This window comes from Pleurodeles waltl, chromosome 5 (genome assembly GCF_031143425.1).
Source record: "Pleurodeles waltl isolate 20211129_DDA chromosome 5, aPleWal1.hap1.20221129, whole genome shotgun sequence".
Classification (NCBI taxonomy): domain Eukaryota; kingdom Metazoa; phylum Chordata; class Amphibia; order Caudata; family Salamandridae; genus Pleurodeles; species Pleurodeles waltl.
Window position 1 is genome coordinate 248,210,517 of NC_090444.1, and position 1,153,433 is coordinate 249,363,949.

At 43.8% G+C, this 1,153,433-nt stretch overlaps 1 protein-coding gene across 2 annotated transcripts; it reads left to right on the forward strand.

Moving 5' to 3' along the window:
• The first annotated feature begins 5,074 nt into the window (after window positions 1-5,074).
• Window positions 5,075-969,234, forward strand: MTA3 (metastasis associated 1 family member 3). Of its 2 annotated transcripts, XM_069233984.1 has the most exons (19): window positions 5,336-5,559; window positions 73,353-73,420; window positions 103,523-103,616; window positions 130,758-130,884; window positions 165,463-165,526; window positions 187,594-187,711; window positions 241,218-241,317; window positions 261,574-261,673; window positions 383,637-383,825; window positions 412,932-413,006; window positions 456,377-456,435; window positions 504,930-505,054; window positions 505,735-505,886; window positions 543,397-543,619; window positions 720,869-720,955; window positions 757,697-757,843; window positions 804,325-804,356; window positions 867,837-867,991; window positions 967,113-969,234. In XM_069233984.1, the coding sequence occupies exons 1-19, from the start codon at window positions 5,532-5,534 to the stop codon at window positions 967,228-967,230; spliced, it is 2,061 nt and encodes a 686-aa protein (XP_069090085.1). In that variant the 5' UTR covers window positions 5,336-5,531; the 3' UTR covers window positions 967,231-969,234. The 2 variants fall into 2 exon arrangements, with proteins under 2 accessions (XP_069090086.1, XP_069090085.1); XM_069233985.1 differs by lacking the exon at window positions 867,837-867,991 and having other exon boundaries at window positions 5,075-5,559.
• The last annotated feature ends 184,199 nt before the right edge of the window (window positions 969,235-1,153,433 follow it).

Here is a 1,153,433-nt window from a genome sequence, read left to right on the forward strand (position 1 = left end):
GTGGTTTTATTGGCAGCCATAGAGTGCCCGCAGACTGTAAAGAACCTTCATTAGTTTAAAGCACACTTTCAGTTTGGTATCAAGCACCTGCGTGCAGGCCTCGTCTTGGAGATACCAAACGTTGAGCCCCCACAGGGGGCGCAGGGTGTCAGTGTCCACTCCAAGGCCAAGGAGAAGTGGGGCATGATCTGATATCCTATGCAGAAGGATTTGGATTTGGGACACTGTGGAACAGTCTATGGCTGGGATAGGAACTAAGTCAATGCATGAGTGAGTGTGATGGGCTACTGATGTGTGTGTATTGTGGCTGCTCTGGATGCCACACCCTTCAGATGCCGCAGAGATCCAGGGCTGACAGTCAGCTGGAAGAGCGATGAGCACCAGAGTGACACTGTGCCGAGGGGTTGTCAGTGGAATCCAGGTCCGTGACAGGGACAGAATTGAAGTCCCCTCCAATCGCAGTGAGGCCACTGGGAAGAGCCACTAGCACAGCTGCCAGCTCAATAAGAAGGGCATCTATAGCTGCAGGAGGGACATACACACACACCAGGTTCAGAGTGCAATTGTCCAGGGTTCTGGTCAGGGCGACCTTGGAGGCAGCTCTTTGTCTGAGTGACGACCATAGGGAAGGAGTGACGGAGCAGTACTGTCACCCCGCAGGAGCCTCTAGTGTATCCAGAGCGATATGCTCTGTCTAACCCTTGTGCGGTAGAAACGAGCAGCGAGTACCCATAAGGTGGGTCTCCTGGAGCATCGGGACAAAGGAAAGGAACCGATGTGCATACCACAAGAACCGCTGATCATTTGATACGGCCCAGCATTCCATTACCGTTCTAGGACATGACCTGGAAGGCCATCATAGTTCCATCGGGTGAACCTGTTTTTCTTCAGTAAGCCATTCCCAGGCAGTCTCTGGAGTTTCAAAAAAGTACATTTGAGCGTGGATAACTTTGAGTCGTGCCAGGTAAAACAACATGCAGGAAAGATGAAGTGCCTTGAGTTTTTGTATGACCACCGCCTAACAGCAGCAATGTGCCTGTACCTCCATGGTGTAGTCTCCCTGGTGTAGTCTGGGAAAATAGGTATCGTTGTGTTCTGGTACCTCAGGTCTTGGAGGGAGTGAGCCTTTCTTAGGATGGAATCTCCGTCGCTAAAGTTGAGAATGCATGCAATCAATGGCTGGTGCGGGGCTTCCAGGTGATGGCCTGAGTATCATGGCCCTGTGAGCTCTCTCAACGACAAACCAGAGGGACAGCTTGTCAGGTGGCATCCAGAATGTTATCCCATTTTCTAAAAATCCTGAGGCTTGCTTCGGTTCCAGGCCCTCTGGAAGCCAACGAACCGAAGGTTGTTGCATTGTGAATGATTATCAACATCTTCGGCATGACAACGAAGTTTTGCTGTGTGTGAGAGTAAACTGGATACCTTAGATTTCAGATCAGATACTTTGTCCTCTCCTGTAGAAAGACGACCATCTGCCTCCACAGTCCTGCCAGTGGCATTGCGCAGGTCCTGGTGCAGTAGGTCACATCGACATGGACCTTGACGATCTTGGTTTCATCAGCAGCCTAGGATGTCTGTATGACCCTTAGGATCGTGGATAAGTCCCCTTCCCTGGGTGCTATTTTCCCTACTGAGGTCCCACCTGCAGCCTCTGAGCCAGTAGTGTATTGGTTGATTCGGGCTTGTGGCAAGGAAGGCAAATGGACATATCTTTCCCCACTGAGAGCAATTGGAAAAGGAAGAATCACAGGGGTGAGAAAGTGAGGGGCCCAGCCCACTTGCTGTCAGAGGACAACAGCACGAGCATCCAGGTACAAGGGAGTGCCACTCGCCACTGGGTCTACACCAGGGCACACGGGTTCAGATGAGCCCAACAGGGAGGTTTGCTGTCACTCCAGATCAACAGGGAGGATGACAGCAGCCAGTCACAGGACCTGAGGGGGCCCTACCACAGCTCAATTCGCCTGCGCTGGTCACACTGCAAAGCGCTGACCACTTCAAGTCAGGGCGATGAAAATGTCCCTGGATGCTATATAGTCTCGGGTAGGACTGGGCATGCATATAAGGGGGATGAGGAGGTCTCACTGGGATAGCCCCTGATCTGTTGTCACTGGGCAAGGAATCACGTCATGTGCCACTGCATCACTGACCCTTATGCAGGGTGTATTTGACTGGCACTGACCGATTTCGGGAGGCATCCTGTTGGGCGATGGATGACAGCGGATGACGGAGGGTTCTGGAGCACTCATAGAGTGTGACCGGTATCTTGACATGCTTAGTCACGCCCAGCCACATCTACATCTTTATTACAACACAGATTTCAGCAAGTTCTTTCTTTACACAGGTGTTCTTGTGATTTCACTAGCTAGAAAACGGAGTATTGATGTATGTGTTAGTTTACTGGTAGTAAGACGTGAGAAAAGAAATGTTGGCAAGGAGCATAGAGACCTAACGAGCAAATGAAGCCTTCATTGTGTACCAGGAAAGAGAGATGCTCAAGGTTGCAGTAACTGTCAAGTTTGGTGGGATGGGAATCCTTGGTTATGTTGCAAATGCACATCACGAGAAGTGAATTGATTGGTTCTTCGTTGTATGGGAAGAAATACAAATATTGGTGAAACTTCTGTCATTTTTAACTAATGTTCACACTGTAAGTGGTTATATTACATTCCCTTAGACTTTGAGGTTTCAGACCTCTCTGCTTCCCTTCATTTTTACAAGTATGAAGCTTTATGTTAAATACTTATACCTTTTTCTGGAAGACTTCTACCGAAGCCTTCACTCTGCTGACACCTTCTCCCATTTCCTGAGATCCTTTTCCAAACCATCCTAATTACCTAATTAGAGCTAGGATTAGATGACCTTCGAATTTGCCTATGTTTAGGAGAGCAAACAGGAGTTTATTTATGGCACACCGATTTCTAATTCTGAGGTTCTGTATTGCAGTGGCTGTTACTGACTGTACCTTATTTTGCAAAGACTGCACCTATTGAGATATTTCGGCTTGCCAGATGTATTGCTGTATCTTCTGAATATAATTCTGCCATGTCTATACACTGGACCGATCAATAATTTGAAATAATTCTTTTAACTACATTCACTGATTCCTGGTCTTTTTTGTGGGGTCACATTGGCTTCATACGATTGAAATGTATTATTGATGCTGACTCCCTTTTAAAGCTTCACATCAATTTATGAAGTTCCATATGACCAATAGTGAAAATTCTTTGATGACTTTATTAAGAGACTGCAGTTTACATCCATGTGCGCTATAAGTGTCATAGCGTTCACTTTGCATCTCTCCAACCTTTATGTCGTCTCTTTCTTCCTCTTGTTGCTGGCAGCTTCTTATACTCATTACCAAACCCCATCCACACATAGGGTACTGATGATAATTGACTATGTGCTTCTTAGTTCACTAATTGCATTGTCAGTGCTGCAGTGCCAAGAAATCCTAGCTATCATTTCAGACTAAATAGTGGATTTTGCACTAGAGGCCAAGGATCGACACAACATAGATTTGAGGGGATGTCAATAATGAATGATATAATCATTAACAATAGTCATCACATTCAAAGATCTGAACGTTAAACAATAACCACACCAGTTTATTAAGAAGATTTGTGAATTTATTTCTCTATATTAACAATGCTAATGTCACGAAAATAACTCTCAAACACAAATGATAAGCATATAGAATCAATAATGGCTGATTAGAACGTCTTATATATCTGAGTTTAATCAAAGCAATCAAGCAAATAATCTCCAGTACCATAACACTGATTAATAACACTAGAATTGGCAACAAAGATAAAGAATACATTAGTATAAACAATCAAAGAATGTAAATTTGAATCATGAGCACGTCAAGGTAGATTCCCTCACTAACCACAAATTAGCATTAACATGTTGGTCTTCATGTGAAAAGAATTTAGAAACACAAATTTAGAAAAATCACACTAACTCATGTTATTACAAAAAAACATGATTATTATGCAGAAATTAAACAATAAGTTGCAGCTGATACCTGCAAAGCAAAAGAGACACATATATCAATGCAATTTCATACATTACACATGTAGTCTACTTCAGCAATAGGACACCATCAGGTAAGTCTTCAGAGAATCGGGCCTATCGACAGCTAAACCCACATCGCTAATTTGACTCAAACCATCAAGAAGGATGGAACTATAGAAGGAAGAAGAATGACCTCAACTGGGTCCTACCCAGATTGTTATACTAAAATTCAAAACGTTTATGATTGGTCAGTACATGGGGTGGTTTACGAGTCAACCAATAGTTTTTTCATTTGATAACCTAAAATTTAGTGATGACGTTAGCCAGGGCACGATCATGAAAGTAACTTTTCCTCTTCCGTCTCGTCTGTAACTCCATTGTTCCATCTTGTCTAAACTTCTCTTCTCAGGAAGAAACTTTTCAGCTCGCAACATTTACTTCCATCCTCGAGGAAGAAACCACGTATTAGTGACAATTTCAAACAATAGAACATTCAAACTCTTAGGACTTGCTAAATCTGACCTTGTAAGACATAACTCAGCAACCTGCTAGGGGTAGCTGTTTACATATTTATAAGCTAATAATCACACTCCTTTATGTAAGCATTGAGCAACGGAAAATAACTACAATTATAACTGAAGTTCTGCTTAAAAAAAGAAGAAAAATGAATTATGGTGACCATTTCCGAAAGTCACCTGTTTTCACATGTTAATTCACTGATTAATACTTTAGAAACCATTAGAAAATATTAGAAAATGTTGCACTCTTGCATCAGTAGTAAGGGCAGTATTGTTTCTGTTGTAAAACGTATCACTTTAAATAAATGATCCTTGGTGTAAACATACAATCTGACGTACTAAGGAGAAAAACTTTCCAGTTTTAAATGTGCTATTCTGAATTTTGTAGACATCGTACCATATTCTAACTTCATATTTGTTCCATGATTGACATGCCAAATATCGTCATGGGATTGGCTCCTGTACTGGCTCATATGACTGCTGACTCCTGGGTCAGCTCTTCCTCAATTTATTGGCTCGCCCACCTCTGCCGTTTCAGTGAACGTAACTTGATCAGTGTGAAGCAACAGGGTTGGAGCTCTAAGAAAACCTACTCTGGTCGCCTTCCCACCACAACCTGCCTGCTTTCCGTACAGCGCAAAAGCCCCGCGCGCCTTTGTTTTGGTTGCCACGGTCGTCTCTAGCTCGCTCCTAGAGCCGGCCGAACGCTGATGCTCATTGGCTGTCAGCTAGCAGTGGGTCTTCGTACCGTTCTTCTCTCAATACACTATTCGCAGGACTCTTTTCCGGAGGTTGCCGAAGTCCCGATGACGTCATGTTCGGCGACAGCACTCAAGGGTTCGGGGGGGAAAAAAAAGTACAAAGATAAAGAAAAAGAGAACGAGGCGGTGGCCCCGTCTGTACCCGAGGCAACCGGGACGCGGCTCCCTTCATTCCCCTCCCCATACACAGTCCCCCTGCCGCGACCCCTCCTACTCCTGGAGCCCGGCAGACATGGCGGCCAACATGTACCGCGTTGGAGGTATGTGGGGGTGATGAATGGGAGCAGGAAGCGGCCGCCGCGCCGCACTGACAGCAACAGTGATAGGAGCAGAAGTGCAGCGGGGCGGGGGCGACGGCGGAGGGGATGGCATGGCCAGTGAGTGCAACCCTGGCACCAATAATAGCATCATAACGCACCACACTTTGTGCAGCGCTGCAGTATTGCCAGCAATGCTGCAGGCCTACCACACCATGCAGCATTAGAACGGAACACACAGACCCTCATAACCGGGGGCAGCACTTGCAATTTACATCCGAGGGCCTATCTCTTTCCACCGTTTACACACGTGTGTGGGCAATTGAGATGTTCCTGTCCTGTTGGTTGACCCCGTGAAAGGGGCATATATGTACCCTCCTCACTCAAGAGCTGGGGTCTGTGAAGTTCGACCTCCTTAAATAAACACGTATCAATTAAGTCGCCTTTAAACAGGATTTGAGCGAGTAGTAATGAAATTAAGCTGTACAGCAGTTAAACTTATTTTGGGTAACTGATATGTACACGTGGCCTGAGTAAGTAATGCATGCTGAAACTTGTAGTTATTTGTGAAAAAGAAAGAGTCCTCGGACGCCGGCATAGTGAAGATGAGGACCGCAATAAAAAAATAAAATAAATAGGGCAGCAAAGACGGTGAGGTGGGAGTCAATACAGCCAGAATAATTAGGCGAAAATTAGCCGATAAGTAACCAGAGTGGAGCCGAACTTGGTTGATAACACTGCAGTCAAACCAAAACCATAGTGGCGTACCAGAACTACAACAGTGTCAGTACATGGCAGAATGCAATCAGTGCAAGTTTGGAGCAGTGGAAGGTGCCGGGGTACAGCTGTAGTAAACAAAACCGCATCAAACGTTTGAAGTTGCAGCAGAGCGCAGTGAGAGCATCAAAAGTAGACGAAATAGGACGGTAGCAAGGGCACAATAGCTAGCCGAGAACCTGAACATTAACTTGACCGCAGTATGCCTAGACAAGTTACAGACCCCAAACTGCACAGACTGAACAGAACCAGAGATGGGCAGTGTCAATGAAACAAAAGCAGGGTAGCATTAGATCCCCAACAGCTGTAGAAAAGAAATTAGCAAGAATGTAACCAAGATAGCGGACTTTGAGGGGGGGGAAACACATTTAGAATAGTGACAGAACAAATACACGACTCCTAGCGAACATAAAAACATTTGAACCTGGAGTGTCAGACAAAAACCTGACCAATAACGCGAATTACGTGTGGGTGGCAATTTAATAATTACCTCATGACTATTCTAACAGTGCAGTCATTTATTTTGTTTGTTTCAGCACTTGCACTCTTGCATTTTCCGCGTGAGATTAATTTTTAAGAGATTTACAATATTTAAGTCTGGTGTGTGATTTATTTTATTTTTTAAAATTTTAATTTTCTTGCCTCACTTTCCCCTTTGCCTGTCTCGTTTGCTTCATTGTCCTTCTGCTCAAGATCCACTTTTCCAAGAGTCGTGAGTTGCTTTAGTTAACATTCATTTGGGATGTCTTGGTTTGGTGGAGAGTGAATTTGGTAAAGTAGAGGTCAATTATCAATCATGCTATTAATGTACTAAAGACGCTTACACCGGTGCCTGTGCATCGTAGTGGATTATCAGGCTAAGGGGGCTGCTTTTTAAAGTTTCATTATTTTTTTTGATGACTTTCTCAACATATAACCATCAACATCGATCCCTTTTATACCTCCAAAAGTGCCTATTGAGTGTTTTTTTTTTTTGCTCTTCACTTTGGGTCATTGTCATGTCTCATTTTTTTTGTGCAGTTTTCTTGCCTCAATAAGGACTATTTGCGGGGCCTTTAAGGACCTAGGACTTATTACGGCTCTGTAGTCTTACATAGTAATTCAGTACTTTGTCTAATACCTTTCTAAATCGTTTTTCTTCTCTTTGTGAAGCAGAACTGGGCCTGAGACCCTTCTAAATATTTTTTCTTCTCTTAGTAAAGCATACGTAATTTTATACATACCTGGCATGTGCCATACTTTTTGTACTTTTAGTTCATGCTGGGCAGAAGTGTCTACGCCCTTTTAGCCAGGGTTGTTTGACTGTCAGCAGCAGTATGTTCCGCAGTTTCTCTTGAATTGTCCTATTTGATAGCCAGCATCCATCCCCAAAACGCATTGGCAGGTGCATGTCCACACTCTCACCTATTGAATATAACACTTTGTTCCAGAATGTTCATAATCTGGGGTAGCCTTACATTGTATGCCTCATCCTTCCTATTTGGCTCCATCCTCTCTCGCACCAGTCAGAGTGACTCGCCTTCTGAGCATAAAGTCTGTGATGTGTCCGATGCCAGGGGTAGAGGGTGTTGCTGGCTATTTCCCTTAGACATGAACTGTACCCGTCCCACTGATCCTCGGTGACAGGCTCCTTGGCCAGGATGCCGGTCTTAGGCTGTGCATCTACCTCTAATATTTATTTACACATTCTGGATACTAGTTGTTTGTCATCTCTTACATTCCTCAATATTTTTCCAATCTCAGTGAGTATGTTGCTGTTTCTCTTGCCTTTGTTTGCATGACCAGTGTCTGCTCAGTGAATATCTGTCCCTTTCTTTTTTCCTCCAAACCATAGTTTATTTTAAGTTTGGTAACTAAACAGTTAAGGTCACAAGGGACCGTAGTACCTAAAGATTCTCCTCTACACTGCCTAACGAGTTGCCCACTTATAAGGGTTGGCTGTTCCACAACCCAGTCTATTCTAAATCTACACAAACAAAGGGGCAATCGTTATGGTAGTTATAAATCATAATTTTCTAAATAAGTTAGTCCAGTGAGAGAATAGTCTTCAGACTTCATAACGACAAAAGGTTATTTTTTAACTTGATCCCAAGAAACTCAGCTGCCTACTTTAAGTTGTTCAGCTGTTTTTAATCTCCTCTTAATGAAAGAAATTGCCAATTGAGAGGCATAATTTTCCTACCTTTAAAAAAAAAAAAAAAAAAAAAAGGCCCACCCCCGAGCCTGTCCAGGGCCAAAGTTGTGGATTCCAAGTAATGGCTTGTACAATGATGGGTGTGTGAGCCCACGATTTCACCAAGTGCAGGGTATCAACCGCTCGACGTCTGTGGATCCCCATTGAATCACTACCAACAGCTGGGGATCCCTGTATTTTCTGTTATTTTATCCTCAACAATACACAAAACTACAGAACCAAGTATACATCAAACAATACACACATTCTTAAATATTGTATTTAATTCAAAAGCCAAAAATAGCAACAGTTGATATTTTATTGGTAAGTTTGTAGCTTTTTAAGGGGTAGCTTTATTTTTAAAAGATGAAGAAATATACTATTATAAGAAATTGGGTTACTGGTTGAGGGGTGTGAAACCCTTCTCAAGCAGCAACCACAATTCTTCTCAGGTTGAAGTTGCAAGCAAACCCTAAATTATCCTGTGTTCAACCCTCGAGTAGCTTGTCAGACTTAACTCAGAGGCAATGTTAATGTATTTGTGCAGCACTTCAAACAGTAGCACAGTGAGAACACACCGCAAAAGGATCTCACACAGGATTAGAAAAATAGTTTTTATTTTTTTAACATCTGTCTTGAATTTAGACAAAACTTGTGAAAGTACAAACAAATCGTCCAAAGGCGAGTTGGGCTGTTTGTCAACGTTTCTGTCTCGCACAGTGTAAATCCATGAGACCATCTTCGGGACCACAATATATAGTAGAGATACATGAAAGACCCCACTCTTGGAGAGACAACTTCATGAAAAGTACTTATTTATTTTGTAGTGGCAGTCACACAGCCAACGGAGACTGCAAAGAAATTTAAACAGCATGCTCCACTAGCATGAAAAATGCCAGTTATGTAGACCATGGTCAATCGGTGAGTGAATCGGATGATTCGGAGTAGGAGTGACAATGGTGCACTGCATCCGACTGCTCGGGAGGTGAGCTGGTTTGTAACTGATCCGACTCTTTGTGGGTCTTTTGTGTATCTCCATTAAATATTGTGGTCCCGAAGATGGTCTCGTAGATTTACCGAAACGTTTACAAATGGCGCATCTCTCCTTTGGACAAATCTTTCTTACCTTTTCTTTTGTCCGTCTCAATAAAACGGACATTCATGTGTTTTCACTGGAGATTAGACCTCTGGTACATTGACAGATGTAAAGGAGCAGCAATGTAAAGCATGTTTGGACAACACGTTCTCAATGAATTATACAATATTACCACTGAACCCCATTATTTATTTTTGTGCTGGTTTAATATAATGGCCTGCATTTATAAGCATATACACCTGTCTGTGTGATTTACTCATTTTATTGTTTCAGATTAATATCAGTAATTCATATTCAATGTCATTTAAGGACACCCTTAGCTGACTTCAATGTAAAATACATTTATTATTTGAAGGATTCTCTTGTTGGCAGTCTAACTTTCTAAAAGTGGCATTTTCAAAATTATAACTTAAAATCCAACTTTACCAAAAGAGCGGATTTTTCATTACACTTCAAAAGACACCAAACATGACCTGGTTACCTGCTCCCATTTGGAAATTACAGTTTATTAAATGTAATTAGGTCACTCCAATTTTATCCTATGGGAGAAGTAGGCCTTGCAATAGTGTAAAATGGATTTAAGAGTTTTTCGCTACCAGGACACAAAAAACACAAGTATATGTCCTACTTTTTAAATACACTATACCATGCCTGTGGGCTGTTGAGGTCCTACCCTAGGTGTGAGCTATACGTATTAAAAAAGAAAGTTTGGGTCTTGCAAAAGATTTATTTTGCCAGGTTGCAGTGGCAGTTTGCGAACTGCACACATAGGCAGTAGTGGCAGACCGGAGACATGTTTAACATGCTTCTTAAGTGGGTGGCACAACCAGTGCTGCAGGCCCAGCAGCAGCATTCCATTTACAGGCCCTGGATACGTGTAGTATCACTTTACTAGGGACTTATAAGTAAATTAAATAGGCCAGTTGAGGAGAAGCCAATGTTACCATGTTTTGAGGAGTGAGCACATACACTTTAGCAGTGGTAAAGGGAGCAGAGTACTAAGGCCAGAAAAAACAATATCGGTAAAAATGGAGGGAGTAAAAAAATATGGGGAAGACCACCTTGAGGCTGACAGGTCTAACGGGTAGACAATAGGATATCACTTTGTCATTTTTACTCCAATGCATGCACTCTTTTTCAGCAAAGAACTGTGCTGCTTAGATTGAGAACATCAGTTCTCCGTACTAGTTTTCCTTTGGTTTTTCTTGTGGTGCTCCCACAAATCAAGATAAGGATGGCAACTGGGTTTCCATCTTCTGTAAGAAATTGGATTATTATTTGGGGTGGGTGACTACCCACATCAAAAAATAATCACAACCCTTCGCAGGGTGAACCCTCAAAGTCTCTAAATTAACCTGAGCTCAACACCCTGGTAGCTATGGCACAGGGCAGACTGGCTTAACTGAGGGGCCAGGTGTAACATATTTATGCACTCCCAGAACTGGGATAAAGTCGAAATGCAAAACAATACAATCCCAAATCAAATTAGGAAAACGGAGTAGAATGTAATAAACCACATGACAAAAATCCAAAATGGAGAACTGGAGATATGATTTTTTAAAATTGTAAGTAGAAATAGTGTCCAAAGCACCAGTGATGGTCATTGATTGTGGTAGACTGGGACCTAGGCGCAGTTTGAGACTGACTGCAATGGAGCGCAAGTTGGATAAACTGAGTTTGTCCTTATCAAAGATTTTACCTACTCACTTAGTCTTGGATGCCCATTTGTCAACTGGAGTACACTTCTAAAGCTCCACCTGAATTTCAGGTGAGGGACTTGCAGTCTCTGTGGGTGTCAGTCAGTGGCCAACAGCAGGCTGTTTTCCAGGTCTAGTTGCCACTGGTCAGCTGGGTACTTTCAAGAAAAGGCATCTTGCAGCTTATTGTCTCCCTGAAGCCACTACCTAAATAGGAAGTCACCCAACTGACCCTTGAAGTCCATTTGTGTGTCTTGGGGAACAGGAGGGAGCAGCTCAGGTCCTTCAGAGTTCCTCTCAGGTCAGAGAAAGTGTCCTGCACTGGACTTCTGGAGGTGCCACATTTATACCCGTGACCAGCTAGAGGATTGAGGTGCTTTCTGGGCATGCTCTAACCAGTAGGGTTAAAATTCCTGGGGCCACCGCTATCCACTTTCTCAATAGTTCCTGTTTGCCTTATTGCAAACAGCCCCAGAAGGTCATGTTTCAGGGCATTTTTAATAAGGGCAAAGTCATTGGCTACACTAAGCCTGCACTGTGAGGGGTGGGTTAAATTATGGTAAACCTACACATCTAACATTAACACTTATTTGAAGCAGGCACTGTACCCACAACAAACCCAGGGACAGAAGTCTGGTAAAACAAAAGCACTGTCTTTTACCAACCAGACAACAGATCTGCAAGAATTGTCTTGGCATCTTGTTCTCTCCCTTTAAAGTGTGCCTCAAGTTTTACATTTGGCTCAACAGACTTGCCAAGCAGGGTTTAACACTGCACTGTCAAAACAAGGCCCACAGCCCCCTCTGAAGGAGTTCTGAGGAGTCTCTTTTCCCATTCCGGTCAGTGAATGGTTTGCTCTTGGGAGACATTTCAGACCTTTTAAATCCGGAACACATGCTGTGAGCTGGCAGATGCTTATGCTAATTAGCCTTCTGACTGTTCAAGCAGAATAGGGTAACTTTGTGAAAGTTACTTTTCCTTTATGTTTACTAAAAACTGCACTTCAATATTGTATTGTATTTTTAATACATATTAAAAAATAGCAGTTTTAATTATTGTCCTAGCTAATTCTGTTCCTGAGATTCAGTTTTTGTATTTGAATTTGTACTGTGGTTTTCTACATAAGCCTGCCACTGTGAAAATATAGTTTTTGGGCCTTGTCAATGAAGGGACATGGACGCATTCATTTTCTACCTATCTCACTTTGAAACACCATGCTCCTGAACCTGTGGGCTACAAGGTCTGCTTAGGGGTTCACTACTAATATATAAAAGGGAGGATGTTACCAGTGAAAAGGGTTATTTTAACAAGTCGCAGTGCAGATTTACATTGCAACAGTCACAATAGGCCTCTAGGCAACTTTGCACTGCCGCTGTGGAGGATGGCACAATAGGTGCTGCAGTCCACAAGTGTCATTTAAGTTTCAGGCCATGGGTGCACAGTTAACCATTAAATCGAGACTTAAAGACATGTTTAATGTGCCAGTTGTGAATAGGCCAATTTAACCACAGTTTAAGGGGCAGCACAGGCACTTTTCTGCTCGTTAACAGGGGTAAAGTAAATTAAGCTCTAAAGTCAGCAAAAATATAGTGCCCCCCAAAAGACAACAAATACAGGTGATGGGCCATAACGTTTGGAATTCTCAGGCCCCCTTATTTCAGTGGTCAGTATGCATATTTTGTGGCTACTCTAGCTTTCTCCCCCCTCCAGGCATGCAATCTTGCTGTGTACATTTAGGTTATTAATCTCTGTATCACCACAGCCTGAATCAGGAACAACATTCTTAGCAGTATTGTCATTTTAATGAAGGTAGTGCGACCATGTCAACATAAGGTATAGTTGTGCTAGCTTTACAATTCATGCTGTGCTTCTTTCAATATTGGCAGAAAATTACAATCGTGTTTAGACTTCATTTTGGGCCCTAGTTGTATTCCTAGGTATCTGATGGTATTGTACTAAAAATAAATGTCTTTCTTTTTTTTTCTTTTTTTCCCTAAGCAAGCCTTTGTGTCCTGATATATTAATCTCAGTGGCTTCTGACTTGAATTTAAAGCCTGGCACCTCACAGAAATGTCCTAATTACTCAGGTTATAGGCTCAGTGAGTGTTTTGGATTGGCCCCACCCCACCCCACCAGGACACCTTTGGCGAGCAGGGAGAATGTGAACTCATCCCTGCCTAGTTTCACTTCCTGTATCGCTGCAGTGTTTCAAATGTATTGGGCTAGCGGTTCTCGATATAGCCGCAGGGGAAACAGGAGGTACCCAGGCATATTCCTTCTTTGTATAGTTATTGCTGCTGAGTCTTGTTGGTTTATTAATATTTTAGCTGTATGCGTTGTGGTCCTAGCCATTTTGTAAGGGGTTAATTGTTGCCATGGAAAGTCTGATGACTTTTCTTTGCAGGTGTGACAGTGGCCAGATCCTTGAACAGAGAGAACTCATGCTCTTTGAAGCTGCACTTGTGGTCTCTCACTACTTCAATAAATCCTTCTTTCATTTGAAAGTGGGGAACCATGATAAGGATATTGAGGGGATGAATAGAGAAGCTCTGCTCTATATGTACTGTTGTTTGCATCAAGTACTGATCTTAGCAGGTGCTTTCCAGATCCACCCCCTCTACATCGCTTGGTATTGCTCTCCTGCACATGTTGTTCCTCTGGATGCCCAGGACATATCGTTTATGGTCAAGGACAACACGTTTTCATGTCTGTTTTGTCCTTGGGACAAGTAGGCCCAACTCCCTGCAGCACAAATCCTTTGGCTGCCAGTTTACAGGTAAAGGAAATTGTCTGCAGTTGAGTTAATATTTGTGTCCATATGTTAAAGCTGTTCGAACTTGTATTTATAGTTCTTTAATGCAAAACCTTTATTAGAATGAGTGCTCTAAATAACATTGTAAGATTACACTGTGCTACTGATTGTGGATCCAGTAAAAACATGTGTACACATGTTTGAAAAGTGTAACAAAACGAGGCTACGTATAATGGTCCCAGAATGCTCTCTGATTAGATGTAAATGTTTGCAGAAGCTTGTAAGCAAGGTTGATGATTATTTTCTTTCAAAGTAAAATCTTATAAAAAAATGCAAGTGGAAAAACAGTTTGCTAAATTACTGTAAAATTGTAAGTACTATTTCTTTTAAGCATCATTTAGTAAACTATGTTGGTACATCCTAGTATTTCCAAAAAATATTCATAATGGAAAATCAGTGTAACCATTTTCAACAAGATCATGGGAATCATAAACAAACACTGGCAAAGCCAGCCCATCCAACATTGGTGGTCAGTCTTTTTTGCTTTTGTCAATGCATGTCTTGTTTTGACATGGCTTTTGTAACACACTATTGTTGTGGGGGGTGTCTGGCCCTCACCATTGTAACAAACATTGGCAAAAAATAAATTGGTCTGAAAAAGCACACATTGACACTGAACAAAACTACTTTGCGTGTCAATATGCTCCTTGTGGAAGAGCAGAATGCTGTCACTCACAGTAAAGCCAGCCAATAGATAGAGAGAGGAACAGAATTTTAATAAAAACAACATTTCTTGGTTAACACCAGACCTAATTGGTGGCTCAAGTCTTAAAGAAAGTCACAAAAGTGCACCCATGGTACATGTCTTTGCATTAGTGGCTTTCATGAATTCACAACAATTTACAGAAGTAGACCAGTAAATTGTACTCCTAGAACATATTTGTGAACTATATTATAGCACAAGAAAATATGAATGTGTAGATTTTCTAATGCGAAAATCTATTGAGCATTTACAAGTTCACTTTTCCTCCAACCACTTTTTTCCCCAACCCTGGAAAAACGTATACAACTGCCCTTGTCGGGAGTACATTTCCAACCTTTCTCTTTATGGTAAGAGATTAGAGAAGAGCTGGTGAAAATCCTTCAAACGTGCATTTTAGTAGGTTTGCACAGACTCATGGGCATTCCAGCCCTGAAACTATTGCTTATTGCTTCCTCCAGCCCCAGTATGTAGATCTGCAGAAAGGTGGCAAAATAAGGAAAGAGCTATAGTAGGGCTTGCAATTGCTAGTATTCAAGCCCTCTATGGGATTAGCCCGGGCATAACCAGAGAGGCTATTATCAGAGCTCTTACATAATTAAATTGCTGCCATAATTTGTCACAGCACTGCACGGCACCGACGGGACAAGTAGATTGATTTACAGGACAAGTAGATTTATGAAGCAACCTTTCCCATGGACAAGTGGATATTTTATTAAATTTCACACCACTGTCTTGTGAGCAGAACATCATGCAAGAAAAGTTTGAAGACCTTGATCATAGAGGCTAATGAATTCTCTGAGGAACTCTATTTCACTTTCTGTTATTTCATGTTTCCTCCATGTTATTAATGTCTCACTGAGCTTGTTTAGCTATGGTTTGACATCCTGTAGTTCTGTACACACAAGGACACAAAGGTGACTCTAAGTCCTTGGAAGAGATCTTCCATAAATCGTTTGCTGATCAACTGTTCCTGTCTTATGATTTGTGCTGCCGACTGTGTTTTGAGTAATGGGCTGTCCTGCTTGTTATTTTGGTGGGGATCTGTTTTGCCGGTGTTGACCTGCTCGACGTGTCTTTGACAAATTGGTTGTGCTTGTTCTTTGTGGCATCCAATGTTGTTTTTAGCAAGCTTGTTGAATTGGGATCATCGAGTTCACAAGGACCAGTTCTTGTCAATGTTGTTTCAGCAAGCTTGTCGTGCATTGGGTTAATTGAGTTCACAGGGACCATTTCTTGCCAGTTGGGTCTCTCTTGTTTAGACACTGTGTTTCCTGCTCTGTTTATGTGCCCTCACCAGTGAGGCATCACTATGGTTGCAAACTAACAGGGCCTGGCTGAAGTGATGTTCATGTACTTTGGTTCAATCACAGGTTTGCTGGGATATTTATGTGTTGTACTATTTTCCTGATTTGCTCTTGCCACCCTTTGAGATTGTACTCCGATCAAAGTTCAGTATATCGAATATGTTTTGTAGGACCTTGGTCCATTAACCCCTAGGGTGCCCAGGACAAGCTGGTCTCGCCCTTGGCAACGATTTCCCGGTGCCGAGGACGAGACCAGCTCATCCTGCTATGGGCCCCTGGGGGATGGCCAAGCACCCCCCCTCCCCTGGGCAGGGATGGAAGGGGAATCGCTTCCCCTTCCACTCCCCCCCCTGCCCCCCAACCTCCTCCTGTGGCATCTGATGACATCAGCGTGCTAATGCGTGCTGACCTCATCATAGGCCTTCCCTTCTCGGAGGAGAAATGCAAAAGCACTTCTCCAATCACGTGGAGGGGGCAGAGAGGCATGAAAGGAGAGGAAAGCTCTTTCCTCTCCTTTCATGTCTCTCTGAGCATTTCTGCTGCCTGATCGGGCAGCAGAAATGCCACTAGACACCAGGGAATTTTGTTTTTTTGTGTTTATGAAATAAGGGGAGCGCCCCAGGGGGGCAATTGTTTTAGGCTATTTCTCACTCCACCGTGGGCAGATCGGCCTATTATAATTAGGCCGATCTGCCCCGGGGGGGGGGGCAGAAACCCCTAAACATCAGGGATTTTTTTTTTTGTTTTGTTTTTGTTTTGTGTTTATGTGGGGAGCGACCCCTTAGGCAAGGGTCGCTCCCCTGTGGGCAAAATTAATTCTAGGCCGTTTCCTAGTAAAAATAGGCAGGTCTGCCCCCAAGGGAGGCAGCAACCACTAGACACAAGGGATTTTTTTACTTAAGTCAATTTCACATGAGGGGAGCGACCCCTTAGGCAAGGAACGCTCCCCTGGGGGGTGCAACTTTGTTTTAAGCATTTCTGCCCCCTATTTTTTACTAGGCCCATCTGCCTGGGGGGAGGGGCAGAAACCTCTAGGCACCAGGGATTATTATTATTATTATTATTATTATTTAAAAAAAATATATATATGTGGGGAGCGCGACCCCTTAGGCAAGTGTTGCTCCCCTGGGGGCAACATTATCTTTAGGCCGTTTCTGCCCCCCTAATCCACACCCGGGGGGGGGGGGGGCAGAAAGTGTACTAAATGCCAGGGAATTAAACAAAAAAAAAAAGTGTGGTGGTGGATACCAACCAGTATGGGCATGGTTATGCACCTACCCCAACTGAAGGGGGTAACAGTCCTTCAGCCCCTCCCCCCCTGTATACTAAAACATCTTGTCCCACGGGAAGTAAGTGGACATTTTGATTATTTGGGGTTTTGGTTTTACATTTGGGCCGTGAGAGCTTGGCTAACTCTCAAAATCATCCCACTTGGAATGGTGAGGGCTGCACGTTTTTGGACTTTGGGACGCTGCCATGTAGGAAAATCCACAAGACCTAGACACATCTGAAAACTAAACATCTGGGTGAGTCCAAGGTGGTGTGCCTCACATGCAGCCCGCACCATTTTCTTACCAAGAATGCCCTGCAAACCTCCAACTTTGCTGGAAATCACAAATTTTTTTCCCCCATTTTTGTTATGGAACCTTCCTGAATTTGCAGGAATCCACCCAGCATTGCCTCATCTATACAGATAAAAATTCTGCTGAACTTGTCAGCCTAAAAATGTTTTTTTTTTCAAACTGCCCTTTTGGGCCCACTTTGGTTCCCCCTCAATTTCAACATGTTTTTGGCTCTTCCCTGTTACGAGCACTTGTCCCATCTACACAAGTGAGGTATCATTTACATCGTTTACCGGGGAACGTTGAGTGGTAGGAAATTTGTCCTGGTACGGTGATCCCACACAGAAATGGGGTAAAATTTGATTTGTATTTTTTTGTAGCTAAATTGGAGGTTTGCTGAGGATTCTGGGTAAGAAAGCAGTGGGGGATCCATGCAAGTCACACCTCCCTGGACTCCCTTGGGTGTCTGGTTTTTAGAAATGTCTGGGTTTGGTAGGTTTCCCTAGATGGCTGCTGAGCCCAGGACCAAAAACACAGATGGCCCCCGCAAAAACAGGTAGTTTTGTATTTGATTATTTTGATGTGTCCAGATAGTGTTTTGGGGAATTTTCTGTTGCAAGCACAAGGCCTACCCACACAAGTGAGGTACCATTTTTATCGGGAGACTTGGGGGAACGCTAGGTGGAAGGACCTTTGTGGCTCCTCTCAGATTCCAGAACTTTCTGTCACCGAAATGTGAGGAAAAAGTGTTTTTTAACCAAATGTTGATGTTTGCAAAGGATTCTGGGTAACAGAACTTGGTGAGAGCCCCACAAGTCAAACCATCCTGGATTCCTCTAGGCATCTAGTTTTCAAAAATGCACAGGTTTGCTAGGATTCCCTAGGTCCTGGCTGGGCTAAAGGCCAAAATCCACAGGTAGGCACTTTGCAAAAAAACAGCTCTGTTTTCTTTGGGACAATGTGATGTGTCCACGTTGTGTTTTGGGGCATTTCCTGTCGCAGGCGCTAGGCCTACCCACACAAGTGAGGTACCATTTGTATCGGGAGACTTGGGGGAACATAGAATAGCAAAACAAATGTTATTGCCCCTTGTCTTTCTCTACATTTTTTCCTTCCAAATATAAGACAGTGTGTAAAAAAGCCGCCTATGTGAGAAATGCAGTGTAATTCACATGCTAGTATGGGCACCCAGAAATTTGGAGATATGCAAATAACCACTGCTCCTCAACACCTTATCTTGTGCCCATTTTGGAAATACAAAGGTTTTCTTGATGCCTATTTTTCACTCTTTATATTTCAGCAAATGAATTGCTGTATACCTGGTATGAAAACCCACTGCAAGGTGCAGCTCATTTATTGGCTCTGGGTACCTAGGGTTCTTGATGAACCTACAAGCCCTTTATATGCCCGCAGCCAGAAGAGTCCAGCTGACCTAATGGCATATTGCTTTAAAAAATCTAACATCACAGGAAAAACGTAGAGAAAAATGGCTGTTTTTTTCACTCAATTTCAATATTTATTTATTTCAGTTATTTTTTGCAGGAAACCCTTGTAGGATCTACACAAATTACCATTGCTGAATGCAGAATTTTGTCTACTTTTCAGAAATGTTTAGGTTTCTGGGATCCAGCATTGGTTTCACACCCATTTCTGCCACTGACTGGAAGGAGGCTGAAAGCATAAAAAATCGTAAAAATGGGTTCTGTCCCAGTACAATGCCAAAACTGTGTTGAAAAAATCGGTTTTCTGATTCAGGTCTGCCTGTTTCTGAAAGCTGGGAAGCTGGTGATTTTAGCACCACAAACCTTTAGGCCTGGCACCTGAGGGGGAAAAGGCCTGGCAGTGATTGGGTTAAACACAATACAAATATTATCAGAACATCGATTTATATACTATTACACCCCACTACCCTAAATCGATTAATCAATTTTGAAATTCTTAACATCTAATAAAATATTTCCAACAGCACAAATAACACTCAAAAACTGCATTGCAAATAAACACGTCCTTGCCTCTAATTGAGAATTTATACCATTTCTGTTTAAACACGGTTTAAAAAGCCTCAGTTTTGCCTTTCATAAAAAAAAAAAAACATAAAAATAAAATAAAACGTCTATTGGAACACTTCATGTTTATTCCACATTTATATACCACCTCCCCCCCTCAAATTTCATTTAAACCGTTAGCCATCTGAGGTCGAGCATGGCAGTTCTCAATTAAAAATAAATAAATAAATAAAACAATTCTAAATTTTTAAATACCATGTCTTATTTCTGGATCAGTGCTTAACGAATTCAGCAGGGATATTTTAGTCGTCTTCAGCAATAAATAACTAAAATCCTGTTCTTTGGCAACCATTTGTGTCCTTAATCATAGTTCTAATTTAGATAACATTATTGAGGATGTTAAAATGTGAGAGTTTGGAGAGCGTTATTCTGTAATCTTCTTCAGGTGCTCTGTCACTCTTGCAGCCCATTTTAAATCACTACTTAATACGTTTTACAGTAGGAGGCAATTTTATCTCTCCCACACTAATTAATAATCTGAAATAAAACCGTAGGGTTTGCTTCATGGATGTTAACTACCAGGATGTCTGGCTTGTCTCCATCCTTATTGCCTGTAAGATTTAGGCAATTTCAACATGCGTTGGCCCTCAATTCCATCCCTACCCCGTGACCAACCCTTATACAAAACAGCTGTTCTGTCCAGCAATTTGGTTTGCACCATTGCTTTAAATGCTTCCAACTTAAATTTGGGAAAAAGTGCACACCTACATGTGTGTTTAAAAATAGGCCTGCCCCTTATTATTTTGCTTGTATATTATCCAAATAATTTTGTCCGGGGTGCACATACTAGAATTTTAGTTTGAATAAATGGCTTTTTTGTTTTACAGTATCTGTGTAAAGCTTCCAGTTTGCTTTGTAATACTATTTCTATCATATTTATAATCGCCAATTCATCAGTGTGAAGGTGAAAAGGCACATGACACCTCCCATCTTTGGTGAAAAAAAGCTGTATTCCACAAAAATGAAGGCCGATTCATTAAATAAAGTACATCTAACGTGAGCGCCAACACAGCCTTGCCAAATCTAATTTCTGATTGGATTGTTTTCCAAGTGCTTTTATGGTAGTTCGTCTCTTGTTCAATTCTACCCTTGGAATTCATTTATAATTCCTAATAAGCCACTTGGAATTTGCAGCTCTTTTACGTTATTTCAGGTTATCATCTGTTTGACCAGGTCCAGTGCCGCCTGAAGTCGACAGAACAACCAGAGTTTGATGCTCTTAGTCTTTATCGACTTCCAGGCTATGGACAATGAAATAAAGAAAGGACCCATTGTTTTGTGGCCTCCATTAAAGCTGCATTCTTAATTTGGAATTAAAGCCATTTCCTGCATCCATTCCTTTACATTGTGGAGTATAAACTTTGCTTAAGCCTTTGCTCCTACTTCCATCAGATTTGGTTGTTTTATGGCTCACTGTCATCAGCCTTATCTTGCCTCGGAGCCCTCAGCGCTGAAGCTCCAAGCCCTAGACCACAGAGTGCTGCAAGGCTTTGAGGGGGCTTGGCATTGGGGTAAGGGGCTGCATGAAAGTCAAGGCAAATTTTCCGGCTGGATGAGGGACCACCGAGAGGCTTCTGGTGGCCAGAGCTAACCGTTCCAGGTGACTGAGGGCAAGATACTGCAGTGACATCTTTTTTGGGGGGGAGATATCAAGTTGACAGGTGGAGGTGGCTGTTGTGTTTTGGGTGCAGTGGACACTGGTCAGGGCATGCTATACATGGAACTGCGACCAGGGCAGTTTGTGGTGCACCTAGGATTTGAGTGAGAGTGAGCAGAGGGGGAGCTGTTGCAGCATTTCACAATATTGGAAACATCTTAAACAGTAGACACTTAGTCACTCGTACAAACTTTCGGGGTAACACCTTGGTCCCTCATGAGCCTGGGGAGTCCTACATGATCAATGATTTTAACAGTTACATGTAATAAATACAAACAAATTCAGATATTTTGTTATTCAGCAGTGTATATGTACTCAAATAAAACTCTAAATTATTTAATAACCATACACATTCTATGCTCCCTTATTATAGTGCTCAGGAGGTCACTGTGTGTATTTAACAGGTTGGTGGCATCCCACCCGAAAGCTGCAGCAGTAGTAGCCCAGAGGGCTGAACTAGCAACACACTGTTATTTGCGCTGGACAGGCAGGGCCCTGGAGACTGTCGGGCACTAGTTGCTGTTGGTCCACTAATAGCATAATCTGCATTGTCTTTGAGCCTGAGTTCGGGTAGCCTTATACCTTGGTATATCGCAGACTTTTTTCCTAAGGGCAAGATTGAGAGCACGCACAGCGCTCAGAATGTGCAGAGACCTTGGCCTTCTTTGAGTATGACATAGTGGTGCTTCTTTAGATGGAACTACTACAAAACCTTTTGGGGAGGGAAACTGCTGACTACAGTTCCACTATTAGCTAAAAGTAACTCCGGGGGAGTTGATTCATGCAGTGGAAGAAATAGCCTCAAGTTGTCACACAGATGAAAAGCAGGCTACGCAGGGTGAGGTCTTCCTGTATGAGCCAAATGCCAATAGTATTGTTGGTCAAGATAACTCGACTCCAGTAGCAAGCTCCCCCTTACACATGAGCTTACGCTACCAGACATCCCTGTTGTGTTTAACGAACTAGCTCCATCATTATTCACCATTAGTGAAACATCAGCAAATAATTGCATAGATAACGAAGATAGGAGTGCACTTTCTGGATCCAGTGATTCCATTTTTGTAAATGTGTTGATGAGAAATGGAACGACCCAAGAGGAAGAGGAAATTATATCAGGCACCTTGAATACTCTGCTAAGGGTCCTGAATTCCATTGACAACAGACCTTAGTGCAACACTATCAATGCAGATATTATGCTCTCTGGCAACTCCAGTGACCACAAGTAAGAATCCAACTCTTATTGGTAGCCCCAGTGCAATGTCTAGGAAGCCATCTTATTTTTATCCCAAAAAAAAACAGAGATCCAAGTTCAGCACAAGCTAGGTCTGCTCTTCTGGTTTGTCCTGCATATGACAAAGAAAGTTTACCTCTTTCCAAGGAATTACGAATGAACATAGTAGGCCACAAGCATGATTAGGCCTTAATCACTATTAATACGGGCATTGATTACTATCCTGTGGAGGCTTGAAGTGAACTAAGTAAGTTGGATACTCTTCTGCCAAAAGAAGAAAACCTGTCTAGAAAAAAAATACAAGAATGAAGGTTGGACATTATTATGAAGGTTTGAAAATCCATCACTGAGGACAAGTGGTTTGGTGAGTTTAGCTTGTGTGGTAGCAGAAGAACAGCAGAAAACACAGGGGAATTAATCCCTAGTGAAGCTTGAGTAAAGGTTACAATAAAAGAAACAAGCATTTGCAATGCATCGGTTCTCGCATTTGCTTGAGTTAGAGCTATTAGCGTTGTAAATTCCTAACTGGACTTGTCTTGCCACTTAAATTGAAAATGAAAAGTCAAACAGTTGACATAAGCAAGCCAATTCAAAGCGCCATGGCCGCCATGAGCACGGAGGAGAGTCACAAAAAAGAAAAAGAAGTTCGCTCGCAATCAAACGTATTGGCAATCGTGCAGTTATCCATGTAATAGGGGCAGTTTGTATAGCTGTAAGAAAACCGCGCCAAGGAGGGACAAATGTAAAGCATTTACCAATGATGACAAAGGATTTTTGAAAGGCAAGCCCACGAACGAGTAAAAGTGATGGGTATGGTTAAAAGCCCACACTACTTACAACAGGTTAAAGTGCTTGCGCGCTTGACCTTAAAAAGGTCCAACATTGAAGAAATCTGACACTGTACGCACTGTTGCTCAGAGTGCAGAATTGACAATAGCAAGGATGAGAAAGTTTTTCTAATACCTGAAGATGTTATAGAGCAACAGGAAAAACAATATTACTCAATTTTGTTTCCAAAGAGTAACGCTCCTCAGCAGAGACGAGTTGCAATCAGTAAATTTAAACATTGCACTGATGTAACAGAATAAGAGTAAAAGGAGAAGAGGGGCCAGAACACCAACTAAAAGAAGGGTCCTCAGAGGGCAGAAAGATTTTTAAGAGGCCACCCAAACGGAGGCAGGGCCCAAGGACTTTGTATGCAACAATAACACAAAGGCCATATCCACAACTGTCCAGTTGAGTCTGGTGCCTGCCACTGCTCACATTATGGGCCTAGATGTACTACCCCAACTAGTTCATCCTGTTAGGTGGCAACATTGCAAACCCTAAGAAATTGCAATGTAGAGAGCACAATCCTGTTGAGTAGCTTTCTAGAAAGGATCTTGCAAGCAAGTTAATTATTACAAATAGAGAAGATATAAGACTGGTTGAAATAACTCACCCCATAACTGATAATGAGGCCGTAAGTTCTACCATGGAAAACATGGGTACCAGCCATTCTGAGTAGTAAAAAAAAACATTGGAATAATGTGTTGCCATCCATAACTGCATTTAACAAAGCAGATCCTGCGTCTCCAGAGCAGCCCTAAAATAGAGCCACAGTGAGTAACATTGAGACTATGAATCCTGTCTTAGAATATTGCTGGCCTAGCAGACAAAATTGTGGACCAGAATCGGCTAGCATTTGTCAGTAGAGCAGATACATGCTGCTGTTAGTAAACTTGGGCTTTGTCAGAGGTTGCTCTCGATGGTTATGCGTATTTCCATATCCTGCAAAAGAAGGATAATAAAGGCCACCTGATGGGCAGGGGTGAGGGGATTATTGAATTATATTTTGAGCTAATTACAAGTAATGATACAACAGCCCTATGCCAGTACCCCCTGCCGGAACATCCATCATTTGCAATTAAGCGAATAGTCAACAAAGAAGGCATGCATGGATATCATGAATGTGTATATATGCCATCAGGGCAAGCAGAATGGGTCCCTGTCTGCACTGGAGGTTCTCATTGCCAAGGGTAAACACGATAAGGTGTACCAGATGAGTGACGTGATGATAGTGTGTTTCAACTTTAATGCACTTTCACCCAATTAGTTCTTACCAGAAGATGAATCTTGGGGGATCCCCTGACCAAGTTATCCCAGAAAAAAGGAAAAAGAAATGGAGAAGAAGCTTCACAACATTAATGTTGGATATGGGTTTGCGAAACACTAATCAATGAGTTCTTCGACTCAATGATGAGACAAATCTCATTGTTTTGGACAACATAGAAACCTATGAAAAGCTGACAAGAAATGGGAGTCATCTGTTTGACTGGTATGAGTAAGTGCTATTCGTGCAAGAAATTCCTTTCATTGGCACAGGAGAAATGGAGAAGCTCACTCAACTCAGATTTTTTCTGGACTTGAGAAGGGAATATAAGGAACTAATCTTGAAGGAAAAAAGCAGCAGGCCAAGCTAGGGTTTGACAAATACCACTGGATGCTGCAATAAAACTAATCTGTTTTGGACTATGGTTTCACTCCGATGTAACGTATAGAAGCAAAATACTGAACACCAATGTGTTACAAATGTGTTGCTGTCTCATTTTAAGCAGTTGTACAACCAAGATCTTGGTACAAGCAGGCATATGCCTGCAAGCATGGATGCAGGTGGCTTTGAAAGGATGCGTATTCTTTGTCCTGAATTGGTTAGAGCCATAAAGCAGCAGAAAGCTAATAAAGCCCTAAGTCCTGACTTGGTCCCTGTAGATTTAATTTTAGTCAATGTATCATACTAGACTGGTATTATGGCTTATATTTACATCGCAGCACTGATGTTTCAATCTCTTCAGCAGTTGTGCCAGTCTGCCATCCTCGTCTCCCTATATAAACAAAACAAGAGAGGCTGTAATGACCTTTCTATTGACCAAGGTTCATTTTGGATAGAGTGGGTAAAATACTAGGTCAGGTACATTTAAATTGCTTACAGGGATGGGCAGGTGCCCAACAAATATGAACAAGTTGCCAAGTAGGTTTCAGAGAAAAAGGATACAAACTACTGAGCAGGTGTTCCGCTTATACCTAATAAGTGCCAAATATGATTCATTTTAAGAAATATCCATTATATCTTCCCATCTTTGATCTAAGGTCTTCTTTGACCTAGTATGCAGATCGAAGCCTAAGGGCACTCTTAAGCATAGATCAGCCATTGCTCTCAGCCATCAGAATTATTCACTCCTGTAACACGGCGAGGGCTCATGCCCTCATAGCAAAGTTTTGTTTCGGTCCCCTCTCTTATTTACTTTGTTCATAAATGACATTACCACGTGTTTGGTGGGGCCAAACCTGAATGTTTCCCAAGTTCAATGGTGCAAGGATCCCTATTCTCTGTGCACTGCGGGTCAAAAGGTCTGTTTATTAATGTGTTAAAAAAACAAGACCATAGTGTTGAAGTTGGGTATACCTGTAAAAAGATCATTTAAAGTTCACTGGGAACTGTTGGAAAAGGTAGTTCATTTTGATAACACTGGCTTGCATTTCCACTGTTACCTTAATTGGTGTGCTAAATAAAGGTAAGTTTTTAAAGCTTGCTGCAACGTTGTATTAAGGTTGACAAGAAAATATGTAGCAAACTAATAACTGCCATCGTAAACGTCTACAGGCAGAAGGAGATCGCAACAGCGTTTAATGGTGCTGAGATCTGGGCCTACCATAAAGCTAAGGAAGTCCAAATAGTAGAAAATACAATTTTGCGCCCCTTGTTCAAATTGGGTCTGTCTACTCCATTAATACCACAGTCTGTCTCTGACAGTGCTGCTCTCTGCCCAGTCCTATATTGGATTCAGCTGAACAGAAATTGCTTTGTAGCAGTATACCTTCTTTCAGCCATTGGTGTATCAACGCTAAAGTGCACAAAAGGCTACAACTGGATAGAGCACGTAAGCAAGATACTAAATGACCTAGGCCTACACGACCTATGGTAGGATCCCAGTCAAATCAGTGCCAGGAGTTCACATACTGTCAGGGATGCCTACTGGCGAGTGAAGTCCGCCATTACTATAAGTCGTGCTAATTCTTTGATTGTCAGCTAGTTCGTACATTACTCAGAATGTTAAGTGACGTACCTCTTTATGATGTACTGAGAAATTAAGCTCTCACTATACATAAAGTTCATATTGGGGGACTTACCTGACGAGAGTCTCCTGTGCCTAATGGGATGCTCATTTGTCTCCTTTTTACATGTGCACATTGATTTAAAAAAAAAAATCTGCAGAATCCTCCTCTGTTTAATGATCTCAATCTTTTACTTTTTTTACTGGCTGTAAACACACCCATATACAGCAGCGTATTCTTGTCCACTCTTAATTCCTACCCCTCGCACACTGGCTTTTTACCTTCTCAGACCTATGAAGTGTTTTATTTTTTATTTCATTTTTCTTTTTTTGTATTACACTCTTGTTTGTGTGGTTTTAAAAATTTTTTTTTTTTTTTTTACCAACTCCTCCCCAGCTTCCACGTTTCCCATCCCTTCTCCTGACTTTGATGCTCACTGTTTTGTTTTTAATGTCTTCCTTTTATTTAATTGATTTTTCTACTCTGCTTGTATCTTCTATCCTTGCTACTGTTGGTTGTTCTTTAGTCCATCCCCTCTCCTTTGATCGTAAGGATTTATTATTGGTCCCTTTCATCTTCCTAGTAATGATCACCGATTTTCTTTTCTTGCCAACTATTATACAATTGCCATAGGTACGAGTTTGGCCTTTCTTAGAAGGGGAAAACCAAAACAAAAAAACTAAACGTCACTTTTTTTTAATTTAATCTGATATTGGAATCCTATACTTTTGAAATGAACCTGGTTAGGGTTTCAATGCATCATTATGTAACACTAAAGTTTCAGGTATACAGTGTTACGTTTTCCTGATGGTCTGTCACCCTGGCATCTCAAAGTCCTACAGTCCCAGCAGCTCAGTAGCGTTCAGCTGATGCAGTGAGTACGGGAGTGAGCCTCACCAGTCACAGCCTTTCTTCGGCTGCTCCTGTGACTTCACTGTTCCAGGCACTCCTAAACATCCAGCAACTTTAGTGACCCTTAAGGCTTCTGTGACACCTGCATCTTCATTGGCTTCTCTCACTTACTGCCATTGCACAACGCAGTGCAGCACAGAAAGCAAGGGGACTGGAAGCCGGAAGGAGGCACAAGCACAGCCGAATTGTGGAAATGCTTAATATTTAGTAGCTTAGGGACCCTATAGCTGTTTTTATTGCTATTTGCACAGCATTAGTGAGGCATGTTCTTTTCTTGATCTGTTACCTCCAGGGTCACCCCTCTACACCCACTGTCTATATCATGGTCACACTCTGTGTAACTTATCTGTAGTGATGTGATCTTTAGCCACTGTGCAGTAGGCATGTAGCTTCTTCCCCCACCCTGGGACATGCATATAAATTATGCCACACAAGAGCTGCGATCAAACATTATTTTATTCCTCAGCATACACTAAGGTACTGTGCATTCCCTCATACTTTCTGTTAACCGCACCTTAACACCTCCCCATTGATTACGTACTTCCTGCTCAGAATCCACCCAGAACCACAAGGATTCTAGTGTGCATAAAATCAATATGCTACATCCCCCCCTTTCTAAATAAAAAGGTGGCAGATATCACCAAAATCACATTTCTTTGATTAATCAGTGAGGCGCTTTCACATGTCTGCCAGCTCTAGTGATTCAAGATGTTTGAGGTTCACCCTGATAGGGCAACAGCACAATGGGGCTGTGCTCTTGAGCCAGACCAGCTGTTTGGGTCGCATCTCAGTTTCAGGGCTCAAAAAGTGTTGTGGTAGGTGTTTGTAATGTGAGGTATCCCAAGTGATGGTTTGTCCAGGACAGTGTGCTGTCACCATACGTCTTTGCATGCCACAACCTGTAAAGGATCAGCAGCAAAAGAAGTGTCCGTTGTTCGCCTCCGTTTCTGCTTAATCAATACCCAGTCTACTTTGTTGAAAACTGACTCCTTGGCTTTGCAACACTGACGTGCATATGTTTTCATTTTTCTTTTCCAAGCTGTGTTTGTGTCTCGAGTCTTGTCGTTCTTCACTGATTATCTTGTCATTATTCACTGATTGATCCGGAGTCCCTAGCAGTAGTTTTGTTCTGATGGCTCTTCCTAAATAGGAAGGTTACTGAACTCTCACCAGTTGTGGAGTGAGGAGTTGATCAATAGTCCCGGAGGGCCTGACACAACTTGGTTCAAGTCGATTTCCTCCATGGATGCTTGACTGGCTTTCTTGAGGGATCCCATGAATTGTTCGACTAATTCATTGGCTTGGGCCAGAGAGGCGTACTCTTTTGGTGTTTTATGCTGAGTTGCACAAGGAACTCTTTGCTGTTAAAGGTCTGGCCGTTATCAAATTTGAGAATTTCGGTAATGCCCCAAGTTGCAAAGATCTCATCAAGCCAATCTATGACTTTGTCATGGGTTGTTGAGGACAAGTCTCCCATCAAAGGAAAACGTTAATATTTGTCTCTGACTACCATGAGTTGGTGTCCATTTCTGAAAGGCCTAAAAAAGTCAACTGCAACTCTCTCCGAGGCAAGGCAGAAAGATTGTAATTGTATTTATATAGTGCTTACTACCCCTGAAGATGCGTCAAAGCTCTTTTTGGCAAGTAGCACACTGCTCCGGAACCCAAAACGATTAGTGGTGGACTGGTATAGGGAAATATGAGCTAATTTGAGTTGTGGATATGTGAGTCTCTTGGTTGGATTGAATAGAGTAATGGAGGAATGGAAGAGAGAAAAGTCTAGAAAGTGTTAATTGTGAGAACATAGTGGTAAGAAGAGGTTTGGGATGAGTAAAAGGAGATATGGAGGAGAGAAGAGTCGGTAGGAAGGGATTAGGAAGATCATAGCAGTCAAATGATGTTTGGGATGAGTCAAAGAAGAGATGCATGAAGGAAGAATTTAGAAGGGTTGTTTGGGAGATCATAGTAGTCAAATGAGGCTTGGGGTGAGCAGGCGGCATAGAGGAGGGATGAGTCTAAAAAGGGTTATTTTAATGATCCTAGTAGTAGAATGAGGTTTGGGAGGAGTCGGAGAGTTGAGATAGAGAATAGATTGAGAGAGATATAAAGAGCGACAGAGTAGTGCATTGGAGTGGGTGATTTTTTTTTTTTTTTTTTTTTTCTCTTCTTTAGTAGGAGTAAAGTAATAAATATATAGATACATGACTACAGAGAAAGGGTATGTATTTATAAGGAAGATAACATATTGAGATTGAAAGCAATTTGTGTATTTTTTTTTATAACTCAATGTTTCATTTGTTCTTGTTAATTGTTTTTTTAAACAATTTTCTTTTCCTCTATTTCATAAATAGTTATGATAGTATGTACCTGTTGTGATGCATAAATAAAACAGACTCCTAGGCAGCTACTGAAACAACTTGTATAAAAAAACTATGCAATGATTGTAAACATGTTAAGCATAGAATAATATATATTTAACGGTAAGTAATATATGCATTTTCAGCAGATCTAAAGGGTAATTATATATATATATATATATATATATATATATATATATATTAAAAAACATAGCTTTTATACATATTTGTACAAAGAAATACACATATCTAGATAAATACATATAATCAAATTTTAAATGTTTACATACACAGGGATATGCTGCCTCCTGGGCATGGTGACGCTGAGCTGCATATGTTTTTAATTTTCTTTTCCGACCTGCGTCTCTGTCAAACATTAGTGTTTGAGTATAGTGGTTATGCAGGAATGTGGACTTTTTTTTTGTATGTGAGGTTTTGATGTGACATGCCAATTTGGAGTGGAGGTTCCTTTATTGAATGTATTTGGTGATTTTTATTCCTTATGAAAAGCGGTCCTGTTCCATGTATTGTTTTGTGGGTGATAAAAAGCAGCTTGAAGGTGGATCTTCTGGCAAACAGTAACTAATGTAGGGCCTTCACGGCAGGAAGATGTGAGCTTGTGGCTTTACATGTAGTAATAGTCTGGTAGCAGAGATCAGAACCTGTTGCAGTCTTTTCATATTTGATAGAGGTGATCTGTGGCAGAGGATCCAGTTTAGACAGTACAAGAGAGAAAGTAGCCTGGACCTTGGGTGGAAATCCCAGGTGCGGGAAGATGCGTCACAGAGTTTTCATAATGATGAAGCTTGATATTGCTAGTTTGTCCACTTAAGCATTCATTGTTAACTTGGAGTTCATGGTAATTCCAAGGTTTCTTACTTCCTTAGATACTTTAAGAGGTGGGCCCAGATTGTCAGGCCATGCGCAGAGTGGGTCATGTTTTTTTTCCAATCACCACATTTTAGTATTTCTGTTTTGGAAGCATTCCATTTGAGATGGCTTGAAATCATCCACTGATCAACAGCTCTGAGGCAACTGAAGATATGATAAGAGGGTGCTTTTTTTACATCAGTGCTGGTCTTTTAAATCCAATGTTTAGATCCTGATGTAACAGCAGGTTGCTTTCTGCCAGCTCTTGCCTCTTCACATTGTTAGGTCTGGCATTAGCCAAGACCTTTTAACTTTACCAAAATTACATATAACATACCTACTTAGAAAGGCTTAAGGCCCGTCCCCTCATCCACTGGTCTGCTTTGTACCTCCCACTTCTCCTACCAGTACACCACACAGCATGGGGAAAAGGTACAATCCAGTTCAGTCACTGGTGAGCCCCACTGTGTGTGACAAAATTCTGCCAATTTATAAAAGAGCACACCCACACAGTAATCAGTTCTTTAATTATATTCATGTCTTTGTCTGCATTTGTGGCAGCAATGATCTGTTCCACTGACAGAGCGGCTGGTGTGCAGAGTTCACTATAAAGTTGAGATGTGGTTCAGCTGTCTTGGATGTCGAGCTGTGACGATGCAGCGGCACTCGTGAAAAGTAATCTGCTGGATTTTGATCCTTCTCCGGTTTGTGCACAATCTCATAGTCTATTCTTATAATCATAACCCCCACCTTTCTGCCAGGGGGCATCTTAGCCTTTGGGTTTCCAAAAATAGTAAGCAACGCCTGGTGATCCGTGATGATGGTGAATCATTTTCTGTAGAGAAATATATGAAAATGTGTGCAGGCCCACACCACAGTTGGACTCTGCTCTGGCTAAGAGAAAGCACGTTATGTATCAGACAGGCTTCGACTGGCATAGTCCAGGAGGTGTCTTGGAGCATCCTAATGGCAATTGTGTTCAGCAAGGATTGCCCCTAGGCCCACCGGGCTTGCATCAACTGTTATTTATGTATGTTACTTGAGGGTCAGGTGGTGATGGGTCCGCGAGCGGTCTCGGGACCTTCCTCTCGACCGGGAGGAATGTGGAGCTGGACACCGGGCCACGAGTAGCTTTAGCAACCGCTGCCTCAAAGCCTTCGGGTTCATGGCCCAGCAGTCAGAGCATGACTTCGGGGTGTGGTCTTGCTTCAAACACCACAGACACATGAGGTCCGGATCTGTCACTGACATCATGCTGTGACAGGAGTCACAAGGCTTGAATCCCGTCTTGCATGACGACATCCTCGATGCACCAAGAAGTCCAAAAACTACACCAAAAAGTTGAAAGGCCAGTCACAAAGACTGTAGGGGTAGCTCTCTTCGGATCTGCTCGTAGGCTGGTGTGGAAGAAAATAACTGATGTCATTGTGCCGGGGTGACGCCTATATATGTCCTGCAATGTCCTTTCCGGAGACCACGACATTAACGACAGACGCAGAGTTGACCGATGCCACCTACGGCACGCAGCAGTACTTCTCACAGAAAAATCTCCAGATCCAGACTGACGCCTGGGGGAAATACAAAGGTAAGGAATCTGCAACTAGAATATGTCTGTACCAGATAAATTGTTACAGAAGGTAAGCAACTTGTTCTTCTGTTGCATTCTGAATCGCATGTTGAATGTCTTTGAAACTCTGGTTGCATTCTGAAGACCACTGAAATGGTACGTTTCACTTTGTCAAGTCTCTCAGTGGGGTACTTACTGTGGCAAAATTGCAGATGTATCTTGAGCAATAACTGACAATACTTAAAAAGGATTGCAGCATAGTGACATTTTAGGTTGAAGTGGATGATAGTGCTTGCACCTTGTCTGGATCTGGAGTCTCCCCCCTCGCTTCCCCCTCCCCCATCAGAAAATACGTGCCCAAAAAATTAGAGTTTGGTCTTGTGAAACTCAAACTTTGCAGCATTCGGAGTGAGACCCGCATTAGTGAGTGACTGGCACACTTTGTGTGTGGTGGCTGGCACCAATGTCTTTTTGTGTTACATTGTTGCTAAGAATGACCCTTGGCTCTGCAATGGCTCAGAAGCAGCTCAAGTACACACCTTCATGCCTGATGGAGTGAGGAGAGGCACAGGTGGTAGGAGTTAAACTTTTCTACTGGCATGATGTTATTCGATGCACCACTGTCTATGATGAAGCTTATTGGATGATCGTTAACGTTCAACTTGATTTTGGGACAGTGTCCGACTAATGTTTGTCTGTTTGGTGAACATTCTTTGAATTATGATGCTCTTTGCAATTATCTAACCCTACATGTGCACGCCGTCTTTTGGTGGATATCATCAGTGCTTATTCATTTTCTTTGCTTGTACTTGATAGTGATGTTGAAGAACATTTGTACGATGAGCTGATGACTGATTTTGACTGATTTTGCCTGGTTTCTACTTGTCGTAACTGATGTTGCTTTTCGGTTTTATGGTCATGGTGCGCAAACTCCTGGAACATTCTCTCAGCCAATTTCTGTTGCCATTGTGATGCACTTGAGTTTTCTGTGGCTCAGCACACATTCATCCACATCCTTTGCAAACCTGTCCTATGGCTGGACATTTACCTTCATGGAGAATTGAAAATCCACATCAGAAGCATAATTTTGTTTTCTTTGAAGACGTCGATTTACGTGTCACTTTTTTATGCTTGTGCTTGCTCGTCACAGCCAGTGCCAATTCATGCTGTGCCGTTCCTGCTTCCAAGTCAGTAGCTTGTCGATCTACTTGTTCTTCCGCTCTTGCAGCTATCAGCATTTTGTCTAGAAGGTGTTTCTCTTAGCATGCGCCTTCGAAATTAATCTGTAAGGCTGCCATCAATGATTTTGAGGCCTGTTGCTTCTTAGTCAGTGAAGTTGCAGAGCTTGCAATGTTTAATGAGTGCATCGAGTCTTTCCACAAACTCATCCATTGTTTCATCAACCTGTTGTCGAGCTTAGTTGAAGATAAACCTTTTGCAGTCAACATTCAGCATTGGATTGAACTTGGCCTCTAATGCTTCGTTTACCTTTTGGTGCGATTTTTGCATCATTCTGTGAAATTTCCTTTAGCACTTCTTTCATTCTCTCACCCCAGAAGGTTTTTCAAATATCAAATCTAATGTTTCAGCCCACACTGCTCACTTGGCACCAAAAGTTTTAAGTCCTTGAAGTCTTCAAAAGAAAGTGGTGGTTTAAGAAACCCAGCTGCATTGTGTTTCGGTCTTCCTTCTTTCGCCTATGAGAGCACGTGCTGTTTAGGCAGCTTTCGCCATGCAGGGTTGCCCCAATAAATCCTTCAAACAGAGGTCGCTGCTGCAGTATGTGCCGCTGTGTGCTTCAATAGCCTTCGAACGTGAGTATGTTTTCTGTTTTCCATATCGTTTTGATGTGATCTGTATTTCTTGCTTCATCTGAATAATCGTTCTGTATTTGATACACAACTCAGTGTCTGTTACCGACCACCTCCTCTGTAGTTTTGGTGGACATTTTGAATGTGCTTCTTTGCAGGGCATTCTGTCTCTTCTGCATCTGTGTATGTGCTGGAGCAGGGCTTTGACTCTACATGTACCAGTCACAGACAACTCTATACATGTGGCACGTACAAGCAGTTTGCATTATCGTTGCAAACTCTCTGGAGAGCAGTCTTGTCTTCTCGGGCACGTGTCACCTTTGTCGACAGCTGTAGTATCTTCCCCTGCCCTGGAACATGACCCTGGAGCGACCCTTGACCCAAGGGTAGGTCGCTCCCCCTGCCGCTGCAGCTCCTCCAAGTTCCCGAGTTCCTGTGTTCCTGAGACCCACCTAACTGTAAGTACCCCCCTCCTCCCAGCCCCTCGCCCTGCCCCGCGCCACTCACCTTCTCTCCTGCTCCTGCTTCTTTTCCTCCTCTCTGTCTCTTCCTCCTCGCTCCCCCTCTGCAATCTTCTTCTGTGTTCTTCTGTTCTTCTCTTCTGTTCTTCTGTTCTTCCCTTCTGTTCTTCTGTGTTCTTCCGGTCTTCTGTGTTCTTCTTCTCTGTTCTTCTCGGTGCTTCTGTGTTCTTCTTCTCGGTTCTTCTGTGTTCTTCTGTGTTCTTCTGTGTTCTTCTGTGTTCTTCTCTGTTCTTCTCTGTTCTTCTCTGTTCTTCTCTGTTCTTCTCTGTTCTTCTCTGTTCTTCTCTGTTCTTCCGGTCTTCCGGTCTTCCGGTCTTCCGGTCTTCCGGTCTTCCGGTCTTCTGTTCTTCTGTCTTCTGTTCTTCTGTCTTCTGTTCTTCTGTCTTCTGTTCTCCTGTCTTCGGCTCTTCTACCTCCTCCGTCTTCTTCCCCCGAGCCTGCCCTCCTGCTCCTTCCTCATCCCCCTCCCTCACTCGCCTCCCCCTCTCTCACCCCTAGCTAACCCGTTCGCTATCTACCTCCCTCACTCCTCCTATCTTCCTATCTCTCTAGCTCCCTATCTCACTATCTAACTCCCCCACTCTCCACCTCCTCCTACCTACCTATCTGTCTATCTATCTATTTCCCTATCTATCGACTTCTCTATCTATTTTCTCTATCTATTTCTCTATCTCTCCCCCCTCCCGCCACCCCCTCTACTACCTATCTCCCTATCCTCTCACTCTACCTCTCTCCCTCACCCACCTCTACAACCCCCCCTCCCCTATCTTCACAACCCTACTCCTATCTCTCTCCCTAATCTCCAAACCTCCTAACACTCACCCTCCTCCACCCTAAACCCCCTCCCCCAGCTCCTCTCACTCTACCTGTCCCCCCCCCTCCCTCGCGCTTTCCCGCCGCGACCTCCTGCACGCCCCCGCCCCCCAGCTCCCATTCGCCCCCAGCTGACCCCTCCTACCTCTTATGGCGGCCGCTGCGCGACAGTGGTAGCGACCCTTGACCCAAGGGTAGGTCGCTCCCCCTGCCGCTGCAGCTCCTCCAAGTTCCCGAGTTCCTGTGTTCCTGAGACCCACCTAACTGTAAGTACCCCCCTCCTCCCAGCCCCTCGCCCTGCCCCGCGCCACTCACCTTCTCTCCTGCTCCTGCTTCTTTTCCTCCTCTCTGTCTCTTCCTCCTCGCTCCCCCTCTGCAATCTTCTTCTGTGTTCTTCTGTTCTTCTCTTCTGTTCTTCTGTTCTTCCCTTCTGTTCTTCTGTGTTCTTCCGGTCTTCTGTGTTCTTCTTCTCTGTTCTTCTCGGTGCTTCTGTGTTCTTCTTCTCGGTTCTTCTGTGTTCTTCTGTGTTCTTCTGTGTTCTTCTGTGTTCTTCTGTGTTCTTCTGTGTTCTTCTCTGTTCTTCTGTTCTTCTGGTCTTCTGTTCTTCTGTCTTCTGTTCTCCTGTCTTCGGCTCTTCTACCTCCTCCGTCTTCTTCCCCCGAGCCTGCCCTCCTGCTCCTTCCTCATCCCCCTCCCTCACTCGCCTCCCCCTCTCTCACCCCTAGCTAACCCGTTCGCTATCTACCTCCCTCACTCCTCCTATCTTCCTATCTCTCTAGCTCCCTATCTCACTATCTAACTCCCCCACTCTCCACCTCCTCCTACCTACCTATCTGTCTATCTATCTATTTCCCTATCTATCGACTTCTCTATCTATTTTCTCTATCTATTTCTCTATCTCTCCCCCCCCTCCCGCCACCCCCTCTACTACCTATCTCCCTATCCTCTCACTCTACCTCTCTCCCTCACCCACCTCTACAACCCCCCCTCCCCTATCTTCACAACCCTACTCCTATCTCTCTCCCTAATCTCCAAACCTCCTAACACTCACCCTCCTCCACCCTAAACCCCCTCCCCCAGCTCCTCTCACTCTACCTGTCCCCCCCCTCCCTCGCGCTTTCCCGCCGCGACCTCCTGCACGCCCCCGCCCCCCAGCTCCCATTCGCCCCCAGCTGACCCCTCCCCCCCCCCTCCTACCTCTTATGGCGGCCGCTGCGCGACAGTGGTAGCGACCCTTGACCCAAGGGTAGGTCGCTCCCCCTGCCGCTGCAGCTCCTCCAAGTTCCTGTGTTCCTGAGACCCACCTAACTGTAAGTACCCCCCCTCCTCCCAGCCCCTCGCCCTGCCCCGCGCCACTCACCTTCTCTCCTGCTCCTGCTTCTTTTCCTCCTCTCTGTCTCTTCCTCCTCGCTCCCCCTCTGCAATCTTCTTCTGTGTTCTTCTGTTCTTCTCTTCTGTTCTTCTGTTCTTCCCTTCTGTTCTTCTGTGTTCTTCCGGTCTTCTGTGTTCTTCTTCTCTGTTCTTCTCGGTGCTTCTGTGTTCTTCTTCTCGGTTCTTCTGTGTTCTTCTGTGTTCTTCTGTGTTCTTCTGTGTTCTTCTGTGTTCTTCTCTGTTCTTCTGTGTTCTTCTCTGTTCTTCTGTGTTCTTCTGTGTTCTTCTGTGTTCTTCTGTGTTCTTCTGTGTTCTTCTCTGTTCTTCTCTGTTCTTCTGCTCTTCCGGTCTTCTGCTCTTCCGGTCTTCTGCTCTTCCGGTCTTCTGTTCTTCTGCTCTTCTGTCTTCTGCTCTTCCGGTCTTCTGTTCTTCTGTCTTCTGTTCTCCTGTCTTCGGCTCTTCTACCTCCTCCGTCTTCTTCCCCCGAGCCTGCCCTCCTGCTCCTTCCTCATCCCCCTCCCTCACTCGCCTCCCCCTCTCTCACCCCTAGCTAACCCGTTCGCTATCTACCTCCCTCACTCCTCCTATCTTCCTATCTCTCTAGCTCCCTATCTCACTATCTAACTCCCCCACTCTCCACCTCCTCCTACCTACCTATCTGTCTATCTATCTATTTCCCTATCTATCAACTTCTCTATCTATTTTCTCTATCTATTTCTCTATCTCTCCCCCCCTCCCGCCACCCCCTCTACTACCTATCTCCCTATCCTCTCACTCTACCTCTCTCCCTCACCCACCTCTACAACCCCCCCTCCCCTATCTTCACAACCCTACTCCTATCTCTCTCCCTAATCTCCAAACCTCCTAACACTCACCCTCCTCCACCCTAAACCCCCTCCCCCAGCTCCTCTCACTCTACCTGTCCCCCCCCTCCCTCGCGCTTTCCCGCCGCGACCTCCTGCACGCCCCCGCCCCCCAGCTCCCATTCGCCCCCAGCTGACCCCTCCCCCCCCTCCTACCTCTTATGGCGGCCGCTGCGCGACTGCCCCGCGCCCAGCGCCACGACCCCTGGTCCCCAGCTCCCCCAAGCCCCGCTGATCCGCTACGACCCCACCACCCTCCACGCCCTCAACCCAGGGCACTCCAAAACCTGCTTCCTAGCTCACCCCAAACGCACCCATGGACCCTTCGCCTGCAACTCCTGCAAACGCATCTTCCACCACGCAACTACCACGACCACAAGCCCACGCGCCATCAACCACCTCAAGTGCATCCTAATCAACGCTTGTTCCGTCCACAAGCACGCCGTTGAACTTTGGGACCTCCTGGACTCCACAGCCCCGGACGTCGCCTTCATCACGGAGACATGGATGAACGCCTCCTCTGCTCCAGACATCGCTACCCGCCATCCCCGAAGGCTACAAGATCTCCAGAAAAGACCGCACCAACCAAGTAGGAGGAGGTGTCGCCATCATCTTCAAAGACTCCATCAGCGTCACCACCTCCACCGAAGACCCCCCCCTCGCCGCTGAACACCTGCATTTTCAGATTCGCACCGACCCAAGGACCACCCTCAGAGGATCCCTCGTCTACCGTCCTCCCGGACCTCGCGCCTCTTTCAGCGACGCCATCGCCGACTTCATCTCCCCGCACGCCCTCGCCTCACCGGACTACATCCTCCTAGGCGACCTCAACTTCCATCTGGAACAAAACAACGACCCCAACACCACCACCCTGCTCGACAACCTCGCCAACCTCGGCCCCAAACAACTGGTGAACACCGCCACCCACATCGCCGGACACACGCTCGACCCTATCTTCTCCGCCAGCAAACACGTCTTCTTCAGCCACACCTCTGCCCTACACTGGACCGACCACAGCTGCGTCCACTTCACATTCCGACGCGAGACCTCCCACCTCCGCACTCAACCCATCCCTCATCGACAGTGGAACAAGATCCCTGAAGAGCAACTCTTCTCCGCTCTCGCCGCCAACCAACCCACCCTCACCACCGACCCCAACGACGCAGCTCTCAACCTCACAAACTGGATCTCCAACTGCGCTGACAACCTTGCTCCCCTCAAACGCACGCATCGACAGACCAACACCAAAAAACCTCTCTGGTTCTCTGACACCCTCAAAGAATCAAAGAAAACTTGTCGTGCCCTTGAGAAGGCCTGGCGCAAGGACCACACCGCTGACAACATGACCGCCCTCAAGAACGCTACACGCGAACACCACCACCTGATCCGCACTGCCAAAAGGAACTTTTTCACCGACAGACTAGACAAAAACAGCCACAACAGCAGAGAACTCTTCAGCATCGTCAAAGAGTTCTCCAACCCCAGCGCCAGCGCCAACGCCGTCACGCCCTCACAGGATTTGTGCGAATCACTCGCCACTTTCTTCCATCGCAAGATCAGCGACCTCCACGACAGCTTCGGACACCAGACCCAACCATACACCACTGAACCCGCTTCCCCGGACACCACCCTCAACAACTGGACCCACATCAACACGGAAGAAACCAAATCCATCATGAACTCTATCCACTCCGGCGCCCCTTCGGACCCCTGCCCGCACTTCATCTTTAACAAAGCCGACGACATCATCGCCCCGCACCTCCAGACCGTCATCAACTCTTCTTTTTCTTCTGCTACCTTCCCCGAATGCTGGAAGCACGCTGAAGGCCACGCCCTACTAAAGAAACCTACGGCTGACCCAAGCGACCTGAAAAACTTCCGCCCCATCTCTCTTCTACCTTTCCCAGCCAAGGTAATAGAAAAGACCGTCAACAAACAGCTGACCACCTTCCTGGAAGACAACAACCTGCTCGACCCTTCACAAACCGGATTCCGAACCAACCACAGCACGGAAACCGCCCTCATCTCAGTCACAGACGACATCAGAACCCTGATGGACAGCGGTGAAACAGTCGCCCTCATTCTCCTCGACCTCTCGGCTGCCTTTGACACCGTCTGTCACCGCACCCTAATCACCCGCCTACGCTCCACCGGGATCCAAGGCCAGGCCCTGGACTGGATCGCCTCCTTCCTCGCTAACCGCTCCCAAAGAGTTTACCTCCCTCCGTTTCGCTCAGAACCCACCAAGATCATCTGCGGCGTACCTCAAGGCTCATCGCTCAGCCCGACACTCTTCAATGTCTACATGAGCCCCCTCGCCGACATCGTACGCAAGCACGACATCATCATCACCTCCTACGCCGACGACACCCAACTTGTACTCTCCCTCACCAAGGACCCCGCCAGCGCCAAGACCAACCTACAAGAGGGTATGAAGGACGTCGCAGATTGGATGAGGCTCAGCCGCCTAAAGCTGAACTCTGAAAAAACGGAAGTCCTCATCCTCGGCAACACCCCGTCCGCCTGGGACGACTCCTGGTGGCCCACGGCCCTCGGCACCGCACCGACCCCCGCAGACCACGCCCGCAACCTCGGCTTCATCTTGGACCCTCTTCTCACCATGACCAAGCAAGTCAACGCCGTGTCCTCCGCCTGCTTCCTCACTCTCCGCATGCTCCGCAACATCTTCCGCTGGATCCCCGCCGACACCAGAAAAACCGTGACCCACGCCCTTGTCACGAGTCGCCTGGACTACGGCAACACCCTCTACGCCGGGACCACCGCCAAACTCCAAAACCGCCTGCAACGCATCCAAAACGCCTCGGCCCGCCTCATCCTCGACGTACCCCGCAACAGCCACATCTCCGCACACCTGAGACACCTGCATTGGCTCCCAGTCAGCAAAAGGATCACCTTCCGTCTTCTCACCCACGCACACAAAGCCCTCCACAACAAGGGACCGGAATACCTCAACAGACGCCTCAGCTTCTACGTCCCCACCCGCCCCCTCCGCTCCGCTGGCATCGCACTTGCTGCCGTCCCTCGCACCCGCCGCTCCACGGCGGGTGGGAGATCTTTCTCCTTCCTGGCGGCCAAGACCTGGAACTCCCTCCCCACCAGCCTCAGGACCACCCAGGACCACTCCGCTTTCCGGAGACTCCTAAAGACTTGGCTGTTCGAGCAGCGATAACCCCCCCTTTCCCCCCTAGCGCCTTGAGACCCGCACGGGTGAGTAGCGCGCTTTATAAATGTTAATGATTTGATTTGATTTGAACATGCATATGAATTACGCCACATGGGAGCTGCAATGAAACATTACTTTATTCTTCAACTTACACTAAAGTACTGCACATTATATCATACTGTTAACCACGCCTTAACACCTCCCTATCCATTACATACTTCCTGTTCAGAGTCCACCCTCAACCACCAGGGTTGTTGTGAGCTTACATCAAGATTCTATAGGTGTCATGCCTCTACTTGGCTTTAACGGCATCTCACTGCTTCATCATTCTGGTGTTCCCAGTCCCCCGGTGTTATGCAACTGCGTTTTGTCCCCGCAGCAGTGCACCTGCTAGTCATTCTCTCAGAGATGCTCACTCTAGGCCTCCCTTTTGACTCGTCTTTGCCCCACCTAACTGCCAGTGGTACATTCTCTGTTCTCAGAGTGGCACTTAGTACATAGATAGTGACTCAAATGCACATGCTTTCCTTGGGCCCGGGTGCTTTTCGGCAGGGTGCAAGTTGATCTTTGCCCTACTGTCTTGCTGCTGACATCTTCCCTCATCTGCGCTGCGATTGATGACGAGTTCTTGGTATGTCTGGCATAGGAACCCATCAGTTGGCATACTGAAGTTGACAAACATACTCATATTCTCTGTGTTTTTGAAGTAGACACACTTGGTATTGCTCTGGATTAAGTGTTGGACCCAGCAGAAAGCACAGTTTCCCGCCTATCTCCCCGCTATCTTGGCCATACCCCAAGGGCTGCTTTTTAGTTGGTTGCGGCTGGGACACCATAAACTATAGAACAGGGGTTAAACATAAGTAATGATTCATGATTATATATCTTTTGTTAGTAGGTACACATTAAAAAAGGGCTGCCAAATAGTAATTACCTCTAGTCTCAGTGCAAATAGCAGGGCAGACCTTTCTTTAGAATAACACTGTGCCATGAAACCATCGCAAGCCATATGCAGTTTATTCTCCCAAGCATTTATTTAAAAACAAATCGAGCCATGCGCTGCCTGGGATGTTTTGGATCCAAGTTTAGACCAGTGGTTGGACTCGAGAGTAGTGTAGCCCTTATTTGAAAAGAACTGAAAGAGTTTTCCAGAAGTGCAAACCTAATTCAGTTGCATTTTGATAACCTGAGCATAAAGATTAGTGTTGAGGAAGTAAACAGTGTAAATGTAAAAATTAGGAGCAGTATTTTCTTTTCTAGTGATCATCATAGTGTTGTCCGCATTTAGAATCGTCCAGAGCGAAATTTACATTATTTTGGTGTAATTTCACGAATATTGCTGTAATAATGTTCTTTCCCTTTAACACTCCTGTTCTATTTTGTTGTGTTTTGTTCTATGACTGCGTCAGTGCTTTGTAAGGTTCTAGAGCCAGCTCTTGACAGTTGGTCACTGGCTTGGGACTTGACAGGGTGCTGCCTGCCGTCATGGATCTTTATTTTGAATAAAGTGACTACACCGTTTTTCTTGGATTATATTCGGATTCTTTTATTACTTATTAACCTGGAGCCTTCAGTCTTTCCTACATTTTTGGTACCAGGAGTGGGGTGTCATCCATTGCGTGATCCACTGACCGTCTGCACTGCGTATTGCAGTTGGAAGAATTCACCGCCGTACCTTGTTTGAAGAATGACCTACCCCCGCGCTCTGTCTACATATTTTGTGGGCGAAGAGTGTATTTTTTGAGAAGTAAGGAGAGATCGGGAAGCGCTCGAGCGTTTGGGTGATTATTTTTGAAGGCTCGAGCGCGAGTTCATTCCAGCGCGTGTACGTGCGTGTGTGTTGATGTTGCCTAGCAACTAGCTACACTGTTTACCGGCTTGAGGACGCGTTCATTCTGGCGTGTGTACGCGCGTGTGTGTCGGATGTTGCCTAGCAACGAACAACGCTGTTCCCCGGCCTGAGAACACGTTGTCAGACGTTGTTTGCTATTCCAAAGCAACGTCGTTTCCGGCACTGTGGATGCGCAGACGTTGCCTTCTTTGATCCAAGCAACTTTGTTTCCTGGCAAGAAGAAGAAAAAAAAAAAAAAACTCTAACTTTGGCCTGGTAACATTTTTGACAACTTTCTGGCTTGTTTTGTAGCACGGGCATATTTCATTGCAGCACGGTGTATGTTCTCCAGGTTCTTCAGGAGCAAGTGAACTGTTTGTGTGGAAGAGGTTATTATCGCAGGATGAGGTGGTAAAGGTGTATGTGTGTGTGTGTGTGTGTGTATATGTGTGTATATATATATATATATATATATATATATATCTATCTATCTATATATACACACACACTCTCCGATATGGCTTCGAATCAGCTAGTCATCCAACCACCTCCTTTCTTGCAAAAGGCTGGTAAACCGGAAATTAGATGGAACGAATGGGTGAGAATTTTTGAAAACTATTTGTCAGCGATAGACGCCATTGGATTCTCACCATCTAGGATGTTAGCGCTTCTATTTAATCATCTGGGAATTGCTGGTCAGCGCATATTTGACAATTTGCCTACTATTCAACCTCCTTCTGGTGACAATGTGATGTGGGATGTTTACATCGAAGGAAAGGAGAGGATCAAAAACATTTGTTTTGATGACTCAAATGTTCTACTAGAGAGATTCAACTTTGCTATGTGCAGGCAATCTGCAGATGAATCTGTAGACAAATGTTTAGCTAATTTGCGTGTACTTGCAGTAAAATTAGATTTTGGCAATATTGTTGATATGTATATTAGGGATCAATTTGTGTTCTATTGCTATTCGAAGAAAATTCAAGAACGCCTACTTGCTTGTCGCAACCCATCCTTGGATGAAGTTGTGGATTTAGCTAAGGTGATTGAGAGATCAATTGTTTCATCCAAAGTTGTGTGTGGGCAGAATGTGGGGTGTGGACGTAATGATCATTTGAATGTGAATCAAGTGGGAGATGAAACAACTGTAAGTTTTGTTAGAGAGAGACCAACTAAACAGAAGAAAATACCACCCCAGTACGGTAGAGTTTGCTTCCGTTGTTGTTCTCATAATCACTTGGGGAACAATCCGGTTTGTCTTGCCTTGGGGAAAAAAATGTTTGAAGTGTCACAATATCGGCCATTTCCAAGCTGTTTGCAAACAAACAAATTCCTACTCGAATTCTGGGTCCAAAATGAGAATCAGTAATGTGTACACTGAGAATGCGGAGGAGGAAGCTTATTGTGCTAACAGACTATCTAATCTTGTTCTTACTGTGGATCTTCCTATTCAGTGCATAAGGGGTGTGGGTGAACATATCAAAGGTCCTATATGTGATGCAAAAGTAGATTCTAGGGTGTTACCTTTAATGGCTGACTCCGGTGCTCCCCTCACTATTCTAGCACACAAAACATTTTTTCAGTTATGGCCTGACACTAAGAAATTAGAAAAAGCTGATATTGCTCCCAAAGCATTCGGAGATCAAGACATTGATTTGTTGGTTTTTTTCTACGCTGAATTAGAAGTGATGGGAAGGTCTACGTTTACAAAAATCTCCGTGGCTGTGAAGGGGAGGAGCATATTAGGCTGGAAGGACTTAGCACGTCTAGGCATTATTCTGTGCCCAGGGCAGGAGAATCCTATTAAGTTAGGAGAGAGGCCATACATAGATGAAAGTGAGTCTGTGTTGCAAATTGTTTCTAATAACGTTGTTCCAGAACATTTTATTTGTAAGTTTCCCAACATTTTTGTTGACGGAGTTGGGAATGTCAAAGGCTTTGAGCACACTATCAAACTTAAGGATGGTGCTGTTCCTGTCTCTCATAAAGTAAGACCAGTTCCGCTGTCTATCAGAGACCAACTTGGTAAGTTACTTAAAAAGTTAGTGACAGACAATATTATTTCTTCCACAAATGCTTCTGAGTGGGTTTCTCCGATTGTAGTTACTAAGAAAAGAAATGGAGATCTTAGGTAATGTGTAGACCTGAGATCTCTCAATAAAAATATTTTAGTGGATTGTCACCCCTTACCTCATATACAAGAACCAATTACCACAGTGGGAAATTCAAAGTTCTTCTCGACCATTGACTTACATTCGGCGTACCATCAGATTCCTCTTAGTAATGATTCCCAAGATCTAACCACTTTTGTGACTCCATTTGGTGCTTTTAAATTCCTCAGATTACCTTTTGGTCTTGTCTCAGCGGCGAGTGTCTTTCAAAAAATGATGGACACATTGTTTGGACACATTAAAGGGGTTTGTGCATTCCAAAATTACATTCTAATTCACACAGCAACTATAGAAGAACATGAACGTACTCTAAATGAAGTCTTTGGCATACTTCAAAATTATGGTTTGACTATTAAAACTGAAAAATGCTACTTTTTAGTTGAAAGTGTTGACTACCTTGGGCATTCTATATCTGCTGAGGGCATCAAACCTAAGATGTGCAATCTGGAAGCTATTATGAAAGCCCCTTATCCGTCTAACAAAGACGAATTACGTTCCTTTCTTGGACTGTGTGAATATTACTCCAGATTTGTTAATGGTTTTGCTATAATTGTCCAACCTCTTCGGTCACTACTGAAGAAGGGGTGCAAGTTTGTCTGGGGCAAGGAAGTCAATGATGCATTCGAGAATATCAAGAAAATTGTCGCATCTGGCCCAAATTTGAAATCTTATATTCCCAATTGTAAATCCTTTATAACGGTTGATGCTAGCCTTAAGGGACTCGGAGCGGTGTTTGGACAGTTGCAGAATGGTCAAGAATGTACAATCGCTTTTGCCTCCAGGTCACTTTCTAGTGCTGAGAGTAACTACAGCACTATTGAAAGGGAAGCCTTAGCTTGTGTTTGGGTGGTTCAAAAATTCAAGACATATATTTGGGGAACTCATTTCGAGATTTTTACTGATCACAAGCCGTTAGTATTCCTATTGAGAGGCAATGGTCTTGGTAAGGCATCCGCTAGATTAGTGCGACTCCTGTCAAAATTGCAAGAGTATAATCTAGAGGTCAAGTACATTACTGGAGGGAAAAATGTGAGAGCGGATTGCTTATCAAGACTTCCTTTACCACACACTACTAGTGTTGCGGATGATCGAGATGTGGAGTGTGTGGTGGGAGTTCTAGACCTTATTTCTGATTCGGATGGGTTGTTCACACGAGAGGACTGGGAGTTGGCCATGGCGAATGACGTGGTTCTTTCGCAGGTTCTTTATTATGTCAAGCATGGTTGGCCGAATAAAAAGAAATATAGTGGCGAAATTAATACATACAAGCAACTTGCTATGGAATTATCATGTGAAAATGGCTTTTGTATGAGGGGGTCTGTGTGCGTACCTCCAAATGATTTGAGAATACAATTAATTAAGATAGCACACGAGGGTCACCTTGGAGTTTCTGCCACTTGCAGAATGCTTAAAATGAAGTATTGGTGGCCCAATATGGATAAAGAAGTGGCTGAGTTTGTCAACTCTTGTTCTTCATGTGTGGTGTCTGACAAACACTGGAAAAGCAATATTAAACCTTTGCATACTGTTACTCCACCATCCAAGCGATGGGAGAAAATTGCGTTGGATTTTTCTGGTCCGTATTTGTTGTTGTCTAGAGATATGAGGTATCTTGTGGTTGCTATTGACTACTTTTCAAAGTGGATATATTATTCATTTGTAGAGAGCACAAATACTGAATCTGCAATTACATTTTTATCCAATTTGTTTGATTTGGAAGGTGCCCCATCAGTGATAGTGACTGATAATGGTGTACATTTCACTTCTAAGAAAATGGCAGATTTTTTAGGAAAGTTCAATATCAAACATCTGCAGGTTGCTTTGTACAGTCCTGCCTCGAATGGTTTGGTGGAGAGAGCCAATAGAATTTTGAAGGAAGGTATTCAGACAGCTGTAGGTAGTAATTGCGATGTTAGGGATTTCCTCAAAGAAAAAATTTGGGCCTATCTAAATACACCTCACTCTACCACTGGGGTTTCACCTTTTTGTCTCCTCAGAGGTAGAGAGTCAAAATCCAAGCTTTTACCTACTTGGTTAGCTAATTCGCTCATGGAAGATTTTAATAAGTCTAATGTAGCCATAAGTGATGTAAGGAATCGGGTATTGGAGAAACAATTGATGCAAAAGATAAATTATGATAAAAGACATAAAGCCAAGGACAGGGAGATAAACGTCCTTGATTGGGTTCTGATAAGAAAACCTCAGAGAGTTGCAAAAGGGGAATCGAAATATTCTCTACCAGTGCAGGTATTGAAAGTGACAAAAGCCTCTGTTTTGTTGGAGGGCAAGGGGTGGTGGAACCGTAACAGTGTTATTCCCATCACTAACAGACAGGCACAGATATTCAAAGAAGTATATTTGGATAGGAGTGATGATATTGATGATATTGTTTCCAACGGTTTGATGTATCATGATGTTCCTGCATCTTCTCCTACAAGTGGAGGTACTCCTAAGTGTTTCAGAGATTTTGATGATGGACTACAAAATGAAGTAGTGGACGTTACAAGAACAGAAACTTGTATGTTGCCTAATGAAATGACCTCACGGGGTACCAACACAAAAAATTCAAATTTTTGTAATTCATCTGTGCTGAAGTATAGTCGTAGCAATAGAGCAATCAAAATGCCGTCCTGGTTTGATGATTATATCATTGACTAATGTTAAAGTTGTTTTGTTTTGTTTTATTTTATTTGTTTTGTTAACGGGGAAGATGATGTAATAATATGTTCTTTCCCTTTAACACTCCTGTTCTATTTTGTTGTGTTTTGTTCTATGACTGTATCAGCGCTTTGTAAGGTTCTAGAGCCTGCTCTTGACAGTTGGTCACTGGCTTGGGACTTGACAGGGTGCTGCCTGCCGTCGTGGATCTTTATTTTGAATAAAGTGACTACACCGTTTTTCTTGGATTATATTCGGATTCTTTTATCACTTATTAACCTGGAGCCTTCAGTCTTTCCTACAATTGCGTTGCCATTGCTACCCAAAATTGCAGTAATTACACTACTTGGTGTAATTGCACATCATTCACGGTAAAAATATACAGCAAATGGTGCCACTCGCGGTAAACATTTACTGTGAATGTTTGAGAACACCAGAACCCGAGCACTGCTTGTGTTTAAATCCGTCCTCGTGTCTGAAATTGAGATGAGGATCCATCTTGCGATAAGGATGTAGTGCAAAATGATGGATTTGCATACTGATGGAGTTTTTCAAAAGCAAATTCTGTTGATTTTTCACTCACGTAATTTAGGAGATGCATCATTCTCCTGGTGAGTTTCAGTATTTGAAGGATTCACATAAGTAGCTGACGTGGTGCATTAATGGACACTCTAAGCAAAAAAGCATTGGCAAATCTGGTCAATCTGGCTTTGGCTGCCAGCCTTTTGGTTTTGTCAGTGTCTGCTTTGTTTTGCCATGGGTTTCATAAAATATTATGGGATCTCCCACACCCCCTTCAATATTAGAAAAAAATGAAAGCCTAAAAAAAAATGTTTTGGTCTCAAAAAGTAGATATTACCAAAGTGGCCCTTGGTACTGAAGGGGAAAAACTTTGTGTGGGAAGGTGCACCTTGTGAAAGGGCAGTTACAGTGAACTTAGCCAGTGGCTGAAGTGGGTTGACACTTTGCATCATGTTGTATGCTCTAAGGGATGGAAAAAATAGGAATAATACATCACACCAATTCATGAAGAGGACTTGTTGAAAGCCCTTAGAACTTAAACGTAAGTACATTGTATGTATACATGTATCATAATACCAGACATAGAAAAGAGTGTAACACTTCAGTTTGATACCTGACAGGACTGGGAAGCGGTCTGTTAGTAAGTGCAGTTAAGGGTGATACAACAGCACTTACTACTTCCACTAGACGATGCAGATAAATCAAAACATTGGAAACCAGGGAAGGCAAGGATAAATGGGGAGGGGGCCAGTGGGCCTCCAGTGAGAATATGGAGGGTTGAGTATATGAAACAGCTTGGGCGTGTGTTGTTTTGTCAGCGAACTCCAGTGTCCTGTTGCGGTATCATGGTGAGATGTCGAACCCGTAGATATGCAGGGCAAGTGAGGTCCCTGAATTCTTGGGACAGATGATGAAAGTAGGGTTCCCACGTTTTAGAGAATTGTGTAAGTCTTTGATCAATCGTTGTTGTCCGCTTTTCCATACCTATAGATCCCAAAGTTTGTGTAGCCAATCAACATGTGTAGGGATTTTTGCTGTGACCCATCTGGCTAGAAGAACCTGCTTCGCAGTACAAAGAGCTAGTGTAATAGCGCATCCCTTAGCAGATTTCAGTGAGTATTTAAGGACATTTGGGAGGCCCAATCTTGCAAATCTGGGGAGTTCAGTGTCACAAATGTGGTCTATAGCGGTAAGTATATCCTTTGCAGATTTTAGAGGGTATTTAAGGACATTTGGGAGGCCCAATACTATATTTCTTAGAAATCTGGAGTGTTCAGTATCATAAATGTGTCTATAACTGTAAGTATATCCGCCCAGTATTGGTGAAGCTTAGGGCATCTCCAGCAAAGGTGAATTAGTGTTCTTGTTTGCCCACAGCCCCTCCAACAAGAGGCATCCCCCATCACGTTTCCATAATGCAGTGCACACAGGCGTATAATATCAGTAATTAGCCAATTAGAGAAGCGTTTCCTTGCCGGCCGCGCTACCCGCCGAAGTGTTCATTCTCTTCTGGATGTCTGACCATTCTTTATTGTTAATGGGGCGCTCACATTCACGTTCCCAGTGAAGCTGCGCCTTGGATTTAGAGGGTTTGTGTACTTTGTGTAGAAAGGCATAGAAGTCAGATAGTATATGCTTATCCGTGTGCCTGATAAGTAACCATTTTCCAAAAAGTAAAAGAGGGTGGCTGGCATGTGGGCCTATGTGCAGTTGCAGTACCCAGTGGTGGATCGCAATGTATAGCCATATACCTGCTGCAATTGCGAAAATGTCATGGGCCCTGTATTGTTGAACAGGTTTCCCGTTTGCTTACAGTTAGCCTGCTGCCATTGTATGTAGGCCTCGAAAAATCTACTTGGGAGTCATAGTTTATCAGGTCAAGCTATTTTTAGTACCTACTCCTCCTTCTGGCAAGCTGACAAAGAACAGGTGTTCTATTCAGTCATAAAGTTTAGGCGCAATAAGGATGCCTTTAAATTTTGTCTTGTCACATTTCCTCTGTGTTCATAGGCAGAGGTCAAAAGTCAGTTTGTCTTACAATTAATTTTCCCTCTGACTGCGGAGTTCCAGGAGTTTGTCAGGTTTTACCTAACCCAACACTTAAATAGCTAAGTGCACTGTACAAACATTTCAAAATATATACATGCCCATTATTTGTACTTGTGTGATGAAAAAAATATTTTAATAGGATGAAAACAAATCAGGACACTTTACTGGGTGATGTGAAAAGAATAAATTTATTGTCTGAAACCGTATAGTTTTGTCAGTAAAGCTGCAAGTTAGTGGGAAGGTATTTGAACAATTCTTGGACATTTTCTATCTGTAAATGAGTGTGTGACCACATCATGCTTTAGTAATATATTTATTAAAAGTTAATATTTAAACATATTACCTAGAAACACTCCTGCCCTGGTAGCAATGCTATTTGTAAACTAAGAGGCAGGTCATGGATCACGTGTCCCCTTTATGTGGGCAAGAGTATTTTTATACGTGGAGCAAACGTCTAGTCTATTATTAAAGCAATAAAGAAAATTTTTTTTGTGCTGCAAAAAAATGCTGAGCTCACATATTTGAAGGTACACTAATGCGTGAATGAAACAAAAGGCATCTGTAAACTAAAATATTTGCCTAGAATCACATAGTTTGAGACCCATTTACGGGTCAAGTACATTACATTTCTGATCGAGTAGATTATTCAAGTTATTCCGACCTGCAGGTTTAACTAGCAGTTTTATTATTTTTTCGAGGTATAGTGTGTATGTGTTACAAAGCAGGGGGGGAAGTCTGGATTCCCAATTACAGGGCTTTGTGGGGAAATGGGGATTGACAATTTCTCTGTGGATTGAATCTTATCCCAGGGTCCCATAAGGGCTCTTAATATTGGTGAGATATAAATATAACCCCCGGTGGGGCTTTGGCAGCCAGGAAACATTCCAAGTTTGGATACCTGCTACAGCTTGATCCGTGAAACGCCAATGTTTCTCTGAGTAAGGTCATGCGCACACCATATATCGGAGCTGCGCCGCTTGGTAGTAATATTTAGGTGTGGGATTCCCAGGCCGCCCTCCGCCAAGGATAGATAAGCTTGTCTTTTAGCTATTCTGGCCTTCTTTGACACCCAAATATAGTCGTCCAAGAGGTGCTGTAGGCGATAGAGGGTTTTCTGTGGGGGTGGTATCGGCAAGGGGGCAACATCATTTTCACTGCCACCAGATGCCCCAACCATAAAAGGACATAACCTTTCCTGGTGTGTTTCGTAGAGTGGGTATTATTGTTAGTCTCCTTAGTGCGAGTAATGGTGAGGTTAAGAATTTGTGATTTTTATAAACTGACCTTGAATCCAGAGGCTCTGCCAAATGCAGTAAGTTCATCAACCAACAGTGGCAGTGATTGGAGAGGATGTGACAAAGCCACCATATCATCTTCAGCGTAGAGTGCTAGCTTATGGTCTCTCCCACCCATTATGATACCATTATTACTGGGTTGCTGCGGACACGCTCTGCAAAGGGCTCCATACAAAGAGCGAAGAGGAGTGGTGAGAGCGGGCAGCCTTGTCATGTGCCTCAATCAGTGGTAAACTTAGAAGGTTAAACCATTAACACGGACCGCTGCTTGTGGACCTGCATAACTGCACTAAATCCAATCTCTAAAACACTGGCTGAGACCCACTCTTCCCAGCACTAGTTGTAAGTATGGCCAGTACACCCATTCAAAATCCTTTTCGGCATCAACTGCTAGTAAATGGACCGGATCACGGGAGTGCTGTGTTGCCTTAGGTGCCTATGGAAAAACAACAAGTGATGGACGGAATGCTGAACATTGTCAAACATTCACCCCCAGTACAGTGATCTGGGCCTAAATCCATCGTTTTTTTGCTGCCCATGCCATTCCAGTTTGGACCCAGCCATATGCAAATCAGTCTTGACCCAGTTCCCCATGGGAACAGTCCAGCCCGAACTGCTAGGCCAGGTCTTCCCTGGACTGGAAACAAGCATCCTGGAACCGGTTTCGGGGTTTCACTTGTTGTTTTTGCTTTGTCGCCCTAAGTGGGAAGGGTATGCCCAGACGTGGGTCCCGTGCTTCCCATGCCACTGGATTCAAGTTAGCCTGGCTGATGAGGGGTGAAACCCCGAAACCGGTCCCAGATGCTTGTTTCCGGTCCAGTGAGGACCTGGCTTGGCAGTTCGGTCTGGACTGTTCCCATAAGGAACAGGGTCAAGACTGATTTGCATATGGCTGGGTCCACACTGGGGTGGCATGGTGAGCAAAAGAACGATGGATTAAACCCAGATCTATGACTGGGGGTGAGTGTTTGACAATGTTCAGCATTCCGTCCATCACTTGTTGTTTTTGCTTTGTCGCCCTAAGTGGGAAGGGTATGCCCAGACGTGGGCCCCGTGCTTCCCATGCCACTGGATTCAAGCTAGCCTGGCTGATGAGGGGTGAAACCCCGAAACCGGTCCCAGGATGCTTGTTTCCGGTCCAGTGAGGACCTGGCTTGGCAGTTCGGTCTGGACTGTTCCCATAAGGAACAGGGTCAAGACTGATTTGCATATGGCTGGGTCCAAACTGGGGTGGCATGGTGAGCAAAAGAACAATGGATTAAACCCAGATCTATGACTGGTGGTGAGTGTTTGACAATGTTCAGCATTCCGTCCATCACTTGTTGTTTTTCCATAGGCACCAAAGGCAACGACGACTGGCTGCTGGGATCCTCTGCAGGTCGGCTCCTGGAATGCTCCCCTTGGTCCTCTCTACCTGATTTCCAACTTGGGAGACGGTGAGTCCTTACCTTCCCTTGCTGGACAGTACCCCTGTGTTCTGTGACTCCTGGAGCAACCAAGGCTTATTTACTCTTGTTCCAATGGATCTTCTGGCTCCAAGTATCCCAGGCCTCCAGCAATTCATCAATACCTGGAGAGTCTCTCCTCTGCTGCTCCAGCAACGTGGGAAGCCTCGCCGGGTGTGCTGATTGGTCATCGCTGCAACTTACTGTGCCTGCTGCCAGTGGGTTGCCTATGGGGGGGCTGCGACTGCTTCTGCTGGTGCCATGGGGCGAGTCCCCTGCACCTTGCTGGTCCTCTTCAGCTCTGCGACTCTTCTTTTGCTCCAGCTTGCATTTCCCAAGGCTTGTCCATTGTCCTCCTGACCGCTGACCAACTGCGACCCAGTGATTGTGGGACATCATTTGCACGACTCCAAGGACTTCTCTGCAGCTCCTGGGCTCCACAGTGGATCTTCATCTTCCCTCGTTGACCTGGTTCTTCATCCACAGAAGGGTGGGTAGTGGCTCCTGCCCGTCTGGGCTCTGTCCCCTTCTTTTTCATGTCCTCTTCTTTGGGAATTCACTGTTGGGTTCCACCATACTAGTCCTGGTCTTACAATCTTCCTCTTTCTAAGTCCTATTGTTAGTCCTTGGGAAGACCAGGTACTTACCTCTGCTCTCCTGGTCACTGGGGGTCACTTAGATACTCACGCCTAGGGGTCCTGAGTTCTTCCAGCTCCCCTCTAACTACTCTATATCCTTGGATGATGGACTTCACATTATACTATTTTAGTATATTGTTTGCCCCCCTCCATAGGGCCCTAACTATTTTCACTACCTTTTACCAATGCTTGTTGTTTCTATATGATGATTCCTAATAATTATTGTGTGTGTGTATGTATGTGTGTGTATGTATGTATGTATGTATGTATATATATATATGTATATATATATATATATATATACACACACATAATTAGTGTACTTACCTCCAGTTTGGGGACTGCCTATAAATAATCTAGTACAGTGCTACTATAATAAAGTCCCTTTATTTTTGTAACACTGTGTGGTTCCTTTCAGGTGTGATCAGTTGCAGTGTGACTGCTGTGATATTGCATGTACTTTACACTCCTCCTAGATAAGTCTTGGCTGCTCACCTCAGCTACCACTAGAGAGCCCTGGCTTCCTTGACACTAGCTTAATTCACTAATAGTGGTTGCCTGGACCTGGTGCAAACACCATAGGTGTCCACTACACACCAGGCCAGGTTCCTGCACTCATGACCACACACTCAGTCCTTAAGGGCGCTTTGGGGAAATCCCCACCAACGAGAGCTGCATCCAGGAAACAACAGGGGCTAATTCGAACATAGCTGGGTCCCTGAATTCAGACTAGACACAGCTCTTGCGAACAGTACCCTGTGCATCACGGAACCCATGACAAATGTTGGCTAACCATGCAACTTCCAAGGAATAGTTAGGATCTTTCACATTGTATTCCTGGAACATTAATGGCCTAGCTAGTTAAACATCAGATCCAGAATTTGTAACTTATCTGCAATCTTCTGACATCATCCTTCTCCATGACACATGGCTTGAGCATCCTTTCCACATAGAGGGCTTTTCAAATTTGTCTGTGCCTGTCTGCAAAGGAGCGAAATATGGCCACTTAAAGGGTGGCCTGGCAATTTACACGTCTGCGACAAGCGTAGACTCAGTAAGAATACTGCATTTTAAGTCGCTGGCAATAAATGCAATCAGGACGATATTTCTCTGCCAAAATGTTAAAACTGCGCTTGTAGTGATCAGTGCCTATATACACTTTAAAAATAGGTCAAAAGCCTCAAGATTGTTGGTAGAGGAAATCCTAAGGTACCTGGAAGAAGAAACCTCTGATTTTGTGGTGTGGGGCGATTTTAATCTACATCTCTTAGGATCTTCATCCGAAGAAGAGTTTATATCAGCACAATCCCTACATTGGGACCTATCGGCTCTGGGCAGAAATGGAACTGGCAAACTAAACAAAATGTGAAGGCAAATTTTTGTTGATTTAGAGCACTTACGCTTCCGTTCACTTAACTGTCACTTTTCCGGGGACAACATGCCTGCACCCTCTTTCCTTTCCATTCAACCAGTTCCATATTAGAATACACCTTTTGGTACCCTTTCACTATTGCTCAATATTCACTCATATGACCTTGCTGAGAAGGTGGGTGGAAGTCATCTTCCACAAGAGGTGACCTTCTAGGTAGCACCCGCTGCATTTCGCCATTTGGCATGCAGCTCAGTATTCACTATTTTAACTATAAAATAATTAAATATTCCCCTTCTTCTATGAGTTATCTATCAGAATCAACAAAGGTTTTGCTACATCAACTACTGTCAATGTCCAATTGCGCTTTAATTACCTGGGAGCGATTTGCTAAAGGGCTTGCTGACAAATTTGCCACCCCAATGAGATCAGGGACCCAAACACATTTCACTGGAGAACAGGGATTCATCCCCCAGGCACAAATCAAACACTAAAGATGTCCAAAAGGGCTGTAAATAACAAACCGAGAGCTCTGTCTCGCTGGCTGGGAGATGCTTACCTGCAACTAAAACGGAGACAACATAAAACCTTGTTATTGAAACTGAAATGGCCCATAAAAAGGCTGCAGGATGAATCTTTCTGGGACAAATTGCTTTCTGACATAAGAAATAATGACTGCGCGATTCTTGTAAAGGAATAACAAGCTTTTGCGACCTGCCGAAGGAGGAATCAGTTCACACTTGTCAGAGAAAGTCGGCGGCCTGCTGGAGGAGCCACCAGCTATGCCCTTGAGGGTCCACTGTCAACAACCTCTAACACCCATGACCTGAAGGCAGTTTGTCAACCATTTGTTCCCATTTGCAGCTTGCAGCAGCCCATCTTCATAAAACAACACTGATAAACACTGTGGCAATCAGACGGCAAAGAAAGGGCAGAGGTGAGGGGCGCCCCGGGTCCAAGTGGTACACCACCAGCCCTGTTTAAGCCCAGTGCTGGATACTGGGTGGAGAAACCTGAGCCTGTTTTCCTTCAAATTGCGATTGACGGAGTAATACCGGCCTCATGGAGGGCATCTATTATTTTCCCTATCTTCAAGAGCGGAGATAAATCTTCTCCAAAAAACTCGCTTTGAAGTGCTTATGGACAATGAGGCCAACTATTATGCTGGGAGACTTCTCGAGGAATTAACTACTTGGGCCTTTGATAATGCCATAATCCTGCCAAATCTGACGGAGTTTTTCAAACTGACTGGCGCTACAACCAATATTTGGCCCCATCCCTCCTGATTGATGTGGCAATAGGCACTCGGCTGCCTTTGCATTTATGCTGTATTGACCATAGGTCAGCTTTTGATCATGATCGTGCCAAACTTTGGTGTAAACTAGCAAACTGCAACATGCCATGAATGTGTTTTATACTGTTGAACACATACACTTGGGTGCAGGTTAAGATGGGCACTGGAACACACCTCTTTAGACAAATCCAAACAAATAAAGGTTTGAAGCAGGGGGGTGTGCTCGCACCCACCCTGCTCAGCCTTTTCCTGGCAGTCCGAACACCAAAACGAAATACCTGTAACTACCACTCTCCGAAATTAGGAGCATGATTCTCTCTAGTTAGTATCCTATGCGCTGACGACTTTCTCTTAGTAAGCCGCACTCGTGGGGCTGCAGCACCTGTTTAACATCACGCAGGAATATTCAACAGAAAACGGCCTGGCTATCAACTTAGAAAAACACAAAACCGTGTTGATCAAAAACATAAGAGAAAAATCATCGACCTACTATTGAGCCAGGAAGCGATTGACCCAGTACAAAAATACAAATATTTGGGTGTCATCATTGACAAAAACGGGTTATTTGCACCTCAAAAAGAGGCAATGAGAAGAAAAGGTAACACACTGGGACTTAACATTAAAATAAATCTAAAGAGAAAAGTATCCGGTCCAGCGTTGACTCCATTTCTTCGAATTGTTCAAGCAAAGCTGCTACCTACAATATTGCATGGGAGTGAACTTATGTGAGGGAGGGATCCTACCATTTCAGATAGTATCATGATCAGAGTGTTAATAATGTTCTTCAGTCTCCCAAAATATATACACCTGGCGCAGATCAGGCTGGAATTCGGTCTTCAGAGGCAGACTTCGGCCAGACAGGCAGCCCAAATTGCTGTAATAAAATCAAGAAGGCAGCACCCAACACCTTGAATTCCCATTTGTGGCAGGAGTTGCAGAACAGGGACCCTTTGATTGACGGAGAATACCTCAATCAGTTGCTGTGTTTAACTGGGTTAATACATCTTTGAGGAAACTCCTACCACTCATCTATGTTTAAGACAGTTGGTCAGCAAAACCATAAAATCCCTCTCTGATTAAGGACAAGGCTGCTTTAGCACTCGGAGCCCATGCTTGGTTTGTTCTAAACAACTACAGAGCAGTGATACTTCACTGGGTCAGGAGAGGCTTTTGAAGTACTGCTTAAGCTTTCTACCATTGCTGTTACATCTACCTCCCTGGCAGCAAAATCCAGGTTTTAACAGCTGCCGCCTATGCAGCTGTTGCAAAGACCTGCCACATCTATTGTGCTCCTGCAAGGAGCTAAGGGCTGAATGCAGACTAATGAAAGCATATTTTAATCAAAGAGGAATGTGCTCACAATGGCAGGCTGTGCTGACTTGCTTCGCCCCAGGAGATACGCAGTTGCACTGCCACCTAGTGAAGTTCCTTAAAAAGGTGGAACGGAAAATGGCAGCACAGGACAGCTGACTGGGGCCTGCTAAGCCCTCTTGACCTCCCAGTACACTTTATGCCCTATTGAAAGTCCATTGGGCCATTCTGCAATATGTCTGAGCTTCTGTATTCTAAGCTGTGTGGCAATTTATACATCAAGCAAATAAGCATCAAAAGAGTGGGATGGGGCTCCTCAATTTCACTTATCAGCAGCACCAGATCCTCCCTACCATCTCCCTTGCTCACCTGGGAAGCTGTATTTTATTGAGCCATAGCACACTCCTTTCCCCGTTTTCCCCTTGTGACTTTGCATACCCTAGTAGAGGGCAAACGAGCTACTGCTGCCTGGTGCTATATTAATGAGAAAATTTCACCGTTCAGGCAGCTATATCTCGCCATGTGATTTTGCATGCTCTCCGTCTTTGAACAAAGTCAGTGGGGTGGAGTCTTGCACAGATTTTAGCTTCTGCTGGGAAGCTGCAGCTTATTGTGAGCTTGTGGTTACATGTCGCCAATAGCTTCTGCTAATTTTAATGAAGGTGCATGCTGGTAAACCTAAAACTAAAGGGGAAAGGCTCGTAGGAGAGTAATGTCTCTTGGAGTCTAAAAGAAAAAGTGGATGACCAACATGTTTCTGCCCTCACTCAGTGCTGGTAGGTCAGGGGCATTCGTCAGGGTCGGAGCACACACAGTACGTGGGGTGCTCAAAAAGTGAAAAATTTATAAAATTTTTTATATGGCCTACCTGAACGGGTAGTTCACAGTGGGGTAGGCCCCAGGGTAAGGGGCAATCTACCTCTGGTCTGGCTAGTGCCGGGGGGGTTTTCCCTTGTAGTCACACTCACTCCAAAGGGAATACCAAGGGGGGTTACCTACATGCATCCACTTTTTCTTTTAGACTCCAAGAGACATTACTCTCCTACGAGCCTTTCCCCTTTAGTTTTAGGTTTACCAGCATGCACCTTCATTAAAATTAGCAGAAGCTATTGGCGACATGCTTGGTAATTTTAGTATTCACCCCTTCTGGATCAATGTAACTATCCAGCCAGTTTAATTTCAGCGGTTCTTTTAACCACGAGGTTGAGTCCGCCCAAGTAGTATCATCTTACTTGGGTGGGGCTAGGTGGTCATATGATGAAGCAAGACACTATTATGTGTGTGAGACCACCTAGTCCGTAAGGGAAATCCCCCATCCCCCTGTAGGCAACACAGCACCCCTTAGCTTGGACATTTTTCCAGCAATGACTTCCCGACCTGAGGATCTACAGTGACCTTACCAACACCACTGAAAAAAGACTGACCTAGTCTGACCTTCAGTTCCTACTACCCCACACCATTAGTGATGATATAATTTCTATAGGGAGGCGGTGTGGGCTAGCAAACACTCCCATTGCTCTCTTTTTGTGTACATATCTACTAGTTATGTTACATGCACCCAAAATGCAGTATTAGGATTGGTAGACGTTATTAACATAAACTGGAGTTATCAAAGAGTTACCTGTCATCTAATGAGGGATATAGACAAATAGCATTAATAAATGTAAATGTATTAGATGCAAGATTGATTTTAAAGATGTCTAGTTAGAAATAGGTATGTTTCTCAGCATGAGCATGGTGCTAGAGCACGAGTTAAATTAATTTAGGCAAAATTTCTGTTAGTTTCATGACAGTACTTGTAGATGGAGGTTTTGTGTATAGACTCTTATTTAAGTCGGACCAAGTGTGCTTAAATAGTATGCTATGTTACATGGTAGCATTTTTATATACATTTAGGATCAAGATGACCAATACATGAAATATACATAAACATCTATTTCGGTTTGAGAGATGTTGTTAAGATGAGACTCAAGCTGAGCAGGTTCATCGAAATAAGAGGTTTTCCCATGCAGCGATTTCTTCGAAGGACCAGCGAAGGAGAAGGTTATGTTCAGTGCTTTCAGTTTGTTTCTTAAGGTCAAGAATCCCTATCTGCAAGCAACAGTCCTTTTAATGTAGTCCTGTGAGAGTCTGATTCTGTTACCATTCCACTCAGTGGGTTTATTTTCCTCATTTGAGCTAAGATTAAGATTATCCCTGTATGGAGGTCTAAAGATCATTGACCTAATGGTGTGCTGGGAACTCTGTGAGCACTTTTATTTTCAAATTCTTTGGTGAAAGAGAGTCCAACATTTTGTGGAATCCAAGATTCCTGGGATGAGGCGCAGCAGTATCTTGTCGCTATTTTTAGCATTTTCAGAAAAAATAAAAATCTTAAGGTTTTCCATCTTCTGTCAATATACTTTTAGCTCTGTGATTACCTTTTCTATCTTGGCAATTTTCTTTGCTGTGAGATCTGACTTTTTCCCCGTCCAGTGTTCTGACTGATTCTTAATTCTGCTTCTTCAGTCCTGAATGATAGGCTGTTAGTCTTTCCTGAGTTCTTGCTGCTCAGACTGTAGAAGGTCTGCATTTGCTCTAGCAGTTTGTGAAATCATGTAATGAGTTTAGCCCTTGAAGGATTAGGTCTAATTTCACATTGTTTGCGTTTGCCATTAATTGGAGAGTCGAGAACAGGAGGCTCTGATTTTGTTTTTTTCTGACCTGTTTTTTGCTCCTTACTTACTTTAGGGTCTGTCTTTATCTTTTAGATCTGCCATATTCCTGCATAGGAATCGTAAGTGGTGGCATGTGCTTGATTTATAGATTAGCACAGAGAATAGCAGAACACTCTTATCCCATTAAGACTTGTTTTGTTTGTTTTTGCTTTGAAGGTTATTCAGCTAGCCTGTGACTGAAAGATAATTTGCAGATGATATATAGAGTACTGCTGTTGGTGGAGTAACAGCTTTACTATAGAGTTCTATCTTGTCTTAATTAGTTGATTCCTTTTAACGATGATAATGCTGGACTTCTTGAAGTGTTTATTCAGTAATGAAACACTGCTAGACTGTGTGGTACCCATGATGGTGTTTGGTAATAATGGTTGGTGTATAGTAATTCTGTCGGTGAATAGTTATCCGATATCTCTGCCACCCCACGTATATGTTGTCTCTGTGGTGCTATATATCACTGTTTGTGTGCACATCTGAATAATCCAGTTCACAATTGCACAAGTAGAAATCAAGGTTTATTTAGGTCAGGCTATGTACTGGATCACTGCACCGTGTCAGAGTCTGACTCTTTAAGTTGCAGTGAGATGGTGTCTAATTACAGTATCTGTCACTTTGCAGATGCAGTGGTACTCTGATCGTAAATGGCAAGCTCACATTAGAACATCGAGAATGTGCATGCTGCTAGTCTCTATTCTGCAGAGAGCACTGGGTTATTAGAGTATAAAATCAGGCAATACAACACTATGCATGTTTAACCTTGTTATCAGCCTTTGTTATAAGTTTTATGTTCCAGTTTATTTTACATCCTACTAGAGACCCAAATGTGGTCCTCACAGCTAGCTAGAGTAAAAACAAAAGTCTGTGTAAAGCAGCGGTTTAATGTATTCAAATCCCATTGGTTTCCCCAATTGTTCCCAATTATAGGGTAATGGCAGACAGTAAGGGTGACTGGCCCAAACCCTGCTTGATGCCCTTTTCCAAGTCAGTCATTTGATACCAACGATCTCCTGGACTGTTGGGCTTTGAGCTGCTCATACAATGTCTTTACCCATACAAGAAATACTCTTGCAAAATCCAGATTCTTCTAAATATCTAGTTATGATACATAGGATTTTACATGGCTTAGAACTTGCTTAATATGTGCTTGTCTCATTGTGCCAGGGATATTGCCAGTGGTTAGCACAGGTTTTTAATCTGTGGCACTAAAATGGTGGCAAAGCATTTAGTAGTACTGTGGAAATGTCATCCGGGCCTGATGTGGTGTTCTTCAAATTATTAAGTGGTGGTCATCACCCCTTCTGTGGCAGCCAGCTTTATCATCATTTCTGCTTTTTGCCTGAAGCGTTTGTGAGGTGTGAATGTATTTATCAATGTTGTGTTGATTTGAGAAGACTTCTGAGGCAGCAGGGCTGTACTTGATTTTGTAGTGTGTGCCATTGATCACCAAATATTTTTTTTTGACTGAATAACCCTACCGCCCTAGCCTTTGGGTTTGATTTATCATTTGATTTTGCTTAATAACATGTGTGAAGGAAGTTCCAGATTTATTGTCCTGTTTGTAAAACTTGAAGCCTCTTTTCATGTGTAGGATCACTCTTTCTAAATATATTGTGATCTAAGCATACTTTACTTATTTAAATGTAGGCAGGCAGTCTAATTTAGGCCTCCTAATCCACAATTTTGATTTTGGCTTGCAGATGCCCAAGATGACACTGTTTGTTTTTGCTGGACTCCCATCTGAATGGCTCCCACACTAATGATTTCAAAGCTTCTCACATCCCTTGTGAGTTTTCTTCGTCTTCATTGATATCCATGTATTCCTTAATCCCTCTACTTGTGACATGAAGAATTAAAGAGTACCTGTAGCTATGCTTTGCGAGAGAGTCCCTGGATAAGGGTCCCCAATTGGTGCTACCCACCAGATCCTCATTCGTAGGGGGCTGTGGTCTGAGAGTTCTGCCCTTGCAGATTCCTTCATACATATATTGGTCCCATTTGGGACATTATATCTCTTAGCATTTTGGTTACTCCCTTTTTAGAGTATGAAGCTGCACCTACACTGTGGTCTAATGCACAGTTCATGTACCTGGACCGTATGAGAGGTATACCACCCAATTTTGAAGGGTTGAAAGCAGTAACAAACTCAGTGAGTACATCAACATTCAGTAATCCAATCGCCGATCTGTCTAACCTTTCATATCAAACATTTAGCTGCCTTTATGGTCTTTCACCATCTTGTGTCCCTGAAAAGGCATGTTTGTGCATAACTGCCGCCTTCATTTCTCCTCAAACCCCCATCTACCAGGTATCATCTAGATGTTTTCTTGTAGCAATGCTATTAACATCCATATATTTCAAGTGTCAAGTTTATCCTATCTTTCTTAAACTGACTTTTTAATCTCCTTACATTCAAACTTACTATTAAAATACATTTTGCTCAGTGCATATTCTCATTGAGCCCAACTGTTCATAAGAGGAAGTTTTATCCAGAATCTGCTATACAATGTAGCTTCAGTATCCTTTCACGTGTCAGCTTCACTTACCCCTGTCTTAACCATAATATTCTTACCAAGTCCCTAACACAAAGTAAATTGAACTGTTTATGTGAACCTACCACAACAGAGGGCTCCATGCTTTTCCCTAGAATGGGGATGGTAATCAACCAAGGGCAGGCCTCCTGACTGTGAACTACCATAGTGTCTAGGGGCGGGTAGCGGGAGATTGATGGGGGTGTTTGCAACTCTGCTTCCCAGTAGGTGCCTCACTCGGGCGCATCAAGCCACCTTCCTCTTGGAAGTAAATCTATACAAGGTCCTCTTACCCATGCATTTTGTTGTCCATACACTAATTTTCTTGTGCCAGTGTCTCCTCTCCTGTGCCCCAAAGCCTTGTCACCACATTCTAACTCTTATGTGGCCAGCTAGTCCAGCTAATCTGTTTCTGTCATTCCTGTCAAGGCCTTCTCTTGTGCTTTATCTGCATGTCTGTGTAGGAGGATGGCTCGGTTTATGGTGTACACCTATGCTGAGTTCAGGCAACCCTTAGGGATAGTGTTTTGGTGCCTAGATAACCACAGCTCTCTAGGGGTAGCTTTGGAGAGCTTCTTAGGCTTATCAGGGAGGAGTGTAATACTAACCTAACGTTGGTATATCTCCTCTCAGAGATCCACACACATCAAATAAACTTAGTAACAAGTAGGAAAAGCATAGAAATACATGGGACCCTATTGGAGAGGAGAGGGAAGCCATATACTAAGAAGGTGATATAAGAATGGAGGTGTCCAACCAAGGTAAGTGTGTTAGGATCCCAGGGGCTGAGGAGTACGAAATTACACAAGGTAAGTAATGGAAATCCCCCAGGCGCCCGTGTGGAGAGGTGTTATCTAGCCAGGGGTCCCATACGTCGCAGTTGGAATTTTCATGACTCGGGACCCTTTCCAGAGGACCCTGAGGAAACCAGTTAGCACAAGGAAGGTTCACTAGTGCCTAAGGCGTGGATACTCAGGAAAGTGTAGTACTGATACCAGAGAGCCTGGGTGCATACGGGTTAAGTGATGTCAAAAATCTTGTCGAAGTCAATGGGAGCCTTGTTTGCCCAGCTGCTGTCCCGACCCGTGAACCAGGTGGGTGGAACCCAAGGGTGGATTCCTGACAAGAAGAACCTGAAAAAGAAAGGAACAGAGTCCAGACCTCTTGGAGATGTCCAGGTGGTGCAGGTAGGCAATGCCCACCCTTCTTGTGGAGCCGTTCCTGCAGGTGGGTGATGGAAGGAGTACAGTTGAGAACTCCAGGTGATGCAGGAAGATCCTTGGAGTTGCCCACCAGCTGTCCCACGTCGGTTGCTGGATTGTAGAGGGGTCAGTGGTCAGCAGATCCACCAACAAGCATTGGCAAAAGCAGGAAGAAGCTGTAGGGATGTTTACAGGATTTTGGGGACCAGCAGGGTCCAAATGACTCTTCCCTTGAAGGGAAGCCAAGGCTGACCCTCAGCAAGCAGAAGAGCCAGCAGGAATCATTGGAGCCCCCACGAGGACCCACTGGCAGCAGGCACTAGGAGTCTCAGGGAGGCCTCTGCAGCACAACAAAGAAGGGGAGGGGGGGGCACATGCTGCACAAGTTACAGGGTGGATGCTGTTCTTGGAGATGCAGAGCACTGAAGGCTGGGGCTTCTTGGAGCTCGAAGATCTTTGGGAGGAAGAGACAAAATGCCTTGATAATAACAAAAGATGTGGTGCACAGGGCTTCTGTCCCAGTGGATACAGCAAAGGCCCACCGTCTCCCAAGTTGGACAGAAGACAAGTTGGACCTGGAGAGGTCCACAGAACCACCACCTGTGTTGCAGAGCCTTTCGATCTCTGTGGGATAGCAGGATCCACCAGCCAGTCGTTGTCGTTTAGGTGCCTTTGGATGCAGGGGAGTGAATTCTTCACTCCTAGGGAGATTCCTTCTTGCTTCCTGATGCAAACTGAGTCCTTGTGACTCTGGAGGATGCACAGCCACGAATGCTGCTTAATTCTTGCAGGAAATGGAGAAACAATGTTGCTGTGGGAGCCCTTCCAACTGAATACAGTCTTGTTTTAGTTCCTAAGACACACCAGCAGTTCCCGAGGCCAGGTTTACATAAGTGTCTTAGAGACAAATCTATGGTCCCACCCTCGGGGCAGCCCTTAAGTAACCCAGAAAGGGGGCTGGACAATGTCTGCCGTGACCCACCTAACAGAGGTGGGTCAGGGACGTCACCTAGCTGGCCTAACCAGTCATATGTTCCCAGGATCCTCTGCTCATCTTGTTTCCAAGATAGCAGAATCAAGCGGCCACTTGGGAGAGATCTGTGCACCTCCCTAGAGGAGGAGCTGGACGGTGTGGGGGCGGGGGATATTTGCCTATTCTAGTTGTAGTTTTGCGCCAGAGCAGAGACCAAGGGTCCCTGTACTAGTGCAAACCGGTTTATGCAAGGAGGGCACCAAATGTGCCCTTCAAGGCAGTCTGGTGGCGCTCAGAGGCCATGCCAGCCCAGAGACACCCATTTAAAAGGAAGAGGTGGTCACACCTCTTCCCTACAGGAAATCCTTTGTTCTACCTTCCCCTGCTCCAGTTACGTGCATCAGCAGGAGGGCAGAACAGTGTCTAGGGTCGGCAGCAGGGCAGGCTGGTATACAGACCCTGCAAGTCTGTACAGGCAGATCTGGGAGATACACTAAGGAACTCCCAGAGTACATGGTATCATGCTCCTAATACTAGATTCAGTGTACTTGCATGATTCCAACATGTTTGATACCAAACATGCCTAGGTTTGGAGAAGCCCAGGAAATGGAGTCTGGGGTTTGTAGGGGTACCACTGCTCCTGCAGGGGTATCCCCACACTCAGAACCATGCATCCTGCCCTTGGGCTGAAGGGCTTACCATAAGGGTGAATTACAGTGTCCAAGTGAAGTGACCGCAATATTAGGCAAGCCTTATCTCTAAAGTGAAAGTTGAATGCACCTTTTCTCGTCGGCTGCAATGGCAGGCCTACAGACACATCTTGCATGGGTTCCCATGGGTGGCATAATACATGCTGCAGTCCTTGGGGGACCATATTCTAAAGACTTACATGAGTGCACCAGTATGCCAATTGTGGGGTGTAAAAGTTACTGTACAACCAAATTTAGAGGAGAGAGCACCGACACGGAGGTCCTGGTAATCAGGATCTCAGCGTACTACAATCCAAACACACTGACATCAGGCAAAAAGTGGGGGTATCTATGCTAGAAAGATGATACTTTCGGGGGTCGGGTGGGTTGTCCGCGTGTGTGTGTCCGCATCACCTCCCAGTCTTCAGTTAAGCCATTCCCACACCATTTCCAGAGAGTTAGAGAAATGTAGTTTTTCATCTCTGATGACTTTGGAAATTGCTGGGAAAAGCAGTATATACATTTTTCTTTCCAGTCTGAGCTTGCGTTTCACCACATCAAATGATTTCCTCTGTTTATGAACAGCTTGCTTCTAGTTGGAGAAAATCATGACTCTAGAGCCCTCAAAATGAGTTGTCTTTTGATGGCTTTCTATAGGGTAGCATCTCTAATTTCAGAGCTTCCCTGTAATAGCCTTGTGGGTTTGCAACTGGTCTGGGCACCAGGCTTAATGCTGTATGAGATGTTTCCACTTAAACTATTGTGAACAGTCCTTGAGGCTTCAGCACAGACACACTCCAGTTCTCAAGAAAGAGCTCCGCCATGATGCATTTCACATTCTTGGAGAATCCTAGAAACCTAATGTTGTTCCTTTGGGCCATCCCCTATGCTGCTTCTTCTTCCCTGACTTCCCGGGCTCTGCTTCGACTCATAAGAGTTTTACAGTAGTGCACATTTCTGCTACATTAACTGTTGATGTTTCCGATGCCATTTCTGTTACCTTAATACATTGTGCCTCTCCTCCGGTTTGCCCTTATGTTCATCTGAGCTGAGACCGTGTCAGTGTTGCTTTGCAGGATAGTGCTGACTTCCATAAAGCATTAGGTTGATCCATTAGTGACGGGTCCACAGTATCTCTGACTCGCTTCTTCTGTCATTTTCTTGTGTATATTGCTGTATTTTGTTGCTTTGTGTAGGCTTATGGGCCATTTTATACCCCATAGTCAGTGCATCAGTCTACAGGGCTGTCCAGTCCGATCCATTGATGTGAGCACTATATATTGACAATCAAAGCACTTGTCCTATGTGGTCCTAGGAACATCCTGTGATACCTCTATTTCCTTACTAGCCCAGTGGTTCACTTTCATTCCCAGTCATCCCCTCTGTGTACAGGTCGCAATGAATTAAAAATGATTTCAGATACCGGACTGTTGTCTCCCCAATGTTCAGTACAGGAAATGAGGGGGCTCAGTCCGCCCTGAATCATCAGTCCTATTGTATTCCTACAGAAACAGAGGTCCATACAAGGGCAGCATGCATCAGATCTCACAGCACTATGCTTACATTTGTGTAGCTGTTTATTTGTACAGACATGAATAAACAGGCTGTACCTGGCTGCTCCATCAGCAGTGCCAATAGCCTCTTCTCTGCTGTGCCTGGGACTTCTGCCTCCATAGCACTCCTTTATGTAGTGGGCCTGGCCTCCTGACCATAAATTTGGCGTATGCCTGCAACACGCATCTAAGCAAAGGCCAAATGCTGACTTGCCCATGGTCGTGGGGAAGTGAACCCACCTGACTCTGTCCTCACCTCCATATTATCCAGACCTTATGTCAGGGTCGCCTGCATATGGAAATCACACTTTGCCAGCTACAACTGTCTCCACTTGTGAGCTACCATCTAACCATTTCCATAAAGGACATCGGGCTCATTAAATCATCTGTGTTTTTCAGAATCTTCGATAGTGTTAGAAATGGGTTCTCTAGTTGGCAGAGGTATACACCCTTGTCCAGGTAAGAACCACATTCCTAGTCAGGGTAAGTCACCCACAGTCCAAATTATCCTATACCCAACCTCTGTTAGCTTGGCACTGAGCAGTCAGGCTTAACTTAGAAGGCAATGTGTAAAGTATTTATGCAATAAACCGTACAGTAACAAAGTGAAAACACCACAAAAAATACACCACACAGGTTTAGAATAATAGATAATATTTATCTGCTTAAATTAAGGTAAAAAACAATAAAGATTCAATAAGCACAAGCTGAGCTATCACTTTTGCAAGATTAAAAAGAGTCTTAAATCTTGGAAATCAACAACTGTCTCTTGGTTTCACAAAGTACCTGATTTGCGTCAAAAATTACACGCACGGAGACCGCAGAGAAGGAGATGCGTGGAAAAATAGGGTGTTCGTTGGAATTTCCGGCGCAGCACAGATGCGTTTTCTTTCCATGTTGCAAGGGGCTTTATGTTGATTCCCCTCATGCAATCTTGGTTCCTCACTGCAATGCGGGTTTCTCTTTGATGCCAAGGGACAATGCGTAGAAATCCTGGGCGTGCGGGACGAAGTCACAGGCGTTGCGTCAATCTGGTAGGCGATGTGTTGAATTTTATGTTGCACGACAGGCGCTGCATCGAATCCAGTAGCGCTGTGGGTTGAATTTCCTGTCTCAATACAGATGCTGCATCAATCTTCGCCCGGGAAGTCGGGCTGCGTTGTTCCGGTTTGGCAGTGCAGCGATTTTCTCGTCACAGGGCAGGCTGTGTGTCGCTTCGGGCAAGCTGTGGGTCTATTTTCGACACACAAGGAGTACCTTTTTTTTTTTTTTTTTTTCCTGAGACTTCAGAAAACAGGAGGCAAGCTCAATCCAAGCCCTTGGAGAGCATTTCTCAGCAAAGTCAGAGGCCAGCAAGGCAGCAGGGCAATAGCAGGGGCATCAGTCCTCCACAGCAAGGCAGCCCAGATGAGTCCTTTGGGCAGCCAGACAGTTCCTCTTGACAGGTTGCAGGTTCAGTTGTATCTGATTTGGTGGGGTCAGGGACCCAGTTTATATACCCCAAAATGCCACTGAAGTGGGGGTAGGCTTTAAAGAGTGGTCTTGAAGCGCACAAGGTCCCCTTTCAGTACAGGTCTGTCTGAAAGGTCCCAGTAGGGGGTTAGGCTGTCCATTGTGTGCCACTAGCCTTTGAAATGTTAGTATCAGGCCCTCGACTCTTCCACCCAGGAAGACCCATTCAGTATGCAGATGAGTGCAGGTGTGACCGGTAATCTGTGTTTGTGGTTGTCTGGGTGACATGCACAAGGGAGCTGTCACCCAGGCCAGCCCAGACGTGGATTGGAGACAGGCTGTAAGGCACAGATAGATTTTAAGTGCAGAGAAATGCTCACTTTCTAAAAGTGGCATTTCTAAAATAGTAATATAAAATCCAACACCTCACCAGTCAGAATGATTTTGTATCCCCATTCTGGCCATACTAAATATGGCCTGGTTACCCCTTTCTGATCAGAGTCTACCAGTCAAACAGGATATGAAGGTAGTAGCCCTAATGCTATCCTATGAAAGGAGCAGGCTTCACAGTAGTGGAAAACGAATTTAGGAGTTCTCCACTACCGGGGCATATAAAGCCGCACAGGACATATAAAACACACATGCATATGTCCTGCCTTTGTCTACATAGCTCCCTGCCCTATGAGTTACCTAGGTCCTACCTTAGGGATGACTTATATGTATAAAAGGGGGAGTTTAAGGCTTGGAAAGTACTTTTAAATGGCAAGTCGAAGTGGCAGTGGAACTGCACACACAGGCCTTGCAATGGCAGGCCTGAGAACTGGTTAAGGGGGTATTTATGTGGGTGGCACAACCAGTGCTGCAGGCCCACTAGTAGCATTTAATTTACAGGCCCTGAGCACATGTAGTGCACTTTACTAGGGACTTATAAGTAAATTAAATAGCCCAATTGGGTGTGATCCAATGTTACCATGTTTGAAGGGAGAGAGCATATGCACTTTAGCACTGGTAAGCAGTGTTAAAGTGTGCAGAGTCTAAACAAAACAGCAAAAACAGTATCTCAAAAGTGGAGGGAGGCAGGCAAAAAAGTTAAGGGTGACCACCCTAAGGCTGTCGGGTCTAACAGCCACGAAAAGAACCACTGCATCTCTGATATCCTGACAAGACAGTTAGCTGCAATTGGGTATGAACCAATGTTACCATGTTTGTTGGGAGAAAGCATATGCACTTTAATATTGGTTAGCAGTGGTAAAGTGTGCAGAGTCCTAAAACCAGCAAAAACAATGTCAGAAAAGTGGAGGGAGGCGGGCAAACAGTTGGGAGATGACCACCCTAAGGCTGTCAGGTCTAATAAGTAGGAATTATCTCACCAGAAAAGGATATTTCAGACTGCTGATGGGTGTTCATTTGTGGGCTGCCTTTCTAATTTGGAAAAGAGGGCTAACTCAGAGAGTATTTGTAGGATTTCAACAGTGTACACCAAATCTATGTGTACTAGGCCATTTTTTTTATTATTTGTTTTTAGATGTGTTTATACTTCAGTAAAGGCCCTTCATAGTGTGTGTTCACCTGAGCACTCCTCTGCAGTAATCAGAGCTTTCCATCCTCTGACCATCCCACATACTTCACCGTCAGTTGGTTACTCAGGCTGGCCAAGTCTCCTGCATCAAATATTAATTACAATGAGATGATTGCGGCATACACTGAAAGATTTATCATTTAGATGTGTGAAAGCTAAGGAGGCTTCTGAGGGGAGGAACTCCCTACTGTAAATATGCCATTCATCATATTCACTTATAATTGTCACGGGGATGTTGCAGAACTGTTTGGCACCCTTAATGTCCTTTAGTACCATGATTTCTGTATTTGTTTCTTGGGTGGAGCTTCCTTAAAACAACCATCTCAGCTTGGTGAGGAATGTATCTCCTTCCTGACTGTCAGGACTTCATGTGTTCTCAGGCCCTCCTCCACTGTGAAGCCTACTTGGCAATGTCCAGTTAAATCTCAGCTTTTACGTGGGAAGGATCTCAATCACAGGCTGGAGAGCTCCCCTCTTCAGAAGTTTACTTTCAGCCAAGTGTAGTATCCTGGTTACTAGCGAGTTGCTGTGTCACACTCTGTTGATTCTAGTGTTCTTGAATAGAGGGAGGTGACTGAATGTGGCTGGTGGATGAGGTGGTATTAACAAAATGATTTCCTGCATAATTTTGGCATCTTTGCACACATACTAACACAATTATGCATTTGGACAAACAGGTCTGCAAATATACAGATCAACAAACATACGCACCCACTCACACCAATGCTTATAAGGGTTACCCATTCAGATGCAGTACCCTGCATGCCTTTAGCCTATTAAATGAATTTAAGACACACAAACATCAAAGCACACTCTTTCAGCACCCGTAGAGCCACCAGTGCGCACATAGATACCAAACTTCATTCACTAACGATGTTTTTATAACAACACAGAAGGATGACGAGACAAACAAATTGATAAATATATGGACAATAACAGACGGATACCAAATGGGAAGATAGATGCATCATTGTTGGAGGGGAAATGTAGGCTTAATTTATATCAGTTCTGTTGAGGACGTCACATGAGGGAGAGTGAAAAATGGAGAACACGCTTCCTCATGGATCAGCAGTAATGCAAGAACAAATTGTCATTAACAATTATACAGGGATAAACGCGCAAATGCTGTGTCTGAAAGACAGGGTGACTAATAGACCGTTGGATACGAAATAAATCTACTTGTGTTTGGAGATGAGGAGTTCCATGCTTCTCGTCCTTTATCTATGTATCCCATTTGTGCAGCGAGTCAGACATCAGGTGTGAAAAGTTTTGAAGTGTCAATGTCTATCCTTGGACTTTCATTGGAAAGTATAATTGCCTCCTCTGTGCAAGTCCAATCTTTGCCATCTTTCAAATGTCTGTAGGAACAGTACATCACATTCAGTGTGCCCACTATACTTGTTTGGCCTCTATGGTACAAAGTAGCACGGAATATCATATATTCGTTTTCCAGTGGAACGAGCACAACATAACTCATAACCACGTGGAGTTTGACGATTTATTTAATTCATATAATGCAGTGATTCGCTGGCACTATTGGTGCAGATGCCTCCAACCAGAATTGTCTCTGTGAAGAAAACCCTTGTATTGTTAAATAACATCAACTATGGAAACAGCAAATGGTCCACTAGCATCACATAGCATCTGAAATCCCTGTCATGCATGAAACTTGCATTTTCGATCGCAATAGCTACAAGTTAGATGTATGAAAGATGTGGCATTGAGCCCTAGGTAAAAAAACAAGCATTTACAATGCAATGGGTCTCGCATTTGCTCAAATTCTAGATATTAGTGTTGTAAACTCCTAACCGGGCTTTTCTTGCCACATAAATTGAAAATTAAAAGTAATACAGTTTCACAAAAGCGAGCTGATTCAAAGCGCCAAGCCATGAGCCTGAAGGGGAGACACAAAAGGAAAAAGAGGTTTGCTTGCAGTCAAACGTAATGGCAAAAGTGCAATTAGCCATGTGAGGGGGGTCGATGTACAAGGCGGTGACCAAACCACCCCAAGGAGGGAGAAACGTAAAGCATTTACCAATGATAACAAAGGAACAAGGAAGCCCTTGAACAAGCGATAGTGATGGGCGTGGCTAAAAGCCCAAATAGATAACAACACGTCGGAAAAGCAGCGCTTTCGCGCTGCTCTGCTGAACCTAAAAAAACTGATTATGGATCTGAGGTGCCAGTTGCTGCCAGTTTATTCTCAGCAGCACTGCAAAAAGTAGATAAAACACGTAAGCTACTTGTACTGCAACCCAGTGTAACTTGATTCATTTAATGGTGAAATGAAGACACTGAGGAAATTGTTGCTAAATGTGCTTTAAAAGTGTTCATAAACAGCTCTGTAGGCGTCCATTTCCACTAAACTCGATGTTGATCTGACTAGTCCTAATCCATGTTTATTTTATGTAAGGGGTTTGTCATTTAATATTATACATTGTTTTACTATATTTCCATTCCAGTTACTAATGCCTACAATACAGAAGGCTTTTCAAGTTATGGTAGCTACAAATGGCATATTTCGCCAGTAGAGAATGCTTAACTTTCAAATTTAAGAGACCTTATCAAAATTAGAAAGTGATCTATACCAGTGGTTCCTAACCTTTTGATCTATGTGGTCCCCCACATTATTACTGAAACCCAGGGTCCCCCACTGAGTCAATATTGGACCCCTCCCCCGCCCCTCCCCCCCCCCCCCCCCCCAAAAGAGTCTTTACTGAAAGTTGGGGACCTGATCTGTTAATGTTATTTAATTTTCTGAGCAATCACAGACCCCCTTAGGAGGCTTTGCGGACCCCAGGGCCCCCCAGACCACAGTTTGTGAATCACTGATCTAGACAGATTAACAGTCTTATCGCTACCTTTTTTGTATTAAAGTGGGTATTTGTTTCGTTATGTATGTCATAGTGATACATTTTTAAAACAAATACACGACCCATGAAAAATTAACTGGATATGCATTGCAAGTGGTATGTTTACAGACCTAATTATCTTTACATTTAATTTACTATTTTAATATCATTGTAAAAATTAAACTTTGGATAACCTGTGCTTTAAACCCTGTTTCTTTCTTTGTCACAGATTATGTCTTCTTTGAAAACTCATCCAGCAACCCATACCTTATTAGACGCATAGAAGAACTGAATAAGGTATGTAGTGACCAGGACGTTCTTAAGCGAAACCCTATATTACTGCATGAATTATCAATTAAAGTGTCTGGGGGGCGGTTCTTACTGTTGGTTTGCCTGACATTACATCTTAAGGATTTTGGGGGCCCTGGCCAAACCTATTTTGAGGGGTCCTGTTGAGAACAGGTTAGAATTTATGATTTAATTTCAGCTCTTTCATGCTTTCTTTGGTCAGTTCACTGACAGTGCAGAGGCACAATCGTCCAAATTCCAAATGCGTTTACATCAAATATTTAGGAATACTGACGTGTATTATCAGTATTGTAACACAGCTGTAGTTCATTGATATTACAGCAAATAATCTGACACCATCCCATTTCTCATATGTAAGGTTCTATTGTGAGCTGAAAGAAACTGTTTTTTTATGGAAGTTGGATGAAAAATAAACATATTTCACTGCAAAATGTCTGTATTAGACTTAATAAATTAAAGGAAAACGGTATTTAAAACAATCTGTTTAAGAATGATTCAGGTTCATCAGAGCAAGACTCACTGCAGAACAGAGCTGGCTCTATCAGGGGCCCCCTTAACGTCTCAGCAAACATTGCCGGTAGCAAGCTCAAATCCATGCAGTCTTTTATAACTTGAAAAACACTTACAGCGTCTCCTTATAACAGGTGTGTGGAATTTGTTTAGCCCAACACCTAGGACCTATTGTTTGGGGTCAAGGACAACAAGTTTTCATTTTTATTTTGTCTTTGGGACAAGAAACCCAACGCCCTGCGACACAAACCCTTTGGCTGCCAGTTTACATTACCACATTATGGAGCAGGGAAGGGAATTGCCTGCAGTTGCTGTAATATTTGTATCCATATGTTAAAACTGTTTGAACTTGTATTTATGATGCATTAATGCAAACCCTTCATTATTCGGGTGAGTGCTCTAAATAAATGTAAGCTCGAACTGCACTACTAACAGTAGCTTGCTAAGTTTTACATTATGAGGCTACCTACGTATGATGCTCACAGAATGCTTTCTGATTAGATGAAAATATTTGCAGAAGCTTGAAAGCAAGATTGCTTTCAAAATAAAATATTCACAAAGAAATGCAACTAGGAGAAAGATCTTTTGCTAAATTACTGTGAAATTTCAGTAACCGTTTCTTTGAAGTATCATTTAGTAAAATGTGTTGATGCTTGCTAGTATTCCAAACTAGGTTTATAATGGAAAATCAGTGTAAGCAGTTTGAAGAAGATGATGAGAAACATGACAATCCTCCAGCATTGGCAAAGCAAATACGTCGGACAATGGTGGTCAGTCTTTTGGTTTTGTCAATACATATCCTATTTGGAATTGGCTTTTATAAGACTTTATTGTTGTGGGAGCTGATTGGCCCTCACCATTGTAACAAACATTGGCAGAAAACAAAAACGTTTTTGGTCTCAAAACCACATATTGCCACTGTAGTTCCTGGCCCTGAACAAAACTACTTTTGGTGCAGATACGCTCCTGGTGAAAGAGAAGATTGCTATCACTCACAAAGAAGGCAGCGAACAGATGGATAGCGAGAGATATAGCATTTTAATAAAAACAAAAAAGTCCTGGTTAACACCAGTCCTAACTAGAGGCCCAGTTCTTAAAGAAAGTCACAAAAGTGTATCCAGGGTAGATGCCTTTGCATTAGTGCAGATTAATATATTTCATGAATTCACAAGAACTTACACAAGTAGAGTAGGAAATTGTAGTCATAGAAAATATTTGTGAACTGTATTTTAGCATGAGCAAATAGGCTCGTGTAGATTTGCTCATGCGCAAATCTGTTGAATGTTTATAAGTTCACTTTCCGGCCAACCACTTTTTTCCCAACTCTGTAAGAGGCTTTAATTCTACCCTTGTCAGGAGTAAATTCCCAACCCTTCTCAGTATGGGAAAAGATTAAAATCCCCTAAAGCAAGCAAGGTTTTCACAGACTCAGAAGGGCATTCCAACCCTAGAACTATTGCTTACCGCTACCACCAGCCCCAGTACGTAGATCTGCGGAAAGTCTGCCAAATAAGGAGATTGCTAATATTCAATTTCTACTATAGTATTAGCTCTGGCATAATCAGAGAAGCTATTATTAGAGCTCGTATATGAGATAGCTGCCATAATTTGTTGCCACACTACAGGGTACCAAAGGGACAATACATTTCTTTACAGGACAAGGAGAGTTATGAAGCAACTTGTCATATGGACAAGTAGATATTTTACTAAATTCCACACCCCTGTTAGAAGTTCAGAACTGCTCCAATTTGGAAACATGGATCACTTTTTTTTTTTTTTTTTTTAGCTATCTAAGTCACTAATGGGGGGCAGATTTATTTTGGTGCCCAGGCAGAATTTCTTTCCCAGTCTGACCCCGGGCTACTCGCCAGGTACTTTACCATACTTACCCATCAACTATTGGCTTCTGTAGGAAGTTGAAGTTTTGTCGGTAGTACTGACGTTTGAGTTTTAGGTCAGTACTGTGTGATGATGTGTCAACACTTTGGTGATTACAAGTATTTTTGTTACCTAAAATGTATGTACTTCATGAAAATAGTGGAAGGGTCTCTGCTTAAACTGAGCACAATATTGAGTACTGCGTTAAGTGTTTATGCTTTCTTTTCATAGAAACTGGAGTCAAGCCAAGTGCAAGCAAGTCATTAATAACACGTTGTGAACATTTCAATTGACAGTTGCAAAATGTGATTATAGAGCACATTTGCCTATCAATGCATGAGTAACTACATTTTTGGGAGGCATTGGATGAATGTTGACATGCTAGCTTCTGATCAAGCAATAACACTTAACGTTTCTCTTTTTGCACTTAAGTATATGATAAAGTAGCACATTTTTAAAGCTGTGATAAAATGTTTATATTTCATCTTCAGTCCACGTTTTGTTAGCCCTTAACTGTCTTTTTAGATGCACTATGTGTCTTTCATCTTTCAGCTAGAGGTGTTTGCTCATCATGCTGTTGTCCTCTCTTACTTTCATAGTTGGCGTTCATAGTGTGAACAGTTTGATTAAAAATGCAGCATTTTCATTAGTGTTTTTACTTGAAAATGGGTAGTGGATAAATAGATCTATATCAGTTGCTGTAGGCTTGCTGTTTTACTGTCACATTCCTAAAGCAGTAGAGAAGATGAAAAAATACAGTATGGAGCTGCTACCTGGAATGGCGATATGCTTTATAATTGACCATGATGTTGGTGCAACTAATTACGTATGACCAGGAGGGTGGGTTGCTAATTCCAAACTTTCACATTGTACAGATGAAGTATAGACTTGGATGGAAGGCCAAGCTCCATCGTTGCTAGACTTATCGCAAAGAAAGAGGAACATTTTAGACTGAATTGGTGTAGGATTTAAATGGAAACTGGATACAGCTCCAGTCATGAATTGAAATCTAGAGCATGCCTTTAAGCATCATAGATCTAGACCAAACCTGGAGAGGCCTCTTAACCCACTGGGTAAATCTCCAGAGGGCTGGAGCCCTTGGCGACCTGTTTTGAAAGCCCAGGGGTCGCTGGTAGATTCTCTGTGACGTTTCCAAGCTCCCTGATGTTACTTATAGTAGCGACCGGGGCTGCAAGAGCGAGAGGGAGGAAGTGGGGAAGGTGGAGAGGAAGAAAAGAGAAAAGTGGACAGTGCAAATTAGTAAATGGAAAGACCGAGATTGTGTGGATAAACAAAGGGAGGGGCTGGTTTAAACGCTCTTGCCAGGGCTGCTCATGGATCCCCAGTTTGGCCCTGATGTAGACCCACAGTAATAATTAACAAACAATGGAATTGCTCAATCCAAAATCTGCGTTGCAGTGATGGAGCAGCTGAAGTAAGTGGGTGAGAAGCTCTGAAAAACAAAAACACTCTCTGCACTGTAGAGCTCATTGCCCAGTCATCATCAGGGTATGTTTTAAGAACCAAAAGGAAGTAAGCACTGTATTTACCTAGTACTTTTTTAAAGACACCGATATTAACTAGGTAGATCCTCTGAAACCTAGGGAGGTTAACCTTAAGAAGGCAGGAGACTGTGCCTTCTTTAGACTATCATATATCTTAGAAACATTGCAGTAAAAATCCTTTAAAAATTCTGTTGAATTTGGTGAATTTACCTGGTATATGTGTTTTTTTTTTTTTTTACTTGTATTGCTTTTTCAGTGACTAAGGTTTTTTTGTTTTTAAAGCAAGATAAAATCATACTATATTCCTCACGTATGACTCCACTTTAACTTACTATTTATTTATATATATATATATACATACACACACACACGTACATATATATTCACTGAAAAACATAGGATACAGGGACGTTATAATTAGGAAATAGAATAAAAAACATAGAAATTCACTTAAAAACAAAGGTTACAGAGACGTTATAGTTAGGCTCACATTTAAAAAAATACAAAACCAACCTGTTTTAGTTAGTTATGTCAAGTAACTATAACTCGTGCCATAAGGTAACTATACCTCGCATCCCGGCCAGGCACAGTTTTTTTCTCCCAAAACTTTACAACAAATATTACACTGATATTGTCAATGATGTTATTAATGATGTCATAAGTGCTGTAATCTGTGGGGTAATTAGCAGTGCACGGCAAGGGTGTGGTCCCTGGGGCTGTGTGTGGGGGAGGGGAGGTGCAGCCCCCCACATTCTTCTTCTTCATCATCATCCCCAGGTAGGTGGGATTCCCGAGACTGTGGGAGGGGGCATGCCCCCGCATTCATTTTTATCCAAGCCCTGGGGAGGTGACGGTCTCTGGACAGAGTGGAATGGCCACGCAGCACCCCTGCATTCGTTATGATCAAAGCCCTGGGGAGATGGTGGTCCCTGGGACATAAAATGCTCTTGGGAGGGGGGGTGCCCAGTTTGCCCCCTTTATTTAAGAAAGTTATTTTTTGCCCTGCCAGGGTCACTCTGCCACCCCAGCACCAGAGCAAAGAGTTCAGAGTGTCCCCTTCTCTCTCTCATATATATATATATATATTTTTTTTTTCTGGGACTCAGCTGAAAATAGCTGCCACCGCTTCCTGGTTTGAAGAGTTGATAATCCCTGTCTTCCTCCTCTTAAACCCCCCCTGCCCCCCACACCCCCCCCCCCCCCCCCCCTCCGGGGGGCAAAAAGCCTACTAGAAGCCAGGGAATTTTTTTTAAAGATATGGGTGTGGGCTGCCCAGTATGGACATTGCTGTGCCCTCACCTCAAGTAAATTGGCCAATAATTTTTCTGCCCTCGAGGGCCAGGTGTGACTAATTACCTTGATCTACCCCTCCACAGGGACAGAAATCTTAAGACTCCAGGTAAATATTTTTTTTAATATAGGCGTGGGGATTGCCCACCATGGGCATAGTTATGCTCTCACCCTAATTAAAGGGGGCAACAGTCTTTTTACGATTTCCCAAACCACCTTCTTCAGTGGGTGCTTTCACACCACTTAGCAATATTTCAGGAACTTGTAGTGTGTGATTTTACTGATCTTCACCCCTCTGTGGTTCTTCTGGGTGTGCTGTCAAGGGTGATTTGGCTCAAAGAATACTTTCTTCTTATTGACACCTTACACTCTGAGTGTGCGATGCATGGTCCCAGGTGGGTATCCCAGTATATTTAACAGCAGTGTTAGTTATCCGGGTGACTTGATAGGGGCCTTTCCACCTTGGCTCCAAGCAAGATTTTCACACGTTTCTTCACCAAAACCGAATCGCTGGGGCTAAGGTCATGGCACTGCTCCTGATTTGGATTGGCAACGGCAGCTCCAACCTGATGAGAAACCAAGCACACCATGTCAGCTAATCCTTTGCATTAATCGAGTATTATGTTATCTGTGATGTTCACAAGTGCTTTTGCAGGTACAGCAAGTAGTCTCATTGCAGAACCCATGAGAATTCTGTGTGGCGATAATCCTGTTTTGTTTTGTCAGGGGTACTTCGGAAGACTCATCAGAACTAATGGGAAAGCATCTTGCCATTTCAGTGAAACCTTGGCTAGCCGAAACATGATGATCCAGTTAACTGCTTCACTATTCCTGAAGCCTCGGGACAGAAGCTACAGTGTAATATCTGGTCTACTTGTAGAGTAGATATAACATGGTTTTAAGCATTTTATGGACCCTCATTATTGAAGTGAGTCCCTTGGTCTGACTCCAGAGAATCCAGGAACCCAAACCTCAGTATAAGTTCACGCAACAGCAGTTTAGCTACAGTGAGACTGTGATTTCTCCATGTTTAGTAGGCTTCCACCCATCAAGAGAAAATGCATACTTAACCAGGACATACCTCAGCCTGCTGCAAATAGGCATCTCAATTAAAGTTCATCTGCATCCTATTAAAAGGTCCGTCTGCTCTTCCTACTTGACTCATGGTTACTGGTGTTTTCCTTCTTACATTCATCTGTTGAAATGTTATACACCTATGACAACTCTTCTGGTAAAACCCGGAGTCAGTGATTGAACCAGTTCTGCCTTAAAAGCCTAACCATTGCATCCTTTCCAATGTGTGCAGGAGCATGGAAATGTTGTGTCGTGGGTAACAACAAACTATCTGGCAACACTGGTCTTCCATCAGCTGAATCCCAAATGTTATTTACATTCTTCACACATCCTGCTCTGATCCACCCTTGTTGTTCTGCTTCTGAAACCTTTTCCTGCATTCTTTTATTTTCTTTGCAACTATCAGCCACTAACAACTACATAGAACAAGCATTGGCAAAGCCAATAGTTCTCTCCTTTGAGAGAGGTTTTATTTTTGTTTTCTGTGCTCTATAGTAGTTCTGTGGGCATTAGGTGTAGATTGTTTGTGGTTGTGTTAATTCAATAGTTTTTCGCGTTTTGCTGATGATTTGATGTATGTTTGTGAGCGTGAAGTGGTGTGTTTTTTTATTTTTTTTATTTAAGTGTGGAGTTACGTAAAGTGGCGTAGATTGCATGTGACTGTATTAGTTTAGAGTGAGTCCTATTTTTTATTTTTTGATGAAGCAAGCACTTATAAAGCAGTTACATTCAAGAAAATGTTCCTGTGAATATCCAGTAAGGCTTGGGACATGAGACATGCAGCATTTCGCAAGGTTCGGTAAAGTGAGTTAAAGTAATTTAATTGTAAGCGGAGTACTGGGTCTGATGGGCCAATAATGCGGGGCAGACTGGGCAAGAAAAGTCAGTTATATATAAGAAACTGTTGCTGCTAAACTTCCAGCAGGGCTGGGGATGTGAGATATGCAGCGTCTTGCAAAGGCTGGGATGAAGCCAATTGTGTAATACTGCAGTATATAAAACTGCTATGAAAAAATAATAAATGCCCATTTGGATCCAAACTAGGCACTTTTAAAGCAGTCACATATAATAGTGCCTCTGCCCAGTCGGTAGGCCTGGGGATGAAGCATGAACTTATAAAAACATTCACATATAAGAAACTGCTGCTTCTAAATGGCCAGTAGGGCTGGGGATTGAGACATACAGTGTTTCACAAGGGACGGTAAAGTGAGTCAAAGTCAGTCAATTCTAAGCGTAATAGTGCTTCTGATGGGCCGATAATGTGAGGCAGACTGTGCAAGAAAATGCAGTAACATACAAGAAATCGCAGCGTCTCCCAGGAGCCAATAAAGCATGTGACACTCGGTCAATTGTAAGTGGAATAGTGCTTCTGATGGCCCTGTAAGGTGGGCCAGAGTGGGCAACAAACAAAAAAACAAGGACATAAATAAAGGAAGCACATGTAAACACAATGTTTAGAAATTTATGTAAACACAGGCAAGCCTTACAAAATGCTTCAAAAATATCCCTGATAACTCAAAACAAACTCATTTAAAGCTTTAGCAAAAAGGCGACATAAGAAGAAATTGGAACATGCTGGTGCAGAATAATTACCATGTAATGGATGCAACGTTTCAAATGGTCAGTAAATCCTTTCAAACTCTAACAATTATAAACAGAAAAGACAAGACCGAAACCAGACGGGAGGAGGAAGAAAGGGCCATCACACGCTGTAGAAGGACGAAGAGTGAACTGCATGTGAACGTAGTGGGATGGCCAATAAAAATGTTGTCTTAGTGAAATCGCCTGGGAGGGAACTCAGCACACAAAGGAGGGACATTTAGAAAAATACACCAATAAAAAGGAAGCATTTAACACAAGCACAACAAAGAACGAATGGCAATAGTGGGTGTGGTTAAAACCCATAGACTGAATACAGCATGTCCAGGAGACAGCGCTAGCACATTGCATAGGTGCAACCTAAAAAGCCCTGTCCCCATCTGATTTGTTTGTGTAATCACCAGTGAGTATGTATGTCACAAGCGCACAATAACGTGCAACTTCATAAGTATATCGATTTCCATCTATAATAGTCATTGCTGCGTCTGTGAGCTGCACACTTAACCACGGCAATCTCTTGGGGCGACTGCAAATCATCTAGCTGTTTTCTCACATATTCCCCATTTCTAATAGGGGAACCTGATGATGTCATGATTCCCTCTGTGACCATAACTGTCTAAAGTCAAGGACCACACCTAAGCCATATTGACTATCTATAAATATAATCAATCTCAATTGAGCTTAACGATAGCAAGTTCTTATATGTGCAGTTAATTTTGTCACTTCTTCAAAGGTAGCACCTTGAAGCCAGGAAGCTTCTGCTACTTCTTGAATTGTACAGACTGCATAAGATGCTTTCAAAATTCCCTCATTGTCTCTTATACAAGAGCCATCCACTAAGATTACATAATCTGGCCCATTGAGAGGTTTATCCTTAATGTCTGGTGGTGGCTTGGTGCGCAAGTCTGTAACATCTAGGCAGTCATGTTCAATTTCATCAACACAAAAGGATGATGGATCCAGTGCTGAAACTTTTCAGCCACTCAACCCCAGTCACAGATCTGGGTTTAATCCATTGTTCCTTTGCTCACCGTGCCACCCCAGTTTGTTGAATTTCATCCTCCTTAATTTCATTTTCAGGCACTGGCATCAAGGTAGCTGGATTTAGCATGCAACACTGTATTAAAACCGCATTCTCTGCAGCAAGTATTTATTGTTCATACTTTGTAAATCTGCTGTTTCTCAAGTATTGTTTTTGTACGAGTGAGCAAATTTTCCACAGAATGAGGAACCATCACTGTAAGAGGATGTTCTATCACTATGCTCTCACATCTCTCAATACTGAGACCAGCTGCCACAACCGCTTTAAGGCAGCGGGGCAGTCCTCCATCTACAGGGTCCAGTGTGGTTGAAAAATATCACGCAGGTCTTTGTGAGTCTCCGTGCAACTGCGTAAGTGCTGAGAGAGTGCAGCTCTCCCTCTTACTGCAAAACAATGAGAACATTTTATTATAATCGGGCATTGCTGGTGCTGGGGCTCGACAGGCTTTTAGCTCTTGGAAAGCTTTCAAGCAATCCTTGTACCTTGGAAGTGAATCAGGCACATCTTTGTGTGTCTGCCTCAGTAAAGGCTTGGCCACTAGGGAAAGGTTTAGTGTCCACTATCTACAGTAGCCAATTATTCCCAGGAACATACTGACTTCTCTCTGATTTCTTGTTGGGTTCATCTTAAGAACTGTCTCAACTCTCTCCTGTGACACCTTTCTTGTTCCCTTCTCAATATCTCCCAAATATTGGACCTCTTTTTGATAATATTGCAGTTTATTCGTAGACACCTTGTGTCCATTTCCAGCTAATTCTGTAGCTGTTGTATCTTGTTTACAGGATTCTCGTGTATGTGATGCCATAAGCAGATCACTGAGCGAGAACTGAATTGCAAGGCATCTGCAGAGTCTCAGGGTTCTTTTTCAACATCTGAGTAAAGATTGACAGACTCTCCATATACCTTGTAAAACTCTGCACCAAGCTGAAACTATCTCTAAACACAAATGAGAACAAGAATTGACCTTCCTCCATGCAACACAATAGAGAAGAAGGCCTGAGAGACGCTCACAACAGCAAACCACACTACAGTGCAAGAAATTTGCAAAAATATTGTTGCTGGATTCAGTATTACAGGACACCACTGGACAACATGGGGCAACTATGTTAATCTTCTGAATATCCTGCATAGTTGTTTATTTCTCACTTTGCTTCGGCAAAACCATAATATGAGAATTGCTAGGACATCTGACAATTAGTTTTTAAACCCCCTGCTTTTGCATGTTCTCAATCACTGGTAATATTCCAGCCTCTGTGTCAGGAGTAAAATTATAGGGTGACAGGATACAGTCATACAGCTGCTTCTTGTGGGGCTATTTTAAATTCAACATGTTCATCATGTGTTTGAAATTCAACACCATCTGGTATGCAGCAAATAGTGAAATTTACAAAAAGTTCCTTACTAACAGATTTGCAGGACTTGAGTCACATACCACAAATTGAAGATCTTCCTCAAATGAACGTATTTTTGCTGGCACTCTTTCTGAAACAGGATTTGTTACTTGTTTATTTGTCACATCTACAACTTGGATCGTCTTTCGTGAGAAGGGTGGGACTGGGACTTTCACTGTTCTAACACCGGAATGGGTAACTCCTGATCAATATGGGATAAGTGGCCATTAACCTCTTGTTCTGCAAATGGTCCACTTTATTCTGTCTTCAAGACTGCACCAAGTGTGCAGTCCTCCTGCCCCTCAGGCACCATCTTTGGGAATTGTCAGAGTGAAAACTCTCGCTCACCAACATGGGGAACTGTTGCAATGGGTTCTGATTTTAAAATGGATTAGAATTTGCTCTTGGTACCTGATTCATATTGAACTTAGGATTCTCCATCCTCTGTGGTGCCGTTCGAGTTTGTGGGACCTGCATCACAGGAACTTGTGACTCTATTGACTTTTGCATTACAGGGAGTGCAGAATTATTAGGCAAGTTGTATTTTTGAGGATTAATTTTATTATTGAACAACAACCATGTTCTCAATGAACCCAAAAAACTCATTAATATCAAAGCTGAATATTTTTGGAAGTAGTTTTTAGTTTGTTTTTAGTTTTAGCTATGTTAGGGGGATATCTGTGTGTGCAGGTGACTATTACTGTGCATAATTATTAGGCAACTTAACAAAAAAAAAATATATACCCATTTCAATTATTTATTATTACCAGTGAAACCAATATAACATCTCAACATTCACAAATATACATTTCTGACATTCAAAAACAAAAACAAATCCGTGACCAATATAGCCACCTTTCTTTGCAAGGACACTCAAAAGCCTGCCATCCATGGATTCTGTCAGTGTTTTGATCTGTTCACCATCAACATTGCGTGCAGCAGCAACCACAGCCTCCCAGACACTGTTCAGAGAGGTGTACTGTTTTCCCTCCTTGTAAATCTCACATTTGATGATGGACCACAGGTTCTCAATGGGGTTCAGATCAGGTGAACAAGGAGGCCATGTCATTAGATTTCCTTCTTTTATACCCTTTCTTGCCAGACACGCTGTGGAGTACTTGGACGCGTGTGATGGAGCATTGTCCTGCATGAAAATCATGTTTTTCTAGAAGGATGCAGACTTCTTCCTGTACCACTGCTTGAAGAAGGTGTCTTCCAGGAACTGGCAGTAGGACTGGGAGTTGAGCTTGACTCCATCCTCAACCCGAAAAGGCCCCACAAGCTCATCTTTGATGATACCAGCCCAAACCAGTACTCCACCTCCACCTTGCTGGCGTCTGAGTCGGACTGGAGCTTTCTGCCCTTTACCAATCCAGCCACGGGCCCATCCATCTGGCCCATCAAGACTCACTCTCATTTCATCAGTCCATAAAACCTTAGAAAAATCAGTCTTGAGATATTTCTTGGCCCAGTCTTGACGTTTCAGCTTGTGTGTCTTGTTCAGTGGTGGTCGTCTTTCAGCCTTTCTTACCTTGGCCATGTCTCTGAGTATTGCACACCTTGTGCTTTTGGGCACTCCAGTGATGTTGCAGCTCTGAAATATGGCCAAACTGGTGGCAAGTGGCATCGTGGCAGCTGCACGCTTGACTTTTCTCAGTTCATGGGCAGTTATTTTGCGCCTTGGTTTTTCCACACGCTTCTTGCGACCCTGTTGACTATTTTGAATGAAACGCTTGATTGTTCGATGATCACGCTTCAGAAGCTTTGCAATTTTAAGAGTGCTGCATCCCTCTGCAAGATATCTCACTATTTTTGACTTTTCGGAGCCTGTCAAGTCCTTCTTTTGACCCATTTTGCCAAAGGAAAGGAAGTTGCCTAATAATTATGCACACCTGATATAGGGTGTTGATGTCATTAGACCACACCCCTTCTCATTACAGAGATGCACATCACCTAATATGCTTAATTGGTAGTAGGCTTTCGAGCCTATACAGCTTTGAGTAAGACAACATGCATAAAGAGGATGATGTGGTCAAAATACTCATTTGCCTAATAATTCTGCACTCCCTGTATTTGGACAGATAGCGGAATGGGAACATTTTGCAATTGAGTTTTTTTTTTTTTTTTTTTAAACCCTGCATTTCCCCGTCACTACTAATTCGAATTGGATTCTGTCTACACTCTCTTCCAGTGCCTAGGTCTGTTGCAAAAATGACAGACTTCGGATCAACCTGAGCACCTCGACCCTGTTCAAACACCAACCCTTCCTTGAGCAACCTGACCTCCAGCTTGAAAACCAACATCTTGCATTCCACTAGTGATGCCTCCAAACAACTCATTCTGAAACCCTTTCTGAGCCAGTTGCTCTGCGCAAGCATGTGCTTCTCCTTAAGTCTCTACTGCTTCATTTCTTGTTCATCGCTACAGGTTTTTGTATACCGAAGGATTTAGTCTAAAGGTTCAACCTGCCAGCAAATCGCATTGTTTTAGGCGCATACTGATCTCTTGTCGAAACCCAAGAATGAACTATGGCAAATCACTTTTCTCAGATTTTTTTGGTCCACTGTGTTGTTTAATAATTGTTCATGGTAAGCATGCACTGATCCTTTAGCTTCTTGAGTAGTTCTATTAATCTTTAACCAATCAGTATCTCTGACTGGAATTTTTCAGTTAAAAAATGTGATCACTTCATTGTACGTAGTCATTACCACAGGTGAGAGTGCACAAGTATGCGCATCACTGAGGTTTAGAATGTGCTCATTGCGCAGCTATCTTACACTCCGCATTATAATTTGAAAGAAGGTGTTCAAGTCTGTCCACAAACCTTTGAAATCTTTACAAATCTATTAATTGAGTATACCACTGTGCAGGATTCTTTCCTCGCTTCGGAAAATTGTTTGTCAATGTTGCAAGATCACCTCCATTCCACGGCTCATGAACATATCCTCCACCAGGTATCTCCCTCGTAGGAAAAGTTACGGCTTCAACTTCATCTGGGGTGTTGATGGTGGCAAACCGTTTGTTCCTTTTCTTTCCCTATTTCTTTGCCCCGTTGCTCTCTAATACATAAAAATCACTCCATTTGCTATGTTTACCAGCTCTGCAATATGTAACCTCATCCCTGAAGATCGCATTGTCAGAATAGATTAATTACCTAAATAGGCCCACTTCTTATTTTCCTGCCAGTTCAGTTAATTTATCATGTGTGGCAGCTGCACACCGTAGGATTTCTTTACTCAAATATTTGTTTGTTTTCATGATATTTCACATTTGAATCAATATCTAGGTATCTCCTAATCATTTCTTCTAATTCAACCTTTAACTTTGGGACTTGGCTAGTAGATGGTCTCTCCCTGTCTTCTGTCCTTATATTTTCTGGGGTTTCTTCAAACCTTCATAATTTCCCTGTTTTCGATTACTTATAGTCCTTTCTGTGACAGTAGATGGGTACATTCTAGCTCCCTCGACTATACATTTTCTCCACCTTTGTTGTCCTTCATCCCATTGAGCATCAGTGTAATTTTGCATTTCTCTCTTTACCCTATGCTGATACCTTTCTTTCTCCTTCGCATGTGCTGCCCTCGCCCACACATTTAATGCTTTATACTGTGTTGGTCTAGGAGGTTGTTTCATAATGTATAGGTTTTCCCTTGAATGTTCAATAACCTTTTAATCAAAGGTACCAATTTGTGGTATTTAAATGGACTTTCATTTTCAGTGATCTTGCAACTTTGATGAAGCCACAAACCTGTATGGAGAACTACGTTTTTTGCTATGTAATGAACTGGTGTACTTCTGGTACTGAGACTCGTACATCACTCTCATCAAATCTCTAAGAGCCTGAAATCATGATTTTTAAAGATTTAACAATAAATGTACAACAAACAAATTTAAAAAATCCAATGTTTTGATTCAGTTCGCAATTCCATATACATCAATTCTTCCTCCATTCCCCTATTCCTTTATTCCTCCATTCACAAACCTATCACAGTTTGCTTCTGGATGGCTTATCAGCCCGTTGCAGTGCAGGACACTGACACAACCTTTCACTCCTTGTAGCGCTTCACCCTCCTTTACAATTTTCCTCCCACACAAAGTTTTACAACAAGAATTCAAAGTAGTTCATTAACACAAGAAACCAATCGGAAATCAAGTTTTAATGCTGTCTGACTTCTTTGCACATAAATACTCTCTCTTTCTCGCTGTTTCTCTTTCGCTTTCTACCCCCCCCCCCCACCACTTCCCCTGCAGGAGATCATCATTCCACTAGCACCAGTCCTATCAATACACTAGCAACAATTGTTACAGTCCCTATCTCAATTTGTGCAGTTGGTTGTATCTCACAAACCCGCACCACAAACCTTAGCAGACAAATAACACACAATTTCAAATGTTTATCTGTACATATCCATATCCTAGGATCTTGGATGACTTTGTCAGATAACTTCAACTGCTCAAAACTAGCATTTAGACACCACTTGTCTCAAAACACAAAACATAACCTCAACACAATTTCAAAATCTCAACAAAAAACAATTGTAACAGATAACCCTATTGATACACCTTCACCAGTGCAACCGCGTTCGAAACCCCAACTCCATCAGACTTCAAGTTCAGTCTGTGGGCGTAAGGGACATGGGCCTTTCTAAACTGGGGCTATTACAGCTCCTCTCTTGTGACATAAACCGTCCTCTCGCTACCACTTTCTGGAAGAGAATTTGCTGTACCTGAATCTCCTGGTATAATCATTAAACAAACCTCACTTACTGGTCGTATGGATCTTTAATGTTGACAGAGAGAAATATGGAGCTGTTATCAACTGAAGAGCATAATCAATTATTAAATATAATAGTTTAGTCAATAAAGAGTAAGTGTGAGCTAAAGGGCTTTATTTTCAAAGCTTTGTTATCCATTTTTTACTAAAGTATAATTCCCCAAGTCTCATTGCTGAAAGTTAATATAATCCATCATTTGATATTTGATTGTAAATTGAAACAGTATATTAGTTAATATTGCAGTCAATATAGTAATAATACAAGTGTGTTCCATAAAGAAATCCCTATTCTAAATCTGATCTGGATTAAATTAGAGAAGGACAAAGGTGTCAGTTCAATATCCATAAGGAGTTCTGACGATAGAAAACAAAGCGTAAGCATGAAGCTTTTGTATTATGAGCTGGAGAGTATTCTCAACTCTAAATCATCAGACTTAAGAAAAAAGCTAAAATCTCTCTAAAGAGAAGTCTAAGAAACTCATAGTAGAGTCTCTAGTCGGGAGTGTCTGGGTCAGGGGGTTCTGCGTATTGGGGAATCTGTTGGTTCAAGAGATTGGATGGGTCAGAGTCTAATTCACTACTCTGAGAACATGCACTAATAAATACACAAATACTGTGTTGCAACAATATTTTCTTTCTCTTAAATGATGACCAATAGGATTTTAGTAGACTCCTGGGCACAGGTTCACTCCCCATTTTCTCACCAGAGCACAATCTTCTTTCAGACATGAGTTCTTGAAAGTTACAGCGTGCCTCTTTTATGGTACAAAAACGTCTTCCCATGAAGCATTCCTCCTGTCATCTCCATCTGTTTGTGGTGAGAACCTTAGTATCAGCTGTATAATACTAAATAAATATCTACTCACTAGCTAACTGTAGTTTTTTCGAAATGGCAACACCTGCAGTAAAGAGAAGAAAAACATCTTGCACAAACTACTATTCAATACGAAAAATGGGCCTTTCAGTGTTAATGTAGTATTCTCATTTAACATGACCCCATCAGTTAGGCTAAGTTTTAAATCAATATTTATTTTCAGTTTTACAAGCCTATAACCTTAAAGTATAGTCACAAACTCAGATTTTACATTTAGCACATGTTTATTTTAATAGTAATAAAGTATTTAGTCAGCGAATAATTTTGCTACCGCAACACTACAAGCTGAGCAAAAGATGGAGTTACTGTTTAAAAGGTCCTGTTGTTTTGAAGCTCATGGAGATGCAAAACAATTGGAAGCTGAGACCTCGAAGTCCGTTGGATTAGAGAAGAGAAAGGAATTTCCTTGCATTCAGTTTAGATCCTTCAGCAGGGGCAACTCTTGGATATTCCTTTCTGGAAAAGGCAACAATTAGGACAACATCATCAGAGACAAATATCTTCTTCTGGAAGTGATAGTGGCCAACACACCGCTGCTGTCTAAGAAACGGCTTCAACAAAGCAATGATTCCATCACTCTTCCACCATGGATGGGCACCCAGGTTGATGGCAGTATTTCCAACTATTTCCTAGTATGTCAGGAAATTGTTTAAGACATGTGAATGCAAAATATTGTGCATAAGGGGAAAAGCATTACATTTTTCATTTCTCCTTTTGGTCTAAATCCTGCACTGCTAGGCTGAGTGGTTCAGGATATAGGGCCACTCTAGGAGATGGGTACACTAGATCCAGTGATGAGTGATCAGAGTAACAAAAGAGTCTTGAAGAGAGAAAAGTTGCCCCATCAAATCTTCCAAATATTCAGCAAGACAGCTGAACAAGTACTCTCGGTTTGCAGGATGTTAATTTCCATGTACCCTTACGTACGAGTCACAGATTTCTTTTTAACCCCTTCTGTGCCAGGGACCTAACGGTTACGTCTACCGGCACAGTGCTCCTGTGCTGAGGACGTAACCATTACGTCCTCGGCCTGGAGCTTTGAGGGAGCACTAGTGGGCTTCCCTCTGACCCCCTAAGGCAGGGATAGAAGGGGAAGCCCTTCCCCTTTCACCCCGACCCCCTTAGTGACGTCTGATGACGTCAGCGCGCAATCACGCGCTGACCTAATCGGAGGCCACCTCCCCATCGTGCTGGAAGAGAAATGTGAAACATTTTCTCTTCCGATCATGTGATGGGGGCCTGAGAGGCTTCAAAGGAATTTCCTTCCCTTTTAACTCTCTCAGACCATTTCAAAAGCTGGATTGTGAAGCGATTCGGCTTCTGAAATGCCCACTAGACACCAGGGATTTTTTTTACCAAGGGAAATTGGTATAAGGGGAGCGACCCAGGGGGCAATTTTTTATCAAGGCCTTTTCTGTAACACCCCCCCTAAATTGTATTTAGACCATTACTGCCCCCCATGGGGGAAGATCGGCGTATTTCTATTAGGCTGATCTGCCCCCACGGGGGCAGAAACCGCTTAGGCACCAGGGATTGGTGTGTATGTGTGTGTTTTGTTTAGGGGGGGGACAACCCCTTGGGTAAGGATCGCTCCCCTTGGGGGCACATTACTGTTGGCCATATCTGCCCCCCAAATAAATGGGGCCAAAGTTGTTCTGCCCACCAGTGGGCAGATGGGGCAATTACCCCTTACCCACACCCTGGGAGGGGACAGACAGTCTACTAGATGCCAGGGAATGAAATAGAAACAAAAAATAGTGTGGTGGGGGCTACCAACCAGTAGTATGGGCCTGGTTATGCCCCCACCCCAACTGAAGGGGGTAACAGTCTTTGAGCTCTCCCCCGCTCACTAAAACATCTTATCTCGAGGCAAGTAAGAGGACATTTGATTATTTTGGGTTTTGGTTTTACATTTGGGCCATGAGAGCTTGGCTAACTCCCAAAATCGTCCCACTTGGAATAGTGAGGGCTGTACTTTATGGACTTTGGGATACTGCCATGTAGAAAAATCCACAAGACCTAGACGCATCTGAAAACTAAACATCTGGGTGATTCCAGGGTGGTGTGTTTCACATGCACCCCGCACCATTTTCTTACCCACAATGCCCTGCAAACCTCCAACTTTGCTGGAAATCACACATTTTCCCCACATTTTTCTGATGGAACCGTCTGGAATCTGCAGGAATCCACCAAATTCTTACCACCCAGCATTGTCTCATCTGTACCAATAAAAATTCTGCTGCACGTGTCAGCCTAAAAATGTTTTTTTTATTTTTTTCTCAAACTTCCCTTTTGGACCCGCTTTGTTTCTACATGTTTTTGGCTTTTCCCTGTCACAAGCACTTGTCCCACCTACACAAATGAGGTATAATTTTTACAGGGAGACTGATGGGAATGTTGGATGGTATGAAATTTGTGGCTCCTCTCAGATTCCAGAACTTTGTCACCGAAATGAGAGGAAAAAGTGTTTTTTTTTTTTGGCCAAATTTTGAGGTTTGCAAAGGATTCTGGGTAACCGAACCTGGTCAGAGCCCCACAAGTCACCCCATCTTGGATTCCCCTAGGTGTCTAGTTTTCAAAACTGTGCAGGTTTGCTAGGTTTCCTTAGGTGCCGGCTGAGCTAGAAGCCAAAATCCATGCTAGGCACTTTGCAAAGAACATATCAGATTTCAATGTAAAAATGTGATGTGCCCATTTTGTGTTTCCTGTCGCGAGCATTAGGCCTACCCACGCACGTGAACCTCATTCTTATCGGGAGACTTGGGGGAACACAGAATAGCAAAACAAGTGTTAATGCCTCTTGTCTTTCTCTAAATTTTTTCATTCCAGTTGTAAGACAGTGTAAAAAAGACATCTATTTGAGAAATGCCCTGTAATATACATGCTAGTATGGGCACCCCGGAATTCAGAGATGTGTAAATAACCACTGCTTCTCAACACCTTACCTTGTGCCCATTTTGGAAATACAAAGGTTTTCTTGATACCTATTTTTCACTTTTTATTTTTCAGCAAATGAATTGCTGTATACCCTGTATGGAATGAAAACCCATTGCAAGGTGCAGCTCATTTATTGGCTGTGGGTACCCAGGCTTCTTGATGATGAACCTACAAGCCCTATATATACCAGCAACCAGAAGAGTCCAGCAGACGTAACAGTATATTGCTTTAAAAAATCTGACATCGCAGTAAAAAGTAACAGAGTAAAGCGTGGGAAAAAATTGCTGGTTTTTTTCACCTCCATTTCAATATTCTTTTATTTCAGCTGTTATTTTCTGTAGGAAATACTTATAGCATCTACACAAATGACCCCTGGCTGAATTCAGAATTTTGTCTACTTTTCAGAAATGTTTAGTTGCTGGGGTCCAGCATTCGTTTCTCACCCATTTCAGTCACTAACTGGAAGGAGGCTGAAAGCACAAAAAATAGTAAAAATGGGGTATGTCCCATTAAAATGTCAAAATTGTGTAGAAAAATTGGGTATTCTAATTAAAGTCCTGCCTGTTCCTTAAAGCTGGGAAGATGGTGATTTTACCACCGCAAATCCTTTGTTGATGCCGTTTTCAGGGAAAAAAACACAAGCCGTCTTCTGCAGCCCTTTTTTCCCCTTTCTTGTTTTCAAAAAACGAAGTTTTTCGCTTTATTTTGGCTAATTCCTTGGTCTCCTTCAGGGGAACCCACAAAGTCTGGGTACCTCTAGAATCCCTAGGATGTTGGGAAAAAAGGATGCAAATTTGGCATGGGTAGCTTATGTGGAGGAAAAGTTATGAGGGCCTAAGCGCGCACTGCCCCAAATAGCCAAAAAAAAGGCTCGGCACAGGAGGGGAAAAGGCCTGGCAGCAAAGGGGTTTAGAGTGGAAAAAATCCTTATCAATACAAAGTTCTTCCTTTTGGACTGAAGTCAGCTCTCACAGCTTTGTCAAACGCTGTTGCAGCAGTACTCTCATGGCTTCTCAGAAAGAAAGTGTTTATCTGTATTTGGCTGTCTGGTTAATTAACAACTCTTCTCGGCCCAAGCTCTTTCAGGACTTAAAGCTGATAAATCTGTTTTTCAGATTAGGTCCTCATCTGGGTGTTGAAAAGTAGAATATAGTTAGTAGACAATCCCTTCACTACTTATGAGTGGTCCTAGACACAGGAAGAGAAAAGTGTGTTTGTCAAAAACCTTTTTCATCTGTAAACAGTACATTAGCCATCTGTTAAGTTTAATCTCTTTTGGGAACCAGTGCCTTGTGCATCTCCCTAGCCTTGGATGCGATGTTACACAGGAGACCTCTGCAGGGATGTTGGGAGGATTGATTGTGCCAGATGTTGAGAAGACTAGACCACAAGTACAGCATCGTCATACCCTGCAGTTCTTGAATTGGTGGCACGAGAGAATAAATCTTTTGTCTCATGTACCTCTCTGCCCTGTGGTGAAGGATGCCTCTTTATAACAATGGATGCTCATACAGACAATCTTGCCACTCATCGGACAAGGATTACCACATCAGTATGTTGGAGCAGAGGCCAGGTCACCTCACTCTAATATCTTTCTGGCCACAGAAGAAACCAGACCCTGTTCTGCATCAGGCAACATATCAAACTATGTACTATCTGATCAAAGAAGGAGGTACAAAGTCCAGGTTGCTCTTCCAGGTTCCCATGCAATTTGGCACTGGGTAATGCAGAGTGGAATTTTACTGACTGTGATGCATCTTCCAGGACTTCAGAACACAAAAGCAGACAAACTGGTTTGTTATTTGTTAGAACAACAAGTGTGTTGTAAACAACACAGTGTTGGCGGACATCTCCTTTTGCTGTTTGCATCCAGAAATAGACTTATTTGTTACAGAAGAAAACCCAAAATGTTCTGTTTACGTTTAAAAGTTTTCATAACCTCAGCCCCTGGAAAATTTATTTTTTGGCAAGTTGGTTGAGAGAATTTCGCTACAGCTTTCTCCAATTACTTTCCTTCCCAGGGAGATCACGTTTAGATTCAGCAGAGTGACGATGATGCTTATTGCCCTGGAGTGGTCTCGCATCCGGTGGTACTTGGACAGTCTTCAGATGTACTTTCTGCCACACAAGAAATACATGAATAGGTGTGATGTACTGTCCTGGATGTCGAACAGAGCTTTCTATCCTAGTGTATTATCACTTAGCTTGACTGTCTAGCTTCTGAAGTCCTACAGTATGGACATATGAAGTTGCCTGAAGACTACATGGCCTTCGGAGTGTGACAAAGCACCTTTCCCTGAGGCTTCAATATGCACTTAAATGGAGGAGATTCTGCTTATGATATATCAACAGGCAAGCAGACCCAATGACGTGCCAGGAAATATGCTTTATGTGTCAGAACAACTATTGGCAGCATTGTTAAGTTCTTCCCTCAGCAAAAACGATTACCCTTTTCCTTGTACCCACGTTGGAGCAGTGGTGTCCTTACTCCTGGTGACTCTTGTGGAGGCTGTTCTTAGAACTAGCTTCTTCAGGTTTAACTGCTGCTCAGGATGTTGGTTCCAAATCCTTTTGAGGTCAGCGCCCTAGTGTTTCTACCATAGTCTTGTGCTGAAGCTTCCTTCCAGCTGTTTCTCTTGGGGAGCCCTGCACTTCAACTGTCATCCTGAGGAGAATGAGCATTGTTACTGAGGTGCTTCGTTTCATAGAGAGTACTTCCAGTTTTAAGTAATTAATTCTTTTTCTTGTTATGGTGTGCACACGAGCTACTTTTTCCCTTTTAAACAAGCTGATTTTTTTTTTTCCTTCTTCCAGCAACTGGCTATCGGCTTTCTGAGGAAAATTAGTTTTTGCTTAACAGAACTTCAAGCAACTGCAGTAAGGAATCAGTTTGTATGATTTCCAGACTTGCCAATATATATATTTACATATATACTCAAGAACTCCTTGCTTTGGAGACTTGTCAGTCTTAGAGACAGACAGACCTAATGCCTAGAGACTGTGATTGAGAAAACTGAACCTTGAGAAGGAGTTTTAATTTCCTGTAAAAGACATTAGTAGTTTGTATATTTGTGAAATTTTTAACTGTTCTCCAGAGATCTTTGGGAACCTCCGACTCCTGGGAAAAGAAGATATTAAGTTAACATTGTTCTCTTAGAGAGAGGCTAGTCTCTCAAAAGATCCAGGTTAGGAGAACAATAGAATTGGGTGAATGTGAATGGCTGAACAGTTGAATGCGCAGTAGGAATGCACTTATCTATGCCCTTATCACCCGACTGCAGGTCCTTTCTTTAAAGAAATCCCAATAAGAAGAAAGGTGCAGGTTTTCAGTGACACACATTGAATAACCAATCTTCAAGTGGGAAACACATGCTGGAACTGGATCTGGAGGTGGTCTCTCTTTTTCTATTCCTATTCCCCTTTACCCCTAATGGATGCAGGGTTCAGCTAATCAGTTAAAGTCTCAGCTGGGTAAAAGGCATCTGCTCCTATGGAAGTTTGATTTAACGGGTAATCTTCTGACATTAGGCTGCAGTTACAGTTAATCCTAAATCTCCTTCTTGGGCATCCTTTTCACTATTTCATTGATTAAGGGTTTCTTTGGAGGCCTCAACAAAGTTTTCCCCACTTAGTAGACCACTTCTTACCTATATAGCTCTCTCTAAATTGATGGGCTATCTCTGTGAGCCAATACAAAATCAGTCAGTTGATTTGTATTGCACAGCTAATCACCCTTGAGGGTATCCAGGTGCCTGCCGGGTCTGAGGAACAGAGTTGAATAGCCACGTCTTGAGGGCCCTTCAGAAATCAGGTTGCGATGGGGAGGTCCAGACCTGCAGGGTGAGGCCATTCCATGTCTACGCTGTGAGGTAAGAGAAGGAGTGCCCTCTGCTCATACTTCTGTTGATGAGGAAAGACATTTGTAGATTTTTTGCACAAAGTGAAGGAACAGGCAGAAGGTGGTTCTTCCCCTGGTGTTTGGTGAGTTGTTTGTTGATAGTTTTCTCTATGACCTTGACTCGGAAAGGGAGCAAGTAAATGGGCTGGTAATTATTGAGCTCATTGGAGTCAGCTGATGGCTTCTTTAGTAGGGGTTTGACCTTTGTGTGTTTCCAGTCTTCTGCAAACATGGCCATGGTTATTGAGGTGTTGAGTAGGGGGGTGAGTTTGTGGCTGATTTTGTGTCTTTCAAGGTTGAAGATGTGGTATGGGCAGGGGTCAGTGGGTGCTCTTTAGTGGCTAGAGATCATGATGGCAGCGGTTTCCTGGAGGGGTGAGCAGATTCCATGTGGCCAGTCGGTGATCTGTACTAGTTGCAGTGGGGGGTTTGTAGGTCAACAAACTCTGTAGGCTCGGGTTCATAGTTCTTTTAGATGGTGGTGATCTTGTCGCGGTAGAAATTAGCGAGGTTGTCTCAGGGCTCCTGGGGGTGATACTGTTCTCTGTGGCTGCGGGGTTGGAGAACTCCCTGATGCTGTTGAAGAATTCCTTGCTGTGATTGGAGCTGGATTTGATGTGAGCAACAAGAGTGTCCCTATTTTTCTCCCTGGTGGTAGAAGTTTAGGCAGGTGCTGAAGGTGGTCCTCCTCAGTTAGTCCAATGTTTTTCATGCAGTCGAGGAAGTTTGCGGTGTTAGTATTGCTGTGGTCATCGAGGTGGCAATTGAGGTCACCAAGGAATATGAAGTCATCTGAATCGATGGTGAGGGAGGGCAATGAAGTCCGTGATGACATTGCTGGGGCATGGTCCAGGGTGTACGGTAGGTGAGGGTCCTTTTAACTGTCGACTTGCCATCAGTTTGGAGCCTGAAGTTGCTGTGTTCCATCGCCGTAGTGGTGGTGCACTGGATGATCTTTTTGTAAATGATGGTGATTTCTCCTGTGGGTTTGTTGATGCAGTCCCGGTGGGTGGGCTTGCATCCGTCTGGTACTGCTGTGGCTATATCTGGGGCGGATAAAGGGTTGAGCCAGGTCTCTGTGAGGAAAATTAACATTTGGTTGCAAGTGTTGCAATGAGGTCCCACAGCTCGGGCAAAGTGAGCGCGTGTTATACACGCAAGTTGGTGGTGAGGTGCTGGTGCGGCGTGGTGGGAGGTCTGCATGGTGCTGGGAGATGCGCTGATGGGCATGCTGTGGCAGGTGAAGTTGTAGTGGCCTACTGTTATGTGATGGGAGGAGCGGCAGCAGAGCTCTCTAGAGCGTGTATGGTTCAGGGCGTCAAGGTTAGCGCTGGTGTAGCTGTGGGGGTGGGGGCAATGAACCAGGGTTCCTGGCGCTGGGCACGGTCCAAGCACGGACAGGTGGGCTTGCCTTTGGTGCGCCAGCAGTGCGGCCATCATTAAGTAGGGCCTGGGGGGTGAGAGGGCCACGGGGGTGTTGGGTGTGCCTACCAAAGGCGGGAAGACGCATTAAAATGCACAGGCGAGCAGGTAAATAGTGGGGGGAGGCGGGTAACGGTGGTGGGAGCAGCAAGAGGAGAAAAATGGAGGGGACAGAAGCAGACACAGAGGCACAACCTACATACACATTGCATGCACCATCAGAATGAATGTGATTCAACAAGGATGCTGTCTCTAAGAATGGTGTCAGCGCTATCTCAAAGAATCAGTGGGTAAGTATCAGGTTGTATTTCCGTGTGCTGCACGTTACCACTCTAAGAACACTCCAATTCTTTCTTGTTCCTTCCTGGTTTCTTGATACCGCTGTCCGAATTCAGAAAAAAAGGACGGGCACAAAAGACCAAGGCAAGTGCGTTAGCTGCCTTGAATCCGGAGATGCTTTGTTGCTCACAGTTGGTTCCTGTCAGGAGAAGGGCTGCTGTTCCCAGGAGAATCTCTGACGGCAAGCAGAGATGTCAAGAAAGGCCGTGGTTTAAGTAACCACTGCTCCCTGCCATGCCCATTGCCTGAGGCCACACCCACTTAGCCTCTTGAGTCAGCCAGCCTCTGGGGGAACGAGCACAAGCAAAGCCAAGGCACAATAAATAACACTATTTAAACATCATCATTGAGGTCCGCAAGCAGCAAATTAGCAATAAGTATTGAACAAAGCTCATGTCAGAAGAAACCGGTTAATAAATGTACATTGGTTCTTTGTTAGAAGGGGGCACTACTGTTCTGAAAGGCCTCAGCAGGCCTGCAAGCTCGACAGTACACCCCTCCGAAGGTGCCCCCAGCGGGTCAAGGTTTGTCCGGGTGTCGCAAATGGAACTGTCTAACCAATCAAGGGGTGTGAACATGATGGGCTGGTTCCTATGATTCCTCTTCCGGACCGTAGGCTTTCCAGTCCAACATATATTAGTTTTTTACACACTTGTTGCAATCCAATACTGCTTTCACCCTGTACTTGGGCTGATTGTCTTCTACTATTTGGGCCTCTCCCTCAATTTTCTATACCATAATCTGTTTTAGAGAGATCAGTCTACATTTTTAGATCATCTGGATCGCTCTGAAGTTTTTTCTTATACGAGATGCGGATCTGAAGAGTATTGCCTGCTGTCTTTTTCAGGTGCAAGAGATTGACTCATCGATCCTGCTCAAGGCATTGTCTGTTCTTGATCTTCAGCCACTGAAAATCCACTGCATGCATAATATCACCAGTTTCATCTTTCTGGTTCTGCCTCGTATGTAATTGTCTCTTTTGTATCTTTAGCTTTAGGGTAGCACTTTTCAAACATAGTTTTTCAATCAGTATGTCCCTGGCCCTTATTTTCTTCTCGATTTATTGTATCCCCCTAATAATAGTTGTAGGAGGTAGTGGGTACATTGGATACTTACACCTTATACCAGGTCCAGTTATCCCTTATTAGTGAAATGTAGTAGTGTTCTAGCAGCTTAGGTTGATAGAGGTAGCTATAGCAGAGCAGCTTAGGCTGAACTAGGAGACATGTAAAGCTCATGCAATACCACTTATAGTTACACAGTACTTATACACATGTAAAGACAATACTCAGTGTTACCAAAAATAAAGGTATTTATTTTGGTGACACAATACCACAAATATCTTAGAGACAATACTCCTTCTGGAGGTAAGTATTATACACAATATATACATTAGACACCAAAATTAGACAAGTAAATAGTCATAGAACAATGCAAACAGTAGGAAATCCTATAGAATGCAATGGGAGAAAATAGGTTTAGGGGAACACAAACCATATACTAAGAAAGTGGAATGTGAATCACAAATTCCCCCCTAGACAAGTGTAGTGTGTGCAGAATCGCTGGGAGAGTAAGAATACAGTAAAGGTAAGTAAATTACCCCACCCCAGAGCCCAGAAAAGCAGGAGTAAAGTACTGCAAGGTTCCTTAGGACACACTACACCTCGTTTGGGGGATTTTGCAGCAGCCAATTAAGTCTGCAAAGAACAACTGCTGGATTATTGGACCTGAAGACCTGCAAAGGAAGGGGACCAAGTCCAGAAGTCGAAAGAAGTTCCAGGAAGGACAGTAGCCCCTGGCAACCCAGAAGAGGGGGCAAAAGAAGAGTCTCCGGTTAGTCGAAGACTGCAGAAATGCACCCTAGGAAGATGCCAGCGGGTTCCTGCATGATGCAAACAATGCCCCACGGCATGAAGATTGTAGCAGATGAGATTTCGTGTTGGAAGGCGCCAACAAGCCTTGGCTACGTCAAAAGTGTGTTTTTTCGTCAAAATGGCGCTGGATGGAGCCAGGAGGGACCTGGGGGCCTCAACTGTGTGAGGAGGAAGAGGGGGCTGTCAGCACTTTAGAGAGCCCTCAGGATGCCAGCCAGCACCCTAGAAGAAGGCACCTTCAAAGGAGGTGCAAAACGCGGTTGATGCAGCACAACAAAAGAAGGTCCCACGCTGCCGGAGATCAACTCAGCGGGTTGAGCGTCGCAGGGTGGGGTGCTGGGAACCTGGGCCAGGCTATGCACGAAGGAATTTCGCAAAGAGTGCACAGAGTCCTCAGGAGATGAAGAAGACACAGTACACAGGAGTACCGTCGTTCTTGGGGAAGGCAAGGTCTTACCTCCTCCAAATTGCGTCAGCAGGACCTCAGGACAGTCTGTCGATGTCCACCCTCTGTGTCCTTAGGAGCACGCTCGTCGTTGAGAGGATTTCCAGGATACTGGTCGTCGTCTTGGAAGGTGCCTGCTTGGAGCAGGGGAGTGACTCCGTCACTCCACAGGAGATTTCTTCGGTTCTTCAGGTGCATGATGAAGACAGGGAGTCCTCAGAGCATGCACACCATGGAAACTGTTGCAGTTGCTGACTTGGAGCTGAGGTTGCTGAAGAAAAGTATCTCTTGTAGTCACTTTGTTGCAGTTACAGCGTTTCTTGGCGCAGGCTGCGGTTGATCCGAGGTCAGAAGAGTCTGAAGTTGTTGCAGAGGATTCCTGAAGGCAACTTGCAAGCAGAATCTGAAAATAACCCACAGGAGAGACCCTAAATAGCCCTGAGAGGGGGATTGGCTACCTTATCAGGTAATGATCTATCAGGAGGGGTCTCTGACGTCACCTGTTGGCTCTGAACACCGCCCCTGTGGTGGTGATGGACAGGGGAGTGGTCACTCCCCTTTCGTTTGTACAGTTTCCTGCCAGAGCTGGGGAGAAGGGGTCCCTGAACTGGTGTAGACTGGTTTATGCAAGGAGGGCACCATCTGTGCCCTTCGAAGCATCTCCAGAGGCTGGGGGAGGCTACCCCTCCACAGCCTGCACCACCTATTTCCAAAGGGAGAGGGTGTAATACCCTGCACTCAGAGAAAATGCTTTGTTCTGCCTTCCTGGGACTGGGCTGCCCAGACCCCAGGAGGGCAGAACCCTGTCTGTGAGGTGGCAGCAGCTGTAGCTTCAGTGCAAGCCTCAGAGAGCTGGTTTGGCAGTACTGGGGGTCCATGGTGAAGCCCCTAGGATGCATGGAATTGGCTCCCCAATACCAAATTTGGGATGGGGGGACAATTCCATGATCTTAGACATGTTACATGGCCATATTCGGATTTACCATTGTGAAGCTACATATAGGTATTGACCTATAGGTAGTGCACATGTGTAATAGCATCCCCGCACTCACAAAGTCCGGGGAAATGGCCCTAAACTATGTGGGGGCTCCTTTGCTAGTGCAAGGGTGCCCTCACACTTAGTAACTGTGCACCTAACCTTCAGCAAGTGAAGGTTAAACATATAGGTGACTTATAAGTTACTTAAGTGCAGTGAAAAGTGGTTGTGAAATAGCGTGTGCACTATTTCACGCAGGCTGCAGTGGCAGTCCTGTGTAAAGGTTTGTCTTAGCTCTGTATGGGTGGCAGAAGAAATGCTTCAGCCCATATGGATCTCCTGGAACCCCAATGCCCTGGGTACCTAGGTACCATATACTAGGGCCTTATAAGGGGGGGTCCAGTATGCCAATTGAAATTGGTAAATGAAGTCACTGGCCTACAGTGACAAATTTAAAAGCAGAGAGAGCATAAGCACTGAGGTTCTGGTTAGCAGAGCCTCGGTGACACAGTTAGGCACTACACAGGCATACACATTAGGCCATAAATTATGCGCACTGGGGTCCTGACCAGCAGGATCCCAGTGAGACAGGCAAAAACATACTGACATACATGTGAAAAATGGTATAACATGCCAAGGAAGATGGTACCTTCCTACTGTAGTGATGACTGAATCTTTTTTAATGGGGCAGGTTGCACGTGTTGCACTCTGACTTGATGACTTTTCTCTATCTCAGTGAATGGACTTCAGCTTCATTCAGTGTGACCTTGTGGTTCGGCCAGAATACATTAAAATGCTGTTTAAGTTTATTTACTTATTACTTCATCTCCACTAGGTTCCGCTGTACAGTTTTATTACTATTGTTTCATTGTCAATAAGTAGAGATGATCAATAGCAGAAAGTCAAACATGTGGGCTCATACTTGGATAGTTAGTTATCAGATCAAGGCTATTCAATTGTTGATCTTTGCAGTAAACATGCAAATTCCATCCACACCGCATGTGTAGATTTCAGCTTTTATGTGCTGTACCATAAAGTCCGTGAAGTAATACATATATTCCTTTTCACCCAAATTTTCATCAGCTTCTTAAATAAAAAAAAAAATACCAGTAGTAATCCATGGTACTGATTTAGTTGATAACCTTTAAAACATGTTTGCCTCTGTCCTGGATGTGGGTTGTCTTTGATGTGAAGAGCCCATCAGGTATTCCTAGTTTTATTTTTTTTTTGCCCTGAGCTGTCCCCTCAAGGCAGCAATTTCTACTTTGTAACCCTTCCTAAAAATACTTGAGGAATGTAATACTTTCCCGAAAATACTCCAGGACTGGAGTTAGAATACTAAGTAGACCTCCTGGAGTATTTGGGGTAAAGTTGCTCTTTCACCAAATATTCTAGGACTGTAGTTAGACTAGTAATTTTGTCTTTCCTTTGTCCGTCAAGGCCTAAGCTTCCCTGAGGGTGAGGCTCAGGGCAAGAAACATTAACGGCCTGACCACCACAAAGTAAGCTGACATTTGCCCACCTGCTCTTGATATTTTTCTTTGTGTAGATGTTCTTTCAAGGCTGTACCCTTCACCTCTCAGTACCCCTCTGTCTGTTTTCTAAAAATCCTTGTTACAATAAAACTACCTGTGCCCACCTTACATTTTCTTTTAAGGTTCAGCTGCCCAGTTCTTGCTATGAATGTGCACTACACTTTGGATCTTCCTCGTTGAGTGCTGTTGTTGTCCCGTGGTGATACATGTTGTAATGTAATGTTCCTTTTGTTACATGTTAATTGTCTATATGTATAAACCCTCCTCCTTTCCCAGTTGGCACTGTCCTTCCCTAATCCATTTATCATAATAGTACTTTCTTACAGCTGACAAGATTGTTCCACTTAGAATGTTAGAAAGTTTCTATCTGGTCAGAGAGAGAATTTATGGTGGAAAGAGGAGACGGTTAATAAAGATATCTTATTTTTAGGTTATCCTTCTTCATTATAACAATATGTTTTACTGAACAGATGTTGCACTGCTAATCAGGTTTGAAATTAGAAACATGCATTAAAAGAGGCTTTTGGAAAAGTAGTTCAAAAATGAAAAATCAGATGCACCTATCAGTGTTGTAATTTTGAGCATAGATTTATCTAGCTTCTCTGATAAGTCTCATGGTTTTGAATTCAGCCTTAGAGCATAAACTTTACATTTTATTGTATAATACAGTCACCAAAGCAAAAGCGAGTGCTGATGTTATAACTTTTGCCTTTTATTTGTTTCTTAGACTGCTAATGGCAACGTGGAAGCAAAAGTTGTGTGCTATTACCGAAGACGGGATATTTCCAACACTCTTATAATGCTGGCTGACAAACATGCTAGTAAGTTTGATTCTCTCTCAAACTGTTTATGATGAGGTATAAATTTGTGATGTTTGCTATGCTGGTTTTGGTCTGGAGTTTGAAAGACCTATTCCGAATTTGCTTTGTATTTCTAAGTTGTTCATCCCCTCCACATCTTTTTCACCCCGTTTAGTATGAGGGTATGGTTTGCTCTCTCATCCTAGTTTTTTTTTTTTTCACTATCTATATGATCTTACTGTTTCATATACTTGAATTTTATTTGCTGCACACATAAATGCGGTGACAAGTCCCACATCAAATCCAACTTGGCCATAAAACCTTGTCCCAGGTGAACATCAGCAGATGTCTATACCTCACTTGAGGCAAAGAATAAGAGGGCCCGCCCCCAAAATCCTAAATCCTGTTATAAACCTCACTCAGTTGAGTAGGAAATCCTACTAGGTTTTTAAAAATAACTCTCACCCATTAACACTAGTCATTGGCATGCTTCATCATAGGGTTCCCACCTGGGAGGTCTATGCATCTGGCTGTGCTTCAGCACTTGAGTTACAGCAGAAGTTTTTTTTCGACCTTATGGTATCTCACCACTGAAGGCAGTATTTAATTATGGGACCTCTAGGTAAGGTTAAAAACACCGATGGAGGTGAAGGACACAGTTATGGTCTGCCACATCCCATATCATGTCTGCATGCTTCAGCCATCATCCTAAATGCCCATCAGGGTCAATTGACTTTCTTCAGGGCCAAAAGATCCCTCCTATCATGTGCTTTTCTTATTTTGGTGTACACATGCGCACTCTTACACTAGATTACGTGCAAGATTTTCCGTAACTTACAGTCTCCATTACGATACTGTGCATATATATCTGAAATAAGTAGAGCAAGGGACACATAGTGCAGGATTATGGTAACCGTTATCATGCGGTGCATTTCAAGCACTAGTTACAAACCGCACTTAAACCATGCAGTCTATCTCACATGTGCTGGAAACATATGAACCAGTGTAGGTTCTCTCATGAGCTTTTTACCTTGGTAACCAACCACATTAACTTCATGCAGTAAACTAGAAAGGTGTACTGTCCTACTGGTGGTTCTTCTTTTGCATTGGCTGTCACTGCGATGTTCGAATATTCGTGGTTTTACTGTACTGTTGTGAACCCTTTTTAACAATTGGTCATATGGCTAATGATCTTAAAAGGGTTGTTATGAACAACTTGAAAACGGTATCAAAAATTCAGACAAGATTCTATTTGACAAAGAACAGAAATGGATGTACCGTCTATCCACTCACAAAATAGGAGTGAACGATAACATAGCCTGGAATGCTGCACAGATATAAATTACACACCTATGCCCAAGTACACTCCTCTCTGCTTTAGGCAGTCTTGATATGGGTCATACTTTCGCGCCAATAACCCTTGATATTTACCAGGAGCTCTTGTTATGTATATTGCCATGTATATTAGGTTTTAACAGACACTGTTTGACTTTTTTATTTTTTTTATTTTTTTGCACAACAAGGATAAAAAAAAAAACATGAGAAATAGTCACTAACATAAATTTTACATGGGTTTCCAATTTTAATTTTAATTCAAGTTTGCTATGTTTCCTTTCCATTGTGTGACAACACATAGATTAATTTTGTGCAGATGAGAAAATATCCACACTCTTCAAAAACTAGCAGAATTAACAAATAACCCCAATCGCACGCAAAGTATCCTGTTTAGGAATGTCTGAGTTCAGTTAGCCCACTTTCTAATTAGGGGCAGTTAACCCATGTTGAAACCTTTAAATATTACCAAGTCCAACGTGATTTAAACTTATATCATATGAGAAATGAGACAATTGGCTGTTGACTAGTTGCCGGACATGCACTCCCAGCGCAGACCATGACATCACATCGTGCACTGCGTGATGACGCCATAACGCACGTTGCTGATGAACGTGCTGCAGTCATGCCAGAACACTGTATTCACTCTCGGGAAAACAGGGACACAGTAATATACAGATCATGGAGGAAGCAGACTAGGTGGCATGCGGACGATACACCTTAATGAAGTACGTCTGGGTGAAGGGGTCTCTTCATCTAATAATGCAAGTGGAATAATTCTGATTTATATCTCCTCCCTCAGTGTGTGACTACAGGGTCCTCCCAACTCTGAGTATCTATGCTGCAAAGGACTATCTCATTAAACAATGATTTTTAAATTCCAGATTGGGTACTGCGACGCACAAAATGCATGTATTGCACTGCCAAACATTAACTTTAAACACACAAAGGAAATCGACATTGGTTCCCTGCTTAGTACAACTTTCTAGTTTGCTGCATGATGTTATTGCAATTGGTTGCCAATGTAAAAAGTTCACAAGATAACCTGTGCCGGTTCCTATGCTTTCAACTTGTGTGAGATAGACCGCATGGTATGAGTGCAGCTTGTAACCAGTGCTTGAAGTGCAGGGCATGATTATGGCTACCATAATAATCCAACACAATGTCTCTCTTACTTTGCTTATTTCAGATCGACACACCAAATCCTAATAGAGATTGTAAGTTACTGAAAATCTTGCACGTAATCAAGTGTTAAGAGTGCGCATGTGTGCACCAAAATAGGAAAAGCACATGATAGGAGAGTCCTTTTGTTCCTAAAGAAACCCTAATGGGCATTTAGGGTGATGGCTGAAATATGTAGGATGTGGGAGACCATAATAGTCCTATTTCACATCCATCTGTGTTTGTAACCTTAAGTAAGGTTCCCATAATGAAAACTCGCCTTCATGGGTGGGATACCGTAAGGTAATTTTACTTTCCTGATCCCTGAACAACCAAAAAAAACCTGCTTTTCTGTAACTCTGGTGTCCAAGCACACCCAGATGCTTCAGTTGTCTCAGGTGGAAACCCTATGAGGATTCATTCCACAAACTAGTGTTAGTGGCTAAGGGTTCTTTTAAAACCCTAGTAGGATTTCCTACTCAGCTGAGCAAGGGATATAACAGGATTTAGGATTTTGGTGACAGGCTCTCTCTTATTGTTTGGCTAATTTGATGGGGAAGTGGAGCAAACCTTCACCTCATTCTCTCTCTGATGTTAATTTATCCTGATAATCTTCCTTTTGACAGCCCTCAAGTCATGGCTCACCTGCAGCTATTTCAGAGGAAGCAAAAAACCTAGGTATATTACTTGACATTAGACCCCTTCAAATCTTGTTATGTTGTCACATTTGCTCTGTGTTGAGAGACAGAGGTGAAAAGTCACTTTGTCTTGCAATTAATTTCCCTTCTCACTGCAGATTTCCAGGATTTTGTAAGGTGAACTTTTCTGACCTGCTGTAAAAAGAGTTATTTAATTGTTGTTTGTTAGGAAAAACCTGACACCATATGGTGTTTAATTTCACAGAAAGTCAACTGTACCCATATTTCAAAATATATTTTAGTAGTTGTGCAAGCCTATTTTTTGTACTATGAAAAAATAATTTAAAAGGACGAAAACAAATCAGAACTCTTTACTTAGTGACATGCAAATGTTTTCTGAAACCCAATTTTCACAGATTATTGTTAATACTCTATAATTATAAAGCTGCAAGTTAGTTGGAAGTTTTTTGGACATTTCCTGGAAATGTACTGTCTTTAAATTACAGTATGCTACCACATCATGCTTTAGTTATATATTTGTTAAAGTGAATGTTTAAACATAAACTGAGAAACACTCCTGCCTTGATGGCAATGCTATTAGTAAACGAAGAGTCCAGTCATGGATCATTTGTCTCCTATATGTGGGCTAGATTTTTATTATACATTGAGCAAACATTGTGTCTATTCAATCAAACAAAAGAGTTTTGTTTGTGTAGCAAAAATGCTGAGCTTACTTATTTGAAGGTGCACTGGTATGTGAGAATAAAGAAAAAGGCGACTCTGTAAACTAATTTCCTAGGATCACACAATTTGAGATCTGTTTACGGGTCAACTACATTACAGTTAGGTCGAGTAAATTATTTGAGTTACTCGACCTGCAGGTCGAGTAACATTTTTATAATTTTTCGAGGCCTGAGTTTAGGTATAGGCCTTGCTATTGGAGGTCCTAGACCTGTCATGTGACCTTAAAGGGCACACAATTCATGCCATCCTTATTGACAATGGACTAGTGTTCTTGCCATAGATTTAGAACATAGAATAGTCCTGGCAGCATACCATGGTTAAAGACATTTATAATGTGACCAGAACTCTTCCTTTGGCTCACTCAGGTTGAGGCCTAATGCCGAACCTGTGTAAAGTTCTGATTCTGTGTGCTTGCCCGGACCTCTGTGCTGACATTTTGAGTGCATGTTAGGCATTGCTGTGTGTAGCATGTGTGCGAATAAGCAAGACCATAGAGGCCAGTGGAAGCCATTTGGATACCCCTAGCCTGGCCTAGCGCAAAACGGAGATGTATTATTTTTATACCCAGCCAGACTGGAAGTGTTGCTTAAATTCCGGCAGCTGGACTGAGAATACTCAGACACTGAAGTGAGGAGAGAGGAGACTGGGTTCTTTAAGATATTCAGTAAGGCCTTTTAGTTAACAAGGAGATGCTGATTTATCTCTCTGAGCACTGCCATTTCGTAGATAGTAGGGGTGAGAACTGCAGACTCTGTTGTGAAGGTTAGGAAGCCTCAATATGAGGCCCTCCCTTTTTTCATTCCCTGATTACAACCTCAGCTGAACTGAGGACAGCCAGGTGCAGAAACCTCACTCCTCTTTGTGCCTTTGTTGGTGCTACTGGATGGAGACAGCCTCAATGCTACCTGCTTTGTAAAACCTCACTCTACTCAAAGGCTGAGTCTGCAGAACATCCTGGGAAGGACGCTTGAAAGAACCACCGAACTGTAATGATTTTGCAGTTTGAGACAGGATGCAATCACCTGTGTGGAATTTGTGTATAAAATTGGGACGCAAACCACCCCACTTTGTTTCAGTTCCAAGTTCCATATTACCAAGGAATGGGGTGCTTCCCCGAATACTCTGAGGACTGCTATGCAGTCAGGGCTTGTCAGTCAGACAGCCACTCTTCCAGAGGTGACGGACATAACCTTCTGTCTGGATGTGGGCTTCAACTGTCCGTTGTGACTGCTTCAGCCATAACCCTGTTGGGATCAGATTGCCTCAGGGGTGCCCTTCACCAAGCTACGGACTAAATGTATTGTAGCCAAGAACGTCACCACCTAAGCCACCACTCCCATGATCAACTTCATAGGACCTAGTGCAGCAGTAGTGTAAAAATACCTTGACAGATGTGCTGCAAAACAGGACCTGCACCTGGGCTGTGTCCAGTTCTCTGCGGGTTTTTACAACCATGCAGGAGAACACCTAGGAGTTCTAGATGCCAGCCAGAAGGACTCATTAGAATCTTTTAGCCCTGAAGGGGTATGGAAAAACAGACGGAGCACGTTTTGTTAACTTTTGGAGTTTAAGAATGTACCTGAGCTAAATTCACGCTACTACTGATTGTCCATGAGCAAGGGGGATGGAGAGGGAGCATGGTCGGTGTAGCTCCCAGACACGCTAATTACGTACACGTCTATTGGAGTGTGTAGAACTGTGTAATTAAAGTACTTACAAAAACCAGCACTGGGCTGGACGTTCACTTTATTTGGCCTGCTTGTTGATTGTTGAGCTCTGAGCTCAAGCAACCCCATGCTACCGGTACCTTAAGATTCAAGTGAAGAAGGAGTTGTACTTGACCCATTGTGCAGAGACTTAGTAGGACGGCCACCAGAACATCAGGGGCAAACAACCTCAACTCCTATGGTTGAGTCCTTGTGGCTCCCTGAATGGGGTCTGACATTTGTGGTAGTCCGGTGCATTAGGCTACATTTAGCAGAATCATTCATCTCCATTACAGCTGATCTAATGTGCTCAGGTGATCGCCCTATTTGAGTGTTGCAACATCTCTCAAAGAGTAAGCTTCCCTGGGTTTCAAAGACCATACAGCCTTTCAAGAATTGAGCCTGATTACACGGGTAGTAGTGGATGAAATTGCTGCACATCCTAATTACATACAATAGGCTTAGATTGATTAATTGGACAATTGGTGTTAAAAGTATCTTAGCCAAGAACAATCGGGTTTCAAGAATATCTTATACTCTATCAGTGGATGTAGCTGTGACAGCCATCACGGTTTCTCTACCAAACGTGTATAAAGAAAAACATCGGAGCGCACGTATGCAGTTAGGAAAAGAGATTCGTTTTGCAGCCTGGGCTGCTGCTTCCTTTTCTTCCCCAAGTGGGAGATTCATTTTGGCATCTGGGCTTCTTCCCTAGGTGCGAGATTCATTTTGGCACCTGGGCTGCTGCTTCTTTCTCAGTTGTGGGATTTATTTTGGCACCTAGGCTGCTGCTTCTTTCCCAAGAGCGAGATGCATTGTGGCACCTCGGCTGCTGGTTCTTCCCCATGTGAGATTCATTTTGGCACTTATACTTCTTTGACTTCCCTAGATGCAAGATTCATTTTTACACGTGGGCTGCTGTATATTCCTCAGGAGAGAGATTCATTTTGGCACCTGGAATGCTGCTTATTCCTCAGGTTTGAGATTCATTTTTGCACCTGGGTTTCTTCTTTCGTCCCCAAGTGCGAGATTCATTTTGCCACCTGGGCTTCTGCTGCCTCCCCAAGTGTGAGATTCATCTTGGCGCCTGTGCTGCTTCTTTCCTACGATCAATAATTAATTTGGATACATGTGTGCTGCTGCTTCTTCCCTAGCTGTGAGATTCATTTGGGGTCCTGGGATGATGCTTCTTCCTCAGGTGTGAGATTCATTTTAGGAACTGGGCTCTTACCGTCTTCCCCACATAAAATAGATCTGGCTTATGAATAAAACTGCCTTGTGTCACTTTTGGGTTTAGGCACTGAATAGGTCATCATACATGTACTCTCGCTCATCTTTGCACTTCTACATCCATTCATCCATCTGCTGACTCATTCCTGCACTCATCGTTTAACCCAATCACTATAAAAGATGTTGAAAAAAAGAAAATCTGATATCTGTATAGAGCATCGTACAGCTCTAGTGACACTCTGAATCTGCTGACCTGTCTGTATTTGTAGATACGGATGTATGAAATATCTAATGATTTTCTTTGTTGCAAGATCCTGGAAGACAGCTAAGAAGAAATTCTAGCAACAATTACTGTGCAAATCCTCGCCCTCTGTGGTTTGTCAGAGGTGGTTCCCAACACCAAAACACTACAATCCTTCCAGTTATTTGAAAAAGAAACACCTACCTGTAGGCATGTGTGTCACAATCAATAAGCTAGGGCTGCTGTGTTTATCATACTTTTTCATAATAAACTGATCAAATCTATAGCTGTGGAAATATTTTTCTAGGTGAACAAATCAGGCCTTTAGCTGTTGGCATTGGCTTGTCACCATAACCAGCGCAAGTCTACTGTACTGCATGATCACTTTCTACAATGCAACCAACCAATATAGTCATAAAAGTACTAATGTATAATGTAATATTACGGATAGCAAAGCAAAATATTATCTTCCCAGGAGCCTAAAAATACTTATTTTAGTGAATATCTTCTATCCCCATGGTTTGTTTGGGTAAAGCACTAACACTAAAACCCTGAAGTATGGTAATCAGTGAAATTCCATGTAACAATTAACTTCTTACAGGCTTCAGTACTATAACACACCATCCTTCACACCATCCTTAAAGGTGTGCTGTCTTTAACACTTGCCTTTCACAATAAATAGATCATGCTAAATGGCTTTGGTATAATGTTTCATAATAAACAGAGCAAACCTTTGAAACCTAGCATGACTTTTCTCAGTGGAGCCTTTATCCTGTACAATTGGCTTTACACCTTACCTAACACTGACCTATTGAAATGCACATAAACTAACAGCCAGCATGCATGAAGCTATATAACATTAGAGATATGTAAAAAAGAAATGTAGCTTGCAAAACAATGTACAACCCCTCTCAAGAGGCCTAACTAGAATCTTGACAGTGAAACCCCAAGGGTTTGACAGAGTGAGAAGCTAACCCACAAACCCTTGCCTACTAAGGTAATTTCTGAGATTACATGTAACAAAATATGTCTCCATAGCCTTTCACAATAAAATAGACCAACTGCCTGTGTCATAATGGTTCATAATAAGCAGACTAGCCCTGTGGCATCCGGACATAATGTTTCAGAGTGTACCAATTAGGCGTAAAGCTTGTCACCATAAACCACTCGGGCCTACAGTTTTGAGAAAAAGCTTTTCCACAATACACCCATTGGGACACATTCATAACATTAGAAAGTAATACAGAATTACAGTTGGCTAAGTAAAATACTGCGTCTCCTAATACAGCCTAACAAGGATTCCCAAAAAGCAAACATTCTATACCCAGGATTTGTTACACAGGATAACCAACACCAAAACCATTGCCAGCTTTAGTAATCTGTAAGATTCCATGTAAGAAAATACCTATAGGTAGGCTTTAATGTAGGGTAATAGCAATTAACACGTAAATGCTGTTGAACCAAGCTCTTTCTGCAGGGTCACCCCTTTCTTTGCTTAACCCATATTTTTCGATTTCAGGCCTCTGTGTACTTTATACCTGCTAATAAGTGGTAAAGTGCTTCTTTATAATAGCCACACTGTATACCTCACAAATGTGGGTATAACTAAGAAAAGAAGTATCCCTTTGTCAGGAGGGTACTGCTAATGTTCTCTGTATGCCGTCAGATGAGTAATAGCTGGGATGATGAACTAGATAGCTGCTATGAAGCTTACAAAATGAAAAATGATCTCTTCACAATACAGTCTTTGACTAAGGGTGTCTTGGCCATGAGATATAGAACAGCATCCACTCGGAATGCTGGGTAGCGCTCATTAGAACAATAAGCTTTACATGTTGCAGGTACAATCATGATTCTTCACCACGTAAACTTCATAGCGGCTGTCTAGTTCATCCTCCCATCTAATACTCATTTGATGGCATATACAGAACATTAGAGGTACCCCCCTGGTGAAGGAATACTTTTTAGTTATACCCACATTTGTGTGGCATACAGTGTGGCTATTTCCTCCAAGGCTGCTTTCCCTTTCTCCCCAGTAGCCATTGTGTTTTATTGTTGCACCCTGAGGAAGGTAGTTGCCCGCATTTGGGTTTGTACTTAAAAATGTGTCAGTGTTAACAAAATGGGGACCTGAAGATTACTCCATTAAAGAAGTGTAGATAAGAGGATCAAGTAGATCATATATTATAGCAGGGGTTTGAATTAAAATCTTCAATACAGAAGGTTTCGATGTGTTAAGAAATACAATTATAATTTATAAAGAATATTGTATAACATAAATAATAGTGGAAGTCTTTATAATTCTTTAGCATCTAACAATAGATACGTGAGTACATGTTTTTTTTTGTGTCCCCCTATTGATTTTTTTTTTTTTTTTTTTTAAATGTCATATATCTGTTGTAACTTATGCATGGTTAATGAATGTGTGTGAATGAGTATGAATTGATGAGTTTTTAATATTATGGTGTGTGGAGAAGGGTCTGTCTAGTCTTGCAGCAACAGTTTTGATTATACTGTTGTATATTGTCATGCAATTGTTATTGTACATGAAAGTGTGTTGATAAATGTTGAAAGAAAATAATGAATGACAACTAATGCTAAAAATGTGAATATGTGTATGTATATTACATGTTGGGCTCAGCACATATGCTTTGAATAACTAATAAATATTTGATGTATGTAGTTGTAATGATATGGGATAGACTATTACTGTTTCTGTTTTGGTTTAGATTCTCCACAATCAGCACCACCCCCACTCCCATGTGTATATATGCTGTTCAGGGGCCCTCCTCTCTGACGTTTAGAAAATTGCAATTTTTCTGCCTTAACCAAATGTGCTCTCTTGCCAGTGTCCAGGGTCACATGACTGTGAATCTCTCTCCCATGGTGTGTTGTGTATTCCTTCCATACATGGGGGTGAAGGGGACCTAGATGTAGAGGGTGGTCTTGACAGGATATCTTGGGAGGAGATGTGCCCTGCCCTGATTACAGTTGCGAGGACCCTGCCTGCAGCACACACAAAGAAATCTGACACCATGCTTTCTCTGCCTTTATTCCTGTACACAGATTGGAGACAGACCCTGAGGAAGGCGAGAACTGGCCAGAGCTAGTTTGGTAGGCCAGGTATTGCCCCCTACTCCCCACATAACCTGGCACTGGGTATAAGAATGACTCCCTTATAACCTCTCATCAGAACACTTCAGGACCTGTGGAAGTTTCTGAAGGACTGTCCTGTCTGAAGAAGAAAGATTGGACCTGTGTGCCTTGAACTCGGAATTCCCAGTGCCTCCTGGTTGGCTGACCTCCTGTTTGAGCTACAAGGACACAACAAGCTTCCATAGTGTTCGACTGCAACTGCCCAGCTGAACAGTACCAAGTCAACCTGCCTGAGCCCTGCTGCTGGCCGAGCTGGAGAAAGTCCTGGTGTCCAAGAAGTGCCCTCAAGGACCCTTCACTGTAATCAAAGTATACTCCTCTTGCCTTGAATCAGAACTCCAGGAGAAAATCCACATGCTTGGGCAACCGTGAGCGGACCCTTTGTGGCAAGAAATGACCATCTGTGATACCTACTAAATCAAAGCTCCAGTGATGACCTGCTCTTTGCACCAAACAGTGACCGCCTGTGTCAACCTCTAGCACAAAGCTCCAGCAGTGGTCTACTTCTTGCCCTGACAACATACTCCTTGCAGCCCCCGCCCATGTGAAGCATCAGCTGAGGCTTCCCGTGTGGACTTGCACTGTGAGAAGACAAACTCTTCAGTGGAACAAACCTGGTCCCCGTATCCAACACATGCCCTATTGCAGTCAGCCTGAATTTATCACTTTAATCCTATCCAGCAATACCAGTTACCTTTGAGTGGCGCTTTGTGCTTTTTGGCGCATTTTAACTTGAAACTTTAAAAATCGGGTTCTACTTATTGGATTTTTGTCAATTTGGCATCATTTTGTTTATTACATTTTACTCTATTCTTCCAAATTGATTTAGGATTTTTGTTGTCTTTGTTTTCGCTTTATTATTGTTTAATTTCTGCAGGAATACTTTACACATTCCCTCTAAGTTAAGCCTAAGTGCTTTTGTGTCAATTTACCAAAGTGTTAAACACAGGATTACTCACTGACTTTTGTGGTTTACCCTGGCAAGGACTGTGTTGGACTCCTACCCTCAGCTCATTACCCATTATTGACTTTAAGATATTGTTAGGCATTCTAAGGGTGGTCTTCCCCGAAAACGTTTATGCCTTTGCTCCTCCTGTTTTGCTGAATTTGATTTTGTTGGCCTTGGGACTCTGCACAGTTTGCCATAGTGCAAAAGTGCTTGTGCCCTCTCCTCTAAACATTTTTAAATTGCCTTACACCCAGTTGGCACATTTAATTTATTTGATTTATTTATAATTCCTCAGTCAAATTGTACTACAGGTACCCAGGACCTGTAAAATACTTCTAGTGGGCATGCTCACTGATTGTGGCACTCACTTAAGTAGCCTTTTAAAATATGTCATAGGTCTGTCACTGCAGCCTGTGTGCAGTTTTAAACTGCCATTTTGACCTGGCAAAATTACCTTTTGTCAGACCTAATCTTTCCTTCTTAATACTTGTCACCCCTCGGGTAGGCCATACATGGCACTCATGGCAGGATGTGTTGTATTTTAAAAAGTTGGGCATGTACTTTTAAGTTTTACATTTCCTGGTAGTAAAAAGCTCCTTAATTCTTTTATTCACTTCCACAAGGCCTACCTCTACCATAGGCTGATATTGAGTTACCTTATACATTGATGGGTGTGGGAGTGGAGCTATCACCTACCACATTTCAAAGGCACTGACTCAGCTCCCACATAAAGGACTTAACACAAGCCTTTTGTGTTCTCTGACAGACCGGGACCAGGGCAGGAAGGCAGGAAATTCCAGACTCCTCTGTATGGGGAAAACGCCGACGTTTCTTCCAGTTCAGAGTGGGCACCAGGAATAAAAAGGGGGCCATCAGACAAACTCTTCAGTACACTCCTGGACCTGTGGATACTACAAAAGGACTGCGCAGCTGACCTGCTGCATTGGACCTGCATAGACCTGCAACTGCTGTACCCTTCCCTGCTGTCTGAGATGGAAGACCGGACCCACAGTGTTCTTTCTAGGCCGAACTGACTCCAAGGGTCAGCTGACTGACTGACCTGTTCTGAGCAACAGGGACACAACACGTTCCAGAGGCATCCCTACAACTGCACAGCTGAATTTGTTGTACTGGACCTGCAACTAGACCTGCCTGAGCCCTGCTGGCCTCTGCTGGAGTGAGTTCCTGATCTCCAAGAGGTGCCTTCCAGGTCCTGGACCCTTCGTGTGGCATCAGTTGGTGCTCCGGAAGAAAAGGAGGAATCCTTACATTTTGGGCTCCATCTAACCATGAACAGGCCTGTTCGTGCGAAGATCTTACTTCCCACGCTGAATGCTAATGCTAAGCCGTGGTGAACCCAACTTTTTTTTTTTGTAAATCATATTTTATTGAGTTTTACAAAACATTAACATATTTCCAGCGCAGCATATTGAATAGGAGTTAGTTCCAATATGTATGAAATAAACGAAATGATTTCTAGGTAAAAGTTGTAATAATGGTTCATGTCAGTAATCATAAGCCCATAGAGTATACAGCAGTGCACTGTTTCTGCGTGGGGAATCAGACATGCAGTAGGAAGAGGAGCACCTTTCTTAATTAACCAAACTGGGAGGAACTGGGGGTAGGATGGGGTGACAGGACAAGATAGTTGATGAAAGGGGGAGAGGAAAGGAAAGGAATTAGCGCAGTGTGGGTCTCTTACAGGGAAAGCCCCCTTCCCCGATAGAAAAATGGTTTGTGAGCAAGGTGAAGGTCAGACGTTTTTACCATGGCCAAGTTAGTATGGTGTAGTCACATGCTTATTGGGGTAGGTCATCATTCTTTGTACGTTGCGAAAATTCCATCAGCTCTGTGAACCCAACTGTTTGAGCTAACGCTATCACCTTTGATGACCGACAGTGAGAGATCTGCACATAAAGCTACAACAGTGACTGGCAATGTGAATCTACAGCAATGATCATCCGTGATGCCCAACAGGATTTTTACCCTACTGCGATGACCGCATGTAACGCCCGCCCTGCTCTTTGTGAGATGCCGACAACCATCTGCAACGCTTTCCCTGCTCCTCGCAACCTTCTCCACTACGACTGGAACTCTTCGCACTGAACTCTAGATGGTAACTTTTTTGGTGGGACTAGCCTAGTCCCTCTATCTGGCTTGCGCTCAGTCTTATTTGGCATCGACTTGTGAGTTTCACCTGGTCCTGCACAACCAAATAGCTGCGAGGGGCGCTTGTGCTTTTAGGTGCTATACTTACCGGTCAACTTTAAAACTGCAAATCTGCGGTTATACTAATAAGATTTTTGTTGCTTTGGTGTCAAATAATTCATTACATTTTGCTCTGTTCTTCTAAATTAGCATGAACCTTTGTCTATGTTGTGTTTTCACTTTCTTAATTTGAATGCTGCACAAATACTTTACACATTATCTCTAAGTTAAGCCTGACTGCTTTTGTGCAGGCTACCAGAGGGTAAAGCACAAGTTAATTTAGTGACTTGTTAGTTCCCCTGACGAGGATTGTGGATGCTGCTTGAGAAGGGTAGTCCTCCCACAACGAATACGCCAGTTTCTCACATTGATGTTCAGTGGTGGGATTCAGTCCTTGTGTTTTCTCAGTGCCATACAGTAATTTTGTGTAACACTGAAATTCCTTATAAATAAATTGATACCACTTTGTATTTTTTAATTCTTCTTCATTGGGCTCTTTGCTTTTTCCGAATTCACTTCTATTCCACCTGACTTTGTTCATCTGTGAACCTATCTGCAAACATGGAGCTTTAGCTCAATATTCTGGAAAGCTTCCCTGTGGCTGAGCTCCAGGGATTCTGCAGAGTGAGGAGGCTGCTAGCAACCAAGGGCTCCTAGAAGCTGGAGCTCCAGAAGTTTCTTGGGGCCTTGTGGGAGGCCCACCAGTTAGAGGCTACAGAGGAAGAGGAGGAGGTGGACATTGAGGAGGAGCAGAAGAAGGAGATGGAGGGGGAGGATGGCAGCCCCTTGGTCATGGCTCCAGAGGAGTGAGGAACGAAGGACCCAAAGGAGTGAGGCCTCTTCTCAGATTTAGGGCAAGGATCAGCAGATTTCACCATTCTGTCCTTAGAGGAGCTGAAGGACAGGAGGGCTGAAAGGGAGTTTAAACGGCAGCTGGTCAAATTCAAGCTGTAGAGGGAGGCAGCCAAAGTGGAGGCTAATGCACAGAGGGCAGCAGAGAAGGCTGCTGCCCAGGGGGCCATGTAGGAAAGAAGATTGGTCCAATAGCTAAGTCTAAAAGAGCTGGACATCCGAGTCAAACAAGTGGAGTCCAGCAACAATGGTGGTACCATACTCTGTGTCCCCTGGAGAAGAGAGAGTTATACACTGCAAGACCTAGTGTTCAGTTAGACGTTGGGGAATGACATTGATAAATGTTTTTCATCTTATGAGGTAGCACTCAGAATCCACTGGGTCCCAGATGGGATCTGGGGAGCAAGCTTGTGGAAATACATTCCCACAGTGGGGAAGGGCACCCTTCTAATAGTAGAGGTAGGGGAATAGATGCAGTATTCTCCCAAGAAGGCCATCTTACCACCTTACTTTCATGTTTGGCCTGATCTCTGAAAGGTACTGCTTTGGGTTCAGGTAAGGTCACAAACTTCCAAGCCAGGATTGGGTAGACTTCTTAGATTACAGCAGCAAACGAGTGGGTGGATGAGGGGCAGCAAAGTCAATGATTATAGTGGGCTGTACGATCCGAGAGCAAACTCCTGATCCCTGTTTCACAGAGTTGTGCCAGCACCTGGTGGATAGTAAGCTCACTGATCCCAGGGAGCTTGCTAAGGAGCTGAATCTCGGGGTCCGCACCAGAGTGTCCAAAAAGTCACCTGGAGGGGTTTCCAAAAGGGTGATCAGGGTCCCCACCAGAAGAGAGGGTGAGTGAAACTTGAAAATAAAAAGTTCATCAAAGGCCCCTAAAATAATTCCTAAGGGACCATTAACCAGTCCCTGACCAGAAGAAGGAGCTTCCTGACAATCAGACAAGGATGTTTGTCCCCCCCAGTGTACCTAGTGCTACAAGTATGGCCACTGAAAGGAAGACACCAAATGCCTCAGGATATAGCCATCACTGGTGAGCAAACACTGAGATTGGCCAGTGTAGCACAGGGGAGGAGGCGGTCCCAGTTAGCACGGGAAAGAGAATATAGCTTACCTTAGTGTCCCCGGGGGTAAAGAGATGTTGCCTAGAGCTCACATGCCTTTAAATACTCCTAAGTACCACCAATGGGTCAACGTCAATGGGCAGAGGTGGAGTCTCTGCGGGATACAGAAGCCGGTATGACTGCGGTAAGGTGTTATCTGGTGTCCTCAGAGCAAATTATACCCAATACATTCGACCAGGTCATAGTCTGACAACTGTGATTATCACTACCCAGAGTCTCTAGTTCTCTTTGAGTGGGGATGTGTCTCAGGTTATCTAAAAGTAGCTATGAGCCCTGCCATGGCTATAGTGTGTCTGTTAGGCAGCGACCTAGACCACACTGTCTTAAAGGAATTGAGCTCAGGCCACACCTGGAGATGTTAGGGTTACCTGAGTGGGTCTGCACGACCACACAGTCCTTGGCTGCCCAAGAGGAGAGTCAAGGATGCCCGGAGCCTAAAACAAAGGCCCAGGCTGCTGCTAAGGTGAGGAAGAACAAGGGGCATGGAAAACCAGCTCCTTAAACTGCTGCCTACTTGGTTGATAGGTTGCCTGAGGAGGTTGCCTGGACCCTACTGGAGAGGACATTGCCATCTGAGGGACCTGCCTGAGTTTGCTGGATGACAAGTTGAGAGAGGACCCTACAGGTAGGAGTTCTGCAGGGCTCAGAAAGAGTGCCCAGCTCAAGAGGGCTTAAGGTGGCAAGCTGAAGCTCAGTCTGCAGGTGGCACCTCTGGAGATAACCTTATCTACTGGAGAATTACCCATATAGCAAGCCTAAGGCTCCTGCACTTGGGGTAACCTGTGTGTTGATGGGCCTTATTGCCCCAGGGCCTTCCTCGTGCGCCTTGTTCATGATATGCCCCTGATAGGACATCTGGGGCAGGACAATACCTTTGCCAAGCTTGTCACCCACTTTTGATCAGTCTGGGTGAAGGCGGCCTGAGATATATTCTGATGGTCATATCCCACCTGCCATGCTAGTGGGACAGCAGGGAAAAAGCTAAAGGCTCCCTTGGTTTCCTTTCCTATCGTTGACACCCCATTGGAAAGGTGGACATCAACATTGTTGTCTTTTGGGACCAGCGCTGCCTTGGGCAACAGTTTTATCTTGTTTTTGGTGGACCATGCCACTAGAAACCCTGAGGCCATCCCATTGAAGTCTGTAACTGAACTTGCAGGTGCTAGGGCCCTGATCAGGATTTTTACCTGAGGCGGGTTCCCCAAAGAAGTGGTATCTGACAGGGCAACAACTTCATGTCAGGACATGAAGTCCACGTGGGAGGTGTTGGGTAAACTACAAGTTCTTCACACCCTATCACCCTCAAACAAATGGGCTGGTAGATAGATTGAACAGGACCATCAAAGGCTTATTATTTGCTTGCCTGAGCCCGTGCGGCGGAAGTGGGACGACCTCTTGCCATGCCTGCTTTTTGCCTACAGGGACGTACCACAGAAGGGAGTTTGTGTTTCGCCCATTCAAGTTCCTCTGTGATCTCCTTGTTAGGGGACCTAGCAGACTGGTGAAGGAGGGGTGGGAGCAAGCTCCCAGGAAGTCCACCTCCTGCACCCAGGATGTCAGATTCTTGCTGGCTTTCCTAAACCAGATGCAGCTCTTCCAGAAGAAGGCTAAAGAGAATTTTGAGGCCCGGCAAGAGTTTATGAAACTCTGATATGAATCGAAGGCCACTCTGATCGAGTTTCAGCCTGGCCAGAAAGTGTAGGTTATATAGCCTGTGTGTCCCAGGACCCTGCAGGACCACTGGTCTGGGCCCTGTGATGTAAAGAAATGAACAGAGGTGGTCACCTACCTGGTAGACCTTAAGAATTATAGGCACCCCTTATGGGTACTGTCAACCGCCTTAAACCCCAATAAGAGAGGTCCGAGGCCATCAAGCTCCTGGTGACAGATGATGAGTTGTAAGAGGAGAATTAATCTCTCCCTGACCTTCTGTCCTCCATGGAGCAAGAAGGGTCAGTAGAGTGTGTCACCCTTTCTCCCACTCTGACTTGAGAACAGTAGCGAGTCTGTTGCTAGTTGTTAAGACACTTTACTTCTATGTACTCCCTCACCCCTTGACTTGCACACCTGTGTACCCCTGTCATTGAAATTGTAGACTGTATGCCTCTGAAAAAATGTACAAGTTGTCAGACAAAATGAAGGTTAGCATTAAGGAGGAACTCTCCAATATGCTTGCATTGGGGATGATTTAGAACTCCAGTAGTCCCTGGTCTATCCCTGTGGTGCTGGTATGTAAGGCTGCCCCACCAGGCACCACCCCAGAGCCCGGGTTCTGTGAGGATTATAGGGGGCCCAACCCCTCCCCCACCCTCCTCAGACAAGCTCATATTAAGGTGGGAGCTGCCACATTCCAGAGTACCTTTTAACTTGACATCAGGATACTGGCAGATTGCCCTGATTAAGGGGACTAAAGAGAGGTCTGCATTTTCTACCTTAGAAGGGCCGCTTTCAATTTTGTGCGATGCTAGTTGGATTGAAAAATGCCCCTGGCACCTTTCACAAGTTAGTTACCAGGGTTCTGGCTGGGAAGGAGGCATTCAGTGCTGCCTATGTGGGTGACATCACAGTCTATGGTGCCAGCTGCGAGGATCATCTGTACCACCTCCAAGAGATGCTTCAGGCTCTGCAACAGGCAAGCCTGACTACTAAGACGAGCATGTGCCTGCTAGGGTGGTGTATCTGTGACACGTGGTGAGGGCAAGATGCAGCCCCTTTGAGCCAAGATTGAGAGAATCATTGCCTGGGAACCCCCTTAAACCCAGACTGAGGTGAGGTCCTTCTTGGGCCTCACCGGTTGCTATAGGATTTTTTAAGGGCTATGCACCACTGTACCTCCTTAACTGAGTTGACTTCTAAGAAGCAACCCAATAAGGTGATCTGGATGGAGGCTTGCCAGAAAGATTTAGACGCTGTCAAGGAGGCCATGTGCACCGCACTGGTACTCAAGGCTCCTGACATCTCCCAGGAATTTATTGTACAGACAGATGCTTCAGAACAAAGCATAGAGGCATTACAAGCCAGTTAAATGAGGAGGGCCTGTACTAATCGGTGGCCTTCATCAGCAGGTTACTTGCCAGGGAACAGAGGTGGAGTTCCGTTGAAAGAGATGCCTTTGCTGTGGTCTGGGCACTGGAGAAGCGGAGACAAAGTAGGTTTTCGGCTCACACCTGGGATCGAACATTCCACAGGCCCCTTAGATGGCTAATGCAGATGACGGGTGAGAATCCTATATTGTTAAGGTGGTTCATCTCCCTACAGGGAGTGTACTTTACGGTGGAACACTGCCATGGGTCAGACCATGCCAATGCTGATGAGCTATCCAGGTTCTTCTGTCCTAGTGATAAGAACTCCCAGGAGGTTACTTTTCATTACTGCAATGCCTACCTCTCCTGTTGGATAACATTGGGCTACCTTGTTACATTAATTAAGTGATAACTTTGTGTGAGAACAGGAAGGAATGTCATGTTTGGTGTCTCAGGGATTGTAATTTAAAACATCTGTAATTTTAAAGCTGGATTTAAAATCACAATTCTGAAAATGCAACTTTTAGAAAGTCAGCATTTTCTTATTCTAACCATATGGTGCCTGCAGCCTATTCCTGGGGGACATGACTATGTATAGTTGGCCTTTGTGTATTCCTCCCAGACAGTATCACAATGGAGGGTCTAGGTGTTGATAGGATGGGCTATCCTGGGTTGATGGTAGGTGGAGCCGTCACATGCCACACTGGCACTTCAAAGGCACTGGCACAGCTCAAACACAGAGGAGTTCACACTAGCCCACAGATAGCCTGGGACCAGGGCGGGAGGTAGGAAAATATAGACACCCTCTGTATGACAACCCCAGAGGTTTCTTCCAGTTAAAAGTGGGCACTAGATATAAAAAGGGGACCCTCAGACCCTCTCTTCAGTACACCCCTGTACCTGTGGATACTTCATAAGAAGGACTGCTCAGCTTAACCTGCTGCGCTGGACTTGCAGCTTGACCTGCCAGAGGCCTGCCCTGCTGTCTTGAGAAAGAAGACTGGACCTGCACCCTTTATCCCAGGCTAAAGTGACTCCAAGGGCAGCTAACTGACTGACCTCCCAATCTGAGCTACAGGAGCACGAGCTTCAGAATCCTCCCTGCAACTGGCTAGCTGAACCTGCTGCACTGGACCTGCCTGGACCTGCAGCTAGTCCTGCCTGAACCCTGCTGGCCTCTGCTGGAGTGAGTTCCTGATCTTTAAGAGGTGCCTCCCAGGTCCTGAACCCTTAAAGTGGCATCTATTGAGTTCTTCCTTGAAGAAATGGGAAAATCCTGAAGCTATGGGCTCTTCGTGACTGAACAGGTCTGTTTGTGCCTATATCTTGCTGCCAGCACTGACAGTCAACGCGAAGCTCAAGTGAGCTCGACTCTTCATGCTACAAGGACCGCCAGGGACGAGTGGCACTGCATGATCTGTATTTCGTGCTGCAGTATGGACAGCCTGCTGTGACCGCCAAGGCAAATCTCCAGTAACTACCGTCTTGTACTCGATCGTGGTTGGCATGAACATGTAACATTCACCCAGTCCCACACAACCAGAATGCCACGAATGGCGTTGTACTTTTCGGTGCTATACTTACCTGAATCCTTTAAAATTGCATACCTCCTGTGCTACTGATTAAATTTTTGTCCGTTTGGTGTCCAATAATTTATCAAATTTTACTCTGTTGCTCTAAATTATAGTGGAATTTTTCTTGTCTTCTGTTTTCACTTTTAGTTTGTGTACTGCATAAATACTTTACACATTGCCTCTAAATTAAGTCTGACTGCTTTTGTGCCAAGCTACCAGCAGATTAAGCACAGGTTAATTTAGTGACTTGTGCCTCACCCTTACAAGGATTGTGGCTGTTCCTTGAGAGAGGCTCACATCCTCCCAACAACTCAATTTCTCACATATGCTTTTCACAACAATCGTCAGGACTAGTGCCTTTTTTGTCGTAACATTCCAAGAACAAATTGTTGTCTATAACTATGATCATTGGTGTGCCACCATAATCAGGCCAAAAATTGAAATAAATACAGTCTTTTTAGTGAAAGCACACAAATTTGACCCATCAAATCCTATACTTGGAGAACCAGCATGTGGTTGAAGCATACGCCCCCCACTCTGTAAACCTCTGAAAGTTTGCTTTTTGATCACATAAATTAAGGTGACAGATACACTGTCAAGCCAGACCAAAACATCCATGTAGGTTAGTGTAGCACTAGGTATTCATACTCCTCTCAAACACAAATCTGCCCTCTGAAGTCTAGAATTAATAATGGAAGGAACTGCAATACATTTCTTATGGCTGCCCTTCTTCTATCTGTGCTGGTGCCGTAGAGAGGCAAACATCATTTATTATCTTAGACAGCTTTACAGCATTGCAATGGCATGTATGTAATCCTGAAAATTCAAGCTTGGGTAACTGGATAAATAAACAAAATGTTAACGCCTGTGTAGAGTACAAGTGCTTTTTTCGTGGAAGCACACAACTTCTGCCCAAAAATAATGTTTACTCCTGGCTCCCAACAAATGGGTGCAACCAAAACCCTCTCTTTAGTGATGCTCACATAATTTCCTGGCGACAGTTGCGTTGCCAAGCCAAACCATAATGAGTTTCCTAGAGAGAGGCAGATGTTCATTCGCTTATATTTGCTGCACCATCTTCTAAGCTTGCTTTGGTTGCACATCACCCAGTTCCTTGCATAGAGGGCATACTAAAATGAACAACCTTTTAACCATACTCTCTGAAAGGCTTTCCAAGAATGTAATACAAATTTAATGCAAATTGGGATGTTTCATGGCATCATCAGGGTTGTGAAGCGCTATATAAACTGCTGTACAGTACAATGAAACACAAAACTTTGTAGTTATGGTGGAGTCTCTACATTAAAAAAGGCATTTTTGGTTTGCTAGGAACATTAACACTGTTTGACGACTCTACACAATTTATCCGACAGGACTGTCGCGTAGGCTTTCGTTATCTTAATGAGAGTACTGAATTTGGGAGGCAGAATCACTTGCAATGTGGGAGACTAAGTCTGAACCCACTACAGGTAACACCTGTCGGCCTAATCTGGGTTTTGCTTCGGCTAACTAGCAGTGCCTTAATTCACCCACGAGCAGGAATGATTGGGCATCTGGGCACATGACACAATTGACTCCTCAGTGAAATCGTGGTCACTCAGATCGCATCCGTTTCTCTCAGTTACATTAGTCTCACATATACAAGGACAATAAGAGGCAGAATAGAGTTCAGTAAGCTTTTATTGAAGTAACTGCATCTTGGATAATAAAGTGTGTACTGCAGTATTTAGGACAATGAAGCATGACAGGATTAAAATTGTGACAAGGAGGGTGAAGCATAAAAATAATGCTACAGTATTGTCACTAGAATCATTAAAAATAGCTCCTACCTAGGGTAAGTTAGAGCACAATATGTTAAGCTCTAATTCTGCCCTTCAGGTTCCCCTAGAAAGACATCATCCCTCATACCTGAGCAAGAGGCCTGTGGTGTACATAAACAGCTGCAGTGAAGCACTCATCAGCATACAGTTGTGGTAATCTGGCTGGAATCTCGGATCAAAGTAGTGTTTTTATAATAAAACAACTGATGTTCCAAGAAAGGATCCCCACGTAAGAGTGTGTATTTTCTGTGAACATTAGAGACAAAGCGTACCACTTTTGCTGGCAACCTATCTTACTGCAGCCTTGAGAAAAGCACAGAGTGAAAGAAATGTCTTGTTTAAGAACGCAGTGCTGGCCTAGGCAAAGAACAGCTAGATGTGGAAAATAAAACAAGACCGCAAATGTGGCTATTGTTAAGATAATAAAACAAAGCTGAATAAAATATGTCTAGGTTAAAGTGCACAGTGGCAGGCCTAGTTTGTTAAAATAATGTGTGCGAAGCTATAACTAAAATGGCTACACAGCAGGACCATTGTCTAAATTCTAGCGTATCAAGTTGTTTGCAGTTTATTCGTTTTAGCATCCACATGAATGTTTGCTCTCTCTACAGCGAAACCTGCTGAATGGGATTAGCCCAAATGTCATGAAAATACAGCTCAACTTCACGTGATTTGCTCTAAATTCGTTCAGCACTTTTTTTCAGAGGTTTTATTAAAAGCTGCCCGCTAGGCTTTGAAGAGCTAAATGAACTGTATATATTGACTGTTTGCGTTCAGTCGAGGTTCGAGGATACCTCAAGGACCCAAATTCGAAAAATAAACAAATGGATGAGTCAATGTTTATTTCCTACACGCAGTGCAGTATCCTCAGAACCTCATAGTGTCTGTGAAAAGAATTGTTGCCATGGCTACTACAGGATGTCAGGCATCAAAGCTTTCATACTTGCTAGCGCACCTGGTCCTTCGAGAGTAAACTTACAAGGGGACGCGTATAGGCCGATGAACCTTTTGGATCGCATGGAATATCCTAGCCGTGTAGTGACCAGTGTTAACAATATTCAATGTAACCCATCAATAACCACTGAGAAAATCATTAATTATTCGACAATTATATCAACATTTCATGAATAACCACAACTCAATATACGTTTTAACAATTTTTATTTCCCTATTAGTTACAATTCTAGTGCATAAGGTTAACCCAAACTTTATTCAATCAGCTCAGAATTAGTTTATTAGCAACCACCAATAACACAATCTAATCAGAACTTGAGGAAACGTGCTCTAATGCTTCAGCATAAGCCAACAAAGATGAATATATCGACATTAATAACAAAGTTCAGCAATCAGTTCGTCAATCATTTATCACCGTCCACGTCACCCAAGATTCCTACCTAACCCATATTAACATCAGCATTTTGGGACTTCATGCGAAAACAATTTAGAAAACATGAATTTAGAAAACATCTAGCTAGAAGATAACTATAAAAAAAGCGCAGTTGGTACCTAGAAAGGAAAGGCACAAAAGTTAATCAATCACATTGTCATAGCTACCTATCCACGGAATGGATCAGCAACAAAGTCAGTCTTCATCTTCAGGTCATCAATTTTAGGTGCATAAGCCCAGTAACAGAATCTCGAACCGCGTCTCAGGACGTCAGCGTTTAACCCCTCGCATCTCCAGTTGTAGCCCCTTGTCATTACTTTTTATTAGTTTTTCAGTCCATCCCCCTATTTCCTAATTGGTCAGTTAATCACCATGTGTGACTCTACCCAATACATTCAATTCTACAAATCTATAAATTCTAGTATTTCGCTGTTCTCAGTTCTTTGATTGGTTCACTGTTTGATGTCCTCATCCGACTCCTCAGGTATCGAAAATGTTGCATCTTCCTCTTCAATCAGTGTCTCTGTTGTTTGGGTCCTGCGAAAGTACATCTCGTCTACTCTACACATAATTATAGCAATTTAATTCTATCATCTCCTGTCAGTCGGTACATTGCAGAAAATTCTAGCTAAGCAGACTTTAACATTGAGTGGTTCAAGGCTAATTTATCATGGTCGCTTTCCTCCAGCATGCTCTAATATTTCAGCTTCTGCATGAGGCCTGGCAAAAACTAGGCCACAACTTTGGCTAAGCTAACTCTACAATATAATGCAAAACATAGGTTATACATCTCATTATGGCACATTACTACATTATTATTACACATTTTCATTATTTTACACATTTTTTATCATTTTAGTACAAATTCGTATAAGTGGCTACCATGCTACGTGGGCACATTTTCAAACGTGCACATGATTTCCTCTACGATCAATTTCTCTATGAACTTTTGTTAATCAAAACACATGAACATTCATTAATAATTCATTAATAATTTCCAATTAGCATAACTGCTTCAACATACTGATACTGTCTGAGGGGGTATGAGGTATAAGGGAGACCGCCTTCTGACCACATAAAGGTGGTTGGGTGTGGTTTCTGAGGGCTTTTTTTGTGAGTGATGAAAATCTCAGTGTGATTATGCATGACCAAACCTTAAACAGTGAGCTCTAAAGTCAGCGGGGCTTGTGGTGGCCCTGACCACAAGCAAGAACTTGCCAGGGCCCAGTGAACACCACACATGAACAAAGTTCATATGCAGCAAACTTGGGGCTGTGGTGTCAGGACATAGGCCATACTGGCCTACAGTTTCTTTTGCTTCAGTTGAAATGGGCTGGTGCAGGATCTGGCTGTAGACTAGCCCTTGCACCCAGAGCCCTCTGCCCCAAAGACACAGGATCTGCAATAGATGTGGTGGCACAGGGCTGGTCAGGCTGAGCTCCGATAGCCATGGCTGAAGGTTCTGCTTAGCATGTAAGGAGGCACGGGTGCTAGCACAACAGATGCTGCACTGACAGCCCGCTGTGCACTGAGGAAGTTCATGTTTAATGTGCAGAGAGAAGAACTTGTTAGAAATAGAGCCAATATCAACATTGTAGCTAGATGCAATATTCATAAAAAAATGATAAATTCACTGAAATTACTTTTAAGGTAAGTTTTGGTTAACATTACTGATAAGACGTTACATTAAACACACAAATCACCGGGAAAATAAGCAGTTCAAATGAAAGTATGATTATGATTTCATTGAAAGATGAGTGAAATTCAGTAGGTATAGGTAACTATCACCCGTCCTCCTTGACACTACTCGTGACCTCACACATGATGTCACAGACAGCAACACAAATCACCGTCTTTTGACATTACTCGTGGCATCACTTATTACATCACCACTGACATTGTTGATTTCCGTACAGTGGATATGCAGTCCTTTGTTTGCTTATGTCTTATTCGCTGCTGTTGTCATGTGCTGCTACTTATTGTTATGGAATATCAATATTCATTGAGTTAATAACTTTATAGGAAAGTCATAAAGTCAAGCACATTACTCACATAAACTTCAGACAAGTAGTCTAGGTCTCTGTTGCTTCAAAATATTTCGCTGATCATTCCTCTGTAGGTTTATCTGTAAATTTTTCCTCAACGAGGGCCACGGTTGTTAACCTTTAGTTACTTGTGCTTCCAGTTTCTTGAAATCCAAGTACATTTGCAGTTCCCGTTATCCAGCAGTATTGAGACCTCCAGGGAGCATTTCAACAAGGTTATCTGTTACTACTTTAATCTTTTAGTATTCTAATATATATAAAAACTTACTAAATTGTGTCGTGTATTCTTTTAGATTTGTTAGTTTCAGCAAAGGTTTTTCTTTCATAAATCTTTTTTATCCACCTCAGTTTTGCCTTAGTATATTGAGGGTGGACATTAATTTACAGTTGAGAATACCAAACGATTATCTATATGGATTCATTTAGTTTCATTTGCAATTTACCCTTTCCCTACACTCCAATCTTATCTAACAAAATGTTACTCTCATTTGCGAGTTTTTCTTTAGTACTCCATCTTTAGATTCTGATAGGACCACCTGTATGTAGTTGGGAAATCTCTCTTAATCAAGGCATTATCTGCATATGTTAATTAAGTCAGGGTTCACGAACTATTGTTAAAGTTTATAGATTGATTTTTGGAGGTTATGCTATAAAATCCAACTTGTTGGGGAGTTTCGCAGTTGATAGTGCAGCTTTGTGACCCATTGGGGCCAAATTGCATTTTTCAATTCCATGTCTCTATGGTCACTATCGTAGCTCACAAGAGTATCTAGTTTTGGCAAAAAATCATATTGTCAGTGCTTATAAAGTGTATGTACGTTTCGGGTGAAATGTAGTTTCACAACAAGACTAATATTGCTTACTACAGTTTCAGCTCTTCTCCAAGGCTTTCTTACGAACCTCTATCATCTTGAAGCAATTTTGGTCTTGTAGTACTGGCTATGAAAGCCAATTTCATATCATTGTACTTTTGGCACATTAAGCACCGAGCTCGATCTTACCTGAATCTATCCTCAAACCTTTTTAACTACTGTTTGTAGTGCTAAAGATGACAAATAACCTTCGCGTGATCCAGCTCAGAATTGCATCTCCAAGAGCAAAAACTAATGGTTGTCTTTTAGTGATAGTTGTTACTATCCTTTCAATCCCTCGGCCTCACCCTCCAGTGTGATACATTTGAAAAATGTTATATACGTATACATACACACACACACACACACACACACATTGTGTTAAGTATGCGTTTTTGGCTTTTTTTTTTTTTTTAAGGTCTGCCCTTTGAGACAGCCTTAGCTATATTAACAGCCTAGTGTTTTTCCAGAACATTCGTGCTTAACATATATACAGTGTTTTGGAATAGGCATTTAGTTTTTGTTTCCTCCCACCACAGTTTACAGTTTGTAGTAGCTTGCAGTTTTGAATGCCTGTTTAGATGGTGATTTATTCTGGACAACTTCACAAATGATGATAATAATATTAATACAAAAAATCGTGGCCAAACTCAAGTGTTATTGAAAAAATACCTTTAGTACACTGGCCCCATCAGCTTTTTTTCTTCTTAGGTATATTTTTTTTTTGCTTCCATATCGAATGTTTACTTTTTCAGTTTATTTTCATGACTTATGCTTGTAATAAAAAAAAAATGACCATTGTCCCAGCCCTCCAAGGCTGGACCTTTTGGCTTTGACAATGCTTGTTTTAAAATGTGCTTGTGTTAACTGATTTTCATCACATTTGGTTTGCAACACGTGCTGTTATGCTTATATGTAAAATGATTAAAGGTCAGTTTTGTAATGTATTAACTCACCTGCACACGTGACACAAATATTGAGTGTTTAAATGTGATCCTGTGTATTTGAAAATAAAATGGACCAATAATGCAAATTTAACGGTTGAGAACTATTTCATATTGCAGTGACATACTAAGCAAGTTCAATTATGTTTTCTTTTTCAACAATCACAGAGGAAATTGAAGAAGAATGCGAGAATCCAGTAGAAGAAGATTTAACAGAAAAACAGAAGCATCAGTTGAAACACAGGGAACTGTTTCTCTCTCGACAGTATGAATCTCTTCCTGCCACACACATAAGGTGAGCTATTACAGTTATCAAGTGACGATGCAAGTTTAAGCATGGCCCGTGACAATTTTGCATTTAGAGTATTTTGGTTGTGGCTTTCTAAGAAGTTGATAAAACAGTTGTCTCCACTTATTTGTAAAATAGTAATGTATATGTGTACAAAGAAGAACAAGTACATCTGAGGCAATCTTCCAGTCTGGCTGTTACAGAAGACAAGCGCTTCCTTAAGCTACTGTATTGCTCATGGCTCCAATCACAACTAGCAGGCATAGGTCTTTATGTTGATTGCTAGGAAGGGGCAAAAGTCGCTGTGACCACTACAACCCAGGATGTATAGGCATTCAAGTGTCAGCTGTGTAATGGCTTTTCAACCTTGTTGTGAATTCTCTATTATGCTCCTTGACGTGTGATTCTTTCGTACACTTTTGAGGCACAAATTAGTTGTGATCCAGATTCTCTCCTAGGAGTAGCTGTAGCACTCCCTAGCACTGTAGAACTGATTTCAGCACTTGATTTACATATTATGGGAGTGAACCCGGTTCATTCCTGGTGTGCCACATTCTCAACAATGACACTATGAACTGGTCAACAAGTGGCTCTCCAGAATACTTTCCTTGTTTGGTTTTTCGTCTGAATTACTAGAGAAGCTCTGCAGCACCATTGCTAGGTCTAACCACTACCTAACTGTGGAAGTTGCTATCATTTGCCCTCTTCCCATACTTTCCTCTCCGCTGACTTCTGTACCCTGGTGAGCATTAAGACTAGGCTATTAAGGAGGCCTACAGAATAGAGAACCTATGTGATCGTGAAGGATAAGGCAGAGGTGCAGCTGTCTGGATCTGGATGGAAGATAACTCAAGAAACGTATTCCGCTCTGGAGACATGAGTTTCTAATCAGCTGGGCACAATATCTACTCTATCTGTAGGTCATGAATGTGCTTGCACTCGGTGGTGAGCTTGTATTTCTCCTGTCATTATGGAACTTCCCCACCTTCCCACTCCTTCAGATCGACCACTGGCAATCACAACACCCAATAGCGAGCTTAAGCAAGGTGTGTTCCATCGGATGGGACCTGTCCCTGATTTTGGAACAGTTTAAACAACTTGTCTGATACATAGTGCCAGAGATGTAGCATAAATGTTTAGCAAGACTCTGTTCCTAAGCCAGTTGTCATACTTTCCTTTACTTTTAGGGGTAGTCCAAGATTCCATTGGTGTACTCGCAACCTGAAATGTTTAATTGGAGCGGCCATTTCGTAGAGAGTGGCCCCTAACATTTGGCATCCACTTGGGAGGTCGACTCCATTTACAGCTCTAGCAGTCGTCTTGTTAACAGCGCTGTGCTTAGAGAACTTTTGCAGCTGTTAATGCCATCTCCCTGAACGATGTCTGTTCTTCTCTGCCACTGACCATCAGGCCTTGGTAGTCTCAGCAACAGGAGCTTTGACTTTGGGACCACTGGATTTTTTCAAACCAGAGTCTCTGTCACCTGGGCCCAGACTCGCTGATCTTCCTTTTCAAGCACCCAGACTTGCTGATTAACTAGAACAAAGTGTAGACGTATATCATACTTGATACATAAAATTCGGCATGGTATCTTACGTCATTGGCTTGTATAGTATATATACTCAAGTGTTGTGTGATAGTCTTTATGAAGCTCATCACATTCCTTATGTGAGAGTTGCACAACAGTGCGATTGAGAATCCCCTATACTTGGATGATTGGTTAATACATCCCTTATCACTGAACTATACATAGTGATACATTTTAGAATTCTGAGTGATACTGAGAGACACAGAAGTCACATCTTGCCCTTTGCCTAGGTTTCTGATTTATTGTTGCAGGATTACAAACTGATCTGAGACAGAAGTTCTTTTTAAGGCTAGTGCTGTAAAGTTCCAGCTGTAACTCGAGCAGCTACTGATTGGAAAAAGGCTCTAGACAGAGTTTGTCTCGCTGTATGGGAAGACACAGTAGATGTGGTGGTATAGTGAGCAAAGGTGTGTTAATGTCTTCTTATATCGCCTGAAAGACTGCACTCACTATATGGTATTATTTTTCTTCTAAGTAACTTCAATCTAGGAGGGCACTTGATCATGGCTTTTTCTGAGTCCCTTTACACAATGTTTTTGGGCATTTGAACCCAGATTGCAGACTCTTTCATACCATGACTACACTCCTGTGGCAGATTGAAGAAAACGTGAATTATTGGTTGATCCCATACATCCTTCTACCTTTGCTGATTCACACTATACACTCCTTTGAAAAGTCAGGGTGGGCTATTCTGTGTTCTTGCTGGCCCAGTGTTTCCTCTTCCCAGTGGAGTCAGGCCACTCCTTGACGCAGAAAAATATGTCTTGACCCCTGCTGTTTTCCAAAATATTGGCATCATTAGTCCAAGCTGAGCTGTTGGTATAAGGGCGGACAACACAAGCTACAAAGCAGGGTTTAAGCTGGTTTGGCGCATTGTCTGTGGTGCCTCAGATTATCTGGGCAAACAGAAACTTGCTCTCCCAAAAAGTCATCCAGCTCCGGGGCAGTTGATAACCTACTTACTGTCAAGGTGAGCATATGTTTTCCCTCAAGATTTTGGTGTCAGCTAGGACAGCTTTAGTTGGAAATTTCAAAAAGTCAGTATGTGTGAGGTCTTTGAAGGATGGGACTTGCTCTTTCCAATTTTTACCAGATTTCAGGAAGAGGGAACTTAGATGTCCATCACTGCCCTTGGCTGAGTGAGCTGCTTATTGCCTGTCCACTACTGCCTTTTTACTGGTCAGGAACACCAAGTTCTCCAGTATTGGATCTTTCATAGATTCACATGCTTGAATCATCCCTGTCGTCGAGGTGGGAGCCTCACGGTAAGTTTAAATACATAAAGCAGTAAGTCAGTAAAAGTAAAACCAGTAGGCCTAGTAGGCCTCATAAGGTATTTTACAGTCTATCCACTTTGTTTTGTGAAAAGACCCAAACTTCAGTCTCAACCAATCAGGATTCAGCCCCTCCCAAACAGTCCCAACAGAGGCTGAATTCCCTCAGATTTTTCTACCGCACGTCGTGTGAAGGGAGTCTCCCTGAGCTCTGCTCAGTTTTTTCCTATTTTCTGACTGAAGATTAGTTCTTTCTCTCAGGAAAACTTGCTACAGCTCTACTATGTCTGAAAAGGCAAAAAAGGGTCTGTTCAGAGATTGTGACACCTGTGGGAAGAAGAGACTGCATGTTGATGACCCCCACAAGAAGTGTATTTATTGCCTTCATCCAGACCACAAGGTGAGAGACTGCAAAATCTGTCGCACCTTTAGTCAAAAAACCCTCAAAGACCGGGAGGGTAGACTTCTCTTATGGCTACAAAAACAGAAAGCCTTGGAGCATCCTTCCTCAGATGACAGCGAGGCATCATCACAGACTTCTCGCCCTCAGAAAAGAACAGGTGAGAGAAGCAGAGGGTCGGATGAACCACCAAAGAAGGTGCTCAAGAAGACAAGACAAGTCTCTACTGGGACGAAAAAGGATGTTTTTCATTCAGAGGCATTTAAACATGGGCCAAAAAAGGTTCATTCAGAACCTACTACGCCTTTACACCAGAAAAGTACCTAAAAAAAGCCATCTCTGTCACCACAAAAGGAGCCACAAAAACTCTTTTCGGTGAAAAAACATCCGTCGACGACCACCCCGTCGACGACTGTGTCGACGGTAACAGCGACTACGGTATCGTCGACGTTTACAACGCCAGCCTCACCCATGATTATGACGTCATCGCCGTTGTCATCGACGACTATAATTACGGCAAAACTTGCCATACCCACCACAACATCTTTTAGAGGATGAGGACGACGACACATACTCACAGAACGACGGAATGTTTGGGGCAGCTAGTAGCCCGTCACAACTCAATGTAAAATGCCAAGAGTTTGACGAAGAAGAGGATCAACAGTATCAGCCTAGTTATGCCTCAACATTTTATCCACAGACACAACAACCATCGCCCCTCGCTATGCCTAGCACATTAGTGACAGATCTTCAATTTATGTTGAAAGATTACTATAAAAGGTTTCCACCGTCAACTCAGTCCACGCCACCTAGACCTGAGAGCTACCAGACACCTCGGCAAGCTCATACTACTAGCCTTTCCGTAACGCCACAGCCTACTATACCGGTAATTAGCCAAACACAGGAAACTTGCCCCTCATCGGACGACGAAAGGGAAGAGGGCGAGCTAAGAGATTCGGCGACTAGTGAATGGGATGATTACCTCGTCCCCACACCATCTCCACCGCCAGCAGGTCCAGTAGATTCTCCTCCAGAGGACATAGGAGGTTTCCATAATCTGATAGAGCGAGCGGCGAAACGTTTTGGCCTTGCAATTGTTTCTCATGAAACCGAATGTTTTTTGTATGACTTTAAAGAGCCATCAAAAAGATCTGTAAGAGCCATACCCATTGTCGATTTCCTATGGCAGGAGGGTTTGAAGGCAATGAAAAACCCAGCAACAGTGCCTTCACAAATGCCAAGACTAGAGAAAAAATATAAGGCCCCAGAGGATTCTCCGGCCTGTCTAGTCTCACAGCCGAAACCTGACTCTGTGATATCACAGGCGGCTCAGCGACGTTCCAAAAACCCCTCCACACCTATTGCGTCTCCCCCAGATAAAGAAGGAAGGAGATTAGACAATATTGGCAAGAAATTCTCCTCTGTGGCCGCAGTCACCGTTAAGGCGGCTAATTCCCTCGCCATCTTGGGAAGGTACGATCGCCAGATGTGGGCAGACATGTCTGCTTTTTTAGATTTACTGCCAGAAGACGTCAAGGTGGAAGCAAAAAAGGTCTTGCAGGAGGGAGAAAGGGTCTCTGCAGAAATAATAGACAGCGCAATAGACATTTCTCTCACTGGCTTTAGACAATTAGCTGGTGCAGCAGTCCTGCGCAGACAAGGATGGCTAAAGGCCACTTCTTTCAGGCCAGAAGTCCAGACTCGTGTTCTTGACATGCCTTTCGATGGAGAGAGTCTGTTTGGCAAACACGTGGACGACATGTTGCAGGCTATCAAAGCGGATACCGATACGGCAAAATCCCTAGGTCCCCTTCAATATAAGAAACAACCTTTTCGTGGAGCAAGGGGTAGAGGTAATTACTCCTTTCGAGGTGGATACCAGCAATACAGGTCACAATATCCATCTTCCTCCACAGGATCACGACAGCAGTACCATCAGCAACAGCAGCATTATCGATTGCCTCCGGCCGCAGCTTACAAACACCCAGCTAGAGGAAGAGGAGCTGCCCGAGGAAGAGATACAGGCAGGAAACAATGACCCGCTGATCATCTCAACGCTTCCCCACCAACCAACATCGAGGGTCGGAGGTCGCATCACTTCCTATTTCCCCAACTGGAAGTCTATAACTTCGGACGGATGGGTACTCGATGTAGTGGCCAGAGGTCACACTCTGGAATTCACTCAAACACCACCAACTCTTCCTCCATCGGGCCCACCGCCTCCGAGGTTGAACCAACTCCTCAGGGAAGTAAGAATAATGCTGAGAAAAGGAGCAGTGGAACCAGTCCCTTTATTTCAAAAGAACAGAGGATTCTACTCCCGTTTTTTCCTTGTAAAGAAACCGTCAGGAGACTGGCGCCCCATTCTGGACTTGAGAGCCCTGAACAAGTTTCTGAAGAAGCAATCGTTCAGGATGGTAACTCTACAGGATGTCCTGCGTCTGTTAAATCCCAGAGATTGGATGGCATCCCTAGACCTCCAGGATGCCTATTTTCATATCCCCATATATCGCAACCATCGCAAATTCCTACGGTTCAGAGTGGGAAGTATGCACCTTCAATTCCGAGTTCTGCCATTCGGCCTCAAATCAGCCCCCAGAATCTTCACAAAAATGTTAGCCCCGGTAGCAGCACATCTCCGCCAGTCACAGATCCAGGTCTTTCCTTACCTGGACGACTGGCTTATAAAGGCACCCTCAAGATCGCAAGTGACAAATCATATTTCCCATTGCCTTCAATTGCTACACAACCTAGGGTTCGTAGTCAATTATCAGAAATCTCAACTCTATCCCAAACAGGAATTGAATTTCTTGGGGGCAATCCTGGACACAGTCCGCAACAAAGCCTACCCATCTCACGAGCGGAAACAGAAGTTAACCTCCTTGGCAGAAAGGCTCTCCACAAGAAGGTTCGTTTCAGTCCGCATCTACAAATCATTGCTCGGAATGATATCTTCATGCATTCCACTAGTCCCAGATTGCAGGCTCCATATGCGACCCCTGCAAGAACAATTAGACATACAATGGACCCAGGTCAACGGTTCCTTCGAAGACAAGATTCGCATAACTCCTCCAATGAAGAACATCATGAGGTGGTGGGCGAATCTAACCAATTTGTCAAACGGACTGTCTTTTCTTCTCCAAACACCAAGTTACATAGTAACAACGGATGCCTCTCTCGCAGGATGGGGGGCACATTGCCAGGACCTGCAGATCAGCGGAATCTGGAATCAGAAAGAACGTCAGCTCCACATCAATTATCTGGAACTCAAGGCAATACACTTAGCTCTGAAAGCTTTCTTACCAAGGATACAGAGTTCAAGCGTCTTAATCAGGACAGACAATACAACCAGCATGTTTTATCTAAACAAGCAAGGAGGCACAAGATCCCTACAACTTTCGCAGCTAGCCCAACAAATTTGGACATGGGCCATAAAGCACAATATTTTACTCAAGGCGGAGCATGTGCCAGGACAAACCAATATTCTAGCAGATACCCTGAGCAGGACAGTGATTCCTTATCACGAGTGGGAACTAGACCACAAAACTCTCGACAGCCTTTTTCTATTATGGGGCAAACCGAACTTAGATCTATTTGCCACTCTCGAGAACAAGAAATGCCAGTTCTACGCAAGTTGGCTTCCCCAAAAAGATTCCTGGGGGAATGCGTTTTCGATGAGATGGTCCGGAGTTTATGCCTACGCTTTTCCTCCGATCCCGCTCATTCCGAGAGTCATCAACAAACTGAAGGCAGAGGGGTGTCGCCTTCTGCTCATAGCTCCCAAATGGCCAAGACAAGTCTGGTATACGGAGCTCCTCATGCTCTCCGAACGACCACATCTACGACTCAGACAGAGCCCGACTCTTTTAACGATGCACCAGGGACAAGTCAGACACCCAGATCCGTCATCTCTTCATTTGTCAGCTTGGCTCCTGAACACAATGAGTACTTGAATCTCAACATTTCCCCGGAGTGTAGAGACATCCTGGCGAAAGCTAGAGCGGACACTACTAACAAAACCTATAAACTTAAATGGAAACGTTTTTGTATATGGTGTGCAACACAAGATATACATCCTTTGTCCTCTACTCCGGAACAGATACTTCCATATCTCCTGCTCCTCGCAAAATCAGGGCTTGCATATTCTTCTGTTCGGGTACATCTGGCAGCAATCTCCAGATATCGCAGATCTCCAGACACAGTTTCTTTTGTGTTCCACAAGAATCATCAAGCAATTTATGAAGGGCCTTTTTCGGGTTTTCCCGCCAGTTAGAAGACCTCCACCATTATGGTCATTGAATGTGGTATTGATGCAGCTTATGAAAGCTCCTTTTGAACCGATCCACAAGGCTGATCAAAAATTTATTTCATGGAAAACAGCGTTACTGCTAGCTCTTACTTCAGCAAAGAGAGTCAGCGACATTCAGGCTTTCACTATCAAACAGCCTTTTCTCCAATTCACAAACTCAGGTGTCATCTTGCGGACAAATCCAAAATACATCCCTAAAGTTCCTTCAGCGTTTCACCTAAATGAACCAGTTATCTTAAAAACCTTTTTTCCAAATCCGCAAACAGTAGCGGAAAAAACATTACATTCCCTTGATATTAAAAGATGTTTAAAGTTTTATCTACAGAAAACTCAAACTATCCGCCAGTTGGATCAATTGTTTGTAGCTTTCGGAGGAACAAGAAAGGGACACGCGGTGTCCAAACAGACTATAGCAAGATGGATTGGCCTGGCAATTCAATTCTGCCATTCAAAAGCAGGAAAACCGCTCCACACCAAGGTGAGAGCCCACTCTACAAGGTTGGTAGCCACTTCTGCTGCATTATTTGCAGGAGTACCACTACATAGCATCTGTAGAGCAGCAACATGGTCCAGCCAACACACATTTACGAGGCATTACTGTCTCGAGGAAACAAACAACATCGATACAGCAGTGGGGCAGGCAGTGCTGAGGCATTTATTTCGATAAGGTGAGCCTCTAACACATCCCACCACCACACTCAAGGTATGTTCATTATTGGTTCTTAGTCTACTTAATAGCTACAGTGTGTTTTACTTTACATTTCTGCTTCAGGTTGTTCACCTCATTATAATATTTTTGCTTGTCGTACTACTTTTTTAAAGCTGAACTAATGTGATTCACATCATTTATAAAATTACGATAGAATTACAGTCAATGTAATTCACTAATTAAGCAAACATTACTGCTCGTTATTCTGATTCAAGCATGTGAATCTATGAAAGATCCAATACTGGAGAAGAAAATTAGTTACTTACCTGTAACTGCAGTTCTCCAGTATTGGTATCTTTCATAGATTCACATGCGACCCACCCTCCTCCCCTCAGAGGCTCCCCTATTATACAGATATTAATCTTCACACTCCTTCTAGAAAATCTGAGGGAATTCAGCCTCTGTTGGGACTGTTTGGGAGGGGCTGAATCCTGATTGGTTGAGACTGAAGTTTGGGTCTGTTCACAAAACAAAGTGGATAGACTGTAAAATACCTTATGAGGCCTACTAGGCCTACTGGTTTAACTTTTATTGACTTACTGCTTTATGTATTTAAACTTACCGTGAGGCTCCCACCTCGACGACGGGGATGATTCAAGCATGTGAATCTATGAAAGATACCAATACTGGAGAACTGCAGTTACAGGTAAGTAACTAATTTTCATCCTTCTGCTCCTGCGCAGGATCAATAGAGAACGCGTCGTCACATTCCTCAGCGCGAGGTAGAACCCCCCGATCGAGACTCAGCCTGCACATTAAGCCGAAAGGCACCCCGGAAACTGGGTTTGGGGGGTGGGTTGGGATGACCTCCTCCCCAACCCACCACAACTGAAGGGGGGTGGGGTGTCGGGCAGTGATCCCAGGGAATGTCAGCCTCCGCTTTGTCAGCTGTGTTTCTGCGTCCCAAAGTATGCCACAAATGTCCTTAGGGTGGGAGTGGACAGGCATCTGTTCCAAGTATGCGTCCAACTGCTCTGGACAATAAGTGGCATCCTGAAGCCACTGGGGCCTCTGGGGCACCCACCCCAGTGGGATAGCCACCCTGCACTTGGACAGCAACAGCAAGATCGTAGTGAGCTTGCACACCCTGGAGGGAACCTCTTTGACATAGCTATACAGCACGAAGCGTGGGATTGCTCGGGTGCAGAACCTGTGATCTGTGCCTCATCATCAAAGATGTCAGACCAGAAACGCAGAATACCAGGGCAGTCCTGTGCCAAATGTAGAAAATCCGCAGCGGGAGCAACGCAACATGTGCAGCACAACTCGCGCAGCTCGCATCATTCACCATCCCCATCTAATGCAACCGCACAGGTGTGCGATGTACTCCATGCGGATATTTAAAGTGGATTAAATGCAGTCTATTCTTCAAGGACGAGGCCCCTGGATTGAGAGCAGTATTACTTCCATTGCTCTTAACTGATGGGGATACCCAGGTCAGGGGACCTCACGTGTTAAGCTGAAGCCGTACGGAGCAGAGCGGTCATCTGAATTCCAGCATAAAGGTATGTGAGGTATGTGACAAGCCTGCGTTGGGGATGTGATCCTATAGTGGTAATGCTGAGCCGCGAGGGGTTCCCTTGTGATCACGAATAGGATGGGTGATAGGGGTATCCCTGGCATGTGACCCGGGAGACCATGAAGGGAGGGGTTATTACTCCACTGACCCATAATCGGGCGATAGGCCAGGCATAAAGTAGTGGAATCAGCACAGAAACTTGCCCCCAATGCCAAGGCGCACCAGTAAATAGAAAGGATAGGGCCATTTGAGCAAATCAAATGCCTCAGTGGCATCTAAGAACACCACAGCAGCACCAAGTATAGGGTCTATTGAATCGAGAAGGGCAAAGACAGTGCACATGTTATGTGCTGTAGAGTGGCCGGATACAAAGACGTATTGGTCAGGCCGGACGATGTTCGGTAAAAGGGGGAGAAGATGTGCTGCAATCAATTTGGCCAATATTTTGTTATCTGCATTAATCACAGAAATTAGTTTATCGGAGTCTCAGTGCTGAGGAACTTTGTCAGGCTTCAAAATGGTGATATTACGGATCTCCCAAGGGAAGGGTGGAGCCACTGCTCAGTAAGGACTCCTCATACATATTTAAGAGGTGAGGAGCAATGAGGGCATATTCCTTTAGAAGGTGGTAGTGAGACCGTTGACACCAGGGGCTTTATCTCCAGGCAGGCTCTTGATGACCTGGATGATTTCTTCCACTGTGAAAAGTTCATTGAACCAGCAATGACCTTCTTTTAGCCAGAGCAGCTGCACTGAATCCAGGTAAGAGGCAGGGTCAGGGAAAGGCCGAGGCTGTTGCGTAACGTAACTGGAGGGAGCCCCCCCTGCACAGCACGTGAAGGGGCCTCCCTCTGGACTCATGCTGGAGCTCAGAGGCCAAAGTACTGTGCTGAAGGGACCCCCTGGAGCCTGCAGAGGCTGGGGGCCTTTGCTACACCACTGGGCAGAAGCAGTGAGTAGGTGTACAGCGTAGAGTAGAAGGAGGTCATATAGGTATAGGGTTGGCGCATACGTGCACAATCTGCTGATCATTGAGGAGCTCTGCAATATAGCTGCTTGCCCAAAGCTTGCACAGCAGGCCAACAAAGGTCTTGCCTGCTCTATTTCCCTTCCCATATCGCCTAGCACAAGCCTTCCTCCCTTCCAGAAGATCTGCTTCATCATACTCTGAAAGTTTACTTCAAACGGATACCAGGGTGATCTCACTACCAAGTATCAAAGTATTGGAGTTTCAGATCTCTGCTTCAGGCTGTGAAAGGTTCCCGCGCAGCTCCCTTATCAACCCAGCCTGCTTAGCATTGTAATCCCCCAGGAGCACCACCCTAAAATCTTCCCACAGGGTGGACGGAGAGGAAATGGACTGCACATTGTGCTCAGAGTAGTCAGTGATGGCCGCCCCCACTCAAATCTGAAACACCTGGTCAGAGAGGGCTTTAGAGGGAAGCCTCCAGGAGAATGTGCGTGAAATGTATTCGGGCATAGGAGGGTAAATCAGGACAGGGAACATGATCAGACATTGTCTGTGGGAGGTGCATAGCATTGGTGGTCCAAGTGACCACATCCCAAGTGGCCAGCCAATAGTCTATTCTTGACCAGGTGTTGTGCATGGATGCTATGCATGTACCTTCTGCGCTGTGTGTGTGATACGATTGCTAATATCTGTGAGCTTATTGTCATTATAGTAAGCAGCAGTGCAGCATCACCCGGGTGAGGTAGAAGAGAACCCCTTGACCTGTCCGCACGCTCGTCTAACACTACATTGAAATCCCCCACTCCTAGAACCGCCCCAGGCCCCACCGTCCCAGCCAATCACCAGACCTCAGCAATGAAACTGGGGGCATCTATATTAGGGCCATAAATTGAAATCAGTATTGGGAGGTGTCCCTGCAGTGTGCCTGCCCGCATAACATACCGGCCCTGATTGTCACACAGCATGTGGTGCATATGCCATGGGAGGCCCTTACAGACCAGAAATGCAATGCCGCACGCATAGTTAGAATAATGAGCCACATGTCGCTCGGAGATCGACCCCACATGTGACGGGTCTATGTTGACTCTGTTGTGTGCAGTTCCAGTAGTAAGCAAATGTCAATACTATGACCTTGTAGATACACCAGTCTATTATGCATGCGCCTGTCGTGATGCCACCTCACGTTCCAGGTTACACATTTAACAGACCGCATCCAAAGTTAACAGGGGAATGAGTCCTACTAATAGTTGGGTGGTCCCAACGGGCATAGCATGAAATAGACATTGAGCTGAGTGACATCAAAGCAGGGCAATAACTTAAAACAATACATCAAAAACAGTGCCCCTTGACACAGCACCCCATCACCCCACACTTTGACCCCCTCCAGTCAGCCCAAATATCACCTCTCCACACTCTACAAAAAGAACTCCAAACATTCAGCAAAATCATAAAGGGAATCATCCATGGATGCATCCTGAGGTCCCAATACACTCCCAGCTCAAAGGTAGCAGGGTGACCAGGAAGTGAATAATGTGGGGACAAAAAGTCCATGAGCAATGCCTCAACAGCACCCTGGAGGGTCAGTTCAGTGATAATAGACAGGCCACCTGCATAGCCCCCATCCTCCCGCCGGAGCGCTGAGCAAGCCGCACAGTCACAGCTCAGTACAGAGCTGCCAGTTAGACATTGTCACTGAGGCAGTCATGGCCCGAGTCTCTGGGAAAGGGAGGAGGCCCAAAATCAGTGGAAGCAATTCTTCTAGCAAATTTGGTAGCAGTTTTGGGATTGGTGAAATGGTAGGTTTTCCCCAGGTGTAAGGTGCAAAGCCTGGCTAGGTAGATCAAAGAGTACTTGGTGGCAGTTTTCTGCAGCGTGCATTTCACCAGGAGGAATTCAAGTCTGGCAGCGTGCACGGCTAGTGCAAGGTCTAGAAAGAAGGAAAACCCATTCCCCTGATACTGGAAGGGACTGTGATTCCTGGCCAGGCAAAGCGTGGTATCCCTGTCTTGATGATTTAGCATCCTGGCAATTATCAGGTGCGTGAGGCACCGGGAGTCTGGTGTGGGCCCAGTGACCTGTGGACTCTCTTCACTATGAACATGTGGGAGAGAGCTTCTCCAAAGAGGGACTGAAGCATTGTTTCCATTTAGGCTACCATGCTGTCCATCGCCATCGATTAAGGGACTACTAGAATTCTCAAATTGTTCTCTCTATCGCACTTAAAGATCTTTATTCTTAGTGTGGATGACCTGGAGTACCTCCTCCATCTGACGTAGGTGCTCCCCAGTAGAAGGGCATCTTCTCCATCTGATTTGCCACATTCAAGTTGGTCAATACGCTCCTTATGTCTGCCAACAAAGAGGTCAGTTTTTGAGTCAATGGGATTTAGGCTGTTTGCGCTATCCAGGAGCATAGAGAGGATATCCAACTGAGATGAGGACCCTCTGCAAGCCTAGCTGGCTGGTTCCAGTTCTTATGGGTCTGGCTCACGAGTCTGTGGGACTTAAATGAGAGCTTATTCTGTGTATTGCCGTTTCCCCCCATTGTGTATGGTAACTTCTCAGATATTAGTGACTGGTACTTGCTGCCCTCTGAGAGCTACTAAGATTAAGGATGAAGTATACAACGGCACAGGGTCCCGCCACTCCTTAGTTGTCCTCAAATGGGGGGCACGAGCAGACCTCACCAACCAGTGTCACCTAAACGGCCATTGGCGGGCCGTGGCCCCAGCCAAGCACACTTCAATAAGGACGGCTGTTAGTGTTGTGCCTGCTGCATGGGCCCAGGATACATCAGTTGGCATGCCGCCTGCTGGAGTTTCTGCCCCCAGGCCCTGCCACACCCCTGGGTGACAGAACGGGGGGGCATGATCAGGCCCGGGGCAACCAACAAGGGATCGACAACCCTCCACCAGTCATCTGGCATGGCAGGATCGGAGCGCCGGGAGAGAAGGTCTTCACCACCATCCCCACCCCCCACATCATAAATGAACAACCTCCCTCAAATCCCCGTAGGACCCAGGTGATGCGTGTGGCTCCATCATGATACCAGGCGCACCTCAGGCCGTGCTGGGCAACGCAAATCAGTCTGCTGCTCCGCCTCTTGTCTTACTGCCCTGCGTGAACGAGAACTCAGTCTCCAACTGGTGTGCTGATCCCCTCAGGCCCAAGCCTAGATGCGAGGCAGGCAAGAGGGGCCAAAAGCAGCGCCGGGTGAGAGGCCACAGTGTGAGTAGAGTATGCCCCACAAAGAATGAGGCCACAACATGTGGTTTCCACACTGCTCCCTCCCGAAGCTCAGAATTTGCAGCCCACTTTTAGAGATGCAGACCCTGCCAGTTCAGCATCGATGTCCTGCAGAAAACTGGTTAATTGCTGGATTACAATTCCTGGCCGGCATAGCTATAGTACTTGGTGGCCATCTTGCAGCAGGGTTCTCTAGCGCCCAGACAAATTATCATAATTGAGCAAGACAAGAGTCTCCATCATCTGCTGTTTTTCTTATTATGAAATTAATGATAACATTTGTTATTATTATATCCGCCTCTTAATTTGATATCCAATAAATGTTTGTTTTCATAGTTGAGCCAAACCAGCATATGTTCTGCGGTGGTCTGCCGCTTCCTCAGGGTTCTTGCACAGAGTATGGACTCTTCAACATAAGAAAGAATGTAAAGGGATAAGACAGAAGAGAACCCTGAAGTAGCTATACTGGTTGAAGTAGAACATGGGTCAGAATATTGTTTATGGGTACTTCTTGGTAAAGTGGAGAATGGAATTGTATTGCTCAAGAGCATTTTAACTTCAAATGTGCTAGGAACATTGTGTAAGGTGGTTACAGATTAGCTTGAATTAGTGTATGTAATGGTTTGCTGTAATTTAATGTGGTGAAACTAGTTATGTCTGTGATGCTTAACTTGATGGTTTGAATACGAAAGAAGTTTTAAGGATTAGTACAGATTTAAAATATGTAGTAAAGAGGGTTGCTTTGTTAGAGATTAAAATTGTGTAGGACGGTTAACTAGGGGATTTGAAAACTGAAATATTTAAGAATCAGTTCAGACCTGAAGTATAGTGCCAGAATGGTATGTTCATTTGAAAGCGTAACTTATCTGATCAGTTTTCTATTCATATAAAAGTATGTCAGAGTTATATTTTTTGTCTTGATATATGTTACCTCCTTCTTTGATAAAACTAGTTGTTTCTTCCTCTAGAAGCAGTTGAACATATGAGTTTTTGTGATTGTTGATAAAAATTGCCCCTCTTCATTTGATTTTTTTTGTTACATTGTAGGTCAGAAAGGATACTGACCTAAATAAATTTTGAGCCAGCCCTTTATGATCTTTAGCAATCTTCTTCCCTTTGAGGAGCTGATCCAAGTCATTTTATCCCCCGGCATGTGATTAGTATACTATGCTAGCCCCAAACTAATTTAGTGGAGATCCACCAGAGTCAGGCCAAACAAAATCACAGACAAACATGGTGCATCAGTGCAAGATATCTGTAGGACTGCAACTTGATTATGACTTTTGAAGCTTGTCATGCACCCGATGTGATGTCGGGGCTCCCATATACGCACCACCTCCGCATGCCATCATGAGTACACCTTATGCATTTCATCTGGTGCCACAACATACCTGGAAACTTTTTTATTTTTTTAGTAGTTCCCTCATGCCCTGTGAGATGGCATTATGCAGCTCTGTCTCCATCCTGTCCTGAGATGTCTTCGGGACCCCAACATATGCACCCTCTTTATTTTTCTTTTTTATTTCTTTTATTCAAATATCTTTAATACATTTTATATATTGTTGATACAATCAGCAAGGAAGAAAACACATATGTCTTATAGTAACCTCACACTGTTGTAGAGGAAGGAAGTCCTAGACTGCACAATCACATGTGATCAGTAGGCCACCAGATTCATGAACATCGAGAATCTCCCCCACCCCCATTTGGCAAAACCCTGGATGAGCCAAAATGCTCCATCCAGCAAAGACCAAACATTTGCCAATAGATTGTTTAAAGCACAATTTTTGTTCCCCTGTGCTGTCTGTGTTCTGTGCAACATATGGTGTAATTGTGTTCACATTCAAACTTGAGCTTTATCAAGTTACCATGACAATGAAATAACACCTCTCACCTGACCCGTGTGTGTGTGTGTGTGTGTGTGTGTGTGTGTGTGTGTGTGTGTGTGATCAATGCTGCATCTCAAAAGTATACCGGTTTCAGTGATTATATATGAACATTCAGTACCATGCCTCACAACAGATTCCGAAGTCTCCCTCATCATACCCCCAAGGGCATCCTGGAAGCAGGTCCAACACCTCACAATCTAGTGTGTCAACCGAGGTAAGGGGCCAGCGGAGGCTGCTAAGAGGGGAAAACCCTGCCTATACAGTATCTCCCAGAGTAAAGGCTAAGCACTCAAGGGGGAGATCGTCTGTACCAGCCTTGAGTTGTTCCAGGCAAGTGTCCCAATATTCCAGTGGATCCAGCCCCTTTTACCCCTGTGCGCAATCACTAGCTCAGCAGGCTCCCCATGGAGAATGTCTGCTTGCCACCGTTTCAGGTGGGGCGCCACAGTTGACTTCCAAGCCAGATTGATACATCGTTTAGCTAAGATGATTGCTAAGTTCTGGAATCTCAACAGACCCTCGTTCTTCTTGGTGATAAGCCACGTGTCAAGCAAATATCTAAGCAGGTCCCTGTTAAAGCCTCTTCGAGAGGTGCCCTCGTGGAGGGTTGCTCCTGATCGGATCCCCAGGTCTTATGCATCACATCCCGCAGAGCCGAATATAGTAAGAACTGTTCCGGACATAGTCTATGATCTAACACCAAAACATTGAGCGCATAGAAGCCCTCCTCGGACACCTCGTCCACCCAGGTTGTGATTCCTGCTGCTTCCCAAAACCATACCCTGTGCATTCTGGTATGGCCCAAATCGGTAGACCGCGCGCATAGGACGTACAGCGCTGCACATCTCCGACATATTGTTTCCAGATGTATAGCGCCGTATGTAGCAGCACACTAGCCATGTCCTGAGGAGGGTATGCAACAATGTTCTCCCCGCTAACTCAACCAAAATGCCAGTGCATTCTAGAGATAGTTTTCATGCAGTCTGCCTCATCAGCCACTGCATTTGTGCTGAAGCATAGTACAATTCATAATCCAGGGCTCCGAGGCCACCTTCCATCCAAGGGAGCAAATAGTTTATGTAGAGCAACCTGTCTCCTGCCATCGCCCCAAGTCAATTTTGTCAACTCTCTTCTTCGGTCTAAGAAGAAGGCCTTATGGATAGTCAACGGTAGGGCTGGAAAGAAATGGAGATGTCATGGCAGGACCAACGTTTTGGCAATGTCTACTTGACCCATTGGGGACAAGGGTAGTTTGGCCCAAAAAGGGAGGGAGCGGCGATTCGCACTCACTGCCTTCCCCAAGTTCCTATCTAGCAAATCATGCGGGCCATAATACACCTGATCTTCCAGATATTTAATGGAATCAAACCACCAGTTCAGTTTTGTACACAGCATTGTATCCCGATAATTCTCAGGAGTAGGCTGCAGTGGGAATAAACATGATTTATCCCAATTAACACTAAAGCCAGATGTGGCTCCAAATGTAGTCAGCAGAGCCATGACCTCTGGCAGTACCATCGGGTCAGCTCTCAAATAAATCAACATGTCTGCATAGAGGGACACTATTTGGGGGTGTCCAAGCACCATGAGACCCCACTGTGGTACCCGATCCCAAAGCATACAAACTAAGGGCTCCATCGCCAAGGTGAACAGTAGCGGTGAGAGAGGACAGCCCTATCATGTACCTCTAGCCAATGGAAATGAGGCAGATATTACCTCCCCTGTGCGCACCCTGGCAAGTCGGATAGTGTACATTAATGCTACCCAGCACAAGAATGGAGGGCCAAACCCCATGTTTGTCAGAACTGCCATCCGGTAAGGCCAATCCAAGGTGTCGGATGCCTTCTCTGTCAAACAAGGCGGCCCGACCCTAGGCATCAGTGCGTCTTGTCCAGTCCATAACATGGAACAACTGCCACAAGTAAGTCGAGGTGTTGTGCCCAGTTATAAAACCGTTTTGGTCAGGATGCACTAAAGAGAGGACTGTTGTAGTGAAACGGTTAGCCAGGACCTTCCCAAGAACTTTGTAATCCAGATCCAGGAGAGATGTGTCAATATGATGTCACATTTAAGGGATCTCCTGTGATTAGGTAAGGACTGCAATCATTGCTTACTTCATAGAAATTGGAGAGGTCCCACTGGCCAATGTACACTCATACACCTGAAGGACGAGGGGGGCCAATCGAGTACTGTAATAGTAATAAAGTTCAATCGGGAACCTGACAGTACTGGAGCCTTCCCTCTGGCAATCTGGGTTATCACCTCCTGTACCTCTTTCAATATGAGTGGGCTATCTAATTCTTGGTGCAGGAGGGAGTCAAATGAAGAAATATGGACACATGTCAAATCTGTAGTAATCACATCTGGATGTATCTCAGAGTGTTGTCTATACAGACCCCAGTAATAATTCTCAAATTCCCCATTGAAATCCTCCTGTTTGTTGAGTAATTGCCCTGACTGCTGTTGGATCATGGTGATCGGAATTCTGGGGGATTCCTATCGTAACAACGACGCCAGTAGCAACAGTTCGTGTTGTTGCTGAGTGTTTACCTTAAAATCAAATTAGGACAACTGATTGACCAACTGCCAGTATACCTTTCGCAAAGCTGAGAGAGCTGGAAATTTGTCACGGTCCGTCAGATATGTGTGCTGCAACTCTTCCAAATTACCCTCAATTGCAGCTACCTCTTCATTCAGCCCCCTACGCACTCCATGTGCTGTTTTTGTACGTAAGCCACGTAACACAACTTTGCCTTGAGTGCTGCCCCCTGGCTGTCCTGGCAGCAAGCATCAATGGCCCCACTAATCTGAGAGCAAAATCTTCTGTCGGCCATGGCATCAATATGTAAGCGCCAAATGGGAATCCTGAGTCTGGATCTCCTCCACTTCAATGAAAGCAATAGGGGATTGTGGTCTTATATAGTCTTGCCCAAGTACTCTGCTCTTGTGCACAGTGTAATCATCACGAAAGGAGCAAAGACCAAATCTAGCCTGGAATGTAACTTGTGTACTATCGAATAATGAGAATATTCTTTTTTGCTGGGGTGCAATGAATGCCAAATGTCCTCTACTTGTAAATCGTGAGCTCACGTATTCGGATGTTGTGAAACAGAGCAAGGGTGTGCCTCTGGAGCGGGGGAGTGGTTCTGTCTATTACCAGATCAAGCACCCCATTGTAATCCCAGCACAAAAGTGTATGTGCCCCGGGAATTGAGGAGCAAGATGGGAATTGGGGTTGGATAAGATGTGCATTGGCCCGCAGTTGGGTCATAAATCGCTACCAGTGTTAAGGGTCTTCCATCAAGCACACCTCCCACCACAACATAACGGCCCTCAGGGTTGATCTTAGGGTGTGACGTTGTGAAGGGCATGCCTGGGACCACCCATATCAGTAACACCTCTTGGGCAACTAGAATATGTGGTACCATAGACCACAGCCATCCTCTGCCCAGTCTAGCCAATTCCAGAGATGTAAGGTGTGTTTCCTGGAGACATGAAAAGTGGCACCCCCCAATCTCTTCAGGTAAGCATATACCCTGTGGCGCTTAGCATAAGAACCCATACCTCTCACATTCCATCTAAGGAACCTGTATTCTGGTACTGTCTTGACAAAGTGCAATTATAAACGTGCATGCATCCCAAAACAGAAGTCGGTCAGATGAGTCTAGCACCCATCACCACACACACGCATTCCCAATCTCCAACCTTGTTTTGTTTGGATGTGTGGGCCTCCAATATCCCGTCTGGTGCAGCCTGTAAATTGCAGGCTTTGTCCTGCAGGTCAAGGTCTCTGGTGGGCACCGTCTCCCCCAAGTGCTCCAGACAATCCGGCAACCCAGTCAGCAGCAGTGTGGCGGGGTGTAGGATGCCGGCTGTTTCCCAGGAGAAAGGTAGTGCAGACGGAACTCACGATTTTGGGACCGCTTCTAGTACCATCTTAGCCACGCCCCCTGTATGCACCACCTCTGCCATCAGTTCCTTCCTTTCTTTCTGTGTCTTCAAATGCTGATCTGGTGCTAGCCATCTGTCTGTTTGGCAGACTTTCTCCCTCAAATTTAGATATTTCTCATCTGACAGTGCAAATATGGGCCCCATAATGATGGGAATGAAACGGTGTTGTGACGGTCTCTGTTAGTTGTTGTTGACGGATAACCACATAATCTGCTTCTGGTGCTTCAGCATCTTACACAAGTCATGTCCTCGCCCTGCAAGGATGAAACACCAGGCTATCCAATACTGCAATTCCACATTGACCGTCCCCAAACTCTGCAGAAACAATCAGTCCTTATTGAAATCGAGGGCATGGGCACTCTTTTTGCTCCGCTTTTCACCCGCAAGCATTCCAAATCGAAGTTGCATAGTTTACGTAAATCCATAAGGTCCCACAATAAGCACAAGAAGTGCAAATATGGATCCCTGACTTCTCGCACTGTTCAGAGTCTCATAAAGTCCCAGGTACCTGCAGGCTGCCGAGTGGTTGCATAGAACTAACTCCTGAAATGCTGCTGCTCAACCTCCTTCCCCAGTGGACAAAATGCATCAGCTGTGAGAGACCATAACCAAAATCTTTGGTACCCTACCAAGTTGTACTGGATCACTTTTAGGCCCAAAGGGTCATAGGTGGCTGCCAGTTGACCCATGTTAGCTGCTCTGTCCATGCCAACCAACCTCTGTCCAAGCCTGCTGCTGCCATCTCCATTTCCAGCTCAACACCTGGTGCTGTGACCAAAGCCACAGGCCCAAGCCTTAACACCAATACTGATGCCACTGATGCCAAATGCGGATCCAATAGTGTTTTGCAAATTCTGAAGCTCAGCTCCTACCCTCTGGACTGAAATAAGCCCACTCCAATCCAGAAACCTTTCAGTGACATAATTATGATGGTTACTATGAAGAGGGGGATATCTTTGAAGACCTGCAGGAGGCCAGTAGGCTGGACACATCACCAGACATTGGTTATCCTCCCCAAAGCCAGATTGTGGTTACTGAAGACTCTGCCTCGTTCGCTATGATAAGGAGGGGGTGAAATTCCTTGCCTTTAATTTCCCTATGCAGGAGTTACAACTAATGTATTAACTGTAATCCTTAATCTAGAACAGACCAGGCAAGTACCTTTACTATCTTTTAACAAGGCTCCCAGTGATGTTCTGTGGGTACCTGGGGAAAACCAGGATCATACTCCCAATGAACTGGTTAGTGGTGAGACTGCTTAGACCTGCCCCTGACGTGGCCAGGACCCCACACCAGAAGCCATCCTGTAACCACCTCAAACTTTATTCCCCACCACTCCACTGGTCAGGGAATCCAAACTAATGGAAACCATTGCAATGCAAGTATTTTCAAGCACTAGCCTTGCCCTCAACACAGTCAACCCCTCATGCAGGCCGGACAGGTTCTCACACATCATGGGACAGGGTGGTGGATGTTTTGCCAGCTGTCACAGACCGGCTTAGGCTGACCCTACAGCGCCTTATCTTAAATGGTCAAGATGCTGCAAAGTATACCATTTGCTTAGGTCTGGACACGACCGACTGCCTGGGTAGGGCGCTTGGAGCCGGCGTGGTGCTTCATCGCTATGTCTGGATTCACTCCGTGCGCTTTTCATCAGTTGTTTAGCAGTACGTCATAGGCATGCCATTTGATGGCTCAAAATTGGTTGGTGCAAAGGTTGACTTAGTTTAGAGAAATTTAAAGAGGACAAGGCCACCTTCCGCACTGTGGGTCTAGCTCTGCTTGCTCAGCAATCCCCCAACATCAAAGTTGCTTTCGAAGCTTTGGTAGGGAATATCTGCTAATTCAGTGTATATGTGTTTCAGTATCAACATACATCACAGTCCTTTCAGGGTAGAGGCCACGGAGCCAGTCTAATGGCATCCAGGTCCCCCGGGGTAAAATACTAGCCAAACCCCAGTGCCCCCTCCTTCAGCTTCTTGAAAAACGTTTTCATTTGTCCTTGGTAGCATACCATCGCCCAGTAGGAGGTAGAATCACCTTTCACATTCACGAATGGAGAAGTACCACTTCAGATCAATGGGTCCTCCAGATCATAAATTATGGATAATCTCTACCCTTCCTGTCCTATCCTATGCCTTTCACAACACAACCTCTTCAAGAGGACAACTTGTCCATACTCCAAGGAGGACTACATGCATTTTTGGCCATAGAAGTTACAGAGAGGCTGCCTGCAAAAGAGATCAGGACTGGCAGTTACTCTGTTACTTCCTGGTGCCGAAAAAGGAAGGGTGGCCTCTGTCCTATCCTAGATCTGCACCCTTTGAACTCTGGAAGGACAAGTTCAAGATGCTCACTCTGGCCCCAGTTCTGTCTTTTCGGGAACCAGGCAACTGGATGGTAGGACTTGGACTTGCAGGATGCATATTTTCGCATTCTTGTTCTACCATCCCAGAGACCTTACCTGCAGTTTCAGGTGTGCCAAGAGCATTTTCAGTGCTCCCCTTTGGCCTCACCAGCACACCTCAGGTGTTGACAAAGGTGATTGAGGCTGAGTCAGGCCACCTGCGGAGTTTTTGAATATAAGTCTTCCCATACTGGCTACTGGAGGCAGGCTTGAGCCAAGCAGTTGTAAACCACCGCCAGACGATGGCCACACTGACATAATTGGGCTTTTCCATCAGCGTACCAAAGTCACACCTAACTCGTTCACAAAGGCTCCATTTCATTGGAGCCATCCTGGATAACTGTGCTTTTCATCCCTCCGCCTCCCGACATTTGGGCTATGATCCAGGTGTTTCAACTCTTGACCTGGGTCTCGATGAGAGCAGCTCTGAGGCTTCCTGGTCTGTTGGCCTTCTGCATCCTGCCTGTGTGCCAAGCCAGGAGGCACATGTGGGTTCGGCACCAAGGGGACTTGTCAGAGTCCATACAGATGTCACAGGAGACTGTGAAAGACTTGCAGAAGTAGCTGCCTAATCTCTTTTGGACCAGAGGCAGACCCTTCTCCTTACCCCACCAAACCTAACGGTTGCGTTGGATTCATTATTGCTGGGTTGGGAAAGCCGTTTTGCGGAGTTAGAGATCCGAGTGCTCTGATCTCCGATGTAAGTTCATCGCCAGATCAACTTTCTGGAGTTAAGAGCAACTTCTTTGGCTCAGAGGTTGTTCCTCCCAACCACCGGTGGGAGTGTGTACAGGTTCTCACAGACAGCATGACCATAATGTGGTTTTGCGACTAACAGAGCGAAGTGGGGCTGTAGGGCCAGTGCTAAGAGGCACCTTTGGAAGTGGGTGAACACTCAGGGCATCTTGCTAATTGCCCAGCATCTTGCACGATCTCGAGCAGACAAACGTAGCCAACATTGCCTAGTGGTTCATGAATGGCAATTACACTTGGAAGTGGCACAGTGCATCTTCCACCAATCGGGGGAATCCAGTTTCAATCCATTCCCCACCAGAGAGAATGTGCGGTGTCCAAACATTTGTGCATTGGAGTTTCCAAGACCATTCACCCTCAGCATTGGGGTGGGGACTCCTGTTTGCCTTTCCCGCCCCTACCTTTCCTGCCCAGGTACTAAAAAAGATCAAGGTAGACCAGTCCCAGGTCATCCTAGTGGCACAGGAGTGGGCAAGGATTGCATGGTACCCAGAACTGCTAGCCTGAGCGAGCATTTGTCCACCGATCTGGCTGCCACTTCGGAAGGACCTCCTGTTGCAGCATGACTGAGCCTTGCACCCAAGCCTGCACAACTTATACATCCATGCCTGGAGATTCAGCAGTGAATGGTGATAACTTTCAATCTTTCTCTCAAATTAGTTGATGTCATCTTGGCAGCCAAGTGTCTATCTCTAAAATATGTCTAGGCAGGGCGCTGGGAGAAGTGTGTTGCTTGGTGTTCCTGAGGTAACATCCAACCACTAAATGCACAATTATTGGATGTTCTTCTGTTTTGTTTGCTCCTAGCCAAGCAATTCCTTGATGTGGCACAGTTAAAGGACCTTAATATGTTTACCTGATAAGCCGTCTCTTCTCAATTCACCTGTTGTGATGTGTTTTTTGAAAGGGCTGATCCATTTGTCCCGCCAACAGTGTTTGCTATGCTGCATGTTTTGGGAGATTTGCTCGTCGGAAGCCACGTCTGCTCGAACACTGATGTAGTGAAGGGAGCAGGGGGAGAAGATCACAACTGCACTCTGTATGGTGAGGGCCCCGAAGCAGAACATGCAGCAGTAAACGACTGTACCACGGAGGATAACTGTAGTCTGGTTTATCACGGTGGAAGGTTTTCAGTTGTCTGGAGGCTTACTGACTAGCCCTTCGAGGTCCTTGAGAAGTTGGTATGCGGATTCAATGGCTGTGAAGTGAATCAGAGAGATAGGAGTGAGCTCCTGTTTTTCTTCAGATACAGGAGGCACTCTTGGGAATTTTTGTGCTGTTCTGTCTACAATCTCTGCGTCTCTTATTGTAGGAGAAAATCCCAGGGGCTACGCAGCCTCAAATCTCAAATAGACCAACACAGTAGACCAACTCACTCAGAGGTAAAGGTTCTATAAGCAAAAGTAAAACGGCCGCAGGTGGCATCAGTGAGAGGAATCGATCCCAGGGGGCAGAGTGGTGGCAAGAGGGAATGGCAGGGATAATAGAAATCCCCCCATACACGGATTGAGATATCACAGCCATCTTTGCAACAGCCCCAGATAGAGTTCTCTCAGCCCAGAATATCAGAGGTTGGCGAAATCAGAGATACGCAGGTGGCACTATCAGGAAATATCAAAAGTATCTCAGGATCCAGCTCGCTCATAACTGAGTCCGACGTAATGAGTTGACAGGAGATCACAGCAGCTGCTATGATAAAACTGAATACAGCTGCCCTCGCAATGATCACCTCAATTATACTCTCAGAAGGCAGTTTTACTGGCTGCCTGACGTGTGTACCACAGTATCTCATTTTCATCAGAAAGTCCTCTTCTCTCCTAACTATTAAATTTCTTTTCCCATTGCCATGACATTGGCTAGGCGAGTGAGTGAGTGAACTCCAGTCTTTGTCAGTAATTCCACCATATACATCTTTTATTCCCAGACAAATTAGTGCTAAGGACAAATGGGGCATTCCTGCCCAAGGTAGTCTCGCCCTTCCGCATAGAGCAATCCATCACCTTGCTGGCTTTCTCTGCCCCAGCTTATCCCTCAAACATGAACGAACGGCTCCACTGCCTGGACCCTAAGAGGGCACTTAGATTCTATATAGACCGAACCAGAGGCTACTGACAGGCTGACTAACTGTCAGTTTCTCTGTGGCTAAGAAAGGCAAAGCGGTGCAAAAGAGGACCGATTCTAAATGGATTGTGTTATGCATCAAGGTCTTATATAGGCTGGACATGAAGCAACCCACAAAATGCATGCACTCTCAGTCCACCTGAGCGAAGGTTGCTACCACTGCATTGGTATGTGGTGTGCCAGTCTTGGATATTTGCCAGGCTGGGACATAGGTGTCTCCCCACACGTTCACTAAGCATTACTGCCTTGGCACCCATGTTTTGGGGGTTGTGCACTTCGGCAAACTTGCCCTCCAGGATTTCCTCTTATGAGCCATTTGACAGACTCACCACCGGAGAAGGTTTACTGCTTTGGGATCTATGCACAAGATGAAGAATCTGTGGTTAGAAGTCTCTATCAGAAGAACAAGTTACTTACCTTTGGTAACACCTTTTCTGGTAGAGACTATCTAACCACAGATTCCTCATGGACCCTTCCTCCCCCGTTCAGTGGAATGGTCTCAAACAGTCCGTGAATTATGCCAAATCTAACAATCTGCACACTGCACATTCTAATTCCCACATCTCCCTGACAGCGTCGACAGAGATCCAAAAGAAACTGAGATCTGCGTGTGGAGGTTTTTATATTTATATATATATATATATATATGTGTGTGTGTATATATATATATATTTATATCTGTATATATATGTTCGATGGCATGTGTAGCTGCAGATACACATGCTGTGCATTATCCTGCCATCTAGTGTTAGGCTCGGAGTGTTACAAGTTGTTTTTCTTCGAAGAAGTCTTTTCGAGTCACGAGACCGAGGGACTCCTCCCTTTCGGCTCCATTGCGCATGGGCCTCGACTCATCTTAGATTGTTTTCTTTCTGCCATCGGGTTCGGACGTGTTCCTCTTCGCTCCGTATTTCGAATCAGGAAAGTTAGCTAAATATCGAAAATTCGACGGTATTGTTCCCGCTCAGTACCGGTCTAGTGTTAGTACATTGACACCGATAGTAGAAGCGCTCCGGCGGCCCTTCGGGGCTTCCACTCTTTAGCGGGGCCTGGTCTTCCCGACCGCGTCCATCGTCGAAACTAATGGATCTGACCCCCTTCCGCTTCTGTCCGAAGTGCCACGCGAAGTATCCTTTTACAGACCAACGCTTGGTCTGTAATCTGTGTCTATCACCGGAACACAGGGAGGATACTTGCGAGGCCTGACGGGCATTTTGATCGAAAAAGACCCTACGCGATCGAAGAGCCAGAAGACTGCAAATGGCGTTGACACCAAGAGAACAGATCGACGTCGAAGAGGAGGAAAGAATCTCCATCCAGGGAACAGACTCAGACGACTCTGAAACTGTGAGTAAAACTGCCCCGTCCAAGACTCACTCCAAGATCATAAAGGCCAAGGGGGATGACACCGCCAGCAGGCCATGGCTTAACCCATCGAAAACACGGTGACCAACCATCGGCACCGAAAAAAGCCACACAACTGCCGAAGACATCCGACTCCGGTCGAGATTCAGGCTCCGAACGATCTCGCACCGAGAGTTAGACACACCCTAGGTGAAAAAAGTTACCTCTGAAATGAAAAAAAGCCTGTTTGGAAACCTTCGGTACCGAAAAAAGCAGCCTCGGAGCCGAAATTAGGCTCTTACACAGAAGAGCAAGGACTTTCCGGCCAAATGCATGAACATAGATTTGAGCAGGAAATAAGTATGGGGGAACCAGACCATACCCAAAGGAGGCTGCATATCCAGAAAGAGACTGGTAAAATACAAACTCTTCCTCCAATTAAAATCAAAAGAAAGCTGGCTTTTCAGGAGTCGGAAATGCAGCCAAAGGCAAAGGTGGCAAGAGATAAAACACCACCACCAAGATTTTCGCCACAGCCTCCTCCACTACATTCACCACAGCTGTCCCCGGTAACAACACCCCCAGTGCAGTCACCGACACATACAGGGATGACACAGGATGACCCAGATGCATGGGACTTATATGATGCACCGGTCTCCGACAACAGTCCAGATTATTACCCGACAAGGCCGTCAGCTCCAGAGGACAGCACTGCATACACGCAAGTATTATCAAGGGCAGCTGCATTCCACAATGTAGCAATGCATGCGGAGCCAATAGAGGATGACTTCCTATTTAACACCTTGGCATCCACCTACAGTTCCTACCAAAGTCTGCCAATGCTCCCAGGCATGCTCAAGCATGCAAAACAAGTCTTCCAGGACCCAGTGAAGGGAAGGGCTATCACGCCTAGGGTGGAGGAAAAAATACAAACCTCCCCCAACGGACCCTGTATTTATAACACAGCAACTGACACCAGATTCGGTGATCGTGGGAGCAGCAAGAAAGAGGGCAAACTCTCAATCGTCAGGAGACGCACCACCGCCTGACAAAGAGAGTAGGAAGTTCGATGCAGCGGGCAAACGGGTGGCAGCACAGGCAGCCAATCAATGGCGGATCGCAAACTCGCAGGCCCTACTGGCTCGCTACGACAGGGCACACTTGGACGAGATGCAACACATTATACAGCACTTGCCCAAAGAACACCAGAAACGTGCCCAACAGGTTGTTGAAGAAGGACAAGCAATTTCCAACAACCAGATAAGATCCGCATTGGACTTGGCAGACACAGCACCACGGACAGTCAACACTGCGGTAACCATTCGCAGGCATGCATGGTTACGGAGCTCAGGGTTCAAACCCGAAATCCAGCAAGCTGTGTTAAACATGCCTTTTAACCAGGAACAATTGTTTGGGCCGGAGGTGGACACGGCAATTGAGAAATTAAAGAAGGACACAGACACGGCCACAGCCATGGGCGCGCTCTAATCCCCACAAAGCAGAGGCACTTTTAGAAAGCCACAATTTAGAGGGGGGTTTCGTACCCAAACACCAGAGCCTTCCACCTCACAAACCAGACCCACCTATCAGGGGCAATACCAGAGAGGAGGGTTTCGAGGCTCATGCAGGGGTGGACAATTCCCAAGAGCTAGGGGAAAATTCCAAAGCCCTAAAACAGGTCAAACCAAACAGTGACTTCAACGTCACAAACCCCCAACACTTAACACCAGTGGGGGGGAAGACTTACTGCATACTACAAAAACTGGACAAACATAACTACGGACGCATGGGTAACACTCCGAGCCCAACACTAGATGGCAGGATAATGCACAGCATGTGAATCTGCAGCGTCTCATATTCATATATATATATATATATATATATATATATATATATATATATATATATATATATATTCGATGGCATGTGTAGCTGCAGATACACATGCTATGCATAGGTGCCATAGCAGTTGGGCTCTGAGTGATACAAGTTGTTTTTCTTCGGAGAAGTCTTTTCGAGTCACGGGATAGAGTGACTCCTCCTCTTCGGCTCCATTGCGCATGGGCATCGACTCCATCTAGGTTGTTTTCTTTCTGCCATCGGGTTCGGACGGGTTTCTTTTTGCTCCGGTAGTTCAAATCGGAAAAGTACTAAAAACTCTCTAAATTCGTTGGTATTGTTTCGATCGCGTACCATCTATCATCAACACTTCGGTAACGGCGCATACAGCTCTCTACTTGCCCTTCGGGGCACCCGCGCCCAACTCGGGCCTGGTCGGCCCGACCAAAGCCTCGTCGAAGCCTCATGGACCGGACCCCGTTTCGATTCTGCCCTCGGTGCCACGCCAAGTTCTCGTATACGGACCAACATCTTGTCTGTAACCTGTGTCTGTCTCCAGATCACCGAGAGGATACTTGCGAGGCCTGCAGATCCTTCCGTTCGAAGAAGACTCTACGAGACTGAAGAGCGCGAAGGTTGGAAATGGCGTTGAGAAGCACTGAACATCTCGACGTAGAAGAGGAGATTACGCACACCGCAGTCTCCGTTCGGGGGTCCGAGTCAGAGTCCGACAACGACAGACCAATTACGGCAGGACAGCAGGTGAGTACGCCTGCCCCTGCCCCGTTCAAGCCCAAATACAAGGCCTCGGGGACACCACTGCCAGAAGGCCATGGCTCCACCCGTAAAAAGACTGCCAGTGACCAACCAACAACTTCGGCACCGTGAAATGCAACGCCACCGAAGCCTTCGGACTCGAGTCGTAGCACAGGCTCCGAAATAGTCAAGCACTGACCCATCAAGTCGAAGCCTCGAAAATCCCTCTTAGAGCCGAGGCCAACTTATAAATAAGGCCTGTCGATCCCGAGGAAACCGGCTTCGGAGCCGAAAAGACCCATATATACAGAGGAGCATGGACTTTCCAAACAATTGAAAGAAAGCCATAGATTTGCGGAGGAACTTATGCAAATGGAGGAATTTGATGAAAAACAGGCCAGAATTAAAATTCATAAAGACACTGGCAAGATCCTCACTGCACCTCCTCTAAAAACAAAGAGGAAGCTGGCCTTTCAAGGACATTTGGACACTGACCAGCCACCGGCTAAAGTGCCAAAACCGAGACAAAATCTCCACCTCCTCAGTTCTCACCTCACCAGTCTCCTCCTCATTCTCCTCAGCTAACTGTCTCTCCACCTATTACCCCCACTGCACAGTCTCCAGTACACTCTGCAGAGTCACACCAAGATGATGTCGACCCATGGGACCTTTACAATCCCATTTTTTTACAATAGTCCAGAATGCTATCCGTCAAAGCCATCACCCCAGAGGATAGCACCTCATACACTCAGGTTCTAGCTAGGGCAGCATCATACCATAACGTAGCCATGCACACAGAACTTCTTGAGGATGATTTTCTGTTTAATACGTTGTCCTCAACTCACACCACGTACCAGTCTCTACCCATTCTTCCTGGCATGCTAAAACATGCACATCAGATCTTTCAGGAACCAGTAAAGGCAAGAGCAATCACTCCTAGGATAGAAAAGAAATATAATCCGCCTCCCTCTGACCCAGCTTTTATTACCCAACAGCTACCTCCAGATTCCGTAGTGGTCAGCATAGCAAGAAAAAGGGCTAACTCCCAGTCGTCTGGAGACTCACCACCACCAGATAAAGAAAGCAGGAAATTCGATGCTGCTGGTAAGAGTAGCATCACAAGCGGCTTATCAATGGAAAATAGCCAATTCACAAGTGCTAATGGCTAGACACGATAGGGCCCACTGGGACGAGATGAAAGATATCATCCAGCATCTCCCCAAGGATCAACAGAAAAGAGCCCAGCAAATAGTAGAGGAAGGGCAGGCCTTTACAAATAATCAAATCAGGTCAGCATTAGCCTCCGCAGACACAGCTGCAAGAACAATCAGAACAGCGGTCACCATTAGAAGACACGCATGGTTTCGGTCGTCAGGCATTAAACTCTAAATACAGCAAGCTGTCCTTAACATGCCATTTAATGAAAAACAGCTGTTTGGCGCACAGGTTGATACAGCCATTGAAAAAATGAAAAAGGACGCTGGCACTGCTAAAGCTATGGGAGCGCTTTACTCAACATAGTACAGAGGCTCATTTTGAAAGCCTCATTATAGGGGAGGTTTTAGAGCCCAAACATCTGAGGCACCTACCTCACAATCCAAACTGACTTACCAGCCACAGTACCAAAGAGGGGGGTTTCGAGGAACCTCCAGGGACCAATTTCCCAGAACTAGGGGAAAACATCAGCCCTCAAAGCAAACCACACACACAAAGCAGTGACTTGCTCCACCTCTTCCCTCACCACACTTACCCTGTGGGAGGAAAACTGCAAAAGTTCCACGCCCACTGGTTACCCATCACAACAAACAATTGGGTCTTATCCATTATCCAACATGGTTACTGCATAGAATTCGCACAAATTCCTCCAGATACACCGCCACAACCACACAAACTCTCCTCCCAACATATTTCAATGTTGCAAACAGAGGTACAATCACTATTACTCAAACAAGCCATAGACCTTGTACAACATCATCAAATAGGAACGGGGGTTTACTCCTTGTATTTCCTCATTCCCCATAAAGACGGAACATTGAGACCAATACTAGATCTCAGAACTCTCTTTACATTCTGTCAGAACACTTTCACATGGTAACACTACAGGATCGAGTCCCACTGTTAGAACAACAAGATTTTATGGCAACTCTGGACCTCAAAGATGCGTATTTTCACATACCCATCCATCCAGCGCACAGAAAATATCTCAGGTTCATAATACAAGGAAAACATTACCAGTTCAAGGTGTTACCTTTCGGGATAACAACAGCTCCCAGAGTATTTACAAAATGCCTTGCCGTAGTCGCAGCCTACATAAGAAGGCAACCTATCCATGTCTTTCCATATCTCGACGACTGGCTAATAAAATCCAACAGTTAGATAAAGTGTCAACATAATACACGTTATGTAATACAAACCCTACACACACTAGGGTTCTCAACAAACTACCACAAATCTCACTTACAACCAGCGTAGGTTCAACAGTATTTAGGAGCCACATTAAATACCCAAACAGCACTTGCAAGCCCAAGTCTACAAAGGGTACAATCATTCCACAATATATTACCACAAATCCAGCCAAACCAACAGTACACAGTCAAGTTTGTCATGAAACTGTTGGGCATGATGGCATCATGCATCGCCATTGTCCCCAATGCAAAACTAAACATGCTGCCCTTACAACAGTGCCTTGCTAAACAATGGTCACAGGCACATGGTCAACTTCAAGATCTAGTGTTGATAGACCGCCAAACACACATCTCGCTTCAGTGGTGAAATTCCACAAATTTAAACAAAGGGCGGCTATTTCAAGACCCTGTGCCTCAAACCACACTTACAACAGATGCATCAATGATTGGATGGGGAGCACACCAACAATCACAACATTCAGGGACAATGGGACAACAAACACAAACAACTTCACATAAACCACTTAAAATTGCTAGCTGTATTCCTTGCACTCAGTCTTTCAACCCCTTCTCGTTCACAAGCACATTCTCATCAAAACCGACAATATAACTACAATGTACTACCTAACCAAACAGGGAGGGACCCACTCATCACAACTTTGTCTTCTAGCACAAAAAATTTGGCATTGGGCAATTCACAACAACATTCACCCTGTAGCACAGTACATTCCACGGATTCACAATCAATTAGCAGATGTTCACAGCCGGGATCATCAGCAAACACACAAATGGGAAATTCACCCCCAGGTACTTCACAAGTACTTTAGCCAATGGGGAACACCATACATGGATCTGTTTGCCACCAGCCAGAGCGCAAAATGCCAAAACTTCGCATCAAGGTTCCCACACCCTCTATCCAAGGGCAATGCTCTATGGATCAACTGGTGAGGGATATTTGCTTACGCTTTTCCCCCTCTCCTGCTCATTTCATTTCTGGTCAACAAACTACGTCAAAACAAACTCAAACTCATACTTATAGCGCCAACCTGGGCACGTCAACCATGGTACACAACATTATTAGACCTATCACTAGTACCACACATCAAGCTGCCAAAGAGGCCGGATTTGTTGACACAAAACAAACAACTGATCAGGCACCCAAATCCAGCAATACTCAATCTAGCGATCTGGCTCCTGAAGTCTTAGAGTTTGGATATCTACATCTTTCACCAGAATGTATGGAAGTAATTAAACAAGCAAGAAAACCCACTACCAGGCAGTGCTATGCAAACAAATGGAAAAGGTTTGTCTTTTACTGTCAATCCAAACACATAACACCTCTTTCCGCATCCATACAAGACATTGTAAATTACTTACTTCATCTACAAAAACCAAATGTAGCTTTTTCATCCATTAAAATACATCTCACAGCTATTTTAGCGTATTTACAAAATATACAAAACAAGTCTCTATTTAGAGTCCCTTTCATCAAAGCCTTCATGGAAAGGCTAAAACGTATCATACCACCAAGAACACCACCAGTGCCTTTATGGAATCTCAATATTGTACTCACATGGCTCATGGGTCCACTGTTTGAAACCATGCACTCCTGTCAGATTCAATATCTAACGTGGAAAGTAGCATTCCTCGTTGCAATCACTTCATTACGAAGAGTTAGTGAAAAACAAGCATTCACTATTGAACAACTCTTTATACAAGTACACAAACATAAAGTAGTACTTCGCACAAACCCAAAATTCCTACCTAAAGTCATCTCACTGTTTCATATAAATCAAACAGTGGAACTTCCAGTCTTCTTCCCACAGCCAGACCCAGTAGCAGAAAGAGCGCTGCATACATTAGACATTAAAAGAGCTTTAATGTTTTACATTTTCAGAGCAAAATCATTTAGGAAAACTAAACAGTTATTTGTCGCATTCCAAAAACCGCATACTGGTAATCCTATCTCAAAACAAGGACTAGCCAGATGGATAGTAAAATGCATCCAAACCTGTTACCTAAAAGCTAAAAGGCAGCTATTTATAACACCAAAAGCATATTCCACCAGGAAGAAAGGAGCAACAATGGCATTTCTAGGAAATATACCAATGACAGAAATCTGTAAAGCAGCCACTTGGTCAACTCCCCATACATTTACCAAGCATTACTGTGTAGATGTGTTAGCAACACAACAAGCCACAGTAGAACAGGCTGTACTAAGAACACTATTTCAAACAACTTCAACTCCTACAGGCTGACTACCGCTTATGGGAGGAAAACTGCTTTGTAGTCTATGCATAGCATGTGTATCTGCAGCTACACATGCCATTGAACGGAAAATGTCACTTACTCAGTGTACATCTGTTTGTGGCATGTTCCGCTGCAGATTCACATGCACCCTCCCTCCTCCCTGGGAGCCTGTAGATGTTTAAGTTACACATTCATTTGTACATATGTATATATATCTCTATTCCATTTACATGGGCATCTCTTTTCTTTACACTCTATCACTCCTACCTTACCCTCTGCGGGAAAACAATCTAAGATGGAGTCAATGCCCATGCGCAATGGAGCCGAAGAGGAGGAGTCACTCGATCCCGTGACTTAAAAACACTTCTTCGAAGAAAAACAACTTGTAACACTCCGAGCCCAACACTAGGTGGCAGGACCTATGCACAGCATGTGAATCTGTAGCAGAACATGCCACAAACAGATGTACACTGGGTAAGTGACATTTTCCATATATATGGACTCTGACGGCACATATGGGGTGGGACAGATCTGACGTTGTGCCGAACACCACCACCTAACGACATGCGAGGGAATTGCTACTTATACGTTTCTGGATCCAGTGTTGTGCCTGGGGAAAGTCACAAGTTGAGGAATCTGTGGCTAAATAGTCTCTATCAGAAAAGGCATAATCGCCATAATAAGTGTCAATAATTCATTGGCATGTCTCCACTCATATTATTTACAGAAGGAGTGGTGCTGGTGCCTTTTGCAGAGATCAATTAGGTTTTTCAGTTTTATATAGTTACTATTTTATCTTCAAAATCAATGTCTTGCAAACGCTTTCGGTAATTTAACTTATTTTCGTGTTTATAGGGGGAAATGCAGTGTTGCTCTTCTGAATGAAACGGAATCAGTCTTATCATATCTTGATAGAGAGGTAAGATAGCACCATTGTTCTGTTTAATAAACTGCATTTTCAAAGATTTCAAGTTGTGAATTTCTAAATAACAATGCTTGGGCTATCTTTTGAATTGGGCACCACATGTCGTGATCATTACATCTATATTAGTGTGCACTTACCGAAGTGTTCTATCATCCTACGTAATGACCAAGCCCAAATAGTGATCATGTGGCACGTTCACCATACCTGCTTTAGTTAAACAAAATACAACCTATTACCTTTACACTATGTAGAAACTACATATATAGGTTGGTATTATAGGATTTGAATAGGCTTTACTGCTGCATGCCTCCATAAAGCTAGGACTTTGTTTATACTGCTCATTTCTATGTTAAAATATTCTAAAAAACACATGATCCAATATAGATACACGCCTATATGATGTACATATGAAATGCCTGCATGCACTTTGTGTTCCTCTCTCTTACATATGCTGCTTTTCCTTCCTTTATTACTTCACCCAGCTTTATTTTTATGTATTTAATACTCCCCCTTCTCCCCCCCCCCCCCCAATCTCCCAGTTGCCTCCCCCATCTGCTTATCTGTTGAGTGCCCACGTGGGAAGGTCCAGCAGCTCCTTTCTGCTGGCAGACCACTTTACTATCTCAAATGCCCTTTCGCGAGATTAAAAGCACATGATGACCACGCAAGCGCAATCCTTCTAAATTATGTGGGCACAAATAGTATCATGATCCATACACACTGTATGTCACTTCATGTTTCATTCAGATTTTTTTTTCTTTGGTAATGCAGCACAACATTGGGAGAGAGGGAAGCAGCCCATACCACTTGTTTAATGTGAGAAAGGCCGCTTTAGTAAAACAGGTGCACATTACATACTCATTCCTGGGCAGTCCACCTTGCAAAACTAAAACCTCAACATACATAAGATCAACTATTCAATATCTTACCCCACCCTACCATCCTGCTGACATACCCCACCCCACAACTATCGAATTCCTACTGTAGTGCATCTCTACATTTTCACCCTTAACTTTTACCTACAGCTTATGATTGCAAGTATTAACCTCTAAGCTACTAAACGTCCTATACTTAACCTTAAAATTCCTGCCTACCCTCCCTTTCCAAGTGGTTCACCAATAGCAACGCCAATCGAACATCTGTAAAATCATTTTAAACTTTCCAAGCCACCGCCAATCACCTGTCTCCGGCGACAACTGTACAACAATGACACCTCTCCCCCCTCTCCTCCTTTCCTCTTTGTGCAGCGGTCCTAACAACAAAGCCAAGACAAAGAAACAACAGGGACAACGAAATACCCCCTAGAAGCTGCCAAAATAAGGGGATGGGTGGGGACAAATTATCTCCCACTGACTCCCCTATATACCTTTTGGGCTATAATGGGCTGTATCCTAGCCCAAACAAAATGGCAGTCACTGGACTGCACCACCCTCCCAAAATCCCCAGCAGGCAGACCTCCCGTTCTCGGCAATCTGAAACCCTGTGGGCAAAAAACTGTTTTCTTTTTACTGATGTCGTACAGATCACCGAAAAAACATTGGTAAAAGCAGGAGCTACCAAAGGGGAGACCTTTTGGCTTTGTATTATGTGTCCTACGTCGATAGTGAAACCTATTGCAGTTATTGATTTTGCACAGTTGGATTAATAGTCTTTACTATATTGAGTTAATTTATTCTTTACAACTGATTCAACAGCTACCACTAGTTCCCGAAGTTGAACTGTGCAGTGGTTGGGAGGAAGCTGTGAACCAGAGCTAACATGTTTTACATTTTAGACTGAGGTAAAGTGCATTGATTGCTTCAGCATGCTAAAAGTGATCACTTCAAGACTGCCATTGCAGCTCTACAAAAATATAATGACAAGATTGTATTTTCCCTATTAAATGCTTTAACAGGAAAAGTTCAGGCACAAGCATTTCCTCAGCCATTCACGGTACTCACTGCCATGGAAAAACAAAAATGTGATGGTTGGAATGTGCAAATTCATCTCAGTTACAGCCATTTACTTTTGATCACATATTAATCTATTGTTTTTATTCAGTTTGCCACTACAGACAGGGACCAACCATATGCAGCTCATCCTTGGTTCTCCTCCAATAGGCACTGCCTTGCCCGAACTGCCGGGCATGTCTCTCCTGAATGGAAGCACAAGCCACCCCGAAGTAGATTTTGGCATGTTGGTACATACCAAGTGCAGTTTAAGTCATAGAGCACACTGAGCCCGCATTTGGGTGTATCCTTACAGCTTTACATCTGTCTTATCCCCTTTTTTGTTTTTAATTGAATAGACTTTTATGACATCAAAAATGTCCTTACTCTTGTCCTCTTTTCTTTCTCAACATCTGCCTGTGAGTATCGGTGCCACGTAGTGGCAGCTTCAGAAACTTCATCTTTGGCAGTTTGCTCTGAAGGCCACTAGGCATAAAAAGAAGCAGAAGCATAGAGAAGCCTCCGAGAGTTTGATCTAGCTCCCCTGGACATCCAGCTTCACCAGTCCTGTTGGAAATTTGCTCTGTCCCAAGATGCATCCAGTGCCAAGGAGCACGTTCCTGGCCACATTGTATGTCAACCTACTTTCTAGAGGAGCTAGTAATGACAGTGGCGTCTTAGCACAGTCTTTGGTGTCTCAGGGGGTTTGTCATTGTAGTCCGCGCTCTGTCACCTGACATATGGCCCATAGAGGATTCTGTCCTGCCAAAACGGTCCATCCTTCAACAGTTTTGGACTCATGGCAGACAGAATAGATTTATCTGACCATTTCGACCAGGACCAGCATATTGAAGGCATGTAGGCAAAATGTGCAGCCAGATCAACAAGGGTAGCAGCCTTCCCAGCTATCTATGGATCCAGCTTCAGGGTTTGCCTCCGTGCTGCCCTAGATAACCTCTTCAGACACATACCTAGATGCTCTGAGCACCGAGCTGTAGATCAGAGACTCCCCTGGCCCCTCTGGCTCAAGTACTTGTGCACCTCCAAAAGACCTCCTCAGCAAAACTCTCCCATACCCTTCTGCACCACCTACCACAGGCAAGTAACCTAACCTGATGTTGTTCCTGACTGAAACTGCTAGTTCTCTAGGGATGGACGATTCCTCCTTCTGGACCCCCCACAAAAGGGAGGGCAATGCCAAGAAGGGAGTTAGCAGTTAAAATGTATGTTGTAATGTTCTCCACTGATTATTGATTCATGGCTGCACAATCGTAAATACGGTTGTAGTATAAACATAGGAATGGATTATTACTACCCTGGTAAAGTGTGGAACTTAACCTACTCCCCAAAGCATTTTACTTTTTATATCAATGTAGTCTAATACATTTTGAGGCTTTGAGTTTCACTGTAAGCCCTGAGGCCCCATTTTGTTATTTGCTCTGCAACTGGAACCTCTAACATCATTGTTGCTGTTGAAAAGATTTCAGGGAGAGACCAACTTTCCCAAAGGTGTTATTTGCCTTTAACAAAGGTGCAGAATTCTCCAGATAAGGAAAACTTCTGCAAGAGGTATTTGGGATTTTGGAGTGTCCAAGCTTTGCACAGTAAACTCCTTAGAAGCAACATAGCTCAATTGAGAGCCCTTTACGGTAAGCAAGAGCTAGTGCTAACTTCTTATTATTTTACCAATTTACCTCATCTCAACACTTAAGATATCTTGAAGACTGCCACACTACATCCTGGCCAAGTTGCCTTGTTTTTCAACTGATTTAGATCACCGTAGAGTTGGATACCCCATCTGCAAGGCAGTGGCTTCCTCCTCCACATTTCTGAAGTTTTTATTAGTATGTATCAAATCTTAACAGGAAAAGGACAAACATTACTTAGAAAGGCAGTGAGAAGGGAAGTATGTAACTAGGATGCTTGTTCATAGTAATCATATGTCATTCCTTACCAAACTGTGGCCAAAAACTCCTAAGGCACAGAACACAATTGCATATTCTACTTCAACATTAGTTGAGCTCCCTTTTCATGTATTTGTGCTTCTTTAAGTTTGGACTTAATGGTGCTTTGGCACCATTTTTGTCCAACATTATTAAGTTTTGTGGATTTGGCTATTGCCAGGTTAAATCAAACAGCAGATCAAGCTGTGATCAATCACCAGTGTGATGTTAGTGCCTTCATCAATATGGGGAGTTCACTGATCCTCTCCTGTGACTGCTCCATACATTATTTTATGTTATACAGGTTTGTAGAGCGCACTGGGATTGTATCACAGCAATGAGGAGGTGAGAGTCTAGACACACCTATTGCCTAATGGGACTACTCAAAAGCCAGGTTGCCAGCCTCTTGCAGTATTCAATACGTGAGGAGGCGACTCTTATTTGTAGCTGCAGGTTGTTCCATGCCTTAGGAGTTATGTAGAAGAAGGCTGGACAGCTAGATCTGATTTTCTGAATGTGTGAGATTTGTGAAAGTAGGAGTCTGGATGAGCGGCGGTGATTGGGAGGTTTGTGAAAGCGAATGCGATTGTTAAGGTATGCTACACCAGTGTTATTTAGTATGGGTGAGGAGTTTGAGTTGTGCTCGTTTGTGAATTGAGAGCCAATTGAAATCCTTCAAGTGTTTTGTGGTGTCTGCGAAATGGGAGATTGAGCGTGATTCAAGCCAGCGAGTTATGAATAGTCTGCAGCCGTCTGGTGAGTTGTTCATCCTGATATGGAGTGTTCGTAGTCCCATTTGCTTATGACCAGGGCATGCATGACTGTTTTCTGGGTGTCATTTGAAATTTTTACTCAGCATGTGGTGTTGATGGCATTAACTTGGGTGGTCATGTCAAGTTTGCTGTTGATAATGATCTTGAGGTTCTTTGAATGGGTGGGTGTTGGTCGTAGCTCTGTAGGACACCAGGTTGAGTCCCACTATGATGTGCTCTTTCTAAAGTTCATGATTTTGGTCTTGTCAATGTTGAGCTTTAGAGAGTTGGTTGTCATTCAGATGGTTATTTCAATCATGCAGGCATCTTGTCCGTGAAGGGGGGGAGGGGGGTTAATGAATTGGGTGTTGTTGGCCGGGGGAAGGACATTGATATCGTCAGAGTGGATGATGCTGGATAGAGGGATCATGTGTGCATTGGAGAAGGTTGCGCTGAGGGAGGATCCCTGTGGAACTCTGCAGATGAGGTTGTGGTAATGCAAGGTGTGTGGTGCCAGGCTGTGTCCTTTCACTCAGGAAGGAGCAGATCCATTGGAATGTGCATCCTTGGATTCCGATGTTTTGTAGACGTTGAATAAGGATGGGGTTCAAGATTGTGTTAAATGCTGCAGAGAGGTCGAGGAGGATGAGGGCTGATATGTCTCTTCTGACCAGAGTCCTGCGGAAGCCATCTGTGGCGACAGTGAGGTCTGTTTCCATTCTGTGGTTGGGTCCAAAACCAGACTGAGTGGTGCGGAGGAGTTGGTGGTCGTTAAGGTACTCGATGAGATGTCTATTGATGATTTTCCTTAAGATATTTGCCGGGAATGGTAGCAGGGAGATCGGTCTGTAGTTGCAGACTGTTGAAGAGTCTGCAGAGGGCTTCTTTAGCAATGGGAGGACAGTTGCATGTTTCCAAGCATCTGGCAAGGTGGCAGAAGCGGTGGAGGCATTCAGAATGGGTGTGAGCATGTATTTGATGGGTTGCAGTCCTCAAGAGTAAGTGTGTTTCAGAGTCAGATGGGACCCCTGAGTGGATGGATTTCATGGTGATGGTTGTTTCTTCTGGGGTGATAGGCGATGTGGCTAGAATTGGTTCTTTGAGTAAGATTGGAAGGCATTAAGCAAGGTCTGTTGCGTTCTGCTGCTAGTTGGTGTTGCTGTACATGGTGGTGATTTTGTTGCTGAAGAATTGAAAGTGATTGTTGCAGCGGTCTTCTGAGGGAGGGAGTGATTGAGTTTGAGGTGTCCGATGGAGAGGTGAAATCTTTCATAATGGAGAAGATTTCTTTGCTTCTGTTTGTGCTGGCTTTGATGCGGTCCACCAGAGTGGCTTGTTAGGTTGTTTGGATCATTTGGTGGTAGCGTCATAGGGAGAATTTGAACGTAATCCTGTCTGCATTGTCCTGGCTCTTTCTCCATTTGTGCGCCAGCTGTTTGCAGTGGTGTTTCATCAGTCTAAGTTCCTCTGTGTATCAACTGGCCTGGGACCTGGACCTCATTGCATTGCTGTGTTTGAGGGGACGAGGAAGTCGGCGCAGGAGGTGGTCAGATTGTTAAAACCCTTCATGGCTTTGGGGAGGCTGTTGCTTTGTTCGGATTAGTGGGTGTAGAGAGCAGTGTTCTAGTCCTTGTCAGTGATGCTGTTCCAGTTTCATCAGGCTGGTCTGGTGGTTGTGCATATGCGGTGAACCGTGATGGGGATGCTGAATTTGACAAGGGCATGGTAAGTCCATGTAAATGGTGCAGGCTCCGTTGGCTCAGATGTTGCAGAAGTAGGTGAAAATAGGGTCTAGGAGGTCTTCCAGGTGGAGGTTCAGGTCTGTGATGGCATTAGTGAAGTGGATGCGTAGTCCCGGTAGTCTGTAGAGGATGGTGCTGCTTAGGGTGAAGTTGGCTGAGATGTGTAGTTTGAACAACAGGTGTTTCACGTTGGAGGATGACGTCTCCGTAGATGTGGTTCAGCTGTCAGCTGATGGTGTTCTTCTTAATGATGGCCATTCTGCCTCAGGGCTTGTGAAGTTTGTCTTGCCTAGAAGTCTTGCATCCGGGTGGGGGGGGAGGGCTGTGGTGATGTCTGGTGCCAATGCAGGGTTCAACCAGGTTTCTGTGAGGAAAACTAGATCACAGGCTTTGTGCAGCAGTTTTCAGATCTCTGTGGCATGTTTGATGAGTGAACGGGTATTGAAGAGCATGCATGCAAGTGTGGACTGTTCTGTGGGTGGTTGTAGGGCTGTGAATGTGAGATAGTGGGGTGTTTGGTGCTGCCCGTGCACTGAGTGTTGGGTGTAAGTAAATGAAAACATGAAGGAAGCACAGGAGAATGTTATGTAGTGTGGGGGGTCAGCAGCCGGGGTTGAGGGTGCAGAGGGTAGCACCATGATAACGACAGGAGGGGGCGGATCAGGGTTCCCGATGATGGCCACAGACCAGGCGCAGATGGTCGCATACACTTTCTTTTGCACAGAGTGCTCCCTGTGCATCCACGCTGCGGAAGCCATTAAATAGGTCCTGTGAGAGGATTTAGATGACTTCCTGTGCAGATAGATGATGGGAAATCCAGTGATGTCACTTCCTGCGCAGATAGATGATAGAAGGGACATATGCAGTGATTAGGTTCTATGTTAGAGATGTTTCAGAGTGCAATGTGAAAGAGGTTTTGTAGGGATGAAAATTATATACTGATAGTGACTGTGCCATCCTCGACATTTTACCTTTCACTAGTTCTAATCCTGTATTTTCATTTTTGTCAGAGGATGTGGGAACCCACAAACTGCATTTGTTCCCACTGCTCCTTGCAGTTATTCTAAAGGGTATAGTCCCCTAGAGTCCCTCTGTGCACAAACTGGAGGCAACTGAGTGTTGTTTTGGGTTGCTTGGTTGCGCCCTAGAGTTGTGCACTGACGTCCCCGTATCAAATTAAGTTAAGCAGCTTTGGGAGTACGGGGGCCCATTTAATAATCTTTATTTTCTTGATTGAATATAATGCTTCCAAAAAGTAGTCAGTCAGTGCGACCTTTCATGAACATTGGCGCTCAGGCGTTAAATTAACAGTTTGTTTCTGTTACTGTTGCAACCGTTTTCGGGTTACCCAAAGTGATCTGGAATACTTATCATCCAGTATGAACGGTATTGTAAGATGAAGGGATGAGTGCTTCTCTCAGAGCACCACCCCATCCCATATTACCTCTTCAGACTTTCTGCTGTATTTAAGGTAGTTTGAAATAAATCCTCATTGCTTAGCCCATGCACGTAAGCAGAGGCCCCTGCTATTCGGATTCCTCTAGGCGGGGAGAAAGTTGACACTAGCCTGATTGACTGGTACTTTGAAATGGTAGGAATGCACATACTGGGGTTGCCAATTTAGTTTCTGTCAACTGTCCAACTTTGTGAAGGCTATGTTGTGTATTTGTGTAGCGCATAATACACCCAGGAGGTTATCCTGGCACTGAGCAGGCCTAACAGCTCTTTTAATTGCTCTGAATCTAATGCTGAACTTTAAAGTGCGGCGCTGACGTGCCCCCCCCACTGGTGGCTCATGCTAACCCATTACCCTGCTTAAGCTGTGCGGGTCTGCCTTTCTGCTGCTGAAACCCTGGCCCATCGGGGAAGTCCCTTTTGAGCCCATGGATTCATGCATAGAGGTCCCGAGAATCGCCTGAGCCTGTTAAACCCCTCACCCTAAGACAGACGGGCTGCTGAGGATGCAACCTTGTCGATTCCAGTGCCTCTCAAGAGTCATTGATCACCTTGAAACTCGCACGAGTAATGGAGATTGATTGCTCGAAACATCAACTTTTGTAGTTGAGATGATGGTGCAGCACTTTGGGCAGAGTACCTCTTTCCACCAACATTTATGCGTTTGGTCAATTTCTTCTTACTTCCTTGACTTTGCTGAGCATATCTGTCAACCACCTAATTAGCTGGAACGTGGAACACAATTGTAATTGTAATCTTGGACTGTTTTCCCTGTGTTTTACTTGGCAGTCAAGGGTCGTGTGCTTCATCATAATCTCCCACTCCCGTTGGGCATGTACAAACTTTGAGAGAGTATGCAGTGGATTCACAGCTACTTTTGCCACTTGATACCTGTTTTTTTTATTTTTTATTATTATCTAAGATCTAGGTTTGTAAATGCAGCTTAGTGTGCTCAGAGAGAGTTTATGTTGTGTAGGAAAGTTGTGGTCATTGTGTCCGTATTTGAAAACCGTAGTTTTCTGACCTCTCATACCATATTCCCACTGCTGGTATTGTTTCTGTGCTCGGGTGCAGTGCATGTTTTGCAAGCAATAGAGCTTCTCAGTCGGTAGAACTGTTAGTGAACTTTGGCCAGTTCCCTGGTTTTATTACTATGTTGTGTGTACCCAGAGTGTGATGGGCTCCCCTAGAGGAGACCAAGAAATCCAAAATACTTCAATTTCTTTAATTGATTTTTTGGGGAAAAAAGGGCTGCAGAAGAAAGCATGTGTTTTTTTTCCCTGACAAAGACATCAACAAAGGGTTTGCGGTGCTAAAATCACCATCTTCCTAGCTTTCAGAAACAGGCAGACTTGAATCAGAAAACCACATTTTTCACCACAATTTTCTCATTTTACTGGGACATACCCATTTTTATTATTTTTTGTGCTTTCAGCCTCCTTCCTGTTAGTGACAGAAATGGATATGAAACCAATGCTGGATCCCAGACAGCTAAACATTTCTGAAAAGTAGACAGAACTCTGAATTCAGCAAGGGGTCATTTGTGTAGATCTTTTAAGGTTTTCCTACAGAAAGTAACTAGCAAAATACAAAAATATTGGAATTGAGGCGGAAAAAAAAGCCATTTCTGTCTACTTTTTCCTTCTCTAATTTTTTCCAACTATGGCAGATTTTTAAAAGCAATATAGTGTTAGGTCTGCTGGACGTTTCCGGTTGCGTGGATATATAGGGCTTGCAGGTTCATCAAGAACACTAGGTACCCAGAGCCAATAAAGGAGCTGCACCTTGCAATGGGTTTTTATTGTATACCGGGTATACAGCAGTTCATTTGGTGAAATATAAAGAGTGAAAAATAGGTATCGAGGAAACCTTTGAATTTCCAAAATAGGCACAAGATAAGGTGTTGAGAAGCAGCGGTTATTTGGAATCTGAATTCTGGAGTCCCCATACTAGCATGTGAATTACAGGGCATTTCTCAAATGGAAGTCTTTTTTTACACCCTGTCTTACTTTTGGAAGGAAACAATGTAGAGAAAGACAAGGGGCAATAACACTTGTTCTTCTATTCTGTGTTCCCCCAAGTATCCAGATAAAAATGGAAGCTCACTTGTGTGGGTAGGCCTAATGCCCGCGACAGGAAACGCAACATGGACATATCACATTTTTACATTAAAATCTGATGGTTTTTATTTTTTAAAAGTGCCTAGCTGTGGATTTTGACCTCTAGCTCAGCCGGCAGCTAGGGAAACCTACCAAAACCTGCGCATTTTTTAAAACTAGACACCTAGGGGAATCCAGGATGGGTGACTTGTAGGGCTCCCACCAGGTTCTGTTACCAAGAATCCTTTGCAAACCTCGGAATTTGTAGAAAAAAAGAAACACTTTTTCCTCACATTTCTGTGATAAAAATTTCTGGAATCTGAGAGGAGCCACTAATTTCCTTCCACCCAGCATTCCCCAAGTCACCCGATAAAAGTGGTACCGCACTTGTGTGGATAGGGGTAGTGCCTGCAACAGGAAATGCACCTGTTTTTTTTACAAATGGCCTGGCTGTGGATTTTGGCCTCTAGCTCAGCCGGCACCTAGGGAAGCCTAGCAATCCTATACATTTTTGAAAACTAACACTTAGAGGAATTCAGACTGGGGTGACTTGTGGGGCTTTCACCTGGTTCGGTTACCCAGAATCCTTTGCAAACCTCGAAATTTGGCCAAAAAAAAGCACTTTTTCCTCACAATTTAATGATAGAAAGTTCTGGAATCTGAGAGGAGCCACTAATTTCCTTCCACCCAGCATTCCCCAAGTCACCCGATAAAAATGGTACTGCACTTGTGTGAATAGGGGTAGTGCCCGCAACAGGAAATGCCCCAAAACACATGGTGGACACATCACATTTTCCCAAAGAAAGCTGACCTGTTTTTTTACAAATGGCCTAGCTGTGGATTTTGGCCTCTAGCTCAGCCGGCACCTAGGGAAGCCTAGCAATCATATACATTTTTGAAAACTAACACTTAGAGGAATTCAGACTGGGGTGACATGTGGGGCTGTCACCTGGTTCGGTTACCCAGAATCCTTTGCAAACCTCGAAATTTGGCCCCAAAAAAAGCACTTTTTCCTCACAATTTAATGATAGAAAGTTCTGGAATCTGAGAGGAGCCACTAATTTCCTTCCACCCAGCATTCCCCCAAGTCTTGAAGACCAGCCCTCCTAATCCCCACTACACTAGGACAAAGTCCTGCAAATTCAATATCCACTTGGGACTTAACACTCATATGTTCTATAACAGGATAAAGAGCTCAACAAAGTCGAATTCCAAAATTATGAATGCCACAGATTTCTCAAAACGTTCTTCTTTGGTGAAGCAAATCTTTTTATTCTTTAATATTCATAAAACCATCTTCCTCTGTATTTCATAGTAGTCATTGTAGCCGCAATTCATAGTGTTCATAGTGACCATGGTAGCTAACGTGTTTTGTCCACACAGACTTCTTCAGGGCTTTCCTTATTCCCTCTCTCCTTCTTTCTCTGTTGTCTCTGCGGGGCACATGGGCCCAGGATGGCTGGGTACCCTCTGCATGGTCTGTGTTATCTTGAAATGTTCATAGATCCAGCTCTGAATTGGCCTATTTAGCAATTGATCAGCATGGAGAGACTGACGCCAGGTTTACTGAAATAGCCACCGTAGAAGATGTAGGATAAGCACCATTTCCTCACCCATGGCATAAAACAGTAAGTGCAGCCAGAGCTGTTACATCAAATCTTCATGCAACTCCATCAAGGGGATTGGCTATGATCCACATATCTTCAAGATGCATGCTTTCAGTAGGCAAGAAGCATTGCAAGTTCCTGAGATTCTTGGTTGGCAGTAATTACTTATCCGTACAAGTTCCTTCCATTGGACCTCAGGTCTGCTTCAAGGACATTTACGAAGTGTGTGACTATTGTTGCTTTGCATCTCAGGAGACCGAAAATCTTAATCTACCCATATATGGATGGCTGATGAAGGCATCAACATTTCAGAAAGCTTGTCTGCATTTTCAGTTGACATTCTCTACTCTGTCTCTTTGGACTGCACATTAAGCACAAGAAATCACCATCCTCTCCTGTGTAGTTCCTATATGATCTGTGAGTCTTTCTGGATACTTTAAAGGCAAACGCTCATTCATTGGAGGAGAGACTAATATCTGTATACCTGAAATGTTGCAGTTGTCTGAAAGCAACCCATCCAGGCAGGTATTGTAGTCATAGGGATCTATGGTGCCCTGCATCTTTCTCATCCCAAACGCCCAGCTCCACTTGAGACCATTACAGGGTTGCCTGGAAGATCTGTGATGTCAGTTCTCAGGCAAAAGTGTGGACAAAACTATTCTTTCTCCCAATGCAGCCCAGTCCCTCCAGTGGTGTTGTCTTCTAAGAACGTCTTAAGTGGAAAAGCTTTTCATGAAGACGTTTCATCCCAGATGATAGTGGCTGATGCATTCTTCTCTAATTGGAATGCATACACACATCATCTTCAAATTTAAGTAACATGGTCCTCTAAGGACATTATGTATTGTGTCTGATGCAGCTGAGTGCTGTACAGGTGGCCCTAAAAGCCTTTCCTTCCCTCTTAAAGGGTAGACTTCCTTCTTGTTCAGAGACAATACAACATGAGTGTACTATGTAAACAAGAAGGCAGGGACGAGATCCAGAGACTTATTGCCTGAATCTCAAGCAATATGGAATTGGCTAATAGTCGGGAACTTGAAGATCACAGCAGCCCACCTTCCAGGAGTTTAACACTTAAGCAGTCTCTAAGCAGATCATTTCACAAAAATACTAGTGGGCCCATTACACAATGTCTTTTGCGACTGGGGTTTCCCCTCAATTAAATCTCTTTGCCACCTTAGAGTAAGGGCAGACTTTCCATTGAGAGTCAACCACCCAGGGGCAAAGGGGATTGCCCTGTGAACCAAATACTCAGGCAGATTTCTTTATGCATTTCTCCCTGACCTGCTTGATTCAAGCACTATTCCTCAAACCTATTTGCTCAAGAGATCGAATGATTGTTATAGCTCAACAATGGCCCTGTCAGTGGTGGGTCACAGACCTTTAACTGTCAATGTTCACATAGGGCTGTGCAGACTGGATCTTACGCACAAGTACCGGGGCCTGATGTTGCATCCCAATCTACCATCCTTGAGTTTGGCAGCATGGCTCCTGAACTCATTTTTTATGGACCCTTGAGCCTGCCACAGGATTGTATGAATACTCTAAGGGAAGCTAAATGTCCTTCTACGATAGCATCCCACTCTTTAAAGTGGATCAGATTCTGTATCTGGTGATTTGTTATCTATTTTGATCTTACTCCTGCCAAGAAGAAGCTTTGCTCCTACATTTGCTTCATTTGAGCAGATCAGACTTGCAATTCTCTTTCTTTAAAGTTCACCTAGCAGGGTGTTATAGTGTATAAAACTTCCTTCACAAATTCCTTTTTTAAAAAGATCCCAGAGGTTCAGGTCTTCCTAGAGGGGATTAAAGAAGGAAGGAAAAGGAAATTGTTTTTATTTTTACTCCTATCTCTCCTTCAGGGGTGTGTCCATTGAAGGCATAAACAAACACTCCTTCATGGCAGAAAGCATAAAGATGTTTAATGTTCTTTATATTTTTTTTTAGCCTTGGAAACAAATAATTGAGGTAACTGATACCTACAGGACATGAAGGAATATTGAAAAGCTGGTTGTCCTTAAGCTCAGTGTCTGTTTTCATTCTAATATAGCTATGGCCTATATGGCTGCATTGTCTGGTTCCTCCCATTTCCTTCATGTTTTTGGATTATTTTTTTTAAGTCACTTATTTTTCTAGTGACTTTTTGTATTTTAATAGTATTTTAGCTTTTTTATATAAATAAATGGTATTTGCCAATGTAGCCTGTTTTATAGGCTGCAACATTATTTAATGTCACAGGGAAAGACTTGGCCTTCGTGAAGCAAGGTGAAAATGTAACACAGAGGTGGATATATTCAAAGAAGTGCTCTGGGATCCTGCATGTAGGCGGGATTAATTGTAGTTTATGATTTCAATAGTAATTTCCCCTAAGGGGAACTTGGAGGTATGAAACCTTTCCCTCTTGATACTTCCTTGATGTGTTTGAGTTATATCTGTCGCAAGCAATAGGCCCAACCACGTAAGTGCTGTACTGTTTTTATCAGACACGTGTGGAAGAACAGAAACGTAGAGCATTTGTTATTAATAAACTTGTTTCTCTCCATATGTGGCTTTCATTTTGCTCAGTGCCCTCTGAATTACAATATTATGCAGAACTCCAAATTCAGAGTTGTATCAGTAAACACTATTCCTAAACTCACAATCTTGGGCACATTTTAAACATTCATGAGTTTCTCTTCATGACCATTTTTCTTTTAATTAATGCACGGTTGGTACACAACGAAAGATCATAAGGTGCAGCTCAGTTGCTGGCTCCAAATATTGTGTGCTTTGCACAAATGCTTTGTCCTTCCTACATGAATAGTCTGATGGATAAAAAGGTACATTACTATTGTAAAGCGGCCATGGGGGGAGAAAGAGGAGGGGACAAAAAAAATCAGATGAACATTGTCACCTGTTTCACTACTGTTGCCTGTTTTTTCACTAATTAGTTTCATTCATTTGTGATTTCAATATTTGGTTTCTACACCAATGACCCCTTGCTGAAATGTTGTCTAATTTACAGAAATGTATGGCTATACAATTACAGCCATGGGTTTCACACCTGTTTCCACCACAAACTTCAAGTAGGTAGAAATCTAAAAAAATAAAAAAACAGGAAAATTCGACTGCCTCTTAGATAATTGCGAACGCTTTTGTAAAAATATCTCACCTATTCCTGAAAGCTAGAAAGGGGGTGATCGTGACACCTCAAGCCGTTTGTGGCCATTTTAGAAAAAAAGTGTGGTTCATTTTCTTGCACAGTACTTTTTTTTCCAGTTTTTCAAAAAATCAGCTTTGTTAAATTTTAACTATTTTATTTCTTCCCTCAAAGAAAATCCACAAGCATGGGTACTTTACTTATCTCCGATATGCTGATGGGAAAAAAATACATATTTCTCTTGGTTAATTTTTGTGGAAGAAGCATTATGAAGGCAAAGCGCGAACTGCCTCAAGTGTCAGAGATATATATCAAACAAACATGCATATTTAAAGGTCCAAATTTGAACAGGAGAGTATTGAGCATAGCTAGAGTCTTCATATCTAGATACTTCCACAGTAATCAGGAGGGGGATTAACCAAATTAGGTCATCCAGCCAATCATGGGAGACGTAACATGTAAATATCGATGCATCATATGTATCAACAATATAATCTAAAGTTGAACTCAAAAACAAAAGAGAATATATGAGCCAGATGATAACAAAAAGGTGCATAATAATGAGGTGACATAAGTGAGTATTGATGCAAACAGACAATGAGTCAACAGATTGATCAGAGAAAAGAAAAAGATAAGTAAATCTCAGAGTGACAGAGAGGAAGGGAGAAGCTCAGGGAAAGGAAAAGAGGGAAAGAAAACGCCAATGGGACCAATATTAAACCAAAAATGGGTATTCCCGTTGTGGGTATTGAAAACATGTTAAAAAACATACCATCATATCTTAGACATAAAGCTGTCAAGGGTATGCCATAGTGACTGTGAAGGAATAGACAAACCGGGGGAGAGGGACAAGCATTTATGTTTACTTCTAAGGTAAGTAACCCATGCCCACCAAGTGTGTAAGGAGGCATTATTGAACTTATTCCAGTCTTGCAAAATAACTTTAATTGTCACTGTCAAAAGTAAGTCTAAGAAAGAGACATATCCTTGTCAGATAGGTTTAGCAAGGGGCTCAAAGCATACAAACCTAGCCTGAGAAGAGGAACAGATAGAGGAAAGGGGATCTTAAAAACGTTGGTAAGTTGATCATGAACCTCCATCCAATAATTAGTCAAGAACATATGGTCAGGAGTACCAATTGCTCTGTTACAAGACCAACAAAGGTCTGACTCGAGTGGCTTTAGTTTAAACATTTTAGTTGGTGTCTAGTATAAGAAATGTGCAGTATAAAAACGTGCTTGGGACAGAGGGAATCCGTTTGTAACTAGGAAGACTTTTAGAAATAAGTGGCCAACTAGAGTATGAAAGGAGGGAGACTTAATATATAAAGATACTTAACCCAGCAGCTTTGGACAGGTGAGGACAGAAGGATTAATGCACTATGTAGGATTTTATATTTTTTGGATGCCACATGACCACCTCTCCTCATCTGTTGAATAAAATGTGGGGCTAGTGTATCTAGTTTAGACAGTTTTGCTTTGATCTTTAGAAAGCTACATTTGAAAAAGAGTATTTCTCCTAGTATTCTGTTACCATTTTCTTAAAATGATAACTGAATACCATCTTCCAGCAAGTCTGTATCCAGGTTGATGCCCTTTGTGGCCCAAACAGGGACCGCTTTGGCTAAGCCCAAAGTTAATGTTTGTGGGTTTTTTCATAAGGAAACGGCCGAAGATTTAGATGAGAATGTGTCCACCGTCTTATGATCGAGAATAGTATAAAAATACAGGTGAAATGGGAAAGTGTCACAGTCTTCATTGATAATGTTTCAATCAAAGGGTATGGTGAGACGAGGTGGCATTCTATAAAAATCCAGTAAACTGTTATTCATTGATGAGTAACAAACCAACATGTCTCTGAGCTACAAGAAAAGCTGTTTGGAAGTTAGGAAGCCCGCCTCCCCTCATCGGTCGTGGCAATCTGAACTTCTTAAGATTCATTCAAGGTTCTTTCTTAGACCACAAAAAACTTGATACTAGCTTATCATTTGTAGAGAAAAAAATTGAGGATTGACATACGGGGAACACCATGGCCAGAAAAAGTGGCATAATCATCACCTTCAATGCATCCAGTCTTCCTCTCCATGATATATATTTTGCAGACCAAGAGAATACAAGTACCTTGATTTTATCCGAGGTTATCTGCTCATTGATAGTTAATGACTCTAAGAAATTATTGGCGAATCAGATACCAAGATACTTTATCATTTTTGGTTGCCATTGAAGGACAGACTGGCCAATACAAGAGGAATGATAATAAACATTGAGGGGCATAACCTCCTTCTTGTCTCTGTTTAAAGAATATCCTGAGTATTCAGCGTAAGCTTGAATCAAAGAGATTACCTTTGGGATCACAATGTATGGGTCCTCTGAGGGAACTTACAATGTCATCCACGTAGACGGCTATTTTACAGATGTGTATGGACTGAAAGTGACACCCTTGATATCAGAGGACTTAAGTAGGACCAACAAAAGATCTATAGCCAGAAAGAACAATAGAGGGGATAAAGTCCAGCCCTGGTAGGTGCCTGGATGTAAAGAGAAGGGGGAAGAAAGTGCCCCATTAGCTCTAATTCTAGCAACAGGAACGACTTATTGAGACATGACCATTGAGGAGAACCAGGTGCCCAAGTTATAGCTTTCCAGGGCTGCTACCAGAAAAGGCCAGTAAACATTATTAAAAGCCTTCCCGGTGTCCAGTGCTATGGCTATAGTGTTCGGGGATGCAGGGAGGGCTTCTTTCTCAGTTATATTGTAGAACAAACGTATATTGTCACACACAAGTCTAGCCTTAACAAACAGACTGTGATTGGTGGATTAACCTAGTGATCGGGGCTTCTAGGCGTTTCACTAAGATCTTTGCATCTATTTTTGCCTCCATATTCAGGGAAATGGGTCTATTGTTCTTAGTTTAGAGAGGATCTTTCCCTTCCTTAGGGAGAATGACTATGGTAGCCTGAGCGACCCAACCAGATCCACTGTCGGAGAGAGCAAAATGCTGGTACACTGATTCAAGAGGGGATGAGATCGATTTGTGAGACCATTCGGGCCAGGAGCTTTACCTCCGGCAATAAGTGTAATTGCTTGCAAGATTTCTCCGGATTCATTTGGTTTATTGGGAGGTGCATTATCTATGTCTGAGAGAGTTTTCACAGATATATGTTCCAGAAAGGACGTACAGGCGTCTCATGTAGCTGCAATTTTCAGGGTACTGAGTGAGGCATGGAAATTTTAAGAACGTTAAGATATCTGAGGTATTAGTTTTAGTATCACCTTGTAGATCATTAATTGTAGTAATGGTGGAGCTCTTGTGTTTGAGCTTCAGGTAGGATACTTGGTATTTGCTGCCTTTATTTAGGTAGATTATTATTATTTTTTTTTTTTCCGGGCCTGAACTGCCAAATATGCTGTCTTACTAACAATGGAGTGATATTCATATTTGAGGTTCCTATTTTCCGCCATTAGCAAATGATCTTTGGGAAGTCTATATAAAGATGTATCTTTAATAGCCTTATCAAGGTTACATAAAAACACTTTGTTGCCTTTATTCTTTTTAGCCATGCAATACAAAAACCCCTTGTAGCACATTTCAAAGTGTCCCATAAGATCACCGGAAAAGATAGTGATCCAGTATTTTCATTAAAAAAAATTCTGAGATCTCCTTATCCAGCCGAATTCTATGCTTCTGAGATTCTAGGAGCTCTTTGTTCATGCGCCTCTTGGGATTCGTAGATGGGAATTTAAAGGAGACTTAATGGCTGCATCATCGGACACTAAAACATCCTGAGTTAGACCGGAACTAAGCAGAATACAATCAATTCTAAAGAAGGGATTGTAAAGAGGGGAGAAAAACATAAAATCGCAACCTGTAGGATTCTGCAACGCCAAACATCCAATAAAGAGTGAGTCCTGCATAGATTGATCATAGCTTTGTTTGCCTTGGGTGATCGATATAGAAATGCAGATTATCTAACAAGACTTTTGTCCTTAAGTAAATTGAAATCTTCCCCCCTAGAACGATATTTTCTAGATTTTGTTAAAGAGGTAATCTTGGAGTTGTGTGCCAAAATTGTGGATCATCACCACTGGGGGCATAAACATTAATAGCATAGCTCTCTCCTTTCCTGTGAGAGAGTCTGGCTATGGACCACCTGCCCTTGTTGTCTTGTTCCACTGAAATTAAAGAGACACCAGAACGTTTTCTAATGAGTGTAATCACACCATTCTTTTTAGCGAGTGCAGAGGAGCGGGCCAGAGCAGTTGGGAGAGTATGTTTTTGTGACCAATTTTAGTCTCTTATAGAAAGATTATACCTGACCTTAAGACCAGGGTTTTACTGGGTGATATAAGCCTTTAAGATTGAGAGAAATTACTTTTAAATGCGGTATCTTAAAAATGGTAGAATATAGCGTAAACTGGAATGCGAATGCCCAAAGCAAAGGGGCCATAGAGTATACTTATTTGTTCCCATTGGAACATTCCCCATGGTGTGAAAGAAGGGACGAAAAGATGAGGAGAAAAGTCATAAAGAGAAAACAGTAGAATTAGAAATAATACAAATCCACTACAAGAAGAGAGGAGAAGTCTTAGGGGACGAAGTATAAACCTAAGTGGCTAGGGAAACATCTTGAATATGGACAGAGTGTAGGGATATCTGCTACGCCGGCAACATAATAACAAAACAATCCCTAAAGGTAGAGTGAGGCAGCCAACCATAGCTCTCAACAGGTGATAAATGTAAACAAAATAGCATACATTATTCAGTAATTCGGACACAAGGTTTATAAATTGTATTAGGAGACCATTCAAAGGCACAGGACAAAACAGCAAGATATACATGAGACCAAATAATTATGGAACCATTCAGAGCTTAGCAAAACGCAATTAGTTGTCAGTCATCTGGACCCCAGCAGAGGGGGCTAAACTCCAGGGAGTGGATATGTGAATATGCAAATTCAACCTTACGAGAAGTAATGGCATAAAAATGTAACAACAGTACATAAATGCGAAGATAAAAAGAAAATAAAACAATACATCTCAACTAAGCAAGCCTGAAAACGGAGAGAAACCATTACTTCTAACCCAAAACACAGCTCGATGAGCATTAAGAAACAAATAAAATGAATGGCCCTCTTTACTTAGTTGAAATATATAAAAAAACAAGGTAGGGAAAGGGTTGATTATGTAACATGGCAAAAATAGCAGGTGAAAACGACCACGATCAGAACATAACATCAGTATAATGCAAAGGATACATAATTTAGTTTGAATGGAAAGGCATACAGTGTACAACACTCCAGGTGTTAATCAGAGATATGAACCCTGTCAGCGGGAGTAGAATCACAGTGTCAAAATAGATTCAGATAATTCCACCCAAATGTGGACAGAACCCAGCATATTAATCCCCAAGAATCAAGTAGCGGGAAAAGTAGAAGATCCTGTAACACATCTTCATCCATAAGAGTCTCTGGTGTATTATCCAAGAAGATGGCATGCCCCGCAAGTTCATCAAAAATTTCTATTCTCCCTCTATAGAAAATATTAAATCCTGAGGGACCGACAAATGAGTAGTGTTGGTGAAGAGGCTTAAAGAGTACAGGTTGTGGTGTTGTAGAGTTTTTATGTTGCAAGGGGGTTGGGGTGTCCAATATGCATGTGCAATTTCAAAGTCTGTTTGGAAGGGGATCTTTAGGGTGGCTGGAATCCAGGACCCTAAAAACATAGCCAAGGAGGGGGGCTTCTCTTCCACCCCTTCAAGAAGCCCATAAATCATAAGATCACCACGCCTACTGCAGTCCTCCATAGAGGTTATATCATGCTTGAGAGAGGAAATAGCCTAATCAGCTTTCTGCAGTTTTCCCATGTTCTGCAGGATGGTCTTCTACATTACTTTATTCTTGCTTCGGCCTGAATGAGTAATGTTTAAGTCTTTTAGATCCCTTTTGATCACTGCCACTTCCATCTGAAGATCATCTGTATTTATCTTGGGGCTTTGTGCAATATCACGCACAGCATTCAGTTTTTTCACAATGACTTCCGTTGTGGTGGAATCCTCTGGTTTATCCTTGATGGAGGAATCTGGGAGTGAGGGTACCTGTTTGGTGCTTTTAATTTCCCTTTAGTGTCTTTATCGTTGGAATATTTAGAGTTGGACATGATGCATTGATCACATTTACTTAAACTACTCGGCACAGGTGGGGCCTAGAGGCATGGTCCAAATGCAAGGGCCCAGGCATAGAGTATTGATGGAGGGGCCAGTGTTATCTAGATCCCTTTGGAGGTCAGTACTCCTAATCTAGACCCTTCTACAAAAACAGTCCAGTGGGTGATGGCCTTCCCAGACAAACTGTTGAGAGAAGAACCTAAGAAAACATGTGATAGTAGTTGTAAACACCTCCATCCACCACTAATAAGACTAACAGGACACCATGTTAACAGCGATGATCAGCCAGAGACAGGTGTAGCATAGTGAAGCAGAGAGGTGTAGATTGTAGCCCAAACACAGTGAGAAATCAAATATTTGTTGCACATTAAGACCTTAGATAACATGTCTTAAAATGTGACCTCCAGGGGACCCGCAATCCAACAATGCCATTGTAGGTCAAGCGGGGATCGGGCCAGCAAGTACATGAAAGCGTTAAGTGACGTGTTAATCCAGGGTGATGGGAGCATGCTGATATGTCGGTTGCAGGGGGAGACACCAGAATAATACCCCTGCATCTCCAACTTACCTGACGAAAGCTGGACAAATCTCGCCTGTTCTCGGGTCCTCCAGTCGGTCACAGGCCTCACAAACAATCGACACAGAAGAGCAGCGCCATCTTGGGAGCTGCCCATCTTTCTAGGACGAGTTTGTGGTCGAGGCTAGATGGTGCACATGGACTGTCGTCTAGTCATCGAATGCACCCCAAGACTCCCAACAGTCCCCCGCAACTTCCAGAGAGGGTAAGACAGCTGCATCACTTGCTGAAGGTGCACCCATCCCTGTGTTGGCACCACGGCACTTGCAAAGGAGCCGCCATTCAGCCCAGCGCTCAAGTCACGCCCGCAACTAAAACCATCCTTTTAAACAACTTTTTAGATGTCTGTGATTCTGATTTTCAGGGTAACATGTTTACTGTTGACAGTCAATTTTTAACGTTTTGCACCATGAATCTTCTTTGTACATATTTTAAGAAAAAAATTATTCACTCAGAGGTGTAAGTTGGAGGACATATAGCTGGTCTATAGCTGTGTTGTTAATAATTTGCTGTAGAGCTTAATTTCTTTTAGAAATAATTCTCACAGTGATGGTAGAACATTTTAAAATGAATGCTAAAATAAATAACAATATGTATATTAGCCATTAATAAATACAGACTGTTTTTATTTATGCCTCCATTTTTTCTTTGATTCAGGATGCCTTTTTTTATTCGCTGGTGTACGATCCTTCACTGAAAACACTTTTAGCAGATAAGGGGGAAATTAGAGTGGGACCTCGATACCAAGCAGATGTACCAGACACCTTACTAGAAGGTAAAAATGTTGACTATTCTTGAGTTGATTGGTATTTGAAAGTATTTATTTACTATGTGTTTACTATTAAGACCTATAGATACTAGGAGGAGAACAGTCTTCTAGTTAAGATTAGATGTTCTTACAGTCTGTTCTTATGGTGTTGATTTTTAATTTTAATCGAAAATGTTTGAGGAGCAAGTTTTCAACTACTTATTGCAACCAACAATACAGAATTTTTCAAGTCTTGACACCTCAAACATATGAAATTATGAAACGGCCTTTATAATATACATATAACTCGTGTCTACGCCATGCACAGTTTATTCTTCAACAATTTGCCTTCTAATGTTTCATTGGTATTTTTATTGATGTTATAAAAGTTGTCATGAGTGCTGTATTATCTGGGGTAATTAGTAGTGCATGGCGAAGGCGCAAGCTGTAGTTACCTTAGGCTGCAAGTTATAGTTTTTGAAAAAACTCTAACTGCAGAATTTCTATGGTTGTGTGCGAGTAAATTCAGAATCTAACTATAATGCCCCTGTAACCTTAGTTTTTTTTTTTTAACATAAAGTGATTTTTATATACCATACATTAATCCAACCACTGCTGCGCAGTGCGCGGTGGGGGAATCACCCTATAACCAGCCAACCCCGCGCCGTGCACGCCCAAAGGTCGGGGTTGGCCGCAGGATCTGTTTCTCTGGGTGTAAGAATAGGTGTGTCTGGGTGTGAGACTGGCTGTGAGAGTGTCTGTCTGGGTGTGAGAATGTCAGATTGTGCTCCAGTCAATGAAAGATCCATTCACCTCCACGCAGAGTAAACCCATTTGCTTTGCCTTTGCCAAGCCCAGGAATTAGGATCATTTGTCCTTTCCAGAAGTGTAGCTTTAACTGGGGCACCTGCTATGTTTATATTTGTAAGGGCTTCCTGCTGAGGTTCAGTTTTCTTTTTTTGTTTTTTGTTAAATGAGCATCATGGCCAGAATGGCCTGGTTTTCTTCTTCTTTTTTTTATTTTTGGAGGTAGGGGGTCCTCCCCTCTCCTGGCCGCTTTAGGCCCTAGGGACCCCATCCCCCGGGACCCAGCAATCATTTCTGGTTGCCCTGCAGGGCACCCATTGTGCATTGGGGACCGCGGGAGGAGCCTGAATGCGACCTCTGGGAGCCGGCATTTTTTTTGCACACAGGGAGCTACTAAAGATGCAGCTCCCTGTCTGCAAAAGCAATTGTTTCCTCTGTTTCCCTACCCTGTTGGAAGTGAAACAGAGGAAACCTCTGCTTGCAGCAAGTGAGAGCTGTTTGACAGCTTCCACTTGCTGCAAGCGTAGTGTTTGCTGTGACTTGGCCGGAACTGTCAAAGTTCCCACCATGTCAAAGCAAGCAGCTTTGTCCTGGGGAGGGTACCCTGGGACATAGCAGGAGCCGGCTGGCCCTGGGGTGTAGAGATCCCCAGGGCCATTGATGTCTTGTTGAGGAGGGCCATGCGGCCCCCCTCCATTATGTAAATAGCCCCATGAGGCCGGTGGTCCCCAGGGCCGAGGGTCCATGAAGGACCCCCTTTATCCTTTAAATTCATCCCCGGGAGGTGACAATTCCTGGGGCTGCGGAGGTGATACCCTCCCGCTACCCCGCGCATTCATAAAAACTTAAGCCCCAGTGAGGTGACGGTCCCTGGGGCTTCATGTCCCCCGCATTTTATTCACTATTTGCCCCAGGGAGGTGGCGGTCCCCGGGGGGATAGGGGAGGCCCATGGGACTGGGATGGCGAATTGTATGTTGATGGTTCCTGTTCAAAATTATCTGATGGGACCACAGTTGCAGTCTATGCTGTTACTATGTTACAGACTATAATTGAGAGCAATAAGATACCTTACAACTCTGGGAAAGCCACGGAATTGATAGCCTTGACACGAGCATGTGAATTGAGTGATGGTTTAAAGGTTAAAAGTACACTGACATTCAGTATGCTTTTGGCGCAGTACATTCTTTTGGCAGATTGTTGAAGGAGAGGGGGTTTATGCCATCTCATGGATCACAAATACGTAATGATGAACTCATTGTAAGGTTGTTAAATGCTTTAACGTTATCTGAGAAATTGGCTGTGGTAAAATGTTCAGCTCACAAGAAAATTGAGAATGATGTAGGAAAAGGAAATGCATTTGCAGACAGGACAGTGAAAGATTCTGCACAGGATGAGTACAGTACTATATATGTGACCGGGACAGCCAGATGGTTACCAGAAGTTGGCTTGATGAACAAGACAATAGACTGTGTAAAGGATATTCAGGACAGAGCTGTTCCTGAGGAACTTGCTCAGTGGTACCGGTGTGCCACCTTAAATAGTGAAGGATGTTGGGTAGACAAGACCGAGAAAAGGAGATGGGTGTTACCTAATGCTTATGTGAATGCCATAGTTTCGTCCGCACATGTACCTGCACACATTAGCGCTCAAGGAATAGTGGATACATTGGATCACGTATCCCATAACAAGAACATAGCAAAATATGCACTTTCTCATGTACAAAGGTAAATCATATGCCAGACATACAATGTAGGAAAAAGGACTCTTATCCCTAAAGGAAATTTTGCACCACCGGACTTGCCATTCGAAGTCCTGCAAATGGATTTTGTACAAATGGAACCAGTGAACAAGAAAAGGTCAAAGAGGCACTGCCGAGGAGACTTGAGGGCTCTGGACACTCCATCAAGCCAGAAGATTGGATCTATGTTAACAATTTCCAAAAGAAAAAGAGCCTTGGACACAGATGGAAGGAACCCTTTCAGGTTCTCCTGGCCACTTAGACTACTGTGAAATGTGATGGAAAGAAGAACTGAATTCATGCATCGCATGTGAAAGGGTCCTTTACCTTTACCTTATGACCAGTGGGTATTAGACAGTTGCCCGGATACCGAGACTGAGCACGTTCCGTACCAAGTTCCTGTTGGGATTGGAGAAGTGATTTTAAGCAGTGAAATAAGGACACCTGAGCAACACACTGACAAATCTACTTCTCCCCATGAACTCTTTGATTCTGAGATATTTGGGCCTAGATACGATTTGAGGAACAGGGTACGGTTGAACTATAAAGAGATTTAAAGGGAGAAACAGTCCCTGGAGGGACTACATCCCATGCTGGTGTTCAAGACCGCCAATGTCCGGACAAGTACTTAAGTTTGCCAGTGAGGCTTGGAAGTAAAGGACACTGGGGATTATTATATCTTCTGTCTGTTAGGTAGGGAAAATGGTTAGGTATGACAATATCTCGGAGGAGAAAAAGGTAATGAACAAGAAAAGACGGGGTCTCGTAATATTTGCTGCACTGCTTTTTATTTGTTTACTCACATTAGTGACATATCTATTGCTTGAATGGCACAAAATGTTTGCCTCACGGCAAAAAGGGCAGTTTGTGGAAAATGAATTTCTTAACTTGGCGTGAGGGCTCTATTTTGTCTAACATTTAACTCCATTTCTGTATGTGCTACGAGCAAAATTGTATGCCTTCAGCAGCTGTGCTTGTTTCGTTTCTTAAAAATGTACTGGTTTCTCTTTAATGTTTTTGAAACTTTCCAGATGGCCTAACTGCCCCTCTTGTTCTCAGAAATGTTATTTCTGTGCGTGAACATCCTGTTCTTGTGGTTCACTGTGTTACAGGAAATGCTAGCTTGAACGTGTTTGGAATTTATGACGCATGTATAGTGTGGACATGGAAGGGGGGGAAGAGGTCAGTTGCACTTGGCCAGAGAGAGTCATGGACACTCTTTGGGAGTGATTCTCTGCAGCGAAATAAAATGCTATCTTGAAGCCTACTCTGAATCCTTGTATTCTATCTTGTAGACATTCAGCCTCCTACAAGAAGAGGCTCGTACATTTATTTCACCCCTGTAACCTGCTGATGAAGCACACCAGTTGGCACATGCAGGCTCTGCATTGTGACCTGAAGTCTCAGTGGGCACAGCATCAATGGGTTATGTTCAGATTTTAGAGGAAGCTGCAAAAGACCTGCAGTAGTGGTTACTGGACCGCAATGCTGGTCAGCGACAAATCAATCTCCCTACTTCTTCCTTCCCCTCCTGGAGGTGACAGTGGTAACCAGTGCCTTCCTTGTGGGATGGGGACTGTGGTCTGTGGTGGAGACTTCTGAAGCTGCCAACCATCAGTTTGTGTTTGAAAGTCTTCCTTCCATTCTTCATAGGGAGGTTTGTGCAGAGGCTTACTGACAGCACTACTGCCATGTAGTACTGCAGCAGACAGGGTTGGGTCATGGACCCTGTGCCAGGTGTTGCACCAATGGAAATGGCTAGACCGCCAGGAAATTTTCCTGGTGGTGATCCACCTGTCAGGATCATTGAATGTCAGGCCAGACAAGTTCAGCCGTCAGTGCCTGGCAGGCCAGAAGTGACATTTACACCCAAAGGTGTTGCGAGGTCTCTTCCACAAATGGGGAGAACCATGGCCTGATCTATTTGCCACAGCTGAGAACTTGCATTGCCTGTTCTTTTACGCCTTGGAGTTTTTAAAAGCCGCTCTTGTACGGAGATTCATCCTACTTGGGGTGGAAGTCCCATTATGAATGTGACTCCTGTACACCTTTCTGCCAATACCACACTTTTCCGGAGTCCTCAAAAAAGATCAGGACTGACTGGGCCCAAATCATTCTGGCGGCTCCAGATTGGGCATGAAGAGTTTGGTATCCCAAACGCCTGGGCATCAGCATTTATCCTCCAATTAGGATCTCCTGTTGCAGCAGCAGAGCAGGGTCCTGCACCTGAACCAGAGCATGCACCATCTTCGTGCTTGAGAATTCAGTGGCAAACATTGAGCATTTTTTACCTTCCTCCCAAGATTGTAGACTTTATTCTAGAAGACAGATGTGCCTTGACGAAATCTGTATACGCCTGCTACTCTAAAAAGTTTGTGATTTTGTGATAAATTGACCCACTTCATGCCAAACTGTCTGAGGTGTTGCTGTTTGTGTTATCAGTAGCCCAGAAAGGCCTTGCTCTGGGCACTGTTAAAGGATATTTGTCAGACATATCAGCCCTCTCTATTTGTCACCTGTTGTGACTCAATAAAAAGGCTTACAACACGTGATTCTATTAAAAGGTTGACAACACTTGTTGACACCTTTCCCCTTCATTATGCCCCTGTGGGACTTACACTTAGTTTTAGCATTTCTGATGTGTTTCCCCTTTGAACCCATGCAAAATTTGTCCTCTCAGACTTCAGACTCTGAAAGTGGTCTTCTTGGTGGCCATTAATTCAGCACAGAGGTTGAATGAACTGAATGTCCTCTCATTTATGTGCAGTACACTATCTTCTACCAGGACAGACTGGTTCTTAGAATGCTTGCCTCCTTTCTACGAAATGTTGATGACTTCATTTCACGTCGGCCAGACAAACGCCCTTCTGACGTTCTTTGCTTCCTCTCACTTCTCTAAGGAGCAGGAGAGACTTCATTTGGCTCCAAAAAGAGCTCTTAGCTTTTATATTGATCATTCAAAAATCCCCGGCTGGACGATCAACTCTTCATTGGATTCTCCAAAGGAAAGAAGGGCAAGGTAGAGCAGAAGAGGGCCATCTCTCAAAGGAGCACACTCTGTCCTACGTGTTGGCAAAGAACCAGCTTCCAGAAGGTTTGAGGGGTCTCTGCGCCAGACCCAAGCCTGCAAACATCATGTTGGTACACAGGGTACCAGTCCTTGACACATGCTGGGCGGCTATGTGGGCGTTGCTCCTTCTGTTCATGAAGCACTACTGTTTGGACAGTGAGGTCCATCGAGATAGTTGTTTCTCCTGCTTGGTCCTGCAGGACACTCTGGTTTAACTCTTTTCGTAGCCCCTCCTCCTGGAGGTTATTGCAGTGGTGTCTATTCTAAGGTCAAGAATCTGCAGTTAGAAGTCTCTTCCAGAAGATTAAATAGCTTACCTTCAGTAATGTCTTTTCTGCTAGAGACTCTAATCTCAGGTTCCATTCCAACCCTCCCGCCTCACTGCTCAGTGAAATGTTCTGCTTCCTATGGAAGGTCTTCCTTTATTTCAGTGCACTGGTCACAACCATTCAGACGTGGCTCTGCGATTGTCTCCAGAATGTGTCATAAAAGAAACTTCCGCGTGCTGGGGTGGCGTTTATATAAGCACTTTACATGTCACATCCTGTGCGGATGATGTCAATGTGGAGCCATTGGCACCACTTACAGTGCAGAGGTACTGCTCAGGATTTTCCACATCCAGTCTGGCTTCTGTGGAGTATTCTAAGGTAAGGACTCTGAGGTTAGATAGTCTCAACCAGCAAAGGCGTTACAGAATGGAAATAACTTTTCATCTAGACCTCTGACTCTCAGGTGATCCCTGAACTAATTTTAGAAAGATATGCACAGTGGGGATGACCAAATGTCAGGCTGTGCAACCAACCCCTGCTGTGCACGTCTGAAGGTTATACACTGCGGGGGTAGGTCAGTGACCAGACTGCGCATGCCCAAAAGCCGTTTGCTGCGGGATAGGGTATATCTTCATAGAAGATGGATGTACAATATGCTCAAAAAGCCCAGAAATGCACGTATGGTTTAAAACCTCAGAAATCCATTTAACAAAGGCACACTTGAAGTACATTTGGGTTACAAAACAGAAAAACACTGAAACGTGTAAGTTAAAGTTAGCTCTGCAATTTATAAATCACGCATCTGGCACGTAAACCTTAACTTGTACAATAAATATAATGCTTATGACCTCAACATATTTATACAAATAAATAAAAACACCTTAATTAAATAACAACACATACTTAAACCACTAAATAATACTACATTCAGGGTAATCTTTTTCAAAGTGTTAAGGGTTATGTGATATGTAATCTCATCTGTAGGATCATTTGCAATATTTGCAATCGGTCTCATCTAGGTTGAGAACTTGAACATTGTATTTGGAGTGAGAGTTAATGTTTGCATAACACATTTGACAGATTCCCCAGGGCAAAAACCTTTTGAACTGAAAATACGTTGTTTAATATACCCAAAGTTGAGTATGGTGATTCTTGCTAGCAGTTTGAATGGGACAAACTCCTCGCTCAATAGATTGACATTTGAGAAAGGATTATAATAGGGATGTGTTTTGGCACCTTTTGACAAAGATTTTTTAGGAAAAACCACAAGTGGCCTTCAATATTTCAATCACTGGCTACGTAAACATAATAACTCTAAATAATATTGGTATATTGAAACATTAAAGTTGAAGATGGTCAGTTGTTTAAATATCATGGTTACCTTGTCATCCCATCAACGAGGTGGGACATGAATGGGAGTTCATGTGGTTCTGCTACAAAACTGACTGCATTTCGTTGCTTCTCACTGACTTCATTTTTGAGGGCCTATGACAACAAGATGATGGCTCAGATCTGAGATGTGGAAGTTCTTCTCCATACCAAGCAGAATGTAACAGAGGATAAAATATGGTGGCATGCCTTTAAATCCAGGACTATGAATTATTGTAGTTATTTTAATCAATGTGTACGAGACTTACTAATTGATTTATGTGCATTTGTTGGGCATAGTATTTAGTTGAATCAGTATTATTTGATTATAGTTTATCTATTTAGGGAATATTGGAAGCTACACAATAAACGTTAATGCAAATATATATTTAAAATTACATACTTAACAAACAAGACATTACAGAAGAGTTGCGAGGGATCCCCATATAGTCCAAACAGAAGATTCGCTGTATAAGCCAGCAAAAGTTCCACACACTCCAAAGCTGCCAGTAGTGATTAATTTAATCCTTTACCAAACTCATTTCAGCCAGCACTGGGCCTTGATTACGGGTTGGTTTGCCAAGCAAAATTCCTGACATTTAAGTTGTGTACTTATTTAAAACAAACAATGTCCTAGAGCATAGTAATAAGAGCAAAAAACTCCGGTTCTGCCATTCTGAAATGGTTTACGCTGCTTGTCAATCTTAATAAAAGTGGATCAGTCTTCTGGATAGCTCTATTGATAAAAATAAAACATGGCATAAAGTTGTCCAAAACTCAGTTACCCACCCAGCATAAGAGACATTTTATATTCATAATAAAGTAGCATTAAATAATACAGGCACTGACTGTCAAAGTACCTCCATCTTGGACCGGTTGCAAAATCATAATGCCCCACTAAGTAAGTACATATGATGTCATTCAGAGCGGTTGTCGTCAATTCTTATAACATGGACATATAAAACCAGTGGTAAACAATGCAGTGTGGTAACCCAGGGAGGTTGGTCCATTTAGGGCGCATCATACATTGTTGCACAACAATAAATACAAGGTCACCTCATTCGCAGTTCATACATGTAAAACTGTAAACTTCGCACTTGTATAGCGCACTACTCACCAGTTAGGGTCTCAAGGCGCTGTACGCATACTGCTATGGAACCCATCCTGGCTTTTCCCTGTGAGGTGCCCACTCATGGGCACACCCAGGGTGAAGCCAGGCATCCAAGCGCTGTCGGGGCTGTTGTGGAGATCAAGCAAGCTATTGCCCAGAGTTACAGAGTGGGACCCATTAATTAGATTAGGCACCGAGGCGAGAATTATCTGGTCCAAGGGAATTGAGCCCAAGACCTGCTGAGGCAGGACTTGAACCGTGGTCCTGGGCCAGATCTCTGCATCAGAGTCTGCCGCTCTAACCATTGTGCCACACTTCTCAACATATGCTGCCCAAGTGTGCATAAATATAGGCTTAATTCTTACTCAACCTTTTGAAATTTAAGTAGATACTTGGATTCATGCTTCTGTTTCAGCAAGTGCAGATGGTTGCAGTACTTAGTTCCTTAGGTGAGAAGTAAACTAAATAAGAATCAACTGAAATAATACATAGCAATGTGTTGCTGAATGACCCAATAATTACCAAAAGGCTGTATCCTCATCATCAGTCCTCCTGTAGAACCCAAATGCAAGATGAACTACTCAACGTAGAAATGATCAGAGGTTTTAGCTGGTGCTGATTCCTGATGCCCATATCATGACCTCAACCACCATCTCAGTAAAACACTTCAATGTAGTGCCAGCTAAAAACATATTAAAATACAGAAAAATACAAAAAAGGCGAATTAAATACTTGAGCCAATTATATTCATCAAACTGACAACAAAGAGTCAACTCAAGTGTACATTGAGCTCTTGATCCGTAATGAACCCAGATGGAGCATTTGTTTCTAAATCTATTATCGTTTTAGATTTCACCCTAAGGAGAGCCAATTCTCAATAGCTCCCAGTGTGAAGAGGCACCTTATCAATAGCAAGAAAATAACTCAATAGATTCTTGTCACTGTTATCGTGCGAGAGGAAATATCTTGCTACTGGATAGTGACAATCCATATTTTGTATGGTTCTCTTATGCTCCAAAATCTGTTTCTTAACAACATGGACAGTACTACCAGTATTCCATTTACCACACGGGCAGGTCAAAACATAAACTGCATAATCAGAGGTGCAAGTCAGATATTTGTTGATGTACCTCTTACCTCCTGTAGGTCTTATATCACCCTTCCTGTCACAGATAGTGCCTGAGGTCTTATATTTCCTACACCTAATGAATCGTTTAGGTACTCCTTGCTCATTACATAGTTGTTACTCAGACTATACCTGAGGGACCATTTACCAAACGTTACTCGTGGATAATTTGTAATTATAAAACAGTACTGCATCTGTTCGTAGAATCACCAGTGTTTCAGCAATATCTTTCTGACTTAATTCGCCCCTCCATTGTAGGTAGTAATAAACATGACCACTATCTTCCTCTTTTTCTTTCTTCGGTCTGGGTATGGAGAGTGTCCCTTTGGACCTTGTTTGCACTTTCCACTCCGCTTGTCAGTGTAGATTTCAAGTACCCCTTGTCTTAAATCTATAGAGCATGGGTTCTTGCTCTTTAAGGAAGCCCACCTCATTGTTGTAGTTCCTTTTAGCCTTGAGTTGCCCACCATATGGTATGCGCCAAATAAAGTTGCAGGAAGAATAACGTTTTGCATGCTCCAGGCTAGTCCCTGCAGTGGGTTTCCTATAAAGGCTGGTTGTTAGTCTTTTACCACAGACTACCACCTGTGTACTCAGAAATTCAATGCTTACATTACTGATTTTGCCCATGAATTATAAATTCCAGTCATCACTATTTAGAGATTCATCAACCCATTTCTGCCTCTCGCATAGACCCCTTCCAGAGGGCAAAGGCGTTTTCAATACACCGCACCCATGGGGTGACATGTTCCATAAATACAACATCTTCTTCGAGGACCTGCTTCTGTCACCAAACCATAGGTAAATTTGCGTAGTAATCGTTGTTAAGCAGGCAGAAACGTAACATATCTAACAATGTTTCATTATGGAGCAGATATGAGAGTGAACTTGCCTGCAAGAAAGATATACCAGTTTTGATGCCTTATTCATGGTTAATACTAGTATGCATGCTGTTTACATCTAGTGGGATCAAAAGAAAATCTTCCTTCTATACCATGCCCTCTGTCCTGGTCAGGAAATCATGAATATCTTTCTTGTAGGATAAGGATTTTGACTCAAAAGGCAGTAGGAAAAAAAAAACCTATGTAAGAAGAAGTATTTTCCAAAAGACTGCCTGTAGCAGGTACAGTAGGTCTGCCTGGGGAAGCTTGCAGGTATTTATGAATTTTTAGCATTAGATTTAAAATCGGAATTCTGGGATGTTCACATTTAAGGACCTGAAATTCCTCCCATTCCAAGAGTCCCTTGTCCCTTCAATCCACAAGTATTTAATTGTACAGTTTGAATGACTGACTTCCACTTTGGCCACCATGGCATAACTAACATAATATCATTCATTTGTCTTTTCCCTTCATTAATGTACATGGTTTTCGGTAAGATCACCACATTGGCATCCTTCTCTGATGGTTTAATTATCAGATCTTTCTCACTTCATAAGGTTCTGAGTGCTTTAATCTCATTCATCGTCGAGTTAGGCCTCCCCTGCTTAATATTCTTCCTTAATGTCTTAACTTTGTGTGTCACCACGTCATGGAAAGCATCTATGGTGTCATACGGCATATTAGGAACTAAGGTGGATGCTGGCGTGAAGCCGGTAGGGCAACTCAACCCAGCCTCTACTTCCAAATCATATAAGTTAAGGTACGTATCCTCCTCATCAGCCACATCATTGTGTAATTCAATCAATTTCATGTGTGTCTGTCCTCAGTCTCCAAATTACAGGGTCTCGGCATACGAACCTCTTTGCCCTTCTGCCTGCCCTATGTACTGTACAGTTTTCTTCAATTTAATTTATCACAAATTTGTATAGATAGGTCAGGCCGACAGGCCACCCGACACGGTCCTCTCTGGGAACAAGTTAGTCTGTCCTTACATAATTTGGAGAACTTGTAGTGGAGAACTGCGGCGTGAGAGTCCAGGCAAAAGCATTTTAATCAAGGTAGGATTGCTGACAAGCTTGAACTTGCATTTATCCTGCCCTACATCCAAAACGGAGGACATGATATATTGAATAGAGGGAACTTACTCTGTCTTCTTGAATGTATTCCAGCACTGAAGAACCAAATCCAAATTGCTCAGAATCAAAGAAAAGGTAATTTGTGTATCAAAGAGCAGCAAACTTGGTACTCAAAACAAGCAGACTGCGGTTCAAAGGTGGACTCATAAGATGCATTCCTAGCTAGCATATTGTAGATCCAGAACCATCTCAAGGAACCTTAGGAAAATCCAAGATTAGAATAACCTCATGGAACGTGACAGGACTTAAAACTGTGCTGAACAGGAAATTGGCAGTTTCATGCTTCCAAGAAAGCAATATCATCTGCCTTCAGGAAATGTGGGCATCTGGCCCAACAACACTTTATGGTTATTTCAAGGTCTTTAAACCAGCAAGCAAATGAAGCTTATTTGGCAGGCCTATGGGAGGTCATTCCGTTTACATCAGATAAAACAGGTGGATTAAAGTTGTGCCCTTAGCACCAAGCTCCCCGGCCCTGCAAGTGGCACTAATCACTGGGTTGACTATTGGCCACAGGAAAAGGCCTCTGCTTTTGATCAACTGCTATCATAACTTAGCTAAAATACCAAAACAGCATGTAACAGATGCTCTTTGTCACAGCTTGGACTCCCTCTTTCTGGAACACCCCTTAAATGAGGTCCTTTTAACTGGTGACTTCAACCTGAAAGGCCTGGGTTCAAAGGTACTGGGCAAGAGAGACAGCAAAGCACAGGAAGAATTTAACTTTCTGCTGAACACATTTCAACTAGTGTTGGCAGCTCGAGTGCTAAATCATGAACCAGCGAAACACATCTTCTTCAAATGTTCAGAGTCATCTCCACAATAGACTATTTGTTCGTCTTGGAACATTTGGCTAACAATTCCACAAATTCTGAGATACATAATAGGCCAGAAAGCAACCATAATCCTTTATCACTAACCATAGAAATGGGATCTCATGTACCTAAAAAAAACATCTAGCAGTCGGCTCCTCCACAGGTACTGAAGTATCTAAACTAATTAGAAGGCTGAAGTGGAGGACTGTGGACACCTCACCAGTGATAGAATGCCTTAGTAAGGTCTTAATGGGCCCAAGATGCCCGCCATATAAACTACTCATTGGAAGGAGCACCCTTTTAACAGACGTTATAGGGACTCTTCATTGCCATCGGGGTCCAGCATGCTACCCTCAAAGAAAGTCAGGAACTTGCAGGATACAACGCTGCACAACCCAATCCTTGTAAAAGTACGAACTCTATTACGAAGGGCATGGTGCACCCATAAATCTCATGACACAGTAATAACTGCAAAGTATTTAAGTGCAGCCTGTAAAACATATCAAAAAGTGGTATGCGCCTGAAGAACTCTATTGCTGAAAAGGAACGGGCAAAGGTCCATACCATGCTCCAGGAAGAGGTCTAACTTGCTTCTGGAACTACGTAAGTAGTTTAAAATCTCTGTATCGTACTAGAGAACACAGAATTTCAGAAGAAAACTGGGTATCTTATGGAACAGCACTGTACTTGAGCAATAGTGTGGCCCTAATAGCTCAGAGTACCTTGGAAATCAACACCCACCCGACAGGGAACCTGTCATCATTTATGACCTCGACTCGGGTATGCCCCCTTATTAAAGAAATGAAAACAACGGTGCCCCCGGACCAAATGGGCTTCTGGCTGGAATTTTCAAATGTACAGCAGAGGACTGGGCTAAGCTGTTAACACCCCTGTATAATCATACTTTTTAGCCCACACAGATTCCAGAAGGAATGGAGGGGTTCGATTCTGTGCCCAATCTTCAAGAAGGGAAATTCTACAGTAGCATCCAATTATAGACTAATAGCCTTGCTAGATTTAGAGCGGAAGGCCTATGCATGGTTACTACTTACGGAGCTAAATGACATGGGTGCAACACAACAAGATACTTCTATTGACTCAGACTGGCTTCCCAGCAGGGGCATCAACCATGGATAACATCAGAGCTTTTGCAGAACTAAGTCAACTAGCTGCCCAAAGGGGACAACTTCAGCTTTTCGCCTGCCTTATAGACTATAGTGCCACTTTCGATAATGTGCACCGACCAATGCTATGGAGAAAACTCAGTACGTGGGACATTCCCACAATCTTGCTGCGGGCTATAGTCTCCCTTTACACCCAGACATGGGTCTGCATCAAAACAGGTCTGTATACAGTCATTTCCAGAATTGTGCCCCTGGATGGCCTGAAACAAGGCTGCGCCTTAGCCCCGCTCCTCTTTAACTTACACAAAGTAGATATGGGAAGATCCCCAGTGAAGAGCAGTCTGGCTTCACCAAAGCTCGGCCGTATGACCCTTCACGTACAGCACATACAGCAATACGCTGATGACACTGTTATAATGGATCATATCAAATCAGGATTGCAGTGTGTATTAAATACTCTCCACAGCTATAACAAGAGAAACTTTCTTAAGGTTAACCAGGACAAGTCCAAGGTTACAGTATTTGGTCACTATAAGAGAAAGCGAACCTTAAACTGGAGAACAGGAGACAGCGTGATTAAAATGAGAAAAAGCTATAATTACCTGGGTGTCTGGTTCTCGGATACATCAAAATCAGCAGTACATAAAACCTCATTAAGAAAGAAGGCAGCAACAATAATACACGGGCTCGCAAATTTGAATAAGAACTTAATAAGTGCATCTGTGTTCCCAATGTTGAAAGTCATTAAAGCTTGTTTTTTACTGGCACTCCTCTATGGGCATCTGCCATTCCCGGTGGGCTGCACGTTCTGGAACCGCAGACTCTAGGCTACAAAAAAGTTTTTCAACTTCCCAGATACATGAAAAGGGTCTAGAGTTTGACTAGAGTTTGGATTGGTAAGCCAACACTTAGCTTGTGCCTCGGACATCTTGAAATTCTATATTCGGATATTGAGGGCTCCAGCCAATTCCCTGAAAGCATGTCTGAAAGACACTTTTGAAAGATCAGGGTGCCCATGGCAAGTCCAATTGCAGTAGACAATCCAACTATTGTAAATAGACCCAGCAGCTTTGACACTTGATTCAGTAGACCTCTAAGCATGGAACAGGGTTATTAATAAACAGGTGTGCCTTGTATCATTTCACCTAGATACAGCATCCTTGCTGGAATCCAATATTGTATGCCCTTTGAACGAACCATAATTGATGGGGAGGCCCCGGCCCTATCTCTCTGAGCCCATCACACCCTGTACTCGCAAAAACATCATGTTCGTACGATTAGCTCTACCAGTGAACGACTTTCATCCTACCTAGCCCCCAGCATGGTAAGAAGAGTGCTTGCAGGCTTTGTAATTTGAACAAAGAATCCTGGCTCCATCTAATATGTTGCTGCTCTGCTTTGGAGTCCGCTAGGAAGTCACTTCTGAGGCCAGTACTGCTACCGAAGGGTGTCTGCACCTGCATGGAGGCCTGTGCAATATGCTTGTTACAAACCGACATAAGAACCATAAGACTCGCCAATTATGCAGGCAAACTCAGAGGGGTACTTTGCCCACGTTCCACTCCATCTAAGCATCTGAGCCTCACTCAAAAAATACTTAAGTCCTGAATGGGCTTGCATGCAAGAACAGCAAATCTTACGGATTTGTTTTGCACTTTAACTTTCATGTAGCTATGATTGAGATTTAGCTAGCACTAATAGTATTTGCTAATCAGAAACCAAGTTTAAAATTGTTTTCCTGTCCTTTGTTGCAATTGTTTTAAGCATTCATATAAACACAGAAATTATATTTTAATCTTGAATGGGCCTGTAAGCAAAAAATAATATTTTATACATTTGAATTGCACTTTATCTTTTAGGCGGCTTTATGCTAAAGATTCAGATAGCACCAATAGTGTTTATTATTCAGAAATTAATTTTTTACATTTTTTATTTTTTGCTGCAGTGGTTTTAAGTAATCATGCAAATACACTTATAAACTGAAACTGAGTGTGTGTGTGTGTGTGTGTGTGCGTATGTGTGTGTGTATATATATGTATATATATATATATGTATAATATATGTTCGATGGCATGTGTAGCTGCAGATACACATGTTGTGCTTTATCCTGCCATCTAGTGTTGGGCTCGGAGTGTTACAAGTTGTTTTTCTTCGAAGAAGTCTTTTCGAGTCACGAGACCGAGGGCCTCCTCCCTTTCGGCTCCATTGCGCATAGGCGTCGTCTCATCTTAGATTGTTTTCTTTCCGCCATCGGGTTCGGACGTGTTCCTCTTCGCTCCGTATTTCGATTCGGGAAAGTTAGCTAGTTATCGGAAAATTTGACTGTATTGTTCGCGCTCTGTACCGGTTTAGTGTTTAGCACATAGACACCGAAAAGAAGAAGCGCTCCGGTGGCCCTCCGGGGCTTCCACTCTTCAGCGGGGCCTGGTCGGCCCGACCGCGTCCATCTCCAAACCTCATGGACCGGACCCCCTTCCGATTCTGCCCGAATTGCCACGCAAAGTATCCTTATACAGACCAACACTTGGTCTGTAATCTGTGTCTATCACCGGAACACAGGGAGGATACTTGCGAGGCCTGCCGGGCATTTCGATCGAAGAAGACCCTACGCGATCGAAGAGCCAGAAGTCTTCAGATGGCATCGACTCCGGCCGAACAGATCGACGTTGAAGAAGAGGAGAGATTCTCCATTCACGAATCGGACTCGGACGACTCCGAAACTGAGCAGCCGAGGGCGCAGCCGAAAACTGAGTAAATCTGCCCCGGCCAAGACCCACTCGAAAATTATAAAGGCCAAGGGGATGCCACCGCCAACAGGCCATGGCTTACCCCGAAAACCTGGTGACCAACCATCGGCACCGAAAAAGGCCTCCCAAGAGCTGAAGACATCCGACTCCGGTCGAGATACCGGCACCGAAACAACTTGACTGCGGGAATTCGACACCCCCAAAATTAAAAAGGTTTCCTCAGAGCCAAAAAAGAGTTTACCGAAACCTTCGGTGTTGGAACATGCAGCCTCGGAGCCGAAAACAGGCACCTACACAGAAGAGCACGGGCTTTCCAGCCAGATGCAGGGGCACAGATTTGAGCAGGAATTAGGTATGGGAGAGCCCGCCCATACTCAAAGGAGGCTGCACATCCAGAAAGAGACTGGTAAAATTCAAACTCTTCCACCAATCAAAATAAAAAGAAAGCTGGCATTCCAAGAGGCGGAAATGCAGCCAAAAACAAAAGTGGCAAAAGACAAAACACCACCAAGGTTTTCGCCACAGACTTCACCATCTGTCCCCGGTAGCAACACCCCCAATGCAGTCGCCAACACACCCGGGGATGACACAAGATGACCCGGATGCATGGGACTTATATGATGCACCGGTCTCTGACAATAGTCCTGATTGCTTCCCAGCAAGGCCATCACCACCAGAGGACAGCACGGAATATATGCAGGTGGTATCAAGGGCAGCTACTTTCCATAATGTAGCAATGCATGCGGAGCCAATAGAAGATGACTTCTTGTTTAATACCTTGGCATCCACGCACAGCTCTTACCAGAGTTTACCAATGCTCCCAGGCATGCTAAAGCACACCAAACAGGTGTTCCAGGACCCCGTGAAAGGCAGAGCCATCACGCCTAGGGTGGAGAAGAAATATAAACCTCCCCCAACTGACCCTGTGTTTATAACGCAGCAACTGACACCAGACTCAGTGGTCGTGGGAGCAGCCAGGAAAAGGGCAAACTCCCAATCGTCAGGAGACGCACCACCGCCCGACAAGGAAAGTCGGAAGTTCGATGCTGCAGGCAAGCGGGTGGCAGCACAGGCAGCCAATCAATGGCGAATTGCTAATTCGCAGGCTCTACTGGCTCGCTACGACAGGGCACACTGGGACGAGATGCAGCATATAATACAGCACTTGCCCAAGGAACACCAAAAGCGTGCCCAACAGGTTGTTGAGGAAGGACAAGCGATTTCCAACAACCAAATAAGGTCTGCAATGGACTCGGCTGACACAGCAGCTCGGACAGTGAACACTGCGGTAACCATTTGCAGGCACGCATGGTTACGGAGCTCGGGTTTTAAGCCGGAAATCCAGCAAGCTGTGCTACATATGCCGTTCAACCAAGAACAATTGTTTGGGCCGCAGGTGGATACGGCAATCGAAAAGCTCAAAAAAGGACACGGACACGGCCAAAGCCACGGGCGCGCTCTACTCCCCACAAAACAGAAGCACTTTTAGAAGGCCACAATTTTTAGAGGGGGGTTTCGTGCCCTCACCACTCAACACCAGTGTGGGGGAGACTTACCGCATACTATCACAACTGGGCAAACATAACTACGACGCATGGGTCCTAGCCATTATCCAACCTGGTTATTGCATAGAATTAATAGATTTCCCACCAGATGTGCCCCCAAGAGCACACAATATGTCCAAGCAACACTTAGACCTCTTACAACTAGAAGTTCAAGCATTGGTACAAAAACAAGCAATAGAACTAGTGCCCAAACATCAAAAAGGAACAGGTGTATACTCCCTGTACTTCCTAATTCCAAAGAAAGACAAAACGTTGAGACCTATATTAGACCTCAGAACTCTGAATCTCTACATCAAATCAGATCATTTCCACATGGTAACACTTCAAGAAGTGATTCCCTTACTCAAAAAATAGGACTACATGTCAACGTTAGATCTAAAGGATGCATATTTCCATATACCAATACATCCTTCTCACAGGAAATACTTAAGGTTTGTAATACAGGGAGTGCATTACCAGTTCAAAGTGTTGCCATTCGGGATAACAACAGCTCCAAGGGTGTTCACAAAATGCCTTGCAGTAGTAGCCGCTCATATAAGGAGACAGCACATGCACGTATTCCCCTACTTAGACGACTGGTTAATAAAAACCAGCACTCAACAACAGTGTCTGCTTCACACACAATCCGTTATAGAAACCCTACACAAACTAGGGTTCTCTATAGACTACCAAAAATCACATCTACAACCGTGCCAAATACAACAATACTTGGGAGCAACACTTGACACACAAAAAGCGATTGCCACTCCAAGTCCACAAAGAGTACAAGCCTTCCAAAATATAATATTAAACATGTACCCAAACCAGCACTACCAAGTGAGGTTTGTAATGAAACTTCTAGGCATGATGTCTTCATGCATAGCCATTGTCCCAAACGCAAGACTACACATGCGGCCCTTACAACAGTGCCTAGCAACACAATGGACACAAGCACAGGGTCAACTTCAAGATCTAGTGTTGATAGACCGCCAGACACACTTCTCGCTTCAATGGTGGAATCCTATAAATTTAAACCAAGGACGGCCATTCCAAGACCCAGTGCCTCAATACGTGATCACAACAGATGCTTCCATGATGGGGTGGGGAGCACACCTCAACCAGCACAGTATACAGGGACAATAGGACGTTCACCAAAAACAACTGCATATAAATCATTTAGAACTGTTGGCAGTGTTTCTAGCATTGAAAGCATTTCAACCACTAATAGCCCACAAACACATTCTTGTCAAAACAGACAACATGACAACAAAGTATTACCTAAACAAACAAGGAGGGACACACTCATCACAACTGTGTCTCTTGGCACAAAAGATTTGGCATTGGCCAATTCACAATCACATTCGCCTAATAGCACATTACATCCCAGGGATTCAAAACCAGTTAGCCGACAATCTCAGTCGAGATCATCAACAGACACACGAATGGGAGATTCATCCCCAGATCCTAAAAGATTACTTTCTACGTTGGGGAACACCAAAAATCGACCTATTCGCAACAAAAGAAAACGCAAAATGCCAAAACTTTGCGTCCAGGTACCCCCACTCTCTATCCAAGGGCAATGCGTTATGGATGAGTTGGTCAGGGATATTTGCTTACGCTTTTCCCCCTCTCCCACTCATTCCTTATCTGGTAAACAAACTGAGTCAAAACAGACTCAAACTAATACTCATAGCACCAACTTGGTCTCGCCAACCGTGGTGCACAACACTTCTGGACCTGTCAGTAGTACCTCATATCAAACTACCAAACAGGCCAGATCTGTTAACTCAACACAAAAAACAGATCAGACACCCGAAACCAGCATCGGTCAATCTAGCAATCTGGCTCCTGAAGTCTTAGAATTTGGACACTTAGACCTTACACAAGAATGTATGGAGGTCATTAAACAAGCTAGGAAACCTACTACAAGACATTGTTATGCAAACAAATGGAAAAGATTTGTTTACTTCTGCCACAATAATAAAATTCAACCACTACATGCTTCCGCAAAAAATATTGTAAGTTACTTATTACACTTACAAAAATCAAACCTAGCATTCTCTTTTATTAAAATACATCTCACAGCAATATCTGCCTATCTGCAGATTAAACATTCAACATTGCTTTTTCGAATCCCAGTAATCAAAGCATTTATGGAAGGATTAAAAAGAATCATACCCCCGAGAACACCACTAGTCCCTTCGTGGAACCTCAATATTGTATTAACACGACTCATGGGACCACCATTTGAACCCATGCACTCTTGTGAAATGAAATACTTAACTTGGAAAGTAGCCTTCCTTATAGCTATCACTTCTCTTAGAAGAGTAAGCGAAATACAAGCATTTACCATACAAGAACCCTTTATACAAATACATAAACATAAAGTGGTTCTCCGTACAAACCCAAAATTCTTACCAAAAGTTATATCACCATTCCACCTAAACCAAACCGTGGAACTCCCAGTCTTTTTTCCACAACCAGACTCAGTAGCAGAAAGAGCCTTACATACGTTAGACATCAAAAGAGCACTAATGTATTACATTGACCGAACAAAACAGCTTTGCAAAACAAAACAATTATTTGTAGCCTTCCAAAAACCTCATGCAGGGAATCAGATATCCAAGCAAGGCATTGCTAGATGGATAGTGAAATGTATTCAAACTTGCTATGTCAAAGCAAAAAGGGATCTACCTATTACATCAAAGGCACATTCCACTAGGAAAAAAGGCTCCACAATGGCTTTTTTAGGGAATATACCTATGACAGAAATTTGTAAGGCAGCCACATGGTCTACGCCTCATACATTCACAAAACATTACTGTGTAGATGTGCTAACAGCACAACAAGCCACAGTAGGACAGGCTGTATTACGAACATTATTTCAGACAACTTCAACTCCTACAGGCTAAACCACCGCTTTTGGGGAGATTACTGTTTACTAGTCTATGCACAGCATGTGTATCTGCAGCTACACATGCCATCGAACGGAAAATGTCACTTACCAAGTGTACATCTGTTCGTGGCATGAGACGCTGCAGATTCACATGCGCCCTCCCGCCTCCCCGGGAGCCTGTAGCCGTTATAAGTTGAATGAAACTTGTAAATTTGTAAATAAATACTATTCTTATACACATTATGTACATACATACTTACTCCATTGCATGGGCACCTTTACTATATACACAACTCCTACCTCACCCTTTGCGGGGAAAACAATCTAAGATGGTGTCAACGCCCATGCGCAATGGAGCCGAAAGGGAGGAGTCCCTCGGTCTCGTGACTCGAAAAGACACCTTCGAAGAAAAACAACTTGTAACACTCCGAGCCCAACACTAGATGGCAGGATAATGCACAGCATGTGAATCTGCAGTGTCTCATGCCACGAACAGATGTACACTGGGTAAGGACATACATATATATATAAAACAGTCTAACTTAAGTTATGGTTAGTTTTGGTTCACGTACCATAAATCATGCTCCAAAAAACCCTCCAAAATGGTTATGTGTAAACTGCCTTTATCATGACTAGATGCTTTTCCTCTAAATTGCCATATACAAAGATTTGCTCCTGGATTGAATGATTTTTTTCTTTTTCCATATTGGAATCTCTTCAAAATTGACAGCTATGCTATCTTGTCAAAATCATATTCTAAAATACTTTGTTTATAATGAACAAAAGAGAAATTAAGTGATGTTTCCTGGGCATACAAACTCCCTTTTTTGATACATTTGAATCATAGAGACCCCTGAACCAATGTTCAAGTTCCTTCCCCAGGTAAATATGAAATGTAAAAAAACAAGAAGGTTCAGCCACCAGCTAAATTTGTTTCCAGCATCTGGTATCAGGACACAGTGATCCTAATAAGGAAGCCATTTTGGGTCTAATATGAGAACTAGTTTGTGTTTACAGTCACCTTCTACTGTGACCAGTCTGTAGAAACCAAGTGTACCCCTCATTTTTATAAGATGCACCCTTTTTTGCTCATTGATTTTGAGAGAAGAGTTTCTTTTTAAAAGTGTATATATCTTTTATACTTTAATTATTACTTTTGAAATCCCTCTTAATTAAATTGTGAGTTACTTTAGCACATTACATGTTAGCCTTTACATTTGTTTTAAATTAAAGAACCCTTTGGGGTCTTGCCGGTGGATTTTGTTTTAAGCTCTTGATTATTTCTGGTGGTTGATTATACCCCCAATAACAGTGACCATATTAAAGATATTAAGCTGTCTAGTGAGGACATCAGTGGTGATCTTCTGCTGGGTTGGAAAAAAACATGTGATTTCTAGACTGCAGACATGTAGGCAAAGGTTAAGAAATTGTTGCAGGGGAATGGGGTCCTCTGTCTTTGGGATTACTGACAAAGCAAAATGGGTTAAAACTCCTTCCATGGTTGGGAAAAAGTGGTTGGAGGGAACGTGAACTTGTAAACGCTCAACAGATTTTCACATGAGTCAATCTACACATGCATATTTGCTCGTGCTAAAATGCAGTTCACAAATACTTTGTAGGAGTATGATTTTCTGGTTTACTTCTGTAAACTCTTGTAAGTTCATGAAATATGATAATTTGCACTAATGCAAAGACATGCACTTCTGTGACTTTCTGTAAGAATTGGACTTCTAATTGCATCTGAAGTTAATCAAAATCTGTTGTTTTTACTAAAATTCTCTCTCTTTCTCTCTCTTTCTCTCTCTCTTTCTCTCTCTTTTTCTCTCTCTTTTTCTCTCTCTTTTTCTCTCTTTGCTCATTCACAAGGAGCATATCAGCACACAAAGTCATTTAGTTCAGTGCCAGGAACTAATTTGTTAATATGTGCTTTTCAAGACCAAAAAATATTTTTGCTTTTTGCCAGTGTTTGTTACAATGGCAAGTGCTCACAGCAATAATGTTTTACAGAAGCCATGTCAAAACAAGACACGCATTGACAAAATCAAAACACTGACAACCAATATATGACCTATTGGCTATACCAATGCTTGTTTAGTTTCATATTTTCTACAATCTTGTTGAAACTGGTTACACTGATTTTCCACTGTGAATATTTTTGGGGGAAATTCTAGTACGCATCAACACATTTTATTTTACTAAATAACGCTTGAAAAAAGGCACCTAAAATTTCACAGTAGTTTAACAAAACATGTTTTCCTAGTATGTTTTTGTGAAAATTTTATTTTGAAAGCAAAGAATCAATCTTGCTTTCAAGCTTCTGCAAATATTTGCATTTAATCAGAGTATTCTGGGAGTATTATACGTAGCTTTATATTGTTATACTTTGTTTTTTTTCTTTTAAACTAGAACCATAGTCAGTAGTGCAGTCAGAACTTACAACATTTATTTAGAGCGCTCATCCTAATAATAAAGGATTTGCATTAATGAACCTTAAATACAAGTCCAAACTTGTATAATATAGACACAAATATTACCTCAACTGCAGGCAATTCCCTTTCCTGCTCCATAATGTGGTACCACAAAACTGGCAGTCAAAGGGCTTGCGATGCAGGGGCTTGGGTCTACTTGTCCCAAGGACAAAGTGAACATGAAATCTTGTTGTCCTTGATCTCAAACAATATGTCTTGGGCGTCAGGCTATAGGAATTCCACACCCCTGAAAAGGGAAGAAAGCTTCTGCCAAGTTGGTTTTAGGTAGAAGGGGGGCACTTTGGATTAGTTTATATTATAGTTCACAAGAATTGCTACAAAAGTGAGTTGAGGCACCCCTGGGAACTCTTACTTTTACCTCATTGGTTGGGGAGAGATCAAGAGTTTCCTCCACCCACTGGCTAACACTGGGCATAATTGTGGCACCCTCACTACCCTCTTCATAGCACATATGGGCCTGTGGAAGGTAGAGGAAGGAGTGCACCTGCTGGTAAACATGTGGAGTGAGACCCCATGTATTGGACCTGCCCCTACTGGTACCCAGGACTAAGAAGTGGATTCCAAGGGTCACTTGCCAGACCTCCTGTTAAGCAACAGCAACTCAGAAGCTGCAGAAAGCCCACTTTCATGAAGAGCCCATCTGACCAGTCCATCTGAACCTGCCCTGTACCCTGCTGGTGGCTTCCTCTAAAGTGAATCATGACCCTCAAGTTCTCCTTAAGTCCAGGTGCCCTTGGATAAACGTCAAAGTGTAAACCTCCTGCCTAACCCTAAAAACTGGGAAATATTGAAGGACATTTGCCTGGAGAACTGACAGAAGACCGGGATCAACCTGCCAAGTCAATCCCCCAAAAAGCATTGCCACTGGGCCAAAGATTCAGGTTGCTCCTGCTCAGATATCAGGCCACTGTAGTGTCCTGTTCAGCTACAGCTGGCAGCCTTACTTTGGCTGGAGGAATCCACGCTCCAAAAATGTTACTTAGTCTGATGGTAGAAATCTTCATCGGTGAAGGCACCAAATGTTTCCTGTTGGTGAGGGATGTTCCTTAGGTTAACATTTTTAATTTCTAATGCTCTGAGCTTTCCTGCCAAAAGTCAACAGCTTCTTCGTGGTTGTCCTTAGCTTTTGAATTTTAAACAGTGTAGGAACTATGTTCTTTTTGGTGATAAAACCTAACTCAAACTTTAAAAGTTCATATCTCCGGTTCTTGTTATTGGATTTTTGTAGTTTTGGTGTCTGTTAAGTACATTTTCTCTATTTTTATAAAATAGAGTAGGATGTTTATAGTGTTGTTTGTTCTACCTTTTAGCTGTTTTGGCACTGATAAATGCTTTACACATTTCGCCAGTAGTAAGCCTGTTTGCTCTGTGTCATACCTGCTGAGGCTTGAGCTCATCCTAGCTGGATTGTGTGCAGAATTGGGACATTATTACTTGGTAAGGACTTGCATCCCCTCCAACTAATGATCCACATTCTCACATAATTATTATGTGATAGCTGGCGCCTCTGATGTATATATACTGTTAAAGAAACTTAACCAGTGTGTTATGTACTGCTAAATGGAAAGCTGAGGCATCACTATATTGGAAGCAAGGAACTGCCAAAAAGATAAAAAAAACGAAGACAAGCTTTCTCCATCTATGCTCCAGGGATCTGGGACAACTTATGAATTAACATTGACACTTCCCCAACCTTTCTTCAGTTTAGAAAGCAGCTGAAGACCCACTTCTTTATAGAATACATATATCTCCACATGAAGGGGTTCACCATCCACGAACATCCTGCCTCATTCTAAATTGAAGCGTAACCTGCTGCTCTGTTTCTAATAAGGTTCTCGCTCTACAGAAAGCTATTGATATACACAGTATTTACTATTGTAAATCTCACTACAGTTTTTTATGATATTTTCAACCAGAATGTCAGTACCAGAAGGGTACCACAGAATACAACATATGAGTTGGCACATCTGTTCAGTTTAAACATTTCTCTTCCTCCTTTTAACATCTTATTGCGCAAGTGGTTCTTTTCATTGTTTCTACGTAAAGGAATGTTTGTAGCATGTGTGGTTGTAGATTCACATGCTGTGCATACTCCTGCCATTTAGTGTTGGGCTCTATACGTTTCAAGTTGCCTTTCTTCTAAGGAGTCTTTCGACTCAGTCTTGGGGACTTATGTTAGGTATGCAGGATCACGGACTCCATTGTTAGATTGTTTTTCTCCACCATCAAGCTCAGGTGTGATCCAGCATGCTTCCGGTTTCAACTAGTTTCTCTCTTCGACTCGTCATGGCCTTGAATTCCCTGTCTTTCATTCTGTCACACAAAGAGACACTTCGCATTTTTAGGCATGTGGTGCTAGTTCCATTTTTCGATCCCATTGAAGATATGCTACCAGCATCTCTGCCTTGTGGGCCTTCAGGACCCCAAGGTGCTCCAGACTAGCTTTGGAGAATGAACGTGCTTCTGAGGTAATGAAGTAGACACCCTTCAAGAGAAGCCTGTAGTCATTCTAAAATCCCTGAGCCGACCTCCAAGCCGTTTCCAACTAGTACCTGTCGCTGGAGCATGACGAGAGCCGCAGCGTCTGTTGCTCAGTGTTGCACAGCAAGAGCGCTTTACCCAGTGCCGAGACCGATGGTGGGCACACAGCACGATGGTCTAGTCATCTTCAGAGATGCCCATTATTTTAATCGAGGCCAAACTCTGGGTGCTGAAGAAGAGAAGGCAGCATTGGGTGAATCGCCATAGCTCTTGGCCCACAAACCAAGCTCCGATTACATTGGCATCTCAGTCAGACAAGGAGGAGTTCCTGGAAGAGGAAGAAGCTCACAAATATGATCCATCCACCTTGGTCGGCTCCAGTCCACGAGTGAAGGCAACGCCAAATGAGTGCTGTTGATGCCCCAGTGTTTACCATCCCTTGTGACGGGCTACTTGTCTGAGGCGAGCACCATTCCCCAGCAAGGGAGCCTTCAGTTTCCAATACAGAGTTGCCCCACATACTCCTGATCACACAACACCTGTTATTTTGGAGGGGTATGGTGGCAGTGGGCGGTTAGACTTCAGGGATTTCTTCCCTGTTGGGAGGAGATCACCTCAGACTACCAGGTCTTGTCAATCATCAAGCACGGCTACTGCCTAGAATTTGTTGTCACTCCACCAAACATTTCCCCTAAGACCCATACTCTCAGCCTGGACAAATGTATGCTGCTGAATGATGAGATTAAGGTGCTCCTGTCCAAAGGAACCATAGAGCCAGTGCCCCAGCCAACACCATGGCAAAGTCTGCTATTCCCAATAGTTCCTCATTCCCAAGAAGGACAGATCCCTCAGGCCAGTCCTTGACCTCTTTCCTCTCAACACACACATCCTGTCAGAACACTTCCACATGGTCATCCTGCAGGATACCATACCCCTGCTGCAGGAAGGCAACTTCATGGCCACCCTGGGCCGGAAGGATGCCTACTTTCACATCCCAATTCATCCTCTAATCAGTGCCTACTTCCACTTCATGGTAAGTGGTCAACAATACCCGTTCAAAGTTCTGGCCTTTAGAGTCTCCATGGCCCAAAGGGTCTTCACTAAGCGATTAGCAGTTATAGCCGCTCAGGTCAGGAGGAGGGAGTTCACATCTTCCCCTATCTACATGACTGGCTGATCAAGAGTGCCAGCAGACAGAAATACCTGCCACACCCCAAGGTTAAGGCCTCACCTTCTATATGGCTTAGGGTCCACAGTGAATCCTGCAAAATCCCTCGTAAGAGGCACTTCCCAGGGGTAGTCTTCAACTCCATCTTGGGCAAAGTTTTTCCCAGCCCTCAAAGAATGCAGTCTTTCCAATAGCCTCTACCTCTTTTTCAGCCTCTCTAGCTCACTGCAGTGGTAGAACAGCCACTACCTGTAGCAAGGCAGGCCCTTTGCAGACCCAATTCATCAGATGACTTACCAAGGACGGATCGCTGGCAGAATATATATATATATATATATATATATATATATATATATAATTTTTTCTTTTTATTTATTTTAGCATTTATAAAGAACAACATCAAACAGACATCTAAGAGGTCATAGGCATGTATCATGGCCAAATAAAAAATAAGACACAGTAGAGTCTTACATCCTACGGCCCCATATTCACTGGAGCGGCAATCAACGTTGTATGTCACCATAATTGTCCAAAACGCATCAATGCTCGTTGGCAGAATATTGAAGACCAAAATATTGTGTGGACTGCATAGCATGTCAGAAATATTGAGGATCAAAATATCGAAAAGATAAGTGCAATTAGGTAAGTATGGGATTACTATTCTAAACTCCACATCTATGTACCTTGAAGATAAATATATCGTCAAGGTATGTAGTAAAACTTTGCATACCCATAGAAAATGACCTTCATGATATTCTTGTCACAATGTTTTGTTGCACAATATTCTGGGCTTGATATTTTGTCCAAAAACCGCAAGGACTCATCTGAAGCCATCTGGGGGCACGCCTCAAAATGACTGACTAAAGGTTTTGGCCACCTCACCTAGGGGGTCTCTTTATCAGTCACTTGGAGCTGTTAGCCAGCTAGCTCTCAACATTTTTCTCTTTCAGGTTCAAGATAAGGTAGTCCTGGTGCATACAGACAATATGATGCCATGTTCTGTCTTTGAAGGCGGCATACACTCTCCTCACCTATTGGCCCTAGTGCAGCCTATTTGGCGTTTAGCTATCTATCACTGTGTTCACCACCTGGCAGAGTACCTTCCGGCAGTTGTTGACAAATTTACAGTCCTGCACAGCAGGACGAATCAACAAGTCCACTTTTGGAAACACCACCCACAAATCCTGTTTCCTTACTTTCACATGTCGGGCACCCCGAAACACTTTACCACAGCAGAAAATGCAGAGTGCTAAAACTTCACCACCAAAGTTCCACATCCCTATGGTCAGGAATCTTTGCTACACTTTTCCTCCTCTCCAACTCAATCTGTACATTGTCACGAGGCTGAGGCAAATGTCCCTTACCCTCATCTGGGTGGCTCCAGCATGGGGCAGACAACCATGGTTTTCCACCCTGCTTGAGATGTCCATTGTCCCTTACGGGAAGCTCCCCAACAGGCCTGGCCTTTTCACTCAAGACCACAGTGAAGTAAGGCACCAGGTCCAGGCACCTCAACCTAGCAATTTAGCTCCTGAGGTCCTAGAGTTTGATTACCTTGATTTGCAGCAGGAGTGCATGGACATACAAAACCCACAGGCCCAACACACGCACTTGGTACGCTGCTTAGTGGAAGCATTTTGTTCACAACTGTCCCTCAAACAACATAAATCTGCTCACCCCTACAGTGCAGGATATCATTTGGTATTTCCTACACCTTCAAAGGTAGGGGTTGGCTTACACATCAATCAAACTAAACAAAGCCACTATTGCTGCATATATGCAGAACGCTATCAAAGCGTTCATGGAGGGCCTTACGTGTGTAATTCCACCAAGGGTGCTCCCTGCTCCAATCATTGTTCTCACTAGACTGATGATGCCCCCTTTTGTGTCCCATCGCACAAATCCTCTGCAATTCTGTTCTTGGAAGGTTGCATTCCATATTGCAATCATGTCACTCAGACGTGTCAGAGAATTGAAGGCCCTCACATTTCATGAACCTTTTTCCGAAGTCCACAAAGACAGGGTAGTTTTCAGAACCAATCCTAGATTTTTGCCCAAGGTCATCTCCCCTTTCCAATTTAATCAATCTATCAAGCTCACATTCATTTTTCCATAACCTGCCTCCTTAACTGAGAGAGCACTACACAGGCTCAACGTTAAGTGCACTCTTATGTACTACATAGACAAGACCAAAATCCTTTCACAAAACACAACAGCTGTTTGCAGTTTTCTCTCAGCCTCATAAAGGCTACTTCATTTTAAAGGTGGGGATTGCCAGGTGGATCATCAAATGCATCCAGACCTGCTATGCCAAATCTAAAAGAGCCCTACATTCAAGCCCTAGGCCACACACTACCTCAAACAGGGCACTACTGTGGCTTTCCTGTGGAATACACCCATAACAGAATTTGTAGAGCAGCCTCATGGTTCACTCCATGTACATTTACAAAACACTACTGTGTGGTAGTCCTGGCAATTGATTAGGCCAGACCTGTTCAAGCTGTCCTCAGGGCATGTGTTCTGCACCATCCACTCACTAGCCACCACTTGGGGGAGTACTGCTTTACAGTCTATGCATAGCATGCCAATCTTCAGCCACACATGTTAAGAACGGAATGTTACTTACCCTGTAAAAACCTGTTTGCATATAGTGCTGTAGATTCACATGTGCCGACACTCCTTCCCGGAAGCCATTGGATTTTGCAGATATATTTCACTAGCATGGTCACAGTTTCTTCTGTACACACTACTCCATACTTTCAGTCGTTGGGCGAAAAACAGTGCAACAATGGACTCTGTGACCATCTGCATCTACACCCAGAGGAGGAATCACTGTGGCTTCATGACTTGGAAGACTTCTTCGAAGAAAGGTAACTTGAAATGTCCAAGCCGAACACTATATAGCAGGAGTATGCAGAGAATGCGAATCTACAGAACTACAAGCAGCAAACAGATTCTTACAGAGTAAGTAACATAGTTCTTCCTTAAGTAACATTGTTGGGACTAATACTTCTTTACACCAAGGATTTTGTGCTTTGGGCCTTGGCGCAATAACTTAGGCCCTAAATAAATGTGGCTACAGACATTTGTTCAAGGGGGACAGGGTCCCCTGTTCTAGTTTAATCTCAGTTATGAATGTTTACTACTTAGTTTTTTTTCTCCACTGTGCCGCTGTAGTTCAGGACCATCCATATGCAAAGCAGAATTCATCTTGCTCCAGTAGGAACAGTCGAGACAGATTGATCAGCCATTTTCCCTCTTAATAGGAGGATAATCGGCCCTAGCCAGCTCCGTTCCCTATTGGACCTCATAAGTGAGGCACAGCTTGAGCCTTATGGAACCTGAAAGCAATGAGTTAATTGTTTGAATTGACTTCAGCCACTGGTTATTATTACTCTGAGCTGTGTTTCAGTCATCATCCTTGGAGCTACTACTAAAGAAACAGTCCATCTCAGACTGCCTAGAAGAATGTATTAATTTTCAGAGTTAACAATAATACATAACATAAAGAAGCAGGCATTACCCTATGCTCAAGAGTGAGAAATGGTCGTGAAGTATAGGGAGGAATGCCTGTTCTTCCACTTCTCATTAGAACCCACTCATGTATGCTACTGCTTTGATTGGGAGAAAAAGGGAATGAAATGTGGAATCACATTTCATATTAAACTTTTGTTTTGTTTGTACATGCTACGTAATGACACTTAGAGTGTTATGGGAAAAAGCAAGGTCAATTTCTCTTTTTTTTTATTTTTATAAACTTGTGGTTTTCAGGTACCTGTTGTTGCGGACTGGCCCAGATTCTCGGTTTCTCTCAGTCACCACTACAAAATAGTCACTTAAAAAATGTGTAGAAAAAAATGGTGACCCAAATATTCAACTTGATGACATAGCATTCTGCCTCGTCCCCGGACTATGCCTGCCCACAGATGTGTGGTAATTCTGGTGGGGAGGGAAATATAATTTTAATGGTTTTGATAATAAAAATGAAAACATGTTTGTGCACGTTTTGTCAACTGATCAGTGGGTGAAATATCTTTATCTATCAGGAATCCAAGGCCCCTCTAACGATGGGGCTACACTTTTCACTCTAGCGGGCGTATGATGATTACGCATGATCTCTGTTTCTGGTGTATTTAATTTTGAGGTTCTTTTTAGTCACACTTTAGTACATTATCTTAAGACAGTTGGTAAACTGTTAGTGTCTCGTGATTACCTGGGCACAATTAAGGGTGGGCGAACTTTGCGAAATTCGACAAAAAACTCAGCAATATTCTGCAGAGTTTTGCCAGTGGGCAGAGATAGGCACGTGTCGCTGCTCGCACCTATTTGAACATGAGGAGCACATTCTGTGCTGAAGAATCAGCGCTAACAGAGGACGCAGCTACTTTTTATTTTTTATGAATATTTTTATTACGTTTTTAATACACACTAAACAAAGTAATAAGAACAACAAAATAAGAAAGCAGGTTATACAGTTAAGACATTATCATTGAAAGCATAGTGGGACAGCGATAGGTGAAGTCAGCGTCAACAAGAAGGAAGAAAACCCGTTATGTTTCAGTCGTTTTAACCACAGGGAGTCATCGCCAGATCTGACCACCCATACTCATGGTCCCCTCCATGCACAGCACAAGCCAAATAGTCACCACAAAACTCACCCATCTTAGAGGCCCCCCTCCCCTGCCACTCGTAGCACTTATCCAGGACTCACATCATGGGCGGCATAGAGGCCTCCGGAGAGGGAACCCCCGAAATAGGATCTCTCAAAACAGGATCCCCCATGATAATCTGGGACCATAACCCGAAACAGGATTTCCCGAAACAGGATTCCTCATGAGAATCTGACACTCATGGTTCAACCGGGGACAGGCCAGCAGAATAGAATGCCGGGCTGGTAAGATAGGCACGTTCTGCACACCTTTGGACTCTTCTTTACATAGTGCCTTTCTCTCACAGTACACTTATCTCAGCAACTCCAAACCCCATCTATCTGGCCCACAAGCTGATTTCAAACTCATTGTGATCTGTCTGCGAGGGGGTAAGGTAAGCCTAATGAAGGTAATAGGATAGGGTGACCACCTGGCACTGAGGCAAATTCTGGACAGGACTGTAAAACATTCAGGAAAAGGGTCAAAATTCAGGACAAAAATTCAGGACAAAAGGTCAAAATTCAGGACAAAAATTCAAGAACAAACGTCAGTTTTACAGACACACACAAGAGAGGCCATGCCTCACTATGTTGTCAGTGCATTTATTTACTGTTTTTTAACATAGCACTATTTATTCACTGTGGACCTTTTGTGATTGCCTCCTGGTGTGCTACATTCAGGTGTCACATTACGTCCTTGTTCAGTAGTAAATAATGCCCTTCACGGCAAGGCCATCACCCCTACCCAAAGCTACCCGATCTTTCCTGAAGAGAAAGTAACAGCAACATTTTGATTATGTTTCTGAACATTTCAAAACCCCTGGCAAACAGTTTGGGAAACATTAAGGTAATTAACCTTATGCTAGTTTAAACAAATTGAACAAAAACATCCGGCTTACCCCAACCGCCCATGGACTTTCAACCTAATTTTTTTTTAAAGAGGCAGGGCAGATGGTGTGGGTGACAGTCTCACACCTAATGACAGGATGTGATGTAGCCATAACTTGTCTGTAGTCTCACTGCACTAGAGTGTATGTTTGGGACTCTACATTTATCTCAGAAATGGGAGCCGGACTACCAATCAAAGATAATAAAAGAGTAGGATGAAATCGAGATCAAATGGGAGATCCACAGCAAGTAATTCAAAGGGTTGTTGCTAACAACTGGACAAATAAAGAAGAGCAGAACAAGGTGGGACAATTCCTAAAATCAGACAAGATGGGTCCACCAAGACTATTTGAAGGTATTGGGTACCTGGGGAGTTGTCTGCACACAGGAGCGAAACAGAAGGGGCACTGTCAAGTGGTTGAACAATCGACACCCATCCACCTTGGCAAACTCTTCTGGTGCAATGGTTCGCTGTTAGTGCTTGTGAAGGGTGAGCAGGGGCCAGACCCCTTGCAAGGTTGTGCAAGGCAATTGCCTGCTTAGTCCATGTCTTTATATGGTTTTGAAATTGAGCAAAAGCCAAACTAGAGATCTGGGTTATCCCTAAGTGTCAAGTACACATAGAACCTTCAAAATATTTGGGATGTAAATTGCACAAACAAAATTTACAAATTTTAAAATTTAATTAGTGTTTCTTTAACATATGGCACTGTTTTCGCCTTCATACACAATTAGATCTCAGATTGAACTGGGAACCAGTTACCTTTCAATACCTAATGATTAATATCTACCATTCTTACACTGATTTCCAGGATGGAAATCTCGGCAGAGCGAACGTTCCCTCCAAGCCCAGTTTGCTTTTTGGTCTTCTCTTCTGCTTTCTGTTGAGGCCATGTGGCACTAGCGAAGATGGTGTGCTACCCCAATGATAGTATTATTTTGCAAACCTTCCCCTGCTCGTCCTTCATTCCTTCTTCAGACAGGGCACACATCTGATTTGGTCGCTGCGGCGCCATCGGGAGCTCTTTCCACTCTAAAGCTAACTGTGACTGCGGGTGGATTAGATCTTCTGGACTTAGAATGCTTTTATTCAGCTGCAGATGTCCAATGGGTGGCTCACTGGCTTTCTGCCCACCTCCCTGCATGAGATGGGGTTTACCAGTTAAGACTTTTAAGGAAGGCTTAATGCACTGCTCATCGTTTCCTACTGACCATTCTATGGTTCACAATCCGGGGTTATCATGCATGGCTTTCTCTTGCCTTGTCAGAACCTGTAAACTCACTGACACAAAGAAACCCTATGCTCCTGCACTACCTTTGCTAAGCCTTCCCACTCGCACAGGATGGCTGTGCTCAGAGCAACTCCATCAGTGGCATGTTGCAGGTGTCTTAAAATTGGGGACTTTGTTTCTGAACAGTGAGCTACTAAATTTCCAAACCCTTGTGGCAGTCTACCATCTTCACCCCGGTCAACTCCTTACTTACAACCACCTTAAATAATCATTAAATGCCCTATTTCATGTCTGCTACCTAGCACTAACCCTACAAGAGGTGTGCCAGAAGCTCTGCACCATAGGAAATGGTGGCAAACTGATTGAATGGGTGTACAGACCTATCCTGCAACATGGAAACCACTCCAGGTCTTCTTGTCATACTACCTGGGTGATTGATGTACCAAACCTCTGCAAGATATGGACTAAAATACTGGACTTTCCCCACAAAGTATCCCACAGCTGTCACTTTAAGTAAATTCATAGTGCTTCCTTGTGAATGCATTCTGCCCGTTGCTTGCCATTGGCCTTGTGGTTTGTAACTCACAATTTGTTGCTTTCAATTTGCTGGCTTTATTTGTTTTAGGCTATGCAGCTTGAATTCCTCCCTTCCCTTGCCAAAACCTTATTTAAAGTATCCTGCTGAGTGCTCCCTTTCTGTAAACAGGCCTGTAAATCTTGTTCTTATCTTATCATATTTGCTGTGCATTCAAAGAACAAAGTCAAATGTCAGACTCTGTCTTCGGTGGGAACTTAGTGTTTACTTTCCTTTCTCTGACTTCAAAGTGAGAGGATTTATGCTACAATCTTGCTGGATACTGGGGTTAGGAAAGAGTTTTTTCTATCACATGACAACATTTAAATAGACTTCAGAATATATCAGAATTAGAAGTACAAACTGTGCTGGAAACAAATACCTTTACATGCTTAAAACAAATCATTGAATTAGGTGATGCAATTTCCACGCATCATTGTCTCTGCACAATATAGTTTGATTTGAAAAACTGTATATCTGTGCAAATGTAATGGTCATTTCAATCAAAAATGTTTGGTCTGTAATGGCAGTGTGTTACCACACCATGCATGCTCCACTCCACTCTGCTCTGCACCACTCCACACCACTGCAGCCTACTCTGTATCACTCCACTTTACGCCACTCCATGCCACTGCACTCTTCTCCATTCGGAACCACTCCACATTATGCCACTGCTCTCTCTGCTACTTCACACAATGCCTCTCTACTCTACTCTGTACTACTCTACTCTAAGCCACTGCACTTTACGCCTCTCTACACCAATGCGCTCTGCTCGTCTGCACGCCATACCACTCCAGTATAGGCAACACAAATCTAATCCACACAACTCCACTCTCTGCCACTCTGCAACGCTGCACTGTACGCCACTGCACTCTAAGCTAATACACTCTATGCTAATGCACTTTACTCTTTAACACTCAACTCTATGCCCCTGCACTCTACATCAATACACTGTACATCATTCTAATCTACTCTGCACCTCTGCACTCTATGCCACAGCACTCTACACTACTTTACTCTATGCCATCACACTCTATGCAACTCCACTCTAACCTGCACTTCTCCACTCTAAGCCACCTCACTCTACTGTGAAATAATCTACTTTATGCCACTGCACTCTGTGCCACTGCATTCTATGCCACTGCTCCCTACCCTGCACCTCTCCACTCTATGCAACTGCACTCTACTCTGAAACAATCTATTCTACGCCACTGTACTCTATACCACTCTGACCACTGCACTCTAGTTCAATGCACTCTACACCTCTGCAAGCTGACACTCTGCAACACTGATCTGGCCGCCACTATACTCTACACCACTCTGCTCTGTACTACTGCATTTTGCACCAATATACTCTATTCCACTGCATTCTATGCCACTCTACTCTGCCCAATGCCACTCTATGCAACTGCACTCTACACCAGTGTACTCTAAACAACTGCACTGCCCTTTACTCTGCACCACTGTACTCTATGCCACTGTTCTCTGTACCAATCTACACCACTGCACTGACACTCTACTCTGCAACTCTGCACTCTACACCACTCTACTCTATGCCACTGCACTCTAGGCACTATACTCTACACCACTCTACAATACTTCACTCTGCACCACTCTACACCACTACACTCTATGCCACATGAGTCTACTCTGCACTCTGACACTGAACCACTCTGCATTACTGCACTCTCTGCTACTCTATTTTATGCCACTCTACTCTACTCCACTGCACTCTGCACCAATGCACTCTAAACAACTGCACGCCACTGCCCTCTACTCTGTACCACTGTACTCTACGCCACTGCTTTGTGCCACTCTACTCCACAAAACATCACTGCACTGACACTCTACTCTGCAGTGTTGCACTCTCCACCACCGTACTATACACCAATGTACTATGTACTACTGCATTCTATGCCACTGCACTCTATGCCACTCTACTCTGCATCACTACACTCTACAGCACTTTGCCCTACTCTGCACCACTCTACACTACACCACTGCACTCCCTGCAACGTGAGTCTACTCTGCAATCTATGCCACTGCACCACTCTACACTACTGCTCTCTCTGCCACTCTATTGTACGCCACTCTACTTCACTGCACTCTATGCCACTCTACTCTGTCCCACGCCACTCCACTCTAAACCACTGCACTCTACGCTAACGCACTCTAAACAACTGCACTGTACCCCACTGCACTGTACTTTGCACCACTGGGCTCTACGCCACTGCTCCTATGCTACTCTACTCCACTCCACACCACTATGCCACTAGCTTTAAGCCATGCTGAACAGCAGCTACTCTGGTGCATAATATGGCTAATGGCTAAAACACACTAGCAAAGCCAATAACTCTTTCGTAGATGAGACCTATTGCTTTGCCAATGTTTGTTAGTACTATGAGGTACCGAAGTACCTGAAAGAACTGTAAAAAATACAATGACATCATAATAAAGGCTGCTACAAAATGCGCAAATACATTTCGGTTAAATAAAAAAAAAACGTTTCTCAAATACAGATTTGAATAATATACAGTTTATACCTAGTGCTAAAAAAATGTTATAACACTCCATTAAAACCACACACTCCACAGCTCACCTTGGAACACCATTACAATACCTCTCTGAAAGCAATATCTTTGCCACCAGAAAACTTCAAGTGGCTCCTTTTAGTAAAGTCAATGCAGGTTTTCAAGCCCCTTTGTATTTGCAGATTTACCAGTTACACACATTTGCATGTCTTTAGGGAAGGAGACCCCCTGGCAAGAAGGCCTTTTCTTATCTGTCTGCCCCTCCCTCCCTCAGAGCACAGGAGACCCCCTGCCTTCCAGCCCAGACTGGGGAAACCCTTCTGCCCGTAATTTCGCCCTGCCTCCGTTGCCCTTTAGGTGAAAGCCTAAAATTAGGGACAAATGCCGTCCGTTAAAGCTTTCATCACGGACAACGGACAGCAGGGTGAAATTACGGACAGTCCGTGAAATTTACGGACGGGTGGTCACCCTATAATAGGATCGAATCAGCTTGAAGCAATAATTTCTTAACACCTTTAGTGTAAAACCTAAGATCCTCCCCTCCCCCAAGCCTTATCAGTCAGCGGTGTACTCGTGTATGTTCCCCAACACGCACATAAATCCACAAGATTTAACTGGCTATCCTGTAGAAGTGCTGTATATAACAGGGTGACTGCCTTCACATGACTGATAATAAAAAGAAGCCGGAGGCAAGTGTGGTCTGGGGGCTCCTTCGCACCAGAATGCCACCACTCACGCACTACACGCACCAGAGCACCGCATAATAGGAAATGCCCACCAGGCAGGTCATGAGCCTCCTGAAGATTCAAGAAGGGACACAGTTCACCACCCACAAAAATGTCATCCAACACTGTAACCCCAGATGTGGCCCAAAAATGAAGCCTGCGCCACCCTACGCCCCAGGCGTTGAGCTGCAGAAATTGAAGTGCATGTCAGTACGGAGTGGGAGTAGGTGTCCGGGGAGGGATTGGGGCCATACATACTGCACAGTCCTAATGAGTAGGTTCAGATGACACACCGTAGACGGCAGAGAAGTGCGTAATAGAATGTTAATCAGCAACTCCTTAATTGGCAAAACCTTCTCTGGATGCCCGCCTGCGTCCCAGAGAAAAGTTATCTAGAAAACCACCCACTGTATCTAACCTGCCAGATATACAGTTCAAGGTTAGGGTTCGCAAGACCGCCCTCCGTTACCTGAAGTCACAGTTTCTATAACAAAAGCCTGCGACAATAAGAGACCATCCAGGTCACAAAATAATTGAGGGGGTAGTTCAAGTGGGAGGACTACGAACAAATAAAGGAGATAGAAAAGGACAACCATTGTGGAAATCGCCGCCCGGCCACTCATGAAGAGCGTCACTGTGTTCCAGAACGCGGCCGACCGGCGACGGCCTAAAAGTACGCTACCATAATTACCACTGAACAACAAGGCAGGAGACACATATATGGAGATCTCCAAATAACTGATAGTGTGATGCTCCCATCGCAACACCGGGGTCGAAGATGGAGACGGGCGCTCCGGTGCATCTTCCCAAAGCAAATATATACAGTATTTACTCCAGTTTACTTTCAATCCCAAATGATGACCACATTCTGCCAGGACTATCATCGATCCTTGTATGTCTCTATCCTCTCCCCATAAGTATAGTAGCATATCATCTCCTTATAGGGTAAGGAGCGTACAGTCACTGCTGATGTATAAGCCAGTGTAATGACTACCCAGACGAAGCGCCCTAGCAAACGGTTCCATGGCTAGGAAAAAAATTAGCAGGTACAAGGGAAAACCTTGCGGGGTGCCCCGTTCCACCACAAACAAATCAGTTAAGGAGCCCAGTACGTGTTCTAGCCATTGGTGGAGTGCACAGGAGTATCGTCCGATTGACAAAGGTAAGGCCCAAGCCCATGCCAAAAATGTTGGCATATAAGAACTTTAACCTGAGTGAGTCAGAAGCTTTCCTGTTATCCACGGAAGTGACCAATCCCTGTCCTGGTAAATTCTCACGTAGTTATAAAGCTAGGAGAGCTGTCGAACATTCAGAATAGTACTGCGAGAAGGGATAAAGCCTGACTGGTCAGTGTGCACCACAGTGTACATATGAGGGGAGTAGGTGGGCGGCCTTACTCAGGATTTTATAGTCTGTGTTCAACCTTGCAAGTGGACGGTAGGAATCAAGGAGAAGAGGATCTTTGTCTTTCTTGAGGAGCAACACGACAGTCGCCTCGCGCAGGGAGGCAGGAAGAAGGCCGTGCTGGCAAGTCATTGAAGAGGGAAATTAGCAAAGGCGCGAGAACTAGAGTGTGCATGGCATGCAATTCTACGGGAAGCCCATCCAAGCCAGGTATTTCACCCCTAGGCATATCCTTGGTTGCCCCCCGAACTTCCTGTTCAGTGATATCCGCCCCCAACTGTTCAGCAGTACCAGTGCTAAGCAAAGCAGGATGAGAGTCCCGACATAGCCCAGTATATCTGCATCATCCTACCTAGATTCTCCCTAATATAGCTCGCTATAATTGGGGGGGGAAATCCCTCATTGATTTCAGTCAGCTTGAACATGTCCCGACCCAGAGAGTCGCTCTCCTGCAGGAAAGTATGTTTCCTGTCTTCAGCCCGAAGGAACCAGGGGCTACATGTATGAAAGAATGGATTTGCGACAAGAGCCGCAAAACCTTATGTTCAACAGTGTCAATAACACTGTTTACGATAGGCAAGGGGGTTGCAAATGCCCTACCTCATGAATATTCATGAGGTAGGTCGCAATTTGCGACCCCCTTGTGAATGGCCGCCCTCACAGGGATGGTGGCCCGCTGGAGACAGCAGACGACTATGTCTGTGACTGCTTTGAAATAAAGCAGTTTTCTCTTTTTTTTTTTTTTTTAAATGCAGCCCGTTTTCCTTAAAGGAAAACAAGATGAATTTCAAAAACAAAAAATTCCTTAAAGGAAAACGAGATGCATTTAAAAAAAAAAAAAATGAAAAGTTTTCTTTTCATTTTTTCAGAGCAGGCAGTGGTCCATAGGACCACTGCCAGCTCTGAAAAAATGTTTTTACTGCCATTCACAAAGGGGAAGGGGTCGCATGGGACCCCCTTCCCGTTTGCGAATGGGTTAGCACCAGTGTGACATTGGTGCTAACTGCGATTTGTTTTGCAACCACATTCGCGGTCACAAAACAATCATACATGGGACTGCGACTCTCAATTAGGAAGGGAACACCCCTTCCTAATTGAGACTCGCAAACCCCTTTCGCAATTTCGTAAATAGTTTACTGAATCGCAAAAATGGGTCTGGACATCCCAAAGTGCATTTTGCACGTCACAAACTGCCCGATTCGCTGTTTGCGACATTCCAAATGCTACGTACATGTAGCCCCAAGTCAGCATCTTCCCAGACTTATCTCTGTCTGTGTGAGCTCTAGCCTCGTAAGCCTTATAGTCAAAACACTTTGAGCATTTGACCACGGTAAGTAATTTCTCCGGTTCTTGCAAAATCTTGTCTCTCCCATTTGGAGTTCCCTCTAGCTCCTACGAAAGGCCGTCAAGCACTGTCTCCTGCTGGCGTATATTTGAGCACAATTGGGACCACTCCCCCGCTTTAACAGAAATGCATTATCTCCTAATCACCACTTTCATGGCCTCCCATTCAACATCCACTAAGGAGGCTTAACCTGCATTATCAAGCCAAACGTTTGAGATCTGGTCACCTAGTAAAACCCAGAAAGCCTTATCTTCCAGCATAGCCAGATCTAAGCACCAAGCAGTAACGGCGGGCAGGGCAGCAGACCACTGGAAAGTACATAGGCTGAGTGAGTGTTCAGAGTATGTCTTTGCCAGGTATTCAGTACCTACCACCCTGCCAAAAAGTACCCAACAGGTGTAAATCCGATCATGCCGTGCCTCAAGAACATGAAGACCCAAGCGGTAAGAGTACACATGTGAAGCAGGATTGTGGGCCCACCAATAATCTCCTAAATCGCACTAGTCTGCCCCCTGTACCATGGGAGGGAGGAGGGGGGGCGATCTATCTAAAGTGACGTCCACCACAACGTTAAAGTTCCTTCCAATGATCCTTCAGTAAGGCACCATAAGCACAAGAAGTGGGGCCAGTCAGATAAGAACAGTCACCTGGTCAATGTTCGGTGCTTAAAGATTGAGGAGTGCAACTTTCCTCCCATTCAAGTGGCCGAGCACCAAAACATACCAACCTTCTGGATCTGTGACTGCCCTAAGTAACTGAAAAGGGAAGCTAGACCGGATCCAAATAAGGGCACCACATAAATATAACAAATAGGAGGTTGCGAATAACTGGCCCCGCACTCACTCAACTAGATGGGTCTCCTGTAAAAATGCAATGTTTGCCCCATGTTGCTTCAGATATGCAAGTACATTATAATGTTTAATAGGGGGAGCAAAACCCCCAGACATTCCACATAATAGCCTCTAATTGTGATGTCTTATTTGGGAGACCTCCAAACATAGAGCAAACAGACTCCACGTTGTCCTTGCAGCACTCTCATTGCCCATCCCACATTGTACCAAGTAGATAAAACCCACCGTCTCACACTACCTGCCTGAAAAAACATGAATAGAATAAAAGAAAAAGAAAAATCACAAATATAGGGAATAGCCAACAACCCCCTACTCCCTCTCAGGATTGAGAAATCAAACCATCCTGTCCAAACACCCTGCTGCAAGAGGCTCAACAGAGCCAACACCTAGCCAGCAGGGCAGCAAAGTCCATTACGGAAGATGACAACCCAAGGGAGAGTCAGCCAGCCAAGGGAAAGTAACAGTACCCTGGAAATTGGCCAGAAACATGGGTAGCACAGCAGGCAGGTCCCCGAGCCCCCTGCTCCTTCCAGCCATGCTCATAGCAGAATAAACAACTGGAGAAAGAAGCCACACAACCCCATCACTCAGCTGCAAGATAAGAAACAGACAGTAAAGAATGTCAAAACTACCAGGTGAAACATTGCTGAAAGAAAAAGCGTAAAATAACGTTGTCCACTGAACGCGTGGTAACCCCCAACAGAGTGCTTTCGAGCCCAGGGAGTGCAGACTTATTGGACTCTGAGGCAGAACTAGGGTGGTCTGGTGAAGCAGGATCCAGGGGAGCTCTCACAGGGCCCCCAGTGATGCAGCAGTTTCCACTACCCTTGGCTGTTCCAGTGCCACTTGGAAAGCTGAGAGGTTCCCCAGTACCTTGATTGCTGGTGCTGTGGACATGAAGGGCGCTGCGACTCTGGGAACTCGGTATGTACTGTGTTTGGATCATACACCTCCTGCCAAACCCAGGCTGCAAACTGGTCAGTAAAGAAAAGCACCTTGTCCTCCGCTTGGACCCACAAGTTGGTTGGAAAAGAAGCAAATAAATTAAACCCAGGTATTGCAGATTCTTTTTTACAGCCAAAAAAGATTGCCTCTGTGTGCAAACATGAAGTGTAAAATCTGGAAAGAGCAAAACCTTTGCAATATCTACAACAAAAGAGCTGTGGGTCTGGGCCTGCTGCAGGAGGTAGTCTCTTATCGCAAAAATGCAACAGCCTCACCACCACAGGATGTGGAGGGGCACCAGGGCGAGGAGGCTGGGCCGGCATCCTATGCGCTGGCTCCAGTGCAAAGAATTTGGAGTGACCCTCCGAGGTCAAAACCTTTTGCAACCAGTTCTCCAAATAAGTGATCAGGGAATCCCCTTCAGCCCTTTTGGGAAGACCCACAATACGGATGATATTCCTGCATGCCTTACCTTCCTGATCCTCTAGCTGGACCCCAGATCCTTAGTCTGTGCATCAAGAGCCATGAGACGATGTGCCGTAGTCTGGACCGAATAGACCAAGGACAGGACAGTGCTCTCCATGGTATGAACCCTCTCTGACAGTTTCCTTGAGTCTTCCAAGATGAGACCTAATAAAAAAATACAAAAATATATATATATATATATATATATATATATATATATATATATATATATATATATATATATATATATATATATATATATATATAGATATGTATATGTTCAATGGCATGTGTAGCTGCAGATTCACATGCTGTGCACTGTTCCTGCCATCTGGGCTCGGAGTGTTACAAGTTGTTTTTCTTTGAAGAAGTCTTTTTGAGTCACGGGACCGAGTGACTCATCCCTTTCGGCTCCATTGCACATGGGCATCGACTCCATCTTAGATTGTTTTCTTTCCGCCATCGGGTTCGGATGTGTTCCTCTTCGCTCCGTAATTTGAAGCGGGAAAACCTAGAAAAACATTGAAGTCCATCGCTATTGTTGTGTTCTGGACCGGTTTAGTATAGATACATCGGCACCGACGACACAACCGCTTCGGCGACCCTTCGGGGCTTCCGCACTCAACCAAGGCCTGGTTGGCCCGACCACACCTGTTGTCGAAGACTCATGGACCGGACCCCCTTCCGTTTCTGTCCGACGTGTCACGCCAAGTATCCTTTATACAGACCAGCATCGGGTCTGTAATCTGTGTTTGTCGCCAGAACACAGAGAGGATACTTGTGAGGCCTGCAAAGCTTTTCGATCCAAGAAGACCTTAAGAGATCGACGAGCAAGACGTTTGCATATGGCATCGAAGTCAACACAACACCTCAACGTCGAGGAGGAAGAAATGACCATTTCGATCCAGGGTTCGAAATCGGATGACTCCGATGGGCACCGGCCACCGACGGCGGCACAAAAAGTGAGTACACCTGTCCCGACCCAGCCCCAAAGTCAAGTGAAGAAACAGAAGGCATCAGGGACGCCACTGCAGGAAGGCCATGGCTTGACCCACAAGAAAAGCGGTGACCAAATAACATCTTCAGCACCGAAAAAGGCCAAGATCCGGCCGAAGTCTTCCGACTCTGGTCGAGAAACCGGCATCGAAAAGAGTCGATTGGTCGAATCAAACAAGCCTCGAAAGAGCCTCTCGGAGCCGAGACCGACCGTATCCATCGGTGTTTCGGTACCGAAAAAAACGGCTTCGGAGCCGAAAAAGACTTCCTATACAGAAGAACATGGGCTCTCTCAACAACTTAAGGAGAGGCACAGGTTTGAGCAGGAACTGGATTTGGAAGAGGTTGACCAGACTCAACCAAGGCTACAAATCCAAAAAGACTCAGGGAAAATTCAAACCATCCCTCCGCTCAAGTTTAAAAGAAAACTGGCTTTTCATGAGACTGAAACTGAGCAACCAAAAGCCAAGGTGGTTAGAGAAAGGTCACCACTCCCACAATTCTCACCAGAAACGTCGCCATCTCACTCGCCACAACAAACAAGGTCACCAGTTGGCACACCAATGGCACAGTCTCCCACACATACTGGGATGACGCAGGACGATGCAGACCCCTGGGATCTATATGACCCACCAGTTTCAGACAACAGTCCTGAGTGTTATCCTTCAAAGCCTTCTCCTCCAGAGGATAGAACATCTTACACACAAGTGCTGGCTAGAGCAGCGACATTTCATAAGGTCACTATGCACTCGGAACCAGTGGAGGATGACTTTCTTTTTAACACACTGGGATCCACGCATGCTTCATATCAAAGCCTGCCAATGCTACCAGGCATGCTTAAGCATGCACAACAGGTCTTTCAGGAACCGGTGAAAGGAAGGGCCATTACACCAAGGGTTGAGAAAAAATACAAACCTCCCCCATCAGACCCTGTGTTTATTACACAACAGCTCCCGCCGGACTCTATTGTAGTGGGAGCCGCAAGAAAGCAGGCAAATTCTCAATAGTCAGGGGATGCGATACCCCCTGATAAAGAAAGCCATAAGTTCGACGCAGCAGGGAAAAGAGTGGAATCGCAAGCGGCCAACCAGTGGCGTATCACCAATTCACAAGCCCTCCTCGCCCGTTACGACAGAGCACATTGGGACGAAATGCAGGATATTATCCAATTTTTACCAAAGGAACATCAGAAACGTGCTCAACAGGTGGTGGAGGAGGGACAGACCATCTCCAATAACCAAATACGTTCTGCACTGGACTCTGCTGATGCAGCAGCACGGACTGTCAATACAGCAGTTACCATCAGGAGGCATGCATGACTACGAAGTTCTGGTTTTAAGCCAGAAATACAGCAGGCGGTACTAAATATGCCGTTCACCCAACAACAACTATTTGGGCCGGAGGTGGACACCGCGATAGAGAAAATGAAGAAGGACACAAACACGGCCAAAGCCATGGGCGTGCTCTATTCTTCCCATTACAGGGGAACACTTAGGAAGCCACAGTTTAGGGGAGGGTTTAGACAGCAAGCCTCAAAGCCATCCACTTCCCAAACAAAACCACTTACCAGTCTCAGTACCAGAGAGGGGGGTTTCGGGGTTCATACAGGGGACAGTACCCAAGAACAAGGGGAAAATTTCAGACTGCCAAGCAGACCCCTAGTAACAAACAATTACTTCAATGTCACACTCCCCCAACACCAGTGGGGGGGAAGATTAACAAAATACCACAAAAATTGGTCACACATTACCACCGACACATGGGTTCTATCAATTATCCAACATGGTTACTGCATAGAGTTCACACAATTCCCTCCAGATGTTCCCTCAGGGATGCACAACCTGTCAGCACAACATCTAGACCTACTACAAATAGAGGTGCAAGCACTACTAACAAAACAGGCCATAGAACTAGTACCCCACCATCAAAAAGGAATGGGGGTTTACTCCCTATATTTCCTTATTCCCAAAAAAGATAAAACACTAAGGCCAATCCTAGATCTCAGAACTTTAAATCTCTTCATCAAATCAGATCATTTCCACATGGTCACACTACAAGATGTAGTTCCCTTACTAAAACAGGGAGAATACATGGCAACACTGGATCTAAAGGATGCGTATTTTCACATACCCATTCATCCATCTCACAGGAAGTACCTCAGATTTGTATTACAGGGCATCCATTACCAATTCAAAGTATTGCCCTTCGGGATAACAGCAGCACCCAGGGTATTCACAAAATGCCTAGCTGTAGTAGCAGCTCATATAAGGAGACATCACATGCAGGTATTCCCGTATCTAGACGATTGGCTAATAAAAGCCAACACTCAACACCGGTGTCAAAGTCACACGCAATATGTCATAGATACTCTACACAAACTAGGGTTTTCTATAAACTACCAAAAATCTCACTTGCAACCATCCCAAATACAACAATACTTGGAAGCCACACTCCACACGCAAAAAGCAATTGCCACTCCAAGTCCACAAAGAGTTCAATCGTTTCAAAATATAAGGTCAAACATACAACCAAACCAACAATACAAGGTCAGGTTTGTAATGAAACTACTAGGCATGATGTCCTCATGCATCGCTATTGTCCCAAACGCACGGCTACACATGCGGACCTTACAACAGAGCCTAGCAAAACAATGGAAGCAGGCACAGGGTCCACTTCAGGATCTAGTGTTGATAGACCGCCAAATACACACTTCGCTTCAATGGTGGAGCCCTGTAAATTTAAACAAAGGGCGGCCATTTCAAGACCCAGTGCCTCACGCCATTATCACAACAGACGCTTCCATGATTGGGTGGGGAGCACACCTCAACAATCACAGTATGCAAGGTCAATGGGACAGTCAACAGAAACAACTTCACATAAATCTCTTAGAACTACTAGCAGTCTTTCTAGCACTAAAAGCTTTTCAACCCCTTCTAGTCCACAAACACATTCTTGTCAGAACAGACAATATGACAACAATGTACTATTTAAACAAACAGTGGGGACACACTCGTCACAACTGTGTTTCCTAGCACAAAAAATTTGGCATTGGGCAATTCACAACAACATTCGCCTGATAGCACAATATATACCAGGCATTCACAATCAGTTAGCCGACAATCTCAGTTGAAATCACCAGCAAACTCACGAGTGGGAAATACATCCCCAGATTCTACAAGATTACTTCTACTGCTGGGGGACACCAGACATAGATCTGTTTGCAACAAAACAAAATGCCAAAACTTTGCATCCAGGTACCCACACCCTCAGTCCAAGGGCAATGCTCTATGGATCAGTTGGTCAGGGATATTTGCTTACGCTTTCCCCCCAGGAACAGTGCACCATGTGAATCTGCAGCGCAACATGCCACGAACAGATGTACACTGGGTATGTGACATTTTCAATATATATATATATATATGTTTGATGGCATGTGTAGCTGCAGATACACATGCTGTGCACATCCCGCCATCTAGTGTTGGGCTAGGAGTGTTACAAGTTGTTTTTCTTCGAAGAAGTCTTTTTTCGAGTCACGAGATCGAGGGACTCCTCCCCTTTCGGCTCCATTGCGCATGGGCGTCGACTCCATCTTAGATTGTTTTCTTTCCGCCATCGGGTTCGGACGTGCTACTTTTTGCTCTGCGTTTCGGTTCGGAAGTTAGTTAAAATCTCGGAAAAATTGACGGTATTGTTTGCGTTCGGTATCAGGTTAGTTACAACAGATCAACACCGAATTTTGAAGAGCTCCGGTGGCCCTTCGGGGTTTTCGATTCCCCGGCGGGGCCTGGTCGGCCCGACCACGTGCGTCTTCAAGGCTAATGGAACGGACCCCATTCCGCTTCTGCCCCGAATGTCACAACAAGTATCCTTATACAGATCAGCATCTGGTCTGTAATTTGTGTTTGTCTCCAGAACACAAAGAGGATACCTGTGAGGCCTGTCGAGCGTTTCGGTCGAGGAAGACGTTAAGAGACCGAAGAGCAAGAAGACTACAAATGGCGTCGGCGCCGACAGGACAAAAACACTTGGAGGAGGAGGAAGAAGAAACCTTCTCCATCGAGGATTCGGACTCGGACGAGGTCGATCCCGAACAGACGCCGAAAACCGTGAGTAAGACGTCGATACACAAAACTCACTGAAAAACCACTAAAGCCCAGGGGATGCCACCGCCAGCAGGCCATGGCTTAACCCGAAAAATAGGTGGCCGACCATCAGCACTGAAAAAGGGCACGCATGTGTCGAAGTCATCCGACTACGGTCGAGATACCGGCACAGAGCAGACTCGACCCCGAGACACCAGGTCAGAGCAATCTCTGCACCGAGAGGGCGGCACCAAGACAATAGAGCCAGATTACACTCAAAGAAGGCTCCACATTCAAAAAGACACAGGGAAGATCAGTACTCTTCCCCCAATTCGAATGAAAAGAAAACTTGCCTTCCAAGAGAAAGACAAGCAGCCACAGGCAAAGGTGGCAAGACAAGTAACCCTGCCACCATCTCCACAACGCTCACCACAACCATCACCGGTAGCCACTCCACCAATGATGCAGTCCCCAACTCATACCGGAATGAGTCAGGATGATCCCGACGCATGGGATCTTTATGATGCACCGGTATCAGATAACAGTCCCGACTGTTATCCAGCGAGACGTCACCAGCTGAGGACAGTACAGCCTACACACAGGTGTTGTCAAGAGTAGCGGCGTTTCATAATGTCACTCTGCATGCGGAACCTATCGAGGATTACTTTTTATTTAACACACTATCGTCCACACATAGCCAGTACCAGAGTCTCCCTATGCTACCGGGAATGCTGAAACACTCCAAACAAGTGTTTCAGGAGCCTGTGAAGGGCAGGGCCATTACTCCAAGAGTGGAGAAGAAGTACAAGCCGCCACCAACAGACCCTGTGTACATCACGCAGCAATTAACACCAGACTCCGTGGTAGTAGGGGCAGCTCGCAAGAGAGCGAACTCACACACCTCAGGAGACGCACCACCTCCAGACAAGGAGAGTCGCAAGTTCGAAGCTGCGGGGAAAAGGGTTGCGGCACAAGCAGCCAACTAATGGCGCATTGCCAACTCACAGGCCTTGCTGGCTAGATATGATAGGGCTCATTGGGACGAAATGCAACATTTCACAGAACACCTGCCCAAAGAGTTCCAAAAGAGAGCACAACAAGTGGTGGAGGAAGGACAGAGTATCTCAAACAATCAGATACGGTCAGCAGTGGATGCAGCGGACACAGCTGCTACGACTGTAAATACAGCAGTGACCATACGGAGACACGCATGGCTGCGTACATCAGGATTCAAGCCGGAAATACAACAAGCCGTGCTGAATATGCCATTTAACGGACAGCAGTTGTTTGGACCGGAGGTGGACACTGCTATCGAAAAACTCAAAAAAGACACAGATATGGCCAAAGCCATGGGCGCACTCTACTCCCCACAGAGCAGAGGCACTTTTCGGAAATCACAGTTTCGAGGGGGGTTTCAGGGACAGAGCACAGAACCCTCAACCTCACAAACCAGGCCCACTTATCAAAGTCAATATCAGCGGGGAAGTTTTCGGGGACAGTATAGAGGGGGACAGTTCCCAAAGAGTAGAGGGAAGTTCCAGAGTCCCAAAACTAACCAAGTTCTACAAACACTGGGAAGAAATAACAACAGACAAGTGGGTCCTAGCCATTATCCAGCATGGTTATTGCATAGAATTTCTACAATTCCCTCCAAATGTCCCACCGAAAACACACAACATGTCCAAACAACACATGAAACTCTTACAAATGGAGGTCCAAGCGTTGTTGCAAAAAGATGCTATAGAGATAGTACCAATTCATCAAAGAGGAACATGAGTTTACTCCCTGTACTTTCTCATACCAAAAAAATACAAAACTCTAAGACCTATATTAGATCTCAGAACACTAAACATCTACATCAAATCAGATCACTTTCACATGGTGACACTGCAAGACGTGATCCCACTGCTCAAACAACAAGACTACATGACAACACTAGACCTAAAGGATGAATATTTCCATGTACCTATACATCCTTCCCACAGAAAGTACTTAAGGTTTGTATTCCAAGGAGTACATTACCAGTTCAAAGTGTTGCCATTCGGGATAACAACAGCGCCAAGAGTTTTTACAAAATGCCTGGCAGTAGTGGCTGCTCATATCCGAAGGCAGCAAATACATGTGTTCCCGTACCTAGACGATTGGTTAATCAAAACCAATACGCAACAACGGTGTTCACAACACACAAAGTATGTCATAGAAACCCTTCACAAACTAGGTTTCTCACTCAACTACAACAAGCCACACCTACTACCGTGTCAAATACAACAATACTTAGGAGCAACACAACAAAAGGGATTGCCACTCCAAGTCCACAAAGGGTACAGGCATTTCAAAACGTAATACAAGCCATGCACCCAAAACAAAATATACAGGTATAATTAGTGATGAAACTACTAGGCATGATGTCCTCATGCATAGCCATTGTCCCAAATGCAAGATTGCACATGCGGCCCTTACAACAGTGCCTAGCATCACAATGGTCACAGGCACAGGGTCAACTTCAAGATCTAGTGTTGATAGACCGCCAAACATACACCTAGCTTCAATGGTGGAACACTATAAATTTAAACAAATGGCGGCCTTTTCAAGACCCAGTGCCTCAATACATAATAACAACTTATACCTCCATGATAGGGTGGGGAGCACACCTCAACCAACACAGCATCCAAGGACAATGGGACACTCAGCAGAGACAGTTTCACATAAATCACTTAGAACTACTAGCAGTATTTCTAGCGCTGAAAGCATTTCAACCTATAATAACCCACAAACACATTCTTGTCAAAACGGACAACATGACAACGATGTATTATCTGAACAAACAGGGAGGAACACACTCGACACAGTTGTGTCTCCTGGCACCGAAAATATGGCATTGGGCGATTCACAACCACATTCACCTAATAGCGCAGTTCATACCTGAAATTCAAAACCAGTTAGCAGACAATCTCTCTCGGGATCACCAACAGATCCACGAATGGGAAATTCATCCCCAAATACTAAAAACTTACTTCCAAAGGTGGGGAACACCGCAAATAGACCTATTTGCAACAAAAGAAAACGCAAAATGCCAAAACTTTGCATCCAGGTACCCACAGGCTCACTCTCAGGGCAATGCGTTATGGATGAGTTGGTCAGGGATATTTGCATACGCTTTTCCCCCTCTCCCACTCCTTCCATATTTAGTAAACAAATTGAGTCAAACTCAAACTCATACTAATAGCACCAACTTGGGCAAGACAACCTTGGTACACAACACTACTAGACCTCTCAGTAGTGCCCCATATCAAGCTACCAAACAGACCAGATCTGTTAACGCAACACAAACAACAGATCAGACACCCAAATCCAGCATCGCTGAATCTAGCAATTTGGCTCCTGAAGTCTTAGAATTCGGGCACCTAGACCTTACACAGGAATGTATGGAGGTCATAAAACAAGCTAGGAAACCAACCACAAGACATTGCTATGCAAATAAGTGGAAAAGATTTGTTTATTACTGCCATAATAATCAAATTCAACCATTACATGCATCTGCCAAAGACATCGTCAGCTACCTACTGCACTCACAAAAGTCAAAGTTAGCTTTTTCATCCATTAAAATACATCTCACTGCAATTTCAGCTTATCTGCAAATTACGCGCTCAACTTCATTATTCAGGGTCCCAGTCATAAAAGCATTTATGGAGGGTCTGAAAAGAATTATCCCACCAAGAACACCACCAGTTCCTTCGTGGAATCTCAACATTGTCTTAACACGACTTATGGGTCCACCTTTTGAACACATGCACTCATGTGACATACAGTACTTAACATGGAAAGTAGCTTTTCTGATAGCTATCACATCTCTCAGAAGAGTACGTGAAATACAAGCATTTACTATACAAGAACCCTTTATTCAGATACATAAGCATAAAGTAGTTCTATGAACAAATCCTAAATTCTTACCTAAAGTCATATCACCGTTCCACTTAAATCAAACAGTGGAACTCCCAGTATTCTTTCCAGAACCAGATTCGGTAGCTGAGAGAGCATTACATACATTAGACATTAAAAGGGCACTAATGTACTACATAGATAGAACGAAACAAATTAGCAAAACAAAACAATTGTTCGTTGCATTCCAAAAACCTCATACAGGGAATCCAATATCCAAACAAGGCATTGCCAGATGGATAGTTAAATGTATTCAAACCTGTTATATAAAAGTAAAAAGAGAACTGCCTATTACACCAAAGGCACACTCAACTAGAAAGAAAGGTGCTACCATGGCCTTTCTCGGAAACATACCAATGACTGAAATATGTAAGGCAGCCACATGGTCTACGCCTCATACATTTACCAAACATTACTGCGTGGATGTGTTAACAACACAGCAAGCCACAGTAGGACAAGCAGTATTACGGACTTTATTTCAAACAACTTCAACTCCTACAGGCTGAACCACCGCTTTTGGGGCGATAACTGCTTACTAGTCTATGCACAGCATGTGTATCTGCAGCTACACATGCCATCAAACGGAAAATGTCACTTACCCAGTGTACATCTGTTCGTGGCATGAGACGCTGCAGATTCACATGCGCCCTCCCACCTCCCCGGGAGCCTGTAGCTGTTTTAAGTTGAGAAAAAAATGAAACTTGTACATTTGTGAATTTGTAAATATATTACTTTTAAACACATTATGTACATACATATTTACTCCATTGCATGGGCACTATTACTATATACACAACTCCTACCTCACCCTCTGCGGGGAAAACAATCTAAGATGGAGTCGACGCCCATGCGCAATGGAGCCGAAAGGGGAGGAGTCCCTCGATCTCGTGACTCGAAAAAAGACTTCTTCGAAGAAAAACAACTTGTAACACTCCGAGCCCAACACTAGATGGCGGGATGTGCACAGCATGTGAATCTGCAGCGTCTCATGCCACGAACAGATGTACACTGGGTAAGTGACATTTTCCATATATATAATATTCTTTGGCGTGGTCACTCCGCGCCTAACCGCCAGTGGTGCTGCTATATGAAAGCGCACCACCGCGTTCTGTAATCCACACTTTCCTCCAATTGTACTATGAAGAAATAGCACTCCAGAACGTGTATTCAAAAATTTGAATATACGATCCCAACAGGACCACGTTTTGGCACAACTGCCTTCATCGGCCTGTTGGCCGCCATTTTGATTCTCTATTTATACTTGTTTGATCGTCTTTCTTCAATATTCATCGTCATGATTAAATCTTAATTATGGTGATAATGATGACTTCTAGGCGATTCTTCACTTTATACTTTGGGTTCTAAGTAACAGCAATAGAGGTTGTTTGCACCCTTCAATGCAAGGACTTGGGTCCAGGAGAGCTATTTTTCAGACAATATAACCTTGAGATGAAGATGATATGATCCATGGTGTTGAAGGCCATTATTATGTGTGGAAGCATCCAAGTCCAGCACTGCTGCGGAGTGCCTCCTGGCCCAAATTACTCAGGATAGGACTAATTACGTCATTAGTACTATGAGCTGGTGTACAGCCTGCCTTGGAGAAGTATAAAATATCATTCTTGATTAAAAATGATATCTCTTTTCATAACCAGTGTTTTGATGTATCTGGCAGAACATTTTACATGCCTGTTCTCCCACACTGGCCCACTAAGAACAATTGCCAAACCTTGAAAATATCCTGAGCACCAGTCACCTAAGGATGAAACATGTTAGCTAAAAACTCACCAAATCATTGGACGTACTGCAAGTAAAATGAGAATAATAAACATTGTATGAAGAAAACAGTATCTTGTACTTTATAAAGGAATATGTTTGAATCATTGTACTTAGGACATTATTGATGTACGGTAACTATGCTGTATTAAAGAATTACCTATCATAACCACAATGGTTAAAGGCTGACAATCCTGGGGAATTGACTCTCTAACTCACCTTGAGTTACATACGGCTATAAAAGGGGGATATCGAGAACATATGCAGTTACAATTATACTTCTCAAAGCCTTGTACTTAAATGTTTACATTTATAGAGGGCATTTTTATTTTAAGCTGATTCTTCTTTGCTTGATTCACAGGACCAGATGATCGTGATCAATCGAAGCTTGAGGAAATTGTATGGGATCCCTTTAGCCCCCTTAGCGATCGGCAAATTGACCAGTTTTTAGTTGTTGCACGGTAAGTGAAAACATATTGTGTAGCATTTTTTTGGCATGATGAACACATTACGATTAGGCTGCTGTGCTACTTTATATCTGTTACTATCTTACTTCGAATTATAAGGGCTAAAGACATTGTGAACTTCAGGTAATTCAACCTCACAAGGAAATTTCCTTTTACACATTTCATATATGCTAGACAACATTCTTGTAGGATCCTAATGCTTGCAGTACGAATGGCGAAGGAACAACCTGCATAAGATAAATTACTGTAATAATGTGGAAATCTTATCCAGGCACGTAATAGAATAACATTACCATATTTTCTGTTGCGTGTGAAGACCTGAACATGGCCACTGCAGAGGGTAGCAGCAGGCCATTGGTTTCCTCTTACTGTTTAGCAAATGTTATCCTTATCAGAACCACTCTCAATCTTATTTCTGTAATTGCAGTTTTAGATTTTGCATAAGCACACTAGCTCCTGACATACCAATTGCCCGCAGACTTGTCCAACTAGGCTAGGGCAAGTGTAATTAGCAAACCCTTGTTTAGTCTCTGTGTTAGCAGAAACTTTTCTATACTATTTGATACATCTTTAGTTACAATTCGAGCAGGTTCTTTCCAGCTTTATTGAATATTTAATCAGATGCCTTTTCAAATTCTAATATTTTGTAAGTGCCTCTTTGTTTATATAGTGCTTAACCCAAGCACAAAGTTATTTTCTTGGTGCTCCTGTTTTTGGCAGCATAGGAACTGAGAACCAGAGAGATTAAGGACCTGATTTAGATATTGGTGGACGAGTTACTCCGTCAAAATGGTTGATGGATATCCAGTCCGCCGAGATCTAAATCCCATAGGATATAATGGGATTTAGATTTTGACGGACGGGTTATCCGTCACCGTTGAGATAGACTAACTCGTCCGCCAGTATCTAAATCAGGCCCTACATTCTATTCACAGGGCCATTCATCTTGGTCAACTGGAAAAGCAATGATTAGAACCCTGCTAGATCTACAGTCTGTAATTGTAACTGGACAATATCACCTGTATTTGCCAGAATTAAGATTGTCTAACCGGCATTTGAAAGAATTTGCTTACTACCCAGCAATGAAGGACATTTCCAACCATGGGTTTGTTTTATTGAACACTCGGTTGACTGGGCAAATCACATTATAGTTATGTGAAGGGTGTGAAACATAATAATTGCTGAAAAGAGAACTAGGGTCTGATATGCTGTAGAGCTATACAAACCACCTCTACACTTGTGATTATTTGCTTTTAGTTGATAGATCTCATAGAGCTCTTTAATAATGATATTTGCCGTTAGTATATTATATGCTTCAAATGCAATTGCATTTTGCTGTTTATTTCATTGTACAAATCATGAAATTGTGTTGAACCTTTTCTTTTATGTAAAAATTAGTCATCTAATTAAGTCTTTGGTAATCCTTTAATTTAAGGGGCTTCCTGTCGATGATTTGAACCACAAAACAATACACAAAAACTACAGAAGCAAACATTCCATCAAACACATACATAAATGATAACACATTGTTCGATGGCTAACACATTTTTTAAATTTGCAAACAAATTTTTTAAAAAAATACATTTAATAGGAACGTTGGAGCTTTTCTAAATTCAATTGAAGCCGCACATTGTCATACTATATTTTGTTTGCACCTGCACTGCTCCCACAAATTAATCTGAGGATACTAATTTAATGTTTAGCCTCCAATTTAAAATTCCTTGACATTCACAGTATGTTTTAAAAAATGTAATAGTCCATTTATCCACTTTCTTTATATATACTTTATTAACGTGTTAATATTAGTTACGTTTCAAAGCAGTCACAGACCTCTGGAGGAGGCTTCGCAGACCCTCCGGTGCCCCCAGCCCACAGGTTGGGAACAACTGTTCTAAAGCAACACTTCTCATGAATTGGTTCTAAAAATATGTAAATAAAAAGGAACTATTCCCAAATGATTTCTTCCCAAAATATATTGACGACAAGCAGTAAAAAAATATAAGTTGTTAAGTGTATATGGGTAAAGGGTTAGGGTTTAAAGGTTGATAGTAGAGGGTTTAGGGTGCACGATTATGGTTTTGGGGTAAAGGGTTTGAAGTATACTTTTATAGGGGTTAATGATTAGGAGTTATGGGTATTATGTTTAAGTATACGGGTTAGCAAGTCAGGGCTAAGCATATAGGGTAGAGGGTTGGGGTGTAATGTTAAAGATTTAGGTATCATGTTAAGGGTTTTTGAAAAAAGTGTTTACATGTATGGAGTTAAGGGTGTAGGGTACATTGAGTAAGTGCTTGGAGTAATGATTAAGGTAGGGCAAAGGGTTAAAGGTAAGACTTAAGGATATAGGGTATGGGATTGGTGGTATAGAAAACAAGAGCCTGCTATTTAGGGTTTAGGGCTACTGTTGTGTGGGTAGGGATGAAAGCTTAAGGATTAAGGGGCTAAGGCTTAGATGTTAAGAACATATGGCTTTAGGATGATGGGTTACAGGTTATATATGTAGGGTTAAAGATATAGTGTTGAGGCGGTGGGCATGAATTTAAGAGTTTGGAATATAGAACTATGAGTTAAAGGTTTACGTTACAGAGTGGCAGGTTTGGGATATATTTAATACTTGATGAGTTAGGGTTTAAGTAGTTAATATTCAGGAGTATAACATTAACCATGTTTGCTTTGTTTAGTGCTACAGTTAGAAATCTCATTGTTATGAGTGCTATTTTTATTCTAATTATCCAAGAAAAAAATGTGTTGCTTTTCATAGTGACACTCCACACCATTCATTTCAGTGGGCCAACTTAACTTTTGAAGTGATGCTTTTAGAACTCAATTAGGAACTGGTATTTCGCCAAAGATTTGAGATAACAAGGTACAATTTAAGAAGCTGGTGGAATAAGAAGTAGGGTATGGGGTCAAGAATGTCAGTTCATCAAAATGTCAGGGGTAGCAGATGTGACATCACATGACCTTTAACCTGTGGATGACATCACTGGAAGTGACATCACATGATCGTTGATCGTATGCTGTGATGGGAAATGTAATCACAGGACCTGTGACTTGTTGTTGGAATGTGGAACTTCTGTGTCCTCAGGTGGTGCATTTTAATAAAAAGAAATCTAGCAAGTTGTTAAAGGAGGTGAAGTGTAATGCTGGCACATCCTATACTAACTCTCTAGTTACACGTATTTGAGAGGTACGATTTAATTTTGCTGACAATTCACCATAAATGTTTGTAATTAAGAAAATATTTCTTGCTGCAAGCCTCAAATAGTGAGCACTCAGTCCAGTGCTTTTCAATATTAATTTTTAACAGGACCAGCAATTCAATATCAGAGGAACCTACTTCATACACTGATAGCCTTGCTTTGTGCCCACTTATGGAAATGTTCAAAGCAGTACCCCAAGTTCTTGGTATATTGCCCATATTTAAAAACTGCAGTGCACTAAGTAAAATCACGATGGTCAATAACACAGTATGTTTTGTGCTTGATACATTTCGGCGATCAGTAATTTTAAACCAGGTAGCAAAGTTTGTTTTATCAGAGCTCAAAATGTTGCAGTTAATTTCCTCTGGACATGTTGTCTAAATTCAAATGTGTAATGCAACTCCTGATGCATCACATACTAGTTATCAATTGACAATTATTTTGTTTCTGTGACCCTCCAAAAAATGGATACACTGCAGTTCACTAATAAGTTATAGATGAATCAACATTTCACTGAGCACCATATTTGAAACATACAAGGTGAAGCTTTGCCTAATTCCCAATAAATAAAAAAAAGTGGTCAAAGGTGTGATCAGGTCCATGAGGAAGTGCGGGTGCCTAGTACTAGGTACACTTGTAAGCGAGACAGCATGCTACCCAGCACTCTGTACTAATGAAAAGTTGCATCACGCTTTCCCGGTGAAAAGCAAAGAATGCAACCCCTAAAGCACGTAACATAATTCCCTTTGCAAATCATTAGCGTTCCCTTAAAAATGATTGCTCGAGACATAAGTGACACCAGGGAGCGACTAACAAGGGGAGTGAAGGTGGATAGAGGCTGGTAAAGAAGAGTAAGAAATACACCGGCTGAGATTGCATGTTGCAAACCCACAAAAAGTAGGGAAAGAAGAAAGGGTTTCATGAGGAGCAGTATGTCACTTGGAGGAAAAGAAGACATCATAAAAACTCAGCATGGACTATACCTCTGCATTTTTCTTTTAAATGTACCTTTTGATTTGAGCAGTAGTGCTCTGTGAAATTTCATATAAATGTACAGTGCTTTGCTGGTGATTTAAAACATGCATATTAAATACTGGACGTGATTTGCAAGGGAACCACAGAGCTGCACCAGCTGCCCTTTTTGTTAAGTCCTTTATATCTAAGGTGAAGCCATCACGCTACTGCATCTGCAACACTGACTCCCTTGCCAGCCGCACTCCCAGGACCTGAAGCAGATTTCCTTCAATCTCAGACCTCAAAAACGTGTGCTATTCACAATAGCAGACAAAGTGAAACTGTTAGAAATTGTGTTACTGGTTGACTGGGAGGTGAGCCCCTGTAAAGCAGCAACCACAACTTTAGGGCAGAAGACAAATGAACCACTGATTAACCTGTCCTCAACTCCCTTGTAGGTTGGCACAAAGCAGTCAGGCTTAACTTGGAGGCAATGTGTAAAGTACTTGTGCAACACTTCAAACAGCAAAACAGTGGAAACCACGCAAAAAGATTACATACTGGGTTAGAAATATAAAGCAAAAATTAATAAATAAAACAAGACCAAAACAACAAATGTCCAGTCGCTAGAACTGAAGGTATACATTTTTAAAGACTAAATTGTAAAATAGCACCTTAAGGCATAAACGCCAGAGGTATCTGGTCAGGCTAGAAGAGGTCACAGTCAAAAGTTCAGGCTGACCGCTATGGAGTGCAAGTCAGATACTGTCCCATATTTGTCCTGCTGAAGTTTAACCTTCTCAAGTTTTGTGTCAAGCGTCCCGTTCGTGTTTGGGAGGGGCGCAGGAAGCAAAGACAGCATTGTTGGTGATGATCGGTGGGCTGAGGTTTCACATTGGCTGTCCTCTGTGGCGATCAGTGTTTGCTGTGCAAAGAGACGAGCTGGCAGCTGCTCGCACTGAGTTTCGGTGCGAGCCACACGGTTACGGTGCAATCAGACTCCTTCGTGGTAAGTGAAGAGCCCAAAAGCTTGATTTAAAGAGCTTGTGTGCCACACCAAGGGTCCAGGACCTGAGAGGCACCACTTGGGGCTCGGGAACTCGCTGAAGACTGCTGTCTGGAGCATTTAAGGTCCCTGAGGCTCCGATCAGATCAGATGGCCAGAAGACTAACCCCTTCATTCATTCTAGAGTTCAAGATGAAGTTGCAGCTACATGTCTTCCCTGTGCAACAGGGCAGCAGTTCCTTTAGAGCAGCAGTCCAGCAGAGTGGCAGTCCTGGTAGCAGCACAGCAGTCCTTCTTCCTGGCAGAGTATCCACAGTCCAAAAGTGTACTCAAGTGGTGGTGACTGAGGTCTTTCATTTATACACAGTTGTGACTTTGAAGTGTGGAGAAGCTTCTATGGGCATGTCTTTTAAGATCACATATGCCGTGCCTTCCTGGACCTTGCTCTTGACTACAGGAAGTATGCCCCACTTTATGTGGAGACAGGATACAGCCTATTCCGATGTGAGGCTGACCAGTTTCTGGGCCCAACTCCTCCCTCTCATCCTGCCAGTCATGGCTCATTCACAGCTAAGATTCCATTGTGTGTGGCTGTCTAGGATGAATACACGAAGCCCAACTGCCAACTATACCCAGTAATGTGACCAGAGATAGGTTGCAGGCACTAAGGAAGACAAGAAAATGCCAACTTTCTTAAAGCGGCATTTTCAGAATACGACTTCACCATATGTTAGGCTTTTAAATTAGGATTCCAGAGACACAAAACTTTCCCATTTGGGGATTACACTTCTAAAATGTAATAAGGAACTTCCAGTGTTATCCTGGGGAGAGATGGGTCTTGCAGTAGTAATAAACGAAAGTAAGGGATTTTCACTACCAGAACATGTAAAACTTCAAAGTACATGTCCAACTTTTTAACTACATTGCACCCTGCCTTCTGGGCTGTCCAGGGCCTACCCCACAGGGCGATATATATATATATGTATTAAAACAAAAGGTTTGGGCCTAGCAAAAGGTTTACTTTGCCAGGTTGAAATGTCAGTTTAAACTACACAAAAAGGCTCTGTAACAGCAGGCCTAAGACATGTTTAAAGGGATACTTAAATGGGTTGCACAACCAGGGCTGCCGACCCTAATTTACAGGCCTGGGCACATGTAGTGCCACTTTACTCGGAGCATATATGTAAATTAAATATGCCAATTGGGTACAAGCCAATTCCACCATGTTTAGAGTAGAGAGCACAAGCACATTGGCACAAAGTCCTGCACAAAACCTTTGGAAGCATGAACCCTCTTGTCTCCAGAGGACACTGTAAAAGTGCTGCCACCATCACTGGTGGAAGCTACCTATCTGGCCTTGATGTCCAGCTCCATAAAGCTCCTCTCATGAGCCAGATGCTCTGAGGTAATGTTCTCCTCCATGGCTAGTTTCTGATCCTCCATGGCCAGTTTCCTCTGTTCCATTTTCAACCTGGCCCTCTGTTGTTTATACTCTCGCCACCATCCTTTCCGCCAGCTCATTTGAGGAAAGGCTGCAAGAGGTAACATTGCTCCCTACACAGAGGGAACTTTCATTCCTGGGAGTCGGTTGCCCCCCTCCTCAACAGGCTGCATTCTAAGACCCTCCTGTTGGTCTTGCTCTGAGCTTTCCTCATCTTGCTCTTCCTCCTGGTCATCTGTTGTGACTGGCAACTTGTGGGCCTCTGGTTTTAAGGCCTTTTGGAGCTCCACCTTCTTGATTCTCCTCTTAGCAGTCAACCCACTCTACTAGCAAAAATCCTTGAGCTGAGCCACAGTGTAAGATTCCATGTAAGCCAGCTCAAACTCAATTGTTGCAGGTGAGGCCACAGACACAATCAGTAAGGTAGAGTAAGAGATGAATTGAAAACAAAAAGGCTAATCGTAGAATTTTAAACTTGAATTGGTCTAGGATATGGAATGGTTTTGCACACCAAAACACTGTATGGCACTGCACAAACACAAGTCCTACCCACCGCTGCCACCAGTGTTCGAAATCAGGATACTGGTTGACTGGGTGTGAGCCCTGGTCAAGTAGGAAACCCAATCCTAATCGGAGTAAGTCAAAAGCAAGCTCCAAATTAACCTGTGCTCAATTCCTTGGTAGCTTTGCACAGAGCAGTCAGGTCAAACAAAAACTAACTCTCCTTCTGTGGTTTGCATGTTCCTGTAGGTGGTGCTCTGCCTGCAACTGCACACTGCAGGTGGGTTACTATTTCTTACTGCATCTGTTACTTAATCAGCCCAACACTTATAGCTCAGAGTCCAGATCCGGTGCTGACCAAGACCTGTTTCTTCCAACCTGATAGCTACTGCTGAAGGTCTGCTTTTTTCCCTTTTTTGTTTAAACTGCTGTGAATACTGGAGGCTTGATGGGTGTATAGAATGCTCCTGTTCATTCCGTCTTGATTGATAAAGAGTTCCTTTCCGCTCCTCGTTAGAATCCTCAGGATGAAAAGAGGCTTCTTGGGAGGCCTGGTATAAAGAGAAACATCAACAGCGTAAACTAATCTCTGCTCTGCTGTGTTTGTTCTTGCTCTGCAGTTGATCTCTAATGGAGGGATCACAAGGGCAATTGCAGAGGTAGCAAAGGGAAAGCCAGGGGCACAGCTTGCGACCCCTGGCAGCCCCTAGACGATGGTAATGGATGGGGTTGTCCTGTTGTTCCTCTTTGAGCAGAAGCAATCCTTCATATTGCATTCACCATTTCATACTAAAAGATCATTGTGATCATCTGAGGTAAGCTTAACCCCAAGTGTGGCACAGTTTATGGTAATTAATAGTCCACTCACAATTGACCAATGTTTGTGATAATTATTGCAGAACAAATGCACATAAGGTTACAATCGACCAAAATGTTCCAGGTAACAGGATTTAATTTAAGTGGGACGGCAAAAAGGCATCACCCCTTATTGCAGCGTCTATACCCAGGGGTGTGGAATTTGATTAAAGTTCTACTTGTCAATGGGACAGGTTGCTTCATAAATCTACTTGTCCCTTTGATGCAATTGTAGTACGTTGGCAAATCATGGCAGCAATCTCATTATATAAGAGCTCTGGTAAAATCCTCTCTGATTGTGCCAGGGTTAATACTATAGAAGGGCTTGAATACTAGCAATTTCCCATTTGTCACTTTTCTGCAGATCTACATATTGGACTGGAGGTAGCGGTAAGAAATAGTACCAGGGTTGGAATGCCTTTGGAGTCTGCGCAAACCCACTAACTTGCATGTTTTACAGGTTTTCACTAGCTCTCCTCTCGTATTTTCCTGTTCAGATAAAGGTTGGAAATTTACTCCAGACAAGAGTCAAAAGTAAAACTTTTTTCAGGGTTGGGGGAAAAAAGTGTATCCGTTATGTGTGATGAGTGGATAATTTTCCTTTATGTAATTAAAACATTCATTTTACATTAATTTTCGTTAATTATTTTCCTTATGTATTGAAGAAAAAACACCTCAGTGGTGCTCCAGTGGTGTAGAACGTATTCTTTATTATTTATATTCATAATCCATCCAAACATTGAGCATTTGAGAATGTGGTACATCATATGCGGTATTGGTAGATATGGTTTGACTAAGTTTCCATAGATGATCCAGATTAAATACTTGTTGTTTTTTTAAACGTCTTTATACATCTAATAGGACACGCCAACACGTGTTTTGCCTCTTTAAATGCCTGCAAGGCTGGGCCTTTTCAGTTTTCTTTTTCTATTTTCACTGTTTCCTTCCAGATTCTGTTGGTTGTTAAGTTTTATTTTAGGTTTATTTTAGGTTCTACTCTGTGGTCTATACCCTCTGCTCTGGGCACCCTCGAGGGTCATTTGTCTGCCATCTCGACTTTACTCTGATTGCCTGATCAACCCTCTTCGTTTAAATCTCCCATTGTTGGAAGATTTCTTAATGGTCTTACTCATCTCCCCATTCAAAATGCCCCATTGGGATTTGAACTTAGTTCTTATGATGTGTGCTCCTTTTGAACCACTTCACAACTGCCCACTTCGACTGCTTACTCGGAGAACATTCTTCCTTGTAGCTGTCACCTCTGCCCGCAGAGTGAGTGAGCTGCAGGCTCTTTCTCCAAAGCTACCTTTCATCTCTACCCATCCTGACAGGGTGGTGCTTCGTAATAGGGTTTCCTTCATACCTAAGGTGATCACACCCTTTCATGTAGGCCAATCCATCACTTTGCCTTCTTTTTGCCTTCTTTTTACACACCCTCTCTTCCTTTGGAGGAAGAGGAGCGACTCCACCGTCTGGACCCATAAAGAAAGGTTGGGCTGTGCAGAAAAGAACCATCTCTAGATGGGTTGTTCTCTGTATTAAAATGTGCTATGCATTGGCTATGCATTGGCTAAAAAGCAAACCCCAGAGGGCTTGCATGCTCACTCTACTAGAGCAACAGCTGCAACTACTTTGTTAGCATACGGAGATCCAGTCCCGGACATCTGCCAGGCAGCAGCAGAGTTGGTGTCCTTGCACACATTTACCAAACGCTACTGCCTGGACAGTCGGGTCCGAAAGGACAGGTACTTTGCCTGTTTGGTCCTGCAGAACTTCCTAGTATGATCTTGGTTCACAGACCCTCTGGGGATGGTATTGCTTGGCATCTATTCTAAGGTAAGGAACCTGCAACTAGAAGTCTTGATCAGATGAACAAGTTACTTACCTCCGATAACGAATTATGTGGTAAAGACATATTCTAGTTGCAGATTCCTTACCGACCCCCCCCCCCCCCCATCCTACCCACTCTGCAAACTGATTTCTAGGGTCAGGGATTTCCCTTTCAGGGCCTTAGTTTTGGTGCACCAGGGTGAATGTTCTTCATGGTTCCGCACTTTCTGGCGTGGAAAGTCGTGAAAAGAAAGTGATGTCAGCGCGCTGGGTGGCACCTATATACGGCGACCACAATGCCAACGACAGACGCAGAGTCGATCAATGACACCAAATTGCACACACGGGTCCTGCTTGATTAAAAAGTCTCATGATCCAAAGTGATGCCTGGGGGGGGGGGGAATTCTAAGATAAGGAATCTGCAACTAGAGTATGTCTCTACCAGATAATTTGTTACCGAAGATAAGTATCTTGTTCCTCAATTGTTCAATGTTTGGATGGATTATTATGAATATAAATAATAAAAAAATAAGTTCTACACCACTGGAGCACAAAGTAAGAGTGTTTTCTTCGATATATAAGGAAAAGGAGTAACCAAATTTAATCTAAAATTAATGTAACATTGGTGTTTTAATTACATAATGGAAAATTATCCACTCGTCACATAACGGATATCCTTAACAGTATGAGTTGGCCCTACAACTAAGGAGTGGTATAGAGTTTCCCGCACAAAAAGAACAGGATCTCAAATTGGACATTACTGGTAGGAAGAGGAGTAGGTTCGGCCAAAATACCTAATTTACATTGGGGAAAAATTTAGTTGGTGGGAAAGTGAACTTGCAAAAGCTCAACAGGTTTTCGCATGATTAAATCTACACTTGCATATTTGCTTGGTCTAAAATACAGTTCACAAATATTTTCTAGGGTCTAATATTGGTACTGTTCAAGGGCATTTGCTGACCCCTACAACATTTCTGATTGAGACATTTATCCGGAGATTCCTCACCTTTTGAATGTTCCTCAGGCAACAGATTGGATCTGGAAACTTTTCAGCAGTGCTTCTGAGTGTTAGAAGGTGCCACCTTGCCACCTTGATCAGAGCAATGTGCTTGCTCAGCCTTTCACTGATGACAGTTGGTACAAGGACTTGCAAGAAGCTAGTAGCCTTAATGCCTCTCCAGAAATGGCTCACCTTTTTATTCCCGGACCTGCCACAGATGAATCCACTTCCTGTGCCGTGGTTTTGTGTACAGTGGCTGAAGTTTACCACCTTCAGCTCCCCACCATGGGGATAAAAAGGAATGTGCCTGCCGAGTTCCTGCAACCTGGACACAGTTCTGCTGAGCCTGTTGTCCCATTTAATGAAGCTCTGCAAACACTTTTTATGAGGGACCTGGGCCAAACCTTGCCCCGGATCCCCTATCAACAGACAAATTGCCAGGCCCAATTGTCCTGCTCGAGCAAGAGGTCCCCCCCCCACCATCATGCCCCACCACGCTGTCAATTCCCGCTGTTTGTTTAGGGTGCTACTCCTATACCCCTTGGGATTCAGCAGCTAAATCCTCCTTAGTGTACTTGTCAACCTTTGCTCTGTTCTGGCCCAAGCAATTCAGAACGGTTGTGATGTGACTAAGTTCACAATTCATTGTGGCTTGCATACCACTGATTTTATTGGACAAGCTGTTGGTGGTACCAGTGTTGCCATTAACAGCCATGCGTGTGGCTGTGATCTACTGGGTTCCCTAGCAACATCCAGTCATTCCTGATGGACATTGCCTTTGAGAAGGCAGGCCTGTTCATGGACAAGGATGATTCTGCTCTCAAGCAATTTAAAGAGGATAGCTACCACCAGCTTTCTGGTCCCCTCTAGCACTCCTGGCAGCACCAGTTCAAACACTCCTTTCGCTGTTTTGAGGAGGTACCCCTTTATGCCAGCCAGTCCAACCCCTTCAGGGGACCCAGCACTTTCTCATTAATGGCCAAGGTGACCACCACCCATGGGGCCAAAGCCAGCGTGCAGCCCAGTCCACCCCCACCCCTGCCAAGCCTCTTTAGTGTGCCATTGCTGGAGTACAGCCACGTGGTGAGAGGCAAAATCTGGCAATACTTTCCAGTATGGAAGGCGATCACCTTGGCCTGGTGGGTCCTGAAGATAGTTCACAGTGGTTATGCGCTATCATTTATTTTTTCTCTGATCCACTTTCAGCCATCCTTCCAACAGTTGATGGAGGACCATCTCTTCATTTTGCAGCAGAATGTGCAAGTCTTTTTACCAAAAGGGTTGTTGAGAGGATGCCAGTGCCAGAAGTAGGTGTAGTTATTATTGTTGCTACTTCCCGGTGCCCAAGGCAGAGGGAGACCTTTGGCCTGTATTAGATCTGTGCTTTCTCAACACCTTCCTCCAAAAGAAGAAATTCAAAACGCTCACCTTGGCCCAGGTCTGTCTGCCCTCAACCCTAGAGACTGGTTGGTGGCATTTGACCGACAGGATATCAGTGGCCCTTGGGTGTTCTAAAATGTGGTGATGGCAGCTCATCTTCGGAGGTTCGTAATACCAGTCTTCCCCTACCTCGGCGATTGACTGTTGGAGAGAGGCTCACCCACAACAGTTGTAAGCTCAGCCACCTCCAGACTATGACAAACCTCCTATTGTTTGGTCGAGCTCTCAAGGTTGCATATGTGTGCTCTGCAGTGGGATCGGAAGTCCCAGTTGCCCCAACATTAAGCAGACCTCTGACAATGTTCAGATTTCAGGGGAGACTGCAAAAGATCTGTAGTGCGGTTGTTGGACAGGTATTGGGCCAGCTGCAGACCCTGTGCCAATAGGCTTTGCACCTATGGAAATGGCAGGACTGCCAAGGAATTTTCCTGGTGGTGAACTACTTGGCAGGATCTTTAAATTCCAGGGTGGATGAGCTTAGCTGTTGCCGCCTAGTGGATTACAAATTACAACTACACCTGGAGGTGGTGCAGGGTCTCTTCCAGGAGTGGGGTGAACCCTGGCTCAATCTGTTTGCCACCCCAGGAACACGCAGTGTCAGCATTTTTGCACATGGAGTTTCCAAGGCCTCTCTTACTTGGAGATGCTCTCCACTGTGAGTGGAACTCAGGACTCCTGTATTCCTTTCTGCTGATACCACTCCTTCCCTGAGTTTCCAAGAAGATCAGGATGGACCAGCCCAAGTCATCCTAGTGGTGCTGGATTGGGCCTGAAGAGTATAGTATCCAGAACTCCTGGGCTTGAGCATTTTGTCCTCCTATCTGGCTGCTCCTCTTGGAGGACCTGCTGTCACAACAACAGGGTAGGGTTCTGTACCTGGGCCTCTGCGACCCACACTTTCATGCGTAGACATAGAGCTGCAACAGCTGAACACCTTCGACTTTCTTCCGGAAGTGGTTGTTGCCCTTTTGACAGCCAGGCATCCCTCAATTAAAACTGTATACGCCTGGATGCGGGACACATTTGTGAGTTGGTGCAGCACTGCCCCCTTGCCGCTGCCCCCTAAAGCACCCCCTCTACCCCCACACACACCTCTTTTCAGGTCACAGTTGCCAGATCAGCTCTTTGTTTAAATCACTGGATGTGCCATTTTTTCTCTTAAAGGGTTGCAACATATATTTCCCCCTTTTCCTTTTGTCCTTCCCCAATGGGACCCTAATCTGGTTCTGACTTATCTTATGTGCACTCCGTTAGAGCCACTTTACAGTGTCCCTTACGGCTCCTTCCAATCAAAACTGTGTTTCTTATTGCCATCACATCAGCACAAGGGGTGAGTGAGCGTCAGGCTCTCTGTGTCACTCTGCCTTACACCACCTTCTTCCCAAAGTGGTTCTGTGGAAGCGGACATCCTTACGGCTGAATGTTGTGCCAACGTTCCACTTGACCAAACCATCCCCCTGCCTACATTCTATGCTCTGGTTCACCCCACTAAGTAGGAAGAGACGCTCCATCAGTAAGACCCCAAAGGAGCGCTGAGTTTCCACACTGATCGTACCAAAGAACACCAGGTGGACAATCATCTCTTTGTGGGGTTTTCAATAGCGAAAAAAGGCAAAGCAGTGCAGGAGAGAACCATCTGCCGCTGGAATGTACTCTGCATTAAGATCTGCTACACACTGGTCAAAAAGCAGCCTCCAGAAGGACTGCATGCTTATTCTATCAGGGCCAAAGCTGCTACCACAGCACTGGCATGCGGAGTCCCTGTTTTAGACATTTGCCAGTTGGCTACATGGACTTCCCTACACACGTTTTTGAAGCATTGTTACCCAGACAGTGAGGTTCTCCGGAAGAAGTATTTTGCCCACTAGGTCCTAAAGGACTTTCATGTTTGAGTCTGTTCACAGACCCCCCTCTGAATTAATATTGCTTTGGTTTCTCTTCAAAAGGTGAGGAATATACAGCTAGAGTACTCTATCAGAAGAACAAGTTACTTACCTTTTGTAACGCTCTTTCTGGTAGAGACTGTCTAGCCGCAGATTCCTTACACATTGTGAGGCAGTGTAAAGTGGACACTGCTAAGGAGTTTGGAAGTGAAAAAAGACCTTCTAGCCTCCCCTTAGTGGAATTACAATCCCCTTCAATTTGCACCAACGTTATACCATATTTCAAAGCTAGTAAACCTGGTCCTGAAAGTAAGTGCACCAGGCCGATTAGTTACTGCATTCGCTTCTAGAGCACAAAGGCTGAATTTAATGTCATCTAATGAGCCTTCCACTTGGGTGGAATCAACAGATGTGAATCTCTCGGTAGATGCGAGCCATGTTGACTTTCAGTCAGGCCTGACTCACCCATCGTCCCCTGGCAATCAGAATATACTGCACAAAGCGAGTGTCATGAAGGTTAAAAACCAGCAGATAAGCCATGCGCGTGGTAATGAATGTAAGGCCAAACTTTTGTTTCAGCCGGAATATTCTTCGCATGGTCGCCAGGATGTGCTTAATAGAGTTAATATACTAAGACTAGTCAAGGAGATTCTTGACCTTAAAAAGTTAACATCAACAGATCTAATAGCGGATGAATTATTGCCCCCAATTAGTAATAATCTATCAGAATGCACGCTCACCACGTGGAAATCCGTTGAAATAGTGGATTTGATTTTGTTCTTTTCTTCAACGTTTGGAAGCTGGGGGATAGTATTAGTTAGACCCAAGCCATTAAGATATCCCCTCCCACTTTCAATACAAATAAATATGCCGTCTACTCCATCCAAGTCACCTAAATAAGTTTTAAGGGGTGCCAGAAGTTTATCTCACAAACAACTGGATGTTTATACCATCACACCAATGATTCCAATATCTAAAACTTCTCAATAGCACTGGCTCCCACAGTTCTTAAATGCCTCTCAAAATGCATGATTAGAGATCTTACAGGACTCTAGACAAAATCAAAAGTCTGTACGTTTACTGTCTTGGAACATAGCTGGTGCAAGATTGCTGTTGCAAAGTGGTATTCCTCTGGAAAGCTGGAATTGTATGAATGTCATTGCTCTGCTCCCAACATGACCTGTCACAAACTGGGTTTGTGCCCTACTATTCTAAAGCAGTTAGGCACAAGCGACAAGATAGGCCTAGTGGGGACTTGGCCGTATATTTTTCCTTAAATGTAAGAATTGACATTGAAGAGCTTCCACAAGTAGACCCAGATAATAAAACTTACTAATTGGGCCTTCCAATACAGACCTCCTCTGTTGCTGGTTAATCTTTATATCCACCCTGCTGAGTCTTGAAAGAGGGCCACAATAGGAAAACTATTGACCATCATTACAGAGTACCCCAGCTCTCCCTGGACTGGGACATAATACTCACTGGTGACATTAATATGAACCTTCTTCAGCTTGCAGAGGATGATAAATCACTTACAGTTGATAATGTGTTGAAATGTCTAGATTCAGACAACACTAAATGGCACATGTCATAATCAACTAAGTATGCATCTGGTAACATCATTAGAATACTAAAAAATGTGTGTATTAAATGGAAGATACCCAGGTGAGTCCCCTCCAAACTACACATATTATGGTCCTAAATCATTATCAATAATCGATTTCACAGTAGCAACCCTACCTTTAATTCCGTTGGTACAGCAATTTGCAATAAAGTACGGTTCATCTAGTGATCACGCTCGTCAAATGTTACAAATAGGATCTTCCCCTCCATCTCATATTCACACTTTACCTCAACTGAGAACTGTTTATCAATTAATTCAAAGTGACTTCAATGGACATCAGAAACAACCAGGGAAGTAGCTGCAACCGCTAAATTGACACTGACAAAGTCTTAATCCCCACCAGGATGTAATTAAGGCATGGCAGTGTTTTGGGAAGAATCTGTTCTCGTGCTACCCCAAGCAAATTACCCCCGTTACACCAGTATTCTTGATCCCAGTGGCCCCGTACTCCTTTCGAAACAATGCTGACTTGTCACGAAAGAGCAAAAGAGGCTGGCAAGGTGTCTGAAAGCTTCCCCAGGCAATGACTCTTTGGGAACTTTTAAAAAAGGCCAAGAAGGATTACAAAACTAGAGTTTAAAAGGAGAAAAACGAACATAAAGATCTCTTCTGGTCAAAACAAATATATGCAGCTAAACAGGCGAACGCCAGACATTTCTGTGAAATCGTTAACCGCTTGAACGCCAGAGGAAATCCAGTCAACAGCTCGAATGTAACGGAGACTGCCTGGGTGAAACATCTTGCAGAAGTATTTTTGGCAAAACTCCTAATTAGTAACTCTCCTGAACCGGCAAGTAACATCTCAGACACATTGTTCTCAAGGTCCATTTGTGTTGGAAGAGAATTTTACTGCAATTGATCATATGCTGAAGAAGGCTCATCCAGATGGGGGCCCAGGCCCAAATGGCTTACCGCGAGCCATTTTTAAGGAGGATCCTGTATTTTGGTCAGGAGTTTTAAGATCCTTATACCAAGAAATTAGATTAGTTGGTGTTATTCCAAAATCCTGACGTGGCTCTAGAATTAATCCGATCTGTAAGGGAGGGGTTAGGGCCAACCAAGCTAACTACAGGCTCACATCTCTTCTCGATGTGGAGGCAAAATATTTTGCCTCACTGGTCCTTGCAGATCTGGTGGATTGGTCCGAAAGTAATAAAATTGTCCTGGTCAACCAGACAGGATTTAGGAAAGGAATGAGGATGACAATTAATATACTTGTGACTTCTTTTCTTGGAGAGCAATGTCGACGGCTGAATAGGAACCTTTATTTAGCATTTATTGACTTCAAAGCTGCATTTGACTGGGTTAATAGGCAATTGCTTTAAAGTAAGTTAAAGCTATGGGGCTTCCCAGTTCCCTTGCTAAAGGCGCTAATACTATTATATTCGGATACATGGGTCCAGGTATAAATTGGTGACTGTATAAAAAACTCTCAAGGAAAATTCCCATGTATTCTCTCACCTGAAACAAGGGTGTTTGCTGGCACCACATCTGTTTAATCTCCTGTATGCGGATCTTTCTCCAATTTTGAGTAATGTGAACTCACACCCGCCACACTTGGGATCCCTCACTCTGTTTAGCCACATGAATGTAGGTTTGCAATAATCTCTTAATTTATTATCTGCCTACATAACCTCAAACAAATAGATCAGTGTGGCTAAATCTAAAGTTATGGTATTCGTCCCTCACCGGTCGCAGACCACTAGTTTGGCCCAGACCAATTTATAACTAGACAAAGTGTCACACTATAAATACCTGGATGCCCAGGGCTCATTTCCACAGAAGAAACATTACTTCAAGAATAAGGCAGCATCACTCGCTCATGCTTTTTCAACCCTCGCCAGGCAGCTAAATGGTTCATCTTTTCACCCGCTGTTAACAGCAATTTCTTCAAAACGACTGCCAACGCTCGCCTATGCCGTTATTGCAACGAATGGCTCAAATGCTGCTCTAATAGATATAATCCAGCTGAGGGTTTATAGGTGTGGTTTTAATCTTCCATGTTCAACCTCACCACCACAGCTTCGAATAGAATTTGGGCTAATACGGCAAGACTAACCATAAAAGCTGCTGCGGTTAAAACATGGTATAAAATCAGTAGAACAGGCGCACAATTAAATATGACCCTTTGGAAATCGTTTCAGAATGACCGAAAGTCTGCCTTTGGCAAATACTTGAAGTTGGCCATTAATCAACTGGGTCTGCAAGAATTGTGGGAAGTTGGCCCTGAGTACTGTGCCTTCAAAAAAGGTGTGTACAAGGCGGTAAAATGTTGATTGTTCCGTGAAGGTAGTCAAATTCAGTGCTCGTTCACACGCATGGATGCTAATAAATCAAGATACTAATCTGTTTCCAACATCTTACCTCTCTATTCCGTTTCTTGCACGAATGAAAAACACTTTAATGAAGATGTGCGTAGGCAGTATTCCAACAAGGGCTAACACCCCGTTGTGGAGAAGTTCCATCTCAACGTCTTGCAGACACTGTGGCAGGCACAAGGAAGATCGGATTCATATTGTCTGTACCTGCCCTAACTTGCAAGAACTTCGCTGTATTTTTTTTAAGCAAGTTGTAAAGGTCAAGCGGCTATTATAGCATGTCTGAATCCGCAGGACTCGCATCTAAACTGCATATTTGTGAGATTCATGGCCTTAGTTCTATCGTAACACAGCTGTAGGTAGCTTAAAAAGAAGGAAAACTCGTTAATCCTATCCTCAATCACAGATCCACAACACTAGGCAGTGTGTGTATTCAGCATATTGAACTCACTTGAGAAATCGAACGTTTAATATTTTAAATCAAATGGTTTTAAGAACTGAAACAGTAAATCTGACCTTGACTTCACCGACCCTCCCACCACCCTCATTCTGTGTTGGGACTCTCTCCATTAATAAGATCCGAAATGTACAAATCTACACGTTTACCAATTTGCTCTTGGGGCTCTGTGTCTAGGGGTGTGCAAAGTCTTGAAAGCAACATGCAGCTAGATAAAATGTCTACCTCAAAGAACATTACATTTGCAGTTTGTTTTTTCAACTTGTGACTGGATATCAAAAGCTCAAAGGCATGCATATTAGCAGTCTCCTTCCACCCTTTATTCCATCTATATGAGGACTTCATCTGGGTCCTTAGCTTCTGATAAGCGCTCCTTTTAATATCTAGCCTTTTTACCCATTGTGATTGTGGATTTTAAAAACACAGGTTTTGGTGGCTAGTACTTTGGGAAGAACAAAAGTTGAACTGCAGGTGCTGTCAGTTTACTGATGACACTGAGTCTTATCTTTATTGTCCACATTGAATTCGGAAGAGACATATTTCACATCATTGTTGCCTGCCGTTTTCCCCCTCCTCGAGTTTTCAACGTCAGTAACATCTGCACACACTAACTGAAGGAAACCCTTATTTTATTTTCAAGTGTCAGATAACTTTAGAGTGGACGGTGATTGTTCTTTGGATTCTGTTGCCCCATGAAAAGAGCAGTCATAAAGCAATCTGCGTGGGGAGCTTTATTCATTATGCTGCGATACAGACTTGAGTGAGGTTCCTTCTCTGTCTAGGGTGAATCTTTGTCTTTAGTCCATACTTTCACTAAGCAGTGTTGCCTGGACTTTGATGAACTTGTTTGATAAAGGCGGGTCTTAGGAGGAGGGCCACAGGTCCTGGTGGGCCTGATGTGTCCTACGTTTTCAGGATTTCCACATCAAATAAATATACAATGGGACTTATTTATATAGTGGTTATTTTGAAAATCTGGTAATGATAAAGCCTCTAAAGCTATGTTGTTCACATCTCTAATGGAAGAGTAATTTACTTTACCTTCACTAGGCACTATTTTCCACACAGATGACTCATCATCCTCCACCTTCTCTCTTTTAAGGATGACCATAGTTATTGCTAGTAATTTTCTGATTTGTACCTGTTGACTCCGTCCGTTTATTCTGGTTTAAGTAGAGAAGGACAATTTGTATTCAGTAGAACTGATGTGCTTTGCGACATCTTCACTTCACTTTTATGGTGATGCCTGTGGTGCTGCTGCTGGTGTCACTCTGGCTCTAGCCAGGTGGGGTGGTAGAATGACTTCAAAACGTTGTTCGGGATTACCTCTAAGATTTCCAGTCTGCGGGTAAATGGGGTGTTCACCATAAAACTTGTATATAAGGGCCAGATTTAGAACTCGGCGGATGAGTTACTCCAGCACAAGGGTGACAGATTTCCTGTCGCTGAAGACTAAATCACATTCTATCCTATGGTATTTAGATTTTGGGGGATGGGGTATCCGTCACCGTTGTGACTGAGTAACCCGACCGCTGAGTTCTTAATCAGGCCCTAAATTATAAAGGTTATTAACTGACTAATAAAGATATAATCTCTGCAAAACTGCGACTTGATTTTTTTTCCAATTTTGCCTTTATTTACTGGAAGTGCACGTTTATTATACTGCCTGTTGATTTTATTAAACTTCGCCTTCATTTAGTGGACTGGAGTGTTTATTTTATTGTTTGCTTTCCTTTAGTGCGGTTGGAACATTTGCTCGAGCGTTGGACTGCAGTAGCTCTGTCAGACAACCGAGTTTACATATGAGTGCAGCTGCTGCTTCACGAGATATCACTTTGGTAAGATACCATTTTAAAATAATTACTCAGCTCTAGATTTCTCTTCGAGATGTGTTCTTCTGCAATTGGTCAGACTGTTGGCAACTACACTTTTAAATAAGTTATCTGGCTTTGTAAGGAAATCAATCCACGTTTTAGCCTTCAGCGCTTCTGAATAGTGGGCAGATGATATGGCCTTAGGTCCAGCGCTCTCTACTTTGGAAGTGGAACTGGGGAACCAGGTATGTGTCCTGGTGTCGTTTCACCATCCTGTGATTCTAGGTGAATCACTTAAGCTCCACAGTGCCTCAAAAAATGAATGTGACCTAATGTAATGTAACTGGTGCTTATGTAAAGCATTCAAATGACCATTGACCGAGTTTGTGCTATCTAAAACTGAAATAAAAGTAGTGCAGTAATTATACTGGGCTGGAATCCTACTCAGTATCCCAGTAAAAGTGACTATTGATGTGGACAAGAAGTTCTTCCTTGGACTGTTTTCCTTGAGCATGGTGTAATGTCCGACTAGGTTGACACTTGCCATCAGTGTGGTCCTTGTGCAGAACAATAGTTTTTACCTGTTTTGTAGGTAATTCTTAGTAAAACAATGTGTATGCTCCAACTGAAGTAGACTAGTACACAAGTGAGTCTTTTTCCCTTATAAATTAACCCCTTAGCTGCTGGGCCTTCCCCCCCCCCAGTGCTGAGCCCTTTTTTGGCTATTTGGGGTAGTTCGCGCTTAGGGCTTCATAACTTTTTGTCCACATAAGCTAACCACGCCAAATTTGCGTCCTTTTTTTCCCAACATCCTAGGGATTCTAATGGTACCCAGAGTTGGTGGTTTCCCCTGGAGGAGACCAAGAAAATAGCCAAAATACAGTGAAAATTTAGTTTTTTCCCAAAAAATGGGAAAAAAGGGCTGCCGAAGAAGGCTTGTGGTTTTTTCCCTGAATATGCCATCAACAAAGGGTTTCTGGTGCTGAAATCACTATCTTCCCACCTTTCAGGAACGGGCAGACTTGAATCAGAAAACCAAATTTTTCAACACAAATTTGGCATTTTACTGGGACATACCCCATTTCTACTATATTTGGTGCTTTCAGCCTCCTTCCAGTTAGTGACAGGAATGGGTGTGAAACCAATGCTGGATCCCGGAATGCTAAACATTTCTGAAAACTAGACAAAATTCTGAATTCAGCAAGGGGTCATTTGTGTAGATCCTACAAGGTTTTCCTACAGAAAATAACAGCTGAAATAAAAAAATATTGAAATTGAGCTGAAAACAACAGCCATTTTTCTTTGTTTTACTCTGTAACTTTTTCCTGCGATGTCAGATTTCTGAAAGCAATATACCGTTTTGTCTGCTGGACTCTTCTGGTTGCGGGGATATAAAGGGCTTGTAGGTTCATCAAGAACTCTAGGTACCCAGAGCCAATAAATGAGCTGCACCCTGCAGTTGGTTTTCATTCTATACTGGGTATACAGCAATTCATTTGCGGAAATATGAAGAGTGAAAGAGGTATCAAGAAAACCTTTGCATTTCCAAAATGGGATCAAGATAAGGTTTTGAGGATCAGTGGTTATTTGCACATCGCTGAATTCCGAGGTGCCCATACTAGCATGTGAATTGCAGGGCATTTCTCAAATAGACGTCTTTTTTACACACTCTCTTATATTTGGAAGGAAAAAATGTAGAGAAAGATAAGGGGCAATAACACTTGTTTTGCTATTCTGTGTTCCCCCAAGTCTCCCGATAAAAATGATACCTCACTTGTGTGGGTAGGCCTAGTGCCCGCGACAGGAAATGCCCCAAAACACAACATGGACACATCCTATTTTTTTTATAGAAAACACAGCTGTTTTTTCCAAAGTGCCTACCTGTAGATTTTGGCCTCTAGCTCAGCCGGCACATAGGGAAACCTACCAAACCTGTGCATTTCTGAAAACTAGAGACCTAGGGGAATCCAAGGAGGGGTGACTTGCGGGGCTCGGACCAGGTTCTGTTACCCAGAATCCTTTGCAAACCTCAAAAAGTGGCTAGAAAAACAAGTTTTCCTCACATTTCGGTGACAGAAAGTTCTGGAATCTGAGAGGAGCCACAAATTTCCTTCCACCTGGCGTTCCCCCAAGTCTCCCGATAAAAATGATACCTCACTTGTGTGGGTAGGCCTAGCGCCCGCGACAGGAAACGCCCCAAAGCGCAACGTGGACACATCCAAATTTTTGGAAGAAAACAGAGGTGTTTTTTGAGAAGTGCCTACCTGTAGATTTTGGCCTCTAGCTCAGCCGGCACCTAGGGAAACCTACCAAACCTGTGCATTTCTGAAAACTAGAGACCTAGGGGAATCCAAGGAGGCGTGACTTGCGGGGCTCGGACCAGGTTCTGTTACCCAGAATCCTTTGCAAACCTCAAAAAGTGGCCAAAAAAACAAGTTTTCCTCACATTTCGGTGACAGAAAGTTCTGGAATCTGAGCGGAGCCACAAATTTCCTTCCACCCGGCGTTCCCCTAAGTCTCCCGATAAAAATGATACCTCACTTGTGTGGGTAGGCCTAGCGCCCGCGACAGGAAATGCCCCAAAACAGAACGTGGACACATCACATTTTTTCATAGAAAACAGTGTCTACCTGTGGATTTTGACCTCTAGCTTAGCCGGCACCTGGGGAAACCTAGCAAACCAGCACATTTTTGAAAACTAGAAACCCAGGGGAATCCAAGATGAGGTGACTTGTGGGGCTCGGACCAGGTTCTGTTACCCAGAATCCTTTGCAAACCTCAAAATGTGGCTAAAATACCACGTTTTCCACACATTTCGGTGACAGAAAGTTCTGGATTCTGAGGGGAGCCACGAATTTCCTTCCACCCAGCGTTCCCCCAAGTCTCCCGATAAATATGATACCTCACTTGTGTGGTTAGGCCTGGTGCCTGCAACAGGAATAGATCACACAACGGTCAATGTTGGTCCTTACGTGAGGCAGCTGTTGACCCTGGGGTGATCCATTCCTGACACAGGCACTAGGTGTAGGCACTCAAGTGGGGTAGTGTTTTTATCAGGACAGGTGAGGAGTCACTGGGTGGTAGGAATGTTGTGGATCCCAGCATATTCCTGTAGTTTGTGTGACAGAAATGCAAGAAAAATAGAGTTTTTTTTCAACATTTCAGCTTTGCAGGATATTCTGGGTAAGAAAACTTTGGGGAATCCACACAAGTCACACCTCTGTGGACTTCCCCCGAATGTCTAGTTTCCAGAAATGTTTGGGTTTAGTGTGTTTCTCTATATGGCCGCCGAATCCAGGACCAAAAACACAGGTGCCTGCCTTACAAAACCAGTTTGTTTTGCCATAGACAATTTTGATGTCTCCACAATATGATTTGGGTGGTGGAATTTGGGGCTGAACTAAATTGGTGAGCTCCCAAGAGAGCACTCTCTCTCTGCTTGCCGCCGCATTCACCTGCTCTCTGGGTTGGCCTAACCCACTATTACCCAGTTGCACGAACAGCTTGCGAAGGGACAGCAGGACTGTCCTCATCACCTCCCTCATAATGTACTGGAAGAGGAGTTTTCGAATGGGACTCCTCTGACTGAAAAATCACTCCCAGAGTCTGCGCCATTGTCCTATCCCTCAGATGCTGTCTCAGTATCTGATGTCTCAGTCTCTGATCCTATGTCAGAGCGGTCCTCTATAACCCGAGTGCAGGCAGCAGTCATCCATCAAGATGCCATCTCTGCTATTGGCTAAACTGTTGCTCTAAAACACTAGCCTACGTAGACAGTCACAAAATCGATGGTGTGTGTGAGATACGTGCAACAGTAGAGGCCACCTTACCTGCGCTTCTTCCCTCAATCAGCACGTACTTTCAAGACACTCAAAAAACACCTTGTCACATACCATTCGTCACAGTCTTTAGCACCTCCTGCGCCCAGTCCAACAATCATTATTGGTGCTCCCACTCCCTCCTCCTCGGATTCCCTCATTACCACCCAGCAAAAGTGCCCTTCATCTCTCCATAGACTTTACTAATGTACTCAGCTATTTACATAAAATACAGATGTGCTCTTTGCAGTAGGCATATAAACCTTCTGCGCTTCTTTATGGCACTAAAACTGCCACTAGACAAGTCGGACCCTTTTCCCCCCAGGGAAACCACACACATATTGACAAAAGTGATGTATATATGACAGCCAACCACCTGAAACTCAACTCAAGCAAAACCGAAATAATCCTCTTTGGCCCTCACCAAAAAAACCTGGGACCCCCCATGGTGGCCCACCACGCTAGGCCCTGCACCCACCCCCGCCAACTACGCACGCAACCTCAGCATCATCCTAGACTCCTCCCTCTCTATGACCCAACAAATCAACGCTCTTACCTCCTCATGCTTCAACAAACTCCGTATACTGAAAAACATTCAAATGGATCCCCACAGAGACCAGAAAAACTGTCACTCACGCACTCATCAGCAGCAGGCTTGATTACAGAAACGCCCTCTATGCCGGCACCACTCTAAAACTCAAGTGCAAACTACACGCATCCAGAACTCAGCAGCACGACTCATCCTCGACCTCCACCGACACGAACACATCTCTCCACACCTCAAATCCCTCCACTGGCTCCCCATTGACAAAAGGATCACCTTCAAGATCCTCATCCTCACACACAAATCACTCCACAACACAGGCCCTGCCTACCTCAACGAGAGTCACCTTCCACACCCCCACACGAAACGTCCGTTCAGCTGACCTCTCTCTCGCCTCTGACCCCCGCATCAAACACACCACCACCGGGGGCAGATCCTTCTCCTACATTGCACCCAAAACATGGAACGCACTCACAACCCACATTCGCAAGACCCAAAACCTACTTCTTTTCAGGAAGGGCCTCAAAACCTGGCTTTTTGAACAGTGAACCTCCTAGCCCCTTTCCCTCCCCCCCGTCCCCCCCCCCCAGCGCCTTGAGACCCTCACAGGTGAGTAGCGCGCTTTATAAATCTCTTTGATACAGATCTACCTATATATATATATATATATATATATATATATATATATATATATATATATATATATATATATATATATATATAAAAATATATATCTACATAGATATATCTATAGATATATCCATGTACCTAGATATATCTATCTACATAGATATATATATATAGATATATACATATATTTTTTTTTAGTTGTTGTATGGTTTCCTTGGGGGCCAAAATGGCCCCCAGGGAAACCCTACAACATCTTAAAAAAAAAAAAAATGCCCCCACAGGGGGTCACCCTGCCCACGGGCGACCCCCTGTCATTTCATTTTTTTTTTTTATTATTATTTTTTTTGAGAAAAAAAAAAATCCCCTGGGGGGGGGGGGGCGCGATCGCGCCCCCCCCCTCCCCCCCCCTGAAAACACTTTCAGGTTTCCTGGCTCCCCCGATGGCAGCACAGCTGCGATCGGGGTCCAGAAACAGTTTCAGAAGGCCTCGTAAGAAAGGGGAGAGTCTCCCCTTTCTTACGAGGCCTTTTCAAAATGTTTCCTGACCCCCCCCGATCGCAGCTGTGCTGCGATCGGGGGAGCCAGGAAAACCTGAAAGTGTTTCCTGGCCCCCGATCGCAGCACAGCTGCGACCGGGGGCCAGGAAACACTTTCAGGAAGGCCTCGTAAGAAAGGGGAGACTCTCCCCTTTCTTACGAGGCCTTCCCGAACGTGTAAAAGGCCGTTTTCCCCATGAAAGCAGGAAGGGGCTGCAAGGCTGCTTCCTGCTTTCATGGGGAAAACACCTTTGCAACGTCAGCGCGCCTCGCGGCGCGCTGACGTCACAAAGGGGCGGGTGGTGGGCGGGGGGAGACACGGTAGCTTCCGTGTCTCCCGGGGGGGGGGAAAAAATAAATTAAAAAATCCTCGGGTGCGACGCACCCGAGGATTTATTAATGCCCTTCCTGGTGTCGGCCACTGGTCGTGACCCGCACCAGGGAGGGTGTGTGGGCGTCGGCCAGTGGCCGACGCCCGCACTTAAGAGGTAAACATCTCCATTCTGGTATTTGTAATAAATATTAGTGCAAGTATATTGCATGAAACCACTGAGTTTTTATTAAATTAATGATACGAAAATTAATTATGTTAAGTTGGTAAAATCCATTCATTTCAATTGTCTCCATCAAATGTTATTTCTAAACTTTGGCTTTCTAGTGTGCACATACAATGCTGTTTTGGAAAAAGAAGTGGACCCCATCAAGAAATGGGACTCCTTAAAACTGAAATAAGAGAGACAGTGCAAGAAGAGAACAAGGAAGCATTGGGATGGTGGGGAAAAGCTGAAATTGAGATAACCAGAGAATAGTAAACAGAGAGCTAATAGAAAATTTCGAGAGGGAGGACATATACAGATGCTAGAGATTTAAGGGACACATTTAATCAACATTTCTGTTTTCGTTTATTTTCATAGTGAAGTGTGAGCAAAGTCAATACGGATAAATACATTTCATTTTATTTCCTGGTTTTGCAGGACAAATATATTTTGATAAAATAATAGTAGGAAGGTTGAGAAAAATGTGCAAACATTTTTGCATACTGATCATGCCAACTATTGAGAGGAGTGGTAACTACCTGTGTTGTTGTTGTCAGAGTACCACTCCTTAATCAAGTAGCTATTGCAGCATGGATTAGCAAATTTTGCGGCATCATATATTTAAATGTTGCTTCTGGCAATCTTTTTGATTTTGTGGAGGAGACGAAAGGAGGCCATTGTATGCAAAGGCTTTATTAATATTGGCCATTTATTTTGAGGTTGCAATAGGGTGGTGTTAGACAAATTCTTGGAATGGATTTGGCCCATTCCCCGGCTTATGGGTTGATTCTATGTTTTGTTTGACTGTGAAACACTGTTTGATTCACAACCATACTGTATGCAAGAAAACATACTCTAGAACAGATAACAAAACTTGTATAGATCTTTGCTGAACATAATTATTTTTCTTTCAAATTCTTGCTGTAACATATTTGACATAGCTCACCATAAGTGTTCCACAGAGGTTAATCCAGAACGTGTTTTGCCCTATCTTCGTGACTTTTCAAGGCCGACGTTTGTTAAGAGATAACAAAATAAATTACTAGAACCAACAGGCAGTTTATTAATTATAATGGAGGCATACATCTTTACTATGCACAACATACAGAAACAGTTAAAGGTTTTGAAGATGATCCTATGATGTTCATGTGAGGCACACACCTATGTTGAAGTAACATTCTCATGTAACATGCATTATCGTTCATGGGGGTTACATTAAAACAAGGACTGTGAAAAGTGACTTCATGGTACAGCAAGAGAAAAAGAAATAAGACTTTGTTTGAAATGGGAAATTGTTAGAGGGGACATATTGGTTAAGTGTATATAACACTTAACCAATATGTTGACAGAGCCTGGTTGTGTGCAAGATAACCATCTTCTTAATTCTGTTAGTATATCTTCTGAAATAAATCTTACTGTATTGAGTCCAAAGTGTTTACGCTGTGGGGAGGTAAAGCAAGGACAAGTTTCCCGATCTGGTGTCATGCTTCTACATGAGGTCTGAGTACCATAGTTTGCTTGTATTTGTAACAGTATGATGTCTGGATGTGTTACCTTTCCAAGACAACATTTTGATCATGAGGAGCAGATCATTTTTGTGCCATGCATGTGGCTTACAGTGCATCTCCAATACAGCTCCCAGCTTAACAATTGGTACTCATTCAGATTGAAAATGCTCTCCTACTTCATTCAATTTACAGAATGAGAAGTAGTTTGCTTTAGCCTGTCTCATTTGAATTGCTTCAGTAAATGTTGTAGAAATTAGGTGTTTACATGCTCTGCAGAATTAAAATTTGAGCAGAGTTCTTAATATCTTGTGTAAACCATATTCCCAGATTGAGTCATTAGTATAAAACAAACTGCTTATATTGATTTAGTATAAAGCAAAGTTAATTTTAGAAGATTATAATATTGCTCTGGGGATTCTATATGTACAAAAGAAAAAGGCAAAGGTTTTTTTTTTATTAATGATGATATACTTCTGAGAGCAAGGATTATTTTCCTTAGGCACTAATAGTAGGGTTTCAGTATTTTAGTCATGAAATATATTAGCCAGATAAGAGCTGCTTATTGTGTGGACGTGGAACATAGATTTGTACATTTAAGCTGAATATAGTACAATGGCTCCATTGAGTTAATTTACGTGGTGACACAAACCCAGTTGCTTAATAAAATATCTAGTGAATGTCTTAATATTGTAAGGAAATAAATTACAGACAGTCTTCTTTAGAATCATAAATTATATATTGATATAAATCCCCATGCATGGATGCAAAGGTGATAAGGTACTACTCAGTTATTCCTACTGTAGGCATATCGTCTTTTCATTTTACGTTGAAGATGCATCACGTCATACTTAAATCTGATGTGCACAGATTTCCACTGAAGGACCAATTTGTGTTGCTGTTTGATGCGTACATCATGTAAGTTAACTTGCTGTTGTTGGAAATGTACTATCAGTGTGGTTGTAAAAGAATTGCATGCTTCCTAGGTATGAATTTAGTATCTATGGAAATGTTAGTAGAGCAATACATTTCTGATTCTTTGTTCTGTCCATGTTTTGCAGTGTCAAGGCAAAGAATCCACTCTCTTTTTTTTCTTAGTTTGGCGATAAGAGAAATGGCATAAATAGTGACGATCTGTTTGCACTCATGGTGCTTGACATAGTGTTCTGAGAGAGGTTTGCCAACTCTTAGAGCCTAGTTATTCTGAAAATGTTTTTGCATTGGGGTTTTGATTGGGTGAATTGTACTTCCAACATATGCTAGATCACACAGGAAGATAATTATTGGGTAAGTGATCTAAAAATTACGATTGACAAAGTTCTTATGTGACTTGCATTTTCGGTGAGGAGGTGGAATCTGCGCTGAAAGACGAGAGCTATATCATGCTCCTTGGGACTCTTGGCCCATGCCAAACAGTTTCTGCATCAATTACAGAAGTTTAGAAACTACTCCTGTGGGTTGACATAAAGATAGATGAAGCTTTCCCAACCAGTGGTGCAGCAGGCACCCCAGTCTTTTCACAGCCATGGGTGTGGGTCTACCAGGCAGCATGCAGGAGAGCAGGGGCATCAGTCATCAAATTCTTATTCCCCTAGCTACAACGGAGACCAAACCACATTAGTTTACCCTTAGTGATGCATGTCAACGAGTAGGGGATAGGATTCAACATTTCCTTCCAGGTTGGCAAATCCATCATGTCTGATAGATTAGTATTACAGATTGTTCAAAATGGTCATGCCTTGCCTTTCCTCTCTGCCCCACCCACTATTCCTTCCACACATTACAAAAGTCAGACAAGCACCTGCCCATTTCACTCACTCCGGTCTATCCTGGACCTTAAGCCTCTGAATGCCTTACTGTGGAAGGACAGATTCAGAATGCTCACGCTGGCTCAGATCCTGCTTGCTTTGGACCCAGGTGACTTGATGGTATCTTTGGACTGGCAGGATAAATATAGCAGTTCCACCGACATAATCTGTGGATGAAAGTAGGCCAGGAGCATTTTCAGTTTACTGTACTCCCCGTCAGCCTCATCAGCACTCCTCAGGCATTCACAGATTTGATAGCTGTACTCACTGCTGTCTTCAGTGGTCAGAGGTATAGGTATTTATGTACCTGGACTGCTGACTGTTAAAGCCAAGCTTGCAGTCAGTCATGGACTACCACATGATGATAAACCTCTGGACATTGTTGGGCTCATAACAATGAGCCACAGTCCCATCTGCATGTTCAGAAACTTGAACTCACTAGGGCAATCATAGACACTTTGGAGTAGCAGACATTTTCTCCAAGTTCATGACATTTAACATATCATTCCAATGTTTCAGGCTGTGTGCTGGATTACATGAGAATAGCTCCGAGGCTTCTTGACTGCTTCACCGCATATATTCTCCTCATCAACCATGCCAGGTGGCTTATGTGTGTTTTGCGATGGAACTTAAAGTTCCAGTGGGCCCTGCATCAAGACAATCTGACCAATGCCATTCAGTTCTCAGAGGAGACAGCTCAAGAAGTGCAGTTGTGGCTGTCCAAATATAATGGGTCCAGCAGCCTGCCTCTCTTCATTCTCCACCCAGAGCTGATGGTGGTGACTGATGCATCGCTGGGCTGGGGCAGTCATTTGGGGTACGTGGAGATCAAGTGACTGTTCTCTGGCAGAGGGCACACTCAACATCGCTCCGCTGGAGTTGTGAGTCATTTGTCTAGCTCTGAAGGCCTGTCTGCCATCCAAGGTAAGGTGCCACAAAAAGGCCCTGTTAGTCATTGTTTGACTCAAGAGCACCTCATCTGTCTGGCAAGAAGATTTCATTCAAGTTTAAGAATTCTAGTCTTCTGCTTGGTGATGAATTGGGTTTTTCCCCATTTTTCTTCATCAAAAGTCTTATGCTTTTTTGTGCAAGGTAGCTTTCCCCACTACCCAGATTGTACCCATGGATTCCCCTAATCGCACATTGAGGTAAAAAAACATTATTAGTTACTGCAGAAGTTAGGAGCACTCTGCATCTTTCAGACACTACAAGTTTAAACGCCACATATAGTGTTCCAAGTTGTCAGTACCACTGAACAGTGGTCAGATACTCACTCAGGAGAAACTGCACTGCTATAGCATGCAGCATGTTTCCTGCTGGGAGAAGCAGGAAGTCTATTCTCAATACGGTTTTATGGACTGGCGAGATGTGTATGTATATTCCTGGACATGAGGGTGTCTTTCTTGCCCCATGTTGCGCAAACCCAAGGATGCTTCTTATTTGGCCAAGGCAGTGCTGTCCTGGGGTCTTGCCACTCTGGCACCTGCTGTGTCTAACAGGTCCATAACCGCATTGAAATTCCCTCTTACTATGGTTTAACCTTGGGGTAACCCTGTTGCTACTTACTTGGGCTCATTAAGGGTGGATTTAGAGAGCTGCAGGAGAATGTACAAGCTCATATTATGTTATATTAGAAAGTATTTATAAAGTGCAAAGTTCACTCAGCGGTCTGTTAGTGCAAAAGAAATAAAAGTATAATCACAGAGGGGAAAATAGTGCTTCAATTCTCAAAAACCTGCTTAAAAAGATGTGTCTTTGATGCTTTCCTAAATGAAGTCAATTCATGGATAGAGTGAATCTCATCTGGAAGACCCTTCTTTACATGAAGTATAGGAACCGCAAAACTGCGTCCACCCATTCTGTTTTACCTAAACCGGGGGATCACCAGAAGGTTGGCCATAACTGAACAGAGTCCTCCTTGGGGAATATCGCACTATTGGATTTCTTAAGAGCCCTGAAGTTATCCCTTTTAGTATTTTTGAAAATTAGACAGCAGGTCCTAAATATCATCCACCACTTATCTGGGAGCCAATGTAGGCTCTCTATATAAGGTGTGATCCACGTCTTCAAAGGATTCTAAAAATCAACCTAGCAGAGGCATTCTGAACAATCTGTAAACGGTTCGATTTGCATTCAGGCAGACGGAGATATATTCTATTAGCATAATCCAATGTGCCAATAATAAACACCATGATAGTCTTCATAGCTTCCAGGGATAGGCCCGGTTGAATCTTCCTAATAGTTCTCAACATAAACGTGTATTTAGAGACAACTGCACTGATTTGTGGTTTAAGAGATAAGGATTGATCAGCAATAACTCCTAAACTTTTAGCTGATGGTTTTGGAGAGGGCAACAAACCCATTTCGGGAGGCCAAAAATTGTAGTCTGTGAAGAAAGTGTGTAGCCAAAAAAGTACAATTTTTGCCTTTTCTACATTTAGCTTTAAGTGATTTTGTCTCATCCATCCACTGATTTGACACATCATGCTCCTAAAATGGTAATTGAAAGATTATGGTTTATCGAGCTGGATTAAATCTAATAATTGTCAGCATAATTTAAAATCCAACAGCCATTCCTAGCAAGTTCTGTAATAAATGGCTGAATGTAGATATTAAAAAGATGGGCGAGAGAGCAGATCCTTGTGAGACCCCACTCTCTATCTCTAAATCAGGTGCTCTAAAAGTAGAGATTTGCACTGCCTGTGTTTTATTCTCTAGAAAGGAAGTCAACCATTTATATTTACCATATGTTGATCCAGTAATATCTTATGATGGATTGTGTGGAAGGCTGCAGACAAATCAAGGAGGATAAATGCTGAAACATCTGTTCTCCAAGTCTCTTCTTAGATTGTCTGACTGATAATATCACAGTTTCAGTACTTTGTTGTGTGGGTCCAGAAAATTTGAATGCGAGAGGAATAAACTCACCTATTGCACTATGTGAGCCTCTTTAGAGCAGTAGGGTAACAATAAACTGGAATGATTATTCTTCAGGGTTTTTGGGTCATCACCTGGTTTCTTCAAAAGTGGGATGTTAACAAAGATGAATTCCTTCCTTCCTTCCAACCAAACCATAAATCTTACTTGTGCATCTGACTTAACCTGTGAGACTGACAGTAGGACGGTCTTGTGACCCTGCTTCTGCAGGCAGGTCGCTCCCCGCTCCGCCTTCCACGCCACCTCCTTTCCCGTTTCCCTTTTAGCCTTATTCCCCGCCGCTGCGTCCCCTGCGTCCCCTCCCACCTCCCCCCTCCCCCCTCCTTCTCACCTCTTCGTTAGCCAAATTCCCAGCCGCTGGGTCCCCTGTGGCCCCTCCCGCCTCCCCCCTCCTTCTCACCTCTTCGTTTAGCCTTTTCCCCGCAGCTGCGTCCCCTGCGGCCCCTCCCATCTCCCCCTCCTTCTCACCTCTTCGTTAGCATTTTCCCCGCTGCTGCGGCCCCTCCCGCCTCCCCCTCCTTGTCACCTCTTCGTTTAGCCTTTTCCCCGCTGCTGCGGCCCCTCCCGCCTCCCCCCTCCTTCTCACCTCTTTGTTAGCCAAATTCCCTGCCCCTGCGTCCCATGCGGCCCCGCCCCCCAGCCCTCTCATTGGACAGGCCCTACCGCCTCCCAGCTGCCACTCCCACCCTCCCCTCCTCTTATGGCAGCCGCGGCGCGGTAACAGGGAGCAACCTCTGACCCTGCTTCTGCAGGCAGGTCGCTCCTCGCTCCGCCTTCCGCGCCACCTCCTTTCCCGTTTCCCATTTAGCCTTATTCGCCGCCGCTGCGACCCCTGCGGCCCCTCCCGGCTCCCCCTCCTTCTCACCTCTTCATTTAGCCTTTTTCCCCGCCGCTGCGTCCCCTGCGGCCCCTCCCGCCTCCCCCCTCTTTCTCACCTTTTCGTTTAGCCTTTTCCCAGCCGCTGCGGCCCCTCCCGCCTCCCCCCCTCCTTCTCACCTTTTCGTTTAGCCTTTTCCCCGCCGCTGCATCCCCTGCGGCCCCTCCCGCCTCCCCCCTCCTTCTCACCTCTTCGTTAGCCAAATTCCCTGCCGCTGCGTCCCCTGCAGCCTCTTCCACCTCCGTCTCACCTCTTCGTTTAGCCTTTTTCCCCGCCGCTGCGGCCCCTCTCGCCTCCCCCCTCCTTCTCAACTCTTCGTTTAGCCATTTCCCCTCCCCTGCGGCTCCTCCCGCCTCCCCCTCCTTCTCCCCAATTAGTTAGCCAAATTCCCCGCCGCTGCGTCCCCGCCCCCTAGCCCTCTCATTGGACAGGCCCTCCCACCTCCCAGCTGCCAATCCCACCCTCCCCTCCTCTTATGGCAGCCACGGCGCGGTAACTGGGAGCAACCTCTGACCCTGCTTCTGCAGGCAGGTCGCTCCCTGCTCCGCCTTCTGCGCCACCTCCTTTCCCGTTTCCCATTTAGCCTTATTCCCCGCCGCGGCGTCCCCTGCGGCCCCTCCCACCTCCCCCCTTCCTTCTCACCTCTTCGTTAGCCAAATTCCCTGCCACTGCGTCCCCTGCGGCCCCTCCCGCCTCCCCCCTCCTTCTCACCTCTTCGTTTAGCCTTTATCCCTACCGCTGCGTCCCCTCCCACCTCCCCCCTCCTTCTCACCTCTTCGTTTAGCCTTTTCCCCGCCGCTGCATCCCCTGCGGCCCCTCCCACCTCCCCCCTCCTTCTCACCTCTTCGTTTAGCCTTTTCCCCGCCGCTGCGTCCCCTGCGGCCCCTCCCCCCTCCTTCTCACCTGTTTGTTAGCCAAATTCCCCGCCCCCCAGCCCTCTCATTGGACAGGCCCTCCCACCTCTCAGCTGCCGCTCCCACCCTCCCCTACTCTTATGGCAGCCATGGCGCGGTAACAGGGAGCAACCTCTGACCCTGCTTCTGCAGGCAGGTCGCTCCGCCTTCCGCGCCACCTCCTTTCCCGTTTCCCATTTAGCCTTATTCCCCGCCGCTGCGGCCCCTCCCACCTCCCCCCTCCTTCTCACCTCTTCGTTAGCCAAATTCCCCGCCGCTGCGTCCCCTGCATCCCCTCCCCCCTCCTTCTCACCTCTTTGTTAGCCTTTTCCCACTGCTGTGTCCCCTGCGGCCCCTCCCGCCTCCCCCCTCCTTCTCACCTTTTCGTTTAGCCTTTTTCCCCGCTGCTGCGGCCCCTTTCACCTCCCCTCTCCTTCTCACCTCTGCGTTAGCCTTTTCCCCGCCGTTGCGTCCCCTGCAGCCCCTCCCGCCTCCCCCCTCCTTCTCACCTCTTCGTTAGCCAAATTCCCCGCCGCTGCGTCCCCTGCATCCCCTCCCACCTCCCCCCTCCTTCTCACCTCTTTGTTAGCCTTTTCCGACTGCTGTGTCCCCTGCGGCCCCTCCCGCCTCCCCCCTCCCCCCTCCTTCTCACCTTTTCGTTTAGCCTTTTTCCCCACTGCTGCGTCCCCTGCGGCCCCTTTCACCTCCCCTCTCCTTCTCACCTCTTCGTTAGCCTTTTCCCCGCCGCTGCATCCCCTCCCGCCTCCCCCCTCCTTCCCACTTCTTCGTTAGCCAAATTCCCTGCCGCTGCATCCCCTGCGGCCCCTCCAGCCTCCCCCCTCCTTCCCACCTCTTCGTTAGCCAAATTCCCCACCGCTGCGTCCCCTGCGGCCGCTCCCGCCTCCCCCTCCTTCTCACCTCTTCGTTAGCCAAATTCCCCGCCGCTGCGTCCCCTGCGGCCCCTCCCGCCTCCCCCCTCCTTCTCACCTCTTTGTTAGCCTTTTCCGACTGCTGTGTCCCCTGCGGCCCCTCCCGCCTCCCCCTCCTTCTCACCAATTAGTTAGCCAAATTCCCCGCCGCTGCGTCCCCGCCCCCTAGCCCTCTCATTGGACAGGCCCTCCCACCTCCCAGCTGCCAATCCCACCCTCCCCTCCTCTTATGGCAGCCACGGCGCGGTAACTGGGAGCAACCTCTGACCCTGCTTCTGCAGGCAGGTCGCTCCCTGCTCTGCCTTCTGCGCCACCTCCTTTCCCGTTTCCCATTTAGCCTTATTCCCCGCCGCGGCGTCCCCTGCGGCCCCTCCCGCCTCCCCCCTTCCTTCTCACCTCTTCGTTAGCCAAATTCCCTGCCGCTGCGTCCGCTGCGGCCCCTCCTGCCTCCCCCCTCCTTCTCACCTCTTCGTTTAGCCTTTATCCCTACCGCTGCGTCCCCTCCCACCTCCCCCTCCTTCTCACCTCTTCGTTTAGCCTTTTCCCCGCCGCTGCATCCCCTGCGGCCCCTCCCACCTCCCCCCTCCTTCTCACCTCTTCGTTTAGCCTTTTCCCCGCCCCTGCGGCCCCTCCAGTCTCCCCCCTCCTTCCCACCTCTTCGTTAGCCAAATTCCCCACCGCTGCGTCCCCTGCGGCCGCTCTCGCCTCCCCCTCCTTCTCACCTCTTCGTTAGCCAAATTCCCCGCCGCTGCGTCCCCTGCGGCCCCTCCCGCCTCCCCCCTCCTTCTCACCTCTTCGTTAGCCAAATTCCCCGCCGCTGCGTCCCCTGCGGCCCCGCCCCCCAGCCCTCTCATTGGACAGGCCCTCCCGCCTCCCAGCTGCCACTCCCACCCTCCCCTCCTCTGTGCGGCCACGCGCAGTGGGTGTGCCGCTGGTGCACCGAAGGCGCAAGCCCGTCTGCGCCCAGACCGCGCCCAGCGCCAGAACCCCTGGCCCTCTGACACACCTACTCCCCCTCACCCTACACTCTCTAAACCCAGGCTCCCGCCCCACATGCACCACATCTAGCCCCACACACACTCCTGGCCCCTTCACCTGCCACACCTGCCACTTCTACTGCTCGTCATCCCTCACACCACACACCAACCATAGCGACTCCACCTTCAACAAACACAACACCCCCAACACAAGACTCACCCACCCTGCCCCCACCAACCAACCCCACAGCACACCAGCCCACAACCAGAACACACCCTGCAACAACACCCTCACGCACCACACCAACGCCACCCACCACAACCACCTGAACTGCCTGCTCCTCAACATCCGTTCCCTTCACAAACATGCCATAGAACTTTGGGACCTCATCACATCACACTCACCTGACATCGCCTTCCTCACGGAAACCTGGACCAACCCCTCCTCAGAACCCGACATAGCCATAGCCACCCCCAAAGGATACAAACTCCAACACAAAGACCGCCTCAACACCATCAAAGTCACCACAAGCTCCCAAGACACTATCGGCAACACTGAACACATGCACTTCCTCATCCACATCAACAACAACTCCACCCTCAGAGGTACACTAATCTACAGACCACCCGGACCACGCCTTGCCTTCTGCGACACCATCGCCGACAGCATCAGCCCGTATGCCCTCACCTCCTCAGACTACATCATCCTCAGTGACTTCAACTTTCACTTAGAAAACCCACAAGACCACAACACTACCTCCCTCATAGACGACCTCAACAACCTCAGACTCAAACAACTGGTCACCGCACCCACCCACTCAGCAGGACACACGCTGGACGCAATCTTCACCTCAAACCAACACATCCTACACCCACACCACCGAACTCCTCTGGACTGACCACCGCTGCGTCCACTTCTCCTTCACCAAACCCCCCACACACTAGCATCAACACACCACACCCTACCGCATGTGGGACAAGATCCCCACAGAACGACTAAACTCCCAACTGGCCCATAACCCCCCCCCCCCACACCAACGACCCCAACGCAGGAGCTCACAACCTCTCCAAATGGATCACTACCTGCGCAGACACACTAGCCCCCCTCAGAAAACACATCACCACCCGCAACATCAAGAACTCATACGCACCGTCAAAAGAGATCACTACAAGACACGCCTTGACAACAACTCTCAAAACAGCAAAGAACTCTTCACTATCATCAATGAACTTGCCATACCCAAAGCCAGCAACATAGACCCCACACACACACACACACACAGCCCCTATGTGACGCCCTTTCCAACCACTTCCTCCACAAAATCCTGGACATCCACAACAGCTTCATACCACACACACCCACCACACATACCCCTCACTCGACCCCCGCTCAAACCCCCCACCACACTATCCACATGGACCCCACCACACACGAAGAAACTGAAAAAAACATGAACTTCATCCACTCCGGTTCCCCCTCCGACCCCTGTCCACACCGCATCTACAACAAAGCTAGCCCTACCATCGCCCCCATATTCTAAAACATAATCAACTCCTCTATCAACTCCGCCACCTACCCAGACCCCTGGAAGCACGCGGAAATTACCGCTCTCCTAAAAATAAACCCAAGCCGACCCGGAGATCCTCTCCAACTACCGCCCCATCTCCCTCCTCCCTATCCCCGCCAAGGTTGCAGAGAAATTAGTCAACACCCGCCTATCCCACTTCCTCGAAGCAACCAACGCCCTTGACCCCTCACAATCTGGGTTCCGCAAGAACCAAAGCACAGAAACTGCCCTCATTGCATGCACTGACGAAATCAGGACTAAAGTCGACAAAGGCGAGACCGTCGCACTCATCCTCCTAGACCTCTCCGCAGCTTTTGACACCGTCTGCCACCACACACTCCGCACACGCCTCCACAACATAGGAATCCGCCACAAAGCCTTAGACTGGCTCACCTCCTTCCTCACCGACCGGACCCAGAGAGTCCGCCTTACGCCCTTCCACTCCAACACTACCAAGATCACCTGCGGAGTCCCCAAGGGTCCTCCCTCAGCCCCACACTCTTCAACATCTACATAATCCCCCTAGCCAACATCCTCCGAGCACACGGAATCACTATCCTCTCCTATGCAGATGACACCCAACTCATCCTCTCCCTCACCCGCAACCCCACCACCGCCAAAACCAACCTACATGCCGCTCTCCTCGACACCGCGCACTGGATGACCACTAACCACCTCAAGCTCAACTCAAACAAAACCGAGATCATCATCTTCGGCCCCAACAAAACCACATGGGACGACTCCTGGTGGCCCACCGCCCTAGGCCCCGCACCCACCCCCGCAACCCATGCACTCAACCTCTGCATCATCCTCGACCCCTCCCTGTCCATGACACAGCAAATCAATGCTCTAACCTCCTCCTGCTTCCACACACTCCGCACTTTAAAAAAATGAAAAATCCTTCAAATGGATCCCCCCAGAAACCCGAAAGACAGTCACCCACGCACTCATCAGCAGTAGACTGGATAACGGTAACGCCCTCTACGTCGGCACCACACTCAAACGCAAATTCCAAAGAGTCCAGAACAAAGCAGCGCGCCTCGTCCTTGGCCTCCCCCGCCACAAACGAATCTCACCACACCTCAAATCCCTTCACTAGCTCCCCATAGACAAGAGAATCACATTCAAGATCCTCATCCACGCACACAAATCCCTCCACAACACCGGCCCAACCTACCTCAATGAAAGAGTTAACTTCCACACTCCCACATGCAACCTCCGATCAGCCGACCTCGCCCTAGCCCCAGTCCCCCGCATCCAGCACACCACCACAGGAGGCAGGTCTTTCTCCTACCTCGCCCCCAAAACCTGGAACTCCCTCCCCACTGACCTTCGCAAAACCAAAGACCTACTGGTCTTCAGAAAGAACCTCAAGACATGGCTGTTCGATCAGTGACCCTCCCTGCCCCTCCCCCAGCACCTTGAGACCCTCACGGGTGAATAGCGCGCTCTACAAATGTTTTTGATTGATTGATTGATTGTGCAATAGTATTGCAGTAGCCATTGATCCTTTCGTATAGCATGCATTAAAACACTCTGTTGTACTCTATCTGCCCAGGAAGGGTCATTGTAAACCAAGAAGGTGGCTTTGGCGAACAGCCCCTCTCTTAATATAGTTATTAACACTCTTAATGTTCCATAACACTATTCTGAACAAAGCCATGGGGGCCACAGTGGTTGGTTTCACCTGCTATGGGGTACCAAGATGGGATGCATGTAATGCATACTGAGAGAGCCTATGCTGGATTCCGTTTGTGAATCTACCATGGACTGTGAAAGCACTGTGAGGTGAAAATGAATAGGGTGAAAATGTAAACAACAAAACAGTTACCCCTAAACAATCCCAACCAAGTCCATTTATTTACCCCAGAAACGTATGTACTATTGTAGCTAAGGATAGCTTGTTGCTGACAAAGCAAAGCTTTCCACCTCCTCTGGGTAGCCAATGAAGCATGTTATTTTACCTCGCTCCATTGTTGATGTCTTTAGCTTGCGCCTCTTAAGATTTTGGATGTGGCAGTAAGGTAGAATACAATGAGTTTGAGTTCAGATACTGTGTTTTACAACTCTGCAACATGGCTGATAGAAATTGGGTTTCTGGTTGACTAGGGTGTGAGCCCTGGTCAAGCAGGAACCATAATCCTAGTCAGGGTAAGGCACAAGCAAACACTAAATAAACCTGTGTTCAAACTCTGGTAGCGTGGCACAGAGCAGGCAGGCTTAACTTTGAGGTAATGTGTAAAGTATTTGTGCAGTACTTCAAACGGTAAAACACATAAAAAGGTTCTACACCTCGTTAGAACAATAGAGCTTAATTTATTAAATAAAACAAGACCAACATGGCAAAAACGACAAAAGTCCAATCAATAGAACCAAAGTTGTTGAATTTTACAGTTTTAAGTAAAAATAGTGTAAAAAAAAAAGCAAAAAGCACTATTAGGGACATCTGATCGCGCCGGACCAGGGTAAAGTCATAAGTGAGGCAGATCATCAATCAATCGGGGAATTTGTAAAGCGCACTACTCACCCGTGAGGGTCTCAAGGCGCTGGAGGGTGGAGGTTCGGGGGGGGGGGTTGGCACTGCTACTGCTCAAACAGCCATATCTTGAGATAGTCTCCTGAAGGTAAGAAAGTCCTTGGTCGGATGTAGGTGGGTGGGAAGAGTGTTCCATGTCTTGGGGAGGTGTGAAAATGATCTGCCGCTGGTGGTTGTTCTGCAGATGCGTGGGACGGTAGGTTTTGTTAGGTTTCACTATTGTCCATTGTACCAGTTGCATGAGATAAGTCTGTGAGCCATCTAGCATCCAGTGTCGCACAGTCGCCTCCGAATACCGGGGCTTAAGTCGGCAAGGATAGCTGTATCCTGCTGAAGCCATCTGTGGAATCCCATGTGTCCCAAACCTGGAACGAAGTGCAGGTTGTTCAAGATGGGGACATTGGTGACAGCACAAAGTTATCTGGTGGCCTTTGACATTAGCTGTCCAATATGTTAGAGTGATATGGATGGACTTGAGCAGAACAATGAGTACTCTGCTTTGGAGGGAAGCCAGGGGAGAATATAAATAATGATTTTTATTTATTTACTTTTTTTTTTTTTGTAGGGTATACACCCTCAAAGTGGACCTAAAGTTTCTATTAGGATTCATATGGTCCATCAAGGGATGTAGCTGATTCGTACAGATATGGCACTATATTTGTGAAAAACCCACACCCTCCTCTCAAATTTGTTTCGAAGTAAGATTTTCTTAGACCCTTTAGGAGCCTTCCCAAGTAAGCACAATACGTTTGTTTTGTATTGTGGTAATAACAGTCTTGGGTATCAACAGTGGCACGGTTTGAACTACATGGAGGTATCACAGAAGAAAATTTATCTTTTTGTAGGCGTCCAGCCAAACCAGGAAACTTCAAACCTTCCCCAAATGTAGCGGTCTTTGAATAGGGTTTCGAACAAAGGCGCAAGTTTTTCTTTGTGCTGTGATGGTTATTACCAAAAAGTCAATGGATTCATTAGCCTTAGTTATTCATGCTAGAGTCTGCGAAGAGTCTTTCTCCCATGTCATATCTTTTTGTGAGTTCTAGGTCAACTGTTTTAGAGACCTTTGTGAAGTCTTGCAGCTCTTCAGTGTTTTGTTTTCTTACCAACCTTCCGGGTTAGGAGAAAAACATAAAATATATTTACAAAATATAATCCGCAACAGCACCTTTTTATATGTCTGCTACCTTTGGACCAAGCATTCCAGGCCCGTCACAAAAATGGTGGTGGGGGGGCATAGTGAACATCCCTGGTGGGTGCCTCTTTGACAATTGATCTTCTCGTGATGGCCATTAATCTTCATTCTCTTTAAGGGTGACGCAAAGTTGACCCATATGACTTTTTTAATTGTGAGACCCTGGTCAGTTTTGGGTAAGTCCTTAAACATAAAATGCTAGTCTAGTTTGTCTCACTCTTTCTCTACGTCTAATGAGAGAAGTGTCATTTGAGGTCCTGCACCACCTGGCATATGTTAAACGCCATTCTGATAATATCTCAGGTTAGTCACCCTTGGATGAAACCAGATTGTGTAGGTTGAATAATGATGGTCTACAGTTTTCCAATAGTTTACAAAAAAGTATTTGTAGATCTTTGCATTGGTGTTTAGTAAAGCTGTTGGCCAATGGGATTCACAGTGTTTGGATTTTTTTTTATGTTGCTTGGGGACCAGAACCATTTCCAATTCCAACATGGTATTGGTTATCCCCCCCCATCTCTGAAAATGAATTAAACATATGGGTGAATGGTTCCGGCAGACTGTACCTGAATGTTTAATAGAATGAGGCTCCAAATCCATCATGTCCTTGTCGTTTCTAACTGTAATGTAAGGTGGATTTGTAGAGCGCTCCTAGTCACCATAGGCCATAAGCAGCATAAAGTGACTCATAATAATATTTAAATGCTTATGGGATATCATGCAAGTGTGTTAACTTAGCGCCTCCCATGGAACGGATACGTTGGATCCTATTTCTGTTCTTCATGAGGTCAATCTTGTAAGCCAACAGTCTTCTCGCCCTGTTCCCTTTATCATAAAGAGTTTGTCTAGTGAACAGCATTCAACATGCGGTTTCATCCAACAAAATTTGTCGTAGTTTTTTAAAAAGTTGATAACTTTTACGTGGTCCTTTGTTTTCATGTTTACTCTTCACATCCCGTTTTGTTAATTCAGGGTCTGCCTTTGTAGCCTTATTATGGCAGAAGATCCTTGCAGATTAAGAAACAAGTTCTCCTCTCGTTGCTGACTTAGCAGCATCCTAGCAAATTGCTAGGGTCATTGAGAGTTCGTCATTTTCCTTGCACTAGTGGGTGTGAGCTTCCCTAATTGCGGCCGTTAGATCCCTGAATGAGATTTCATTCATATGCAAAATTTTGCATATCTCACTTCACAAGAACAGGTGCATGGCCACAGATAAGTTATGTCAGTCTGGCGCTGTTGGAAGAACTGTACATTTTCCTGTTATGTGTAAAGCATGCCTGTTCTAGATGATATTCTATGCACATTTGAATAGAAGATGTAATCCTTGGTAGTTGGATGATGTGACCTCTGTATTTCAAACAGGTGCAGGTCTTGAAGGCCCATGTGGAAGATCCTTGGGCAGTGTTGTTCCCCCTAGCCATATGTGAGTTATCCAAATGTAAGTTTATAGTTAGATTAAATGTCCTCCTATTATTAATATCCCATCAGTCAGCTCAGCTAGGTGTTCAAACAGGTTTCCAAATAATACAGATTTACAATTGTACGGGCGGTAGACTTTGACTAGCGTGACCCTTATTGATGCTAAACTACCCTTCAAGATGAGATACCCCCCTTCTTTTTTGTATAGGTGGATTCTTCTTGGAATTGTATACCTTTCTTAAATAAAATGACCACACTTTTTTTTTTCCTTCACCATACTGCAAGTGATACAATGGGGAATAAGGGAAACCCGGATCAGGTGCCATCCGATCGGTCTCCTGAATCATTGCCACTGGTATATCCTTATTGTAGAGTCACTTTTACGTTTTATAGGAGAGTTAGGCCCTGCACATTTGAAGTGACAGTGTTAAGTGTGGTCGTGTGGGACATGCTATATCGCCGCTATTTGGCTTTAAGCTAATAGGGAGCTGGCTGAACATAAGTAAGCAAGAGTATTGTATGGTATGGGGGGGGCACTCATTTCCCTCAATAGCTGCACAAGCATTCAGACAGACAATAGGATAGGCAATTGAGAATATAAAGCAAATAAATACAATTATCCAACAAACATAATTGTGAAGTGGGGGCACACTCTGTTATAGCTACCAGGCCTCAGCAATCTGATATCAGCACACATAATATGTGGCATAACAAGAGATAGTGACTGAGTCTACAATATGGTCAGGTGCCACTACACCGGGGGAATAAAACCTCACCGGGGAAGCCACCACTTTAAAGGATATGGATTCAGACCTCATCTGCCAGCCTCTCCCATAGGGTGGGATGCCTCTGACTTCTCATCCTGCATGCCGTTTGTTGTTTCTTTGAGGTGCGTTGGATCCTCCACTGTCTGGATCGGCCTCAGACCAGGGAGGATAACCCTGGATCAGTCACCCGCTCATCTCCTTTAAGTTGCCAGATGTCCTCTGGGACTATGCAGTGTGATTTTTGTTCTTATAGGAGAAGAGAATGCAGAAAAGGAATCCCGTACGGTAAAGGATGTTGTTTCCCCACATATGCTTAGTCAGTCTTACATTCCTCATGCTTGGCCAGGATGTATGCAGACATATCTTCAAAAATCAACAATTTATGCCCTTTGTGTTGTGCTTTTTCCTGAGAGTGTGAAGCTTGAAAGATCTCTTTTTTTCATAATAATCAATTATTGTTAAGACATCTGGGATGAGGTTTCTTTTCCTTTGAAACTTGGGAGTACACCCTGTGGGCCTTATCCAGTAATTTGTCTGCAATGTCTGGAGATGAGGTGTTTGCTAAATAGCTGCTGCACATAGGCAGGCAAAGCAGCGAACTAGACCATTTGCTTAATGCCTTGTATATACAGATTGTTTTGGCAACTTCTGTTCTCGCTATCATCAATTTTACAAATTGTTGAGTGCGCTCCAAACCAGCAACCCTTTCGAAGAGAGTATTTTGCTCATGATCACGTTCAGTTGTTGTGCCCTCAAGGTGTTACATAAGTCCATGCAGCTTTTCTAAGTGGTGAGTTCAGGTCACTGACTGATTCAATAATGTCATTGGGGGCTCATTGTATAGTGGAGCTGTTGCTGCAACAAACCTAGTGGACACCCCATTCAATTCCTTTGACCTGGTTTCAACATCATGCCTTGTTTTTTCTGTAATGTTATCACTGGTCCAAAGGCATTCCTCCAGCATGCTTCTTGGAAAATGTAGCTGTAACTGCAGAGAGGGAGACACCTCATTGCAAGAGAATCCCTGCTGTGCCTCTTCCACAGAGAACGTGTACTTGGTAACATTCTGAAGGCAAAAGTAGGTAGGTTTGTTTTCAGTTAAAACCCCCCCTGCTAATTAGCATAATTATTTCATTTAAAATAACATCACCTGACTTTTTGCCCTGTGATAATATCACAGAGAAACCATCAGTGGCATGGAGAAAACACAGGCCTGGAGTGAAAAGAAGACAGTTTAAATAGTTTTGTTCAGATTTAAAAGGCAACCTGCATTAAGAAAATAGAAGTATGCAGCCACATTAGATAGTATGTCCCAAAACTGAATTGTAGCCTTGTCAAAAGTTGTCCAAAACTGAAGATTTAATAATAGTTAGTGTATACTTATGTATCTGTTCTGTGGTGAACAGTAGTCTACTAACAGTTTCATAACCACTGCAATGGCTTTTGATTGGGTATTAGACATTACATTAGAACTGGAGCTCAGGCCTGCAAAGAGTCTTCAGATTGCCTCAAGGTTACTTGCCTGGCATTAAAAAAGCTGCTCAATTAAGCAGCACCACATATATATATGTGGCCTTTTGGAAATGCATGTCACAAGGTAAAGAACAGTCTTGAAAGGCATCATTCAAATAGTTTATCATGCATTCCGAATGGGAAGCTGCTACCATTTTAGATCGATTGCGCAGCCGCTTTTCGACATGTTCTAAGTATTCTGTGGGCTGTTAACCACGCCCGTCACTTTCACTCAAACATGGGCTTGCCTTTCAAAAATCCCTTGATGTCATTATTAGTAAATGCTTTACGTTTGTCCCCCCTTGGGGCAGTTTTGTTACCGCCTTGCAGACTGACCCTGTTACATGGATTATTACACGATTGCCAATATACTTCAGCGTGGGCAAACTACTTTTTTCTTTTGTCTCTCCCATTTGTGCTTAAGCTGTTCTGCGCTGTTCGCACTGTGAACTCAATCAGCAGTATTGAAGCACTTGTCACATTGTTCACACCGTTACCTAATCAGTCATTTTTTTCGGCTCTCCCCTTCACATTCCATAGCTTTCACAAAAACACTTGTATTTGATAAATGCTTTATGTGGAAAAAAAAAAAAAACACTGAAATCCTCAGTGACTCTCCTGACACAGCAGGAGGGCCGATACTACAGTATTCACTGGACTCGGGGAAACTTGCCCCATAATGCTTTGCAGGATATTACTTTTAGAAAACATTTTTGCTCATAACTCAGCATGTGGTGGTACTAGGAGAATGGGACCACCACCAAAATGTTCACAACAACATGCTCTTTCTGTCTACATCATCTCCAGATCCCCATACTAGGTTAGTGGTGACCCCAAAATAATAACCCCTCTCTCAATTCACTGTCTGTTTAAGCTCTCTCATGGCTGGAACTTTGTTTTACAGCTGGGACTAGTTGTGGTTTAAGGGCCTTGTTTGTAATGTCATTGCAGTAGGCCTATTAGCTCAGAAAATGTGTAAGGCACTATGGCCCTCATTATGACCTTGGCGGATGGCTTCAGTGGGGATCTCGGCTGTGCGACGGGTGCAGTTGTACCCGTCGCGCTTTTCACTGTCTGCTATGCAGTCGGGAACTCATAATCCCCTGGGCAGCGCAGCAAACAGCGCTGCCCAGGTGGATTGTTACCGCTGGGGCAAATGTGGCGGGAAACCGCCGCAGTCATAATTCCCTGGATTGCACCGCCAGCCTGTTGGCGGTGCAATCCCCACAACAGCACTGGCGGTCTTTGACCGCCAGGGTTGTAATGACCCCCTTTGTCTTCTAGGGGCTACATTTATGGTTACACTGCGTTCTGCCATTTTCTTTGCATGTGGTTATACCCTCAATGGACTAAGTATATGGTTACATGACAATGTTTCTTACAAATGCTATTTTCATTGTTGTATCCTCTAGGGGCAGTTCTATGCATTACAGACAACATATCAACATAGTACGATATTCACGGCAGAGAAACGTGCCCCATTAATGCTGTGCAGGGCATTCCTTTTACAAAACATATTTGCTCATAATCCACCCTTAGGTGGTTCTAGGACAATGGGACCACCTTAAAAACATTCACCATGATGGGCTCTTTCTATCTACATTATCTCTGGGTCCACACAGTAGGTTAGTGGGGATCCTAAAATAATAACCCCTCCCACCATTCAATGTCTTTTTATGCGCTCTCAAGGTTGTAGTATTTTTTCTTTTTTTACAGCTTTGGAGAAGTTTGTGTTTTAAAGGCCTTGTTTGTAATTTCATTGCAGTTGGCCTGCTAGCCCTAAACATGTCTAATGTGCTATGCCATGTGGGGCTAAATATATGGTTTCAGTGCATTACTTTCTGACATTTTTTTTCATGTGGTTATGCCCTCCAGGAGTGAACTACATGGTTACGTGACCATGTTTATTACAAATGCTATTTTCATTGTGGTGTTCTTTAGGTATTAGCATTGCAGATTTAAATTAAGATGCTAAATTGTAACATTTTCATTTTTGGCTGCAGATAGAGGAAGAAGGTAAATGGAAGTGCTTTAGTTATATGCAGGGCCACTGGAATTATGTGACAGGAAAAGACAAAATTATGAGGAAGGGTTGACCAATTTATGTGGCAAGAAAAGTCCAGTTCTGAATTTTCAACGCTAGTAGCTCTAACTCAGGCAAATGCGAGACCTATTGCATTGCAAATGCTTGTTTTATTTTGAGCAGTGTGGCAGCTGGAAAGAACTGCTGCAGGCTTTTTTTCCATTCTGATGCAGAGCAGCTTATTTGGTTTCCTGAACCTAATGCTTGTGATCTGACCTGTGGTTGAAACACTTACTCATTTTCCTAACTTTTGCAGGCAATACCACTGGTGTCAAGTACTGCCAGATGCTTCCCTTTCAGATTCAGTTAGATTGTTTGCTTAGTCTGGGCCTGCAGTCACATGACATGATAGGAGCAGTAGACACTGGAAGACGCAGCTTGAGGCGTTGTACTGGGTGCCTGAATTGGCTGTTTTTAACTGGGTGTTGCCAGTTGCAAAAGTCAGTAGAGCTTTCGGACAGAGAACAAAGTTCTAAGTATTAAGGACTGAGGAGTCACCAGTGGTAGCACGGAAGCCGTTGGCCTGCACGCTGATGCGGCTTTCACTCCCGCCTTCTATTTCAGTAAAACTTCCTCACTCCCCATCTACCTGCTTGTCCTATAACACAGGACGTTATCCAGACTTGTACAAGCTTTATATCAGACGCCATCAGCCCAAACATCTGCCTACTGGTTATTTTATCAGCTCTATTGGCCCTGTTGGTTTATTCAACTGGTTTTGCTCTGTGTTTTGTGCATTCCTATGTGTAGGAAAGCCATCACATGGGTAGACATGTCTCCATATGCCTAGTTTTTGACCTGATTATTGAAGGTCATTGCAGCTGTGTCAGGACCTGCTCCACCAGAATCCTGAGCATTGCAAATCACTTAGAGCTGTCAGGAGGGGCCTTGAGGATGGAGGACTGGAGGATTGTCCTGAGTGAGATTTTAGTGACCTCAGAGGCACCAGCTCAGTCAGCATTAATACATTTTCTTTGCATTGTCTCCCTCTTCTGCTGTGGCTTGCCCCCATTTAAGTCTTGTTGGGGGGGAGGGAGTGGTTGGAGAGTCGGCTGGTGAACTGAAGCACTCTGAAAGGGAACAGTGGACAGCAGGTTCAGGAGTTGCTGCTGGTCTTCATTGGTCATTGATCTTTTTTAATTACAGTAGAATTAATAAGAGCTGAGGTACCAAAGGAGTGGAAGGAGCTGAGGTGATCTGAAGGGGGCAAGCCCCTGATCTTTGGAGTCTGATTGTAGGACTACCCCCTATAGCACGATGGAGCTCTGCAGTGTTTATTTGGCCCCACTCTTTCTTCTTTGTATATTGCTAATGGCCTTTGCCTATAAGCTCAGCAATAAGGACTGTGTGATCCATTGCGATAGATTAAGCAAAAGAAAACACAACAATGGTAAAAAGCAAAGAAACATGGGCAATGGGACGTAAACTGAAAAGCAATTTCCCAGCAACATTTATTTGAGCCATTACAAGTAGTGAAATCCATAATTAACACCATAAGGAAGGTCACCATGAATCCCAAGATGAAATAACCACTTAGATGCCTTTAGCACAGACTGAAAATCTTCCAATTTTCATAGTAAATCAAACAATGGACAGGGCCCCTTTTTGGTGTAACTATGCCACTGATGCAAAAAGTGATGGTTGAAAGTCAACTGTAAGAGATTCTATGACGGGGGCGTGGCTTAGCAAGCCAAGATAGCAGATGCTTATCGCTAGAGCTCCGGCCGCTAGCCTAAACATCTGACGCCATCCATGTCTGAAGCCCAATTCTAGGGATGATTAGATGAGATTGGTGTGTCTACTCCCTGCAGCCCTGCCCTGCGGTGCGTTGACAGCGTGTGGGCCGCATCAAATGGCAGTGGAGTTTGCCAGAGGCACTGGGTGGGCTGGCGACTTTGGGCCAGAGGAAGCAGGCTGCTCCCAGCTCCCTGGATTCAGAGGCAGGGGCACACCACCCCCCTGTGAACACCAGAGTGCTCACCTGCCTCCTGCCGCTCAGAGCAGGCAGAGGCATTGACCGTGCTACAGGGGGTCTGCTGAGCTCACAGGTGCAGGGCCGTGCTAAAGCCAACAAGCCCTGTGGAGAGGAGGCCTGTTGGAGGATACCAAGCGGAGGTTTTGCCTGCAGCGCCTGGCGATTGCAGAGGACTGGCCAGGTGCTGTGGTCTGCAGTGCATGCCCCCTTTCTCTGAGACTCACATGAGGCGCAGCGAGGATGGTGGTGCTTTCTTTTCCCCACTGCTGATAGCTCCCCCACTGTTGGGCACCATAGCTGACCCTTTTCCCTCCCCCGAATGGCCGGAGGGAAAGGGGTCTTGGGAAGGGCTGGCCTCCGCCTCTACCCCATGCTTCGACTAAATGCCTAGTCATTCTGCTGCTCTTATGCCCAAGGGCGTCCGATAACGTGCATTAAAGCAGCATGCTGACTTCAAGTTATCATGACACATGTAGCCCTCACTGGGCTCAACACACCTAAGCAATGATTAATCAGGGCACGTTTCACACTCACTATGGCTCCTCCCCCAACACCAGTTTCCTTACCCTAAATGTGGGCAGCATGCACACAGCGAGGAAGAGGTATTCTCTTTATTCTTATACCAGGTGAAAAATTGGAGTGGCTGTGAAAGCGATGGAGGGGTATCATACATGCTACAACCGACTTGCCATATGCGCGAGGAACCTTGCTCAGGATTAGGCTTGGGGTCCCCTTTCAAGTCCTAAATGCTGTGATAAACATGGAGGGGAGGAACGTACTTCTTGAGTGCCGCTTAGACGGTCACCCTATTCTCATAGGGAGTATTTACACCCGTAATACAGATCTGGGGTCCTTCTGGAACACTCCCCCAGTGCGTGAGCACATAAGACACAAATGCCATGGATACACAGAGGGGACTATAACTGTGTTCGTGACAGTAACTTTGAGAGATTCCACCCTCCACTGCCAACCCCCCCCCCCCCCAAACATGCAATCCAAATGCATTCAGAATTGGGTCCGTCACTGAGTGCTGTCAGCTGCGTGGAGAGCCACGCAACCTAGTACCAAGCACTACTGTTTCTATTGAGCACCTTACGACCTCTGGGTACACCTGGATCGCTTCCTTTGCTCCCATCCCTAGATTCCCCTTGTGCGCCACTCCGACTATCTCGGGCATATAATCTCAGACCATGATTAACACATCGTTGATCTGCAATGGGCATTCCCCCATCACCCAACACCGACAAGGTGGCTCCCATGCGAATGCCTTGAGAATCCTGTCTTCCACGAAACAAAGGGGACCCACATCTGGCTATATTTAGCCAAAAACCACAGCACTGCCTCCATTAGAACACTAGAATGGGATGCCTTTAAGGTGGTCATGAGGGACTTTTGTCTACAGAAGATAGTAGGAGTCCGTAGGATGCTAGACAGACAAATTGGGGAAATGGAGAAGCTCCTCTCCTGACTGGGAGGAGAGGCAGCCCCCAAACCAGAGAGAGGCACTAAGCTCTCTAAAGCAAAGACCCAATATGTGACCGTCTTGGAGCTTTTGCAGCGCTTCAACTTCGCACTGCCAAAGTACATAGAGAGGGTGACCCATTAGAGTGTCTTCTTGCCTGGTTGATATGACAAGACATCCCCATGAATCCTATTGTGGAAATTGTTGTGCCATCAGGTGTCACAATCCATACAGAGGGCAAAATACTTTAGGCATTCCTCAGATTTTACTCGGCCATATATCGGGCAACCCACAACGCATTCACAGACAAGGCCAGCACCCTTTTGCCTTGCATCTCCGGCCTTACCCTCCCCTGTATCTCCGATACCACCAAAAGCTACCCAGATGCCAAGATCACAATGGCAGATGTGAAACAGGCGATTCGGGAGCTGCTAGAAATAAAACTCCAGGCATAGGTGGGTTGCCGATAGAATATCATAACACCTTTTCTACCAGCCTGTCGCCCTGCCTGGCAGAGATGGTCAGTGAAGCACTACATGTGGGTCTACTCACACAGTCCCTTTGGAAATCCCTCTTAGTCTCTGTTCCCAAACCGGATAGGGAGTCCACTTAACTAGCATCATACCGACCCATTACCATCATTGGGGTAGATTATAAGATCTTAAGGAAAATTCTTTCTAGCATTTATGCCCATGCTTTTCCGGAACTCATACATCAGATCAGAATGGCTTTGTACCACACAAAATATCAGATGCCTATTTCAAATGCAGAACCAGGCACAGTTGCGTCTCCTGCATGCAGCCTGCCTCACAATGGATCCTGAGAAGGTGTTCGACTCCCTGACGTGGAACTACCTTTTCTAGGTTCTAGCCAGAATAGGAATCAGAGTAACGCTTGCTTGCCTACACAAAACTGCTCTGCACCAATCCTATCTCCCGGATTCAATGGGTTGCGGAGCCAGACAGTGATGCCCTCTGCCTCCATTGATTTTTGTGATGGCCATGGAGCCTGTCGCCATCAAACTGCAAGGGGATTGCACCAGGCATGGGGCATCCCCCTACAGGACAGGGCGCACACATTATCCCTACACCTTGACGATTTACTCTTATACCCACGGGACCGATCTCTCTCCTCTACATGATACACAGGCTGAATTTGCCAGAGCTGTGGCTAAACGGGGAAAAAATCATCTATCCGACCTGACACAGCGAGAGCTATGCCTTGGCGATGTTCCGATCTGTTGGTGCAGGAAGGTGGTTCGCAGCCTTGGGATCTGTCTCCATCATATCCTACTAGATTTGTATGAGGGCAACCTTCAGGCCATCCTGGCCGGCATCACATATCAAATACACTTCTGGAATAATTTGCCCTTGGCTCCTATCAGTAAGATAGGTCTGGCTAAGATGGTAACTCTATCCAGTCTCCTTTTCTTTTCTTCTTTTTTTTTTTTATGGTTAAACACATATTTTTATCATTTTATGCGTCATTGCATCACAATCGGCATATCATATGATTGCAGCATTTAATGTAGAAACTCGGACATTAGCCGACAGTATGGCTGCAAACAATTGAGAAATGTGCAATCCCCAACATCCCCCACCGCCCCTACTACTCTCAGTACATCTCAGTCAGTTGGGCATTATTATACAATCAGTACCTATTGCAAGTTCTATTATTTATTCATAGACCCATGGAGCAATTCGCTGCTGTCCGCCTCCCCACCTGCAATGTTCCTTGATCTTTATCACTCTCCCGGCCCTCCGAACTACTCTCAATCATAACAGGGGTCAATCATTTTCAAGTAATTTATATATCCCCGAAAGTAGCTTACGGAGTATCTGGTGATCTAAGGTCTTGCGGCATCCGTGTCCAAGCCGCTGTGTCATCCTTTAGCCTTGCATCTATTTGTACATGTTTCATCCTAACCTCCTGCGCCACTGCCCAATTGGAGAAATCCCTTAGTTAGGCGCCATGCTCTGGGGGGACGGGACTAAGGCACTTGATTGCAATATGTTTTGCCACCCAAAGGTATAAATTTGCAGCTCCTTTAGTGTAGGAAGCAATCTCAAAAGAATCACCTCAGGGGCACATACAATTTTCCACGTGTTGGCTCTCTCCAGGGCAATCACTATGGTCTTTCAGTATGATTCCAGTGCACTACAGTGCCACACTAGATGAAAGAAATCCGCCGACTCCACAGCACAGCTCGGACATTGAGGGGAACGCGAAGGGTATATACAGTGAAGGATGTTTGGGGCTAGATATGTCTGATGATTATAGTTATGTTGTATAATTTTAAATCTTGCATTGGAACTACAAGTCCTAGTACCTTCATACACGTGTTTCCACTCTGAGGCTGAAACATCCTCATCAAGTACCGCTCCAACCTATGCTGCGCAGTCGGCATAATGCTCGGAATGTCATCTCTAAAGGCTCTATAAATAGGGGAAATCAGTCTCTGTCCACCTCCCAGGCACAACAGTGCAGTCGAAGTGGCTGAAGCTGGAGGTTTGTCAGAGAAACAGGGCCACAAAATGTGAGCCCTCGCCGCCATTTTATCATATTGTAAGAACTGGCCCTTCCCCAACTGGAAAGAGTCAAATGCATCTTGCTGGGTGATAAATTGCTCTCTGAGATAAAGATCTCCCAGGACATCACCTCCTCCATTTCTTCATGGACCTATCCAAGGCAATTCTTTGAAAAGCCTGCATATCCCATAATGGTGCATCCCTCTTGTATGGCGTGCAACGTAACACGCATGACACCATACGGGTCCATACATTTCATGCATGTTGCCCTATAAAAGGGACCCTTCCCTGCTCCGCCCAGTTTCCCAGTACTAGAGCTGACAGGGTATACTCCCCATACAATCCCTGTAAAAGCTTCTTCTCCCAGTTACTATCGGGGTCAAACCAGTGTACTGTGTGCTGCAGTTGTGAGGCAAAAAAATAAAGTTCCATATGAGGGAGCTCAATTCCTCTGTGTTCCCATGTCTGCCGCAGCATAGCCAGGCTCACTCTCCTCCTCTTATCAGCCCATAACAAGTTTAGTATTAAACTATCTAAGCGTGCAAAGTGTGATCTGGGTCCTTCATAGAGGGTATTCTGCAGATCATATAAGCACCGCAGCAGTATAACTATCTTCGTAATGGCTGCTCTACCCATCAATGAAAGCGGCAACTCTTTCCAAAATCTAACAGAAGTCCATAATCCCTCCGGTACCCTGCTGTGATTAAGGTTATCACAGTTGTCAGCAGTATGTGCCAGTCTTATCCCTAGGTATCGAAGACCCCCAGATCCCCACAGTATTCCAACCATTGGGAGAGTGTCCGTCTGATCCTCAGCTATAGTGCCCATCGGGAATAAGTAGAACTTTCAAAGATTTGCGCGGAATACTCACCAAATGTCTGTAGGACATTTAAGAGAATGGGGATTGAAGACTCCGGTGCTGTACGTAAACCAGGACACCGTCCACATGGAAGGACACCACATGTGTAGTCTCCACAATGCGTAATCCCCAGGGGCTCAGTACCGCACAAAGGAAAGCTGCCAACGGCTCCATTGCCATAGAAACAGAAGGGGGGACAGCGGACATCCCTCTCGGTTCCCCAGTCTCAATTGAACTGCTTCCGGAATTACATCCACAGATCTCACACGGGCCATTGGGCGATCATATAGGAGCTGAACCCAGGCTATATATTTCGGGTCGAGGCCCATCTTATTCATTACTTGCCATGGATACCCTGAGTCAACAGAATCAAAAGCCTGCTCTATGTCCAGGAGTGCAAACACCACTGGGATCTTCCACTGCAGGAAGGTATGATAAATATTAGCGAGGCAATGAAGGTTAAACATCGTACTGTGGTGAGGAATTAGACCACACTGGTCCTCATGAATGAGTGAAGCCAAAAGTGGAAGAAGGCACACTTCCAGGATGCTACTTAGTGTTTTAACATCCACATTTAGAAGCGGTAATGGCCTATATCCATTGGATCTCTGTCCGGCTTGGGGATCAAAGACACCCATACCTCTCGCATCAAGTCTGGTAAGCTACCGCAGTTGGTCACCTCTTGATGAACCTCTAATAATTTTTCAAAGAGGCTGTCAACATATTTTCGATAAAACTGTGCTAGGCGTCCATCAGGACCAGGTGTTTTTTATGTTTTTAAATGTTTTATGGTTACCTGTATTGCTTCTCAGTTGATGGGTCCTGCTGTCCTGTCAATCGAGGAAGCATGATTTCGTCTAGGAAGGCGGTCTTAGTATGGAAAGGCACATTATTAGGCAAAGCATAAAGTTTGTCAAGGTGTTCCTTGAAAACCTTATTAATTGCTATCTGCGTACATGCCCGCCTGCCTGTAGAGTCCACTAGAGCAGTGACCGGCTTGTGATCGGATTGTTGCTTTAGCTGACGTGCCAACAACGCACCCGCTTTGTCATCCTCTGCATGCAAACAATGGTGATAGGGCTGTGTAAACCTGCCTTTCCAGTCGTTGCCAGTCATCTAGTAATGCTTGTTGAATTTGCTGCAGTTCCTCAGCATACTGTGGTTATGTAGGAAGGCACTTCTCCAAGTCTCGGAGCTTGGCTTCACACCCAGCAATATCTTTTTCGAGCTGGCGCTTGACATTATAGGTGGTCTGTAGACAAGAGTCCCCTAATCACCATCTTCATAGCTTCCCAATCACAGCCCCAAGTTGTGGATGTTCCCCAATTTACGCCAAAGTGTTGTGTCAGTCTGTCTCTGACTATCCTCGAAGGGTAGATCGGTCAACGCTTCCGAGCGTAAACGCCATGTCGGGACCACGGGCCTCTTATACCCTTCACTCAATTTAACTAAGAGTGGAGAATGAACTGATATGTAGCGGGCTAGGTAAGCAATAGCTTTCATTTGCGGGGGCAGTGTTTCGGACACAAAACGGTAGTCCAGCCTACTGTAGGTGCATGTTGCGGGTGGTGTAACAGGAGTACATCTTTAGAGTGGGGTTCCTATGTCACCAGAGGTCTTGTAGCTGAAGTTCCTGTATAATGTCTACCAGTTGCTCCATCAAATGATGATTTGTGTGTTGTCACAGTGCTTCCCGGTCTAGCGTGCCATCCAAAACACAATTAGTCTCCTGCCAGCATAATCTGTGCCATCAACTATGGGGAGGCAGCCAGGACTACATCCCTAAATAAGGTCTAACTTTCCACATTACGGGCATATACGTTTATCAAACATACTTCACGGCTGTCCAGTGATTCAAACACCACCACATGACTTTTGTGTTGGAATGGGACCCCACGGGCTACACAAATCAGGAACCCCTCCAGCAGAATAAGAAGTCAGATAGAGCTGGCCTCTCCTGCGTTTTTCGAGACTTGGAATACAGCTCCCCCAAGTATGAGTCTCCTGTAGCAGTGCTATCGATATATGATAGCGTTTAAGATAGGCATGAACCCGGCGACGCTTAACTAATTGGGTCAAACCTCATACATTCCAAGATAGTAATGTATAAGTGCCTGTCATAAGTGCAATCTAGTAAATGTCTCCAAGAAGGCCATCATATATATCATGACTGAGAAATGCACATTTTCAGAATCCAGTAAAAGCAGTAGATCTCCCTTTTCAACCTGTAAACAAAGAACCAAGGAAAGAACATTCCCCATCTTCTCCCCTCCCCCAGGCAGTGATTTAACCCCATCCCGTTTTAACTAGAGTGGGGTAGAGGCCAGTGGGCCCGCCCCATGGCCCAACTAGATAATGGGAACAAGAAATTGTATATATCCCTGTTAACCAATTGTGTAAACCAGTCTGTGTAACATTACGCTTCGTCAGAGGTCATCACCGAACCCAACCACCGGACAATGCCTCTAGTGGTTATACATTGGCATGAACCCCTTTAGCGCTATGGGGCCAGCCAGCCCCGCACACCAATGTAGAACGCCTAGCTTTTCTTCAGGATGTTTAGACTTTCACATAGGGCCAGAATGAGTCCAGACAATAGGAATATATCACAACAGCTGTATTGTCATTTAACATCTATACAACTAGTGCAGTTCCTCACATTTCAGCAGTAACAATGAGGGTACAGACAACTCAACTTTCGACAATGTCAAGGTGGGCCATCCCCTGTAGTGTCCGTGTCTTAGTCAGGATGACTTCGCCATTCTCCAAAGGTGCCCTGCCCATACATGTTGTCTCCCTCAGTGGCAAGAGTACCATCAGGTTGCACGTTTCGCCCCTCCACCCCCTCTGGGAATCCCACAAAGTGTAAGTTGTTTCTATAGGATCTGCCTTCTGCATCCTCCGCCTCAAGCTGCACAGTGAGGTTCTGGAGGGAGGAGACAGTGTCTTTCAAGGCGGCTACATCACTGTGGATCTCAACAATAATATCCTCCCCCACTACCACACAGTTCACCACCTTGCGTAGGTCTGCATGCAGTAGTGTAACATCCACTGCTAGAGTGTCTATCTTGGTGACAAGTTCAGTATGTGTGCCCCTGACTTCCTTCAGGATATCAGACATGGATTGAGGTTCACCACCCTCCCTAGGACTCCAAGGAGCATCCAGGGTTTTGGTACCCATCTTATCTCTATAATGGGTGGCCACCGTATAGTTGACAATCTTATTGACCTGAGACTTGTACCTCCTTTGTCCTTTCCCATATCTACCAGGTTGTTTCAGTGCTGTGGCCACGGAGTAGGGCACCAAAAAAATCGCAGACCCCTCTGGTAGCCTATAATGTGTCCGCCAGTATTTAGCAAGCCAGTGGCCCAGCCAGTCACCAAACTATAGCACCAGCTCCCCATCCCCCAGTGCAAGTACCTTCAAATCAGGGGAAGAAACCTGCCATGCTTCACCACTCGTGCCCCAGTCTGGCCCCCACTGCATTGTAAACGGGCCTCCACTACTTGATGTCCGCTTTTGCAGCAGAGGGAGACTGTTGCAGCCAGGCCCAGGAACTGTTATTCCCCCTTACTTCGTAGTGCCTTCGGACGCCCATGTTGCGGCACCCCAGGGTCTCACTGTAACTCAGTTGAGCTAGTGGCCGTCCGAGCCATATTACACCGACTGGGAGAAAAACTTCCTAATCAAATCAAGACACAATACAGGACACGGAAGGGCACAGTTGGTCACCAGCCTGCCATCTTCAGTCCACCTGCCTGCTGTCAACGTTCCTCTCGCAGCCTTAAGTATATCGCCCCCTCCTGCCGCCACCTCACTTCAGGGACATACCACTGCGGCTGCGCCAGCCCAACAGGCCAAATGTCCCAGTCCAACTGTGTTTTGTGGCCTAGGCCCAGCCACCGCCTCCGCTTGCCTTCTCACTCCAGCGGGGGCCACACCTCCAGAGCAGCAGGCTGCGTCCCGCAGTCCAGCATTCCAGGCCTTCCTCACATCCGATCCTCTGACGGGGAGATCAGGCATTCGGGCCCCACAGTTATCGGTGTTTTCCCTTCAGCGTTTGCTGCATCATCTCCTCCTGTGGCTGCCTCACCACGGGGACTGGGCCAGGCAGCCGCTCCCGTTCCTCAGGCTGCAAGACTCTGCGCCCAACCTCCACACTCAGCCCAGAAAGCACAGCGCCTGGGCCAGGCCGTCGCCCACACCCGGCCCCTTGCATTGGGGGGGAGGGACTGCACACTCTGTGCAGTCCACCCACAGCCTGCATTCCAGCACTGCTGGCTCCCCTCCTCCCCAATCTTTTGGCAGGGAGAAGAGGTGCCAAAGCCTCTCTGTCAGTCCAGGAAGGCATGCTGAGCTTCTCTCCAGAGACCAATGCACGGAGTGTCCCGCCAACCAGCTCTCCATCCACAATGTGCAGGATATTTTCATGCTTTACAGGAATATTCACAGGACTGGCTGGAGCTCGGCAAAACACGTCTACTTCGCCATCTTGTTGACATACCCCATCACCTTTATTATTTTACAAGCCTCCCCATAGACCCACTAAAACCCTTTTTTGATGAGTTGGACACTTTGCTTTGGGTCCTCCTTTGGGGCAACAAACGTTGCTGAATTGTCCTGAAAAAGTTAGAGCTACCAGTAGGTCAGGGTGGACTGAGTGCCCTTTCCTTCCATGCGTATTTCTTGGTGGTGCAGTTACAGTGGTTGGCACATTGGACAGCTGGGCACTACTTGGGAGAAACATGTCGGGGCAGGCCCTTTACTCCCATCCACAATACATGGCTTTCTTCTCCCCAAGTTCTTACCCCTGTCCCCTTGGCCTCTACAGGTGACTGTAGCCCACATTTGTATGGTTCGACTACATTGTATCACGCATGGTACTCCTGCATACGCTCTGGCACTCCGTCTGGCGGGTCTTCCCCCACTTCCCAGGTTTCTACTCATCTTGGTAGCTACGTAGCTGCCGAGAAACCTTACTGGTTACCATTAAAGACCTCTTCTCCGATGGGAGTGTCATTACCTTCGAACAACACACAGAAGAACACTGCCGCTCGCTAGGGCAATTTCTCACCCTTAGGCAACTACAGATCACCTGCCAGACTCTCTGGGGCACACTTGACATGGAACCCATCCAACACAGAGGGGTACAGACTATACTAACCATGGGGGAGGGTTGCCAATCGTGAACTTACTTGGACTCCCTTGACAACACTTTGGAGCAAGTGGGAACATGATCTTGGGAGGGCACTAAATGACAAGAGATGGGAACAGGCCCTGGAATTCCCCCAGCTTATCTCTAGAAATGCTTGCTTTAAAAATATACATCATGCTCCAACAGGCATACCTGACCACTGTACAATTAAGTCAATATTTCCCAGAAGCACAACTCTACTGTCCACTGTGCTGCTCCACGGATGCAGATCTAGGTGATATGCTTTGGTTCTTCCTGACCCTGCAAGGCTACTGGCAATCAATATACACCACAGGTCACAGAACTACTCAACATCAATATATGGAAAGCATATGCTGTAGGTATCCTTAAGTACATATACCTATGTAAAGTGTGGGTGCGCTTTGCAGCCCTTTCGCTTCTCCTAGCCAAACGTCAAACGTATGGTCATGCTCGAGTGGAGAGCACAGCGGCACCCCCAGCAGCAGCATGGCATGGAGGGATGTGAAAATGGTGGAATGCAGAGGAAGAGGCTCTGATATGATGAGGTCCACCACCTGCATAAGCGACCCATTCCCCCCTCATGGGATACTCTTCTCACTCACTTCTTACAGCTTGTGGGAAACAACAACTTACCCCCATGACATACAGTGCCCTTCACCTCACAGCATACTCAAAATGGTCCCCTCCTGAGACACTGCATGCCACTCTCCTATGTCATCTCCCCTGTCACATGCACCTCTATCCTTTGATCTGGACCCTTCCCTGCTGTTCACCTAACTGAGACCACACATGACATGGGACATCACCCCCACATATTGCCATTACCCCTGCTTTGGACACTTAGCTATGTATTCTCAGGAGCTCCTTTACTACTTGTCCCCGACTACCATCAGCCCCCTACCAGTTCAGGCATAGGTCTGACACCCCAGTTCGGTGCCTCGCATCTCTATGGAAGTATCTACTCATTTTTTACTGTTCAGACTCAAGTGATGCCTTATTACTATGATCCATACATATTTATTCCGTTCCTATCAACCCAGTGGTGTATCAACAAATATACATATGCAATATGTTATTTCTCACGGAGCATGTTGTTGCTTGTATTTACTTTGTTGTAAAACCCATTAAAAACATTTACAAAAAAGGCTGTATGAAGCATTACTTAAGTAACAGAGATGGCTGTACCAGCTAAAGAATGTTATGTAAAAGTCTCTGATTCACATTTGCAGGAATCTTCAAAGTGGGTCATCTTAGAGTAAGCTCCCTCTAAGGAGGATATTGATCATACCCATGTCCCATATGACGCACTAGCGAGGCATTTTAATTTTAAAGATCATGCACATGAAATAGGAACTGCCAGAAATGTAAAGGATAAATTAGAAAGGAAGATGATTCAGGACTCCGATATCATAAATAACTCTAACTTAAACTCTGTTCTAGTTCAGCTGGGATTTAATTTAATACTAACAACTATGCCTTCTTTAACAGACAATTGCCTTTTCACCAATAAATCCCAGGAGCAAGGTAAGGAAGGTCCCACTGGGCAGAATGCCACATAAATAGGCATACAAAAAGAAACAACTTAGAAAAATATGTTGGTGTCGAAATTCACTGCTGGGGTCCCCAGACACCACACCAATTTCAGTGTAATAGGTGATACCCTTATTTTAGAAACTCTTTTGAGTGAGGAAGAAGCAAAGGAGTATACTGAGATGCCTCTTTGTTCAATATTTTCAGGTGAATAGGAACTTGATGCTGATCACAAGAATTTTAGTGCAAAATAAAAAAACTGTTACAATATAAAAACAAAGGTCAGACAAAATGGTATGCCCCAGGCCAGTGAATTTGTAAGCTCTTTGGATGAAAGCAGACACTTAGGCTTTAATCGGTATGAATTAAGTGGAAGAAATTCACCTATCCCCCAGAAATGGAGTAACGGAAAAAGAGAGTTCTAAGTAGGACATGAGGGATTGTGTAAGATAAAACTGGAGGCTCAGAATATGTCTGACATACAAACACATTGTGACAACTAAAATTAACTCTGAAAGGAGGATATCTAGACAGTCAAAACATACAGAAGTTATGGCGAAGGAACATGAATGCAACTGGGTAGCGACTGCCATTAATACAGGAACTTGCGTTTCTGAGCCATACCAGACATGCTGATAGCACAATTCGAATTCAGTCTTGGAACATTGAAGGTCTCATAAGAAATTTAAACCCTTCGCTTGCAAACCTGAAAGGCAATGAATTAAACCTTGCCACGCTGCAGGAACCATTGGAATATAACAATGTTGTGCTGCAAGATTGCATTATCTATAATAAAAACATTGTCAAGATCTAATTTGGGAGGTCAGTCCTACTCATGGGAGTGAAAATGAATTTCAAGAGCGAAAGATTATTGATGGAAGATAGGGATTTCCTAAAATTTCTAATTCAGAGGATTCGATCAGTACTACACATCAAAACAATAGGAACAATATAATCATAAATAGTTATTTTCCTACACATAAAAATCTGTCTAAATTACTAGGGAATCTTCTTCTAATCGAGGATATTGCTGCCAAGTATCCAGTTGTGTCCATCCTCTTTCTAGGGAATTTTAATGGCAAAAATCATTTCCCACGTGGCCAATGATAGGTTTCAGCAAGACCAAGAGAAAAGTTTAGGCATTCCAAGACAGTCACTTATATATTGTAAGGAAAATATAATAGCAAAACATGTTAGTCATGGCTCTCAGAACCCTTTATTTCACAATAAGCGGTAGAATGAAAAATGATCAGCCTGCTAAGCATACATTTGACAACTTTAGGACATCCTCCATCATGGATTATGCAGTAATCATATCAGTTGATTATATGGTCATCACAGTTAAGACAACATATCGAAAAATTTATCCAGGTATTCTTGATAAAATATATTATGTAGGGTCCTGAGAGAAGAATTGAGGTTTATGAAATATTTATGCAAATAATTTCCCAAGTAAGGGTGTCTTGTCAAAGAAGATGTGCTGCTCTAGAGGAACAGCCAGAACAAAGAAGGGAATAAGAGAGGCGTTTTAAAGAGATCCTGCTCAAAGAGAGTCTGCTGTTAAACAACATAGAAAATAATTTTGGAAAGAGATTAGAAAATTGACTTAAGACAAAGAATGGAAATGGACCGAGGTGATGCTGGCTCTAAACGAAGAGAGATCCAGTAGGTTCTGGGACTAACAAGGAAAATAATGGACAAAGTAAAAAAATTAAAGTTGAACCCAACTCTGTGGATGAGGCAATTTGCATCTGGTATGAATCATACCTACTTATGAAAAAAGTAGTTGATTTTAAGAAAGAGATTGACACAGGCTTTAATGTTGAAGATGCATCACCACGCCCATCGCATACCCATCACTATGACTTGTTCAAGGGCTTGCCCTTCAAAAATACTTTGTTAGTTGGTAAATGCTTTGTTTGTCCCTCCTTGGGGCGGTTTAGTTACCGCCTTGGACATCGCCCCTGTTTCATGGCTAATTGCACTTTTGCTGATATGTTTGGCTGCAAGCGAACTTCTCTTTCCTTTTGTATGCTGCTTCACGCTGATGCTGTGGCGCTTTGAATTGGCTCGCATATGTGAAATTGTATTACTTTTGATTTTCAATTTAAGTGGCATGAAAAGTCTGCTTAAGAGTTTACAACTCTAATAGCTCCAACTCAAGCAAATGCGAGACCCATTGATTGCAAATGCTTGTTTTTCAGAGTGATCGAGCATTTATGAGTAGGCAGTTTATAACTTGTAAACCTGAATTTTATGCGTCACCTGGAGGACAATCAGGAGTATCCGACAAAGTTCCCTCTTCAGTTTCCTGAGGAATCTTGGAATTAACGGGAACAGGGGAATAACATATGCATAGATCCCTGATAATCTTATTGAAAACGCATCTCCCACAATCCCTCCTGAGGGTGCCAACTTGCACAGAATTGCCATTTCCAGTTCTCACTTGTCAGGAAGAGATTTCAATTTGGTTTGCCCAAATGATGGAAGATGCTGTCTAGAGTTTGTTAGTTGATTTCCCATTTGACACAGCTGGCCTCTGTCCTGCTCAATGTGTCTGCAAGGACAGATGTTGCTCCTGGCACATGCTCTGCTTTGAATGTTATTTGGTGTTGCAGAGCCCATTTCCAGATTTCCTGTGCTTGTGGTGAGAGGTCTGGTGAACATGTCCCCCCTCCCCCCCCCCCCTGCTTGTTGATGTAATGCATGCTGGTGGTATTGTCAGTGCAGATTAGCACCGATTAGTTCACTATTCAGGGGAGAAAAGAGATCAGGGCCAGAGCTATGGCTTTTAGTTTCAGCAGGTTTATGTGCTTCATTTGAAAGTGACCCCATTTGCCACTTATTGTTAAGTCCTGAAGGTGGGCACCCCTGCGTTCAAGGAAAGCATCCGTTGTTTGTACATAATCTGAAAATTGGTGCAGGAAATGTGGGAACACTGGAGAGGTTTGCTTTCTGTTAACAACAGTGCATGGTTGTTATCATGGTTGGAATAATCTGAATGATGTAGCATGACCCTTGGGGTTGAAGCCATTGCTTGTCTAACTCCTCTTGTAGTGGGTGCATTTGAAGGAGGCAATATAGGATGAGTGGAACCTAAGATGGGCATGCCGAGGAATGACAGTCTAACAGAACGGACTTTTTCCCCCCTTTAGCTTTAGTGGTAGTTGTTGAATTTTTCCCTGCCTCTTGCTAAGTGAATGCTTTGGCCTTGATGGTATTTAGCAGCGCCCTTAAGAAGGTTGGGGAGGTTGTCGGAATGAGATTAGACTTCTACTTGTTGATAGGGAGACTTAGACTGTTGGAGAGCAAGAGACATATTCTTGAATCCTTCGTTGCTTGTTGAGAAGTGGGCGCTTTTATCAGCCAGTTGTCCAGATATGGAAATACCTGAACAACTTCATGTCTGAGACAGGATGCCACTGGAGTCAGATATTTGGTAAAAATGCATAGTGTTGATTTCAATCTGAATGCCAATGCCTTAAACTGTTAGTAGGTGTCAGCTACTGTGAACCACACAAATTTGCAATGCTTTGGGGACATTGGAACATTAAAATATGCATCCTGGCGATTGAGAGCGGCCATGTGTTCTTAATTCAGAAGATGCAGTACATCTTGGAGGGTAACCATGTGACAGGAATGTTTTTATACACATTTGTTGAGTCTTCAAAGATCTAAGATGGGGTGCAAGTTTCCTGGTTTGTTTCTGTATGAGAAGGAAGCGAGAATAGAAACCTATTCCCCTCTGAGTCTTCGGGACTTCCTCTGTTTGTTCTACTTTATTATTTTTTTTTTTTGCATGGGTAACACTTGGAGAAGAAGTTATTTTAGATCTGATGCTGGACCTTCTTTTGGGGGAACATTTAGTGGTCTCTGGAGGAAGTTTAACCTGGGACTATGACCGATGACATCTGGTACACATACGATAATTTGAAATTCCACCCCCAAGTTGTTTCTGCTATCAGTGGGGATAGCCAGCATCCTTAAAAGTTCACTTCTTTCTTGCAGTGTCCCTACCTCTGGAGGGTTGTTTGCCTCTAGGTATTTGCTTATACGCTGCTGGAAGTGGTGGTATGTATCGTTGAGAATGTTGGGAACGATACTGACTTTGGTATGACTGGCATTTTTTTTCTGAAAGGGTGGTAGCCTCCTCTACAGGATAAAAATCCTCTGCCCCTAGCTCCCTGAAAGGGCTGTCTCCTCATTTGGAACATGCCAAGTGACTTGGTAGTGTCACATATTCTTTCACAAATTTAAATTGTTCACATTTAGTCAGTTTCAGATTTTTATTTCTCATCACTTTTTTTTCTAGTAAAAATCAGGACTTTTGTTTTGGAAGCATTTATTTTTAGTTAGCTTGCAGCACAATATTTTCCAAATCGTTCAGTTGCCTTTTTCAAGGCAACTGGGGTTTTATCAATATTGTCGACATAAAATATGCAAGAGATAGAATCCTGCCTTAATTTAGGATGAAATGAACAAACAAAACTCAGGACCAGCTGAGCATCCACAATATATATGGAGAGTTGCAGGAGCCCCAGAATGCATCCCTGATGAAGCCCTTTGGGAGTCCTTATTTTCTTGGACAGTACCTCATTACTGCCCCACTAGTTTAGTCCATGGGTCTTCGTGCAGTTGGATAATGAGTTTAAATAAGCCCATGGGTATACTTAGTTTGCCATTCTCCACAGGGGAATTGATGGTATTGAATGTGGCTGAAAGATATGTATAGGACACGTAAAGGGGCTATTTTGTCTTAATAGTATACAACTAAGCCAGAACTTTTAGGATCAGGCAGGCACCTACAGTAGAGTAGCCCTTCCTAAAAATAAATTGTTTTTTTGGGAAGTAGTCACTTTTTCTACACAGTCTTTGAAAGCTTTTAAGAGGTGTTTTCCATATATCTTGCTTGGGGTAGCTAATAAAGCAGTCATTCAATAATTTATTGGCAGCTCCTGTGAGACTATTTAAAATTGGGATCATTATGCTGCCCTTCAAGTTGATGGAATTTTATGTCCATTAATTACTGCCTTATAGATGGGTGTTAAGACCTGAACCCACATTTTGGGATTAAATTTCAGTATGTTGGCCGATAGGCCATCAAGTACATGAACCTGTGACTTTTTCAGATGTTTTATAAATACTCTATTTCATTTGTAGTTGGAGTTAATATAGCCTCTTCAGCTTGAGCGCTGTTATGCTCAACCTAAACAAGCACCACATCTACGACCTGCTCATTGACACACAACCTGACTTACTATTCATAACAGAATCGTGGTTGGGAGATGATATGGCCGCAGTGTTTCATGAAGCCGTCCCTCCAGGCTATCAAACCACAAAACTATATAGGCAAAAGAGGAGGTGGACTAGCTATTATATTCAAACAAGCAGTAAATCTCTGAAAAATGTATAACATCTCCATTCAAGGTTGTGTGGCCCTCATCACCAGTTACAACCCTATACCAACTTCCTCCTCTTTTACAGACCACCGCCTAACAATTCAACATTCCCAGACACAGTTTCAAACCTTGTAATGTTATACCCCAACCTATGCCTTCTTAGGGAACTAAACTTTTGGTTTGACAAACCCAATATGCCCCATCCAAAAACTATCACCACCTGCCTACTCGCATTGAACCTGCATCAAATTGTACACAATACCACACACATCGCTGGACACATCCTAGATGTAATTTTTGCAAACTCAGAACTAGTTACAGTTCAAAGCATCACACCAGTCAGACCACCATTTGGCAACTTTCCAACATAAAAAACCACAAAGACCATCCTACATACATCCATCTAACATGGAACAAACTCAATTTTGAAGACTTAGAAACACAACTAACAGTTTGAGTGGCTACAGGAAGCTTTTGATATCCTAATACCACTCGGAAAAACTAAACAGGACAACAAAAAAAACAACACCTTGGATAAATACAGAACTGAAAAAGATAAAACAACAAATCAGAAGGCAGCAACAAGCCTGACTCTCAACAAACAACATTCAAGACAAACTTCACCTACGCAAACTTAACAGAATGTTCAATGGCATGTGTAGCCGCAGATACCCATGCTATGCATTAATTCCGCCATCTAGTGTTGGGCCCCGGAGTGTTACAAGTTGTTTTTCTCTGCAGAAGTCTTTACTGTAGTCACAGGATCGAGTGACCCCCTCCTCTCGGTCATAGTGCGCAAGGGCATCGACTCCTTTGTTAATTGTTTTCTTTCCGCTGTCTGGTTTGGACGTGTTTCCTCTCGCTCCAAGACTTTCGATTCTGAAACTTTATTCTAACTTTATCCTACCATCGGTATTGCTTTGCGTTTCCAGCTGTAATCGACCCGTTAGTACAGTGGGAAACCAGAAAACGTCCTTTTGGGCGCTCACACCCTACTGGGGCTTGTTCAGGCCTACCACACCATAGCCTGATGGATCAGACTCCATTCCCATTATGTCCTCGCAATTCCCCTACATTGATCAACACATGGTATGTAATCTTTGTCTCTCTCCCGAACATCGAGAGGAAGATTGTGAAGCTTGTTGGTCGTTGCGGTCGAAAAAGACACTGCGTGACCGGAGAGCAAGGAGACGCAAGATGGCGTCGAAGCATACAGAGTCCACCAACACATTAGTAGAAGAGCAGGCACAGACGGCTGTTTCGATTCAGGACTCCGACTCCGAAGCAGACCCGGATGAACACAGCCAACGGATCACTGCAGCTCAGCATGTGAGTACACATGCCCCAGTGCTCACTTCCATGAGACCTCTTAAGGCCTTGGGTGCACCACTGCCAGAGAGCCATGGTTCCACCCGAAATAAAATTGTCGGCAACCGACCTTCGGGATCAGCGCTGACAAGGCCACACCTGTTTTGATACCGGAGTCAAGCAAATATATTAAAAGCTCCACATCCGAGCCGACGTCCACACGCTTCGGAGTTTAGAATTTGACGTCCGGCTTCAGAGCCGAAACCACAGGCTGTATCTTCGGGACTGAAATAATTAGCTACCACTTCGGAGCTGAAAAAAATACTTTTATACAAAGGAACAAGGACTTTCGAGCCGATTAAAACACAGCTCAAAGACAATTGATGATCAATCCTCTAAAAGAGTTTAAAATATCAGAATATCATTCTGAGGACTCTGATATTCAGCCAATCCTTGAAATCATGGACACCAAACAAAGGATACATATACATAAGGAGACAGGGAAAATCATTGCTTCACCTCCTCCACAAACCAAGAGAAAGCTGGAGTTTCAAGAAACTCGACAGTGCTCCACCACCAGCAAAGATATTTAAAAAGAAGGAGAAACCATCACCTTTATAGATTTCTCCACCACATTCGCCACAACTTTTTCTCTCCACCACCGTTGCCCTCACCAACACATTCTCATACATATTCACATGGAGATACCGTTGACCCCAGGGACTTGTATGACACAGATCCTATACCACTAAATTAACCAGACCTCTATCCGTCCAAACCTTCACTACCAGAGGATAGTACGGCATACTCTCAGGTCATTTCGAGAGCAGCTGCATACCATGGAGCTCAGATGCATGCTGAGCCTTTGGAGGAGGATTTTCTTTTTAACACATTGTCCTCCACTCACTCACGCTACCAGTGCTTACCAATGCTGCCTGCTATGCTTAGACATGCAGATGACATATTTAAGGAACCTGTTAATGCTAGGGTTTTAACCCTGAGAATAGACAAAAAATACAAGCCTGCACCAATAGACCCAGTTTATATCACACAACAGGTACCACCAGACCCTATTGTAGTCAGTGCTGCAAGGAAAAGGGCCAATAGCCAATCTTCAGGGGATATCCCTCCCCCTGACAAGGAAAGCAGAAAGCTGGTAAAAGGGTAGCTACACAAGCAGCTAACCAATGGTGTATTGTCAAGTCCCAAGCCCTGATAGCAAGGTATGACAGGGCACACTGGGATGAAATGCAAGAATTCTTGCAATATTTACCAAAAGAGCATCAAAAGGAGGGACAGGCAATTACCAATAATCAAATAAGATCTGCTCTTGACGCAGCCGATACCGCAGCTAGAATCATAAACACTAGCAGAGCAATCCATAGGTATGGAGGTTAAGATCTTCAGGATTTAAACCAGAAATCCAACAGGCAGTGCTCAATATGCCCTTTGATAAGGACTATCTATTTGGACCTGTGGTTGACACAACTATTGAGAAACTCAGGAAGGACTCAGACACTGCAAAAAACATGGGAACCCTATACACTACACCCTACCGGGGTTCATTTCGTAAACAGCAGTTTAGGGGAGGTTTAAAGCCCCAGACTACAGAGGCTTCCACCTCACAGTCTAAACAAATCCAGCAGTACTATCAAAGAGGATCATTTAGAGTCTCTTACAGAGGTCAACACTTTAGAGCCAGAGGCTAATTGCAAACCTCAAAGAATGTCACCACTCCCCCAAAACAATGACTTCCTCAACATCCCACAATCCCACACATCTCCTGTGGGGGGCAGACTGCAGCAGTTCCGCTCTCAATGGCAAAACATCACCACAGACCAGTGAGTGCTTTTAAGTATCCGCAATGGTTACTGCCTAGAAGTCATTTCTATTCCTCCAAACATTCCCCCTTGCTCTCACAGACTGTCCCCAAAACGCAACGTTCTGTTACAGCAAGAAGTGCAATCTCTATTACTAAAAGAAGCAATAGAAACATTCCCAAAATCGCAACAGGGAACAGGGAACAGGAGTATGTTCACTATATTTCCTCATACCCAAAAAGGGTGGTACTCTCACCCATTCTCAGACCTCTAAATCTGTATATCCTGTCAGAATATTTTCACATGGTAACTCTGCAGGACGTATTTCCCCTACTACAACAAGATTACATGACTGCCTTAGATCTCAAAGATGCTTACTTTCAAATCCCCATACATCCAGCTCTTCGAAAATACCTAAGGTTTGTAATAGCAGGAAAGCAGTACCAATTCAAGGTTCTTCTCTTCGGCATAACAGCTCCAAGGGTTTTCACTAAATATTTAGCTGTAGTAGCAGCTCACCTAAGAAGACAACACATATATATCTTTCCTTATCTAGACGATTGGCTTATAAAATCAAGCAACATTATACAATGCCAGCAACACACTCAATACACAATAGAAACCCTACACACATTACAGTTCAGTCGACTACCAAAAATCTAATCTTCAACTAGCACAGGTTCAGCCTTACCTAGGTGCTATCCCCAATACCCAAAAAGCCTTAGCCTATCCAAATGAACAAAGGATACAGGCTTTTTAAACCCTTATATCACAGATACAACCCACTCAATGTTACACTGTAAGGTTTATCATGAAACTATTGGGAATGATGGCATCATACATAGCAATAGTACTGCATGCAAGATTAAACATGAGAACACTACAACAGTGTGTCTCACAACAATGGTCTCAAGCACAGGGTCAATTGCAGGATCTATTATTAGACTGCCAAACTCACAAATCTCTTCAATGGTGGAATCACAACAATTTAATAAAGGGGCAGTCACTTCGGGACCCTGTGCCTCAGACCATAATAACAGATGCATCAATGACGCGTTTGGGAGCTCACCTCAACAACCTTACTATACAAGGGGAATGGAATTCAAAGCAGTTAACTTATCACATAAACCATTTAGAATTGTTAGCTGTGTTTCTCGCCCTAGGCACAAAACAGTCTTAATAAGACAATATGACAACAATGTAATAGCTGAAGAAACAGGGAAGAACACATTCATCTCAACTGTCCCTTCTAGCACAAACAATATGGAAATGGGCTATTTACAATCACATTTACTTGCTAGCGGAATACATCCCGGGGATTCACAATCAGCTAGCAGACCTACTAAGCAGGATGCAGCAACAAATACACAAATGGGAAATTCACTCTCAGGTACTTCAACAGTACTTTCAAATGTGGGAACACCATACATAGACCTTTTTTCAACAAGCAAAAGCGCAAAATGCCAAAACTTTGCATCCAGACACCCACACCCTCTGTCCAATGGCAAAGCTCTATAGATCAACTGGTCAGGGATATTTGCCTACGCTTTTCCCCCTCTGCCGTTAATTCTATTTCTGGTCAACAAACTGCGTCACACCTCTCTCACCATTACTCATAGCTCCCACGTGGGCATGACAACATTGACATACAACACTCCTAGATCTGTCAGTAGTACCCCATCACAAACTTCCAAACAGACTAGATCTGTTAACACAGAACAAGGGTCAAATCAGGCATCCCAATCCCAGTGTTCTCAACTTATCGATTTGGCTCCTGAAGTCATAGAATTTGGATATTTACACCTTCCATTAGAATGTATGTAAGTTCTAAAACAAGCACGCAAACCTACAACTAGACAATGTTATGCTAACAAGTGGAAACGTTTTGTTTACTACTGTCAGCCCAAAAATATAGACCCACTTAAATCATCAGTACAAGATATTGTATGCTACCTGTTTCATTTACAAAAAGCAAATTTAGCTTTTTCCTCTATTAAAAATCATCTTCCTGCTATATCCACATACTTACAAACCATACAATATACTTCTCTCTTCAAAGTCCCTGTCATAAATGCCTTTTATGGAAGAACTTAAGTGTATTATTCCACCAAGAACCCCACCAGTTCCTGCATGGAATCTCAATTATGTACTCACAAGATTAATGGGATCACCATTCGAGCCCATGCATTCATGTGATATTCAATTTCTCACTTGGAAAGTTGCTTTCTTAGTAGCAATTACTTAATTAAGAAGAGTTAGTGAAATACAAACATTCACTCTGGAGGAACCATTTATCCAAGTATGCAAACATAAAGTAGTACTTAGGACAAATCCAAAATATTTGCAAAAAGTAGTTTCTCCTTTTCACATTAACCAAACAGTGGAATTGCCAGTCTTCTTCCCACAGCCAGACTCAACTGCTGAAAGAGCTCTTCATACTCTTGACCTTAAGAGAGCTCTAATGTACTATGTTGATAGAACAAAAGAGTTTAGGAAAACTAGCATTTTGTAGCTCTTCAACAGCCACTTAAAGAAAATTCTATCTCTAAAAAAGGATTAGCTAGATGTATCGTAAGATGCACACAAACATGTTACATTAAAGCAAAAACACAACTTTTAATCTCACCGAAAGCACGTTCCACTAGGAAATAAAGGTGCTTCCATGGCTTTTCTAGGTAACATACCAATGGCAGACATGTGCAAGGCTGCCACATGGTCCACTCCACATACATTTACAAAGCATTACTGTGTGGATGTATTTTCAAAGCAACAGGCCAATGTACTTAAAACGTTATTTCAAACTACTTCAACTCCTACAGGCTAGCCATTGCTATTTTGGGAGAAGGACTGCTTTATGGTCTATGCATAGCATGTGTATAGCAGCTACACATGCCAGCGAACGGAAAATGTCACTTACCCATTGTACATCTGTTTGTGGCATGTAGTGCTGCAGATTCACATGCACCCCACCTCCTCCCTGGAAGCCTGTAGTTGTTGCAGTTCTTAATTGTACATATGTATATGTATATATTTACATTTGCATGGACATCCTATTTAGTTACTACATTTAGTTGTACATTTACATTCTTTCACTCTCACTCCTTCCTACACCCTTCTGCGGGAAAACAATCTAACAAAGGAGTCGATGCCCATGCACACTATGACCGAGAGGAGGAGTCACTTGATCCTGTGACTCCAGAAAAGACTTCTTCGAAGAAAAACAACTTGTAACACTGCAGGCCCAACACTAGATGGCGGACCTAATGCATGGCATGTGAATCTGCAGCACTACATGCCACTAACAGATGTACACTGGGTAAGTGACATTTCCCTACTAATCATCAATCAAAAAAGCTACAGAAGGAGCTTCCCAGACAGAATTTTCAATGCCAAATCGGCAAATAAAGGTTTTTTTTAATTCTCAACAAATTAAAAAAGCTTAAATGCATGGAACGCATCACATTACTCAGGAATTCAGACAAACTGGCAAATCATTACACAACCAAGGCAGACATATTGGACTCCTATTTAAAACAAAGGAACACCATCAGCACCAACCTGTTTCCTAAAATCCCCTCCAAGAATGAGCCAACCCTGCCTCTGCACTCCTTCAAGCAAATATCACAAAGTGAATTTATGGATTTAGTCAGAGCAAGCAGCCCTTCCAGCCCTTGTCCAGCACACATATTCCAGAACATTCTTTAACCTACCTCTGCTGCCACACCAGTAAGAAGACTCATCAATAATTCTTTAACTACAGGAACCTTTCATGAAGACCTTAAAAAGGCATACATACACACTTTATTAAGGAAAACAAACCTGGGCCCACATGACCCCAACAACTAGAGACCAATTACAAATTGACTTTTCCTGGGCAAACTGATAGAAAGAGCAGCATTTGCCCAGATGTCACAACTCATTGAAGATTACTCCATACTTTCAGACTACCAAACTGGATTCCGCCCACGAAGAGACACTGAATTTGCAATGATCTTAAAAACACAGTTGACCACAATGGAGTTGCTGCACTACTTCTCTTAGACCTCTCCGCTGCCTTGGACACTGTTGACCATAGCTTCCTAATTCAAAGAATTTACGAAGCTGGCATAGAAGGAACAGCTCTCGACTGGATCACATCCTACCTTCAAAACAGAACTTATGCCATCGTTCTCCCTCTTTGTCATCCAAACCCTCCTTCACAAAAGCAGGGGTCCCTCAAGGCTCAATAATCTCACCTATGCTTTTCAACATCTACATGGTGTCATTACTGGAATTGATCAATAAATTTAAACTCCCATGCTACAACTATGCAGATGAGACACACATACTCCTTAAATCGGAATGCCCAAAAGACATTGGAAACTCACAAATCTTCAGTTACCTCAGAGCCGTTGATCAGTGGATGACTTGGAGCCATCTCAAACTGAATGCTTTCAAAACAGAAATCCTCACATGTGGCGACTGGAAAAATGATGACCCACTCTGTGCCTAGCCTGATGATCTGGGGCCATCACCTCAAGAATCTAAGGAAGTTAGCAACATATACATACCATGGACTCCGAGTTAACAATGAATGCCCAAGTGGACAAATTAGCAAGATCAAGCTTTATCACCTTAAACTCTGTGACGCATCTTCCCCACCTCCGATTTCAAAACAAGGTCCAGCATACTGTCTCTCTTGTAATATCTAAACTGGATTACGCCAATGGCCTCTAACATGCACCATCAATGTCTACTTTGAATTACAGCAGTGCATTCAGAACTCTGCTACTAGACTACTACTACATGTAAAGCCACAAACCCACATCTCCCCTGCCTTGAGGGCACTACAATGGTTACCAGTTGCCAGAAGATCCACCTTCAAGCTGCTTTGTATCACCCACAGATCAATACATGGAACAGGGCTGCTTTTCATCAGGAAAAAAACATCACCAAATACACTCAGCGAAGAAACCTCTGCTCCAGATTGGCACCCCGCCTTAAAACACCACCATACGAGAAAGACAATAGGTGGTACATCCTTCTATGTTCAAGTGGCCAAACTGTCATTACCCCCCAAATATAAGATCCACAGATAACTATCTTATCTTCAGAAAACTACGCAAGAGTTGACTCTTTCCTTCATAGCCACCATATCCAAACAGCAACCAACTGCATACACCTGTGTTGGTAAGCATTTATAATCTGATTATGTGTATATATCAAGATTTGTGTATTTCTTAAAGAAATATGTATAATTACTGTTTTATAATAATATATATATGTACTCTCTTGGCCTCAAATTCTAGTCGCCTGCTTGCTATGACAAGTCGTACCTTACCAGGTCCAGCTATTTTTAGGGCTTAATCGCCCCTTCTGGCGACTTGACATAAAACAGGTGTTCTTTTCAGTCAGAAAGTGAAGGGGGCCTTTAAATCTTTTTATTGCCACATTTGCTCTGAGTTCTGAGACAGAGGTTTAAAGTCAGTTTGTCTTATAATTAATGTTCCTTTTGACTGCAGAGTTCCAGGTTTTTATAATTTTTTCCCCAACACACAACAGTTAAACTGCGAAGTAATCTGTACAAACATTTCAAAATATAGTTGAGTAATTGTGAAAGCCCATTGTTTGTGCTTCTGTGTGATGAAAAAATATTTTAATATAGTGAAAACAGATCAGAAGACATTACTTGGTGATGTGCAAAGAATGAATATATTTTCGGAAACCAGATTTTCACAGATTTGGTAATACAATATATAGTTTTTTCAGTAAAGCTGCTGGTCAGTTGAAAGATTTTGGACATTTCTTGGAAATTTTCTGTCTGTAAATGACAGTGTGTGACCACATCATGTTTTAGTAATATATGTTTTAAAAGGGCGTGTTTAAATGTAAACCCTCCTGCCCTGTTAGCAATTATATTAGTAAACTAAGAGGCAAGTATTGGATCATATGTCCCCTATATGTGGCCTTGCTTATTTTTATACATGGTGCAAACGTTTAATCTATTTAATGAAACATAAAAGCTTTTTTTGTACAGCAGAAATGCTGCGCTCACATACTTGAAGATACACTCAGATGTGAGAACAAAGAAAAAAGGCAACTCTGTAAACTAAAATATTTGCCTAGGATCAAACAATTTAAGACCTGTTTACTGATCAAGTACATTAGTTATGGCCGAGTAAATTATTCAAGTTACTCAACCTGCAGGTCTAGTAACATTTGTATGATTTTGCGAGGCCTGCTCTCTAAGCCTATTTAACAAATGGAATTTTACTCACAGTTAAATGCATATATGTGTGTGTGTATGTATATGTGTATGTGTGCATATATGTATATAGAAGTATGCATATGTTGTATATACATACGTGTGTGTATTCTATGCTTAACATGTTCGTAGGTCATTGCATAGTTCCTAGATAAGTTTTTTAGTTTACATACTGATGAATCTCAGTTTTCATTTTATCTGTCACAATGAGCAAATGTTATCTTAACTATTTATCTGCAAGCATGTCGCTATTGAAATATTGAGGAAAGATAAAATAAAGTTAGAAAAGTGCACAATTAAATTAACTTCATGTATTGCAAATCTTGAAAGTCTGTGTTTATACAATACAACTTATTTCTCAAAATATTGCATCCATTAGTATATTCCTTACACATATATTCACTTACTATGTATTTATTTAACTATTTAATACTTTAGTCTTAGTGTACAAGAGAAGAAAATAATAAATTATTCTCTCGTCAGCTTTACTCTGTCTCCCCATCACTCTATGCCTCTATCAATCTTTCCTCCATTCCCACTCTCTTGACTCATTCCAAACCCATTCTACTACTATAATTTCCAAAATAACCCCACCAAACCTCTTTCATCCTCTACCGCTCCTGGCTCACCAAGTATCAGTTTACTATTATGATCTCCCAAACAGCTCTTCTAAATTCTCCCACATTTATCTGACCTTTGTGTTGAAGTTCGCAAACAAAAAAGAGGCACAAGCACGTAGTTGATGGAGTGGTTTAATCAGGTAATGCAGAGAAAGCGGCACCCTCGCCAACCGTCCACCCGTTCCCTGCGCGCTACACCGCATTACAATATTCTCCGTTCTAATTCTGCTCTACATTCTAATTCTGCTCTACATTCTAATTCCTAGTATACATGCACATTACCACACTTTGACTCCTGCAAAACCCTTTCTACTACTATGATATCCCTAACCACTTTCTACAGACACTTCCCTCCTCCATGTCTCCTTTACTCATCACAGGTCTCATCCTATTACTATAAACTCCCAATTTTTACTTCTGGATTCTTCCCTCATCTACACCTCTGTAAATCCAACGAACAAACTTGCATATCCTCCACTCAAATTAACTCATACCAATACTGTGTTCATTTCCCTATTCTAATCTATCACTAATTATTTTGGGTTCTGGAGTAACTCGCTACTCGCCAGAAAGTACTTTGATGCCTCATCAGGCGTAGTAAGCGCTATATAAATAAAATTACAATTATAATTATAATCTATAATAATACCTTTTACAAGTAACTTTAACTTTAGCAGCCACATTGACCTACTGGAACACAGAAGCAAGATGACACCTGAGGTGCTGAGAATGTTGGATTTCTCATTGGAACTTAAGTCAGTGGAAGTCTTAAAGGTGACATACGCCCTAAAAAAGTAAATCTATTATTATATGATAGTGATATCCCAGAGGAGAAAGTCTTAAACTGCAATCAAAAAGCGTAAACAGATGTCTGGGAGAAGTGGTTTGGTCTACTGAGGGGTACAGTTAACAGTGCATTAAGGCTTTAATTAGGCTTAATTGGTGTGAGGTTCAGATATTACCGGTGATCGAGAAATTGTTGGCACAGTATTGTTAGTTCAGAAGAGGTTATCCTTGATGTAGAATAAAATGACTCCTGGGACCTAGACGTATTCTATTTTGGCTTGATAACATTGATAAAATAATGGGGCCATCAGACAAAAGCTCTTTTGGCGGGGGGGAATTTGTAAACAGCCATTGCATGCATGAAAAAGAGGACAGAAAGCAATGTTAATGAATCTGACATTAGGAAAGAATTGGAGAATTGTGTGGGAAGAACATAGTTGGAATGTCTGCGGCATACTGATTTCAGAGGTGAAATGCAAGCATACTTAAAAACCATCAAAACAAATAGGTGGATGCTAAAGTTTAGGTTGGTCCAAATTCCTACATTTTTATGTTGGAAAAGAAATTCAGGGGTTACTAGTAATGGGCCCTCTGAAATGACTGATTGTCGTTTCTACAAAACTCGAGAGGGTTCCTTATTACGCTTGTTATTATTTCGTATATCCTTTGAACTGAATAGAAAGATGTACTTACTCCTGGTGATTAGAATATTGCATATTCGCAGTGTCACAGAAATAATGTGTTATAAAATGAAATGTGAAGCTGTTTCATGCCAGGGACATTTTTAGACATGGTTCAGGAAATAAATGCTCAGAAAATACAAGATTTACCTCACAAATGTTAATGATGTAGGGAAGCTATGGGAGATTGTGATAATTGATGCAGCAATTATCCCTCAGTGTTAGTTCATTGCTTTAATTCTACTCATCCTTCATAAGATATTCTGGAACTGCTCAAATGATTTTGTGGTGTTTTGTTCATTTTAAGTGGCACTATTGCACTTTAATCGAACTTCGGCGTATCCCGTTTTTGGTCTTTGCTTTGCACTTTAACTCATTTACAGCACTTTACTGCATATTTTAATGAGGTGTCATGGCACTTTAATTCATTTTTAATGATATAGTGCTTTTTATTATAAAGGATTGAGAACTGAGTAGTAGTATATTTTATCACCTTGAAGATACGTTTTGTGCTTTTGAATGTATTGTTAAGCCCTTCTTAGCCAAGAACTACGTTTGCAATACCTCTGTGTGTATAGAGGCGTTTCCTCGACTTCAGTGCGAGAAAATAGTAATTACACGTAAACGATGTCCCTTTCATATAATGTGTATCAAAGTTGCAAAAGGTTTTAACAGTTTTACATGTATTGAAGACTGAGTATGCTATATGTTCGATGGCATGTGTAGCTGCAGATACACATGCTGTGCACAGTCCGCCGTCTGGTGTTGGGCTCGGAGTGTTACAAGTTGTTTTTCTTTGAAGAAGTCTTTTCGAGTCACCAGACCGAGGGACTCCTCCCCTTTCGATTCCATTGCGCATGGGCGTCGACTCCATCTTAGATTGGTTTTTTTTCCGCTATCGGGTTCGGACGTGTTCCTTTTCGCTCCGTGTTTCGGGTTGGAAAGTTAGTTAGAATCTTGGAAAAAAACGTCGGTATTGTTGCGTTCGGTATCGGGTTAGTTAGAACAAATCGACACCGAATTTTGAAGAGCTCCGGTGGCCCTTTGGGGTAATTTCGATCCCCCGTCGGGGCCTGGTCGGCCTGACCGCATGCAACTTCAAGACTGATGGAACGGACCCCGTTCCGCTTCTGTCCAAAATGCCATAACAAATATCCGTATACGGATCAGCATCTGGTCTGTAACTTGTGCTTGTCCCCCGAGCACAAGGAGGATACGTGTGAAGCCTGTCGAGCGTTTCGGTCGAGGAAGATGCTGAGAGACCGAAGAGCCAGGAGATTACAAATGGCATCCACGCCGACGGGTCAACAACGGTTCGAGGAGGAAGAAGAAGCTTTCTCCATCCACGAGTCAGATTCGGAAGAACTCGACGCCGAAGAAACAACAACCGTGAGTAAGACGTCGAAAATAAGGACTCACGAAAAGTCCACAAAAGCCCAGGGGACGCCACCGCCAACAGGCCATGGCTCAACCCAAAGACTAGGTGACCGACCCAAGGCACCAAAAAAGGGCATGCTGGTGTCGAAGTCATCTGACTCCGGTCGTGATACCGCCACTCAGCAACCTCGGAGCCGAGAGAGCGGCTCCGAGAAAATTCGGCACAAAAACAGCGGCACCGAAGAGATTCGGCACCGAGACACCGCGCCGAAACCTAAGAAAATTTATTTGGAGCCCAAAAAGACTTCCGAAAAGATTTCGGTGCCGAAACATCCAGCCTCGGAGCCGAAAACCAGTTCCTATACAGAGGAACAAGGGTTAACCGCCCAATTACACAGATTTGGAGAAGAGCTTCAAGCTGGAGAGCCTGACTACACGCAGAGAAGGCTTCATATTCATGAGGATACAGGGAAGATAACCACTCTTCCCCCAATCAAGATTAAAAGGAAGCTTGCTTTTCAACAAGGGGACAAGCAACCACAGGCAAAGGTGGCAAAGAAAACAACCCCGCCACCTTCTCCACCACCATCAACACATGCATCACCAGAGGCAACTCCACCACTAATGCACTCACCAGCTCATACTACAATGAGTCAGGATGATCCCGATGCATGGGACCTCTACGATGCTCCAGTGTCTGACAATAGCCCAGACTCATATCCTACAAAACCGTCACCACCTGAGGACAGTACATCCTATACACAGGTGGTCGCAAGGGCAGCCGAGTTTCACAATGTCTCCTTACATTCGGAATCAATTGAGGATGACTTTCTCTTTAACACCCTATCCTCCACCCATAGCCAGTATCAAAGCCTTCCTATGCTCCCAGGAATGCTAAGACATTCAAAGCAAATATTTCAGGATCCAGTTAAAGGCAGAGCCATAACTCCAAGGGTGGAAAAAAAAATATAAGCCACCGCCCACGGATCCAATATATATTACAACACAACTAACACCAGACTCAGTAGTTGTGGGGGCAGCTCGTAAGAGAGCCAACTCTCATACCTCAGGCGATGCACCACCTCAAGACAAGGAGAGCCACAAATTTGATGCTGCGGGAAAAAGGGTTGCAGCACAAGCAGCAAATCAGTGGCGTATTGCCAATTCACAAGCACTTTTGGCAAGATACGACAGGGCTCATTGGGATGAAATGCAACATTTCATCGAACACTTACCCAAGGAGTTCCAAAAAAGAGCGCAACAGGTGGTGGAAGAGGGACAAAGTATCTCAAATAATCAGATACGGTCTTCCATGGATGCAGCAGATACAGCTGCAAGGACAATAAACACTGCAGTCACAATACGAAGACACGCATGGCTGCGCACTTCGGGGTTCAAACCGGAAATCCAGCAGGCTGTGCTCAATATGCCGTTTAATGAACAGCAATTGTTTGTGCCGGAGGTAGACACTGCCATCGAAAAACTCAAGAAGGACACCGATACAGCCAAAGCCATGAGCGCACTCTACTCCCCGCAGAGCAGAGGCACATTTCGGAAAACACCTTTTAGGGGAGGGTTTCGAGGTCAACCCACAGAAACCACAACCTCACAAACAAGGCCTACCTACCAGGGTCAATATCAGAGGGGAGGTGTTCGGGGGCAATTTAGAGGGGGCCAATTCCCAAAAAATCGAGGGAAATTCCAAGGCCCCAAAACCCCTCAAAATAAGCAGTGACTCACAAGTCACACACCCCCTTCACATAACACCTGTGGGGGGAAGACTAAGCCAATTTTACAAACTTTGGGAGGAAATAACAACAGACACTTGGGTCTTAGCAATTATCCAGCATGGTTATTGCATAGAATTTCGCCAATTCCCTCCAAACATCCCACCGAAAACACACAATATGTCAAAACAACATATAGATCTTCTAGGACTAGAAGTTCAAGCATTGTTACAAAAGGACGCAATAGAATTAGTACCAATTCAACAAAAAAACACAGGAGTTTACTCACTGTACTTTCTAATACCCAAAAAGGACAAAACTCTGAGACCAATACTGGATCTCAGAACACTAAATACCTACATAAAATCAGACCACTTTCACATGGTCACGTTACAAGACGTAATCCCACTGCTCAAACAGCAAGACTACATGACAACATTAGATCTAAAAGATGCGTACTTCCATATATCAATACATCCTTCACACAGGAAATACCTAAGGTTCGTATTCCAAGGAATACATTACCAATTCAAAGTGTTGCCATTCGGAATAACAACTGCGCCAAGAGTTTTTACAAAATGCCTGGCAGTAGTAGCTGCACATATCAGAAGGCAGCAAATACATGTGTTCCCGTACTTAGACGACTGGTTAATCAAAACCAACACGCTAAAGCAGTGCTCACAGCACACAAAATATGTCATACAAACCCTTCACAGGTTAGGTTTCTCCATCAACTACGCAAAGTCACACCTTTTGCCGTGTCAAACGCAGCAATACTTAGGAGCGACAATTAACACAGAAAAAGGGATTGCCACTCCAAGTCCACAACGGGTTCAAACATTTCACAAAGTAATACAGACCATGTATCCAACACAAAAGATACAAGTCAGAATAGTAATGAAACTACTAGGCATGATGTCTTCATGCATAGCCATTGTCCCAAACGCAAGATTGCACATGCGGCCCTTACAACAGTGCCTAGCATCACAATGGTCACAAGCACAGGGTCAACTTCTAGATCTGGTGTTGATAGACCGCCAAACATACATCTCGCTTCTATGGTGGAACAGCACAAACTTAAACCGAGGGCGGCCTTTCCAAGACCCAGTGCCACAATACGTCATAACAACAGATGCTTCCATGACAGGGTGGGGAGCACACCTCAATCAACACAGCATCCAAGGACAATGGGACATACATCAGAGACAGTTTCACATAAATCACTTGGAAATGTTAGCAGTATTTCTAGCGCTAAAAGCATTTCAACCCATAATAACCAAAAAATACATTCTTGTCAAAACAGACAACATGACAACAATGTATTATCTAAACAAACAAGGAGGGACACACTCGACACAGTTGTGCCTCCTCACACAAAAAATATGGCATTGGGCAATTCACAACCACATTCGCCTAATAGCACAATTTATTCCAGGGATTCAGAACCAGTTGGCAGACAATCTCTCTCGAGATCACCAACAAACCCATGAATGGGAAATTCACCCCCAAATACTAAACAATAACTTTCAAATTTGGGGGACACCTCAAATAGATCTATTTGCAACAAAGGAAAACTCAAAATGCCAAAACTTCGCATCCAGGTACCCACAAGATCAATCCCAAGGCAATGCCCTATGGATGAACTGGTCAGGGATCTTTGCATACGCTTTTCCCCCTCTCCTCTCCTTCCATATGTAGTAAACAGGTTGAGTCAAAACAAACTCAAACTCATACTAATAGCACCAACATGGGCAAGGCAACCTTGGTACACAACACTACTAGACCTGTCAGTAGTACCGCATGTCAAACTACCCAACAAACCAAATCTGTTAACACAACACAAACAACAGATCACACATCCAAATCCAGCATCTTTGAATCTAGCAATTTGGCTCCTGAAATCCTAGAATTCGGACACTTGCACCTCACGCAAGAATGTATGGAGGTCATAAAACAAGCTAGGAAACCTACCACTAGACACTGCTACGCAAACAAATGGAAAAGATTCGTGTATTACTGCCAGAATAATCAAATTCAGCCGTTACATGCATCTCCGAAGGATATAGTAGGATATTTGCTACATTTGCAAAAATCAAATCTAGCTTTCTCTTCCATAAAGATACATCTCACCGCAATATCAGCTTACCTACAAATTACTCATTCAACTTCACTATTTAGAATACCAGTCATTAAAGCGTTTATGGAAGGCTTAAAGAGAATCATACCACCAAGAACACCACCTGTTCCTTCATGGAACCTCACCATTGTCTTAACAAGACTCATGGGTCGACCTTTCGAGCCCATGCATTCTTGTCAAATGCAATACTTAACGTGGAAAGTTGCATTTTTGATTGCCATCACATCTCTAAGAAGAGTGAGCGAGATTCAAGCATTTACCATACAAGAACCATTTATTCAAATACATAAAAATAAAGTAGTTCTAAGAACAAATCCCAAATTCTTACCAAAAGTTATCTCACCGTTCCACTTAAATCAAACAGTAGAATTACCAGTGTTCTTCCCACAACCAAACTCTGTAGTTGAAAGAGCACTACATACATTAGACATCAAAAGAGCACTAATGTACTACATTGACAGAACAAAACTAATTAGAAAAACAAAACAACTATTTATTGCCTTTCAAAAACCTCATACAGGAAATCCAATTTCAAAACAAGGCATTGCTAGGTGGATAGTTAAGTGTATTCAAACCTGCTATCTTAAAGCAAAGAGAGAGCTGCCTATTACACCAAAGGCGCACTCAACCAGAAAGAAAGGGGCTACCATGGCTTTTCTAGGAAATATTCCAATGAATGAAATATGTAAGGCAGCAACATGGTCTACGCCTCATACATTTACCAAGCACTACTGTGTAGATGTGTTAACTGCACAACAAGCCACAGTAGGTCAGGCTGTACTAAGAACATTATTTCAAACTACTTCAACTCCTACAGGCTGAACCACCGCTTTTGGGGAGATAACTGCTTACTAGTCTATGCACAGCATGTGTATCTGCAGCTACACATGCCATCGAACGGAAAATGTCACTTACCCAGTGTACATCTGTTCGTGGCATGAGTCGCTGCAGATTCACATGCGCCCACCCGCCTCCCCGGGAGCCTGTAGCCGTTTAGAAGTAGATCCTGAACATTTGTACATTTGTAAATATATTACTTTAACCTTTATTATGTACATAGGTATTCATTCCATTGCATGGGCACTATTACTAACATACACAACTCCTACCTCACCCTCTGCGGGGAAAACAATCTAAGATGGAGTCGACGCCCATGCGCAATGGAATCGAAAGGGGAGGAGTCCCTCGGTCTCGTGACTCGAAAAGACTTCTTCGAAGAAAAACAACTTGTAACACTCCGAGCCCAACACCAGACGGTGCACTGTGCACAGCATGTGAATCTGCAGCGACTCATGCCTCGAGCAGATGTACACTGGGTAAGTGACATTCTCCATATATATATATATATATATATATATATATATATATATATATATATATATATATATATATATATAATTTTAATGTTTGTTCGGCCTTTTTGGCTTAAAATAGACATAAACAAATCAACAAAATAATGCCAAACAGCCAAACTCTGGTAACACAGCGAATGTTTGCACATCTGCTGTTCCCAAATATCCCTGTAGATGTGCTGAGATAAACCAGCCGACCAAGAAAAACATCAGCACCAAAAGTAGTGAGGAGTATGAGATCAACCTGGGTCCAGGACCTTCATTGAAGGGACTGAAGCAAGTGCAGCATGGGTGGCGGGCGTCTCTATAGTGTGACTCAGAGGCTGCTGTGGTAGCAAGCTCCATCCCTCCTGCTGCTTTACATGGACATTTATCAAGTATTTAATTTAAAATGTGTTTTTCATCATTATGGTGGAGTAGCAGCAGACAATGTGTAACTGAGCCTCAAAATTAGATCACATGTGCAAGGTGCCCGAACAAGCAAGCTTTATCCCACAGCAGGCGAGCAAAACTTGAACGGGGAAAAAAAAAACTCAGATGCTGGGCAAACACATAAATATTGCACATGCAGGGGTAAGCACATGCATGTGCTTTAGGAGTCAGGCTCCCTGTTCGGGGGCATAATTTGATATCGCTCTGACATTTTTTGCCCTCGTTGACCCTGGTGGGACTCGATGCCCCAGGGTACCTCTGGCCACTTCTACCTCTGTGCTGCAGGGGTGGTGCCAACAATGGGCTTATAGAGATGTCTCCTTTATCAGAGTGTTGGACATGCATGGGCGAAGCCTGGGCCAAGGATGTGCCCGACCTGGACCTGTCAGCGACAGGAAGAGGCAGGGCCGCCCCTCATGGTTTGGCTGCAGGGGGTCCTTCTTCCTTTTGGAATATCGTTCAGCCTTGCCTAGTGAGGAACTTTGATTTTCATTCTTGACTCTTGCTCTAATGTCATTTTACTCTTAACTTAATCAGCTTCTTGGACTCTGCTTTGGCTTGCCTGTGTCAAAAGGATAATTTTTATAAGAAAACTGTTACATGTTAAGTGCAAGTACTTAATATTATTGAATCTGCATTTAAATGTATTTGTATTCACTGCCTAAGGTCATTTAAGTTGTGAGAATGGGGAAAAGAAAGCACCCAGGTACCGCTGTAAAATTGCCAAATAAAACCCAAGCATCTATTATGAGCTATATTACGGATGCCTTGGGGACAACAGAAAAACAAATTATGGGTGTGGAAGTCTTCATCTACCTGTACTGTGGGCGTGTCTGGACCTGTAATGCAGGGCAATGCCGTAAATTCGGATTCAGCCCTAAATAAATCTCCGAGGGGGATAATCAAAGCTGCAACAAACCGGGGTGAAAATGGGTTGGTTCTCATTTCACTCTGTCCCCCGATTTTCAACTTCCCTCGAACCGCCTTAGGACACCAGGTTCCCACCCAACAGCTTTTAAATTAACCAGTGGGGGATGTAGGCAAATATAATTAAACCTAAAACTATGCTTAACTGAGCGGTAACTAAAAAGACAGCCAGAGCGTCCATTAATAAGGTATGCCAGGAAGATCTTCAGCCACTTTTTTTAAATTGTACAGTTTCTAGAAGCTCTGGTAAAGACCACTTTGAACACACTCACTGATACTGAAGCATGTGGAAAATCTTACCTCCATGTGCATAGATTTATTGAAGAAAGCACATCAGCAGCCTGTCAGACATACTCCATCTGGTGCTGATAGTGGCATATCCCAGATATCCTATGTAGATAATAGATTAGATGCTGAGGATCATGATATACTCCAGGTTTTACCACCTGCTCATAGATTAACCAGAGCATCATCTAATGAAAATTCTCCACATTGTATTGGGGGTGCGCCTACCCTCTCCCATCTGCAAACTCATTCTTGTGTTGATGCTAAGGTCCATATTACTTGCGAAAGCCACCCTGTTTCATCATTGCGCTCTTTTTCCACCAGGGATCCTGCTACTAGTAATTCAGCCAAACCACCCGATTACCTGAATTTACCTACAGCAGTGACACCCTTTGTAGTAATCTTGGCTAATGTGCCAACCTTACTAACGGAAGAAGATGAAATATGGGTTTCCTTAAGAAACAGATCTCTAAATTGGTTAAACAACATGGCAGGGCTAGGAGAGGCCCTTCTTGATGATATAAAGATGGCGAGAAGAGTAAAGTGGGTTGGCAGGTGCTGAAAATTGTTCCAGGGAGATTGTGTGGTTCTGTCTTTTAAAACACCTGATCTGGTCAAAACCATGTTACATAGAGCCTGCTCTCTACCTGAGACTCCACACAAAATTGCAGTAGTACCACTTGGTTATTTCTACCAACCTACTAACATAAGACAAGTCCTCAGTCAACTGGTACTCAAATGTTCTTCAATATGCCATTTCGACCTACAACCGAGTTGATGGGTTGTCTTCGCTTGAGTAGATTGACATGTGGGATCCCTATCAACCACTGACTTTAGGGGTAATGATCTTCCTGACATGATTAACAGAAATATGGATCCCCTAGAACAGTGCTCCCCAACCTTTTTATCGCCGCGGACCGGTAAATGTTTGATAATTTTTCCGTGGCCCGCTTGTTTTGATTTAATAATTTTAATTTAATTGTATTTAAACATGCCTTCAAAATAAAATACAGCTACACCAAAAAATGAATATAAAGTGATTTATTTTATTTAACTCACTAGAATGCCAAATCAATGAGAACCCTGAGCTTGTTTCTTTGCAACGAGACGGTTCCATCTGGGGGTAATAGGAGACAATGACACCCGAAGTGTGTTGCTTATGTCCAGTTTATTCCGTTTTGTTTTGGTTGCTGTCACTGCAGAAAACCCCGCTTCACACAGATAGGTTGTCGGAAATGGCAATAGGGATTTAAGTGCTGTGGTGGCAATCTCAGGGTATTCCGCCATGACTTTAATCCAGAACACCGGCAGAGTTGTTGTCTCGAACGTAGTTTTAAGGCCACCGTTATTTGCAATCTCCAGCAGTTGTTCTTCTTCTTGCATAGACATGCTAGATTCGCCTGATTTGTTGGCAAATGGGTCGCAGATCCATTCCTTACCAGTTCGTGGGTCTTTTGTGGTTGGGAAGTAGCGCTCAAACTCTTTTAAAAGCAAAGACAGGTGATCGTGCACCAACTGGCAGAATGAATGTTCAAGCTCAGTCTCGCCTACAATCCCTGCTAATGTCTGAAACATGTCCAAAATGCCTCTGTTCACGCGCCGTCCATACAACTCCAGTTTGGCTTTAAATGCAGCTACTTTGTCTGACAACTTGAAAACAGTTGTCATTTTCCCCTGAAGGCCCAGATTGAGTTCATTGAGCAGGCTGAATATGTCACACAGGTAAGCCAGTTTTGCGACCCATACCTTGTCACTGAAATGTGCTGCCAGCGGTGACTTCTTTTCTGAGAGAAATCTTTGCAACGGCTCTCGTAATTCAAATACTCTGGTTAGCGATTTTCCTCTGGATAACCATCTTATTTCTGTGTATAAGAGAAGGCATCTGTACTCTGCGTCCATCTCCTCACAAAGCTGCTCAAACAGGCGCAAGTTAAGTGCGTGTGCTTTGATGTGGTTAATAACTTTAACGACATCCATCAATACGCTGTTAAATTCCGGTGACATTTTTCGGCTTGCCAGCATTTCCCTGTGAATGAGACAATGTGTAGATTCACTCTCAGGTGCAACCTCCTTAATCCGAGCAGTTAAACCAGACAGTCGTCCGGTCATGGCAGCAGCTCCGTCTGTGCATATGCTGACACAAAAGGACCATTTCAGTTTTTCTGATATATAACCATCCAGTGACTTGAACAGTTCTGCTCCTGTGGTGTTGGTTGGCAAAGATAGTGCACATAACAAATCCTCATGCACATCCTCCTGATATAGATATCGCACATAAACAAGTAGTAGTGCCTTGTTGTCGATATCTGTAGATTCGTCAACCTGGAGTGCATACCACGGTGATGTATTAATCCTCTCCAACAATTGTGCCTCGATGTCTTCGGCTATTTCCTCAATGCGCCTAGTCACAGTGCTAGCTGACAAAGGCACATGTGCTATCTTTTCCACAGCAGCCTCTCCTAGAAGTTCACGGCAAATGTCTTTAGTGGAGGGCAAGATCAATTCTTCACCAATAGTAAATGGCTTTTTAGCCTTAGCAATGCGGTTAGCCACCAAATATGATGCTCTCAGTGCATTCTCCTTTATTGATGTGGTGGCCCTCATAAATATCTTCTGTGCTTCGTGCTCCTGTTTTTTTCTTTCAAAATACTCCAGGGGCTTGTCTTTTATGCCAGGGTGCTTGGCGGTCAAGTGGCGAAGCAGTTTTGAAGGTTTCATTGCCTCATTAGAGAGCTTCTCACCGCAAACTATGCAGAGCGGTTTTGGTGCGTGGGAATCACCTGTCCCGATAAATCCATATTTCAAATAGGACTCATGGTATTGTCTGTTAAAAGTTGCATGTTTCTTTGGTGTTGAAGGCTCTTCTTCTGTCTGTTCACTGGGCCTTTTTTTCTTCCCAAGGAAACTTTCTAACAATGTCTGTTTTATACTCATTTTTGCTAATTTGTTGGTTAAAGCAGACACAATAACACGTCAGTACACACGAGTACCGGTGAACAGATAGAAGAGCTAGAAGAGTGATATCTTCTCTTTCTCTTCACTCCACTGCTGCTTGCAACCGCTCAGCTCCAGATGTCACCTAAATCCGAATGTAAATCAAAAAACTATCAACGCAAAAATGTGATCAGTGTTTTAAATATATGACCAGTGTATCAAAATAACTGTGAAATATATATATAAATCACAAAAGATGACTGTGCCCCCTTTCAATACAGAGATGCCAGCGTTCCCCTTTCAATACAGAGATGCCAGCGTGCCCCTTTCAATACAGAGATGCCAGCGTTCCTCCTCAGTCCTCCCGTGGCGCCTCCTCCTCGGCCAATGGCGTGAGGTTTGCCTTTCGGCCAATCAGGAAGCGGGAGGACCCGCTCCCTGATTGGCCAGGAGGAGCATCAGTGTAACAATAGCGAATTTTCATTCGCTATTGTCACACAATGGGCGGGCTTGGGAGGGCGCAATGCTCTGCGCCTCGGCCGCCCGCCACAGTGAAATGATTTGAAGTTCCTCGGGCGGCCCGGTGCCGATTGATCCGCGGACCGGCACCGGTCCGCGGCCCGGGGTTTGGGGAACACTGAAGGAATAGAGGCATCTTGTAATTTGGCATCTCTTTTAGGTACTTTTAGTATTTTGAACTTTGAATCCTTAAGTGTGTTTTGTAAAGACCTAATCTCACCACTATATGAGCCTTCTACTGGAATAATGTGGGATTGCATAACAAGCATAACACTGTACAATGGTTGAGCTTTATGTCCAAATTCAAAACCATTTGTCTGCAGGAGACCTGGGCTGTTGATTGAATTCACGTAAGTGGGTTTAAAACTTATGTTACGGCTATTCCTTTGAATTTCAGTAGGCCAAAAGGGGATTATGCATTTATATCTCAAATTATGTGACCTCTACTAATATTACTATGGCGGCAAATAACGTATACTGTCAGATTATTGCTGTTGAAATTTCTCCACTAACCGTGTTGGTGTTAGTTCATTTTTATAATAATGCATCTATGATGGAAATAACCTCTGTTCTCCGTCTGTTTGATAGAGATCTCACCTTATTAGGTATTGGTGAATCCAAGGAACTAATACTGTGGGAAAGGAGATTTTAATATCTGCCTATGTCCTCTGCCCGACCCCCCCCCAAAAAAAATAAGTAGATTGGAAAATAATGACAAAAGTGATATAGCTCACTTATCACTTAAATGCTACAGTGATACATTAAATGAGATACTGTTTAAACACGATGTGTCTTTCAGTAACAATTTATGTAACCTGCCTGTCCCATTTAGTAGCACATTTAATGATAGAGGAGAGAATAGAGTGATCAATTGTGTTTTTTTTTTCTTTTCTAACTGGTTCACTACATTGGTCTCAAAATGTATTATTCATGACATTTCGATAAGTGATAATTTCCACCCAAAGTGTTGAATTGAATAATAATCTTTTAACCATCCGGTCAAAAGACATAGGACCCCAGTTGTTGATAACATTGAAATTGGTCATTGTTAGAACTGTCAGTCCTTGTCATGGTTTCCCCTGTTTTTTTGGCTTCTGATCTCCTGTTATGATCCCGTTCTGAACTTAATTTTTGCAGGCTCTAGGACTCTGAGCACTTCACCACTGCTGACCAGTACTAACGTGCAAGTGCTTTCTGTCTAAATTAGATTGGTAATTGGTTTATCCATGATTGGCATATTTGATTTACTATTAAGTCCCTAGTAAAGTGCACTAGAGTGCCCAGGTCCTGCAAATCAAATGCTTCTAGAGGTCCTGCAGCACTGATAGTGCCACCCACATAAGTAGCCCTATGAACATGTCTCACACCAGCAATTGCAGTGTGTGTGTGCAGTTTTAAACTGCCATGTCGACCTAGCAAGTGCACCATTTTGACAGGCCCACACCTTCCCTTTTAGTACATGTAAGGCACGCCTATAGTAGGCTCTAGGTAGCCCCATGGGCAGGGTGCAGTGAATTTAAAAGGTAGGACATGTACTGGTGTGTTTTACATATCCTGATAGTTAAACACTGCAAATTCAAGTTTTCACAATTGCAAGACCTGTTTCTCCCACAGGTTAACATGGGGATTTCCTTTAAATACATTTTAACTGTAATTTCCCTTTGAGAGCAGATAGATATGTGGAGTTTGGGGTCTCTGAACTCACAATTTAAAAATACATCATTTGGTAAAGTTTTTAGATTGTAAGTTTGAAAATGGCACTTTTAAAAAGTGTGCATTGTCTCGCTTAAAAATGACGTGCCTGTGCCTGGCTGCTGAAAGTGAGTTCTGGTGAAAAACAAGCAGAACCAGGCACATTGACTCCGGACAACTCCAGAGCTGGTGCCGCTGCCTGCACCAAAGCTTTGGTCACTGCTGGAGTGTGACAACTGCAGCTGACCCTGCAGGCCCAACACCGCTGCATCATCTTTGAACTCCTGCGACATCATGAGCCCTGAGTGCTGTGTCACAAACATCCTTGACACCTGACTCCACAGCAGCGTCTGTGGTCCCGTGCTGTGACCACGACCCTGAAGGGCTGCCCCATCGCATCTTGACCCGACTGATTCACCGACCTCGCCGGATTGTCAGGAACTGATGGCGCATCACCTTCCCTGTAAAAGTAAGAAAGCAACACCTCACCTTCCCTGCCTCACAGTAAGGAACAGACGCCTCACCTCCCCGGTAGCAGTAAGGAACTGATGCCGCACTGACTCCAGCGATGCCTTACCTCCCCGACTCCATGCAACGTCTTTGTTTCATCATTTTCAAAGGTACTGCACCTGGGGATCTGTGCGACTCAGTGACCGGCGCCGCACTCCCTCGTGAGTGGTGTCGGGCTGTTAGGAATGACTTTGTCAACAACGTTGTGATAGCCCCAGTTGGAGCTATTGTGTTTCTAAGCGTTTTATTGGGATTTAATCTTTTAAAATTCATATCTTTTCTTGTTGGATTTTTGTCGTTTTGGTCTTGTTTCTCTCTGCTAAATGTTGGCTATTTGTCTAAACTGGTGTAGAGTACTTTTGTGGTGTTTTCACTGTTATTGTGTGCGTGTTTGTGTACCCAAATACTTAACACCTTGCCACTTAGATAAGCCTGATTGCTTGTGGTAAGCTACCCAGGTGGTTGAGCAGGGGTTATTTTATGTGTGAACGTCCCTACTTGAACAGGGTGGAAACTGACTGCCATCTAGAGACCCCATTTCTAACCCTCATCCAAATGGGTATACTCTGCAATGGTCACTGGTATACCCTAATAAATTCCTAGATCAGTGAATGCACAGAGGGAAGCATTTGGAGTTTGCTTACATTATACAGCTGGGGCAAAATAAGTCATTTAAGCTTTTATGATAATAATGAAAGGGATTAAGGAAGGGCTAACGATCCATCATAAACGCTTGGCACCTGAGAAAACGGTGTGGTTTGATTCTACATGCACTAATGCCCATAAGAGATTAAAAGCTACCTTATGAAAATTGCCAAGAAGCCCACAAGACGTCCAGGCTTGTAGACTGACTTACAAACTAGCCCTGAAGCAGTGGGAGGAAGGCCTGAAAGGTGAAGCTTGGGAGACCTTGCAAGAAGCTAGTGTCAGTAAGGATATCATGACCTTTTGGCGTGTGATTACCCCCCCCCCCCCCAAATTTCCGAAAGAGGCAGATGGCCCTGCTTGAAAATCACCATTAACGAAGCTGATTGGGTAGCCCATTTTACTCACATCTATTCTAGGCGATTTGAGAATTAATTTATTTCAGGTTCTTCTGTGTCTGACTCCCCAGTAAAAGCTTTGCCCCTTGAACATGTTAACCTAACATTTAACCTAGAAGAAGTTATTATGACTTAAAGCACCAGGCCAGATGGCATTCCTTTCGACCTCTATAAGGCCAGGCCCACTACAGATTTTGGTCTTAGAGCCTGTTGTAGTGCAGGCTTGTTGAACACGTGGACTGCCTCACTCATTGTTCCCATTCACAAGAAGCGTGATCGTAATAATCCTTCTTGTTACAGACCGATTTTTCTACTAGATTCCCTGGTTAAAGTGGCTGGTTGCATCATCCCAAATAGATTGCAGGTCTGGGCTGAATCCAGTAATATTACCTAATATTTATAATATGGAATCCGCACAGAATTGGGAACTATGGATCAGGATTAAGTTTGAGCCTCCTAATTGAAAAATATACGCTTATTAAACAAGAGGATATGTTCTCAGCGTTTGTAGATTTAGATGGGCTTAAGGGGGAGTATACACAGTTGTTTGTGCATAGAGAGGGGGTAAGGCAGAGTTGCGTACTTGCTCCCTTCCTGTTTAATTTGTATATATACAGATTAGTAAGTGTTTTGTGACCTTCCTCAAGTTGGCCACCGACCAATCCCGACCCTCCTCCATGCTGACGATGCAGTGCTTACGGCTCATACCACTTTGGACTTGCAGCACCTAATTAATGAGATTGTCGCATTTATGAAGGATTTGGGATTACAAGTCAATATGAGTAAAACTTTTATCATGAATTGCAGGAAAAGAAAAAAGAAGTGTTGTGATATTTCCATTGAGAGCACCAATATGTGTTTTACCCCAACCTTTTCATATTTGGGTATTTTATTTGATGTGGAGAGGACCTGGATACATGCAATCAACTTTAGGAGGCTTCAGTTTATTAAAACTCTCACGTCCTTGTTCAATTTTTCTAGACAGTTGGGCAAGAAGCCCCCAAAGAGATGATGACTATCTATAGGGCAAAGTGTCACACTACCTTTGTTTGTGGGGCGGACGTGTGGAGGTATGTTAATTGCCAATTGTTACAAATGGCTGAAAATGCCTTTTTAGGTAATCTCCTTTCTGTCCCCAATTGCTGTCCCACCTTCACTTGCCACTCAGTTTGGGGGTGGAGGGGGTACCTTTTCTAGCAGATTTGATTAAGCCCCAGCCGGTTTTGCTCTGGCATAAGATCTGGTCCTCTGAGTTTAGTGGATTAAATCGGGAAGTCATTTGGGACTGTCTTAAATCCCATTATGCTCTTAAAATCCCGTAGTTTATGTAAGTTTAAAAAGTTTTAACAGATCTGGAGCATACAGAATATTTCAGTCAACCAGAATCTTTGACTTTTATTTTTAGATTTTAAAGTTGGAGTGTTTGTCCTTGCTTGAGAATTTAAGGCTATTGTTTGAATTACTGAAGCCCAGTGTCCTCAGGAATCAATTGATTTTGGTGACATGCAACCCAATCTTAAAACTGTGCAAAACATCCGCCGCAAATTTTTTCTAAACACGTTTAAGGATGGACGTATTCACTGTTTGACAAGTTTTCCAACTATAAACGATTGGGCACATACTTCGTTGAAATGTCCCTGCGATAATGTATCGATCGATTGAAAGTACCATGAACACTGACTTATTTTGCAAATATGTTGATTTGAGAAAAGAAAAACTACTCCGGGGTCCTATATGTTTAGGGGGGTTCAGTTCAGTCCTCATGACTACAATACAGCTTCCCCTGGAGAGGAACAAGCATTACGCATAGGTATTCCTTTCCTTGCAATGTATGAATGGTATGGTGTACAATAATGCATGTTTGGTATAATGATTCTCTGTTGTGCAAATCTGTGCTACAGCCATATTGAAAATGTACCCTTTTGTTCTTCAGCAGGATCTAAATAAATTCTCCAGTTTCAGTGACTTTTATTTGTCTGTAGTTTAAATGCCACCAAGCTTATCTTTTAGTTTTTTTTAGCATTTTGCATTAGTATTAATAAATGTCACGGTTCATAATGCATATAATGATTTGCTTATTAAACTTCTCCTATTTGTGAAGTGCCAGTTTGTGTTTAACAAGACTTATGCCTAACACCAGCCTCTCTTAGTAGGATCTCGACTCCTCCTCCTCTAGTGAGACATGCTACCCATGTTCAGGGACGGCTGCTACCAATCAGAAAATGTTGTGAAAAAACTGAAGGAGGGAAATTAGGCTGGCATTCTTTGTGTTTCAAGGTTTAATCCTTTACAGTAATTTGATAATTGCTATGCAGACTGTTCCTTCTCTAGTCCCCCTTAATCCTTGTTACATTACACGTTTGTTAAGTAGGATTTTAAATTAATGTAAATGAGTACACATTTTTTCTAACATTTCTATAAAAAGAAATTTGTTTAGTTTGAGATACAGCTGTGTTTTGGGACAGCTGTACTTAATTTTGATCTATTTTCTACTAATTTGTTTCACCAAGAATACAATTAAACACAGGTTGCATTTTCTTTTTACAGATCAAGTATTACCTACATGCCAGAACATGCAAGTGGCAATGTTCCCTGGCAGTTGCGGGAATTATTACTCATGATTATATCAAGTGGTAACATGGATTGCTGCAGTTTTGATCTATAGGAGTTCCTTTTGTTAAGTGTAGAAAATGACACCGTCTGCTTTTGAACAAACTATAAATATTTGCTAGATTCAGGGTATTTGTGTCCTTTTTCCTCGTCTCTCCTAAAAAGAATCAAAACCTGATAATGATTAATCACAAAATGAGATCCAATTATCTGCTTCTAAGTTCCTTCTCAGTTGTCTGAACGCTAGCATTCACGGCCCTTCACAGTATATTCTTTTTAGTAGCTTGGAGCGAGAAATCTCTTATAATTTCGTTCTGTGTTAATTAGCAAAAGTATGGGAACCAACATCTAAAGGTACGGGTTTAATTAAAATTGGTTCGTTATCATTTTTTAACTAAATGTGAAGACATTTCCTCTGTACCTACAGTGGGGTTTCCACACTGGAGATTGGCATGTCATGTTGTGTAATTGCTAGGAGGCCGTATAGCAGGGTTTGAACAGGACAAATCCTTGCCATTTTATTAATTGGGTCTCTCCTCAAGAGGTGATTAAAATAAACTTCCAATAAACCGCGGCTAATGGCTGTGACTTTTGCATCTTTTAATAAGGACTGTCTTCCGATTGAGTTCCAAAGAACTCGCGCTCGTTCTTGTGTGAAAGTAAATGAAACTTTTCATGTGCTCGTTACTTGCAACAGGAAAATCTACTGGAGTCTTTATTTTTTAATTTTAACTATCGGACATTCCTCCTAAGTTAATGAAGAAAGTTTTGACTATAATACATTTCCTGTGGACTTGGCTCTACGCATGTAATAGGTTCAGGAGAAAAATATTACTCCGGCTTTTGTATCACAACAGTTGTGATTTTCGGCAGCATCATGATTATCTTTAGTGGATGCACGACCATATTCAGCATCTACACTTGAAAAGCTTCAATTTATACAGCTGGTTGTAAATAGTGAAATGCAATTAGCCGGCATAAAATGAACAAGCATTTGCAATGCAATGGGTATTGCGTTAACTCGAGTTAGAGCTATTAGCATCTTAAACTCCTAACCGGACTTTTCTTGCCACTTAAAAATGAAAAGTAAAACAGTTTCACATAAGCGAGCCCACGGCCCCAACGACGGAGACACACAAAAGGAAAACGACGTTCGCTCGAAGTGAAATGTATCGGTAAAAGTGCAGTTATCCATGTAACCGGCAAAAGTGAAATTATCCGTGTATCCTGCAAAAGTGCAGTTAGCCAGGTAACAGGGTTGATGTTATGCAAAGCGCACGCTACTGCCCAGCAAGATCGTGCTGTGTAGGGAATAAAAAGACAAAGTAGTCCAGAAATCATACAGAAAACATGAAGACTCGTATGTTTTCAATAGTTGGCCGGTGTGCTTAACACCGGAAAAGTACATGCCTTTGACTAATGAAATGAAGTGAATTTTAAAAGGAAAGCCCACGAACCAACCAAACTGTTGGGTGTGGGTAAAATCTGACAGATAGATTACACCAGGGACAGAGCGCTTGTGCGCTCGACCCCAAAAATTACCTATTTGTTCCCAGGACAATCAGTTATAAATCATCTTGAAAAAGCAATATTTTATGTTTTACATGGAAAGAATGTAGACAATTGGCTAATCCACTCACTAATACGTGTTCAATATACACCTACAAACTTACCCAATTTTCCCCATCTCTTGTATTTATATTTTCCAAAAATTTAGACACAAACTCAATCCCCATCATAAATTGCAGTCAGTCAAAAGAATGTTTATTTAGACCATTAGGTTTTAGACAGCATAAAACAGACATTGATTATCATTAAATAATAAAACTCATAAAAACCTAAACGTCCTAAAATATATAAGGCATTGGATCATCACCTAGGCATTGTGAAGTAAACACTGGTGTAGCCATAAAATGGAGACAAATGGCAAACCGTCTCCTATTCCCATAAAATTTGTTTTCCAGTGATCATGAATCTCTCAATGGCACATGAAACATCCAAGTAACACGTCAGTTAAAAGTGCACTCTGTTTGCACGTGATTACTGGTGCCATATTTTAGACAAATTGGGTGCAAAAAGATTTTCCAAGGGGGAAAGACTTTTGCATAGTCCATAAGGATATGCAAGCTATTGCACTTAACACTCAAGCTGCATGCACATTTACCCACTTCTTCTATCATTACCATTTTTATCTTGTCGCTAGTGTAATATGGGTTAATAATTCTCAGCCTTAACAGTTTGTATCTAAGCCAGCGGGTTGGTAGTAAATTCGCATAAAGGAACCATTCTTCGTTGTGCCAGGAGTTAATCATAAACTGGACTGTTTCCCCTTTTAATACTGCCCATCGTATTCTCTGGACAATTCCTTTGTTAGAACTCTGAGTTCACTCCTTGAGGTTCCCATAAGTAGACTTTGGGAACACTTCTTAACATTAATTTCCCTAAATATGACCTCCAGGTTTTTCCTGAGGCCCTTGGCTCATTTCAGTTAACTATGCATAATCTCATATTTGCACCATAAAGAGACCTTTTGCGTATCACCTGCGTTCAGACTTCGCCAAAATCTAAGTACTGCTGCCTGTGCCAGGATGCTCCTTAACATTATCCCTGTCTCCATTCTTGCTGACTGAATCATTGCGGATCTTGGCAGGGACAGTAAACTTTTAAGACATTTTCCCTCCTCAGATTCCCAATAACTTTTGCAACTAAGACTTAGCAGCTTGGTTCCATACTGAAATGGAGGGTGAATCGTGGCAGCATAAGCTTTTAGGACAGGCCTGTGGGACATCTCCCCATAATCTCTTGAATTTAGGCCACTTACAGAGGCAAGGGCTCCTACTTTAAGTGTTTCAATATGAACATTCCACTTCTCAAACTATACTCCTAAGTACTAGTATTCATTAACCGATTCTAGTTTGGTAGAGCCTAAATGCCAACTAAACTTTGTAGATTTTTTGCCAAAAACCTTACTCTTTTCCATGTTTGCAACTAGCTTTTTACAGTCACAATATTCCATGAACAAATCCAACTTCCTTTGCAAGCCTGTCTCTGTTAGATCCAAAATCGCAAGATCATCTGCATAAAAGAAGCATGCTATTTGTTTCTCCTTCATTTTGGGGATAACACCCTTTGCTGCTGCCAGAGCTGATGGTAAGTCATCTGTAAACAGGGAGAAGAGTAAGGGGGCTAGGACACATCTCTGTCTCAGCCTGTTGTTAATTGGGATTTTCTGAGTCTCCCAATCAGTACTTCCATTAGCCCAATTGTGTGAGTGTAGCTCCTGTATTAAAGCCAGAAGGCTCTTAGGAATATCTGGTTTCACCAGTGTTCCCCATAAACAGTTCCGGTACACCAGATCAAAGGCAGCACGGGAGTCTACGAAGCAGCAGAATAAACTACCCCTCTGCTCCACAGCCTTCTGGGCAAGGAGCAAAAACAGAGACAGTGGCCTATCGTTGAGTGGCCTTCATTGAAACCCCCCTGTTGCAGGCCTATAATGTGGTTTACTTCAGCCCATTGTTTAAGGCTACCTAATATGATTTTTGCAATCAGTTTTTGGCCCACATCCAGCAGGTTAATCAGCCTGTAATTCTTTGGGGCCTTTGTGTCCCTTCTCTTTTGTATAGGTCTGATAATATCATCTTTCTAAGTATCTGGGAACTGGCCTGTGGCTAAAATATCTTGGAATGTCGGGTGAAAGAATTCTATCCACCATTCGAGCCTGGTCCTTATTCTGACAACCGAGAGGTTATCAGGTCCTGCTGCTCTAGTTAACCCCTTCGCTGCCAGGCCTTTTCCGCCTCCTGTGCCAGGCCTTTTTTTGGCTATTTGGGGCAGTTGGCGCTTAGGCCCTCATAACTTTTTGTCCACATAAGCTAGCCAAGCCAAATGTGCGTCCTTTTTTTCCAACATCCTAGGGATTCTAGAGGTACCCAGACTTTGTGGGTTCCCCTGAAGGAGGCCAAGAAATTAGCCAAAATACAGTGAAAATTTCGTTTTTTTCAAAAAAATTGGAAAAAGTGGCTGCAGAAGAAGGCTTGTGTTTTTTCCCCTGAAAATGGCATCAACAAAGGGTTTGCGGTGCTAAAATCACCAGCTTCCCAGCTTTCAGGGACAGGCAGACTTGAATCAGAAAACCCAATTTTTCAACACAAATTTGGCATTTTACTGGGACATATCCCATTTTAAAGATTTTTTGTGCTTTCAGCCTCCTTCCAGTCAGTGACAGAAATGGGCGTGAAACAAATGCTGGATCCCAGAAACCGAAACATTTCTAAAACGTAGACAAAATTCTGAATTCAGCAAGGGGTAATTTGTGTAGATCCTACAAGGGTTTCCTACAGAAAATAACTGAAAAAGAATAATATTGAAATTGAGGTGAAAAAAACAGCAATTTTTGTCAGATTCAGCAATATACCGTTACGTCTGCTGGACTCTTCTGGTTGGGGGGATATATAGGGCTTGTAGGTTCATCAAGAACCCTAGGTACCCAGAACCAATAAATGAGCTGCACCCTGCAGTGCGTTTTCATTCTATACCGGGTATTCAGCAATTCATTTGCTGAAATATAAAGAGTGAAAAATAGCTATCAAGAAAACCTTTGTATTTCCAAAATGGGCACAAGATAAGGTGTTGAGGAGCAATGGTTATTTGCACATCTCTGAATTCCGGGGTGACCATACTAGCATGTGAATTACAGGGCATTTCTCAAATAGACGTCTTTTTTACACACTGTCTTACATTTTGAAGGAAAAATGTAGAGAAAGACAGGGGGCAATAACACTTGTTTTGCTATTCTATGTTCCCCCAAGTCTCCCGATAAAAATGATACCTCACTTGTGTGGGTCGGCCTAGCGCCCGCAACAGGTAATGCCCCAAAACACAACGTGGACACATCACATTTTTTAACAGAAAACAGAGGTGTTTTTTGCAAAGTGCCTACCTGTAGGTTTTGGCCTCTAGCTCAGCCGGCACCTAGGGAAACCTACCAAACCTGTGCATTTTTGAAAACTAGAGACCTAGGGGAATCCAAGATGGGGTGACTTGTGGGGCTCTGACCAGGTTCTGTTACCCAGAATCCTTTGCAAACCTCAAAATTTGGCTAAAAAAACATGTTTTCCTCACATTTCGGTGACAGAAAGTTCTGGAATGTGAGAGGAGCCACAAATTTCCTTCCACCCAGCGTTTCCCCAAGTCTCCCGATAAAAATGATACCTCACTTGTGTGGGTAGGCCTAGCGCCCACGATAGGAAATGCCCCAAAACACAACATGGACACATCAAATTTTTTGAAAGAAAACAGTGCCTACCTGTGGATTTTGGCCTCTAGCTCAGCCGGCATCTGGGGAAACCTAGCAAACCAGCACATTTTTGAAAACCTAGAAACCTAGGGGAATCCAAGATGGGGTGACTTGTGGGGCTCTGACCAGGTTCTGTTACCCAGAATCCTTTGCAAACCTCAAAATTTGGCCCAAAAAACACTTTTTCCTCTCATTTCGGTGACAGAAAGTTCTAGAATCTGAGAGGAGCAACAAATTTCCTTCCACCCAGCGTTCCCCCAAGTCTCCCGATAAAAATGGTACCTCAATTGTGTGGGTAGGCCTAGCGCCCACGAAAGGAAATGGCCTAAAACACAACGTGGACACATCACATTTTTTCACAGAAAACAGAGGTGTTTTTTGCAGTGCCTACCTGTGGATTTTGGCCTCTAGCTCAGCCGGCCCCAGGGGGGCAGAAATGGCCTAAAATAAATTTACCCCCTCCCCGGGAGCGACCCTTGCCTACGAGGTCGCTCCCCTTGCGTGACATTGGCGCAAAAAAAAAAAAATCCCAGGTGCCTAGTGGTTTCTGCCCCCTTGGGGGCAGATTGACCTAAAATCGGCCGATCTGCCTCCAAGGGGGGAAGAAATGGTCTAAATACAATTTGTTCCTCAGGGGAGCGACCCTTGCCTAATGGGTCGCTCCCCGCCTCTAAAAAAACAAACAAACACAAAAAAAAAAAAAAAAGGGACCATGGCGCCTAGAGGTTTCTACCCCCCCGGGGGGCAGATCGGCCTAATAACAATAGGCTTCCCCTTCCATCCCTGCCTTGGGGGGGTGGGTGGGAGCACAGGGGGGAAGGGCTAGGACTCCTCCCCCCCCCCCCCCATCCCCAGTTCCCGGGTGCAGGACGAGGTGATCTCGTCCAAGGTACCCGGGAACCGGTGCCTTGGATGAGATCACCTCGTCCAAGGCACCCTAGGGGTTAATACAAACTTCAAAATTGTTTTTAATATTGGCTAACGTGATCTGGGATCGTTATCCACCCCCATCCATTGGGTTACTCTCGTGCTCTGACATCTCTCCGTAAATTTCTTTTAAATACTTGATCCTTTCGTCGTCTTCCACCACACAGTTCATTGCTCCCAACCCCTTGCCTGTGCGCTTTTGCATGAGCTTCCAAAAAATGTGTACTTCTTTTGTTTTTCTTGCTTCTAAGAAGATTTCCTAACACCTCTCCTTATAAGCTCAAACTGCAGTCTCTAGCCACTTCACATACTTATCTCAGTTTACACGTAGCCAGAAAATATCAATTGATATACAGTAAGTATCCGTCAAAGATAAAAGCGCATACAAAGAAACATTCTCGGCACCAGAAACTAAAATGAAATTGGTTACTAGTTGGATCAGAAAATCAAAACATAGAATGTCACAGTTATTAGCAGCTACTTAAACCTATTTCGACCAGGCATATATATGTAGCAAATCTGGCGAATAGCAGGCACTCATAATTAAAACAGGTCTGAATATCTTAATTAACTGTACAGATGCCTAATCTTTGAAAAGCCGCTAATAAATAGCTCTGGCCTGCCACCACATGTGCTGAATAGCAGCATGTAACCTGTGCAAAACTTTCTTCTACATAATCACACAACCTGCCATTATTATCTGGGCTCGTTGCTGTGAAAACCAACCTGAATTCCCCTAGATCAAATAACCTAAACATAGTATGTATATTTTCAGCCTCAGTGGTATTTAACTTTGCATAGAGGGTTATGTTGACTGCCTTGGAATGTGTCTGGCCACCATGGCTTTTGTTCCTTAATGACTCCAAAGATTTAACTCTGGCCTGTTGCTTTTTAGAATATTTGGGTAGAAAATTGGGATATCACTGGAGTGGTTATTCAGGGCCCATAGTTCCAGATCACGTGATGTGTCTAATAAACCGACCCCAAAGGTGCTCCCTCCTTTGGGTCGGTATTGACGCCTTCTGGATACCCCGTGTGATGTTCCGTTGTAACAACCAGTCACTCTGGCGCACTCCTTGAGATTTAAATTGTAATAACTTGTAACAATAAAACTTGTCCCCTACTTATACTTCAACGCACTGAACTATTCTATGAAGCGCTTAGCAGTTACCCTGTTCTTACAGGTTTTTTTTGCATGGATATATACAGTAAATGTTAGTACATTTGACAGATGATCGAAGGTGTCCTTTATCTTAAAGTTAACTACCATAATGCAAAGCAATTTCCATTATATTTGAACAGCCTTCAGTCCAAGTTTTTCAGCTGTTAGTATGACAGGCTGCCTGAAGGTCTGCTCTTGCTTGTTTACATAACTGCTGGTGTACAAAATGTTTCATAGCCAGCTCCACTCTGAGGTTTTAGGCTCAAGCTATCTGCATATATGATACTGTGAGAAAAGTAATGGATATGTTACCTTTGTGACTTATAGGAGCGGCCCAGCCATCAGCATAACCATGCGCGTATTTTTAATCTGCGGAAGGTTTTTTACAAGGAGCCTACTACGTTACATTCAGCATTTGTGAATAGGCTTGGGAAACCTTGACAATATTTTCGTATCCTTCAGTACATCTCACAATCCCATTATCACGTACATGCATTTCATATTTTGCTAACTCTTTACCACCCAGTGCTTGATGACTTCTTGTTACCATCTTCATTCCTGCTGTTCCCCATCTGTATGTCACACAGACGCACAGCTGCCCTCTCCCGTGCAGCAACTTGTCATGGTATAGTCCAATCATAGTAAGAGAACGTGTTAAAATAAGCCAGCAATTTTGTTCACATTTACTGTAATACAGCAGTGCACTACCCTTGACCAACTCTGGCCTATTCATTCCGTTTGCCTATTAATCCTCTCAGACAAGCTATTTCTTCCATTGACCTGACCACTGTAGAAGGTAAGCATCTTTATGCCTTATGCCTTAAATTATCTCCCAAACAATTGACCCTATGCTATCAATAATTTACTCCCCTTTGAAACATTTTATGAAAACCCATCCTTAAATGGAATTATCCCACTTTTGCTGGCTTACGCACACTACTTCCTGCACAAGCACCAATAGCCGCTCCCACACAGATACAAACGCCCCTTACAGACACAGTCACATCATGTAAACAGAAACACACTTTGTGAAAACACACATCTCCACCCCTTGCAGAAAGACTCATCCCCAACCTCTGCAGACAAACTCATACCCTATAGACATACAGATAATATACCCTATAGACAGACACACACTCTATGGACATATTCACAAACGTACCATGAATACACTCACACTCTCTCTCTCTCCCTCTCTCTCTCTCTCTCCCTCTCCCTCCTTCCAAATAACACATATGACCCACACTGAGCGAATGAGATCGGATACCTGTGCCAAAATAATGTTATTGTGTCAGTAATGAAGATCTGATAAAGGTTAGCCTTGGTAGTTGAATTTTATTAAAATAAGCTGAGCCTTCACCTACATAGGTGTCATTAGGACAGCTGTTCACCCTGGTAAGAAAATGTAGTTTACGAGGGCGGGCTAACTATTGCAAGTTCTTGGAAGTAGATTTAAAGAAATTGAAAAGTATCTCTTGTGATACACTGATATATTGCCAATATTATTTTACCTTCCTGACTTATAAAGCTGAGAGATTGTGAGATATTAGTTTTAATATTACCTCATAGATAGGATATTAATTTTATTGAAGCCAATCAGATGGTGACCTTAAAACAGATTAAAGGGTGAGAGATCATCCTTGAGTGGCCAGTTAAGTATACTTTAGGTGCCATGGCGTAAGAAGAAGATATAAGACTTTTGTCAGGTCGGGTCGGTCTTAATACACAAACCGCTAGCTACCTAGAATTTAAATTCATTATATTGTGTGTAGTAAAATGCAGCCTGGGAAAAAATGTTAGGGTATTTAAATGTACTGAACTAGTCAGAGATGTCGTGTCTAATAGAGAGTGTACATAATCATCAGGATGATACCTATGTGAAAACGTAAAATTATAGAACAAAACATAGCCAGTGTTGTCATTCAATGAGACTTAACCCTCATAGTGAGTATAGCATATTGATTAAAAGAAAGTATGTGTAACATCTAGGTAAATGCTATTTACAGGAATCGGGTCATAACATTTCCCTTTTTATCATAATGTCATAAAAGTAAATATTAGGAGGCCAACTCAGAGCTTCAGGTGTTGTCCCTCATCTGTAGCTTCACACCATACTAACACCAGTATCCATATTCCATGCTACAAATTGTGTAATTCATGCTCAAAAAGCCTGTTTATAGTTGATATAGGATATAGTGCTCAAAGGGTTCCTAAATGGCTCCAGTGAGCAACAGGCACTTTGTAGTACAGCTTAGTTTCTAGATAAGAAGTGGCAGTGTAGTAAGGGGGGAGGGAGGAGTAAGGGTGATTATTAGTGCTGTGACCAAAATTGCTGATATGTTTGCACAGCGATTCACCAGCTTTGTTCACTCACTTTTTGCTAAGCTTTTCCTAGTCTGTGGACCTAGTGTTGGTCACCTGGCCCCAGGAATGAAGTGTTGGAAAGAACAGCATTGCTATTCATAAATTATTTTAACTCTTAGAAAACATATGACGTTACAGCATAATTGTGTTGTCACTTTCCAGGCAACTAGAATGCGCCAACAGAAACCATTTGTTGTACAGCAGACCAATAACTACACCACCACACAACACCATTTAGGATTTTCCTCTTATTTAGTGCCGTTACTCGTGTGGAGTTGCAGTTTGCTGATTTCACACTGAAAATTAGCAGACCTACAACCTGCAAATATGACAACGTAGTTTGCTTAATCATATTCAACTGTGATCATTCATGTAGTGGTATGAAATTACGAAATCTGAAGATCTGCATTAAAGACATGGAAAAAACATAAAATGCACCCACATTAATGCTAAACTACTAGCCCAGTAATACCACACTGAGTATTATCTCAGATGGATTTTTCTACAGCCAAGCTAACCCACACAGTGCCGCTGTGTGTCCCATGATATCCTCTCCCTTTACACGGTCACTCAGTTTCACGGTGGAACACAAGGTGTGCTAGATACCACTGAGCAAAATGGGTTTCTTGCTTGTGGCTGAAGGATTTGCACAGGCAATGTCAATTATGGGCTTTTAAATTGCACCAGAATATTGTTGGATGTTAGACCGGACAGCCTTCGGGTGGTCACCTGCAACTTTTTGCCTGCCTCCCATTTCTCTGACACTGTTTTTGCTGGTCTTAGGACTCAGCACACTTTACCACTGCTGACCAATGCTAAAGTGCTTGTGCTCTCTCCTCTAAACATGGTAACATTGGTTCCTACCCAATTAGTATATTTAATTTACCTGTAGGTCCGTAGTAAAGTGTACTACATGTGCCCAGGGCCTGTAAATTAAATGCTACTAGTGGGTCTGAAGCACCGATTGTGCCACCCACCTAAGTAGCCCCTTAACCATAACACAGGCCTGCCATTGCAAGATCTGTGTGTGCAGTTTCACTGCCACTTCGGCTTGGCATTTAAAACTTCTTGCCAAGCCTTATACTCCCCTTTTTCTACATATGTCACCCCTAAGGTAGGTCCTAGGTAACCCATAGGGCAGGGTGCTATGTAAGTAAAAAGCTGAACATGTACTAATGTGTTTTACATGTCCTGGTAGTGAAAAACTCACAAATTTGTTTTCTACTACTGTGAGGCCTGATCCTCTCACAAACTAGCATTTGAACTGCCCTCATATACTTTTAAGTGGTATATTCTGATTTGGAAGGAGTAGCCTCTTCTTATTTTATATGGTCAGAATGGTAATAGAACATCCTGCTTACTGGGGAAACTGGTTTTAATATTAGTATTTTAGAAAATGGCCATTTCTCTGCACTTACTGCCATCTGTGCCTTAAAGCCTGTCTCTAATCCACATCTGGTCTGTGCTGGTTGATAGCTCCCCTTGTGCATTCCACCCTGACTGCCATAAACACAGAACACTCAGTCACATCTGCATACTAAATGGACAGGAAGGTTGGAGGGGCTCCCTCACTTCAAAGGCCAGTGGCTTGCCCTTGCACCAAGGGCTGATAACCCCCACAGTGATCCTGGCAGACAGGACTGGGCTGAAAGGGGAACTTGTGCACTTCAAAGCTACTCTTTGAAGTTTCCCCCACTTCAAAGACTCTTTTGGGTATATATACTGGGTCTCGGACCCCACCAAATCAGACACTTCTGGATCTACACCTGGACTCTGTCAGAGGGAATGCCTGGCTGCCCAAAGGACTAATCTGGACTGCTTAGCTGAGAAGGACTGCTGCCCTGCTTGTTGCCCTGTTACCTGCTGGCCTCTGACTCTGCTGGGAAGACTCTGCCTTCCGCACAAGTGCTCTCCAAGGGATTGGATTGAGCTTGCCTCCAGTTCTGAAGTCTCAGGGCCACAAAGACTTCACCCCAGGGAAGAAAGTCCCCGTGTGTTGGAAAATTGGTGCAATGCCTGCAAAAATTACGCAGCACCTGTCTCACCACTGAAAATTTGCTGCATGGCCTACCGGATCGATGCAGCGCCTGCTCCTTCAAACCAGCGCTTCAAGGATTTTCAGTACATCGTCCCTGGGCGTCAAAATATCCCCACATCGCAGTGAGGAACCAAGGCTGTGCTCCTGGAAATCGACGCATCACCTTGCAGCGAGGAAAGAAATGACAAATAGTTTGTGCCGCACTGGAAAATCCAGCACATCTCTCTATTTTTCAACACATCTTCTCTGCGGCCCTTGTGAGTCGTTATTTTTGCATCCGAGGTACTGATTCATAAGGATTGGATTTTTTTCATTTTTTAAAAATCTTATTTTATTCAAATAAATTATCTATTTTTCTAAACCTGTGTGGTGTATTTTTGTGGTGTCTTCACTGTTACTGTGTGAGTTATTGTGCAAATACTTTACACATTGCCTTCTAAATTAGACCTGTCTGCTCTGTAACAACCTACCAGAGAGTGAACACAGGATAATTTGGATTGAGTTTTGACTTACCCTGACTAGGATTGCGGTTCCCTACTTGGACAGGGGTGTATACCTCTGCCAACTATTTCTAACAGTGGCAAACTGAGAAGTTTTTGTTTATTCCTTTTTGGAGGAGGAGTAGGGTGACAGTACATGTGTCTCACTGGCAGATTTGGGCATAAAGGTGTGCCCCACTGAGCAACACCCGTACTTACACAGAGAAAATAAATATTGAAAGTTGTCAGGCCTGGTTCTGTAACAATTAATCAGTAGGAAGCCACAAACTACTCCTAAGCAAGCAACACCAAAGGGTATTTTGGTCTGTAAGCTCCCGTCCACAAGTTTCAGCTATCCTGGTTTACTGTGAGCAGTAGTTTACCACAGCTCTGTCCTTGTTTACATTTATTTAATGTCTAGTAGTTCAGCAGGCGAAATAGACATTAAATGTCCTTACTCCTAACAGAAGTCATCATGTCTAATGTGTCAAGCAATATGAATTTCTCACCGTCACCCTCTTATGACAACAAATACATTGAATAGATGATGGCCCACAGAAGCACTATTTGATATATTAATATATGTATCACAGAGAGCTAATGAATGTGATGATAGACTATATGAAAGTATTTGTCCGCTTCCTTACATGTGCATACACGGAAAGAATTGATCTGTACTTGGAGTATGTTTTTACCTCCATAATAGATCCCTTGCCAGACAAGACCATGTATACTTGGTATTTTTATGATGTTCATTTAGAGTACACAATGATGTTGTAAGTATATGCACACTGTTCACAATTTTCTTGTAAATATTTTGTTATTGAAAAGTGTCAGATGTAGAACCTGCCATGAGCCACTTCCTCTTTGTGGGAACACCCAGTAAATGTCCCAAGCCCCGAGAGAAGTGTGGATAGCCTTGGCCTCTGTGGAGAAAAAGGAAAATGGACATTTATTGTTCACCTATTTCTTTGGGCTTATGGGGACATGGGAAACTCGGAAGCACCGCTTGTGGAGTACGAATGAGCAGCCATACTCCGAAATCTTCAAAGTATCTCGCACACAAATCTTAGTAGTTTAAAATAATTCATTTTTACTTTGTGCTGATCTGATAAAAATCGTATGAGTTAAGAATATAATAAACAATAACTAGGTGATAGTGAACATTATTAGAATGAAAATAATATAGACCTCAAACATTGTTATGACGCATCACTACAATCTTCCTATTTGCCCTTGTTATTCTGCTGTCTTATTGCAGGCCTGTAGTATCCCCTGCATACCTGCTAAAAAAAAAACACTTTGCAGTCTTCAGTATGGTGCCCCAATATGTGGATGTCCCCAGCCCCTTTATTTCCCTTTTTCCATAGCATTTCTAAACAACTGTTGGAGGCACCTTTACTTAAAACTCTGTGTTGAACAAGTAGCAATGTTTCGCGGAACACACTACTTTCATTTGAAGTGTCAGAAATATTTATGCATGTTTGATGCAGAACAGACACCTCTTTTCTCTGGAATTGGGAGTTTTCTGAAGGAAAGGTTGTACCAGCTAGCTGCTGTCTCTAAACGAAACGGTGCTGAAATGGAAAGTTTCCTTCAAGCTGAGCAACCTGGACCCCCCCCCCTCCTGCAGGCTCAATAGTAGTATTTGATTTACAGGCCCTGGGCACACACAGTGCAGTTTACTAATATAATGCACCCTGCCTTAGGGCTGTAAGGCCTGCTGTAGGGGTGACTTACATATATTACATGCAGTGGTTGCGGGCATTACGCACAGGTTGTGTTCAATGTTGTGTTTTCAAAATGTTTTGGCCCATTTCATGCATTCTGTAATGGTAGTCTGTGTGGGTCCCCTAAGGTGGTATAATACATGATGCAACCTTTAGGGACCCTCTTTAGTACCCATGCCCTGGGTACCAGTGGTACCATTTACCAGGACTTACAAGGGCACTGAAGTCATTGCCAATTCGGTTAAAATTAAACATTTACCTTGTTTTAAGGGAAGGAGCACTGACACTGGGGGCCTGGTTAGCAGGGTCCCAGTGCACTCTGTCAAAAAACATCAGTACTAGGGCAAAAAGGAGGGGTGACCATGTCAAAAAAAGCACTTTCATACAGTCTGTATCTGGAATCTGCGTCTGATACCTTAGAGAAGTTTATCTCCTCACAAGTGGTAGTTCTTATATATTGTATCTTATAAGATGGAATTTATAATGTCACCTTTGGAATGTTTTGAAATAATCATATACATCAGTGGATATACTAATATGGTAAATAATTTCCACAATAAACTGCATTATTTGTGTTATGGTTGTTATATGACTTTGAGAAAGGTACCTGTCCCATACTGATGTTGCAGTGGGGATTTCGTTCATGTCTATATCTGAATGACTTGACACCTTCACAGTTCTGGGAAGATAGGCACAAATGACATCTGCGTTAATTATTCTGCATAATTTGAGGAAAAATGGCAACCTCCATTGTCAAAGACGGCAGCCTTCATGGTCCAAGATGGCGACCTCCATTACTTAGATGCATTTGGGGCCAAAGGTAAACAAGTTGGATAGGCTAACTAAAATATCGATAATAGCTAAAATGGAACCTGCCCTGCAAGTGTGTACTATCCTAAAACTAAAAGAAAGAAGCCTAAAAGCAAGTTTTTAAAATAGATAAATGGTAGAATGATGGAGGGAAACAGTCATAAGATTTCACATTCCTGGAATAATTTCTAAGCTATTGATCTTGCTTATCAGACATCTATGCATTATACATTTACTGAATAAAAGCACATGCCAGAAGCTTGCATGTGATGAAACATGAATTCATCACTTTTTAAATGTTTAGTAACACGTCTTCAAACTGAAATAAACTGGGTTCTCTGCACTTGAGGACATGATCCTTGCAACGCATCTTTCATGCCACTTGTTTTGTTAACATGGCCATTATTCACTAGGTATCTCAGCATCTAACATAGTCAACCCAGTATTAACTATTCTGTATTTTATACCTTGAGATCTAGCCAGTTATCTTTTAAAATTGGCATATTTTAGGCTCACAGTTACAATTTATAATTATAGCATAGAACTTGTGAGTATACCATTTGCTGTGGCCTATATCATTTAGTTGTATTGTTCCTTTTCTCATGTCCTATGTAATAAGAATATTAATCACCTTTGCCTTCATTGGCCATAATCTACATTTCTGCACTAATCATCCACAATATGATTAATGTACATCATATGAATATGGGAAAATTATCTTGACTCAAGCATTTTTTAAGTGTAGTATTTCATTATCTTTTATTATGCAAGAGTTGTGCCATTTTGCCTGCTTTCTTATTGTGATAACCTGTCTTCTTATGTTTCATATAATAACCAGTACTTATTCCCCAATGTTACTTCATTAAATCAGTTTTAGCCAGCATACATTTTAAGTGCATTCATTAGGTTTACATTAGCGATCATAACTTTCTAAGCATACACCTTGAACGTTACATTATCTTACCCATCATACAGCTCTGGTAAGGAAACTAAATGCTGAATGCTTGTCCCAAGTTTATACTTAAATAAGATATTGATCACTAGACATAATTATCAGGCTACTTCTCTTAATCTGATCAATATTGCATAGCTTTCCATCCAACAGTGCTCCTTAGCATAGTGCTGTTTACTCACCATCATCCTTTATACCACCCTCTTTACCCATTTCCTAGACACGAAAAACCATCTTGTGGCATTATTGACAAGTGCAAATTTGACATATTTATACTTTCATCTTCTCTCCTTTTATGTCCCATTATAATACTTGCATTGTTTAATCCGTTTTGATAAGGCTCTTAAAATTTAATGAAAATTCACCAATATTTCTGTCTACTAATGCCTGTATTTGCATCGAAGTATTTTTATAACTCTGCAGAATAAAAAAAAAAGTATGTACAGTAATAACAAGATGCTAACACTTTCTTTTCTCGAGAATCAAACTCAAGGACTTCATTTATTTGCTGTGACCTATTTGTGTTTCGACTGTCATGGGCCTATGCAAGTCTGTTTCATTCCTACACGGAGAAATATTCACAAAGGCTCAAAATGTATGTTTTTCTTCATTTACATTTGGTCTTTGCTTTTTTTATAACACAAACGTAAAGTGTTCCTTGAGTTCAATCCTAGTCAAGATGCCTTTCCTGCAAGTAATAAATAATTTATTTTTCAAGAAATTATCAAGATGTGAGTTCAGTCATTGCCTACAGCTTACATTCAGTTACATCACTCTATAGAGTTCCCTGTCAACATTCAGCCCACCTCTTACTGTATCCAAATTATGAATCCATGTAGTTTTTTTGTTCCGTCCTGTCTTTGTTGTCTTTCTCCTCCTCTTCTGTGGACAGGGACATGTTAACTGTCCAATCATTTAATCTTTTCTATATAACCAATGTTGTCTTCTGTGTCCTAATGCTTAACCATTGGACATTTCTCATCACCATTCCTAAGTGCTCTCGCATGTTTGCTTCATACGTGTTTTGACTTTTTTCATGGGACCTACATATTGTTTTACACACACACACACACACACACACACACACTCTCTCTCTCTCTCTCTCTCTCTCTCTCTCTCTCTCTCTCTCTCTCTCTCTCTCTCTCTCTCTCTCTCTCTCTCTCTCTCTCTCTCTCTCTCTCTCTCTCTCTCTCTCTCTCTCCTATGTACAGTGTGTTGGATTGCAGTTTATGAAAGCTTTCTTTTCACATTTCCCTAACTTCCTACTGTTGTTCGATACATGTTTATAGCAGCATCATTCTCTTCCTTTGAAAGTGAACAATGGTAAGTCTGATGTCCTTGTTACCTTGTGAGCTTGATTGTAATGGCTTATTGAGTCACTAGTGCTCGTGATTTTCTTTTGTCTTGCTTACAAGTAATGGGTGGTTTGGTTGGATGAACAAGTTATCTTATAATAAAGTTCCAATTTCAACTCAAAATAGTAAGCAGTTTCTAATTTTCTACACTACATTGAGTAATTAAACTGTTTGTGGCATCTCCTTTGTTGTTGTTCTTGGTTTTATTGTAAGCAAATCTATCAGTCTTTTGTTTCTTTTGCCCTGTTGAATGAAGTCTCTAATACCTGGTTGTTGTGCCTTCTAGTTTCAGACCTGCTTCAGGCTTTCCAAGCTCATATTTCAAATTCTTCTTCCTCATTGTGGTTGTGCTGGGTTCTTATAGGTTTTCCAAATTAAATATTGTTGATTAGCTTTTTTTTATTGTTCATTCGGGTTTACAACCCGTCAAGCACAATTCTGCATAAAACATGCACAAATATAAATACTATCAGTAGATATTTAAATCAATAGAAGACATTCTTTTCACTCTTGAAAAATATGAATTCACTCTAAGACCATATCTGCCATACCTTGATATTGACACTCATAAATTCTCATAAATTGTATTAGACTGTGCTAATGAGCTTGTTTCTAATGTGCAATGCTAAAATCTAAATGTAGCAAATGCTAGTATCTAGTATTCCTAAAGCTATTCTATAATTTTCTATTATCAAATTACAGCATGCCAAAATATATTTTTTTGCCTTAGATTCAGCATCAGCAGAGCAGAATGGGCATAAATTAGTATGTTGGTTTAAATTAGGAAGTTACAGCAAAAAAAAAACTAAGGATAGACTATCTAGTCTGAACTTCAAATAAAATACTTTAGCTAAAGGTGGAGTAATTTAATCTTGAAGCTCTCAAATTGTGGCACCAATTTACAGTTCAGAAAAGATTCTATCTGATAGGGACTTCTAGCTGCAGATTCCTTATCTTAGAATTATCTCTAGGTGTCAGACTGAATCTGGAATCTTTTTGTGAGGGGTACCCCTGCGCCCCAGTAGGTGGCGTCGTTCAGCTCTGTGTATCATTATCGGTAGTGTCCACACAGGGAGCGGCGTGCAGTGCCTATATGGGCGCCACCACAGCACACTGACTTCAGTTCTTTTCTTTTTGCGCCAGTCAGTGCAGATCTGGAGAAGAGCTACCCCCAGTCACTTTTTGATTGACCTATTTTTTTTTTTACCCTTTTGTTGAAGATTTTTTAGACTTTGTCTTCTGATGTGGCAGGCATGTATACAAGGAGGCTGGTTTCAAGCCCTGTGATGCCTCTCGCCAGCAAATGTCGGTGACAGATCCATACCGTTTCTGCATGCACCTCAGAGCCTTGTGGGAGTGGTCCCCCAAGCTCATTCCTGCTCAACATGCCATGCTGCAATGGTCTTGATCCCGGTCGAGAAGGAGGTCCCGGAGCCATTCCAGATGCTCACTCTCGATTTCCTCCTGGCATTCAGATAAGTCCTACAGATGAAACAAGAAGTAAAAGAGGTCTTTGACTATTGCCCATCCATCAACGTTATCCAATGAGATGAGGGAACACAGTCATTTGAGCCTGGCTCTGTGGGTGAGCCTGCTTCAGGGCCATCTCTGTGCCTCCCTGAGTTTCCTGGAGCTGCAGCCACCCCTCATCCAGCTCGGTGAGTTTTATGAGGCCATGCACCTCGTATTTGGGTGGCCTGTTCCTGTTGGTACACGCTCGGGCCCCTCAGGTTTGGGAGGGGCCCTAATAGACTTCTGCTTGCAGGTTTGTCCCCGGCGCCAGTCGGCCCCTTGGATCCATGGAAAAGATCTAGAAAGTTGCTAGTCAAGCCACCTCAACCTTCGCCAGTTCCATTGCTGACGTCACCTGCACCACTGGTGCAGTCCCCATACTCATCCCTGGCTCTGATTCAGCACCAGCTGAGTGTCCTCCGACGCAGACTCTGGCACCTACTGGAGGCATTCCACCCAGGCCAGAGCCCATACCCTATGCCTATGGACCAGGACTTGCGAATGATTCACAGGGGTGTCTGGACTCTGATGAATACTAGCCCCTAGATGTCACTAAGGACACCTGGTGTGAGGACCTGGCAGATGCCAGTGGGCTGGTCACCTCCCCAGATACTGTCTTTGTCTTGCCTCCTACCATAGCTATGGCCTCATTTGTCATTGTAGTGAGGAGGGTGGCTGAGGTCCTAGGGGGTGCTTCAACCTGGATTCACCCCATCTGAACGGCTTCTCCCATTTAACAAAGCCTTCACATACTTCCTACTCTGGACCTTGTCCAAGCCCTACACAGGGGCTCCTGTGAATAGGTCAGTGGCCTGCCACCATTGCCCAGACCAGGAGAACCCAGTTTCCTCACCCAGCACCACACACCAGGGAGCTTGGTGGGCCAAGCCTTCACTTCAAGAGTAAATCCTTGTAAATTCCCTACCACTCCCCTGGACAGGGAATTCAAGTAGCTGGATACCTTGGGAAAGAAGATGTTTTCTTCCACCAGCCTGGCACTGTGGTCGGTGAACACTGCGTGCCTTTTGGGCTGATACTCCCACTCGCTTTGGGACTCTGTTGTGCAGGTGCTGCTGTGGTCTCAGAGGAGGCCTGAGTCATTCTCGCCCAATCTATTGCTGACTGGAGATACGCAGCTAAGTTTACCATACATTGTGGAATGGATACGACAGACACACTGGGCAAAGTGGATTCATCGTTGGTGGCCCTTAGGCACCACGCCTGGCTGAGAACCACTGTCTTTTTGGGGGATGTCCAAGCCTTGCTTATGGAATTGCCCTTCAATGGCTCCTATCTGTTTGGAGACCAGGCAGACTCAGCATTTGAGAGCTTCAAGGACCGCAGTGCTACGGACAGGTACTTAGGGCTTTCCATGGGACCTCACCAACCTCCCAGTCTGCCTTTTGTTTCTTTTGTGACCTTTGAAGGTGTTCCAGCCACGTCTCTACCCACCCTGTCACCACAAGCCCTGCTGGCTTCTGAGTACTTGCATGGCCGAGGATGCGGGACCCACAGATCTTGTAGGTCAGGTTGCCAGAGGTCAGGACAGTATTCCTTCCCCCCACAGCCTCCAAGCCTCTTTAGTTTGCCCTCTGACCTTCATGGGCATCCAGTGGGGGAGGATATGCCAACACCTGCACCATTGGAGGTCAATAACATCTGACCGCTAGGTTCTCCAAGTTGTCCAAAAGGGCTACTCCCTCCCACTTGTGACTACCCCTTCACCCATGTCACCCACATTTAAAAGACTGACGGAGGACCACATCATCTTACTGCACCAAGAAGTGCCAGTTTTCTTGACCAAGGGAGCCATAGAGAGGGTGTCTGCATCAGAAGTAGGTTGTGGTTGAAATTCCCACTACTTACTGGTAACCAAGGACGGAGGCCTTCGTCCTATCCTAGACCTGCACCCTCTTGATTTCTTCCTGAAAAAGGAGAAGTTCAAAATGCTCACACTCGCTCGAGTCCTGTCTGCTTTGGACCAGGGAGAGTGGATGGTAGCGTTGGACTTGCAGAGTACTTGATGTGTGCCCTCCTTTCCCTTAAAGGTCCCTGGAAATGGGATCCCAAGGGACCCTTGTAGCTCAGGCAGGAAAGCCATGCACCTCCCAACCCCCTTTTACAAATGTCTTTTGACACCAGGTAATAGGGTCCCCGTGGCCACTATTATCTTGGCTAGGGGTCCATGCACCCCTCCTAAATTACAAGAAAGGCCCCTGGTATGGGGTACCGGGGCTCATAATGGCTCCTCAGGGATGGAGGCTGCGCACTACAGGGGGTTGGTTTTTACGTATGGTAATAAAACATTACTTTGCTAAAAAAAAATTTTTAAAGGTTACATGACGGTAAAGTTAGGTGATGTCTGTCAAAACTTGCGGTTTTAGATGTACGAAACCACTGACATTCAACAGTTATAGTTTTCTCAAGTCACTACGTGCCCTAAGGTAACCATGACTTGCACCATCCTTATGCACTGCTAATTATCCTACATATTACATCATAACATCTTCTATGACAACATTTATTAATACCACTGCAACATTTATAATTATTTTATTGATGAGAAAACTGAGCATGGTGGGAGGCACATGCTATAGTTACCTTAGGGCACAGGAACATTCCAGTCCAAACTGCCAAGCCATGTCCTCCCTGAAGCAGAATACAAGCAACATAGGACCGGTTTTGCCTTAAGGGTTCATCAGCGACACTAGGCAGATGGACCCCTCAAGGCAAGGTTATATGACTTTTTTTGTTATTTTGTCAGTAGCCCAGTTAGACTTAAAGGATACCGTTTGGCTCTTTTGGATTTTTTGGGGGGTTTCTGGATCAGCGTTTGTTGTTTGTCTCATGCTGTAATGCGCTCTTTGAAGGGTATACAACATGTGCTTCCTCCCTCTCCTTTTGTCATGTCACAGTGGCCACCATAACTTGTCTTGAGTTTCTAACATGCGCTCCTTTTGAGCTACTTCACAGCTACTCCTTGTGGCTTCTCAACCTCAAGACAGTGTTCTTTATTGCCATATTATCGGTGTGGCATGTGGGATCTTCAAGCTCTGTGCTAACCCACCATACACCACCTTTTTTCCCTCCTGAAAAGCTGAGTTGCAAACACAAGCATCTTTATTGCCCAAGGTCTGATGCTCTTCCACATCAGTCAAAACATCACCTTGTTGGCTCCCCCTCACCCTTTTAAGGAGGAGAAAGGACTCCATCACTTGAACCCTTACATGAATGCTGAGCATTTAAATAGATCGTACTGAAATACACCGGGTGTACGATCAGCTCTTTGTGAGGATCTTTGGAGCCAAGAAAGGCAAGGCTGTGCAGAAGAGAACCATCTCCCACTGGATCTTGCCATGCATTTTCTAAAAGACCACCCCTGGAAGGACTTCATGCTCATTCTACCAGGGCCAAAGCTGCTAACACTGTGATGACATGTAAAGTCCCTATCCTGGACATTTGCCAGCCAATACTTCGGTGTCTCTCCATATGTTCACAGTGACGTCTGTTTGGACAGTCAGGCCCTCTGAGAGAGGTGTTTTGCTCGCTTGCCACTGCAGGACTTTCTGGTTTGAGTCCAGCCACAGATCCTCCTCCAAGATGGTACTGCTTTGGTATTTATTCAAAAGGTGAGGAACCGGCAGCTAGAAGTCTAGAGACTTTAGCTACAGATTCTTCACTAACCCTCCCATCCGCCCTGTTCTATGATTGGACTCTACTCATTCATAAGATACCAAAGTCCAAGAATCTGAACACTGGTCACACTAGTTTGCTTTTGGGGCTCTGTGGGGGTGTGGACAGTCTCAAAAGCAGCTGACATCAGCAGGCAGGGTTTGGGTCTATATAGGCTTCTCATGTCATTTCCAGGGCAGAATGGCATCAGTGCATTTTAAGACTTCCTGTTAGTCTTACATCTGTCTAAATCTATCCAAATATATGGATAGGGCTAATTTGACGTTTAAGCGATGTAGACTCCTTTCTTCTTCAGAAGCTGGAAGAAAACAATTTTTGTTAAATTTTTCCGGTTCTCTTTCAAGCCTCGAAAGGACTTTTAAAATAAAAGCAGGATTAGGTCTCAAAGCTCTACCATCATCCCTGATAAAGAGAAACATGTTTTGTACAGAATAGCTCTCAACTCTCCAAACCTCCTGGTAAAAAAGTATAGCAGCTAGAAAGGAAACTTCCTTACTTAGAAACGCAAGGTCAACAGAGCTTAAGGGTTCAAATGGCACTCTTTCCAAAACTCTTGACGCTAAGGGAAGATATTAGTCTGGCACCGTAGGTCTCTATACTGGTCTGCAAATGGTAAAAGTTTTCATAAGTATGACTACCAGTAGGTCGTTGTTACCAAGTCCTCTCAAGGGTTCTCTAAAGTATCTAATGGTGGCCCATTGAGATCTTGGTGTGGGTACTGCCAAATGTTTATTGAACCCAACCAGAAGGAACTGGAGAACAAACACGATGGTACAGAACGGGGGGAGAGAGTTTTAGATTCAAACCTTTTATGTCCTGCCTCACCACAGTTTAAACATTTAAATGTTTTAGGGGTTGGAGAGGGGAGTGAAGCAGCATGGGGGTGCAGAGGATGAAGTAGCACAGAGAGAGGGGGAGAAGCACCATCAAGTAAAGAACAAGGACTTAAGAAAGCAACATGGGGGAGGGGGGGAGAAGCTCCTAAGCGAAAAAGAGCAATGAAGGGATAGAAGAGCACTCAAGTAAGACAGCATGAAAACACATGCACTATCATGGAGTGCTTAAAGAAAAAAGTAGTTTCCTAAAAACGAGCAGAGCAAAAAAACAGGTCCATTAAATTGGCTGTTATAATCTGTGCTGAGAAACAGCAACAACTGTGGTAAATAGTGATATATTACCAAAAGTCTTTATGCTTAAAGCACTGACAGTTCTTTATTTCATGCAGTAAATATTGTCACTTTGTTAAAAATAAATGTTGTCAAGCTACTGACAGTCGGGAACAATGTGTCTCTGTGACATTTAAGCAGTTTATGTTGCCACTCTCTAGATACAATAAGCCTGGTCCTCCGACAGTCCACTGAAATGTATTGACCTTACTTTGCAAAACATCTATCTACTACTGCTGCAGAAGTAAATTACTCAAACAGTTAATATAATCTATGCATAAACAAGTTGCAACCTGGGACAAATGTATCAATGACATCACTGCCTCTCCAACTCTATCCCATGCTCTGAAGCATCTGACTAAACAGACTCCTTGCTGACATCAGGTGCATTGTGAACGGGAGCACTATAGAGCACTTCTCTCTCCAGATTACTTTATTTGGCTGCGTTCTTGAAGTCAGCTGTATCAGTGGGATCACAATGGTGCTATACCATTGACACCCCTCCTATAGGACCCAGTCAGATACAGAAAGGGTCTCACCTCAGATCAAGTCTTTGGTGGCTCCAAGGCCATGATGGTTTGGATCTTGGGCTGGAGTGGCTGTATATGTCCCCCACCAACTTGGTGACCCAAGTACACAAGAGATCCCCTCCCTATATTGCACTTGCTGACTTTGATAGTCCTGCCTCCCGTAGAACCACTTCTTTGAGGTGGGTTAGGTAATCCTGCCAGTTGGAGCTTAAGACAGCAACATCATCAAGAGATTCTGCACTGAAGATCTCCACCCCATATAGTACCCTGCTGACCAGCCCCTGCAAGGTGGCAGGGACGATCTTCAGTCCCAAGAGAATCAAATTAAACTTGGCAGTCCCTGATCTGTTAATGAACTTATCTTCTGGGGTATTGGGTGAACATAGTTTTTAGTGGCAATGTTGAACTTCCTGTAGTCCACACACAACCTCATTTCTGGGAACCCCCTTGTTAGTTGGTCTTTGGTATCAGTACAGTTGGACTGAACCAAATACTGCTTGAAAGGACAACATCTTGGCCACTTTCTACTTAGCGCTGGCTCATACTTTGTACACCAGTCCGTGTATTTTGTTCTCGATAGGTAAGCTGTTACCAATGTCAATGCCCTGATCACACCAGTTGTCACTGAAAATAGGACAGCAAAACCGGCCCAACAACTAGCGACAGTCCGGCTGCTGCTACTCTGTTCCTGTAGGGGTGAGAACATGTCATCTCATGAACCATCTTTGGTATTGTGGAACAGGACGACTGTAAGGGGCTCACTCTCCTCCATCTGTCACCATCAACATGTTCATTCCCATGCTGTCAAAGTGGGGTCTCAGGCAGTTGACATGGATCACTCTTTAGGAGTGTCTAGGTCCATCTGATATGTAACCTCAACCACCTTTTACAGCACAGTATTACACACAGTCAACTTGTAGGGGAGGGCCTACTAGCCTTACCGCACTCACCTTCTCTATCCATGTTTCCTTCTAATCGTGCCACTGTTTGATCTGTTCATTGTTAGCCATTTTCATGTACTCATCCATCCTAGATTTCCTACCCTTCTCTGACAAGAATCAAAGGTCCTCTGACAGGTGCCCACAAAGGAGTTTGAAGGGGCTGAAGCAGACTTCCTTCAGCGGTACCTCCCTGTGGCAAACAGAAGGCATGACAGTAAGACATCCCACTTCCATCTGCGTATATCAAACTCATGATCTTGCCTTTCAAAGTCTTGTTAAATCATTCAACAAGCCCAAAGGTTTGGAGATAAGGTGTGGTGAATTTGTAAGTCAGTGCACACTCATTCCATATATCCTTCAAGTACACAGACATGATGTTTGTCTGCCCGCTGGAAAAAACTCATTGAATAACCATACTCTGGATCAGATACCATTCAGGGCTCTGATCACCAGTTCCTTTTGTCTATTCTTGGGTCTAAGGGCTTGGCAGTGTCAATTTCACCCTCTCAAAATGCGACCCTACCTTTGGTTGTGGGATCAATGGAGCATTAAGATGTCCTCCTCTCTTGCCACAGGCTTACTAAGATGGTGCAGGAAAGGCATAACTCCTTCACCTTCACAGATATCTTGGGCCTATAAAAGTGGTTAACTAACCCTCCCCATTATTTCATTTTCTCCACATTTGAGGAACTGTCAGCATCCTGGCTGCTGCTAGTTTAGTGTCCCTAGTCCCTCTCTAGAAGACATATTTGTCTCAGTAGATGCCATGGGTCCCACTTGACTCCCCTGTCTCCTGTGCATCAGTGTGGTGTTAAGGGCCTTCAAGAGTTGGGTACTGTCCCTGTGTCTTGCAGAACACATCTTGAAACGGTTCCCCTGAGATGTCAGGTATGTCTCCCAGGACAGCCTCCTCTTCCCATTTAACCCACAGGTCCTCCATCCAGGGCAGATCTCCATCTGGGCTATGGGAAAAGGTGGGGCATATTTGGCAGAACTCCTGCCCTTTTTCTTAACCACAGGAAGCAATGCCATTGTTCTAGAATCAATGGCTCCCCTGACTCTCCTAACAGACTGTCTGGGCCCTTCTCAAACCAATTCATGCAGACTAAGTGTTTCAGTATTGTTCCTTCTTTCTATCTCTGTCCAAGCAGAGGTTTCCAAATTATTGCCAGACACTACACTGGAGTATGGGGGTTTATTGGGTCAATAACCTAAAAATACTCCAAGGTGACCTTCGCCATAGAATGGTACCTCACCTCATTATCAGTGTTGACTATCCTATGGAGGACATCAGGGATGATCTGCTCTGGGGACACCAGGTTATCTAACACTGTGGTAGTGCTGGCTCATGTATCCCTCCGAGCCTCAACACTGATCCTGCTGATAAATGGCCATTATCTATACTTCACTATACTGGGAGGCAAGGTTGCTATGGTTTCAACATCCACCCCACCAAGAGGCTATAGTGTGGCTTAATTTTCTCCCTGGGCAGGCATAGAACACCCTTAAAGTTGTTCCCCTTGTACTCACACCCCATTTCTTCTTACTGGTATCTTGAGACCCCCCCCCCCCCCCTTCTCAGACATTTGAGGACATGTGGAGAGTCTTTGTTGTTGACCCCCCCTCATTTTACCTTTTGAGGGCTTAATGCCCCCATCCCCTTTTTTAGAGTCACCCCTCTGGGACTTCTTTGATACCCTAGTGCATAATTGGACATCAGCTACTTTAACAGACTTTCTGGGGTCATTTGGGTTGGAGTCTACTAGCTTCTGTTGTAACTCTAAAGACCTATTGCTTAAGATAACACTCTCTTAAAATCAAATTGTGTAGTCCTTCATAAGTGTTCACTTTACTGCCCTATACCCTCTAGTGCTTTCACTGAGATTACTATGAAGTCATTCCAAGGCAATTCCGAATCTTTGTGTGTGTCTCTAAACATTTTAAAGTGCTCTTGAGGATTGAGACTAAACATATTGATTAGTGCATCCTTCATTTGAGTGTAGGATGCTGTTACCTCCTTAATTAGAGTTGGGACTTTTGCCCTCCCCTGCGTAGGCCCAACCTGACAATAGTCTCCAGTGCTGCTCTGAAGACCGTGTGCATTCTCAATGCGCTTTTGTAAGAACCAAACAATTTGTCAGTATCACATCCCACCAGAAAGCTAGGCATAAGTTCTTTAGGCAATCTATGGAATACTGATCCCAATCCCCCGTGAACACCTCACCTTTGCTGTTGCCATGTTCTTTAGACCTTGTCCCAGTCTAGTCTTAATTTCCTCCAGGGTTGGTTTCTTCCACAGTGCTATTTTTTTCTCTTCTGCAATGATTGTAGTCCCTCTCCGACTGATTGTCACTGTACTTAGTCTGGAGGAGTGGCAGCTTAGAGGGCCTCAGGCTCTGATAGCCCTCACCACCAGCACTAAACAGTGCAGTAGAGAAGCCTCACTGAAATGGGTTTTCCTGTGCCTCCCCTTGCTCTTGGGCTTCCTTATTTTCCTCTAAGGTAGTCTGTAGCTGATGGATCTCTTCCCAGGTCCTGAGGGATGTGTACAAATCCTCCATCCTAGATTCCCTGCTTGTCTAAGCCCTTTTTGCTGAATAAAGGTGCAAAAATTGGAATAAAAAATTAATTTGAAAAACAAAATAAAAGATTACTCAAAAACTTTGTATCAGTTAAAAATCGGATCCATTTCTGCTGTCAATTGCACAGAGGGATTTTAAATTTTGTCTTAAAGTTGTGTGGCAACTGCTAACACAAGTTCTGGATCCTACCGCTGACCACCAAGTTAAGAATCTGGGTTACAAGTTGGGGAAGTTGCTAGTCCTTATTAAGTAATAAGTACAAAATCCTGGCCGGTTCAACTCACAAGTACTATTATTATCACTGTATACTGAAACTAGTTTATATGATGCTGCTATGGGAGTGTTTTAACAGTACAGCTGTTGCAATGGAAACTTTTCTTTGCCAGAAGCTTCCTTTCACTCCGGTCCAGAAGGATGAATCTAATGCTGTTGCACAAGCATTTTAACTTCTGGACTGACATAGCAAGTATCCCCACCCTGTGAAAAGATAGGTTACAGGGGTCTTTACTTTGGAGAGTGCACAGTGGCATGCTTTGATGGAAATACTTCGTCAAAACACAAAATAAACATACAAAAATACAATAAAAAAGCAACTACTTTTACCCATCACTGTTCCAACCTACAAGGGCTCAATAATGTAGCGATCAGTGAAGTGCCATGCAAAAGCAATGGCTGCAGAGGAATGCTCAAAATCCCCTTTCACTATGTTAAATGTTGTACAGTATGTTCTATGATGCTGTGTGGTTTTTGTGTTGTGGGTATATAAGGATCCTGCAGGAGAGCCAACTGTCTATAGCCAGACCTGAAAAATATTCTATTTCACTCCTTATGAGAATGGATGTTTCGTGTTGCCCGAATTGTCTTAATTTGACAAGAGTTATTTTCTAAGCTGTTTTACATAGACACAAAGCAAATGTCAGAAACCTAACCACTTTGGTGTAGAACTGTTGGATCTTGATATAAGACAGTGCCTTTAAATGTAGCATGGAAAGTATCCCAAAAAAGAAAATAAGCTTGGCTCTAAAGTTAAAGTGGTCATGACATAAGTGTGCACAACCTTCCCCATTGTACCACATAGTTGACAAGTCTGTGATCACTGTTAATCTACAGCAATGCACTGATAATTTCCAATTAAGGTATTATTGGATTTTAAACATATAAATATGTCTGGTTTTTTAAAGCAGACCAGTGTTTAAATATGCCTGAATTGTTGTCAATTTAAGGCAACAAGTGTACATGCTATAGATGTCTTAATTCTGCAAAAAAAAACGATTGGGATATCTCCTCTTTCTTCTTATTCAAGAACATACCAGAGATTTTACTTAACAGCTTGAAAGAGATGGCAGATGGATCAAGGACACAGATCTAGAAAATGTGTCTTCGCTGGTTCTATCTTAAGATGTTGCAGGGTATCAGGTGCCAGATAGATGATGCAGTATTGCCAGATGAAGAACCCAGCGGAAGTACTGCTCCATGCAGATCTAACGCCAGTTCGAGTCTGATTACCTTGATAGGATCTGAATTACGCAGACATAACATCTGTTTTCAGACCACTCCTTCAGTTGCAGCTCAGTTGAGCTTACAGCCATGAGGCAATATTCACATACCATGTATCAGGCTTGGTGAGCCATTGGCCAAAAAGGCATTTCCTATTATTGTGACCTTAAATTCCCATGTTCATTTAAACATTTTCTGAAGCAACCATCCATGGTTCCAACTGATCACTTACCTCAATATGAAACATGCATCCCCAGCTAAACTTATAATCAAATTGAAGTCCCATGTAGCTGTGGGAATTAATAGTCTCGACTATTACAGAACCTAAATAAGAGTTTGTCCTAATTGCACTGTGACTTAAGCAAAGAACCTTTTCTTTACCTAAATTAACCTTAAAGCTGTTAGGATAGAATAGTCTGCCAAGAAATGTAAATCTTGCTGTAGACCTTCATGGGTCATGTCCATGAATAAACTTTCATCAGTATAAAACGTCAAAGGTATGGGCTAAACTCCCTGCTCCAGTAGAAATCTTAGGCATCCTTATTCGCTTGCCAGATTGCTTATATAGCTATTGATGAGAAACGGCCAAGCCCTCAATCTTGTTTCTCCATGCCCCCATTAGCTGCCCTTAAATGTTACAAGGGGTTTGACCTATAAACAATCATCCTGTCTCGATGCACAGAGCAGGTAATGTTAATGTTAACTAGCTCAGGGAATTCCCAAATAATCATTTTCTTCAAACATTACTCTTATTTATGATATCATAAGCTGAGGAAAAATCCATAAATGACAATACAAAACCAGTTTGTCCCATGAAATTCACAAAAGGGCCTGGGAGTCTGGATTGTGCATCTTGGATGGCCTAACATGAAATCCATCCGCACCTTAGAAACAATTTCACTGGTCCTGTCACATTCCAATAGGTGACTTATTGGGACCTTAGCAAAGGTTTTCATGCATAGGCGTAACGTTATTAACAGGTGGCAACTGGAGCTCAGATTCACATTGCTCGTCTTACACACTGTAACAAAGACTGCTCTCTTACACAATTACAGATAGGTTACCATTTTCAGTTAGTCCCTTAAGAGCCACCAACAAGAAAACCACTACCTTAAGGTCAATATATGATGACCCATCAGGCCTATGTGCTCCAGGGTTTTTGAGTCGCATAAGTGTATTCCTGACTCATTCAGAGTCGGCATCAGGAAAGGGGGTCTCGTTTGTGATGCAGCTATGATGTGGTTCTCACCTTTGCCGCCTGCAAGGCATTTAATATGCTCCATTCGGACTTTATCTGCAGTGTCTGAATTGGGGCCTTTTCCAGTTCTTTAATCCCGTGTAGAACTGTAACCAGAACATTTTATCTTCTGACTTTTTTTTATGATGTTCAACACCTGGAACCATTTCCTCTTAGGTACTTAAATGCTTCATAAAACGTAGCCGGCTTTTTAAAGCTTTATCTGAGTTTTTAATTTTTGTTTGTGATTTTTCAGTTCTAGTTGTTGTAAGCTATGGGTGGGCAGTGAGCTCCGCTGGCGGACTTAACAGAGTTTTTGGTACACTGCGCTCTACTTTGAGCGTGGAGTTCGGCCAAAAACTCTGCTAGCCTGGCAGCGGAGCTCACTCTCATGCGCACTGCGCTTGTGTGTGGCCCATAACTGGGCTGCACTTTACGCTCGCCTAAAAATGAAGACAATTGCCCTGCGACAGGCAGGAAGACCCCTAGCTTAGGCTTTGCTGTTTGCCGGTCGGCGTGGAGCTGCTGCTCAGGGGCTGCACCAGCTCCGGATCCAGGCCTTCCTCCTTTCAATGTTCTCAGCAGCCTGGGAGCAGGGGGCAGAGGGAGGCAGAAAGCCAGGCTGCTGGCAACGGGGAACCTGGACCCAGTCAGTATTCCGGTCAAACCCTCATTTCACTTTCTTTTTTATGTGCACATGTGAGCCGGCACTCGGCATGGACAGTATTTGCCTTTGAGGGGGAGGGGGGATCTGTGCTTGGAAAAAAGGAAACTTGCAGTTGGAACTCCACTTGAAAACAACCTCTCTCCCCAGCAGTGGCGTAACAAAGGCCCCCAAGTCACTGTGGTGCGGGGGAGCCCCCAAGCTCCAGGGGACCCCCTCAGCACAGTACACTGTGCACGGGTGGCATGCATCAGACTGAGGGAGCCCCTCAAGGTTTCTTACGCCACTGCTCCCCAGAGTCCCTGGAAAAGGAAGTGGAGTTATGGTGTATGGCGCTGAGGCTAGCAGGGAGTGCTAGAGACCAGGTGAGCAGCAGCTGCTGAGTGGTAGTCCAGCAGCCCCTGCCAGATAGAGATGTGTGTGGCCTGGGAGAGTGTCTTAAGCACGGCTAGGCACTTTGTGGAAATAACATACCAGGCTGCTAGTGGTGAACTTGTTTGCTGCTACTTTTGCTGGGCTCTAAAGAAAGGGCAGTCTGAGGCTGTGTGTAAGTGCAGAAGAAGCGATTGCAATGCTGGTGCAAGACAGGGGGTGTGTTTGGCCCCTCCGTAGCAAGTTTGTGAAGGAGGGCAGTTGGTGAAGAGAAGTGTGCAGGTGTGGTCTAGAGCAGCAAGCTCCAGGCCAGTGGGCTAGGTCCGCACAAGCGGCCTGAAACGGTCATATATATCATTCTGAATGCACCCAATATGGAAGAACTAAGCAGGGTCAGGCCTTAGTGCTAGGGCTGGTGGAATTCCGCCGCACGTGGAACTCTGCTGAATTTCACTGAGGTTTTAGCTAACTCAGCATAATTCCACAGAGTAGAACTCCGTGACCTCCGCCCACCCTCACTGTAGGCATTTTTAGTGGTGTAAGCTAACTGTCCAAGCATTTTTCCTATGTTTTCTAAAGAAGCACCTTATGAGCTATTTCTTTGTGAAACCCAGGAGGATCCTAATTGTTAAAGAGTGCTTACCTTTTCCTTACCTGCATCTGCCCCTATTTACTAGAGCATTGGAGTTTGGTTAAGGAGAGGATAAAAGTTTATGGTTCTCAGATCAGGGCTACATTGTAATGTAACTTTGAAGTTAACTGAGACTAACACATTTTTATGTAATACCGGAAGGGGAACAAGACCACCCAGAACAATTGACAAAACCTGTTGTAAGGCCACCTCTTGGCTGCCCAAATTTGTGGGTTTACTTACAGAATGATGGAATGTTTAATTCTCATGGCGATTTCTTCATTGGAGCATGTTTCTTGTGAGAGGGTAGTATTGAATTGTGAGAAATATATTAAAATATCAGAACATTCTGGATGTCCCTAGAAGCCATCAGAGTTCCTACAAATAAAAGCTGTTGACTATCTATTAAGAGTCATCTCTCAGCTATCCATCGCCTGAACAACATGGGTTGATCCTGTCACAAATGGTTATCCTAATGAGACTACGGGATTTGGGCGGCAGAGTCACTTAAATTGTGGGGTACTGAGTGCAGTCCCACACCATGTGACGCCTCTCGGCCGAATCTGGGCTTTTCCGGCCAACTAGCAGTGTGTCATATCCACCAGAGAATGGGGATGATTGTGGCAACCAGGTGCATGACAGAGAGGACTCCTCAGTGGAATCGTGGTCGATCCGATCTCATTCCATTTCTCTAGGTTACATTAGTCTCAGATAGACAAAGACAAACAGAAGCAGAGTATGGTTCAGTAAGGATTATTTAAGTAACTGCATCTTAGATAAAATGGCATGTAATGCAATAACTAAGATGATAAAATGCACTAGAAGCTAAATTGTGACAAGGAGAGCGAAACACAAAAACATTCTCACCATACTGTCACTAGAAATTATATGTTCAATGGCATGTGTAGCTGCAGATACACATGCTGTGCATTAGTCCGCCATCTAGTGCTGGGCTCGGAGTGTTACAAGTTGTTTTTCTTCAAAGAAGTTTTTTTTTGAGTCACGGGATCGAGTGACTCCTCCTCTTCGGTTCCATTGCGCATGGGCATCGACTCCATTGTTAGGTTGTTTACTTTCCGCCGTCTGGTTCGGACGTGTTTCCTTCTCGCTCCGAGATTTCGATTCGGACATTTTTTTAAAACTTTCATTTCGACGGTATCGTATTGATCGGGTTCATAATCTTCCATCGACACAGCAGTACCGTCGGGAAACAACTTTGTTCGCCCTTCGGGTCGCGCGTGCCCAACTCGGGCCGACCGTGTGGAGAGCCTCATGGATCAGACTCCATTACGATTTTGTTCTCGGTGCCACGCGAAGTACCCATATACAGACCAGCATCTGGTTTGCAACCTCTGCCTTTCTCCAGACCATCGGGAGGAAAATTGTGAGGCCTGTCGATCCTTGCAATCAAAAAAGACTTTAAGAGACAGAAGAGCAAGAAGGCTCGAAATGGCGTTGAAGAGCGGAGAACATTTCGACGTAGAAGAGGAAGAATTAACGCAGACAGCAGTTTCAGTCCGAGATTCGGAGTCGGAGCAAGAATCGGAGGAAGACCGACCAGTCACAGCCGGGCAACATGTGAGTACGTCTGCCCCTGCACCCTCACAAAAGAAAAAAAAGAAAAAGTCCTTGGGAACGCCACTGCCGGAAGGCCATGGGTCGGCACCAAAAAAGGCCACTCCTCCGAAAACTTCTGAAACAACAAAAGGCTCCATTTCAGACTATGGTAAACACCAATTTTCGGAGCCGAAACCTTCCTCGTCCTCATCTTTTTCCATTCCGAAAAAACACGCTTCGGAGCCGAAAAAGCCAATATATACAGAGGCACACTAACTTTCGAAAAGACTTAGAGAAAGCCACAAAACCTCTTGAAGAGGAGTTAGAGATACAACCAATACTGGAAATTATGGATGAACCGCAATCCAGGATCCACATCCATAAAGAACCGGGGAGAATTCTCACAGCACCTCCTTTAAAAACAAAGAGGAAGCTAGCATTTCAGGAGGAATTGGACACTATGCAGCCTCCAGCTAAAGTGCCAAAACAGAAGGAGAAACCACCACCTCCTCAGTCTTCTCCTCATTCTCCACACCTACCTACTGCTCTCCCACCAGTCCTACACCAATGCATTCGCCCACTCATTCGTATGATTCACAACAAGAAATATGGATCCATGGGATCTTCATGCCCCTGATCCCATCCCAAGCAATGATCCAGACAGCTACCCCTCTAAACCATCACCCGAGGATAGTACTGTATATAATCAAGTCATAGCTAGGGCTGCATCATGGAGTTACCATGCATACAGAGCCACTAGAAGAGGTTTTATTTATTCAACACTTCATCCTCAACTCATTCTAGGTACCAATGCCTCCCAATGCTCCCAGGCATCGTAAAACATGCAGATCAGATTTTTAAGGAACCAGTAAAGGCACGCATTATAACACCTAGAATAGAAAAGAAATACACACCTGCACCATATGACCCTGATTATATTACTCATCAGCTACCACCTGATTCTGTAGCAGTTAGTGCTACCAGGAAGAGGGCAAATAGTCAGTCCTCAGGAGATACACCCCCTCCTGTTAAGGAGAGCAGGAAATTTGATGCTGCAGGGAAAAGAGTTGCGTCCCAAGCAGCAAACCAGTGGAGGATTGCCAACTCACAAGCACTACTAGCTCGTTATGACAGATCCCATTGGGACGAGATGCAAGATATAATTCAGCATCTCCCCCAAACAGCACCAAAAAAGGGCTAAAAAAGTAGTGGGGGAAGGGCAAGCCATCACAAACAACCAAATAAGATCTGCCCTAGATGCAGCAGACACCACTGCTAGAAGTGTCAACACAGCAGTCACTGTACGTAGACATGCATGGCTCCGGTCTTATGGATTGAAACCAGAAATACAGCAGGCTGTGTTAAACACGCATTCCGACAAAAAAAAAATATATATCTTTTTGGACCAGAAGAAGATACAGTGATTGAGAAACTACAAAAAGACTCCAACACAGCGAAAGCAATGGGTGCACTATATTCCACACTATATAGGGGGGTCATTTCGTAAGCCTCAGTTTCGAGGCGGTTTCAGACCACAGACCTTAGAAGCATCAACCTCTCAAACAAATCCAGCCTACCAAACACAGTACCAACGAGGGGGTTTTAGGGGCACATATAGAGGACAATATTCCAGAAATAGAGGAAAATTCCAGACCTCTAAGCAGCCGGCAACACACCCAAAACAGTGACTTCCCTTACTCCCTTCCACTCCACATCTCTCCTGTGGGGGGAAGACTACAGCAGTTCCACACAGATTGGCAAAATATTACCACAGACAACTGGGTGCTATCAATTATCCGCAATGGTTATTGCCTAGAATTGATAAACACCCCTCCAACTATTCCACCAGTTTCACAAACTAACCACAGAACACACAATTCTGTTACAAGAAGAGGTCAAATCTCTACTACTCAAACAAGCAATAGTTAGTTCCATAGTCTCAGATAGGAACAGGAGTTTATTCACTATACTTTCTAATTCCCCAAAAAGATGGCACCCTCAGGCCAATATTAGACCTCAGGCCCCTCAATCTTTACATCCTGTCAGAACATTTTCACATGGTAACTCTACAGGATGTCATCCCACTACTACAAAAACAAGATTTCATGACAGTCTTAGATCTCAAGGATGCATATTTTCACATACCCATCCATCCTGCCCACAGAAAATACCTCAGGTTTGTCGTTCAGGGAAAACACTACCAATTCAAAGTGTTACCCTTTGGAATAACAACAGCACCAAGGGTATTCACAAAGTGCTTAGCGGTAGTGGCAGCCTACCTAAGAAGACAACATATACGTGTCTTTCCATATCTAGACGACTGGCTAATAAAATAAAGCAGTCGTACACAATGCCATAATCATACACTTTATGTAATACAAACCTTACACACACTAGGTTTTTCAATAAACTACCAAAAATCACACCTTCAACCAGCACAAATACAACCGTATCTAGGTGCAATACTGAATACTCAAAAAGCTCTAGCATATCCAGATACACAAAGGACATAAGCTTTCCAAATTCTAACTCCACAAATACAACCAAATCAATAATACACTGTAAGATTTGTCATGAAAATTCTAGGGATGATGGCATCATGTATTGCAATTGTTCCACATGCAAGACTAAACATGCGGCGCTTACAACAGTGCCTTGCACAACAATGGTCACAGGCACACGGTCAACTCCAAGATCTAGTGTTGATGGACCACCAAACATATGTCCCTTTAATGGTGGAATTCTACCAATCTAAGCAAGGGGCGGTCCTTTCAAGACTCTGTGCCTCAGACCATAATTACAACAGATGCATCAATGATTGGTTGGGGAGCTCACCTAAACAATCACAACATTCAAGGACAATGGGATGTCAAACAGAAACAGCTACACATAAATCACTTGGAGTTATTAGCTGTCTTTCTAGCACTCAAATCTTTTCAACCTCTTCTCACACAGAAGATTGTTCTTATCAAAACAGACCACACTGCATGTATTATCTCAACAAACAGGGAGAGACACATTCATCCCAACTGTCCCTTCTAGGGAAAATTTGGAAATGGGCAATCAACTACCAAATTTATCTATTAGCACAGTACATCCCAGGGATAGTTGGTGGATATTCTCAGCAGAAATCACCAACAAGCTCACAAATGGGAATACTTATCCTCAAGTTCTTCAAAACTACTTTCAAAAGTGGAGAGCACCAAACATAGACCTGTTTGCAACAAGCGAAAACGCAAAATACCAAAACTTCGCATCCAGACACCCACATCCCCTATCCAAGGGCAATGCTCTATGGATCAATTGGTCAGGGATATTTGCGTACGCTTTTCCCCCTCTCCCACTCCTTCCATTTCTGGTCAACAAGTTGCGTCAAACTTCACTCATCATGATACTCCAAGCACCAACATGGGCTCGTCAGCCGTGGTACACAACATTACTAGATCTATCGGTAGTACCACATTCCAAACTCCCATGCAGACCAGATCTGTTGAGACAAAACAAAGGTCAAATCAGACATCCAAATCCCAGAGCACTCAATCTAGCAATTTGGCTCCTGAGGTCATAGAGTTTGGATATTTACATCTCCTGTCAGAATGTATGGAAGTTATTAAACAAGCAAGAAAACCCACTACTAGACAGTGCTATGCAAACAAATGGGAAAGATTTGTATATTACTGGCAATCTAAAAATATAGACCCTCTTACAGCATCAATACAAGATATTGTATGTTATTTACTTCATTTACAAAAATCAAATTTAGCATTTTCTTAAAAAAATACATCTTACTGCAATTTCTGCAAATTTACAAAATATACCACATAGCTCTTTAGAGTTCCTGTCATTAAAGCTTTGATGGAAGGCTTGAAATGCATCATTTTACCCAGAACACCACCAGTTCCATCTTGAAATCTAAATATAGTGCTTACAAGGCTTATGGGACCGCCATTTGAGCCACTGCACTTGTGTCAAATTCAATTTCTAACATGGAAAGTTGCCTTCCTTGTAGCAATTACTTCTCTAAGAAAAATAAGTGAAATCCAAGCCTTTACTCTTGAAGAACCTTTCTTCCAGATACACAAACATAAAGTTGTACTAAGGCCAAATCCAAAATTTCTACTAAAAGTTGTATCACCTTTTCATATTAATCAAGCAGTGGAACTGCCAGTCTTCTTTCCACAGCCGGATTCTGTGGCTGTAGGACGTTGGCTCTGTATACACTATTTCAAAGTAAGAAATAGTGTACACACAGTCCAAGGGTTCCCCTTACAGTTAAGATAGTGGCAAAAGTAGATAATTCTAATGCTCTATTTTGTGGTAGTGTGGTCGAGCAGTAGGCTTATCAGAGGGTAGTGTTAAGCATTTGTACACACAGGCAATAAATGAGGAGCACACACTCAAAGACTTACTCCAGGTTTTTAGTAACTTATAGGTCACCTATATGTCTAACCCTCACTTGGTGAAGGTTAAGTGCAAAGTTACTTAGTGTGTGGCCACCCTGGCACTGGACAAGGTACCCCCACATTGTTCAGGGCAAATTCCTCGGGCTTTGTGAGTGCGGGGACACCATTGCACGCGTGCACTACATATAGGTCAATACCTATATGTAGCCTCACCATGGTAACTCCGAACATGGCCATGTAACATGTCTAGGATCATGGAATTGTCACCCCAATAACGTTTTGGTATTGGGGAGACAATTACATGCATCCCCGGGTCTCCGGCACAGAGCAAGAATGCAAGAGCTCACCAGAGTTCCTCTGCACTTCCCTCTTCGACTTCCGCCGAGGATCGACCGCTGACTGCTCCAGGACGCCTGCATAACCACAACAAAGTAGCAAGAAGCCTACCAGCAACATTGTAGCGCCTCATCCTGCCAGCTTTCTCGACTGTTTCCTGGTGGTGCATGCTCTGAGGGCTGTCTGCCTTAACCCTGCACTGGAAGCCAAGAAGAAATCAGAATCTTCCCCCTGCCAACGCAGGCACCAAACTTCTGCATCACCGCTCTTCTGGGTCCTCTCTCATCCGGACGAGCGTGGTCCCCGGAACCCAGGAGCTGGGTTCAAGTGTCTTCGACAGTCCAGTGGCTCTTCTGTCCCGATTTGGTGGAGGTAAGTCCTTGCCTCCCCACGCCAGACAGTAATCCTGTGTACTGCATGAACTGCAGCTGTTCGGGCTTCTGTGCTTTTTTGCAAGACTTCCTTTGTGTGCAGCCTAGCCCAGGTCCCCAGCCCTCCGTCCTGCATTGCCCCACTCGCTGAGTTGGACTCCGACATCGTGGGACCCTCCTTTGCGACTCTGAGTCGACCGCTGTCCTCAGATCTTCTAAATGCCTGTTCAGGTGCGTCTGCGGGTGCTGCCTGCTTCTGCTTGGGCTCTCTGAGTTGCTGAGCGCCCCTCTATCTCCTCCTCCTCCAAGGGGCGACCTCCTGGTCCTTCCTGGGCCCTAGCAGCACCCAAAATCCTCAACCGCGACTCTTGCAGCTAGCAAGGCTTGTTTGTGGTATTACTGTGTGGTTTGCATTCCACTTTTGGAGTATATGGTTTGTGTTGCCCCTAGGCCTATTTCTCCCTATTGCATTCTATTGTGATTCTGCATTGTTTGCACTACTTTTTTAACTGTTACTTACCTGTTTTTGGTTTGTGTGCATTTAATTTGTGTATATTACTTACCTCCTAAGGGAATATATCCTCTGAGATACTTTTGGCATATTGTCACTAAACTAAAGTACCTCTATTTTTAGTAACTCTGAGTATTGTGTTTTCCTATGACAAAGTGCTATATGATATAAATGGTATAGTAGGAGCTTTGCATGTCTCCTAGTTCAACCTAAGCTGCTCTGCTATAGCTACCTCTATCAGCCTAAGCTGCTAGAACACCTCTATTCTACTTATAAGGGATAACTGACCCTGGCACAAGGTGTAAGTACCGCAAGGTACCCACTATAAGCCAGACCAGCCTTCTACATATAGGTTTCAATGGAGGGACCCGGGGATCACTCTAGCGGTGCAGACAGGCACAGGGGGGCTTCTTGGGACAGGTACCACCAGGACAAGGCAGAGGGTCATCTCGGGGTCACTCCTGCGTCAAAGTTCGGTTCCTTCAGGTCCTGGGGGCTGCGGGTGCAGTGTTGGTTCCACTTGTTACAGGCAGTCGCGGTCAGGAGGGCGTCTGGATTCTCTCTGCAGGCGTCGCTGTGCGGGCTCAGGGGGGGTCGTCTCTGGTTACACACGGGCTCGCAGTCGCCGGGGAGTCCTCCCTGATGTGTTGGTTTTCTGCAGGTCAAGCCGGGGGCGTCGGGTGCAGAGTGTAGAGTCTCATGCTTCCGGCAGGAAACGTGAAGTCCTTGGAAGTTGCTTCTTTGTTGCAAAGAAGTAGCTGGTTTTGAACTGGGCCGTTGTTCATGGGAGTTTCTTGGTCCTGTTGTCCAGGGCAGTCCTCTGAGGCTTCAGAGGTCGCTGGTCCCTTTTGGATGCGTCGCTGGAGCAGGTTTTCGAAGTTGGAGACAGGCCGGTAGGGCTGGGGCCAAATCAGTTGTCGTCTTTCTCCTTTTCTGCAGTCTTGTAGGTCAAAAGGTCCTTCTTTCTTCAGGTTGCAGGAATCTGATTTCCTGGGATCTGTAGAGCCCCTAAATACTGAATTTAGGGGTGTGTTTAGGTCTGGGAGGGCAGTAGCCAATGGCTACTGTCCTTGAGGGTGGCTACACCCTCTTTGTGCCTCCTCCTCCCTGTGGGGATGGGGGCACATCCCTAATCCTATTGGGGGAATCCTTCAAACTGAAGATGGAGGATTTCTCAAGGCAGGGGTCACCTCAGCTTAGGACACCTTAGGGGCTGTCCTGACTGGTGGGTGACTCCTGCTTGTTTTTCTCATTATCTCCTCCAGCCTTGCTGCCAAAAGTGGGGGCAGTGGCCGGAGGGGCGGGCATCTCCACTAGCTGGGATGCCCTGGGGCGCTGTAACAAAAGGGGTGAGCCTTGAGGCTCACCGCCAGGTGTTAGTTCCTGCAGGGGGAGGTGAGAAGCACCTCCACCCAGTACAGGCTTTGTTCCTGGCCACAGAGTGACAAAGGCACTCTCCCCATGTGGCCAGCAACATGTCTGGTGTGTGGCAGGCTGGCAGGAACTGGTCAGCCTACACTAGAAGTCGGGTAGGTATTCAGGGGGCCCTCTGGGTGTATGTTACAATAAATTGCACACTGGCATCAGTGTGCATTTATTGTGCTGAGAAGTTTGATACCAAACTTCCCAGTTTTCGGTGTAGTCATTATGGAACTGTGATGTTGTGTTTGACAAACTCCCAGACCATATACTCTTATGGCTACCGTGCACTTACAATGTCTAAGGATTTGCTTAGAACTGTAGGGGCATAGTGCTCATGCACATATGCCCTCACCTGTGCTATAGTGCACCCTGCCTTAGGGCTGTAAGGCCTGCTAGAGGGGTGACGTACCTATGCCACAGGCAGTGTGAGGTTGGCAGGGCACTCTGAGGGGAGTGCCATGTCGACTTAGTCATTTTCTCCCCACCAGCACACGCAAGCTGTGAAGCAGTGTGCATGTGCTGAGTGAGGGGTCCCCAGGGTGGCATAAGACATGCTGCAGCCCTTAGAGACCTTCCTTGGCATCAGGGCCCTTGGTACCAGGGGTACCAGTTGCAAGGGACTTACCTGAGTGCCAGGTTTGTGCCAGTTGTGGAGACAAAGGTACAGTTTAGGGAAAGGACACTGGTGCTGGGGCCTGGTTAACAGGGTCCCAGCACACTTTCAAATCACAACTTAGCATCAGCAAAGGCAAAAAGTTAGGGGGTAACCATGCCAAGGAGGCATTTCCTTACAGTGGCAGAAAGAGCTCTACATACATTACACATCAGAAGAGCTTTAATATACTATATAGACAGAACTAAGCCATTTAGAAAGACTAAACAACTGTTTGTAGCTTTCCAACAACCACATACAGGCAATCCTAGATCAAAACCAGGTTTAGCATGATGGACTGTAAGGTGCATACAAACATGCTATATCAAAGCAAAAAGACAGCTTTTAGTTACTCCCAAAGCACATTCTACACGAAAGAAAGGTGCAACAATGGCATTTTTAGGGAATATACCAATGGCTGAAATATGTAAAGCAGTTACATGGTCAACACCACATACATTCACTAAACACTAATGTGTAGACGTATTGTCACAACAAGCCACAGTAGGTCAAGCTGTTCAAAGAACATTATTTCAAACAACTACAAACAAACAGGCTAGCCACCGCTATTTTTGGGAGGACAAACTGCTTTGTAGTCTATGCACAGCATGTGTATCTGCAGCTACACATGCCATCAAACTTAAAATGTCACTTACCCAGTGTACATCTGTTCGTGGCATGTTCTGCTGCAGATTCACATGCAACCTCCCTCCTCTCCGGAAGCCTGTAGTTGTTAGTTATCTCATTTGTATATACATTTACATTTGCATGGACATCTCTTTCTTTGTACCTATATACTCTATCACTCCTTCCTTACCCTCTGTGGGAAAACAGTCTAACAATGGAGTTGATGCACAGCCAATCACGAATGGCATCTCCATCCAGAGGTGGCGCAAGGTCTCTTTCAGCAGTGGGGAGAGCCTTGGTTAGATTTGTTCACCTCCGCAGAGAAAGTGCAATGTCAGCTGTTTTGTGCATTGGAGTTTCCAAGGCGGCACTCGCTCGGAGATGCTTTTAGTCTCCAGTGGAACTCTGGCCTCCTTTACGCCTTTCTGCCTAGACCACTTCTGCCCAGAGTTCTCGAAGATCAGAAACGACCGGGCCCGAGTCATCTTGGTAGCTCCGGACTGGGCACAGAGAGTATGGTACCCAGAGCTATTAAGTAGGGCCATCGATCCTCCACTCAGACTGCCTCTTCGGGCGAATCTTCTTTCACAGCAGCAGGGGACGGGTCTCCACCTGAACCTGTCCAATCTGTGCCTTCATACATGGTGATGGAGCGGTGACAGTTGACGACTTTTGACCTTCCACACGAAGTCTGTGATGTTATCTTGGCAGCCAGGTGTCCCTCCACCAAAACGGTAAGCCTGTCGTTGGCATAAATTTGTGGCGTGGTGCACCATCAAATCTGTTGATTGTCTGCCCCTCTGAGGTTCTTTTGTTCGTTCTTTCTTTGACCCAGCAGAGCTCTGATTTGGGCACCCTTAAAGGGTATTTATCTGCCATTTCGGCCTTTCTTAGGCTATCTGATCAGTCCTCACTCTTTAAATCTCCTATTGTGAGTAGATTCCTAAAAGGTCAAACCCATTTATTGCCTCCCACTCTGTTTATCATACCTCAGTGGGACCTCAATCTTGTCCACTTATTTAATGTGTACTCCCTTTGAGCTGATGCACAATTGTCCTTTACGGCTCCTCGCCTTCAAAACTGTCTTTCTTGTTGCCATCCCCTCTGCCCGCAGGGTGAGTGAGCTTCAGGCCCTTTTGTCCAAACCCCCATACTTGTCTGTGCACCCTGACAAAGAGGTGTTGCGCACTAAAGCTTCCTTCCTTCCGAAGGTGGTTACGACTTTTCGGTAGGCCAGTCCATCACCCTGCCTAATTTCTATGCACCCCCACATCCTTCCCATAAGGAGGAGAGACTCCACAGCCTGGACCAAAAAAAGAGCATTGACGTATCTTAATCGTACTAAAGATTTTGGGGTGGACGATCAACTCTTTGTTGGGTATGTGTGTGCGAAAAAAAGGAAGGCTGTGCAAAAACATACCATCTCTCGATGGGTACTTCTTTGCATCAAGATGTGCTATGCTTTGGCCAAGAAGCAACCCCCTGTGGGCTTGCGTGCTCATTCCACCAGAGCAACTGCTGCTTCCTCTGCATTAGCACGCGTAGTTCCTGTCCAGGATATCTGCCAGGTGGCTACACGGGCATCCCTGCACATGTTTGCTAAACACTACTGCCTGGACAGTCGGGTCCGCCGGGACGGCTACTTTGGTCATTCCATCCTGCAGGACTTCCTAGTATGATCTTTGTTCTTCAGCCTCCCACCGAGGATGGCATTGCTTGGGTATCTATTCTAAGGTAAGGAATCGGCAACTAGAAGTCTTTGTCAGATGTACAAGTTACTTACCTTCGGTAACAAAATATCTGGTAGAGACATTTTCTAGTTGCAGATTCCTTAATGACCCACCCATCCTCCCCGCTTTCGAACTGATTTCTAGGGACAGGATTCCCCCTTCAGGTCCTTAGCTGACCAATCTCAGTGTTCTTAGCAGCGCTGCGCTTTGGTGTGGAAAGTCGTTAAAAGAAACTGACATCACTGTGCTGGTGCAGCATCTATGTACTACTCCCGTCGTCATCCTGGCGACTGTTACACTAGCGGAGTCGACCGACACCACCTACTGATGCGCAAGGGTATTGCTTGGAAAAAAAATCTCAGATTCCAATCTGATGCCTGGGGAAAATCCTAAGGTAAGGAATCTGCAACTAGAATGTCTCTACCAGATATTTTGTTACCAAAGGTAAGTAAATTGTACATTGAGCACCAAATGGTGGCATAAACATATACAACAGGCGCTAACTGCCTTTACTTGGGGGACTTGACCGGGCTGCCCGCTCTCCCCTGCTTTGTATGCCTTATATATGGAACTATACATCCGACTTTTAACGAGGAGCATTCCTCTTAATCCGATCTTACTTCTGGACTCCTCTTTGATCATATACGCAGATGTTTTACTCGTTTTTTCTCATTGCTCTGAACTAACTATAAACATTATCAAACAGCCAGCCTTGGAATTTAGTAATATTTACAGTTCTAAATTGAATGCTCTTAAAGCAGAACTTGTTGCGGTCAGCGGGACAGCTAGCCGGGTTCCCCAGATGATAACTAGAGCTAGGCATTGCCATTGCTTTTTCTGTTAAATTGTGCTACGAGTATAACTATGCTATGCAGTTACAACAGGTCAGGGCTCCGCTGGCCAAGTGGATGCATCTACCTTTTTTTTTTCTAAACGCTTGAATTAACTTAGGTAAAATTAATATCCTCCCAAAAATTATTTTTCTCTTTCGGCCTCTACCTCTTTATATTCCCTACAAGTATTTTAAACACCTCGACTCTGTGGTTTTTAAAGTTTTTTTGGAAAGGGAAGAAAGAACGGAGAGTAATAAAGTATCTGAAACTTCCTGTAACTAAGGGTGAATGGGCACTTCTGCATTCGCGCTTGTACTACTGGCCTAGTATGGCTAATCATATTAAAATGTTATGTCTTGGACCCAGATAACTGGTTTCAAGCAATCTTGAACTACCTGATTGCTCCCCTTTTTCGTACTTTGGTACCTGACAATTAGAACTTATTTACGTATCCGGGCGTGTACCATGACCACTCCTCTTTTCTTCTCGAAATGTGCTCATTTGTCAGTCATCACCACTCTACCATTTCCTACAGGTATGAATGCTTCTCTCCATACTTATAAAATGAGCTAAGATCATGACAGGTGGTCCATAAGCTTAGTTTATCGTCATAGAGCAACAGTTGGCTAGCAGCCTTGCTTGCTTCAGTAGGATTATTAAACCTTTTCAGACTGCTAGGATAGGCTTACCATACTTTATTTGATTTTATATTAGCTCCTCTAAGCTTGGCAACTCAAATACTGTTCGCGGTGCTCAGCTAAAGCTGCTGATAATATTCACATATTCACATGTTCACTACTTGTCCTAGACTTCGTGAATTACGGTCTGCGGTTTACGCATAACTAACCTCTGTACAGTATACAGGGGGATGCATATCAAATCATTTTGCTAGGAATAGCAGTAGCAGATTGACTTTTTTACGCATTAACTATCTCAAGACTTGTGATTGCTAGAAGACGGAAATTGGACTCTGGGCACAAGTATGAGGAATGGTGGAGGATGGAGATCATGGACGTTTATGAACTGGAGCATCAAATAGCTAAAGTGTGTAAATTGCTAGATTTCATCGTACGTGGGGTGCTGTGAGTGATTATCTGCTGCCATGACTGTTTTGGTGAATTTGTGTGGCCTGATGTATTCGTTATTTATAGGAGTTTCCTCTTTAGAATCATATTATGAATTTGTTGCCATGATTTGCCCGACATTTGTATGATTTGTTTCAACTTAGTATTTACTCTTAAAAAATAAAAAAAAGCTTTTGACTATCGCCCTACATGCTAAAATAGCCAACTTACTTAGCTTACAGTAACCCCTTTTGTAAATTAGTCAAGTTAGCCATTACTAATCGGTGCTTGTTGCCTTTTCACAGTGGCTATGCATTCCTGTGCACTGTCTGTCCTCCCCTAAAGAGTCACCATTGTTTTCTTTCTGGCTCCCCATACTCACATCACTAGGAACTGAGGAGGCCCCCTTCAGTATGGGTAAGCCTCCCCTGCCAACCCCCTGCATCACAGGATCTGCGGGGGCCTCTGTTACGTCCCTGACTTTGATTGCACTGGTGAACAGGGTGGCAGGACAGCAGTCAGTTGGTCCGCATTTCTCAACCCTAACAAAAATGAAGGTGAAGGAAGGTAGGGCAGAGGGCAAGCTTCATTAAATTTCTTCACTGTCATTTTTGGTGAAAAAAAAAAGTGAAAGGAAACCAGAGATCGTTGAAGGCTCTACTGTCCTGCCTGCAAAGAGGCAAACAATGTAATGGGGAAGTTATCAAGTTCTCAACATTCTTTTTAAATTTGGCAGCAGCACATATTCCCTTCCATCATGCCAAAGGGGCTGAGAAATGACATACCCAGCTCTTAGCCAAGATAGAGAGAGAAAATCACCACCACCCACTGCACCTTGGACATGACGGGGGAGACCTCTCTTATACCCCCTTTGCCTTTGGCAGGGTGGGGTACTACAAAATAACTGGGAAATGCAGAGACCTGTCAAATACAACCGCAGCCCTTGTCCAATGTGTGGGTTGGTACACTCTTCCCATGTCAAGATAGGGAGAATGTGTTGAAAAACACACTCCGGTACACTTTGGCTAGAGGTGGGAGGGGACAATTAACATTCACCCTAAGGCGAGGAGTGGACAGTCTCTGTATCCCCCTGTAGATTGGCAAGATGGCGAGGGACGCAAATAAATAACCTTAAAGAAGCCATTGGGCAAAGCACGGGATCTGTACACAATTTCACTTGAAGAACCCCGTTACACCACACTAGTCTAAAACCTAAGATCCACAGTAGCATCAAAACCTATGAAATTCCTTGGAGAAAGTTGGGGAGAAATTAAGGTTAACAGGGTGTCATTAGTGGGTACAACACAAAGCCGAAAAGATGTTTCATTAGTTATTACTATTTATTTTCAGATTTTTAAAGGCTGTGCCACTGTGTGCCTATATTCTGTTTACTGTATAAGACGCATGCTTGAGTAATTGCTGCCACCTTTTAAAAAAAATTCTAAAACAATTGCAATTTACACATGTAAAAAAGGTTGTAAAATTTCACATAAACTTACTGCCTCTCATTTTATTTCCCTTTTGCCCTCAAATTTTGTAGTTTCATGCCATGGACACTTTACATAGACTAGAGTACGATTTGAGCAGTGCCATAAGCATTCTAGTGCCCCAAGGAGGCCCTGTGCTATGCAGAGATGAAATGGAAGAATGGTCTGCATCAGAAGCCAGTTTGTTTGAGGATGCACTTGAAAAGTATGGCAAAGATTTCAATGACATTCGTCAAGATTTTGTAAGTATCATATATTGGTATGTTATGCTTAGCAAATAAAATGTAACAGCTATTATTTTCAAAGTATCTTTAGAGCCTAGTATTTAAACTCATGTGTTAGAGGTTGAAGCTCTATAGTTGTGGTTATGTCAGAGTGTTTGCGTGTGTGTGTGTGTATATATATATATATATGTGTGTGTGTGTGTGTGTGTATGTATATATATATATATATATATATATATATATATATATATATATATATATATATATATATATATATATACATGTTCGAAGGCATGTGTAGCTGCAGATACACATGCTATACATAGTCTGCCATCTAGTGTTGGGCTCGGAGTGCTAAAAGTTGTTTTTCTTCGAAGAAGTGTTTTCGAGTCACGGGATCGAGTGACTCCTCCTTTTCGGCTCCATTGCGCATGGGTATCGACTCCATGTTAGATTCTTTTCTTTCCGCCATTGGGTTCGGCTGAGTTTCCTTTCGCTCTGATAGTTCGAGTCTGAAAAGCTTCAAAACTCTCTAATTTTCGTATTTTTTTGATGATGTACCATCCTCTATCAACACTTCAGTATCGTCGGGTTAAACATCTCTACTTGCCCTTCAGGGCGCGTGCGCCCAACTTGGGCCAGGTCGGGCCGACCGTGTCGAAGCCTCATGGATCGGACCCCATTCCGCTTTTGTCCTCGGTGCCACGCAAAATTTCCCTACACAGACCAACATTTTGTCTGTAATCTCTGCCTTTCCCCAGATCATCGGGAAGAAAATTGCGAGGCTTGCAGATCCTTCAGTTCTAAGAAAACGCTCCAAGACAGAAGAGCCCTGAGACTTGAGATCGCATCCAAGAGCACCAAACGTCTTGACGTCGAACAGGAGGAGATCATGCAGACAGCTGTCTCCGTTCGAGGGTCTGACTCCGAGCAGGAGTCTGAGGACAGACCAGTCACGGCAGGACAGCACATGAGTACGCCTGCCCCTGTCCCAGCCAAGCCCAAACATAAGGCCTTGGTAACGCCACTGCCGGAAGGCCATAGCTCGACCCGTAAAAAGACCTTCGGTGATCAACCCACAACTTAGGGACCGAAAAAGGCCACGCCACCCAACCCATCGGACTCGAGTCCACCAAGCATCGATCCTTCGAGTCGAAACCTCAAAAATCGTTTTCGGAGCCGAGGCCATCATCCACCCCAAGTCTTTCGATGCCGAAGAAACCAGCTTCGGAGCCGAAAAGGGCTGTTTATACGGAGGAACATGGACTTTCGCAAGCACTGAAAGAAAGCCATAATCTGACTGAGGAACACTCACAAAATCGAGGCAATAGATGAAAGGCAAGCCAGGATTCACATCCACAAAGACACTGGCAGAATTATAACAGCACCTCCTCTAAAGCCTAAGAGGAAATAAGCCTTTCAAGAAGAATTGGACACTGCTTAGCCACCAGGTAAAGTGCCAAAAACCAAAGAGAAACCTCCACCTCCTCAATTTTCTCCTCCTCAGTCTCCTCCTCACTCTCCTCATTTGCTTATCTCTCCCCACACTAGTCCCACACCTGTGCAATCACCAGCACATTCATTTGATTCAAAGCAGGACAATGTGGATCCATGGGATCTTTACGATCCAGATCCCATTCCAGATAACAACCCAGACTGCTATCCCTCTAAGACATCACCACCAGAGCATAGTACAGGCTATACTCAGGTCATAGCTAGGGCGGCATCCTATCACAATGTCGCCATGCACACTGAGCCGTTAGAGGATGATTCCTTCTTAATACACTCTCCTCCACACATGCAACTTACCAGTCGCTTCCCATGCTCCCCGGCATGTTAAAGCATGCTGACCAAATATTAAAGGAGCCAGTTAAGACTATAATAATTACTAATAGGTTGGAGAAAAAATATATGCCACCTCCCTCTGATCCTGCCTTCATCACCCAATTGCCTCTGGACTCTGTAGTGGTAAGCGCAGCCAGAAAAAAGCAAACTTGCAGTCATCAGGGGATGCACCCCCACCAGACAAGGAGAGTAGAAAGTTTGATGCTGCGGGCAAAAGGGTGGCATCTCAGGCAGCCAACCAGTGGAGGATAGCCAACTCTCAGGCATTGTTGGCTACATACGATAGGGCCCACTGGGATGAGTTGAAAGACATAATACAACATCTCCCCAAGGAACAACAGAAAAGGGCACAACAAATAGTTATCAAGCTATCACAAACAATCAGATCAGGTCAGCCCTAGGCTCTTCAGATACAGCAGCTAGAACCATCAACACTGCTGTCACCATAAGAAGACATGCATGGCTTAGGTCTTCAGGATTTAAGCCTAAAATACAACAGGCTGTCCTCAATATGCCGTTTAATGAAAAAACGCTTTTTGGCCTAGAGGTGGACACGGCTATTGAAAAAATGAAAAAGGATTCGGACACAGCTAAAGCCATGGGTGCTTTGTATACTACACGATAAAGGGGATCCTTTTGTAAGCCCCATTACAGAGGTAGATTTAGAACCCAAACACCTGAGGTATCCACCTCACAAACAAAGTCGGCCTACCAACCTCAATATCAAAGAGGTGGTTTCAAAAGCACTTAGAGACCAGTACCCCAGAGGCAGGGGAAAATATCAGTCAGCAAAACAAGCCTCACAAGCAGGCAAAGCAGTGACTTGATCCATCCCTTCCTAATTCTCACCTCACCTGTGGGGGGAAGACTGCAAAGGTTCCACAACAATTGGCTACCCATTACCACAGACAGCTGGGTATTATCAATTATCCACAATGGCTATTGCATAGAATTGCAACAAACTACACCAAATATTCCACCAAAACCACACAACCTCTCCACACAACATAGCGCCCTGTTGCAAGAGGAAGTAAAATCTCTATTACTCAAACAAGCAATAGAGCCAGTGCCACAAAATCAACTAGGAACAGGAGTTTACTCACTGTCTTTCCCTATTCCCAAAAAGGACGAAACCTTAAGGCCAATATTAGATCTCAGAACCCTCAATCTTTACATATTGTCAGAACACTTTCACATGGTAGCACTATAGGATGTTGTCCCACTACTTCAACAGCACGATTTGATTGCAACATTAGACCTCAAAGATGCGTATTTTCACATACCCATCTATCCAGCGCACCGGATATATCTCAGGATTGTGATTTAAGGAAAGCATTATCATTTCAAAGTGTTACCCTTCGGAATAACAGCTCCCAGAGTGTTCACAAAATGCCTGTCAGTAGTTGCAGCCTACTTAAGAAGGCAACACATTCATGACTTCCCATATCTGGACGATTGGCTAACGAAATCCAGCAGTCATACACCGTGTCAAAACCATACGCATTATGTAATACAAACCCTACACAACCTAAGGTTCTCCATAAACTACCAAAAATCACACCTACAACCTGCGCAAGTTTAACAGTATTTAGGGGCAACACTAAATACACAAACTGCGCTTGCAAGCCCAAGTCCACAAAGAATACAAGCATTTCGCAATATATTGCCACAAATACAGCCAGCCCAACAGCACACTGTCAAATTCGACATAAAACTATTAGGCATGATGGCATCCTGTATCGCCATTGTCGCACATATAAGACTAAACATGCAGCCTTTACAACAGGGCCTTGCACAGCAATGGTCACAAGCACAGGGTCAACTTCACGAACTAGTGTTGATAGACCGCCAAACATACATGTCCCTTCAGTGGTGGAATTCCACAAACCTAAACGAAGGGTGGCCATTTCAAGACCCCGTGCCTCAGACCATACTTACAACAGATGCATCAATGATTGGCTGGGGGGCACACCTCAACAATCACAACATTCAAGAACAATGGGATGCCAAACACAGACAGTTACACATAAATCACTTAGTTGCTAGCTGTATTCCTAGCGCTCAAAGCTTTTCAGCCTCTTCTCACTCACAAGAATATCCTTATCAAAACAGACAACATGACAGCAATGTATTACCTAAACAAACCAGGACAGACCCATTCATCCCAACTCTCCCTTCTAGTCCAAAAAATTTGGCAATGGGCAATCCACAACAAAATTCACCTGGTAGCACAATACATTCCAGGGATACACAACCAATTGGCAGATGTTCTCAGCAGAGATCATCTACAAACACACACGTGGGAGATTCACCCTCAAGTGCTTCAACTATACTTTCAACATTGGGGAACATCAGATATAGATCTATTCGCCGCCACCAGCAAAAAGCCAAAACTTTGCATGAGGTACCCACATCCCCTATCCAAGGGCAATGCTCTATGGATGAATTGGTCAGGGATATTTGCTTACACTTTTCCCCCTCTCCCGCTCATTCCATTTCTAGTCAACAAACTGCGTCAAAACAAGGTAAAACTGATACTCATAGCGCCAACGTGGGCACGTCAACCCTGGTACACAACACTATTAGATATGTGGTACTACTGACAGGTCTAACTCCCAAACAGACCAGATCTGTTAAAACGAAACAAACAACAGATCAGGCATCCAAATCCCAACATACTCAATCTAGCGTTTTGGCTCCTGAAGTCCTAGAATTTGGGTATCTCAACTACCAACTGAATGTATGAAAGTAATTAAACAAGCAAGAAAACCCACTACCAGGCAGTGCTATGCCAACAGATGGAAAAGATTTGTTTTATTACTGTCAATCTAAACAAATTACCCCTCTTTCAGCATCAATACAAGACATTGTTATTTGCTTCATTTGCAAGAAGCAAACTTAGCTTTTTCATCCATAAAAATACATCTCAATGCAATCTCTGCGTACTTGCAAAATATACAGCACAGCTCTTTATTTAGAGTTCCTGTTATCAAAGCCTTCATGGAAGGGTTAAAACACATCATCCCACCTAGAACGCCTCCAGTGCCTTCGTGGAATTTAAACATAGTGCTCACACGGCTTATGGGCCCACCATTTGAACCTATGCATCCATGTCAGATTCAATACCTAACATGGAAAGTTGCCTTCCTAGTCGCAATTACTTCATTGCGAAGAGTTAGTGAAATCCAAGCATTCACAATTCAAGAACCATTCATACAAGTACACAAACATAAAGTCGTACTTCAAACTAACCCTAAATTTCTCCCAAAGGTTGTATCACCGTTTCATATCAATCAAACAGTGGAACTACCAGTCTTCTTCCCACAGCCAGATTCTGTGGCAGAAAGAGCCCAGCACACATTAGATATTAAAATTATGTATTAATGTATTACATAGATACAGCAAAATCATTTAGAAAAATTAAACAGTTATTTGTGGCGTTCCAAAAAAAACGCATACTGGTAACCCCACTTCAAAATAATGTTTAGCAAGATGGATAGTAAAATGCATCCAAACATGTTACTTTAAAGCTAAAAGGCAGCTCTTAGTTACACCTAAAGCACATTCCACAAGATAAAAATGGGCTACAATGGCCTCCTTAGGAAATATACCAATGGCTGAAATTTGTAAAGCAGCTACTTGGTCAACACCATATACATTTACCAGGCATTACTGTGTAGATGTGTTAGCAACGCAGCAAGCCACAGTAGGCCAAGCTGTACTAAGTACATCATTTCAAACAACTTCAACTCCTACAGGCTAACCACCGCTTTTATGGGAGGAAAAACTGCTTTGTAGTCTATGCATAGCATGTGTATCTGCAGCTACACATGCCATCAAAGGGAAAATGTCACTTACCTAGTGTACATCTGTTCGTGGCATGTTCCGCTGCAGATTCACATGCACCCACCCACCTCACCGGGAGCCTGTAGTCATTTAAGTTCAACATTCACTTGTACATATGTATGTATGTATATGTACATGTGTGTGTGTGTATATGTGTATATATATATATATATATATATATATATATATGTTCAGCTGCAGATACACATGCTCTGCATATCCCGCCATCTAGTGTTGGGCTCGGAGTGTTACAAGTTGTTTTTCTTCGAAGAAGTCTTTTCGAGTCACGAGATCGAGGGACTCCTCCCATTTCGGCTCCATTGCGCATGGGCGTCGACTCCATCTTAGATTGTTTTCTTTCCTCCATCGGGTTCCTACGTGTTCCTCTGCGCTCCGTGTTTTGGTTCGGAAAGTTAGTTAGATAGTGGAAAAATTTGACGGTATTGTTTGCGTTCGGTATCGGGTTAGTTATCACAGATCGACACCGAATTTTGAAGAGCTCCGGTGGCCCTTCGGGGTTTCGATTCCCCGGCGGGGCCTGGTCGGCCCGACCACGTGCGTCTACAAGACTAATGGAACAGACCCCATTCCGTTTCTGCCCCGAATGCCACAACAAGTATCCTTGCACAGATCAACATTTGGTCTGTAATTTGTGTTTGTCTCCCGAATACAAAGAGGATACCTGTGAGTCCTGTCGAGTGTTTCGATCGAGGAAAACGCTGAGGGACCGTAGAGAGCGAGAAGACTTCAAATGGCGTCGGCGCCTTCGAGACACCAAGACTTGGAGGAAGAAGAAACCTTCTCCATTGCTGACTTGGACGAGGCCAAAACAGAACAGACGCTGAAAACCGTGAGTAAAACAGCCCCGGCCAAAACTCACGTTAAAATCATCAGAGCCCAGGGCACGCCACCGCCAGCAGGCCATGGCTTAACCCAAAAAATCGGTGACCGTCCATCGGCACCGAAAAAGGGCACACATGTGTCTAAGTCATCCGACTCCGGTCGAGATACCGGCACAGAAAAGACTCTGCCCCGAGACACCGGGTCAGAACAATCTCGGCATAGATATACCGGCACCGAGATGACTCGGCACCGAGAGATCGGAACACCGAAACACAAAAAAGTGGCTTCGGAGCCGAAAAAGACGGTGGAAAAGGTTTTGATCCCGAAACATCTGGCTTCGGAGCCGAAAGCAAGTTCCTACACCGAGGAGCAAGGGCTTTCCACACAAATGCAAAGCCATAAATTCGTACAGGAGCCAGAGGCAGGGGAGCCAGATTATACACAGAGAAGGCTCCATATCCAAAAGGAGACAGGGAAAATAAGAACTCTCCCTCCTATAAGGATGAAAAGGAAACTGGCTTTCCAAGAGAAGAATAAACCACCACAAGCAAAGGTGGCAAAACAAGTAACTCCGCCACCATCACATCAGCGCTCACCGCAATCATCACCAATCGCTAGCCCACCTATGGTTCAGTCTCCAACACACACAAGCATGAGCCAAGATGACCCAGATGCATGGGATCTTTATGATGCGCCTGTGTCAGATAACAGTCCTGACTGTTGCCCAGCAAGACCATCACCACCTGAAGACAGTACGGCTTACACGCAGGTGGTGTCCAGAGCAGCTGCTTTTCACAACGTGACACTGCAAGCTGAACCTATCGAAGATTACTTTTTATTTAACACTCTGTCTTCCACACATAGTCAGTACCAGAGTCTTCCAATGCTACCGGGAATGTTGAAACACGCAAAGCAAATATTTCAAGAACCCGTTAAAGGCAGGGCCATTAATCCTAGGGTGGAGAAAAAGTACAAGCCCCCACCAACAGACCCTATGTACATTACGCAGCAACTGACACCGGACTCAGTAGTAGTTGGCGCAGCACGTAAAAGGGCAAATTCACACACCTCCGGAGATGCACCACCACCCGACAAAGAAAGTCGCAAGTTCGACGCAGCGGGAAAAAGAGTGGCAGCACAAGCAGCCAATCAATGGCGCATTGCGAATTCACAGGCTTTGCTGTCAAGATATGACAGAGCCCACTGGGATGAAATGCAACACTTTATTGAACATCTGCCCAAAGAATTCCAAAAACGTGCACAACAGGTGGTAGAAAAGGGCCAAATTATCTCAAATAACCAGATACGTTCAGCAATGGACGCAGCAGACACAGCTGCAAGAACTGTAAATACAGCGGTGACAATTCGGAGACATGCATGGCTACGCACCTCAGGATTCAAGCCCGAAATCCAACAGGCTGTGCTTAATATGCCTTTTAATGGACAGCAGTTGTTTGGGCCGGAAGTGGACACTGCTATCGAGAAGTTGAAAAAAGATACAGATACGGCCAAGGCCATGGGCGCGCTCTACTCCCCACAGAACAGAGGCACTTTCTTCACAAACCAGGCCCACATACCAAAGCCAGTATCAGAGAGGAGGCTTTCCGGGACAATACAGAGGGGGACAGTTCCCTAAGACTAGAGGGAAGTTCCAAAGTCCCAAGACCCCTCAAAACAAACAGTGACTTCAGTGTCACAAATCCCCAACATGTAACACCAGTGGGGGGGGGGGGAGACTAACCGATTTTTACCAAAATTGGGAGGAAATAACGGACTTGGGGGTCCTAGCCATCATCCAACATGGCTATTGCATAGAATTCCTACAACTACCACCAAATGTGCCGCCAAAAACACACATGTCCAAACAACACATGGATCTATTACAGGTAGAAGTCCAAGCGTTGTTACAAAAAGGTGCAATAGAACTAGTACCCAATCATCAAAAAGGGACAGGGGTTTACTCCCTATACTTTTTCATACCCAAAAAGGACAAAACTCTAAGACCTATATTAGATCTCAGAACACTAAATCTTTACATCAAATCAGATCACTTTCACATGGTGACACTTCAAGACGTAATCCCCTTGCTCAAACAACAAGACTACATGACTACATTAGATCTCCAAGATGCGTACTTCCATATACCCATACATCCTTCACACAGGAAATACTTAAGGTTTGTAATCCAAGGAGTACATTACCAGTTCAAAGTGTTACCATTCGGAATAACAGCAGCACCAAGGGTATTTACAAAATGCCTTGCAGTATTAGCGGCACATATCAGAAGACAGCACATACACGTATTCCCGTATCTAGACGATTGGCTAATCAAAACCAACACCCAGAAACAGTGTCTTCAACACACAAAAAACTTCATAGAAACCCTTCACAAACTAGGGTTCTCACTAAACTACCAAAAATCACACTTACAGCTGTGTCAAATACAACAATACTAAGGAGCAACAATCAACACAAAAAAAGGGATTGCCACTCCAAGTCCACAAAGGGTACAAGCATTCCAAAACGTAATACAAAGTATGCACCCAAACCAAAAGTATCAGGTAAAACTAGTTATGAAACTACTAGGCATGATGTCCTCATGCATAGCCATTGTCCCAAACGCAAGATTACACATGCGGCCCTTACAACAGTGCCTAGCAACACAATGGACACAAGCACAGGGTCAACTTCAAGATGTAGTGTTGATAGACCGCCAAATACACACCTCGCTTCAGTGGTGGAATCCTGTAAATTTAAACCAAGGGCAGACTTTCCAAGACCCAGTGCCTCAATACGTAATCACAACAGATGCTTCCATGGTAGGGTGGGGAGCACATCTCAACCAACACAGCATCCAGGGACAATGGGACATTCAGCAGAAACAACTTCACATAAATCAGCTAGAACTACTAGCAGTGTTTCTAGCGTTAAAAGCTTTTCAACCGCTTATAACCCACAAACACATTCTTGTCAAAACGGACAACATGACAACAATGTATTACTTAAACAAACAGGGAGGCACACACTCATCACAACTGTCTCTTAGTACAGAAGATTTGGCATTGGGCGATTCACAATCACATTCGCCTAATAGCGCAATACATCCCAGGAATTCAAAACCAATTGGCCGACAATCTCAGTCGAGATCACCAACAGATCCACGAATGGGAGATTCATCTACAGATACTGCAAACCTACTTCCAAAAGTGGGGAACACCGCAAATAGACCTATTCGCAACAAAAGAAAACGCAAAATGCCAAAACTTCGCATCCAGGTACCCACAGCCTCACTCCAAAGGCAATGCGTTATGGATGAGTTGGTCAGGGATATTTGCTTACGCTTCCCCCCCCCCTCCCACTCCTTCCGTATCTTGTAAACAAATTGAGTCAAAACAAACTCAAACTAATACTAATAGCACCAACTTGGGCATGACAACCTTGGTACACAGCATTACTAGACCTTTCAGTAGTGCCTCATATCAAACTACCAAACAGACCAGATCTGTTAACTCAACACAAACAGCAGATCAGACACCCGAATCCAACATCGCTCAATCTAGCGATCTGGCTCCTGAAGTCTTAGAATTCGGACACCTAGACCTTACACAAGAATGTATGGAGGTCATCAAACAGGCTAGAAAACCTACTACAAGACATTGTTACGCAAATAAATGGAAACGATTTGTTTATTACTGTCAATATAATCAAATTCAACCATTACACGCGTCCGCAAAAGACATTGTAAGCTACTTACTACACTTACAAAAATCTAACTTAGCTTTTTTGTCCATTAAAATACATCTCACAGCAATTTCAGCATTTCTGCAAATTACACATTCAACTTCACTATTTAGAATCCCAGTCATAAAAGCATTTATGGAGGGTCTAAAAAGGATCATTGCACCAAGAACACCACCAGTTCCTTTGTGGAACCTCAATATTGTATTAACGCCACTCATGGGTCCACCATTCGAACCCATGCACTCTTGCGAAATGCAATACTTAACTTGGAAAGTAGCCTTTCTAATAGCTATCACATCCCTCAGAAGAGTGAGTGAAATACAAGCCTTTACCATACAAGAACCCTTTATACAAATACACAAACATAAAGTGATTCTGCGCACAAATCCCAAATTTTTGCCAAAAGTTATATCACCGTTCCACTTAAACCAAACTGTGGAACTCCCAGTGTTTTTTCCACAACCAGACTCTGTAGCTGAAAGAGCATTACATACATTAGACATTAAAAGAGCTCTAATGTACCACATTGATAGAACCAAACAGTTTCGCAAGACAAAACAATTGTTTGTAGCTTACCAAAAACCTCATACAGGAAATCCAATATCCAAACAAGGCATTGCCAGATGGATAGCTAAATGTATTCAAACCTGTTATGTTAAAGCTAAGAGAGAACTGCCTATTACACCGAAGGCATACTCCACTAGAAAGAAAGGCGCCACAATGGCCTTTCTAGGAAATATACCAATGACAGAAATCTGTAAGGCAGCCACATGGTCTACGCCGCATACATTCACTAAACATTACTGCGTGGATGTGTTAACAACACAACAAGCCACAGTAGGACAAGCAGTACTAAGAACATTATTTCAAACAACTTCAACTCCTACAGGCTAAACCACCGCTTTTGGGGAGATAACTGCTTACTAGTCTATGCACAGAATGTGTATCTGCAGCTACACATGCCATATAACGGAAAATCTCACTTACCCAGTGTACATCTGTTCGTGGCATGAGACGCGGCAGATTCAAATGCGCCCTCCCTCCTCCCCGGGAGCCTGTAGCCGTTATAAGTTGATTAAAATTAAACTTGTAAATTTGTAAATATAATACTTTTAGTCACATTATGTACATACATACTTACTCCATTGCATGGGAACTATTACTATATACACAACTCCTACCTCACCCTCTGCGGGGAAAACAATCTAAGATGGAGTCGACGCCCATGCGCAATGGAGCCGAAATGGGAGGAGTCCCTCGATCTCGTGACCCGAAAAGACTTCTTCTAAGAAAAACAACTTGTAACACTCCGAGCCCAACACTAGATGGCGGGATATGCACAGCATGTGAATCTGCAGCGTCTCATGCCACGAACAGATGTACACTGGGTAAGTGACATTTTCCATATATATATATATATTCCATTTGCATGGACATTCTCTTTTCTTTATACTCTATCACTCTTACCTTACCCTCTGCAGGAAAACAATCTAACATGGAGTCGATGCCCATGCGCAATGGAGCCGAAAAGGAGGCGTCACTCGATCCCGTGACTCAAAAACACTTCTTCGAAGAAAAACAAATTGTAACACTCCGAGCCCAACACTAGATGGTAGACTATGCATAGCATGTGAGTCTGCAGCAGAACATGCCACGAACAGATGTACAACTGGCTAAGTGACATTTTTCTTATATAATATAATTCACTAAAACACCCAAGATTACAGGGACATTATAGTTAGGTTCAGATTTTACATGCACAAAACCATAGAAATTCGCTAAGAACAGTTTTCTCATCAATATTTTTATTGTAAATTTTACAGTGATACTATGAATGATGTCAAAGTAGATGTCATGAGTGAAGTAATATCTTGGGTAATTAGCGGTGCATTGGGACGGCATGAGTTAGTTACCCTAGGGCACGAGTTATAGTTACTTGAAATAAATCTTACAGCTGAATTTTTGTGGTTTTGTGCCTGTAAAATCTGAATCTAACTATAACGCACATGCAACCTTTTCTAAGGTTTTTCTATTCTATTTCCTAACGATAACATCCCTGTAACCTCTGCTTTTCAGCGGATTTCTTCCAGTATTTTTTAAACGCTAAGTAAGATGCTCATCACAATGCACCGAGAGGGTGGGTGGAGAGGTTGGACACAGGGCCAGGCCTGGCATTGTGCTGCACCCAACCAAGCTTGCTGCTCGAACGTTGTACTGCACTGTCATCCCACTTGCTCTGTGTGGTGTATTGTGCTGCTGCAATCCCTAACACCTGCACTATGCGGTTGGTTTGTTCCTCCTCCTGCCCTTTGTTATCAGAGACCATGTCTCTGGCCCATTCCTCCTGCCCTCTGTGATCCAATGTACCATACTTGCCAACATTTTGAAATTGGTAAGAGGGAGATTTTGAAAAACAAACAACCCCCCGCATGTGCTTGTCCATGGTCGGCTGTACTGCCACTGCCCATCCCGGCTTCCCAGCGTGGTTAACTTGTTGCCTCTGCACCCTTCTCTCTTTCCTCAGTTATCAGAGTCTGTGCCCCTGACCTCTGCCCCCCCAGTATTCTAATGAGCAACTGGATTTCTAACATTCAATATTTATTACAAAAGTGTGGTACGCCGACATCATCTTGAAGCAGTCAAAACTGAAATACCTAAAGCATTTCCTTTAGAAATTATGGTTAGTGATCTAAAAAAACTAAAGTGAGGGTTTTTTTCTGAGTTCTGAAATAGCGATAAAGCACTTTTAAATTATTTTCTATCTTTTTCTACCAAAACAAATGTGTCTCTGCGTAATGTAACTGATGCTCATGTAAAGCACTCCATTACCTTTGGGTCAAATCTGCGCTATATAAACTGCAAAAAAAATAATAATAATTACGTGTTTTACACACTTCTGTCGCTGGGCTATACTTGGGCTACATTTGGGTGATATGCGTGCTACATTTGTTAAATTTTTATCTCTGGTAGCCATCTTGGGAGCCTTTTTTTTTTTTTTTTTTAAGCTCCCTAATTTCTTTATTTACTGTAGTATCCTCAGTAGAAAATGCTTTCAGTTTTCTACTTTGATTTCATCAAGATGGCATTCAGATGTGCCACATTTTCAGCATAAATTCAGAATGTTAACACTCTAGTTGCTCATTAGAACACTGTAAGCTGCTGATTTCAAGGGAAGTAACTCGCCGTCTGCTGCTGGTGTTGAAAGTGCATGTTTAAGCATTTTGTTTTTTAAGTTAAGGGGAGGGAATGTGTGGCCCGCCTCCCCTAGCCTTCTTGGCCCTGGGATCTCTTTTAAATAGTCCTCATCCTTTTTATTTTGGTCGGGTGGCAGCACTGGACCTATAAACTCCCTCCCCCCCCCCCCCCCCCCGATGGATTGGTGTAGCTGGGTATCCCTACCTTTCCAAATGTATATTTTTTTAACTCAGGAAAGGGATCTAATCCTCAGCCTGAAATGACTGCCTGCTACGTTTTATTTTTGCATTGCAGACAGCCAATCAAACCATTCGCTCTTACAGGAGACTGGCTCATTGGGTTAGCAAATTATCCCAAGAGGAAAAAAAATGTTCAAGGGGCTAATCAGAGCACTATTGGGGGAAATTTAGTTTTGTAATCAACCTTCTTTTGTCAGCTCCTGCTTGATGGATCATGCTGAAACTTTATCCAGGAAGGAACTGAGGTGGAAAAACATTTTTTGTGTGTTTTCTGAAGCTTCACCAAATGGCACCAAAGTTATATGCAAAACAAAAAATGCTCTTACAATGGAAACACAGGCCTAACTATACCTACCCACTGGTGACTGACAGTGGGTAGGTGAGTGGTTGTGTGCGTGTCTGCGTGTGTGATATTCCAGAGCGCTCCAGGGAAAATACCCCTGACCTGGTGACAGGTGGAATGGCAACAGACTTTGTATTTAAAAGAACAGTTCCCGAAGACACCCTTAAACCTGTTCAACACTCAAGAGTTATCTGATGCAAATAATAAAAATTAATTCAACAAAAGGGAAAATCCATCACGCATTTTGGCCTGATTGGCTTAATCACATGGTGGCGGGTTATTGTTGTGTGGTTAGCGAGCTGAAAACAGTTTATATTGGGGAGTGCTAGCTTTAATAATGTGAAAGGACATAGGTTATAAATGTAAGGTATAAATGTAACTTTAAAAGTTTTGTGTACTTTGCGTTTAATTTGTGTAGAAAAAAGAAATAAAGTTATAGTAATTGAAATGTGGTGCATAAATTGGAAATTTAAGGTATAACTTTAGAATTTGTAATGTTTCTGTTAGTTTTGTTTGTATGGCAAATGTGTGTGTGTGTGTGTATATATATATATATATATATATATGTGTGTGTGTGTGTGTAAACAAATTCCTTCTCTTCACAAGGAAAGAACCGCACTCCAAAGGTGTAGAATTTCCAAAAGCTTTAATGCTGGGCTTTTCAGATCGTATGCACAGAACATCAAAGAAAAGCACCCGAGGATCAAGGTCATGCTGACCAAAACGCATTGGGTGCTTTTGTGTGCGTATGATCTGAAAAGCCCAGCATTAAAGCTTTTGGAAATTCTACACCTTTGGAGTGCGGTTCTTTCCTTGTGAAGCGAAGGAATTTGTTTACATAATAAACGGGTGTCTTGCCGTTAAAACCGCACCACCATGTAAAATAAAGTGTGCCGTAACACGCCCTTATGGGACAAGTGTGTGTGTGTGTGTGTGTGTGTGTGTGTGTACGTACCAAAATGACGCTGCACTCCCGAAGGCTTAATTTCTTTCTTTGTAATTTTCAAAGGAACATTTCATTAGCAGGTTACATTTTAGCATCCCTCCAGGGACCGCTATGCGTTTTGACATTCGTATTCCTGAGGTGGTTTACATCTGTGTGAATGCCATTTCAAATTGGCCTGCACTTATGTAACCCCACAGGCATCCTGGAACTTGTAGTCCTTCATATTGAATAACGATAGAATTTTGGTAAAACAGCATTGTTGCACATGTCCATATGATGTCAAAATAGCTTTACATTGAAAGTTCGTACATTGCGATCACTCTTCTTTTTATACCGATGTTTAGCCAACCACAGTTTCAATCCTGCTGTTAGTTTTCAAAGAAATATCACCAGCAGCCTCCTAACTCCAACCAGAGGCGCACGGTATTTTTGTGCCAAAATTAAAACTTTATGTGGTGTTAAGCGTGATGGAAGTCAGTCGTCCAAAAGATTGTCTTACACAGTCTAGTGCACACACAGGTGGTAAGCATCCCCTCTCCACATTAAACTTTTTCTGCACTTCAACCGGGTGTGCCCACTGACAAAAATATTTCAAATCAAAATGGTCCTAATTGGGGCACTTTTTTTGCTGGTGCAAACATAGAGCCAAGACCAAAACTCAGAAACTATGTTTACCAAAATGACGCTGCATTTCTTTCTATCATGACATCTTGGCGAAGTCTTTCCGAACAGTCAAACACTCGCAAGGGAGTGCGGGCCAATAACGGAGTGGCACGGACCTCATGTCGGGCCTGCAAACATGAAAATGCTCCAGAATCTACATCTGGCGTTTAGTAAAGTGTGCCCCTAAGCAAATCACCTGCCCTTGCATTCGCCTATGATAGTTGATGCCTTTAGAAATGTTTATTTTAGCTTGTTTTAGAACTTGTGTAGGAATCTGGGGCACACGCCAATTTGTTGTCTCAGCTTGTTGCATCCTTAAGACTCAGATTGGGTGTGGCCAAGTGCAGCAGGTATTTAAAGCCACAGCAGGTATTTAAAGCCACACCACTCATGAGGTGAATGCTTGATGTCAGAGGTCTTCAGATGCAGAATGGGATTTGCTGCTCCTCTGCGCTTGTTCCTGGATCGTTTGTTCCACAACCCAGTGTCACGGATGCCGGTCCTAGAAAAGAAGAGATCAAGAAGATTAGTGTCATAAAAGGCGGTAATGCTGCACACGCTTGAAAGGCTTCTTACCAGTTACCTTTGATAGTTGATTGCCTGATATTCAGACGGGTAGTGCACGCTAGAAGGGCCTGTTATCAGTGTCCTTGTTTACTTGAATGCTTGCTGTCTGCCGAATAATAACACTCGTTGTTAGCTTGCAATGACAATACAGTTTTGTGCGCGTGTTGCACAATTATTTTAACGATGTACTATGAACATGTTTGTTATAGTTGAGTTTTATATAGCATTTTTGTGAAATCAATCATTGCCTATGATTAGAAACACTCAGTGCTTGGCACACACTAGTTTCAAAATGTGAATCAAGTGTCTATTATTTCCATGTTCAATTGTCACTGGGATGTAACAGTGATGACACCAATTACAAACGAAAGGGAGCTTTAGTATGTTAACCCTATGCTCTCAGTGAGGTTAAAACACTGAACTGTGTTCTTTCCAATACGAACATGCTGCGCTGACTAATCCCTGAATATATGACAAATCTAAATACTTAAGAATTGATTTTCATTCTTTATCCTCTGTTATATGTGTCTGATTAAGACTTTAAAAAAAAAAAGCCTCATAAAGACCCAACGAGCAAGATGACACCGAATTTCTGGAACACTTTAGGTAGTCCTTCCAGTTGTGCCACATTGACTTGGGAGCAAGGTGGGAATACATGTAGATAGTATAGAAGGCTAAACATTGTATCTGGTTGCAGGTTGCAGACTGTTTCTTGAAGGTCCCTAGAGAGAGGGTAGAGCCATCAAAAGCTGGAAAGGGGACCCTGACAGCTACACCTAGTTTGCGGGAACTGGCAAAGAGTAGTTTTAGTATATCGGTTACATCAAAAGTGTTATTTGACTAAAGGCCTGATTACAACTTTAGAGGACGGTGTTAATCCGTCCCAAATGTGACGGATATACCACCTACCGTATTACGAGTCCATAATATCCTATGGAACTCGTAATACGGTGTGCAGGATATCCGTCACATTGGGGAAGGATTAACACCGTCCTCCCAAGTTGTAATCAGGACCTAAATGTTTAATTTATCATAGGAGATATCTGCTCTTCGTACACCACCACTAGCTATTCTGATCCTGCCAGGCGACAATCGTGTTTCTCTCTCTCTCTCCCATCCATCCCCTTTCACCCAGAATGTTCCTGTGCTGATCACGTGCAAGTAAGTGGGAGGCACTCAACGTCCAGGTGGAGTTGGGAACAAGCAACTTGGATCAGTATTGTCTCCATGGGTCGAACAGGTTAGTGCTTGACACCCCAGGTACAGTACCTTGGAAAACGAGAAAACAAAGACGCTCCACAGAGTTTGGGAGGTGAGGCTTCTCTGGAGTCTGTGCAGCTTCAGTTCCTTACTGCTAATGGGGAGGTGAGGTGTTGGTTCTTTACTGCTCAGTAGGGGACGTAAGGTGTTGGTTCCTTATGGTTGCAGGGGAGGTAATGCGCAGTCTGTGGCGAGGCGTTGGTTCCTTGCGACAAGACAGGGTCGATAAATCCAGCAGGTCAAGACGCGAAGCGTTGATTTGGGGTGTGCTGTGGCAGTCGGGTGTCACAGATGTCAGTGACACAGCACTTGGGACTCCTGCTGTGGTGGGACTTTGGAGGCACTGTGGCAGCACTGGGCCTGTGGCGTCCGTTGCAGTCGTTGCACTCTGCGGGGACCACGGCTCCAGTACACACCGCAGCACGGAGTCGAACAGCGGTGCCGGTTCCGAAGTCATTCTGGAGTCGATGTGCTTGTTTCTTCTTGGTTACACCAGAACTCATTCTCAGGGGCCCAGGAACCGGATCTGGCACCACTTGGCAAGTCAGGACTCTCTGCAAGAGGATCCAGGTGCTGTTTGATTAAGTCTTTGATGTCCCTGGAACTTCTTAACTGGGGCAAGCTCATTCCAAGCCCTTGGAGAACCTTTGGAAGCAGTTTTTAGAAAGCAAAGTCCAGTCCTTTCACTTACAGGGCAGAAGCAGCAAGCAGGAGGCCAGCACAACGAAGCACCAGGCAGAGTGTCAGTCCCTCCTATAGCATCCAGCTCGTCTTCCCGGCAGATTATTCACAGTCGAGAAGGATTGTGATTTTGTGGGGTCAGAGGTCCAGTACTTATACCCATTTCTGCCTTGGAAGTAAGCAAACTTCAAAGAAAACTCTTTGTAGTGCACAATACCCTGCCCTTCTCTGTCCCCAGACACATTCCAGGGGTTTGGAGACTGCTTTGTGTGATGATAGGCACCGCCCTATTTAAGTACAGGTGTCCGCTCCTCCCACCACTCTAGTTCAGGAGGACCCATTAGGATATACAGGACACCTGACTGTCTAAACTGAATTCACAAACAGTCCAACTGCCATCCTGACCCAGACTTGTATTGCACAGACAGGCAGATGCACAGAATGGTTAAGCAAGAAAACGCCCACTTTCTAAAAGTGGCATTTTCAAACTTTAAATCTAAAAAACAACTTTACCGAAATATGTATTTTAAGTTGTGAGTTCAGGGACCCCAAATCTGGTCCCAGGATGTTTGTTTCCGGTCCAGGGAGGACCTGGCTTGGCAGTTCGGGCTGGACTGTTCCCATGAGTAACAGGGTCAAGACTGATTTGCATATGGCTGGGTCCAAACTGGGGTGGCATGGTGAGCAAAAGAAAGATGGATTAAACCCAGATCTGTGACTGGGGGTGAGTGTTTGCATTGTCAGCACTCCATCCATCATCCTTTTGTGTTGCTACTTCTTACCTACACTGCACCCTGCCCATGGGGCTGCCTTGGGCCTACCATAGGGACGGCTTACTTGTTGTAAAAGGGAAGGTTTGAGCCTGGCAAGTAGGTGCACTTGCCATGTTGAAATGCCAGTGTAAAACTGCCCACACAGACACTGCAGTGGCAGGTCTCAGACATGTTTATAGGGCTACTCGTGGGTGGCACAATCAGTGCTGCAGACCCATTAGTAGCAGTTGATTTACAGGCCCTGGGTACACATGGTGTGCTATACTAGGGACTTTCTAGTAAATAAGATATGCCAATCATAATCAAAATTTACACATAGATCATACGCACTTTAGCACTAGTCTGCAGTGGTAAAGTGCACAGAGTCCTACAGCCAACCAAGACAAGTCAGAAAAATAGGAGGAAGAATGCAAAATGTTTGGGGATAACCCTGCAAAAAGGGCCAGGTCCAACAGTTGACCTTACAAATTCTTCAAAGGGGCTATGCCCCTCTTTGTTTCCTCCCCAGCCTGTCTTCCTCCCATACTGGAGTATTGTTTAGAGTATCATTCACCGTTCTGGTGCTGGATGTGAATTTTTCTAGTGTGCATGTTACCCACCCTGGAGAAGGATGGTGCTTATGTTGCTTCCTTATTCTGATGAAGAATTGAAACACCAGACCTATTCTGCACTTCTGCCCTCTGAATCTTTTTCTGAAAGAGGACAGGCTCAAAATGCTTACTATGGATCAGATTCTGTCCTGGACGTAGGAGATTGGATGGCATCCTTGGAATTTCTGGATACATATTTCCAAAACCTGACTCAAGGTGGGCAAGGAACACTTTGAACGTTCCATGCTGTCTTTTGGCCTTACATCGTCCCGTTGAGAGTTCACAAAAGATTTTTTTTAAACTTTCTTTCTGTGTTTTGGATTTTTTTTGAAGTAGAAATTCATCAACACAATAGGTAAAAAAAAAAAAAACTTTTAAAATTGTATTCAAAATAAGGCCTTCAGTTTCATACACAGTATTTGTTTTTATCAACATAACATTATAGAACTCAAGGCCACCAAACGATTGGGTACCACGGCCCACACGTTCTTAACAGTAAAACGTTTATATTATTTTTCAAACTGAGACTTTCATTAAGTTGCCCTTCGCAGCTTCAAGCCTCATCATTTTGGGACCGCAAACCAATTTAGCGGTCTCCTTCAGGAAAAATAGTTGTAATTGTGTGACTGATCATCAGTCTTACAAATATGCCCATATATAGACTGGTCATCTAATAAAACAAATTGAAAAATCCTCAACCCCATATAACCACTTACTATTCTCCATATTTATTCTCCATATTTCTTCATTTTTTTATTCCTCTGAGCATGTTTCTGTCCCAGAATGCATTAATAAAAACACATATTAGAGTCCTAATTTTAATCTCAAACTGACCATATAGCTTTAATCTAGCAACTGGACTGAATCTTAACATATGGCCCCACCGAGTTAATCAGTCTATAAAAACCTTTATATAAATTCATTTATTCTAGAGCACTAATATAAATCAATTTAATTAATTCCATATTTTCACTTCATTCTGTTTAATAACACATTCCCTTAACCTTTTACAAAAAATTGGGATTCCATATAGCATTCTTATCTTACATTGGATTTTACATTGTGTCATAATATAGCTATTGTCATATCTATGTCTCCATCTTTCATATTAAATAGCAGCCGTTCTTCATTTGTAATACAAATGTGGGACAAAACCATTCACTGCAACATTTCTACTGTGGTTAAAAAGTGTTCCTTTTACCTGTTAGGACAAAAGCTCTTCTGAGTCTTTTATTCCTATTCCTCAGATGTAATTGTGACAAGGGTATAAAAGTCTCATTGGTTCCTTAATTCAAACCTTTTTCTTTATACATTATCTATAGCACCGAAGCAAACATTATTCAGTGACACTTTTAACAAGTAGATCTTTTACTGGCTCAACTTGGTCAAGTTACCTGTATCAGCTGGGTCTGTCTCAACTGCCAAAAACTGCCTAGAAGGACCTCTCATTGTAGACAACAGACCGCCATCATCCTTTTTAGGTTGAGCGTAAGCAACGCCTTCTTGTATACTTCTAAGTATATACCTATACTGTGGGTTTAAATCAATTTGTTTGTTGCAGTGTCCTTTAAAAATCCTTGCTCCCTAGTGGTTAGTTTTGCCTCTTTGTCCTGCCTTTTTCTCTGTGGGGAGCAGGGACCAGCTACTGTATAATTACGCTTTGTCCTGTTTATCTCTTCTGTAGGAGACTTTTTTTTTTAGTTTTTGCCTGTTCATCTTACAATGTGGATGTGTGTTCCAGAGCAGCGACGCTTCTTCCGGGAAGTCCTCCAGCAGGTCTCACACGCCTCTCTCCCCCCCCCCCCCCCCCACACACCCCCAGCTCCCTCTGCAAACATAAAACCAACAGCAGAGAAGGGCTCTTCCAGGGCCAGCTCACCCTTGCTCTCTTTCTCTTGTTTAAATGGCTTCTACAGGGAGTCACTTGCCCAAGGAGTGGGTGGTGAGTAAAGATCGTGTTGAAACTTGTTTATTTAAAATGGTTATTCTCTATTGCTGTGTTGTATCTTTAAAAAACAGGTTTTTTTAGGTGCTTTGATAGTTACTGTTTTGTGTTCCTTCACAGGAAACAGTGTTAGTGCTTTTGGTTTTTTAAGAGGAAGGACTTTGACTGCTTCATGTCTGTTGTGTTTTATTTTTGAAAATATCTGGGCCCTCCTGCCCCTGATCTCTCAGAATCCCCTGGTAGTTCCCCTCGCTCCTTATCCTTGGGCTGCAGTGCCTCCTCCTCCCCTGTGCTTGTCGGTCTCTTTCCTCCCCTGCAGACCTCATGGCACTACGATCGCTTTTAACACATGGCATTTGCACTTGCACACCAACCCCTTAACCCTCCCTCTCTCACCACCAGCACTCAGTCAGTAAAGAATGGGCTCCCAACAAGTGTTTTCAAAACCCACCATGCAAATGCAGAGGCCACACTTCTTTGGGCAAGTCCTCCAGCAGGTCTCTTCTTTTTAGCAAATGTTCACATGCTGAGTTTGTAGCTCCATCCTTACAGTGCAAAGAGCGAAACTCTAGGTGCAGAATTCGATGCTTTAAAAAGTCACAACGAAGAAAGCGCAGTTAGAGGAAGTAGCTAAATGGAAGTGCTTTAGTTAAATGCAGGAGCAACAACAAAGAATGATGGACGGAGTGTTGAATCGTTTTAAACACTCACCTCCAGTCACAGATCCATTGTTCTTGTGCTCACCATGCCACCTCAATTTGGATCCAGCCATATGCAAATCAGTCTTGACCATGTTCCCTATGGGAACAGTCCACCCATAACTGCCAACAGCAGCTAATTCAGTCCTGGATTAACTCATATTAATCTAATTCCTCACTTAAACCTCTATTTTCACTGTCTAATTTAATCCCAGTGGACTTCTTGTATTTTTAGATACTTTGCTACATCATTTACTCTAGGATTGTTCTCAGTTTTATGATAATCCATCTCGGGTTATATGTACTCTGGTTCTTCTGTATTTAATGTCTAACCATTGGTGCTCAAATTCTCTTATTCTTAATGCGAGAACTATGCTCCTTTATTCTGGGCTATACGGTCTGCTTGTTTGGCCTCCATATAGTAGCAATGAAGTCGTAATATTATTTGCATGCTACCTTGTGAATAACATTTGTAATATTGTGATCAGTGTTCTGGTAATATAAAGAAAACATTGGTATTGAAAACAATTTCTATCAAATTTTAAGTTAAGTTACAAATGCTACAAGAACCTCATCTGAAATTTCTTCTAACATTCTTGGTACCCCATGTTTCATTAATGGTTGATGCTGCAGGTTGTTTAAGCACTACTTTGTGTGTTTACCAAGTGATACAGTAAGTACATGTTCCGTCTATTGGCTATCAAGTGACAATCCAGGTCAGGGACGTTTGTTACATTGAAGTTAGATCAACAATCTCTTATTGTATTTGCCACCCTGAGACTTGCAGGGCTGGTACAAACACATTTCTGTCTTTATAATCTTTATACAGTACCTGCAACAAATTTATGCTAACTCTTGGGTCCTGCAGATATGCTAATGTTGTTAACACAATTGGACAGAGAAAAAATATCTACATATATAGATAAGCGCTAAAGAATACTATTAATGACAGAAACTAAGGGCCTATATGAAGGTTGTATAGGTCCAAGTGGACCTTCGTTAACTCATATAACTGAGAAATAGCTGTTCTAGTGTTATTCGAGAACAGAAATTCCTTGTAGAAACCAGCCTCTTTGTTAATTTTCTTTTATGAGCCATAGCTGATCTTCAGGGTCTTGACTTAAATATGTATAATGTTTGTCATTGGTCAGTAAAGTCTTCATGAGTTGCACTTAATCATTCCTGTCATTTAGAACAATAACCTCCCCACCTTAATCAACGGGTTTGATCACCAGACTGTTGTTTCTTTTAAGTGTATTTAACACTGAACTCTAATTCGATGTTAGAATTTGTGGGTATTTTTATACTCATTAAATATTGCTTTAATATTTATAAGGTGGGGCAAAGAGCCTTTCTTGGACTTCTAATGTTTCTTTTAAACTTGTCTTTCTACTTTATCTTGGACTTAAGTGAGGCTGATAAATGGGAACAACCCCCGGCTTGGAGTGGCACCAACTTTGCTGTTTATGCTGGGCTACGTAGAGTTTAACTTCTTGCTTTCTGGTGGCCTTCGGATTTATCAGGGAGCATTTGTCATAAGTATTGGAATCATGTTTGGTTCTGAGGGACCAAAGGTCAATGTGCAGGTTTGAGAATTACATCACTTTTAACAAGAAAGGCATGACTTAAAATCTGACATTTTGAAGGATGACATCCATGCGGATTGTTCAAGTTTAAAAAAAATGAAATCTGTAAGGGAATCGAAAAACTGTAGGAATGGCGTACTGTATCTGCATTAAAGTGCAAAAAGAAACTGATGTTAACTTCCAGGTATGGTACTTCAGTGTATGATAATTCCTTTGTGGCGCATGAGGATTCTATCATTACATAGAATATCCACCAGAAAGAGCATTACTGTAGGTCAGTAACTTAATTAGGGACTTCTAAATCCACACTGCTGAGGTGGCACAGAAGCTTTTGGCCCAAAGAGGTCTTATTCACACCACTGATCAAAAATGTGGAAAACTAGATGCTGATCCTAGGGGATATAGACACCCTAATACTATTAGCTGTGGCTTAGCACTGACAAAGTGAAAATTATCGAAGTCCAATTCACTATGTAAACGTCTTCTTTCTGAAGTCCATAGCTTTGCACAAGCAGCAAAACCCTATTTGGGAAAAAAACAAAAAAGTATATAGACAGCAACAACAGAATGGTATTACAATTCAAATTCACGTGATGTAAGAAAGAAGAAAATCAGATGCAGCGATCAGGAGTTTTAAAGTTATGAAAACCTTCACCATAGAAAACAATAGGAACCTAAAATGTAATGCAAGCCACCTAAGAGTGATTGACGGGAATCAAGTCACACTTAGATGCCCAGCAGCACAGGAGCAAAGTCAAATGCAGGCTTTGGAATGCCCAGATAAAGGTTTATAGAGTAAGGAGATCTAGGCACTCTTTGCAGCCACACAATGATGCAGTGAGTTTGGGAAAGGATTTGTGGCTCATCTGGGTCAAATCTTTAAATTACCTTCTGAATTTGTCACTTTTTCGGAAGTGAAAAGTACTGAGGGAGCCAAGAGCTGTGGTCCAAGGGGGCTCCACTGGATCAGATACATTGTATTCAACATCTTGCCGACACTTCCAACTGGTACCACCATAGTCTTCATTGGCTACACTCTTCCTGTTCTCAGGATTTACCTTCAGACTTACACATTTTTTGTAGGTCAGAAACTTTCATGGTTGCAAGGCTGGAAGCTTTTGCCGAGCAAGGATCCATGAAGGTTGAATAACTCATTTTCAATGTCATGCTAAAGCAGGTGTCTCCAACCAGTCGATCGTGAGCTACCAGTAGCTCCCAGACCTTTCCAGGGTAACTGGCCTTGAGTTAATTTTTGAAGAAGCAAAGCACAGGGTCATATTTTCTTTTAAAGCTAAGGCAAGGCTGTGTTTACTTTACATTATTCTCAACAGACTGCAGATAGCAGTTCCGGATAATGAGTGATATTTATGGGCCAGGCTGAGGCACAGAGGTGAACGACTGGAGTATTTAACTGTTAATTAAAAGTCCTCTTTGTCTCAATATTGGGAGTGTGAGAACAATTATGTTTCTGAATACTTTTCAATAGGGGAAATTTAAAGTGCAAAGTTACCTTAATGATTCACCCTTCCTTTTAATTTTCCCCTATTTCAAAGTGTCACATTTACAAGCAGCAGGTCTTTTGCTCCCAGTGGCCAGCAGAGACACTGCCATATTTATAACTGAAAAAGAGTCATTTTTTAAATGGGAGAAATTTAAAGGGAGAAATTTAAGTGAAAAATACAGTGATTATATTAAATGGGAGAAATTTGAAGTGAATAAACATGTTCCATATTCTGAACATTTTTGCAGAACATTTTCTGTACTTTACATTTCTCCCATAAAAATAAAAAAAAGATTGCATATTTATGTTCTACGTTTAACGGTGCATCTTATGGCGAAAGGTATGTCCCATACAACAAGTACATACAATGCATTCTCTCAGTCATCTGTACACATATATCACACATGTTCATACATCCTCAAGCACCATGCTCTCACTGACAAACATGGCAGCCCTGTCATACTGGCCCTATTCAAAGCATTTTTTTTTCAAACCACAATATCCGGCTCTACTGACATTAGACTTAGTCAATTAAGCAGGGAGTGGTGGTGTCTGAAAACAGTGCACAAGCTGCTTAGCCTTCAGTAGCTCACAATGAATTTCACTGATCAGAAGTAGCTCTCACCACAGAAAAGGTTGAAGATCCCTATGCTAGAGCCTCAAAGTTAGCATCAGGAAGCTCCAAGTGCAATAAATTAGGAAAGTATAGCCTCCGATATTGCTTGTTTTTCAAGTAGGCCTGGCAGCTTGTCCTACTACTCCATATTTAGAAAGTTTCCAAAATCCAACTTTTCTAAAACAAAATTCTTTAACATTTTCTTGGGGTTACAGCCAACCAACACTTTAAGGAAAAGCTTATTGGACACAATGCAATGTGTTTAAGGGGGAACAAGTCTTTTTCTCGCTTTTAGTCCTATCCCCAACCAAAGGTCTAGCCACCACTGCTTTTCTTCCAAGCACATAGAACGGTCTTTTTTGTTAATATCTTCCATTTTGTCAGTCTCAGGAAAGACATTTCACAGTAGGTAGGTCCTTGCAGGTTGTAATTGTGGAGTCAGTATGAAGCTAGCGGTCATAGCCCTCAAAACAGCTTTTAGGCCCAGACATTCAGTACAAAGTTGGTGAAACTCTTCACTGTCCTTCACTAGGTATATGGGAACTTTTCCCAGGTAATCCTGACTTTTCTGAGCTCTTTTCTCCTCTGTCCATTGGTAGTGGTTGCTGCTGTTCTTACAGTAAGACCTCAGTTACTCTTGGTGAGATTCCATGAGTAAATACAGCTAAGGTTCCTGCACATTTTCTACTTATCGAATACTTCTGTGACCAACTTGCAGACCCCAAAAGCTCCTTTGCTGCGACAAGACCACAGTGCCTTCTGTCTCCGTTTTTGAAAATGGCAGAACAGAACATGGTCTAAAATTCTCACTCTGTCCGTAGAGCTTCTCAAAGCCAGCTCACTACAATTCCCACAGTAGCAAACCATCACCCCATCCCTTGTACGCCCACCTGCTTTCACCCCTATTATCGGAGACATCTCTTCATCTGCCATAGCCCACCCTCAGAAAGGAGACTTGTCATCGAATATATTGGCGCACATAAGTCGTTTCAGGACGGGCCTGAACTGACAGAAAATATTTTTCTTAAAGAATGGTTTGAAATGGAAAAGTTGGCCATGCCTGCCATGAAAGTAGTAAGTGTGAAAAGGAGTACTGCGTGTGCGCCATAGAAGGCTCAATTAGAGGAAAGGGTATTATGCTACCAGCACAAACGGGCTTACTTTAACGCAGAATTGTGATAAACTCTCAAACGTCTCATTATAGTGATATATTTAAAAAAAAAAAAAGTGTGTTCGTTTGGTTTACATTTTGCTCAATTTGCTTTAAGCTACTGGATGACGCCTCTAGCTTTCTCATCAAGTTGTTGAAAAAAAGCATTTAAAACAGAAATGCAAGTGTAAAACTGCCATTTCGTGGCTGCTAAGCCTACAATTGTCTAATGGTTGCAAATAGTGCTGACATTTTATTCACTAAGCAGCTTTGTAAAATATTTACAGTACACCTCCTTTTGACTTTCCATAGCATTAAATCTGACATTTTAAGTACAAACAGTTTTGTTTGCAGTTTGAAACCTAGGTCTGTCCTGTAGTTCTGCATGGCTGTTCACGAGCCCTGACTGCAGGATTTCCTTCAGCTTTGAGTGGATAATCTTCCTTAGCAGCCTCCCATTTGAAATTTAATTTTTAACAGTCAGTGTTTCCTTTGCGGGAACGTACAAAAAAGGTCAGATTTGAAAATGTAATTTTGACAATGGTTTCCATGCCTGGATAAAGACACCTGCATGACCCGACAGCCCAGGGGTCAAACAGCAGTTGCACAGAATCCATAAATTGAAAGATTATCTTGGGTGAAGGTAATGAAAAGCTGGGTTTTTATAGGCGTATTTCCCTTTAGGCAATACTGTATTTTAAGAAGTACTTCCCATTACAGCTACGAACTATTCTCTTTCACGTAACTCTTCAGGTGTTTAAATGCTCATTTAGACAAATGGGATCCTTGATTGAGTCTTTGTTGAAACAGCTCATAGTTAGTACATATTCCTTGTTTAGCAGCCTCATTTGGACTATTGTCAGTGTACCAATCCTCACTTGCCCTATACCTTAAGAAATCATGCATGATGTTCCGTGCAATAGTAATCGCTAAAATACAAGTGGTTAACGTCCTCCACAACCACACAATTCCTTTATGAATTGTATGCAAGAGCATTTTTAAGTATGGTATTCAGCTATTCTCATATTATTAGTATAGTACATAGTTCAATTGACTGCAATTCCATATAGTAAAATATTGTTTCAAATTTTTAGTCAAGTAGCAAACTAGAGATTTTATAGTAGTGATTGCTAGAACTGAATGACATAATACACTATAAGACTGTCTGATCATGGATATATAAAATGTACACATCCAATTTTCCATGTTCATCTATATATGGACTACTTTATCTGTTTATTGCATTAAAATACGTATGTAGGCTGCAGTTGCCCTGCTAAAGACCACGTTTTTACTTTGCTGTAATCCTTGCCTTTATAATAGGAAACAGTGCGTTTCTACGAAATAGCCTAATAATGTGTGCAGACTCGATACAGAAATAAGATTGAGGCGTTGTCAAAAGCGTAGGGTGGTTGAAAGAGAAGTGCTGTACAAATTAGTGGGAAGGTAAATCAAGAGTGTACTCTTTCGGTGCACTTGCTAGTGGCTTATTAATAGATGCACTTCACATATAGAATTATAGGTAGCTAAGCTGTGAGGTATTGGAATGTTTTTCACAAAGTGATTCCGAGTGATATCAAATAGCAGCGGGTGTGACGCTCCAGTTGTCTGTGATGTCACTTAGAACCCTAAGGTGAAAAACATCAGCGCAACTAATGGTTACCTATGTAATTTATACTCAGCATGCCTCCACCCCGAATCATTAGTCCCTATTTAAGGCAAAGAAATACATAATATGACTTCTCCCTGTCTCAAATGAGAAAAAAAGACCATACCTTCCATCCTTAGCCATACCCACTACCTTCTCTCTGTTGCGTCTCCCTTCTACGGCTGTGTTCACAAAGCAGACAAGCAGCAACAGTGGGTAACAGCTTTAGTTATCAACTGTTGCTATGTCACAGCAGTGAGTTGCTGGATTTAAATCCAGTTAGTCACACTAGAAGCTCTCTACCAGACCCATACATAACAATACAGTGAACACCGTGCTGAAAAGTGTTAATTTGTACCAGGTGTTTTGTGTATTGTGTGAGCACGTTTGCATAAATGTTTTACAGGCTGTCAGTTAAATAAATCACATCAATGTGTATTTTTTTCAGCTTCCCTGGAAGTCCCTCACAAGTATCATTGAATATTATTATATGTGGAAAACTACTGACAGATATGTTCAGCAGGTAAGCTCCGTATACAAAGTTGTGGAAGGTTGTGGTACATTATGTAGTCAATACTGTTTTCAAGTAATGAACACATGGTCCAGTGTAATTAATCTTTGCATTTACACAAGTTAATACAAAAGAATCTAAGCAGTGTAATTTCTTTGTATCTACTTTGTTGCAAAATGGGTTATTGGTAAGGGCAGGTAAGTACCTACACTTTGCAATAGGCCACTAACCTCCACTTAGGTCCAGTTAGGTCTCAAGAAATTAAATCCAGCTCAATCCCTGGTAGCTTGGCAACGAGCGACAAGGCTTAACTTAAGAGACAAAGTGTAAAGCATTTAAAAATCACAAAAGAGTAAATAAGTAAAACACAAAACACAATAAAACTCCAACACAAATTTATAAAGATGGATTCTATTTTTATCTTTAAAACGACACCAAAACGATTAAAATCGGATAAGGGGAACCGGAGATATGAATTTTTAAAGAATGAATGCTTTTTAGAAACGAATAGCGCCAATCTGGTAGCACCTCCACTGGGTCCAAGTCAAAGTTTGAGGCCGACCGCGATGGAGTTCTGGTCGGCTACAGCTCTCTGGAGGCCTTGGTCAAAAGTTTACCTTTGGACTTAGTTGTTTTCTTTATGATTTTCTTCAGCGGGACCAAGTCGCTAGTCCAGTCCGACCTCCTGGAACTCTTCCTCAGATATGCGTCGCGGGAGCCCTCGGTGGCGATTTTTACTTTCGTACTTAGATGATTTTTTAAGACAAAAATCCCTTGACTGGGGCAAACCTGAATCTTGATCTGATGTCCTTGGAGCCGTCGTCAGATACACTGTCTGGGAGGTCCTGGTCAACTTTCTACGTTCAGACTTAGTCACTTTTTCAGAGATTTTCTTCACCGGGACGAACCTGCAAGTCAGGCCAGGATGCAGTTGAGGCAAGCTGGCTATAGTTGCAGTGGCGGGTCAGTCCCTTTATGGAGCTTTTTTCCAAAATTTCTCCAAACTTCTGCATCTTCTTCCATATGTTCTTTTAGGGTTATTTTGATGTCCACAGCTCACCCCAAGGTTCCAGAAGCTCTGAGATGCTCCTTGAGGGTGCGGACTACAACTCCCAGAATGCACTTAGTGCACACTCCAAAACAGCACCTGGACAGTGGTCAGCTGGTCAGTTTCCTCAGCGGTTGGTGCAGGGGACTCTGGTTAGCAATTTTGCACCTGTAGCAAACAGGAAGTCCCTCTCTGATCCAGTTGAAGCCAGGCAAAGTCCTTGTGGTGCAGCCCAACTGTGCAGCTGGTGCACTCCTCCAGAGTGCAGTGTCAAGGTGCAGGTCAGGGGTCCAGCAGGGCTTCTGTAGTTCTTCCTTTTTGGAATCTGGTAGGGATCTGAGGTGTGTGTGCAGCTCTGCCATATTTATCCTTGCTCCTGGGTGAAAAATAGGGGGTCCTGGTTCTACAATCAGGTTCAGGGTCGTTTACCCTGTGATGACCACTTCCTGGGAAGTGTGGCAAAAATCAATATCTAGGAGCAACATTCCTCAAAAATCCATCATGGCTGAAAGAGATTCTTGTAGGTTACATCTGGCTGAGCCCACCCACTGGTGTGACTAAGAATCTTAAACACACCCCTCTCCTGCCCTCTCCTAATCTAATCAGGGGGGCACCTAATTGTCTGGGTTTGCAGGATGTGAGGGAGGTGCTGGGTTGCTTCAAATGTCCTTCCCTGCCTTTGAAGACCAGTTTGGCAGCCCTCCCACTTCATGCTTCTCCATCTGCTGAGGGAAGGTCTCCTCCCACAGGCACACTCCTTTGTGTTGGTCAGCCCAGGCTACTTCACTCTTCATCAAGGCAGCCTGGCCAGGCTGCCAGAGGCTGGCCAATCAGAGCAAAGCACTACAGGGCTGAAGTTGGCAAATTTGTAGGTAAAGTGTAAAACTCTTCACCTGAACATGTTATGTTAAATTCAACAATTGTAAGTTGTTGGATTTATTATAACAGTTAATTTGATACCAGACTTGAGGTATCTGTCACTTAAGGGGACTTTCTAAATTAAAATAAAGTCTCCCATTCTAGCCTGTGGAGGCCATTCACTACAATGAGGGAAAGGGCTTATAAAACTATTTTTAGAAGGTCCATGCTTATAGTTACATGGCACCCAACCCTAGGGGCATATAGGGCATACCTTAGGGGTGACCTATATGTAAAAAATAAGGTAGTTTAAGATTTTGGAAGTACTTTTAATTCCAAAGTCGAATTTGCATGTAACTTTAATTTAAAAGGCAGACCTGCCTTTAAAATGACACTGGGAACCTCAGCAGTGCACCACCTATGCTGGGGCCCCTAAACCTACATGCCCTACCATATACTAGGGACTTATCGGTAGGTTGACTTAGCCAATTATAATTAGCCTAATTTTCATATTTATTTTATACAGCTCACAGGCCCTGGGACTGGTTAGCAGTGCCCAGGGCACCATAAGAGTCTGGAAAACACCAGCAAAAAAATAGAGGGCCTCTGCAGTCAGCCGAGTTTTCTCACATACTTCATCAAGTTTTCATATATAGATAAATGTGTACTTCATTGTCTTACATCTGTATTGTGTTCTTTAATATATATGATTTTAATCATGTTTGCTTCATTGGGTTGCAGTATTACATGTGTTGAACGAGAACATTCATACATATTTTACAATCACAAGCCAACTCTGTTTTCTTTCAGTTATTTAGCAATGTGAAAACGAAGGAGGCAATAAAGAATCTGATAAGCAGGTTCCATGAATTAAGCATGTGTTGCTGAGATCTCTAATATTTAGATATCAGGATCCAAATCCAACAGGATCAAAACTTTTCATTCCTCTTGAAGTTTTATTCTTATGGATACTTATAACCACAAATTCCTCACCTTTAGAATATTCCCAGGTGCCAAACTAGATCCAGAGGTTTTTTTTTTTTTTTACACCAGTGTCTCCATCAGGGGTGTGGAATTTAATAAAATATCTACCTGCACGTGGAGCAAGTTGCTTTATAAATCTGCTTGTCCTGTGTTGAGTCACTTATCCCTTTGGTGCCACGTATTGCAGCAACAAATTATGGCAGCAATCTCATTATATAGGAGCTCTGATAATAGACTCTCTGATTATGCCAGGGCTCATAATTTAGTATAATTTGAATATAAACAACTTCCTTATTTTGCCACCTTTCAGCAGATATACATACTGGGAATGGAAGTAGTGGTAAGCAATAGTTCCAGGGTTTGAATGCCCTTTTAAATCAGTGGAAACCTACTGTCTTGCATGTTTTAGGGGTTTTCACCAGCACCTCTCTGTTTTCCCATACTGAGAAAGGTTGGACATTTACTACTGGAATGGGCAGAAGTAAAACTTCTTTCTGGATTGGTGAAAAAGAGTGGTTCCAGGGAAAGTGAATCTGTAAATGTCAGAGATTTTCACATGAGCAAATCTACACATGCACATTTGCTCATAGTAAAATGCAGCTCACAAATATTTTCCTGACCTACTTTTGTAAATGATTGTGCATTAATGAAAGCTCCACTTATGCAAGGATATATATCACAGGTACACTTTTGTGACTTTCTTTAACATTGGGGTCCCTAATTAGGTCTTGCATTAACATTTTACATTTTGACTGTCAGCTGGCTTCAGTGAGAATGACACCATTCTACTCTTTCACAAGGAGCATATTGGCACACAAAGTAGTTTTGTTCAGTGCCAGGGTCTACTGTGGCAATGTGGGCTTTTTGAGACCAAAAATAATTTTGCTTTTAGTCCATATTTATTTTACTGGTGAGGGCCCAACAGCTCCCACAGCAACATTTTACAAACACCATGTCAAAACAAGATACGCATTGGCAAAATCAGAAGGCTGACCACCATTGTCAAGATCTATTGGCTTTGCCAATGCTTGTTTATTTTCATGTTAGTCTTGTTGAAACTGCTTACACTGATTTTCCACTTTGAATATTTTTTAGAAATACTACCATGCATCAACACATTTGATTATAAATAGGATCTAAAATTTCATAGGAGTATGTTTATGAAAACGTTTTTTTCCTAGTTCCATTTTTTTTTCCTGAACATTTTATTTTGAAAGTAAAGAATCAACCTTGCTTTTAAGCTTAGGCAAATAATTGCATCTTATCAGACAGCTTTCTGGGAGCATTATATGTAACCTGATAGTGGTAAACTTTGCAAACGTGTGTGCACATTTTTATTCTGGAATCTGTCAGTAGTGCAGCCTGAGCTTACAACATTTTCTTACAGTGCTCACCCTACTGATAAAGGGTTTGCATTAATGAACCGTAAATACAAGTTCCAACAGCATTAACAAATGGTCACAAATATTACCTTGACTGCAGAGAATGGTCTTCCCTGATCCATAATGTGGTGCTGTAAACTAGCAGCTAAAGGGCTTCTGCTGAAGGGTGTTGGGCCTACTTGTCCCAAGGACAAAGAAAACATGTAAACTTGTTGTCCATGACCCCAAACAATATGTCCTGGGTGTTGGGCTATAGGAGTTCCACACCTCTGCCTCATGAGTGTGTGTCATATGGCTCTGCGGTGATTAACACTGCCCAGGAAGTGACAGAGCAGAGCCATTGTAAGCACCACCTATTCTCACTTACCTGATTTCCTCAATCAGTTTGCTGACATTTTTTGCTCTGCCACATCCCTCAAACAGGAGGGAAGGCTCCACCAGCTTGAACCTAAGAAAGCTTTGGATTTTTACCTAGACCATCCAAAAGACCTTCGTGTACATGATCAGAGTTACCAGGGACCAAGAAAATAAATGTATGCAAAAAAAGTACTCTGTCCTGCTGGATAGTCCTGTGCATTAAAATCTGGAATGCATTGGCTAAAAAGGAACCCCCCCAGAAGGCCTGTAGGCTAACTCTTCCATGGTGAAGGTGACTCTGGCATTTACATGATGGTGAAGAGGGGGTGGCACTGGTTCTGGATTTCTGCCAAGCTAGAACGTAGGTGTTGGTGCACACTTTCACAGAACACTACCACATTGACTGCCAGGCTTGAAGGGGAGGATCAGTTTGCCTACTCTGTTCTGAAAGTCTTCTTAATCTGAGTCCACTCTTCGGAACCTCCACCTTTTGGAGGTACTACTGTGCACCCTTTACTAAAGGGGATACATCTGCAGTTAGTATTCATCAGAAGTATAAATTACTTACCTTTGGTAGCGCTTTCTGTTAGATACTGTTTTCCACCAACCAACTGCACAGAATGTGACATCATTGGATTTCACATCATCCATCTGTACATGTACTGAGATAACTGGTTTATCACCAAAATTGTCTTTAAAAGAAGGAGCCAAGCAATACAAGTCATCTCCCATCATCCATCTGAAGGGGAAGTATTATCACTGGTTTCCTGACAAAACTGTTTCCATTTAATGGGGCAACAGCACGGACGCACCGAATCAAAGGCTAGCCCGTATGCGATTGTCTGCCTTCCTGCCTCCCCTTCCCTAAAATAAGTCCTCCGGGGCCTGAACCTCGGTCACATCTCCAAACACTGCTTTCATGCCTTGATGCCCAACTCTGAAGCTGCATTCTCCTGCTCCACCTGCCATTTCACATGCACCCTCCTACACCTACATCATTCCCCCATGCACCTCACTCACGCAACACACACATCTCACACAACCCCACAAACCCTACCCCCACTACACCAATAGTAGCCTGTCCTGCATACTCCCCAACAATCGCTCCCTCACTAAACACACCACTGAAATTTTGGTATCTGCTACATGACCGCTCACCGGACCTGCTCTTGTTGACTGAAACATGGCTGATTCCCTCGTCGGCCCCAATGATCGCACCAGCAATCCTCGGATACAAGATTGCAAGGCAGGACAGGTCAAACCGGCCAAGAGACAGACTCGCTGTCATCTTTAAAGGATCCATCAAATGCTCTACCACGTCAGAAAGCACCATCAGCAACATGGAATAGTTGACCTTCAGACTCCTCATCACTGCCAACTACACCCTGCGCGGCTCCCTAGTACACTGCCCTCCCGGAGTTTTGGCAGCACCATCATGGACCTCATTACCGGTCCTCAAGTCTGCCTTCATCCTCCACAGCAGTCTAAACTATCACCTGGAGGATCACACTGATACAAATACGACCAACCTCCTTGAGGACCTGTCCATCCTCAGGCTCACCAAGCAAGTGGAAGACCCCACACATGCTGCTGAACACCTACCGGACCCCCATCTTCAACATCACAGTAGACAAGCCCACACCATTCACCTGGTCCATCAAAACTTTTATCAACTTCAGCATACCCATCCCACACCACTGCAGGAACACCATAACCAAGTGCTGACAACTGGGATGTAACAAGATCTCAGAAGAATCCTGGTCTTCAAACTCCTACACCACCATCCTCAACACAGAAGCAACCTCCCACAATACATCTGCAACTTCAACACCTGGATCACCATCTAAGCTGATGCTCTGGCTCATCTTAAAGCCGCAGGAACCATACCAAAGGCATGCTGGTACACAGAAGGGCTCAGTCTCACCAAACGCCATTTGAACCAACTTGCACGCAGTAAGAACGACAATGACAAGCACCTACAAAACTAACCTCAGAAGCTACAATCAGAAAATCGGTGTAATTAAACGCTCTGCACTCCCCGATGGCATTAAAAGCAACACCACCAGCACCAAGCATATCTTTGCTATAGGGAAAGACTTCCTAGTTGGCAGCAAGCTCCTCCAGCATAACCCCCTCTCAGGACCTCTGCACTCATTTGTCCCTATTCTTCAGCAACAAGATTGCCAGAATCTATGAAAACTTTGAGCCCCAACCAAATCCTTTCACCCTCACAGCACTCTCCTGCCTATGTCTGCCAACACCCAGAGGACCATTTGGATCATCTGTCCCACATCACCACTCAAACTCCAATAACCATAATGCAGTCTATACACTTCATAGCCACTTCTGACCCCTGCCCTCACCACGTCTTCTCCAAAGGACTGGACCCCATCATCACTGCCACCTACACGGATGCCATGAAGCACGCCACAGTACTCCCCTCCGCAAGAAACCCTCAGCTAACACAAAGACACTAGCCAACTACTGGCCTATATCTCTGTGACCTTGCCCAGCAAAAGCAATGGAATAAATGCTAAACTCCTAGCCACCCACTTTACTGACAGACATCTCCTTGATACCACTCAGTTTGATTGCAGGCCCTACCTCAGTATCGAGAACACCCTCATTGTTGCCACAGATGACATCCAGATGATCATGAACAGAGGTGACACCACGGCCTTCATCCTACAGGATCTTTCTGCAGCCTTCGACCCAGCCTTCCACCCCATCTTTTCTAACGACTGTACAAAGCCGGCATGGAAGGCCTTGCACTTCACTGGATTTGCTCCTTACTGACAGACCGCATCCAGTCAGCCTGGCCCCTCTCACCTTGGACATCATCAACCTTATCTGCAGATTTCTACAAGGATCCTCACTTGGCCCTACTTTTTTCAGTTTCTACATGACCCCACTCGCCAACACCATATCCTATGCTGATGACACCCAGCTTATACTCTCCTTTTCCGATGAGATGCTGGACACCCAGACCAATTTCTTCTCCTGCATGAAAAGTCACCAGGTGCATGAAACTAACTGCCTCAAGCTCAGCACAGATAAGATGGAAAAAGTAATCTTTCTAAAGACACCTCACTCTAGGGCTGTACGTTATGGCCTGCCAAACGTGGACCCACACTCCTCCAGCACCCCAAGCAAAGATCCTCAGAATAGTAATCGACAACCAACTACTATGACCACCCTAGTGAATGCAGTCTTGGTTTCCTGATTCCACACGCTCAATATGCTCAACAAGATTTTCAAATAGCTGCCACCAGCATTAGCATAACCGTCACCTAGGCCCTCGTCAAGAGCAAGCTGGACTACAGCAACATACTCTATGCTGGAATCAACACTCAATTGACCAGAAGACTCCAGCCCATTCTAAACTCAGTGGCTAGGCTCACTCTCACTTTCCAACCCCACACTCAACTGCACCTCAAAAAACTCCACTGGCTCCCATTCCATAAACAACACTCTTGAAACTTCTCATGTACACACATAAAGCCTTACATGTTATTGGCCTCATGTACCATAACAGCTGCATAAACCTCTACAAACCTATCAGATACCTCCACTCTGCTGAAATCCTACTTGCACCCCCGCCTGCTCCATACTCCACCCTGCATAAGCAGAGTCGCATCCAGTGGTTGTGCCATCTGCTTTGCTCCTAAAATCTGGAACAACCTACTCTGTGTCTTCCAGGCCTCCTCCTTAGTTCTTAAATTTCAGAAGAAACTAAAGACCTAACTCTTCACCTACCCCCAAACCCTGGCTCATGCTTCAGCGACAGGATACCCTCCGGGGTGAGTGTTGTGCTATACACAAAACACAACCATATACTCCTTACTTCACTCCAGGCTCTCCGTTCTGTGTAGTTGACTCCAGTACATCAAAATAAAGTTAGATTTTGGTATGTCACCTGTTATTTTTTTGCTCTGTGTCAGAGTGCACGGAAGGAGAAAGATTAAGAAAGTGACATCTGCACGCAAGGGTTTCTCGGTTTCGCCCTGTCACGTCCAGAGTGTTGTGAAGTCATAGCTGAGCCATATGATGCTGCCTACCAGCACCCGGGGGGCATTGCCGAAAAAGAAAAAAAAGAAAATAATCCAGATCAGTTCTGGCGAATTTACTTAAGGTGAGGAATCTATGGTTAGAAACAGTATGCACCAGAAAGTTGAACAATAATTCTATGAACAGGTGTCCTGCTGGGCACCTTAAGAAATTTTTTTCTCCTTATTGTTTTAGTCCCATAGTAGTTTCAAGCACCTTCAAAGTACCTGTTACATTGTAGACATTTATAGCAAGCTTGTGTTTACTTATAATACTCGAGAAAGCAAAAAACACAGATTATCCATTGATTCATGACCGTTTTCTCAGAACTGCCATATTGTGACTGACCAAGAAAGTAGCATGATGCATAATTATATATTTACTTGCTAGAATTATTTATGTGCGTAGCCACTTCTAGTAGATGTTTATTCAGCTATGGCACAAGGAGCCGAACCGGGAGACATTAAAGACTCCTTCTAATTTAACCTTTTAACAGTTTAAATTATCAAAAGATGGTTATCGTGCACTTAAATACACTGATGTTCTGTAACTGGCAATCGTCCTGCCATGCTGTGAAGGATTATTTGTATCCATGACAAAGGGGGTAAAATGCCAGCTTAAGGATGCAGTTATTTTGGGCCTCTGCTGGAGACCGCACCAGCACTTGGCTGCTTATCTGGGTGTTCACTCCCTTGGCAGGCACAACTCATATATTTTATAGTGATAATTATGTCATTGAAAGGAGGTGTGTGTGTGTGTGTGTCTGTCTGTCTGTCTTACCTACCTACCTACCTACCTTAGAATTTTACCCCAGGGGTCAGACTGGACCTGGAGATTTTTCTTCGAGCGATACCGTTGTGTGTCAGTAGGTGGCGTTGGTCGACTCCGCGGGCTTCGTGGTTGCTGTGATGACGTCAGGAGTAGTATATAGACACCACTCTCGCGCAGTGACGTCAGTTCTTTTCTTTCCGCGCCACGCGCTGATCCGGAGAAGAGCTACCCTGGCTATTTTTTGGCCAAATTCGACGATTTTGTGTTTTTTTTTTTTTCTGTGCGACTTTGGTGCGTCGAGAATGTCCCGAAGACCAGGTTCAAGCCATGTGAGGACTGTCATCGGAGGATGTCAGTGACGGATCCTCATCGGGTTTGTCTGTGGTGTCTCGAGCGCGACCACAACCCGAAGTCGTGCTCCGAGTGCCGGGCCATGCACTCGAAGGCTTTGAGGGAGTGGTCCCTAAATCTAATGGCAGCCTGGCACCCGACTCCGTGTAGGTCCCGGTCTCGTTCGAGAGGAAGGTCTCGTGATCGGTCGCAGAGTCATCACCACTCGTCTTCTTCTAAATCGTCAGGTTAAGGTAAGAAGACAAAGAGTCTCCATCCTCGGAGCCTGCACCTGGGTCGGCTCCGCGCTTCCCCGAGTTCCGGAGCGACCACCGCCCAGCTTAGTTTTATGAGGCCATGCGCCTCATTTGGGCGGTCCTCCCCCGATACGGCGCTTTTGGGCCCAAGGGATACGGCTGAGGGGCCTTCCGGTTCCACGCCGGCGGCTTCGGCTCCAGCCACCGAAGTCACCTCTGGATCTGTGTGCGGATCTGCATCGGTGCCGATCGCACCCTTGAGACCTTCGCCGGCGCCGGGTCGATTATCGATGCTCCCGACGGTGGTGCCCACAATCCACGTCGACCCGATTCTTATGCCCATGACTCTGCTTCAATGGGGCTTATTCACCCCATGTCGAATTCGAGCCCCACGAATATGGGGAGGAATTGGAGGGGTCCCTGGATGACCCTGCACCCATATGAATACCAGGATGACCCTGCTATGGACTGGGGTCAGGAATTGGGCGAAGCCAGTGGTCTGGATACTTCTCCTGACGCTGGCATGCTGTCTCCTCCTACCGTGGCTACGGCGGAGGGAGCAACTTACGGTATGGTGGTCAGTAGGACAGCTGAGGTCCTTGGTTTCGAGCTTCCCACTGTTGAGGTCAGGTCTAATCTCCTGACGGAGGTGCTTCAGCCTGGGGCTTCTACTTCAGAACCCCTTTTGCCTTTTAATGAAGCCCTCACCAATGTCCTTTTGGGTACATGGTCCAAACCCAACACAGGGGCTCTTGTGAATAGGACTATTGCCACCATCAGCCCGCTCCGAATGACCCTAAATTCCTGTCCCAACACCTCACTCCTGAGAGTCTTGTTATCCAGGCTTCCTCTTCTTCAGGCGCATTCCCTTCCGCACCCCCACATAGGGTATCCAAAAGGCTGGAAGAGTTTGGCAAGAAGTCGTTTTCTTCCTACAGTCTCGTTCAGTGGTTTGTGAACACTGCATGCCTTTTGGTCCCCTATACCCACTCTTTGTGGGATACGGTTGCGCAAGTCCTGCCACAGATACCGGAGGAGGCCTGTGCTATTGTCTCCCAAGCTGTGAACGATGGGAGAGATGCAGCAAAGTTCACACTCTGTTGTGGGTTGGACACGACCGACTCTCTGGGCAGATTGGTTAGTACGATGGTGGACATGCGATGCCACGCCTGGTTGCGTACTTCTGGGTTTTCGGGGGATGTCCAGCAGTCACTCATGGACATGCCCTTTGATAGCTCCCATCTCTTTGGAGACAAAGCAGATTCTGCCCTGGAGAGATTCAAGGATTCCCGGGCTACGGCTCGGTCCTTCGGTCTTTCCTCTGCCCCTCGTCCACCACAGTCCACTTTTCGCCCCTTTTGTGGCCACGGAAGGGGCTCCCTGTCATGTCCTCCACACAGCCACCATGGCTCGCACGCTGGTCAGCCTATGCTTGACCGAGGACGTTGAATCCCACGTGGCTGTGAGACAGGGACCCAGAGGTCTGTCCAGTCCACATCTGCCTCCACTGCAGCCTCCAAACCCTCCTAGTCCGTCCCCTCACTCCCTTCCAGTTGGTGGCAGGATTCGCCATCACCTGCCCCACTGGGAACATATCACCACGGACAGGTGGGTTTTGCAGATTGTTCGAAAGGGCTACTCCCTCCCTTTCGAATCTGCTCCACCACCCATGCCACCCTCCTTCAATCACCTTCCAGAGAATCATTTGGCACTTCTTTGCCAGGAAGTCGCAGCTCTCTTGGCCAAGAGAGCTATAGAAATGGTCCCTGTGCCAGAAGTAGGTTGTGGTTGTTATTCCTGCTACTTTCTGATATCCTAGACCTTCAGGACCTAAACTACTTCCTCAAGAAGGAGAAATTCAAAATGCTCAACCTGGCTCAGGTTCTGTCGGCCTTGGACCCAGGAGACTGGATGGTAGTGTTGGACTTGCAGGACGCTTATTGCCACATCCCCATCCTGCCTGCCCACAGACGTTACCTACGATTCGTGGTAGGTCACCAGCACCTTCAGTTTACCGTGCTCCCCTTCGGCCTTTCCAGTGCCCCTCAGGTGTTCACGAAAGTGATGGTGGTGGTTGCAGCTCATCTGCACAGGTTAGGGGTTTCAGTCTTCCCCAGCAATACTGCTGCCATGTGGTATTGCAAAAAAAAGGGCGGAGTAGGGCCCTGGACCCTTTGTCAGGAGGCACTACACCTCTGCACATGGCTGGAACATCAGGGCATTACCCTGATGGTTCAATATCTGGCGGGTTCCCTCCATGCCAGAGCGGACAAACTCAGCCATTGATGCACAGCCGATCACGAATGTCGTCTCCATCTGGAGGTGGCGCAAGGTCTCTTTCAGCAGTGGGGAGAGCCTTGGTTAGATCTGTTTGCCTCTGCAGAGAACGCGCAATGTCAGTTGTTTTGCGCGTTGGAGTTTCCAAGGCGGCACTCTCTCAGAGACGCGTTTCGTCTCGAGTGGAACTCTGGCCTCCTTTCCGCCTATACCTTTTCTGCCCAGAGTTCTCAAGAAAATCAGGAATGACCGGGCCTAAGTCATCTTGGTGGCTCCGGACTGGGTACGGAGAGTATGGTATCCAGAGCTATTGAGCAGGTCCATCGATCCTCCACTCAGACTGCCTCTTTGGGCAGATCTTCTGTCGCAGCAACAGGGGATGGTTCTTCACCCAAATCTGTCCAACCTCCACCTTCATGCGTGGAGATTGAGCGGCAACAGTTGACGGCTTTTGCCCTTCCACCCAAAGTCTGCAATGTTGTCTTGGCAGCCAGGCGTCCATCAACTAAAACTGTATACGCCTCTCGTTGGAATAAATTTGTGGCATGGTGTACCAACAAATCTGTTGATCCCCTTTCTGCCCCTCTATCTGAGGTTCTTCTGTTCATTCTTTCTTTAGCCCAGCAAGGCTCTGCTTTGGGCACCCTCAAAGGGTATTTATCTGCCATTTCGGCCTTTCTTAGGCTACCTGATCAGTCCTCCCTCTATAAATCTCCTATTGTGAGTAGATTCCTAAAAGGGCACACCCATTTATTTCCTCCCACGTCCTTTATCTTGCCTCAGTGGGACCTTAATCTTGTTCGTACTTATTTGATGTGTACTCCCTTTGAGCCAATGCACAATTGTCCCTTGCGGCTCCTCACCTTCAAAACTGTCTTTCTGGTCACTATCACCTCTGCTCGCAGGGTGAGTGAGCTTACAGGCCCTTTCCTCAAAGCCTCCATACTTGTCTGTGCACACTGACAAAGTTGTGTTGCGCACTAGGGCTTCCTTCCTTCCTTCCTTCCTAAGGTGGTTACACCCTTTCATGTAGGCCAGTCCATCACTTTGCCTACTTTCTACGCACCCCCACATCCTTCCCATGAGGAAGAGAGACTCCACCGTCTGGACCCAAAAAGAGCGTTAGCGTTCTACCTCAATCGTACTAAAGATTTCTGGGTCGACGATCAACTCTTCGTTAGGTATGTGGGTGAGAAAAAAGGGAAGGCGGTGCTAAAACGTATCATCTCTCGGTGGGTGCTTCTTTGCATCAAAATGTGCTACGCTTTGGCCAAGAAGCAACCTCCTGAAGGCTTGCATGCTCATTCCGCCAGAGCAACTGCTGCTTCCACTGCGTTAGCATGCTGAGTCCTGGATATCTGCCAGGCGGCTACGTGGGCGCCCCTGCACCCCTGCACACGTTTGCTAAGCACTACTGCCTGGACAGTCAGGTCAGTCGATACGGCTATTTTGGTCGTTCAGTCCTACAGGACTTTCTAGTTTGATCTTCGTTAGCAGCTTAACACCGAGGATGGCATTGCTTGGGTATCTATTCTAAGGTAAGGAATCTGTAACTAGAAGTCTCTATCAGCTGTACAACTTACTTACCTTCGGTAGCCAAATATCTGGTAGAGACCTATTCTAGTTGCAGATTCCTTACCGCCCATCCATCCTCCCCGCTTGCGAACTGATTTCTAGGGACAGGGATTCCCCCTTTCAGGTCCTTAGCTCTGGCGTGCCAATCTCAGTGTTCTTAGCGGCTCTGCACTTTGGCGTTGAAAGTCGTTAAGAGAAACTGACGTCACTGCGCGAGGGCAGCGTCTATATTCTACTCCCAACGTCATCACAGCGACCACGCCATCTACGATGCCCGCAGAGTCAACCTGCACCACCTAACGATGTGCAAGAGAATTGCTCAAAGAAAAATCTCCGGATCCAGTCTGACGCCTGGGGGAGAATTCTAAGGTAAGGAATCTGCAACTAGAATGTCTCTACCAGATATTTTGTTACCGAAGGTAAGTAACTTGTACTTTCAGCCTTATGATCTCTTAATTGATTTGGGACGCATTTCAAGTGAGGTAATTACTTCCCCTCTTGGCAGTTTTTATAGTGCCTTGGGTCACTTCTCATGGATATGGTTCAAATAGTGGTTTTAACTTGCTGCCTGACAGATGGTCCTTGAGTAGTACACACTTTCCCACTCTTAAGTTTTGCTTACTCTTCATACGTCCATTCATTTTCAGATGGTCTGACCTCTCGACACTGCAAACAGTTGGAAATGGAGTGCAGTACTTGATTGTTCAGAACCATACCTGTAGCCTGAGTCTCATGCTAATTTTCACCATGCCTTTCTGGTTTTGATGTGCCACCGCCATATTAATTTGGTGACCAGTGCTTGCAATATGACCGTACAACTCCCCTTTAGGAATTACTCCATTGTCTGCTTTTAATAGCTCCTCTTTCGCATGACATAGTGCTTGGAGTTGGTTTCTTGCTTTTGGTGTGCAGTGGGATTGTTCTTTCAGCAGATTCCGCCGTCAATTGGTTGTGAGGGCTTTCAGCACCTTGCTGAGGCATTTACGTTCTCAATAAACTGTGGCTATTTCAGGTTTAGTCAGTGAAAACATTTTTAAGCTGTTGATGATTATAGCATCCTCCTCTGTTTATTTAACTTGCTCAGCTTCTTCGGTTGTGGCTGCTTGGGGGTGGCTGAAGAGATCAAAACTGCAGGATTTTGTGGGACTGGTTTGCATACGAGTTGGAATGAGTATTCTTGCAACTGCAAAAATAGTGTTAATTTTGACTGAGCTCCTTTAAAGAGTGAAATGAGTAGCTTCTGATCTGTGCAAATGCAGAAATAGTGCCTATACAAGTAGATGTGGAAATGCCCCATAGGACTGTGATGGCCTCTTTCTCAATTTGTGAGTATTGATGCTCCTTGTCTGTTAGAGCTCTGCTGGCTTACACAAAAGGCGTGCAAATTTTGTTCTCTTGCTGCATTTGCAGGACTGCTCCATAGCATGTGGGGCGGGCATCCATGGGCAGATATGTAGGCCTTGCAGTATTATAGATTTTCTCAGTGGTTTCATCAGAGAGGGCTTTCTTGGTCTCTCCAAAATGCAGTTTCTTGCTCTTTGCAGAATGTCCATTGAGTCTCTGATTTTAGTAGACAACATAGGGGTTTGGTGAGCAGTGTCAGATATAGTATGAAGCAGATGCAGTATGTCCCCATACTTAAGAAACTAAACACAACTGAGATGTCTTTTTAGAGGGTGGTAGTCTTGAAAACTTTGTCCACCTCAGCAGCGACTCCGTAAGCTGTGAAGTGGTAGCAAAATATTCTGTGTAATCGTGAGAAATTCCAATTTCTGGCTATGGAGGGTGAGACAACTTTCTTTGATGCTGTCAAGTAGTGCTGTCAGCCATTCATCGTCTACGTTGTGAGCTTGCACTCAGATGTTTTCACTGGCATTCAGTACACCTCATAATCCAGACCACACCTTGTTTGTGCAGTTTTAGATACTCCATTTGTGCTGGACATGCCGAAGTTGAGGTTTGTACCTTGAGAGGCAAACTGTAGAAAACGTTGTGATGTTGCAAGATGCCTTATGTAGTTAGATCTGTTACTAGCCTGAGTTTAGATTGGGTTTTGAAAACCTTTTGAAGCTCATTTCTTCAGCGATAATGCTAACAGATAATGGAGCATCCTCATTTTGTCACTTGGGTGGCTATTGTTATATCTACACAGATTCACACATAGTGGGCCTTTATACCTTTTTAATGATTCAAGCCTTTTACAGACTTTCCAGTTCTTCTACTTTGTTTCCAACATGTAAAAGTATCAGTCAGTGTGGCAGTGCAGCTGGGTTTATCAGTGTGTCAGTTTGGTGCTCTTGCTCTCGAGGCATCAACTCCATTGAAAATGACTGCATAAGCCTGCGCTGCAGTTGAGTGGTGACATCTTCTCTGGTTGCAAAGAACCTGATAGTGATAGATTGGGCTTGGTGTTTCACTTTTGTTACAAAATTGCCTGTGATTTCTAATGAGTGGACATCACTAGTGTGGGATGTGGTTTGATTGTTCAGTAGTCTTTCCCGAACATCACACATCATGTACTGTGGCACCGGTGTCACTAAACTTGATCAGTTTGTGGCCTTGTATCATTAGGTCGCACTGGGTTTTTTTGGCCAGTCTGTTGCAGAGGTGAGGTGCACATATTGATGGCCTGATGCTGTCTCCTTTTGACTCTTCTTGAAAAGGTGGCTCTGTCTCAGCATGCAACACCTTGACCAAACTTCTCAACCCTGTATTCTGCTCCTGCGATTGTTTTTTTCTGCTCGCCACTGACTGCTCACTATTAAAAAGTGATTTCCCTTGGTCTGATGGGTTGCCACAATACCTACGTGTCTTGCTCTATTTCTTTATGAACAGGCTGCTTTAAGCCCCACTTTACATATAACTGTCTTCACTGATTCGGTCTTGATTGGGCATCTATCAGTGACACTGTCATATGTGATCGAGCTTCTGCCAGTTTGTGTAAGCATCCTAAAGTTACCATGTCTAGCAATGTCATCTGTGCTTAGATTAGTGAGTTGAGAGGAGTAGAACCCTTGTATGATTTGGGCTGTGACTTACTCATCAGGCTTGGCAAATTTACATTTGCTGACTTGGCCGCAGAGTTGGTGTTGATTGCTTCTATGGGGCCTTGTTTCGCTTGTTGGCAGATGGACTGTTCTTACTGTTCGCTTGGGGCTGAATTGTTTATTGAAGTCTGTCAGCACCCAAAATATAGTCATTGTCAAGGTCTGTAATTGGTATTAGGAGGAACATCTCTTTGCACACCAGGTAAAGAAATGACCTCTGGATGGCTGGGTGTCTGTGTGTCTGTGTGTTTTTTGTGGCTGTCGAGTAATTTTCCAACTGAGCGACCCACATTTTCAATCTCACATCTAGACAGCATATCAGAAGGCTTGATCACATTGGCAGTGCAGTGAAACATGACGAAGCACTATGCAGAGCTCATTGATTTTGTTGTTAACCTGGTCACGTGCTGAATATTCTAGATTTGTGTGGTTTGTCTTTCCTTCGCTGTGGTGGTCCAGGAAGATTGCTTCGTGTAGTGTTCACAATTTGGGGCAGCATCAGGGCTGCTGTTTGTTCCTGTTGGCAGCTAGAAGAGATGCTTGTGTGCTGAGCTGTTTAAATACGTATGCCAGTTTCTCTTGTGTTTTTCTTTTCAGCTTCTATCGAGATCTCACACCATGTGGCTCCAGGAGTACTCATGTGGATAGACCACTGGGTGGAGTAGGGCCTCTGTGGCACCAGTGCTTGGAGTTTAAATGCTGGACCCGTTGATCATCAGGGCTGTATGCAACTTAATGTCATGGTTCTGCTCGTGGCTGTGCGCCCTGTCTTGGTAGGGGGTTGGTTGCAATGCTGTGACGGCTGTCATAGCGGAGCGGCACAGCTGCATTGCTCCTGGCCGAGGGTCACTGATGTGATCTGGATGCCACCTACATCCTCTGCTTATCTGTCATTTGCATCTCTCCTGCAGGGATTTGGTGGTTACCAGTGCTGGTGGAATGATTCTTCATCACTACCTCTAAGTGCAGTGCCTTGGCAGGCATGTCCTGTTTATTTTATATTGCTAATGTTGTCACTTGGGTTAGAACGATCAAAAGCAACATGTTGATAGACTATTCTGCCTGCAGATTCCTCACCTTAGAATATTTCCCAGGCGTCGGACTGAGTCTGGAAAATCTTGAGCAGTACCTCTGCGTGCTGGTAGCTGGCGTCGATTGGCTCCACATCATCATCATCAGAAGTAACGTGTACAGAGCAAAAATAGGCACTACCCCGTCCTGCTGGCATCAGTTCCTTTCTTTACACGCCAACAGTGCGATTCCAGAGAATTTCCGGTCACTTTTTAACTTTCTATGGTTTTTTATTTTGTTGAGTATTTTTTGAGCTTTGCTCTGTGTGCTATGGACATTTCTTCCAACAAACTTAAAAGGTATAAGCCTTGTGAGGAATGTCACAGACCAATGTCTGTCTCTGCCCCACACTTGGTTTGCCTATGGTGCCTGAAGTTGAGCCATGGCCCCAAAGAATGCAGGTCGATGCAGCCAAAGTCAAAATGCGAGTGAGCTATGAAGCTCCTGTTGGCGAATCAGAAGGCAGCTCTGTCTGGTCCCAATCCTGAGGGAGATCTTGGGGCCTTTCCCAAGAGCCATTCTGCAGATGATTGTCTTTCCATTCCAGGTCCTAGTCTTTAAAGTCTGGTAAGTTGAAGAAGCACCAGAGGGAGTCACAGCATTCTTTGGATTCACCTAGTACCGTGCTTCTAGGCCCCACTCTCATACTTCACTCAAGGAGCTGGCAGCCAGATCTGCTTTGCGCTTCCCTGAGTTTGCTGGAGCAACTCCTGCCCGACCCAAGGAGTTCTACAATGCCATGGACTCCATCTTTAGGCCCATAGCTCCCTCTGGTGCTCTTGTGGGCCCCCATGGAGTTGAGAGGTGCCCCTACTGGGTTAGCGGTTGCGGGTTCACCCTCTATGCCAGCCGGACCCTCTGAATACAGCCCCAGAAAAAGCCTGATACCGAGCCCTCCAGCTTTTCAAATCCAACCAACGCTGTCATTGGTGCAGTGCGAATGGAACCTATTATCCTCTCCTACTCGTAGATGACGCTCAACGTTGACTCGGTCACTGCCTGGATCATGCCCAACCTCAGACTTCCCACCCCTGTAAAGACTCTCCTTTCCTGTAGGAGGAGAATGACATAAAGGGTTAAGGCCTTCTGGAGGACAACTCCTACCAGGAGGAAAACTGGTACGAGGAGCTAAGTGATGTCAGTGGTCCAGACACTGGCCTAGCTTCCCCACGAGGGTCTTCCATAATGGAAGGCACATCTTTTGTGACCATGATGCACAGGGCAGCGGAGGTTCTAAACTTGCAAGTACTCTCCATCGAGGTCAAGAGAGGTGCTTCAACCAGGGGTGAGCTCTGCAGAACCCCTTGTCCCTTTTCATGAGGCCCTCCATGATTATCTCCAGGGGGCCTGGGCCAAACCCTGCACTGCTCCCCACCAACCACTCCTCCCCCACCCCTCTCCCCCCATCTACTGACCCTGGAGACCCAGCCTTCCTGTCACAGCATCTTTCTCCTGAGAGCCTGGTGGTGCAGTCCTCAACAGCCAGGATAAATACATGCACATGCCCTACCCCACTGGAACGAGAATCATCTGGTAACAGTGCAGGTCTCTTGAGCCGATACTCCCATGCCTTGTGGAATTAATTTGTGCAGCAGCTACCCAGGCTTCCCGAGGAGGGTCGGGCCATCCTTGACGAGGCATTGGTTGATGGTAGGGACAGAGCGAAGTTCATGATTCGGTGTGGACTGGATGCCAATGATTCCCTATCCATAGCCTCTACAGTGCGATTTTGCCACCATGCCTGGTTGCAGTCCACTGGGTTTTCAGGAGCTGTCCAATCATGCTTTATAGACATGCCGTTTAGTGGCTCTCGTCTTTTTGGCAATAAGGCTGTCACAGCACTTGAGCACTTTAAAGACAGCAGAGTCACCACCAGATCCCTGGGCCCCTGTCATCAACAACAATCCTTTTGCCCCTACAGTGGCCATGGTTGAGGCTCCCATGAGCGTCCGCAATATTCTCATCCTCCAGGCTAGCATGCTTTCAATCCTTTTTGTGGCCAGGGATGTGGATCGCATAGAGGATGCAGGACTCATACCCAACGTACTGTCCAGCTCCACTTCTCTGGCTGCTGCAGCCTCCAAACCTCTTAAGTGGGGTCTCCATGCAGCACACACATCCTGTTGGCAGCAGGATCAGGTACCACCTGTTCCAGTGGCAAGCAGTAACTTCAAACAGGTGGGTGCTGCAGATTGTCCAGAAGGCTTATGCCCTTGATGGAGTTTCCACCACCTTTGCCACCATCCCCAGAGCATCTGACAGAGGGCCATCTCTTTTTGCTCCGACAGGAAGTGTAGGTTCTGTTGGTCAAAGGGGCCATCAAGAGGGTGCCACTGTGAGAATCAGGACTTGGTTGCTATTCCTGCTACTTTCCAGTGCTGGGAATAGACAGAGGCCTTCTTCCTATAATAGATCTTTGCCCTCTCAATGCCTTTCTACGGAAAGAGAAATTCAAGATGCTCAAGTTGACTTAGGTTCTGTCTGTCCTGGACCCCAGAGACTGAATAGAAGCCTTGGATCTCCAGGATGCATTTTTCCCATCCCCGTGCTGCAAGCCCACAGGCATTACCTGTGGTTCACTGTAACATTTCAAATTCACTGTGCTCCCATTTGGATTCACCAGTGGCCCTTGGGTGTTCGTGAAAGTGGTAGCAATGGTTGCAGCACACCAGTGGAGATCAGAGGTCCCAGGCTTCCCTTTTCTTGACAACGGGCTGTTGAAGGCGGGCTTACCCCAGGCTGTCTTTAACCCACCTCCCGACTATGACAAATCTTCTGCACTTGCTTGGGTTTGCTGTTAAAAGTGATGAATTACTCCTTTTCAGACTCTTACTTTTATTGGAGTCTTTCTGGACACTGTCCAGTTATATGCCTACTCTCTGGAGCTGAGAGTTGTGGACTTTCATGCTGTTACCCCGGTGTTTCAACCTCCATCTGGCATCTGTGAAAGCCAGGGTAGAAAGACTTGGCTGTCAATGCCTTGTGGATCAGTAACGGTGTCTACTTCCTGAGGTGGCACATGGTCTCTTCAGAGAATGGGGAGAAACTTGGTTTTGCCGCCACTGAGAATGTGCAATGTCAGCACTTCTGCAGGTTGGAGTTCCCAAAGCATCTCTCCCTCAGAGATGTGTTCCATTAGACTGGAACCAAGGACTCCTGCATGCCTTTCTGCTGATGTTGCTCCTGCCCTGAGTTCTCATAAAGATCAGAACCAACCAGGCCCAAATCATCTTAGTGGCTCCGGACTAGCCAGGGAGACCTTGGTATCCAGAACTCTGGAGCATGAGCATCTGTTTACGATCCGGCTGCTCCTTCAGGAGGATTTCCTTGTTGCAGCAGATCCCACCTTCATATTTGGAGATTGAGTGTTGACCGTTAAATGCCTTTGATCTTGCTCCTGAGATTTATGACATGATCTTGGCAGCCAAGTGTCCCTCAACAAGACTGTAAACACCTGCCATTGGAATAAATCTGTGGCTTGGTGCTTCTCCCGTCATGTTGACCCACTTTCTGCCCCTTGTTAGAAGTGGTATTATTTGTGCTGTAATTAGCACAGCAAGTCCTTGCCTTGAGCACTGATAACGGTCATCTTTCAGCTTTCCTGGCTTTTTTTGTGGTTGTTGGATCAGCCTGGATCACGTCTGCCAAGCTGTTAAATGGGTGTCTTTCCATACGTTCACAAGGTTCTACAGGCTGGACAGTCCGGTCCGTCGGGATGGGCATATTGTCCATTCAGCCCTCCAGGACTTCTTGGTTTAAACCGTTTGCAGACCCACATCCGGGGAGATATTGCTTGGGTATATACTCTTCAGTGAGGAATCTGCAGTTAGAAGTCTCTATTAGATAACAATTTACTTACCTTCGGTAACGCTTTTTCTGGTAAAGGCTATCTAATTGCAGATTCCTCACCGACCTTCCCTTCCTCACCATTCTCCGATCTGGGCTGTTCACCCTAATATCTTGTTATCACAGGGGACAGTTTATAACTCTAACACTTGAATAAGGGGTGTGTGATGTGACAGAGTTTAACATTTTACAAGTTATTGATTGATTTGTAAAGCCTCATATTTTCTTAATGTGTGCACCATTACAAATTTTCAATTTCTTTTTAATTATGAGAATTGTGGAAGCAGGGAACTGAAGGGCAGGTGACCATGAATGCCAGTAGGTGAGAGTGTAGACATGGCAGGAGTTTGTGGATAGTGGGAGAGAGAGTGTGATAAATTACGAGTATGTGTGACTGATAGGATGTGTGAAAGGATGTGTTTCGCAGTGCATTTGTGAGTGTTTTTTTTGTGGGTGTGCCTGAGTGATTCAGAGCGAAATGGATTATGTTTGAGCATGTATTTGTGAGTGAAAGTGAGGGAGAATCTGTGTCGGTGAATTAGTGAAAGTGAGTGTGCAGAGTGAAGAAGTGTGAGTGAATTTGAGTGAGTGAGAGGCATTGTGAGAAGGAGTAGGATTGTTGTCAGGTTGTCCGTATCAGTTGTGCAGAGGGTGCAGTTGCATCTGGGCCCAGGGGCTTGAGAGGCCTAATGAGTTTTATTTATTAAAGAAGAGCACATGTACAGCAAGAGTTTAACAGCAGCCCCTTGTAAATTAGAAGTTGTGAGTTAGTCATTGAGTGTTTAAGACTTAATGCGTGTAAGTGTGTGTGAGTGAGAGCGACAAGCAGTCTCTGTGAGTATATAGATATGTTTGTGTAAGTGGGAGTGAGTATGAGTGAGAGGGTGAGATAGTGAGTGAATAATAGAGAGACTGAGTGTGAGTGAGTGTGAGTAAGAGTGTGCTGTTATCATGTTTTATGCTTGTGAGTCTGCTGCTGTCCCTGTCAAATGCAAGATAATTTTGGGGAAAGGGAACAACACCTAAGGTAACATGGTGTTACTCTTATATTTGAGACATTTTGAAGGCAGTTCTTTGCATATGAAGGTCACCTGTGGCAAAATGATGCTGCTGACATTTTGGCGGTAATTCTTGGTAACTATGTTATATTTGAGTGGATATTCAGGTGCTGGAAGAAGCAAACCATGAAAAAATGCTGGTTCTTTTATCCTGGGGGTAATTTTTGACATCTAGGTCGCTCACGCCATATAAGCAGTATCAATTGCAAAACTCTACTACTGGCACATTCTATGTAGTTATTGGCATAAGGGGTACCCATGAAAAAATGCTTCATTGGCACACTGAAGGTAATTCTCAAAATGTAGGGTGCATTGCATCCAAGACAATTTTGAAAAAATGAGTTGAGCCCATGGTAAGCATTACGCCTCACCACTTTCAGAGTTCTCTATCTGTCACTGAATATAGAAGACAGTTTTGAGAGAAAAGACCCTCAAGGAACAGGTGTGGATCGACTCAAAGGAGTGTGTGTAAGAAATGGCAAAACAGATTAAGATCCAACTAAGGGATCAGAAATTGCTTTGGGGAAAACAGGAGCATTAGCCTCTTATTAAACTGCTCAAAACAAACAAATAAAAAGACATCAGAAAGTTTAGCTTGTGAGCGGTCTGTGGATTAAGCACCACTCAGAGGCACACTTGTCCCAGCATAAATAGATTTTGTGGAAGGGCATTTGACTGAAATGATGACAGCTTCACATTTATGTGCTGCTACTCAGTCATCATGCATGGATGTGTAAGTTGTGGAGATTCAGATGCAGCACCCTACCACATTGTTGAAACTGGAGGTTCTCCCAAAGAGCAAGCTTATCGAAGGATAAATGCTTAAGTGTAGGAGCATCAGATGCCACACACTTCTGGCCAATCCCGGGGCAACAGCAAAGATTTTGATGCAGTCTTAATTGATATTCCTTAACCCAGGGCAGGAGAGATAGTAGTGAAAAGGCATGCGTTTTCCTTTTTATCAGGAATGTCCTGCCCTGGTGTTTAGGGAACCTGCTAGGTGATTGGTGGCCAGGGTGATATTCTGCCATGCCGCCCTCCCCCAGAGGCATAGCGCAGGAACCAGAACCTCATTCTTTCCTCCTTGTAATAAAGCTTGTCTGTTGTCTGTGTCTCTGATGGATGGCAAGAAGGCTTTAAGGACCAGCTGGATTACCCGAAGCTCCAGAAGTTTGATAAGGAACAGACGCTGGAGCAGATGCCTCTGATATTCACCTCTCCTAAGTGACTTTCCCAACCCAGCAACTATGCAGCGGTCATAACCTAGGCCCTGGGTAGGGAAGGGAGAGTGGCCTGTCACAGGCCAAATTGGCCTGCACCAGCCACCACCACAGATCCTGTGCAGTCTCCTTAGAGTTCTGGCTGGATAGAGAACCCAGATGCTGAGCTCATTGGGATGATTTGGGATCCTACTGCTGTGCCTACATGAACCTAATGGCATTTGTGATGAGGACGATACCTGAGGCCTGGAGACCCTCCCACTGAGACGCTGGACTAATCATATCTCAAATGTCATAGACCTGCTTGCAGCAGAGGAAATGACTTGTATGCCACTGTGTTCAGGGGTGTTCCACTAAATGGGATCCTTTGCATGGGGCTCAGATGCGGCCATGACATTTTGATAATCCCAACAACAATATGTGTGGTTGTCACTGGATGTGGTACATAGCGGACTCTGAGCTTACTTCAGGGTGAGGGCAGGTTGTCAAAGTATGGGAATACATGTACCTCTGATCTCTGAAGAGTGGCTGCAACTACCACCATCACTTTTATGAATACTCAAAGGCCAAGAAGGTGGCTAAAGGTGAGCATGGCAAACTAAAAGTGGTTGTGGCCCACCTTGATCTGCTGGTAACACCTGCGGGACTGCAGGACGGGTATATGGAAATACTCATCCTACAAGTCTTGAGACACTGTGCTATTCCCTGGTCCAAAGCACAAAACATCTGGGCCAGTTCCAGCCTCTTGGATCTGTCTTTTTGCAGAAAAATATTAAATCTAGAAAGAGTAGAAAATAGCAAGAGTAACTACTCTTCCTGCTTTCCGAAACCGATACCCACTCCATATCACGTGGAGAGAAAAATATTGGACGGGAATGTTAAGCAGGGTAAAAGTAGGGGATAATCTCTTTGGATGGTTTGTAAAAACCCATCCAGTCCAACGTGATGTATCTCCAGCATAGGAGAAAGCCTTGGAATCTGCCTCCTACCAACCCTGCCTTTGTTCAGGACAAATTAAAGTGGCTTGGATGCCACTGAAGGAGGGGAGAATGAATTGGAGGAATGCTGCCCCTATTGAGTCAAGCAAGTTCTACCATTGCCACACCCACAGCCTCGAAGGAGTGGATCGGCTTCTATATATATATTTATATATATATATATATGTTCGATAGCGTGTGTAGCTGCAGATACACATGCTGTGCACATCCCGCCATCTAGTGTTGGGCTTGGAGTGTTACAAGTTGTTTTTCTTCGAAGAAGTCTTTTCGAGTCACGAGACCGAGGGACTCCTCCCATTTCGACTCCATTGCGCATGGGCATCGACTCCATCTTAGATTGGTTTTTTTCCGCCATCGGGTTCGGACGTGTTCCTTTTCGCTCCGTGTTTCGGGTCGGAAAGATAGTTAGAATCTCGGAAAAATCATCGGTATTGTTTGCGTTCGGTATCGGGTTAGTTACAACAGATCGACACCGAATTAAGAAGAGCTCCGGTGGCCCTTTGGGGTTTTCTTCCATCCCCGTCGGGGCCTGGTCGGCCCAGCCACGTGTCTCTTCAAGGCTGATGGAACGGACCTCATTCCGCTTCTGTCCAGAATGCCATAACAAGTATCCATATACAGATCAACATCTGGTCTGTAACTTGTGTTTGTCACCAGAACACAAGGAGGATACTTGTGAGGCCTGTCGAGCGTTTCGGTCCAGGAAGACACTCAGGGACCGAAGAGCAAGAAGACTACAAATGGCGTCGGCGCCGACAGGACAAGAGCGTTTCGAGGAGGAGGAAGAAACATTCTCCACCCAGGAGTCGGACTCTGAGGAGATCGATCCTGAGGAAACGCCGAAAACCGTGAGTAAGATGTCGAAAACAAAAACTCACGAGAAAAGCGCTAAAGCCCAGGGGACGCCACCGCCAACAGGCCATGGCTTAATCCGAAAAGTAGGTGACCGTTCATCGGCACCGAAAAAGGGCGAGCTGGTGTCTAAGTCATCCGACTCCGGTCGAGATACCGGCACACAGCAATCTTGGGCCCGAGATAGTGGCTCAGAGAAGATTCGGCACCGAGACACCGGCACCGAAACGGGTCGGCACCGAGAGAGCACGATGCCGAAAGTAAAAAAGGTTTCGTCGGAGCCGAAAAAAGCAGCCGAAAAGGTTTCGGTACCGAAATATCCGGCCTCGGAACCGAAAACAAGTTCCTACACTGAGGAACAAGGACTGTCCACACAAATGAAGACACATAGATTTGGACAGGAATTACAGGCAATAGAGCCAGATCACACACAAAGATGGCTCTTTATTCAAAAAGATACAGGGAAGATCAGCACTCTTCCTCCAGTCAAAATGAAACGCAAGCTTGCCTTCCAAGACAAAGACAAACAGCCACAAGCAAAGGTGGCTAAACAAGTAATACCATCACCATCCCCACATCACTCTCCGCAACCATCACCGGTAGCCACTCCACCAATGATGCAATCCCCAACTCATACAGGAATGAGTGAAGATGACCCTGACGCATGGGACCTTTATGACGCACCAGTGTCAGACAATAGTCCAGAACGCTATCCAGCTAAACCATCGCCACCAGAGGATAGTACAGGCTACGCACAAGTGGTGTCAAGAGCAGCTGCATTTCATAATGTCAGCCTTCATTCAGAGCCCATTGAAGACGACTTTCTTTTTAATACACTGTCGTCCACACACAGCCAATATCAGAGTCTTCCTATGCTACCCGGAATGCTAAAACACTCCAAACAAGTGTTTGAGGAGCCATTACTCCAAGAGTAGATAAAAAATATAAACCGCCACCAACAGACCCAGTGTACATTACACAACATCTAACACCAGACTCTGTTGTAGTGGGAGCAGCGCGCAAAAGAGCCAACTCTCATACTTCAGGAGATGCACCACCTCCAGATAAAGAAAGTCGAAAATTCGATGCTGCAGGCAAAAGGGTGGCGACACAGGCAGCAAACCAGTGGCGTATTGCAAATTCGCAAGCTTTGCTAGCCAGATATGATAGGGCCCATTGGGATGAGATGCAACACCTTATTGAACATTTACCCAAGGAGTTCCAAAAGAGAGCGCAGCAAGTAGTAGAAGAAGGACAGGGTATCTCAAATAATCAGATACGGTCAGCAATGGATGCTGCAGACACAGCTGCTAGAACTGTCAACACAGCTGTAACAATAAGGAGACATGCATGGCTGCGTACATCAGGATTTAAACCAGAGATACAGCAAGCTGTGCTGAATATGCCATTCAACGGACAGCAGTTGTTTGGGCCGGAGGTGGACACTGCGATCGAAAAACTTAAAGACACTGACACGGCCAAAGCCATGGGCGCACTCTACTCCCCACAGGGCAGAGGCACATTTCGAAAAACACAGTTTAGAGGGGGGTTTCCAGGACAAAGCACAGAACCCACAACCTCACAAACAAGACCCACTTACCAGAGCCAGTATCAGCGGGGAAGTTTTCGGGGACAATATAGAGGGGGACAATTCCAAAAGAATAGAGGAAAGTTCCAAAGTCCCAAAACTCTTCAAAACAAGCAGTGACTTCCAAGTCACACATCCCCAACACATCACATCTGTGGGGGGGAGACTAACCAAATTTTACAAACATTGGGAGGAAATAACAACAGACACTTGGGTCCTAGCAATTATCCAGCATGGTTATTGCATAGAATTTCTCAAATTCCCTCCAAACGTCCCACCGAAAACACACAATATTTCAAAACAACATATAGATCTTCTAGGACTAGAGGTTCAGGCATTGCTACTAAAAGAAGCAATAGAATTAGTACCAACACACCAGAAAGGAACAGGAGTTTACTCTCTGTACTTTCTCATACCCAAAAAAGACAAGAGTCTGAGACCTATATTAGATCTCCGAACATTAAATACCTACATCAAATCAGATCACTTTCACATGGTGACATTACAAGACGTAATCCCACTACTCAAACAACAAGACTACATGACAACACTAGACCTAAAGGATGCATATTTCCATATACCGATACATCCTTCACACAGAAAGTACTTAAGGTTTGTATTCCAAGGGATACATTACCAATTCAAGGTGTTGCCATTCGGAATAACAACTGCGCCAAGAGTTTTTACTAAGTGCCTGGCAGTCGTAGCTGCACATATCAGAAGGCAGCAAATACAAGTGTTCCCGTACCTAGACGATTGGTTAATCAAAACCAACACGCTAGAAAAGTGTTCACAACACACAAAGTATGTCATAGAAACCCTCCACAAACTAGGTTTCTCAATCAACTACACAAAGTCACACCTTATACCGTGTCAAACACAGCAATACTTAGGGGCGACAATCAACACAGCAAAAGGGATTCCCACTCCAAGTCCACAAAGGGTTCAGGCATTTCACAATGTAATACAGGCCATGTATCCAAAACAAAAAATACAAGTCAAAATGGTGATGAAACTCCTAGGCATGATGTCCTCATGCATAGCCATTGTCCCAAACGCAAGGTTGCACATGCGGCCCTTACAACAGTGCCTAGCATCACAGTGGTCACAGGCACAGGGTGAACTTCTAGATCTGGTGTTGGTAGACCGCCAAACATACACCTCGCTTCAATGGTGGAACAGTATAAATTTAAACAAAGGGCGGCCTTTCCAAGACCCAGTGCCACAATATGTAATAACGACAGATGCCTCCATGATAGGGTGGGGAGCACACCTCAATCAATACAGCATCCAAGGACAATGGGACACTCACCAAAAACAGTTTCACATAAATCACTTAGAACTATTGGCAGTATTTCTAGCGCTGAAAGCATTTCAACCCATAATAAGCCACAAACACATTCTTGTCAAAACAGACAACATGACGACGATGTATTACCTAAACAAACAGGGAGGGACACACTCAACACAGTTGTGTCTCCTGGCACAAAGAATATGGCATTGGGCGATTCACAACCACATTCGCCTAATAGCACAATTCATTCCAGGAATTCAGAATCAGTTAGCAGACAATCTCTCTCGGGATCCCCAACAGATCCACGAATGGGAGATTCACCCCCAAATACTGAATTCTTACTTCCAGAGTTGGGGAACACCACAAATAGATCTATTTGCAACAAAGGAAAACGCAAAATGCCAAAACTTCGCATCCAGGTACCCACAAGATCAGTCTCAGGGCAATGCGTTATGGATGAGTTGGTCAGGGATATTTGCTTACGGTTTTCCCCCTCTCCCACTCCTTCCATATTTAGTAAACAAGTTGAGTCAAAACAAACTCAAACTCATACTAATAGCGCCAACATGGGCAAGACAACCTTGGTACACAACACTACTAGACCTTTCAGTAGTGCCTCATGTCAAACTACCAAACATACCAAATCTGTTAACGCAACACAAACAACAGATCAGACACCCAAATCCAGCATCTCTGAATCTAGCAATCTGGCTCCTGAAGTTCTAGAGTTCGGACACTTAGGCCTTACACATGAATGTATGGAGGTCATAAAACAAGCTAGGAAACCTACCACTAGACATTGCTATGCAAATAAGTGGAAAAGATTTGTTTATTACTGCCATAATAATCAAATTCAACCCTTACACGCATCTGCCAAAGACATCGTAGGATACTTACTACATTTGCAAAAGTCAAAGCTAGCTTTTTCTTCCATTAAGATACATCTTACAGCAATTTCAGCTTACCTGCAAATTACGCACTCAACTTCTCTATTTAGGATACCAGTCATAAAAGCATTTATTAGAAGGTCTAAAGAGAATTATACCACCAAGAACACCACCAGTTCCTTCATGGAACCTCAACATTGTCTTAACACGACTCATGGGTCCACCTTTTGAGCCCATGCACTCTTGTGAAATGCAATACTTAACATGGAAAGTTGCATTTTTAATTGCCATCACATCTTTAAGAAGAGTAAGTGAGATTCAAGCATTTACCATACAAGAATCATTTATTCAAATACACAAGCATAAAGTAGTTCTACGGACAAATCCTAAATTTGTACCAAAAGTCATATCACCGTTCCACTTAAATCAAACAGTAGAATTACCAGTGTTCTTCCCACAGCCAGACTCTGTAGCTGAAAGAGCACTACATACATTAGACATCAAAAGAGCGTTAATGTACTACATTGACAGAACAAAACTAATTCGAAAAACAAAACAATTATTTATTGCTTTCCAAAAACCTCATACAGGAAATCCAATTTCTAAACAAGGCATTGCTAGATGGATAGTTAAGTGCATTCAAACCTGTTATCTTAAAGCAAAAAGAGAACTGCCTATTACACCAAAGGCACACTCAACTAGAAAGAAAGGTGCTACCATGGCCTTTCTAGGAAATATTCCAATGACCGAAATATGTAAGGCAGCTACATGGTCTACGCCTCATACATTTACCAAACACTACTGTGTAGATGTGCTAACGGCACAACAAGCCACAATAGGCCAAGCAGTACTACGAACATTGTTTCAAACAACTTCAACTCCTACAGGCTGAACCACCGCTTTTGGGGAGATAACTGCTTACTAGTCTATGCACAGCATGTGTATCTGCAGCTACACATGCCATCGAACGGAAAATGTCACTTACCCAGTGTACATCTGTTCATGGCATTAGTTGCTGCAGATTCACATGCGCCCACCCTCCTCCCCGGGAGCCTGTAGCCGTTTAGAAGTTGATCTTGAACACCTGTATATTTGTAAATATATTACTTTAAACTACATTATGTACATTACTCCATTGCATGGGCACTATTACTAGCATACACAACTCCTACCTCACCCTCTGTGGGGGAAAACAATCTAAGATGGAGTCGACGCCCATGCGCAATGGAGCCGAAATGGGAGGAGTCCCTCGGTCTCGTGACTCGAAAAGACTTCTTCGAAGAAAAACAACTTGTAACACTCCGAGCCCAACATCAGATGGTGGGATGTGCACAGCATGTGAATCTGCAGCGACTAATGCCACGAACAGATGTACACTGGGTAAGTGACATTTTCCATATATATATATATATATATATATATATATATATATATATCAATCAAAACATATCCCTTTCAGGGTTAGAGTGACGCATAAAGTATGCAAAACAAATAGAAAACTCTGGGTAGTTCGCAAGTATAGGGAAACTTGGGAACTACCCAGAGTTCTCTATTTTTTTTGCATATACATATATATTTTCTCTCGCTCTCTCTCTCTTACCCCCTTCCCCCCCCCCCCCCCCCCCCCCCCCCAAAAAAAATAAGCTAGCTTCCTGGAGTAGACTCTGAATTTCCAAAACCTATGGGGAAATCTTTTTCAGTGGCAGTGAAAGGTCAAGGGATTGCTCAAAAGAATGCTTGCACGTCATTAGAAAACCTGGTTGTCCTCATCTTGACATGCTTTCTTAGCATGGCGCTTTGGCGTTATCCTGGCCCCTTGGGTAGTCATAAACGTGATGGTGGTAGTTGCTGCCCCTCTTCAGACATCAGGGGGGGTACATGTATTCTCATACTTCAACAACCTCCACTTGAAGTGGGCTCATCAGAGTCAGCTATGTACCACCTCTAGTGACAACCACACTCTTATTGTTGTTGGGCTTCATTATCAACATGCCATGGTCACATACAGCATCCTAGTCATCATGAATAGTCAGCGGTCAGAGATCCCTGGCCACTATCCACTGGGCACATGTGTACCACCCTAGTAAGCAAACAGCATTGATAAAGCTTAGTGCTAGACTGGTTGAAGAGAACAGCATCTTCCCAAAGGTGTCAGTTCTTTTTTATTACATGTCCTAGGAATTAGCTGTAAAGGAACATGGGTTGTCCTTACATGTTGAAGCTTGAATGGTCAGGACTTCTGGTGTTGAATGTTTCATTCGAAAGTTCAGATCACAAGAGTCAGGTCAATACCATCCGAACTATTGGTGGATTGAATGGCAGATATGAATGTGGTGGCTTAGCCCACGTATTCATGAAGGAATCAGTAAGGGCTTCATTAACAGTAGCAGTGACTCAGATAAAGAGACCCTGGTTTGATGATTTAATTCAGTAGATTTGATTTAGTGTCAATGGTGGGCAAATTAAGTTCTAGTGCCTTACCTGCCCTTCGAACAACCACTGCAAACAAGGTGCTTTCCATAGAACGCTGCCTGTATGGTGAATGTTGTCTCCTAGCATGACATTGGTCAAGATTGGGCTGACATTACCTCGTGCTTTGAGGTTGAGTTTGGTGCTGGATCTTCTTTTGGCACACGTGGAAGATGCTCCAGTACCAAAGAAACTGATGTGGATCCATGTGCTGGTGTAGAAGTCTGGTCTGGAATTGGTATGGGCCAATAGGTCCAGTGGGGGCAGATTGCGCCGAGGGTGAACCAGCCTGCAGTAGTCTTAACTCGAGACTCCCTACAACCCCTTAGGGCCTGAGGGCACAACAGAGGGAACCAGAATTACACCAAAAATCAGCAGCCTGGCCTCCTTGAAGGCCCCAATCTGCTGTGGGATTGTCAGTGTGCTGTGGGAACTGGGGCGCACTGGGGCGCACTGGGGCCAGCTGCAGAGCCAGTTCCGATTCTGGGGATGATGAAGGGATGCAGTCTTTATCTTGATGCCCTCATGCCTTCTAGCATGACTTTAAGTCGTGACACAGGGATGCGTCCTGCTTATGTTTGGACTTTGACTTACTGAAGAACTTGAATGGAAAGTAGACTTTTCACAGGAACGGCCCAGAGAATGGAGTCACAATCAGGCCTGCCACCTTGATCTTGGCCGCGACCTATGCTACAAACTAGTCATTTTTTTATGCTTGGTGGCAGACACTTTTGCCTCCCAGTCTCTAATGGCTTTAAGATGCATGATGGTACACTTCTAGCATGAGTCATGTGTGGAGCTCAAGCACCAAAGGCAGACCTTGTGCGGGTTCATGACTCATAGCTGTGTCCTGCAGTTTTGACATGGCTTGAATCCTATTGTTTTATGTGAAGACCTTGCTTTCTGTCACTTTATGAAAGAATTAGGGGTTTGTCAAAAGACCAACAAGGGAACATATCTCCAGATCCATGATGAAGGACTCAGAAAAGAACTATAGTTTGTGTGCAGGAGTGGCACTTACATGTGGCACTGCTTTGTACCTTGTAGGGTGGCACAGAATCATCAAGGAACCATACTTTGCCACCTGCGAGCGTATAGGGCAGTGCTGAAGAATTCTCCAGATTCAGTGTGGTATCTAGCGTTGTTCTAAAGATGAGGAATCTGCAGTTACACGTATTCATCAGAAATATTTAATTGTTACTTACCTCACCAAATTGTGCATTTTATCCTTTTTTTCTATGCATTTTTCCCCAAATCATTTATGACGGTATGTCCTATCGAAGTCTGTCATGGGAATTTGGCAACTATTTGCGGAGAGATCAGAATTTGCTAAATATCATGTCACTTGCAGTCAGCTGAGTATATAGCTTTTACTTGCATTAAATATCTTTATTTTCGAAAGCATTTAAACCTTCACTGCATCATTAGAATGGAAGATGCTTAATAAAACTACAAGGTACGGGCTATGAGGAAATCAATCTGCCTTTCAAATTGGAAGAAATGGAAGATCAGAGAGTGAGAACACGTTTGCAGTAGGCGGATTATGTGGCTTTACTAAGTGTTTGGCAGTGGGTTCTTGAAGACATTCTCCAGAAAAAGGATGCAAAAGTCCGCGCAGAGCTTTTCATCCAGACACATCTTTCATAGTAGAGATGAAGCTAAGGAGCTACCTGGGGCTCCGGGGGACCCTGCTGCAGCCCAATCCTCAAAATGATTGAGGTCTGTGTTAGTAGGTTATGCTTTGTTGTAGCACGGGCTCTTTGAAAGTTGTTCTACTTCAGTCAGTACCTTCATTCCACTGCTCATCTGCACTTTGTGTAATATAACACTTTGTTTTGAAATTTTCTGTAGCTTATGTAAAAGTGAACACCCAAATAAAATCTAAAGACCAGTAACCTCCAACGATGTGGTCTAGTGGCTAGGCTGCCGACTTTAAACCACGTGTACCCATTCAGTCTCTCTGTGGCTGAAATGCGAATGTGTGAGAGGCAGCCATAACACAAATTTGACAATAACTACTCTTGTAAATCCACTAAACCAGTGGTTCCCAACCTGTGGTTTGAGGACCCCGAGAGTCCACGAAGCCTCCTCAGGAGTTCAGTGGCTGCTTCGAAAATTATATAATATTAACAGATTGATAACATGTATATAAATAAAGCTGCTAAATGTACGATTGAAAATATTAAAATTTACTGTAACTGTTAAGGGATTTAAAATTCGAGGCTAAAAATTAAATAAGTAACCTCATATTGCTTTGTGGGAGCAGTGGAGGTGCAGCAAACAGGATATAGTATGGGCGATGTGTGGCTTCAATTACGTATAGACCCGTTTCAACCATCCTATTAAAGTTTCTTTTTTTTTTTTAATTTTATTTATATTTGTTTACAAATAAATAAAATGTGTTATCATTTGTATAAAAACTTATTTTTAGCATGTTGCTCACTTGCTATTTAAGTTTTTGCGGCTTTGAAGTGCTGCAAGTCGCAGGTGCTTTGCTGTACATACAATTAGCAGTAGGCACTGTCTGGCCAAATCTTTTTACACATGCAGGAGCTGAATATCTCCTTGCTTTTGTACCTAACAAGATGAGTCAACAAGGGTGCTGTTATGCCACTTTTCAGAACCTTTTTTATTAAAAAAAAAAATCAAACCTTAAATCAAACATACACCGGGCTTTTCTTTCAAATTAATTTGCTACATCAGATACCCTCCTGAGTCATTATAGTAGTAATGGATCCGTGTCATCGACGATCACCAACAAAATGTAATTGCGCCATATAGGAAGCCACTGTGATGCTCTGATGTAATATCTATTTTTTTTTCTTTTTTTCTAAGTCATTTGTCTGGGATCTGGAGTTGCTTTCTGTTCCCAAATTATCCTGTGTATTTTTCAGGTTTGCAGTGCTTATGTTGTCATAGGTGCCATTCCCAATACTTCTTTTGGTGTTCAAGCGTTGTCTTCCATGGATTTAGGGCTTTTCACGAGCCTCCTGGCCCATTCCTGACTTGTCCACCTGTATTCGGCATCCTTGGAAGGTCTGGCAAGATCTTTTACAGAGTGTTGACCGTCATACACAAGATGGTTGAGAAAGCAGAACTTGGAAGTCAGATCTCTTAAAAAAAAAAAAAAAAGAAAAAAAAAAAAAAAAGCTGGATATGCTCAGGAACAAGGATCCAACTACCTCCTAGTTCTATATCCTCCCAGAGATTAACAAGAACAAGATTCCCCCACCAAGAAGGCCAGTAGTTTTGGGAATAGGTTCCATTCTGGAACCTCATTTGCAGTTAAGCAACTTTTTCCTCCGACCAATACAACATGTGCCTAAATATCTTAAAGACACAAGGTATCCCTCATGCTCTTATTATAAGAAGTGACCTTTGATCCCTCTTGCAGGCTTCTAGTAGGTCTGGCCATCTAGAGCTTGTGTACCATTCTCCACTAAGACACCACTCTGGACACGATTACAGAAATCCTATACCAAGAAGATTGGCACTACAATACTTCTCGTTATTTCGTTTTTGATTGCATACAATTTGAGCTCACAGAGATTTCCTTTGAATTTCAAGGCACACTCTACCTCAAAACCCATGATACGTCCATGGGCAGCACCTTTTCCCCAATTGTAGCAAGTCTGTTTGTGAGTCACTTTAAGGGTGAATTTACCCTCAACAAATGGAACCTCTTCAGGTCCAAGATTTGTATGTGGAAACAGTATATCTGATAAAAACTTGTAGCTGCAGATTCCTTCTCTTAGAGTTATCCCCAGGCTTCAGACTGGATCCTACGTGTGCACCGTTAGGTGATGTCATTCAGCTATGCATGGCGCTGGATGTGACATGCGTGGTGCGTACATAGGGGCCACCCAGCGTGTTGACATCAGGGCTAATCGGTAGCGAACTACCTCGTCAGTCACTTTTTGACTGAGCTCTTCTCAACTTTTGCCGAAGCTTTTTTGAGAAAATCGTCTCCTGGAGTGGCAGAGATATCCACTAGAAAGGCTGACTTCAAGCCCTGCAGCACCCATCACTGACAGATGTTGGTGACCGACCCGCACCTTGTTTGCCTCTGGTGCCTGGAATACGACCATTCATGTGAAGATCTGCGCCATGCACTCCAGGGCCTTTAGGGAGCCACTCCTTCAAGCTTATTTACATGCAACAGTGTGATGGTCTCATTCCTGGATAAGAGGAAGGTCCCAGGATCAGAAGCAGAGCCCAAGCACTGTCATCTGGACCTCCAGGTAGGTCCCACAACAAAAACAACAACTACCTTAAGCGGTCTTTGACTCCAAACCCCCTCCCCCCCCCACATGTATTGGTCTTCCAGCGAGACAAGGGAGCATTGTCACTCGAGGCATGGCTCTGTGGTTGAGCCTGCATCTCAGCCGGCTGCGTGCCTCCCTGAGTTTTCAGGAGCCAGAGCGACCCCTTCCCAACTTTGTGAGTTCTTTGAGGCTGTGTCTCTCATATTTGGGTGGCCTGTCCCTGATGACACGCCTTTGAGTCCTGTGGGTTCGTGAGGTGTCCTCTACTGGTTTTCTGACATCAAGCCAGCCGGGCACCTTGGATTCACGGATGGATCTGGATTGACACCAATTGTACCGCCTCAACCTTCCCTGATGCTGGTCCCAAGTCCAAAACTTGGCGCCGTCATCCCCGACTCCAACACGGAGCCAGATGGGGGTCGTTCAACCCCAACTCAGGTGCTACCTGAAGCTGTGCTTCCCAGTTTGGAGCCAGAGTTCTATTCCTATATGGGCTATGACTTGAGGAGGATTGAGAGGAGTTACTGGAACCTGAAGAATACCAGCCCCTGGACTCCAACATGGACACATGAGGGCTTGGCGGAGGCCAGTGGACTGGAAACCTCCTCAGATACTGGCATGTTTTCTCCTCCTACTGTGGCTACAAAGATGGGAGCATCATTTGCTGTGGTGGTGAACAGGGAAAGCTGAGGTCCTGGACCTTTAGTTGCTCTTGGTGGCAGTCAAGACCAACACCTTGACAGAGGTGCTTCAGCTGGGAGTGACCTCCTCTGAACCTCTTCTCCCTTTCAATGAAGCCTGTACGGTTGTCCTGCATGGGACCTGACCCAAGCTCTGCAAAGGGGCTCCTGTGAACAGAACAGTTGCCTGCCGTTGTTGTCCAGATCCTGGGGGCCCAAAGTTCCTCACGCAACACCCTACCACCGAAGAGCTTGGTCGTCCAAGCCTCCACCGCCGAATAAATTCTGGTGCATTTCCTACTGGTTTACCTGATAGGGAATTCAAGAGGCTGGACACCAGCCTGGCACTGCAGTCTGTGCTTTTAAGGACGTTACTCCCATGCCCTGGGGGATTCGGGTAGGCAGGTGCTCCCAGGGAGGTGCGGGCCATACTTACCCAAGCTGTTGCTGATGGGAGGGATGCAGCAAAGTTCACGGTCACCACTGACACGCTAGGCAGATCGGTTTCATCAGTGATGGCCTTACAGTGCCACACCTGGCTGAGACCTGGATTTTTAGGGGATGTCCAAGCCTGCTTATGGACATGCCCTTTGATGGCCCCTATCTATTCGGACAAGGCAGACTCAGCGCTGAAGCTCTTTAAGGGCAGCAGGGCTACGGCCAGGTCCTTAGGGCTTTCCATGGCCCTTTGCTAACAACAGTCCGCATTTGGCTCCTTTCGTATTTGTGTGCATCTTCCAGTGTGTGACATACATCTCAATGTATTATTCCCTCCCACAGGCGCACTAACAGTTATTGTTTTGATCTGCAGGAGTGTGGATTACACCTACTCTCTTATACCGCCATACCTATATTATATAGAATAGCCTAATGGCTAACACTAATAACACGTTTTGAGTTCATTTATCTGCATGTTTGTGTTTGCTTGTATGATATCACACATTTCATCCTGTTGTAGTGATTGCAGTGCTCACTAATGGTGAGATACTCCTTATTCCATGGACAGTGTCACCTGGGATTGTGAATGAATGTTTTTCTATGTTCTATGTTTTATGTGTTTTTCTCTCTAACCACAGATATCATAATGGCCAGTGAACCCAGAGGGGTTGTAAGCTGTGACATGCATGAATGTATGTATTTGTCCCACACACTATAACTTGGCTTTGACCATCACTAGTGGATTACGAACATTGATATAGGAGACTTCTGTTAAATATAGAAGACCGGGATCTGTAATTTCTAGTTCCTGAGGTAAGCCACAAGCCCTGTCTTTGGCCATTGTGTCTTCCTTTAGATGCAGATGATCACTATCTGTCCCCATCTGCATCTTTGTTTTTAACTTTGACGAGTACCCAGAAACATAGTAAATTGCCCAGAGAGGACGCAAGACAATGTTACGTTTAGCACAGATCCCACAAAAAATACCTTTAATAAGACCTCCCCTCTTTGGAACGTTAAGCCCACCCAGACACAATAGGTGTTCTTGGTGAGGACTCGATGATGAAGCATGTTGTCTCTCCTTAGTACATGCTTCTGTTGAGACCCCAGTGGTTCCTGCTCAATAATCAGTTGATAATGTGACTGCCATGGTCTAACAGAAGCTGATGTGGATTCATTCCATTATTGCTCCAACTCTGAGGAGGCTCCCTGGTTTGGAACCCTGAGAAATGAATGGTTTTGGCACTTTAAATACAGTAACCCCTTGAGAACCTTCCGACAGTCACTTCAGAAGACTCTATATCATTTAAAGAAGTGTTGAGCAAGGGGTGTTATGGTCCTAGAATTGGGTCTACACTTAGCTGAGATCAAAACCAACATTTTAACTGAAATTCTTCAGGCTGACTGCTCTGTCAGGAACCCATGTATCTTTTATTGAAGCTGTTGGATTTGGTCATGTCACTCTGAAATCGATTTGCTTATGCACAGGCCATCAACCTTGAAGCACCTCTTTACCTTTGACTGACACCAGGTCATCCACCAGTTTTGTCCTCTTCCCCAGTTAAGCTCCTTGGGCCATCATGAAAATGTTCAAGCAAATGCGCTGGATGTGGTCTTAAAAGGTTCTCACCTCCATAATCGTAGATGACTCAGCTAGAGCATGTGCTGATTCCAATCTATGAATTTACCACGTCTTGGAAGCATACCCATTGAAGGTAGTGGAAGGCTCTGATGTTTTACAGGGCTTTGACCTTACAAGTATCCCCAACACTCCCATTCTGATTAGCAGTTGCACTTGCTTTCCTGTGCCTGTGAGGGTTATGGTGCCTTTGAAGGGTTCCTTAAACATAAGTGGCACTTTTCATCATTGCCACCCAGACTTCTTCTGTTAGCCCGCATTGAATGCCTCCTTAAAGACTTAGTCTGAAAATGTGGTTCTGTTCTTGGGAATGGTACTGTTAGAGCCGAGTTTGCACGGAGGCTTACCCTGTTGCTGGGTCCACTTATTACACTGTCTCACTTTTGACCTCTTAAGGCACAGTCCTCAGTCAAGCAAGTGAGAGTGAGTTTTGTTCTTCTCCAGTGGATCTCTTCTTTATAAATGGGCCTCCACTGGTTCTTGGTGTGGTATACACTGTTGTTGAACCTTTTAGGTTGAGCGTGCAATCGCTTTGACCTGATGTAAGTATTGTTGCCTTTTAACCATTCCCACCTCACACCCATCGCTTTCATTCGTTTGTGGGCTTGCCTTTCAAAAATCACTTGATGTCATTGGTAAATGCTTTTCGTTTGTCCCATCTTGGGACGATTTTGTTACCGCCTTGCAGACTGACCCTGTTACATGGATTATCGCAGGATTGCCGATATGTTTTACTGAGAGCAAACTACATTTTTTTTTTTTTTGTCTTTTCTTTGTGCTCATGCTGATGGTGACCGTGGTGCTTTGAATAGGCTCGCACTGCCATCTCCCAGCACCTTCCGCCTGTCCCTGGGTTTCCTGTTCGTGTCTGCCTGTCCCCACCACCTCTCCCACATCGTTGCTTGTTTATGCTTGCTAGAGTTCAATCTTTAGTTTACTTCCAAAATCCTGCATCTAGACCAGAAGGCAAAAAAAAAAAAAAAGTGGGGAACATGCTGGATTTAGTTGTGTGGTAAAGATGTCGGCTCTTTATTGACTCGTCAAGCAGGGTTGTCCAATTTATGAGGCAAAAAAAATCCAGTTATGAATTTGCAACGCCAATAGCTCTAACTCAAGCAGATGCGAGACCCATTGCATTGCAAATGCTTGTTAGTGTTATGGCCCTTCATTTTTTTCCGTGGCTGGGAGGCAGTGTTACATTGCATGGTGTTTGCTAGTGTGACTTGCGGGTCACTTGCATGTTGGTGTAAGCAGTCACCTTATCCCTTATAGCTAGTTAGTGAATGTCCGGCCCCATGGTCTGGATCTGGCGTGTGCACTTGCAGGACCACATTGCTCATTGGGCATGACAATTATTTGAACAGGATCATTCATCCTTCTTGACTTAAATATTTTGTCCCTTGTGTTGTGAGGGCATGAACGGATCCTTCGGTACATGGTTATCTGCATTGTTTTGACAGTGTTCGTGCTTGGTCACCTGCCTCCTATTGTTTGCAGGACATTTGCTTAACAACTTTAATTAGGCTATGTTTCTCGAGGAGGCACAGAGTCGACTAGATTGATAGATCGCTGTTTCCATCAGGAGTAGAGCAGATCCTGGGATTCTTCCCTTTATCTTGTTGGCATGTGGAGTACCTGTCTGTGGGAAGCTCAGTTAACTCTTATTCTCTCTTCGGTATTTTCTTTTGAATGTCATCAATCAAGTATTTCCGTTACATCCAAGGCGGTAATGAGTCACTGTGGTGTCACACAATGTCACCTATTGGCACGCTAGAGCACTGCTAAGAAAAATCTCTGTATCTAGTGTGGTGCCTGGAGATATTTTGATGTGGAGAATCTGTAGTTAAATATCCTCCCCACGGAAGTGTGTTACCAAAGGTAAGTAGCCAAGTAAGGTAGAAGGTCTTAATGTCTCGCTGTGCAATCTTGGTCCTGTTCATGCCTGGGATTAATGGTGTTTTGGAGAAGATCGTTGTTATTGTGGCACCAAGAAGCTCTTCCTGACGCATTAGTTTTGTTTACTTATTCGTTTTGGATTCCTTAACCATCAAGCATTACCTTTGTGGGAAGGATGGCCTCTGTTTACTAGTTTTGTTGCCTGGTCCTGTATAGGTTGGTGTGGTGGTGGCATAGGATGTTAGACCTCCTTAGGTGTTAAGATGCCAATGTTAAGCACCTCTATGTTCTGGTCAGTGTCACTTGTTGATCTCCCAGCTGAATTGTCTATGCAGGGACAACAGCTGGATGTGAATGTCGTAGGGATAACCCTCCATTTTGTTGCTGGTGTCGTAAATTTACATTTTTGTATTTCTCCCCTTACAGTGGGCTTTGGAGGCAGGTGCTTGTATGAGAGGTGAATGTCAGTTTGTCACCTGTGTTAAATGAAGCGAAGCTTGTCTTTTGGCACTCCGATTGACATGGTGTAGAGCCTCTAGGGGTCGGTTGTCCTTCCCAGGCCCCTTTCCTCCTTTATACAGCTATAAAAATTATACATATGAATTAAGATTAGACATTAGGGTTTAAATATCTCCTTGTGGCCTGTTTATAGTTGTTGGATTTCGTAAGAATTTGATATCGTTGGATGTGTTGTAGGACATTTTGGTGTTGTTCGGCCTCGTGCCAGACGACACAAGTTCTTCCAACCTTCCAAGTTGTTACCAGCAAGAGTGTGCGCTGGATTTATGAATGAGGTTTTTCTGTTCCTGTCATGTCATTGTTTTCAGCCTGTTGTGCTGAGGGCCTTCATGGATCTATACGACCTGTTCTAGCAGTGCTTCCTGTTATTCATCAAGGAAGCATCTGGAAGCACGTGTTATGCTTCAGATCCATAAGCGCTTCTCCTTCATTTATTTAATCATATAGTTCTTGTTGCCACAGTCTGGCAGCTTTTCAGTGCTTTAATCAGTGTGTAACTATTCCTCCTCCTAATGAGATTAGATAGATGAAAGAATATGTCAGGCACACTAGGTAGTAGAATCTGGAACTAGTCCAACTTCACTTTTTAACCCTTTCTAACAGGGTTGCTAAATATATTTTTTCTGCAGGGCCCTATGCCCCAAACTGTCAGCCTGTTTCAAAAAGGGTATTTGTTAGTGTATTTCATCAGAAAATACATTTTCTTGAAACACTAACAAATACAAACTGAAAAGCTTCTAGATGTTTACGCATTTTGGCAGATAAGACAACAGAAGCAGAGTAATAATGTGATATGCCTTTGATCACACAGTTTGGTTAAATACATTAGCCAAGATTCAAGCTCTAGTATCTTGATTCCAAAAACTGCCTTTTGTTAAGTAGCTGATATCTCCAATGACGGACTATTCTTGGTAAAACAGGGAAACGAGAGGAGGTGGTGCAGGCACTAACCTAGTAAACAGCAACTTAAGGGCTACAGTTTTCCGAGGAAACCGAGTCAAGTATTTTTCTTGGAATGCAACACTTTTTCATGAGAGTAGTGATGAATGAGTGTATGCACAGAACAAAGAGTGATTGGAATATGGAGATGGCTACTGTCCCATTTCTAACAGGAGACTACTTTCCCCTTTCTGTGCTGCTGTTGAAACAGTCACTCATGTACTCACTCAACTATTCAACCATTTCTGCATACTCTTATCTAACAATTTACCCACGAATTGGCTTACTCTCATATTCATCCACTCATCCGTGCATACCATACACGCAAATCCAATCACTGAAGAAGCTCTATCAGATTTAAAAAAATGCAGACGCTCGTTTTAAATTAAACCCCGGAACAGGACACACATGTCCTCTAAGAATGAAGAGATGCGACAGATCCATCTTAGTTATCATTTCAGGTTTTTTAGGAACTTAAAATAACAAATTCAAAGTAGAGGAGATTAAAAAGCACACCTGGGCCTTTTGAAAGAAGTTGCCCTAAAAGTAGCAATTTCTCGATTGAGCATTGATAAGCCTGTTTAATTTGTTTTGAGAAGACCATCTGTCAGTATTCAGTTACATAACCTACTTCTTCCTTGTGGGTGCCCATGGACCCCTCACGATCATACAGACTCACTTTTTACCGTTTGTTTTATGCGGAATTGTTTATTTATTCAAACTAATGATTATTATTTATTGTAGTGAAGAGTACACGCATTTATAATACTGTTTTATTATTTACTTGTAGAAAAGGCTGAAAGCAGCAGAAGCAGAGAGTAAATTGAAACAGGTGTACATCCCTACTTAGTAAGTAAATATGTGTTCAAGATGAATTTACTGTGTGCATGCCACCAGGTATATGCAGTATTTATGTCAAGAGGGGAGCACTATGAATATAAACATGTTGTGCTTAGTAAAACCAAATGGTCTTGCACATAACAAATACCTTTTCACTGTATGTATTTTATTCTGACCATCACATTTGTTGATTTCGACTAATGTTGATTCGGTTTAAAGATGCCCTGTGGTCAATGTTATCGTATTGCACATTTTAAGTCTGTGCAATATATATATTGCACAGACTTAACATGTATATATATATATATATAAAAAATAATGGTTGCAGTGCTGTTGATCAGATTTTTCTTTTCGGAATTTGTTATTGAGACAACTAACATTTAACAAACCATAATGCATAATAAACTATGAAAAAAACATATGATGGATAAAAACGTTGATAATTATAATAATAAACGAACAAGGTAATGGTAAACATGTGAATGGTCGTTTATTCTAGCTGTGTACACCAAAGGAGTGAGGTATTTTTGGGTTGGATGCTATGAACTGATCTGACAGCCTTCACAATAGTATTTTTTACATTGTATAAATATTTAAAGATTGCAAATCTTGGACCTAGTGTATTGCGGTTTGTATCTTGTTTTGTTAAGGTTTCCCTTCTGTCGTTAAAACCTTCTGGGCAGGTACAAGGTGTGGCGGCCTCTAATGTGCTGTGGTGGAGGAGGGGTGGTTCACCCACAAACACACACACTTTCATGCGCGCACACACACTTATATACACCCAGCACATTCGCACATACCCATTCACAGCATGCCAACACTCATATATACACAAGCATTCATTCATACCTACACACCCATGCACCCAATATTAAATGAAAAGTTATGCAGCTTCAGCGCTGATCTTGGGTGGCAGGAGGGAAGCCGCTCTAGTTTCCTTGAGGCTTCAGGTAATGAAAGGATGGAAGGAAGATCCCACCGCCTCCTCTCATTGGCTGACCTTGTAAAAAATAAGCCAGTGAGAAGAGGACCTTTCCTACCTCGTCGCAGAGTGGAATGGGGTCATTGATAGTTGATGACCCACCCCACTCTGTGATGGGCAGCATTGATGGACTCTCAGCCCTTGGCACAAACGCCTGAGTCTGTCAGTGATTCTTTCCCTCATCGTGAGGGTGAGGCTCAGAGAAAACATTGCTGACTGAGGAGGTCACGCCTATCGGCCTGTGAAATATTCAGCCATGCAATGTTCTGCTCAGGCAGCCAGGCACCTGCACACTTAGTTCATGTTCAGTGCCTAGCTGCCTAACCTCAACGTGAAGAGTGTCTGTCAGACTGACCTTTGCTTAGCCTGACAGACACTCAGACACTCGTCCTGCATCAGAAAAATATAGGTGGGAACATCTGCCCTCCACAGCAGGCCGCAACTGAGTACAAGACTACCAGTTGTGAACGAAGGCACATTTCAGGCTCATTGAAATGCATGTGCAGACCTTTGACATTAATGGTAATAGTGCCATATGGCTTGGCAGTTCCAGTGGACTCTGACTATTAGAGCAGGACCAAGGCTGATTTGAATATGGCTAGGTTTAATCTGAGATGCCATAGTGGGCCAAAAAATGCCAGCAGATCGGAATGCTACCCTGGGAAATAGCCAGCAGTTACTCTGTTTGCCAGCATTCCTCGCATCACTTTTTGTGTGCTTGATGTACCACCTTACGTGATCAAGGGTATGCCCAGACATAGGTCCTGTGCTCACTGTCCCACTGAAACCAAGCTACACCCGAATGAAGATGCCCAACTGTGCTGAAACCAGTCTTTGGTTGCTTGTTTTGCATGTGGCTGGGTCTAATTTGATGTGGCAAAGTGGGCAAAAAACAGTGGGTTGGAATGTTACCCAAAGCAATTGCCAGTGATTATACTATTTGCAGGCATTCCGCATCACTTTTTGCATGTTTGAAGCAACAAACATACACCACACTCAAGGTCAAGTTTAGATCAAACATCCAACGTGTACTCTACCACTAGCCACCGCAAACAGGGCACCTTTATCTTCATTCCCACACACTAAAACATATATGCTCGCCTATACTACAGTCCTCATGTAACGATGTTATTGCAGTTAATGCGATATACCACCTAACACTATGACTTAGGACACCACTTAAAGACCTTTACACATTTTAGGAAAGGAGATGTGTTATTGCTCTCTGCCTCTATTTAGCACATCTTGGCAGTGCTGATGACACTTAAAATAAAAAGATGCACATTAAAGCTGAAGCAGGTACTTGACGTCATAGAACAGCTAGACAAGATAGTGTTAATACACCCTAGTTCTAGGACATCAGCATATAGTAGTAAACAAGTAATAATCTTCGAATGTATGCTGTGATGAAAACATTATTGATCTCATTTAATGATAAACAGTAAAGCCAAACCAGGTCACGTCTTGCAATTAATCGTGTACCTAATAAACATATTCATGTGCAACCAGATTGGTGTATACCATTATATAACAGGAAATAGCGTGGAATGCGGGAAACGTCCACATGTATGAATATCGTAGTAGCACAGTATCCAGGTAATGCGTAGAAACTGAAGCACTTTGTGTTAGAACCACTTAGTGACCTCAACTGTATTTGCTACTGCACTACATACAGGACATGCATTACTTCTGGCCCGGTGCCTTCAGACTGTCGGCGCTCGGAGGTCCAGCTTATTGATCTCCTTCACGCACTAGTTAATACTTTAAGGAAGAGGTGGGATGGGGGTCAGTCTGGGGGGGGGGGGGGGGAGTGTAAATGTTTGTCATCATCTTTCCCACTATTCCGTAATTTCAACTAACCTTTCTACAAGGCATAACAATTTGTATAAAATATCACAAATGTATAAACTTTAAACCACACAACGTTTAAAGGGTGAAAATGGAAGACAAAAACACTTAACTATTTAAAAGATTTTTTTAGATGGGTATTTTTTGTTTTTTTAAACTGTCAGCAAAAAGTATTAAAAATGTCCTGTGTGCTTCATTATGAGCAGTACTTACTCTGTAGAAAATAAATAAATAGATAAGTGCCGGGCTCTAGTCAGGAGGCCACCGCAGCTTGCACTGCGCATCGCTTTCAGGAGCGCTGCAATTGACGAACCAGCGCAACTACTAAGAAACCAAGTGTGACTTTACAAGTTACTAATACCTGACGGCCAGGCTATTCATTTGGCTTTTGGTGGCAATTATAGATCAGTTTTAATGTATATTGAATTATTAAACATCTATGGTTGTGCTGATCACAAAATTAGACAAACAGCGCAACCACGGGGCAGACTGATGTTGACAATAAAGTGCCGGTGCAGAGCACCGGAAACCACCAGCTCAAATTAAGCACTGATTTTGAGTTTTCTTATCAGGACTGTGTTAAAGTTGACCAGTTCATGATTTTCTTCGTTGACCACTTAGTGATGAGGGGCCATGTATCAAATCTTAGTTTGGTACTTGAAACAAACTCTAAAACTCAACTCCCTCAAGATGGACATGTTTGTCTGTGAACTACGAAGTACAGACCATTTCAGCTGAGGCTCGCAGAGATGCAGTTTTGCAAAATGAAGAAGCTCCACACTGATGACGCTATGCAGAGAATTTCTCCTGGCTGGTCGTTTCTCATATGGCTGGGTGAAGTAGATCTCTTCAGCACAATTGTTTTGCAGGTGATGATTGAAAAATGCTTTACAACCTTTGATCAAGCTAGTGAGCGTTCACTAGTGAAATGCTTTGTTAGTGAGTAAAATGCTTCTGCTAAAGGAAGGTACAGTTAGATTTCTACAGCAGCTTGCTAGGTTCTGGGATCGACACAGCAGTTTGGTCTTAGTCGGTTCTTTTGTCTGTTCTAAGAGACTGTCGGGGTGGCACAACTTCAGAATGTATTTAGCAAAGTTGCACTTTCTCAAAAACGTCCCTCCGTCCTGCTCACTGATCTTTTACAAAATTTTAAGGTTACTCTTCACAGGTCTTTCCCCGCCAAATGACAAGGTCTAATACCATATTTGTCCTAGTACTAGTGTGCAAGTTCTAGCTTCCCATAGATTCTCAGTAGCATCCAACGGTCAATATTTTCATGAGCTTATATGCACATTTGTATTGTATTATACTGTAGCATGTATATGTAGCATCATACCCCTGACGAGGCCATAAAGCAGTCCGATTTGTATCAGTTTCTTGATGCCCTTTCAGAGTGCTTAGTTGACACGCTTTTGAGTTTAGTTTGCCTTACATGACAGGTTTTGGGTGAGGTCTGTTAAGTTCAGAGACCAGCTCCAAACAAGGCGCACTGAGCATCGCTGTGCATAAGGTGTTGACGAGCATATAAGTAATAGACTCAAACACACACACCTGCCATTTTACAATTTAATGAGTGGTCATTTAAGACAGTCATAAAATGTTTAACATATGGATCAGTGAATTTATATGGAGTACGTAGGTTTAGAAGATGGAATTTGCAGGTCATGCTTTCTGGACTTCACTACCGGTCAGGTTGCTGAAACCATACATCATTGCCTTAGCTTAGTGCCTCCACAGGCACTTAAAGCCCAGTGTTCTATGTGTGCTGTGCGTCCATCCTGTGGTGCAGGTGAGATATTTATTTCTGTGTGCCCCACTGTAACGCTGTGGATTCCTTTGTCCCGACTTTGGTGGTTTCATTGTCGACAACATCAGCTCATTATGCAGTTGTTTTTATTTTCTCTGCGCTTGCATTTGTCTTAATTTTGCTGCAGGTACAATCCCTGGAAGAATCCAGCTTCTTCTGTTGCTCTACCCTTCTCTGCCTTTCATTCCCTCTACCATTGGCTCAAGAACCATGTGGAGCCCTTCGATCATAGTCTTGTTTTTCTCCACCTCCCCGCCTCCTTATTCCCACCTGTCTCTATTCTGCTTGTCCTCCATCCTTCACTAACTGCTCTGGTCGCTTGACCAGATCATTTTTGTGGGTCAAAGTACCCTAGCTGGCCCTGAAAAACCAGTGTGTCAAGTATCGATTCCACTGTACAGATGATGGTTTTGCCTGCCAAAACTCAGCATTTTGTGGACCTATGCAGTATTTACTTCTATCTTAACAGTGCCTCGTGAGATGGGGCCCTATGGGTCCTGTAAGGATCCATACGGTATTTATTGGTGGCTTAATAGTGCTTCCATGGGTTGACCTTCTGTCGCCCCCAAGAGGACCCCATGCACCACAATAGCTCTTACAAGGATGAATGGGGCCTCTGGTTCTCCAACATAGACCCATACACCATGGACTGGTGAAACAACATAATATGGACTTGAGCCAGTGTCGCTCCTGAGTGAACTCCCAACCAAAACCCTCATTTTCTAATTGCTGTCCAGTTTTTAAAGAGCAGCACCATGCTGTTTTGAAGAATAATGATCATCAACAGGCATTCTAGAATTCAGAAAGGTCCCAAAAGTGAGGTTCAGCAGGCTCTGAGACTATACATCATGCATATGCATATACATAGATACACAGCCTGCAAAGATGTCCCTCATGCTCTCTCTAAACTACATGAAAATCTTTTCCGTCTATGCCCATCATGTGTTTTGAAGTCTCTTTGAGGGTATTGTGGTTCACATTATCAAAAGCTGCTGATTGTTTTAGCAAAAAAAGTAGGCAGGGGTGGCCTTCCTCACTAAGTAGTCGGTTTTCCTGTTATGGGCAAATTTTAAACTGATTGACGGGTTTCCAGATGTCTTTGAGTATGGATGTGGTCCTTCTGTCGAGATCGCGCATACTTTTTAGTGATTTGTGCCTGAAAAGTGATCCCTAGAAAGGTCAGTAATTATCAATAAAGTTTTGAACCAGGTGTTTTTTTTGTGTTTTTTTTTACTTTGTCCTGTTTTAAGAGCACTTTGGGTGAGGCATTTGATAGCAAGAACCTGGGGGGGGATAGTTTGGTGCAGTCCTTTGCCCAGAGGAGGAGATAGGAGCTCATCAGCAAAAGCAGACAACTTTATGTGATGGAGGACTTTAAGGGCTTTAAAGTGAAGTTGCTACTGCTTTTAGGTAGGTTGGTTGATCAAAAAATGTTTATGCGGTGGAGAATGTCATCCTTCATTTTATTTGTGATATCGAACAAGAAAGATAAAAGGCTGTTTCGTTAAGATTGGGTGCTATCGGAGCAGGGTCCTTGATTTCTTTGTTCATAACTTTAAGAAGTATTGTGGATCTGTTTTTTGCTCCATTTATTTGAGAGCTTAGGCAGAAGGATTAAACTAGTAGTACTGGGTTTTTGTATATTTTTCTTTTCCTTTTTAGATAATTAAAAGAGGAGGGTGGATTGCATGTTTTCGAGGTTCTTTCTGATCTTCCAAGTTTCAGAGTTTCCCACTGAGATCAGGATAAAGCCACTTTGAATATTTGTTTTCTTTACTGGTTTTCCCTGTTTTGAGTTGTTGTGAAAATAGGTTGTGTTGTCTGTATCTGGAGTGGAATCTAACGAGGAAGATTTTTACCGAATTGGTAAATTCTCTGTGTTTTTAAATTCCTCTCCCAGTTATATTCTCGTTATTTTGAGTGTTCTTGATTGGAGTTTGTCTAAATATGATAATATGTTTAGAGATCAAGGAATGGTCAGCACTGTTCGTGCATTATCTGTGACATGTACTGGTTTTTGGAAAGCAGTTATGTGGTTAAGTTAAAGCTCTGACCTGAACGGCCTTTGTGCAGTGTTGGGTCAGGCAGTTTATGCGAAATTGAGTCTAGTTTTGTTGCTAGAGATTTTAGGGTAATGGAATAAGTGCTTCTGAAGGTGGATCCGTTTTATTGGTCAGTGGTTCTGTAGAGGTGGGGCACTGTAGGAGCAATAGATTGGTTTTATTAGTCAGTGGTTCTGTAGAGGTGGGGCACTGTAGGAGCAGTAGATTGGTTTTATTGGTCAGTGGTTCTGTAGAGGTGGGGCACTGTAGGAGCGATAGATTGGTTTTATTGGTCAGTGGTTCTGTAGAGGTGGGGCACTGTAGGAGCGGTAGATTGGTTTTATTGGTCAGTGGTTCTGTAGAGGTGGGGCACTGTAGGAGCGGTAGATTGGTTTTATTGGTCAGTGGTTCTGTAGAGGTGGGGCACTGTAGGAGCGGTAGATTGGTTTTATTGGTCAGTGGTTCTGTAGAGGTGGGGCCCTGTAGGAGCGATAGATTGGTTTTATTGGTCAGTGGTTCTGTAGAGGTGGGGCACTGTAAGAGCGATAGATTGGTTTTATTGGTCAGTGGTTCTGTAGAGGTGGGGCACTGTAGGAGCGATAGATTGGTTTTATTGGTCAGTGGTTCTGTAGAGGTGGGGCACTGTAGGACCAAGACGAAGACTGACTTACTTATGACTGGTCTCTTTCCATAGTGGATCAGTTGGCTAATACGATGGACTGAAATGTGCCCTGAGCCGTCCATGTGTACCGGATAAAAACAAAAATGGTTGATATGAGACTACTGCACTGCGTTCTAGTTGACTGAACACATGCGAGTCCTTGTAGAGCAGCAGTAGCTGAATGATTCAACTAGTAACCAGAGAAATGATAGAAGGTCGAGCGCATTCTTTGAAATTTGTCACCAGAGAGAGAGCGAGAGAGAGAAAAAAAAATCATTTGGACAAAGAAAGGCGAGGCTCTGTGATGAGTTAAAAGACAAAGGCAACACCTTTGGAAGACACAACACTTACTGGCATTTGGCAGGATGAGTCGACTTCAGTCTTGGAAGAGGGGTGCGTAAGAAATCAAATGGCATTGTAAGGAAATTATGCAGGAAATAATGTTGTGGAGTGACCAGAATCGAAATTTGGGTCATGAGGCATAGTGCAGATATATTATGCTGAAAGGAGAGATGCATAGATTGTATTGCTACGCAAAGCACGGACCAATACAATAGGCAAGCAGGAAAATGGAGGTGGAGAGGTTTCATTTGTAATGTTCCCCATCTGTCAGGGAGATGGTGGCGCTGATCAAAGCCTGAAGGCCATTTGAAACGCAAGGATAAATAACAGAACGAAATATACAGTGCGTATAGTTGGTAGAATAATATGTCTGGTCAATTTGTACGTGTTAAGTGCTGGTAACTGTTCCATTCCCATCGCTAAAGCAGACTTAATGCAATACAATTGACCTCTTTAGAACTCAGAGCCAGGAACATATCAATAGATCAGAGAGGAGTTATTGACAAGAGTGGAAGAGGGAAAAATAAACATGTTAGCCTAGTATAGGAATGGACACCACAGACGAAAGCAAATCTGAGAGCTAAAGTGGTAAGCATCGAGTGCAGAGTTACAGCTATCGGTGTGAATCGTACTACTATATTGATCAGTTGAGAACTTAGACAATCTCTCTTGGAGAGAATACATCTGTTTGAAGTCTCAACGTAGGGGCAGGAGGGCGTAAACATAATTATGCAGTTAAAAACAACTTTGTCTAGATCTATTGGGAGATCGGAAACAGGAAGACAGTGTTGCATTGCATGTGCAGAGTGGGTATTAGGGCAACAAACCTCACAATAAAAATCGAGATCTCCACTGACCAAATGCGTTTCTTTATAATGAACGGGAATGGTGAAAGTAGTGAAGGAGCACTGAGATCTTCCTAGGCAACAAACAACTAATATACCAAGACCCTTCAGAGGTAACGCTGAGATGCACAACGAAGCACATTCTTGCAAACATGAGAGGACATCATTTAATTTGACCTTATCTTGTGTTGGACTTGTTTTCTGCAAAACATCACATCTCCTCACAAGGAACAAGCATGGGGGAAGAGAGTAGGGTAATTCACGCTCTCAAAATCGTGAGATGACATATTTCTATATCACTCACTGGGTGACTCCATCTACAGGAGGAATAGAAGCTAAGTGCAATGTGCAGTTTCTACCTGGTTATTATGATGGATAGGGTAGTTTGACTGTAAATTTCCTGTTGTGAGCAAAACGTAAATTCGCAGCCATGGGAAATATGGTATAAGCATGCTGACTGGCAGGTGCAGGTGTCAGTACCTATAGGTGTCCACATAAATACCACCCATGGTTCTGTCAGTAGGGTGTGAGTCAGGTCTTTCTTTTTTTAATATCTTCATTCATGTTAATTAATAAAAACCTAAACACAACATAATCACACATGTACAGTAAACATGAAAATATATGCCATCCGGTTAGCATCTGAAAAAAAGCCATCAGTTACATGCATATTAACCAGGTCTCACACATCCGCTTGTATTGCATCATAGAAAAATCTAGAGCTCTGATTCGTTGAGTTTTCTAGAGATAGGTCAGTCAAATAAGTTTCCATGTGAAAGCACAGTCAGCTCCATTGTCCGCGGTAACGGGTTCTAACAGGGGAGTGTCCATTGTAGTAGCACAAAGGATGTCAACCCTCCATTCAACTATTCTGATAGCAAATGCAGACTTCCATTCCTAGGCGAGTGTGCGCCTTACCAGTTACCACAGAGTGGGTTATCAATGTTTTTGAGTGATCTTCACTCCAAGTATGCAGTTCTGGAGGTGATGGTTGCAATCTCAGCTGTCCTCCATTTCTAAAAGTCATAGATCAGGAACTAGCTCGAGATGTGCATGACTGGCATGCTAGCTTAGTGCTGCCTACGACTGTCTCACTCCTCGTCCCTTCGATCCCTCCTAATGTCAGATAACCAGATCTTCCTCACCTCGTCAAGAGATATCTTCAAAATGCCAAACATTTTTCCTTCTAATTACTTTACCAGTTTTTTGTCAACTCCAGATGTGGGAGTCTGCACCACCTGAGTCACTTCTTCCCTTGTTCTGCATTCCCATGTCAGTCATATCAATCGTGTCAGCAGGCACATGTCGCAAACTGTCCAGTCCGGATATCATTTGATTCCCCTAATTTCATCAAAAGACTTTAAAGTGCCTGAGGCAAACACAACGCTTATGATGATAAATTAAGAAGCAAACCGTAGTTTTTTTATTGAGCTACTAATATACATTGGTGAAAGGGGCAAACAACAGGTCTGAAGTAAGGTATGGTAACTTGCATCCTTTTAAGACACTGTTCCCATCAGTGTTGTGCCCTCAATAGTGTTAGAGAAAGGTTGATTCTGACAGTTCCATCGCAACAGTGCTTACCTCAAGATGCGCGGTTACCCCTCAAGACTCAAGAACTCTGCCCTGCAGAAGTGTCAGACAACCACCTCACTAAATAATGTCCAGTAGAAAAGGCATGCCTTAATTAAATGGAGTTTAGTAGGTGCTACTCTCCACTGCACATCCATTGAAATAAAACCTGGAAAGTGGAACCGCTAAAGTGATGGGATGTATGTTATCTAGTCTAGAATCCTTTCAGGAAATCTGGGCCTATTTCTACGGCCATCATGTGTGCCTTGTTTCCCTTGCTTTTCACCATCTGCAGCTTGATGGTTTTGAGCCAGGATACATTGTGCTCCTCTGATATTGTTGATTTCCGTATGGATTGCCATTTCCTTGTGGCAGTCTTCCGGCTTAGGCCACTGTCCCATTTCAACGTGAAAGTTAATATTTGTCTCAGTCAGTAACTCCTTTAAGCTGACATTTGACAGTGAGATTTGGCTCCATGAGTGGTCCATACCTGATGTCATTCAGGCCTTGCCTGCAGGCTATCACATCTGTAGAAGTGATTGGAGGGACAAGGTGGGAAAAGGGATTACCATTATTCATAAAGAAGCACTAAAATGGATCTATGTGCCCCCTTAATTTACCAGACTGTAAAAGTATCTCCTCTAACTGTGCTGATCTCGGTAGCAATCTCATGTCATACAACAATAATCGCAACTAGTCTAGAGCCCTTAAATTAAACGTCTACATAAGACTTTTTCCCTTTTCTTTTCTCCTCATTCTCCCTTTCCTTGTTATCGTCTCCCTTGTCTGAATCGTCACCCTCTGTAATGGCAGGGAACATCTTAATCTCCTTCATGGTTGCCTTTCTCCATCTTTTTTGTTCCCAATCCCACCTAGCTCCGGCTAGTGATTTCTCTATCTTCTTTATCCTTCTATTGGTCTTTAGCTTGTGCTGCTGTCTGGCCACTAGCTCCCAAACTGCTAAAGCCTTGAACTGTGCTGGTCTCAGTAACGGTCTCATGTCATAAAATGATAATCGCAACTGATCTAGAATCCTTAAATTAAACGTTCCATGCTCTGGAAATGCTAAGGTTCCTTGATTCTTAGTCAATGTGCTCCATTGCTTTAACCAAAGACAAGAAGCTATGCCCTTTTCCGTCATTACGAGATGTGCTGGACTGTCCTCTGGGGAGGTTGGTTCCCCCACTGAAGACTTAATGTAAGATTCACCCTTCATCGCACTCCTAAAAGCCTTGAAAAACTTCATTTTGCCTGTTTTATGTATTACAATTCAATAAGTGAAATTACTTTTACTCCCAGGATTCCCTTCACCCGTTTGCTCAACCAGTTGCCTCTCGCGGATGGCTGCCAATCCGGTCGCGGCTCTTCTCAGTAACCGACCTATCCCAGCGCAGCACACACTGACGTCACACTAACACACAGCGGCTGACAAAGTCTTGCAGCTTCGCCCTCCTCAACTCAAATTAATTCGACTAATGCAATTATTGCGAGCGTCTTCGCCAAATAATAACTAAAACAAATCCGCTGGTTTACTACAGAAAGGGACACAATCGCTTCAGGGACCTTACAGATTTTCACTAAAAGGCACTCTCTGGGACCTTAGCTATTCCTCTTTCTCAGTCCCCCACGTTCGCAAGTAAAATTCGACCCGCAAACTTTCACTATCAACTGATCTTTGGGTCTGTCCTGGTGCACATAGGACTCGCCAAATCTCAGTCGAAGCTTCTTTTATTCAACGTTCATTCATTCAGACTTGCTGACCATGCCAGGTCAACCTACTGAACCAGACAGATTACAACATATACCCAAGTGTCTCCTACACTTGTCAATATACTCTGGAGTCTTAGACCACGCAGGGTCCGTACATCATCAACAACCACGTGGACAATTTGTGAGCACAAAGCGCCACACACATATGAAGTTCGACTTCCCTACTCTCATACCATTTAGGAGTACGCACACTCCCTACTGTTTACCTCATATACATCACAATTCACCTGCGATCGGCTTAAGCTTAGGCAAGCGCAATTCTACCACTCTCATACTATCTCAGATACGCCAGGAACATACCCAACCTTATTCACGGGATCCAGGATTTGGGAAAGTCATTTCTGGGCTTAAGGGAACATCATCTTTGCTACCATTATCATTTCAGAAAAACAAAATCCAAACTAATGAAATCAAAACAACTATATTCAATTTTTAAACTACCACCATAACCTTTACTCGTTACTTAACTAGTTCCCTAAGGAAACTAACCATCAAGCTGCTACCAAAAACTGCTAGCGCGCCTTGTCCTTTGTAAGTAAACTTACAAGGGGGCGCGTATAGGTCGATAAATATTTTGGATCGCATAGGGTATCCTGGTCAAGTATAGCGAGTAAAAGACAGTTTCAACAAAACAATCCAATCAACTTAAAATACCATGAACTAATCTAATCAGAAAAACCACCATCACTCATATGAAAGTTAGTTTGTTTTATTCCCTGTTAGTTACAATTCTAATCATAAACCTTTATGCAGTAATATCATGATTTTCACTATTTTATTAGCAACATAAGCAATGAATTATCAGTACTTTATTAAAATACAACCAACGTTAAACAAAACATAGCAATTCATGAGCAATCGAATAATTCAGCACCATAAGTCAGTCAGTCAGAGTCACCCTAAGTCACCCTTGTCAGCCTACCTATCTCCAAATTAGCATCAGCATGTGGGTTTTCATGCGAAAAACAATTTAGTCAAAATCATTAATTTGGAAATAAGCTATCTAAAAGAGAAAAACATTTAAAACAGCGCAGTTGGTACCTAGAAAGAAAAGCATTCATTAGTCAGTCAGGCTATAGCTACCTATCCAAGATAGATCCGCAGTGAGTCAGTCTTCGTCCCCATGTCATCAGTCATCAATAAGACTCGGGCTCACAGGAAGCAAGCCCAAGTTTCAGCACTTCGGACAGCATCTCCTGACGTCATCAACTTTCGCCTCTCTGATCTGATTCTCCCCCCTCATGCCATGACTTTTTATTAGGGTCTCCCAAACCGTACCCACAATTTACCCATTGGTCAACCTTATCAGGGGTTATGACTCTAACCGATAATTTTTGTTTACCACTTGTCTACGTTATTTTGAGACTCAAGTTCCATCAACATGATTGGTCCTCTTGTCGATGAGTACAGCATCCAGTTCTGCGGATAACAAAATTGTTTCTCCCAACTCTGTCTGTAGCTCTATTGTTCGAATCCTGGGAAAGTGCATTTAGCCTACTCTACACATAATTGTATCAATTTGTTCTGATCGTCTCCTGTCCGCTGGTGAGTTTGCAAATATTTCTAATGGCGTTTCATGGTGAACACTGTACAGTTCAAGGTCTTTTTTCTCCAGTTCCAGTCTGCGGCAGCTCATTGGGTCTCCACGTTTAAGCAAGCAAGGCCCAGCGCCAGTAGGCCTCTGATATAGCTAAATTAAGGATATGAAGCATCATAACATAATTTTATATATTTCATTATAACACATTAGTACAATTATTAAATATTTTCACATTATTTTAGTACTGTTAACACAGATGGTGACCACACCCCGTGGGCACATTTCGCACATTACACGTTATTTTCAATTACTGTTAATCAAATGTCAAATTTTCTCATGAGTCATTATATGCAACTAATTAGCATATTCTCATATTAGCATATCTGCTGCAACAGCTATTAACCTACTACATGATCTAGCATGTTTACAGCTGATGCAACATGTGGATAGACCAATGCACAAGAAAGGACATTGCCTCAATACCATTTTTAGTAGCTTCCCGAATATGCTTGTACTAAAACCTCTTGCAGTCATATAATCGGATCATTATTTGATACCAATTATTTTGCCAGGTCAGGCAAATAGCAGCCCTCTAGCACATATTATGAGGTCAGATTATTGATGGGCCAGATTGGATCACATAGATTAGAAACTCACTCAGTAATTTCAGGCCTAAACCTGGTGATAATATCCCCTAAAATTTACTGACTGGATTAAAACCTACGTGAACCAAACTCTTCCCTTTAGAGTGCGTAAATGCGCCCAACAGTACAAACGGTCCCCTTAGCTTAACTCCCATTTATTAGCACCAAGAAAGGATTGTAAATGGTTGGAAAGGAAATGGAGAAAGTCTTAAGACTCGAAGAGCAAAGCAATAAAAAAATACTACTCTGAGCTTAAAAGTGGTGAATATAATTACTATGCATCTAAATTAGATAAGACCAAGTTCAGGCAGAGAAATCTTTAAACTAATCAATCTCTTACAAATCCTTTAACTGTTATCTCTGTACCTTTACCTACTGTGGCAAGCTGTAGTGACTTGGACAGTTTCTTTTATAAAAAGGTAATAGATGTTTATCTATTGTTATCCGATAAGACCAGGCATCTACAGCTGTCCACCGCTCCTTGGTAACCTAGGCTTCATAGGGAACCACTTTTGTCTTTCCCTCCATCAGTGCAGAAGGTCTATCAGCCTTATTTGAGGTGGTTAAATCAGGCTCACCACGTGACCCCACTTCACTACATATTGTGAAGTAGGGAGCAGAGAGAAATCTTTCCAGTGCTACAAGAACTGCTTAATCGCTGTAAGGAGCGGAGTAGTTCCCTCCCCCCTGGAGACATTTGATGCTAAAAGCACTTCTAAAGAAATCCACATGGTATCCGCTGTTACCTGAAAGCTACAGACCAATCTCCCTATTGTAGGAGATTGGAAGTTGCTGGAAAAGCATGTGAGCCAACATTTGTCATTATTCCTTGAATCCAATGAAATCCTCCACCCTACAGAAATGGGTTTTAGACCACAATATAGTACTGAGATGGCACTACTTGCAATAGTAGAACTGAAAATACTCCTTGACCACGGGGGCTCTGCAGCAGTTATATTACTAGATCTAAGTCTGGCATTTTACATTGTAGCCCACTCAGTCCTGATACAGAGATTTAAAAATGTGTGTGTAAGTGATGTTGCTTTATACTAGCCAACATCATTTTTTCAGGGTAGAAGTTTTCATGTTTTGATAAACCATGCTACTTGGATCTATGCCCCTGGAAATGTGGAGTGCCTCGGTGCTTCTAGTTGAGACCAACCCTATTTAATCTGTCTGTGCACCCTCTGGCGTAGATTTACAGTCTTTCGGTCACTCAATAGTTACATATACTGACCGCAGTATGTAATCAAAAGATTACAGGTAGTGCAAAATGCTACTGCCCGTCTCCTATTGAAAGTTCCTAGGCATCAGTCAGCATGAAGCTCATTGGCCTTGTTACATTGACTACCTATTGAACGAAGGATAACATTTAATTTGTATTGCCCAGAGGCTGTGTTTAAAAAAAAAAAAAAAAAAGGCCTTCAACTGATACAGTCCTTATTGCAGCCCTATATATCTGCTAGGCCCTTAAAGTTAGTAAAATCACTGTTGATGGTGACTCCAAACCAGTGCTTAATCTGTAAATTCTGCAATTAAATGTGTTAACACGGAATACTGAGGCAGCGTGATCCTGAAGCCATCCCCTAGCCTCTTAAATTCATTTACAGCCACTCCCTGCCCCTTCGTTTCACTCTTACTGCTATCTGCTTTCTCCCATTGTGACGCTTCTTCGTTTTTCTCTTCCTTCGTCTTTCCCATATGTCTTTTGCTTACAGTAAATGCTTGAGACAGAAAATAAGTGCCAGCCCTAAAAAATAAGTGCGGGTGCTCAGCACCGGAAACAACATGCACAAATTATGCACTGCTCCAAACATCCTGCAGGGCAAGAAGCAGAGGCTGTTTTTTCTCCTATTTGACCCCCAGGTTCTGGACCTCCCTACAGATTAGGATACATAAAATTGAAAACAAATGAATCTTTTGGAAGATGCTAAAGTCATGGCTGTTTATTTAACTGAGGTCTGCCTGCCTGGAGTCTAGTATTGGGGTTCACTGATGCATTAGATTCTTGTTGTTTGTTTGATGCTGGAGGCCCTTTGGCTAGCCATGCAGCTGCCGCAAATCTCTAGGGGAGAGGTGAGTGGGGGGAAGGGACAGAGGTCATGGGGGGGGGGGGGAGAATAAATAATAACAAAAACACTTTAGCTCTTCTTGTCACCTGCTGCTTTTTTCCTCTTCTGGTGTCCCAGCATTCACTGGAACACCAGCACAGTCTCCCCAGCAATTGTGGCGCTGCTTTCATGCTAAACCTAGCATGAAAACAGCATCAGGATTGGTCTGAGCGGCTTGGACTGCTGCTCAGACATGACCCTGGGGTCTGTGCAGTTTCTCCAGCCCGGCCGTTCAACACAGTTGGGTTGGAGAGACCCAAGTGTCCCTGTGAATTTGGCCGGCCAGAGACGGCCGGCCAAACACACATGCACACTTAGGAGCACTCTCTTCTCCTCCCCCCCTTCCACCTCCCGTGGCCCAGCCCGTCCCCTCACTTCACATGCTGCTGCTAAAGCAATAAAGAAATGTTTTTATCTTTCAGCTCCTGGCTTAGCCAGGGGGCCGATGCTCTTTCGCCATTGCGAAGGAGCTGCCCCTGTAGCCATGCACTCTATAAATCATCTAGAATAGAATAGAACATTAGAGTTTGGGTGCTTGTGGTGTGTAGCAGTTTTTCAAAATTTGTTGAAGGACCGCAAGCGTTGTTACTGTTTTGTGGCTCTACGGTGTAATAATTCAGCTGCACGAATCATAAACATTCATTCTTATGCTGGTTAAATGCTTGTTTATATTAGACATTTGTCAACAAGGCACAGCTTGAATGAATGAATTTCTTATATCGATAAATAGTTAATATATTTAACAATGAGCATTTCGAGGTGTAGCGCTTGTTTTTAATACTTTATTTACATTTTCAAGTCACGTGCATATGTTAAGTACTTCTTTTGTAGTCTCTTCTAGAGACAGATGAGTTTGATTAGCACCGACCATTTCAGGCCGTAAGGTGATAACATCATGGAGGAGAAGTGGCAAGTCAAGCAAAGGAACAAGATATCATTACGAAAAGGGAAAAATGAAAGAATATACTTTAGGAGAGAGTTAAAGATCCTCCTGGTACTATTGATCCCCACTGAAGTTATTTGTCAAGTGAAAGGCATAACGATACGTGGGTATAAGAATAAAATTGGACTCAGAAAATAAATAAATGTACTCTTGGTTTTAATTAGTGTCTGTTACAAACCATCGAAACACAAATTAAATAAAACAGAGGTTTGTGATTACTGCTCATTTGTGCGTATTTGAGATGCACAAAGTGATACAAATAAAGCACATTTGCTAAAATTAAGCTCTGGTGTAAAGTGGCCAATTAATGCTGGTAATCCTGACAAGTTTTAATCTGTCCCCTGAAGGGAGGTGTAGACATTGTTTATACTGACATATGAACATTAGCAGAAGACTGGGAGAATTTGGATGAGGATGTGCTACAAGTGGAAGCTTTGTTAGATTGCAGATATAGGAGGGCTTTGGACGGATGAAAGGTGGAAGTTACCAACATTGCCCGCTTGCTTTAATATAGGTCAGTGTTATCGCTGTGAAGAATGTAGTATGGGTAAGGTATCGTGAGTGATACTGTATGTATCCTACCGGGGGTAACCACACCTGACTGCATTGCTTCGTATTTTAAGGGCCGCAGTTGCCGTAGTCATTGGAGATCAGTAAATATACTTAAAAATATTTTGCTTACGTACATGTTTTCCTTTTTTCCCTTCTGTCTTCATCCCTCCCTTCCTTCTCATTGCTTTATCCCTTTTTATTACTGCTGACACCTTCCACTTGTTAGCATTTGATCGGCCCCCTTCCCCCCCCCCCCGTAGAGTTGGCATCCATGGGAATATTAGTGGCTAAAGTCGGAGTTGAACTGTCCCCTACCATGTGTGTGGAGCAAACTAAATATAAATTTTACAAGAAAAATCAGACTGGTACACATGTCCTAGAAAGCATCCAATGTTCCTGTTAGAAATGGGGTTTCTGGTTGGCTAGGGTATGCACCTCAGCCAGGCAGAACTTACCCACTCTAGTCAGGGCAAGGGAGTTACACGTCCAAGATAACACCTGCTCACCCCCTTGGTAGCTTGGCACGAGCAGTCAGGCTTAACCCAGAGGCAATGTGTAAAGCGTTTGCACAACACACACAACAGACGAGACGCAATATCCCCACCACAAAGGAAACACAACACCAGATTATATGAAAATATACTGTATTGTACACAAGGCAATTATCAGACCAAACATCACATATCAGTACTATCCTGCTACCTTAGCAGTTGTCAGAACGTTACACATTAGTTACTCTGCAAACTAGCAGTAGTCACACATAACACACAGGTTACTTAGTATTCTGCAACATAAGCAGTAGTCAGGAAACACGTTATCACATTAGAACACTTGTCATAAGAATATCATAAAACGCCCATAGTAGGAACATTAGAAAACATATGGCAAGTTAGGGAAACATATTAGCAAGTCATGCCCATAAAAGGAACATTTGCATATGAAACACCATCAAAAACAGGTAGGCAATATATAAATCAGGAGAAGTCTCTAGTAAGAACTTATGTTCTATATATTGTTCCTTTAACAGTACCTGGCTTGATGAAGGCACCTCCAGTGCCTAAGAGACGAACAATGGGGCCCCCGGCGCTCCTCTGCGCAAAATGGGGGCCTCTGGCATCCCTGGAGGAGAGGAGGGCGGCACGCACCTCCCCTGTACCATGGACGGGCCCCTCTGGGGACCGTGATAACTGGGGGGGCCCCCTAGGCCTCCACCGGCCCTCTCGAGGGGGGGCCCAGGTCAGGGAAATCTTTACGGGAGGAGGGGGGTGCTACGCACCCCCTCTGAATTGAAAGTGGGCCCCTCCAGGGGCCCGCGAACTCCTGGGGTCTCCCTGGGCCTCCACCGACCCTTACTAGGGGGGAGACCCCCAAACAGTGCCACTGGCCCACCGCCCCGCCCGCTCCAAGAGAGCCCTCCGGGGCTTGAGCAGGCGAGGGAGAGGTGTCCTCCTCTCCCTCCTGCTCCGATATCACTCTGGCCCAAGACAGGGCCTTCCGGTGTCCCGGGGGAGCTCTAACGAGCGGTCCCTACCCCTGGGGCACCGCTAGGCGCATGCTTGCTCCGGATTCCTCAGCTTTGTTGGTGTGCCCCGGGGCACTAAGATGAGCGCGATCCTCGCGCTCCGAAATAATTCAAAAACCCGGCTGCAGCAGTGAACTTGGTAGCTGGGGAACGCTTTTCAGAGCGCTAGGGCAAAGTTAAAGCCTGGGCTGCGGCGGTGATCTTTCTGCAGTAGGTCAAGAAAAAGCGCGGTTCCTAAGCGCTGCAGACCCAGCTGTAGAGATCGTGGCAGGGGTCCGGGGCCACAGCACCCCGCCCCTGGGAACAATAAAGCAAGAAAAAGGTACAGGGCTGGTGGACCCAGCTACAGGCCAGCACAAGGGGTGCAGATGGTGGCAGTTCCTCCTAGTGACCAGGCAGGTCACAGGTCAGCACAGCAGCAGCAGTCCAAGGTGGTTTCCTGGTGAGTCCATTCATCAGCGTTCTGTGTCCAGTTTCAAGTTCCAAGAGAGTTCAAATTGTGGGGAAAACTCCCCTGTACTTAGTCAGTTCTTACAGTGTTTTACAATGGCAGGGAGAGGAGGTTCCAGCCAGTTACAACTGGTTCTGGGAGTGCCCCCTCTCTCCTTTCAGCACAGGCTCCAAACATCAGTGGGGGGTTAACGACCCTATTGTGTGAGGCCAGGGCACACAAATGTAGGTGTGCCCCGCCTCTCCCTTCTCTCAGCCCAGGAAGACTATTCAGTATGTAGATGCACCTCTGTGACACCTCCACCCTCCCTGTGTACAGGCTGTCTGAAAAGTATGCACAAAGCCCCAACTGTCACTCTGCCCAGACATGGATTGGAGTCAAGCTGCAAAACACCAGAGTCATAAGCACAGATAAATGCGCACTTTCTAGAAGTGGCATTTCTGTGATAGTAATAAAAAATACACCCACACCAGTAAGCAGTATTTATTATCACCATCACAACCATACCAAACACGCCTACGCTACCCCTCATAAATCAGACAATACCCCTTACACATAAGGCAGGGCATTTCTAATGCAATCCTATGAGAAGGCAGCACTCACAGCAGTGAGACACCAAGTTAGGCTGTTTGTCACTACCAGGACAGGCCATGTAATATGGCACATGTCCTGCCTTTCTACATACATGGCACCCTGCCCATAAGGCTAGCTAGGGCGTACCTTAGGGGTGACTTACATCTAGTAAAAGGGGAGTCCTGGGCCTGGCAGGTAAGTTTAGATGCCAGGTCCCTGTGGCAGAAAACTGTGCACACAGGCCCTGCGCTAGCAGGCCTGAGACAGGTTTGAAAGTCTACTTCAGTGGGTGGCGCAAGCAGCGCCCTGGGTATAAAGATACCACTGTACAAGGGACTTATAGGTAAATTAAATATGCCAATTAGGTATAAGCCAATCATACCAACTTTAGATGGGAGAGCACCTGCACTTTAGCACTGGTCAGCAGTGATAAAGTGCTCAGAGTCCTAGAGCCAACAGCGAGAGGTCAGAAAAACCAGGAGGAAGGAGGCAAAAAGACTGGGGATGACCCTGCGTAAGGCAAAAAGTCCAACAGTTCCAATAAAAGGCAGCATCTCAAAATTTAGATTCTGTGTTCCTTTTGAAAGCAACACTGCAGTTAGGCCACCAATCACATATCAATTACTCTCAAATTCACAACGAAGGTTCAAGACCTTTGTGTCAGACCTGAACCCAAGCATTTGCAGAAATCTCTAGCAGACACTTCTCGATAATTCCAAAGCCTGCCCGTTAATTTCTAAGACTTGCAAGATATGGGATACAGTTGGTTTGTGAAAAAAAAAAAAAAAAAAACAGGAAGACAAAGATAGGCTGACATCTGCTGTTTCCGGGAGACATGGCCAATGGATAACATCAATTTCGATGGCTTTATAACATATCATAAGCCAAGCCTTTAACAAGCCAAAGGAAGTCCGAGCAGTGGCCTTACAGTATAAGTAGAAATCACTTTTTCAAACCACGCCGAAATACCCTGCACTAATATAAATGATATCATACAACACTTAAGGATAAGAAAACACCTATGAGCTCTAGAACTGTTTAACATCTATCTTCCTCCTGGTTTTACAAAAGTATCTCTTCCATGCTGGATATTCTCTAAATGTCGCTCACCAGTTTAACACAGGAAAGGGATACCATCATTCGGAATGCAAGGGCATACAAAAAGTCACTCCAGACCCCCAAGTTGATTTTAGTCAGCCGCAACTTAAAAATAAACCTCCATCCACTTCTGTTTATTTACTCTCCTTGAGGAAGACCACATGCGTTGCCCACCCTTAGACATCTGATTTGCAAGAATACAAAGGGGGTGAAATTATGCACTATACTAGTGGCAACATCTTTCTGTCCACTGAACAGCCGCACTCCCATCAGTTGATCTTTCAAAATGCACATTTGGATCTGGCAAACGAGAAAGCATCGTCCATTATATTATATTGAACGTAGAGGCATGGCATCTAATCTCAGATATGCTTGTAGTGTAAAGCTTAGAAAGGGACCACGATCCATTGTAGTCTTGTCTCCTTACCAATTACAGAACATCCTGACCAGCCAATCAGTCTCAGCTTCCATTCCCACAAAGAGGCCTTGAACACAAATAAGAATAACATAACTAGAATTACTACCTATTGGAAATCAATCAATATTTCACCAATTAAAACATGGAATGTATTGGACTCTAATTTTGTTTATTAACATTCCATGTTCCACTTGCCAGAGGATACCATGGTGACAACAGAAGGTGGGAGGTTGGAGGATGAGAACTAAAGTGAAAGGGTGTCAAGGCGCTGTATGTTGGTTGACATAAAGAATTGAACTACTTTCAGCGTAATGTCTCACTTTAGCAGAATGCCCTTTCCACATCTTTTCTAAACTCAAAGCACAACCCAGTTGATAAGTGATTCAAAATCTAGAACTGTTTCTGAAAGCCATAGGCTTAGCGTTGGTCAGATAGCAAGGGGGGAGCTGAACTGCCATGCTAAGGTCTGGTCAGCTTGATTGGTGCAAGGAGAAATATCTTAGTCAAGAGATCCCTTACAATTGCCGTCAACCAATCTGGGGGCCTCAAAGCTTCCTCATCCCAGTTAGCAACTCTAAGCATGAACTCCTTTCCAACTCAGGCAAAGGTCAGGCCCTCTCTCAAGGGTTGGTATAAAACTTCCTCACGCTCGCAGTTTTTAGTGGAGGAATGGTTAGACTCAAATTCGAAAAACTTGGGGTCTAACAGTTGTACCTTAATCTTCACAACAGTATATCATTCAAGGGAAACACACAATATCTTAAACACAGGCTAAACCCTGCGGTTATTAGCTCATATTCCAGTTTAGGGGGAAAACCTCAGAAGATATTATTAGTATCCATTTTATCTCATGTCATAATCGCAGTGGAATTGAGAACACTGAGGTAATATGGAAGTCAACAACAATAGCGGAGCTAGTATACCAGGCAAAGTCGGCTTTTGAAAAATGTAGCTTTTAAGTCGGCACAAAATAAATAAAAACAGAAAAATACACAGATATCCTGATCAGAAACAGCTGTCTAGTGCAAGGTTTGTCAAGGAAACCCCATCAAACAACTCTTAAAAGGATGTCTGAGTCCCTGTACTTTACTATTCGATATTAATCTGGTGGTGCTGGTCACTCGGGTGGATGGCAGTGTTCAAGAATGTAAGCATTCCTTCCTCGCTGAGCACTTATCAAACTGGAGCAGGCTACCAGCAGTCTTGGGCTCTGGACCCAACTGGCACTCATAACTAGCCCAATGAGCAGCTTGCCACACACCTAGGATCAGCTTTTAATTTGCTTATATTTATCTTCTGGAACTTTGTAGGGCTGGGCTACAAAATCCTGACAGTGCTTCATTTTTAGCTCTCAGCCTACCAGACAGCACAGCGGTCTGTTTTGCTAAAAACATCTTTGGGACTTTCAGAATGTTGACCTAGGAATGCATTCCAGCCGTTGATTACCTTCGGCTTTGTGATTTGTCACTCCCATTTACTGGCTTTCCATATGCTGACCTTATTTGCTTTAGGCTCTCAAGGTTCATTTCATCCCTCCCATTGCATGAACTGTTTTCTGTATCCTTTCACAAACTCGCTTTCCGTTAACAGACTTTTAAGTCTTTTTCTTATCTTGTCACTTTTGCTGTGCATTCAAAGACCAAGCTCAAATATCAGGGGCTGTCTTCCAGGGGTGCTTGTTTACTTTTCTTTCTTTGACTTCAAAATGGGAAAATTTATATGACAATCTGGAGAGTTTTTTTCTAGCACATGACAATGTTTAAATGAACTGTGTAAGTATTTCAGAATATATCTGAATTATGACCACACAAATGAAGCACATGTTTTGTTAATTTTGAAGTGTGAAGGAAACAAATAGTTTAATGATTAAAGCAAATCATGAAACTACGTGATGCAATTTTCACACATTTTCATCTGTGCACTGTGTAGTTCTATTAGTAAATGGTATGTCTGTGCACATGTAATGGTCATTTCAGTTGAAAATGTGTTGTTTGTAATGGCAGTGTGCTACCTTACCATGAATAAACCACTTTATGCCACACCACTCTATGCCACTTCACTTTACTCTGCACCACTCCACACCACTGCACTCTCCTCTACACCACTCCACGCCACTGCACTCTGTCTCTCTACTCTTCGCCACTCTACACCACTGCACTCTTCCCTACTGCACTCTACACCACTCCAGTCTGGGCCACACCAATCTACTCTACACAGCTCCACTCTGTGCCACTCTTCTCCACTCTGAAACACTGCACTCTACGCCACTGCACTCTATGCCAATGCACTTTACTCTGTAACACTCAACTCTTTGCCCATGCCCTCTACGCCAATCCACTGTATGCCACTTTAATCTACTATGCACCACTGTACTCTGCCACTGCACTCTACACCATTTTACCCCATTGCACTCTATGCTACTCTACACAGCTGCACTCTATCCTGCATCACTCCACTTTATGCCACTTTACTCTGCTCTCAAACAATCTACTCTATGCAACTGTACTCTGTCTCTGCATTCTGTGCCACTCTACTCTTCACCACTGCACTCTACTCCAATCCATTCTACATAACTGCTCCGTCACTGCACTCTAGTCTGCACTACTGCTCTCTATGGCACTATACTCTGCTCTGCACCACTCTACGCAACTGCACTCGATGCCGCCAGACTCTACTCTGCATTACTGCACTCTGCGCCACTTGACTGTATTCTGTGCCACTGCCCGCTGCATCACTCGACTCTACACTACTCTACGCCACTCTACTCTTCCCCATTCTGCCCCCCATTCTGCCCTACCCCACCCTGTCCCACTCTAATCTACCCCACTCCACTATTCACCAATTAATCTATGCAAATGTATTCTACACCACTAAATAAACTGCCACTGCACTCAGTCCACTGCCGCTGTACTCCACTCTGCACCACTCCACTCTTATTCACTGCACTCTACGCCAATGCACTCTAGATATCTGCACTCTGTCACTGCACTCTACTCTGCAACACTGTACTCTACACCACTCTACTATGCTCTACTCCACTCTGTGGCACTACACTTTATGGCGCTTTGCTCTGCTCTATGCTACTCTGCTGTGCACCACTCTACACCAACTGCACTCTTTGCCCCTCGATTCTACTCGATTGCCCCTCTGCATCACTCAACTCTACGCCACTTTGCTCTATGCCACTCTGCTCTTATCCACTCTGCTCTGTGGCACTCCACTCTATCCACCACTCTAATCTACACCACTGCAATCAATGCCACTCCACTCTACGCTACTACACTCTGTCAATGCACTCTACTCCAGTCCACTCTACTCTGTGCCACTCTGGTGCAAGCCACTGCGATACTACACACTATGCCACTCCAGTATGACACACTCTGCCACTCCACTCTGAAACAATCTGCTCTACGCCACTGTACTCCACGTCACTTGCCCCACTGCATTCTATGCCACTCTACGCCAATGCATTCTACATAACTGCTCCCTGTCACGGCGCTCTGTGCCACTCTAGCCTGCACTACTGCACTCTGCACTCCATGCCACTGCACTCTAATGCACTATACTCGGCTCTGCACCTCTCTACGCTACTCTACTCTGCACCACTCTGCGCCACTGCACTCAGTGCTGCTCGACTCTACTCTGCACTCTACGCTACTTAACTGTACTCTGTGCCACTGCCCTCTGCCTCACTCAACTCTGCACCACTCCACATTGCACCAGTCTACACTGCTCTACTCTGCGCCGCTCTGTTCTTCCCACTCTAATCTACCCCAATCCACTCTATTTACCAATTAATCTATGCTACTGCTTTCTATGCCACTAAATTAAATGCCAGTGCACTCAGTGCCACTGCACTATACTCAACTCTTTGCGTCTCCACTCTACGCCACTCTACTCTTGTTCACTGCACTCTTCGCCAGTGCACTCTACATAACTGCACTCTTTCACTGCACTGTGCTCTGCAACACTGTACTCTGTCACTGCTCGCTATGCCACTCCACTCTGCACTACTCCACTCTGGCGCTGCACTTTATGGCACTATGCTCTACTGTTACTCTGCTCTGCACCACTCTATACCACTAAACTCTTTGCCACTCGACTCTACACCACTGCCCTCTGCATCCCTCAGCTCTGCGCCACTGCACTCTATCCACCACTCTGTTCATCACTCAAGTACACCACTGGATTCTATGATGTTGCATTGTACACCACTGAATTCAATGCCATTCTACTCTATGCCTCTACATTCTGCACGCTTGATGAATTAATCTTGTCATTTCCCGGTCATGAACTCATCATAATAGGAGATTTCAACTTGATCGTGTTAGGAGTTAAGCATCTTTTGCTCATCAGATCTTGCCTTAACCGATGACGCATTTACAAAAGATAAAAGAAACCCAAAAGAAAATTAACTTATTTTTCTCCAACATCCATCGTAGCCAATTTAACTCCGCGTACAATGTCACCCATTATTCTCACGGCAGTCATACTATCCTGGATTATACCTACATCTCCCTTCTTCCTTTCATAAAACGCTTGGATTACTCGATCAGGGTTAGACGAGAGCAGTCACTGCCCAGCTCTTGTTTTGTCACCAAGAATATATCCGTTGAGGGGGCTTGCTCCCCTCCGGTGACACTGATACGGCTTATCTGGAAGGTTCTGGACACGGAGAGACTAAAACAAGGGCAAAGATGTCAGAGTGCCTAAACCTCTAGGCTATATGCGCTAATGCAAAGGGCTCCCATAATACAATCCATGGTAAACAGGAGTTCGTATGATAGCAGCTCAGTGCCCTTCAAACAGAATAAAGTAACCCACCCCAAACGGTTCACCCCGAATTAAAACTTTTAAAATGTGAAATTGTTAATCAAAAACGTGTCACGCCTAACAAGAAGACCAGGGACCTTCTCCTTCAATCACAAATCAGCGTTCTACAAGCAAAGTATAATTTGGGAAAGAAAAAGAAAATACTCATAATCTCAGTGGCTAGTTTTGTACAAGATTTCAAAGTCTAAAGATCATAGCAAATTTGGAATGTTATTAATAAAATTGATCGATGTTTCAACTCGGCAGATGAAATTGGAGTTAGTGCTGTGGCCATGGAACATCACGTATTACAATTATGTAGACAAGGATGGAAAAGCTTCTGCCCCAAGAATTATAAAAGAGCAGAATTCCTATAACCAGGGTGATTTTATTCCCACTCAAAATGCGAAACTCTCCTTAAAGCAGGAAAGATCAAATGCCTTCTGAATACCAAACACTGTGCTAAAAGCAGACTTAGGGCCTGATTTATCTGATCTCGGGGGAGGGGTTACCCCATTGCAACGGTGACGGATATCCCTTCTGCCAAAATTTAAATACCATTGTTTTCTATGGAATTTAGATTTCGGTGGATGGGCTATCCGTCACAGTTGTAAGCCCAAGCCCTCCACCAAGATCTAAATCAGGCCCTTATACTTTTTGGCATGCTGGTTAACTGAGTTATCTAAAAAATCACTTCAATTGTCTGCTGTTAGGGACTCCAGGCGAACACCTGTTTTCTTCCAATTATTTAAAAAAGCATTTCCAATGCAACGGATCTCGCATTTGCTCGAGTTAAAGCTATTAGCATTGTAAACTCCTAACCGGACTTTTCTTGCCACACAAATGAAAAGAAAAAAACGAGCGCGTTTGTGTTATGTAAAACTGAGCATGATCACGCTGAAATTGAAAAAGGAAAAACTAAGCGCAGTCTCGCTATATATAACCCTACATGATTGTGCGGAGTGGAAAATAAAGACATAAATAGAGCAGAAATCAGGCTGAAAACTTGGAGCCTCGTATGTTTTCAGTAGTTGGCTGGTGCGCTTGAGGAGGGCTAAACACTGGAAAAGGCTTGACGTTTGCATGCCTTTCACTAATGAAATCAAGCAGATTTTAAAAGGCAAGCCCACAAACCAATAAAAGTGGCAGGCGTTACATGGGCGTGGTTAAAAGTCCAAAGAGAGATTACAGACTACAACAGGGATGGAGTGCTTGTGCGCTCGACCCTAAAATGGCAGTGTTGGAGATTTTACTTGCTAACGCCTCATCACTCTGCTGGACGTAGATGAGAAGGCGTGTGCAAGAATTTATTGAACAAACTGCAAGAATTATTTGAGGAAAAGCAAAGTATTCCATTCTTTCAGTCTGGATTTTGGAGACGATGTAGCACCGTAGATAATATAGTTATAGTATAATTCTTGGCCCAGTGGGCTATCTCTAGTAGGAGCCCTCTGAATTTTCCCTGCTTCATAGAACACTAAGTGGTCTTTGGTAATTTTTACATACACCTCCTCTGAAATAAATTGCAGACTTGGGGCATCCTGTCACATTTACCACAGGCCTTAATATCCCCATATTATGAATCTTTAGTGTAAGTAAAAATCGGGAGTTTTCACTGTGTCAACAGAAATATATTCCAACAGAGGTCTGAAACAGGGATGTGTTTTGGCCCCAGTACTTTTTAGTCTTTATACGGCTGATATTGGCACAGCACTAGGAACAACTAGATAATTTGCTCCCAAAATATACAATAACCATAACAAACTTTTACAGTATGCTGTTCTCATTATTTTACTGGCCCAAACCTGCATCGTACTTAAAAGAGCACTTAATGCATGAATTTAATCTGAAAAAAGCTGACCCTTCACAAATGAAAATCCAAGGTAATGGTTTTTGGAATGGATGCAAATAAAGTGTCAAAGAAATGGCACCTTGCGCTACACTGCAGCATACCTTGGTATACAGTTAACTGAGAAATGGTTCCCCAAACTTCATCTGGCAAAGTTAAGGTGCTAGACAGTCTAATCTATATCTTATGCAGATTACAGGCAAATCTTTACAGCCCGTTTACCACCCCTATTCTAATGGTGACCAGAGCAAAACGTAATGCCATACTTGATATATATCCATCACTGGTTTCCTGGTAGGATTACTTCAACTCTTTACCAGATCCCATGTAAGGCTTATAGGAAAATATTCTCGCTATCCAGTACCACCTCTAGGGTTAAGCCATGTCTAGAGTTAGGTCTGCTGAAGCAAGATCTTGCCTGCAAAGCTGAATTTCTAAAATACTGCCATGTGGCACATAGTGCATAACCAGGGAGTGTGAAGTTCATAATCCGTTCTTTCTTGGACAAGGGGAAGAAAAGCTCAACTGCAAATCCATGGTCGACCTATCAAAACAAAGCTATTTAAACTCTAGGAACACATACTCCACACATATAATGACAATCTAGTGAGACTATCTCTCAAATTCACCCTGAAAACTCAAGTAGTACTAATAAGTCGAGCAAAAGATGTGGTGAATTTGCTAAGAACAGATTTTCATTAATTTCAGAATTGTATGACATTCTACATGCTCAATATTATTTACAAGCAAATATCAAGTAACTTGGTTAGACAGTCAATAGTGTGACTGAAGTTTCTGTTTCCAATTAAAGAGCACAGAGTGCCATGGTCTTCATTACCGAATTCAACCTTAGGATGCAGGCTGTGCTCCTACAAACATAAGTCTTTTATCCACCTCTCATGTTGTGGTTAGCAGAGATGGAATATCTATATTAAACAGATCATGCTATTGAACAGTCTAACCACATTTAAGGTAGCAGCAAGGACATATCTGATCTTTGCCACTATGCAAAATTCTTACAAGCCATATTTAAAACGCTTCTTGGTTCTATTTTATATTAGCTCATTTCAGTTTTTAGCGTGTCTACAGCTTTATTACAGGATGAAATGTATACAAACTGTAAAAATCTCGTAAAACTGCTTTAGGCTAAACTGCTAACTGGTTTGATACTATTTTTGGTAATTATATTTTTAAGGCATTTAAAATTTTATTACTAGCCGATTTAAATTGTTTTTGTTGTTGTTTTTAATGTAATGTTTTAAGGGCATTTTGGAGTTTTCTTGTGGATGTTTTAATTAACCTCAATAAAGTTGCTTACTTACTACTGTCAGACTGAGGCATAAAGCGAGAAATAGTTAATACGCTTACTAGATGCCAGAAGGAACTACAAGGAACTTAAATAAAAAAAGTTAATCAACTGCACAATGTTTGGGAAGCTCTACATGCTATAATCGACCTGAAAAAAAACAATAAATTCTGGGCCATTGTGAAATAGGGCTACAAAGTCCCTGCAAAGATCATAGAATCTATTATCAGCCATGAGAAATAGATCAAGTGCTTAACTACATTATATCAGAAGACCGGATGAAGATACACCACAGACTGTGTATGAGAGAGGAATGCAGTGGTCTCTACTGGCCAACATCTCTGCCGCAGCCTTAAGTCATAAATTGAAAGAATTTAGTTTGGGAGAAGTCATCAGAGCCATCCAAAGCCAAAAACCTCTTAACCCCTCGGGTGTCTGGGACCATCTGGTCTCGCCCTCGGCCACGGTTGCCATGCAGGGATGGAACGGTAATTGCTTTTACAGGAGGGGAGCGACCCCTTAGGAAAGGGTCACTCTCCTGAGCGACCCTTTAGGCAAGGGTCGCTACCCTGGGGGGAAAATAGTTTTTAGGCCATTATTTGCCCCCTTGGGGGCAGATCGGCCTATTTTTATTAGGCCAATCTGCCCCAACCACTAGGCACCAGGGATTTTTTTTTTTTTTAAAGATTTCACGAAAGGGGATCGACCCCTTAGGCAAGGGTCACTCCCCTGGGGGCAATTTTATTTTAGGCCATTTCTGTCCCCCTTTGGGAGCAGATCAACCTATTTTAATTAGGCCGATCTGACCCCAAGGGGGGCAGAAATCACTAGGCACCAGGGAGTTTTATTTTTACAGAGGGTGAGAGACCTCTTAGGCAAGGGTCGCTCCCTCGGGGGGGGTCAAATGTATTTAAGGCCAATATTGATTAGGCCGATCTGCCCCCAATAGGGGCAGAAAGCCCTAGGCACCAGGATTTTTTTAGTTTTTACAAATGGTGAGCGACCCCTTAGGCAAGGGTTGCTCCCCTGGGGAGCACATTTATTTTAGGCCATTTTTGCCCCCAGAGGGGGCAGAAACCACATAGGCACTAGCGATTGGTGTGTGTTTTGTTTGGGGGGGCAGCCCCTTGAGCAATGGTCGCTCCCCATGGGGGCACATTACTGTTGCCCATTTCTGCCCTCCTCGGGGGCAGATCTGCCTATTTTTGTATGGCCCATCTGCCCAGAAAGCCCAGCAGAGACCAGGGAAGATTTTATTTTTTTTTAAAAATTATTCTTTTTTTATTTTTATTTTTAAAGAGAGTGGGGGTATGGCCATACCCACACCGCAAATAAATGGGGACAGAGTTGTTCTGCCCACTGGTTGGCAGATGGGGCAATTACCCCTGATCCACTCCCCGGTGGCGCAGAAAGCCTACTAGATGCCAGGGAATTAAATAGTGGGGTGGTGGCTACCAAGCAGTATGGGCATGGTTATGCCCCCACACCAACTGAAGGGGTTAACAGTCTTTCAGCTCTCCGCCCACACACTAAAACATCTTCTCCCACAGCAAGCAAGAGGACATTTGATTATTTTGGGTTTTGGTTTTACATTTGGGCCATGAGAGCTTGTTTAACTCTCAAAATCGTCCCACTTGGATTGGTGAGGGCTGTACTTTTTGGATTTTGGGAGGCTGCCATGTAGAAAAATCTATGAGACTTAGACACATCTGAAAACTAGACTTCTGGGTGAGTCCAGGGTGGTGTGCTTCACATGCACCCCGCACCATTTTCCTACCCACAATGCCCTGCAAACCTCCAACTTTGCTTGAAATCACACATTTTCCCCACATTTTTGTGATGGAACCCTCCGGAATGTGCAGGAATCCACAAAATTTGTACCACCCAGCATTGTCGCATCTATACCGATAAAAATTCTGCCCCAAATGTCAGCCTAAAAACAATTTTTTTCCAAACTGCCCTTTTGGACCCGGTGTGGTTGCCCCTCAATTTCGACATATTTTTGGCTCTTCACTGTCACAGGCACTTGGCCCACCTACACAAGTGAGGTATAATTTTTTATCAGGAAACTGAGGGGAACGTTAGGTGGTAGGAAATTAGTGCCGGTGTGGTGATTCTCTGGGAGAATGTATTTTTTTTTTTAGCTAAATTTGAGGTTTGCAGAGGATTCTGGGTAACAAAACACTTGGGGGATCCACGCAAATCACGCCTCCCTGGACTCCCTCTGGTGTCTAGTTTTAAGAAATGTCTGTGTTTGGTAGGTTTCCCTAGATTACTGCTGTGCCCAAGACCAAAAACACAGGTGTGTGGACCCTTTCCCCCCTCAAAAACAGATAGTTTTGTATTTGATAATTTTGATGTGCCCACGTTGTGTTTTGGGGCGTTTCCTGTTGCGGGCGCTAGGCCTACCCACACAAGTGAAGTACCATTTTTATCGGGAGATGTGGGGAAATGCTGTGTTGAAGGAAGTTTGTGGCTCCTCCCAGATTCCAGAATTTTTTTTTTTTTTTTAGCCAAATTTTGAGGTTTGAAAAGGATTCTGGGTAACAGAACCTGATAAGAGCCCCACATGTCACCTCATTCTGAATTCCCCTAGGTGTCCGGTTTTAAAAAATGCACAGGTTTGGTAGGTTTTCCTAGGTGCCAGCTGAGCTAGAGACCAAAATCCACAGCTCGGCACTTTCCAAAAAAACACGTCAGTTGTCAATGTAAAAATGTGATGTGTCCATCTTGCGTTTTGGGCCATTTCCTGTTGTGGGCACTAGGCCTACCCACAGAAGTGAGGTTTCATTTTTATCAGGAGACTTGTGGGAATGCTTGGTGGAAAGAAATTGGTGGCTTCTCTCAGATTCAGAACTTTCAATCACCGAAACGTGAGGAAAAAGTATTTTATTTTTCGCCACATTTGGAGGTTTGCAAATGATTCTGGGTAACAGAACCTGGTGAGAGCCCATATGTCACCCCATTCTGAATTCACCTAGGTGTCTAGTTTTCCAAAATGTATAGGTTTCCCTAGGTGCCGGCTGAGCTAGAGGCCAAAATCCACAACTAGGCACTTTGCAAAAAACAGGTCGGTTTTCTTTAGGAAAATGTGATGTGTCCATGTTATTTTTTAGGCCATTTCCTGTCGCTGGCACGAGGCCCACCCACACAAAGTGAAGTACCATTTTTATTGGGAGACTTGGGGGAATGCTGGGTGGAAGGAAATTTGTGGCAGCTCGCAGATTCGAGAACTGTCACACCAGTGTGAGGAAAAAGTGTTTTGTTTGCCAAATTGTGAGGTTTGCAAAGGATTCTGGGTAACAGAACCTGGTGAGAGCCCCACAAGTCACCCCCTCCTGGATTCTCCTAGGTGTCCAGTTATAAAAAATGCACAGGTTTGATAGGTTTCCCTAGGTGCCGGCTGAGCCAAAGCACAAAATCTACAGCGAGGCACTTTCCACAAAACACGTCAGATCTCAGTGTAAAAATGTGAAGTGTCCATGTTGCGTTTCCTGTCGCTTGTATTAGGCCTACCCACACAAGTGAAGTTCCATTTTTATCGGGAGGCTTGGGGGAACACAGAATAGAAGAACAAGTGTTATTGCCCATTGTCTTTCTCTGCATTTTTTCCTTCCGAATGTAAGACATTGTGTAAAAAATAAAATAAAAAAAAATCTATTTGAGAAATGCCCCGTAATTCACATAGTAATATGGGGACCCCGGAATTCAGAGATGTGCAAATAGCCACTGCTTCTCAACACCTTATCTTGTACCCATTTTGGAAATACAAAGTTTTCCTTGATAACTATTTTTCACTATTTATATTTCACCAAATGAATTGCTGTATTCCCGGTATACAATGAAAACCCATTGTAAGGTGAAGCTCCTTTATTGGCTCTGGGTACCTAGGGTTCTTGATGAACCCACAAGCCCTATATATTCCCGCAACCAGAAGGGTCCAGCAAACGTAACAGTATATTGCTTTTCAAAATCTGACATCACAGGAAAAAGTTAGAGTGAAACGTGGAGAGAAATGGCTGTTTTTTTTCACCTCACTGTCAATATTTTTTTTTTTGCTGTTACTTTCTGTAGGAAAATATTGAAGGATCTACACAAATGACCCCTTGCTGAATTCAGAATGGTGTCTAGTTTCCAGAAATGTTTAGCTGTTCGGGATCCAGCATTGGTTTCACACTCATTTTTGTCACTAACTGGAAGGAGTCTAAATGCGCGAAAAATAGTGAACATGGCAAAATTGTGCTGGAAAATGTGGTTTTCTGATTCAAGTTTGCCTGTGCCTGAATGCTGGGGAAATGGTGATTTTAGCACCGCAAACCCTTTGTTGATGCCATTTTCAGGGAAAAAACCACAAGCTTTCTTCTGCAGCCCTTTTTCCATTTTTGTTTTCAACAAAATTTTAGCTGTATTTTGGCTAATTTCTTGGTCTCCTCCAGGTGAACTCACAAACTCTGGATACCTCTAGAATCCCTAAGATTTTGGTGAAAAAAGGACGTAAATTTGGCGTGGGGAGGTTATGTGGACAAAAAGTTGAGGGCCTAAACACAAACTGCCCCAAATAGCCAAAAAAAAGGCCTGGTAGCGAAGGGATTAAAGCACCAGGTCCTGACAGTGTCCCCACTGATGTATTCAGGAATGATCTGGCCTAGTGGTATGTTGTATTAACATCTGCATTTAATTCAGTCTGGGCTCATGAGGCTCTATGTGCCTCTTGGAAAACAACCATAAATTTAGAGATCTACATGAAAGGATGAAGAGATGACCCCACAATTACTGCCCTAGCTCACTGCTGGATTGCTTTGAAGAAATATTTGGAAAACATTTATTATCACGGCTTGAGACATGTAAAGATGACTGCCAGAAATTTTCAAAGGGCAAAGTACCACAGATCAAGCTACGAGGGTGTACCTAATTTGTTCTAAATACACCTTTCTAAAAAAAAGTCTTCTCCGTGGTATTCATCGACCTAAAAATTGCTTTTGATTGTTTTGATAGATCAACATTATGGAGTATACTGGGGACTCAAGGTCTACCCAGCAGCCCTCTATGAATCTTGATCCTCTTTCATACTGACAACCGTGCAAGGATAAAATATGGCCCATGGGTGAATGGACCCATCACTTTGAAAGTAACATCTGAATACGGCAAGGCTGTGTACTAGCCCCAGTGTTATTCTTTTTATAAATTATGTAGAAAATTTCTACCTGGGTGAAGACCAAGGGCCACATGTACAATGCGTTTTTGTGTTCGCAAACAGGATTAGCTCGTTTACAAACTCAAAAAAAGGCTTTTGTAAATGTACAAACTCCTATTTGCAATTCTCAGCAAACTTTCATTGAATTGCAAATTGGATTTGCGATTTGGTATTAGGGACGAGCGTGTTCAGAGTGTCACTTTCTAATACCGAATTGCAATGGTATGTAAGAATGTTTTACAACCGAAATACGGTTGCAAAATATTCACAATTAACCAGCTACTTCAAGTAGGTGGTAACTCATTCACTAATGGGAAGAGGTCCCCTTGCTTTCCCCTTTGTGAATGTTTGTAAAACGTTTCTTAGGAACATTCAGTGGTCGCACGGACCACTGCCTACTCTTAAACTTTTCATTTTTGTTTTTGAAACACATCCAATTTTACTTTCAGGAAAACGGGCTACATTAAAAAAAAAAAAAATGCTTCACTGGAAAGCAATTACAGACATGGTGGTCTGCTGACCCCAGCAGGCCACAATCCCTGTGAATTTTGCGATTCCCAGTGGGTCGCAAACAGAGACCTACCTCATTAATGTTTATAAGGTAGAACTATTTGCGACCCACTGGGAATTGCAAAATGTGTTAAACACACATTTGTAACCAAATAGCGATATTCTCTGTTTGGTAATTGCAAACACTTACCTTTGTACATGTGACCCCAGATTACAATGCTGCTGGTCGCAGATAATGTGGCGCTACTTTCATGTATAGAAATCTTAATACATCACCTACGCAATGGTTTCAAGAACTTTTGCAAATGTAGGAAGCTAACCATCCATACAAAAAAAACGAATTTTTAATGTAAGAACAAGGCTAATAGCCACCTTCAAAATTTACAGTACACCGATTGACATAAACTATGATAGCGTGGGTTTAGGATTTGACTCAATATTGTGAGGTTTCAACAATTAGAAAAAAGCAAAACCATCTTAAATCATTATGCTAGTGCTATCATGCTAATTCCACAAAAGAGCAACAACAGAATAATGGAATCAGCTATTATAGCTTACAAAATGAACGGAAAAGCTGCTAGTATAGGTGGAGTAGAAATGTGGGTATACAAACTAGGGATTACCCTGCAAACAGTTGAGAGTGATGTATTATAATGTATGCTACACCTTGTTCCAAGCACCCCAAAGTCCTTGTTAAGAGCGGAACTGGGTATGAGTAAAATTGAGAACCGCATAGCTCTTTAACCCATTTTATGCCAGTCTTTGGCTTTATCCTGACCTTGTATATCGGAAATCAGTGCAGGACCTCTGCAGAAACAACTACTACAAAATGGTACACTGGTTCAGGCAGGTTGCTAACACCCTTACAAAAATTTGATTCCAGTACTACAGGCCCAAACCAGGGATCATGAGCTCAGAAAGCAATATTGGGTTATTGCACAGAGGAAAAATTAAGCCAAAAGAAGTGCTCATATTTTGGCTTCATAAATATAAACTCTGAATCTTCCTTGAGCCGTACATGGACTCGATGTCCCCTGAAGAGCAAAAGCTCTCTATCTGAAGTTCAGAATTAGGACCCTCCAAATCCTCTAGCGCATCATCGTTTGGAATAAGACTCCTAACACTTCTGGTCAATGATGCGGTTCTGTTGGAGGATTTGAAAACATCACTCATTTGATGCTCCTATGTGAAAAGATATTGTGTTCCGCTGTAGTATTTGCGTCCCTTGATTTTAACCTATAACACCTCGCTGCAAGGATGCATCGTTCCTTTACAAAACAGACTAAGGATATCCTTCTGGCAGTAGCATCATCTATTTATGTAGCCTGGAAATCAATGAGAGCGGCAACTAATACCCACTAAGGCTTGCTTTTTGATATGTGACCTCCCCCTTTTTCTAATCGCACGTTGCCAATTTAGATACTATTTCTTAAAGAAGACATGATTTATGACTGACTGTATTGACTTGCTGAAATAAAAAAATTTAATGGTCAGACCAAAAGTCATCATCCCACAATTTTATCAAAGCACTTGTACTTTGATGGCTAGAGTATATGCTACAAGAAATGCATAGATGTGAATTATATGAATAATCCCGTAAGTGTTCATTTGATTTTACCGGTTGAAAGAACATACTTGTTTTACATTTCAATATTTTAACAGTTGGTCCAAAGTCCTTGCACTTCGCCGTCAATTAGTCGATTGTGACAAGCCATGATTAGTGTAGCCACGTCTGAATCTCTTTTAGTTTATTCCACCAAAGTGTTTGCACTTCAAACACCAGTCCATATTCACCGATACATGCCCATAAGCAATGTAGTTTAATGTTTTTATTTGTTAAACCTTTGTATTTTTTATGGCCTAATGTAAACAACAACATATTCTATGTTATTATTGTTACTAATACTAGGTTATGTATTAAGCACACTAAAGGCAGGACGTTTGGCGCTTTGTATCATGGGTTAATGCAAAAAAAATACTAATTATAAAATGCAGATTTGAACAGCATGATTTTTAGCTCTTTCTTAAACTTGACAACTGACGATTGACCACGCAAATTGGCCATCAAAAGAAACTGACCGAATTGGGGGAATAGTAAGCAGGAATTTGCCATAAGAAAGATTAAGGGGCAGGCTCGAACGTCTTGACTTTATTAGCTAGCAAAGCGGGAGAGCCATTATGAACAACCCTATTGACCATGACCATGGATTTTAAAAGAATCCTCTGCGTTATTGGCAGCCAATGAATTTGTATTAGGGTTGGAGACATATTTTCCCTAGAGGAAGCTCCAGTAAGTGCATCATCATTTTACACTAGTTGTAATCCCCTAATGAACTTCTTAGGTAAGACCAGCTTCCTTTAACCTAAGGGCACACACTGTGGATGTAAATGGAAACCAAGTAGAGAATCCGATTGACATTGTCATCAATGTCATTGACATGAATGACAACCGGCCTGAGTTCTTGAATCAGGTTTGGAATGGGTCTGTCCCTGAAGGATCAAAGCCAGGTAAGATATTCTCACCCACGTATGTTTCCTTCCTGTTTGTAAAAGAGATTACTTGCCAGATTTACAAAATGTCAAATTTGGAATAAATTACATTGTCCCAAGATGATTTACTAGCAGGTAGAAGAAATGTGCCAGGGTTCTGTTTTCCCTCCCCCACCATGCACAGATTTAGTTCCCGGTGCCATATTAGAATGTAGCTGTGTAAAATAACAAAGAGCGGTATACAGATACAAATCAGAAAAGCAAAAAAGATAGTTGTGTTGCACTATGGCTGCATCAGCGTCAGAAAACAAAGAGCATGATTCAAAGCAGTAACAGAGAAAAGGACTGACTTATACTAAAAAAAACACAGTCCTAGTTTCCAATTGGCTCAAGTGCAGATGCAAAATATTTTACACATCTGCTAAATGACAAAATGAATCTACAAGTGAGCTGCATGTACAAAAAATGCCTTTCTAACCTGCATTTGCCACTAGTACAGAAAATGCGTCAGGTACCAGTGGCAGGGGTATGGGATGTCCTGCAATCTGCAACTGATACACCTTCTTGTCGCTGCAATAGTGATAAACCAGCGGTGGGAGACAGAAACGTCCCCGCTGGAGCATTTCAGGTCAAATGTTTGTCACTACTCTTATATGTCATGATCAGTGGAGTAAAACGTTGCATTTCTACCCCATAAGGGATAGAAATGCAGTTACGTGAATTAAGGTGCATGGGTGTAATAAAGTCAATGCATGTCAATGCTTCTTTCATGTGTGGTATGGGGGCATGGTTGGGAGCCTGCCGACAACAGCATGTCCTGTTCCTTTACCCTCATGCCTCATTTTATAAATTTTTGGGTTTGTGTAAGGTGCAACCAGCTAGCCTTTTGGTGGCCTCGAAGCCTCAAGGGAGCCAACGTACATTAGAGCAGCAGGGGCACACCCATTCCCAGCAGCTGCTACAGCCAGGAAGAGGCGGGGGCAGTGCAGGGTGCAGGGGGCGTGGGCAATAAAAAAATAAAATAAACACACCTGCCAACTCAGTGTTCTTCCTCCAGCTGCCTTGGTTCCTCTCGTCGTCTTCTTCCTTCCCCACCCAAACCTGACTCTTCTCTCATACTGTTACCAGAAATGCCACTCAGGGAGGGAGGGGGTCTTTGCGCTTGGTCTCCGCCCAGATGTGCAACACAGCCAGGTAGAGAGTTCTGGGTGCACATGTCAGTTTGGCTGGCCTCGGATGGCCGGCCAGACTGACATGCCCGCTTAGAAGTGCACATACCACTCCTCCTCCCTGGTGACGTGCTGTTGGCTGGCCCGGCCCTAAGAAGGCAGAAAAATAAAGTGATAATAAAACACTTTTGTTGTCACTTTATTTTTTTTATTTCAGCAGCGGGGGGATGCTCCGCCACAGCGGAAGGGCCGCCCCTGCCCACTCCTCTGATTTACACAAAGAACTGGACATAATGTGCAAACACGGCATACACCCCAACTTCACCCTACAAAATCCAGACCTGCGGCCAAAGGAATTATGCTACTTACGATTATTATTTTTCCCTTATATGCCATTCATTTCCCTTTCACTGCACAACTTTTAGCACTCTGCTGTACTTTATATGTGCTAAGTGCTTGAATGAAGGTAGATATGTGCTAAGTGGTTGAATAAAGGTAGAAAGTGCATCCTTCAAGCTTTTTAAGTTACCCACAATGTACTTCCTTGTGGCAGTGCAGAACATTTGCATTGCATATTGCTTGCCGTTGCGTAGACGCTGCCCTGGAGGCGTTCAGCTTTCCTCACTATTCGGAAATTCTATGTGCATAATGTGTGTTTATGTTTGGGAAGTTGTTCATAGGTAGAAGGCACTTACAATTCCAGTTTGTTCCTGTGAATCATGATCGGTCTGAGCATGTGCAAATTAAAGTTTGGTAGCTACACCCCTGGATTCCAAATTGCAGCCAGTCTGATGTCACAAGTTGCGTCATGGCATAAGGTCGTTTCTAGCGGATTTGCAAATAACATATTTACATCACCAAAAGTTCAAATAAGCTGTGCTTTTCTTATCTTCTCTGTGTACTGTAGACCATGAATGGTCTCTCTGTGTTCTTTCATAGCCGGCATTGCTTATCATAAATCCAGTACATACATTTACCATGCATGGTACCCTATTCAAGGCGACATTCAGATTTTTTTTTTTTTAAGCCAAAAATGGCTTTATTTTATCAGTCTCCCTCCTAAAATTGCCTCTTCCCCTATAGAAGTCTGTGAGAAAATACACCCTCTAACTGTGTTTCCAAAATCTCCCACTTTACAGGTTTGAAATGTTGGCATGTATGCTCTACGTGCATGCCGTTGCATTGGTTGTACACATGTTCAGTGGATAACTTGGAGCCATCTCAAACAAAATGCCTCCAAAACAGAAATACTCGTATGTGGTGACTGGAAAAATATGACCCACTGCGCGCCTGGCCTGATGATCGCGGACCACCTCCTCAATTATCCAAGGAAGTTAAAAACCTTGGAATCACCATGGACTCCAAGTTAACTATGAATGCCCAAGTGGACAAATTAGCACGAACAAACTTCATCACCTTGAAGACTCTACGACGCATCTTCCCCCACCTCGGATTTCCACACAAGGTGCAAGCTACTATCTCGCTTGTACTATCCAAACTAGATTATACCAATGGCCTCTACCATTGATCATCTCTATCTATTATGAAAAAACGACAACATATACAGAACTCCGCAGCCAGGCTACTATTAAATGTAAAGCCACAAGCCCACATCTCCCCTGCCTTGAGAGCACTACACTGGTTACCCGTTGCCAGAAGATGCACCTTCAAGCTGCTTTGTATCACCCACAAAGATATACATGGAACAGGACCGCTTTTTATCAGAAGCAAAATAACCAAATACATTCAACAAAGAAACCTCCGCTGAAGATTGGCACCCCGCCTTAGAACACCACCATACAAGAAAAAGACTATAGCTGGTACATCCTTCTCCGTTCAAGCAGTCAAACTATGGAATTCATTACCCCCAACTATAAGAGCCACAGATAACTATCTTGTTTTCAGAAAACTACTCAAGAGTTGGCTCTTTCCTTAATAACCACCATATTCAAACAGCTATGGACTGCATATGCCTATGTTGATAAATATTATTTATCTGTTTGTGTATATTCTCGTTATATATAGTTCTTTAGAAAATATGTATCGCTACTATGTCATAACAATAAACTACACACATACTCTTTAAACCTGTTTAATGTATATTTACTTGTGGTTTAAATATGTCTATGTATGTACATATGTGTGTGTGTATTTGTGTGTATATATATATATGTATGTTATTCTATGCTTAACTTGTTCATAGGTCATTGCATAACTCCTAGATAAGTTGTTATACTACATTTCTTATGAATTCCTGCTCTCATTTTATATCACACTTTGTCTACCCATCACCATATGTCATGTCTCTGTCAATCTGTCCTCCATTCCCGCTCTGACTCATCCCAAATCCATTCTACTACTTTCATCTCCTAAATAACCCTGCCTAAGCTCTTCCCTCCTCTTCCACATCTAACTCACCCAAAACTCCCTTTACTACCATGATCTCCCAAACAACCCTACTAAATTCTCCCTCATTTATCTCACCCTGCTACTATGATCTCCCTAACCCTTTCCACAGACTCTTCCCTCCACCATTCCCCCTTTAGTCATCCCAAGCCTAAATCCTATTACCATAAACTCCCAATTAACACTTCTGGATTCTTCCCTCCTCAACCCCTCCATTACTCCAGTCAATCCAACTAACAAACTCACACATCTGCATCTCAAATTAACTCATAATACTAAAACTCTACTCATATTTCCCTATACTAATCTACCACTAATTCCTTTTGGGTTCCGGAGTAGCGTGCTACTCGCCGAAAAGCGCTTCGACGCTTTGTCAGGGGTAGTAAGCGCTATATAAATACTATTACAATACAATAAAATACAATACAATTTGCATAGTCTAACCATGGTTAGATAAAAATAGTAATCATTTGTTTGTGCTTGTTCACTGGAAAGAAAGACAGAATTTTCCTGTGTATTTTTAATTTTGAATATTAAGAGCGGAACACCTCATTAGTATGTGGCATTAAATTACAGTTCATATTCATTAAAACCCCCATAAAAGTTTTACAACAAAAAGGGTCGGACCAATAGAGGTAGGCCACACAGAGGGTTGCCAGTTTACCAGGTAATTTTTAGAGACCAATGCCTTCCTTTCATCCCGATTCAATTCAAGAAAATTACAAGACATCCACTGTTTTACAAACGGAAGACTATTTGCAAAGAGGTCAGAATTGTCCATGTCAGGTTGGAGTTTAAAAGTCATTTTCATGTCATCAGATGTATATGAAATTTAACCCTATATCTAACAAAATCTGATAGACTTCTAACTGCAGGTTCCTTAACTTTGAATCCTCCCCAGGCATTAGATTGGAACTGTAAGATTCTCATGAGCCGCAACCCTGTGCGCCAGTAGGTGGCATCAGTCAGCTCCACGTCGGTCATAGTACGCAGCAGAAATGATGCAGCAGGCCCTATGTAGGTGCCAACCAGGTGCGCTGTCAGTTCTTTTCTTTCCGCGCCAGCCATCGCTGATCTCAAGAGAGCTACTCCTCAGTCATTTTTTGACTGTTCTTTTTTTTTTTTTTACTTTTGTTGAGCTTTTTTCGAGAACTTTTGTCCTGGTGTGTCGTGGAATGTCTTCTAGGGAGACTGGTTTTAAGGCCCGTGGATCTTGTCAATGGGGTGATGTCCTTGACGGAACCGCACCTTGTGTGTTTGTGATGTTTGGAGCACAACCACTACCCGAAGGAAGTCGAGTGCTGGGCCATACATCTAAAGGCTTTGAGGGAGCAGTCCCTAAAGCTGATGGTGGTTCGGCACGTGACTATGCACAGTTCAAGGTCACGGTCGAGAGGAATGTCCAGTGACCGATCACAGAGTCTGAAGTCGAAGTTGTCACATTTAAAGTCTTTGGGGCGATCAGATAAGCCGAGGCACAACAAAAAGTCAGAGAAATTAAAGCGCTTTTTGACTTCTCCTCATCCATTGGCCAATGGAAGCATTGACATTCTAGGCCTCGTTCTGAGGAACCTGTGCCTGGGCTGATTTCACACCTCCCTGATTTCCAGGAGCCAGTGACCCCTGCCCAACTTAAAGAACTTTATGAGGCCATGCACCTAATTTTTGGGCATTCTGACCCTGCTGGAGCGCATTTGAGTCAACCCTTTGGGTTTCGCACCTGCAGCTCTGGCTCCAATGCTGAGGGCCTCCCAGGGATCCAGTCCTGGATCCAGATCGGCACCGGTCATAACATGTTGGTCTTCCCCAAAGCCAACGTTACTGACGGCACAGCACCCACCGGAGCAGTCCCCATTGTAAACTCCCGAGACTGAGCTCGATGAGCGTCGCCCAACACCGACTTTGGCGCCAGCAGGAGCGTTGCCTCCTCGCACAGATCCTTAGTACTATTTCTCAGTGCTAGGCCTCAGGAAAGAATGGGAGGGGATACTGGGTCCTTCGTAATATCAGCCTTACAAGAGTGAAATGGGCTGGCTTGAGGACATGGGTGAAGCCAGCCTACTGGACACATCTCCAGGTACTGGCACGTTTTCTCCCCCCCTACCGTGGCTACAGAGGACGGAGCTTCTTATGCTATGGTGGTGAGGAGGGCTGCTGAGGTCCTGGACCTTCGGCTACCCTCGGTGGCAGTCAAGACTAAACTCTTGACAGATGCTGCAACCAGGAGCTTCCACCTCAGAACCTCTGCTCCTGCTCAGTGATGCCCTCACTGATGTCCTACTGGGTACCTTTTCCAAACCCAGCACAGGGGCTCCTGTGAACAGGATGATCACCTGCTCCCATTGCCCTGCACCTTGGGACCCACGTTTCCTGATGCAACACTACACCCCTAAGAGTTTGGTGGTCCAAGACTCTACCTCCCAAGATGCGTTCCCAACTGCTCCCCAGATAAAGAATTCAAAGGTTGGATTCATTTGGGAAGACAATTTTTTTTTGTTCTGCCAATTTTGCACTGTGGTCAGTAAACACAGCATGCCTTTTGGGGCGTTACACCCACATGCTGTGGGATATAGGTGCGCAAGTGCTGCCACAGGTCCTGGAGTACGCCCGGGGTGTACTCTCTCAGGTTGTTGCCGATGGGAGGGACACCGCAAAGTTCACAATTCATTGTGGATTTAACATGACCAACTGACTAGGCAGAGCTGTTTCTGAGGATGTCTGGCTTTTCAGAAGTACAGTTTTCTTTGATAGACATGTCCTTTGATGGCACCCGTCTCTTTGGAGACAAGGCACACTGCGCTTGAGCACTTCAAGGATTCTCGCGACTCGGTCAGGTCTTGGGCCTCGCGGTGGCCTCACGCCCCCCCCCCCAGTCTGCCTTTCACCCCTTTCGTGGCCACAGAAGGGGTAATCAACCATGCCACTTCCCGTCCAGCCACTACGCCGCACATGCTGCCCAGCCTCTGCTTGGCCCAGGGCGCTGGACCCACCAACCTTGTGGGTCAGGTGGTAATCGGTCTGGTCAGCCTGCTGTCCCACTCTTTTCAGCAGCCTCTAAACTCTCCTAGTCTCCTCCCCCCCACCAAGGATCCGTTGATGGCAGGATTTGTCATCACCTGTCCTATTGGCAATCCATAACTTCAGACCGGTGGGTTTTGCAGATAGGCCAAAGGGGTTCCTAACTCCCCCTCAAGGCTACTCCTCCATCCATTACACCATTTTACGATCGAATGGTGGAGGTTCATTAGTCCCTTCTCATGAGGAAGTTGTGGCTCTCTTGGCAGAGGGAGCCATAGAGAGGGTTCTAGTTCTTGAAGTATGCTATGCTTGCTATTCCTGCTACTTTCTGGTCTTCAAAAAGGAGAAGTGTTTTTTACCTAACTAAGACCTTCGATCCCTTAATCTCTTCCTCAAGAAGTCGTTCAAGATGCTCATGTTGGCTCAGGCCTTGTCTGCCCTGGACCCAGAATCTTTATGGTAGCGTTGGACTTGCTGAATGCTTACTTCCACATCCCTGTCCTGCCTGCCCACGTTCACAGTAGGCCACAAGCACTTTCAATTCACCATGACCCCCTCATCCCTTCCCCCGTCTTACCATCACCCCTTGGGTGTTCACCAAGTTGATGGCAGTGGTTGCAACTCATCTTCAGAAATCAGGGATTTCACTCTTACTCTATCTCAATGACTGGCTGTTAAAGGCGAGCATGCCCCAGGCTATTGTCCCCCCACCTTCAAACTACGGCGGACTTCCTGCATTCACTGGGATTCACTATAAACGTGCCAAATTAACCCCTGACTTCCTCTCAGAAGCTCCCTTTTATCGGAGCTGTTCTCAACACAGTGCAGTTTTGAGCTTATCTTCCTGAGTGGTGAGTCCAGGATATTCAGCCTATGATACTGATGTTTCAGCCTCTATCGGGGAGTTTGGTGAGAATGACTGAAGCTGCTGGGCCTCAAGGCCTCCTGCATCCTGCTGGTGACATGTGCCAGGTGGCATATGTTGGCTCTGCAGTGGGACCTGAAGTTCCTGTGGGCGCAGCATCAGGGGAATCTCTCTGACATGGTCCAAATATCTGAGGCAGCCAAGCAAGTTCTACAGTGGTGGTTAACAAACAGCGATTGGGCCACAAGCAGATCCCTCTCCCTTCCCCAACCAGATCTAACAATGGTGACCGGCATGCCACTTCTGGGATGGGGCATCAGAGGAATCTGTTCTCTGCTGGAAACAGGACTCCACATAAACATGCTGAAGCTCTGTGCAATTTGGATGGCATTGAAAGCCTTTCACCTCTCTATCAAGGGAAAGATGGTGCAGGTGTTCACGGGCAACAAGCAGGGCAGGATGGTGTCACGGACCCTTTGTCAAGAGACTCTATGCCTCTAGATTTGGCTGGAACAGCATTGTACATCCCTGGTGGTTCAACGTCTGGCTGGCTCTACACACCAGAGCAGACAAACTCAGCCGAAAATGCCTAGCGGATCACAAATGGCGTCTGCATCCGGAGGGAGTACAAGGTCTCTTTCAACAGTGGGTAGAGCCTTGGTTAGATCTGTTCGCCTCAGCCGAGAATGCGCAATGTCAGCAGTTTTGCGTGTTAGAGTTTCCAAGGCGGCAAACGTTTGGAGACGCTTATCTCTAGTGGAGTTCAGGCCTCCTGTACGCCTTTACTCCCATTCCACTCCTGCCCAGAGATCTAAAGAAGAGCAGAAACGACCAGGCCCAATAATTCTTGTGGCTCTGGAGTGGGCAGAGAGTCTAGTATCGGAAGCTTCTGAGCATGTCCATTGATCCTCCGACCAACCTTCCCCCTCAGGAGGAACTTCACCCAAACCTTCCAACTCTCTTCCTTCTTGCGTGGAGATTGAGCGGCGGCAGTTGACAGTTTTTGACCTTCCTCCCAAAGTCTGTAAAGTCACCTTGGCAGCCAGGCGTCTCTCCCCCAAAAAAGTATAAGCCTGTCGTTGGAATAAATGTGTGGCATGGTGCACAGACAAGTGTTTTTGACCCCCCCTTTCTGCCCCACTGTATAAGATTCTGTTGTCCATTCTTTCCCTTGCCCTGCCGGGCTCTACTTTGGTCACTATTAAAAGATATTTGTCAGCTATTTCTGCTTTTTTTGTGGTGGCCTGATCAACCTTCCTTGTTTAAGTTTACTGTTGTACAAAGGATCCTCAGAGTTCTTACTCATCTTTTTTTCTCCATCCCGATTCATTATGTCCGAATGGGATGTGAATGTGGTTCTGACTTTTTTGATGTGTACTCCTTTCGAGCCCCTCCACAATTGTCCTCTCAGGTTTCTCACATTGAAAACAGCCTTCCTTGTGGCAATTACATCTGCCCGCAGTATGAGTGAACTGCAGGCCTCATCATTTAATCCGCCCCCTACCTTCCTGTCTATCCCAGACAAAGAGGTGCTTTGCAGTCTGGCCTCTTTATGCCAAAAGTGGTCACACCCTTTCATGTAGGCCAATCCATCACCTTTCCTACTTTTTACACACATCGTTCTAAAGGAAAGACTCCACCGCCTAGACCCAAAAAGAGCATTAGCATTCTACTTTGACCATACCAAAGAGTTCTGGGTGGATGCCCAACTCCTTATGGGGTATATGAGTGTGAAGAAAGATCGGGCATTGTAGAAGCGGATCATCTCTAGATGGGTTGTAGCCTGCATTAAGATCTGCTATTCACTAGCCAAAAAGCAACCCCCAGAGGGTTTGCATACTCATTTAACCCACTGCCACATGTGGAGTTCTGGTCCTGGACATCTGTTAGCCAGCAATAAGGGCATCTCTGCACACGTTTACTAAACACTACTACCTGGATAGTCAGGTCTGTTGGGACGGGTACTTTGCCCATTTCAGTCCTGCAGGACTTTCTTGATTAAACTTTGTTCGCAGACCCGCCTCCTGGGATGGTATTGCTTGGGTATCTATTCAAAGGCAAGGAATCTGCAGCGAGAAGTCTCTATCTGATGGGCAAGTTACTTAGCTCTGGTAAAGCCTTATCTGGTAGAGACTGTATCTAGCTGCAGATTTCTTACTGACCCACCCATCCTCCACACTCTGCAAACTGCTTTCTAGGGAGAGGGACTCCCCTTTCAGGGCCTTGCTTACCGGCACGCAGGTGTACTGCTCACGAAACATTTCCGGGTCCAGTAAAACACCTGGGGAGAGTTCAAAGGTAAGGAATCTACAGCTAGATACAGCCTCTATCGGATAAGGCGTTACCAATGGTAAGTAAGTTGTCCAACAATGCCACAGGAGCCACATAGATGCTAAAAATGCAACGAGCACAAGATTGAACTGTGAGAAACTCCATGATATACAGAGAGTATAGAAGATGACGTTAAACATGTTTGTTTCCAGCTTTCAATCCATTCCCTTACTTCTGCTTCCTCCGACCTTGCATTATTTTGTATATGTCCTTGATCATGTACTTTAATTTCCTTCTTTCATTCTTTTCCTTCTTCCTCATATTCAGCCTTGACTTTCTTCCTTACTTGTGTTGATCTCCACATTTGTTATTTTCTTTATTCCTCTGACAGCAGCAACCCTTTCAGAAAGATCCACGGGTATTGTAAAGCATTTTAAAAATGTGCCATTGCAGTACACAATAGATAAATCCCCCATTAATTGATTTATGATGCCGTGTTTTACTCTGAGTATAAATTTGCATCATTGGCCTACTGGCACACAGGCTACTTCGAATAAGTGATTTCATTAAACCTTACTATAGTTTAAGTAATGCAATATCGTACTAGTATATTGTGAAGGGAGCTGTTGGAGTATTTGTCTGCTTGTCCTGTAATCTAACACACTAAACGTGCTGGAATAACTTGATGTTTGGACCACCACCATAATGTAGGGTTATTCATCATGCTGGTTTTTGGAGCAAATGAAGCCCTTGAGCATTAAAAGTCAACAACTGAGATTTTATTCCAGTTTGTGATGCCCGAGTTCCCACTACACAATCTAATTCCATAGCATAAAAGTTATTTATTTAACCATCATTTGGGTTGAACAAGCACATTTTGCCTTTATCACAGCAACAAACCGAATCCCAATCAACTTTCCAGCAATAATGGAAAACCAAGTGCGATGAACGGAGTGATTGGTCCATCCTTCCAAGCACAAAACCCATCTGTAGGTCGGGCGTGCGAAAGCTGCTACAGTGAGTACTAGTTTTGTTTTTGTTGCTGCAAAAACCAAATGGTAACCACATTGGAAAAATCATTATCTCATTGATTTCCTATGCCAACTTTTCTACCCTTTCCTATATGGGTATTTCTAATTTCAGAAAATTATGCAGGCAATTAAGGTTTCAGTGTTTTTGATAAATGAGATAAAACTGCTTGGAGGTAATGACTGTATTTTGCAGAAGAATAATATCATAGAACATCTTTGGAGGGTTTATGAGAAAGAGGCGACCTGAATGAAGGGATGCTAAAGGTTGGGGTCCATTGCAAAAAATCTTTTTAATGTTATTAAAGGTTGGAAACTACTAGGTGAGGTTGAGTGATGCTTTTTTGTGGATGCATTTACCTAGCTTGCTATGTACAGTTCTTGCATTTATTCGTAAGGGCATTCCATTCGCCTTATCAGTATAATGCTTCCAGACTTTTTAACTTTACGTCCTATCTGACTGAGCACAGCTGTTTTCTTCGTATGTCCATTTTCCCCCAGTGTGTCAAGACAATTTTGCTGTTGATTTCCCAGTGCTAGCAAGCTAGTGAGGACAGCTAGTACCTGCATATCACTGGGTGAAGCATCCTGGGAAAGAAGTAACCAGAGCATTGTATAAATTTGATTTAATGTGTGCTGTAACATTTTAGCTACTTTTCTTATCTTTAGCAAACCAGTCTCAACAGTGGTATTCCTGGGGCCCACCTAACATGCAGTGTAGACTATGTGCAGCTTGTTGGATTTATTGGAAGAAATACGGTGGCCTCAAAATGCCAACGGCGACAGAAGAAGAGAAACACTCTCCAACCCAGCCCGCGGAGGTAAGAACGTGGTCAGATTAATTTTGTATGCCATGCGAACAATGTTGCTCTGGTTTAAGAACGTGTATGACTTTGTTCATTGGAGTGTGTGGCTGTAGTGCAGGCAACACAGGTCCGTATGGGTAGCATTGTGAAATGGGATTCAGAGTTTCAATGGGCGAGAGCCTTGTCAGACAAAATGGACAGTGGTAGAAAAACTACAGACATGCAACAATCATTCATAAATGTATGTAAAAATGGGAGAGTGGTACGATGTGCAATGTTAGCTCGTTTTAAATTGTTGAGAAAAGTGACTGAAAGTTGAAAGAGAAATAAAATAGTCATGGAATAAACAAGGAGGTGAAGCAAAGGAGAGCTCAAGGTTCAACATGGTTGAAGACAAACATCAGTGATGAGAGAATGTAGAAAGAAATCAGGCTATCTAGCAGTCCAATCAATTCCTTACATACCTTGGTAGTAAGATCTCTTTAAATCTAAGCAGGTAGCAGCATCCTGTAAGTGTGACATTACTTGTTTAAAAATATATGGTTTATTGAGTTTTAGACTTATTTCGGAAACTTACACGGCAGCTCCTCGATGGTTTATTTAAGGTTGAATTGAAAAGTAGTCACCACGAGATGTGATGGCCATGTCGTCCGTTCTACCCCTGATCTACTCCTATTGAGCCGATTCAACCAACAAAACTGCCAGCGTGCTGCAGCTTAGTGGCGAGCAGAGTGGAGGTGAACTCTTCCTCAGAGCAGCCATCTTTATCCAGCCTGCTTGCTTGTTTGTTTAATTGCTGTCTCCTTTCTGTAGCCGTGCATCAGGGCATTAATACGGGAAGCTGCTTGAAACGATAATTAACCATTCTCCCTTAGTATTGCTTCAGAGAGTCGACATGATATGCTAAATATCATGTGCGTGACGTGCGCAGTACAAGCATCTCCCTAACTCCGCAGTATGCGTTCTCAATGTGCCCCGCATAATATTCATCACCAATGGCTTTACATTTTTTTTGAGCAGATGTGTCTGTTATTCGTTGAAAATCACGTCGAGATTTTTTTGTGCGTGTGTAGGACACTGAGAGTACCATTGTCGTGTGTTCTGTCTGAATGTTATGCCTAAATCATTCAACAGTCTCATACAATTAATTCATCCCAATTCAACACAAGGGTTTGGAAGAAAGGTGATAAAGTTAGTGATGGTAACTTCTGAGGTTCTCAGTGTGCCAAAAATAGCACGGCGTTTGTTGGAGAGATAAATAATTTCTCTGATTTCAGCTGAGTCACCTTCTTATAATCGCAGATTTCCAGGAGTTAATCTTCTTGAATTAGCTCAACTGCCTTGTTTTCTTTGGAGATGTACTCTTAAGGTTTCAAACTGCCTTCCAGTTTAGCTGGATGGGAACAGTGGAGGCTCCTCGGATATGGCAGAGGAGCGTCACCCTTCCTCTCTCTCTCCCTCCCACCCCCCCAAAGCAGCTGCAAATCTTTTAATACAAAACTGTAATAAACTATGTTTATTATTGTTTTGTAGTAAAAGGGGCAGGCATTGGGGATGACAGCCACGGAGGGAAGTGAACAGAGCACACCCCTCAGTGCCCATGTGTGTTTTGCCGGCGGTCTCAGGCCGGCCAAACACACATGTGCACTGTGCTCTCTCCAGCTTGGCACTGTGTTGCCGGGCTGGAGAGAGCAGGCACAGGCTCCCCGTCTGCCTGGGAGTGCCCTGGCAGGGGGCTCCCAGACAATCCTAACGCTGCTCTGAACAGCAGCTGGATTGGTCGCAGGCCAGACTGGGATCCTGTGCCTGCCTGCTGAGGAGACGGCAGCACGGAGCAGAGGTAATTTTTTATTTTATTTTATTAATATTCCCCCCCATCACCTGCCCCGCCCCCTGTAACACCAGCGAGCCGAGACTGGATGGGACAGTCAGCAATCAGTATATTTTACTATAACAATGACCACTCCTTTTCTCCTAGTAAATGAATAGTACCAAAGGTGGATGCCGAGGAATTGTCAGTTCAGGGATTCCAGGACCATCCTCAGCCCTGGACTCTTTATACAGCCATCAATTCATGTCAATGCTGCTGCAGGGAAAGTGAAATAGCTGTAGCTTCTGCAGCTTAACTAGGTCTTGAGGTCTTAGAAATGCTTAAATTGTTCTTACGAAAATACAAAGAGCCTTCAACAAAAACCTGAAGTAAATATAACAAGGCGCAAGCTGTAGAGGACGGGCGTGGTCACCTTCCCCGCCTGCCTCCATGGCTATGTGGAGGAAGGGGTCCTTCTCCCCACAATCTGGGGCAGAGGTAAACTGAAATTATACTGGTAGGGAGTCCTGTCCTGTTTCAACGCTGTTCTGGAGTGAAGAATCCCACATGACCCTAAACCTTTGCTTCCACCTACCACTGATGAACTAGATACTGACAGGTACAGAACTACCCTGCTACACCTCGGAATAATGGTAGCCAAAAGAGATGTGGCACACATATGGAAAACACTGACCGTCCAGCTGTTAAAGAATGGAAAAAGGGACTGGTCATTTCATGGACTTTATATAGCCTGGGGTGTTAAAGGAAATTATCAAAGATTTACCAGGCATGGGCAGACTACGCGTGGATTTGTCTAGAACCGACATACTTCGCATGTGTATGGTTGGAAGAAGAAATAAAGAGTTTTTGGGTCACAACCACTGACCCCAGGTGTGACACTTTGATCAGATCATGACAGAAACACGACATTAGGCAGGGTGTGGACATTAGGGAGGGTGTGGGGATCTGAGAGAAGGGAAAAATGAAGTTCAAAGTTGGATTCTTGTTCTTTGTTATTATTGTTTAGTAACAAAAACTAAAATACTTATATTGCCTTTAATCTCAATGGCAGTGATCCGAGCAATTTCAAAACCATGTGTTCTAAAACACAACAAAAACACTGAGGTTTCTATGAATGTGAATACCAAACCATGAACTTGCATCATCTTATCCCCAGTTTTTGAGCAGATTCCACAAAATGATGGATATGAGTCAACATGAGTATACTACTAATTTCCTTGTGCCTGCCCATGAAAATCTGATGTTATATATCCACATAAGTAACATTAGACAGTGTTATACCCTCATTGGTCTGTGAATCAAAGCAAATATTGAATGAAATACATTTGGTCTCGTGTTTTCTTTCCCAGCACCAGCAGTCCAGCAACGTGTAAAAGGCTTTAGGGGTCATTCACAGCTTGCGGCAGGCTGGATATGCTTGGTTTCCCTTAATTTGTTTTTTTTCTTTTCTTTAATAAGCAGTTTATTCTCCCTGACAGTTCCTTTTTGATATATTTTTCCTCCAAATATGGTGTTCAACAGCTTACTTTTATCAACGCATTAATGCAAACGTTTGCATGCCTCCAATATGGCTAGCTTTTCTTTCAACTTGTTTCCATTGCTATCAAGTTCAGTTATATACAGCTTTTCGGCTGAGACAGACTGTAAGAATACCAATTGTTTTGCGATGCCATTGGTTTCAAATGTACCACCATATTTTCTGAATTCAGTAATCCGCTTCAACTAGGCTAGCGACATTAACTGCAGTCAAACCATTTATCGGTCAACCAAAGTATTTTATTTTGGTTACATAAAAAAATATCACAAAAGCACTCAGCTATACAATTACAATTAAAAACAACTGTCAGTATTAAATAACAGACTTGCATATCACATCAACCTATAGTCTCAACCTTGTAGCTCATAGATTCATCGTGTCACTCCTTCTTTCTGATTGATGCTTCTAACTGAAGATTCCTCACCTTGTGAATATTCCCCTAGGTGTCAAACTGCATCCTGAAGCTCAAAAGTAGTATTCTGCACACTGATAGGTGACGATGTGCAGCTCTACACCAACGTTATACCTCTGAATATGGTGCAGTTTCATGCTTCCTCCCTGAGTGGAGAGTTCAGGAATTTCGTGCTATGATCCCATGTTTCAGCCTCTGTTCTGGATATTAGTGAGAATGAGGTTGAGGCTGCTGGGACTATTGGCCTCCTGCATCCTGCTAGTTGACCATGCCAAATGGTACATAGAGGGCCCTGAAGTAATAATTAAAGTTCCAGTAGGCACAGCACCCCGGAACCAAACTGATTCTGTCCAGGTTTTAGAGGAGTCTGTAAATGATCTTCAGTAATGCCTGTTGGACCATGATTGGGCCAAGGGCAGGCCCATCTTCTTGCTGCCACGTGGAACAGATGTTTTTCACAGATTTCTCCGTACAGTACAGTACTGGGCTGGGGATTATGGCTGGGAGAGGCAGAGGTTTGAGGACTCTGGTTAGTACAGGTTGTCACAGACAGTAGTACAACCATGTGTTACTGCAAAAAGTAGGTTGGAGTGGTGAAAAACTCTTTGTGGGTTTCTTGGGAGCGAGGAAGGGCAAGGCAGTGCAGTATAGGTGGTTTGTCCTCTGCATAAAAAATTGGATTGTTCTAGCTAGGAAGCAGCCACCTGAATGATTAAGAGCTCATTTACTTGCACCAAGGCTCCTACTATTACCCTTGTGGATGGAGTGCCTGTCCTGGATATCTGTCAATCAATCAATCAATCAATCAATCAGGATTTCTAGAGCGCACTTATCACCCATGAAGGTATCCAGGCACTGGGGTCAGCTGCTCAGGGCTTCAGTTGAAAAGCCCAGTTTTAAGTTCCTTTCTGAATTTCTGGAGCGGGAGCTGTCCTGAGGTAGATGGGGAAGCTGGTCCAGGATTTTGCAATGATGTAGGAGAAGCAACGACCGCCACTGTTGCTGTGGCGAATGCAGGGGGGTGTGAGTGATGCTGAGCGTAGGGTTCTTGAGGGACTGTGGAAGCTCACGCAGTTGTTGAGGTAAGCTGGCCCTTGGTTGTGAAGGCCTTTATAGGCGTGCATAAGCAGCTTAAATTGCCATAGTTTGTGTAGGGGGAGCCAAGTGAGATTCCTCAAGTGGGGGTGATGTGGGTCTGTTATGGCAGGTTCAGGGTGAGTCTAGCTCCATATGAGTTCCACATGAAGTTTCTTTGTGTGGTGTGCTGTGAGACCAGCGTACAGAGCATTGTCATAGTCCAGGCAGCTGGTGACAAGAGCTTGTGAGACCTTTTGTCTGATGGGGAGTGGGAGCCACTTGAAAATCTTACAGAGGATGAGGAGTCAGGCAGAGGACACTGCCGTGATCTGGTTAATCAAGTTGAGTTTGCTGTTCATGATAAGTTTCAGGCTTGGTCCATGGTGGGGTGGGGGACATGGGATATTCCAGGTTGGTGGGCCACCAGGAGTCATCCCATGTTGAGAGGATATCCCCAAACATCAGAGCCTCTGTTTTGTCTGTGTTGAGTCTGATGCAGTTGTCCGTCATCCAGTGGGCGATGCTGTTCATGGAAAGGTGAAAGTTGGCTTTCATGTTGGTGGGGTCTTTGGATAGAGAGAGGATGAGCTGGTTGTCATCTGCGTATGAGAAGATGTTCAGTCTGTAGTTTGATGATACTGTCCAAGTCATATAGGTGTTGGAGAGGAAGGGGGTAAGGGATGATCCTTTGGGGACGGTGCAGATGATGTTCTTGGACATTGAGGTGAAAGGAAGGCAAAGGACTGCAAGTTCTGCCAGAGATGAGGGGGCGATCCATTTAAGGATGTCATCTAGGATGCTGATCTGGTGGAGTATGTTGAGTAGGGTGTGGTGGGAGACAGTGTCAAATGCTGCTGAGAGGTTGAGAAGAATCAGGTCAGGTGAGTCTCCTTGGTCCAGGAGGTTTCTGTTGTCGTCCGTGATGACGATCAGGGCGGTTTTGGTGCTGTGGTTTGAGTGGAATCTGGTTTGGGTTGTGTCCAGAATATCGTTGTTCTCTAGGTATGCTGTGAGTTATTGGTTGATGGCTTTCCTTAATACTTTGGCTGGGAAGGGGAGCAGGGAGCTCAGTCCGTAATTTTTGAGCTCGTTTGGGTCAGCAGAAGATTTCTTGAGGAGGGGTTTGATTCTGGCGTGTTTCCATTCAGAGTAGGTGGCTGAGATGATGCATGTGTTGAGGATGTCATGGAGTTTCCTGCTGATGGGTGGGGTTGGTGGAGTTGAAAAAGTGTTGTGGACAAGAGTCCTTGGGGGATCCTGAGTAGACCGATCACATGATGTCAATGGTGTTTTGAGTGGTGAGCTGGTTCCAGCTGGTGATTCTTTAGGTGGTGGGGGTGTCGGTGGGGTCTAGAAGTCTGAGGGAGTTGGCAGTGGCAGGTAGGGGTGTGAAGTTTCTGTAGGTGGTGGATATTTTGTCATAGACATTGTCTGCTAGGGAGTCGCACAAGTCCTGGGAGGGGGAGGTGTTGTTCTGTGTTGCTGAGGGGGTTAAATAACTCTGACAATGTTGAAGAGTTCTTTGCTGTGGTTGGAGCTGGCTTGGATGCAGTTGACTAAGGTGTCCCTTCTGGTATCTTGCAGGAGTTTGTGGTACTGGCTGAGTGAGTGCTGTCAGGCAGTTACTTGGGCATCAGTGTACACGTTTATCAAGCACTACTTCCTGGACAGCCAAGTCCAACAGGAGAGACGTTTTGGCCAGTCGACCTTTCAGGAACTTTGGCCTGAGCTATTCAGTGGACCTTCCACCTATTGAGATAATGCTTTGGTATCTGTTTGCAGCCGGTGGTACCTGCAGTTAGAAGTGTCCATCAGAAGAACAAGTTACTTACCCTTTGTAAAGCTCTTTCTTGTGGATACCCTGTCACACCACAGATTACTCACAGACCCTTCCTCGTCCTTTTTTTGTTTAATGGACTCTTTTCCCACATAAAAAGGTCCCAACCTGATCAAGCCAATTTGCCAGTGGGCTCTGCGTCTGAGCTTGCGGGCAATCAATCAAAAGCAAATAATATCAGAATGCCTGGATTGGGCTTATATGCAGCCTGGTTTTTCACTTTTGGAGCGGAACAATGTTGGTGAACAGCCATGTAATGCAACCTACCGGCATGCAGGAGTACTGCTTTTGAGTTTCCAGATCCAGTCTGACTCCTGGGAGAGTATTGACAAGGTGAAGAATGTGCAGTTAGGTAGAGCGTTGCAGAAGCTAGGTAACTTGTTTGTATTCTTATTAGTTTCTAAATAAAATTACATACTGCCTTAAACATGGTAACTGCTTACACCAGGGCTCTAGATGACGCTGATTCACAGAACTCTAGGGCTGCTTTGCATGCTTTCATCTCGGCTGATCTAAACAGTGTGAACAGGCACTAATTTTGAAACTCCATGTATGATGGGCAAAAGAGTGAAAAGGGCATCTCTGGCATCACTGCATCTTACCAAAACTGCAAGCAGGTCAGGTGTGAGTATAATCTTCATTTTGCAGCACAACTTAGTAAAACGTGACCTTTCCTTTGTAGGGCCAATCCAATTTATGTACTCGTTGGTGCTCTAAAAACCAGAAATTAATTGAGCAAAACATTGCCTTTGTGGTCACACAACAGTTGGCACATACGCCACCAGTGAAACACTTCTTTTTGGTTACCTATCAACCTTTTGCCATTCATATTTGGCTGGAGCGAGCAAATTGAAAAGCCATATTGTGTAGCTGTTGATGCACTCTCAAGAACCACTGCAAAATACCTACATTAGGATCCGCCATACGTTGATTAGGCCAGCTCAATAGAGACTTTATACAAGGGAAGACCATCTCTTGAGGAGCCTCTATGCTGCAATTTATATTGCATCGGATCTTGCCCCATGTCTGTGTATGCATGTGTATACATAGACGTGGGGCAAGTAAAAAGTAAAGGGGCATTAAGAGAGAGGTTAAGTAACCATTTTGAAATCCTGTTCTCTGAGGTTGATGTTTCTCAATTTCAGATTTCTAGCCCAGGCATATGTAGGAGGACTGAAAACTGTTTCTTTTCTCTGAAAGAATGTTGTTTTCATTGAACAATTCATATTTCGTTTTAATGTTGCTTTCTCTGTAAGAACCGACTGCCTAATATGAACTGAGAAGTTGTTCAAATTGGGTGTCAAAGTTTTGGTAAGCTATTTTTCAGTCTTTTCTTGAGACTTAATGTTAGTGTTAGAACCCCATTCAGAGGGACATGGGGTAAGCAGATGTTATTGGTCCCATCAGTGCAGGTTGAGAACTTTCACTCCTGATGTACTGTGGCCCGACATACTATGGATCCTTAGCAACTCGCCCAAGTTTCCCTTCATTACTTGACTCTCAGTAGAACAGATTGAGCACTTGTAGATCACACATGCAATGTGCAGCACTAAACACCAAAACAATGTAGGTTAAGGGTGAGTTGAGCACACAGTAGCTGCATACAGTAGCTGAACTTGAAATGAGTGAACCTGGAGGCCTCGCATTTGCTTAAGTTAGAGCTTTTGACGTTGTAAATGCATAACTGGACTTTTATTGCCATGTAAATTGGTCAACCCTGCCACATCATTCCAGTGGCCCTGCATACAAATAAAGCACTCCATTTACCTTCTTCCTCTATCTGCAGCAAAAAATGAAAATATTGCCATTATTTATTATCATGTAACCCAGATACAGACAAAAACACCCAAAGAATTTACAAGCAATCACACTACGTTTTACAGTATGGTTACATGCAGTCTTAGACTTCAGTACAGTTACACTATAAGCAAGACTCAGTTTATATTTGAAAGCTGTTACATAGTCAAATGAGTTATCTGTTTGCTGAATTCAAAATGTAACCTGAGTAGATTGCAAGTTTTAATGAGCAGACACACTTCATCTTTTCATCCTTTTGAGTTCGATAAATTCAGTATCATTTAATTAGGTAATAGTCACCTAACCCTACAAAACGACAAGATTGTGGTAGCAAGCAGCTCAAAAACAAGTAATGTAATGAGAACACACATTTTTATCAAGATACACAATCAGCAAATCCCACATTTTTTTACAACACAAAGTTTTTAATCCAGTGGAATACTATACAATTTATGAGAAAGAACAGGCATCAACACATGCATAAAATATTTGCGATGCCTATGTCACTGAATAGACACCCTCGCACTGACTTCAACAGGAACTTGGTCAAAGACCTCTTGTTACTGGAACACACATTAACTATTACGCTCCCATAAACTGAGAAGACTTATGCCTGTCACTTGACTCTACTTAAAGGAATCTCCTATTTTGCTCATGATTGGGTGATGGAGTATTTCAGTTATGTGTAAAATATTACCTAGTACAATTGTAACACACTGTTTGTACACGTGAGTGCCAACAGTAGCAAAGTGAAAGTTAAGATTGGTATCTTCGAAGCCGTGCCTCACCAGAAACTCATATGCACATACAAATAATCACGTCTACTCAAATAATATTCTCACACAATTTGAAAAACTAAATTGGCTGCATAATTGGGTCAGGTAGGCGAGGTCAAGTGAGTGGGTGCAATAGTAGAAGTCCTTGCAAAACTGTTGTCTTCAAAGCACTACATCTCAAAGAAGACTGTTAAAGTGACTGTGAGCTGGTGGTTGTGGCGATGAGGAACGTATTCACCGAAGTGTGAGAATGTGTGAGGGAGCGGCAGGGTGAATCTTTCTTGGTCCTAGTAGCACTTATGATTACTCCATTAAACATAGGGGTGGGGGCAGCTGAGGGGTCTAGCCGCTTCCTAATATTCTGAATTGTGCAAACAGTTAGGCATGGGAGGAGGGCTTTCTCGCAGACCACAGGACCCCCATATAGTTATCACAGTGAAGAGCAGGATGAAGGTGAGAATTCTTCCAGGCCTCAGTACTTTCATGTTGTTAAACTAGCGACGTGTAATGGGGGCAGGAATCCCCTAAAGACCGTGCTATTCGCATTGTGATGAACCAGTAAAGTGGGAGATGGGATTGGTGGTGAATCAGCTTCAGGTCCTAAGGGTGTACACAATAAAGTGCAATGGCGGGGATCCTATCAAGGCCCAAGTACTTTCAATAGTGTGAAGATAATTACGTGTAAGGGGAATCGCTCACAGACTAGTAGCAAAGTGAGGCACTAACCACGGTCAACACATGGACCTTTTGTGAACAAGATTAAGTAAAGCATGTGAAATACAAGGAGGAACAACATGGTTACGTTAACGATTTTACACTTATAATATGCTGGCTGAAAAAACCTGCAGCATTTACTGTTCTAATGTGCATTAAAAGGGAAAGGATGTAGTTCCACAGGCTGCCACTAGGTGTCTCTTGCGACCTCTTTTGCCACATAAGGTACTACTTCCTGCAATCTTGAATTCAACACATCCCCAATGACTTTCGGACGCTGTGCTGAAAAATGAAGCACAGCACCTGTTCTGAAAAAATGTTTTACACTGTGCATTCAAAGCACAGATATATTCATGACTAAGAGTGCTTCTAAGTGGCAAAATGTAAAGAAGGAACAAAAAATGCCTATAAAAATAAGCAGCGATGAGGGCGTTTGGTGTATGACTTCGGTCTTTGAATGCTTAGCAAATGTGACCAAGATAACAGCTTCATTTACAGCCCTGTTTACAGAAACAGCATTGCAGCAAAGCTAAGCTGGGAGCAAGAATGCTCTGCAAATGAAGAGGGAAGCTTCGCCAAACATGAGCAGGAACCCAAGAAAAAAAGTTCCCCGAAGAACAGATAAACAGAACAAAGCATAGTTATACAGAAGTTAGTCCGTGCTCCCAAAGAGAAAAGGGAGGGACAAAGAGGCATGACTGACCACTAGCAATCAAGGATTTTTAAATGACACAAACAAATACATGAAATGGCTTTAAGCCCACAGAAGTATACTAAAGTACACAAGAGATCATACGCTTACACAGTAGCCTTTCAGCACTATGAGGGCAGTTCTTTGGTTACCCTTCCTGGTCCAACAAGATCACAGTCTGTGAAACAGACCTATGTTATGGTGCACACACATGATCTGTGTTTACCTTTGATAGCATTAGGGATCCAGACATCAGTACAGTTGGGGCGCTCACTGCTGTGTTTCACGTTCTTCACCATGCAAGGGACTTTTACATCCCAGCAGTCAGTTTTTCCCCCACAGTTATAATCTGTCAACTCTAAATTTGGAGCTTAATGATGAACAACTAAGCTTTACTGTGATACGTGTTCTTCTGACATAACAAACACAAAAGTTATTTATTATTAAAAGTACTGTTTATTTAATCTGAGACGTTACATGGTTTTCTGTATTTCATATTTCAAGCAAACAGTGCATGGCTGAATTGAAACTTTTTTCCTCTTCTTTTTAATAATAAAAGTCTTAGTTTTGTGTGATATATGTTTATTTGTAATGCACTACATCCACTTAATAACTTCTACCAGTACTTTTTGTTTTCATTTATTTTATTAAAGACGTATTTTCTCTTTAAAACTTATTTTAACTGCTCCCTAATTTGTGAAGCGTGCACTTTACCTTTCATACAGATAAACTATTTTCAAATTTTAATGTACTTACTTTCTAAAGAACATACACATTGGTCAATTGAAAATCCTGCAATCATAATGAAGGCTCAACTGTGCTAGTTTCTTCTACCTTCAGGCAGCCTTGAATTCTGTCGTAATGTTTAAAACTAAAGTTCAGAGCCAGTACTTGCTGATCATGGTTTTCAAGGTATTATGGAATGGCGGATAAAACTGTCGCTGTAAAACGGCTGACAAACTTGCTGTACCGTCCTGTCACTTGTATGAAATGAGGAGTCCAAGGAAGAGCTTTGACTGAACTCCTCATAATAAACATTATTCATCCAAACAAAAGGCTGTTATTGTCTAATTCCAAACTCTTGTGTGCTTTGCATAAAAGTGTAGCGCACACACTGTACATTCTAATGTTTCAGTTCAGTTTTTACACTAACCAGTATCATTTTTTTTTAACTAAGCAAACTTGCTGGATAATTAATTAGATTTTGTAAAGTTCTATGTAATCCATTAACTTATCTTCACCTATCTTGAGGATGGATTCCAAGAACTTTGTTGTGACCTACTGGACATTACTGTCTAAACTGGTTAAGAACCAATGCCAGAAACTGAAAATGTTTGTTGGTATTAGGGGTCATAATGTGAACATCATCTGGCAAGGAGCTTGAGGAATTTAGTGGCATGATCCTCTTGGAGGATATAATCATGGCTGCAGTAAATGGGGCTCATTTGACACACTCCATGAATTCTAAATTTGGCATGCTGGTGATTCCTCATACGTCCATTGTGTTCTTCAACTCACAGACAACAATGGAATTGGTTTATTTAGTTTCATCCACAAATGTAAAAGTTTGGAGGAGCGTTAACAAAGCAGTTTCTGAGTTTCTATCAAGATAATGGCAAGTCAACAACGTCAAAAATATTACATATGGTATAACACAACATAACACTAGCGTATATTTAGACTAACAGGAATACTAGAGTATTACGACAGAACGCTCTGAACAAAATGTTATTTTGTTTTGCAGTTTTGCTTTTTCACAGTACATATCTGAACGTCCTTTCAGTATCACCTATTAACTTCACATTTTTTAATGGTAACCTTTTTCCTCTCATATATGAATAGGGATGGGTCTTTTCGTACACTTCCTAAGAAGACATCCTTTTATACAGGTCTTTTTAGCGTGAATTTACGTGCCTAAATGCTTCCTGTACCTCTTTACACCCACCAAAATAATTTTTCAATACAAAATATATTTTGTTTGACAATATCGTAGAGCAAATACAAAGGAGTCTTGGTTACATTTGCTTTACCTGGAAGCTGTTGTGCAGAGCAGCACCAGGCTCGGGCCTCAGTAAACCTTCTTCTGTAGTCTGATGGGTTTACCATTTGTTAAGTAGAGCTTGGGTTGCATTATACTTAAGCAGAATTGGTTATGAAGTGTCATTTATGAAGTCTGTTTGTCCTCCCACTCCCCTCCCACACCCCAGCACATGAGCAGTGCATTTGGGGGTGGAAGTTAAGGTTGGCTTTCTGCCTTTCCGTGGATATTTTAAGGGTTTGGGATTGTATGATGTCAACACTGCATCAAGTTAACAGTCCTATGGGCTAACTTATAGGGTTTTTACAGTGATATATGTGCTCATGGGCTCAGAAACTACATCATCAGTAACATCTTTTTTTGGGGGGGGGGGGGGGGCAATCATGATGACATCAAGATGGATATCATCAAATACATCACAAATAATGCATGCACATCCTCTTACCCATAAAATCTGGATGGTAAAAGGTATGCTGCAGACTTCCATCTGCTGTTGAGGTGTATGAGGATATTTATTGCTAGTGAGTGATATTTATTTATTCATGGCATGTGTAGCTGTAGATACGCATGCTGGGCATACTCCTGCCATCTAGGTTTGGGCTTGGATGTTTGCAAGTTCAGGGATGTGGAATTCCTATCGCCCGACGCCCGGGGACATCTTGTTTGGGGTCAAGGGCAACAAGTTTTTATGTTCACTTTGTCCTTGGGACAAGTAGGCCCAACCCTCTGCAACACAAACCCTTTGGCTGCCTGTTTACAGAGAGTGGAACTCTCTGCAGTTGAGGTAATGTGTTTCCAAAAGATAATGCTGTTCGAACTTGTATTTATGGTTCATTATTTGAAAACCTTAATTATTAGGGTGAGTGCTGTAAATAAATGTTTTAAGGTCACACTTCACTACTGATGTTGGTTCCAGTACAAAAAAAAAAACGTGTATACACATGTTTGAAAAGTTTAGGCTATGAGGCTAAGTATAATGCTCCCAGAATGCTCTCTGATTAGATGCAAATGAAGTGTCAATTAGTAAAATGTTTTGATGCATGCTAGTATTTCCCAAACATATTTCGAATGGAAAATCAGTGTAACCATTTTCAACACGATTATGGGAAGCATGAAAATAAACAAACACTGACAAAGCCAACTGATCTGACATATTTTTATAAGTCTTTTAGTTTCATCAATGCGTGTCTTGTTTTGACATGGCTTTTGTAACACTTTATTGTTGTGGGAGCTACCAGGCCCTCAACATTGTAACAAACACTGGCAACAAAAAAAAAAAAAAACGTTTTTGAACTCTAAAAGCACACGTTGCCACCAGTGGCATAACAAAGGCCCCGCAGCCACCCTCCAGGGGGCCCCTTCAGCACAGCACCTGCCCTGAGTGAGTCTGGAGAGGGGGCTCCTCCATGTTCTTTGCAAAGGGGCACCCTCCAGTTTCGTTACGTCACTGATTGCCACTGTTGTTCCTGACACTGAACAAAACTACTTTGTGTGCCAATATGCTCCTTGTGGAAGAGAAAAGAGAAGAATGCGATCACTCACAGTAAAGTCAGCCGAAAGAGAGAGAAATAGAAGTTTAATAAAAACAAAATGTCTTTGTTAACACCAGACCTAATTAGGGACCAAGACCCACATGTAGGTAGCTTTTTGCATGTCGCAAACAGCGACTTTCGCTGTTTGCGATGTGCAAAAAGCACATTGCGATGCACAAACCCAGTTTTGCGATTCAGTAACCTGGTTACCGAATCGCAAAACGGGTTTGCGACTCGCAATTAGGAAGGGGTGTTCCCTTCCTAATTGCGACTCGCAGTGCAATGTAGGATTGTTTTGCGAACGCGGGCGCAAACCAATCGCAGTTTGCACCCATTTCAAATGGGTGCTAACACTTTCACAAAAGGGAAGGGGTCCCCCTGGGACCCCTTCCCCATTGTGTTTTCGTTTTTGTAATGCATCTCGTTTTCCTTTAAGGAAAACGGGCTGCATTACAAAAAAAAAAGGCTTTATTGAAAAGCAGTCACAGACATGGTGGTCTGCTGTCTCCAGCAGGCCACCATCCCTGTGAGGCCACCATTCGCAAGGGGGTCGCAAATTGCGACCCACCTCATGATTATTCATGAGGTGTGCATTTGCGAAGCCCTTGCGAATCACAGGTGGTGTCAGGGACACCATCCTACATTCGGATTTGCGACTCGCAATTTGCGGGTCGCAAATCTGAACCTACCTACATGTGGCCTCAAATTCTTAAAGAAAGTCACAAAAGTGCACCCATGGTATATGTCGTACCCTTATAAAATATTTGTGAACTGTATTTTAGCACGGGTAAATACGCATGTGTAGATTTTCTCATGTGAAAATCTATTGAGCATTTGCAAGTTCATTTTCCCTCCAGCCACTTTCTTCCCAACCCTGGAAGAAGTTCTAATTCTGCCATTGTCAGGAGTAAATGTCCAACCTTTCTTATTATGGGAAAATATTAGAGAGAAGCTGGTGAAAATCTTTAAAACATGCAGGTTAGTAGGTTTGCAGACTCAAAGGCATTCCAGCCCTGGAATTATTGCTTACTGCTTCCTCCAGCCCCAGTATGCAGATCTGCAGAAAGGTGGAAAAATAAGGAAATTGCTACAGTAGGGATTGAAACTGCAAGTATTCAAGCCCTACTATGGTAGTAGCCCTGGCATAATCAGAGAGGCTATTATCAGAGCTCTTACATAATGAGATTGCTGCCATAATTTGGCGCCACACTACATGGCACCAAAGGGACAAGTAGATCTTTTTACAGGACAAGTAGATTTGAGAAGCAGCCTGTCCCGTGGACAAGTAGATATTTTAATAAATTCCACACCCCTGAAGTTGTTTCCCTTTAAAGAAGGGTTTCAAGTCACAAGATATATGGACTCGCCTATTGCTGGTAGTGCACATGGGCATCAGCTTTGTTGTAAGATTGTTTTTTCACTGCCATCGGGTTCAGACATGTCCAACTGAGCTCTTCGGCAGTGCTGTGTGGTATTGTCGCTGGACCTGTTCGGATCCTCCAGACTCATTGATGCTTAAAGTCGTTGTGTGTACTGTTCGGTTTGAAGCGTCATGCACCCTTTATTCAACTTTGCCCCCAAAAACTTCAGACACCCCACACTGGGCTTCACCCCTCTGGTTCTCCATCAACTTCTCAGTGCCAGACAATATCCTGTCTATAATGAAAAGGACTCCATTCCATTACTGCCCGAAGTGTCAGCCAAATACCAGAGGACAGACCATCAGGTGTGTAACCTGTATCTGTCACAGGTCCATCAGGAGGCTTCCTGTTCAGTGTGTCTCGCCTTCAGGAATAGAAAGACCCTCCAATACAGTTGTGCTTTATGCATCTTCTCGGCCTCAATGGCACAACAGCTGGTGGATGTTACTCCGGACCTCTTGACGGGCCAAGATGTTGAGGGTGGCTAGGGACTTCTGGCACCGAGGCCAATATCATCGCACTGGAAAATAGTTCCTGCTCTGATGCCGAAGTGGATGAGCCATGTCTGCCCAGTGTCCTGCATCAAAATCGTCTACAGTAAGTAACCCGCCCCTCGACACCACCCAGAAGCTGAGCATTGCTCACAAGAGGGTTAAGCCTGAAGCTCACAAGCCAGTCATGAGGCTCTGGGTCCGCCTGCACACAAGGCCATGATCTCCACCGAACTTCATTGTTGGACCCCCGGTGCCCTTCTAGCTCTAAGAGCCAAAGTCCACAATACAGTCATGCCCTTTGACTTCGACCACCCCTTTGGCTTGGGTGTCGAAACCATCCTCAAAGCCATCCTCGAAGTAGAGACATTTGTAGCCAAAAACCGCCTTCTTGCCATTGAGTCAACATCCATCATCTGCGCCAAAACAAACGGCATTCAGGGCAGCTTCTTCCACTGCTTCTGAGGAACAGCACCAGTCCATGCAACACCTACAAGAGGTCAGGCAACGGTACATCCTCATACTTCATCAGATTGGACGGATCCTAGCTCTGCCTCCTCTCAAGGCAAAGGACCCTTTTCTTTTTTTGAGGAATTGACTTTTATGGAAGCCATAATCCAACCCGGGAGATGGCATCCAAGAAGCCTAGGTGCCAAGATTGAGACACCTCTCCACCTCCTCTTCGTGCCTCGTCTCCCTCCTCTTCACCTTTATCTTCCATATTTGCCTTCCTTTCCACCTCCTCCTTACCCCCCCTCACCACCACCACCAGTAGATTTATCAGATGACTCTCCTTGGCGATCCCCTTCTTCTGGCTGTGAAGAAGACATGCCTAGGTCACCATAAGGCCCATATAATATTCCTTGGAACCCACACCATCATGTCCAGGGGTCTACTATGAACTAAATCCTTCCATCACACCCCTTCCTCAGAGTACCGACCCTGACCTCTGCCCGGCTAAGCCACCCCCACTGGACGACACTACCTAATACCATGAGGTCTTACAGAAGACCACCATCTTCTGCGAGGTAGAAATGCATAAGCAGCAGGAGGATGAAGACTTCCTGATGGAGACCCTCTAATCCACTCAAAGGTCAATGCAATATTTAGCAGTGTGAAATGAGATGCCTAAGCATGCTCCCAGCATCTTTAAAGAGCCAGTAGAGGCCTGAGTGATCACTCCCAGGGTTGAGAACAAAAATACAAGCCATCCCTTTTCTGCCCCCCCCCCCCCTTGCATCAATGGTCAACTCCCACTTGACTTCCTGGTGGTACACACTGCATAAAAGCTTGCCAACTCCCAGGACATGGGTGGTGCCCTCTCTGGCACAGAGAGTACAAAGAAAGATGGGACAGGAAAATGCATCAATGCTCAGTCTGCTATGTATTGGCGCATCACCAATTCCGTCGGTTTACTTTCCCGGTATGTTAGAGCACACTGAGGTAAAATGGAGGCCTATCTTTAATACATCCTGGACCAGTAAAAAAAAAAAAAGGGGGGGGCAAAAGCTTGTGGCAGAGGGTAAAGTTATATCCCAGACCCCTCAAAAAATACATCCTGTCAGAACACTTTCACATGGTGACACTCTAGGATGTAATTTTACTGCTACAGCACAGCGACTTCAAGATGGCGCTCGACCTGAAGGATGCCTATGTTCACATCCCTATCCACCCCGCACATCGCTGGTTCCTCCAGTTTGTGGTAAGTGGTCAGCATTATCAGTTCTAAGTGCTGCTCTTTGGGATAACCATAGTCCCCAGAGCGGTCACAAATTGTCTTGGCGTGGTAGCGCTCACCTCAGACAGAATGGCATCCATATCTTCCATTACTTAGATGACTGACTGATAACAAGTGCAACGAAACAGCAGTGCCTAGCACAAACTAATCACCATACATCTCTTAATCAACCTAGGCCAGTGGTTCCTAACCTGTGGTCCATGGATCCCTGGGGGTTCGTGAAGCCTCCTCAGGGGGTCCACACCTGCTTAGAAAATTAAATAATATATACAGATTAATAACGTGTATATAAATTAAGTGGATAAACGTACAATTGAAAATGTTACTTAGTGCAGGGCTCCCCACTTTCCAATAATGATTCAGTGGGGGGGTCCCCGGGTTCCAGTAATGATTAAGTGGGAGTCTACAGAAGTGAAAAAGCTGGGAACCACTGACCTAGGCTTTACCATCAATACCACAAAATGTCATCTACAGCGTCTTGTGGTCCAGTCCTTCCTAGGGGCCATACTCAGCCCTAGTGCAGGGAAAGCATATCCCAGTCCTGCAAGCTTTCCAAATTCTGCTCCCTCTTTTTCAGCCCGCTCATAGGTAACAGAAAGGTCATGTGCTTCCTTTGCTTGATTTCTTCTTGCATTGCTACAGTCCCACATGTCAGCTTGCACATGTGTTTAGTGCAGGGTTGCCTAGCAGCGCAATGGTCACAAGTAGAGGGTCATTGGGACGATCTAGTGTTGATTGAGTCCACACCTATTGCTCTCTGCAGTGGTAGAATGCTAACTACCTGTTTTAAAGCCGGCCCTTTTTAGACTCAGTACCGCACATGAACATCACAATGAATCACACATCATATGAACATGCACTTACAGGCGTTGACCATTCAAGGATGCTAACAACCCATCAACGGGGTCTTCACATCAACAACCCGGACTTGCTAGCCACCCACCTAGCCCTCAAGGTTTTCCGCCCTAGCATCCAACACAAGGTAGTACCCATTCGCACAGGCAGCCCAACTGCCATGTTCTACCCTACAGTTTCAGAGCGACACTCATTCTCTACAGTGCTCTAGCCCATGTCATTTCATGGCAGGTGATCCATGATAGACTTCATCTACTGATAAAGAACATACTGGGAGCAGACAATGATTTTGCAGACCACCTCAGCAGGATGTAGTTCACAAATGGAAACTCGACCCACAAATCCTATTTCCTTACTTCCGGCTTTGTAGGTTTCCCCACACAGACTTCTTCACTAGTAGCAAAAAGGCAAAATACTCAGACTTTGCCTCCTGGTTCCCACAACAACAGTCCATGGACAATGCACTATAGAGGAACTAGTCATGGGTATTTGCCCATGCTTCTTACACTTTTTTCATTCATGATGTGGAGGATTCAACAAACATCCCTCACTGTATTTTAAGGAGCCCCACCTGGACCAGGCAGCCCTGGTTCACTACTCTCCTTGAACTATCTCTAGTGTCCCACAAAAAGATGACTAACCAGCTAGATCTTCTCTCACAGAATCAGGGCACACTCAGGCATTCCAACCCCAAACAGCCCAGTTGTGAGATCTGGCTCCTGAAGATGTAAAGTTTGGGTACCCCAGACTGCCTTCAATCGTGGATATGATCATCCTTAAAGAGGCATGCAGGCCCTTAACCAAAGCTTGCAATGCAGCCAAGTAAAAAAGATTTGTGCACTACTACCTCCATAGAGAAATTGACCCTCTCAAAGCAGTAGTCCAAGACATTGTCTGTTATCTACTGTACTTGCAGAAGGCAGTCTTTGCTTGTACTTCTATCCGGCTTCACTTGACACACTGATGCCGCTTACCTTCTAAACCGAGAATACACCTAACTTTTTTGGGTTCCTGTTATCAAAGCTTTCATAGAGGGGCTCAAAAGGATTATTTTGCCACAGGTGCCACCTGCCCATGTGTGGAACCTCCATATTTTTCAAACTAGGCTTAGAGGCCCTCCTTTTGAGGTGCTCCATTTTTGTCCTTTACGGTTTCTTTCCTGGAAGGTATCTTTCCAGGTGGCCATCACTTCTCTCAGGCATGTCAGTGAACTTAAGGCTCATACCCTAGAAGAACCTTTTTTCCAAGTACACAACGAGAGATACCACCTTTACTAGGCTGACATCACACATTGCCTATACCATGGAAATTACTTTACCATGCATTGCCTTTACAACCAACTGGCAAGTATATATAAGGCAAGTGTGTGTCTGTGGGTATAGATTGATAAGGATGATTTTAGGGTTCAAGGTTAACTAAAAGAATCGGGTGGTAAGAGTGTTTTAGTGTTTAGGAGTGGGTAAGGGTATAGAGTCATACAATTACAAAAAATGGGGAGTTGGGTTTTTTCCCTCAATTAACCCCTTGTGTGGGCAGGACGGCTTGAAGCCTTCTGTGCACACTGTGGGCACCAGAGGGATCTCCTTTTAATATTTTCAGCCTTGGTTGCTAGGGAAGAGCTTATTTCCCTACCCTTTAATGATGATCGGCACGCCATGCGCGCCAACATCATTACTGGGAAAGTAAAAGTAAAATGAGCTGATCGGCTCATTTAGTTTCATTTCCATTGGTGCTCAGGGGCATGTCTCAGCCCCTGAGCAGAGATTTCAACGGGAGAGGTACCACTGGAAAGGGGAGAATCTTGCTTTTCCAACAATACCTTTCCCCAGTAGACTTCTGCTTGGGGATCGCCACAGGAGGGCGATTCCCAAGCAGGAATCAACCAACAGACCCCAGGGAGGAGGGGAGGGGCCCTTTCCGCATGAACTTTAGCTCCCCCAGGTTTTTTTTTTTTTAATTCTTTCTGCCCCTGATTTCCCCCTTCCTCCACCCCCCCCCCCCCCCCCCCATTAAAAAAAAAGTCACTAGGCCCTGTGGATTTTTTTTTTTTTTTTTTAGTAAAGTTTAGGGCTGTTTTGGGGCTTTCCAGAATGTGAATGGCAGTGCGCGGCTCTGCCTCCCTCCCCCCCCCCCCCCCAAATACATAATCATCAGTCTTTTTGCACCGCCGCCTCCTTGGAGGAGAGATGGGGGTTATTCCCCCCCGAGAAGGGGGTGAGAAGCCTACTAGACACCAGGAATTATTGTTCATTTAAAAAAGAGGGATGGGGGCTACCCACCATGGGCGCATAGCCATCCCCCCACTTTGAAATAAAGGGGAAATAAATTATTTCTGCCTCCCCTGGGGGACACATGAGGCAATAGCCTGAAAGTTCTCTAGGCACTAGGGATTCTTTTTTTTAGTAAAGTGTTGGGGGTGGTGGCTACCCGCAATGGGCATGATAATGCCCCTACCCCTGCAAAAAAAAAAATGGGCAGTCTTTCGGGCCCCTTTGGGGGGGAGATGGGGGGAATTACCCTTATCTATACTCCCCTCACCCCCGCGGCGGCAGAAAGCCTACTAGACAGGTAATAAATAAATATATATATATATATATATATATATAATTTTATTTTAAAGCGGGCAGGTCTACCCACCAAAGGCATGGCCATGCCCCTGCCCCAAATAAGAGGGAACAGTCTTTCTGCCCCCCCCCCCTCCTCAGAAGCAGATGGGGGTAATTACCCCCGATCTGTCTTCCACCCCCAACCCCCCCCCCCCCCACCGCTCCCCGACTTTGCATGAAATCATGCCTTTTCCCTACATTTCTGTGATGGGAACTTCTGGAATCCTCAGGAATCCACAAACTTCATACCATCCAGTTTTGCCCCACCTGAACCAATAAAAACTCTGCCCCACTGTATGGCTGGGCCTAGCGCCAGCGATAGGGTGGATCCAAACGAGGTCAATAGGAGTCTCCATGCAAGGGCTTCCATTGTCCTTGGTTTGATCCATTCCTGCTGCTGCACTAGGCCCAGCCGCACAAGAGGGGCAACAGGTTTATCAGAACAGGTGGGGCAGTGGTGGGTAATAGGAACTTTGTGGATTCTTGCCAATTCTGGCAGTTTCCTTCACAGAAATGTTTGATTTCAGTCAAAGTTTGAGGTTTGCAGGGCGTTGTGGGTAAAAAATTAAAATAAAAAATATAATGGGATCCACGCATGTCATGCCTTTCTGGATTTTCCTAAGTGTCTGTTTTTCAAAAAAGTTCAGGTTTCTTAGGTTTCCCTATGTGCTGGCTGAACTGGGGTCCAAAATCTAGAACTACCAACATCAGAAAAAGTGGGTCAGTTTTCTTTAAAAAAAATGTGCTGCGTCCATGTTGCATTTTGGGCCTTTTCCTGTTGCAGCACTAGGTCTTCCCACACAAGTGAGATACCATTGTTATCAAGAGACTTGGGGGAATGTGGGGTGGAAGGACGTTTCTGGCTTCCCGCAGATTGTTGAACTGTTCATGACATAAATGTGAGGAAAATTAGTTTTTTAGTTAAAGTCTGAGGTTTGCAAGGGATTCTGGGTAAATTAAAAAATGTGTTGAGAGCCACACAAGTCAGCCCACCCTGGATACCCCGAGTGTCTAGTTTAAAAGAAAATGTACAGGTTGCCCAGGTTTCCTAAGGTGCCAGCTGAGCTAGGGTCCAAAACCTAGACCTAACCATATCAGAAAAAAGATTGTTTTTGTTGGAAAAATGCAAAGCATTTATGTTGCATTTTGGGCTGTTTCCTGTCATAGGTACTAGGCCTACCCACACAAGTGAGGTGCAATTTTTTCGAGAGACTTGTAAGAGCATAGAATAGTAGAACATTTGTTTTTACCCACTGGATTCCGCTGCATTTGTGCCTTTCAAATGTAAGCCAGTGTATAAGAAAGATGGCATTTTGAAAAATAGCCTCCAGATCATAAGCTAGTATGAGTACCTACAAATTCGGAGAAGTAGACATAACCACTGCTCCTAAACTCTGTTTCTTGTTCCCATTTCAGAAATACATGTTTTCTTGATACCTATTTTTCACTCTGCCTATTTGGATATAAGAATTGGTCTATACTCGGTACTCAATGAAAAGCCTTTGTGTGGTGTTGCTCAGTTGTTTGCTCTGGATAGCTTGGGCTCTTGAAGAACCTACAAACCCTATATATCCTCTCAACCAGAAGGGTCTAGCAGTCAAAATATTGCAATATTTTGCCTATTTTTTCAGTCCTCTGCAGGAAATTCACAAACCCTGGGTATCCTTAGAATGTCCAAGATGTTTGGAAAAAAGGATGTAAATTTGGTGTGGATAGCTCATGTGGGCAGAAAGTTATGGAGCCCAAACTACCCCAAATATCACAAAAATAGCTCAGCACTGGGGGGGAAGGCCTAGCAGTGAAAGGGTTAAACTAATGCACCATCAGTAAAGTACAATAAAACATTTTTGATCACACATAGTTAAAATGCCAAAACAACATATGGAAAAAGTACAGAATAGACAGTATAGCATCACTATAACTTTGTGTTTCACTTGTTTCTGCCAAGCAGTAGAAGAAAGGGAACAATGAGAGGTAGCAGTTGAGTAATATATGGCAATCGCCTATGTTGTGGATCTTAATTTAAAAAACTCAGAACATTCAAAAATGTTTTTTCCTGACATGTCCATATATAGGAGAAATATTTTAGTCACATCATTGGAGACACATTCCTAATCAGGATATAAGAGTGGTCTGTTTCCTGTTAAGAATCCTAGATCGTATGCTCATAAACGGGCACTAGGGAGTAGCAGTTCATTTGTTCTTGGTGGTAAATCAAGAAAATCCACAATAAATGGTTTTAGAAACAACTTGGGAAAAAATGGTTTCTCTCTTAAAACACTCTCTCTCTCCCATGCCTCAAATATATTTTTCAAAAGATGTGGTAAAAGGCAAATATAACAATAATCAGAAGTTGTAGCAAAAGTTCTGTGACTCCTGTGTTAATGATTCCATTTCAAAAACCTTTCATTAAACACTAGAGCACATGTTTTGGTGGGAGACAAGTTTATTTAACCAATGTTTTGAAGACCACAGCCAAACATGAAGTTTTTCTTGGTCCTGCTGTTTTTGTCCAGGTCTGTGCTCTGTACTCCATACCTTTGGACTCGCCCTTCTTCACAGCACTGGCAACAATAGTCCACAAAAAGAAAGAGTCCTATATAGGTCCTGTGACCCACTTTGTCCTTTTGAGGTGCAAATATTCACCACTTTTAATCCCTAGAATGGCTATTGGAAGCAATAGATTCAAGGGAGACCTTAGGTCATTCATTCCATAGTCCTCTTTTTTATTTTTTTATTTTATCATTTTATTGAACATTTTCATGTGACAGAAGTATAATAAAATGGTAGATACGAGGAGCAAAAAGGTACAGTGGTGCTTCCATGTTACATGAGATCCATTAAAAAAAGAACATTTGTAGATTGCATGCATGGCAGTGTGAGGGCATTAAAGATCAAATCAGCTGAATTTGTTGAATAATATAGCTCCCATGATTAGCTCCTGTGCTTTGGTGGGGAGGAGAATAGAATGGAGAGGAAAGTGTAACTTAGAAGGTTGAATAGTAACGGATGGGTGAAGCGAGGTGGTGGGGAGGTGATGATCTGTAAATAGTTGTGTAAAGGTAACCACGCCAGTCTGGATCTGTTGTGGTTGAAGTTTTGGTTGAATATGTTGTCTGAGTTTCTATGAAAGCATACAAAGGGTCACCAAGTGTAGTAGGAAAAAGATTTGAAGTCTTTCGAATCACAGAGGATCTTTTTGACCCCTTAGGTGAGTAGTAGGTCAAATAGTCAGAGTTCTGCTATGGGGGGTTAGGAATAATCCAGGCGCCTAAGCATGAGAGAACCTAGTCCAGAGTTAACTTACAGTGGAACATGTTTAAGGTTTTGTTGATTTCTTCCCAGTATGAGTAAAGCCTAGGGCAAGGGAATAGCATGTTTTTGAAGTCTCGGAGTGTTGCTAAACAGTTCCAGCTTTTGTCTGAGTTTAATATAACCAGCCTAAAGAGTTTGACCAGGTACAGAAGGATCTATGTAACAGCAGGGATTTGCATTATAAGATGATGGGCAAGATTTTGAGCTTAGTCACATGTTTCCATATGAGCCCGTTTTCTCACCTAGATGAGTGTATCCATCTTTAAGACAGGAGGCTGACCACTTGATTTGAGGTTTTTGTATGATATTGGTTGTGTTCCTGGAGGATTTTATAGATTTTGGAGGCTTGGTGTTCTTGAGATGCCAGTAAAGCTAGTTTCTTTAGAATGCTTGGATTTTGTGGGTTAAGGAATGATTGATTTCAGTTAATTGCAACTCTGAGTTTCAGGACATTGTAAAATTCTTTGTCGGGGATGGTAAAGACTTTAAGAGTGAGAAGGCAAGCGGATTGGTTCTATCGATCACATCCTTAATGTATAGAATATTATGTGAAGCCCAGTTGTGCCAGTGGAGAGTTACCATCAGTTTTTATTAGTGGGTTGTGCCATAGCGAGGCGTAGGAGAGTGCTTGACAATACATTTGTTAGCTAAGTATTTAATTGCTATTATTATGCCTCTGACTATATTTGCAGAGTGTTTGGCTTAACATGTTTCATTGTGATAGTAGCTAGAGAGGTGAACAAAGTCCTTTCTCGATCACTGCCCAAATAAGGGAGGCAGGGGGTGAGGGCGCAGCGGGTTCGGTTGTAACCAATGTTTGAGTATAAATGTTAGTTGGAATTTTTTTTTTAAGTTGGGGAGACAGACTCCACCTTTCTCTTTGTCTAGTAGAAGAACTGTGGCTGAGATTTTGGGTTTTGTACTGCTCCAAATAAATTGAGCAATAGTTTTGCTGAGGAGTTTAAATAAAGTAGCCAAGAGAGGTGTTGAGGGAACATCTTATTAGGAAGTTTACCTGTGGTACTATCAGCATTTTGGTGCAGTCCAATGTGCCCCACCAACTCATGTGTTTAAATAAGCATGTCTCGATGAGGTCTTGTATTTTTTTTTAAGGATGGAATTTTTAGTGTGAGGTGCCGGAGTCAGACTGATTTACTGAGATGTTGACCTACATATTTAGGTGGATGGTTTTGCCATTTGAGATTACTGTTGCCGCTGTGCAGAGCTGGTTTGAGGGGAAGACCTCCGTTTTCATTTTATTCAGTGATTATCCAGAGGCTTTAGCATAGTCATTGATCTGGTTTAGGATTTCAGTTATGGTTGTGTCTGCATCTTTGGAGAGGGTGAAAACATAGTTGGCATATACTGCCACCTTGTACGGTTTTGATTCAAGCAGGGATACCTTTTATGATGGCATTGTCATGTGTTGCAGTTAGGAAGGGCTCAATGGCTAGGAGAAAGAGTAACAGGGAGAGGGGCAAACTTGTCTGGTGCCTTGGGGAAAGTTTAAATCTGTCAGATAAGGAAGTATTTATCCTGACTTTGGCTGATGGTTTGTCATGTAGTACCAATTCCATTAGTTGAAAGGTCAGTTCTAGGTTACATTTGTGGCTCACCGATTTTAAGAAAAGCCAAGATACTTTGTCTAAAACCTTTTAGGCATCCAAGGCCATAGCTGTCACCGGGGAGTGGAGCGAAGGGGCTTTTTCTGAGCCGTGCATAAAGAGTGTAATAATGTCGGAGGCAAGTCTTCCCTTTAGTGGGATGCATTAATGCATGTAGTAATTTTGCCAAACTTGAAGCTAGGATTTTGGCATAGAATTTACAATCTGTGTTAAGTAAGGATATGGGTCTCTAGTTTTTGGTATCTGATGGGTCTTTGTTGTCTTTATTGATAACTGGTATTATCGCCTTTGAAAAGTTCAGACCTGTTTTGCCTATTGAGGAATAGTAGTCAGAGAGGGATTTTAAGTGCGATGTAAGATGTGGCTGGAAGATTTTATAAAAAAATATCTATGAAGCTGTCAGACTCCAGTGCTTTCTTTGTTTTAAGTGATTTCATCGCGTCATCTATTTCCTCTATCTAGAATGGTATGTTTTAGGGAGGTCTGATGCGCCTCTTCAATTAACGGGAGTTTGTAATTTTGAAGCTATTTTTCAAACTATGTAGTCTCTGGTTGTTGATCGGGATTGTATAGCTCTTTACAGTATAGTATCCTGGGAAGTAGTAGGCCTTGTGTTTGTCTCAATCTCTGTTTCCCTGATTTTGCCCATGATTGCAATTATTGATGAGTTTTGGCTTTTGACCTTTAGATAGTTACCTAGAAATCTCCCGGCTTTGAAGAACTCGCATAGCTTTTTTGCTTTGTTGGTGTTTAGCCATATGTGAGCTCTCTTGCTCATTAGTTTGTTGTTTTTGTATTTTAGGGTTTTCAGTTTGTTGATTGTTTCAGTGGAGTGTTCTGCGACTAGGAAACTTTCAAGCTTCTTAACTGTAGATTCTAGTTCTTCAAGTTTTTTGTTGGATGTTTAGTTTTGTGTTGTTCATGATACTGATCATTTTGCCTCTTATTGTTCCTTTTATGGCTTCCCAGAGTGTATCGTGAGAAATCCCCGGAGAAATGTTTTCTTTGAAATAATTTGATTGCTGAACAGATTTCTTCTCCATTGGTTGGATCATTTAATAGAGTCTTGTTTATCCATGGTCCAAGATAATAATGGGTTCAATCAAGCGGCCGAGGTAAAAATGGGTTCAATCAAGGGAACTGGAATAGGAAAGAGTACGTTTCTGTTTTGTTAGTAGGTTGTCAGTCCTTGATTGGGAGCTATGTGGATGGGTGTAAAAAGTAAAATCTTCCCAACATGGGGTTTAATAACCTCCATATATATATGTTAGGTTGTGTACCAAGCATAGGTTTTTCATTTGTTTATGAGATTAACCTGGTCTGAGTTTGGATGGGGATAATCTAGCAGTAGGTCCATAGGAAGGTTATCGTTTATACTAATATGTTGGAATCATTTGGAATCTCGTTTAGTCTTTTATTTAGATTGACCCCGAATGAGGAGTCAGAGGTGGGCGCATGTATGTTCTCAATGAATAATCCCCAATTCTGTTTAGAAATTTGAGAGATGACCCATCTACCTTCTGTGTTGTATATATTTTTTATGGTGTTAATGCCTGCTCATCTGGCAAAGATAGTGACGTCTCTGTTTTTTTTTCCAGAGTCAGGGGAGCATGCCAGTTCTGAATACCAATTGTTTAGGATGCTGTGGACAGTAACACTATCTGTTCTGATTTCTTGGATTAAGAGGATATTGGCCTTCATTTTATGGCCTTATTCTATAACTTTGCTCCTTTTAACTAGGTGATTTACCCCCTTTGTGTTTAACGAGAGAACCTTGAACTTGTTGTTAGGCATGGTGTATGCCGTGAGGGTCTCGGCAGATGTACGATGCTTTGAGATGCGAATGGCGTAGTTTGGGTTGTGGCACGCCATATATGCTGCAAGGAAGAATGTATTTAGCTGGTTACACTTCTGATACCCTAGGGAGAAAGAGAGAATGATAGGAGGCAGGGAGGAGAGGAAACAGAGCCTAGAAAAACGAGGAAAGGAGAGAATAAGTAGAAGGCTCAATTTACCATCCCAAGATGGTAAGTGGGGCAGCAGTAGCCACGGTTCCACCCTCTGAGAGCTTGAGAGGCGAGTGCACTAGTTGGGAAGAGGGCTGTTAGTTGGGTGGTAGACAGGGAGCATTAGAGAATTGGAGTTAGTCGGGAAGCTAACTTGTAGTGCCAGACAATATGAGCAATATTTGACAACTATTGGAGAGACTGGAAGCACATTTGTCTTACTAGTTCCATAGAGTATTTGTGAGCAAAGAGAGATCCTACAACATATGTTACACAAACATTTCAGGCACCTAATGGATGCACCAGAGGTGACAACATAACAGATCAAATGAATAGTACGATGTTGTACAATCACAGAGTTAAATAAAGATCTGATAAATAAGAGAGACGATGTTTACAGAGCAGAGGCTACCTAGTGTCATACTTGTATTGGCTGAAAAGTAGCATGCAAAGAAGACAGTTACATAGGCTTTCTTAAGAAGTCTTGTGTTGCTACTAATTGAGAAACCTCCTGTTGTGAACAGATACACTAACTGTGATAAGTTCAGCGAAGTTGAGGCAACGAACAAGAAGAACACATTTGAACATTATTGATTTAAACTTTTGCGGATGATGCCCAGTGAGTGATAGGATGGAGGGGATTGCATCAGTGATTGTGCTAGACTGAGGTTTGATGTAATCATTTGCTTTGGCTGCATTTGGAATGTTGCTACTTACTTTTACCTATATGTAGTGCGTATGTCTGTATAAGTGTGAGTAGGAAAGCATGTGTGTGATTGTGTATGTGTGTGTATGCATGTAGGACTGTGGCGGTCATTGTGACCGCGGCGGGCGGAGGTAGCCGCCCGCCATGCGGTCACCGCCATTTGGCCGCTCCGCGGGCAAAAGACCGCGGAGGCCATTCTGGCTTTCCTGCTGGGCCGGCGGGCACCCGCCAAAGGAGTGCCCGCCGGCCCAGCGGGAAAGGCCCTGCAACATAGAAGCCGGCTTCGAATGGAGCCGGCGGTGTTGCAGGGGTGCGACGGGTGCAGTTGCACCCGTCGCGATTTTCACTGTCTGCTAAGCAGACAGTGAAAATCATGCTGGGGCCCCTGCACTGCCCATGCCAGTGGCATGGGCAGTGCAGGGGCCCCGAGGGGCCCCACGACACCCATTCCCACCATCCTGTTCCTGGCGGTAAAAACCGCCAGAAACAGGGTGGCGGGAAGGGGGTCGGAATCTCCATGGCAGCGCTGCTTGCAGCACCGCCATGGAGATTCAGCCCAGACAGGGCAAATCCGGCGGGAAACCACCGGATCCCCTTTTCTGAACACGGCTTTACCGCCGCGGTCAGAATGGGCAGGGAAGCACCGCCAGCCTGTTGGCGGTGCTTCCGTGGACCTCCACCCTGGCGGTCGATGACCGCCAGGGTTGGAATGACCCCCTGTGTGTCTATGTATGGGTTGTGTGTGTGTGTGAGTATGGCTAAATGTGGATAGGTGGGTGTTACTGGGGGGGTTTGACAGGTGTGTGATGAGTATTTATCGAGAACATGAACTATTATCTGGCTGTAAAAAACTTTTTTTTTTAAAGGCCAGCAAAGGCGCAGGGGGTGTGTGTGTGTGTATGCAATATATAGGACATGCTAGTATATATAAACATTCACAATCATCATTCAAGAAAAAACGTGCTGAGATTGAAAGGTAATGCGTCTTATCTGTTGGGATGTTTAGTAGACATACATGACTGCCAGGGATGTGTGGAACAGACAACTCAGGTTACAATTCCTTGTTGTTGATTTTCAATGTACACTTGAAGCTCTGCGGGTTTGTTGAAGATCAGAGTTTTCCCTCAGAGTGATTTTAAATCTGTCCAGGCTAGTGAAGGAGAAGGTGGGGGTTTCTTAGAGCTAGCAAGCCTTTTCTCTTTTGCATAATCTTCGGATATTTGATCATGACGTCATTCCAGGTTAGAGCTTTAGTCTTCCTCATTTGTTCTGAAATAGTCTTGGAGTGCTGGAACCTAAGAGGTCTGAAGATGAGCTCAGGGCTCACTAGAAACAGCCTAGCATCTGCGCATCAGGTGCTGCGGTTGCTGATTGTGTACAGACTACAGGGACTGGACATGCATTGGTGTGCAGGAGCCCGACACACAGCTACCTTGGGCCCAGCGCCTGCCCAATGAGTAGAGGGCAAGGTGGAGACTGGGGCAAGCTCTTTGTGGTAAGTCAGCGCAGGTTAAGAGCTTGACCACTACTGCACTATGAGTTACAGATTCCAGGTGTGTGGTGTAGTACGATTCTGATGCACCATCTTGCCAATCTCTATCGGACTGAGTTTTGGTAGAGCGATGTGCTTTACGATAGGAATAGTGCTCTGGGGGTTCTTGAGGATCACTTCTTTGTTCACAGGGTCGAAGGCACTCTGAATGGTGGGTTTGTTTTAGGTGAGCCGATCCTCATGGTGCTCCGGTCCACAAGTGCCATTTTCTCATCGTACCAGCCCTGTTGACTGTACAGGGATCAGCCAGTAGTCGCCGCAGAGAGTATCTCAGGGGTTACGAGAAGTTACTTCCTCGAAACAGTCATATTGCTCAAATCTGTCTCTTTAGGGGTGTATGGCAGTGGACTGAGGGAGATCAACAGATGTGATCTCCCCTGGCTGCCGGAGCTCACATTTCAGGCCACTGTCTTGTCTGGGCTCAAAGCCAGCTCCTCCTCCCTCCTCCCCCCTCTCCATACCATAGATCTCTTTGAGGGGAATCAATATTCATTCTACACAGATATCCTTTTTCTTTCTCTGTTTGAGGAAGCTATCTGGTTTACAGGTGGGTGTACTGTGCTTTTGGAATTTAGCCGGAATACGGGCCGATTGGGTAGCCCATGGACACTTTGATATCAAGGACTTTGTCTCACGGTTGGTACATTGACTGAGAATGATCAGTCCTTGGAGTCGCATAGGAGTGCTTATTGTTGGTAGGTTTCTAATCATCTTTCATAATGAAAAGACACACTCAAGGGTGCTCAGTAGGGTTTTATCTTTATAATTTATATTTAAAAAGCATGATCAAAATCCTATCCTAGTGAAAAAAATATATACAGCACGAATTGAGACTAAAAAAGATGGTGGCAATAACAGTGGCTGTCAGGCTAAATAAAAAGATAGCTTGCAACATTATAGGAGTATTCCATCAAATCGCTGTATTGATTCACCAATACCTCCCATCCTGTCTGAATTATCAAATGATGTCAAACGTGCATAAACTGGATGGAACAACAAAGATGTTGTTCACTTAAAAGGAGTAACTGGCTGTCCCTTGGCTCCCTGCAATTTGTACGTTCTAGCAAAACTGATAAGGCTGTCTAACCTTCTGAAGATGACAGCCAGCGGCCTTGTCTTCGAAGAGGTTTGCATCTTCTGTGCCATTTTTTTTTCTCTCTCTCTCCCCCCCTCCCAAAGCGGGTTCATATTCTTCTTTTTTTTTTTAATTAAGAATAAAAATCAACATATTAACAGCAATCAGTATGATCTATCAGCTACTTACTTGCACTGCAACTCATTTTTCACAATTGAAACGTAGATATGAACGTGTGTATGAATCAACATTAAACAGTATGATTCACGAAGCACCGGTGAACACTTAAGCTGCACAAAACAACTAATCACTGAACGATTAAATCATAATATGGCAAACATAAAATAACATATTTGTCAAGCCAAAGTTAAATGCAACACACATTTATGATTGTAAAATATGCAGGCGAATGAAACAAATGTATACATGTAATTGTGAATTATAACGCGGAAAAAATGAAGATAACAAGAGCTGGACCCTTAAATAATGGGGTTAACTCGGGAGTGGTTGGTAATAACCCAGAAATCGCATCACTGTAAAATGTTCTCTCACCTTTGTTTTGCAGCACTTCCTGCATTTTGTGGCATACTTTCCCAGGATGCACCATTACTGAATTATCGAATTTAGAATAAGAGAAACTCACATGCTTGGGCACCCCAAGCCCACCTCTGGGTCTCTGTATCCTAATAAGGCACAGCTTTTTCCACATGAAAGAGAATCATCCTCACATTGGGCAGCAAAATGTTGTTCCCTCCTTACACTCTTGGAGTGAGCTTCCAGCATGTACCGTATTTATCGGCGTATAACATGCACTTTTTCTCCCTGAAAATAGGGGGCAAATGATGTGTGCGTGTTATACGCCAATATAATGTTAAGGTTTTTTTTTCTGAAATGTCCTCTTAAAATGAGGTGCGTGTTATACGCCGATAAATACGGTATTTGCAAAGGCAGAGTATTGTTATTGCGTCAGACCTTAATAAGTAAATTTACAACGACGCGAATAGGCCGATGGACCTTTAGACTGCGCTCAGAGATTTTCCCACCATGAACCCCTTACCAATACAAATCAATAGCAGTAACAATCTATCACATTAATAATCAATAGGAGTCAGTAATTTCTACACACCATGATCTCTCGGCCATAAAAAAACCACGCCTTTATGTAAAAGTTAATTTGTTTAGTTCCCTATATTAACAATGCTAATGTTACGTAACGTAAGCTCAAAATCAAATGGTAAACATGCAGAAACTACACTGGCTGACCAAAGCGGCAAAAGAATCGCAATCTAATCAAAGTTTGAGCCCCTACAAATTCTAAGGTTACAGTACAGATTAATAGCAAGAATAACTGCATCCATGATATAACATTCATAATTCAGCAAGGAAAAGACATCAACTGTTATTACATGTACCGAGCATAATTAGTGAGAACCCTAACTAACATCAGATTAGAATAGCATCTTTGGACTTCATGCAAAAGAATTTAGTCAACACAAATTTGGAAAACACTTAGCTATGGCTCTATCAAAATTAGCAGTTGGTACCTAGATACAAAAGTAAATAGACATAGCAGTCAATAAGGACCTCTCCTTGGTTTCGATCAGCAAGCTGTGACAGTCTTGGTGATCGGGACATCAGTTCGGTCAGCACGACATCAGGATTCAGCATCAAAGTTCAGGAAAAGTGAAGTCTCTTCAAGCAGTTCAAAGGAATATAGCTAATGGCCTAAACTCTCAAGAAGAATGGGGTGAATGGTGTGTTACCTCTTGGTGCAGTCTGGTTAAGTTAGATTTCCTAAAACTACTTCCCATGTCCCTATTGGCTAGATAATTGCATGTTCGCATTTAGTCCAGTGAAAGTAAACTTCAAATCTATGATTTTTAGACTACATGGTTCACATGTCGATGATTGGCTTCTGTTCTTCCGTTCTCGTCATTGCGCTCATCAGGTAACAGTATTGTTTCATCTTATATTCCAGTCAGTACGTCCATTGTTTTCTCCTGGGAAGGTCAGTCGTACACACATTACATTAAACATTATTTCACCAGCAAGTACATCATCTCCTAGCAAGCAGTTTTCATGAGAGGGACTTTTAGCTACGAACACTTGGTCAGCGCAGTGGAAAATCACAATTTATTTCTCCATTTTATAAGTCGATTAAGAAATGCAGTTTTACATGAGGCCATGCAACTAGGCCAAGACCTCGCTATGTTAAGGCCTACGATTAATAAAACTAGTACATAATGCATAACCCTTAATAGGACATAGTACTACATTAATCAAACATAAGCTCGTCATTTCATATTAATAACTACACTTTGTGAATACTGGTGGCCACACCTTCAGATGAGTGCATTATTTTTCTCCAAGTTAATACATTTTCTGGGAAAATTCAACACTCGGAATACATGAATAATCTTTGTTAATTTAATTAATAACTCCGGTGTTAATAGTATAAAGATCCTCCTTCCTGTGGCCTTCCTTTGTCTTGGCAGTGTGAGGTCATGCTTGCTTTTGGGTGGTGCGGCTGTCAGAACTTTCTCTTTTTACCTCATTACAACTCATCACACAGTTGGCTTCTGAGAATGTCAACATCTTCTGTAATTTGTGCCCTCAGCAGAGACCAGTGAGACAAAAGGCTCAGTGTCTCCAACATACTAATTATGGCAATATTTTACTCCTACACTCAGTGCTGCAAAGGAACTTAGTTAAAAGATACTGCAGGAGGCTTCTACCCAGGCATGTTCGTCTTAATTCCTGCCCTTGAAAAGCAACATTTAACACTATTATTGAAATCATTCACAGCGCGGTACTAAAAACCACGTTGACCACTTAAATTTCCATTGATCAGTAAATTGTCATAAGAGTGTTGTACATGATGGCCCCTAGCTCAAGCGGCAACAACTAGCTTTTTAAAAACAGTACTATCGCTCTCGTTATACAACTGTCATAGGCATATGTGGTAACAGCACTATGTTGTTTTTGGCACTATTAAACATGAAAGTTGTAATACATTTCATGTCTTGCTTCAGATTATTATGCAATCTATCCTTGTGGTTTTAGGATGCAATTGCAGTTGGTTTATTAAATGGGAAGTATGGGCCTGAACATGCCAACATAGTTTGGTTTGACATTTTACTACTGCAGATTTGGGGGCAAAGGCTGGCGGAAAAGGGACCGTATTGCCCTGGCGGTGTAGGCATCCGACCGTGGCGCCGTCGACCGTGTCACTGTCGGACCGCCAGGGTCATAATGAAGCCCATACTGCTCTCTTCCCTTTCGCCGTTTCATATCCTGTCTTTCACATTTCTTTTCTGATATTGCACAGTCCATTTCTCTCTCATCCTACCCTAGACCATGCACTTCTTTCTTTCTACCCTTCCCTTCGTTCCTTGTTAGTGTCATAGGGAAGGGGAAAAACAGGAAGCATGGAGTATATATGAAGACGACGTCAACCTAGAATTGTACGCCTTTAGCTATCCCTCTGTTATCAGTACTCATGACCTGAGTGCAAAGCCTGCTTGAAGCCACGTAACATATCATACCTTTCCAGGCTGTGGTGCATTCATGATTTGTGGCTGGAGTTCACTGGCCAGTCTCATTAATTAAATTACTCGGCTAAATAGGGAAAACGACGGGCTTTGTTGGTACATATTTGAAAGTTTGGCGCATAGGTTATGTGGCTGCCCTAACTTTTGAAAAAAATGGAACATTTTGTTAAAACGATAATTTCATTGCTTGGCAGTTCGAAAATGGTTGTTGCTGTAAGCCATAGTTTTTAATAGCACAGGCTATCAAGTGGTCTAGTATGCTTTTTTTAAAGTGATGGTAGATAACATTTTATTTTCACAGCTAATGTATATTGATTCTGTTTTTTTTAAAGTTGTGTGCCTGACTAACAAGCATTTATATGCTGTCTTGACCTGTCTGTTTGATTATTGGTCTACATTAAATTAATTAATTTCTGTATTATGCTGCCTGTATGCCTCCTTAACATACTTTGGTTTTAGTAACAAAGTTTAAGCAAGAGAAAAAGTGTTCTATTAACTTTGCCATTTTGTGTGTTCATTAATGCATACAAGTAGAATCAGGATTGGGCGTTCATCGCAGTTAAATGTATAGGCTATTTGTGATTTTATCATGGATCACGACAGCTTAACATGTATTTATTTATTATGTTTATTATATGTACAGTGTTTGCAATGGTTTTTATTAACTAAGCAAATTATTTACTCATTAAATAATGATCTAGTGAATGGGCATTAGTAAAGCCACTACGTCTGGCTTTATGTGCTAATGTGTCTAAGGCAAAGTGGGATGCTTGCTTGTGGGAAGAAGCTGGGTAGCATGGGGAATTCATTGTAAGGAAAGCTGCCTTGCCATCTGATATCTGTTTCATATAGAAGCAGAAGCAGGACTATCACAGAGGCCCCCTGCTATCAGTCAAAGTGAGTGTAAGGTTGGAAGAAAGGGGGCCCTTCATTATAGATCTGCGTCAATTTCTGTACCATAGCTATTAACCCAGGAATCTGATGAAGGCTTCCGTGCAGTCTAAGTGAAGTGAAGGTCGGGTAGCAAAGGAGACGTTCTTCTGGTCCAGCATGGGTTTCTATAGAAACGAAGGTTGGACACGAGGGGAGCCTTGATTATTAACTTGTTTTCATTTCTACACCAAAACATGAGTCGGGATTATAATGAAGGGTTCCTTGGCATGAAGGTCAGAAAAAGAGCAGGAAATACTCATCCCTCCAGACGGAACGTGGAAAAAAATTACTATGCTTGTTTTGGCCCTGGAGTCAGTGAAGAGAAGTCTCCATGAGCTTAAACACGCACAGAACCCTAATAGGTTTTGGGATGACCTTCTTGCGGTAAATCGGTCCTTTGATAAAATACGAAAAATAATTAGGAAGCAATGTTGCACTCAGGCCTGGCATCTACATTAAAATGAGCTCTTGTTTTGTGTGGCAATGTCTTGACAATCCAGTCAATTTTTACATTTTTCGCTTAACCACGAATTTCAAAACTTAGAAGGCTGCCCTGGTTCCAGGGTGTCAAGACGCCTCCTCCACCCCCACGACGCCCACTTCGCACTAATATGAACCAGTCAGTGGGAGGTGAGAACGGGTACGAACAGCTGTTCCGTCCTTCCCTGGTTGTTATTGGAGGGCAAAGCGGCCGATAGAAAGGTCAGAGATTATCGAGTCACCGCTGTCGGCGGCAGGCGCAGACTGCGCTCATCCTTGCGCTGCTGACTCCCATCTCACCTGAAGTTTCCTTCCTCACATTTAGTAACAAAAATAAACTATACTCCACAGCCACGCACTCGGGGCCACCTGGCTCACCTCGGACACTGCTTGTGCTACAATGCAAAATTAATACATGACTTGCATTTAAACTGTATTCACTAGAAATTCATAATTGCACCTACAGTGTTAGTTATTTTGTGTGCTGTTATGGTAATGAATTGATGGCATTTTCAAGGTCAATTCATGCAGTTCATTTTGATTCGGTGTCGTTCAACCCGTTCCGTGACAGGTGTCACCCTGGAACGACCAGGACCTGGGAGCTCAGAGAGGCGCCCATCGTGGCCAGCCACTTCCCAGCCCTGTCCTTTCCCTCGCCTCACCCCGATTGAAGTATCCTTTGATATTCTTGAACAAAGCGTTCAGTGTGGCAGGGACAGTGCAAGAAATATAGGCCAGGGGTGACCCCAGTATGCGTTCCTATAATATTCTTCCTTCGCATATAATAGTAAATGTATTCTGTTACTGTTAGGACAATAATAAAATACCTGTCTTTCAAGATTACTCTCAAAAACTGTTTAAATAAAAAAGTAAAAGTTGCTGCATCAGATTTAAATTGCTTTCATTGACATAACTGTGTTTTCTTACAGGAGTCCCGCGTTAGAGGCCATATGTCACGGCAGGCAACACAAGGGATGCCAATCCGGAACACTGGCAGTCCAAAGTCGGCAGTAAAGGCCCGCCAGGCTTTCTTTCTTCATACGACAAACTTAACAAAACTTGCACGACAGGTCTGCAAAAATACACTGCGGTTACGGCAGGCAGCAAGACGCCCTTCTGTCCCTATAAACTGTGCTGCCATTAGGGCAGAATGTAAGCTGGTTTTACCTTTCTAGCTTCATGTGCCGTGCCTCCAATCATTGTCTGTCTTTTTTTGTTTGCAATAAACATTCCTTGTCTACAACCTTTTTGTTTTAAATATTTTCTTCAAATTCACATTTTATCATGTTCGTTGCGGTATCTACACCTTTAAACATTTATCCTTGTGTAGAGACTTTAAGTCAATAGGAAGAATGACAGTAGTTAACATTATGAAGACTACAAAATGTGTCTCCTTCACATCATCACAGTTACCATCGTTTATTACAATACGAACATGTATCATTGGCAGCACAATATGTACAATTTCAAAACTGTAAGTATAGCATCTGTATTTCTAGTATTTATGATGAAATACAAGCATGCATGTAAATTATCAATATTAAGACATATATTTAACTCAATTCAAAATTAATTATTTATAAATGTGATAAGTTAATGTTTAATTACCAGAAGGTTGACGTGTGCACGTGTTATGACCATCATTGTGTTATTCAGTTTTTCACAACGTTTTATATTTTAAACATCACCATGCATGCTTTTTATATTTCGATTTTTTTGTCTCATCTATATGCATAAGTAAAACAAACTTAATTGCTATATTAAATGAGATGGCACGACACCTTTATATAAGCTACCTTCTTAACCAAAGCATAGCAACAGGGACTATATGCAAAGGACAACAGTTACATATGCATATACATATACATACTCGATCAAAAGGTTTTCTATTATATAACTTCCTGATGTCTATCATGCAGAACGTGGCTTTGGCTTCTTTTAAAATGAATGTGCTAGCATAATCCATTACACCTATTGCAGCATCTAGTTTTAAGTCTTAAAGCTAAGTTTGTTATTTACCTTAAGGTCCGTGGCAATTCAATGAAGGCTGCGATGCCTAAGCATTCTTCTTTGTGGTCTATTGAAAGAAGTCTTGAGGACAGCTGAATTGCTTAGGGGAGCCTAGTATAGTAAATACTATTCTAAAGAACAATCCGCATTCAAGACAAAGGGACGTAAGGCATTCCAAAGTACAACATGCATTTCAAATTATAACCCACATTCCTTTTTAAAACCTTACATTCCATGTATAAGCTTCAATCCAAATGTACTTACAATTAGATAACACGCTGCAAGTTTAAATGCACTTTTGTAATACGAATCCTCCAAATTAGCACTTGCATTTTACATCCCATCTTGCATTCCTAATGAAAAAACGTGTTCCAAATGAAAACCTTCTGTCCATATTTTTATTATCCCCCTACTGGCAATTTATATTCTAGAGCTCCCCTACTAACACTACCCACGTCTAGCCCGTCCCTACTGCTCTCACATTTGCAAAATGTCAAAAGTAATCTAGTGGCAACGCAACATACCTGCACCCAGCTGAATTCCAAGGGAGTCAGAAAGTAACCATTTAATTCTGTTTCAATACTTCCGACCAACCCCTTGACAAACGTGACCATAATTGATCAGCTTACATAACAAGGCAAAAATCTGTGTTCAGTCTGTACATGGTGAACAAACCCAAGTCCAGTGAAGCAATACACTAAACCTCGCTCCTATCCTTCACACCCAACCCCAAAATGTGGAAACACCCTTCCCCCTGAGAAGCTGAATCCTCCTGGAAAGTTAAGACTCATGCAAACGTTGGAACCAGACTACTGGTTTGATCCTCATCAATTTATGTAATGTCCCAAAAAGTTTAAACCTAGAGCCATCTTGGTCTCTGTCTTTAAACAGACAGCTTAACTTCTACTCCGTTGACTTCCATACCATCTACATATTTTTTTGTATTTTCCAATTACTATCCCAATTTACAAGGCTCACATTTATACCTATATATACGCCGCTACGCAGCTTCAAATAGGTCCACACAGCTCGCCTTCAAAATGTGCTTCAATTTCTAATCGCAAACATACATTCAGCCACAAGCATATACAAAGAACGCTATAGCAAGGTACTCGTATTGAAAACTTGAGGCAAATAAATACAGACTTTATACTCTTTCGATCAGCTTCGCCTGCCTGACCTCAAATGTGCGCTAATCAGCTTGAGATCAGCACAAGGACATGCTTATGGCATTCTTACCACAGATTGCATAGGTGTGCTTTTCATCAAGATACTTGTTTTCCACCTTCCTCACTACAAACGTTTGATAAATTGGTACTAATAAATACTCCCACCACTGCAAGGAAAGACCTAATAAAAATGGCATACCCATTGCGATCGTAGCAAACCGGTGGTAATGTAACACTAAGTACACCAATTAATTATCTACCTCTAAAATGCTGTCAGTCAAAATCAAACAGAAACTCAACAAAACATGGTTGCTTCTGTTCTATGTTGCTTCAGTTACATGTTACCTAGCGGCTGTCACCACTGGGTAGTATAGTCAGTACTACGTTTCCATAAGGAATGTTTATTGTTAGGCACGTCTGAGGAATCTTTGTGAAACTTTTCTAACAAATCCACCTCAGCTTCTTCCTGGAAAGTTTCAGGTGATCTGTCAAGAAGGGGCTGAGAAAGCTAGTCACAAGTACAGCCAAGCGTCTGAATAAAAATTAAACCATATTTATCAGTAGAACTCACAGATAACAAGATAAGATTTGATTGGCTGCCACATCAACAAATATGCTGTGGCAGCCATTTTAGGACTCGGGAACTCAGTCCTCTGTCCTGGAATAAAAAAAAATAAAAAAACTGTATTCATTTATTTATTATTATTATTTTGTTTTTGCAGTACTGTAGACCCACAGAGTATCCACAGACCCAGGGCTAAAAGAAATTAAAATGGCATTCTTACATCCTTTTCTATTTTAAGCCCTTCGAGGTGGGCCAGGGTCCAGGGGATTGGCCTATGTTATATGAACTGGGAGGGTGGCACAAAGATGGGTGCTGGCAGGGAAGCCATAGATTCCTCTCACAGCTCAAAACTTTAAGGGTGCCACTGGAGGGACCTGGGCACCCATATAAAAAAATTTTTTACAGGCTCCTGCCACACTCTAAAGTGAGTACATGCTGGGACGAATAGCGCCTTAGAGCTTCCCCTTCAGCCCCAACAATGCAGCAACCTGTGGGTGTCCCAGGTAGGACTGGGAACAATCCTTTTTTTCCATTAAAAAAGAAAGGAATAATAAATGAGCATCCACAGCTGCACGTTTATTATTCACTGCTCCTAAGCAAGGAGCGCCCCTTAGTGCTCTGTGAGGGCTTTTGATATGTTTGTCCTGTTGGTGCCCCTAGAAGTCGGAGGAGCACCAACAATCATTTTCTTAAATGTTGTGGAGTGCTATAAAGGAGCAAAGTAGCCCCACCAGCAAATAGAAAATAATGCAGTTAAGTCTCCTGGGTCACTGAATCCATGACCCCAGGAGAGTTTACCATTATTTTTAAAGCACTCCAAGCTGAAGCTGCATGCTCTGCATCTGGAGTGCAGGGACTCCTTGTGGTTGGTTCCAGGGCTGCATTTCTGACTGAAAAGTCTAAAAAAAAAAAAAATATATATATATATATATATATATATATATATATATATATATATATATATATATATATATATATATATATATATACACTCTGATGGCTTTGTTTAAAAAAAAAAAAAAAAAAAAATATTGAAATATGTTGTGAAAATCAGTAATATTAAACATTGCAATATATTTATGACAATCACTAATATTAAACATTGCAATAACTGGCTATAGTTATTGGTGACAAATTCAAAAGGTCTGCTTGCTTTATATATGTTGATGTGCCCACCTCTGGATAAAACCAATAGGCCTGTCTTTTATATTTCAGTGTTGGTCTGACCCTTTGACAAAGCCAGTAGGTATGCCTTACTTAGAATGATATCCCTTTATATTGTTACAAAAAACACACAGTCATTCAGTGAAAAACAAAGGTTAAAATGACAGTTAGGTGAAACATAACATTTTTAACTTCAAAAACCACTGAAATTGACCAGTTATAATTAACTGAAGTTTCTGATAGAGATTCCTAGCCACAGATTCCTCACCTTTTGAATACAGCCCAAGGGTCTGCCTGGATCAGGAAAGATTTTCATAGTACCTTTGCCTGCCGGAAGGTGGAACTATGTAGCTCCACACTGATGCAGAAGTGATGTGGTCATCATAAGAAGATGCAGCTCCTGGGCCGTTTTTAGTCCCACTTCAAATCCAAGGCTCAATCCCAGTCCCATTCCCGAAGTCGATAGAGCTGCTGTACAGGTTGGCCTTTGTCATACTCCAAGTCCCCGGTGAGCATAAAAAAACACTAGAAGTTGAAGCAGAACTCTGCTCCTTTACGTAATTCCCAGTCTCCCTGATGAATCGCGCTGGCGGCACTGACAGACTTGCTCCAGCTCTAAAAGTTGGCTGATTTCCACACATAGTTCCAGCACAACCCAAGTTTTGGGTCCTTCAGCCACACCACGCCAAATTAAAGACTCTAAGGATCCCCACGCCTCACTCTGGCACGCCTTTGAGAGACCTTCTACCTGGACTACAGCTGGTGGGTTCACCCTCTGTGCCTGCTGGACCTTCTGAGCCACTTTAGCCCTCAGCCCCATTTCCACCGCCTCCCTCTAGCACCCAAACCCATATTAGGCTCAGGTATGTGGATGTAAAAGCTAATTTCATCTCTTAAAGAGGTGGTTACAATTGTCCTTTCCAATGCCGACTCGGCAACAGTTCCTCTTTGACTGACGCCACGCCCGAATCCGAACGAGGGGCCAGCTCCTACACTTTAACTGCTTCATGGCAGAACACATTTCTTGCTTTCCATCTTTGGCACAGACTCTGACAACAACTGTACCCAGGGGGATGAGCTTTCTCAGTTCTTTACTGAGGACAATTGGTATGAGGACTTGCAGGAGGATAGTGGGCTAGATAATGGCTCTTTCTCTCATCCTGGCCCAACCATGGACTTATCTTCCTCCTACGCTATGGTTATGCGTAGCGCAGCTGAAGCCTTTGACCACAACGTGCTACCATGGAGGTGAAAACAAGCATGCTGACTGAGGTCCTACAAGCGGGCCTAACTTCAATGCAGCCCTGACACATATCCTGCTAGGGGCTTGGGCCAAGCCCTGTACTGGGCCTCCAGTTAACAGACAAGTTGCCAGACACCTTAGCCCTGCTCCAGGCAACCCAGCCTTTTTGCACAGCACCTTCTTCGGAGAGTCACGTGGGGCCAGCTTCCAACAGCTGGACCAGCCCCACCAATTTTCTATTACTCCCCTGACAAAGAATCAAAGCAAGTGGAGATCTTTGGAAAACGTCTCCTATCTGGCAGTTTGTCCCTGTGATCGAGCAATACCTCCTGTTTGTTCCCCTGTTACACTCATGCCCTTTGGGACTTGGTGGCACAGTTCCTCCCTAGTGTACCAGAAGCCCTTCTCCCTGTTCTTACGCAGGTGATTCAAGATGGATATGATGCGTCCAAGTTCACAATTTATTGTGGTTTGGATACTACTGACTCAGTTGGGTGAGCTATAGTCACCAGTGTTGCCATTCTTTGCCATGCATGGCTGTGATCAACTGGGTTCTCAGGCAACATCCAGCCCTCCCATTTGATAGGACTCACCTGTTTGGGGACTAGGCTCACTCGGTCCTTGAATGCTTCAAAGGGAGTTGGGCTACTCCTTGCTCTCTGGGCCTCTCTACGCAGCTTCAGCCGCAACAGTTTCATTGTTCCTTTTGCGGTGTTGTCTGAGGCATCCCTTACTGCCCTCCACACATGCCAAACCTCTTTAGTGTGCCCTTGCAGGGCCACAGCCACCTGGTTGGAAACAGAATTCACCAATCCTATCCACTTTGGCAAGCAATCAGGTTGGACAGGTGTGTCCTACAGATTGTTTGCGAAGGATATGCCTTACCCTTCCTTTTGCCTGCCCTGTACCTTCCACCATCCTCCTAGTGACTGACAGAGGATCATCTCTCAGTTTTGCAGGAGGAAGTGCATGCCCCTTTTCGCAAAAGGGCATGTAGAGAAGGGTGCCAGTGGCAGAAGTTGGATGAAGCTGCTACACCTGCTACTTTCTAGCATCCATCAAGGACTGGAGTCTTCTTATTTAAGATCTTTACCCCCTCACCACCTTCCTCTGGAAGGAGAAATTCAGAATGCTCACCCTCACCCAGGTCTTCTCTGCCCTCAACCCTGGATACTGGCTGGTGGCATTGCACCTGCAGGATACATATATCCGAATACCTGTCATGCCAGCCCGTCGGCGCTGTCTGGGGATTGTGGTGGGACTTGAGCATTTTCACTACGCTGTTCTTGGTTCTCTTTGGGCTTACCAGCCTTCCTCAGGTTTTCACAAAAGCGATGGTGGAGGTGGCAGCCCACTTCTGGAGGTCAGGGGTGCCTATCTCCTCCTACCTCGACGACTGGCTGTTGAAGGCAGCCTCATCTCAGGCAGTTGTCAACCACCTTCAGTTTACGGCAAATTGCCTGTCATCCTTTGGGTTCATGATCAACGTGCCAAAGTGACACTTGACACCTTTCCAGACACTCCTTTATCAGAACCGTTGTGGACGCAGTTCAGTTTGTGCCTTTCCCCCAGGAACTAGAGACCAGGACATCCAGGCTATGATCCTGATACTTCAGCCTCTATTCTGGATTTCAGGGAGTTTGACTGAGGCTGATGGCACCAATGGCCTCCTGCAACCTGCTGGTAAAGAACCCGGGCTCTGCAGTGGAATCTGAAGTCCCAGTGGGCCCAATAACAAGGTTAACTCTCTAACCATTTTCCCAGATTTCAATGGAGACTGCGATTGGGTCAGCAGCAGACCCCTCTCCCTTCCACAACCAGAGCGGATAGTGACCAATGTGTCACTTATTGACTGGGGTGGCCACCTCGACAAGATGGAGATCAGAGACCTTTGATATCTGGCAGAATCATGGCTCCATATCAACATTCTGGCACATAGACTTGCCTGTAAGTGGTTGGATGCAGGCAGGTCCTGCCCTATGAACAACCCCCTGCCCAACCCCTCCACTGCACACGGTCAAAGGGGCTTGACTTTACATATGGTAGTAAAATATTACTTTGTTAAAACACCCTAGAAATTCACTGAAAAAACAAAGGTAATAGAGACGTTATAGTCAGGCTCAGATTTTAACAGTACCAAACCATAGAAATTCACCAGTTCTAGTTAGTTACCTCAAGTAACTACAATTCGTGCCTTAAGGTAACTATAACTCATGCCCCCACCATGCACAGTTTTTTTTTGTCAAAAATTTGACTGCAAATATTACATTGATATTATCAGTGATGTTATGAAAGATGGCATGATTGTTGTAATTTGTGGGGTAATTCGCAGTGCATGGCGAGAGCATGAGTTACGGGGCTGCCAATTGTTTTGGAAACATTTTGGTGAAGATTCGTCAAGCAGCGCCAAAGATATAGACAAGTCAAAAAACAAAACAAAAATGCTTTTTATATAGAATCTAGGTCCTAACTAGAACTACATAGTGTGGTGACTGCATAATACAGATGTGTGTGTGTATGTGTGTATATATATATATATATATATATATATATATATATATATATATATATATTGTTCACCAGGAACATAGATGGACTCTTTACAGCAATATGAATTCATTATTCACCCAGCATCTTTTTGGCCTAAGTGCCCCCGTTTATTGCAGATCAAACCTGCTGACATTTTATGGATGAAAATTGACCAATAAATTCCTAGACATTGGGAAGCTGGTGAGAAAAGTATGAGTATCATCTGTCTTTCAAACTTAGAATTACTTAGAATTAGAGGTAATTGTTGCATATAGAATACACCTGGGTACCAGATTTCAATTGTTGCGATAATTACCTCACTTGAGCCAATCGTAAGGAGAGCCATAAGATAACTGTAATGTCCAGTAAAATATTGATGGATAAACCAATATCATGTACTTCCAAAAAAATATGCAGTTTCCACAACCTTCTCCAATATGTCCTCTGCCGTGCACATAAGTAAGGTAACATTCATTTACTAATTTCTTCTCTCAACATTATCTCGCCAGAGAATATTTTCTAATTCGCCTTTTGGTGATCTTTGCACAGTTCCTTTTCACAACTCTCAGCTCAAATTTCAGAAAATGAATCAAACAAAGCACTAGAAAATATGGGTCGATCATTAAAATGCATTTCAATGCATGAATGGACAGGAGAGCATAGTTCCATCGCCCTTAACAAATGTTCTCAACCCCACAGAAACGGTCATTAAATTCTCAAAGGTACCCCATGAGTATCTTACATAAATTAGTCCGAGTAACAAAAAAAATAGACGTACATTTATTGGTCCTCTAGCGAAATAAACAGCAAGAAGAATTATAAACAAGTTCTAAACAAAGTCTGTTTTTATAGTGTGGTCTCTACATCACTCTTGCACAATTAAGCGTATTCAGCTAATCAAACCTAAATAAGATAGGGAAATCCAAAGGGCAGTCCATACTACTTCTTCAAATGAGCCATAGCACCAGACCAGCAAGGATGACTGGTTTATATCATGAATGTCTCTTGTACTCACTCTTGTTTACCATACTCCATCTATCTAGTCCTCACAACCTTGGTCCTGCACATATCCAGAGTAAATGAAATGGAATTTACCATGAGTTGACCAGGGCTCACAATCAATGCTTTCTAAGATATTCACCAAAAACTACTCACACCACCTTGCCAAATGTGAAACCTTGGTTTACCCAAAACATGTCAATCCTAAAACATGACACGTTTTGTGTTCAAATTGAAATCCCTCTTGTCCCATCTCAAAGGCCCAGGCAACTGGCCCTTGGCACAACCCATTATACAGTCTTTCTCGATCCTGACACAAAGGCTCCGGGACTGCACTAATCCCCAGTTAAAGTAGACCCTTACACCCTCATAAAGCCCGCTAACACATCCACACTTCCCATTCCACTCCTCTCCTTGAGTCTTCAACCGGAAGATATACACATCCTTGCCTTTTCTAAATCTTACAATAAAACACATATGTTCGACCACTCATTTTCAGGAGGACAGTCATTGAAATCCTGAGCAACTGTGGGGACAACCAGACATCCTATCTAGGCAGTCAACCATAGCCACATATATGAAGCAGCTTTACCCTCTGTGCTCCCCTTCCTTGCGTGTATTTTAGTTGTCAAGTTGACCCCACTGTTACCTCTAACAAAATACTTTCCACCGACTTGAGTAGACATCAAACATAGGCACACACAACACTACTACCAGTAACTCACCCAGTGACTTGCGTGCCCCTTATGACTCCTTCCTCTCCGCACCACATCCTAACTCCGCTGACATTTGTTCCCTAACCTCACTGAATGAGTAGAAATAGCAGAAAGACTCACACTCATCAAATGACTTACAACACAGTCATTCAGAATTATTTCTTAGCTTGGTTTTGTGCCATAATTTTTGTGAATATCAGGAAGGGATTTTTTCCTTTCTTGTATTGATCAAACCACTGCCAATAACTATGGCAACAGTCACTCTGTGGAAAAAGCCCGAAAGCTGGAGCTTTTCTCCATCATCTAGTCGTACTTATGATCCCTAGGCAATTGAGCACATGGAAAAGCAATAGATACAGTTAAAACGTGGAGCCTTGTGATTTCTCAACAGTGAGGTATCCCTTCTCAAAACTTGGCAGATGCATCCTCTTTCATCTTGGTGTTGCCAGCATTTCCATCACCACAAACAGAACGATTAACGCCCGTCAAGTCTATGCAGTTACCTGCTGCAGCAGTTAACCATGTGAACATTAGAATTGGACATTCACACGCTGTGCGCTTGTAGTATGGTGGTAGCAGCAAACGAAGGAAGAAACTCCACTCACACTCCAGTGTAAGTTTTCTAGTTGTAGTTTTATTGTTGGATCCATGACAGTCATCAACACCCTCTCAGGTCCAGAGCCAACCTCCAACTGCCACCACACCAGGCTCCAGAACCCGAGGGTACTGATGTCACATGGAACTTAGAACTTATAAGTACCAAAGATCTAAAGCAGCAAAGCCATAAAAATGACAGAATGTATTTTCAATCATTAAACATGTTGCACATACAACTTAACATTATGTGTAAACAAAAGACTGTATAGAATAGTCACATATTACAGCGCTTTGCTTACAGATGAAACACCTTCGCAGAAAGAAATACATTATAGTAGCAGCCGATACCATGTTTCTGACAGCGCACTATAGAAAGCGTGGTACTTATTTCTACTTAATTTCTTTATTTTCTCACGAAATAATACTTTCATTTAACTGTCATAAAGACATAGCAGTCCAGGTATATTGTTTTCGCTGTGTACCTCAAATTGTAAAACTATGTAAATGTCTACAGAGACATAATATTGTGGTCCATTCAAATGTCGTTCGTTCTTCAAATATAATTCCACATGGTAAGCACAAAGAAAACAACCCAGTGTCAGATGTGAATTTCACGTTCTTTAACACCAATATCAAAATGCTCCCACAACCATAGCAAGAGATTTGCTCTTAGGACAAATCCAAAATATAAACATTTGTCACTATTTTCTGCCCCTGCAGTGGCTATTATCAGTACAGAAAGAATCATGTATACTTACTGTTGATATTTTGTGTGAAAAGTAAGTAGCTTGCTTATGTTCTCAGTGATGGATTTCAAGAGCTTTTGTGTCTTTACTTTCAAGGATCTGTTCTGGTATGTTAGCCTCTTGAATTTTGGTCAGCTGATTATCTGTGTATTAGTTGACGGGAGTTTCTTTTCGAGATGTACTGGGCTCGATTTTGCCTTTCTCTCAGAGCATGTTGTGTACTGTACTGAACAATTTTGAATTTATTTTCGCTTTCCTTTGGCAACGGATAGATAGATTTTAGGGCTGGTTTAATGTGTTTCTGTGTCTTGCAGCTGAGGCACAATCTTGCTCCCTAGTTTCTGTTTCACTGAAATCGTGCCAGTGAGCTTCTTCAGTAGAAGCACATGTGGACCACACTGTAGTGGACCAGTGTTTTGACCTTCTTCACTTTTTAGGGGCGTGGCAGACATTTGTGCAGAGGGGGATCAGTGGCACCTTCACGAGCAGGAAGGACTCCATGTCCAAACCTGCACAGGGCCCCAGGAAGCAGTCCCTGTAACTAAAGGGACCGGGTGCCAGCGCTATATAGCGCGGACGGCATCTCCCGCAGCACACTGAACCAGCAGGGCCAGGAAGAGCTCTGCATTCGGCTGCCAGCCCATAGGACTTCTGAGAAATTGTTGCCCGAGTGTTATAAACCATTTATGTGAGTGTCTACACGTGAGATTGCTTAGCCTGAGATTGCTTAGCCTTTTCCAACCAAGGTTTTGACTGCTATTCTCCCTCCAAATTCCTGGCTCATTCTTTCTGGTGTGCTTTAAGACTTGAGGGATCTCTCTCATTTTTAGATTAACCCAATATTTTATGTAGCATGCAATACGTTTTTAATCTACTATTATGGCGTTTGGTTCGATGTTTCAGTTGTATTTTCTCCCGTTTTTTGACTGGGGTGGTGTGTGACGTAATTTTGAACATTTACTAATTTTGGCTTTGCACTTTTCATTGGGTTCACTTTTTATTATAGCCACGGCACTTAAGTTTTTTCACGTTTCTTTCTTAATTGTTTTTTGTGGGTTAGTGGGGCCTTTGTGATTATGCTGTAACTATGGGGAAAAGGAAGTCCTCCGAAAAGCACCCAGGCAAACCCATTGTGCGACAAACCTTAGACCGCACCACGCAGGGTTGCACATTGCAAGATATAGATGCCCTCATACTCAGAGTAAAGGTGGTGCTAATTCTAAAAAAAAATTTGTTTTGTTTAGTAAGAGGTTTGGCAACCCCAAAGCTTTTCCATCCTCTAAAAATTGCCCAAAAGAAAAAGAGCAAGAGCTGTGCTGATACTAATCCACACCTATGTTTTCCATATCCTTTAGAACCCATCATTGTTTGTTCCAACCGTTTAACTCCTTTTGCTTTCAGGGTTCAAGCAACACTCCAGGTGAACCTTTACCCCCTACTTCCCAGCCAGTTGTTGTAGAGCAAGCTAGGGTGTGGATAGAGAACCTTGGGATGTGATAAACTCTGTGAAGACAGAAAGAGTAGACCTAAGGGAGAAAGTCCCATGGGCTTTTAACAGTAAATCTTAATAAGAGATGTGCATGCCCTCATAGACGGGAGAGTACCTTCTCAGTCTGACTTTCTGCCCACTCTGCCCCATATTAGGCAAGGTAGCGAGGTCCCCCAGATTATTGCATCTCGTACCAGGGCCCCTACTTGGCAAATGGCATCTCTTGCGCCATTAGCAACAAGTCACGATTCTCCCAGGGTTAGCAAGGTTCTTCAATTAGCTTACTCTAGATATCCTAGAGAGGGAAGAAAGAAGTCTAATGCTCGACCAAGTTAATTTCTGCAGTCAGTATGCTGCAGTACCTATTCAAATGCAGAAACCTGATCCTTCATTTGAGCTTTATTGGCACAATCGTCCTATGACTACCATTAACCACGACACCTTCTCACATATTAGGTCAATTTATATGTCAGGTGTCCCCAAACTCTTCCCACATTTTAGGGGGAACAAGGCTTCATTAATTAACAAAGTGATCCATTGGTAAGTCTGGTAAGGCTCTGGCGCTGGAAACAATCAAAGTCGATGTACTTATTGCCGAACCAGCTAATTGGGCCCACTACTTCAACAGTGTAGCCAATGCTTTAATGGCGGGAGCTGAAAGCCCTGCTATCTGGAAAGGTGCAGAGATTTTTCCCATTTTCAAGAAAGTTTTTAAATCCGATCCAGTAAACTACCACCCTGTTGGCCTTATTGAGTCTAGTGAGAAAATATTCTGCAAGCTGGTTTTGGACCGTCAACTAGCTTGGATTGGTGATAGAGATTCCTTCACAGTTTCAGGCTGGATCCCATTCCAAAACCAGCACAGTGGTACATGTCTTTAGGTTCAAACTTATCAGGTAGAAAGAGGTTGATATAAATCGGAGTAGCCTGGACATAGCTTTCCTCTACCTCAAAGCAGCATTTAACATGTTCCCCAGAAACAAACTTTGGTGTATCCTTAAAGATCTCGGGCTCCCCAGGCCTCTTTATGACATCACAACTACATTGTATTGTAATCATTTTCCACATATTCGCTGGGTAGCACATGGTAAAACCACTGACTGCTTTGGGTTTGACAGGGGAGTTAGACAAGGCTGTGTTCTTGCCCCCACATTGTTTCTCCTCTTTATCAACATCTGTGTCTATTACTTCATGACCTGTGACAATGACTGCCCAGTTCTCGAGGGGACAAAAATACCAGAATTATTGTTCGCAGATGAGACACTGTTGATTTCTAAAACTCGAAAAGGGATTGAGACCCTCCTTTTGAGGCTTAAATCCTTCTGTACCAGCTCTGACCTGACCATTAATATGAAGATGAAGTCACTCACCTTGCAGGGGGCGTGGCTGAGGAGTGCAAGATGGCGGATGCACCTCAATGGAGTTACAGCTATCCGCACTAACATCAGCAAACATCCTGGTCAGTGGCCTGCTGTGGGGGCCGCTGTGGTGCCACCAGACCCCCGTCCTCCGCACTCCCATCTGACTCACCCCAGCTATTTTTTAGCTCCTTGATTGTTTAGGGACCCTCCTGCAGGCTCCCTCTGAGGCCAGAGCTGGGCCCCAGGACTACAGGCTGCAGGGTCACCTCTGCGGCCCGCATGACTTCCTAGGCGGACCTACTCACTACCACATCCAGAACGCCTTACCACACCCAGCGGATTGAGGCCGGGCCCTCACCGAACTCAGAGATGTTGACAACATCGGCGTGGCTCCAGAGTCTGCAACTTCAGCCCACCTTGAGACTCTTGTGCCGAAGGGCAGAGTTGGGTTGTGCCTCCCCAGCCCAAAGTTCCAACTTTTCACGCCCGCCTGGTTGGTCTCACTGGAAATTCTCCTACCTGTGACTTGTGAGTACCAGGCTTTTACTGTCCTTCCTGCAGTGCTGCATTACTTGTTGCTGCCCGGTGGCCCGCTATCGGTGCCCAGATAAGGACAAAAAACTGCCTCAGCCGCTCAAGCAGCTGTGCCTACCATTCACCCCGGCACAGTGGCCCCCAACCCACGAGAATCCTAAGGGCTCGCTGGACCTGGAAGGGGGGGGAGCACCTTGTGACATCTGGGCTTCCCCTAACCTGTAGCAGCCTGGGACAACCATTGCCAGGCCGCCCGGCCGCCCCCAGAATCTAGGTGTACGACCCATAATGAATACTGCACCTCCTCAACCTTGGCTATTACCTCACCACACACTCATTGGAGGTGAATGACTGGGCCATCTCTCTTCCCCAAGACTCAGGAGACAAACCTCCTTCCAATTGACTCTTCCCCTTTCCTTTGCCCCCCCCCCCCTACTTGGGAACTCTGTGCTGTGTGGCCTAAGATGCCCTTGGGCGCCTCCATCTTCCTACCCCCGAGCACTTGGCATTAGCCATGCCATGCCACCTTAGTGGGGAGACTCCTTCTGCCCCCTGCCTCGGCACTCAAATCAGGGTGCACAGGAGACAGACTATCAACTACCTGAATCTGCCGATCAGCTGCACCACCTCTCAGTAAAGCACCGCATATGCCCATTTACACCGGCCTTCCTGCTGACTTTCATACTGGGGCTTGGCCACTTCTCCACATAACACACCACTACCTTGCCTGTGCCACTTTGAGCATTTGTGGCCCCCTAGCCATCACGTCTTCTGCCTAATTTGGCACAAACCGGATTCCCCTCCCACACCAGCATGCTGCCTCCCCTAGATCTACACAAGGGAATCACCACACTCACCCCATCTCTGCTGTGACAAGTCCTGGCTCGGCAAGCCACAACACACCTAGGCCAGTTGGTATCCCCCTCTGATGTCAGCAACATCCCCACATCACACAAGGAAGAAGCACGCTCCTAGGGCTTATATTTACCTTCCTCACATTGTTCATCCCTTGGCTCACCTCCTTGATCCAGGCACCGTCCTTTACCATAGGCATGCTCTGCTCGGCCACTTCAGCACCACCTTCTGCTTCTGCCGACCCTCCCTCCATGATCCCAAACACATCATCCTCTGAAGCCGCTTCACAGCTGTCCATGTCTGCCAAACTGGACAAAGTTCTGGCAGCAATAGAACACTAGAGTCTCTATGGAAACACGTCTGAGCTTCCTGGCCTCGGAACTCTGATTCCTATGCGACAACCACCGCAAGCTTGCGGATAAGGACACAGATGGTGAGAAAACACTAGCTGTCCTGCGGGCAATCCGCGATCTGCAGGAACTTGAGACTTCTTGAGGACAGGGTGGAAGGCGCGGAGGGATGCTCATGAAGAAGCAACGTGCGGATACCCTCATCTGAAAATTTTACTCTCTGCTCTTCCCCACCTGCCTCCTTGTCATGACATCTTCATGGCGGGCACTTTCTGTCCACTCATTCCATATGTGATAACTACACTGCCTACTCATCTGCCACCTAACAAGGTAACTCTACTCTGCCTAAATTTGGGACGACCCGCTGCAACAGGGCTCTCCCTCGGTCCCTCCCCCTGTGCCCTGGGCCTGACTAGATCAGGGGACCTGGTTGCCCAGCAGCTCCCCAACATAACCTAAACAATTCACCATAGGGCATGCCAACTCTATTCATCTCTCTCACTATCAACCACAACTCCATATTGCTCTAGAGTTTCCTTGACTATGCTCAGTTTGGGCATACTGCCAGTTACAGTAGGCTCCCCTCATTATTCAAGTTCACACATAAATTCATTTGACCCCCCCCCCCCCTTTTCCCTTTTGCATGGCAGGCAATGGTAGACAACTATTATACAGTCTCCACTACGTAGCTGGGGAGGTACTGTACCTCGATATGCACTTGGCAAAATATGACTGACAGATCTCTCAGCTCCTATGACATCCAGGGTGGGTGGTCCATGGGATGGAACTTTACCCAAAGACACCCCCCTGATGCATACACTGAACATATTCCCTGATATACCTAATGGCTCCTACATCTGACATCCACTTAATGACTCTCATTGTCCGCGGCATGCAGATGGCCAGGAAAAGATATGTGGTCTTCTCCTATGCTAAAAGATAGCAAGCCCACATAGTCCTTCAGGAGTCACACGCGATTTCCGATGAATTGAGATGCCTGTGCAAGCACTAGAGGGGCACATTTCATGCAACTACATAATCTGCATATGTGCGGGGTGCTTTGATTTGGGTTAGGTCGGGTACCCCATTTTAGGTGTTATACACAGCTATTGACAGAGGGCAGATATGCACTCATTAAAGGTTGCTTGGATGGTAGACTCCTACTCATAGGTAACATCTATGCCCCCAACGTAGAACAAAATGCCCTTTGGGACACACTTTCCACGATACTGGTACGCAAGACACAGGTGCCATGCATACTGGGGGTGGGGACTAAAACTGCGTATTTTCTCTAGACTTTGACAGATGAGATAGCCTCCAACTGGGTGCCCCCGTACACACAAGCAGACCAGTTGAGGGGTTGGGCCCCCCATTGGTCCCTCTCTGACACTTGTAGATGCCTCCACCCTAGGACCAAACTCTACTTCTTTAATTGAGCTCCTCACCACCTTCATGTATTCATGGATACCTAGACCGCTTTTTCTGTTCCACCTCCTTGTTCCCCCTTGTCAGGCATTCAGACTATTTAGGATGTGTAGTCTCTGATCATGGTGCTCATGCCATTGACCTACCTTTGCAACCTCCCCACCCACCTACACCAACGTGAAAACTCCGATGGGACTTCTTCGAGAACCCTGTCTTTCGTGAGACACAACAAACACATATCAATAGGTATTTCGCTGAGAATCAAGGAACCACCACCACCAGAACCCTTGAGTGGACATCTTTAGGGAGGTAACAAGAGGTTTATGCATGCAGGAAATAGTGGGCATCAGAAGAACGCTAGCTAAAGAGATATCAGTAGCTGAGCGCCGCCTAGCTGATCTAGGGAAACATGTGGACCAAACTCCTGCATCCCTCCCAGCGTATACCAAAGCAAAGGCAGAGTATGTGGTTTCGCTGGAACGTCTGTGTCGCTTCAACTTTGTGGCCCTTGACATGACCATAACGGCGTCCGAGATCACTTAGGCCATCAAAGACCTAGCACACAATAAAACCCCAGGATTTGATGGGTTACCTCTTGTGCTCTGCACAGGTCTCTACGCTCCTTTCCCCTGTCTAACCGAGATGTGCAAGGCAGCCCTCCAACTTGGTGAGCCCTCCTGGTCACAATCCTCAAACTTGACAAAAGATCCCACTCACCTGTAGTCCTACCACCCTATTGCCATTCTTTGAGTAGGATGTAAAATCCTGGGGAAAGTCCTTGCAGCCAGATAAGGTCAGATCCTCTCGGAGCTGATCTACTCAGACCAGAACGGGTTAATTTGGGGTCGGAGCACATCCCAAAATATTCAGCGCCTTTATCACATTCAAGATCATGTTCAGGGCCAGTATCCACTAGCAGCCTGTCTCATACTGGATTTGGAAAGGCATTTGATACACTATCTTGGGACTTTCTCTTCAAGGTGTTAGTCTGCATGGTTACAGGGCAAAGATTGCTGGCATATACTAAACTGCTTTATGCTAACCAATCCTCCCTTTCAGGTTAACCGCGGTACCCAGCAGGGATGCCCGCTCTCCCCGCTGCTATTTGCATTGGCAATGGAACCTTAGCTGTATGACTACGCAGGGAAGTTAGGACTGTGACATACCCTTGGAAGACAGAATGCATACTGCATCTTTATGCGCAGACTATCTCCTATTCTACCACCTTGATGTCACAGCTGACCTCTCCCTCATCCATGAAACCCCCACCGCCTTTGCAGTGGCAGCAGGACTCTGGTTAACTGGACAAAGTCTGAAATATACCCTCTCTCTCCTGGTCATCCCCCACATGTCATGTGTCTTGGGGACACAAAAGTTAACTGACACCACGAAGTGGTCCAGTATCTCGGGATCTGCCTGTATTACTCACTATCCGACCGCTACGAAGGAAACCTCCTTAGGGCCTTGTCCAGAATCCGATCAATAGTGTGCATCTGGCAATCTTTGCCATTGGTGCGGTTGGGAAAATTGCACTAGCAGAAGTGGTCCCCCTACCCGACCTTTTATACTAGTTTGCGAACTTCGATACCTCCAAGGTCATTCTTTACCAACCTTGACTCACTCCTGAGCACCTACATTTGGTGCAGTGGGCGTCCTCCGTATCGCCCTCAAAAAGCTCCAACTTCCAGTGGGTGACGGAGGGTTAGCTGCCCAGCTACAATGGTTCTTGTGCTGGATAGCTCAACGAAACATGAGGGGCTAGCGATGAACAAGGACCCATCCCCGTAGCCACCCTCAGGGTGCTTTTACCTAAGGCTATGCCCTCCTCGCCCTGGCTGTTAGAGATGCAGTAGTGCGCTTATATATGCTTCACATACATCACATTGTGAGTGGGGCTCCTGCATACATGCCATCCTGCCCCTTGTTGTTTGATCTTATCACAATTATACATGCAGTTCCTCCAACTAGTCGAAGAAGATGAAACCCGCATTGACAACAATGATCACTCCCACACTAATTCAGTGACCTAGACCACTGCACACTTGCTATTCCTACTTCTGGATTTATGTTAGAACAAATGCCTGGCGAAAACACTCCCGCCCACCTCGCCTTCCTTCTGCCGAACCACCTGGCCCACTTGGTCTCTGTCTGATTATATCTAAACCATGCTCCTAACAACAACTACCGCACCACTTCCTTGCAACTACTTATCTGATAGAGGCTTCTAGCTGCAGCTTCCTTACCTTAGAATTCCCTGGCGTCCGCTTCGAATCCAGAGTTTTTTCTGAGCAGTACCCTGCGCGCGCGCCGTCGTGCGTCAACCAGCTCCGCGTGCGTCGTTGGAGCCGTCTATGACGTCACGGTTGTCAATATAGACGCCGTCTCGGCGCGCGTACGTCAGTTCTTTTCCTTCCCGCCGGTTAAGTGCAGTTTTGGGAAGAGCTACCCTGCTTCGACGGTTTGTCGATACTTTTTTGACTGTTTGTTTGAAGTCATGTCTTCGAGAAAGACAGGATTCAAGCCGTGTGGTGCGTGTCATCGCACCATGTCGGTGACGGATCCGCACCGAGTTTGTCTTTGTTGCCTGGAGAAGGACCACGATTCCACCTCGTGCTCAGACTGTCGGGCCCTGTCGCTGAAGGCCTTGAGGGAGCGATCCCTTAAGCTTCTTGCGGCCTGACATTCGCCTTTGGTCGGTGCGACTCCACGGAGGTCACGGTCCCGCAGTAGGAGGAGATCGCGGCACCGCTCCCGGAGCCCCAAGTCCTCTTCCACGCATTCGAGGTCATCCGAAGGTAAGAGGCACAAGAAGAAGTCCAAGCGGACTTAGTCTTCGCCACGCCGGTCGGCCAACGAGGCATCTAGGGAACGGCGACGTTCTGGGTGCAGTTCTGCGGAGCCGTCGCCAGGGTCGACCCGCGAATTCCCCTCTTTCCGGGGACCGGATCGACCCCCGCTCAAATAAAATAATTTTACGAGGCCATGCGTCTCGTTTTTGAGCGGGCTGCACCCTCGGGTGGGTCTTCGGGCCCGCGAGGTCAGCAAGGGCCCCTTCGGATTTGACGCTGGCAGCTTCGGCCTTGGCGCCGTTGGGGACCCCAGGATCTGATACCGGATCCGGACTGGTGCCGGTCTCTCACAGTCGGCCTCCTTCGGCGCCAGGTCTGACATCGACGGTGGCAGCCCCATCCTTATTCCGGATGATCCGGAGGCGGAGCGACGTCAACTTCGACGGAGCCAATTCGGCCCAGATCATTGTCTGAGCATTATTTAGACCAGCCAGATGCAGGAGAGGAATGGGAGGGGTCTGAGGACCCTTTAGAATCTGGATTGCAACAGGACTGGTATGAGGTTCTAGGGGATGCCAGTGGACTGGATACTTCTCCAGATACTGGTATGCTTCTTTCGCTATGGTGGTGCATAGGGCAGCTGAGGTCTTGGACCTAGATTTGCCTACAGTGCCAGTCAGGACGAATATCCTAACAGAAGTGCTTCAGCCGGGGGTGTCAACATCGGAGCCGTTGTTGCCCTTCGATGAGGCTCTTACAGACGTCCTTCTGGGTACGTGGTCCAAACCCAGGACAGGGGCTCCTGTGAATAGGACGGTCGCCTGCCGCCATAGACCCGCTCCGAGCGACCCTAGTTTCCTGACACAACATCCCACTCCTGAGAGTTTGGTTGTCCAAGCCTCTACTTCCCGTGGTGCCTTCCCTTCCGCTCCACCAGATAGGGAATCCAGGAGGCTGGATCAGCTTGGGAAGAAGATGTTTTCTTCCACCAGCCTGGGATTGAGGTCCGTAAACACCTCTTGCCTATTGGGCCGTTATTCCCATACTTTATGTGATACGGTGGCACAGGTGCTGCCCCAGGTCCCGGAGGGCGTACGGGACACTCTCACCCAGGCTGTCAAGGATGAGAGAGATGCAGCCAAGTTTACGATACGTTGTGGTTTGGACACGACCGACTCGCTGGGCAGAGCGATTTCATAGTCAGTGGCCCTATGTCGCCACGCCTGGCTACGTTCTACTGGTTTTTCAGGGGATGTCCAGTCCAGCTTGATGGACATGCCCTTTGATGGCTATCGACTTTTTGGCGAAAAGGCAGACTCCGCGCTTGAGAGATTCAAGGATTCATGAGCCACTGCCAGATCCTTGGGCCTTTCAGCGCCAGCACGACAGCAGTCTGTCTTTCGCCCCTTTCGAGGCTTCGGAAGGGGTGTGGTACCACGCCAGCCACAGTTCAGCCACCGTCCTCAGGCTTCACAACATCCCGGAAGAGGACGTGGTCGTGGTACCATCAGACCCAGAGGGTCTGGCCAGAGGTCGGCCTCCACAAAGCCCCCCTCCACTGCGCCCAAGCCCTCCTAGTGTGGTTCTGCGGGATCATGTCCGTCCAGTTGGAGGGAGGATTTGTTTTCATCTCCCTCACTGGCTTTCCATCACCACGGACAAGTGGGTCCTGCAGATCATACGGAAGGGCTACTCCCTTCCATTCCAGTCTTTCCCTCCTTCTATCCCTCCGACAGAGGAATGGCTGATGGAGGACCATCTAGCTTTGCTCCACGAGGAAGTTACAGCTCTCTTGGCCAAGGGAGCCATAGAAAGAGTCCTGATATCAGAAGTAGGCAGTGGTTGTTACTCCCGCTACTTTCTGATTCCCAAAAAAGAACAAAGGCCTTCGCCCTATCTTGGATTTAAGGGACGTCAATCTCTTCCTCAAGAAGGAGAAATTCAAGATGCTCACTCTTGCTCAGGTTTTGTCTGCCCTAGACCAAGGAGACTGGATGGTAGCGTTGGATTTGCAGGATGCATATTTCCATATTCCTTTCATGCCAGCCCACAGGTGTTACCTGCGGTTCAAGGTGGGCCACGAGCACTTTCAGTTTACTGTGCTTCCTTTCGGTCTCACCATTGCTCCTCAGGTGTTCACAAAGGTGATGGCAGCTCATTTGCGCAGGTCAGAGATTTCAGTCTTCCCCTACCTAGACGATTAGCTGTTGAAGGCTCCTACGCCCCAGGCTCTCGTCACCCACCTCCAGACGATGGCGGACCTCTTGCATTCGCTGTGGTTCACTATCAATGTGCCGAAGTCACACCTGACTCCCTCTCAGGAACTCACTTTCATCGGAGCTGTTCTGGACACAGTGCAGTATCAGGCTTATCCTCCTGATCAGCGGGTCCAGGATATTCAGGTTATGATTCCAATTTTTCGGCCTCTATCCTGGATCTCAGTGAGACAGAATCTGAGGCTGCTGGGACTCATGGTTTCCTGCATCCTGTTGGTCAAGCATGCCAGATGGCGCATGAGGTCTCTGAAGTGGGACCTGAAGTTCCAATGGGCACAGCATCAGGGAAATCTTACCGACGTGGTTCAGATCTCGGAGGGGACTGCAAAAGATCTGCAGTGGTGGTTAATGAACTGCGAGTGGGTCAAAGGCAGACCCCTCTCCCTTCCCCAACCAGATATAACGGTAGTGACAGATGCGTCACTTCTGGGATGGGGCGGCCATCTGGGGGAGGTGGAGATCAGAGGTCACTGGTCTCCGGCGGAATCTGGGCTCCACATCAACTTGCTGGAGCTTCGGGCGATCCGGCTAGAATTAAAAGCATTTCTTCCTGTTGTGAAAGGGAAGGTGGTGCAGGTGTTCACGGACAACACTACCGCAATGTGGTACAGCAACAAGTAGGGCGGTGTGGGATCGTGAACCCTTTGTCAAGAGGCTTTACGTCTCTGGACATGGCTGGAACAGCAGGGCATGACCCTGGTGGTTCAACACCTGGCAGGTTCTCTGAACGCCAGAGCAGACGAACTCAGCCGAAAATGCTTAGAGGATCACGAATGGGGTCTCCATCCGGAGGTGGCGCAAGGACTCTTTCAGCATTGGGGAGAGCCTTGGTTAGATCTGTTCGCCTCCGCAGAGAACGCGCAATGTCAGCAGTTTTGCGCGTTGGAGTTTCCAAATGGGCTATCAATAGGGGACGCTTTTCGTCGCAAATGAAGTTCAGGCATCCTGTACGCTTTTCCACCTATACAACTTCTGCCCAGAGTTCTCAAGAAAATCTAGAACGACCGGGCCCAAGTAATCCTAGTGGCTCCGGATTGGGCACGGAGAGTTTGGTATCCAGAGCTTCTCAAAATGAGCATCGGTCCTCCAATCAGGCTGCCTCTTCGGGAGGATCTTCTGTTGCAGGGGAAGGCTCTCCACCCGAACCTGTCAACTCTGCGCCTTCATGCATGGAGATTGAGCGTCGACAGTTGATGGTTTATGACCTCCCTCCCGAGGTCTGTGATGTCATTCTGGCAGTCAGGCGTCCCTCTACTAAGTCGATCTGCGCCTGCCGTTGGAAACGTTTTGCTTCTGTTGGACCTGGCTTTTTGACAGGGTCATCCCCAAACTTTTTGCCTCCTTCCTCCTATTTTTTCTGACCGGTTGTTGGCTTTTGAACTCTGGGCACTTTACCACTGCTAACCAGTGCTAAAGTGCATATGCTCTCTGTGTAAATTGTACTGTTGATTGGTTTATCCATGATTGGCTATTTGATTTACTTGTAAGACCCTAGTAGAGTTCACTATATGTGCCTAGGGCCTGTAGATTAAATGCTACTAGTGGGCCTGCAGCACTGGTTGTGCCACCCACTTCAGTAGCCCCTTTTCCTTGTCTCAGGCCTACCATTGCAAGGCCCGTGTGTGCAGTTTCACTGCCATTTCGATTTGGCATTTAAAAGTACTTGCCAAGCCTAAAACTCCCCTTTTTCTACATATGTCACCCCTAATGTGTGCCCTAGGTAACCCCTAGAGCAGGGTGCTGTGTGGGTAAAAGGCAGGACATGTACCTGTGTGGTTTATATGTCCTGGCAGTGTAAAACTCCTAAATTTGTTTTTACACTACTGTGAGGCCTGCTCCCTTCATAGGCTAACATTGGGGCTGCCCTCATACATTGTTGAAGTGGCAGCTGCTGATCTGAAAGGAGCAGGAAGGTCATATTTAGTATGGCCAGAATGGTAATACAAAATCCTGCTGACTGGTGAAGTCGGATTTAATATTACTATTCTAGAAATGCCACTTTTAGAAAGTGAGCATTTCTTTGCACTTAAATCTTTCTGTGCCTTACAATCCACGTCTGGCTAGGTTTAGTTGACAGCTCCTTGTGCATTCACTCACTCACCCCAAACACAGGGTACTCAGCCTCACTTGTATACATCTGGATTTTGAGTGGGTCTTCCTGGGCTGGGAGGGTGGAGGGCCTGCCCTCACACAAAGGACTGCCACACCCCCTACTGGGACCCTGGCAGACAGGATTGAACTGAAAGGGGACCTGGTGCATTTCTTAGCCACTCTTTGAAGTCACCCCCACTTTAAAGGCACAATTTAGTATAAAAAGGGGCCTCTGCCCTACCTCATCAGACACTTGCTGGAGAAGAAACCGGAACCAGAAACTACATCCTGCCAAGAAGAACTGCCTGGCTGCTCAAAGGACTCACCTGTCTGCTTTCTACAAAGGACTGCTGCCTTGCTGTTGGCCTGCTGCCTTGCTGAACTCTTGTCTGGCTGTAAAAGTGCTCTCCAAGGGCTTGGATAGAGCTTGCCTCCTGTTCCCTGAAGTCTCAGGACCAAAAAGACTTCTCTTTTTTATTTGGACTCTTCGTGCGCCGAAAATTTCGACGCACAGCTTGCTCCGCGGTGAGAAAATCGCTGCACGCCGACGCTGCTCGATGCGACGCCTACGGGGCAACTGGAACTTCGACACACGGCCTTGCATGAACAACGCTGCCCGACTTCCTGAGGGGAAATCGATGCGACGCCTGCCGTGAGAAAGAAATTTCCACTCACAGCCTCCCGGAACGACGCGCAGCCGGAAAACAAGCAGAAGAATCCATGCACAGACCCTGGGACATCTGGTAATCCTGCGATCCATAGAAGGAGACGTCCACGTGCCGGAAAAACAACGCACGTCTTCCCCAAGTGAAAAATAACGACCCAAGTCCATGTGTGAAGGGGTGCAACCGACGCACACAGCATTCTTCCTCCCGTAGAACGAGGCACGTCTCCCCGCGTGAAAAGTAACGACGCAAAAAGAGCATTATCGTTATACCTTGACCGCACTAGAGAGTTCCGGGTGGATGACCAACTCTTTGTGGGGTACGTTGGTGCAAAGAAGGGTCGGGCAATGCAGAAACGATCCATTTTGCGCTGGGTTGTTCTCTGTATAAAGATATGCTACGCTTTGGCGAAGAAGCAGCCTCCCGAGGTCTTGAGAGCTCATTCTACTAAGGGGAAAGCTGCTACCACTGCGTTAGCATGTGGCGTACCGGTGGTGGACATCTGTCAGCCTGCAACATGGGCTTCTTTGCACACGTTTGCAAAACACTACTGCCTGGATAGCCAGGTGGGAAGAGAGGGGCATTTTGCCCGGTCTGTTTTGCAAGACTTTCTTGTATAAAAAATCTCCTTCAGACCCACCGCCATGGGTTATAGCTTGGATATCTATTCTAAGGTAAGGAAGCTGCAGCTAGAAGTCTCTATCAGATGAACAAATTACTTACCTTTGGTAACGAGGTATCTGGTAGAGACTCTATCTAGCTGCAGATTCCTTACACCCGCCCAAGCCTCCCCGCTCTGCGGATATTTTTCTTATGTAGATATATATATATATATATATGTATTTATGTGTACATATGTATATTTTTGATCTTGGCAGTTTTGCCTTTCTTAAAGGCATGAAAGAATTTTTGCTTCAAACAGTCAAAGAGGTAAAATACATAATGGTTGGTTCTTCCATGACCCTGCGCATCTGGCTTGGGAAGTTGTGGAAAAGAACTGACGTACGCGCGCCGAAACAGCATCTATATAGACAACCGTGACGTCATAGACAGCTCCAATGACGCTGACGACGCACACGGAGCTGGTCGACGCACGCAGATCCGCCCGACGGCGCGCGCGTAGGGTACTGCTCAGAAAAAACTACGGATTCGAAGCTGACACCAGGGAATTCTAAGGTAAGGAATCTGCAGCTAGATAGTCTCTACCAGATATCTTGTTACCGAAGGTAAGTAACTTGTTCGTTAGGCACAGTCAACCCTTGCACATACACCCTTCACAGTTCTTGTTTACTACCCTGTTGATAATTATATGACAGAATACACACAGCTCTCTCCTGTCTCCTTCACTAATTTGCACTGTGTCCCTCCCACCAACAGATTAGCTGACAACTAAGTGACTTTATTTGTATTCTAGATTATAATAGTGTTTCTTCCAAAGATATTGTTTAATTTCCATTATGTACTGCAACGCTTTATTTTGTTACATGAACTCATTGCAATAACAAAATCCCAATAAAAATATTTTACAAATAATAAATAAAATAAAAATCATGCACTCACCTATGGCCCTTTTATTTCTCATGTACGTAAACAAAAGAAACCTGCACCCGCCTTTCCATTAAGAGCCTCTCTCAGAGAAGCTCATTTGAAATCCTTAGTAATGTTTGCCAAGCCTGCAGTAAACACGTTCAGTTAACCCAACTACACGCGTCCACACAAGAACACTCTTCACATGAGCTGGTAATGCACCATAAGGCATCCCATCCAGCAGAGTCAACTCGAACAGTTTAGCACGTCCAAGCCTGAAAAGATTCTCGCCCACTGCAACCCTTTGTTGACCTAGAAAAGCACATCTCGGGTGGTCGAGCATTAAAACTGGTGCAACATGGCTGCAATTATATGCACTTAACACAGGACTCAATAGAGAACTAGAGCTATTTGGCCCAGAGTAACACACTACTGTTTTAAGCATCCGATATTCTATGGATAGGTTAACTGTAATCTCGCCCCTACCCTTTGGCAAGTACTGAAACTAGTGATAATAATAGAATATTACATTTATCTTCTAACGCTTTAGCTGTATGTCGTTTAAATCGACAACATCTATTTTGTGACATGGAAAAGTCCTTTGTGTGCTCATTTGTTTTCACTATTTCTTTAACATTCCCGGGAAAAGATATGTATATACATGTCTTTCGCACTTTTGAATTCTTGCAAATTGCAGGACTTTGATTGCACACATGTTCTTTTGTTCTGTGGCAATTGGATTCTGTTCAATCTGTCACAGTGTTGTGTATTTCATCTAAAGTAGTATATGAATATATTACACAGGGCTTTGTAAAAATACACATATCTGTCATCACTAGTTTCCAAAGCCCAGAGTTTTTATTGTTTCAACTTTAGAGGGATAAATGGATGTGTGCTGATTAAGACTTCAGATGTATGACCAATTTATGATTCTATCTATTTTACGATTTTATTTTTGAATATCCTTTTAATATATTTCCTTTTCTAATTATGAGAGTGTAAGTTGCATGGATCTTCCTTTTTACGATTTTTTCTATATACATATAGTGATAGATGTATGCCACGTGTAGGGAGTGATTAATACAAGTTGTGGTGTGAGGTGCTTGGTACGTTTGTTATTTCACATATAGGATTTGAGGCTTGCAATAGCATTAAGATAGTCTCGCACAAGCAGCCTTATCATTAGCATCAAATCATCATGAGGTTCTTTTGGTAGACGATGCTCCATTAGATGGCAGTGTTCTTGCATATCTCTGCTGTAGTGGACTTTCCTATGGGAAATCAATAGGTTTCTTCTTCGAAGTACCTAATACCCAAACCTGTAACCTTTGTACTTAGTAGTATTGTAACTTCCTACCACAATAACAATGGACATTTACATTCTACATCACGATTGGAGGCAATTATTAATGCTTTTGAAGACTTATTCACTGTAATATATTAACTCTCGTGCTCCAGCCTCTAGTAAAAGCGGAATTCTTTGACCAGCCTGTTGCTCTAAGGATATCTTAGAGTATGCCTACAAAGAGGATTGCCTTTTAAACTATAGCAGCTCTTGTGGCATGTGTTCCAAACCTGGATGTAGGTGCTACTGCTTATAGCAAGGTCCATCTACCCGGAGTAGGTAAAACATATTGCACACAGCACCTTAAAGCATTCCTCACAAGATGATCCTTGCATCCATGTTTTTATCAGTGCTAAGGATCAAGCTTTTCTTTTCTTCTGAAGGGACACTGAAGAAACACCAGAGTATTTTCCCCCATAATTCAAAGTTAATATCGTGCAGCTCAGTTATTTTTTACTTTTTTGCCCATGTCTCATAAGCATAAGTGTACATTACCTCTTAATTTGAATTTTAGGCATGGTGGACCCTCCCAGTGGACATCCTTGTAGGGCCGTTTTGGATTTAGCATAGCAGGGGCATTGTGAAAGTTTGCAAATGTTGCTGAGTCTCTGGTGTAAATTGGATTTACGCCTTACTAAGTTCCCACAGAGTTACTGGCTTATTGTGCAGTAGTAGTATTTACAACACATTTTGCACAGCTTTACTACACTGATATAAGTTAACTGCACTGTTTTAATCTAGAGTTTAGAGACTGCATGGCGAGAACCCCATCCAAATTGTAATTTTCAGTCCTACCACATTTTAATCAATATTGAAAGTTTAATTTGTTTTAAACATATCGTTTAACAATAAATGTCTGAAAGTGCCCGAAGCCTAGGGCCTGATTTATACTTTGGCATGCAGGGTACTCTACCACAATGATGATATGGGTACCCTGCCCCCCAAACTCTGGACGCCCACTCAATTTTGAGTTGGGCAGACCATCACATTTACGGCATTAAAGTAACATTTAATCTGTTGATGTAAACCTTCCTGTGACGGGCCAAGGGAGTAAAGGTCGTGGTAAGTAAGCCATCTGGTCATCCGCCTTTATAGAGTGAGTGGTTGTATGGCTTTTAGTTCCTTATTTTTTCTATTGGTTACCACAAGGAGTATCCTGACAGTGGGTGACAGTAAAGATAATGGACCCACACACTGGGGAAAAATCCTCTAAGTTTTGGCGCCATTAGCTTTTTACTTTTCTGAAAACAAACTCCTGCTTTGGTAGATTAGTTTGGGAAAAGTAAAAAGTATTAAAAATATGTTGTGAATGTTTGTCACCAATGACTGGCACACATCAAAACTTTGAATGGCTTGCTATGGACCGCCATGACAGTGGTCCATTCAAACCCCTAAAACGTTAAATTTGTCGAGCAGAGTAAAGGCAGGGTGTCGGATGCCAAGTCCTCTGCCACTTTGCCTTTATTCCATCTGTCAAACTCTTAATCGGGCCCTTACTTGATCCCACGTTTTTGGGGTAGTGTGCAGAATACGCCACTTGTCACTAATTTTGCAACAAAACAGTCAAATCCTTTCAAATATGATCTGCTTTACTAAGAGAAAGTTGTTTTAAATAGGAATTTGCCATTATTTTTCTGATATTCCCTGCAAAGAACCTCAAGACCTAGGGTTAATTAGTATTTAAATTCAATCACATTATGGTCACTGGACAACATTCTATTTTCAAGACACAATAAGCCACCAAATGTCCCTCACAGTGCTGTTCCTTGCTACTAATATTCGTGCATTATTTATGCTTAACGTGCACATCAATGCAGTTATGTTGTGGTTTGGATGTTGCATAAATTTGATTGGTACACAAATTTTGCACATTGCTCACAAAGGGTTTAGACAATACACCACTTAAAGCTTTGTATGCTCCAGAAAAGGAGAACCTATCAAGGAATCTTTAAAAGTAACCTAACTACAGCTGAAGCATTTTGAACCACCTGCAGTCTCTTTAGTAAATACTCAGGTACAGCAAGATACACAATTTTAGCGTAATCTAAACGTGATGTGAACACTGAATGAAACATGTTCCTCCGAACCTGAAAAGGGAGCAGTCGCAAAACGTTTTTAGCGATCTTAGTACGGTGAAACATGAGCCACTACTGCAGAGATCTGCATGCGTATCAATAGGTTAAAATCAGTCCTAAACCTAAGTTCCAGGCCACGGAAGGTCTTCAGCCCCTTCTGGCCAGCAATCCGAGTCCCATCTTGGCAGACCCAAACAGAATTTCAGTTTTTCCAGTGTTGCACTGGAGATTACTGGCCAACTTCCATGTAATAAACGGCAGCCAAACAATTTGTAAAGACTACATGTGCCTCAGGAGTATTCTTATCCCTAGAAAAGAAAAGCTGTGTATCATCCGTGGATCACCTCATCCTGACCCTGAAAGATTTCACCCAGGGACCAGGGAAGCCATATAGATAATAACCAAAAAAATGTTGGCCTCAACACCAAGCTCTGAGGGCACTCCAAGCTTGAGTACTTTAGAATCAGTGTAATGACTACAATGCTCAAAAAAGAACAGAGCCAGGGTAGAACGGGAACAGCTATGTCCGCTAGGCGCTGTAACAGAATAGTATGAGACACAGCATTAAAAGCAACTGACAAGTCCACCAGGACCAGGGCAGCCAGTTTGCCATGATCCAGTGCCTATTTGATTCGTTCCACCACTTCTAGCAGGGTAGTTTCCATACTGTGCCTTAGTCTGAAACCAGATTGTGACAAATGCCATAGATTGGGTTTGTCTGAATAGCCCGAAAGTTGAGTTTATTAGCTTTTCACACGTTTTTGCTGCCGCAAGAACAAAGAAATAGGTCTAAAGTTGAATTCTGTGTGCCAATGTTTTTTATCATCAGAGGAATCAGTCTGGTTTCTTTACAGCACAATGGGACCCTCTCCAATTGAATCAATAGATTAAATGAATAATTGAGTATGTAACTGATCGACTTAACTACAGAAGACTAAGGCCCTCATTCCGAGCCTGGCGGGCGGCGGAGGCCGCCCGCCAGGCTTCCCCCCCTCCGAAATACCGCTCCGCGGTCGGAAGACCGCGGAGGGTATTCCGAGTTTTCCCCTGGGCTGGCGGGCGGTCTTCACAAGACCGCCCGCCAGCCCAGGGGAAAACTCCCTTCCCACGATGACGCCGGCTCGTAATAGAGCCGGCGGAGTGGGAAGGTGCGACGGGTGCAGTTGCACCCGTCACGTATTTCAGTGTCTGCTTTGCAGACACTGAAATACTTTTAGGGGCCCTCTTACGGGGGCCCCTGCCGTGCCCATGCCATAGGCATGGGCACGGCAGGGGCCCCCAGGGGCCCCGCGACTCCCCCTCCCGCCATCCGGTTCCCGGCGGGAGAACCGCCAGGAACTGGATGGCGGGAGGGGGAGTCGGAATCCCCATGCCGGCGCAGCATGCTGCGCCGGCTTGGAGGATTCCTTTGGGGCAGCGGGAAACCGGCGGGAGACCGCCGGTTTCCCTTCTCTGACCGCGGCTGAGCCGCCGCGGTCAGAATGCCCCGCGGGGCACCGCCGGCCTGTCGGCGGTGCCACCGCGTCCCACGGCCCTGGCGGACTTGTTCCGCCAGGGTCGTAATGACCCCCTAAATCTGCAGAGGCCAAGGTGAACATGACTTACACAGAAACATTAAGGTGACAGCGGGTTAAAATTCAGGACAAAAGGTCATTTTCACAGACACATCTGAGGACATTGAGTGATTATAAAATAGACAGCTTACAAGTACAAGCCAAGATAGGTTTATGTTCTTTAGTTTGTAATATACATTGGAGTGTTGGGCAAACATTCACAAGTAGCTTGGCAGATTTAAAGATGGAAAAAATTTGTAAACATATGCACTCAAAGCAAAATTTGATAGCAGACTTAAGAGACAGATTTCACAATTCTACCCCGTCCCATGAATGATAGTACCAGAAGCATCGCTCAGTTGCTGAACATAGACTGAGTTCACAGAAAGTAGCTATACTAGAGGGTGTGAGAAAGAGAGGGAAATGATGGTAAGAAAGAAAAGAGGGCTGTGTACAGAGAGGGAGAGACAGAATATAGGAATAGTGAGAGTGAACAGTAGGTGAGGAGGAAAGCAATTATGGGCCTGCCAGCTGAGAGAAAGAATAGATGGTGAAAAGAAGACTACCGAAGAAGATGGAGGAGAGAAAAGAAGAAAAAAGCAGGTACAGGAAGATGGTAAGGGTGACAGAGAGAAGGTTGAAAAGAGAAAACAAAAAGTAGGGGGCCATATAAATGGCGAGGTAGAAGGAACCAAGAGAAAGCATGTAGTGGGAGAGTGACAGAGACAAATGGCTAGGTAGAGGGGTGGCGCCAACAGATAGAGAACAGAGGTCAGAGAGGTGAAGAGGTTCAATGGGGAGTGATCAGAGAGATATTGTGAGGCGTCACTTTGTAACTGACATGTCAGACCTTTCAGTTCCAATTGCAAGCACTGTGTCTTTGAATATTTGGTGCTACTCTGCTCTTTCGCATAATGCAGCACAGCATCTTCCCTTACTGCACTGTGTTGTGTGAAATTTTATTAATTATATCCCTCAAAGATTTGGCTCAGGTGCCCTGACTTAAATTTTGGCTTGGACCTTGTACAATGCTCCACTGCCTTTTGCATAATGTTGCGCTACTGAAACAACATATACAGACAGAAAAATCACTGTTCGTTAAGAATTGGCAATTTTTCAAAGAATGAGGGAGAAATTCATCTGAGGTTCCAGCCCGGAGCATTTGTTTAACAGGTTACATTGTGACACTAGAAGATTGTGGGATTAGAGCACATCTGTCATGTTATGTAGACATTTCTACTTGTGCTCTTCATTCTTCATTAACTGGAAATGTTGAGATAAATCATTTACAGAAACACTGATTACGATAAAATAAAATCCCTCCATCCATAGGCTATACCTTCCTACCAGTTGTCCCGCAGTCAGCAGCTGAAATGCTTTTAACTCTATGCCTGGGGGCACTGCACAGGCTGTAGGTATGATGGCTACGCCCCTAACAGATCTGGCAGTTGTGCAGGTGCCAAATGGTGTGATATTTGTGGTGTTCCCTCTAGCCCCCAAAAACAAAAATCTCCTTCACCAAGGATTCAATCAATATCATCCTCCAATGCTGCCCCTCATCTCTACAAAGACCTACTCTTGTGTGGTTAATTTCTTTCTACAGAGCTACTCATTCCAATTATGTAGGATAGAATTGTCAGAATGCGTTATATCTCACACACATTGCACAAATGAAATGGCTTTTATAAGTGTGTAAGCCAATGTATAGGAAATGTTACTTCAGATCAGGGCCACTGGAATCATGCAATTGTGCGGGTGCAGCAATTTTCACTTTATTATAGATTTGCTGTATTTGCCCCATAATCTATCATCTACTCCGTATTCAAACCATTCAAAAGTTACTAAAAATGCAGCAACAAGTGTTTCCAGGCATTGGAATACACTATGCAAAGGGTGATTGGTCACCTTTCTGTTGATTATTGCTATATTTTGGGGGGGGATGAGGGGGAGGGATTCGACTGGTACTGAGGTGCAACCTATGCCCAGACAGTGTTAAGTTTAAAATGAAAAGATAATTAAGTAATGCTATCACAAAATGTGCTACATTATGCCACATTATTAGCCTTTTCTTATAATTTACCGAACCCTGCTGCATAATTTGGCATTGCTCTGATGCATAATTCCGGTGGCCCTGTCTAAGACAATAAGGACCACGTGTAGGAGTCACATGGCGTCCATACTGATAGGCATTATATGTTAAGGGAGCTTAGTTTGAAGAAATACAAACTCAGGATTGAAAACATAATTTTGTGGTTGGGGGTGTTTTTGCTAATAAGTAATTATTATTACTATCCAAAGGAATCCTATTTAGCAATCTTAGAATAATGAAAGATTAGAGAAAAACAATAGGGCTGTAAACCCATGCCTTGCAGTTTTCATGCTGCTATTTGATTTTGGTTCATAGCTCACTGTGTTATTTTAGGATTGTATTTTATGAACTGCAATTATCACAAGGCCTCCTGTGACAAAACAGTAACCCACTGAGCTGTCTACATAAACAAAATTCTCTCATCTGCATATTACACATTGTGCTTCACATGAGGTACACTCTCCCTCTGTGCTACTATATGATGAGTCAAAACTCAGACAAGACGAAAGTCGGTTCTCTCAAGCAAATGCATTTTTCATCAGAGTTAAACTGACATTTTTATTACCCCCTACACATTGCTGGCACACAAGGGATCTGACATCTGTGCATTTAACCCAGTAAGAAGTGTCAAAATGCAACCACCCCCCTTTACCTCTCCAGAGCTTGGCCCTGTTGAGGTGGCACCAGCCCTTGAACAAAAACAGAATGCTATGCCCTAGGCTGGGTCAAGAGGATGCACAGCAAATGCTGTAATTGCACAGAGAGGCCCATTATCATCCTGTATGTGACAATGGACCTGCAAACAGAATGGTTATGGGCTGATAGCAGATTGCAGGGGCTGCTGCAGGCCTTGAATTCACATCAGAAGTGTGAGCCTGCCCCAGTAGTGAGTGTTAAAGAACTCTGGGGCTTCTTGCAGGGGGCTGCACAGCTTACTGCAATGTCCAAATTATGGACAAAAGGCATCAGTGAAAGGGCCTCATGACGGACATGAGGCCCAAATTACTGATGGTTTGTGAAATTTATGTACGGGTGGCCGTCCTAAGCAAAATAGCTTGTTCTGACTCCGCCAGTGAAATCTGTGCAAATTCACATAATTTATTTGTGACTACCCTTCTTGAGCCTGTTGGTATAATTACTGCATTGATAGACACTGGGTTTGATTCCAAACTAGACACAATTTTAAGGATCTTATCCTTGAATAAAATTTGGGAGGTTCTTGCAGTAGTTTACTGATCCTGTGCTAGGCTGTACAAGGGGGACAGGTTGGAGAAAGTACTTAACAGTATTAAAGGTAGCACCAGAATTGTTTCCTGCAAAAAATATTTGCTCCCAAAAGTAAGTGGCTGGAGACTATCTAACGGACCTATGAAACTGTGTCGGTGCTTGCCTATCTTTCTCCCTTTCCTCCAGGAAACATTGTTGTCTCCATCACCTTTCAACATTTTTACACCGTTTCCTAGCATCAGACAACTCAGTAGTGAACCAAGTGGATAATGGGAGTTTACTCGGATGACCACAACACTTTTTTGGAGCCACCTTGTTTGCCATCTCCATAAGCTACAACTTCATGGCTAAAGTGTTGACTTACACATCTCAGCTCAGTGTTGGAGTTGAACTTGCTAACAGCGATTTCGTCTCCTTCGCTTTAGCCTTTGGCAAACATCAGATATAACTGGAATTAGTGAGAACTTTCCTCTCCTGAGAGGTCAAATCCATGCTTCAGGTGAAATAAACTATATGAGAATTTGTAGGCCATGGCTGGAACAATTTTCTCACTAAGCTCACATTTCAAACACATTTATTTTAGGTAGCACAGGGCACAGATAACTCAATATTAGTCAACACTCTTGGAAATAATTACACACAAACCAAAGCCTCTCCAAGTAGTACATGGGGAGTTATGACCAGCCTGAGTGAATAAACCGTTCTCTAGCATTAACTCTTTCATATCTTCATATGCTTAAATCACTCCAAAATCATTAGGTTGGAATCCACGCAGAACTTAAATAACAATAAACAATGGTAATTGAGCCATAGGCCGAAAAATAGTGTTTGTTTTGCAACACATCGACCTCATTTAAAACTACTCAAATTCAGACAGTGAGCTGGAGGCATTGAGCTCCCCTCAACTTAAATCCAGTTACTCACATGTGAGAGTAGCTCTTCTCTAACCTGTGTTTGACACTAAAGTAGTTATTTATCAACCCTTGATTCATTCTCTCTAGACATCAACCAGCCCTCTCTTCAGCTTTTCATCAAACTGTAAGTTATTTGGGAGATCCTGTGATTTCCAGCTAGTCACTGGCCCAGTGGGACAGTCCACTTTCGCCAGCTGTCACTGTGATGAGACCGTAGATGTCTGTCTTCAAGCCCTGATGTGACCACAAGAAGATTTACACTGATGAGTTTCAGGACTATTGTCTCTGCTGTCTTTATCCTATGCACCAGGAACCTAGATGTGACATTTATAAGAAACTTCTTTAAACAAATGTTAGAAACGGAAGGAGAAGGTTAGCTCTTTATTTGAAGAAAAATAAGAAAAGACCTCCTTCCAAAGAGGGAACGTCATTGTTTCTGGGGATAGTTCCTTGCTAAACTCTCCCTTTCCCCCAGGTACTTCCACAAGTGCAGCACATAAATGTCTAGCACTTCTTCAGTGGGAGCTAACAAAAAAAAAGGTGAATGCAGCCACCTCCTGCAAAGAAAAGTGTGGGTTCCCCTCATTGCGACTTTCAAAACAGGACAAATACCATCTGCATCAAAACATTTTGCTTAAAATCAGCTGGCACGAAGCCCTGTCAGATGTATGTGTTTTACCATCAACAGCAAACTCTTCCTCATTGAAGAATATTCTGTTGTCATTGCAGGCACAGGCAACGAGCAAACCATTGTGAATAAGAACAGCACTGTTCAATGACCACACCATCATCAATGACAATAGCATTGTCTATGATGACAACACCATCGACGAGCAAACCCTTGTTGATATAGTCAGCACAGTCGATGGCTACACCATGGATGTCTACCATCCCTATGTCCACTCCGAACAGTCCACCTTCACTGTTGACGGCATTGACCACCTTGGCAACGACAATCATGTTAACTTTGGAAATACTTCCTTTTATGCATTCCCCTTTGATTCAGCCCAGCTACCGTCTCAATTTCTAGATGCAGAATTAGAAGAAGTCATTAGTGATCAAAAGCAAGTCTCAGATACATCGTGCACAATTGGATTGGCACATCACACCTACCGAAGTGGCTTATGAGGAAGGATCTCACAAAGGAGTACCAGCCTCAATCATTTGCAGCTCAGATGCTTCCAAGGGCTTACAAACACTATGACTCATGGCACTACTATATGGACCCCTAGATGAAGCAAGTAGCCAATGCATTCTTACCTACTTTACAGCAAATGTGGACACCTTTTTTCAAGCTGCTGCCTCAACTACAGCCTGTCCACCTTTTGTCTGGACTGCTTCCTCAACCATCAACACCAGCAGCTCCTCTACATGCATCGTCAAACCTTTGCATTGCCACCTCCTTCACCACAGACAATACTCGAGGTCACACCTCCACACTCATCTGCACCTGTTCCAGTTCCACATCTTGCTCCACCAACACGTAGTGAAATGGGTGAGGACAATTCGTCAGATTTTGACAAGTTCTCAGAGAAAGAAGGTAAACTACCAGAGGGAGAAGATGGTTAAGGTGGACCGCATGAAGCGTAGAAGAACTATGTTTTACCACAGGAATTCCACAAGATGCCTACCCAGCCAGACTTTATTCTAGATGACATTGCCTATTTCCATTCACTGTTAGAGGGTAGCTAAAAAGTTCAATCTCCCATTGACGTCAAGGAGGCAGCAGCGCCCTCTTTATGACTTTAAAAATCAGCCACAGACAACATCAATGTTGCCTCCAATTTTGGACTTTGTATGGTCAGAGAACCTCAAATTGATTGACACTTGCTACAGTGCAAGCAGTAGTGCCCCACTTGAAGACAAATTATATAAACCCTGACTCTGCACAGGCACTCTGAACAGGGTACTACAAAACCTTTTCAGTTATTGCTGCAGCTGCTCAATAGCGGTCCAAAAATCAGGTTTCACTCTGACTTCATTACCTCGAGAATAGGGATGGTCAAAAAACAGAAAACCTAGGTTGCACGGTCTGTTTGGTGGCAGAAACCTCCATCAAGGCCACCAATGCTTTGGCTATCCTTAGCAATTATGACTGCCAAATGTAGCAATATATCTCACCACATGTTAATTTAATGCCATAAGCCAAATGAGGGGGACCCAAAGTTATAGTGAAAGAGGGAGCCAATGTGGTATCCCCTGTCACTGACGTATCAGTGGGTGTCTCCAAAATAGGATATTGCCAGCTGTCAGGAGCTTTGGTGCTCTGGCACAGGGACGGTTTCACACTACATCATTTTGTCCTGAGGTTAATGCAAAAGTCTTAGATATGAGCAGATCATATTTGTCAAGCATGGAGATGCTGCCTTACAAAACACCAAGACGGATATGGCTCGTTCCCAGTGAGCCTAACACTATAGATGTCCTGATTCAACAACTTTTTATGGCTCCAATCTGTCCCATATGTTTAGAGGGATTTTCACCCAATACGGAGGTCAAGTAAGATCTTTATATCCCTCTAGACAAGGGAGTTTTGACCAATGATATTTATCTTTCAGAGGTCAGCAACAAAACCACAAAAACACATCTGAGAGAAAGAAGGGAACATCTTAACAACATTAGCAGGACAACTAAAAGAGAACTAGACTTTTCCAGACTGCTACCCTCTCCCCTCCATCATCCAAACTTTACTCAGTCGGAGGGCGAATTTCCCTTTTTGCTTCTCCATACCATTCATAACTACAGACCGCTGGGTCCATCATTTGGTGCCAATTGGGCACATAATAGAATTTGTGCAAAAAACACCTTCTCATCAACATAAACAAGGACATAATTCTACACCTGCATAAACTCCAACAGGAAAGTCTTCTCTTACTGAAATGAGTGATAAAAAATGCAAATGAAATCAGGGATTTTATTCCAGTTTATTTCTGATCAAAAAGAAGTCGGACAGTCTGGCTAATACTGGACCTCCGAGACCTGAACAAATTCCCGATAAACTGGTCCTTATGAACGGTAACCCTCCAGAAGTCTTTCTGATGCTCCAGGAAGAGGAATACCTTACCTCCGTGGATCTTCAAGATGCCTACTTTATGTCCCTATGTACCAAAATCATAGGCATTACCTCTGCTTCCCTTCGAACCGAAGTCTGAACCCTGTACAAAGGGTCTGCTACCAGTGACTGGCCTTCCTGAGATGTCGGGGTCAGCAAGCATACCCATACTTGGACATCAGCAGTTACGGTCTGAGCCTGCATTTGTTTGTTTTTTAAGGTTGGCAGGCCAATAGAAACTTGATTTATTTTCATCACAAAAGGAAACGAGGTCCTGATCTCTATCCAAAGAAGCACAAAGGCTGTGGGACTGGGACATCTTCAAAAAAAGTAGATGTTGCAGTAGAACATCTACCATGATGTGGGCACAACCCAGCAAATGCACTCTTTCACGCACTGCCAGAATGCCACTAATGTGAGCTCCACCAAGAACTGCTGGACTGCGTTTTCCACAAGTGGGGACCACCCTATGTTGTACCTGTTATCCACATCTAAGATTAAGGAATGTTGTCATGCCGTCAGATACTGAAAACCAGAAACCAAGGGCAATGCAAAGAGGTAGTTGTACATCTTTGCTTAAGCCTTTCCTCTGTTTCCCCTAATACAAGGGTACCGAGGAAGGCTAAAGCGGATCATTGTTCCTTAATCCTCATTGCCCCGGTTTAGCCTTAACAGTACTGGGATAGGCACTTACTGAGACTGTCCGCTTGCCCCACAATGTGGCACGAACCTTATCCTAAGTTCCTCTTTAGGCAAAACAGAGAGATACTGCACCACAATCTCAGATCCCTCAGCCTGGTTCTTGATCATCTACAGTTTGGCTATTTGAGATCTCTGCCTGATTACAGAAATATTCTTGAACACGCACCTTCAACCACAAAGGCTTGTAAAGTCAAGTCAAAGCCCTTTAGCATGTGATGTAAAGCTATGGACTCAAACCCAGTCTCCGTGGAGACTCACCAAATCCCTCCATACCTACTGAACAGTTTATTAAAGTTAAAGGACTGTTTAGATCTTTCCCCCACTAAACAGCGCCCTCCAAGTCCCTTTGGTGCAGAAAACAGTATTAAGCCAACTCATGTTACCTTCCTTTGAACTGATCTACAAAACTCATTTAAAGTTCCTTAGAAGACACCACTTCGTTTTCCCTTCTGTCAGCAAGGAGAGTTGGAGATTGCAAGCTTTAGTAATAAGAGCTTTTAGTCAGATTTGGTAAGGGCAAGGTCACCCTTCGAATTAACCCTAAGTTCATGGATAAGGTGGCTACACACTTTGATCTGAATTGCCCTGCTATTATGTGCTCATTTTTTCTAATCGTACGTCAACAGAAAAATACTTACACACGATGGATGTTCGCTTCTGCATCAAATGTTATATGAACAAAACAAAAGTCATCCAGATTGGTATTGTTCACCCATCCAGGTAAAAGCTGGCCTTTGTTTAAAATAGGCATAGAATGTTGGCTGTCAGCCTTCATTACCTTCTGCCACAACAAGGAGTAGTACCCACTCCAGAGCAAACGGAGGGTACATTCCACCACGCACATAGTAACAACTGCTGCACTCTGCCAGTGAACTGCAAAATGTCTGCCGTCCAGCCATATGGAAGAGCAAGTACACATTCACAAAGCACTACTATCTGGATGCGAATGAAGCAGCCAACTCAGCAGTAGGACTGACCATCCTCCATAATCGCTTTTAGTGAAGGTGAGGCTGCTTCTCTTTGTTATACTGAGATGTGCTTGCTATTCTGATTCAAGTATTTGAATGTGTGAAAGATCCAATGCCGAAAAAGAAATGAGTTATTTCCTGTCTCCTGAACTAGTATCTTTCATATATTCATGTGACCCTCCCTCCTCTCAAGTCGGAGGCTTTGGGTCTGATTTAGAACTTAGCAGTATTACTGCCAATCCACCACTGCAGCAAGCCTGACAAGACAATCTGATAGAGACTTCTAGTTGCAAATTCCTTAGAATTTCCCCAGGCGTCAGTCCGGATCTGGAGATTTTTCTTCGAGCAGTACCCTTGCGGGCCATTAGTTGGTGTTGGTCGACTCCCCATCCCTCGCTGGCGTCTTGGTTGGCAGATATGACATTGCAGATCATATATAGGTGCTACCTTGGGATGCTGACATCAGTTTTTTTCTTTCCACACCAGCCTACAGTCAGATCCAGACGAGCTACCCTACAAACGCTATTTGACTGGCCTTTCAACTTTTTGTCAAAGTTGTTTTTGACTTCTGTTGTGTTGAGATGTCCTCCCATGAGACCGGCTTCAAGCCCTGCGATACTTGTCACTGCATGATGTCAGTGACGGATCTGCACCTGTTGTGTTTGTGGTGCTTGGAACGTAACCACGACCCAAAGCCATGCTCCAACTGCCAGTTATCTAAAACTGCTTGCAGCCCGAGCCCTGGCTCCACATCGTTCCCGGTCTCGGTCAAGAGGAAGGTCTCAAGACCGCTCGCAGAGCTATCATCACTCCTCCTTATCCCACTCCCAATTGTTGGTTAACTCAGGTAAGCACAAGAAGAAGTTGAAGAAGCACAAGCATTCTTCGACTTCACCCCGACGGTCGGATGACGCAACGCAGGGAAGGAGCATCCTCTCGCTCTAGGCCTCTGTCTTCAGAGGCTGTTTCTGGGTCGGCTCTGCCCATGCCAGAGTTTCCGGGAACCGGAGCCACCTCTGCGCAGTTATGAGAATTTTACGAGGCCATGCGCCTCCTCTTTGGGCAGCTGTGTTGCCTTCAGACCCCGCAGGGTCAGAAAGGGCCCCTTCGGGTTCCGTGCTGAGAGCTTCAACCTCAGCTCTGAGGGGTACCCAAGGTTCCAGACTAGCGTCGGTCGTACCCTTAGGACCTGCCCTGACAACAGTTCCTGTGTCACCTGGGCCCGTGGTTGGCGTCAATCCCATACTCATTGTGACTCTGACACGGAGCGGCGGCGCCCAACGCTGATTCAGACTTTGGCGGGAACCCTGGTTCTCAGATCGGATGTTTACCCTTATTCCTATGGTTATGACTTCGGTGAGGGTATGGAGGGGTCGCTGGACCATTTGGAATTCCAGTTTGAAGACCCTATGAACTGGGCTCAGGAACTGGGTGACATCAGTGGTATGGATACCTTCCCTGATACTGGAATGCTTTCTCCCCCTACCGTGGCTACAAAGGATGGGGCTTCCTACTCCATGGTGGCGTGGAGTGCGGCCGAGGTCTTGGGCATTGAGCTGACTTCAGTGGCTGTCAGGACCAACCTCCTGACTGAGGTGTTTCCACATCAGAACTCCTTTTGCCCTTCAACAAAGCCCTCACAGATGTCCTGCTGGGGACCTTGGCCAAACCCACCACCATAGATCTGCGCCTAATGACCTGGCTTTCCTGACCAAACACCTCACCCCAAGAGCTTTGTGATCAAAGCCTTAACATCCCACGGCACGTTCCCTTAGGCTACCCCAGATAGGGAATCAAAGAGGCTGTACCATCTTGGGAAGATGTTGTTCTCTTTCTCCAGCCTGGCAACACTGCATCTCTTTTGTGCCATTGCACCCATACTTTATAGGACACGGTCTCACAAGTGCTGCCACAGGACTTGGAGGAGGCCTGGGCCATAAACTCCCAAGCTGTTGGTGATGTGAGAGATGGAGCAAAGTTCACAATCAGATGTGGGCTGGATATGACCGACTCTCTAGGCAGATCAGTTGCTTCGAAGGTGACCTTGAGGCACCATGCCTGGTTACAGACATCTGGCTTTTCAGGGGATGTTTATTCTACTCTGATTGTCATGCCGTTTGATGGCACCTGTCTCTACGGGGACAAAGAAGACCTGGAGCGTGAGCACTTTAGAGTCCCGAGCTATGGCCCAGTCCCTAGGCCTTGCTGCTTCCACTCACCCTTCTCAGTCTGCTTTTCGCCCCTTTCGTGGCTACGGAAGGGGCGCCCAACCACGTCCGTTCCCTACCAGCCACCACAATGCTGCTCAGCCTCTGGATGGCCCAGGGACGTGAGAGCCAGCATTCATGTGGATCTGGGAGCCAGTGCTCTAGCCAGTCGACTGCCCCACCCTCTGCGGCAGCCTCCTAGCCTTCCTGATCTGGTGCTTCCCCACCTGGGACATGTCGGTGGCAGGATTCGCAACCCAGCTGGAACGCCATCACATCTGAAAGGTGAGTTTTTGCAAATAGTCCAAAGGGGCTACTCCTTCCCCTTCAAGGCTACCCCTCCTTCCAGGCCACAATTCTATGACCGGATGATGGAGGATCACCTGGCACTTTTCCGTGAGGTGGTTATGGTTCTGTTTGCCAAGGAAGCCATAGAGAGGGTCGCTGTGCCAGAAGTAAATCATGGTTGTTATTCCTGATTCTTTCTGGTGCCCAAAAAGGACAATGGCCTCCTCCCTATCCTCGACTTCCAGTCCCTCAATCTCTCCCTCAGGAAGGAGGAGTTCAAAATGCTCACTCTGGCTCAGGTCTTATCTGCCTTGGAGACTGGATGGTAACATTGGGCTTACAGGACGCTTACTTCCATATTCCCTTCCTGCCTTCCCACACGTTGTTTGTGGTAGGGCACGAGCATTTTCAATTCACTATGCTCCCCTTTGGCCTTACCAGTGCCCCTCTGGTGTTCACCAAAGTGAAGGCGATGGTCGCAGCTCGATGGTCGCAACTCGATGGTCGCAGCTCATCTGCGCAGTTTAGGGGTTTCAGTCTTCCCTTACCTTGACGACTGGCTGTTCAGGCGAGCTCGCCCCGGGCTGTTGTCTCCCACCTTCAGACTACGGTGGGCCTCCTGCATTTGCTGGGGTTCACTATAAACATGCCAAAGTCACAACCAACTCCCTCTCAGACGCTCCCCTTCATTAGAGCTGTTCTGGACACAGGGCAGTTTTGGGGATATCCTCCTGAGCGGCGAGTCCCGGATATACAGGCTATGATACTGATGTTTCAGCCTCTATCCTCGATTTCAGTGGGAATGACTTGGAGGCGGGGAACCTCATGGCCTGCTGCATCCTGCTAGTGACCCATGTCAGATGACATATGCAGGCTCTGCAGTGGGATCTGAAATTCCAGAGTGTGCAGCATCAGGAGACTTTCTCTGACATGGTCCACATCTCGGAGGGGACTGCGCAAGATCTGCAGTGGTGGCTTTCGAACAGCAATTGGTTCAGAGGCAGATCCATCTCCCTTCCCTAACCAGATGCGACTGTAGTGACAGATGCATCACTCCTGAGATGGGGCAGCCACATGGGAGAGGCAGAAATCAGGGGCATTTGGTCTCCGACAAGGTCTGAGCTCCATATCAGTCTTTTGGAGCTCATGGTGATCAGACTAGCATTGAAAGCATTCCTTCTCCCTTTCAAGGGTAAAGTGTTGCAGGTGTTCATGGACACCATTGCCATGTAATACTGCAATACTGATACTGCAATATCCCTGGTAGTTCAATGGCGGGCTTTCTGAATGTCAGAGTGGACAAACTCAGCCGTCAAAGCCTGGTCGATCATGAATGGCGTCCCCATCCGGAGGTGGAGCAAGGTCCCTTTCAGCAGTGGGGGGAGCCTTGGTTAGATCTGTTAGCCTCTGCAGATAACACGCAATGTCAGCTGTTTCGTGCATTGAAGTTTCCAAGGCGGCACTCGCTCAGCAACGCTTTTGGTTTTAAGTGGAACTCAGGCCTCCTTTACGCTTTTCCACCAATACCACTTCTGTCCAGAGTTCTCAAGAAGATCAAGAACGACCGGGCCTAAGTCATTCTTGTGGTTCTGTACCGTGCACGAAGAGTATGGTATCCCGAGCTCTTGAGTATGGCCATCAATCCTCGGATCAGACTGCCCCTTCAGGAGGATCTTCTGTTGCAGCAGCAGGGAATGGTTCTTCTCCCGAACCTGTCCAGTCTCCGCCTTCTTGCATGGAGATTGAGTGGCAGCAGTTGACAGATTTTGAACTTCCGCCCGAAGTCTGCAATGTTATCTTGGCAGCCGGGTGTCCCAAAACGGTAAACCGCCTGTAGATGTAGCACATTTGTGGCATGGTGTACAGCCAAGTCTGTTGACCCCCTCTCAATTCCTCTTTCTGAGGTTCTTCCGTTTGTTCTCTCTCTGGCCCAGCAGGGCTCTATTTTGGGCACCCTCAAGAGTTATTTGTCATTTGTCTGTCTTGTCGGCATTCCTCTGATTGCCTGATCTACCCTCTTTATTTAAATCTCCCATTGTTGGAAGGTTTCTTAAGGGTTTTATTCATCTGTTTCCACCTGCTCTGTTCATAATGCCTGAGTGGGTTTTTAACTCCGTTCTTACCTATCTAATGTGTTCTCCATTTGAGCCGCTGCACAACTGTTCACTTCGCCTGCTTACTTTAAGAACAGTCTTCCTCGTAGTTATCACCTCTGCCCCCAGAGTGAGTAAGCTGCAGGCCCCAGAGTGAGTAAGCTGCAGGCTCTTTTTTCGAAGCCACCTTTCATCTCTATCCACCCTGACAAGATGGTGCCTAATACTAGGGCATCTTTTATGCCTAAAGCGGTCATGCCCTTTCAAGTAGGCCAATCAATCACCTTGCCTACTTTTTGCGCACCCCACATCCTTCTAAGGAAGAGAAGAGACTCCACCACTTGAACCCAAAAAGAGCGTTGGCGCTCTATCTTGATTGTACAAAAGAGTGCAGTGTGGACAATCAACTCTTTGTGGGTGCGAAGAAAAGGTCAGGCAGTGCAGAAAACGATCTCCAGATGCATGATTCTCTGCATTAAAATGAGCTACGCATTGGCTAAGAAGCAATCCCTGTAGGGCTTGTGTGCTCATTCTACCAGAGCAACAGCTGCAACCACTGTGTTAGCACGCAAAGTTCCAGTTCTGGACATCTGCCAGGCAGCAACGTGGGCGTCCTTGCACACATTTACTAAACACTACTGCCTAGAAAGTCAGGTCTGAAGGGAGGGCTACTGTGGCCTGTCGGTCCTGCAGGACTTCCTAGTATGATCTTGGTTCGCAGACCTCTGTGGATGATTTTGCTTGGGTATCTCTTCTAAGGTAAGGAATCTGAAACTAGAAGTCTCTATCAGATGAGCAAGTTACTTACATTCCTAGTATGATCTTGGTTCGCAGACCTCTGTGGATGATTTTGCTTGGGTATCTCTTCTAAGGTAAGGAATCTGAAACTAGAAGTCTCTATCAGATGAGCAAGTTACTTACATTCGGTAACTAACTATCTGGTAGAGACATATTCTAGTTGCAAATTCCTTACCAACCCACCTATCCCCCCGCTCTGTGAACTGATTTCTAGGGTCAGGGACTTCCCTTTTAGGGCCCTAGTTGTGCCGCACCAGAGTTAGTGTTCTTCATGGCTCCACACTTCTGGTGTGGAAAGTCGTGAAAAGAAACTGATGTAAGTGAGCCGGGTTGGCACCTATATACGACCTGCAGCGTCATATCCAGCGACCACGCAGAGTCAACCGTTGCCACCTAATGGCAAGGGTACTAAAATCTCCGATCCAGACTGACGCCTTGGGGAAATTCTAAGGTAAGGAATCTGCAACTATAATATGCAGTGGCGGTTCCTCCGCTATGGCAGAGGAGCGTGGACCCCCCCCCAACAGCAGAATCTGCAAACCTTTCAGAACAAAGGGATAATAAACCAGGTTTATTATCCCTTTGTTGTGAAAGGGGAGGGGCCATGGGCGTGATGAGCAGTGAGGGAAGTGCACTGTGCACTCCCCTCACTGCGCATCTTGTTTGGATGGCCGTCTCGGGCCAGCCAAACACACATTCACAGTAGGCTCTATCCAGGCCGGCACTATGGTGCCGGACTGGAAAGAGCATGCAGAGGCTCCCAGCCTGCCTGGCGATCACAATGTGGTTTCCATTAGCAAGTATTTTATCTTTTTCTCTGTAAAATGAGAGAACTAAGCCAGATAGCGACTGCTGGACTGCTCGTCTGGGCTCCCTGCCCCCTTGACAAATGTGTCCTTGCATCACACAACACAACACACCATTATCCATTGCCAGTCCACCACAACACGTACATGCTGCAAACACTCATTGACGTACATCCATGACACAACACACTATTGACACTGCACCCACCCACCCACCCACACACACAAGCACAACTACACACATCACGACGACCACCACACAACATGCACCTGAATGTTGCATGGAGTAACAGAACACAACAGACACAACATCCATGCCATATGTAAGTGTCACACGTTATGACACAATCACATCACCCACATCTCTCTCTGCCTCCCCCTACCAATCGGATTACACATACACTCATCCTGACTCACACATAGCTCGGAGCACAGTGTGACAGGTACAGATCCCCTTGCAATGTGCAGATTGGACACAGTTGGCAAGTGTGATTGATTGTACTGTCATTATGCTGCCAGCATTAATTTGGCAATAAATACTGGCACCATATTGACAGTTGTGTATTTGTTCGATATGTGTTATGTACCGGTGTGTCCCCATCCACGTCTGTGACATGTTTATGTCTGCAGTGGTTCCGTGCCCATGTGCAGTGATCCCGCAAAGTACACAGCCAATGCGGGTTGCCTACCTTTGTGTCCAACAACGGAGGGGTTGTGTTTTCTCTGTGTTCTCATGGCAGCAGCAACGGAGGGTCTTGCCCAGTGTTGTCCAGCCAGAAATAGAAGTTGGATCAGGATAAAAGGTGAGTTTTTCACCCCTTTTGCCCCTCAACCCGCCAAGTCAGAACTGGAGGTCGGACCACTGGTTTTTGCTTGGCAGTAAAGCACATCCAAATCTTCTCAGCGTTACATGTAGCTGGGGCCCCGCCGTCAGCCACTCTTTCCTATGGCGTTGTCACAGAAGGTGGGAATCCTTGGCGGAGTCAGTGAGACTCAGGCAGGTTAAAGTCTAGGGGGTTGCCAACATTTAAATACGGTGGATGGACCATCACAGCAGCAGATGATTTTTCAGCAGGACCGTTACCACCAAGATCTAAATCAGGTAATTAGTTTCTATTATATAATCTTCTGACATTTTTGGTTTGAAATAAGAGTTTTAGGATGGGTAGCAGAGCTCAGTGCCTCCAGCTCATTGGCTGAAGTGAGGGTTGTTTCGAATGAGATAGATGTGTTACTAAACATACACCCTTGTGAGGTCTGTGGACATTTTTACAGTTTTGGCTTACTGGCGATACCCAGCCTTAGGACGGGCAATGATTCAAGCATGTAAAAATATGAAAAGTAACAGTGCTGGAGTTACAGGCGGGTAACTAATTTCAAGCCTTACCCACTGTGATCAGAAAGGAAAATTAGTTCACCATTTGAACTACATTTGCTCCGATATTTTTGCCCTCTCTAGGGCTCCATCTTTTGTGTTAAAAAGTGCATCCTCTGACAAAAAGCAATATTGAATTGAAATATCCTTCTCCTAGGTTACATTTTAGTTTAGATAGGCCCCTAGGAATAACAACAATGGTATTTTAAGGTAGTCCTTCAGAGCTAATATACAACTTTGGTTAAAAAAATATACAGGTGCAACATTTATAATAAAGATCTTTCCCACTATTTCAAAAATAAACAACTGCATTTGTATTGCTGTTTTTTTTTTTTAAGTTTAGTGTTTCGCAGGGCTACTTAAAACAAATCTGTATTCCAAAGTGAGAAGAATATTTATGAATTTAAATTTAAGGGAACTCTCATTAGGTACAAGTATTTGACTATTTGGTACTTTGGCCCTCAAGGTGTGTTTATTGTATCTGTAAAACTTGAAATTTAAATCATTTTCTCCTTTTCTGACCTAGCTAATCAAAATGTATATTTAAAATCGAGTTATACAAAGTAAAGTGCTAATACGTTTTCTGAAGCTTTAAGATTGCTGTTGATCATTAAGACCCAGACATCATTTCCTTGGTTCTGATACAGTACTTTATTCTGATTCTCAAGTTGTTTATACTTCCTACTCTCAAGTTAAATTACTTTATCTTTCAAATGTTCCCCAAGTCTCTCTCTATTGGGTGTATTAGAGGTTCTTGAACCTCCTTAATATGACTTTGCACAATCTGTTCCTGGAGTCCTCCTTCCCAATCCGTTGGCTCAGTTGCTTCCGCCCCCCTGGAAATAGTTACAGTCTTGATAGGCACAAGGGACCTGTGAAGCAAAAAAGCAGATTATCCGGTAACCTTCGTCCCACCAAGCAGCCTCTCCCTTTACGCCAACACCCCACTCCTTCATTTCAGACCTCTCTCACCTGTGAAGCAGAAAGAATTGGTATCTGGTGTCATTCCGCCCACCGAACAGCCTTTTCATCATGTGACCAGACTAGGGGCTCTATACACCACTTGGTAAGTATACCTCCACGTCTCTTGAGGCTGTCATGAATTCTCACAGGCCTTTGGAAACAAGACCATTGCCCCTGTTCCTCTTGTGAACCTCCTAATGGTTCCCCACAGTTCCTCCTGTTTTGAAGCCCTGCTCATTTATAGTTCCTTCCTACGTGCTACTGGGATGGTGGTGGATGTCGATCATCTACCTGTTGGTTTCCAGACCCACAATCGTCTCTCTCTGGTGTCATCTTCACTTCTCTGAAGCAGTCAGCTACCCCCTTTTCATTCTTTCCACGTCTCTGTACTTCCTGAAGGAGTATACATTGCTTCATCTGCCTTTTGATGCATTTGCACACCCCTTGTAATGGGTGTATCTTTTGGTGACATGTATTCTGGTATTTTGAATCAAACTCCTAGCCTCTTTCTTCACCCTAATACACATATTCCGCCTTACACCCTGATGTTCACTCATGGATAGACCCATGCTACAAGCAAAAAGTCAGCATTGCCTACCTGCGAACCTGTCAATATTTTACAGAAAAATGAAAGGGTTGTAATGCAAGAACCAGCGCTTGCTTATTTGTATTTTTCTGCATTGCCATCACAGAGAGTGAGGCATGGTCTATGTAAAGCATGATATTATTTCTGCTGGATACTCATACCTGCAAATTCCTCATCTTTTCAGGTGCTAGGCTGGTTCTGAAACCTTTATCTCAGCAGTGATCCTGCATACTGCTAGGAGGCGCGCCACTGCTTCACCTTAGCTCATACGACCCCAGAAGTGACAGAGCAGAGCTACATATAACAACCACCTCTGTGCACTGACCTCCTTTCCTTTCTTTCCACACTTTCTGATGTAGATATGGTGCACCGTTCCCAATTTTATTGTTTTCCTTAGTTTAATTCCTATTTGCTAGGGAACAATGCCCCCACCAAAAACTACAGGTTTCAAATCGTGCTGCAACTGCAGATAACAAATGTCAGTAACAGGCCCATATGAGATGCTTCTTTGGGTTTGGGCCACGGCCCAAGGTTGTGTGATAAAAATGCCCTCATGCACCTGAAGAAAACATGTGAGGGTGTCATGATATGACCTAAGAACTCTGGTTACAGAGCTGATTCCTCTTCTGATCCTGGTGCTCCCAAGGCATTAGCAATGCTGCAGCTGATTCAATCCTGAAGGAAGGCCATGCTGTAGGATTCTAGTGTGCTGACCTATCTCCTGGCCCATAGCAACCAAAAAGGCCCTCAGTCAGGTTACAGAAAGCATATTCATCTGACCCCAGGGCCCACTTCAGCCCTGTACTAACTCACGGACAAGCTTCCACTCCAGATCCAAGACCTGCACCTGGGCCCTTTCACATCGACAGCTGTGCTGATGCCTTCTGCACCAGAAAATGATCCAGTGCTGATTCCAGTATTAGGCACCAAACCAACTTCAGCTCGATTTCGGCTGATGTAGTGCTACAAGATTACAAAAGCGCAACTGGTCATTATACATCCTGATTCTGACCCAGTACCTCTCCTGGGCGGAGGTATCAGCAGAGGCAGTATAATCTTTTCGGCTCAGACTCGAAATAGATACACCAGGATAGGGATGGTGATGGTGGGGTGGAGATGGTTCTCTCCCCGCTTATTACAAAGATGATACCTTCAAAATGGATTTACAAGCGGCTAGTGGGCTTGGCACCTCCTCTGATGCAGGGCTTGGCTCACCACTTGGCCTCCAAAGGAAGCAAGTGCATCCTTTACAGACAACTCAAGTCATAGATTTACAGCTGCCCTCGGTTAAGACCACAACTAACTTCCTTACATAAATGTTGCAGTCTGGTCTAATCACTTCTGAGCCTTTGCTCCTTTGGACGAGGCCCTCACAGATACCTTGATGGCCACTTAGTCAAAGCAATGTTCCTGCCCACCAGCGAACAGGCGAATGGCCAGGAGTCAAAGACTGACTTCTAGCAATCCTTCTTATCTTACTAGATGTCCTGATACAGACAGCTTTATGATTCAGGCTTCAACCAGTCAAGTGAATCCCAATTCATTCTCCACAGCTCTTCTGGATAGGGAGTCCAGAAAAACTGAGACTTATCGCAAATGTATGTTTTCCTCAGCCAGTCTAGCATTAAGGTTAGTTAATACTGTCTGTCTATTGGTTCACCAAATGCATGCCCTGTGGGACATGGCCAGCGAGATCTTGCCAACAGTTCCTGAAGGCCTTAGATCTGCCCTGGTTCAGACATTTCATGGTGGACAAGATGGAGCCAAATATATTATCCGTGCATGCCTAGATTCTACTGATTGTCTGGGAAGAGCAGTTGACATCAGATTGCCTTGGAAGAGCAGTAGGCCTCTCATTGATATGCTTTCTGATGGCTCACACCTTGGCGGGGAGATCATGTGTTGGAGTGCTTTAAGGAAAGTAGAGCTGCAGTGCAGTTCCCCAGTATGCTGAAACCTGCAACGCAGTTTCCACACCAATTTAAAAAGTTGAGGCTATTTCAGTGGGTTGTTGTTTAGACCAGTCTTCCCAACCAGTATAAGTCACCTCTGTCCATTCAAGGCCGTGGACGTGGGTGTGGCAGGCAGTGTACAGGCCAGCAGGGGCATGAGTCAAGCCATTTCCTTTTCCCCTACAACAACCAAACAACTTCAGTTTTCCCTGAATGGCGCACATCCATCTATTGGGGAACCCTATCCAGCTCTTTCTCCCAGAGTGACAAACCATCACACCTCACAGATGAATCTTCCAGATTGTTCAGAATGGCCTCTGTCCTCCTTCATTTCTGCGCTGGACCTGATTGATGTGTGGAGGGCCCATCACGTGACCTGTCCTCATGGCTGCCCATGGCTCCGTCTCCCAACTGGATTCCACTGCCCTACATGCATAGAGTTTGACAATACAGTTTTAACTAGGGGACTATCTGATCACTTGCCGATCGCTATGTGACTCGATGTAGGTAACTAGCGCCTGACGTTTTGCATGCACCTCTCACCCTGGCACCTGCAGAATCCCGATCACTGTCTACACATGGAGCGTCCATTGAGGAATATTTTATACAGAACTCTGCATCCGCAATGTCACCTGTGATGCTGTGAGAAGCCCAGAAACCCATGTTGTGATGGTTTGACATTAGCTATTGCACAGGGGCGCTGCGGTGCAGAACACGTGACTTGGTGGATCCTGAAACCCAAACAACAAAATTGGACGAGCGGTGTCATTGGGCCATAGGGCAGGTGGCTCCTAGGCATCTAGGTTTTTTTCAAAATAAATATCAGCAGATTATGCTAGATGAGGTCAAACTGTCCTGGTACACAGCTAAGAGCCACATTTATCAATGAGGAGACAAACCAAGTAAAATGCTCCATAGATTGTCATGGTGTTTCACATTCCTCCCCTGTGCCACTGGTCTGGAAACTCTATGGTACACTGCTCACTGATCCACAGGAGATCACCAGCAGTTTTGCAGCTCAATTTGAGAGCATTTGGAGTGAGGTCATATCCCGGGAGCGGATCGTAGATTTTGTACAGTCCCTCCCTCTTCAGATACTGTCTCAGACCGAGCATGATTTGCTTGACAACTCCCTTGCAGGGTAGGAACTCTCATCTGCTCTGACTGGATTGACCACCGAAAAGGCCCCAAGTCAGAATGGGTTCCGATGTGAGTTTTTAAGCCAAAATGCCCAAACTTCGGGACCACATGCTGGGGGTGGTTCACTCTGCGGTCTGTGCCTCTGTCCTGCCTCCCGATTGGTGCCATGCAGAGATAGTATTCTTTCCCAAGCCTGGTGTGCTAGCTGATGAACATTCTTCATATCACCCGATTTCCTTATTAAAACTTGAAGTGGAGTTTTTGATGAAGGTGCTTGCAAACAGACTGGCACGCTGATGCCAGAATTGGTGCATCTGTACCAGGCAGGATTTATGCCTTGCCATGCCACTCATCACAACATTAGGTGCCTGTACAGTTCGCTGGTGCTCACCCACAGGCTGGAGAGTCCAGCCGCGATTCTCTTGGCTGACATTAACTAAGCCTTTGATTCTTTGAGCTGGGAATATCTGTTCGTCTTCCTTCAACACCTTAATTTTTCTCCAAGATTTCTTTCTTACCTTAATTTACTGTATATTGACTTAACCGCGTTGGTCTGGGTGGCTGCCGCCCAATCGGCTCCATTCTCAATGCAGCCGGGAATGCAACAGGATTGTCTCCTGTCCCCCCACCTTTTTGCTCTTGCCATAGAAACCTTGGCAATCTAGGTGAGAATGGATGCCCAGGTGCTGGTCTTTGAGTGGGGAGAGTGGCTGCCAGATAGAATAGCTCTGTACGTCGATGATGTCCTTTTCTTCCTCAAATCTCCTAATGAATCAGGACTTCAGGTTCTACAGATTCTACGTATTTTTGTGAAGACTTAAGGTTTTGACATTAATATGTCCAAGTCTACATTGTTCTCGGCTAGTACATGTCCTCAAGATTTTGGTTGAGCATCAGGCTTACAGGTAGCCCTGTATGAATTCAAATATACGGGCGTGTTTCTGTCCCCTGATGAAACTCTGGGGTGGTTGCGCAATCTGGAGCCAGTTCTGGCTCGCCTATGGGAAGATGTCTGGATCTGGTCTGTCTTGCCTTTGTCCTTGACTGGGCAGTCTGCCATTTTTAAAATGTAATCACTGCCCGCCTCCTTTATCAGCTACAGAACTTCCCTTACAAGATCCCATTACAGTGGTTCTGCAGATTAAATTCCATCCTTACTAGGTTTCTTTGGGGGCAGGGGATCTTCTTATATCCCTGAGTAAAGGTTTTCAGTCCACATACTGTGGGGGAATTGCCGTTGCAGATATTGAATCCTTTCATCACATGGCCCATCTTCTAATAATTAACGATTGATGGTATGGTGTTTAGGGTGATCCTGCTTATATGTCAGAGAAATGGTGATACTCCTATATTTTTTTACTTACACAAAGACAGTGAAAGGGGCCCTCTTACCCCTGCAATGATGGTAGTTTGTTACTTATGGCATTCCTCCCTCAGACAGATAGGGAGGTGGGGCAGGTTGACGGAGTGGACGCCGGTGTGGAGGGGTTGCATGCTCTTCCCGGTGGCGGCAATTGAGAGTTTCCGTAGATGAGACCTGATTGAGATCTCTACATGGGGTGATGTCATTCTCATAACAGTACTGAAATAATTTAAGACTGTAGAGGAGAAATATCAGCTTCACTGTAGCCAATTTCATAGGTACCTTCAGGTTTGCCATGCACTTACCCCCTACATTACTGCTCTGAGTGACCTTCCAGATATCAAATTGTTAGAGAGGAAAATCCATATTGGTGATCTGGGCGATCATAAAGGTGCCATGATTTACCAAACACTTATCTCAAATCACACAGACACCTTTTCAGCCCTTAGGACTGCATGGGAGGCAGACGTGGGGACTCAAGAGTGAAGATTGGACTGAGGCTCTGGCTGCACCACGTGCGGGGGCTATTGCAGCTGGCTCAGGCTGATCTAATTTAAATACCCCCACAGAGTTTATTTTACACGCCATAGGCTTTGGCATATGGATGTGAGTGCCTTCCCGACCTGTCTCTGATGTGCCATCAGAGAAGGCACCTCTCTTCACACTGCGTTGAGCTGTCCCGAGTTGCATGAATTCTGGCATGGAGTGGTAACCTGCCTGTGGGAGGTTCTGTCTTGGTCGATCCCGATGGACCCCAAGCTGACCCTTCTCCATCTCACTGATGACGTGGGTGACAACAGATCAATTATCTCTACTGTACTTGGGGGTCTAAATTTAGCTAAGCTAGACATAGCACGGGAGTGACTGACTGAGGCTCCTCCATCCTTGGCAGAATGGAATAAGGGAATGGATCCTTGTATGAGGTTGGAGATAGTAGTTTATAAAGCATGGGGCTGTTCCCAGAAGCATCCTAAGAGATGGGCAGACTACCAGGGCATAGAGTTGGAGTCCTTCCCTGGGTTCAATTGGTCCAAGATGAAGTCCGGACCTTCCCAGGATGAGAGCGAGCCGGGTGGGGGTGTAATACGTATAGTCTATGATGGCATATTTCTGTGTTTCACTGCTAGCTGTGGAGGGGCAAGAGGGGTATGTATATGCAGGTCTTTAGTTTTTCCTTTCTATTATTAATCATTGTATCGCTGTACAAACTGCAATATAAATAAAATGTATTTTAAAAATAAATGGCCATGTCCTACCTTTTGTTTTCTACTCTGCCTAACATTCTCCCACAATTGAGGGGAATTTTAGAAGAGCATCTGTCATTTTTCTGCAGGAGGAGCGAGCGTTGCTATAAGGGTGCTATTAAGAGGATACTAACTCGGAAAGAGGGGGGAGGGCTGTTACTCTGACTTAATTGTGCTGAAAAAGGTCAGGGGTCTTGGACCAGTTTTGAACTTTAAGCTCCTGAATACCGTCCTGCAGAAGTACAAATTTGAAATGCTTATGCTGGCCTAGGTCCTGTCTGGCTTGGACCCCGGCGACTGGTTGGAGTCTTTGGACCTGCAGGATGAGTATTTTCATATACGTGTTCTTGAGTCCCACAGACACCAGTGGTTCAAGGTAGGGCAGGAGTATTTTCAGTTTGTTGTGCTTCCTTTCAGCCCCCTCTGGTGTTTGTGAAAGTGATGGTGGCGGTCATGGCCTATCTGCAGAGGTAAGGACACAGTCTTCCTCTACCTTTTGACTGGCTGCTAAAGGCGGGCTCGCCACAGTCAGTCATAGACCACCACCAGATGATGCTGAACCTCCTGAAATTGTTAGAGTTTACTCTTGTGGAGCTGTCTTGGACACAGTTCCGGGCCTTCCCTCTTCCACAATGAGTCCAGGACTTTTGGGTTATGATACCGATATTTCAGGCTCAATCCTAGATCACAGTGAGAGCAGGTCTGACGCTTCTTGTCTTTTTAGCTGGCTGCCACCTCCTCATTAGCTAACCCAGGTGCCAAATGCAAGTTCTGCAATGGCATCTGAAGTTGCAGCGGGCCAAGTATCAAGGAAATCGGACAAATCTCAAACAGATTTCAGAGGAGACTGCTCATGATCTGCAGTGGTTGCTGCTTGATTAAAATAGGTCCGGTGGCAGGCCTACCTCTTTTCCCCACCCAGAGCTGACCGTGATGACGGACACTTCCCTTCTGGACTGGGGAGTCTGTCTGGGGGAGGTGGATAATGGAGCACTTTGGTCTCCATGAGAAACTCCGATCCACATCAGTCTGTCGGAGTTACAGGCCATTTGTCTCTCTCTCTGAAGGCCTTCCAGCCGTCTTTCAAGGGGAGACTGGTATACGTTCTCAGACAGCATCACTGTCATGTGGTATTGCAACAAACAGGGGAGTGTGTGTTCCTTTGCCAGGAGGCTCTGCGCCTCTGGGGTTGATTGGAGTCAGAAGCGATGAGTTTTGCAGGTGGCATCTGGCAGGTCACAAGTGGCATCTACATCTCAAGGTGGCACAGGAAATCTTCCAACATTGGGGGAGCTAAGGGAGGTTTCTACAGGCACACTATTTGGAGGATGCATTCCAGCTGGAAGGGAGAACAGGACTCATGCCTTCTGGTCCCTCCCTCTGCTGCCCAAGGTCTGAAAAATATCAAAAACACCAGGGCCCAAAGCATCCTAGTAGCTCAGCATTGGGCCAGGCAAGTGTGGTACCCAGAGTCTGAGCATCTGTCCTTTGATCAGGCTACTAGTTCAAGAGGATCTTCTGTGGTAGCAACAGGACACAGGCTGCCATCCAAATTTGTGCAATCTACAGGCATAGAGATTGAGCTGCAGCAACTGACTCCATTTGACCGGCCGTCTGAGGAGGTGGATGTCATCTTTGATGTTAGGTGCCCTTCCAAAAAGTCAATTTATGCCGGACACTGGGACAGACTTTTGGCCTACAGTGACTCCCGTAAGATTGGTCCCTGAACATGCAAAGCTGCCAGACATCCTTTTGTTTGTTCTATCTGTAGCCCAGTGGTACTTCTACATTTACCAGATTTTTGTTTAAACCACCAGGCGTAAAGGTTTGAAACATGTACACTCCGAAGCCATTTGTGGTTCCACAGGGGGACCTTAATTTATTCTTGACATTTGTCATGTGTACACCCTTTGAGCCGACTCATCATGGTCATGTTGGCTTGTCACATTAATGAACCCCAGGCATTGTTATTGGAGCCGCCCAGACATGTTCGTGCTTAGGCGACATTCTCGCCAAAAGTTGACCTCTTTTCACATAGGACAGTCCATTACCCTGTCTGCATTATTTGCACCCCTCATCCAGGAGGAAAGGCTCCATTGGCTGGACCCCAAAAGGGCTTTAAGCTAATACACTGTGCCAAGGAAAACTGGGTGATGATCAGCCTTTTTTGTGGGCCCCCCATGAGGAAATAAATTGATGGCTGTACAGAAGAGGATCCTGTGGAGATGTTTAGTCCTCTGCATCAAGATCTGCTACACACTGGCCAAGTAGCAGCCCCCAGAAGGTCTGAGAGCTCATTTCACCAAAACCATTTCACCAGTACTGAGGCTACCACCACTGAATAGGCTCTTAAAGTTCTTGTTTTGACATCTGCCTGGCTGCAATGTGGGTATCTGTGCATGCATTCACAAAGCACTAGAGTCTTGAATGCCAGGTCTATTGGGAAGGTCACTTTTACCCCACTTGGTTCTGCAGGACATTTTGATTTGATTCCACGCCACGGACCATCCACTTGGACAGGTACTGATTTTGTATTTATTATAAGGATAGGAGTTTGTGGTTAGAAGTATCCATCAGAAGAACAAACTACTTATCTTTGATAATGCTCTTTCTGGTGGATACTCTAACCATATATTCCTCTCCCCTTTCCCACCGTACTGTTCTGTTGAGTGGCCTTTTTTTAACATCCAAAAATGTCCCAAGTTAAGAGATCGGAGGGCGCCAACAATTGGTAATGCTTTGGGTCTCAGGGCACAGAAATGAAAATAAGAGACTGACGTCAGTGGGCAGGGGTGGCAGTTATAGGCAGCCGTACAACAGCACCTTGCAGCACATGGGAAAACTGCTAAAGAGAAGTTTATGGATCCGGTCTGGTGTCTGGGGAGTATTCTAAGGTGAGGAATTTGCAGTTAGGTGGACCACTCCTGTTGCAGTTTTATTAAAGAATAACAAACGTTAAGAGCTGGGCAATGCAGAACTACTTCTGAAGCCAAAAGGTTTTTCAGAGACATGAAAACTTTCTTATGACTTCCATCTGTAGAAACTTGATAGGGAACATATTTCTTGAGCAGCGACATCAGGGCCATACCTAAATTAGAAAAACTGGCATTGAACCATCAGAAATGAGGTTGGCCAGATTAGTAAATGTAGGGTTTTCACTTTTTCTTTTTGTGACCAAATCACTCAATTTCCCAAGTGAGAACCCAGCTATGTAACATATTGTGCCACCAATGTCCATTTTGCATGTTTCTTTGAGTCCTGCTTTGTGCCATGAGTAGGTGTAAGAAGAGAAGATATTATATTAACTTGTTGAAAGTCCTTACAACAACGAATAATTTCATCCACCTTGGAAACTAGAGCTATAAGGTTTGACCTATTACTTTATAATATTTCTATGATCTGTAAGTTTAGCATGGTCTCACCTTCCTGTTGACCAGCATTCCTTTGGGATGCAGGAATCCAATGTGGTCTTATCTGGACTTTAGGGTGCTTAGGTGTTTCGATTTTATGTTCTATGAGGTTGCGTTTTTGTAGGTAGATGGGAGAAAACATTTTTCCACTGTTTTCATAATTATTCTTAAGTCTTGCTTTGGAGTGATAGAGGATTTATTTTTTAGTTGCTGAAAAGTACTGGGAGTTCTTGGGAACATATCTTCCTGGACTGAGTGGTATTTCGCCACGATTCCTACAAGACTTTCAGATTCCTGTTACTCCCATTTATTAAGATGTATAGGGTTGACTGATTGGTAAGTGACTTCTCCAATGGCTTCCAGCATGGTATAGCGGCCATGCCAATGAGCTAACATTTTGCTATCAGAGATGGGGTAAAGCACTACCACTTTACTGCCAGGTTGAAGAGTTTTCATCCATGCTTTTTGGCTATTGTATCATATTGTTGTATTCTTCCTGAGTAAATTGTGCTGATTTTATTAAGAGAGGCAGCTGAAGAAAATATGCAGTCTTCTTTTTAATGATATTGTGTACTAAGCTAAGGTCTGGCTGGCTTTCTCTTCATCATCCCGTTCCTTTTGAGTCAGGTCCAACAGTGTTTCTGGTTGTTGCCCAAAAAACAAATCAAAAAGTTTAAAACCTGTAGATGCCTGAGTTTTGCTTCTGAATGTGAATAATACAATGGGATAGAACTTTGTGCCATCAGGGCTGATGGTTTGATGAAACATCTGTTTGATACTCTTGTATCCACCACACCATCTGTTGTGGAAGACATACAAAGGTAATTGAAGCACTATAACATTTATATCAGTCTAAGTCTGTTAATGCCTGTCATCAGTTGTGAAAGTATTTAGAACTCTTTTCTTAATCTGTAATTTAATTTTGTCTGAATTACCTGCATTGATTGTATATTAACTAAAATATTTTATGGAAATATTTCTTTTAACAATAAAAACAAAAAAAAAGTGTTGGAGGCCTCTACTTTGTCAGGATTATTCTGAACTCCCTTCTGGTTGGAGTCATCATGACCTTCGTGAGACAATTTGCAGCACCCTAGTCTTCTCTAAATACCTCAAAACAATCCTCTGAGTTTGAGTAACCCCTGACTTTCCATAGTCGAGCACAAATTTCAGACTCTAAAGGAGGATCACGCTGTTGTTGCGTGAATCTTTAAGCTGCTTCTTGCCGTGACACACAAAAATTATGTATTCAAAGTAAGCAATCAGGTGAATCTCATGAGCTCCTGGCACTGCCACCACCTTTTACCACAGCTTGGTGAATCAATATTGCGCATATAAAAGACCTGGGGCTAGATGTACCAAGCGTTTTTGCATTCGCAAACGGTGCGAATGGCCGTTTGCGAATGCAAAAGTGCCTTTCAGTATGTATGAAAGGCATTCGCTATGCTAAAATAGCGATTCCTTAAAATTGCGAGCCTGTTTAGAGAATCGCAAATTGCAGTTCTCTAAATAAGAAATTGCAAATAAGGAACCCTTATTTGCGATTTCTAAACCACATGTATCAAGCTTTTCCTTAATGCGAATTGGGCATTAAGGAATCGCTATTACCACCAAGTTGAACTGGTGGTAAGCAAGGGCAAATTTTAAAAATGCATGAAAAATGCATTTTTAAAATTGACATGTAACGCACACATGCCCCTTTGACATGTGTGCGCCTTACATGTCCTTAAAAAAATTATTGGGGTGCAACAGAGGGGGCCTTAGGCCCCCAGCACCCCTGGTTTTGCATTTCCCAAATTTGCAAATTCCAGTTAGGAATTCGCAATTTGGGAAATGCAAAAAAATTGCAAATATGGCCTACAGGCCCATAGGTGTGAATGGGGCCGGTATCGCAATTTGCGATTCGGTAATAGCATTTGCGATTTCTAAGAAATCGCTATTACCAAATCGCAAATATGATACATGCCATTTGCGATTCAGAAATAGCGATTTCTTAAAAATCGCTATTAGAGAATCGCAAATTGGTTTGTTGATACATCTACCCCCAAGTGAGCTAGAGGCAAATGCACATAATAAATGAAGAATATGTTGGTGTGGGGGAAAATTGGGGACCGCTGAATAGAAATCTTTGATATCGTACTAGGCCATCCAATTACTATCTTCCAAGATGTCTTGCAGAATGTCAATCCCCACAATCTTGAAATTTCTGTACATGACCCACGTAAGGAATTCTATCAAGTTGGTCAGTGGTCTCCTTCCCTTTTTTTCTGAGCTAGAGAATGGCTTCTGGGGAATGTATATGCATATTCAATTTAGTCTCCAATTATACTACTGCCTCAACATTCTGGTCTTATAGATAAAAAAGTGTCCTCCTTTGTCTTCCAGGCAGGGAAGGAGTTACATAGATTGCTATCTTGAAACCCTGCCTGGTATAGTGTGGGGTTGGCCAAGAAGATGGCCAGTAGGATATGATCACATCATCCTCAGCCAGCCAACCTCCATAACCTGACATTTATCCTCACCATTGATAATGCCTGTAGGTACTAAATAGCTATGAAAAATGTCTTCTGAGCCACAGGAGAAGAACATTTCCTGACAGAGGTGCTGCTCAAATATGATGGAACAACAGGAGCATATCGACCCTGGTTCCCCTTTGGTGGATGTGGGCAGTATTACAGCTGCTATGGGGTTGACTGGTCCAGGGGCAGGGATGCAGCAGATACAAAAGGGCACCTTAAAGAGGAGACTGTGGCATGGGTATCAGATTTGAAGAAGGCTGTGCTGGTGGGACACTTGGTACAGGACTGCTGGTGGGCACCCACCCCACTTTTGGCTTGTCGTCCCCTAACCAGCCTAAAATTGAAAAGAGTGAAGAGTGAGTGTGAAGAGGCTTGCCGTACCTATGCTAGGCTTAAGCGCAACTGAGCTCACTGCAGAAGCACACACATGAGAATCAGGAGCAGTGTTAGGTGTGATAAGTCTGGGGCACCACTGATTTCAGAGGGTATGCATGCGACCTGGGGAAGGTCAACAAAAAAAGGCAGAAATCTTCCCTGTTAGACCTCACAGTCTTAGGATGGTCCCACATGCCCCCAACTCTTTGCCTGCCTTTCTCCCTTTTCTAATCTTGGTTTTGCTGGCTTTATGACTATGTGAACTTTGCACTTTACCACTGCTAACCAGTGCTAAAGTGCTTGTCCTCTCTCCCCTAAAACATGGTAACATTGGCTCATATCCAGTTGACATATTTAATTTACTTATAAGTCCCTACGTGTGCCCAGGGCCTGTAAATTAAATGCTACTAGTGGGCCTGCAGCACTGATTGAACCACCCACATAAGTAGCCCCTTAACCATGTCTCAGGCCTGCTATTGCAGAGCCTGTATGTGCGGTTTTACGCTGCCAATTCGACATGGCAAGATAAACCTCTTGCCAGGCCTAAACCTTCCATTTTTATGCATATATGTCACCCTTAGGGAATGCCCAATGTGACCCACAGGGCAGGGTGCAATGTATTTTAAATCCAGGACCTGTCCTTTTAAGTTTTACATGCCCTGGTAGTGAAAAGCTCCCAAATTAGTTTCTTTCTACTGCAAGGCCAATCTCTCCCATAGGTTAACATTGCAATTACCTTATTACATTTTTATAAGTGTAATTAATCTGGAAGAGATATGTTTGTCAATTTTGGTGTCTCTGGACTCTCAATTTAAAATCACAACTTATGGAGAAGTTGGATTTTAAATTGTAGTTCTGAAAAATGCTACTTTTAGAAAATTGGCATTTTCTTACTCTAACCATTTGGTGCCTACTGCCTGTCTCCAGTACACATCTGGGGTGGGGGCAAAGCTGGGCTTGTGCATTCCATCTAGACAGCCACACACACAGATCTTACGTGTAACTGATAAGCCATCCACATCCTGATGGGCGGCCCTGGGCAGGATGGGTGGGAGGGACTCACACTTATACCTGAAAGGGCAGTGTCCTGCCAAATGCAAAGAGCTGCATCCTCCCTGTTCTGAGTCTAGAGCCAGGGCAGGAAGGGAGGGCCTCTGGGCACTTCAAAGACCTTTCTTTGAAGCCCCCCACTTCAGAGGCACAACTGTGTATAAGTACTGGACCTCTGACACCACCAACTCAGTACACTTCTGGACCTGCAGATACTCTGCCATGAAGAAGGACTGCTGTGTTGCTACAAGGACTGCCACTCTGCTGAGCAGCTGTTCTGTTGGTCTCCTGCTTTGCTGAACTGATCTGTTGCCCTCTTGCCTGGCAGTGAAAAGGAGTGGACCTACATCTGTACATCCCAGAACCAAAAGGACTCCAAGGGCTTGCTGGCTTGCCTCCTGTTCTGACGTCGCAAGGACATCAAAGACTTTCCTTCCGTTTACAAACAGCACCTGGACTTTGGTTGATGCTAGTCTTGCTCTGACAAGTGGTGCCAATCCAGGGCCTTTGGAAGTGAGTATGAAGTGCTGCACCTGCCAGAACCTGCGCATTGCTGCCGTTGCGCCAATCGGAACCGACATATCGTCTTTTGTGAGGTCTGGATCGATGCATCACCCCTCCAGCATAGACTAACCTGGCACGTTGCATTTGGACCTGCGGCACTCGGAACAGGCAGATCGCACTCGGAACTGACACATTGTCGCTGTTGCATGGAGAATTCCAGTGCAACCCCACAACTGCATGTGGATTACTGGCGCATCTCATGCTGCGACAAGGATTAAGGTACTGTTGTTCAGCGGGCCTTCTGCCTGGGTCCTTCAGCAAACCTGCTCTGCTAGATAGTGGGTACCACAATGATAACCTAAATAGTGCGGGTAGGCCCACTGCATCAATGATTTGCTGGCCCACTGTAAATGTAACCCTCTTCTCAGGTCTGAAAAGGAGAACACTGCCTCATATCTAGAGGGAACCGATGCAGGTAAACAGACTTGATCAAAACGAAGAGGGGGCACTATATCAGCTGCTTTCTCCTACAGACTAAACAAAACACTGCTGGCCATACAAGAAATGCACACCACTCGAGAAATAAAAATCAGCAGTGACAGTTTTGCAATTACTACACATGGACCAGAGGATCAAGAAAAAAGATGGTAGAACGTAACACTGAAGTGGAACCAAAACTAGGAGCCACGGAATTGGAGATGGGAGGATGCAAGGAGCATTTGAAAGATGTCCAGGAGAAAATCTGCCTTCTAGAATACTGTGCCAAAGATGTTTGAAGGCAGGGCACAGAGAAGCAACATATGTATTATTGGGGTACCCACCCAAGCCATTGGAAGGGCTCAATATGAACTGTTCTTGGAAAAGTGGCTGAGCAACGAAGGTGGTACCAGAAGGTTTGAGAACAGTATTTTGAGAGGAAACAGCGCATATAATCCATGTTCCGTCTTCCAGTACCTGGGACTACTCCTTGACCTATCATTGCCAAGCTACTAAACCCTTGTGGTAAGGCTAGTATCGTACATCATGCCAATCTGAATGGGCCCTTCACAATGGAAGGCTCAGAAGTGCTAATTTATCCTGCTAATTCTGCAGTTGTTCGGCTAAGAAATTAAAAGAACGCTGCATGACCGGAAACTCCGGTTCGTTCACCGGCGAAGGTGTTGAAAAATGACAAATCACATTTCTTCACGCGACGGGCAGCAGTTTGAGATTATTTTGGGATTAGATTAAAAAAAAAAAAACTCTGATTTTCGGAGGCACATCAGAATAGGCCAACTGTCTTGTGGTCCCCGAACTTTCACCCCCTCACTAGGGGGTCCTGTAGTTTGGGAAAACTCGCACTGCTGCAAAGACCAGACTCCAGGCTTTAAGATGGAGTAAAGTCAGGAAGCCAGAGCAGAAGCTCGAAAGGTGAGTGACTGGCAATGGTCAGTCAGCAGCGCAGGACGACAAAGATTGCCCTAAACTCTCCTTCGATTGAATGCAGCATATTTGCCTATAACCTCAGATGATGTCATATGACCTAGATTTTCGATGATATGCAACTGAATTTGGGTATGTTGGAGGATAGTGTCTAAGCATTACACCTGCTTTGTTTGGTAAAAGCCGCATCAGGCAGCTACTGACAAATACGTCTTCCGGAAGGGGTTGCCTGGAGTGTAACCCCAAGACACATCCTGTTCCTCCCCTGTAGGGACGTCCTCACTGTCGTAGACCAGGTTCTTTGTTTCTGTCCTCGATCAAGCGTTATGCTTGATATATTGGTTTGGTGGATGAGGGGCAGAGTATGGTTACGCTCATTCAAGGAGTAGGGGGGTGTTTCTGCACGTTGCTTCAGTCCTTGCTTTTTTCTGGAGCATGGTATAGTTGCATACAATTTGATGACTTCCCTACACGTTACTGCACAGTAAACCACAATGGCTGAAGACAAAACGTGCACAATACATACATACATGCATGAATGGTTGGGGCCATGGCGGCCTTGTAAAAGGCACACTATTCATGCGTGTCTGAAATGGCCCACGTCGCCATTCTTCAAGAAACACTTGTAACAGGTATAGAAGGGCAGGCGATGGAGGCGGCGTGTCGCTAGGGTAGGCACACGAGTCTCAAACATAGGGGTCACGTTTGTTGTTTAGTAGATGTATGCTCGGCCTGCATAGCAGATAACTGTTGTTGCAGATTACACTAAATCGTGACACCAAAACAGTCAAACATAGTGTCGCACAATTCCTAAACAGGTTTTGGCGACTGCTGGTTCCAAACGCACAAGCACCTGTTAAATAATGTTTAATTTGAGGGGCTAATCAAGAGCCTCTTAGTTTATTCTCCCCCACTAGAGGCAGTGAACAGCATAAACAGGATGAGACATTTTAGGAACTGCTTTGACAATCGAGACCTGCGAGTTGCTTTAATGGATGCTCACGTAGCAATTAAGCGAGTATTCGTTATTCTCCCCATTGCACCTGCTCCACATTAGACTGGTCGTGCGTGTAACATCCTCACTCCTTACAGGGCTAATGCTAAAGATTCAATACATGGGTAAGACAGTAGTAGATCGCTCCCCTTGTTCTACACATTTAGGAGAAAATGTTTTTATTTACCTTAACTTACAGGTATATAAAATGTCAACACATGGGCTTCACAGGTCTAACTTACCACTCTGTTAGTTACATTAGAGTACAAAGTACTCTCATCGACACCGACACCCGTATACAATGCCAAGCAAAGACATAGGGTTTGGTTAGAAATGACAGAACGAAGAAAAGGAAGAAACAGAAAAAACTGCCAAAGGGAAGAAGGGTAATGCAGAGGAGGCACGATGCTCAGACTCTCCAGCTCATCACAATTTAGCGCCTACATTGTAATTCTATCTTCCCATGTCCAGTTGTCCAAGCTGGTGCGGGCATGACAAGCAAGACCCAAGTTCTTGGTAAACGTCCCTACAATTCACCACCGCCCCTCCTTCTGTAGCCAAGTTCAGTCTTTAACCACCCTTAAAGGTTTAGCCTGCTTCCACTTGTGTAAACACTTGTCACTGTAAAATGACAAAGTTTTGCACGGATCCTGCAGCTTTGTTGTGTTATATTGTGTAAGGGTACCAAAATGAGGAAACAGTAATATGGTTTTCCCATGAATTTGGAACACATGCTTCATCGTAGCTGCTTTCTGTTGGATATCTATGTAGACATCAGGATCTCCCAGCACTACCACTATTAGTGTGCCCCACCTCCATTTTGCCTATGTCTTGTAGTCCTAGCTGGAAGCTTGTATGCCCTCTTAACTAGATCAGCCTTGTGTTCCTCAGATTCAGAGCTTGTAGAATAATCTTCATCTCCATTAAACTGTCCATCAGGCACTAAAGGATTCCTCAGAACTCAGACTTGTGCTGCTCTCCTTTCATCATACAACATCTCCAGTTTCAACTCCAAAGTCTACAGTGCCACTGCACAGTAATCCTGCATTGCGTACTGATGCTTGAAATTTATGGTTGCTTGTTCAGGTTTAGTTAAAGCTTTCTGAATCACAGTTATGAGAGCTTTCATCTATCCTTCACATTTCACCACTCTTGTCTCCATTCAGGTTTCGACTACAAATGAAGATTTCTCCATGTTTTTTAGTTTCTTAACGTTTTGAAGAGATGCTATTATCTAGTTTTGTCATTTCTCAAAGGCCTCTGTAGATAAGCCCTTGTTTTCTCTACTGTATGTTGCCTTCTTGCAGTTGTGGGTAGCATAGAAGTCCTCGCTCTCTCTAGGTATGTTTGCCTGCCATTATGAAGCCCCCATTCCCATGCCGAAGTGGAGCAGGGCATCGAAGACGGTGGTGTCCAGGAACAGGTGGTCTGTGTGATCTCCCTTACTCAGCTTGAGTGACTGGCAGGCCTTAGCCCCCATTCTCCATCACAGCAGAAGTCTTGCAGGTTCTCCTCCTCACACAGCCTAACTGACTGCTTCATATTTGACCATTTTGGTGGCCTTGCACTCCCCTTCTCATAGTCCCTTTCCAGATACCAAAAGTGATTGAGGGTCTGAGTCTTTGAAGTTTGTGTTGGGGGTCTGCTTCTTATTGAAGTGCCCAGTCCTCTGCCCAGTCTTTCCCCCAGTAAGCAGTCTGTCACAGCAGAAACAATTTCAAATTTGATAGCCCCGCAACAAAGGGCCATGGGAGTGACTAGAGGTTCGCATCTGGATGTCAACCAGTGACATGTGCATCAAAAGGTTAACCATGGTCCCAGCCCTTCTCTTTATAATTTACTTATCAGTCCCATCTCTGTCCTGCGATGTGTCCAGGCCTCTCTCCAGCAATCCCCCCCACCCCCTGAGTCAAAGAGCACCCTTTGAAGTGTACTGAAGAAACTGGCTCTTCTTCCTGCAGTGTATGTCCCATCCAGCTCACAGAATACAGCAATCCACAAATCTTTGTTTTGAGGATTTATTTTGTTCCACATGTTCCTCCAGACAGCTGTGGATCGCCTAAAAGGAAACCCAGAGCCCTCTAAGTATTGCAGCATGTATTGCATGCAATTACACGTGCTGTACAACACTGCATATTAATTTGATGCAGGCCAAGGGTGAGCTAATCACACATCTTAGGAACTTTAGGTCTCACCCCAGTGACACAGATGAAAAGGCCGGTTCACTTCTACTGATCACTACAAGGTATGCTCCCACAAACGTGCTAATGCTACTTAACTCCAAGGAAAGGCAGTAACCTTTCACCACTAAAAGGGCATCATTTTGGGCACCTTTCCTGGTCCAACAAAACTGCAATCTGTGAGACAGGCCTATTTCATGGTGCACATGCATGATCCATGTTCGCCCATGCCAACAAAAATCATTACAAGTAATCTTGACATTGTTGCAGCTGGGGCACTTGGGACAGGGGTGCACGTTTGCCCCCTTCGAGGGGCTTTTCCATTGAAACCGTGACATTCTGATTTAATAGAAATATTAGGGAGAACTAATTATTGCCTTGACATTCTCTCTGTGTTTGGAATTCATAAATATCTAAAGGAAAAGTGGAACCACCACCTTGCAACAGGGAGGCGTAATCATTAGGATATTTTATTCATCGATATAGGTATTTTGTGTTAAGACGTACAGCACTGGGGCTACACAAGTCTCTGAGGTAAATAGCACAATTTAATTGGTGCAAAATGAAATCCTGAGTTTCTGTTCAAAGATTGTGATAATGCCTACCTCTGGGAAGTTTATAATAGCACTAGGTTAATAATGTCAAGCTAAGCCTCTTCCCTACAACAATGTAATTATTTCCTATTTCATTTTTCCCCACTTCCTTCAAAAGGTCTTCCAATACTTCCCTTCTTAATTTTAAACTTAAATCTGTGGGAAAGAGGAGTTTCCTTTGTGATTGCATCATGTAAGTAATTAATCTCTCTCCAGTCTGTTAACTCAATCTGAGAGTGCACTCAGTATGAGCTGTTCAAAGAAGCTCCTGTTAGACACCATTGGTAGTATAGCCATAGTCGGCATCTTTGGCGTCAGGAGCGACTACCTACACTCTTGCTTGAAAACATGTTCTCTATCACAAAGAGGAGAGTCTTATTCACAACTTTCTTTTAGCAGGTATTAATTGGAAGCTGTAGCCGCCCTCTGGGGTGAGGTTGAAGAACAGGTGTTGGAGGTGTACGGGGGAGAGAGAGAAGAATAGATATGGTAGGGTGGAGTATTGCATGCCACCCCTTGCCAAAGAAAGCCTTTGTCAGGGAACAAGGGGCAAGGGTTTGTTACTGCTGCAGTCAAAGCCAAACGCTCTTTACCGGACAGATTTACCAACCAGTAAAAGTGTGTCTGGTGTTCCCGCATCTGAGTGTGGGAACAGTAAGCACGTCATGATCAGGCGGAGTGGTATTCCATATGGTAATTCCGCTCTGTCCTTATCCTAATTAGGGCCTTAATGTTTAAAATATATTAGTCACCAGCTAGTAAAACCATTCGTGGTTTGGGCAGTAAGCTCATCCCCAGCTGCCACGTATGTCATGGAGGAGAATGGAATGCGCCTTCTGCCAGGCCACAGACTGCATGTTTCCCAGTTAACACCCCATACCACCATCCCTCTCCCATTTAACACTTGCTCAGAGCAGGTAGTAAATGGATGCATTAATTCACAAGCAATTCACAGAATTTTAACCCAGAAACCGGTCCGCGCGGTGAATCCCCATTTACTGGCAATTTTCGCAACAGCTAGAATTAGGTGCAGGGATGCCAGCTAGAAAATGTTACTTCTGGCCACAAGGGATCACTGCATTATTCACACCACTTATAGCCATGTCCCAAAGGAGTTGGTTACGCTTGACAATAAGCAACCTGAACATGAGATCTCTAGGTATCTCAAGCAAGGGTGAATATTCTATCTGTACATTTGACAGTAAATGATTGAGGCTAACGATTTTTAATCAGTCATGTGGAGCCAGTAAAATTGTTTGGCCTACTTTTTTCTCTCTCCTTAGAACGTTAACCCATCTGTGCTGTACTATGAGTGTAATGTTGCAGCTATGTTTTCTTAATCAAATGCAAAAGTCAAAATGTGGTTAAAAAAGCTGAATTGTCTCACATTTCTGTGCCAGAAATCTGAAATGAAAAAAGAAAGCCCCATCAACCAGCATTCCCACACTTCTACCGATAAATATAGTACCTCATATGTGTGGGTGAGCCTCTCATAACGGACTGGAGCAACCCAATGACTTTGTGAAATAGTGGACTATCAATGTGGTCTTGACATTGCTAACGTTGTGTCCTATTTCTGACCGGTAGGCCTACAAACACTTTGTGTACTGCATTTTTTGTCAGGAACATTTTTTTTTTACACATCCTTTGTTTGCGAGGCATTCGATTTAATCGGACAGCAGAGATTCATAAAACCCATATCACCCTGTGACCCAGGACACAAGTACTACATACATCAATACTCCCACATCAAAAACCATTCCCAATTGTCTAGTTTCCTGCACAAACCCATTGAAAACGCATCATGCGTGGTACCTCAACACTCACATCACTCCACGCTCACATCACAACAGCCGGCAATCAAATCATGCCAAGGTGTCCCTTTTTTAAAACTCTTTTGTGTGCTGCATTATATCTCGGTGAAATAATCAACAAATTTAACACAATATTCTGCCAAACCGAGTCTCGGTTTCCACTGTTTCTTGTTAACTGTGCAAGCCACGTTTTCAGTCCTCTCAACTAACTTCGTTTTCACTTTGACACCTTCACCAGAAATGGTGTGTCCTAAATGTTCGTCATTCACTGCAAACTTTATTTCTTCCAGTGGCGGCCGGCAGCTTTTGGAGCGAGGGGGACGGGAGGGAAGCACACACACACTCATTCTTTCACACACAGACATGCACGCAAGCACGCACATCCATTAACAACACTCATAACATTCAAATATGCACGCACCAAACATTCATTTTAAAAGTTCACACACACTCATTCTTTCACATGCATGCACGCACATCCATTAACAACACTCATAACATTCAAACATGCACACATGCACCAAACATTCATTTTAAAACATCACACACACACTCATTCTTTCACACACACATGCACATCCATTAACACTCATAACATTCAAACATGTACGCACGCACCAAACATTCGTTTTAAAAGATCACACACACTCATTCTTTCACACACACGCACATCCATTAACAAAACTCATAACATTCAAACATGCACGCACGCACCAAGCATTCATTTTAAAACATTTCACACACACACACTTACCTTCAGCCTCGAGGTCCCAGGAGGGTTGGTACTGCTGCCTTACCTCATTGGCCAGCCAATGAGGTAAGGCAGCAGTCCCAGCCTCGTCACAGAGTGGAATGGGGTCAGTGAGACTGCTGACCTCACCCCACTCTGTGACGAAGTGTCATTGATTGACACTCACCCTGGGCGCTTCAGGGCTTAAACCTGAAGCGTCCAGGTCAAAGTCAATGGGTGACGCTTTCCTTGTCACCCAGGGGAGGGCCTCGAGGCACCTTTACTGAGCCGAGGAGGTCACGCCCATAGGAGCTGTGACCTCCTCAGCCCAGCAAAGTTCAGCTCAGGCAGCCAGGAGTCTGCGCAAATCATGCATGCCTCACTCCTGGCTGTCTGAGCTGAAAATGAAGAGCGTCTGTCAGGCTGACCTTTGTTCAGACACTCTTCATGAGGGGCAAAAGATGGGGGGTGGGTGGCCCCTCCGCCCTTAAGGATGGGCCGCGCCTGATTTCTTCTATGCCTACTATGAATGAAACCTGCACCCTCCAGATTATTCAACACTTGCCGCAATTAGTTATTGTGCTCTCTGTTGGCAAAACACACTAACATATCAGCCTAAAAATATCCAACTCGAGTGCTCCATATACAACTTGTGCATAGTATGCTGGAATAGAGCTTTTGCAGATGCCAGTTGGAATGGAAATCTAAAAAACCTCAATGGTAACAAAAGATGTAAAATGCCTTGATTGGGAGGTAAAGCTATGTGATGATACACAGTAGATACATTTAGGGTAAAAGCACCCTGGTCCCTTTCAAAGTGCCCAACAATCTGATCATATCGGAGTGAAGGTGTTTGTCAACACATATGCAATTATTAATCAGGTCTCTCAAATCAATGTACACCAATAACTTAACATTCATATTCTGGGCCAACGCTACAATCTTAACCAATCTGATACTTCAGTAGTTTTAAATATTTCACATTCACCCAACCTCCTCAGTTTCTCCATGAAAGATGTGCTTATCACTAAGAGATTGCTCCTTACTTTGTGGACCGTAAGTATGTCACAATCTCTTAGTTTAATTGCATAAGTAAATCCTTTGAGAAATCCCCATTCCTAGGTAATCACTTCTGGAAATTCCAACTCTCATGTTACTTCATCAGTGCTATTAGACACCAATATTTGTTCATTGTGACTGGGATTCAACATGATTGACAACTCCCTTTGTTATTTTCATAATAAATCTTTTTATCTGCTCCTAACATTAAATCTACCTCTACCATCTCCTTCCTTGACTGTAGCCTCAAAATGACCTAAATGTAATTTCACCCCACAATATCCTTCTGGACAGGAATTAGAATTTTTCAATTTTATATCCTTGAATTTCATATACGTTTCCATGTTATTTAACATACTTGAAGAACATGGATCTGTTACATTTCAGCACCCACTCCTTCATTATAGATTCATTTAGGATAGCTGGGGGCACTAGGCTACGATTCTCTCTCTGCAGGGCTCTTTGATCTACATACCGAAGCTGATGCATAAAAATTAAGATTAGTTCAGGATGTGATTCAGTTCAGGTGCGTATAGTATGAAAACAAGTGTCCTATGTTTGTTAATATCTTAAGGGTCTCCTCCTCTGACCATACGAGATCAATGGAGGAGACTGCTGAGGTGTTTAGTCATCCTTTAGAATACATAGTCAGTATAAACAATTATGAGGTTTGGAAATCGGACTACTCCTTGACAAAGTTGGTATGGGAAATATTGTACATGTATGTCCAGATCACAAGGGACCTAAGCATGCTGCCTTCACTAGGAAAACCACAAAATATGTGGAATAACTTTTGCAACCCTAGATATATCTTGACTCACTATGTATTGTACAGGTAATCTACCAAAAATGACTTTCCTAAATGCAATTTATTTTTCGGCTGTATTCCTCTCTTTCTTAGTATGGTTGAATTGACTAGTAGTCAGGGAAATTGGAGCAGTTTTGTCTGAGCTTCAAGAGGAGCGAGGTTGTTATCATCAAGGAGGTTGCTGTAGAAAAGGGGCCTTGTGTTACTAGATCTCCAACTGTACTATTTGGCTACTGCGCTTAACCCTTGACTGATTGGGTGTTTGCACACTTCTGTGCCAGAGATTTTTAAAAGGAATTGTCCTTAGGTACATTTGGTCTGTTCACCTACACCAACAATCTGTTTTTATCAGCAGATTCAGGGTTATGTATTAATGTAAACCCAACATCATTATCTCATTGAATCCTGAAGATATAATGACAAATGTGGTGATATTGTATTATTTATTTTTTAACAAGTGCACTTTATCTCCTGTTGCATTTTTCAAATGGACCACATACAACCAAGAGCACTAAACAAAGAGAATGTTGCTGTGGATGACTGGAGTCTGACAATATGGAAGATTTGTGGGTTTTGCTGGGGAATGTAGTCTGCCCAATCAATTATGTAATATTAGCACAGATCGTTAAATTGTGGCAGAGTCACAGTTCGTTGCATGATTCACTTGATGACAAATATCAAATTCAGGACCATGTGCATATGAACAACATACAAATATATAGTTTTTAACTTTGTATGACCGAACAAATCTATTTCTACAATCCAGACCTCCCTTGCGTAGACTGGGTGGGTGGTAAAACATGCTGAACTTGACAATTTCCATTTTCTGAGCAATGTTTATTTCTGAAAAATGGTAACAAACATTTCACTGTCAAAGATTGAATTCCATCAGTGTTCTTTTGGGCCTCATGTTGGTAGAAGTACTAGACTGGTATGGGTGTTCTATGAGTTAAAAATGGCCACAGGGGAAAAACTAGGAGTGCATTTGAGAAATTTGGAAAACAGCTGAAAGTAAAATGCTGTTTTACAATTCCAGTATCACCCCTGGGCTGTATGGAAACATACTACACATATTTCACTATCTGCACATTATAAGGTTTCTGTTGCTGAATGCCAGACCATCCTTGTTGTATTTGGCTGGCCAGTAGAACATGATGCTTGTCTGATTTTCATAATTCTTTTCCAAAACATAGTTTCCTTCTCTCTCTCACGTGCAGGAACATATCCTTGCCAAGGTATGACCTTAGTCTGTGTTTCCCTGAGTCTCCTGAATGTGAGGGTACCAGATATGGATGGGGTCTAACTGTGTTCACAGGGCCACAGGCAATAATCTGAGTGCAGTGCAGTTGGAAAACAGAAAGGAATTGAAAGCAAAATGCACATTTTGGGGATATGACCTGGCCTGTAAAGAAACATGCTACAACTATATGGTTTTAACATCTACTTATCCTGAGGTTTGTAGCTCTGGATGCCATGCCTCTGTGATCCTGCTGGCTAGCTGCTCCAGGAGACTGCGTTGCACATAACGTTTGTCAGATTTTTAACATTTCTTTTTTTTCAAAACATAATTTCCTCCAGCTGTACCTGCGCCAAGACATAGCCCTGCCAAGGCATGACCATCACGTGTATTCCTTGTGGTATCCAGAGTGTGCCAAGTGTTGAGGTACCAGGCATGATGCTTTTTCAATGGGTTTGCACAGGAAACTAGACAAGGGTTTTTTTATGTGGGAGCTTCCATTGGTTATATCTTCAGTACTTGTACCAAGGGTCAGCAGTGTTGATTGTCAAGTGTCAACCTGATTAAGAAAGTCAGAAAGATGCTATGTGTAGGAATGTGCCCTCTTTCTTGGCATGGTTACCCCCTTTTTCTGCCTGATGTGTTTGACTGTGCTCACTGAGATCCTGCTAACCAGGACCCCAGTGATTACGCTCTCTCTCCCAAATCTCTGTATTTCACCCACAATTGGCACACTGGTGCTCCATTATAAGTCACTAGTATATGGTACGTAGGTACCCAGGGAATTGGGGTTCCATGGGATCACTATGGGCTGCAGCATATATTTTGCCACCCATAGGGAGCCCAAGCAAAGGGTTCTGTAGGACTGCCATTACAGCCTGCGTGAAAAGGTGCAAGCACCCTTTCACTGCCACTTTACACTGCACCAGGTCACTTATAATTCGGCACTATGGCAGGCCTTCTAGCCCAGAGGGCAGGGTGCAAAGAACCTGTGTGTGAGGGCACCCCTCCACTAGCAGAGGTGCCCCCATGAACTCCAGGCCCATTTCCCCAGACTTTGTGAGTGCGGGGACACCGTTTTACACGTGTACTGGACCTAGGTCAATACCTATGTCCAGCTACATAATGGTAACTCCGAATATAGGCATGGTTGGTATCAAACACATTAGAATCATACCCCAATGCTTTTGCAAGCATAGGATGTATGATCCCATGCACTCTGGGGGCTCCTTAGAGGACCCCCAGTATTACCATTACAGCCTTCTGAAGGTTTCCAGGCAGCCCAAGCTGTTGCCACCTCTGACAGGTTTCTGCCCTCCTGTTGCTTGAGTAGCTCAAGCCCTGGAAGGCAGAACAAAGGATTTCCTTTGCCTCTCCCTTTAGAAATAGGTGTTGCAGGCTTGGGACGGGTAGCCTCCCCAAGCCACTGGCAATGCTTTGAAGGGCACATTTAGTGCCATCCTTGCATAAACCAGTCTACACCGGTTCAGGAACCCGCAGTCCCTGCTCTGGCACAAAACTGGACTAATGAAAGGGGAGTGACGACTCCTCTGTCTATCACCACCCCAGGGGTGGTGCTCAGAGCTCCTCCAAAGGGTCCCTGGCCTTTGCCATCTTGGATTCAAGGTTGTCAGAGAACTCTGGGAGCATCTGAGTGGCCAGTGCCAGCAGGTGATGTCAGAGCCCCCTCCTGATAGGTGATCACCCAGCTAGGTAACAAATCCCCCTTTCAGGGCTATTTAGGGTCTCTCTCTTGGGTGGTTCCTCAGATTCGGATTGCAAGACTCCAGCAGGAATCCTCTGCACCCTCCGCTTCGACTTCTGACCAAAGAAACTGCATCTGGACTCTTCAGGACCCTACAAGCTGCAACAAAGAAGCAAGACGCATACTGCAACATTGTATCTCCGGCCCCTTCCAGCAACTGCAACATTTTCCCAGTCGCGCATCCTCTGAGGACAGCCCTTCTTCAGCCTGCATCAGAAGAAAGAAGGAATTTCCGTTGGGGTGAAGGAGTCACTCCCCTGCTTCTGCAGGAACCAACTGCAATGACGACCGGCTGCATGGATCCCCTCCCCTGCTGAGCTGTATGGATCCTTCATCACGGGTGCTGAACTGAAGTGGTCCCGACAGACCTCACTTCCAGCTGTCCAACGTGGGTGGAGGTAAGCCCTTGCCTGCCCACGCACAACAGTACCCCCCATGCACAGTGTTCTTTGCAGCTGCCAAAGCCTGTTGGCATCCTTTCCTCGAGATTTTCAGGAATCCTGAAGCTCCAGCACTCCATCCTGCTACACACAGATCCCAGAGTGGTTCTCCAGCGACGTGGGAGCCTTTTTTGTAGTGCTGCGTGGGTCTCTTCTGTGACTTTCGTGTCCCCTGTCATGTGGGGCTCATGTGGGTGCTGCCTGGTCTTCTGTGGGCTCTTTGTGTTGCTGAGAGCCCCCTCTGACTTCCCCTCCTGGGTAGAGTCTAACTTGTCCTTCCTGGTCCCTGGCAGCACCACTCTCTGCTAACCGCAAACTTTGCGTGTGCCAAGTCTTGTTGGTGGAATCGAAGATGCAAACCCGATTGCAATCCTCCTTTCAGCGTGGAACATCACCTGCATCCTCCAGGAGCTCAACTTCGTCTTCTTGGGTGCAGTGCTGACTCTCCTTTTTCACTGTCAACTCACCTCTTGCACCTTCAGTCTGGTGGGTAGGGGCTCCTGCCCTTCCTGGACTCTGCTGTGTTTCTTGGACTAGGTCCCCTTCTTCCACAGGTCCTCTTGTCCAGAAATCCACTGTTGTCTGGATTTTGCATTCTTCTTCTTTTCTTCCAAGTGGGTTTTCTGGGGAATTTATAGTGATTTACTCCTGCTTTCTTGGTCACTGGAGTGGGTTGTGGTACTTACCTTTGGGCTTTCCTACACACTCCACTTACCTAGGTGGGGAACCGACTTTCGTTTCCATTTTTTTAGTATAGGATTTGTGCTCCCCCTAGGGCTATTTCTCTCTGTTGTGATTTTCATGAATTGCACTGTTTTCTAACTGTTTTTAAGCCTATTTTTGCATACTAGTGTATATAATGTGTGTATTACTTACCTCCTAACGGAGTATAGCCTCTATGTTATTTTTGGTATTTGTGTCACCAAAATCAAGTATCTTTATTTTTGCAACGCTGAGGCTCGCATTACGAGTTTGCCACATGCCTGCAAGCGCGGGCAGAACACCACCGGCCCTATTACAGGTTCACAGCAGGGCCGGCCGGCAGAAACAACGTTTATGCCCACCAGCCCAGTGGTGAACAGGGCCTTCACATTTCAGCCGGCTTGAGCTGGCAGCAATGTGGCGGGTGCAGCAGCACCCGTCGCGCATTCCACTGCCCGTAATTCGGGAAGTGGAATGCGCAATGGGGCTGTGCATGGGGGCCCATGCACTGCCCATGCCACGTGCATGGGCAGTGCAGGGGCCCCCGACACACCCATTCTGCCAGGCTTTCAGTGGCTGGTGGTATGGGGACTCGTAATCCCCTGGGCAGCGCTGCCCTGGTGGGTTCCAACTGCCTGGACTGCCAGGCTGCCGGCTGGTGGTGGCCTAGTGGTGTCGGAATCCGACTGTGGCGGCTCCGCTACGGTCGTAATTTCGCGGTCCCCCCACCAGCCTGTTGGTGGTGGGACCGCCACTGCGAGTCTGGTGGTCAGTAGGCCGCCAGACTCTGAATCAGGGCCTGAGTGTTTTCTTTCATGTGTGTGAGTACTAAGTGTGACTACAGTGGTATTGCATGAGCTTTGCATGTCTCCTAGATAAGCCTTGGCTGCTCATTCACAGCTAGCTCTAGAGAGCATGGCTTCTAGACACTGACTACACTACACTAAAAAGGGTTACCTGGACCTTGTATAAGGTGTAAGTACCATATGTACCCACCACACACCAGGCCAGCCTCCTACACTACGGGATTACAGAACACAAACTGAACTACTGGTGAATATCTATTGATTGTTGCTTTTGAGAATGTGTTCAGGTTTATCTTGCATGGGTTGGTAGATGCAGAACAAAAGTGTTTTATGAGAAGTATTTGCTGCCAAGGTAAGAATGGGACAGAAAAAGTACATATACTGGCAAGAGGTGAAAACCGAGAGTGAGAAAAAGATTAATAGCTGGGAGATCTAGTTCTGGTAAACTTGGGTGTGAGTTACAGAAAGGGGAAGATCAATTAATTGGCACCTAAACATGTGATCAGATCATATGATAACACTGGCATTTGCGGGAGATCCCGCGAAGCAGAGAGGTAATGAGTGCGAGTGGTGGTGGAAGTTTGGAAGTGAGATTAGTCCTATGTCTAGAGGTCTGGAAACAGATCAAAATAAAAATTCAAGATTTACTTGACTTACAAGGTACAGTTGAGTCCTTTCTATGGTGATATGTTGCCTTCATGTGAGGCATGTATATAAATCTGTTTTAATTTCACCCCTGTGTTTTTTGTACTTTGTTTTGCCAGAAATAACGAATGCATCATGCACCCTACAGCATTATTAGGTAAAAACCAAAGCATTGGACATACCATAAAACCCGGATGCAACATGCACCATGCACCATGCACCATTATGATAAAACCCAGAATATCGTACATGCCATAAACAAACAGTATATCAGGGCATATCATCCCACCACTCGTTTCCCTAGGCACCAGACCCTGAATAGATAACTAGAGACTTCAAAAACAATGGGCTGGGCAGCATTCGTCCTCAGACCTCTTAGTGCTTCAAAGCAGCAAGTAAAACCAAAATTGCGACAAACTGGAATTTTCCAAGCAGATCTATACTTCCTATAAACTGGACAAAAGAAGAAAACTTGCGCCTCTGACTCTTCCCCCTGGACACATGATGGACCACAAGTTGTCCACCATCATCTGCCCCCTGTGATTCCACTTGCTTGTGAGGGAACAAATTGGAAGTTTACCATGCCTAAACTGTAAATATAACTTTCTCACTAGAACTGGCTGAATTTCGTCAAGGCAACTTTCAAAACAATAGGAGTTCTTGAAACATAAGAATCATGTGGTTAAGCTGCTGTGAGAATGGGCCCTTGAAAAGTTAAAAAAACTTGCAATCCCTGCAGCATTTAATACGTTCGGCTCACGGAATGGAGTGACAAGCCTCTGCCGGTTTGTCCCACAGCTTACGCTTCCCCATATTTTCCAGAGTATCCTTGACATATCTCAACCAAGGTACTCTGGTCGCCCCGGAAATCCCTAGAACCTCCTCAATGGCAGATCTATAGGAAATAAGCTCCGGAGTTTCCCAGATTCTCCACCAAAAGAGTACAGGTCGAAGTCCAATATCCCCTATTAAAGGACTCATGCCCCGATCCAAACGAAGGGGCAGCAGAGTGGCACTGACTGGAAGGCTCATTAGCTGTGTCATAAACCTGTTCTCAATGCTCATTAACTCTGCCAGGAGCGTGTGGGCCCATAGCTCGGCCCCATGCATGGCCTCACCTACAGCTTGCATTTTACAAATCTCAATTACAGGGCTAACTGACTCAAATAGTGACCCCCCCCCATGCACCTTCGAGAGCCCACCCACAAACTGACCCAACCTCAATCTTTGTCTTTCCATATGGAAAAGCCTGTCCATATGTTTGCTGAGTATAATCCCTAAATATTCAAAGATAGAAACTCTCTCTAATGGAACCCCATTCAAGGTGGGATTGGAGCACGCGGTCCTTGAGGGGTTCAGAATCATAAATTTCATCTTGCTCCCAATAATTTCTAGACCCCTTTCCCTACAAAATGTGTGGGCTCCCTGGTGGTCAGACTTACTGTGCCAATTACAATAACGTAGTGCAGAGTTTATTGTAAGCGCATTCAACTGTAAAGCCAATTTAGTCCACTACTTAATCAGCGGGATGGATAACCCAGGAACAGCCCAGATCTAATCTTCCATACCCAGTATATCATCTCGTTCTTCAGCCAAAGGCACAAATTGGCAATTTAAATCACCAGACACTACATTATATGCACCCACTGAGAGTGTAGGAAGGAATTTTTCTAACTGCTCCACCACACCTGTTTTAAGGCTCAGACTAATAGGTCTTGAGTAAGCATTAACCCCATACAATTCTAAACTAGGGGGAAAAGTGAGTAAAAGGCAAAGGATTTCATTGGAGCAGACCTCCACTGGATCACTCCTACAACCCAGGTGGGTAGCAAACCAAATTGAAAGAACTCCCCACCCCCATCCCCCGGACAGTCTTCCTCCCTCCTTCCATCCCTCCCCCCTACAGCTACTTTATGGAAAACAGCAAATCCTGGGCACTGGAACGCCTGTTTCATCCAAGTTTCTTGTAGAAAGCAAATATCAAAGTGTTCTATAAAATCAACAAAAATTAGTAATACACTGTTCCAACCATGTAAACCAAAAAATAGTGACCAGGGTCCTAACTTCTAGGAGCAAGTGGCCTCACACACCCATAGGGTGTCATGCTTCATCATAGGCACTGCTCCTCGTCAGACCGGCGCTGCAATGTCTGACGGGCACCACCCCTGATGGGGGGGCTCTTTGCCTTAGATCTTTTATGTGGTGGTGCCGTGACCCCAAGGGTGATTAAAGTGTCGATGGAGATCAGAAAAAGATGTGGTTTTAAAATTGACTCTCACAACCGCCACTGAGACAGTAGAATTTATTGGACCAGATGGACGGTCAGGGCCAAGGTTAAAAAACAAAGTCAAAAGAGTGAATAAGGAAACTAAGATCAATCACTCTTGTTGTGGAAAGAGTTTTATATTTTATATCTAAAAAAAGAGAGGAGTCTGGAAAATCTCCAGAATCTAACCTCTCATGGGTCAACATGTTTCGCATCCTGGTGGTCCAAACGGATCCAGTGATGCTGCATCTTTTTTAAATTTTGTACCTGAGTATTGATAGAAGGCATTCAATACAAAAGCCTAACCTGCTCGCTTGGGAGTTTTCAGCTTCAGCCTGTGATACAAATTTGGCTTTGAACTCCACTTTCTAATTCCATGTAAACATTGTTTACTGCATGTTTTGTGTGAGAGAATCATACATAGCTCATGCCTCTCTGTGCAGCAAGTCATTACCCACAGAAGGAGAGCAACAATTCAACTACCCAACAATTCAGGACCTGCCACTGGATTTAAGCAGGCTTACCATGTAGGCGGCAGAGCACCTGTATTGTAGCATCCAGTCTTCTGCTCACCACCAGGCTGTAGATGTGTGCCAGGGCTCTCCAAACCTCCACTACAACAAGAGCGGGTAAGACAGAATACTGGGCTGCCAGCACTGGGGGCAACTTGCTCTGACTGACACGCTACAGTGTGGAGGCACTTTGCCTTTCCCAAAGCCATCATGAAACTTCTAAGATTTGAACTCATTAGCTGGCCCTAGCTGGAATGTTGTCTCTCATTAATGGGGAATAACCACAATCCTGTGACAGAGAAGTGGAACTGGAGAGCAGACTCAAGGAAAGCTAATGTGCCTGCCTTAGGAAAACTATGCATATTATTTATACACAAAATACATGGATCGATGTATGGGAATGCCCATGCACCAGCCATGTAATGCCTACCTGATGCACTGTAACCTAAGGTAGTATAGCTGCCTTGAGTTAGGATTTTTTTCTTTCAAAGCCAAGCAAAAACTATCCTATGAGGCGATTTCCTCTTTGTTGTGGGCTGCCGAATGCAACATACATGCAAAGAGGAAATAACACAAATAAATAAAGATATTTCTCCTTGTTACACCAGCCTCAGGCAGGTTTGCCAGTCTGATTGAAACCTATGCTTGCAAGTGTTTGCTAATAAAGGTTTGTGTCAAAATATATGGGTGAATGCACAGGAATGCCCAAGCACCACCCATGTAACGCCTACCTATTACAAGGTAACGCAAGGCAGGGCAATGTTCTGCCTGTCTTATTTTTTTTTCTTTACAAAGCTACACAAACTGGCTTTGTGTGTAGTATTGTAATTCCCAAATTTGATTTCACGTCAGAGTTGTGCAAGAAAAGTGACACAACCCAGATGCAAATCTGGGCCTTAAACATTAATTTTTTTAAAACGTTGTCACAAACAATAGACAGCAAGGAGAAATGTGACAGTAATCCGGCACCTACTGCAGTGATCTTAATGTTCCCTTAAATCTGAGGGAATAATAATAATAATGGTAAGATAACACTAGTCAATCAATCAGGAATTTGTAAAGCGCACTACTCACCCGTGTGGGTCTCAATGTGCTGAGGAGGGGGGGTGAGAAGAGGGAGGGAGGGAGGCGCTGCTACTGCTCAAACAGCCAGGTCTTGAGAAGTTTCCTGAAGGTAAGGAGGTCTTTGGTCTGGCGCAGGTGGGTGGGAAGAGTGTTCCATGTTTTGGCTGCAAGGTGCAAGAATGATCTACCACCGGTACTAGTTCTGCGGACGCATGGGACGGTTCCGAGGGTGAGGTTGGCGGAGCGGAGATGCTGGGTCGGGATGTAGGAGAGTCGTCTGTTGAGGTATTCTGGTCTGGTGTTGTGCAGTACTTTGTGAGCGTGGGTGGGGAGTTTGAAGGTGGTTCTCTTGTTGACAGAGAGCCAGTGCAGGTTTTTCAGGTGGTCTGTAATGTGGCAGTGGCGAGGGATGTCCAGGATGAGGCGTGCGGAGGCGTTTTGGATGCGTTGCAGCCTCTTCTGGAGTTTGGATGTGGTTCCTGCGTAGAAGACATTGCCATAGTCCAGTTTGCTGCTTACGAGGGCTTGGGTGACTGTTCTTCTGGTTCCAGTGGGTATCCATTTGTAGATCTTTCGGAGCATGCAGAGGGTGTTGAAGCAGGAGGAGGAGGTGGCGATGACTTGCTGGGTCATGGATAGTGAGGGGTCCAAGATGAATCTTAGGTTGCGTGCGAGGTCGGTGGGAGTCGGAGCGGTTCCGAGAGTGGCAGGCCACCAGGAGTCATCCTATGTGGTAAGGGTGGAGCCAAAGATGAGGACTTCCGTCTTGTCGGAATTGAGTTTGAGGCAGCTGCTCTTCATCCATTCGGCGATGGCCTTCATTCCTTCATGGAGGTTGGTCTTGACGGCGTCCTTGGTGAGGGAGAGGATCAGCTGGGTGTTGTCGGCGTATGAGATGATTTTGAGGTTGTGGGATCGGGCGACGTTAGCGAGCGGGCCATGTAGATGCTGAAGAGGGTCGGGCTGAGGTACGAACCGTGGGGTATGCCGCAGATGATTTTGGTGGCCTCCGAGCAGAATGGGGGGGCGGACTCTCTGGGTTCTGCCGGTGAGAAAGGAGGTGACCCAGTCCAGGGCTCTGTCGAGGATTCCAGCACTGCTAGTGGTTAATGCATTTGCTAGTGGTTAATGCATTTGCTAGTGGTTAATGCATTTGCTAGTAGTTAATGCATTTGCTGGAAAGATCTGTGTTGTGTCTAGTTCCAGTTTTGACTCCAAGTAGCATAGAGGGTTAATGTGTCTACTGCAAAGCACGTCATATAAAATGCAAATTACAGGTTTTTATTTTATGTAGATAGGTAAGACAGAGATCATTTTGTTCCTTGCAGTTGCATTGTAGTCCTTCTGATATAGCACAGTGAGCTATGAATGATGGGATGTGACTCCTACACATATCCTGTACATTGATTTACAAACTTGTATGATTTGTTGTCAGTGTTCTGTATGTGTGATGTAAAGTGCTCTTACACTTTGCATTGGGATGAATAACACTATAAAAGAAGTAAAAACAGAGCAACATATGACATTTTTACACTGCATGCATATCCCTAAAAACAAGGACTAAACAAAGTCAAAATTGTGCCTATCTTAAGAGTGAAGTGCTAACAAGCTAAATGCTTTTGTTTTCCTTCCACTGCATTTACATCTAGGTGTTAGACTCCAAATAGCTCCTGAGCAGAATACTCAAGCAGAAGGATCCTGATGGCGCCTTAAATTCAGCCTTTTTTTTATGGGCACAGCTGGAATTTGAAATCACAAAAGACCCTCTTTGCCTGCACCTTGTTGCTTGGATAGAGCACACAATGTGCAGGCACTGCTGAATGTGTCCCAGTGTTTGAAAATTACACCAGGATAAGTTCAGAGTATTTTGAAGTGGGACCCAACTGCTTGGCATGGTGGGCAGTGTCCACAACGTGATAATAGTGGGTGGACACTGTCCACCCCTATGTACCCCAAACATGTACCCTGCTGGTCACAAAAGGTTGTTTCAAATTATGCAGCAACGTTTTGTGAGCATTCTTTAATTTTGCAATACAACATATGTACTAATGGGTCCCATCATGAATCTCGTATCTGTGAGGGTGTAGAAAACCTACCTAATGAATTTTCATTAGGCTGGTAGCTATTTTCAACCCCTCTGATAAGCCACAAATACAGACACGGTGGCTGCTAAGAAAAACAGACCACCATGTCTCTGTTTGCATTCCCAAGTGGAACTTTTAAAGCAGCCAATGTTCATTAAAAAACTGGTGTGGTGCGCTGCTTTAAAAAAAAAAAAAAAAGCTCTTGTTTGTGAAAATATTGAGGGGATCAGGCAGGTCTCCTAGGTTGCCAAAAACATTCACAAAGGGGAAAGTATGCTCACGGGTCAACTTCCCCTTTACAAATTAGTTACCACCTCCTTTGAGGTGGCAGTAACTGATCATTAGTTTGCAACCACAACTGCACACTAATTATCAGTTACTGATAGTATTGTGACTCACAAGTAGGCCCCCTCCTAATTGCAATTTGGGATGGATGCCATTTTGGGAATCGGAGATATTAGCTAAATTGATTTACTGAATAGAAAAAAAGCCATTTTCAGATTGTAAATACTCTGTTTTCTTTATTCATAGGGTTTACAATCGCAAAAGGCATTGTACATTGGAACGCATGTCTTCATAGAAAAACACCTCATCAGTGTCCTATTCAGAAACAGACGAGGACATACTTGTGTGTGTGTGGTTTTTTTGTTTGTTTGTTTTTGTTTTTTGTTTTTTACATTAGCTTGATTGGAGCCCCCTAAACTGCTTTCCACTTGTTTGGAGAGCACAAGAATCCAATTAATGTGGGTTGATGCACATTTTATTTCCACCAATAAATGCTGTAATACCCAGAAGGGCACTTTCCAAAATTTGTAGACCATTTTGGATCTTTTCACACTCTGAGGCCTGTCTGCATCCCCAACATATCTAAGCTGTTTGTGAAAAAGAGGTTCCTGTTTTCTTTCTTAGAGAGATTTTTTTTTCAGGAGTATTTAAGAATAAAATCTTCTCTTATCTCCATGAGCACAGGGAAATTAACGCACAGTTTTTTCTAAAGAGACATATTTGAAAGGGAAGTGGATGACATCTGAGGAGAAATCAAAAGGGGATGAAAGCCCCTGACCTCATCCAGTATTCTAGACAGACCGTTAGCAAGCTATCAACATGGATGCAGCACTGGTTGGTGCATATACAGTCAACTTGAAACAAACTTTTTATGTCCTGTCACCTCATCCATAAATCCCATTATCAAAGAATTCTGCCAGTACTATCTATAGAAGCACTCCTTCAGACCTGCCCTTGAAGTCTCCAGTGACAAGTTCCAATAAATGACACCCTTGTCTTTGTGGCTCCCGACAAAAAATATTTGGCAGCTCCAAAACTCTATCATTGATGACTCTGTGAGATAGGTGTCTTGCCAATGAACCTATCAATCAAAGGACTCTTGCTGACGGAAGAAACAACATGAACACCTTAGAAAATATCTCCCAAATTAATACCTACAATTTTTATCCAATATCACCTTGCAAGAGAACATTTCTGTAGAGGAAGACAAGAACTCTGCAAACCTCACTTACCGATTAGAGATGCATGAAAGGAGGAGTAAGAAGAGGCATATGGTTTGTAATACTAGGAAGAAGACCCCTAGCAAGGTGTAGTAATGGCTTTGCCTTTATTTCTCTTTCATTCTTTGTGTCATAGTTAATGTGTATATTTATGGAATGTTGAGGAAATTTTAAGGAGTCAGGACGGTTGCTCTGGAAGCTGTGAGTGGGGCAAGAATAAATCCCAGTTGTTCACTTGCCTGCTTGGTTTGTGGTCCTCCTTTAAATCTGCTTCACTGGTGACGTGGGGGCTCCTGCCCCCAACACGCCATCAGGATTGAGGGAGAAGTTCATAGGTGTTTCCTTCGTCAGCTGATCACCTGCACTAGTTGTAGGCTTCAGACATTCCCTCGTTGACGTTGGAAATGGCTGTTCAGTTCCAGGTCCTCCAATGCTGTTGGAGGCATTGTAATAAAGAATTTGTCATTGCGGCTGTATGCACGTGCAACAGGCATTTGTGGTGAAGATCAGCATATTCATGCTTCTGTGCAGTTCTTATGACGACAAAAGCAGACAACACAAATGATGGACGGAATGCAGCACCAACCAAACATTCACCCCAGTTACAGATCTGGGTTTAATCCATCAATTCTTTTGCTCATCATGCCACCCCAGATTGGACCCAGCCATATGCAAATCAGTCTTGACCCTGTTCCTCATTGGAACAGTCCAACTCGAACTGCATCTGTACAGTTCCTGGCCCGCCTCCTCTGTGGGAGGTGTCTTGGTGGGAATTTGGTGTTGCAACACTGCACGGGTGCAGAGGCCATCCTGTATTAGTGCCTTGTTACATTTTGAGGACTCATTTCTTCTTTGGTCAAGTTTTCAGTGTAACAGCTCTGCGCATTTGCAGCAGCCATATGTCTTAGTTGGCCTGTCATATTTTGAGGGCTCTCTTCCTTGTCCGTGGGAGTAAATTCTGTGGCTTGATGCCTGCTGGAGTTTCCACCCAGTAAGAAGTATTGTGCTGAAAGGTCTTTGCTCATTCTACATCATGGCTCTGTTGTGGTGGCCAATCCTTTCTGCTATGATTTATTCAGTCATTTTAAAATCAGGTTTGAACTTCTGCTCCTGTACTATGTTTCTTTGCAGCTCTTTAAGTTAATGTGTTTATAATTTTTTTTCCTCCTGGCGGAATTCAGAGTTGCAATCCTCTTTCTTATTGTTTCTGGAAGTCTGCACTTTTTTGGCTGGAATTTTTCATATTTTGTTTGCTAACTGTATTCTTAATTGCCTTCCTGTCAATCTTGTGCTATAATTGTGTATATCCATGCAGGACATCACTCCATTATAATTTTGTCTTAATAGCCTAGGAGATCCTCCAATGATATGGGCTAAGTGGAGAAAAGTATTTCTAAGTTACGCAAGAGTGTGTGGAACAAGTTTAAGTGCAGATCGTAATATAGTGCGGTGATTACACAGTCTTGGAGCTGAAGGTCAAGAAGTGTTATAAAACTTACCGGATCTTAGCTTGCAAGAGTGATCGTATTCAAGAGGAATTATGGTTGAAAGAGGAGAACACATGCTCAAATGTGTGAAAGAATTATGTAAATCAGATGAGGTTGAAGTTGTGAAGGCTGTGGGCACTAGACCTGTAGTACAAACAGAGAGAAGATCTATTTATAGTTTTAAATGGAAATGTTTTAGATGTGGATGAATAGGCCACTAAGCTAACTGTTGCAGCTGTCCTGCATTACGGTTGTTTGCCACTAGTGCGGGGGAAAAGGTAATTTCAAGAAATATTGTCATTATGATAAGTCAATTTCCTGTTGCAGTGACAAACCTGGGAGTACCAAGGAGAAAATGTTTAAAAACATTCTGGTGTTAAGGAGATTGGACAATAATTTGTATAGTCAAAGAGGGACCAATTATCATCAAAGCATCAGAGAATCCTTCGGATGTCAAAATTAGTGATGTTGAGGCCAGTGTTTTGTTTGACTCGTGTTCAAAGATGACTATAATTGACAATAGTGTATTTAAAGAACATTTTGCAGGAGTCAAATTTTGCCACATGGGTATCAGGCCAGAAGGTTATGGTGGACAAGCAATAAAAATGCAGTTTTTTTTGTTAGCACTGTTGAATATCAAGGAAGGATTATATCGGCTATAAATTCTATGTGGCATTGAAAGGTGATAATAATTTAGTTGATCACATCAAAAGGAATTGGGAGTATTTCTTGACCTGAACTCCTAACCTCAAGTGGGAATCAGGCAAATCATTGAGGGATGTGCACATTTTGCAAGAGTTCCCAGAGGTTTTCTCAGGAAAATTAGAATGTGTCAATTAATACCTATGTTACATAAAACTTAAATCAGGTGCTATACCTATTTCAGCTAAGATCAAGAAAATACCATGCAGTGTGCAACTTGATGTAAGTAAGGAAATGGAAAGACTAGAATGAGAAGGGATAATGAGAAAGACTGAGGCATCAGGGTGGCTAGTGCCTATTGTTATAGCAACGCCACCATCAGGTGCTATACGTTTGTGTATAGATTAGAGGGGACGAAATAGAGATAGTGGATACATTTCCCGTGCCCAACACTTATGAGGTGATGTCTGCTGTATGTGATGAAAGGTTTTTTTCTCTCATTGGATCTTGCATCTGCATATCATCAGATCAGATTGCATCCAGATTCACAAGATCTCACACCTTTTATTACACCTATGGGTGTCTTCAAGTTTCTGAGGATGCCATTTAGCCTTGCATCAGCGGGCTTTGTTTTTCAAAGATTAATGGTGTCAGTAGTTGTAAGGGGTGCATTGCTTCCAGGATGATGTCCTCATATGAAAGCAACTGGGATGAGCACAAAAAGAGAGTTTTCTCAGCTCTCCAAAGGTTGAGAGACTTTGGTTTGTTGCTAAACATTGGGAAATTCTTATTTGTTAAGTCTGAGATTTCATATTTATGGAACACTATCACGCCTCAAGGTATCAAGCTGAAATCAGAATTAGTTGATATGATTTGTAATGTGTGCCCTCCAGTGAACAAGGAGGCGGTTGTCATTTTTAGGCATGGCTGAGTTTCATAGTAAGTTTATGAATAACATGTCTAGTAAAAACCCCAAAATTAGGAATCTGTGTAAGAAAGGGGTGGAATTATTTTGGTATGATGCTTGTCGAAAAGAGAATGGTTCTGTAAAATTTGAACAGCAGCATGCTCCAAATCTCAGTGCTTTCACGACTCAGACATACAATGGTTGTCACCAATGCCAGCTTCAACTTGAAAATAAAGAAGAATACACTATTACTCGTGCCTTATGAGCATTGAAAGGGGCCGAACATAACTACTCAGTGATAAAAAGGAGGCCCTTGCTGTAAGCTGAGCAGTAAAGCAGTTGAAGTATTTCCTTTGGCGATGGTTTTTCACTGTAGCTTCTGATCATAAGCCATTGAGAGAAACTTTCTTAATAAAGGGGTTAGACTCTCTGTCCGCTAGGATTTGGAAATGTCTGGTAGAGCTACAATAGTACACATTCTCAGTTGAGTAAATTTCCGGTGTTCAGAATTGTACAGCGTACTATCTGTCAAGATTGGTTGAGGAAAGTTCTGAGGATGAGAAGAACAGTTCGGTTAACACTTTTTGGGGTGATGAGTGTGTGTGTGGGGTTGAGGATATGGCCATAAGTGAAGAAGGGTGGAAGACATAGGTGGGTAGAGATGAAACACTGAAATCTTTGATTCCATGTGTGGTGCTTGAGTGGCCAGTTAAAAGCAAGCTCAGTAGTCTGCTTTGTCCATTTTAAATGGTTAGAGATGAATTATCTGAACAGGATGGATTAGTTTTCAGAGGCAATCATTTAGTAGTTCCAGTAAGCATGAGGAATCTGTTCATTGATATGGCTTATGAGGGACAAAAGGGGGTAAGCAAAAACAAAAAAGCGTATTTGATCTGACGTCTGGTGGCCTTGTTTGGACTTTATGATTGAAATAAAGATCAGATAGTGTATTGGCTGCTGTGATAAGATACACAAAACTAGATGTGTTCCTGTGATCTGTAAGGAACTTCCAAGTATTCCGAGGCAAGATATTGCATTAGATTTAGTGGGTCCGTTGAGAGGGGAAAGGGCCACTCGTTTCCTGTTGGTGGTTGTGGACCTTTTCTCGAGTTGAATTGAGGTAGTATGTGTGTCAGCTATCAGCTCGGAGGCAGTTATGTGTTCTTTTGGAGGGTCTTTTTAGGAGGGACGGAGTCCCTAATGCCTTGCTGATTGTCAACGGTGTATATGTTTGCTCTGAAGAAGTAGAAGAGTTCCTAGTGTCCAATTGGGTGAAACATAAGAAAGCTTTGAAAGAAGGCTAACAATTGGCGAAAAGCAATGGTCTAGATTGGAACAAGGAGTTACAGAATTGATTGGTCTTGTACCCTTTTCTCCTCATATGATGATAGGGAACACTCCCTTTGAATTGTTTAGAGAGAGAAACCCCAATCCAAATTGGTTCCAGGTTGGATGAAGAGGAACATCCAACCTGAGCGATGATTGAAGGCCCAAGGAGTGTGATAGAATGGTTAAATAGAAGAGATGTTTTGATTCCAGGCATGTTATAACAGAGATGCATGTGATTGAAGTTGACTGGGTGAAAATAAGTGTCTGTAGGTGCTCAGCCTAGGTTGAAGTACACTTAAGCAAGAAGAGTGGTAAAACATTTTAAAAATGCGATCAAAACAAAAGATAGTAGAATATGGAATTTGAGCTCAGTAGTTCTGTTGAAAAATTATAATGATTCTCAACATCCTCGCCCCATGGTGTTTCCTCAGATTTGTAAAGGTTGTGCAGAGTCGTTTGGAAATTTTTCCTTGCTTACAAAAACACTTGCCAGTGAGAGGTCCTTATTTGAGATAGAAAGGCCAAAGAGATCCTGTAGAATACCTGCTTATTTTAAAGATTTTCTGAAAAATTTAATATTTCTTCAGTTATTGTCAATGTTTTGGCCCCTTGTATACTCGAGTAAGAAAGTGTTCTTAAGTACTTTAAGTAATTTTTTCCTATTTTTTCTTTTCAGGATGGTTTTACTGTTTTTTTCTTGTTTTCTATATATATATGGGAAAGATGTGTAGTAATGGCTTTGATTTTATTTCTCTTTCCCCCTTTATGCATCATAGTTAATGTGTATATGTAGAATGGAATTGGATGGGGGGGGCATTTGAAGGAGTTACGACAATTGCTCTGGAAGCTGTGAATATAACAAGAATAAATCCACACTATTCACTTACCTGCTTGGTTTGTGGACCTCCTTTGAATCTGCTTCACAAGGCCTGTAAAGCTTAGGCATGAGCAAGTAGGCAATATTGAAGAAGGTGGAGTGGATTAACCACAACAGACAGGGCAATCGTGCTGCATCTGTAGTAGGAGGAGAGAGAATGCATAGAGCAAGTCCCATATCTAGTTACATCTTCCATCTCCCCTGCCACTGGGCATGGGATGGGATTTGCATCCTGTCTTGCTTATGGTTGAATTTACTCCCTTCTATTTGAATGGCCCTGGAAGGTGTATAATATATGGGGAGACACAAGTTATTAAATTGTGGAACTTATACACTCTAAACTGATGCTGATACCAATTTGTTGATATGAAATCATACGTTTTTGTGGCCCTTGTCATGTAGACATTTTTATCTTTTTGAGAATTACCTATTTGAAGTATAATTTACTGTAAATCATTTCACTGAAGTGTTCACAAGTGGCGACTACCAAATCTTTATTGTAGCTGGTGTATGTTGCAGTATTTTCAGTAATATATTTCTACCAATTCCCACATGTATATTTTTTCACAGGGGCCTACAATATAGTAAATAAAAACATTTTATCTACGGTTGCTCCTTTCTTTTAGAATAATCCTACAGTCGCTAAGGTAGTGATAACGCATCCCTTTATGACAATTTATTACACATCAGGACTCGTTTTAGGCCAATGAATCTTTTGACCCAGTTGAGAGACACCTTAGGATGAGATAGCTAATCAGTATATCAATCAATACGTCAATAATGTCATCAATATTTATCACGACAATACACTTCACTTTATTTAAAGTCATTAATCAATTCAAGATTCTCCCATGACACCAGTTTAATAGAATTTTATAAGTTTTATTCCCTATTAATTACAATCTAATAGCAGATGCGTTAATCTCAACACCAAGAAACATAATAGCATAGTCACGATATGTCAATTTAGATAAGATTTCATTAAGGCAAGAATCACAAACATCAGAACATAACACGGCGTGAACATAGATCAAATTTAGCAGTGTCAATAATGCGTCAGTTTAACAAAGCATAGATTTGGTTGTTTGTCTATTTGCGTCAGTTTGCTGAACACCTGTCCTAACCACTGATTAGCATTAGCATGTTGGGCATCATGCAAAACAATTTAGAACACCAATTTGGAAAACGTCTAGCTAAGGTCTCTGTCAAAAGTAAGCAGTTGGTACCTAGAAAGGAAAAGCAAACAGACAAATTACAAATGCATTGTCATAATTACCATCCAAGGATTAGATCATCACACAGGTTCAGTCTTCGTCTTCAGGACATCAGTCAAATCGCCATCAGTCAGAACTCAGTTCCAGGGCAAAAAGGGCACTTCCCTCATAAGGAGGTATTGTGTAACATGGACTAATCTAAGGGCGAGGATGGTTTTAAGTAAAGCAACAAGTCACCAAGCAGAGTGACAAAGTTTCTGGATAAAATCAATAGCATTCCCTACCTAATTCTAAATTACTCTCCGTGTCGTGGGTTTTTATCCCTTTTTCGTTGTACATTCCCCCAAAATTCTATTGGACATTTGTTATATCCCACTGTCTTTAACCTATCAGAAAATACATTAGGTTACCTAACTCTTCACCCCATATTATTTTACAAGTCTTTGATTGGTCTCCATAATTGATGGCTTCAGAGGTGGCACGTCCGGTATGATTTCATCCTTCTGTAACATCTTTTGGTCAGTAACTCCATTGTTTTCACCGGTTTGAATGACCTTGTACATTACATTAATCTACACGGTTTCATTTTAATTTTAACATTTATTCTGCAAGCAAGGAAAAGCTATGAGAACGGATCTAACATGGTTACATTCATCTTTTAGTTTGAAGAAAAAGAACATACGGGGTCGTGTCCTTTTGTGAGTCAGCACACTGCAAAATAGAAAAATGCATTTAATATGAGAGCCAAGCAGCTAAGCTTCGGCTCATGCTAACTTAAGGCCTATAAGGATTTCAGTACAGATTCAATAATGCAATCATTAGTACAAACTTATTTAGACATAATATAAACATTTTAGTCATCATTATTAATCTATGTATACATTGGTGGCCACTCCCCGTGGTCACATTTCAGGTGCACGTTTAAGCAAAATTACTATTACAGTTTCTATGCAGCATTATCACACATTAGTTCATAAACATTTATATTAATATAGATTATATAAGCTACGCTCTCTCAGTAGATTTCTTGTGTGATCCATGGAATTGGGCATGCTTGATAACTCCCACAACGGAAATGCCATTTCACTTTTGATAGCCCAAAAATTATTTGCTGTTTCCTTATATTCTGGGTCTCCTCAAAAGCATGTACTGTCTGATTTTTGATTTTTCCCTTTTTAAAGCAAAACATGGCTTTTCTAATTGTTCTTTTGAGTTGATGTTTAAAATATTCCAACTCTTTATTGATGACATTGAACAAATGATTAATCCAATCAGAAGAAATTGTGACATAAGCTATTCTTTCATTGCCTCTGTTTTTATTCCTTCTCTTGAGTGCTACATATTTTGGGTAGCATCACCATATCGTTTTCCTTTTTAGATACTCCGCGATAGTCACTCATATTGGCACAGTTTTTTCTGAGGTGAAGGAATTGTTGAAATCATAATTGATCTTTTTGACTTCTGGACTAGTGTCTATCAGAATGTAACAGTGTTACAGTCAGATGGTGTTAAGAACATTTCCACTTCCCGATGGTCTTTTCTGTTCAGTATCTTGATGCCTAATAATAGTGCCTTTTCGGTACTAACAGGTGAGGGGAATTTCAAATGTGGAACTCGCAGATTAAGCTTGAGCAGAAATGTTTCCAGCCGAGTGGTAACATTTGCCGCTGCCTCTTATTCCCCTTTCTCCTTTGTTCTCCCTTAGTTAAAAAATAATATAATTTCTTGTTCAAACTACTTTGTGTTAATTTGATTTTCAATACTTCTTTTTCATTCTTGTTACTTGCTAGAATAGCTATTGTTGGTGATTGTTAGAAGTGCATAATTGGAGATAGAGAACTGTATTTTTTTTCTTCCTCGCTGGATGGCATTTTTAAACACAGGGAAATGGCTCCCCTAAAATAATAGCATGCTTTTATTGCCTTAACTGGACACCATTGCAGCATGAAATCGTTTTTAATTACTGGGAAGCAACCAATCTATGTGTGGTCTAGTAATTCTGTCAAGGACTCTGGCCCATTAACCTACCCCAGCTTGACTGGATGAGTACAGAGTTGTGGTGTTCATAAATGTCTAGTACACAGGGGCGGCTCAGGAGCGTCACCCCACTGGTTTTACCAAAAAGGAAAAATAAAATAATAACGCACATTACGCTATTATCATTTTATTTTCCCTTGTAGGATGGGGCGGGCTGGTCTGGAGGGAGGATCCCGAGGAGGGCTATGTGCACACAAAGTGCGTATGTCTTTTTGGCCTGCCGTGTTTGAGCGGTCAAAAAGATGTGCGCACTTTGCATGTTCTCTACCCCGCAGCGCCATGATTGACTGGGAGCCGTGCAGCCAGGAAGAGGATGAGAACTGAGGTAAGTGTTTTTTGTTTTTTTTCAAACACACCCCCTTGCCCTGTTCCTTTGCGCCCTGTCCTGCCACCCCTGTTCAGTGGCAGCCGCCACTGCAAGTGCAGAAATACAGCAATAACCTTGTTAGGGCAAATGATGACTGCTGCACAGTTCTGTGCTGCTGTACCTTTCAGTGTTGTTCAAATGTCTCTCACTAAAGTGGAATCACTGCGTTCTATTGCTGTGGCCCCTGATTCATCCAGTTGGTGATTGAACACCTTTCTGTATCAGAGAGATCAGAGAAATAACGCTGACTCACAAAAGTATTTATGCTCATGGGAAGTAATACTAAAGAAGCTCTATTTTATGTACCATTACATGCCCTTGTAATTTGCCCAAAATGTCCAACTATGAGTAAAAGTGCCAAACAGAGGACAGTCACTTATCGTTTTACTAATTATATCAGAAGATTTCCTGAAGATTCACAGTTTACTCCCATTCCAGATGTTTTTGGGACTAATTCACAAAGGCAAAAGTGTATTACAAGAGTACTACTTTACGTACTCTATAACGTGTTTGTAAGTAAGCCCCTATGTGTCCTTTCAATTCACTCCATTGTAAGGTTCCCTCCTTTCTGCCTCCTGATTGATGATAGCGCCCACATCTCAGATATACTGCTAGACTGATAGGTTGACTGAAGAAGTTCCCCAACGTTTAATCTCTTTACTGGAAATATCTCTTCGCCCGAAAAATGCAATGAGAAAGAATGTTATCTTCTCTTTGGGTGCTTCACTGATGTCAGCCTGATCATCTCTCCAATACACTACTCTATATGTGAATGTATGCCTTGCAATCTAGGAGCTATGACTGACTCGATATGTGCAGGCTGTAGTGAGCCCAACTTTAATCCTGTTTCTTTGTTGGGCACTGATTGGGTGATTTGGCTGTCATTCATTACCGCCTGTGACTGTGTGGAGCTACACCACCACCACCACTGACCTTCGTGCTTCAGATAGCAATGTTTGAATGGGAAAGCTTTTGCACTCACAGCTCTGTGACTGATTCTATTAAAAAAGGAATCCATTGACTTGTGGGTTGAAGTCTTTATTAGTTTTGCTCTTACTTCTAGTGACTACTGTGGAAATGAGCCCAGGGTTAATGTTGCGCTTTGACTGGGGCATTGTTAGAGATATGTGAATGTCTGACTCACTCACAAATGAAATGTAATTTACATTGTCCTTATCTGCCTACATTACCTGACATTGATGTCATGGACAGAATAAACTAATGGAATAATTAGGTTGCAAGAGTACAGAGTTCAACGAAAAGGCAACCTCTCAACCAGAACGATTTACTGCAGGGTCAAATTCCAATGCAGTTGTTTTTACCTAAACATAAGTACGTTAAGATATTAATCGGGCGGTGATTGCAGTTTGTCAATTTTTTCACAACTAGGGGCCCATAGCCTTAAATGTATGTATTTTGTCTTTTCCTAGAGGCTTGCATTTTAGTACAGAAGCGCCAGGGGTGCATGACTGTCATTGGCCAGGTGCAGATCTGGGCTCGGTGCCTGATTAACAGAAAGCAGCTCTGTCTCCTGAGAATTTGCTCATTCTAACGGGGCACGAGCCGAAGAGTGTGCAGAATATTAAAACACACAGGAGGTTGCCCTGACACCCACTGACCACTTGAGAGGCACATACTCAAGGACAGGAGCCAGGCGTGGCCCATCCTTTTGGGTGGAGGGGCCACACCCCCCAACCTTTTGCCCCTCATGAAGAGTGTCTGTCAGGCTGAACAAAGGTCAGCGTGACAGACACTCTTCATTTTCAGCTCAGACAGCCAGTAGTGAGACATGCGCAATTTGCGCAGACTCCTGGCTTCCTGAGCTGAACTTTGCTGGGCTGAGGAGGTCACAGCTCCTAAGGGCGTGACCTCCTCGGCTCAGCAAAGGTGCCTCGAGGCCATAGACACTCACCCTGGACGCTTCAGTTTTAAAGCCCTGAAGCGCCCAGAGCGAGTGTCAATCAGTGACACTTTGTCACAGAGTGGGGTGGGGTCAGCAGTCTCACTGACCCCATCCCACTCTCTGACGAGGCTGGGACTGCTGCCTTCCCTCATTGGCTGACCTAGAGTCAGCCAATGAGGGAAGGCAGCAGTCCCAACCCTCCTGGGACCTCGAGGCTGAAGGTAAGTGTGTGTGTGTTTGTGTGATGTTTTAAAATGAATGTTTGGTGCATGCATGTTTGATTGTTATGAGTGTTAATGGATGTGCGTGTGTGCATGAAAGAATGAGTGTGTGTGATGTTTTAAAATGAATGTTTGCTGCGTGCATGTTTGAATGGTATGAGTGTTGTTAATGGATGTGCGTGTTTGTGTTTAAAAGAATGAGTGTGTGTGCTTCCCACCCACCCCCTCCCTCCTAAAACTGCCAGCCGCCACAGACAGGAGCGCCGGTACCAGTGCAACTACGAGATCACAGATCATACCTCATTGCAGTAGATGGGGTATAAGTGGCTGCTGGCATGGGCGACAGTCCTCACATAGAACTTCTGCTGTGTGCTAAAGTTCACAACTAACACTGTGAGCCCGTCCAATGCCATTGTAGTTTTCCCTCACATTAATTGCTTCATACATCAGCAGTGTACAACCGTTGCTCAGTAGTCTGCAGGGGTAGTTTAAGTGATGACAGTGGTTATCATTCAGCTGACCTTGGGCCAAGCACAAGTCTTCAAAGTCCAAGCCTGCCTTTGGAGAACGTCCTTTTTCAGACATCAAATTATGTAATTGCATGAAAATAACACATTTACATGCAGGTGCGCAGGACACATTACCATATACATTACAGAACAGTGAAAGTGTTAGCGTCCATCTTGTAGTAACTTATACCAGCTCACCCTGACGTTACCATACTCTCAATATTCTCAAGCTTTCCAATAATAAGATTATTTCATGCAACCCCAACAAATGTTACATTTTGTAACTCTGTGGCGTGAACCTCCAGATGTTTTAAGACACCTTTTTGCTTCTGCGGATACAGTTGAATCACAACTGAAAGCCAGGGACCCCTAATGCATTTCTGTGAGTTCTACATCAACAACAATACACAAACAAGTACACACCGTATGAACTCAGCACATCTGCCTCTTCTGCAACTTAATGTTTAAATATTAAAGTGATTACACATCTGCACATCATTAAAATCTGAGCTCTCACCAGAAGTGATGAACGAGGTATAGTAACTGGGTGAAGTTGGTCGCAAACAGACACAAGGCAGCCGTTGAACTTGGTATGACGGTAGCTAGAGACCACTCAGTGTCTTTGTTTCAAAATGTGACAAAGTGAAAAAATACCAGCATGCCACCTTTGCCATACAAGATTTATAGGATCTGTAAGTGCCTGCCCATGTGAATCAATTGTGTTTAGTCAACAACTGACTTCTTGTTCACATCAGAGTGTTTGAATGCGAACAGTGACTGTGTGAAGGGAAACATGCTCCATCCTGATCTAGCGACAAACTTCTGACTAAAAATGTAAAGTCTTTACAATGATTTTTTTTAACAAATCTATTGATTGTATTAATACATATCAGATACATTGGGAAGGTAACACAGTGTACTTTAAATAAGTATAATTGTTACTTAATCAAACTGTTACCCTTGTAGTAGGAACCTTGCTTATAGAGTTATTTTGCACACAATGCTTCTGATTTTTGTTTAACGTAAATAACCATTAAGGCTAATTTAGCATTGCATATTTTTTGAATAGGTGCCACAGAGCTGTGATTAAGAAGCAATGCTTTAGGATGTTTTTGGCTTGTCACTTCTCTTTCAAGGAATACCATTCCACATTAGGATACAATACTCCATGTACATTATTCGGCTGGCCACTGTCAATACTTCACTTGAACCCCACCTCACAGATCTATCCGTTTTTACACAGACAAATTAAGATTATGTTGTACTTTTCTGGGTCCTTTTCCCTAATATCCCAAGGAGTAGTAACATAGGGCTGATCTCTACTATTTGGCCCATCACCATAATATTCTTAACATACACCATATAGCCATCCAGAAACTGAATTCTGGTAATTCTATTTTGAATACATCATGTCTCCTTGTTGCCTCACCCATTATGAACAAATAGACATTTTAATCAATTCCATCTTACAATCCCTAGAGTAAGTGTTGTAAGTCCTCTGATATTATGTAATATTTGATTTCTATGAGGTGTAACTTTCTCCTAATCAAGCTCTCTCTGGGACACAATGTTGCCTCCCTTAACTTAGTGTTGTTCAAGGGGGCTAATTTCACCTGTATGTGATACTACAGTTACCCTAACTAGGGAACATCTGGTGAAATGCATCTTTCTTTATCCCTTCATACACCACTGTCACATGAGAACTCCAAGCCCTGTAGGCAAAAGGCTCGCACTCAAACAGGCACATGTAGGTGGGCTAGTGGTGTTAAACATCATGACAGGGAGTTGGCTGCTCACCCACAAAGCAGACCCAGATTCTCTTTAAATGTTGATATTTGTACGAGCAACTGAGAAGCCCATGCACTTTGCCCAACGAACAGCACTCCACTAAATTGCCATAACTGGAGAGACTAAATCCGGGCAAACAGCGGTCACATATCTAAAATAACTCTTACCTGTTTCTAGGTGTCTCTGGACAGGTAGCTCAGCCCGAGAGAAGCGTAAATTATTTTCCTTTCTCCTCCATTCCAATACTTCCTCAAGTGCAGAAGCCCGTCTTCCAACAACTAATACTGTCACATTTCAGAAAGGAGGTGGGAATCTCAAACCACAAACACATCTGACACAAGAGTCAAGCTAGTTTGGAGCTTTGCTTAGGGAAACTCCTATTCTAAAATCAGTTTATCATTAGTCATGGCGGAACTTTTGTACTGAAGGGAAGACATTGCTGACTGGGCCTTTTTGCAGGGTGGATTGCAGCTAAACTCAGTGGGAAGCCAGGATACAGCAGTACATTAAAATTACTTCTCCCCTTTTATATAAAAATGAAAGACTGAAATCCCTAAAGAATGGACAGTTTGGTGAATCCTGGGCTTGAGAGAATATCAGATGAATAGTTTATGGAGAGAAGAATATGCCTGTTAAGTCTTTCTGTCATCATACATTCACGAAAGGAACACCACCCACTTCCAAGTTCTCTTTACAATGTTCATCCTGTGTGGTTAATGTAGGTCAGTTTAGTGTACAATCTAGATGGCATCTTAGTCAACACTGCCCCCGTCAGAGTTTGAGGGCTCAAAGTGGAGTACATTCCAGCATTCACTACCACACTATGTGCTTTCCCGTAGTTATTCCTAAAATTGAGGTCTCGTGCCAATCATACGCACTGCTACAGAGTGTTAATAGTGCAAACTACAGGTCTGCAAGCCTCCCCTTCCATTTTCCATAAAACTGCTCCTGGAATGCTGCAAGAGGAATTCTGTAATACATGGAGCAATGTTGGAAGCTAACTGTAGAGGTGTCTTGGGAAGAAACATTCTCTTGGAGGCTAATTTGATCAGGAATATTGGCAGCCAAAGTATTGCCAGTGAGTTTATGGCTAAATTCAGAAAGTTACTCAAAGAGAAAAACAGAATGTTCAAGGTTAAATTATTGTCCGGCCTGCACACATAATAAGGACTTGTAATTATTTAGGGCATTAACGGAGTGAGACCTTGGTGGCCAAATTGAATCCCGAATATCATGTTAGTTACGACAAATGGGTGTTTAGATTTTTCAAATTACTTGCCTGGCATATTTATCTCAGGTGACAGCATCTAGGGTGGCTATTAGCATCTCAGTCGAGTTCAGGACGTCCCTTTAAGTCATTCCATGTGTCGTACGGTTGAGAGCTGTCCGACACTACAGTGCTCATGTGGGTGGGACGGCTCCCAGCTGTCCCTGCACATGGCACTGGAAATCCCTCTGGTGCGGGCACCAGAGAGATTCCCTTGTGAAAGAAACAGCCTCGGGAGATGAGGAAAAGCTTTCCCATTTCCAGAGGCTTTTTCTCCTATTTCAGTGAAGTGACGATCAGAGCGCATGGAACTCTGACGTCATTTCACTGAAAACGAAAGTGAAATGAGCCAGTTGGCTTATTTCACTTTCTCTGCATCAGTGCTGGTTGGGGTATCTCAGCCCCCCCAGCAACCATCCAGACGGGAAAGGTATTGTTTGAAAGGGGAGATTCTCTCCTTTTCAATGGTACCTTTCCCAAGTGAATCCCTGCTTGGGAATCATTTAAGGAGGGCGATCGCCAAGCAGGGATCCACTCCACTAGCACTAGGGGGGAGTGACCCCTGGGGCAAGGGCTTTTGCTTCCCCAATTCAAAACAGCCCAGCACAATTCAGTCTTTTTGCACCCACCCCCCCCTTTCAAGGGCAGGAGCCCCTGATCTGCGCCCCCCCCGAGGACAGAAAACCCATTTGCACACCAGTAAATATTTTATTTACTTAATGTTGGGGTTGAGGCTGCCCAGGATGGGCCTCTCAATGCCCCAACCTCCAAAAAATGGGCACAGTATTCTGCCCCCCTTGGGGCGCAGATAGAGACAGTAGTCCTTGATCTGTCCCCTTGGAGGGCAGTAAGCCAGCTAGGCACCAGGGATTTAAAAAAAAAAAGTGTAAGGGTGGGGGCAGCCCAGAATGCACATGACAATGCTCCCACCCCCTCTAAAAAATGGCCACAGTCTTTCTGCCCCACTTAAGGGACAGATGGGGGCAATAGCTCCGGATTTGCCCTGAAAGCCTACTAGGCAACAGGACTATTTGGGGTGGGAGCTGCTCAGAATGATCATGGCACTGCCCCGACCACCCAAAATCGGTACAGTCTGTCTGCTCACCCCGCTGACTAAAGCATCTCATCCCAATGACAAGCAAAAGGAGATTTGACTTTTTCGGGTGTTGATGTCACATATGGGCCACCAGAACTCCCACTTGCAATGGTGAACGGCTGCACTTTTTGGGCTTGGGTAGGTTGCTATCTGGAAAAACCTACCAGACTCAGTCACTTCTGAAAAGTTGACATCTAAGGAAGTCCAGGGTGTTGTGCCTCAAGTGCACCCCACACCATTTTTTTTTTTAACCTACAATGCCCGCAAACCTCCAACTTTGCCTAAACACACGCATTTTCCCTACATTTCTGTGAGGGAAACTTCTGGAATCTGAAGGAATACACAAAATACCACCCTGCTTTGCCCCACCTATAAAGTCCATAATCTAGAGCTACCCACACTGGAAAAGGAGGGCTATTTTTCTGGTGGAGAAATGTGCTACACACATGTTGCATTTTGGGCCATTTCCTGTCATAGGTACTAGGCCTTCCCACACAAGTAAAGTGCCATTTTTATCGGGCGACTTGAGGGAGCATAGAATAGTAGAACATGTGTTATCACCAATTGGATTTTATTGCATTTATGCTTTTCAATTGTAAGCCAGTGTATAACAAGATGACATTTTGAAAAATACCCTCCAAGTCATATGCTAGTCCGGTTACCCACACATTCTTGTGCTAATTTCAGACATACATAAGTTTCCTTGATACCCATTTTTCACTCTGCCTATTTTTCTATAAAAAATGGTCTATACTTGGTACTTGTTATAAATGGGGTCTTTGGTTGGCAGTCATGTTACCCCCCTTCCAAACAAGGACCCTCACTCTAGTCAGGGCAATAGAGAAACACACTTAGCTAACCCCCACTTACCCCCTTGGTAGCTTGGCACGAGCAGAAAGGCTTAATTCTGAAGCAACGTGTAAAGTATTTGTACCAACACACACAGTAATACAGTGAAAACACTACAAAATGGACACCACACCAGTTTAGAAAAATAGGTAATATTTATTTAAATCAAACAAGACCAGAACTACAAAAATCCAACATACACAAATCAAAATATGAATTTTCAAAAGAATAAGAATCCTACTCCATGGAAACAATGGAAAGTTGATTTTAAACAAAGCACCTGGTTTGTGTCAAAAATAAAGCTGCACGGGTGAGCCTGTGTCGGGAAGGCCAGTGATGCGTCGATTCCTTACTTGTAAGTGAGCTTATGTGGCGTTTCTTCTCCGGCCCAGTCGGTGGTGTGTTGTTTTTCTCCCTCGCAAAAGAGCCATACACGATTTATTGACAGGGCACCTAAGATCCTCTCAGGCTCATGATGAATTTGACACCCAGGGACGATGCATGAGAAATCCGGTCGCACTGTGTTAGAAAACTGCGCCTTGAGGGGTTTGCGTCATTTCTCCAGCCACGATGCGTAGATTACAGCTGCTAAGCAGGTGGTGCATGGAAAATTCCCTGCAGGCCATTTTGTGCATGGATTTCAGCAAGGCAAGGGCACCACTTGGCAGGAGTCTCAGCACAGAGCCCAGGTGCTTGCAGAGGAAGCCTTTGATGGGCCTGAGACTTCAAAGCAGGAGGCAAGCTCAGTTCAAGCCCTTGGAGATTCTTCTTCAAGCAGGAATGCACCACAAAGTCCTGTGTTTGTCCCTTCTCACAGTCAGAAGCAGCAACTGCAGGATAGCCCAACATAGCACAGTCACAGGCAGGGGCAGCACTTCTCCTTAGCTCCTCTCCTTGGCATAGGTTCCTCCTGGTTCCAGAAGTGATCTTGAAGAAATCTAAAGTCTGGGGTTTTGGGTCCACTACTTATAACCCTTTCTGCCTTTGAAGTAGGCAAACTTCAATGGAAAGTCTTTGTTGTTCTCAAGCTCCTGCCTTGCCCAAGCCTGGCCACTGACACACACCAGTGGGTGGAAGACTGCATTGTGTCAGGGCAAACACAGCCCATTCAGGTGTAAGTGACCACTTCTCCCTCCACTCTAGCTCAGATGGCTCATCAGGATATGCAGGCTACACCCCAGCTCCCTTTGTGTCACTGACTAGAAGGAATTCACAACAGCCCAACTGTCAGTCTGAACCAGACGTGGAATACACAAGCAGGCAGAGGCACAAAATGGTTTAAGCAAGAAAATGCCCACTTTCTAAAAGTGGCATTTACAAACTAACAATCTAAAATCTACCTTCACTGCCAGATGTATTTTTAAATTGTGAGTTCAGAGACACCAAACTCGAGATTTCTATCTGCTGTCAAAGGGAATCTGCGCTTTAAGAATATTTAAAGGAAGCCCTCATGTTAACCTGTGAGAGAGATAGGCCTTGCAACAGTGAAAAACGAATTTGGCAGTATTTCACTTTTGGGACATGTAGAACACACCAGTATATGTCCCAGCTTTAACATACACTGCACCCTGCCCATGGGGATACATAGGGCCTAGCTTAAGGAGGTGCCTTACATGTATAAATAGGGAATGTTTGGGCCTGGCAAGTGGGTACACTTGCCAGGTCGAATTGTCAGTGCAAGACTGCACACACAGACACTGCAGGGACAGGTCTGAGACATGTTTACAGGGCTACTAATGTGGGTGGCACAACCAGTGCTGCAGGCCTGCTAGTAGCATTTGATTTACAGGTCCTAGGCACCTCTAGTGCACTAGGGACTTACTATTAAATCAATTATGCCAATCATGGATAAACCAATCACCAATACAATTTACACAGAGAGCATATGTACTTTAGCACAGGTTGGCAGTGGTAAAGTACCCAGAGTCCTAAAGCCAACAAGAACTGGTCAGAAAAATTAGAAGGAAGGAGGCTAAAAGTTTGAGAAATACCCTGCAAAAAGGGCCAGGTCCAACAGTACTAAATGAAAAATCATTGTATGATGCAACTCAGTTGTTGGCTGAGAGTACCACGGGTTCTTGAAGAACCTGCAAACCCTATATATCACCGCAACCACAAGGGTCTAGCAAACAATATGGTGTATTGCTTTTGTCAATCGTCTATTGTGATAAAAAATAACGGATGGGAATTTTGTTACAAATGCCTGTTTTTTTCCCTACTCATTTTCAGTATTTCTTTATTTCAACAGTTATTATACTTGGGAAAGCCTTGGGAGATCTACAAATATGACCCCTTGCTAAATTCTGAATTGTATCTACTTTTCAGAAATGTGTAGCTTTGCTGGATCACGCATGGGTTTCCCACTGTTTTCTACCACAAACTGGAAGTAGTTTGCGAGCATAAAAAATAGGGCAAATAGGCTACCTCTTAGAAAAATGTGGTACAATATATTATTTTTTTATTCAGCTCTGCATGTTCTTGAAAGCTGGGAAGAAAGTAACTGAGTACAGTGAACCGTTTCTTCTTTTTAGGGAAAAAGAAGACAATTTTATCTGGAGCACTTTTTCCCTATTTTTCTAAAAACAAAAAAAACTAAAAAAAAACTAAATTTTGCTATATTTTTTGCATATTTTCCCAGTCCATCATAGGGGAATCCACAAACCCTAGGCATCTTTAGAATCCCAGGGGTGTTGGGAAAAAAAGGACATAGATTTGGCGTGGATAGCTAATGTGCACAAAAAGTTATGGGGGCCTAAGTGCGAACTACCCCAAATAGCAAAAAAAGGCTTAGCACTGGGGGCGGGGGAGAGGGAGGGGATTAAAGAGGGTAGGCTTAGCAGTGAAGGGGTTAATTACAGTGCAGGAAGTAAAGAAAGCTTTCAGATGCAAAATAAGGGAAAGGCGCTAAGCCTGACTTTTGGTCCCATTCTTCGCTTAGGTTCTGTTTTTGGCTTAGGACGTTCCATTAGGATAAAACCCATGACCATCTTATTCACCAATATTTTACAATCAGGTTTGTCTTGACAATAAACTGTCAGTGTACCCATCTTAAAAAAAAAAAAAAAAGGTGTCCAATAACCCACACAAAATGTAGGCCTATTTCCCTTCTTGAGGAGTTGGACAAAATGTTTAGGAAGGCAACATTTGACATTTAAACTCCAATAATATAAATAACAGTTGCAAGGCTGGATTTCGCATTTCGCTGAAGCTTCTGTGCAAGGACTCTGCCATTTTTGTTATATCATGGAATACATATAACCTTCCTGGGCCTTTGGGCAGCGTTTGATAACATAGATAGTGGTTTATCAAAGCAGTCACTGTTTCAGTGGCCTCGCGCATTAGTTAATGTAATGCTCCAATAATACATAGTAGCCACTGAGATAATTTTTCTACAATAAAGGAAGAAACAAAGGGGTGCCTTTTGTCACCTTTTCTGTTTAACATTTGTGTTATATGAACATGTAATGATGTGTTTCAGACCTGACATGCGGAGATAGCGGTTCCCCAAGGGGGCCTTTGCTGATCCTGGTTTGAGTGGCCTTAGGTCCCTGGGCACTTTCTCTCTGTAAGTACAGTGTGTACATGTGCGTACTCTCTCCCTACATAGGTTAGGAAGGGGCACCTACCAGTATGTGCACACTTGCACTTTGGTGTTTTCATGTACATACGGAGTCTGGCCTGGCTTGCCTATATGTGTGCACTTGCACATTGGTGTTTTCATGTATATACAGAGCCTATCATTGCCTACCAGTACGTGCACACTTGCAAATTGGTGTTTTCATGTATATACTGAGCCTGACTGCTTGCCTATATGTGCACACGTGCATATTGATGTTTTCATGTATATACTCAAGTCATCGTGCACCAGATGTTGTGCCTCATTCCAGGGAGGCACGACATTGGTGACCTTTCATGTACAAATGGAATTGTCTGGTGTGACTCAAGTCATCGTGCACCAGACTTTGGGCCTCATCCCAGGGAAACCCTGCTTCGAATACTTTTGTGTATGCATTCCGAAGTGTCTGGTGCGAGTCAGGTCATCGTGCACCAGACCTTGTACCCATACAAGGAGGGCATGGACCTGAGTAAACTCTTTGTGTGCAACTGGGTCACCTGGGGCAGTCCAAGTCACCACACCCCAGACATGGTGCTCCTGTCCTGGGAGGTGCTGGATTGATACTTATCTGTGAAGTGGAGTGTCTGGCTTGGCTGGGCACCACTATGAGCAGCATGTCCCAAGGCAACCCTCCCCCTGTGCTTTGCAAACCCAGGCCCGCGCTGAAAGCCCGGTGTGGATACCCCTGAGTGAACTTCCCAAGTGGGGATCAAATTTCCATTTGCTGACTGTTGCCTGATCAGCCATTCTCTCTTTCTTCTCCTGTACCTTTGCATGGGGATCCTGGCTAAGTGTAATCACCTGCCACAAGTGGCCTAGTATCCAGGGAAAGGTTGCTTAGTTTCTAACACTGAGGGGGCAGGAATTGGTTGGAGGGTGGAGGCAATTTTGGTCCCAGAGTGGTCTATGAAATCATTTACACCAAACCTGCCAGCTGTCAGAGCACCGCAATAGGGTGCTAGAAGCAAGTGTGTATAAATGCGTGTATGCTAGCCTGTCCTGATATCCGTGGCACCGCGTAGCGGTGTGGAATGAGAGTGTGGGAGCAAGTGGTCTGGGCTTGATTTCACTGTGTAGTAGCATTGCTGTGTACTTTGTTTATAATAGTGGTTGGCATTGATGTTTACTGGTCACAGAGCTATTTCAAAAGTGCTATAGTTATTTGTGTCTATACATTGCTGCTATCGTCAGCAGATAGATGCATCCTACATCTATTTAATATTGAATTTGAGTGATCGCTGGGGTGGGTCTCGTTCTGCCAGTGCATTAGTACTGCATACGAATGCGGGAAGGGAATGTATTGTTTCTCACATGTACATACTGCTGATGTCATATTAACACTGTTGGGCCTCGTACTACTAGTGGTGTTTCTGAATGTGATTAAGGCTTAGATTTACATGATGTTCATTTGGTGTTAATTTATGTATGTTGAATACAAATTTTATTTACATACACCTCGTGTGAAGTCTTGTTTGTAATGCTCAATGTACTTATTGTGTGGATGTGCTGTGCTAATGATTTACACATTGACTCTGTAATAAGCCTGACTGCCCTGTGCCAAGCTACCCAAGGGTGAATGCAGGTTATACAGTGAGTGTAATCGCCACTCCTAACGGGAGTGGTAGTTCTGCCTGGCCAGGGCCTCGCCTCAGGCAACCAGAACGTGCCACCACCAACATTCTGTGATGTGGATTGCTAATGTGGATTATGGATAATGCGTTAGCCTGCATGAAAAATGCTCTTTACAAGATGCTTGAGGCATGCGATAAGGGCCGTAAAGGCATATTATTAAAGGGTAGCTCAGCCAAATGTAAGGTGGTGGGGAATAACCACAAACCATGTTATCTGAAAAATGAGTGTCAAAATAGTTGAGTAATTTGACTATTTTGAGGATGTGGATCTGCTCAAGAGGATAGTACCCAAGTGAAAAATAGTACTGCTGTTTTAAACACTTATGGTAACGTAATGACGACCTGAAACCTAGACTGTACTGGGAACCAAGTTTTTCATGTCTGTCTCAGCTGCTGTGGCATTGTAGGGAGCAGAATTATGGGATCTCCTGTAGACTATTGTCGCTATTGATACAGAATACATTTCTGTGGAAATTCTTTTGATTACCACAGTCAGATCTCGCATAAATACTTGGGCTACAGCTGGTGGTCACGAATATTAAGCTGACATAAAGCCCATACTGATGTAGCCTGGAATGTGGACAATTGGAATTGTAACATATATTTGAACATGCTTCTAGATCTTCTGAGTATGTATCAGACACTTACCCTGCCTTGATTATCACAAATTAAGATTACTTTAATATTTCTGGACATAAATGAAGCCTGATCAGCAAAATCTCCTGTACTAAATCAATGCAGTAGTTTATCAAGTAGTGCTTCTGATAGAAAGTAATGTATAGTTGGTAATGGAGTTTAAGAAATGCCTAATGCTGCAGACTAAGTCAGTAGTTTTGAAAAGGATATGCTTTATGTCTGACTTACTCATTTAATTTGATGGCATGGTTTATGTTTTTCAGTAAGATTAATAGTTCATTTTATTAAGTGATGTATTTTATTATTTGCATAGTTGGATGGAATTGTTATTATTCAAAATAAACAAATGAATGTTAATAATGGAAGCAAAGTTATTCTTAATAATAAAACTCTACCTGGAAGTGACAGTGGAATCTTTACCAGTTTAGCTAGATGCTGCTAAAAATTCTATTCATTAACCCCTTCGCTGCCAGGCCTTTTCCCCCTCCTGTGCCAGGCCTTTTTTGCCTATTTGGGGCAGTTCGCGCTTAGGCCCTCATAACATTTTGTCCACATAAACTAACCAAGCCAAATTTGCGTCCTTTTTTTTCCAACATCCTAGGGATTCTAGAGATACCCAGAGTTTGTGGGTTCCCCTGAAGGAGGCCAAGAAATTGTCCAAAATACAGTGAAAATTTAGTTTTTTTCAAACAAATTGGAAAAAGTGGCTGCAGAAGAAGGCTTGTGGTTTTTCCCCTGAAAATGGCATCAACAATGGGTTTGCGGTGATAAACTCAGCAGCTTCCCAGCTTTCAGGAACAGGCAGACTTGAATCAGAAAACCCAATTTTTCAACACAATTCTGGCATTTTACTGGGACATACCCCATTTTTGCAATTTTTTGTGCTTTCAGCCTCCTTTCAGTCAGTGACAGAAATGGGCATGAAACCAATGCTGAATCCCAGAAACCTAAACATTTCTGAAAAGTAGACAAAATTCTGAATTCAGCAAGGGGTCATTTGTGTAGATCCTACAAGGGTTTCCTATGGAAAATAACAACTGAAAAAGAAAAATATTGAAATTGAGGTGAAAAAAAAACATCAATTTTTCTCTATGTTTTACTCTGTAACTTTTCCCTGCAATGTCAGATTATCGAAAGCAATATACTGTTACGTCTGCTGGACTCCTCTGGTTGCGGGGATATATAGGGCTTGTAGATTCATCAAGAACCCGAGGAACCCAGAGCCAATAAATGAGCTCCACCCTGCAGTGCGTTTTCATTCTATACCGGGTATACAGCAATGCATTTGCTGAAATATAAAGAGTAAAAAATTGCTATCAAGAAAACCTTTGTATTTCCAAAAAGGGCACAAGATAAGGTGTTGAGGAGCAGTGGTTATTTGCACATCTCTGAATTCCGGGGTGACCATACTAGCATGTGAATTACAGGGCATTTCTCAATTAGATGTCTTTTTTACACACTCTCCTATATTTGGAAGAAAAAAATGTAGAGAAAGACAAGGGGCAATAACTCTTGTTTTGCTAATCTATGTTCCCCCAAGTCTCCCGATAAAAATGATACCTCACTTGTGTGGGTAGGCCTAGCGCCCGCGACAGGAAACGCCCCAAAGCGCAACGTGGACACATCCAAATTTTTTAAAGAAAACAGAGGTGTTTTTTGCGAAATGCCTACCTGTAGATGTTGGCCTCTAGCTCAGCCGCCACCTAGGGAAACCTACCAAACCTGTGCATTTCTGAAAACTAGAGACCTAGGGGAATCCAAGGAGGGGTGACTTGCGGGGCTCGGACCAGGTTCTGTTACCCAGAATCCTTTGCAAACCTCAAAAGTTGGCTAAAAAAACACATGTTCCTCACATTTCTGTGGCAGAAAGTTCTGGAATCTGAGAGGAGCCACAAATTTCCTTCCACCCAGCGTTCCCCCAAGTCTCCCGATAAAAATGATACCTCACTTGTGTGGGTAGGCCTAGCGCCCACGACAGGAAACGCCCCAAAGCGCAACGTGGACACATCCAAATTTTTGAAAGAAAACAGAGGTGTTTTTTGCGAAGTGCCTACCTGTAGATTTTGGCCTCTAGCTCAGCCGGCACCTAGGGAAACCTACCAAACCTGTGCATTTCTGAAAACTAGAGACCTACGGGAATCCAAGGTGGGGTGACTTGCGGGGCTCGGACCAGGTTCTGTTACCCAGAATCCTTTACAAACCTCAAAATGTGGCTAAACCTCACATTTCTGTGGCAGAAAGTTCTGGAATCTGAGAGGAGCCACAAATTTCCTTCCACCCAGCGTTCCCCGAAGTCTCCCGATAAAAATGATACCTCACTTGTGTGGGTAGGCCTAGTGCCCGCGACAGGAATCGCCCCAAAGCGCAACGTGGACACATCCAAATTTTTGAAAGAAAACAGAGGTGTTTTTTGCGAAGTGCCTACCTGTAGATTTTGGCCTCTAGCTCAGCCGGCACCTAGGGAAACCTACCAAACCTGTGCATTTCTGAAAACTAGAGACCTAGGGGAATCCAAGGAGGGGTGACTTGCGGTGCTCGGACCAGGTTCTGTTACCCAGAATCCTTTGCAAACCTCAAAATATAGCTAAAAAAACACATGTTCCTCACATTTCTGTGGCAGAAAGTTCTGGAATCTGAGAGGAGCCACAAATTTCCTTCCACCCAGCGTTCCCCCAAGTCTCCCGATAAAAATGATACCTCACTTGTGTGGGTAGGCCTAGCGCCCACGACAGGAAACGCCCCAAAGCGCAACGTGGACACATCCAAATTTTTGAAAGAAAACAGAGGTGTTTTTTGCGAAGTGCCTACCTGTAGATTTTGGCCTCTAGCTCAGCCGGCACCTAGGGAAACCTACCAAACCTGTGCATTTCTGAAAACTAGAGACCTAGGGGAATCCAAGATGGGGTGACTTGCGGGGCTCGGACCAGGTTCTGTTTCCCAGAATCCTTTGCAAACCTCAAAATTTGGCTAAAAAAACACATGTTCCTCATATTTCTGTGGCAGAAAGTTCTGGAATCTGAGAGGAGCCACAAATTTCCTTCCACCCAGCATTCCCCTAAGTCTCTCGATAAAAATGGTACCTCACTTCTGTGGGTAGGCCTAGCGCCCATGAAAGGAAATGGCCCAAAACACAACGTGGACACAACATATTTTTTCACAGAAAACAGAGGTGTTTTTTGCAAAGTGCCTACCTGTGGAGTTTGGCCTCTAGATCAGCCGGCCCCGTTGGGGGGGGCGGAGGGGGGGTGGCAGAAATGCCCTAAAATTAATTTGACCCCCCCCAACCCCCCCCTGCCCGGGAACGACCCTTGCCTACGGGGTCGCTCCCCCTGTGTGACATTGGCGCCAAAAAACAAATCCCCGGTGCCTAGTGGTTTCTGCCCCCTTGGGGGCAGATTGACGTAAAATCGGCCAATCTGCCCCCAGGGGGGTAGAAATGGTCTAAATACAATTTGCCCCCCAGGGGAGTGACCCGTGCCTGATGGGTCGCTCCCCATCTCTAAAAAAACAAACAAACAAAAAAAAAAACATAAAAAAAAATTGCCCTGGCGCCTAGAGGTTTCTGCCCCCCCGGGGGCAGAAATGGCCTAAAATAAATTTGTCCCCCAACACCCACCCCCTGGGAGCGACCCTTGCCTACGGGGTCGCTCCCCCTGCGTGACATTGGCGCCAAAAAACAAATCCCAGGTGCCTAGTGGTTTCTACCCCCTTGGGGGCAGATTGACCTAAAATCGGCCAATCTGTTCCCAAGGGGGGCAGAAATGGCCTAAATACAATTTGCCCCCCAGGGGAGCGACCCTTGCCTGATGGGTCGCTCCCATCTCTAAAAAAACAAACAAACAAAAAAAAAAACATACAAAAAAATTTGCCCTGGCGCCTAGAGGTTTCTGCCCCCCCCCCCTGCAAGCAATCCGGCTTTTGAAACCCTCGGAGAGACTTCAAAGGGAAGGAAATACATTTCCTTCCCTTTGAAGCCCCTCCGGGTCTCCCCCACGTGATTGAAAGAGAAATGCTTAGCACGGGGTGGCGCGCTAGCGCTCCCCCAAGTTCCCCTGTGCCTTGGACGATATGATCTCGTCCAAGGCACAGGGGAACTGTAGCTTTGGACTAGATCATCTCGTCCAAGGCATAGAAGCGGTTAATCCTCTGCGCTCTCCTGGTTACTTTGATTCCAAATTATAGGCTTCTCCTTCTTTTCCATACTTTGAGGACATGTGATTGACACTGGCGGTGAACTGCCATGAGTTAAATAGGTATTGATACTGACGCTTGAGTGTCTGTCAAAATCCCTAATTATGGGTCACCTGTATATAATATAACATAATATCATCAACATACAGGAAGATCATATTCTCTGCTTCTGCAAGCTAACAGAATCCCCTACAAGAGCAGGGAGAGTGGCCACTCTTGCTTTGTCCATGTTTCTACTTCCAACTCCCTAGATCACTGCCCGTAGACCCTGACTCATGCAGACAGTGCAGGGAATATCAACTTTATACAGTTTAGCCACTTTGGAACAATATTCACTTTCTCTAGACTTCTCTTTGAGGAATCACTCCAGTCAATCATACATTTTCAGCACGGTCTCAGACTAAAGGCCTGATTTTGATCTCAGCAGATGGAATACTCCGTCACAAACGTGACAGATTTCCTGTCTTCCATAACACGATCCCCATAGGAACTAATTGGATCGGAATATGGCAGACGGGTTATCTGTCACATTTGTGACAGAGTATTCCCCTCCGCCTATATCTAAATCAGGCCCATAATCTAAAATATCTATTTAGTAAGAAGGGCATTTTGGTCCATACAGATGAATTTGGCATTGAGGGTCAGAGTTTAATAGTGAAGACTTCAAGAGCTTTGGCTTCAATGTTCAACAAAGACAGAGTGATAGAATTCATAGAATTCATACTTATCTCTGAAGTAATCATTCTTGGAGATCAACGTAATTACTGCTTTAGTAAGATCAAAGGGAGAATGAAGTATTCCGCTCCCTCTCCAAACATGTTCATTGTAGGGCCATAAATTATATTTCTTTTGAAAACTCTGCTGGAAGGCCCAGTGTGTTTGCTCAGTATGAAGATCTTCGGTAAATGCTTTTCATTAAGTTTACCAGTTTTGAGTTAACTATTTTATCACTCTATTTTAAACCCTTCAATGCCATACATATCTAGAGCAGCATTTCATGGTCGTTGAATTCTACCATCTTGTCATATCTTGGTCCTACACTATGCTATAATCACCAGCCCAAACCTCTGGGCTGATCCGTCATGCAGAGGTCTACTAGCCATCTGTCACAGTGTTCTCCCTTGGATCATAATGTCTACCACCAAACTAGCTGTGACACTATCTGAGAATCTAGTTGCAAGACTGCAACTCGATGCACAATAGTCAGAAAATGCTTGAGCTATATAAGAGTTTTTGGAAACTTATTTCCTCCATTCTTACTAAGGTATTGTGCTCTTCTTATACCATGGTGGATGTTTCCCACTTTGTAACCATGTTCATATACTCACCTCTGTGAGATTTGTTACTTGATTCTATCTTTATTAGTCAACAGGATCTTCATTTTGACTTCATAATTCCACCTGCTCTCTTAGTTCTATCCTGCCACACTGTTGTTGACCATGAGGGATGTGAGATAACATAGTTCACCTCAGACCATAACACAGTTGTTCCTTTTGTGTTTTCAACCAGTGACTTGGTAAAGTATACATTTTGCTTTGTATGTTTATTTGAAACCCACATTTATTAAACAGAACAATAACAAGAAAATGCACAACGTACAGAGAAAGAAGAGAAAAAACTTAAAGACTTCCTTACCACGAATTCTTGTCAAACTATTTCATTACATTAAATGAAAATCACTTCATGTGTGTCCAACAGAATCGGTGCTTTAAATATTTTTTCATTTTTTTGAAAAACGTATCAAACCTCTTTAATTTTCTTATTTTTTGCACTGTTGGCAACACAACCCTGAACCCTGCACCTGTGAAATTCTGCTGGTTAGTGATGGCACCACACCAGATTGCTAGTCCTTCAGAATATGTTTCTTTCCCCCAGTTAAGGTTCTAACTATCCATATTTTTTATTATAATGGACATTGCTACCGCAATGTAATGCAGTAATGTAAACAGGTATGTTTGATGTACCTAAAAACCATTAATACATTCCATGTGATTGACTCTCACTTTAAGATGGATTTACTTTAGAACAGCTCCAGGGCATGTATTTGCAAGCCTAGGTGCCAATTTACATTTACAGCTACAATCAGAAATAGTCTCAGTGCTGCAGTGTAAAATAAATATGGACATATTTCTTTGTGTGTATCTAATATTAAACTTAAGTTTTACCTAAACAAACTGTTTATATCCCTCCCACATCCTCACAGCATTTTGGGGATGGGTTCCCCCTGGGGCCAGTATTGGTTCAAGGAGGGGGCTCTGCTTAAAAATGAATATGGTGCAGTGGATTGGGTCTCCGGGACTCAGGCAGGGGCGCGCACCCCTCACCCCCACTTAAATTAATCTTGGCCCTAGGGGATGGGTAAATATTGGATTGGGGAGGGTGTCCACACACCTGTGTATTTAAAAAGAAAAAAAAAAAAAAAAAAATAGAACTGTCAACTCCTGCCAGCTCCCTGGATAAGTGCTGGCAGGGGAGGTGGGGGAGTACAGGTGCTCCTGCTCCAGCCCGGGCAAAAAAATAAAGATCTGGAGTCCCGTGTGGTCACTGTGACGCCCCAAAATATATATTTAAAAAATGAATAATAAATGAGTGCCAGAAGCTTTTCCTTGCAAGGAACGTCCGATAACAAATTGTGAGGACTTTTTAAACATGTTTTTTTCAGCCTGGTGGTGTCCCTTGTTTTAATGTTATTGGGGAGTGTGGGGGTTGCAGGGAGTACAGCAGCTCCCCAGCAACATTAAAAAAAGAACAGTCTCCTGGGTCATTAAATACATGACCCCAAGAAAGTTTACAAGATTTTTTTTAAAGCAGTCCTGGCTTGAGCTCCATGCTCTTCAGCTGGAGTGCAGAGCTCACTTGTGGTCCGTTCTATGGCTGCAGTTTGTAGCTTGAAAAAATGTGAAAAAAAAGACTTAGAAGTGTTTTTTAAAAAATTTTATAAAGCGTAATTATTTTTTTAATGAAAATCACGTTTATTAAACATTGAACTGTGTGAATGAATGAAATATACATTTAGTTATAATTATTGTTCATTTTCTGAGAAAGACAATACATGGGATTTATATATGTTGATATTCTGAACACTTCATAAAGCCAATAGGCCCACTTTTCATATGTTGGTGTTCTGACACTTTGACACAGTCAGTAGCTCTACCTTAATTAAATTTAAATACCTTATATTCAGCCTTGCGTGCCCACGGGAGTTTGGGCATCAGGATCTGTGCCCAATCCCCATGCCGCCCTGGTACCCATGGCTTGTGCAAAGTGGGAAGGGGGGACACGGTCTAGCCTGTTGCCAACCCCACGCTTCACATGAGGTTGGAGTTACATATTGTAATAAAATATCACTTTATGATTAAAAACACTAGAAATTAACTGGAAAAAACAAAGGTTAAAGTGGCATTATACTTAGATATGGTAATAATATCTTTCTTTGCATTAAGAAAGATCTTAGAAAGTCACTGAAAAAACAAAGGATAAAAGGACATTATAGTTAGGTGAAAATGTAAAAAAAAACACTGAAATTTAACAATTATAGTTATTTCAAGTAACTATAACTCGTGCCATAAGGTAACTATAATTGGCGTCTTCGCCATCCACGGCTAATTAGCTCACATATTACATCACTCATGACCTGTATTATAATGTCATTGATGACATCACTTAAACATCTGAAATGACAGAATTGATCACAACACTGTGCATGGCGGGCGTTAGTTACAGTTAATTTAGGGCACGAATTACAGGTGCTTGAGATAACTGTAACTGGTGGATTTTAGTAGTTTTGTTCATTTAAAATGGTATGTTTTAACTGACATTTTCAGCCAATTATAACGTCCCTTTAACCTTTTTTTAGTCCGTATATATACCTTAGGTAATGAGGTAACAGGAAGGTTTATGTAAAGTGTTTGTAGTGCAATGTTCTATTTTATTTGTCTTGCAACATACAAAAATATCACTATCTAAACATTTTGTGTTTCTGGAACGTCAAGTACATAGGATCAGGAGGCACATTCCTACTACTGGGAGAGCATGAACTATGTCTCTGTTGTCAAATTTGTGTGGTACTGGTACAATTGAGTATATATGTGAAATGCTTAGAAATTTCTCCATAGGGAGATGAAAGAGATGAACTGTGATGCTGTATAGACAACATGTTAGTATTCTTGCAACTTATCCTTTTATATCATTTGGATTATGCAAGAGTTTATATTCTTGTCAATGTAAACTTTTTCTGTGTCCAAATTTCAATGGCTTGCTTGGAATTATTATTCCAGTATTTTTATGGGACTGATTACCAAAAGCATTTATGTGCATGGGAAGTAGTACTACATGACTGCTCTTTTTGGTAGTTTTACATATCCTTGCGAATTGGCCATAAAATGTCCAACTCGCTGTAGTTCACAAAAGCCTTTTTGATTATGGGAAATAGTATTACATAAGTACTCTTTTCTGTACTCTTACTTGCCTTTGTGAATCAGCCCTGAAACATCCAACTTCCTATTAGTAAAAGGGCACATTCCTTTCGATTCGTACTAATTATTTATAAAAATTCCCACAATCATCTCATTTTATTTCCATACCTTCTTTAAACATTTTTTATCTAGGCAAAGATTGATGTATACTTAAACCAAAACGTATTTTTTCTGCTAATCAACCAACATTCATACACCCAGATGGCATTTATCTAACAATGGAATGTATCTAACAAAGTCATTACCTTTGCACATTCCACAAATTTAGTGCCAACAATTGTTTTTTTTTGTTATGACCCCACCATATGTTCTCCTCTGGAAGTTTCATAGTTGGTGCATTTTTTTATCCTGAGAGTAATCTTCGGCCTATTGATATCCCGTTAGATGTTGGTCTTGTCTAGAGCTTAATAATACTTTTTTTCTTTCAAGTTATCTTATTGACATTTTCACCTTAAGTTTATCCCAATCTTACATTCATTATTAGTTATTTGTTATCCAGAGTTGTTGATCATACTGCAGCATCTACCATCATGTCATGATCAAAAATATTTCAATAAATTGCAGTATTTTTTAGCAGTTTTTCATTTTCTGTTGTTAATCTGCGTAGTGGTTATGTTAATTGTGCGAAGCCTGTGCCACCAGTGAGCTAGCAGATCTTTTTAACAATAGTTTTGTTGTTGTTGTTGTTAATCCCATAAATGCATGCAATTAAGTTCAAAATGGTTCATTTTTCATACAATTCATCAAACTCTTGGAATACACAGAGGTATATATAATGTTAAATTTTGCACAAAATCATATAAATAGCTGCCTCTTAGTAAAGAACCCTCATCACATTGATACAAGTCTAAATGATAAATTCTAAAATATGTTTTCACAACTTACATAGATACTGAAGACTTATACTTGATAAAGAAACCAGGAGCTAGGAATTATTTCCTATGTAACAGGACGTTTGATCTTTATCTTGCTACTCCTTACCTGCTCACATTCCTTATCCCTTGATAATCCCACCTTCTCACACCTTGTTGTATTCATATTAGAATTCTGTGGTTGTTATGGGGACCGCAGCTGGCAGTTTCCCGAATGCGGCTGTGAGAGCGGTTGCTGCCTGCTTCGTGTGCCGGCCGTGGGTCTCCTCTTACAAATAAATCTCAGCTCTTTTGAATATTTCCGCAGTTCTGTTTTATTCCGATTATTTACTACACACCTCCTCTCAGCACACACATCCTCCTCCTGACTCTCATCTAACACTTTCACCATACATTCTATATACCACCACTGCTTGCCCAAGGTCCCAGGTGAACATCCATAAACTTTCAGCACTTTTGCTTGTTCCAGGAATTTAGGCATATCCTTATAGACAAAAAACAGGATCCTTGGATCTGACCTGGCCACCATCACACACGTAATGAAGTCTTGAACTGGACCTGCGTTCGTCAACATATTTGTCATCACCTCCTGTTTTTCTTTCAAATTTCCTTGGCTGTGTTCCATCCCTTCTTCACAGATGTGTTATTTTGCCCTTTATTACCCCGTCCTTATCCACGCCAGGCAAAACTCTGGGTAAACTTTCATTCCCCAGTCTCCTTAAAAGGAGAAACCCCAGTGGCCCCATATGGGACAGCCCTATAACATTCAACCATATCTTGCACTTCACACTCGCATCCAACTACCTTCCTACCACCGCCGTAGGATTAAATCTTTCCCCTAAACCATTGGATGGAACAAATCAGTCCTCAGATACTAGAATCCCACTCCTGTAGATATCCTGCCATCTCTACTGATATAAAGTGCCCCCCTGTGTCAATCAGTATTTTTCTTACAACTTCTTTTGAAAATAATTTACTGGGAACATTCAATACAACTTGTGCCGTAGGTTCCTTCATAAACCTATTTCTTCTAATATCATCAGGTAGTCAGTTGCCACCATTACATACCTACACCTGTCCAGCAGAACATTAAAATGACCTACAAATTCAACATCTTTCATAACACAGGTTCTTTTGGGATACACTACTAGCGATCATGTTGAGATGGTGGCATAGATAGTTGCTATAGTTAAAGTTTTATTGCCATGTACACCCCTTTTCGTTTTAATAAATGTAAAAAAAAAAACATGCGTTTACAACACCCTTTACACAGTATTCTAAGTCCCGTTCCAATATTGCCCACTGAAAGTCCTCCCTGAGAGCTCTTTTCATCATCGGCATTATCAAATGTCTCCTATATGCTACATCCAACAAGTTCCTGTGCAACGCAGAAGCCGCCAGTTTATGCCCACTAGCCAACAACTCTTCTTCTTCAGACAGTTCCTCACAAACTTTCTGTTGCCATGGCAGTTTCTGATCAAGACTCCTTTCTCACAGCCAGCCTCCAAGTACCATATATTTCACCTGTTTCAAAACTGCAACTCCTTCGCCAGCCTCAACCAACTTCTGTCTCACATCACAGTAGACTCATCTACACATTATCAGACACTGTTCCAGCTCCACCTTCTCTTATTTCCATGGAAAAACTTACGATGCAGTCAACTCTCTGATTTCTTCCACCTGGCACAAATTCTAACATGTCATTTTCTTCCAGTAATTTGTTTGCCAATCTCATCAACCTAGCTGTAGATTTGTGGAGATTCTCTTATCACCCACCCAAAATATCGACAAGGTGCTTGCGATCCATCCTCGGTACAAACGGCCAGCCTCATAAATATTCTTAAAATGTAGATACTGCTCTCACACAGGGAACATTTATTTTTCAATTAAGGAGTACCTTCTCTGTTTCCTTTAATGCATGGAATACAAATCCTATGGTAAACTAATTGCTGTATTCCCTCTCTGAAAGAACAGCTCCCAATACATATGTAATGATATCAGCCGTCCCCAGGGGCCCTGGACCATATGTTTGCAAAATATGTGTTTTACTGTTTTGATTTTCAATCTTATTAAATGACCCTGGCATACACTGGACCATTTGTATGTGTACTCGCTGCCTTTCATCAAAGGCCAGCGGAAAAACTCCTATATCTGAATCAGGAGTAAAAATGACTTATTCCTAAAAATGAAGCCAACGGTTTCTTATTCTGGGGTGTTTACGCATTTGTAATCTGCATCACTCCACACTAAATGTCCCAAATAAACCACCTCTCGCACTCCGAATATATATTTTTTCTTTCTCTGTGTCATTCCTACGTCAGGCAAAACTCTAACACATGTTGTTTTTCCTATGTTCCGCCACTGTCATCTGGAAAACAAAAACATTTTGTAATCCTTTGAATCGATGAGCAATACTTGCTGAAAAACAGAGGAGCCTTAAGCAATGCAAACATGTATCGAAGTAAACGGATGTGTACCATCAAGCATTATGAAAGTGGTCACTTGTCTTGAATATTCATCTGTATTGAAGCAAATTTCCCCTGCAAGCACTTTGATCAAATCATCAATATGTGTGTAGAGTGAGATTCCACAGGGCTAGTTTTATTCAAGATGTGTAAATCAGTGTCCTAGCCACATCTTCAGTGGCTCTCCCTGATGTAAGGATGGAAGCTAAAAATAACATAGCTTTATCTGGCTCAACAATGCCCTCTCTCTGTATGCTTCTTTTCCAGTTCATTACTCAGTTCATCTCTCACACTATATTGGACATTGCCTAATTTATGTACGCACAACTTCTTCCTTCAACGTGATCTTGTGCACCACCCATTTTATTCAACACAGTTTTCAAATATTTGAATCTTGCTTATTAATCCTCATCTCCTACTTTTCAGGTCAGGGTAGTGCACTAGACCTAGAATATTCAGCTGCCTTTTTGTCTTGCACAATTTTTCAATTGGCTCTCTCTCTCCTTCAATCTCATAGTCCCTTTAAAGAAACCTCCCAAATCCATGTTGTTCCATCCATATCCAAACATGGTCATGTGAGTTGTTTGCAATTTACTTCTCCTCCACTGGCTTTCCATTAACTCTCCAGTTATGATTGTTACCCTTGCCCTGAAATCTACCATACATTCTACAGCCTTCCTGTCTGAACAAACATAAACTTGATGATCTGTACTTTCATTGTCATCATTTGATTCATTCTTTACAAGACAAAGTCAATCTTCTACCTCCCATATACACTCTGAGTCAGTTTCTCACGTTTGGCAGGGCAGTCATTTGATGTTGACTTTTGATACTAGGAACATATGTAACAGGTGGTTCTTGGTCTACCCTCCCTTTTTCATTGTTTTCTCTCATATGCATTTGTAATTTTCTCTCATTTCATCCCCTCCTGCTTTCTTCTCTGCTCCCTACAACTGCTATCACGTTGAAATTCACTCCAACTGCCAACTATTTCACCTGTCCTATGCAGTATACACATTTTTGCTATTTCAGTTGCCCACGCCAAAATCATTTTGTTTGCAGCCAACAGTTGTTTCATTAGTTTTACCCCTAGCCACAATTTGATTTCTTATTAGATGATGCTTAAAATTCTTAAGTTCAGAGTCATCAGCCAGAATCTTTAGTGCTTTTATATAGCTGTCTAAAGAAGAAATTATATCTGTAGGCTACCCTGTTTGATCCCCCTCCAAATAGAGTTCCATCTATTTGCAAGCTACCTGGAACTCTATTAACGCCCCATCTTCTTGTCTAACATATTCAGACAGTTTGTCAAGATATGTCCATTCTTCCACTCCTAAAAAATGGACTGGTAATGGCCCCTGCTTCTCATATTTATACATTAGGCCTTCAATTGCCCCTAAATATTCACTGAATTTGTTCCACCTTGTTTTCCTTTTCAATGGTGATGCACCTGGATCTTGCAGGAGCAATGGTAGTAGTGTAATTGTCAGCATGACTGTTCATCTAGATCAGAGATATTTCCTTATTTAGACTTAAAGCCACTGTCTATGCTAAAGTTGCTCTATGTGATGACACTGTGTTACCGTGTGCACCCAGCATCAACTAACTCACCTGATGTGTGCATCACTGTGACACACTTTGCACTGTCATGTTTTCCTTCTTTGACTCCTATACACAGTAGCGGTGTGCATATAACTGTGACAAGCTCAACTTATTTCATTTGTCACAGATGCAGTATAGCTACGCAACCAAAAGCACAAATAGAAGATGCAGGACCTCTTTATCCACACCTGCAGACATTAGCACAAATGATATTCAACTCAAACTATCATGATAGCAGCAAACCTCCATGTGTGTGTGGGTTCTTGAATAACAGTCACTTTTTTTTTTTTTTTCATTTTACTTCTTGCATCCTTGCACCTTTGACATGCAATGTGACTCAATGAGTTTTGTTTGGTTGATGGGGCTCACCTCAATATTGAATCCCCCGTTGACCTGCAATTCTTTCCAATGAAATGTTGTGCCCAATGGGATCATAACAAGCACATTTCACATGGCCACAGTCACGTTATACACACACATCACTTGTTCCTAACTTTCCAATGTAGTTAATCTAGTGTCTCTCACAACATTGCTGATCCAACAAAAGATGTGACATGCTTGCAACAAGCTAACAAGCTTTTAAACAAGTTCAATGATATTTATATACACATCTCTATTGACATCCTTAGAATTGAGGTTTGTGGCACTCTTCTGAAGATGCTGCAGGAGGATGAGCTAAAGGAGTTGGACTTGTTGGATTCTATCTGTTCAAAATCCTTGATGGGTAAAGTTATGTTGGCCTCTCCTGACGACCTTATTAAACCAGAACTATTATTCAAAATGCTTGAGTTCTTTATCCCCACATTTTAAAGTCCAGCAAATCTCTTTTATCTACTGCTGCGGTGCCCACTGTGTGGAAATAATGCAAAATGTATCCCTGCTCTAAAAATAAAAAAAAACTCACTGGACCCAGCCCAACCTGAAAACTACTGTCCCATTTCTCTCCTACTGTTTTTGGCAAAAATAGCGGAGAAACGTGAATCATTTTCTGACAGCCTTTTTAGAGAAGCACCAAGTGCTAGACCCCTGAGAGAATGGACTTAGATCCTCACACAGTACTGAAACTGCTTGCCTTACAGTGACTGAGGCCTTGCGTCAAGCCATGGATGACTAGGCTCCACTGTTCTTATTCTATTAGATTTAAGCACTGCTTTTGATATGGTGTCCTGTGGGGTGCTGTTATGGTGACTTCGAGAGATTGGGGTCTGGGACAAGGAATGGGCCTGGTTCACTTCTTTCTTAAGAGATAGATCTTGTCAGGTGATATCTGTCCCTTTTTCATCTTCTAAGCGAACTCTGAAACATGGTGTCCCTCAAGGTTCAGTCGAGAGTCCCACCCTCTTTAACATCTCTATCAGGCCTGTTGGCAGACGTGGTGAAATCTTTTGGAATTTCTTTGGTTTCCTACCCACATAATACACAGCTTATTGTCTATTGGTCGATGGGGTCTACATAGTGTGCTGTCAAGTTCAGAAGTGTATGATCACCATTGCTGATTGGATGCATTCTAAATGCCTGAAATTGAATGCCAATAAAATGGAGATTTTCTGGTTAGGGAAGCATTCTCAGGCATGGGGAGATCACTGATGGCCGAGGGTGTTAGGGTCCCCGTCCAAGCCCAAATCAGTTGTAAAAAAAAACTTGGTGTCTGGGTCGATGATGTACTATTGTTTAAACCACAAGTCAGGGTGCTGTCAGTGATCTGTTTTGGCACCCTTAGAAGCCTTAACATGAATATTGGCTTTTTTTATCCCCTAGTCCGGCAGATGATTATCCAGTCTTTAATCACCTCCCTCCTCAACTTTTGCAATATTTTTGTATTTGAGTGCCACTAGGAATGTAAAAAATAGACCGCAGATCATACAGAATACAGCAGCAAGATTACTTTTTCATCTTCCTAAATTCAGCCCTGCCTCTAAGCTGTTTTGTAAATTTCATTGGCTCCCGATAGAGAAACATATTCAATTTAAGGCTTTGTGCATAGCTTATAGAGTTATGAACAAGCAGGGGGCACCTAATTTCCTATCCCTGTTACAGCCATACAACCCTGTTAGGGCCCTCGGATCAGTTGACTTGAATTTTGGGGTGATACCTCGTTGTAATAGGGCCAGGTTGGGCGGTCGGTCCTTTCGAGGGATTGTTGTGGTTTTATGGAGCAACCTTCCTCTACATTTATGTGATACTCCTAACCATCTCTGTTTTAGAAAGCAGTTGAAGACCTGGCTATTCACAGCACAGGTCTTTCTGTTTCAGTTCTTTGATGAGTCATCCTGGTTGTAGCAGGCCAGTACAGGGAAGCCCTGCTGTGGGGTGACTATGAGCTCTATAGGTTAGTATAACACAACATTTTCTTATGCTTCCAGTTTGTCTCGGGGGTACTTTCCAGATGCTTCATATTTGGTACACTGCAACAGCATTGAGCTGGTCTACTGTCATGTCTGGTATGGCCAGATAGGTGGGCTTGAAAGGGCCAGTTTTTGTGGTCCTGTGTACTGTGAGCGGTCCTAACGCTGGCCACTTGAAGCCGGACCATCAAGTGCCACTGTGCCCACTAAGCCAGACAAAAACTGCGCAGCAACAGACGTAGCACAGAGTTTGTTGACACTTGTTGAAAACCAGGAAAAACATATATGTGAAAGTAAATGTTGAGAGACTAAGTGTAGCAGCAGAGCTACAATTATTAGTAGCATGTGCTATTGGTAACCAGGACCAACTGATCTGTCTAGAACACATTTGGACCTAGGATTCCGAAATATTCATGCAGCCACAGGGAATGTTATGGATGGTATACTTTTGAAATATACAAATTAACCTTTTGTACAAAATCATAAAAAACAGCTTTTATGGTCGTTTATGCCTACCAGAAATTCACAACAGGAATCCTGGCATGCAAAAATATGTTCACTACATTGAATTTCGTAACCACTCATGTGGAGAGATGCACATTTAGTACTCTCACACAGGGCGTGGTAAAATGACAGAATAGCGCGTAATTAGTTTCAGAGATTTATTCCAGTAAATGGCTGGAGTAACACCTCTTCCTGCGAGGAAAGAGGACCAGATCACCTCCAAACTTTCAGACGATGTAGGGTATGGAGTTTTTTTTAATAGGGAAAATGTTTTTGTTGTTTAAACAAAAGGAAACAAATATCATTTGCGCACTGGGCACCACGCATTGGGAAAATGGAGCCCTTAAAATGTCACATGACATTTTCAGTAGCACCTTGGAAAACTGTATCTGGTGCAGTTTTCCAGGCTTACTACTGGAAGTGGTTGTTGATTCCAACAGGAGTAAATCTGCACTCGTTGAGTACTTTTGAGGGTTGAGATTTACAGCTTTCTTCTGAATTACCCGCCTCAGTATTTAAAAGATGTAAACATTGTGTTCAAATGTGTGTTACCGGATTCAAATATTTTTGTCCCAGTTCTGCTAATTATTGGAGCCCTGGTACCCTACATAATCACGCGCGCTGGTTCTCACCTAGCAAAACAAGTTCTTGCTAATTTGAAAAAGGATTTTCTGAAAGTTGTGGCACCAGGGGCAGGTGATAAAGGCAGTCGTTTTGATGATTATGGCGATGACCTCACCCTATTTGTATTTTCTTCGGAAATTCTGAGAATTCCATTGTGTTTGACTTAGGTGACCAGACTGCCAACTTTGCTGATCTGACTTACTTGGCGAGTACAAAAGATTCGATTTTTTAATTACGAAATTATTTCTCCAATATACACAATCTAACAGATTTCGAACTTGAAGGCTTTTAATCACTTTCTGAATTGTGCTTGGGAAGATATTTAGGCTAATGTAGTGGGTACAGAATTTCGTTAAAAAGCCTCATTTGCCTGAGATGTTATACCTAAACATCCTGCTGTGACATTTAGGAAAAAAGTTTAATTTCATTTGCCTAAGAACCCCTTAAAATATGCTCCATGGTAAGCCATTTATGCTAGAATAGCGAGTTTGTAAAAGAGAGACCTTTGAACCCTTCGCAGCATTTGACATTCTATTTGTTTATTTGCAGGAAACAATTATAATTATAATTATAGAGTTATTTTCAAATGGTCACTACGTAATATTCGGTCAGGTTGCTATATTGCACTCCACAGCATTCGCTTGATTACTTTCTGGATATATGTTGCTGTTATCCGTCGTGGGAGGACCAGAGTTCTTAATATTCAATAGTTTGTGTATTGCTAAAGGGAATATCTTATTTGCCAGATCTGGTTTAACAATAAACGTTTTGATAATAAAACATGACTGAGTCTGAAAGACATGACGTGATTTAAGCATTAACACATGGGGATTTTATACATGGGAAATGGAGTACATATATATATTTTTATTTATATATATATATATATATATATATATATCTCATTGACATGCCAGCTGGAAAAATGGGGCTCTGCATGCTGTTTTCCTACCACCAAGATTTCAGGTTTGGTTGTGTTTAACCAAAGAGGAATGACCACATTTATGACCCTGACAGTCCATATTAGAGCATCATATCCGAATAAGCTACCCTGCTCATTATTCGGAGGGTATCCCAAGAGGAAATGCTGTCCTTTTGTGTTGGGGAGAAGGGTCAATGGAATACCACTCCGTGCCACTACAAATGTTCTGCTTTTCTAAGCCTGGAATTAATTAGTCTGCACACTTCAGACCTATCAATTCTCGGCCCTGAGGAACTGGAGGCCTCTGTGGAAGTGCAGGCAGCTGCTGTGTCTGACCCCGGCACTCGCCAGGACATGACAGCGGTGGAAACCTTTGCTGCCCTCAGGCTTCACCCAGGTGCTACGTGCAGTTTGCCACAGGTGAGCACACACCCCAAGGCCAGTGTGGGCCTAGCCTGTGCCTTGATAGACAATAAACATGTAACCTCCAAAACACACAATGTACTTATCCTGACATATAACATTTCACTTTGCACAAAACAGCGTGGTCCTGTTTGATGTTTATAAACATCAAAAAAGTGAGATGCACTAGTGACACACAATGTCCACCCCAAAGTTTAACATGAGTGAAGGCTAAGACTTGGAAGGTCATGATCGCAAACCCCCTGATACACTGGAACCTATGGGATTCCTCTTTGCAATAAACCACGTTTCTCCATTTTTAGTGTTCACAAACATTGGACAGACAACACAAAATACACACCTTAAGGTTGTTGTGGGTGAAGCCCGTACTTTGGCTGACCATAGACATACGTCCTCTGAGAAATAAAATACATCATTGCTGCATATAGAGTTCCACATTATGCACTGTTTTCGATGCTAGCAAACTTAAAGAAACAAGTCAGAAAGTGACACACAACAACCCCCCATGTTTGGAGAGGGTGAACCCTATGACGTTCGCTATGATAATCATAAATCCCTTGACACACAACATACTGCATTAGAACATATTAAGTTTAAGTTTGCAATAAACATTGTGCACCATTTTCAGTGTTTGTGGACTCTGGGACTGATTTAGAGTTTGGTAGATGGGGTTACTCTGTCACAAACATGACGGATATCCTGTCCACTGTATTATAATCCCATCATATCCTATGGAAATCGAAATACGGCAGACGGGTATCTGTCACAATTGTGACTGAGTAACCCGTCTGCCAAACTCTAAATCAGGCTCTTTGTCTGCAAAGACTGTGATAAGTTAATGGCTCATCTGGAAGGTCGTTGTGCTGTTAATGTAATTCGTTCCACTGATGGAAGCAGCTGCCTTCCAATCTTAACCCAACTTACACTCTATGTCTGGCCATTCCACTTAGGATCTAATATAGCCTTAGAACCCGCCGTAGCGGGCTTTACCGGCTATTAAAGGCCCGCTTCCCGCGTTAAATGCCCGAGCCAAAGGCTCGGGCATTTAACAAGGGAGAGAGACTTTAATAGCCAGTAGAGCCCGCTACGGCGGGTTCTAAAGCTATTAGAACATTCTGCCACACAGGGCAGAATGTTCTATTAAAAAAAAAAAAGGTCATGGAGCCCGAGGGGATTTAAATCCCCTCGGGCTCCGTGAGGCTTTGTTCACAGCTGTTGCTGTGAACAAAGCGAACATTGGAATGTTGGCGCTGTGGGCTTTTACCGGCCAGTAAAAGCATGCAGCACTCCATTGTTTTCAATGGAGCCCCCAGCATTCCAATGTTCTAATTAGGAGTGGTGGAGTTATACCCAAAGTGGTAACTCTGGATGGAGTTCCTCCAGTCCTCATTATGAGTGTTCTAGTCTCTCTAGGATTTTGCATTAGATAGTCTGCAAACTCCAGACCCAGTAATAATGGGTCTACAAACTATTGACCTAATATATCCAGACACAGAAACATAGAGCCGTGTTTCACTTGGTGCTTATGTGCATTAAGTAAAAAATATGAACGGCAAGGGGCTGCATGACCCCAGCAGCCCACAGGTGGAACTGTGAAGTCCCCCCATCCCCAGTTAAGCACCAGATCCGCCCTGCCCAAGCAGTAAGGCCAGATGCTAGAGCACACCGGGGCACCTGCTGATTTCTGAGCCAGAGGGAGTGGCCCAGGCAGAAAGGATCCCCACCAACCCAGGACCTTCACCGTGGAGCAGACTATGCTCAGCTAAAGCAGACCAAATCATTCTAGAGATCCCCCTACCATCTCCATATTGCTGCCTTCAAGGAAAGAAGGTTGCAGGAACTGGCATAGCTAAGGTTGAATGTAACCCCCTTCCAAGGAAGGACATCCCTGAGCTCTACATAGCCTGAAGAGGAATGCAAACTACTATCCTTTACAAAACACAACAAGAAAGGAGAGGAGAAGGGAATGCCCATCCCCCAACCTAAAACTCTACAGCTCTGGTCTACTTTCTACAGTCTTCTGTGGTGGTATTTACCCCTCTGTCTGGATGTCTGATAAATTTAGCCAATGAAGAGTTGTCTCACCAGCCCCCTACCACTGAAAGTTGTGGCCCTGCTGCTCAATGCTTCTGGGGGTACATGTGATAGCCCTCCAGGCCTTGCCCACCCTTGGATAGAGTCTTCTAATTGAGATCAGTCCTTGGTGAAGATGTAAATCATACTGTATATCTCACAAAAAAGTGTACAGCCATGTCCCTGTCTATGAACTGAATAAAACTAAGATGCTTTACAATGAATAATTTAAGATTAGACCCTACTGATACAGGTATAGCCATTTTGCTTTTTCAAATCACCTCCTTGATAAAGCACACATTCAGAGTGTAAACTTCTTTATCATGAAATAGTCTTCCTGTTGAACTGTAAAAATATATATATATATGTGTGTATATATATCTATCTATATATACATATATACACCCTCTTGAGAAACTCAGTTCTGTGAAATTGTTTTGTTCCAATGCTGTTATTCAGATATATGCAGTTAAATGTACAAAATTGGGCCTGTGCTTATTCCTAAACTGTCGGATTTTTTACTGATTGATCAAGGTTTAAAGCTGATCAAGGTTTAAAGCTGAGATGCACACTGTTTCCAGGTGGGGAAAACCTTTAGCCTACATCCTTTTAATACAATACAATCAGATTTATAAAGCGCATGACTGCACCCATAGAGCACTAGCAGCAAGAAGTACAATAGGGAATTGATCAAAACCCAAGCATGAGGGCTGTATATCAAACAAATAGGTCTTCATGAGCTTGCGAAAGACTGATTTGGTGGGTGTGAGGAGTTGAAGGCCTACCAAGATCAAGCTTCATCGCCATGCAAACTCTGCAACACATCTTCCTCCACCTGGGATTTCCACACAAGGTCCAAGCTACTGTCTCTTTTGTACTGTCTAAACTTGATTATGACAATGGCCTAAACCACAGATCCTCTCTATCAGCATTGAAAAGAATACAACAGATTCAGAAATCAGCTGCCATACTACTCCTACATTCAAAGCCACAAGCCCACATCTCCCCTGCTTTGAGAGCCCTACACTGGTTACCGGTTGCCAAAAGACCCACCATCAATCTGCTTTGCATCATCCACAAAGCAATACATGGAATTGCACCACTTTTCATCAGGTTAAAATCACCAACAACAAAGGAACCTCTGCTCAAGATTGGCACCTCTCCTCAAAACCCCATTACACAAGAAAAATACCATAGGTGGTGCACATTTCTCTGTTCAAGCAGCCAAACTATGGAATTCATTATCCTTACATATATGATCCACAGATAACTATGTTATCTTCAGAAAGCTACTCGAGTTGTTTCTTTTCTACATAATCATATTCAAACACTAATGTATAACATAGCCTTGTGTATGTAAACATTTATAATTTGATTTTGTGTATATATATATATATATATATATACAGATATGTGTCCAGATAGTGTATTTCATTGTACAAATGTGCATAATAACTATGGATTTTAAAATATATCTATATATTATTTAGGACTTCTTAACAAATATATATATTTCTCACAGTTTATAGGCCATTTTGTAGTTTTTATATAAGTTGTCTGAGATGCTTATGGGTCTCTGTGTTATCTATCACAATATGTAAATATTATCAGAGCTAATTTATCTGCAAGCGCTTCATTATTGAAGTATTGTGGAAAACAATATTTAAATAAAGTACACAAATAAATTAGCTTCAAGTACAGCAACACTTGAAGGTCTGAGTTCCTGCAGTACAACTTAAAATCTCAATATATTATTTTCCCTATCCATGTATACTCTTTCTGTGTAGTCATGTACCTATAAATGTATTACTCTACTTCTACTGTAGAAAAGAGAAAGAGAAAAAATTACTTTGGGCCAGCTGTTTGACCCTCGGTGTTTGTGACTCGCAATTTGCATTTTCTGCGACTCGCCAATTGCAAGTTGAAAACACTGATGTACAACAGTGTCTGAGACACTGTTTGCAATTCCCAAATGTGTTGCAAGGGACTTGCCTCATTAATATTCACTACACAGGTCACAATTTCCGGCCCATTGGGAATAGCCGGCACTCACAGCAACACTTGAAGGTATGAGCTTATACAATGCAACTTTAAATCTCAATATATTATTTTCCATATACATATATACCCTTTCTATGCAGTCTTGTATCTATATATTTATTACTTTACTTCTACTGTGGAAAAGAGGAGGAAAAAAAACCTCTCACTCTCTTCAGTGCACCACTCTGGCTCATGCTAAACCTCTCTCGATATATCCTCAACCGCCACTCCATGACTCATCCCAAACCTCATTCCAACACTTTGATTTTCAAAATAACCTTCTCTAGACTCTTCCCTCCTGGCTCACCCCAAACCTCAGTTCACTACTGTGATCTCCCAAACAACCCTCTCTAAATTCTTCCCTCATGTATTCCTCCTTTGACTCATCCTAAACTTCATTTTACCATCTAACATACTTGCATGTCTACAGCTCAAATTAACTCCAATTTCTCTATACCAAGCCACCACTAATCTTTTAGGGTTCTAGAACAGCGTGCTACTCACTGAAAAGCACTTCGCCTTGTCAAAGGTAGTAAGCTCTATATAATACAATTACAAAGAGTTTCAGAGTTTGGCGGTCAGAAAGAAAAATGGTCAACCCTCTCTTCTTGCTCTGATGACCCTTGGAACACATAGGAGGTTTTGTCCATTATAGCACAGTGATCATTCCTGTTGGTAGGGGAGAAATCTCCTTCTTAGATAGCGGGGACATTACGCTCATAAGCTCCATAGGTGATAATTAGGGCTTTAAATGTGATGCGACTCAAAATGGGCAGCCAATGGAGACTCTGCCAGGAGGCCGTGATCGAGGTGTGAGCCAGAAACTTCAAAATCAACCAAGCTGCAGCATTCTAACTGATCTGCAGACAGTAAAGCAGATATGAAGGTAAACCAAATTAGAGGCTATATGAGTAATCAAGTTTTGAGGTTACTAGTGCATGAATGACAGACTTAAGACTTCCCTTAGGAATCAGGTGGATCATCTTTCTGATTGATTTCAGTGTGAGAAAACAGCTGACAGACACAGCCCTCACCTGCAGTTTGAAAGACAAGTTGGAGTCAAATTTGACACCAAGATTCATAACCGAAGAAAGGGTGGGGGAACCTAACTCAGAAGGCCACAAGTTGAATACATCTGGGAGACAGTGCCAAAAAAGAGTATCTCTGTTTTGTCAGAGTTTAGTTTAAGGCAGCTCCCATTCATCCATAGACAGCCTTCAGACATTCCTTAAACACAGACAATGCTCCCATATCCTTCTCCCTGAAGGAGAACATCAACTGTGTGTTGTCCACATATGAGGTGACCCTTATACCCCTTCCCTTAACCAGATTAGCCAAGGGGGGGGTGGGGTGGCAAATAGATATTAAAAAGAGTCAGTCTAAGGGCAGACCCCTGGGGTAACCCACACATAAGTATATGGAAAAGCTTGAAAACTAGATGCAAAATATTCTTGACATAGTTTGTGAGTACCCACAAAACTGCAACTTTGTGAGTGTTTGCTACCCTCTCAATGGGCACATCCTTCCCCCTCCTCCTCTGGCAATACCCATGCACCTGCTATGCCCTAACCTCACTACAGAGGAATACCCACCATACTAGAAGATTTACAGCTTCAGTAACTTACGTGTGTGGCCAACATCTGCTTTTTGTGAACAATAGTGTGCCTGGCTAAGCTTGGCAGGCAGAAAATGTATTTTAAAAAACATCACTCACAAAAGACGTAACATTTTTGCTTTAAAAGTGGATATTGTTGAGTCTTGACAGTACCTCACCTTTGAGCCAAAAAGAGTAACAATTCCGAAAACAACACCCCTCAATTTTCTGAGCTCACAATTGTGACTGTTAGTGGCACAAGCCTTATATTGTACCTTAGTTTTACAGATTTGCTATAGCATAGGTCTTATACTCCTAAAATACTTATAAAGTGATGAATTCTCTTCAGGTATAATTTACTTATATTTGTGCTTCTAAATCGATTGAAGGAGTCAAGGTGTAAGGAACCGCTTGCAATTCAGACACCTCTAGGATTTGTAAACTCAGGTTATGATTGTACTGTTAGACAAGGGCTGTGATGTTGCATCTGCAGGTAAATATTTTGCACCCTGCTCCCAAGAGAAATCCAAAAACTCCTTCAACATATATTCCTACTGTTCACTTTTACTACTCACTCATGCTAAATGCACTATGCAGGTATGTCTAAGGCTTGTACAAAAGGTCCAGGCACTGACATGCTATATGTACAGAAACTACCACCTATGTGTCTTCAGCACTTGTTTTCTACATTTGTGCCCCACATACAGTGTCTAGCCTCAAGTGTGCCTGCGATTAACACCCTAAGCACAAAGTTGCCACACATTGTAATTAGTAGGTTAAGCCCATAAGCACACATTTTTTAAAAACTTGCACTATACAATGTTTCTTCTATCTCTGTGATTCCCAGATGCTTTCCTGGTATGTTTATCAATAAAACATATCTTCCAGGTACAATGAATACTGATTCATTTCAAATGCAGCAATGTTCCAGCATCAGTTCCCTTTGTAGCATTAAGCAACTTTGTGCATGTACCCACCCATCTCTCTCTCCTCATATGTGAAACATACTGTTAAAAAATGTGAATGAGAAGAGTAAAGAGTGCTCCATCAACGCCACAGGTTTCATGTACATCTCTAGATGTACTTGGCCACATGGGAACCTAATTATCACTATCGGAATGTGAGTATTATAGTGATAGGTTTGCATGCAGTGATGTTTGTGTTCAGAAGCAGATTACTTGCTACTTCACTAGTAAAGGCCAAAGAAGACTATTGTAACGGATTGTTCCTTATGGCCCATCAGTACATACTAAACAAACTACAAATTCTGCAGAATGCAGCAGCTCAATTATTGTTGAACATCCCTAAGTATGTCTCAGTCTCTAGCCATATTAAGAAATTCCACAGGCTTCCTATAAGGCAGAGAACAGTCTTTAAAGCACTCTGTTTTGACTACAAAGCTCTCAACGACCTTGACCCAGCATTTCTCAAAGGCAACCTCCACTGGTATACGCCAACAAGATTCCTTCAATCAACATCTGCAAGCCTTGCTGTTGCCCCCAAGTTTAAGCTCATGTTGGAAGCTTTTTCAGGGGACCTATGCTTGCCTAGAATGCTCTGCCAAATGCCATCAAATCTTCCCCCAATCAACTGGCCTTCAGGAAAACAGTAACAACACGATTGTTTATTATTGATCAGGAGTAAGTCTGCCCTAGTTCCCTGATGTCTGATAACCAGATTGGGACTACCATGCTATTAGCTAGAGCAAAGACACCTTTGGGTATTTGCTGCGCTCTACAAGTTGATTTAACATAACATACTTGAACAAGTCCCTAGAGGACATAGTTTTCAACTGTGTTGTCAAAAATGTAAGCCTGCATCAATCATCGACTAAGATTACATAAACCCTCCAGACACCTATGCTCTGCCTCCCTCACACTGGCCCATACCCCCGCATGCAATAAAGCAGAGCAGGAGGATGCTCCTTGTCCTATCTTGCAGCCAGAGCCTGAATTGGCATCCCTTGCACCTTAGGAACTCCCCTACTCTACACAAGTCCCATAGGACACTGAAAACCTGTCTCTTCGACTGAGACCCTGGACCTTTCCAACACCTGGATAACCTCATAGGTGACAAGTCAATTGATTTATAAGGAGTCATCAATCACGTCAGCCATGAGGATATTTCTGATGTTTTCTGCTTTATCAGATTTGTGTCTCAAGATGAACATTGGAACGAAGTTGAAAATTTATGTGAGACTAGATTTCCCAATCTCCAAGCTTCTTAAATTATGATAGAGTAATTTGTGGTATCCCTGCTAGTATTTCATTGTGGAAAATGAAAGAGGAATGCACGTACTGATGTGCCAGAGGAGACAGTTAGCACAGGCTTTTTTCTCTCATGAAGATGCTACATCTCTTCTCTAATGAATAAAGAAATTTACCTGACTACGGATGTGTTGGTCTGATTATTTGAGGTCAAAGCTCAACACTACCGATGAGGATTCGATGCCGGAAGGAGAGAATCCTGAAGTCTTATGTAGATTAAATTTGTCTGCTCCTGTGATCACAGTTCGCCGCAGCACAAATGGGAATCACTCACCGGTTGCAGAGCACATAGCAACCTGGAAGTATATTAGTCTGAGACTTTCCTGGAAGTGGCAAATACTTATGAAGAGTAAAAGTATTTGGCAAGATACACACACTGGAACAGCTGAGGCATTGATGTGAGAGACAAGAGTTGATGCACAAGGGATCAGCTGTGGTGTTCACGTGCGAGGGAGCTGAGGAGTTGCTGGCTCACAACGGAATCTGTGAGGTCAACGCACGTTCGGTGAAAAGAGTGCTTTGATGTTTTTGTGAGGAAGGGCTATGAGCTACTGTGCTTGCATCAGCACTAAAGCGTACACTTGTGAGGCAGGCTGGTGGCCATATTGGATTTAGTAGATTTCAATGTGGATGAAAAGAGGCATCTACACATTTTAAACAGCATGTGTTGTGGTATCATATGTATGCTACCCAATGGACATTAGTCTGGTTGGATAAATTGAATATACAGTGCAAACACAAAGCAGTGATTTGCATACCCTGTAGTGCATTAACATTGAAGCAGTGATGTGCACACCTCAATTGTTTCCATGCAGGAAAATTAGGAAATAGGTCCATGGACTTTGTTTTGTTTGTACTAAGTGAATGTTTTTTTTGGTACTGGAATCTTGTTTCTTTTGAGGCAAATCTACGTCTGATAAGTGGTACCAGTTAGTAACAATAGTCATCTTAATCAAAGGTATTACACCACCACCAGCATTTTTAGTAGCTAATGGGGAACCAACATTGGACTGCGCTCAGTGGAAGTAGGGTTTTGAGGTGTATTTAGAGGCTATTTATTGGCATGTGTATACAGGTAAACATAAATTTGCTATATTGAAGCACTGTCTGGGTCCTGAAAGAAGATGAGTGTTGAATCATCTACCCCCATTAGTTGTAGATAATGAAGATGAAGAACTGGACTTATATGGGACAGCAATAAAACATGGATATTATCTATATATGAAGTAGCAACAAGGCATAAATGCTTTGGTAGAGGTCAGTTATCGAATAAATACACAGATGCATTTATCAGTGACTTAAGAGTGTTGGCTGTGAAATGTAATTAAGATGCATTACATGGCCAGATGATTTGTGATCAAATGATGCACAAGACATCTGTCCCTAAGTTACAAGAGACATTTTTATTACTGGATGATTGGACATTAAAAAAAGCAATAAACCTTGCTTATCCATTTGAGGAAATGACGTTGGGTCTGAAACAAATTACTCATAAAGTATTTGAAGAACTGCATGTCCTAAAAAAAGATGTGGGTACACTTGTAAATGTGGTAAAGCAGATTAAGACAAGAAAAGAAAGTTATATCTGTTTTAAGTGTGGATTGCCTGAACATCTATTCAATTCATCTATCAGTGATAAGAATTGTACCACGGTTGGGCAAGTGTAAATTGGGCGAGTGTAGATTGTATACAACTAAGGAACATTACACTAGAATGTGTAGGAACTGGAATGTAAACAAAGATGATGGAGAGGGTACTGATAAAGATTTCTCTAATCAGATCAGAGAAGTCCCATAAGAAAATAATAATGAGGTGACAGAAGAGTATATTTTTGTTGTATATGAGATTAATGAAACCGGAAAAGAAGTGTCAAGCTGTACAGTACACATTGGTGGAAAGGAAGTTAAGGTTATAGTAGATTCTGGTGCAAGACACAAGCTAATAGGGGATGACCTATTACCTTTGTTTCCAGATGTGGAACTATTACCACCAGATATAAAGTTAGTGGGTTATGACAGCAAGCCAATTGATGTTTTAGGGTATTTTGTTTCAACATTGAGTTATTTTTTTAACAATTCATTATTACTTATAGACAATGATAATCTGTGCAATGTGGGCCAAAGGCCAATGTACAGAGCAGACGTTACACAATAAGAGTACAGTTATATCGGTTCATCTATGACCATTGCCTGTCTAGGATACTGGTCCATACATAATACAGTGTGGGAGTCAGCCTGCTCAAAGCACAGTTATTAAACTGGCCTACCCACCTTCACCCATCCCACTATCCCATTCCTGGCCTCACAACAGTTTCGGGATCACAGTGCTGTTTATCCCCCTGCACAGTACAGAGCTGACATCGGCACTGTCTCAGATATGCATATTACCCAGTTCTCCCCACATTCATATCTAACAAAGCTTAGGTTTCCTTTGAGTCTTGGTGTGAAAGTAAGGAACTCTTAGGGCAATCGGTAGCAGGTAGAATGCTTTCAGGCATTCCACTAAGGAAATCCAGGCCCTAGCTTTGTTAATCTTGCTGCATCTCCTCCACACTTCTTTGAACAATACTGCACTATCATATCCAGCCCACAGAGAAAGGACCTCCCTCCGTTTATGTACCTGAGGGCTTTTGGTGGCTTTCTATTTCTATCTAATCTCTCTCTTTGTGAGCAGTAGGGCGTAATCTGTGAAATTGTTAGTTACTTTATACCTGGCTGGTTGTTGGAATCCCCCAATAAGCACGCCAGTGAGATGCAACAAATCGTTCTCTTAGTGACACCTTCCCAATACTAACGCAGGTTAGGGCAGCTCCCTATTCCCTACATCTGGGGCAGCCCACAGCTCATGTTCTGAATGTTCGCATGATTTTCCCTGGTGTAAGGTATGCCCTATGTAAAAAATGAAAAGTTATGAGTTTAAATCTGGCATTGCCAGAGACTGTGTATATATATATTGGCTAGAATTGAAGTCCATTGCATATTTGGGATTGGAAGTGCCACGTCTTCCACCCATTTGAGGTGCAGTTTTTCCAAGGGTGTGTTTATGCTCACTTGTAGCGCTTGGTATAGAAGAGTGATTGCCCAAGTTTTGCCCATAGTTGTACAGAGAACCAGACTACTGTGATGCACCGGGGCCTCTGCCACTCCATTGTCCCAGTGGTCCGGCATGGAATGTTTCAACATTGAGTTATAAAAAAAGACTGAAAGTAAAGTTTATATAGCTAAGGAGGGTTCATGTTTTCAAGGACGGCCACAGCAAAGAGAGCTCATGATAACTTTAAATCTAAATCATTCGGACCAGGTTGTAGGTTACGAGAATTTCATTTTACAGGTCAGGGATCACAAAGCTCTGGAATGATCAAATATATTTCCAAAAGTATCTGCTTCTAATTTAGGTTTGTTAAATAAAATTGTTCATATAAATAATTTGAAAGAAAACGATGTACCCAAAGTTAGTAAGGTTAGGAACTTCCCAATTTCTATGTGGGCTGCATTAAAGAAAGAGTTGGATAGGCTATATAAACTGGACATAGAAAAAATAGAGGCATCCAAATGATTATCTCCAGTGGTTGTAGTATATAAACCCAATAAACAAATAAGACTTTGTGTGGACTTGAGAGATCTAAATTAATGTGTTTGAGTGGACCACCATCCCCTCACTAACATTGGAGAAATGTTTGTGATGGTTAATGGTACCAAAGTGTATCCCATATTAGATCTTTCTAGTGCATACGACTAAATTGTATTGCATGAGGAAAGTTAACATTTAACTTCCTTCATAACACCTGAGGGAGGCTATAAATACAAAAGGACGCAGTTCAGATTAATTTCCGCATCTGCGGTATTCCAAAGGATTATGTATAATTTGTTTAAGAATGATAGAAACACACTATAATTTGAAGGAGCATTTTGAAGTATTGTTTCAAGTTTTGTCAATTTTGGAAGAAAATGGTTTAACCTTGACTAAAGATAAGTGCAGATTTGAAGTGGATTTGGACGATTGTCTTGGCCACAAGATTAATGTAAAGGGAATTACACCACAGCACTGTCTTGATAAGGCTATTGAAGATGCTCTTAAAAACCAGAGCTAAAGATCAACTCAGGTCATTTTTTGGTTTAACAGAATATTCCACAAAGTATTTATTTTCAGACAAGAGTAGGTGCATGAGAGAATTGATGAAAAAAAAGGTAATTTGTAATGGACAATGAAAGAAAACTTTAACAATTTGAAGAAAGCCATTGCAATGGCTCCGGCTTTAGCATTGTTTAATATCAATTGTGATTCTATTAAAATGACTGCAAGTAAAGTGGGCATTGATGAGGTATGCTACAAGATCAAAATTGGCAACCACTGCATTTCTATCAAGACCAATAAGAGGTGCAGAATTGAAGTATTCTACTCTGGAAAAAGAAACTCTGGCTTGTTGGTGGGGCATTGACAATGTTAAAAAGTATTTGTAATGGACAAAACTTAAGGTATTAGGAGGGCAACACTGAGAGTTGATAGGTGGCAGCATAAAGTACACAAGTTTCATTTTAACATGGAATACATGCCAGAAATGTTTTGGCAGGTTGCTGATCTCGATTCCCTATTTGTGAGCCTGATGAACTTCAATTAAATGATTGTGACATGGATAGAGTACTTTTGATTTGTGAAGTTTCTAGTGGATGTATATCTGAAGCAAAAGGGAGAGATGCTTGTTTGAAGGATTTAGAAATACAAAACATGTTAGAATTTATCAGATCAGAGTGGCCCAACGAGAGAATGTTGGAAGAAAACGTATTGTCCTATTTTCATGTTGCAGGAGGACTGTCTGGATTACTGTTTTGAGGTGCACAGATGGTTGTACCTGAATGTTTGAGACATGTAGTATTAGACATGGCCCACGAGGGACACCCAGGCATAAGTAATATGAAAAGGAGTATTCAGAGTGACTTTTGGTGGCCTAGTATTGATAAGTGTGTGGAAGAAAGGGTACACACATGTGTGGAGTGTGCAACTAGTGACATATTGCAGAAATGTTTGGACTATGAAATAATTACCTTGACTAGACCAAATAGAATGAGGTAGAGCGTATCCCTTGATATTGCAGGGACCATGTGTTTATCGAAACACCAACTGTATTATATAGTACTTATTGACCAAATGTCACAATGGGCTGAGGTGAAAACTGTAGATCAAATTTCTTCTAAAAATTTTATTGAATATGTGAAAAACGTTTTTGAAAGAGAGAGATTTCTGGAAAGTGTAGTTCCTGACAACGATATTCAGTTGGCATAGAGGGAGATTAAATCATGTTTTTCAAACCAGGGTTTAGATTACATTCAAAGTTCAGTGTATTATCCACAAAGTATTGGGATTGTGGGGAGATGGGTTAGGATTTTGAGGGAAGGTGTACAGTTGACTATCATAATTGGCAAGGATTGTTGGATGGCTATCAAGGAAAGGTTGTTGAGTTATCGCACTGCAACTAGTTGGAGAAAAGTCTCCTTTTGAAAAAATTAGAGCTAGGGAGATGGTATGCAATTTAAAAGATAAAGTGAATGAGATTGGTTTGGATGAGAGATTTTCTAAGAAACTGAATTTGGAAAAGTTCATAAATAGATCTTGTAAAGAATCTATTGCTTTAAAGGAAGGAGATTAGTTGCAGGTGTAGAAAAGGAGGTTTGTCAGAGCTGGTGAGTCAAAGTTTTCTAAGCCTATGAAGATAGTTAGAGTCGGTAAATAAGTGGTTGAAATATCTGATGGTAATATAAGGTGTATGAGTAAGGTGGTAAAGGTGTGTGGGCCATACATTCAACAGCAGATTCTTCATTGACAAATAATGATTTGTGAGGTAATGTTCGCACTTGCAACATTGTAAACAATAGCTTCCATAGGTTAAAGATTACCATAACTACAATTCATTTTGCAAGTCACAAACTTCTACTTGCTTTATGTATATGAAGTAAAGATTACCATGTGTACAAGTAATTGTAGCAGATTGTAAACAGCTATCTGCTTTACATATGTATTTGTTTGTGTAAATATTCAGTGTGTGCCTCTATGTAGGTTTTGGGGTAAATTGCTGGGTCTTCTATCAGTATTTGAATTTAGTATGTTTGTGCTTTTGCATAGGTGTGTATATATATATATATATATATATATATATATCTGTTGTAGTTATTCTTTTGTCATATTTAATGGCGATGAATGTGTGGTATCTCTCCTGATATGTCAGTGCGGAATGTGAAAGTAGAATACACACACTGAGACTCCAGAGGAGACAGCTTACCTAGGCTTTTCTCCTGTGAAGATGCTACTTCTCTTCCATTATGAATAAAGAAATGTACCTGACTTTAGACGTGCCAGTCTGATATTTGAAGTCTGAGCTCAGCATAATTCTATTGTTATCAAATATTTCCATGAGATTACATGTACCAGTCAGTACTTCCACATCAAGTTAGATTGCAGTTCTGTGTCGAATTCACTTTTTACATTTACAATATTGCCCATCCCCATACATAATTATATCCATTGTTGATGGCTATGACTATTGGGTTGATTGGTCTGGAGTTTCTTATTTGATCAAATTGTAGTTTTCATCTCTTCTAACAAATAATGTGATAGACAAATCCACGCACAAATGCACAGAAAAGGGGTAGCCACTGCTATCCATATTAATACTGCAAAAATGGAAGTGAGATCTGACAAACTCAATGTGGATCTTGTTATCACATGGAACATCGATATCATTAACCAATAGACTTTTAAAAACAGCATATTGGATCTCAAATAGAGCAAATATTCTGCATATTTCCAGATATACACGCAAAACAATTTTTTACAGCTTTTAAATATGTGTGAGCCTAATAATGCACGCAGAAATTAATATAATAAAAAATGTAGACTCTTTGTTGGCTTACATTGCAAGAGGTGCCATAAACTAAATTTTCTTTGTGAGAGAAAAGTAACATTGTTACATATTCTGTCAAAAAAAAACTGTAGGTTTTAAACACCTCATAATCAGATAACAACAAAAATATTATTTTTACCTGACTATAGCAGTCCGAACCAGGTAGAAAGACATATCTACCAAGTGATTAATTATCACTTGTAGCTACAATAAAATAGGCAACTGGTCACCACAAAATTGCTTGCAAGGTTTGGAAATGTGAAAAACAAAACCTGTCTGAAGTGTTCAGACTCTGCAAAAATGAAAACATTGTCTGAAAAGCTCTCATCCCAAAATGATACTCTTAGTTAGCTTTAAAAAAAATGGGCACTCTTGAAAGCGTAATCACTTAAGGGAAATACCCTGAAGTAAATCACAAAAAACAGGAACATACCCCAGTAAATATATGCGTGACAAAACTACGTAAAAGAAAAACAAACTTCAGTAGATAAAGCAATGCTTTAAATACACCATTTAAGGTTCACCTGAAAGCTATGTTAATTACATCACCCTGAAAAGCACTGCACACTCGTGAAAAGGGAGATCTAGAACTAGTTCAAATCTAATAGATGTGTCGTGTCAACGTGACCAATCTTCAAAGAAGGGAGAAAACCTTGACTGTTAAATAATCACAAGTGATAGAGCTGTTATCACTATATATAAACAGATCTTTCTGCAGCCAGAAAATGGACTATGGAAAAAAACGCCGGTTGTTAACACTATTCTGAGGGTAAAAATGCAATTGTTTATTGATTTGCGCTATTATTAGAAATCAGGAACATTTTCACGACTTGTGTGCTAATTTTCCATCCATGCGATATGTCGGTTTGCAGCCGATCTCAGCCTTTGTGTCTCTGCAGAGCCTGATCTGGAGACAGAAGGCCTGAGCTTGTACTGAGGTAATAGGGGAGGGGTGTGATTCTCATGGACACTGCACTGACCGATTTGGCTTACATTGCCATGCTCTCGCTAAGGGGCTATAGATTAGGCTTTTAGGTAGGAATTATATATTCATGTCATTGCAATATGTTGGGGTTGTTCATATTTAAATCTCTGGTTTTCACAATCCTGATTTTGTTATTCCTCATTAACTTAATCAATGCAGCTCATGTATTTTATCATAGATTACAGTCTTTTCAATAAATGTATTGAAAGCTATCCTGCATCTCTTTCCTTGCTTATATGTGTGTAATAAACATGTATGTGGAGAGAAAAGGGTAAGACTTGTTTACTACGATTTCCCTGAGGGGTTTTCAGAGTTCCATGTGCAAGGCTGACACAAATCACCCTCACCCTTTAGACTTGAGTGAGGTGCTACTAGAGAGCCGGGAGGGTTAGGCTGACAGCCTAACCCTCCCAGCAAAGGCTGGTGTGGGTGTGACTCAGTGGCTTACAAGCAGAGGTGCTGCCACCCCAAATCCAGCAATCTCATTGTTAGATGAGCGTCCTTATGGCATGGTACCACCAACTATGGTGTAGACACTAATTTTACGAGTCTCCTGAGTATCTCTGTCTCACACCCACTGAAGGTACCCTGAGTACCATTACATGGAGACATCTGCGGTCTTAGGGGCAATCCTTCCTCAGCTAAATAGGGAGCCCCTATCTAGGTTGTAGGTTGTTCAAGCTTGAACCACAAAGGATATTTTCCCCTGTTGGTGTTCCCAACCCTAAAGCCTATTTTTAACATGGCGCATGTGATAAACATTTGAGAGAGTTGCAGGCAACCACTCATGCAGTTTTTCTTAGCCAATGGCTTAACAGAAGAGAGCGGGGATGTTACATTCGTCGTGGACGCATACAACGCATATAGAATAGAAATGTTTTATTCTTTGGTCTCCTTTCATGAAACAGATAACAATGGACATACATTTTATGCATACATAATGACAAATGTACTACAACAGCACCAAGCTTATCAATATTTGGAGATACCTCTCTCTTATCAAGAACATCAAAACCTGTTCAGTGGCACCCTACCACATGTAATAGAACTTGTGAGATGATGGGCCGACATGGCCGACACTAAGTACGTACACACCACATCCTAATGTGCAGGCTATGCACGTAGCTGACATATGCACACTTTACAATGAGCTAGTAGCAATATACAGACGTGTAATGCAATTTGTTGCAGACTTTGCAAGAGATGCTCCAGCTGTTCATCAATTGGCTGTTACGGGAATTAATCCACAAACTGCCCACTCAATAATGGGAAAAGCACCAACAGAGCCGGAGTAGATTCAGTTCTGGATTGCACAAAAAACAAATCAGCTGGAGGCAGTGTTTCCTCATACGGGATCCCAAGACAAACATAGAATTCTCACAATATGCTTTCAATTTGGCATGGTTCCCTCAATAGAGGACTGTAACACTTGGGGCTTAGTCTTCGCCGCAATCTACACTATCACACATAGTATTCCAAAACTTACCAGTTTACCGGAAGTGTTAAAACAAACTCAAAATGAACACTGGGCAGACATGGCCCTGGACTTGGGGATGAAACTGATGCGGAATTTCAACACCGTGTCCTCAATTATTTTAAGTAACATAAACGGGGAAGCTGCAGCATTGGCCATTCGCCAACTGCTCTGGGAGATTCCTCAATGGGAACATGAGTGCGAGCTGCCAAAAATTATTTCAGAAACCAATACTAGTATAGGACGGGATAGGTTGGGGGCCAGACCAACTAAACCACAAATTCAGAGCACCACCTGAAAGGGAGGTACTAAAGAAGAACAAGAGGGTATAAGAAAAATGCTGGAATAAACAAAAACAAAATAAAGACAGAAGAAGTCAGAGAGGAGAACTTGGGCTGAAAAGAACCCAGGGTTTTTCTTATACCCTTGTGGTAAACGACAAAAGCGCTGGTGCGAACCTAATGAGTGAAGGGGTAAAGATCCCAACTTTCAGGTGCTAGATTTTGGCAGAAAAAAACATAAAAAATATCCAGGGTTGTTTTGTATTTTTTGTGCACTATATTGTTAATTAGTGCTGTATGCATTTTGTATTGCATAGGTGAGTGACCATTTAAGTGTCTCTAATCTAAGACTATTCTATATGAATTATCTGGTTTTGAAACAGTGAATAATGGGTTGTTCATTGCAGAGACACAGGGCTCAATGACTCCCTGGTACTTAAATTGTGTGAGAATCTCTCTCACCAGAGCGTTAGCCTCATGTTTAATATGATTTTGGGGTTGAGACTGTGGTGTAGATCTAATTGGTATTTCCTGGTAGGGGGAATCTTAATCCTACCTTGCGTGGTTGCGGTACAGCACCAGAGCCCAGTCAGCCACATAGGCTTCCTTTACAACATCTGGAACCAGGACTGAAAAAGAAGGCAAAATGACATCTTCCCCCATATGGGAGCTTACCGACAAATTCAAGTGGCCAGTCTTTCTCTGCCAATAGAATATCACAGTTTAAATTTTCCCCAAATATTACTTCGATGGCGTGCTCTATGTCCCCCTCAATTTGTATATTTAATTCATAAACCCTGTCCGGTGGGGAGACACCTGGCTGCTGTCTTAATGACAAGAAAGTCTTTAGTTGATGTCACATCCAGATGATCAATAGGATTCTGGCAACAAATTGTGACCTCTGCCGCGGTGTCTAGCAGAGTCACCACCCACGTCCTGTTCTTCAACAACATTCTCAGCGTGGCTGGCATTTTTGATTGAAATTGCAGCCACTTTTTTCTTTTTAAAATGTGGGCTTTTGTTGAGGAATTTTGTCCTCTTTTTTAGCAAAAGGTTCTGAGTCCTTCTTCGGCATCGTGTAGTCACTTTGTGTTTAGGACCTTCCCACTTCTTCACTCTATTTGTCCGATGTCTCCTAAGAAAGGAACAAGAGAGATGTGTATCAGTATATTCATATCTATCAGGAGTTTTTTAAGTTTGTGTATTTCGGAGATTATATCTTCTTTCAGAGGTCTCCGGCTGTGGAGATTCTCTTCTCCGACTTCTTCTGTCTTAATTTTGTTTTTGTTTATCCCAACATTTTTTTTTTTTTTACTTCCAATGCTATCCAATGCACACTTCCAAATCTGATAACCCTGTAACAACCTATTAGGGCTGTACATTATATTTGTATTAAATGCAAATGTTTATCCTTGTTAATATATAATATCTAATAATTAATAATTGTTTCATTTTATTTGTAGTTGTTTTAAAAAGCAAGGGCTTGTCAGTTTCAAGTGCTGTAGATAAACTCAAGTATTAATATATAACCTTGCTTATAAAATGATCATGTTGTAAGAATTGATATAGTGTATAATTTCACTCCACATCTAGTTACCTTGAAGATATCTATCTTGCCAATGTACCAATATATGGAGTTAAACGTAGTAAATCTATACGTATCTATATATACATATTTCCCAGATGTTTTGGCACTTGATATTTTTTCTATGATATTCTGATATCTTGTTATTCCGTAGCTCCAACCTCTTAAACACAACAGCATCATCTTTCATTTATATCATGGCACTTAGGATGTCATTGTTATTAGACAGCAGTAATCCTAATATTGGACTGGTATAATTTCGAGGTACTATAATCTTAAAAAGACAAGAGGCTCAAACTGGAATTGGAGTTCCAACTAGGACCCTGTTATAAAGTAATTGCAACTGAGGAGGTTCTCAGTAGTTGTTTTGGACATATTGATGCTATTCCCGATTCTGGTATGCGTTTTATGAAAGACATTGTAATTGTAGCTCTTTTTCTGATATATATGGTTTTGAATAGATGTTTTTGACTTTTTGTTTTAGGTAGTTAGCGGTGTTGATTCGGGGGCTTAATCGGATAAGCTGGCTAGGGAGAAGGGCACAAATAAGTGATGGATGAATCTGGGATTGCCTGCCGATTCTAGATCTTCATAGGAGAGAATATATTAATTAATTTTTTTTAGGTGGAATCTCACTCACTATGCCATGGCTTGTTTGCGCTTTTTGAAGTGGGAGTTTCAAGTTACAACCCCTGGATTCTCCTGTGGTAGCTGTTTGCAAGACTGCTAGAACCAGAGAACACCTCAGTTTTCCTGTGACATTCATGTGTGGCAATTGTAAGGGAGATGCTAGTTATATAAAGCTGTAATGGCCACATATTAGTTCAGAAACCATAATAAATCAAACCCCTCCATACCACAGAGCCTGCAGCTATGGTGTCATAGTCAATAGATTTCTTCCTTGAAGAGCTGAAAACAAGAGCACAACACATGTAATTAGGCAAACTACATTGAATTTAGTTGACGATTCGTTTATGTTGTGTGTTGATCCCTCACCAGGCCACTGCGGTTGTCAACAGAACTTACAAATAGTGGATCTAGTCTACTTCAATTCTGTACATCTTAGTATGCAGATCAAACATTACCAGACAAGGTAACCTATTAAAGCAACGTTTAGCAGAAAAACTCTAAAGCATAACACAATAAGATAATAGCTCTGTCTTTTCAACACATAATGCCAACCACCTTGGATTTGCGTCAAATTACATAACTTTGCCTTCGATTTTGGACAGGTGTTAGAAAATGGGTTATTGGTAAGGGCAGGTAAGTACCTACACTTAGCAATAGGCCACTAACCTCCACTTAGGTCCAGTCAGGTCTCAGTAAATTAAACCCAGCTTAACCCTTGGTAGCTTGGCGATAAGGCTTAACTTAGGAGACAAAGCGTAAAGCATTCAAATATCACAAAACAGTAATTAAATAAAATACAGGAAACAGTTTAAAAATCCCAAATAAATTTATAAAAATAGGACATATTCTTAGCTTTAAAATGACACCAAAATGAATAAAATCGGATAAGGGGAACGGGAGATATGAATTTTTAAAGAATTAATGCTTTCTAGTGCATTGAAGCTATTAGCGCTCAAAGGGTTAATAAAAAAAAAAGGTCACACTGGAAAGGAACAAAGGCCCTCATTTTGTACACAGCAGGATTTCCCGCCGTGTTCAGGCTGGCGGTCTTTTCATCGACCGCCAGCCTCCTGTGTCTCCGCACACCGGCCTGGCAGGGAACACGGCCGTAACATTGAGGGCAGCTCCATTAGGAGCCGCTGCCAATGTTGGTGTGCGGTGGTTGCAGCAGCACCCGTCGCGCATGTCACTGCCCGTAAATTGGGCAGTAACATGCGTGACGGGGGCCTGCACGGGGGCCCCTGCACTGCCAATGCAAAGTGCAGGGGCCCTCAGGGGTACCCCGGGGAACCCCCTCTGCCAGCCTTTTCCTTGCGGGAAAAGGCTGGCGGCATATGAAACATTATCCACAGGGTAGCTCAGCTACCCTAGCGGACGGTGTTTCATTCTGCCGCCAGGCTGCCTGGCGGCAGGAGCATGGCGGTGGATGGCGGCTGCCGCTGGTGGCCGTCAACCAGTTCATTATGTGGCGGTTCGGCCCCCCATGCCAGCTGGCGGCCCGAACCGCCATGTTCATAATGACTGCCAAAGTCCAGAGTTCAGGCCACCCACGAGGTAACACCATCACACTTACCTTCAGAAGTGTTTGATTCAGGAAAGTGGTCCACAGCACCAGCCAAGTGTTTAGAGGCGTTGTTCTGCCTCTTGGGGTTTGGGACTACAATTCCCACAATGCACCTCTTCAACTTATGGAGTTGCTCCAAATGTCTGGATCTTCTTCCAGAGGTCCTTTTTGTGTCTTTGAAGTGTCCACAACTTGATCCGAAGTTTCAGAAGCTCTGAGTTGCTCCTTGGGAGTTGGGTCAGAATCCTCAAATGGCCACTGGTTGCTGGCAAGCTGGGCTCTGCTTTCAGGACTTGATGCAGGAGACTCTGGGCAGCTCCTTTGTACCTGTAGCAAACAGGGAGTCCCTTCTTGAAGCAGTAGAAGACAGGTAAAGTCCTTTTACTGGTGAAGGCCAAGTGTGCAGCTGGTGCAGTCCTCCAGAGTGCAGTGTCCAGGTGCAGGTCAGGGGTCCAGCAGGGCAGTCCTTCTTCTCCTGTAGTTCTTCCTTGTTGGAATCTGATAGGGATCTGAGGTGTGGGTACAGGTCTGCCAGTTTTATCTCTGCTCCTGGGTGAAAAACAGGTGGGATCCTGGTTCTCCAATCAGGTGCAGGGTCCTTCTCCCTGTGATGACCACTTCCTGGGAAGTGTGGCAAAAATCAATCCCAGGGAGCAACATTCCTCAAAAATCCATCATGGCTGAAAGTGATTTGTAGAGGTTACATCTGGCTGAGCCCACCCACTGGTGTGGCCAAAAATCCTAAACACACCCCTCTCCTAATCTAATCAAGGGGGCACCTAATTGTCTGGGTTTGCAGGATGTGAGGATGTTGCTGGGTTGCTCCAAATGTCCTTCTCTGCCTTGGAAGACCAGTTTGGCAGCCCTCCCCCTTCCTGCTTCACCATCTGCTGAGGGGAGATCTCCTCCCCCAGGCACATCTCTTTGTGTGGAGCCAGGCCACTTCACACTTCACACCTCATCAAGGCAGCCTGGCCAGGCTGCCAGAGGCTGGCCAATCAGAGCACAGCAGCAAAAACACTGCAGGGCTGGCAACTTTTCAGGTAAAGTTTAAAACTCTTTACCTGAGCACGTTATATTAAATCCAACAACTGGAAGTTGTGGGATTTATTATAACAATTAATTTGATACCAAACTTCTGGTATCTGTTACTTAAGGGGAATTTTAAAATTAAAATAAAGTCTCCCCATTCTAGCCTATGGAGGCCATTCACTACAACGAGGGAAAAACAAATTTGGCTGTTTTACCTCACCAGGGCTTATAAAACTATTTTTATAAGGTCCCTGCTTATAGTTACATGGCACCCAGCCGTAGGGGCACATAGGGCACACCATAGGGGTGACTTATATGTAAATATAAGGTAGTTTAAGACTTTGGAACATTTTTTAATTCCAAAGTCGAATTTCGATTTAACTTTAATTTAAAAGCAGCCATCAAGGCAGGCCTGCCTTTAAAATGACACTGGGCACCTCAGCAGTGCACCTATAGGGGCACTAGCTATGCTGGGGTCCCTAAACCTCCATGCCCTACAATAAACTAGGGACTTATAGGTAGGTTGACTTAGCCAATTATAATTAGCCTAATTTGCATACTGATTTTACACAGAGCACAGGCCCTGGGACTGGTTAGCAGTACCCAGGGCACCATCCGAGTCAGGAAAACACCAGCAAAAAGTGGAAAATTGGGGCAAAAAGTTAGGGTGCCTCTGCAATCAGCCCTGTTCTCTCACAACAGGGTTTTCACATGACTGTTATTATTCCTATTTAGATACAGTGGTAAGGTTCCATGGAGATGTAGCCCGACTCGCAAAAACAAAAGGTATACTTTTCTACCCATGCTCCTTTACATGGATACAGATTTACTGCCTTTTGCAATGAGCCTGAAACCCGCTCTAATCGCAGCTTTCCAAGCATACAACTGGCAATGTGATGTGGCAGTTTGACACGTTGGTATTTGTGGCAGGATTGTGCACAGGGTACAATGGCATATCAGGAAAAAGAGCCCTGCTTTGGAATTGTACATTGTCATTATTGTTTTGTTTGTCTTCCTCACAGAGAATATATTTTGCCCATGGAGAAACCCCTTCTCATACAACCTCACAAAGTTTGCCCGGTATTAGGTTCATCATCATACCAAGGAATCGGATTGACTCTAGTCCTTTCACTGAGCAAAGTCAGACCATTTCCAGAGTGCTAAATTATAAGAGGGGAGTTTGTGAATGTTAAACCCCTTCGTTGCCAGGCCTTTCCCCCCCTCAGGTGCCAAGCCTTTTTTTTTGGCTGTTTGGAACAGTTCGCGCTTAGGCCCTCATAAAATTTTGTCCACATAAGCTACCCACGCCAAATTTGCGTCCTGTTTTTTCCAACGTTCTAGGGATTCCAGAGGTACCCAGACTTTGTGGGTTTCCCTGAAGGAGACCAAGAAATTAGCCAAAAATACAGCAACAATTTCATTTGTTTAAAAACAAAATGGGAAAAAAGGGCTGAAACAGGTGGCTTGTGGATTTTTCCCTGAAAATGGCATCAACAAAGGGTTTGTGGTGCTAAAATCACCATCTTCCCAGCTTTCATGAACAGGCAGACAATTTTGGCATCTTACTGGGACATAACCCATTTTTACTATTTTTTGTGCTTTCAGCCTCCTTCCAGTTAGTGACAGAAATGGGTGTGAAACCAATGCCGGATCCCAGAAAGCTGAACATTTCTGAAAAGTAGATATAATTCTAAATTCAGCTAAGGGTAATTTGTGTAGATCCTACAAGAGTTCCCTACAGAAAAAAACAGCTGAAATAAAAAAAAAAAATTAAATTGAGGTGAAAAAAAACAGCCATTTTTCTTCACGTTTTATTCTGTGACTTTTTCCTGCGATGTCAGATTTTTGAAAGCAATATACTGTTACATCTGATGGACTCTTCTGGTTGCAGGGATATATAGGGCTTGTAGGTCCGTCAAGAACCCTAGGTACCCAGAGCCAATAAATGAGCTGCACCTTGCAATGGGTTTTCATTCTATACAGGGTATACAGCAATTAATTTGCTGAAATATAAAGAGTGAAAAATAGGTATCAAGAAAACCTTTGTATTTCCAAAATGGGCACAAGATAAGGTGTTGAGAAGCAGTGGTTATTTGCACATCTCTGAATTCAGGTGTGCCCATACTAACATGTGAATTACAGGACATTTCTCAAATAGACGTCTTTTTTACACACTGTCTTACATTTGTAAGGAAAAAATGTAGAGGAAGACAAGGGGCAATAACACTTGAAAACTAGACACCTAGAGAAATCCAAGATGGGGTGACTTGTTGGGCTCTCGCCAGGTTCTGTTCCCCAGAATCAGGAATCTGAGAGGAGCCACAAATTTCCTTCCACCCAGCATTCCCCCAAGTCTCCCGATATAAATGGTACCTCACTTGTGTGGGTAGGCCTAGAGCCTGCGAAAGGAAATGCCCCAAAACACTATCTGGACACATCAAAATGATCAAATACAAAACGACCTGTTTTTGCAGGGTGGTGGCACCTGCGTTTTTGGTCCTGGGCTCAGCAGCCATTCAGGGAAAGACATTTCTGAAAACTAGACACCCAAGGGATTCCAGGGAGGTGTGACTTGCATGGATCCCCCACTGTTTTCTTACCCAGAATCCTCAGCAAAACTCAAATTTAGCTAAATAATCATATTTTCCCACATTTCTTTGTGGGATCATTGCATCTGGACAAATCAGTCTCCCAGTAAAAATGATACCTCACTCGTGTAGGTGGGCCAAGTGTCTGTGACAAGGAAGAGCCAAAAACATGTCGAAACTGAAGGGGAACCAAAGCGTGTCCAAAAGGGCAGTAGGAAAAAATACATTTTTAGGCTGACAAGTGGGGCAGAATTTTTATCGGTGTAGATGAGGCAATGCTGGGTGGTAAGAACTTTGTGGATTCCTGCAAATTCTGGAAGGTTCCATCACAAAAATGGGGAAAAAATTTGTGATTTTCAGCAAAGTTGGAGGTTTGCAGGACATTGTGGTTAAGAAAATGGTGTGGGTTGCATGTGAAGCATACCACCCTGGACTCACCCAGATGTTTAGTTTTCAGATGTGTCTAGGTCTTGTAAAGTTTTCTACATGGCAGCGTCCCAAAGTCCAAAAAGTGCAATCCTCACCTTTCCAAGTGGGACGATTTTGAGAGTTAGCCAAGCTCTCATGGCCCAAATGTAAAACTAAAACCCCAAATAATCAAATGTCCTCTTGCTTGCTGTGGGATGAGATGTTTTAGTGTGCGGGGGGAGCTGAAAGACTGTTACCCCCTTCAGTTGGGGTGGGGGCATAACCAGGCCCATACTGGTTGGAAGCCACCACCCCACAATTTTTATTTAAAAAGAAAAAAGTCCCTGGCATATAGTAGGCTTTCTGCCCCCCCGGGTGTGGATCGGGATAATTGCCCTATCTGCCCACTGATGGGTAGAACAACTTTGGCCCCATTTATTTGGGGTAGGGGTATGTTAGTTTGGAAAAAAATCTTCCTTGGTTGGCTTTCTGCCACCCTTGGGGGGCAGACGGGCCTTCCAAAAATAGGGCAACCTGCCCCCAAGGGGGGTAGATATGGCCAACAGATAAGGTGCCCCCATGGTGAGCGACCCTTTCCCAAGGGGCTGCCCCCCAAACAAAATACACACATACACACACACCAATCCCTGGTGCCTAGTGGTTTCTGCCCCCCCTTGGGGGCAGATCAGCCTAATAAAAATAGGCCAATCTGCCCGAAGGGGGGCAGAAAAGGCCTAAAATAAATTTGCCCCCAGGGGAATGACCCTGGCCTAAGGGGTCGCTCCCCTTGTGTGAAATTGACGCAAAAACCATAAAAATCCCTGGTGTTTAGTGCTTTGCCCATCTGCCCCCAAGGGGGCAGAAATGGCCAAAATACAATTTGACCCCCAGGGGAGCTACCCTTGCCTAAGGGGTCGCTCCCCATATATAAAAAAATAAAGTAAACAAAAAAATATATATATTCCTGGTTTCTTGGCGTTTCTGCCCCCGGGGGGGGCAGAAAAGGCCTACAAATATTTTGCCCCCGGGGAGCGACCCTTGCCTAAAATTATCCCTGGTGTCTAGGGGGTTTCGGCACCCCTTGGGGGCAGAAATGGCCTAAAAATAATTTGGGGCCCCTCCCCTCATGTCAATAACAAAAACAAAAATCCCTGGTGTCCAGTGGTTTGATTGGCCTAATAAAAATAGGCCTATCTGCCAAGGGGGGCAGAAGTGGCCTAAAAGTAATTTTGCCCCCCCCCCCCCCCCGGTGCGACTCTTGCCTAAGGGGTCGCTTCCCACATATAAAAAATAAAAATAAATAAATTAAAAAATTATCCTTGGTGTCTAGGGGGGTTTAGATCAGGCTAATTATATTAGGCCAAATGGCCTAAAAATAATTTGCTCCCCTGGGTAGCTGCCCTTGCCCAAGAAGCCGCTCCCCTCATGTCAATAACAAAAAAAATTAAACTCCCTGGTGTCTAGTGGGCATTTCTGCTGCCCGATTGCATCGCGATCGGGCAGCAGAAATGATGAGAAAGAGATCAAAGGAAAGGAAAGGCCTTTCCTTTCCTTTGATGCCTTTCTCGGCCCCTCCACGTGATCAGAGAAGAAATACAAAAGCATTCCTCGTCTGATCCACACTGGAAGCTGAGCTTCTAGCGCGGAGGGACAGGCCTCTGATGAGGTCGGCGCGTGATCATGCACTGATGTCATCAGATGCCAAAGGAGGGTCCCCTTCCATCCCTGCAGTGGGGGCGCTGAGGTAAGGCTCATGGAGGGGTTACATCCTTGGCACCTCAGCACCGCAGCCAAGGACTTAACTGTTACGTCCTTGGCTGCCAAGGGGTTAAACCATCACAAGGCAAGACTGTACTAAATCCACTTTCTTCCCACCCCTGGTCTGGGCTTAACCATGGCAGGCTTTACACAGCCATTGGGTACAATGAAGAAGGAATAAAGATATTGCTGCCCACTAGATGTGATTTTGATACCTGAGGGCCATAAATTCAGACACATTTCGCCGTAAACGCCTGTTTACGACCCTCTTTGTATTTTTTTATATTTTCAGTGAAAAACACAATGGTTAAAGGATGTTATAGTTAGTAATGTTGATAATATCTTACTTTATGTTAAAAAAACAAAGGTTTAAGAAAGGTTTAAGTGTTGTTATAGTTAGGTAAGGTGTTTAGCTTCCCTTAAAAAACCCTATAGGTTTATTGAAAAAAAGCAAATGTTAAAGCTATATTATAAATAGGCCTTTTGAAAATATGAAAACTGTTTTGAAACAAAAGAAACCCTGAAATCACCAAATATAGTTTACTGAGCTAACTGTAGCTTGCACCCATGCCAAGCACTGCTTATGACCTCAGATATTACAGCGCTCATGACATGTCAGGTGGCATCATTGATAACTGATCAACCAACCCCCAACTGCGCATTGCCTCTAGGAGTTTGCGGTGCGCCTAGGGCACCCCCTTCAGCGACCAATCCTAAACTGCGCACAGCCTTTGGGATTAGCCATCAAGTCAGCCCTTCGCCCAACCTCATGTAGGCAACCAGCCATGTATGGCTGGTGTCAGGCCCTGCAGCAATCTCCCTTCCCCCATTGGCAAACCACTGCATAGCTGCTGAAGGACACCCGCCCCACATTTACCTTTCCTATTTCTTTTGGTACTCCTAGGTACCAGTGCAGTAGCAGCACTCTAATATACCATAGTACTCCTGCAAGGTTATACTGAAGGCCATGCTGAGTCCTGAAGTACTCTCATGGGTCCTCACCAGAGCCTTCGCTGGGTCCTCTGAGAGTACCCCAGGATCCACTGCACATTTCCTTTCATTTTGGCCACAGAGGTGCCTCTCTTGGAGACACTTCCCCACCCAAGGGCAAGTGTGTCAGAGTATCCCTGCTCTTCCTCCCTATATCTTCTGGGTTTTTTTGAACTCAGGAAATGGAGATCAAGTACCGAGTCCTAAAATGGCTACCATAACATTCCTGTTGATGCTGTGAGCAGGCATTCAGATTTCTCAATACCGCAGGACCAGTGGCAGTCTTACAGTATAAAAGAGGCCATTAGGAAATAAAATCTTTCTAAACCAATTAGATTGCTCTATTTTTTTAAATTTACAGTACTGCTGGAGTACTGTGTCAATATATCACTAATTTTTTATGCTTAATATCTCAATATGGCTGAACACCAAGTAACAAAAAGCAAGCTTTCCAAATACAGATCTAGCTTTCTGCCAAAGTTGGTGTAGCTGTTGCTATACAAAATCTGATCTAACATATATACCTATATATAAACAGCATGGCAGTGAATATGAAGATGGACCTATAACTAATGTTATTTAGAGAAGCTGTACTAACAAACACAAGTCACACATTTGTTACTACGGTGCTAAAGTAAAATTCAAGTGTATTACTAAAGTATGGGGAAATTGACATGAGACAAACACTGTTAACTGTATATTCACTTGCAATTTTCAATTACTTGTTTAGAGCTACAGGATATTAACAGTACGTTATTTAGAAAGTTCTGGCAATTAATCGTCATAATTGCAAAAGGAACCAACACCACTAATAGTCTGAAGGCTTCATTAATGCTATTTTACCCTACTACACAAATATAAATCCTAGCTTTAGTTGAATGTCCTTTATTAAAATAATGAAAAAAAAAATTCAGCATAAACCAAATTTGCTGATGCACATTATTTAATATATATATATATATATATATATATATATATATATATATATATATATATATATATATTACAGATTAAACTCAATGTTAAAGTGACAATATAGCTAGGTGAAAAAGGCATATATAGCAAAAAACAACACTGAAATTCACAAGTTATACTTAACTGAAATAATCATAACGTGTCACGCCATGCACAGTGTTGTCATAAATTATGTAATTTACAAAGTCATCAGCTATGTTATCAATGCTTTCACTGAATATGTCATCTGTGAGGGTATAAACAGTGCATGGCAGGGGTGTAAGTTATAGTTATTTCAATTAACTCTAACTGGTGAATTTGGGTGTTTTTTGTTAATTTAAAATGTTTAACTGTGAGTGATATTTTCACCTAACTATAAAGTCACTTTAGCGTGTTATTTTAGTGAACTTCTAGGATTTTTCATGTTAATTCAAAATATAAAAAGCAGGTGAGTGACTACATCAGCATACAAGAAAGGCCTTCTAGCTTTGTCTAGGGATAACCACATCAACATATAAATGCAAACCCATTAGCATTCTCAACAATATTAAACTCATTCAGCCATTAAGACCAACCTCAAGGGTCTCAGCATTCTCAAGCTGAAAAGCAAAAGCTCCAGCTCTGGGAACGGTTGAAAAAATCATATCTTCCTGGAGTCATGTTGTATAGATTCCGGGAAACATAGGGTTCATTTTTCAAAAGTAGTTCTGGGGGGCTACTGCACTTCCTGCAGCCCCCCACCCCCAAAGCATTTAAGCAACATACTGGTGGTGCCCTTCTCTGATTGGGGCCCCACCACAGATGAAAATTATTATTATTATCTAAAGAAGAGCATTTTTCGGTGCTTCTTGCCAGGAGCAGTGAATAATAAATGAATGCCTCCAGCCGTTCATTTGTTATTCATTCCCTTTTTTTGTTATATTTTTTTGTTGGTGTCTTGGTCTCATCTGACACACCAACAGCTATTTTGTTGGGTGCTGCAGGGGGAGCCCCAGGACTCCCGCGGCCACACAGGCTCCCTTATTGTATGGGGCTGCGCGGGAGCGAGCACACTTTTCCTTTTTTTTTTATATTGAATAGGTGCCCCCGTCCGACCCAGGGCAGCCACAACATTTTAAGATGTTGGGGACAACAGGGCGAGGCCTTTGGCCCCAGCAGCACCTCCAGCTTCCCTGCCAGTACCCCTACTGGGTGTGCAGGAAGAATCCTTACTTTTTTGTGGGTATCCCCATTCCATCCCCCCTTTATGTTTTTTTTCCAGGACAGGGTCCACTAGTCCTAAACTTGCTGTCACAATGAGTTTTGTTGATGTTGACAGCAGCCAATAAGATCTAATCTATTGATCTGTTCACTCCATGGATCCCAGCGCAGCCTGAAATATACATACATTTTGAACCTGAATTTCTAAAAAATTACTTAACGGATTGAGCAAATCACAAAAAGCACACTATCTGAGTAAAGATTGAGCTTTCTGCAAAATTTGGTGTAATTCCATTCAGCCATTTTCCCTGTATCGCTGTTTAATTTTCCTATAGGTAATTAGCATGTGCATGGCAAGAGCCCTAAAGTACAAGATAAGCCTGTCTCGAGATCACTGGCATGTTGCACCTGTTTTACCATGGTTGATGACGTAAAGAGAAGTGAATGGAATCATTGTGAGTTCAGCTTCTACAGAGCTTTGAGAAAGAGGATTATGCATAAGATGTGGGTTGGTTGTGAGAGCCCCACAATGCAGCTCCTTCAAATCATGACCCTGTTAGCATGAAACACTTTTGCTCTTCAGTTTTAGTTGTTGACGTTTGTGGTCAACTACTGTTCTGTGATAATGGAGTAAGCTCCAATCTGGTGACCTTACCTTAAGAGTCTTGATTTAAAAGAAGCCATAATCTTACATGAGGTTCTTTCGAAATCTGGCAAGCCAGAATTTCCGATTAACTAGGTAGTACAAAAAACACCCTCAAATCCAAAATAGAACGCCAGTGAAAGTAGTTTACGTTCTGTTTTGCCACTTGTATTTTTTTGTGTGATATGAATACGTTAAATTATTGGTAAGGCATAATAAGAGCTAATGTTTTAGCACATATTTTGCACTTGTTACTGCTAAGTTAACAGCATTAATCATTCGCTTTTAACACCAATATTCAAAGTGTGCATTAAACATGTGGAAGCAAAATTATGCCTCAAATCATAATTAAAGCTAGTACAAAAAATAATTTGCATCCATCATAGCACTTCTCACTTGTTATCACTTGCTTTTTTTAAATTTCATTTGAGACACTGTAAAGCCCTATAGTCCATCTTAATGGGGTCGAATAGTGCTTCGTCATGTGAGAACAAAAACAGGAAAGACGAAAACAAATATACATATTTATTAGAGATCTAACAGTGGAAGATGGTTATCCGGCAAGGTTGGAATTCACTGAAGTTTATACTCGTATCTCTGCAGCCACAAAAAGATAACAATGCCATGAGAAAGATCAAGAGTCTCTAGGAACCAGAGAGAGCACCCTTGGTCAGTGTTAGGCTCCTGATGAAATGTAGGATTATCATTTAACTTTCTAATCTGAATGTGATGGTAGAATTTCATTGGGAAGAGCCCTTAGACTGGAAGGATCCACCACCATTCTTTATATTGAAACAGTTAAGAATGTGAAAATTGGCACACCTGAGGTTTCTAGTTCATGTGCGACATACAGTTTCTTAAAGTATTTTGGTAAGTGACTGTGGAATGCTTTGGGGGTCTGACAAAGGGTTTAAAGTTAATTTGACTGTAAAGGGGAGCCGGTGCTGGTGTCCCTTTTCTGTAGTATGTTTTCCAAATGAGGATGATTTGTGTTAGAACTAGAGAGGGTGCAGATGATCAGATCAGTTTTACTCATGTCTTCACTCATATCTTTGGTTGGTTCCACTTTCCATCTTGAATCCACTGAGATGATCTGCAGAGTGCTCATGGGTACCTAGTGCAGAGATCTATGAGAATGCAGAAACCATAGGGAGGTGAGATGGTGCAATCCACCTGCTACAAAGTGGAGGTAGAGGTACCTGTACTCTCAATATGGGGTAGGCTTCCTGATAGCATGAAGGCTACAGGCAGAGGATTCAAGAGGACCAGAGGTTGCTTGACTCGCTGAGGTGAAACAGATGGGGCTTAAGCACTCCCTGCTGGATGAGGCAGTTATGAAATAAAAAGGCACTAGCGTAGAATGTTTGTGTGAAAACGTAATTTGCAGAACTTAAAATAGAGACGGACTCGGTTGTATATCAATCTTGCAGCTCTTATTTGCTTGTTTGTTTGCCTCTGCTCAGTAGTGGGGCTTGAGCCAGATCCTTACAGACAGGGGTAAGAGGAGGAAAGAATGCATGACTACTCACTCATCCACTCCCAGGCCAGAGGTCAACAGACAACATAATACGGACAGAGGAATGCCTCAATTTTCTGTAAACCTTTCTGTACATCCTCTTGCCTTATCAGTGCTCCCAGGATATTCTGATCTTCCTTCAAAAACCTAATTATATAACTAGTCTAGTTAAGGGACTCATTTTGCTTACCAGAAGCATTTATTTATTTGTTTGTTTGATTTATGCCTAGCAAAGCTCAGAAACCTTATATATAATAAACATTGCAGCATCTTGGGTATATTTTACATTGCAACTGTGAGAAAGTCATCCTTTTTTGCCCTGATTACCCTCGTTTCTGATTGATACTGGTGGATACTTACTCTGACTGTGCCCTGGGCTCTGTTAACCAGACCCAGGGTCAATGTATTGTTTAAAATGTAAATGTAAATTAGGCATAATCATAATGGGCACTGACAACCTACCTGTAAGTCCCTAGTATATGGTAAGGTATGTAGGTTTAGCGAACCCAGTGGAGTACAGGCACTTATGGATGCACTGTTGTGGTGTCTGCTATCATTTTAAAGGCAGCCCTACCTTTCAGGCTGCTTAAAAAAAAAATACAAATTTGACTTTGGAATTAAAAAATGTAAAGTACTTCCAAAGTCTCAAACTACCTTATTTTTAAACATTGGTGACCCCTAAGGTCTGCCCTACGTGCCCCAAGGGTAAGGTGCACATTGTAATGAAAAGTAGAGATATTATAAAAATGTTTCAAATGCCCTGGTGAGGGACAAACTGCCAATATTTTTTTTCCCCATTGTAGTGCATTAGCTCCATAGGCTAAAAAAGGAAGGCTTTATTTAACACTGATGAAGTCTATCTTTTGATAGGAGTGAACTAAAAACTTTATTCAACGTGCCAAAATAATAGTTAAGATAAGTCCAACAACTTTTCAATGTTAGATTTATCATAACTATTACAGGGAAATAGTTTTAGAACTGTTTCTAAAAGATACATAAAGTTAGCCCAGTAGCAGCCACTCCTGATTGGTCAATCTTTTACTGGCTGGCCAGGCTGCTCTAATGAGGTGTGAAATGGCTTGGGCTGAGAAAAACGAACATCTGGTGGGAGGATAATTGCAGCAGCAGATGATAAAGCAGGAAGGGGACTGGTAGCCAAACTGGTCTTCAAAAGAGGAAAGATAGTTGGGACAGAAACCAGACCGCCCCAATTTCCTGCACCCCCAGCCAGGTGGGAGCCTCTCTAATTATATTAGGAGAGGGTCTGGAAGGGGAGTGTAGGTAAAAGTTAGCCACATCTATGGATGGGCTTGGCCAGATCTGAACCTCTACGAGAGATGTTCTCCATTTGGATTTTTAAGAAACAGTACTTTCATAGTTGTGCCACACTTCTAAGCAAGTAGTAATCAGAGAGGGTGGCACTCTGCACCCAGTTGGTGTGGGGTGCTTCCTGCTTGCCAGGCAAGAAACCTGGATAAACATGGGAGAGCTGCCCAGCAACTAAGATCCTTGCTGGAAGAAAGAAGAAGAAGGACTGCCCTGCTGAACCCCTTGTCTGCCAAAGATGGACTGCACTCTGAGGGACTGCACCTACTGCACACTCCGGGCTTCTACACAAAGTGGACTTTGTCTTGCTTCCAAGATCCAGAAGTGGACTCCCTGCAAGCAACAGGTACAAAGACCCCTGCATCAGCTCCTGCAAGAAGAGCCCAATAGACCACTGTCCAGTGGACTTTTAAGGATTTGATTAATACATTGTGGGACTTGTAGTCCCAACTCTCCAAGGAGCAACTCAGAGCTTCTGAAACCTTGTCTGGTGTTGTGGACCCTTCAAGGCCTCAAATGGACCTTCTGGAAGAGGATCCAGAAGTTTAGAGACATTTGGAGCATTTTGAAAAGAAAGCTCCATAAGGTGACGGATTCTTTGTCGAGAGTCAAGCCACCGACCTCAAAGCGCAACCCGGCATGGATTTCAGGTTTATCCTGCTGAAAGCTCCTGAGCTCCAGGACCTCCAGGAGTTCACTGAGGCCTCGAGCTGAGGTAAGCCGACATCGTCAACTTGGAAGCCAGCCTGCCGGTGGAGACCCACTTGACTTTGAGGAAAAAAGAAACAAAAAAGTGACTAAGTGCGAAGGTTAAACTTTGACCGAAGCCTACAACATGGCCTCCATTTCAGTCAGCCTTAAACTTTCACTTTGACCAAGTCAGGTGTGACCAGATGTCTGTGGTTGGCTCATTTCATTTTTAGGCACTAGAAAGTAGGTTTTGATTTAATCTTTAAAAATGTATATCTCTGGTGTTCCCTACATTATATTTTTGTTATTGTGGTGTCATTATATAGATACAAATATTTCCTATTTTTATAGATTGATGTTGGATTTGTATTGTGTGTTATGTTTTACTTATTTACTGTTTTGTGGATATTAAATGCTTTACACAAAAGTCCCCTACGTTAAGCTTAACTGCTTGTGGGCCAACCTACCAAGGGTTGAGCAAGGATTAATTTATTGAGACCTTGACTGGAACTAATTTGTGATTGTGGTGTTATTAGTAAGTGCAGGTACCTACCTGCCCTTATTAGTAATCCACTTTTTAAAAGCAACATGATAAAAAACGATAAAACCATATTCATATAATTCATCAAAAAAATCCACCTTCGTCTCTATTTGATAGACCATAACTTCCTTTCCTAATATTTCTTAAGATAAACTTAACATGATAAGAAGTAAAACATCCCAGACTTAGAAACTTTGTAGCACAGTACAAGTGCAATTGTATAATAACTGGAACCAACATATTTTACCTACAAACAAATTTTATAAATGCAGCAGGATTTACTTCTCAAATACTGTTAATCACCGCTAGTAGTGGTAGTAGCCATTATCATAGTTAACCGTCAACGTCTTTACTCAGCCTATTATTTACTGTCTATGAAACATGTTTTGTATTGCTACAATCCAGTGTTAAGGATAATAGATTTTGAGAATGTCGAATGTGAAGCTCTCTAAACAAGGTAATAACTTTTTTTGCTTTTCTGTTTTAAATGAACTACAAAATATAAACACATAACATACGGTTAAAGTGCATTGTGCGCAATATGGACAGAGATTTTCTGATGTTCCCTGATGGATCTCCCACGGTTTCCATTTTACAAATAACAGCGCTTGATCTATTCTCAGCTTCAACATTCAACACCAAGAATTTGGGGCTTTTATACCTTATAGATTTAGATACTGTTTTAGCTTGCCTTTGTGGTCTGTATGTAGAAAGTGTACCACCTGTGGTCTCTTCCTACAATCGTTATATCTGATTGCAAGGAGTGATTTTTAACATACTTTTTGTCACATTTTTACTAAGACCCAGCTTCATTTTTTTGTGGTTAAAAGCGGGGGATTTTGCATACCAGCAGTCTTCAAAATGGCAGGTGGTTTTGCATGACATTTAGTGAGGTTCTGTTATGTCAAATATTATAGTGAATAATTCATGACACAAAATGTGATCCTTTAATAAAAATACAAAGAAACCAGAGGATTGCTACCCATTAAATTGGTTGATCTTCCAGACAATGGCTTCGTCGTCTTCTATTCATTAAGTGACTGTTGATAAGGCAGCCAGAGATGACAGCTCTGGTGAAAAGACAATAAAGAAGTAATTAATTCAGCGTCTCAAAAGATTGACTACTGAATTTAAGAATAAACTCACTTTGTTTTTTTATGCTCTTATTAACAGGAAACAACGATTTGGACTTGGGAATCTCGCCATTTAGAAGAGTGAATTAGGGAATCATGCTATATTGCAAGCTACATCATAATAGAATGAACATCTATGAACCTGACCCTCACAACCTTAATGATAAAATCTATGCAATCTTTTTTAGAATACACCTTACCTCAGATTTAGAGTGCACTCTGTGACAATCGAGGTCATTGGAATGGTCTTGTGGTGACTGTCATGACTGCTGTAGTTTTCACTTTTGACCATTTGGCTTCATGTAGTGACAGAGCACCAGACGTAAACTCCATTAACAGGGTTGGACCAAATTAATTAAAGAATATAATAATGGCGGATGTAGTTGTAGAGAGAGGTTTCCCCGGTTTAAACCCTGACCAGTACATCAGATCACATATGTACACCTCTTTGACAGCAGGTTTCGTCTTTGAACCCTCTCCCCAAGCCTCTTAAGAATCTCCACATCCACAAGACGCAAACATCTATACCAAAACACATGATTCAGTTTACACAGATGTTATAAATTCAGGTCTCAGGCAATGGGGCTCTATCTCAGTATGCACATATGTTGCAGACTTCATCCCGACAAAAAGACAGGTCTGTTGATAAAAGATAAAATCTTGCCCATTACAACTCTCTCCTTACAAAGATCTCTATATCCTTAATTGGGTCTTGGGGTCAGGGCAATGTTTTTATTTGCACAAGTTGGCAGCCAATAAAGAATCGGCACTATGTTGGCCTCTGTACACACCAATATCAAAGAATTTTATCTTAAGAGTGGACATTCCAGTGGTGCCCTTATTTATACAAATTAATACAGTTGGATCAACACAGGGCGAAGATCTTCTAAAAGAACCATTAGACATCAGAAACTACTGCCCTAACAAAGTTGGGCTGTGATAGAGCGTTCCGTACCAATAATTTACCTGTATTTGGACGCTCTTTAGGCCGATGAATCTTTTGGCTAAGTGGGACCTTCTCCACCCTTTAACAGTCAATTTAATCAAATCAATAATCAATAACGAACATAAGCAATGCCCTGATCAACATAACACTTAACAATTAATCCAGAATACATTTCGGCGAACCCTGGCCTTTCAGTCAGGAATAACCACACCAGTTTATTCAAAGTTAGTGAATTTATTTCCCTATATTAACAAAGCTAGCACAATATAGATGTGTCTCAACACCAAATGATATACGTAAATGAACATTAATAGCTGTCCATAACGGCGAAACAGGTGCAATCTATGCAGCATTTGAATAACAAGGCATTCGATAATAGCAATGCAAATCACTAAAACTATAATCTGTAATGGGCTAATTGCATACATTGGTCAGCATAACAAGGTCTCAAATTGCATCGTGCAACAAAAGGAATCCTCATCTAACCTCAAATTAGCATCGGCATGTGGGACTTCATGCAAAAAACAATTTAGCAACATTAATTTAGAAAAACTCCTAACTAGGGCTCTTATCAAAAAAATCAGCAGTTGGTTACCTAAAAGAAACACAATGCAATTGTACAATTTCCTTTCATATTTACCAATTACAATCAGCATTCAAGGAAGTCTTCGTCTCACAGGTACCGTTTCTCGATCAGCATGGGACGGGGCAAAGGGGCAAGGTGGACGGGGCAATTGCCTCACGGCGGCAAGATAAACTACTACTTCATGCAAAGGGACAAATCAAAGTTAAAGTCTCTAGGGTAAGAATCATTTAAGTCTCTTTCTCTCGATTAGAGAAAGCATCAAAGTCTCTTTCAAAATGGCGTTGCAGCAAGGTGGGCCATAATAGCTGCAATGTCCTGCAAAATGGCGGGTATTGGGCTGGTAATGGCTGCTTTCTTCTCATGCACCTGGTTTAAATAGACAATAGTTCAAATCCAGTAGGGTCTTCCATTGGAGGGTTCATAGGTTGGCTTCAAATTGTCCAATCAAAAACAACAGTTCTCAAGCTTTTACTTAAGCATACATTATCCTTGGAGACGGGTACGCAAGTTGCAACATTTTATACCAATTAACTCACTTTCAGAGCTTCCATTGTCCGCACCTGCAGATTGACCTTGGAGCAAAGAGAAAAATGCCAGGCTGGCACGAAACCTTAAGATAAGCATGTGAACGATCTCAGTGGAAAAGTACAGCTTCAAGCAAAAATACACGTTTAACAGCACATTGGAAAAATACGAGCATCTAAATCGTGAGACCAGGCAACTAGGCCGAAGCCTCCACTAAAGTTAGGCTAAGCTAAAACATTTCAAACAAGCAAATCATAACACACGTTTACGATTATGTCGGATTAGTGCAATTCCAATACATCACGTTATATAAAGCACGCTTATAAATGTCGGCAAACTACTCTGAGGGCACATTTTGTCCCCGTACAATCTTTATTAGTTCGGTTAAAGTCACACATGATTATTGCAGCACTACGTTTATGTGCTAATAAATGTAAAACCTTCATTTCAGCTTCATCAATCCCTCCTCTGATGACTACTTGTCATCACACCAAATCATGCCCACAAATTTTATTCCATTAAAATTCTGTCAGTTCTCTTTTCCTTTTAATTCCCCTAGTTTTCGCTTTGTATTCTTCTGCCATTCTTTTCATCATTTTCTCTTCCTTCCTTCTTTTAATTCTTTCCATAATCATTATTATTCCCTTTTTCATTCCCCAAATTCCAAATATGCAAATCAGTACTATTAGTATGCCCTGTATTATTTTTAGTAATATTCCATTCCAAATTCCCCCAATCCAATTTCCCACTGAAGCAAGTCCTTTTCCAACCTTCTCCCACACTCCTGGTTCTTTCAATTCCTTCAAGTCCGCACTCTCTTTTGTTAGGTTAGCAAGCATTGTTTTAATCTTCACACTATTATCTGGAATATACGTGCAACAGTGTCGTGCACCAAGCATTTTGCAAACGCCGCCATCCTTTGCTAAAAGAATGTCTAAGGCAAGCCTATTTTGAAGAGTCATAGCTCTTTCCGCTGCAAGTTCAGCATCTATCAGGATTATAGCACCTGAAAACTTTGTCAACATGTTATCCACTATAGTAGACAACTTTCGTATTTTGATGGAATTCAACACAACTCCCCATGAAGGAATCATGGCTCCAAATATATCTCCTACCACAGCAGCTGCGGTCTCTCTTTTCTGGATACGATGGGATCCAGATGTCTTTGAAATCATCGATAGGTCATCCAGTTGATAAACCTTTGGGAACACTATACCCAAATAACATCTTCCCCACCATCCCTTCGGAAGACGATAATAGGCATTATACCCACAAATGTAATATACACCTGGAATGACAGGGTCATCATGAATGTCCATTTGGCCTTAAAGATAAACGTATGTTTACACTCACTCGCTCCTACGAAAATGTTATCATAATAAGATTCACCTCGATATATACAAAATTTCCCTACATGCCAAGCATCTAAAGCTATTCTCCCTTGTGTCTTTATTGCGGCAAAATCATAATGATCTACTGAAGTCCTCTTACTTAGCTCTGTTTCTAATTTCGCATTCATTTGTGCCCTTCTATCATCTGTGCGATCTAAAAAGCTTATTTCTACTGCAGAGAGCGAGCAGGTAAGGTTTTCCCTATGAGCGTGAGCCGTTTCAAAAGGTTGCATTGGCTCGAAAAATTCCCTCATTATTTTAGCATCCCAATCTTTAGCAATCTGGCTTAGCTGCGCTATTATAGGAACATATGCAAAGGTAACATCATAATTCGAGTAAAAATACTGTATGTTAGTTTGACCATAAAACCTAGACATTACTATACTACATGTAATCCCGTATGTAAGAGGCATGTGGTGATAAGTCACCCCTTCCTTTACTGATGTCGGTATCTGTGTACACACATAACAATCCTTCGCATCCATAGTCTCAACATATTCTGTTAGCAAGCGATAGAAAACATTATACGAAAGTTCTTTCTTATCATGCAAGTGTCTCTCATCTAATTCTAGTGTTTTCAATGCGGTTAGTTCAGTGACAGTAACAGGAGCAAAAGTAGAAGCATCAATTTTCTCATTCTCACCCTTTCCATGCATTCCAAGCACTATTGCCATTATTATTAGTACACATGCAATTACCAAGCCTATACACGCATATTTACAATATTTCTTTCTACTGTTTTGCGTCATGATCTGTATAGAATCAGAGAGGTAGAAGCACCTATAAAGAAACTATTTAGCTATTCAGTTACAAAGCTGAACGAGCGCAATGTTCACACAGTTTTCTTCAAGAGGCCAGTCACTTATCGGTTAGCAGCATTTGTCTCAATTCGGCAATAACTCAGTCTTTTCTCAGTTCAGCAAGTGTCTCATCCGGTTTAGCAATGTCTCAGCTGGTTGTATCACGTTAGATTGTAGCAAGCAATGTCATTTATCACCCTTTCAATCAACAGAGTCCATAAAACTTTTCTTTTCTATTGGTATCTCTTCTTCTTCGTTCTCGAGGCTTAGAGATACAAATTCGTCAGTCCAATCGTCATTGACTACATATGCCCATTCTGGACCGGAATATCTCCTATTCGGTATCCTTTTCCTTTTCAATTTTGCTTCTCTTTTCGATTCTGCCTCACTGGTGCTTTCCTCTTTGTCCAAGTCTTTTCCTTCACTTGAGGATGGTACCACGACAGACACTTCCTTTCTTTTCTCCTTCACTTTTGGCCTTTCTCCGTCGTTCAAACTTTCTCTAGTCCTTTGTTTTATTGGTGATATACTTAGTCTCCTCTTTGCACCGTGTCCATTTGATGGACCTGCGATCTTTTCTGTGGAAGCTTGAGCCTTTTCGTTCTGTTCTGCCTTGTCCCCTCCTTCTGGGGAATCAATCACGTTCTCCTTTTCTCTTTCTCTATCGTCTGCTTCTGGGAAAGCCCTCCTCTGATCAGGCTCTCCTTCTTTTTCACCTCTTTCAAGCCCTTCATCACCGTTACTTTCTTCAGACTCTTTATCACTTTCAGCTGCTTCAGGCTCTTTGTCACCTTCAGCTGCTTCAGGCTCTTTGCTACCCTCAGCTGCTTCAGGTTCTTTGTCACCTTCAGCTGCTTCGTCGCTGTCTGAACTTTCTCCTTGGTCTTCCCCAAGTGAGTTGGTCCCTTCGTCCTCAGAGAATATCTCTCTCTCTTCCGTTCCTGCCTGTTCGCTTTCAGTTTGGTTTTGCTCTGTCTCAGCGCTCAGCACTGTTTTATCAGGCACTGGCAGTTTCAGCGCTTCAACTTCCTCATCTGTAGGACACAACACTTTCTTTGTGTGACTGGCGTGAATCCAGTTGGGAACCCCCGCACACTTCACAGCGGTAGTTGTCGTCAGGATCACTTGGAAAGGGCCTTTCCAACGGGGTTCCAGACACGACTTTCTCACGTGCTTCTTTACCACGACCCAGTCACCTGCTTTCAGTGCGTGTCCTGGACCTTGGATCGGTGGCAAGGTGGTTGCTTCCACCTGGTGAGAGAAAGAGCGAACCACGTCAGCCAGACCTTTGCAGTAGTCTAACACCATATCATCTGTAATATTCAAAAGCGCATTTGCGGGAACTGCAGGAAGTCTCATAGCCCTGCCCATGAGAATTTCGTGCGGAGACAATCCAGTCTTTCTATCAGGGGTGTTTCTCATTGACATTAGCACCAAGGGCAATGCGTCAGGCCATTTCAGATTTGTCGATGCACATATTTTCGCCATTCTTGATTTCAGTGTACCATTCATCTGCTCCACCAGTCCTGAGGCTTCAGGGCGATAGCTACAATGCAGTTTTTGCTCAATGTTCAGCGCTGCGCAAAGTAACTTTATCACCTCGTTATTGAAGTGACTTCCCCTATCTGATTCTAAAGAGATCGGGAATCCGAAACGTGGTATTAACTCCCTCAACAATAGTTTTGCAACTGTAAGGCTGTCATTTCTACGTGTGGGGTATGCTTCAATCCAGTGACTAAAAATGCACACAATCACCAACACATACTTCAGACCTCCATGCACAGGCATCTCAATGAAGTCCATCTGCATTCTACTAAATGGGCCACTGGCCCTGCCAATGTGGCTCGCGTTCACTACTGTTCCCTTTCCTGGGTTCATCTGCTGGCAAGTGACACATCGATGGCAAACTGCTTCTGCAGCTTGACGAAATCTGGGGTTAAACCAATCAGTTTTGAACAATCTTATCATGGCATCTCTCCCTAGGTGAGCTTGCCCATGATAGAACCGCGCAAGCTGTGATAAAAGACTATTTGGCAAAACAAATGTTCCCTCATTTGAAACCCATAACTCGTCTGGTCTCTTTATACATTGTGATTTAATCCAGGAATCTTTTTCATCCTCCCTGACGTTATTCTGTAATGCTTTTAGTTCATCTATTGTATCTACGACCTTCAAGGCAAATGCTTCAGCTGGTTCGAGTTCTGGTTCACTTATCGAATTCCATTCATCCCTGAGTAATATACAGTTCAAGGCACAAAATCTTGCAACCTGATCCGCATATGCATTTCCCAGAGAAACATAGTCCTGTCCTTTTGTATGAGCACTACACTTTACCACTGCAACTTCGGCTGGCATTTGAATAGCGTGTAACAATTCCCTTATTCTCTCCCCGTTTTTCACTGGGGATCCTGAAGAAGTCAGGAAACCTCTCTGTGACCATAGTTGTCTAAAGTCGTGCACAATTCCAAACCCGTACTGACTATCAGTGTAAATGGTGACTTTCATCAATGCAGACAGTTGACATGCTCTTGTAAGGGCTACAAGTTCTGCTACTTGTGCAGAATAGACTCCTTGAAGCCAGGACGCTTCCAAGACACCTGTTACAGTACATACAGCATATCCTGCTTTCAAAATTCCCATCCCATCTCTTAGACATGAACCATCAACGAAAACAATTTGGTCATTTTCATCAAGCTTAGTATCCTTAATGTCAGGTCGAGGTTTTGTGCAAAATTCAGTCACCTGAAGGCAGTCATGCTCGACGTCTTCAGCGTTCTCAATTTCAGCATTTTCACCGGGAAGCAAGGTTGCTGGATTCAACGTAGTGCACCTTTTCAGCTGCACGTTCGGTGAGCCCAGAATTATCGTTTCATACCTTGTGAGTCTTGCTCCAGTCATGTGTTGCGTTCGGGAGCGGGTCAAAAGTATCTCAACTGAGTGAGGGACCATGACTATTACCGGGTGTCCCATCACTATTCCTTCACTCTGAGTGAGGCTGATACCAACTGCTGCCACGGCGCGCAAACACCCTGGAAGTGCTGCTGCGACCGGATCCAAAGTAGCTGAAAAATACGCTACTGGTCTGTTTATGCCACCATGGGCTTGAGTCAAGACAGACAAAGAACATGCATCACGTTCATGACAAAACAATGTGAAAGGCTTTGTGTAATCAGGCATACCTAAAGCTGGAGCCCTGCACATGCATTCTTTCAATTCAATAAAAGCATCCATCTCATCTCCTTTCAGCTCAATTTGATCCAAGGCATCCTTCTGGGTCAGCTTCAGTAAAGGCTTTGCTAGAGTTGAGAAGTTGGGAATCCACTGACGACAGTAGCTTACCATTCCCAAAAACTTCCACACCTCCCTCCTTGTCTTTGGTGGACTCATTTGAAGTACACTTGTTATTCTTTCCTTCATTATTCTCCGTGACCCTTTCTCTATCTGGTGACCCAAGTATTTCACTTTCTTCTGACAGAACTGCAATTTGGAAGGAGACACCTTGTGTCCATTCCTTCCCAAATGGTTCAACAGAGCAATGGTATCGGCTGTGCAGCCACTTTCTGTCTTTGATGCAATCAGTAAGTCATCGATATACTGTACTAGGGTTGACTCGAATGGCAATTCTAGCGCTTCCAAGTCTTTCTTTAGGATCTGATTGAATATTGACGGTGACTCAGAAAACCCTTGAGGAATTCGACACCAACTGTACACTCTGTCTAAGAACTTGAAACAAAAGAGAAATTGGCTGTCCTCATGAAGAGGCACAGAAAAGAATGCTTGTGACAAGTCGATGACTGAGAACCATTCGGCATCGCAAGGGACTTGAAACATTATCACAGCTGGATTTGGTACGACAGGGCAACATTTAATTATGATGTCATTTATTTTCCTCAAGTCCTGTACAATTCGGACCTTTCCACTCGACTTTATTAGTCCCATGATTGGTGAATTACATGGACTGCTTAACACTTCTTTCAGTACTCCCTGCTTTACAAATTTGTCAATGAGTTGGGCAACTTTCATGAGGGTGTCTTGTGCCATGTGGTATTGTGGGGTCTGGGGAAAGGTTGCATTGGGCTTTACAGTCACTTTCACTGGTTCCACTCCTTTCATCAATCCCACCTCTTTCCCTGTCATATCCCACACTTCCTTTCCGACTGTTTCCCGTAATTCAGCTGGAATATCTTCTTCAGTTATCATCGGGAAAAGACAAATCAGAGGATACTCTTCATCGACAGTTTCCATCTCATCCCCCTCTACACTGTCCTCTTCTTCCCCATCACTGCTCGTCTGAATTTTAATTCCCTCGTTCAAACACATAATCGAACAACCCAATTTGCACAATAGGTCTCTCCCTAACAGTGCTATCGGGCTTGAGTCACATACCACAAATTTGTGTAACCCTTGATAGTTACCAATGCTGACTGGCACCGGATCTGTAATTGGGTTTGTCAGGTGCCTGTTTGCTACTCCCACCACTTGAACTGTCCTTCCTGAGAGTGGCAAATTTGGTACTTCAATGCTCTTAACAGTTGAACGTGTGGCTCCTGTGTCAACCAAGAATGAGACACGATGACCCATTATTCTTCCCTCCACATATGGACCCTTTTGATCAACTTCCAAGGATGCTGCAAGCACACAATCTCCTTCCTCTCCTGAACTTTCACTCTCCCATACATTGTTTATTCCATCCTCACTGTGTAATGGGAACTGTTGTACGGTGCCATTTGTATTCATTACCTGACCCGAAACCTGTGGAGGAACCATCACTTGCTGCTGACTCATTGGTGCCAAAGGTATTTGCATTTGCTGATTAGGTACCATGGGAAACTGCTGTTGCATTGGCTGCATTTGCGTCATCTGCATACGGGGCATCTGCATCTGCTGCGGCTGCATGGGCTGTAATCCCTGTAGCTGATTTATGGTCTGAAAATTTGGGTTTGGACCTCTCATTTTCGGTCCCCTCATTGTCTGAAATGCATTGACATCATTGTTTTGCTGACCAACACCTGCACCTTCCTGCACCACCATTGGGCACTCGCGTTTCCAATGTCCGACAATTCCGCACGCGTGACACGGCATCACCTTTTTCAATGCCTGCACACCATTCGGAGTCACAACAGTGTTCAAATCCGGACCATTATTCACAAAACCTCCTCTGCCTCTGCCTCTCGCCTGTGGCTGAAACACCATGTTTCCCTGCGGCTGCGGCTGCGGCTGCGGTACCTGCTGTTGGAACCCTTGCAACCCTTGTAAACCTTGCAGACCTGTCTGAGCTGCTTTAAGCTGCATCATCATCACTTTCTCTTTCAACTTTTTCTGTTTCACTTCAATTTCGTCGCTACAGTATTTAGCATAATTCAACACCTCATCAATAGGTTTCGACTGCCAACAAATCAAATGCGACTTTATCATCTGACTTATCTCTGGTCTCAGCCCTTCCACAAATCTAAACACAAAATGAAGCATGTCCTTCGCCTCTATTGTTTCCGTGCCACTGTAGTTCTTGAACGCCTTCAACAACCTCTCATAGTAACTATGAATCGACTCTTTAGCCTCTTGGGCAGTTCGATCGATCTTCTGCCAATCCACATTCTTCGCGGCAACCTTCGTCTTCAAATGCTCAATCACCTTATAGTACAAGCTCATCACCATAGGTGATGGTGCACCCGTATCCCTGTCTCTCTCCGGTTCACTTGTCGGCCAACCTACAGCTCTTTTGCAATCCTCCCACAAATCTGCCGGAACCACAATCTCAAAGAGGGTGTTCAGGTCTTCCCAGAGACATTTTGCAAGCTTCACAAACCTATCAGTCTGTTGATACCATTCAATCGGTTTCTCTCTCAGTTTGGGAAAATCAGCCGTAAAAGACTGAATGTCGCTTCTGTGCCATGGTACATGTATTAATTTTCCCCCTGCTGTCTCCCTCATTGGTAACATGGTTACTGCATCGCTACTCTGTGGTATTTTCTCGTTTAGCTCTGGGACACTGTCTTTCCTCTTTTCCTTTCTCTTTACCCATCTGCTTTCCCATTTGTCTAAGCACCTCCACACTTGTGCACTCTGCAACAATTCTCTAAGGTGCGCCTTCATGCCTGCTGACCTCATGTGTTCAAAATCTGTGGTCCCGAAATCCAACCTGTAGCTCCTGCTCAAGTGTTTTGTCTTGTCTATATCAACCCCGTTTTTGTCAGCTATTTCTTGCAAGCTTCTGTGTACCTTGTTCACTTCTCTCGTAATCCTGGGACATAGATACCTCAGCTCTTCTTCCGAGTAGGACTCTAACCTATTCACACCCATAGTCCCTTCCACCAATTCTTGTGCTTCCATGTTCAACCTGACCCTATTCAGATAATCTTCTCCCTTCTCACTGGCTGAGCTTTGTGTGGAATTCAGACTGTTGAACCACTGTGTCAGCTGTTGCGCATTTAACCCCATCAGTGTAGCGTTCACATCGACTGCCATTGATGGTTGCGGCAACTTTTCAGTGTTCGATGACAGAGGTATTATCAGTGGGGGACTCGACCTCACCAGTGTCGACTGAGCACATATGGGACTAAACTCCATCAAGGACCCAGATCCAGTTGGCTGAGCCGCTATCGGAGTTATCCCTGGAGTGTTTTCTATGCACCTCCTTTCTGTCCCACTCTGCCGCATTGATCCCTGACCGCTCATACCTAAGTTAGGCTGACTGTACAAAGGTACCGGTGGACCTACAGTAATGGGTAGTGATATCGCGTCTGGGTTCTGTCCATTTCCCATGTTCTGAGACATGTTCATTCCCACACTATGGGTCATCATTGCCGGCATGCCCATCTGACTCCCCGTCATCTGAGCATGTGCGTTTCCCCCCTGCATCTGCTTTTGAGGCATCAAAAACTGGGTTGATTCAGCTTGTGCCAGTGTTGGGTTGTGACCATTCTGTCCTCCCATTGCGGCTGGATCTAGAATCATTCCCGTACTATTGTCACTGCTGTAGTACCTTGGGATCTGCGGCTGATAATTTTCTGCTGGTTTCAACATGGGCACATCTGGATATATTCTCCTAACCTGCGGTATCTGCGGGGTGAACAGTAAACTCGGGTCCTTAGATCCCGATGATGCTCCTGAACTCTGAGTTTCACTATTCTGTACCGATGCCAGAGGGGCAGAACTGGTACTTGGTCCTTGTCCACTCTCTGCATAAGGTGGTGGACGGTCGTTCAGCAATTGCATGATTAACTCCTCATCCTCTAACTCCTCTTCTCTTCTCAACTTTTCCTCGTCCTCTCTATCCTTGGAACACCTCCTGTTTGTCTTACAGGTAACTTTCTTACCTGTCTCCTCTTCTTCCTTAGTAATTGCGGGAAACAATTTTATCCCCTGCAATACATCTGACCTCCACACCTTCTGTGCATTATCCCACCTAGCGTCCGCTAGTGTCTTTTCTACCTTCCTTATCCTAGTCTCAAACTTATTTTGCTGCTGCTGTCTAGCCATTAGTTCCCAAATCGCTAGAGCCTCAAACTGTGCTGGCCTTGGAGGTACCTTCATGTCGTACATCGCGAATCTCAAATTCTCTAGGATCCTTATATTGAATGTCCCATGGATCGGGAACGCTACGCTACCATGTTTCTCTGTCAGCTTGTGCCATTGCTTTAGCCAAAGGCACGGAGCTACCACCTTTTCCTCCATTACAATGTAAGCTGGTGTGCCTTCGGGCGGCGTTTCCTCTCCTACGCTCGCTTTAATGTAAGACTCCCCCTTCATCGCACTCCTTAATGCTTTAAAAAATTTCATTTTCTCGTCTTTTATTTCACAAAATTATGTAATCAATAGGTGACTTTAATTCCCGGAATACTCTTCGCTTGCCTTTCCCCTTCCAATCGAGCCCCACGGACTGCGTCCAATCCGTGCGCGACCCTTCTCTACAACCAACCTATCCCAGCGCGGCTCCTAGTGACGTCACACTCACACACACACTGCGGCTGACAAAGCCTCGCGGCTAGTCCTCCTTCACTCAGCTCCTCTCGTAACAACTTCTGGCATGTATCGCAAGTTACCAAAAATATAAAACAGATCTGTCGGTTTACTACAGGAAGGGTAACACAATCGCTTCAGGACCTTAGGGATTTTTCACTAGCCTCGGCAGTTATTCCATCTTTCTCGGTCCACACGTTCGCAAGCAAATCTGACCCGCAGACTCTGCTCTCAACTTGTCAGTGATCTATTCTAGTGCACTTAGAATTTTGTCAAAGCCCGAAGTCGAAGTTTCTTTCACTCCCTTAACACACGTACCGACTCGTTGACCACGCCCGATCAACCTACTAAACCAACCAGACCACAACATAAAACAAGTGTCTCATACACTTTTCAACATACTCCGGAGTCTCTTGACCTCGCAGGGCCCGTCTCAACAACAACAACCACATGGACCTTTTTATGCACGAAGCGCCACATGCACATGAAGTTCGACGACTTCCCTACTCTCACACTCGGAGTCGCACCTCTGCTATTTCTATGAAGTTCGACGACTTCCCTACTTCTACACTCGGAGTCGCACCTCCGCTATTCTCTAAAATCCTCGCAACCTTTTCACTCAAACTGCAGCAATAAGCTGTGCAAGCGCAAAATCCTAACTTCACTCATACCATCACTAGTACCGCCAACGCTGATCTCACACCTCCATTCTCTTAATTCGCAAGCTCCAAGATCCCGGTAAAGTCGCGGTGGACTTAGCCCATCATCATTCTGTCAATCTGTTTTACCCAAGAAAAATCTACTTCAACTTCTCGAGTGGGGTCCAAAGGGCGTAACCTTTAATTTAACACCATGTACTTTAAGAGTACGGGGTCCCAAAAGGCGAAACCGTCCTCTGCTACCATCTACTGATAGAGCGTTCCGTACCAATAATTTACCTGTATTTGGACGCTCTTTAGGCCGATGAATCTTTTGGCTAAGTGGGACCTTCTCCACCCTTTAACAGTCAATTTAATCAAATCAATAATCAATAACAAACATAAGCAATGCCCTGATCAACATAACACTTAACAATTAATCCAGAATACATTTCGGCGAACCCTGGCCTTTCAGTCAGGAATAACCACACCAGTTTATTCAAAGTTAGTGAATTTATTTCCCTATATTAACAAAGCTAGCACAATATAGATGTGTCTCAACACCAAATGATATACGTAAATGAACATTAATAGCTGTCCATAACGGCGAAACAGGTGCAATCTATGCAGCATTTGAATAACAAGGCATTCGATAATAGCAATGCAAATCACTAAAACTATAATCTGTAATGGGCTAATTGCATACATTGGTCAGCATAACAAGGTCTCAAATTGCATCGTGCAACAAAAGGAATCCTCATCTAACCTCAAATTAGCATCGGCATGTGGGACTTCATGCAAAAAACAATTTAGCAACATTAATTTAGAAAAGCTCCTAACTAGGGCTCTTATCAAAAAAATCAGCAGTTGGTTACCTAAAAGAAACACAATGCAATTGTACAATTTCCTTTCATATTTACCAATTACAATCAGCATTGAAGGAAGTCTTCGTCTCACAGGTACCGTTTCTCGATCAGCATGGGACGGGGCAAAGGGGCAAGGTGGACGGGGCAATTGCCTCACGGCGGCAAGATAAACTACTACTTCATGCAAAGGGACAAATCAAAGTTAAAGTCTCTAGGGTAAGAATCATTTAAGTCTCTTTCTCTCGATTAGAGAAAGCATCAAAGTCTCTTTCAAAATGGCGTCGCAGCAAGGTGGGCCATAATAGCTGCAATGAAATGGCGGGTATCGGGCTGGTAATGGCTGCTTTCTTCTCATGCACCTGGTTTAAATAGACAATAGTTCAAATCCAGTAGGGTCTTCCATTGGAGGGTTCATAGGTTGGCTTCAAATTGTCCAATCAAAAACAACAGTTCTCAAGCTTTTACTTAAGCATACATTATCCTTGGAGACGGGTACGCAAGTTGCAACATTTTATACCAATTAACTCACTTTCAGAGCTTCCATTGTCCGCACCTGCAGATTGACCTTGGAGCAAAGAGAAAAATGCCAGGCTGGCACGAAACCTTAAGATAAGCATGTGAACGATCTCAGTGGAAAAGTACAGCTTCAAGCAAAAATACACGTTTAACAGCACATTGGAAAAATACGAGCATTTAAATCGTGAGACCAGGCAACTAGGCCGAATCCTCCACTAAAGTTAGGCTAAGCTAAAACATTTCAAACAAGCAAATCATAACACACGTTTACGATTATGTCGGATTAGTGCAATTCCAATACATCACGTTATATAAAGCACGCTTATAAATGTCGGCAAACTACTCTGAGGGCACATTTTGTCCCCGTACAATCTTTATTAGTTCGGTTAAAGTCACACATGATTATTGCAGCACTACGTTTATGTGCTAATAAATGTAAAACCTTCATTTCAGCTTCATCAGCTGTACCCCATTCTTAATGTACTGCGGAAGCCTGGTCTGGTACTCTGTCTCTTTTGTGCCTCTGTTGCTCATGATGTGTCCCCTCTCAGTTGTACCAGTCTTTGTCCTGGTGAAGGTCAAATATAGGAAATAATCGTTATTTAAAATGAGGAGATTTTAATTCATTTACATCTGATGTATATTGTGACTAGTGTCAATTATGACTGTAATAGTAAAAACAAACAAACATTCAGTGAATGATTCTTTGGTATTTACATGCCATTACATGTAGATTTTAGTTTAGCTATGCAATGTCTGTCCCAGTAGCAGTATGTAGAGATGTTCAGGATAATTGAGCTGGAACAGAGTAGACACATTTTTGATGCACAATAGGAAGATATAATAATATGCACATTTTAATATTTGTTCTTTTATATTTTAGATGCAGAAAGGCATTCAGAAGCCATTGGAAGTGGTCTGAAAATTCAGAGTGCTAGAAAACCTTTATCCAGCATCATACAGCATCTAGGTAGGTGCAGAGTCAATCCCTGGAATGCATATTACCTAATCAGCGCACTTTGTCAGAGCGATTTCAGAGGTGCTATATATACATGACTGTGCCTAATGAGTCACATTTAAAGATTCCATTATTCAGGCGTGCATGAGAGTTTGACGATTCAGCTGTCATTCAGCACTGGTGGGGTTGCAGAAAGCTTTCATTCAAATGATAGTTATTAAAATGCATTTTGCATTCATTATAGAAAAAGGTATGATTATGTCGGGAACCGAAGACAAGTAGTGTAAACAGAGCAGGCGGGAAGTTAGCCAGCAACTAGAAATCTTACAGTATTCAACATACATTTTTTTGATATATTATAAAATCCCGAAGGTTCCAGAGCAGTGAGCCTCAAGGGCATGCATTTTAAGTAACTCCCTTACAAGATTGTTACATAGATCACTCTGCATAATTGGATCCGTTCCTTAAAACTTGAATTCTGCCGTAGCTAGAGGAACTTAACATTGTCCCAAATATTTTAAAAGTATCGCCAACGTCACTGAGGGTGTCTATTAATACACAACCCTATTTCTCCTCCCAATACTTACAAACATGAGGAAATACCAAAGCCAACACAGCACAACCTGTTCCCCAAAAACAGATAGTGTCAACTCCTGATACTGCATAAAGAAACTTTATTGTACCAGAAGACATGAAACAGGAGACTAGTATTGTCAATGGGTCATGGTATGCAAAACTGTACACCCAAAGAATAATGAGTCCAGAACACCCAATCTGTAATGGGAAACAAATGTAGCAGGATTAACCCAAGTTGCAGCCTGGCAAATGTCCAACAAAGAAACCCACTGAGTCTCCACCAAGGAACCTGCCATGCCCCGTGTCGAATGACTCTGTACACCAACTGGCAGAAAGACATTTTGAGAGACATAAGCTAAGGAAATCAAAGAATGAATCCAGCGACTCAAAGTAGGCGTAGAAACTTTCAGGCCATGGCGAAGCACACCAAAGTTCCCATAGAGGGCCTCACACTGAGGAAAGCCCCTGGTGTGAGAGAGATAGATGGAAACTGCCCACAAAACATCCAGGCTGTGCAAGGCAACCTCCTCAGGAGTAGCTGGATCTGGGAAAAAAGAAGGCAATGTTCTTTCCCAGTGATGGTGAAAAGGGAGACAACTTTAGGAAGGACGTTTAGACCTAACCTAAGAACCAGCCGGTCAGAAAACACCTGTAAATAGGGAGGCCGGATGGACAAAGAGTCTACCTCTCCTAACCTCTGGGCCGAAGTGATAGCCTCCAGAAAAAACATTTTCAAAGAGCGAAACCGCAAACCACAGAGCCCAAAGGCACAAACGGAGGTCATGGAAGAGCCCTGACAACCAAAGGCAAACCTCAAGGAGGAATGACAGGACGAACCTGAGGTTTCAGCAATGAAAAACTCTTAAGGAGAGGGGCACCCAAAGAAAGGTGCTCAGGCAAACCGAAAGGAGAGCGAATAGCCCGAATGACAGCCCATTGTGCCCTTGAGGTGAAAACGGCCAAACCCTTATGGCAACCATCCTGAAGGAACTGAAGGACCGAAGAGGCAATACAAGATGCCGGATCCAAAGAATAACCCTCACACCATTGCATAAAGGAAGACCAGTGACGAGCGTAAGCCTTCCTGGTGGAATACTTCCTAGAGTTCTGAACAGAACAGAAACAGTCACAGGAGCAAAAAGACCCTGGGAAATTAAACCCTTCCTTTCAAGAGCCAAACCGTCAGACACATCTGGAGGCAAGTAGACGGGGGAAGAATTGGCGTCTGGAGAGGACAAGGATGGACTGGAAGAACCCACTCCGCTGCAGCTGCCAACTCATCCGGGGCCAAAAAGTCACCACCAGAGTAGGAAAATTGATTCCTTGTGAAGCCTGGCCAGGAGCTAAGGAAGAAGAGAGAACGGTGGAAAATCAAACAGATTCCCCGGGGGCCAAGGGTGGGGCAAAGCATTGCTGCCCCAACAACACTGTTAAGGGAATGTGGACAAAAACTGGGGAAGGAGGGAGTTGGCTCTGGATGGAAACAGGTCAACCTGAGAGGTGCTGAACCAGTTGCAAATTTGGGTGAAAATATTGGGGGTTAGACAGAATTCTAGGGAAGAAGGAAAAGCGTGCTTCAGGCGATCTGCCTGTACATTGACCTGCTCCCAAATATAAGTGGCTGAAGGGAGAGAAGATGAGACTCCACCCAACAACCTATCTGAAAAGCAAGAGAAGCCAGGGCCTGAGACCCCGTCCCTGACTGCTTGTTGACATAGGACATGTCAACAGTGTTGTCCGTCCTCACAAGCACCACCTGATCCTTCAGGAAAGGGGAAAAATGACACAGAGCCAACAGGATTGCCCTTTATTCCCTCAAATTAGATGAGAGCCTGCTCTCCTGAGAAGACCATCGTTCCTGAATGGAAAGAGTGCCCAGAGTAGCCCCCCACCCCAGCAGGATGGCATCCGTAGTAACCACCTTGGGAGGAGGCAGTGCCAAAGGAAAACCCCTGGCCAAATGACTGGGATTGAGCCACCACTTGCAGGAAGTTTCAAATACGCGTGGAGACAGGAACTGGGCAGTCCAACTGCTGCAGCCATGACACCCAAAGTGACAGCAGAGGTCGGACCACAGGCCCCAAGTGCAGTCAGGCCCATGGGACAACAAAAAATGCAGGAGGCCTAAAATAAAGAAACAAAAAGTAAAAGAAAAACAACCGGAAAACAGCATAAAACAAACCAGGGAACAACAAAACCAACCTCCCATGTGTCCGTGAAAACTGAACCGATCTCAAGCAGGCACAAGATCCCTTGTTGCCAAAGACATGATGAGATCGTGCAACCTCTGTGCTCTGCCCGGAGGAAGACTGATGAATCCCACAGCCATCTGGGACTATGCCCGAATGAACTGTAGATCCTCTGTGGGAGACAGATGTGATTTCTACCAATTGAGAAGCAGACCATAAGCCTCCAGAGTCTTGCACACCAGCACAATCTGAGGTTGAAGGACAGACAGCACAGAATAATGGAGAAGTCAATCATCCAGGTAGGGATGAATCATCACCCCTAGTCCATGCAGATAAGCCACCAGAGAGGCAAACACCATGGTGAAGACCCTGGGAGAGGTAGCCAAACTGAGGGAGAGGACCCGGAACTGCCAATGGACACCCCCCACACAAAAGCAGAGGTACTTCTGATGGCACAGGGCAATGGGAATGTGCAGGTAAGCTGCAGAGTGTCCATCTTGAAGCGAGGCACCCTCAAAAACATGTTTAGCCGTTTCAGATTGAAAATGAGTCTGACCTTCCCTGCAGGTTTCGGGACCAGAAAGACCAGACAGTAGTACTCCTTCCCTCACTGCCCCACCGGTACAGGCACCACAGCCCTCTTCATGACAAGGTCCACAATCCCTTGAGGCATCTCAGGAAGATCGGACAACCTCCCACTGGAAGGGTGGAATAGTCAGGAACACTTCCCTTCTTTATGAGCAGAGGGAGACTTAGGCTTAGAAAGGGAGCGTGCAGGAAAGGCAGCAAACTTCTGAGGCTGGGACAGAAATCACCCAGAGAAACCCCTTGTGCGGTTTCTAGGAGGAACCTTCCTAGAGGGGGCAGCTTGGATCGTGAACAGAAAACCTGGGCATGCTTCTGATTTTTAAAGGCTTTGTGAGCATTTGTTCCAGATCCTCACCAAAGAGAAGGCTGACCGAGAAAAGCATATGCAACAGACCAGACATTTGAGGAGAGTCTACATTCCAATCCTGGAGATAGATATGGCGCCAGAAGAAGCCATGGCCGATGAAGACCCTTTTAACAAGTCACAGGAAACATCTGCCAGAAATTTAGCCTGAGTCTCCATAGAGGACAAAGGAGAGGAGCATTCAACCCCCTCCTGTATTGCCTCCGTCAAATAATTGAAATCCTTAACCAGGGACTGAGAGGCATAAACAGCAGCCCTAAGGATAAGGTTTAAACTAAAGAAGCACTTCTTTAAAGAAGCCTCCTCCTGACGATCAACAAAATCAGACAGGGGACAACGTCTGACATAATAGAAGGAGGATCTTGTAATGAAAACAGAAATAAAAAAAATAACAAAAAAAGAAAAATACTCAAAGGAACACAACAGGACAAAAACGCTAATGAATTCCCATTGTAATATAAAAAGCAGCTCACCCAAGAGAGGCCCAGCCAACCCTGCAGAGGTGAGACTAACTTAACCCCAGGGAGAGTACCCAGAACATCCCCACGCAGGGCATAGAGAAGGAAACAGCCTCCAAGGGCTTACCTTATGACTTGCTATGTAGGTAATGCAGACCAAAAAAAACAGGATGACTTCTGGGGTCAGTGACCCTTTATATCTAGAGAAGGGAATGGATGATTGGAAGCGGGGGTGGGGGGTGGTCTTGTGCAAAAATCCTTTTGATTGCTTAGGGCTAGGAGCATGGATCTGAGCGGAGGTGGAACAACTCAAGTTCGTAAGTATTGGGATGAGAAATAGGGATGAGGAGGTAATTACTTACTTTATTTTAAGACTTATTTTCTTTACCTAGATGCACTTCTTTTCTTCCCAATTAAACAACACAGAGGGGGTTATTCTAACTTTGGAGGAGGTGTTAATCCGTCCCAAAAGTGACGGAAAAGTGACGGATTTACCACCAGCCGTATTACGAGTCCATTATATCCTATGGAACTCGTAATACGGCTGGTGGTATATCCGTCACTTTACCATCACTTTTGGGACGGATTAAAACTCCTCCAAAGTTAGAATAACCCCCAGAGTGCCTTCCTTGTCCCTGAGATCATTAACATTGTGTTATGCTGGCTGTGCTGGATCTGCATTTGTTTTCTAATATAATTTCTCTGGGGGTGTAGTTGTAAAGCTTGTTGAGGCTTGGGTGATTAGAGAAGAGAGAGTGGTGATAGGGGATATTTCTGAACCTGTCATTCCAGGTAGGCTCCTACATGTAAAACAATATAGCTTATAACCCGACTCTGATTCTTTCCTGCCTTTCAGTACCCTGCTTTCCCTAGTGTGCAATGGTGTTGTCGTCTTTAATTTATTCAGGTCTCATTGCCTGTGCTTTCATCACAAGACGGAAGACACTTAATTGTGTTTCAAAGAGTTCTGTGACGTACCTTACCTATGGATAGCACTTTTTGAGTGATGACATTTTTTTTTTTTTCTTAAAAGAAGGCTATTGCTTCTGTTCTCCTTTGTTATGCCTAACCCCTAGTGAATGCTCAAGACCGAGAGAGAGAGATGCACTGCTAATTACCCCAGATATTACATCACTCATGACATCCTCTATGACATCATTGATAATATCACTGTAACATTTGCAGTAAAATTATTGTTGAGAAAACTGTGCATTACGAGGGCGCGAGTTATAGTTACCTTAGGGCACAAGCTAAAGTTACTTGAAATAACTCTAACTATGAAAGCTGAATTTCTATGGTTTTGCATGTGTAAAATCCTGTAGCCTTTCTTTTTGTTAGTGAATTTCTAAGGTTTTTTTTAATTCTATTTCCTAACTAAAACACCCCAGCAAGAAGAGGGAACTCTGAGTAGTTCCCAAGTTTAGGTGGAGAGCAACTCCAGTGAGGAGCTCCCTGCAACACCAGTGACACTCTAGATTTGCTCCCCTCAAATGTCTGCTTATCTAGCAAAATATGTAAGCGTAGTATCAGCACAGTGCTATCCACGCTGATCTAGATAGGGACAACGTCTATTGCCATTTATACAGCAAAATCTTTAAGCATAAGATTGACACAGTGTCATCCTCGCCGAGCTGTAAAATGACAAAAGCAATTTACCACTTCAGGAATAGTATTACGCCTTTGGACTGGTACAATACCATCCATGTCAACCTGGAATAAATAAAAGCAACCCTTGACATGTGTTTCACTCTCATTAGAGCTCTTCAAAGGGGTTTAGCTTTGTCCAGACACAAAGTATCACCCAGTATAAGTCAAAACAAAGCCCTTTAAGGGTTAGAGTGATGCATAAATTATGCAAAAAAGAACAGAGAACTCTTGGTAGTTCCCAGGTTTAGGTGGAGAGCAGCTCCAGTAAGGAGCCCCTTGCAACACCAGCGACACTCTAGATTTGCTCATCTCCTCAAATTGCTGACATATACATAGTGAATTTCTATGTGTTTTTAAAAGTAATTTTCATTACTTTACGTTAACACAACCGCTTCCAGGCCCTGCGGCCAACTCCCCTCTAAACATCAAAGCTCCCACCACGGATGGCCTTTGGCTGTTCACAGTGGGGATTTGCCGCAGGGCCTAGCCTGCAGCCAGGCTCTGCGGCCTACCTCCTATATACACTCAACTCTGCAGCACACATGGGCTTTGGCCGTGCGTGCCTGGATTGGTCGCAGGGCCTGGCCTACAGGAGTAGCTGAGGGGGGCCCTGGAGCTAAGTGGCCTCCCTGCAATGCAGGGGCTATTGTTACACCAGTGGCCTATGGCCAGGCCCTGTGTCTATTTCCCTACAAGCACCCAAACTCGTGCCATGCACGGCCTTTGGCCGTGTATGTCGGGTGTTGGCCTTATGGCCTGACCTGCAGCCAGACCCTTCTTTTAAAACCCCATTAATCAGTCATCCACGGCCTTGGGAAACAGAAGTAAAGGGGACAGGGTAGGAATAACCTAACTCCCTAACTTTGGTGCTGGGGTCCCCCTGGAACATCATCAGGGCAAAAAAGCATATTTTTAAAAAGTTTTTGCTGTGAAATCATGGCGGAATTTCTAATCGAGGTAAAAAGTAAATAAAAAATAACAAGCATGGTCTCCTGCGTTTATTTACAACAAAGCCCCCGGGTAGTTTCCAGACATCCCTATGACTTTGAATCTAAAGATGTTGATGGGAAAATACATAAATGTTCTATCTCTAGGCATGCTTAATATTCAAAATACTTGATACACTACCATGAGATACCAGGATTTGAACCTTCAATCTACTGAGTGACAGTCCAAGAGCTTTACCAGTAGGACACAAAGGACTCCATTCTGCTGTGCATCAAAACTCAACTATAACATCTGAACCAAACATCTTGCTAGGGTGACGCTTTGAAATCATTATATGGAAAGATCATTGCAATAACAATCTCTCTCTCTCTCTCTTTCATCCCATTATGGGAGGGAGAGAGAGAGAAAGTGAAAGATTGAGAAAGAGAGACTTTGAGAAAAAGATTATCAGAGATTCATTTAGAGAGAGAGGGAAAGTTTTTTTTTAGGAATTGATGAATGATATACTTAAAATGAGATATTTCAGATAAAATTGAAAAGAAACATGTATTTGTCAAGTAAAAAGAGTGAGATTACCTTTCAGTTTGTACCTTAAATATTTGAAGTTGAAATGAGATAAAAGCAGGGAAATGACCACTGGCATACCTAGACTGGAACCCTCAAACTTCATTGTGAGGGTCTGAGATCTTAACCACTAACCTACAGATGACTCCTTATTCTGTGGTGTCCAGACATAACTATGACATTCAAAACAAGTACTTTGATTGGAAACAGACATAAATGTTACTTCACAAGGAATGTTTAACGTTAAGAACACTAGTAAATATACAGAGCACTACCATGAGATACAAGGATTTGAACCTTGAAGCTACTGATTGACAGTCCAAGAGCTTTACCAGAAGGCCACAAGTGACTCTGTTCTGCTGTGCATCAAAACATAACTATAACATTTGAACCAAGCATCTTGTTAGTGTGACACTTTGAAGTCATGTATAGAGAAACCATTGCAATAACGATCTCTCTCTCTCTCTCTCTCTCTTTCTATCTTCCATCCCTTTATGGAGAGAGAGATTTGTTGAGGACCTTGGGGGAGCCTAAGGGCCCCCGTGGTCCCAGCTGGGTCCCTGCTTTCTGCCGGAGCTGGCTTTGCTCTCGTATACAAGGAGCTGCTAGAAATGCAGATCCCTGCGTGCGGGAGCATTCATTTTCATCTGTTTCCCTGCCCACATGACAGCGGGCTCGGTAACAGATGAAAACTCCACTTCCAAGAAACAGGAGCATTTTGACAGATCCCACTTGCTGGAAGTGGAGTCAGTGTTTGCTCTCACATGGCAGGCACCTTGGGAGATAGCAGGAACCGGCACCTTGGAGGTGACAGTCCCCAGGGCCACCAATGGCTTCAGGAGGGGACCTGCGCGGCACCCCACCCATTTTAAATTAAGCATTGCCCTGGGGAGGTGGTGGTCCCTGGGGCTCATATGAGCCTCAGAAGAGCTGCCCTGTATGCCCCTCTGTTCTTTTTAAACATTTTATCATGCTCCCAGGACCTGGCCCATCTGGGGGATTTCTTTTTTTAAAGCGCGGGAGCCTTCACTTGTTTTTTTTTTAATTTGTGCCGCAAATGTATGCAATTTCACCAGCAAATATTTTTTTTATCAATTTGTTTTCCCTTGGTGGGGTGCGGCAGGGACAGCAGCACCAAGGCTAGGGGGTTAGGGTATTTCTACCCTGCTCATTTTTCTTTATTTTGTAACTTCTTGTTTGGGATCAGCTAAGTCAGAGTTCCAAAATGGCTGTCAACATTTCCTGGTTGAAGTGTTAGCAGCCAATCAGAACTCTGCACAGGATCAGGAGAATTCGTAAATTATTCACTCGCCTAGATATACAAATTTGGATTTTCTTTAAAACCTCAAAAACTACTGAACAGATTTACACGAAATAACATCAAGTATTCTTTCTGGACTAAGATATAACTTCCTGCTAAATTTGCTGTAAATTGATTCAGCAGTTCGGGGTGCAGTTGTGTCTAAAATCTCCATGGGAATTAACATGGGAAATACACTTTTTTGACCCCCCCCCCTTTTTCTCGTCACCTGCTTGACAGCTTACCCGTGAAATTTCCGTGCACAACAAGACCCAACAAGGAGCTTCTTTTTAGAAAATGTTATGAAGATTATTCAAACTTCACCAAAGATATAGCCAAGTCAAAAAATGCTTTTTCTATGGAAACTAGGTCCTAACTATAACTACCTAAGGTCTGATATATATATATATTCCAAGATGAGAACGACACCATATTGTAGACCTTCAAGCTAATATCTTCACCATTGATGAATTCTCCATATTCTTTTCAGATGCCTAACGTGTTATCATCAACTAAATCCTTACTAACATGACCTCATGATGGGCTTCCAATGTACATCTCATTACATAAGCCCTGAGGAAAAGAGAGTTTCCCTTGAAGCACATGTTGGCCGTGCCAACTTAAATACAGAGATTTCTGAAAAAGATAAACCTATGGATTGTTGTGATTGTATGACAAACAAGGAGATACAATAAGTTAAGGAATGAACTAAAACCAGACTTTGAAGGTCTGCCTTCTTTTGATTAAATTGAACTATTAATAAACCAGTGGGGACTGGTTTAAAGAGGAAGGCACTTTGCTATAGATCACTGCAACCCAACTCTTTGCTGCTATGAACTTTGACTTGTTGGAAGGGCACATTAATAGTTTTAATGTTATCTGCTGCTTGTGTCTTAATGCACTCTTTCTTGGTAGTCACCGGGTACTGCTCACTATGAAGACTTCAGCCTTTGATTCTTTCCCATGCCTTCTCTAAGAAGGGACATAATTGTTTTCATGGTCCCCTTGTTTCTGTTTAGTTTTGATGCCTTTAGAATTGTGCTTGATATGACACTACTAAGCAGTGCCACCAAGTGTTGTTTTCCATTAAAATGTACTGTGTATTTGTTTCACCTAATTGCCTTTTTTAACTTTCCAGTAAGGCCATAGCAGATAGTGGAGAAAGTATGCAGTGGTGTAGAAGTTAAATGGCATAAGTGGCCCACACACATGACTAAAATGAATGGCCATTGTGAACTTGATGGGCCTCAGTTTAAATATGCTGCAGTTCCAGAAGGCAAGGAAAAATTGATTTACCATATATAAGCAGTCACCCTTCAAGTGTGCAATTTAAATGCTTTGCATTTAAGAAAAGAATACCCCACAGTGATCAGTTACAAATATCTGTTCATCACTCTGTAAATCAACCTACATTTCTTACAAACAGGACCAGACATAAATAAAAATGACTTTATTTTATCTTGGTGTGGGATAACACTAGAATCATTAATAAAAGTTATTTAAATTTATTTTTGTAAAAGTCGATTTCGATAACTTTTGTACTGTCTGAGATTAAATTGGCATGGGGCAGGAATAATTTGCAACAAAATGACAGCTTTCACAGCTTTTCATTTAATGTGGAGAGCCCAAATGGGGCTGTCAAGAACTGCAACCATTGAGTCCCTAAGCATCCCTAGATGTTCTGTCTGCGCTCCCAGCACGAGGGAACACCAGTTCTAGTACTGGTGGAGGAGAGGACAGCTCATCTCCATAGGGCAGTGTTAAGAGAAGGGGGCACAACTTCTGCAGCTATAAAAAAGAAATTGTGATCTTGTTTAAAGCATTCTAGGAAGGCTTACACAAGAAAAGATATTGTAAAAAAGTGAATTAGTAATTTGGGCATATGGTAGTCCACCATAAGTAATAAAGATTACTAGTTTGTTAGGTACAGCTAAAGGTTTCAGTAATTTAAACCTGAATTCAACCCTTGGTAGCTATGGCACAGAGCAGACAGGCTTAACTTAGGAAAATGTGTAAAGCATTTACAAGTATCAAAATAGTTAGAAAGGTAAAAACACAACACAATAAAAATCACACTCCAATTTATAATAATAGAGAATTATTGTGTTAACAAAATGACACCAAATAGACAAACATTTCATAAGGGGAACCAGAGATATGCCTTTTTAAAGTTTTAAAGGAACATAGCACGAAATAACACTAAGCACCAATGCAGGTGAACTGGTCATGGTAGACTGGGATCTAGGTGTGATTTCAGGCCAAACGCAGATTGGATATACCAACCTGTTTCAACCCATTTGGAAGTTATACTTAGGATTTAGGACTTAATTATGACTGCGTTCTGACAGGGAAGTTGCCGCCAGTGTGGCAGCCTCACTGCCAGTCCCAATAAGAGTTTCCCGCTGGGTCAGCGGGCGTAAACACAGTTTCTGCCCACTGGCCCATCAGGATTAGGCCTACATCATTGTCTCCGGCTCCGTAATAGAGCCGGCAGCAATGCTGTAGTGCGTAGGGTGCTCGCCAGGGGAGCCCCTGAACTGCCCATACCCCCTTGGGGCACCCTGCACCCTGTCTCCACCAGCCTTTTCATGGAGGGGTTACCAATGGTGAAGGGGGTCGTTATCCCCAAGGCAGCGCTGCCCTGGTGAATTAGGACCGCCATAGCTGCCAGACCGCTGGAACGATGAATCCTGGTGGTGCTGGCAGTCCAACTGCAGCGTGACCGCTGCAGTCATAATGTGGGGGTCAGTAGACTGCCAGACTCGTAAGGCTACCCTTAGTCTTTTTTCTAGAAGTCAAAATTCTTCAGCAGGGCAAAGCAGAAGCCTTTCTCTGAGGAAGGGTCCATGCTGTTGAATAGATGGTGGATGAGGTCCCAGGGAAGCTATTGGTTTTGGGAAGAAAATTACTGAGCAGAAAAATTCAAATTTTGCTTCTCAGGAATTTCTTTTACTGGGTGGATCCTTTGACGCATTCGGCTGATCAAGATTTTTACATTTGGGCTTAGTGTCTTTTATGGAGCTTGTAATCCTCCAGCAGGGCAAGGTTGCAGGCTGTATCTGAAGAGGGCTCAATGTCTAAATGCCTTATAGGTCCCCCTGAATCAAATCTGTTGCTGGGGAGAAGCTCTTAGTGGGGGAAATGTGTTTGTTCAGTCCAGTGGTAGCAAGGCTTGGGTGGATCAACTTGGCAGGTTTGTCCCAGTCCTCAAGAGGTCTTGAAGTCCAAAATATTTTTAAGTCCCAGGTTTTCAGGAATAAGGATTGTTAGAAGAGGTCCAGTTTGATAAACAAGTGTCCCAGTACCTCAGGAACAGCTCTTGGGGGTCAAGACTCATTGTAGAAGAGGCCACCAACAGAATCCAGATCAGGACCAGTTGGTATAGGTCTGCTAGGCTCTGCATGAAAAGGACTCTTGCAGCTTGTTTTGGCCCTGTAGCTTTCAGAACAGGACAGCCAACTGACCCTTGGAGTCCACTTCTTTGTCCCATGTACAAGAGGGAGCAGGTTCAGCCCTCCAGGCCTCCTCACAGGTCACAAACAGTAGGTACAATCTTTCACCTTTTCTTCCACATGTCCAGTAGTGTTCTGATGAAGGTGACTTGGGGTGGCCAATTTATGCTTGGCTCTAATCAGTGAGTAGGATGACTCCTGGCTCCTCCATAACTAATAGGATAACATTTCTCAGTGGTAACCCTAGCCACTATTGACTCAGTTCCTTCGTGCCCCGCTGCAAACAATCCCACTGAGTCCCTCACTCACTAAATTCAAGATGGAGAAACCCATCTCTTCATGTGCAGAGTCTGAGTTCCCTTCCAGAGGTGTGCCAGCATAATCAGCAGTCCCATGTACCTAGATTAGATCACTCCAAACCAGTTCTGGGCACTAATGCCTGCCTGACTAGCAGGACAAAAAAGGGCACGTGCAAGTGTCATCTGACATCTTCTTATGACACAGAAGACGCTTTTAAAGTACATTAAGTTCCTGGGCACTGGCCAACTGGTCTTCCTGCCAGAGAAAAAAACACATCGCTCCACACTGAGGCATGGTCTCTGCTCTGGGAGCAGTTTTCACACCTCATCTGAGTCATTCACCGGCTGGGTGACAGTGGGAGGCTAATGCAAATTAGCCCCCAGGATCTTCAAGAATGGAAAAGGTAACTTTCTAAAAGTCCCTTTTTCTCAATATTTATTAAGATCCAATTTCATCATTAAAACCAGTTCTTGAATCATTTTTCTAGCTGGTCCCTGAGAAAGCACAATTAATGTTTAACATTGCTTCCCATTGTTTACCTATGGGCCGGCCAGCCTCCCTGCAGTGAAAATGGGTTTTGGGGTTAGTCAATTTAAGGACATTTTAACTTTAAATTTCTACATGTCTTACTTTTAAATACCACGCACCCTGCCTTGTGGGCTGCAAGGCCTATGTAGGACTGACTTATTAATATTTAAAAAATAAGTTTTCTCCCGTTAAAAGAGTTCATTTTGACAGGTTGAAATGTAGCTTTAAAACTGCAACAGCCTGATTACCGTGGTAGGGCGGGAGGCATGTTTGTCTTGTCACACTAGCGGATGGTACAGTAGCTCTGTAGTCTATATATGACATTTTACTTTCCATGCTATTGGTGTTTTTTGGGGCACTATATAATATGGTCTTATAGAAAAGTGAAATATTCCAATTCGGGTTTAGACTCTTTAACATGCTGTAGGGACAGAGCACATGGGGCATCTTGGTGATGGTATTTGGCTTTGTGGTGTCTTGCCTTATTACAGCTGCTAGCCTTGCCACCATGGAGGATTTCAATAACCAAATAATAGCCAAAGGTATAACCTTCGACCGGGGCGAGGAAGCAGATCTGCCCCAGTGGCAAAGTGAACTTAGTGACCATGGAATTCTGCTTTGCTCCACTTGTTGCTTTTGGTCCCAAAACGGAAGGCTTCAGGGGGAGCTCAGCCATGTTGTGTCTGACTTCAGAGAACATTTCTCGGCTTCAAATTATTGCCTCTGCCCCACAGTACTACTTGGAGATCCAGAAAATAAACTAAGTCAGAGATAAAGACTTTGACTGATGTCATCTGCTGGGCCTACGCATCACATTTGACACAAACCCCTGCCTGGGTTTTGGTAAACCACAAACTGTGATGGGCACTTTGTGTTTTCCAAGCGCTTTTTGGCCTTAAACTATGAAAATGAATATCTGCATTGGATGTGGATACCATGCTGGGGACTGCTGGGGGTCTCCCAGCCCATAATACCAAGTGCCTGAAGGCACCAACTTTAGCCTGCAGCACTATAATGTACATTCACACTCCTGCTATGAAGGGCACAGCTACCTTGCTGGGGACTGCTGGGGACCTCCAAGCCCCATAATACCAAGCACCAGGAGGTGCCAACATCAGCCCACAGTGCTAGAAAGCACATTCAACACTTCCACTGTGCAGAACGTGGATATCTTGCTAGAAAATTCAGGGGGACTTCAAGTACCATAATACCACATGGCAGGGGATGCCACTGTCAGCCCGCAGTCCTATAAAGTCCTATAAAGTGTATTCAGAACTCCTGCTACTCTGGGTGCAGATACCTTGCTGCCCCAGCCCCATAATACCAAGTGCCAGAAGGTGCCAACATCAGCATGCAGTGCTATAAAGTGTATTCAACACTACTGCTGAGCCGCTTGGGGGTCTCAAGGTCCCATAATACCAATTTTATCTGAACAGGAACAGGAATCTTCTGCGGATCATGATGTCCCGCACAGAACTCATATACAAACTTGGATGTTTATGAGGTGCTGATTGCTCTGAACTCTGAGCTTGTGGAACTAAGGGAGCAAGTGACACAATTAACAACCTAGGTTTCATCAATCATTCCTCTTCTACATCAATTGCTCCACTAAATCCTCACAACAAATTAATTTCACACTTTGGAAATTATGTTCCTCTTGTGGATCAGTGTCACACATATCTGCTGAGGCAAGTAAGCATACAGCCTGCCAGGGTCCAATATCATTTTTTCCTTCTTCCTTAAATAGGCGATGCGCTGAAGCTGAAGTTGGGCTGCCCATGCCTGGATCTTTGTCTAATACGCCAGCTTTGTATAATGAGCCTGATTTTCCAGAAAGGAGGCATGAATGCCTCTATCCTGAATTGCTTAATTTAGCCTCTTGGCCAACTTCCTCTTATGATCATACTCCAAAGCTCCAATCTATCATCTACTTTCAAAAATCCATCTTCTATGTTTCACATGCCTGTGGAAATGGCCTTGGGCATTGTATATATGCGTAAGGTGCTCAAACTTTGTTGTGGGGTAAGAGAAGGCAGTGACTCACTGACTAATAAAGTGATCCATTTGATTCACCACGTGTGTAAAGGTTTCTCAATAATTTGCTCAGACATTGTGAGGGTGATCTGCCATAAGTCATCAGGAGGCATCCTTGATTATGTTGAAATCTCACTGATATCACAGAAGTTGGCTGATTAACTAATTGCTTGTGAGATTCTGCCATTTTGTATGGTGTCTACTAATGTTAGACTAAAGTATAGTCTTACAATGGCTAGAGCTGATTTACATCAAGTAGCCACCACAACTCCTCTGGATCTCCTGGAGTTTCTTTCCCAGTCTTTGAATAACAATGGACACTCATGATCAATGCATTCTTATATCTCCAATAATTAGAGTGGAAGATCTTTCCTGGAACATTGATGGGTTAAAATCTAAACTTGCAGACTTGGCTTGGGGCACTTTTGTTGATTCCTTTGACGTCTATATATTCCCGCAGTCTTGGTCACACCCTGGACCCCGTCTTCTCAGCAGGAAACAACAACAGAGCCTCCAAGAAGGCTGCCTTTCAAGAATGCATCAGCACCAACGCACACAACAGCAAGGATCTTTTCACCATAGTCAGGGAAATCACGAACCCGGAAAAGACACCTCAGACATCCCCACCACTGAAGATCTTTGTGACAACTTCACCACCTTTTTCCGCTGGAAAATCCAGGCCTTATATGAAGGAATTGAGAAGCCACCCCCATCCTCACCACCCACCAGCATCACTACGGACCCCACATTGCAGCTGACTCTGAGCCACTGAACCCCTATCTCCACAAAGAATGGCCAGAAACTCATGAGCTCCATCCATTCAGGTTTACCCTCAGACCCATGCCCACATCACATCTTCAGCCTGGCCAGCATTACCTTCACCCCCAGCTATCCTGGAGTATCAACTGCTCCATCGAAACCACCTCCCCATCCTACTGGAAGCTCCAGAGATCAATCCACTCCTAAAGAAACCCCCCGCTGACCCAATGGAGATGAAGAATTACAGACCCATCTCTCTGCCCCCTTCTCTGCCAAGGTGTCAGAAAAGGTCATCAACATGCAACTAAAGTAGTTCCTTGAGGCAAACTGCATCCTAGAACCCTCCCAGTCTGGATTGAGGATCAACGACAGTACCGAAATGGCCCTCCTCGCAGCCACCGATGACATCTGTGCCATTCTGGACCATGGAGACGCTTTCGCCCTCATCCTTCTCGACCTCTCCGCACCTTTGACACAGTCTCCGACACCACCCTGTGCACCAGACTCCATGACACCGGCATCTGCGGCAAGGCACAGGAATGGATCCAATCCTCTCTCACGGGAAGAACCCAGAGTATAAGACTTCCACTGTTGACCACAGCACCCAAATAAACCTGCTACGGAGTACCTCAGGGCTCCTCACTGAGTCTGACCCTCTTCAACATCTATATGGCTCCGCTCGCTGAAATCATCAGACAGAACAGCCTAAACATTGTCTCCTACACTGACAATACTCAATTGATCCTCTCCCTGACTGAAGTCCCATCAACAGCCAAGAGCAACTTTCACAACTGAATGAGAGCAGTCAACGCCTGGATGAAAGCCAGCTTAAACTCAACACGGGCAAGACAGACATCTTTGTTCTGGACTCCACCCCCACCAACTAGGATGACTCCTGGTGGCCTACCGCCCTAGGTAATGCCCCACCAAATACACACATAACCTGGGCAACATCCTGAACTCCACGTTATCTGTGACCTGTCAAATCAATGCTGTCTCGTCATCATTCTTCCACACACTCTGTCGCCTCTGGAAGATTTTCAAGTGGATCCCCACTGAAGCAAGAAGGACAGTCACCCACGCGCTGATCAGCAGCAAACTGGAGTACAACAACGCACTCTATTCCGGCATCACAAAGAAGCTACAAGCAAGACTACAGAGAATCCAGAATGCATTCAGACTCATCCTGGACATCCCCCGCCACAGCCACATTTCTGCCGACCTCAGAGACCTCCACTGGCTCCCTATCAACAAATGCATAACCTTCAAGCTACTGACTCACACCTGAAAGCACTGCACAACATTGAACCGGCCTACCTCAACCGCCCCCTGACTTTCTACACCTCTGCCAGACAACTCGGATCCTCCCAACTTGCCCTCATCGCCATCTCCAGAATCAGGAAAGAACAGCCGGAGGCAGATCCTTCTCCTACCTTGCAGCTCGGTCCTAGAACACACTCCCACTCAACCTCAGACATGCCCCATCATTGAAGCAGTTCAGGAAAGACTTCAAGACCTTGCTCTGCATATGTTCAGCATGTCTTGAGACCCCAAAAATGATAAACCGCACTACACAAGTATCTGATTAATTGGTGTGCAGCCCCAGTTTGCAGATTGTGGTTCACAAGCTTTTGCTGTGAAGCTGTTCCTCTGGGGAAAGGGCGACTTACCCAAGGCCTTGTGGTGTGGGATAAAAACACTTTTAACTGCTATATTTGTAGGCTCCCTCTAAACTTTCCTGATATACTTGGATTGTTGCTTTCCTCAGTAGTTGATAAGCTTCTCTATATTTTCAATGTATGTAATACTGGTCAGAAACAAGATCCATGCACCCTCACTAGCCTTGAGCAATTTATTGCTTGTTTAATGCCAAGGGAGCCTGTATTGAATGGACCATTCAATACCTCAGACCTGGGTATTACTGAAGAGTAAGATGCAGCTTGGTAAATACTGCAACTTGATTTTATACTAATGAAAAGACGGTCTGTTTAGCTACTCATCTTCCCGGGCTTACTTTGAATCTTGGCCTCAGAGCATGCAACAATAGATCTCCCTGCAATTTTGTTGATGCCCATAGATTCAAGTGACTCAATCAATCTAGAAGAATTGATCATATATTGTTTTCTCTTCAGTTGTATCCACATATAGATGATATGAAGATCCTTCATAGAAGTGATAGTCATTATAATGCACTTCAATTAACAACAGAAACCAAAAATAATGCACAGTGTTCTAGCTACCAGATGGAATAATGCCTTTCCAATAATAAAATTTGTCTCAGGTCAACTTGGTATTATGGCCCAAATATATAACTGTGTTACAGACTCCATTGAGAGGATGTCAAGTATAGAGCTAGACTGAAATGGTGTAGTCACTTTACTCAATCAGCATGATGATTTATTTGCCCAATTAGGTGAGTTTTTTTTAGGGAATACGGTAGCTCCTGCAATGGAAGATTGAAACACCCTTGGTGTAAGTCAGTGCAGACTTGCCAAGGCAGACTTAATTCAGTCTACGAAAATAAATAGAGTAGTCAAACCGGGAGACCTGTGATCTCAGGAGCTGGAACCCTCAAGCATCACTTTGGATGACTAGCATCATCATCGGGAAATGCTCCTCACCAGGCCGGCTCTGCAATGCCTAGTGGGCACCCCGATGTGGGGGGCTCTCAGCCGGACTCTTGTGATAGTGACTGGTAAGTTCAACTATACAAAATGTAATGCTTAAAGTCACCACCAATAAACAAAAAGAGAGGTTAAAATTGGTTATTCATCCACTGGACACCATCATTTAATCAATCTGATATAACAAGGATGAAGACCAAGGTTAAAATCAAAAAACTAGAAAGAAAAATTGAGGATTATGCTCAAAACCTTTCAAAAGTAGTGAATATTGTAGAGAGTCCTAAATATTAAAAGAACCTCTATATTCTGGTCGACATGTTTCGCGTCTATTGGTCCAGCCGGATCCATTGACGCTTCATCAGGACCTACACAACTAAATAATCAGACCTCTTCAAAGTAACTATCACAGATTAGGATACATAGATACCGGTCACTTACTTAAAGTTAACTGGTTAACACGGGTACCCTGGAAGACAAAAAACGAAAAACGAAAGAACATAGAGCACATCTCGAAATTTCAAAATGTCTAGAATCTGAGTATAAGGTATCATAACCAAAATTAGGTAAAAAAACGAAATACGGGACACCACATGTCAAATCATGCTTACCGACCCCTAGTCGAGACCAGGTTCCTTGGGTGGTACGTTTCAAGGACTCAAGGTGACACTAAGTATAGTAAATGACAACGAGATACAAGACCATTATTGAGACACCAAATGGAAATTAAAAAATAGAAAATAATGCTAACATCTAATAATGTCAAAAAGGTTAAAAATTCAAGGGCAACTATGGGAAGTAGTGCCTCATATTGCCACTATTACTAATATAATTAATTGTCAAATTGTGCTGCCTAAGTGAGCAAATACGCAAGGTAATAGTGCTAAAAGTTAACACATTTACCGTGCTCATGGTTACCAAATGAGAATGTATGGCTCATATTAAAGTAGATAATAAAGAGAGTGTAATAACTAAGGTCACGTATGGACAAAAGCCGAGATTGCCTCGCTAAAAAGACCGGTATGCGCCCGTGAAATATAAGGGAGAAATTACATTAAAAAAAAATAGCCCCATTTTCAAATTAACAGCGCCCGTCATTGTATTTAGACATGGACTGTGTACTCACATAGTGATCACCGGTCCAGCTTGTTGGACCTAGCCTCGGAAACGGACGACCCGGAAAACAACCGGATCGGACGCTTTCCGAGTTATAAATAGACGCTGCGGGGCCCGTGTCTGAGCGTGTCTTTTCATGGAAGTAGAGGGAGGACTACCAGGAGTCCAAAATGTCTTAAAAATGGAAGATGGACTACAAGTGCAAGATCGCACTTGTAGTTCCAATCGTTCGGAATAGAAACGGCTCGTAGTCCGTTTGATCTATGTTGCTGACCACCAACTAAGAGAGAAAGATGGGTATAATTATCCTCACTGGAGTATGACTTGAGAATCAGTACAAATTAAATAAATGTATGAAAATATCATTCAGGAAAAAGTATTGGTACAGATGAAATGGCGAGTTGAAGGAATATACGCTATGTGAACGAATCATGTTAAAGGAATACCATGGTGACGAAAAGCCTAATATAGGCTATATCAGGAAAGACAAGGGAAAAATAAAATGAGGGTAATTAAAGGGAGCCCCCAAAGGGGCAAAAATATAATCAAGGCTATATCCAAATAACTGGTAGTGAGTAAACTGGGGGTCATGTATTCAGGGCGATAGGGAAGACCAGGGGATATCATCATTGAGTCCCCGTAGATGCGTCCCTAGTTTAAATACCCATTTTTGTTCAATCCTGAAAAGAGCCCTTGAGTCGTCAGGGCGAATTGTAGGTGCTTCAATTACCACCCACCAAAGATCATCAGGGGAATGTTGAACCTCCAAAAAATGGACACTTAGTTTAGTAGTGATCCTTTTACATCTAATATTACTTCTGTGCTCATTAATACGTGTCTTAACGGGTCTAGACGTCATCCCGATATAACGTAAATCACAAGGACATGATATCATGTAGATACAGTTCTTGGTATTACAGTTGGTATGTTTTTTGAGATACCAAGAACCGATGGAGTCAAAATCCAGTTTTGTCAGGTGTCTTGTCAAGCCACATACATTACAGTTCCCACAGGGTTGGTGACCCACGACTGGTGGTAGACTCCAGAACGTCTTTTGGTTGGAGGGGTCACATTGGATTCGTGGACGTGTATGAACCACTAGATCTTTTATGTTGGCAGTCCGTTTGAAAGCAAAGAGAGGCCTTGGTAAGTTGCAACCGCCACTCGTTAGGATAAACCACCTTTTATTAATCAGTTTCTTGATAGAATTCGATAAATGAGTGTAAGTCGAGACACACGTCAGCCTAGACTGAGGACTTTTTTCTTTAGGAGCCAATAGAGCCTCTCTGTTATTGTTCCTGGCTGTCTTTCGTGCTTGATTAACAATTCTTGATGGATAGTTGCGATCAGAAAGTTTATTTTGAAGGGAGTCAGCTTGGCGGTCAAATTCTCTAGGTAGACTACAATTACGTCTCAGACGTAGAAATTGCCCAAAGGGTAAATTGTCCAGCAAAGATTTTGGGTGATGGCTTTCATTGAGTAAAAGAGAGTTGCGATCCGTGGGCTTATGATACACACTGGTCTGTAATTTACCATTGTTGATTGTGATCATTAAGTCTAGAAAAGGTAATTGGCAATCAGCCACAGTGGCTGTGAATTTCAAAAAGGGATCAAGGGTGTTAATCCAGGTTATGAATTCCTCAGCCTGAATCAGTGACCCTTGCCAAATAATCAAAATATCATCTATATAGCGACGCCATGACTTAACATGATTGATGTAGGGATTAGTTGGCAATAAAATGTATTTCTTCTCAAAGTCGTACATATAAAGGCAGGCTAGGCTGGGAGCAAAAGTGCTCCCCATTGAAGTACCTTGAATTTGGTGGTAGAATTGATCCTCGAAGAAGAAGACATTTTCTGTCAAAGCCAACCTAGCACACTGTAGGATGAAAGAAACAGGAGAAGACAAGGTTGATGATACTTCTTGCAAGGCAATCTCTATTACTTGTAAGGTTGCTTCTTGAGGAATATTAGTGTATAGTGCCTCTACGTCTAATGTAATGATCGTCTGTGTGGTATCAAAATCATTGATGGTTTCAATTAAGTTCAGCACATCTTTGGTATCTTTAAGATAGGTGGAGGAATTTCTCACTAGAGGTTGTAAAAAGTGGTCACAGAGCACTTGACTGGCCTATACTCTTGTTGCCATTGATTAGCCACTCAGTAGGGGCATTATTTGTCTTTGCCAGTAGAGTGGACAATAAACCTATCATACCCTTTATGGAAGTCTCTGAGCGTATCTGTTTACCTGTTTTGACCTATAGGGTACGAGTTTGGGATTACAAGGACATATCTAATCTGCAAGTACCAGAGAATCCATTTTGCCAGCCATTACTTGGGCTTCCACCATTGACTTCTCATTTTTTTTTCTTGCTTGAGGAATTGTGCATGTCATATATAGTGGTTCAAATCAAGGTTGGCCTTTGTTGTTCTGGATCTCCATTTGGTTTTAATCAGGCCATCATTCTAGACTGTCTGGCATGTGACAAAGGTTACACAATTCTATGGCATAAGTAAATCGAGACCTCTGCTAAATCTATCAACAGACATGAGTTACTTAAATCCCCTCACTTGCTTACAAAGGCAGATATTATTCGGACAAAGAAATTGTATTTGGCATTTTGTGAGGCACCAAGGGAAAAGAAGGAAATGGGAAAACCAATGTTGAGGGACTGTTCTATGGCCCAAACTCCAGAAAATTGGAGTAGGACCTGTCATGGACATAGAGTCCCTGGGAAAGATTGCTTCATTTACAATTTTGGCTGACAACCATAAGATCTCATCTCTGTTTTCCACTTGGACATCAAGAGGGTTTGTTTGTGCTAATTTGTCCCTGTGACAAGACTTCTGTGCACTCTATGGAGCATGTCTTCTTTTTTTGTAACTACTGTGAATCCCTAATGAGAAACAATTTAAAACAAGTTCTTAAACTTTATGGATTTAGACAGTGCACAATGTACTTTTTTTTTGCGTATGCTTCTAAATTGTAGGATGCTTCTTGAAATTTTATGTTGGATGCTTCTTGAAATTAGTTTTACACAAACAAATTGTAATAAGCATTTGAATGTAATGAGAATTTGTAGAGTCTTGCCTGTCACCCATGATGCTATCCAGGTGCTGAGTAGGTGAGTTTAGGTGTGTGGTGAGGCTGGGCCTGAATACAGGCAGTCTCAATGGTCATGCAAGAAGGCTAATCGAATAGCCGGGTCTTCAGTTTCTTGTGGAATTCAAGAAGTGCAAAGGAGGCCCTGATGTGTTGGGGAAGGTCACTCCAGGATTTGGCAGCTTGTGAAAATGATCAACTTCCCATTCTACTTCTGTGTATGTGGGTGGGTGCAAGTGACAGTGATGCTGAATGAATATGGCTGGTGAATTGCTAGAAGTGATGCTGGTGATTGAGGTATGTGGGTCCTGTGTTGTGCAGTGACTTGAATGCATATGAGGGAAGTCTGAACTGGCAGCACTTCCAGATGGGGAACCAGTGGAGCACTCTTAGGAGTATTGTGGTGTGGGTTCCACATGGGGGGTTGAGGATGAGTCTGCAGGTGGCGTTGTCAGTGGTTTGAAGTCTGTGAAGAAGATGAGTTAGAATGAGGTGTATAGTACATTGCTGTAGTCCAATCTACTTATAATTATGGCCTATGTGATGGTACGTCTGGTGTCCAGTGGGAGACACTTGAAGAATTTACATAACATGCAGGAGCTGTGGAAGGATGAGGAGGTGATATCATTGGCCTGTGGCTTCCCGATGAGGTTGGTGTCCAGAATGTGTCCTAGGTTCCTTGGGTGGTTGGTTGGGTTAGGTGTGGGTCAAAGATCGACAGACCATCAGTTAAAGTCCGAGTGTTTGAATGTATTTATGTCAGTTTTACATTAGTGAAATTTGAGGAAGAGTTGCATGTAGCTTTTTATTGATTTCAACTGTATCCCTGTACTGTTTTGTTTCATTATTCAGATTTCTATAAAATTTGTACTTTTGTGATTTTTGTTTTTAATAATCAAATAAAGCTTAAAGAGAGATTTGCTTTTTTGCCCGTGAAGGACCCAACAAAATTGGCATGACCATGGCCAACAAAATTGGCAAGAAAGTACTTAGGGTCTTGTCTTGAGCATGATAGTTAACTAACAGACATGATTGTCACCATTGTCGCAAACACTACCATTATCACAAGAATTATTTATCAAGTTTCAAGTTTATTTATCAAGTGCATAGTTAATAAAAACCATTACACTATAAAATAGCAAGAGGTAAAAGGAACTATAAATAGCATCTATCCATAAAAACATACTAAAAAAACTAATCAATGTTGTGCATGTTCTAATGGAAGCTGAGTCCCGGAGGTTGAAGTATGATCTTGAGCATATGTGCAAAATGCATGCAAATAATCTAGAATGGTGTATAATGTTCATAAGGTTCTTTCCCTTGTCCAGGGGCATATCCTCTAGCATGAGCCTTGAGTTACCTCACCGAGAATTGGGCAAATTGTTTGTCAAGCCACTTGATGCAAGAGCTTGCTCACTAGATTCATGAATCCTACGCCTCTACAAGCCAAAGTGATTTTTGTCACCCTCCAGCCAGCTTATAACTGCTTGGCGGCAAGATTGTACTTTTAAAACAAGAAAAATTGGTTTAAGCATCATCATCCTTTGACCCAAAACCTTTAGGCATGTGCAGAAAAGGTGGCTTTTTTTTCTCCATTTTGTAGCCACATAATCGACATCTTGGGTCTATAAAATTGCCCTTCCATGCTGGTAGGAGGTCCTAAGATTCAAATAACTCAAATCGGAAGAGCATAAAGCTCTGTTTAATTGCTTTGCTATATGGTTGTGGTTTCACAATAGTATATGAGTTTATCACTGCTCAGGCATGCCTTAGTTTTGTTTTTTGAATGAGAGGTTACATATCTTTGCAAAGGCCGCTTGGACCATTTTTTGCGGCCGTGGTATTCCTGGACCTCTAATGCAGTTAAAGCATTATCCCGGTGTGCGCCCCATGAGTTTGGGCATTTTGGCTCTAACTGGGCTTGTATCTCTGCCCAACACAAGCTGTGCAGGGTTCTGTGCTCTGCGGCTCTGATTTGCCAACAAAATTTTGCAAAGGTGCTAAGGCATTGATATTTCTGATTTTGAAGTCCAAACTCCAAATGGACCTGGGCCGGTGCGCAAGCTTTTGAGAGACTGAAGACCGCTTTATACACTTTTACTTGTAATTGGTCTAATAAAGGTATTTCTTTGCCATGCCATATTTCCAAGCCATACGTCAACAAGGGTTCAATTGGGCTGTCATCACAGTTAATAAGTGAGCAAATGCAGCACCATTCTGTTTTTTTTCTTCAGAAGCTTGAAGGCGAATGTCAGTGACTGGGCTTTTGCTTGCATATGCGTGAAGCGGTTTTTACACAACAGGTAGGGTCCCAGTATAACATCCAGGTGTTTGTATGAATAAATTGACTCCACCTGTTCCCCTTTAATAAACCACTTATATGCCTTGTGTTTTGAGTCCACAAGCTGGACGATTTGGGTTTTCCGCAAGATCAGCTCCAAACCTTGTTTCTCAATATAACTTGCCTGCGCATTGATCAATCTTTGTAGTTCTAATGCAGTTTGGATGAGGACGACTATGTCCTCTGCATATTGTAAACAGGTTATTGTTTCCTTTTCCAGATTTAGAGAATGGCCGTTGATTTCTTTCAGATGACTAATCATGTCAGCAAGGTACAGATTAAATAGGCATGGGGCCAGGACACACCTGTTTCAACTCTTTACTAGTGCTTATTTTTGCGTTTAATGTACTGCGGTCTCCAACTTTTACCTGGTTGAACATGTCAGAGTATAAGGTGATGATTGCCATATCTCCTGGGATGTCCCATCTTTCCACTTTTGCCCATAAGTGGTCATGTGGGACTTGTTCAAAGGCTACTTTAAGATCGACAAAACAGGCAAATATCCTGGATTTCCTCTGCATTGCATTTTCAGTCAGGATCCACAGGGATGCTAGATTGATTAATGTTTCCATACTGGGCCTAAACCCTGTTTGGGTTTTCGGTATCAGCTGTTTTTCCTCTATCCAAGCGAGAAGATCTTGTAGTATATAGGAGGCACAGATTTTGGCTTCCATGTCAATTAGGGCAATTAATCTGTAGTTGACTGGAGATGATTAAATTCCATTTTTATATATTGGATGGAAGATGCTTCCTTTCCAAGATGTTGGCACATTGTTGCTAATATAAATAAGGTTGAAGATAGGTGCTAAGTACTTGGCCCAGTATGTCACATTTTGTTTGAATAGTGCACTCTTACGAACTTGCCCATTGTCTCTGTCCACTCTGTGCTTCTCTGCCTTCCTTTGGGTCGGCATCCTCTTGATGACTTGATGAATTTTTGAATTTGCTGTCTCCTCTCGCTGAGTTATGACCTGTTTCCACTTCTCCTCTTGGTCTGGCTATACGTCCTCATTGTGATCCTGGTGCTAGGAGAAGCGTACATTTTCTGTGCATATGCAGTCCATGTTTCCTCTGCAATTCCTGCATTTAGGTACCTATTTTTGCCTTTAGTTAAGTTGTTTATTAGCCCCTAGAATCTTTTACAATTTGATTGCCTGCTGGCCCATAGTGTGTTCACCCACAGCTCTTCCGAATATCTCTTTTTTCCCTCCAGCATGTTTTTTGTATGCTTTCCTCATTGAGATTAATTGTGTTTTGTCTATATTTATGCCTTTCTTGGCTTCAGCAGCCAGCCTTCTGGTTTCCTTTGCAATGTTGCGTTTGCTGTCTTGTAATGCTTTATTAAACCAATTATATACATCTCTTTCCACGCTAGCCTTACCTATGGCGATCCTTTGCTGATCATACTTTACTGAGAAATTAACTTGTAGGACCGTAATGAAGTCTAACCATGTTTTAGTATTTGAGCTTCATGAGTTACCCCTTCATTGGGTCTGTGTTGGTAGACCATTTCCATTATTTGCTTTGGAACTCTGCCATACCATCTAAGTCTTTTTAAACCATGGTTTCCAGGTTGCTGGGTAAAATAATAGATTACTCCATACTTTTGCAGGTGTAACACAATGCTTGTTACCTTTGGGAAGGATCACTTTCAGGGCATGCATTAATTTTAGATGAGGAAACCCAGGGACAGATGTCATTGCTGACAAAGGTGTAGTCAATTGTAGATAGGGACTTGCCGCTTGAAAACGTGATTGCTGCTGGGCAATCTGCCTTCTCTTTCCCATTCAAGATCGTCATCCCCTGCTCCTTCAGTAATTCTATCAAATTGTCCACCTCTATTGAATCTACTTGCCTCCTGTGCCTGGTAGATTACCCAGACCGCTGGTTGTGAAAATGGGTGTTGAAATCCCCTGAGAACAGCATTGGCCACCCTTGAAACAGGTTTTGCAATAGCTTTATCATGTATTTTAGAAGCTCAAATCTCTTTTGTTTTGTTGCTTTGTCTGGATAAATATATATATTTATCATTATCAAGTCCAAACTTTCTTATTTCTTTGTTTTACCTGACTTGACTTGCTTGGAGCCCACTTTCTCCTGAATCAATGGATTCAGATTTCCACTTGTAACTTTTGGAGATGTAGATAGCCATACCCCCTTTCGGATGGCTGGGGGTTGCTGCCTTTTCGGCAGGTGTATTGTGTTCCAAGAATCCAGCTAAGCGGTTAGATGTTAAGCTCCATGTCTCCTGAAGTAATATTGCACTGCTAGTAAATCCGTAGATCTTATACCTCCTATCTCAGGGATATCCTTGAATAATTCTAGCACGTTTCCTCTATTCAACTTGTCATTTGGTCATTGAGAGGCATAGTTAGACTGGAAGATAAGCTTAGTCAGACTGTTTTTGGGGTTATTAGATGATGCTGGTCGATGACATTCAGGTGCGTGTTTTTTGGTGCTGCTAAATGATGCTGGTTGATGAAGTTCAGGTGTGTTTTTTTCGCTGGCCATAACTAGTCCACCCCTTTGTGTATCCTGCTGCGTGGACCATGCTTGATCCTGACTACGTTCTTTTTGACTTTACACCCAGCTTGCATTTTTTTATTGCAGGCCAGACTGTACGCATTTGTTGTTATTAGTGTGGAGTTCCTATTGTTCGTTCGTGCTACCCCGTAGTTAATAACTGGTGCGTCCTTAGTGCTAAGGCTATCACTCAAATTTTCTGGTTGTCCTCCACTTTTACTGTTTTGTGTGGGCTTAGTTGGCTTTTACTATTCTTTCCTCTCCAACTGTTATCCTCTTCTACTGACCAAGTGATCTCCTTGAATTGAATTATATTACCTGACATGACATGAGCTCTGATGTATTTAACCATTAGGGAGCGATTTGATGGAATTTGATGTTTTGGGAAGATCTTGTGTGTCAGCTGTGCCCAGAATGGCACAGCTGAGTCATACCTCTTAACTGTCTGATCCAGTGATGTGTTAATAACTGAACTGTCCAAATTTATCTTTCTTCGTTTAATGAACATTGGGAACATTTCTTTGGTTTCTTGCTTCGTTATTTAAGATTCATTATGCCTTACCTTCCTTTCCTGCTTGTGTTGCCTTTTGGTTAGTTTGTTTGGATCCGAACTTGAGGCACTTGATCTGAGCAAGCTCTGGTTCATCATTGTTGTCTTCGCCTTGAATTTTTCCAGATTTTATGGGGATTCTTCTTTGATCATGTCTTGCAATTGTTCAGTTTCTTCTACCTGAGCCTTTGGAGATTCCTCCTGCAGTGTGGCACTGAATTTTTCTTACCACTGACCTCTCTGTCTGAAGGAGAGACGCCATTATACCCGGAAGCATGACCACTTTATCAATTATAGGGCCTCAGCTACATGTTTCTGGTGACCTGCTGGGTGGATGCTTGCCTTGAGTAACTATGAGGGCTGCTAACGCATCCAGACTCTGATTGATTCCCACGATATGCTCTGCCATCACGTTCATCAACTCTATTTGCACGTCCGATTTATCTTATTGGAAGTTCAGCACTTTAATTGATTGTTGTTATGAGGCTATCCAATTCTCCCCACACCCTTTTTCGGTGGAGGAGGAATAACCTCTTATCCTCCGCTAAGTCTGGTGCGACTTCTTCTGTTGAAGAGATCACTATCAGTGACACATGAAGGCGGTCGTGTTTTACTCCAGTGCCCTTATCGATTCTAATACAACCTAGAACCGGTTTGACTGTTGAAGTTATACTGGGCTGTATTAGTTGGAATGCTTTTTCATCGTGTGGTGTTACTGCTCTCCTGCCCTTCTTATCCATACCCAGGTTGCTGCTCTGTCTTAAGGGTTCTGGGGTGGCTCACTGATCTGTCACTTCTGCACCATGATTACTTCCCAAGGACAGATTGCCTATAGATTTGCATTCAAGGGCTCGTAGCAAATCAGACTTATTTGATATTGACAGTTATCGTGTCCAAGAATCCTCTTTATGAATATCTGATCCTTGTAGTTAGACAAGTTAATTTCTCCTTTATTCTTTCCTTTATAGTTGCACTACTCTTTATATTCTTGCCAGACGCTTGTTTTGTCCCCTGGTTGCTTTCAGTGTTATCCATTATGTTCGGGGTAATGCAGGTGTGAACCTGGGATGCTACTTGTCTTGTTTTGTTGTTCAGAATAGGCCCTGGAGCATTGTGCCTCCCTAAATTTTCCACTCTTTTGCCCATTTGCTGTTCAACCCTCATTATTTCCTCCACTTCGATGACGGTTACCTCATTTAGAAGCCGCCGCCCTTCCTCATTCTTGTCTTTCTCTATTCTCTGAGGGATAATTGGGCAAGATAAACCTTATGCCTCTTCTTGTTTGCAATATGTAACTGCCAAAGGATCTTCAAGGATAAATATACAAGTATATTGATTTGGTGCTAAAAATGTCCTTGATGGGCTGAAATGCCATCAGAATTAGCCACCTGTCGGGTTGTCTAAAAACCTCTAATGACAACTTGCCAGTGCAAATACCTCAATCAAAACCTGCACCGGAAATATCCTCGGCGGTAGGCAACATCTGAAAACTCACCTGCACTGGTAATGCTTAATTTGTTGTGCTCTTGCCATAAACATGGAAATTTCACAGGAGAGAGCGGCCAGAATCAACACAAACTGAAGTGTTCAAACAGAGAGAGGAGTACTTAAATGGAAGGGATGCCTGTTTTGAAATCTGGTGAGCTCTCTTGTTTCCACTCTACCTCGGGAACCAAAACAAGGCTGTGTTTTTTTAAGAAAAGAGAACATTATGTAAAAACCCACTGCATGAATTAACAACGTAGGAGCCTTCTACTCACAGCCACATCACCAGCTCATATTGGCCCCTTGGGAAAATAATGATAACGTTTTTAATCAAGAAGAAACATAGGATTGACATTTCAGCATTTAAACATAACGTAGGTTGGATAACAACTATGTGGAAGCATGCAAGGCCAGATCAGAGCAGGGAGGAACCTCTACTGGGAAAGACAAATGTGCCTCCATGACACAAGCCCAATGTGCAACAAGCTCCTACAATGGTTTCTTTCAGAGCGGCAGGATGATAGGCTGCATTGAGGCCAGTTGGGCTAAAACGACCAGTTTATGCTCTCACCCACAAACAATCTTGAGGTACCTACAACTTGTATGGCATCTTTATAATATATGTTTAGAAAGAACTGGAACTATGAGGTTAAAGATACCGTATGATGATACATTCTGAGAGAGGGCGGCTTTGTGAAAACATGGTTCAGAGCAAATAGCTTGTGTGGGTTCTTTCCTTAGCATAGGAAAGCACTTAGCAGAGATTTCCTGCTAGATGCGATCTTCACTAGGAGGAATGCAGTGTGTGTGTGTGTGTGTATGTGTGTGTGTATGTGTGTGTGTATGTGTGGATAGGTTAATGTTGGAAATGACCATCTTTTTGTGAATGAATGAAAAAATACTTATTGTTCAAAATATATTAAAATATTTGTAAAATAGAAAAATACTTTAAAAATCAAAGCATATCTACAAATATTCCATACAAGCAGTTTCAGTCACAATTCCATAAGAGTACAATAGCCATAATCTAGGCATTTAGTTAACTTCCCAATAAATTGAAAATCTGTAGTGGAAAAACAATACACAACAGCCTCTCGTGGATATTCAATTGATTGCATTACATTTTTTTTCGGGTATCTCCTTCGTGGCTCTAATAAATAAGGAAATAGATTAAATGCTCAATCGACTCTTCTATCTAGTTGCACAAGTGGCAGGCCTTTGCGGGTAAGCAGTTAGTATTCCAAGACCCCTAAATTTGAACTACTGGCATCAACAGGAAACAAAATCTCATATATTTTTGTTTGTAATCTGGATTCAAATTATAGGCTCAATACTCTTGTTTTAGTCTAGAATATGATTTTATTGTGTTTGATATTTCTGCAGTGTCTGTATATCCGTAGCTCTTGTATTTTTCCAAAGAGCCTGTTTGATTAATGTCTTACATTCCTTAGCTTAGTAAAGCAAATTGCAAAGATTTATGGCTAGATGTGAATTTCACTAGTAGGTATGCAATGTGCATGTGGATAGGTTATTGTTGGAAAAGACCATCTTTTTGTGTAGTATTCTCTAAGATTTTTGCTTTCAGACCCCTAGATTTTTTGAAGAACCTCTTTTATTGACATTTAGTACTTTGCACATTTTAATCCTGCTAGCTAGTGCTAAAGTGCTCGTTCTCTCTTTTTCTAATGTTGTCAAATTGGCATATATCTAATGGGCACATTTAATGTACTTTGAAGCCCTAGTAAATGTTACCACACTTATCTGGGGCCTTAACTTAAATACTAAACATGAGGTGCAGCACTAATTGTGCAACCCTCTCAAAGCAGCACTATAAAACATTTCTCAGGCCAGCCACTACAGCTTGTAATGCAGTTTTAAAGCTGACTTTCTAGACTTGGCAAAATAAAACTTTTGTCAGGCCTAAGCTTTTCTATTTAATACTTATAGGTCACTCCTACGCAACAACTTTTATGCCTCTCCACTCTGCGACACTCCATGCCACTCCACTCTATGACACTACTCCACTCAATGACACTGCTCCACTCAACTCTACAACACTCTATTCCACCCTACACCCTTCTACTGAATGACACTCTACTCCCTCCATTACACTCTACAACACTACATGCCACTCAACTCTATGCCATTCTAAGTCATTCAACGCCACCCTGCTGCACTCCATAACACTAAATTCTACTTCATGGCAGTCAACTTTGCGGCACTCCACTTCACTTTCCTTTACACCACTAACTTTTAGCTATGCTGAACAGCAGCCACATTGGTGCACACCACGGCTAAAATATATTGACAAAGCCAATAGCTCTTGCATAGGCAAGACCTATTGCCTTTGGCAATGCTTGTTTTGTGGAAGCACCCAACATCTATCCAATCACAATATGTACTCCTGGTTCCTAACATGAAGGCATAGTCAAAGCCTCTTCCTCATGATACTCACATAATTGTCTGGTGACAGCTGTGCTGTCAAGCCAGCCCATAACTCCTGAAGGAACACCAGTGATGGATGGAATTTCTTGCACATGGCTGTTAGAAATTGGGTCTCTATTTGGCAGAGATATGCGCCCTGTTCAAGTAGGGGCCACAGTCCTAGTCTGGGTAAGTCACAACACAACCTAAATTATTCTGTGCTCACCCTGCGGTAGCTTGACACAGAGCACACTGTCCCTGATATTTGAGAACAGAAGGCAAGCTAACAAGCCCTTGGAGATCACTTTAGGTGGAAAGGTAGAGTCCTTCCAGGCAGAGTCCGGGAGCGAGCAGCAGGCAGCAGTGCAACAAGCAGCAGTCCAGTTGAGTCCTTTGAGCAGCACAGCAGTCCTTTTGACAGAAGTTCAGTTCTGGATCCAGAAGTGTCTGATTTGAGGAGGTCAGAGACCCAGTACATATACCCAAATGTGCATTTGAATAATTCTAAGAGTGGTTTTGAAGAGCACCAGTTCCCCTTTCAGCCCAGTCCTGCCTGCTAGAAGATCTATGAGGGGTTATCATTTCTTTGTGTGGGATCAGGCCACTACCCTTTGAAGTGTAAGTGAGAGCTCCTCCACTAGGGTAGCCACCTGGTATGGAGGCAAATTCTGGACAGGACTGTAAAAACATCAGGACAAAGGGTCAACATTTAGGACACAAATTCAGGACAAAAGGGTCAAAATTCAGGACAGAAGTCAACTGTACCAACACGTCCAAGGAGAGACCACACGAGACAACTTTATCAGTACAAGAATTTACTATTTTCTACATAGCACTATTTATTCACTATGGTCTTTATCTGATTGCCTCTAGGAATCCTACATTCAAGTGGAACATAATGTCCTTGCTCAATAGATACGTTGTTGCCTTGCATTGCATTACGCCAGGAAGGTGTTACATGGGTGAAGCTTGAATGTGTGTAGCCATTTTAGTTATAGCTCCTTGGATGTTATTTTAGGAAACCAGGCCTGCAGTTATGCACTTTAACCTATATATATATATATATATATATATATATACATATATATATATATATTATTCAGCTTCGTATATCATTATAACAATAGCCACCTTTGCGGTCTTGTTTTATTTCTCTCTATCTAGCTGTTCTTTGTCTAGGTCAGCACTGTGTTCTTAAACAAGACATTTCTTTCACTCTGTGCTTCTTTCAAGGCTGCAGTAAGATAGGTTTCCAGTAAACGTGGTAACGCTTTGTCTCTAGTGTTCATAGAAACATACACATCCTTACATAGGGACATTTTCTCAGAACATCAGCTGTTTTATTATTAAAAACACTTCTCTGTACCATACACATTAGAGGGAGATTCCAGCCAGATGACCACAACTGTATGCTGATTGCTTTGTTACAGCTGCGTATGCAGACATCAGGCCTCTTGCTCAGGTATGAGGGATGATATCTTCCCAGGAGAACCTGAAGGGCAGGACTAGACCTTAACATGCTGTGCTCTAATTTAGCCTAGGTAGGAATTAAATTAATGACTCTAGTGACAATATGGTAGCGTTATTTGTATGCTTTACTCTCCTTGCCACTATTTTAATCCAGTCATGCTTTATTGTCCTGGTTATTGTAGTAAATGCTTTATTATCTAAGATGCAGTTGCTTCATTAAAACCTTATTGAAACATACTGCCTTTGCTTGTCCTTGTATATGTGAGACTAATGTAACTGTGAGAAACGGATGCGATCGGAGTGACCACGATTTCCCTGAGGAGTCAATTGTGTCATGCACTCGGCTGCCCAATCATCCCTGCTCTTGGGTGGAGATGAGACACTGCTAGTTAGCTGGAGCAAAACCCTGTATTAGGCCAACAGGTGTCTCCTGTAGTGGGTTAGACACAGTCCCCCCACACCGCAGGTGATTCTGCTGCTCAAATCCAGTACTCTCATTAGAATAATGAGAGCCTATGGGACACATCCGCCAATGTATTCTAAGGATTCCCACATTTACCAAAAATGGTAGACCTATGAATGTGATAGAATTGTATGCCTTGCCAAGAGAGGTGCAACAAGGAGAAATATTGTTATTTCTCCTTGTTGTTTCCTCCTTCAGAGTGCACTGCATCCTGCGGCACACTCAGAAAGAGTAAAATGACTCTAAGGACTGTTTTTGTGCAGGAACGTGTCCATTCTGCATAAAAACAATACTGCTTGTACCACAGGCACCTTTGCACCATGGTGCAAGAGTACATATTTTGATAAGGCATATTCCTGCCCCCTCCCTTCATGCAGTGCTGCTTGTTGTTTTGCTGAGTTGCATGAAAAAATAAATCTGGGCCTACATAACTATTCAAAGCAACAATGGAACGTCATTTAAAAAAAAGTATGAATACTGCAATGGGGACGGGGTCAGTGAATGTGGAGGCAGAATCAAAGGTGTTGTCAAAAAGAACAAACTATTCTGTAACTAGTTTGTAGATCTTTCACCATCAAGAAACTACATATAAAATAAAACAGCTTGAATGAAAAGTAAATGAAAGTTAAATTATTCAATGGGAAATGCACTATTTTAAATAATGAAACCTCTGTTGGTTAATGCAATCACTACACATGCCTATGTGTGCAACCAGAGGCCCATAGACTTGAATCATTTTCGGTGCAGCAGGAAAATGTGACCTATTTGTGAAGGTCCCTGAAATCACTCTGAATGTGTAAGTCATAATTTTAAGCATGCATTGCACAGAGTATAATATAGTCCGACACAAAATGTGCATATAAATTTAGGTTAAGATGAAAGAGCTAAAGTATATATTTCAGTAATATACAGATTACACCTAGTGCAAAGCTTTTTTTTAATTAATGTCCATTATAAGCATGCACTTCACAGCTCAGCTTCTAGCACCCTTACAGTACTTCTCAAAAAGAAAATATTTTTGTCACAGGAAGCTTCAAGTGATTCCCTCAATTAAGGCCTGTCCTAGCTCCAGACATGGGCATAGCGCCACGTGGGGGTGTTTGGGGTTTTAAACCCCCTAATAAATATATTGTTTTGAAAATTGTTCGGTACATGTGGTTTCAGTCAGGTATGGTGAGCTGTCTATCTGATTTCACAAGGGAATTTTACATACACACAGAAAAGAATGGAACTCAAACATTCTCATTCTGTGCTTTCAAAGTCTTCAAAAATGTTGGTTATTTTACAAAATATTCTGTTTTCTCTCAATTAGTACCCCTACCGAACTGTATTTGTCTCCTTTTCCACTGCCTCTTTAGGCCCTCATGTGCTCTGCTTGTCATGATGTATTTTCACATTATGTGCCAGCCTGGTTGTTGGAAAATCTGAAAATCCCCCACCTGCCACTCCCTCCAATGTTACTGATCAAGCTACACCCCTGGCTCCAGTGGACCTCATAGGATTGCAGATGTAACCAAATTCACACATTTGTATTTCTTTCTGGGAAGCAGGCACCCAGCTAAGAAAGCTTGTTGTTTGTTTATGTGTTAGCACCTCCCTCGCAAAAACAGAAAAAGATACTCCCTCCCTTCCAAGTACATATCCTGCCATTTAGATACACTGCACCCTGCCGTGTGGGTCACATAGGACCTACCTTAGAAGTGACATTTGTAATAATACAGGAGTTTGAGACTTGGCAAAGGGTTTTAAATGCCAAATCTAGGTGGCAGTAAAACTGCACAAAGCCTTGCAATGGCAGGCCTGAAACATGGTTAAGGGGCTGCTTAAGTGGGTGGCACAATCAGTGCTACAGGCCCACTAGTAGCATTTAATTTACAAGCCCTGGGCGCATAAAGCACACACTTTAATAGATACTTATAGGTAAATTAAATATGCCAGTTAGGTTGGAGCTAATACTACCATGTTTATGGGAGAGAGCACAATCACCTTAGCTTCTTAGCACTGGTTAACAATGGTAAAGTGTGCAGTTTGCTAAAACCAGCAAAATCAAGATCAGAAAAATGGAGGGACGCAGGCAATACCTTGGGGGAAGACCACCCTAAGACTGTCAGGTCTAACAATGACTGACTCTGGCTTATTGACACTTTGCGTAAACATTTAAAACTGTGTCCAAGCATAAGTTTTTTTGTATGGAAGCTCGCAATGCTTGTACATAAACCATCAAGATTTTACCTAAAATATTTAAGATATACCAAGGACTTTGAAATGGTTACTGGGCATTTGGAGACAAAACTTGGCAAATGAGCTTGTATGTTTGCATTTCAGGCTTTTTACTGGTCAATTGTCTCTGTGCTGGGCATATGATGTGGGCCTAGCTAAATGTGTTTGTTTATTTATGGCTGTCTGTGTGAATTTGACCTCTGGCACATCATGACAGCATCCGGCTAAATAATTAGGTTATAATTAAAATACTAGTTATCTGATTTAGTACCTGATTAATTTTTTATATGTCACTTATTGTCGGCGTTTTAACTTTAGTGATGGCATTTTCTGTGCCAGTAGCTACATCTAAGATTAAGTGGCACCAATAAATCTGATCCGATGTTACTTTCTGTGATGTCACCTGGTTCAAAAGGCCATTCAGTGATGACAATTTCCCTCATAGTATCTCTATCAAAGGCTAAATACCATTACTTAGTTTTGCTGCCAAAGGCCACGCGATGTTTTTCTCTTGATGTCATCGAGGCAAAGGGCGCATTTTTCACTTGTGCTCCTCTTGACAGTTTGATGAATTGTGGTCTCTGCTCCTAGTAAACCAAATTGTTAATGATGAAACCATGGGAAAAAAATCGATTTGAAAAATGAGAGCTACGATTATGTACTGCTTTGACAATGTGCAAAGATGTGAAGTGTTTTAACATCTTGTGACTTGTTTGCATATCTTCACCAGAAATTCACCCTGGGTTGAGGTCTAACGTGATAAGGCCAACGTTGAGCCTCCAGAGCCCATCTTCAAAAAGGCTGTTGTCCGGTCCTAATCACACATCCGTAACTATTTTGGGAAAGCGAAACTACAGCCATCATAATGGACTTGATGGTGAGTAAAGATGAAGCGTGCAATAAATTAATTAAATTTGGCAAAGTATAAAACTTGTTTTATGTGCATGTTAATGTGATGGTCTTTTCTTAACTACATTTCCCCAGCGCCGCAGCCACGGGGGGCAGGGGGCATTGGGCATGTGAGGTCCGGGCCCCCCATATTAATGTTTGGCCCCTCCAAATGAGCTAAGCAGCTGGGAGAGTATTTTGTGAGAAATGCGTTTATTTAAGCAAACTGCATTTGCCTTTGAATGCTAGCATGTTAACCAAAAGAAGCTCATTACCTGTTCTTCACTAATTAATAAAGTTAAGTCTTCTTGAAGCAGTTAAAATCATTATCAAAGCTCCAATAGCGTTGACCTCAGATTCCACAAATCACCAAGGAAAGGAAAGAACGAAGAGAAAAACTAGTTAAAATAAAATAGTATTGCCTTAAAATTGTTCAGTCTTTTTTTTAAGAGCTTGCATTCGGAATTACCTCTTTTGGCTTATAATTGCCACACATTAGATGGATAGCTTGCCTTGTTAAGTGAAAAAGTAACACAGCTTTGTTACTACTTGAAATTTGGTCTCCTTAAAAGTAAGTATGCAGCTGCGTAACGAAGGGGTGTAGAATCCATGCTCCCTTCTAAGTGCAGCTTTTGGCGCAATGGAGTTTGTCAAGGATGCTGGTAAGAACATTGGCAGCTACTGTTGTGGGTGTTTTAGGGGCTTTGAGTTCCATCTTCAGAAGAGATCACCCACTTGAAGAACTGCGAGCTCTGAAACAAGTCAGAACCTGTCGTCCTAAGAAAACCTAAGGGGATTTTCCACCCATCCTTTTCCAAAGAGGTTTTTTAATGAAGGGTATTTTTGACCTTACCAGGTGGCCCTGCCAGCAAGAATATGAGAATCTGGTTTGAGTGGGAAGCTCACACGATATGAAAAGTTTCAAACAGCTGAAGGTTTATCATAAAGCAGCGATTATGCCATTATGGCCAATGCTACCTTTTACCATCACTTTGCTGCATCGGCAGACTCTTCTTTTAGGAATTTTGTGTTTTTTTGTGTGACACATATAGTCATCTTAATAGACATAGGTGAGAAATGTTAATTTGCATATTAGTATTGGGTAACCATTCAGTTATTCTGAGTGGACTTTTTGGTCAGGTCATAGGGAGGGGGTCCAAATAGTTTGTGGTGGATACACATCGCCACTTGGCATCCCTATGGCAACCTGATGACTGACTTGTAGCGGATCCAGCTGAACCAGGTAGTAGCAACTACTTTTCTGGGACGGAGCAGTGCCCCATTAAAGTTTTATATTCAGGGACGTAACTACCATTGGTGCAGCTGGTCCAAACCACCAGGAGCCTAGAAGTCAGAAGGGGCCAGGTCTTCCCTGCACCAGCTGATGTTAGATAGAGGTAGCCTGTTCTGACTTTTTTGTATAAACCCAGTGCATGCCAGGGGCTTGGCTATGTTTATTTTTCAAGGGGGAGGGGGCTACAGAGGGAGTAGAGGAAACTAGAGCGAAGAAAGGGATTAAAAAAAGGGAGAGGGTGAAAGAACGGGAGGAGGGCAGGAAAAGGTTACAGAATGGGAGAATGAAATAAGTTTGAAAGAGAAAGGAGATAACGATTAGCAAAGTGGACAATGGAAGAGGAAGAGAAAGGAACATGAAATAAGGAGAGACGGGAGGAAGGAGATCAGGATGAGTGAGAGACAAGACAGGAGAAGAGAGACACACAGAGGAATGGGCTAGAGGGGAGAGCATTAAATGGATGAAGGAGATGAGAGAACAGAGTGGAAATAGAAAGGCGAGTACAAAAGCAAGTAGAATGAGAAACTTGAAGACATGTAAGTTATAATAGTATAGCAGGAGCAGTGACACCAGGACCCAGGTGTGTGCCAGGTGTGCTGCACCTCATTTATACTACTATTTTATTCTCAGCTTGGTGGTCTTAGTTTCATTGCTTACACTAGGGCCAATGATCCACAGGCTACCCCACTGATCATATTTAAAAGTGATATAGGATTACAATTCTATTGGTCAGGGATGATAGGTGTTAAACCCTGCACTTTCCAGCTGGAAATGCTGAGGGACCGTGAAAGCCATACTATGCAGACTTAGGGCCTGATTTTGATCATGATAGAGGGAATATTCTGTCACAAACGTGACGGATATCCCATCCTCCTAATTACAATCTCCAACGGATATCATGGGATCGTGATAAGACGCACGCTTTATCTTGAAAGAAGGGTCAGTCCTTGATGTTGTGATCATACACCTCTCTTCTATTTTATTTTAGTTGCCTAGGACTGGTTTTAATTTAAATTCAACACAACTAACTTAGCCATTCTACACTTGCAGTCAAAAAAGCTAAAATAATCAGTACTGAAAAGAAAATGTATGTCCAGTTGCACCCAGTTTTAAACCCAACCTACGAGTCTATGGGCAGATTTGCTAGCTTTTAGGGTAGTGTGGTGCAGCCACCAAAGTTGCTGTGCTGTGTTGCACAAGCGTGGGAATACAGCACAGAGACATATTTAGTAAAAATGGCCTCCTGTAAACTAAAGAGGGCTGATATACCATTATGCCTTTGAGGTTGTGGGCAGGAGGGTTCCTTTTTATGGGTGAGCACAAAGTGCTCCATCCCATTCCGTAATCTCTCTTTGGGCTTCAAACCACGCCCATGTCACATCAGTCACTTTCATTGGTTTGTGGGCTTGCCTTTGATAGCGTGTCAGAGCCTTGATAAGTAAACTTACAAGGAGACACACCTAGGTCGATGAACCTTTGGACCACGTTCAGGGACTTCCCAGTACGAGGTATCTTTTTGGCATCACAAAATCAATAGATCAATAACCCAATCAATATGCACAGTAACTAATCAACAAACTAATCAATGACATTTAATAAGACTCAATAGTTGAACACACCATATCCTTTCAGTCATGAATAACCACACCAATGTAGTCAAGTGTTAGGATATTTATTTCCTTATCGGTTACAATCTAATACCATCTCTGTTAATCTCATTAGCAATTCATCTCATTAGTAATTCTTCAGATCTTCAATTAGAAAGCAATTTAATCAATGCATAGAGAATATTATTCAGCATTTAGGTACAGCATTAATATGAAGCAATTTAGCAAAGTCCCATTAATACATGAGTCAACAAAGCAAGAACTCAGTCATTTGTCTATTTGCACCGGATAATTGTGAACGCCTTAACTAACCTCGCATTAGCATGTTGGGCTTCATGCAAAACATTTTAGCAAACACAAATTTGGAAACCATCTAACTATGGCCTCTGTCAAAATAGCAGTTGGTACCTAGAAAGGAAAGGCAAACAGACAATTACAATTTTGCATCAGATAGTTACTAATCCAACAGATCAGCAAACAGCTTCAGTCTTCACCCTCAGGACATCAGTCGATTCGCCATCAGCAGAGATAGGACGGGTAAAGTCTCAATATAGCATAGCTAAGGAACAGGACTCTTCCCTCTTATGGAGGCGAAGTAAGTATCAGGTAAGTAGAGGATGGTTTAAAAGGTAAAGGACAAGCAAAAGAAGTGAAAAGTCTCTGTCTCTCTGCGTCTCTGCTCTGCTCTCTCTCCTTGGGTCACTCCGTTAAATCAAAACTACCTAAATAGCTCATAATTCCTCATTGGATAATAATTAGTGCATCGTTATGTCTGTCCAATAATCCTCCAAGCACTTTGCCAGAATTTTCCACAAACCAGAGTTCTCATGTCACTGATTGGTCCATGTTATTGACGTCTTCATCGGTTGGAATGTCAGGTAAGAAAAGTTACACTTTGCGCTCCAGTCAGTGTCCCCATTGTTTTCTCGTACTCCAGGCAGCATTGCACCTGTTACGAATTACACTGTTGCATTCAGCGAGAATGTCTCCTTGAGCAAGTCGGTTCTCATGAGAAAGAATTTACTACAGCTACACACACATCTAACTTCTGGAAAAGTACAGCTTCGTGTTCTTCAGGAAAACAGTACATTACATGTTAGAAAAATACAGTTTATTACGAGACCAGGCAACTAGGCCCAGACCGTCGCTAAGCTAAGGCCTTCTAATATAATAAGCATTTTCTAATACATAACTCTAATTATGATATGCTAATACAGATTCAAAACATTAGTACATAATTCTGAATTAACAAGCTTTCATTTGTCTTCGTATACATTGGTAGCCACTCCTCGTGGGCACATTTCAAAGTGTGCATTATTTCTATGTTAAGAAGTGCTAAACTCTGGGACCTATCCTGCCTCCTGGAAGGAAACAATAGTTATGCCATTAAAAAAAAAGCCAGATGGGGATAGTCAAGACTTAAATAACTTACGGCCTATAGCACTTCTTCCTTTTCTGGATAAAATTCTAGAGAAATTGTTGAATAAGCAATTGGCAGAATTCCTAGTGGCTGGGGGAGGCCTTGATTCGTCACAACATGGCTTCAAAAAAGCGTACAGCACAGAGACTGCTTTCTCTTCTTCTGATTCAATTCGGAAATTGTTTGATGATGGCCAAGGGGCTATTCTAGTATTGTTGGACTTGTCAGCAGCATTTGACACGATTTCTCCTTATCTCTTGATTTCCCGCCTTAGTCAAGCGGGAATTAGAGGTAGAGCCCTTAAGCTTTTAGAATCCTTCTTGTTAAATAGGTGGATAACTGTAAGCTGTGGCAACTTCCGATCCTCTCCTTTTTCATTGCCATGTGGGATTCCTCAGGGCTCATCCTTAAGCCCTACCTTGTTTAACCTCTATGTTGCACCTTTGGCCGATATCATTCGATCGCCTATGCTGATGATACTCAGCTTATTATACCGATTGCAAAACCTTGGGAGGAGGTTGTGGACCGGTTTAGCAATTGCATGCAAAGTGTTAGCAATTGGATGAAGACAAACTGGCTGAAGATGACTGCCACTAAAACGGAAATTCTCTGCTTTGGGCAGGCAAAAGAACTATGGAACTCACATTGGTGGCCAACAGACTGTGGGATTCCTCCAGCACTGACTACGGTCAGTAGGAACCTGGGCGTTTTCTTTGACGACCACCTGTCTTTCAGAAATCACGTAAATCATACTCTGAAGACATGCCTCTGGCTGATTAAAATGCTTTGCAAAATCTTCCCTTATCTCAAGCAGGAATGGAGAGTCTCTGCGGTCTTAGCTTTAGTAATGTCGAAAGTTGATTACTGTAACGCCTTACTCCTTAATGTGGATAAGACATTGATTAATAAGCTGCAAATGGTCCACAATTAAGCAGCCAGAGCAATTTGAAATCTTCCACAGTGCAAATCAGTCAGTGGGAGTCTTAAGAAATTACACTGGCTTCCAGTGTCCCAGCGGATTATGTTTAAAGCACTTTGTTTAACCCACAAAGCAATTCATGGAATAGGTCCCAGGTATCTCACCACTAGGCTTTGCTGGTATGCCCCCAAGAGAAACCTGAGGTCTGTTAAATCATATAGAATTCAGGTTCCTCGTACAAACAGAGCAAGATGGGGGGACAAAGCTTTCACGGTGGCTGCTGCTAAAGTTTGGAATTCATTACCACTGAATATCAGGCAAGAACCAGCCTATTTGAGGTTTAGGAAACTGGTCAAGACTTGGCTTTTTCCTTGATAGTCTGTAGTTTTCTGGTTCACTCTTTTCTTAGTAGCATCCTGGTAGGTTTGAGGAGGGTGGGATGAAGGTTGGGTTTGCTAGTCTGTTTTTCTTCCTCACCTTCTACTCTTTTTAGCGCTTCGATGCTCCTGGTGAGTCGGAATGCGCTCTACAAATACTACATCCATACATACATACATATGTTAACACATTTTCTATGCAGCTTCACTATACAATATATTGCAAGCTTCTCATGTTAATATTGCTTTTGAAAAACACACTCCAACACCTTTTAAAATCCACTTGATTTCATTTGTGAAAGGAAGGCATACATCATGCCATTTCCGGTGTAGTCTTGGGGCAAGTTCACACCCCTACTGGTTACAAATTGGGAAACAGACCTGGACTGGTCTCAAAGAGCAGAGAAAGTGGTTTATCAGAGTAGTGGGTGCCCCAAAAAGTGGGATAAGATTTGGGGTCCCTGGTGTAACGTTCACGGCACTGAGCAAAAAGGGACTTTTGGGACGACAAGGGGAAATAATTTCTACTGTATTACACTTAGTATTATCTGTATGACACTGATACAGATCGTAAAGGCACCATGCTGTATTATACCAAATCCTCATTTACCAATCATTGTTATTGACATTGCTATGTCTTCTAGACAGTTGTCTTCTTTTACTGTCCATGTATTCCATATAAAGAGCAGTGTTCAAATAAAGTGTTTTAAAAAGAACGGGCTTCTGCTGCCCTCATCCCCCTTTCTGGTGTACACGCGGGCTGCTTAACACCAAGCACTATGTTTGCACCATGATGCAAAGGTTTGTAAGTGATATCTAGCACAGGTTTGCATTGGAAGTATACCCTTGCAGTACAAAATCCTAAGCTTAGGCAATTTCTATGCTATTTCACACATTTGCTCTGTGAGGTGCAGTGCAGCACACATGTAATGTGTGGAATGCTTTGAGAAATGAAAACATTTCTCCAACTTTGCGTATGTTTCAAGAAGATATTATTTGTTGATGCAAAGCCCAGCTTGACTATTTTAGTACGAAGGATTACACGTAGCATGCGTGTGAATGCCCTGGTAAGATTAAACATATAGGTACCACTATTTCACTAGTAAAGGACTGCATATTACATGGCAATAAAAACAGTGACTTCACACATCCCGTGGCAAGACATTCTCACCAACAGCATGATAATACTGCTGAATTAGACAGATACTACAGCATTGAGAGTGTGGGATTGGAAATAAGTGGCGGGGAAAGGGTAGCCAAACTATGGAGTTTGGAATTGCAGTACTCCATATCCCTAGAGACAAAGCACCCTGGGTGAATTATGATGAATAAATGATTGTACATTTAGTTTGAGATGTAATGCCTCACGAAAGAGGTGACTCTGTTTTCCTAATGATCATAACCTAATGATGCAATTGTGATAGGATAACACTGAAGTTCAGAACAGTTAGTTGTTTCTGTTGTACCTTATCTCTCATCCTGGTTGATTGTGGGTAGGATAATTGGTTGCTTTAGGAGGGTTAGTCTCCCTTTTTTAACTGATGTGAATACAAGTACCACTGTGGGTCCATAAGTGGAATTATGATGATGTGGATGTTGTTTTGCACAGCACCTTCAGCACAACCTAACTGTAGCTAAGAGGGGTGCAAGCCAATGTCTGAGCCTTCCTAATGTATAGCTAGCTGGTGGTAATTTAGGCCAAATCCAATTGAACTACCAACTTTTTGTCACAACTTTATAATGAAGATTGTATTTAAATTCTATTTAGTTTTCCCCATTGTTTTGTTTAAAACACACTGTGTATCAGTGGCGGCCGGCAGCTTTAGGAGGGACGGGGGCGGACAGGGGACACACACACTCATTCTTTCACACACAGACACGCACGCACATCCATGAACAACACTCATACCATTCAAACATGCACGCACGCACCAAACATTAATTTTAAAACATCACACACACTCATTCTTTCGCACACGCACCCACGCACATCCATTAACAACATTCATACCATTCAAACATGCATGCATGCACCAAACATTCATTTTAAAAGATTGCACACACTCATTCTTTCACACACACATGCACGCACGACCGCATATCCATTAACAACACTCAAACATGCACGCACACACCAAACATTCAATTCAACACATCACACACACACACACACACACACACGCTCTCTCTCTTACCTTCAGCCTCCAGGTCCCAGGAGGGTTGGGACCGCAGCCAATGAGGGAAGGCAGCAGTCCCAGCCTCCTCACAGAGTGGGATGGGTCAGTGAGACTACTGACCCCATCCCATTCTGTCAGGAGGTGTCACTGATTGACACTCGCCCTGGGCGCTTCAGGGAATAAACCTGAAGCGCCCAGGGCGAGTGTCAATGGGAGACGCTTTCCTCGTCACCCAGAGGAGGGCCTCGAGGCACCTTTGCTGAGCCGAGGAGTCACGCCCAAAGGAGCTGTGACCTCCTCAGCCCAGCAAAGTTCAGCTCAGGCAGCCAGGAGTCTGCGCAAATCACGCATGGATCACTCCTGGCTGTCTGAGCTGAAAATGAAGAGTGTCTGTCAGGCTCGCCTTTGTTCAGCCTGACAGACACTCTTCATGAGGGGCAAGCGGTGGGGGGGGCGTGGCCCCTCCGCCCTAAAGGACAGGCCGCCACTGCTGTGTATTAATAATTTCCCAAACAAGTCATTATGAATATGGTTCAAACTACCTGTTAATTAATTTTAAATTAGCGGTGAGTGAAATTAAAACTTTACTCACAATGTTGGTGCAAAATTAGGAAATTTCTCTGTTTACAAAATAGATTGAATTTCCTATTTTTGCCCAAGTTGGAGCTGAGTTAAGTAAATGTATCCTTCACAAAGACAGATAAAGTTTCCTAGCTTTTCCCAAAGTAAGGTCTATTCCTACAGGGTTGCAGGAGTGATGATTTCCTGATGCAGAATGTCTTGAAAGGATTATTTCCTCCATTAAAAATGTCGAGTCCAGAGGCTGAACAACCAGGACCTCAAAAAGAAAACATGAGAGGAAGGGCTCCCAAGAGGGCAGCTTATTATTTTTTGCTAAAAAAGACTTTGCAAGCAGTGCATTTCTCAGTGCTTGAACAATTTAGAAAATGCACAAAGGTGAAAGTCACCCAACTTTACTCCTCCCTACCTTTAATCAAATCTAATAGATTGATTTTAAAGTTGGGTTGTGGAAAGCTGATTCAATGTGCTTTAATGCATAAATGTTTGAAATAAAAAAATCCCAGCATTCCTTCAAATAGAATCACACCAATAACGAAAAAGGAACCTAAAATCATTGCGTGCTTTAAAACCTTCCATACTTTAGCATTTACCCTACAAATGCACAGATTTGATATTGGGTCATTCCTGAGGACCCCTCCAAACATATACTTCTGGCTACGGGCATCCATTTCCCCTAAAATAGTACAACATATTTCTCTATTCTTCAAGATAAGAGTGGGCAGATGCAGCCTGATATGTTTGTTTTCTCTTCTCGCGCTCGTTAAACACTTGCCTCGCTGGCGTGTCAGCGTGTCTCTTGATTACGGGGCACTGACACCTTTCTTTTCACAGCTTTCCTATGGCTATACACTGAAATAATGACTGTGAAGTGCGCGTGCTCTTCTGCTTCTTTCATGGTAGATGTCAAATCAGTAATGTTTTACAGTCCTCTGGAGACCTTTGTTTCAATAACGCCAGCTGCGTCTGTGCTAAACCTACTTATTTGCGTGACGGGATGCAGGAAAGTGATTGCTCCCAGTCCTGCAGTCAAACAAAGGCTTTGTAGTTAACAGGAAATAATGCATTGAACACGCATATCCATTTGTATTGTTAGATATTATATTTTCCTCCTATTTTTATTCTCACTACAGATTACTCAAAAACCTGCATTGCAGTCCTGCATAATACACCTAAATATAATAAATGGTGGTTCCAGCCTGCTTTACATTCTCAGCTTGTTGGAAACATTACTGTTGTGCTGAGCTTCAGGATGCTGGTTATTATATGAGGGATAAAGTACCTCCTGCCATACAGTCCAAGGATATTGCAATTCACTGAAGAGTTCCATGACAATATAGAGGAGCAAAGCCTAAGGCTGAGTTCCTTTAAAAACTCACGAAGCTCCGTGGTGACTTGCAATAGCCTTTAATGTAAGGCATATGGGGCCATATGTACGAACACATTTTCCCATTGACACAGAATGGGAAAAACCCTTTGTTACATCTGGCCCTTAGTGTTTTATTCCTTGTAATACATGATTACGACATCACCCTTCCACAAAATACTTAAACATTTGTGTCTTGCTTGTTCAAATTCAATGCAATATCAATGATAATAGCAGAATCTATACTGCCAAATTTAAAACACCAAAAGTGGCTAGTAATTTTTCAAACAAATGAACAATCAAAGCCAGTTCCTGTTTCCTCGGTTAAACTGCAGCTGTAATATAGCCTTAGAGCCCTGCCAAAGCAGGTTAGCGAGCCATTAAAAGCCCGCTCCAGCATCAAAGGACTGAGCTGAAGGTAAGGGCCTTTAATGGTTGGTATAGCCCAGCTCCGGCAGGCTAAAGGGCTATTGAACATTTAGCCCATAGAACAAAGGCATCAGAGCTCGAGAGGTTAAAGTCCCCAAAGCTCTGATGCCTTTGATTCACAGCTGTTGCTGTGATTAATCAACAGCTAACAGCCATGCATAGGGCCACGTCTGTTAGCTGTTGAACATTCACAGGAAGAGCTGTGAAAGGGGGCTGAAGTGACCCCTTGATTCTCCCTAGCTGGGCTAAACTGTTTCCTTTTGCTCAGCTGAGAGCCAGGGAGACCCAGGAGCTGATTAGGATTCCGCCTGCATTGACCCTAAGCTAGGGAGGAAGGAGAGGGAAGGCTCCATTGTGCCCTGCAGCACGGCCGCTGCCCTGCTTTCCCCTGACCACTCCATGCATTTTGGAAAGGCAGGGGAAAGAGAAAGGCAGAGGCTGTGAATTAGAACGTTGAAATATTGAGAGCGGGGGGGGCTATATCAGTTTATATAGGCTACTGCTGCTTCATTTTCGTCAATGGAGCTCTCAACATTCCATAGTTCTAATTATGCACAGTGACCTGCCTTTAACCTTGGCTGTTCACTTTGGCAACAGGCATTGTGACATCAGAACCCAAATTTAATAACTTATGAAGCAGTAGTGGAAGCATACTTCTATTTAAATGAATTGTTAATACTCAGAAGACCTTCTGTGTTTAGGAGTGTGGCCTACGTGCTCTACTCTTGTAAAGGTCAGGTTACATGTTGTCCTAGGACTCTTACCTTGGGGGTGACTGCTTAGTTTAGGGCAGCAGCACCACTAAGTGTTGGTGACAGAGTCAGACCTGCACTGACGGAAAGCTGTTGGCCTGACTTTGTCGACTAGCTAGCAGCACCCCACCCAAACCTAGAAAGTAAAGGTGATTTGTGGCAGCCTAGAAACATGACACCCTGACTTCTGAAGAAAGTTGTGGTGGACCATTTCACACAGCTACTGGACAGTGTACATGACAAACAGGAACTAGATAAATGGTGGGATGAAGCTCCTTTTTCCCAAGTCTCTATCACTCCCGAGAAAGAGAGACTAAAATTAAGTAGAAACCAGAAAAGAGAAATAAAATAATCATACAAAATGGGTATACTATCTGATAACTCGAGCCCTACGAGTCAACCGGTTTTGGCAACAACACCCCCATTTCGAATAAGACAAAAGAGATGACCCAACCCTACAACATGCCTGGGAAACCGCAGTAACTCAAAAAACGGGAAAGGTGGGTCCTTATTTTGTTGTCCAGAAAGGTCTATTATACAGAGTAACTCAACATAACAATCAGGAGAAAACACAATTAGTAGTACCTCTCCCATATCATATCCAAACATTACATCTGGCACATAACCATATGGGGGTTGGACATTTTGACAGAGAAAAGATGGAGGAATACCTGTTACGACGGTTTTATTGTCAGGGGTGTACTCAGAGATTCGGTGGTTTTGCCATCAATGTCCTAAATGCCAACAATGCCCTAAATGCCAGCTTATCAACCATGGGTCTCACCGTAAAGCTCCCCTCTTACTGTTACCTATCATGGATGTACCTTTCTCAAGGGTAGGTATGGATTTGGTTGGCCCCCTAACTCCCTCTTCGAGGGGATACACATATATCCTCATCTTGGTAGACTATGCAACGAGATACCCGAGATACCCATAAGCCATACCTTTAAGTAGCATGACCACCAACACCGTGGCGCAGGCCATGATAGGGTTTTTCTCCAGGGTGGGTTTCCTGAAGGAATTACTCATAGACCAGGGAACTCCATTCATGTATAACTTGATGTCACAAATCTGCCATATATTAGGGATCAAACAAATTCGTACTTCAGTCTATAACCCCCAAACCGATGGACTAGTTGAGAGTTATAACCGCCCTCAAAACGGTATTGAGGAAAACCATAGCAGAATCAGGTAGAGATTGGGACAAAAAGCTACCCCTAGTACTTTACTCCATACGAACCCATGTTCAGTCATCCACTGGCCATAGTCCATTTGAATTAGTGTTCGGACGACAACCATGAACCTTACTAGATATGGCTCAGAACAGTGGGAGGAAGATGGAAGCAAAGGTAAAGACATTCTAGAGTATAAACAACAAAAATAAAGACCATGTTCACAGTGTTTGGGTAGATGGCAGAAAACACCTAGAGGGGGCACAGGAGAGACAAAAACACTCCTATGACAGAAACACTGTCCTCAGACAATTCAGGACCAGAGATAAAGTTTTGGTGTTACTACCCAGTTCTGCAAACAAACTATTAGCCAAGTGGCAAGGCCCCTATAAGATATTGGAACCGGTGAGCCCTGTCACATAAAAACTAGCACTATCCGAGAAGCCCAAGAAAATACAGATTTATCATGCTAACCTCCTAATAAAATGGGAAGAAATGGATAACCCTTATGAATCAACAAAAAACGGGTTCTTGATCAACAATGTAAAACCCCTGGACATTGATTTATGTCCCCAACCCAAAGTAATATCTGATTTTCTTCTTTCAGTTCCCTCCGCTCTCTCTACAGAACAACAAAAGCATTTGAGGGAGATATTAAATAAACATAGAAACCTATTTTCCCTAACCTCAGGGAAAATCCTGTTAACACGACACGTTATTAAGACCCAGGATGGAAAAATTATACGTCTCCTTACAGAATTCCAGAAGCCCGGAAAAAGGTCTTAGAACAAGAAGTCCATAAGATGCTGCAGTTAAGTATCATAGAACCTTCGAGTAGCCCTTGGTGTTCGCCCGTAGTTCTAGTACCCAAACCCAATGGCTCTATCCGATTTTGTATTGACTTCAGACAATTAAATAATATTTCCCAATTCAATACCTACCCTATACCCAGGGTGGATGAATTGTTGGAGCAACTAGGCAAAGCACAATACATGTCAACGTTAGACCTTACTAAAGGTTACTGGAAGATTCCTCTGCACCCCCGGATAAGGAAAAAACAGCTTTCTGCACCCCATCTGGTTTATACCAATTTACAGTATTACCTTTTGGTTTACATGGGGCCCCTGCGACCTTTCAAAGATTAATGGACAGACTCTTACGCCTCTTACAGGATATGTGTTGGCATATCTTGATGACATCGCCATATATAGCGACACCTGGAACGCCCACCTACAACACCTCGATGAGGTATTTCAAACATTACTCAAAGCAGGATTAACTGCTTATCCTGAGAAATGTAGTCTGGCCAGGGACGACATTGCATACTTAGGATATCATGTAGGAAATGGACAGATAAGACCCCAATTAAACAAGGTTGAAGCGATCCTCAACGTACCTCCACCAACCACAAAAAAAGATGTACTGTCCTTTCTTGGAATGGCAGGATATTACCGTCGGTTTATCCCAAACTATTCAATGATCACAGCCCCTTTGACTGATTTTTCAAAAAAAGAGAAACCCACCAAGATCAGGGAATTAACTCCACTTCAGCTTCATAGCTATGAAATACTCAAAAGAAGTCTAACAACCGAACCAGTTTTACAATGCCCCAACTTCGCAAAAATGTTCTAACTACAGACAGATGCCTCAGACGTCAGTATAGGTGCCAGTTACCTACTGCAGGCTCTCTTTCCAGACGTCCTATGGAACAAGGTCTTCATCAGCACTTCCCAAGGGGGAGTATGTGTAACAGGGTTGCGGTAACTCAGTTACAGAATAATAGAATGGGGCCGGTATTACAGTACCCCGGGGGTCCTGACGAAAGAAGAGAGGGCTGGACTTCCACCCAGATATCCGGCGCAAGGAGGAAAACGCCAGTGATGACCACGAGGAGGAGAACGCCAGTGAGGAGGGCGAGGAGGAAAATGCCAGTGAGGAGCACAAGGAGGAGAGGGACAGTGAGGAGCACGAGGAGAACGCCAGTGAGGAACGCAAGGAGGTGGACGCCAGTGAGGAGCGCGAGGAGGAGTACGCCAGAAAGTCGAGCCAGGAGGGGGATGCCAGAAGACCGAAGCAGGAGACGGAGTAGAGGGGCACCGGGGAGCCAAAAGAGATGAGAGAATGTGACAGAAACGCTGGCCCCACTCATCAAGATCATCAGATGGCACAGTCTCAATATCGTCTCCTACACTGACACCACACAGCTAATTCCATCCCTTACCGACGAACCATCAGCAGCCAAGAACAGCTAGCACAATGAATGAGAGCGGTCGCTGACTGGATGAAAGACAGCTGCCTCAAGCTCAACTCAGACAAGACAGAGATCCTCATCCTGGGTCCCATTCCCACTGTCTTGGATGACTCCTGGTCACCCAGAGCCCTTGGAACCTCCTCTGCCCCCACTGACCACGCACGCAACCTTGGCATCATCCTTGACTCCTCGCTGTCCATGGCCCGCCAAGTCAACAAAGTTTCATCATCGTGCTTCCACACTTTTCACCTGCTCCGGAAGATTTTCAAGTGGATCCCCATTGAAACAAAAAGGACTTTGACCCACGCCCTGGTCAGCAGCAAATTTGACTACTTCAACACACTCTATGCTAGCATTACGAAGAAACTTCAAACAAGACTCCAGAGAATACAGAATGTAGTGGCCAGGCTCATCCTGGACATCCCCGGCCACAGCCACATCTCCGCCCACCAAAGAAACCTGCACTGGCTCCCCATCAACAAGCGCATCACCTTCAAACTCCTGACACGCTTACAAGGCACTTCACAACATCGGACCAGCCTACCTCAACCATTGCCTATCCTTCTATGCCCCCTCAGACAACTCTGCTCTGCTCAACTGGCCCTAGCCACCACCCCTAGAATTGGGAAGAACACAGCAGGAGGTAGATTCTTCTCCTACTTCGCCGCGCAGACCTGGAACATGCTGCCACTTCACCTCAGGCAGTCCCTCTCACCGAATCAGTTCAAGTAGGACCTCAAGATCTGGCTCTTTGACTGATCAACGTCCCTACACCAGTGCTGTGAGACCTCACGGATGGGATGTTGTGCTATACAAATAACTGATTGATTGATTGCTACAACAGCCTTTCAAGACTAGGGACTGGGGGGTTCTTTTGATGCAAGACTCTGGATAGATCCATAGCGAAACTGTAGGAACAGCCTTCTGTCTGATACAGGCACTATCTCATCCAGGAAGTGCTCTTCCAAAAATAAATCCTTCACTGTGAGGAAAGTGTTGGTAATGGTGCCATTTTCTGTCTGGGTGTACAGAAGTCTCTCTTCATGTTACCAATAGATAGTCCTAATATGCATTTCGGAGGTTGGCTGAGCCTCCCCTGGTGTTTTCTAGAGGGTCTCACTCACAATTTCTGCAAGCGTTGCTTTTGTATTTCTTAGCCAGGGTATATTACATGAACCAGAGATATGTATGATTTCTTCTAAACAATGGCAATAAGAGCATAATTCAGGGGTGGCCCATATTCTCCTCCAATATAAGATAGGTCTCATTCCTATCTTATAGAACATAGATCTAAGCCGTGAATCTAATCTCAGGGGTTGCAGGGGGTGCTAATAGGTAGGCCTGTCAACTGATGCATGAATACATTTTCAGCTGTTACTAAAGAAGTCAAATCCCTATGTTCCCACAGTTCTGCATCACATAAGGCTGGCCCTAGGGCCTGATGATTTTAGATCTGAATAGCTGGGGAGATGGGTTGAAAATGTGAGCCTTGAGACATTTTTACTATTCCTCTGGCTACTTGTTACATTTTAAGCCTAGGATGGGTTGTATGAGTATGCCATTCAATCTGTTCCATTAGTGTAATACCCAGGTAATCAAAGGTTCACACACTCCAGTAGCATCCCCATTAAGGTAGGATTAGAGCTGGTTGAGTGACAAGAGATCAAGACTATGGGGGTTATTACAACTTTGAAGGAGGTGTTAATCCGTCCCAAAAGTGACGGTAAAGTGACGGATATACCACCAGCCGTATTACGAGTCCATTATATCCTATGGAACTCGTAATACGGCTTGTGGTATATCCGTCACTTTACCGTCACTTTTGGGACGGATTAACACCTCCTCCAAAGTTGTAATAACCCCCTATATACTTTGTTTTCCCTACATTGACCTCCAAACCCCTCTGCTTACAAAAGCATTCAAAGTGACTCAATAGATTTTGGAGTACCATTGGTGAATTGGAAAGAAGTAAAGTATCGTCAGAAAACAAAAGAGAAGGAACCCTCATGTTTGCCAGGCTAGGTGCGTCATTAACATGTTGGTCTAGAAAGGGTATTAAACCAGTGATATACAACATGAACAGTGTGGGAGTGAGTGCACAATCCTGTCTGACTCCTCTGTCAACAGGCATTGGATCAGTCAATTCTCTCATTTGACCACATCTGACCTGCGCATAGTTGTTTTCTTGGAATCTTATCATGATGTCCAGCAGGTATTTGGGCACTCCCATTTAAATAGTACCTGCCAGACCAGAAGGAGGTTCTTGACACTAAGTCAACTGCAGAAAGCAAATCCACAAAAACAGCATAAAGACGACCACCATTCAAGGTAACTGTTTTCCAAAACAATAACTGTAGCCGAAACACTTGTATCAATATTACTATTGCGTTCTAAGAAACCCTCTTGCAGAGAAGTCCAGATTTCATTTGTAGTTACCCTTCCTGCAGTCTATCCAGAATTATCCTACTGAACAACTTCTCAGAGCTATCTATGCTGCTTATGTGTCTGTAATTGGTTGGTGAATCTCAAATGACTCTGCACAGTTGTTAGATGTAGGGTGAATTAATATCCCAAGGGTCAGAACAAGGGCATTGTGGTCACCATAATGGCAAGGTGTTATAGTCATGTCAATCAAATACGGCCATTGCATTACATCCAGCATTATATAACCAATGAGACTAGTGTTATGTTTATCGGAGGTTGATCTACTGTTAGAGGCATGGAGTCCCTGGTTGAGAGTGAGTGTGTTTATTTCTGACTACCGAGGATGTCTATTTCTTAATGGAGGGGATTGCTAAACCCGTAATTCATCAAACACTGTCCTGTTCTGCTGTAAGGGTCTCACTATCTGCATCCAATGGTTCAAATTGACAAAGTTACTCCCCACAATTATTCTCATTAAAGCAGGTAGAGCTGCTAGATGTGTATTTAAAAGATCTATAACCAGAGACTCAGTTGTATTCCATGCTGATCTGCAATACACATCATATATATGATAAACTACATTTGAGGCGACAGTCAGGCTGATACACAATATGTCTGGGGAGAGCAAGATGGGCCCATCTTGATCTCCTTAATCATGCAGGCTAGAGCGGTTCTAATCCAGACTGTCCCCCGGATGACCTACCTTTCCCAGTAGTCATTGCTTCATGACTGAAGTTTACACAACCTGCACACAAGAGGAGAGTTAATGACCAGATATCTTGAAAAAGACAAATAGCGTGCTGGTCAATAAATTGACCCTATTCTGGGCTACTTAATTTGGAAGCTAAGCCTGCTACATTCCATGAAACAACCTTAATTGATGGGGCTGATATGGTGGAGACAAGTATTCCATCGTTAGAAGTGTGGGGGGGGTTAAACCATTGCTCTCCACTACTTCAGGTATCCAGAGGGAAGTATTGCTAACCCTGTTTTCTCGAGATAATGTAATATTTGCATGGCGGGCACTAGATTCCGTAAGTGATATTTTCTTGTGTAATATACATTGCTTCTGCTGATCTGTCCATGTTGTGATTGAACAAGGGCTGTTTTACCACTATGTGGCAGGGGATCAGAGCCAGGGATCACCAGCTCAGGCAAACCTTGGCTAGAGGAGACCCCGCATCCAATCTGAAACCAGTAATGTCCTGCCATCGTTTATAATCACTATGGATTGGAGTAATCAGCATACCCCCCTCATGGCTCCCTAAATTGTGGCCTATAGTGCTGATCCCCATTGAACTAACAGTCGGGGATATGGAATACGTGGCATTGTCAAGTCAATTAACACCTGCTAAAATGTTGTATCAGTTTGAGATTGGAATTGTAAAAACGTCAACATTACGCATAGAATAAACACAAGCAGAAGTTGAAGGATTACAAGCCCTTGATGGCTGCCATTTCAAGGCTGTCCGAGGTTGTGCAGTTGGCTCATAAAAGTAACCTAAAGGCAATAGTTCAATGTTACTCCTAGCTGTAGGTGTTTTTAAATGTCGAGTAAGCAGGTTCTGCACCAGTAATGGGCATCTAAAATAATTAACAGTGACAGTCACCACAGCGGTCCACCTCCCCTGGAACAATCCAGCCCACCCTGCGAGTCAGTAGTGTATTGCCTGCCAGGGATAGGGGGAAATCCCTACAGGGGTTTCCAACCATTTTTATATTGAAGGCAACTTATGTTGATGAAGCCATCCAGAGCTGCGAATATTATCAGAATGTCAATACTGCCCACATCAGACAAGCTTACATGTTTATTTTAAATATAAAGTTTTCAGTTTTTCTAGGCTGGGCTACACACAGGAGAGCTACTTATGGGTAGCTCAAGAGCTACCAGCAGCTCACGAGGTACTCGTTGGAGACCCCTGCGTGCCATACAAGCCAGTCCAGTGTTTCGTTATAGAGCTGTTCAGATGCCTTTCTCTGGTCTATGCAGAGGCAAAGGACTCTAGTTAAGATCGCCACAAAAGGGCTTAATGCTGGTGGGAGGTTACCCACAGGTTGTCTATGACTTTGAGGGATCCTCTGTGCCTCAACCTTTCTAGAATAGTTGCTCCAGAAGGATTAATCCCCTCAGAGTGATGCAACGATTCACCTTATTTGGGTGGAGAGGGGGGCACAAGTGCAAAGTAAGGACATGTCTGCTTAGGCTTCGAAATAATAAGATTGGGGCGGGCCAGGTCATTGAAGACTTTGTTAGAGTCATAGGCCCTGGTCTGTTAGTAGAGCTCCATTGCCCATCCACCTGTCCTCATGTTACTGTAGGAGCCAGATGAATCGCTGACTCTGATGAGTCCTGTACCTATTTGTTGGCAATCAATTTGTGCTCATTTGCTACCAAGCCAGTGATAAGTGGTGGGAGTTCTTTTAGGAGTTCTCTAACTTTTCTAGTGCAGTCCTCCATAAATTGTTGTACCCAAAGGGCTTTGGATGGAGGAACTCCATCTGAGCTCTCCATAGGAAGTGATAGCAACTGCTACTTGCAAGTTGGCAAGAGGCGAGAGCAAGTATTACTGGGTATCTCCATAGTTTTATTGTGTGCCATTCACCTAGATCACTTGGCCTTTGAAGATGGCTGGGGACTTTCAATGATGTTTGACACAATGTCAAGCACAGACCCACTATCTGTAGAGTGAGAAGCAGTAGGTGGATGCACAGGTGTATAGCTATGTCGTGGCCTGGGGTTGCACCCGAACGTAAAGAAATTCTCCTCTCCGTAATTTCTATTTCTGTACTAATTACCCCCGCAGCCCTCTGGAGCATCCTGTCAGTTGAGTTACTTTTTGCAAAGGGAGGGTAAGAATGGAATGACTTCCTACAAAGTTCCTTTTGCCCATCCCACCAAACATGAAAAATCAGCGCTATAAGTATAATATAGGCATGGCTGTATCTGGAATTTATGGGAAACCTAAGCTTTTCTGCATTGTCAGAGGCTCCTCAAAAAAGTCAAATCAAATGCCCCCGAAAGCAGCGGGGCTAATAAAGGCCAGCTAGAGCCAGTATCCAGGTCCGGGCTGTTTCAACAGACATCCCACAAAGTACCTTGCATTTGAGGGTACTCAGACAGGAATAACTCCACCCTCCCAACAGCTGTATTTTAAATATATAAATCCTCCTCAATTGTTTGATGGCCAGGTTCGGATGGGTTCAACCCCACCTCTTGGGGCTCAAATGTCTTCAAGCACTTAACACTATCAAAGTGTCATCTCCATGGGTTTGAGCCGAGGGGGGAATGGGCAAGTGTTGCAAGCATCAAGCCCCACTTTCCACTGCAGCATTTTGTGACGTTCTCTCACACAGCTGGAACACAAGGTTTGTCAGAGAACTGCCCTGTTTATCCCCCATCTGGGTCGATACATCATAAGCAGGCTTAGTGCTGGCTGGGTAAGAGAAGACAAACTCAGCAAATAGGAAGGCAGACAAATGGGGTTGCAAATAAAGCAGATAGAAAGATAATGGGACAGTCAAGAGTATTACAACAACAGTACCTTGTTCTTGGTGTAGAGCAATAGTGGTGGTTAATCCTGTTGCGCCGAATGCTTGCACATAGACCCAAGGGATGTGGCCCTGCCCTGAATCTTCCTGGTGCTGACGGGCCCAGGGTCGACCTGCCCTTGGCCTAGGCTTTGCCCTGGCACAGACCTTGCCCTTCCCACATAGTGGGTGTTGGCGTACAACTTTGTATTGCCAGCAGAAGCTGTAGGTGCATGCAACAGAGGGGCCTTCCCCTAGCCCCGATGAAGATTCACACTGGAATTCCCTGTTGCTGCCAGTCACTGTGTACCATCCATTGGGTTTTGGAGTGCACCTTAGTAGTATCGACAGAAGCCGCAAGTGATAAAGGGGCCTCCTCCTAGCCCGATGAAGCCTAGGTCTAGCAGTCTATGTTGCTGCCAGTCACTGTGTCCCATGCAGTGGGTGTTGTAGTGAGTCTTTATAGCAGCAACAGAAGCCACAGGTGTGTGTGCCGATGAAGCCTGGGTCTGTGTTATACTTTGCATCCTTTGCATGTTTTCCCATAACTTTTTGCCCTCTGACCTCCTGTTTTTCTGACTCTTATTGGTGGCTTTTAGGAATCTGCACTTTACCACTGCTGACCAGTGCTAAAGCACAGGTACTTTCTACTCTAAAACATGGTAACATTGGCTTCTGCACAATTGGCATATTTAATTTACCTGAAAGTCTCAGTAAAGTGCACTGCAGGTGCCCAGGGCTGTAAATTAAATCCTACTAGTTGGTCTGCAGAACTAATTGTGCCACCTACTACAGTAGCTTTTCAAACATGTCTCATGTCTGCCACTGAAGAGCCTGTGTGTGCAGTTTAAACTGCCAGTTCAACTTGGCAAGTGTACCCAAACCTTTGTTATTATTACATGTAAGTCATCCCTAAGGTAGGCCCTAGTTAGCCCCAAGGGCAGGATGCAGTGTATTCATAAAGTTGGACATGCACTTTTTAGTTTGGATAATGGAAATTATTTTTTCAGTATTATAAGGTCTATCTCTCTGATAGGATAGCATTGGGATTACCTTAAAACATCTTTGAAATGTAATTTCCAATTGGGAAGTGACAAAGATGTAGAGTTTGTTGTCCTAGGAGTCACAATTTAAAATCATAACTTATGCTGAAGTCGAATTTTAAATTGTAAGCCTGAAAATGTCACTTTTATGAAGTTGGCATTTTCCTACCTTAAACCATTCTGTGCCTTAGCCTGTCTCTGAATACACGTCTGGGTTGGGGCAGGTGACAGCTATGCTTTGTGAATTCCCTCTAGACAGCCACAAACAAAGGACACTCAGGTGCATCTCCATTCATATACATATGGATCGGTCTTCCTGGGCAGGGGGAAGCAGGAAGGGCTTAGCATTTACACTTCAATAGGTGGTGTCCTGTCTCCACACAAAGGACTGGTTACCGCCCTCTCCCCCACTGGTAGCCTGACAGACAGGGCTAGGATGAAGGGGACCCTAGTGCACTTAAGAGAACCCTTTTGAAGTACCCTCCTCATCAAAGGCATTTTTGGATATAGGTACTGGACCCCAAATGCCCGAAAATCAGATCTCTGCTGAACCAAGGACACTGCCAGGAAGAAAGACTGCTGTGCTGCCAGGAGAGACTCCCACTCTGGAACTGTCTTACTGTGTTGGCCTTGTGCTGCTGCTGCAGGAGGGACTGCCACGTTGATGCTTGCTGTGCTATGTTAACCTGCTGCTTCTGTCCTGCAGTGAGAAGGACTGGACTTGCTCTCTACATCGTTGCTACCAAGAATCTCTAAGGGCCTGCTGGCTCCCCCCCCCCCCCCCTGTTTCTACAGTCTCAGGGACATCAAATACTGCTTGAAATTCTCCTGGTGCTGTTGGACTCTACCCTGTGAGTTCTACCCTTACCTGGGGTGCCACTCTATAGTCCTGGGTCTCAGAAGTGGGTTCTGCAGCTGACAACTGTAAAAAGTGATGCATAGCCCCAATTGCGGCAGACAAATGGACACAGTGCTTCACAGAAATGACACATGACATCTACAACTGCAAGAATTGTCTCATCAGCCCGGGAGCAGCAGAAACATCCACACATCTCATTCTCATTGACAATGCAGAAGCTTTCCCACTGCATGACCCAATGGCACCACTCTGCTCAATCCACCTCTGATGCCTCACATCCACTTCCATAGGAGCCTGATGATGACGCATCATCCGAGTGCGGCAGAAATATCAACACATTATCTTCCTGCCCTTCGACGCATTTCTCCAATGCAAGGCACTGCTTAGTGGACCCTGCCCGGGTCTGTAGCCAGCCTCCCTTCCATGCGGTCAGCCTAGATTTTGACTATGTGCCAGTCCCTTCCAACCTCAAGTAACCTTTCGATGGCTATAAACTTCTAACCACTGTTTTCACATTTATTGTATTTTTGCCTTCTTGGTCTTGTTTTACTCAGATAAATACGATCTAATTGTTCTAAACTGAGTCTTTCATTGTGTTACTGTAATTAAATGTTGCACAAATACTTTACACTTTGCCTTATAAGTTAAGTCTGCTTGCTCTGTGCCAAGCTACCGAGGGTGAGCACAGGTTAATTTAGCTTCTGTATCTGACTTGACCTAACTAGGATTGTGATCCCTACTTGGACAGGGTGCATACCTCTGCCAACTAGAGACCCAATTTGTAACAGACTAGAAGTCCCTGTTGCCGCCAGTCACTGTGTCCCATGCAGCGAGTGTTGGAGTGTGCCTTTGTAGCACTGATAGAAGCTTCAGGTGTAGGAGGTAGAAGGGCCTCCACCTTGCCACAGTGAAGCCTGGGACCGGAAGTCTTTGTTGCCGCAAGTCACTGCATATTGGTCTTCTGATATGTAAAACATATCTGCATACAAAGAAAGAATAACAAGGAAAAGGCAATCCGCGATGACCCCTGAACCTAGAACGGTATAAGGATCCACATCTAATTCCCTTGAGTCCAAAGAGTTCCCACCATATGCCCTGTATTTTACCATGTTTCTGTGGGCAGTAACAAGCTGCAACCATTGGCTCCTCCACCTTTGAACAACAGTTCATAGCAATCTGCCACGCATTCAAGTCAGGGGCATTCTTGGAAGTCCGTTGCCGGGTACTATTACGCTTCCCAAACAATGTGCCCATGCCCACCAAGTATCTCTCGATCCTCCTACCGCTCAACTCCTCTAGAAGGCTCAAGACCCCGATCATGGGTGAGCAGTGTATCGGCCTACCCAACACAAGCCCCCAAGAAGTTGGGACCAATAGTTCTGTATTATGGGGCACAGCTTAATCACATGGTAAAAAATCTGTGGTGTCTGCCCACATCTATGGCAGGTGGGTGTTATCAGCTCACGCACCTTCCCAAGCTTTTTGGGTGTCAAATAAGTTGTGTGAAGAACATTCACTAGGATCATGTGAAGCCAGGGGGTGGGGGCTGGTCAGCTCCTGTCATACCATAAGTGTTTCTCTCCTTTCCTCATCCTCCAAGGCGCCCACCCAGGCTTCCCAGTGAGTGCGGAGGGCCAGGAAAAAATCTGAGGAATTAATCACCAAGGAGCAGTAGATCTGGGAGACTCCCCACTGACCCAGAGGGACATAAGGGCCTTAACTTACATAGGGCTAAACTCTGGGACCTCCATCAAAGCGGGCTGGTGATAAGATGAAGGACAATCTGCATGACACAAGTGAGAGTTCCACTTGGTATGCTAGGTCTTTATGCCCCCTTGAAGTCAGTTATTTAAGACCACCAATTGTGAGGCCCAGTAATAGAGATGCAGGTCAGCCACCACCACCCTCCCATCAAGGCTTGGATTGTACACATTTGCTGAATGCTATGTGAGGGGTCTGGTGGTTCCATAAGAAGGGGTGCATCACAGCTTGAACTGAGATAACCCACATTTTGGGAAATGCCATGGGAGAAGTTCTACAGCAAATATGAAAACCGGGGAAGGATCATACTTTTAAAAAGTGCAATTCTTCCCTTGAGATTGTGGGGCAAGGAGGAACAGCGCTGGAGATCTCTCCTTATACATGTTGTCAAAGGCGTCAAGTTCAGTGAATATGCCAGGGCAGGAGCCAGGGAGAGGTAGATGCTCTCAAGATAGAGGCAACTCAGCTTGCAAAGAGGAATAGAGCCGGGCCAGCTGTGGTCCTGCAAGGATTTGGAATAATTGATATGGAGCCCAAACGGTTGGCCGTAAAGAGCTAGCATATCCAGAGCCTGAGGGCCAAACATCAAGGGATTGTGCAGGAAGGGGATCACATCATCAGCATATAGCGCTATCCAGTCCTCCTGTGCAACTCTCCCCCACCAAAACCCCTATATATGCGCCACAATGGATCCATGTTGCCAGGGACTCTATTGCAAGGGCAAACAGGAGAAAGGATAGAGGACATCCCTGCTGAGTGCCCCTCTGAATCGGGAAGGCCCAAGAGAGAGTTCTGTACAGTTGAATCCTATCCGTGGCCCCAAAGTACAGTGTTTGCATGTATGTGATAGACCAAGGCACAAAATACACCAAGCCAGTAGATCTCAAAGGAAGTCCCAGTCAATGGAATCAAAATTCTTCTTGAAAGCAATATGGAGAAAAGTGTTGGAACGAGGCAGTAGGTGACGATATGCCACGGCTGCTTGCACCTGCTGAACAAAGCCACATTGGTCTAGGTGGACCAGCGTAGGGACAACACGGAGGAGGTGACTGGCCAGCATTTTGGCATAAATATTGAGTTTGGTATTAATGAGGGAGATCAGGCAAAAGGACACACAAGCCTCTAGAGGGCGCCCTGGCTTGTGGAGGACCACAATTGTGGTGTAGCATAACTCCCCTGGGAATTGGCCATTTTGAGAAGCCTTGTTGTACAGCAATAGGGAGTGGGGCAGTAATGTATTCCAAAACCTCTTGTAATATTCTGGGGGAAAAACCATCAAGACCCAGTGTCTTGCCTGAGTTCAGATTTGAGAGGGCAGATTCAACCTCAGAAAGAGTTAAAGGTGCATCTAGCATGGCTTTGTCGTTGGGCAAGGGCTCAGGAAGGTAATTCCTTGATCAAGGGGGAGGAGTACTCGCATTGGGGTCATGGGCAACACATATACAATGTACTATATTAGTTCACAAAAGCAACTGCAGTGTCACTGGTCTCCATTAGCAAGCCATGGTTGGGGACCTGGATGCTGGTAATGACTGTTGGTGAGGCCACAGGAGGCTAACCAGTATAGAAGTTTGCTTTATTTGCTGCCCCAGCTGTACACTCTGCTCTGGGAGGCAATCCAGCATTTCTGTGCTTCCTTGAGGCTCAGCTGGCATTTCAAGACTGATACAGTGTGAGTTGGCAAGGCTCAGTGGGTTCTGCAGTCGACGCCCCAATGCCTGAAGAATGTGGAGTTCAAGCCTTTTAACCTGCAATCATAGCTGGGCCTGGCCACGGAAATGTGTTCTGGGGGTACCTCTCATGTAGGCATTGCTGGAGGCCCAAAAAGTCCCAGAGGATTCCACAGACCCGATATTGAGTCTTTGGAAAGCAAGCAACTCCATCAGATACTCGACCACAGGTGCGTTCATAAGGCACCATGCACTAATGCGCCAAATCGGGTGCTCCCCATGGTCCTCGAGCTCCAGTTAGACAGTAACCAGGACATGATCAAAGATGCCTTTTGGCAGGAGACCCGCACCGGTGAAAAGGAGCACATCCAATCCTGGCATGAAAACATAATCAATGCGTGTGTTAGTTTTATGTGCAGCAGAGGTGTGGGTTTATTCTTTTGTGTGTGGGTGCCAGGTGCACCAAACAACACAGAGGCCAAGGCCAGATGCCCAATCCATAAGACAGGTATTCGAGAATGCAGGGCCTACTAAAACCTTAGAGCTGTCGTTGGTGGGTGACATTAGCATGTTAAAGTCCCCGCTGACAATAGTGACACCTCCCTCCCCCAGGGGCTGTCGGCCATTGCCTTTTGCAGTGTGTCCAGCGTGGGGCCAAAGAGTTGTTGAGATACATAGACACTCAGCAGGCGGCATGCCTGGCCATTAATTATCCCATCAGCCATGACAATTCTGTCCTGAGGATCATAGGTGCAATGAGTGACCACCATGGGAAGCCTCCTGTGTATGAGGATAGACACCCCCCGGAACCTCTAGTAATATTCCATATGATATCTGTATCGGGCCAGGAAGAGGCATCAGGTACTGAAAAGATGGGTTTCTTACAGCAGGAGGATATCAAGTGCATGGCACATTGCAAAACCAGGACTGCGCTGCATTTAATATGGTCACTATAAACCACAAAAGTTCACCTCACAGGGCACACATACTATGTTCCTCCATCAGAAGAGTCCAGATGAAAAAGAATACAGGGCTGCTGACTCAGGAAAACTGTCAAGTCCAATGGACAGCGAAGGAGTCCCAGAGCAGGCCAAGTCTCATTGTTCCTCCTAGGATATGGATATGCACTTCAGAGGTTACCAAAGGATTTGGTCTAGTAGCAGCCTCTGCTTTCTCCATGGGACCACGTGAGGGACTAGGAGTCTCCCCAATGGTCCAGCCACCTTGTCCAATAGGGCCGGTTCCTGCCGGTCTTTCCCTTTTCGGATGGATGGTCTTCCAGGGGGTGGCATATTAGTGTGCATGTGCCTATTTTCCATAACCCGTTCCCATGCCGCTTTAAAGGTGTCAGAGAAATAGGTTTTGGAGGCATGAATGACCTTCAAATGGGAAGGGAGTAGAAACATAGAGCTAGGGCCCATCGTTCTCAGTTTTAAAGGACCAGCGTGGTACTGTATAAGGCAGGTGTAGTCTGGGAAGACAAAAATCAGAGATGATTGAAAGGTCGTGGTAGAACTGGAGATTATTCCGCAGGGTCAGGTTTTTTGCATCTTCTGCCCAGAGGTGCGGATTACGGGACACCATCGTAAGGTGGGTTACCTCTGCCTTGAGAGTGGATACAGAGTCTTCCAAGTCTGAAATGCGCCCTTTGGCGCCTGCTACACAATCTGCACATTACACAGATCCTGGTGCAGGAGAGCCACATCAACACCAACCTACCTGATCTTAGATTCTACAGCGGGTATGGAGGCCTGGGTAGCCTGGAGAATGTCATCTGTGTTCGGTGAATCCTTCGGCTGAGAAAGCAAGAAAGTCTTGGTCCCATACGCTGTGTAGGAGCAGGTTGGACATCTCCTTTCACCATAATTTTTTGCATGTGGTGGCTGGTCTGCAGACTGCAAATACGCAGTCCTAGTGATCTGTTCACCAGTATGAGTCCCCACTCCAGAAAGCGAGCCACCAGTGTTCCAGGGACTGAACAGCCATGGGAAAGTACTGATGCAATTGGGGGAGCTGTGGCATGACCCGCTTAGACGGGGTGGTATCCTTCCTGGCAGCATGAGCAGTCAGCACCAACAAAGCTGTGGCCGGTGGTGACACAGGGTCTGGGAAACTGCCACTTTGTTGCAGTACCTCACCCACCCACTTTTTGCTGGGCTTCTGGATGCAACTTGGACTGGAATGCACTGGGATACTGCTAACCAGGTTTCCAATGCCAGTGTTCTTTCCCTAAAACATTGTAAAGGTAATTGGATACACCTTTAGCTACCACTATAAATACCTAATAAAAAGGTACTGTCAACATCAGGACAGTGCGCGCTCTATGGGCAACGTAATGCAATAAATTAACTCATATGAAATGAAATAATCCATGCATTATGTATTAATGCAGTATGTTAATCTTTTGCATTGCAGAGATTCATGTTGAAACATCATTAATGCTGTTTGCAATGTATTGCGCATTTTCAAGGCTTTGCTGCAGTATTACAGGGTGTGGTCCCTATTCTAAGCCTTTCTAGAATCCCTTCCTGCAGCCTGGCTGGGTGTGGCACGTGGGCGGGGCCTGGGTCTATTTAAGGGTCCCAGCCCAGCTCCACGTGCTCACTATTCAGAGGTCCTGGTGCAGAGCAGCAGCATTTTCCTGAGCTCCTGTGCTGAAAGCCTACCTAGGATTTCCAGGCCATGTCTTCATTTCCTTTGGTGATCTTCAAGCAGGGCGGTAAGACGGAGGTCGGGTTAGGCCCCCAACTCCGTTTTCAGAAATACTCGAGTTTTGGGCCTTTTGGTTACATCGCATGTGCAATGTTTTTCTTGGCATTTTACTCTTGATGGTTGAATCGGCAACAGAGTGATCGATTCATTCTTGGCATTAGACTCTTGCAGTTCGGATCAGCAGTGTCGGCGATCATATCTTGCCATTTAGCTCTTGATGGTTGAATCGGCAACAGAGTGCTCGATTCATTCTTGGCATTTAACTCTTGCAGTCCGATCGGCAGTGTGCGCGATCGTATTTTGGCATTTAAACCTTGATGGTTGAATTGGCAACAGTGGTGCACGATTCATTCTTGGCATTTAAGTTTCACAGTTCGGATCGGCAGACTGCGCGATTGTATCCTGCATTTAAACCTTGACGTTTGAATCAGCAACAGTGTGCACGATTCATTCTTGGCATTTTACTTTCACAGTTCTGATCAGCAGGGTGCACGATCGTATCCTGGCATTTAAACATTGATGGTTGAATCGGCAACAGTGTGCACGATTCATTCTTGACATTTAACTTTCACAGTTCGGATCGGCAGAGTGCGCGATCGTATCTTGGCATGTAAATCTTGGTGGTTGCATCGGCAGCAGTGTGCGCGATTCATTCTTGGCAATTAAAACTTGCAACTCAGATCGGCAGAGTGCTCGATCGTATTTTGACATTTGAATCCTGATGGTTGAATCAATGACAGAGTGCAAAAGTTATTCTTGGCATTTAACTCTTGTGTTTCAGATCGGCAGAAAGCGCGATCATTTATAGACATTGAAATCTTGATGCACGTTTTTTATATTTAAAGTGTGTAATAATGCTTAAGCAATTGAATCTTGAAGATCCAGACAAAGTGTGTCCTTGCAGTATCATTCATGAGATTATCACAGTTTATTCCTAAAAACCAATGTGTTCATTGATTACTGTTATAGTGTGCCTTTGCAATATCATTAATGAACCTAACTCATATTATTTCTGAAAACTAATGTGTTTATTGATCATTGTAATTAAGTAGTTTCTATTCAAAGAATAACTTGAGTTAGTTCAAGGTTCAGAGCCTCAGATTGTATTCTAAAGAAACGTTCTTATAAAAGATTGCATAATCTTAATTTATTTTCCAGGTACTCAAAGCTAATAAAGTCATGATATATAAAGGCTCTTGATTATTCATGTTATCAGTCCATGGCTATCCTGAACAAAATCTATGAAAGTCAAAGTATATAATCTGATTGTTGTGTTCTTAATTTTTCCTTCCACAGGTCTCCTTCCACGCTGTTTCCAACCTAAAACCCCTTCCCCCACTTGGCCATTCTTTAACTCTGTGCTATAACGGCTAGTAGAGTTTGGAGCTGCCAAGAGGTGGACATATTGGGAACGGGCGGAAACCCCGAGGATCCGGACTCCTTGACAGGTACTTAGGTACCCAGGGCATGGGGTACTAAGGGTAGGCCCCTGAGGGCAGCAGCACTGATTGTGCCACCCTCTAGGGCCATGCATCCAGATGCACCCAGCACTGCCATTGCAGGCTGGGTGTCCTGGTGCAAACCTAAAACACAAGCCTGACATGGTACAGTGCCTGTGTGCCCTGTCCACCATACACTGCATACACTATGGATAAGACACCCCTCTGGCAGGTCTTCCAGCCCTAAGGCAGGGTGCACCATATTATATGTGAGGACATAGCCGCATGACAATGTGAACCCAGTGTGTCCCTGCCAAACCTGGGCATAGTGGGCGAACAGAGCAGCCATTTTAATGCACGTGCTGGACACTGGTCAACAGGAGGTTCCGTGCTACATGATGGCCACTCTGAACCTTGGGATGTTTGGTATCAAACAACTCAGAATGATAAAACCAAACTGGTACCAGTACTGGATTTATTACAAAATATACCCAGGGGTCACCTCAGAGGTGCCCCCTGCAAAAGCTAACTACCTGCCATGGTTGCTGGCTGTTCCCAACCAGCCTGCCAACCCAAGACACAGGTCTGAACCCCTGGGGTGAGAGCTCCTGCTCTCTGGGAACAATGCCCTTCTTGGGTGGAGGTGCTAACACCCCCTCTCCAAGGAATGTGTGCTGCCCTGCGGGTTAGCTTCAAAGGGCTTACCGCCCTTGAAACTCACCCTCCAGGACTGCTGCTAGCAGCAGATGGCCTCCGCTTTGCAAACCCCCACTTGTGCGGGGAGCAAAGGCAGTTAACTCCACAAAGGGTAGGAGGAGTGGCCCTTCCCTGCATGCTCTAGTCCTATGGTGTTGCCTATGTGGTGGCCACTCCATTTCATTTTCCTCCATCTTAGATGGAAGGAAAATAGCCAATCAGGGATAGGGAAAAGTGACCCTTCGCACAGGAAGTGGTCACTATAGTGGGTGTAGCCACCCAAAGGTAAGTGTCCCATTAAACACTACCATTTCCCCCTAAAATGCCACTGAATTCAGTATTTAGTGGTGTTTTATTTTCACTAATGACCAGGCTGACAAAAATCTCTGGAATGCACTTCTCAGTTCAAAGAAGACATTTATTATTATTTCACCACAAGGTTCCTAAAAGGAGATTAGCAGGTTGAAAGCACACATTTAAAAATAGTCACAGCAATGAAAGGAAAACATACCAAAATGATTCTCCACTGCAGTGTACACAGCAAATATATGTATTTATATTATACTACAAAGCAAATAATGAAGTAAAGATGCATCACTGTAGGGTCTGACAAGTTCTTCATCTTTCTCATGCCAGCGAGACGATGACCCTGTTCGACTGCGAGAAAGAGATCTCCACCCTCATGGGAAAGAGGTCAGGCATTCAACATCTAAAATCGTGCCGGAGGTCTCTCACACTCTCACCGTCGCACTGGGACTTTTTATATCTTAAAAAAACAAAAGAAGCTTTCTGGAAAAAACCCTTCATTTCGCAATTCAAACATGCTAGGTAGTTTAGGTCAGGGTTGAAAGAAACAGGTTGGAACTGGCCAGTTTCCCAAGGTGTCTCCCAAGTCTAAGCTGTTCCCTGCTGTACCATAAATATCAGTCTAGTTCATCTTTATCATGCTGACTAACTAAATCCTCCATATTATATACTAGCTTCAGTGATAATATGTCCAAGATCTTCGGTGAGAAAGAGCACGAAAACAAGCACAGTTCACAATGTGGAAAAGTACGAGCAGCTTTAACATGGCAGTGTCTAATGCTATGATAAAGTCAATAAGCAGCTAAACTGAATACAAAATGGAGTCTATAACTAGTGACCATTAAAGTGATGGTTGGCAGCTAAGCCAAGTGCAAAGTGGTGCGACAAGAAGTCAGTGGTCAACACACAAATATTATTATAAGTGGGCATCCCTAGACCAGTTAATCAGATTCAAAGGACACAAAGAAGACCAGCACAAAGAAGATCCAAGGCATCAGAACTGTGGACCTGCTGCACAAGAAAATGTGCCAAACCCTGCCTGTTGCACTCAGGACCTGACAATCGCCGCTGCGGAGCTGCTGGATAACTGGACTAACCTCAAGAAACCCCAGAGGGCCTCTAAGATTCTCTAATCACTCAAGAGCTTCCTCCAGATTGTAGGTACCGCTCTGCAACAAAGAATAAACCAGCAACCCAGTGAGGTCACTCCACTGACCAGTCACTAACTCCTGAACCGGAAGTCACAGCCAGACCTGACAAAACACCAACAACCATGAGGACAAACCCTGCAAGTGTGCCAAGTTTGGGGGCACTGCACCCTCTATTGTCCGAACCGTACCAATACCCTGGTTACTGGTCAGCTGACATCGGGCACCAGGAAAACCAGCCCGCCCAGGGCTGAAAAAGGATCAGGAGGAAGCCCCCGTCAAGGAACATCAGGAAGGTCCCAGACCTCCCATCAGAGTGCCTCTGATGCCCTGCAAACAACCCTTGAACTGACTTATGTCCAGCTCCAAAGGGCATTCTTGATCATCAATCACTGCACCTAGCTGCCCTGTGCCCTGCACCGAAGAATCTGCTGTGCCCTAAGGGTCCCCCACCCCTTGCGTCCTCGAAATTCCAAGGGGACCCCAAGGAACCACCTCTAAACTTACCTGTGCAGTGCTCTTCCAAGTTGTCTCTCACAGTGGCCCTGCACTAGCTCCAGGGACTTTCCATCACTGCTCCTGCAGGGAGACACCTGAATTTCTCTAGCTGGCACAGTGTGCCCACTAACGACCTCGACCAACCTGCAAAAGAAGAACTTGGTAACTCAACTGTGCGATTTTATGTGAATTTTTAAAGGTGACTTTCCTTTGATTCCTATGGTGCGTAATTACGAACAAAAAGACTATTTTTATTAAACTTCAAAAATCCTTATCTCAAAACATACTTAACTAATTTTGATAATCTTGGTCTTAAAAATTGTTTAAAAAAAATCTGAAGTATTTTTATAAATTGGTCTTGAGTTATTCCTTTAAATGTGTGAGTTGCATGATTGATACTGTGAGCACAACAATTGCTTTTCACTCCTCCAAGATTGGCCTAACCGCTCGACCAAGCTACCTTAAAAAGTAGAGCATTAGGTGATCTAGTTTTTACCTCTGTAAACCAATGTGTGGTTGCCTGGACCCCCTTCACAGTGTGCCTAGATTTGCACACTACATAGAGGGCCAGCCTCCTACACAGGGCCTCTGAGTCCCAGGCACAGGCCAGGAAGGACAGGAGTGAGACGAAGGTGAGGATGGGGAAGATACCATGGCAGGCCCACTGGTGTCCAGTTCAATGCGGCCCACCGGAGGGCCCCTCCACTCTGGTGTCCTTTGTCAATGGGTCCCATGGACAGGAGAAGGCTACAGGGCGAGATCGCCCCCACACATCCTGTTCAGTAGCTCTTCAGGCCACACAGCACACCAAGCTGCTGCAGTTTGATCCTCCCTGCTGTCACCAGAGATTGGAGGCCAGGAAGCCCCGTGCGGGTGATCATGTGATTCAGAAAAATCAGTCTTTCCAGCCATAAGCTCCGACACACCAGAAGAGCAGCACCGCAGAAGGGTATTGGTCCAAGAAGTTCAGTAGAACAGGAAGGGACCATGGTGCACATCAGCCGGGCCCCCTGCACAGTGCGGCTCTGTATCTGCACCAGTGCCTCCAACATGCCCGCAGGCATCACTGGTGATCTTTGTACAGAGAGACCCAGGCTCAGTCAGCATCCAGGGCAGAGAGGGAGTGTGAAAATGCAGCCCCGTGGCGCATGAAGCTCACATCTAGGTTCTGCAATTAGACGGTCGCTCCTGTGAACCTGGCACTTTGCTGACCCAGGGAAATCCACTGTCCGGGGACCTCTCGTAGCATGATCCTCCATGTGTTGCGGCCTGGTCGTATCTGTCCGTGGCCTCCGGGCAGTAGCTGGGAGAAGGACTCAGGGGGAAGCAAGAAGTGCGGTCTGCCCTACCGGGGCTGTGTATGCAGTTGTCAGCAGCTGGATAAATGTGGATTCACCTCTGTGGAGTCAGAGCTCATAGAGGGACGTTGGCAATCTTGGCAAGTTAAACCATGCGCCCCTAGTAAGTACATATTTTAATGGCAATTAACATTATTGAAATGTAAAATAAGTTAAAAAAAATGTTTTAAATTAATTAATATAATTTAAATTAATAATCACTCACCTAAGTCTTAAAAATAACTTTAGAATTTCTTAGTATTATACATATAACTTTAAATTTATTGCAGCAATGACTAAATCATAATATTAAATTATGTTATTATGTACTTATTATACAAATAAAATAATTGTTTAAAAATAGATTATAAACTTACACTGTAAAATAAAACATGTACAATTATTAATAATAATAAAACAAAATAACATTTATATGTATGAAACCAGCATACATAATAGTTGAAAATATGAAACAAAGATGTACATTTTTTAAATTCTGAAACAAATACCAGAATACTTTAAAAAAATTAAGCACAACAGAAAAAAATGAAAATAACATATATTTTACAAGAAATAACTTAAAAATGTCTTTAAAAATTCCAAAATAAATTACCTTAACTCCAATTTAAAAGCATTAAAAAAGTAGAAAGATTAAGAGCAATTCAAATAAACTATGTTAACTACAATTTTACAATATTGGGGAAAATGCATACATTTTTGGCCACACACATTAACTATTTTAACTCCAGTCTAACAAACTTTTGAGAATATGCATACATTGACAAGGTTAAATATACTTTTGTGGCTTCAGACCAACAAATATTGAGGAAAGCACATACATTTAGAGCAGGAGAGGGGAGTCTGGTTTATTATTCTAACTCCAGTCTCACAAACATTGTAGAGCATGCATACATTGAGGGGGCAATAATTACTATTCTAACTCCAGTCTAACAAACACTTAAGAAAGTGCATAGATCGGAAAAGTCAGATTTATAGTGGTAACTCTAGTCCAACAAGAACTGGGGCATGTTCAAACATTGGAGTGTGCCATATTTGCTATTCTAACTTCAGTTTAACAAATATTTCACAACATTATGTAAAACCACATCCAGTTTCAAACAATTCAAGCTACACTTCAGACAGGTTCACAAAGCCAATATAAAAAGGTCAAGGCAGATGATAAACTCAGCCAAAATTACCTCATGCCTGCACTATTTGAAGCTAAGTCTGAGTTTTGGTCAAACACTTTAACAATTTTAATTAATGACTGTTTTGCTGGTGATGTAATTCTGGACTCCTGCAGAGGAACTGTACTCCACTCTAGTTACAAGGATGTTGAAGGAGAAGATCCAACCAATGATAGGTTTCTTGCTTTAATTGATATTGAAGGAAAGTTCCTTTCTAGCCTTCTGTTGAAGGAATGTGAAGACTGGGCAGAGCAGCAGAGCCTTATAACTTTGAATCAGATGGGTTTCTGGCAAGGGACTGGCACCACAATAAATCATCTGGTTCTCTCCGTGATTATTGAGGATTCCCTTATAGCTAAATTCCCTGTTTATGCTTGTTGGTGGAGTTAAAGTCTGCTTTCAATAGGGTTTCATGGTGAGCTCTATGGTCCAAATTAAATCAAAGGGGAATACTCCCACCATTGCATTGTGCTATCCAACTTCTCTATCACATCACGTGGGTAAGAGTAAAACTGAGGGACAGCACAATAACAACAAAAGAGATTTAAACAGGGTTGTGTGCTCACCCCACGTTTTAAACTTTTCCTTGAACCTAAAAAGCAGTTTGAACACAGTAAATTTAGATCCACCACAGTTTGCCCAGATTCCTCTGCATAGCCTGCAATATAGGGACCATATAGTCCTACTTAGTAAGACTCTTGTTGGGATACAATTAATAACTACTTTTGTAGCATATACTAAAAGGAATGGCCACAAAAGCAACATAAAACAACTAAAGTTATAGTTTTCAGCAATCAGCTGAAAAAATATATTGCATGGTATTTGGATTGAAAATTCAAATTGTTGCAAACTAAGCTGAGTGGGTTCATCATTGCTTCCTATCCTTAGGATAACTGAAGCTAAATCAGTACCTTTCCATAGTTTCGGTTCTGAAATAATGCAAGGGCACGATTCAGTTACTGGAAGCAGCCTAGGAAACAATTATAGGCGCCTATTTATTAGATTGCTGCCTAACACCACTTTGGCTCAGATTCACTTTGAATGTGGCTTCTTAAACCAAGAGGTCTTGCACCAAGGGGCTGTCATTCAATTTTATAAAAATGTATGAGAAGTGTTCGAATTCTCCTTGGCTTTCTGCTTATGGGCAAAAGTAAAACCAACAAAAAACATAACGCCTGAGGAAACTACTTATTCTCTGCCCTGCTGACTGTTACAGGTATTCATTTCAAACACGCTTGGACAGGTCAGTGAGATTTCTTTGGCACTTGCAGGATAAGAATCCATTTGCTATGAAGGCCCATGCATACATAGTCAGAAATGATTATGTGCACCCATCCTTCCAGCTATATGTGGATACTTCTTAGTCATCTCACACAAAATTAAAGTTTATTAGTCTAAGGCTGGACAAATTTCCTGCAAAATATATGACCCCATGCTCAAAGTACTATAGGTCATCAGAAATGTGTTGTCTTTGTAGGTACAACGAAGACACTAAAATGCATGTACTTTGTACTAGCTCTATGTTGATTAAGGCAAGCAGGCACGTTTTGCACATGCACTTTAATATTTTGCAAATAAGATCCTGTAAGTTTTGATTCAATGTTTAAGTGGGTGGCTTCCACTATTTTCTGAATATTTTGTGAACTATATGGATTATGTTTCTGCCTGTGTGCCACTGCTTTGAAAGGAATATATAGATGATTATTTTCCTACACATTCTATATCAAACTTTGATTAGTAGTATAAACACCACTTTTTTATTCTAGCACTTTATATCTACTAAGTGTCTTATAAGTTTGCCACTTATATAGATTGTTTTTAGTGGCATGATATATCTCAAGTGTATGTGTAGAACAGGCAGTTTTAATATATTTTAAATTAATTATTACTTCTTGAATAGTCACTTTCTTCTCATACCTCCTTATTTTATATTCTTTATTGAGCAAATTTGTAATGCTTTTATTAACTATGCAAAATAAATTTGAATTGATGGATTGAACAAATATTGGAGAAAGTGGATATATTGATAGGGGTCTACGTCTACTCCACTCTGACAAACATTAGAGAAATTGTTTGGACGTATCAAAGTTGCTATTGCAAATCAATTCCAAAAAATATTGGGACAAATGCATATAGTTGGTGAAACCAGATTTACTATTCTAACTCCAGTGTAACAAACAATTTGGAAAGTACATGCATTGAGGAGAGTCAGATTTACTGTTATAACTGCAGGCACACAAATATTGAGGAAAATACAAACATCCGGGGTGGATGGTGGTTATGATTACTATGTTAACTGCAGTACAACAAGCATTGGTGGAAATGCATACGTTTCTTGTTCAAGGGCCATGTATACTCTTCTAACTGTAATCCAACAATCATTGTGAAAGTGCATAAAATGGAGGGTCATGTTCACCCAAGTGTTTTAAGTACAATGATTTCAGAAATGTGAATACAAATTTTACAAAACCTAAATTTCAATTAAATATCCTAAAATTTGAAAAACAAGTCATTAAACAGTTTGAACAATTTATAAATATACCGTATTTGTAATCTAACTTTAAACTTAATAAATATTTTGACATAAGCACTGCCTCTCAAAACTCCATACAAAATACATAGACATAAAAAAAAATATAAAATTGGTTATGATAATGAAACCATTTTTACAAAAAAATACATTTTTAAAATTTCATAGATTGTACTTTCTAATCATTGTAAAAATGTACTACCCACCCATGTCCCCAACATGTCCTACAGCCCATAAAACATATGCAGTTTGTTTTTAAATTAGAGATACATTCACATAATTCAGTTGGTTTATAAAAAATAAACATGTTCAATATGTTTTTGAAAATAATTAGCACAATTAAAAGATTAAGCATTTAATATCTAATAATAACTGATAGTAAAATGAAAATATTGAACAAAATGTAATATACACTTTATAACATTACCCTTAAACCTCAATTCATGCAACAAACCATAAGAACTAATTTAATATTTTGCTAAATTGTATAATTCACAATTAATTTAACAACTAAACAATTAGTTCCTATTTAAAAAAAATGCATAATGAATACAGTAATCAATGCAAGTGCAGGACATAAACATCTGGTAAGATATATGCATCCTTGAGAAAGTATTTTACAGATTTATGTGTTTGTATGTCATTAACAATGTGTAATATGCATTTTCACATATGAATTTTAGGCTGATATAATGTGGTTGTCTTTTATACCACTTTTATTTGTAAAATTCCATCTTAAAGAAGATGGATGGCATCTCTGTCATTCATTTGTGCTACCTACCTCTTTCCCCCTACCCTCAGTGCACATCCTTTCCTTACAGGCTCTGCAACACACAGTCAAACTGAGGTCATATTAGTTTATTTTCATTGTTGTATTTTTTTGCTCAAAATGAGCACAGCTCCAGGGACGCTAAACTTTCCATTGTTACTTGTAAGTACATCTTCTGTTTCTACAATGGATCTATTCACTTCAAAGAAAGTCTTACTGTCAATGTTTCATTTTTTGTTTGAACATCTCTAGATAACATTATTCTAGAGGGTCCTGAAAAATCAAGAAATGGGTTAGTGCTTAAGTACTAACGCAGTATGATGGTTATTTTCTATGTGCTCTGATTTGCAGAAACAATAATGCATTTGCTCACATCACGATGAAACTACAGAACTATTGATTTAATATCCCATAATTATGTAGATGAACCCCTTCATTTTCGTGTTGAGTTAGAAAACTTTCCTGGTCTGCTAGGGATGCTGCACAATTTCTTTCTGGTTTTGCTACTCTTTAGAACTTAGAATATTTTCTGATTTTTCTTACTCTTTATTGCTTTAAAACTGAGGGCCTTCTTGGCAAATTGAATCTGTACCACTTACTTTGAATTTTTATTATACACCCTTTACCATTTCATTGATCTAGAACTCAGATATTGAGAAGGACCTATGACTTACTGAGCCATTTTGCTGATTTAATGGTTGGAGAAGTGCTTGATTGTAAGGGCATGTTGCCTCATGAAATTGAGGTTCAACAACATCTCCGATTCAGTAAATGTGGAGGTTTGATTTAGATAATGTTTGGGGTATCTACATTTTGGGGTACCATTTTTCTCCTACAACCTCGTATCATTCATTTAATGTCTTAGGCCCTAAAATCCAGCATGCATGGCTACACATCTTTCAACCTCTGTGAGTAACAATGGAAGTCTCCAGCAGGGTCTCACCTTTAATGACCACTACTAGGTTTACTGGCAACCCACAAAGTAAAAGTAAAATGAGGAGGAATCTACCCCCACCACCGGGCTGTGTGTCACAACTCACAAAGCTGTTTGACTTGAATATGAGCTGTTCTAGGTACTCTGGTGGGGGCATAAAATGACAACTGGTGGTTTTAGCTTTGGCCAAGTTGGTTTGATTGAAGGTTTTGGGAGGTTTTGGGTCCCAGATTCTCACACAATAATGGCCCACAAGGAGGAGAATATCAGTGACAAGGGTTTGGGAGCGAGTGCCTAGAGATCTTTTTGTAGATGGTCACCAGGTATGTCACTTAACCAGTATCAATTCAATAAATTAACAGTTTTAAGGGTGGAAGGTATAATTCTTCTCCCTTGTATGAATCTCTAGAATATAGCTCTTTACTTTGTCCAGCTAAATGTGGATGGGATCTGGTCTCAGTGCATCATCCAAAAATAGACTACAAACATATCTCACTTTACTTTTCTAAATGATAAACACAGGGATACTACAGTGTTTGCTTAGTAATGATCAACCTCTCCATTGTGTAGGTTTTGAAATGCACAGCTTTGAATTAGAATTAATGTTTGCTGCACAGGTAGAATTTAACTTGTAGCAAAGTCTAAAGGTGTAGTGCTGTTCAGTGTATGCCGAAGGATCAATCCTGCATTAGTGTAGGTAATCATTATGAGTGGTATGAGTACATCCTAGTGGTAATTCTCCATCCCGAACTACAGATAGTACAGATTTCAAAGAGTGAATTTATCATGCTTTCTCTTGTGAATGTGGATTTGTAGTGTGAGGTTGCAGTGATTGATTTGTAAAAGAATAAGCCCTCATTACAACCTTGGCGGTTGGACGAGGCCGACCGCCAAGGTTGTACCGCCAGTCAGCCAACCATGCGGCCCGAAACCCACTGGACGCATTTGGACATCCCCCCTGGGCCGGCGGGGGGAAACAGAGTTTCTGCCCGCCGGCCCAGCGGGGATGTCGGCCTTAACATTGCAGCTGGCTCCTAATGGAGCCGGCGGCATTGTGGCAGTGGGTCGGGTGCAGCAGCACCCGTCGCGCTTTTCACTGTCTGCTAGGCAGACAGTGAAAATCGCGATGGGGCTGTGCCTGGGGGCCCCTGCACTGCCCATGCCAAGTGCATGGGCAGTGCAGGGGCCCCCAGGGGCCCCACGACTCCCCTTCCTCCCAGCCTTTCCATGGCAGTGTCTACTGCCATGGACAGGCTGGCGGGAAGGGGAGTCAAAATCCCCAGGAGGATTCAGACCGCCGGGACAACCATGGTGGTAAAACGCCGGTCCCAGCAGTGTGACCGCAGCACTACCGCCGTGGTCAAAATATGGTGATTTGTACCGCCAGCCTGTTGGCAGTACGATCGGCACTTCAACCCTGGCGTTCGTTGACCTCCAGGGTTGTAATGAGGCCTTAAGTGCTGGTGCCCACAGTTTTGCCTAGAACCCGTGGCCTGAACTATTGTATGTCAGCTTGACGAATACCATGAGTGATTAAACTTAATTCAACCTAAGGCCTCTTTAGTCCACCACCAGAAACTGCCTGCCCTTGTACCTCACTCTTGCCAGTTCTTGATTATTCCTCTATTGTGTGTTCTCCGTGTTTTTCTCCCTCGTTTCCCTTTTGTGTTTTTCTCTCTCGCACTCTGGGTCAACGGCTAATGAGGTAAAAGAAGTGTGAGCTCCACTGGCAGCCACTGGCTCATATTAAACACTGTGAACACATAATTACACACTGATTCATGAACGTTATTCTTTCATGATGAAATGTGCATGGTAAAAAAACTTGGTTGTGCAGGGTCCTCACACACTTCAGGATTTTCCATGTAGCCATTGAGCTACCCTGCTCTTATACACATGGAAGATGCCAGCGGTCTCCTTAAGTGAGTCTCAATTACGTGGAAAAAGCTACCAAGGCAGACAATGCCTTGTTAGCAATAATGGTATTTATTGCTTTAAAATAACAGATGGTAAAGAAGTTGAAAAGCAGAGCAACATAACCACTGTGAATTCAGAGTTGAAATGTATGTAGCATAAGGTCTTCCAGAAGAAGGAGTTTCAAAAGAATCTTGCAACTGAAAAAAACAAAAACACATGGGACAAAAATGCACCCAAGAGGGTTAAGAAAGCCATAAAAAATATGAGAACAGTGCATTGCGATGCATCCTTCTATAGCAGAGTCTCCTTACATATAGAGTAGCATCACAGGAAAAAAGTTAAAACAATCTTGGATTGTGGATTGTTGGAAAGGTCTACATCTGGAAAAAAGTTAGATTTAAGGCTGGTCATGCCCATTGTGTCAGCAAAACAGTGCTTTCCAGAACTGGCCATGGTGAGAAGAAAAAAATCCATGTTTGACATCCATCCACTCCTTTATGCATATGCAATTAGTCAACCATTTCTTTAGCCTCTGGCGTTCCACGTGATACACCAAACTGCCCTCATGGCCAAACATGGCTACATAAATACCAGCACTGACTGGGCAGAATGAAAAAAGATATCAGAATGGACTGTAGCCTATCAAAAAAGATTGGACAAGATCTACCACTTTATTGTATGATATGGCAGAGTCATGGCACAGGCACATCACATCAAGTTGCAATTCATCTGTAGGAATAGATTTGTTGGCTAAATACACATTCTTGTGTTGTGTTAGTGGAATTTGAACATAAAGAGTCTCTAATTCCTTAGGATCCTATCGTTCTTGAGCACCTTTGACTCCAGGTAAGAAAGACTAATCTATTCCACCTAGACAATGAACAAAAACTAAAGATTCATCCTCTGTACGCTGAAAGATTCTTTGAACCAGGAATATAGGTTATAATGAAGTTGTTCTGTGCAAATAACAAATGTCCATCTGGCATGATGACTGCCCTTATACTGGAGGTTTTGCGGACATTAAAAAATTCTTTATTCAAACCACAGCTAAAAGTGTTCTCTAGAGTCCATTAGTAAATATCTCCATTAAGTAGAATCAATCTTCATATCTCTCGGCTCTGTTTCTAGGGTTGAATATTTCTGTTCACTTTCTGACAAAACATGAGAAATACAGAAAACAAGATGTTCTTGTCCATCCCTTTCTTGTAATTGTAGCATACTGGCTCCCACTGATCTTTCAGAAGCATCCTTCCTACAGTGAACTTATTATAGGTGTCAGTGTAGCCCAAAATGGTTAAACGTTCAGATTAAATATTTTTGTGGCTCTAGCCAGTGTTGTCTGTGTCCTTTCTTTATGACTGAGGTAATGTCACTGTTTGAACCTCATCTCTGGAAACATTGGTCTTCTTTAATACTGGTGGGAGAAGCCCATTTAGGAATGACTGATACTTAATTTTGATCGATGGATAGAAAAGATGCATTCAATCAGAATCCCAGGTACTCTATCTAAAATTTGCATTCCTCATGCTTACAGGTGAAATGGTGTTTTTGGAGTCTAGTTATAGTCAGGTAATATAATCCTGATGCTGCTTACCGCTCTCAGAAAAATACCAAAATGTCATCCAGATACATCAGTACAAAATGATTTAAGATATCAGAATAAAAACTGAATTTATGGAATGGTAATAACTAACAGGGGCTTTTCACAACCTGAATGGCATTACACAATATTTGGAATGTCCAAATGGGGTTCAAATAGCTGTTTTCTACACATTGTTCTCTTGAATCCATGGGAGATTATAAGTACTTTGCAAAGCAAGTTTGGTGAATCTGTGTTCTCCTTCTGTTAATTCCAAAATGTCTTTAATACAAGGTAAAAATACCCAATCCTTGATTGCAATTTGAGGTAGACCTCTATAATCATTGCAGAGTCTATGGTCTTAACCCTTCTGCAGAAATTAAAAACAGAGGTTTTCCTGCTGGGCAGGAAGATTGTACAATCAACCTTTTTTTCAAATTTGCCTTCAATATCTCATTCTCTTTCTTTGACTGGGATTAAATGTGGCCAAATATATATTTGTGCAGGTTCATTTGCTACAACGTTATCAATCCCTCATAAAGAAAGAAGCAAGAAAACCTCAGATTTAGTATAAAATATAGAATATGTATGATATTGTGCATGATATTGAGGAGGCACAGAGAAAGGATTGGCCAAAAATACATTTGAAGTTGTTAAGTAATCTTTAGTTTCTTCAATAGGTGACCAATACGTCTCTGAAGCATAACGATGGCCATGGCAAATATGTGATGAAAACTATGCCTTAGTTACCAAATTAACATATGGAGTATGCCTCTTCAGCAAAGGGATTCTAAAAACCACAGCACAATTAGGAGAGGCCATTATAGCAAAAGCTAGCACTTCTATATGTTCCCCCGAAAGAGAACGGTAATGGTGCAGTAGCCTTCCTCACTAGTCCTGAAGCCAATGGCATACCCTCATAAGTCTTGACTACTTCGGAACAAAAAACACCCTGAATCTAGTGTTGAGAAAAAGCATTGCATATGGTCTGTTAGAAGAGAGAATCCAAAAAGATTGTGCTACTGAAAAAGGAAGCAAAAACCAGGGACAAGAATACATTACAAGGGTGATAAACACAACAAAAATAGGGGAATGCATGCCTTGGACAGCTGAGGAAAAGCCAGAGCCTTTTAAGTCAATGTAATAGGACTCCTCACTGCACTCCAAATGTGCCAATCCAAAACATGTTGTCTTTATCATGGAGGCACAGTAATCACTCTACCTGCTCTGTTAGTCTGGTCCAAGGATTTAACATTGAGACTGTGGTTCATAGAAGCTACCTCACCCAGTCACTACTAAAAGGACACATAAATAATTTGACATTCATTTCTAGGGTATAACGGGTATCCCTATAAAACTATTGGAACACCTCCACATAAGCATTGATTTCATGCTCTTGAAGAGTGCCCTTAACCCATAATGAGCTTTGGTAGCACTGAAAATGTCAACAAACTTCTGACAGGAAAGATGGATAGTGTATGTTTTTAATCTTGCGGAAAGGAAGGCCAAACAAAGTTGACAGTTTTTTCTCTATCCAGACAAAATAGATTAACCACCCATTATATTACAGGAGTTCTATTGGATGTGCAGTCTCACATGGAGCGAGCCCAATGATGACGTTTGCTCCACTTTGCAGATAAGGGCTTGTTGTCCTGTTCTAACTAGTAGTTATCAGTATAACTCTCACTGGGACATGTACAATCTAAATAGAGACTCTGAAACCTGGGGTATTGACAAAGATGTTAGGAAGAGTACTGCAGTGAATATATTCATATAGTGTTGGGAGGGTTTGCGTTCTTTCTAAACAATTCCCCCTTACTCCCCTTAAGTATTTTTATTGCAATGTTAGCAAATGGGTTTTGGTTGATTTGTGTGCAAATGGATAGCTGCAGCATCAGTGATGGTGAAAAATAAAGTACTGATGAATAGTCTGGGATGGCAGAAGCACCCCTATGCACTAATGATAACTCAGTAATGAGTCAAATCAAAACATGTACTTAGGGTTATTGAGCGATTACACAAATCTGACCATTCATTTATTACAGTGTCATCATGCAAATCAGAAAAGGTTTGATGCTAGTGCTGGTAATTCTAGACATTGCTGAGCATTCTTGTAATCGTGGTGCTCAGTTATGCCTAATACCAGCACTGCCTAGTGTTGATAATTCTTGACATATTTAGGGTCTCGCGGAATAATGATACTCACCCCTGATGTAATGCGTGCACTGGCATAACTGCTGATAATTTTTTAAATATATTGTGGGTATGATTGGCAGGGCGGTCTCTAACCCTGTTTTACCGCTAGTACTGGCATAATATCTGTAATTCTTGGCTCATTTCTAACACCATTAGCACTACTGTCTGACACCTCATATTGTATGTTTATTGTAATCTGCCTGTGTTGGTGAACCAAGAACTGGACGCCAGACACGGGTAGAAGAAGCAGTTTTGTTTTATTTCGTTTTGCTCCTATACAACATGTCTGTCCTCTTGCACGCTGTCCCCAAACTTCTCGATCTCCCTGTGGATCCTTCTCTTCCTCCCCTCAGGCGACCCCCAGAGAGTGACCATATGGTCAGTCCAGGAGGGTCCTAGTACCCTGCCCTGGCCCTTTACCTGTGACGATCGTACACTGTCTGAATTTTTCCATGTCATTAATCCACACATGCACTTACGTCATTCAGACGTTCATTCTTCAGTGAACTCACTCATCCTGTATTTATCTATGCATTCATTCCCTTATTTATAGATCCATGCACTCCCATCCATCCGTTGCCTTGTTTTCACATTCACCCACTCACCCATTTAAACAAACAACCAGGCACATAAACTCTCTCTTCAATGAAGAATAATTTGTATTTATAAACTAGCCAGACCTGTTGCTGTTGCCCAGGCTGTTCTCATCTCGTTCCATTGTTCACTGACCCATATTTTGAATGTATTCTTTGTTTTATCTACATAGGGTAGATTATACGCACGTCGGTTTGTAAATTACATATTCTGATTTGATGTAGTCCAAATATTTTATCGAGTTTTTAGCGGTGTTGTGGCTGGTAACACTGTTAACTTTTATTATGTACGTTTGATGTATTTGCTCTGGTCACCTTCCTCAAACAGACAGTCTTTGAACCTGGCACGTCCTTCGTATAGTAATGGTTTATTAAAAACAAAACAAGATTGCATTGTAGAAATATTCGACATTAGTTGTGAAAAATTATACTGTTGCTCATTTGCAGATGAGGAAAATGAGAAATAAGATTTTCTCATTTTAGAAATTTTTTTCACTGGACCGCTGTGAACACAGTAAATTAATATTTTAAAGTGGGGAGAGTAGAATTTAAGGAGATTCTGTCAGCTACCATTTGAAGCTGCTACGTACCAGGCTCGTGCAGTAAGACCAGATTCAAAGAAACAGATTTCTTCCTGATAATTTTATTCAATGAAGACACCTCTATTTTCATCAAGTTGTCAAATTTGAATATGCGTTTTTGCCCGTTGTCAACGTGAAAAAGGATAACTATATAATATAGTTTTGGTATTGATATGATCCTGTTGCTATTGTAGCAAAAATGCACATTACTTGTTGCTATTGTAGCAAAGATGCATATTACTATTGGTCTAACTTTACTTCATCCTAATTTGCCAAATACAAATAAAGTGGATGAAATTATTGATTGCAATATTTATTATGAATTGAAATTCCGTTAGCATGTGCAAGATTTATTCGTACTCTATTTAAATCAAAGGCCTCCATAAATAATGAACCAAAATTAATCTTGTTTTTTTTCAGAACGTTCAAGTTACTCACACGCAACACTAATGGTAAGTTTGCATTCGTTTAATAATATTTTAAACCCCAAATTATCCATGCTATTGAGTCAGACTTTCAAGGCAGATATCTGGAATTTGCAGCATTTATTATGTGAGCATTCACTATCTGACAGCTTCACCGACACAAAAATTGTTACTGTTAAATGCCAAGTGTACCATTATTAGCGTCTAGCCAGGTACACTGTTACTCAAATAGTATGCCTCAATACTTTAATCGTCGAGAACATACTGGTCACACAAAGCATTAGATATTTAGGAGCAAGTGCCCACACCCACCAATAGGTGGCAATCTCCTCGTCGGGCTGGAGTTGCAATGCATGATGGGCACTGAAAGAGGGCTCTTTGCCGGATGTCTTTTCAGGAAATGCCTGCAAATATGAAGCATGTGAATTCTGCTTCAATATAAGGACAGTGTGATGGATTATAAAAGGTGAATCCCTATGGATCTTGTGGCATTTGTTCAGGACCATAGAAAAAACAAGCATCTGCAATGCAACAGGTCTCGCATTACGTCGAGTTAGAGCTATAAGCGGTGTAAACTCCTACCGGACTTTTCTTGTCACACGCTGCGAAATAAAGAGAAAAAGTAGTCCAGAAAACCATACGGAAAACATGGAGCCTCATATGTTTCCAGTAGTTTACCTGTGCCCTCGAGGAGGGCTAAACACCAGAAAAGGCATGACTTATGCATGCCTTTCACAAATGAAAACCAGCGGATTTTAAAAGGCAAGCCCACGAGCCAGTGAAAGTGACTGACATAACATGGGCGTGGTTAAAAAAATCCCCCTAAAGAGAGATTAAAAGGATGGAGCGTTTTGCGCTCGCCCCTAAAAACTAATCCTTACTGGAAGAGAGTGAGATGGCTCTTATGATTAGTGTGCCTACATCTTAATGTACCTTACATTGATGTGTGTATGTACTTCCTCTACTGGCGACACTCCTACAGTCTTCATACGGTCCCTCAGGGTTGCGTGGGCTAAGCAGCTCAGATGAATTTGTTCCTGGAGGTACTGCCAGGCTCTCTAATCTACCCCTGGTCCACGGCCCCAGAGGGTACCTTTGCTGGCACCTGCCCGAATAGATGTCCTATAATAATGCCACAGCTACCATGAAGATATTCCAACTTGATGTAATTTACAAATTGCTTCTAGTGGGTGTTTCTAGTGTGTCTATTCACTGTCTCAGTAATACTATTGCACAAATAGACCTATGATATGAAAACAGTCTAGAGTAGCTCAAAGTTATGATTGGGGTAGTGTTTTGATAAAGCTTTTTTAGGTCTAGTTTATGGACAACTTTAGCTATCAGGTGAGACCTATTGTCATTAACAATTACTACAGCTGGCACCCTAAAGCTTAAAACACATATCATACACATCAACAGACCTACAGGAAAAGAGAAAGGGACTTATGGACAACCCTTTTCAACCATTGGTTGCTGTGGTCTAGATGGCCTTTGGCTTTAGGCTGTCTATCAACAATCATATCAGCCCATGGCATTTGGTGAATGTGAACATTTGAGAATTAGTACCACCTCTTTTACTTACACCATTCTACCATTGCCCCACCACCCTTCTCTACTTGCAGCGCCCTTCACCATCAGCCCATGCCTGGCTGAGACTGGCAATGTTTATATCAACTGAAATGTGAGGAAAGCATTCAATTGCATCCAATTGTTGGCTGTTGTGCGTCCTTCAGACCCATAATTTCAACAGGGATGCAAAGATTTTCAAAACAATCTCATGATTTTCTTTGTGAAGTTCTGTTGAGTGAGGGAATGTTTGCGTGTTTGTTCTCCATCTGACAACATTCAGCACTGAGGCACAATAGAGTCTCTCTATCACTGCACAATGCATGCAACAGACAGTAGCAATATTAGTCTCCACAAGGATCCAATCCCGTACACCCATCCCGGACATGTACATGCTTCAGTGGGAGGCTTTGTCGCTGGAAGCCTGGGAACTAGTGCCCGCCCTTCCATAATGCACATGCACTCAGGCAGATCTTAGAAAGGGCCTTTGAACTTTGCTCAGAGTACTTCATGCTTACAAAGCCGGAATTCAAATACAGGGAGAAGAAACATTGCAAAGTCGAAAGGAGGGTAGGAGATGTTTTCATACACACAAGTGAGGTGATATGTGGGGGGCAGAGTGATGGATGTATCTAACGAAAGAGCTGGGGCACATATACCTAGAAGGTTTTGGGTTAGATTCAACTATAGAAGTACATACTATAAAGCCATGCAAATGACAATTCTTATTGATCCCTTAAGTTACCAAACGTCTAATTTAGCGTGTGGCTGAGAGAAGTTACTTGCTCAAGCTTTTGTTGATGAAAGCAGACCGAATTCTGCAGCGCGCATGACTAAATTATGCAGCATAATGCAGCACATTCTGTAGCAAAATTTGAATATTTTATTTTAACACATTAGTACTGTCTGGCAAACCTTCCACCTTACTGGTTTCAGTTTAATACATTCATACAGCAATCAACAACTGAAAGCTAACAAACTGGATGGTATGGTCCTAGATCAGAGCATAGCAGAGCGATACTGGAGTGAGTTTCATCCACACACTGCCTACCCGCAGCCCGAGCCCCACAGCCTCTTGTTGTTGTGTTTGCCCTGTAGGGATCCAAGCTGCAGCTTGGCCATGACAGGCTGAGGTACCGCAGGCTGTGGCCCGTGGCACACTATGGCTGAGCAGAATTATCGCTGAGTGGCCGAAGTGGGGAGGTTGTGGAGCCATCGCTGCCAAAGACTGAACTGACAGACTGAATTGTGGCCACAAACCTACACAGAGGAGATGAGGTCATACGCTGATGGGATGAGTTATTCCAGTTGGTTTCCAAGGACCCCAGGAGCTTCTATGTGTTTTTAGTGAGTCATACAAATACATTTTTCAACTCATTAGACAATGGCGTCCAGACTGCACCCCACACTTGTCAGATTCGGGACATGCCGAGGGGGTCATACGCTGTTGGTTTACTGTCACGGCTTTGTCAATAATATATGGAGCTTTTGCCATTGAGTTTTGTTCTCTTCCGACCCCGAGAATTCACATTTATATATTCTGAAAAGAAAATATGAGATAAATAATTTCAATAAATTCTTTTCAATTGCATGAGACCTTTTTAGAAATTATAACAAAAAGTATTATGTCGTGGAGAAGGAAGCGACCCTTCTACGTCTCAAGGGCCGTAAAGGATTTAAATTTAAACTAAGCAAACACTTAACTGCACACGCATCAAATGTAACAGAATGGGCGTCCATTTGCAGATGCATTTTTCAGCCTAAATCTTACTCTTTGATTAGTCCCTAAAGTGGCATAAATTATATAACTATTTGAGGATTTGCGATAGTGAATAGAGGAATGTGAGTCATTAAATGAAAATAATAGAATACTAATATGAACTTCTTCAGCTATGATTAAACATTTAAATGATGTAAGTCTATAGCTGCCTAGTGGCATTACTTTCTGAACCACACTTTACCCCATTAAGACCTTAATTACAAGTGACTACATAATTAGAGTAGGGCCTGTACCAACAGTTACTGGCTGCACTGGAATTACGTCCTCACCAAGGACTGCATGCACTAAGGAATATGTGATAAGAGGAAAAAAAGAGACAGAGCACTCTGCCTCCTCACTTCTGCAGTCAAGGAGGGCTACAAGCTGTATATATCTGTAAGACAAGGAGATATCTTTGTAACATGTCATTTGAGCACTGAGCATAACTATAATGGCGACATTATATACTTTAGTAATATCTCTTTAGAGTCAACAATGATTGGGGACAGATAACTGGGAATTTATGTAAGTTCAACATAAAGAAACATACATATCATGCAAAGTACATCTACACTTGCCTCCCCATACTTAGAATACCTACCACAAGCTGTGTCACAGGCACTCTTTTGAGAAAGACGCATATAGTTTCTACTTGACTGCTGTTGAACTGGAAAATAGGTAACTAACATCCTGTGATTCGTGACAATTAGCTCTATGTATGCCTGCTGGAATTCTAATACCTTATGCAACACATGCATTAACATTTTTACAAGTAAAATGAGTCTTTAGAACTCTTAGCAGAACATATAACCCAGCCTTTAGAGTTCAAACCAGTGTGCAAGAAGTAGTTCAAAGTTTGCTTTCGTCCCGCAGGGCCAACTTCTTTTAAAATGGAGGTTGTGGGCCTTGCAGCCCCCCCTCCCCAGGCTGATCTCAGTCCCAGGGACACCATCTCCTAGGGACCGGCAATCTCTCCTGGGTTCCCTCCAGGGCACCCAGTGTGCAATGGGACCGTGGGGGAGCCTTAAGGCCCCCGTGGTCCCAGCTGGCTCCCTTTCTCCTGCGGAACCTGGCATTGCTGTCACAGACAGGGAGCTGCTAAACATGCAGCTCCCTGTCTGTGAGAGCAATTTTTTCCTTAGTTACCGTGTCTGCATATCTGCTACCAGGGAAACAAAGTAAACCTCCACTCCCGGCAAGCAAGAGCTGTATGACAGCTCTTGCTTGCTGGGAGCGAAGTTGTGCCTGCTCTGACTTGGCGGGGGCTGTCAAAGCCCCTGCCAAGTCACAGCAAACAGCAATGTCCAAGGGATGGGCACTCAGGGACATAGCAGGAGCTGGCTATGGGTGGTGGTGGTGGTCTCTGGGGCTGCAGAAGGGGTCAGCGTGGTCCCCCCTTATTAGCAATGGCCCTGGGGCGGTGGTGGTCCCCGGCAAACATTTTTTTTTTTTAAGTGCTTTTTTGCTTTTATGGTGTCCCTCTGGGACCCCAGCACCAGAGCTAATGGATCAAAGTGTCCCCACCCTGGCCCATTTTCTTTTTTTTCACTTTATTCAGGCACTGAGCTGAAGCCAAGTCCCTAGATAGCTGGCAACACTTCCTGGTTCAATTGTAGCCAGCCAATCAGAGCTTTGTAGCTCTCTGCACAAGCTTGTTATTTTTTGCAAAGTCGTCAGGGAAGAACTGTGACCCTAGATATACAAATGTGGTTGTCCTTTAATTTCTCTTAAGCTACTGAATAAATTGACACCAAATAACAAAAAGTGTAATCTGTGAACCAAAAGATAACTTTCTGCCAAATTTGGTGTAATTCCGTCCGGTAGTTTGGGCTGCATTCATGTTCAAAACACCAATGGGAATTAGCATGGGAAATGCACCCTTTTTTTATCCCCCCCTTTTTGTTCGCCCCCTACTTGGCAGATCTCCCCAAAACGTTCTATGAGAAACAAGAATCACCAGCACACTTTTTTGGGAAAATGTTGGGAAGATTTGTGAAACAGCGCCAAATATATAGGCAGTCCAAAAGTGTTTTCTCTATAGAAACATGGTCCTAACTATAACTACCTATTGGCGACGGATAATATATACACACACACACATATATATATATATATATATATATATAATAATATGAATGAGTTCCTGGGATATTATTATTAGGTTCACGTTTTACCCACACAAAATATTAAAAATTTAGCAGTTATAGTTATACGTAAGTTAGGAAATTATAACTCGTGGCCTAAAGTTACTTAACAGTACAAGTTATAGTTTCTTCAGATAAGTATAACTGCTGAATTTCTATTTTTTTTGTATGGGTAAAACATGAACCTAACCAGAACATCCCTGTAGCCTTTCTTTTTTCAGTGAATTTCTATGTTTTTTTCTAGCATAAAGTAATATATAAATACAGTATATTAATACAACCACCGCAGTTAGCCACAGGGCGCAGCCTGCAGCTAACCCCCCTCATGCAGCCAACCCCACACTGCACCTTTGGCCGTGCACAGGTGGAGTATGGTGTGTGAGTGGGTGAGGATTCATTGCAGATTTACACTGGGGTTCCCCTCTGTGTGTCGCGGCAGATCTGCAAATTGGCCAAAGGAAAAAAAAGAATCATCCCCGAAATTTCCCACACAGCAGCTTAACTAACTAGCATAGTAGTTTGAAAATGTCGTCAAGATTCGTCAAACGGCGCCAAAGTTATTAGAAAATGCTTCATCTGTGGGAAAAGTTGGTCCTAACTATAACTACCTACTGGCTATTGCCAATCGAATAGATGTATATAATAATATATATATATATATATATATATATATATATATATATATATATATATATATATTTTTTTTTTTTCACTGAAAAATAAAAAAATTCGGGGACGTTATAGTTAGATACAGAATTTACTCGCACAAAGCCATGGAAATTCAGCAATTATAGTTACCAGCCCTCACTATAACGTACCCCCTGCAGTGCACTGCTTATGACCTCACATATTACATCATCACTCATGACATGTTCATTGACATCACTGATGACATCTCAAATGACATCACTGATGACATTGTCCTATCTAAGTGTGTACAAATGTTTACTTGAGTTAAAGATACCTACAAAGACATTGCATAGGTTAAAATAGTACTCTTCCAGTGCTGGTGATCAGTTAAAATATTTGTAATGTATGCCATGTGTGTGTCTTCATTTGAATATGAGTGTTTGTGTAAGTGGCTCTACAGTTGGGTGACTGGCTGTGTCTCAGTAGCTGTTTTACTGAGTGTGTGGCTTTCTGTGTAGCTGTATACGTAAACAAGTGGATGTGTGAGTAGTTCTATGTGTGAGTGAGTGGTTTTCTCAGTAGTTGTAGTGGTAAAGGAGTGACTGAGGGATTCTCTGGCTTAGTGAGTGGCTCTTTGAGAGCGTTAGAGGCTGTCAGTATCTGTATGGGTGAGTTAGTGGGTGTGCCAGTGACTATATGCATGAGTGACTGCGTCAGTGAATGTATGGATGAGTGAGTACTTCTATTAGATACTGTATAGGAGAGTTAGTATACATGTTAATATATATATATATATATATCTATATGACTGAGTGAGTGGGTATGTGAGTAGCTGTGTGAGTGAGTGACTGGTTGTGATATTTGTTGTACGGGTGAGTGAGTGGGTGTGCAAGTAGTTGAATAGGTGAGTGACTCATTGTCTTTGCGGCAGTATATTTGTATGACCGGGTGTCTTTGTGCTTCTATTGCTGACTAAATGGGTGTATGAGTGGGTGTGTGGGTATATGAGTGGCTCAGTCAGTACTAGACTAAGTGAATATTGTATTAGCTGTGGAGAGGGCTATGTAGGTGTCTGAATGGACTTATGGTTGTACAAGTCAGTGTGTGAGTAATTGCATGGCAAAGTGAGGTTTTGTATGACTGGCTATATAAATAAGTGAATCGGTGTGTGAGTGCATTTTACAATGAGTGAGAGTGTGTACTTGTATAGGTGTGAGAATAGGTATGTGAGTAGCTCTGTGAGGGTGTGAGTGGGTGTATGTGAGCTTTCTACGAGCCTGTGAGTGGGGCGAGAGTGTTTAGTTGGATAATGTCATCAGTGATGTCACTTGAGATGTTAGCAGTAATATTATCAGTGATATCACTGACCATGTAAAGAGTGATGTAATATGTGATGTCATAAGCAGTGCACTGCAGGGGCATAAATATAGTTAGGGCTGGTAACTATAACTGCTGAATTTCTATGGTTTTCTTCGAGTAAATTCAGTACCTAATTATAACGTCCCTGTAACCTTGATTTCTTTTTGTCAATTTCTATGTTTTTTTTATTTCTACGTTAATTCACCCAAGCAAGGCTAAAGCAGTGATAATGTTTTGAAAGGATGGAGATAATACACTCTCTCTGGGTGTGACAGTGAGTGTGAGGGTGTGTGTCTTGGTGTGAGAGTGTCTGGGTGTGATAGTGGGTATGAGACTGTCTGGGTATGAGAGTGAGTATGTAAGTCTCTCTCTGGGTGTGACAGTGACTGTGAGAGTGGGTGTGAGAGTGTCCATCTAGTATGAGAGTAGGTGTGAGAGTGTTTGTCTGGGTGTGAGAGTTAGTGTGATACTGTTTGTGTGGGTCTTTTGAGTGGATGTATGCATATAGGTATATATATATATATATATATATATATATATATATATATATATATATATATATATATATATATATATATATATATATATTTATATTTAAAAAAACAAAATGTGCGTTTCTATCCTAATTACACTGGGGGCCACACTAAGCCCCCTGGTTGGGTCCGCGGATTTCACAAATTCACAAAATGTCTGACAAATATACTTTGACCTATTTTAACAACACCATTCATGGTTTTACCTCACTTATAGCCACTGCCTGGGGTCAGGGACTCTCAACCCTGACCCCTTCATCCACATTGCAGCCACTTGAGCCCCAAGGACCGCTTCCCCGATCAAAGAAAATGACGGCTGAAACTTTTCTCTCAGGTTGCGGGAAGCCAGTCAGATTCTTCCCATGGCACACAAATCTGCAGATTGACCCGCGGTGGATCCGCATCCCTAGATATCTATATTTTTTGCTCTTTATTATCTTATAAACTACTGAACTGATTTACACCAGATCACAAAAGTACTATCTCTCCAACAAGATCTAGCTACCTGCCAAATTTGGTGTAATTCCGTTCAGCAGTTTTTGTTTGTCTAAAAACCTTATGGAAAAATGAAAGGAGAAAACACATTGTGGGAACCTCAGTTTTCTCTCCTCCCTCTTGACAGATCACCCTGAAACTTTCAAGCTGAACCAACTGTTGTATGTGTTTTGAAAATGATGCGGGGGTTCGTCAAATGGTGCCAAAGTTATTGTCAAAACAAAAAAAACGCTCTTCCTATGGAAACTAAGTGCTAACTTTAACTTCTCACTGGCAGCCGCTAGTAAGTTTTATATATATATATAACATTATTTTCTTTCCCCCAAAACTTGCAGTCACCAGCAGATCACAAGTTTTGGGAAAAGTGTTAAGGTTAGCGAGCCCACAAGCACCACATCGGATCATCAAGGAGTATGGAGGCAAAGGCAGAAGGAATTATTCGTCACTGGGAGCTGAAAGGTTGCCCTTGCCGGGGACTTTTCATTTTGTGAAGAGCCCTTTATTTCAGTACATTGTTGTTGCTTGGAGCTTGGTCATGTAGGCATTAAGCCCAGTGAAGGAATTGTAAGACTGTGACAGTTCAATACAGCACTTTTTAGGAGGTGCCCTGAAGTCATAATGTGTATATTCTGATTGCCTATATAGCTGAAATATGCCATTTGCACTGTGATATGTTACTTTTTAAACTGTAAGACCAGACATTTCAAAGTATTTAGTTTATGTTGGTCTAATTGGCATCTCCTGATGACTACAAATTCCTTTTAGATATGGCACTCTTGAGTTGATAAAGTCAAAAGAAGCAGCCAAAATGCGTTCTCTGTGGCAGGCGCCGTATGGAATAAAAACAGTGATTACTTACAATCCAGAGTGCAGGCTTTCTTCCGAATATATATATATATATATATATATATATATATATATATATATATATATCTATCTATATCTCCGATCCATCCTAGTGGCAGTCGCCACTAGGTTGTTAAAGTTTGGACCTAGTTTCTATAGAAAACGCTGTTTTTTGCTTTCCTATATCTTTAGTGCCGCTTGAGGAATGTTCATGAAGTTTTCCCAAAAACAAATTGACAGTCACATGAGGTGTTGTCTGGAAGGTTTTGGTGGATCTGCCAAGCAGGGTCTAAGATAAAGGGGGGGTTGAAATTTAGAGCAATTTCAATGTTAATTCCAATAGGAAAGATTGAACAGCAATAGCGCAAAAACCAGTAGACGGAATTAAACCAAATTTGGCAGAAAGGTTACTCTTGGTCCGGAAGAGCCCTTCTTGTTATGTGACGTAAATCTGTTCAGTAGTTTTCAGAAATGTAAGGCAATCCAAATTTGTATATCTAGAGACGCAAAGGATTCACAACTCCTCCCAATCACATGACCAGATCTGATTGGCTGCTAACACTTTAACAAGGAAGGAACCTGGCTAAAGCCGAGTCCCATAAAAAAGAATAAAAATCCCCCCTAGTTCTAATGCTGGGATCCCGAAGGAACTCTCTAGGGCTAAAAAGCATTAAAATATTTTTTTTACAGTGAATTTGCGACGGGGTCGCAAATCCATGTACATTTTTTTTAAAAAGCATCTACTTCGTTGCTGAAGCAATGGGACCACAGGGGAAGCCTTAAGGCTTCCCCTGCAGTCCCAGATAGCCATTAAAGGGCATAAATTGAAAAAAAAAGTCTGAAAAAAAAGAATAGCTCAGTGTGAAGGTCATACCCAGAGCACTGAGGGTTCGAGTCCAGCCGGACTTGTTTCCCTCCTTTTTTTTTTTGTCCAAATATTTAAGAAGCATATGAAAGTTGATTTTACTTTTTTTAAATTACAAATACATTTAACATTTTAAATTGTCCTGAAATATCTCATTCTAAGTATGTCATACATCAAAGCCTAAAAAAAACCTTTCTCTCTCTATCAATCTTTCTCCCACTTATACACCCACTCAGAGACCCACTCAGACCCTCATGCACCCACTCACAGCCCCAGTCAGACCCTCACGCACCCACTGACAGACCCACTCAGATAGTTGCACACCCACTCACTCTCTCACAAACCTACTCACAGACCCAATGACACCCTCATGCACCCACTCACAGACCCCCTCACTCACTGACACACCCCTAAAACACTGATGTATGCACTCTCATACCCAGACACTCTTACAGGCACTCTCACCCCCAGATACACCCTCTTTCACCTATTTTCACACCCAGAGAGGCTGTGGCCAGGTCCCACCGCACATGACCAAAGGGCCGTACACAGTGTGGTGGTTGGCCGCAGGAGCCTGGCTGCTTGCTAGGTCTTGCAGGCACCATGCATGGTTGGTTGATTATAGGGTGTTGGCATCGGGCCTGGTCGCAGGCCAGGCCCTGTGGCCAATTGTCACTGTGGTGGTTGGATTAACATATAGTAATGAAAATGACTATACTTTTTTTTAAAAACATAGAAATTCACTGAAAAAATCAAAGTTTACAGGGACGTTATAGTTAGGCTCACATTGTAAATGTACAAAACCAATTATAGTTAGAGTTACCTCACGTAACTATAACTCGTGCCATAAGGTACTATAACTCATACTCTTGCCATTCACTGTTAATTACTCCACAGCTTACAGCACTCATGACATCTTTGATAACATCATTGATAAAATCACTGTAACTACTGCAGTAAAATTATTGATCACATACCTGTGCATGGCAGGGGGGGGAATTATAGTTATCTTAGGGCACGTGTTATAGGTTCTTGAGGTAACTATAACTGGTGAATTTCTATGGTTTTGTACATTTAGAATGTGAACCTAACTATAATGTCCCTGTAACCTTATATATACATGTCTTATCAAACTAGGTAGTTATAGTTAGGTCTGCTTTTTTATAGAAAGAGCGTTTTTTAGTTTGCTAATAACATTGGCCCCGTTTGACGAATCTTCACAAAACTTTACCAAAATAAGTTCATCCACCTCAGCACCTGCACAGAAAGTTTCTCAGTGATCCGTTAAGTGGGGGCCGAGAAAAAAGGGGGGTCCTAAAATACAAACCCCCATGCATTTATCATAGACCTCTTTAAGGCAGGCTACCCCAAAAACTGCAGAACGGAATTACACCAAATTCATCAGGAAGTTAGATCTTGGCCCGCAGATTGTGTTTTTTGTAATTTGGTATAAATATGTATGGTAGTTTTTGAGAAATGAATGGTCAAATATAATTGTACATCTTGACGGTAGAGTTCGTGAGAGGCTTGTGAGACTCTTGCAGAAGTGCCAAACTAACACGTCATTGAATGATGTCATCAGCAATGACATCAGTGAGGTCATCAGTAATGTCATCAGTGTTGTCATAGAACGTCATGATTAATGTCAAATGTGAGGTCATAAGCAGTGCATGGCGGGCGAGCAAATTAACGTCAGCACTGCTAACTATAACTGATGATTTATTTATTTTTAGTTCAAAAGGTTAATGTTGCCACAGACAAGTTCACCTAACTAGAACGTTACTGTAGTCTTTGTTTTTCTCAGTGACTATATATATATATATATATATATATATATATATATTTCAACGTCAGTGTTTCTTTTGCGTAACGTTATGTTTATGTGTTTTTTTTTGGCGTAACTTTATGTTTCTGTGTCAACCTAAAGTTTTAAGCTAAAACAAACGCTGAAGTTCACCAGTTATAGTTATCTCAAGTAATTAATTTTGCCCTAAAGTAACTGTAACATGCACCACTACCAAGCACGGTGTTGCCATCAATAATGTGAGTTCTGTTGTCATCAGCAATGCTACCAATGATGTCACTGGCCACATCAGGAGGGTTGTAAAATGTAAGGTCATAAGCAGTGCATGATGAGGGCACGAGTTATAGTTACTTTAGAACTTGAACTAGAGATACTTGAGATAACTATGACATGATTTTCATGGGTTTATTGATGTTAAAATATTAAGTTGTCAGTGAATTTTTTGCTGAACTAAAATGTTGCTTTAACCTTAAGTTTTTTAAGTGAATTTCTAAGGTTCCTTTTTAATGTGAAGTAAGGTATAACTAAAACTTCTTAACTATAATGTCACCTTAATATTTGTTTTTTTTCAGTGAATTTCTAGGGTTTTATTTAACCTAAAATATAATATAATATTTTATTACCATATTTAAATCTAAACCCAAGTCATGCTGGACCTTCGGCATGGGGTTGTGCATGTATATTGATATCTATAGCGATCTATATCTATCTATCTATCTATCTATCTATCTATCTATCTATCTATCTATCTATCTATCTATCTATCTATCTCTCTCTCTCTCTCTCTCTCTATATATATATATATATATATATATATGTACACAGACACCAGTGACGAAACCAAATGTTACAGGGGGGTTATAGTTAGGTTCAGATTTTACACACACAAAACCATAAAAATCAAGCTGTTATAGTTAATTTTATTTCAAATAACTATTGAGTGCTGAAACCTTTCAATAATCACCCCCAGTCACAGATCTGGGTTTAGTCCATCATTCCTTTGCTCACCATACTACCCCAGTTTAGATCCAGCCACATGGAAATCAGTCTTGACCCTTTTCCCTATGGCAATAGTCCAGTCTGAACTGCCAGACCAGGTTCTCCCTTGGACTGGAAACAAGCATCCTGGAACCGGTTTTGGGGTATCACCCCTCATAACCTCCCAGCCAGGCTAGGTTGATTCCAGTGGCACAGTGAGTTTCGGCATCAGCCTGACATCCTGTGATGTCAAGCTGATCACTTAGGCCCTCATTACGACCCTGGCGGTCAGTGATAAAGTGGCGGTAATCCCATCAACAGGCTGGCGGTAATTACCACCAAATTATGACCATGGCAGAAAGATCTCCGAAAGACAGCCAATGTACCACACAGACCGCCAAGGCAGAAACAGCAGCCACCACGGCGCTAACCGCCTACATCCAGGCGGAAGTCAATGTTCCGCCCATAATATTAAGACCCTGCAAACCGCCACCTTTTCCTGGGCAGTACCAGCTACATCAAAAGCCTGGCGGAAACAGAGCTCAGAAGTGAAAGGACTCACCATTGGAGACCCAGGGAACAACCACGCCACCATGGACCCAGAACTACATGTATTTCCGATGATATTCTAGTTTCTGCTCCACCACGAACATCAACGCCGGTGAAGACGACGACGGTGAGTACAGCTGCCTAGCACACAAGGGAAGGGGGGAGGAAAACGAGAGTGACACACACACACACGACCACACACACCCCATACACACAACCAGATGCACAAGAAGGCAAGTTACTCCCCCTAACTCGGCTGAATAATGCAAGGACAAAAAGAATTCACTAAAGTGAGTGTAATAATATTAACACAGTAGAAAAATAACTTAGCCGATGTTACAGAAAAAGGACACTGCCCAGTCCTCAGGCCACGTGGGTCACATGGCAAAGTCCAAGGCCTCACTTGTCACCTGCATCAATACAGAGAGAACACTGCAGTGGCATCAGTTGGCAAATAGGCAGGCACCTCAGGGGGAGGGGGGCACCTCAGCTGGGAGCAGAAACAAGACCACTGGTTCTGGAGGGGGCAACATGCCCTGTGCTTGGTCCTGGGGAGTGCAAGGCCACAGTCTCTCAAGTGGGTGTCTCCCACACTGGTTCTGGAGGGGGCAACATGCCCTGTGCTTGGTCCTGGGGAGTACAAGGCCACAGTCTCTCAAGTTGGTGTCTCCCACACTGGTTCTGGAGGGGCAACAAGCCCTGTGCTTGGTCCTGGGGAGTGCAAGCCCGCAGTCTCTCAAGTTGGTGTCTCCCACACTGGTTCTGGAGGGGCAACAAGCCCTGTGCTTTATCCTGGGGAGTGATGGGCCACAGTCTCTCAAGTGGGTGTCTCTAAGTGTTCTTCCTATCTTCCAGACCCATTATCTCTCATCAGTATGTCTTGTCTTTTTTCTTTACATTTCTGGCTTAACATCAAACAAAATCTATGAGTCTTAGCTGCATATTCAGGCAGAAAAAATGAGCATTGACTTGCAGAAAGGTGCAGGAATCTTCCTGCCACCTTGTCCCCTAATCAAAAATAGTTTCTTGCTATTTTGGTCACACTACTGCTTGCCTTTGATTGACCCCTGCATGTGCTTGCACACATATGGTGGTACTGAAACACAAGTGCACAGGCATGTATGCATGCAGAGAGAACTGCTCGTGCACCTGAACAAGAGGGGAAACCATGCACAAAAAGTGAAAACCAGATAAGCCTTACATATAGACACACGTGCTATGCGCTCGCACACACAATGATGGACACACACATGCCACCATAAAACACGCAGTCACCAAAAAGCATGCACTTCTTCAGCCATGCATATGGAAGGAATGTCACGTGGAAGATGCATGGACACAGATCACTTATAAGAAGCAGAAGCATTGCCACAATTTCCGTGGTCCTCCGCAGCCTCTCCCATTGTCATTTTACCTCAGGGGTGAGGTGACATGGTGTGCACGCCAATGGTGTTATGTTTCAGAAGCCCTAGTGAACTTCACACTTTACAAGGGGCATACCCACTTGTGAATCATTTCTCTTCATACATCCTAGTGCATGGTCCACGCACACCCATACACGTCAAACACCACAATCGCAGTGTGCACACAGAGTACACTTGTTATGCAGCCCCAGTGCCCACACAGGTCCGCAGGATCAACACTTGGCGACCACCGTGTGTACAGCCTGTGCACCTTGCACACTCGCCATGCAGCCTCAGTGCCCACATGGGACTGCAGCACCCACACTCGTTGATCACCCATGCCCAGCTTATGCAGAGAGAACATTCATCGTGCAGCCTTAGTGCCCACACGGGCTGCAGCACCGCATCTTCTCTTGCCATCAGTGTCGCACAGTATCGTTCATCAGGAGTCATTTGTGTGTGATAGGAGAAATGTGCATTCCACTCATATACCACAAAGCCCATTATGAGTGTGCTTCTCATACCCCTCTGCATTTTGCATGCCTGCTCTGTTTCAGTGCTGCTCTTTACAGTTCTGCCCACCAGGGAAAAGAAATCAAAAATGGAGATGGGGCACCCTACTTTCAACACCCCAGCACCCCGTTTTCTCCTGCTGCAGCAGGCCGTACATGCATGTTTCACAACAGTGAAATTACACCACCTGGCAGTATCATTATGCTGCCCATCATGGTTGCCAGTTCATGGTAAGAGTAAAACTGTGAAGAAAACTACCTCAAAACAGTGGGGTCTCCTCCAAAGAAACCATCTCGGAAAGCCACAGGTATTTCAACCACCACTGTCACCTTCCATGTACTACCTAGCCCTCCCCACCACAGACCACACATCTCAGCCCTATCACTTCCCTTTACACCTGCCTCACTCCTGGGAAAGTTCCAATCCAGGCTGACAATGTCTTACCAAACAGAGGCCCTCATTACGACATTGGCGGTGAGTGAAAAAGTGGTGGTAATTACCATCAAATTATGACCATGGCAGTGATAACTCCCATAGACAGCCAATATACCACACCAACTGCCAGGGCGTTAACACCACTGACCAATGCGGTAGCCAAAAACAACCAGGCGTAAGGCAAAGTACCACCCACCATATTATGACCTTGCAATCTGCCAGGATTTCCGAGGCGGTATCAATGCCATCAAAAGCCTGGCAGGAACAGAACACAGAAGAACAAAGACTCACCATCGGAGACACAGGGAAGAACAACGCCGCCATGGAACCAGAACTGCAAGTCTTCCCGATGCTCATCTACGTCATACTCCACCTGGAACACCAACACCGATGAGGACGACGACAGGGAGTACAGCCGCCTAGCACACAAGGGAGGGAGAGAGGAAAACGAGAGTGACAGACACACGCACAACACACATCTGAAACACACACACCATATACACTACCACTGCAGCCGAAAAACAATGGCACACGATCACGGCAGATTAATGCAAGGACAACAAGAATGCAGTAATGAGAATGTAGTGATTGTAAACAGCTATCAAAAGAACCAATCGTACGAAAAACAGATATGTACAAATGTACACAAAGGGCCAATGGCCAGTCCAAAGTACTAAGGGCCCACATGGCCACAGGGCACAGTCCAAGGCCCAACTTGAATCCTGACTTCATCCGGATAGAACTCTGCAGGAGCATCAGTTTGCACGTGGGCAGGCACCTATGAGGGGTGAGGGGGCACCTCGGCCGAATACGGGAAGAAGCCCACTGGTTCTTGAGGTGGCTCCATGCCCATTTCTCTGTGCTGGGAGTGCAAGGCCACAGTCTCTAAGGTGGGTGACTTTCCCACTGGTTCTGGAGGGGGCTCCATGCCCATTTTCTTGTGCTGGGGAGTCCAAGGCCACAGTCTTTCAGGTGGGTGACTTTCCCACTGGTTCTGGAGGGGGCTCCATGCCCATTTCTCTGTTCTGGGGAGTGCAAGGCCACAGTCTCTAAGGTGGGTGATTTTCCTATTGGTTCTGGAGGGGGCTCTGTGTCTATTTCTCTGTGTTGGAGAGTGCAAGGCCACAGTCTCTCAGGTGGATGACTTTCCCACTGGTTTTGGAAGGGGCTCCATGCCTATTACTCTTTGCTGGGGAGTACAAAGTCACAGTCTCTCAGGTGGGGAACATGCCCACTACTTCTGGAGGGGGCCCCTTGTACAGCAGTCCCTGGAGGGTGGCCTACATGGCTTCTGCTGGTGGTGATGGCTGCACTGTGTCATCTGGAGGTGAGTCAGCAGGTGAAGGTACCACCTGGACAGCCTCTGCAGGAGGAGTAGGCAGCACTTCCTCAGCTGGCGGTGAGGGCCCTGTGACCACTGGTGGTGGCGGTGGTGGTGTCACCCTGACAGCCTCTGCTGGAGGTGAGGGCTGCACCGTATTAGCAGATGGAGGTGCCTCCTGGACAGCCTCTGCTGGAGATAAGGACTGAACTGTCTCAGCAGGTGAAGGTGCCTCCTGGGCAGCCTCTGTAGGAGGAGTAGGCTGCACTTCCTCTGTTGTCTGTAAGGGCCCTGTGACCACTGGTGGTGGTATCACCCTGACATCCTCCGCTGGAGTCAAGGGCTTGTTCCCCTTCATGGCAGGAGGTGTTGGATCTTTACCCTTCCTGGCAGGGATTGAGGGCTTCTTCCCCTTCATGGTAGGATGTGCGGGCGCCTTAGCCTTCCTGGCAGGAGCTGAGGGCTTCTTCCCCTTCATAGCAGGATCTTTAACCTTCCTGTCTGGTGGAGTGGGATTCTTCACTGACTTGCCACCACGACTAGGTGGTGCCACCACTGTCCGCGTGGGCTGTTTGGCTGAGCTTCTGGGCTGGGTTGTTGGGACCTTGCTCTGACGGGCAGGACGGGGGGTAGTGAAGAGGTCAAGTTGGGCAAGGAAAAGCTTCTTAGGTACGGTGGGGTTGGATGAGGGAGGATGGATGGGAGTGGAGGTTGAGGGAGTGGTTGTTGGGGGTGTATGTAGGCTGGACTTGGGTGCATGTCTGCTGGACTTGGGTGCATATCTGCTGGACTTCGGTGCCGGTGCATGGGCAGTGTGCTGATGTGAGGTGGATGGCTGATGGGTGTTTGAGTGCTTGCCTGTGTGTCCCTTAGGAGGGGGAGACAGACAGGGTGGGAGAGGACACAGGGGACACATGCATGGATGTTGTCTGCTAGTGAGGTGTGTGTGCTGCTTGGTGTAGTGTTGCTGGGGGTGGATGTTGATGCAGTGCATGCAGGTGTGAGTGTGGACATGACTGTGAGGGAGGTGAAGGAGAAGGGGGAGACAGTGGAGGCAGTGGATGTGGTTGTGTCTGCAACTGTCTGGTGTTAGTGTGCGTGCTTGTTGGATGAAGTGTGGTGCCTGTGTTTGACTGTGCCACTCTTTTGTGTTGTCTTGTGTGCATGCTCGTCTGTATGTGTGTATGAGATGGGTTGGGGTTGAGGAGACTGGGACTGGGAAGTGGTAGTTGGAGGGGGGACGGGAGGAACAGGTACAATGGCTGCCATAAGAGAGGAGGCCAGAGCCTGAATCCATCTCTTTTGGGCCGCCAATTCACTGTGGATGCCCTTCAGGAATGCATTGCATTGCTGCGTCTGGGATGCCAGCCCCTGGATGGCATTCACAATGGTGAATCTCCTGACAGTAATTGTTGTTCGTAAAGGGTTGTGGGTGATGTGGGTGTGTGTTTTATGGTGTGGTGGGTGTGGTGTGTGTATGAGTGTCAGGTATGTGTTTTTAGAATTGGCCAATGTGGTGTTGTTTTGTATGTGGGTGTCCATTCTGGGCGCGACGGTATGTACTGCAGATGGTTTACCGCCTTTGAATGTCCGCTGTGGTGATTTGTGTGTCATAATGTGGTGGGCATTGTTTTGTTTGCGCAATGGTATGGGTGTTGGTACTGCCACTTTAGCCCTGACCTTTGGACTGGCGGATTTGTGTATGTGGCTGCATTCTGTTGAACTGTTGTGTGTGGGAACAGATATTCGCCACTGCGGCATTATGTTGGCGGCCGTCACGGTGGCAGTAAGTGGGATTTACCTCCAATGTCATAATGAGGGCCAGAATGTCTACTCCATCTGTTTAAAAAAATACCTGCCAATTAGCACATTCCACTTCCACCAGGACCATGTTTGTTACATCTGTCATTTCAGAAATCAGAGGACGACCTCACTGCAGGGAGGAGGCAGTGGGCATAGTGTGGTGCTACCAACTATGCATGTAAATATATATTGACACACAGACATGCATGAATACCTTCCTACACACAGGCACACTCAGACACACCCAGGCACACACAAAGATACACCAACACACACAGGCAAACATAACCACACATAGAGCATAGGCACATACACGGTGCATGTGTATATATAAATATATCCAGTAAATAAACACAGGTTACAGGGAGTTATAGATAGGAAATAGCATAAAAAAACATCAATTCAATACAAAAACACAAAGGTTACAGTGGCATCATAGTTAGGAAATAGCATAAAAACCTAAAAAAACAAAGGCTTCAGGGTGGTTATAGTTAGGCTATGGTTTTATGCATACAAAACCATAGAAATTCAGCCGTTATAGTTACCTTAGCTAACTATAACTTACACCCCTGTAATGCATTGCTTATGACCTCCCATACACCACTTATGACATGGTCAGTGACATCACTGATGAGATCTCAAATGATATCACTGATTACATTCAGCCAGCAAAGTAAACCTCAATATACTTCATCTTTTTGTCTGTCGGGTTGGTGAATCCTCCACAGCCTGAAACATACATAAGTTTCTAACCTTAATTACTCAAAAATCCACTGAAAGGATTTCCACCATACCACAAAAGCATGGTTTCTGGTTAAAGATCCAGCTTTTTATCACATTTGGAGTAATTTGGTTCAGCCATTTTGGCTGTTACTAAGGGCCTCATTATGAGTACGGCGGTCCATGGACCGCCATACCCACAGAGGTGGTCAGACTGTCGTAACCTTGGTGATCCGACCTTCACATTACGATGTTGGTGGTCGGACCACCATCACACTGCCACCACTGCCAAGATCAGTGATCCCGATGGGTTGGTGGCGGTGAAAGTTGTGGTCAGCCACAGTGGTGCTAAGTTGGGCACCGGCATGCTATTCACAACATTCCTTTCTGCCAACCATTTCATGGCGGTGTCCCCGCCATAAAAAAGCTGGCAGAAAGGCAGAGTTGGGATCACAGGGGGGCCCTGCACTGCCCATGGCTTAGGCAGTGCAGGCCCCCCGTTAGCACCCTCAGAATGCATACTGTCTGTTATGGCAGACAGTGCACATTCTGAGGGTGCTGACGGCAACATCTGTGACAGCATTGGCCTCAGCTCCCTGAGGGAGCTGAGGCCAGTGCAGCTGCAATGTTTCTGCCTGCCAGCCCAGGAGAAAACATCATAATGTGGGGTGGGGAGGCCGCTGGCTTGGCAGCCTACTCCCTGCACTCATCTTGTCAGTCCGGCGGCCGGACCTCCAAGTTTGTAATGAGGCCCCAAGTCTAATTTTTCTATGGAAAACTACATGGGAAAATTGCATTCAGCAAACTTCCTTTTTTCTTGTCCTCCATTTCATAGGTCACCCCAAAACTCTAAGAAAGAGCAAACTGCATGAGACTTGTTTTGGAAAGTTTTGAGAAGTTTCATAAAACGGCATTAAAGGCATTTGCCAATCACAAAATCCATTTCATAGGGAAACATGGGCCTAACTATAACTACCCAGTAGCTAACCCCACTGGGTATTATATTTATTTACATAAGCCTTTCAGCAAATGTCTTTACTGATTTACCTACTGGATTGCAGTTTGTTTCTTCTTAACACATATTAAGGCAGTGGACTTTACAAAATGTACTGTGACACTTGAATACGGTTGAAGGCACTTGACTTAACCAGTAATTGCTAGTACCTATATATACTAGGTTGTCTTTACAAGGTTCCATAGTAATCACAAAATTTATTGAAAGTTGCGCTATTGATTCATCATCATATACTAGCATTAGACAAGCACAATGCAATAGTGAAGGTGTATATGGAAGCTTATGTTGAAACCACATTGCCTCAGGTTTCTGAAGGCAATTTGAAGCAGTTGCATCTGACTTGAAAAGGAAATGTAGTAATGACTTCAGGTACTGCAACTTTGTGATGACTTCAAGCAGTTGGACCTGCCTAGAGAAGGAAATCTACTAATTACTTGAGGTACTGTAGCTATGTGAAAGGCAAGAACTGCTGGCCTGGCAATGCTTCTTAGAGCTGGTGTTGTCCAATACCTTTTTATTTTATTAATATAAAATGTATAACATACTTCATTAAAGGGGCTTTCAGTCATCCCTCTTACCCATTGGTCTTTTATTGTGTCATTCACGTTTTTCATCCTTCCACAACAGCCTACCAAATGTGGTCAGCTCAGTTCAGCCATTTGCTAGCTTCATGATGAGTGGTGGCATTCTGTCTTTTCACAAAAGGCACATCCACTCACAAAGTAGTTCCCTTAGGTGTGTGGGTCTTTCCTTTCTACGGTTTGCTTTCCTTTGCTTTCTGAAACCCCCCAAAATAGTTTTGGTTTTAGCCATTTTTTCTAAGATTGTTGAGGGCCCGACAGCTTGCCCAGCAATAAAGCTTTACAAAAACAATTATAAAACACGTGCTGACAAAGCCAGACTTATTGCCTCTGCTATTGTGTGTTATTAACAGTGTCCTTAAAACCAGGGCTGTGTTTACTGATCCAGTCATTAGTGCTAGCTGCAGTTTTTATTTATCAATGACACCGGTTATGTTATGCTAAAAGTATTCCAAAGTTATTTTTGTATTTTATGGACAATATCATGAGAACACTTGTGAGCTATAAGTTATCAGTGCTTGCAGGATGTATAATATAAGACTAGAAAGGCCGGCCGTTCTTAAACTATTAGGGTTATTTAAACATAGGAAAGTATGATGGTCAAAATTCAAGTTGATTTTGATTGATTTTGATATTTGTAACATTTAACTAATTTTGAAAAAGGATAGAAAGCTTATGTAACTTATCTAATAAAGTCGAAGTTAACTAATGAATAAAAATTTCACGTCCCTTTGATGGTAAATAAAATCTGAATATGTACAACTAATGTGAGACACACAGAAGTATATTATAATTTATGTTAGTCAGTTTCAGATTACTTTTTATTTTATGAGGTAATCTGTATTGAGGTGGGAAGTCATTGTAATCAAGGCTACTTCTATTGCCTGTTAATTACTTTCTGAGAGGGCCCTCTACTGGAAGGAAAGGTTTGATATGGTTTGGTTATTGTTGTGTATTGGGATGAATTTAATTTTGCATGTGGAAAGGTAAAAATATATGGATATGCATTATATATTGTTCTTGACTATCAGTTGGTTCAATGTATCTTGGTAATGCAGTACAAGTTAAGAGGTGTTGTAGGTTTTTAATTTAAGCAATAATTGCTGTATGATGACGAAAGTATGCTCTGTACATTTTTTGTTGTCTATATCTTATTTTTTTTAGGCCAACACAGATTTTTTTTAAAGTACAAATAAAGCAGTATAAAAATCGTCTTTGACTTAATCTTTCAGTCTGCCAGCTAACCCTCTACCCAAAGTAATGCTTTGTAACAACCCTGCTGAAAAAAGATGAAATTGTGTCCTTTTCTTTAATGTAAAAAAAATGGACAAAGTTGAAATCTTCATTGCCAAGATTCTCACAACCCATATAGACCTGGGACAACTTTAACAAGCTACCTTGTCAGAATTCAGAGAATCTCACACAAACCTTAAATGCTTTATTAACTTGACTGATTGCACGTCTGCTTTTATCATTCAAGAAATCAGTTCATCTTGGTCGACATAAATAATGTATTTCTATCTCATGGCACACTTCCAAACTGTCTTAAAATCAGCCAAGTCACTCTTCTTCTGAAAAACTGGAGAGGTGATCCTGAAGATATGAATAACTACTAATTAGTGCAAAACCTTCATTTTCTGGCCAAAGCACTAAAACCCTGTGCCGAGGTCCAGCTTAATTAATTCTTATGCAAAAATAATTTTCTTGATGTCTTTCAAACCAGTTGCAGGCTGGGCTGCAGACAGTAAATGATGCACTTCTTATCCTTGATAAATGTGACTCCTGTCGTCTTACCTTCCAGGAGCTTTCTGAGGTATTTGACATCATCAATCAATGGACTCTTTTAATGAGTAAACACACCTGGTCACCACCCACCTAGTATGATTGTCTACCAATACAATTATGTGTCTTTCACTGAGAGTTCTTTGTTGGATCTCCCCAATAATGTCCAGAGCTAACTGTACCCAAGGTCTTTCCGGTGTTTCATTTTGGGATAAACTACCCCTGCAGAGTTAGTGTGTTTTGTCACTTTCAGCACAGGCTAAACAATACCTAACATTATTATCAATGCGCCTATCAATGCGTGGCCACGGATACTCCAGTAAATTTTGCTTTTAGTCGGACTACAGCCTAGGTGTCCCACATGTGCTAGTTGTAGTATTTTTTATCTCATGTCAGCAGGTGGAATTACTTTCCTACCTTTAAAGAAAGAATCCCCCACAAGACATAAGTTATGCCTTACTATACAGTCTTTGGACACAGGTTCCGGTAGACTGCAGCAGGAATTTAGCCAACCTCCTAAAATATATGATTTGAGATTTCTCACCTCTTTGTCTTCTTCAAGCATTCCTCCAACTCCTATTTGTTCACTCCTTTCATGTTTACTGTTAGGACACATCTGTCTAAATTCTCCTCATCGGTCTTAGGGTCCTTGTAGACAGGCATTCTGGACAAGCAATAGGCAAAATCATTTTTATTACGAGGCATGTACTGTATCCTGAAATTATATCCTTCCAACCCCAAGAACAAATTTAAAATTCTAGGGGTAGTACATTCAGATCCTTTGATGATAAGTGCAAATATTAGGGTTTTATAGTCTGTGCAAGTTATGAAAGGTATGTCCCATAAGAAGAACTTAGGGGGTTATTCTAACTTTGGAGGAGTGTTAATCCGTCCCAAAAGTGACGGTAAAGTGACGGATATACCACCAGCCGTATTACGAGTTCCATAGGATATAATGGACTCGTAATATGGCTGGTGGTAAATCCGTCACTTTTCCGTCACTTTTGGGACGGATTAACACCTCCTCCAAAGTTAGAATAACCCCCTTAGTGTTTTACTGCCCAGGAGAACCCTAATGCTTCGTGCTTGATGATGGAGTAATGAAGTTCTGGACCTTTAGGGAGTAGGATCAAATACAACAACATGTTCACCACTTTCCATGGTTTCAGTGAGTGTGGCACCTAATCCTACATTTGTGGCATCTGTGGTAAGGAGCAGAGGTTTGTCAGGATCAAATTTTACTAAGGACATGGGCTTTACAAATATGTGATTTGATTTGTTCAAAGGCCTTCTGGCTTTGGATTTCCCATGTGAAATGTGCATTTTTCTTCAAGAGGAAGCATAAAAGTTCTACAAGACAGGCACATTTTTTTACAAATTTCAAATGGAATTCAGCAACTCCTAAATAAGTCCTGAGTTCATCCTTGTTCAAACGTACTGGCACTTTAGCAATGGCTTTCACATCCTTAGGTTTGATGCCATTGTGTGAGATGGCATGCCTCAGGTATTCTATAGAACCCACACCAATGCAACTCTTTTCCCCTTTTTATTGTGAGCCTGGCCTAGCTTAGTCTCTCTGAACCTTCTATTAATGTACAGTTGTGAGTTTCTTCATTCTTTCCAAATCTAAGCATATTGTCCTGGAAGCAGAAGATATTGGATAGCCCTTTCAATATTTGTTGCATAATGCGTTGAAAGGCTGCTGCTGCAGCAGCGGCTAGGCCAAATGGCATGCAAACATAGTAATATGTTCTCAGGGATGTTATAATGACATGACGAGGGGTGCAGTTCAAACTGATAGTATGCTGAGGAAAGATCTAGTACACTAAACAAGCTTTCATCACCAATTTGAGGAAGAATTTTGTGAATGCAGGGTAGGGGATGTCTATCTACCCATATGTTGTCATTTAGGACTCTTAGGTTCATGCAGAGTATTATTGCATTTCCCCTAACTTTTGTGGCTATGACCACAGGTGCTAACTGTTCTGAAGACTCTATAGGTTCTAGGATTTCTTGTTCAAGTAGTTGTCATTGCTAATCTCAGAAACCTGGAAGACTAATTTTTCCTCCTCTCTACTGACAATGCTGTTTACCTTTTTGCAGGACTAATCTTTGCATACTCTTGCATTGTGTCCTTTTTTCCCCACAGTCGTGAGATGTGACTATCCTTGTTTGACACTTGGTGCTGTTCGCTGTATTCCCACTACTCTCACTGTGGAAACATTTAAGTTTATCATTTGTGGAAGAGGACTTTATCTTTCCTGGGTCCCCCTGGATCATTGATCTTTATCATATCTTCCTCCTTCATTATGGCATTGATTTCAGTCTAAGATTCAATAGTTGTTTTCATTTATTTTATGCAATCAGCAGTATGTTCAATGCCTACAGCACTTGATATTGCTTCCTTTAAGTCTGGAGTTTTTGCTCGGAGACTTTCCTGGATTTTCAGGTTGTTTATACATCTTGCAAGATGGTCACATATTGGAGACTCAGTAAGTGGACAGAAATCACACATATTGGAAAGGTCTCTTAATGCTTTAATATATATAGACACTTTTTCCCTTGAACTCATGCAAACGATTTGTGTCTCTCCAGTACTGCATTTATTTTCTGTCCAAATTGTTCTTGTAGTATATTGAAAGTAAGTTGGTATACATTCCCCTACACATTTGTTGCATTGCCATCTTCATTCTCAGTGTCAGGTAGGCTCTTGTAGATTTCTTTTCCATCTATTGCCAGGTTGTTGCTTCCATACTGGTGTGAATTTCTCACCTCCTGTTACAATGAGGTAGGATTCAAGTGTTTGGTCCATTGTTTTTATGGAAATTAGGGTTCTCCACACTCACTGAGGAATTTTGGAGTCTGAGATATACTGGCTGCAGCCATGACTGTATATCACAAGGGATATAACTGGAAGTGAAGACTAGTTGGAGGAACGATGCGGCAAAAGTTGAGAACACATGTTTATTATTAATTGAATACATTAAAGTCAGGATGATATGATAAGACAAAATGACTTTCAGCAAATTACATTATGCAGCAATATGTGAGAAAAATAATTTGTGGGAGATAGTGGAACGTAGTTATGTTTTTATGCTGAGCCCAGAACGTGAAACGAGTTTCACAAAATGATAACAAGCAGCTATAGTAAGAAAACTAGTTGAACCTAGTCCTATTTTTATGCTGAGCCCAAGGTGTATACTAACTGTTCTCACTGCCCGTGTGACCTGAAGCGATCTCTGTTTCGGAGAGAAGGGCATGCCTCAGGGTTGCTGATCAGAAGATGTAGGCAGTGGATGGTGCATTGTGCCAACCTGTCTGGGAATTTTGTTGTTTAGCATACAGCTTCAGGATCAAGAGATTACTGTGGCTATGAGGAGTACTTGAGAAGAGAAAGCCACAGGTTAGCAACGTCAGCGAGTGGCCCTTTGGGAAGTGTGCCTTACTGGAATTTGCAGATGAGGGACGGGCCAGAACAGAGAAAGGCTCCACTGAGGCGAGGAGAGAATAATGCTGGGCAGTGTCGGGCAGCTTGGCAGAGAAGTGCGCGGTGCGCAAAGCCTCTCATACAGAAAAGCAAGCTTTCCTGAACTCTGTTGATGGGGGAGTGTGATGCGGCAGCTTTGTTGGGTATGCCATCTGACAGCTTTACCAAGATGTACCATACCTCACAGGAAAACACCAGCCCAAGTGAAGAGCAGGGTGCACTTGAAGTGATGGCTCAGTATAAGGAGAAAAAGCCACAGTCTCTCCATTATCTAGGCACCAGCTAACTGGGAGCACAATAGAGATTGAGGTCTTCTCCGTCCCTCATTTAATTGAGTATCACCAATCCAATAAGCTATAAATAGGGCCACCCTTCAACATTCCAGGTGATAGTTGACAAAGCCGGTGTATACTAAGGTACAGTTAAGAGGATAAGGGGTGGTGTGGAACGTACCACTTGGGGGAAGAGGTGGGCAAAGATTGGACAGAATCCAGGATACAACACAGCTACGAGCTAGAAATGTTATCACCACACATACATTTGCATTCCTTGTAATTGGGACCTTAATTAAATTCTTTCGTCTGCACAAGGGCTCTTACCTGAACAGACCCTTTTGTTCCATTAAGTAGAAGCAGAGGACAATATAAGTTTATTTGTATGGTTTAAATATGTACCTCTTATATGAATATATTTAATGTATATTATAATTGTGCCACTTGTAGTGTCTCCATGTACTCATTATTTGACAACTACTAAAGTGCCAAAAATTGCTCCACAACACTTTTAATGATATATTTCTTGCAAATTAGATACACTTCAGACATCTATCTGGTTGTCTTATTTTGTGATTAGGTACCTTTTAACTTCTGCTTTCTGGGTCTTGTCCACCCTATATAAAACAAAACAAAAAAACTAAGTATAAATCAATATACTTTTTTTTGGATGTAGATTTCATAAGGGTAGGAATGGGATATTATAAATGGCTTTGCTTGGTTCTGAGGTAAGAAAGTGTGTTAATTTCAGGTAGTGGGATTTATAATGTGAAATTAAGTAGGCAGACTATATTTTCATGCTGTATATTTTTCTTTATGTTTACTTAAGTGAACATACAAAACACCGCTGTCATAACTAGGGCCAACTCTTAATCGTGGACGTCAGTTCACCAAAATGCCAAGGGTAGCAAAAGTGACATCATGGGCCCTTTAACCTCCATGTTCACTCACACAAATACCCACTCTCACATAAACACAAATACACACTTACACACAGTCGCACATAAACAGACTCTCACCCGCGAGCACGCAGACCACATACACATAAAAACATTTTTAAGTACCTCAGTAGCTACGGAAGGACATATTCCACCTAACTGTACCTCATTTTTATTACACTAATAGTGAATAATATGTTATAATTAATGTAATACAAAAAACAAAGAGAGGGGAGCCCCAACTAACGAGCTGCCACTGTGTTCCTGACACTGACTTTTCCACCTCTGAAGCCAGGGGTCGCATAGGGGGTGCCAGGGGTCACAAAGGACAAGCCAGGGGTCACAGCTGCGACCCCTAAATGAGGTCCCTGCTGTTAATATACTGAGTATGATACCATTATGATAACTAGGAAATTCAAGATTGGTGTGAACCCTAGACAATCAATGAAATATTTTATTCTTTCATGATTTCAAAATTTATAAAATATGTTCAATTAAGCTGTATTAACAGCAACAACTGTTATTTGTACCCCCTTTGGAGTTGCAAGCCTTCTGTTCGATGCACTTTACAAATACAATAACCGTATTTTTTAGCACCAAAACTTCTTTTACTTTAAGTTGAAATTGCAGGTGCATCTGAGTGTAATATTTCCTGTACTACGCTGTGCAGAACCATTTTTATTCCTGTTCTATTTACGTCATCCTTCTTCAGCTGAGTGTCACAAGCGCCAGAAATAAACCCATGAAATCAGACCACATGAATTTTGTATTAGAATGTAGTTATAAATGCCAAGGTCAGTGAAAATGGAATAGAGAAAAGGCAATTATTTTTGCACAAAGAACTTCTGTATGGTTATATTAATAATGTATTTTTTGTTTTTAGATTCAGCGCCTGTTGTGTTTTAGTCCATAATAATATATTTTAGATCAGCAGTAGAAACACTCCATATTGACGTTTCCATGCTGAAGCTACTTCAGACTTGCATGTAAATGTTCCAGACTTACCTTTTAATTGTCTCAAGAGCATTGTATGAAATTAGTGATAAGGATTGGGAAGACATTTTTCATCTCTGAATAATCAGAAACTGGCAGAGCAGGGAATTTCCTGCTAAGCAAGGCAGGCTGGTTGCACATGAAGAAACTAAGGGCCTGATTACGAGTCTGGCATTCAAAAGACTGTTAGACTTGCGATGGCAGTCCGACCGCTGCGGCTGTGGCAGTCTGACTGCCACAGTTCAAGTTCGGCAGGCGGACCCGTCGATAGACCACCATCTCGGCCACGATCCAAGATCCCAACTGGCTGACGTCGGTCCTGGTTGTAATCAGCCAGAGCGGCACTGAACTCAGTGCCACCCTGCTGATTACAACCTTTTTCTACACCAGCCTTTTCATGGTGGTTTCTCCATCATGAAAAGGCTGACGGAGAAGAAGTGCTGGGGGCTACAGGGGGGGCCTGCACTGCCCATGCCAATGATGTGGACAGTGCAGGGCTTTCCCTGCCCAGCAGTGTTGGAATGCTTTGCAGACTGTGCACATTCCAAGGATGCTGGTTGGCTCTGTCTGTGCTATGAGATAGCACTTGTCTCCTTTAAGGGAGCCGAGTGCTATCTCGTAGTACTGTTTTCGTCGGTCTAACCGTTGTACACTCTATTTCAAGGTTTCTGACAGTCAGCCAGGTCAGACTGGTGAAAATCTTGAAATAAGGCGGGGAGAGAACACCACCGCCATGGCGGTGGCATCCTCCCTGTGAGTTTGGCGTCCCGTGTTGGGACTGATAAACTCGTAATTAGACACTATATGGATGGAGGGTGAGGAAAAGTTAAAGAGCATCAGGATCGTCCCCATCCCAATTGTTCGAAAATGGGTTGCTAATTGAGGGAGGTGAAACCCCACTCAAGCAGCAACCATAATTCTTAACCTGTGGTTAACCCTCTAGTAGCTTGCACAAAAGCAATCAGGCTTAACTTACAGGCTTGTGTAAAGTATTTGTGCAACACTTCAAACAGTAATAAAGTAAGAACACAACACAAGAAAAATGTCATACCAATTTAGGAAAATGGTGTATAATTTTGAAATCAAAATGACAAAAGTCTAATCAGTAGATCCTGAGATATGCAGTTTTAAAGATTTAAGTGAAAACAGTGCTTAGATGTGGACTTCGGCTATCTGGTTGTACTGGGCAAAGTCACAAATTCAGACCAACCGCAATGGAGCATGGGTAGGATACCTGGACCAGGTCGGGCCAATTGAGCAATGTACCTTAAATCCTGGTTTGTGGAGCATTGCAAGATCCCACGTCGAGGATGTGTTTTATAGAGGCAGTTCTGAGGAAGCTGTGGTACTGTGATGTGGAATCCTGCATCATTATTGAGGATGCGCTCAACGAGGGCTTGTGATGTGAGGTAGTGCGTTGGAGATGCACCACTCAGTGGGCGCTCCCATGCTTCTGAGAGATGCGTCTCACTATGCTGACTTTGCTGACAGCAGCACAGCTGGGCAGGCAGAGTACCTTCAGGCCCACTTCCAAGGGTCCAGAACTGAGAGGGCACCTAGTTACCTTAAGACGCAAGTTATAGTTTCTTGAAATAACTCTAACTACAACAGCTGAATTTCTATGGTTTTATATGTTTGAAATGTGAGCCCACTATAATATCCCTTTAACCTTTGCTTGTATATATATATATATATATATATATATATATATACACACACACACATTCCTTAAATCCTTAAAGTGCATTTTTCCCCCTACATTTAAGCTTTAGTTCTCGTTTTCAGCTCTGTATATCATTTAGATGCATATTGGTCCCATGATGCCTGCTAGCACTTCCTGGTTGAACTACTGATAGCAATCAGATCTCACTAGGAGATCTGTGCTTAGGCTCCACCCAGATATCTTTATCTCTTTTACCTTTAATAGATCTAAAAGTACCTAACGGATTTACACTAAATAAGAAAAAGCACGATGTGCGCACAAAGATCTAGCCTCCTGCCTAGTTTGGTGTAATTCCATTCTGCGGTTCGTGATGTAGTTGTGTCTAAAGGCCCTATGGGAAAATGCATTTTGGGACCCCCCTTTTTCTCGGCCCCCACTTGACAAATCATCCTGAAACTTTCAGCACAGCAGCTGTACTGACTGTCATATGAGTTTTGAAAATTTTATAAAGATTCATCAAAGGCGTCAAAGTTATTGGCAAAACAAAAAAATGCTTTTTCTATGGAAGCTATGTCCTAACTATAGCTACCTATCGGCGACTGCCAGTATGTAAAAATAAAAACAAAAAACAAAAAAAACAAAAAAAATATGTATATATATATATATATATATATATATCACCTTCAATAATTTGACCCCTAATGTCTCATTGATATTTTTATTGCTGTAATAAAAGTTGTCATGAGTGGTATAATATCTGGGTTAATTAGCAGTACATGGTGTGTCTGTTTAGATGTCAAAGAGAATGTTAGAGTGTGTGGGTATGACAGTGGATGTGAGTGAGTCTGGACGTCAGAGTGAGTGTGAGAGGGGATGTGAAACTGTCTAGATGCCAGAGGAAATGTGAGAGTGTCTGTCTGGGTGTGAGAGTGTCGCCTGGATGTCAGTGTGGGTCTGAGAGAGTCTATCTAGGTGTGAGAGTAGGTATGAGATTGTTTGGGTGTGAGAGTCGGTGTGAGAGTGTCTGGGAAAGCAAGTGAGAGTGTCTGGGAAAGCGAGTGAGTGTGAGAGTGTCTGGGTAAGAGAGTGTGTGTGTGAGAGAGTCTGGTGTGAGAGAGGGTGTGGGAGTGTCTATCTATGTGTGAGAGTGGGTGTAAGAGTGTCTGTCGGGATAAGAGAATGAGTGTGATAGCGTCTGGGTGTGAGAGTGTGTGTGAGAGTCTCCGTTGGTGTGTCAGTATCTGTCTGATTGTGAGGATGGTTGTGACAGGATGTGTCTAGGAGGGAGAACGGGTTTGAAAGTAAGCATATATATATATATTTATTTTGACGTTTCACGAAATCCACTGATTCACCCACAAATTCTCATCAGGGGTCACACTGGGCCCCACGGATCTCAAAAAAGAAAAAAAAATGGTTATACACTATTTAAAACCTTTTTTAAATGTTATGTGACGTATACATACATCCCCATGGGGTCAGAAAACCTCTACCCTGACCCCTTTATTTCACTTCCAGCCCCCATTTCAGCCTGGGGACCATCTCCGATGAAACAAAATGACAGCCTGAATTTCCTTGACATGTTGCGACCAGCCAATCAGATTTTTCCTTTTGCTTGTGGTGAGTCCGCAGAGGATCCGTGAAGTATCCGAATACCCAGATATCTATATTTTTTGCCCTTTAATAGCTCTAAAACCAGTAAACCGATTTACACCAAATCTCAAAAAGTGTGCTTTCTGGACCACAACCTGCCTTTCTGCCAAATTTTGAGTAATTTCGTCCAGCAGTTTGGGCTGTAGTCATGTTCAAAACCCCTATGGAAAAGTGAATGGGGAAAACACGTTTCGGGAGCCCCTGTTTCTCAGCCCCCACTTGGCAGATCACCCCAAAATTTTCAGACAGCAGTTGAACTCACCAAAGTATATTTTTTTTTACATTTTGTGAAGATTTATCAAGCGGTGCCAGTTATTGCCAAAAATAAACCCATTCGGTCCTAGGTCCTAACTATAACTACCTACTGCCTACCCCCAGTAGGTTATATATATATATATATATATATATATATATACATATATATATATATATATATATAGTGGTGGTCGCCACTAGGTAGTTATAGTTAGGACCTAGTTTCTATAGAAAAAGCATTTTTTTTCCATCAAGCGAGGGCCGAGATAAAAGGGGGGTGAAATTTAGAGCATTTATAATGTTAATTCCCATAAGAAAAATGTAACAGTGATAGCTCAAAAAACACTGGATGGAATTACATCAAATTTGTCAGAAAGGTAGCTCTCGGTCCAAAAGGAGCCCTTTTTGTTATTTGGTGTAAATCCTTTCATTAGTTTTTGTTAAATTTAAGGAAATCCAAATTTGTATATCTAGGGACGTGAAGGATTCCCGACCCCTCCCAATCTCGTGCTGGGATCTGACTGGCTGCCAACACTTCAGCAAGGAAATGTTGGCAGTAATCTTCAGACTCCGCTGAAGCCGAGTCCCAGAAAAAAAGAATAAAAAATACAAAATGGGCCAGGGTATGAACACCTTGACCCCTTAGCTGTGGTGCTGTGGTCCCAATGGGACCCCCAGTGCTAAAAAGCATTTTTTCTTTTAATTTGTACCGCATATATGTGACTGGGTCGCAAATCCATGTTAAAAGTTTTGAAAAAAAAGCAAGTGCAGGCTCCCATGCTTGTTTTTAAATAAGCCCCCAGGTGGGCCAGGTCCTAGGGGTACTCTTTTCTTTCTGTTGGGGTGAGGGGGGTCCTGATGTCTCCCCCACAGCCCAGGGACCACCACCTCCCTGGGGCGAATAATGAAATAGGAGCGGGGCTGCATGCCTAGGGCAAAAATGCTTTTATAGCGTGGGGTAGGCCCAATTGCCTCCGTCCACAGCCTTGGGGCCGCCACCCCCCCCCAGGCATTTAAGAAATTGGGTGAAGGAGGGCTGTTATGGCCACCCACAGCCCTGGGGACCACCACCACCGGGAGCATTTAGGAATTGGGTGTGGGGGGGTGCTCAGGCCCTCCATAGCCCCAGGGATCACCACCTCCCTGGGGCTAATAGTAAATAATGTAAAGGGGTTTGTTTCGGACCCCCTAAACCCCAGGGACTACCACGTCCCCAGGACTTCTTCATGGAGGGATGGAGGGAGGCCGTGCAGCCCCCCTCATAGAGCCACTGATGGCCCTGCGGACTGCCTCCCCCCAGGGCCAGCTCCTGGTATGTCCCAGGGTGCTGTTTACTGTGGCTTGACTGCAGCTTTGAAGTTGCAACCTAGTCACAGCAAACAAAGTCCACTCAGACAGGTCCTGCTGTCAAAAAGCAGATTTTGCATCTCTGTTCCAGGAAACAGAGATGAAACTTTGCTCCGGCAACAAGGCAGCTGCTGTTAAAAGCAGCTTCCTGCTTGCTGGAGCAATTGGCGGCCTTGAGAGGCTTCCCCTGCAGTCCCTGATGGCCCATAAAGGGCTTAGTAAATAAAAAATAAAAACATAGTGAGGGACTGTGGGAGAGGCCTCAAGACTTCCCCCACGGTTCCTGATGGCCCTTAAGGGCATATTACAAAATAAATTAGAAGAAATAGTGAGGGGCTGTGAGGGAGTCCTTGAGGCTTCCCCTGCAGTCCCTGATATCCCGTAAGGCCATATCATAAAATAAATTATTAAATAGTGAGGGACCCCAGGGGAGGCTTTGAGGCTTCCCTCGTGGTCCCTGATAGCCCATAAAGGGCTAAAAAAAAGAGAAGAAACAAATTACATAGCTCAAGTGTGAATGCTGCAGACCATCACATTGGGCATTGAGGGTTCGAATCTAGGTATGTCCCTGTTCTGTTCCCTCTTTTTTTTATTGAAATGTTTAAGGCTCATACTGAAAGGTGATTTTACTTTTTTTAATTGCCAAATACATTTGTATTTTTAATTTGTGCAGAAATATCTCATTCTAAGTATATCATCCATTAATGCTTTAAAAACCCTTTATCTCTCTCCCTCGCACTCTTTCTCTCTCTTTCTCTCTCTCTCTCTCCCACTCATACACCCCCTCACATACTTACGCACCAACTCACAGACCCACTCAGACCCTTGTGCACCCAATCGCAGCTCCACTTGGACTCTCACACACTCACTCACAGACCCACTCAGACTCTCACACACCCACTGACAGACCCATTGACACCGTCATGCACCCACTCATAGAGATGCACCCACTAAAACACTGATGTATGCACTCTCACACCCAGACACACACTCACAGTCACTCTCTCCACCCAGACACACCCTCTTACACCTATTCTCACACCTAGAGAGTCAGCGGGCAACTACCACCGCACACGGCCAAAGGGCCATGCACAGTGTGGGGTTGGGTGGTTAGGGGGCGTTGGTCTCTCTGGACAGTCACCACCATGCACAACCTTCGGCCATGCGCAGCGGTGGTTGGATTAATGTATAATAATGAAAATTGCTACACGTTAAAAAAACCCATAGACATTCACCAAAAAAAACAAAGGTTACAGGCACATTATAATTAGGTTCACATATTAAACATACAAAACCATTGAAATTCACCAGTTATAGTTAGAGTTACATCAGGTAACTATAAATCGTGCCCTTAGGTAACTATAACTTCACCCTTGCCATGCCCTGCTAATTACACCACAAATTACGGCACTCATGACATCTTCGGTAACATCATTGTGAAAGTGACTGTAACATCTGCAGTAAAATTATTGATCACATACCTGTGCGTGGTGAGGGCCTTGAAAGTTTTGGGTTGATCTGTCAAGCGGGGGCCGAGAAAAAGTGGTATCCTTAAATGCATTTTCCCCATGCAATTTCCCACAGGGATTTTTACAATGACTACAGCCCGATCCGCTGGATGGAATTACACCAAATTTGGCAGAAAGGTAGCTTTTGGTACAGAGAACATGACTTGTCTTATTTGGTGTAAATTTGTTCAGTAGTATTTGAGATATTAAGGGAAAAACAAAATTGTATATCTGGGGATGCTGATCCTCTGCGGATCCAGCCGTGTTGACTCCGTGGATCCATGTGCAAAAGCAGGGCCCTGATTGGCTGGTTGCAACCTGAGAGAAAAGTTGCGGCTGCTAATATATGTTTCAGAAAGCGGTCCAGGGGGTTGAATATTAGTGTGTAAATTAAATGAAGGAGTCAGGTTAGAGCTTCCCCGACCCCATGTTTCTGTTATAGATGGGGCAAAAGTATGTATATTGGGCAAAAAAATGCCTGAAAATGACATTTGTTTAACACAGGTGAGATCTGCGGATCCATCGTGAGCCTTAGAGCGTCCCTCATTTAAATCCACAATGGATCCTCAGATCCTGTCATGAATCAAGATATATATATATATATATATATATATATATATATATATATATATATATATATATATTTATATATCCACTCATAGACCAACACAAACACTCTCACACCCACTCAAAGACCCACCGAGACACTCTCACACCCACCCAGTCACAGACCCACACAAACACCCTCACACCCACTCACACAGACACCCTCTCACATACCCACATAGACACCCTCTCACACCCCCACATAGACACTCTGACACACACTCACACACACAGACATTTTCACACCAACTCTCTTACCCACTTAAACACCCACACTGACACTCTCACGTCCACTCACAGATCCACACAGACACTCACTCTTACCCACCCACACACCTGCTCACAGACCCACACAGACACTTTCAAACGTACCCACACAGACACTCACACCAACACACACACACCCACATCTACTCCCACACAGACACTCACACACCCACTCACATACCCCCATTTACAGTCATATACCCACTCACAGACTCAGACACTCACACACCAACTCACAGACCCACACAGATGCTCACACACCCACTCACAGACCAAAGCAGCCACTTTCACACCCACTCACAGACCCCCGTATACACATACCTGCTCACAGACCCCCATATCACACACCCACTCACAGACCCACAGAGACACCGTCATACCAACTAACAGACCCCATATGCATTCACACACCCACTGACAGACTTAGACAGGCAGTCATTCACCCATTCACACACCCACACAGACACTCACACACTCACTCACATACCCCCATGATACACTCACATACCCTCATGATACACTCACACACCCACTCAGAGACCCAGACAGATACTGACACACCCACTCACAGACCCCCACATACACTCATACACCCACTCACAGAAACTAACACATTCAGTTACACAGCCACTATTACAGTGATAAAACCACTCAGAAATCCATTGAGACATCCTGTAGTGTTGCTGGTATATATTGGCGAAGTTCTTTGGTTTGTGAATCTGTGATTGATCTGCATGAGATTTAAAACAATTGGAATTTAAAAATAGACCTATGTAAAAGATCCTTTGTGTTTATGAAGTGTAGGCGATAACTGCACATAAAACAGGATGCAGTCTTTCAGGTGATTCCTGAGGAACAACCTGTTGCCTTTCCCTATCAAATTTATATATATATATATATATATATATATAACAAAGCGTAAAATATTGTGGTATATAGAGCCCACGTTTTGGTCTCTGAGAAATGCAGAAACTATTTTATTAACATGTTTCCTAGATTTGTCTAGCTTTGATAGAATTCACTGGACCGCTTCCACCTCTGCCTTTGGCAAATGTTGGAAATACCAAGGCAGTGTATGGGGAAAAGTGCCATTAATTTACCAAATGTATCTTTCATTAGAATATCCAGTCCTACCCCAGTAACTGTGCCCATGTTATTGCCACCACAGTGCACAGTCAAGAGGTCTGGATGTTGGCAACTGTAGTGATATTTGTGTTTTGACCACTGACTTTGTGTCGCATCACTTTGCACTTGGCTTAGCTGTCCACTGTCAGATTAGTGGTCACCAATTACAGACTCCATTCTGTATCTGGCTTAGCCTTAGCTTCACTGCCACATTAAAAGTGCGAGTAGTTTTCCGTACAAAACATGTTATGCAACACGTTTTCTATTCTGTGTGTTCTTTTCCCATCAAAGGGCTAGGACATAACATGGAGGAGTCAGTTAGCAAGATAAGGATGTACTAGACTGATGTTTATGGTACAGCAGGGAACGGTTTAGTTTTGGGAAAGACACCTTGGGATTTTGGCCAAGTTCTGACGTGTTTCTTTCAAAGCTCATCTAAAATAACCAGCATTTTTCAGTACTTCTTGCGCAGCGGGAGGTTTTTTTTCCGAAAGCTCCTTCCTCGTTTGTTTAAAATACATAAGAGACCCAGGTCGACAGTGGGAGATTTAGAGACTTCAATCAGGATTTAGATGTTGAATGCATGATATATTTACCGTGAGGGTAGAGATCTCACTTTCTCATTGCGGTCGAACCATGGTCAACTACTTGCTAGCAGAAGAAAGATGAAGCACTAGACAGGCCCTACGGTGATGCATTTTTACTAATTATTTGCTTTGCATTGTGTATGAATATATATACATATATCAGTATAAGTGTTTGCATCCTTGCATGTATATATTTGCTGTTTATAGATTGAAGATTCTTTGTACATGGTCTTACTTTATTGTTGCACATCTTAAAAGTATACTTTTGGCTATACAAGCCTTCATTCACAAGCCTTGCAAAAAGATATAATAAATATCTTCTTAGAGGTGCATTCCAGAGAATCTTTTTGACACCTTTCAGTGTGTGTGTTTTGGCTCAGTCAGCAGTAAAGCAGAACAGCAACCCATAATGTTTGTAACCAAAGGGAGTCATTGATAGCTCTTTAACCCTCTCTGGCCAATCCAAGTAATATCTACATTAGGTAAAAATTGAAAAGGTTGCCATTAATGGTTTCCATGTATGATAGTGGTGTGCCATTTGTGTGCTTGGTATCTCACTTTTTCAGTGAGAGGAGGTTCTAGCTTATAATGACAAACAAAAATACAGGCTAACAAACACTTTTAACAGGTATGTGCTTTAGGTGTAGTTTAAAAATGTGTTTGAAAAGGCATGTGTGAATGTAAGGTGGATGAAGTGGGTAGGATGATTACATTAGTGAAAGGGAATATAAAGGGAGTCTACATGATGAAAATAAGGAAAAGTACAGTGATCACTAGAGGAGTAAGTAAAGTTTGTTAAGAGTAAAAACACTTTTTAAAATATGTGTGCTAAAAATTAATTAATGTGTCTGGAAAATTAGATGTAGTAAGTAAATGAATAGTACATTTGTTTTTACCCAGTCAGAAACACAAACAGGTACTTATACGCCAAGTCTGGTTTTGCACAACCAACTATCAGCACCATACAAGTATAGGTAGAGAGTAAGTGACACACTGTATTAAACTACATTTTCACACCCCCATACAGATATTCTGTGATTTAGTCACAGATATAGAGGCATTTCTAAATCCAGAAATAATTCTTTTGCAGACACTAACACATCCAACTAAACAGTACTACAGCTACTTACAGACCCAGGCATACACTAAGACACACACTAATACACCTAGTGAAAAACTAACGCAGTCATGTGCACACCCAGCCAAACACTTATACAGCCAGTGAGATACCAGGACACAAACTGATGCACAGATTGACATACCCAGCCAAACACTATTGCAGCTGCAGGGAGATCCAGGCACAGACTGATATAGGTGCTGATATATCCAGATACACACTAATACAAGTACTGAGACAGACACCAAACACTAATACAGGTATTGACATGCCCAGGCAGAGACTGACCACGAAATGCACAGACAAACACTAATGCAGACACTCGCACACCTCAACGGACACTGATGCATAAGCTGACACACCCAACCCCACACTCTTATATATAAACTGACACACCCACGTAGACCAAATGGTGGTTCTAAAAAGAACCTTTTTTTTGGAAGGTTTTTTCACCATGCCATGGAGGTCTGCACAGCTAGCAAGTATAGTTACTGCTGGAGTAGATGATGATTGTCCAGACGATGTAGCAGAGCTGGACTCAGTTGATGCACCAGCTCTCGCCTGCATCATCCTATAATACACTCTCTTCATGGAAACTCTTGAGGTGCTTCCACATGCTGCTAGTTCCATGCGAGTACTTTTTAACAGTCCCACTAGACAACTGCTTTGCATAAATAGTGCATTGTACATATTTGGCACTCACGTTTCTCCCCAAAAGGAATAGTGACATATTTCCATATATCACTCTGTCTTTTGGGTGGTATACGTTTGTCCTCTTCCCTGGAATCTTCCTCCTGATGAAAGGTTGGGGGTGGCTTGCATGTATACTGTATGGGTGGGGTCCAGTAGTACCCAATCAAAAGGTAAGTTTTTCCTGTGTCATCCAGGGAATTCACAAATCTGTAGATTTGTGAATTTGTGGAACTCCTAAAATGTCTACGTTTAAAAACAAAAGAAAACATAAGGTGCCATTTATACTGATATATTTTTTCCCTCTGTCATTGATAAAAACTGTCACCTATATACTAAAAATAATTCTTTAAATTTTTGTCAAAACCGCTGATTCATTCCAATCACATGATCAGAACAAAAACCATAGAGTACGTACCGTCTATGTTTACAGATGCTGATCTGAAAAAATGTAATAAAAATATAAAACTAATTTAATTACATTTACAAGTTATATATGTTCTGAATTCACTATGTATGTTACTTTTATGTTTAAAAAAGAAAATAGATTTTATTTCAAAACAAAATGTCTCCAGTTAAAAAAAACATTAAAACTGTAATAACATACAATATTTTATATTAAAAATAAACTCAATACTTTAACAGAAACAACTAATAATTACAGATACATAATACTTTAGAGATAGATTTTAAAAACCCATAGAAAATCACTGAAAAAACTTTAGAAATAGATTTTAAAAACCCATAGAAATTCACTGAAAAAAACAAAGGTTTAAGAAACATAAGATATTTACTAAAATAAAAGCAATAGGTTGCAGGAACATTATAGTTAGGAAATAGAATTAAAAAACCTTAGAAATTCTCTGAAAAAACCCCAAAAGTTACAGGGATGTTATAGTTAGGCTAGCAGTTGAAACATAGAAAACCAGAGAAATCCAGCAGTTACCCCACCTAACTATAACTTAAGTCTTTGTAATTCACTGATTATGACCTCACATATTTCATCACACATGACATGATCAGTGACACCACTGATGACAATGTCAGTGATATCACTGATGGCATCCTCCACAGATTCACTAACAAAGCCACTGACATAGCCTTATAAACAACCCCCCACCAATGCCACCTACATGCAACCACTTACACATACACACCCTCTCACCACATACCTATACAACCACTCACACACTTAGTCACACACCCATACAACCAATTTCACACAAACTGACAATCCTACACAGTCACACATTCACTGACTCACCCAAATATGCCTTTGAACAGCTGCTAACACATTAATACAACCACCCACTCTTGCACTCATACGAACATTACACACACAATCACAAACCCACATAAACAGACACACACCTCTCACAAACTCCCACAAACACTCATACACCCATCTACCAGATCCATTCACTTACTCATAGAAACACTTGCACATTCTCACAATAACAGAGCTACTCAAACTCAAAAACAGCTAATTACACACCCACTCGAACACTAAAACACAACTCAGACAACAATTCACATTTCCATACAATCACACTCCTATACAGCCACTCACACATGTACTCAGAAAGCCTTACAACCAATGACACAGCCACCTACAAATGCAAAAAATAATTGCACACCTATTCATACACCTAAACAGTCACTTACACACCCACTGAGACATGTATACAGACATGAACACAATTACACAACCATACAGTAACTCACATACACAGTAACAGTCATTCAATCACTCACAAACCTAGTCATGCAGTCACACAAACAATCACACAGGAAATCAGACAACATATAATACAATTAGATCACCTTATTATTTGTACAGTACAAACGGTAATTTAAGCTATGCAATACTTTATTATATATCGTCAAGTCTCAGAAAGATTTACAAAACAGTCACACTGATTGGATGATGTCATCAGTGATGTCATTTGAGATGTCATCAGTGATGTCACTGATCATGTCATTAGTAATGTACAATGTGAGGTCATAAGCAGTGCATTGCAGGGGCATAGGTTATAGTTAGATGAGGTAACTATAACTGCTGAATTTCTATAGTTTTGTATGTTTCAAATGTCAGCCTACTATCACGTCCCAGTAACCTTTGTTTTTTCAGTTACTATATACATATAGTCACAGAAAAAAAAGGTTAATGGGACGTTACAGTTAGGTTCTGAATTTACTTGTGCAAACCCAGGGAAATCCAGCAGTTATAGTTAGTTATTTCATGTAAGTATAACTTGCGCCCTATTACTTGTGCCCAGCCATTGCAAATTTGCAGCAACAGTTTCACTTACCTGTGATATACTTACATTTTCGTTGTAAAGGTACCCATTGTAAAGGCGTATGCGTGATAAAAGCTTGCATGGTAAAGGCATGCGCAGTAATGGATGTGTGGTAAAGGTATTGCATGGTAATGCCCCCATTGTAAAAGCTGTTTCCGCTCTTCTACACTCGTCGTCAACAGTTTGAATAGCTCATCGATCGATTTGCATCTTTTATATTCATGAGCTAATAAATATTCCAGCGATCTTCGTTATTTTATTCAGCAAATCCAATTAAAATGGAATAAGCAGGTTTATATATGAACTATTTAATAAGGTGTTGTGGAGGTGCATCTGGCATATTCAACCACTAAATCATGTCAAAAAGAAATATTAAACCTACGACTTAACCAAAGGGAATATAATGTATAACATTTTTATGAAGGACACTTGTGCAGTGCAATTGCTTGTTCAAATCACCCAACTAATATGAAAAAACTATTATTATTATTTTTTCTTCATTCAGTTAGTTTGCTTTGCTGCTTAATGAAAACTATTCACAAATTGTGCTCGCAAGTTTTACAAAAGGTTCAGTTGAAACACAACAGGATTGCATCATTCATGTAAAGTGACGACTCATATTTCAATTCACATTTATTTTAATATGGCCATCATCTGTAAATGTATTATCATATTTTTTAAGCTGTGTTTGTGAAATGTTTACTGCATATATATCCAAGTAAATTGACAGATGTTAGGCCTTCCAGCCTAGCGCAGACAGCTCAGTACAATGGCGTTTGTCTGGTCTTGAAATCTAATATGCCACTCCGTCCTGGTGCAGTCCCATCAAATGTATAAGCATGTACAAAACACACAATTCTTCCTTTTTTAGAAACAGCAACTCGCCCACGTTTTACATAAGCAGTGTTTGATAGCGTCGTCGCAGGTTCGGCACCAAACTGACAGCATCTTTCAACATATTATTTACGGCAAAATCTGTTTATAAGTAAAGAATAGTTTAATACCTTAAGTAGATAATGCCCGTTGTAGTAAGGATAGTTTCTGGTTCAATCTCACTCGTTGAGTCTTCACATTTTAGGATGTATCTTATAAAATTTAATTAGTGCATTCCGTAGTCCTTTCAAAATAAATATCCACAATTTCTGTCCAGTTACGTTTTTCTCTGTCCATATGTTTTTGGACATCAGGGCCGGCTCTGGAGCGGTGCGACCTGTTCCACCGCACCGGTCGCTGACTGCAGGTGGGGGCGCCCTGTTTGCAAGTATATTATGGTTTTAAAAACACCTGCTGCAGCGTTTCTTGCCCCCAGCAATTTTTAGGCAACAATAAAAATGATGTTAATTGTATTGATTAATGTTGTGCTGGGAGAGAGTTTGGAACAGTCTGTAGTGGAGGTTTTAAGGTAGCACAGAGAGTTAATGCACCTGCTGCAAGGAATGTGTACCATGCAGACCAGGAACTATATTTAATGCGAATAGGCTAATGGGTTACTGCTTTTGTCAGAGAGGTCCTTTTGTTACTTGCAGTCAATAAATAAAAATCCTAATACAGAATTTTAAGCTATTAATTGTCATCAAAGAATTGCATGCATACTGCAAGGTATAGATTAGAGCGTTATGATTTTTTCCCCAGTAATTCATTATCCTAATGTTGCAAAAAGGGTTCATTTGGGTGGAAATCAATTTGTATTATTAAAGAGAACTCCCCAACCATGGTGTTACATTTTAAATTCTAAGTTTGTGCTTTTCCAGACCAAGCACTCTTAAACTGTACAGCCTAACAGTATGAATGATGTATGACTCCTACATCTGTTAGTCCTCTGTCTTATTTAACATTTCTTATACACTGATTTACACACCTATGATTCATTGTCTCTGTGTAATGTGTGGGTGAGATGTAAAGTGCTCTGACACCCTACACTGGTATGAGAGGCACTATAAAACTAATTAAATACATCTGAGAGAGGGTGGTTATAGAGACTTGAGGGGCACTGTTAAAGAGTGGTAGTGAGGAAATCCATGGTGGAGGTGGTCATTGAGGACGCCAACAAACACTGCCACACAGGGCACCACCATTGCTAAGGGTAGTCCTGTTGGAAATCATCTACTTCTGACTTTGCAACACACCCAGTGTTGGAGATGTTGCTTACTTTGAACAAGCCTAACAACATTGTGGTGGCAAGCATGCTGGATGTATGTATATGGAATGAAAACAATGTGTACTTGGGCTTCCCAAATAAAGGCTTGTTCCTGGAGCAACGTTCAGTTCATAAAATCCCTCAAGCTAACCTACAAGTATTTTTGCTCAGTGTTTGACAAACCATATTTTAAGTTCATCAGATCAATGAACAACTTGCTTGAGGACTGAATGCCCAAGGGGCATGCATTTATGCTGATGACTAACCTAGTAAAAGGCAGAAAAAAGTATGCCTCTAGTTAATTTGCTGCTTCAAATTCTACTGCTGTTTGATGCTCTTCATTTCTGAGCAGCAAGTATAAATTATATTTTTGTAGTTAGATGTTGCATGCAAAAAGCTGCAGTTTTTTGCATGGACTCATTGTTTGAGAAAAATAGATTGAAAAAATAACACCACATATGTCATAGAGTGCATTGTAATGGGGCCTTAGTCACCAAAAAGTAGTCAATCTGCATTTATAGAATTACACCTATGATACACCTTGAAATTTAGTTGTGTCTCCCGTGTCACAAAAGTCATCAGAATGTGGCAGTATATGCCTTATAGCACTGTGAGGAAAGACCTCTTTTGACATGGTTAGCCCCCCACTTTTTGCGTGGTAAATTTTGTAGCCTAAACATTGTTAGTGCCCAGGGCCCCTGCTAATCAGGTTCCTTGGGCCAGATCTCTTTCCCCAGACTGTTGGATGCATTGGCGCATTTTGGAAACACCATTAGCTGCCCCTATAAGTCCAGAGTAAATGGTTCTTAGGTACCCAGGGCATGGGGTTCTGAGGTTGAGGCCCCTAATGACAGCAGCACTGATTGTGCCACCCTCTAGGGCCATGAATTCAGATGCACCCAGCACTATCATTGCCGGCTGAGAGTCCTGATGCAATCCCAAAAGAGAAACTCGACATGGCACACTACCCATTGCATGCAGTATAGATAAGGCACCCAATGCAAAAAGAACAGTTGATGGACGGAATTCAAAACAAATCAAACATTCACCCCCAGTCTCAGATCTGGGTTTAATCCATTAGTTTTTTTGCTCACCATGCCATTCCAGTTTGGACCCAGCCACGTACAAATCAGTCTTGACCCTGTTCCCCATGGCATTGTTCAGCACTCCGTTCATCATCCTTTTGTGTTGCTAAAGTTGCCCCGAGTGGGAAGGGTATGCCCAGACGTGGGTCCCTTGCTCACTGTGGCACTGGATTCAAGATAGCCTGGCTGATGAAGGATGAAACCCTGAAACTGGTCCCAGGATGCTTGTTTCCTGTCCAGTGAGGACGTGGCTTGGCAGTTCGGGCTGGACTGTTCCCATGAGGGACAGGGTCAAGACTGATTTGCATATGGCTGGGTCCAAACTGGGGTGGCATGGTGAGCAGAAGAACGATGGATTAAACCCAGATCTGTAACTGGGGGTGAGTGTTTGCATTGTTCAGCACTCCGTCCATCATCCTTTTGTTTTGCTAAAGTTGCCCCGAGTGGGAAGGGTATGCCCAGACGTGGGTCCCTTGCTCACTGTGGCACTGGATTCAAGATAGCCTGGCTGATGAAGGATGAAACCCTGAAACTGGTCCCAGGATGCTTGTTTCCTGTCCAGTGAGGACGTGGTTTGGCAGTTCGGGCTGGACTGTTCCCATGAGGGACAGGGTCAAGACTGATTTGCATATGGCTGGGTCCAAACTGGGGTGGCATGGTGAGCAGAAGAACGATGGATTAAACCCAGATCTGTAACTGGGGGTGAGTGTTTGCATTGTTCAGCACTCCGTCCATCATCCTTTTGTGTTGCTAAAGTTGCCCCAAGTGGGAAGGGTATTCCCAGACATGGGTCCCTTGCTCACTGTGCCACTGGATTCAAGATAGCCTGGCTGATGAATGGTGAAACCCTGAAACTGGTCCTAGGATACTTGTTTCCGGTCTAGTGAGGACCTGGCTTGGCAGTTCGGGCTGGACTGTTCCCATGAGGGACAGGTTCAAGACTGATTTGCATATGGCTGGGTCCAAACTGGGGTGGCATGGTGAGCAGAAGAACGATGGATTAAACCCAGATCTGTAACTAGGGGTGAGTGTTTGCATTGTTCAGCACTCCGTCCATCATCCTTTTGTGTTGCTAAATTTGCCCCGAGTGGGAAGGGTATGCACAGATTTGGGTCCCTTGCTCACTGTGCCACTGGATTCAAGCTAGCCTGGCTGATGAAGGGTGAAACCCTGAAACTGTTCCCAGGATGCTTGTTTCTGGTCCAGTGAAGACCTGGCTTGGCAGTTCGGGCTGGAATGTTCCCATGAGGGACAGGGTCAAGACTGATTTGTGTACGGCTGGGTCCAAACTGGGGTGGTATGGTGAGCAGAAGAACGTTGGATTAAACCCAGATCTGTGACTGAGGGTGAGTGTTTGCATTGTTCAGCACTCCGTCCATCATCCTTTTGTGTTGCTATAGATAAGGCACCCCTCTGGCGGGCCTTCCAGACCTAAGGCAGGGTACACTACACTGTATGTGAGGGCATAGCTGCATGAGCAATATGCCCCCACTGTGTCCTTGCTAAATCTGGTACATAGTGAGTGAAAAGAGCAGCCGTTTTAAGTGCATGCGCTGGACACTGGCTAATACGAGTTTCAAAGCTACATGATGGCCACTCGGAACCCTGGGTTTATTGGTATCAAACAACTCAGAATGATAAATCCAAGCTGGTACCAGCATTGAGGGTATTGCAAAATGTACCCGGGGTTCACCTTAGACGTGTCCCCTGCAAAAGCTAACTGCCCTGGCATGGTTGTTGGCTGGACACAACCAGCCTGCCATGACCAGACAAGAGTCTGAATCCCTGAGGTGAGAGATCCTACTCTCTGGGATTCAGAACAAAGCCCTTCCTGGGTAGAGGTGCTAACACCTCCTCCCTCAGCAATGTGCACTGCCCTGCTAGTGAGCTTCACAGGGCTTACCACCCATGAAACATTACCCCCAGGTCTGCTGCTCGCAGCAGATGGGTGCCCCCCCCCCACTTTTGGTGCAAGCAACAGCAGGAAATCAGACAAAGGACAGGAGGAATGGTCAGTCCTGTCATGCACCACACCTAAAGTGTTGCATGCGAGGTGACCTATCTATTTCATTTTCCTCCATCTTGCATGGAAGGAAAATAGCCAATCAGGTGAAGGGAAGTCACCCCTGCCCACAGGAAGTGGTCACTTAGCAGGGGTAGCCACCCTAAGGTAGATGACCCATTGGTCACTACTAGGTTTCCCCCTAAGATGCCCAACATATACAGTATTTAGAGGGCACCCCATAACAAGGAATCAGATTCCACGTACAAAAGAAAACCAGCAACAAAGAAGACCCAAGGCTCAAGAACTGAAGTCCTGCTGCCCCAAGAAAAGGTGCCAAACCCTTCCTGCTGCAGCCAGGACCCGACAATCACCGCTGAGGTGTTACTTGGACATCAGATGGACTCCAAATCCCCAGAGGACCTCCACTCTTTGAAAATCACCAAAGATCTCCCTCCAGAGTAAAGGCATCACTCTGCAACCCCAAGGAACCAAAGACCCAGTGAAGGCCACTTCACTGACCTGCTGCTGACCAAGGAACTGGACACTGCAGCCAAACCAAACTTCACGCATCAGACCACAAGGATAAGAGCCACCAGTGTGCCAAGTTTAGTGGCACTGTGACCTCCAGTGGCAAGACCATGCAATAGCTCCAGGTACTGCTCACCTCACGTTGGACACCCGTAAGGACAGCCCATTCTGGAATGAAAAAGGACCAGGAGGAAGCCCTCCTAGTCGAGGGACTTCACAACCACCTGGACCTCCCACCAGAGTGCCCCTGCTCACCTGCAAGTGACCCTCAAAGTAACCTACCTCCTGCTTCCAAAGGCACCTTTGTACAGGCTCCACCTGGCTCACTAATTTGCACTGTACTTGGTTGCCCTGTACCCTGCACCGAAGATCCTGCTGCGCCATAAGAGTCACCCATCCCTGGCAACCTTGACACTCTAAGAGGACCCACTGGACTTATCTTTAAGTCTACCTGTGCAGTGCTTTTCCAAGTGGTCCCCTGCAGTGGCCTGGCACCAGATCCATCAACATTCTACAGGTTGTCACCTGAACTTCTCCAGCTGGTTCAGGGTACCCAATGACGACCTCGACCAACCTGCAAAAGGAGACATTGGTAAACACATTGCCTGATTTACAGTGAATTTTCAAAATATTCTTCAATTGATTCCTAATGCACAGAAAGAACTAACTTTATTAAAACTTTAAAAATTAATAACTTAGGAAGTACTTACCCAATTTTGATGATCATGGTCTTAAAAAATTTATAGGAACCTGAAGTATTTTTTAAATTGGTCTCAAGGTATTATTTTGAGGGTATGCCTTGATATGTTGATACTGTGAGTACAACAGATGCTTTGTACTTCTCAAGGATTAGCCTAACTGCTTGACCAAGCTACCATAAGAATTAGAGCATTCGGTAGCCAAGTTTAATACCTCTGTAAACCAGTGTGTGGTTGCCTGTACCCCTTACACAGTGTGCCTAGCTTTGCACACTACATATATGGCCGCGTCTTACAATCCCTAATAGTTTAAATCATAGAAAGTTGCACTGACACGTTTATAAAACTGCCTTTTTATAATGTAGAGTTCGACTTAGGTGGTATTGGAATTTAACTGAATGTTAACAGAATTAAAGTGGTATAAAAATGTTATATAAACTCTAGACTGACAGAATATATTGAATCAGTATTGAATTTCAAGTGATTATTGATTTGAAATACATGTGCAAAATAGAGACAAATTGAGTACTCTGCCATTCCTATTGACATGCATTAACAGACTTTGTGGACATTCAAATTGAATGATATGCATATTATTCATATATTATTAATGTTGAAGTTATACATTTGTAAATTATATGTGTTTCATTAAAACATATTAATTGAATATAATCTTATGATTTTTGTGTTAGCATAAGTAAGCTGAGCATATTTTGTGGTTGTGTTAGAAATGTTGATTTATTTTTTCATAGCATGATGTGTTCTTTCAGATTTTGTTCCCATGAGAAGCTTAGTCTTTTGGTAATAGACCCCATTGGTTAAACATGGGAAAGATGTATTTTTTGGCCTTGCAATCTGAACAGCGTAGAACATAAACTGACATTGTATCAATTGTTTCAAACTTGCATGGATTCACACGGATGGAAGATGTTCTCAGGATGATCCTGGGAATGAATACACAAGTTGCAGTTTAGAGTCATATGATTGATTATTATTGGATGAGTCCTCTCTAATGTAACATGGACTGGTTTCCATGACGAGTCAAATCGTTGTAGGAACTTTAATATTGCATTGTAATTTGGAATTTGGTTAGATTCAGACTTTAACTCATTTGGGCCCAGAACTAGAGAAGATGCCCTAGGTGCCTTTTAAACCTGAACTTTTGCTGGAGAAGAATCTTTGTAAGCTGAACCCCTGGAGAGGTATGTTTCTCTCTACCTTGCCCGTGTCCTTTGAGATGTCCAATTGACACTTAGAATGTGCTCCAAGCCCCTTCAGGTGACTCTTAATTGAGCTCCCGACATGCTAATGCCTTTCCCCTTTATATTCATTTTTGTTCGCCTTAGTTAGAACCTAGTTTTTCCTTTTTCCAAATTCTTTTTGTCCCCTTTTGTCCTTTTTGTTTTTTCTGTGTGTGTTCATCCCCACACATGCTAGTGCCTAATTAAGCCATGGCAGGGTTGTTCCTTCACTTACGAAAACCTACTGAACTATTGTTAGAAATGGGGTCTTTGGTTGACAGTCCGGTTACCCCCTGTTCAAGCAAGGACCCTCACTCTAGTTAGGATAAAAGAGAATCACCCTCAGCTAACCCCTGCTTACCCCCTTGGTAGCTTGGCAGAGCAGTAGGCTTAACCTCAGAGTGCTAGGTGTAAAGTATTTGTACCAACACACACAGTAACTCAATGAAAACACTACAAAATGACACAACACCAGTTTAGAAAAATAGGAAATATTTATCTAGACAAAACAAGACCAAAACGACAAAAATCCAACATACACAAGTCAAGTTATGATTTTTTAAAGGTTTAAAATAAAAAGAGTCTTTAGGTAGTTGTAACACCACACTAGCGCTGCTAGCGTGAAAATGTACCTGGTTTGCGTCAAAAATAACCCCGCACGGGCGGTGTGCGTCGAAAGTAACCCTGCACGGCTGTGTGCGTCGAAAACAACTCGGCACGGCGGTGCGTGTTGAAAAAGCCAGCCACACGACGATCCGAAAGTCCCGCGGCGCAGGGTGCGATCTCTCAGCCTCCGTCAGCGATGCTGCGCGTCGTTTCTCCTGCTCCGGGCGTCGGTTTTTCGGTCGCGATCGGATTCGCGTCGATCTTTTCTCCGCACGGCACTCGGTGCGTGTATTTTTGTCCTTAGGCTGCCAGCCTCTCCTTTCAGGGTCCCAGGAACTGGAAGGGCACCACAGAGCAGAGTAGGGGTCTCTCCAGAGACTCCAGGTGCTGGCAGGAAGAAGTCTTTGCTATCCCTGAGACTTCAACAACAGGAGGCAAGCTCTACATCAAGCCCTTGGAGATTTCTTCTTCAAGATGGAAGGCACACAAAGTCCAGTCTTTGCCCTCTTACTCTGGCAGAAGCAGCACTGCAGGAAAGCTCCACAAAGCACAGTCACAGGCAGGGCAGCACTTTTTCCTCAGCTATCAGCTCTTCTCCAGGCAGAGGTTCCTCTTGGTTCCAGAAGTGTTTCTAAAGTTTGTAAGTTTGGGTGCCCTTCTTATACCCATTTTAGTCTTTGAAGTCACCTTTCTTCAAAGGGGACTCACACCTTCTTGTGAAATCCTGCCTTGCCCAGGCAAGGCCTCAGACACACACCAGGGGGCTGGAGACAGCATTGTCAGAGGCAGGCACAGTCCTTTCAGATGAGAGTGACCACTCCACCCCTCCCTCCTAGCAGAGATGGCTAATCAGGAAATGCAGATCACACCCCAGCTCCCTTTGTGTCACTGTCTGGTGTGAGGTGAAAAACAACCCAACTGTCAAACTGACCCAGACAGGGAATCCACAAACCAGGCAGAGTCACAGAATGGTTTAAGCAAGAAAATGCTCACTTTCTAAAAGTGGCATTTCCAAACGCACAATCTCAAAATCAACTTTACTAAAAGATGTATTTTTAAATTGTGAGTTCAGGGATCCCAAACTCCACATGTCCATCTACTCTCTAGGGGAATCTACACTTTAATCATATTTAAAGGTAGCCCCCATATTATCCTATGAGAGAGAGACAGACCTTGCAACAGTGAAAACGAAATTGGCAGTATTTCACTGTCAGGACATATAAACCACATTACTATATGTCCTACCTTATCCATACACTGCACCCTGCCCTTGGGGCTACCTAGGGCCTACCTTAGGGGTGCCTTACATGTAAGGAAAGGGAAGGTTTAGGCCTGGCAAGTGGGTACACTTGCCAAGTCGAATTTACAGTGTAAAAATACACATACAGACACTGCAGGGGCAGGTCTGAGACATGATTACAGAGCTACTTATGTGGGTGGCACAACCAGTGCTGCAGGCCCACTAGTAGCATTTGATTTACAGGCCCTGGCACCTCTAGTGCACATTACTAGGGACTTACTAGTAATTCAAATATGCCAATCATGGATGAACCACTTACATACAATTTAAACAGGAGCACTTGCACTTTAGCACTGGTTAGCAGTGGTAAAGTGCCCAGAGTAACAAAAAACAGCAAAATCAGAGTCCAGCACACATCAACAACCTGGGGAACAGAGGCAAAAAGTTAAGGGAGACCACGCCAAGGATGAAAAGTCTAACACGTGTCCCCCCCAGCTAAAAGTGGGGAGCAACTACCCAACCTCATGGGAGTTCTCATCACTAAGGCGGAAGAACCTGGACAGACCATCAGCATTGGCGTGCTCTGTACCGGGTCGATGTTCCACCGTAAAGTCCATCCCCTGTAGGGAAATGGACCACCTCAACAGTTTTGGGTTCTCACCCCTCATCTGCATTAACCATCTGAGGGGTCTGTGGTCGGTCTGAACTCGGAAGTGAGTCCCAAACAAGTAGGGTCTTAGCTTCTTCAGTGCCCAGACCACAGCAAACGCTTCACGTTCTATGGCACTCCACCTACGTTCCCTGGGTAGTAACCTCCTGCTAATGAAGGCTACGGGTTGATCTAGGCCCTCTTCATTCAGCTGTGAGAGTACTGCTCCAATACCATGCTCTGAGGCGTCTGTCTGTACAACAAACTCCGTGGAGTAGTCAGGTGCCTTCAGCACAGGTGCTGTGCACATGGCAGCCTTCAGGGCATCAAAAGCGTTCTGGCAAGCCTCTGTCCAGATCACTTTCTTGGGTTGCTTCTTAGAAGTCAACTCAGTTAAGGGGGTAACAATGGTACCATATCCCTTAACGAACCTCCGATAGTATCCTGTGAGACCTAAAAAGGCTCTCACTTCAGTCTGGGTCTTGGGAGGCTCCCAAGCCAGAATCGTGTCAATCTTAGGCTGTAGGGGTGCCACCTGGCCACTCCCCACCTGGTGTCCTAAGTACACAACAGAACCCTGCCCTATTTGGCACTTGCTCGCCTTAATAGTGAGGCCTGCCTTCTGCAGGGCCTCTAACACTCTCCAGAGGTGTTGCAGGTGTTCCTCCCATGTGGAACTAAACACAGCAATGTCATCCAGGTAGGCGGCACTGAACTCATCCAGTCCTGCCAACACCTGGTTGACCAACCTCTGAAAGGTGGCAGGGGCATTCTTCATCCCAAAGGGCATCACATTGAAGTGGAAGTGCCCATCGGGGGTAGAGAATGCTGACCTCTCCTTTGCCCCTTCAGTTAAGGCAATCTGCCAGTACCCAGATGTTAAATCAAACGTACTGAGGTACTTGGCAGCTCCTAACCGATCAATGAGCTCATCAGCTCGGGGGATGGGGTGTGCGTCAGTCTTGCTGACCGCATTGAGACCCCGGTAGTCCACACAGAACCTAAGTTCTGGAGTGGCACCAGGAGCAGCAGCCTTTGGGACCAAGACCACTGGGCTGGCCCAAGGACTGCTGGAGTGCTCAATAACCCTGAGGGCTAACATTTTGGAGACTTCCTCCTTAATGCAAGCCCTCACCCTGTCAGTCACCCTGTAAACCTTATGTTTAACAGGTGTACTGTCCCCAGTGTCCACATCATGTGTGCACAGGTGTGTGACTCCTGGGATCAGGGAAAACAGCGAGGCGAACTGTCCCAGCACGTGGCGACAGTCCCTCTGCTGTTCCTCAGTCAGGGAGGGGGAGAGGATCACTCCCTCCACAGACCCATCTTTCTCTCCTGCAGACAGGAGGTCAGGAAGAGGCTCACTCTCTTCCTCCACCCCGTCATCTGTCGCTAGGAGCATGGATAGCTCAGTTCGCTCAAAGTGTGGTTTGAGGCGGTTGACATGTAGGACCCTCAAGGGGTTCCTGGGGGATTGCAAGTCTACCAGATAGGTGACCTCGCTCTTTCTTTCCACCACCTCAAAAGGCCCAGTCCACTTATCTTGGAGAGCCCTAGGCTCCACTGGTGCCATGACCCACACTTTTTGTCCAGGCTGAAACTCAACCAGAGTGGCATTCTGGTCGTACCACCGTTTCATATCCTCCTGGCTTGCTTCCAGGTTCTCCTGAGCGAGACTCCTGAAGCGGGCAGTCTGGTTTCTTAGTGCCAGCATGTAGCTAAATACATCCTGGGGTGGTTTACTAGGAGCTTTCTCCAAAGCCTCCTTCACCAGACTGAGCGGTCCCCTCACAGGGTGGCCATAGATGAGCTCAAAGGGGCTAAAGCCAAGTCCCTTTTGAGGCACCTCCCTGTAAGCGAACAGAAGGCATGGCAAGAGGACGTCCCACTTACGCCTCAAGGGCTCTGACAGGCCCTGAATCATGCCTTTCAAGGTGCGGTTGAATCTCTCAACCAGACCATTACTTTGGGGGTGGTAAGGGGTGGTGAACTTGTAGGTTACCCCACACACCTTCCACAGAGACTTCATATAAGTGGATATGAAGTTTGTACCCCTATCAGATACTACCTCCTTGGGGAACCCCATGCGGGTAAAAACCCCCATCAAGGCACGTCCCACCACGGGGGCGGTGACCGTCCTTAGAGGAATAGCTTCTGGGTACCGTGTGGCATGGTCCACCAAGACCAGGATGAACCTGTTGCCCATGGCTGTCTTGGGATCCAGAGGCCCCACAATGTCAATTCCTACCCTTTCAAAGGGAGTACTGACTACCGGTAAAGGTTGGAGGGGAGCTTTGCATTTCCCCCCACTCTTGCCACTTGCCTGACAAGTCTGACAAGATCTACAATAAGCAGCTGACTGCTTGTTCATCAAGGGCCAGTAAAAGTGGGAGACAAGCCTCTTATAGGTCTTGTCCTGCCCTAGATGTCCTGCCAAAGGCACATCATGAGCCAAACCCAGTAGGAAGGTCCTGAAGCCCTGGGGTACCACCAGCATACGAGCTGACCCCGGCTCAGGAACCTTAGGCTCACTATACAGGAGGCCATCCTCCCAATAAATCAGGTGAGTACCTGGCGCCCCGCCAGCCGCCTGGGCTGCAGCCTGCTGCCGCAGTCCCTCAAGAGTAGGGCACTCCTTCTGCGCTGTGCAGAATACTTCCCTGGTGGGTCCCCCTTCCTGCTGCCACTGCGACAGCTCAGGGACCTCCCCCAGTTCAGCCACCTGTTCCCCTGTAGGTTCCGGGGCATCACCCTCAGGCTCTGCCTCCTCCCGGACCGTGGGAACTTCTGGGGCGGGTTTCCCGCGCCTCCTGCCTTTCCTCTTCTTGGCGGTCCCCTGGGCCACTGTTTCAGGCTCCAGGGGCTCTTGACTACCCTGATTGGCTGCCATAGACCGGGTGGATACGCATACCCACCCAGGCAGACCCAACATCTCCAAGTGAGACCTGTGTTCCACCTCCTTCCAAGGGGAATCTTCCAGGTCGTTGCCTAGCAAACAATCAACAGGCATGGTTGGACTCACAGCTACTTTCCAGGAACCTGAGACCCCCCCCCATTCAAAGGGAACCTGCGCCACTCTGCAGAGGCGCTCAGAATTGTCTACTGCAACTACTTGGTGAAGTACCCGGGGATCAATCTGCTCTTCAGACACCAGGTGACTCCTCACTGTAGTCACACTGGCTCCTGTGTCTCTTAGAGCCTCCACCCTCTGTCCATTGATGGTCACCCATTGCCTGTACTTCTTAGTGTTATCAGGCACTAGGTTTCTCTGGACCATCTCACTGTCCCCTAGTGAGACAAGGGTCATTTCTGCTGGTTCCCACCCACCTGAAACCAACTCCTCCCCAAGCGCTACACTGGCCAAACCCTGGGACGGTGCACCAGTGGGTGCCGGTGTACTTTTGGGGCATTTGGGGTCCCCCCTCACATGACCCACCTGGTCACATGAATAGCACTTACGTAGGGGACCACCTGCCATTGGCTTCCCTTTGGAGAACCATGGCTTCTTTTCACTGGGGGGTTGGGAATCCTTACCCTGGGAATCAGTTTGGGGCCCTTTAGAGAACTCATCCTGTTTGCCCTTACCCCCCCCTTTCTTCTGAGAGGGACCCTGCCCACCCTTGGCGTGGTCTCCCCCATACCTCTTTTGGACCCTGGTGCTCTCCCAGCGGTCCGCTTCCTGTGCAAGCTTCCTGGGGTCAGTCAGCTTGCTGTCAATGAGGTGCTGGCGCAGCTCTGGAAAACATAAACTGTACAAGTGCTCCCAAGCAATTAAATTGTAAAGCCCCTCATACGTGTTTACCTTACTGCCCTTCACCCAACCATCCAGTGACCTGCAACAAGAATCAACACATTCCAACCATGTTTGGGATTCCTTTCTCTTGTAGGATCTAAACTTCTCCTTGTACTGCTCAGGGGTGAGACCATACCTGGTAAGTAAGGCCTCCTTCATGGCAGGGTAGGTGAGACTCTGAGCATCCCCTAAGGCCGTCAGTGTGTCCCTCCCCTCTGCCTCAAAATGCTTCCACAGGGCTGCCCCCCAATGAGCTTCAGGGACCAGGTTCATGTGGAGAGCTGACTCATAACCCTTGAACCACAAGTAGATATCATCCTCCCTCTTATAATCCCTCACAAGGTCTTTTGGGATGTGTACCCTTCTCTCAGGCTGCACTGTAGAATTGCTGCCACCATCCCTACTGGACTGACTCCTCTGATCAATCTCTTTTAAACTGAGCTCATGAGCCATGTTTATCTTCCTTTCCTCAAGGGCCAGCTTTCTCTGTTCCACCTCTAGACTGAGCTTTTTCAGCTCCAACTGGTACTCCCTCTCTGCCTGTCTGTCCTGTAACTCTCCAGGTGTCAGACTCTTGGAGGACACACTGCTACCTGCCCTGGAGATTCTCCCCTGAGACATAGCAGGCCCACCCACTACATCAGTGTGAGTGACTTGCAACTCCTCTTCCCCCTCTGGCTCCTCATCTGTGTGCCCCTCAGCTGCTTTGGCTGTCACCCAGGCCCTCAGCGCCTTTTGCAGCTCATCCTTCTTGGATGAGCTCTTAATGGGACAGCCAACATTACTACAAAACTGCTTCAACTGAGCCACTTTGTAGCTCTCCAATTTCTCCAAGTCAAAAGCAGCTTCAGCTAGGGCATCTCCAGACTGAGACATGATGAGAGGTTAAAAAAATATGCACAGTTCCAAAAACAGAAAAGTAAGTTCTCAAATGAAGTTCCAGAAAAGTCAATCACGGGATCAGCGAAAAAAAGAAACTGAATGCAGAGAAAAACAGTCCAAGTAGAAAAAACAAAAATCACAAGACTAGTAGTATGTGGTCACGTAGTGGTCTGAGATCAAAACAGTAGTGTACACTTAATTACTGTATGTCAAGTACAAATACAAGTCCAAATCCCGACCGCTGGTCACCAATGTTAGAAATGGGGTCTTTGGTTGACAGTCCGGTTACCCCCTGTTCAAGCAAGGACCCTCACTCTAGTTAGGATAAAAGAGAATCACCCTCAGCTAACCCCTGCTTACCCCCTTGGTAGCTTGGCAGAGCAGTAGGCTTAACCTCAGAGTGCTAGGTGTAAAGTATTTGTACCAACACACACAGTAACTCAATGAAAACACTACAAAATGACACAACACCAGTTTAGAAAAATAGGAAATATTTATCTAGACAAAACAAGACCAAAACGACAAAAATCCAACATACACAAGTCAAGTTATGATTTTTTAAAGGTTTAAAATAAAAAGAGTCTTTAGGTAGTTGTAACACCACACTAGCGCTGCTAGCGTGAAAATGTACCTGGTTTGCGTCAAAAATAACCCCGCACGGGCGGTGTGCGTCGAAAGTAACCCTGCACGGCTGTGTGCGTCGAAAACAACTCGGCACGGCGGTGCGTGTTGAAAAAGCCAGCCACACGACGATCCGAAAGTCCCGCGGCGCAGGGTGCGATCTCTCAGCCTCCGTCAGCGATGCTGCGCGTCGTTTCTCCTGCTCCGGGCGTCGGTTTTTCGGTCGCGATCGGATTCGCGTCGATCTTTTCTCCGCACGGCACTCGGTGCGTGTATTTTTGTCCTTAGGCTGCCAGCCTCTCCTTTCAGGGTCCCAGGAACTGGAAGGGCACCACAGAGCAGAGTAGGGGTCTCTCCAGAGACTCCAGGTGCTGGCAGGAAGAAGTCTTTGCTATCCCTGAGACTTCAACAACAGGAGGCAAGCTCTACATCAAGCCCTTGGAGATTTCTTCTTCAAGATGGAAGGCACACAAAGTCCAGTCTTTGCCCTCTTACTCTGGCAGAAGCAGCACTGCAGGAAAGCTCCACAAAGCACAGTCACAGGCAGGGCAGCACTTTTTCCTCAGCTATCAGCTCTTCTCCAGGCAGAGGTTCCTCTTGGTTCCAGAAGTGTTTCTAAAGTTTGTAAGTTTGGGTGCCCTTCTTATACCCATTTTAGTCTTTGAAGTCACCTTTCTTCAAAGGGGACTCACACCTTCTTGTGAAATCCTGCCTTGCCCAGGCAAGGCCTCAGACACACACCAGGGGGCTGGAGACAGCATTGTCAGAGGCAGGCACAGTCCTTTCAGATGAGAGTGACCACTCCACCCCTCCCTCCTAGCAGAGATGGCTAATCAGGAAATGCAGATCACACCCCAGCTCCCTTTGTGTCACTGTCTGGTGTGAGGTGAAAAACAACCCAACTGTCAAACTGACCCAGACAGGGAATCCACAAACCAGCCAGAGTCACAGAATGGTTTAAGCAAGAAAATGCTCACTTTCTAAAAGTGGCATTTCCAAACGCACAATCTCAAAATCAACTTTACTAAAAGATGTATTTTTAAATTGTGAGTTCAGGGATCCCAAACTCCACATGTCCATCTACTCTCTAGGGGAATCTACACTTTAATCATATTTAAAGGTAGCCCCCATATTATCCTATGAGAGAGAGACAGACCTTGCAACAGTGAAAACGAAATTGGCAGTATTTCACTGTCAGGACATATAAACCACATTACTATATGTCCTACCTTATCCATACACTGCACCCTGCCCTTGGGGCTACCTAGGGCCTACCTTAGGGGTGCCTTACATGTAAGGAAAGGGAAGGTTTAGGCCTGGCAAGTGGGTACACTTGCCAAGTCGAATTTACAGTGTAAAAATACACATACAGACACTGCAGGGGCAGGTCTGAGACATGATTACAGAGCTACTTATGTGGGTGGCACAACCAGTGCTGCAGGCCCACTAGTAACATTTGATTTACAGGCCCTGGCACCTCTAGTGCACATTACTAGGGACTTACTAGTAATTCAAATATGCCAATCATGGATGAACCACTTACATACAATTTAAACAGGAGCACTTGCACTTTAGCACTGGTTAGCAGTGGTAAAGTGCCCAGAGTAACAAAAAACAGCAAAATCAGAGTCCAGCACACATCAACAACCTGGGGAACAGAGGCAAAAAGTTAAGGGAGACCACGCCAAGGATGAAAAGTCTAACAACTATCTTTTTAATTTGATTGATATATGCCCTAAAACTGAGCAACACTTATTACCTTTGCTTCAATTGATTTTGTTAGTGTTTTGTATTTTGGCAATTGAATGCTTAGTTTTGTTAATGTTAGTTTGATTAAACTTCTTTCATTGCCTTGGGAAACCCCTGGTGATAATGTATATTTATAACTTCTATTGACAATAACCTATATGATGTTAATTCTGAGTTTATAATAACTATCCTAACCTTATTTCTGGTTGGAGTTTTTCTTGTATGGCCAAATGGGGCATACTGACTAAAGTTATTGCGTGGTAATTGAATTTTGTTCAATGATTTTACCACAATCTATTGCTGGGTCAAAAGCTCAGTTGAACCCCGTGAGCATTGATTCCTGCGAAGGATGAAAATGCTTCAGCACCTCTATACCGGTGCAGATTTACTACTTTTTTGCATTCACCAAGGATCCGGTCATGCTTTAAATGACCCAGACGCCAGAACATCAGGTTGTTTAAAGCAAGCTTCTTTATAAATATTCTTTATGGTGACATTAATAAAGAAGACTCTGGTGTGCTGGTGTCTGGCTCCTTTATGGCGTGACCGGATCCTTGGTGTATTTTATGGGTAGCTGACCCGTGTGCCAGCACCACCCCCGATCTGGAGCACCACAGCAAACACCGTTTTTTGAAATTACTTTTTGATATTCACGAATATTCTCAGATGTATTCATGGGAAGCAGCTTCAGGTGACTGTTTCCAGCTCTAATTCTGGGAGTATCACGCAGCTTTTTCTAAAGGGTGATATTACTGCTGTGCTAGCTTTCCATAGCAGAGAATTCTGGACAGGGAGAATAAATCCTCGTAAGAGAATTCACTCCTTTCTCTGCAGGGAAAGCATTTTTTCACCTTGGAGGAAGCCTTTTCCTTGCACCCCATGCAAGGCTGGGGATGATCCTTACACCTTCTCATCTTAGAAGGGAGTTAATCCAGCCTTGGGATGGAGTAAATCTCTTAACATTTCCAGAGAGGAAAGTGGTCAGAGAGAAGTCTGAGAGTGCCCAAAAATGTACTTGTTTGTAGAGTTTCTCAGACTTCTTAAACAACACATGTGTGAAATGTCCATTTTCCACCCATTGAGTGGGATGTAGTACTGGAAATTTCTTTGCACTCCTGGAGAACACATTCATAGTAGTAAAAATGGATTTACACCCACCAGAAATCCCTTTATGAATTCCTTGCAGTAGCAAAAATGTAAATGCCATTGGAACGTAAGTTTTTGATAAATTTTCACCTTTGTTGTATGTGAGACCTTGCCGTGAAAAGGCAAAATTTATAGAAATAACAGGCCTATAGTGAACAGGGACTATTATTTATGAAAGGAAGGCGACATACAACAATGCCCCTGTAACACATATTATTCATCTACTGTTTGCAATGTAGTCTATGCTGTTACTCTAGACATTGATTGGGATGTAATTATTTATTTGTATTGAGGTGCAGCTATATTCAGAATGTGCATGCAGATTGAGAACATAACCGCATCATATTTGCGTCTTGCACCCTGCAAATCCTTATTTGGGGAGCTAAAATGAGTCAAATGTGACTTAGCAGAACTTATTTTTTTCAATATAAATCGTATGTGGTTAGAGACCAAAATTTGAGTTCTGTGTTGAGTTGTCGAAATTTGTGAGGGTTTCATGAAAGAAGGATAAACAGTTTTTTTCATCTGACATGACGTTATTCAGGGTTCATTTTCATTACATGGTATTCTGTTACATTGGAATTGGGCAAGGTTTTAGCTTATTCCTAAATCCACTTACAAAGCTGAATCTTCTCTGTGTGCTTTGAAAAAATACTGCGAACTTTTGATGACATTTCTCATTAAGGCGCTTTCAGGACATCATCTTTTATTTATGCTGAATCACGTTTTCATTTTTATATAACGTAATTCATATTGGATTGGCTTTTGGTATTTGGAAGAAGAATGATAGTGGATAGTATAATTGCAAAAGGTATTAAAGAGGTGGAACAGTTAGATTGAAGTTTATGCAATGAAATTTGTTATTGCAGCTAAGGCTTTGGCGACTCAAAGTTCCAAAGGGTGAGGCCTGGAATAGAAATGCAAGCTGTCTTTCAGAAACAAATTGAATTTTTTTAATCCTCCTGGTGCTGGATAGGGAATCCATAGTTTTTGGTTGAGACTATAGATGCTCCTTTTCTATCAGGAAAAACAGGGCTCCAGGACGTTACTATTAGTGTATGCAACACTGGGTTGTGAATTGAATATGGACTTTCTCAAGAATTCAAGAGTTATGGTCTTTCCTGGGGTTTTACCTGCTTTAGCACCCATTTTATCTCATTCCAATAATTTCTGAAAATCCTGTTTGGCTGATAACAGAAGTTATTGTATCAGGATTCTGATTTGTGAGGTAACTTCGCACATTTGGATTTCCCAGGGCCATATTTGTCCAGGCAAAACCAAATGGATTTTACTTGAGGAAATGTGCGTGAAAACACGGATTTCTGTGGTAATTCCCAATTCAATTGGGAAAATAATGTAATGGCGCAGTAATCATGCTCTAGAAATAACATCACCAACTGGTACTGGAGTTTTCAGGAGCAGTAATACTGCATCAGGAGTTCCGCAGTTGCCATAATGAGTGCCTTTATAGGTGAGTCATGAACTTAAGGGGGGATTTAATGTTTAATGAGTTACAATAACCTAGGTGACGGTTTACAGTACTAGAAATTCTCGGTGTTTTCAGGTGAAGGATTTCTTAGGTTTCTTGCTTATTGATTTGTGATCCAGCATCAGCAGTTCAATTTAAGACCTTTTTTAATTCAAATATCTTTTAGTCACTTGTACTGTAGTTGGAATGTGTCCCTTTTGTTCTTTTATAGTACAGCTGGGAATCATGTAGGAGTATGCAGTGTTTCCAAATTATATGATAAAGGGTGATGTAAGGTTGGACAGGATCTGATATAAAGGATAAAGTTTGAATGGTATTGACCAACTGATGAGTAAAAGTGAGAAGAAACATGTTATTGTTTGTTCATTTGTTAGATCACTGATTTGAGATGGCCTGTTATGCTAGAGAAAGGTCCAGGTACGGAACTATGATGACATAACCCTTCATCTGTAGAACGAATTGAGTCACCTTGGAGATATAATAATGCCCTGTTATAAATACCAATAGTATAAAGTACTGTAGAGCTGTTCTGTCTCAATTGTTTTGTCAGAATAAAAACATTTGTGATTGGATAGTATTTTGCCACCGAGGCAACCCATGTTGACATTAGGTAAGTAGTTGATGATTCTGACTTGACCTTACATGAGTAGCCATTTTCCCTGCCAAATCTTTAAATCTTGTGGTGATCTCATGAGGAGCTGTTGTAATGGTTCAGTTGAATGTATTGATGGAGTCAAATTGGGGAGGTAAGGAATCTTTGGAATGCTTGAGAAATCATCAGTTTCTTCTGAAATGGACTATTCAGGTGTTGCCGTTATGGTGGATGGAAAGTAAGTAGCAAGATATTGTGGATTAGTAGCAGATTTGTGATACAAATATGCACGTTTGATTAGCCTTTACTTTGGAATAGGAGAATGCATGCTATGGTTTCACAAGGGTCTTTCTAGAGGGCAATCTCATAGTTAAAACAAGTTGCGATGAGGGGCAGTTTAAGGAAAACCCATGCCTGAGCTAGTTTTGCTTCTGTTTGAACATTTGATTGCTGTAGTTTCTTTGTGATTTGTTTTCTTAGCAGTGCCATTTCAGTATTGCCACATTGAAATATATAATTTGCTAGGTTATTTTCAAAAGAGTGGCAGTTGCTGCCGAACAAGCATAAGGAACTCTTCACATGAGCTAAGCGTAATGCTTTATTGACATTGGGGTGATGTTTTGTATTTTCTTTTGGATTTGCACGCTATGAACACAGGTCCCTATTTATTTGGTATTGAGGTGTCTAAAAAGATTCTTAAAGGCAGTAACCTATTTGGACTAGCTCCTGAAGGGTTGATTGATAAATATGGCAAGTTTGGTTGGTCTAGTGAGTTCTTGTTTCGGTTATATTAACTTGATTATGTTAATTTCCAAATACATTGCCTTTTTAATCCTTGATGGAATCTGCCCAGTGGTTTAAAGTTCTTGAGAGAGTTTTTTAATACCTTAGAATGCTTCTGAGTTTATTCAGCCTACAAGTACTATCAGTGCGGTTGTTGTAGACTGGGAGCGGTTGTATGAAAGAATGGGGCTTAAGGAGGCAGACGATTTAAGGGACGGAATGTGGGTTTCATTACCAGCTTTATTATCCCCTGATTAGATTTCTTAGGTGACTTTAGAGTCCAGTATTCAAACACTTCATAAGAAGCACAATATGATGTAAATCATTACTATTTTGCTCTTATTCTCTTTGCAGCATGCTGTTCACCATTCACATTTGACGAATGGAAAGACCGTGCAAGCTGGCATAAGCAATATTAAACAAAGCACCATTTCAGGGGTCAAGAGACTGAGACCAAACTGGCTTGATGCTCCTGATGATGGTTTCTTCATTGCCACAGAGGAGACGAGGTATGATGACATATGCAGGGCCTTATTCGCTAAAGAAACTCCCCATTTATATGAGGAAAAGAGGAATCTTTAGTGATTAATGCAGCAGGGGAACATCATTTCTGTGAGAGTTGAGTTAGGGATATGCTATGCATTCAGTGTGGCCAAGTAAGGTTTTTTTCCATAAATTCGCAATTATTTTATGTTGGCTTTATTAGTCCGAATTAGCTTCAATTAAGTAAAATGCTTTTCATTCCGAAATATTACATTAAATGATTTTTACCAAGTAAACCTGTTTTTATCTCCAGTAGGTCACACAATAAAATAAAAAGAAATCTCACTCACACATTAGGGTGGTTAGATTGGTCATCAAAACATATTAAGAAAAAATAGTATGTCCTACCTGCGAACGATTAGCCGCACATTAAGGTCCTAATTGTTATGAGCTTGACCGTAGACATCTTCTATTTTGGAAGAGGCTATATGATTTCTAGCACGTCCTTCTTCCTTAACACAATCCTTACGTCATGAAGATTGAGTCCATATTCAAGATACCAGAGAAACATCTGGCCTATGCATGGATCTCAGAGAAACACTCAAACATACATTTAATATTGAAAGTAAGTGGTCTGCAGGGTTTTCTGGTTCTCAGATACGGACTTGCCCTCATGAGGTTATAAGAATACCAATAATGTAATTAACAATAATTGTAACAATAATTACTGGTTAGTATACAAGGCGTATATATCCCTGTGCCCACTTGGTGTATATGCCCTCTACTTAATTCACAGCTTTGCATTAATACACATACACAGCACTGATCTGTGGCATAGTGGCTTCCACTTTTAAACATAGCGGGTCCATTCTCACAAAATCATTTTCTATGATCAGTTGTGTCTTAGTCCTGTGATAGACGTGAATTACTCCTGAATATCCATTACTGATCTAAAGAACATTTCTGTGATCTAGTGTGTCTTACTCTAGATTTAATTGTGATTTATAGATTAATTTCCAGGTGTAGGACATGCTGCTGATTCATATAGCGTTTTCCCCTCAGATGACATTCCTTACACATGGAAACTGTCAAGATGCTCTCTCTTTGCAAACCATAGCCAGTAGGAGCATTGGGAGCTACCAAACGTCATTGAACCCACAACTAGGTCTGGGTCAGATTTAAAGTACACTAGCATACTTTGTGTAATTTTGGTAATTTTACATTATGGTTATTTAGCAAAAGTACAAATTACACGTCTTCATATAATCAAGTAATGCCATTCATGGTAAAAATTTACCGCAAACGCACTTGATTAACAGAACACACACAGCTGTTGTTCACAGTTCTTTTGCTTCCATTATCACAACAAAAATTGTTGCAAGGATACATTTTGGACAAAAATATAGTGTGAAATGACACATGCGTGTCAGGTAATTATGCATTATTAATACACTTTTGCTGAAATTTCCCATAATTACATGAATTTGACACACCCCTACCTGCATCCACCCTTACACAAATACTGTGTAGGGTTCTTCTTTTAAAATTATTTTTATTGCGTTTCTCAGCCTGTATAATAGACAAACATTTGAACACATATTGCCATATATATTGTTACAGTTCTCAGTTGTCATACAATGTCACATACGCAAATACACATATGCATACAAATTTCATTATGCCCGAGTGCATTCAAGCATCTCCACCCACTAAGGCTTTTCTGGAAGTGATAAGAGGTAGGCATTTGACCACGAGGAAGTTCTTCAACATAAGCTTCCAGCTGATCTCTGCAATATACCATGTAATGGAGCCACTGCTTAGTCTTCGGAACTGACTTCTTCCCCCACTACATGGCCACCCTCCTTTTTGCCAAGAGTTAGGCCACCACCACCAATTTGTGATTGGCTGGTTGAAAAGGTTTTACAAGGCTGAGGTGGCACATCTGACGGGTTAATGCCAGTGGCTCCGATACTCTATCAGTGAGCATGTCAGTTACTTGTTTCCAGTATTGTTGGATCCGAGCACATGCCCAGGCTAGGTGAATGAAGTCCACTTCTGGAGCCCTCCATCTTGCACACCCTGCACCAGCCAAGAGCAAATATCAGAACAATCTGACAGGTGATGGTACATTTGTTGCAAGTATTTGAAGTGGATTATGCATTGATTACAGTTTGATGTTAGCATACCCGTCAGTGCACAGCAGACGCTCCAATCCGCCATTCTCATTGGAGGTTTAAGTACAGTGTTCCACTCATCTAGGAGTGTGTTGTGGGCTACCTTTCTGTCTCTCTGCGATGTGTTGTATAGTTTAGTGACAATGTTCTCATAGGTATTACTAGTGAGTAGGTCTGGAGCAACCCTAGTGCTGGAGGTTCAGCTGGAAATTGTGGCTATAGTGCTGGCAGGGCAGCCGGAAGGCGGTAGTATGTGAAGGTCAGAAGTAGAGTCTTGCATCAAGTTTGTACTACATCTGCTAAAGTTATGAAGTTACCTCCAGGGAACACATCCCTTTTGTTTTCAACTTCGTCTCCTCGAATACAACTATCACCCCAGGTTCATATGCGACTGAACTGAGATGCATGGGTGATATAGTAATGGAAATGCTGGTACATATAATGGGTCTTTGACGCTCGCCTGCTTAGCGCCCTTCACTTTCCAATTGTGCAGTTTATGATGTTGACCACCACGTGTCACACCTGCACAAGATTGTGGCAGTATGGCCTTAAGGAGAACGGGGTGCGCATCGCCACGTTCTATCGCCAGATGTGGCCAGATATGGCCAGAGGGTGGTACTAGTAGTGGGCAAATTGTGCCTGTGCAGGTAATACAAATGTAATTCCGGGGTGTTAAATCCCCCCTGATCATATGGAAATGTGACTGTGACCCAGTTAATTCTGGGCAGTTTGCCTGCCCAGGTTAGGGTTATCATGTGGGATTTAAGCATTTTAAAGAAGACCTGTGTTCAGAGTTACTGGTATATGTATAAGCAGGTAAAGAAACCTGCCGAGCACCACAATTTTGATGATCGCCACTCAGTCTGCTAGTGACAAGGGTACGGAAGACCCTGCTTCACCTAGTTCTCTAGTTTCGACATCACCCTACCATAGTTATATTTGATAACCAGTTCAGGGCCCCTGTGTATCCAGACACCTAACTATTTAATAGGGCCTGTGTTCCATGCCAAAGGAAAGTCCAGTGAGTGCCGCAGGGTGTCTGGAGTCAGAGGGAAAATACTAAACTTTGACAAATTGATACTTAATCTGGAATATTATTCATAGCATATTTAGAGATGAACGATGCCAGGTGTTTCGGAGAGAGCATTGACATATAGCACCAGATCATCTGCAGTGGTCACTGATGAAAGAATAGTGCCAAGGAAGCATGTCATTGCTGGATTACGCACACCAGGGGTTCCAGAGCCAGCGCAAATAGGATCAGTGATAAGGGGCACCCTTTAATCATGCTGGACTTCTGATGTGTTGCCATCTAATTGCTCCCTCGCAGTTGGGCTGGTGTATAGCAAAGTATCGATCTCAGGAAGGGTTGGAGGATTCCCATGCGGAGTAGGATTGCAAAAATGTAGGACCACTCAATTGAGTCAAAGGCTTTAGTGGCATCCATAAGGACCGCCCTGCCCGCATGAAAAGTGCTAGTTGATGCAATAGTGCAATTAGAGTATGCATGTTTTGCGCAGTAGAGCGGGTGGGAATACATCCTGACTAGATTGGTGAGCAGCAGTAGCCAGTTTTTTAGCCAGGATTTTGGCATCAGTGTTTTTTTAAGACACTGGTCTATAATTTTTACATTGCTCAGGAGATTTATCTGGTTTCAGTAGCACCACAATGAGTGCTTCCCTGAGAGAGGACGGTAGTGACTGTTTAGTGTACGATGTGTGGAGGCGTTGGGCCAGTATTGTGGCAAATTCTTTGTTAAATGTGCCAGGTATCCCATCCATACCTGGGGCTTTACCATTTGGAAGTGTGCATATTGCTTCCTTGATTTCTTCTATGGTGATTGGATGTGTTAGAGCTATGCGTGGGAGAACCATGCTAGTGCTATATCATCTGAGTATTCCGCTGTCTCCGCATCCAACACTGAGTCTCGGGCGCTAAAGAGGTGGGTGTAGAAGTCTGTGAATGCAGACATGATGGCAGGCATATCATAGCAAGGACACCAGTCGAATCAGTGATGCTATGTGTCCACTGGCTCATGATGCGTTCAGCTTAGTGACCAGTCTACCACTTTTGTCTACCCCCTCTCCATATGACCTCGTGATGTGTTGGCACGATCAATGTCATACCTTCTTTGCCGCCGTGTTAGTGTATGCAGTGATCAGGTCTCTAATATCAGCCAGCCTATTTGGCTGGGGTTGGACTCATAGTCCTGCTGTAGGACTCGCAGAGTGTTTGCTATCTTCTGAAACTGTGCACAAATATCTCTCAGGATACAGCTTGCATTCCTATGCATACGCTACGGATGGTAGCTTCAATTGCCTCCCATAAGGTGCCTGTTTTTGTCACAATGCCTTTGTTTTTCTCAAAGTATTAAAGGATAGTAGCATGTAGGCCTTCCCTGAACACCGGGTCCAGCAGAACTGTGAGTTGTAACCTTCACTAAAACTGTGTGGGGGTGGGGGTTGCGACTGAAACTATCAGTTGTACTGCTGCATAGTCTCAGAGCATTTAAGGCATATGTTGTATATCTACCACCCAAGTGCTCATCTTGCGGCTCGCTGGCCAGTGGTCTAATCGCAACCACAAGCCATGTACTGAAGAGGTGAAGGTGCCCTCTTTCCTCCCTGGATTGTTATGTACCATAAGTCAATGAGGCCAGGATCTACCATGCCCCCACGGAGTGCCTGGGGCGAGTGTTTGCCCTGCAAGCCTGCCATGGTAGACCGGTCAATTCCCGGGTCTTGATATATTTTGAGGTCCTCACCCCAAAAAATGGCCAATAACTGGTATTGTTTGTAGTCGTCGGCTGAGTTGAATATAGAATTCAGGATTGTCGACATTGGGCCCATAAGAGTTAATTATGGTCACTAGGGTGCCACAAAATTGCATTGCAGTAGTATGTAGCGGCCCTGATCGTCAGTTTCTGAGTGTGTATCACTGAATGGTATTCCCTTCTTAATCAGGACAAGTACTCCCCTGGAGTATGAGGAGTAGGATGAGGCTATCCTGAAGCCCAGCCATTGAGCATCAACAGTGCTCTCTGTGTAGTGTGTGTGATATGTCTCCTGTAATAGTGCAAATTGCACATGATGGCTGTTTAAATAGGTGAGTACCTGGTGGGTTGTCTTAGGGTTGTTGTGTCCTCTAAAATTCCATGTTATAAAGGTTATGTGACCTGGCGTGTAGGGGTCATATCAGCATTTTTTAATCCTGTGGTGTGATATGTATGTGCATTATCTTTACATGGCTGTGACCAAGGTTAGAGAAGTCAGTAGCACAGTAGTGGCAATTCAAACTGTAAACAAAATTCCCACCCACTTCAGCTTCACAATCACGCTAAAGACTCTAAATCACGCTAAAGACAGTCCTGAAACATAAAAAGAGAAAGAAAGGCGTACGCCAACAAAGTAATACAGTGTCCAACAAAACGTAAGACATCTCGTTGAAAAAGGTGCACCCTTTTAGGGACAGCTAGTGGTCCGGATCCCCTCCAGATGATCGAAGGTGACTGGGAGACTAGGGAGTTGTCAACTTGGTACCGATATCACATACTAGGAGTCAATGAATGGCTTTAAAAGGGAAGAGCTCAGAGTCCCGCTCAGGCCTAAGTCAGTATATCTCCACTGACCCGTATGTCAGGTACCTATTGGTCTCGGAGAGCATTCTTCTCATGACATGGTTTACATAGGTTTAATGTTCTCTTGACAAGACGTCAGGCAAAATAGAGGGGTTATCATTGACTTTCTATTTGTGGGCAATCAAGGTCTCCACAGCTCAGGAGAGCCCCATCCAGCAAGAGCAGTCCTGCAGCTTATCCTTCTGTGGTAGGATGTATTGCAAATTGCACTGGCGTCTATAGGTTTGTAAGTACAAGGCCCTGTGTAGGTATCACTGTTTGTTGAGTAGGTATCTTTCCCAGTAGTTAAAGGAACCTTCTGCAAGTACTATGGTGCTACACAGGCACAGGAAGTGCTGGTCTCTGGGCCCCAGTACTCTCCATTGTCCAAGGTGGGTTGCACAGTCAAAGGCAGTCAGGCCTACACAGCTAGCGGGCCCCTTTGCCCGGCCTCTACATTCCACCCATGCAGTCTCCTAGGCTGTTTAGGCTGTCATATTGACCCCGAGGTCCTCAGTCCCTATTCGCCTCATTGTCTTGTCCTGCTCCACTAGTAGGGGCACAGTCAAGAATGGCGGGCATAGGGTCTCTGAGGTCCAGAGGGCATCATTGCCCATCAGCAGGCCTTGGTTTGCTTCTTCAGCAGGTAATGCACCATGTGGCCCTGCAAGATTGTTCTGGCTCATCTCCCAGTAGAGGGGTGTCACGTCTCACAGGGCCCCCTTACTACTTCTATCTTCGATATGTAGTGTCGAGCTTCCAAGGTTGTGGGAGTATCTCCAACCATCTGGTAGGGTTGTCGCAGCTGTGGCGCCCTTCTCACAGCTGGCGGCAGTGATCCTGCTCCTCCTGCCAGCTCTCGCCTCTCTCCTCTCTCTCCTGGGCCTTAGCTGTTGGGCGGGTCTCTAATGGCTCTCCTAGTGTCAGTATTCCTGTGTGAAGGCTCCACATTTCCTTTTTTCGGCAGGCAGAGCCACTCAGCCTCGCACCGCTGCCTGTTCCGTGGCTGCCATTTCCTTCACTCTAGGCCTGCAATGCGACGGGTCCTCGGGGGGATAGTTTGCTGCATTTATCTGATGTAAGTCGCTAATTTTAGGGCCCACAAGTCCCCTGTGCCTGCTTGTCAAAGGAGGACCCAGTTTTCAGGGTGGATTGCAACCTGTGTACATGATCTGAGGTGTATGGAGCCCCGGGTTCACAGTGCTGCACTGAGGGGGTGGCCATCTTGCCATGGGCTCTCTAGCACCCCTAAATACTGTGTAAATTAACAGTAAACCCAAGGAAAGGAGGATGGGACAAGAGAGGGAAACGGAAGCACTGGATTTCTTCACACTGTCTGGCTGCATAGCTGGCCTTGATCTGTAATTCAGGAGTGCTGATGTGTAAAAGCAAGATGCAATTTTCACTAGTGTTATACTGGAAGATAACTTCCGATCCGGTATATGATACACTTGCTAACACTCACTGTATTTCCCATCTCTACTTCGAAATTAAATATTTCTTCCAATCTGTAATGCAATGAAAGTTGATACAGTGACTACGAACAGCCTCTGGCTTAGTGTATATTGTTTGTTAAAGAAAGATAACCGCTGTTATGCAATATCTTTCTGCGATCCTGCTACGTTCAATACAAATGATTATAATATGAAAGACCTGCATTATTATCATATACTTCATCTATACTCTTGATAATCATATATTCACTTTTTATAGTATCTTAGTACCTTACTTGTCTAACAAGAACATCGTTGTGCCATCATGATTCGACTGACTTCTCTTATAAAACCATTGCATTAATTATCGAGTAATTATCGATGTAGAAAAGCTCTAGAGATAATAATATAGTGCAAGATAGGGTTTGTAATTCAATAACTCGTTGTGGACTGCACAAATTAAATTGTTCAGAGTTGTAATGGAGAGCTACTTTTGAAAAGAACTAGGTGCAAAATAGAGTTTATAATCCAAAAGGATTACCCTTGATGAAATTAAACAAAGTGCATTTAGAGTTCATAATTCTAAGGGATGACGATGAAAATAAGCAAAATGCAAGTAGAGTTTGTGACCCTAAGAAATAATTATTGTGGAAAACAAGTGCCATCAATATCCTTTGCAACTCTGGGACGGAAGTACTTCTTTGCTTCGAGTATGCCTTTTGTCAACTTCTTATTAAACTAGGTCCCAGGGATTCTAACTTCTAATAGCAAGTACTGGATGCAGCAACTGTGAATCATGAGTGCCTAGTAAGGACGCTATGGGCCACGAAGAACTCATAGTCTAGGCATTCAAGATGGCCACCACCATCAGCAAGTCTTGTGAAAGTTCAGTGGCTACATGGGACATTTAGTCCACCCGGCATTTGATGAGGTGTTTAATGTAGCACATCTTTTTGAGACACTTCTCTTTGTGACACTTCTGTCCAGATGGCGTGCGCTCTGAGCACCCCTCAAACCCTTTTAGCTCCTGACGGCGTGCAAGTTCAGGAGCTGTGGAGTAGTGCATCATATCGAACAAGTGTGTAGAGATAACTGTATTACACATGGCATCCTAACAGGAACCCATGGGTAGGTTACCCCTGAGTCTGGAATGAGACATATCTACTCACAGAAAATGTTTTTAAATAAGTTCTGAAAATCCATAAGTAATTCACACCTTAGCAAGCAGTATGATACAAATACTCATAGAAAACCGTTATGAATCAGATCCAGACAAGTACATTGTAATATCCCTTTAAGGTCTGGCCTTTGTGGCAGATTTACCTGTTCTGCATCACTAGTGTTTCTTCACAAATTCAACACGTAATATACATAAGTCTAGGGGATCTTGGTTAGAGGGCTTCATCCAGTTATGTGTTATAATGTCAGGCACATTTTGCTTCTACCAGCCACAGTATACCACATGGGGCAATTTGTCAGTCTACTTCAGCCACTATTTTCCCAAGTGTGAGTGATACCATTTTTCATGTGCTCAATGTGGACATCCATACATAAATGAGTGCACTTCAGTACCTGAACAGGTGGGACAATGTTTCACTACATTTATATTTTTTTATAAAATAAATTGTTTGTTTTGCTTGGATTGGGCAGTTGTTTACATTGTGCTACTTGGCCGTTATTTTGTCATTACATGCATTCTTTATTATGAATTAGCATTGCAATATGGCAGTCAGGCATCTTTGAAAGGAAAGCCAATGTTGGTATATGCCAGAACAATTCTGCGATGTCACACATGCATTCTTCACGGGTAACCACTTCGCAATATTGTTTTGCCATCAAGTATGCCAAAGAAAACAAGCATTGGCGAAACCAAGAGCCCTGTGACCGAATTGTAAAGACCGAATTGGCTTTGCCAATGCTTGTTTAAACGTTTTGTATTGTTTCCAATTAATGACAAAATACCTGGATACTAGGGCTAATCTGGCGACATGAAACTACCTTGAAAATGTAATAAATCCAGCTGCAAGTTGTAGCAAGTAAATCCGACTCTGTGAAAATATTTTTTTTTGGGGGGGAGGGGGTAATTTGGCAAACTTTAGCCAGACATTGCATATTTGCGCCCTCATATGCCACAGCATTCAAAAGTACTATTAATCTTCATCTGAAAAAATTGTCTCTTGTTGTAGCATCTCACAGGAAATTTGCCAAGTTCCTTGATTAACTCAACCTGAGTGTTTTCCAACCTACAAATGTTGGATGCTCGTTGTGCTCTGCTAAGCATGCCCTCCCACATCAACAGTCTAGACATGATTTTACAAACTGAACATTCAATGTGTTCTTCTGATTAAATTATTCATATTTTTAAATTAAAGAACAATTTCAGTTGCATTCTCAGCAAGAAAGTTTACTTTGCCAGCATGACTTTTTGTAATTGCTGCCATTATTGTAAAATATTAATAGCTTAAGTGTAAAATGGAATAGTGGTGATAATTTGGTTGAATTGATTACAAAATCACTTAAGCTCAGGCTTTATTCAGCGGGATTGAGTGCTCAATTTCTTGCTTTTCGTTTCACTCACTATAAATAATGACAACCAGGAACGTGATTTTCCACAGTTTTTATATTTGTTGTTTGTTTTCAGCCTGCGCATACCATTTTAGCATTATCAATCTGTAACAGTAGCACGGTTGTTCCTTTTAAATGTGAGCAATCTCATTTGCACAACTATTTTGTTCTGGGAACTTCATTATTTCATAATTAACTTTTGATTCTTATCACTTCCTTTGACATGTGTTTGTATCATAAAATATCAGTATGTCAAACCTTAAAATGACCCACTTTTCCTATGTTGGCCGGTAGGTTTTCAGTTTTTGCTTTATATTATCGCAAGTAAACCAAACATTCACAATGAATGTGTGAAATGTCTTAACAACAAACAGTGAACTATAGAGGAACGCCCCTTCGCATTGGGAGACTAGGGCTAATCTGGCGACATGAAACTACCTTGAAAATGTAATAAATCCAGCTGCAAGTTGTAGCAAGTAAATCCGACTGTACTCACTAGATGCAAAGATCTAGTCATTGTTTAAGTTAACAGTGTTATTTGTATAGACCTCTTCAGGTTTATGGGTGAGCTGCATTATATCTAGTATGTCTTCTTGCTCATCACAGTCGTTCCTTCAAGTTAGTAATATCATTTACTCTGGACTTTTGGAAACTCACCAGAGGTGAAAAGCGGCTGAGGTAGGAGTTTTTATGAGCATAATGTCATCAATTTAGAGGTTGGTGGCTCTTTTTACCATACAGCTACGGATGTTCTCAGCGGAAGGACTCACATAAGGCAACAGGCATTACTCTGGAAAGAATATTTATATATTATGATGAAAACGAGAAAAAACCTATGAAGGCAGGCCCTGTAAATTTTCGGGATTGCATTACTTTAGGGAGCCCTTTGTTAGATTATTGAACGAAGCATATCATTGTTGATCACCTAGAGATTAAAACAGATATAATCAAAATTAGTAATTTGGACTGGTTTGGATTCTTTGTAAAGGCAATCAATAATAGCTAATATTGAACACGTTTATCCATCAGAGTGCATATCAAAACTACGTGCTTGGTCTCATGCCTTAAGTTTGGTAGACTCCATCAAATTCTGTTAAGATCTTCAAAAGTTGAACTTTTGCAATTGATTCATTCCTTAATATAAATGGAGACAGGCCAACAAGTTCCTAATTATTTGGTCTGTAAAGACCCCCCATTGTTACAGAAATCCACCACCACCCAGCTGCAGACAGGGGGGACTGTGTATGTGGCTCTGTGCTTAACTAAGGTGTAGCGTCAGCCTATGTGGTTGTCCAGTCATCCATCCTCGACGAGGAATTGATTAGATTTATTGACAGCATTGGACACCGTTCTATCCTGTTGTCTAGACTATGATGGATGAGATATCTGGTGTGACATCCGTAGGGTTTGCCTGAGCTATTGATACGCTAGTGGATGCAGTAGTACAGCAAAGTATAAGGTTACCTTGTGTTCCTCAGCACTGGGTTTGTATTGGTATCCAACTGAAAGTACAGTTTGGTTGGCTCAATTTTAATTATCTCCATTATGAGGGAGTTCTTACACAGAAGATCGTACCATCAGCCTAACAAGGTCTGGAATGCACATATAAACAGAAACAACAAAAAGCAGTTCCTTTCGTAGAAATGTGTATGAAGAGCTTATGCAAAAAAGGTGTTGGAAGAGTGATATATCCAAGGTGTTAAAACACATTTCTTTAGTCTGTCCGCTATCCAACATGTATCAATTGAGGCTGATTTACTCATATGTTCCTTACTCAAATGGCAGCCCAAAGAAGTGATACAGACAGATATACTCGTCAACATTTCAACCCCAAGAAACAAATGTGATAATTGAACATCACCACGGCCTTCCTCAAGACAAAAAGTGTAGGCACTCTGTGAGTCAAAATGGATAATGTGTTGCGTGTATTGGCAGTCAATACTATAGCTGAATCTATGTGGGCCACTCACTCTCAGAAGTAAATGGGTGAAAATGCTCGCAGGTTCCAAAACTCACCTTTAAGATGAAAGTGTTATGTAAAAAGAGTCTTGTTTCAGATACAGAGGCTTTCAAATGTTCAAAATTCAAAATGTATGCTTTGATGATGTGGGCACTCAGTCATTAATATGTCAGCTACTTTTAATTTGCCATGTCATTTCAGAATGAAGGCTTCCTTTGGGTAGCCTGTCTTGAAAAAAAATATACAATTAGAGTTGTAGAATTCTGAGGAGGTGGTGCTTATATTTGTTTTTGTTTAGAAAAAACAATAGATATTAAAAAAAAAAACTTTTATGTTAAGGTAAATACCTCTCACCACTCACCTCTATTGACTAATTCATGTGCCCTTGATGGGCACATTGGGAGTAAACCTCCCTGTCTGCCTCACAGGGGGGCAAAAAGACTGTCTGGTTACCAAGGGTGGGGGGCTGCGGCCCGGTGCCAATAAAACCAGCCCTACACAAGATAGCATTTTAAAAAGGGGTACTCTCTGTTGCTTAGTCCTGCTTTCGGTCTCCCTGTGGTTGGCAGATTGGTGAAAATCCACCTATCTGCCCTCCAGGGAGGGCAAATAGCCTGTCTGGGCCCTCTAAGGCAAATCCCCAAATCTGACTCCTCCTAGAGGCAGAAATACTAAATAGGGATGGGTAGGAGGGGAAGCATAAGCCCATGTCGAGGGAGACACTCCCCCCATGAAATGAAAATGACCTAGGTGGTCTAGTGGATTGGAATCCTGCACAGAAATCTCCTTCTGCAGTGATCTCCAAGCAGGAATCCACTTAGGGGAGGTCCCATTGAAAACAGAACTTTTTTTTCCAACTGTACCTCTCCCAGGTAAATCAATGCTTGCAGGTTGAGCTGTATGATTACAGTGAAACAAGACAAAGTAGAAAAGCTCTAGCAAGTTTTACCTCAGCTCACTGACTGTGGTCATCATCTCCCCTCCCCCACCCAAAAAAAAATAAAGTGTCAGGTGGTAAAAAGAAAATTACAAATCCTAGCAAGCAAGGTGATATTGATTAAAAGTCAGGACTGCCCGAAGGTATTACATTTAACGTAGTCATAAATATAAAAATGCTCACAGACATTCCCATTACAAATGCCCCATCATTCCTATTGGGGCCGGTGACAAGATATTGAACAAGCCACTGTGCAGTTGTTCCCCTGTCATGCATTGATTTAGTTTTTAACAGTCCACCTTTGTTTAGCTAGAAATGCTGAAGGAGATGTGGTTAGTAGGAGACAGAGATGTACTCTATGGTTATTGCCTTTTGCAGGTAAGTATTCTTTAAATATAAATCCAAGAGTGCAGAGGAAAAACAACATCTCTGTTATGCTTAACTTGCTCCACATAGTGTGACTCTGACTACTATCATTTATCTCATTGTACATGCTTAACACGATACAGTCCCAATTGAAGTCCTGAGATGCAATCTATTTCAGGCACACCTTGCTCTTCATCTGAGGAATAACCACACCCTGAAACGTGAACCTGTGGGTGTATAAGCAAGATGTATTCCCTACACTTGGAGTGCTGACAGAAATAATGTTGGTGATTCCATGTATTCACCCCATTTCTAAGATGGTATTTCAATTTAAGAAGGCTCTTTGGGAGGGTTTTATGTTACCCATAGTACGTCTGACTCTGAGTTCTTATGGTAGGCTCTGCATCATGTGGCACCCACAAAAGGGTTTTATGAGCCAGTGTATTTGAGTTATCGCGTTCCAGTGGCTATTTTCATCCATGCAAACTATCTTTTATGCCATTAGAATGCACTTTGACTCCTGGTGTCTTACTCTCGTACTTGTACCTTTCCATAATGAGTAGTGAAATCAGCTACATGCGGTTGTAGCAAAACATTGTCTGCCTTTGGTTTCTGTTGTAGCATGGTAAGGCAAGAACAACTTTGCTCGGAGCTCATAAACAAGAAAGGAATGCATTCAAACAAAGCACTACACTTCTACCCTGATGAGGAGGCCCCTTGGCTGCAAACAATCAAGCCTTTTAATCTAATCAATTTCTCTCTCTCTCTCTCTAAAATGAATGTTATTTTGCCTCTAAACACCTAGACTCTTTCTAAAACTGAAACACCAAAGATGATTTTGTGTTTTGAGTCCATATGTTACTGTCTCAACTTTGGTGCTTGCACTTTCCCTCCGTTTTCTCCACGTCTGAGTCCACAGGGGGACTTCCCAGACTATTTTGAGTATCACAGGTGTCTCGTTCTTGTAAATGTATCTATTTTCCTCTGTGGCACTTTGCCTGCTATTGACCATTACAGTTGTTACAGTTCGGGCACGGGAATGTTCTTTTCTTCATGTTGATTTTGGCTGTTATTTCAGTAAATGAGCACAAAATTCCAAGTTGCGTGTCCACAGGGATTCACACGTTTCTTGAATCATTGACATGAAATCAATTTTAGATTATTCATAATATACAAACTCATTTTGCAATGCATTCTGGATTAAAACAAAAATGTTGCCATGTAATACAATTTTAGTTTTCGTTCTAAAAATACTTTTTTTTTTTTTATAATAATTTTTGTTGTCAGCTTATCTACATAGACTATGAATAAATTAGCAATCCATAATGACGAAAACACTTCTATGTATAATGAGAGATGTCAACTCTAACATCCCACATGCACAAAATTAGGGCATTGAGAGATTAAATGGCAATTTACGGGAGCGCATAGTTTAAGAAGTGTATTCTTGATTAAGTGTAGCACGTTTCTGATTGAGGGAAAGGCCTTGTATTGTTCTATATTGTAATCCATTGTCCTTGAGTGCGTCATCTCATCATTTGTTATAAATATCGACTAGAGTATATTAAGAAATTTAGGGGCATATTTATACTTTGTGTGCACCGAATTAGTGTCATTTTTTTTTTTTTTAACTCTAATTCGGTGCAAAACTAACTCCATATTTATACTTTGGTGCTAGACCCCTCTAGCGCCAAATTTATGGAGTTAAAGTAATTTTTTGAAAGTGGAGACCTACCTTGCCTTAATGAGATGCAAGGTAGGCGTTCCAATGCAAAACATTACTCTATGGCCTTAACGCCATATTTAGGGGTATATTTATACTCTGCGGCATATTTATACTCTGTTTGCACCGAATTAGCGTATTTTTTTTACTCTAAATCAGTGCATATCTAACTCCATATATATACTTTGGTGCTAGACCCGTCTAGCACCAAGGCCCTGATTTATACTTTTTTTGCACCGCATTAACGTCATTTTTTGACGCAGAAGTGGTGCAAACGTACAAAAATTTGCCCTTATTTATACTTTTTTGCGGCAAAACTGCACTAACTCAGTTTTGCACTAAAAAGTTTAGCACCGGCTTGCACCATTTCTGTGCACCAGCCGGGCACCATATTTATGGAATGGTGCAAGCCGGTGCAAAGGGTAGGCTAGAGTAAAAAAAAAAAAGTCTTTATTGGGGTGGGACTGGCAGTTTGGAAGAAGAGGGTTTAGCACCAAAAAATTACTTTAGGCAGGTTAGAGTAAAAAAAAAAAATACTCTAACCAAATTAGTGTCATTTTATGGTGCTAAACCTACCATGCCACATGACTCCTGCCTTAGAAAAGGCAGGAGTCATGCCCACCACCCCAATGGCCAGCACAGAGGACAGGGGTCCCCTGGGCATGGCCATTGCACCTTGTGCCATGCATGGGGGCCCATTTCAGGGCCCCCATGGCACTTTAAAAAAAAAATGAAATGCAAGCTTACCTGTACTTACCTGGGATGGGGTCCCCCATCCTCCGCAGTCCCTCTGGTGTGGGTGGGGTTGCCCCTGGGGCAGGCTCCTGTGGGCTTATTCCATGGTGTTCCACCATGGAAATAGGCCCACAGGTCCCCTAACGCCTGCCCTAGGCTTTAAAAAATGGGGCAAAGCAAGCTTTGCCCCATTTCTTGACCCCTCCTCCCTCACTTGCACCATTTTTGCATGGGGGTATAAATATGGTGTTAAGGCCATAGAGTCATTTTTTGCACGGGAACTCCTACGTTGCATCTCATTAAGGCAAGGTAGGTTTCCACTTCCAAAAAATGACTTTAACTCCATAAATTTGGCGCTAGACTGGTCTAGCACCAAAGTATAAATATGGAGTTAGTTTTGCACTGAATTAGAGTTAAAAAAAAATGATGCTAATTCAGTGCAAACTAGAGTATAAATATGCCCCTTAGCGTCAAAAAATGATGCTAATCTGGTCAAAATCATTTATTTTGACCCAAACCTGCCTAATGCCATTTCTTTTTAAGCTAGCCTACCCTTTGCACCGGCTTGCACCATTCCATAAATATGGTGCCCAGCTGGTGCTAAAAAATGGTGCAAGCCGGTGCAAAACTTTCCGGTGCAAAACTGCATTAGTGCAGTTTTGCACCAAAAAGTATAAATAAGGCCCTTAGGGACTATATTTTAGGCTAAATTCTGTAACTGCTGTAGTGTTTTATCATTGAATTAGGTTGAGGAACATGGTGTTACACAACTTTGTAACAGTACTATTAAAAATGATTAGGCCTTGGAAATCTATATAATGTGATGCGATAAATAACAACTTTAGTAGACAGGTGTGTGGAACCTCAATACATAAACATGATTGCAACTTATTTGAAAATAGCTCAGCATCTGAAGAGAGTCGATTAAGCCTTCTAAGACCATGAGGGGAGACACACTCATTTTTGCAGAATATATTTTGAATCATTGGAAGATTAATTGCATGCTTTTCCTGTTTGTTCAAAAATTTTCCTCTGAAGGAGATTTGTAGCTGTGGAATTCTCGAAAAGTAGATGCTTGCATACAGATGTTGATGATGTGAGATTCAGGGATAAATGAGCTGCTTCTTAAAAAAACAACAACCAGGTCCTCAGAAAAGTGTTAGTAATATTGTTTTTTTTTACCTTAAGAGGAGATTCTAGAAGCAATTATAATGTTGATGTTTTGTTTGTTAGTTAGATCAATGAGACTAATTTTGATTTCTCAAGATACAACTTGTTTGTCTCTTTGTTCTATAAAGAGATATATCTTGTCTTCCAAGGGGTCTTATCTTTCTCTTCCTTTGTAGGCAGCTCGTGTGTGCTGTAGTAAATTAGCCTTTTTCAGCTCTGTTAAATTGTAAATGTTGAATAATAACTTATTATGTAACCCATTAGTGACAACAGAATATTAGTCAAAGATTGTAGCTCCGCACAAAATCGCTTTAAGCTTGTTGGTAGCTAATGCAATCTTGCATTTAACACAAAGAGAACTTTCAAAATTGGTTAGCCAATTCAGCCCTAAAAGGACCCAGAAAACATACAGTGGTAGTGCTCCACGGTGAAATAGGCATATTGTTGAGAAAGAAATAGTTTTTCAAGGGGGCCCTTCTCCCAAGCAGAACATGTGCTTGGTGCCCAAGTGTGAGGTTCAGAATTTCAATGTTGGGCTACTGCAATGGGGTATGTCCTGCAATAGAAAGAGTAAGTGGGCTTCATGGGAGTCAAAATCTGAAGTTGGCATGCACTGCATGAATTGTTCCACAAGGATTGATGGTCCTTGGCCCTATTAAGAATATGAAGACCATACAAATGGCTTTCAAACTGATCCACTTAGCCACAGAGCTGAAGTTATATGGTCTGATGGATATAAGTATAGCAGGTGGTGCAGACAACTTATGCATTCATTGGAGGCACCTCAAAATATAGTCATAAAAGGCAGGTTACAAAATATTGGCATGATCAAGGCAGAAGGACGAACAGCATTCAGTATAAGCACTCTTTAGGAGTAGACCAAGTTTAGAAATGTTGTGTGAGAAACTGGTGTATTAGTCAAAGTGGATGCATACATGCCAACAAACCTGATTCAGGAGTGAGACTCCTGATTTCTGAAGCCCAAAATGTATTTTTATGAGTCCACTACCTACAATTGTCTCTTCTTTATTAGAAGTCAATAGAGAAAACACAATTTTGTTTTCAAACTCCTAGTTTTTGAATACTGTGCACCCTGCCCTATGGACTACCTTAGGTGTGACTTATAAGTATTAATAAAGAAGGTTTGAGCCTGGCAAATGGTTTATTTTGCCAGGTCCAATTTGCAGTTTTAACACTGCGCACTCTGTCCGCAGAAGTAGGCCTGAACACATGTTTTGCATTACCACATTAGTGGTGGCACAATAGGTAGTGCAGTCCATTTGTGACATTTAAGTTACAGTCCCCTGGGCACACAGAGTCCCATACACTAGGGACGTATAGGGAAGTTAAATAAGCCAATCATGAACTAACCAATTCTACATGTTTTTAGGGTTCAGAGTACATACATTGGACATTTGACGGCAGTGCCCCAGTATTAAAATCACCCTTACTCCAGCAGCATCAGTCCAAACATGCAAAACAGTGGCCTTCCTCTACATAGTGTTGTAATAGGTGTAGCTGGAAAACCTTATTTTAATCAGAGATGACACTTGGAAAGAAAACTACATACTTGAGTCCAGGATTTCCCACATATGTTTAGTGGTACGGTGATGTGGGATGTCCGTTTAGTTAAAGGCCTTAAGACATCTAGACTATATGTTCAGGTTGAGACTAAACACAATCAAATACTTTCAGTTTGACTTGTATTCTAAACGTGTAGACATAACTAGATGGACTTCAAGTTGTCTGTTTCAAATATTAGCATGATGTGTTTCATGGCAAAGAAATGTCAGGTCAAACACTCAGGTAATCTGGGTAAACATATTTAACAATACATGAAAAGTAGCAGCTGCAAAGCAGAGTCCCATGGTAGACACCTAACAATAAACAGGGGCCAAGGTTAATACCATGAACCAGCAGCACTGACAAACACCAAACACTAGCTAAAGTGGCATTTAGTCAGTGGATTCAAAGAACATTTTAGCCAATGTAAATCATCTATTAAGGATAGATTGGGTGATTGTTCGAAGAAAAATGAACACAGAAAGGCTGTCTAGAAGAAATGTGGGATGCATGATTTACACTTTACTACAAACTAAGATTGAAAGATCATCAGGAAAATGGTAAAAGGATTGATATTCGTTTTGAGATTCTGGGGCTTCCTTGGATTGCATACAGATAGAAAAAGCTTGTGATGTGGGGGTGGGGGGTCAAGGTTTCAGCTTTAAATATAGCTCAAAGTGCCTGTTTGGCATTGTGAATACATGGACAATAATATTGAAGTTGTCAATCAAGGAAACCACTTTTCTCAAGATAATAGGACTGACTCATTTCCATACTGAATACTACTTCCAATATAGAGTCCATTGGTAGAGTTTACTCTACCATCCTTTCCAAATGGAGGAGAAAATGCAGTCAGAAATTATTAAATAAATTGAGCATTTTTTTAGATATCCGGTTCCTGGGCCAGCACTTGCCTTTCATAGTCAATGGCAGGGGCTGCTATCTCCATAAAAGCAAGAACTTCTAAATGTGAATCATGTAGCACAATCCTGACAGTGGTAATTAATTGAATCTGCTCCCATATTAATGCCATCCAAAATCATCACTTTAAGGCAGTGAGATTTTTCAGAAAGTGGTGGAGCTCAGACCCCCAGAGGAGATGTGATCAGAGACTCCTGGGTTATGTCACTTTGAATTGTCTCGGCATGCTGTGCAGGAGAGCTGGGACCGGAGAAGTGATGTTGCACCCTTGGGCTGGCCAGGGGTGCCTGACTTATAGAACTTTTCACAAGGGGGAGAGATCTCTCGTGGTTGTGCTTTTTGCTAGACACTTGGACTGGAGGCTGCAGCCAGGGACAACTGGAAGGAAGGAAATACCTGATATCCACCTGGACTAAGGACTCTGACTGCAGTTGACCCAGGGACTAGTGGGACTCTCCCTAGGACCAGGAAAGCTGGTCCCCTTGCAAGTCCTGAGGACTAGTTGGGGCAAAACTTGAATTTTGCACCAAGCAGGAGAGAAGCACAAGAGGAGAAAGAGAAAGGCTAGCACAGGGAGCTAGTGAAACGAGCTCTCAACAAAGTTTGTCACCTTAGAGGCCTGGACTCCTAAGGAAAGTGCTCCAGGTGGCTAGGGCTTGCCTCCAGGAGCAATGTGAGCCAAGGATGATGCCAATGTCCGAACAGGGCTCGGGATCTAGGAGGATAAAGCATTTGATCCTTTCCCCTTCCAGCACTGTCACAGAGTTCTGCTGCAAAATTGTTAAGTACCCCCAGGGTGGGCCAGGGCCAGGGGCTGCTGCGAGGATCCTTCTCAATCTCTGGCCCTGGGATGAGGGGTGGTGAGGTCGATTCCCCGGAGCTCCAAGGGCCTGGGGAATCTCAACTCCCATGCCGGGTTTTATTCACACAATCCTGGCTCCCCCAACTCCGGGTCCTCCACCATCAGCAGGAATGTGGAAAGCACTGTTGTGTTTCCAGATATCACAAGTGGGATCGGGGTACCCAACTCTGGGTCCTGACAGAGAAGAGAAGGCCAGGGGAGCACCATTGTGCTCCCCAGAAGATGAGAGTGAGAGAGAGGTGGGCCCCATAATCCCAACTGTGGGCCTCTGACCATCCCAAGAAGGATGGGAGACTACTGCTGCAGCACTCTCCCCATAGGTGATGGGTTGACCATCCTGAGTTCCCGTCCTGCAGGAGCGGGCAGTGTAGAACATAGCTGTCAGCTCCTGCAACAGTGGTAGAGAGGCTGCCACATGGGAGCTGGTGGGGCAGCCTGGTGTGGGCTCCCTGGGCTCCTTGGGCTGCCCCTAACATTGAGAGCACGCAGGGTGCCCAGGTGGGAAAGGGCACCCCTGTGGCAAAAGTAAAGCAAACTGTGCTGCACAAAATGACATAGAACATCAAAAGAAAGTGGCTGGTGCCTGTAAGCATTCATGCCCCAAGGGAGCACCCTATAGTGCCCTACGGGGCTGGATGGTGACAGAGCAATTTCTGCTGCTTCTGGTGACCCCAAAACAGTGTGGCTCACCACCGACAGCGAAGAAAGCACACAGGGGAGGAGCAGAAGCCCAGCAACTTTCCCCAAGGAGCCCCCAAAACCTTTTCCTTAAAGGTGCCCCTAAATTAATACAGTCAAAGAGAAGATGACCACCCTGAGCTGTGTCTGACGTTTTCAAGCACTCCCCAAGCTGGAGCTTTAGCTGTACAGCTGGGAGAGCAGTGCAGTGCCCTCTGGATGCTTAGTTTATGGCTGCAATTTCTGTGGCCTAAAGGTTGTTAAGGGAGACACAGAGACACGTCAGATGTTGGAAAATTCTTCCTTTAAAGATGGTCGTCATAAGGATTTGAACAATGCTTTATTGAAAATTGTTATTTGTTGGATCCGACATCTTTGGCATGATTCTCCCTCAGCTTTTTGCCTTCCAGCCTCCTGTGTTGTTGACTTCATTTTTTTCCTGGCTTTAGGACTTTGCAACCTTCGTGCTCATATCCAGTGCTAAACTTCCTGTGTACTCTCCTTTAAACATGATAACCTTTATACACAACAAATTACATTTAATTTAATTAAAGGACCCTAGTGGTACATGTACTTTCAGGTTTTTCAGGTTTTACATGTCCTGATAGTGAAAAACTCACTCACTTCATGATTAATACTTTCAATTGGGAGCATGTAGAAATGATGAGTTAAGTGCCTAATGAATTGTAATTAAAAGCCCTCCTTAAAGGAAAAGTTTGATTTAAAGTCACAAATCCGAAAATGCCACTTTTAGAAAATTGGCATTTTCTTGTCCTAACCATTTGTGCCTGCAGCCTGTCCTTGGGGTCACATGACTAGGTGTAGCTGGCAATTGGTCTTTGTGTATTGCTCCCAGACAGTGAGACAAAGGGAAGACAAGTGTTGGCAGGATAGGCCACTCTAAGTTGGTGGAGAGACATCCAGAACCTTCTCCTACTTCAGAGTGGGTACCAGGTATACATATTGGATCCTTAGACCTAACTCTTCAGTACACATCTGGACCTGTGGGAAAACTCAGAAGAAGGACTGCTGTGATGCTCTGCTAGCAGTACTGCCATTCTGCTGCCCTCCTGCCTGAGTAAAAGACACAACTTGCTTCTTGAACCTAGGACTAAAAGAAAATCTCAAAGGGCTAGTTGGCTGGCTTTCTTACCAGAGCCTCATGAACAGAAGGCTCCAACTACTGTAAAACTGGCACCTGGACTCTACTTACCCTGAGTCTGACCCTTCCAAGGCGTGCCACCCCAGTCCTGGACCCTAGATCTGAAGGTGCTTTGCCACCCAACTGTGGTCCCAGCAGCACCGACGCATCATACTGTATCGTCTCCCAGAAACTCTGCATCAGAGCCACTGTGCAACACATTTTTTCCTATGAACTCTGGATTGAAACCGCTGTGTGATGCAGCTCTGACTCAGGACTTTGCATTGCAGCCCACAGCCTCATCATAACTGCAGCTGTAGGACACATCCTTGACACAGGCCCTCACATCGCTTGCCCCTCTCATCACAAGCCCCTCATTGATGGCATCAATGACCACAACGCAGGACTTCACACAACAAGCCCCGCTTCTTCTTTGGAGCCAGCCAGTGTACAACAAATCCTTGATGAAGGACTTTGCAGCACAAGCCCCCTGTTTGATGGCCTCCTCAATGATGATACAGAACCTCTCAATGCAGCTTCACAAATGATGCTGTGCAACGCCTCTTCACACCACGACCTCACATCTCCTTAGGTGTTTGATGCATCCTTGGTGCAGAACATTGCAACGCTCCACAGCCAGAATCTAAGGTTCTGTTGCTCAGCGTGGCTATCTGAATCTGTGTAATCGGCCTGTACTTCATTGTGGTCGGCGTGAACTTGTGACTATGGTCCGGTCCGACGCAACCAGATAACCAGAGTTAGCGCTTTGTTCTTTTTGCCACTATTTTTTTACTTAAATCTTTAAAATTGCATATCTCAGGTTCTACTGATTGGATTTTTGTAATTCTGGTATTAAATTGTAAATTAAATGTTACACTCTGTTTCTAAATTAATTTGGGATATTTCGTAGGCTGTGTTTCACTTCATTACTGTTTGAAAGGGTGCATAACTGCTTTATACATTGCCTCTAAGTTAAGCCTTACTGCTTTTGTGGCAAGCTACCAGAAGGTTAATTACCGGTCAATTTAGGGTTTGTTTGTGACTTCACCCTGACAAGGATTGTTGTTGCTGCATTAGTAGGGTTTCACCCCCCTCAGCCAGAAACTAATTTCTTACATTCTTCATGAGGCTTTGGCAATGCTTTCATTAAAATTGTTAGTCACCATGAGTTTAAGCAATGCTTTATTCAGCAATTTCAGTGGCAATGCTTAATCTAAAGGGTTGTCAATGCTGACAGTAATTCATATTCCTGAGATGCCGCACTACGTTATCACTGATGACATGAGCACCTTATTGCAATGCCTCACTACTCATAATAAGTGGAGAAGAGGATGTCATGCTTTACTATTGATAATTTGGGATGTCATGCTTTATTGCTGATAATGCGGCACATGATTGCAATGCTTGCCTATTTATTTATAATATGTCCAAAGGGATTTTGGTTACTGAACTCAGTGATTGAATGAAGTATTAGCATAACATTTATTCTAGACTTGAAACTTGACAACACTGACCTTATGTAAACTGGTGCCCCCATGTATAGGTATGTGTGATATTGTACATAAATGGGGGTGTACTGTGATTTTTCAGGTCATGATGCTAAAGTGATGTTATATTGTCAAAGGTATTCTCACTTGCCTTATGTATATCTGTAAATTAATGCATATTACTTAGTAGTCTGTGTGTGTGTGTGTGTAATAAATGTACTTTTTCTTTAATAAACACAGATTGGACAATTGTTTATTTAATGTTATTCCTGCGTACCAGCAAATGCTGGTTACTAGCCCACACCACCTCCCTTGAGTACGGTTTTGACTGCTCTGCTTCGTTACCCTGAGAGTCAAGCAGTACAATGTGGTGTTTGATTCTCAGTGGAGGGTGAAGGTGGGCCCATTACTTGTGCAGCCACACAACTAAATGTCCCATTTCATACAGCCACAGTTTCCCTACAATAGCTTAGAGGGATGATTTTCTAGCTAAGTGAGAGTGCTGTGTGTAATCTGCATGTTCCGTTTTCCCTTCATCTTAAAATATATCTAGCTGGTTATGTGCCTTTCGCAAATTACATGTTTCAACACCTAAAGTCTGGCTCTGAGTCAAAGCGATTGCTATGCAGATCTACATTGGGTAAAGTCAACAAAATAAATCCACGTAAGTTTGTTAATATTGCTTCCTCGGGACAGTGAACCGACTGCTCGTCCCCCTCTTCAGCAATAGAATTGCACCTTCCTATACTTGTCATGATGCGTTTTTAGGATGTGAAAAACAAACACATCTGTCAATACCGTTCGAAAGTTAATATCTGTTCTTAAATGGGGTAGCAGAGCAGTACAGCTAGATATATGAAGGGTTCAGAGCATATTCCAGACTCCCACCAACAACTGGGGAGAGAACTACTCTCCAGCTATCTGATCACATAACAAAGGGAATGGCAGAGAACCCATGTGCCTCTGCAAGGATTCCCTGCAATAGCGCTTAGAGTCATCAGCCATGCGTTAATCTGCTGATTGTTTCCTCTGTTCTCATAAACCCTGCTGAAGACACATGTCAAAATGTATGTGTGCAGTAGTGTTATTGCTTTGAACAAACACATGTCAAACGTACATGGAGACACAGGCCCATATTTATTCTTTTTTAGCGCCACATTTGGCTGCTTTTTGACGCAAAAGCGGGGCAAACTTACAAAATAAAAATGTATTTTGTAAGGTTGCGCCGATTTTGTGTAAAAAAAACACGCAAATGGGGCGCTAAAAAAGTATAAATATGGGCCATAGATTCTGGCTGCTGGAACACAACACTATCAATCTGCCTGGCGGGAGTAGGTCACACATCAGCCATCAGATGCCTCTTTGTACCTTCAACCCTGCAATGAGGACCTGCATTTTCACTGTGCAAAATAAAAAAATTCTACTTTGCTTCCTATATTTTACAAAAAAAAAGCACTGCCACAGTAATACCAGCATGTGAATAAATTCCTTTAGGGAATGTTACCACTACCTTTGGGGCACGACTTTGGGAAAAGTCCATGATCTGCTGAAGAAGTGCCCATTTAAAAGCAGTATTTGGTGTGCACAGCTGAAGAGTAGACTTCCAATGCAGTTACTGAGAGCTAAGGGAGATTTTATGCTGTAAATGAAAGTAGCACAGCTGGTATTAACACGCAATGATGGAAAATCAGCTTTCCTGAAATCGCAAATCCATGACGTTGTGTGTCACAGATGGTCCAATTAATGGAGTTGCCAACATTAATTAGCAAATGCATGTTGAGAGCCAAATTTAGGCTTCACAAACACGTTTGAGCTCTTCATAGGTCATAGTATTTGATGCCAAAAAAAGGCAATACCTGATGTGAGAAGGGCTGTGATTTTGGGGGATAGCATATATATATATACACACATATATATATATATATATATATATATATACAGCGTTTTTTGGCTTTTGGCGTTTTTTGGCTTGCCTGTATCTTTGGCACCGTTTGACGAATCTTCACAATTTTTATTTTTTTTAAATGCCCTGGTGATTCTTATTGCGCACGAAAAGTTGATCTGGGGGCTGAGAAAAAAAGTGGAGGGTCAATAAAGTTGCGTTTCCCTCGTTAATTCCCACAGAACCTTTAGACACAACTACAGCCCGAACCACTGGACGGAATGACACCAAATATGGCATAAAGCTAGCTTTCGGTACGCAAATTACACTTTCTCTTATTTGGTGTAAATCCGTTCAGTAGTTTTTGAGAAATTAAAGGAAATCCAAAATTGAGTATCTGTGATTGCGAAGACTTCGCAAACGATTGTGAGCTCATGCAGGAAGGTACACAGCTCTTATGAGCTGACAACACTTCCAACAAGGAAGTGTTGCCAGCCATCTTGGTTCTCGGCTTGAGATGAATCCCACAAAAAAGTGAAAAAAAGCAAAAAGACAATAGGCCAGTGTCACCATGACCCCTTAGCTCTGGTGCTGCGGTCCCAGAGGGACCAGCCCTCTCCAGAAAGAAAATATTTAAAAACAACTTTTACAGTGAAATCGCGACAATTTGCAGGAAAAATTAAAACAAAAAAACAAACATGAGCTCCTGCACTTGTTTTTTAATAAGATGTCCGGGTGGCACAGGTCCATGGGGGCATTGTTTTTTTTTGTAGGTGCGGGGGGACGAATTATCCACTGTAGCCCCAGAGACCACCACCTCCCTGGGGCTTTTATCTAATAGGGTGCAGTGGGGGCCGCGCAGCCCCTCCCACAGCCCCGGGGATCACCACCTCCCCAGAGCAAATAGTAAAAAATGTAAAGGGGGTCTTTTTCGGACCCCCAAACCCCAGGGATCACCACCTCCCTGGAGCTATTTCCACATTGGAGGGGATCATTTATGGCCCTGGGGACTGCCTCCACCCAGGGCTGACTCCTATTATGTCCCGGGGTGCCCACGACCAAGACATAGCTGCTTGTTTTTGCTTATGGGGAGCTGACCGCTCCCACCAAGCAAAAGCAAACATAACTCCACTTTCTGAATGCAGGGCCTGTCAAAAAGGTCCCGCTATCAGAAAACTGAGTTTTCATCTGTCTTCCCTGCACGCAGGTATGTGTGCAGGGAAGACAGATAGAAACATTGCTCCAGCAAGACGGGAGCTGCTATTAAAAGCAGCTTCTTGCTTGTTGGAGCAATGCCGGCTCATGCAGGAGGCCGGAGCTGGCGGGGGATGGGTGGAGGCTTTGAGGCCCCCCTGCGGTTCCAGATAGCATGTAAAGGGCAACAAATAAATAAAAATAAATCAGGCTCCCCCTGCGGTCCCTGATACCATGTAACGGGCAAAAAAATTGGTTATTTCAAGAAAAAGAAGATAGCCTAATGGTACAACTCCAGGTTTATCCATAGTCACTTCCCTCCTTTTATTTCTTTTGAACTGCAAATGTTTAAAATTCATAATGAAAGGTGATGTTACTCTTTTTTAATGACAAATACATTTTTCTTTTCAGTTTCTGCAGAAATATCTCAATCTAAGTATTTCATCCATCAAAGCCTATAGAAACTCTCTATCTCTCTCCCCCTCCCTCTCTTTCTCCCTCTCTTTCTCACTCTTTTTTCAAACTCACACACCCACTCAGACCCTTACGCACCCACTCACAGACCCATTCAGACCCTCGAGCACACACACAGCCCCAGTCAGACCCTCACGCACCCACTCACACACCAACTCAGAGACCCACTCAGATTCTCACACACCTCACTGACAGACCAACTGAAACCCTCTTGCAGCCACTTACAGACCTGCTCAGACACTGATGCACGCACCCTCACACCCAGGCAGAGACTCTCACAGCCGCTCTCATCCCAGATACACCCTCTTACACCTATTCTCACACCCAGAGAGATAGGCTGTGGCCAACTTCTGCCGTGCACGGCCAAAGGGCCATGTGCAGAGTAGGGTTGGGTGGTTAGGGGGTTTAGCCGCAGGGACTGACTGCAGGCCAGGCCTGGCGGTCAAACCCTGCCACGCACAGGTGAAGGCTGTGTACGGTGCAAGACTGGGTATTTATAGGGGGTTGGCCTCTGGCCCTATATATATATATATATATATATATATATATATATATATATATATATATGTATATATATATATATATATATGTATATATATATATATATATATGTATATATATATATATATATATATATATATATATAATTTGCCAGCTTAACTTAACAAGCTTAACTCTCGGTCTTGGTCATTACAGTGATCAAGACCGAGAGGGTCGAAACGCGATGGTGGGGTTGTTTTTTCATTAAATAAAATAGGATCAATCACAATTCTGTGAGTGCGGCATCTTTAACTTAAATGTTAAGCTGGCAAATGATTTATGGGAACAGGTCCTTCCCCGATGCCTGCACCGACGAGCAGAGCGCGCCTTTCTTCGTGGATCTGTTGGAACTTAATATATACATACACATATATATATATATATATATATATATATATATATATATATATATATATATATATATATATACACATACATCTCAAAAGAAAACCCTCTCACGGTTTGAGTAATGCATAAATTATGCAAAAAAGAGAGAACTCTAGGTAGTTCCCAAGTTTGGGTGAAGAGCAGCTCCAATAAGGAGCACTCTTCAACACTAGCCACACTCCAGATTTGCTCACCTCAAATGTCTGTTTTTCTAGCAAAGTTTTAAAGCACTGGATTAGAACAGTGCCATCCATGCTGAACTAGTAAGGGACTCAGGGGGTCATTACGACCCCGGCGGTCAGTGGTATAGTGGAGGTATTACCGCCAACAGGCAGTACCTACCTCCACTATTATGACATTGGCGGTTTGGCCAAAGCCATAGAAATTCAGCAGTTATAGTTACCTGAGCTAACTGTAACTTGCACCCTCGTAATGCACTGCATATGCCCTCACATATTACATTACTCATGACATGGTCAGTGACATCACTGATGACATCTCAGATGACATCATCCAGTGCATGTAAGCGGTTGTATGTATGTGTGAGTGGGTCTAAGGATGAGTGTTCGGTTGAGTCAGTTGCTCTATGGAGAGTGAGTGGATGTGTAAGTAGCTGGATGGGTGAGCAAGTGGCTGTGTGAGTGGCTGCATTGGTTGTGTGAGTGGGTGTGTGTGTGGCTGTATGGGTGAGTGCCAAGATTAGAGCTCTGCACGACCTTGTTACTATTCATGAATTTTTCACACCTCTAGATATCTTTATTTCTTTTTTTCTTAATATGTCTAAAAATACTGAACAACAGTAAGGCTTCTTTGTGGACTAAAAGCTACCTTTCTGCCAAATTTGGTGTAATTCCGATCAGTAGTTTGGGCTGTAGTTGTGTTCAAAATCCCTAAGAGAATTATAATGGGAAACGCGCTTTTTCTTGGCCCCTACTTAATGGATCACCTTGAAATTTCGCATGTACAACAATATTTTCTGGAAAACTATTTTTGAAATTTTTGTGAAGATTCGTCAACTGCGCCAAAGATATAGACAAATCAAAAAAACATTTTTTTTTTGGAAACATGGTCTTAAATATAACTTCTACTGGTATAAATTAAAGGGAAGACTATACTTGCTTGTTTGACTTGTATAATTCTCTTCAAGACGACCCTACCTAAGTTAAATGCCAGCAGCGTTTATATAAGTAAAATGGGGGCAAGTCGGTGCAGTGAGGTAAAACCAGTGCTGAATTTGTGCTGGTGATTTCCGGTGCTCGGCTTGGCATTTAATTGTTAACACCCGCGTTTATGACATTCTGTTACATGACAGCACTGATTGAGTAATTTAGATATGGTCAGAACAAAAGTTGTTCCTTAATTCACTATACATTAAAAACGACTAATACTTTCCTCCCAAGCCATTCTTATAGCTTTGGGAGCTTGGAATAATCTGAATGTTCATACTTATTGGAGATGATGGTTAGATAGGTCGCTGGAAGGGGCACTGGGTGTTGCAGCCTGCAAATGCCTCCTGATGAGGGCCCTGCCACTTATTTTCTTTTCTTTTACCAATTAAGCACTGAGTAAAACATATTATGAAGTAAACACTTTGATTATTGTGCCTATGATTATCCTGCCTATAATCAAGGTGTAGATCCCTCAATTTTTTTTCTGCAGAAAATACCTGTAGAAATGAAGAAATATTGAAAATGAGTAGATTGTGACAACATTTTCATCTGTACCTTTTTGTCACTGTGGCCAATTGACAAAAGCAATATGCCATTATGTCTGCTAGACCCTTCTAGTTGTGGGGATATGTAGGGTTTGTAGGTTCTCTAAGCCAACAAATGAGCTTCTCTGAGCTGGATTTTCATTGAGTACTGAGTATAGGCCAAATCTTATAGCAAAATAGGCAGAGTGACAAATGGGTATCAAGAAAACATGTATTTCTGAAATGGGCATAAGATATGGAGTTTAGGAGCAGTGGTTATTTCACCATCTCTGAATTTGTGGGTAATTGTACTAGTGATCTGGAGGGTATTTTTTCAAAATGTCATCTTTCGAATACACCGGCTTATATTTGAAAGTCACAAATGCACCATAATTCATTTGATAATATCAAATATTCTACTATTCTATGCTCCCACAAGTCTAACTTAGGATCAGTTTATTCCATAGACTCTGCATCTTTTATTTTGCCAATAACGTTGTTGTCCTGGGCTCACTATGCCACTGGATTCAAGCTAGCCAGGCTGACGAGTGGTGATACCCTGAAACTGGTCCCAGGATGCTTATTTCTGGTCCAGTGAGGGCCTGGCAGTTTGGGCTGGAATGCTCCCATGGGAAACAGGGTGAAGACTGATTTGCAAAGGCTGGGTCCAAACTGGGGTGGGGTGGTGAGCAAAAGAATTGATGGATTAAAGCCAGATCTGTGACTGAGGGTGGATGTTTGCGGTGTTCTGCATTCCATCCATCATTTGGTTTGTTTGCTTTTGTCATCCAAAGTTACTTTCAGTCACAAGTTATAGTTTTGTCAGATAAGTATAACTCCTTAATTTCTATGTTTTTTTTATGGGTAAAATGTCAACCTCACTATAATGTCCCTGTAACCTTTGTTTTTTTGGTTAGGGTTAATGGCCTGTATAGCCCCTTCAGGGCAGAATGTCCTAAGTAGAAAAACAACTGCATAAGAAACCAAGGGGGTTGAAATCCCCGAGACCCCAAGCCTTTGTTTCAAGGCTAGTGCTGTAATTGTTCAACAGCTAACAGCTGTCATAAAGTCGGCTAATGATATGTGGACACGAGGTGCCCCGTTTAACAGCACTCTACACTAGCCCACCAGCCTAATGCCTTTTATGTAAGCTGTCAGCTGGTTGCACTACGTGAAGGCCCCAACCACAGCACAAACCGTGAAAAACAATGACACCTTTGCTGCAGTCAACTCATTAGCAATAACTACATTAAATCTTTTCAAATTCATGATCTCTAGGCAAATGAGGTTCATAATCACCTTTAGCAGAGACCACGTTACAAAAGTCACGCCTACTTCTTGTGTAACCTAGTACTGGGTTAAGGTTTGGGGACACATCAGCTAAGCCATTTCAGGGAGACACTGTGTGATGTCATGGGCTTCACAGGTAGCGGGTCTTTCGACTGGGGCAGATCTGTGGGGCAGATAGATATGCCCCATTTATAGTCTAGTACCTGAAGTCGAGGTCATGCAAATATTATGACTCCAAGAAAAGCTATTGTATGTTAAATTGAAGAATGGTTCCTTACCTCACGGTTCCACTGGTGGACGGAACTTCAGCTGTTATAACTGCCCGTAACAACGTGCAGGAGATCCACATTTTCTGCATGATCAAGCCTAATTTTGTCGCATTTTTCCAGACCATATTTTTGGTTGGAATTAGGAATCTGCACTGTGACAATGCTTTTCATTGCCACAGTATGCATGCTCTGGCTCTAATATGGAATTAGTAGCGTTGCACCACTAGTGTGAAAGTAAAATGACATATATTGACTGCAGTGTGCAATCACAATATGCACATATGGCTACCAGCAACACCACCATGTGTCCACTGCAGTTTAAAGGCATGGCAGAACCACTTGGCAAGGAATAGTGCCATTTAGTTGTCAAACTCTGAATTAATGGTGAAGTCAGATTTTTTATAACATTGGTGGAAAAGTAATTTTCGAATAATGTTCTTTGTGCTACTGGAACCAAAACTCGCTTGAACCCAGTAAGGACATGCATTTCACCTCCAGGGGCCAACACTTATTCATAGTTACAGTTGATGACTTCTAGCCTTAGGGCTACCTTTGCATGGATTAGGCACCTCTGAGGGCTACAGGAACCCTGGCAGGACAAAGGAAAGCCTTAACATGTGTTTTGGTTTGCTGACCTGAAATTGGATTAAGCACACCTGCTCCCATTCATTCAGTGAGCCCTCCCAGGCCCTTTGGCTCTCCAAACCGCAGCAGGATGGATAACCAATTTTGACCCTGACATAGGGAAGGAGAACTCTTCCAAATAGGAGAGTGGCAAGGGTCCTGCCTAGAACTCTTCCAGAGTGAAGAAGGGTTCAGCAATCTTGAATTCAGGACATCTCGGAAATTCTAAACTAAAGCAAAATTAAGTGATGCAAAAGTTGAGGGTCATAGGACAAGAAAATAGACAGGCCTGAATAGGGGAAAATGCTCTAATCATTGGTTAGTGCATAGGATAAATCTGCCACTTCCCCACCACCCCCTCAGTACATTTCTGGACCAGGAAACCTAAGTCCTGAATAAGCATGCCATGTAGAAATAAGAAGACTCTTGACTTCTGCCGGATGCTCAGGAAGTGCAACAGCTCTCTAAGGGTCAGGTGGCTGACTTCCTATTGACTTTTTCCAAGGACCCACAAGGCAGAGGCACTCCTGATTTAAACAAGACCCAACTACCCACAGAGGACTTGACCATGCGGGAGCACTGGCTTGAGAGGCACTAGGGGCCTAGAAGCCTGCCATGATAATCTCTGGGCTCCAGGAGTGATCATAAGGAACTTTCCCAGCAATTGGAGAAAAGTGAGACTTGGACATTTTTTGACCCATGGAGGACAGACGCAGGGTTCTGAAGCTTGTACCTTAAGTGGCCAAAAAAAATAGATATGTCCCACTTGGAGGACTGTGCTATGATGAAAACGGTTCAGTGTGATTTCAAGGTGAGCTTGTGGAGCTCTCTCCAGCTACAGCTTCCATCCCCATAGGAGGATCTTTCAAACTGAAAAAGTGACTAAGTCAGAAGGTAAAAGCTTGCATTTGAGTGGAGTAGCAAGTTCATCCCAGCCATGAAGTGACCTTGGTGACGGCTAATTCCAGGTTTGTCCCACGTGAAATTATTGGCACTAGCACCAACAACTTAATTGGGAGCTTGACAATGACTTATGTAATTCTGATATACTCTTTCTGGCCTCAGCCTTGGATCTTGCCCTGCTAAAGGATATTGATTACCATTTTGGAAGACTAAGCGGCTCATTATGAGTGGGTGGTCTATAGACTGCCACACTCGCTGTGGCAGTCTGGAGCGCAGCCAATGCGGTGACCCTGGCAGTTGGATCACCAGTTCCACCAGGATCTTGGATCCCAGAGGTCTGGGGATGGCAGACGTCCTAATCCACCAGCGCAGCGCTGCCCTAGGGATTACGACCTTGTTCTCCACCAGCGGTTTCATGGCGGTACCACTGCCATGAAAAGGTTGGCAGAGAACAGATGCAGGGGGCCACGGGGGACCACGGGGTTTGCAGACAGTGAACATTGAGAGGGTGCTGGTGCACCCTCCAGGCAACAGCATTGCCGCTGGCTCAATTACGAGCCGGAGACAATGCTATAGCCTGTTCCCCCTAGGCCACCAGGTGGAAACTTAGGTTTCTGCCAGCCGACCTAGCAGGAAACCCATAATAGCTCTGGTGGGTAGGTCGCATAAGCAGCGGCTACCCTGTCGGGAGTTTGTAGGATGGAGTTTTCTCTCCCCCAAACTCATAATCAGTCCCTAACTCCGAAGGCTACATTTTTGACTGGAATGCCCTACTTGGAGTAAAAACATTCACATTTTCTGGTTCCCCTTATCGATTTTAGTGATTTTGGTGTCTTTTTGATCATCACACTTTCTTCATTTATATAAATTGTTTTTGAAATTGTGTTTCTTAACTTTCAAGTTATTGGTACTGCTTGAACTGAACATGCGTTTCTCTGGGGAATTGCCTGATGCTTCTGCCATAGCTATGGAGGATGAGTAGAGTTTCTTTGTTACTTTGAGACCTAACCAGGGTTTGTTTATTAAGTTGATAAGATTCCCCTTTTCCGAAATTGATAACCTACTCTTCGATATTGACCTCATTTGGCAATTGTTTATTTTTCCATTTTGTGCTACTCAGCGCGTCAAATAGTTTCATCATTGTTTAAAACGCTGAGGGAGGTGGGTGCATTTTGAAGCAGACACTGGTCTTAGTGAAACAAATGCCTCTAGAAATGTGTATTTTGCATCAGCACATTACCATTTGGCCATCTAGAGAATTAGGTGCCACTTTATAGTCTTTGTTCATATTGTGTTTATATTTATTGTGTGCTTGTGATTTTGTATGACATACTTTATTTTCTATAATCTGAGATACACACTTCATTGTTCATTGCTACATTAAATAAACTTGCTTGATTGATAGTGACATGTTGTGTGTATGTATCACTCTGTGATTTGCATAGAGTTGTCCAGTCCAAATAGCCCATTCCAATTTGCATTTTGGCCTCCACACAACATTTCTTAATGACGTCCCTGGCCCCTTTCCATATTCCAGCAGATTGCCTGGGCTTTATGGCTCATCCCTAAACACCATCCTTTGGAAATAGGTGCCCTGGTGAACCAGATTCTACACTGTGACAAGGTCCTCAATGCAAATGTGATGACTTACCAATTTTTCTTCCTCATGTTCATGCTATCTTACTGTTAAGCACAAGCAGCTGGCACAGACTATTTGGTAATGTCGAAACCATGTTGGAAATTATGCTTACTAACTGTAAAATATTTACGTTTACTTGAAGGATGAACCATGTAAGCAGGTAAATACATGGAACAAATGTTAGTTGCTATTTTTGAAAAACATATTTTTGTTGTGCAAAAAAGCCACAAAAAATGTTTTTTTTAAAAGTTATTGCTAATCAAATATATACATATCCAGCTCATACTTATAGAAATCAAGAAAGCATGTGTCCGTTATTATGCTGGTTCTGTTGCTTTCAATACAGAAAGCCATCAATCCAAGGTAGCTTCCATGCTTCAGAATTGTTTTTTGTATGTGTCAGGACTTGATTGTGAGCCTGATCCTAAGATGGCCACCATATAGACTTTTCTAATTGTACATCAAAACAGCTAGAGGAAAAGTTATATCCTTGACATCAGGGCAGTCATCTCGGGATCAGTCGTTCCAATCTCAATTAAAAATCCTACCCACAACCTGGTATCGCTGCTTTCAAAGACAGTGTAGCCAACCTCCAGCCTCATCGCCACAGGCAACTGCTAGGCAGCTCACCTTAAAAAACTGCGAACAGCTTTGAAAAGTGCAGTTACCGCCTGCATTGAAGTGGTGCGTTTCATGTTGGGTCCAAACGCAGATAAGCATATGAAACCTCTTTATTATAATTCATGTTTCAGTGTGAGTTGTTTGTGTTATTTATAATCGCTGGTTTTTGTTCTACTTTCTTTAAAAATGTTAAAGTATGTGTCTAAATATAGTAGCTAATAATATCTTTCAAAAACGTATCACATAGAGTCATTTAAGTGCAAACATTTGTTTGCATTTTGTTTTCCCGTGATAAGGAAAATAATGTGAAGCCAGTGCTAGTTATATGTGTGAAGCCAATGCTGAATGCTAGTAGTGAAATTGCATATGTGTGAATGTCAGGCTGTGTAGGTGAAGCTTTCTAACCAGGCTATAGTGCAGAAGTAGTGTTTACTTCACCATGAAGCATTCAGGCCTTTTTTAGTTTCCCAAACACATACATGCATTGGCAAAGCCAATAAGTCTGGTCTGCCTCTTCAATTCCAAAGCAGGCCCTTTAGCTTTGCCAATGCTTGTTCCTAGGATCTGGAGTTTATTTTACATTACAAATTCACCAACTGTGCAATCCCATAACACTCTGAAGGTATTCCCTTTTTGCCGGACACACTTGAAAACTGATCTGCCATCTGCTCAGGGATAGAGTTTATTTTCACTTGAGAACTTGAATGAATTAAAATCATTAAAGGCTGACCACGTACAGGACTTATTAGATAAATCAGCGAATGAATAATACATCCTAGTCTATAAAAAAAGTGGGTAGAAGATTAATGTAGAGTCTCACTTCTATTGGTTTAAATTAGAACTGGAGACAAATACAGCTGCCTTTATAAAGTCTCTAAATATTTTTTATAAAACCATTTTATTGCTTTTAAACAGTTTTGATAACAAGCACAAATATCAATGCATAGAACAGCCAAGCATTGACAAAACATGATGTGTAACCATGTATTGGACAACATTATTTTAAACAGTACCGATATTGCCAATCCATAATATTCCCACCAGCGACCCCATATTTTGGCATGTTTGCAGGGGCAGCCCCTAGCCAGGTAGATCTGTTCCTCTTGTTTTGCGCATCCATCCATTGCTGAACTCTAAGCTGATTATTTAACTTGGACAATGTCTTTCTTATCTAGGACAGTGGCAAATCTCATCAGAGTGCTTCCAGCCCGTGGTCCCCAGGTCAGCTAGAATACCCAGTAGGGATACTTTAGTGGTTAACTTGATTTTAGTTGCCGGTACTCGAGTAAGCACCCTCTCGATGCCCCGCCAGTAGTCTGCAATTTGGGGGCACATCAGCGCCATTTATGAAAGAAGTCAGCATCTTGATTATTGCATCTAATGCAAGCTGGACTGAGTGACACCTCGTGGTGACACGCAAGTGCATGGCACAATTCCTGATATCTTTTAAATTGGGTTCTTGGCAGCCCAAATTGAAGTTGCAATTCTTGAAATTATTTCATATGCTAGCTTTGCCAGACATCTCCCAGAGTGGTGATGCAAATTCTACTCCATCTTAAGAACCCCTCCAATAGTGCAGTGAGTCAAAGCCACCTCCCCTCCCATAGTGAAGCGTGCTGCGTAGGTCTCCCAGCCAGCCAATCTTACGTAATGCTGCTCACCAAGTTAGAAACACTACCTTGTTCCTTCTGGAAGATGGGGATGGTTGGGGGGGGGGTGTTCGGTCACGTAAAGAAGGACCATGATCTGATCTATGCCTAATATAAGCAGTTAGTACATTAGGCCGGGTCATCCGTCCCACCCCCTCCTTTTAACCACTCATTGATCACTAGGAGCTGAGAGGCCCAGTGGTATAGACATATATGTACCATGACCAATTCCACATCCTTTGCTGATTACCAACATTCGTCAAAAGGGCTATGCATGGATGCCAGCCAGCCCAGAGAAAGGAGTGAATCAGGGGCTTGAGGCCTCAAAACCATGTGGATGGTATCTTCAGGGGGAAATTTTGCTGCATATACAGGAAATGGGAAAGGATCATCTTTTTGAACAGGGCATTTCTACTGAGGATATGAAGAGGGAGCTGAAGTCAGCATTGGAAACCATGTTTCATTCCTGTCAGGAGAGGAGTAATGTTGAAGTCTCAGGTAAGGCTTGCTTCGAGTGCAATATAAATACACAGATATTGTAAACTAAGTTGCTTGAGACAGTTATGCCATGAAATTATATCATAATCGCCCTTAAGAGGAATTAGTAATTATTCATACCATTTAGTAGTGAGTCCTGAGACCTCTTCATATAGAGCAAGAATCTGTAAGATTTATGGCCCCAATTGTTGAGACTCTGACAGATACAATAATTCATGGTCAGCGTAGAATGCTACTTTATCTTCTGTCGTTCCCTCCCAATGTCAGCCCTATGTCTGTCCATCGCACCTCACCAAACAGGCTGAGGGCTTCATAACCTTGGCAATGAGTAAGGGAGACAGGGGGCAACCATGTCTTGTGCCTTGCAAATAGGAAATGGATCAGACCGTACACCATTCATAAGCAACAGGGCAGTTGGGTTTGAATAAAGAAGCTTAGTAAATCTCCAAAATCGAGGTTCAACTTTTTTGAGCAGCAGTAGCTTATTAAGGAAGGTCCAGTTGATGTGGGTCAAACAGTTTCTCAAAGTCCACCAGTAGGAGTGCACATTGGTTTTTATGCGATGGAAGCGATTTAATGTGACTTTCAGATGACAAATACAGTGTTGATTACTATGGCCCGGCATAAGGTCACACTGATCGGGATGAATGAGGGTAGGCAGCATCCGTGATGGTCTTTAAGCAAGGGTCTTCGCAAATATTTTAATTTTAGAGTTTATTGGGAAGATCGACCTGTTAGAGGACCAATGATTCCTGGGCCATCCTTCTTATGAACAACAAAGGTGGTGGCTAGATCAAGTTCTGATGGGAAAGCATCCTTTGTCTCTGCCTAGCTGTAAAAGTCAAAGAGGAGAGTAATAACTGCCTCATGAATATTTGTTGGTAATCAATTGGGAAGCCACCCGGTCCTGGCGTTTTGCCAGATTTCATATCCTGAAGGGTGTCACCTATTTTGCTTCATGTGGGGCGAGTCCAGCTTTTTCATTTGAGCTGTTGTTAACAACAGAAGGGGAATGTCCGTCAGAATCAACGTGGACTGCACTCTCCCATATCACTGTTGTTGTGCGTGCAGGGAATAGTAGTAGCATGCAAATGCTGCTACAATGTTAATACTTTGTGTGACGCCGAAGTGGTTGAGGATCTCAAGGACTATCCTGGATGTTAACTCATTTGTGGTGGGCCAGGAGAGTAGGTTTCTGGATTTATTCCTGTGTTCATATAATCTCTGCACCAAGGCCCTCCAAAATTGGAGGGGCTCTTCCAGGGAGAGCTGCCTTAGTGATGTCCTGTGGAGCTCCAGCTAGTGCTTGAGGGTTGGATCAGATACACTGGCTCTAAGTGGAGGATGCAAGTCTCCAGTTCAATCCTATGCTGTTGTTTTGCTGTCTTCTGATAACAAAGGTATGCCTTGGCAACCCTCCTAATAGTGACTTTACCAACTGCCCAAAGTGTGCCAAAGGAGGTGACCGAGCCGTCTTTGGTTTATAAGTTTGTCATTCAGCTGCTAGATATTCAGAGTTTTTGGCATCTACCAAGCACCGCACATTGAGCCGCCAGATGGGCTGACAGATTATGGATGCCTTTTCTAAGGAAAAAAGAACTGGGGGGTGATCTGAAGTAACTCAAAGAATTTGTTAGTGGCTGTTGTGTGCAGGATGTCAGATGCAGGGAGGAATATGAGGTCAATACATGACAGTGTTTCATGTGCAGCTCACATACAAGTGTATCCCTTATTTTGTGGATACCACACCCTCCATGTATCACAGAGTACTAATGAAGACATCCATATTGTCAACAGTTTAGTATACTTTAGCCTACTCGCATTGAAGGCTCCCATTGAGTCCCTGTCTGGGTCAAGGGGCATGTCAATGTCCCCTCTGATAAGTGTAATACCTTGAGAGAAATTCAACACCACTGTGTTACATACCTCTTGAGCCAACTTACATACTTGCGGAGGCATACACACACAAATTCTTATGCTGGACTGCATTGAGGAGTCTTTCTAGTCCAATATATCTGCCTTGAGGTTTAGATGTTATGGTAGTCACAAGCAGGGGGAAGGATGTTTGTAGCAGGATTGCCACCTAACGGGATCCTGTACTGAACCCAGTGTGAAAGGCTCAATCGTACCCATATCGTCGAGGAAGGTTCATTGCAAGCCCAGTAGATGAGGTTCTTGCAGCAGAAGAACCAAAGGTTTAGTCTGCTTGCTGAATCAGAGGTAGCTGTTCTTTTGACACAATCAAGTAATCCATTAATATTCCAGGACATCACGGTAAATTCAGTCAGGGGATTTTAGGTGTATCAAGTATCGGTGACAGGTGAACCAAGCTAAGTGGAGGTGGGACGCCCTGTATTAAGTGGGTCTGTGTAGCAATGATCAGGACTGTTTGTTTGGCTTGCCAACTAAATATATGGGTCTAACACAAGAAAACAACTGAAAAATCAACAACTTCCCCAACCAACGACCCCACTCCACACTTTGGCCCATAGAAGCATGTCACCCTATAATCTCCCATGGAACAAAACAAGATAAAAGCTTCAATAACGCATTAGTACTGGGGAGCCTCATAGTCAGGATAGTGAACTAGAACAATGTGGCAAAAAATATTCATGTGTTAACGGCTAAAGCCACATATTTAAGTTCAAATACTGCAAACTGGCCGAGTCTTATAGCCGAACAGTGCCCCAGGGACTAACAGGCAAAGGTCTATATGTTCAGGGGACCTTTCTCAGCGGGGTTCAGCTATATGGGCCCCAGCAGAGTCATCTGGAGGAGGATCGGTGCAAGACTTAAAGCTACTTAGCATACAGTAGCCGTTGGTAGAAGATGTGTTGTCACATCATGGACGCTGGACCCCCTACATCAACACACCTGTGGCTTCAAAGCCATTTGGGGTTAATGCTTCCTGCTGTGTCGAACATGCAGCCAATGGGGAACCCAGTCAGTTTCCTTACCTGGAAAAAGTGTTTGCCAAATGCTACTGTCCCCTTCCCTTATCACCATCTCCCATCCCTGACCATATTTTAAATGTTCCCAATCCATTCTTTACCTAATATGTCCTGGCTCCATGCTGCTTTCCTCTTAATACATTTCAACCCAAAAATCTAAGTTAATAGATGGTCTAGAATTTAGCAAACTCCAAACAAAAATCAACTAACGCGTACAAATAACAATAACTTCTACAAAGAAAATAAGACTGCAAAGAAAATGTGCAACCTTTTTGGAAAACATATATCAACATTTTAGTATAACTCTACTCCTAGAAAATGTTTACATCATATACAATCGATAATATAAATTAAACAACACACCTGACTTCTGCTTTACAAGACTACCCCATTTAGTCATACACAATCTTCCTGTGAGGAAAACACACACATAAACACGCAGAAATCATACTAACCCATCAACCTAACTTTTCAGTACAATCAATCTATCTATCTATCTATCTATCTATCTATCTATCTATCTATCTATCTATCTATCTATCTATCTATCTATCTATCTATCTATCTATCCATCCATCCATCCATCCATCCATCCATCTATCTCTGTCGTCTGTCTAACTAGAAAACATAGTTCACTGTGCGTAATGCCTTATTTTCCACATGTGAGCAATACATTCCAGTGATGGAGTACAAATATACTTGATGTCAGAAGTGCATAATAAAAATAAGTTTGTAATCCATTCGTAAACTGACCTGCTCAACTGAACGTCCCAAGGAAAGGGTTACAATTCTGCTTCAATATATCAATTTAGTTGCTTGAAAATCCTGAAAAGCCTGAAGCTCAGTCCTGAATAGCAAACAAAAATCTACTACACATGTAATAAAAAGGACAATACCCACTTGGTATTATTTCTGTGCCCTCATCAGAATTAAAGTTGGGACAATGTTGGCCCCCATTAGCCGATTCACAGCTATTCAATCGTGACATTTAAATTTGATGGCTTTAAAATGTACAGTCACCCTTGACAACTGGTTGTTTTTTCACAGTGGGAAGTTTGTTTCACAGAGAGTTTAGCTGAACCTTGGGTCATAAAGGTAGCACAGTTAGACACTGTTTTAGTTCCCAGCTTCTAACTCTCAGTTGGTGAAAGTCTCTTGTAGACCATACCAAAACCTTACAGTAAGGTTAGAGCCTGTCCGTTGCTCACAAATGGTTAAATCCCATGTGTTTACTTCTTATTTGATGATTTCCCTTCCTCTTTATTTGCCCCACCCGCCCCCTCCACTCACTGTCTCTCTTGTATGCTGCCTTTCTGTTTGATGTCCAGCCCCACCCATGTTCGTATTGCTTCCGTCTCCCTGCCCCAGGTGTGTTATTATTTATCACCTCCCCTAGGCCTAAGGCCCGTCCCACCCTGTTACTTCTTTATTGCTCATTTCACTTGTAGAGGAATGGGCTGTTCCCATTTGCTGACAAGCCGTTCCGCATTAAAAAAAATGCTCATTTGAGCACATTTTCTTTACTGCTCAAAAGTAGCAACCGCCATCTTTAATCGTTAAAAAAATGAATAAAATCACCAATGCGTCATTCAGTAGGCATTGCCCAACTGAAAGATGCAACCGCATATCGCATACACACTCACGCACACTGCGTGTCATTGCGTCATTTTTCTATAATTTTGTCAATCTCGCCTTTTGCTGATACTGCCTTGCATCAACAACATTTTTGGTGAAACCAATAAGTCAGAAAGGATAGACCTATAGCCTTTGCCAATGATTGTTTTAGTTAACGTGCCCCCAGTGCCGTCGTGGGGGTCTCAAAATGTTTACGAAAACTTCGATTTCATTCCCTATTTGCCTTAACTCTTCCTTTATCCTCTTCCTGCACTCGGATTCTTTGATACAATTTCTAGCTGCTTCTCCTCTTGTTAGGCCTTATATATCTTGGCTTGTATTGCACGGAGTTCAGCATAGAAAATACAACTGCTCCACAAAGACAATGTTATCAATGCTAATCAATCCCCGATTGTTCCTTCTCTGTTTATTTAGCACATGTTATGTTACCTCATGCCCTTGCTTGATTTGTAAAAAATAAGTTCCAGGGCCCAAGGTATTACTTACTGGTCCACTGCAACTGGCATAGCCCATGCCATTTTAAAATGCAGGTTTGAGAACACGTTTTATCATGTTTTTATCATATATTACATTTCTTTAATGCTTCACTAATGAAAGTTGCTTTAACATACACACACAGTGCCACCATGTGGTGGTTTTGTAAAAATATGTGTCTGTGTTTACAAATAAGTGCCTGTGCCTAGAAATGGAAAACAGCGACACAAATTAAGCACTGCATCAAGCCAATACCTATGGATCTTAAACATTTCTTTCATCCAACTGCATATTAAGATGGAGTTAGAGTATTGTCGGTGCTTGCAAAATGTGCTACAGTTGATTTAAATGTGTTGATTGCTGTCATTTCCATGACGTTATTATGCACTGTATTTAATGTAACAGAATTGTAACTTGAACAAACAAGTAAAACAATAACTGTGTGGTTTTTATAAAATTCGTAAATTAAGCCCTTCAGAAGTAGATTCACAGGAGGGCTTTAATTTTAGTATGTTTCAAATCATCTGAGAATTCAGCACCTGTGAAATCTATTTATGGAGTCGTGTTATGTGTGAGTGCCAGGTGGGTATTCTTTTTACTAAATTATAATGTATTTAATGACTATTGACGTTGCTAGAAAAATTGCACTGATGCAGTGTCAAAGTCGTGTAACGTTGATATCTTTTCTCTCTTTTCTTGTTTCCACTTGTGCATTTTAAATTAGGCAAAGTGGAACGCGGTTCCTATTAGGTGAATTTTTAGGTGAAACATTTAAGCCATTTACTCTGTAAAAGATGTTTCTGTTTTACCTACACCCACTGCAGCTTGGACGCTTTCTCAGATCTTTCTTTTGGCCGCGATCAGTTACAGACTTGATGCCAAGGGATGAGCCATACTCCCTGCATATAGCCCCATGGCCCTTCACCACTTTTTGATTGTCGTCTGCAGAGGAAGAGAAAAATCTAGAGTTGACTTTACACTTGGCATTTCTCCTTGCATGGATCGCACATCTTCCTGACTGAGTTCCGAATGTGTGTTGTGGTGGGAGATGATCTTGTGGTCCTGACAACACACAAGAGGCAAGGAGACATGACTGCCAGCTGCTTGAACTCCTATGCCCTATACTCCCTTAAAATCCGCTTGGTCGTCTAGATGCTGAAGTGGGTGACATTTCATCCATCCACATACAAGTAATTTACCCCATATATCGATATATCCACCCAAGCACTATTCCTTCATGTTTGGCAACTCTGACTACCATCCGTATTGGTGTTCTCCTCTGTAATAGTTTTGCCTTATTTGCTCAAGGGAGGGTTTTCATAGAAGTTTGGGCTACTTCAAAAGGCCGAATGCTCTCTCATAACTAGGTGGTGATAAATTTATAGATACACTGGTTTGACCATGATGCCTGACTTTGTGAAAAATACTCCAGTTCGTTAACCTTTTGCACCTTTATCAGATTCATGCCATTTTAGCAGAAAGGGAGAAACCTGTGTTACCACGTGCTACCCCATGACTGCTAACATGAGGCAATATATATATCTATAATATATATATATATATATATATATAATATATATATCCTAGACGGTTGGCACTAGGTAGTTATAGTTAGGACCTAGTTTCTATGTAAAAAGCAGTTTTCTACTTGCTTATATCTTTGGTGCCTCTTGACGAATCTTCACAAAACTTTCCCCAAAAATTTGCCAGTCCTATCAACTGCTGTCTGGAAAGTTTTGGGGTGATCCATCTGCAGGGGAGAGAAAAAAGGGGGGTTCCAAAACTTGTTTTCTCGATTCATTTTTCCATAGGGATTTTTAACAGCAATAGCGCAAAAACTACTTGGAAGAGTTACACCGAATTTGGCAGGAAGGTAGGTTTAGGTCCAGAAAGAGTGCTCCTTTGTTTTGGTGTAATTCCGCTCAGTGGTTTCTGAGAAATTAAGGGAAAAACAAATTTGTATATCTAGGGATGCAAAGGATTCACAATCCCTCCTGATCTCGTGCAGAGATCTGGTTGACTGGTACCACTTCAACAACAGAAGTTGTTGAAGTGTTGTCAGCCATCTTGGAACTTGGCTTCAGCCGAGTCCTAAAAAAAAGTGAAAAGAAAGACAAAAGGGGCCAGGGTGCAAACACTCTAACCCTTTAGCCCTGGTGGTGGGGTCCCAAAGGTACCCCTGGGCTAAAAAGCACTTTTTTATTTTACGAGCGGAGGCGCAGTGGATCTGTGACTCTGCTTGTATTTTTTTTTTTAAATGAAGCCTGGTCTCCCGTGATTTGTTAGTCTAATGCTCCTCAGTAGGCCAAGTCCAAGGTGCTTTTTTTTTTTTTTAAAGTGAGGGGGCCTCCCCGGGGCTTATTTTTATGTATGCGGGGGGGTCTTTGGCCACCACTCCCCAGGACAAAATGCATTGTCTATTTGTGGGGTGGGGGCAACACTGTACTTGGAGTAGGGGAACACGCACCCCCGCTCCCACATGGACCACCTCTCCGGGTCAAATCATAAAAAAAAAAAAGGCAATCCCTATGAGACCCCCAAACCCCAGGGACCACCCCTTATGGCTTCTATATAGATACATGTGTGGGGTCTGTGGGGACCATCACACCCCGGGGCAAACAGAAAACAATTGAAAGGGGTCCGCTCCAGCCCCACATTAGCCCCAGGGCTAACTTCCCCTTGAAGGCTCCCTCGTGGCCTCAGAAAGTCCATAATGGGCTTAATTTTTTTTTTTAAAACACAATCCGCTCAAACACTGACACACCCAGTAAAACACTGATGTACGCACTCTCACACCCAAACAGACAATCTGACTGCCACTCTCACCCCCAGGTACACCCTCTCACACCTATTCTCACACCCAGCGGAGCCACGGCCAACTCCCACCGCGCACAGCCAAAGCTATGTGCACATTGTGGTTTTGGGTGGTTAGGTGGTGTTGGCCGCAGGGTCTGACTAGAGAAATCCGGTGCATCGGCTTCAAAATCAACACTCCACAGCTTTGGCACTTGTCTTTGGAAACCAACGCATGGCCATCAACACCTCCAAAAAATCAACGCATCCCCCAACTGTGGGAGTAACATCAACTCATCTACTGATGCATGGTCCCTGCATCTCATGCTTGCGACGGGGTCAAGATACTTTTTTTCCAGTGCCTGCGTGGCTACTATACCCAGCCTGTGCTCCATCACAGTCAGCCTGAACTGTTGACTTTACCCTGATTCAGCACTGCCTCAAGTAACCCCATAGGTGCTATTTAGAAATCTTTTATTCTTCTAAAATTGATATTTTTACTTCTACTCATTGGAGTTTTTGTAATTTTGCTCTCTATTTACTCATAAAAAGAAATATTGTCTATTTTTCTAAGCAGGTGTGGAGTCTTTTGTGGTGTTTTCATTGTGTTACTGTTTGTGTGTTGCACAAATACCTTATGCATTGCCTCTTTAGATATGCCTGACTGCTTTGTACCAAGCTACAAAAGAGTAAGTGTTAGACTTTTCATCCTGGGCGTGGTCTCTCTTAACTTTTTGCCTATGTTTCCCAGGTTGTTGATGTGTGCTGGACTCTGTTTTTGCTTTTTTTGGTTACTCTGGGCACTTTACCACTGCTAACCAGTGCTAAAGTGCAAGTGCTCCTATACAAAATGTGCATGTAATTGGTTCATCCATGACTGCCTTATTTGATTTACTAGCAAGTCCCTAGTACAGTGCACTAGAGGTGCCCAGGGCCTTTAAATCAAATGCTACTAGTGGGCTTGCAGCACTGGTTGTGCCACCCACATTAGTAGCTCTGTAAACTTGGCTCAGACCTGCCACTGCAGTGTCTGTGTGTGCAGTTTTAAATTGTAAATTCGACTAGGCAAGTGTACCCACTTGCCAGGCCTAAACCTTCCCTTTTCTTACATGTAAGACACCCCTAAGATAGGCCCTAGGTATCTCCAAGGGCACGATGCAGTGTATGGTTAAGGTAGGACATATAGGGGGTCATTCTGACTCCCGCCGGCCACGGTAACCGCAGGGCCGGCGGGAGCCGCCAGAATACCGCTGTGCGGTCAGAAGACCGCCGCGGTTATTCTGAGTTTCCCGCTGGGCGGGTGGGTGACCGCCAGAAGGCCGCCCGCCCGCCCAGCGGGAAACCCCCTTCCACAAGGATGCCGGCTCCGAATGGAGCCGGCGGAGTGGAAAGGTTGCGACGGGTGCAGTTGCACCCGTCGCGATTTTCAGTGTCTGCATGGCAGACACTGAAAATCTTGGTGGGGCCCTGTTACGGGGGCCCCTGCAGTGCCCATGCCATTGGCATGGGCACTGCAGGGGCCCCCAGGGGCCCCACGACACCGCTTACCGCCATCCTGTTCCTGGCGGCCGAAACCGCCAGGAACAGGATGGCGGTAAGGGGGTCGGAATCCCCATGGCGGCGCAGCAAGCTGCGCCGCCGTGGAGGATTCCCCAGGGCAGCGGGAAACCGGCGGTACACCTCCGGTTTCCCGTTTCTGACCGCGGCTGTACCGCCGCGGTCAGAATGCCCAGGGATGCACCGCCAGCCTGTTGGCAGTGCATCCGCGGTCCCCGGCCCTGCCGGATTTTACCGCCAGGGTCGGAATGACCCCCATAGTAATGTGTTTTATATGTCCTGACAGTGAAACACTGCTAAATTTGTTTTTCACTGTTGCAAGGTCTGTCCCTCTCATAGATTAACATGGGGGCTACCTTTAAATATGATTAAAGTGTAGATTCCCTTTGGGAGTGGATAGACATGGAGTTTGGGGTCTCAGAGCTCACAATTTGAAAATACAACTTTTAGTAAAGTTGATTTTAAGATTGTGTGTTTGAAAATGGCACTTTTAGAAAGTGAGCATTTTCTTGCTTAAACCATTTCTGTGACTCTGCCTGTTTGTGGATTTCCTGTCTGGGTCAGTTAGACAGTTGGGCTGGTTGCACCTCTCATTAGACAGTGACACAAAGGGATCTGGGTGTAGTCTGCAATTCCTGATGAGCCATCTGTGCTAGGAGGGAAGGGAGGAATGGTCACTCACACCTGAAAGGGCTGTGTCTGCCCTCACACAATGAAGTCTCCAACCCCCTATTGTGTGTCTGGGGCCTGGCCTGGGCAAGGCAGGATTTCACAAACAATAGAGACTTTCCTTTGAAGTAAGCCTACGCCACAGGGAAAAATGGGTATAAGAAGGGCACCCAAAACCACAGACTTTAGAACACTTCTGGAAACCAAGAGGAACCTCTGCCTGGAGAAGAGCTGAAGAGCTGAGGAAGAAGAGCTGCCTCTGACTGTGCTTTGTGGAGCTATCCTGCAGTTGCTGCTTCTGCCTGTGCTAGAGGACAAAGACTGGCCTTTGTGTGCCTTCCTTCTTGTGAAGAACTCTCCAAGGACTTGATTTAGAGCTTGCCTCTTGTTGTTTGAAGTCTCAGGGACAGCAACGACTTCTCTCTGCCAGCACCTTGAGCCTCTCCTTAGACTCCTACCCTGCCCAGTGGTGCCCATCCAGTTCCTGGGACCCTGAAAGGAAAAGCTGACAGACCAAGTGTGGGAAAACCACGCACCGACCGCCGCACGGGGAAAAGATCGACGCAACTCCGATCCACGGGTGCAAAATCGACGCGCTGCCAGCTTCGTGGTTGAAAATTGACGCTCACCTGCACTCACTCTGACTGAAAGATCGACGCACACGGCTGGAGAAACGACGCACAGCATTGCTGACAGAAAATGGTGAGATCGCAACCCGCGCTGCGTGGTTTTCAGATCATCATGCAGCAAGATGTCCAATGCAAACATCGTTGGGCATGTAAAACAACGCAAGGCCTGCCAAGACCGTGTTTGAATCGATGCATCGCTTTCCTGCGGAGAGAAGAAATGACGCATGCTGACTTGACTGAAGGAGAAGCAATGCACGGTCTCGCTCGTGAATGACATAAACACATCGCAAGCCCTTTTTGACGCACACTTGCCCGTGCAGGGTTATTTTTGACGCACCCAGGTACATTTCCATGCTAACGGGGTTAGCGTTCTGTTTAAAATTATAAGAAGACTCTTTTTTATTTTAATTTGATAACTTGACTTGTGTATTGTGGAGTTTTGCTGTTTTGGTCTTGTTCTGTTTAAATAAATATTTTCTATTTTTCTAAACCTGTGTTGTGTCATTTTGTAGTATTTTCATTAAGTTACTATGTGTGTGTTGGTACAAATACTTTATACCTAGCACTCTGAAGTTAAGCCTACTGCTTGTGCCAAGCTACCAAAGGGGTGAGCGGGGGATAGCTGAGGGTGATACTCTTTTACCCTGACTAGAGTGAGGGTCCTTGCTTGGATAGGGGGTAACCTGACTGCCAACGAAAGACCCCATTTCTAACAGTGAGCACAGGTTATATTTTAGTCTGTATCTGACTTACCCGGACTAGAATGGTGGTCCCTACTTGGACTGGGTGCATACCCCTGCCAACTAAAGACCCCATTTGTAACACTCACCCTCACAAGGATTGTGGTTTCTGCTTGACAAGCGCTCACAACGAAGTCAAGCAACACCCCAGTATCGTATAGCTACTCTAATGAACTGTGCTTGTTTTCTACAGGTAAATATGTCAAAGATGATTTATGATGATAAGCCATTGTTGTAACTTTAAATGTCTTGATTACTTGATTACTATGAAAACTCATGTGATGACACCTACTAGCAATCACTGGTACAATCAAGTCCTTCCAGAACATATTTTTAGCATTCTTTTATGTAGCGCTACACATGTGTGCCAGTGATCACAGTTATTTATATTAAAGACCAGTGCCGAATGTTGTATGCTGCGTTAGGAAGAAACAAATTTCTATGGTCAGTGTTGCAAGGCAATAGATATTTATTTTTGATGAAAATACCTCGCACAAACAGAAACCAAAATGTTAAACTTCTTGTTGCTCACCTCTCAGCCTGAAATTGAAACATTTCCAGAATATTATCAAAAAGTTATGAGGAAAGGGTTTAAAATGTGGATTTTAAGCTGCCATATTGATGTTTTAAGCACTGCTAGCATAAAATCAGAAAATCCGTTCCTCAACGAAAACACTGCTGCAACTGTGCCTTTTTTTATCTCTTGCTCTCTTGTGCATGGACAGGAAAATATTTCCTCAGTGGATTTGTGAACACTTTTCAAATTATTTTCCGAGATATTTTGCTAATACATTTTTAAGACCGCAGGATGGCTCAGTGAGTTAAATTCTTGCCACTTACACGTGCAGTGGCTTGCTGGTCGCAAATCTGAATTCTGGCAATGGCAGTATGGCCTTCCATTCATCTGAGGAAGATACATTTAAATATTATTACGATTAGTATTAGAGTTTTTGTTTTATTTCTTCTTCTCATTATTATTTGTATTGATGTGATTATCTAGTGTGATCTTGCCTTGTGTTCCCAAGGATTTCCATATGCTTGCCTTCGCTCTTGGTATAATTTCTCAATGATGCCTTCTTAGAACTTCATGGCTGGGCAACAGGGGATTTAGAGATTAAGCCCGAAGGCCATAGCACTAGCATCCATAAAATCCAACCTCAATGCCCAACAGCCTCATCCCTTGGATTCTACATGATCTCCACCACCACTTTGGCTTTCTTGAACCCAGCCCCCTGCTTCCTTAGCCCACATGATTTGCCCCTCACCTTCTGACAGTCGCAACTCTCTAATGCATGAGCAGGTGGTGCCTATATGCATTGCATGAGAGGGATGCTATTCATGTACTGGAGAAGGTTGACTCTCTTCACATCCAAAGAATAAGTGTTGAATAGGCAGCCAAGCTTGTCTTCAGGTATGATGCAGGCATACCCTCGGTTTCTCCATTATCTGCTCACCACAGCATGTTCTCTGATGGTTGCTCTGCATGATCACCATCCTTCTATGACTTCTGACATCTCATGGCGGGTATTAAGACTGCTCACGCCCCGCACCATGACATGCTTCCATACACTTGTCTCAGTGCCAAGATGTTCAGAGGTGGACCGAAGGCCCAGGAAGTTCTAAAAACAAATCTCTGCATCACCTCCATCCCAATTCTTCTGAAGGAAGACTGAACTTAATCAGCATGTTGGAGCGAGACTTCATGGGACCATAGCTAGTCAAAGTAGTGTCCAGTTTTCTATTGATGCTTCTATTCATCCACATGGTGGGAGAGGGAATATTCACCCTATGGGTGGCGTGGTTGGGAACGATCTCTGTGCCACTTGCCAGCTGACCTGCCCCATTTATAGGCTCTTTGACTTTCTTTTTGGAAAACAAACAAAAAATGACATGAGGTTCAGGATGTTTTCTCCCTTAATTTTGGAGCCATTGATAGATTTTCGTGCGCAGGACCATCATGCCTCAACTTTTTGACTCGGGAGGGAAATATTGTGACAGTCACCCCTACCTAAACAGAGTAGTCCACCGTAACTATGACTTGGCAGCCATGTAAAGGACAGGCATTTAGGTGAAGACCTTCCACTGGACATTCCAACTGAGGCTTTGCCATTGGAAACTCTGCAGTCCATCCTCTCTGTAGGGGAAAGGGGCACTGAGTTTGTTGAAGGGTAACCATTATAGGCAGTTTTCCCACTCTGCCAAACTCTAAATGACAGCCATAGTACACTCCAGAGAATAAACAACTACACCATCGGGCCTGCCTGTGAAATGATAATATTGTTTCGGAATTCAGAGATGCTTTCACAAATCCGAAGTCGCACACAGAAAGGACGTTATCATTTTTTGGGGGTATTAGAGTAACAGTGATTTTTTAAATGTAGTTTTATTCTGCAACTTTTGTTGATGCATAAAAAATATTCTGCTTTTTTATTCCATGGAGTGCTTTTGTTGAATCACGCTTGTGACACAAGTAGGTATGTGCATTCAATGCAATTATTGTAGTGAGACTGTGAGGCTGCACACAAGCCCACAACTTGTTTCTGTGTGAACTGGTCACTTTTTGGTCTTTTTGCTAAGTTTACTACACACCTTGTAGAGGCTAATTGAACACATGGAACAGTGATGTATTTTTGCTGTAGAAGCTACAGACATATCAAAATTCAGTTATAATAACTACTCATATTATACACATTTACTAATAAATAGTTTGGTGGTTGGAATAGCACCATAGATCAAATGTGAGTTGCAGACTGTGGTGTCGTCACCAACACAGGACCACACCACTAGAGGAGTCAGAGAGGGGGGAGAGGTTATCACCCCTCTCATGAAGACAGGATGGACTGGGCGGCGAGGGAGGAAGGGGAGGTGACAAGGGAGGAGGAGAAAGGGCGTAAAGGCAGTGAATGAGCAGAGTTAAATAAAGACAGACGTGTTAATATTCACGGCGTGTCTTGTATTTATTCAGGCCCCCCTGGGGACCTGACAATTGGCGACGAGGTGGGCCTACCACCCATGGTAGCATCACCACCCACGAAGACACCTGATCAAACGGCCCAGCCCGGAGCAGAGAAGCGTCGGTGCACCAGCACATCCAGACGGCTTCCGAACATCCAGTCCAAAAGCCAGGATACCAGCCCCCGAGCACCTCGACACGACGTGGTCTGCAAGCGACCACCACCAGGTACCCACCTGTCTCTGCCCCGACAGACCACGCGCTCCTCAAGCGACCTGCACCCACCGCCTCTGACAGCCGGCCGCACGCAGCAAACACCGCGCTGCAGTGAGCAGGTACCCGTCTGCTCGCCCCTCCCGACCGGAGGGATCGCGCGCTTCCATACGGGAGTGCGTCCGGCGTGCATCGCCACGCACTGCGCGAGTGCAGCCACAACCAAGCCGGGAGGCGCTTCCAGGCGCTCCTGGTAAGAAAAAAAAAAAAACTAATAACGAACCACATCAGCAGCAAAAGAAGTACCGGCCAGCCGGGGCACCACCGCACACAGAGGCATCAGTGCACCAGCCTAGCAAATCACAATCACACCAAGGAAGGAAGTGCCCCGCCCCTCCCAGAGCTACAGAAATAAAGCAAATAAATAAACAACACGAAAAGGTAATACAAAAAAAAAAAAGGGGACAGGAGGCCCCACAAAGACACAAGTAAACAAAGGCAGACTTACACATCCCCCCAAAAAAAGAAGAAATAAAGACCCCGCCCCTGCAACAACCCACATCTCTCTGCTGCACCACTCGAGGGACCACAGACCACGATGGCTGGCGTACCGCCAATAGAACCTTTCACCGTCACAGGCGCGCCACCCACCCAAGCAGCAAAGTGGAAAGTCTGGGTAGAAAGACTGGAAACATATTTTGAAGCCCTAGACATCAAAGCCGAACGGCGCAGACCCCTCCTCCTCCACATCGGTGGAGCGGACATCCACAGAATCTTCAAATCAGTCACGCACGTATGAGACACTAAAAAGAGCAATCACAGCCCACTTTGAGCCGTATGCCAACTCAGACTACAAGAGGTTCCTACTACGCCAAGCACGTCAAACCACCGACGAGTCCGTTGACGTCTTCTACACAAGGCTAAAAGAACTGGCCAGCACCTGCACGCTGCCCGATGAAGAGGACGAAATCCGTGCACAGTTCATACAAGGGTGCTCATCATCAAAACTAAGAGAACGCATTCTCCAACAACCCAACATGCCAATGAAGGACATCCTCACACTAGGCCGATCACAGGAGCTAGCGCGAGCCAGAGCAGCTCACATGGAACAAACGTCTACAACCCAGCCAAAAATTGAGGTAGCCAACGCAGTAAAGACAAACACACCACAGCAGAAAAGAGAACCATATAAAGGGAGACTGTGGGGCAAACCATGCAAGTGGTGCGGTGGCCCAGCACCACACCCGACCACCTGCCCAGCCTGGGGTAAGATGTGTAGTGCATGCGGGAAGCTCAATCATTTTGCCAAAGTCTGCAAGTCAACACCGAAGCCAACAAATAACCCCACAAAGAAAACCGTCAAGATGGTGGAAGCACCACTAGATCAAGACTCGGACAGCGACATGGACAACGATCAGCACACAGTCCACGTAATTCACACGGTGGGAAACCAACGTTTGCCCACGTGCACTGTCATAGTCCAAGGTTCCCCAACACAGGCATTGATAGACACAGGCGCGTCCATCAACCTAATGGCCATGGATGTATACAACAACCTGTCACAACCGCGACCAGCACTCCGGAGCACAAACGTACAAGTGTTTGCATTTGGAAACAGCCGACCGCTGGACATAGCAGGGGTCTTTACAACTGACATTACCCACGACAACACAGAAATGGCCACCAGGGTATATGTCTCCAAAGACGGAACAGGTTTCCTACTCGGCTGCCGCACGGCCCAAGACCTCAACCTTGTACACTTCGCTTTCACAATCCATGTGAACACACTACAAGTCCTAATGCAAGATTTCAAAACTCTATTTGAAGGCATCGGATGCCTCAAAGGACCACCACTACGCCTCCACATCGACAAATCAGTAGCCCCCACAGCACTCAGACACCGTCGAATAGCGTTCCACATACGCCCCAAAGTGGAACAAGAACTACGTCTCCTAGAGCAAGCAGGAGTCATAGAAAAAGTGTTGGGCCCAACACCGTGGGTCTCCCCCATCGTAGTCGCCCGGAAACCCAAGCAACCGGAAGCAGTCAGAATCTGTGTTGACATGCGCGTACCAAATCTAGCAATCAAGAGAGAGAGGCACTTAACCCCGACAATAGATGACATCCTCAGCGAACTGTCAGGGTCATACTGGTTCTCCAAAATGGACCTTCGGTCTGGATACCATCAAATTATGCTGCACCCAGAATCACGACCCGTCACCACCTTCTCCACCCACAATGGCCTCTGGAGATACAAAAGACTGAACTTCGGCATCTCTAGTGCAGCTGAAGTGTTCCAGCATGTCATCAAAGAAGTCCTGCAAGGGCTCCCAGGAGTTCTTAACATGAGTGATGACATTTTAGTCCATGCACCCACCGTGGAAACGCATCTGAAGAGGTTGCGAGCAGTGTTTGCCAGACTACAAAGCAGAGGGCTGATACTGCACAAAGACAAGTGCGAATTCCTAAAACAAGAAATCTGCTTCTTTGGATACCGGTTCTCCAAAAACGGAGTCGGACCAGACCCCCTGAAAGTCAAAGACATCCAAGAAGCACCGGCTCCCACATCAGTCTCAGGGGTAAGGAGTTTCCTAGGCATGGTCACGTACTGCAGTCGTTTCATGCAAAACCTGGCAGACATCATGGGACCCTTGCGGCAGCTCACGCAAGCAAACCAACAATGGCAATGGGGTGAAGAACAAGAACATGCGTTCCAAGCCACGAAGAGAGCGCTGTCGGCAGAAACCACACTGGCGTTCTTTGACGCGCAACGCCAGTCACAACTGGTTGTCGTTGCCAGCCCTACAGGGCTAGGAGCAGTGTTGGCGCAGAAACAGGATTGTGGAGAGTGGGCACCCATCGCATTCGCCAGCCGCACACTTACACCAACGGAACAGCGATACTCGCAGATTGAACGGGAAGCCATTGCCATTCACTGGGGGTGCCGTCACTACCATCTCTACCTGTACGGGAAACCGTTCTCAGTCGTGACAGACCACAAACCCCTACTACCACTATTCAAAGGTTCATCCTTAAAACCACCACCGAGGATAGAAAAATGGATCCTGCAACTCCAAGAATATGACTTCACACTGGAGTACCAACCAGGCACAAGGAACCCGGCAGACTTCCTCTCCCGACACGCCCGCACAGCCACACCACAAGAGATCGAAGAAGTACAGGAAACAGAAGAGTACGTCAGGTTGGTAGTAGAGCGCGCAAGGCCCCTACCCATACCACTCAGTGAAGTGGTTGAAGCAACTGACCAAGACGAATGCCTGCAGCTAGCCATAGCAGCTCCCAGAACAGGAAACTGGCGAGCCCTACAACGCCCCGACGCCTTCAGGACACAAGAAGCCCAAGCCCGACTACATGTGCTGTTCAATATAAGGCAAGAACTCTCCGTGAGTGAAGATGGCTGCCTCTTGAGAGGCCTCCGTTTGGTCATCCCATTGAGTCTTACAACCAGGACAGTATCCCTAGCCCACGGGGCGCACCAAGGCATGGTAAAGTCAAAAGCCTGCATCAGAGACAAAGTATGGTTCCCCGGCCTAGACAAGCTAGTGGAAGACACAGTCAAAAGATGCCTAGTATGTCAGGCCAGCGGCAGCCCATACCCCCCAACACCAATCATCACCGAGAAAGGGCCAACAGCGCCGTGGCAACGAGTAAGTGCAGATTTTGGGAGCCTTCCGGATGGCTCATATATGGTCGTAGTGATAGACGACTACTTGCGCTACCCAGAAGTCGAAATCGTACACTCCACATCCGCCCACACAGTCATTCCAAAATTCGAAAAAATGATGGCCACCCACGGACTCTTCGGAGAAGTGCGCACAGACAACGGCCCCCCTTTCAATGGCCATGAATGGGCAGAATTCTTAGCGTCAACGAACACCAGACATCGGCGAATAACACCGCGATGGCCACAGGCAAATGGGGAAGTGGAGAGATTTGTAAAGACACTCAACAAGGTCATTCGCATAGCGGTGGCAGAGGGTGAGAACCTGGAAAGAGCAATATATACTTTCTTAAGGTAATACAGAGTCACACCGCATGCCACCACAGGAGCCACCCCCAGCCAGCTCTGTTTCGGGAGAACGGTGTCTGATGCCATCCCACACCACCCATCATGGGCAGAGAGATCACCACCACCGAACTAGTCAGAAGAAAAGAGAACTAGCACCAACGTACAAGCATCCAAGAAACGGAGAGCTCGCGAAACGACCATACAAATCGGGGACACCGTCTTAGTAAAAGACCGCCACCCAGGAGGAAAGTTCCGCCTCCCATTCGAAGCACAACCCTGGACAATGACAGTGAAGAAAGGCACCATGATAACAGCCCGACGAGGACCAGAGACAATAACACGAAACGCAGCACTGTTCAAACACATACCCCAAGTAACAACTGACGAAAGAGCCGGAGATAGCGGCGAAGAATGGACAGACCTGAATACAAACACTGACAGCACGGGGTCCGCAAGCGGAGAAACAGGAGACACTTCGGAATGCAGTATAACCCATCCAACGACAGAGCAAAGACAAAGCCAACCCACCGGTGGAACAGCATCCAAAGAGGGACCAGAGCGGAATCAGGTGTCGGACAGGTCCAAAACCGGAAGATACATGTTGAGGCACAATCCAGGCCCGTCCCGACTATACGAGAACTATGCCGATGATTGAACAACTCCAAAGGCCCCCTACCCTGAGGGCAGAGAACAGTCCCACTAGGAAATCCACTCAGATGGAGTAGACATGGTACCAGATGAGTTAAATGTTCTGTTTAGATTTTCCTCTCCCCCGTTGGGGAGGGATGTGGTGTCGTCACCAACACAGGACCACACCACTAGAGGAGTCAGAGAGGGGGGAGAGGTTATCACCCCTCTCATGAAGACAAGATGGACTGGGCGGCGAGGGAGGAAGGGGAGGTGACAAGGGAGGAGGAGAAAGGGCGCGAAGGCAGTGAATGAGCAGAGTTAAATAAAGACAGACGTGTTAATATTCACTGCGTGTCTTGTATTTATTCAGGCCCCCCTGGGGACCTGACACAGACATAGAAACTTGTTTCTAGGGTTGTAAAAAGACTTATTATGTGAGCGAAGTCTTGCCTAGATCGAAACCACTGATCTAAAAGAGGTGGAGATTCGTGTTTTTATTTGGCTGTATTTCTCTGGGAGCACTGGTTGGTGCTGAAAGTAGGTGCGCTGTTTCCATTGAAGTTTAGCCCTCAATGGGTGTTGGCTGTCTTCATGTAACTATGCTAATGTGGAAATCCACATGCATACATCTTTGTTGAAAAGTTAAAAACCCGTCCTGCATCATTTTCCATGTTGCAACTCCCAAAGTTTCTTTACAAAGTCTATCTTTCAATTTACTCTATACACTTCCTGATCGAAAACGATAAGGCGTGACAATAAAATATTTAAAAGACGGGCAGTTGCATCACATGTTGATTCATGGTAAGTTGATGGGAGTCTTGAGAAATTATGTAACAAAATTCAGACTAATCGCCATGCATGGTTTGTAATAGAAAATCATATAAATCATTCAATAAACAAAGCTTTTTAATTCTCAATTCTGCATCTCATAAACAGGTCGTTCACGGTACATTTCACATTTTCAAAGGAGACTGGGTTGGTGCGAATAGGCTAGACGCATTAGACGCATTTGCGGGAGTTATTTAAGGTAACAATATGTCTGGATGAATTCATGTCAACGACTACGCGATTATATTTGAGGCAATCCATGCTCTACTCTAATCTCCTTTTATGTGAGCTCTGTTTACTAAAATATTTATGAGTTGCCTTTTCCGAGGACGTTATGGCCTTATGCCCACGAAAAGCAAATTGAGGGATGCCAGCTTTTCTAGATTGTAGAAGTGTACCTCGTGGAACCTTAGAATTCCTCCTCAAAATATCTGTGGTGCGGCACCCCTCGTGTAGCAAGTGGAAGGGCCCGGCTCACAAAACCATTTTCACACATAAACTGAACTAGGTCTTCCACTGGCTTATTTCAGGACATGAATACACGTTTGGTGTTCTTAAAACATGAATGCACACTTAAAAATGGTTCACACATAAAATTAAAACACTAAGGCCCTGCTTACTAGTGCAGGGCTAAATTGTGATCCCTGTCCAAACAAACGTTTTCACAGAGATCAGAATTAAGAGTTGTGTAATAATTATCACACCCGCCCAGTTTTCCCCAAAACATTCCGCAAGGGGTGTGTGGAATTTAATACAATTTCTACTTGCCAATGGGACAGGTTGCTTCATTTTTTTTTTCTTAACAGAACCAAAATTGACAATTGCAAAGTCCCTTACTTTGTCCCTTAACCTACACCACCCCAAAAGTCGGAGTGCCGCAGCCATAAGACATTGGGAATAGGTTGGAATGAAACTTCCAGAAGGGCAGACCTCATATTGGCCTATCGGAAATGTGACTGGGGTTATGGTGGCAGTGTTCACTTGTTAGAATATTAGAACGAGTACTCCCGGGGGCAGGTTCAATTGATTGGCAGGGGCAAGGGTGCTCCATTAGAAGAGTGCACCAGCGTTTCTTGTCGTGAATGGGGGGCTGGGTGTTTCAAAATGTTGACTAGTGCTTTCCCATGCATGAGCATTGCCCAGTGTACCGATCCGCTGACGTGTCTTGCGCAACAATAGGGCCCCTCACAGCTCGCCCCCTTTTCCGGTTTCCTTCGCAAGGTCAGTATACTTGGGCCTCGTGGGTCCATCTAGTGGGGGGAGGTGAGCTCCTGTTTGGCCAATATTAGCGCTAGGTCTAGGAATTTGCTAGTTGTTTTAGTTTTGGAGTTGTGCGGAAACCAATGAAGAAGGCAATGGCCAGGGCTGTTGGGGAATGGTTCTGTCCATCAGTTCACCAAGTATTTGGGTCACTCCTTCCTAATATGTGTTGAGATGGGGGCAAGACCATGTCATATGGAGAAAGTAGGCACCCACCTCACCGCATCTGGTACACCAAAGTATTTATTGATTTTACCTGGAGTAAGAGGAGCCCTGTGTAATATGTAAAAGCCTACTAATTTAAACTGAACGTTTCTGGAAATCTTGGGGAGACAGTCTAATATTGTGTCCCATGCCATTTCGGTAATGGGGTTCCCAGGTCCACCTCCTAACCGGCTCTTAGGGCTTCGAGGGGGTGTAGTATGTCTGTTTGCAGGGATATGTATAGACATGTAACAGCTTTATATGTGTCGGCTGAAAGCACTAAGTTCCAACAGCATAGTTGGGCTGGTGGTTCAGTACTGCCCGATTTCCAGTGGCAGCGTGCGGCCACCATTATTGACCCATGTAATAGAAAGTAACTTTTGGGGAGGTTGAAATCTGTCTGGAATTTGTTGAAAGGAAGAAGAACTGATTCACGGAACAGTTGTCCCACCCTGTCGACCCCGGCAGTTGTCCATTCTCCCAGCCCTCTCCATCCCCCCATGTGGTAATGCTTTTAGCATGTTTTAAGGGGTGAATACGGGAAGTATGGGGTACGAGTGAGTGTTTTTCATAAACTGTGGGCCCAGAATTTCTTAATGACCCAGAACTCCCTCAAAGTACGTCCTTGGATATACTCCTCCGGAGCCCACCCTCTTGTCCGGAGAAAGTCTGCCTGCTACCCATTGGCCATACCACTGAAGTTGGGCTGCAAGGTAGTACAACTCAAAGTCAGGGACTGCGAGTCCTCCCTGGGAGGTCGGGCATTGTAGTATGGCATGTGCCACCTGTCTACTGCTCTGGACCTAGATGAAGGGTCCTACTATAGTGTTGAGTTATCTAAAAAACAAGCTGCAAATCCAAATGGGGAATGTTCCAAAAACATGTAAAAAACAGGGTAATACCACCATCTTCAGCAGGGCTATGCTCCCTGCCACCAATAATTCTAACGATTTCCAGAATTCTATGTGAGTTTTTAGCTTCCTCATGGCTATTCCCATGTTAGCTTTGAATGTGTCCAGATATTCATGGTCGATTTTTATCCCAAGGTAAGAGAGAGAGTGGAGTTCTCACTGGAGGTTGCCCAGGGGCTCGTGTACCCACTTTAGTAGGGAATAAGCAGGTTTTTTGCCAGTTGACTTTAAAGCCTGATAGGGGGCCAAAGCTCTCCAGCATAAACAGGGCCCCTACTAGGTCATCCCGGAGGTCATCAAGAAAGAGCAACAGGCCATCGGCATACAGTGCTATTCGCTGTGCCATGGTGCCTACATTTATTACTTTGTAGTGGGCCCCTAATCTAGCCATACATGCCAGAGGTTCCATGGCTGCCACAAAGAGGAGGGGGGGCAAGAGGACAACCCTGTTGAGTACCCCTCTCTACGTTGTAACTATCTGATATGGCCTGCCCCGTGCGGACTCGAGGAGTGGGATTAGTGTATAGTAATCTCATCCATTTTATAAAGGCTCTACCCAGGTAGTTGCACTCTTGGCTATCGAAAACCTTTTTAATGTCTACAGCTGGGATGGCTGCCTGCTCCTTGTTGTTTATGGGTGCCTCTAGCAAGTTCATTAACCTCCGCACGTTGTGGTCAGTGTTGTGGCCTGGCATACAACCCGCTTGGTCTGCATGAATTAGACGTGGCATGAACGGAAGTAGCCTATTTACTAGAATCTTACTCAGTATTTTATAGTCAATATTTAACATGGACAATGATGAGTTCCAGGCAGCTCTTTAGAGGTTTGTCAGGTGCTGGGCGAGTTCCAGAGAATAGATGGCATAGAATTCCTCCAGGAGACGATCTAAGCCCAGGTTTTCCCTCTTGCTAACCCCTTGATCACTTCTATGATTTCCTGCAAGGAAATATCTGCTCCTAGTGTGGCCGCCTCCTCAGCTGTGAGGTGCAGGAGGGGGATAGTCGCCAGGGTTCCCTGTAGGGTCACATACTCTTGTTGGGTCTTGCTTGTGTACAGCACTTGATAATATTGCATAAAGCAGTCACTGATGTTGGTTTGAGAGTAAAGGGCATCTCCAGTGGGAGAAGTTATTTCCACTATGGAGAGCCTCATTTAGTAGCATTGGCTAACCAGGCTAACAAGCGACCCGAGCGATCCTGTTCTGTGTGAATCCTTTCCATGTAGGCCCTATAGTCAAAAAAGTGAAGTTGCTCGATTTAAGTTGCTACACACTCTTTGGCTGCTAGCAGGGCTTATTGTATTTCTGTGTTCCAAGGGCATTTTCTCTCTGCCTCCCTTAGTTTATCCTCATATTCTTTAAGCTCCCAGTGTAGTGTTCTTCTGACACCTATCGACTCTGCCAGGCAGTTGCCCCGGATGACAAATTTGAAAGTACCTCATGCTACCGGGAGGGAGGAAGTACCAGTGTTTTCTGCAATAAAGGTTTTTTTTCCCCCTAATTGCCTCCAGGAAAGTTGGGTCTTTCAGGGCTTTAGACTTTAGTGTCCAAGTAGAGATTTTAGGGTGTGATCTGTACCATTACAGCTATTTAAGGCTATAATAAGGCTTGGATTATGGTGAGAGAGGGTGCGGCCACGATACTCCATGTCCTTAGTCTGTGTGCACATCAGTTGAACACAGAAAAGTGTCTAATCGCACATGTAGGTCATGCTTATGGGAGAAGTAGCAATAGTCTTGAGCTTGGGGGTGCCTGCATTGGCATGAGTCCTCTAGACCCCAGCTCTGCTGCCATTCAGTGAATGCACAGGCTATGTGATGTATGGGAGAATCACGCAAGAGGGTGTGCAAGCAGTTTAAAACAGGGTCAGCAACGCAGTTGAAGTCCTCAGTGACTATAGAATTGTGTGTGGGGAATGGGGCGAGTTTGGGTGACAGTTTTGCTAGAAGAAGTTGCTGATTGGCTTTGGGTCCATATACATTCACAATATTTTATATCTCAACCATTGAGTTTACTGGCAATTGCCATGTATCTGTCGTCAGGATCTCCTGCGGTTTTGACATGTTACAAGGGGACCCCTGCTTTGATCCAGATCAGCACCCCTCTAGCAAAGACAGAGAAGGTAGCGTAGTAGACTTGCCCTCTCCACCTCTGCTGTAAGCCTTCCCCTGCTTTGGCTGTAATGTGTGTATCTTGAAGTAGGGTGATATGGGCTCCCCCACCGTTTCAAATAAGAGAATACTTTGTGACTTTTCACCATAGTGTGTATGCCCCAGACATTCTAGGATACTAGCTTATAGAGTATGGGTACCGCCATGAAGAAGATATTGCCCCAGGAGATCCAGTCCCCAAAGTGATGGTCTATTTTTCCAAGGAGCTATCTAGGACTGTGAGGGCTGAGGGTAAGTTATATAATTCCAGACTCAGCGGGCCCCCAATAATAAGTGTTATGCAACTCAACAAAAATAACCATAACCACCAACTCCCTCTCCCCGGGCAAGAAGTAGAATCCCTCCCATCCAAATGGTATGTCTAAACAAATCACTCAATAGATTTTTTTGAGGAAGCACGGTGCAGATCAACCCAAAATCAGCCACTCCTCCACCCATCCAACATTTTCAGAGAATGATGCTTCAGCCTGTGGGGAACTGGAGAAAAGCTCTTCAGGTGTATCTACCAGGGTGTTCTAGTCACCCTTAATCGTTGTCTGCCCCCCGCCTTCCAAGAGCATGTTCGTTTACATTAAATCATCTGCCCTCCTGGGAGACCCATTCGGGAGTAAGACACTCAATGTATCCAAGATATAGGTGTCACCATCAGAGTCAGAGCCATTTCCTTCCATGTGCTGTGGCGAGGAGGATGACGCTCATCTAAGTCATCCCCTCTGCCACCCTCTATATTTCTTTCCTTGTCTCTGCTGCCAACGGCCCTGCAGGTTTCTTCGAGGTTTTCAGTTTGTGAGGATGAGGTCAGCACGCCAGTAGGCACATCCAGAGCCTTCTGCTATTATAAGTATGATCATACTTCTTGGGGGGACTGGAAGAAACGGGTACCCTCAGTGGTCATCACTCTCAGTCGGTCAGGGAATTGCATTGAGTATTGAATTCTGAGGTCCCTAGCGTTTTTTCTTTTGCCTCTATAAATGCATTGTGCTTTTCATGAGAAATCAGGGAGAATCATAATTGTACTATTCTCTGTAGTAAGGGTCCCCTCAGTCTTGCTTGTCTCAGGATGTGATCGTGTTCCTTGTCATAGTGCAACCTGGCTACTACCGGGCACCCCGGGGGCAGTGATTGTGATGGTACTCTGTGGGCCCATTTCTAGGGTGAAGAATTTTGAGAGGCCTTCTGTGGCCACTAAGGCACGCAGCCAGTTTTCCAGAAACAACACCATGTCTCTGCCCTCAAACCACTCGGGGAGCCCTACTATTCGAATGTTATTGATCTGTTTTCAGCATCTTCAGCCTGGGCTTCAAGGGTTTTTAGGCATGATTTAATGGAGGAGAGTTGTCTGTTAGTAACAGCCAGCGAGGGACAGGCCCGCAATGTCTCTCTTGGCAGTTACGATACATTTGATGAGGCATCAATGGTCATCTCTCAGCAGCCCCAGGTCTGAGCTACAAGTGTCAATTTTAGTTTCCAGCGCTTCATATGAAGCTGTAATGGCTTGTTATATGTTCTGCAAAGTGGGTACTGGCATAGTACCCCTGGTTTACGGTTGAGCTGTAATTCCTGGTGGGGTATCTTTCAATTCTGGATGTGTCGTCTCTTTCAGTTCATGTGGTCACGCACTGGCATTTTTCCCCACGTCAGAAAAATGGATGGGTCTTTAATTAGTTATCCGGAGCTGTCAGCACTCAGAGGGGGAAGGATCCAGGTAGGGGCTGAGTGAGTATTGCGCTAAGCCCCCCTGCCTCAGGAATCTAGTCAGCAGTCACTCAGGGCAGCCAAGAGATAGCTTCTCCTCCAATTGAGTCGTAGGCCTCCACGGTGTCTGCAAAACTCTATGGGGTTGAAAGTGGATCAAAGTTTTCAATCTTCTAGCGGGTTGCAGTGTGGGCACAAGAAGTATTTGATGGGTTCTTGTTCCTCTCTTAAGTGTTTCTCCCATTAGGCTCTTGTGAATGGGTCCAGGATTTGTTGTAGGAGGGAGGATGTCACCCCTCTCTGTCGCTGTCCCCCCCGAGGCCGCAAGGTCTGGGTTGTGGGAGTTATAGTATTAGTTTTAGTGTCAAATCTCTTGACTAGGACTGTCTGCCAGTGTAGTCTGACTACCCCTGTCTCTTTACTCTGCCCTCAGGGACCATCTCACAGGGGTAGCTGTGATCTACAGCTGGGTCCAGATGGGGGTACGTGCTCCCACTCCCAATCATGTCGTCTATAGGCAGGGGGGGGTCCTCGATGCCTCAGCAGGCACAGCATCTGCTCAGATGATTTAATGGTAATGTTATTCTCCCCCCCTCTACTCAGGTGTAGCCTTTGTTGTCAAAAGCCTTCCTCTGTTTGCTAGTGTAGATGAGGTGGCAGCACCCAGTGTCATCTGCTGCCTGATAGACTAAGGCAGGCTCCCTACTACAGATTGTGGCCAATGGGCCCACCACCGCCCATTGTCTCTTGTGGAGGGTAGAGGCCAGAGGGGGAGCCAAAAGAGGAACCTAGCCCCTGCCCAATACAGTGGTACATGTGTCCTGTTGTTGCCTGTGTTCAGAGCCGCTGTCATCCTTTAAACAGCCTCTTCACCCAGCACATTATCCCGGAGGCTCATCGTTAGCCCGCCGGGCCTCTCCCCACTCAGTGTGGTTCTCACCAGTCAATATTCCAACTGTGCCGCTGCAGCTCAGGGCTTTCATCTGTTCCACCACAGTTGCGGGAGCAGCCTCGTTGGAATGCTGGGCAGTTGCTCCATTTGCGTCCCATGGAGTCTGGGGCCCAACGTCGCCAACATTCAGCTTGGTGGCTCACCCGCTGAGCCAATCCGCTAAGTCACCTCTGTCAGTGCTGCTATCTTGATGTTGCCGTGCTAGCTAGCTAGCTCAGTTGAGTTTTCATCGCTGGGTTCTTTAGTTCTTGGTGCCACTGTCCCCACAGCACATGTCTGTGGTTTGAGGGGTAGGGGTTGTGGGTCCCCTTCGATGGATGTTTGGGGGTACTGCTAAGTGGCAAGATGGGGTCGGATGGGATAGGGTCACCAGAGCTCTCAGATTTGCTCCTACTCCATTCTCTGTAGGCCACGCCCCCAGGACAGGTTGTCATAAATTTACTTTTCCTGTAAAAAAAATCTACTTCTCCCTTTGATGCAATTGTGGTGCATTGGCAAATTATGGCAGCAATCTCAATATTTAGGAGCTCTGATAAAATCCTCTCTAAATATGCCAGGGCTAAGTAGGACTTGAATACTAGCAATTTTCTTTTTGCCACCTTTTTGCAGATCTACATATTGGGACTGGACATAGCGGTAAGCAATAGTTCCAGGGTTGGAATGCCCTTTGGAATCTGAGCAAACCTACTAACTTGCATATTTTAAGAGTTTTCACCAGCTGCTCTCTAATCTTTTCCCATACAGAGAAAGGTTGAACATTTACTCCTGACAAGGGTCAGAAGTAAAAGGGTTGGGGAGAAAGGTAGTTGGAGGGAAAGTGAACTTGTAAATGCTCAACAGATTTTCGCATGAGCAAATCCACACATGCAGATTTGCTTGGTCTAAAATACAGTTCACAAATAATTTCTAGGTGTATGATTTCCTGGTATAATTCTGTCATTTCTTGTGAATTTATGAAAAAAGCAAATCTGCACTAATGCAAAGACATCTACAATGGATGTACTTTTGTGACTTTAAGACCGGCTTTACTGTGAATGATCGCAACTTCCTCTTTCACATGGAACATATCGGCACACAAAGTAGTTTTTTTCAGTGCTAGGAACCACTATGATAACACGTGCTTTTTGAGCCAAAATTAATTTTTCTTTTTGCCAATGTTTGTTACAGTAGTGAGGGACCAGCAGCTTCCACACAATAAAGTTTTACAAAATATCCATATCAAAACAAGACACACATTGATTAAACCAAAAGACTGACCACAAATCTCAGACCTATTGGCTTTACCAGTGCTTGTTTATTTTCATGTTTCTTATAATCTTGTTGAAACTGGTTACGCTGACTTTCCATTATAAATATGTTTTGGACATACAAATGGATGCTTCAAAGAAATGTTTAAAAAATCACAGTAGTTTAGCAAAGCCATTTTACTTTTGAAATCAAAGAATCAACAATCTTGCTTTCAAGCTTCTGGAAGAATTATGGGTAGCCTCAACTTTGCAAACATGTGTACACATTTTTTAGTGAAACCACTGTCAATGCAGTCTGAGCTTACAGCATTTATTTAGAGCACTCACCCTAATAATAAAAGCTTTGTATTAATGAACCATAAATACAAGTTCGAACAGCACTACCATTTGGACACAAATATTATCTCAATTGCAGACCATTCCCTTCCCTGCTTCATAATGTGGTACTGTAAATTGGCAGCCAAGGGTTTGTGCTGCAGGGGGTTGGTCCTACTTGTCCCAAGGACAAATAAATACCTGAAAACGTGTTGTCCGTGACCACAAATAATATGTTCTGGGCTTGCCGCAAGTTGAAAGCTTGCAAAATCTAAGGGGGAAAGACCCAGAAAAATGTAAAAGGCAGGGCATTCCGTGTGTTAAAAGCTGATTCCACCTGTTCTGCCTCATTTGAAAGTTACACAGTCCAAATAGAAGGTATTCACCACACGTTGCAAATACCTCGCTCTAGGGTAATGGAATTTACCACATTTGGTAAATAATTTACCTATTTCACCTAACATGTAATGAGGTTCTTAGGCCCTCTTTATGAGTTATGGGCTAAAATCCAATATCTGATAGAGACTTTTAGTTGTAGATTCTTTACCTTAGAATTTTCCACCAGATGTCATACTGGATCCAGAGATTTGTTTCTCCGATCAATACCCTTGCACATTTATAGGTGGCATCAGTCGATTCCGCGGGTGTCGTTGGCATCGTAGTTGCCATGATGACGTCAGGAATAGTACATCGACGCTGCCTCAGTGCAGTGACATCAGTTCTTTTCTTTCTGTGCCACACGCTGATCCGGAGGGAGCTACCCTGGTCTCTTTTTGACCGACTTTGACCCTTTTGTCAAGTTTTTGGTGTGTCAAGTGATGTCCCCGAAGACCGGTTTCAAACCATGCGAGGACTGTCACTGCATGATGTTGGTGACGGATCCACATCCGATCTGTTTGTAGTGCCTGGATCGCAGCCACAATCCGAAGTTGTGATCTGAGCTTCGGGCAATACACCCGAAGGTCTTGAGGGAGGGGCCTCTTAAGCTTATGGCGGCCCTGCGCTCGACTCCGCGTAGGTCCCGGTCTCACTCGAGGTGAAGGTCTTGAGACTGGTCACGGAGCCACCACCATTCTTCTTCCTCAAAGTCTTTGGGTGAAGGTAAGAAGAAGGAGGAGGAGTGTTAACGCTTGAGGCCTCCTTTTTCAGAGCCTGATTCTGGTTCTGCTCTGCGCTTCCCCGAGTTTCCAGGAGCCAGAGCGACCCCTGCCCAATTTAAGGAATTTTATGAAGCTATGCTCCTCATTTTTTGGCAGGCCGACCCCAAAACGGTGCCTTTGTGCCCAAGGGGTTTGGTCGGGGGCCTTCGGGTTCTGTGCCTGTGGCTCCAGCTTTGGCCACAGAGGTCCCTTCTAGATCCACTCTCGGATCCGCACCAGCGCCGGTCGTACCATTGGTACCTGCCACAGTGCCGGTTTGATTGTCGACGCTCCCGTCGTTGGTGGTGACCACCATCTACTCAATCCTCATCCGCGACGACTCTGAGTCGGACCGGTGTCGGACGCCGCCTCTGTCTTCGATAGAGCCTTTTCACCTTAGGTCAGAGTCTGACCCTTTTTCTTATTGTTAGGAATTCAGGGGGAAATTTGGAGGGGTCCCTGGACCCTTATGAATACCAGGTGGCCCCAACTTTGACTGGGCAAAGGAGTTGGGCGAGGCCAGTGGCCTGGACAGTTCTCCAAATGCTGGCATACTGTCTCCTCCTACCGTGGCTATAGCGGAGGGAGCAACGTATTCCATGGTGGTCAGTTGGGTGGCTGAGGTTTGCGGCCTTGAGCAACTGACTGTTCAGGTCAGGTCTAATCTCCTGACAGAAGTGATTCAGCCAGGGGCTTCCACATCTGAGCCTCTTCTGCCATTCAAGAAGCCCCCACCAATTTCCTATTGGGTACGTGGTCTAGACCCAACACAGGGGATCCTGTGAACAGGACTTTCGTATGCTGCCATTGCCCCACCCGAGCTACCCTAAATTCCTGTCCCAACTCCCCAAGCCTGAGAGCCTTGTCATCCAGGCATCTTTTCCTCGTGCTCATTCCCTTCCACACCCCCAGATAGGGAATTAAAAAGGCTGGACAATTTGGAAAGAAGACGTTTTCTTCCTCCAGTCTCGCGCTGCGGTCTGTGAACACTGCATGCCTTTTGGCTCACTATACCCACTCTCTGTGGGATATGGTGACACAAGTTCTGCCGCAGATACCGGAGGAGGCCTGTGCTATCATTTCCCAAGCTGTCGCAGATGGGAGAGATTCAGCAGAGTTCACCCATCAGATGTGGGCTGGACATGACCGTCTCTCTAGGTAGATCGGTTGCCACGACGGTGGCCTTGAGACGCCACACCTGGATACGTACATCTGTTTTTTTGGGGGGATGTCCAACAGACTCTTATGGACATGCCCTTTGATGGCTCCCATCTCTTTGGAGACAAGGTGAACTCGGCTTTGGAGAGGTTCAAGGACTCCTGGGCTATGGCTCGGTCCCACGACCTTTCCACTGCCCTGGCTGTTGAAGGCGGACTCACCCTAGAAACTCGTCTCCCACCTTCAGACTATGGTGAACCTCCAGCACACGCTGGCGTTCACTATAAATGTGTCGAAGTCACACCTGACTCCCTCTCAGATGGTTCCTTTCATCGGAGCTGTTCTGGACACAGTGCACTTTCGGGGCTATCCTCCCCAAAAGCGAGTCCAAGATATTCAGGCTATGATTCCGATCTTTCAGCCTCTGTCTTGGGTTTCAGTGAGACTGACTCTGAGGCTGCTGGGCCTCATGGCCTCCTGCATCCTGCTAGTGACACATGCCAGGTCGCAAATGGAGGCTCTGCAATGGGACTTGAAGTTCCAGTGGGCGCAGCATCAGGGAAATCTCTCTGACATGGTCCAGATCTCGGAGGGGACTGCAAAAGACCTGCAGTGGTGGCTTTCAAATCCGTATTGGGTCCACAGAAGATCCCTATCTCTTCCCCAGACAGATCTATCCATAGTGACAGATGCATCACTTCTAGGGTGGGGTGGCCATATGGGAGAGATGAAGATCAGAAGCCTCTTGTCTCCCGCAAAGTATGGGCTCCAGGCGATCAGGCTTGCATTGAAAGCATTTCTCCCCTCTCTCAAACGGAAAAGGGAAAGTAGTGCAAGTGTTCACGGACAACACTACCACCATGTGGTACTGCAACAAACAGGGCTGAGTGGGGTCCTGGACCCTTTGTCAGGAGGCACTACGCCTCTGGACATGGCTAGAACATCAGGACATTATCCTGGTTGTTCAACATCTGGTGGGTTCTCTGAACGCCAGAGCAGACTAACTCAACCATCGATGCATAGCCAATCACGAATGGTGTCTCCATCCGGAGGTGGAGCAAGGTCTGTTTCAGCAGTGGGGAGAGCCTTGGTTAGATCTGTTTGCCTCCGCAGAGAATACACAATGTCAGCTGTTTTGCGCATTGGAGTTTCCAAGTGTCACTTGCCCGGAGACACTTTTCATCTGGAGTTGAACTCCAGCCTCCTTTACGCCTTTACCACTTCTGCCCAGAGTTCTCAAGAAGATCAGGAACGACCGGGCCCAAGTTATCTTGATGACTCCGGACTGGGCACGAAGAGTATGGTATCTTGAGCTACTGAGCATGGCCATGGATCCTCCACTCGAACTGCCTCTTCGGGAGGATCTTCTGTCACAGCATAACTGAAAGCCTTGAAAAATGACCCCCCCACGTGCCGCTACGGGGGCAAAACATGTTGGCCATTATCACATCAATTGAAGAGCATGAGATAAACTCTTATCTTGTCATGAAGTGGATTTCTACTACTTTCTCTTTTTCTGTGCAATATGATGAACGTGGTAGTTATTGTATAGAATTATACTGTATAAGCAGTTGTGTTTCTTTTATGCTATTTGGCTACTAGATTTATATAAACATCATGAGAGATTTTTAGTTGTGTGAACTTGTAGCCCCAAATTTTGATGAAGTGTTTATAAAAAAAATACCTAGTGTCCTGCAGAGCTCATATGTCTCTTTTAGGAGGCAAGCAGAATCAAATAAGTTAATTAAAAAGTAGTTGGTGTCCCTCGAGGGCCCATGTAGCCACTATCGGAGGTTGGATGCAGACAGAAAAATATTATAAATAGTTCTAAGATACCTGGTAGCCTTACATGGCTCATGGAGTCCCTATGGGAGGAGGTAGACAGGCAAATATTAGATAAATTAACATAAATACACCTGGTGTACCTTCAGGGCCCATGGGCCCCCTACAAGTAGCAGGGAAGAGCAGGCAAAAATTGGATACATTATTATTAAAACAATCTGGTGTCTCTTCAGGGCCCATGAGCCCTTATGGGAGGCAGGGGCAGGCACATATTGCATTAGTTTAATAATAAATATTTGGTGTCCCCTAAGGGTCCATCGGCCCTTATGGGAGGCATTTGGTACAGGCAAAACAAATTATTACATTAATATAAAAATAAAAACAGGTTTCCCTCCAAAAGAGGTGAGGACAGGATAATAATGTACTAAATGAATATATAAATATCCAGTGGGACTCCTGAAGCTCCTATGGGAGCTAGGCAACATCAAATATCTCAATTAATAATAAGATTTGGTAGCCCTCCAGTGCACTTGGGAGGCAAGCACAATTTTAGAAAATGAATTCAAAACAACCATTGTGTTCTACAGACTGCTACAATCAGCCAGAAGCAAAATTATCAGGAAATGTATATCAGGAAAACAAATGAATAGCAATGACATGGACTTTTTAGGAACTGGATTATTGTTTGGAGTTGACAAGTGCCTACCTCAAAGAATAAGGTCACCTTGTGGTAGATGCCATGTAAATTAAATAAAATAAATCTGTGATCAATCCTTGGTAACATGACTTAAAGCACTCAGGTTTTTAAAGGCAATGTGTAAAGTATTTAAGCAGTGTATAAACAGGAAAAACCTCACACAAAACACAATTAAATTCCACAAACAATTATAAAATAAAGAGAAACATATTTTGAGTACAGTAACATCAAAACACCAAAATACAAGTAGGGGAACAAGAAATATAATTTTTAAAGAACTAAAATGAAAATGTGCCAAGAAAAACATGGTGTCAATGTAAATTAATGATTGTGGTAAACTGGGACCAAGATGCAATTTCAGGCCAACTTCGATGGAGACCATGTTAGATACACTACGTGAATTGGTCCCGGTGAAAGTATGGATGTCAAAAAGTTTTTAAAAAATTCCTAAGTCCCATTTTAGAAAGGGATGCTGTCACTTTTTTGACAGAAAATATTGAGATTTCTTCCGAGGTCCAATGCAGTATGGGACTTTGTCACTTTTTGAGAAGAAAATCCTTTCCTGCTGAAGCGATAGCCACACCCATGGAACCAAAAGCTCGACACCTGAAGCAGGTTGGTCCCACTGGCACTCTGGAGCTTTTGAGATTTCTCAATGAAAATGTATCAAGTCACAACACAGGATTGAACTTAGTTGTTTTTTGGAGGTGCAGAGATCTCTTTGTGGAATGAAGATGAAATCCAATCTGGTGCTATCCTATCTGATGCTGTGGAACTGCTGGTCCTGCTGAACCTCAGGAAGCATGGAGAAAAGGTTTTCCAAAGTTTTCAAACATTTGTCTGGTGCCCAAACAATTACAGGAGGCCATCTCAAAGGCTGCTAGGACCTCAGGCGAAGGTACATACAGACCCCCAGAGTGTCAGGCATAGTCTAACAGCAAAGCCTGGTCCCAGTCAAGTTGCCACTAATCCACTGGCATTCTTCCCAGGAATGTCATCTTCAGCTTTTTGTAATGCTTCTTTTGCCACTTAGGGGATCAGCCCTATGATTATTGGTGCACTTTATGTTCTTGGATTCATGTGGAAGGGGGTCCAAATTCCCCAGGTTCTTCTCACAGGTCACAGATACTGAGAGCACCAGATTCAGGCCTCCTGGTATCCATTCACAATCTAAAAGTATCCTGAGGAAGACTGTTACGGCAGAGAGGCAGCTTTCTAGGATTCCCCAGCCTATGGGGGACACCCTAAGACACTCCTAGCCCATCTCTGGCCTATGGAGTAAATGTTCCCAAGCCTTGACCTACCTACTTTTTTCAGTAGTACCTGTAGTACTGCTAACAGTGTATCATAGCAAATCCAAGGTGGAAAAAGTCTTCAGCCACAAAAAACGTGGGCTCTGCAGGTAAATGTACTCTGAAAATTTCTTATGTCCTCTAACATCTTGCACTAAAATCTGGTTTGAAGCAGGCTCTGGGCCCACAACTGAAAATAAGACAAAAGTCTAGTAATTCAAAGCTAGGCCCTTCAGCAACCTGACAGGGATACACAAGAATTGTCATTTTCTGATTGAACCCCTTCAAATGCACCAAATGTATTACATGTGCCTCAGGCAAGCCTATCATGCTGGGGGCAGAAGCCTTCACTCTTAGTGATCTCCTGGCTTCAAAAGGACCCTCCCTGCCTATTTAGGTCAATCAATCAATCAAATGGGTTTATTGTGTGGCTCCTGGAAAGAATTTTACACCTCATCACAGGCAGGACAGGGTTGGCCTGCAGCTGCAGCCTAAGGCTAATTATCTTACAGACACATAGGCAAGTAAATGTAACTGTTATGACAGTTATGTTTCCTAATAGTTAAAAGACATTCTGACTTTGCCAATCAATTAGTTTTTTTTAAAACAGGAAAAGTACTGAACATTTTCTGTAGCTGTTTCCTACTGGCTAATGCAGAATTAGTGATTTCATCTGATTGCCTTTACCAGAATTTCCTATGGGAACAGATAAACCCAATAAAGTGAAAATAGTCTTCTAGTGATGTATTCACTTTAGATACATGCTAATATTAATTTAGCCGTGTACCACTTCTAGGTACAATGCACAGTACCTTAAGGGCAGTAAGGTAATTGTAGGAATAAATTATTTGGCAATTAGTTTTTACAGGCGTTAATGCAAACATGAAAGTTTGCAGGCATCATGGTACTCGCCTCGGTGGAGGCCTGTGTTATGGTTTCAAGGTCACAAAGTGAAAGTAACAATATAATGATTCACTCTGCGTGTGTTTTTTTGTTTAAGTTTTACATGCCATAGTTGTAGATTTTACACCATATACAATGGCGTATATGGTAAAGGTAAACGTGACAAAATGGGGCAAGCCAATTTTGACTTTGTTTTATGGATCAGAGCACATAGACTGAGTGTAGAATAGCAGTCTCCCAGAGGTGAAGTTCAAAATTATTCAGCACGTTAGTCTCAAGAAAATGAAACAGTGCTCCTTGAAACTAGCTTTTAAAAGTGGAATAAAATGATTGCTAAATGGAATCTCCCAGTGGCTGCACAAAATGGTGTTTGCTCACCACATGGCGTTGGCCAGCAAGGAAGAAGGCATAGAGAACAAACACAAAATAGCTTCCTATGACACACACACTGGCTCCGTAAAATACCTGTTGCCACACTGCAAATACAAAAATGACGAATGGAGAACAAAGACAACAAGAATGCCCATATCTCCCTGTCACAAACACACACTTTCTCTCTCCATAACATGCGCATTGCCAGGAAAAAAGTACAAGGAGGTATGGAGAACAACGACAACATGCCAATCTATGAAACAACACATTTACACACATACAAAAACACACATGTACACTGCACACATCACATCACAAAATGATCATCACCACATGGCAAAGAAGGAGGCATGGTGACCCTTCTTCCACCTTCTGCCACAAAAATACACAAAATGTGACTGAACCTATGCCTGGGCCTAATACACCACCAGTAAAGCAGCAACAATAAATTCAACAGCACAGCAAAATGAGAACATTGAGAAAAGACTAAAATAAACTTTAAAACGCCCCACACACTAACTAATGCTAGGAAACAATTACCAGTGGAAAATACTTTTAAAAGTTGAGGAAAAGTAACTAACCAATCTTCTCATACAAACACACCGAAACAGAAAAGTGGCTGTCTTTGTGGGCCTTGACCCCAGGAACTACCCAGTCTCCCCCCACTTGCAGGCACCTACAAACAAATAATTTAAACTTGGCATGACTAAAATAATGAAAAAGTATTTCTAGCAAACAAGTAGTGATAATGTGAAAAGTACATTAAATAATACATCCACGTCCTTCAGCAGACTGCACCCCAAACTGGTAAAACACCACAATATGAAGACAAATATGGACAAAGTCCACAAAAACCAAAGGTAAATTAGGAAACTTTATTAATCCCATGCCTCTATTATCATCCCTTAAACTCACATTGGGCAGGCCACTATGCTCCCTAACCTAAACCTCAGGCCGCCAGAAACAAAACATAATGAAAAATACAATCAGTGGCTCCTGCCAACATAGACAGTTTGTACAGAACTGCTTTCGACATACTTGTTTCCCCCCCAGAGAAAATACAGGTTCCAACATCCAAGGGTGGGTTAAAAAGCATAGATTGTACACCAAGGAAGCGTTACATTTTCCCTCTGAAATCTAAATTCATAATGATCAAGGGCTCAACAAAGCACAGGGAGGTGTCTTTAGGACAGGCACAGGAAGTTGATACTATATGCATAGTAGCCTTACACTCTATGGCACTTCCTTAGTGTAAACCCCCCAAAAGAATTACAAAGATGCAGTTTATGAATTATTGCTGGAGTTGTGGGATGGGGGCTGCGATCTCCCACAGATTATCTGACACTATCTTGCACTTGGACCGTACTGGGCTGCAGTCTTGCCAGATTGGGAAACAATGCCAAAGCTGCATGGCACTTTGTTACACAGACTTGCAGTCCTCCATGATATGGTAGATTATGTGATCCCCAATAAGCATGTGCAGCACTAACTAGCAATGGCCCTGGCTACTGCCAAAGTATGTGTTAGACCGGGTCCTCTTGCATGATTACCCCAAATCTTTTGCTTTAACTCTCTTCCTTTGCTGAACCCATTTTTGTTGGCCTTTAAGACTCTGTGCTCCTTACCACTGCTGACAAGTGCTAAAGTGCTTGTGTTTGCACCTTAAAACAAGGTATATTGACTTACCATTGATTGCTGTATAAAATAATGTACTTGTAACTCCCTAGTAAAGTGGTACTACAGATACACAGGGCCTGTAAATAAAGTGCTACTAGTGGGCCTGCAACACTCATTGTGTCATCCACTAAAACAGACTTTTAAAACTTTTCAGGCCTGCCACTGCAGGCTGTAGTGCTGTATTAAAATGCCATTTCTACCTGGCAAAATAAACCTTCTGCAAGGCCTATGCCTTCCTTTTTGTTAGAAATGGGGTTTCTATTTTGCTAGGGTATGCACCCACGCCAGGCAGAACCCACCACTTTAATCAGGGTGAGTAAGTTATACACCAAAAATAACCCGTGCTCATCCTCTGGTAGCTTGGAACAGAGCAGAGGTCATGTGTAAAGCGTTTGAACAACACACTCACACCAGTGACACAATAAATACACCACAAATGAGACTCTACACAGGATTATATGCCTCTTTAACACTAGACAAAGTGACATGAATCAGAAAGGCTGTGTATGTAATGCAAGTTACTGACAAACTACTGGCTATTCTGGTCACTAGGGGACCTAACAACCCACATCAAGAATAAAACATCATAAAACATACATGCTGTGCATATTACACCCTTCCTGGAAGTCTTCATTATCCTAACGCTGCAGGTATCGAAAACAACATATAACGAATTATCAGGCATGACACGTGCATTGGTTCGGTTAGGAACATGACAAATGAGTCTTAATATGTTACCCTACGTAGGGGAATTCCACTGTACTATTAACAACCCCTTGGGCCTAGTGCATCTGCGCTATTAATGATCTTTATCAGCCATAATTGGAGAAGCCATGTAGAGCACCGGAACACTGGTGCTCCTCACATCGGTAACTCAGGAAAGTCCTAACAACACAGGGGCCTCCGTCAAAGTCTCACCCCGGTGTACACTACAGTGAGACCAGTGGCCCCTTCAAATGTGTCTCAAAGGTGGGACACTGTACGATTTGGCAAAAAGGCCTCGCTTGGTCTCCCCCGTGCGGTGGTCCAAAGGCAACTGCCTGTGAACCGGTGGCACAGCCACTACAGACCACCTAACAGCCTCCCTGGTAATCACTGGCTGTGTCCCTCCTGGCAGAAAGGCGAGGCCACCCGCTCAGATAGCGTGGGTTGGCCATATATCTCCCCGGGTCCCTACTCACTGCAATGCTCCATGTGGGGGGTGGGGAGGGTTTGGCATCGGGGAAGCCTCAGATCATCAGGCCCAGCATCATGCTTGGTGTCTCCTTGGCCAGCAATCGCAGCTCTGCACTGGTGCGGGCTGCCTCAGTGGTCCGCTGGCCAGTTCACAGGTCTCTGGGAGTCCGCTCACTCTCCCAGCCAGCGAAGGCAGCATTAGCGCTGATCTACTCTTCCCAGTGCTGCAGCCTCTTCAGCCACCCATGGAGGAATACAGGGAATACAGAAGCGAGGCACATAACAAGCTCCTCCTGCACTGGTAGCGGAACGCATGGTGTCGTTTAAGGAAAGTACACATGCCTCTCCTTGATCCAAGAGTAGCCACACAGGGCTCCCCATGCACTGGGATCAAAGAACCAGACAAGAAGCTGAGGAAAGCTCTCCCCATGCACTGGGCCTCCAGAAATACAGAACGGGCGCTCCTCAGGCAACATAGTTGCACCAGTGAAGCTACCATATGAAGCACTCAATACTTCAGCAATAAAGATGAAAGGGCTCCTCATGCGCTAAGGGAGAACTTGTTTTTGTGGGGGTGCCCACACAAACAAGGTAGCAAGTGGTTTCAACTGCCAAGTCACTGTGGCAGTAAACTGTGCACACAGGCAATGCAGTGGCAGGCCTGTGACACGTTTGAAAAGCTACTTCTGTGGGTGGCACAATCAGTGCTGCAGGCCCACTAGTAGCATTTCATTTACAGGCCCTGGGTGTACGATATACTGCTTAACAAGGTACTTACAAGTAAATTAAATATGCCAAACCGGTGTAAGCCAATCATACCAAGTTTTAGGGGAGACAGCACATGCACTTTAGCATGGTTTAGAAGTGGTAAAGTGTCCAGAGTCTTAAAACCAACAAACAAAGGATCAGAAAAATAAGAGGAGAAAGGCAAAAAGTTTGGGTATAAGCCTGAAGAAAGGGACATTTCCAACACTTTTTTATACATATGTACACCTAAGGTAGGCCCTAAAGACTCATATGGTAGGGTGCCTTGTATTTAAAAACTAGTACATGTGGCTTTAGTTTTTACACGTCCCAACAGTGAAGAACTCTGAAAGTCTTGTTTCACTACTGTGAGACCTATCTCTCCCATTGACTAACTCTGGGTTACTGTATTACATTTAATAAGTGATAGCCTTTGATTGGGAGCAGATAGAAATATGAAATGTACCATCAAATGAAATGCATTTTTAAATCTTTAATTGTAAAGTTGAATTTGAAGTCACAATTCTGAAAATGCCACTTTTAGAAAGGTGGCATTTTCTTATCCTAACCATGTGTGCATTCTGCCAGTGTCCTGGGTCACAAGACTGTAACTTTCTCTACTCTTGGGATTTGTGAATTCCTTCCATGCAGTGACACAAAAGGGGACTAGATGTGTATAGGATTGACTATCTTGCCAGGATGGCTGGGGCGGGGGCTGTGCCTTGCCCCACTCACGATATCAAAGGGCTTGCCTCCAGCACTCACAAAGGAACGTGATTCTAGTCTTTTATCACGCCAGACATCTTGGAACCTTAACTGGGGAAGGGAAGAATTCTCCAGAACCAGGTGTGGCAGTAATATAGGGATCCCTCCAACACTTCAAAAGTTGGCACCTGGTATAAATATTGGATCTCCAGTGCCACTCTTCAGTACATTCCTGAACCTCTGGACTTTACAGAAGAAAGATTACCTTGCTCCCCGGTGCTCCCTGCTACTACCAGATGACTTCCCTGCTACTTGAGGACCTCTTTGACCCCCAGAAGCTTGCCCTGCTGCTTGAGGACTGCCCTGCTGTCTGAGAAGGGAGACTGGACCTGTTCCCTTTATCCTAGACCAACCTAAGTAACTCCAAGGGTTAGTTGGCGGAACTGATGTCTGAGCTTCAGGGACACAACAAGCTCCAGAAGCCTGCATGCTGTTGCCCAGCTGACCTGCTGCACTAGACTTGTCTGGACCTGCAACTGAACTTGCCAGACCTCTGTTGGACTCTGCTGGAGTGAGTTCTCGATACCCAAGAGGTGCTTGGATATTTGGATGGCATCAGTTGAACTCCTTCTATGGATAACAGTTAAAACCCTGAAGTTTTGAGCTCTTCGTGTCCACGAAAAGAGCCATTTCATGGCAAGACACAGCCACCAGCAAAGACTACCAATGAGAGGCTCCAGTGAACCCGACTCCATGCTATCATGACCGCCACCGATAACCCGCAGTGTGAGATCTTCACCTCACGCTACAGTAAGGCAACCCACGGTGACTGCCAACGCACAGCTCCAGCAACAACCATCTGTGACACCGGACCAGATCTTCGCACTATAGCTATGACCATCCACAATGCTAGGACTGCTGTTCACAATACAGGGATCACCATCTGGAATGCTCTCTATATTCCTTGTGGCCTCCTCCATTGCAAACAGAACTCTTTGTGCCACACTATGAAAAGGTAACTTATTCACTGGGACTAGTCTGGTCCCTGTATCTGGCCCACGCTCCATCACAATGAGCCTGAACTTGTGACTTTTTCCCAGTCTAGCACAACCAGATGACCGTGAGAGGCGCTTTGTGTTTACAGGCACCGTAGTTACATAACTAAAACCTTCCAATTGCAAGTCTTTTGTAGTGATTGGATTTTTGTTGTTCTGGTCTCAATCCATTTATTAAAATGTATTCTATTTTTTCTTAATTGATTTGAGATTGTTCTTGTCTTCTGTTTCCACTTTATTATTGTTTGAGGGCTGCATAACTTTTGCCTCTAAGTTATCTCTGACTGCTTTGTGCAAAACTACCAGACGGTTAAGCACAGGTTAATTTAGTGACTTTTATGATTCACCCTGACAAGGATTGTGGTTGTTGCCTGAATGGGCCTTCCACCCTTCTCAACCAATAGCCTGATTGATTACAGTATATATTCTAAGACATTGGTAGAAATCATCCGTTCCCACAAATCTGAGTGGATCGCAAAGTTAGGAGGTTAGCGCAATGTGAGCAACTCATCTACAATGTTAATTATCAAAGCAGGATATTAAAAGAATATGGGCACCCTTTCTTTCACCAAGATAGGACAGGAACAGTGGTCAATCACAATTAATTATGCAAACAGGGATCCCACACTCCTGCAGAGTACTATGATGCGACAAGTGTGAGTGTGAACGACCTCCTTCCCAATACGCCTGATATCTGGGGAACAATATCGGAAGACTAACCACATAATACCAAGATTTCAAAAGGGGACTCCTCTGTACAATTTGAGACGGTGAGGGAAGACTAGAGGTCTACCTATTTACAGAATAGGCAAATAGAAACACAATCTATTGATTATAGTGAATGAAGAGAACTCTTCTCAAGGATTATCTAAGGTTGGGCAATGACAGCATTAGGGATCCAGGGAAAAACAGTAGAGTTATCAATGTTGCGAGTTTTGTATCTTGATTGACTCTGGAAGAGACTGAAGTGAGAGGTCAAGGTGAGGTGTCTGTATTTTTGTTGTATTATGATTGTGCAACAGGCCCAGTTTTTGCTGTTTATTTGCTGTTACCTCTCAAATTGAGCAATAACAATAAGGCATTAGATAACTGCGTTGAGACAAATGTGATATGTCTTTATCTTACTTCGTATCTGGTAAAATACATCTTCGATAAAGAATTGCTTAAAAAATGCATTTCGCACTCAAAGTGTACCTAAACTGCCCGCTTGGTTAAAAAAGTTAAACCAAAATGAGTTATTTCATTGATGCCTGCGTAAAAGAAATGCCATTCCCCTTGGGGAAGATGGCATTGTTGTCAGGCATTTTATTGTTTATTGTTTATTCGAGTCTGTATAATGGTGTAGTCAAATTTCCCAAGATTGCCCCAATTTATACCATCATAGCGAAAGTTACATCTGTGTCTATTTGAAGAACAGGAAATCACTGACGCAGGATTTAGCAACAACACCCAACAAACCCAAACCCAACTTGATCTTAATTTGAGCTTCAGAGTGATTACAACATTTTAAATTTTGGTAAACTTCATTGATGGCTGCTCGATGAAAATAGCCATATAAACAAAGAGGAACAATTTAGTTAACTGTTCATAACCAAATTGCCGTCCGGCCACTGTAGTTTGATCAACGAGCCGATTCCACTGTATCCGTAAACTATAACTGCATATTATTTAGAATCACTGTGTTATGCAAAATTTCAACACCAGTGCAGCTTTTGGGCAACCATTGAAGCCAGCCTGGGCGCGAATATCAACTAAGTGTATGTTAATGCTATGCCTTAATATATGGAACAGGGACTGGTTTAGATATTAATGATACGTGTTTACTAAACTGCAGAGATAAAATGAATAATACAGCTTTTTCTTCACGGGCCACCGAGTGTTTTCCAGTGCATGACCGAATACTTGTTTCATTCCATTGCTGACGCAGTTAGATCCCTTCTGACTGTAAGTGCCATTCCACTACGGGCATCTTGTCTGTAAACAAAAGGCGTGATCCTTAGCTCTAAAATGTCAAACACTATTTAAAATGTGTTGTTTAAAATGATGTGTCGGAGAAGGGATTTCACGTTGGAAGCACATTACTACAGAGGTGCTATACTCTGCCAGGTGCGGCTTTAAATACAGATCCCTTAGGTGGAACGTGTTGCTGTGTATATTTAATAAAGTTTGATTATTTTCGCGTGCTCCTTGGGAGATTGTGCCCAGTTAAAAATAGACATGGAGCCCAGACATGGTACGTTGTACTCTGATGCAAACCTTCTTATATCAAGTAACATTTATAATTTCGTTTTATGGGTTTAAGATACAGAAAGTGTACTGTGTTGATACAGCTTTTCTAATATATACCATATTGAACAGACATCAACTGAGAGCACTGCAGCCCTTACTCACACTGCCTAGGAGAATATCTCACCCATTACCAGGTCAGGTGGTCTTTATAGTAGCAGAGGGGCCCTGCAATCTTTCACTAACTAACTAGGAAAATGTCTCAAACATTACCTATGAAGTGGTCACTGGGATGGCTGAGAGGCCCTGAGTGAAAGTTTCTTCAGACTGCCAAGTGATATTTCTCAGGGTTTTATTATAGCCTTAAAACCCGCCGTAGCGGGCTCTACCGGCTATTAAAGGCCCGCTCCCCGCGTTAAATGCCCGAGCCGAAGGCGAGGGCATTTAACAAGGGAGAGGGACTTTAATAGCCGGTAGAGCCCGCTACGGCGGGTTCTAAGGCTATTAGAACATTCTGCAACTCAGGGCAGAATGTTCTATTAAAAAAAAAAATGTTCACGGAGCACGAGGGGATTAAAATCCCCTCGGGCTCCGTGAGGCTTTGTTCACAGCTGTTGCTGTGAACAAAGCGAACATTGGAATGTTGGCGCTGCGGGCTTTTACCGGCCAGTAAAAGCCCGCAGCACTCCATTGTTTTCAATGGAGCCCCCAGCATTCCAATGTTCTAATTGTAAATGAATGCGTGCCAGCGCCCATAGCTCTGTTCAGTGCCCCGTGGTCCATACAATAAAATATCAGCACACCGACTACAAAGGCCGTGTAGCCTTAAATCCACCTGATGCCACTTTGATCTACTCCCTGCCCCTTTACCTCACTCTTGCTGGCTCCTTTCTCCCTTTATGATGGTTTTCTGTCATTCACTTCGACCGTCTTCTTGTATGTTGTTTCGTCTCTTGCTCTCGGGAAAAGACTGATGTGGAAAAATAAGTGGCAGTCTCCAAAAATGAGTGCTGGTGGCCCCCATCGACAACCACCATCTCAAATTAATTACTGGTCAACCAAGAGGTCTGGCCAGTGGTAGAGGCCCTGCACACTTTCTCATGTTCCTTAAGATTTTATTTTATGCATTATCTGGGGAAATGTCTCTAGAACTGTAAAGTGGTTTCTAAATTAGCTGAGAGGCCCTGCAAGCTCCCTCACACTTTCTAGGAAAATATCTCAGTCATGAAGTGTTGCTAAAATGAATGAGAGGAAGTTGAACCTGGGTATATTGCGCTTTCAGCAACCATGCCCTGTTTCTAAATGAATTAGTATTTATATAGAGTTAACCTAGCTGTGAAGCATCAGAGTGCTGTATATTCAGGATGATTGTAGAATACATACACCAAGTAGGGATTACTCAAATACATTTTACACACATGTAGACACAGGAAGATTTAGTAATTTGCCTAGAATCACATGATGTTGGGTCTAATGCCCAGGTTGTGATCAAAGCCTTTCCTTTTTCTTGGGAAATGTAGTTTTTTCTTTCTTGGCTGCTGTTAAAATTAAAGCAAGAAAAGACTGCATAATATGAGCCTCCGGTCTTGTAATAAAATCAACTGGCTGCGCTCTTTGGCCGAGCCTTGTGGAGCGGAGAGCCTGAAGCCAAGCCTTGTTTTGTCTTGCTCTGTGGTTGCACCTCGGGGAACAGAGAACCTGGAGCTGCGCCTCCCTCTGCGGCCTCTGGGTACAACTGAAAAATAACACAGCTGGTAATCCCTTCCTGTTTTTACAACCACATAGACGCCTTGACACATTCTAGGATGGTCAACAAAAACGACTCAGTCACGGTTATAAAGTTTGCCTCCAAAGTAATATATAAATACCCCACCAGAGACAAGATGTTTAATCCAGTCAAAGGCAAATTATTTTATCTTCTTCAGAGCTAAGCACCTCGGTAATGGTGCACTGTGTATATTACCTAAAGACCCTATAAATGAATAAATAAAGTCATAAGTCTTATTCCTCACACCAGTTGGACTACTCAGTGTAGCCTCTAAAATGCACATTTTAATTTCTGTTCCTTTGTTTGCCATTAAATTAAACATTTATTTAGCAAAACAATAAATTAGATTACATAAAACATCCTGACAGTTAATCCATAAATTGGAATAACTAGTTTAACAGCAAAGGATATGGAAAATGGCAATCAAGCTATAAAGTAATTATGTTTTAAATTCTTTTAAGGGCTGCGTGTGGGGCAGCAATAATAGATTATTGCATAATGATACCATCCGATCCTGTAATGAAATCACAACCTGTTAGTCTAATGCCAACGAGCAATAAAGGATAGACTACGTTACAATGAATTTCAAATTACACTCTTAAGATAATAACATAAACATTTCTACTTAGTGATTTTCATGTTTTAAAACACAAAAAAATGCCTTGGGAAATTTTTAGTTAACAATTTAAACATTTAATAGATATTGGACTTTCTAGCTGCCAATTCATTATTTTGTAACTGCTTATCAGATTTGCCTTCACATTTTTAATTCTATACCTGAATTGTGGACCCATATTCTTTTTATAGCTAAATCCACTCAAGGTGATATTCACCATTTGGTTGAAACTTAAAATTCCTCTGTGGCAGTGTAGTGGTACAGTATATGGGGGGGGGAGTGGAATGGGAGATGACTTGTGAAGATTTAATTGTGGGTTTAAATAGGGGCCACTGACACAATATGGTGGTAAACAATATTGTTGACAAAAATATAATTTCAAACATATTGTTTACCATTATATCATGCTCCTATATTTGTAACGGTAAGTACAGAAATATCGGGAAAAAATATTGTTGGTACTAGTAGTAGTCCTTTTTTTGGTTTCATAAAAACCATAAAGCACTGTACAAAATATAATGCAAATGCATTCCTAAAATCAAATACAAAACATGAATATAAAACCACAATTAGTCAAACATCAAATGTAGTCTCTCAGCAATACACATAGGGCCTGATTATGACCTTGGCGGATGGGATGCTCCTTCACACACACACGACTGATATCCCTTCCGCTGTATTATAAGTTCCATTATATCCTATGGAACTGGTAAAATGGCGGACAGGATAGCCGTCATGTTTGTGAAGCCGTGTCCCATTCTCCATGGTCATAATCAGGCCTATAAACTCAATGTAGGAACACTAACTCATTAGAAAAAAAATCACCCATACACCCCTAAAGATACTAATAAATATAATCAATAACAATTTCCATTAAAAACATCAGATAAATATATAAGCACACTCAATATAACACATTGTCAAATCCATTTAAGCAGGCCTACTAAGCCTCCACCTAAGTCTCAAGACAGTCATTAGGTACTTAGACAGTGGAAAAACTAGCCACCATCTAGTGTCACTCTTGAGGATCCGCAAAGGGATCCTCAACTGTCTTGATTCAAAGATTCGGCTGATGGGTAACAATCTTACCTGCCTGTACTCTATGTAATAAGGGCAAAAAAACATAAAATGTTCTTCAGTTTCATTAGCGGCTTGACAAAGTGGGCACACTGGAGAGATGTTCAACCCCTTCCAACTATTGCACAAGCTATTGAGTGGCTGTATGTAAATTTGAGATATTAATGCATTGCATCTTTGAAAGCCAAGAATCTATTATTCAAAGCTCCCATACTGGCCTTGTTTAGCCACACATGACATTCATGGGCCCAGTACCTTTCCTTAAGAGGCTGTAAAGATTTTTTACTAATACTGAATGGGCTGATCCAGAGTTCACCCCAACCCAGTGTATTTAGCCAGGATGTCATATATTTCAGCCAAGGAATCCTATTACTGCAATTAAACTTTAGGATTTCAGTCAATGACTCTTGTAGCAGAAGTGGTTATTTATTTACCCATACTTGTACCCAATATGCTATGGGTCTAAATGTTGCAACCTGTCCAATGTTCAGCAACCCAAGGTCGAACCGTAAGGGGATCAGACGAGTATTCTGGGGTAGATTCACAACCGATTTCATTAAACTATTCTTTGTTCTTTCTAGTACCCCCAATAGTATGAGTACTCCATAGCTCTGCGCCGCAAAGGACAGCACTAACCCCTTTTCCCTGTAAATTGCAACAATGGGTCTAGCTAGTCTAAATCTGCACATTTTCACTCTTCTTAATAATGTGACACATATCACCAAAATAGACAAAAATATTGATTTCTAAATATAAATAGAGTTTAAAGTTGTAAATGTTAAATGTTTAATAATAATTGTTAATTATTACTTAATTAACTTTCCACCAAACACCGCTACAAACCACCAGACTGCAACTAAAATATAAGTAAAATAAGTATTCTATGAATGAAAAATCAATTAAATAATGAATAATGAATTGTTAATCATTGATTAATTAACTTCACACCTTATACCTAACAGTCAGGAAATAACATTTCATGAAAATAATTCAATATTACATGAATTATATAATGAATATAAATCGTATCAATAAATAAAATGTATTGCATTATTCTTAATTATTTATTACCTAAATACCTTCTCACCCTATCCCTTTACATACCAAACAACCTGCTACAATTCTATAAATGACTTTTAAAATTTAACAAACAATTCTATCTCACCTAAAGGTCAAGCTATATATTAAAATAAATTAATCACATTGATATAAACAATAGTTCCACATAAAATTAAAAAGTCAACTAAAGCATAATCAAATCATTACAAAACTGTATTTTTAATCACTATATGAATTAAAAACATTGTTATTATTTACAATTATACTACAAACCTAAAAAAACAACTCATGTCAACAATATTTCTGCATCACAATATTTGTGTGTCATAATATTAACTTTCTGATTTCTCTCTTCCAATATTTTTAAATCAATATATTGTTTAAACACCTTTAATTAGTAGATACCAGCTTGTACTGAAATATATTTTTATTTTCTGAGAATAGTTCAGATGTATGTATGAGTGAAGAGTAAGTTGAGATGTATGTGAAGTTCAGTAACCACCTTTATATCACAAAGCATATGTGAGGAAAATATGAACATTGATGACATTGGAAACTAGATTATGCCCTTAATTGTAAAAAGGACTATTTTCTGTCTGCTATGTGTGTGGACTACACATATATTGTGCTGCAGTGTTGCAAAGTATTGCACTGCACTGTGAAACAAATAGGCTTTATAGACCTCATGAAGTTCACAAGGATAGATTTTTGTGTTTTTTGCGAATGCAGGGCAAGCCATTTTTGGGCTTACAGCAGTGTGTAACCTGTTGCTCTTCCAGCAAATGTGTGTGTTTTGTGACTTTTAAAAGCTTGAGATAGGATAACCTTAAACCTCTTTCAAGGCGATCTTTGATGATCTTCTCCTGACTACAATGCAGTGGCTGATTGTGCAAACTTTTTTGTACTGTAGCCAGTGTAGCAACCTAATGTTCCATGAATTACTCCCCTTGTTCATCGGGCAACTGCATCCTCTAGAAATTTTGATTTGGCAATATGGTAATAGGGAGTCCCACATCAGAGTATTTCCATAGTCATGTTTAGAGTTTTCAAATGGCCATTCATCACAGTCTGCTTGGCAAAGGAAACGGGAGGTTCAAATACGGCCGGTGGCTGTGGGAGGATCTTTCAGCTCCTTGTTTTGAATTTACTATTTATCAGGAGATTTTGGGCCTTATACGAGTCTGGTGTACACTTGACCGCCAGAGTCGCAGATGGGGGTTGGACTGACACCAATGCAGCGGTCCGAGAGCCATATTATGACCGTGGCTCTTGGGCTACGGTGGGACCTCCAGCTCCTGGCAGTTGCGGAAAGTCTAATCCACTAGGGCATCGCTGCTAGCAGCGCTGCTCAGGGGATTACAACTTCATTCTCTGCCAGCCATTTCATGGGGGTAGCATGCCATTGAAAAGCTGGTGGAGAACAGGTGCAGGGTGCTCCAATGGGGCCCTGCACTGCCCATGCACTTGGCATGGGCAGTGCAAGGCCCCCCATGGCCAGCACCCACTCAATGTTCACTTGATTACGGGCCAGAGACAATGCTGTAGGCTGTTTCCCTCTAGGCCAGCAGGAGAAAACTCAGGTTTCCACCTGCTGACCTAGCAGGAAACTCTTAATGGGCACGATGGGGAGGTTATCAGAATTGCACCAACCTCCCCGTCAGAAGTTCGCGGACAGTCTAAACTGTCCGCCGAACTCGTAATGAGGCCCTTTGTGTCTAGCTACATTGAGCTTCAAGATTCATCCTTAAATTTTATAGTGGCCCTTTGACAGACATATTTGTGTGTCATCTATGTAAGGGTAGTATTGAGACTGTTTGCCTTAAAGGTTCTAAAAAGTAGTTTCTTAGAAATGCCAAAAAGTATGAGTGGAAGCAAAAGACCATTTGGGCCTCTGTAATCCACCTTATTCTATGCCATTTGAATCAGGACTAATTTGATATTCCAGACAATAAGACCCTGAACCATTGCGGGGCTGAATTGGATACAAGAGCCTTCATTAACAGAAAGAAAACCACAAGGCCACAGTCAAGAGTGATAAATTCAGCTGAAAGTTTGTTGAGGATGAGAAGAGACATTTCTCCTTTCCAGCAGCTACCATGCATTCATTTCAACCAAGTGATTGGTGTTTGAAGAGTCTATCATCCTACCCCTCAAAAGCAAAACGGTGTCAAGAAGTTGTATGCCTATGTTTCTGCAAACTAAGATGGAGGACACCTATTGACTTGGACTGGATTCTGTGTTAAATAAACCCTGGAACAGATGTGGTCATTTATATTCTCCTCTTTATACCTGGTTTGACTGCACAGATGTCTGAAAAACCTACTGTTATAGATTCTTTTAAATATAGGTAGAGGGCTTTATCCCAGCTCAGAGGTTTATTTCTCTTTCACAATATGCTGTTGACTATTGGGTATATTCTTCTGCTTCATAGGGATTGATTATATTGGAATGCATCACACATAAAATTACTTATCTCATATAGGAATTGTATGTAAAAAAACAATCATTTTTGTTTCATTTTTTTCAACTACAGCAGCATTTTTTACTGTTTTGGGGAGGACTCTTGTGCATGCCTAACTTTAAGACAGCCATCACATTGTGTTGTCCCATACCAGAATGGAACAGCATCTCTCCAAGCTTGCTGCTCCCAAGCTCATGCAAGGTCAATAACAAAAACCACAATCTTGTAGTACATTTGGGGCACTGATCTTGGATCTGCCAACCGTTTTCACCAATTTTTACAGTAATGCTGTGCTGAAAGTTACCGCTCACTGTGATATCTGATTCCCTGCACCTCCAGCAATGGCTCTGTGAACTACCTTGCAATGTAGCCATTTTGGTCCCCTTTAGCTGTGGTCTGAAGTCATCTTTGAGATGGGAGCATTTTCTAAATGCAGAACTTAGCCAAGCTAAAAGAGGGACAATTTTTTGTGAGAGCCTACCTAGATCCGTCAAAAACATCACCCAGTTTGTGACACTACTGAAAAGAGTTGCTGGAGAAGGTGGCACAAAATCAAATTGATAAAATCAAATGCAACTTAAGTTTTAAAAACAAACACTTACAAAGCAAATATAGGGCTTTGCTAGGAAATATACTAATGCTTTAAATGGATGCCTTTTCAATTACAAAAATAATAAATGGCCTTTCTCCTAGAACTCAATTGACCATATTTTTAAAAGGTTTGTTACAAAATTACACATTTTAGGGAGAGTTTAATTTTTCCTAGCTTTTTTTGCACAGTAGTTATGCACTGTGAAGCAATCTTCTTAGCCAGATGACAGTCAGATTTTGGCAAAGGTGGGGTGGCTACTTAAGTGGGTGCATTAGGATTCCATCATTAGTTTGCCTCCCTGAGCCTCTCCACTGTCACCTTGCCTCTAACAACACATCACCAAGAGCTCAGCAGATAGTATTTGACACAGATCTCCCCCATGAGTATTATGTTCCTCTTAATGGGGCTGAAATTCATTCTACACTTTCTGTTGGATCAAAATAGAAAATAAAGACTGAAAGGTCTTTTTTTGTAAAAACAAACAAAAAACAACAACAAAAAAATATATATACTGTATATGTGTATATATATATATAATATATATATATATTATTTTACTAGTGTTGCTTGTTTGTCTCTTTCAAAGTGTTATGTGATTGACTCTATATAACAATTCCTTTCCAAGGATTGGTTTTAGAAATTGATGCTAGACTCACCCACACTTAGTGGCATGCTTTATTAGTGAAGTGCTCTATCACAAGCACCACATGCCGTTTGGTAGGCTCAGCCAGAGCTCTTTATTAGGAACAAGTCTTTTATGGAAAATACAAAGGGTCATGAGTGTGATGTATAGTTGTATTAAGAGTAGGATGAAAACTGGAATTTAATTTAGGTTACATTTTATTTTATACAAGATTGAAATCAAACTAATGGAGTGGAATGTGTGGTATTTATTGGGCTACCTCATTCACTTCTTGGTAAATGGTATACATGTTTCTGCCCTTCTTAGCATGTATATATACCACTGGGCTTTCATCAAGACCTGCATGACCCTTGCCTAAAGTGTACTCGAACCGCTAATTATGTTAATGAGGTGTAGGAAGACAACAATGTGATCTATCTGTCCACATGATCCCATTTCTTGGAATGACTCATAAATGTAGCAAATCTCATACTTTAGAGAATGGAGACACCTGCTTTCCATATTTATTACAGTGTATATTCTGTTGTCATGTGTGCTCCTGCTATTGGTACATATGATGGTCCTCACAGTCCCTTCTTGGTCCAAATAGTTTGAGATTGCCTGGAAATGTTCCCAAAAAATGTTCTGAATGCAGAACTAAAAAGTGCACTAAAACACCATGGACAATAATATGCAAATGATACTCCAATATTTGCTTATTCCAGAAAATGAGACCAGCTAGGCCCGTGATAAATTGTGTAAAGCAATGACAATTGGAGTAGACTTTATGACAGTGAAATGACTAGTTCTATCTTTTACGTACCTCTTCTACACACCACCTTCACAAACATTTCCCTTTGTTGTGATGGTTCCATCCTTCAATGTGAAATGAGTTGTCTCTTTGTACTACTTTTATAAGAGAGAGCCCACTTGGAAGAATGCAAAAATAAAAACCTAAAATCTATTGACATATATATGGCAGCTCAAGGTTCAGATTGGTGAGTGTGCATTCAATACAGTTGCCATGGAACAGAGAGAGGTCTTACTGACTTCTGAATTGGCATCATAGATTTTATTGCCCTTTATAGGCAATAATTTATGACAAGCTGACATCCATGGTTTACACAGCATTGCACATGCCTCTCCATAAAACGTTTAACACTACACTCCAAATACTAGTGTCAGACTCGGATGAATTTTCTTTGTCTTCATAATACTCATCAGTAGATATCCTCATACTGTCCCTTAACTAAAGGGATGGACACTTTATCACCCTGTCATCTGGTAAGACATAAGAATCCTCAATTCCCTCTAGTAATATCCTCTTTCTCAGCCATGTATTTGACTTGTACAACAGGAATATGCCCTGCATGGTGTTCAGTTGTGTTTCCCTGTTTTTAGTGCCCCACTGCATGTGTTTGGTATTCTGATGGCTATTCTGACTTGATGTTTGGCCCTAGTGTCATGCTAATCTAGCATGTGTACAGATATCTAGGCCTACCGTTTCACAAAAGTAAAGTCGTGGACTCGTCTAGTGACCTGGAGGGAGGCACATAGCTTGCCCTCATTGACAGATAGTGAACTACTGTCCCTGTTGTGGATTTAGTAAATAGAGTTGTGTTGACATTGTACCATGCTTTGTGACTCCATAATTGTGACTGGACCTTTTTATGTGTGTCACTGAAGTAGAAGATGTCACTGAAGTAGAAGCCTACTGGCCCACTCATGTAAAGTTCAGCTTCTGTTGTTTTATTACTGTCCTTCCCTCACCTGGTGGTCGAGCATACTCCATCATTGCTCCTAAAACATGGGATGGCTTGCCTCTACAAATAATAGCCTCCTTCTCACTTCTTTAATTCTGCAAGAAATGTAAGACCTGACTTTTCAAGTAGTCCTACAATGCCCAAGGTGTTCCTAGACTCACACCTGCTCAATGCCAGGATACCCATCCTGTGTGATAGTGCACGCTACAAATCTGCACAACATAAAAAGATGTCAGCTAAAACTTAGCAATTCTTTTTGCATGTGTCATCATTCTTGAACATACCAAATATTTAACTCACATGAGCACTGCATTGTCATGTCACAATTATGTTCAGTAAATACTTGCTTTAAGTAACTTCTGTATATACTGTATGATTGGTACTAAATCAATTAAACCATATGTTCTGTTGATCAAAACTGTAACTGGTATGTGGCAGTAAATCAATGATTAACAAAACCGAAGTACTATCAAAAAACATTTAGTATTGGCCTTTAACCACGCTGGCCTTATAATCATAAACTTGTTCACATGAGTCTATCAAAGGATCCATTGTTTTTTATGGTACAGATGAATTCTAGCAGATAGACAGCCGAATTCTGTCATCATGTATACATATATGTCGTCTAGGGAACTCAAATCCTTCTACAAACATTGCATTTGCCAACGGTCTTCCAAGCAGTTCTGGAATGGCAACATATGAGAAGTGCCTATCAATGGTGCTGGATGTTATGTCAGCGTGGCTGCATGGCATGCATGCTCTGCATAGCTGCTATAGTTCATGGGTGTATGCTCTTGTGAGTCTATGTAAGCACCATATCCTACCACAACCTATTCTCCTTGTTAACCAATTTTTTGTAACAAACAAGAGCTTATCTGGGTTCTGCATGTATTTATCAATGTCCAAAGTAAATGTTCCAGATCAAACACTACATGAAATGGTGTTATGGCTGTTTTTATTACACACCCAAAAATCTTTTTCTATATTCTTTTCCCCTCCCGTTTCTTGCCCTGTCATTTTCCCGCCTTTCATTTTCAATTCAGTTATACTGAATTGTTTTCCATTTCTTCAGTGCTGTGAGTCTTCCTGTTTCTTACCTGTTCTGCAGTGCCATCTTGTAAGGCAGAATGTTGTTACAAAACAGATAAAGTTTCTAGCATATTTAAATTAGATTTGGGTTACCTTAAAAGTAAACATGGATTCCAGCTGGATCCATAGAGTTGCCAAGGATTTTCAACCCCAACGCCATGCAATAGAGATTCCTAAAGTAAAAGCTGCAAACCCCAATGATCATCCATTGGGGGTTGCTATTTCTTTTAAGAACAAGAGAAGCCCCTCCTTTGCAGGTGTCTCCAACCAGTTGATAGCAAGCTATCAGTTGCTCCCAGACACCTTCAGAGTAGCTTGCAGCCATGAGTTAATTTTTAAATAAGCATAGGGTCAGATTTTTCTTCTGAAGTTAAGGGAAGGCTGTGTTTACATTATTATCATCAAGCTGCAGATAGCAGAGCCTGACAATGAGCAGTACTCAGTCAGATTAATCGGCAAGACTGGGGCACAGAGGTGAGGAACTGAAGCAGTAAACTATTTAACTCTTGTCGACTCAGTATTGGAGAGTGAGAGCAAAATTATGTTTCTGAATGCTTTTAAATAGGAGAAAATGAAAAGTTACCATAATGATTAAGGGCCAGATTTGGATATTGGCGAATTAGTTTTTTGTAGATCGAGGTAAATACACGCTTAATTCGTCAGCTTATTTGTAAGCGCAATTATTTTTCAATACGCATATGTCAGCAGGCCACTGCTGTCGCGTCTCGCTGTCCTCAGTCCCGACGCGTTCACCAACCGCTTCACCTCGAACGCTCGGGACCGGGCTGCTCCCGACGGTAACCAGGTTATACAGAACACAACATATTATCTCCTTTTAAAAAAAAAATTTTTTTTACAAATAGTATTTTTTTTGCCGCTAAGAGAAAACCGAACAACATAAAACAACAAAAAAAACTAGTCAGTAGAAAAAAAATTAAAACACCTATACACTAATACAATAACATCCCTACTAATAACAATGACATTCCATGAGCTTGTTGGTGTTTGACACTTTGTGTTCACGGTCAATCTGTGTGTGGTTCCAACTTGTTGGTGTTTGACACGTTGTGTTCACGGTCCACCTGATCAGACAACAACTTATCACACCATTGCCACAGAAATCTTTGACCTTCACCATCTTCCCTGCATTCCACCAATGACCACCCTCAACCATAATAGCGTTGCCGCACACTTTCCTAACTGTCACGGGACTCCCATAACTGCCATCCCCTTTCTTCACAAATGTTTGCAATTTAATGCAAACCACATCTCCAGGTTGAATTGAGTGATCCTTTGTAGAGTTTTTCTTATCATACCTAGCTTTCATCTTTTACTGATTTCGTTTTACTTCTCCCAACAACCTGTCCTTGTCCACCTCATCTGTGAGTTTACCAGCCACTGCATTAGCTAACCAGGCAGGAAAAAGCCTACGTCTTCCCTTGAGTAGCTCAAAAGGAGAAATTTTTGTTAGCGAATGTGGGTTGGTACGATAAAACCACACATAGAGTTCACAGCCTCTTCCACATCATGTTTACTTGCTTTAGCCCATTTAATACACTCCACAACCACTCTATTCATTCTCTCTACCAAACTATTCATTTGAGGATGTACACAGAACTCTTCAAATGTTTCATACCAGACTCGACCAAGAACATTTCCGTCTCGTTACTAACAAACTGGACCCCATTATCTGAGATTATAAACTCCGGAAACCCTTCCCTCCAAAAAATTTCCTTGAGGAACTGTATGGCACTGCCAGCTGTGGGCTTAGCAAAAAAACACACTTCTGGCCATTTACTGTAGTAATCCATCAGGACAAAAGCATAACGCATCTGACATGGGAGGAAGTTGAACTTCCCCACCATATCAATACCCACTTTAATCCAAGCTTTTGTCTGGTAAAAATATGGGTTGCAACAGTGGTTTCAGAACCTTTAACTCCTTTTCTGCACTGTTACATACAATACATCCACTCACGATCCTCTCCACATCTTTGTCCATAGAGGGCCACCAATAATGAGCCCTGATACGTCTCTTTGTCATAGTGGCACCTAAGTGCCCTCCATGCGCATGGTCCACCAACCTTGAATGAACGTCACAAGGGGGTACACACTTAACATTCCCCAAAACAATTCCATCCTTAATTGACAACTCATCAATCACCTTAGCATACGGTTGGAGCTCTGAACCCAAATTCCTTTCCTTTGGCCAGCCGTTAATAATATGCTGCTTAACAATGCTCAACACCACATCTCTGCTCTCAGCCGTCCTCCACACCGTTTCCATGCACACTTTGGACTCATCCACATCTACGGGCGCTATAAAACAGTCTTCCATATCATCCTCCAAATTGGTAGAATTCTGCTCATTGATAGGTAACTAAGAGAGGAAGTCTGCTGTAAAATTTTCCTTTCCAGGAATGTACTTAACCTGGAAATTATATTGTAACAGTTTCGTGGTGAGACGTGCAATGCGGGGGGTGGTATAGTTGATCTTGTCACTATTTAAAATGTACACCAAAGGCTTATGATCCGTTTGAATCACATAGTTCCTGCTCCAGACATAGCTTCTAAATTTCTCACTCGCCCAGTAGCATGCCAGTAACTCTTTTTCAATTACAGAGTAATTGAGCTCTGGTTCACTTAAAACTCTTGAGGCATTCTCATTTTCCCCCAAACCCTGGGACAACACAGCACCCAAACCATACCTACTAGCATCTAACGTAATGATGCACAATTGGCTTGGGTCATAAGGACTCAATGTTCTAGCATCAACCAATTCCTGCTTTACTTTGTCAAATGCAGTTTGACAATCACTGTCCCATACAAACGGAACCTTGTACTTAAGCATATTGGACAACACTTTCACTTTACTGCATAATTGGCAATTAACCTAGAGTAGTATTCATGCATGGCAATAAATTAATGTAATTCATCCTTGTCCTTGGGGTTTGGAGAATCTAGAACAGCCTTAACCAAACCGAGCCGCGGCGCTATCCCTTTCCTGGACACACAGTGCCCCAAAAATTCAATCTCTCTCATGAAAAATTCACATTTTTCCTTCTTCACACAGACGCCATAAGACTGAAAAATCTTGAAAACAGATCTAATTCTTTCATTGCGGTCTTCCAAACCCTTAGCATGAATCAAGACATCATCTTGGAAAATTAGAACCCCTTGGACATCACTTAAAAGCTTGTGCATAATGTGTTGAAATGCTGACGCTGCAGATGCCAACCCAAACGGCATCCTGCCAAACTGGAACGTGCCAAACGGGGAATTAAAAGCTGTATAATGGTGTGATTCTTCATCTAATACCACCTGGTGATAAGCAGATGCCAGATCAATCTTGGAAAACCACTCAGAGACTCTAAGTTCTTCAAGTAGGTCACTGATTTTGGATATGAATCCACCCAAATTTCTTTATTGAGACTCCTCAAGTCCTCACATAAATGTATGTCCCCATTCTGTTTTTGAGCATCCACCAGTGTTGAAAGCCACAAACTAGACTTATTTGGCTCTATCACGCCATTACCTTTTAGCCTGTTTAACTCAGCTTTGAGATCCTCCCTCAAACTAAACAGAAAAGACCTGACCTTATGTTTCACAGAATTGGCCTTTTTTTTTTTTTATCCTGTGTTTGAAACCCATAATTTTTCCCCAAACCCTGGGCAAAAACACTGGGAAACTCATCCTCAAACGGTATGATTTTTTGAGTCTTTGACTACTAGGACTTGTTCTTTCATTCTGGGCTTCAGCACCATACCAAACAACCCATGGTGGTACCAACCCAGAATGTTCAAGCCTTTGTATGCCACATAAATTTTCCCAAAGATCTTACGTCCCTTGAACTCTAGACTGTCCTCTATATAGCCTTCTAAATCTATTTTCCTGTCCTCATAAGAGATATGTGATCTATCCGGTGGCAAAAATGTTCTATCACTCCAAGTTTTGTGAAACAACTCAGACGTGATCATTGTAATGCGTGCTCCTGAGTCAACCAACAAGCGTAACCATTTTTCTCCTACCCGAATATCCACTAGGGGATCAATACAATGGTTCTGGTCTTTAACCCCCATAACATTATCAGTGACCACAACAATCATGTCCTGAAATGCTTTGCAAAAAACTCCTCCCTGGTACCAATATCTTCTTCAACTACACTACTAACTTTAGCTTGCTTAGTGGTTGTAGATTGACAAACTTTCGCTCAATAACCTAGTTTCCACATTTCCTACATATGTTTTTTGCAGGGCAACTTTTACCATCCTTGTAGTGTGGAGCATACCCACACCTAAAACATATGTTTAATACCTAAAAAATGGGTTGTCAGATTTCTTCAGGTCACATCTCTTGTCGACTCGGATTTTTGCAACAACGTTAACTTAAAGTTGTTCAGTGTCTTTCACGCCAGCATTAGCTGTGAGTTCCTTCAGTGAAATCTGTGCCAGTTCAATACTCTTGGCTATTTTAATAACATCTTCCAGTGTAGGATTTCCCCTGCTCAACAGCTTTTGCTGAATATCCGTGTCCGAGCAATGACCACTAAACTGGTCCCTTATCAATTGGTCTTGAAAATCCCTAAATTCACGCTTGGAAGATAATTGTCTGAGCGCACTGATATATGCATCGACATCTTCACTTTGGAGTTGACAATGCTTGAAAAATTTGTGCCACAAAACTACCAGACTCAGTAGTACATCAAACCTTGTGGATAATTTCTTGGTAGCAACCTGATAGTCATCTAGCTCTTCTTCAATTTGCTCCAGATCCGGTAGGTGTTTAAAAATCTCTCTACCTTCATATCCCAAAGAATGTAGCCTCAAACACTTTTTCCTTTCTTGTCTAAAACGAGAGGCCCCTATAGCCCCAAAGTAAATTTCAAAACCATCAAACCATTGCCTCCATGGGATGGCAGACGCACCAGGTGACTCCACGAAAGGTGGTGGAGGATTAACTGACTGCCTTGCTCAACCAGGGTGACAGCAGTTTAAGATGTGCCCTTTTCCAGTTTTGAAAATAGTTAAAAATATATCTTTTCCTTAAAAAAGGACAAAACTTGCATAAAACAGCTAATAGCTGTGTGTTCAATCTGTACAACTGTACAGTCCAACCTGTGACGATACTATTAGGGCTTCAATGCATTATTAACCTTGAAACCCATCCAACATGGCACCTGTAAAAGCCTTTCACAGCTAGAAACTACTTGGTTTCAGTAGTTATCTCCACCTCCAGAAATCACGTCATCTCTTCCTCCACGTTTCCACACCAACAGGACAGCTCCCAGCATTCATTCGTTTTCTGCCGGATGTACAGGCAGAACACGTGCGTTGAGAAATGAGGTGAAAGAGAGCTCTCACCTTCAAATGAATATAGGACTGCGTGGATAAAGTTGCGGTGGCCTTCTCACTCCTCGTTGCCAAAAATAATGTTGTCTATCAAGGTAAATACACGCTTAATTCGTCAGCATATTTGTAAGCGCATTTATTTTTCAATACGCATATGTCAGCAGGCCACAGCCGTCGTGTCTCGCTGTCCTCAGTCCTGACGCATTCAACAACCGCTCCACAGAACACAACAGAGTTACTTAAATCCCATAGGATATAATGGGATTTAGATTTCGATGGATGGGATATACGTCACTGTCCAGAGTAACTCGTCCGGCAATATCTAAATCAGTCCCTAATTCTTCATTTTAATTTTCTCCCATTTCAAAGTGTCGCATTTACAAGCAGCAGTCCTTTTGCTCCAAGTGGACAGTAGACACTGCCATATTTATAACTGAAAAATAGTAATTTTTTCGAATAGGAGAAATTTAAAGTGAAGAACACTTTTTCCATGAAACATTGTCTTAATGTATTTCTCCACTTTCAGTTAAATTAATTACATCTTAATGTTTTATGAAACATGTTTCTTCAATTAAAATTCCTCCCATGTCAACAAATGTATTTTTCTTTTAGAAATATGGCACCATGTCTACTGGCAGTGGGAGCAGAAGGCCAGCTGCTTGCAGATGTGACACTTGGAAAAGGGATACAATTTAATGATGAATTTTCTGGAATCTATATAAACACAGTAAACTCTTCAGTATAATTTTCTTGACACAGTGCCATATTTATAAGTGAAAAATTCAGCCATTATTTTAAGTGGGAGACATTTAAAGTGCAGAAAAATGTTCCATATCCTGGACATTTTTACAGAACATGTTTCTGCACTTTAAATTTCTCTCATTAAAAAATGTTTATATGTTTGTGTTTTATATGTAACAATGCCACATATGGTGAAAGGTATGTCCGGTGCACAAGTGCATACGATACAGTCTCTCATTCACCAATACACATATTCCATTCATATGCACACATGTTCATCATTCTCCAAAGACCACGTTCTCACTGACACACATGGCAACCCTGTCATAGTGACCCTAATCAAAGTATTTTGTTCAAACCATGGTATATTGCTCTGTGGACATTAGGTGTAAGGTCAATTAAGCTGGACGTGGGGGCGTCTGGTAACAGTGCACAAGTTGCATAGCTTTCAGTAGCGCACAACTATTTTCACTGATCAGAAATTGCTCTCACTACAGAAAAGGTTGGAGACGCCTGTATCAGAATGATTCATTCTTAGCTAACCTTTGTGTCTATGTATTTTTTTCAAGTTGCGTTTTTTTTTTCCGATTGGGAGAACCACCTCGAATTTCTAATCTTAACCTGTGGGTTATTTGAAATTGTTACTGATTGAAGTAATTAGACATGATCTAAAGGTTTACTCTGTTCAAAACATGAGATATCCTGTCTGCCATATTCTATAGAAGTTGTAGAACAGCGGACAGGATATCCATCACATTTGTGACAGAGTAACCCACACACAAAAAATCACACCCATTGATTCACTGTGTTCTATTTGTTGTTAGAGAGATCAGTGTTTTCCTTGTAAAGTTTATCACAGTTCTACACATGCATATAGCTTTTAGGAGGATTGTGCTTGACAACAAAAATTATTCTTTACCCTTAATGCAAAAATATATATCATGTTATGCTATACTAACAATCTTTGCTTCAATTGAAGGAAATTGGCTGATCTCTCTACGGTGTCTGGAAGGTTAATCTCACGGCTGCAGCTATTAATAAATTTCTCAGCTATGGAGATGTTTTATTGCAGATATGACCATGTTTTACCTACAGTACCAATAACAGGGATGTCCTTGTCTGTTTGTCCACAATAAATATGATTGATAACAGTATGGCCTTGTTTTGTAAAGCACTGCATTCGTCTATGCACGTGAGAAGCATATATCCTGACTCAGTGTTTATTTTACTTTGCAGAAGAATTCGTAAGAAATATTCCAGGATACATTTAAAAAGAGCTTCTAGAAGACCATGCGCTCCGTTTTTTCTGAAGAAGCCCTCCATTGTGAACCAAAAACAGGCAGTACAGACATGAGTGGTTCAAATTCATTGACATGTATGGCTTCTCAAAAGTGGACTTTAAAAAGAGCATCAAAAGCACTAATCAACAAACAAGTATTTTTTTTTTTTATGAGATAGAAGAAAAGAATTCCAAGTATACATGGCGAATTCTAAAAACATTTCTCGTACATATTTTATAATGTCAAGGTACACTACAGGATTGCAGGCTGTCTCGGAGAAAATATAGTCAAGAAAGCATGACTGAAAAAAATATCTTCAATAATAGATATCACTAAATGCATTAACGGAAGTAGAGTATGTAAAGTAGACTGATTCTATTTGGCAGCAGACATTTCGAAGGTTGTACAAAGCAGTGTTTATAACATAAGAATATTCTTTTCTATGTTATTAATGTGTTTTTCTAAATCGTAAATATCTAAATCGAGAAAATGTCTCTATATGTCATATATGCTCACAAGGAATATAGCTCTTCCAAAAGGTGTGTTATGTTTTTTTTATAGGAATACACACAGGAATTCTCTCATCTGTACATGATTTACAATTTTTCACTCGACAACACGTTAAGATATACATTTAACAAATGCTCCCCATCTTGCAAAATAAAGACAGAAAGAGCATGGGATAGATGTGTCATTGCCAGGGTTGCAAAGAGCTACCACCCAGTTCTCCATGTGCTTGTGAGTCATGAGGAAGGGGTGGTCTCTTTTTCAAGTACCTCTGTTTCCTTGCAAGTTGCATAAAGTCGGAAATCTGGCAAACCTAGAAATGTTTGGCCTTTGATTTTAATAATTGCCAGTTATTAGCAAAGACATTTCTTAACGTTTTTCCAAAGCAACATTTGATGGTAAGCATCGATTGCAGTTTCTATAAATAATAATCATGTTCAGGTGTATTCCTATTAACTGTGGATCTAGGGCCATATGTACGAAAGCTTTTTCCCATAGACACAGAATGGGTAAAATCCTTTCGTACATCTGGCCCCTAATATCTAATTCCTAATATCTCAGTTGAGATCCTTTTTAATTAATGGGCATATACTTTGAGGACAGTTCATCCACTGCTATTGTATTAATGTCCGAGCATCGCTGAAAAGTTCCTAAATTAGCGTCTTTTATAAAAATGCCTGAGCAAATATATGATATGGGTATTGTCCTGGCCAGGCCTTTTTTGAGAAAAAACAATATTAGATATTTATACTTATGTTATACTTGTTTTTTTCTAAAATATACTTTTGTTACACTTTTTTTACACTCAGGCAAGTCGAGATGGTATTTTGTGTGTAGGTTTAAATTTATTCTGCCTTTCGATGGATAACAAAACAACGATGTAACTTTGTAAGTGTATTTGTTGGTAAGCTTGTACAACCTGGCATTCTGAGAATTTCAAATGCCAATGTTGTATTCGACTGATTTTGTTTAGCTGGTGCTGGCAATAAATTGGTATTTCGTGGCTCCCAGATGAACACGGTAGAGAAGTTACACTGTCTTTTTTTGCGCACCATAAACCAAAAGCATTTGATAAAAAGTATTTTGTTTAAAAGTATTTGTTGACAATTTACTGGACTCTGGGTTACATCAGTAGGTAAACAACAGCAGTGAAATTATTAATAGCGCTACCATTATTTTTACTATTAAAAAAAAAAAAATCTACTAAGAGGTCATTAATTGCGTGAGTAAATAGATATTACACCAGACCTATTATTCTCGCCTGTTCTATTAAAAAATGGTTTTGATTGGAAATGGTGCCAAGCACGCCTAACTGTAAAATGGATTGTGTCCCTTTATTAAGATGTTTCAATATTCATCATATTTTATGTTGTGATAGTTGCTCTGATTTCATGTTCCCTTCTAGCTGTCTCTGTTTGTGTAGGAAAAGCTCTTTATCTTTTAAGGACCGAAGAGTCACGTGAATAAATATTTTCAACTTGAATTCCTTCTAATGAATGTCTAATGCTGAAATTCAGAACCATGCTATTTTACTTTTCTTTCAAAATAAAAGTATGGTGTTTCCTCGCTTCAGATGTCTGTGATTATTAATTTCGATTTATTGAAGACAAAAACAGTTTTATCCATAAACTCCTTTTCCAGAATGGAAAACAGCATTAACAAAGTGGTAATTACCACGCAATACCTTAAGCATGCATCCATTACCATTTCGCATGACTTTACCACACATGTCTCTACCATGCAAATTTTTACCACCCTTATACCTTGCCTTTACAACGGAAATGTAAGTATTTCGCAGGTAAGTGTGTATATATATATATATATATATATATATATACACAATTTCAAGGTTTAGGGTGGGTAAGGGGGTTTGGATGGCAAGGGTGTTTTTAGGGTTAGGGTTGGGTAAAGGTATAGGGTGGTATGGGTATTTTTAGTGTTTAGGCTGGATAAGGGTATTCAAGAGGCAGGGGTAATTTTAGTTTTTTTTGTGGGTAGGGCCTTTTGGCTGGCAAGGGTAATGTTAGGGTTTGGGGTGGTAAGGGTATTTGGGTGGCAAGGGTAATTGTAGGGTTTAGGGTTTGTAGGGGGCCTTTGGGGTTTACGGTGGGTAAGCCCATTTGGGTGGCAAGGGTAATGTTAGGGTGGGTAAGGGTATTTGGGTGGGAAGGGTAAGTATGGGCTGGGTAAGGGTATTTGGGTGGCAAGGGAGTTTTTAAGATGGGTAGATATATATTTATATAATAATATACCTAGTGGCAGTCACAACTAGGTAGGTATAGTCAGGACCAAGTTTCTTTAGAAAGAGCATTTTTTGTATTGCTAATAACTTTGACACTGCTTGACAAATCTTTACAAATTTTACCAGAAAATATGACGTTCACTCGAGCTGGTGTCTGGAAAGTTTTGGGATGATCCGTTCAGGGGGGGCTGAGAAAAAGGGGGGAGGGAGGGTCACAAAGCACTTTTTCCCCATTCATTTTTCCATAGGGATTTTTAGCAGCCATAGCACTTTAACTACTGGACAGAATTACACCAAATTTGGGAGAAAAGTCGGCCCTGGTCCAGAAAACAACCTTTTTTTTGTCTTGGTGTAAATTTGTTCAGAAGTTCTTGAGAAAATAACTGGAAAATAAATAGGCATATATAGAGACTTGGATCCGTCACAACTCCTCGCGGAGAGCAGCGAATCCAGGAGCCACATGGAGCAGTGTGATAGGCTGGCTGCAAGCTTTTCAGAAAGTTGTGGCTGCCATTTTATCAACCCGCAATGGTCCTGGGGAATGGATTTTTCATCAGAAATTATTACAAGGGGTCAGAGTAGGGGTATCCTGACAACAAGGGTGGAAATGTATAGGTTGGTGAAGGATTAATAATACGTTTAAAAGTTGAAAACACCTTTTTTTTAATGATTGTGGGGTCGTGACTCTGTTGCAGTGCTCAGTGCGACCCCCCATATAACCTCATGATGGAGTCGTGAACCTCAATCACCCACTCACAAACCCACTAACACCCACCCACTCACAGACCTACTCTAACACTCATTCACCCACTTAGAGACCCAGTCAGACACTCACTGACCCACATACACCCACTCGCAGGCCCACCCAGACTGTTATTCACCCATTCACATACTGACTCAGACTCTCAAACACCCACTCACAGATCCGCTCAGGTACCCACTTGTGATGATGATGTCGGTGACGGATCCTCATCGCGTTTGTCTGTGGTGCCTCGAGCGCGACCACACCCAATCTTGTTCGAAAGGAAGGTCTCGATATCGGTCGCAGAGTCATCACCACTCGTCTTCTTCGAAATCCTCGGGACAAAGTAAGAAGAAGTTGAAGAAGTCCCATCGCTCTCTGAATTCACCCCATTGCTCGGCCAACGGGACGCGGGACGAGTGTCCACGCACTAGGCCTCCATCCTCGAAGCCTTCGTCTGGGTCGACTCCGCGCTTCCCCGAGTTTCCCGGAGCCGGAGCGACCCCCACCCAACTAAAGGAGTTTTACGAGGACATGCGCCTCATCTTTGGGCGGGCAGACCCCGATACAGCGCCTTCAGGCCCAAGGGGTTCGGCTGAGGGGCCTTTGGGTTCCGCGCTGGCAGCTTCAGTCCCGGCCACCGAGGTCACCTCCGGATCCGTGCACGGATCCGCACCGACACCGGTCGCACCTTCAAGACCTTCCCCAGCGCCGGGTCGATTATCGACGCTCCCGACGTCAGTAGTGCCCACTATCAACGTCGACCCAATTCTTATTCCCGATGACTCAAAGTCGGAGCGACGTCAGCCGGCGCCGCCATCCGTTTCGGTGGGGCCTATTCGCCCAAGGTCAGATTCAGACCCTCTTTCCTATGGGTACGAATACGGGGAGGAATTGGAGGGATCCCTAGACCCTTATGAATACCAGGATGACCCTGCTTTGGACTGGGCACAGGATTTGGGCAAAGCCATTGGTCTGGATACTTCTCCAGATGCTGGCACGCTGTCTCCTCCTACCATGGCTACGGCGGAGGGAGCGAATTACAGTATGGTGGTCAGGAGGGCAGCTGAGGTCCTCGGCCTTGAGCTACCTACTGGGGAAGTCAGGTGTAATCTCCTGACGGAGGTGTTTCAGCCTGGGGCTTCTACTTCAGATCCCCTTCTCCCATTCAATGTGGCCCTCACCGATGTCCTTTTGGGTACATGGTCCAAACCCAACACAGGGGCTCCTGTGAACAGGACTATCGCTCGCCGCCATCGGCCTGCACCGAATGACCCAAAATTCCTGCCCCAACACCCCACGCCTGAGAGTCTTGTTATACAGGCTTCATCTTCTTCTGGCGCATTCCCTTCTGCACCCCCGGATAGGGAATCCAAAAGGCTGGAACAATTTGGCAAGAAGTTGTTTTCTTCCTCCAGCCTCGCACTGTGGTCTGTGAACACCGCATGCCTTTTGGGCCATTATACCCACTCCCTGTGGGATACGGTTGTGCAAGCCCTGCCGCAGATACCGAAGGAGGCCCGTGCTATTGTCTCCCAAGCAGTGAAAGTTGGGAGAGACGCGGCAATGTTCACTATTCGTTGTGGACTGGATACGACTGACTCTCTGGGCAGATTGGTTGCAACAACAGTGGCCCTATGGCACCATGCCTGGTTACGCACTTCTGGCTTCTCAGGGGATGTCTAACACTCACTCATGGACATGCCCTTTGAAGGCACCCATCTCTTTGGAGACAAAGCGGACTCGGCCTTGGAGAGATTCAAGGATTCCCGGGCTACGGCTCGGTCCCTTGGTCTTTCCTCGCCCACCACAGTCCGCTTTTTTCGTCCCTTTCTTGGACACGGAAGGGGCGCCCTGTCACGTCTTCTACCCAGCCACCATGCCACGCATGCTGGCCAGCCTATGCGTGGCGAGGGCGTGGAATCCCATGGTGCTGCGGGACAGGGAACCAGAGGTCTGTCCAGTCCACCTCTGCCCCCACTGCAGTCTCCAAACCCTCATAGTCCATCCCCTCACTCCCACCCAGTTGGTGGTAGGATCCGCCATCATCTGCCCCACTGGGAACATATCACCACTGACGGGTGGGTTTTGCAGATCATTCGGAAGGGCTACTCCCTCCCTCTCGAATCTGCACCACCACACATGCCACCATCCTTCAATCATCTTCCGGAGGATCATTTGGTTCTTCTCCACCAGGAAGTAGCAGCTCTCTTGGCCAAGGGAGCTATAGAAAGGGTCCCTGTGCCAGAAGTAGGTCATGGTTGTTATTCCCGCTACTTTCTGATACCAAAGAAAGACAAGGGCTTTCGTCCCATCCTAAACATTCAGGACTTGAACTATTTCCTCAAGAAGGAGAAATTCAAAATGCTCACCCTGGCTCAGATTCTGTCTGTTTTAGACCCAGGAGACTCGATGGTAGCGTTGGACTTGCAGGACACTTATTTACACATCCCCATCCTGCCTGCCCACAGACGTTACATACGATTCGTGGTAGGTCATGAGCACTTTCAGTTTACCGTGCTCCCTTTTGGCCTTACCAGCGCCCCTCGGGTGTTCACGAAAGTGATGGCGGTGGTTGAAGCACATCTGCGCAAGTTAGGGGTCTCAGTCTTCCCCTACCTCGACCACTGGCTGTCGAAGGCGCTTTCGCCCCAGACAGTCGTCTCCCACCTTCAGACTACGGTGAACCTCCTGCACAAGCTGGGGTTCACTATGAACGTGCTGAAGTCACACCTGACTCCCTCTCAGATGCTCCCTTTCATTGGAGCTGTTCAGGATACAGTGCAATTTCGGGCTTATCCTCCCGACAAGCGAGTCCAAGACATTCAGGCTATGATTCCGATCTTTCAGCCTCGGTCTTGGGTTTCGGTGAGACTGACTCTGAAGCTGCTGGGCCTCATGGTCTCCTGCTAGTAGCACATGCCAGATGGAATATGTGGGCTCTGCAGTGGGACCTGAAGTTCCAGTGGGCGCAGCATCAGGGAAATCTCTCCGACATGGTCCAGATCTTGGAGGGGACTTTGAAAGACCTGCAGTGGTGGCTTTGAATCCAAATTGGGTCAACGGCAGATCCCTTTCCCTTCCCCAACCAGATCTCTCTATACAGGCAAATGTGTCACTTCTGGGTTGGGGCGGCCACATGGAAGAGGCGGAGATCAGAGGCCTCTGGTCTCCGGCAGAGTCGGGGCTCCACTTAAATATATGCTGGAGCTCCGGGCGATCAGGCTTGTGTTGAAAGCATTCCTTCCCTCTTTCAAAGGGAAAGTGGTGCAGGTGTTCACGGACAACACTACCGCCATGTGGTACTCCAACAAACAAGGCGGGGTAGGGTCCTGGATCCTTTGTTAAGAGGCACTACGCCTCTGGAAATGGCTGGAGCATCAGGGCATTACCCTGATGGTTCAACATCTGGTGGGCTCTCTCAATACCAGAGCAGACGAACTCAGCCGCCGATGCACAGTCGATCACAAATGGCGTCTCCATCCAGAGGTGGCGCGAGGTCTCTTTCTGAAGTGGGGAGAACCTTGGTTAGATTTGCTCGCCTCCGCAGAGAACACACAATGTCAGCTGTTTTGCGCGTAGGAGTTTCCAAGGCGGCATGCGCTCGGAGACGCTTTTCATCTCAAGTGGAGCTCCGGCCTCCTTTACGCCTTCCCGCCTATCCCTCTTTTGCCCAGAGTTCTCAGGAAAATCAAGTACGACCGGGCCCAAGTTATCTTGGTGGCTCTGGTATCCAGAGCTATTGAGCATGTCCATTGATCCTCCACTCAGACTGCCTCTTACGGGCGGAACTTCTGTCGCCGCAGCAGGGGACGGTTCTCCACCCGAACCTGTCCAACCTCCGCCTTCATGTGTGGAGATTGAGCACCAACAGTTGATGACATTTGCCCTTCCAACCCAAGTCTGCAATGTTATCTTGGCAGCCAGGCATTCGTCGACTAAAACTGTATACGCCTGTCGTTGGAATAAATTTGTGGCATGGTGTACCAACAAATCTGTGGATGCCCTTTCTGCCCCTCTGTCAGAAGTTCTTCTGTTCATTCTTTCTTTAGCCCAGCAAGGCTCTGCTTTGGGCACCCTTAAAGGGTATTTGTCTGCCATTTCCGCCTCTATTAGGCTACCTGATCAGCCCTCGCTCGTTAAATATCCTATTATGAGTAGGTTCTTAAAAGGGCTCACCCACATATTTCCTCCCACTCCATTTATCATGCCTCAGTGGGATCTTAATCTTGTACTTACTTATTTGATGTGTACCACCTTTGAGCCAATGCATAATTGTCTCTTGCGGCTCCTCACATTCAAAACTGTCTTTCTGGTCGGTATCACCTCTGCTCGCAGGGTGAGTGAGCTTCAGGCCCTTTCTTCAAAGCCTCCATACTTGTCTGTACACCCTGACAAAGTGGTGTTACGCACTAGAGCTTCCTTACTTCCTAAGGTGGTTACACCATTTCATGTAGGCCAGTCAATCACTTTGCCTACCTTCTACGCACCCCCGCAACCTTCCCATGAGGAGGAGAGACTCCACCGTCTGGACCCAAAAAGAGCGTTGGCGTTCTCCTGAAGGCTTGCGTGCTCATTCCACCAGAGCAATTGCTGCTTCAACTGCGTTAGCACGCGGAGTTCCTGTCCTGGATATCTTTCAGTCAGCTACGTGGGCATCCCTGCACACATTTGCTAAGCATTACTGCCTGGATAGTCAGGTCCGTCGAGACGGCTACTTTGGTCGTTCGGTCCTGCAGGACTTTCTAGTATGATCTTGGTTCGCAGCCCACCACCGAGGATGGCATTGCTTGGGTATTTGTTCCAAGGTAAGGAATCTGCAACTAGAAGTCTCAATCAGATGTACAAGTTACTTACCTTTGGTAACGAAATATCTGGTAGAGACATATTCTAGTTGCAGATTCCTTACCGCCCACCCATCCTCCCCGCTTGCAAACTGATTTCTCAGGACAGGGATTCCCCCGTCAGGTCCTTCGCTCTGGCGCACCAATCTCAGTGTTCTTAGTGGCTCTGCGCTCTGGCATGGAAAGTCGTTAAAAGAAACTGACGTCACTGCACAAGGGTGGCGTCTATGTACTACTCCCGGCGTCATTACAGCGAGCATGACTCCTATGACATCGGCCGACGCCACCTACTGACACGCAAGGGTATTGCTCGAAGAAAAATATTCCGGATCCAGTCTGACGCCTGGGGGAAAATTCTAAGGTAAGGGATCTGCAACTAGAATATGTCTCTACCAGATATTTTGTTACTGAAGGTAAGTAACTTGTACAACATGTTACTATATAAAATGGGCCTAATCTCAATGTATCTCTGTCCCCCATCCTTGCAACCTAGTGGCATATACATCAACTCTATGTAACTAGCAACCTTATGCTTTGTAATGGGACATCTCAGGTGCACCCAAATCGAGAAACTATTTAAACTGTCCTATGTAATTATTCACCCACTAATACAATTATCTATAAAGAACTCGATGAGTGTAAGAAATAGGGTCCAAGGTGATTTTCAGTTAACCCTACATTCCTGTGCTCACTGATTGAGACATCAACTCTTTATGTGGCAACCACTATCAGGAGTTATTCAGACACCACTGCCAAAAAGCCTGATTGCTGGACAATGGGTTACTAGTTGAGGGGGTGAAATCCTACTCAAGTGGCAATCATAATCTGTTGGAAAGTGGATTATTGGTAAGGGCAGGTAAGTATCTACACTTAGCAATAGGCCACTAACCCCCACTAGGTCCAGTTAGGTCTCAATAAATTAATCCCACATCAACCACTTGGTAGCTTGGCAACAAGCAGTTAGGCTTAGGAGACAGGTGTGTAAAGCATTCAAAAATTACAAAACAGTAAATAAGTAAAAGCTTACATTTAAAATGACTTTAAAATGACAAACATTCAATAAAGGGGATCAGACATATGAATTTTTAAAGGTTAAATGCTTTTTTAGAGCATAGCAACTGATAGCTCCAAGATGGACATCTGGTCGCACTTGGCCTGGGCAAAGTCAAAATTGGAGGCCAAAAGCGATGGAGCCCTCCTTGGCTAGAATGAGCGGGGGGCCTCAGTCAAAGTTTTACCGTCTGACTTTTCTTGAAAATGTTTCTCACTGGAACAAAGTCACAAGTCAGATCCGACCTCACTGGAGCTCTCTTCCAATCCACGTCACAAAAGACCTTGGTGAAGAATTCTACGTTCGGACTTAGATGATTTTTCATGATGGAAATCTTCATCTGGGACGAACTTGAAATTGAAGCTGACCTCCCTGGAGCCCTCTTCAGTTACTCTGTGCGGAAAGCCTTGGTCAACTTTTTTTTAGAATCTTTTTTGGAGCTTTTTCTCTCTGACGTCGGGCGACCCTCCGAAGCAAGCCGATTTCAAGTCAACATTGTCGGATTGCCTTTCCACAAGCTCCTGGTAAAATCCTGGAAGTCTGGGGCTCCGAAGCTTTTCAGCAGGACGAACGTGAAAGTCAGGCCAGGTCGCGGCTGATGTAAGCCGGCTTGATTCACGACGTTGGGTCAGTCCACATATGGAGATTTTTTCCAAAAGTGCTCCAATCTTCTCCAAACATCTGGATCTTCTTCCAGACGGTCTATGGAGGTCCTTTGGGAGTTCACAGATCACCCAAAGGTCCCAGTTGCTCCTTGAGAGTTAGGACTCCAGTTCCCAGAATGCACCTGTTTCAAATCCACAAATGACCACTGGTAAGCTGGTCAGTTTCTTCGGGGCTTGATGCAGGGGACCCTGGTCAGCTATTTTCTACCTTGAAGCAGTAGAAGACAGGCACATTCTTTTTGGTGGTGGAGCCCAACTATGCAGCTGGTGCAGTCCTTCAGAATGCAGACCCTGAAGCAGAGATCTGGCTCAAGACCAGGGTTCAAGTCCCGCTTCGGCAGGTCTTGGGCTCAATTCCCCTTGACCAGATAATTCTCGCCTCGGTGCCTAATCTAATTCATGGGTCCCACTCTGCAACTCTGGGCAATAGCTTGCTTAATCTCCACAACGGCCCCAACAGCGCTTGGATGCCTGGCTTCACCCTGGGGGTGCTCAGGAGTGGGCGCCTCACAGGGAAAAGCCAGGAGGGGTTCCATAGTGGTATGAGTACAGCGCCTTGAGACCCTAACGGGTGAGTAGTGCGCTATACAAGTGCTAATTTACATTTTTAATTTACATTTACAGTGTCCAGATGCAGGTCAGGGATCCAGCATGGCAGTCCTTCTTCTTCTTTGAATGGTCCCTTGCAGGGATCGGAGGTGGGGGTGCAGCTCTGCCAATTTTATACTTACTCCTGGGGTGGAAAGCAGGGGGGCTTCTTGACTAATCACATGCAGGCTACCTCCCTCTTGCGTGGCCACTTCCTGGGACGTGTGGCAAAAATCAATCCAGGGAGCAATATTCTCCCAAAATCCAAAATGGCAAAACTTCAATCTTAGAGGTTAGGTCTGGCTGCCCCCACTCATTGGTGTGGCTAGGCTTTCCTTAACACACCCCTTTCCAGCCCTCTCCTAAGCTAATCAGGGGGCACCTGGCTGGCTGGTTTTACAGGAAATGGGGGAGGTCCACTTGTTGGCCCAAATGTCCTTCCCTCCTTTGAAGTATAGTTTGGCTGTACTAATCCTATCCTGTTTCACCATCTGCTGAGGCAGTTCTCCTCCCACATACTTCCTTTGTCCTCAGCCCAGGCCACTTCACACCTCATCTTTTCAGCCTAGCCAGGCTACCAGAGTCTGGCCAATCAGAGAATGGTACTACAGGGCTAAAGTTGGCAACTTTCAGGTAGAGTTCTAAAACTCTTTCCCCGAGTTAGTTATGTTAAATTCAGCAATGGTAAGTTGTTGGATTTATTACAACAATAAGTTTGATAACAAACTTGAAATATCTAGCTCCTTTTGAGACTTTATTAATTAAAAATAGTCTCCCCATATTAGCCTATGGAGCCCATTCACCACAACAGGGGGAAACTAATTTAGCTAGTTTCCCTCACCAGAGATTATAAATCATCTTTATAAGGTCCCTGCTTATAGTTACACTGCATCCAACCCTGGGGGCTCCTAGGGCACACCTTAGGAGTGACTTATATTTAACAATAAGATAGTTTAAGACTTTAAAATGAACCTGGGCACCACAGCACTGCCTATGCTAGGGTCCCTAAACCTACATGCCCTACCATATACTAGTGACTTATGGGTAGATTGACACAGCCAATTATAATTAGCTCGATTTGCATAATCATTTTAATCAGAGCACAGGCCCTGGGACTGGTAAGCAGTGCCCAAGACACCATCAGAGTCAGAAAAACACCAGCATAAATGAAAAATGTGGGCAAAAAGTTAGTGGGCTTCTTCAATCAGCCCAGAATCCCACACAATCTCTGTCAGGGTGAGACACAAGCAAACCCCAAATTAACATATGCTCAACCCCCTTGTGGCTTGGCACAAAAGCAGTTAGGCTTAACTTAGAGGCAGTGTATAAAGTATTCATCTAGCACTTCAAACAGATAATAAAGAGAAAACACATTGCAAGGAAAAATACCACACCAACAATAAAGTGTAATTTCATAAACTATTTGAGACCAAAATGACAAAAATCCAATCAGTAGAACTGGGATATGCAATGTTAAAGTTTTAAATAAAAAATAGTGCCTAGAAGCACAAAGCACCAACTGTGGTCATCTAGTCATGCCAGCCTTAGACAAAGTCACAAGTCACTGTCAAGGTCCTGGGTTCAAGATGTAGGTCCAGTCCTTCACTCAGGCAGCAGGGCATCAGGGTAGCAGTCCTTCCTGCAGAGCAGCACAGCGGTCTTTCTGAGTCTTCCACACATCCAGAGGTATACTAAAGAATTGGGTCTGACGGTCAATATTTATACCTGGTGCCAACTTTAAAGTAGGAGAAGGTTCTGGAAGTTTCCACCCTGAGACGTGTTTGGAATTTTCTGCCTCCCTGCCCCAGATTGTCTGGGTTCACCATAGACTAGTGTCAAACCCTTTGTGAATGTGCTCAGACAGAGCCAATGTGATGTGCAAGTGTGGTAGGTGAAAGCTATTCCTCCTCATCAACTCAGAGATGACCCCTCCAACATATATGACCTTATGTTCCACCGTGTGGGAGCAATACATACCAACCAATTAAACTGCCAGCTAACCTACTTATGTGACCCAGTACACAGGAGGGAAGCACAATGGTTGGGACCAGTAAATGCCAATGTTCTAAAAGTGGAATTTTCAGAATTTGTACTTAAAATCCAAGTCTACTGTTACCGAGGTCTTTAACTTGCAATTCTTTAAACACCATACTCAACATTCCTACCTGCTTCAAATTGTCGCTTATTAAGTGTAATAAATTAACCCAGTGTGATCCTAGGGGAGAGGTAAGCCTTGCAGGAGTGAAAAATGAATTTACGGGTTTTTTAATACTAGGACATGTAATAATTGAAATTACTTGTCCCACGTTTTATATACATTGCACTCTGCCATCAGGGGCTGTTTAGGGCCCACCTTGGGAGTGACTGATATGTATTAAAAAGAGAGTTCAGTCCTAGTAAAAAGTTTATTGTGCCAGGTCAAAATGACAGGTTAAACAGCACACACAGGCTGCGGTGGAAGGTCTGGGACATGTTTAAAGGGCTACTACAGGTGGGTGCTTAATGAGTGCTGCAGGTCCACTAGTAGCGTTTAATATAGACTTACAAGTAAATTAATGTGCCAATCGGGTGTAAGTCGATGTTACTGTGTTTAAAAGAGCGAGCGCAAGCACCTTACCACTGGTTAGCAGTGGTGACGTGTGCAAAGTCCTAAAGCCAGCAAAAAAACAGAAGGCTGGAATGCAAATCATTGGGGGAAACCACACCAAGGATGTCAGGCCCAACGCCAATAAGTTTTGCTACACTCTTACTACAACTAAAGAATTGCCAAACATTCATTGTAACACATTGTGGGTGTCACAAAATCACACCTAATTCTTCAGTCAATTCAAATCAATGTCCAGGCTTCTTAGTACTAGATCCTTCTCCTGTGTCCTGTGGTATAACCGCACAACACAGACAAATGTCTTTTTTAGGTTTCACCTACATTAGGGTGCTGGTATTGATATGCCAAAGGACATTACTTGCTCCTCTTTATGTTACATGAAAATGTTGTGTTCCGCAGTGGCAACAGACATTTATTATACCAAAGTATATATTATAGGGGAAATGTGATGATAAATCATAGGCAAGATGAAGAAAGACATTTAAGACACAATGGGGGTTATTACAACTTTGGAGGAGGTGTTAATCCGTCCCAAAAGTGACGGTAAAGTGACGGATATACCACCAGCCGTATTACGAGTTCCATAGGATATAATGGACTCGTAATACGGCTGGTGGTATATCTGTAACTTTACCGTCACTTTTGGGACGGATTAACACCTCCTCCAAAGTTGTAATAACCCCCAATAATAGTTATGTTCACATGTATTAATTGATATAGACCATATCTTGCATATAAACTATGCAATTGACTTAAATTATTTCTAAGTGTTAATACATTTTGATATATCATTTTGCCTGATGTATGACACTGGAACTAATGCAAACCACCGAGATTAAGTTTTAAATCAAACCACATAATTTTACATGCATTTTCAATAAAGTAACATGACAAATTTGTCTTCTATTAATTTTTTATCTAATCAGGCAAGTGTGTGTTGCACTGCTAAATTTACTTTACTAAATCTAAAGAGTACTGTCCATGCCCCAGTGGAAGCTGCAGAAAGTAACCAATGCTTATCGAGACACTGAACACTTTCAGTTCTTGAAGTGGCGGCGAGAGGTGATTTTTGAAAGCGGTGGGGTGTAAAATTGGAATTGAACTTTAGCAAGTGAGAAAAGCAAGTTGGCTTGACCTCTTCCAGGAAGCCTTTGGGAAGTTGTCCTTCTGATAAAAGTGGGGTCAATTTGTGAGTTTTAAAGCACATTTTTATACAAATATGCTCAAAAGACCTTGGCCCTGAAAAGGTAGTCGTTAAGTGTTCACATGCTATCTTGGTGTGCGAACCCAATGAAACAAGATGCATCCCAAGAGTTGACCCGATGTTTTTCAGAATGTGCAATAGGTGCCCTCAAATATCAAAAACTGCTTCCATTGTGCCAGGGACAACATTTAGGGGATGATTACGAGGCTGGCAGTCAAAGGGCTGCCCTCCTAGCGGTGACGGTCGGACTGCCGTATCTCTGGTGGTCCAACCACCACATCACAACCCTGGCAGGTGGGCCTGCCTAAAGACGAACATCCCGGCCAGGAACATGCTTCCCAATGTGGTAACAGTGGCCTGAGTTGTACTCAGCTAGGGTGACGCTGAACTCAGTGCTGCCTGGATGATTGAGGCTCAGCTTTCCACCAGCCTCTCCATGGCGGGGCAACCCACCCTGGAAAGGCTGGCAAAAAACCAGTGCTGGGCATCTCCCTGCCCAGCACCCTCGGAATGCACATTGTCTGCTTGGCAGACAGTTTGCATTCCGAGGATGCTGGAGTGCTATGATATTGGCCCTGGTTCCCGCAAGGGAGCTGAGACCAATATCGTAGCACTGTTCCAACCAGGCAGCCCAACAGGAACTGTGTGCTACTATGTTCCCGCTGGTGAGCCCAGAGGGAACATTGTAATATGCTCAGAGGTGATGTCGCACCCATGGTGGTTTTATCCTCCCTGTGAGTTTAGTGATCCTGCAGTGGGACCGTCATACTCATAATGAGGCACTAAGTGATGGGTGACACCCTACGACCCAATATGCCTAAAGTGCCTTCTTCGGCAAAAAATATGCCAATGCGCACATTTTGCTGTCCATATATACTGGGCGATCCTTAAGACTGAAATTGCCTCTAGTATGTCAGAGTCAGCATTTTGATATTGTTGCCTGATACCCCATGTCACAGTTTTCCTCCCTAATGCTGCAAACTACCTCCAATGTGGCAGTACTATCATTATGCCACTGGGGCTCCCTCTGCCAAGAATTTCCACCAGTATGTCAGATCTAGTATTTTTCTCTGGATGTCCCATATACCAAGTATAACCTCTAGTATGCGAGTGCCAGTATTTTTTCACAGCTGCCTACATGTTAGAAATTGCCTCCAATATGCTTGCAGCAGCATTTTGCTATGGGTGCCTCTATAAGCCAAGAATTACCTTCAGGATGCAAAGGCCAACAAGGGACTCACAAGAACTGCCCCACATTCTCACTCACTGTCACTTACATTCACTCACATTAATTCTCCTTCACTCACAGTCATGCATTCACTCTTACTACATTGCACTCACGCATTGTCACTCATTCTTTTGCACATACTCTTTCCCTCAATCATTCACACTCACTCTAACTCATTCACTTTGACCCACTCATGCTCATTTACTTACTCTCGATCTCTCTCATTATTCTCTCTGCCTGTTAGTAACTCACTTCCACTCACGGACACACATATTCATACATGCACAGATCACTTAAAAACATCTTCTTTCTCGTACCTTGGCTGCTGGTGTAGGTCCCATTGAAACTTTTCTTGCTACATTTGTGTGTTGCACTGACACTGAATAACAGGCTTTTATTCATTATTAGTACAATACAAAATGGCCAGGAAAAACCAAGGTGCTGGCCGACGCCAATAAGGGCACTTAGTCTGCCATCCCTGAGGCCAGGCCTCACAACGGCTGTCCTAAGGGTAACAAAGGGACATCCATGATTTTTTCCTGCCATTTACCTGTGTGTCATTTCATGCAGGCCTAGAGAAGATGGTTATTTCAGAACAATTTCACTCTACTGTGCTACAGACTGTTTTAATTGACATTTTCCCTTACTGCAACATACAGGCATTCACACATACTCAGGAATGAGCAACAACACAACCAAGTGTGAAATAAAAAAACATATTTTTTATGTACAATAAAGAAATGTATACATTGAAATTTTATTTTCAAAAGAGGACAGTATTTGGAATACTTTCAAAGAACACAATTAGTGCTTAAGTTCAGGGTGGTATAGTCATATGGAGGGGGTGCACAGTAGAGGAAAATAGATTTGAAACCTAAGAGAACAAGTCTATGTTCATGGTCCAATAGGGAACACACAAAAACATTACAAACTGTCCAGAATAATTAGTACAAATCATTATTGAAAATTCCAAATAGTTAATGCAGAAGTAAAAAGCCCAAAGCTCGACAGAAATCTACAGTCGGTTCCTCAATCCAAATGGTATGTGAGAGATGCTTCTATGGGTTAGAGACAGAAATTCCTACTTAAAGTTGGCGACTGCCATCAAGCCCTCCTTTGACTCATACTGTTGGTCTGGCAAGACAGGACTGAATACCTCTTGAGTTATTGGCCATACTTTTTTTCAGTTATGGATGAGTGAGGTGAAAGCTGGAAATGTAGAAGACCTACAGTTGTAATCAATGGCATAAATAGAAAATTTTAAATGTAGACTGGGAGCCTGTGAAGGCTCTCTCCAGCCTGGCAACTGTGTTGCTGGGCTGGAGAGAGCCCACTGCGCATGTGTGTTTGGCCAAGAAACAGAGAGGCAGAAAAGTCAAAGACTGGTATACATGGAAAGAGAACGAGCGTCAGGAAACATCAGACAAAAGACCAGATATAAATTCTTGCAACTGCACAAGTGTTTCTCACCTGTCTTCATCATTGCTATTGCCTGATAGCCTTGTCAACTCTCAGGCCAGGGAAGTTTTTTCCCAGATGAGGCCGAGCCATGAGAACCGAAAAGCAGTGGATTATATGCTGCTTGTTTTTTGTTAAACAGACATTGACACTGGAAGAGCATTTCTTGAAGTTGCACAACTGCATTTAGTATCTTACTTGTTTTCATCGTTACAGCTGTCAGGCAGGCTTGTCTCAACCAAAAGTTTGCTCCCACTGATACTGAATGCGCATGGGAGCAGAAGTTAGTCTTCCTCCGATGGACTTTTGAAGTTGACTAGGAAGCAAGAGAGTTAATAACAGACTTACAATTTAACTTTCATGGAGCCCACTGGGCCTCACATTGAGGACCAGGAATCATATGTAAAGTGTACTAGGTTTATTACAAATTAGCAATCGATTCAGTCTAGGTGCATAGCAAAATCAAATTATAAAGATATAAAATTGGAACCGGCAAGCTGAAAAGCTGGAAAAAATTCAATTTTATTAGCATAAGGCATACAAAGAACCCAGTCACAGTAAGGCAGATTTTTTTAAAGTAATTTTTATTTAGAAGTGCATAGCTAATTAAAACCATTACGTTAATGATAACATTCATAATTAACGCACATTTCTCTATAAAATACAACACTTCCAAATTAACTTCAATACCTAAAGTGCTAATGTGCCTAAATACTAAAGTGCATCAGTTCCTGAGGTAAAAGTGTAAAGTAATTGTTGGACAATACTTCTTTTTTTTTTTCGTCTGTGAAGTTCTGTAGCTTCTCTGTGACCGCAGGTTAGAACTAAAATTGGTACTAGATAAAATGCTGAAGTCCTCGTAATGTAGTGTACCACTTCAGACACCAAAAGCCGGGAGGAAGTGGGCCAGAGCCTGTATTGTAGTCTCGAGGATGTTAATGCCAGACAGAGCCCACTCCACTCCCGCAAGATATCTCACAGTTTGGGAGATCAGTATTTGATTTTTTGAGTTAAGGAAATTTAATACCACATGCCTGCACGTGCATGCCTTTATTTGTACCCATAGCGGGCGCAGAAGTTTTCTTCATTAAACCAGAGTGACATTACACAGGCAGAACATGTAAGTCACTATTTCAGGCGTGAGCCCACATAGACGGCAGGGCCTGACCTTTTCAGACCAAAGCCATGGTCTCTCATGCTGGCTTACTGGGAGGATCCCCAAGTGATGGAGCAAATATTTCCTTTTTATGTTGTACTTCAAAACTTCACCCAAATATCACTGAGGGACTAAGAACTTGTAGCTTTTTACAATTACTCAAGCACAGTGCCTGTTTTCAAAGGTTGTCTTGTCTTCTATTAACAACAGTTGCTTTGTGACTTTTTTGGTTACAATTTTAAAAAGCTTATGGTGTACAGCTGACGACCATTGGCTTCCCAAGCCTAGCTGCTCGACTGAGGCATCTAGATAAACTCAGTCCAGGAAGCAGTACTTCTTTGATATTTCCTCCCATAAGCAGCCGTTTATGGTGGTCCCAGCTGTTTGGCAATAGTTGATGAAAGCTGCACATCTTGCAATGGACTGTTTAAGCAGGCCAAACTCCAGCCTAATCTGAATTGGGGAGGTATGTCCGGGAAGCTTGAACAGATGCTGATATATGCTCACTATGGTGTTGTTCAATACCTTAGAGTATCTACCATGAAGGGCAACACTTCCATGAGCCAGAGTGGTAACCGCCTTTGCGCCTGCTACTTCTAGCAGTAGGCAGAGTGAGTATTTATTCATTTTTTTCGAGAGCATCCAAAGCCCTGAAGACAAGGCAACCTCTTTCTGTCTTATTTCATCCCTGTGTCTGGTGAAGGAGCCATGGCAGTCGTACAGAACACCAAGATATGTATATGTGGCAGTTTCTTCTAACTTACTTCCATCTAGGCTCCTGGTTGCTGTCCCTTTAACAGATCTCCTATCAGAAATCATAATTTTTGGTCTTTTTATGATTTCTTTGCAGCCCGTTCTTCAGAGAGTAAGCTTTGGTCGCATTCAGTAGGTGCTTCATGCCCACCCTAGTTCGACTAAGAACAGCAACGTCGTCTGAGTAAAGGAGATTCAACAATATAACTGCCTTGGTGTATGCAAGTTTATGGAAGATAGGGCAGTTGGAAGGTCAGCCAAGAGGGGATTAAACACAGTTAGGGCCAGGACGCAGCCCTGTTTTAGGCCTCTAGTTGTTGAAACCCTCCTTGAGAGGTTTGATCCGTGTCCCAATTTTATCCTGACCCAAGTTCTGGCATAAAAGATTCTCTATAGCTATTAAAAGTTGTGCTGGAATTTGCCAGCTATTGAGTTTCCCCCAAAGATTACTTTGGCTAATGATACAAGAAAGTAAGAAACGGAAATTGGCATCTTTAAAGGAATTCAGATTGCCTTTTCTAAACATGAGCGGATCTAAGGTAATCTAATCCAAGCTCCAAGCTAGAATGGGAAGGTTCAAAGTAAAGTTTCAAATGATTGGGGAGTAATGAGAGGTAGGTGTCAGCATCATGAAGACTGCAGTAGAAGTCTTCTGAAAAGGAGAATCAGTGATTAGCATGAAGCTACACACTTGAAAGAACAAGGGGCAGCAGAGAGGTCTGCACCTCTCAAAGTCTAAAGGAATCTGCAGTTATCCTAACAGTGTGAACTCTAATTCAAAACGGAAAGTTCCAGGAGCATCCATGTCTCTTAACACGGCACCAAAAACCCAATTATTTGTCTTTCTCATAGGGTGCTCTGCAACACCTGTTAATTTTCCCATTCCACATAACTCGAACGGCCAAGTTAAACTTGAGCATCTTTGTTCCTGATACGCAATAAAAAGGAGGCCTCTTCTGCTTATTAAATTTGCCAGTTCTTGCTAAGATTTCTCTCATATGGCCTCTCTGTCTCAAATATACAATACTCCTTTCTCTAGCTACGAAATCACGAATGCGCATTTGTAAATTAAGAAACATGCAGAGCACGGAAAAATACAACTCATGTTAAGGCCTAGTCAAGCTAACTTTAGTTATTCATTGTCAGTGTGCCCTTCAAATACACAAATATAGGTGCATGCATAATGTCAGAATAAATGCAAAACGGAAATAAATGAATTTATGATTACATATGCGTATCCTTTAAATAAATACAGTATATCTCGAAATGTAAATGAGAACTACAAATCTTCTTGTGAAACTAAACATTATAACACACATCTAAATAAAACTCTAGTTTCTACAATTAACACACCTTCAGTAATACGGTTTGTTGCATCACTTTACATTAATAATGTTTAGGCACACAGATTATATGGTGCTGGCTAAATATTTGTATTAGTTCCCTGACATTTAGGGGTGGAGCCTAAATTAAGCTGCACCAATCACCCCTCTAAAGGCGAATCGAGCCATCAGAGTCAAGATAAGATGGACTGATCAAGACCTCATAAGTTTCGTGTATTTCCATCTAGTCTCTTCCAGAGGTTTAATTTTATCATAATACCTATACTGACACTCCTCCAACTCTTTATTTCCTCTCTTCCTTTTCATTCTTTTTTTAAATTTTTTGCTTGTATCCTCTTATACACCTAAAAGATCACAACTAAAGAAATTGCACACAGAGCAATGATCACAAGTAATATTAAAATGGAACCCCCTATTCCACTTCCCAAATTTCCAAACCATTTGCCAACTGCAGCAAATTTCTAAGCACCTGTTGCTTCTAACTTCAAATCTTCATTCAAACCAGAAATTTTCTTGACATATGCCTTCAAATCTTTACTCTTGTCGGGTATGTAAGTACAACATTGCTGGACCCTAAACATCCTGCAGACTCCTTGGCGAGGAGAATATCTAATGCAAGGATTTTGCAAAACTATGGATCTCACAGCCACTTTTTCAGTATCTACAACCAATAAGGCTTCTGTTGTACCAGTGGAGTTTATACGCTATGGTAAACAACTTTCTAATCTTTACATCATTCAAAATCACATCTACAGATGGAATCATTGCGCCAAAGGTGTCTTTCACCACTTCTCCAACACTTGCACTTCTTTTGGGTCTGGAATTCTTCTCCATAAAGGATCATAAAAATGCTCCACATGACATATTTTCGGGTAAACTACACCTAAATAAAACACCCCATACCATCCTTTGGGCAGCTTGAAATAAGCATGTTTTCCACAAATATATTAAACTACAGGAATAGCTGGATCCTTACCTGCCAAAAATAATTTTCAGGTTCCTCTAACCTCAAATGTGTGATCACATTCACTCTTTCACATGGATATAGTGTCAACTGATGAGTTATCTGTAAGTATACATAATTCCCACTTATGTAAAGTTAATGCTGCTTGATTTCCCGCCACTTGATCCTCAATTTCTTCTTGAGCCCACTTATGTTGATCCTCATGGTCCTTGTCAGTCTTTGACTGAGATTCCATATCTCTCCTCCTGTCTTCAATTGAATCAATACATTGCTACTCAACATCTGTCAAAATAGAAGTCAAATTGTTTTGGTGAGCATAGGCAGTGTCCACTGAGATGGTGGGTTTAAAGAACCTCTAAAAAATTCTATTGTCTCTTCAAATGCTCAAATATGGGCATTTCTGAAAGAACTAAATCATTATTCGAATAAGAATATTGGAGGTGACCCTGTCCATAGAAAATACTCAACAAAAGGTTACAAGTAACATCATAAGTTAGAGCAATCTGATGCTAAGTGATGCCTTCTATAGCTGATGCAAGCAATTGTGTACATACATAGCGATCCCTTGCATCCTTAGTGTAAATGTACTCATAAAACAATTTAAAATAAACATTTGAAGAAAAATCTCATCTAGATGTAAAATTTTTATCATCAGGTGAATGCAGATTACTGTCAGTGGGTTGAAGCATTTTAGGGGTAACTGAAGTTCTGGTCTCCACTAAACTAGAAGATGTGAGGGAATAAAACCCACTAATAAAACAATCAATGCACAACTATATTTAATAACACACCTGCTATTATGTACCTATGTCTTCTATGGGTATATATTTCTATAACTTGTCTATAATCAGACCGTTGCAGCAGCAACAGAGTCTTCAACAATTGAACAAATATAATGGAGTTATCTTTGTTTGACTTCCTTAGCCCTATTCTTTGTTCTTCTAAATGACACCCTTACGCTCCTTCAGCTGCCTGAGGTCTTGGTATTCTTTGTAATTCCCTAACAAAGTATTTTTAGATGTCTATAATATGTACGAAATTTAGAGACCATAATAATAACAAATTGGATCAGTCCATTTGATGACAAAGTAATTTTTATCGTCAGGTGAATGCAGATTACTGTCAGTGGGTTGAAGCATTTTAGGGTTAACTGAAGTTCTGGTCTCCACTAAACTAGAAGATGTGAGGGAATAAAACCCACTAATAAAACAATCAATGCACAACTATAGTTAATAACACACCTGCTATTATGTACCTATGTCTTCTATGGGTATATATTTCTATAACTTGTCTATAATCAGACCGTTGCAGCAGCAACAGAGTCTTCAACAATTGAACAAATATAATGGAGTTATCTTTGACTTCCTTAGCCCTATTCTTTGTTCTTCTAAATGACACCCTTACGCTCCTTCAGCTACCTGAGGTCTTGGTATTCTTTGTAATTCCCTAACAAAGTATTTTTAGATGTCTATAATATGTACGAAATTTAGAGACCATAATAATAACAAATTGGATCAGTCCATTTGATGACAAAGTCATTTTAAAACACAGTACAGCCACAAAGTTCAGTTCAAGGACGTTCAATTGATTTACCCAGTTATCCTCACAATTCCAGAATTCTCTTTCTCTGGCATTCGCAGAAAATATGTCCATTCAGGTGAAGAGTACCTTCAACAGGATACCCTTGCTATTTCCGACCTCCTTAGAGTGGACCCTTCATCTTGACTGTCACGCCAGAATCCTCAGTATCCTCTGGAAAAGTCTGAGGCACACATCCAGCAGGCAGACTCAGTCTCTCTCATGCCTTCTTGGCCAGCGGTCACCATCTCCTATTCCCGTTGTCACAGAACTAGGTCACAGTCAGTGTCTGAATCCAACTCTCTCACGACTGCAGGGTGACACTCTCTTGTCCCAGCTTTAGCTGTTGACTCATCCAGACCCCCCTCAAAGCAACCATGTGTTGTTTCAGTCCCTTCTCGGTCCCTGACAGCTTGTCTGACCTGCTCCCTCTGTCTCGCTGTCACAACTGACACTTCTGCGAGACGTGCTGGCACATGAATCCAGTTGGGGAAACCTCACATTTGACAGCAGAAGTCATCACCAGAATTACTTGGTAAGTCCAACGACAACGAGGGTCTAAGCACATTTTGCATGTGTGTTTCTTCAACAGGACCTTGTCACTGGGACTGAGGTCATAGCACTGCTCCTGATGTAGCAAGGCTGTGTCTGTTCTAACCTGATGAGACACAAAATGCACCACATCAGCCAGTCCTTTAGATTAATAATCAAGAATCATGTCATCTGTAATGTTTATAAATGCATCAGCAGGTACATCTGGCAGTCTTATTGCTCTGCCTACATTTATCTCGTGAGGGGAACAACCCTCCCCTAGGCCACAAGGATGCTGTGAAGTCTTATCAATACAAGAAGCAAAGCATCAGACCCCTTCAAAGATGTTGAAGCACATACTTTAGCTAGTCTGGATTTCTGTGTGCCATTTACCTGTTCCACTATTCCAGAAGCCTCAGGTCACTAGCTGCAATGTAATCTCTGCTCCACTTGTAATGGCGTGCACAACAGTTTTAGGACCTAATGTTTGAAATGACTCCCTCGGACTGACGCTAGAGAAGTCGAGAAACTGAACCTGGGAATCAGTTCCCTCAGCAACTATTTAGCTACTGCGAGAGTGTCACTTCTTCTGGTCGGGTAATCTTCAACCCAAAGCAAAAAGATGCTCACAACCTCTAGGACATAACTAAGCTCATTGCACACAGGCCTTTCCAACTGCATTCTGTTGAAGGGACCACCTGATCTTCCTTTGTGGATCAGTGTCATTGCAGTCCTTTTCCCCCACATCCATCTGTTGGCACACAACACAGCTGTGTCATAGTCCTTCAGCCATCAATGTCAATCTGGGGTTAAACCAAGTTTGCCAAAACAAATTGACTGTGACATCCCTCCCTACATGAGCAAGATCATGAAAATGTCCAGCCGTTGGGCGGCAACAGAGGTCTTCCATCAGCAGAATCTAAATATCATCCAATTTGACACAATCTGCTCTGATCCAACTTTGATGTTCTGCCTCTGACACTTCCTCTTGCATTCTCTTAACTTCTTCCCATGTATCAGCTGTAGTAAACAAAAGGTTGCAATTGGTCTCATCGGTAGTCTCATTTGAGTATTCACCATTGAATGTACAAGCTGTATGAGCACAGTATCTTGTGACTTCGTCTGCATACTTGTTACCCACTTCCAGATAGTCATCACCAATGCGGTGTGCAGAACGTTTCACAGACACAATTTTGGTAGGCAATTGCAAAGATTCAGGCAGTTTGTGCACATACTCCCTGTTCCTTATCGGGTACCTTGTTGGAAGGGCACCTGCGACAGAGCTTATCCCGACTTCACAGATTAATGCATAGACACAATCGCAGACTATTCAATCATTAAGGGAAAAAAGAAGATTGTCTTTATGATACAAGCAACACAAGGTGAGACAAATTTATGTGAAGATGGGATTTTTCCCCCATGGTTTGAGGAAGCTGCCAAAGCTATTGCAAAGACAGCAAAATCAGGAAGGGTTAAGGTCCCAGTCAGAATACAGAGAAACAGAGATCATTAAATGTCCAAAGACTAAATATAGAATTAGAAAAAATAATTAGAGGATGTTTAGATCTTGAACACGTGAATCAATACCAAGAAAATAATTGATCTATTTTAGCAAAGAAATTACTAGGTGTGCAGCAGCTACACATGATAAAAAAAGTGTCCCATTGCAGGAAAGTTTCAGGGTATGATTAGATGATGAAGCAATTGAGACAATGTGTTCTTCAGGAATGCAATTACTCATTAGTGACTTAGTTAAATGAATTTCTAAATTAAGTGAATTTGAGAAATTAAACAGCAAAAGGGGAAAGAAACATAAGTAAAAAAAGTAAAGAAGTAAAGAAAAGCCACCTCCAGGTGCTTCAGATGAAGGAACTGATTTGCCTTATCCTTTGAGAGAGATTCTAGGTGGGAGGGTATGTTCATGTGCCATGGAGTAAGGGAGATCTTAATGTGGACTGATTTGAAAAATACTTTGATACTGTTGTTTCAAATGATTTATGAGCTGAATGCAAAATCTCTGAACATGAGCCAAACTCAGAACAGTGAGAGATGCCTATACTAATACACCATCTCCTATTGTGATGGATAAATACAATGAAGTGGTTCCCTTCTTGAAAAGCAGAGTTCCTTCAAAGGTTTTGGATTCTGTGATGCTTAGTAGAATTCAGAAAGAGGTAAAAGAGTCAGTGCATAATTATTATGAACGGTTGTTAAAGGTATTCTAGCAGCACACTGGTCAATCCCACCTTGAACCAAGTGATATGGGATTCTTAAACTCACAGTTTATTATTGGGCTGAGACCAGAGATTAGTCAGCATATACACCAGAGTGTGCTTTGCTGGCAGACAAAGTCATTGGGTAAGATTCTGAAATCCACAAATTATTGTAGTGATGACCAGGAGATGAAGCAAAGGAATCTTGAGGAAAAATATATGTTTGCCCAGATGTAATTGGCACAGAAAAGTTGTCAGAATCAGTCATTTGCAGGAAATGTTGGTGCAATGCAAAGTTTGATTTTCAGAATGAAATGCAGGGGGTCGGTTTTCAAGCTGGAATCCAAAGTGTTCAAAAAGGTAGCGCTGGTTCTCAGGGTAGAGGTTGAGGGGTTCCGATTGATCTGAATTCTGGTGCAGGTATTACATCTTCGAAAAAAAACTCCTTGGCATTTTAGTATCACAATTGAGCATTGGAAGAGGGAGTGCAGACTGAATACAGATAAAATGATTTGAAATAACCAAATGCAAGGAGAAAATCAGATCCAGATGCAGAATGTACCCGCTCAGCAATTGCAACTGTCAATGCAGACACATGTTCTAATGATGCAGGTCCCACAAGGACCAATGACTCATAAAATGTGGTTGACCCCAGATTTTACATGAATCAGATGCCCTGAGTAAATAAAAACCCATTCCTGAACCAGAACCCATTTTAACAGTTCCCTATGCTGGACAGTGACAGCTTTGATTCTGACAATTTGCAATGACTGTGCCTCAGGGGGAGCAAGATTGAGTAGACTAGATTGGACCATTTGTAGAAGGTGAGGTAAATGGCCACAAAGTGTAATTTCTTATTTACACCAGAGCTACTAGTTCCACTGTTAGAAAAGCAGAAGTCCCAGGCCTCACCCTCTCGAGGAAGACAGTCCACGTTGTAGGTGTTAAAATAAACAGATCACAAATCCAGTTTCAGAAAAGGTTCCTGTAAAAATAGGTTAATTTGAAGAGAACCACCATTTTGTTGTGTGACTAGACCACGAAAACCTGCTAGGAAGAGATTCAGGGCCAGATGTATCATAAAACCGATTTGCGATTCTCAAATAGTGATTTTTAAGAAATCGCTATTTCAGAAATGCAAAAAGGTATGTATGATTTTTGCGATTCGGTAATAGCGATTTCTTAAAAATCACAAATGCTATTACCGAATCGCAAATAGAGAATCTGTCCCCATTCGCACCTATGGGCCTGTTGGCCCATATCTGCGAATTTTTTGCATTTCCAAAATTGCGATTTCTTAACCAGAAATCGCAATTTTGGAAATGCAAAATCCCAGGGTGCTGGGGGCCTAAGGCCCCCACTGCTGCACCCCCAATTTTTTTGGGGGGACATGTAAGGTGCACACATGCCAAAAGGGCATGTGTGCTTTACATGTACATTTTAAAAATGCATTTTAAATGCATTTAAAATTTTTGCATATGGTTACCACCAGGTTCAACCTGGTGGTAAATAGCGATTCCTAAATGCCCAAATCGCATTTAGGAATGGCTTCATACATGTGCTAAGAAATCGCAAATAAGGAATCCTTATTTGCGATTTCTTATTTAGAGATTCGCAATTTGCGACTCTCTAAACAGGGTCGCAATTTTAAGGAATCGCTATTTTTGTGTTTCCTTAAAATTGCGTTCAGAATGTCTTCCATACATTCTGAACTGGCTTTTTGCATTCGCAAACGGGCATTCGCTCCGTTTGCGAATGCAAAAGACCTTGATACATCTGGCCCTTTGTGTGCAAGTTAGAAAGCACAATCTATTGTACACCAAACGGTGTTGAATTCCAAACACATGATGAGGGTGTAGACTTCAAGTTGGTCCAAAAAGACGCTGTAGGACAGTATCCAATGAGAACAGTAAAGGAGTTGCCCTCTAGTTTGAGTGAGACTGTGAACACAGAAGAAAAAGACTTTATTGGAAAAACACCAGACTAATCAAAGGTGTAGACGCAGTCCCTATCATAGTGAAGCCCAATGCTGTTTCCCTGAGAACACCACCATACAATTTAACCCCATAGACAGTGGCAGGAATAACACCAATAACTGAAGATATGTTGAGAAAAGGAATTCTGAAGGAGATTTTTGGGAGCCCTTGCATTTCAACAATTATAGACTTGCAGAAACGGAAGATACAGAATTGTATATGATCTCTGAAAAATTAATTACATTGTTGTTCCAGGTTCCCCTGTGGTACCGAATCAGCAAGCATCTTTTTCCAAATTCTGTGTATTGCAGGATGGTTTACTATTGTGTATCTTTGCCAAGCCTTTTTTTCCTCCATCCCTTGGCATGAAGACCATCAATTTGTATTTTCTTTTGTGTTTCAAGAGAGAGTTTTGTCATGGTGCAGATTTCCACAAGCGCATGCTGAAAGTCGTTCTATTTTCAATCAAATTATGAAGAAAAATCTTGACTCTCTGCAGACGCCTAGTGATTCAGTTCTTGTGCAGTATATCCCCAACCTACTTGTGGCATTGAGCACTAGAGAAGCTTGCACACAGGATGCCATTCCTGTACCCAGTCATCTAGCTGAATAAGGACATAAAGGTCATCATTACGAGGCTGGCGGTCTTATCTCTGCGGACCCGGTAGTAAAGACCACCACAATACAAGTTGTGGGGTTTGGCAGATGCCAAATCTCCACAACGCTACCTGGCCCGTGGGTACAGTTGCACCACTGCAGCCAGTGGTGAACACCTCCAACCCGGCGGCCTCAGCCTGCTGGCCGGATTACAAGGCTGCAGACCGCCATCCTTTCCGTGGTGGTCACCCCACCATGAAAACCCTAGTAGAAACACACCTGGTGACAGGAACCCCTATTCCTGTTGCCAGCACACGCACCCCCACACGTTAACACACATGCACACTGCCCCACCCGTCCACACACTTACAAACACCCCCACCCCTTCACGAACGCATGCACACCTGTCAGCATACACATACATTCACACAGACACCCCCACTCAATCGCATAAATGCAGACACCCCCCCACTCACTTGCATACATGCAGACACTTACCCCCATTCACTCACATATGTTCACACAGACACCCCCACTCACTCGCATACATTCAGGCCCACCCCCCATTCACTCGCTCACAGACACACACTCATATACCCCCATTCACACACATACACACACTCATAGACCCCCATTCGCACACATGCACGCACACACCACACACATGCACCCAACACTCACCACCCCCACCCTTTCAGACAATCACTTACCTTTTCCGTCGCGGAGGTTATCCGAGAGGGGATGGGTCCTGGCGATCTTGCATCGCCAGCACCACCATGCCAGCAAGACTCCGTCAAGCTGTATTACGGCTCATAATACGGTGGGCAGAGTCTTGCTGCCGTGGCGGTGCTGGCGATGCAACCGCCTCTTCAGAATTAGACTTCTGCCCGTAAATGGGTGGAAGCGCTCCAATGACTTCTAATATTGCGGTCAGCAGACCGCTAGCACTGGCCGTCTGCTGGCTGCTGCCTCTTTGGCCGTCTTTCAAAAAGACCGCCGTAGTCAAAATGAAGGCCAAAGTGTCGCAAAGCAAACTACAATACTGTCAAAAAGAAGTTCAATATTTGAGGCATATCATTGAAACGGAATTAGAAAGGTGCCACAGGAAATAATTGAGGCATTATTAAGGATGTGTCTCCCCAAAACACAGAGCGAAGTCAGAATCGTCCTGGGAATAGTTGGCTACTGGTACCAAACTTTTCTCTCGAGCCTCTGCCATCACACACAAGAGTCTGCCCTCTTTGAAGTTGAGTTAGCACTTCCACAGGATGGAGGCAAAGGGCCTGGGCAGGCAGGAGGTCACACCTCCTCCCTCCCACGCTGGCTAGTGTGAAAAGGTAATCAAGGCCGTGAGCCCCAAGGGCTTTACCCACCCTTGAAATGTGACTACGTGTTCCCCAGTGGTGTACAAAGCCCTTCCTACCCTGTCCAGCCCAACAAGTGGGAAAATTAGTTATGCAGGAGGCATACACCCACAGAAGGCAAGCCACACCTCTAGGGTGGGCTAGGAAGTCTGTACAGCCAAGGAAAGGGTTCTGGCATCTTGGCAACCCTTAGGCTTACTGCATTCTGGGTAGGAAAGTGACCCACTCCTACTGGAAGTGGTCACTACAGGGTTAGGCTAGCCTCAGGGACCAGTAGCCCATTTTGCCACTGTCCCCCTCACCCTTAATGCCCCCTAAAACCAGGTTTTAAGAGGCTCCCCCGGCACCAGAAAGTTAGTTCTAACTTGCAATGAAGAAGAGGCAAAAAGAAGACCAACAACAGGACCTGGACTCCTGCTGCAGTGCGAAGAGAGGACACAAAAGTGACCTACGAAGACCATCACTGCAACTGAGTGACCAACGTGTGTCCAAGGTCTGTACAGCCAAGGAAAGGGTTCTGGCATCTTGGCAACCCTTAGGCTTACTGCATTCTGGGTAGGAAAGTGACCCACTCCTACTGGAAGTGGTCACTACAGGGTTAGGCTAGCCTCAGAGACCAGTAGCCCATTTTGCCACTGTCTCCCTCACCCTTAATGCCCCCTAAAACCAGGTTTTAAGAGGCTCCCCCGGCACCAGAAAGTTAGTTCTAACTTGCAATGAAGAAGAGGCACAAAGAAGACCGACAACAGGACCTGGACTCCTGCTGCAGTGCGAAGAGAGGACACAAAAGTGACCTACGAAGACCATCACTGCAACTGAGTGACCAACGTGTGTCCAAGGTGAAAGCTTGTTGGTCCCAGCAAGATGGACCCCAGTGGAAACCAAGAAGGCAAAAAAGGCTCCCCAAACTGGTGATACCAGTCTCCTGTAAACTGCAGGAGTAAACACCATGTTGAAGTCAAAAAAATGTGACTTGACAGGCTCTGTGTGAGTGAGCCTAACATAATTCCTGTCCAGCATCCAAAGAGTGGGAGTAAGGTCTCTGCCAAGTTTCAAGCCTCTACTCCCCGCTGTACGACCTCCTGCAGATGAAGTGCCAGTGGACCACCTTTGCAGCTACCAAGGCTAGTCTGTTGTTGATCCTAAATCCAATGGCCACTCAAACATCACCGACTCCAGAGTAGACCTCCAGAATAGAGGCTAATGTCAGCAATGACCCCTTTTCTGTGATTCTGCATCCTGGAGAGAGTGACCTCAAGAGGAGCAGCAAAGCATCTTTGCCGAGAGCAGCTCCCCGTGATTCACAGCTAGAAGCCACCTCTGCACCCAGAGCCACCGGACGTGGTGGTGAAGTTCCAATGGTTGATTCCTGGCTCCCCAAAGACCTCTACAGCCAAAGGGTACCTGTTTGCCAAGTGGTGCAAATGCACTAGCCGCCGTGGTCCCGTCGGCACCAAGGAAAGCCAAACCATCTCTACACCCGGACTCCCAGGTCAAGGTAATAAGAAACTGACTGTTGACTCTTGGTCTAGGGCCCCACAGAACTTTAAGTCCAGCTGAGCTTCCTGCAACTCACCCTGCAAGTGCCCTAGTGCACACTTCGATTTCCTACATCGACTTCAATGGGAGCCATTTAAACAGTGAAAATACCCTATTTCCTAAAGCTTCTAAAATTCATAACTCTTGTTGCGTGTAATCTAAAAAGTTTACTATGGTGTCTAAATTTATCTGAAATAAGCTTTATTTTTCCTCAATTGGATTTGGATCCCTTTCGAGTTGTGTCATTTACTTATTGTCCATGTTGGTATTGTGAAATGCTTTACACATGTTCCTATAATTAGCCTGACTGGTCTTTGTCACACTACCAGGACTGAGCTAAGGTTTACTAGTGGGAACCTGAGGTCCATTACTGGGTTACATTTTAGTATTACTTGGTTCGACTCTCCAGTCATTCCACATTATACTGCCACCTTGCTACAATTTCAGCAGATAGGAAACCAGTGTTACTAGACAGTTTATTGACCCTCTGGACATGACATTTGCATGGCCCCACACATTTAGAAAGAGATGCAGTGGTGAGATTATTTAGGCAAAACTGGCTTTTCCCCAGATTCAGGATGCTTGCAGACAAAATGGGCCACCATTGTGTAACATGCAAACAGATCAATGTAGGGAAAAGAACATCAGTCACACTGATTCATGTAGGGCAATCAGGTGGACCCTTCAACAGAATGCAAATCAACTTTATTGAGATGCCTGTTTGTAATGGGCTCATTTTGCAGTATGCATTTTCTCTAGATGAGTGGAAGCCTACCAATCACAGAGAAATGGCAGTTTCACTGTAGCTAAACTGATGTTGTGAGAGTTAATACCCAGGTATAGAATGGCGCTTTCTCTGGAATCAGATCGCAGGACCCATTTCAACAAAGAGGTCCTTAGAATATTGTGTGCACCATTACAGGTGGAGCAGAAATTGAATTGTAGCTATCATCCAGAGGCATCTGTGATTGTAGAGCAGCTCAATAGAACTTTAAAGTCCTTCTTGACAAAAGTCTGTGCATCCACTTCACAGACATGGCCTGATGCTTTGTCCTTAGTGTTGAGGAGCCTTCGAAGTATACCTGACAGGAGGACAGGGTTATCGGCACATGAAATCTTTATGGGGCATGCAATTAGGTTGCCTGCTGTACCTGCAAATGTACTTGGAGCTGAGGTAAAAAGGCCCCTACCAAGTGATTTTAATCACAAATACTGCTGTTAAATGTGCCAGAGTACCAAACTGCATGCATGCATCACATAACCAGAGAACAAACGATCCTTATGAAGAAATTGTGTTCTTTGAACAAAAACCACGAGCACGGGTGACAGTACCACCACAAGGTGTACAAGAACAAGGAGCAATACCTCAAGAATCACAACAGTAGGGAAGAGAAAGGGCTGAAGAACTACAGATTGTTGCACAAGTTCAGATTTCTGAGATCTCACAAAGTAGCATTTTGGGTTCTGGTGAAGAAGAAGAAAAAGAAAGAAGTTATAATTGAGTAATCACCAGAACAACTAAAAGATCCAGGTGAAGGAACAAGTACTGAATCAAAAAGAGTCACTTACAATGCTAAATGGCCATGAACCCAGGGTAATTGAGATCAAGTGTGTCAGTTGAATGAATACTGCTAACAATTGCTGAGGAGACAGAGTCAAGCGGTATAATTGATACAGAAGAAGATCAACAGGCTCCAATGAGATCAAAAAGAGTGAGAGTACCTTGTTGGAGGTATTCTGCACCTGAATGGACTTACTACCTGAACCAAGTGCTAAATGTTCCAATGTCAGATTTGTTTGATTTGAATGCAGAGCTGCTGGAACCACCTTAATGTCATATTAAGTCTGCAATTGGGAAAAGCTGCTGAAGGTTTCTGAAAGAAACAAAATCTGTCTCAAAAACCTTATTGAATGAGAAATGCAATAGATTGAAATAAAAACTTATAAAACTTGTTAAATAAAAAGCATCAAGAAGATTTCCTTAGGCCCAAGGCTGCTGTGGAAAAGTAGGGATAACATTTTGGAAGAAGATCTAGTAGGGTTAAAGATGACTGTATGAAGATTTCTGTAAATTAAGCTGAAAGAACTAACTGAACTAACAGTAATGAAGAAAAATTGAAAGGCTGTGCAATAATTAACTTTGAAAACAAATTAATTACCATTTGTGCTGCTCAACTTTCTGTTTGAAAAGATCTGTCAAACATGTGTTCCTAACTAGAGCTGGATGCAAGATTACTATGGGTATTACATTTTTATTAGCAGTATTAGTAGCCATAGCATTATTGTTAACGTTACACTCTACACCAGAGAAAGAGGAATCTGTATTGCATTTACTAACATGACATCTGCACATGCTGTAAATGAGGATGAATTGAAAGCTTTATTTGTAGATTACATGAAACAAGGTTACACAGCAAATGTTTGTTCTTCATAAGTTCAAGGTTGCACACAAGCTTTAGATGCAAAGTATTGTTATGTTTGTGCATACTTACCTTCACTAGCTATGGAGGAGGTGACATGCCATCACATATCTTTATAATATGCTATTACATGTAGTATTTTGTTAAGCTTAGTTTATAGACAAGAACTCTTTGAATATCATTATTCTAATTTTGACATGATTCTTTCAGTAGTATCTTTACAGAAGAGCATGACACAGGCAAAAGAAATAGAAAAAACATATCATTATTTTAGATCTTTCCTTCCAAGACACTGTTAATGCATATAAAAACAATTTGACCTGTTTAATGAGATTATTAGAAAAAACATTTATCAACATGTTAGGAGAAAGGAGATCAGACATTTCACACTGTAAAAACAGAAATGAAGATGTTCTGAAAAATATTTGGAAAAAGGAAGAAGATAAATACCAAAAGAGAATGATGTATCCAAAATTGAATTTAGACAAAAATAAAAAGGAAAGAACATTTTTTTAGAAGAAGCCAGTTTAGAAAAAGACCAATAATTCATAGTAATTGTGAACACACATTTGAATTATCAGGATGTTCATGGTACATTTTGCAAGATGATAAACCAGTTATTCAAGCAGTTTATTTCATTTGTGGACAAGATACTTATTGAAAATTACCTGCTGATTGGGTGTGTATTTGCTATTTAGCTTTGTTTTATTCCAAAGATGCATCATGTATATAGTATAGCTGCTTTGACAATGACACCAGCATACACACACATATGTAGTATCACTGAAGGAACACAATCAGTGGGAGATATTTTTGGTGCATTTAGCCCACCAGTAGGAGTGAGTTTAAATGATGAAAAAATCACAAAGCTTTCAACAGTAGTGGGTAAACTAGCAACTAATACTTCTGGAGCTTTATTGGAGGTTAACAAAGAATTCATAGCTGTTAGATTAATGTTTTGGCAAAATCTATTAGCTTTACTCGCAGAGAAAGGCGAAGTCTGCAAGATACTGAAAGCTCACCATTGCTGTACATACATTCTCGATGGGAGTAAAAACATTTTGGACTACACAGAGAACATTACTGACCTGAAACCTGCATTAGAATCTTTAGGAACCACTAGTGGTTTAGAAAGTTTTGGCAAAGGTGTTTCTGCAATGGGGTCACAGCAGCTGGAGGAGGAATTTTCAAAGCAATACTCGTAGTCATACTAGTTTTTGGTGTTTGTTTCCTGACCACATTACGATTTTCTAATGCTATCAAATGTTACCTTGCAAAGAGAAAGAACACAGAGACAAACAGACAGATAAAGAGGGAACTCAAATTAAATGATCACATCAGTAGAGAATAAAAAAGGTTGAAAGTACTTAAGAAATTAAAAAGAAAGAGAAAAGACTCAACCGAGGATAGGTGACCTCTAAAAAATAATCTGTGAAGAATTTATGATAGTTAGAAACCATCAGAGGGGAGAGATTTATGAAGCGTTTTTAAAATATTGAAAAGAAATGCAATAATTTGCAGAATTACTATGTAGGCCTTAGACGAAAAATAATGCTCTTAAATTCAAGTAAATGCTGTAGGCTGTCCCATCTGCATGTAGTAGGCTTGCATGGCTGAAGTACCATTTTCTGCAAAACCATCCTAGATTAAGAATGTGAAATGTTTAATTTCTGACAAGCTGACATGTTATGAAAGGGATGATGTAATGTAAAAGAAGTTAGTTTTAACCTTCCTGTAGGCATATTTTTCATAGAATACAATAATGTATTAAACTATTTTAGCTTAACTCTGTAAAGTGGTTCTAATCATACAAAGACAGTATAGAGAATGAATATCTAACTTGTGTTTTAGTAAAATGATGTAGAAGCTTAAAATGAAACTGCAGTTTTATTAAGGAAAGTAAATGATAAGGACCTCACATGAATTAACAAAGTAGTTGATCAAAATTATTCACTTAAACATTGTTGTCTGTGCACTTTTGTTCTCCCAGTGAGAGGACGACAAAATGTTCTTATTACCATGAAGACATCAAACGCTGACTGGAGGAAGAAGAAGAAACATTTTGCAAAAGCTTAGATTATGCTTTTTATACCAGTGTGTGTTCCTAGAGTAGGCTGTCTCATTATTTTCCACACAGCATTTTGCCAAAATCTATCATGCTCTGAGACACTACTGAGTTTCTCAAACGTCTCTTTACGAGCAGTTCTTCTTTGTCTGATTACTGAAATGTGACTCTGAAGCTTTATGCTTTAACCTCTCTGGTTAGTGCTCTTTATTGGTTCTGACTGACACCTTTTACTCGTTCTCCCCGAAAGCCATCCTTAATCTTGGAATAGGGATTCTTTCCTCTAGGGAACATACCTAATGCATTTATTCTGATATGTTGATTGCTTAATTTGTTGTATTGATTGATAATGATAACATCATATGCTCATTTCAATAAAGATGCAGTTCTCAAAAGACTGATAAAGCTTTTGAAATCACACCAACTCTCATTATTGACTGAAAATAAAATTTGACATTGTGATGATTATTTATTTGATGTGATGTACAGATCCTGATCATTCTCATCTTAAGTCAAAGGTCCATTGGCCTGAGACACGCAGATTGCTCCCTGATGAGCTGGTAAGCTTTACCTTATAAACCAATATTTAACTAAAATCCCTGATCCTGCATGTGTGATAAAGATAATAAAAAGAAGGTGTGTTCTCATGGGTCTGGCCCAGACACATTAATTAACAAACCTGCTGCCGACGGAAGTTGATCAGCTGATAACCATTCAGGTTTTTTTGTCACCAGTGAGGCAAAGTTGCTAGCACTCAACTTAAAGAGCAAGATCTAAAAGATTAATTAATTATGGACTTTGTAAGCAGCTTTGAAATCTTATGCCTGCATAAAAATCTCTTTAAATAGCTGGGTCTGACGTATGAGTTATCAAGAATTTTCAGTTAACTTCAGGTCATCATTTACAGAGGATTGATTCAGAGGAAGGTTGAAAAGAATTGCTCTACACCCAGATTGCCAAATATTGGACATAAACCTTGGAAGAGAGGCCATGAAAGTAGTGTAGATAACTTGCACCTGCTTATTGGGTGGTATTATAGCATTTGCGGTTTTGGATGTGTTCTTCCATTCAGCTCCAAAGGTCAAAAACCTGGTATACAAGGAGTTCAAGACATTACTTTTTTCCTTAAACTGGAATGTGAAAAGCACAACTTTATTTGTGATCGGGGTTCATAACCTGAATCTTGTTGATATGTTTTCAGAATTTTGTTTTCAGTTTTTCAGGACTGGGAATAATTACTGGAATATACCAGTGCCATCAAACCTCACTCAAATAAAATATTGGTTAAAAGTATTGTTATTAAGGTTTTTAAATTTGAAGGGCTGCTCTAGATTATTCCTTTGTGTCTCTCTCTATGTTTCACTTCGTTGAGCCCTTTTGGATTGACCAGGAGATAGACAGCAATTATGCCTCCCAGATACATTTATTGAAAAATACATGAAAACTACTAGAGATAACAAAAATGGTAATGTTAGAAATGGGGTTCCAGCTTGGCTAGGTAAGGCACCTAAGCCAGTCAGGAAACCTCACTCTAGTCACGGCAAGGGAGCTACACATCTAAGATAACCCCGGCTCATCCCCTTGGTAGCTTGGTATGAGCAGACAGGCTTCTCCCAGAGCCAATTTGTAAAGCATTTGCACAACACACACAACCCAGTGACACAATAAATACAGCACAAAAGAGACTTCACAACAAGTTATAGAAAAATAAACTGTATTGCACAAACATCATGGACCTAAACAACAACATGAATCAGTGTTATTTTGCCAAACAGGCAATGGTCAAACCATTCTAGTGCAACAAAAAAGAAATGCTTTCACAGTGCATGTCATGTAAAACATTAGCCTCCCATTGCATACAAGGTAGGTCCTGAAAATACATATGTCACCCCAACATGGCAAGCACAACATATTGCATAAATCAGGTCATGAAACTAAATGCAGAAATAGTGAGGGCATAAAGCAAAAATAAGGTAGTGAAATACATCATCTGCCAGGATCACGAACAATACCTTCTACGTGAAGGTTATCACATGTCTGTGCTTGCCCTACAAGGTATACAGTGGATTCCAGTCTACCACGTCAGGCCCAGGAGCTCCAGCGCTCCGATTACAAATACAGCAGTAAATTACACAAGTCCTAGCAGGATCAGGGAGCTCCGCTGAGGGTCGTCACCTTGTCCTACTGTTTCTGCCATGCTAGTAGCGGTATGCCCCAAGGGTAGTGTGGGACCACACAGCTACCACGTGGGCAGAGAGACCTCCTTGGGCCCCGCATAGGACACAACCTTAGATAGCCGCCCGCATCCATGAGAAGCAGCTGTTACCTCCAGGGCTCCTCAATCCTGGGGGCTGGCTGCATGTCCTTGCTGATGCTGGGTCCAGTGGTGATTCTGTCCCACACCTAAGCACGGCGCAGCCTAAATCTGAGCATCCTCAACAGGAGTAAGTACCTACTTGTGCCCTAGGGGCACCGGACAATGTGCACTTTGTCTGTACTCCTTAGAAAACTGCCGGTGGCTTCGCCACAGTCTCCTGATCTTCCTGACTACTCCTCACTGTCGGGGGGATTCTTTAACCACAACCCATAGAAGAAAGTCAGAGGTCTCCACAAGCTCTAGCAAAAGAAGGGAGCACGTACCTCATACTATCATGAGGAAAACAAGGTAAAGGGGGCCCACCACCCAGCCCCTGGAGAACACTGGGGGAGCACCAAAGCAGATCAGAAAATACCACTTGGACATATGCAAGAGCATACCTAATGCAAACCTATGAGAGGGGCAACACTCACACCAGTGAGAAACAAAATAGACTGTTTGTCAATGCCAAGACAGGCCACAATAGGCACATGTCCTCCCTTTTACCTACACAGCACCCTGCTGATAGGGCTACCTTAGGGGTGACCTATAAGTAGTAAAAGTGAAGTTCCAGGTCTGGCAAGTAAATTTAGATGCCAAGCCTATGTGGCAGTAAACTTTGCATGCTCAGTCAGCAGTGGCAGGCCTGAGACAGGTTTGAAAGGCTACTTCTGTGGGTGGTACAAGCTGCGCTGCAGGCCCACAAGTAGCATTTAAGTTACAGGCCCTGGGTATGAGGGATACCACTGTACAAAGGACTTACAGGTAAATTTAAGGTGCCAATCATGTGTAAGCCAATCATACCAAGATTACAGGAGAAAGAACATACACTTTAGCACTGATCAGCAGTGAGAAAGTGCCCAAAGTCCTATAGCCAACAATAGGAGGGTCAGAAAAGTTTGAGGAAGGCAAAAGTTGTGGGAAGACCCTGCAAAAAGGGCCAGGTTCAACAGGTTCTGAACATTCAGGTCTGGAGAATGTGAAGAGGATAGGGTAGAGTTATAAATTCAAAGTTAATTTCACACTCTGGGCAGCGAAACCAGGTATGTTAAATCTGTGTACATAGTTGGGTTGACCCATCTTAGCCCTGTCTGAATTACATAACATCTTGGAGGGAATCATTGATCCCTCCAGGTATCTTCGAGTGTTAAATCCAAGTGCAACATCAAAGTACAGGAGAGTTCCAAAATTATTCCACTGGACCAGTTAAGTTAATTGAAGTAAAATAAAGAATAATAGGAAAAAAAGAATGATTCGGAAAACTCTAACAAATACCAACACAAAAAGACAATTATTCAGTTATATATGATATATATGATGATAGATATGAAAATATGAAAAAATAGTTTGGATCCACAAACGAGCCAACATTAATTAACAGTGGTTAAATATATGTGAGTCAATACAGTAAAACAAAGGAATTTTGGTAATATAAATAAGGGTATATCCAAGTCTTGTGGTAGGCTGAAAAGAGTATATAAATCATTTATATGTGGGATCATCCCCTATTTAAGCACCTGAGTCAAGTTAGAAACTGGCTTGTAGTCCAGATTCATGGCAAGGTTTCATTTTAGATCGCTGTATAAAAAGAGGATCAGTTATTGCCTTCTTCCTGGCATTTGTTCTCTCTTTATGTGCAGAAGCCAAATTGTATGCACTATTGTTATTTTAGAACCAAGAGGAATAAGCTATGTTGGACCTGGCCCTTTTTGCAGGGTCACCCCCTAAGTTTTTGCCTCCTTCCTCCTATTTTTTCTGACCAGTTCTTGTTGGCTTTAGGAGTCTGGGCACTTTACCACTGCTAACCAGTGCTAAAGTGCATATGCTCTCTGTGCAAATTGTATTGGTGATTGGTTTATCCCTGATTGATTTACTAGTAAGTCCCTAGTGTACCCACTTGCCAGGCCCAAACCTTCCATTTTTATACATGTAAGACACCCCTAAGGTAGGCTCTAGGTAGCCCCATGGGCAGGGAGCAGTGTATGTTAAAGATGGGACATGTACTGATGTGTTTTACATGTCCTAGCAGTGAAATACTGCCAAAGACGGTTTTCACTGTTGCAAGGCCTAACTTTCTCTTAGGTTAACATGGGGGCCGCCATTAAATAACTTTTAAGTGCAGATTCACTTTGGGAGCAGATAGAAATGTGGAGTTTGGTGTCTCTGAATTCACAATTTAAAAATACAACTTTTGGTAAAGTTGATTTTAAAATTGTCATTTTGAAAATGCCACTTTTAGAAAGTGGGCATTTTCCTGCTTAAGCCATTCTGTGACTCTGCCTGTTTGCCTATTGAGACCCTGGGCCCTTGAAAGGGGAAGCTGGTAGAACAAGTACTGAAATCCACGCACAGGAAGCCGTGCAGGGAAAATTTTGATGCACCACCTGCAATGCAGCTGTAAAAACGAGACACCACCTGCCTCGTGGCTGAAATTGAATCACCACCTGCATCGCGGCTGGGAAATCGATGCATCACCTGTATCGCTGCTGGAGAAATGACACAACACCTGCTTGTGGCTGCTGAAAATGATGTAAACCCCACCTAGGGCAGTCTTCCAGCACTGTGTGTTCGGATCGCTCATGCATCATCGCTAGGCATCGATGCATCGCCTTCCTGGGGAGAGAAAAACAACGCATCACCTACGTGACCTAAGAAGAAACAATGCTCAGCCTCACTTGCAAGTAAGGAATCAACACATTGCCGACTTTTCTGACGCATGCTTGCCCGTGTGGCTTTATTTGTGATGCAAACCAAGTACTTTGTGTAACAAAAATGTTTCCATTATTTTCAATGGAGTAAGACTCTTTTTGCTTTCAAAATTCATAACTTTACTTGTGTATGTTGGATTTTAGTTTTTTTGGTCTTGTTTGGTTTAGATAAATGTTGGCTATTTTTCGAAACTGGTGTGTTGTCCATTCTGTAGTGTTTTCACTGTATTACAGTGTGATCTGGTACAAATACTTTACACATTGCCTCTGAGATACGCCTGACTGCTTGTGCCAAGCTACCTAGGGGGTGGGCAGGGGTTATCCTAGGTGTGTATCTCCCTTACCCTGAGTAGAGTGAGGGTCCCTGATTGGACGGAGGGCATACTGATTGCCAACCAGAGACCCCAATTCTAACAAACTAGATCTGAAAATGTAATCCTGCCCCTCTAACCAGAGTTTCACTGTCATTGTGATGCATATGATAATATTATGATCCTGTCAGTGCTGATTCATAAGGCACTTTCTGTCTTTCTGTTAATAAAACTAATTTGTCTGTTTGTTTTGTAGACTTTAAGTCCACATTTGATGATGTGTGTTGGTTTTGTCCCTTTCTGCAGCGTCATGCTCAAACATTTTGCCTTCATCCTCCTGTTTTCTGAGCCCATTTTTGTTGACTTTTAGGACTCTGCTAACTTTACTACTGCTAACCAATGCTAAAGTGCTTGTGCTCTCATCTTTAAATATGGTGAAATTGGCTTACACCCAATTGGCACAATTAATTTTCTTGTAAGTCCCAGGTAAATTGGCACTACATGCGCTGAGGGCCTGTATATTAAATGCTACAAGTTGTCCTACATCACTGATTATGCCATCTACCTAAGTAGCCAGGTAAACATGTCTCAGACCTGCTATTGCAGCCTGTGTGTACAGTTTTAAACTGCCATTTCAGCCAGGCTGAATAATACCATTTGCTAAGCCTGAACCTTTCTTTTTAATACTTATAAGTCATCCCCAGAGTAAGCCCTAACAGGCCATATGCCAGGGTGTAGTGTATTGAAACAGTTGACCATGTACTTGTGTGTTTATATGTCCTGGTAGTAAAAAACTTCTCAATTTATTTTTCATTACTGCAAGGCTCATCTCTTCTATAGGATAACATTAGGTTACCTTATTATATTTAATAAATAATAACTTACAATTGGGAGCAGGTGGGGAGGTTGAGTTTGGTGTGTAAAGAATTGTAATTTAAAGCCCTTTCTGATGGTAATGTTGGATTTAAATCACATTTAAGTCACAGTTCTAAAACTGCCACAATTAGAAAGTTGACATTTTCTTGTCATAACTATGTGGGACCTGCAGCCGGTATCCTTGGTCACATCACTAGGTGTAGCTGGCAGTTCATTTTGTATTGCATCCAGGCAGTGAGACAAAGGGGAACTAGATGTTTGCAGGATGGGCCATCTGTGAATTGATAGGGAGTAAAGCTGTCACCTGCCACACTTGGACATCACCAAGCCTCTGCATGAGCACACTCACAAAGGTTTTGACACTAGTATTTTGTGCCCCACAACAAGCTGGGGCCAGGGCTGAGTCTGGAAATTCCAAACACAACTTGCTAGAAACATCTTCTACTTGAAAGTTGGCACCAAGTATAAATACTGAACCTACAGTCTCAACTCTTCATTGGAACTGTAGAAGACATCAAGAAGGACTGCTACTCTACTGCCCTGAAACCTGAATGAGAAGGCTTGGACCCGCATCTTGAAACCAGGGCCACCAGAGTGACTCGAAGGACTAGCTGACTGAACCCCCATTAGAGCCTTAGAGACAGAAAAGGATCTAACCATCCAGAATCTAGCCTCTGGAATCTGCCTGCTGTGAGTCTTGCTCCCCAAATGGTGCCACCCCAGCCCTGGCCATTGGAAGTTGGCCTGAAAGTGCCCTGCCAGCCTAGACAGAGCAGAATCAATGCAATGCAAGGCATCTCCTCACAGCCTCACCTCGGATCCACCACTGCACAATGTATTCTCGATGCACGTTCTCACTTCACAGCTTGCATTCTCTCAGAATCGATGCATCCCTAGGGCATGACATTGCATCGCAAGCCTTTGTTGATGGCATTCTCAAGGATGCAGGACTTCGTATTGCCTCATTGACGGCCTCATAGGAATCACCACTGTGCAATGCATCTCTGAAGTAGAACCTTGCGTTTACCGCCCGCAGCTTCTTGGAACATGGCTGCGTGATGCATCTTTGACACAGGATCTCACAATGCTTCATAACCAGGATTTAGGGTACTTTGTTCAGTGGGCTTAACTTGGTCCCTGTATGTGGGCCACACTTCATTGCAGCCATCCTGAATTTATGACTTTGCCCTGGTCCGGGGCAACCAGATAACCACTGATGGCATTTTTGTTCTTCTTAACACCGTTTTCCCTTAAATATTTGGAATTTCATATATCTGGTTCTATTGATTACGTTTTTGTTGTTTTGGTCTCAAATAATTTATTACATTTTAATCCATTTTTCTAAATTGATGTGGGATTGTTCTAGTGTTGTGTATTCACTTTATTACTGTTTGAAGTGCCATAAATGTTCTGTCTTGTGAGTATGAATGATGAAATGTTTTGGATCCTGAAGGACTTCGTAGCATGATGACGTAAGTATTAGAACGTGGTACAATGTTGATTTCACGGTAACATGCTAAAGAAATACATAGCTCTGTGAGTGGAGTATTCATTGGCGGGTACCCAAGCTGGGAAGGACGCTACAACTGCAAACGAGATAGGCAATAAGTAGCCCAAAGATCAACAGTGCTCTCCCAGAGATTTGTTTTGGTCCAAGTAAACTGGTTGTGGGGTCCATGTGTGCCTTTGTCGAAGTGCCAAACCAACGGTTGGCACATGTGGAGTCAAAGCGTAACTCCAGCCAATGTAAAGCATTTAAAAGTAAAGAAACCTTTACTGAGCAGTATGTGCATCCATGGTTAAGAAACTATGAAGAAGGTCATACAAATTAGAACTGTGCTACTGCGCAATATAGAGCTATGCAGAATATGGAGCGCTATTGCTAAAGGTGGATACAACCAGGTTTTGAAAGTGCAACAATTAACAAAGGTAGACTAGGTAATAACGCTGCAATCAAAAGCGCTACAAGGCAGAGATCAACCAGGTGTTAAAAGAGTGAAAAAAGACGCTGAAAACATGACCCCTCAAGTACATGTAAGGGTCATCTGCTTACCTGGTCTAATTAAAGAGAGTCATCATATTGCTGCTGAGGGTGAATCCAAAAGAAGTGCCTGGGGCTTTGATTATGGAGCCGCCCATACCTGCAATGATGAGAGATCCAGCAGAAAGCCATGACCCCGAAGCCAGCACATCACAGGGCCAAGGTAAGGGCGTGAATGGAGCACGGCCTGATTTATGGCAAGGGGAGCCAGAGAGCACTCCAGCTGCAGTGTCAGATAATCCTGTGAACCGTTGCAGTGTTGTTGCCTTCCTGAAACCACTTCCATCTTTTGATACCACCAAGAACAAAATATTGGTGATAGATGAATTGCTTGGATAGAGACATTTGATGATGTCATTCATGTACTGGAAGAAACATATAACATATCAAGCATCTCAAAAAACTTGCTGGTGATGATGTAAATGAAGTCATAAAGGAAATTAGGGCCAGATGTAGGAAAGGATTTGCAACTCGCAAACGGCAAAAACTGCCGTTTGCGAGTTGCAAATCTCATTTTCCTATGCAGAAATGCATTCTGCGAGTCGGACCGACTCGCAAAATGCTTTTCAGAATCGCAAATAGGAAGGGGTGTTCCCTTCCTATTTGCGATTCCTAGTGGTATGCAATACCATTTGCGACCGCATATGCGGTCGCAAATGGTGTTGCAGTTACCATCCACTTCAAGTGGATGGTAACCCACTCGCAAATTGGAAGGGGTCCCCATGGGACCCCTTCCAGTTTGTGACTGGACCCAAAAACATTTTTTCAGGGCAGGGACTCCCTGCCCTGAAAAAATACCGAAACTAAAGGTTTCGTTTTTTTTTTTTAAGTGCAGCTCGTTTTCCTTTAAGGAAAACGGGCTACACTTTAAAAAAAAAAACTGCTTTATTTAAAGCAGTCACGAACACGGAGGTCTGCTGACTACAGCAGGCCTCCATGTTTGCGAGTGCCCATAGTCGGTATGGGGCCGCAATTTGCGACCCACCTCATGAATATTCATGAGGTGAGTTATTGCGACCCCATAGCGACTCGCAGACGGTGTCTGAGACACCGTTCTGCATAACATTTTGCGAGTTGCAAATAGCGAGTCGCTATGACTCGCTATTTACAACTCGCAAAATGTTTCTTTGCTACATCTGGCCCTATGTGAGCTAATGAAGTTAAGTACTGTCAAATCAAATAAGTTTTGACCCTCAAGTTCACTCCAGTGCCAAAGGTATATTTTTAGTCAAGAATGACAAAGAGTTGGTGAAACCATAGATTCATTTTTTAAGAGACTGAATACGCTCATAAAGCACTGCAGATTTAATGAAGTTAATGAATAAGAATGAGACATTGACATGAAAAGTAAGCAGAAACCCAGAGTTGAAGGACACAAAGTGATGTCTCCTCGGAAAAATGTTATGTTTCAGATGTGAATTGTCAGTTCCACATGAAGGTAAATGTCCCACTGTCAGACAGAGAGACAGAGGCTGTGGTAAAGAGAACCATTCTGTGACAGTTTGCAAGGCAAAGGAAAAAGTAAATGTGTCACAGCAAGAAGACACAATGGCCAACCGAACATTCCAGAAGCAACGTTCGGCACACGCTCCCAAGGCCAGGGAACCAAATCAGTTGAGACAAATCAACACTAAATGAAGTTGATCATCATCTAAGTCATTGCCAAAATGTTTGTCAGTATCGAGTGAAAGTGAAGATAATTGCACAATGTCAATGTTTACCTCAGAGAAGCGCAAACATGTTGGACAGGCTGCATGTGAAGAGAAATACCAGTTTAAGAAAAATCAACATGAGAAAGCACCCAAGTCTTTTTAAATTGTCCAAAGATTACACTGAAGCTAAATGATTGTGCAAACCCTTTTATTATCAAGAGCAGTGCATCTAAAAATATTGTACCTCTGGAGAAATACAAGAATCTGTCACCTTTACCACGACTGACGCCATTGAAAACAAAAGTGTACGCATAGGCTGCATTGACGCCTCTGAAAAGTACAGGCTCATTTGTAGCAATGATGAAACAGAAGAAGACAAAATTGCAAGCGACCATTCACGTTCTTCAAGGCATGGCATCAAGTGCCTCTTTACTGAGTTTCAGCTCAGCTGCTGATATTGGACTGACAGTGCATTACAATATGAATTCTCATCACGAAATAGTAAGTCAGTTTCTATCAATATTTCATGGATTAGGAAAACTTAAGACTATGAAAGTACATTTACATATCACTGAAGATTTCGACCTGTTGCTCTGAAACACAGAATAATTCCATTTCATTTACAAGAAGCTGTTGAAATCATTACTTAAGCATGATATCATTAAAAGTTCTGCCGGTCCGACGCCATGGATTTCTCCCATAGTGGTAGTGCCCAAAAAGGACAGTGAAGGAACTCTATGCATCTACATCGATATGTGTCAAGCATAACAGGTAATTGAAAGAAAACAATATCTAGGTACACACATTGCTGATATGATAAACCAATTGAACGGAGTGAAAGTCTTCTTTTGCCATGATTTAAACAAAGGATATCATCATTTGGAACGCAAGGAGAATTGCAAGTACATTAAACCTTTTCTACACCTATTGGTCTGTTTCGGTACAAGAGACTAAGGACCTGATTTAGATTTTGGTGGAACTGGTCCCACCACCGCTTTTCTGTTAGTTAATCTGTCTGCCGACTAGGCCACCCGCCTGCTTTATTTAGATTTGGTGTGCCCATAGACGAAAGTCCATTGGCGACCCACCGTCACCACCAGAATTTTACAACTGCGTTGATGGTGCCATAGGCAAAAGCGACTGTTGGCAGGACCACAGGCAGTTTTTCCAGCAGGCCAATCACAACGTGCTTTCCCGCCAACATAACTGTGGCGGGGAAACCTCTTCACCTCATTTGGCAGATTGGAAGGGATACATGCTTAAAACTTACCTTTTCCTCTTTTCCCACTTCCCTTTGCGACATGATCCAGATCGTACAAGTCCTTCCTTTGCTGCTGCTACTTGACCATGATGCAAATGAACCCATTCATAGCTGGAATCGAAGATAAGTGTTTCATTTACCATTACCATCTGAATTGTCTGTTTAAATTAGCTCAGGACTCATGCATTTTTGAGTCACACTTAAAAGCAATAGTATAATAATATGCAATGTATATTGTGTAATGTGGTTGTTTAAGAACTTTAAAGAAACACACCTGTATATTTCATTTACACTTACAAATTTGGTGCAAGGTACCATTTATGATAAAGGACACCAACAAAAAAACTCACATTAATCCCAAAGTAAAACTGTATCCATACTGGTGTTTCCTGTACTATCAAACCAGATACATATGCATTACACATTTTTTTAACAACATGAATTTACCAAAACCTAGAAATTGCACTAGATAAGGCAAAAATGTTGTTCACAAGAAATATAAAATCAATGTGACTTCTAAAATTAAAGCATCCCATATGTGTATTAATGTCATAATTCCCCTTGTCTAGTGTTTTTTCCATATATATCATTAAAATTTGATGAACTGTCTTTTTCATGTGTAATGGATAATTGTTCATTTTATTTACTGATCAATCTAAAATAAACACACCTGCATTAACATGTTAAAAAAAAACAAAAAATTAAATTTTGGTGTAAGCATCCATTATCATGATGCATGTTTGCACCAAAATTACCATGTACATAACAAATGTTTATCGCTAATGTATGAACTGTAACAATATGTTATTTAAAAAGAGAATGTGCTTACTGTCATAAATGAAAGTAGTATCATGTATCACACATTGCCATAATTAACATTGTTAATAGTCAATTACTTGTAAAGAAATAATAATGCCAGGACAAACTTTGTGAAAAGAAAATAATTTTTCATCAGGAATGGGATACTGATCTCAAACCTTTGTTATAAATGAATGATAGAAAAGAAACACAATGCACAACATAAACTTGTAGGTTTTTGGCCCAGAACTTGCCTCTTAAATACACTGCCAATGGATAACCTCCTCAGGAAGGGGCATCTAGTGGGCACAGAGCTGGCACCTCAAGGATCCTTTTTAGGATTTGGGTCAGGGACAGGTAAGAAGTAAATTCAGGTGGAGGAGTATGGGTAGGAGGGGTGGACGAGGATTGGGGTTGGGAGGTAGATGGATTTGGAGTGTGTGATGTGTGTGTGTGTCTGTCTTCTTTGCAGGTGCATGTAGGTCTGGTTTGTGTGCTGTATGTTAGGGTGTGTGTTTCTCAGAAGGTGTTTGGTGTTTGGGTGAGTGTGTGTGTTTAGGTTTAGTTGGTATTGTGTGTGCTTTTGTGTGAGTGTGTTTGGATGAGTGTGCTGTTGATGTGATTGTTGTGGTTGTAGTGAGTGCATCTATACGTTTTGCAGCTGCATGTGTGCCTGATGTATGTTGGATGTGTGTGGTTTAATAGGTGTTTGGTATTTGGGTGAGTATGTGCCTTTGGGTTTGGTAGGTGTTATTTTGCATGTAGGGGTTTGTGTGAGGGTGTTGATTTGGATGAGTATGCTGTTGAGGTTGATGTTGTGGTGCTTGTGGGTGTGGTAGTGGTTGTGCTGGTCATTGTGGTGACTGTGGGTGTGCTGGTGGCTGTATGTGTGGTGATTGTGGTGCTTGTGTCTGTGGTGGTGGGTGTTGTGATTGTGGGTGTGGTGGTTATGCTAGTGGGTGTGGAGGTGGTTGTGGTGCCTGTGATTTTAGAGTCAGTAGTCTGTGTATGTTAGATAGGTGTTTGTGTTCCTATATGTGTTTGTGTTTATGTGTTGTGTGGGTGTACTGCTTGCATCTATTGGAGTGGGCGCCTATAAAGAAGCAACTGTGATTGGGATAAGGGTGGGATTTGGGATGAGGAATGGACTGGACTTGGGGTACAAGGTTGGGCTGTTTGGAGGGATGTGGTCAGTGAAGAGGCTATTTAAACAAGTGATCTCTGCATGCCAGACATTGAACTATAAATGCCATTCAGAAATGCAACCATTGCAGTCTGGTCTACGGAGATGCTGTGTAAAAGGTCAAAAGCCTCTTCACTGAGGGCAGCCGAGGAGGACAGGGGCTGGGAAGGAGGTGCCTACAGCAAAGGAGACTCCAGCCCTTTTAGGGGGGGCGGGGTTTGGCCAACTGGTGGGGGAACAAGAGGGAGAGTGGGGATGGGAATCTGGGTGGTGGACAAGGATGCAGATGCAACTGTATAAAGCTGTTGATATGTCTCATCATTGAAGAACAAACCTCTTGTAGCACACCACTGAAAGTTGGTTGTGACATTCCACCAGATACTGCCACAGTGTATTGGAATGATCCTGTGGTCACAAACTGTTGTACTGCCATGATTTTGACTATTGGTGTTATTAATGTGGGATTCCTATTATGAGGCAAGAGGTCTGGTTCCAGCTGATGACTGGAATCAGTGATAGTTTGTCTATTATATCTGATTTTTTAAATGATATCCCATTCTTCCATTGTGTCAAGGTCTGGTTCTGTATAATGTAAAAATGGCACAAAGAATTTGGGCTATGCATGGGTTGTTACCTTTTTTAGGAAGTTTTATATTTGTTGTTTTGTTATATTTTAACATTTTTAAAATTGGGAGAAACATTAGCTACATAGATTTGTTTTAAAACAATCTTTATATTTTTTGCATTTCAAATTGTATGATGGAAGGAAAGAACATAAAAAAAAGTTAGTACAAACAAACACAACACCAGTCTTTTACTTTGGTGGTTTTGAATGTATTTTACAGACCCAAATAAACAGAAACAGGATAAAAACAAATAAGCAAAGTAAAAATGTAAAAGCAATTGCAATCATGGTGAATGAGACAATTTTTGTCGGACCAAAGTTGTTAGAGATCCAAGGTAAAGAATACAACTGACATCAAAAAGGTAAATGTGTCCAGAAAATAGTCGACACACAGGGGTCTCCAACCTTTTTGGTAGTAAAAGCTACTTATGTTCAATTAAAATCATCCAGAGCTATGAATATTATTAGAATGTTAACACTGACCACATCAGTCAAGTTTACATGTTTGTTTTAAATATACACTTTTCAGTTTTTGTAAGGTGGGCTACACACAGGAAAGCTGCTTATAAGTAACTCGAGAGCTACTAGTCGCTCACAAGCAACTTGTTGAAGACACCTGGTCTACAGACACACTGGAGGAAAAGAGGTTCTGCGTCTCCTGCTGGTGGAGGTTTTGCCATCCTCTCCTAGTGGTGCAGATGAACATCCCCTTCTGAGGATGGGGGATCCATTGTTGCAGGGACTAAGGTGGGTACAGCTGCTTCCTCTTGTGAAAGGGCATTTCTGTGGCTAGGTAGGTGTAGATGTTGCTGGTAAAGCCCTGAATATACGGTGATAAATATAAAACAGCACCCCAGTCAGGGAGCTCAAATTTAAGTTTAGGTTCTGCATCTCTACTTTGTGCTCCCTCTGCAACTGCTTCAAGTCCCAGAGCTCTTTAAGGGCCTGCCCCATTATGTTGTGGGACTGCTGTAGGGGTGGTCTGAGTGACAGTGAAGCCAGTGACCTCACTTTGCTGGCCCACAGATTCCATCCCACAAACCCTACCCCCACTACCCTGTGCCCTTGAGCCAGTTTCCCATCCCACTGAGTCCTGCCTAAACTGGAGGTGGTGTTGGCTCAACAGCAGCCAAGACTGGGGGGCAGAAGATTGGGGTGATGTTCCTTTGGACACAGGAAGTGGAGGTATTCATAGGCTGAGGTGTGGTAACAGCTGGGGCAGGAGGTGTAGGTGTGGGCCGATTGAGACTCACTGGAGCTGTCTGCTCAGACAGATCAGATGGACCATGCAGCTCCTCATCATCTGGACTTGCAGGAGTGAAGTCCTCATTGAAGGCTTGATCCTGGTTTGGAGTGGAGGTAGCCTCAGTGGCAGATGGGTGTCCACGTACTCTGGGTGTTGAACCTAACATGAATTACAAAAAAGAATTTGTAAACATCTGGGTTATGCATCAAATGTGTTTTCAGCTACAAATGAAGCAACCTTAAAGTATAAAGATAATTAATCAAATGAGTAGACCTTTATGTTATTTGTTTGGTAATCATGCAAACATTTTAAATTACACACATGCAAACTTCAATAAAGTAAATGAAGAGATGTCCTGAAAAGAAAACATTGACATAGAAAGTGTATATGAAATATACCAAACCTTTAACCCAACAGAGAAGATAGGAGAAATGAGAACTAAACCATTTCAAGGCCTAGCATGCTAAAATTCAGACTATATTACAATTTAGAAGGATTAATAGCATACGTCATCATATAAGCATTGCACAGTACATTTATTAGCAATACAACTTATATTCAGCATACAATATAACTTAAATTAAATGAAAACATTTAATTCAACATACTTTGATTTGTGAAACCAATTACATCAATTCAATAAAATAAGAAGAAAGTGACAAAATACAAAATGAAATAAAATAATGACATATTTATACATAGCATAAAATGGAGAAATGCATATGTGCATACATGGCATCATGGTAGTTGTAGTCATTTCAATTCAACATGAACACTTGCAAAATAGTGGGTTGAACATACCTAGTAAAATATGTACAATGAAGATGAACAGTCATTTACAATATAAAAAACACATATGTGAATTATGTTAATAGGTGAAAAAACACTTGCAAGCACCATTCCTTCATGTGAAATTAGATGGAGTGTGGGCCCTGTTATCATAACTACAACAAAATGTATTAAAAAAAGCAAACAAACAAGGCAAATGCAAGGGATGATCCATGATGAGCCACACACATATTGACCATTAGTAAAACAAAAGATACTACCATAATGCCCCTAATTTGATGATAACAGTAGATTTGGAAATTTTAACTTTGGGTTCATATGTTTTACAATTATGCTAAACACACTAGCAACAGCTAACGTGAGAGCAAAAATGGCATTTATGTTTAGTAAGACATTCATAAGTATAACTTACCAGTCTCCTCTCCTCCAGGGATTCCCGTCAAGCCTTCAGGATGTAGGATCTGTAAAACCTTCTCCTTGGGAAATGTTGTAAGGGGGGCTGAGAGAATCACCACCTGTGTTCTGAACCTACAAGTGATTCTTGGAGGCCAGGGAACGCAATCTCACCAACAGGTCATTCCACCTCTTTCTCATTTCCTCCTGTGTGCATAGAATGTTTGCTGCAGCATTCACTTGGTCAACTATTCTGGACCACATTTGCCTTTTCTGAGCTATTGTTGTATTCTGCACTTGGGCTCCAAACAATTGTGACTCTACTCTAATGATTTCATTCACCATGACTGACAATTCTTCCTCTGTAAAATGGGTATTTCTCCTCTCTGTCATTATGAGTAAATTAAAATAAATGAAACAAGGACCCACAAGTTATGGGATTAAAAAATACAAATGAAAAATAAACAGAGGGAGAAAGTTTTTTTTTTTAACCTGACGTGTGGCAATTTCTTCAGCAAAATGGTGCTGTGCAGTGGAATGACAAAGGATCATTGTCAGAAATAGAGTGTGTTTTATAGTGTGGTAAGCATGTGTTAACAATAAACCAAAACACATCAGGTGTGTGCTGCTAGCATCCACTAAATAGCCACAGGCATAGTGCAATGTTGAGATCGTCCCGCGACAGACTCCTGCCGTCAGGGATCCACCTCTATCAAAATGCAAGCACAACTGTGAAATATAAATATGCTCAGCACAATTCCGCCATCCCAATGGCAATGGAGTACTGCTAGCCAGCTTAAGAGTCTGCCGTGTTGGAAACCACTTACGCAACAGAATAAGCTCGACGGAGGTTCAGCCGCCATACATCTAAATACACCGGTCGGGATCTGTCAGCTTGACAAAGTACTTGAAACCACAGGGGAATGACGGAAGTCAAGATCTAAATCAGGCCTTAAGTTTTGGTGTGTCATCAGCTGCAGAGAGTTTTCAAGATGTCAATAGATGTATCATGCAACCTGTTGTAATTGTTTTTAACTACAGCAATGACATATTGGTTTTCAGAGCTTCACCGAGGGAACATGACAAAGCAGTACAGCAAGTGTGTTGTTTACTTGTTGATACTAGTTTAACGCTAAATACTGAGAAATGTGAATTCAATAAGACAAAGTTAAAGTTATTTGGCCCTATCTTTTCTGATGGGGGCATGCTACCGGACCCAGTTAAGGTACAAGAGTCGTCAACTGCCAGTCCCCCACAAAATGTTTCCATGTTGCGTTCATTCCTTGGCATGGCCAGTTACTGCTCATGATATATACATTGTGAGTGCTCGACTGAGAGAGTTGATGAAAAATATTGCTCTATTTCACTGGTCACATGAATGCAAGCAGAGTTTAAAGAGAAATAAACAAGCTTTTGAGAATGCTACTGAAATGACATATTTTGATCGAAAGCTACATACTGAAGTTGTTGTTGACTCTAGCCCAGTTGGGTTAGGTACTATTCTTGTGCAACACAGAGAACAGCCAAATGCTCAAAGACATATTGAGGATTATGCAAGTAAAAGTTTGTCTCAGACTGAATGTGCATATTCATAACCAGAAAAAGAAAGTTTAGCAGTGATGTGGGCTTGTGAACGTTTCAAACTGAAAACCTTTCACGCTTGTGACAGTATTACTGACTATATTTGGCAACCCAAATGCCAAGATGCCTCCACAAATTGAACAATGGGGTCTGTGACTGCAAAAGTACAGCTACACAATTGTGCATTGATTAGGGAAAGATCAAAACCCTGCAGACTACTTCTCAAGATTGCCCATACAATGTCATGGAGGCCCATGTAAGACTGATAAAGTCTATAGAAATGTTATTGTGAAATCAAACACCAAAGCTGCCATTTCATTGGAACAAATTGGCACTGCCTTGAGTCAAGATACTGATATGTTGAAGGTGAAAGACATTATTACTTATCACTCATGGGATCAACATACTTGACCTCCTACTAGTGACAGTGAGTATCAGCAATACAAAAATATCAAAGATGAACTATCAGTCACACAAGAAGGAATTATCCCGAAGGGTTCACAAATTGTCATTCCGGAGAGTCTAAGACAACAATGACTGAAGTAGCTCATTAAGGAAATTGTTGAATCATTGCCTCTAAACAAGCTCTCTGTGATCGAGTCTAGTTTCCTCATCTTGATGAACAAGCTGAAAAGAATTAAACATTGTAAACCTGTCATCTATGTATCATTGAAAACTACTCCACATCCTTTGAACATGTCGGAGATGCTTTAGCATACCAGGGAAAGGATTGCTGTTGAATTTTTCGGTCCACTTGATAATGTACATCTCCTGAAGGTGATTGTGGATGAATACTCTCGCCTTCTATTCGTTGAAGATCTCTCGTCTATCACTCACTACAGAGTTTTTGAGAGAATAGTTAGCACCTTTGCGACGTTTGGTGTTGGACCTGGCCCTTTTTGCAGGGTCATCTCTAAACTTTTTGCCTTCTTCTTCCTAATTTTTCGGACCAGTTTTTGTTGACTTTAGGACTCTGGGCACTTTACCACTGCTAACCAGTGCTAAAGTGCAAATATTCTTTGTGTAAATTGCAAAGGTGATTGGTTTTTCCCTGATTGGCATATTTGATTTACTAGTAAGTACCTAGTAAAGTGCACTAGATGTGCCAAGGGCACGTAAAAAAAATGCTACTAGTGGGCCTGCAGCACTGGTTGTGCCACCCACATGGGTAGCCCTGTAAACGTGGTCTACACCTGCCACTGCAGTGTCTGTGTGTGCAGTTTTAAACTGCCAATTCGACCTGGCAAGTGGACCCATTTGCCAGGCCCACACCTTCCCTTTTTATACATGTAAGGCACCCCTAAGGTGGGATCTAGGTAGCCCCATGGGCAGGGAGCAGTGTATGTTAAAGGTGGGACATGTACTGATGTGTTTTACATGTTCTAGCAGTGAAATACTGCCAAATTTGGTTTTTACTGTTGCAAGGCCTATCTCTCTCTTAGGTTAACATGTGGCTTGCCTTTAAATACCTTTTACGTTCAGATTCCCTTTGGAAGCAGATAGAAATATGGAGTTTGGTATATCTGAACTCACAATTTTAAAATACATCTCTTGGTAAAGTTGTTTTTTAAAATGTCAGTTTGAAAAGCCCACTTTTAGAAAGAGGGTATTTTACTGCTTAAACTATTCTGTGATTCTGCCTGTTTATGAATTGCCCGTCTGGGTCAAACTGCCAGTTGGGCTGCTTCTGAATTCCCTCTAGACAGTGAGACCAAGGAAGCTGGGGAGTAGCCTGCATATCCTGATGTGCCATCTGAGCTAGAGTGGAGGGAGGAGTGGTCACTTACACCTGAATGGGCTGTACCTGCCTTGCAACACTGATGTTTGGGAGAGCCATAATGACCAAGGTGCTTCAGTGGACCAATATTAGATTGAAAACTGATGCCGAGACAGATACAATGGACTTGAGTCATAAGCAGAAACAAAAGGCTTATGCTGACAAAAGGCAACATGCAAAGAACATTGTTTTTCAGCAAGGAGATCGAGTGCTTGTTTGTCACACATGATGATACAGATCTGATGGCCCTTTTGATGTCAAGCCATTTCAAGTTGTAACGAGTACAGGGCACATGCTAACCGCCCAATGTCCAAGAAAAGCCATTTCACAAGATTTCTTGCACTTCCGACAGGTGACTCAACGCTCGTCAGAGTTGATCATAGAAAACCTGTGGCTCATGGACATTCTGATTATTAATTCCAAGTTTCACAAGACATGATCCTGACAAGTTATAAAAGCACCAAGAAGACTCATTGAAGAATTATAATGTGTATATGGTGTAAAAAATTGAAATTTTTTATTTAACAGAGGGGAGATGTCATGTGTTGTGAGTATGAATGATTAAACCTTTTTGGATTCTGAAGGACTCAGTAGCATGATGACGTAAGTGTTAGTACGTGGTACAGAGAATGCAAATTTAGAATGTTGAGTTTGCGGTTACACAATGAAGAATAAACATAGCTCAGTGTGTGGTGTATTTATTGGCGAGTACCCAGGCTGGAGAGAACACTAACAAAATACTTCATACATTGTCTCTAAGTTAAGCCTGACTGCTTTTGTGCCAAGCTGCCACAAGGTTAGGCATAGGTTAATTTGGGGTGTGCTTGTGTTTCAGCTTGACAAGAATTGTGATTGTTGCTTGAGTTTGGTGTCACCCCCTAAACCATTAACTCAAGTTCATACAATGTGAATAGGAGTTTTCTTTGGAGTAAGTTGACAAACTAAGGCCCGTATTTATACTTTTTGACGCTAAACTGCGCTAACGCAGTTTAGCGTCAAAAAGTTTAGCGCCGGCTAACGCCATTCTGAAGCGCCATGCGGGCGCCGTATTTATTGAATGGCGTTAGCCGGCGCTAGCAGGCCGGCGCTGCCTGGTGTGCGTGGAAAAAAACCACGTACACCAGGCAGCGCCGGCGTTGGGGAAAATAGCGTTAGGGCGTCTTAAAAATGGTGCAAGTCAGGTTGACGCTAAAAAATCGCCTCCACCCGATTTGCGCCATTTTTAACGACGCCCAGACGCCATTTACATGACTCCTGTCTTAGTAAAGACAGGAGTCATGCCCCCTTGCCCAATGGCCATGCCCAGGGGACTTATGTCCCCTGGGCATGGTCATTGGGCATTGCGGCATGTAGGGGGGCACAAATCAGGCCCCCCTATGCCAAAAAAAAATATAAAAAAAAAAAAAATGTATACTTACCTGAACTTACCTAAATGTCCCTGGGATGGGTCCCTCCATCCTTGGGTGTCCTCCTGGGGTGGGCAAGGGTGGCAGGGGGGGTCCCTGGGGGCATGGGAGGGCAGCTGTGGGCTCATTTTGAGCCCACAGGTCCCTTAACGCCTGCCCTGACCCAGGTGTTAAAAAGAGGCGCAAATGCGGGGTTTTTTGCCCCGCCTACTCCCGGCGTGATTTTTGCCCGGGAGTATAAATACGACGCATTTGTGTCGCAGTCATTTTTTTGGACGGGAACGCCTACCTTGCATCTCATTAACGCAAGGAAGGCGTTCATGCAAAAAAATGACGCTCTTTCCTCATACTTTGGCGCTAGACGCGTCTAACGCCAGAGTATAAATATGGCGTTAGTTTTGCGCCAAATTTGCGTCGAAAAAAACGACGCTAATTCGGCGCAAACAGAGTATAAATATGCCCCTGAGTGGGATACAGACCCCATCAGCAAGCATTATCCAATTTCTCAACTCAAAGACTTTACATCATTCATCCCAGAGTTAGACTCAATCCATGTAAGTATGCTGCAGTATGAAGACTACGCAATAATTGTCGGCTAAAAGGCAAATTGAATAGAATGTCCTAGTGCATACTGGTATAATCTGTTTACTTGACACTGTGTGTATTTCTAACTATCCATATTTCTCTCTCTATCTTGATATAGATTTGTCCTACCTAGTAGCTGCTGTGCATGCTGGTTGCTTTTGGGGCTTATTCTTGTTGGTATTTTAGCATGTCAATTGGTTTGAAAATGACTCCACAAGTTGATTCAAAGAAGCCTGGACCAGAGCCTAAAGTCATGCGGACGATAGAGTATTGCTTGAGCATGCAGGTGACCTGTGGCCTCTGCAAGTATATTTAACAGGTTTCTGGTGGAAAAAAAGCTTAGCAAGTTAATTGCAGAAAAGGAAGTTCATGGCATCGGGTTTTGTGACCTATCTCTTTGCTTCCTTACCTATTGTGAACAAAATAACACTATAGGTGGCCCTCTGAAGTCTAGTATGAGTTTAATGGCAAAATCGAGCAAGCAGCAAAAAGATTCCAAGTGTGAATTTGTAATTTCAATGACCCAGAGTTTTGCCATCTGAGCTGTTGGACCTCACAGTGTAAAATTAACTTTGATTTTAACTTTATTGTATGCATTTTCTGTAATGTAGAACACAGGGGATATAATGTGTAATGCTAAATAAAACTTCAGTGAGCAGCTAACACATGGGAAGTGTTAGACTTTTCATCCTTGGTGTGGGCTCCCTTAACTTTTTGCCTCTGTTTCCCAGGTTATTGAAGTGTGCTGGACTCTGTTTTTGCTGTTTTTGTTACTCTGGGCACTTTACCACTGCTAACCAATGCTAAAGTGCAAGTGCTCCTATACAAAGTATGTATGTGATTGGTTGATCCATGATTGGCATACTTGATTTACTAGTAAGTCCCTAGTACAGTGCATTAGAGATGCCCAGGACCTGTAAATCAAATGCTACTAGTGGGCCTGCAGCACTGGTTGTACCACCCACATTAGTTGCTCTGTAAACATGGCTCAGACCTGCCACTGCAGTGTCTGTATGTGCAGTTTTAAACTGTAAGTTCGACTTGGCAAGTGTACCCACTTGCCAGGCCTAAACCTTCCCTTTTCTTACATGTAAGGCACCCCTAAGGTAGGCCCTAGGTAGCCCCAAGGGCAGGGTGCATTGTATGGTTCAGGTAGGACATATAGTAATGTGTTTTATATGTCCTGACAGTGAAATACTGCTAAATTTGTTTTTTACTGTTGCAAGGTCTGTCCCTCTCATATGTTAACATGGGGGCTACCTTTAAAAATGATTAAAGTGTAGATTCCCTTTGAGAGCGGATATACATGTGGAGTTTGGGGTCTCTGAGCTCACAATTTATTAATACATCTTTTAGTAAAGTTGATTTTAAGATTGTGCGTTTGAAAATGCCACTTTTAGAAAGTGGACATTTTCTTTCTTAAACCATTTCTGTGACTCTGCCTGTTTGTGGATACCCTGTCAGGGTCGGTGTCACAGTTGCGCTGGTTGCACCTCTCACTAGACAGTGACACAAAGGGAGCTGGGGTGTAGTCTGCATTTCCTGATGAGCCATCTGTGCTAGGAGGGAGGGGAGGAGTGGTCACTCACACCTGAAAAGGCTGTGCTTGCCCTCACACAATGCAGACACCAACCACCTAGTGTGTGTCTGTGGTCTGGCCTGGGTAAATTAGAACTTCACAAACAAGAGAGACTTTTCTTTGAAGTAAGCCTACTTCAAAGGGCAAAATGGGTATAAGAAGGGCACCCAAAACCACAGACTTTAGAACACTTTTGGAAACCAAGAGGGACCTCTGCCTGGAGAAGAGCTGAGGAGCTGAGGAAGAAGAGCTGCCCTGCCTGTGACTGTGCTTTGTGGAGCTATCCTGCAGTTGCTGCTTCTGCCTGTGCTAGAGGAGAAAGACTGGACTTTGTGTGCCTTCCTTCTTGTGAAGAACTCTTCAAGGGTTTGATTTAGAGCTTGCCTCCTGTTGTTTGAAATCTCAGGGACTGCAAAAACTTCTCTCTGCAAGCACCTGGAGCCTCTGCTGAGACTCCTACTCTACCAAGTGGTGCCCATCCAGTTCCTGGGACCCTGAAAGGAGAAGCTGGCAGCCCAAGAGTGAGAAATCCACGCACCGACCGCCGCGTGGTGAAAAGATTGATGCAGCTCCGATCCGCAGCTGAAAAATCGATGCGCCACCGGCTTAGCGGCTGAAAAACGATGCTCGCCTGCAGTGCAGCTGGAAGATCAACGCATGCGGCTGGAGAAACGACACGCAGCATCGCTGACGGAGGCTGGTGAGATAGCAACACACGCTGCGTGATTTTCAGATCATCATGTGGCAAGGATTTCCGACGGAAACATCACTGGGTGTGTAAAAATGACGCAAGGCCTGCCCGGACCCGAGAGTGTGGTTCGAATCGATGCACGCTCTCCTGCGGAGAAAAGAAATGATGTACGCCGACTCGACTGAAGGAGAAACAACGCACAGTCTCGCTCATGAGTGATATCAACGCATCGCGAGCCCTTTTTGACGCACAATCGCCTGTGCGGGGTTATTTTTGACACACCCAGGTACATTTCCACGCTAACAGCGTTAGCGTTGTGTTTAAAATTACATGAAGACTCTTTTTGGTTTTCAATTGATATCTTGTTTGAGAAGATCTTGTTTTTTTACTAAATCTGCTGTTCTCATTTGTCTTTAGCAGCCTCTTAATGAGGCTATGTTTATTCGAGAAATCGGCTAATTACGAAATGTATGAAACAGGAATACAAAATTGTAGTATGTTTGTGTTAATGTGCAACAGTTCAAAGCCTATTAAAGTACTTCAAGCAGGTAAAAAAAAATCACACTATCCCTAGGAAACTATGTAACAATCTATCTCTATTTCTATCTCTTTTCCCTATCCCTCTCTCTATCAGTCTGCATCTGTCTCCATCTGCCTCTCTTTTATCTAACTCTACATATCTGTTTGCTGTACTTTCTTTGCTCTATATCTTTCATCGTCTGCCTCTCTTTCATTGTCTCTCTTTGAGTTTCTGTCTCTGCTCCTCTGGACGTCTTTGCGACACTGTCCCACTCGCTGATCCTGTATGTCTCCCTTTCTCACTCTGCGGCCTTTTCTTTTCCAAGTGTTTAGCTCACAATCTATCAACACATCACCGGGCACAGGAGTGGATTAAGGACACAATCTGACCCTGCCTCCTCTGGGACAGTAGTCTGTGCCAATTAGAAAACAGATTTCAAATACTGATGATTTCAAAGTGTGATGATTGTGATTCCATCAATGAGTGACTTCAGAGGTGGGGATATGTAGGAGTGAGTACAACCAACGTTTACCTGATTGGAGAGCGATGGGTGCAGTCATTGTGGACAGCAAGAAGCACTCCTTACTTGCTTGCTAACAAAGGTCAATTATTTAGCCACCCGCTGACTTTTCTTTCATGTCGGGAACTACCCTGACTTTTAAGTGAAAACACTTTTGTAAGTTACACGAGAGTCTGCACGTAAAGGCATTCTCCTGCCTCTTCACCCTTGAACATCTCCAGCTAGGAATAGCTTGTGATGTGCTGCAAGAGCAAATAAAGAGACGTGAGATTAACTATCACAAAATGTCGCTCTGGACAAACGCAGGTAGCAGATTTTTAAAAGACACGTGAGCAGTGGGCCACATGAAGTTATGGTTGCACATAATTTAATAAACGGCGATCTAAATTACGAGCAAATGCCCTAAAAACTTTGTGGAGGTGCATGTTGCTTTTAAAGTGCAATATGCATATATTTTTAAAGAAATATTAGGTGTCCCAAGCTGTTTCAAAGTTTATTTAATGATTTGGTGCTCCGAATAGGTCAATCAATCAATCAATCAATGCATTTATAGAGCGTGCTACTCACCGGAGAGGGTCTCAAGGCGCTGGGGGGGGGGGAGTTACTGCTGCTCAAAAAGCCATGTCTTGAGCAGTTTCCTGAAGGCGAGATGTTCCTGGGTAGTTCTTAGGTGTGCGGGGAGGGAGTTTCATGCTTTGGCTGCCAGGTAGGTGAATGATCTTACTCCGGCGGTAGTTCTGCGGATCCGTGGGACGGTGGCGAGGGCGAGGCTGGCTGAGCAGAATTGACGGGTGGGCGCGTAGAACGAGAGACGGCTGTTGAGGTATTCGGGGCCCATGTTGTGGAGTGCTTTGTGTGCGTGGGTGAGGAGCCTGAAGGTGATCCTTTTGTTGACGGGGAGCCAGTGCAGGTGTTTCAGGTGGGTGGATATGTGGCTGTGGCGAGGGATGTCGAGGATGAGGCGTGCGGAGGCGTTCTGTATGCGTTGTAGACGTTTCTGAAGCTTTGCGGTGGTACCTGCGTATAGGGTGTTTCCGTAGTCCAGACAGCTTGTGACGAGGGCATGGGTAACTGTCTTTCTGGTTTCAGCGGGGATCCATCTGAAGATTTTTCGGAGCATGCGTAGGGTGTTGAAGCATGATGACGAGGCGGCGTTGACTTGCTTGGTCATAGTGAGGAGGGGGTCCAGAATGAATCCGAGGTTGCGTGCGTGCTCCGAGGGGGTTGGTGCGGTGCCCAGCGCTGTGGGCCACCAGGAGTCGTCCCAGGCGGATGGGGATTGTCCGAGGATGAGGACCTCCGTCTTGTCTGAGTTCAGTTTTAGGTGGCTGAGCTTCATCCATTCCGCGACGTCTTTCATTCCTTCCTGTAGGTTGGTTTTGGCGGTGTTTGGGTCTTTGGTGAGGGAGAGTATTAGCTGGGTGTCTTCGGTATAGGAGATGATGTTGATGTTGTGTTTGCGTGCGATGGCGGCGAGGGGGCTCATGTAGATATTGAAGAGGGTTGGGCTGAGCGAGGATCCTTGGGGTACACCGCAGATGATCTCAGTGGGTTCTGAGCAGAAGGGAGGGAGGTGGACTCAATGAGTTCTGTCGGAGAGGAACGAGATGATCCAGTCTAGGGCCTGTCCTAGGATTCCCGTGGTGTGGAGGCGGGTTATTAGGGTGCGATGGCACACGGTGTCGAAGGCAGCCGAGAGGTCCAGGAGGATGAGGGCGGTTGTTTCTCCGTTGTCCATCAGAGTCCTGATGACGTCGGTGACTGCGATGAGGGCGGTTTCTGTGCTGTGGTTGGCTCGAAATCCAGATTGAGAAGGGTCGAGCGAGTTGTTAGCCTCGAGGAAGGCGGTCAGCTGTTTATTGACGGTCTTCTCGATGACCTTGGCCGGGAAGGGGAGAAGAGAGATGGGGCGGAAGTTCTTCAGGTCTTTGGGATCAGCCATGGGTTTTTTCAGGGGGGCATTGACTTCCGCGTGTTTCCAGCTCTCGGGGAAGGTGGCTGTTGATGATGTTCCGGAGATGGGGGCGATGACGGAGTCGGCTTTGTTGAAGATGTGATGGGGGCAAGGGTCCGAGGGGGAGCCGGAGTGGATGGTATTCATGATGCTTCTGGTCTCTTCTGAACTGATAGGGGTCCAGTAGCTGAGTGTAGTGGTGGGGGCTGCTGGTTCGGTGGTAGGGGGCGGGGTCTGGGGTCCGAAGCTGTCGTGTAGATCTGCGATCTTTCGGTGGAAGAATGTAGCGAGGGAGTTGCAGAGTTCTTGTGAGGGTGTGATGTCGTTGGAGCTGGCGCTGGGGTTGGAGAGCTCTTTGATGATGTTGAAGAGTTCCTTGCTGTTGTGGGTGTTGTTGTCTAGTCGCTCTTTGAATGAAGTTCTTTTGGTGGAGCGGATCAGCTGGTGGTGTTTACGGGTGGCGATCTTTAGGGCTGTCATGTTTTCTGTGGTTTGTTCCCTGCGCCAGGTTTTTTCGAGGGTTCGGCAGGATTTCTTGGATTCTTTCAGGACGTCCGTGAACCATGGGGGTTTCCTGATGCTGGTCCAGCTTGGGGGGCTTTTAAGTGGAGCGAGGTTTTCGGCACAGTTGGTGATCCACTGTGTGAGGTTGTGGGCTGCGTTGTTGGCGTCAGTGATGTTGGCTGATGGGTTTTGGATCAGTGTTGAGAGGAGCTGCTCTGTGAAGATTTTGCTCCAGTGTCTGCAGGGGATTTGTTGTGTGCGATGGTGGTGAGTCTCCCGTTTGAAGGTGAAGTGGACGCATCTGTGGTCGGTCCAGTGTAGCTCGGAGGAGTGGCTGAAGGAGATGTGCTTGCTGGCGGAGAAGATGGGGTCGAGTGTGTGGCCAGCGGTGTGGGTGGGGGTGTTCACCAGTTGCTTGAGTCCGAGGTTGGCGAGGTTCGCGAGCAGGGTGGCGGTGTTGTTGTTGTTGTTTTTCTCCAGGTGGAAGTTCAGGTCCCCGAGGAGGATGTAGTCTGGTGAGGCTAGTGCGTGCGGGCTGATGAAATCTGTGATGGTTTTGCTGAATTGGGCGTGTGGGCCCAGGGGTCTGTAGACGAGTGTTCCTCTGAGGGTGGTTCTGGGGTCAGTGTGAATCTGGAAGTGTACGTGTTCGGCGGCGAGGGGGTGTCGGTGGTGGTCGTGATGTTGATGGTGTTCCTGTAGATGATGGCGATTCCTCCTCCGGTTTGGTTGATGTGGTCCTTCCGGGCGATCTTGTAGCCGTCGGGATGGCTATGGCGATGTCTGGAGCCGAGGAGGCGTTCATCCAGGTTTCTGTGATGAAGGCGACGTCTGGTGCTGTTGTGTCCAGGAGGTCCCATAATTCGATGGCATGCTTGTGGACGGAGCGTGTGTTGAGGAGGATGCACTTGAGGTGGTTGTTGTTGCGAGGGCCAGTGGGTGATCTGCAGGTTCGGTGGAATGTGTACTTGCAGGGTTGGCAGGTGAAGGGTCCATGGGTTCGTTTAGGGCTGGCTTGGTAGCAGGTGGCCGTTTGTCCGGTGTTGAGGGCGTAGAGGGAGGCGGCGTTGTATATTAGTTGGGTGTTTTGAGTGCGGTGGGGGCCAGGGGTTCTGGCGCTGGGCGCGGTCCAGGCGGGGACAGACGCAGACGGGCTTGCCTTTGGCGCACCTTTGGCGCGCCCGCTGCGCGCGGTCGCCCAGCGGACATCATAAGAAGGAAGGGGGGAGGAGGGGTCAGCTGGGAGGCGGGAGGGAAGGAGAGCCAATGGGAGCAGGGGGGGCAGGGCCGCAAGGGTGGCAGCGGCGGGAAACGAACAAAGCGCTAAGGACAGGAGGAGAATGGAGAATGGAAGAAAATGGAAGAAAAAGAAACAAGAAAGGGGAAAATGGAAGAAAAAGAAACAAGAAAGAAGAAAAAGAAACAAGGAGAAAGAAGAACATGGAAGAAAAAGAAACAAGAAAGGGGAAAATGGAAGAAAAAGAAACAAGAAAGAAGAAAATGGAAGAAAAAGAAACAAGAAAGGAACGACAAAGGAGGAAAAACAAGAATCTACCTGGAAGGTGGGCCTGGGCAGGCGGAGCTGCAGCAGCGGGGAAGCGACCTACCCGAGGGTGAAGATTATTGACCCTACATTATAAACTTAACCATACAATATACAAAAGCATAAAATTCACAAAATATTTACGTGTCATACAATATTAGAACAACCACAGTAGATCGTTTAAACGGATTATTATAAATTTAAAAACGCTATAAAAAAGTATAAAACTTGATATCAGAAAATTTCATGGCAGGGTATACACTAAATTAAGCGCCTCACCTGATATTTTGCATTTACATTTCAGAAAGAGCAGTTTTAGCCATTTTCTACTTAGTAACAGCAGAGCTGGACAAACAAATAAAACATTTTTTAAATCCTGAATATCTAGTTGACAAAAATCACATACATTCAAAGTGCTGTACCATTTTCAAGTTAAAATCTTTAATGGGAGCATAGCTAATCTTAATAATAAGAAAAGGCGCCTCACCCCATGAGGCTGGTTCTATCCTAGAAAAGGCTGTGCTCCTTTAAGCTTAACAGATTTGGTCAACATGTCATACCTTTTTGTTTGGTTGCATAGATTTAAGTCCAATTGATAACGTTTTTTTAGGGAAGCCTGCTTTAAACAAATTCTCGGCTGAACAGGTGATAAAGAATATAGTACACTTAAGTCCAACTCCAGGTGCTATAAGGCAGACGTCAAGTTTCTAAAAAAACAGTGATTTTTCTCTCTTCAGTATAAAAACCTCTTCATATATAACATGCCTTAATGAGGATTCCCTACTTTGGGTCATTTTCCCCTATAAATGGGAAGATTTAACTAGCTCTAATTTCTGCGTGCACAAATACCTTGAATAATGGAATAGGTTTTTGCAAACTTTCCCCCCACCAAAAAATACTTGTGATTTAGCAGAGTTAATCTTTTAAAAATGTTGATTGCCGTAGTCTAGAAGGGACGCCAAATGATTATTTAGGCTTTTCGGGGTCAGGTCGACCACTACATTACTATTGTCTGCATAAAGTAGACATACCAGAGGGGGCCCTACAATACTAGGCGCAAAACTATTACTCTTTGAGAAGGCATTAGGAAGATCATGGCTATACAGTGAGAACTTTAGATGAGCCAATAAACAGCCCTGCTTCAAACTGTTTTCAGTAGGGAATTATGCCGATAAACCGTGGTCACCACCGATCAAAACTTTACTCCAGGTCGATGTATGCATTGCTTTAGCTAAATGCAGAAGACTAGCTGGAACCCCAAGCTTGGCTAACTTCTTCCACCAGTTAGGGCAGTCAACCTTATCAAAGGCCTTGGAGAAATCTATGAAAGCTGCATAGACCGGAGCACCCCTCTTTGTTGCATATCTTTCAATTATTAGCTGTAAAGTAGCAATGTTATTAAGTGTACTATACCCTTTTCTAAAGCCAGTTTATTCCATTGGAATAATCATGCTGCTCTTTGCCCATGACTTAAGGTGTTCTAGCAGGCTTCTAGTAAACACCTTGCCAACAGCGTCCAGCAGGGCAATTTGATGATAATTAGTGGGAGAGCTTCTTTTGCCCTTTTATGCAATGGAATGATGACACTTCCAGCCCATGAGGGGAGAACTGTACTGTTCAAGTAACAGTATTCAAATATGGGCAACAAAGTTTTTGCCAAATGAGAGGCCTCTTGCTTGATCACAGAAATAGGAACCTCATCCGGGCCCATTTCACCTGAAGATCTCATTGCCTTAATTGATACCTCAATCTTTGTTTCGAAAGGAGGACCTTAACTAGCAACACCCCTCTTATGGCCAGGCAGTGCATCTTTGATGAGACCAGTAGTATCTATGTTTTCTGCGCAAATAGAGAACATTTAACCCCTCCAAACACCCTTCTCTATAGGGGAGGATGAGGAGCTTTTCTGGCACCACAGCAATCTGCAATAATTGACCAATACTTATATGAATTTCTCAAACCGGCCGCTTCTTTCAGCTCAACCCAGCTACGATCAGCATTCTGGTTTCCTAAGCCTAGCTTCATCTGCCTTCTTCTTCTCTTTAATATTTATCAGTGTAACCCTTTCCTTAGAGAATGAGATAAACTGCAGCCAAATTAATCTATTGTTTCCTTATTTAAGGGTAACATTAAAGGCAGCCTTAGTTTCTGGGGATGTTGGAGGGAACGTCATAGTTGGTCTTTACAATCAACTTCTTAAACTCCACAAAGGAGTTGAGAATATCATGGTCCCAAAGGGTTACATTCAAAATAGTCCTCTCTAAACATATTTTTAAGTTATCTGTTTTGGACAATGGCCAGTGTGTTCTACCTGTACCTTGGTTGAAAGTGGTTCTTGAGCCATTCGGTTTCCAAGACTCTACAGAAGAAAGACTTAAATTTAGAGAAATGACAAGTAATCTATGATAACTGAACAAAGAATCCAATACTGTCATGTTCAAGACAAATTGAGCTGTGGGAAAAGAGGCAATAGAGTAATAAATGATAGAATATCTCAACTGGGCTTTGGGAGTGAATTGGACTGGCGAATCTGAGTTTAAGATTGTATAACTTTTATCTTTTATTCTGATCTGATTTAGTAGAGCAAACCCTCTTTTGTCTATCCTTACATTTGAAGGCAACAGCAGAGGAGGGATATTAAATGTGGTTTCCTTCTCAGCGTCACAATATAGATTAATGGAATGATTGGACATTTTACAATTAAAATCAGTAGCTATCAGTACCTCACATTCCCCTTCGAACTTCTCAATCATGGATATATAATCAAACATCTCAAGAAGTATATTGCTATAACATTTGTCTGGAGGGATGTCAACATTTAGAAATGGGGTCTTTGGTTGGCACTTAGGTTACCCCCTGTCCAAGCAAGGACTCTCACTCTAGTCAGGGCAAAGGAGAAACACCCCATTGGTAGCTTGGCACCAGCAGGCAGGCTTAACTCAGAAGTAATATGTACAGTATTTGTACCAACACACACAGTAATACAGTGAAAACACTACAAAATGGGCACCATACCAGTTTAGAAAAATAGGTAATATTTATCTAAATCAAACAAGACCAAAACGACAAAAATCCAACATACCCAAGTCAAGATAAGAATTTCAAAAGAATAAGAGTCTTACTTCATAGAAAACAACGGAAACGTTGACTTTACACTAAGTACCTGGTTTGCGTAAAAAATAAAGCAGCACGAGCGAGCGTGCGTCAGAAAAGTCTGCGATGCGTCGGTTCCTTACTCGCAAGTAAGGCTGTGCTTCGTTTTTTCTCTGGTCGGGTCGGCGATGTGTCATTTTTCTCCCTGGCAAGAAAGCGATGTGTTGATTTCCGGATGGGGCACCTCGGATCCACGCAGGTTCGGGATGACTTTGACACCCATGGCCGATGTGCGAGAAATCTGGTCGCATGGTGAAAACCGCGCTGCATGGGATTTGCATCATTATCAGCAGCCGGAAGCGGGTGTTTTGCGTGTTGTTTCTCCAGCCATAATGCTTCAATCTCCCAGCCGCAATGGGTCAATCTCGCAGCTGCGATGCAGGTGGAGCGTTGATTTCAGCCACGAAGCTAGTGGTGCGTCATTTATCAGCCACGTCGCAGATGGTGCGTCAACAATTTCCCCACACGTCGTTCTGTTCTTGAATTTCAGTTCTTGTTCTGCCAACTTCACCTTTCAAGGGCCCAGGGACTGGATAGGGCACCACTTGGCAGGGCATGAGTCTCAGCAGAGAGTCCAGGTGCTGGCAAAGGAAGTCTTTGATGGCCCTGAGACTTCAAAACAGGAGGCAAGCTCAGTTTAAGCCCTTGGAGATTCTTGTCAAGCAGGAATGCACAACAAAGTCCAGTCTTTGTCCCCTTTCACAGAAGCAGCAACTGAATGATAGCCCAACAAAGCACAGTCACAGGCCAGGGCAGTACTTGTTCTCATCTCTTCAGCTCTTCTCGGGTTCCTCTTGATCCCAGAAGTAATCTTGAAGAAATCTAAAGTATGGGGTTTTGGTTCCACTACTTATACCCCTTTCTGCCTTTGAAGTAGGCAAACTTCAAAGGAAAGTCTCTGTTGTTCACAAGATCCTGCCTTGTCCAGACCAGACCCCAGACACACACCTGTGGGTTGAAGACTGCATTGTGAGAGGGCAGGCACAGCCCATTCAGGTGTACGTGACCACTCCTCCCTCGACTCTAGCACATATGGCCCATCAGGTTATGCAGGATACACCCCAGCACCCTTTGTCTCACTGTCTAGAGAGGAGTCATAAAAAGCCCAAATGCCAAATTGACCTAGATGGAATCCACAAACAGGCAGAGTCACAGAATGGTTAAAGCAAGAAAATGCCCACTTTCTAAAAGTGGCATTTTCAAACTAACAATCTAAAACCAACTTTACTAAAAGATGTATTTTTAAATTGTGAGTTAAGAGACACCAAACTCCAGATTTCTATCTTCTCCCAAAAGAATTCTGAACGTTAAAGTTTTTTTAACGGAAGCTCCTGTGAGAGAGATGGGCCCTGCAACAGTGAATACTGAATTTAGCAGTATTTCACTGTTAGGGCATGTAAAACACATCAGTACCTGTCCCACCTTTAACATACACTGCACCCTACCCATGGGGCTATCTAGGGCCTACCTTAGGGGACCCTTAGGGAAGGTTTAGGCCTGGCAAGTGGGTACACTTGCCAGGTCACATTGACAGTGCAAGACTGCACAGACAGACACTGCAGTGGCAGATCTGAGTCATGTTTACAGGACTACTCATGTGGGTGGCACAACCAGTGCAGCAGACCCACTAGTAGCATTTGATTTACAGGCCCTGGGCACCTCTAGTGCACTTTACTGGAGACTTACTAGTAAATGAAATATGCCAATCATGGAAAGCCAATTACACACACTTTTTGCACAGGAGCACTTGCACTTTAGCACTGGTCAGCAGTGGTAAAGTGCCAAGAGTACCAAAAACAGCAAAAACAGAGTCCAGCACGCAGTGAAAACATGGAAAGGAGAGACACAAAAGACAGGGGAGGCCCACCAAGGATGCCAGGTCTAACAACCACCAACAGAGAAACTATTTTGAATTCTTCTACAAAAAAACACAACTTGTATGGCCTGGTAAAGATTGGATGGAGCTTTAAAATATTTTGATTCACATATTGCTCAGTTAGATTGCAATTCCCCCTTGGGCATGCCCTTTCTTAGAAGGCAATGCATTGCAGCTTAAAACAATGTATCCTTCACATAAAAAAAATCAACGGTACACCAGGTTTCTTGAATACTCAGCTTTTAAACAGCATACAAACTTCAACTTTTCTGGAGGGTTTAGTATACCTGCTATATTCCAAGACACCATTCTTAATTTTTTGCTAGTGCCTCTGATTTGGGTCCTGGCCCCGCGGCCGGGGCTGTTTAAGGCTCCAGCCACCTAACTCCACTTTGTGAGCTCACCCTCCATAGGGAAGATAACGGGAACTTCAAGACTGGATAATCTTACTAATCTCCCTCCACTCGAGATAGCAATGTTCAAGTATATAACTGGAGGATAAATGAAGTAAAGACTGCAAATATTTGCTGTGCAGTCTGGTTTTGAATGAACAGACTGCCTACTATGATAGTTTTTCATCCCAAATCGGAATCACATTGATTCCTCTGCATTGCAACAAGTCACAGTGTTGTAGAATTAAGTTAACTATATTAGAGTGAAACTGGACTCAAGACTTCAACATTTTTGGTGGATGAGCTATATGGTGGATGAGCTATATGTATATATAAGAGCAATATCTTTACTTTGAATCATTTTAAAATTTTCAATCTCTGCAAAGCAAGACAATAAAAACGAACAGTTCAAAATCAGATCATAATTAAATAATTCAACAAAATCTAACAATACAGTGCCCATTGTGGTATGAGTGGTACCAGTAACAGATGACCAACAATTCCCACTCAGCTGGATGCAAATTTGAGATTCATTGGGCACTGAATTTGATAAGGGGTTCTGCTTTGGTGTTTAATTTCAAAGGTGCCAACTTTAAGGAAGATTGTTTGACCAAAAGAAATTGTGGATCACTATGTTCTTGCCCCAAAGGCAGGCCTACTGGGCCCCTTTGCGGCCAAAGCGTCAAGATCGTTAATCTCCTGGAACTGTAATTTCCTTGGATTTTTCTTTGTTATTTTCCTTTTGTTCCTTTTCAAGGACCGCCTTTTTCTTTTCCTGTTCTCCTTAGTGGAAATTGAGTCAATGGAAGATACAGGTATTGCTGCAGACTGGCCTAAGGATCTGAAGATGGGGAAAGATTCCAGCCATTATGGGTACCACAGGCTCACTGGGTAGGTATTGGTAACCACCCCATGCACCTTCCAGTGAACTCATTGAAGTAAGGGGGTGACTAGTGTGGGCAAAGGAGGGTGGCTAGAAAGGTTCCATCTCAAGCCCTAGGGCTAGCCCAGTCAGCAGAAGCTGGGCTTACACAATCTGTAGAAAAGAGTTTGTCCAGACACCACCACAAATAATTAAGAAGTTAGGGAAAGTGAAGAGTATGGAGTCAAAACAATGGGGGGAGATTAAATATCTCCCAAAATATTTGGACTGGAAAAGAATACTAAGAGGTTTGCAGATCATGCTTCTACCAACATGTGAGGATATGGATGACAATTTGGTCAAGGAATGGTGTGATCGCACAGAAGAGAGCTCTATGAGGGTGATGAGTACATTGACAAAGCATGCTAAAAGAAAATGGAACAACAGTCTGCCAAAGTAAAATTGATTTTGAAGGAATTAGAAAAGAGAAAAGATGACACAGCATTGAAGGAATTGTTGACAAAGATGGAGAAAGCTCTAGAGTAATATGATGATGAAATTATGGGAAGGAAAGCGAGGAAGTTTACTAGGGACAGGCTTGACTACCAGCATGGCATCATCTACACCTTTGCCAAAAACGTTGACAGTTTAAGGGCCAAAAAGAAGATGGATAAATCTACCACCAGTAAGGCCAGTGAGAGTGAATTTAGCTCTGACCCAGGTTTGAGGGCAGAATAATACCCCATGGAGAAGTGGGATTTTCACAAGGAACTTCATCTCCTGTGTATCACAACACACCAAGGAGGAGAAGACAGAGCACACACAGGCTTTGAAAAAGAAGGCACAGGACAGGGAGGGGCAAGAGGAAGAGGGCAGTGCAAAAACAAAGTCATGAAATGAGAGTATTGTGTGATGATAGTGAGTGGGGAAAAAACACTGCTTGTGAATATCTCAACAACAAAACTTATTGTAATATTGAATCTGGGACTTGGCCAACACCTGGACACAATTTTACAGGCACCCTGATTGATTAGTATAAATATATTATGAAGGTAAAGCTGCACAAATGTTACCAAATGAAGCATGGGACAGCAACCACCAGCACCAACACTAGACCTGAGTCCTCAAGGTTTAGGATTGTAGACATCATACTTGCTGGAGATTCATGACCTTGCCGGTGAAACTCTATACAAACCTAATGATAGCATAACTTCCCTTGTTGAACCTGATGGGGATCGGAATATGTGGTCCACAGCGCATATTGAGAGTGACCTGGAGTCTGAAGTGAGTGTTGAAAACAAGTAGGAATCACAAGTTAAAATATCAGATTCTGTTGCTCTAAATAAGATGGGGTTCATGACTGATGTACCAGTAGAGGTTGTACACTGAAAATATAATTCTGCCCCCAACTGCTTCCGGGCAATAGAACTGATTTGTTTCATGAATTAGACCCTCATTATGTCATTGGCAGTAAAAACCGCCTACTGCTGCGGTGACGGCTGCCAAAATACCGTCACCGCAGATACCACCCGCCCACCATACTTTGATCACTGCCGGACTTCCGCCACAAGAAGGATGGAAATCTGGCAGTGATCATACTGGAGGATGGTGGTAAGCTGGCGCTGCTACCACCAGCACCGCCACGCCAGTTGATTGCCGCCAGTCGTATCATGACTTGTGATACGGTTTGGCAATGTTCTGCTGCCAGCAGCGCCCCTTCCCGTTCCCTGCCGGAAGACCTCCTAGAACAAGGTAAGTCAGGCTTCCGACAGGGGAGAGGAGTAGGGGTAGGGGTGTTGTGTGTGTGCGGTTGTGTGCATGAATGTGTGAGCATGAATACGTCTGTGTTTGTAGTGTTGTGTGCGTGGCTGTATGCATGTGAGTGAATGTGTGTAAGAATGGTGAAGTGAGTGTGTGTCTGCATGTCAGTGTGAATGTGTGTAAATATTTGTGTGAGCATGACTGGATGTATCCATGTATGAATGCGTGTATGCCAGTGTGAGTGATTGGGTGTATGCGTGGTGCATGTCTGCGGGTGTGTGCTTGTATGGCGTAGTGAGAAGATTGGAAGGAGGAGTGAGAGGATCGGAAGGGAGGGAGTTTGGATGGAGGGCATTGGGGGTGTCAGGTGGGTGTTGAGGGGGGTGGGGGAGCCGCTTACTGGTGAGAGGGAAGGAATTCCCTGTCATCGGTAGGTCCTACCGCCATGGTTTTCATGGCATTGCTAACGCCATGAAAGCCATGGTGGTTGGCAGGCTCAAAATGCTGCCTGTGGTACTATGCCGGCCACCGGGCTGGAGACTGACATCTCCAGCCCGGCGGTTAATACCGCCATGGCGGTATGAGTGGAGAAGTGGTGGGTTGGCTGCAGCCAATCTGCCATTCTCATAATGTGGCCGTATGTACAGCCAGCCTGTTGGCGGGACTGCTGCCACATTATCACTCACCGCCGGGGTCACAATGACCACCTAAGTGTTAAATGACCTAAGAAGGAAGTGGCAGAATAAAAAAGGAAAGCACAACTTCACACCAAGAGACTGTAAAGCTATTTCAGACCTGAAAAAGAACAACTTGTTGATTATTAAACCCTCTCATAAGGGGTGGGAATATTGTGTTGATGGACCAGAATATATATTTAATGGAAGCAAGGAGACGCACAGACCAACACAACTGATTACGTCTATCTTCCACGAAATTCCATGCAACAAATTGGAGCAGAATAACATTCTGCATTGAAATCATTGCATGAACAGAACCTCTTTGATTGCGATGAATACCAATGCTTGTAAGTGGACCACGCAAAAAAAGCCACAATACATTTCCTCTATTGTGAGCTCCATCGAGTCCCTGGAAAATAGTTCAAGGTATCTGGATCTGTTTTTACAACCATATGTTACCAGCTTTCCTTCAAACCTGAGGGACTCAACTTACTTCTTAAGGAAATTAGATGGGATTCATTGGAAACAGGCGTACGTTATGGTCACACTTGACGTAAGGGCATTGTACACTTCGATTGATCACAAGGATGGTATACATGCGTGTGAATATTTTCTGAGAGACAGACCGATCAAACACCTAGAGCACATTCAAATGATGATTGGTATGTTGTGCTTCTGCCTTACCCACGTGTTTATTTTCAGCAACAAATGTTTTCCTACAACAGCAAGGTACAGTGATGAGCAACTCCTTCACCAAACTTGTTCATGGGGTGGTGGGAGAAGGAGGTGGCCTGGGTTGAGGAGAAAGAGCAATATGTGAAAAATGTTGTGTTAGGGATACATTTCAGGAACTTGTTCACTTTTATGGGAGGGAGATGGGATGGCACTACAGAAATTTGTAGAGAAGGTAAATTTGAATGAATTTAAACCCAGTTCACTAGAAGGCAAGGATCCTGCGCTAGGGCGGAGCAACGTCGCCCCCGCCAGCAGCAGCAGCTGCCAAACTTCTACAATAAAACAAGAATAAACTAGGTTTATTCTTGTTTTATTGTAGAAGGGGCGGGGCCACAGGCTGTGACGAGCACAGAGGCGGGAGTGCTAAGCACTCCCCTTCACTACACATGTATGTTTGGCCAGCCGTCTCGAGCCGGCCAAACATACATGCGCACTAAGCTCTGTCCAACTCTGCACTGTGTTGCCGGGCTGGAGAGAGCAGGCAGACGCTTCCAGTCTTCCTGGGAGTGCCCTGGCGGGGCTCTCCAATCAATCCAAACACTGCTGTCATGCTGCAGCATGACAACAGCGTTCAGACTAGCCCCAGGGCAGACTGGGAGCCTGTGCCCGCAGTCTGCAGCAAAGGTAAGAGGAGCAACGCGATGGTGACAGCAGTTGCAATTCAGAGAAGTTTATGTTTTTTTTAAATTAATTTTCTTCCCCACCCCGCCACGTCCCGCTCCTGTTCACTAACCATCTCATTGTGATTTCCTGGATATTGAACTGAATGTGCTTGATGGCAAATTAGCAACGAGGATACGTAGAAGGCAAAGAGCTACTAATTCAATATTACATGCAAACTGTGGCCACCCATGGTCAGGTGTTAAGAGCCCGGAGGATATTTTCAACTGATGGTGTATTTGATAAGGAGGTATCAAATATGGTTAGATTTGCCCAGCATGATTATCCTCTGAGTGTCTTAAAGGATGCAAAGGAAAGGGCCAGTAGGAAACTGTGGGGCAAGGAACAGGGCAATTACCCAATTCAAAAAGATGAGAAAGTGAGAACTCTTTTTGGAGTGTAATGTGGCCCAGTCAAGTTAGAAATAGATTCTGCAAAAATACTGCCATGTACTAAGCAAGGATGCACATTTGAAACATATTGTTGGATCTAGTCCTTGGATAACATCCAGGACACACAAGCAATTCGGTGACATCCTGACATGTAGCTACCTTGATCCAGGAGGAGAAAAAAACTGGTTATCAGACAACATGACGGGGTTTAACAAGTGCAATTCCTTCAAGACCTGCCTATATGGATTGATCCAAAAGACATACCAGACATTTGAGGGCTGCCCTATTATAACTAGCAACAGGATCACATGCAAAACACATCATGTTGCATATGTTCTAAAGTGCAATTGCAACAACCTATATGTGGGCAGCATTATTTACAAACTAAATGTGAGAATACTGCACCACATGCAGGCTATTATGAATGGTGGCAGGAGCTATCCTATAGCCTGCCATTTTGTGCAATGTCATGAATGATCAATGGCAGGCTTCAAGCACTTTGTGATTAAACATGTTAAAGCTCATCCACGAAGAGAGGTTAGAGATAATTGAGGAAAGGGGAATCACGGGTTATGATATTAGGGACAGTGGTTCCCTGGGGACATAATACAGATGCAGAGTTGCATGTCCACCTGTTGCCTTTGAGCCAAACATGGCTATTGATCGACTGTGTTTACAGACAGGTCTTTCCTCTCTCCCCTTCCATCATTTCTGTTCTCTGCCACATGATTCAGAACTTCCCCTTCTTGGAGCATGAAGAAATCTCTTTAGCTGATCATGCACTGGTTAGTCAATGTTATCTGCTCCTTTTTTGTACTTTTACCACATGATTCTAATGGGGAGCCTCTTTTTAAGCACTCATTGCATTCATGATTTTGTGGCAGGGAGCTTACGACTATTGTACCTTTTGCAGATCAGAAACAAAATTCTCAGTGTTTTAATTGTGAACTAATTTGAGTTTATGTTTGTGACATGTGCAATGCATATATTGTGAATGGTAATAATTGTGAAGGGTACAGGTATAAAAAATCACATTCAACTCCTATGAAGAGCTATATGTACATTTATGATAGCTTCCTTCAAACTCCATGGATAAAAACTGTGATTGAAATCTGGAGCCACTATTTCTAACAATTTAATAACTGACCATGGCATTGCAATAATTGCTTTGCTTAGTCTCAGTCTTTAGTCTTAGTCATATGGTTTTAATTTGGAATTAATTGAGGGGTTCACATCTCATGTTTAAAGTAAAGAGCAGAATGATATGGTGAAAAAGGGTGCTCGCACAGCATAGGCATATCAGTCTTTGACAGAGATCAGTAGAATTGTGGGTAGAGTTTAACTGAGAACAAGAGGGGCGGATAATTATTAATCAGAGCTAAACATTAAACAAGGTTCAAAAGGGGCATGGGTATAGGATATATAATATGTGCAAGGTAGCGAATTAAATGAGTGAGATCTATGAACACAGCTACGAGAATAGTTCACATGGACAGAGGAAACTGGCTACGTCATGTATCATTTTCGCGCATTTTAGTGGTTGGGGCACTAGTGCCGGTAAATGCAACTGTAGAGTATCCTAGAATCACAGGATGCCATGGGATATTAAATCAATAAATGATGTAAAATCGCGTAAGCACAGCCACACTAATGTACATAATGAAACATGGCACAGAGACATGCAACAACCTCATAGAGAGTGAATAAGGTTAAGATAGGGTACATCAAGTATTGTTAAGTCGCTGTGTGCGCTTCAGATCCTGCGTGACCAGCTCTATTCGTTCTGAGATAGAGCATAGTAGGGCTCTGAAAATGTATCTATGATACAATTAGAGCAACAAGGTGATCGCCTATAAATATATGTATATACTTGATTTTAACATGGCGGAGTCCTGTGCAATTCGACATGTGATTATTTTATAATTGTACCCTTTGAAATTATTATGATAAATCTAGTGAGCGACCCATAATTGGAAACATGATTACATGTTCAAAAAATTTAAATTTAAAGAGAAGCGTGTAGATTCAGCTTTGAGCACTACAATAACCACAATGCATCGGCAATAGATGTTTGCCACTAGTATGGAACAAAACATTACACTGCAATAAGAAGATATCGTAAAACATGTTGACAATTACATAAATAATGCCATGTGTGACCCCTTTATTGTAATCCAAGTTGAAATTTTTTCACAAAAAAGATGGTGATGTTTAGGTTAAACGTGTTTTTTTTTCTTTGGGTAATAGTATATAAACACTGTTGATGGACTATCTAATTATGCTCATATGTATATATATATCTTCTGAAAACTACTCACTTTTACAATCATCTACTCACCCAGATAGAGACACTGAAACCCACTGTCATACCCAGAGACGCACTGTCCCGTCTACTGTCACAACCACACAGACACTCTCACACTCACACCCAGACACACACACTCTCACACCCAAAGAAACACACACTCACACCCAGTGAGAAACTTTGACACCCGCTCTCACACCCAGACAGACAATCTTACATCAACTCTCATACCCGTACAGATCCTGTCACACCCACTCTAACACATAGTGACAACCTTTCACACCCACTGTCACACCCAGAGACACTCTCTCACACCCACTCTTCCATGCAGAGAGACACTCAGACACTCATTCTCACACGCAGACAGTCTGTGGGAGGCTGGCCAGGTGTGGTGGGTACCTATGGCACTTACACCTTATAGCAGGTCCAGGTATCCCTTATTAGTGTAGTTTAGTCAGTGTCTAGAAGCCAGGCTCTCTAGAGGTAGCTGTGGATGAGCAACCAAGGCTTATCTAGGAGACATGCAAAGCTCATGCAATACCACTGTAGTCACACTTAGTACTTACATAAATGAAAGAAACACTCAGTGTTAAAAAAATAAAGGTACTTTATTTTGGTGACACAAATACCAAGAATACCATAGAGACTATACTCCCATAGGAGGTAAGTAATACACAAATTATATACACAAGTATGCCGAAATAGGCATTAAAAACAGTTCGAAAACAGTGCATTTAGTGAAAATCACAATAGTTAGAAATGGGCCTAGAGGGACGCAAACCATATATTAAGAACATGGAATGCGAAAGTCGGTCCCCCAACTAGGCAAGTGTAGTGTGTAGAGGGGAGCTGGGAGTACTAGAAAAGCCCAAAGGTAAGTAGCACAACCCACCCCAGCGAACAGGACAACAGGAGTAAATCACAATAAGTTTCCCAGAACACACACAGAGAAGTAAATAATAATTTTGCAGAACCCAGAAGAGACTGCAAGACACCCACAGTGGATTCCTGGATAAGAAGACCTGTGGAAGAAGGGGGCCAAGTCCAAGAAGCACAGAAGAGTCCAGGAAGGACAGGAGCCCCTACTCACCAGGATGAAGGAGCAAGAAGTGAACCACTGGTGAGGATGAAGAGTCAGCACTGTACCCAAGAAGATGAAGTCAGGTTCCTGGAGGGTGCAGGTGATCTCCCATGCCAGATGGAGGAATGCAGTTGGGTTTGCGTCGTCAGCCAACAAGCCTTGGCGCATGCAAAATTTGCACTCAGCAGAGAGTGGCGCACCCGGGGACCAGGAAGGACCAGGTGGACTCTACCCAAGAGGGGGGTTTAGAGGGGGCTCTCAGCAACACAGAGAGCCCAAACAAGACCAGGCAGCGCTCACAGGAGTCCCACAGGATGGGGCCACAAAAGTTGCAGAAGAGGCCCATGCAGCACTACAAAAAAGGCTCCCCCTCCGCCGGAGAACCACTCAGGGAGCTGTGCATTGCAGGACTGAGTGCTGGGGACTGGTGCTTCAAGATACATGAAGATCTTGGAGGAAGGATGCCAACAAGCTTTGGCAGCTGCAAATGACGCAATGCACGGGGGCACTGTCCTGCATGGGGAGGCAAGGGATTACCTCCACCAAAAATGGACAGTTGGAAGAGAGGACCATTGGGACCACTTCAGTCCACCACTCTTGATGCAGGATCCATGAATCTCAGCAGGAGAGGGGATTCACACAGCCAGTCGTCATTGCAGCTGGTGCCTGTAGGAGCAGGAGAGTGACTTCTTCACCCCAAGGGAGATTCATTCACTCTTCTGATGCTGGCTGAGGACGGGCTGTCCTCAGAGGATGCTTGACCGGGGAAATGTTGCAGTTGCTGGAAGGAGCCGGAGTTACAATGCTGCAGAAGTCATCTCGCTTCTTTGTTGCAGCTTGTGGGATCCTGAAAACCAGATGCAGTTTCTTCGGGGAGAAATTGAAGTGGAGGATGCAGAGGATTCCTTCTGGAGTCTTGCAATCTGAATCTGAGGAACCACCTAAAGGAGAGACCCTAAATAGCACTGAAAGGGGGATTGGTCACCTAGCTGGGTGACCACCTATCAGGAGGGGATTCTGACGTCAGCTGCTGGCACTGGCCACTCAGATGCTCCCAGAGTTCCCTGTAACACCCCCTCTCCCAAAGGAAATCCTTTGTTCTGCCGTCCTGGGCTCGAGCTTTTCAAGAAACAGGAGGGCAGAAACCTGTCTGGGAGGTGGCACCAGCTTGGGCTGAAATGGAAATATTGGGGGTCCTCTAAGGAGTCCACAGAGTGCATGGAATCACACAACCAATGCTTGCAAAAGCTTTGGGGTTTGATTCCAACATGTCTGATACCAAACATGCCTTTGTTCGGAGGTACCATTATATAGCTGGACACAGGTAGTGACCTATGTCCAGTACACGTGTAAAATGGTGTCCCCGCACCCACGAACTCCTGGAAAATGGGCCTGGAGTTTGTGGGGGCATCTCTGCTAGTGCACGGAGGCCCTCACACATAGGTACTTTGCACCCTGCCATCTGGGCTAGAACGCGTGCTATAGGAGTGACTTATAAATAACCTGGTGTAGTGAAAATTGGCAGTGAAAGGGCGCTTGCACCTTTTCACGCAGGCTGCAATGGCAGTCCTGCAGAAGCGTTTGCATGGGCCCCCTTTGGGTGGCAAAATATATGCTGCAGCCCATAAGGATCCCCTTAAACTCCAATGCCCTGGGTATCTAGGTACCATACACTAGGGACTTATGCTGGGGCACCAGTGTGCCAATTGTGGGTGAAATACCGACTTTTGGGAGAGAGTGCATAATCACTGGGGTCCTGGTTAGCAAAAATGCCAAGAAAGAGGGTTCTTTCCTACACAGCCCCCCACCAAAAAAACGAGGGACAAGAAGGCTAACCTTGCCCAGATGAATCTTCCTTGTCTAAGTGGAAATATCTTGACAGTCCATCTGCATTGGAGTGGTTACTCCCAGGTCTGTGTTCAACTGTAAAGTCCATACTCTGTAGGAAGATGGACCACCACAACAATTTTAGGTTTTCTCCTTTCATCTGTTTGAGCCATAAGAGAGGTTTGTGGTCTGTCTGAACAATTAAGTGAGTACCAAAGAGGTATGTTCTCAACTTCTTCAAGGCCCAGACCACAGCAAAGGCCTCCCTCTCTATAGCTGACCAATGCTTTTTTATGGGGCCAACCTTCTGCTAAAAAATGCTACTGGTTGATCCTGGCCCTCTGTATTAAGTTGTGAGAGAACTGCCCCAACCCCTACCTCTGAAGCATCAGTCTGAACTATGAACTTCTTGAAGTAGTTTGGGCTCTTTAGAACAGGTGAAGAGCATATGGCCTGTTTGAGTTCCTCAAAAGCCTTTTGACAGCTGGTTGTCCATAATACCTTTTTATGCATTTTCTTGGATGTGGGGTCATTAAAAGGTGCAGCAATGGAGCCATAGTTCTTAATGAACCTCTTGTAATACCCAGTGAGACCTAAGAAGGCTCTCACCTGGGTTTGTGTGGTAGGGGGAGTCCAATCCAAAATGGTTTGGATCTTCCCCTGTAGTGGCTGAATCTGTTCTCCGCCTACTAGGTGTCCCAGTTAACCCACCTTCCCCTGCCCTATCTAGCATTTTGAAGCCTTGATAGTAAGGCCTGCTTTCTGAAGAGCCTCCAAAACTTTCCAAAGGTGGATCAGGTGATCATCCCAGGTTGGGCTAAAGACAGCTATGTCATCTAGATATGCTACACTGAAGGCTTCCAAACCTTGGAGGACTGTGTTCACCAGCCTATCAAAAGTGGCAGGTGCATTCTGCAAACCAAAGGCCATTACTGTAAACTGGTAGTGCTCTCCAATGGTGGAGAATGCTGTTTTAGCTTTAGCCTCTTCTGACAACTTAATCTGCCAATAGCCAGCAGTAAGGTCAAAAGTGCTAAGATACTTGGCAGATGCCAGTGTATCAATGAGCTCATCTGCCCTAGGGATAGGATGAACATCTGTTTTGGTTACTGTATTGAGCCCTCTATAGTCAACACAAAACCTCATTTCTCTTTTCCCATTTTGAGAGTGTGGTTTTGGGAACAGTACTACATGATCAGGTTGCCTGTAGATTTTACTCTTCACAGGCAGACTGCCCTCCGTATCAATGGTGTGTTGACCAGGTGTAAGGAAAAAACAGGTCTGAGAACTGTCACAGGAGATTTCTGCAGTCTTCCTTTTGAGACCGAGAAAGGCAATCTGCTAAGACTACCCCCTCAACTGAACCATCAGCTGCAGAATTAAAAAAGAGGTCAGGGAGAGGGTCACTCTCATCTTCCTATCCCTCAACAATGGCCATGAGCAGGGTTAAGTCAGCCCTGTCATAGTAGGACTTTAGGCGGTCCACATGAAGTACTCTGAGAGGACTTCTTGGAGTGCCAAGGTCTACTAAGTAAGTGATCTTGCCCTTCTTTTCCACTATGATGTGTGGTCCACTCCACTTGTCTTGGAGTGCCTTTGCTGCCACAGGCTCCAGGACCCACACTTTCTGCCCTGGTCAGTACACAGTCAAGACAACCTTCTGGTCATGCCATTGCTTTTGCAATTCTTGGCTTGCCTGAAGGTTCTTACTGGCCTTCTTCATATACTCAGCCATCCTTGATCTGAGGCCAAGTACATAATCCACTATATCTTGTTTAGGGGGCTTCAAGGGTTGTTCCTAACCCTCCTTTACAAGAGCCAGTGGACCTCTAACAGGGTCAACAAAGAGGAGTTCAAAGGGGCTATAGCCCACTCCCTTTTGAGGTACCTCCCTGTAGGCAAAGAGGAGGCATGGTGTCAGGACATCCCATCTTTTCCTGAGGTTTTCAGAGTCCCCTTATCATGCATTTGAGTGTTTCATTAAAATACTCAACCAACCCATTTGTTTGGGGATGGTAAGGTGTGGTGAATTTGTAGGATACACCACACTCTTTCCACATTTCTTTTCAGTATGCAGACATGAAGTTGCTACCTCTGTCTGATACAACCTCTTTTGAGAAACCCACCCTGGAAAAGATTCCAAGGAGGGCCATGGTCACTGCAGGAGCTGTAGTGGTCCTAAGAGGTATGGCTTCTGGATAACTGGTGGCATGGTCCACCACCACCAGTATAAACCTATTTCCAGAAGTTGTGGGAGGGTCAAGTGGGGGTAACAATGTCAACCCCTACCCTTTCAAATGATACCCCAACCACTGTAAGTGGAATTAAGGGGGCATTTGGAGTGCCACCTGTCTTGCCACTGGCTTGACTGGTGACACAGGAGCAACAAAACTCCTTTGTGTATTCTGACATATGAGGCCAGTGAAAGGGAGGGACCAGTCTGTTCCAAGTTTTACATTGCCGTAGGTGACCAGCAAGGGAAATGTCATGGGCTAAGGCCAACAAAAACTCTCTGTATTGCAGAGGGATTACCAATCTTGTAGTGGCACCATGCTTGGGTTCCCTAGGTTCTTAATACAGGAGGTTGTTGTCCCAATATACCCTGTGAGTCCCACTGACATCCCCAGCGTCTTTTTTGACAGCTTGCTGTCTCAAACCCTCAAGTGTGGGGCAAGTTTGCTGAGCCACACTCAACTCCTCCCTGGGAGTACACCCTGCACCCAAGAGTTCAGCTGTGTCAGCTTGAAATTCTTCAGGTGCATGTTCTGTTGAAGGAGTAGATTCCCCCTCCTCAAAAAGGGACTCATCAGTGGAGGGAAGGATAGGGGATAATTTCTTACACTTCCTAGCCCTGCTTTTGGGAAGTTCTTGGTCCATATTTTCAGGATCCAAGTTTCCCTGCTGTCTCTGCTTTTCGGCCTGAGCCTTTGTAAAAGCAAAGATATGACCAGGAATGCCCAGCATGGCTGCATGGGCCTCCAATTCTACTTCACCTCAAGCTGATGTCTCCAAGTCGTTCCCTAGTAGACACTCTACAGGTACGTCTGTGGACACTATAACCTTTTTAGGACCAGTAAACCTCCCCCTCCCCCCAGCTGAGATCAACAACTGCCATGGGGTAGCTCACAGTATTGTTGTGGGCATCAGTCACTTGGTACTGGTGACCAAGTAGGTATTGCTCAGGGGACACCAGTTTTCAGTCACCATGGTAACACTGGCACCTGCGTCCATGTAGGCCTCAACTTGAACACCATTTATTAGGGGTTGTTGCTTGTGCTTATCCATATACAACAAGGGTGGCAAAGTCAATGCCACCATCAGAGACTAAAACAGCCTCAGTGGTTTCCCTAACTGATCAAGCCCCCACTACACTTCCCAGAGTTAGCCCTGCTACACCCTTGGATTGACTATTGCTAGTATTAGTTTTTCCACCACCACTGCTATTGCTAGGTGCACTAGTAGTAGCAGTGAGGGTAGTGGTAGTGGGAGGTTTGGTGCTTTTCTTAGGGCAAGAGCTGTCTCCTGCCCTATGGCCTTTGTTTTTACAGATATAGCACCAAGGCTTTTGTTCTGATTGTGGTGTGAAGACGATTTAGACCCACCCTCAGAAGAGTTTTGTGGGCCTGATGGAGACTCTTTTTTATCTTTGTCCCCGCCTTTGTCATGTGACTTACCATTCTTCTTCTTGCCCTTGTCACCCACTACATGAGCTTTTCTTCTCACCCTTGTTCGGACCCATTTTTCTGCCTTCTTTCCCAATTATTGGGGAGAGATCAGATCTGAGTCTACCAAGTACTCGTGCAACAAGTCAGACACACAACTATTCAAAATATGCTCTCTCAGTAACAGATTATACAAGCCCTGATAATCTTTTTTTAACAGATTTGTCTATTGGCATTTCAAGTAATACATATCCGTTGGTTCATATTGTCATAACTTAATACTCAGAGTTCTTATTTACGTTGCTATACAGTCTGTAGATATCCATTACATACATTCTAAAACCACAATCACAGGATGACCTATATCTCATTCACTCCCTGGCATACAAAATTGTAGTGGCAACGTTCTCAGGTTCTCAATGGCATATTTGCAAGACAGGGATCTGGTTTGCGCCCCGGATAGCTTTGCAAGCCTGTATGCCTGTCTTCCCTTACTGTGTAGGCCAATAACGAAATAGGAGCAAACAGAATAACCTAACCGGTTAACCTAGTAACTTGCTCATACTTCTTAAAATAATTTGTGTGGTGTGCCGCCGCTTATACCGACCCCGAGCACTGGAGGCTGAGGGGGCTGGAAGGGACAGGCAGAGGGAGCCCTGCCCACGGCGCAGGCCAGCGGTGGCCAGGCCGGTGCTAGCTCCCGTCCATCCCTGGTTCACATGGGGCCAGGGCCCCGTCCGAGTCATCATCCGTGGCGACATCCAGTGTCTCCCATGTGTCTACCACCTCCACCCACAAGGGGGCGATCGGTCGGTGCCTCAGTCCCCTCATCTCTTCCCCCTGCAGAACTCTCTCCTCTGCCCTTGCCCAGTGAGTAATGTCTGCCACCCATGTTGCCAGCCTAGGCCAATACTTGTTTTTCCAGGCCATCGCCACTCTCCTGCGTGCCAGTACTAATGCCAAGTCTGCAAACCTATTCCCCACTTTTTTAAATAAAGGCTAGTCAAAAAGGCCTAGTAAACATACCTCTGGACCTTCATTGAGTTGTCTATGTTAAATGTTATTGAGACGGGCAACCACCTCTCCCCAGTAGTGTCTTAAAATTGGACAGTCCCACGTCATATGGCGAAGGTCTGCATCAGACAACCAACACCAAGGGCATGCTCCTGTCGTCACCCCATATATTTGGTCAATTCTGCGTGGTGTGAGGTAGGTCCTGTTGACATAGTTAGACTGTATATACTTCAGTCGTGCATTACATGAAATCTTGTGTGCAGAGGCTAAAATCTTAATCCATTCGGTGTCATGGTTCTGCCTATATCCACGTCCCATTTGAGTCGCAGTCCTTCTAGTGGTCTTTCAATCATCCTATTTAATGCCTTATAGATCCAAGTAACCAGGTGGGAGCCCCCAACCACAACCAGCATAGTCTGGAGGGCCACCACTGCGGGCGGTTCCCCACCACCCTCTTCCTACAGTTCCTTCAGGGCCTGCGTGACAGCCTCATAAGTCAGGAATTGGCCAGCAGGCAAACCCCTTTGGTCTGCAGGTCACCGAAAGGGATCAGCATCCTCCCTGATAGCAGTCACCCACTGTGGTGATCCAGCCTCTGTCCAATATTTTAGTTGTCTGGTGGTGAAGGAGGAACCGGTTGTACCATGTTTGAGTCCCACAAGGGGCACCACAGGTGCATAGGGATTAGTGGTGCCTATTCTCCGAAGAGCTCTACGCCACGCAGATGGGGCTGTGGATACCAATATGTTTGGTCTGGGTGGTACTTGTTTCCCCCTGAGCAGTCGTACTATGAGTTCCTCCCCTTGCCGAGCTTCACAGTCCAGTGTTGTCTCTGTTAAATCTAACCTGTTTAGCCATCGCGCTGGCCACTGTAATTGAGCCACCAGATAGTATAGCTCAAAGTCAGGGGCTTCAAGTCCCCCCTCTCAGGTGGCAGACGAAGAGTCCCCAGCACCACCCGATGATGTCCCCTGTCCCATATCAGTTTGCGCAGTAGTGTGTCTAGTGTCCGAAACCACAACACCAGGATGGTCAGCGGCAAGTTGGTGAAATAGTAAAGGAGTCTAGGGAGCATCACCATTTTGGAAAGTGTGACCCTGGCCATGACTGGTAGCTTTAAGGAGTGCCAGAAAGCCACCTCTGTTCTCATAGCCCGGTATGCCCCTCCCAGGTTGCCCTCCCAAAGGTCCCTTCTATTGTGATAAATCTGAGTTCCTAGGTATGGAAATGTTTGAGGAGCCCACTGTACATCAACCTGGCATGAGAGGGGACACGCCACTCTGTTGAGCATAGTGAATACATGCGTCTTCCGTCTGTTGAGCCGTAAAACCGAGTTTTTACCAAAATCTTCCAGTACCTGGAGCACCTGTGGGAGGACGATGCTCCCATTTCTCACATAAATAAGGAGGTTGTCTGCATAGAGAAAGATGATGTGTGAGACCCCCCCTCTAAATGCACCCACTCCCATCCCCTATTCCTAAAACTCTCCACCAGCGGCTCTATGGCTAAGGCAAACAGCAGGGGTGAGAGCGGGCAGCCCTGTCTGTTGCCCCTGTAGACATCGTAACTGGTGGATATCGTGCATCCGGTTTTGACCCTGGCTGTAGGGTAGGTGTAGAGCAAGTTTACCCATCCCCCCCACACCCATCCCAGGTACATGCGCTGCATCACCGCCTCCAGGAAGTCCCATCGTACTGTGTCATAAGCCTTTTCCAGATCTACGGACACTATCATAGCTGTGGGGTCATGTGGGTGTTTCTCATCATAGAACAGCGTGTAGAGCTGCCGTAAATTATTTAATGTGTTTCGCGCAAGGATGAACCCGTTTTGGTCCTCATGAATGCGGTCCCTCATATGTGGGAGTAACCGGTTCGCTAGCACTTTGCTAAGTAACTTGAAGTCGATGTTTAGCATTGAGAATGGGCGATAGTCAGCAACCGTCTCCCCGTCTTGTCTCCCTTTGGGTAGGGAATCACCAATGGCTCCATAGTGGAGATAAGTAATTCCTCCCTCCAGTAGGCCTCCGTGTACATCGTCACCAGTCGTGGTGTCAATACTCCCATGAACCTTTGGTAGAATTCAGGTGGAAGGCCATCAGTTCCGGGAGTTTTCCCTGTTGCCAGGTCTCTGACAGGGCTCTGCACTTCTTGCACCGGTACCGGTGCCCCCAGTTGTTCACTTTCCGGCACCAGCAGCATTCACAGGCGCAACCCATCTTGGAAGGTATGCAGCGCACCCCCCCTTTGCCGGCAGCAGTTCGCTGTATAGGGTCATGTAGTAAGATCTAAACTCATCATTAATGTGTGTCGGTGCTTACAGTATAGTCCTGTTCCGAGCTGTCAGGTGAGTTATTGGTGTGCCCTTGCTTTCCAGTTTGATCAGCCAAGCCAGTAGCCTCCCCGCCCTCCCCTCCTCTGCGTGGATCCTGTTCGTGTGTGTTATATAGTCGTGGCAGCGAAGGCACTCTAAAGCCTCATTATATGCTTCCCACACTTCTAAGAGCTGTTGAGGGGCCTCCGGGTTGGCACCTACTTCTGACTCTCACCTACGATCCTGTTTGTGTGTGTTATATAGTCGTGGCAGTGAAGGCACTCTAAAGCCTCATTATATGCTTCCCACACTTCTAAGAGCTGTTGAGGGGCCTCCGGGTTGGCACCTACTTCTGACTCTCACCTACGGCTGCTTCTATGCAAAGTACTTCGGCTGTCAGTTCCCTTCTGATTCCTACTGTTTGACCCTGGTAATGGCCCTGGACCACCACCTTCAGAGCCTCTCATTCCACCCTCCGATCTGAAGCCGTCTCCTTGTTTAATATAAAGTATTCCATTAGTCTGGTCGCTAGGGCGTCGCAGAAGACCTTATCTTCCAGGGCTCTGGTGTACAGGCGCCACGTCAGAATCAGTGGTAATTTTGCAGCTGTCTGCATCGTTACTATCAGCGGACTGTGATCAGAAACTGTGCGGCCCGGGTACTCTGAGTGTGAAAGTACTGCTGATGCCAGCCGTACAGAACATATTATCAATCCTAGTATGCATTTGATGTGGGAGTAGTGTGACAATTCCCTGCAGTGCTGGTGCTGTAGCCTTAATATGTCTTCCAATTCCCACCCAGATCTCCAGGTCATCATGCCTGTGCCACTCAGATTGCCGCCGCTCCTCCCACAGGTGGAGTAGAACGATCCATGTCGGGGACACCATTGATGTCCCCCCCAAGAGAAAGGGACCACCCGGGTATCTGGCCAGCTGGGCAGACACCGTGTGAATGAAAGGGGACATGATCTTGGTTAGGAGCATATATGCTCCCGAACACTATTAGTTGTCCGTACAGGTGGCCTTCTACCAATACATACTGGCCCTCTTTGTCTGTGTCTTCCGAGACAGGCTCAAATGGCACTCCTGCCCTCAACCTGACCAGTGCTCTGGGTGCATATGCGGAATATGTGGTGGCAAACAGTTGCCCTCGTCAGCGTTTATAGAGGCGATCAGCCTCCAACCTAGTGAGGTGTGACTCCTGTAACATAGCGATGTGGACTCCACTTCTCTTCATGTATGTCAGGATGCTATGGTGCTTTGACACGTTACCCATCCCTCGAATGTTCCAAGACATCAATTTAAGAGTGGTTGTGGCATGCATCAGGGATTTAGTGTGCCTCTCAACATGGGACCCCCGCAACCCCCCCACACCCCTCCTCTTTACCCCACACACCAATCCTTACTTTGGGTATTAAAAACAACAACAACAATAACAGGGCTATTCCATCCCCAACTCACCAGTGCAATGTGGCAATGGCCGACCGCCCAAACCTGTGTTAACAGTCTGTGACAAGCCATCTTTTTTAATCTGCTGGAGTAGACCAGGGGCAAATGGGGAGTATGCTCGTCCTATATCATTGTGATGGCATCAGCTGTCGGTGACATCCGGACCAGCCCAGATTTGCATATTGGGTGTCACTCCCTCATACGAAGTTCTGTGCAATAGTGAGGTGTCTGAGGTGTCACATGCGGTAGATCGCCAAAAGGGTCCGCAACCGACTCATGATCCGATGAGTCCTCCATCTTACCAGCATCCGTGTGACTTGTTTTCTCTTCATCAGATGTGGGCAACACTGTCAGGGATGCGGCTGCCCTAATAGCTACTCGTTTTCCTTGACTTGCTTGCGTTTTTCTTGGCCAGAGCACTCTGTCCCTGCGAGGCCGAAAAGCAGAGTGTCGTCTCTTTCTCCGGCTTCTAGTCGTAGGGGGCTTGTGCGAGTTCTGGTCATCTCTTCCAGTTCTGTATGTTTCAAGGCAGAGCCATGACTCCTCTGGGCTCAGACAGAAATTGGTGTGGCTGTCCCATAATATTTTCAGTTTTGAGGGAAATAACAGAGCGTACCGAATTCCTTCAGTCCTTAGCCCTTCTTCACTTCAGTGTAGGACGCCCTCTTGGCCTGTACCTCTGCTATACAGTCTGGGTACATACTGACCCTTCTGTTCTCCACTTCAAAGGGGCCTGTTTCGCGGGCTCTCTGAAGTAGCAAGTCCCGATCCTTATAAAGCAGCAGCTTGGCCACAACAGGTCTGGGGGTTCTCCCCGGAGCGGGGGGCATAGCAGCGGGGGCCTAGCTGGGACCCTGTGTGATTTGTCGATGGATCATAAGTTCTTTTATCCAGGGTTTCAGATAGACCACCATATCGCTGCCTTCCACTCCTTCTGATAGTCCTACAAAACGGACGTTATTGCACCGACTGCGGCCCTCCGCATCTTCAGCCCTGTGTTCCAGTCTCTGCACTCTGTGATGTGGGCGAGTTGGGTTTTTGGAACCCGATGTGTTGTGCCCATTTCATTCAGTTCTTCCTCTGCATTGTCCACTCTTTCCACCAACTTCCGGTGGTCAGTTCTCAGAAGGCCCAACCCAGTCGATACCTTCCCTATTTCTTGCCGTAGGGTGTTCTTAGGGTCCTCAATCACCTCCAAAATCTTATGTAAGGTGTCTTGCTTTTGGGACGGTTGGGGTGACTTCTGCGGTGTCATTGTCTTAGCCCGTTGCTCAATGTCTGGGCTAGCCGCCCGTGATTCCTGCGGTTTAGGGCGTTGCTTCCCCATTGGGCTCATTCAGCTGGGGTAGTAAGGATCAGATCTGTGTATTACCGTTCAGTGAGGGGGAAGGAAAAAAATAGAGGAGGGGGCCTCTTGCCACCAATGTTGGCCCCCCTCCTCTGGCCGGGGCTCCCGGTGTCTCAGCGGATCCCCCACAGTGCAAGGCCACTGGTGATACGAGCGGCACTCCCGGCCAACACCACAGCAGGTGCCCGGCGCTCTTCCCAGGCTCCCAGAGTCTCAACAACCGGCGAGCCCTCGCTTACCAGTTTGTTGTGGCCTCTCCTAGGATCCAGTGTCTGTCAGGGGGGTTCTGTCTCCTGTTATGCCCCCTCTCGCCTCAACTATCCTCTTCTCTGATGTTATGGTCTTCGTCCAGTAGGATCACGACAGGTTGGCCCTGCTGTACCGTGCTTTCATTGCCACCTGCTCATGGGGGCCGGAGGCCACTGGCGCTAGAGCAGCAGCCCGAGTGGCCGCACTCGCCACCGATCCACCTTGGAATAGTAGTGGCCACAGACCCTGGAATGCATGTCAGCAACACACTTGCTTGCTAAATTTCCAGTCAATAGGTGCACGTGGTGGCCCCCAGGATCGCCACTCACATGGCACTCCATCGAAGCGCGGTCCGGACTCCCAGCAGCACCCCGTGGCTCTGTCCTACTGGGGGACTGGGGGAGCCCGCCATCCAGTGCCCTCCTTGACGGCAGGGCCACTCCAGGGATGCCTCCATCCACAGCCCCACTCCTGGCCCGTCTCACCTCCTGTGCGTTGAGGGTCCACCACTCCCGCAAAGGACCTTATCAGCCCAGTCGCTCCATGAGGTGGGGTAGTGGAGAGGCGAAAGGTAAATCATTCTGTGGGCCCTTCCCGCTGTCCTCCACACCCGGCCACCTCCGACTGCCAAACCTAAAGGGCCAAGAGCTCCAGCACTGTCCACTACTTTCAGGACGTCAGGCACCTGCACGACAATACCGCCATCAGAATTGCTGGCAGTGGTCGGTGCCTGTGTCTGTCCCGCTATGGTCATCTCGCACCCGCCAATCTGTGTAGCTGCTCCGTCATGGCCTGCTGCATCTTCATTGCGGTTGTCTTCTCCACTGGAAGGCTGTTACCTTCCATCCTCAGGCAGCTTTGTTCTCCGGTCACTGTCATCGATCCCAGAGTGTCGCTGAACCGGCGGCAGCACCACAAGTAACAGGTTATATTGTGGGCCAGTCCGGAGCTACTCCATTATGCTGCTGCCATCTTTGGCAGTTAACTCCGCCCCCACAAGCCCTCATAGTCAGACACTTTGCTGCCATGTAACAAGCCTTCTAAAGCTTCAACAGAACAGTCCATAAAGTCAACCCAATCCTGTGAGGCCTCTTTTCTGGTCTCTCTGAACTTATTTCTATATTGTTCAGTTGCGAGACCAAAACCATCTAAGAGTGCTGTTTGAATATGTTGTAATTGTCTGCATCCTCTTTCTCTGACAGTGAGAAGTCTATCCATCCCCTTGTCAGAGAAGGACAACTAGAAAATAGCACACCACTGCCCCTTACAGACCCTATCAAGTGTAGCAAAGCATTTTGAGATATCATCCCCCACCTTGTATGGGGGAACAATTTTGTGCAGGTTTCTGGAATCCAAGGAGTCCTCTCGGAATTCCTGAAACTTGAGCTGTTGCTGCTGCCACCATGGGGTGCTAACCCCAACCCCTGTCTCTCTCCACTGCCAAGGCCTCCCTATCTAGGGCTAGCTGTTGCGTCTGAAGCCTCAGCCTGGGGTCCTTCAGTCTCAGTTTTCTGAGCTCTCTATCTATAGAGTAATTCCGTGGAGTTGTGCAGTGTGACCTCTCAGACACTGAAGTGACATGAGAGTGAGCAGAGGTGGATCTTTCCCTAGTCTTAGTGACCTTTTCTACCTGTTCTCTAGGTGTAAAGGGAGCCCTACCTGTGTGACTTTCCCCACTACCAGCTACACTAATTGGTCTGCTAGGAATGTGTTGATCCTTTGAAGAACCCTCCCCTGGGCCTAGAATGTCTTTTTCCAACTCATTGGGGTTAGAGTCCCCTTCTTCCTCCTCCCCCTCCTGGCTACCAGCATGATCCTGGTCACTCTGAAGGAGGTGGCTCAACAGCAGACTCTTGTTAAGGTTCTTCCCCATGTCCAGCTTCCTCTCTGCACATAGCCCCTAAACTTCCTTGAAGGTCAGACCCTCATAAGCAGAGTCCATGACCTCAGAGCTAGGTGCAGCTGCAGACATGGTGTTTGTTAGGATAGTGTAGGGTGTGCCTAACCTACCTATCCCCTAATCTCTCAGAAAGAAGTTTAGAGCAAGGGCTTTGCCTATACCCTAGTTTGCCTAAACTTTAGAAACTCAATTCCTGCAATAGGTACTATGTATGTCTTTAGGTAAGGAGTGGTCTTTCCTGTGGAAAGCACCAGGTGACAGAGTGATAAGGCAATTGGAAGTACTTATCCCACTGCTGCACCACCAATGTAGGGGGATCTCTAGAGGTAGCTGTGGATGAGCAGCCAAGGCTTATCTGGGAGACATGCAAAGCTCAAGCAATACCGCTGTAGTCTCACTTAGTACTTACACACATGAAAGAAAACACTCAGGCCCTCATTCTGACCTTGGCGGGCGGCGGAGGCCGCCCGCCAAAGTCCCGCCGTCAAGTTACCGTTCCGCGGTCGAAAGACCGCGGCGGTAATTCTGACTTTCCCGCTGGGCTGGCTGGCGGTCGCCTTCAGACCGCCAGCCAGCCCAGCGGGAAAGAGGCTTCCACGATGAAGCCGGCTCGGAATCGAGCCGGCGGAGTGGAAGCTGTGCGACGGGTGCAGTTGCACCCGTCGCGTATTTCACTGTCTGCGCAGCAGACAGTGAAATACATGTAGGGGCCCTCTTACGGGGGCCCCTGCAATGCCCATGCCAGTGGCATGGGCACTGCAGGGGCCCCCAGGGGCCCCGCGACCCCCCCTACCGCCATCCGGATCTCGGCGGTCCGACCGCCGGGATCTGGATGGCGGTAGGGGGGGTCGGAATCCCCGCGGCGGTGCAGCAAGCTGCGCCGCCGCGGAGGATTCAATGGGGCCGCGGTACACTGGCGGGACCCCGCCAGTGGTGCCGGTCCGACCGCGGCTTTACCGCCGCGGTCGGAATCCCCATTGGAGCACCGCCGGCCTGTCGGCGGTGCTCCCGCGGTCCTCCGCCCTGGCGGTCATAGACCGCCAGGGTCAGAATGACCACCTCAGTGTTACAAAAATACAGGTACTTTATTTTGGTGACACAAATACCAAAAATACTATAGAGACTATACTCCTTTAGGAGGAAAGTAATACACAAATTATATACACTAGTATGCAGAAATAGGCATAACACTGTTAGAAAACAGTGCAATTAGTGAAAATCACATTAGTTAGAAATGGGCCTAGAGGGAGCACAAACCATATACTAAGAAAGTAGAATGCGAAAGTCGGTCCCCCACCTAGTCAAGTGTAGTGTGTGGAGGAGAGCTGGGGGTACTAGGAAAGCCCAAACGTAAGTACCCCCCACTGACCAGAAGAACAAGAGTAAATCACAGTGTTTCCCAGAACACACACAGAGAAGTAAAGAAGAATTTTGCAAAACCCAGAAGAGACTGCAAGACACCAACAGTGGATCCCTTGACAAGAAGAACTGTGGAAGAAGGGGACCAAGTCCAAAAAGCACAGAAGAGTCCAGGAAGGGCAGGAGCCCCCACCCATCAGGATGAAGGTGCAAGAAGTGAACCACCAGTGAGGAAGAAGCACTGCACCCAAAAAGATGAAGTTGGGTTCCTGGAGGGTGCAGGTGATGTCCCATGCTGGATGGAGGATTGCAGTCAGGTTTGCGTCATTGGAGTCAGTCTGCAACAAGCCTTGGCACACTCAAAACTTGCAGTTAGCGGAAAGTGATGCTGCCGGGGACCAGAAAGGACCAGGTGGACTCTACCCAGGAAGGGGAGCCAGAAGGGGCCCTCAGCAACACAGAGAGCCCACAGAAGACCAGGCAGTGCTCACAGGAGTCCCACAGGACAGGGACATGAAAGTTGCAGAAGAGGCCCATGCAGCACTTCAAAAAAGGCTCCGACGCCTCTGGAGAACCACTCAGGGAGCTGTGCTTTGCAGGATAGAATGCTGGGGCTGGAGCTTCAAGATGCATGAAGATCTCAGAGTAAGAATGCCAACAAACCTTGGCAGCTGCAAATGGCACGGGGCATGGGGTTACTGTCCTGTGTGAGAAGACGAGGGCTTACCTCTATCAAAGTTAGACAGTTGGAAGAGAAGACCATCGGGACCACTTCAGTCTACCACCTGTGATGCAGGATCCATGCAGCTCAGCAGGAGAGGGGATCCACACAGCCAGTCGTCGTCGCAGTTAGTGCCTTCAGAAGCAGGGGAGTGACTCCTTCACCCCAAGGAGGAGATTCCTTCGCTCTTCTGATGCAGGCTGATGACGGACTGTCCTCAGAGGATGCACAACCAGGGAAATGTTGCAGTTGCTGGAAGGAGCCAGAGTTACAATGTTGCAGAAGGTGTCTCGCTTCTTTGTTGCAGCTTGTGGGGTCCTGAAGAGTCCAGATGCAGTTTCTTTGGTGAGAAGTTCAAGTGGAGGATATAGAAGATTCCTGCTGGAGTTTTGCAATCCAAATCTTAGGAATCACCCAAAGGAGAGACCCTAAATAGCCCTGAAAGGGGGATTGGTCACCTAGCTGGGTGACCAACTATCATGAGGGGGCTCTGATGTCACCTGCTGGCACTGGCCACTGAGATGTTCCCAGAGTTCCCTGCCAACCTTGTATCTAAGATGGCAAAACGCAGGGGCCCTCTTGAGGAGCTCTGAGCACCACCCCTGGGGTGGTGATGAACAGGGGAGTGGTTAATCCCCTTTCCTTTGTCCAGTTTTGTGCCAGAGCAGGGACTGGGGGTCCCTGAACTGGTGTAGACTGGTTTATGCAAGGAGGGCACCAATTGTGCCCTTCAAAGCATTTCCAGTGGCTTGGGGAGGCTACCCCTCCCAAGCATATAACACCTATTTCTAAACGGAGTGGGTGTAACACCTCTCTCCCAAAGGAAATCTTTTGTTCTCCCATTCTGGGCTTGAGCTTTTCAAGCAACAGGAGGGCAGAAACCTGTCTGGGAGGTGGCAGCAGCTTGGGCTGCCTGGAAACCCTCAGAAGGCTGAAATGGCAATACTGGGGGTCCTCTAAGGAGCCTCCAGAGTGCATGGAAAAGCTTGCAACAGCCTTGGGGTATGATTTCAACATGTTTGATACCAAACATGCCAATGTTCAGAGTTACCATTATGTAGCTGGACAGAGGTAGTGACCTATGTCCAGTACACGCGTACAATGGCGTCCCTGCACTCACGAAGTCTGGGAAAATGTGCCTGGAGTTCATGGGGGCTCCTCTGCTAGTGCAGGGGTGCCCTCACACACAGGTATTTTTCACCCTGCCTTCTGGGCTAGAAGGCCTGCCAAGGGGGTGACTTATAAGTAACCTGGTGTAGTGAAAATGGGAGTGAAATGGTGCTTGCACCTTTTCACGCAGGCTGCAATGGCAGTCCTGCAGAAGCCTTTGCATGGGCCTCCTATGGGTGTCAAAATATATGCTGCAACCCATAGGGATCCACTGGAACCCCAATGCCCTGGGCACCTAGGTACCATATACTAGGGACTTATAATGGGGCACCAGTCTGCCAATTGTGGGTGAAATACACACTTTTGGGAGAGAGAGAGTAATCACTAGGGTCCTGGTTAGCAGAATCCCAGTGAACACAGTCAAACACACTGTCATCAGGCAGAAAAAAAGGGGGTAATCATGCCAAGAAAGAGGGTACTTACCTACACATACACTCTAACAGCCATTCTCACACCCTAAGACACACTCTCACATTCACTCTTATACCCAGACTCACCCTCTCACACCTACTCTTACACTGAGACACACACAGACACCCACTCTCACACCCAGACAGACACTCTCACACCCACTTTCACACCCAGTGTGGGACTCTCACAAACACTCTCACATCCACATAGGCTCAATCATACCCAGCCTCTCACCCAGCCACTGTAACACCCACTCACACACTGAGACACACCATCTCACACTGACACTTACAACTAGACAGATGCTTTCACACCACTCTCGCACCCAGAGACACACTGTCACACCCACTGTCTCACCCAGACAAATCTTCCACACCCGCTCTGACACTCAGACATACACTGCCACATTGAGTCTCACATCCCGGAGAGACACTCTCAAACCTACTTCTACACCCAGAGTCACACCCAGAAACACTTTCTTATCCCCACTGTCAAATGACATACACACACTCACACCCACTCGCATACCCAGACATATACTCTTGTACTCACTCTCACAACCAGAGACACACTTTCACACCCATTCTCATACCCAGAGACACACTCTCACACCCACCCATACTCTCTCAATATCACACCCAGACAAAACTTTTGACGCACATTCAGCGCAAACGTTGCCCCATATTTAAACTTTGACGCCCGAGCCCGCGGATGCCAAAATTCCGCTGTGTGCGTCATTTTTTGGATACGGCAACCCGCCTTGCGTTAATGATATGCAAGGTGGGCGTTCCCGTCCAAAAAATGACTTAAGCGGCCGTGCGTCATATTTATGCTTTTGGGCAAAAATGAGGCACGGCCGGGAGGCGGAGCCGGAAAATGACGCACAGCCCGATTTGCGTAAAAAATTAACGACTGGGTCAGGGCAGGCGTTAAAATGGGGCAAACACACCTGTATTTAATCAGAACACACAGAAGCAACAGCAGAGCATCAGAGCAGCAAAAGGGAGACTTGAAGGTGATTCTTATCCAGCGTGCATGCAGACGCAGAGCCCAGCAGCTACAACAGAAGCTACAACAACACCAGCAGGGACCCCAAAGGCAGCGCAGAAGGCAGGAGAGGATATTCCACCCCAGAACAACCCTTCATGGCCTCAGGGAACACAACATCATCCAGAGGTACAGGTTGAACTGGCAGGCCATTCAGCAGCTGCTGCGCAAGATGGAGCCACAGTTGGCACCCACTTTGCTGACACCCCGCACCATCCCAACAAAAACCAAGCTGCTTGCCGTACTTCACATGCTGGCAAGTGGCTCTTTTCAAACAACTGGTGCCCTGGTTGCTGGAATATCACAACCATCATTCTCTGCCTTTTTGCCCAAAGTACTAGATGCCATCATTGGACTTACACCCCGCCACATCTGCTTCCCTAACACACTGCAGAGCAGCAGGAAACAAAACAGGTGTTCTACCTCATTAGTGGCTTCCCACACATCCTTGGTGCAATTGACAGCACACATGTACGCCTTGTGCCACATGCTGCAACTGAACACTTCTACCGCAACAGGAGGCACACACATTCCATCAATGTGCAGGCCATAGTCGATCACCAAGGATTGATCACCAACATCGTGGCTAAATATCCTGGGAGTGTCCATGACTCCTTCATCTTCCGTCACTGCACCATCAATGAACACTTCCAGGATGGACGGTCTGGCAATGGACTACTTGTTGGTTAAGTACAAAAACCTACTTATATACACACTGCACAGCAACCCTCTAGGACACACAACACATACACCACAACAGCAACATGTGAACAGGAACACACTGAGGTTGTGACATCGCTAGCCATGTTTCTTATGTCACCATTGAACCTGTCACACATAGGAAATTACTGTACAGCCTAATGTTAAGACGTCAAAGATCACAACGTGTGGAGGGGGTTGCCTAAATGTCACCTTGCAAATTGTAAGTGTCCCAATGACGTTTACATTAATCCATTGCATAAGTCTAAAGGTATGGGATGTCCAGGGTACAATGATATGAACGTGTTAAAAACACTGTCAAAATGATTCTGTGTATGGAACTATCATCTCACCCCCAGTAAAGACACACAGACACCTGTATCACAAGTCACAATGCTAGGGAGGGCACACTGTACTGCAAATCCCAAAACATACTGCTGACAAACGGTCAGCAGCCAAACACTCGTTCAGCCAAGGAAACAACACAATGCAGATGGTACATCCTACAAGCCTAGGATGTGACATAATAACACAAAAGAGTCACAGACAACACAAGACAACTACTGCCATGAAAGGTCATTTCAATGGGGCTAGCTACATCAACATGATCCCATTCATTTTCTCTTGCAGCTGATCAGGGGTATGGCATCCAGCCATGGATAATGACACCTATTGGCAACCCGAGTACTGCAGCAGAGCGTGCCTACAACAACGCACAGAGGAGGACACGCACCATAGTTGAGAGGACATTCGGCATCCTCAAGTCAAGGTTCCGGTGCCTCGACATCACTGGTGGTAGCCTCCTTTATTCCCTGGAGATGGTCTGTAAGATCATCCTAACATTTGCAATATTGCACAACATTTGCATCAAAAGGAACATTCCCCTCCTGGAACCAGAGCCACACATGCCTGAAGAGGAGGAAGAGGAGGATGCTGGCCTGCAACATGAGGGGGAACTACAGAACACGGCCTCTGGTATATGCAGGCGGCAACATATTGTGAAGAATTTCTTTTAATTATAATCACCATTGCCACTTTAATGAACTAATTTAAATAAACACCTATAATAATCACCATATCATGGTCTGGCTAATCATTTTTGCACACCTTCATCTCTAACTATCAGAATAAGAGTGTTGCCTCATGGAGCATTGCTGATATACTGATTAGGACACTGAAAATCCCAGAGCTAATGTGATGCGTAACATACAATGGTCACATACACACACACTGTAAATGACATATATCATGTACATTTCTCCTTTGAAGGCCAATAGCAGAGGACCACACCTATTTCACACATACATGTTGAAATCATGATCCAACGCAGCATATGGCACACAACTAAGACACCAACACTCAATAAGGGGAAAACAAGCCTCATACATGAGGCAGTCGATGTGCTTTTGCATCAGTAACAGGAATGTCTGACCAGACCCTTGACAGCAGTTATTCCAACTGCATCCAATATTTGCAAGGACTATCTGTGACCAGAGTTCCATAGAAGCTGTACATAGACAGCACAAGTGCCACACATATGAGCAGCATTGCGCACATGACATTCCATGTACATGTCAGCCCATTTCCTAACTCCTGACACACCCATGCACCTGGTCACAACCCACCTCTCTGAAGAGGTCCCTGGAATACTAAGATGTGTATCCTGATATTCCCTCCTCTACACACACAGACTGTCAATAGCAATCCAGTGTGCTACACCCTTTCCTATGGTATGCCATTGTCATAGAACATCTGACTGCATGGACCTCAGGTCAATTAATACACTGGCTTCTAGTTTCTAAGCCCTGTTAGCACCTGTAGATTGCTTCCCGTGTGAAAATGTCTGTTGGCCATTAGAATGCAAATCTCACCTACAGGAGTTGTGAGAAACAGATGCAGCCCACACCTGTGATCACCTCCATGCACACCACCCATTTCAACAAGCACTGCCCCTGCTGATGCCTGGAACATCATAGGAGTTGCCATTTTGTCAAATACACCGTTAAGCATTGATACTAATTAAGCCGTGTAACACAGCCCTTGGGTTCATTTGTCACCTTCAAAAACACAGGACATACACAGTTTGACATGTCAACTCTCTAGTTCGTCCTCCAAACAGTCTTAGTCAGACCACTGATTATGTAACTTGTCAAATTGCTGGATCCTGATTCACCCTGCATTCTGTCAGACTGACTGGCATCTGTCTGTGCGTCACACTAAAGTATCACTGTGTCTACATATGTACCACACTTGCGTTAGCAAACCTCTCATTCATCGGGGGGTATTTGGGCATGGCTTCTTCAATGCATACTCAAATAAATTGTATAGCATCATCTGCCTTTTAACTGTACCATATGAGTTAAATCCTCTGTGAAAAGCAAAATTCATGGCCCCTCCCTTGTCTGGGTCTCATTTATGCATGAATGACAAAGTGTGACAGTGTCCCAGGGCTGTATGCAGGGATTGGGTACGGGGCCTTCAGCAGAACCAGCAACCTCTGATAATGTCCATGAAAAATCCACACATGTCAGGACCCTGACAGTTCACACACAGAATCACAGTGCTCACAACATATTGATGGGCCGTGTGTGGTGAATAGCTGCGAGAATATTCAGCACAGAGGCTATGATGTTCCCAGATGCAGTGGGAATTGCAAAGGCTAACCTGTGTACAAATGTTGTAATGACACCTGCCGGAACATGACACCTGAGACATTATCTCACTCAGCACACCAAGGTTGCCCTGTTGACTGTCTCATTACATGTCTTTAGTGACAGGGTGGGACCATCCCCATGTAGGTTCTCATGTCCACATCCACTTTACTCGCATTAATCAACAAAGGATACTTAGTAGATACAGGAATAGCTGCCACTGACTCATGATGAGTCCTGGACCAAACTGTGACAAATTACACCCCAAAAAATATACAGGATCATCATTGGACCACACACATGAACAAGACACCTATGTGCAATTGATCACTGGAAATATGTGGACACGTGCTGCCTCGTCTGCTGGTCCACCACAGCCACTTGAGAGTTGTGGCTCACTTCTATGACCTCAACTGTGGTGTCATCATACATTTGTGATTCACCTTTGTCTGTCTGGGCAAACAACATGGTACCCACTTCCTCAATGCATGTGTATGACTCACTGTGGAATTCACCCACTAGTGCCTAGGAAGCTGTTACCAAAACTCTAGGACATAGGATGTTGAAAATGTGGACCATTGACATGAACAAGCGTCTGCCATCTGTCTGGTGCATGCTTAGTCACATGTGGTGTCTACGTTACCCTAAATCTTGGAAGTCCACATTACGGATGTTGCTACATGTATGACTAACACATGAGGAAGCATTATTCTGTCCAACACAGCATGATGGTGTATGGTTTCTCACTTCATCAGATATGTCCCTCAGGAAGGGCAGAGTATGATGCAATCATGGCCACTGTGCAGATTTATCTGACTACATAATATCAGGACAGTTGTATTGACAAGCTACGTAATTTGACAGTAGGCACATTTCAGTTATCTACTGCACAGTTGATATGTCACATTACCCAGAGACAGATTTGTTGTGTAAGTGCTATTTATTGAAAAGTGCTGTAGTGCTATCTGTACATTGTCCATGATTGTGAGTCCATTAGAGTGACATCTTACATTGTGATCCTACACAAGGGGTTAGGGAAATGCGTTTGACGTGCTGGGGTGATGTTTCAGACAGTGCAGAGGGACAGGATTTGCCAATGAGTAGGAGAGAGACAATCACTGGGCAGGCTGACAAGATATACAGTGGTAAGCAGAACAGTCATTAAGTAGAGTTGTTGCAAGACTGGCATGTTACAAAGCGCAGGACCTTGGTAATAGTTGGCAATGTGGCAGGGACTAGTGCTTCCGGGTACTTTTCCATGTGAAGGTGATCTGTTCCATGTCTTCTTCTTCTGATGTGTGTTGCCTCCTCTGTTCTTGGTGGTGGTGGTTGTGAAAGGGCAACACACACCTCAGTGTTAGAAGACGTGGAGTCAGACATCCCGGTCGCTGCTCCCTGTGAAGGTCTTAAGGGCAGTACTGCAGCAAGGAGCATCTGCTGGTTCTTGAGAATAGCAGCCACATCAGGATGGTAGGCAGCCAGGTCGGCCCTGAGGGGTTCAATGTTGCATTCATGCACGCGTTGACAGGATTGCTGTTGTAGGTGTTGGGTCAACTGTATTACAGCTGTGCTGATTTCCTTCTGGGTTTTTTGCTGTTCCTGCAAGATAGATGTTAGGGCTTGCATAGCTGCTGCCTGATCTGCAGATGACATCATGCACGAACGCACCCCCTCTAGGCTGGCTGCCCTAGTTTACATCCCCACCCGCACCTCCTTGGCCAGCTCCCGCTGTACCCCAACTACAGTTCTCTCAGAGCTGGTGCCTGTGTCATCAGAGTCCTCAGCTGTATTGGAGCTGGCAGGTCTTAAAATTGGGGTGGTGGGTGGATCCTCTGCGATGGCTGCTAGTTCTGTGCTCCTCCTTGTGACTGAAGGTGGGGTCTGGAGGGTTTCAAGGACCTTTTGGATAGTCTCCTGAGGAATGTTTATCAGCTCGTCATCCATGTCATCAGGGTAATCTGGGACAGGCATATCCACAGGAGATCCATCTTCCTCTGCAATGAAACAGGGTACAATTAGTGTGTCTGTGTTGTGGCATGAGTGATGTGACATGCCTGCCTTGTGATGAATTCACATTGTGATCTTGTTTCGTGTTCATTGCTCCAGTCCTTCAGATGGGCATTCTCCCAGGCCTATGGCCCACCTGCATGTCACATGTATGTTATTAAGTTATTAGACTTGTCAGCATCATCTCTTCTAGGTGTTGGTTTTGGCCAAATAGTGAATTGCCACCTTCTTGTCCTTCTCAACCCTCCGTCTACATCCATTCTCATGGTGAGACCTTTCACTGGCTGTGGGTGTTCTGGTGGCACTGGCAGCACACTTAACAATCTGGACCTGCCCCAATCTCTGATCTTTCACATCCACTTAAATGTATTTGACATGTGGCATATCCTATGCATAGCAATGTTATGACACGATATGGATGTTGGCATTGGTAATGTGTACTGCTGATGTTGGGGAATGTGTGGTACATTGGATTGCCCTGATTGTCGTAGCAGTGTCCTATTTCCTCCTCTGACTGTGCAGGTGTATGTCAGTGACAAGTTACATGTGCCCCCCCCTCAATGCTGTTGTCTGAGCAGTATGACATTTGGGATGTTACATTGTGACCCAGGCACAGGATGGACACTGACATATGCAGCATGGGTATGTCCTTAGTGCTGTGTAGCTCCTATTGTTGTTGACATTGGCTGATGTTTGCAACAACTATGGGCATTGACATTTGACAGTACTGAGGCCTTTGTCTTTTTTCAGGGGATTGTTGAAGTTGTCATCCTCAACCCCCTAATTTAGATGTGTATGATCCATGGGGAGGTTGCTGCCATTGGCTACTTGAGCTGCACACAGAGCGGAAGTGGTAGTGGCAACTGTTGTCGCAGTGCCATTCCAGTTGTCGGTATGGCTAGAGGTTGTTAAGAGGGCCCTAGTTAATGTGGGAGGTATGGTGGCTGACGTGTGCCGGGATGCCAGTTTCACGTTGTGGCCTTCCCTCCTGGCGTGGATTTCCCTTTGCTCCATCGTTGGCATGACAGCATGCCCCCATGGGACTGTTGTTGGTGTAGTGTAATGGTGTGCCCCAGCTTCTGTCTGTGCAGGCCATGCCCCCATGCCGTGCCCCTTTACCCATGACACTCCATGTATATGATGACTTACATGAAATGTGTAGTAGGTATTCCCCCCCCGGTTGCAGTTGACATTAGGGCATTTCAATTCCCCATGCGACTTACCCTGCATATGCGTTGTCTCCTGGTAGTCTGCGCTGTCCTGTCCTTGAATCCCTGTGACGATCTCCTCAGGGATGACGGCTGCGACTATCTCCTCCATGTGGTCCAGGGCCTCCTGGTGTGCTGGACTCCCACCTCCAGTCTGCAGTGCTGCCTTCCTGTTCCTGGCCATCTTTTCCTTGGTCCTGCGCTTGCAGTCATGCCAGCGTTTCTTGCACTCGATGACTGTTCTGCGTACTTCTGCCACACTGTTAATCTTGTCAACAATTTGTTGCCATATAGCCTCTCTCCTACTGATTGGCAACTTTGAGGTGACAAACAGTTGGTGCTGGTGTTCCGTCACCTCTTTAACAGAATTTCCTGCTCCTCTGCACTGAAGCAACACTTTCTTTTCTTCTTATAAGTGTCCTGGTTCTTGTGTGGGTCCTCCTGGCTGGTTCCTGGTCTGTTGTCATCTTCCTGGGGTCTGTAGTGGCATCTTGGATCCATTTTGGGTCTCCTCTGGTGAAATGGCAGTGTTCGCGTATTTTTTTTGACGCTATTGCATCAAAAAACTGTGCAAATCCGGTTTGCGGGGTCGTAAATCGACCCACAGTCATTTCCGCCGCGTTACGACTTGACACTGTGGTGTGCGTCAAAATAAATGACTCCCACCTGTGGTTTGCAGCGCCGTTCGTCAAAGTATAAATTTGACGCCGGCACGGCGCACCAAAATGGCGTTAGCCGGTGGTGATATTTTTGACGCAAAACCGCGCCGGCTCAGTTTTGCGTCAAAAAGTATAAATATGGCCCAATATATGTTATATGTTACTACATAAAGCTAGGTAGTGATTTTGTGAGAAAAGTAAATCAATGTTTGATTGGGTTTTGAGAAAGTAGAAAAGGTTTTGCTGTTTGGGATATGTGTATTATTTGGTCAATTCAAAACACACATGAAATAATTGCTTTACACGTGAACATGGTGCTTGCACAAACTGTTATGAAATTGCGACCTACTGGTCCAAGAGATTGTTGCAAAGTATGTTACCATGGTAACAGAGCTACAGAAGCATTGGGGAAGGGAATTAAAACAGACATGAATGTGACTTTGTAGTTGCAATTCTACGGGGAAAATCGTTTAAAAGAATGTTTCATGCGTGAATACATTTTGTATTGAAAGAGGAATCTGTATGGCATTCTTTGACGATATACAGGAAAAATAAATTTTGTGGATCTGCATATCCGCCGAAAACCGGTATCGAATGGGGGTAACTTTTGAGCAGTGTTGGGATGGGTTAAGTATAAGCACCAGTCAGAAGATGTATAGCATAATTTAAAAATGAGAGATTCTGATTGACTTTTTGACTGAGCAACCTTGAAAGCAAAGTTGAAAAGGTGGTCATTAATGGTTGCCTTGTATGAGGGTGGTGTAACATTCTTCTGCTTGGGTTTTGTGCATTTTCAGTAAGAAGAAATTCTAACTGCCACTGAGAGACAAATATACAGACCAACAAACACATCTATCAGGTATGTGTAGTAAAATGTAGTTTATGTTAAAATGTGTTACTAAAGGGATAATTGTATATAAGGTGAATGAAAGTGAGTAGCATGTTCATAACAATTAGAAAGGAATATAAATAATAGCCATGTAATAACAATAAAGAGAAGTAGAATAATAAGCAAAGAAAGATTAGACTTCCCTTTTAGCACACATAACTCAACCCTTCTGTAGGCTGTAGTTAGGCCATAGAGTAGGGAGTTTTGTCATTAAAAGGTGAAACATTTTTCTCTCAATTTAACTGAGTTAGATGTAAAATTGCAGACCCCTATGCACCCCTACATATGCACTCTGACACACATACTGCAACGCATATACCTATTAATAAAAGGATAGAGCCACTGTCACAGCCACTCAGACACTGAGACGGCTGCTTATACATTCATGCATATACCCAGACAGCAGTTATAGCAGAAGTATTGGAGCCAGATGCGCACACAGTGACCTATCCGTGTACTTACCATATTTTCTTAAATATCTGGTGGGATACTCATAGAGGTACTCAGTCAGATATGTAGCAAATACTAACAAAAACTACTGTGCTATCCACACAAGTACTACTTTAAATATGGTTCAGACCTACTATTGCAGATCCTGAGTGTGCTTGACTTGTCATTAGAAAGGCTGTTTGTCATTCCTTAAACTGTCATTTTAGTACAGAAAGTTAAGTACTCAGCTAGGCTGTAAGTAGGCCATAGAGCAGGGTGTTTTGTGGTAAAAAGATACCCTTTTAAGTTTCAGTGGCCTAGATGTGCACATGAAGAGTCTTATGCTCACCTATGTATGCAATGTCCCACCCATACTGCAACTCATATACTTATTGACAAAGAGATACATCTAATGACAAATCTAGTCAGACAGTGAGAGGGCCGGTTATACATTCATGCACACGCCCAGACAGCAGGTTTCCAGCAGTATTGGAGCCAGTTGCACACGCAGTTACATATCCCTTTACTTACCATATTTACTTAATTATCTAGTGTGATTCTTATAGAGGTACTAAGACAGTCAGCCAGATATGTAGTCAAATACTGACACAACCTACTCACCTATCCAAACAAGTACTGCTTTAAACGTGGCTGAGGTATACTACTGCGGACTCTTTGTGCACACTTTTTCTGTCAGCTCGAGTTCCCATTAGAAAGGCTGCTTGACAATTCTCAAACTATCCTTTTACTACAGAAAATTGAACACTCAGCTAGTCTGTATGTAGGTCATAGAGCAGGGTGCTTTGTGGTTAAAACATTAAACATGTCCTTATAAGTTTCACTGAGTTAGACATGCACTTGCAGACTCCTATGCTCACATATTTATGCAGTGTTCAGCCCATACTGCTACTCATATACCTATTAACACAAGGATAGAGACACTCAGACACTGAGAGGGCTGCCTATACATTCATGCACACACCAAGACAGCAGTTATGTTTCCAGCATTATTGGAGCCAGTTGCAACAACAGTTACATATCCCCGCACTTACCGTACTTACTTAAATATCTGGTGGGATACTCATAAAGCTACTGATACACTCAGTCAGATATGTAGTAAAATACTTACACAACCTACTCACCTATCCACACATGTACTACTTTAAATATGTCTCAGGCCTACTAACGCAGCTCCTTAGTGTGCAGGTTTACTTTCAGCTCGACTTGCCATGAGAAAGACTGCTTTTCAATCCTTACACTGCTGTTTTACTACAGAAGGTTGAAAACTCACCTAGGCTGTAAGTATGCTATAGAGCAAGGAGCTTTGTGGTTAAAAGATGAAACATGTTGTTCTAAGTTTTAGTGAGATTGGAGTGCACTTACAGAGTCTTTATGCTCACGTATATATGCAATGTCCCCCCCATACTGTAAATCATATACCTATTAGCAAAAGGATAGAGCTCATGACACATCCAGTCACACAGTGAGAGCACTCCTTATAAATTGATGCAAGCATCCTAACAGCAGTTATGTTTCCAGCACTATTAGAGGTAGTTGGACACACCATGACATACTCCTATACTCACCATATTTACTTAAGCATCTGTTGGGGTGCTCATAGAGGTACTGATACACTCTGTCAGTTATTAAGCCAACTACTTACATAATCTACTCACTCACCCAGAGAAGTAGTCTTTTTAACACAACTGAGGCCTACTACTACAGAACCTGAGTGTGCAGTTTGACTGAGTGGCCATTAAGAATCCATTTGTCAAGCCTTAAAGTTTACGTTTACTACAAATAACTCAACCCTCACCTAGACAATCAGTGACACACATATACTTTGCAACCGACACACAAATACATCTAATTATTTGTATTATGTAATTTAATACTTTTTTCTGTAGAGCTAAATGTATTTTTTATTTCATTTGCAGAGATCGATTTGTACTGAAAAAAAATCAGAATGCCACATAAGAGACAGAGAAGGAACAAACAGAGGAAATAAAATTACCTAATTCAAACTGACAGTATAAAGACAGATAAGGTAGAGAGTGTGGACAAGAAAAAAGGACAGCTGGTAAAAGCACTAAGAACCTTCTGAAAAAAGTATGTAAAAAATTGAAAACTGAAAGAAACTTGTCCAGTAGGAATAGTAGTTTAAAATCAAGTGATAAACAAGAAGGACTATATGCTTTTAAAAGTAGAAAATCTAATAAGAAAAAAACAGAATTTGACTTAGAGACAGAAACAGTTTAAAGAGATAAGAGTAAAAATGTTTTGAACTAGAGTAATACAGAATTTCCTAAGGAAGATGAAGAAATACAACAGGATAAGTGCTATAGTTAAACAAAAGCAGCATACTGAGAGTATAGTGGACAAAACATTTGGTCTGAAGAGGAAACTTTTTTATCTTAATATTGAACAGAATGAAGATACTAGAGAAAACAGTACTCTGCATAAGGAAAATAACATTAAATAAAAGGCTTATTAACAAAATAACTTCTCATAAATTTTTTAAAGGTGAATTGATGCACACATCTAGCAAAGAACCATTTTTTAACAAGGAGAGCTACTTATAAGGGAACACTTTTGTGCGTGCAGTTGACACAACTGGTTGTTGCTATGAAGTAAAAGATGGTACTCCCATAGAAAAAGAAGAGATAGTTCCTAGGAATATAGAGCGAGTGATGGCTGAAGAGGTACAAGGAATGCGTACATAGGGTCCTGTTTATAAGTGGAAGTGTAACAGTAGTTGTAGTGTTCCTCAGGAATCAATAGATAAATTGAGAACTTTCTTAAGAGAATTTTCATGCGCAAATCTGAACCAGAAAATTATAATACCGCAAGGATTAGAACCATGCAAAACTAGGAAATACACTAACTTATAAGGCCTTTTACTGGCATGCCTTCCAAAGAAAGTGTGTAAAAGTAATTTTTATCAGTTTAGAATGTTAGTTGTGCAACTTTCAAAAATATTATATTAAGTAAGGAGACTTTATTATGTAAAAACTCCAGCTTTATATTCAGAAGACATAAGTAGAGCTCTATTGCGTGGAACTAAGGGAGAGGTAGACAATGTTTGTGAAGACATTCAGTTTTGTTTCTTTAGTCCTGAAAATGAGTGTAAGGAAAATGAGGTGGTAGTGACAGAAGGGACAGGAGGTATAGATTAGTACTGAAACATTTAAAAAAGAAATAGCCATGTTTAATGCAGTATCTGAGAAACCTGAGTATGTTTGCACTTCTTGTTGCCACGCCCACTACAAAAACCAAACTTGTATTGTAGTTGTATTTTCTAAAACTGACCAACATAACACAGATGAGTGGAAAGAATTTGGTACATATCTATTTGTAGTAGAACACTTTGAATTAGCTACAAAGCAAACAACAGGCAAGTATTGTTATGAGATAAATTAGAGGATAATTAAATGCCAGCTGGAGCAATTCATTAATAGATTAAAATTGGTACCACTTTCACAAGAGCTTAAACAATTGAATGTGTAGGAATCAATTCTAATACAAACTGTCCAACCATTTAAAGCAATAGTTCAAATGGAACTAAAGACAGGAAAACTACCAGCAGCAGAGGTACAGAAAGGACTTAAAGGAAGAGGTGTCTATTTACCTGTAGATTTTAAAAAAACGTAGGTACTGTGGGTGTTGAGAAAGATGCAGATGAACTACTCATTATTCTAGTAAATGGAGTGCCCACCACAAGTAAAAGAAATTCCAGCAAGAATTTGTAAATGTGAGCAAAGTGAAAGAAAGTACATTATACTTGAAAGAAAATAATATTTTTTTACAAAAATGTTGATGTTACTAGAAATGTAAATAGTTTTGGTGATGAAGTTCTACAGTCAAGTGGACAAATAGAAAAAATTGATGAACAAAAGGTGGAAGAAATATATGAGCACTACAGTATTCATCCATTTCATTATAAAGAAGCTGTTTGAGATGCCATTGATATTTTCCAAATGAAACAAGCTAAGTTGCTCCAACAAGTGTATGGGAAAAATGTTTAGAGGCTCACTGTTTTCCACAGCTATTTCCCACGGGATTAGGTGGGTGATATGATGACCGTTCTCTACAAATACCAGAGTACAGGTCAACAAGTCTATGGCCTTCATTATGTGTCTAGCGGTCTTGAGACCACCAGACTCACTGTGGCGGTCCGGCTGCCACATTACAACTGTGGCAGAGCCGCCACGGTCGGACTGCCGATACTGCCAGGTCCCGGCAGTTGTAATCCACCAGGGCAGTGCTGCTTGGATTACGAGTCCCCATACTGCCAGCCTTTTCATGGCAGAATGGGGGCATCGAGGGCCCCGTGGGGACCCCTGCACTGTCCATGCACTTGGCATGGGCAGTGCAGGGAGCCCCATGCACAGCCTCGTCGCCCATTCCACTGCCTGAATTATGGACAGTGGAATACACGACAGGTGCTGCTGCACCCGCCGCACCACCACCATGCCCCCGGCTTGATTACAAGCTGGCTGCAATGTTAAGCCCCTCTTCACCGCCGGGCTTATGGGCGGGAATGTTGTTTCTGCCCGCCAGCCCTGCGGTGAACTCCAAGAAGGGCCGGTGGTGTTTGGACTGCATAGGCGATCTCTCAGCGGTTTGAGTTTGGCAGACGGCCTCTGCCACCAGCCAAACTCATAATGAGGGCCTATATTCAGAGGACCCTAGGTTTCGCCAGTGTATTCCACATATATTCCATCTGTTACTTGAAAGTGACTTGTCACGACTGCCTTATACTGTGAACAATATTCTAAAGACAGGAGTTAATCTACAAAATCTTTCTGCAAGGGAGTTTGTTGATTAAGTATGAAAGTCTGGAGTACAACTTAATTAATTTGATGGCATGTCAATGTGGAACTAATGAATATTGGTAGTGTTATCATGGAGAACTCAAATGTATGTTCTGAAACTTGGGTGCACCTACTTGGTTTGTGATTCTTAGTTGTGCAGAGTATGCATGGTATGATTTTCATTCAGATTTCTAAGAGAAGCAAACTCTAACATTAAGGGTATTAGATTGAAGACAGCAGGAGAGCTTTGCTCATTGGATCCTGTTAATGTCTGTGAGTATTTTAATCACAAGTTTCAAGCCATGCTGGGTTTCATATGTAATAAAACAAATCCTTTTGTTGGAAAAGTTACAGATTTTGTTTGGTGAAAGGAATACCAGGCAAGAGGCGATTGTCATATACCCATGCTCTTATGGATAAAGAATTTGGAACTGTTATTGATGAGTGAGTACTATCTTTCATACAACCGTATGTTAAATGTAGCATCCCAGGTGAGAATAATAACAAAAGCTAAGACCACAAGATCTACGGTTTCAAACACATAGACGTGGCAAGTATTGTCTCTGAAGATACAAATGTAAAGGGAAATTTTGTACAAGGTCTTATTTTGGATTTCCAAGACCATTCACTAGCACACACATATACATACACTAAGACACTCAGACACACACTGATACATACACCAACACATGTATACACTGATACACCCAAGCACTCTGATGCATACAATAAGAGACCCAGGCATACACTTATGCATAGACTGACACACACTCGTATATCCTGATACACCCAGAAAGACACTGATGCATACACTAACACACCAAGGTACACACTCATCCATACATTTATACACCCAAGCACACACTGACCCATACACTAACTCACAGGCACACACTGACAGACACTCTAACACACCCAGACATACACTCATACATACACTGACACACCCAGGCACACACTAATACATACACTAATATACCCATAGACACAATGATACATACACTAGCACACCCAGCAGTCATATACTGATACGTACACTAACACACATATGCACACACTCATTCCTACACTGACACACCCAGGCACACACTGATACATACACTGACAGGTACACACACACACTGATGTATATACTGACATATCCAGGCACACACTCTTGCATGCACTAACACACTCAGACACACACTGATAAGTACACTGAGACACCTAGGTACACACTGGTGCATACACTAACACACCCATAGACACACTGATACATACACTGGCATAACCACGCACACACTGATGTATACACTGACACATCCAGGCACACACTTTTGCATGCACTAACACACCCAGGCACACACTAATGCATACAGTAACACATGTATGGACACAATCATACATACAGTAACACACCCAGGCACACACTAATACATACACTGACACACCCATACACACACTGATACATACACTGACACATACACTGACACACCCAGGACCTTATGAATGCACAAAAACACCCAGGGACACACCGATACACACACTGACACACCTAGGCACACACTCATGCATGCACTAACACACCCAGAGAGACACACTGTTACATACACTGACACATCCGGGCACTCACTGATGCATGTACTAGCACACCCAGAGACACACTGATACATACACTGACACATCCAGCCACACACTAATGCATACAGTGACACATCTAGGAACACACTCTTGCATGCACTAATTCATCCAAGTGCACACTGATACATACACTAACACACCCCGGCACATATTGATGCATCACTAATACACACATATATGCATACACTAAGGTACCCAGGCACACACTGATACATACACTAACACTTGTATACACTGATACACCCAAGCACACTGATGCATACACTAAGAGAACCAGGCGCACACTTATGCATAGACTGACACACACAGGCACACTCATATATATGCTGACACACCCAGAGTGACACTGATGTGTACACTAACATACCCAAGCAAGCACTGATGCATACACTAACACACCTAGGTACGCACTCATCCATACACTTATACACCCAAGCACACACTGACACATACACTAACACACAGGCACACACTAACACAAACCGTAACATACCCAGACACACACTCATACATACACTGACACACCCAGGCACACACTAACACATACACTGACACAGCCATATACACACTGATACATACGCTGACACATCCACACACACACTGATATATACACTGAGACACCCAGACACACACTGATGCATACTCTAAAACACGTATAGGCACACTGATACATCCAGACACACACTGATGCACACAGTGACACATGCAGGGGCACACTCTTGAATGCACTAAGTCACCCAGGCACACACTGAAACATGCACTAACACACCCAGGCACACACGGATGCATTCACTAACACACACATATACATACAGTAAGACAGCCAGGCACACACGTATACATACACTAACACACCCAGGTACACACTTATATGTACACTGACACACATAGGCACTGACACACATAGGCCCACACTGATACATGCAAAAGCACACCAATACACACACTGATACACACACTAACACACCCAGGCACACTCTGATACATACACTGACACACCCAGGCACCCACTCTTGATGCACTAACACACCCAGATACACTTTAATACATACACTAGCACATGCAGACACACAACCATACATATAGGCGGTCATTTCGATCTTGGCGGGATAACCCGCCGCCAACCATGCTTATGGTTGACATAAGACCGCCAGTGGCGGTGGCAGGCATCCCGCCAGATAATGACGCCTGGAGCCTCACCACCATTGATAGCGGTGAGGACCGCCATGCCGAAGCTGGCGGTCGGTAGCGGGGGTGGATGCTGCTCCACCCTCACCACCACATCAGTCCAGACACCGCCATGCCTATAATGATGCAATCATAGGCGTGGAGGTGTATGGAGATGCAGCGATGCTGGCTGAGCAGCATCCTAGGAGCCTGTTCCCTTCCAGGGCAGCACCACGGATCAAGTAAGTGCTGGTCAAGAGGGAAGGGGGAGGGTGGTGTGGGGGTGTGTGTTGAGTGAGTGACTGCATGCATGGGGGTGTCGTGTGTGTTTGTGAAGGGGGGAATGTGCGTCTGCATGTATGAATGCATGTGTGTATGTCGATATATGAGAGCATGTGTGTGTGGGGTTTGGAGGGGACCTGAACGGAGGTGGGGAGGTGGGGGATGGTGAGGGGGTTTGTGGAGGGCCAACAGGGAGATTGGAGGGAGGAGGGATGAGGGGTAGATTTTCAGGGTATGGGTGGGGTGGGTCTAGGGGTTTGCGGGGGTGGGTAGGGTTACGGTGGGGGGCTGGCATGTCACTTGTATGCTTTCCGCCAGTGATTACCTGGCAGGGTATCGCGCCAGGAAATCCCTGGTGAAAATGGGATCATTTTCCCACTGGCGGTGTGGCCTCCACCGTCGGGTCGAAAGTGGCTACTGTCTGCCCGGCGGTCAATTCTGGCCTGGCGGTGGGTATAAGTGAACTGGCTTCTTTGCAGCCCGTTCACTACTATTATCATTATATGGCAGTCTGAACCGCCATGCCATCTGTGGTAATTACCGCCACCGCTGGCAGTGCGGTCATTACTGCCATGTTCAAAATGAGGGCCATGGTAACACATCCTGGCACACACTAATATATACACTGACACACCCAGACACACACTGATACATACCCTGACTCATCCAGGCACGCGCTGATGCATGCACTAATACTGCCAGAGACACACTGATAGATATGCTGACACACCCAGGCACACATTGATGCATACAGTGACAGACCCAGGGACACACTGTTGCGTGCATTAACACACCGACTGATACATACACACAGTGATACATACACTGATACACACACTAACACACCCAGGAACACACTGATGCATACACTGACACATCCAGACACACACTCTTGCATGCACTAACACACAGTGACACACACTACTACATACACTCACATACCTAGGCAGACACTGATGCATACACTAACACACACATGCACACCCTCATACATACATTAACACACCCAGGCACACACTGATACATACACTGAGACAACCAGATACACACTTATGCGCACACTCAAACAGCCACACACACATTCATGTATTCACTAACAGAAACTGGTACACTCTCATGCATACACTAACACACCCACACACACACTCATCGGTACACTAACACACCCAGAGATGCACTGATACATAAACTGACACATCCAGGCACACTGATGCATACTGTGACACAACTGGGCACACAGGTTTGTGTCCGCTAACACAGCAAAGCACACACTGATACATGCACTGACACACCCAGACACTCTTGGATGCTATAACAAACGTAGGTACCTGCTCATCCATACACCGACACACACAAACACACACTGATACATAGACGAAGACACATCGGTACACATTTATTCATACAGTAACACACCCAGGTACACACTGATACATACAGTGACACACCCAAGCACACACTGATACATACACTAACATAACCAGATACACACTCATGCATACACTCAAGCACCCAGATACACACTCATGCATTCACTACCACAACCTGGTACACTCTGATGCATACACTAAAACACCCAGAAACACTCATGCATACACTAACATACCCAAATACACACTGGTACATTCACTGACACATATTGGCTCCCCCTGATGCATACAGTGACACAACCAGACACAAGCTCTTGCAAGCACCAACACACCCAGACATACACTAATACATACGCTGACAAAGCCAGGCACACACTCATACAGGCACTGACAAATGCAATCTCACACTCATACATACACTGACACACCCAGGTACAGACTCATGCATGCACTTACACACCCAGACATACTTTGAGACATACACTAACACACCCAGGGACACACTTATGAATAAACTATTATACCCAGTCACACAATAATGCACAGATTCATAAACTGAGACATGCACTCATGCATACAATCATATACAAATCTTTACACACATATCCTAACAAAAAACACAGATACAGCTCTTTGAGTGAAAGAAATGATTCTAACAAGAACCTTTTTTGAAGGGTTTTTTGAAGAATGTTGTATTTTTTTGTGTGTTTTTTTTTTTTTACAAAACCTGCCTCTAAAATATTTGAGCACAACAAGAAGCAAGAAGGCAATGTGCAACACTGTATAAAATTGATAACCATGTTTTGAAAATTATTTTTTAAAACTAGCAATGGTGGTTGCGGATAGCAGCAAGATAGTCAGTGATAAAGGACAACTTTGCAGAGTTCAAACCAAAAATGACTACTGTAGGGTGTGGCTACATCTGTAACAGGGTGGGGTTCAAATGCAGCCCATGAAATGGGAAAGTTTGGTTATTACATTGGGCGGATCTGTAGTTCCCTTCGTGAATCCACGGTTCCCGGTAACACATAATAACCTCCCTCTGCATTTAAAAAAACATACAAATTCACTGAAAAAAAACAAAGGTTCAGGGACGTTATAATTAGAAAATATAATAAAAAAACCTTAGAAATTCATTGAAAAAAACAAAGGTTACAGGAATGTTATAATTATGCATGAATTTACTCTCACAAAGCCATTGAAATTCAACAGTTATAATTACCTGTCCTAACTATAACTTATGCCCAGGCAATACACTGCTTATGACCTCACATATTACATCACTTCTGTCATGGTCTGTGACATCACTGATGACATCTCAAATGACACCATTGATGACATCACTCATGACATCATCCACCAAAGGACTCTCACACCCCACTCACAGGCCCTTACAAACATTTCAAACACCCAAGTACACCCTCACACAACTCTCATACCTATTCACAAACTAGTACAACTACACACAAAAACACTCTCATTGTAAAATGCACTCACACACCCATCCACTTACTCATATAGCCAGTCATATAGCCACTCACTTTGCCATGCAATTTCTCACACACTGACTTATACACCCATAAAGCCAATCAGACAGCTACACAGCCACCTACACGGCTAATACAATCTTCACATATTCTCATACTGACACTCACTCACAGTCCCATACACCCACTCATACACTCACTTACTCAGTAATACAACCACATAGACACCCAGTCATACAGACATACAGCCATCAAGACAGTAACTCACCCATACAACTATTTGTACACCCACTCACTCACCTGCACAACAAATAACACAACCAGGCACTCACCCGGCCAGTTATTCATACACCCACTCATTTAGTCGTATAGATACTAACAGATATACTCACTCTCCTATACAGTCACTGATACTAGTACACACTCACCCATACATTCACTAACACACTCACTCACACATGCAGTCACTGACACAGCCACTAACACACCCGTACAGATACTGACACAGCCTCGAACTCAGTCATAGAGCCACTCACGCACCAGGAAGAGTACTGCTTTACCTTAGTATGTATCTTTAACTCACTAAAACATTTTTTTTTACACACTTACATAGACTGGATGATGATGTCACTGACAATGACATAAGTGATGTAATATGAGAGCTCATAATCAGTGCAACTATAACTATAATTCACACCCTAAGGTAACTATAACTCATGCCCTTGCCACGCACAGTTTTCTTATCAATAATATTATTGTAAATATTGCAGTGATATCAATGATGCCATTCAAGATGTCATCAATGACATAATATGTGGAGTAATTAGCTGTGCATGGCGAAGTGGCGCTATAGTCACCTTAGGGCGCGAGTTATAATTACTTGAAAGAACTGTAACTAGAACATCTGAATTTCTATGGTTTTGTGCGGGTAAATTAACAACCTAACTATAACATCCCTGTAACCTTTGTTTTTTCAGTGAATTTCTATGTTTTTTTAACGTAAAGTAATTTTAATTACTATGGCCCTCATTACAACCCTGGTGGTCGGTGTTAAAGCGGCAGTAATACCGCCAACAGGCCGGCGGTTAAAAAAATTGGGATCACGACCACGGCACTAACTGCCAACACAGACAGCCACTTTTACACACTGACCGCCACGGCAGTAGCAACAAACACCACGGCGGTCACCGCCAACAGACATGCGGAAGACAATGTACTGCCCACCCCATCACAACCAGCCAATCTGCCAACTTTTCCGGGGCGGTACCAACGCCATCAAAAGCACGGTGGAAACAGTGTTTGGAAGGGAAACCATTCACCACTCAACACTCAACGAAGAACCAGGACGCCATGGAGCCCGAGTTACAGGTCCTGCCCATGATGGTATACCTCCTCATTTACCAAGAATACGAAAGACGGCGGCGACGACCACAGTGAGTACTGCACCTAGTACACAAGGGAGGGGGAAGGAAAACGAGAGTGATACACACACACAACATGCAACACCCCCACCTTCACCCACAACACCACACACACAAACACATGCAGCAACAGTACATTTACACCCCTTTACCCCCTGGAAGAACTCAAGGACAAAAGGAATAGAGTTAAATCAGTGTAACTTTAAAAATAGGCAGATCTATGTAACGATAATTAAAACAGTATCTACAAAAATATTCAATATGTACATAAGGCTGTACATTGTCCCTTCCAAATGTCCGTGGGCCACTGGGCCAAAAATCATGGGCCAAGCCCACACTTGACTCCTGCATCAATACGGAGAGAACACTGCAGGGGCTCCAGGGCGAAAACACACAGGCACCTCAGGGCGGCAAGGGGGTGCACCTTAGTTGGAAGATGGAATAACGCCACTGCTCCTCGAGGGGGCTCCATGCCCACTGCTTGGTCCTGGGGGTGCAAAGCCACTGTCTCTCAAGTGCGTGGTTTGCCCACTGCTTGGTCCTGGGGAGTGCAAAGCCACAGTCTCTAAAGTGAGTGGTTTGCCCACTGCTTGCTCCTAGGGAGTGCAAAGCCACAGTCTCTCAAGTGGGTGGTTTGCCCACTGCTTGCTCCTGGGGAGTGCAAAGCCACAGTCTCTCAAGTGGGTGGTTTGCCCACTGCTTGGTCCTGGGGAGTGCAAAGACACAGTCTCTCAAGTGGATGCCTTTCTCCACTGGTTCTGGAGGGGGCCTTGTGCCCTGTCTGCTTCATCCTGCCAAGGATTGGGTGAGTGGATGCCTTTCTCCACTGGTTCTGGAGGGGTCGTTGTGCCCTGTCTGCTTCATCCTGCCAAGGAGGGGGTGAGTGGATGCATATCTCCATTGGTTCTGGAGGAGGCCTTGTGCCCAGTCTGCTTCATCCTGCCAAGGATTGGGTGAGTGGATGCCTTTCTCCACTGGTTCTGGAGGGGGCCTTGTGTTCAGTCTGCTTCATCCTGCCAAGGAGGGGGTGAGTGGATGCCTTTCTCCACTGGTTCTGGAGGGGTCCTTGTGCCGAGTGATGCAGCACTTGGGTTGTGGCAGTTCACATTCCCTCACCTGGGTGACTGAGGCACGGGAATTCCAGGGACCAGGTTGCATGATAGTCCATGGAGGCAGGGCTAGACTCCATTCTGCAGTGCCTAAGGCTGCAAACTGGTGGTGTTGCCGGTGCTGGTGGGGGTGCTGCCAGCAGTGGTGGGAGGCTCCAGCCCATCTCCTGCAGCCTCGGACGGCTGTCCACTGGGGATGCTGCTGCTGGTAGTGGTCCTACTCTCAGAGGTGCAGGTGGAGGTGCTTGCGGTGGTGTTTGCGGTGGGGCTGCTGGCGGTGCTGGCTGTGGTGCAGGTGCTGGTGCTGCCAGTGGTGGAGGTAGGCTCCAGCCCTTCTCCTGGGGATGCTGCTGCTGACAATAGTGGTGGCATCGGCAGTGCAGGTGGCGGTGCAGGTGGCGGTGCTTGCGGCGGTGCCTGCGGCCGGTCTGCTGACGGTGCTGTCCGCGGTGCAGGTGGGGGGGCTGGCGGTTCTGCTGGTGGCCACCAAGCGTTCATCTGCAGCCTCCAACGGCTGAAGTACCTTGCCTTGGGTTTTCTGCCTCTTCCTCACCTTGGCAGATGCTGTTGCGACCTTGGCTCTGGCAGCTGGAGTTTTGGAGGAGGCCTTGCTGGGTGGGTTGTGCTTCTTACTTGCTGCATGTCGTCCCCTTCTTCACCGTAGCAGGTGGCGGAATGGTTTGGTCCTTTGCAGGGGATGGTGGCACACTGGCATGGCCTGACGGGTGTCCCCTTTGAGCCACTGGGAGTTGGAGGTACCACAGCAGACGCTGACTTGGTGGTTGAGGTGATGGCCTGGGTTCGGGACACCCTGGCCCGAGGGGAAGGACGGGGGAAGGGGTAGGGAACAGGTCAATGTTTTGCCAGGAAAAGCTTTTTAGACACACGGGAAGAGGGAGTGGTGGTAGGAGGTGTGTGTCTGCTGAGTTTGGTTGAAGGTGCATGTGCTGGATGCTGTTGTGAGGTGGGTGGGAGCCTGTGTTTGTGCACTTTGGGAGGAGGGGTCACAGACACACTGAGAGAGGACACAGGGGACGTGTGAATGGATGTGGGGGTGGTGACTGCCAGTGAGTGGTGAGTAGTGATGGGCATGGAGGTAGTGGATGAGGATGTATTGCATGCAGGTGTGAGTGGAGACACTACTGGGAGGGAGGTGGACAACGAGGAGAAGGTGGACACAGTGAAGGCAGTGGATGTTGGTGTGTCTGCATGGTTATGGTGCTTGTGTGAGTGCCTGTGGGATGATGTGTGGTGCTTGTGTTTGCCTGAACCACTTCTGTGTGTTGATTTGGGTGAATGCTGGTCTGAAGGTGTGCTTGGGTAGGCTGGGTTTGAGCGGATTGGGACTGGGTAGAGGAATTTGGCAGGGGGAGGCTAGACACAGGGACATGGGCTGCTCTCAGTGCGGAGGCCAGAGCCTGAAATGCTCTCTGTTGGGCCGCCACGCCAGAGTGAATGCCCTCCAGGTATGCATTTGTTTGTTGCAAATGCCCTGCTACACCTTGGATGGCATTCAGTATGGTTGACTGCCCAACAGAGAGGGATCTCAGGAGGTCAATAGCCTCCTCACTGAGGGCAGCAGGGCTGACTGCAGCAGGGCCTGAGGTGCCTTGGGCGAAGGAGATGCCCACCCTCCTGGGTGAGCGGGCACAGGAAACATGCTGAGGGGCTGCAGGGAGGGTGGTGCTGGTAGGGGGAGTGGCGGCTGTACCTGTTGTTGGGTGGGCACAGAGGTGTCTGCCACAGCCAGGAAGCTTCCATCGGAGGAGGAGTCGCTGTCTGTGGTCTCCCCTCCTGTCCCAGTCGTGGTGCTCCCCTCTCCCTCCGTCCCACTGGTGCCCTCACCCTTGGTGGATTCGGCCTCCAGGCCCATGTGGGATGCAGCTCCCTCCGTTGCCAGTGCCTCTGCTCCTTCGCCAGATGATGCAAATGCACACAGAGACAGGGTGACAAAACAAAAAGGGGGAGGAAGAGATAGAGGATACACTTGGTCAATGCCAGCAACACCACTACCGTTGGCGGGCACAACACACAGGGAGCAGCCCTATGCACTAGGCCAGGCCCAACCAGTTACTAAGATAGTCACCAGCCCATGGGGTACAATGCCTAACACCATCAGCTGCACACCAGAAACCCACAGGACCCTGCCCAGTAGTAGATGCCCACTAACACTATTGGGGTATGAGTGCTACAAAGCCTGCCCAACAAGGGACCTACCCTGCCATTTTCGCCCTGGCCTAGGGGCACCCATATCCCACATCCCCCACCCAGGTACCTCTTAATGTGTGCAAAGTCAGGAGTCAGTATCTGTACTCACCCCCTTGTGGCTGCTGTGATTCCTTCAAGCGCCCATCCAACTCCAGATAGGCCACCGCCAGGATGTGGAACATCAGGGGGGTCATGGTGTGATGGGCACCCTTTCCTCGTTGGAAGGCCAGCCCCAGATGGGCCTCTGCCATCTTCTTTGCCCAGCGACGCTGGTCCTCCCACCTCTTGTGACAGTGGGTGCTCCGCCTGCCAAAGACCCCCAGGGTCCGCACCTCCTTGGCGATGGCACGCCAAATACCCTTCTTCTGGTGGGCGCTGACCTACAGGGAAAAGACAGCAGTTAAAGGAATTAATCAACCTTCCGGACCGTTATACTCATGGCCCACCAGATCCCTCCCATCCCCTGACGCACATACATTGTCCACCTTACATGCTGCACTCTGGCCAGGACACATCTGCTGCCCCCCCTACATGTGGCTTACATACACAGCACTCTATACATTCATGGCCCACGCATCATGCTCACAGTGTACTCACCTGTTTGTCTGGAGGACCGTAGAGTAATGCGTATTGGAGTAAGACCCCATTCACCAGTTTCTCCAACTCCTCTGCGGTGAAGGCAGGGGTCCTTTCCCCAGACACTGTAGCCATTGTCGCTTCCAGACTCAGGTCACAGCAGCACTTGCAGTGTAGGTCCTCTCCTGTTGAAGGTCAGGTAGCAAGTGAGTGGATAGATAGAAAATGGCGGTCCCGTCCGCGGAGGTGCATACCATCACCACCAGCGTACATCGTCATTGGCTCCTGGAACCCATTGGGCCCAATGATAACGAATGTGAAGTTGCACCGTGGTCTTCGACCGCCTGTTGCGACGGCGCACAACGCCGGAGCAATTATCTCATTTCCACTCGTCCCTCCTCACAGGTCAGGGATCCGCCATTTCAGGGGGGCACAGGGCATGGCACATAACTGCGTCACAGCAGACATTGGCACGGCAACTGACAGTCGGGTTAAAATTTTGGTTTTGTAAGGTAAACAAATCATCATTAGTGCAATAGATGTGGGAATATGACCCTCTGCTCACCGTTCTCTTCCATAGGCTTCAACCGCTGAGGCTGAACATGAGATGGCAGCATCCCCGGTGTACAGACCCCTGGTGGACCTTGCAACAATGGAGGACAGACACATTATCATTACATACAGACTTGATCGGACCATAATCCAAGAACTCTGTGCCCAATTGTAGCCAGACTTGATGTCAGCTATCCACCAGCCCACAGGTATCCCCCCTCTAGTGCAGGTCCTGTCAGTGCTCCATTTCCTGGCAAGTGGTTCCTCCCAAACAACATTGGCCATTGCATCAGGGATGTCTCAGCCAGTGTTCTCAAATGTGTTGACCAGAGTGTTGTCTGCCCTGCTGAAACACATGCCCAGCTACTTCGTCTTGGCCACAGTGAAAGCTGACATTTATGCCCTGGGTCATATCCCCAGCATCATTGGTGACACTGATGGTCCCCACACACTATGAGTATGTGTCTGGGTATGGGGTTGTCCCTAAAGGTTAGTGTGCGTCTAACAGTTGTCCCTCGATATTTGCAGGTGACTCTGGTTACCCCAGCCTCTCATGGCTACTGACACCAGTGAGGAATGCCAGGACAAGGGCAGAGGAACGTTACAATGAGGCACATGGGCGTACAAGGAGGATTATTGAAAGGACCTTTGGCCTCCTGAAGGTCAGGTTCCGGTGCCTCCATCTGGCAGGAGGCTCCCCGTACTACTCACCCAAGAAGGTGTGCCAGATCATCGTTGCATGTTGCATGTTGCACAACCTGTCCTTGAGACGCCAGGTGCCTTTTCTGAAGGAGGATGTGCCTGGAGATGGTCTTGTGGCAGCAGTGGAGCCTGTGGACAGTGAGGAAGAGGAGGCAGAGGAAGAAGATGTTGACAACAGAATCAATATTATTCAGCAGTACTTCCAGTGACACACCAGTAAGACACTGTAGGTTCACTTTACATTTCATTTTTCTGTTGGACATTGTACATGGCAGCCTGATTTCTCTATGTGTATGGCCACTGACTGTACCCTTTGGCATCTCTATTTTCAGATCTCTGTGTCCCACTCTGGCTCCTGCTATGTGTACTGCTGCCCACCAAAGGTCATTCCAAAGTATATTTCACTGCACATTTGAGTTGCAATGCTTTGATAATGTTGTACTAATACATTTGTGAATCATTTTACAGACTCCAGATTAGTATTTGTTCAAAGGGTGTTTATTTAAGCGCTCATAAGTAGAGGGGGATATGCAATGGGCTGGGGTTATGGTGGAGGAAAGTCCATACTAGAGTCCAGTCTCCTGGTATCACAGGTGCATTGTCCAATGGGGCATAGAAAGGGGAGTAATGGCAGTTCTAGGTGGACAGGGTGACAGAGTGGGACAGAAAGGTGACAATCAGGAGAGTCCTATTTCCTGGCGGGGGTCTTAACAATGTTCTCTGTCTTGTTCCTGGATCTCAAGGACCATTTGCGGGTGGTTCTCCTTCTGCATGGGGTGGGGTGCTGGTGGCCTGTTGGTCCGGTCCACTAGCGGATGTGGAAGGCTGTTCATTGGTTTGGCTAGTGTCAGGTGCCCATTGTTGTGCCACTGCCTCCCTCATGGTCTTGGCCATGTCAGCCAGCACTCCTGCAATGGCGACCAGGATGGTGTAGATGTTAGTTAGGTCATCCCTGAACCCCAGGTACTGTCCCTCCTGCAGCCGCTGGGTCTCCTGCAACTTGGCCAGTATCTGGCCCATTGTCTCCTGGGAATGGTTGTATGCTCCCAGGATGTTGGAGAGTGCCTCGTGGAGAGTGGGTTCCCTGGGCCTGTCCTCCCCCTGCCGAACAGCAGTCCTCCCAGCTTCCCTGTTGTCTTGTGCCTCTGTCCCCTGAATCGTGTGCCCACTGCCACTGACTCCAGGTCCCTGATCTTCCTGTGTGTGTGGGGTTGCCTGGGGTCCCTGTAGTGGTGGACACACAGCTGATTGATGTGTCCTGGGCACAGTGGCATGGGCCCGCTGGGTGGGTGCTGTGCTGGTGTTTCCTGAAGGGGGAGGCTCTGTGGTGGGTTGGGACTGTGGCTGGGTTCCCGACTGTCCAGAGGTCCCTGATGGGCCAGGTTGGTCATCCTGATCCAGGCATGCAGAGCTGCTGTCGTCACTGTGGGCCTCTTCAGGGGGGGACTGGATGTTGCTGGCACCTCCTCTCCGGTGACATTGAGTAGCGGTCCTGCGGGGATGAAAATGCAGTGTTATTGTGTCTGCATGTGCCATCTTGTGCATGGGTGAGTTTCCCTGTATTGTTGTGATTTCCTTGTCAGCTTTGCCTTGTGTGAGTTGTGATTTTGTGGGCTGGGTAAGTCTCTCTACTGGGCATGCTGTGGTGATGGGTGTCTATGCAGGTCTGTGTTGGGGGTCCATACTTTGGTGTTGAATGCAGGGCTTGGTATTGGGATGGGTGGGTTGTGTTAGTGGGGTATATGTGAGGTGGTGGAGTGATGGGGGTGAGGGTAGGGGTAGGAGTTTGTGATGGCATGCAGGTAGGGGGGGATGAATTAGTAAAGATTTGATTTACCAGGGTCCAGTCCTCCTGCTACTCCTGTGAGGCCCTCAGGATGCATTATTGCCAAGACTTGCTTCTCCCATGTTGTTAGTTGTGGGGGAGGAGGTGGGGGTCCACCGCTAGTCCTCTGTACAGCTACATGGTATCTTGCAACCACGGAACGCACCTTCCCCATAGGTTGTTCCAGCTCTTCCTGATGTCATCCCTTGTTCTGGGGTACTGTCCCACGGCGTTGACCTTGTCCAGGATTCTCCGACCATAGCTTCATCTTCCTTGCAAAGGACGTCTGCTGCACCTGTGATCCGAATAGCTGTGACTCTACCCGGATGATTTCCTCCACCATGACCCCAAACCTGGGGTGTCTGTGGGTGCCATGGATGTGGTGTAGGTGATATGTGTGAGGACATGTGGGGTGATGTGTTGGGGTGTATGCTGTGAGGTGTGCGGATGGTGTATGAGTGATGGTGTTCTGTGGCTCTGATAGAGTGCGTGCTCCTGGCTTGTGTCTCTCTGTGTAGGCAATCTTTTTTTCGTTGAAAGGGTTGTGGGTAATGTGGATGTGCGTTTTATAGCGGTGTGAGTGTGTGGGTGTGGTGTGTGTATGTGTGTCAGGTGTGTGTAGTTTGAACTGTCCAATGTGGTGGTGTTTTGTAAATGTGTGTGTATTTTGAGCGCGGAGATATGTAATGCCAATGGTTTACCGCGATTGAAAGACCCCCGCAGTGATTCGTGGGTTGTGAGACTGTGGGCTTATTCCTGTTGCATAACGGTGTAGTATTGGCTATCGCCAGTTTATCACTGACCTTTGGTCTGGTGGACTTGTGTGGGTATGTGGGTGTCTGTATTGTGGCGGATTTCTCTGTGTGGGTCATAATACCCATAGCGGAATACCGCCGCGGTCACGGTATGTTGGTGGCCGTCAGCACGGCGGCAGGCGGCATTTACCGCTACGGTTGTAATGAGGGCCTATATGTTATTCGAACCCCGCCATGCTCAGCCTTCGGCCTTGCAGCCAAGCCCTTATAACAACCCAACCCAACCCCACGCCAGGCATGGCCTTTGGCCGTGCGCAGTCCAGGTTGGCCACAGGGCCTGTCTGTGTCAGAGGATGTGTGAGTGGGTGGTGAGTGTCTGAGTGGGTCTGAAAGTAGGTGTGTGAGCCTATGAGTGGGTCTGAGTGGGTGCATGAGCCTCAGAGTGCATGTATGAGTGAATGAATTAGTGTATGAATGAGTCTGTGGTTTTTCTTTCTAATTTTTCCATAATCATGAATACTTTGCATATAAATCATGGAAAATCGAAAAAGAATTGTGAATTTTCACGAATATCACGCGCCTTGATGCAAAATTATACTAAACCTATAATTTGCTCCTAAAGCACACCTATATCACACCCCTGGGGTCAGGGTACCTTCACTCTGACCCCTTATGCCAGGTTCAATTTCAATTTTCACCCCCGGGGATCATGTCTCATGAAATAAAATGGTGGTCGCAACTTTTTAGTCAGGTTGCAGTCAGCCAATTGCAACGCTTCTTTTTGCACCTGTATCCGTGAAAATTCACAAATTTCTCGATTAATCGCAACCAATTTATTTGCCCTTAAATATCTCCTAAACTACTGAATGGTTTTACACCAAATAACAAAAAGCACAATCTGCATACTGGCAGCTAGCTTTCTGCCACATTTGGTGTAATTCTGGCCAGTGACTCGGGCTGTAGGTGTGTTGACAGGTCCCATGGGAATTAATATGGGAAACGCAACATTTTATTTAGTCTCTTTTTTTTCGGTCCCTGCTTGATGGATCATCCAGAACAAGGACTACAGGGATGCTTTTTTTGGAAAATTTCATGAAGATTCGTCAAACTGTGCCAATGATAGGCAAGTCAAAAACACACACATATATATATATCATTACCTAGGTAGTTACAGTTAGCGCTACTTTTCCATTTAAATACATTTTTTTGGTTTGCTAATAACTTTGAACTTTGGCCCTGTTTGGTGGACCTTTACGAAATGTTAACAAAAAGTTAATCAACCTTAGGTTCTTCCTGGAAAGCTTCCAGCTGATCCGTCAAGTGGGGGTCCATGAAAAAAGGGGGTCCCAAAATACAAAATCTACATGCACTGTCCTTGGACGTCTTTAGGCAGGGCTACAGCAAAAACTGCTGAACAGAATCACACCAAATTGAGCAGGAAACTAGATCTTGGTCCAGCAGATTGTGCTTTTTGTGATGTGGTGTAAATCCATTCAGTAGGTTTTGAGAAATTAAGGGTCAAAAGTAATTGCATGTTTTGGCAGTTGGGCTCACAAGATTCTAGCGAGCCTCCTGCGAGAGTGCAAAATCAAAAAAGGAGTACTGTGATTGGTCAAAAGGCCCATTTTTCATGTGAACGTTCACACTCTTGTGGGAGCGAGAAGCTCATGTGAGTCCTATAAGGTCTCTGATTGGCTGGCTGTTGGAATGTAAGAAATGAAATAGTGGCTATCACTGTTTACTTTAAAAAAATGGAGGTGTTGTGGAAATGAAGTGAAAAAGCTATAAAAGGGGGCAGCAGAAGGGCATGCTGTCACCCTAGATTTAGAGAAGACGTGTTAAGGGAGAACTACTGTATGTTGTTTAACTTATATTTACGAACATGCAGGACTGTGAATGGTAAAAAGGAGTATGTGAGTTCTCAATACACTCTGCTAGTAGAAATGCATATTGTGGTCCTTGTTATTGAGAGAAAGTGTGTAAGAGATAAGTACTGTGAAGAGTAGAAGGTCATAAGCAATGCATCTGGGGAACAAAAGTTATAGTTAGTGCTACAAAATACAACTGCTGGCTTTTTGTGTTTTTTTTTTTTAGTTCAAAGAGTTAACATTGTCACTGAGAAATGTACCTAACTACAGTGTTAGTCTAAGAACTTCTGTTCGGCACAAGGCCATAAAAAGTTAAATAACATAGCTACATAGAAATATACATATTACTGAAAAGAAGCATAATAAAAATGATTCATAGATAAAATCACAGTACGATCAGTGATCCCTATTTTCACTTCTTATATGGGCTGACAAAAATCCAGTACAATTAAAAACATTAAATCAGGGTCGTTTGGCACCTACCGTCATATGTGCAGTCATTTGTAAAAAGGAGATACAGCTTAAATATCAACGCTATTATAATTCACAGCTTTTCTGATTGTAAAACCTTGAAAGACAAAAACTAAAATAGATGTGCAGCATAGTTCTGAGTCTAAAAATTTAAAATGATGGTAAAAGAACTAAAGCCAAAGGTGTACAGCAGGGAGCATTAAAACATGCAATCGGCCTAGAATAAATCCTCAAAAAATGTCACATGTGCCAGAGTTTGCAAGTGCAATCGCAGGGTGCAAATCCAGGAACCTTGCTTAGGTTGGGCTACCAGAAAGTGCAGAGTGCCTAATCTGAAATAGGTCAAAGAAATATTGTTCAAAGTTTGTGACCCATTAGAGATAGGGTTCCACTCCCCCGACCTGCTTTAAATGTAAATAACGGAAAACTGTAGTCAAAGATTGACATTTGGCAAGTCTAACTTGGTTTCTGAAAGAAAAGAAAATACATTTCACCATGTTTTTCCAAATCAAAGAAAAAAGTTGGACAATCTGATGGTCCAGAAAGTCTTTTGGATGTAAGCTAGCCAAGGAATGGAGGCCATGTGGTATTGACTAAGGCAATCATTAAGGATCATTTGAGAAAAAGAGGAGTGGGGTGAAAGCCACATCTTTAATCATAATAACAATGGGGTAACCTGAACTCTCTTCTCCTAAAACGAGAGCCCAACTTTCAAATGGGTAATAAGGCTAGCCATACTCTTAGGCGTTGCAAGTAACTTGCACAAAACTTTACTTTCTGTCGTTTAGAGGCTAAGAGAGAAATGTAGCCCCAAATGTCAGCCTATAACTCCCCTAACACATACATTTGCTCCTATAAAGAGAGGTAAGTTCTTTGATAGACTTATGACCAGTCCCTTGGAAAACCTTAAAATTGCATTTATTGCAAGTTCTCTCTTGATAATTAAAATAGATCCTTGGAATCCCTGCTATACTGTGAGAGCAGGAGTAGGTGTTTTTGGGGCCAAATATCATAATATGAGATTTCTTATGATGATTAATTTTCACTCACATACCCACTTACAGACCCAGACAACCACTGACACACCCACTCACTCACCCACACAACCACTCACACACCCACACACTCAGCCATACAGTCACTTATACAGTCAGTCACTCACCCATGCAGCCACTCACACACCCACTCACTCACTGATAGAGCTACTCACACATTCACTCACTCTCCCATTCACTCTCCCATGCAGTCGCTGACACAACCACTCATTCACCCATACAGTTACTGACTCACCCAGTCACTCACCAACATAGTCACTCACACAGCCACTCACTCACCCACACAGCTACTTGCCTACCTACTTATAGACTCATACAGACACTCACACACCCATACATGCACTCAGACACCCACTCACACACATATATACACAGAGTCACTCACATAAATTATGTTCGAAATAGTATTGCTCATCACTAATACAGATTGTATAGTATTTTTAACTGTTGTAGTAACTTGGTATATATGCTTACCACTCATAAACCTTTTCAAAACACTCACTGGATGATGTCATCATTGATGTCATTGGAGGTTTTTGAAGGAACAAAGGTATCTTGTGTGTGAAAGGTAAAAACTGATCAATATAGAGATACAATGAAGTCTAGCAAAACTAACCAAATGGATTTATACATTTATTAATTCAAAAAATAAAACACAAAGCATTTTAGTGGGAAAAACTGCAAAGTAAACTCATCACGAACTTCAATACCCAATCATTACACAAGTGATGTAAATAATCCATCAGTGTAGTCACTAACTCATAAGTATTAATGCTCATTTTAACACAGGAAAGGTTATGACAGACAGAGGCAACATCTCTTAGCAAAATACTGGGATCATCATCAGCACACATACAATTAAGCCTTAGATTCTTAGAGGAATTACTATATGTATAAAACCAAATGGCTGGGGTGGTTGAAGGTAGTTCCCACCAGGATCGTCATCAGGACATTCAGAATTAAGCCTGAGATCCTTAGCGGAGTTACTATATGTATGAAACCAAATAGCCTGAAGGGAAAAAAAGAGAAAGAAAATGAGGTGAGAACAAGAGTTCACACACAAGGAAACTTTGTTCCTTCAAAAATTATTATAGCCCTGGTCTCTGGATATCCATGGGTTTCACTTGACCTTTGAAAATGCCATTCGAGATGTCATCACTGATATCAGTGACCATATCATGAGTGATGTAATATGTCAATCAATCAATCAAGAAAAATTATAGAGCTCGCTACTCACCTGTAAGGGTCTCAAGGCACTGGGGGAGGTGGGGAGGGGAGGCTGATTACTGTTCAAAAAGCCATGTCTTAAGGTTGTTTCTGAAGAGCAGATTGTCTGAGTGTTGCGGAGGTTGGTGGGGAGTGAATTCCAGGCCATGGGGGCAAGGTAGGAGAAGGATCTGCCTCCGGTGGTGGTGCGTTGGATGCGGGGGACTGTGGCGAGTGCGAGGTCGGCGGAGCGGAGGTGGCAAGTGGGAGTGTGGAAATTCACTCTTTCGTTGAGGTAGGTTGGTCCGGTGTTGTGGAGGGATTTGTCTGCGTGGATGAGGATTTTGAAGGTGATCCTCTTGTCGATCGGAAGACAGTGAAGGGATCTGAGGTGTGAGGAGATGTGTTCATGACGTGGGTGGTCCAGGATGAGGCGGGCGGCTGCGTTCTGGATCCTCTGGAGTTTTTGTTTCAGCTTGAGTGTGGTGCCTGCGTAGAGGGCATTTCCGTAGTCTAGCCTGCTGCTGATGAGTGCATGGGTGACTGTCTTTCTGGTCTCTATTGGAATCCATTTGAAGGTTTTTTGCAGTATGCGGAGGGTATTGAAACAAGAGGAGGTGATGTTGTTGATTTGCTGGGTCATGGAGAGGGAAGGATCCAGGATGATGCTGAGGTTGCGTGCGTGGTTTGAGGGCGTTGGTGGGGAATCTAGGGCGGTGGGCCTCCAGGAGTCATCCCATATAGTTTTGTTGCGGCCGAAGATGATGATTTTGGTTTTGTTGGAGTTTAGCTTGAGATGGTTTGCTGTCATCCATTTGGCGGTGTCAAGGAGTCCAGCGTGGAGGTTGGTTTTGGCGGTGGAAGGGTTTCGGGTGAGGGAGATGATGAGCTGGGTGTCATCTGCGTAGGATATGATGGTGATTCCGTGTGGTCGGAGGATGTTGGCGAGCGGGGCCATGTAAATGTTGAAAAGGGTGGGGCTGAAGGAGGACCCTTGGGGGACTGCGCAGATGAATTTGGTGGCTGTGGAGTGGAAGGGAGGGAGGCGGACTGTCTGGGTTCTTTCGGTGAGGAAGGAGGTAAGCCAGTTTAGGGCCTTGTGTCGAATACTGCGTTGTGGAGGCGTGTGTGGAGTATTTGGTGGCAGACAGTGTCGAAGGCAGCGGAGAGGTCCAGGAGGATGAGTGTGACGTCTTGCCCTTGTCGACTCTGGTTCTGATGTCGTCAGTACATGCGATGAGGGCGATCTCAGTGCTGTGGTTCTTGCGGAATCCAGATTGGGAGGTGTTGAGTGCGTTGCTTTCCCCTAGGTAATGAGACAGACAGGTGTTCACTAGTTTTTCAGCGACCTTGGCGGGGAAGGGGAGAAGCGAAATTGGGTGGTAGTTGGTGAGGTCATCAGGGTCTGCTTTGGGCTTTTTCAGGAGTGCAGTGACTTCTGCGGGCTTCCAGGAGTCTGGGAAGGTGGCGGCATCGAAAAAGCTGTTGATTATGGCGCGAAGCTTGGGAGCGATGGCTTTGTTGAAAACGCAGTGGGGGCAGCTATTATAACACAAAAATAATTGGTGAAGTATCATTAATGATCTTTTGTTCAACCAGTCTGCTTATTCCATATATTTATGATTTATAGAAATATTGATTGATTAGGATGCATATAAATCTGTGAAATAATTTTTCCCATATAGATATTTGAATGATGATTTGTGCATAATATTGTTTGGAATTGCATATTTAGTTTATAAAAGAGTTATGTTTAAGATGGCCGCCGTATTTGGCAAAATGAATGCAGTCGTTTTTTATGTTAATGGCACTAAAGAAGTAATATATAGAAATAGAAGTAGGGACAAACATCACTCGTGAACAAGGGAGCTGGGACTCCCGAAACGTGTTGAGTGTTTTTTCTGTTTGCCATAATAAAGAAATCCACAAGTGGACATCGTGTGGCAGAGGCTTCTTTCCGCTAGTAGGAAATTGCAAGTTTATTTTAAGGGTTCCACGACTCTCGTCTCTGCTGCCTGTGTGAGGGTGCCTATTCACGCGGCTTCAAGTTGTTTTGATATATATACATACTTATACACACAGTCCTTCAAACTTTCAAAAAGGAACTGGCACTCCAAAGGTCACTGTGATTTTTTTTTTTATAAAAAAACGTAGCGGGCGCGTTTCGGCGTTAACCGCCTTCCTCAACCTAAACCAACGTCATACTGGCGTGCTTTTTTAAAGCCTCGTACTTGATCACATGATCACATGGCTATAAAAGTTTACATAAACGGACCCTTGAAAGAGACATACTCGGGGGAATGTAATGAAACATGTTAAACTCACATATTAATCTCATTCCTACCAAGTTCTCTAATTTACAAAATGTTCACTTATGTGATCGCTTCCACTTGTACTGATCCGCTCATCACATAAGGAGCGTGATGACCTATCAGTCCAACCAACATCGCAACAGAGCAACATAGCACAACAATAGTAATACTTATATATATATATATATATATATATATATGTACAAATTAGTATAGTTATGAAGTACGGAAGTGAGGTGTTGCATTGCATCGGAGCAGAGTGAGACGCGGAGAGGAGCGAGCTACAGAAAAGTAGGAAAAGCCGTTTGAGGGCAGAAAAAACTGGAAACAGCCAGGAGCCAGGAACTGAAAGAAGGAATACTGGCAGGGAAGTTGCGCGGACCAGGTTTCTTCTGATTTCCTGAGTTTCCAGGTCCTTCTGCACCTCACCTGCTCCCTGATCTCCCACCCTTTCCATTTGCCGTGGGGCCATCTGCTTTCATCTGCTTTCGCCTGCCTCTGTCTGAGCTGCTGTTCGGGGATGGGGCTGGTGTTCATCTCAGCAGAAGTTTGGGTGCATTTGGAGCTCTCCTGGGGCCTCAGGGATAGGCACCTGGGTTCTGAGGACTGAGGTTGTGTGCCACTGATAGCCCAGGCACCCCAACCATGTCATAACTACAACATAACTACAACTAAGTTCTTACCCACAGCTTATTGTACGGTGAAAAGGTCCCAGCCAAGCAGCTAAGCAAGCAAGCGGTTAAGCATCCAGCACATGTAGCACCCTGCACTTAGCCTGCACCAGCCCACTGGCACCAGCATTGGCTCCAGTAACAACACCGGCATCAGTCCACATCGTCCTCTGCTCCCTTTGTTGGTTCACACTGCCCTTTGCTTACACCGTCTACCACCGCATCCGCAGCTGCCATCTGTTGGTGCCTACAGTCTACTCACTTTGCTGCCTCCTAGGGTGCTATTTGGGTGTCTTACTGGGAGCGCCTCACAGTAAAGGCATCTTTGGTTATTACAAGGACATGAGTGAAACACTGATCACTCAGCAGACATTCACTGGACAAGCAAAAAGTAACAGCTAAAGGTGTGCTTGTGCACAATAGTCTATTGAGGGGTGAGGTGGCGCGAATATGGGGACGCAGGCTACCTAAGGGTGAAATATCTCTAGTATCCTAAGGTCTAGTTCCCTAAAACAAGCCCAGCACAACTGTGTTGAACCTCCCCTGCCCTTTTGCTCTACCTCCTGCTCTACCTACAACTGCGCCCTCAAGCCTGGGAACGTCAAGAAAGCTGGCAAAGGCATTGGAAAAGTTTGATTGAGCTGAGGGTAGGGGGCTGTAGGCAGCTCACCTTTAGTGCGAGCCCAGCTGCCTAGTGGAAGCGGCCCATTTAGGGTTGGGTGTGGCTTGCTGAGTTCGCCATTGTTTCCCCACTCAGAGCTATGATTCAAATTAAATTATGGTAGTGGATCCTTCTAGAGAGGGCCTTTGCAATCTGTAATTCAATCTACTCTAGTTTTATAGTGAGATGACACAGTGGTCTGCACCTGTGGACGGAGTTGCCTGGGTGACATCAGCATGACAGTAGGGAGGCTGCACTTGGGCAGATTAAGCTTCACAAGAGCCTATAAAAAGACTAAGGTGGTCATTACAACCTCAGCGGTCTTTTAAAAAGACCGCCGAGGGACCGCCGTGCGGAAGACCGCCAGTAGTGGCGGTTTGCCGCTCGGCGTATTATGACCGTTGGCTGCCCTCCGCCGTTTTTCCGACGGAGAGCCGCCAACAGCCATACTTGCGGGCGGCGGGGAAGTGGAGGTTGCTCCACCTCCACCGCCACGCCAACAGAACACCGCCGAGCTAATCACGTCCTGTGATTCTGCACGGCGGTGTTCTGTTGGCGGTGTGGTGTTGGCGGAGCTGCCCCCATGCCTCCCGTCTCCTCCCGGAGGATCGACGGAACAGGTAAGTCGATCGTCCGCTAGGGGAGGGGGGTGTTGTGTGGGGGCATGGGGGTGTGCGTCTGTGTATGTAGGAGGGGTGTGTGAGTGCGTGTATGCTTGCGGGGGTGTTGCATGTTTCGGAAATGGGTGCGTGTCTGTATGTATGTCTGTATGGATGTGTGCGTGTATGTTTGAATGTGGGTGTGCGTGTCTGACTGTGTGAGTGGATGTTGGCATGTATGTCGGTGTGTGTGCGTGTATGTGTGTTGGTGGTGCATGCGTGCGTGTCGGGTGTGTAAGTGTATGGTAATGTCGGGGGTCGGGTTGGGAGGGGGGCCCTGCCACCTTTGGGGGGTGGCAGGGGTGGTGGGGGGGTAGGGGAGGGAGTTGGGGTGGGGGTGGTGGTGGGTGAGACCCCTATCAGTGCCGGGGAAGGAATTCCCTGGCACTGATAGTGCTTACCGCCATGAATTTCATGGCGGTTCCTACCGCTGGAAATCCAAGGCGGTAAGCCGGGTCACAATACCGGCGGCGGTATTGTCACGGCCGCCGGGCTGGAGACCCAGGTCTCCAGCCCAGCGGTCGTCTCGGCCCTGGCGGGCGGAACGGGGAAGCGGCAGATGACCATGGCGATAACCGCCATGGTCATAATACTAAAAAAAAGACCGCCAGCCTGTTGGCGGTCTTACCGCCGCTTTAACACCGTCCGCCAGGGTTGTAATGACCCCCTAAGTCAAACTCTCTTACAAAAAATAAGGGGCACAGTTTCTCTCTGGCAAAGAGCTTGAACATCATTTATTCCTTCTTTCAGAAAAACAAGCAGGACGAGCCTTCTTTAGCCATGGATGTTAACGCGGTCAATACGAAAGTCACAGGATCCTCCATGGAAGCTGAGCTAGCTTTAAATCAGGTCTCAGAAATGGAGAAGGTACCTCCTGTTGTAGAACACAAAACTGGTGATTCTTCCATCTATAAGGATTTAAGTTCCCCTATTATTGAGAACTTTACCCTACTTGATATTGATGTCAAGGTTAATTCAAGGATTTCTCTGGCTGGTGAAGTTTCTAATTCCCCAGTGGTTCCTTTGCAGGCCGCCGGTTTAAGGCTTTTCAGTAGCACTCCTTCAGATACATCATCATTGGTATTTTGTACGTCTGTACCACCAGAATTGGTAATACTTGGGAACCTGTCCTGTAATCAGCCTGGCTAGTGTGTGGTATTTTCAGAATCACTCAAATGCATGGAAGGAGTTTTGTCATGTGTTCTTGCATTATTAGAAAAAATTGTAAATAACTCAGACCATATACAAGATATTTTATTGGTAATATTGAAAGTGTTGATGGGCAACAAGGATGAGGAGTGGACACTGAGGGAGAAGGTTCAAGTGGCTACAAATGAGTCTTGCAGAAAGCTGGGTCTTTCAGGCTGTTGTCCAACACCCTAGGCCTCCGAGAATAATTTGAATAAGGTAGCGGCCCATTGCCTTTTAACCCTCAAACAGGGAACTCCAGCGCGCAATCCTCAAATTTCCTTAGAAACTGTTGACATTAAGAAGTTGGGGAAACTTGAAAGGCTGGTATACTCCCTGGAAAAGCCCAGTTTCCTGTATGACGTACTGAAATACCGTGAATTACTAAACATGGAGGATATGAACACAGAGGGTATGGGCAGTGCCAAAGGCACAGTTCCATTGTGCAAAGGATGCTTGAAGTGACTGAGGGAGCAACCGAACTGTAGCGTGCAAACAATTTGCATTGCACATGCTAAAGAAGCCTCAAGTGCAAACACTTATGAACTTTTGAAGCATTATTTTATGGTGGATGCATACTGAGGTATGAAGTCCAACTGAAATTGCACAGAGCATTTAAACCAACATACACAGCTTAAATATGGATTATAGACAAGGTAAATGGAGGCTAGCCATGGAGCACACATTTAGTGATGTGGCAGAGATTGTGATGGAAGTGAGAACCAAGATACATGGAAAAAGACTTCAGCAGAGGGCTACACCTCTCCTAATTCAAATTCCATGTGTGCCTCCAATGGTTCCTTCTCCATCTTCAATCGTGGTGGAGAGCAGCAGGGTTTCACTCCAGGTCGTTTGACTCCTTGTTATGCTGTGCTTCTCACACCCCAGTGCTCACTGTGGTGCGCTTGAGAAGGGAGAGCATTACATTTGCTTCTCCATGCTGTCCCCTCTTTGACACAACGGCACATGTACAGACTCATCCACAGCCATTGATAGTGCTAGGGCGACCACCTGGCACTGAGGTAAATTCTGGACAGGACTGTAAAAAATTCAGGACAAAGGGTCAAAATTCAGGACAAAAATTCAGGACAAAAGGTCAAAATTTAGGACAAAAATTCAAGAACAAACGTCAGTTTTACAGACACACCCAGGAGAGGCCATGACTCACTATATTGTCAGTGCATTTATTTACTATTTTTTAGCATAGCAATATTTATTTACTGTGGTCTTTTTGTGATTGCCTCCTGGTATGCTACATTCAGGTGTCACATTATGTCCTTGTTCAGTAGTAAATGAATGCCCTTCAGAACTGTGTCAAGGCCATCACCCCTATCAAAATCTACCCAATCTTTCTTGAAGAGAAAGAAACTGCAACATTTTGATTATGTTTCTGAACATTTTAAAACCCCTGGCAAACAGTTTGGGAAACATTAGGGTAATTAACCTTATGCTAGTTTAAACAAATTGAACAAAAATATCTGGCTCACTGCAACCTCAAAAAATGTAATGAGGAAAGGCAGATGGTGTGGGCAATAGTCTCATACCTAATGTCAGGATGTTAGGTACCCACAACTTGTCTGTAGTTTCACAGCACTAGCGTGTATGTCTGGGACTGTACATTTATCTCAGAAATGGGAGCCCAGACTACCAATCAGAGATAATAAAAGAGGAGGATGAAATCGCGATCAAATGGGAGATCACGGCAAGTGATTCAAAGCGTTGTTGTTAAGAACTCAGTAAATAAGGAAGAGAAGAAAAAGGTAGGACAATCCCTAAAATCAGACAAGATGGGTCCAACAACTCTATCAGAAGGTATTGGGTACCTGGGGAGTTGTCTCTGCACACAGGAGAGAAACAGAAGAGGCACTCTCAAGTGGTTGAACAAGCAACCCCCATCCACCTTGCCAAACTCTTCTGGTGCAATGGTCCGCTGTTCGTGCTTGTGAAGGGTGAGCAGGGGCCAGACCCCTTGCAAGGTTGTGCAAGGCAATTGCCCACTTTGTCCATGTCTTTAAATGGTTTTGAAATTGAAACAAAACTAGTGATCTGGATTATCCCTAAGTGTCAAGAACATATAGAATCTTCAAAATATTTGGGATTTAAATTGCACAAACAAATAGTAAAAATGTTAAAATGTAATTAGTGTTTCCTTAACATATGGCACTGTTTTCCCCTTCATACACAATTAGATCTCCGATTGAACTGGGAGCCAGTTACCTTTTGATACCTAGTGATTAATATCTACCATTCTCCCACTGATTTGCAGGATGGAAATCTCAGCAGAGCATCACAGTCCCTCCAAACCCAGTTTGCTTTTTGGTCCTCTCTTCTGCTTTCTGTAGTGGGCCACATGGCACTAGTGAAGATGGTGTGGTACCCCAATGATAGTATTATTTTGCAAACCTTCTCCTGCTTGTCCTTCATTCCTTCTTCAGACATGCCACACATCTGATTTGGTCGCTGCGGCGCTGCCGGGTAGCATTTTCCACTGTAAAGCTACCCGTGACTGCAGTTGGATTAGGTCTTCTGGATTTAGAATGCTATTATTCAGCTACACCAGTCCAATGGGTGGCTCGCTGGCTTTCTGCCTACCTCCCTGCATAAGATTGGGTTTACCAGTAAAGACTTTTAAGGAAGGCTTAATGCACTGCTCATTGTTTGCTATTGACCATTCTATGGATCACCATCTGGGGTTATCATGTACAGCTTTCTCTTGCCTTGCTAGAACCTGTAAACTCACTGACACGAAGAAACCCTGTGCTCCTGCACTATCTTTGCTAAGTCTTCCCACTCACACAGGATGGCTGTGCTCAGAGCAACTCCATGAGTGGCATGCTGCAGGTGTCTTAAAATTGGGGGATTTGTTTCTGGAGAGTGAGTAGCTAAATTTCCAAATGTTTGTGGCACACTACCATCTACACCCCGGTCACCTCCTTACTTACAACCACCTTAAATAATCATTAAATGCCCTATTTCATGTCTGCCACCTAGCACTAACCCTACAAGAGGTGTGCCTGAATCTCTACACCATAGGAACTGGTGGCAAACTTATAGAAAGGGTGTACAGACTTTTCCTGCAACATGGAAACCACTCCAGGTCTTCTCGTCATACTACCTGGGTGATTGATGTGGTCAAACCTCTGCAAGATATGGACTTGACTAAAATACTGGACTTTCCCCACAAAGTATCCCACGGCTGTCCTTTAAGTACATTCATAGAGCTTTCTTGGGAATGCATTATGCCCCGTTGCTTGCCATTGGCCTTGTGATTTGTAACTCACACTTTGTTGCTTTCAATTTGCTGGCTTTATTTGTTTTAGGCGATGCAGCTTGAGTTTGTCCCTTCCTTTTCCCAAACCTTATTGACAGTATCATTCCGAGTGCTCCCTTTCTGTAAACAAGCCTGTAAATCTTGTTCTTACCTCATCACATTATGACCCTGGCGGTCGGCGGTAATTTGGGGAAAGGTACGGCCAACAGGCTGGTGGTACCTTTTCTCAAATTATGACATTGGCGGTTTGGCTCAAGCCAAACCGCCAATGTACCACTCCGTCTGCCAGGGTGGTAACGGCCGCCGGGCTGGAGACTTCGGTCTCCAGTCAGGCGACCGTCACAATACCACCCTCTGGATTATGACTCCACCTACCGCCATGGTTTTCAGGGCAAGTGTACCGCCACAAAAACCATGGTGGTAGGCACTATCAGTGCCAGGGAATTCCTTCCCTGACACTGATAGGGGTTGCCCCACTCCTCCCCCTCCCAAGAATCCCCCCCACCCTCCACCTCCCTCTCCTACCACCCCGCACATTTACACACCCACACGTGCACACATATACACACACGCATACCCACATCCACATCCACCCACCCATGCACACATACATACCCACACACCGCAACACACACCAACATACTTTGTCGCACACATGCATTCACAACATACACATACACTCACATTCAGTCATTCACGCACTTATTCAACGCGACTCACACCCGCATGCAAGCGTACAAAAACAGACATACACCCCCCCACACACACAACACCGCCACACACGCACACAACACCCTCTCTCCTGTCGGAGAACCCGACTTACCTGCTTGCAGGGGGTCCTCCGGCTGGAGACTGGATGCTGAGCTGCTGTCAGCAGCAGTGTCCGCCAGCAAAACACCCCCAGGCCGTATGATTGCTCATGATATGGTAGGCAGTGTTTTGTGGCATGGCGCTGCTGCTAACAGCAGCGCCACCTTACCGCCGTCCGCCATCATGACCATCGACAGAATTCCGCCAGCCTTCTGGCGGAATTCCGTTGATGGTCATAATGCGGGTGGGCGGCTGGTAGCCACGGCAATGGTATATTGGTGGCCGTCGCCGTGGCGGTGGGCGGCAGTTACCGCCAAAGTTGAAATGAGGGCCTTAGTGTTTACTTTTCTTTCTCTGACTTCAAAGTGAGAAGATTTATGCGACAATCTTGCTGGATACTGGGGTTAGGAAAGAGTTTTTTTCTATCACATGACAACATTTAAATAAACTTCAGAACATATCAGAATTAGGAGTACAAATGAAGCACATTTTTGTTAATTATGAACTGTGCTGGAATCAAATACCTTTATATGATTAAAACAAATCATTGCATTAGGTGATGCAATTTCCACACATCATCGTCTGTGCACAGTACAGTTTGATTTAAAAAACTGTGGGGGTCATTCCGACCCTGGCGGTAAAAACCGCCAGGGCCGCGAATGACGGAAGCACCGCCAATAGGCTGGCGGTGCTTCCTGGCCCATTCTGACCGCGGCGGTAAAGCCGCGGTCAGAAAACCGGGTCCGGCGGTTTCCTGCCGGATTTCCCCCGGCTGGGCGAATCCGCCAGGGCAGCGCTGCCCTGGGGATTCTGACCCCGTACCCGCCAGCCTGTTTCTGGCGGTTTCCACCGCCAGGAACAGGCTGGCGGGAACGGGTGTCCTGGGGCCCCTGGCATGGCATGGGCAGTGCAGGGGCCCCCTAACAGGGCTTAGCAGATAGTGAAAAGCGCGACGGGTGCAACTGCACCCGTCGCACACCTGCAACACCGCCGGCTCCATTTGGAGCCGGCTTCAGTGTTGCAGGCCGCCTTCCCGCTGGGCCGGCGGGCGCTAACAATGTTAGATATTGAGAGTGATATTTGAGGTGGAACAGGGTTATGCTCGGTGGCCTTCCTTGTGGCTCCCCTGGGGCATCCCTCTCTGCAGGTATAGGATAGGTGAATGTTCTGTGGGCCTGTTCGCTATTAACGGCGTGTAGGTCTTGCAAAATCCTTAGGGGACTAAGGCCCTCATTACAACCTTGGTGGTAAATCCCACTTACCTCTGTGCTGACGGCCGTCAAGTTACCGTGTCCGCGGCGGAAATCGACTACAGGTATTACGACCCACATCTCGTAATCCGCCACAATACAGACACCCACACAAGTCCGCTACACCAAAAGTCAGTGATAAACTGGCAATAGCAAAACCTACACCGTCACGCCAACAGGAATACGCCCACACTATAATGACCCACGAATCAACGCGGCGGTCATTCAACCGCAGTAATCCATTGGTGGTACACATCGCAGCGCTCAAAATACACACACATTTACAAAACACAACCACATTGGACAATTCCAAATACACACCTGATACACATACACCACACCCACACACTCACACCACTATAAAACACGCACCACATTACCCACAACCCCTTACAACAATTTTTTTTTCAAAGAAGCAGAGAAAGAGAGAATAGCAAACACAACACCAGCATCCACAGGCACACAACACCATCACTTATACAACATCCACGCACCTCAAACAACTCACACCAACACAACACATCACACAGCACAACAAACATCACCTCACACATCACCCACACCACATTATGGCACCTCAAAGACACCCCAGGTTTTCTGAGGAGGAGCTCAGGGTCATGGTGGAGGAAATCATCCAGGTAGAGCCACAGCTATTCGGATCACAGGTGCAGCAGACATCCATTGCTAGGAAGATGGAGCTATGGCGGAGAATTGTGGACAGGGTCAATGCAGTGGGACGGCATCCAAGAACATGGGATGACATCAGGAAGAGGTGGAAAGACCTACGGGGAAAGGTACGTTCCGTGGTATCCAGACACCAGGTAGCCATACAGGGGACTTGCGGTGGAACCCCACCTCCTCCCCCGCAACTAACAACATGGGAGGAGCAAGTCTTGGCGATCATGCATCCTGAGGGCCTCGCAGGAGTAGCAGGAGGACTGGACTCTGGTAAGGCAAATATTTACTACTATATCCCCCCCACCCTACCTGCATGCCATCACAAACTCCTACCCCTACCCTCACCCCATCACTCCAACACCTCACAGATACCCACACATCCCAATACCAAGCCCTGCATGTAACACCAATGCATGGAAACCCATCACAGACCTGCATGGACAACCATCACTAAAGCATGTCCAGTAGAGAGATTCACCCAAGCCACAAAATCACCAATCACATAAAGTCAAAGACAATAATGCAAGCACAGGAGTAGAGGGTAACTCACCCATTGCACAAGATGGCACTCACAGATACAATAACTATGCATTTACACCCCAACAGGACCCCTACCCAACGTCACCGGACAGGAGGTTCCAGACATATCCAGTCCCCCCACAGAAGAGGCCCACAGTGACGACAGCAGCTCCGCACGCCTGGATCAAGATGACCAGCCCGGCCCATCAGGAACGTCGGGAAAGTTGGTTCCCCTGCCACAGTCACAAACCACCACTGAACCTTCCCCTTCAGGAAACACCACCACAGCACCCACCCAGCGGGCCTATTCCACTGTCCCCAAGACACGTCAATAAGCAGTGTGTCCACCACTACAGGGACCCCAGGCAAACCCACTAACCCAAGACAATCAGGGACCTGGGGTCAGTGGTAGTGGGCACATGGTTCAGGGGACAGAGGCACAGGATAACAGGGAAGCTGGGAAGACTGCTGTGCGACAGGGGGAGGACAGGCCCAGGGAACCCACTCTCCACGAGGCACTCTCCAACATCATGGGAGCATACCACCATTCCCAGGAGACCATGGGCATGGTACTGGCCAAGTTTCAGGAGACCCACCGGCTGCAGGAGGAACAGCACGTGGGGATCAGGGAGGACTTGAAGTCCATTAACACCACCCTGGTCACCATTGCAGGGGTGCTGGCAGACATGGGACACCAATGGGCTCCTGACACTAGCCTGAACGATGACCAGCCCTCCACCACCGTCGGCGCTAGTGGACAGGAGGTCCTGCCACAGGACCAACAAGCCACCAGCACCCCACCCCCTGCAGAAGTAGAACCACCCTGCAAATGGTCCCTGCGATCCAGGCATAAGACAGAGAATATTGCCAAGACCCCTACCAAATAAGACTCTCCTGATTGTCACCCTTCTGTCCCACTATGTCACCCTGTCCACCTTGAACTGCCATTACTCCACTTCCTATGCCCCCTTGGACAATGCACCTGTGATACCAATAGACTGGACTCCACCATAGACATTCCTCCACCAACACCCCAGCCCATTGCACACACCCCTCCACTTATTAGCACAGAAATAAACACCCTTGAATCACAAATCAATCTGGAGTCAGTCTGTACTTTCACAAATGTGTTATTGCAACCTCTCTGAAAAATAGCAATGCAAATGTTCATTTTCACATACCAATGTTCGACAGTTGTTGGGCAGCAGTAAACATAGCAGAAGACAGAAAGTGGTACCCAGATCTGTGAAATGGAAAGCCAAAGTGAACTGTCAGGGTCCATACACAGAGGTAAAAAGGCAGAATCATGCAATGTCCTGCTGTAGTCTGATATGAGAGGATCAGTGCCAGTCTCTTACCTGTGTCTCACTAGAAGTATTGCATGATGATGTTGTTTTGGTTGTCTATATCTTCTTCTTCTGCCTCCTCTTCCTCACTGTCCACAGGCTCCACAGCTGCGACAAGACCAACATCGGGCCCATCCTCCTGAAGAAAAGGCACCTGGTATCGCAAAGCCAGATTGTGCAACATACAGCATGCCACGATGATCTGGCACACCTTCCTTGGTGAGTAGTATAGGGAGCCACCTGTCAGATGGAGGCACAGGAACCTGGCGTTCAGGAGGCTGAAAGTGCGCTCTATTATCCTCCTAGTTCACCCATGTGCCTCATTGTAGCGTTTCTCTGCCATTATCCTGGGATTCCTCACTGGGGTCAGTAGCCATGATAGGTTGGGGTAACCAGAATCACCTGCAAATATCGAGGGGCACACACACACCAACCCTTAGTGACTCTCCCATACCCAGACACCTATTCAAACTGTGTGGGGACCTTGGCCTCACCAATTAGCCACACACAGTGCCTCTGGAGTTGGCACATCACACAAGGGATGCTGCTATTCCTCAAAATGTAAGCGTCATGCACTGACACAGGATACTTGGCATTCACATGGGAGATGTACTGGTCTGCCAAACACACCATCTGCACATTCATGGAATGGTAGCTTTTGTGGTTTCTGTACATCTGTTCATTCCTGCGGGGTGGGACAAATGCCACATGTGCACCAATGATGTTGGGGATATGTCCCAGGGCATAAAAGTCACCTTTCACTTTGGGCAAATCCCCCACCTGGCGGAAAACGATATAGCTGCGCCTGTGTTTCAGCAGGGCAGACAACACTCTGGACAACACGTTAGAGAACATTGGCTGTGGCATCCCTGATGCCATGGCCACTGTTGTTTGAAAGGACCCACTGGCCAGGAAAAGAGTACTGACAGGACCTGCACTAGAGGGAGGATTCCTGTGGGATGGTGGATAGCTGATATCAGGTCTGGCTCCAACTGGGCACACAGTTCGTGGATTGTGGCACAATCAAGTCTGTAGGTGATAATGATGTGTCTGTCTTCCATTGTCGACAGGTCCACCATGGTCTGTACACCGGAGGATGACGCCATCTCATCAGCTGCCCCAGCGGACGTGCCCTATGGAGGAGAAGGGTCAGCAGAGGTTCAGACACCACATAGGTTTCACAAGGGTGTTTAGAACAATTGTGATGTAATCGGTGTGTGGCGCTGTCTGTCCGTATTCCTGCACAAAAGTGAGTTGGCATGACATGTGACCCCCTGAAATGGCAGCTGCCTGACCTGTATGGAGGGACAAGGGGAAATAAGGTAACTGCGCTGGCATTGTGCAGCGTAGCGGTAGGCGGACGAAGACCGCTGCGCAATTCAGCATTGGTTATAATTGCGCCCTATGGGTTCCCGGACCCAATGAAGATGTACGCCGGCGGTGACGGAACGCACCGCCGCAAACGTGACCGCCATTTTCTATCTGTTCACTCACTTGATACCTGACCTTCAACAGGAGAGGACCTACACTGCAAGTGCTGCTGTGACCTGAGTCTGGAAGCAACAATGGCTACAGTGTCTGGGGAAAGGACCCCTGCCTTCACCGCAGAGGAGTTGGACAACCTGGTGGCTGGGGTCCTCCCCCAGTACACGCTACTCTACGGTCCTCCAGACAAACAGGTGAGTACACTGTGAGCATGATGGATGGGACATGAATGTATGGAGTGGCGTGGATGGAAGATAGAGGGGGGTGGGTGGTCAGAAGCCAGCATGTGAAGATGGTCAGTGTATGTGTTTCTGGGCCAAGGTGGGAAGTTGTGGCCAATGATTAAGAAGAACCGGACGGGGGAGTAAAATCCATCCTTATTTCACTTTTCCTCTAGGTCAGCACTCACCAGAAGAAGGGTATTTGGCGTGGCATCGCCAAAGAAGTGCGGACCCTGGGGTCTACCATAGACGGAGCACCCACTGCTGCAAAAGATGGGAGGACCTGTGCTGCTGGACCAAGAAGCTGGCGGAGGCCCAGCTGGGGATGGCCTCCCAACGCGGAAGGAGTGCCCGTTGCACCATGACCCCCGTGATGTACCGGATCCTGGCAGTGGCATATCCTGAGTTGGCGCTTGAGGGAATCACAGCAGCCACAAGGGGGTGAGTACAGTCTCATTCAGCTGACTCTGCGCGCTTAATGAGGTGTCTGGGTGGGGGAAGAGGGCTGTGGGCTCCCCTAGGCCAGGGCAAACATGCCAGGGTAGGTCCATTGTTAGGCAGGCTCTGTGGCACTCCAACCCCAAAAGTGGTAGTGGCCATCTACACCTAGTCAGGCTCCTGTGGGTTCCAGGTGTGCATCAAATGGGTCTAGGCACAGTCCCCCATGGGCATGTGATTTTCCACTGAATTGTTAGTGCATGGCCTAGTGCATAGGGCTGCTCCCTGTGTGTTGTGTCCACCAACGGTGGTGTTGTTGCAGGCATTGACCATGTGTCTCTTCTGTCTTTCCTCCCCTTTTTGTTTTGTCACCCTATCCTTGTGTGCATTAGCATCATCTGGCGGAGGAGCAGAGGCACCGGGGCAGGAGGGAGCAGCAACCCATATGGCCCAGGAGGGTGATTTTACAGAGTCTGAAGGCACCAGTGGGACGGAGGGCGAGGGGAGCTCCATGACGGGGACAGGAGGAGTCACCAGCAACAGTGACCCCTCCTCTGATGGGAGCTCCATTGGGGTGGCGGGCACCTCAATGCCCACTGCATCAACAGGTACAGCCGCCACCCCCAGTACCAGCACCGCCCTCCCAGCAGCCCCTCAGCGTGTTTCCCATGCCCGCTCACCCAGGAGGGTGGCCATCTCCTATGCCCCAGGCACCTCAGGCCCTGCCCCAGTCAGCCCTGCTGCCTTCAGTGAGGAGGCTATTGACCTCCTGAGATCCCTCACTGTTGAGCAATCAACCATTTTGAATGCCATCCAGGGTGTCGAGAGGCATTTGTAGCAAACAAATGCATACCTGGAGGGCATTCATTATGGCGTGGCAGCCCAACAGAGAGCATTTCAGGCTCTGGCCTCAGCACTGATGGCAGTCATTGTCCCTATGTCCAGCCTCCCCCTCCAACTTCCACTACCCAGACCCAATCCCCGCTACCTCAGCCTATCCCAAGCACACCATCACACCAGCATGCACAATCATCAACACACAAGAGTGGACATGGTAAACATAAGTACCACACATTCCACAGGCACTCACACAAGCACCATCCCCATGCAGACACACCAACATCCACTGCATCCACTGTATCCCCCTCCTCCACGTCCTCCTCCTCCCTCCCAGTCTCATCTCTACTCACACCTGCATGCACTACATCCTCAGCCACTACCTCCATCACCAGCACGCCCATCACTACACACCGCTCACGTGCAATCACCACCCCTACTACCATGCACACGTCCCCTGTGTCCTCTCCCAATGTGTCTGTGAGCCCTCCTCCCAAAGTACACAAACGCAGGCACACAGCCACTCAATAGCCATCCACCTCACAACAGCCTCCAGCCCATGCACCTTCACGCAAATTCAGCAGACGTACACCTCCTACAACCATTACCTCTTCCTCCATTCCCAAACCCCCTCCATCTACCCATCCCAGTGTGTCTAAAAAAAATTTCCTGGCTAACCTTGACCTCTTCCCTACTCCTCCCACCACCCCGTCCTTCCCTTAGGACCAGGATGTCCAGATCCGAGCCCAGCACCTCAGCCACAAAATCATTGAGCACTGTCGTCCCTGTAAGTACAGAAAAATCGTGGGCGGCATACATCAGGCCTGCCAGTGTGCCACCTAGTGAGGCCAAGGATCACCCTATTCTGCCACCTGCCAAGGTGAAGAAGGGGCCCACATGCCGTAGGGAAAAGCCGCATCAACCACCCAGCAAGGCCTCCTCCAAGACAAAAGAGGACAGTGTCAAGGTCCCAGCAGCGACTTCCACGGTGGGGAAGGGACAGAAGGCTAAAGGGAAGTCAGCTCAGGGCACAGAGCCTCCGGGTGAGGGACTGGTGTCACCCCTTCTGGAAGACAGAACAGCAACCTGTATGGTGGTGGCCACCGCCGCAACCACCGCCACCTACCCTGCGATGTGCTCAGACAGTGCCACCACAGCCGAGATCAACATCATCCCCAGTGTGCAGTCGTCCGAGGCTGCAGGAGACGTCCTGGACCCTTCACACACTACATTAGGCACCACAACCAGCATTGGCACTACCAGCAGTTGGCAGGCAAAGTCGCTGCAGGGTGGAGTGTGTCTCTGTCCCCATGGAGTATCATGCTACCTGTTCCCAGAAAATCTTGTGGCTCTGACACCCAGGTGAGGGTATGGGAACTGCCACACACCATGTGCAGCTCTCTGGCCACCATGGCCCCTCCAGAACCAGTGGAGAGATGCATCCACTACCCCAGTCCCTGGCAGGATGAAGCACTCTGGGCACAAAGCCCCCTCCAGAACCAGTGGAGAAAGACATCCACTACCCCAGTCCTTGGCAGGAAGAAGCAATCTGGGCACAAAGCCCCCTCCAGAACCAGTGTAGAAAGACATCCACTACTCCAGTCCTTGACAGGATGAAGCACTCTGGGCACAATCCCCCTCCAGAACCAGTGGAGCGATGCATCCACTACTCCAGTTCTTGTCAGGATGAAGCACCCTGGGCACAAAGCCCCCTCCAGAACCAGTGGAGAAAGACATCCACTACCCCAGTCCTTGGCAGGATAAAGCACTGTGGGCACAAAGCCCCCTCCAGAACCAGTGGAGAAAGACATCCACTACCCCAGTCCTTGGTAGGATGAAGCACTCTGGGCACAAAGCCCTTCCAGAACCAGTGGAGAGATGCATCCACTACCCCAGTCCTTGGCAGGATGAAGCATTCTGGGCACAAAGCCCCCTCCGGAATCAGTGGAGAAAGACATCCACTACCCCAGTCCTTTGCAGGATGAAGCACTCTGGGCACTAAGCCCCCTCCAGAACATGTGGAACATGTCACCCACTTGAGAGACTGTGGCTTTGTACTCCCCAGGACCAAGCAGTGGGCAAGCTACCCACTTGAGAGACTGTGGCTTTGTACTCCCCAGGACCAAGCAGTGGGCAAACTACCCACTTGAGAGACTGTGGCTTTGTACTCCCAGGACTAAGCAGTGGGCAAACCACCCACTTGAGAGACTTGTGAGACTGTGGCTTTGCACTCCCCAGGACCAAGCAGTGGGCAAACCACCCACTTGAGAGACTGTGGCTTTGCACTCACCAGGACCAAGCAGTGGGCAAACCACCCACTTGAGAGACTTGTGAGACTGTGGCTCTGCACTCCCCAGGACCAAGCAGTGGGCAAACCACCCACTTGAGAGACTTGTGAGACTGTGGCTTTGCACTCCACAGGACCAAGCAGTGGGCAAAGCACCCACTTGAGAGACTTGAGAGTCTGTGGCTTTGCACTCCCCAGGAGCAAGCAGTAGGTATGGAGCCCCCTCGTGGAGCATTGGCATCGTCCCATCATCCGGCTGAGGTGCCCCCTTCCCCTGACGTGTCTGTTTTTTTCGACCTGATGCCCCTGCAGTTTTCTCTCCATTTTGAGGCAGGTATCATGTGTGGGCTTTGCCCATGCATTTTGGGACCACTGGTCCACAGACACTGAATGGAACACTATCCGGACTTGTGTAGTTGCTGTACATATTTGTATATATTGATCTTTTACATACCTGTTTCCCTATCTGGATTTTCAATGATTACACTTGTTACAATCATTTCATTTGGTCCTTGCGTTCTTCCAGAGGGTGAAGGGGTGTAAATGTAATGTTGCTGCATGTATTTGTGTGTATGGTGTTGTGGGTGAGGGTGGGGGTGGGGGTGTTGCATGTTGCGTGTTTGTGTCACTCTCTTTTTCCTCTCCCCCTCCCCTGTGTACTAAATGCAGTACTCACCGTGGTCGTCGACACCGTCTTTGATGTTCCTGGTAGAAGAGGAGGTAAACCAACATTGGTGACACCTGTAACCCGAGCTCCATGGCGTCCTGGTTCCTCGTTGGGTGTCGAAAGGTGAGTGGTTTCCGTTCCACAGACTGTTTCTGCCATGCTTTTGATGGCATTGGTACCGCCCCGGAAAAGCTGGCGGATTGGTGCCTTGTAATACAGTGGGTGGTAAATTGTCTTCTGCCTGTCTGTTGGCGGGTACCGCCATGGTGTTTGTTTCTACCGCTGTGGCGGTCGGTGTGTTAAAGGGGATGTCTGTGTTGGCGGTTTCCACCATGGTCGTGATTCCATTTTGTTTCCCGCCAGCCTGTTGGCGGTATTACCGCTGCTTTAACACTGACCGCCAGGGTTGTAATGAGGGCCTAAGTCTGCTTGAAAGTAGTTGCCTGCATATAGTATCATTAGCTTCCAGCTTCTAATCATCAGTGTTGCAGCCCGTTTCTGGGGGATCTTTGTCATTCCTTGTACTGGTTTATGAGTAGTGAATGTGACCCGTTGGGTGAGAGGTGTATAGGCAAAATCATCCCTAGACTTGATGTTGAATACCGTCCTTTTTAGTGGGACTGCGTTGTCATGATGAAATATTCCCATAGCAGTCAACGGGGAGTGTACTCTTGCAGAATTTCCTTTTGTTCTGGGTGCATCAACTTGGGACTCCATGCTGTTGGTAAAGACTGCTGTTGTTGTCCTGGCCTGGGTGTCATTTGGGTCAGAGATTTCCAAAGGGCTGGCTACAGGGTGGACTTGTCTATGTCTCCCAGAGGCATGGTTCAGGGCTGTGTAATCATAGTTGGGTATTTCAAAGGTTATCATCAAGGAATGAGCTCTGACTGGGTTTCATCGTGGGTGTGTGTGTTGTGGCTGGGGGCTGCTGTTGTTGTCCTGACCTGAGCATCATTAATGTCGACATCTTATGAGGAGCTGACTGTAGAGTGATCTTTGTTATATACCCCAGGAACATGGTCTTGGGATAGAGAGAGGCCCCTGACTTGGGCCCTTTGAATCTCGGACTGTGTCTTTGAGAGTGTTGATTTCCTTTAGGATCTTGTTTTAATGATGATTGAATTGGTGATGGAGGGGCACTGTTGTGCCCTAATTTTTTGCGCAGAATTTAAAAAATAGAATACTTTCATAGCCATGTTGTTTTAGGAAAATGTTTATTTCGAGATTTCCTTTTTTGAGTTCTTTTAGACTTTGTTTTGGTAGCAGGTCCTGCAATTGCTGAAGGGGGATTTTCCTTATTAAGAGGTGGAAGAATTTGTGTTGCATCATAAGTTTTACTGGCTACCCCTAAGGAGAGTGGAACATCTTCTTTGGTTTTCATTGCAGTAAGGGTCTCAGGCTAACTAGCCTGGTGGTCTGAGGGGGGTTGGACTGGCCTGTCCCCCAATAATATTAATTGCTCTGGTGCCAGAGTAGTACTGCTCAGGGGCTCTGGCCCTACCCGTGGGGTAAATCCTCCCTTACTGTTTGCTTGTTAGCTGCCTTAAGGCTCTCCATTACCTCCCCCATAAATTCTAAAGTGGGGATTATGTACAGTGAGGTGTGATATCTACTGTGTCGTCTTGAGCTCTTTTAATTAGCATGTTCAGCTCTGCAACTTTACTGTTGTTTTCAGCCACATGATATGCAATAGTATTGAGAACCTTAAATTGAACAACCATTTTGAAAGAGTGGCAGACCAGGGCCTCGACCATTGATTGATTGGTCGTCAGCAGAGATGGTGTGGTTTGCTGTGTTTCCATGCAGTGTATCCCCTGCTGGAGATGGAGTCTTCTCTGTGCATTCTTTGCCTTCTGTGCCCTTGATTGAGCTTTTGTGGTCCTTTTCTGTGGCACATGAGACTCGTAACTTGTTTCACTCTCCTTGTGTCAAGTTGGAGAATTCTGTGCTTTTATCCACACAACCTACATTCCTTGTTGGAAGATAGACTGTGTTGGTTGTTGCATTGCTATTTAACTGCCTTTTGCTTCCCCTTGCCACCTGCTTCATTTGATCTCCAGGCAAATTTGTAGACATTCCTCCTGATGAAATTGCAACCATGATGCACTCTGACTGATTCCCAGGCTCCCAGGGGCTCAGGTGTTATCTTCAGGATTGAGAATTGCCTGTTTATTGCTTGGATGAAGGATTCATCCCCGGTTGCCATCTGACCAATCAAGCCGATTTCTTTAGGGCTTTCCTCTGGCTTGGTGACCTCATTCACATTTTTGCCCGTGGTCACTTCTGATGGAATTTGGCTCAGAGGGCTTCCCCTGGTTATTTTGGTGAACATTACGACATTGGTAGTAAGTGCCGTCTACTGCCACGGCAACGGCCGCCAAAAGACCGTCACCATGGCTGTGATGCTATTAATGATGTTTGACCAATGACTTTGTGTTTCACCACTGCGCATATTAGTTGCTCAATGTTCACCAGTAGCACATTGTATGTTTTGTTCAGCCTAGCTGCCTATTTGCTTTGACATGGCATTAGCCATTACATTCTGTATTTAGTTTAGCCGCCTATTGGCTTTGACATTGCATTAGCCATTACATTCTGTATTCTGCCTATTGGCTTTGACATGCTGTATTTAGTTTAGCTGCCTATTGGCTTTGACATGATATTAGACATTACATTTTGTATTCAGCTCAGCTGCCTATTGGCTTTGACATGATAATAGACATTGCATTTTGTATTCAGCTCAGCTGCCTATTGGCTTTGACATGATATTAGACATTGCATTTTGTATTCAGCTCAGCTGCCTATTGGCTTTGACATGACATTAGACATTACATTTGATATTTAGGTTAGCTGCCTATTGCCTTTAACGTGTAGTTAGACTTTGCAGTTGAGAATCCAAGCTGTATTTTTCCAAGCTGTGTTTTTGCACAAGATGAACCAAGATGTTTTCTTCCCACACTAGACTAGACCTGATAAGATAGAGTACATTTGGTGTTTTCCTTTCTGCTCAGGCCTGGGAAGAGGAGCAGTCTGGGAGATCTGGCCAGTCTCCAAAGGCTTGCGTAGTTTTCCCGAGTCTGAGAGGAGGGGACACGCTTTTGAAAGGATGGCTCGGGGCTTCAGAGAATTAGATTGGAATCTGCCTGACTTCGGACTGGAACTTGGTGCCAGTTGCCAGTCTCCCGTGTGGGTAGATAATCTCTTTCTCGCAGTTGACCGGAGTCATCAACTTGCAGACCCCAGAAAGATGAAGCTGTAAATAGTTTCTCACACGGTGAAGTATTTGTTTTGCTTTGCATTCAATATCTTATCAATATCTTATATATATAACCTGCTGTGTACATTGCAACTGAGAAGTACTGTGATATATTTTGTTTTAATGCTGTGACTACTTTTGTGCTTGAAATCTAATAATTCGTCCCTCAAGAACTTGTGGGTGGGGAGGAATTTACAACAATAAAGGTCTTCTTTGAACTCAGAAGTGCATTCTTGATATGTTCTGTAAGCTCTGATACGAGATAAGAAGGAAAGCAGAACATTTTGGTACCAGAAGTGGGGCAGGGTCGAATTATAGATTTCTACGTGCACAATTTAAAAGTGTAATTGTTTTTTGTTGTTTGGAGAATTACAGAAGCACGGCAGACCATGTTTGGAAATGCATGTGTAGTTAAACTGACTGATGGTGCTGTGAGAAACATGTTTTGCTGTGATGAAGCATATTTAGAAAATGTGCCTTTTGAGAGCAGTGATGTTCCTTTTGTTTTTGACAGAAGGGTTTGGATACTTTTATCTGCTTACAGAGAAATGCAGGAGAAATGTAGGCAGTTGGAACATGAAAATGAGAATTTACGTGAGCAGATTAGCCAGAATACATTAATGCAAGATAATGCTGAAATGTATAAAAATGCTGTTTTAGAAGAATCTGTCTTTTCCCATTCCAGTAATGAGGGGGTTAAGACAGCTTCGAGCTACTCTGAGCCTCCGTGTGAGCCAGGTTTTTTGGCAGTCAAAGTGCATTCCTTAACTGATAACACGGAGAAGGACGGAGCTCAGAATGTGATTTACGAGTTACCATCGCAAAATGCACAAGTAAAAGGAAAGATTTTAGAGCTTCTTACTGTTTGCACTAAGCAAGAGACACCGAGTTTCATTAGCTTGTTAGATTTTTGGAAACAGAATAGCCCTCATCTGAGTGAAATCCTAACACTTTGGCATATGGTCACTGGGAAAAATTATATGCAGCTGCGCACTTGTGATTTGGCAAATGAAATAATTCAGACTTTAGGTTTCTGCGCAGTGCAAGAGGGAAACACTGATGTACATGTAATTCAGGAACAAGGGAAGAAAAGAGTGCCCCTAGCTAGGATCATACACTGGATCTGGTACCTGCAAGACAGGGCTAGAGTACCACAGGTAAAAGAGTCACCAGTGAAATTGTGTGCACCATTTGAATTTGTGTCCACTGAGGATAAAAAGCATGTTTGTTTGACTAATGATTTATTGACTGAAATGTTATTTTCTGGCACAGGAGAAGGAACAGCGTTGTACAATGTGTGTCAGATTTTAAAGCAAGAGCTGCGTGAGATGTGTCATTTTTACACTGATTCTTGGTTTACTGCCAATGGTTTAGCTGTTTGGTTTTCCACATGGCTTGCACCTAACTGGTTCAATTCCCTTGCAGATATTAAAGAGAATAATTCAGAGAGAGAAGTGTACACCCAGAATTCTGACTTAGTGGGGATGGCTAAGTGGGTGCACCAGAAATGTGAACAGCTGAGAGAAAAAGACACTTACAGGTGGGCAGAGATGAGAGAGATGCACATTCCCCTAGATTTGATGAAAACTGTGCAGCACGCACAAGAGCAATCTGTCCCACAAGCAGTCACAGAGAGAGGAATGTTACCAGGACAAATATGGCAAATTGATCAGGTTTTAGGGGGAGTGATTGCTGCAGATTACCAAGGAGAAATTAAAATTATGCTGATAACTAGAAAATAATCTGATTCATTCATACAAATTGGAGACAGAATGGCCCAACTTGTCAAAAATGCAGTGAATGGAGGTTTGGTAAAGAAGGAGTCTGCCCCAGCCCTTCTGACAGTGCAAGAAAAGGGAAGCTGTGGTGCAGCAGATAAAAACCTCAGTGCTGAGGTGTGGGTTGAAGACCCAGATGACCCTCCAGAACCTGCAGAAATCATAACAAAGGGCCCTAAAAACGTCCTGCTGATTATAAAACAGGGAAAGAAAGAGAAAGGGTACATTTTAAATGACAAATGTTATTTGCAAGAAAAGTCATACTTTTTTCTTTTGCAGATCCTACCACGTTTCGCCACTGTCCCTGAGTGTGCTGTGTGGTCCCCCTTCGGGTGTGTGCGTGTGGGGTCGGGGAAGGGACCGAACCCCCAACCTGAACCTGACTGAGTAAAGTACAAGCACCATGGATCCATTTTGCGCAAATGGCGCCTTCAGTTCAAGTTCAACTTGTTTGATTGCATTCTTCCACTGGAACTAAGCAGCCTTAACAGTTAACTTTCTGTGTTTTTTCGTATGGAACTCTGACTTTCACTTACCTTCCAGCAAACCTTTCAGGTGGACTGTGCACCTTTACATGAGTAGAACTGATGCTACATCAAATTGCTATTTTAGAGACACTATAATCTCATTCAGAGTATAAAGGTTTCAGTCTTTTCTGTGTAGATGTATCTGATGTGAAAGGTTATGAGATCTATATGTTAATCCACTTCCATTGCTTTACAGTGATTGCTTTGATCATTCAAATCTGACTTGCTGATAATGTGTTTTTTTTGTGCTGATCTTTTTTTTTTTGTTTGGAACAAGAGATATGTGAAACAAAAATTCATTGGTCATAGGGTGGAATGTGATGCTATTAATGATGTTTGACCAATGACTTTGTGTTTCACAACTGCGCATATTAGTTCCTCAATGTTCACCAGTAGCACATTGTATGTTTTGTTCAGCCTAGCCGCCTATTGGCTTTGACATGGCATTAGCCATTACATTTTGTATTTAGTTTAGCCGCCTATTGGCTTTGACATTGCATTAGCCATTACATTCTGTATTCTGCCTATTGGCTTTGACATGCTGTATTTAGTTTAGCTGCCTATTGGCTTTGACATGATATTAGACATTATCTTTTGTATTCAGCTCAGCTGCCTATTGGCTTTGACATGATAATAGACATTGCATTTTGTATTCAGCTCAGCTGCCTATTGGCTTTGACATGATATTAGACATTGCATTTTGTATTCAGCTCAGCTGCCTATTGGCTTTGACATGACATTAGACATTACATTTGGTATTTAGGTTAGCTGCCTATTGCCTTTAACGTGCAGTTAGACATTGCAGTTGAGAATCCAAGCTGTATTTTTCCAAGCTGTGTTTTTGCACAAGATGAACCAAGATGTTTTCTTCTCACACTAGACTAGACCTGATAAGATAGAGTACATTTGGTGTTTTCCTTTCTGCTCAGGCCTGGGAAGAGGAGCAGTCTGGGAGATCTGGCCAGTCTCCAAAGGCTTGCGTAGTTTTCCCGAGTCTGAGAGGAGGGGACACGCTTTTGAAAGGATGGCTCGGGGCTTCAGAGAATTAGATTGGAATCTGCCTGACTTCGGACTGGAACTTGGTGCCAGTTGCCAGTCTCCCGTGTGGGTAGATAATCTCTTTCTCGCAGTTGACCGGAGTCATCAACTTGCAGACCCCAGAAAGATGAAGCTGTAAATAGTTTCTCACACGGTGAAGTATTTGTTTTGCTTTGCATTCAATATCTTATCAATATCTTATATATATAACCTGCTGTGTACATTGCAACTGAGAAGTACTGTGATATATTTTGTTTTAATGCTGTGACTACTTTTGTGCTTGAAATCTAATAATTCGTCCCTCAAGAACTTGTGGGTGGGGAGGAATTTACAACAATAAAGGTCTTCTTTGAACTCAGAAGTGCATTCTTGATATGTTCTGTAAGCTCTGATACGAGATAAGAAGGAAAGCAGAACAATGGCTAACATACGTCTTCCAAAATATGACCACAGGCGGATTTCCGCCACAAGAAGGGCGGGAATCCGGCTGTGGCCGTACTGGCAGATGGTGTTATGGTGGCACTGCTACCACCAGCAGCGGCATGCCAGGAGACTGCCGCCAGCCATATTATGAAAAATAATACAGCCTGGTGGTATTTTGCTGGTGGGCGTTGCTGGCGGTAGCAACGCCCCATCCCGTCTCCCCTGCTGGAAGACCCCCTGGATGCAGGTAAGTTGGGGTTCTGACAGGGGAGAGGGGTGGGGGGTGTTGTGTGTGTGCGGGGGTGTGTGCATGAATGTGTGAGTGTGTGCGTAAATGTGAATGTGTGTGTAGTGTTGTTTGAGTGCTTGTATGCATGTGTGAGAATGTGTGTATGAATGGAACTGTGAATGTGTGTCTGCGTGTCAGTGTGAATGTGATAAGGATGTGTGCGTGAATGAATGAATGGGTGCATGTGTGTATTAATGTATGTATGCCTGTGTGAGTGTGTGTATGCGTGGTGCGTGTCTTCGAGTGTGCATGTATGGGGGTGGGGGCTGGAAGGGGGGAGTGTGGATGGAAGTGGGGCGGGGGCATCTGGGGAGTGTTAGGGGGTGGGTGAGTCTCCAATCAGTGACAGGGAAAGAATTCCCTGTCACTGGTAGGGCCTGCTGTCATGGTTTTCGTGGCATTACGAACGCCACGAAAACCATGGCGGTAGGCAGGGTGGAAATGTCACAGGCCGTACATTAGTGGCCGCCCAGCTGGAGATTCCTATCTCCGGCCCGGCGGCTGCTACCGCCATGGCGGTCAGTGTGGTATATTGGTGGGTTAGCTTCAGCCAACATGCCAATGTCTAATTTGGCGGTACTACCGCCACATTATCACCGACCGCCGGGGTCATAATGACCCCCTTTGTCTGTGCAGTCCAAATATGTGTTTGAGGTTCCTTGTTGTTTGGTTGGGGTCTTGTAGATCCAATTAAGTGGGTGGCTATTTGAGAAGCTATCTCTGTTGTGGCATTATGACTTGAGGTCTGGTTTGGGGATTGACCTTTCGTTTGGATTATAATGGTCGGAGCTCGTGGAACTGGCAGCCCTGTGACTGGGGTCAATGTTGACTAGATAGCAGCACCAGCATCTTTCAAAAATTGAAACTTGATGGAAATGCTTGGCTGACTGTCTAAGCCCCCAATTTCACTTATGTTTATTAAAAGTGGGTTTGCCTTCGGGCTGTGGTGGATCTCTCTGTCTCCCCGACCTCATGATGGGCTATGCCTGTAGCTGATTATAGTTGATTATAATTATGTATTCCGCCTAGCAGTGTATTGCTTGGACCCCGTGTTTGCTTGGTATGTTGATGGAATTGGCCATCAGCTGTTCTAATCAAGGTCCACTGTCCTGTGTCCTGTATTCAATCCTGCTCCTTACTATAAAGCTGTGGGCATTGGTTGGATCTACTTGTCATCCCAGAATTAGCACTCATTGGAGGACAAGAGCTCGTCCAACATTCCAAACAAGCTCGAGGCCCTTTAGGTTTCTGAGTGCTAGATGTGGCTTGTTCCCATTGTGTTTTGAGAATTCCAAGTTTACTTTGGCTGGTGGTCTCTCTGAGCACCGCCTTGCCCCTCCTGTGATGTTAATACTATCAGTGGTAATGACAGTAATTTTCCTTATGTTCCTCGGGGGACAGGGGGCACGAGCAAACTAGATCACCCAAGTTGTTAAAAAGGAGGATGTCCAAATTATCCAAGTCTGAAGAGGCTGTGCAAGAAGCTACAAGCAACGTTCAGCACCAATACAACAAAATGCCTGCGGCTATGTCCACGGGATTCACAGCAGGTGTGATTGGTGGTGCCTGCAGGCTGACTGTATGGCAGAGTAGAGAGCTTAGGATGCAGCTGGTGGCAAGGGTCAAGGCCAGCACCAACACCAGCACCCAAATGCCTTAAAGTGCCTTGCGCCCTGCGGGGGTTCACAGTTTCGAAGCCAGGCTTGGAGGGATTAGAGGATCAAATGGGAGCAGGGGTCAGGTGTTTAAGCGCTATGTACCCCCGGTGGCTGGTGCTCCAAACAAGGGGGGAGTGGCTCCTTACCACCCTCCTGCCCTCCTACCTCATACCTCGTGGACCGCCCCCCTGCTTGACTGTGCCTCCCTCTCTCTGCCAAACTGCCAGCTGAGGCTCAACGCAGCTCAGGCTCTTCACTTGAATACTGTCACCGTCACCTCCTCGCATTGTGCCCAGCCAACATTTGGAGCTGGCAGGGCTGATGAGGCTTATAAGACTGATGGGTCCCGACAGAGGACAGTGACCAGTCCTGGTCCCCCAGCTGCCTTGGTTTCCCACTAAGAGCCCGCTAGCCCAAATGGTGTTTTTCCAGGGAAGCAGGGGTTTCGAGTTTCAGGTTTCGACTGCGGTGGCCTGCGGACTCCTCACCTGCGGCTCTCCGTCTTTCCCATGGCTCCTCTTCCAGGTCATCTCTAAGGTAGGTCTTGTGCTGACAACGTTTGACACGGCATGAGGGTGCTGGAAGGGAAAGTATTATTTTTTCTCAAGGGTACTGTTAGGAATGGGGTCTTTGGTTGACAGTCAGGTTACCCCCTGTTCAAGCAAGTACCCTCACTCTAGTCAGGGTAAAAGAGAATCACCCTCAGCTAACCCCTGCTTACCCCCTTGGTAGCTTGGTAGAGCAGTAGGCTTAACTTCAGAGTGCTAGGTGTAAAGTATTTGTACCAACACACACAGTAACTTAATGAAAACACTACAAAATGACACAACACTAGTTAAGAAAAATAGGAAATATTTGTCTAAAGAAAACAAGACCAAAATGACAAAGTTCCGACATACACAAGTCAAGTTATGAATTTTTAAAGATTAAACTCAAAAATAGCACTTAGAAACACAAAATGCTTTGATAAGGTGTTAACACGGCCTCGTGACAGAGCCGTTCCCAACAAGCCGACACCTGCGGCGCCGGACACAGAGTCGCATAGAGCCCAAGTACAGTACTTTTAGTGAAGAGTGAAAACAAGTCAATGCGCGAAGTCGGGGATCGCGGCGTCTGTGCGAAACGTTGAATCAGCGCACTTCGAGCGGCGTTGGTCACAACGTGGTGCGGCAACTTCCACGGATTCGCGGACTTCAGTGGGGCTGCAGCGGCGTCGGGCCTGCAGAGGTGGTCGCGTTCCAGCGAAGATCACAGAGTCGGTTGCAGGCGGCGTCACCGGATTCAGCAGCGGCGTCGGTCCGAAGTCGTCCGAAGTCGATTTCCTTGGATTTCCACCAGCTTTCCTTTCATGGGCCAAGGAACGGGATAGGGCACCACTTGTTAGAGCAGAAGTCTCTCCAGAGACTCCAGGTGCTGGCAGACAGAAGTCTTTGCTGTCCCTGAGACTTCAAACAACAGGAGGCAAGCTCTAAATCAAGCCCTTGGAGATTTCTTCACAAGATGGAAGGCACACAAAGTCCAGTCTTTTGCTCTCTTACTCTGGCAGAAGCAGCAACTGCAGGATAGCTCCACAAAGCACAGTCACAGGCAGGGCAGCACTTCTCCTCAGCTCTTCAAGGTTCCTCTTGATGTCCAGAAGTGATCTAAAGTCTGTGGTTTTGGGTGCCCTTCTTATACCCAATTTCTCCTTTGAAGTAGGCCTACTTCAAAGTAAAGTCTCTTGTGAATGTGAAATCCTGCCTTCCCCAGGCCAGGCCCCAGACACTCACCAGGGGGTCGGGGGACTGCATTGTGTGAGGACAGTCACACCCCTTTCAGGTGTAAGTGACCACTCCTCCCCTCCCTCCTAGCACAGATGGCTCATCAGGAAATGCAGACTACACCCCATCTCCCTTTGTGTCACTGTCTAGTGTGAGGTTCAACCAGCCCAACTGTCAAATTGACCCAGACAGGGAATCCACAAACAGGCAGCGTCACAGAAAAGGTATAAGCAAGAAAATGCTCACTTTCTAAAAGTGCCATTTTCAAGCACACAATCTTAAAATCAACTTTACTAAAAGATGTATTTTTAAATTGTGAGCTCAGAGACCCCAAACTCCACATGTCCATCCGCTCCCAAAGGGAATCTACACTTTAATCAGATTTAAAGGTAGCCCCCATGTTAACCTATGAGAGGGACAGGCCTTGCAACAGTGAAAAACGAATTTAGCAATATTTCACTGTCAGGACATATAAAACACATTACTATATGTCCTACCTTAACCATATACTGCACCCTGCCCTTGGGAATACCTAGGGCCTACCTTAGGGGTGCCTTGCATGTGAGAAAATGGAAGGTTTAGGCCTGGCAAGTGGGTACACTTGCCAAGTCGAATTTACAGTTAAAACTGCACAAACAGACACTGAAGTGGCAGGTCTGAGACATGATTACAGAGCTACTTATGTGGGTGGCACAACCAGTGCTGCAGGCCCACTAGTAGCATTTGATTTATAGGCCCTGGCACCTCTAGTGCACCTTACTAGGGACTTACTAGTAAATCAAATACGTCAATCATGGATAAACCAATTAACCATACAATTTACACAGAGAGCATATGCACTTTAGCACTGGTTAGCAGTGGTAAAGTGCTGAGAGTTCAAAAGCCAACAGGAACAGGTCAGAAAAAATAGGAGGCAGGAGGCAAAAAGATTGGGGATGACCCTGCATAAGCAAAAAAGTCCAACAGGTACATACTGGCATTTAACACAGCTGGGCCTAGTACTGTGATTAATAATTCTAAATGTGAATTATGCCCAGATTTACATGATGGTCATGCTGTGTTAATAATGTGTGTGTTGAATGCAAATCGTATTTAAAATACACCTTGGTGGTGGGGGTGCATCTGGACCAGTGCCACATTCAACCTCATGTGGCACCGCTGAACTTGCATCTTTGTGTGTGACTGGATTGTCTGGTGTGACTCAAGTCATTGTGCACCAGATGTTGTACCTCATTCCAGGGAGGTACGGAATTGGAGGTCTTTGTGATAGGATCATCTGGTGAGACTCAAGTAATCATGCACCAGATTTTGTGCCTCATTTCAAGGAGGTACGGAATTGGATTCCATGTGTGTGACTGGATTGTCTGGGGCAAATCAAGTAATCATGCACCAGTCATTGTGTTTCATTCCGGGGAGGTACAGCATCAGATTTCTTTGTGTGATTGCCTAAAATTGTCTGGTGCGACTCAAGTCATTGTGCACCACTACTGCCTCCTTACAAAGAGGTACAGCGTTGGAACCCTTTTCATGTGTGATCAAAGTGTCTGGGGTGACTCAAGTCACTGCACCCTAGACGTTGTGCCTCATTCCAGAGAGGCACACCATTGAGCACTTTACGTGTGCAATCAGAATCATCTGGTGCGACTCACGTCATCATGACTAGACATTGTGTTTTCTTCCCCAGAGGTGCGGACCAGGTAACTTTTTGTGTATAGCCTGAATTGTCGATACAGCTCAAGTCATCATGCCCCAGTCATGTGACTCTGTCTCGGGAGGTGAGCATTTGGTAACTATTTGGGTATTGAAGTGCCTGGCTGGCCACCGCTGTGGCGAGTGTGTGGCCCCAGTGACCCTCCCGTTGCTTTGCAGACCTTTGAGTGAACCTCCCAATTGGTGCCTAAACCTCTATATGTTAATTGTTGCTTGATCAACAATTATCTCTGTCTTCTCCCCACCTTGACCCCAGACTCCTGAGAAGTGTGTCCTTCAGCCGTGAGCAGACTACTATCCAGGGAAAGGTTGCTTCAACTCCAGCTCGTGAAGGATGGGGTAGCCAGGACTGGTTGGTGGGTGGGGGCGGTTTGGGGCCCCGGGTGTCTGCATACACAGTGATATTAAACAGACAGATATCAGTGCACCACATTAGAGTGCTAGGAGCGTGTGCTTGCGAGTGTGTGTATATGAGCTGCCTGATATCCATGGCACCGCATAACGTTGAGGAGTGAATATGAGGGAGTGAGTGCGGGTTATTGATAGAACAACAGGGTGGTGTTGCCATAAATGTAAGCAGAGCTAGTTAGAAGTGCTGCAAGTATTAGTATGCACTTACTGCTGCTAAGGTTGTGAACTGGGGTGCACCCTGAAACATTGTGTTATTGTACTGGGGTAATCTCTAGGGTGGGTATTGTGCTGACAGCGTTTGGCACCGCATGAGAGTGCTGGGAGGAAAAGTATTATTTTTTCTCAGGGGCACATACTGTTTATAGTGTTTAACACAGTTGGGCCTAGTATTGCGAGTAATAATTCTAAATGTGAGTTATGTCCAGAATTACATGATGATGATGCTGTGTTAATAATGTGTGTGTTGAATGCTAATTTTATTTAAATACACCTTGTGACACTCAGGAAGTGCTGTGCAATTGCTTTACACATTGCCCCTGTGATAACCATGTTATCACAGGGGTAAGCAGGTTATACAGTGAGTGTAATCACCCACCCCTGACAGGAGTGGAAGGTTCTGCCTTTCTAGGACCTCACCTCAGCCAACCAAAATGTGCCACCTCCAACACTCATCAAGAAACATAAGCACATGCTTTGAAGTATGAGACTGCATGTAGTTTACCTGTACACAAGTGATTTATCAATGACACAGCCCATGTCATGATAGGCCTCCCTTTCTCTTTTTTTTAAGGAACACACAAGACTGCCAGCATATGGAAGACTGCATTTATCTGCATGTTATTGTTTATCCATTCTTTATGACTCTTTGTTCAGGTATTGTTATCCTGTACAGACACTGTCATGTAAGTTCACAACCTCTCAACATGCAAGACGTTAGCATTGCATGCCCTTGACATGTTTTTTTTTGTTCATGTGGTTATACCTGGGCTATTAAATACTTAAGTCCTGATGAAAGCCCAGGATCTTGTTTAGGCCAGTAGCAGGGCTCAAAAATGTTGGCAGCGTAGGTGAGGGTTTTAGGATGGTTAGAACGTAACAAACCCTTCATTTTGTTTTTTAACTATGCCATTGAGGGCTGCCAATAAAGGGATACCTTTGGCCCACAATAGGCATTTTTATCTTTATATCCCCGGTTTGGTATTGTAAGTACTCCCTGAAATTTGGTTGAGCACACCTCAGCTTTCAGGGCCCGAGGTGGGCCCAATGATAAAGCATGCCACTATTAGAGTGGGTGAGGGCCACTTATAAAGAATGTTTTTCTTTTCTTTATATGCATAATGTGATGTTCATGAAAAGGATTCTTCCTCCTTCTTTTTGTAGAGTATCTGGGAATACTTGTTTGCTTTGGTAGTCTACATATGGGAATGTGTATTCCCCAGCCCCCCCATTAATTGGAAATTCTCTTCCTTGTCTCTCCAAGTGACAGGACCCGTCTTGGCCCTTGTTAACTGTGATTAGAGAGTGATACCCAAACACAGCCTTCTACCTCTGCTCCACCCACCATCCCAGCAGCTGGCTCACAAGTTGAGGTGAACTGACTTCTGCAGCACTGGAACATTAAGGAGCAGTTACGGGGACTATTACATACCTTCTGTACTGCCAGACAGTTATCGTGGTAGGGGAGAGTGACTTGAACATTCATCAAGACTTTGTTTTTGTTCACTGTTGTTCGCCTCAAAACCCATAGTTTTTGCTTATTTTTTTCTGGTTGGCCTGACTACCTGGCTTTTCAAAAATGTCAACCAACAGGCCTCCAAAACTAACAGCTGTGCTAGAAGATACTGATAACTGAATTGTAGTGAGGAATTGCTGTTGTACTTTGTTCAAAATAATAACAATTACTTAGGAGGCAAATCTGGTATCTAACATAGGTTTTTTTTCCTAGCAGCACACACCACCAGTGCTGGGGCCAACAGCAGTGCCAGTGTGATGGACAAGGCCCTGGTGGTTGGATAGGAGTCTCACTGCTGACAGGGACAAGTGGTGGTGGTAAGTCACAATGCTTGCTTATTAACAAATGAAGAATACTGTATTTGTTAAGCAAGGTAGATATCCTACCCTTCATCATCAGCCCATGCATTGCTCCACCCATGACCTAACTGCAAAATGATTCAATTTGGCACTGCAGTGTTGGCTGCACAATGTGTGTATGCTTCAGCTAATGTGGCTTTACAAAGTTTTCAATGGATTTACAAACCGAAAACAAAGTGGGGGTGATTCTGACCCCGGCGGTACTAGACAGCCGGGGCCAGGGTCGGCGGGAGCACCGCCAACAGGCTGGTGGTGCCCCGCAGGGCATTCTGACCGCGGCGGTTCACCCGCGGTCAGAAGAGGAAAACCGGCGGTCTCCCGCCGGTTTTCCGCTGCCCTTCTGAATCCTCCATGGCGGCGCAGCTCGCTGCGCCGCCATGGGGATTCAGACACCCCATACCGCCATCCTGTTCCTGGCGGTTCGCCCGCCAGGAACAGGATGGCGGTATGGGGTGTCGTAGGGCCCCTGGGGGCCCCTGCAGTGCCCATGCCAATGGCATGGGCTCTGCAGGGGCCACCGTAAGCGGGCCCCACTTTGAATTTCACTGTCTGCATTGCAGACAGTGAAATTCGCGACGGGTGCAACTGCACCCGTCGCACCTTCCCACTCCGCCGGCTCAATTCTGAGCCGGCGTCCTCGTGGGAAGGGTTTTTGCACTGGGCTGGCGGGCAGCCTTTTGGCGGTCGCCCGCCAGCCCAGTGCAAAAGCCAAAATACCCTCAGCGGTCTTGCGACCGCGGAGCGGTATTTTGGAGGGGGGAAGTCTGGCGGGCGGCCTCTGCCGCCCGCCAGACTTAGAATGCCCCCAGTGTGTTTCTCAGTGCCCACTCAGTCACTTCCTATCATTTCACTTCATTATTCTATCCTAAATTCTGGCCTAGTCCACCAAAAAATTCAAAAATCCATTTTTGGCATGTGCCACATTTTTCTGGCCACATGATTTATGTATATATATGTCATGGCTTCCGTGTTGGATTTGCACCTGTTTACATTTTTCCTTTTTTTCATTCGCCAACTACAGTGACTGAAGAGGTAAAAGCTTAGCACATGATGAACAGTGATACCCCACTATTCTATAGCAAAAGCAAAACCACTACCTAGATTAATCTCTCTAACTTATCTTGCAGTAGAGTAACTTTCCTTACTGCCGAGTGAAGGTATTTGTTCAAAATAATTTGTGGTGGAGAGCAAAGACATGGAGTCAACTAGGACTAACTGCCTGAATTAGAGTTTAGTAGATGGGGTACTCTGTGACGAATGTGCCAAATAAGATATGATTCCTGTTCCCTTCCCTGTACTGCAGTGCATTGTTTTTTCTGTGGTCTACCTACGGCAGACAGGATATCCGCATTATACGTGGCGTGTGTGGCATAGTGTTATTATTATTAATTTGCCTCTTTGGGTAAGGGTAGAATTGAAAGACAGTCGGAGAGGAGCAGAGCCTTTGGGATTAAAGTAAGATAATACATTTTCCATTACAGCTGGTCCAAAAACATGCTGCAGACTGCAGAGAGTAGCAGACTCGAAGCTAGCATGCCTCCAATAATGTTGCACAACAAGAACCCTATTAATTGTGCTGGAGATATGTCTTAGTCATTAAAGAGTGGTATTGGTATTCTGGCTTAATTATTTGTAGTCAATGTTTTATGTGATGCATGTGTGAGGAAAATGAGGCCTCTTGACTAAACACATCAAAAATTTCAATGGCCCTATTGGACCAGCAATGTTCTGCTTCTGTGCCATGGTATAAACAAGTGTTTGCACTGAACATTATTTAAAATGTGTGCTTTTCACTTTTTTTTCTTTCTTGATATAACTACTCCCGCTGCACCATCATATAGCTGTCTGGCTATGGTGCAACTGGATGGAGGCCATCCAGGCTGAAATGTGGCGGCCGATGGCTTTGGAGGAGGAGGAAGTGGAGACATTTGTTGATGTCCCCAGTACCTCTGGCCAGCTGCTAGTGCTTCCATCCTGGCCACATCACTGCCAGTGCCACCGGCAGCTGGGATCCACCACTGCTGTCCCCTCCTCATTATCATCCACAGACTGCCTTCTCCGCCACATCCAATGGGAACTGGTACTGCTCCGTCAAATGGTGGCATGCCTCCACACCTGACTAGATGCCCATTAAGCCCTTTTTTCAAAATATTTTCTTTGGTGGGAGGGACTTTTGTTGTGAGTGGAGAGGGGGGGAATGGGGAAAGGCAGTTGGGGCAAGGACTTTTGTTTTATTAAGGTGGATATTGGGGTGATTTATTTATTTGTTTGGGGAGAGGGTTTGGCCTGTTGGGGGGTGGAGAGGGTGCCTTCACCTCTGCACTCAATGTAAGTCCTGCCACTTGAAGCCAAGCCATTGCAGAGGTTGGTTCTGAGTCTTCTGTTACTGGTGTTGTTGCTGGTGTTGGCTGCACTACCCTCTCTGAAGGTTGAAGGCTACACCTCAGAATTTTTGTCTTGGACCCTAATTTCCAGCCATTCCTCTTCCAGGTATCTCACTTGTTCAACAAACCACTTATTGTATAGTGCAACATCCCTTTCTGAAAACGGAATAAAAGTGCCCAGTATTTTTTGTACTGTGGATCAAGTATTGTGGCACAGATGTAATCTTTGGAGACAACAGCCTATCTTTGCATCCTTGAATTAACAGTCAAGAGAAGGATTAAGATCTCAACCAACCCATGAGCTTCTCTGTTGCTGTTCACACAGGCAAGCTTTTGCACCATTTTCTGGTCTTGTAGCAGATGCACTAACGCATTGATACTCAAAGTACGGCCCGGGGTCTGCATGCGGCCCTTCTGACATTTTCATGTGTCCCCCTGGCCAACAGAAGCACTGCATTAACATTAAAAAGATGCTGGATAAACAGGCAAGCATTTATTTAAAGGTTAATTGGTGTGACAGAAAGGAAATAACTAGGGAGTCCTGCAACACTTAACTTTAGAAACACCTTGCTGTTTAAACATATTCTGCAGCAAAAGTGTAAACATGTGAGTCTCTTCCAAATTCAAATAGTGTATTTAACTAATATGAAGAACCTTTTCACCTTAGTGCAATTGATATATCAGTACATTAAGAAAGATTAGTTTAAAAGTGATAGTTTTCAAACATGAATTTAGAAACATTAATTCTCCCCTCCCCCAACAACAATGCCACTAGTGAACTAAAGAAACAAGCTAGTAACTGTTATTTGCACACTTTGAGTGGCCTGGGATTCTATCATACATGAACAACATTACAGTTCTTAAATTAAACACAGGAGAAGGTTTTGTACAGCACACATCCTGAAGTCATGTATTTTGAGGTCCTGTTATGCGTGATAATGAAGAAAAAGAAGGGAAATTGAAATAAAATGATTGCCTAGGATCACACAATTTGGTAAAGTGGGGAAGATGGGATTAATCCTAGGATTTCTGATTTTACATTGTTCATTTCAGCCACTAGATATATACGCTTTGCTTCCCTCACACCAAACTTACCGCCCCCCAACTCCCTCACCCGACAGCCACTCCACTGGCAATAATGCGGCCCTCTGCACATCACAGACCAAATATTTTGGTCCCTGGGAAAATGTTTGTGAGTACCCATGCACTAACGGGATAGCTTGGCTTATTGTACTGTTCTCCTTGCTGACTTCCCATTTAAAAACCATGAAAGGAAGTACTGTTTGTGTCAGGTATTTGACTAGGGTACATTTGTTGATATCCATGGTCATGCTTTTCTCAGGTGCATCACCTACTCTTTGAAGGACATAGTTGGGGATTAGTTTGTACTGCTCAAACAGATATTGCAACATGTAGTAGGTAGAGTTCTAATGTGTTGGCACCTCCTGTATGAGGGTTTTAACTGGTACTCTATTAGCATGCTGAATGATCCTCAACTGCTTCAGGGCTTTCAAAGAATGGCTGAAACAAGTGCTGCTACTTCTGCAGGTAGCCAGTATGTTGTTGATTATTCCTTCTTTTTTGTGAAAGACCTATTCAATCAGGTTGATGCAATGCGCCAAACACAGGACCCTGAAATATCCTTCATCTGCCATGGCCTTGACTATATTACTGTCATTGACCATGGCAACAAATCCAATTCTGAGACCTCTGGGTCACAGCCATTCAAACACCTTGCTGTTAAAGTATTCCAAGATGTGTGCAGCTTTATGGGATTACTCCATGGTGAGCGTCACTACTATTGCATGCCGCCGAATGCCCTTAAAAGTTTCTTCAGCGCTGAGACCTGCAGATAGCTGTTGCCTACGCCCAACAAAAGAGATCCAGTGTGCAGTGATATACATGTAATCAGTTGCTTGACAACTGGTCCACATCTATCATCAGGTGGATAGTGTGAACAGCACTCTGCTGCAAAGCTTGTTCAACCAATTGCAGCACATTGTGATGGAGCGCTGGTACAGCAACTCTGACAAAATAGGTCTGGCTGGGAACCTTCAATTTTGAGCAGATCGCAACCACAAATTCTAAACATCAGCTCCTTCCACAAAAGTAAAAAGGAGGAGGTCCAGTGCTAACATTTTACCAAGCTTCCTGTGGTGCAAATGTGCCGTTGGGTGGATGCGGTCGTAGGGCCCCTCCTGTCCAAACATGCACATAATAGTAGCCTGTATTTTTTCAGTTGTGATGCCACTGACACAGGCAACTTCTAGAAAAAACTAGGAGGTGGTAGACTCAATGTGCATCTTGGGGTAGTCGTCACTGTATACAGTGGTGTCTCCATCTGAGTCTTGTGTCATTTTGAGTGATAAAGGTGCACTGTTGTGGGTTCATTTTAGTTAGTTGCTTGGACACAGTAGTAGCTTGCGGCCTGTGCAGTTTTACCCAGTTATTATGCTCTGTTGTTTTTATTCATCATATTTTCTCAAAACATTTAGTGGTATTGTTTAATTCCAATATCAACTGCTATCCTGCAAAGTGTCATTAGCAGGGCTATGGATGACATACTTTGCGTCATGTTCTTTTCCTCAGAATCACAAGAATGGAATGCAAGGCACACTGAATAATATTTTGTATTGCCGGTCCCAAGCCAGCACTTAGGTACATATCTGCGTCAGGCTTCTTTACATGAACACAAACATGCCCCTTATGAAAATATCTTGTAGGACAAAGAGTATTAGAGAGGGTTCCAGCCAGAATTTCTATCTACACTACATGTGGGTTTTCCAGCTGGTCTCCGGCTTTGTGTCTCCACGGATCCTGATCTGGAGACTGGTGGCCTGACCCTGTACCAAGTTAACGGGATGAGGAGCGCTTCTCTTGGACATTGTATGGACAGATTTGGCTTACATCACCATGCTCTCGCTTAGGGGCTAGAGATTAAGTTTATAGGTAGGAATTCATGTTATGACATTGCATTGGGGTAGTTTATATTCACATCTCTAATTTTCACAATCCTGATTTTGTTATTCCTCATTATCCTAATCATTGCATCTCATGCATTTTATCGTAAATTGCAGCCTTTTCAATAAATGCATTGAAAACTGTCCTGCATCTCTTTTCTTGCCTATGTGTGTGTAATAGACTTGTATGTGGAGAGAAAAGGGTAAGACTTGTTTCCACTATGATTTCCCTGAGGGGTTTTCAGAGTCCCTGCAACGCTGCCACAAATCACCTTTACTGGTTGGGTTTTTGTGAGGTACTGCTAATGAGCCAGGAGGGTTGGGCCGACAGCTGCCATCTGGTGTTGGAGTGACTTAGTTGCCTATAACGCAGAGGTGCTGCCACCCTCAATCCAGCAGTCTCGTTACTATGTAAGAATCTTTATGACAGCAGTGCTGGGGACAGGGCTGCTTTGTGTCACAGTCTTCTTTCTCATCACTTCCCATCATGATCATCACAACCTGCAGCAATTGTTTTACAGTGCTCCTCTCACTGGATTGCATGCCACTTTGTCATATGGGTTGTTTGGCCTTCAGTACCATAATGTGATCCAAGTGTGATCCAAGCTTACCTCGACGAACACTTGTGTGGTAAATAGAACATATTGCAATATTACCCTCCTGCTTGCTAATCTTAAAGAACTCCCCAAACTGGAAAGGAGAACTTTTTTAGTGTGCCATTGGTGCCATGGCCAATGCCCAAAGAACTGGAGGTAGGCGGGTGTGTCGACAATTGCCTCTCTGCACTGCATACTTCGACTGAGGTAGTGGTGGGTGCAAGTCTCAGCTGTGGCCTTCAAATATCGAAGCTGGAGGTAGTGGTGGAACCAGTGCCACATCCCTTTGAGCAGGTTGAACATGTGGGGTAACGATTATTTCCTCTGCACCAGCTTCCATGACAATGACTGGCTTGTCCTCCTGCTCCTCCCCTTCTATAATTCCAAGGCTTTCACGAACTTTCCATTTCTCTTGTCTCTTGTGGTGGGTCTCAGACTCAGCTGAGGTCCAGATCATCAGAGAGGGGGATTGGACAAAATTATGGAGTACCCTTTCTTTTTCTTGCCAGAGATCGGGAAGCCAATGATTCAAGAAGAGGTATATCTTGCCTAGCAGGGTCTCAATTTCCTGTTCTGTTCCTATTTGAGCAAGAGCTATGTTGCTCTGGCTGCAGCTCCTGTTGTCCACTTTGCTCAGTTTCCTGTGACAATTGGGTACTAGTTTGTGGCTGAGACAACTCCAATTCAGACTCACTGCTCATCGCCATGATTGCAGTGGCTGCTTCGCTGAGAGACAAGGTCTTGGCTTTAGATTGGGGTGGTGCGGTCATTAATGTGGAAGTGGTGCTTCCAGCTTGCTGCTTACTCTTCTCCTTCTCACTGCCCACTTTCTTGGCAGCACCTTTCTTTGGGGCCATCGTCAAGCTCTGTCAGTGGCACTTATCGCAACAAGCAGAAGCAGAGCAGTCACGTGTTGTGGTCATGTCACTTAATGCTGGACTTCTGTCTTTCTGTACTCTGGGTGATGTCTCTTATACACCTAAAAGCAAACAAACAAGAAAAATATGTAGTGAAACTAGGATTTTTTTCAGTTTGAATTATTCATGGTATAGACAATATATTTTAGTGAGGATATCCCAAATAATTAATTAACAACAATACTGCATCGATTCAAATATTTCAATCAGGATAACAACAAACAGAACTGTTCGCTTTATGTGCATCTAAGAGGGCTGCCCATATTGCAGGCGGAGGGCATGGGGAAAATGGAATAATCCTTAAAAAAACGGATGCTGGTGTGTGCCTATGGCTGTCAGAGGGTGCGGGAAAATGGTAGAATCCCCAATAAATGAATACTGATGTGTACCTATGGCAGGCAGGTGTGCAGGGGGAAATGGATTAATCCTTAAAAAATGAATGCTGATGTGTGTCTATAGTCTTAAAGAAGAACACCTATGCTAGGAAGGGGATTGGTGGAAAATGTAAAAAAAAAAAAATGCTGGTGTATCACTAGGGACTATGAGAAATCCATTGCATCGTAAGGTAAGGAGGTTCAGGGAAAAATGGAAAAAAATGCCTATAATAATATAAACTGATATCAGGGAAAAAAGTATAAAATGAACAAAAAAAGGCACAAACCTCTTTTATCAATGTCCCTAGAAAATGGCTTTGAAAACTGCAAAAAAGGGAATAATATACTAGGTGGCTGACTGAAAGTAGCCACCAGCCTCATGGTCAAACAACAACAACAAGCAAGGAGACATGGAGAATAAAGCACATGTGCAGGCCTATGACAAAAGAAACACTGACTGCCTACACAAAATGGCTGTTGGCCACATGGTCAACAAAAACAACAACAGTAAGCAAAGAGTCATGGAGACAAAAGAACACATGCAGGCCTATGGCATAATTACACTGACTGCCCACACAAAATGGTTGCCAGCCACATGGTCAAACAACAACAATAGCAAGGAAGGAGGATGGAGAACAAAGAACACATGCAGGCCTATTGCTAAAGCACATTGACTGCCTACATGAATAGCCGCTGACCACATGGTCAAACAACAGCAAGCAAGGAGGCATGGGGAAGAAAGAACACATGCAGGCCTATAGCAAAAGGCACACTGACTGTCTACACAAAATAGCCACTGGACGCGTGGTCAACAAAGTACAGATGCATCCTATGGCAGAATCACACTGACTGGCTACACCAAATGGCCACTGGTCATATGCTCAAACAACAAGCATTGAGGCATGGACAACAAAGTACACATGCAGGCCTATGGCAAAAGCGGACTGACTGGCTGCACAAAATGGCCACAGGCCACATGGTCAAACAACAACAAACAAGGAGACATGGATAACAAAGAACACATGCAGGCCTACGGATGGACACTGACTACACAAAATGGCCACTGGCCACTTGGCATGAGAACAAAGAAAAAGCAGTGGCCTATGGCAAACACATATGCACACACCTGCACATACACCCACATGCACACACACACACACATGCACACATGCATCCACACACATTAGCCAGAGAAAGGAGGCATTTTAAACAATAAACAAAAAAAACTCTACCATTAGTTCAGCAATGCCAAAAACAAAAATTAAGTCAGCTATGAAAATACATCCTCCCAGGGCATGCTATTACACCACTAAAATATACTTTTTGCTGACAAAAAGTGAAACACAAAAAAATATATAATTTAATCCAATGTTATCCCTGGCCTAAATCATAGATATTGTACAACATCAAGTACCACAGAAACAGTGGTTTCATATACCTAATAATTAGTACTTGCTGGATGTCCCGTGGGCAGACTAGGCCACATGATAAAATAAATGAATAGTGGAAATGTAACAAACATGGGGAAAATGTTCTTAACTGTACAACCTTTTTCCCTTATGAAAGATAAAACAGTAAATGCAAGAAAGCTAGTCCCCTACTCTAACTCCAGGTCACCCACCACAAACACAATCATACTTAAAAATGGGATGAAAGTACAAATAAAGATACTTATGCCTGCCCTCTATCAAAAAACACCCTTATCCAAAAGTTGTTGAACTTACTTGTTGTGATGTTGCAAAAACAAAGGGCCTGATTTAGTTCTCAGCTGAAGGGTTACTCTGGTGTAACGGTGACAGATATCTTGTCTGCCGAAATATAAATCACATTGTTTCTATGGAATTTAGATTTCAGTGGATTGGAAATCCATCCCTGTTGTGACTAAGTAGTCCATGTACTGAGTCCTAAATCAGGCCCAAAGTCCTTAAAATCCAATAGTATATTTGTGTAGTGAAATTAAGTATGTTTGACCACTGACTTTGTGTTTCACCACTGTGCATATTAGTTGTTCAGTGTTCACCAGTTGCAGATTACATTTTGTATTCAGTTTAGCTGCCTATTTGCTTTATCGTGGCGTTAGACATTGCAGTTGAGACATTGCAGATGAGCTGTGTTTTTCCACATGGTAAACTAAGCTTGTGTTTTTCATATTTTAGGAAGCGCATATTTTGTGTTTTTCTTTAGTGCAGGGAAAAACTCGGCCTTGGGAGAGACAGCCTTGAAAACTTGGCCAACATTCAACGTTGTTTCTTCCAACTCTGACCTACAGTAGCCAGCATGTTTTGAATATTATAAAGTGTCCGTGGGCAGCAGCGAGGGGGAATTTTCCGAGACTTCAGTCAGGAGTGGATGTCAACTGCCTGACCTCGCGTGAGGGTGGAAAAAACTCTTTCTCGCAGTTGAACAGGGGTCATCAACTTGCTGGCATGAGAAAGATGAAGAGCAGTGATAGGTCCTACAGTGATGAATTTTGACTTTATTCTTTGCTTGGCAGTTATGCTATAATATAATCACATATATTTGCTGTGTACATTGCAGTTGAGAATCACTTTGATATATTTTCCTTTCATTGCTGTGACTATTTTTAAACGTGTGCCTCCAACCTACTAATCTCCTCTCTCAGGAACCTCGTGGTGAAGTAATAATAAATGCCTTCTTTAAACTAAGAAGTGCATTCCAGAGATTTTCATCAGCTCGGTCATTAGTGAAAGCAAAACATTTTGGCATAGAGTCGTCAGTCTGGGAGTGGAATTGGAGATTGGAAGTGCACGATTTAACCGCTTGGGTGCCGCAGACGAGGTGGTCTGGTCCGGCTATCGGCCCTCGGGGGAGCACTAGTGCTCCCCCCGCTGGCTGAGCACCCCCCTCCCCTGGGCAGAGATGGAAGGGGAATCGCTTCCCCTTCCACCCCGCCCCCATGACCCGCTGTGGCGTCTGATGACGTCAGCGCGCTTTTGCACGCTGACCTCATCAGAGGCCTTCCCCCGGCACGATCGAAGGAGAAATGTAAAAGTATTTCTCCTCCGATCACGTGGAGGGGGCAGAGAGGCATGAAAGGGCATGTCTCTCTGAGCATTTCTGCTGCCCGATCCAGCAGAAATGCCACTAGACACCAGGGAATTTTTTTATTTTTTATTATTTACAATAAGGGAAGCGGCCCCTTGGGCAAGGGCCGCTCCTCTGGGGCAATTTATTTCTTGGCTATTTCTGCTCCCCCAGGGGGGGCAGAAATCCACTAGACAACAGGGAAAATTTTATTTATTGTTTTTTTGTTATTTTTTATGTTTGGGGAGCGACCCCTTGGGCAAGGGTCACTCCGGGGGGCAAATTATTACTAGGCCATTTCTGCCCCCCCCGGGGGCAGATCGGCCTTGCGATCTGCCCCCAGGGGGGGCAGAAACCACTAGACACCAGGGATTTTTTTTTTTTGTGGGCTATTTCAAGTAAGGAGAGCGGCCCCTTGGGCAAGGGCTGCTCCTCGGGGGGCAAATTATTTCTAGGCCATTTCTGCCCCCCCTGGGGACAGAAATTCACTAGACACCAGGGATAATTTTGTTTATTTATTTTTTTATGTTTGGGGAGCGACCCCTTGGGCAAGGGTCGCGCCCGGGGGGGACAAATTATTATTAGGCCGGGGGGGCAGATCGTCCTTGCCATCTGCCCCCAAGGGGGGCAGAAACCACTAGACATCAGGGATTTTTTTTTTTTTTATACTTGTGCATAAGGGGAGTGGCCCCTTGGGCAAGGACCACTCCCCAGAGGGGGCAAATGACATTTTGGCCATTTCTGCCCCGTCTGGGGGCAGATCGGCCTAAAATTATGAGGCCGATCTGCCCCCACGGGGGGCAGAAAACCACTAGACACCAGGGATAATTTGTTTTTGTTTATTTTTATTTTTTTATGTTTGGGGAGTGACCCCTTGGACAAGGGTTGCTCCCGGGGGGCAAATTATTATTAGGCCATTTTCTGCCTCCCCTGAGGGCAGATCGGCCCTGCGATCTGCCCCCAGGGGGCCAGAAACCACTAGACACCAGGTATTATTATTTTTTTTTGTATGTGTGTGTTTTGTTTTGGGGGGCAGCCCCTTGGGCAAGGGTCGCTCCCCATGGGGCACATTACTGTTGGCCATAACTGCCCCCCTTGGGGGCAGAAAGGCCTATTTTTGAAAGGCCCATCTGCCCCCAAGGGGGGCAGAAAGCCCACCAGAGACCAGGTAAGATTTTGTTTCCAAAATAAGAGGTTGGGGGTTTGGCCATACCCCCACCCCAAATAAATGGGGCCAAAGTTGTTCTGTCCGGATTGGGCAATTACGCCCGATCCACACACCGGGGGGACAGAAAGTCTACTAGAGGCCAGGGAATAAAAACAATAAAACAAAATAGTGGGGTGGTGGCTACCAACCAGTATGGGCCTGGTTATGCCCCACCCATACTGAAGGGGCTAACAGTCATTCAGCTCTCCCCCGCACACTAAAACATCTTATCCCATGGCAAGCAAGAGGTCATTTGATTATTTTTGGTTTTTGTTTTACATTTGGGCCATGTGAGCTTGATAACTCTCAAAATCGTCCCACTTGGAATGGTGAGGGCTGCAGTTTTTGTTACTTTGGGAAGCTGCCATGTAGAAAAATCCACAAGACCTAGACACATCTGAAAACTAAACATATAGTTGATTACCAGGGTGGTGTGCTTCACATGCACACCCCCACCATTTCCTTGCCCAAAATGCCCTGCAAACCTTCAACTTTGCTGGAAAGCACACATTTTTCCCACATTTTTGTGATGGAACCTTCCGGAATCTGCAGGAATCCACAAAATTCCTACCACCCAGCATTGTCTCATCTATACCGATAAAATGTCTGCTGCTCTCGTCAGCCTTAAAATGGTTTTTTTCAAACCGCCCTTTTGGACCCACTTTGGTTCCCCCTCAATTTCGACGTGTTTTTGGCTCTTCCCTGTCACAAACACTTGGCCCACCCACACAAGTGAGGTACCATTTTTATCGGGAGACTTGGGGAATGCTGGGTGGAAGGAAATTTGTGGCTCCTCTGAGATTCCAGAACTTTTTGTCACAAAATGTGAGGAAAAGGTGTTTTTTTAGCCACATTTTGAGGTTTGTAAAGGATTCTGGGTAACCGAACCTGGTGAGAGCCCGACAAGTCACCCCGTCTTGGATTCCCCTAGGTCTCTAGTTTTCAAAAATGCACAGGTTTGGTAGGTTTCCCCAGGTGGCGGCTGAGCTAGAGGCCAAAATCCACAGGTAGGCACTTTGCCAAAAAACACCTCTGTTTTCTTTGAGAAAATGCGATGTGTCCACTTTGTGTTTTGGGGCATTTCCTGTCATGGGCACTAGGCCTAGCCACACAAGTGAGGTACCATTTTTATCGGGAGACTTGGAGGAACACTGGGTGGAAGGACATGTGTGGCTCCTCTCTGATTCCAGAACTTTCTGTCACTAAAATGTGAGGAAAAAGTGTTTTTTTAGCCACATTTTGAGGTTTGCAAAGGATTCTGGGTAACAGAACCTGGTGAGAGCCTCACAAATCACCCCGTCTTGGATTCCCCTAGGTGTCTAGTTGTCAAAAATGCACAGGTTTGGTAGGTTTCCCTAGGTGGTGGCTGAGCTAGAGGCCAAAATCCACAGGTAGGCACTTTGCAAAAAACACCTCTGTTTTCTTTGAGAAAATGTGATGTGTCCACTTTGTGTTTTGGGGCATTTCCTGTTGCGGGAACTAGGCCTACCAACACAAGTGAGGTACCATTTTTATCGAGAGACTTGGGGGCACGCAGGGTGGAAATTTGTGGCTCCTCTGAGATACCAGAACTTTCTGTCACCAAAATGTGAGGAAAACGTTTTTTTTAGCCACATTTTGTGGTTTGCAAAGAATACCTGGTGAGAGCCCCACGAGTAACCCCATCTTGGATTCCCCTAGGTCTCTAGTTTTGAAAAATGCACAGGTTTGGTAGGTTTCCCTAGGTGGCGGCTGAGCTAGAGGCCAAAATCCACAGGTAGGCACTTTGCAAAGAACACCTCTGTTTTCTTTGAGAAAATGTGATGTGTTCACTTTATGTTTTAGAGCATTTCCTGTCATGGCCACTAGGCCTACCCACACAAGCGAGGTACCATTTTTATCTGGAGACTTGGGGGAACATAGAATACCAAAAAAAGTGTTATTGCCCCTTATCTTTCTCTACATTTATTCCTTCCAAATATAAGACAGTCTGTTAAAAAGACGTATATTTGCGAAATGCCCTGTAATTCACATGCTAGTAAGGGCACCCCAGAATTCAGAGATGTGCAAATAACCACTGATCCTCAACACCTTATCTTGTGCCCATTTTAAAAATACAAAGGTTTTCTTGATACCTATTTTTGACTCTTTATATTTCAGCAAATTAATTGCTGTATACCCGTATAGAATGAAAACCCACTGCAAGGTGTAGCTCATTTATTGGGTCTGGATACCTAGGGTTCTTGATGAACCTACAAGCCCTATATATCCCCGCAACCAGAAGAGTCCAGCAAAATCTGACATTGCAGGAAAAAGTTACAGAGTAAAGCGTAGAGAACAATGGCTGTTTTTTTCACCTCAATTTCAATAGTTTTTTAGTTCAGTTGTTATTTTCTGTAGGAAACCCTTGTAGGATCTACACAAATTACCCATTGCTGAATTCAGAATGCTGTCTACTTTTCAGAAATGTTTAGGTTTCTGGGATCCAGCATTGGTTTCACACCCATTTCTGTCACTGACTGGAAGGAGGCTGAAAGCACAAAAAATCATAAAAATGGGGTATGTCCCAGTAAAATGCCAAAATTGTGTTGAAATATTGGGTTTTATGATTCAAGTCTGCCTGTTCCTGAAAGCTGGGAAGCTGGTGATTCTGGCACTGCAAACACTTTGTTGATGCCAATTTCAGGGAAAAAACCACAAGCCTTCTTCTGCAGCCCTTTTTTCCAATTTATTTTTTTTAAAACAAACCTTTCACTGTATTTTGGCTAATTTCTTGGTCTCCCTCAGGGGATCACACACAGTTTGGGTACCTCTAGAATCCCTAGGATATTGGAAAACAAGGACGCAAATTTGGTGTCCGTAGCTTATGTAGACAAAAAGTTATGAGGGCCTAAGCGTGCCCTGCCCCAAATAGCCAAAAAAAAAGCCTGGCACCTGAGGGGGAAAAGGCCTGGCAGTGAAGGGGTTAAAAGTGTAATTGTTTTTGTTGTTTAGAGAATTAAAGGAAGCAAGGCACACCACGTTTGAAAATGCATCTGAAGTTAAACTGCCTTATGGTGCTGTGACAAACATGTTTTCTTGTTTATCAGGACTTTCTAAGTTTTGGGATGAGTGCTTGGATAAAACAAAAGTGTTTTCATATTTAGAAAAGGTGCTTTTTGAAAGGAATGATGTCCCTTTTGTTCTTGACAGAAGGGTTTGGATACTTTTGTCTGCTTACAGAAAAATACATGTGAGATGTAAACAGTTGGAACATGAAAATAAGAATTTACGTGAGCAAATTAGCCAGAACGAATTATTGCAAGATAAAGTTGAAATTTACAAAGTTGTGACAGCAGAATCTGGCTTTTCATATTCCAGTAATGAGGAGGTTAAAAAAGGTGGGGGCCAGTGTGAGCCTCATGAGCAGAGCGTAGTTCTCCGTGCGCAGAGCAGCCCACAGTTTTTGGCAGGAGTTGAAGTGCATTCTTTAAAAGATTACATTGATCAAGAAGTTGGCGATGTTACCGGTCAATTCAGACCGCTTTTGCAAAGTACCATGTGTAAAATTAGTTCAGACAAGACAGAGGTACTGTCGCAAAATATGCAGTTTCTGAGAATTCAGTGGAATCCAGAACATAGACAGATGTGGTCACAGGTAAAACAAAAGATTTTAGAGTTTCTTACTATTTGCACTAAGCAAGAGACACCGAGTTTTATGAAATTGTTTGATTTTTGGAAACAGTATAGCCCTCATCTGAGTAAAATCTTAACGATTTGGTACAAAGTAACTAGGAAAAAACATGAGTTTGAATGGAGTGAGGAGCAGCTGTGTGCTTTTGATTTGGCAAATTAAATAATTCAACAGACTTCAGATTTATGCACAGTGCAAGAGTAAAACATTGATTTACATGTAACTGTTCAGGGACAATATGCAGTGTTATACAATCCAGTTACTGAAAGGTTATTGTCTACCACAGGAGAAGGAAAAAGTAGCCAATATGCAGAGTTGTACGATGTGTGTCAGACTTTAAAGCAAGAGCTGCTTGAGACGTGTCATTTTTACACTGATCCTTGGTTCGCTGCCAATGGATTCGCCGTTTGGCTTTCCATGTGGCTCGCACATAACTGGTTCATTCATTCAAAGGAGGTGAGGAGCAAAGAGTTGTGGCAGGAAATTTGTGAAATGTTAAAACAGAGTAAAGTCATTGATGCTCATTGTCCCATTGGCTCATTAGAACGCTGGTTCAATTCCCTTGCAGACATCAAAGACAAAAGTGCAGAGGCAGATGTGTCAACCCAGAAGTCTGACTTGGTGGGGATGGCTAAATGGGCACACCAGAAATGTGGACATCTGGGAGAAAAAGCCACTTACATGGGCAGAGATTAGAGAGATGAACATTCCCCTAGATTTGATAAAAACTGTGATTTTGCAATGCCCTATTTGTCAGCAGGTTTTAGGGGGAGTGATTGATGCAGATTACCAAGGAGAAATCAAAGTTATTCTGTTAAATACTGCAGGAGCTGATTTATTCATACAGATTGCAGACAGAATTGCCCAACTTGTCATAAGTGCAGTGAATGGAGGTTTGGTAAGGAAGGAGTCTGCCCCAGCCCTTCTGACAGTGCAAGAAAAGGGAAGCTATGGTGCAGCAGATAAAAACCTCAGTGCTAAGGTGTGGGTTGAACCCCCAAATGTCCCTCCAGAACCTGCAGAAATTATAGCAAAGGGCCCCAATAACGTCCTGCTGATTATAAAACAAGGAAAGGAAAAAGAGCACATTTCAGATGACAAATGTTATTTGCCAGAAAAGTCATAGTTTTTTCTTTTGCAGATCCTACTACGACTCGCCACTGACCATGAGTGTGCTGTGTGGTCTCCCTTTGGGCGTTTTCATGTGGGGTCAGGGGAGGGACCGCACCCCCAACCTGAACCTGATTGATTTAAGTACAAACCCCATTTATCCATTTTGCACAACTGGCGCCTCTGGTTCAAGTTCTACATGGGATCAATATAGAGTACCATGGATGTTCCGTCAACTTGTTTGATTACATTCTTCCACTGGAACTAACCCATGGTTGGTTATTATCTGATGACTGCTGCCAGTCTTATTAAGCAACATTGCCAGTTAGCTGTCTGTTTTTCGTGTGGAAACCTGACTTTCACTTACATTCCAGCAAATCTTTCAGGTGGACCGTGTACCTTTTCATGATTAGAACTCATGATGATTCCATCTAATTCTACACCAACTTGCTATATTAGAGACACTATTCAATCAGTTCAGTCTTTTCATTGTAGTTGTGTCTGATTTGAAAGTTTATAAGATCAATACGTTAATCCACTTCCATTGCTTTACAGTGAGTGGTTTTATCATTACATTATGTTGCTGTATAAAATGCAAACCTGATTTGCTTATAATGTTTTTGCTTTTTTGTTTTTTCTTTGAAATAAAAGAAAACTAAACTAAAGTCTTTGTACAGAGGGTGCAGATGTAATGAAATTAAGTATGTTTGACCACTGACTTTGTGTTTCACCACTGTGCATATTAGTTGTTCAATGTTCACCATTTGCAGATTACATTTTGTATTCAGTTTAGCTGCCTATTGGCTTTATCGTGGTGTGAGACATTGCAGTTGAGACTTGCAGATGAGCTGTGTTTTTTCCACATGGTAAACTAAGCTTGTGTTTTTCGTATTTTCTCTCACTGAACATGATAGCATGATAAGGAAGCGCATATTTTGTGTTTTTCTTTAGTGCAGGGAAAAACTCGGCCTTGGGAGAGACAACTCTGGCCTACAGTAGCCAGCATGTTTTGAATATTATAAAAGGTGTCCCTCTGCAGCAGCAAGGGGGCATTTTCAGAGACTTCAGTCAGGAGTGGGTGTCAACTGCCTGACCTCCCGTGAGGGTGGAAAAAACTCTTTCTCGCAGTTGAACAGGGGTCATCAACTTGCTGGCATGAGAAAGATGAAGAGCAGTGATAGATCCTACAGTGATGAATTTTGACTTTATTCTTTGCTTGGCAGTTATGCTATAATATAATCACATATAATTGCTGTGTACATTGTAGTTGAGAATCACTTTTATATATTTTCCTTTAATTGCTGTGACTATTTTTAAACGTGTGCCTCCAACCTACTAATCTCCTCTCTCAGGAACCTCATGGTGAAGTAATAATAAATGTCTTCTTTAAACTAAGAAGTGCATTCCAGAGATTTTTGTCAGCTCGGTCATTAGTGAAAGCAAAACAATATGCAACAGGAATTGCAGAGAATGAGAGTGATCCTTTCAACTTCAAGTCCAAATGAAAAGTGACCAGGAGATGGACAAAGCCCTGGGAGGAGCCTCCTGCACAGGAAGTGGAAGTTGGAGTCTCTCAGAAACTTTCTTCCTTTCGAAAAAAAAAATTACCTAAAACATTTATTTTCACACTAAAAAACAACTTGAGCTATCAGTTCAAGTAGAATATTAAGTAGAAAAGGTATTTTCAATTTGATTTAGCTGCTTCTCGAGTAGAAACGCTACTCGAGAAGCAGTCACAAGAATGGCACCAGAAAACACTGTGGCAGCCCAAAATTGCACTAGTGGACAACAAACTGTGCTCACCAACATGTGTTTACCAAGCCTCAGGTTTGCTAAGAGAAATAAAAATCCACCATGCACCAGATGGCAGACTTTGGCAGGAATTCCACATTACATGCGTAACCCAGTTACCTGAATTCCTTCAACTCCAGAAGCGAAATTATATTTCTATCCAGGCCTAATTTACTTTCATCACATTCTGTCCATCCTGTATTATTTCTTAAATATATGGTGTAATGACCAGCAAATCGAAAATTATTGCAGGACAAGTAAAAGTGCGAAGAGATTTTGAAATCTGAGTAGAAGCAAAATTGATCACTACGGTTTTAATCTTTGATTCATCTAGAGCACGTCTCTGTATCATTACACATAAATACTTATTCAGCATAGTGTTCTGTGTGAGCCACTCACCTGAACTCCAGGCGTTCCGATGGGGCGATGACAATTCCCCAATCCAGGTGAGGACTTACATGACAGCAGTGAAGAGTACATTGCCCTCTCGTAAGTCCCCAAGGGGAAGGGGGTTTTGGGAAGAGAAAAAGAGAAAATACCAGCTTCTGCTTTATGGACTGCAGAATCGGATTGCTGGGTCCTGGACTGCATGTCGTATTGTGTGTCAGGACTTCTGCTTTCTCAAAATAATGAGTTCTTGGTTTTTAGGATTCTGGGCTGCAAAATAGTTACTTCATCAATAGATTGAATTTGCATAAACTATTGCAAAAATGTCAGTTATTCTTCACACATTGTGCATACGTTTCTATAAGGCTGAACAAGTCTCTTCCTCTTTTTTCAATACTTTCAGAGTCTCTGAAGCAATGTCCAAACTCAAAAACAATCAACTTGAGTAAAGGGCTTCTTTGTGTTCTGCAGTAATCTTGTGCCAATAATAGTTTTGATAAACATGCTCAATTTCTGATCTCCTAATTCTCAAGGGAGAGTTTGTTACAGGAACTTTCCTTATAGTCTGTTTAGAGGTATCTTTGATTCCCACCCAAATGATAAAATCACGCAAATTCTTATTGTCATAAATTATCTAAAAGACAGAGTTTCATTTAAGCGATTAATCTTTCTTTACCTTGAAATGAAGTTACTTGTTTGAAAATTTCAGAAGAACTCAAACTGGGTTTTTTCACTTTTATTATTTTCTCTCTTTTACAGGTAATATAGTATCATAGGCGGGAGACGGAAGAGGAGTGCCAGGACTCCGCAGGAAGCCGACCGGAGGGCAACGATTGCCAGGACTTGACTGGAGCTGGTCAGCAAACGAGGAACACTGGAACTCAACTGGAGGCAGCCTGGAGGACAAAGAACTTGCCTTGCACTGGAACTCCACTGGAGGCTGAAGGACAACGTACTTAACTTGACTGAAAACGGGTGAGCAGAGCAATAGGTACGAAGCCAAGCAAGTTCTCAGACTCACAAGCATCCCTAAATGAGCAAATGTGCACATGTGCTTTTTGGCAGTTTATTGCTTGTTCAGAAAAGACCAATTATCCTCTTGATTGTGGCATATGTTCCATTCAGATCACATTGTGAAGCACACATGTTTGGCAGTTAGAGTCAGAGCAGGTGGAAAGGCAGTTTGTTGCTTGTTAAGGAAATAAGCAATTATCATCCTGATTGTGGCACACGTTCAATACAGATGACATTGTGAAGAGCACATGCTTTGGCAGTTACAGTTGGCACAAGTTTAGCCGGTGCAATACTATGTGTATAATCAACAAGCACTGGTTATAATAAATGAGAAATGTAACAAACATTGGTTATTGCAAACTTGATATTCAAGATTGTAATGAATAATGAAATAAGTATTAATGCTGCAAGCAACAGCACCTTACTGTAATTGAGCTCTTGGATGTGCTAGTAGAACCCAAAACACATAGTTAATGCAACTGTTGACATAAGTTGACATTCACAGTTCGGACAAACATTAGAGTGCTCAACTTGATGTATCAATTTCATAAACTAAATTGATTTACAAGCAGGAATAGGAAGATATACAAATATTTCAAATTCATTCTGTGACAGTTGAGAAAGCATTTAAGCAATGAAAACATTCATGTTCCCAATAGAAGCTTATAGCAAAAAGATCAGGATGGGGTAAAGTCATATTTGCTACTATTTGAAGAGTTGCTCCCTTACTTGGAACTTAACAGAACCTCTAAAAAAAACATTGACTATACCTCTGACAACACTTGTAGATTGGCACAATTGTTTGTTTTACTAAAGTCCAGAATACAAATTACTTACAGCTGTACAAAAAAGCTCATCGGTGCTTTCCAAAGTAAGTCTTTTACTAAAGGTAAATATTTTAGCAAATTAATAATAACATTACTACAGCAGTTAATCCCATTTGCATTACTAAACTGAAAGCCTACAATTTTAAGGTTGTTTTCCTTCTTTTTTTCACGGATGAACATTTTGCAGTGTCATCAGTTCTAAAGCTTTCTTTTCATGTATATTTTAGGTTTACACACTACTGGATTTTCACCAAGTGAAGGAGTACATATCTGGTTTAACCGATTATGTTTGCATACGAAAGAAGGTCTGCATTAAGTTTGGTATCATCCATATCCATTGTAAAGTTTTCACATGGGAGGAAGCAACATATGCCATACCCTCTTTAAAAACAGTTTAGCCAATGTTAATTAATTAATAATCCAAGCTTAAACCTTGAGATTTATGTTTTGTAACAGCATAAGCTAAATATAAAGGAAATTGTTCACTTTGAATATATAAGTCTTTGATTAACAAAAATCAGGTAATTGCTGTTGCATTGTGGTTGAGGTGCTTAATATTAGTGCTATTTGTGTTATATAGGCCTAGCCACATACTTTACATATCCACAAAGTCAATCTATGAGCAGGAGGCCATATACACTGTAGACTGGCTGAAGCAGCCAGTGTATGTCATTCCCTGCATGTGCATTGTCTCCATAATGCATCGTATGTCAGGAATTCAGACAGATATGGGCATGTTTACAAGACTCCTAAGTCACTGGAGACTCACTTTATTTGATCCTTGGTTGGTGCAAGCCTCTCAACCATATCTCTGAGGCCATGCAAAGCTACTCTGCCTCCTAGACATGGAGTAAGGTAAGGCAGTGCAAGTTGCTGTATTGTTGTGCTCTGTACCAGGAGGCATTGCCTGGGAGTTGCAGCGGGATTTTCCATACAACATCCATGGATTGTGACCCTGCCGCAGATTTACTTACTGAAGTAAACCTGGAGTTGCATCAAAAGCTCACGCCTCCCCAGATCAGCTGTAACTGCAGAGAAATATTTTTATGTCTCCTCATTTTTACCTCTTTCTATGTGTCCTACATTCGGTAGCACACATAGAAACAGGAAAATACATTTTATGAGTGTATTTGTGCAGGAAGATTCCCCTTTCTTCACAACCCCAATCCTGTATGCAATGCAGACACCCTTGCCTCATGGTGCGAGGGTGCCTGCATTGGTGCAAAGCAGCAAATTGGGTGGGGGTGCATGGGGAAAGTAGAAGAATGTGCCACATTTCATAAATACAGTGCATTCCTGCTCTTTCACATTGGTGTAGGGCAGCACAGCTAGAAGACGTGCAGTTCTGTGCTACACAAATTTGCCATAAATATGGGCGATAACATGTCACACAAGTCTTTCCATAATCATGTATTACAATGGGTATCACCTTTGCATAGGACTGCAATATATCAGTATATTAAAAAAGTACTATACAGCTAAACACGTTCAGGCAAGCATGTTACATACTGTAAAAAATATATATATATATGTAAATATATATATATATAAATATATATAGTTAATATCTCAGGTAAACACAATATGTCAGTGTATTTCACAGTGACATATTGCATGTCCCAGTGTCTGCACCATTGATGCAATGAGTCACACATATGTGTACTGTTAACATACAAGTTCGACCCATTTCAAGTTGTCAAGCATGTCAGGTCAGAAATTTAGAATCAAATAACTGATCCCTGGGAGATTTTACCTACACTGCACAATATACTACACTGTACAACACATAACAGGCTAGTTACATCAGTGGAAACTGCTGCATTTGCCTTAAACGTGACACATTGCACACT

Excerpts from the sequence above, each read along its gene's own strand:
- MTA3 (XM_069233984.1), top strand. The coding sequence starts at position 5,532 with ATGGCGGCCAACATGTACCGCGTTGGAG. Across the intron at positions 130,885-165,462 it reads CTTCCTGCCACACACATAAG|GGGGAAATGCAGTGTTGCTC; the intron begins GTGAGCTATTAC and ends TCGTGTTTATAG. Across the intron at positions 543,620-720,868 it reads TGCTGCCATTAGGGCAGAAT|ATGCAGAAAGGCATTCAGAA; the intron begins GTAAGCTGGTTT and ends TTTATATTTTAG.